The sequence below is a fragment of the Lampetra fluviatilis genome, chromosome 1 (assembly GCF_964198595.1).
Source record: "Lampetra fluviatilis chromosome 1, kcLamFluv1.1, whole genome shotgun sequence".
Lineage (NCBI taxonomy): Eukaryota > Metazoa > Chordata > Hyperoartia > Petromyzontiformes > Petromyzontidae > Lampetra > Lampetra fluviatilis.
The window spans coordinates 36,275,666-37,215,665 of NC_136275.1; the positions used below are offsets into that span (position 1 = coordinate 36,275,666).

General features: G+C 49.8%; 11 protein-coding genes and 2 long non-coding RNA genes across 22 annotated transcripts in view; 10 read left to right on the forward strand and 3 right to left on the reverse strand.

Annotated features, from left to right (window-relative positions):
* The first annotated feature begins 222,808 nt into the window (after nt 1–222,808).
* On the forward strand, nt 222,809–700,584 carry LOC144935147 (protein sidekick-2-like). Of its 6 annotated transcripts, none has more exons than XM_078861598.1 (45): nt 222,809–223,186; nt 393,404–393,563; nt 461,767–461,873; nt 466,491–466,641; nt 508,339–508,472; nt 530,327–530,438; nt 533,332–533,570; nt 539,426–539,509; nt 540,522–540,716; nt 544,586–544,702; nt 545,923–546,081; nt 551,608–551,710; nt 553,812–553,988; nt 558,108–558,244; nt 561,565–561,712; nt 563,917–564,057; nt 568,664–568,845; nt 576,822–576,937; nt 577,996–578,215; nt 583,489–583,587; nt 591,975–592,166; nt 593,506–593,627; nt 597,145–597,260; nt 600,103–600,253; nt 602,753–602,993; nt 603,768–603,883; nt 607,508–607,712; nt 609,140–609,238; nt 611,489–611,683; nt 612,277–612,478; nt 615,462–615,565; nt 616,598–616,668; nt 617,190–617,349; nt 619,442–619,498; nt 621,383–621,484; nt 623,636–623,751; nt 633,727–633,928; nt 636,603–636,740; nt 640,146–640,307; nt 644,187–644,312; nt 653,994–654,158; nt 656,429–656,569; nt 658,097–658,238; nt 678,686–678,818; nt 694,922–700,584. In XM_078861598.1, the coding sequence occupies exons 1-45, from the start codon at nt 223,108–223,110 to the stop codon at nt 695,309–695,311; spliced, it is 6,708 nt and encodes a 2,235-aa protein (XP_078717724.1). In that variant the 5' UTR covers nt 222,809–223,107; the 3' UTR covers nt 695,312–700,584. The 6 variants fall into 6 exon arrangements, with proteins under 6 accessions (XP_078717724.1, XP_078717742.1, XP_078717751.1 ...); XM_078861616.1 differs by having other exon boundaries at nt 658,100–658,238; XM_078861625.1 differs by having other exon boundaries at nt 656,429–656,533.
* On the reverse strand, nt 392,433–406,555 carry LOC144935179 (uncharacterized). The gene is made up of 3 exons (XR_013637272.1): nt 406,380–406,555; nt 405,750–405,886; nt 392,433–393,082 (listed from the first exon to the last, which is right to left on the reverse strand). It is a non-coding gene; the product is annotated as an uncharacterized LOC144935179 (long non-coding RNA).
* A 4,714-nt stretch (nt 700,585–705,298) lies between the features above and the next one.
* LOC144935183 (cdc42 effector protein 4-like) lies at nt 705,299–723,197 on the forward strand. The gene is made up of 3 exons (XM_078861662.1): nt 705,299–705,515; nt 714,252–715,446; nt 716,753–723,197. Exons 2-3 carry the CDS (start codon nt 715,003–715,005, stop codon nt 717,386–717,388), a joined length of 1,080 nt encoding a protein of 359 aa, XP_078717788.1. The 5' UTR covers nt 705,299–705,515; nt 714,252–715,002; the 3' UTR covers nt 717,389–723,197.
* Nucleotides 723,198–728,604: 5,407 nt separating this feature from the next.
* LOC144935190 (protein tweety homolog 2-like) lies at nt 728,605–756,679 on the forward strand. The gene is made up of 14 exons (XM_078861674.1): nt 728,605–729,196; nt 733,554–733,717; nt 735,681–735,792; nt 737,625–737,851; nt 738,516–738,611; nt 741,557–741,629; nt 745,048–745,123; nt 745,818–745,873; nt 748,098–748,190; nt 748,991–749,083; nt 749,490–749,632; nt 750,448–750,642; nt 751,658–751,739; nt 752,249–756,679. Exons 1-14 carry the CDS (start codon nt 729,074–729,076, stop codon nt 752,321–752,323), a joined length of 1,608 nt encoding a protein of 535 aa, XP_078717800.1. The 5' UTR covers nt 728,605–729,073; the 3' UTR covers nt 752,324–756,679.
* Nucleotides 756,680–770,590: 13,911 nt separating this feature from the next.
* Nucleotides 770,591–787,960, reverse strand: LOC144935197 (uncharacterized). 2 transcript variants are annotated; one of them, XM_078861689.1, is made up of 11 exons: nt 782,020–782,488; nt 781,456–781,522; nt 777,422–777,820; nt 776,808–777,046; nt 775,543–775,750; nt 775,080–775,413; nt 774,478–774,639; nt 773,799–773,862; nt 772,633–772,731; nt 771,367–772,237; nt 770,591–771,062 (listed from the first exon to the last, which is right to left on the reverse strand). In XM_078861689.1, exons 1-11 carry the CDS (start codon nt 782,146–782,148, stop codon nt 770,902–770,904), a joined length of 2,733 nt encoding a protein of 910 aa, XP_078717815.1. In that variant the 5' UTR covers nt 782,149–782,488; the 3' UTR covers nt 770,591–770,901. The 2 variants fall into 2 exon arrangements, with proteins under 2 accessions (XP_078717815.1, XP_078717825.1); XM_078861699.1 differs by lacking the exons at nt 781,456–781,522; nt 782,020–782,488 and adding an exon at nt 787,684–787,960.
* A 5,555-nt stretch (nt 787,961–793,515) lies between these two features.
* Nucleotides 793,516–804,854, forward strand: STX8 (syntaxin 8). The gene is made up of 8 exons (XM_078861712.1): nt 793,516–793,640; nt 795,565–795,664; nt 797,067–797,161; nt 799,645–799,758; nt 801,904–802,022; nt 802,114–802,206; nt 803,090–803,191; nt 804,296–804,854. The coding sequence occupies exons 1-8, from the start codon at nt 793,624–793,626 to the stop codon at nt 804,358–804,360; spliced, it is 705 nt and encodes a 234-aa protein (XP_078717838.1). The 5' UTR covers nt 793,516–793,623; the 3' UTR covers nt 804,361–804,854.
* Nucleotides 804,855–815,133: 10,279 nt separating this feature from the next.
* LOC144941831 (uncharacterized) lies at nt 815,134–820,317 on the forward strand. Its single transcript, XR_013639279.1, has 3 exons — nt 815,134–815,182; nt 816,855–816,949; nt 820,303–820,317. It is a non-coding gene; the product is annotated as an uncharacterized LOC144941831 (long non-coding RNA).
* A 2-nt stretch (nt 820,318–820,319) lies between these two features.
* On the forward strand, nt 820,320–831,812 carry MGAT5B (alpha-1,6-mannosylglycoprotein 6-beta-N-acetylglucosaminyltransferase B; the record flags this gene model as incomplete). Its single annotated transcript, XM_078879188.1, has 12 exons — nt 820,320–820,364; nt 821,849–822,019; nt 822,895–823,065; nt 823,237–823,406; nt 825,054–825,185; nt 826,250–826,383; nt 827,594–827,718; nt 829,019–829,165; nt 829,865–830,011; nt 830,520–830,714; nt 831,104–831,264; nt 831,620–831,812. Coding segments are annotated over 12 exons (1,791 nt in total), but the record flags the coding sequence as incomplete, so codon positions are not given.
* A 1,051-nt stretch (nt 831,813–832,863) lies between these two features.
* Nucleotides 832,864–841,167, reverse strand: LOC144935226 (DCN1-like protein 3). Its single transcript, XM_078861766.1, has 5 exons — nt 840,995–841,167; nt 838,198–838,561; nt 836,711–836,928; nt 835,500–835,654; nt 832,864–835,206 (listed from the first exon to the last, which is right to left on the reverse strand). The coding sequence occupies exons 2-5, from the start codon at nt 838,462–838,464 to the stop codon at nt 834,806–834,808; spliced, it is 1,041 nt and encodes a 346-aa protein (XP_078717892.1). The 5' UTR covers nt 838,465–838,561; nt 840,995–841,167; the 3' UTR covers nt 832,864–834,805.
* A 246-nt stretch (nt 841,168–841,413) lies between these two features.
* On the forward strand, nt 841,414–848,441 carry POLR3H (RNA polymerase III subunit H). The gene is made up of 6 exons (XM_078868421.1): nt 841,414–841,818; nt 843,316–843,412; nt 843,663–843,749; nt 844,724–844,787; nt 845,556–845,796; nt 848,336–848,441. Exons 1-6 carry the CDS (start codon nt 841,708–841,710, stop codon nt 848,387–848,389), a joined length of 654 nt encoding a protein of 217 aa, XP_078724547.1. The 5' UTR covers nt 841,414–841,707; the 3' UTR covers nt 848,390–848,441.
* A 2,876-nt stretch (nt 848,442–851,317) lies between these two features.
* LOC144935211 (mitochondrial Rho GTPase 1-like) lies at nt 851,318–889,471 on the forward strand. Of its 4 annotated transcripts, none has more exons than XM_078861735.1 (20): nt 851,318–851,514; nt 853,027–853,085; nt 853,311–853,392; nt 853,512–853,555; nt 854,367–854,420; nt 854,596–854,648; nt 855,785–855,893; nt 857,034–857,135; nt 858,479–858,577; nt 859,503–859,611; nt 860,074–860,194; nt 860,984–861,068; nt 861,184–861,329; nt 862,375–862,475; nt 863,125–863,255; nt 866,407–866,487; nt 870,336–870,458; nt 873,078–873,286; nt 886,338–886,446; nt 889,366–889,471. In XM_078861735.1, exons 1-20 carry the CDS (start codon nt 851,478–851,480, stop codon nt 889,450–889,452), a joined length of 1,941 nt encoding a protein of 646 aa, XP_078717861.1. In that variant the 5' UTR covers nt 851,318–851,477; the 3' UTR covers nt 889,453–889,471. The 4 variants fall into 4 exon arrangements, with proteins under 4 accessions (XP_078717861.1, XP_078717851.1, XP_078717871.1 ...); XM_078861725.1 differs by having other exon boundaries at nt 866,404–866,487; nt 889,366–889,469; XM_078861745.1 differs by lacking the exon at nt 854,367–854,420 and having other exon boundaries at nt 866,404–866,487; nt 889,366–889,469.
* A 13,281-nt stretch (nt 889,472–902,752) lies between these two features.
* LOC144941958 (uncharacterized) lies at nt 902,753–920,892 on the forward strand. Its single transcript, XM_078868556.1, has 11 exons — nt 902,753–903,387; nt 910,739–910,816; nt 912,126–912,152; nt 912,869–912,952; nt 913,268–913,365; nt 914,213–914,589; nt 916,479–916,577; nt 916,803–916,916; nt 918,173–918,375; nt 918,914–918,946; nt 919,996–920,892. The coding sequence occupies exons 1-10, from the start codon at nt 903,319–903,321 to the stop codon at nt 918,935–918,937; spliced, it is 1,173 nt and encodes a 390-aa protein (XP_078724682.1). The 5' UTR covers nt 902,753–903,318; the 3' UTR covers nt 918,938–918,946; nt 919,996–920,892.
* A 6,950-nt stretch (nt 920,893–927,842) lies between these two features.
* The window catches only part of LOC144942026 (rhomboid-related protein 1-like), a 32,564-nt gene continuing 20,406 nt past the window's right edge, over nt 927,843–940,000 (forward strand). Inside the window, exons 1-2 of the mRNA XM_078868683.1 lie at nt 927,843–928,804; nt 930,271–930,294. Of these exons, the coding sequence (XP_078724809.1) occupies nt 928,595–928,804; nt 930,271–930,294 (234 nt within the window). The 5' untranslated portion in view covers nt 927,843–928,594. The remainder of the gene's footprint in view (nt 928,805–930,270; nt 930,295–940,000) is intronic.

A 940,000-nucleotide genomic window follows, 5' to 3' on the forward strand; every position in this document is an offset into this window, starting at 1 on the left:
CATCCACCATCAACGTCCACCATTAACATCCACCATCAACATCCACCATCAACATCCACCATCAACGTCCACCATTAACATCCACCATCAACATCCACCATCAACATCCACCATCAACGTCCACCATTAACATCCACCATTAACGTCCACCATCAACATCCACCATCAACATCCACCATCACCATCCACCATTAACGTCCACCATCAACATCCACCATCAACATCCACCATCAACATCCACCATCAACATCCACCATCAACATCCACCATCAACGTCCACCATCAACATCCACCATCAACATCCACCATCAACATCCACCATCAACATTCACCATTAACGTCCACCATCAACATCCACCATCAACATCCACCATCAACATCCACCATCAACGTCCACCATCAACATCCACCATCAACATCCACCATCAACATCCACCATCAACATCCACCATCAACATCCACCATTAACGTCCACCAGTAACATGGGACCATCAACGTCCACCATTAACGTCCACCATCAACATTCACCCTTGAGTTGGGAAGCATGAAAGGCTTCACTCGTTTGAAGCTCGCACTCGTTAAGCCAGTCGCTTTCCAGGGATTCTCATTCGCATTGAGAATCTTAATTGCCCCGAGGACGAGTAGCTGGGTGGATGGTCGTAGAAGTAACAATGCTCTCGTGAAGCGACGTACATGTGGCCAGCCGTTACAAGGGCGTATGCATCAGACGGTACTTTGGCTCTGTTTAATGGTCAAACTTCAGCAACATTTAAACGTCACGAAATATATCAAAGGGCCCCGGATTCCAATCGTGGTGAAAATTTATATATTGGTGAACCCAAATGAAATCAGATTGGATTCATATATATACATACAAATATCTATATAATTAACAATCTAGACACATTGTTTGGTGAAACTGTTGATGCGGCGTTGGCGGTGGTGTACAAGCACAAACAACAACAGCTAACATTCGTCAATAACAACACTGTAGCTTTAAAATAGGCAATTTCCTGAAACGTCGCCTATTATCATATTTACATTTTAAGCCGGAGTTATTGACTATTTTGTTGAGTTTTTCACAATGAATTTGGCTCTGCGCTTAACGTGGTTGAATTCCAGCTCTCTTAAAGTAAATGTCCATTTATACTCTTAGTTCTTTCGGTAAAGTCACGTAGGTAAAAAATTAAATAAAATTTTAAAAAAATTAAATTAATGAAATACAAAAATAAAATCACGACGTTTCGGAGGCAACACAAGCTTCCGTCTTCAGGTGAAACTGTCACAGCAAAAAATCTGTATCAAGTGGAGAGAAGTCCCAAGAGGTACGACCTTATATACTGGTTAGGGGGGGGGGAGGAGCCAGGAAGGGCCGCGGGAGAGGAGGAGTTGTGAGATGGTCAGTACTGCAGCTGGAACTGAGCCTTTGCAATGTAGATGGCATATGTAGATAAGCCAGCTATGATTAAGCCGCCTTTTGTAATGCTGCTTTTTTACCTACGTGACTTTACCGAAAGAACTAAGAGTATGAATCCTTGCAGTCACGAAAGCTTCAAATCTAGAATTAAATGTCCGTTTGACCGTCACGCAAGGGCCATTCCTCCCAGTGGCAGGGCAGGTGCGAAAGTGCTGCGCTCGATTGCGTTGCGGAGGAGAGGTCACTGCCATGGTCCTCAGAGGTAGCTCTGTGATACCCGCTTACGCGGGCCGTTCCCTACTAACACGAGATTCCAGAACGGACTCTTTGTCTCGCGACGCCGAGTGCACGATCGGCATTTTGTAGGAGAAACGTTGACAGATTGTGGAAGATAATATAATTGTTTTTTTACCCCTTTTATCTGGCAACAAAACTGACACCTTTTTTTTACAAGGAGTCATGTTTGCATCGACCACAATACCTGCGGTCGGAATGCAAACCAAAAACACAACTCTGATAATGTATGCACTGTCCTTGAAATTGATTGATCCACACCCGAGACAGCTTTTCTTAGAGCCTAGTCTCACATGGGTTGGACCAGATGACGCCAAAAGACAGTGTATACATTATCAGAGTTGTGTTTTTTGTTTGCATTCCGACCCCAGGTATTGTGGTCAATGCAAACATGACTCCTTGTAAAAAAGGTGTCAGTTTTGTTGCAAGATAAAAGGGTCAAAGTTTTTTTCTTATTTTGCTACTGGCAAAGAAGGTCCAAGATCGTGGAAGTTGCGTGTGTTGATTGGGAGAGAAAGGGTATAAGTTAGGGTATGGGCAGGGATAATGGTAAGGGTACGGGTAGGGGTAAAGGAAGACCACCCCTAATGTTAACTTTCGAAATGTTTCTGCAGCAGAAGGTTTTTAAACAATATTGACCATTGCGATTTTCCGGTAAATAAAAATGTTCTGCGAAAGCAGATCATATATTACATTATTAAAGGCGTAGATCGGTAGAGTGGCTGAAAACAATTAATAGTTGTCAGAAAGCACATGTTTATTTTATCTAGAAAAAAAAATAACGAATGCGGCCACAGGGTCATCATCAACAGAATAATTGAACACAGCTGGAAGAAAAAAAACGAGATGTGTGACAAGAAACGAATCGTGGAGAGATGCAAAACACCGGAATTACATTGAGAGACGCAGAGAAAAGAGAGCACGCGCGTGACTGAGCACACGCAACGTAATGACGTCATTCAAACCGTCAACAGCAACAAGAAAAAGTGTGGCCTCGGACAGGACTCGTCACGGCTTGGAGGGACGGTGTGACGACGTTAAAGACTCATGATGGAGTGGCAGCCAAAGGGATGGGACGCGTCTTCCGGGGATGTGCCCCTATGGTGTAGCGAGCAATGCAATCAGCTCACGTGTGCATTATTACGTGGCAGGATCGTAGTGACATCACGATGGGCTTGTTGTTGGGGGGCGGGGGGCGGAGGCATTCATCCAGCAGTGGATTGATTGTGGCTGCTGCTGTTGCTGCTGCTGCTGATGACGACGGTGTTGATAACATTCGCAACACGTGTAATTTTTACATTAAGTAAAGTCAGTGGGGACACGAAGAAGGAAGGGCAAACCTACTCTAAGCAGATGTGCTCATTAGCAATTTAAAATAAAAGACAATTATTCTATCAATTATGCTCCCAGAGAGGATTTATGATAATGTTCTCCAATTTAAAACATCTTCCAAACTTTTCTGTTTTTGTTCTTAACCCGAGTGGCTCAGTGCGAGAGTGAGCAGCTCACAATCAAAACGTCTGCGTGGGGAAGGGGGGTAGGCGGGGGGCAGATGGGGGGGGGGGGGGTTGCCTCACCCTCATATTCTTTCCGGGGTGAATAAAATGAGAAATAAATACGGTGGTTGTCGTTTGGGCAGACTCGCCCCCGCCAAAGAAATGTGGAATTTCCACCACTGGTTCAGGGCTATAAACAGGAGATTAGCACCAATGTTTCAATGCTAATTAGAGCAGGGGTTTACTTTAACTATCTTTGGACGATCAATTTATAAACAATGCGTGTGCAAATCGCCAGCGCTGTATTTGTGGGCATTTTGCTGTGATATTGATATGCGAATTTGTTTTTCTTATTCGTATGATTTCTCCTCTCATCTGCTATCCTGAAATGACACAATATTGGTTTACGGGAGACCCAATCTCAAATGAATCGATCCGTCTTCGGCTGCCGCAAAATCCACATCAAATAGGTGCCACCTTTTCTTTAACCTTTTTTTTTCCCCAATCCACAAACCAAAGTCTCATAGCCACAACTCAAAACGCGCGAGTGGCATCGTCGCGAGATGGTCGTGAGCACAGCTTGCCGCACGTGCCAAGACAGAAGGTCGTGGATGCTGCCTCGGTGTGGACTTGCGATTCAGGGATTCGCCGGTCCGATTCCATCTCCCGCCTCTTCTGTGTAGACTTCAGCCAGAGGTCGCAAACGGGTTTTGATTCCTTACCCGTACCCGGCCGCGCCAGGGTCGCAAATGGGTATCCGTACCCGGCCGGGTACGGGTAACCGTTCCCTACCCGTACCCTACTCGAAATGAGTGACAAACGGCGACTCACCAGTGACTCACGGCCTACCCGTACCCGTACCCGGCCGCACCAGGGTCGCAAACGGCTACCCGTACCCGGCCGGGTATGGGTACGGGTAGCCGTTTGCGACCCTGGTGCGGTATCGGGTAGGGTACGGGTATCGGGTACCCGGTTGCGACCTCTGACCTCAGCTCGTCGATCGGAGAGGTCGCCTACGGTGGAATGAGGTGTGTGGGGGTATCCCCGCAGCTCTTTCCAGATGTTTGGCCGCCATGGAAGAGTAGGCCACCCTCTAGAGGGGATGTCTAGCGTCGCCTCTTGGAGAGAATGTTTCCACCGGCAGTGGCAGGCTGTCATGTGAAATGATCGATGTCCGTGCGTGGACCGTTGTTATAATTTCTGCTTTGGGTTCATGGCTGTGCCTTTAACCCCATGCGAAGAGAGTTGGTCGGAAACAACTGTCGACCTGCGTGTCTCACCCACGTCGCCTTTGGAAGAGACGCATTGTTGCTTCATACGTTTACATGGGTTTGTTGTATCTTCAGGTTAAGTAGAGGATTTCATTAATTAGTATTGTAAATCCACTTATTTACCCGGGGAAAAAGCCTCAGTGAGTCTTTAAACTCTTTGTCAAGAAAGTCCTGCTACTGTGTAAGCCCAATTGAGTAATTTGCAGGAATCTGTTTCAGTATTGGGATGTTTTTTGCGAAAACCAATTACATTATGTGGGGGACGCTACAAAGACAAACAAAGACAAATATCCCCCCGAATCGCCTTAATAGGCTGTTGGGAAAAGTGCTTTTAGCGAGCACCTATGATGGCCGGCACATCATACGAGGTGGTGGATGGCCAACACCACAACCGGCCGCCTATTTCCGCGAGTTTCAATGTTTGCACACCGCACCAGGTACTCATTCGAGGCTGAGTCGACCTAGGTGAGGTCCAACACCAGTTCAGATATCCGTCACCGATGTTGCCCGTGAGCAGGAATCGAACTCGGGTCCCCCGGGTTCGTAGCGCAGTCCGATAACCGTTACATGGACACATACGTACATACATGGGGAGAATTCAAAATGCAACGTTAACGCTCCAACTACATTCAATCGGTCTCTCTTGCTCCAAACGCCAGCCTATTATATTCATATTTTTCTGCTACGATTATCATCATCATCTCCATCATTAGCAGCAGAATCCCTGCTCTACCCACTGCTGGATGACAGCCTCGGACGATTTGACCATACCTCGCGCGTGCTTTGCCGGTGCCGTCCGTATATACAATATACGCGAACAAACACACCATCTGCTATTAAAAATGACTTCTAGAAATAACACAGAGCACGACAATCCGTTCTTATTTTGTAAAAAAAAAAGAATGTTAACCCAGAAAATGCTCTGTTTCTTCAGCTACGCGGCGGCGTTTATTGACAGAGACGATGCATTATTTTCTTTCATTCTTAACATTAACGCTCCACACCCCAGACATCAATATTAATACAAAGACCATTAGTCCTTATAAATAATAGTAATATGGATGAATCATGAACTTGACATTACAAGGTGGGTGTGTAATGAAGTCGGGGAGGATGGAGAATGGAGGAGGAGGAGGAGGGTTGAGTGAGCGAATTCCCGAGTGTCTCTCTGATCGTTAGCTCCATATCGACTGTCGTCCAGGAACCCGACGCGGCGATTCCCAGCTTGCAGAAAGCATTGATAACGAGAATCATATAAAGAAGAAGAACATGGTGGTAATAATAATAATATTTGTACAATTTATGATAAACACCGCAGTGTTTATTGCATATGAGGACTTGGGAGGTCGATGTGAATTTTCAAATCGATGGTATGTTTTGAGAAGTAAACAACAGATTTGGTGAACGACCTCAAACTTTGAAAGAATATTGCCAGAAATGTGCGTGTCTGTGGAAAGGAAGTTGTTGCAATGAGTTACATTACACTGGTCAACACACTTTTTCTTGCATAAGGTATTCCAACAGTTTTAAGGAAATTTTGGGGTGCTGATTCCAAATCTGGCATCAGTTTTTGTCTATCACATCAGGTTTTTGAGATATCAAATATTGCATTTTCAATAAAAACTGCATAAGAAAAATATAAAATAAATGTGGATATCTACATAAAAATGATATTATAAACACACTCTCCTAAAAATACTGCACCATATTTTAACACTAAAGCAGTCACTGACTCGCAACAACTTGCAATCATAAGTGACAGAGTTAATTTCGGGTAAAATCAATGAAAATGGGGTATACCGATAGCATAAAAATGAGATGTGATAGAGCAAATCTGAGATCAGATTTGGAATCAGCACCCTGAAATTAGTCTAAAACAGCTGCAAAAGTCCAGGCCAGAATTTTTTTTTTGTTGACCAGTGTTACCAATGCGATGGTATATTCTCGATTTTGTTTTGGGGAGTCTTGCTTTTTTTACAAATCGTATTCAGATTGTGCTGTCGGCGCCATGTCCCGAGGCGTGTCCACACAGATCGGTGCATTATCCCCATCATGTGACTCGTTATCCACACGCTAGTTGACAGGCATTTCTACTCGCTCAGCCGCAGAGGTCGTGTAAGAATGGCAGTCAAATTAATAATACATACGTGTATATTTTTCTCTCAGAGCTAGAATTTGATCAAATTACTTGACAAACGTTTAATTCAAAGTAACATTTTAAAAAAAAATAATGTGCAGTCATTTGCGGCCAGACTGTAACCTACCTTAAAACCGAATTCGAACCCAGGATCTCAGCGGGGTCAACTTTATCGTCTGACCCCTGAGTCACAAGGTCACGTGATGTTCCAATGTTCAACCATATATATCACATATAGGTATTAGAACAAACAAAACAAGTTTGGCTGGCTGGCTGGCTGGCGCGCGGGCTGTCGGGCGAGTGCGCGTCGATGACGTCTTATGGCACATCTGCGTGATTACGTCACCCACATTCCCACAGCATTGAGCGTGCTGACGTCACGCCCCCACCCCCATCAGCACCCCGCCGTTGATCCCACGCAAATGCAGGGGCAGTGAGAGAGAGAGAGACTTTTGACTTTTAAACAACTTTTATTGCCGCCTGCAGCAACAGCACTGGAGAAGATTCCGATATTAAATACACAAAGTCACCAGCAAGAAAATGAAAATAAACTCTATAAATCCACGCGTTGTGGCGCTAAATGCACCGCACACAACACGAAAGAAAAGTCACGTGGTGGTGGTGGTGATGGTGTTCATCACGCACGCCACGGTGACGAGCGAGCGCTTCAGAAGGTGAACACGAGGGTGCCGTCCACGCTGGTACAGAGGGGCTTGTCCGGCTCCCCAGCGTTCGAAGAAGACGCGCACATCACCGACATGTGTGTGGTATGCGTGCTCCAGTCGGAGCCGCGCCTTAAGAGAAAGAAATCTAAACTGATACAACAATACAGCAAACAACTACATTAGTTCTTTTTTACATGCTAGTAATACTTACTGTAACGTACGCACACACACACACATACATGTCTCAGTTTATTAGCATGTACAAACCAATTAAGCAAACACAAATGAAGCCACATCTATGCAGCGCTACTGCTGCGTCGACATTGGTACACAAAGCACAATTAAGAAAAACACCGCGACACATTCGTCAAGAACAACACTGTGCCATAAAAACAAAACATGAACATATAGTACGTGAGGTTTTTGGCAAAGCACATACACAATTATAAATAGAATGTAGATAACAAAAATAAACAAATATCCACAATATTCGAATATTATCCACGTGCAAATCACCCTTAATTATAAATGTTTTCTCATCTAAGTCGGACGCGAAGCCGGTGGCTCTCCAATGTTTGTGGTGTGGCTGCCCCCCATTCAAGACCACTGGTCCCCCCCACCACCCCCCACCCCCCAAGTTACCAAGGCAACAAGACACAGAGAAGACGATGTGCTCACACTTCCAGTCCATGCAATGTTAGGAAAGGCATTTGTTTCGTGTTGTGTATTCGTGTGTAGTGTGTTGCTAGGACATTCGTTTCACGTTTTCTCTTTGCGCGTTTTGTCACCGCAAAGTGACAGCGACGTTTCCCAAACCACATTGCAAAAACAAAACAATCTTCCTGCACGGTATCCATGCCGCGGCCCGCGCTGTGCTCACGTCCCTCCCCTCCCTCCGTGCAATAACGCAGTGCCGTGACGGGAAACTCGAACCGGGACCACAGTTTCCCCTGAAGCTCCGACTCCTTCCTTTCCCCGCCCAATTGGTAATTCACAGACACGTCCTCCTCTCCACGTCCCGACCCAGCTAAAGTCACCGCTGCCTCCCGCTTGAAAGTGCTGACACATCGCACGCCGCCGTCTCACCGCTTGCCTCGCGTGGGGGTTGGGTGGGTGGGTGGGTGCCACCCGCGAGATCACTAAAAGCAATCTTGCGCGGAATAACCTTGACAAGGAGCCTGAGATTGGCCCCGCTTCCCCCCCCCCATCGCGGTGGCACGCTGCCTGGTGTGCCCATCAAGATGTGCATGTGCGCGAACCCTCGTGCTTGCACCTGTGTGACGATCCTTCCGTGGGCAACATCAAGTTGTCACCGTGGACAATGCCGCTGGTGCCGACATCACACATCGACGCACCTCGCCCAACGCCTTCTGACTTTTCTGACAAATCCCACTGCTGCTACTGCTGCTGCTCCACAGGAGACACGCGACCTCCAACGCCTTCCCTGATTAGTCTCCCACCGTCTGATCGAAGACTCACACAGAGACCCATGGAGTCACACAGAGACCCGCACATCTACTCTCACCACAGTCATCCACAATCTGTTCTGAGACTTACACAGAGACTCATAGACTCACACAGAGACCCATGGAGTCACACAAAAACCCAGAGTCTCACACCGAGACACATAGATTTACCCTCACCGTAGTCACCCACCATATGCTGTTCAACTCACACAGAGGCCCATAGCCTCACACAGAACCACGAAGTCACACAGAGACCCATCGACTCACACAGAGACCCATAGCCTCACAGAGAGAACCATGGAGTCACACAGAGACCCATAGGCTCACACAGAGACTCACAGATCTAGCCTCACCACAGTCAATCACCATCTGCTCTTAGACTCACACGGAATACCCCATAGACTCACACAGAGACACACGGAGTCACACAGGGACCCATGGACTCGCACAGATATCCATAGACACGCACAGCAATCCACGGATCTGCCTTAACCATAGCCTCGCAAAACATCGGTTCTCATCAACTCCTCTTCCTCTTGCTCGGCTGTCTCACCCATTCTGCACATGTGTCCCACACAAAGCTACCCGTTTTTTGCTGTTTATTAGCGCATTATTTATTTTCTTGCTGTGGTTGTCCCACTTGATGAAGATCGCTTGTGTTGCGATCGAAACGTTGTGATTTGTTAGATTTAATTTCTACCTACGTGACTTTACCGAAAGAACCAAAGATTATGGATTCCTGCAGTCACGAAAGCTTCAAATCAACATTTATAACGCTTATCTGCCACGCTCTCCTATGGACTTTTGCATTGCTTATCCTCTCCTGCTTCGAGATTAATCAGCATCCGTGTCAGGCACCGGTGCCCAGAATGCAAACATTGTTGGTACACCTGTGAAATGGGCTACTAGATATGTGAACTACTAGCGTGTGTGTCGCCGTGGCCACGACACCAAGGGAAGGGGAGTCAAGTCAATGACGTAATGCGTGGGAAAAATAAAGGAACGGGACAGAGAAGAGAGAAGGCTTGGGAAGTAAGAGGAAAAGGATGGGACATAAATGGAGAAACAGGAGCAAGAGGGTCAGGAGAGATGAGGAGAGGGAGGAAGAGGCTATATCCGGGCCTCGATCCTGATGCTGTATGGCAGCAGAGTCTGTTTTTACAGGAGGCGGAGAGATGGAGGGACTCAGAATGGGCAGTGGCCACACACAAGTCATGTGAATTACAGGACGCTTGGGCTGATTTAGGTTTGTAGATAAGTAGCCATTGATTATGCTCTATGTGGTGGGTTTCCTCTGGGCACTCCAGTTATCTCTCACACAAACCCAACGACTCATTCATAGAAACGGCAAATATCCGAATGCGTGACTTCTAAAAAAAGGGTCTTCGGACTTGCTGCTCCGTAGTTGTGCTTTGTTTAAATTTCATACAGTCAGGGGATGAAATGTATTGAACTGTCTGTACATATTCCCAACCAGCACTTACCGACTTGGAGAAGTATGGTCAAACAATCCCTGTTATGACTTGACAAATTGGCTATCGATAATAATGATAAATGATTAAAGAACATTAAATATAAAATAAAAATAAATATAAACCACGATTGAAATGCAACGAAAACACGAGAGTGCGGAATGATGATCAATAAGGTCAAGGTGCATCCCTGCAATAGCTTTCTCCCTCCGCGAGAGGGCGCTCCAGGGAGCTCCTCTAGGCTGAATCCTGTCCTACTCTTCCACGTTGGCGAGACATCTTGATAGAGGTATCGACACTTTAGCCCAGCAGGCGCGACCTGCCGGTAGACGTAACAGTGCTGCACACATTTTTTTCGACTGCCTGGTGGTCAGAAGCTGTCGGGGAGGGAGGAGGTGGGAGATTAAAAAAATAAATGCCCTATTGTTTCAACTGTTAATTAACCGACAGTTGCCCTAAGCTAAAATAACAGTAATATTAATAATGAGACGTTCCAATTATAATTCTAGCTATGCTCGTTTTAATGAACAGCTGCCAATGTGTGCGGAACTGAGTTAAGTCATTTCGTGCAAAACCCGCACTGCTCACCCACAGGCGAGGCGCCTCGCAGCGTCACTCCCTCCGCAGAGGGGGGTGGTGGGTGGGGAGGGGAGGGGAGGTGGTGGGTGGGGAGGGGGGGGTGGTGGGTGGGGAGGGGGGGTAGTGAGCGAACCACGTCCTAGGAAAGGATGGACAGTCTCCAGTTTTACTCCTTGGTTCTTTTGGTAAAGTCACGTATAAAGAGAAAATAATAAATTAAATACTAGCATACGACGTTTCGATTGCAACACAAGCAATCATCAGGTATAAATGAGATAGAAACACAAATCTAGTATACTTATAAATGTAATGTAATACAACAGAGAGTCGGATAACATAACAGTCAACACCCTACCTGCTTGATTACGTTCTTCCTGAGAATGCTAAATTTGAGAAAGAGATAAAACACAGCACCAGAGACATATAGACAGACATATAAGTGGAGACAGATATCACAGAGATACATAGAGAGAGAAACCACGCCTCTGTGTCGAGGCCTTAATTTCATTTATAACTGATGATGATTGCTTGTGTTGCAATCGAAACGTCGTATGCTAGTATTTAATTTATTATTTTCTCTTTATACGTGACTTTACCGAAATAATTTTTATTATTTTATTTTTATTTTATTATTTTATTTTTGTTAATTTTAATTTCACTTTTTTACCTACATGACTTTACCGAAAGAACTAAGAGTATATTTACCAAAAGAACGAAAGATTAATTCCTGCAGTCACGAAAGCTCCAAATTAAGTAGTCTCCAGTTTGTTTGGTTCAAGGGTCGGCGACCTGCCACTCGGAGCCGCGTGCAGTTCTTGATGGACCGCGGTGCGGCTCTTGAAATTCAACGAAAAAAAATCTCTATTCTTGTTATTTTGGGTTCGCCGAACCCTTGACCATGGAAGTCCAGTTCACCATGCGCAGGGGTCGGCAAAATGCGCGGCTCTGGAGCCGCATAGGGCTCACTAAGGACTCTTTCTTGGCGTCATTTAGTAAGGAGTATCGTCTCGCATTCACATGCTTATGAAAGAGTTTTGTTTTTAAATATAATTACATGAAAATGGCTCTTTTGTTATTTTGGTTACCGACCTCTGGTTTGGATTAGCCACGTGATGAGAACTCAGGACACCTGCAGAATAGAGTCTCATTTGCAAGAGCAGCCAACAAAATAACAACAATAACTTTCAACAGCAAATAGGAATCAGAGCAAAAAAAAACTAACAAACATAACTTATAGCCACGTAACAATGACGTGGCCTGGGGCATTTGTCTAGCCCATAGGGGGCTATGTAGAATCCCAATTGAGTAATTTGGAGTTAATGTTTCTAATTTGGCAAAATGTGGACCCCGACGCTGATGCACAACGGCCTATTATTGCGCATGACATTAATGGATCTTTAAAGTCCACTGCAAGTGAAGCAGGCAGCAGTGCGTATTATTATTGTTATTGCACCCGCAGTGATAACTAAGGCGGCCACTGGCTTCGAACCGCGAACCTGCTACTGCTTGGCCATGTCAGCGCCCCCAATGTGTTGTGCGCACAACCAACCATGATGCGTGGAGCATGGCGGGCAACACGTGGGCTGGGATAATTGACCAGGACACAATTGGCAAAGAGATGAGAGGCGGTTGGGTGCAAGAGACAAAATCCCAATTGATTTTAGAGTTAGTCGTAGACTGCCTCAAAAAAATGCGAGCGAACAATACATGGTCACAGTCGCTACGCATAGGACCCAATGTAGAACAACGGCAAGTGGCCAGCAACAAATAGCACCGTACGTAAGAGGGTAAACACGTGTCTTGAATAGAGCAAAGGTTATTGTATTGTAACAACTTGGTGGTGGGCGAGAGAGAGAGACGAGGGGAGAAGGGAATTTCAAATACGAGCAGTGCGAGGGAGTGCTAAGAAGGGGAAGTGATGTGACCTGCTTCGTGTGGGTGAGTGGGTGAGTGAGTGAGTGAGTGGGTGAGTGAGTGAGTGGGTGGGTGAGTGGGTGGGTGAGTGGGTGAGTGAGTGAGTGAGTGGGTGAGCGAGTGCATGGTTGTGACCTGCAGTGTGTTGGTTGAACACAGCAGTGTGGGAATGAGACGAATCGGTCAGACTGTTATAGGCCGAGTCATGCACGTATACGGATTTGGAAAGCATCTAAAGGCGACTGCGTCTTAAGTGGCAGCATAACTACGGGATGAGTGTCCATCAAGAGAGTCTGAACACGATGGGAAGTCGCAGTTCATCGTATCCCCTTGTAAAGCAGCGAGCAGGGAGGAGGCGCGCACGGCTCTAGATTGAATTCGGCGACACTGGCTCGCACTGAGTGATAATTGGTGGCACTGGCTTGCAATTAATGATAATAATTCGGCACTGGCTTGCACTGAGTGATAATAGGTGGCACTGGGTGGTAATGAGTGAGACTGGCTGGCAGTGAGAGGCATTTGGTGACGCTGGAGTCACTGATAACAATATGTCGCACCAGTTGGCACTGAGTTGTGTTGTGTCTCTGCGTGTCTCTTGGGTGACTCTGCGTATCTAAGGGTGCCGATGTGTGTCCCTGCGTGACTCCGCGTGACTCTGCATGACACGACTGCTGGGGCGCTACAAATCGATCGCGTGTGGCTTGCACAGGTGATCGCCACTGTGTGATAAGGGCACACGGTGGGGGGAGGGGGGGAGGAATGTGGGGATGGTTGACCGGTGCGGTTGGCAGTGGGCGACTCTGCCACTCTTGGGGAGGGGGGGGGGTAGACAGGATGATGGACGAGCACCCGGCGGCTGTGGCAAGGAACCAGCGTGGTCGTTACACGTGGTCACGTCACCGTTGCCAGCCAGACAGCGCCTTAACGCATCTAACCCAGCCCCGGGGCTGATGGGTGAAACATGTGTAGCTAAATAAAAGCAAAAGTCACTGCTGGATGATGGCCTTGCCATTGACTGTGCCGCCCATGGAGGGTCATTTGACCATACTTCACCACGGCTGATCAGTGCGGGTTGACGAAGCCGTGGCACCCCAATGTAAATAACTATAACATTTGCCATATTTTCCGGATTATAAGACGAACTTCCTTCCCACCCTCTTATGTTTAAAAGCAAACGTTTGCGGGCTGCGTCTTGTAATCCATAACGAGTGTGTGCATCTGTGTGGCCAGATCTATATAACCTCATTGGCACTGGGTACAACACTGGGTGCATCTTATTGTTTTTTTCTGGAGCGTCTTATTATCCAGTGCATTTGATCACGATGCTGATGCCTAGACGTGGGAACCTATAAGCATAGTACAACGACTTATTTTTTTTTGCCTTGCCCTAGGCTACACCGCAAACGTATCTCCCCTGCGCAGCCCAACATCATCCTGTTTGTGCCTGGTCATCTCTCTTACGTAAAGACTGTCCAGGCTGAACCTCCGCTTAGCTTCTGAGCACATACATTTTGTGTTATGTGCCTGCTGCCTACTTTAGTGAGGGCGATATTGCCACGTAAAATAAAGATTGATTTATAAATATAAATCAGTATATATATATTTCAAATGCCTTTCCAAAGTCAAGGAAGTCAAAGTGATTTCCTGCTCAAGAGGACATTAAGGAGGTGCTCTTCTCATCTTTGCAGCCCAGAGACAGTGGTGGAAATTCCACATTCCTATGACGGAGGTGAGTATATCTATTCTCGAAACAGTCACTGTTGGATTATTCACAGAGTGGTACTTAATAATATGGGTTTTCCCCTTTTTTCTGGCAACCAAACTGAAACCTTTTGACAATAAATCATGTGTGCATTAACCACAATACTTGTGGTGAAAATGCAAAACAAAAACACACTCTGATGATAGGCTCAAAAGAAAGCCGTCTCGGGTGTGGACCTATCAGTTTCAAGGACAAAGCATATATTAACAGTGTTTTTTTGCATTTTGACCACAAGTATTGTGGTTAATGCACACATGATTCCTAGTAAAAAGGTTTCAGTTTTGTTGCCAGAAAAAAGGGGGAAAACCCCATTATTATATTTTGGTACTGGCAAAAGGTGGTCTAATGATGTAGAGTGGCACTTGTTTTATCGACCTCAGAGGGATGATGGTCTGAATCCACCGCCCCCCCCCCCTTCTTTCCGTCCCAATCAACCCAGTATTTTAATTCTAGATTTGAAGCTTTCGTGACTGCAAGGAATCATCTTCTTAGGTTTTTTCGGTAAAGTCACGTAGAAAGTAAAATAAAATAAAAACAAAAATCACGACGTTTCGGAGGCAACACAGTATTTTAACTCGCAAGGTTCTGCTCGCTCTGACCTCCGAGCTACCTGGCGCCCCCGTTTCCCTCTCAGCGATGCGGCCGCCTCTGCGCCTTAATTAAGGTCACGGCGGTCATGTAAATGGACTGCGGCGTCAGTCGAGGCAGCACGCGAGGTGTCTACGCCGTTCATCTCACGCGAGATTTCCGCGGGCTCGGGAGGTCGTCGGCGAGGCATCGGCACAGATTCAAGAACACAGCGGTCTCCTCCTCCTCCTCCTTGCCGGTCCCATGCAAAAGGCGGCGAGGTAAAACATAAATAAATGAATAAGCGCGGAGGACCCAAATAAATGTTTCAATGAATTCAACATACATACATGTAATAAAGTGGGTATATGTATTTATTCCGAGGGAGCGCAAGCACGGTCACCTGCCTGCAGAGGACGTGGCGAGCTGACGCCATCAGCAGTGACCCCGTGCAAATTAATTGCATTCATTTGGCCGGTCTGTGTCCAGGAACTGTAGAGGGTAAGCTCACTGTGAGCAGACGACACGGCGGATTGCGTCAAGTCTGCCACCTCCTCTGTGAATGCTGCACTCATCAACGGCAGCGATCACTGGTCAACACACTTTTTCTGGCATGAGGTATTTCAGCGGTTTTAATGTAATTTTGGAGTGCTGATTCCAAATCTGGCAGCAGTTTTTGTCTATCACATCAGGTTTTTGAGATATAAAATATTGCATTTTCAATAAAAACTGCAGAAGAAAAATGTTAAATAAATGTGGATATCTACATACAATTCTATTATAAACACACTATCCTAAAAATACAGCACCATATTTTAACACTAAAGCAGTTACTGACTCGCAACAACTTGGAATCATAAGTAACAGAGTTAATTTTGGGTAAAATCAATGAAAATGGGGTATGCCGATAGCATAAAAATGAGATGTGATCGAGCAAATCTGAGATCAGATTTGGAATCAGCACCCTGAAATTAGTCTAAAACAGCTGCAAAAGTCCAGGCCAGAATTGTTTTTTTTTTGTTGACCAGTGTTATCACAATACTCGCTAACCCAGCTAAGCCTCGGTGAGTCTCAATACTTTTTATTTTTATTCAGGAGGGTCCTGCCTTTCCCTCCTGATGACGGACGCTTGTGTTGCACCCGAAACGTCCTGATTTATTTTATTTTATACCTACGTGACATTGCCAAAATAACCAAATAATATTAATTCCTGCAGTCACGAAATCTTCAAATCAAGATTGGGTCCTGCCAAGTTTGTACAATTGGGTGGTGGATCTATACTCTGCTGGATGAAAGTCTCCCCCCCCCCCCTCTGGGCGTCTCCACCCACAGTCGACCCCGTTCCTGCAAGCGAACCGATGTCATCGCTCGATTTCTACCGCGGTCATTCCTCCTGGGAGCGCTCCCTCCTCTGGCTGGCATTTTGTCACCAGTCTCGTCCGTCAGCCAGAATTCCTCCCTTCCGAGTCACTGCGTACCCTGCTCAGGCACACTTTGTTTTTCTTCTCCGTCAAATGGGCCAGCTTTGATTTACATTTGTTCCACGCTCCACGTGGTCGTCTTTGTGTCTCTCAATTCCCAGCCCTGCATCTCTACACGCTTCTTATTTTTTGAACACTGGCTTTTGTTCAATTGTGTTCCTGCAAACCTCGCGTTTTCTACCCGTGCATAATAGCCGCTCATAGTTACCGATTGGAAATGTTCTGCTTCAGGAACATCGGTGCGATGCTTTTCATTATAAGGTTCAGCTTGACAAAAATACTCCGCATCCACCGTTACCCCCCCCCCCCCACTTTTTCTCCTACTATCTCTACCCCTCGCTCTCTCCCTTCCCTCTCCCTCGCCCTCTCTTTATCTCCCCCCTCTATCGTTCTCTCTCTGTCTCTCGCCTCATTATTTCATCATTTTGATTCCGATCCGCCTTCAATAATTGGCCTCGGTATACCCACTCTGCCGTGTTATCCAGTTGTTTATATCCACCATCCATCTACGTGTAGTGCAGAGTGTGCTATGCAATTCTGCATTGGATGTAGGAGGCTCGTAGACCCACTAATGAAAGAAGCTGTAAATGACACGTAATCTGGCACACAGTGAATACACGGCGTTCCTACTTCTCTGAGCACATTTGCATCCACGTGTAGAATGTTCCTGCCGCTGACAGTGCACCGTCGTCATTGTCTGCCGTGGTCGATCCACTGCTGAATGAATGCATCTCCAAGCCGTCGCCACCGCTGACGACCTGGCGATGCAATGATCCATCCAGCTTCTGCACACAAACTCATTTCATTGCCCCAACCGTCAACCCCCGCCCCCTTCATCCCCCACCAAGTAAGTAAATCTATTTTCTGGAGCTTAGCCCTGGACAGCTTCGGCTGCTTACAACGCAGTTGTTCTTTTTTTTTGCTATAATTTCCATTTCGGTTGTTTTTACCCCGAATTATTTCTGCTCAACTGGTGTTCGTTGCATTCATTTCGTTTACTTGTGTCGTTTCGTCGATCCAGGTAATTCTTGCAAAATGAGACTAATCCTCGTCTCTTGAGTTCTCACCACCTGGTTGAACCAGCTTGACATTAGGCTCTGGAGCTAATTATGGCAAGAGAAGAAGGTGTTTCCATGTATACATTCACGGGATCGGTGTCGAAGCAGTTAGCACACCGCTCCATTAAAACGGTGACCCGTGCCCGATACTTTCTGGCAGCAAACGTCAGCCACGAATATCTTAAGCGGTCATGGTCCTCCTCTAGCTCGACTCAGCCTTAACGAGTGCCTCAATGAGGTGTGTAAACATCAACATTGGAGAGACAAAGACGGCCGGACTTACCTGCTGGCCACCCACCCCTTCGTACGTCGCGTAGGCCTTCACAGATGCCTGCTAACAGTCTCTGTTAAAGGCTATACGGAGGCATCTTTTGTATGCAGGCAATGCATCTGGCAGTCACTTAGGTCTGTTAAGCCATAACATCTGTGCGTATGCGTACGTAGCAATCGCTTGGTACGCTAACAACTTACCCTACCGCTCCCCACAACGCATAGCAATGCACAGGCACATAACATGGTGCACATGCTCGCGTGCACAACATTAGCCCATAAAATCGGTATGTAATATGAAGCTGTAACGCTGTGCATTGATGGCCGATGAAGACGCAATCTACATACGGAACGGGGTGGCAACATGGCCCAGTGGTAGCGCGTTCGCCGCTTGTTGTTACAGAGGTGCGCGGTTCGAACCCGGCAGGCCTCCCTGGTTATTACATGGCTAATAACGTGCGCACGTTATTAGCCATGACACACTTCGGGCGGCACCGTTTCAGCGAGGACCAAAAACGTTCGCTCAGACGTCACTCGAAACGAGTAGGCCATCGTGTGCCCGCGTCACGGCCCAAATTGGCCACATTCTTAACATCAGCAGACAATTACCCATCAATTGGGAATACACACATCAATCACAGCCCACCCCCCCCATCTTCCAACCACTACTGTGAAACACAGCAGCGCCTGCCTTCGTGAACATAGCCCTCCCCCCCCCCGCCCTGCACAACAATAATGATTGCACCAGAACCAAATGTACACGATGTATTTAATGTTGCTTATACTGTGGTGCGACACAGCACCGGGCACTGGGGGTGGGGTGGCGGGGGTGGGGGCGTGAGAGGGTGGGGGGGTGTAGATATTCGTCAAACAATGGTGCAAGCGGAGTGACCGACAAAGACGCCACTCCTGTGGTTCGGGGAGCAGGTGTGCTGGCCTGATTGGGTGAAATGTGACTGAAAGGGATTTCATTGACGAACGCGTGTAAGTGGGCCTTGCTGTGGATTCTCGCAAACGAGCGCATTATGACCTCGGTAATGAAGACATCGGCAGGTTCGTAGAAAGGAGATAAATCGATTGCGCCGCCTTGGAGGTCCAGAGTCGTGCCGTGACTAAGTGTGCGTCCCAGGTCTCCCTTGCAAGTCGGGATGGCGTCGATGGGATTTTAGCTGTGATCCACATGATTGTCACTGTGAAAGTCATACATATGTTTCATGATGATGATGATCACTATCATCATGATGATGATCACTATCATCATCATCATCGTGGTGATGATGATGACAGTGATGCGGGTAAATGTTCTCGACAACGCGTGATAACCGGCAACTGTTGTGCCCGTGGCTATACCATTGAAATCGGAGTAGAATCAAGGATGCGATGCGAGGGAAAAGTAAAGGAACGTGAAAGTGAATAGAGAATAGAAGGAATAGGGAACAAGTGGAAAATTTCGGAAAATGTAACTGAGAAACTGGAGCAGAGGGTCAGGAGAGATGAGGATGAGGGAGGCAGAGGCTGCATGCGTGTCTCCACGCGGCGTCTGTTCTCACAGCGGGAGAGAGGGGAGGGGTTCTGAGTCGGGGGGTGGCCTCCCAAGTCACGTGCTTTACAAGAGGCTCGAGATGATATAGATATATGATTACGATAAAAAAAACATCATAGTCGATAGCATCATTGTCTTCGTGATGAGCAAGTGTCATCATAATCCCAGCCAAGCTGATGATACGTATTATCATCACCACCGTGATCGTTGTTTATCATCAGGATCATTATTATCACGATCAATATCAAGATTAATATCCTCATAATCATGATTAGTTATCGTTCGTTGTGTCTATTTGTCACCATAAATGTTATTATCATATTCTTGGTTCTTTCGGTAAAGTCACGTAGAATGGAAATAATAAAATAATAAAAATAAAACATAAGATAAAATTCTCACGACGTTTCGGCCACAACCCAAGCAGCCGTCCTCAGGTTAAGAACAGGGCTGTGACTTTACCGAAAGAACCAAGAATATGAATCCATGCAGTCACGAAAACTTTAAATCGAAAGTTATTATAATTGTCATCATGATCATAATCATCATCACCATCTATTCAGCCAAACGTTAATTTCATCATCATCATCATGAATATCATCATCACTGTCATTACACTCATAATCTGTTCATCAAACCAAGTATTGCATCATTACCATCATTACCATTAAATCATCATAATCATCATCACTGTCATAATTTCCCATTCATCCAAAAATGTAGTCATCATAATTCATTCATTTATTACGAATCATTCCATCATTATCATCATTATCAATATTTTATTCCGTCATCAACTTCATCAGCATCATTGTCATCATCATCATCAATCATCGCCAGCCCATCCACCAACTCAACCATTAATCTCGCGTCCAACGCCAACAGCATCAAGGCTATTTCACCGCAACAGTGTGGCAAATATAACGCGCAAATGCACAGTGTGTGTGTGTACATTATTAATGGTGGGTCCCCAGCAGGGACAAGGGGGCCTGTGTGGTGATGTCAGGGTCTGCCTGGATGGGGATCGCATTAATCATGAACACGTCAACTCGGAGCACGTGGCGCGCCGCACGGCGTAGAGAGAGAGAGAGACGAGAGGGGGCGGTGGCGCGGCGGTTAGCGCACTGCCCTACGACGCCTCGGCAAAAGACCCAAGGTCGATTCACTCTCACGACCAATAACAAAGATCACTATCTGAAACGGTCCTAGGCCTCCCCGTGGTCGACTCAGCTTCACCTGGTGTGGTGTGTAACCATCAGCGCGGGGGAGACAAAGACGGCTGGGCGTGGTGTTTGGCCACCTCACCCCCTCGTGTACCGCGTCGGCCCTCATAGGTGCTCAATAAACGCATTTGCCCCAACAGTCTGTTAAAGGATGTGTGGGGGGTCTCTGGCTTTGCGTGCTAGCACCTGATGCAAATACAAAAATCGCCCTCATACCCTTTCACGAGCAGTTGGGGCGAGTGTTGCTGTCCGAACACCTATGAAGGCTGTAACGGCAACACGGGCTATGGCTGGGTTTCCACCATCACGCTCGGCCGACTTTATCTTCCCAATGCTGATGTTTTCACAACCGCTCATCATGAGGCCCAGTCGATCTAGGAGAGGCCCCAGGACCGTGTCAGACATTCTTCACAAATTTTGTCCGTGAATGGGATTCTAACTCGTGTCACCGGGTTCGTAGTGCAGTGTGCTAACCTCTGCGCCACCGAATCTCAAGCACGTGATGCACACAGACGCACGAACGCACGCATTTGGCTGTGTGTGTGTGTGTGTATCACGTGGGTGGTGCATCTGCCAGTCACTTAGATATTAAGCCACAACATCTGTGTCTGTGTACGTGTTTGCGGATGTATTTGTGCATGTATTTGCTCCATCGTGCACCTAGCCTGGTACGAGTGCGGTCCTAACGTCACAGCTGCTTGCTAATGAATAGCAGCTGTTGCTGTGTTTACCTCCGTATGCACGTATAGATTCCGCACCTCCGATTTGCACGGTTGGCTACGCACGGTGAGAAAGAAGTTCGCCGTACATACACACGTGTATCACGTAAGCGTGTACGTCTATACATCATGCCAGTGGCGTAGCTATGTGTGTGCAGGCGGTGCAACTGCGCCGGGGCCCATGGGTCCCAGCCCTGGCGCCGGGCTACGAAGAGGGAGGTGGGGGGGGGGCGGTCGGGGGAATTGGACTGAGGGGGGGAATTCTCTACACCATGCAGGGCATATGCCCACCAGACGCTACGCTACCGCTTCACGTGTGTGAGTGCGTGTCACTATGAACAGAGGGAGAGGCTCGTGCGTTCAGACCAGGAGAGTGGAGTGGCGTTTGTGCAAGGGTGATGACCGATGGTCAAGAATAATCAGGAAAACGTTCAACAAATTAGTCAATAACGCTGTGTGGCATTAAACAAAAAACATATAACAGGGGACGTGTCTGACAATGCGACTTCTTCACAGCGCGTAGAAACGCCAGAGCGGTAGAGACGCGTTGCATTATATATACATTTTTTTAAGCCACAGCGTTATTGACGAATGTGTTGCGCTGTTACGTTAATTGTGCTTGTGCATCACTGCCAACGCAGCAGCACCATCGCCTAATCATCTGAATATTGACTGAGTGGCAGCCAAGGAATGGAACGCTTCCGAGACGGAGCGATAGAATCAACTGGTGTGCGGTTGGCTCTGTCGATTATTAACATCGCTGCATCGTGAGAGATGGTGGCAGCGTGGGGATACGAGTGTATGGGCGGAGGGAGGGTACATCCAGCAGTGGATTGATCATGGCTGATGGTGACGAGCGGTTGCGTACGTACACGTGGCACAGGCTTTACGTGCACGCATGCCAATGCACGCGTTCTTAAGCACAGAGGTCACCTCTATTATAGAGCAATTAGAACCAATACAATTACCGCGCATATTCAAGAATACAATTATTGTGCAGAATAAAAGAATATATGAATGCTGTAAATGGTGAATTAGTTACATACATATTAATTACATACAGCCCATACAAATTAACAAAGCGCATGGCAACAATTATTCCAAACATTAAAACACAGTTGCAATTCGATTCCAATTAAACGCACCCCGGCGCGCATGCACACTCCTGCGGCATGCTTTACTGTGACCGTATCGTCTCGAATGCACCCCGTCTTGTTACATGTCAGAAGCTAAGCGCAGTGGAGCCTGGGCGGCGCTCCGGTGGATGAGCACCACGCACACGGGGCTACAGGGCTGTGTGTCGAATGGAGAGTGCAGAGTGGTAACATTCATTCCTGTATGCAGGGCCGTCCATAGAGGGGTGCGGGTGGGCCCCTCAACGCCTTCAAACTAAACTGGAAGTATTCCATCTGACACCCTGACGTTTAAGCGCGCCCTCCCCCCCCCCCCAAAGCGCGGGGCCCGAGGCGGTCGACCTAATTCGCCATGCCTTCGGGACGGCTTCTGGTTGTACGGCACTTCTCTATCCTTCCACCTCTATGTTCCCCGCTTTCACATTTTCCAACGTTTTGAATTCGTGGTCTAGACAAGGCTGGGAGCATCGTACGGACAATGTGGTGCCCGGATGACATGCACACGAGGTATAATGGGAGTCGTGCCATCCTGCTTTTTGTGAGCAGGACATAGTTGTGTGTTGTAAAATATGTATTGTTTCCAGCCCGCACGCATCCCCACGTTGTGATGAGTTACTCACCTTATCTATCTAGAATACATTCAGCCCAATCGCGTGTGACTTGCGTGTAACCACTGCCCACTCCGCCCACCCCCCCCCCCCCCTTGAAAACAGACGCTGCTCCATGCAGATCCACTTCTGCTTGCCACGCCGTGCCCTGCTGTTGTCTCTCTTAAACAGCACGGATTCGCGTCGCTCTAGAATCTACTTCACCAAACCTGCACTGGTCAGCCGAGTGAAGCATGCTCAAAATAACCATGACGCGCACCGTGGCCATTCAGCAGCTGATTGACCAAGTACAATGCACGTACATGTCTGTGTACGTGTGCATATATTTATATGCAGACTATAACACAGCGAGTTTATTCCGGTATGAACGCGTGTCACCCGCGGTACTGCTGCCCAAATGCTATCATCACATTTTCGTGACCTTTTAGTCCGTTTCCATTAAAATTGCTGCATTTTAAATGGTAAAAAATGTCTTCTTCCACCGATCCCACCACCAAAAAAATGAAATTTCTTTACGTATATTTTTTTCGTTTTTGCCGTTACCTTGTAGGATAACATCAATTATGCGCGAAATCTTATGGCACGCCGAGTCTTAATTACAATTTATTTATTAATTTCCTTCCTCCGGGGGCTAAACCGGTCCATGTAATTACTTTAGAAACACGCAATGATGTAAATCCCTTTCGCAAAATAATTTCTCACGCAACTTGTATTTTTGCGAGGCACACGGAGGCATTTTAAACAACACAGAGGGAGGACAAAAATATTTACGTAAAACTACACAGAGCTATATTTTAATTAGTCCATGACGGCGGTTGGGGGCTGGGTGAGTGGGGGGGGGGGTTGTCGGGGGGGGGGGGTGCGAGTTGAGGGAGGGAGTTGGAAGAAGGGTGGGGGGGGTGTTAAGGGGGAGGGGAATAGGGGAGGGACGTAGGTAGGTGAGGGTGGGGGGGTTGGTGGGGTGGGGTTGGTGGAGTGGGGGGGGGTGGTGGGGTGGGTTGGTTGGGGGGGGTTGGTGGGGTGGTTGGTGGGGGAGGTTGGTGGGGGGGGGTTGGTGGGGGGTTGGTGGTGTGGGGGGGTGGAGGGGGGGAGTTGGTGGAGGGGGGTTTGGTGGGGAGGTTTGGTGTAGTGGGGGGGTTGGTGGAGTGGGGGTGGGTTTGGTGGAGGGGGGGTTGGTGGAGTGGGGGGGGGGTTGGTGGGGGGGGTGTGAAAGGTTGGTGTGGTGGGGGAGGGTTGGTGGGGGGGCGGGGTGTCACTCACGTGTTCAAACGTTCAATTCTTTTGTCAAGGAACCAAAAATCAGAAGTGCCTCTGGCTTCTTACAGAAGTCCCGCGCGGTGTGTAGGCTCACGCCGAATGATAAAATGTATACATTGCAAAAATTCCCCCCACCCAATACATCATTCAATTAAGCGCGCCGGAGATGCGTTGTGACATCGGCGGACCAAACCGAGGGATCACTCAGTTGCCCGATGCCGCATGCCGGCCTTAAAAATAAATTACATATTTTTGCTAAATCCTACAGGGGATTTTTTAAAAAACAAATAGCTGCATCCGCCTCCATTGAAATGAAGGCCATAAAGAGGGGACTTCGATAATGCAAGGGAGAGCCTGTAGCACTCGTGGTTCTAGTCGCCGTCTTACGATACCCAGCGCCCAAAGGACAACAGCGCAATGTGGCTAGCAGCAGAGTTGTCTTAATAATAGCAAAGAGCAGACAAGAAAATGAGTACGTTTATTTAATTTAACAGGGGTGATGGTAACTTGGGAATACTCTGTATTTGTTGCGATGCGGAGGGAATTTTAAGAGGCTGAGCAGTTGCATGCAAATAAGCAAAGAGAGAGAGTGAGGTACTGTATTTTGTACCAGTTGAACGCAGTATGGAATCAATGATATGGCCATACCGGTAGAACGAGTCCTCCTTGATTATAATCTACGAAGGCATCGAGGTGCTAAATTCATGGGAGCAATGATCGCGGCGGTCGTCGCAGTAGCAGTGAAAGAGTGACAAGGGAGCCAAGAGAACGACTGAAATCAATCACTGGGCGTCAAAGCAATCAAATCTACACTATTGGAACCTCATTTGCCAGTAGCAAATATGATAATTGTTTTTTTACCCTTTTATCCGGCAACAAAACTGACACCTCTTTTTTTTTACAAGGAATCATGTTTTGCGTTGACCACAATACCTGCAGTCGGAATGCAAACAAAAAACACAACTCTGATAATGTATGCATTGTCCTTGAAATTGATTGAAAAGGCGTCTTTTGGCGTCATCTGGTCCAACCCATGTGAGACTAGGCTCTAAGGAAAGCTGTCTCGGGTGTGGACCAATCAATTTCAAGGACAGTGCATACATTATCAGAGTTGTATTTTTTGTTTGCATTCCGACTTCAGGTATTGTGGTCAATGCAAACATGATTCCTTGTAAAAAAAAGTGTCAGTTTTGTTGCCAGATAAAAGGGTAAAAAAACTATTATCAATCAAATCTAGCGAATGCTACTCGAGCTGGGTTGACAACGAGAAACTCCCCCACCCCCTCCGGCCCACAGTTGAAGGGAAATAATACAATAATAAAAATAAAACATAATAAAATAATTGTATTATTCTACGTGACTTTACCGAAAGAACCAATAAGATGAATCCCTGCAGTCACGAAAGCTTTAAATCGAAATTTTAGTCCACAGTTCTCTCTAATTACAATAGCAGCAGCCAATGCAGACGACGACCTCGAACAAGTGACACCCACGCACGCACACACACAGATCACCACCACCACCACACTTGTTCTATGGCCCCGAACACTGCAACAAGAATGCGAGTGCCTGTCTACTTGCCTGCCTGCGCAGGAGGCAATTTTGTAAAGACAGCCGTATCGTGTCGTTTAGAAGAAGAAGAATAAAGGCTTTGGCTTTTTCACCCATGCGTTGTTATCCCTATTGGTGCAATCAGTGGCGAGTCACGAGACGAAGGGCCCATTCGGTAAGTCTTGCAGGGGAAGAGCATCACTCGTGTGTGTGTTCAGAGAATGGTTCGGTGGAAGGAGGTATTAATTCTAGATTTGAAGCTTTCGTGACTGCAAGGATTCATACTCTTAGTTTTTTCGGTAAAGTAACGTAGGTAAAAAATGAAATTAAAATTAATAAAAAATAAAATATTAAAACTAAGAGTATGGAAGGAGGTATTGCTGCACTGCGTCTGCAATATCCGAGCAGCCCTTCTTCGTGTCCACGTCGGGGTGTGCAGCACTTACATTTTGTTTTATCGCTGTTCTTTAGCCAAATTAATAGACAGCGAGGATTCAAAGTGCGATTGCGCTCAATCGCACCGCTAGCCATCTCTTCGTGGTTTGATCACGGCTAGCTCAAACCCGGACTCGAGCCCAAGAGTGCAGCGGTGAGAAGCGAAACAGACCATATGATTGTAAGCAATCCTAACAAGAAGCCGAATGAGATCGGATGCCTCGAAGAGTCTTGAACTCCTAAATGCAAAACAACGACCACGGGAAAGCGTGCAGAATTCACACGGGACCTTTCCTGCGAACATGCAAATGTCACGGACTTTTTATTTTAATGTACATTTTAAAATATACTTATTATTCTAAGCATTCCCGTGTAAGGTGGGTGGGTGGGTGAGAGGCAGTGGGAAATTGTAGCTGAATTTCCATAAAATAATACGCTTGGCCTATTTTATAAATTTAAAGTCACCTCTCCCAACTGTGCAATGACATCCGAAGCAATGGGTAATAACAGAAATACGGCCAAATGGATTTGCAGCATTACACAATTACCCACACCTGTGGATAGCAAATTTGTAAAATAACATCAGGCTCATCTGCGTTTGCATGATGCAAAGAGCATTGCCAAGGGACTGCAAATTATTGTACAAAAAAAAAAATTAAGATTATTGTACAACCATTACACAGACCCAAAGGTTGGGGGGGGGGGTACATGTCTGAACATCCCAACTCAATATTAACTGGAACGCCGCTTGGCTCGCTTGGGGTATGAATTATCGGCGTAAGGCACTTCCACTAAGATACAATGTATGGGTTTCACGTGGCCAACATAACTTCCGGAACAGTGTTTCGGACTGTTCCGGCTGAATGTAAACAGTGAATAGTACAGTGCGATCCACATACATTACTCTGATTGTCTGACATTTCACTCCACGTGCCGGGAACTTTTTCAGGCATTGAAACGAATTAATTTCTGAATTCAAAGTCAATGCAATTTTCCTGCTCAAATGAGCATTGCACCGGTGCTCTCATTCTGTTCACAGCCTCGAGACAAATATCTGAGATTCCACATTCCTATGACGGGGATGAGTTGAGCTATAGAAATACCAACCACTGTTGCTATTCACATTCTGTCCTCAGCACCTCCGATGGGCACGGTTGGCTACGTACATGCCATACACTGCTGACTTCATCACACCGTGGTACTGATTTTACCAATCCCGGGAGAATGATGGGCTGAGCGGCTCGCTTTCCTGCTTAATTCTGGATTTACAAAAAAAAAACACGAAACGCAGTTCCTGAAGAAGCTCCCCAACAACGTGGAGCAAAAACGTCGGACATGGGGCCGAAGAACGCACGGGGGTGACACCAACAGCACGCGTTGGGAGAGAGCTCTACGTACAGGCAACAGCACGACCGCGAAAACCCTGCTGCGGCTAGGGAATGACAGCTTCCTTAATCAACTTGGAGCCAGCAGCCAAAAGACACAAATGTGGAAACCTTGTTTTTTGTTGTTGGCCCTGTTAGGGAACACGAGTGAGATTCGAGCCGTCAAACCCTCGCAATGTCCCGCTTCAGTGGCAAGACCTTAGCTCGCTAATGGCATTACTGGGCCTGTTTAATTGGCTTCGCACCTGAATATTGACGGTGAAGCGAGCCAATTACGGGGCCCGCCTATTGTTCCGCTCAGTGTGTCTGCGTGTATCCGTGTGTCTTTGTGTTTGTTTGTCCGTGTTTGTGTGTATGCGTATTCATGTGCATGCCTGTGTGTTTTTTTTGTCTGTGTGTGTTTATTCGTGTCGGCGTATGCGTTTCTCTGCATTGATGTGTATGCGTATTTATGCGTGTCTATGTCTGTATTTGTATATCATCTGTTTGCGTGTGTATATCTGAATTCATGAACGTATGTGTGTGCGTCTGTCTTTGTGTGTCTCTTTGCCTTGTTTACATCTGTGTGCATGTCTGCGTTGTGTATCTGTGTGTCTAATTTTAGGTATACCTGTGTATCTGTGAGCGTGTGTCTCAGTCATCTCAGGAAGTTAACCCAAACCCCTTAGATCTATCACGTGACCTATCAACGAGCCTTCGACACTTCATGTAACCTCTAAGTGAACCGAGACTCTCAAAGGCGCTGTGTTAACATCACCGCCATATTGTAACGAATGACAGCTATTGTTGTTGTGAATATGTCTGTGCGTACATCTGTGCGTCTTTGTGAGCATCTGTGTGTCTGTGTGAATGTGTGGGGAGCGGTAGTGTAGCGGTTAGCGCGCTGCGCTACGAACCCTGCGACCCGGGCTTGATTCCCGCTCACGGTCAACACGAGTGACGATTATCTGTACCGGTCCTTGACCTCCCCTAGGTCAACTAAGCATCAAATGAGTACTTAGTACAGCGTGTAAACATTGCCGTTGGGGAGACAAAGGCGACCGGGCGTGGTGCTGGCCACCCACCCCCTCGTTTACTGTGCCGGCCTTCATAGCTGCTCGCTAACAGCACTTGCCCTAACAGTCTGTTAAGGTTTAACACGTAGGCTTTCGCGACCAATATCATCCATAATATAGGTTTGTGTTGGGTTACGTGACAAAAATGTAGGTTTTTAACGTAAACAGAACATGCCAATTCGTTACTAGTACAGCACACCGGTGTGCTGGAGATTTCTGCCATCTGACTGTTTGCCTGATGATGCCGGTTGTATAATTAATGCCAAAACGTCAATGTTAATACTGTGGATTTGCTCTCCAACACACCGGTGTGCTGTACTAGCAACGAATTGGCATGTTCTGTTTACGTGAAATAAATTAACCCGTAAAAACAAAGTTTTTCACTCTAAATCCTTTATATGCGTGGCGGCTAGAGTCCTCTCGTCCTCTGGCTTGAGATGGCTGCCACCTATGGGTCAGATGATTGTCTGCCAGCATTAAGCAATTGGTAATTAAATATTTAAATTTTTTCCCCTAAACAGTGTAAAATTTTGGAATTTTTTCTTCACGAAAATTAATTGTCATGCACAACGAGTCTGTGTGGAAAATGTCAGCTCGATTGGATCACGGGAAGTGGGTTAAAAAACGACCGAAAGATTTGCACGGTCGTAAGCAAGCAAGCAAGCACGCAAGCACGCAAGCAAGCAAGCAAGCGAACTTAATATAAAGGATTTAAAAAACTTTACTCATTGGCTGTGTCGGGTGGTGGCGGGTTTCCCGACACATTTATATTTTCGCAATATAACCCAGAAAATACCTACATTATGTAAGTCTGTTTAGGCTATGCGGAGGATCTTTGTCTTCGTCTACCTTTGTATGTGGTATAGCTGTGCCCAGCGAGTTCCTGACCCAGTGTGTGTAAACATCAGTAATGGGGAGACACAGGCGAACGAACGTGGTGTTTGGAAACCAACCCCTTGTGTGCCGTTCTGCCCTTAATAGGTGCTCGCGAACAGCATTGGCCCACTCCGTTATACACAACCAAAATAATCGCCCCACAACTTGGCAAATCTGAACTCCTACCGTCCACATTTGGGGTGGAGTGGTGGCGCAGTGGTTAGCGCACAACGCCTTTAAACTCGGCAACCTGAGTATGATTCCTGACCACATTGGCGACGAATATCTGAACCGCCTTCCCGGGCACCTCACCAACCCGTACAGAGGAGCCAGTCATTTAGTAAAATGTATTTAACAAAGTTAATATAGCTCCATCTTGTAAGCCCGACCTGGTTACATCAGCACACAGTCTAAATCAATTGCCTTTGCAATTATGCACTCCTGTAAACCAAACGAGACATTGAAAGTCGAAACCGTTCCAAAGTTTATCTGTGTTGGAGCCAATGCTGCTGAAGTCAGGCACTCTCTGTGTCTGACGGGATGTGTCAAATTATTCTGTGATAAAAAAGTTTTTACCTGGAGTGACACGATTTGTGAAAGTGCGTAACGTCTGCTTATTTATGATGACGTTCTCTTCTCCACAACGATTCATGATTATTACGTGTGAAATGGAGTCTCTTTTAAGTACGCGGAATACTGGAATGGTACGGCCACAGCACCAGCCCGACTCCCTATCCACGTACCCCGGCTACTTTGCCAACACGATCTCGGGGGGTTTTCATCCAGCAGTGGATTAACACAAACAACGTCTGCAAATTAGCGGTGGTGGGGAGATGGTTGGCATTGCCGTGGCGAGCCCCCCGCCCCCCCGCCCCCCCCCCCTCTGTCCACGAGGCTGAGCCAAACGTGGAACCGAGGGAGAGGCCACATGAATATTTAGGAGGAAGTCTCTTAAACTGCATTTACATTCATTAATACGTGGAACGGGCAAACCGGCATGCAGCGGAGGTCAACCAGAAAATGTGAGGTCTGGGAAATTATTTCAGCGGTTATTTTTTTTGTGTCCTTCTTGGGCTAGGGGGAGGTTAGGAGAGTGATGGGAGATACCGATTGACTGCCGTCGTCGAGGGTATTGATTCAATCGTCACAATGATGATGACGACGGTGATTGACACTGCATTGCAGACATTGTCTGTTATCTTGCCATCTTTGTTATAATGATCGCCATAGTATTATCAACATCATCGTCGTCATTGTGATAATTGAACTCAACATATTCGTTGTAAATACTGTGGCCTTAAAAGGAAAATAAAATAATAGGCGACGTTTTGATCAATGCGATATTTACCTATCTATCTAGTTATTACATTTATAGATTTGTATTCATTTTTGTTTTACTTTTAAGGCCGCAGTCGTGTTATTGGCGTATGTGCCGAGTTGTATTTGTTGATTGTGTTTGTGTGCGCCACCGAAATCTAAGCAACAGTATCAACAACAGTTGGTTTTGTCGATACTTTGCTATATGTCATCAGCATCATCATCATTAAATATCGCACGATCAATGTAACCAATATTATGGGCGTCTTATGTTTTTTCGGTAAAGTCACGTAGAAAGTAAAATAAAATAAAAACAAAAATCACGACGTTTCGGAGGCAACACAAGTCTCCGTCATCAGGTGGGACCGTCACAGCCAGATTAGCTGTATCAAGTGAGGCAATGATTCAAGATGTAATCCCTTAAAAGCGAGTTGAGGGGGGAGGGAGAGGGAGGGGGGAGCTCATCAGACTATGGTAGCCAATGAAAGGAACGTATCGGGAGGGAGGGGGGCGAGGCCAAAAGGGTGGGCGATGGACGTGGAAGCGCTTGTGCGCAAGCGGCCAATTACTGCACACGCCAACCAATGGAGCGATTGTGTGATGATGGGTACAAACGTACCCATCATCATTTTCGTTCTTTTGTCTATCATGTGTATTAGACCTCCCCTCCTCCTCTTTGCCCATTGTGTTGGCGAGTGCAGTGGCTGGCCGCTTGCGCACAATCGCTCCATTGGTTGGCGTGTGCAGTAATTGGCCGCTTGCGCACAAGCGCTTCCACGTCCATCGCCCACCCTTTTGGCCTCGCCCCCCTCCCTCCCGATACGTTCCTTTCATTGGCTACCATAGTCTGATGAGCTCCCCCCTCCCTCTCCCTCCCCCCTCAACTCGCTTTTAAGGGATTACATCTTGAATCATTGCCTCACTTGATACAGCTAATCTGGCTGTGACGGTCCCACCTGATGACGGAGACTTGTGTTGCCTCCGAAACGTCGTGATTTTTGTTTTTATTTTATTTTACTTTCTACGTGACTTTACCGAAAAAACCTAAGAAGATGATTCCTTGCAGTCACGAAAGCTTCAAATCTAGAATATTATGGGCGTTACATCGATCATCATCCTGATCACGTATGTGCTATGGAGAAGGGCCATCGCCCGAAACGTCATTTAGTACATATATGTCTTGTAAGTGCACAAAGTGTTATTGACGAATGTGTTGAACTTGTTGTTGTTAATGGTGATAAATGCCTTGCTGACATCACTTTAAAAACAATGTTGCCATCCGAACCTTCCTAAGACTATTTAACATCATCATCTTTAATTAATTACAACGAACAAGGGTGTGCATTGCATATGTAAAAGTTCTCAACCTTATCCAGACCACCAGCTCACGAGAAACTGAAAGTATGGCCCTTGCTGTCGTTTTGAACTATCAACTTAAAATAAAAACTGTTGAGAAACCGTGGCCACAGTGAAACAAGGACCACATGATAGATATGGTTTCGTCTTCACTCGCACTCATCATGATAATTGGTCTCCAGCCTGCATCACTGCCCCTGTTGTGATGGTCTTCCTCTTAAATTACATATTTCAAATATTATCAATAAGCGCGATTATTGATATTTGTTGATAATGCCGACAATGCAATGTTCATCATAGAGACTATATTAAACAAGTTTTGCTGGCTGGCGGGGTGGATGGACGGACAGGTCAAAAGAACGTGGGCGCTACGAGTACTGCGTTGATAGTAATAAACACATTCCTGCGGAGGGAGCTGGTAGCAACGTTGGGTTGCTCGGTCAATGACCAGGGTCAACGGCGGCGTGGTGTATTCCGCAAATATGCCCGACTGTGAGGGCGGGCACAAGCCGGCGTGAGTAGGTTAAACGTTGAGTTTTATAAGGGCACCACGGGGTGACCAGCCCCTCCCCACCCAGCCCCACCCTCCCCACCCAGCCCCTCCCCAACCCTCCCCACCCAGCCCCTCCCCACCCTTCCCTCCCCACCCTGCCCCTCCCTGCACGACGGACGGACGGACACACTAATCCCCTGTGGGCTGGTGTAACCAGGAGGTTCCTACCAGTATATTACAACCTCACTTTCGGCAATGACACTGCCTTAAGAGCTATATATATATACTTTATAATAGGCGATGTTTCGGGAAATGGCCCTTCTTCATGTAACATATATTATAATAAAGGCTTTTTTGGGTTAGATCGCGTAAATATGTGAATGTCGTTAAACCCGCCACCACCCGACACAGCTAACTAGTAAGGGTTGTCACGTAAACAGAACGTGCCAATCCGTCACTAGTACAGCACACCGGTGTGTTGGAGAGCCCAAGCCACAACATTTACAATTTCTATTATGGATGATATTGGTCACGAAAGCCTACGCGTTAAACGAACATATAATAACATGCAATAGTTAACTGGTACTGATGACAAGATAGCATTGTTTATTGTGTCTGTAATACCCTGATGATATTATTTTATCGCAACAACATCATCATCATCGCCATCAACATCCATGCAGTACTTTTCCTACATCACGCGTGCCTTTATTCATGCATCGTACTTTTCCCCGCTGTTTCAAGGGAGAAGGCAAATGAGCAGGAAGCGACTAACCGCGTTGCAAGCAACAAGCGGCGGCACCGCGGGGAACGCGACGTGAAAAGAAAAAGCACGCGGCCAGAACCATCGCGTCACCACACGACCCACCGCTCGCACGCGTGGAGCAAAATCGGCGTTTGCAAACCGCAGCTTCACGATTTAGCATCACTACCATCGCCACAAACTACCGCTAGCATGCGACGTTACCGCCACTACCATCACCACCAAAACTCACCATCACCGTGCGATTTACCTGCAAGACAATCACCGTTGTTACATCCGCACGCTGTCGCAACGCTACCGCCACCCCCCACCATCATCATCACCATGCAATTTACCATCACCCTTGCACGATTTACCATCACTACAACCCCCATTTTCACGCAGGTTTCTGAACAGATTATTACACCAATGTGATGGCGGGGGGTTGGGGAGGGGTGTCTTCCATCCAGCAGTGGATGGATCACGGTTGATGGTGACGACGTGTTTTATGTGTGTGTCGCTGTACAATCAGAAAACACATTAGGCAGCTGTAGAGCAATTGGGAAATTTCCGCATTTCTTCACAGCGAGCGCCGCTAAACTCTGAAACGCATTCCCCCCTCCGTCTTCCCACCTCGTTACAATTTGCATGCTGTTTTTTTCGTTTAAATGTCAATCTAACGTGAACCGTTTATCACGCTCGTATCCGCGTGCCTGACAGAGTGACTGTGATGAGATTCACAACAGCAGCTCCGTACCTTTTTTTTGCTGCCTGCAATGTTCAATTAAACAACGACAATTATATTTTGTATCAGTCCTTTGTCAATATACTGCTGGATAAACGCCTTCCCCGCACCCACCCACCCACCCACATACACACGCGCCGCTTCGGTCGTGTGTCGTTATTTGACTATACTTCATCACGCTGGCTCGGTACAGGGTTCAGGAGGGTGGGTATTGAGGCCACGATCTGTTCAGATATCACTTCCTCACTGGTGTAAGCTGTGGCCCGGAATGGAACTCGGGTGAACAGGTTCAGAGTGGAGTGTGCTAACCACTGCGCCACCGCTCCACCAAATAATAATAATAATAATAATGCCACTATGCGCACGTGGATATTTGTTTTGTCAATCCACTAATGGATGAGGGTCTCGCCATGCTCTGTGGATCACGGTGGTTGTTTGACCATACTTGACCATCACGGAGGCGAGATGTTAAATCCCTCGCCTGGTATACATGAGGGCGTAGGTTCGATCCCGATCCCGACCCTGACGCCTGCTGTATATTTGGAGTTTTCCTAATTTTTCTCCGGGTCCTCCGGTTTCTCCCGCTACATTTAGAAGCATTCGTTTCGACAATCTGGGTGCTATGCATGACACGTCAGTTCATTGAGCTATCATATGTGGCCGGGACGCTTCTGAAAAATAACTATATAGCTCAGTGGGCCTTAACTTGTAAAACATACAGTCGTTAAAAATAGTTCCCTTCTCTGATCAGTGCGCATTGATGAAGGTGTGGGGAGCACTGACGTGGTAGCATAGATACATCATTATTTGAAGTTTTCGTCACTGCAGGAATCCATAGGTAGAAAAATTAAAATAATATATCACGACGTTTCGATCGCAACAAAAGCGGTCGTCCTCAGGCAGAAAAAAATAATAATCCAGCAGTGGAACTGCTGAACCAGCGAAAGAGCTGTTACAACAAGAGGCTATATATGTGGCAATGGGCAAGCAAGCGGGGTCTGAGCTGGAAATAAATTCCATCCTCGGACGCAAGCACGTCAGTTGTGTTAATGGGGGAGATTAGGAAAAAAGAGATTAGGGTGAGAGATTAGCATGAAATGAGCTTCCGTCGCCGCATAAGAGTATCGTGCCCGTATATGCGCACAACAGCAGTGTTAATGGGAGATTAGCACGATGTTGATGAGAGAAATTATGCAGGGAGATTAGGGAGCTCATTTCGTGCTAATCTCTTTCCCTAATCTCTCTTTCCCTCATCTCCCCCATTAACACAACTGACGTGCTTGCGTCCGGGGATGGAATTTCTTTCCAGCTCAGACCTTGCTTGCTTGCCCATCGCCACGTAAATAACCTCTTGTTGTAACAACTCTCTCACTGGTTCAGCAGTTTGACTGCTGGATTATTTTTTCCGCCTGAGGACGACCTCTTGTGTTGCCATCGAAACGTCGTGATATATTATTTTTTGTTTCATTACATTTCTCTACCTACGTGACTTTACCGAAAGAACCAAAGAGCATAGATAGATACTCTTAGTTTTTTTTAATACAATTTCTACCCACGTGACTTTACCGAAAAAAAACAAAGAGTATGAATCCTCGCAGTCACGAAAGCTTCAAATCTAGCATAAACAGAGTCTAACAATGGAGTATCGTGGATAGCCCTCTGCACCGTAAATATGTCAAAGACAGCTGTGAGTTGCCACACTTTACCTCACCGTGGTGTAACTAATTGTAGTGCTCAGTGGGGAGTGCAGTGTGGGGGTATTTCAGAAGCCTGCACCAGATTATGTCCCGCTCCGTGATGTCCGTCCTGCAGAGAGTGAGAGGGGAAGCGCTGTCAGCCAGCGAGCAACTCTTCATGCAGATACTCTACACAGGTGTCCATGCTCTCTGGTTTCTTTCGGTAAAGTCACGTAGATAGAAAAAATAATAAAAGTAAACACGACGTTTCGGCCGCAACACAAGCGGCCGTCTTCAGGTGAGAAACATAACAAAAATCTGCTGTTGTGGCTTTTATATAGGCACGGGAGGGGGGGGGGGAGTTTGGCTGTAGGAGTTAGGAACGGGGGGGGGGAGGAGTTTGGCTGTAGGGGATTGTACACAGGTGGTTGGTGGTCGAAACCACTCCCGTCTGCTTTTGTATCCCCGGAATTGATTTAAGGCTGTCAACCTTAGAGATGCTGAGGAGCTCATATCGATGTTCGCCACTGATTTTATCCCGTGCCAGGAATCGAACTCAGGTCCGTTTGGGTTTGTTAGCGCAGAATGCGCGAACCACTGTACTTGTACACACAGACAAATATTTCCCTTGTAGCGATTTAGGCTGTTGAGGCAAGTTCTGTTCATGAACTCATTTTAAGGCCGTAACAGCCACCACGCTCGGCTGCCTTTGTCTCCCCAATGCCGATTATTTACGCACCTCTCGAGGTATACTAACTGCACGCTGACACACACCGAGCTGTTCAACAGTTGGGTACTCTGGCTCCGATTCGAGTAAATTGCCAAGTGAATTAAGCTGCTCTGGCAGCGGACAGCAGCAGTAGCGGAGCTGGTGATGGCGGTGGCGATACAGTCGCAAATAAGTGCGATGATCTAGATTCTAGATGATGGTTTTGATGATAATGGTGATGCAGTGAACAGGTAATTGTTGGCGATAGGAGTGAACCAGTGATTGATGTGACCAATTAATAATGATGATGATCAAACAATATTTGATGATGATGTGAGCAAGTGATGGTGATGAGGTGAGTAAGTGATGGTGAACAAGTGATGAAGATGATGTTGATGATTGAGTTTTTTGCTCATAATGGTTATAGTAATGCATTGTACAAATGATGATGATTACGAATTTAAAAAAAATCATCACGTCATTATCATATGATACGATGATAGTAGTTATGATGGTGGTGAGGATGATATAGTGAACAAGTCGTGATGATTGGTGGAAAAATGTCTCAATCGCAAGCACGCATTTTGAATCTCTTTCGCACCGTACGTGGCCATCGTTGCTAATCGGAGGTGCGGGACATCCTGGAACAAGTAGTGGCGACCATCTCATTGGAAGTCATGGTCCTTCGTCGGTCAGGCAATGAGTAACGAAGGGCTGGAGAGAGAACAGTCGATGCCTGGAATCGCAGAAGGCAGTCTAAGAAAGGGGCTGACCAGCGCATGAAGTGGCTGGACACGAGGTGAAGAAGAGTGCTCCGGGTTCGACTCTACCCCAACTCCGAGAGGCAGTGATGGACAGGAGACGAAGTTGGAATGCGCTGAGGTCATGGATGTCTCCAGAGATCGTACCCGACCTGCTGATGGTACAAGGCGTGGTCACAGCAGAACGCGATTCTTTATATCCAACCGTCGTGGCTCGCACCATGAAAACCATCGTCATCTTTACTACGCGATGGGGATAAATTGTGGGGTTGGAGAGAGCCGGGTAGCTTCGCGAGGGGTGGGGTTGGTGGTGGTGTGTGGGGGGAGGGGAGGGGGTCTCATTTACGAGCGCGCCGATTATCTATATATATAAAATCGCAAATCTGTCTGTGTGTCGCCGGACCATACGCACTTTCATTGGACGGCGGTTGCCTCTGGCAACGGGTAGCGACGCCTTCGCGGCGGGGTGGACGCCATTTTTAATTCCCGTTAAAAATAGGCGCACGCATTAACACGCGACTCTGAGGTAAAATCATCAAAGTTTCACGTCCTCTTCACTCCCCCCCCCACCACAATGTGTGCAATTACTATTATAGGGTCGGTCGATTATAAAATTATAGCGATTAGACAGTATTATTGTAGCGCGGGGGGGGGGGGGGGGGAACGGCACCCATACCCAGCGTCAGCCGGGTGGGAAAATCAGGCGAGGCCGGAGGCTCTGCACGGTACTAGGCCTCGACACCCACCACGCGACTCTGAGGTCAATTCATCAAAGTTTCACGTCCTCTACAGAGTGGTGAGGGAGGGAGAGTGCTGAGGGAGGGAGAGTGGTGAGGGAGGGAGAGTGGTGAGGGAGGGAGAGTGGTGAGGGAGGGAGAGTGGTGAGGGAGGGAGAGTGGTGAGGGAGGGAGAGTGCTGAGGGAGGGAGAGTGGTGAGGTAGGGAGAGTGGTGAGGGAGGGAGAGTGCTGAGGGAGGGAGAGTGGTGAGGGAGGGAGAGTGGTGAGGGAGGGAGAGTGGTGAGGGAGGGAGAGTGGTGAGGGAGGGAGAGTGGTGAGGGAGGGAGAGTCCTGAGGGAGGGAGAGTGCTGAGGGAGGGAGAGTGGTGAGGGAGGGAGAGTGCTGAGGGAGGGAGAGTGCTGAGGGAGGGAGAGTGGTGAGGGAGGGAGAGTGGTGAGGGAGGGAGAGTGGTGAGGGAGGGAGAGTGGTGAGGGAGGGAGAGTGGTGAGGGAGGGAGAGTGGTGAGGGAGGGAGAGTGCTGAGGGAGGGAGAGTGGTGAGGGAGGGAGAGTGGTGAGGGAGGGAGAGTGGTGAGGGAGGGAGAGTGGTGAGGGAGGGAGAGTGGTGAGGGAGGGAGAGTGGTGAGGGAGGGAGAGTGGTGAGGGAGGGAGAGTGGTGAGGGAGGGAGAGTGGTGAGGGAGGGAGAGTCCTGAGGGAGGGAGAGTGCTGAGGGAGGGAGAGTGGTGAGGGAGGGAGAGTGGTGAGGGAGGGAGAGTGGTGAGGGAGGGAGAGTGGTGAGGGAGGGAGAGTGGTGAGGGAGGGAGAGTGCTGAGGGAGGGAGAGTGGTGAGGGAGGGAGAGTGGTGAGGGAGGGAGAGTGGTGAGGGAGGGAGAGTGGTGAGGGAGGGAGAGTGGTGAGGGAGGGAGAGTGGTGAGGGAGGGAGAGTGCTGAGGGAGGGAGAGTGGTGAGGGAGGGAGAGTGGTGAGGGAGGGAGAGTGGTGAGGGAGGGAGAGTGGTGAGGGAGGGAGAGTGGTGAGGGAGGGAGAGTGGTGAGGGAGGGAGAGTGGTGAGGGAGGGAGAGTGGTGAGGGAGGGAGAGTGGTGAGGGAGGGAGAGTGGTGAGGGAGGGAGAGTCCTGAGGGAGGGAGAGTGCTGAGGGAGGGAGAGTGGTGAGGGAGGGAGAGTGGTGAGGGAGGGAGAGTGGTGAGGGAGGGAGAGTGGTGAGGGAGGGACTCAGCCTCAAAACGAGTAACTGGTGTGGCGTATTAACATCGCCACTGGGGAGACAAAGGCGGCCGGGCGTGGTGGATACAAGTCCCGGGCGAAGCCGGGTAGTACAGCTAGTAAGAGGTATAAATGTGGACTCTAGAACAGCGGAACTGGCTACGTTGTGCACGAGCGTATTTCAATACGGATTGAGGAGGCGTGTAGGACAATTAGCCTTGCAATTTACTCTACCAGGATAAGTGAGTAAGGGCTGGGGGGGGGGGTTGTCTGACGAGATAAAGGTGCAGCCCTGCAATTACTTGTTCACCGCACTGCATGGCAGATTTCATTAACATGAGTTCTAGACAGCTCACCTACAGGATATTCGATAAGTGAGTAAGGGCTGGGGGGTTGTACGAGATAAAGGTGCAGCCCTGCAATTACTTGTTCACCGCACTGCTGGTGGATCTTCATTAACATGAGTTCTAGACAGCTCACCTACAGGATATTCGATAAGTGAGTAAGGGCTGGGGGGGTTGTCTCACGAGATAAAGGTGCAGCCCTGCAATTACTTGTTCACCGCACTGCATGGCGGATTTCATTAACATGAGTTCTAGACAGCTCACCTACAGGATATTCGATAAGTGAGTAAGGGCTGGGGGGTTGTACGAGATAAAGGTGCAGCCCTGCAATTACTTGTTCACCGCACTGCTGGTGGATCTTCATTAACATGAGTTCTAGACAGCTCACCTACAGGATATTCGATAAGTGAGTAAGGGCTGGGGGGGTTGTCTCACGAGATAAAGGTGCAGCCCTGCAATTACTTGTTCACCGCACTGCATGGCGGATTTCATTAACATGAGTTCTAGACAGCTCACCTACAGGATATTCGATAAGTGAGTAAGGGCTGGGGGGTTGTACGAGATAAAGGTGCAGCCCTGCAATTACTTGTTCACCGCACTGCATGGCGGATTTCATTAACATGAGTTCTAGACAGCTCACCTACAGGATATTCGATAAGTGAGTAAGGGCTGGGGGGTTGTCTCACGAGATAAAGGTGCAGCCCTGCAATTACTTGTTCACCGCACTGCTGGTGGATCTTCATTAACATGAGTTCTAGACAGCTCACCTACAGGATATTCGATAAGTGAGTAAGGGCTGGGGGGTTGTCTCACGAGATAAAGGTGCAGCCCTGCAATTACTTGTTCACCGCACTGCATGGCGGATTTCATTAACATGAGTTCTAGACAGCTCACCTACAGGATATTCGATAAGTGAGTAAGGGCTGGGGGGTTGTACGAGATAAAGGTGCAGCCCTGCAATTACTTGTTCACCGCACTGCTGGTGGATCTTCATTAACATGAGTTCTAGACAGCTCACCTACAGGATATTCGATAAGTGAGTAAGGGCTGGGGGGTTGTACGAGATAAAGGTGCAGCCCTGCAATTACTTGTTCACCGCACTGCATGGCGGATTTCATTAACATGAGTTCTAGACAGCTCACCTACAGGATATTCGGCCTACTCTTCCACGCTAGCAAGGCGCCTTGGCACAGACGGGCGTACCTCGACTTTATCCCACCGCACGCGAATAATTGTGGCGGTGCCCACTCATTTGGCTGAGTGGGGAATGGACTGTGGTGAGATTTAGTAAACTTAGTTCAACTGCCGCGCCCGGAAGTATGAATGGAACAACGCGAGCTTAACAATCACAGCACCACATGCAGCCATCCGTCGCCCCCTTTGTCAATCTAATCTGCAACTCAATTTCGCGACCATATTTTTTGCACGCTCGGAGTCCATTGGCGAATAATCGACTCATTGTAATGCTCGTATCCCACTCCACCCGCGATTTGTCTGTCTGCCTATCTTGGCGATTTCTAAGCTGGTGTTGTTCACGGGGAAAATGAGATCCCACTTGACTCGCTGTGAATCAAGCGAGCGGAAGCGGTGCAGTTTCGTGTTCACTTTGTTATTTGTCTTCTTGGTTCTTTCGGTAAAGTCACGTAGAATGGAAACAATAAAAATAATAAAATAAAACATAATAAAATAATTCTCACGACGTTTCGGCTACAACGCAAGCAGCCGTCTTCAGGTGGAAGAAGAGCGCCTTGCAAATTATTTTGTCAAGGCGCTCTTCTTCCACCTCCAACCCAGCTTATATATATACGCTCCAAGCTTGGCAGTGTTTCATTCTTCACCTGAAGACGGCTGCTTGCGTTGTAGCCGAAACGTCGTGAGAATTATTTTATTATGTTTTATTTTATTATTTTTATTGTTTCCATTCTACGTGACTTTACCGAAAGAACCAATAAGATGAATCCCTGCAGTCACGAAAGCTTTAAATCGAAATTTGTTATTTGTGTTCTGCAAGGGTCACCGCATGAATGCACGCGGATTCGTTTTTTTTTAATAGACTGGCTTTTTTTATTTATTCATTATTATGATTTAACAAATCTAATTATTCCAGCACGGCCAGCTACATACGTCTAGCGTACGATTTTAGTTGTTGTTTGTAAATTATTTAGAGTTGTAAGTAACAAAGCACTTCTTGCTATACCGAGATGATTACATTTCAGGAGGCGATTCGATCTTCTTGACATAATCGTTCGTAGTACGTCATCGTCATCGATCGTCAATGATTAATCGTCATCACCGTTGTCATCAATGATTTGCAACGATTCATCAGGATTGCGTCATTATTATTATCATCATCATAATCATGGTCGATTTGTTGAAATTCCCTCGCATAGTCTCCGTTTTCCAAGCTCTTATAGTCTTGCTCGGGTTAAATAACGTGTTACACTCTTCTTGGTTCTTTCGATAAAGTCACGTAGAAGGGAAATAATAAAATAATAAAAAATAAAACATAATAAAATAATTCTCACGACGTTTCGGCCACAACGCAAGCAGCCGTCCTCAGGTGAAGGACATGTCTGTTCACCTGAGGACGGCTGCTTGCGTTGTGGCCGAAACGTCGAAGAACAGGTCTGTTCACCAATGAGTACAGCATGCAGTGGTTTCTCAGGAGAGTGGGTAACTGGAGAGACAAAGGCGGGGATAGGGTGTTGCGATACCGGCCTGTAAATTCACATTGGTCGATTAATCCGTGACACGTGAGAACGAAAACTGGACTCGAACTCAAGGCACCCATCCTCGCCGGCTAATTCCTCTAAAGCAGTGGTGCTTGGCCTTCACTGCGACCTTGCACCCTTTTGGTTCTGAATGAAAAAAAACGCGTGTAATGTTAATAAAAAAAAACATAGGTTTGATAAAGCAAAGCAAGTAAATGCATGCCTACAAAGGGCAGCATACTTCAATAGGGATTACCGTTGGTACGGCTATTTCAATACACAATAGACAGGAAGGACAAGTGCAAAGGGCTCGCATGATGCAAATGCATAAATTACGTTGCCTCAGTAATCCCCCGCACCCCCGCCACTTTGCGCTGAAGCGCAGAAGCGTGGTCACCACATCTCCGCCTCTATATAAGGAACAAAATAGTAAGACGTCTCCACAAATCTGGCTGTCGCCTGATAAAGCTAGTTGTAATTACTGGCGAAACGTCGTACTCAGGTTGTAAAAGTTGTGGCTTGGCTCTCCAACACACAACCGGTGTGCTGTACTATTGACGAATTGGCCACCTTCTGTTTACGTGACAGACCTTACGAGATGGCTGTGTCGGGTGGTGGCGGGTTTTAACGACACATTTATATATTTACGCGATCTAACCCCCCAAAAAAAATCTCTATTATGAAATGACGTTGTACTTACGTGTCCGTGCTTAATTTGAGTTTCGATGATTTACCTTCTAAAAAAATCTGGCCATGTCGCGCATCCCCCAGAAAGGGCATCTCGCACCTCCAGGCGTGCACCCCAGGTGAAGCACCACTGTTCTGAAGCATTTCGCCACACGGCCAACTAAAAAGAAGAATTCCAAAAAGCGTAATCGATTGGTGAATCAATGTTCTACGAACAAGGGCTATTGCCCAAAACGTCACCTAATTAATTTTCCTCTCGCATAATTGCAGCGCTTTTGACGATTGTTTGAATTTGTTGTTGTTATTATTGTTATTTGTACTTACGTACCGATGCCAACACAGCAAAAGCGGCGTCACCCACGAAAATTAATTTTGGATTCTCAAATAGAGGGGGTGGTAGTCAGAATAATGTCTGCGCAGCTCGATTACAAAAGAGGGATTGAGTACAAGAGTCTCAACGTCGCGCGCCGCGAGCCAGTGACGTCTCCGCGACGTGGATTTCTCATTCATCCGCGCGTCGCCGTGAGTGCGCACACGCGCACGCGCACGCACACGCGCACGCGCACGCAAACGCGCACGCGCACGCACACGAGCACGCGCGCGAGCACGCACACACGCACACGAGCACGCACACGAGCACGCGCACGCACACGAGCACGCGCACGCGCACGCAGTCTCGTAAATTGTTTTGACCCGGGGCAGTCGACGATCGGCGTAACGCGACGTGACACAATAGCGACGGGCGCGCCTGATGTGGGCGGAATTGTGGGGGGGGGGGGGTTGAGCGACAGGAGGGGGGAGGGGTGGGGGGCAATGGAATGGGGGGTTAAAGGAGGGGGGGAAGGGGAGTTTTGGGGGGGTGGCGGCAGCGATGGTGATGGTAGAGTTGTGATGAGCGAGTACATAAGATAATCGCATGTGTGTGCGTTATTTACTCAGCCTTAAATGAGTAGCACGGGGGAGACAAAGGCGGCCGAGGTGTGGTGGAGTTGGCCACACCACCCCCTCGTGTACCGTGTCCGCCTTGATGTCGGTGTTCGCTAACAACACTTGCCCCAGCAGTCTCTTCCAGGCTACGCGGAGGTCTTTGTCTTTGTTATTGCTACCATTGGCATCTCGTCGTCAATCCCACACCGTGTTCGCCGTGGGGGGGTCGTTTAACCATACTTCACCACATTGGAGGCGAGCAAAGAATGGAAGTTGATGGTACGAGCAGTGTTGTTATATTACATTCAATCAATCAGGTTTGTGCTGTGGTGGGTATTCCAGCATCGTGACTTGAGTTCGATTTCCGCTAACGGCTATCGTCCGTGACGTATATCTGAACAGATAATGTGCCTCTCTGAGGTCGACTCAGCCTTAAATTATTACATGTTGCAGCGTGTAAACAAAAGGCGACACGACCACCTTGTGCACCGTGCCGTCCTTAATATGTGCTTGCTAACAATGCTTGCCCTCAGCACACAGTACAGGCTATACTGGTATCTTTGTTTTTCGTGTGTTCTTTCTATATAAATACATTGGATGGCACGTGGTCAATCTACTGTTGACTGTAGGTCTCCCCACCACGCCGTGTTGGTCATGGGCAGGAAGGGGGGGGGGGAGTAGTTGTTTGACCATACTTCACCGCGATGGTCAGCGCGGGCTGATGCAGTGGCAGGTGGGGGCAGACAGATGAAGTTGACACATGTCTCTCCACCGACGTCACCAGTGATATCTGCCCGCATCCTGGGTACGATTCTCGGCCACGGGGTAACATCAGTGGCGAATTACACCAGACGCGATCCTGACTTGCACCCTCCACACCCCCCCCATTCACAAACCCACACCGCAGTGACAAGCGTGGTGAGACATGATCACAACTACAACCGCATTCATTCAATATGCCATCGCTGCTATTATTACCACCGCCGCTACTACTGCGACTACATTATAATCGTGTCCCCCCCCTCTCCGCATACGACCTTGGCGAGTAAAACGATTTTCCCCACGACGAGCCGAGCGCCCCTGCCTCTCTCTCACTCACTCACTCGCGCTCGCATCATCGCGGACAGAACGACATTCAGTTGTCCTCGCGTGCGCACCAAGAGCGGTGGGATGCATTGTGTGGGTGTTGTGATGGTGGCGTCCGTCAGCAGAGCGCAAGCGTCAGTGGCCTCGTGCCACTCGCGGCCCCCCTCCCCCCCCCCCTCTGTCAGCAAACACATCAGGGCGGCGCGGAATGCACCCGCAACTCAAGGCGTCATTCGAAGAAGACTCTTGCTTCGTGCTTTTTTTTCTATCTCTCTCTCTTTCTCCCTCTAAGCCCTTATCGGTGTATTTATTGAAGTGAGAATCATTTTCTCAGACATTAAAGGGGATAGGCGTGTTATCTCTACCGCGGTGGAAAAGTTCTGCATGACTTCTGAGGTTCGCTACGAGTGCCGGATAGCTCCCACACGAAGGCGCTTTCATCGTGAAATTTTCGCTCTGGCTTCACAATCCTATCTCGGATCAATGTCGTGATCGTTATCGAGATCCTGCTAGGACACGCCCCTGCCTTCATCTCACCTCTCATATCAGGCTGCTCCTTTCCGCGAAATTCTCTCAACTATCCCCGTTCATCTTACTCTACTCCCCTCCACGCACTCTCCTACCTCTCCCCTCTCATCTCACTCTATTCCCCTCGACGCACTCCCCTACCTCTCCCCTCTCATCTCACTCTACTCCCCTCCACGCACTCTCCTACCTCTCCCCTCTCATCTCACTCTATTCCCCTCGACGCACTCCCCTACCTCTCCCCTCTCATCTCACTCTACTTTCCTCCACGCATTCTCCTACCTCTCCCATCTTACTCTACTCCCCTCCACGCACTCTCCTACCTCTCCCCGCTCATCTCACTCCACTCCCCTCCACGCACTCTCCTACCTCTCCCTTCTCATCTCACTCCACTCCCCTCCACGCACTCTCCTACCTTACCCCTCTCATCTCACTCTACTCCCCTCCACGCACTCTCCTGCCTCTCCCCTCTCATCTCACTATACTCCCCTCCACGCACTCTCCTACCTCTCCCCTCTCATCTCACTCCACTCCCCTCCACGGACTCTCCTACCCTATCCCTCTCATCTCACTCTACCCCTCTTTACGCATTCTCACAGAGCTACCTGCGAACGTATATTTACAGTGACCTACAGTCCACACGGTAAAGCGCATTCGTACGCACGCAATTCCGAGCCAAGTAAGTACTCTTTGCGCGAGTTTAATTTTGGGGCACGAGCATATTACCAGTAACATCGAGAATGAACAAACTCCGCCACTTGCTTTGCTCCCCATTAAACCTCGACACAGCGAACAATCCCACGTTCCCTCCCCGCGTGTTTGCTCCGGTGCGTTATTGGCCAATGCGCCCCCCCCCCCCCCTCCCAAGCTACCCCATACGCCAACTCGTGTTATGATGAATAAGTAAAGAGGCGAGAAATGAACGCGTGTCGTTGTACTCGGGCGATTTGGACGATCGCGGTGCGGTGCGCGCCACGTAAGAGTGACACCACGAATATTGCGCGTGCAAAACTGCAATGCTCTTGTCAATCCACTGCTGGATGAATGCCATCGCACACACCACCTCGGGCTTGCGGTGGGGGGTTGTTTATCCATACTTCACCACGCTTGTCAGTTACGGGTTTGTTGATTGGTTCGGTGAAGAGGGGTACCCATAACGTTTGTTCACGGAGTTTCATTGCAGTAGCAATCATCACATGGGTCGAGGAATCAAGTAAGTTCACGGTAACCATGGCAGTAGCGATAGAAGAGTGATAAGCAAGTGACTCGTCGCCGGTGAGCGAGCGACTTGGAATGACACAGTGCGTGATGGATCATCAATCACTCCTTTGCTTTGAATTCGAACTATTGAAGCCGGATTGGACCCGGGTGTTGCAGCCCCGATGACAACGCTATTGCAGCTTTGGTCAAAGGTGTGCTTTCATATATATTGTATCAATATGCATATTTTTTTCCGAGTTCAAATAAGGAAAGAATTTGTGCTTTTTTACAACCCAGGTGTCAGGTACAAGACGGGGTATAACCCGAATAAAAAAAAAGCATCGAAGAGATGCAGAGCACAACGCAGTGAAAGCGAACAAACACTCACACCCAGCGGAGACACAAAGACGAGCACACACACAGCGAGACGCGAAGACGAACACACACACCCAGCGGAGACACGAAGACGAACACACACACACACAGCAGAGACACGAAGACGAACACACACACACAGCAGAGACACGAAGACGAACACACACACACACAGCAGAGACACGAAGACGAACACACACACAGCAGAGACACGAAGACGAACACACACACACACAGCGAGACACGAAGACGAACACACACACACAGCGAGACACGAAGACGAACACACACACACAGCGAGACACGAAGACGAACACACACACACCCAGCGGAGCCATGAAGACGAACACACACACACACAGCGAGACACGAAGATGAACACACACACACACAGCGAGACACGAAGACGAACACACACACACCCAGCGGAGCCACGAAGACGAACACACACACACACAGCGAGACACGAAGATGAACACACACACACCCAGCGGAGCCACGAAGACGAACACACACACACACAGCGAGACACGAAGATGAACACACACACAGCGAGACACGAAGACGAACACACACACAGACACGTGTATATTCTTCCAGCGCAGACTAGAAAAGGAACCACGTGTAACGCGTGACCCCCTTGGCCTGACTCGGGCGACTCCACGTGACCTTCAGTGGCTCGCTGTTACACGAGCGAAGGGTGGCGATGTCGGGTCCTGACTTGCAAGGGTCCAGGGTTGTGATAATAATTCCACTGGTTGGCGGCTGCGTTATAAACGGGTGCTGTTGTAGAGCCATCGAGCACAGATCTTGGTTGGGCCAGGTCTGTGTCTGTGTGTCTCCCGACAAAAACTGGATTTATTGTCCCCAGTAGAGAAATGTTAACTACCCCGCCTGGTATACAGGAGGTCGTGGGTTCGATCCCGTCCCTGCCGCCTGCTGTATATTCGCGTGGATTATCAGGGTCCTTCGGTCCCCCCTACCGCCCTCGTTTCGAATCATGCATTTAGAGTATTTGGCAGCTATACATTTCCACATGATGAGCTATCATTTGTGGCCAGGTCGCTTCTGAAAAGAGCTACATAGCTCAGTGGGCCTTACCTGGTAAACAAAAAAAAGAAACGGTTCCTATTTAAAAAATTCTCTCGTCTCATGCTCGACTCACGCCAAGGGAAAGATTGCATGTTCGACGTTCATTTTGTTTGATCGGTTGTGAACGCCAGAAACCAGGATTCGTCTCATTTGCAAGGGTGACCTGGGACACCACAATGACAAAAGCAAAGATACATGAAGCTGAACAATGGTAGCGTCGGCAGCGGCTACCTGGGTAGGAGGCGGAGCTCGCAGATGAGTGGGCGGGGCTACCTGAGTAGTGGGCGGAGTTCACATATGGGTGGGCGTGTTTATGTGAAAGTGGGCGGGGCCTGATGAAGGGAGGGGCTGTCAGCTCACCATTCGGCAAGGTTGAGCCGACGAGAAATCAAGTTTGACTAAATGCCCGAGTCGCATTCTATTGTAATAAGGTGAGCTTCAGGGTACTTTGTAAATAGAATTCGCCTACTTCAGACTCGCTTGTCGTGTTCGAGGGTAGAGAGAGCCCACGCCCTTCTTTGTATCACTGGTCTACGAAGACATAAACTCAATACATGAAGTCAATAACACCGTCTTCAAAGTTAAATATATATTATGCGATTTTAGGCAAGGGGCATTTTGATAGCTCTTGATAAATATCACCAGATCATCCATCTATCTAGACAGTTTTGTGGAAAGCGGTGGCCAATCCATGAACATTGCGAGAGTGAGTTATACTGAACATCTGTGAAAAACAGCTTCATAGCTCATCGGATTTCTCCACTCTAAACGCGAGATTCTGAAGCAACCATTGTGAGACAAAGAATGAGTACCTCTGATGAGGAAGCAGCTATCGTTTTGCTTAAAACTTATCGTACAATTGTCTTATTCTTTATCCACAATTTGATCTCAATTGTGCTATACGTGTCATTTCATGAGATGAAATATACACTCGGATCTTTCACAGGGCAGTCCACGGACGTGAATACGACAGAGCTACCGCGAAAATCCTTTCGAGTGGCCTCAGGTCCACATGCAGCAGAGGGCAACTCTTTCTCAAGCAATCTGCCACATTCAGTAACGTCTGTCACACTACGGTAAGATCAATATTTGTAATTATCAGAGCTGGAATTCATCCAAATGAAACGCAGAACCACATTTCATATGATGGGAGATTTTCTTTAGTTTTCCTGTCATTGTTGACTGGGCTGGGGCCATCAGCTCACTACACACGAGAACCTGGTCTAATCATAATGTAAACTAATAATCCCCCAGTTGGCATGTGGCCGCATTTGCTTTTATGACCTTAATTATTACCAACGGGGAAGTTAAAATTCTGAAGGCCTGACCCCTATTTTACACAATGACCATACTTCTTCTTAGATCAGAAACGTAATAGTAGATCACGTGTGCAGCCCCTTGTCATTCCACTGCTGGATGAAGGCCTCCTCACACCGTGTTGGTCATGGAGATTGTTAGACAGTACTTCAGTGTGGGCTGGTGACGTTTAATCATGCACGGCCGTCTGGATTCGAACCCAGGATCCCAGCAGTACCAGCTTAGCGCTGTGACGTGTGAATTAAATGAATACATTGCACATGAATGCATTACGAGTCTAAATTGCACTTAAATCAATAAACATACGGAAATACAAAGGAGCATCGCTATTGTGGAAAAATCGACCGTCCGCCTGGGTTCAGTGATACTAATTTACATGGAGCTGTTGATTAGTGGCATAATGCAAGTCTAGATGTGGTGATGTGATGCATACTGAATGTCTGTGTCATCAATATTGCATCGGCAGATTTGGACCCGAGACTTCTGCAACATACATACACACACACACGCGTATATATACAGATACAGACACGCACATGCAGCCAAACCGCACACTCACACTGCAAGTAATTGGCACACTTGGGGAAAAAAATATGCAATTTTGTCCGTAATTCATTATTATTAACATTCACATTAATAACATTCCTGTGTATCAATGCCATTGGGACGTGAACATATAATATAAATAAAAAATATATCCGTACAAAAGGGAGGGGGGAATACGAATGGTATTTAAAATTTAAGTAATTAAAGTTATATATATATAAAACCGTAACAAAAATAAACAACACGAAGTAAAATGCAATAAAATAAAATAATAAGTCAAAATAACACTCCTCGTGGGAACACGTTGTCAAAAGTATTTAAGTAATAAGTTTGATTTTGGTGAGGTCACGGGTCTAGGACAACGATGCAATTCTACGCGGGCTACGAGTGGTGGTCAGCATACGGCAGTACAGCAAGTGGGTTCGTCACTGCGTTCGTTTCACTGACTTTTCACAGAGTGCATTTCCTCGTACGCGCGGGCAGTGAGATTGTTCACGGACCTATCCCATTGCTCGGGTGCCATTCCGTTATTCTTCCTTTTGAAATCCTTTATATTAAGTTCACTTGCTTGCTTGCTTGCGTGCTTGCGTGCTTGCTTGCTTGCTTACGACCGTGCAAATCTTTTGGTCGTTTTTTAACCCACTTCCCGTGATCCAATCGAGCTGACATTTTGCACACAGACTCGTTGTGCGTGACAATGAATTTTCGTGAACATTTTTTTCCAAAATGTTACACTGTTTAGAGAAACATTTTTTAATTATCAATTGCTTAATGGTGGCAGAAAATCATCTGACCCATAGGTGGCAGCCATCTCAAGCCAGAGGACGAGAGGACTCTAGCCGCCACGCAAATAAAAGATTTAGAGTGAAAAACTTTGTTTTTACGGGTTAATTTTTATCATCGGTCTCAATTCCTCGAAGCAAACAAAACTTTCGTAATATTTAAGATGATTGCCATAAACCTTTGGTATGTCCTCTAATTCCAAGCGTTCATCTCTACGTGCTTCTTGTAAGTGAACCTTTCGGTCTCTGTTCCATTCATTGCGTCTATAAATAACCATGCTTTGAATGCAGATGTTTTAGCAGCCAGTCTGCTCTGAATGCACACGTACATCTTGCCGCGTATCGTCAGCATGTTGTTGTTGTTTTTTTTGCACACCACCACAATGTACCCAATAAATGCAGTACCCCCAAAACACAGGAAGCGCGTGTCCCTTTAAGGCGAGATTGGAATCGGGTGCGATGCGTGTGAGTGATGCCGAGCGCGTGGTCGTGAAGAAGTCACGGAGGTCGATTGTCAAAGCAAAGTAGCCACGACGTCCCCCCGCACTCTCACATGACTCGATCTGATCGCGCCCTGATTAAGCCACGCAGGCACACACACACTCACGCAGACAGACATACAGACAGGCACACTCGCAGACTCGTCTCCTGCGGGGTGGGCTGATGAAGACGATCTCGCCAGGCAGATCGCTACAGCATCGTAAGTGTTACAGTGTCAAGCGTATGCGGGGACCGTCATGGTGACGTGATGGTGTAGGGCGTCTATTGATTGCATCCTCTGTTCTGTCGAACATCTCACCCACTTCCTCTACCGACGGTCAGCTAGACAACCGACCAGCCAGTCGCTCATTCGGATTGCCCAGTCCGCCAGATATACAACAATCCAGCCGGTCAGATATACAGCCAGCTAGACTGATATGAAGCCATTCAGATACACAGCCAGCAAGGCAGACACATATATAGCCAGCTGGCCAGATGCACAGCCAGACAGATGCTCAGCAAGCAAGCAGGTCAAATGTACAGCCAGCTAGCCAGATAAATAGCGGGAAAGCCAGATATACATCGAGCTCGACAAATACGCAGCCAGCCAGCTGCACAGCTAACACGCCAGCTCGTCAGACAGTCGGTCATTCAGCCAGACAGGCGGCAAGTCAACCAGGTAACTAGCAACTTCGCCAACAAGCTACTCATTTGTTCAGTTAGTCAGCTTTTAGTCAATCCACTGCTGGATTTAGGCTGTTGCTGGGAGGTGTTGGACTATACGTCGCCACGCTGGTCAGTGCCGGTTGGTGAAGGATGGAGGCCAGGACCGATTCAGGAATTACTCGCTACTGCTGTTTAGCCGTGGGCGGATACGGCTCAAATTCAGGTTTGTGGAACGGCGAGCTAATCATTGTGCCACCGCTCCGTATATGTTAAACAAAATAGACGTAACATGCTAACTTATAATTCCATCCTGCGTTATGGGTTTTTCTCCCCTCTGCAAACCGGCACTTTTCTTTATACAACCCGGTGAGGGAGAGATTGCGATGCAGTGGGTGGGATCGTGGTGGGGGGAGGGGGGCGTGCGGGTGGTCTTGGATCAGGATGGACGGAATGGAGAGAGAGAGAGAGGAGGGAAGAGGGAGAGAGAAGGACACGATGCAGTGATGGATCGCCTGGCGTATCACGGCTGTCAGTGCGCGTCCGGAGTCGGGTGATGGGGGACGTGAGCGGGCGAGCGAGCGAGGGAGGGATTCGCCCACCCTCAGCCGCGGCTGAAGACCACCGCTCCGCGTGTAAGTGTCTACGCGACGTTTCGTGGGAGGGAACAGATAAGGGCGCAGCCCTGCAACTGCTTACTTGCTCGCTCCACTGCTAGGACGGAAGCACCTCCATGGGAGCGAACCCCAGGGGGTGTTTGGCTTACACGTCCACGTTTGACCGCTACGAGTTGAAAGGGGGGGGGGTGGGCGTACCCAATGGCGGAGCCAGGATTTTCAGGTAGAGAGGCGGGGGGGGGGGGGTAAACCCTCCAGCAAGGAAAAATGATAGGAGTTGTTAATACGTCCCTTTCTTTTTATTCGACGCCATCGATCGAGGGTCGAATTCGAACCGCGTTGTGTGATCGGCATCGCGCTCGCTGAAGGTGAATGCCTTCAGGGAAGTCGTGTTGCTGTATACGCAACTGCGCACAATTCTGTGAATCACTTATAACCGCTTTGCCGTTACTTATTGCCAATTATGGACTCAGACTATTGTCCTATCATCTCATAGAGTCCCTGGCACGTAATAATAATGCTACATAGTGGCAGTGGAGGTCGCAAAATGTCGATGTATAACGAATAAACCCCAATGATCCGATCGAAATAAGGAATTTCGATCGGATCATTGGGGGGGGGACACCCCCCCCCCACACACACGTGATCTGTCGATCAACTAACCGTGGTGTACCCATGCATACTACGTCTCACTTCCAGGAGCGTCGTGTAAGGGGCCGTCCATAAATGACGTCACGCGATTTTGGACGATTTTGACCCACCCCTAGTCACACGGCATCAAATATGACGTCATAAAGCTCTGCCCCCCACCAAAAAAAGAAAACATGCTTCAAATCGCGTTAAACTATTGTCATTGTAGTGCATATTTAATGTGGCGCTGCACTCCAATGTTGTAGGAGAAAACATTTATTAAAAAGTATATTTAATTAAGTAGAACGTGTTGTCTATATTTATTTAAAGTTGCGCATTTTGATGTGACGTCACATATCTCAAGCCTCCACCCCCCCCCCTCGTCACACATTGTCACAAATGTCTGACCCCCCCCCACCCTTGGTGCGTGACGTCATTTATGGACGGCCCCTAAACCGGAGGACACGGGATATATATGCATGCAAGGGGGAGCTGTGGTGCAGTGGTGAGCGCACTGCGCTATAAACCCTTGAGACCCAATTTTCACCAAATTCGATTGTTGGCCACGTCTGTCACCAGCAGCGCGAGATATTGCAGCTCGTAGAGGAGGGCCTACCTTTCGTAAACTTGCACCGACCAATGTGGTGAAGTATGGTTACTAACTCCCCCCCCCCTCCCCCCATGACCCAAATAGTTTGGGGAAGCCGCCATCCAGCAGGTGATCAACATCCAGTTCCGAGTTGCAATGAAGTGTTCAATTTCTGACTTCGATCGTACAAATTACATCCAAAATAATTATTTGAGGGACAGAATATGAAACCACAGCAGAGTATGTACTGTATATACATCCACAGGGCGCATTTATGGACGGCGGATCAGGATCAAAATCATGAAATGAAGAGGCGAGCCGAGAACAGGTTGGAGTGCTTTTGGGAAATTAAATCTGATGATGAAAAGCAGCGTGGAAATGTCCTGAAAGAGGACGGGTTTTCAATCAGCGCTATTGCCGCCCGTCATGACTCATGAATCAGAGCTTACACGACACAGGACATGGTATAGAATAGCGTCGGTAAAATGCGCAAAGACGCGAAGTGGTGAGGCACATGCTGAGAATTTGACCGAGAGGGACAGAAAGCGGAACACACGGGTCAGGGAACAAAGCGAGATGAGATACATCGTGTTCTTGCGTCTTGTTGTCTGTTAAGAAAAGTGAGTGGGTTTTGGGCACAAAACTAAAGTGCCGAGGTGTGGGGGAGGCGGGTATGTAGGAGAGGGGGGCGGGGGAGAGCGGGTGGATAGAAAACATACACGCACGCCCCGCAAGATGTTAACTACCTCGCCTGGTATACAGGGGGTCGTGGGTTCGATCCCGACCCTAACGCCTGCTGCTGTATATTTGGAGTTTGCCGTGTCTCTCTCTCAACATCATCATCAGGGTGGCTAGGAGATGTTACTACCTCGCCCGGTATACAGGAGGTCGTGGGTTCGATCCCGACCCTGACGCCTGCTGTATATTTGGAGTTTGCGTGTCTCTCTTTGGTGAGATGTTAACTACCTTGCCTGGTATACAGGAGGTCGTGGGTTCGATCCCGACCCTGACGCCGGCTCCTCCGGGTTTTCCCTCCACATTTACAGACGTGCGTTAGATTATTTGGCTGCTATACATAATCAACTTCGTTGAGATATAATGTTGGGCCAGATCGCCTCTGAAAAAAGAGATATATAGCTCAGTGGGCCTTACCTGGTAAAAAAAAAAAACACTTTTAAATAGTTTTAAATTTCCCCAGTGATGATGACGATCAGACTTCAGTGTGGTAGGGGTTAGGCTTGGGGGGGGGGCAGGGGAGGTGCATTTTGGCTGATTCGACCTAAAACGCTGTAATATGCTCCAGGGTACAGGGTACTATCCCAAAAACAAATCCTGATTGTTTAAACCTCAACAGACTTTTGGGGCAAGTGCTGGGTTAGAGAGTAGCACTAATGAAGGCCGGCACGTTAGACGAGGGGGTGGTTGGTCAGCACCACGCCCATCCCGCCTTCGTTTCCCAAGTGGCGATGTTTACAAACAACACCAGGTACTCATTTTGAGGCTGAGTTAACCTAGGGGAGGCCCTGGAGCGCTTAAGCTAACCGTCAATGGTGTTGGCCCTTGAGCGGAAATTGAACTCCGGTCGTCGGATTTGTAGCGCAGTGCGATATTCACGGCGCCACTACTCTCCATAAATATCACACACACACGTGAACACACACACACGTGAACACACACACACGTGAATACACACACACACGTGAACACACACACACATGAACACACACACACGTAAACACACACACACACGTGAACACACACACACGTGAACACACACACACACACATGAACACACACGTAAACACACACACGTGAACACACACACACACACGTGAACACACACACACGTGAACACACACACGTGTACACACACACACATGAACACACACACACGTGAACACACACACACACGTGAACACACACGTGAACACACACACGTGAACACACACACACACACGTGAACACACACACACACGTGAACACACACACACGTGAACACACACACGTAAACACACACACGTGAACACACACACACGTGAACACACATACACGTGAACACACACACGTGTACAACAACAACAACCGCCATTCGCCACTAAGTGGCGGTGACGTCACCACGACGCTTGTGCCAGGCCATGTGCACCTTGAGGCCACGTGAAGTGTCGAACGCCCGCTGGCAGGAGGTCACGGGGCAGACCCAGGTGCCACGGGTTGACTGACCGAGATGACCGAGACGACTGGCTGATGCACCACCTGTGCCCCCTACTGTGCCAACTTGCTGTGCTTTAGCCACCCGGCGCTCCGCTCGTTGTTGTGAGCGTCGCTCCTCCGCCCTCCGTTGTTGTTGGAGGGCGACTGCCTCCAACTGCCCAGCAGCGTCCTTCACGAGCCTCCTCCACTGAGGCCGATCTTGACACCGCTGGTACCAGTCATAGGCAAGTCCACTCAGCTCCACGTCCTCCTGTACCACATCACTCCATCTCTTCTCTAGCCCGTGCCGCGCCCGTTTAGCCCCCTGGATCCGGCCGAACAAAAGCTGTTTAGGCATGCGGTGGCTGGGCATGCGGGCTACATGACCCAGCCAACGCAGCCTTGCCTGCCGGAGGAGCTCACTGATGGGACTTTGCCCAGATCTTTCAAGGACTTGTGAGCTCCTCACACAATCCAGCCTGGTTAAACCCAGGATGGATCGTAGGCAGGCCAGCCTAAATGTTTCCAACCGGCGAAGATGCTCCACTAGGGGGGTCCACGTTTCGCAAGCGTAGAGAAGGGAGGGAATGACCGTGGCCGAGAAGACCTGAAGCTTCGTGCGGAGCGACAGACCAGGTAGCTTCCACACAGCGTTACGCAACCGATGAAAAGATATTGCCGCTCGACTGATTCGGAGTGAGACCTCAGCTGATAAACTGGAGCCGGTCATGAGCACACTGCCCAGGTATGGGAAACTCTCCACTCTCTCCACTACTGCCCCATCACCGATTGGGAGTTGTGGGGGCGGAGTGCCCGATGGTACAAAATACCCAGGCAGGTGCTTAGTTTTGGTGGGGCTGATGGTAAGGCCCCACCTCTTAGTGGCACGCTCCAGTCTCAGCAGCAGCGTCTCCAACTCCTCTTCTGAATGAGCAGCTATTACCAAATCATCGGCATACATAACGTGGTTGACCAATAGGGAGCCATCCCTTGATCGCACCCGGGCGTCGATCAGCCTCCCATTATATCTGTACCAAATGGTAATTCCCCCGGTACAGCTATTGAAGGCTTCACGAACTACGCAGTCGAAATAGATGTTAAATAATGTGGGAGCCAGAGGACATCCCTGTCGCACCCCAAGGTGTACAGGGAAAGGCTCCGACTCCCGGCCACGTAGTTTTACCCGGGCCCGCTCACCATCATGAAGGTCCTTAATGATCGTGAGCAGAGGGTCAGGGACTCCGAAAGCACGAAGAACAACCCAGAGCCCAGTCCTACTGATGGTATCATAGGCCTTGACCAGGTCAATAAAGCAGAGATGTAGGTCTTTTTGGAATTCCCTACACCTCTGCTGTAGCAGACGGACAGAAAATATGGCATCTGTGCAGGACCGCCCTTTCCTGAAACCGCATTGGGGCTCCGCAAGCCTCTCCTCAGCGTGCCTAGCAAAGCGATGTTGAATAATCCTTGCCAGGACCTTTCCCGGCACACTGAGGAGTGAGATGCCCCTGTAGTTGTTACAGTCGGTACGGTCCCCCTTCTTAAAGAGGGGGACCACCAGGGCATCCTTCCAGTCCTGCGGTACCCGTCCAGTGGTCCAGACTGTTGTTATGATGTCATATAGGGCAGTCTGTGCACAAATTCCACCCTCCCTCAGCATTTCGCTTGGGAGATCATCTCTGCCCGGTGCCTTCCCTGGTCTCAGACTCCGGATCGCCCTCAGTACTTCCTCAACAGCTGGTACCTCAGCCAGCCACTCACAGGGGGTGACCTCTTCCAATATTTGAGGCACCGCAGCCTCAGCAGGGTTATCCCTACTTTGTGCCATGATGTTTTCCTGGCTGAGAGATTTTCCCTCCCCCAGGACCTCACAGAAATGCTCAGCAAATCTGCAAACCTGTTCCTGGGGGTCGGAGATTGGATCACCGTTTTTTCCTCTAATGATGGTAATAGGTGTGGCGCTGCAGGTTACTTTTTTGATGGAGTTAAATAGTGATTTGTGATCGCGGGCCACTGAGGCAGACTCCATCTCCTCAGCAACCCGCGACCACCACCCATCCTTACAGCGCCTTACGGCTCTCCGAACCTCCGAGCGAAGGCTGCGGTAAACCTCCTCATTCTCTGACGTGGGATGCTGTAGGCGATGAGAGTGGGCCTGTCGCTTTTTCTCAATTAACCTGAACACCTCCTCCGTCAGCCAGGGTTCCCGGGGAGGTCTGGACCGCGTACCCAAAGCAGCCATTGCAGCTGCATGAGTCACAGTCTTAAACCTCGCCCATTTACACTCGACATCAGGTGGAGTGGGGGACGATGCCAACCCCAGCTGCAAGCGATGATGAAATTCTCGCTTGCAACTTTCATCAGCTAACTTAGACCAGGCCACTTTTGGTTGGAATGGGGTCCTGGGTGTACACCCACCACCGGAGTGGAAGAATGGCAGGCGCATCTTACAGATGACTAGTCGATGGTCAGAGGGCAAATCAGCTCCACGGTAGGTCCTGGTGTCAAGGACATGGGCTCGCATCCGCTGGTCCGTCACTATGTAGTCCAGCAGATGTTCTTGCTTGGACATGTGAACACACACACACGTGAACACACACACACGTGAACACACACACACGTGAACACACACACGTGAACACACACACACACGTGAACACACACATACACACACGTGAACACACACATACACACACGTGAACACACACATACACACACGTGAACACACACACGTGTATACACACACACACACACGTGAACACACACACACGTGAACACACACACACACGTGAACACACACACACGTGAACACACACATACACACACGTGAACACACACACGTGAACACACACACACGTGAACACACACACACACGTGAACACACACACGTAAACACACACACACACGTGAACACACACACACACACACACGTGAACACACACACGTGTACACACACGCACACGTGAACACACACACACACGTGAACACACACACACACACACACGTGAACACACACACACACGTGAACACACACGTGAACACACACACACACACGCGCGAACACACACACACACGTGAACACACACAGACGCGCCAAAACAGCCACGCCCAAACCTCATCTCCACTCTCCACCCACGTGCCACGCGCGAGCACATGCCCCTTCTAATTAAGTTTGTTCCTCAAACTTGCGCTGTCAACGTGATCCGGGCAGTTAAAGAGGAACCGTCGCTCTCTCTATTTGTTCTTGGCCCTAAGCCCCTTGGATCTCAGCATCCCCCCCCGCCTCGTCCTTCTCCTCCCTCCCCCATCCCCCCCCCCGCCACATCACCCCCCCCCGCCCCCCCACGGGGCACCAAGCTCTCAGCACGTGAGCCCGATGTAAACTCGACCGACTCGCCCCCCCACCCCACCCCCGGGGCACTTCCCCCCCCCCCTTCCGCCCCCACAATCTCCCCCCCCCCCACCTCTACACCCCCACTCATCCATCTTTCGATCCATGCGCCCCTCGCGCCAGATTGACACGGGGTGATTTTAAATCAATCAGCGGAGAAAAATAGCTTAAACCTTAATTACCCGCGATTATGATGATGCTGACGCTGATGATAGCGATGTTGGCGCTCTGGAGGAGAGCGGAGGAAGGACGTTTCTGTCGCACTATGCAGCGACGGAACGAGTCAAATTGTTACCATCATCAACATCATCAGCACCAGCGGCATCAGCAGCGGCGGCCACAGTCGATCTACTGCTGGATGAGGGCTAGCCCCGAACCGTCGACACATTACACAGGTGTGCGGTGTAACGATCCATTTAGCAACTGCCTCATCATCATCAATCCACTGCTGGATGAAGGTCTCCAAAAAACACCCCACTCCAGCCGCTCACACAGTCCCGCGAGGCAACAATTCCACCTAGCACCTGCACACGCCGCAATTGTATCGCTCCGTCTCCACGACGGACATCCTCTATAGGACGCGTTCCATTGCTTGGTTGCCACTCACCGTAGCCATGAAACACTCTCCTAATAAAAAAACAACAACAGCAACACAGAGGCTCCCTTAATCGACTGGCTCTGTGGCTTGTGACAAGTCGCTTCGCGATAATTCGTCAAACGTTGCACGATCTGTCTTCGGAAGCGCCTGGCTGCCGTTATGGGGGGCCCCTTCGCACATTGAATTGCAATGCAGTCAAATGTCCTCCTGACGTCACAGTCACCAACCACGTGCAAGTCGTTCGCTCGATGAAGACTTCGCGAAGCCGGCCGCCGACTTTTCGTGACCCGCTTCCTTGCCCAACCGTACGTGAATGCAATCTAACTCACATGATCATCGCCCCATCTCCTCGGTTTGGACGGCAAACTACCCGCACGCGTTCCACTCTGAATGCGAACGCTTCTCCTCGTAAAAAAAGACGACGAAAACAATCCTCACGTAGCCTTAACCTATGAGGACAGGTACGGCACGTGACCGGTTAGGTCAGAACCACGCTCGGCCGCTTTTGTCTCTCGAGTGGTTATGTGTGCACACCGCGCACCAGGTACTCATTTGAGGCTGAGTCGACCTAGGGAGATGCGCAGGACCGGTTCAGATAATCGTCAATGGTGTTGACCGGTGATCGGGAATCGAAGTCGGGTGGACGGGTCCGTAGCGCAGCGCGCTAACCACTGCGCCAACGCTCCACTCGCAAATAAACAAACACCCACACACACACACACAGGCGCGCGCTCACACGAAGACACGGATACCCCCTTGACAGACTGGCTAGGCAGCTTGTAAAACTGTCGTTTCGGCGCTAATTGGTCAAATTTGCATTGGTTTAGCGCATTGCGCAAACACCGCGTTTATTGCTGTGGATGAGAGGGGGGCTCTGGGCTTCATGCCGTGCCCAGCGACGCAACCCGAACGCGTAACTCGAACGTGTTCGGTCCGCGGTGCCGCTCTGCCGCTCGTGGACGCAAACGATTATAAATCAGAGCAATTAAGCAACCTTATGGCTCCCAGACCAGGAATTCAACGCGTTCGGCGCCGTAATCACGTCTGAGTCTAAACCCAATGTTTCCGTCACAGGGGACCGGCCTGGAATGCTACTTTAATTACAGTGATTATGTAAAAAAAAAAGTTATGTCAGCATATTTTTGCTAGCCAGCTAATAATAATAGTAAAGGATTGCCCATTTAGATTATGTGCGTTTGAGACACGGAGTCGTCGGATGAAAATAAAAAAATATATATATATAACAACCCAGACATTCGCTTCGTTATACTTCTCATGGATAAATGGCATCCCCCATCCGCCGAAAGCCATGTCGGCCATGGGGATGTTTTGACCATACTTCACCGCGCTGGTCATTGCGGGTTGGTGGCGGGTTGGTGACGGGTTGGATTCTGAATTAAATTGCTACAAATTGCTTTGTTTATTGCCTCCCTATATTAATTATTCAGAACTCCACTGCTGGATGAAAATTGCCCACACCCCCTCTCGAAATCCCCCCAAATCATGTCGGTCATGTACTTTTTCTTACCATACTTTGCCCCGCTGGTCAGGGCGGGTTGGTGAAGGGGTGAGGGGCAGGACCGGTTCTGATATCACTCGACAATGATGTTAGCCGTGGCAGGAAATCGAACTGGGGTCGTCGGGTTCACAGCGCGCCAACAACTGCGGCACCTCTCTCCCTGCCCGCCACCACCTCACCACTCCAGAATGCAATTACTGAATCCCATCATTAATGGGTCGTTGGTGTCTCTAAAGTGTACTGTTAAACTGCGCCACTCTGCTTGCGTGCGTGCGCGCGCGAGAGAGAGTGTGTGTGTGTGCTGGAGGAGGAGATGGAGTGAGTGAGAGTGAGCAAGCGAGAGGGAAAGGCACAGCAATTGGAGATAAAGCGAGAGAAGGGGGGGAGGGGGGGTGAGCGCAAGCGTGTGTCGCGTGTTTGGGAGAGGGAGCGATGCCGTTGGTTGGCTGCGAGCGAGTGCACGCTACGACGATCCTGCTGCATAACATCGGTTTTATCTATCGCCCTCCACCCATCCTCCCCTAATCTACAGTAAAATCTCTGGCAGCCGGACTCGAGTAAGCCGGGATTCGGGGTAAGCCAGAAAGGCAAATAAATATTGATACCATTTATAACATCCCATTGTCCGCACAGATGGAATCAAGTATCCATCGATTTACTGCCATCGCATAGCCATCTGGCAGTCGACGTCATTGGTACCTGGTGTTCACCGTGACCAGGGAACCGAACCGAGGTCGCCCGGGTCTGTAGCGAAGTGGGCTCACCACTGCGCCACCGAATCACCAGTCTTTATTTTAACTAGTGCACGCCGACTATAGCTTGCTCCTTACTTGTGATCTTCAGGCGCGGCAGTCAAAAGGGTTGGCACACGTTTCTTAAATCACACTCCGTCTCTGTCTTCCCTGAAGCATAAATGGGTTGACCGCAGTTGAGTCGTGTGCGGGTGTGGGTACAACGTGGAGCCAGCCGACCATTTCAGAGACGTCTGGTCAGCGTGGAAGAGAAGGCCAAATGCTGTCTAAATCCCCCTCTTGTCGAGGCCCAAGCGGCAGCAGTGGCGTCAGCAAGCATTTGCAGGGCTGCGCCTTTTTTCTCGTGACGCCATTCGCAGAGAGCAGGAAGCCATGGGAGGGGGTGAAGGGAGTGGGTGAGTGCGGAGAGGGGAGTCTAAATGGGAAGAGGGGAGGGAGGTGGGGGGATGGGAAGAGGGAGGAGGGGAGGGAGCTGCAGGTGAGGAGGTGAGTAGAGGGGGTGGCAAAGCCAGAATCGAACGAGCGAACTCGGAAAAGCGACGAGATTCGAGTGTCCGCGCAATTTGAACGCGATCGATGCGACAGATTGACATGGGTCCGAGGGAGGGGCCTAGGAGGAGGGAGTGGGGGGGGGGCAGTCGGGGTAAGGAACGAGGGGTGGGGAGGGAATAAAACGAAGGGGAGGGAGTGGAGGAACTCCAAACTCTGCCCCCTTCAGCCCTCACTCCCCATCCCTCCTGCCTCTGCTCCACGGTGGAAGCTATTAACCGAGGGTTGGGGGGCCCAGGTCTCACGAGCAGGACACGACCCGCGACTTTATTTCACGCGGCCACGTGAGGCCTAACACGTCGCAACGGCCCGCGCACGATAATTATCCATCACTGCAAGAGGCTCAGCCGCAGTACTATAGGGGAAGGGGGGATGGGGGTGAAATATTGGACCTGGCAACACTACTGAGTTCTGAATGTTTGCGTGCTCACACGCTTGTGTGTGTGTCACTGGCAAAGGCCAGTGACACACACACACGTGAATGGGTTATGTGTGTGTGTTCACGTGTGGTTGCCCGCCAACAGGAATTGAAATGACCATTTGTCCCTCGGTAAGGAAAAGTTTCCCATCGCTGCGTTCAAGGAAGGACGCAAACCGGGACACGGCATGGGCTCATGTCGAGAAAGGGGTCATGGCCGCTGGTCGAGACTCACGGCGGAGCGGCAGCGCAAGGGAGGGAGACGCGCCGGAGACTATGACCACCGTGGAGATGGAGCGATTAAATCAGCCGGTGTGTGTGTGGATTTTATTGTGTTTTAGTTATGTTGACCCCCCCCGCACCTCCGATTAGCACGGTTGGCCGTGTACGGTACGAAAGAAGTTCAACGTACATACAGACATTGCATCGCAAGACAGTGAGAGATGGCGACGCCTTGAGAAGGTCTTCATTCAGCAGTGGATCGGTGGCTCACGGCTCCTGGTGATGTTCATGATCTACGCTCAGCAAGCACGACGCTTGTTGTGATAAGAATGGGCGATGGTGTGATTTTTTTTGCCCGGGTTGGCATTTTTATTGATGTCAAAAATTAAAACTGCGAGTAATAAAATGTGATGAAATAAAAATAAATGTGGGAATTCAGGAATTTGCTGAAAGTCGAAAAACTTGAGCTGGCGTTGCCTATCTCCATGTAATAATCTCTGCTAAACTACGGACACAGTGTAACATATATATATAATCCATTTACTTCAATGAAGTGCAACTCTTCGGCTCGGATTCCAGATTAAAACCCCAAACTATATTATCGCAACACAGAGATTCGGGATTAGAATGTTGTCCGGGACTTTTTAAGAGCATCTCAAGTGACAGCAGAATGAAAACGAGAGAAAACTCACCAGACACAGATCCCCCGTATAGCCTTAACAAGTGCTCTTAGTGAGCACTTATAAAGGCCGGAACAGCACATGAGTGGGTGGTGTGGCGAGCACCACGTCCGGCCGCAATTGTCTCCCTCGTGGTGATGTTTCACACACCGCGAACCATGTACTCATTTCGAGGCTGAGTCGAGCTAGGAGAGATCGATTAAAAATAATCGTCACTCGTGTTGGCCGCGAGCGGGAATCGAACACAGGTCGCTGGGTTCGTAGCGCAGTGCGCTAACCACTGCTCCTACCACTTCTAAAACACACGCACACTCCTTAACCTAATTTTTAGTTGTAAATCGGATGAAACTAAAAACTTTGTTCGGAAATGTAATTTGTCCCGTCGAGAGAGAGTGTGTGTGTGTGTTTTCGCTCTCCAATTTTGCGTGGCGCATTAAACATTAAAGGACCCGCTAAGAGTCTTACGTTCAGAATAATGGAGAAAAGTCATTACTTCCCTTTAAGAATTCAGAGAGAAAAAAACCGCACACACACAACCCCCGCTCCGATATAAGGGGAAGATACGTGAGGGCTTTAACCCCGCGTTAACATTTTCGCCGCGAGCTGCAGTTACGAAATAATGTCATATTAATATATAAAGACACGTAACAAGCCGGGAAAGCCAGTCCATTAACTTGATACATTATTATCATTTGCTCTCGTGCTCGCAGCGGAGCACAAATAACAAAAAAGCACACAATACATAAGTCAACAATTAAACTTTGGCCTTTAAAAGAACATCAACATATATTAAAGGTCACATTTTGGGCAACCGCCCTTCTTCATAGCGCGTACAAAAATCAAACACCGAGGCCATTCACAGACACGTATGATAGTGCGTCTGTATATTGGTGCACCATGCATTACAACGTATTGTATTCGGTGCGTGTGTTGGTGTACGCTTGTGCCGGTGTAGTGGTTAACACACCGCGCTACAAACCCCCGCAATCAGAGGTCGATTCCCACTCACTGGCACGAGTGACGCATATCCGAACATGTCCTGGGCCCCTCACCCAGGTCGTCTCGGCCTTGAACGACAACCTGGTGCGTTGTTGTAAACAGAAACAACCAGCTCTGGTCGGGGTGGGCCAAAGGCGGGCGGGCAGGCGGGCTTGGTTCTTGCCACGCCACCTCCTCCACGTGTGTCAGTCGCGGACTTCATAGGCGCTCGCTAACAGGACTTGCCCTATCGGTGTGTTGAATGATGTACGGGGGAATCTGCATCTATATATTTGTGCATTATTTCTGTTGGAGAGCTGTGCGATACATTCCACGGTTCTTGGCTTCGATATTTCATGAGTTTTGTTGACACACTAGAAGTGACACGGGGTCATATTTCCCAACGCTGGCTCTCTATATGCATGGACGCCCTAAAAATAAGTACGAGGTCAAGGCGCAGCCCTGCAAGTCATTGGTCGCGTCACCGCTTGCGGAAGGGGACTCCACTAAGTGCACCGCTCCCAATGCTGTATCGAATAATAATGTGGTGAGTTTCAAAACACTCCTCGATCGACTGGACTATTTTTCAAAGTTGGCAAAGATGGAGTGAGGCTACCCATACTTTACCCCACCCGCTCGCAACCTGCCGGTCGACGAACTACATTGTTACCCATTTGTTATGCTGCTGGGTGGATAGAGGCGGATAGGGAGTGTTTAAGAAACGTGCATTGCTTGTTTGGGTATAAACATAACAAAATCACACTTACACAACTCTTGAAACATACCCGCTCGGAATACAAATGTTCCCTCGTCCAAACTTTATCGCTCAACCTTTACCTGTAATCTTTGCCAAGGATTAAGAAGTTGCTCTCTTATTTGAAAATAAAAAAGTGGACTATTGCAGCCGGCAAATGGGAGGTAAACTTCCGAGCTTAAGTAAACAGATCGATGAAGCAGCATTGATAGAAATATGGTGATTTCAACGTGTACAGCTGTGAGAATACTGCCGTGTGACGAACCTGTGCCACTTCGAGTTCTCTCCCAGCTCACGGCCAACATCGCAGCGATTATCTGAATCGGTGCAATCGTTCCCTTAGGTCGACTCAGCCGTAAAAAAACACGAGTTGCAGGTGCGTTGTGTAAACATCAGCACCGGGGCGCGGTTCTGGCGACACTGGAGTAGTGGTATTGTTGAGTACATGCCCACCTTTTAATGGGTGCTCGCTAACTGCACTTTCCCGAACAGCCTGATAAAAAAGGGCTATACGGGGGCAACCGTGTCTTTCACGTGTCGGTGTAAGTAAGGTTCACTGTGGATCTCAGATCCATACACTCTCGCGCACAATCATATTTTGACAAAAGTGGAAATCTCAAGGAGACGGCTCAACCTTGCCGCACACCTTCCCCCCCCCCCCGCTGCGTCTTATCGCTTCCGTTATGATGTTTAAAGGCGAGAGACACCGTTGCGAATCGTATCCCATCGACCATATCCCGTGTGGATGGGAGATAGGGTGTGATGTGAATAAGGCGGAAGGGTTGGCGGGTAGGAGGGTAAGGGGGGTGATGGTGATGATGTTTGTGGTGGTGACGATGTGGGGATAGGTGAATGAGGATAATCATTACGTAGATATGTGGGAGGCGATATGTGAATTAAGATGATGATGATGATGTAGATGAGTGTGTGGTGATCATAGCGTAGTTTGATGATGATATTGAGTGTAGTGGATGAATGTGTAAATGATGAGCATGGTTAACGATAGTGATAAAGACCACAGTATGTGGGCGATGATGATAATGATGAAGATCATGATGATTGTCATAATGAGAGAGTTAGCTGGATGATCATTTTCATCATTAAAATTACGCGTAGAAATACGCAAGATGTATTGTCGGCACAGCAGCGAAGATACAACCCGTGGCACTCACAGCAAACCTCCCAATATACGTTAACGACAAGGCTCCGAAGACACGAGCAACGAGAGAGAGAGGGCAAGCGAGCCAGCACTCTTGGAATGTACTCATGCGCATTGGGACAGGGGGTAGAGTTAAGACACTTTTATTTCCATTTTTAAAAGCTCTCCCAACGAAAACAAGATACACATTTCAAAGTGTTTCTGCTGCTGCTGCTGATGCTGCTCATGCTGCCACGGGGTTTTGCGCTCGGGAAGAACTCACAGCGTGGGATTCACTCCTGGATCTCTAGTAATTGGTTTCAGAGGCGTCGCGCCTATGCTCATCGACTGTCTCGTTGCGCTCCTCCTCGCCGAGGTGGAGAAACAAAAGGCGAGCGGTACGACGAATTTCAAAGCAGCCGCGTCGCGCTGCTTTAGAGGGAGGCCCCAATTAGCGCGCCGGGCGTCGCGGAGACGACGCGGGCACGAAGGGCGCGTCGAGGTGCCCTCGTCCAGCCACGAGATCTCAATGCAATGGTGGTGGTGGTGGTGATGGGTGGTGTGGTTTAGGAGAGCGGTGGTGGTGGTTGTGGTGATGATAGGTGGTGTGGGGTAAGAGCAGGGGTGGTGGTGATTATGGTTGGTGTGGTGCAGGAGAATGCGGGTGGTTGATGGTGGTGATGGGTGGGGTGGTTTAGGAGAGCGGTGGTGATGGTTGTGGTGATGATAGGTGATGTGGGGTAAGAGCAGGGGTGGTGGTGATTATGGTTGATGTGGTGCAGGAGAATGCGGGTGGTTGATAGTGGTGATGGGTGGGGTGGTTTAGGAGAGCGGTGGTGGTGATTGTGGTGATGATAGGTGGCGTGGGGTAAGAGAATTAGGGGTGGTTGATGGTGGCTATGGGTGGGGTGTTTAGGAGAGCGGTGGTGGTGGTTTTGGTGATGATAGGTGGTGTGGGGTAAGAGAATGGGGGTGGTTGATGGTGGTGATTGGTGGGGTGGTTTAGGAGAGCGGTGGTGGTTGTGGTGATAATAGGTGGTGTGGGGTAAAAGAAGGGGTGGTGGTGATTATGGTTGGTGTGGTGCAGGAGAATGGGGGTGGTTGATGTTGGTGATGGGTGGGGTGGTTTAGGAGAAAATGGTGGTTGTGGTGATGATGATGATGATAGGTTGTGTGGTGTAAGAAAAGGGGTGGTGGTAGTGGTGGTGTTGGTGATGATGGGTGGTGTGGTGCAAAATAATGCGGGTTGATTGTCGGTGTTGATGGGTGGGGTGGTTTACTAGAAAAGGATGGTCGTGGTGATGATGGGTGGGTGATGTAGGAGAAAGACGGATGATGGTGGATATGGTAGTAGTGGTGGTGTTGGGTTTGGGGAGCGGCAGTGTAGGAGTCCGCGCAATTGTGCTATGAACTTGTCCACCCAATATCGATTCCCGCTTACGGCCAAAAACATTGGCGAATATTTGTGCCGGTCCATGGCCTCTCCAAATCGAGTTCCAGTACTGAGACAAGGTGGCCGGGCGTCATATAGGCCACCCACCTCCTCGTGTGATGATGCTGATCACGGTGCTGGTGGGTCAGTGGGGTGGTGGTCTTGTGTAGGGGGATGATGTTGATGTGCGGGGTGGTGGTACTAGTGTGGTGCATGATGCTACCTTTGATGACTAGTTAGCTGATTGGTTGAACATGGTCATGAAATGGATATGTGTGTGATGATAAATATTTGCATTATTGATTAATATTTTATTATGGTCATGTGCATTGGTGGATGACGCTTGTGATAATGATGATAGGTAGAGTGGATGGTGTATGATTAGGGCTATAATTATTGTTATTAAATCATCGCTGATTGATAATTATTGGAACATATTTGTGTCCAAATGGTGATTACGTGGAACAGTGGGTGATGATAAATAATTAATTGTAATGAATATACAGCATATTATTATTATTGATGAATAATTTATAATAATGCTGATCTTAAATGATGACGATCTTTAATGACGATGTTGATCATGATCATGAAGGCGATAAATTAAGATAATACTCATGAATCATTAACGACAATGGTGGGTGCTGATAGCTTATGATGATAATGTCAAAATCCATTGCACTTTCTTTCACCAGGAATGTTTTAAAGCTATCTATAGATGTGTCTGTTACCATATCTAAATGTTGTCTCGAGTTTGTTTTATAGATTTGTTGTCGTTGTTGTTATTATTGTTCCGTCAAAGCTTCACATATTCATACCATCCGTGGGGTTCTCTCACGATCACAGCGATCGCATTGGTGTTTCTGTCTGTGTGAGTGAACACAACTGGTGTCACTGTTTGTGCTCGTGAACACAACTTGTATCACCCCCATCCTCTCTAGATGAAAGGGGACTCGAGCAGAAAAAAGATGCATTTGGAATTGACTAAAACACGGCATTTTAAACATCAAAGCACGTTTTGTAACCTCCCCCCCCCTACCCAACTACTCCTGTCCACCCAGCGATATAAATGGGTGCATGGCAATTAGTTGATAGGAAAGGTCGCGTGTGGGGGGGGGGGTAAAGTGTGGGTCCTCCCACCTCGTCCAAGACATCTTGTCAATGTGGCAGAGTAGGCCAAAACACCCTCCTGCGGCGCTCTCTAGAGATCCGTCAGCACGGAAGGAAGTTGCAACATTCTTACGACGGGGCCGAATGGGATCTCTCCACCGGTTCCTGTCTCGCACCAACGGCACGGCTCCCTCTACTCCGTCGCCCATTCTCTTTGAGATCAGTTCTCGCCCAAAAGTGGCGTAGTGACTACATGATTAGCTCGGGGAGCGCGGCAATCGGTCAGGTGAGGCCCCAATATTCGATTTGTCTCACGCGGTCGCTTCTTGGTGACATATCGTTGTCTCTCGTTACCAAATCACATCATTACATAAGTGTTGCTTTTCGTTTAAGCTTTTGTTGAAAACACATCTGACGGTGGTTGTCAAGGGGGCCCCAACTCGTTGCCTTGGCAACCATGCGGGGTGGGGCAAGGCACCGCCTGCCCCCCATGCTTGTTACGCTCCCGTCGACGAATAAAATCCATCGTGTTTCTCGGGCTCTTCCTCTGCATCTCGTTCCGTGTGCTCGCGCGTGTAGCAACTCCACGTGGTATACACCCCGGTTGCCACTCGACACCACGTGGCCAAACCACCGGAGTTGTCTCGCTTGGATCTTCTCTGTCAGCTTAGCCTCTCGCTCTGGTACTCGACACTCGCAGTATCCTCCTTGGCCAGTTCATCTCTGTCGTTGCTATTTTTCATTCATTAGATGGTCTCGATTTCCAGCTATCGGAGCCACGCGTGAATATTAGCACAATTGCAGTTTCCATTCATCTTGATTTGTGTTTCTGTGTCAAGACCTCTCGTTGACCGTTCATCAGTGAACTCTCGAAAGGCGATCACATCTCATGCAATGCTTTTCTTGTCTTCTCCGCAGCTTCTGTTTCCCATCACCTGGCCTCTGAGGTCGGCACATTCGCCAAATTGTTCCAAATGTCTTTCTTCCACCTTCACGTTTCGTTCGCCCTCTCGTCGTCCATCCGATCGTCATGACTTATATATTCCATGCTGATTAGAGGCCGAATGAAACTGAATTCCTGGTTTCGGCCGAAACCGAAAGTAAACCACCGAAAGTTAAAAATTTACTTTCGGCCGAAACCAAAACTATGCCGAAAGAGGGCATTTGCCAACTTTCGGCACCGAAACCGAATTTCTGTCGGCCTCTAATTCTGATACATGATCGACATATTTTACCTTAACGACTTATGTTGATCAGTTATTATTTGTCCTCCCTATGTTGTCTCTGCTACCAAACTAACAGCATCGGCAGAAATATGGCTATTTATTTCGTTGTCACGTACAATGACTTATCCCTCATTTAAACAAGATCGGTGACAGTGTGTATCCTTGTCTCATCCGTAGAATTTTCCTGAAACATCTACACACACATCTACGTATCTCAATCAGGTCATGCCTCCCGTAAATCACGTGACTTCTGTAGCCAACCCTCTACTCTGAACCCCTCCCCTCTCCCCCCGCCCACTGTGAGAACAGACGCCGCTCTCTGTGTAGCAGCAGCAGCCTCTTCTTCCTCCCATATACTCATCTCTCCCTGCACCCTAATGCTTCCGTTTATCCATTCCTTTCCCAACCATTTCCTCTTGTTCCACATGCCTTCTGTTCTCTCTTCCGTTTCTCCGGCTCCTTCCATAATTGACTCGACTCCCCTTCCCATGGTGAGTGCCACGGGTACAAAAAGTTGCTTGTTATCTTCACGTTATTTGTTTTTCTTCAACTCTGACTGAACTCATTTAACTGGCTCTCCAATGCTTTACGTCAACACGACACTCTTGCTACGGTTCGCTGTTTTGTTCTCAGATCCACCTCGAGCCTTTTACGCGAACACAGCAACACCGCGTAAATGTACAGACCGAGCCATCAGCTGAGCCACTTTCACCCACAAGTTTTCGTCGTCGCTTAATGCCGAACGAGCATTCCGCGGCGTAGCTATCACGCGGCCAGGCAGTGCAATTACACCGTGGCCCCACGGGCAGAAGGGGAAATTCAGCAGATGGCCCCATGTCATCCCTTGTGCCAGGGCCCTGTGCTAAGTACACGACCTCCTATGCGGTCATCCATACCCAACGACGGGTCGTGTTTAGTCCTTAACCCATTGGTTCGACTTAGGCGTCTTTTAATAATAATACAAATTTCTACAGGATGGCCTGAACAGACTATTGGGGAAAGTGCTCATAGCGAGACACTTCTGAAGTCCGGCACGGCACGCGAGGGGATGACTGGCCATCACCTCGCCCGGCTGCCTTTGTCTCCCCAATGGCGAAGTTTGCACACCGTACCAGGTACTCATTTGAGGCTGAGTCGAACTAGGGTAGACCCAGGAAAGGCTCAGATAATCGTCACTGGTGGTGGCCATGAGCGGGAATCGAACTCGGGGTGTTATTTCAACATTGGAAAATGTGAACCATGAAGGCGGGGCACAATATCCCACTCTTCCTCGAACGACGTAACGGCGATCTGACCGCCATGATGGTGAATGCAACCGCAGTGTTAAGCAGTGTTAACCAGGACAACCTGCCGGAATTGGAACCGCGAACCATCGGCAAAAAAAAGTGCCACCACTGGGCCAGGGCACTGGCTCTAATGCGTGAAATCCCGATAGAGCGTGGGCAAACCCCGCCACCGTTTACGAGTGGACATCAATTTCGGAACGGCAACCGATTTCTATTCCTGTAAGTTACATTTTAATAACAATGCCAAATTTGTATCGCCAGACCGTACCGCTGATTACGTATCGTGCTTCGCCCTGGCTCGACATCAAAAGCACGTGGAGGAGTCAAGGACGCGAGGCTCCCGGCACACGGAGCACGGAACCAGGCCCAGCACGTACCCGCATCTCAGATATCATCCGACGACCGCGATCACTCGTCGAGGCCCTTGGCGTGCCAGTGCCCTACAAGGAAACGAATATGATCGGCGACTTTTCGGGCAATTGCCTTCCCTGAGTAGTCCCTTAAGCGATCAGTCAGTCGCGCGTGGCCACAGCACTTTCTCTAGAGGGGCTCTCTGGAGCTCAATCCAAGGGGGGGCCCTTCCGCTAGCAGTGGCACGAGCACGCAACCTGCAGGGCTGCACCCTTACCGAGTCCTTAACATCGCCACGCAAATGAAATGCATTTGTTGCAGCACGCCCCCTCTAGAACGGCGGCTGCCGCGCTCGGCGCGATCAATTGTGACGAATCAATCCGTCCTCTGTGGGAGTTATGTATTGCTTTTGCCTGCCTCTGGACATGCCATTCAAATATCACCCGGGCCCCACCCTCCGATCCCCTCATCCCACTCCGCCTTCCGCTCCCACACCCCTCAACCCCCGCACCGCACCTCCGCGCACCAATACAATCAAATACACAACAACAGAAAACCGCGAGCAAATATTATGGATTGTGTGCGAATTCAGCGTGGAACTATCACACACACGAACGAGCAGGCACGGATTGAAAAAAAATAATCACTTAAAAATGAAATGGGATTTCACTTCGTGAAAAAGATATGCTCAAAGCTAAACAGAACTTTACTCGCGATTTAACACGGCATAGCCAGGTGACGCATTGGTGACTCGTATTGAAGGCTTTACGGGAGGTACGATGGTATTTAAGGCTGTACTGGAGGTAACAAAATTGCAGGGTGTACGGGAGGTAATGATGTTGAAGACTCCACGGGAAGTATCGAATGCCATGCGGGAGATATTGATGACTGTGCCGTAGGGAATGGTATTGGAGAGTATAAGTGAAGTAAAATTATTAAAGGGTATATGGGAGGTAAAATTATTGAATGATATAGAGGAGGGAAATTGAGACAATGAGAAGGGACCAGAACAAGGTTTGGGATACAACGTTTGGGACATGGCTACAGGGGAACATATCGAGATATGTATATGTCACTATGGGTGTGGCTACTCGTCAGCGTGCAACCTACTCCTGTACACCAGCGACGCGAACAAAAAAATTGATCATCACACGGCACACCACGCCCAGTATACTCCTCGCATTGTCTGCGTTCGATGCTTCATTATTTCGTGAGTCTGAAAACGGGCGAGTACGGTGGCAAATCTCAGAATATCCATTCATACTGGAGAAATTCGATGAGCTGTGAAGATTTTTTTGCACAGATGTCCAGTCGGTTATCGTTGGCGCGAACCCTTGATGATTGGCGCGCGGATTGTGGAGTCTCCCATCGCAACGCTCAACCCAAACCCCGCTCTCCCTCTTCCCGAGGTGTCCCTCCACTTGTCCCCACGCTGTGGATGAGACGCCACCGCTGAACGCCGATCTCATGGCGCCGTGCATCATTATTGAAGAGGAATAGATTTCACGCGCCCTGTTATGTGCTGCTCCGTCAATGCGTGCTGGGTGGAGCGGCGGCGTGATGGTCAGCGCAAAATGCGCCACAAACTCGAGCGGATCCACAGCGCAGTGTGTTAACCGCTAAACAAAGACAATACAAAGATGCCCCTCATAGCCTTCACGGGCTTTTGGAGTAAGTGCTGTCGGCGAGCACATTTGAAGGCTGGGACGGCACACGAGCGGATGGGTGGTCAGCAGCACGCCCGACCGCCTTTGTCTCCATAGTGACGATGTTTACACACCGCACCAGGTACTCATTTAAGGCTGAGTCGACCTATGGGAGGCCCAGGAACGGTTCAAATAATTGTCACTGGCGTTGGCCGTGAACGGGAATCCAACTCGAGTCACTGGGTTCGTAGCGAAGCGCGCTAACAACTAAGCCACCGCTCTCACCAGCACACACAAAGACAACGTTTCACCTTATAGCCTTTTCAAGTTTCCGATACGAGAAGTGAGGCGGTGCATGACGGGGTGTTGTCGCCACGACCACACCTGTGGTCTTAATCTTGATTTGAAGCTTGCGTGACTTGCAGGCATCCATACTCTTTGGTTCTTTCGGTAAAGTCATGTAGGTAGAAATACAATAAAATAAATCACGACCTTTCGATCGCAACACAAGCAACCGTCTTCAGGCGGAACCGATACAGCAGGAGAACTGCTGATTTAGGAGAAAGATCCACCCTCCTTGCCCCCCCCTCCCCCTTTCTCACAGCGCTGCAACATCATGTACCATTAACATGCAAATCTTCTCACGTTAGCATCACTAACGCAGCTATCTCTCTACCTTCCATCTATTACCTGTGCCCAACTCCCCCCTCCCTCCCTCCTTGCCCCCCCCCCGTCTTCCTTCCCTAGCTCCGCCCACTTACCCCTGGGGTTGAGCCCACCAAAATCCTTTATAAACTCTTTCTGTTAGCAGATCTTTCTCCTAAATCAGCAGTTGTCCTGCTGTATTGGTTCCGCCTGAAGACGGTCGCGTGTGTTGCGATTGAAACCTGTGGTCTTCTCGGCCTCTCCCAGTGCTGATGTTTATACGTTCGTGCCGGGTACTCGTTGTTGGCGGTGAGATCCAGGACCAGGTTCAGATATTCGTCACTGATGTCAGCTAAGCCGCCAGTTTCGTAGAGCAGTGTGCTAACCACAGCACGTACACACACGCTCATTGCGAGTGCAGTAACGTCTCAAGACAAAAGTGTTCCATTGACGAATGTGTGGAGTTTTGGTTATGACCGTGACTTGGCCACGTGCAGGATCTGTGTTTTACGGACTCCGGGCGTAGCAAAGCGCAGTCGTTGGCCTGCACGCCTGAGGGGGTGAGGTTGGGGTAGTGGGGTCAGGTTCTAAACCACGAGTCGGCAAACTGCTTCGGACGTTAGTCACGGGCATTGCGGCTCACGAAACGTTGAAGGGGTTGATTTTTATTACACGCTTTTATGTAAACTCACTCCGTCTGTTGTCGTATCCTCAAAAAAATATTGTAACTCAATTTTAACCCACTTCCCAATGTGCTATCGACTGCAAACTTGGTATACTTATGCCACACTGATGACAAGACTATATTCTATCATTAAAAATCCAAAACATATTTTTAAAGTTTTACACGCTTTTATTTAACTCACTCTGTCTGTTGTCGTGTCCTCAAATCTTGTAACTCAATTTCAACCGTCTTTCCTATGTCGTATCGACTGCAAACTTGGTATAGGTGTGTCATACTGATGACAAAACTAGATTCTATCATTAAAAAAATATATTTTTAAAAAATCTTTTTTACGAGTCTAATTGTCCACGCTCAATTCACGTTGGCTGTAAATCACCACGATTCCTTACGTTATGGCAAGCTTCGGGGCCACTTCCTGGAGTTGTTGAGTTATGCCATTACTCGTACGGTACATTTCATTAAAGCGTGTTTTTTAAAAAGTATTTTTTAAATAGTTTCTGTTTGTTTGTTTACTGAATTCAAAATAAAATAAATGCCTCTTCTTGTTAGTTTTTGTTCCCTACCTCTGGTCTCGAGTGTCGTTCACTTCTCAGATGAAGCGACCTCTCTCTCTCTCCCTCCCCCGTCTGCTCGCCAAATCGGACGTCAATAATTAAACTCGAGGTTCGTAGCCACGAGGCCAATGTCTCTTTCCGAACGGCGCGATCCTCCGTCTGGGTAGTGTGTAGTTAAGTGTTTAATTATTTAAGTGTATTTGCCTGCCGCTGCTGTTGCTGCTGCTACTGCTACGGCACCTACTGCTACTCTCACACGTTTGTTCATCATCCCTCTCGAGGTAACGGCACGCGTACGTGCGCGTGTGTGCGTGCGTATGGGGTGGCGGAAGCGACAGGGTGCAGGTCGGGTAGCGGTTAGCGCAACTTGCGGCAATTATATCTAAACCGGTCGCGGGCCTCCTCTAGGTCGACTCAGCCTCAACTGAGTACCTGTTGCGGTGTGTAAAAATCGCCACTTGGCAGACAAAGGCGGCCGGGCATAGTGCTGGCCACCCACCCTCTCGCGGGCCGTGCCCGCCTTCATCAGTGCTCGCTAACAGCACTTTCCCCAAGCGCATCTTAAAGTTATAAGGGGAATCGTATATTATGTTGTGCGTGCGCGCATGTAGGTGTTAACGTGAGTGCGTACGCGTGGCATGTGCATAGGAGTGGGGCGCCAGCTGTTACAAAGCACCGTGACAATTAACAACAGCAACAACATCAGCAGCAGCGCACATGCGATGCTCACGATTGGCCCTTGTCCGTTGATGATCGCGGAAGGCTGCATGCCACACACACCGCTCTCTCACACGAGAGCCGCCGTCATCCAGAGCAGCATGAGCAATGAGTGGAAGCTGCAGAAATAATAACACATTGAGCACAGGGTCACCCTTCAATTCGGGGAAGAGCGATGAACATTTTCCGTAACATTCTTGTCGCTTTTTGCCATTCCCTCCCATTCGCTTTAACAATGCTCCAATGATGTACACAGATGCATTAGAATGCGTAAATCATAAAGGAGCGTTGCATTCCCCCCCCCCCTCCGAAATATGTTTGCGCGGTCGGCTACTCACCTCCGATTTGCACGGTTGGCTACGTATGGTGCGAAAGAAGTTCAACATACATATAAATACGTATTAAAGATTTTTTAAATGGAATGCTTCCAAGCAATAAACAACAATAATAACACAATTAATGCATTTAAATGGGTGCATTAGTATTCGAGGTGCTAAGGTTTGTTGTTTGTTTGGAAAAAAAGTGGTAATAATGTGTGCGTATACGTGTCTTTGTGTGTGCGGTTCCCTGCTAACACCTTCAACAATTGTCTGAACCAGTGCAGGGCCTCCCCGATGTCCTAGGGAGACAAAGGCCGCCAGGCGTGGTGCTGGCCATCCACCCCTTTGGGTGCCCTGTCGGGCTTCTTAAGTGCTCGCTAACAGCACTTGCCCCAATATCATGTCAAAGCTATACGGGGGATCTTTGTCGTTGTGTATGGGGTGGGGAGCGGTAGTGTAGCGGTTCGCGCCCTGCGCTCGGAATACAGCGACACGAGTTCCATTCCCGCTCACTGCCACCAACACCGGTGACGATTATCTGAATCGGGTCCTGGGCCTTCCCTAGGTCGACTCAGCCTAAATAGTAGTACCTGGTACAGTGTGTAAACATCGCCAGCGGGGAGACAAATACGGTTGGGCGTTGTTCTGCCCCGTCTGCCCTTGTGTGACGTTCTGTCCATCATAGGTACAACTCGTAGCAGCACTTGCAAAAAATATATATCTGTCGAGGCTATACGGGGATGTTTGTCTTTGTGTATCTCTCTTTTGTTCGCCCTCACTCACTCCGCACACGTGTATCCCCCCTCCCCCCGATGCATATGAAACACGTGCATTATTATTATGATTATTTGGTAAGGCCCCCATGGATTTTTATTTGTGATGTTATAAAGATTCAACGCCGCCTCCTCCCCCTTCCACTCTCCCCCAAGGCCGGATTCCGATTTCAATTTGTGGAAAATTTAGCGATGCGTTTTTTTGTGTGCACATAACCCATCCTCTGACGTGTGGTCGTCTCTCCGGGCGTTAATTTATGACCGTTTTTGTTCTGTTCCAAACTTGCCGTTGTTTTCCCCTAGGGATTTAATTTCTTGCCATTGATTAAAATGCGGTGCTATTTATTTACTCGTAATCGTTGTTATTGTTGTTGTTGTTAATAAAACAAAAATCGCAGCTCAATATTTTGTTTGTGATTGGCAACTGCGCTGCTGCAAGTTGTCTTGGTGATGAAAGGGGGCCGGTGAGTGTGTGTTTATGTAATGTGTATGTGTGTGTGTATGTAATGTGTGTGTGTGTATGTAATGTGTATGTGTGTGTGTATGTAATGTGTGTGTGTGTATGTAATGTGTATGTGTGTGTGTATGTAATGTGTATGTGTGTGTGTGTATGTAATGTGTATGTGTGTGTGTATGTAATGTGTGTGTGTGTGTGTATGTAATGTGTGTGTGTGTATGTAATGTGTATGTGTGTGTGTATGTAATGTGTATGTGTGTGTGTGTATGTAATGTGTATGTGTGTGTGTATGTAATGTGTATGTGTGTGTGTGTATGTAATGTGTATGTGTGTGTGTATGTAATGTGTATGTGTGTGTGTATGTAATGTGTGTGTGTGTATGTAATGTGTATGTGTGTGTGTATGTAATGTGTATGTGTGTGTGTATGTAATGTGTGTGTGTGTATGTAATGTGTATGTGTGTGTGTATGTAATGTGTGTGTGTGTATGTAATGTGTATGTGTGTGTGTGTATGTAATGTGTATGTGTGTGTGTGTATGTAATGTGTATGTGTGTGTGTATGTAATGTGTATGTGTGTGTGTATGTAATGTGTGTGTGTGTATGTAATGTGTATGTGTGTGTGTATGTAATGTGTATGTGTGTGTGTATGTAATGTGTGTGTGTGTATGTAATGTGTATGTGTGTGTGTATGTAATGTGTGTGTGTGTATGTAATGTGTATGTGTGTGTGTATGTAATGTGTATGTGTGTGTGTGTATGTAATGTGTATGTGTGTGTGTATGTAATGTGTGTGTGTATGTATGTAATGTGTATGTGTGTGTGTGTATGTAATGTGTGTGTGTGTGTGTATGTAATGTGTGTGTGTGTGTATGTAATGTGTATGTGTGTGTGTGCGAAGCGGGAATGTAGCAGTTAGCGCGCTGCGTTAGGAAACCGGTGATCCTCATTCGATTCCCACTCACCACCAATACCAGTGACGATGATCAAAACTCGTCCTGGGCCTCCCCTAGGTCGACTCTGCCTCAAATGAGTACCTGGTGCGGTGTATAAATACATCGTCACGCCGTAGTGTATAGGTTTGCAAACATATACGAGCATATACATTGCAGGGATATTGTTCGGTAGGAAGGTGGACATCACAAACTCCGACAAATGGGGTTGACACATTTTAACCCACCCCCACCACACGTCCCCTCTACCCTCTATTCCCTATTCATTCCCCGCCATCCACACAACCCAGCAAATGCAGTAAAATTTGCGTTCGGGAGAGAAATTTAAGTGGCCGTTCGGAAAAATATATATATATCAGGGGCGCCGTGCCGGCCTTCATAGGTGTTACTCGCTGACAACACTTGCCCTAACTGTCTATTAAAGCTATACAGGGATCTTTGTATTTATCGTTGAGGGTGAAGGCATTACACTGCACTTCAAGGACATACAAATTAGACTTCATTAACCACCCACATATTTTACTTGCTCCCGTCAGTTAGAGTATCCCTGACTTGAATTAATCATTTATCCAGACTGAACGAAACAAATAATTGAATTTAAACACGTGGTCATCAATTAAAATTCGTAATAGTTTTTTTTTAAGCTCTCCTGTGTCTTGTTTTTATTGCTTATGACCTCGTGTTGATAGGCAAGATGTCCAACGTTTCGCTCTCCACGTGCTTCGAGCAGCGAATCGTCGGACACCATGCCGATCAACACGCGGTAACAACCAGAACCCCCCCCCTCCCACACACACACGCACGAGAGCCGTTTCAGTTTTCAGTTTCATTTTTTTGGTACAGCCCTGTGAGCCATTCGGCTCTTGAATCGGGTGCAACCGCAACAAACAAAAAACTAAAACATGAACAAGAAAACACCTTAAAGTGACGATGTGACTATGTGCAAACAGAAAATCCAAGAAAAGACAGCAACATATTGCAGAAAAAGCACCGTACACCAACGCTGTGTGCAAAAATCCCAGTGGGATGCAAGTCAAACAACAACAGCAACCACAAGACAACTTAGATTATGGCCATCAGTCTACAAGAAACAAACATGGCCAAACCAAAAAAACTTTTTCGAAATCACCAAAATAAAGCCATAAAAGCAAACGTCACAGTGATCATAGGAGCCGTACAGGACAGAATACAGACCCAGCCATACATTTTATTCTTGACGATTTTACATAGCGGGGAAGCCTTTGTGTCAAAAAGGTCAACCAGCTGTGAGCATTAATTCTAGATTTGAAGCTTTCGTGACTGCAAGTATTCATATTTTTAGGTTTTTTCGGTAAAGTCACGTAGGTAAAAAAATAAAATTAAAATTAATAAAAGTAAAATAAAAATAAAAATCACGACGTTTCGGAGGCAACACAAGCTTCCGTCTTCAGGTGGAACCGTCACAGTACGCTTGCTGTATCAAGTAAAAGCAGTGAGCATTGTTGCCATCTTTGTTGCAATTCAGCCTCGGGTGGTTCTCATTTCCTACGGGCCGAAAATGGCCCTCAATGGCCTACATTTGTGCACGGTCCCACGAGGTAGTTAAGGTCCACCTTGCCATCAGGCAAGCACGCTCCGGTAAATTCTCCAATGCGACTCTAAGCTGCGGGTATCTCGAATGATTACGCATAACCCGCTGGACCACCCCCAGTGGACATCTGTGACAATGAGCTTCATAGCTCATCGGATTCATCCAGGATAAATACATATTCTCATTCTGACGTATAATTATTGTAGTTATTATACATTTACTTTCCCCATATTGTATCCCGATAGTGCGTTAACTGGCTTGCTATGAGACGCAAATAGGTCGCCACAGTGGCAATATTTTAACTACCTCGCCTGGTATACAGGAGGATGTTGGTTCGATCCCGACCCTGACGCCTGCTGTATATATGGCGTTTGCGTGCTCTCCCTGTGGTCGCGTGGATTTGTCTCTGAGTCCACCGGTTTTTCTCGCCACGTGATGATCGGCCACTTCGTTGAGCTTTCATTTGTTGCCAGGTCGCTTTTAAAAAGAAAAGTTTTCTAGATCAGCGGAGCCTTACCTGGTAATTTTTTTTAAAAGCTTGGAATTTTTAGATCCACGTTGAACTGCCTCTCAGAGTTGTGCTCCCCTCCGTGGGGCACTTATCCTCAACCCTTGATAACCTATCTCGGAACTCATCAGCATCCATCCCGCAAGCACCGCGCATTCATGCATGCACGTGCTCGCTTCCATTCCCCGTGTCTCACTCTGAACTCCTTGACTGGCCCACGGGAGGAGGCGGAGGAGGTGTAGAGATTGAATGTGTGGAGGAAGTGGATGAGGGTGTGGAGGGTGGAGAGAGGGGAGGGAGCAGAGAGTGATTGTGAGGATGACGAGGAGGGAAGGATGAGGAGGAAGAGATAACGGCTGGGAGGAGGAGAAGGGGTGAGGCGGAGAGATAAGGAATGGGCCGGTTGGGGGGGGGGAAGAGAGTGACTGTGAGGATGAGTCGTAGTAGCGGTGGTGGTGATAAACGAGGAGGAAAAAAAAAGGATATCCACGATTTCCTGCCCGAGAAACCCACAACGCGCCGCTCCGAGTGTGGCCACGTTGGCGGTGGGCGTTGGAGTTTCTTTTTGACGCTGAAGATCTCGCTTGGGTTTGACGGGAGTGGGAAGGGAGAGTGTGTGGGAGGCGTGGAGGGTAGCGGCGGGGTGGGGGGCAGGGTGTGGGGGTGGGTGCTTAGTGCTCTTTCGCTCCTCCTAAGAGCTCGAGGCGGCTCCTTTCGCTGAAGGGAACTCGGCTGGAGGCCGCGTTCCACGCGCGGGGTGAGCGACGTCGCGGGGGACGCGGGGCCGAGGAGCCGAGCGCGCGTGCCCGTCCGCGCGCGTGCACCATCCTCTCCGCGCAGCGCACGTGACGTTTTTTTTAGTTTTGCGAACCTTTACAGGAACGGCTACTTCCATTTCTCTCCCGGACGCGTGGAGGTGGGCGGTTGCAGGGGAGGGTGCAGGGGGCAGGTGAGCGGATGGGGGGGGGGTTAAAATGCGTGAAACCCGATTGTCGAAGTTGGTGATGCTCACCTGCCTACCGCACAATACTCCTGCGATGTGTACGCTCGTTTTTGCTTGAATTTCTGTGCGCTCTGGCGTGGGTTTCGTGTACAAACTATCTGTTGGTTTTGCTCCGTGTTAGCTGGCACGTGTCTTCCCTGCAGTGCCGTGAATCTGCCGCCACTGCCGACGCACGTGGGCTTTGGTCGTCCTTGCTACAGAGCTGCTCAGTTCAATTGGCCTCAGCAGCTGAGAGTATAACGTGATGATGCTGCCGCGGTATATGTCATGGTTAACACGGTGAACTTGCACTGCAAATTCCACCAGTTACATTCAGTCTCGAGGCGTGGAAGTGGAAACAATGCGATTCTTCTCGAATCCCCTCCACCCGCCTGCAGACTCTCTGTTCACCCAGCAGCACAAACGGATTCGTCACCACCGTCAATCACTCGGCAGGTCGCGAGTGGCGGGGTGAAGTGTGGGGACTGCCCTCTCATTCAAAGACGTACTGGCGAGCGTTGACAGAGAAGGCCTAAATACCCTCCATAGGGGGGATCGTTGCCTATGGGGCTCCATCTGCTTGGGTAGTCCGATATTCAAGAGCTTTCTCCAGCGGGGCATTGCCGCTAGCAGTGCCGTTAGCAGTTGCAGGGGCTGCACCTTCACAATGGTGCGTCTTTTGTTTACCTGGCGCCAAAGATAATTGCGAACGCATTTCGGTAGGATTGGTTTGGAGAGGTGGTGCAGCGTCTGGCGTACGACACTAGGAACACGGCCCTCTGAGTTCGATTCTCGGCCAGGGCTCATATCAGTGGCGAGTGAAATGATGAATCGGTCCGGGACCCCCCCCCCCATAGTTTGAGACTCGCCTTTAAATAACACGGAGAGATGGCGATGCAGTCGCTCAGAGCTAAACTAGACTCAGCTCATTAAACACGTAGGCTTTCGCGACCAATATCATCCATAATACAGTTTTTTTGGGGGTTAGATCGCGTTAATGTATACCACACCGGTGTACTGCACGAGTAACGAATTGGCACGTTCTGTTTACGTGACAAACCTCACTAATTGGCTGTGTCGGGTGGTGGCGGGTTTAACGACACATTTATATATTTACTCGATCTAACCCAAAATCCTGTATTATGGATGAACTAAACTTGTTTTGTATCTTCCCAGGTAAGAGCTACTGAGCTATGTAGGTTTTTTTTCAGAAACGATGTGGCCACAAATGATAGCCGAATGAAGTGGCTCATCGTGTAGAAATGTATTGCAGTCAAATACTGCAAACGCATGTTTCTCAATGCGGAGAGAAAAACCGGAGGACCAGAGATAAACCCGCTCGCGACCACGGGAAGAGAGAACACGCAAACTACAAATATACAGCAGCAGGCGTCAGAATCGGGATCGAACCCACGACCTTCTGTATACCAGGCGAGGTAGTTAACATCTCGTCACCACGTTGAGGCATTTGTGCTCATATCGTGTTTGCAGCGGTGGACATTACACATTCCTATGGCGGGTGCGAATTAATCCATATGACAACCACTCCGGATTTTCCACAATGCAGTACGTACTTTATCTACCCCAATAGTGAGGGATGATGAGCCGAGTTAATAACCCCACAAACTTCCGATTACGCGCCGCTCCCTCTGCAGCCGAGCCATTGAACGACTCGCTGGAGATGTGGGCGAAAGCGATTTTGCGGGCGACGCACGGCTTCGACTATTCGCTCTCGCGACCGATCGCTCAGGTGTGCACCCGGCTTGACCGACCGCGGCACAGACGGGCGGACGAATTAAACGAACGGCAACGTGGCACTGAGAGCGCCGAGCGAGACTCATTGTCCCGTGTCCGTTATCCACACCCACACCCTCCACCCCACCGCCCACCCCTCCGCGCTCAACCCCAGCCCCGAACGCTGTAGCTTGTGGACAATGACAAACCATAGGGACGCTGAACCCTCTAAGCTCCTATGATGCACAATCAATTGAATCCAATGAGACAAATGGCATCATAAAAGGCCCCATCTGAAAATATATCAAGCGCTGTCCGCCGGCTGTGAATTTATTGGCTTGCCGTCAGAGTCAAAAATTAGACTCTCTACCAAGCGTGTGGGAAGCTGCCATTGTGGTGTTCATGGTTAGCACCCCGAACTTGCAATCCGAAAGGGCACCGGTTTTAATTTCATTTCCCGTTGCCGCAGTCAAAATAATGGTGCAAGTTTATTCATTTACACTCGTCTCTATATAGCTCCAGCATGTCCCTACTTGCGAATATATATATGTATATATACATCATCTCGCGTCGCTATTTAGACCTGTATGTGCCGTCGGCGTCGTGTCAGAGGGTGAAGAATTCGTTCGGATCTCTCGCAGAAGCAGTGAACAGCCCACAGAAGCAAACGACACAGAGCTACCTCTGAGATGTCTTCCGGTGATCTCTGGTACGCACAATGCTTTTACACACACACACACTGCCACTGCCACTGAGAGTGATGTCCGTCGCATGACAGTCAACAAGATATTTTGTTTTTACTCTCAGAGTTGAAATTGAGCCAAATTGAGCTCAGAATCAAACGTAATATTGTTTTCAATACAGCCATTCATCGCTGATCGGGCTGAGCCCATCAACTCGCTGCACTTGGCTTAACCACAGTTTCGAACCCAGCATCTAAGCGGCGCCGACTCAGAGATCTGATCTCTTAGCTACCCGGCCACCATCTACATCTTTTGAAGACTGAACAGTTTTTATTTTATTTTATCATCACTTATAAAGCAAAAAATAAAAATGCCGAGTAGCCTGGAACGTGCTACGATAACGGCACCCGCGCGTCATTCGGCTGCGTCACTCCCTGCCAGCGTGTCGTTGGGTTATGCACCACGTGCTCTTCGCCACGATGTCCGACGTTTGACTGCACGTGCCGGGAGCCTCATCCGGAACTGAGCCGAAGAAGCTCGACGTTCGGTCACGCTTTGCCTTCTTCGCAGCTGGCTCCGAGCAGCTCCCGACAAAGCGCCCGCAAGAAGCTCCCGGCGGCCAAGAAGAAGAAGACACGCCTGCAAAAGTCCCGAGACGACTCTTCGGCGAGCTCGACGACAAACAGCTGCGTACCATTGTTTGTGTATTTGTGTTGGTATCTGTTTGTGTCTCCCTTGAAACACGAAGAGGCCGCAGCGGCTCAAGCGCAAGAACCAGCGGAGTCGGCAGCTATGGCAGCGGGAATTAAATAAATAACGGGAATAACCACTTTCCATGACTTTAATAGCTCCGGCTGCCCCAACATGCCCTTAAGTCCATTACAGTTAACACCAAGCCTCTGGCCTTTGGGGGGGGGGGGGGAGAGGCGGGGATGGGGTGCCCTCAAAGCACTAACAGCTTTCAGCTTTAGAGAGAGTGGGAGAAGAGTTCGAAAGTTCGCCCGAGTGAGAGAGTGGGAGCGAGGGAGTAGCTAGTACCTGCACGGAGAGGGAACGCAACGCGGCAACCGTGGGGAGAACCGGCAGAGCTAAGAGAGAGAGAGGCGAGGGAAGAGACAGCGAGCGAGCGAGCGAGAGAGACCGCTAAATGTATTTTGACGCGGCTTTAACAGAAGTGCCTGGCCCTTCTCTGGCGCATGATAGAACACTCACATTTGGCACTTTTATCCCCTGCAGGAATTGTATTTAATATTTATTTATTCTCTTTCTTACCTTGCCGTGAACCAAGTGGAGTAGGGAGCTGTGCGGGCACGAACCGTCGAGACGTCGCAGTGCACACGTCAACAAAGACAAAGATCCCCCACCCACACGATAGCCTCAACGGACTGTTGGGGCAAGTGCTGTTTGCGAGTAGTACCTATGAACGCGTGCATTGTACACGAAGAGGTGGGTGAACAGCAATACGCCCGACCGCCTTTGTACTAATTCGAGGCTGAGTCGACACATCCTCGTACGAAGATAAAGATCCCTCGTTTAAGCCCTCTACATGGTAATGGGGAGAGTGCTGTTAGCGAGCACATATTAAAGCCGGCACAGTACACGATGTCTGGCCAGCACCCCACCCGACCGCCTTTGTCTCCCCAGTGCTGAAGTAAATACTTTACACATCGCACCAGGCACTAATTCAAAAGCGAAGTCCACTCACATACCCGCACACCAACGCATGCGCCAAGAAATAGCATGGCATTAACCAGAAACGCATATTCAGTGCTGTACACCATCACCACCAGAATCGCAACAACCACCATTGACTTTTTCATCTCAGCCGCGGTGTGTTGAACCACCACAGCCGCAGTGCAGACCACTCCGCCTCTCTGCTCTTTCCCCCCGAGGCTCTCACAAAAATAACCTCGCTCGATTCAAGAAAACGTGTAGCGCTCTTAACTACGACAACGTTGATGACCGTGCTGTTGCTTGCTGGCCGCTTGGCGCGTGTTGGCCATCGTAGCCGCGACCATCGACGGTGGCCAATGGGGCCGTTCGAGATGCCAGCGCAGGAACTCCGCAAATGCACTCCGCGTACAACGTGAGCTCGGTTGTTCAATGTTCCACTCGCAGTGTGGTGGTGGTTGGTGGTGCTGGTGGGTGGTGCTGGTGGGTGGGGGTTGTTGTTGGTAGTAGTGGTTGGTGGTGGTGGGTGGTGAGGGGTGGTGATTGGTGGTGGTGAGTTGTGGTTGGTGGTGGGTTGTGGTGATTGGTGGTGGTGGTGAGTGGTGGGTGGTGGTGGTGGGTGGTGGTGGTGAGTTGTGGTTGGTGGTGGGTGGTGGTGGGTTGTGGTGATTGGTGTTGGTGAGTGGTGGTTGGTGGTGGGTTGTGGTGGTGGTGGTGGGTGGTGGTGGTGGTGGTTGGTGGTGGTGGGTGGTGGTTGTTGGCGGTGGTGGGGAGTGGTGGGAGCTGGTGGCGGTGGGTGATGGTGGTGGTTGGTGGTGGTTAGTGGTGGTGGGTGGTGAGTTGTGGTGGTGGTTGGTGGTGGTGGTGGTTGGTGGTCGTGGGTGGTGGTTGTTGGCGGTGGTAGTGAGTGGTGGGTGGTGGTGGTGGTTGGTGGTGGTGGTGGTGGTGGTGGGTGGTGGTGGGTGGTGGTCGGTGATGGTGGTGGGTGGTGGTGGTGGGTGCTGCTGCTGGCTGTTGAATACATTGTGGATGAGATGAAACAGTGATTCTGGTAGACAGTGTCCTCAAAGTGGGCAGAGTGCTCAGAGCGAAGTGCACGGTAACAGTGACCATGGTAGCAGCGGTAGAAGAGTGATAAAGATGCTACTGGCCGCCGGTGAGTGAGTGAGAGATTGCAGGGAATCTGTGAGTACCGGATCATAAATATGCATGAATAACGTTGCATGCAACAAAAGCGTGGCTAGGTACGGGCTGTGTGCGTCACCAACTGATAGCAGTGGCGTCCAATTTTTTAGACGTCGTCTGCTTCAGAGATGAAATGTGCTGCTTTTTATGGATTTTGACGTGTTGAATTCAATTGTGACAATCAAAACAACTGATTGGCTACTGTTCCCAACATATTTAAATTTTTTGCTCATACATTTTACGTCTATGTATATTGTGTAGATAGCAGGGTTTTACTCGTAAATTATAAACCGCGGTATTTTCATGTATTTATGGTTGCTTTACATGATAACATGTCACCTGTCTTGTTCATGTAACACTTAAAAAAATCAGCAAAAGGGTCACATAATCAAGGATGCCGCATTTGGTGGTGTTTGGGCGAGTTTCCATCCATGAGTGTTTGGCTTAATCTGGGAAGAAACCGAATTGAGTGCTCCACCAGGACTCTGACGCAACAATGCCTGCTGTATGTGAAAGCCTCTCAGAGCGTCGACAATACTTTTCGATACCATCCCCATCTGCTTCACGATTGCCCCAATCAGTCACGCTCGCAATGGGACAATGGGAGTCGCATGCAATGGGCACTCATCACTCGCTCGCTCAACCCTTGTGGGTGAGATTTGCAGAGGCACACAGGCACACATTCATACGGCCGCCCATATTTACTGCAGTTGACTTTAATCAAGCTTGTGCATCCAGGAAAGCCTCATATTTTCATCAGCATTTTTTTCAGATGCGTCCTGACAATTTCTCTACGTAGATTTTCAATTGAGTAATGAATTTGCATTATCGATTTTTTTCTTCAAATTTGCCATAATTTGGACGAAAGCGCCGGCACACAATGGCCTACTCTTCCGAATGGCGTCAAGGGATCTTTAACGTGCGCTATCAAGCGGACGGCACATATTTTACAGTTACTACTCCTGCTGAGTCGGCCTTCATAGGTGTTCGATAATATAACTTTCCTCGCGGGGTATATCTCTCGTTGTTAGTGGATATCTCTGTGTATACCACGGTGGCGAGATGTTAATTACCTCGGCTGGTATCAGGAGGTCGTGGGTTCGATCGCTGTATATTTGGAAATTGCATGTCTTTCTCATCGTGGTCGCATAGATTTGTATCTGGGTCCTCATGGTTTTTCCCTCCATATTTATAAACGTGCGTTGAGAGTATTTGGCTGCTGTAAATTTCCACATCATGATAAGCCAATTCTTTGAGCTATCATTTGTGGCCAGGTCGCTTCTGAAAAAGAGCTATACAGCTCAGTGGGCCTTACCTGGTAAAATAAAAATATATAATTTTGTTTGGTATGAGTGTTTTTCAGACGCCTAAATGTTGCCCTATCCACGAATCAACAGGGGTCGTGTATTTAAACTTGAATTCCGCTTCACTCAAATAATTTCCTCAATTGCTGCGACGTTGCACTTTCTATTCTCAAGCTCAAATCCCGTATTTAAACAATAAAAAGCCACTTATTAGAGCAGCGGGCAGCGAGATTAAATTGTTAAACAAACACAAAAACTCAACGATCGTACATTTTAATTCAGCAGACTGGCAAGAACACAACAACTCAAATAACACCGCTCTGTGCCATCCGAGTGAGGCTATTGGACATGCGCAGATTGAGATCTAAAAAAGATTAAAAAAAATATGATTTTTTTAAATGCCCCTCGGGAATGTATCCTTTATGATTCCACACAATTTCATTAGTCTTTTTACGTCTCCAAACGGAGCGTGTATTTTATCGCTCAGATGAAGACTCCACAAGGCTGGAGGGGGCTGAGGGGAGAGCAGGGGGGAGCGGAGGGGGGCGGGGTAAGTTGGGGGGGGGGGGGAGGACCCCCCACCCCATCTCAGCTGAGTGGTAATTTAATTTACAAGTCAATATTCCAAACTGACTCTGAGTATTGAGCCATGAGTGTAATACATTGCCACGTGTTTATAGATGAGATTTAGAGGAATACTGTTGCTTTCATTTTTTTTACTACAGAGGGATGGCTTTCTTTGAAGTCCTGCCCACCCCACATAGTTTATGATATACACTTGGAAAATATTGGTCCGTGCGAGCTGTCTATATATTCGTGCATATTTCTGTATGTGTACAATGTATGTGTGTGTTTAGGTGGATGGGGAACGGTGGTGTAGCGGTTAGCGCACTGCGCTACGGAAACAGCAACCCGAGTTCGATTTCCGCTCATGGCCAACACCAGTGACGATTATCTGAGCCGATCCTGGGGCTTCCCTAGGTCGACTCGGCCTCAAATAAGTACCTGGTGAAGTGGGTAAATATCCCCACTAGGGATACGAAGGTGACCCGTCACGGTGTTGGTCACCCACCCCTTCGTGTCTTGTTCCAGCCCTCATAGGTCCTCGCTAACAGCAATTACTCCAACAGGCAATTTACGGCTATAAGGAGGATCTTTGTATTTGGAGTGGTGGCGCAATGGTTAGCGCACTGTGCTGTAAACCCGCTCCCTGAGTTAATTTCCTGACCTCGTCGAGTGGTATCTCTACACCCACTCCAGTCTGGTTATCGCCAAGGTCCTCAAACTACCAATGTCGTTCAACTCTCTCCAGACAATGGTTGACTCATACTGCTAAGTGTTTCTTATCGGGCAGTGGTTCCAGACCTTCTGGACATGCGGACCTCTGTCACCCCTGCCGTAGTTCCGTGGAGCACTTCCCACGGCCTAGCAGTGGTCCATAAGTGGCCCATCATTGATTGGTCCACGGACTCCCGGTAGGAGATCATTTTGACACCGTAGCTAGACGGGATGACTTGTCAATGACTTTACCAGCAGTGCAATGATCGACCTCCGAGTTTGACATTAACCGTGGCCGGGATATGAACTCAGATCGCCGTCTTCACAGGGCAGTGCGCTAACCACTGTGCTCCTGTGCAGCCCAACGATGTACTTGCTCAGTCTACAGCTGACTGAAGAGGCCTCCATTCGTCATCCCTCGAGAAGGCATTTTGGTCTCCTCTTCCAGGCTGTCCCAGGTGTTTTAGAAGATGGGAAGTGCCCACAATTTACCCGACCGTGCTCGATATGCTGAGCCGGCAAAAGCCGGAGGATTCAAGAAACCTGCCCCATTATATTGACTGCCGTTGCTGGGACACGGAATCGAACCCGCGACCTCTGCATTGCAAATCCGGTGCTGCTGAGTATTACACCAACACGACACTATCCTTGCACAAATGTGCATCTACTCTTTTGCATGTATGTATTTTGAACTTCTGTTGTACCGGTATCTAGCAAACCGCGCTAATCCGAGGTGCAGGGGAAGGACAACGAACTAAACGCAAAAAGCAGTTCTCGAGAAATTAGTATAAAAAATCTAGATTTAAAAGTGCATATCTCCAGTGGCTTACTGATATCGGTAGGAAGAGCGTTCCAGACGGTCGCAGAAGTGCATCTAAAAGCAGGCGGTGCAGTGACAAGTCTTTGTGCCATGGCTAGTCAAGCTTTCGCGTGATGGTTAATGCTGCTTGACGAGATTATCACTGTGATTGAATTTGATATGCAATTATAGTCACGTGTTTCTAATAAACATCGCCCCCCCCCCGCCACCCCCTTTATAAATAACGGGATTTTAGCAACGCGCCCATCATTGCTGTTGGCGGTCGTGGGAGACCGTGGAATGACTTGCCCGAGAGTGACTTCAACTGCGGCAGCCGGGAGATCGAAGGGAAGCCCGCGCACCGCTGGGAACGCGAGTCCAACACGACCGAGCGTTCGCGCCGTGACAGCGCGGCCAATATCCCTGCACAAAAATTGAGCTCGGTCGGAAATTATTAGCAACGGGCCAGCCACGCCGGAGTGTCGCCGCACGCGACGAGTGGCTCCGGCGAGCGGTGCTGGCTGTGAGTCTTCTCAGCCCGCTTTGATCCGTTCAGTTTACCTACGCGAAGGTGCGGGCGGAGAACCGCGGGGCTATTACTACCCAACACGTGGGAGTGCCCGTTCCGAGCTTCTAGTCTTCGTGGGTGGCAGCGGTGGTGCAGCGGTTAGGGCATTGCGCGTTTTCCTCGAACACCCTAGTTAGATTCCCTGCGAACAGCTGCTAATCGTTCAGCGGTGATTGTGTAAACCGCGCGTCCCCTGATGCATTAAACCAACACAACCCGCACTGAGCAGAGTGGTGAATTATAAATAATCAATCATGCGACAACGTTTAATTGCCTTCCTTCACTCGCTGCAGAGGACTCAATATGTGCTCGCTAACAGCACTTGGAGGCGAAAGGCGTCGTTGTGCAGTACTGCACTCCAACGTCTATGCACCTCGCCCTCACGTCGGCCAAGCCGCGTTTGAACATCCTGATGGATTCATTCATTGGCTGAAAATATCTTAAAATAAATAAAACAACGTAGCAGCACCCTCCTGAGAAAGAGTTTATACGACTCAGTGTGGTTTTCCTGGATATGCAAATAAATAACCAAGAACAAAATGAGAAAACTAAACTGGCAGTGAAAGCTCTGCCAAGGTCAGATAGCTTTATGTTTAGTCAAAGAACATCCTGTGTTCATGCTTTATATGCTTCATCACAGTTTATTTTTCCTTATACGTTTCCGACGTGTGAAGCGTGTACCGACACTTTGTCTTCACGTAGCGCCCGACGACACCACGATTGTCACTAAGATCTCTACTGTGTAGCATCTGTGCCGTCTCAGGACGCCTGCTATACACTCAATATCGAACGGCTCACTGGGCCCTTTCCTGCTGAAATTAATAAGTCCCGTTCTCTCGAGCGCAAGTGCGAGATAAGCGAGCGAGGTCGAATGACCCCCCACGCGACCAACAATGAACACGGAAGACGCAGGCCTCCAAATGCCGCGAAGGAAATGGAATTTAAATTCTGATAATAGTTAGTATCTTGGTGGTGGCTGAGAGTGGTTATTGTACAGAACAGAAAGCAAAGGCCTTGATGAAAACCTTAGTGAATGTTTTTGATAATACAATGATTGTTTCAATGGGTTCCGGCTGCCTTAAGCCAATTTGTTTACACATTATTACGTTCCGTGCAATTTTCCACCATTGCAGCTGCTTGCTTAATCTAGTCACTTCCCCTCCTTTCCCTCACCCAGAAATTACATTACAGAGTGTTCCTTGAATATTAAAAATATATTAGAGTGCAATTCACCGTCTCTACTTAGCTTCATTCATTTTTATTTTATTGGTTTATTTTGCGTAAATAGCATTATTGGTAAAATATAGTCTCTAAAAAAAATGGCATGCTTAAATATTCTTCTCCCGTGTTAAATTACTTCATGTAACCCCCCGTCCACTCACCCTATCTCCCCCCCCCCCCAGGTCGCCCTTGCGACAGAGGAGGAAACGTGTGGTGTGTATCTCAATGGAGCGGCATTTCATCTCGTGATTAAATAAATAAATTATTGCGCGCGTGCTGGCGAAAATTAATAAACGCAGACTCCGAGAGGGATGGCTTGAGCGGACCAGCGGGACGAGATGGTTTTGCAAATATAAATAAATCTACGAATAATATATTAATAAATAAACCCGGAAGAGCCACGGGGGGTTTGATGCTAAAGTGAAATAACATTTGACTCCAACTGCATTTTGCCCGCTCGTTTCCACTTCTTCCTCGCCCCTCCCAACGGGGATGATGCGGTGGTTGTAATGGTTAGCACAACACAACTTGCAATGCAGAGGTCTCCGATTTTGAGTTCAAACTTTCGGGACTGCAGGAATTCATATCCTTTGTTTCTTTCGGTAAAGTCACGTAGATAGAAAAAAAATATTTTCATAATAATAAATAATAATAAAATGATACTAACTATTACAGTTATTATTATATTTTTATAATAATGATTTAAACAAATAAAAAAATATTTGTATTTTATTTTTATTATTTTTTCTATCTACGTGACTTTACAGAAAGAACCAAAGAATAGGTCTCCGATTGTTCTATCTCCCGGTGTGGTGTGAGCGAGCAATTTCAGCGCTGGAGTTTCATTCATGTTCTCAAGATGCTTTCTTCAATCATCATCTACCTGATTTTGTTCCACAAATGTGTTGTTATATCACCACCACCATCGTCGTAATCGACATCAAGACAATCATAATCACCATCTATTGTCGCTGCTGAATTCAGGTCTCTCAAACCTTTGCAATCCCTCACAGTGCTGTGGTGTTACACTCTTAATGCTAATTATGATCATCATCATAATATATTTTATATCCACTGCTGGATGAAATATTTCCGATGTCATCGCATTATTTTTATTTTCCTCTTGTGCTATGACCACCTGCAAAAATAGCATTCATCATCGTCACGATTGTCATCATCCATGATCTATCCACTGATGGATGAAGTTTTCTCAATAACATCGTCATCTATAACAGTCCTATAGTGCTCAAACTACAATAATAATCATAATTTATCATCATAAACATCAACATCAACGTGATCGATTGCACGTCTTTCCATGGATAGAGGTAAATCATCATACATCAGGGACTCTCCAACGCTCATATTCATCACCAACCACGTCAGCAAAAATATTCCGACCATCCTCTATCTCAACTGCGCAGGAGATAGCAGCCCAGCACAAACATCTTGCAATGCATTAACTCTGCTAAAACGCAGCGGTAATGACAATCATAGCAAAGTTTTTTTTTATATATATAAAGGTGGATCGCGCAGTGGTGCAGTGAGAGTCGATTTGCTTTGAAATGCATCTCTTTCCAAAGGCAAAATGCAAATCAATGTAATAGTGCCAGGAAAATAAAATATAAATAAATAAAACGTGTCCCGAGATTCAGCCAGGGCTTTCCCGGATAAATAAAGGAGGTTATTATTCGTATCAGCAGTTTGGAGCCGGGCAGTGACCCAGGCGACACTGAATGAATGCACGAATGAATGAAAATCATTATGTACGCCACCCATCACCACCACCACCACCACTTGGGGAGGCCCACAGAGAGATGCGGTCTCGTAGCAAAAAAAAAATGGAGACCCGGGGAAAACAGCATTAAGTAATAGAGGTTAGAGTTCTTAAATCGACTTTTGCCCACAACATGGGGGGAGGGGGGGGGGGCGATCCGTGAGCTTTTACGCAAATTTAGCTCGTGGGAATTTTGGGAGCGTGGGGAATGTCTTTCCGAGGCATTTTTTTTTTATCGCCGTCGCTTAATTTTATGGCAGCGATTATGACAATCGCGCGCGCATTAACCGCGCCGAATTTGCCTTGCCTAGCGGAGCATGAGGCCCCTGCATCTGCCGTGACCACCGTGGCCCGGGACGTGGATGGGGGTAGGGGGCGTGTCAAGAACCATTCGGGCATTCAGCAATTTAGCGGCTCCAAATATTCATTATCCACGGCCTAATCCACGGCCGGACGGGCGAATTAAACAAACAAGCTATATGCCACACCGCGCGCGTGTGTGTGAGATCATTGTCGTGCAGCGGTCGCTTTCGCCACTCCACCGCTGTCGGAATGGCCTACCCGTCTTTTCCACGCCGGCCAGACGTCTTGGGGAAAAGGCGGACGTACCCACACTTTGCCCCACCACGCGTGACCTGCATTAAGGTCAGGTTCAAGTTTAAAAGGGCACCTCTGACAATGCCCGTGATGCCACCACCGACCACTGCACATCACCGTCACTTCCCTTCCGTCTGCCGGATCCCACAACAGTTGTGAAAGTCAACATCTGACCTCCGATCTCAATCGTACTCGTAGAGTTTTGCATTGAGGGTGTGGATATGGGTGGGAAAAAAAATTTCAAGGTGACTTACTGCTCAAATGAACATCCAGGCATGAGTGCTCATCTCCTGTTTAAAGCCCTGAGGGAGCGGTGGAAATCCCTCATCCCCATGGTCAGGGTGAGTCTCTCATGAGGACACCCGCTGTTGACCTCCCCACGAGTTGGATCTCAATGTACTGACTCCTGCAGGGTTTATTGTCTGGGTCCAACCCCCAAACATGATTTGAACTGGCAACCTTCCGATTGCTAGCCGCGCACTTGACTCATTTTGTGTGCCCCCCACCCCCCTACAGGGTGAGGCATTGTTGCTGCACAAACCTTACATGGAGCATTACAAAAAAAAATTGCAAACACAAACATATTATTGCGTTGATTGAAATGGCTGTCAGATCGATACTCTCGGCACTTACATCAGCCCTCTCTAACCCGGCGTTGTATTATTAGCCTTCATCAGCATGTCCCGGTTGATTTCACACTCGCATACTTACAAAAAATTCTACTCCTTCGGAGGAGATGGAGCAGTAATATCAACTTGTTGACGGCTCGAGGAATCATCCATTAAGCGGTGGATTGGTCATGGTTGATGCTGCTGCTGATGATGATAATGAGACATATACATAAGCAACACCACACTCAGTTAAAGGATCTCGCTTGCTGAAACGCGCAAAAGTCCAGCAATTTTTTTGTTTTGCCATCCATCTCATTCATCGCTCCATCTCCCACCGAGGCTGTGCTCTCTCAGGGTGAGTTCGCTTCCATCGGCTGCCACTACATCGTCCGTCTCGACCACGGGGCCATCGCCCCCCTTTGGGCCAAACTCGCTCTCCCTAACACCATCACTCGCATGCGTTATCCGATCCACGTGCCACCCTTTCCAGTCTCGTTCTAATTCCGGGCACACATTTCCCCCACGTGCATCCGTGGTCGTACTCCCACGCGTGCTCTCTCTATCGCTTCTCTTTGGCTGCCATTCCGTCACCGGTCTCGACGTCCTATCCAGTATATATACTAAATATATATGTAGGCTTAAAGAAAATCAATAAAGCAAGGAGAGATTTGGAGGAGCGGTAAGGGGAAGCCAGGGTCATCTTAAGTCGTGCGAGAATAAATTTCATTTTCGAGCAGACTGAGCAGACTGAATCATTCTCCCACACACACACAACGACCCCCCCCTCCATCCTTCCCCCATAATACACCGCCCCCTCATTATGCGTGGCGGTGCTAATGGCTCTGCCAACATAATAACACTAATTGGCAGTGCGCCCGACTGATTAACTGCCGACCCAGCAATCCCTGCAAGAGGCTCCACGTATATCCCATGGGGTGTTGATAGAATGTTTTTGTCTGTTAGCACTTCGTAGAAATGCACCTGGAATTGTGAAAAACTTGATAGATGTTTTTGTCGTATTGTTTTATGGTGGTAATTTTAATAGCCTTTCCATTTCTTATTGGGTTTTTTTTTTGCTATAACTCCACCCGGCCCCTGCCCCCCACTGGGCTTGTGTGTGGATGAGCTTTAATTGCACAATGTTAAATGCTGCATAATTCAGTAATAATTGCATATCGTGTGAAATTGAGAATGCGGTGATATCTTCCAGAGCCAACGTGATGTGCTTTTCAGTTGAGCATTGAGGCATTACTGCTCATCCTCCGGTTTATAGCCATGAGCCGGTGGATATGAATTCCACATTACTCTGGCTGCGGGCGAGTATATTTGTAGGACAACCACTGTTGACTTGGGTGCCATGGTGGCGAGATATTAACTACCTCGCCTTGTATACAGGATGGTCGTGGGTTCAATCCCAACCCTGACGCATGTATATTTGGAGTTGGCGTGCCTCTCCCCCAGTGGTTGCATATATTTTGTGCTCAGGTCCTCCGATTTTCCCCTCCACGTTTAGAATAAACATTCGTTTATTAAAATGTGGCTAAGCTTCTTAGTTCAACTATCATAGCCATGCCGTTTCTGACAAACAGCTATGTAGCTTAGTGGGTATTACCTGGTGAAATACAAAACGTAGTAAAAAAAATAGTTTCAACTTCTCTGCAAAGTGGTAAAGATTATATCGACCCTGGTGAGATGATGGGCACGAGTCAACCCCCAACCAGGATGCGAGTTGCTAGCTCTACCGCTGAGAAACCCGGACTGGTTTACCTTTTAAAATAAAAACCACATCATCATCGCGAACTAGCCATGGTCAATCCACTGCTGAATGAAAACCTCCCCAAGCCGCCATCAGATTTCACGATCCTGTGACGCAACAATTCATTGTGGAGATCCACATGACCCAATCTCATCGCTCTCTCTCTCCCCGAGGAGCGTAGTCTTTCTCGGATGAGTTCCATTACTTGGCTGCTTCTCCGTTTTCATGCTTGACCATAACCCCCATGAGTGATTCTTCGTAGCCAAGACGTGCCCTGCCCAATGGTCATTTTACTTCTCGGAACAGTTTTGGAACAGACTATACACGAGAGACGTAATATTCATACCCGAATTAACCGCGTGTAATGTACAGTGATGTAACGTTGTCTCCTGTCTACAGGCCGTGATCTTTTTAAAACGTCACTCGAGGCATTAATAACCTCGCAACTGCAAATATCATTCAATTGAGAAATGCATCCCTGTATTTTATCCACCCAACCCCCCCCACCCGCTCACCCATCACCCGTCCTGTAACCTCAAGAGTCACTCTCGAACTAAAACAATAATAATAATGGGAAATTGGAACGAGCACCTTAATTAATTTACTTTCACGGCGCCTTTGATTTGGTAAATGTTTGCTGTGCGCCGTTGGGAGCTGTATCTGGGGTGCTTTGGCAGGTTTGCCACCTATGGCCATGCTACGGAATAACGAGGTATTACCTCGTTATGTGTATTACCTCGTTATTGTGTTGTAATTTTTTTCATTTCATCACATCCCTCACTGCGACCCTCGTGCGAAAGCGTGCGGAGAGAAGTTAAAATTACCGCATTTGTTAAATGCTGCATCGTGAAGTAAACATTGCACAACGTTCGGAAATATAACGATGTGTCAACCTCCTCCTTCTATCATCCGAGTAAATAGGCACCCAACGCTAAACACGACACCACACAGTTCCCTACAGAGACACATACGACAAAGACAAAGATTCCCCCAGGTAGCCTTAACATACGTGCGCGGCAAGTGCTGTTAGCGAGCACCACTAAAGACCGGATCGGCACACGACGAGGTGGGTGGCCAGCACAACGCCGGGTCGCATTTGTCTCCCGAGCGGCGAGGTTTACCCACCGCGCCAGGTACTCATTTGAGGCTGAGTCGACCTAGAGGAGGGCCAGGACCGATGCAGATATTCATCCACCGACGTTGGCCGTGAGCGGGCATTGAACTCGGCTGGCGAGGTGCGCGACGCAGCACGCTGACCTCAACACTTGGACACCACGCAGCCACACGTGTGTGTGCTCTCGCTGCGAAACGCAGTGGCGGCCTTACTTATTTAAGCAAGCGGCAGGAGACGGTATTATTACCCCTGCGTGCGCCTTTGTAAGGTTACATTTTCACGGCAGGGGCGAATGCCATCCCCCCTCCATCCCTCCCTCCCCCCCGCGCAAAAAGTGGCTCTACTGTGTTGCCTGTTTATGAGACCTTCCCTCTAAGCCCAGAGGCTACGCTCGCACAGAAATCACATCACCTCTCACCATCCCTGCTGACTGGAAGTAGACACGCAGGCCACGCTCGCGCGCATGATAATTCCCACTTTATGCATGGTTTTATAGACATTGTGTAATTTTGGCACGTGTATCGCTTGCCGTATCAGTTCGCCTGGAGATTACAGTGAGAGACACAACAGAGAGAGAGAGAGGGGAGACGTGAATGCGAGAATTCGAGAAATGACGCCGGTTTATTTATGTCATCGAAAACGGTGGGGGTTGTTTCAGCAGGACACGCTGTGGTTAAGAAAAGATAATGATGGGCGATGGGTCAAGGCTCATAACAAGAGAGGCATTCTAGGAATGAAATGCGTCCACCGAGGAGGTGAGATGGAGTGGATGATATTAGTTCGTGTAGCAGGTGCTGGATGGATTGTTCCATCGCGATATCGTGAGAGGCGGCGGCTTCAGGAGGCCTTCTTCCAGCAGTAGATTGACCACGGCTGATCGGCACACTAGAAAGTGAGCGGTATATTAAAAGTGGTGCCAAATATTTAATTCACAGCTCCAGTTCTACAGGACGGCTCCGTTGTTAGCGCACCGCGCTATGACCCCGGGGATCCGAGTTCGATTCCCGCTCACGACCAATATCAGTGGCGAATATTTAAACCGGTCGCGGGCCTCCCTTAGGTCGACTCAGCCTCAAATCATGATTAATAATGGCCAAGGCTTTAGCTCGGGGGAGACAGAGGCGTGTTCCTGGCCAACTCACCCCCCCAGTGTGCCGTGTCGACCATCATAGGTGCTCGCTTACAGCACTTGCCCCTGTGTAGGCGATACGGTGGGATATTTTACACGTTGCCGTGGTGGAACGGAGAGCACACTTGACCTGCGATCCAAAGTTGGCCGGTTCTTTCTCCCGGCGCGGCAGTTAAAACAACGGGCACCCATATTTAAATACCACCCCCATTGGCGGTCACGTGTGCACTATGTCACTGACCCCCAGAGAGTGAGGAGCAAACCACAACAACAATAACAATAACATTGATTAAGCTAGCAGAGTGACAGTGATCGGAAGTAGCTCGAGAGATGCCGTCTTAATTTCTACATGGTGGTGGTTCATTAGCTCGGTTTCATTCAAAACCCCGACTATCTGCTCATGGATAAGACGAGACTTTACTGCACTTCCAAGGCCTGAATTTCACACTCGATGTTCGTCTAGGAACGCCGTTGCTGGACCGGCTTGGGGGAATAGCAATTATCGGCATGAGGCGCTGCCACTAGAGTACATCCATAACAAATGCTATGTTTGTGCATCCCTCATATTCCTCGACAACTCGACGAGGACTCGACTACCTCTGTATCGTGAGGACAACATGGCTATGGCGTGGCCACAACACGTTGTTTGTTGTTGTTTTTCGGAACGTCATTCTGGTTTGAAATTAAGCGGCGTGTACTTCCATATACCATGCACGACGATCATAATTTAGCTGCTGCCAGAGAAGACAAATATGACTTGTGTCAACATCCAATTCCAACCCCCCCCCCCACCCCCCGCATTGCAGGCAAAGGACACAATTGGATTATGAATTATCTTGCTAAATCGATCATCTATTTTTAGCCACCACAAATGGGTCAAAATTATTGATGGCTCAACATATCCGGTGGGATGTGGGCAGACCATGCGAGGACAAGGGTGCTGCAGTGTTACGTGCGATGTTTAACAAATGTAATTAAAAGGGTACACGCGTAGGGCACGTCCTCCTCGGGATGTCGTGAGCAAAAGGATGAGCGAGCCGGTGGGTTTGTGAGTGGACGAGCGGCTGACGTGATGAGGGAGTGAGTAAGCGAGTGTAAAGGACGAGCGAGTTTGGTGGGCCAGTGGGTGGGTGAGTGAGTGAAAGAAAGAATGAGCGAGCGGGTGAGTGGGCGACGAGAATGAGTGAGAAAAAGCGAGCGAGCGAGCGGGTGAGTGGGCGAACGGATAAGTGAGCGAGTGAGAGAACGAGCGAGCGAGCGGGTTGCATGTGGGGATAAAGGAAGCCCTTTTCTTCTCTGAAGGCGAAACAGTCATGGACGCGTGACCCTTGGCTCTTTCAGCAGCAGTAGCTGCTGCTGCAGCGGCGGCGGCGGTGGTGGTGGTGTTTAATCAAAGGAAGATGTGGTGGGGTCGGGTGGGGCTGTGCTGCAGCACCCCTTTGCGCTGCATTGTTTTCCCTCCGGCAATGCTGATGAGGCAGGGGTCCGCTCTTGTGAAGACCAGTCCCTGGAAACGCCACCAACTTCACCGGCACACCTGGGTCATCGTCGTGTCCTCCTCGCTGGCATAGTGATGCGAAACAGCGGCAGCAGCAACAGCGGCCCACGTGAGAGTAGAAGAAGACACATTCTAATTGTATACGGCACGGTCCGCTAGTCGGGGTCTTACGGGGCATTGCTGTTCATATAATTTATATATATATATAATACTACAACAGATACTTTTTAGCGAATGCCCATTTGAGTGCACACATCTCTGCTCGTGTACCATGAAAATGAAGCAATAAATAAGCAATTGGGCGCGCGGAGGAATTTCAATGTGGCGCCAATACAAACCACCGCCACCAAATACCGTTGTGTTATCGCCCAAGGGACTTGCGCATATGCACACAGACACACACACACACGCACGCACGCGTCAAGATTCCCGATTGATCCGCACATGCTATGAGCGCACAAGGTAGAAAGAGCTGGGGAAGTGTCAGGTTTCACGTGTACTTTGTTTAACCGGGTCTTCTTCGTACGGCCGATGTTGATGTAGGGCGACTGATGTAATGTTGTCATCGAGGTGGTTGATGAGCCAGGTGATTGTGTCAGGAGCAGTGGGGCGTGTCGCCGTGACGAGGCTACCTTCGCATAGATCTCTGTGCAAGTCCGTGGGTCTTCATGTACAATCTTTAGATTTGAAGCTTTCGTGACCGCAGGAATCCATACTCTTTGGTTCTTTCGGTAAAGTCACGTGGGTAGAAAATAAACTAAATCACGACGTTTCGGGCGCTTTCCCACCTGATGACGGACGCTTGTGTTGCGCCCGGAACGTCGTGATTCATTTTATTTTATACCCACGTGACTTCACCGAAATAACCAAAGAGTACATCATCTTTAGATACCTGGTTGAGTCCCTGCGTCTAAACGTGAATCTACATATTTATGTGTATAGGTTCCTACGTGAATATAGTCTATGGGTTCCTACGTGTATATATGGGTCCCAGTGTGAATCAGCGTGATTCTATAGACCTCCTCCTCCGTATAACTGATGTCGATGTGGCCGAGCCAGATGATTGCGTCAGGGGTAGCGTAGTGTATCTCTGTGATGATCTCTCCTCTGTGTTCGTGAATCAGGCATCGAGTTTTTGTGACGTTTCGATTTAAAGCTTTCGTGACTGCAGGGATTCATCTTCTTGGTTCTTTCGGTAAAGTCACGTAGAAGGGAAATAATAAAATAAAAAAAAACATAATAAAATAAAAATAATTGTCATTATTTTATTAATTTCCTTCTACGTGACTTTACCGAAAGAACCAAGAATATTTTTTGTGACGTGTTCCATGGTTCTGTTCTGGCTCATCACAGTCGCCGTACACTGCCCGGAAAGTTCTGAGGGTTTTTTTTGTCGCATTTGCGCGCATCGTGCATCTGCATCGACTGCCGTCGTTCATGCGGACGGATCCGTAGGGTTGTACCCATAATCTTCTCAGAAGATCCAAGTCATCGTCGTCATCATCTGGGTTGTAGTTGCGTTGTTGAACGCTAAGTTCGCATATCCTCCTCGTGGATGGGGAGATGCACTCTTTGTGCCGTTCGCTTGATTACGTCTTGTAACGAGGATGAGAACTTAATAAACCAGAATGAAGTAATTTGTATGTTCTGTATGTTGAACTTCTTTCGCACCGCACGTAGCCAACCGTGCTGATCGGATGTGTGTCGTGGCATCAACGGACATGACCACGATGACATCTCCTTCATCTTGAACTTGATCACCAGTGAGCGAATAACCCTATCATTCAGCGACAGGCAGCTACCAGTGTGGCGAAGTACGGTCAAACAACTCCTGACACGAGCTTGGGGCGGCCTTTATCCAGCAGTGGATAAACAAAAGAGCTGTATGTGCACGTACAGCAATAGCAGTGTGGTAAACAATGGGTCAAGTTGATCAAAACCATCCCCCCTCCCTCTGCCCCCTCCGTCTCTTGTCCACGCAGCAGGATAAATGATTTCACCACAGACGATCGGCAAGTGGCTGCTTGTGGTGGGGTAAACTGTGGGTTACTCCCACGCCATCCAAGACGCCTGGTCCACGTGGAAGGGGAGAGACGGAGCTCTCCAGAGGGCCAGAGAGCCCTCTGCCCGGCAGTGGCGCGAGTCAAGAAGTCGCAGGGCTGCACCCTTACCACTTCGTAGCTGGTAGTGCGTGCTGCAGCATCGACAGCGAACCCCTTGCCTCATTATACGCTGTGTGCCTGAACTCTATTATCGCAATACTCAACGCAGGACTGTGGCCACCCACTTTGCAGATGATTATAATGAAATACAATGCAAAATAATATCCAGAATTTATGCGTAGACCGCCTCGAATTGCTGAAATAAAACGAGCCATTTTATTTGACGTATTTATCGTTGGACTTTAGGCAAAGGATAATATTGGTGGAAAAAAAATTAATGCGTCCGAGGCGTGCGTCCACGGAAGAGAGATGGAGCGACGAAACCAGTTTGTGTGCGGGGGACTGGGTGAATTGTTATTTCGCAGGATCGCGAGAGGTGGCAGTGGCTGATAGGGGAGGCCTTAATCCAGCAGTGGCTTTACCTTGGCTGATTATGGTGTATCTTTTCATTTAGAGGCCCTATCCAGGACCTGAAACCACGGTGGCGAGATGTTAACTGCTTCGCCGGGTATAAAGGGTATCGTTGGTTCGATCCTGACCCTGACGCCTGGGTATTTTGTAATTTGCACGTTATCCCCCCGTAGTGGCGTGGATTTTGCTCTGGGTCATCTTGTTTTTTCCTGCTCATTTAGACTCGATGTCCGTTTAAAGTATTTGGCTGCTATAAATGTATACCTGATAAGCCACTTGGTTGTGCTTTCCCTTCTGACCAGGTGGCTTCCAAAAAAAAGAGAAAACTAAACAGCTCAGTGGGCCCTACCTGGTAAAACAAAAAAATATATAAAGTGAATTAGTTTGGTTCCAGATGTCACTCAACACCAACGTTAGCCGTGACCGGGAGTCAAACTCACGTGGTCGAGTTTATAACGCTGTTCGCTAACTGAACTGTGAAACCGTCGCTCCACCCCAACTATCACTCACGCAAGACACAGATCCCCCGTATAGCCCGAACATACTTTATGGGGATGCGATCTTAGCGAGCACCTTTAAAGGCCGGCACGGCACACGAGGGGGTGGGTGGACAGTACTCCGGCTGGTCCGCCTTTGCCTTCCCAGTGGAAATGTGTACACACCGCACCAGGTGCTCATTTGAGCCTGAGTCGACCTAGGGGAGACCCTGGACCGGTTGAAATCATCGTCATTGGTGTTGGTTGGCCGTGAGCGCAAATCAAACTCGGGTTGCTGGGTTCAAAACGTCGAGCGCTAACCGCTACACGATTGCTCCCCACACAAACCATAGGGGCAAGTGCTGTTAGCGAGCACCTATGAATGTCGGCATGGCACGCGACGGGGTAAGTGGCCAACACCACGCCCGGCCGCTTTTGTCTGCCTAGTGGTGATGTTTACACACCACACCGTGAATTCATTTGAGGCTGAGTCGACCTGGGGGTGACCCAGGGCCTGTTCAGACAAACGTTCCTGGTGTTGGTTGTGAGCGGGAATCGAATTCGGGTCGTAGCGCAGGACGCTTACCGCTCAACTGCAGCTCCCCACACGCACACGCACACACAAACACAATTTAACTTTCATTTGCACCTTGTCCAAAGGTTATGAGTGTACCCGAGTTCTAGACCTATCAGGGGCAATGATTCGCCACTTGGTTATATTTTCCTTGAAAGAGTAAAAATAGCAATAAGCACAGACAGTGGGGTTCCGTGTTAATACAGGCGAGAGGGAGGTTACACAATTCGTAAATAATCTAATGAGTGGCCGATGTCTACGGGTGTGCAAATGCCACGTCGACGCGCGAAAATTTGCATCTACCCAGCTGGGAAGAAAGTTGTCGTTGTGTTGGCCGGGCTCCCCTGAGTTTCCTTGTCAAATGGATTATCGGCAAAGCCCACATTAGTTATGTTTTGTTGCGAGGCTGATTAGCATTTGTTGAAGAGACGCTGCATTCGTCGGCATAACAGCTGCGTTTGTTTTTATTTCAAGACAATCAAGTAATGCTTTTCAAATATTGTAGTTTTTTTACCCCGTATACATTTACCCCCCCCCCAGCCCCAAAACAACTGCACATGCATGTGTATTTTTTTTTTTATAAAAAAAACAACAGCGTTGGTAATGGTAGTAAATAGGTAAAGGTGCAGCCCTGAAATCATTTCCTCACGCCACTCATGGCCAAATGAGCCTCGATGACTGGGAGTTCTGTAGAAATCCCCCCTACCCATCTCGACTTCGACGTTGACCGGCTACCTACACATTACTAAACTAAACTAGACTTTTTTTTATTTACCAGGTAAGGCCTACTGAGGTATATCTTTATTTTTCAGAAGCGACCATGTCCGTGATTGATAGCTCAACGAAGTGGCTCATCACGTGGAAATGTATATCAGCCAAACACTCTAAACGCGTGTTGTTTCTAAATGTGGAAGGAAAAACCAGAGGACCAAGAGAAAAAGTCCACGCGACCACGGAGAGAAACATGTGAACTCCAAATATACTAGGCGTCAGGGTCTGGATCGAACCCACGAACCTCCTATATACCAGGCGAGGTAGTTAACATCTTGTCACTGATTGGTGGGCAGATGCTGGAGTGTTTACGACGCTTGCACCATCGTTTCAATGCCACACCAGGACATCCAATCTAATCGTAGACGTTTCGATTGCGAGTCGAGTACGTTAATCACCGCACCGCAGTAGCATAGGTGAACTAGCACACTCAAGAAAAATACCGTCATCATTAAACGCGATTGTGAAATATAAAATCTAAATAGCAGTGAACGTATCAGGCAATGGCCCTTGTTGAGAGTTCCTTTAGAATAAAATACGTATAAATATTCAAGACGAAAATCCGTGTTAGATTGTAATTCCATTTTTCCTGAATTCGTGAAAATACTTTGGAAAACTGCTTATTTAGATCATAATTTGTGTATCTAGTGACATAGAATGGGTCACTACGGCACGTAGCGCTGGCCACTAACAGAGAGAGGGAATGTTGATGTAACGGCCGACCTGCCGACAGAGGAGGGTGTGTCAGCCGTTCTGCCAGCAGAGTAATGCCACGGAGTGGGTCACGAGGGTGCGTGGTTCTGACTGCTGGCAGAAGGGGGCATATGAGGACGTGGCACCCCGGCCAGCTGGTGCAGTATGTGATAGGCCGAGGTAAAGGATGTGGGGCAAAGGTGACTGAGAGGACACGTGAGGTATAGCCCAGAACCTTCTGATGGGTTCAAGAAGGGGGCGTATCCAAGGGCGTAGCCAGGCAGGGGACACGTGGCAGGTGGCCCAGAACCTTCTGGAAGGCTCCAGAAGGGGGCGTAGCCGAGGGCATAAAAGGGAAGTCCCGAGGCTGGATAGGGACTGTCTATCGGTGGAATAGAATCCAAGGTGCTACGTCTTCTTTTCCGGCATCGTGGGTTAGACAGCATGCCGGCAGTTCTGACACGGTTATAGTTATCCCGTGTGTGAAGAGTGCCCAAAGGTGTAGAATAAACGTGTGTTGATTCCTACTATTAGTGTCTCAGAAGTGACTCACTACATGTACATAAATAAGTACCACCCTATGTCTCTTTGATGCTGAATGTTTCTGTCGCAAACTTTTTTATAATGATGTAATGTGCTAAATCTGGAGCTCATCTGCCCAAGACGATTTGCACGGTGGGGAATTAGGTTGGACGATATTTTTCAATTACTCACGTAACACGACTACATTTGTCCAAATTTTTTGTGGTGATTGCTATTTATTTGTTTTGCTCTCACCAATGTGGTGACTCATGTCACCATGTTTTTGCAAAGGACACCATTAAAAAGGCTGCGTTTTGAATACTCAGCTTGGTTAATATATATTAATCAACTTGTAACTCTTCTGAATGGGTATTAACGGACAACAGTTAAAGTAGGCACGGAGTGCATAAGCGGTAAAATTGATCCACAGGGGGCTGGGGGGGGCGAGGAGGAGGAGAGGGGGTGGCATGGGGGGGGGCGAGAATGGGCGGTGGGGGAGTGGAGGGAAGGGGGAGAGGGGAGGGGGGCGCAAGGGTCTAGCTACGACCACCATTTATTTCCTTGCACCAAGGCCCGTGCCAATCACGCCATGCAACTGACTGGACACAACCGCGGAAAAGGAGAAACTTCTGCCAGTGCTTTGTTTTCATCACAGGACCACGCGCGACAAAGGAAAATATTTTAATTGGGCTGCGGAGCTGTTTGGAATAGCAAGTGGGTGCTCACGCTGACCAGACAGCCGTGTAAATCAAGTCATTCTCATTCTGGATGGAAGGGGTCTGTCGACTCAAATATATCCCGCGATGTTAATTTTATTTGATATACGCCTACACAAACACCCCGGCAAATACAAAAACCCACCCACCATAGAGTTTTCGGTTTAGTCTTACAGACGCACAGCTTTTGGAAAGTGTCGTTAGCGAGCACCAATGGAGGCCAGAAATGTGCCGGAGCGGTTGGTGAGGTCAACTCTAAAGCCCGCACGCCTTTGTCTTCTCACTTTTGATGTTGCAGGTAGCGCACAATCACACACAGACTAATGAAATACAAGGGTGATATTGTTGTTACGAAACACTTACTGAGTCCCAGAACGAGGTGCGGAGGTGGGGGAGGGTTGAGGATGATTTGGCCAGTACCCCGCCTGGCAGCCTTTGTTTCCCCAATACCAATGATTATATACTCACTTCAGACTGAGTGTGCCTAGGGAAGGAGGCCCAACACAGGTGCAGACATGTATCACTTATGTTGCCCATGGATGGGAATCGAACTCGGGTCGCCGGGTTCATAGTGCAGTGCGCTAACCAATACACTACCACTCCCCACACGCACACAGGCACATCCGCACACACACACACGGTATTTTTAAATCCTTTATATTAAGTTCACTTGCTTGCTTGCTTGCACGCTTACGACCGTGCAAATCTTTCGGTCGTTTTTTAACCCACTTCCCGTGATCCAATCGAGCTGACATTTTGCACACAGACTCGTTGTGCGTGACAATTTATTTTCGTGAAATTTTTTTTCCAAAATTTTACACTTTTTAGGAAAAAATAAATTATATTTAATTACCAATTGCTTAATGGTGGCATGCAATCATCTGACCCATAGGTGGCAGCCATCTCAAGCCAGAGGACGAGAGGACTCTAGCCGCCACGCATATAAAGGATTTATAGTGAAAAACTTTGTTTTTACAGGTTAATTTTTTTTCTGTTTCCTCCCAAGAACGTTGAGCATTGTCGAACAAAGAGATGGAAATCTGGACGATATTATTTATTTTGACAGAGGGTTAAACATCTCGAAGGATTTACAAAAATCCCTTAATTATTATTTAAAGTTCAGCTCCGAGTAATGCTAATTCTGTTGCATTAGTCCGCAGGAATTATTCGCTGTTAATTAATTATATGACGAATGAATTAGTAATTAAACCAATTAGTAATTAATTCATTAGTAATTCATTAATCACCTCGTTAAATAAATATACTCGCCGATTGACTACTTTGTCCTACAACTGCACGGTTTTCACACGCAAGTCAATATTTTGCACACGGATCAGACTAAGAATATGTATTTATACTGGAGGAATCTAATGAGCCGTGAAGATCTTTTTTCACACATGATGTCCAGTAGGGACGGGTAAGAACGTCCCAACAACAGACAATACAAAAAAAACCATGATCGGAGTGCAAAGTACAGGAAAGGTAAACAAATCACCCAAACACGTACAAATAAAACTAAACCATCCCCATCCTACCAGACAAATCCCACTGAGGTATTGATTTATTGTTCAAAAACGACCTGGCCCCAAATGATAGCTCAACAAAGTGGCCTATCACTTGGACATTTATTGCAGCAAATCATTGAAATGGTGATAAGATCGGCTTGTGTGCAGGTGCTAGATGGATTATTACAGGGAGCGGTTGTGCAGCCGTTGGGGCGCTGCGCCACGAACCTAATGACCAATGTGACAATTGTCTGAACCGGTCTTGGGCCTCCCCTAAGTCGACTCAGCCTCGAATTTGTACCTAGTGCAGTGTGTAAACATCACCATTAGGGAGAGAAAGGCGGTCGGGCGTGGTGCTGGCCACCCACCCCCTAGTGTGCCGTGCTGGCCTTCATAGGTGCTCGCTAACAGCACTTGCCCCAACAGTCTGTTAAGACTATACCGGGATCTTTGTCTTTGTTAATATTGCAAGACGTGCATGTATATATGTAGGTATGTTGAATTTGTTTTGCACCGTACATAGCCAAACGTTCTAAGGCGGTTGAAAGACATCAAACTGAACACAAAAAGCAGTTCGTGAGAGGTGGTGGCGGCTTGGGGAAGCTTTCATGCAGCAGGAAATTGACCACGGCCGATCATATTGATGGTATCATGGTACACTGGGCTTATATTCCGGAGGTCGCATCTTCGATTCGATATCCCGTTGTGGCAGTTAAAATGGGGCTAGTTTCTTCTTTTTTTTTCGCGTGCGACAACATACAAGTCCAAATGGTCACGCCCACGGCTAAGTCCATGGTCAGGTCACGTGTTCTGGTGGGGTAAAGTGTGGGTACTTCCACCTCTTCAAAGACGCCGGGCCAGCGTAGAAGAGTAGGCCGAGGTACCCTCGAGAAATGGGACCCATCATAGCACCCTCGAGCGGAAGCCCTTTCGGCCAGCCGTGGCGAAAGTGAGCAATTGCAGTTGCTTCACCTTCACAACTTATATCATCTTCTTTATATATATAAAAGGGAAATTTGTGAATATGTGTGTCTGTTCGAAATATATAGCATACTTCCCAACATGCAACATACTTTAAATTTAGCATGTGGGTAGCTTCAGACTGTACACAATGCAAAAAGTATAAAAATAGAAATAGACTTTTGTATTTGGGGGAAGGGGGGGCGCAAAAATGGATATATTTGCACGGCAAGTGAGCTGTGACGTCACATCTGTGATGCCACCCGCATGCGGCAGCGTAACGCAGTGTGCCTGCTGACGTCACGCATCCCCCCCCCCACACCCTCCGCGTAGGCCGTGTATTAATCCATGACAAGAATCAAAGTTCTGGGCGAATCCGGATAGTAAAGCTAGTCAACTTATATATAAATATCGCTTGCGTGTGGTGGCATAGTGAACTAAACCCACGTGAACAATCTCAGCAATTTAAAAGTTGTGATTTGTAATTTCAAAGGCATTCCCTGTTTCACAATTGCTCCTCTTTCTCCCTTTGATCAGCAACACTTATCGGGACGTCACCCGGCAACAACAACAACAACAGCAGCAATGCAAATATGACAAATTAACGAGAAGGGCATATTTTGACAGGTATGTGTTAATTATGTGTGTGCGCGCGCACGCTCCAGAACATACACTTAAATTGAAACTTTACGCTTAATATTTTAATTCAGCTCCATTTTGTCACGCTCATATGTATTAATGTTTCCCGCGTAAGCTTTGGAATTATAAATGTCACTCGCAGCATTTTCACAAATTGCACAGATGGTTCGCTTTGCTATTTCCCAATCGCGATGAAGTTTTGGAAATCACTGTTGTTTTCATTTTCTTGCTCACGCCCGCGTGCACTGCGGCTCCCTCTACGATGTGTTCTCGGGTTGTGCCGCGTGCTTTTTGGCTTTTGAGGTCCGAAGTTTCGGTGCACGCGATGGGAGCTTATCCTCGAGAAAGTTATCGGGGAAGTTCCCAAGCAACGTGGACAAATCCTTCAGAAGTCATGCCGATTTTTTTCGTAAAATGTTATTTGTTAAGCAAACACCCTCGTTGTGACGCGTGTTCTTCATCGTATCTGGTCACGTGGCATAGGGACAAGTAAAGTTCGTCAGTTTAAAATCCTGGTCATAGGTAAAATCATTGCCGTCAGCAATCATCGTCATCATCATCAGTCATCAATCATCATCATGAATTGTTATCATCATCACTTTTATTTTCACCATACATAAAACATTATAATAAGTGATTTGAAACTTTCGTGACTGCATGAATCCATACTCTTTGGTTCTTTCGGTAAAGTCACGTGGGTAGAAAACATAATAGATCAATACGTTTCGATCGCCACACAAACAATCGTCTTCAATCCTCTCCCACCTGAAGACGATTGCTTGTGTGGCGATCGAAACGTCGTGATCTATTATTTTTTCCACCTACTTGACTTTACCGAAATAACAATCATAAATTAATAATCTCTTGAATAATAATACCAACAATTTACGAAGTGCTGGATGATGAGGACATCTCCACGCCGTGCTAATTGTGGGCGTTATTTGGTGATCAGCTGTGGCTTCGTGAAGGCGAGTTGGGGAGAGGGGGGGGTCATTGAATTCAATTTACGTTAAAACAATTTTCTAAAATAAATTAAAAAGTTAATCGATTACGATCCTTAAATGTCTCGCAAATGGCATTTCTGTGGTTATCTCGATAACCATAAAACAATGCCACTCTTCACGCCATCACCGTTGCTTGATCAACACCATCAGCACCATCATCACCACCAGGGACTCGCAGGCACTCAGCATCAACCCACTCGAAGTTGACACCTTAAATCAAATAAATATATCGAGTACGATTTAATACATATTATTTAAACCTCTTTCTCCAATGTTTATTCATCCTGAGCGAGCTATTGAGAAGGAGACTCTTGAGAACGTAGTGTCCAGTCACTGCTTATCAGGCTAAGATGGTCATCAACTCTCTTCACTTGAGATCTCAGCATAATTGGATAGGTTAGTCGAGGTTTTGTGTGTGTGTTAGTATGTGGTTATCTCTTCTGAGTCTGCGGGTTTCAATGTGAGTCATTTGTGACTGTGATGAGACCATCAACTCACTCACACCAATACAACCTCGACTTCTGTTGCTATTACATATAAAACAAAAATAGAGATGCAATATCTCCCGTGTAGCCTTAACAGACTGTTCGGAGCAAGTGCTGTTAGAGAGCACATATGAAGGCCGGCTGAGTCCACCTAGGGGAGGCCCAGGAATGTTTCAGATAATCGTCACTGGTGTTGGCCATAGAGCGGGCCGCCGGGTTGGGAGCGCAGCGCGCTAACCTCCACACTACAACACACCAACACACATACACACCACCCTCAGCAGTGACGTGCACGTCACTAAACAAGATCTCAGGAAGTGAAGGAACAAGTGAAACGATAGGTCTGGAAGAACCCTGGCGAACAGAGTGGAACATTGTGGACTAATAGACACATTATTCGAGATCCAAACATCGCACCTCCTGATTTGAAATTCCTCCTCGTCGAAGACATCGGTGTGACCGCCAACACATAAGAACATCCATAATAGAGTGATTTTGGGTTAGATCGCGTAAAAATATAAATGTGTTGATAAACCCGCCACCACCCGACACATCCAACTAGTAAGGGTTGTCACGTAAACAGAACGTGGCCAATTCGTCACTAGTACAGCACACCGGTGTGTTGGAGAGCCAAGCCACAACATTTACAACTAGCTTCATCAGGCGACAGCCATATTCGTGGAGAAGTCCACCTGTTTCGTAAATCAGGTGCTGGGGCAGGGGGCGGGGGTAATAACATGATATACGAACATCACCAGCAGGCCAAAACGCACTTCTTCCCCACGAATGGAAAATGAAAATGACAAGCAGCAGTAGTGAGAGAGTGGCCGTGCAACCCACACCATGGAGCTACACAGTAAAATATCGTGGTCTGCGCTCCTCCAATGGAGGAGGAACAGCAAAAGTACGCAAACTCTCCCTCCTGAAGCCCTCTCGTCGCTAGCGGACCTCGATAACTGGATATGTGGCTCTTGAAAATATTGCTGCCGTCACGCGCGAGAACAGAAACGTGACTGCCCTCCGACTTGATCGTTTTTTTTTTCGTCCTTACTATCATAGCGGTTCTTGGCATTCTTTTTGTTCTTGTTGTAGGGAGAGAGTAAAGATTTCTTGACAGGAACAACAACGACAACTGTTATATATATTTTTTTATAAATCAGACAAGGATCGCGGGCGCGTGGTAATGCGTGTTGTTCCCTTGGGCAGAGTCTTTCCGAGCCAGCGATCCTGCCTTTTGACAAGCGCGCATCAGGGATCCATAAAGCAGGTGTGAGTCTTTTTCTTTTACTCAGCTTGGCACAATCGGGGTGGGGGGGGACGGCGGAATAAGGCAAGCATTGTCAGTGGACCTGGAGTGGTCTGCAGTTGTGCGCCGCGGTGGAGAGATGTTAACTACCTCGCGTGGTCTGCAGGATATCGTGGTTTAGAATCCGACCCTGGTGTCTGCATATTTGGAGTTTGCGTCTCTCTCTCCATGGTCGCGTGGATTTTTATCCGGGTTCTCCGGTTTCTTACATCCACATTTAGAATTAATATACGTTCAGAGTATTTGGCTACGATATACTTCCACATGATGATAAGCCACTTTAATTGAGATATCATTTGTGGCCAGGTCGCTTCTGAATTAGAGCAAAAAAACTCGGTGGGTCTTATCTGGTGAAATAAATAATTTATCTTCTTGGTTCTTTCGGTAAAGTCACGTAGAAGGGAAGTAATAAAATAATAAAAATAAAACATAATAAAACAATTCTCACGACGTTTCGGCCACAACGCAAGTAGCCGTCCTCAGGCGAAGAATGAAACACCACCAAGCTTGGAGCGTATATTTAAGCTGGGTTAGAGGGGGAGAGGTGGGAAGAAGAGCGCCTAGACAAAATAATTTGCATATCAAGAGGAATTCAGCATATGGAAAATGCGTAGGAGGTGGGCTGGGGGGGTTCCAAATCAATACTATGCCCGTGCATTATGCAGGATTAGCAGCATCAAAGGGGGGGGGGGGGTAGCATTAACAAAGGAAAGGAATGTTTATAGTATGTAGCTGCAGTTACTAAACAACCACGTAAAAAACTAAAGTATAAACTGCATAACAAACTAAAGTATAAACTACATAGCATCATCAGTATACTTACTATATTCTACAATAAGCTGAGTTACTAACAGTAAGTAATACATACAAAATTCTACGTTGTAAAACCCCCCCATGCCCACCTCCTACGCATTTTCCATATGCTGAATTCCTCTTGATATGCAAATTATTTTGTCTAGGCGCTCTTCTTCCCACCTCCCCCCCTCTAACCCAGCTTAAATATACGCTCCAAGCTTGGTGGTGTTTCATTCTTCGCCTGAGGACGGCTGCTTGCGTTGTGGCCGAAACGTCGTGAGAATTGTTTTATTATGTTTTATTTTTATTATTTTATTACTTCCCTTCTACGTGACTTTACCGAAAGAACCAAGAAGACGAATCCCTGCAGTCACGAAAGCTTTAAATATAAATAATTTAGTTTAAGTATCGTCATATAACGCCACAGTGCGCGAGGAAGCATTAATTTAGCCTGTTGACTCAAGTACTAATTTGGCAAATTATTGAATTGACTTTTTGTATGCAGTTCTTACCGTTAGTCATGCATATCTCGGGTTTAATCCCGACCCTGACACCTGGATATTTAGAGTTTGCGTGTCTCTCTTCACCGTGGTCGCGTGGATCATTTTCGAGTGCTCCGGTTTTTTGCTCCACATTTAGAAACATGCTTTTTAGACTTTTCGAGCTGCATGCATTTCCACTCGATAAGCCACTTCGTTGAGATATCAGTTGTGGCCAGGTCGCTTCTGAAAAATTCCTATAGAGCTCAGTGGGCCATACCTGGTCAAAAGAAAAACAATAGTTTATGTTGCGGAACTATAACAGTTGTCCTCATTTTTTTTATTTTTTTACATTATTATTATCCTCCGCTTTTGATTTGACAGCGCCGCACAAATGTGCTGTGATGCTCGCAAACACTGCGACCACCACGTTGCGAATTGCTTATCCTACCGCTGTTTTTGTACGTGCACATACAGCTCTTTTGTCTATCCACTGCTGGATGAAGGCCGCCCCAAGCTCGTGTCAGGAGTTGTTTGACCACATTTCGCCACGCTGGTCGCTGCCTGTCGGTGAAGGAGAGGGGCAGTCGCTTTCTCGAGGTTAAGATCAAGGAGATGTCATCGTGTCCATTTCCGTTGATGCCACGACGTACGGCGCGAACGAAGTTTAACAACGAACATACGTTACATCGTATGTACAACAATGCTCCCCGCCTCTATTGGCTAAGCCAGTCAGATCGACGGGGCTCAATGTGTGGTTCCCTGTCATAGAAACGTGGAATTTCCACCAACAACATAACATGCTTGTTCAATAGGCGCGTAAGGGATTAACTTCATCCACCCCTGGTTTTTCCTGCGATTCGAATACTTGTCACGATTCGGGGGGGGGGGGGGTTGCGATTTAATTGCATAATTTTTTTTAATTGTTTATTCTTGAATGAAATATTTTATTTCGTACCATTATTAACATCTATTTTTCGTCTTCCTTTTCAGATGACTTTTACAAACATCGACAAAGAACCCCGAATGAATTGAGACAAAGCATGCATTGATGAATATTCAAAGATTACAAGAGTTTTCTCTATTTTTAAATCCTCAATTAAATTCAAAAGACATTCCCATGTTAATGGAAGTCAGTCTGAACATTTGTTTACGCAAATAAAATAAAGCAACCCTTTGTAATTTGTTAAAATAAATATAATAACCGTGTGTGTCTGACTTTTGGGTCACCCTGTATATCACAATCTCAACGTGGCTGCTATCAGGCACACGTGACAACGTTCATCTTTGTCCAATCGCTTGGTAAACATGATAAGACTGGCCGATGACACCTTCATATACAGAGGATCGCAGAGCTCGGGCAATTGTAGGCAGCACCGGCTAACCGCGTGGAAGCTGCCTTTCTCCACTTGGCTGTGCTTTCTCCGCTAAACCTCTGAGTCATTCGCCTTCTCTCTGTAAAGAGTGAGGGAATACTGTGCGGTTGCGTGTTACAAATTGAAATTATTTTTATTGAGTCAGGATCAGACTCCAGCCCCGGCGGGCAGCTCACATGCCAGGCCAGAGGACATGTCAACAGCTGCTGGCTCCCTGCGAGACACGAGACATTTTCACACGTGTCTTCCTCCTGGCCAAGTCACTCAAGCTCAATGCAACCCAGAGTTTCTGACACCTTCATAGATTCCGCAGAGAAAAACTCCCCCTGGGGAGTGGTGGCACAGTGGTCAGAGCGCTCCGCTACGAATCCCAAGACCAGAGTTTGATTCCCGCTCATGGCCAGCATCGGTGACGAATATATTAACCGGTCCTGGGCCTCCCCCTAGGTTTACTCAGCCTTAGACAATGCTATGTATGAACATCAGCACTTGGGAGACAAAGTCGCCCGGGCGCGGTGCTGGTCACCCACCCGCTCGTGTGCAGGTCCGACCTCCATACGGTGCTCGCTAACAACATATGCCCCAACAGTCTGTTCCATTTGCATGATTGTATTACACAGACACACACATCTTCGCACATTCAACGAATAATTGCGGCGCTCATAACACGGCATAGCAATGAATAACAATTAAAAAAAGAATTATTCGTAAAATAATTATATTTCGAGAGCCAATTTATCAGTGAAAAAAAAAACAGCAACTTAAAATCAATTACTTGCTGCGAAGATTGATGAGTGTTATTCCTGGGGTTTGTATTGTCAGTGGTCGACTGACCCTGGCGATGATCGCGATGGTGGAGGCAACTTTCGTTTTGACACAAACTCATTACGCGTTGCCATAGGGCACTGCGTGTTAAACTTATATATATACACACACGTGCAGAACTCCATTCTGACTCCCAATATTATATTGCTGTCATTGGGACATTTTTGTCAGAATCAAAGTATATATATAAAAAAAAATGCCCTGTCTGGAAATAAAACAGGTTTTTAAGATTACTCTTTGGTTCTTTCGGTAAAGTCACGTAGAATTTTTTGTTTTGATTAAATAATGAGTACGACGTTTCGATTGCAACACAAGCAACCGTCATCAGGTAGAACTAGATTTGAGAGAGAGAGAAAAAACACAGACACGGAGACACACAGACAGACACACAAGCAGAGAGAGACAACACAGACACACAGAGAGAGAGACACACAACATAGTCACACCAAATAAATACAGGCATCAAGCCTGCATTAACCACGCATATTTGTGCTGAACATGCAAACAAACATAGTCTGTTGGCTTTGAAACTGATTGACCTTCACCATTTAATACCTATTCAGAAAGAGTAAATCATATTCTTCATTGTCATACAATGACAGTGTTGTTGACAAATGTGTTGAGTTTGTTGTAGTAAATGGCCCTTCTGCACCACTGCCATTAAACCTTTAAAAAGTTAACCTTTTCACCGGTCTCCACATTCTGGGACTCATCAGCAGAGGCTGGCTTGTGAGAGAGAGAAAACAGTTTCCGGATTACCAGATGGTATTGGCAAGTATGTTCCAATTAAACTGCGAGGCACCCTTGAAACACAAAAAGGCAATCTAATACACACACTCGGTATGCGATGTTGTGGATAATTATACAGTGAGGGAAAAAAGTATTTGATCCCCTGCTGATTTTTTACGTTTGCCCACTGACAAAGAAATGATCAGTCTATAATTTTAATCGTAGGTTTATTTGAACAGTGAGAGACAGAATAACAACAAAATCCAGAAAAACGCATGTCAAAAATGTTATAAATTGATTTGCATTTTAATGAGGGAAATAAGTATTTGACCCCACTGCAAAACATGACTTAGTACTTGGTGGCAAAACCCTTGTTGGCAATCACAGAGGTCAGACGTTTCTCAGGAGGGATTTTGTCCCACTCCTCTTTGCAGATCTTCTCCAAGTCATTAAGGTTTCGAGGCTGACGTTTGGCAACTCGAACCTTCAGCTCCCTCCACAGATTTTCTATGGGATTAAGGTCTGGAGACTGGCTAGGCCACTCCAGGACCTTAATGTGCTTCTTCTTGAGCCACTCCTTTCTTGCCTTGGCCATGTGTTTCGGGCTATTGTCATTCTGGAATACCAATCCACGACACATTTTCAATGCCCTGGCTGAGGGAAGGAGGTTCTCACCCAAAATTTGACGGTACATGGCCCCTGCTGCTCATCTTGAGCCGTGCCCACATCTTTGTCCGTCTCGTCTTGGAGGACACCCGTCCCGTCACGCCATACCTCCCCTGTTCTATTATATGTTTACATTCAATGCATCCTTGACTCTACTGACCTTCCCCTGGTGCGCCAATGGTAACACGTTTAATGATTCCAATAGCGCAATTGAAACGACACTCGAAAGAAACAATAGATGTTGTGGTTTTTTTGGTACTGAAGGCGAATTTTCTTCACCCACTTAATGCACGCTGGACTTGCAATCTCCCAGCGTGGAATTTGAAGATATGGAGCCAGTTTACTACCCCCCCCCCCGAACGCATTTGTCCACTCAGCAGTGATAAATTAGTACAACGAGAGTTAGACGATCAGCAGGGCATGTGTGTTGGGGTAAAATGTAGTTACTCCCACCTATCACAAGACGTACTGGCCAACGGGAAGAGTAGGCAAAATAACCTCTTAAGAGGAGCCCTCTAGAGCTCCCTCTTCTGTCTGTGGTGACGCAGTGGGGGGGGGGGGGGGTGGGGGCGATATCACCAGCAGTGGCGTGAGTGAGCAATTGTAGGGCTGCCCCTTTAGCTATTACCTTCCTTCACCCAGTGTTTCCATTGAGGCTGGCATGATCCTATTCAATTCCTCTGCTCCGTTTGATGCAGAGGAGAAGACTAGGGTGTTAGATGTGCACGTTGGTTTGCGGTTCAGAGCCTCCGCGTTGATGAATCAGCTGGGCAGGATCACAAGCGAGTGTCGTTTGTGCTGTAATCTGCATTGTGGTTTTTTTTGGTCACGTTGCTCTGTGCGGTGGAGGAGACAGTGAATAATAATCACAATAATGAAAACATAGCAGAACAATAATATGAGTTAAGAGGCGTTGTGAACCATTAATTAACCTGCGGGTAACCTCCACACATCGGTCAAAAAGCGGAGTTGAGTTTGTTTTCGTTCGTTATGCTTGTGCACCACTGTCAATGCAGCATCAGCAACTAATCCGTGATTAAACGAGTTCCCAAGTGCAGTGAGTTGGTGGTATCAGCCCGGTCACCGATGACTGCACAGCACAATAAAAAGCTAAGCTCCGTCACGTAAAAATTTGGTGCTGCACATATTTGGGCTGAATTCCAGCTTTGCAAATTAAATCTCGGTATCACCGTCAAGCGACGAACATTACTCCCATATGGCAGCGCGGCTGGGAACGTTCATCCCTCTGCAGTGGTGTGGGTCAGAGGTCACTTGAAGGGATCTCAGCAGTAGTTCTATGATATTCACTTCTGCGGGCCGTTTTCTAACACGAAGAAGGGTCGCATCGCTCTGTGACATTTCCGAATGGAATGCTTTTGTCACGTGACGGCAAGCCAATGGCACTATCGGCATGAGAACAATTGTTGGAAAATAATGCAAAATTAAACATTAACTAAAAAACGTACGATTCTCTTAATTTGTGAAAATTACACCCATGATAATTAAACTTCGGCTTTACTGCCATACGACGGACATTACTGCCATATGCACAGCGGAGAAAATAATTGATAAGTAATTAACGAATACATGAGTAATTATTTACACGCATAAAAGCTTTCAATTAAATATAGACAAAACATAGAATATCGTTATAATAATGAATTCATGAATGACTCGCGCACAACGAGTTGGCGAATAAATGATCGCCAGCGCTGCTCTGCCAGGTCCTGCGCAGTGATGTGTGTGCGTGTTGCTTCTTACACGTAGGCTGAGCATCCAAGCTGCCACTGCGCGCTGGGAACTTGAGATGATGTTCATTTACATGAGATAATGGCGTTATGCTTCTTGTTGGGAAATGCTTTTTTTTTGGGGGGGGGCGGGTCGGGGGGGGGGTTGTTACGTAACAAATCTGCGCGCAAAATCCTGAGCCCGTGATGAACAAGGAGTCCTTCATTTCGGCCTCCCACCCCTGCAGATGGTGAGGACCTCGCCATTCTGCGTCGCGATAATTACCAGCGGAATGAAATATACCAAAAGAGGAGTTGTTCAATCTTTCAACCGCATGGAAGCCTTCTGGCACGAAACCCTAGCGTGCAATGTGCTGACTGTTTACCGACAGGTATTAATATCGTGGAGCGGGTAGGGCAGCCATCCTCAAGCAGGTTGGGGGTTCGGAATGACAGTTCGGCTCGAAACTGTTCTGAAATCTAATTGGGAAGAAGAGGTTTGTGTTGGGTGTGGCACACGGGCAGGATGGGCGAGAGATAGTGTAGGCAATTTGGAGGTTCGTAATCGAACGCGTTGTAGGTGTAAATCAGGAGGAGGTTTTGTTGGGCTGGGACACGTGTGCACGGTGGAGGAGGAAGACAGGTTCTCGACACAGGCATCGGGGTGACACTCAGACGTCAGCGACCATGGAGAAGAGAAGGCCTAAAGCCAGACGGTGGAAGACGGCAAGACTGGACCTTGGCATTCTGGTGTCCCCTACGACAATTGCAATCAGATGTCATTGAACAGCTCACAAGTGGCTTCAGTTGGTAATGATCCAGTTGTTGAGATTTCATATTTTCTCAGCAAGTCAACTCAGTAAATCACCACGTGTACGGTCAACGCAATGAGCGACGCTTGGCAAAAACTCACACAGCTGGCATCCTACTGAGCGTTTTACCTCCCCTGTCATGAGAATGTGGACTTCCCCCTTAACACTGCCCCGCTTAGTGTCACCCAGGGAAATTATTTCACGTAAAAAAAAATCACATTTGATGAATGAGCATGCAGCGATGGACAGACTGAGTCTGCCCCCCCCCACACCCCCACTCCTTCCCAGTCATGGAAATGTGGAATTTACACAAACACCACTGGCTCAGGGCCACCGGGGGAGATGATCTCATCCCAAGATCGCATTTGATATATGCGCGCGGAGTGTCTGTGAATAATAAATGAGCCATTAGGGCGGCTGCTATGTGAACGCGGCAGCTGGAATGATCGCGCACTCTCAAATCGAGAGCGGGGGGGGGGGGCTGGATTTACAGCTCGCTGGGCGATTGTACGGTGCGATCTTATAATTCCACGGGCTGGCCAACAGGGATAATTGAATAATGGCAAATGCCAGCGTATTCGCATTAACTCCACGGATCTTTTGCCCGTCTTCGTCGGGAATATTAAATGCTGTGGCAGATCACGAAGTTGCCAGCTAATGTGGGGGCGGGGGGGGGGGTCAGCGTGGTGGTGGCTGCAGTGGCAAGCATTAACGTGGGTTCGATCCCTGACTCGGGTCATCGCCTTACGTTTGGAAAGCACGTGTGCTCTCCTCCCTCCCCGCCCTGTTCTGCACTGGTTTCCACTGGGCTCTGCCATACTTAAATATCAGGTGTTTTTTTTCTGGAAGACTTTGCAGGTTTTTTTCCTGGATTTTTCTGTTTGCGCATAGTCACTTTAAGATGTTTTCTTGTTCATGTTTTTTTTTGTTTGTTGCGGTTGCACCCGATTCAAGAGGCGAATGCCTCACAGGGCTATACCAAATCCATGAAACTGAAAACTGAAACTGTCAACATCATCGGCGATGGCCAAATATCCAACCTGGAAAAGAGTTTTCAGACTTAGAGTCGCGAAACGTTGTGAGTGTTAAACTGGAGGCAGACCTGCCCCAATTATCACCAAGGAGAATGACCACGAGTACAAGTCTGCATGTATATATGTGTGGTTCGGGAGCGGTGGCGCCACGGCTAGCGCGCTGCGCTACGAACCTGGCGACCCGAGTTCGATTCCCGCTCACGGCCAACACCAGTGGCAATTATCTGAACCGATCCTGACTGAGCCTTAATTTAAAAACTTGGTCCGGTGCGTAAACATCACCACTGGGGAGACAAAGGTGGCCGGGCTTGGTGTTAGCCACCCTCGTGCGCCATGCCTTCATAGGTGCTCGCTAACAGCACTTGCCCCAACAGGCTGGTAAATTTCTAGACGGCGGGTCTTTGTCTTTGCGGTTCAATCCAGTTTCATCTTCCCATCATCTCAGTCAGTTAGTCTGGCCCTATGACCTCATACCAGCGAGCCTCCGACACTCCACGTGGCCTCAAAGTGCACCGAGCATGCCACTAGCTCAATGAAGAGGCCTTCGTCACTTCCTAGCGAATGTCACCTGCTGTTGTGTGGTAGTCGTAGCATTATCGAGCTCATTCAAACATCGATGTAATGATGATGCACTCACGGTTGATTGCACCTTTGTGGACTCAATGCATTGCGATCTAGCGTGTTTGGAGGTTGAGCTATGACATGGCCATCGTAATTCACTCGGTAGGGACCAGTTGGGGTGTACGAGGAGTATTAACAATAGACAAAACACTCAACTGTGTGTGGCCTTCAAGAGAGACGTATACAATAGTCGGCGTGTCAGGAGTTGGCCCTTCTTCATAGCACATGGTTCACGCGACGTTTTGAGCATTGACCCTTCTTAAAAGACACAATTGGCGCTTTTGTCTTCAGAGGATACTTGTGCCGTGAGGAAGGGCCGTTGCCCGAAACGTCGTTTGATATATATTCACTTTTAAGGTTCCAGTGTTATTGAGTTGTAAGACTGAAAAGCTCACTCGCTCACCCTTCCACTTCACTTAACCACCCAGCCACCACTCACACGTCACCCACTCGCATCATTACCCTGTCTGTTGAAACGTTTGGGGTGCTCACAGGAGCGGAGGAGTGGGGCTCTGCCGGCACATTATACCGGCACGTGATCAGCCTGTGTGCTTTGTCGCCACTTGAACGTGTCTGTCTTTTCTCAACAGCAATTAATACATATGTTCGTGTTATTATCGAGCACACGAGCGCTTTCATTGTGAGTAAACAGCCGTGAAGCTGTCGACACGTGTGTGTGTGTGTGTATGTGGGTGTGTGAGTGTTGTGGGGAGCGGTAGTGGAGCGGGTAGCGCGCTGCGCTATAAACCTGGCGACCCGGGTTCGATTCCCGCTCACGGCCAACACCAGTGACGATTATCTTAACCGGTCTTAGGTCTCCCGTAGGTCGACTCAGCCTGAAATGACTACCTGGTGCGGTGTGTAAGCATCGCCACTGGGGAGATAAAGGCGGTCGGGCGTGGTGCTGGCCACCCACCTCCCTCGTATACCGTTACGGCCTTCATAGGTGCTCGCTAACAGCACTTGCCCCTACAGTCTGTTAAGGCTATACGGGGGATCTTTGTCTTGTGTGATGTTTGTCGTCCAACGTTTAGCGCACCGCGCTACGAACCCGGTGACCCGAGTTCAATTGTCTGAACCGTTCGTGGGCCTACCCTAGGTCGACTCAGCATCAAATGAGTACCTGGTGCAGTGTGTAAATATTTCCACTCGGGAGACAAAGGCGGCCGGGCGTGATGCTGGGCAGGTGTGCCGTGCCAGCCTTCATAGCTGCTTGCTAGCAACAATTTCTCGAGCAGTCAGTTTAGGCTACACGGGTTTTTTGTCTCTGTCTTTGGTGTTGCATGTTTAAGCATCAAAGACAAACAGCGGGCATGTGTGGGGAGCTGTCATGTCGTGGTTAGATCACTGGCGCAACACACCCAGAACCCGAATTCGAGGCGTGCTCACGGCCGAAATCAGTGGCGAATATTTGAACCGGTCCTGTGCCTGCCTGCAATAGGTCACTGTCAGCCTTAGCAAAACGAGTAGACCTGGTCTCAAATGTGTAAGCATCATAATTGGGAATATAAAGGCGGCAATGCGTGATGTTGCCAGTGACAACGCATTTTTTTTTGCATCAAAAAGGTGCTGGCTAACGGCACTTCGTGAGAAGTGGGTTGCAGACGAACGTGTGGGCTTTCTTCGGGAGTTCCGGCTTTCTCGCACATGGTACAAAACGAATGAACTGGCGGAAAACATCTTAATATATAGGGGACCGCGGACCTTGGTCAATTGTCGGGAACGGCTCACCGCCTGGCTGCTACTGCTGCTCCCTTCCCGCTCTTCTCTGATTCTTCACTCATCCGAATCGTTCCCTCCCTTCAAGAGTGTGCGAATCCTGCACTGTTTTTTTTTTCATATTGTTATGCTCGTGTTATTCAAGTACGTTAATTTTTTTATTTTTTATCCATTTTCATATTTACATTGTCATAAATATGATTACGAACATTCGCTTAGTTGTTTTGCCCTACACGCACGCACACGTGCTCTCTGGGCTGGGAGAAGGGGGGGGGATGCTGTGAGAACGACAGCTGTGTGATGTGTGGCTGACAATATGCCTCTTGACAGATGTGACTGCAGGGGAGGGAGGTAAAAAAAAATCCGAGTTGCGGGATTTTTAATTTCCTGCGAGTGGGCGGTGTGAGCGGCGTGCGGAGATCTGAAGGGCTCCAGCGTCTGTTCCCCGAGGCTGTAATCAGGCTCTCAGCCCCCGTGCCACTCTGTCCACAATTCATCCAACTCCAGGTTTTCCACGTGGCGTTCTCTTCACAGCTGTGCAGGTGTGGTGTGTGTACCCCCCCCCCCCCAAATCCCGCTGTCGATGTTCTTGTAAATCTTTGCAAAAAAGAAAAACGTGTCACTTAATTTGGCGAAATTGCAGCACTCGGAAGGAATCTGAGGATTAATATTTATCGCACTGACTGAACTTTAAAACGTGATTTTTTTGTAAAGATTGTTAATTCCAAAATAGGAAATCCCATTGCGATTCTTGCTGTGGTAAAATGCCATTTTTTAAATGCCACATATGAGTTCCGTTCCCTCGTGTTATGTTTAACTTTCTTATGTTGGATTGCTTGCTAAATTTACATTGTACATGGTTATGGTTGTTTCCTGTTCATTTATTCATTTTCTCTTTATTGATTATTTATGTATTGCTACATGCAACCGCTGTAAACCCGTCCCTTGCCATGTAATGCCCTTGCCACTCTAACATGGTCGCTATTGAAACATAGTTTATTTTGCTCGAAGGTCCTTACCTGAAATAACCTGACTGAACTGACTGACGCGTGACGAACATTACTTTCACTAGCCTTTTGCCCGTCCAAGGACGGGTGTTGTTCAATAAATCTGGAACTTGCAAGTGAAAAGCAAACCGCGACGTGATATTCATTGCATCAATTCGTGTGCAATTTGTAAGGGCGCGGTGACACAGACCTATTTCATTGAAATCTTATAATCCCTTGTTCATCATGACGTCCTTTTTACTTCGATGTCTCAATAACGTTACGGAGATCACGTGACGTGAGGGTTCTGCCTTTGTAGTGAGGGTTGTAAGTTGACGCTGAGGATGGGGGAGGGGGCGCTTTGCCCCCCCTTGTGGAGTGACGTCACCCGCTAATTATTATTAATGGGGGGTGTCTATTTGGAAGACGTCACCTCTTCATGATTATTAATTAGGGGGGCTGTTTGATGTGGAGTGACGTCAAACACGGGACACAGACATTATTGGCGCAATATAGTAGTTAATATGCAAAGTGAGTGAGTTAATTAGTGGGAAAGTGCTACCCTCTACTGCATTGACCAGATCCTGTTTGAAAACTGTCACGTGAACTTGGCTAAACTTAGGCCTCGGATAATTAAAACAGCTACGATTGTCATGTGACGAACATTACTCTAATATGCAGAGCGAGTGAGTGGGAATGTGCCACCATCCCACTGCGTGCGGACTACAGATCACTTGAAGTGGATCTCTGAAACAGTTTAGTGATATCCGCTTCTGCGGACCGCTCCTGAACACGGCGGGCTGTGCCACTCTGCGACAGTTCTGATTGGAATCTTCCTCTCGTGACGTGACTCCAACACGAGGGCGAGGGGGGCAGGGGACGACGACGGAATAAAACACGAGGTGAGCTTCGACATGATGAGACATGTTTAGAAAGGTGTCAATTGGCTCTGCGGTTTATGATGAATGCGCGAGGGTCCCCGGTGGTGATCGAGCAGGGTGATTGAGCAAAGAAGAGCGTCGTTCTATTCTCGTGCATTATGCCAGTCGCCATGCGCTCTTGAGCTAGATTCCCGACATCGAGGTCTGCTGCTGGCCACAACGAGCGGGCTTCACGAGATCTGTGTCGTTTTTGCTGTTCGTCCTCCATTGAAGGAGTGCAGACTGCACTGGGTTTGCTGTATGGTCCATAGTTTGGGTGGCATGGCAATAATTGCACCGTTTTGGCTTGTGTTTAATGCATCTCACGCATCTCTATGGGTCTCTATTCATCACAATATGTCACTGTATATCTGTGTATCTCTATAGATCTATATATATATTTGAAATGAGTGACTTCCGAGACACAACGTGTAGAGGCTTTATTATTTATTTCTCGCACTTTGGCACAAACACTGGGCGATCTATATTAACGTATCTACATAGCTACACACAGCCGACCTTTCTACCCAGCCCCATTGTCGGCGTCTAACTACATAGCTTGCTGACTCATGTAGCGAAGACGACGATGGGATGCCGTGCAGAGCATCGGCCATGCGGCCGGACGACGAAGAGAGATGATGGCGATCAGCGACGCGGCAGGGCCAGGGACCCCACGACAGCCCCGAACCTTCGGTTACGTCCCCCTATATACCTCCCAGCGTGGCCAGGCCCCGCCTCCGGCCACGCCTCCTTCTAGAACCTTCGAGCAGGTTCCAGGAGCTTCCCGACTGACCTCGCCTTTAACCTTTAACCCAGACACGCCCCTCTTCTAGTTGGTTATTATAAAACGCGCCCATACGTGTAATTACTCATCCTGGCCAACAGGTTTATTGGGTTTATTAAATTTCGATTTAAAGCTTTCGTGACTGCAGGGATTCATCTTCTTGGTTCTTTCGGAAAAGTCACGTAGAAGGGTAGTAATAAAATAATAAAAATAAAGCATAATAAAATAATTTTCACGACGTTTAGGCCACAACTCAAGCAGCCGTCTTCAGGTGAAAACCAGGTCTGTCGAGGCTGTCGCCAGGTCTGTCGCCTCGACAGACCTGGTATTCGCCTGAAGACGGCTGCTTGCGTTGTGGCCGAAACGTCGTGAGAATTATTTTATCATCTTTAATTTGTATTATATTATTATTTCCCTTCTACGTGACTTTACCGAACGAACCAAGAAGATGGTGGCACCCTGTCATTACATATCAATATATCTATGTATCTCTATGGGTCTCTATGTAACCCAATATGTCTCTATCTGTATTTATCTGTATGGGTCTCTATGTATCCCAATATGTCATTATGTATCTCTACGGGTTTACCATATGGACCATAGGCTGGGGTTGCATGGCCATAATTGCAAGACTGTGGTTCATCCTTTAAATTTCAACTCAGATGTGCACATTGGCCTGCTGATGTTCTGACGCATCTCATGGTTTCACCATTGTCTTCAAGGAGGAGGAAAATCATTCTTTTACGGTCATTAAGATAACTGCGCACATGTTATTCTCAAGGCATCTCAAGTTCGTGAACAATTCACGATGTCTGTCCGCATGAAGTTAAATGTAAACAGAGCGAGTCGCGCTCCTCTGTGAGTGATCCGAGAGGATTTTCCGTCTTATTACCAAACGCCGACAGCACGATTTGGATCTATAAATATATATTTTTTTAAATACCATTTTTGTCCTCCCCGTTAATCATCCCATTATAGTAGTGGCGTCATGTGTCGTGAGACGCGGTGTCCATCGTAAGTCTTGCAGAGCGCCGTATCATCCTGAATTTAGAGAGCAGCCTGTGCATGATGTATTCGTCAACCTCCTCCTCGTGTGGATGATGTTGATGTAGAGCAACAGCTGTAATTTTACATTGAGGTGGTTGATGAGCCAGTTGGTTTTGTGAGGAGTAACGGACCCTGTCGATGTCTCCGTTGAGCGAGTCTGTGGGTCCCTTTGTGAGCGTACGGGTGTCAATTTGAATGTATGGGTCTCTGTCTTCTTCTTCGTGAGGCTGTCGATGATGATGATGTAGACGAACAGCTGTAATTTTACATAGATGTGGTTGATGAACCAAATGATTGCGTCACTAGTAGCAGAGCATGCCACTGTGATACCTCCTACTCCTGCTTTGCATTTGTGAATCACGCATTGAGTCAAGAGCCGAATGGCTCACAGGGTAAATCATAATACATTTTACTGAAACTGAACTGAAACTGAGTCGGTATATATTCAGTGGTTCTGTTCTGGGTGACCACAGTCTCCACGTACCGGCCTGAGAGTTTTAATTTTACATGTGTGCATCATCATCATCATCATCAAATATTCACATTTGTATGGTTCGCGCATGGATGCGGTTGGGGGTTGTGACGCATTAACTTCGGGGAAGATCAAAGCCAGGAATCTTCTGCGTCGGGTCTTTCACGAGGAGGTGTTGGTGACTTCTTGTGAACTCAATGACAAAGGTGTTTTGGGTTAGATAACATTAATTAGTACGGATTGTCACTTAAGCACAACGTGCTGATTAATTATTACTTCAGCACACCGGTGTGCTGAACATTTGCATTTATTTACAATTTGAGTACGGCGATTCGTTGGTGATTACAACCAGCTTCATCAGGCCATTTGGCAGAATTGCCGACGTGTTAAACTTCTTATGAACTCCATTCGACTTACCGAGCGTCATCATCACCATCGAGGTTGAAGTTGCCCTGCAGAAGGTCGAGCGCTTGGATCCACAAGAGGCTGTGGGTCGCAATGGTGGCGAGATGTTAACTACCTCGCCTGGTGTACAGGAGGTCGTGAGTTCAATCTCAACCCTGATGCCTGCTGTATATTTGTTGTTTACATGTGCTCGCCATGTTCGCCTCGATTTTCCCCGGTCCTCCTATATAGCTCAGTGGGTATATTAATAATAACAACAATAACAACAAAAATAATTAGTTTAGTTTGTCTGACTTCAAGCGGTGGTTGTGATCGACGTTATATAGATCATGTCGGATGTGGAGAAGTAGGATACCAGAGAACTAGCACTTAGATCCCTTGTCCAGTAATTGGTGACCGAGCTGAGACCATGAACTCACTCTACTCGAGAACCCGGTTTAATAATAGACGACTGGAACCTGGATTTGAACCGAGGCTGTGAGGGCCGTAGTCTTAGTCACGGCTCGGTTCTGGCGAAACCTACAGGTGGTGGTTTCGCAATGCTTATCAGAACACTTTCTGAATAGGTGAGTGAGCAAGTGTGTGTGTGTGTGTCTATGAGCATGGGGGGGGGGGGGAAATAATGAATGTATCGTTTTGAATACAAGCATCGTGAATTATTTTTACACTTGGGCTTTTAAGTAACAATTTTTTTAAAATACAAAACATCTTGTCCCATTATGGAGAGTTCCTTTTTTCTCTCTCAAATAAATGAAATTTGTTTTAAAACAATTATGCCCTAGACAACGTTAAGTATTTCGACTGATTATAAACCTTGGCTTGAATATGCACCCATATTCCACCGTTCCATTGCGATTCCTTGTTCTATTTATATAACAACGCATTCATTTCAAAACGCACTCAGAAGTAATTTGACGTTAATATTTCTTGCCAGCGGTGCGAGAGAAACCCGCAAATCTTATTACCCGTTTGCGCAAGTCAAGGAACATCTGCCCGGAAGATGAACAAATTTCATCCCTAAGAAATATATATATTAATATTTTAATTATCCGAAGACCAAACAGACCGTTTACATAACGCAGACGCAGCGGCGCCTTTGAGTAGGCACTGACAGTTTGTTAATTTCATGTTTAAGCCCCGTCCGCCCGTTTGCGGGTTGTTGTTTTTTGCATTTCAAGACGGCACAACAATGTTGACAATTTCTGGAATTCTGCACTTTTCTCATACTGGAACTGCTGCTGGCGGTGTGGAGCGGTGTGTGGGGGGGGGGGCATCTTGTCTGGCTATGAATGTATTGTTACCTGTCAAGATCATTTGTAACACCCTTGATTCCCCTTCACTTGCCCAATCACCGCCCTCCCTCCTCCCCGGAGGTTGACTTATCGTAAATAATGAGCGACGTTGCGACGAGCGCTGCTCGTCACCACAAGTAACGAAGGCGAGCGTTCAACATTTTCATCAGCCGCGCTCTGACGTCCACCAAGCCATCAAATCATCATGAAATATATCTCCTTCCCGCAATTAGCTACGAATTGTGTTGTTGTTGTTGTTGCTATTAATATGTTACATAAGTACGCTAGCTTATTATTGTTATACTTTTGTGTTGTGTCTTATGTAGTTTTGGTGTCGAATTGGGACACTTTTCTTTCAGACATTCCCCATTGCTTTATCCAGATCTGCCAATGTACCAATGATTGTGGTGGTGATGGCGATGATGACGGTGGTTGTGGTGATGGGGATAATGGTGGTGGTGATGGTGCTGGCAGTGATCATGGCGATGATGGTGGTGATTACAGTGATCGTGGCGGTGATTATAATGAGGATAATGGTGGTGACAATGGGAACAACGATGATTATGTTGGTGGTGGTGATGACAAAATAACGATTGTTTCTTGCGTATGGCGGTACGTTCAGCAGCTAAATGCGAATGGATGATGATGGTGATGATGTATAATGGTTGTAGCGTTAACGATAAGGATGATATTTGTGGCGGTGGTGGTGGGGAGTAGAGGTGCAACATCATGTGCACTGTGCGACCCGAGTTCGATTCTCGCTCATGGCCATCACCAGTGACGATTATCTGATGCGGTTCTGGGCCTCCCCTAGGTCGACTCAGCCTCAAATGAATACCTGGTGCGGTGTGTAAACATCGCAACTGTGGAGATAAAGGCGGCCGGGCGTGGTGCTGGCCACCCACCCCCTCGTGTGCCGTACCGGCCTTCATAGGTGCGCGCTAAGAGCACTTGCCCCAACAGTCTGTTAAGACTATCCGGGGGATCTTTGTCTTTGGTGGTAGTGAAGGTACTGTGGGGAACGGTAGTGTAGTGTTTAGCGCGCTGCGCTATGAACCTGTGGACCGGGGTTCCATTCCTGCTCACGGCCAACACCAGTGATGATTATCTAAACCGGTCCTGGGCTCCTCCTAAGTTGACTCAGCCTCAAATAAGCACCCGGTGCAGTGTGTAAACATCAGTTTTAGGATACAAAGGCGGCCGGGCGCCGTGGTTACCGCCCACCCCTTTGTGTGCCTTGCCCACATTCATAGGTGGCGCTCCTCGCGAACAGCACTTGCCCCAACAGTCTGTTAAAGACGATACGGGGGTATCTGTGCGGTTAGTTGTGGTTGCTGTGGTGATGGTGTTTACCCACACACCTTCAATATCCACCTGAACACGAGCACCTCAAAAACCTATACCCACCCCGCCCCCCCCCCCCCGCCAACTTTATTGTAACATTTTCCACGTGGCAACCACAAAGCAAAAAAATATATAACATTAAAGAAAAGTTATACGAAGAAAGATAAGGAAATACTGGATTCATGAATTTGTTGCAAAGTCTCTTGTGGTGTCGCCAATGTTGTTCGAAGGTGCAGGCATTCACCAGAACACGCGTTTATTTGTCGTGCAGGTCACCGACCTTGTCTGCGTAAATGCGCGTGAACACATCTCACGCGCGCCTTCTGATGTAGACGCTCGTCTCAGTCTCTGCAGGAGGTGGCGGGGAGGAGGGGGAGGTGTGGGACCATCTGTCGCGTGTGAAACTGCGCCGGCAAAACTTCCGGTGATGTTTGTGGCACCTCGTCGCTGTACCCATTAAATGTCTCCTTTGTGCCTCCTTCTCCTTATCCCCGTCTCAAAACTGCGAGTACATCCAAGCGAGGTGTCTCTTTCTTGTCTGCTGCCGAGGGAACAAAAGATTCCAAGTCGATTGTGATAGCCCGAGAAGAGATCGCGTTCTCTCCACCCACAACCGGGTCGCTGTCATCGCTTTACACAACAATAAAAATAAGTTTTACTTGCCGTTCCGACGACGACTGTCACGTCACGTGGTTGTATTACGCAGGTGAAACGACACACTTTGAATGCGCGTGATCGTTTACATGGGCGTCATTAAATACTGATTGCGAAGCTAAGTAAAGCAAAAAAGCGAATGTGGATGTAGTTAGCATATTGTTTCCTGCGAGTAATGGCATTCATTTTGTCACGTGTTGCTGTGCTGGTAGGTTACACGGCGCGGGTTTAATTGCTCTGTGTAAGAGCATGCGTGAATGAGTCGCAATTCTGCTGCTGATGCATTCGCGTTTCGACTGCCTCGCCTCGCTTGCGATGGCTTTCAGCTTCTAGCGAATTGCAAACGTTATCTGTGAGGATGTGTGTATATTTGTGCGAAAATAAAATTGTTGATACTACACCTCCGCTACCAATGCTCTATCCCCTCCGCCAGATGCCGCAGCTGCTGGTGCTGTAGAAGAGCTCCGCGACCTCCAAGGTCTGCTCATAGCCTCGCACAGAGACCCATAGACTCACACAGAGAGCCATAGACTCACACAGAGACCCATAGACTCACACAGAGACCCATAGATGCACACAGAGACCCACAGACTCACACAGAGACCCATAGACGCACACAGAGACCCATAGACTCACACACAGACCCATAGACTCACACAGAGACCCATAGACGCACACAGAGACCCATAGACTCATACAGAGATCCATAGACTCACACAGAGACCCATAGACTCACACAGAGACCCATAGACTCATACAGAGATCCATAGACTCACACAGAGACCCATAGACGCACACAGAGACCCATAGACTCATACAGAGATCCATAGACTCACACAAAGACCCATAGACTCACACAGAGACCCATATACTCACACAGAGAACCATAGACGCACACAGAGATCCATAGACTCGCACATAGACCCATAGCCTCGCACAGAGATCCATAGACTCACACAGAGACCCATAGACGCACACAGAGACCCATAGACTCATACAGAGACCCATAGACTCACACAGAGACCCATAGACTCACACAGAGACCCACAGACTCACACAGAGACCCATACACTCACACAGAGACCCAACAACTCACACAAAGACCCATAGACTCATACAGAGACCCATAGCCTCACACAGAGAACCATAGACTCACACAGAGACCCATAGACTCACACAGAGACCCATAGACTCACACAGAGACCCATAGACTCACACAGAGACCCATAGATTCACACAGAGACCCATAGACTCGCACAGTGACCACACAGATGCGTCCTCACCAATCCCCCGCCATCTGCTCTTAGAGCTCTTCTCTTCACCTTGGTCACCAAACTGGTGAAGAAAACTCGACTTGGATGTCTCGAAAACGCCCTCACCAATCCCACACACGTGTCTTCATCATGACGGCATCACTCACATCCTGCCGTGTTCGCTTCCCGGCTGCTGCCTTGCTTCGTCGAGTCCCAAGGTGTCCTCACGCAATGTACGCAATATTTAAAATACAGCTCAAGGACACCACCATCAACGCTCATGAAGCAAATACGCACGGCACGTCATACACAATTCTACGCTCATACCGCCTTCTCACAGTCTCATATGAAAAAGCCAATATATTTCTAAAATGACAGAAATTGAAATGCACGAAATAGGACCGTCGTAAAATAAGAGTGCACTTCGATAAAGTTGTCTCGTGGAGTTTCTCGAGACGCGATGTTCGCGCGGGAGGGATTCCTCCGCCGGGTACGGCGAGCGGACAGGGCGGGCAAAATCCGGAGCTCGCCGGGATCGATTCGATCTGCCGACGCGGCAGCTAAAGGACATTGGCAAGATTATTCACTCCCAACCACCTCCCCCTCCCAGGCAGCCATTATAATAAATGGCTACACGACAGTTAGTGAGTCGATCGGCAGGCCGCGCGTGTCGGTATTCCCACCTCTTACGTGTACACGTACTGGCCAAGCGTGGAAGAGTAGGCCTACGAATGTGCACGAGGCTTCTCAAGGGAGTCCTTTTAGAGCGGTGGTTCTTACATTTTTTTTGGCGAATGTACCCCCCCCCCCCTTGTTGAAATGTGTTTCAACCGAGTAACCTCCCTTGCCTGACCCAAAGTGGTTCTGAGAAATAAATGCGTGAATAGTGACCGTTAATGTTTTACTGGTAGGAACTTCCTGGTACTGGTAGGTACCTCCTGGTTACACCAGCCCACAGGGTATTATTGTGTCCGTCCGTCCGTCGTGCAGGGAGGGGCTGGGTGGGGAGGGAGGGGCTGGGTGGGGAGGGGAGGGTGGAGAGGGGCTGGGTGGAGAGGGTGGGGCTGGGTGGGGGGTGGGAGCCGTGGGGCTGGGTGGAGAGGGGCTGGTCACCCCGTGGTGCCCTTATAAAACTCAACGTTTAACCTACTCACGCCGGCTTGTGCCCGCCCTCACAGTCGGGCATATTTTCGGAATACACCACGCCGCCGTTGACCCTGGCCATTGACCGAGCAACCCAACGTTCCTACCAGCTCCCTCCGCAGGAATGTGGTTTATTACTTTTGCCAATTGTCCATTCTGTGAGGTATCCTAACGAGCTCGTAACTGCAAGCGAATTCAAACAAAAGATGCACAACTGACGTTCTGCATGCGTCATGTAATTTGTTCGCGCTCAAAGCAACATTGTTCACCACCAATGAGTTTATGAAGGTATTTGATATCCTTATAGATTACCGCACGGATTCAATGGTTACCGAAGTCAATTTTTATCGGCAGATCCGTACGTGATAATTGACCAACGACTTTCGTGTATGGTATAATTTCACACATTTACAAATCACCTCACACACTCGCTGGGACATTGCCACGTAACCGTCATGGGTCGACGTGACCCCCGATTAAGAACTTCTGCCAAAACGTTCCCTCTCTCGTCGAGTCCCTTCCGCCAGCAGTGGCGCGAGCAAGCAATTGCAGGGTTGCGCCTCTACCCCTCAACGTGATACGCTCCGGGTTTTTTGAACGTGTCCCGCCGTGAAGTTAATTTCATTTCAATGCACGGTACTCGAGCGGGGAGGGTTTCAAATCACGGGCATCGTCCAACTACATGAGATCTGTGCCATCTTATTCTTAGGTTTTTTTCGGTAAAGTTGCGTAGGTAAAATTTTTTAATTAAAATTAATAAGAGTAAAATAAAAAAATCACGACGTTTTTTATTTTTATTTTACTTTTTAATGTTTTACCTACATGGCTTTACCGAAAAAACCTAAGAATATGAATCCTTGCAGTCACGAAAGCTTCAAATCTAGAATCTGTGCCATCTCCCCGCCACCCAAGACTCAGCTTCTCCTCCTCCCTACCAGCCCCCACCCCTCCTCCACTCTCCCACCAGAGCTGACAAACCATCCCGTGTGCTTTTAGTGTTGGCGTTAAGCTTCCTTCTGAGTGAGCTGAATTAAGTGGTAATACTCGTCGGGATGATATGCGGATATCTAAGCTTGGCAGATTCATAAAATGCCGGCGCAAGCTTTCAATAAGGAGCGGTAACTGCAAAGCCCCGTAGTAAATGATTATTATTTATATTATTTTTCTCTCTCCCCCTCTCTCTCTCTTCTTCTTGACCTATTATTGAAATAGCTCACGACGGAGCGGAGAAATTGCAGGGAGTCGTTTCTTTGACACTGCAAACAGTGAGTTTGCCTCGGATTTTCCAGACGTCTGCTGTGTTAGAGAGATTTTTTTGTTGAAATGGAGGAGGTTTTTTTTGGGGGGGGGGAGGAGCGGTGGTTAGATCGTGTAAATATAAATGTGTCGTTAAACCAGCCACCACCCGACACGGCCAATTCAGTACGGTTTGCACGTAAACGGAAGATGACAATTCGTTACTAGTACAACACACCGGTGTGCTGTACTAGTAACGAATCGGCATTTTCTGTTCACGTGACAAACCGGACTAACTTGGCCGTGTCAGGTGGTGGCGGGTTTAACGACACATTTATATATTTACGCGATCTAACCCAAAACAACCTATATTATCGATGATATTGGTCGCGAAAGCCTATGCTTTAAACTGATATTTGTGTTGTTATTTTCTTATTTCTTGTTAAAATAGTTTTTTTTTTTACAAAACTTATACGGGAAGCAGTTTGAGAAAATCAAGGATTTGCGAAGGTTAAACAATTCTGCCCGGTTTCATTATCCTCATCATCACCACCACCATTGCCATCTTCATCCCGTCATCATCGTCTTATTCGGTGATCTTTATTGCAAGGACCGCGGGCCACTCGTGGCCTCTAGGGCCGCCCCTGACCTGCATCCCCCCGGACAATGCACAACTTGTGAAACACTCCCCATCAACATCCCCCCAGACAATGCACAACTTGTGAAACACTCCCCATCATCATCCCCCCGGACAATACACAACTTGTGAAACACTCCCCATCATCATCATCCCCCCGGACAATGCACAACTTGTGAAACACTCCTTATCATCATCATCATCCCCCCGACCAATGCACAACTTGTGAAACACTCCCCATCAACATCACCCCGGACAATACACAACTTGTGAAACACTCCTCATCATCATCCCCCCGGACAATGCACAACTTGTGAAACACTCCCCATCATCAACATCTCCCCGGACAATACAAAACTTGTGAAACACTCCCATCAACATCCCCCCGGACAATACACAACTTGTGAAACACTCCTCATCATCATCCCCCCGGACAATGCACAACTTGTGAAACACTCCCAATCAACATCATCCCCCCGGACAATGCACAACTTGTGAAACACTCCTTATCATCATCATCCCCCCGACCAATACACAACTTGTGAAACACTCCCCATCATCAACATCCCCCCGGACAATGCACAACTTGTGAAACACTCCCCATCATCAACATCCCCCCGGACAATACAAAACTTGTGAAACACTCCCATCAACATCCCCCCGGACAATACACAACTTGTGAAACACTCCTCATCATCATCCCCCCGGACAATGCACAACTTGTGAAACACTCCCCATCAACATCATCGTCGTCATCATCGTCGTCGTGCTGCTGTCAAACCCCCAATGGTTTCAAATGGTGTGGCGGCCATCGCACGCTGATGATGTCTTATCGGCGGCAGTGACCCCCCCACCCTCTGAAAGTGAGTGATGGACACTGCTGAGCAGAGGTGTGGACTCGAGTCATGTGACTTGGACTCGAGTCAGACTCGAGTCATGAATTTGATGACTTGCGACTCGACTTGGACTTGCATAACAATGACTTTGTCCCACCTATGAGATGTGGACTCGAGTCATGTGACTTGGACTCGAGTCAGACTCGAGTCATGAATTTGATGACTTGCGACTCGACTTGGACTTGCATAACAATGACTTTGTCCACCTCTGCTGCTGAGTCATGCGTCACCACTCTCCCTCGCCCGATCAAGACCACTGGGCGCAACCCCCCACCACCAGCCCCCCCCCCCCCCCCTTACACCACTGCCCCACTGCCCCCCCCGAAGTTACTAGGCCACACTACACAAGTAACACAGTAATGCAACACACTCGTCAAAAGCACTGCCGTGAAAATATACACACATGTAAAAGGCGACGTTTCAGGCAATGTCCCTTGCTCACATCCTTCACAGCACATGCGTATGCCTACGAGGTGGAGGCAATGCGCCGAGAGACGGTGCGTCCATGCCTCTCGTCAACGCGCAGCGAGCGAGGCGTCTGTTTGGTGTAAGAAATCCGTTCCGTGTCGTGTGTTCGCGTGTTTTGTCACCGCAACGTGGCACCGATGATGTCCCCCGCTCACAATGATACATTTCTCCTGCACTGTATCCATGCCGTAGCCTGCGCTTGATGTTGAACATAATTGACCACGTTTCATTCTTAATCATCGTCGTCATTCCCATCATCTTTAAACGATTGAGGGAGGGTATTGTCATTAGCATGCAATTTGTTTTTCCAGGTTGTGTGCTCTTAATGAGCAGGCGTCATCATCATCATCACGGTTATAATGGCCCAGACACACATATCCTTCAGTGTAAACTAGGTGGCACTATATTGCAACTAAACGTCCATTTGCAAGGGAAACCTGTATCACAATAGCAATCCAGAACACGCGGCATATTACTAGACTATTTGGATTCAAATAGCATATAAATGTCAACACATCTTAAGCCTCTATATGTGAGTCTCTGGTTTCCCTGTCAGCCAACGGGTGTCTATGCAAAGTCTGTGGGTCTCGTTGTGAGGCTACGGGCGCCTATCGAAGTCTGTGGGTCTCTATGCGAGTGTGGGCTTCTTAGTGCATCTATTATGCAATTCCATCTGGGACAATGGCGTCAGCGCATGCTCGAGTCTCCCTATACAGAAAGCAGGGCATGAGTGTTGCATAGAGGGTAAGAGGCAGGCAGTGCTGGGCACAGAGAAAGCTCTTGAGCCTGGAACTGAGCAGTCTGACGGAGGGACGGATGGCTGCTGCTGTTGCTGGGGGAAACAGACTACCAGACTTTTGGTGGGGGGGGGGGGCGCTGCAAAGGAGGAAGAGCGACTTCCCAATGAGCAGGAATTGATTGGCCGGGGGGGTGGGGGGAAGGCGGGTGGGGTGGGTGCTTCAGCATAAATCCTTGGTTGCTGGAGTAGATAACCGTTGAGCAGTGTAAAATAAAAAATAGGACTTAACATTTCAGGGAGATGCATTCTGAGTGAGGTGCGCTTGAAATAGCATGAATATTCATATTGTCTGAGCAATGAGTGCAATTGCCCATTTAAAAAAATACCTGGGACGGAACAGGTCTGAACGATCCAATTTGTCCAACTGATTGTGCGCAAAATTTCGATTTAAAGCTGTCGTGACAGCAGGGATTCATATTCTTGGTTCTTTCGGTAAAGTCACGTAGAAGGGAAGTAATAAAATAATACAAATAAAACATAATAAAATAATTCTTACGACGTTTCGGCCACAACGCAAGCAGCCGTCCTCAGGTGAAGGACGGCTGCTTGCGTTGTCGCCGAAACGTCGTGAGAATTGTTGTATTATGTTTTATTTGTATTATTTTATTTATTCCCTTCTACGTGACTTTACCGAAAGAACCAAGAAGATAGTTGCGCGCACTTTAGAAAGTGACATCATCATCATCATTACCATTGCGCTGCTGGATCGAGGCTGCTCCGTACACAAAAAAGCCACTGCCTGAGAAATATGAATGAAACATTAGCGAGCAATTATCTGCATTGAGCAAAGGCACCAGTGGCTCAGCTGCAACGTTTTCATGTTTGCACGAGAACACAAAGACGGCCTGACGTTTTAAAGAGTTGAACAACAACAAGAACAACAACAATGTCTCTGCTACTGCTGCGTTGGCAGTGGTGCACAAGCGCAAATAACATAAATAACCCAACACGTCCGTCAATAACATTGCTATAAAGGAATATATATAATAGGCGACGTTTAGGCAATGGCCGTTCTTCATAGCAAAGACATGTAACTATGAAGTAGGGTAATCAGGGCCTCCCAGAGGTTCCTACAGGCTATGTACAGATTGCCATATGGCATTTGTTTTACGTGTGTTCAGTTTGTTTTCCTTCCCCCGATACGTACGGTGCAAAAGAAGTTCAACACACACACACACTGACACATTTGCCACAGCAACGAGAGGCCCCGTTGTGGGGTTTTCTTTTGTGTGAGGCCTGAGCCAAGTCGCCTATTTTTAGTTTTAGTTTTCAACTTTCATGGTCGTGCTACTGATGAATGTGTTGACTTTTGTTTAAATTATTGAATCCTGGGCTGGTCTCACATGTCGGGCTTAACGCTTGCAGGGGACCGGGCCTTCTTCGGTTGGGGAGGCTTTGTGATTGACGCACGCAGTCAGTCACATTTCACACGGATGCAAACAAAATCACCTTCCTTGTTTTTCTCTCTCTCTATCGCAGTTGTTTTTCATTCTTTGTATGAATATATTGTATTGGACTATGCGTCAATGTGGATCTCTGAGACGGCAGAATAATTCACTAGGGTCCATTATCGGAAGAATAAACAGTTTGAGAATGCTTCAGGTGAGAGGATTAAGTGGAGGCTAAAACAGCACTTACAGGGGGGGGGGGTCTCAGAAGATGCTTTAAAATGAAGAAATGGAACAGGATGCGTTTTACTCTCTCCGTATGACACAAACGTCCAAGTGACTTCCTGCCACTCAATTCAGTAGTGGGACTCATCTCCAGTTTACAGACCTGCAGAGCCAGTGGTTGAAATTCCACATTCTTACGACGACAGCGAGTTGATGCATCAGACAAGCACTGCTGACACCCCCCCCCCCCAAAAAAAAAATGTTACTTGTTTTATCGACCCCCACCCTTCCTCATAGGCATGAAAAGCTGCGTCAACCCACCAAAACGGCTTTGAAATTACAACCTTCCAAATTGCGAGCCACCTGAGCAGACGATGATTCTACAGCCCCGTGTCAATCCACAACAAAAATCAATTGTCATGCCGTACCTCCGTGGCTCCCCACATTTACCGACCCACACTCGGTGGCGAGATGTGAATTATCTCACCTATTATACAGGTGATCGTGGGTTCGATGCTAACCCTAACGCCTGTTGAAATGTGGTGTAATTTGCAAGTTCAGGTGATCAGGTGGGTTTTTATCCAGGTCCTCCGGTCTTTCCCTCCACATCTAAAATCAACATCACGCGTTCAGAGAATTTGGGGGCTGCTATCCATTTCCACACGATAAGCCACTTCGTTGAGCTATCATTTGTGGTCAAGCCGAATCTGAAGAAGAGCAATGTAGCTCAGTGGGCCTTACCTGGTCAAATTAAAAAGTAGTAAGACTCGGGAGCGTGGAATGACTGTACGGCAAGAGATAAGTTGCTGCTGCACGCCCCTCTGCTGCACATAACTTTAGCCCAGGAGCAGCTGACAGCAACATCCTGTTATGCATAGTGGTCGCCCATCCAAGTAATATTCAGGACCAACGCTACTTAGCCTCTGAGACGTAAGAATAACAATTTATCTTCTTGGTTCTTTCGGTAAAGTCACGTAGAAGGGAAGTAATAAAATAATAAAAATAAAACATGATAAAATAATTCTCACGACGTTGCGGCCACAACGCAAGCAGCCGTCCTCAGGTGCGTTGTGGCCGAAACGTCGTGAGAATTATTTTATTATGTTTCATTTTTATTATTTTATTACTTCCCTTCTACGTGCCTTTACCGAAAGAACCAAGAAGATGAATCCCTGCAGTCACGAAAGCTTTAAATCGAAATTTAATAACAATTTACATTTGTAAGGCCCATTTCATCCGTATATCCCCCAAAGCGCCAAACGTGTATGGAAAGTAGGAAAATAAACAGAGGCAGGGTAAACGGCCAGAGCCTGGGGGTGAGGGCCAGTTTAAAGAGGCGACTTCTCAAGGCACGGTGAGCTCTCGTAGCATTCTGGGTGATTTGGTCACGCGTGACGTCGCAGGTCACAGGTGAAGCAGACAGAAGGGCTCACGCGTCACAACCAAACGCGTTGGCGTACGCGCTCGCAGTCTGTCACGCTGCCACGGTGGAGTGATGGTGAGCTCACTGGAATAGCAATACAGAGAGGCACGCAATTCCGCCTGACGACTCGGTTCTGCCGTTGAAACAATGATTCAAGTTTCTTGAATCCTCCACCACACCCTCACCACACTCCAGCAGTATAAATCGTTCGACCACATTAAGTTAATTGATAGGTGGCGTGCGGTGGGGTAAAGTGCGGGTGCTCCCATTTCTTCTTAGACGTCTGTCTGGTCAGTGGGGAAGAGCCAGAAAAAAAGTCATTACTACGACAGGGCCCTTCTCGAGCTCCATCTGCCAGCGGTGGCGTGAGCAAGCAATTTTCAAGGGTGCACCTTTACCTTGAAAAAATATTCGAGTTTTGCCCGTTGTATTCTGTTTAGCCCGAGCGGTAACATCGTGCGGTTGCAAAGCTGGCAGCGCCATTTTATTCGGGTTATTTTTGTTTTATTCAATGCGTCAATGCCTCAACCGAAATGTCAGAAATGCCATGAATCACTTTCACGTATTGGGGAAGGGAAAGAAATGTACAACGTGCGTGCAATACGAATCAGATTCATTAAAAGATCAGTTAATGCTGCTCTGTGGTGGGAGTTTGCATCCATACTTCACGCGGCAGGCTGTGCGTGTGTCAGCCTACAAAGCAAATGGAAATTTAGCCTCGCCTGGTAAAGTGCAGTCTTGGGAGGTGGGGGGGGAGATGTGGGAGGGGGGGGGGCGGAGAGATAAATGTAACCATCAGCCTAACATGCGCAGGTGAATGGCCTCATTCAAACTGTTAATGCAGGTTAAGTGCAGGGCTTGGGCTGGGCGTCACGTGGCTAAGAAGAAGGGACGGTGCAGACCGACAGTCACGAACGGTGGCGATGTGGCAGCCCGGCAATGGAATTGCATCCCGATAGGGCGTTCCTTCCACCGAGAGAGAGAGAGAGAGATGGAGCGATGGAATCGGCTCACAAAGCAGGTGCTATGTGGATTGTCCTCTCGCAGGATCGTGAGAGGTGACAGCGGCTTGGGGAGACCATCCAGCAGCGGATGAAACCCCCCCTCCCCCATCACCAACGTGATATCCGATATATTATGACGTTGGATGTGGCCAAAACAATAGTCAGGCGAGTCTCTGTAGTCTTGAGCAGTGAATAAATATATGTGGGGAGGTAATCCTGGTCAACAAAAACCATAAATAATATCGACAAGGTCGATCCAGACGACCCCGTCAAGCTCCACGCATAGAGACGGAGCACCAAAGGAGGACACGATGCAACCCGCGTGTGGGGGAAATTCAGGACGGAATCCAGGAGGCGATTGCGTTTGATGCGAAGAGAGCGTTGGGAGTGGGAGTGTGGACCCGGCTTCCCACACAACGGCAATACAAAAAAAACAACGATTCAAACGTTGCAGCCGTGGCACCACACTACGGGAAGGGGGAACAGAGTCAGTTTTGCAATAGGGCAGCAGACAGAGGGGGCAAGACGAACGGTAAAGGGAAGGGAGGCCGGAACGAAAATTCACAAAAATTGACGAGGAGCGTTCGTGCAGGAAGAGGAGGAGGAGAATAAATGACTGGACCAAGATGTCGGGATGAGAGGGTGATGATGAGAGGGGGAGGGAGGAAGGCGCGAGCAGAAGTGAGCTGCATGGAACAGCGTCTGTTTTCACAGGGGGCGGCGGGGGCAGCTTCAGAGTGGGCGGAGCCACACATACGTCAGATGGTGTACTGGAAGGATTTGCCTTATTAAATATATACATTAGGGTGGAATGGTGGCGCAGTGTGTTTGCCCATTGCACTACGTACCCAGCTACTTGAATTCGAATCCCGCCCACGACCAATACTATTTGAACTGTGTTTCAACACGTAGGCTTTTGAGACCAATATAATCCATAATACATGTTTTTTTGGGTGAGATCACGTAAATATATAAATGTGTCGTTAAACCCGCCACCACCCGACACAGACAGTTAGTAAGGGTTGTCACGTAAACAGAACATGTTAATTCGTCACTAGTACAGTACACCGGTGTGTTGGAGATACAGGATTGTAAATGCTGTGGCTTGGCTTGGCTCTCCAACACACGGGTGTGTTGTACTGTGACGAATCGGCATGTTCTGTTTACGCGACAACCCTTACGAATTGGCTGCGTCGGGTGGTGGCGGGTTCAACGACACATTTATATATTTACGCGATCTAATCCAAAAAAAAACTGTATTATGATTATTTCAACTGGTGCTGGGCCTCCCAGAGGTCGACTCAACCCAGGGGAGGCGGTGTTGTGCTGTGTGAAAAAATCATAAACGTGGGGGAGACAGAGGCGGCCAGGGGTGATGTTGGTTACTCACCTCCACGTGTGCCGTGGTGGCCTTCACACCGCCACGGCTACTCGCTGAGATCGTTGTGCGCTGACTTAGCAGGGGCAGAACCTCGCGCGGGGCACGCGAACCGCACGGCGGGAGGAGGGAGACACGCGGCCCAAACTCTGGGGCATCAAAAAACACCACGATCCTCTGAGGGTTGTTCTACCCACACCACCGCAGTGCCATACTGCGTTCAGTCTTTAGCTCGAGACGCGCAGAGGCTCGCCAACGCACGCCCGCCCGCCTAATGAGCCGTCACGACGTGAAAGAGAGAGAGAGAGAGACGGAGAGCACTCCATCTCCCATCATAATCGGCGCCGCTTTGCTTTCGTTTTGCGGGAAAAACGTAAACGCGTCTCATCTGCATCGTCATGCAAATCGTCGCGTGCCGACAGATTGCCGAGGGCTTTTATCGAACGCTCGCATCTCGCTCCGCGAGCGAGCAAGCGAGCAGTCGTCAGGCGGTGCCCTGCAGCACACGCGGACGCGGATTTCTTCTTTTTTTATTACCCGGACCGAGAGTAAAGGTGGAAAGCGAAGGGTTGCAGATGCAGGGACTCAAAGTTATCACTGGAGAGCTTATCGAGTGTCGTTGGTGGCACTTGACCGCACCACTTCCAAGCGACGACCCTAAACCGAGAGAAGCCCCCGAGTGTGATCGAGGGGACAAGTGAATGAGAAGGGCTGGAGCGGGGTATTGAGGAAGTCAAAGCAACGACAGGCAGAGGGAAGAGAAGGAACGATTGTTGCACTAATAACACAACGTAATACATCCCTCGTATAGGCACGGCAGACATGATTTTTTTGGAGACGCTTTTAGCAATTAGACGATTACAGGAGTCCACGCGATGACCCGTGCGTCGAGGCAAGATGACCACAAACATCCCGACTGACACTCCAGACACGTTCCCTAAATGAATCCCTCGCTCGAACCTGTCCGATTCCTGAGACAATCGTGACGGCTCGCACCACACGGCCGTGAACTATTATTATTGGCCAATTTTATGCACGGTGACCCCAATGCATCTCTCCTTGCCTCTGGCTCCAGTGTGCATTTTGAGGGCGCATGTGGAGGACGATGGGTGGATGGTGGTGTTATTGGGAGCGGTAGTGCCGTGGTTATTTGCGCACTGTCCTATGAGCCCAGAGACCCGTGTTCGAATCCCACTCGCGACCAAAAACAGTGGCGTGTCAAAAATCTGCACTGGAGTGACAATGGCGACGGGGCGTGGTGTTGGCCACCCACTTTTCCGAGTGCCGTGCCGGCCTTAATAGGTGTTCGCTAACAGCCCATGCCCCAACAGTCCGTTAAAGGCCATATACGGATGATCGTTGCGTTTGCTTTGTCTGTGGTTGGAGCGAGAGGTGGGGGTTGAGAGTGTGAGTGTGGATGTTGTGGGAATAGTTCCTTGGGGTGGCCTGGGCTTGGCTGGTGAAATTCTCTTTATTAACCCCAAACACTGACCTTGAACTCCTCTTAGGGAAGTCAGAATAATAAAAAATAACAACAAATAACTGACAAAGCTTCCGACGGCCAAAAGTCATCGCTGTACAGCTCAGAGCCAAGGCAGGTGAGTGATAGGAACGCAGGGAACAATTCAAGTCTCTAAAGAAATGGAGCATAGAAGGGAAAGCCTCTGTTCATCTGCCCCCCCCAACCCCTTCCCGCTTCTAGCCTCTATCCACTGCTTATTTATTGACCCTCATGCGACCCCTTTCACGTGTGCTATTATGATTTGTCCGAGTGTCGCGGAGGTAGGGGAGAGCCCCATGTGAACGGGAAGATCGAGAGTTCAAATCCTGGTCGACGCAGGTCAACTCGCCCACTAGTAACAACATTAATACTGTCTGGGGAGTCAATAAACACAACAATTGCGCGGAATTCAACAGCGGTTGTCAACCGAGAGGATTCCCGCTGCGCGTCGCTGGACGGATAGAGGTAACGCTCGAGGTGCGGCGGTGACATTGCTGGACGCGCCGCTCCTAGCAGAAGAGCCTCTACTAAAGGAGACCCTTGGAGTGCATCATGTTGGAGTGCCCACACTTCACCCCATTGCACGCGATCTGCCCACCGACTAACTGTGGCATAGCCATTTATACTTCTGGCTGGACATAGAGACGGTGGGGGTGAAGGGGGGTGGGGGGGGTGTGGAGGGCCGGGGGGCGGGCTGGAGAGGGTGAGTGGAATTGAAGAAACTTGTATCGTCGCAACTGCCGCGCCGGAAGATCGATTCGAGCCAACGACCCCTAGATTGCAGATCCACTGTACTGACCACGACATCGTGGGAGCATCGATCAGTGTTACCATTCATCACTAAGGGTGTCTCGGCTGGCAATTTACAATCTATCAAGGCTGCATTGTGGGGCGGGGGGGGAGACACAATGCAGATGAGTCAAAACTGCCAATTTGCGAATCGGTGGATCGATTTACCATTCCGAGTCTGACCGAGCTTTAAAGCCGCATAATGCAATTTAGTGCCGCATTCATCGCGTGCTGCGCTGGGGATCAGTGGAAATTGTTATGAATATAAATCAATTCAATGACAAAAATAAATAAATAACGTTTTCTAATGGTTTGTATGCACCAACTTGGCCCACATTCAATGTTGATAGATTTTTTTTTTGTGTGTGTGGTTGTTTATGTCTCACAAAGGCATTAAAATTGGATTTCGCATGTGATGGGAAAAAATGGTTGATATCAGACTAATGTTCAAATTTGTCCATCCACACGGTACAATCTACAAGCGGCTCGGGATAATATTCAGTTAGAAACTAAGCACTATGGCCACGCATGGGAAGTTAAAGGCGCGGCCCTGCAATTGCTCGCTCGCGCCACTGCTAGTAGAAGGACCTCCACGAGAGACCCTTCACCCGAGAACCCCCCCTCCCCACTCTCGTTGGTATTTGTTTTTGCCTACTCTCCCATGCTGGTCGGACGTCATGGAAGAAGCGTTATGACCCACACTTTACTTACCCCAGCAGACGCGACCTGCCGATGGAGTTCACTCCAGTTGGCCACCTGTTCTGCTGGGTGACCAGAGGCGGTGTGATGGCGGAGGGATTTAGTTAAGTTTGAATATTAACACAACACAATCGTCAAGAGCACTGCCACTCATATTGGTCTTATACCCCCTAGTTCTGGCTGCTGACCCTGGTCCTGTTCACGTTCTGATTCCCATACACAGCGCATTGGATATGCGGTTGAAAATTCGGCGGCCTTCAAAAAAAAATGTTTTATTATTATCTGCGCAAGGATATGTCACCTCAACCGTCTAAAGACCAATCGACTTAGGACATGGAGACTCTCGGATCGATTTGCGAAGTGTCAGCGTGGAGCACATTGAGTCTCGCTCTGGGTGTGGCAAAGCAACCAAAGGAACGACCCCTGAGAAACCACCTCTCGCCTGGGACTGAGCTCAAGCATTGCCCTGACTGCTTGCCATCCCGTGTGCAACGCACAACCCCCCACGGTGCACCTCTCTCTCTCACACACACACATTGCGATTCCTTACCCAGACATCTGCTCTGTCGGTCCGCGACGGCAGGGGGGGGGGCGAGTGAGGTCATCACCTGGTTGAGTGGAGGAGCGAGAGATAAAGAGAGAGAGTGACAGACAGACGAGAGAGGAATAAGGAGAATTGAAACAGCTGATCGTAGATCACAGTGCGAGATGCCTCATTAGCACGAGAGGCAGGCGCGCAAGCACGCAAACCTTGCGTGCCTCCGATACGACCCGGGTGTCACAAATCGCGGGCAGATTAATTGTTTTGTTTCGTGTTCCACTTCATTTAGCAATATTTGTTCCCTGTTGCGCACCACCTGTTAGCTCCCTTTGTGTTGGTACCAACAACGGCAGCGAGAGGGAAGGGGAGGACGGTGAGAATCAGCACACAGCGCCGATATTTCGGCATTCGTCATTTCATATTTTTTTTTACGTTCATTCCATTTGTTTGCGCGATTGATGGATTTGTTTGCAGCCGTGCTCATTACACCCCGCCCCCCCGCCCCCCCTGTTATATTTTACGCGATTGGTGATTTACGAGGATGGTGAGACCGCGAGCTACGATGAGCGAACGCGGCGTTTACTTTCAGGGGAAAAACATACCCCCCCCCCCGCATTCCGTTTTCTACACCCCCTCACCCCACCGACGACACCCCCCCACTAACCCACTCCCAACCCCCCATCGACGACCCCCCCCACCAACCCACTCCAAACCCCCCATCGACGACCCCCCCCACCAACCCACTCCAAACCCCCCATCGACGACACCCCCCCTCCAACCCACTCCAAACCCCCATCGACCCCCCCCCCACCAACCCACTCCCAACCCCCCATCGAACTCGGCGCTGGGCCATCCCACACACACAGCAGTCACCCCGACCTAGCCAATTTAGTAAGGTTTGTCACGTGACCAATTCTGTACTAGTACAACACACCGGTGTGACGGAGAGCAAGGCCACAACACACCGAACCCTGCTACCCGAGTCCCATTCCCGTTCACGGCCCCCAACACCAGTGACGATTATTTGAACCGGTCCTGGGTCTTGGTCCTCAGTCTCAAATGAGCAGCGAGAGCGAGATGTATACATGTCACCACTAGGGACACAAAGGAGGCCGGACGTGATGCTGGCCACTCATCCCCTCGTGTGCCGTGCCGGCCTTTCAAAGGTGCTCGCTCACAGCACTTGCCCCAACAGTCCGTGAGTCCGTGTGTCTTGCGTATGGGTGACTCGGTGTGTGTGTGCGTGGTTCACGTAACGTGCACTTTGGGCCCATTGACCAGAGTTCGATCCCTGGCCACGGCTGTCATGAGTAGCGAGCGATATTTGAATATCTCGGGCACATGTCTCCGCGTCACAACCGCGCCCTGACCAGCGTAGTGAAGTATGGTCAAACGACCCCTACCGCAGACATGTCATAGATACACCTTAATTCACCATTCGAGAAAAATAAGGGTTTTATATTAATAATCAAAATCAAGCATGATCGATTCACTGGTGGATGAAGTGAATCTATTCAGACAATTCTCGATCGAACAACAGGTGAGGGCTCTCCACGCCATGTCAGACACGCTTTTTTCTTACCATACTTCACAAAAATTGTGAATGATTAACATTACCACATCGCAAATAAACAATTCACGGATTTCATTTCATGTGCAGGTGCGACGTGGATCAGTACATTGTAGCATCGTGAGTGGCAGGTGGCGCTCGCTCGGCAAGGCATTGATCCAGCAGTAGATTGACAATGACTGATGATGATGCTGATATAACCGTCTTAAATCAGGCTTTATCTTGTTTTAAATGGGTTGCTATTTAGAGAGACAAAAAACAACAACAGACTTGTCGGAAGTGATTAATTAAAATGTGTATTCCTTGTATTCTACACAAACCATTGCCGCCCCCCCAAATCCTTGCATGCGCCCCACTACCCCCCTCCCTGTACCCCCTCCCCCACATTCCTAACAGCCCCCCCCCCCCCACACATATGTTCCCCATCGCCACACCGACGCGGTGAATGGAAGAGACGCTCGTTTCGGTGAAGTCGCGAGTCAGGCTGGGACAGCATCTGGTCCCCTCTCTATTTACCTCCGCGTGTCTGCGAACTTTAAAGAGGCTTCATTTGGACGCAATCGGTCCCCACCCACCCACGCCTCACCGCTATCGAGTGCGACGCTGTTGCAGCTCCTGCTGCTGCTGCTGCTGTTGGAGACGCGACTTCGTGGCTAATGCCTGGCACCAGTTTTTTTACTCGTTATAGACCCTTGCCCCCCCCAAAAAACCAAAAAAATGGGCTATCGGTACCACCCACGGTGGCAATTGCTACGTAGATTTTCTTAAAGAGTCGTATCTTTAGGTAGCAAATATCGTTGTTAGCAGCCGTGGTAAAAACAAACAAAAAACTGCCCGTTGGTTGGCACTGCCCTTGGTGGACACTGTTGTCCACCTGCCAGCCCACGTTGTACCGACCAACCGCCTCGGGTCACCGGTTATTTGCTACCGGGTTAAACGGAACTAAATTGTGGCGGTACGTGGGCAGTGGTGTACAAGCACACATTTGACGTAAACTGAAACGCATTTGTCAATAGCGCTGCTATGAAAGGATAACAAATACTGCATAATCGGCGGCGTTTCAGGCAATGGCCCTCCTTCGACGCACACAGTGTTTTAATACGTTTTTTTTGGAATATTTGCTGGTTTATTCCAGGATGTTTCTGTTACGCATCGTCGCTTTAAGATGTTCTGTGTTCATATTTTGTCTGTTGCGGTTGCACCCGACTTTAGAGCCGCATGGCTCAGAGGGCTATACCTAATACATTAAACTTGAAAGGTGACGCACAGAGATAGAGAGGCTAGATAAGATAATTAAGTAGTGAATATTTTCTAAATTTTCACTCAATTTCGCTCCATATCGCTGCTTTCAATCTCTCGGGCAGTTATCGAAGTGACCAAGACACTCTGTACTGTGAACCCGGTGAGAATGAGTTGGACTCCCGGACATGGCTAACGTTAGTGGACTGTGTTATCTGACCCATCGTGTTTAATTTTTCCCCGCTTCACCCAACCTCTAGGGACCGTTAAAATAGTACACTTTAGTGATGAAGTCAACGGTAGTTGTATGTAGAGACTCACCCCCTCCCCTCCCGGTCATAGGAATGTTGAATTCTACCTCTGGCTGCATATTATAGATGAGCACGAATTAACCGAATTTTTTTTGGGAGGCTTGAAGTGTAATTAAGTACTAATTGTATACAGCGTTATTCACGCTGATTGCATGTCACAACACACGATCGCGTTAGGGGCTCAATCATCTTTCTAGCAATTACTAAGTCAATTCAACCCTTAAAAAAAAATAAGTAAACAAATAAAAAAAAATCGTATACAAGTATAACCTGTAAAAACAACGTTTTTCACTATAAATCCTTTATATGCGTGGCGGCTAGAGTCCTCTCGTCCTCTGGCTTGAGATGGCTGCCACCTATGGGTCAGATGATTGCATGGCAGCATTAAGAAATTGGTAATTAAATATAATATTTTTGTCCTAAAAAGTGTAAAATTTTTGAATTTTTTTTTCACGAACATTAATTGTCACGCACAACGAGTCTGTGTGGAAAATGTCAGCTCGATTGGATTACGTGAAGTGGGTTAAACAACGACCGAAAGATTTGAACGGTCCGAAGCAAGCAAGCAAGTGAATTTAATATAAAGGATTTAATAAGTATAACCCGTTAAAACAAAGTTTTTCACTATAAATCCTTTATATGCGTGGCAGCGAACTTAATATAAAGGATTTAAAAAATATATTCGCCTGTGGAGGACGCGGGGATCGATCCCGCGACCTTTGGCATGGGAAGCGAGGGCGCTACCAACTGTGCTACACCACCACGGCCTGTGGAGGGGTTACGCTCTGGGCTCTTACACTGTGACGTTCAGCCAAAGCCATGAATGAGTTATATTTGAATATATGTAAAATACATTTTTTTTGCCTAAAAAGTGTCAAATTTTGGGAATTTTTTTTCACGAACATTAATTATCTCGCACAACGAGTCTGTGTGGAAAATGTCAGCTCGATTGGATCACGGGAAGTGGGTTAAAAAACGACCGAAAGATTTGCACGGTCGTAAGCAAGCAAGCAAGCACGCAAGCAAGCAAGCAAGCACGCAAGCAAGCGAACTTAATATAAGTATTACCCGTAAAAACAAAGTTTTTCACTATAAATCCTTTATATGCGTGGCAGCGAACTTAATATAAAGGATTTAAAAATATATTCGCCTGTGGAGGACGCGGGGATCGATACCGCGACCTTTGGCATGGGAAGCAAGGGCACTACCAACTGCGCTACTCCGCCACGGCCTGTGGAGGGGTTACGCTCTGGGCTCTTATACTGTGACGTTCAGCCAAAGCCAAGAATGAGTTCTATTTGAATATATGTAAAATAATTTTTTTGCCTAAAAAGTGTCAAATTTTGGGAATTTTTTTTCACGAACATTAATTATCTCGCACAACGAGTCTGTGTGGAAAATGTCAGCTCGATTGGATCACGGGAAGTGGGTTAAAAAACGACCGAAAGATTTGCACGGTCGTAAGCAAGCAAGCAAGCACGCAAGCAAGCAAGCACGCAAGCAAGCAAGCACGCAAGCAAGCAAGCACGCAAGCAAGCAAGCAAGCACGCAAGCAAGCAAGCACGCAAGCAAGCACGCAAGCAAGCAAGCACGCAAGCAAGCAAGCACGCAAGCAAGCAAGCACGCAAGCAAGCAAGCACGCAAGCAAGCAAGCACGCAAGCAAGCAAGCACGCAAGCAAGCAAGCACGCAAGCAAGCAAGCAAGCACGCAAGCAAGCAAGCACGCAAGCAAGCAAGCAAGCACGCAAGCAAGCAAGCACGCAAGCAAGCAAGCACGCAAGCAAGCAAGCACGCAAGCAAGCAAGCACGCAAGCAAGCACGCAAGCAAGCAAGCACGCAAGCAAGCAAGCGAACTTAATAGAAGTATAACCCGTAAAAACAAAGTTTTTCACTATAAATCCTTTATATGCGTGGCAGCAAACTTAATATAAAGGATTTAAAAATATATTCGCCTGTGGAGGAGGCGGGGATAGATCCCGCGACCTTTGGCATGGGAAGCAAGGGCCCTACCAACTGCGCTACTCCGCCACGGCCTGTGGAGGGGTTACGCTCTGGGCTCTTATACTGTGACGTTCAGCCAAAGCCAAGAATGAGTTCTATTTGAATATATGTAAAATAAATTTGTTTTGCCTAAAAAGTGTCAAATTTTGGGAATTTTTTTTTCACGAACATTAATTATCTCGCACAACGAGTCTGTGTGGAAAATGTCAGCTCGATTGGATCACGGGAAGTGGGTTAAAAAACGACCGAAATATTTGCACGGTCGTAAGCAAGCAAGCAAGCACGCAAGCAAGCAAGCAAGCACGCAAGCAAGCTTAATATAAAGGATTTAATAAAGGATTTAAAAAATAGTTATATATATACATAAACAAGTACAAAATGTTATCACAAAGCCTCCGAAGATAAAGTGTTGCTCATGGATGTAATCCTATGCAAGGGCAGCCAGCGGCAGGTGGATAGCTCGTTCAGATGCCTTACTCCAAAGCCATTGAAAATGCAGAGAGAGTCAGACATTCAGTGTGGCTGAGCTGTCTATGGTTAGGCCGAAGGCCGTTGTTAGGCATTCATGCAAAACCTCGCGTGAAATTTGTATTTAACTTTTTTTGTTCATCATAAGATAGACAAGTACAAAGCTAATGGGTTTTTTTTTAAACAGAATGAGCACATATTTTTTAAACAAAGCGAAGAATGTGACATTTGTGTTGACAAAAAACGTGGTTTAGCCGCAAGCAGCATCAAGGTCTCTGTTATTGTTGTTGTTGGCTTTTTTAACGCTTTGCTTTGTGGGATTGGAGTTATGCTTCGGGGGGCCGTGAAGAGACGGTATTTTATTCCAGCCATTTACGCAATCGGACGCGAGAGGTAATGGAATTTCACGAGCGCGCTGCCGAGAATTTGAGAAAAATGTCACACACCGTCCGCATTGTCCCTTCCTTTGTGAAGGACGGGGAAACTTACATACATAGCAAAATAAAAATGGCATACATTTATAAGATTGAATGTAAATGTGACGAGAACAAAAATGGGTGCGTGAATATTAAAAAAAACGCGCGCACACTCAGAGACACGTTTGCCATCTCGAGGTGCAATTTCTACTGCGCGTTGCTCGGCACGCACTTTGCCCGACGTTTCACTCCACCTCCTCACGGAACTCAAGCCGAGTTCGCTTGCCACCCATGGCCAGCCTTAACATCTTGCGGCGAGTGATTCCGCTAAACTGGCTCTGTACAATTTCCCAGCACGAGCAGCGAAACGCAGAAACTTGAGAACAAAAACAATACGAGGGATAGATGCATAGCAGGATAACCACGACCACCTACACAACCGCGGTTGTCCATCATATATCCAGGCGTCTCTACAAAATAGGCTGGTAGACTCAAAATGCTTCTATTCATGTGCGGCGGACAAGGAACGAAGTTTTACTTCCATTTGCTGTCGTGATATAACAGACGTACAGACTCGGTACGGTACAACAATAGATATTGGTGCACCGCTATTATGCTGCCCACAAACGTAGACCCCACCAAGTCTGCAACGCTCGTTATGCATGGTGATCCCCCATCCAAACACGTGCCAGGGCATTCGGGCTTCATCTGGTCGCCGGCGATTGAACGGCGTGATCTGGCAGGTGTCTTATTCCTTTCTCTGTCGCTCGCCCTGTCACGCCGACTCTCGTACCGTGAGACGTCTCTCCTGCACTTGCCCGTCTCCCCTGAGTCTCGTCTATCTCCTCGTGGGATTCCAGCTTAATCGTGTTCAGCCGTGGACCTTATCTGCTCGGTTCGTTAATTGGGCCCGAGGGTCATGAAAAGAGTGGCTGGGGTCATGTGTATGCGTGTGCGCGTGTGTATGTGTGTCTGTGTGTGTGTACCGTGTGTGGGCTCACGTTTGGGCCACGTGCGCGAAAATGAGCAGGTTGTCGTTGCGTCTCAGCTGTGATCCAGCACACAAAGACAAAGATCCCCCCCCCGTATAGCGGTTAACAGACTGTAGGGGCAAGTGCTGTCAGCGCCACGCCCTGCTCGCCGTTGTCGCCGCAGTGGTGATGTTTTACACAGCGCATAATGTAATAATTTTAGGCTGAGTCGACCGAACATACACAAATACACACACCCTTACACACTTACACGCACACGTACACAAACTCCTGCACTCACCACCACAAACACACATATGCACACGCGCACACTTAAACACCAGTGGGGTGACTATCGATTGTGCAGGCAGGACAATTGTCGAGGCTAACTACGGACCGCAGGGGCACGCTCCGGGATAAGGAGAGGTGGAGGGAGGGAGGATTGGACAAGGGGAGGGAGGTGGGGAGGGGGGATTGGACAGGGGGGGGGGGTCCCCGTTTGATTCCTTGCACCAGAGCCCATTCCAAGCACCGACCAAGCAACAGTCATCACACATCTCAAGCTATCTCCTCCACTGGCATAGATCTCCCCTCGAGTCTGTAATCAGACCACGCTTCAACAGGCTTCGCGCCGTTAGTGCCATCACAGTTTACTGCCCAAGTAGGCTGCAGGATTTTCCCATTAGGCATCCACTCCGCTCCGCTGTTTCCTCGACTCGAGCCAAACGTGAATCTGTATACGGGCTTCTATTATGAATACATCATCGTCATAGCAGCCATCATGCTCATTGAATAAATTATAGTGAATTATATCATAATCAATAGATCATCGCTATCATCGATCAATCAAAATATCATCATAAATCACTAAATACACATCGTCATTGATAGGTCATGAATATTAGCATTTTTTGGAGCAACCATCATTATCAAAATCATTATCGTCAAAATCATAAAAGTAATCTGAATATATATGATCACTATCATCATACGTCAAATGATTATCATTAGCAGCCAATCAATACATTGGCATTATAATCGACAGATCATGATCATCATACATTGACCAAGCACTCATGATATTCATCATCACAATAATGATTATTCAGTAGATCATTACCATTATGATCATGTGCCAAGCAATACATAACCTCTTGATACCCAGGCCACTCTTGACCAATCTGGTTTAAATGAAACCAACATCACTGGCAACATCGTAGTCATGGAATTTTAAGTTGTGCAGCATCATCATCAACATCCATTTTACAGGTTATATTCTCCCCAATGAAGGCAATATCAGAATTTCCATCATCATCATCATTCATATTTAACAGGTTATGCTCTCACTGCCCTCTGCTACCCACCACGTAGCCCTGCAGAAGCCTCTAGCAGCAACCTGTTTTTATTCTGTGCGGCACCCACACGTACACACGCTGTCCAGGCTAACCCTTACTTAGCTTCCGAGATCCTAGACGAGTTCGGGCCCATCGCGGCTGATTTGCCCATGGGCGTGAATTGTCTTCATCATGAATGTGAAATGGAATCAGCGCTTCGCACGGTGACGTGGCCTAACCGTAGCACGCACGCCACTTGTTACAGAGGCTCACGGATCGAATCCAGCGGCCACCCCTGGTTAATACTGCGAGTTTATTAACCTTGATGGAAAACAAAAAAAAACTACACGCCGTCTGATTCACTCACTCACTGTGGACGTGAAGGACCCGCTGATCTCATTCGCAAAAATTGGCCACTGAGCGCCGCCGTTGGGGGTGCAAATTTGCCACGTTCGAAAATTACACCGCAAGTTACTCAATTGGGATTTTAGCAACAGCAGCAAGCATCGCCCCCTATTGGCAGCAGGCGAATGCCCCGGGTCACTTGCAAATTCGACATATATTGGTCTCTCTTAAGTTTTTTACGAGTTAAATCAAATTAACGTGTAAGCTTGAACGATATGTGTTTTAGGTGGGACACACACAGACAAAGATCTCCCGTATAACCTTAACAGACTGTAGGGGCAAGTGCTGTTAGCGAGCACCTATGAAGTCTGGTACGGTACACGAGGGGGTGGGTGGCCAGCACCACGCCCGACCGCCTTTGTCTCCCTAGTGGCGATGTTTACACACCGCACCAGGTACTCATTTGAGGCTGAGTCGACTTAGGGGAGGCCCAGCACCAGTTCAAATAATCGTCACTGCGTGTTGGCCGTGAGCGGGAATCGAACCCGGGTCGCCGGGTACGTAGCACAGCGCGCTAACACACACACAGACATTCGTGATTTGAAACTTTCGTGACTGCAGTAAAAGTCACGTAGGTAGAAAATAAAATAGATCACGACGTTTCGATCGCAACACAAGCAATCGTCATCAGGTGGGACAACCACGGGCACCTGATGCTTGTCCCACCGAAAGAACCAAAGAGTATACACTCAGACATATTATATACAGATTAATTTAAATTTGTACTCAATGTGCCGTGCTGGTTACTCGTGTACACACACGCGTGCGCGCACACTAATTTGACCACAATGTCAGTGCTCAACAATCATCGGGCGTGTACACCGGCTAAAATCGGTAAGCTTCGGGAAGGAAGGGTCGACCCGCGAGTGTGAATCGCTTTCAGATGGAACGCTCTTAATTCAGATATTAGGAAGCCACTGGAGCAATGTGCACGTTTAAATCTAGATTTAAAGCTCGTTTGTTTTTAATTGCTTTTTGTGTTTAGTTTGTTATCCTTTCCCACCCCCACCCCCACGTGCGGTGTGAAAGAAGTTCAACATAAGTCCATAGTGGTTAGCGCGCTGCACCACGAACCCGGCGGCCTGAGTTCGATTCCTGCTCGCAGCCGACACCAGTAACGGTGCAGGGCCTCCACTAGGTCGACTCAGCATAAAATTAGTACCTGCCCGCTGCAGTGTGGAAACATCGCCACAGGGGAAACTATGGCGGCAGGGCCGGGAAACCGGGGAGACAAAAGGCGGTCGGCCTTAATAGGTGCTCGCTAACAGCACTTGCCTCAAAAGTCTGTTCAGACTATACGGGGGTTTTGTGTTTGTAGTTGAATCGCAGTTTAATGGATCAATTACATCCTTCCATCATTACTGCGCAATGCCACTCCAGTTTTGGAGGCTCGCTCAAGGCACGGAAAAAGCCAGCATTTAACTTGCCAAATCTTCCTATTAGTGCGCGAATTCAATATTTAACCGAGCAACGCTTCCAAATTTAATAGCGTGGTTATATCCTTGGAGCTTTGCAATGTGCGCGCGCGTGAGCGCGCGTGCGCGTGTGAGACCGTGCACGCGTCCACGTGTACGCGTGTGCACGCGTTCACGTGTGCGTATGTGTGTGTGTGGATTATTTTAATATTCCCCCCTCTCCCACCTCTACCGCAACATTGCCAGCTACATTCATTAATAACCACGAGCTTTTGCAATAAAGCGTTGCGCCTTGTCGGGCGTGATTTAATTAGATGTTGGAAAGCGATGGGGCTATGGTCGGGCCATAAAATGTGAGTTATGTTAATGTCCTTGATGCAGTCACGCCGTGGCGTCGTATCGGGAGGGAACCCATCTCCTAAACCAACCCCCCCCACCTTCTCTCTCAAACTACCCCCCACACTCGCTACACCCCCCCCGTCCCCTCCTCCTCCAGCACGTGCCCCCCCCCCCTCATTGTAAACATGCACATGCGCGCACCCCCAAAACACACAACACGCACACACATGCCAACAAATACTTACGAAGCCAAAGATCCCCCCTTATATCCTGAGCAGACTGTTGGGGCAAGTGCTGTTAGCGAGCACCTATGAAGGCCGGCACGGTGGCACACGAGGGTTGCCAGCAACACGCCCAGCGGGCCTTTGTTTCCCTTGTGGCGATGTTTACACACAATACCAGGACTCATTTTAGGCTGAGTCCACCTAGAAGAGGCCCAGGACCGGTTCAGATAATCATCACCGGTGTTGGCCGTGAGCGGGAATCGAACTCGGGTCGCCGCGTTATGCCTGCACACAGACACGCAGGTACAGACGAAGCCAACGTTGAAACAGGCTCTGATCCAGCAGTGGATTTCCCAAGGGCCGTACGTTGACAGTAGTGCGATTGATGTGCGTGGTGCAGCCACAACATCCGTGCCATGTATATACCGAAGCCATAGCCTTCTACACGGGGTATTTTCCGGAGCTCAACGGCGGACAGCTCCCGTTTGTATACAAAGGAGACCTCTGTAACCAGTTGAGAAGCCCATTGAGACGAGCGTCTCTTTTGCAAAGTAGTGCAGGGATGAAAGCAGCGGGTGCAGGGTATGAACGCGTGTATTCACATCCAACAGAGCATGTAAAATGAGCCCGCAATTGATCATAAATCAAGGCATGCTCATTTAGCGTCCGTTACGGTGATCGCTTGGAGACGCCTTCATCCAGCAGTGGATTGGGCATGACGATCGATGAAGACCATCCTTTATCAATCTATTGCTGGGTAATAGCCTCTGCCGTACGGTATCGCCCATGGGATTTTTTTTAACCGTACTTCACCACGCTGGTCAGTGCGAGTTGACGAAGTGAAATATACGGGAGGGCTCAGGACCGATTCAGAAAACGCTCCCAATATCATGTTGACCACTGTCGGGTCGCCAACTGGTCCACCACCGCTCCACATCTGCACCGGTGTTTCTCAAACTAAATTCGAGCGTGCAATGAGAATCACTTGAAATAAATAAAAACCCCAATCCCTAACGCTTTCCCGCGAATAAATTGCATTTCTCCCCCCCCCCCCTTTCCCCAGCGCTGCAGCACTGATATACGATACAAGCCCGCCCGACCAACTGGGTCACCAATTTGATCACTGGAGGACAATTAGTTTACCTGCGATGTGGTATTGGGGGCATTACTCCTTGGAAACACAGAGAAGGAACACACGCAGCGAGGAGTCTTCTCATCTTACCGGGGAGCATCTTCCTTTTTTTTCCCAAATGAACAAAGATGTGTCAGGAATACATCATACAGATATGAAATCAACGCAGTCGTGATGTGATATGCACGATAGACGAGCAACCACGGCGATTATTGTGGAAGTGAGAATGTCGAAACGTTACGAGTGCGCCGTGTATTTGCATCATTAACATCATCATTATAATATTTTATTTGTTTTCACACATTGTGTGCTCGCAAAAGATTATTACTATCATTATAGATGTCATAGGGTCAAATACAACATCCTCTGGAACACCCCCCCCTGCCCCCAATACCCACTTACTTCCTTGGAAAACCAATTCCGGAGCTGTGCACCCGGACCGAACGAGCTAAATATCCATCCCTCATCATCATCATCATTCATATATATCATCATCGATTGCGTATTTTGTATTTTATTTTACACGATGGCATTGTTCTCAGCGCGCTCGGCAGCCAAACGTCGCGCCACGAATACGTTCCAGTGATGATTGAAAAAATGTCAACATTCGACCGAATCAACCAGAGGCGCAGCCCGATCTCGTCAGATCTGGGTAAGCCGAGCAGGACTTTTGAGCCCGGACTTTGATGCGCGCGGTACGGGCGATCACCATGCGCAACGAGAATCGCAGCGGGGAGACACGAGGTGGGCACTTCTCTTCTCGGACGAGTATGCTCCGCGCCTTCACCATACTTCACCCTGCTGGTCAGTGCGGGTTGGTGAAGGCCGGTGGGAGGTGCTGGGTGGCGGGGCTGTGGATTTATCTCACCACTAACGCGAGCCGTGACCTGCTTTATAGCGCGGTGCGCTAACCACTACGCCGCCACTCCACATTCATAATAAACCGCTGGATTATGATCGCGGTTTCTCGTGGCGGCGCCTCGCAACCACAGCGTGCGGCTGGGCTGCGGCGTCAGTGGAGAGGAGGGGGGGGGAGACGCGGGGGGCACCTGCCGCATCCCCCCAGGGCTGAGTGATTGGCAGCCCAAACGGGGTCCAACGCTACTAATTGGCAGCCCTGATGCTACAGACACTGAACTCCGGTCAGAGAAATTCTCTCCCTCTCCGTCTCTCTCTCTCTCTCATCTCCACGGCTCGTTCCCACGGGTCGCTTCTCGCTATTCAATCATCATCACCGTCATCATCACCGTCATCATCATCATCATCAGCAGTAGCTATGGTCTATCCACTTCTGGATAAAGGTGTCGCCAGGCCGCCAGAAACCTCTCACGATCCCACGATGTGATGATCCGTCAGCACCTGCGTACCGACGTATTTCGTCGCTTCATCTCTTGGATTTGTTCCATTGGTGGGCTGCCACTCCGTTGGTTCGCCTTGACCATCGGCCATAATGTCTCATAACCATGACGGTGTCCTGTCGAAACCCACGTTTCTTGCGATATGGATGATAGTCGAGTGTATTTTGTGTAACCAGGTGACAGAGACCAGGATGGGTCTCACTTGTAGAGTGACCCGGGTCACCAACGCGACAAAATCAAAACGATTTAAGTAAGGTTGAGTCAATAAACAAATTGAAATCAGCTTAAAAACAACAGTCACGCGAATTGCATTAATCTGCATATGTTCTCTAATCCACCGGTCCCTGTTTTCTGTCGCTCAATGTAATCCCACACACATATCCGTCCTCGCCTTTCAGAACACCTTCAAATTACTAGAGCGGGTATATTGCAAATTAATAACTGAACGACTGGTTTAGATATCCCTTGCCACTGATATTAGCCGTGGCCGGAAATCCAACCTAACGTGGCCGGGTTCAAGAGAGAGCGCGCGCAGTCTAAAATGAGTTTCTGGTGTCGTGTTTGCAAACGTGCGCATGCATCTCCGGTGAGCGGTGGCGTGGTGGTAAAGCGCACTGCGTCATGGAACCCCGGCGACGTGCCTTCGATTTCCGACCGGCAGATACCATCAGTAGCGAGTGATATCTCAACCGGCGCAGGCCCCTCTCCAATGTCGACCGTGTAAAACGTCGGCATTAGGGAGATAACGGCTGCGGCCGTGCGCGGTGCTGGTTACAACTACCCCCGCGTGTGCCATTCCAGCCTGAATTGGTGCTCGCGAAAAGCACTTGCCCTAACAGCCTGTACGGCTACACGGGGGGTCTTTATCTTTGCGAGCGAGAGAGACGCACACTTGGAAAGCTGGCCACCTTCCCAGCTGATGACAGTGCGTGGCCATCTGTGCATGGCCTATTAGGTCCTCCCTCCCCCTCTCTCTACCTCTCTCCCCTCTCTCCTTCCCTCCCTCTCCTTACCTCCCTTTCTCCATTGATCCTTCTCCTCCATCCTTGATGATGATGAAAATATGAATATAGCGTGTCCATGTTTGGAATCACTGCAAGACAGAGGTAAAGGGCCTTTGGATCAGAGGACAAACAGATTAGATGCCTTCTATTGGCTGCTGAGAATAGTAATCGAGCAGCACTGGCCCCGAAATTCTGTTGAGGCTACAAGGCGATCTTTGTCTTGCCAATTGTTGTGTGAGTGAGTTGCCATTGTGCGGATGTGCGTAAGGTTTTCAGTGTGGGTGAGGCGTGTGTTTATATGTCTGCATGAGTGTGCATGAGTTGTGGTGAGCGTGCATGAATTGCGGTGAGTGTGAGTTGCGCGTGCGTTGTTGGATCGACGATGTCTGGAGGAGACTGAGGACACAGGCCACCTCGGGGTTTTTTGGTCCAAAGACAAATGACGGAAAGAGACAAAGAAAGAAAGAGAGAGAGAGACAGCGTTCCCTTTGTTGCAGTGAAGATGTCGGCCCCGTTGGGTTAATGATTGAGACGACGCCTTAATCAGTAATCACGCGCACTCCGTCATCAATCATGCGCATCACCTGCGGTAGCAAACATTCCAAATAAAGATTCAAAGAAGCTCCAGTTCTCCTTGATCATTTGTAAAATCCCCCCACCCCACCCACTATTCTCATTGCCCCCCCCCCCGGCCCACACAGCCCCGCCCACACCCCCCTTATCATCCCCCCACCCCATCGCCTCCCCCTCTACCCCCCCCCCCCACTCACCCCCATACTCAGATATTCAAAGCGAAGTTAGATGTGCAGTAATAAGGGAGATTATGATAAAATGGTGTAGTTACCGAGCCGATGATTCAATAATTGTTACGCGTGCATTGTTATCGTTGTACGGCGTAGCTCCTCTCGTGTCTGCCGGGATCCCACCCCCTACCATTATCATTGCCCCCCCCCCCCCCGGGATACCATGCCCAGCGAAATCACAAGAGGTTGTCATTCGCATATTCACAGATATCAAAATTTGACTTAAAACTTTCGTGACTGCAGGAATTAACATTCTTGGTTATTTCGGTAAAGTCACATAGATAGAAATTTTAAATTAAATTAAATCAAAAATAAATTACGCCCCACAGCTTTGCTCACTTTGAAAGCCCTAATAAACCATCTTGATTTGAAGCTTATAAACAATGGCATTTGGAGGCTTGCCCCCTCTTTTCTCTCCGCCTGATGAAGACCGCTTGTGTTGCGATCGAAACGTCGTGGTTTTTTTTTGCTTTTATTTTTTATTTTCATTTACTTTTTATTTTATTTTTTATTTTATTTCTATCTACGTGACTTTACCGAAAGAACCAAGAATATATATTCACAGATATCAGCAAACAGAAGCAGAACTCGATTTGACTCTTCAAATATGATAACAACACCGTTAGCCCGGCAGCCATATTGACGTTTGTAGAATAATTTCTAAAGTTAAGTTAAATATGCAACTCGAAACACAGCTGTAATTGCTTGGTTACTAAGCCTGCAACGATTTTTACAAATTAGTTTACATTATCGCTACTCTTGTGGATGCAAAGTTCGCATCCCTCTTGATTTGTAAACTTCCAACTTTTCTCTCCAGAAAAAAAAATCGTCAACAACGTTGCTTTACAAATTAATAAGTATGTAATAGGCGATGTTTCGGGCGATGGCCCTTCTTCACAGCACTGAAGAGAAGCCAATGGCTCCTACCCTGACCTCGCGTCTCCACGCAAGCTCCTCCCATTTTCATAATAATATTATAATTATTATGAAAATGTTGTGTTAAATGCGACTTCAACGTTTGTCAGTTCACTGGTTGGCGAAGGCTTCCCAAAGCCACGCGAGTCACTGGGGTGAATTGACCATACCTCACCACGCTGGTTAGTTAAATATTCAACCGACCAAAAAAAAAGTTGAACACGTAGACTTTCGCGACCAATATCATCAATAATATAGGCTTCTTGGGTTAGATCGCGTAAATATAAATGCGTCGTTAAACCCACCACCCTCCGACACAGCCAATTAGTAAGGTTTGTCACGCAAACAGAACGTGCCAATTTGTTACTAGTACAGCACACCGGTGTGTTGGAGAGCAAATCCACATTTATAATATAAGTCTGGATGACATAAAAACTTTTTCTTTCCCAGTTTCTGTGTCTGTAGCGTGTTCCCCTCGACTAGTTTAGAAGTTTTTTTTTTTATTTCGATGCATCGTAGCGCCTCTGGTGACTGCAGGGGTCACACGAGGTTTCACTATGTAACAAGATTTTTGTTCCTGGGTAGTAAGTGTTATTTTCGAAATGCGTATGCCTCAAAAGTATAGAAAATGGCTATTATTCCCCACAAACATTGCTTTTGCGACCAGGACTTTACGTGAATGAATGACACAAATGCACACCACGTTTTCTCATTAAAAATAGGTACATTTCAAAATGTCACTGTCCTGGTCACAAAAGCAAAGTTTGTGGGGAATAATAGCTATTATCAGTACTTTTGAGGCATAAGAAATTGGAAAAAAATACCTATGAACCAGGAAAAAAAAAAACGTCAATTTGTGACAGTGTTATGAATGGAGTGGATTTTTAACTTCGCTATTGTGTTCTGGTCACAAAACCAACGTTTGTGGGGAATAATAGCCATTTTCTGTACTTTTGAGGCATAAGAAATTGGAAAATAACACTTAGTACCCAGGAACCAAAATTAAATATGTTTTTGTACACAGTGTTATGTACGCGACTTGCCCCTTCATTTTTTCCTATTCTCTTCCTCTTCCCACCCCTCGTCCCTCCACTCCTTCCTGTGCCTCTCCTCTAACCCTTTCGTGGTCAACAAACAGCCCTCTATCGTGGCAACTCATTTGTCAATCTCTGCACGCGCTTACCTTTAAATCATTCTATTCTGTCACCGTTCTTAGTTTTACTATGGCAAGCGCCTTGAGTGAAGGCGCTCTGTGAAAATATTAAATGATATTAGATTATAAACAGTACAAACGAAACAATAAACAAATATGAAGATATTGACGTATCCTCGGGATTATTAGACACTCTGGAAAGTAAAACGCACCCAACACTCGTGTCCAGTGTCAATGAAATGAATGGCATCTGGTCACACGCAACGGATTATAATAATACGGAATAATTAATAGTTTAACACGTACGCTGTCGCTACAAATAGTATTCATAGTAAAGGGGGGTTTTGCTTGTGGGTTCGCTCTCCAACTACACCGGTGTGCTGAAGTAGCAACGAATTGGCACGCTTTGTTTAAGGTGACACGCCTTCCTAATTGGCTGTGTCGAGTGGTGGTGGGTTAACGACACATTCAAACCCCAACACAAATAATGCATAATAAAACGAATACAAGTTTGAAAAATAAAACAAATTTGGAACAAATGTGTTTACAAGAAGTAGTGAGAATGATGTATTACTTATTATTACGCTGAGACTCATTAAGTCTCAAAGCTCTCTTTCACGAGGATTCTGCCAAGTCTTCACAGTAAGGGGGGGGCAGTGGGGAGGAGAGGGAGGGCTATATTGCAATGTGTAATACCATTTGAGTAATTTGACGGTAATTTTTCATCATTGTGGTGTTTGGGCCAATACCGGTTATATTGAAACCCATGCAGAACAGGGGGATAGCATGCCCCTTGCAGACCTCGGGGTTGGGGGGGGGTCATGCAGTGGGGGAGATGATACTGCTATGTGGGCTATCGTTTGCATTGTTGGGGTAGAGGAGTCGGGATGCATGGAGGTGGTGTTGGGGTGATAGTGGAGGATAAGGGTGGCTGGGGATGCAGTGGAGGAGGATGATGGGGTGGAGTGCGGCATGGTGATGGGGTCAAGCGGCGTGTGTGTGAGACGTGGGAGATTTAATGCCGTTACGTGGCCACATTGTTCGCGGCGGTGTTGGCGGGGAGGGGGGCTGAAGGTGAAGGAGGAAAAGTGGCGATGGGTGGGAGGTGGCGGTGGAGTTGGAGGTGGATCTGCGATGGCTGGCGGTGGTCAGGGAGTGGGCGGAGTTGTCACGTTTGTTATCATTTGTTACGTGGGAAAGTGGATGACGGGGTGGTGAGACGTGGCCATGAAGAAGGCTGTCTCTGGTGCAGGACAATCAGTTTCAAAGACAATCCGTGTATTATTATTAGTATTATAGCACGTGTGTTTGCATGTTTTCCCACAGGTACGTGTGGCCAATGCAGACTCGATGCCTTGATATCGGTATCTGTTTGATGTTTGAAGTCTCTTAGCACCTGTTTTATTGCCAGAAAGGGTAAAAAGAGGATTCTTATATTTTTTTCATCATGCACGAGGAGGTTGAGTGATCACCCCCGGAGGGGGGGGGGGAGTTGAGAGGGGGGGTTGAGGGGGGACGACGACATGGTATAAAGCGGGGAAGGAAGGGGACCGGAGGGCAGCGGGGTTAGGGGTAGGGGGTGACGAGGGAGCCTGGAGACCTGCCGCCTTCAAGTCGGGTTCAATTCCTGCCTCGAAGGCGCACATCTCCAACAATTCTAATTGACCTCCCCGAAGACCCTGGGACCAAAGCCAAAGCGATTACCTGGCTGTGTGGCTGTGAGGCTGGCGGCGGAGCGAGGAGCCCAAGAAAAAAAACTCGAATGAAAGCGGAGTGGTTGGACTCTGAGATCCAGCACGAGAGAGAGGGGGGGGGGGCGTGGGTTTGGGCAGAGATGGGAGTAATTTATTTCTCACTTTATATTTGCCGAGCCGCTGTTGCATGTAGACTGGTGGAGGTGGCACGTCCCTAGTAGACACTATGAGCCATTAATTCTAGATGTGAAGCTTTCGTGACTGCAATGATTCATATTCTTAGGTTTTTTCGGTAAAGTCACGTAGGTAAAAGCATTAAAATTAATAAAAGTAAAATAAAATAAAAATCACGACGTTTCGGAGGCAACACAAGCTTCCGTCTTCAGGTGGAACCGTCACAGCCACGACAGCTGTATCAAGTAAATGATACTTTAAGACTATGAGCCATCGCGAGAAGTATGGTGGATGTGATATGCCGGGGGTGAAAACTAATTTTGTTTTCGAGGTCTTCCATCCGGACAGAACAGATGCGGTGGAAATTAATCCCCAGAACAATATGTCTGCGTGGTCAGCAAGCACCTGGGTTCGAGGGACGTCTCATTGCACATCTTATCGAGTCAATTACGGCACACCACATCCACTGCAGCCATCGCTGTGTCTGTGGCTGCGAGTTGCGTGCCACCGACTCCCATCTACACGGCGACCCGGAAAATAATTAAGTGTGAAACTACACACCTTGCGTGTCAGTTAACAGCGGATTTCAATGTTGTTTTACCATACGTAGTTGGGCACTTTCGAAAGTGCAGCGCCCCGAAGTGTGGATAAGGGGCAATTGCAGGGGGTCTCAGACGTAGTTCTGCGACAGCATGTTCCAGGGACCGTTCTCTCACGCCGGGTGACGTCACGCTGCATTGTGTAAGTGTCCCTAGGGACACTTCTTCACCTCGTGACATGATGCCGATTGCAATGTAATTGGGGAAATGACGAACAGGTTGGCGAATGTAACCCTATTACATTCTAAAGCGGTAAACATATCAATCGCGGTTGTTGTCTGGGATTAACTTTACTATAGATTAATTATCAATGTGGGGGGGGGGGGGGGGAGCGGTGGCGCAGCAGTTAGCGCACTGCGTTCACAGTGACACTGCGGCTCGATTCCCGAACCACGATAATCCTGCGCCCACGTCACCAACCGACACGGGCCGAGCGTGGTGAAGTATGGTCAAACTGCCCCCCACGACCGACTCGCACTGGCGAGGCCTCATCCAGCAGTGCAGTGGCAAAGGGCAGTAGATTATGCATGGGTATGTCAAGTGTGTAAGGCGTCTGCCCTATCCCACCAGGACATGTCTAAGCTCTTCCCCGCACTCACAGTGGGTTTCGTGTATGTGTGAGTGTGCGTCTGCGTTAATCTCCGAGTGTGAGTTGGTGTTCAATACCCGCTCGCATTCAACACCGATGACGGTTATCAAAACCAGTTCTGGGTCTCCCCTAGGTCGACTCGGCCTCAAATGAGTGCCTGGTGCGATGTGAAAAACATCGCTACTGGGGAGACAAAGGAGGCCGGGGGGTGGTGCTTGCTACCCACGCCATCGTGCGCGGCGTTGGCCTAAATTAGTCGCTCGCCAACAGCACTTCCCCCAATAGTCTGTTGAAGGCTACTTGCGGGATCTTTGTCTTTGTGATTGTGTGTCAGTGAGAGCCAGGGGAGACGACGTGACACATTGGCATACGAGCCACGTGCGAGCGCTTATCACAGCCGCAACAGCATCGAGAACATAGCCCGTGCCCCCCCCCCTTCTCACCAACCCCCACCGACCCCCTTACCCCCAACCCTCTAGCCAACTGCGCACCCCACCCCCCATCCATCCCCTCCCCTACTCCCCTCCGTTCTTACCCCTACCCTACAGCACCCCACTATGACCCAACCCGCATCACTTCCCTTCCTCGCTACTCCCTCCTCCCTTACCTCTACCCTCTAGAACCTACTCACATCCTCACCCCGAGCCTATTCCCTCACCCCCATTCTCCTGACCCCTACCACACAAAACCCCCCTACCACCCCCTGTCACCTCCTTTCCTTGCCCACCCTCTTCTCCCTTACCCCTACCTCTAGCCCCCCCCCTCCCACCCATTTCTCTCTCCCACTCGCCTTCCCCTTATCCCTACCATTTAGCCCCCCAAACATCCTCCACCACCCCCCCTTCCCCCCAAATACCGCAGCCCATTCCCGCCCATCACCCCCCCCACACCTTCCTCGCTACCCCCGCAGCGATTTGCGATCTCCGGCCGCACGTCCATCGCGTGGGTCAAGGATCAATGAGAGCCCGGAGCGCGAGTTGCGGAGCAGCACATCACGGCAACCCGTTGCGCACTCTCTTCTCTCTCTTCTCTCTCTTTCTCTCTTCTCTCTCCCTCCCTCTCTCCTCTCTCGGAGACGAGGCGAGCCGACAGTTTCAGAGGTGCAAGAGACAAAGATCACCCCGTGTCGGCTTAGCAGGCACGAGTCTTGTCGCCACGTGTCGTGACGGGTACTGCAAAGTAATCGACCCGTGTCCGCTCGCTGAGCTGCACTGGCTACCGGTTATCTGAACGAGTACATTGCGTGTACACGGTCGGCTACGTACGGACAGACGTACTTTACTGGGCGGCAAGTGCTGTTAGCGAGCAGCACCTATGAAGGTCGGCACGGTGGCACACGAGGGGGTGTTCGTGGCCAGAACCACGCCACGGCGAGGCCTTCTCTTAGATCGAATCCGCCTTTTGTTGAGCTCGTGGTGCGGTGTGCAAACATCGCCACTCGGGAGACAAAGGCGGCCGGGCGTGGTGCTGGCCACCCACCCCGTCGTGTGCCGTGCTCGCCTTCAGAGGAGCTCGCGAACAGCACTTGCCATGGCAGTCTGTTGAAGGCTATACGGGGGATCTTTGTCTGCGTGTTCCCGCATGTCCCGTCCAATGTTATTTACACGCGTACGGTGTCAGCAGTAACCGCGTTTGGGACCCTAATGAATGTCTCTCGCCGGTTCCTCTCGAGCCGCTGCTATTAGCCACCTCTAATAAAAACCCGCTCTTGTAACAGGGTTCAGTTTTACCCCCCCCCCCTCGCAAGGGTCTTATTGAATTTGCGTCGATTCGCAAAATAAACGCACCAAATATCCCGCGCGCATCGGCAAATCAATTAAATGATGTCCACAGCCCATTTAGATCAATTACAGAACGGCCAGGGAGCCAGATGAATGGGCCCTTGTCCTCTGTTCTGGGCTTAGTCCAAGGCCGATTCGACACGTATAGAGGTCATCATCGGGGCTTAAGTTATCCGAAACTGGTCGAGGCTGAGCTCCGGAAAATATTCCCCCGCTACACCCCCCCCCCTTTACGCTTTTGAGAGGCGGGATCTGAGAGGTTGAGCGTTGCCACGGAAAATATCACGTGGCAAATGAGGACCTGGTGATGCTTAACATAAGTGGTGGCGCAGTGGTTAGCGCATCGTGCAGCTAAGCCGGCGAGCTGAGTTCGATCGTTGGCCCGACGTATCATCAGTGGCGAGTAAAAGGCTTTGCTTTGAGATGGAACACATTTTCGGCGACTCGGAAAAGAAAAGAAAAACATTCACAACACATCTCGATTTAAAGCTTTCGTGACTGCAGGGATTCATCTTCTTGGTTCTTGCAGTAAAGTCACGTAGAAGGGACATAATAAAATAATCAAAATAAAACATAATAAAATCATTCTCACGACGTTTCGGCCACAACGCAAGCAGCCGTCCTCAGGTGAAGACCAGGCCGCGACTCTAAGACCTGGTCTTCACCTGAGGACGGCTGCTTGCGTTGTGGCCGAAACGTCGTGAGAATTATTTTATTGTTTTATTTTTATTATTGTATTATGTCCCTTCTACGTGACTTTACCGAAATAACCAAAAAGATTCACAACACACTCGGGACACCGCGTCCTGTAAACCTCTCGCTGCGGTTGTCGCTGCTCGTTGCCTGTCTGTTCCTCGTCCATCAAAGAGACGAGTGGCATCTAAAGCAGACCCCACGTATCCCTTCACTAACCCGCACTGATCAGAGTGTTGGAGTATGGTGAAAACAAACATAAACCCCTACGTGCAACACGGCGTGGGGAGGCCTTCATCCAACCAGGGCATTGACAAACGAGCTGCTGCGAGATATGGGTGCGCTTGATAAGGGCAATACAGGCACTTTATTCAAACGCTCGGACAATTAAAATAGCAAATACATCGCATTGCTAATTAATCCGTGGATGAGAATTACGAGGGAATCTCCCACACTGCTGGCCACGGGGGAGGGAGGGAGGTGGGGAGCGGATTGACCATACTTCACCACGCTGGTCAATGCGGGCTGGTGAAGGGGAAGAGAGGCATTGCCTATTCTGATGTCACGGATGCTGGTGAATGGAACTCTGGTTATAGGGTTCATAGCTAAGCGAGAGGAAAAAAAACAACCAAAGAACATCGCTTGTGCACATTAGCTATCGGTTCATTGCATTATTGGTATTGCTCTTCGAATTTTATTAGATTGGAGGAGTACGAAATGTAAATGTTTAATATAAGCTCTCAGTGGTCCATTCACGAAGAGATTCAAATGGGGTTTGACAAATCGTGTTTTTCCTCTTTTACTAATGTAACATCTTTATTTAATAAAATATGCTCCGCAAAGCTGAGATAATTAAGTCGGCGGATTTGTATATATATGTAAACACTAAAAATATTGTTTTTACTCGTTGTAACATCTGCACCTCTGTGTAATTCAACGTAACAAAATATATAAGGATAAAGGTGGTGCCCTGCAATTACTTGCTTAAGCCAACTGCTGCTGTTGGACGAGGGGTGGGCTCTGAACTGGAATCAAAATATTTATTCATATTCGAGGAATCCTATGAGCTATAAAGCTCCTTTTCACAGGTGTCCAGTAGGGGCAGGTAGGAGAAAAACCCCATTTCTCGAGGGGAGTTTTGACCCACACTTCCACCCTCGTTAGATGAAGTGGCAAGTGCTCACATTTGACTCCAACCACCCCTCCAACACATGACCTGCCGACCGAATTGCGCGTACGTATGTTGAACTTCTTTCGCGCCGTACGTAGCCAACAATGCTAATCGGAGGTGCGGGGAAGGACAACAAACTAAACGCAAAAAAAGAAAGTTCTAAAGAAATTAAATGAGAATTAACGGTTGCATACCCATTTATATTGGCCGGGTGAACAGCGATGGTGGGGAGGGGATGAAGTGGGGGGAGTGGGTGGGGGGAGTGGGTGGGGGGAGTGGGTGGGGGGAGTTGGTGGGGGGAGTGGGTGGGGGGAGTGAGTGGGGGGAGTGGGTGGGGGGAGTGGGTGGGGGGAGTGGTTGGGGGGAGTGGGTGGGGGGAGTGAGTTGGGGGGAGTGAGTGGGGGGAGTGAGTGGGGGGAGTGGGTTGGGGGAGTGAGTGGGGGGAGTGGGTTGGGGGAGTGGGTGGGGGGAGTGGGTGGGGGGAGTGAGTGGGGGCAGTGGGGGGAGTGAGTGGGTGGAATGAGTGGGGGGAGTTGGTGAGGAGAGTGAGTGGGGGGAGTGAGTGGGGGGAGTGGGTGAGGGGGGGGGTGTGAGTGGGGGGAGTGGGTTGGGGGTGTGAGTGGGGGGAGTAGGTGGGGGGAGTGAGTGATTTAAGTGACCTGCACAAATTTTTTAAAAACTGCAATGCCGGGAGATCGAATTGAACCGGAACAGGTCCTGTGTATGAAATATCGCAACACTGTGGCAGCGTTCAATTATTCTCAAAACGTCAAATACATTTGCGGTGAAAGCCGCGCGCGCGTGTGTGTGTTTTTAACATCTTAATTCCAAATTGAGCGGCATTTAATGATCAGGTAAGCGCCCCTTACGCTTAATCACATGCCCTTTTGTGAGACGGACTCTGGCCACGTGTTTGCATGCAGCCATTAACGAACGTCACACGCCTGCGTCGTGTCGGCTCCGGCTTTCAGCGCACAGCGGCTCGACCCTGACTCAATCCATCAGCCCACCGAGGTCGATACAAACAAGTAAACCCGTAAAAACTAAGTTTTTCACTATAAATCCTTTATATGCGTGGCGGCTAGAGTCATCTCGTCCTCTGGCTTGAGATGGCTGCCACTTATGGGTCAGATGATTGCATTGCACGATTAATCAATTGGTAATTAAATATAATATTTTTGTCCTATAAAGCGTAAAATTTTGGAAAAAAATTTTCACGAACATTAATTGTCACGCACAACGAGTCTGTTTGGAAAATGTCAACTCGATTGGATCACGGGAAGTGGGTTAAAAAACGACCGAAAGATTTACACGGTCGTAAGCAAGCAAGCACGCAAGCAAGCAAGCAAGCGAACTTAATATAAAGGATAAAAAAAAAATTAACCCGTAAAAACAAAGTTTTTCACTCTAAATCCTTTATATGCGTGGCGGCTAGAGTCCTCTCGTCCTCTGGCTTGAGATGGCTGCCACCTATGAGTCAGGTGATTGTCTGCCAGCATTAAGAAATTGGTAATTAAATATTTAAAAAATTTCCCCTAAACAGTGTAAAATTTTGGAATTTTTTTTTTCACGAAAATTAATTGTCACGTACAACGAGTCTGTGTGGAAAATGTCAGCTCGATTGGATCACGGGAAGTGGGTTAAAAAACGACCGAAAGATTTGCACGGTCGTAAGCAAGCAAGCAAGCACGCAAGCAAGCAAGCAAGCGAACTTAATATAAAGGATTTAAAAAAGGCTTCCCACGTTGTGGTGAAGACAACAGTGGTTCTCTTGTATGTAGAATAGCTTTACTACCCGGCTTCGACCGGGACTTGGATTCACCCCAGTGGCGATGCTCACACAGCACACCAGTTACTCGTTTGAGGCTGAGTCGACCTAGGGGAGGCCCAGGACAGGTTCAAATAATCGTCACCGGTGGTGGCCGTGAGCGGGAATCGAACTCGGGTCGCCGGGTTCGTAGCGCAGCGCGCGAATCGCTATGTAAGTGGCTGCCCCACCCACACACACACAGGATAAAGACAAAGATCCCCCGTGTAGCCTGTGAGACTGTGAGACTGTAGGGGGCAAGTGCTATTAGCCAGCACCTAGGAAGGCCGGCACGGCACACGAGCGGGTGGCCAGCTCCACGCCCGGCCGCCTTTGTCTCCCCAGTGGCGATGTTCACACAGCACACCAGTTACTCGTTTGAGGCTGAGTCGACCTGGGGGTGGCCCAGGATCGGTTCAAATAATTGTCACCAGTGGTGGCCGTTTAGCGGGAATCGAACTCGGGTCGCCGGGTTCGTAGCGCAGTGCGCTAACCACTACACGACCGGTCCCCACACACACACGCATACGCGCGTCCATAGGTACACATACACGCGCTTGCTGCAGACACAACTTTCAGGGTGCGTACGGCAGTAAACGATTGAAATAATAAACCAATGCTGCGCGAAGAACCCCTTAGACCTGCAACACATTTGTATTTCACTTTACCCGGGGAGGGTTGGGGGGGCGGGTGACATCAGCAGGCACACTGCGTTACGCTTTCGCATACGGGTCACATGACAGAGATGTGACGTCACAGGCCACTTGCCGTGCAAAATAATATATGCATTATTGCGCCTCCCCCCCCAAAAAAAGTATATTTTTATAATCTTTGCGTGGTGTACAGTCTGGAAAGTACCCACATGGCAAATTTCAAGTTTGTTGCATGTCGGGAAGTACGCTAAACATTTTGAATAGACACACATTCACAAATGTATCTTTCAAATTCCCTTTTATATATAGATGAGGCTGGCCTCCGCCGTATGAAAGTGGAGCTTACACCACTGGCCCAGGCCTGTGAACGGGACATGAGCAACCGACCCCAATGCAAAGTTGATCAGGACACCGCCTTCATTTGGTTTACTCTTGCGAGCAGCGCTGTAACGCAAACAAATTATACACACGACAAATCCACCGATCAGAGACCCCCCCCCCCGCCATATATGGAAGAACGTGGGCGTGGCTTTGGCAGGATGGGCGTGTTTTTACCCAAATATGGTCATTGCGGATCATTGCGGATCGTAACTTGCGGATTAATCGCTGTGTCGCTTCATTGGTAATCGATCCATGGATCGAGTCATTATGTAACACGCCCCCTTAATTTGTTTTGCTCATTTCAGCGAGATCGGTGATTCCGTCGCTGCCCGCTTTAATTGCGCCACAGCGCCACGTGGTGCAACATGCCCTAGATGTTTCATGTGAGTCTGGCATGCACAATAGGCCGTGTATCTGCTTGTGTGTCAGCCTGTTCGAGGACAATGATGTTGATGTAGAGCTCTCGAGGTCGACAGTTGCGTCTTGGAAACGACTTCATCCAGCAGTGGATTGACCCTGGCTTGCGATGTTGATGATTGGGGCGCTTTGACCCTCGTGCTCATCGTGTCACTTGTGCGCGTGCACGAATGTGCGTGCGTGCCTCTGTCTCTCACACTCCCCGAGCTTCCCATCCACAGTATTCGTATCTTCTCTCACTGCCCCCTTCCTCCTATCCACGCTCGCTCGCCTCCTCTGCAGGATGAGGTGGTAGAGAAGGGAGGGAGGGATGGAGACTGACGGGGAAGGATGAGGTGGGGGGAGGGATGGGTGATGAGGTGGAGGTGAGAAATTCAGAATGAAGGGGCGGGGGGATGGAAGGGATGGAGGAAGAGAGGAGGAGAAGGGATGGAGAATGAAGGGGGGGAGGGCGGCATATGTGGGCAATGTGTAGGCATACGGCATCGGTGCTGCAACACGGGCGTTCGAGCGCACGGGTGGTGAAGAGGAGGAGGGGTGACGTGCTGGTTGTGGAAGCAAGGGCGGGAGGGGGTGATGGGGGCAGCAGTGGGAGAAGAGGGGGGGTGGTAGGAGTGGGTTTGGGGGGTGGGGGGCCGAGCAGCATCTCCTCCGCTGCGCCTCGAGCCTAAGCGGACGTGGCACGTGCTGACACGGCGCGTCGCCTGGCCAGGTGACGAAACAAGAACCCAGTCCATTACGTCATCCCCCTTCTCCTTTCTGGACACCGATAAATTCAGCTAGCCCCCCCCCGCGTCCCCCCTCTCTCTCTTTCTAACTGGCGGGGAGAGAGCGGAGTTGTTGGGAGAGCTTCAACGATGCCGGGGACAGGCGGAGTAACCGCCTCGGTGCTTAAATCAGCGTCGCGTTTGAAGGCTTTAAGCGGTCGCGCTGATGGCAACGAGCATGGGATACCATTTACTGCGGGAGAGGAGAGACTTGGAGTGTCTGCGGTGTGCGTGGGATGTGTGTGTGTGATGCGTGCATGTTCTTTTTTTATTCATTGGGGGAGCGGTAATGTGGTGGTTAGGGCGGCTGCGGTACGACCCAGCCCCCCCCACCATTTCGTATTGTTCGTATTGCCGCTCACGGCCAACACTGGTGACGATTATCCAACTCCGCCCTGGGCCTCCACTAAGTCGACTCAGCCTCAAATCGAGTACCTTGTGCGTAGTGTAACCGTGGCCAATAGGGAGACAAAGGCGGCCGGCCGCCCTCGTGTACCGGTGCCCGCCTTCACAGATGCTCGACAACAGCACACCTGCCCAAGTCTGTTACGGCTGCACTGCAGGATCTGTCTCTCTGTAGTTCTGGCCACACCGCAGCCTCGTGCGCGTGTACATGGCCTCCTTAATAGGTGCTTGCTAACATAACTTTCCCCGTCAGTCCATGTAGGCTGCACGGGAATCTTTGCCTTTGCGTGCCCACGTGAACAGCCACACGAGTGGAATAGTAGTCCGTGCCCCCCCCACCCCCTGCTCTTCCCGCATCACCCGCCTCGATCGCCCAATCGTCACTCCATGCGGCGCGTTATTATCGACTGATTACCCCTATTACATCGCTTGTGCGGGTGCCAACTGCCAATACGCATTACCTGGAAAGATAGAGACTCGGGTAGGGGGCGAAGGGGGGAGGGAATCGTACGAATGTGCGTCCGTGCGCCGTCGCTACTCCTGCGTGCGCATGCGCGTGTTTGTTTGCGAGAGAGTGCTTGCATGTGTGTGTGTGAGAGTGCACATGTCCCAAAGCCTGTGAGGTTATACGGATTATATTTGTATGTGTGCGTGCATGTATCTTTGTATGTGCACGTGTGCGCATGGTAGCGGTTAGCGCGCTGCGCTACGAACCTGGCGAGCCGAGTTTGACACCCGCTCAAGGCCAACATCAGTGACGATTATCTGAACCGGTCCTGGGTCTCCCCTAGGTCGACTCAGCCTCAAATTAGTACCTGGTGAGTGGTGTGTAAACATCTCCACTAGGGAGACAAAGGCGACCGGGCGTGGTGCTGGCGACCCACCCCCCTTGCCTGCTGTACCGGCCTTCATACGTGCTCGTTAACAGCACTTGCCCCACCAGTCTGTTGAGGCTACACGGGATAATCTTTGTCTTTGTAGTGTTGTCCACACCACACCTTCGTGCGCGTTTACCTGGACTCAACACAGACCGGAGCAGTCTGTTTCGGCTATACGGGGGACTTTGTTTCGGTATGTATGTGCACGTGTGTGTCCTTGTGGAAGAGGTAGTGCACTGCGCTGAAAGCCGCAGAACGGGGTTCTATTCCTGCTCACGGCCAGCATCGGTGACGATTATCTGAACCGTTCATCGGGCACCCCTAGGTCGACTGAGCATCAAGGGAATACCAGAAACACAATTGCAACCCCCTACGCCAAACCTTCGCATTGTGACTCATAAAGAAGAGCCGTTGCCCGAAACGTCGCCTATTACAAAACAGTGTCTATACGCATACAAAAAAAATGCCCAGTGCGATGAACGAACGTGTTTAGTTTTGCTGCTGCTGCTGCTGTTGTTGTTGATTGTTTTTATGCACCACTGCCAACGGAGCAGTATCACGCGAGAAACACGCGTCCTCATTGTGAGTCTCTCTCCGGTTGCCCTCTCTCTCTCTCCCTCTCTCTGTCGTGCAACCGCAGCGCCACCCGCGCTGAAGCAATTCACGCGGCCGCGTGGGGCTCGCGAGATGCCTGGCCCCGCAGGATAAAATAAAGCGTTTAGCTTGCACGGCCATTCCAGTGTGCGCGGCTATTTTTACTCTGCACGGGACTCTGGTGGCCGCTGTGGATGAGAGGGGGACGGAGGAAACTGGTGGTGGGGGGGGAGGAGGAGGGGAAAAGGAGAGGCGTGGGCAGGGAGGCGTGGGGGGAGGAATGGAGGATGGGAGGCATTGGGGAGGGATGCGGGAGTGAAGAGGGAAGGCACGTGGGGTGTGGAGTGGAAGAGGTAACGTAGGAGCGGAGGCATTGGGGGGTGGGGGGGTTGGGTAGGGAGGAGGGGAGGGATTGAGGGGAGGCATTGGGGAGGGATGCGGGAGTGAAGAGGGGGGGCACGTGGGGTGTGGAAGGAGGGAAGAGCGGAGGCATTGAGTGGGGTGGCGGGAGTGTTCCTGGAGGGAAAAGGGGGAGGCATGCGGGAGGCAGAAGGAATGGATAATGTGGAGACAAGGGGCGGGAGAAGGGGTTGGGGTGGCTGGGTGAACGAAGGGAGAGAGAGAGATGAAGTTGAGAGCGCAGCGAGCGACGCGATGCAGTACACAGAGCTTTACTCGCAGCCGGAACTGTTAGGGTCGGCAAACCCGAAATTATATTTCCACAGGCAGCGCACCACATCCAGTATTCCTCTCGCTACGACTACTTAGTTGCGTGGCGATTCCAGTTTACCAGTAGGATCCCGACCCAAAGCAAAAAAAGTATCCAGTGATAAATTACACATCGCCTCTCTTTGTTCGTGCAAAGACCGTGCTGAATCCAAGAAACGCACTTTACTCTCTCATCTGTTGCACCTTCACGAAGGTGGTGTTTTGTTACGGGCTGCCTATTGTATTTCGGACCTTCGGGCTCCTGGTGTGCTCAACAGCTGTGATTTTAAATACATGTACTCTTCTTCGCCGCACTAATCGGACACTGGAGGGACAATGCTTTCTCCCCGAACTGGCAACAGGACAGCGTTCGTAATTGTAGCGCGTCTCAATCGACGATTTCGATTCTGGGGGGGGGGGTGGAGGAGGGGGGGTGGAGGAGGGGGGGGTGGAGGAGGGGGGGGGTGGAGGAGGGGGGGGCTCGCATTGACATCCGCAGCTGTGATGTTGGTTGTCATGTGCATCCCCGGCAAATGTGTTTGACATTCCAATTCGGCCTTCAGTGTAAACTATTTTAAAAATGTGGGAGAGGGGGAGGGTTCCCCAGTCCTGAGCAGTGCTCAATGTTGCGTCGGGACTTCGAATTAATTTAATAAATACGACCTCACATCCAAATGTTCCAGCCAATTAAAACGTAAATAAAGCTGTCTCTCTCCTCGCTAGCGCGGGCACCGTGTGTCAGACACACACCACCACCATACACGCGGTCGTCTTAATCGATGAATCCAGACGGCCCTCCGCTCCATCGCAAATACCATCCCTTTATAGCCGCAGACAGACAGATCCTAGCAAGCTTGAACCGCTCGTTAAATGCCGCCATATGCCTAGTGGTGGTGGTGGTGGTGGCTGCTGTTGGTGGTGGTGGTAGTTGTGGTAGTGGCACTTCGTACACGGGAGGTGGGTGTCCACTATTTCCCCCCAGAATATAAAACACAATAAGAGCACACACAGGTCACACGTGCAAAACTTTTCTCGATCCACTGCGGGAAAAGATTTGTATTATTTCACCATACTTCACCACGTGTCTACTGGAGGAGACCTGTTATCCTTTGCACCTCTTTCACTCTGGTCAGTGCATGTTAGTTAGAGTGGGAGTCATAGACGTTGGAGCATAATACCGTACAACTATAGTTTTTTTTTTCCTGAACTGCCCTCTGTTGACGAAGCAGCCGCACAGCAGTCTAAAACATTTGTTCATTTGCGAGGTGGTTGCCCATCCAAGCACCATCCTGGCCCAACTCTGCAAAGCTGCCGAGATGTCGATGGTATATCCCAGGTGATTTGATTGTACAAACATATATAATTATACATTATACGTATAAATTATTACATACGCATGAAAGCAATTGCTTAACACACCGTGGTCATAAAACAATGCATGACTCAAACACATACGATCGTGAATGAGTGAAGTCAATGACGAGGCATGTTCTGGAAGGACTTACGGAGATAAATAAAGATGGAGAACATTGCAACATACCAACGTATCGATTGTCCTTGAAGAATAGAGCTTTCAATCAGTACGCATTAGCCGCAGTCACATACGGATCGGAAGCACACGGACACCAGGTCGTGCTCATTACACGCAAAGTGCTTGCCACAAATGAACCACAATACATTTACTGAGCTCTTCAAGGAGCATACACCATCACGCGAACTCTGTTCTTCCTCGCAGCGGATTTTGGCTAACCACCGAACAAGGTTGGTGACTGCATCGCGCGCTTTCAGATGTGCTTCTGCGGCCGTCTGGGATGCTCTTCCTTTCCGATGATTGGAAGCCACTGGATCTATGGACTTTTAAACCTATTTGAGAACTAAATTTTTCAAGCTGTTTTTTTTGTCTGTGTGTTTAGTGTGTCGCAGAGGTGGGACAAAGTCATTGTTATGCAAGTCCAAGTCGAGTCGCAAGTCATCAAATTCATGACTCGAGTCTGACTCGAGTCCAAGTCACATGACTCGAGTCCACATCTCATAGGTGGGACAAAGTCATTGTTATGCAAGTCCAAGTCGAGTCGCAAGTCATCAAATTCATGACTCCAGTCTGACTCGAGTCCAAGTCACATGACTCGAGTCCACACCTCTGGACTGTGTCGTCCCCCAAACACCCCCGCACCTCCGATTAGCACGGTGGGCTATGTAGAATGCGAAATAAGTTCAACATACAAAGACCTACATATATATACCGATATAGAATATGGAACAACGGTTGCAAAATAGAAAAAGAAACGCAGAAAAGGGGTGGATGCGTGGATGTACACTGAGAGGCAAGTGGATCAGAAAGAACAAAACGCAAATCAAGGACATTGCATTGACTGTTTAGGGAAGTAAGTGGGCTCGAGAAGGACACGCCGATGGTCGAGACTGACGACAAAGGTGGCAGTCAATGATATAATAATAATACTGACACTCTTAACTTGTAATTTCCGATGCAGTACAGCATTCGATCACTCTCGTAGAGAGAGGACGACCCAGAGGGGCGTGGAGGAACCACAGACAAGCAAGCGCGAGGACAGCCACGTGATGAGCCGCCCTCGGCAATTGCCCAAGCTCCGCGGGCCTTTATATGTTAAGGTGTTATCGGACAATAATCGAATGTTCACACGTGGAGGGAAGGCTTCTCAGAGGCCAGCCCACTGTGCAGAGATGGAGCGATGAGAGTAGCTCGTACGGAGGAATGAGATCGATTGTTTCTGCACCTCGCGGCCGGGAGGGATGGAAATGATTTTTGGGGAGGCATTCATCCAGCAGTGGATATGCAATGTCTGACAATAATGTTTATGCTGACAGTGGTGGTGATGGTGGTGGTGGTGGTGGTAGTGCATACACAACGCCTGGCTGACAGGTGGGAGCGTTGATGGAGCACGCGTGCTAATTTCTGCACGCATTGGTTTTGCGCCATGGCACATTGAACCGGGGAAGAAATATTTGGAACGATTAGCCCCGGTAATTGGAACCACTGTTCGCCAATCCCCAGAGCCTGGCCTTTTGCTAATAACGAATGCTCTCGATTTCCTTAAGACGCCTTAATGAAGCTATGTTTGCATATCCTTGACATTTGATAAATTAATATTCTATATATATATTAATATACCACGTGCCTGGGTTTGAATCACCTGGATTGTGCCCGAATACGTCAGATCTTGGAAGCTAAGCAGCGTCTTGTCTGGTTAGTGATTGCATGGACGACCACAAAATATATAAAACAGTTGTTATAGGTCGCTTTCAAGCTACTCTGTCAGCAGAGGGCCGTGCAAGACAATCCTCCGTTGTACCGTACCACGTTCCAATGTGTATGATCCCCAGATTTGCTCACTCGATGTCCTCTCCGGCGTGTTCGCTCTCCTGGCTAGATACATATGTTATGAAAAATGTGCAGATATATATACCAGTTTATCCCATCACAAGGAAGATATCCTGCTTATCGCAAGCACTCCGAAGGGGTTTAGCCTCAGGTCCCAAAGAAAAAAAATGCAAATTGTGGTTTGGCGCGATGTCGGTCGTTTCGCTGACGAAGGTTCCAGCAAAGCCAGAAACCACCAACTAGCCTACCAGATGATAGCGCTACCTGTACGCTCGCTAACTAGGCAGCTAGAAATCAGCCCAGGGATCGGGAACTAAAATAACAAGCAGAGCCATTTGTATTGAATTTAGTAAGAAACTCAATATTTCAAGAGCCGCAATGCATGTGAATACAAGACGGTTTCCTCAATAAATAATGTCGCGAACCAGCCAATAAAGAGCCGCATGCGGCTCCGAATCTGTAGGCTGCCGACCCCTGCTCGAGCCCAACCACTACCCTAAGCAATTAGCCAGCCAGACACTAAAACAACCTCTACCCTAACCAACTAGCCAGCCAGACACTAAAACAACCTCTACCCTAACCAACTAGCTAACCAGACACTAAAACAACCTCTACCCTAACCAACTAGCCAGCCAGACACTAAAACAACCTCTACCCTAACCAACTAGCTAACCAGACACTAAAACAACCTCTACCCTAACCAACTAGCCAGCCAGACACTAAAACAACCTCTACCCTAACCAACTAGCTAACCAGACACTAAAACAACCTCTACCCTAACCAATTAGCCAGCCAGACACTAAAACAACCTCTACCCTAACCAACTAGCCAGCCAGACACTAAAACAACCTCTACCCTAACCAACTAGCTAACCAGACACTAAAACAACCTCTACCCTAACCAACTAGCCAGCCAGACACTAAAACAACCTCTACCCTAACCAACTAGCTAACCAGACACTAAAACAACCTCTACCCTAACCAATTAGCCAGCCAGACACTAAAACAACCTCTACCCTAACCAACTAGCCAGCCAGACACTGGTGCTAGCTCTCCGAAGTGTGTTCAGATTGTACCGCGTGTTGTTCGGTGTGATGTCCGACGTTTCACGGGGGGGGGGGGGGGCTTATTTTATCCCTGAGCTTCTTCAGTCCCCGAGCTTCTTCCTCTCCTTAAGTAGCTCCCAGCGCCCGAAGCAAAACGTCGGACATAATTCCGAACGGCACGCGGTACGATCTTCAGACGAACGCCCATCGGAGAGCAATCCGGCGGCGCAAGTGCAAACACCCCACCGTAAGTGGTTGGAAGCTGTCAATAGATTTAAGGCAGTGGGCAGATTTACTGAGTAGTGGGGAATCCACCGCGTGGCTTTACTCGGGTAGGGGGGGGGGGGCTGGGAGATTGCACCGGCGAGGCTGGAGACGTCGGCAGCGGAGAATATATTTAAATTTTAAAGAGACGACAGTGACCAACTTCCACATCAACCACCGCCACCCCCCCCCCCCAAAGACAAAGACACACACGCCCACACACTGACACGCTCAAAACATACAAGGTCAATAATGGATTTCTGACATTAATAACAAGACGGGGTGGTGTGTGTCCTTGTGGCTATCTCTCGCCTGCTTTATGTCTGTTTGTCTCTGTCGTCGTCCGGAACTCGCTGGGTCTCTATGTGTGCATCTATTGTCGTGTCCGTCTCTGTAGATTCTCTCTATCTCTCTCTGATGTCTCTCTCCACACCCCTCTCTCTCTATCTCTCTTCATGTCATCGCTCTCTGGTTCCACCTCTCTGTGTCTGCCTCTCAGTGTGTGTCTCTCTGTCTTTCACTGTGCATTGATAGACGCTCGCTAAAAGCACTTGCCCCAACGGTCTATGTAGGCTACACAGGGGACCTTTCATCTTCGTCTTTGTTATCCCCCCCCCCCCCCGCGTGCCCCCTACTACGCCCACACGCTTGCATAAGAGATGTCACTGTCTCAATGGGGCCTGCGCATGGTTTAATTAAAGAGTATCAATCAATCAGAGGCAGGTCACTTTGCTACAAACAACGGCGGGCAAGAAACCACCGGCGGGTGCTTCTTGTCAAATAAATGAGGTATCCCATATATAAAGATGTCCCCAGCGAGTCGGCAATATGTCAGAATTGGCCAGGACGAGAGAGGGATTAACGCACAAAGACAGAAATCCCCCTCTAAAGCCTCTCGGGTGAACACGGGTTCTTAGAGTGCACCTATTAAGGCCGATACGACGAGGGTGACGTTGCTATGTGCTATAGCGTCACGTCCAGGCCGTCTGTGCATCCTCAGCGCTGATGTTTGACACACCGCAATAGGTAGTGATGTTTAGGGTTGAGTCGACCCAGGGACAGCCGTTCAGATATTCGCCGGTAATGTTTGATCGCGAGCGGAAATCGAACGATGGGCTTAACTAAGCTGTATTGTGTGAGGAACTCATTGATCCTTGAAAGATCTTGAGACAGAGTCCCTTCAGCGAGCTCCTACGGCAGGCGAGGCTTGCGTTGGCTGGGTCACGTAGCCCACGTCTCCCCGTCACAGCATGCCCAATCAGCTTCTGTTCGGTCGGGTAGAGGGGGTTAAAGGGACGCGGCACGGGCTAAAGAAGATCTGGGTTGATGTGGCACGGGATAATGTGGAGCTGAGTGGACTTGCCGATGACTGCTACCAGCGTTGTCAAGCTCGAAGCTCGTGCAGGACGCTGCTCGGCAGTTGGAGGCAGTCGCCCTCCAGCAACAGCGGAGGGCAGAGGCTAGAATCGTTGTATTGTATGCAAGTTGAACTTAGGCCTTACTGAACGTAAGCCATCCGTGCAAATCGGAGGTGCGGGCGAAGGACAACAAACTAAACACACACACACACAAACAAACTGTTCTAAATAATTGAGTTTTCAATTTAGATTGCATGTAAACATCAAGGCGAGGGAGTCAACTCCGGTGCTGAACACACTGCCCCACTCTTGCGCCGTGTCTTCGTAGGGTGATCGCTAACAGCGCTTGCTCCGACAGCTTGTGAAGGCTACACTGGGATTAGGGGGGGGAGTGGATCTTTGTCTTCTTAGTGAGACAGAGAGAATGGCCCGGACCAATTGAGCCGTATGAAGATGAGAGAGCCGATAAAGAGAGAGAGGGAGAGGGAGGGAGGGAGGGAAGGAGAGGCCGCTCGTTAGAGCTGATTGACACTGATGGGTCAAGAGGAAGTTAATGGCCGGGCGCTGATTGAAGTCTGTCTGGCGGCACTCGGGTGTGCGCTGTGTAATCGACGGCGGGAGATCTCCGTTTTGACGCGCGACTTAATCCGCCCTCTTGTTTGTCCAAGTCAATTGCGCGACCGCGCAAGATCGTTTCAGCGGCGCACGTAAAACAAACAAAAAATATGTAAACTTGTGTTTGCATATACGAGAGGGATACAAAGACGCGCGTGTGCGTGATCGCCCCCCCACCCCCCCCCCCCCGATGTGCGTGTGAAGGGAAACGCGCTTATTAATCATTGTCGCGATCATTACGATCACGGGGGGCCGAGCCACGGAAGGCTTTTTGTGTCCCTCGGCGGTTTAAATCATCGCTCTCGCGAAAGCGCAGTCATCATCGCCAGCGTCACCGCTCACAGTCAAAGTGGTTTTAATAGTTTTTCCCGGCTCAATTGAGCATCGAGCCATTGGTGAAAATTCCACATTCATATCCAACGGCGGAGAGAGGGAGGGTGGTAGTGAAGTTTCTCCATATAACAACCAATTCTCACTGAAAGTTACATTGTCTCAAGACCAGATAGATTATGGGGTGATACACTCCCCCACAACCTGGATGTGAAACAGCAACATTTGCGATTGCGAGCCTGAGGCTCTGGAGCCGCATGAGGCTCTTGAAATGCCTGCTCCGTAATGATCTTTATTAAGGGCCCTCTCCAATTCACATTGCATTGTGGCTTTGGAGATATTCAAGGTTTTTTTTTTTTTACGAATTCGAAAATAAATGTCACTTCATCTTCTTGGTTCTTTTGGTAAAGTCACGTAGAATGGAAATAATAGGACGGCTGCTTGCGTTGTGGCCGAAACGTCGTGATAATTATTTTATTATATTGTATTTGTATTATACTTATTATTTCCATTCTACGTGACTTTACCGAAAGAACCAAGAAGATGAATCCCTGCAGTCACGAAAGCTTTACATAGAAAAATGTCACTTCTTGTTATTTTGCATGCCGGCATCTGGGCTAGCGCTACCGCTGAGCCACGAGACCCCCCAGAAGCACTGCAGAGGGGGCGGCGTTGGGTGGTGAATCCTGACCCGCGACTCTCCCCATCCCGTGACAAAGACCCCTCAATAGGCTTACACTGGGAGAGTATGTCAGAGAGTGCGTCAGAGAGTGCGTCAGAGAGTGTGTCAGAGAGTGCGTCAGAGAGTGCGTCAGACAGTGCGTCAGAGAGTGCGTCAGAGAGTGTGTCAGAAAGTGCGTCAGAGATTGTGTCAGAGAGTGCGTCAGACAGTGCGTCAGAGAGTGCGTCAGACAGTGCGTCAGAGAGTGTGTCAGAGAGTGTGTCAGAGAGTGCGTCAGAGCGTGCGTCAGAGAGTGCGTCAGAGATTGTGTCAGAGAGTGTGTCAGAGAGTGCGTCAGAGAGTGCGTCAGACAGTGCGTCAGAGAGTGCGTCAGACAGTGCGTCAGAGAGTGTGTCAGAGAGTGTGTCAGAGAGTGCGTCAGAGATTGTGTCAGAGAGTGTGTCAGAGAGTGTGTCAGAGAGTGTGTCAGAGAGTGCGTCAGAGATTGTGTCAGAGAGTGCGTCAGAGAGTGCGTCAAAGAGTGCGTCAGAGAGTGTGTCAGAGAGTGCGTCAGAGAGTGTGTCAGAGAGTGTGTCAGACAAACACTCGCACAAAGGTGACTCGAGCGGTCAGTGAAAAACCCCGCAGCAAACTTCGGGAATTCAACGAAAGCGCAACAGCAGCAGCAGCAGGAGCCGATTCAGACATCCTCAACTCAAGCCGTCGCATAGCTTTCAAACCGAGTAATTCATCTCTAAGTTGCTGTCCGCTCAGCCATAAGGCGCAGGAAAGCTCACCGACGGCAGCCTCCATCCACACCAGGGCCGAACTACTCTATGGATGTTTTCCTGAACACGAGTAGGCGGCACGTGACTGGTTGTAGTAGTAGTAGTAATAGCCACAGTTATAGCGATTGGTATACTGAACGTGGTGTGCCGGGTGCGAAACTATCCCCGGGGTGGCTTATTCGACTGAGGTAGGTTGCATGTGAGTTGGTAGTAGCAGTAGCCACAGTCACGTCATAAATGTGATGACAGAAGCGAAACGAACGAGACGGAGAGATGCAGTGGAACGATAGCTGCCGTGTGGATGTTGTGAGATGAGAGAAGACACGTGCCGACAAGATAGTGACGTGAGAATGGGGATAGAGAGTAATTAAATGTTTTACGTGAGGAGGGGGGGGCGTTATGAGAGCGAGGGGATACTGGCTTGAGCTACTTGGGGCCCCTACGCTTTTGCTTGGTTTGATTGTGGCGAGCGCCGCCACTGACCACTGACTGCTAAGCATCCCTTGCAGACAGACAGACAAGGCAGGCACAGTGGCCGCTATGGATCGCGTCAGCTGTCGCCGCAAAGTCAAGTGAACTCGTAGCTTAGTGTTCGTCATTAGAGAGCCGCTCCGAAATCAGCGGAGATGGAGGAGGAGGAGTGGTGGCGGTGGTGGTGGCAGCGGTGGTGGTGGTGGTGGAAACACATCGACCTGGCGCCTATTACTGAAGGGGACCACTTTCGGAATCAAATCGGCCTTGCGGGCTAATGGGAACACAAAAAGGTCGTACTTTCAACGGGCAGTTGCAATTGTAATTTTACATGCCGTTGTTGTCAAGGTGACTTGGTGAAAATCGGATGGGGGCGGGGTGGGGGGGACGAGAGTGATTTTAACAGGTGCTATAGGCTGCTTCCACGCTGTCTGCGGTGAAGCGAAGTGGAGCAACATTCAAAACATAACGTGACCACGACTTTTATGTTCCCTTGCTGCGCGCCAGCCAGCCAGCAAAACTTATATATTATATGGTACATAGGAATGTAGCGATATCACTGGATTGCTATGGTGGAGTATCTTACAAAAAAATGTAAATTATCATTTTTCTTCTCATCACCGATGAAGTTCTTCAACGGAGCTTTTAACAAAACAATGTATATTGACAACTAAAAATTCCTTTAAAACTGCTTTGTGTGCTTCGTTTTTAAGTAATTCCCCCGCACCTCCGACTAGCACGGTTGGCAATGTATGGTGCGAAAGAAGTTCAACTACATATATACGGAGCTATACCAGACCATGGAAGGTTGTGACTGCCTTGTAGACCTGAGTAGCGACAGTGCTGGATAGGAGAGCCCCCGACCAGTCAAAGGTACTCAGCTAGATGCGAACTCAAACGTCTTTCTTGCACGACAATGCGAAGTCCGACCAATTTGTCCACATTTTTTGTTTGTTTACTTACGCCCTGTGTTGTTTCGAAAAAAGAGGGACGTTAAACGCCTCGTGTCAACGGCCTTCACACGGGTGGGGTCATTATGCACCGCACTCATTCAATTCCCAGATATAAATGAAATATAAATATCCACGGCTGTTTAGAGAATCGTAAATAACTCTCTACACCCCCCCCCCGCCCCCTCAACTCCCTCCCCTCCCTCCACGCCATGTAATTAAGACATCGCCGCAGAGTCTTCGCAAATATAAAACTCTCGCGATTCGTCACTAGAATGTACTAAAGAAAAAAGAAACACATCAGCTGCCATTTGGAGCAATGGTCCGTCAGCTCTGCATAGTTGTTGAACTTCTTTCGCACCGTACGTAGCCAACTGTGTTAGTGGGAGTTGCAGGAAATTAAGTCGGGCCATTGCCCGAAACGTCTTGCTACTATGGTTTGCATTGCACGGTGGTAATCAGTGGTTTTCCAAGCCCATCGAGGGGTCGAGGGGGGAGCTAGGCAAACACCATTTTAAGGGGCCCCCTTTCAAATGATGAACTCCTATTGAGATGATAAAAGAGCTGTAGACAACGGCTGTACAGGGATGTAGCGAAATCAGAGTGATGCAGACAAAATCGACATACGGTGAGATGAGAAAAGAGAGATGCAGACAAGATCGAGATTAGACAGATGAAGTGGCTTGTTTTGTCGATTTAAATTTGAGCTGATAATTGATGCCTCCCTCCTTTGTATATTAATCCAGAGCCCCTTGGGCTGTTTGGAGTGCTAAGATTTTGCTTGACCATTACCACCGCCACTGGCATGAGTGTCCAACACCATGCCCGTTACATAATACAATGCAGTGATGTCACTGCAGCGGTGTGATGATGGAGCGTCCGACCGTAACGTGTAATTGTTTTCAATCTTCATAATGAAGCTTCTGGGACGGAGCACTATCTTGCCGGAGCAGAGAATCTTGACTGCGGTGTATGCCTGAGTAGCTGTGCTACCGGTAGGGGGTAGAGGTGGGGGGGGGGGGCACTACCACGCAGGTGCCCAGCATGGAGGCGAGCTCAAAATACGCTCACTTCACTTGCCCGCACTCACCAGCGTGGTGAAGTAAGGTTAAATCGCCCCGTGATCGGTGCACGTGAACCGTGAACCACAGTACCCAGTCTCACTGAATATAGGAGTTGGGGCTTCTAAGAAACACTGCATACGATTATTATGGTTAAACGGGCGCGGCACGGGCTGCATACGAGATGGCCTGATGTGGTACAGGAGGATGTGGAGCTGAGTGGACCTACCTTTGGCTGGCATCAGTGGTCTAAATTTCGACCTCTGTGGAGAAGGTTCGTGAAGAACGCCATGAGGCCGTTCGGGGCTGTCGCTCTCCAACAACAGCGGAGGGCAGAGGAGCGACACTCACAACAACGAGTGGAATATCGGGCCGCTAAACCGCAGCGAGTCGTTATTGTGTCATCTCAGGCAGTCAACCCATAACACGTGGGTCTGCCCCGTGATCTCTTGCCAGCGAGCCTCCGACACTTTACGTGGCCTGAAATGTGCACCCAGCCTGGCACAAGCGCAGTGGTGATGTCAACGCCACTTAGTGGCGAATGGCGACTGTTGTTATTACATCACAGGATCGTGAGATGGGGCGGCGGCTTGGGGAAGCCTTCATCTAGCAGTGGATTCATCGTGGCTTACAATGACGATGATGACAATGACGCTTACACACTGGCGACTCAAAGCGTCAGCAAAAACAAAGATCTCCGGTATAGCCTTAACAGACTGTAGGGGCAAGTGCTGTTAGCGAGCACTTCTGAAGGTCGGCACAGCACACGAGGGGGCGGATGTGCAGCACCACGCCCGGCCGCCTTTGTCTCCCCAGTGGCGATGTTTACACACCGCTACACCAGTTACTCATTTGAGGCTGAGTCTACCTAGGGGAGGCCCAGGACCGGTTCATACAATCGTCACTGGTGTCGGCCGTGAGAGAAAAATGGGTCTGTGTGTGTGTACGTCACCACCCCAGTCGCATACAAATGCACACATACACACACACAGACACATACACACACACATACACACACAGACACATACACACACAGACACATACATACACAACAACAACTGCCACTCGCCACTAAGTGGCGGTGACGTCACCACGACGCTTGTGCCAGGCTAGGTGCACCTTGAGGCCACATACACACACAGACACATACACACACAGACACATACACACACAGACGCATACATATACTCACATACACACACAGATAGACACACACAGAGACACACAACCAAGTAAGCGCGTATTCTATGCAAATTACGGCAATTTGTTTTATTTTGCTTCGGAACGGCCTTGAAACAACAAAAAAAACGGCAAAATTGCATTGGAATTGAGCGAGTCGAGACATCGAAATGACACAGCCCCGTCACGTGATGCTGACGGATTTGAAACCTTACCGGCCCGGCGAAATAAATATTCACGCTCGCGACGAACCGCCCCCCCCCCATCGCTGCTGTAAACAATTTCGCCGCTCTGCGGACTCAATAATGGGTCAACACCTCCAGCAACAACAAAACACTCCGGGAGGGAGGCGCGCCGCCGCCCCCCACCCCCCACACCCCCCCAGCCCCCCCCCCCCACCGGCAACGACAGGATTGACATGAGCGTCTCTGACGTCGATATCACCATCATCATCACCATCATCTCGGCAGAGCGAGCGAGGGAGCGCAATGGGATTGAGAGAGCGGGTGAGGATAACATATACGTCCTCTCTCCGTAGAGGAAGCGGGGGAGAGGCACACTGGTAAAGTGGTTGCGATAAGGTGAGAGTTCTGTATTTTTGTAGGGTTAGAGGTAAGGTTAGGGCTATGGTTATGATTCAGGTTATGGTTAGGGTTAGGTTGTTAGGGTTTTACGGTTAGGATTAGGGGTTGGAGTTCTGGTGATGAATCAGGGTACCGGTTAGGGGTTCTAGTTCTGGTTAGGTTTCGAGTTCTGATTAGGATTAGAGATGATAGTTCTCATAGTTTATGGTTTGGCGTTAATCTTCTGGTGTTAGGGTCAGAGGTCAAGGTGAGCGTTGGTCCGTAACTCCTATAAAACTCATTTCTTATGACACAGCACTTCACCATCGCATGCTCATCAAACAAACAAAAAAACATATCAGCAAAACGTGGCATAAGGAAGGAAGCGACGGCGATTTGTGCGGTGGCCTCAGCGCCACGGGCCCGAGACGGCCGCGTGATATCTCCCATTGGGTTTATTTTAAGTGGACAGCGCCCGGTGCTGATGGAGGCGTCGAGGGAATGGAAATCATTAAACATTCAAATCGCGCCTCTCGTCGAGGAAGGGTGGGGGGAGGGGGGACATGAATAAATAAATATACAAATTCATCACGTCCGTGTGCTTCGTCGCTCAAAGTTTGTAAAGTTCAGCCCGTGCATAATAAGATTTATAAGACACAGCGAATGTCACCACGTTGTTTTACCGGCAAATTTGGCGACGCGGTGAGCTGATTAGGCTCTGCCTATTTAAGCGACTGGTGCACGTAGCAATGGGTAGTACAGAAAGTGGGATCCCACCCGACACGAAGTGTACAGCTCTTTGTCAAATCCACTGCTGCATTGTTCTAGGGGCCTCCCTCTGCACGCCGTGTCTGTCGCGGTAATTGTTGACTCATTCTGCACCGCGCTTATCGATGCGGGTTTGGTGAAAGGGGTGGTTGGTGCCAGGGGAGCGGTGGCGCAGTGGTTAACACGCTGCACTACAAACCCGGCGAGCCGTGCTCGATTCAGACGACAAGGCCAACACCGGTGACGAATTATCCGAACCGATCCGGGGCCTCGCCTAGGTCGACTCAGCCTCAAATGAGTTACTTGGTGCGATGTGTAAACCCCGCCATTCGGGAGACAAATGTGACCGGGCGTAGTGATGGCAACACCGCCTCTTCGTGTGCCGCTCAGGCCTTCATAGGTGCTCGCTAACAGTACTTGCCCCTACACTTTGTTAAGGCTATACGTTGGATCGTTGTATATCAGTGTGCATATAGCCTGGCACAAGCGCTGTGATAACGTCACCGTCAGTGGCGTCAGACCCAACAAAAGACGAAGATATCCCGTACAGCCTGAACCGACTATTGGGACAAGTGCTGGCACGGCACACGAGAATCATGGGTGGCTAGCACCACACCAGGTCGCCTTTGTCTCCCTAGTGCCGAAGGTTACACACCGCACCTGGTACTAATTTGAGGCTGCGTCGACCCACCACACAAACCCACACGCGCACGCGCGCACGCGCGCACCCCGCGCTCACTACCATCACTACCAGTTGCGGCACCATCCACAGCTGAAGCTAACGCCGCATTGCTGCTGTCAACGTCGGAGGTGCTTCGCCGCTCTCTTACCGGGTCAGGGCTTCACGCTGCGTCGCACTGGGAGCTTCGTGCGAGCCGGCGAGCGTGAGGCTCAGCGTCAGCTGTATAATTAAATCCCCAGCGACCGGCGCACAAATTACTCCTACCCCTGCCGCTCGCCCCGTGCGCCTCATTACGTGTTCATTACGCACACGGTCGTATCGTACCGCCGCAGCAAAAGCCATAGTTGCACTGCGTCCCTATGCTCCAACGTATATGCATGCTCCCCACCTTCGCCAACGGCGTATAGCGAAGTATGGTCAAATGATCCCCGTAATGGCCCGAACGGAAGAATGGGGGGGGGGGGTCATTCATGCAGCAGTGCAATTTACGAAAGGGCATGTGTAATGCACGTTATGTATAATATGCAGCTCACCTAACCTCCAATATAATGCGATGCAATTTACAGTTGTAGTGTTGATTTATTTAGCGTCTAAATTCGACTGCATCTCAAAACGCTGCGAAGAAACAGTGGGCGTATTTATTTTCTATATGTATAGAGAGGGGGTGGGGGGAGAGACGAACACACTCATAAGCACATGCGAAGATTACGACCTTGAACATGGGCATGGACAGGGGCATGGACTCGATGGCACGGACGGCTAGGGGGCGGTGAGGGATTCCGTTTGGCGGAATCTTTCAATCCAGCAGTGGAATGACACAAGGGCGACACGTGTACGTGCACAATTGATGCTTGCGTGCACCCACGCATCCATCCACACGTGCTCGTCCGCGCGCGTGGCGATGGATGCGCATGGCCGCAGCGTACGAGGCGAATGCGTTGGAACGTGCGGCGCAGTAATGCGCAGAGCAGATCTGAGCTCGAATCGTGCTGAGGAGTTGAAGAAAATTCTGGTGGAATCAGCAAAGCCGTCTGACGCAGGCGGAAAAAATCCCCGTGGGCGAAACGTGGGCCCCCTCCTCTCCCTTCTCCCCCCAACCCTCCACATCCTTCCTACCCCCACCACCTCTCACCACCCCCTCCCCGATCCTTTTTCTCCCAACACAAAAAAAAATCCCGCATCAGCTCACGTCTGTTCGCCCGGTCTGTTTCACTCCCGGTGGATTGCGATCGTCACCATCATGACCATGATCATTACCACCAAACCCATTGGCATGATAAGCATAGTAATCGTTATCATCACAGCTACCAAAACCATCTTCACAGTGACCACCAGCAGCCACCATCGCCGTGTGATATATAAAAAACATGCACGCACAGAGCCGGCCCTTGTGAATTTAAAATATTTGATAATGACGATGCTGGTTTAGGTATGAGTGTTACTTACATGTTGAATTGTGTTCAGATGATGATGGTTGTTATTGTGGCAGTGGCGATTTGATGGTGATTGATGGCTGACATGGTGATGATTATGCGCGTGGTTATAGTCGTCGTGATTGCTATTAATACTCGTTCATTTTTATTGGTGGTGAGATTATGCTCATCCAGATCATCATGTTGATGTGGATGCTTTGTGCTTCTGGCGGTGATAGTGATCGATGGTGATCGTGATTATAATGACAGTTTCCTATGTAGTGGTGGGATGATCATCTTGCGTCACGCTGATCTTAACTCTGACGATTCACAGAGCTACCATCACTGAATACAAAATCACAAAAACTTAGAACGTCAATGATTAATACACCCACGCATCATGCGTGCCCACCCACCCGCTCCATTGTGACGAGGTCCCCACACCAAATATGCACGTCCATCCCTGCTCAATCGAGCATCGAGGCATTTATTCTCATCTCTTGTTTACAGGTTTGTCGAGCCGATGTTGAGAAATCCTCATTTCTATGGTGGGGGCGGGGGGGGGGGGATCTATTCATATGACAACCGCTGTTGATTTATCCACGAAAGTGCTACTCATTTTTATCGACCCCGAATGGATAATGGGGCTGAGAGTCAACCCTACCCAAACGAACAACGTTTGAACTCGCAACGACGAGCGAGCGAGCGAACGCGCATGTACGACGAGCCACGTGGCCTGCGTGTTCTCTCTCCCTCCACACACCCGACAGCCCGTCGCGTGACAGGTGCGAGGCGGTATGTGGCACGTGGGAAGCGAGCAGCACGCGCGGCGCAATGTGTCACGCGGGCGTTTCGATGAACGCGGCCCCGTTCGTAGATCCATCGAGACGCGGAGCAGTCTATGATCGCCAACAAAAAACACCCACTTATAACCTCAACAGATGTTTGTGGCAAGTGCTGTTGGCGAACGCCTATGAAGGCCGGGACGGCACATGGGGTTGTCGGTGGCCAGCACCACGCCCGGCCGCCTTTGTCTCCCCAGTGGCCATGTTTACACACCGCACCAGGTACTCATTTGAGACTTGCGTTGGACTCGGGGAGGCCCACTGCCGGTTCAGGTAATCGTCACTCTGGTATTAGTGGCCGTGAGCTGGATTCGAACTTTCGTCGCCGGATTCGTAGCTCTGATACCCTACTGGTCCCCAGTACCGCTCAGCTGCGCATTCACACACACACATACTCACATGTTCGTCTGTACACATGCAGTAGTGGGCACTCCCACTTCGTCCAACAGGTATGGCCAGCGTGAAAGAGAAGATCAAACTCTAGAGATCCCCTCTGGAGAGGATCTGCGGAGTTAAGTGGGAGATCTTCCATCGGCAGGGGTGTGAGCAGGCAATTCAAGGGCTGCACCGTTACCTTTCGTGTTATTGTAACAGTCATTTAGGGACAGGACACAGACCCGCAGGCAAGGTCTGTTGGAGCACACCGCTAGGGAGGGATTGATAATGTGTAAGCTGCTTTTGCGAGTCTGTGCACCCCACTGTTTCATACCCAACATTACAGGTGCGGCTCCGAAATTGCTTGCTCCGGTCACTGCTGGCGGAAGAGACTCCACTTGAGAGTGCTCTATAGAGGGCATTTGGCCTGTTCGTCCACGTTGGCCACATGTGTTGGGATAAGTGGGCGTACCCCCCGAACTTTACCCCACCACCACGTGCGGCCTGCCGATAGACTTAATCTGTGGTGTGCTCACATTTATACTGCTGGGCAGGGATGGCAAGTCCAGTGTGCTGACCATCACGCCATCACCACGGCAGCATTGTCAGTCTCATCGGCCCTCGTTCTGTGAACCACAGTTTGCGCTTGGGAGCCGATTGGTAGGTGATCAAATACATAAATACAACCTTGCACCGGAGTGTTTTTTTTTGTTGCATACGCTAGTCCACCTACAAGCTCCGCAGCCGTACCTTACCCGTAAGCATGTCCCTGATCATCCTATGAAAACCCAAATTTAACGCAAGTGCCAAAATCCAGTGTTCAACTGCTGCGCCGCCGGATGACGGAATCGAACCGGCGGGCGACCTCAAGATTGCAGGTCCGGCGGGCGGCTAACCACCACGCCACTGCAACCATTGCTCAGCTACCTGCAAACCCAAGAACATTGCACGCTGCTGCCCCTGCTCCCGCTGCGCGCGCGTGTTAATGGTTTGTAGCAATGCAAGGAATTCAAATACCTCCACCGGCCCACACGCGGTGCGCGGAATTACCAAGGCTCGTAAAAAACCACATATTAGCCGCGAACACATCCAAGGCAAGGCGTGCACGGCAAAGGGGCAGACCCTGCAACGTGCCTGCTCACGCCACTGCTATAGGACAAAGGTCTACTTTTGCGAGACGGAGCTCAAGTGAGATTTTCTCAGTGGGCATTTGGCCGACTCTTATGAACGGGCTCTCGCAAACACCACGTGTCCAAAGAAACGGTTTCGGTTACAAGACGTCTTGGGAGAGGTGGGCAGTACGCACGCTTTACCCCGCTCGCACGCAATCTCGCGATCCACTATCAGTGGTTTCGTGTACAGATGCTGATAAGTATAGGAAGTACACGATGTCTACCGTGCGTGTGCTAGGCCCCTCCACACACCGGTATTTTAGCTACTAGGGGTTGCCGCTATACGGTCACACTACGATATAAGATCAGCGATAATCGCATGGTCCGTTAGGCACAAATATCGTCACATCGTGATTATAGTGTCTCGTTTACTTGTTTGTTAATCTGAAGAAGAAAAAAAAAATCGAAGGCTGCATTAGTCCTGTAAATTAGTTGAAGTTTATAAAAAAAAAACACAATGAATATTGCTGTTCGGGGAAATATAAAAAAATGCCCGTTACGTGAACGCATTGTAAAACGATTTGATGGAGAATGGAAGGCGTCGTCGTTCTGTGACTGGCCCATGACAAACTTGTGTTTTAATGAACTCCTGCCGAAATAACTTTTTCAGAGAAATCTCTATTTGTGACTTGGAAGTACATCGGAGCACACAAACAACAAAACAACCTTTAAAAATGTGAAATACAATTGACTGCGTTTTGTTAAACTGATGTTGCGATAATCGCCATATCGTGATATGTAAGATCATATCGTATTGTATCGCAAGCTCCAACACTGCAGCCTTCTTCCTTGAGTTCTTCCAACGTTTGCTCTTCATGGCGTTCAAGAATAAGTTGGAAGCCAAGGAACAAATGGAGACGAGGTTCGAAATAGATCACCGCCTAGGAGATGGAGCTTTGAAATCACCTGGGTGGATTACAACTGAATTGGCATTGGCCAAACATCTCAATTCTAGAAAAAAATACCCAATTAGAGTCACACAGCAGCATCGTTCCCTACTGCGAAAACTGGGCAGGACCCTCCTGAAACTGAGCCTTGAGACTCGGCGAGGCTTTCATGGGTGAAAAGTAATAATAATAACAATAATGATTCTTACATCGCAGAATGGTGAAAGGCGGTGAAGGATTCTTGCGGAGGCTTTCATCCAACAGTGATTAGATCACGGCTGATGATGATGATGATGGTGGTGATGATGAACAGTGGTTATATCTACTGCACCACATGCGCACTACAGGATGAACACGTGGTGATGGAGGACGGGGGGGGGAGGCGGGGGGGAGGCGGGGGGGAGGCGGGGGGGAGGGGGGTGACGGGGGAGGGGTGGTGTAGTGGTTAGCGCGCTGCGCTACAAACTCGGCCAGCAGAGTTCGATTCCCGCTCACGGACACCAACACCATAAGTGACGCTAATCTGAACCTGTCCTGGGCCTCCCCTAGATCGACTCAGCCTCAAATATGTAACTGGTGCGGTGTGTAAACATCGCCACCAGGGAGACAAATGCGGCCGGGGGTGGTGTTGCCCACCCACCCCCTCGTGTGTGCTGTGCGAGCCTTCATAGGTGCTCGTTAACAGCACTTGCCCCAACTGCCTGTTAAGGCTGTACGGGGGACCTTTGTCTCCGTGGTAGCGGTGGTGATGCGAATTACATACGTGCAAAAAACCAGCCGCGAACCTCGTTCCGTTCGCGGAAAATCAAATCCATATTTTAAACGAAGGCTTCTGTGTAACTATCACGCTCATTGTAATGCATCTCGCCTCCTTTCTATTTCCCGTTTCGTCCAGCTTTAAAGCACAGACGCCGCCACGCTGTGCCGCACTAATTTATACACGCGCTCGGCGCTAATACGCCGCAGTGAACAATTGCATAACTCAAAAGCGCGCCCCCAGTGTTACACGGGGCGCCCGTGTTCTCGTCCTCTCGGCACGCTCACGAGATGCATAACCACCACTCCAACGCCCCCCCCACCCCCATGGCCCTCTCCCATGCCCCCCCCCACCTCAGCAACGTGTATCGGGAAAAAAAAATTGAGGGCCCCCTTTGGTTTACAACGAGGCACGAAGCTGCATAGTTTGTCACGGGGCGCAATGGTGGCGTCTAGCAAATCCAATTGCTTTTATACGTGCGAACGTATATTTGTTCATGTAGTTATGAATACAGTTAAACACATATAGATATACACGTATGCACACAGGTGTGAAGAAAGAGCAGGCGGGGGAGAACGTATATTGTGAATGTAACGTGCTCGTGATGAACGTGCTAAGGGCCGGAGCCCCTTGGCTGGGGAGGATGGTTCTGGTGCAGCTGATTGGTGGTGATGGTGGTGGTGGTTAGTGGTGGTGGTGGTGGTGGTTGTGGTGGTCGTGTCGGGGAGCGGTAGCGTAGTGATGAGCGCACCGCATCGCGAACCCAGCGACCTAAGTTTGATTGCAGGTCGAGCCTAACGTTATTGGCGAATATCGGGACCGGGTCTGGGCCTCCTCGAGGTTCACTCAGCCTTAAATGAGTACATGGCTCATGTGCGTACCTGGTGCAGTGTGTAAACAAAATGATTTAGCCACAGGGAAGACAAAGGCGGCCGGGTGTGGTTTTACTGTTGGCCGTTCATAGACGCTCAATAAAGCACTTGTCTGGAGGTTATACCGGGGGATCTGTTCGGTGTCAATACCGTGCCGTGATGGTTGATGATAAATCTACTGCTGGATGACCCCCCCCCAGCACGTTGTCCCAATAGCTCACGATCCTGCAACGTGGTAATCCACCTCGCACGAATGTATGTGGGATGTATGGTATGTGAGTGCGTGTGTGAGTGTATGTTTGAGTGTTACTTATTCATGTAAGTGCGGTGCGATAGTGCAGTGGTTTGTGCACCGTACTGTGGATCTGACAACCTGAGTTCGATTTTCGGCCACGACTGAAGTGGTGTTAGTGGCGATGGAGGTAGAGATTGTTGATGATGATGGTGGTTGTGGTGTTGTGGTGTTGTGATGTGATGGTGGTGGTGGTGTACGTGGTGTTGGTGATCGTTTCGACTTCTGCGGTCTTGATAGTTATGGTGGTAGGAGTTTTTGTTGGCGGTTTTGTTGGTGATTTATGTGGTGGTGGTGGTAGTGTTGGTATTGTTGGTGGTTTTTGTGATTATAGTGGTGATGCTGGGAGAGGTCGTTGGCTGCGTTGCGGTCTCGACATTGCCTTTAGGGACCCAGGGAATCTATCACAAGCCAATGCCTTTGTCGTGACCCATGCCAGCGTTTCCAACCAAATGCCATCCATTCTCAGTGCCACACGTGCATGTGTGAGTGTGTCAGTGCATACGTTTGTGTGTGTGTGTGAGAGAGCGTGTGTAGTGGAGGATTGGTAGTGTAGTGGTTAGTCCACTTTTCTACAAAGCTGGCTACCCGAGTTCGATTTTTGCTCATGGCCAACACCATTGACAATTATCTGAACCGGTCTTGGGCCTGCCCTAGGTTGACCTAGCCTCAAATGAGTACCTGATATGGTGCGTAAACATCGCTATTGGAAAGACAAACGCGGCCAGGTGTGGTGCTGGCCACTCGCCCCCTCGTGTGCCGTGCAAGCTTTTAAAGGCGCTCGCTAACAGCACTTTCCCAAAAAGAATGTTATGGTTATCGAATATCATTTTATATCTATAGAGCACCTTCACTCAAGGCGCTTGTCATAGCTTACAAAACAGTGACAGAATGGAATAATTTAGTTGATATGGGGCATGCTACAATGATTGAGGAATGAGTGACAGCGATAGAGGGGTACTTTGAGATCAAGGAATGGGGGGGGGGGAGATGGAAAGGAGTGGAGGGGCAAGGGGACGGAAGAGGAAGAGAATGGGCTTTGGAGAAGAGGCGAGGCATTGAGAGAGAAATGGAAGGAGATTAAGGGGGACGGCTCAATGTACAGGGGCAGTGTTGTTTCTCTGGGCAGTCCTGAGTCTGTGGAGAGTGTTGGGTCTATGGGCAGTTTTAAGTCAATGGGCAGTGGTGGATCTTTGGCCAGTGTTGGGTCTATGGGTAGTGTTGAGTGTATGGGCATTGCTAAGCCTATAGCCAGTGTTGAGTCTATGGGCGGTGTTGAGTCTATGGGCAGTGTTGGGTTTACGGGCAGTTTTAAGTCAATGGTCAGTGCTGATTAATGTACAAGGGACGTTGACTCCAGTGGAGGAGTGCAAGGAGTGAGAAGGAACACGGGATTGGGCACAGGGAGGAGGGACAGAGAAAAAAAGAAGATCGGGAATGAAGAGGACGAGAGGATGGGACATGGAATGAGATGACAGAGAGTCAAGATAAGGTGGGGCTAGGCCACGAAGAGGTCTATATCTTGAGTATATATTACCAGAATAATTGTATTGACTGTAATGCGATTTCTTCCGGTACAACAATCTACTTAATTATGTTGTTCAAATAAGAATATGATAAGCATTTAACATCCCGAGGAATAATAACATTACGTAGATGTTATGTTTAAAAAAAAATGTGCAAATCACTTCTCTAAAAGGAAATCGAATCTTAAAGAGAGGGACATTGCTGGGAACATCTGGTAATTCACCAGCGTTAGTTCAAGCAACCTTGACTGCTGATGAGACACTTAATGTCGAAAGCGATCCAGAGTTCAGCTTGTACCGAATCAATTCTGCTGAAATCATGGCTCTCCAAAAGAGGCCGTGGGACTGATGGAATGTGTAAAATATAATTTAACATTAACGTGGACCGAGAGATTGGTGAACTAAATGTATTGTCTGCTTATCTTTTTTAAAATATTCTACGCAATAATTCAAATTATGACGTCTTCAAAACGTAATTGGTCGAATATCCCAGATTCAGTGAGCCTTCATTGAATATCTAGTGTACTAACCACTGCGCCACCGCTCCACGGCGTATATTGAATCACTCTCCAAATCAGAACGTTACGTGCAAATCGTATGCGCATATACAACAGAGGCCGCTATAAAAGGTCATGGGACTTGCCCGATTTGACCTCCGCCTTGACCGGCCGACCGAGAAGGCGAGCGGCATAACTAAGCGAGTATACACGGGAGAGAGAGAAAGACAGGGGGAGATATAGGCCGGGGTGGAGGTGAGGGAGATGGGAGGGAAAGGGGCGGGGGGGGCGAGGATGGGAGGTAGAGACAGAGAAAGACAGGGGGCTGATGGAGGGGTAGGAGAGAGAGGGGGACAGGGGGGAAGTGAGGCAGACAAGGATATGGACAGAGCGAAAGACAGGGCCATGGGGAGAGAGGGGAGAGATGGGAGTTATAGAAATGGGGGGAGGGAAGGACAGAGGAAGGGGGAGAGAAGAGATAGCAGAGGGAGATGAAGCGAGAGAGTGAGTGAGAGGGGGCGAGAGAGGGCGAGGCAGAGGAGAGGGAGAGACAGGGGGAGAGAGGAGGGAGATGGAGAGAGAGAGAGAGAGATACTGGCTGTGAGCCGCCACTCGCTGAATGACAAACGTGACCTCAAAAAAGTGCCCGCTCCACCCGAAAGCGTCAATCTGCAGACTCACGGCGGAGCCTCCCAGCGGGAGTTGGGTGCGAACCCAGATGGATGAAGCTCCCTGTCCACTATCCACTCCTCTATCCTCCCCGTTCATCCCCCCTCCCTCCCACTCTCTCCCATCTCCCTCCATCTCCCGCACCTCTCTCCCTCTCACAGCATGATCTTCTCTCCGTCTCTCTCTGGATCTGTGCATCTCTACATCCCTCTCGCCTCTCTCCCCAGTCACAGCCTTTCATTAATCCCCGTCCACGTTTTCATATTTCGCTCACTCTCACTACACCTCCCTTCACATCTCCAAATATTCCCGTTTTTAATTTCCTTTCAGCGTCTTCAACCTCCTTCCCTCTCTCTCCACCTCCATCCAAATCTCAATATGTAACTCCCTCCCCTTCTCCTTCCCTTTGCATCCCCATCATCTCTAACAATCTCCCACTCACTCGCTCTCCCTATGCAGCTTTGACCACATCCCGCCATCTCATCCTTCCTCTCCTTTCCCCTTCCTGCCCTCTCGTCTCTGCTCTCAACCCCCCCGCCACCCATACTCTAGTTGGTGTGTCTGTGGCCTTCATAGGTGCACGCTAACACTACTTGCCCCGTCAGCATGTGTGTGTTACATGTAGGATCGTTGTCTTTGTTTGCGAGTGCGTGGGCGTGTGTGCACGAGTGAATGCATCGGTGGCGTATAGCGTTATCACACGTTGCTACGAGTCCGGCGACCCGAGTTCGATTCCCGTTCACGGCCAACATCGGTGATGAATATTGTATCCGGTTCTGCGCCCCCCGTAGGTCGACCGCATTAAAAGCATCAGCATTGAGGAGGTGGGAGACAAAGGCGGCCTGGTGTGGTGCCAACCATCCACCCGTGTCTGCCATGCAGACGTTAACATGTACATGCTGACAGCACTTACCCAAAGAGTCTGCTAAAGGCTTATACAGCTTCTTTCTACTGGAATAATCTACGTCGAAAATGTTTGACCTACTTGTTCGCAAGAAGAGCAAAATGTTCGTTTATCGAGCGGAGACCGATTGATACATATGCGTCCCGTGGCGGCAGGGAGCGTACAGTGGCCCGCAGCTGTGTTGTGAATCAGCTGTGTTGTGAATCAGCTGTGTTGTGAATCAGCTGTGTTGTGAATCAGCTGTGTTGTGAATCAGCTGTGTTGTGAATCAGCTGTGTTGTGAATCAGCTGTGTTGTGAATCAGCTGTTTGTTAATCAGCTGTGTTGTGAATCAGCTGTGTTGTGAATCAGCTGATTGTTAATCAGCTGTGTTGTGAATCAGCTGTTTGTTAATCAGCTGTTTGTTAATCAGCTGTTTGTTAATCAGCTGTTTGTTAATCAGCTGTTTGTTAATCAGCTGTTTGTTAATCAGCTGTTTGTTAATCAGCTGTTTGTTAATCTGCTGTTTGTTAATCTGCTGTTTGTTAATCTGCTGTGTGTTAATCTGCTGTTTGTTAATCTGCTGTTTGTTAATCTGCTGTGTTGTGCTGAGTGCCAGCGTGTTAGGCCGTGCAGAGGAAGGGGGTCTCGTGATGGCACTGTCATAGGTGGGTGCCGGGAGCGGTTCTACGAACCGGGCGAATTTGATTGATTTCCACGGCCAACACCAGTGACGATTATCGTAGCGGTCCTGGGCCTCCCCATACGTCGACTCAACCTCAAATGAGTGCCTCGTACGATGTGTGAATATCGTCACTAGGGAGACAAAGGCGGCCGGGCGTGGTGATGGCCACGCACCTCGTATAATATAACGGCCGTCATAGGTGATTGCTAAGATTTCAAGTTCAAGTTTTAAGTTCATTTATTAGGTATAGCCCTGTGAGCCATTCGGCTCTTGAATCGGGTGCAACCGCAACAAACAAAAAACAAAAACATGAACAAGAAAACATCTTAAAGTGAATATGTGACTAAGTGCAAACAGAAAATCCAAGAAACGACAGCAAAATAGTGCAGAAAAAACACCGTACTTGCCCCAAAAGTCTGTGAAGGCTATACGGGGGATCTTTGTGTGTGTGTCGACACAGTAGGAGGCACAGTAGGGGGCATAGCTAGTGTATCTGCCAGCCATCGCAGTCAAGCCATCGCACCTGGCTCTGTCACGTGGCATCCTGTCAGGCAGCCTTCGACACTTCACGTGGCCTCAGAGTGCACCTGGTCTGGCGTTGTGACGTGAGTGGCAAACGGCGATTGTTGTTGGGTGACCGTGCAGATGTGTGTATGAGTGCATGGATACGACAGTGTGTGTGTGTGCAGATGAGAGTGTGTGCGAGTGGATATGAGACGCGGCTCAACCTCGGTTTTTGTTAGACATTAATTAAGCGCTCTGTTTGAATTTGGAGGGAAAGAAGCGATGATGTGGGAGGGGGCGTGCATTGCAGTGGACGCGTGCTGGCTCGGCGAGTGGCAGACAGCCCGGACGATTTTACAATCTCATATGCATGTAATGGATATACCCGGGACGATGCAATGCGTATTGTGCGTAAACCAATTATGTGTTTGTGTGTCCAGAACAAGGCTTGTCGGCCAACAGATTGTCTTTACAAGCCCTCCTCTCTCCTTGGCTCGCTCGCTCTCTCTCTCTCTCGCTCTCTCGTGGTGCAGCGCACACGTACGTATACAAAGACCAAAAAAAACCACAAACCACCCAGAGATCCCTCAACGCCACGCCCGGCCGCCTTTGTCTCCCTCGTGGCAATGTTTACACACTGCACCCGCTAATCATATGAGGCTGAGTCCATCGAGGGAGAGGCATCGGACCGGTTCAGATATTCGTCACTGGTGTTGGCCGTGAGTGGGAATCGAACTCAGGTCAACAGATTGTTACCAAAGTGCACTAACCTCTGCACTACTGCTCCTCACTGACTGACAGATACACACGGACACAATGACACCCGCACATGCGGCAATATATATATACATTTAAACAACAGAAGTAATTTCAACGGTTGCTTAACATGTTACTCATTTCAGGAAGCAGTCATTCCAAATATGCTTCTGACCAATTCCCCGAGAATGTGCCTAACGCGGAAAGCTCTCGGGAAAATAAAACAAAAACTCAGAAGATTTGAGCCTGGATAGTGGTTGGATGAGCGACCTTTAATGCACGACAATGGGACTTTGCGTGACCCTTGTACCCGGGTGCCGATCAAAATTCAAATTTGTGATCATACCTCCTGGTTTTTTTATTCTTAGGTTTTTTCGGTAAAGTCACGTAGGTAAAACATCAAAATTAATAAAAAAATAAAATACAAATCACGACGTTTCGGAGGCAACACAACGTCGTGATTTTATTTTATTTTTTATTTTATTTTTTATTAATTTTGATGTTTTACCTACGTGACTTTACCGAAAAAACCTAAGAATATGAATCCTTGCAGTCACGAAAGCTTCAGATCTAGAATTCCTGGTTTTTTTTTTCATTTGAAACTTCGTGCGTTCCCATGCGTGTATTGAGCGGTGACTCTCTCGTGGACGCGTGGTTGGGTTGCCCTCGAATTAGAGCATCAGCAGGCCGGTGTGTACGCAGCTCTTCCCTAAGCGCGACAATTAAAGGCGATCGTGGCCATGCAAGCCAAAACGATGGACCACACAGTAAACATCATCACACGTAGGGTCATTATATTTTTTTCACCACTGACATTAAAATATATTAGTTTGTTTATTTTAAGTTGACATTTTATATTTTAGCGCTACTAATATTTATTCGTCTTCTCCCTTTTTAGATGACATTTAAAAATGAAATGAAATTATTTGGAATTGAGACGAAACATAGTTGATTCATGTTCACAGATGACACCTTCAATCTAAAAAATAGTCCTAGATTAACTTTAAAATATAATTAATATGCATGTATTCATGTTAATGGAAGTCAGTTTGAACATGCGTTAAAGTAAATGAAATAACACTATGTGGCGATGTATTAAAATAAATATGACAACCATTTATGTCCTCACTTTTGGGCCACCCTGTAGAGAAACACACAGAGACACATTTGGCGTGTGAGTGAAATCCACTCGGCGCAGAACGGCAGAGGGGAGTTTGCCCCCCCCCACCCACTTACACCGCCCCCCTCCTCCCCCCTCCTCCCCCCCGTGGTCTGCAAAAGTCCCTGCCGACTGCAGTCCGCTCGGCCGTGACAATCGGTGCTTTTAAGAGCGGACTAAAACACATCGCTTTTCTCTTCTGTTTTGTTTTCATTTAAGTTCATTTTTTTTTCTCTCTCTCTCTCTGTGCCATCCGCGCTTCCGTCTCAGCATTTTTTTTTTTGCTGAGTGCGTTAAAAATATTGGATTGGTTGAGAGACATACAGAGAGATAGAGAGAGATTAAAGACAAGCCAGAGTGCGATTGTGACCATGCAACACAAACAATATGGACAATTTAGTAAAGCCACCGAGATACATAGAGCCACGCAGAGACTCATAGAGATGCATAGAGACCCATAGAGACGCATTAAGACGCATAGAGATAAATTAAATACAAACTGCAGAACGGTCCTGGCCATGCAACTCAAACTATGAACAATATATTCAACCCGCGGAGATACACAGGGGTACGTAGAGACTCATAGCGATGCATAGATAATCATTGACACACATAGAGATAGAGTAAAAACAAGCTACAGAGGCGCGATTAAGACGATACAACCCAGATTATGGCCAACAATGAAACCACTGTGCCCTGCGCTCCTTCGACGGATGGAGGAGGAACAACACAACGACTCTCACTCTCTCTCTCCCGAAGCCCTCTCTCGTCGTGGCCAACAGAAGACCTCGACATTGGCATTGAGCTCCCGAACACAATCGCTGCCATCACACGCAGGGGAAAAGCTTTGGGATTCTACGATTTCCCAGTTCCGCGCCAGTACACGCCCTCCCCCCCACGTGTACTGGCGCTGATGAAGCAAAAATCAAAGTGTTCAAAAACACACACACACACACACGTGCCGGGCAGATGGAGAGGAGGCTTTGTGACGCAACTGTGTTAGTTCATCCCCGAGTCGCATCCACCCCACGCTCACGCTGGACTCATGCCCGAGTGTGCGATGATCGAGGCGGCGACATCCATGATTTGTTCGCCAAAGGGTGCAAGGGCGGGAGGTGCGACCATTGCGATTGAGGCTGAAGGGGAGAGATTAGCGGCGTCGTCATTGGGACGCAACTCGTCAGGGGCGCACGGTGGAGACAGAAGCAGGGGTCTCACGTGCATTCAGCAGGCGTGATCAAGCTACCGCTTCGATGACGGCATCCTCCACCGGCCCTCTCCATCTCTTCGCGGTGCTGCGATGTTAATGATGCACCCCCCCCCCCCTTGTCTACCTCCCTTGGCCCGCCACTCCGTCGATAGTCGCAGACAACCAACGCCATGGGGGAGGACGGGGTGGGGGGGTAGAATTCCCACACCTTAGCGACAGCAGAGGAGAATGAGCTACCCTCCCACACACATTTGGAAGGTTGTTTGATTTTTGTTTGTGATGACTCAACGATGTCACTTGTTTTTTTCTTCCAATTGTATCCGGATTTTGGGGCTATCGACGTCGCGTCGTGAGCCAAAACATCGATTCGGGTCTCTCGCGAAGCAGTGCAGCCATCTGCGTCAGAGATTTAGCCCACAGAAGCGTGCATCACAGAGCCACCTCTAAGCTCCTTTCAAGTTATATTCTTAGGTTTTTTCGGTGCTGTGACGGTTCCACCTGAAGACGGAAGCTTGTGTTGCCTCCGAAACGTCGTGATTTTTATGTTATTTTTATTTTAGTTTTATTAATTTTTTATTTTTTACCTACGTGACTTTACCGAAAAAACCTAAGAATATGAATCCTTGCAGTCACGAAAGCTTCAAATCTAGAACTCCTTTCAAGTGGTCGCCGGTCTGCACAATGGGTAGCATCGCCTTCCCACCCTACGCTGCGTAGACGTGCGTTTTGTTGCATTGCTGACGTTTTAAGTTGGACTGCTGCGAGTGAGATGGCAGAAAAGATGCGTGACAAGAGATCGCGGTCGAGATCTCGACACGGTGTGTAGAGGAGGCAAAGAGATGTAGTGAGATGAGACACGAGATGGGAATATGAGACTTATGTCATGAGATGGTGGAAGAGATGTACAGTAGACGAGAGACGGAGATGCGGTAATTAAAGTAATTGCCCGCAAATTACTGAATTTTGGATTATACACTGCAATCATCGCCCCAGGTCACTCTTGCAAATGAGACTATTCTGGTATCTTGAGCTCTCACCGCGTTAGGCAAAATAATCTTGACCAACCTAAAACGATAAGTGTTGATGAGGCTGAAGTGATGTGGACATTGGCTACAGATGCAGTGAGATAGACTTTTGACTTTTTAAACAACTGTTATTGCCGCCAGCAGCAAAAGCACTGGAGGTGATTTCAATATGAAATACACAAAGTCACCAGCAAACAAAAGAAAGCAAACGTTACAAATCCACGCGCTGTGGCGCTGAAAGCACCGCGCACAATACAAATAAAAAGTCACGTGGTTGTGGTGTCATCGCGCACGCCACGGTGACGATCGAGCGAAGGAGGAGGTTGATGAGAAGAGATGTATAGTAGAGACATGAGGAGGAGGAAGGGGTGGTGGGTTGCTGTGAGAGGGAGACGAGAGAGCCACGCTGACACCCGGAGGAGGAGGAGGGTGAGGACGCGGAATGGAACCGGGGTGCTGCGAGCTGAGCTGGCACGCGTTGAACGCAATTACGGAGCGCGGAGCGGAGCGCCTCGGCTCAGACAGCCGACCTTGGGCCACGTGACAGATGACCCGTCTTGGTGGCTGCCAGTTTTCGCAATGGGGTTTTTTTTTTCAAATTGTCCAATCGCCCTTCACTTCACGCATACATATTAATTTTCTTTTCCTCGGGTTTTTTTTTGTTCTTCTTTCAGAAAATTTCCGCTCGGAACTTAGAGCCCCGGTGTTGTTCAGGGAATTTCGTTTTATCCCATGGATTGTCTGGTATCACATCAGAGCCCTTTCATCTTTGGGTATTTGTTTGTAATAGGTTTTTTTTTTAAGAAGGGGTGGGGAGGTGGGTTAGTGTGGTGTCCTTTTTATATGTTGATGAATAATTGTTGACTGATTACAGTGCTGTGACAGTAGGACTGTGACTGTAGTGGTGTAACTGACTGTAGGGTTTGACTGATTGTAGAATTGTGACTGATTGTAGGAATGTGACTGACTGTATGGCTGTGACTGATTGTAGGAATGTGACTGACTTAGGGATGTCACTCATTGTAGGGCTGTGACTATGGGACTCTGGCTAACTTCAGGGCTGTGACTGACTGTTGGGGCTGTTGTTCCCAACACTATAATTGAATGTGCGAAGTAAGAATATGACGCAAATACTCACTCTGCGTGTGCTCCAGTTCAAGTGGTTTTCTGTTTAAACGAGGCACTGGTGCTCATCTGTTTACAGCCCTGAGACAGTGATGAAAATTCCACATTCCTATGGCGGGGGTGAGACCCTCCACCCCCCGCCCATTTGGCAACCACCATTGATTTCCCCACTAAGCGCTACTCGTTTTTATTACGTTGGATGGACGCTGAGCCGAGCCAACCCACCGAAACGAAGGTTTGGAGTGGCAACCTTCCAATTTGGGAGCTGCCTCGCTCTGCCGCTGAGCCAACTATGCTGCTTGGCATGAGCATCGTGTATGCACTGCGGGGTGCGATGGAGCAGTGTTGAGCACATTGTGCTCCGAAACTGGCAACGGGAGTTTGATTACCGGCCCTGGCGAACATCACTGGTGAATGTCTGAACCTGCTTTGTGGGCTGTTCGAATTTTGGCTCGAATTTATTCATCACGCAGTCTTTCAAAATCTCCACGAGAGAAACAACGGTGGCTAGGCGTGGTGCTCGCAAACCACCCCCTGAGTATGTTTGTTAGTCTTATTTCACACAGCACATAGCCAACCGTGTTAATCAAAGGTGTCATGTACCCAGGCAGGTGTTTTGCAGAAAGACTCCACTTTTTTTGTGGCAAGCTATGGAGTGAACAGCAATTAAAAAGGCATCAGCATACATGGTATGATTGATCAATATGGAACCAGCCTCATTATCTCACCCGGTCATTGATCAGTCTCCCATTGTATTTACACCGGGCGAAAATGTCTCCTGTACAGCCGATCTGGTTGAAATTTTTGTTTAAATAGTGTTGGGGAAAGAAGACACCCCTGTCGCACCCCAAGGTGAACGGGAAATGTTTTTGACTCTGGGCCAGGCAGCTTTACCCGGTCGTGCCCTCCGCCGAGAAGGTCCTTAACGATCGCGAGAAGAGGGTCAGTGACCCCTAAAGCACAAAGAACAACCCCAAGCCTTGGTCTCTTGATTGTATCGTAGACCTTGACCAGGTCAATAAAGCAGAGATGTAGGTCCTGTTGAAATTCTGCACACCTCTGCTGTAACAGACTAACGTAGAATATGGCATCTGTGCAGCACCGTACTGGTCTGAAAGCACAGTAGGGCACTGCAAGCCTCTCATCAGCGTGCTTGGCAAGACATTACTGCGTTATCCTTGCCAAGACCCTTCCCGGCACACTTAGAAAGGAGATGCCTTGGTAAGTTGTTACAATTAGTGCAGTCACCCAACTTAAGAAGGGGAACAACTTTGGCATCCTTTCAATTCTATATAAACATTTCAGTGGTCCAAGTAGTTTTACTAATGCCACGTGGGGCAGCCTGCACACAATATGGACTACCTTCCCAGCAATTACTTTGAGGAGGTCACTCCTGCCCGATACCGTATCTGGTCTCAGGTTCTCCGAATCTTCTCGACAAAGGGGCTCATCAGCCAGCCACTCACAGGAGGTGGCTACTTCCCGCAACCTTTGAGGCTCAACAAGCTTCGCAGGAATAAGGCCACCAATACCTAATACATTTATTTGAGCTGAAGAGTTCCCTTCTCTCCGAAGAGTTCACAGAAACGCACAACGAATTTGAAGATGTGTTCTCGGATTCACAGATCACATCAATATCCTTCATCTTAACAATGGTACTATGGGTTAAGCTGTAAGTTATATATATATATATCTATTCATAAATCATGGAAATAGATAGTGATGTGTGGATCGTGGGGCATCAAAGCAGTGCTCATCTCCTCGACAACCAACAACCACACTGGCAGTGCCGAACGACTCTAGCGAGGGATGTCGTTGATTGCGAGAATGGGCACCACTGCCTCGCGTCTCAGCAAGCTGGAACAACCTCCTCCATCAGCCGAGGGGGGGGCGGGGCGGTATCTAGGATTGTCAACACGACTCGGCAACCCAGTGCAGACACTGCAGCTTCGTGGGGCAACAGTCCTGAAGCTCACACACATTTCCCCTCGGCATCATCAGGCGAGGGCGAAGATGCCAACTCCAGCCCGCAAGCGATGTTCAAATTCTCACTGGCAACTTTCAGCGGCTAGCTAATGGCCAGGCTATCGTATATTTGGACGCGGTCCTCGGTGAATGCCCGTCACGACAGTCGAAGAATGCCAGGTCCATCTTACAGGTGTCAAGCGGTAGGTCCTAGTGTCAAGGATATGGGCTTATATTTGAGATTATGTCACTACATAGTCTGTCAGTTGTTGTTTTGATTGCGAACAGGCATGCGCCCAAGATGTGGTGCTGTGGATGGAATAATAAATGAGAGAAGTGAGCGTCCGATCGAGTTGGTGGCCTGTAAATACGTGAAAATTATTAACGAATCAAGGAAATGAACACGGAGAAGCCCGAACAGAGACATTTATGAACAAGATTGACTAAATTACAATGGACAATCCCCAGATCGTCAGGAGACGTTGCTGTTTGCAACAAATCAAATGCAGGAAACCAACGCAGACTGCGCGATTACAAGTTGCACTTATAAAAATTGCTCAGTCGATACTAAAATAATCTGAGCGCGTTTGTATGATACCTTCAGGAATGCTGCCTGTTGCTGGCTCCTTGATGTGTCGGGCCTGCGATCCAGTGCTTAGCAATTGTATTTATAAAACATGTATACAAATAAGAAAAATAAAGACCCCCCCCCCCCCCCGTAAAACCTACACTGACTGTTGGGGCAAGTGTTGTTCGCGAGCACCTGTGTAGCCCGAGTGATGTTTACACACCTCACCAGGTACTCATTGAGGTGCACTGAGGGAAGACGAAGGACCGGTTGGGATAATCGTCACTGGCGTTAGCCGTGAGATACACAAAGACAAAGATCCCCCGTCTCGACTTAACAGACTGTTGGGGCAAGTGCTGTTAGCGAGTACCTATGACGGCCGGCACGGCACACGAGGGGGTGGGTGGCCAACACCACGCCCGGCCGCCGTTGTCTCTCTAGTGACGATGCTCACACAGGTAGTCATTTGAGGCTGAGTCTACCTAGGGGAGGCCCAGGATCGATTCAAATAATCGTCCCTGGTGTGGGCCGTGAGCGGGAATCGTACTCGGGTCGCCAGGTTCGTAGCGCAGCGCCCTAACCGCTACACAACCACTCCCACACGAACACACAGACACATGCAGACACAAAGACAAAGACGCGCAAACAGCAGTAATGGGGGTGACAAAGACGGCCGGCGTGGGAGTTGCCTGTCCACCCCACCCCTTCCCTGCATAGGGGCGTCGTGCCGGCCTGCATTGGTGCTCGCTCTCAAGCAACTTTGCCCACAGCAGGCAATCAGGCGGCAGGGAGTTGGGGAGGGGGCCACCGTTGTCCATGTCGTATTTTCTTGTGCAATTGAAATTTAAATCGCGGTGCGCGTGATGATAGGGGAGGGGGGTGGGACGGCGAGGGAGGGGGGGGAGGCTGGGGGGGGGGATCAGTGCTTGTAGATGGGAGACGCTGATCCAATCGTTCTCGCTCAGCTTTCCCCGCAGTTGCCACTTGCTTGCGACTGTCTCGCGTCTGCCATCAGGGCCAGGGAAAACATGACGCGCGCCGAGAACAACATCTCGTGGCGAACATCGCGCCCTTTGGATCGTGTTATTTGTTGTTACTCCGCATTGCGAGTGAGATGTGTTGTCAGTGTGTGTATGTATCGGTGTGTGTGTGTGTGTGTTTTGTGTGTGTGTGGTATATGTGTGTTTTTGTATGTGGTGCGTTCTCAACCCGACGTCCCGAGTTCGATTCCCGCTGACGGACAACACGATTGCCGATTGTTTAAACCGGTCGCGGGCATCTCCTAGGTCGACTCAGCTTCAAATCAGTACCTTGTGCGACGTGTAAACATCGCCACTTGGGAGACAAAGGCGGCCGGGCGTGGTACTGGCTCCCTCGCGTGCTGTGCCGGCCTTCTTAATAGGTGCTCGCCAACAGTACTTGCCTTAAACGTCTACGAAGGCTCTGTAGACGATGTTTGTCTAGTTGTGCGTGGGGTTTTATTTTTTCAGACAAACAAATTAGACACCATCTGTATTCATATTCTTAGGTTTTTTCGGTAAAGTCACGTAGGTAAAAAAATACAATTAATAAAAGTAAAATAAAAATACAATATAAATCACGACGTTTCGGAGGCAACACAAGCTTCCGTCTTCAGGTGGAACCGTCACAGCACGATAGCTACGTGACTTTACCAAAAAAAACACTAAGAATATGAATCCTTGCAGTCACGAAAGCTTCAAATCTAGAACCATCTGTATCGTTCCACACCGCTATGCCTCAACGTAAAAAAACATGTACAATTCACGTTCCCGAAGACGTTACACCCAGATGCGGATAGAGAATGCGCTGGCTGTCCAGACCCGAGCTGGACGCGATGTCGACGCGAGGACGCGACGGAGTCTCCCCGCCCACACCTCCCACTCGGTCGACACTGAGACGACGAGAGGCAATCATTGACCCTGCCCGCCGCTCATTATACCGACACAATTACGAGCGCCGCGGAGAGGGGGCTCCTTTGTTATCTTAAATGACATCTTAATGGGCTCCGTGAGCCACCTGTAAGCACTGTTTTTTTTTTAAACGGGCTCTTGGACAGACACAAAAAAAAACACAACACTTGCGTGTGCAGCGGTAAATACAAGGTGGGGTAGGGGGGGTAATCAACCCATTTCGCTGACCTCTTCTAGACCGCCCTTCTATTGGGTGGCCCAAAACCAAATTTTGCTTTTCAATTGAATGGAGCCGCGAAGGCCGACGAATGCATGCCGAGAGTCGTGGTGCTGCAGGCCCTGAGATTAATGCGTGTCTATGTGGGGTAGCCGTAGGGATGCTGTATTCAAGTAGGAGCCGGGAGAGATTGCACAATGCAAGACGAGGGGGGGGGGGGGTGTAGATAGAAGAGATGGTGAATCCGAAGAGAGCTTTGATAGGAGACATTGGGGATGTAAGTGGGTAGAAGCAGAAACTGTGTTCGGAACGGACCTGCAAGAAGATGTATTTTAGAAGATATGAGAAATATGGACTATGAGATATGTATATTGAGAAGGACGTTATGTAATACATAGGGGAACACATTCTCAAGAGATAAGAAAGATGATACACGGGGCTAATTCCCGAGTTTTACTGACCTGCGTACCCAGACTGCATTGCGGGTATGCGAGTGTACAACGTCAAGAGAGATCGATAGGACAGTGAAATACACTCAGTGGTGCTCGAAGAGATATATACGGAAGCGATGGGATATGTGAGACACATATCGAAGAGATGTGTGCAAAGGGGAGATACAGTATACATCTCACATACGCTCACTTAATTAGTACAATTTGAATGTCTCGGCAGGAACTTCTATTTGGTAAGTTTGGGTTGAATGAGTCCGCAAGGTGGTGAGGGGTGAGTCTGGTGCCCTCTCCGCAGTCGGGGTGTAACGTCGCATCGATCCGGTGATCATTATCGTTACGTAAACGCCGATTTGGTATTCGAAGCATGAAAATGGCATGCTGACTCTCCGCTATTGTGGGAGGGAGCGAACGGCACTGCAAGGACGAGGCGCAAGGAACGCGAGACAATGCAAATGTAGTGGAATATAAGCCTGAATTAGCGACAATTGCCGAAATCGTCGGCAAGGGGTGGTGGGGGGGAATGGGAGCGGGTGAACTTTAACCCCCCCCCACCTCCCGCTTAACGAGCTGATAGACGGAGAGGGGCAGACGCAGACGCCTGCAGATTACCCAGGTAATGACGCATCGATTCATTGATCAACGCCGATCATTATAGTCAGCGCACACGCACGCGGCCTCTTGTGTGAAATACAATGAAAAATGGAAACTCGTCGCATTCGTCAATAAAACTGAACGTGGCCTTGAAATGAAACGTAAATAATAGGTGACGTTTCGGGCAACGTCCCGTTATCATAGCACAATAAATGACGTGTTGCGAATCTTTCCACTTGTGTAACGGGGTCATGTGACGCCCCTGCATGAACTACAGCCCGCTATATTCACAACAATTGTTGTATGTATATATACACACGAAAAAAATGACGATTGCTTTATTATTCATACAAAAAAATCCCCAATCGAATCGCGAACCTGAATCTCTCCAGAGTCCATTAATTGAGTCCCGAGGTGGTACCAAGCACCAGAGCGCGCGAGTGAAAAGGCCAAAGCGATGGGATTCATAAAGCATGGTTTTACAGCGTGGCTGTGTTGTCGTCGACATAAATCAGGTGGATGTTGCATTATTTTTGTTCTACTTCCCTGAGTGTATTTCCCAGTAGAGTGTAAAGGACGTCCCGTTTAACAAGAGAGCAGAAGCCCTCCGCGATGTCGAGAAAGAGGAGAAAGAGGAGAAAGAGGAGGTGGGTTGGTGGGTGTGTTTCAGTTCGCACACAATTGCTGAGCACAGCAACGATAGCAAAACAATAAACGTCGAGCGAACCAGCAACAAAGAGCACGCTCTAAGTTGTGGTAGGTAGACCAATTTAGAGCGTTGTTTTGAATTGATCAAGGTTAGTAGTTACTATTCTTATTTGCATTATCGTGATAAGAGTTTGGTGAGAAGGAGAGATGATGGGAGGAGCGAATTCCAAAGGGGGGGGGGGGGCAGTGCGAGTGAAGAAGTGGAAAGAGAAGCTTCGCGCCGTGCAGTTGTGGTACGTGAGTGGGTGAGTGATTGTGTGAGTGAGCGGGTAAGCTAATGGGTGGTTGAATTCGTGAGTAGCTGATTGAGTCGGTGGGCCAGTCAGTGGGTAGGCGAGTGTATGGGTGAGTGAGTCGGTAGGCGAGTGAGTGGGTGAGTGATTGTGTGAGTGAGCGGGTAAGCTAATGGGTGGTTGAATTCGTGAGTAGCTGATTGAGTCGGTGGGCCAGTCAGTGGGTAGGCGAGTGTATGGGTGAGTGAGTCGGTAGGCGAGTGAGTGGGTGAGTGATTGTGTGAGTGAGCGGGTAAGCTAATGGGTGGTTGAATTCGTGAGTAGCTGATTGAGTCGGTGGGCCAGTCAGTGGGTAGGCGAGTGTATGGGTGAGTGAGTCGGTAGGCGAGTGAGTGGGTGAGTGATTGTGTGAGTGAGCGGGTAAGCTAATGGGTGGTTGAATCCGTGATTCAACCACCCAACAGACGCATGGTAATCTACTTGCATTTTTTAACAACGCTTGACTCTGCTGATGAGACCCAGAATGTCGAAACCGGTCTAGAATTTCTGCTGGGTGGTGATTTTGGTCAGTAAAGCCGAGAACCTTAAGTGGACTAAAACAGATAATTGTATTATTATTTGTGTGTGGGGAGGCAGAAGCGAGTTCTCCTAATATTTTATTTCACCAATTCCCTGCTAGGGATCCAGAAGCAATATCTATATGAGCCGAGGGGAAGACATGACGTTGATCGCAAAAATGTATATACAAAAGTATAATACTCAACTCATTCATCAATGCCACTGTGGCCTTAAAAGGGAAAAAAATGCCGACGTTTGAAATAATGGCCCTTTTTATAGCACACAAATGTGCTATTCTCGAAACGTCGACTATTATGTTTTTTAATTATATTTTAAGGCCACACACCGTTGTTTTTGTGTTGTTGGAGAGCTGCGGTGGCTAGATGTTAACTACCTCGCCTGGTATACAGAAGGTCGTGAGTTCGATCCCGACACTGACGCTTGCTGCATATTTGGAGTTTGCGTGTTCTCTCTCCCCATTGTTGCGCGGATTTTTTTCTCCGGATCCTCCGGATTTTCCCTCCACATTGGGAAACACGCGATTAAACTATTTGGCTGCTCCTATAACATTATACACGATAAGCCACTCGGTTGAGTTATAATTTGTGGCCAGGTCACTTCGGAAAACAAGATATAAATTGCTCAGTGGGCCTTACCTGGTAAAATGAAACATCGTTTATTTTGTATTACCAAATCATGTGTTTGATTGTTATGATGGCAATCCATCGTGATTTGTGTTGCTTATTGATGTATGCGTTTATTTGTCCAGGCAAGTCTCGCCGAGTCGAAAGACTCCTTTGCGTAGAGAGTCCCGCTACGTTCGGATGTTTTGGCCATGTCATGGCCTGCAATGAGTGTTTTACTTTTCGTGTTGGGAAGAGGCCGGAGAGTCACCGAGAAAATCCCACGACGCGTAACGATAATATAATGTTCAAAGCTCCGCACAGATAGATTTTAAAAAATGCATTGCTACGATGCCATCTTATGGCTACCGTTGCTGCCATTATACAAACGAATGCGTGGGGTTATTTGAGGTCCGGGGCTGTGTCGGGGTGGTTTTACATTCGTCTGCGCGGACATTGCTCTCGACGGGTCACCGCTTCGATCTACCCACGCGGCAATGGAAACAATGAAACGAGTATCCGGCTTCTGAACACCCAGCGGACATACACGAGTAGCGTGCGGTGGAGACAGAGCGTGGCTGTTTCCAGGTCTTCTCCCAATACTTGTGGCCAGCGTGGTGGTAGACTGGGCCAAATGTTTCCTGTAGAGTGAGAGAGACCTCCAGAGTTCCCTGCAAGCGGGGGTCCTTCCACCAACAGTGGCCTGAGCAAGCAATTGCAGTGGCTGCACCTGTTTTACCATTTAATGCGGCTCTATTTTTTTTTTTTTTGGCATTGCATCGGGCACGTCACTCGTCACCTAAGCAGGTGTCAAGGCAAGCTCCACTTTGGACAGCAGGCTAAGCCATATAGAGCTATAGGGAGCTTCCTGCAGACAGACACACACACAGAGATATATATATGCGTAATGTAGGTTGCCCGTAATTGCGTGTGTAAATATATCCATCGCGTCGGGAGCAGAGAGCGAGGCGCGCTATTTCAAGCGCCCTTGACTTAACTCCGCGCTCTTTAAACCCGCAGCAAACGCTCATTTGATGTGAGTGGCGGCTATTTTAAAGAAACGAGGTCATAAGAGAATATATATTTATATAGGACGAAGATCCTAGCATGCTCTTTTAGAGACTGTTGGGACAAGTGCTGTCAGCGAGCGCCTACTAAGAGGCAGGTTGTGACCAGCACCACTGCTGGCCGCCTTGTCTGGCTAAATACACACCAGAGCGCACGAACACCCAAGGACAAAGCGACTCCCCGTTCATGGCCTTTCAAACATAATGTTTGGGGGCAAGTGCTGTGAGCGAGCACCTATAGAAGGCCGGGACGGAGCACCTGTGACGGGGGTGGGTGACCGATGGCACCATCACGTCCGAGTCATTTTTCTCTAAACAGTACGCATTTGAGGCTGAGTCAACCTCGCGGGGGAAGAGGGGGGGGGGGGTGGCGATGGGGAGGCCCAGGATGGGTTATTGTACACGAGCGACAAGGCCAACCCACGCAGGTTAATTCGTTCTCGCCGAATTCTCGCGCCGTGGTTACTCTCCCGCAATTAAAGCAAGAGTCTCAATTTGGCGAGTGCACAATCACCCCCACCCCCAACAGTGCCCAGCAGCGTGGGTCTGCTGGAGATAAATATACATCGGCGAGGCGTGTGGTAGAACACGCTTGGAATTAAAACGCCGGGGGGGGGGGGGGTGGACACTTTGATTATAGAAACATCCTCGCGTTAAAGAAGACACCGGGAGTTCAGTCATACTGGTAAGGGAAGTCAGCGGTGCTTGGGCAGGACATGGTGCGAGAAGGAATGCAGGCCGAGGGTAGAGAATGCTGACAGAGCGGCAGCCAAGGAATGGAACGCATCCGGCCGAGGTGACGGGGCGAAGTGCGGGCGTCAAGTGTGACGACCGCTGCAAAGTGTGATCTTGTGTTTCGATTATAGTGTGCTGATCTTGAAAGGTGCATTGCAAAATGTTGATATTCCTACCGATACTCCTGATGTTACGGAGTGACTCATGCAGCCAGCTATGGCTGCAAAGTTTGGTAGTACATGTTATGTATATCTTTTATTGTTAAATTTCAATCACAGTTCCTATGATCACTGTTACATTGTTTTAATAGCTTTATTTTGGTGATTTCGAAAACGTTTTGGTTTAGCCATGTTTGTTTGTTGTAGTAACAGAGTTAGACTGATAACTTTTATCGAAATTGTCTTATGGTTGCTATTGTTTGACTTGCATCCCACTGGGATTTTTGCACACAGGATTGATATACGGTGCTTCTTCTGGAAGACTTTGCTGTTTTTTTCCTGGATGTTTCTGTTGCGCGTAGTCACTTTAAGATGTTTCTTGTTCATGTTTTTGTTTGTTGCGGTTGCACCCGATTCAAGAGCCGAATGGCTCACAGGGCTATACCTAATACATGAAACTGAAAACTGAAACATTGCAGAACGGGGAGAGACGGCGACGGCTTGGGGAGGTCTCCATCCAGCAGTGGATCGATCCTGGCTGTTGCTGCTGTTGTCCATGTTCAATCGAGGTGTGCCGAGAGGTGACCAAGGGGAGCATTCTGCCGACGCAACACCGCTCTACACACACCTCTCCGTACATTCGTGCGAACGCGTGACATCCAGACGTGCATTGTATTATTATTATTTTATTATTATGCGATCGGAGCAGAAATGAAAGGAATTCGGAATAAGGCTAACAGTCGGGTCGACGCGAATAATTATTTCGTGTCTCGTGACTCCAAATTGCTTGACCTCTCCTCGCTCGTTTTTTTCTCTGTGTTGCATGCGCGTGCGCGCGCGTGCGGCCCGTGCAATGTCCGCATTTAGGAACGTCCACGTGGGAGTCGAACTCCTGTGGCCCGGTCCGTGGCGCAGTGCTGCGCTAACCGTTACAAAGACAAAGACGCCCCCCCCCGGATAGCCATAACGGACTGTTGGGGCAAGTGCTGTTAGCGAGCACCTGTGAAGGCCGCCACGGAACACGAGGTGGTGGGTGGCCAACACCACACTAACCGCTACACTACCGCTCCCCACACTAACCGCTAGACTACCGCACGCACGCGCACACCTGGGCGATGCCCGCTCACGGCCAACACCGGTGACCCGGTTACTGGACCGATACTGGGCCTGCCCTAGTTCTACTCAGCCACAAATGAGCACGTGGTCCGATGTGTAACCGCACGTCGCTGGGGAGACAAAGGTGGCCGGCCGTGATTCTGGCCACTCTGCACTTCGTGTGCTGCACTGGCCTTCACAGATGCCCGCTACCAACACTTGTCCCAACAGCCTGTGAAGGCTACACGGAGGGTGGGGAGGGGAGTGATGGTGCAGTGGTTGGCGACCGGCGCTGCTAGGAACCTGGCGGCCACCATTCGATTGCCAACCATGGCTGAAACATCAATGACGAGTGACATGCGAAAGGGTGCTTGAGCATCCACTTAGGTCGACGCAGCTTTCGGGGCCGTCCATAAATGACGTCACGCACCTAAGGGGGGGGGGTCAGACATTTGTGACGGTGTGTGACGAGGGGGGGGGGGGTTGAGAAATGTGACGTCACATGAAAATGCGCAACTTGAAATAAATATAGACAACACGTTCTACTTCATTAAAGAGACGTTTTAATACATGTTTTCTCCTACAACATCAGAGTGCAGCGCCACATTAAATACGCACTACAATGACAATAGTTTAAAGAGATAAGAAGCATGTTTTTTTTGGGGGGGAGCATAGCTTTGTGACGTCATATTTGAGGGGGGGTCTGACTTTTTGTGACGCCGTGTGACGACGGGGGGGGGGGTAAAAAATCGTCCAAAATCGCGTGACGTCATTTATGGACGGCCCCTTAAATGAGTGTCTGGGCAAACCAAGCGGGCGTTTGTTGCCACACCTGCCTGCATGCGTGCCGTCGCGACCTACATAGAAGCTCTCGCTAACATCACTGGCCCTCAACAGTGCAGTGTCGTCTACACGGGTGATCGTTTCCTTTGTATGCAACCCTTTGCATGAAGGCAGCTTAAAATACGTGCATGGTGGGGGTGTGTAAAACTTAAAGATTGCTGGAGACGAAGGCAATCACCCCGCAGTGTTTTGTCGGCCACAACACCCCGTCTCTGCATGCGGCTTTCCCACCTCAATCGGTGCTCGATACACACTGCCACGGCACCCAATGAGTCTGTTAAAGGCTACACAAGGAGCGGTGGGGAAAGCGGTGAGCGCTGTGGGCTTGCGTGCCCTCGCCGCGCGCGTCTCGCGCATTTACTGACGCACGCGAAACTCTTTTCAATTACATCCGCTCTCGGCAGGCGGCGACCTCGCACGAGGCAGCAGAATGATCATCAGCAGCAGCAGCACCCCCCACAAGCAGCCGTCGCAGCCAGCTTGCCAATACCCCCACCGGGGGGAGGCACCGCCGCCAGCCAGCAAGACGTACGGCCAATGGGATGTGAGCAGAGGCGGGGCCAACGACATTCCAACGTTTGAAAAAAGAAATCACGGCCGGTCTTCTCCGGGGCGTGGTTGAGCTGAAGAGTTCGGCCAATCGCGGCGTCCTCCGCGTGGGTTGTTGCACGTCGCGGGTGGGGGGGGGGTGAGGTGTGGGTGGGGGATGGAGGTGGTGGGTGGGGGGCGTGGGTCGGGGTGGGTGGCGCCTTGCGAACAATTTTCGCGGATTTTCTCGGAAGGGCTTTTGGTGGTGGGGGGGGCGCATCGTCGGTGGGTGTGCTCTGTGAGTTGTGGTGGGGTGGTGAGAGAGAGAGAGCGAGAGAGAGGAAGAGAGAGAGAGAGCGAGTCTGAGTGTATGTGGCGAGCAGTGTGCGAGGAGAGAGGAGGGGCGCTCCACGCGAGTCGCTCGTTTCCCGGAGAGATCTCCCAATTAAAAGGATGTCTTCTCGCGCGCGTCCGACCTCTCCCGTCGCTGGCTGAGCAGATCAGGCGCAGTTTTAGTGTAGAATAGTCATCAACGTCATCATCGGCAGGAGCATCGGCATCCCAGTTTCTCTCCTCTCTTACTCAGCTTCCCTGGCCAGCCATACACTCAATCATCGCGAAGCATTTGTCATTGCCTCGAGCTTCTCGATAAACAGCGAGTGTAGAAAGCCGTGGGATTACGGGTAAGGCAGCGTGCTGGAGTTTTGTGGCGAGCACGTAGAGTGGTTAACACTGCGCGCTTTCATATACAAGACGAAATTGCGAACATCGTAAAAGACACGGGACATCTCATACATATTTGCGAGAGAAAAACAAAAACTTCATTCGCTCTTGGATTGTCGTTAAAAAAAATTACAATCACGGGAGCCCGAGAGAGAAAGCAAGGAGAGAGTGAGAGGGACACGAGAAAGGAGAAGGGACAGTAGGAAGAAAATACGGGACTGCATTTGCTTTGACGCGAGGGGCTGTGATGAATACTCCAAGACTCTGGCTGCGCGCACGTGGCAAGGATGATGTGACGGAGAGCTGCGGGAAGACTCGACTCCCCTCGTTCGCGTTCACCCGGCTCGCACCGGGAGCTATCGTCATCGCGGGCACCTTTTAAGCACTCCAAGAAATTCAATTGCATCTGATTCTCTCTTGACTTTTTACCCGATTCGATACGTGTGTCATTTGTTGCCGACCTTGTTGTTGTTGCGTCCTTGGCAATTCCGACAAAAAAAGCTTTTAGGGGGATTTTAAAGAAGAACCAAGCGGAAAAAAAGAAACGAGACGCAAGGAGGCGTTGTGATGAGTTGGAGACATCAATCAGTCTTCTCTCGGCTGGACATAACGATTTTGTGAGACGTCTCATCGATTATTATTTTTTTTTATATTAAAGGCAACGCGCTGCGGTGGGGGCGAATGGGAGAAGGATAAAGAAGAGCAAAAGAAAGAGGTGGTGAATAGCGAAGGAGTCCCCGCGTGGCTCCAAACAGACACCAGAGACGCAAGCTCCGACCGGCGCTTGAGTCCCGTTGCAACTCACTCGCTCCGTTCGCTCTGCTGCTCGATTCTCTCTCTCTCCGTCCCCGCTCTCCCTGCCTCTCGCCTCCTCCTCTCGCCGCCCTCGGGATCTCCCCTCTCTCTTCACTTGGCATCCAGCGAGAGCCCGGCACGGCGCAGAGCTAAGCGGCACACGCAGCGAAACGGAGACGCACCAATGTCAGCGTGCGCGCTTGTGTCTCTCTCTCTGCGTGAGTGCGAGTAAATATATCTATATACGAGCTATTGGCAAGGCTGTGCGTGCACGCAAAGGGGCAAGCGAGGCAGCTTGCCGGGTGAGGTAGGGGAGGCGTGCGTGGCGGTGGTGGTGGGGGGGGAGGGGAGTATAGACTTCGCAAGCAGCGCTGGATTTTTTTGAGTTTGCGACCGAGAGAGCTGGGGGCATCGGAGACGCCGAGGAGGTAAAGGACTGAGCCGCGCCAAGGACTGGAAGATCTGAATCAGAGGGATTGAGCCGACCGGAAGGTGATTCATTTGATCCGGTAGGCAGCTGGAGAAGTATAGTCGCTTGTAGCTGCAGGATTTGAGCCGGCGAAGGGAGGTGAAGGATTGAGCCGGTGGGAGAGCAGGCGTGGGAAGGCGGCCGGCTCTGCGTTCGCCCGACGGGAAGAGCCATCATGCGTCGTCTTGGGGGAAATGCCGGCGCCCTTCTGCACCTCCTCCTCGCGGCGCTGCTGGGAGCCGCGGAGGCTGACGGTGAGTGCGCGGCGTCCGAGCGCGTGAGTGTTGTGACACCACCAGCATCACCCCAGAAACAGCGGTGGTCGCTGAGATTCTTGTGAGATCTCTCCACCACTGGGCGGGGGGTGGGGGAGTCCGCGCCTTAATAGTAATTGCATCGGCAAGTGGTGTGTCGGATATTGCGTCTCGTCCGTCGTGACGAAGCGTCGGGCTTGTGAACTTCACGTGCAGCTGGGGGCATCAAAGCTGCTGTCGATGAATTTCGTTCACGCGCGTGTGAGTGTGTGTGCGTGTTTGTGCGTGTGTTAGTGCTCCTACTTGTGAGTGTGTGTGCACATTGGCGTGCGTGGAGCTTAGTATCGTTATCGAGCAAATGTGTGTTCTGCTGGTGTGTGTGTTCAAACGTCAAGACGATTGCGTACGTGTCTGTGTGCGCGTGTGTGTGTTTGTAGGGAGCGGTAACGTAGCGATTAGCGCGCTAGCGATACGAAGCCGGCGACCAGAGTTCGATTCCCGCTCACGGCCAACGCCAGTGACGATTATCTTATGCGGTCCTGGGCATCCCCTAGGTCGGCTCAGCCTCAAATGAGTACTTGGTTCGGTGTATAAACATCGCCCCTGGGGAGACAAAGGCGGTCGGGCGTTGTGCTGGCAACCCACTGCTTCGTGTGCCGTGCCGGCCCTCATAGGTGCTCGATAAATGCACTTGCCACAACAGTCTATTAAGGCTATGCGGGGGATCTTTGTATGTACGCGTGTATCTGCGGCATGCCCCATTTGCCGTGTGGTTAATGCGGCTGGCTGTGTGTGTACGCGTGTGTTCACGTCCTTGTCTCTGTGTCTGAATGCCTGTGATTGTGAGCGTGTCTCTGTCTGCTGCAGCTCCTTATTTAAGTGTGCGTGTGTGCGCGCGTGTGTATGCGTACGTGCGTGCTTATGCGCACTTTCCAGTGAGTCTACATGCATGTGCGTGTGTGCATCACGCTCACTGGCTGCTTGTTGCTGATCGCTGTGCAAGTGCACGTGTGTGTGTGCGTGTGTAATGCTGAGCATGCATCTGGTTAATGCGTTTGCTTCTTCGTGTGTGCGCTTATGAGTTGTGTGTAGGTGGGTGCACGTGTGTGTGTGCGCGTATGTCCGTGTGAGTACATGTGTATCCGCACGCATGTGTCTGTCTGTATATGCACGTGCGTGTCTGTCTGTGTATGCGGGTGTCTCTATGTGGATGTGTATGCGTATCGATGTGTGAACATGCGAATGTGTCTTTACGTACGTGCGCGCGCGCTCGTTTGTGTATGATTGCGCGTGTGCGTATGTCTGTATGTAGGTGTGTAAGTGCGCGTGTGTTTGTCCGTGTGCGATCATGTCTCTCTCTCTCTCTCTCGGTGTCTGCACGTATGTGATTGTACATATGTTGCGTGCGTATATCCGTATGCATGTACACGTGTCTGTACGAATGTATGTGTTCCAGTGTGTGCATTAAGCTCCCTTGCCTGTGTGATCGTTGCTCGCTACGTAAATGCGTGCGAATGCACGTGTACACGTGTGCACGCGTGTGGGTCTGCATATATGTGCGCGCGTGTGAGTCTGTCTGTACACATGAGCGCGTATGGATGGTTGATCCCGCGTGCATATTTTGCGTGCGTGCCTCTGTCGATGCACTCGCGCGTGTGCTTCTGGGGGTACACGCACCTGCGTATGTATGTGTGAACGCGTGTGTGTCTGTGTACGCGTATGCAACGGGTCCGCGTGCGTTCGTGCGCACGTGTCGCGTCTGCACGTCCATGCGTACGCGCGTAAGATTCGTGATTCGAACCCCCTGTCCGCCTTCTCACACCCCCTACCCCGCGCACCTCCCCCGGTATCGCCTCTTCCCCCACTCCACTCCTCACCGCCAAAGACGCGCTCTCGCACGAATATCCACAACCCTGAGTATGTGTAGTGGCTCAGTTTCCTTTGATGCTCAGGTATAGGGTGGGTGGGTGGGGGGATAAGAAACAATTACGATAGACGGGGGGGGCTAACATCGCCTGCGTCGCTCAATCGCTCTTCGTCTCCGCGAAAAGAATGAGCGCTGAGTCCCCTATAAATCGGCAGGGAGTCATCCCTCGTCGCACCATCCCCCCCCCCCCGCTCACACCGTCCGCTGATGGGAGCCGTGCAGTGGCACGCGCGCATCTAAGCGATTTCGGCGCAGACAGTAGCCGCCGCGGTTGGCTGTGATGGAAGCAGCCGAGGCGCTGCCTCGTCCCAAATGCACAATGACCTTCACGCACTCCGCCCGCTGCTGCTGCTGCTGCACTAACACTGCACATTAGCGCCTCGCTGCACGCGCTTGCGCCGGCGAGCACAAGACAGAGGCTGTCCTTGCGGCTAGGCGGAGCCTCTTGTCCCTCTGATCGATTGTCTCGTCCGCGTCTGATCGATTGTCTCGTCGGACTGTCTGACCGATGTCGGCGGCTTGTCTGTCTGATTTATTGTCCTGGCTGATAGACCATCGTGTCTGTCCCACGATCTGTTTGACTGATTCATCGACGTGTCTTGTATGTCTACGTGAGCGTTTTGTCTGTCTCTCTGAATCACTGTCTGGTTCTATCTCTCAGTTTGATTGTCTGTCTCTCAGACTGTCGGCTTGCTGTGCGCGTCTGAATAATTGTCTTCACAGCCTGTGCATTTGACGGTCCGTCTTTCTGTATCACTGCCTGGCTAGCTATCTAGTTGACTGTCTATCTGGATCTCTGTGACTGCCTGAGTGTGTTCGTCTGTTTCACTGTTTGTCCATTCGTCTGTGTGTCTATTTCAATATCTGAGTATCTCTCTCCGCCTGACTGCCATTCTATACGACTCCCGATCGAGCTGTGTCTTTGCATTACAGTTTGTCCGATTCACCACCAAACCGTGTCTAGTTGACTGTCCGTCCTGTCTGTCTCTCGGTCTTTCATCTATCTGTGCGACCGTCTGCACATTCAAGCTTCTGTCTCTCTGTCTGAATATGTGCCTGTCGGTTTGGTCTATCTGACCCCCCGCCCCCCTCCCTGTCTTCCCGCGTGCCTGTCTGCCCGACTCTCTGTCTATCTTACCGTCGCAACGAATATGCCAATGCGACGAAGCGAGCTCTCGTGTCTTTCCCACAACGCGATATCCACACGTCGCCAATTTTGGCCCGCCGTTCCAGCGCGCCGCGTTCCATCATTAACCCCTTTGCACCGCCAAAATGAATGGACACACACACACATCCTGTATCCCAAGCGTTCCAGTCAGCTCGCGCTCTGAGAGCGCTCACACACACGTGTGTGTGTGTGTGTATGTTTAAATATATATGATCTATAGCATCTATTCTAATCACGCGTATTCTACGCATAACTGAATTACAGGGAGTGGTTGTCGATATCACTCTTTTGTTCGGATTATCAGACGCACCCCCCCCCACCCTCGTAAATCATAGCTAAATGTGGTGGTGCGTCTTATTATCCAGTTGCTGTGTGCGTGCCAGAGGCCAGATTTGTACGACTTAATTGACAAGCGGGCACATTCATTTCTGGGGTGCGTCTTACTTTCCGGAGCGTCTTATAATCCGGTGAATACGGCAAATAATGCGTATTAATCTGCTGGTAAAGTCAAGTGTAAATGTTTATTGCGAGGCATCGTGTTGTCGGCTCACGATGTCGCGACTTGAGACGTGAGCTCGCGTTGCCTCTGAGTGCGCGCACGGGCGATGCATAGTGTGAGTCTTAGTGCCAAAGGAATAAATTAAACATTTAACCAGCATACACAATAACGTGGACCAAATATTGGCATAGCCATTTTCGGTAGCTCCACATGTACGCGCTGATATGAATCCGCGAGCCTATCACTGGCGTCCCACACCAAATTCATCGAGCTGCGTGCGTACAATTTAGCAAGCGACCTATTGACCCGCTTTGACCTGTTGGGTCTCATCGGCAGTGTCGGTCGCGTTAGGCAAATTTCCGCGAGATTAGTTGAACGGTCGTGGTGGCTTCGCACGCGGCCTGAAATCCAGCACTTTGGAGGCAGCTAGGGCTGGTGGATGACCCGACATGTTTGTGAAACTCTCTGCCCGTGGGCGTAGAGGAGGTGCCTTGTCCTTGCTCGCCAGGAGACAACTCATTTCTTGAGAAGTGATTGTTTTGTGTGTGTAGTGTGTTGGGCACCTCTGATTAGCAAAGTTGGCTATGTATTGTACGAAATAAGTTCAACGTTCATATGTTCATACACGCACACGGCAAATATGTGGACTCCAACCGTTCCATCTCCGTGAGTTAAAGGTATTGGCCCACTCGCATTGAGCGGGCTTTCTCCATGAGCTCGGCTTACCTCCAACACGTACGAACGCCCAGCGAGTGGCTAAGATCATCTTACTATGCAGAGAACCGCAGAGCTTGGGCAATTGTTAGTTCTGGCTCACCTCGTGACGGCGACATTTCCCGTTTGTCTGTGGCTCCTCGCTGCCTCTGAATCGTCCCGTCCCTCACGAGGTGGAGCGAACACTGTGCGTCGATTGCAAGTTACGTTATTTGGCACGAGCACTCCGTCAGAACGACGGGATCCTCTTCAACGCGAAACACAATGTGTCCGTGAAGAATAAGCTGCGTTTGCTCTGACAAAAAAAAAAATACATGCACGAGGTGACATGGAATTCGAGTGATGCTGTTTTGTGTTTGTGTGTTGCTAAAATTTGTATTCCTCGGGGTTTACAAAGGTGCATTACAATACAATTACATGCTAAACCATTTGTATTTATAAAGCCAAGTCTAATCGCGGCCACATTTTAACATTCTGTAGAGTGAACAGTGGGCACATTTAGTTTGTAGAGAAATGCAGTCAGACAGCCACGGCCAGAAGAGAATGGTGAAGGTCTTGAGTTTGTATTTGAATATGGAGTATACCAAGTCCGTAATTATAATATATATTGGGGACACACCCCCCCCCCCAATATTCAAATATATTCAAAATGTACCCCCCAATATATTGCTATAAAATAGATTTCTGTTTATATGATCGTGGTTATGGTTGTACTGTATAAATTCCTAATCTCTGCCATTACATACAATTAAATAAGAAAAGGTAATAAAGAAAAAAACAGAGCAATGCAATACAATACACTATTAGATATTATTGTTGCAAATAAATTAAGTCAATCCCATGTGTTATTGCATTTTAAAAAATATTTTAGGCAGGAAATGGCAGGAAATTCGTTTTCAAATTTAGATTTTTTTTTATGGGGGGTGACCCCCAGACCCCCTGGAAAATTTGGTCCCCCCCAATGTTGACTCCATGGATACGGCCTTGGAGTGTACGAATTTATGTGCCAGTCGATCGGTGGGAACTGTGTGAGTTTACAGGTCTCCGCGGAAGTACGTTGGTCTCGATGTGAGAATGAATGTCTGCGTGGGTCTTGCAGGCCACGCGTGAGTCTACGTTACCTCTGTGCGTCTGTGGGTCTCGATGTGTAAATTAGTCTCTGCATGACAGTCTATGGGTCTCTGTGCGACTCTGGACGGCACAATGCAATGGGCGTTGTCTAAACTTGGCCACAAAACACCATGCTGCACATACACGGTGGGCAATAGTATGTGATAGATGATGGAGAGGCAAGTCAGTCATCGGCACAGCAACGAGGGAATGTCTTGCCGGGACTTGAGCAGGGGCAGGGAGTGGGCAGCACGGAAGGCCGGTGGAGGTGTAGTTTCAGATGATGCCGGGGCAGCAGAGAAGGTTGTCTATCTGCAGTATGGCCTGTGTGATAAGCTCTCACTTAATGCGCCCTTTACTGCTCAAGAGTGGTTGGATGGGAGGTGGAAATTAAAAGGCACGTTAGTTCACCGAGCCTGCAGATCAGAGACGCTTTGCTAAAGCCACGGGCCACTGCGATACGTCCAGCCACCGACGGAGTGTGCAGCACACCGCCTCTGCATTGCGAGATATTCTATTTGTCAGTCGGTCACATCTCTCACTTGAGACGTTTGCATTGCACGACCTGCGGACGGGTGGTTGTTAATGATGAGCAGTGTATGAACCCTAACCTGTTTGCGAAGGTCCAATTATCCACGTGAACTGGATTGGACGCAGGCTACGGAGGCACGATGGTGATGAATTAAAGGTCGTTATATGAGGAAGACCCGGCGGTCTAGCAACGAGAAGAAAGCCAATGATTGAGATTAGACTATTCTTTGCTATTTTTATGTTACCAAGTAAAGCCCACTGAGCGATGTAGCTCATTTTTCCAGAAACAACCTGGCCACAAATGACAGATCTACGCCGTGGTTTATCACGTGGGAATGTATTGCAGCCAAAACTCTGAACCGATGTTGATTCTAAATATCGAGGGGGGGGGGGGAACGGAAGATCCGGAGGAAAATCCACGCGACCACGGGGAGAACACGGCAAACTCCAAATATGCAGGCGTCAGGGTCGGGATGGAACCCACGACCTCCTGCATGCCAGGCGAGGTAGTTAACATCTCGCCACCGTGGCGTTTGTTGAAGCGAAGAGGTGGAGGGGTGGGAGAACAGAGAAGGATGGAGAAGCTGGCAGAGAGAGCTGTGCCGGTAAGGCAGCGGGGGGCCTAAGAAGATCCACTCGAAAGCATTGAGGGTGCAAATCGGAATAAAGGAACGCACACGCAACCGGCGGGCTGGAGCACGCCACCTGTTGGGTAGATGGGGAAGTTAATCTTAACACCGATTGGGATTGGACCTGCTCACGCGTATTCCATGACCGTTCCCTGTGCAAGGCATGACGCTATTGAATCTATGCGTAACGTGTGAGTCGCCTTTCTCCAATAGTTCTCCCCATGCCATGTGTTACTCATGGGTGGCGGAGGGGGAAAGTGTTTGAACAAACTTCACCACGCTGGTCAGTGCCGGTCGGTGAAATGTGCCGAGGACCGATTCAGATATCACTCGTCGCTGATGTTATAGACGTGGGTGGGAATTGCGCTCAGGTCGCCGGGTCGATGGCGGATTGCGCTAATCGCCGCGCCACCGCTCCACAAAGATAAAAAAAAATAATTACCGTGTTATTTAATGCTTCATCAAGCAGTGCAGCTGTGATCACTGAAGCAGATACGCACAGGCGGATAATAATACATGCAGCCCACATGAACGAGTGTGGCTAAGTGAGTGAGTGATCTAAATTCTGGCGATGTTTCGCAGGGCTTGGACGCTGAAAATAGACCGTTTAAGTTTTCGGTTAATGATGCGAATGTACAGTCTTTTCTTAATCCACTGCTGGATGAACATCTTCCCCACGCGTGCCAAGTCAGTCATGGGAGTTGTTTGACTGGCCACACTTCACTCCGCTGGATGGTGTGGATCAGTGAAGGGAGGTGCCCAGAACCGGTTCATATATCGTTGGTCACTCACGTTGTCCTTGGCTGGGAAATCGAACGCGGGACGTCGGTTTAATAGCGCAGTCGACTAACCACTGCGCCACCGCTCCCCATCGATACGTACAAACATATGCACTCACATCGATACATACATTAATGCATACACGTGCTGATTGATCAACACCCACCAACTTGACTCATCAAACAAACTGCTTAGCATCGATGTATCATTCAGCACTGTGTCTTGCGAACGACTTAATGTGTATTAAATCATAGGCTATGTTGAGTTACCTATGCTGGACGGAGGTGAGGTCAGGACAAGGCCATCATTGAGAGAGGAGAAGTGATACAAGTGAGAGAACGCAGAATGGAGTGGCGATAGGGATGTGGAGTGGTCGGACTAGTGTCTGGCTGACTAGTTAGTTAGTTTAGTGGTGGGGTTAGTGTCTGCCTGGCTAGTTAGTTAGTGTAGTGGTGGGGTTAGTGTCTGTTTGGCTAGTTAGTTAGTGTAGTGGTGGGGCTAGTGTCTGGCTGACTAGTTAGTTAGTGTAGTGGTGGGGCTAGTGTCTGGCTGACTAGTTAGTTAGGGTAGTGGTGGGGCTAGTGTCTGCCTGGCTAGTTAGTTAGTGTAGTGGTGGGGTTAATGTCTGGCTGGCTAGTTAGTTAGTGTAGTGGTGGGGCTAGTGTCTGGCTGGCTAGTTAGTTAGTGTAGTAGTGGGGCTAGTGCCTGGCTAGTTAGTTAGTGTAGTGGTGGGGCTAGCGTCTGGCTGGCTAGTTAGTTAGTGTAGAGGTGGGGCTAATGTCTGGCTAGTTAGTTAGAGTAGTGGTGGGGCTAGTGTCTGGCTGACTAGTTAGTTAGTGTAGTGGTGGGGTTAGTGTCTGCCTGGCTAGTTAGTTAGTGTAGTGGTGGGGCTAGTGTCTGGCTGACTAGTTAGTGTAGTGGTGGGGCTAGTGTCTGGCTGACTAGTTAGTTAGTGTAGTAGTGGGACTAGTGTCTGGCTAGTTAGTTAGTGTAGTGGTGGGGCTAGTGTCTGGCTAGTTAGTTAGTGTAGCGGTGGGGCTAATGTCTGGCTAGTTAGTTAGTGTAGTGGTGGGGCTAGTGTCTGGCTGACTAGTTAGAGTAGTAGTGGGACTAGTGTCTGGCTAGTTAGTTAGTGTAGTGGTGGGGCTAGTGTCTGGCTAGTTAGTTAGTGTAGCGGTGGGGCTAATGTCTGGCTAGTTAGTTAGTGTAGTGGTGGGGTTAGTGTCTGGCTAGTTAGTTAGTGTAGCGGTGGGGCTAATGTCTGGCTAGTTAGTTAGTGTAGTGGTGGGGTTAGTGTCTGGCTAGTTAGTTAGTGTAGCGGTGGGGCTAATGTCTGGCTAGTTAGTTAGTGTAGCGGTGGGGCTAATGTCTGGCTAGTTAGTTAGTGTAGTGGTGGGGTTAGTGTCTGGCTAGTTAGTTAGTGTAGCGGTGGGGCTAATGTCTGGCTGGCTAGTTAGTGTAGCGGTGGGGCTAATGTCTGACTGACTAGTTAGTTAGTGTAGTGGTGGGGCTAGTGTCTGGCTGACTAGTTAGTTAGTGTAGTGGTGGGGCTCGCGTCTGGCTGCTCGTGCTCCCTACCACCGCTTCTGGTTGTGTAGAAATTTAGCAAGGCGCGGGGCAGTGTTGAGCTGCCTGTACGAGGAAGCTCTTTTTCGTGGAGGATCAGGAAGCATTTGAAAAAAAAAAACTAAATCTCCCCGTCGCAAAGGTTGAATTCAGCCAATGATTGAACGCGCGCTTGTGCACGATCTTCCTCAGCCATGATGATTCCACTGATGTATGAAGGCATTTCCAAACCGTCGCCATCTCTCATGATCCCCATAGTTCCTGAACACCAGCTGATTTCATATTTCCATCTTTACGACGGACATACTCTGTCTGACGCGTTCCCTCCTTTGGCTGCGACTTCGTGATTATTCCTGACAAAACGGCCATCGTCATCATCATCATCATCACTTCTAGCGATATCCAAGGTCACTTTTTCTTCTTCTCAACGATTAATATAATTAGAAGCTTTTGTGACTGCATGAATTACTATGTGTGTCTCTGTCTGTGTGTCTCTGTGTGTGTGTCTCTTTGTGTGTCTCTGTGTCTCTCTCGCTCTCTCTCTGTGTCTCTGTGTGTGTGTCGTTCTCTGCTTGTGTGTCTGTCTATGTGTCTCCGTGTCTGTGGTTTGGCTCTTTCTCAAATGTAGCAATCTTTGGAAGAACGTAATCAACTAGGTGGGGTGTTGACAGTTTTTTTAGCCGACTCTCTGTTTGTTTTCTCATTCATTATTACCTGATGATGGTTGCTTGTGTTGCAATCGAAACGTCGTATTCTATTATTATTGTATTTATTTTCTTTCTACGTGGCTTTACCGAAAGCACCAAAGACTGATTAATATGTCTGGAACTCGTGCGCGTTCTCGAAACCACGTGACCCTCTTTGCTTCTCTCGGCAAAATTACGCGCGTCCATCTTTCCACCCTTCTGTGAACACTTTTGTTAAACTTTTGTTCAATTTGCACTGCTTGTACTATGGCGTTAGGCGATGTAAGGAGTTAGAGAAACGAACGGTATTAACTCGTCTATTACAAATTTAATGACGCTGCTTCTTACTGGCCGCTTTGCTTTTTGAAGCGCTGCTTTCTGAGCTCAGCAAACCACGATTTAGATTTTAGTTTGAAAACATTTCAACATGAATGGCTAAATGAGCAGCCAGGCTATGTTTCATGGTAGTCGTGCAACAGTACAAATGTTATACCAGCACTCGCCTCCTCTTCCTCCCTCCTTCACCCACCCACCCTCACCTCAACACCTCACTCCCCCACTCCTCCTCCTCCCTCACCATCACCTCAACACCCCACTCCCCTCCTCCTTCCCCACCCACCAATCCACCCTCACCACCTCACCACCCCACTCCTCCTCCTGCTTCCCCACCCACCCTCACCACCTCACCACCTCACTCCTCCTCCTGCTTCCCCACCCACCCTCACCTCACCACCCCACTCCTCCTCCTGCTTCCCCACCCACCCTCACCACCTCACCACTCCCCTCCTCCTCCTCCCTCACCCTCACCTCACCCCGCCCCCACAAACCTCGTCCTCTCCCACCCTCACCTCACCACCCCACTCCTCCTCCTCCCCAACCCCCCCTGCTCCCCCACCCACCCACCCTCACCCCACTCTGCCTCCTCCCCTACCCACCCTCACCTCACCATCCCCCTACTCCTCTTCCCCCACTCACCCTCACCTCACCACCCGACTCCCCTCCGCCCACCACCAAAACTTTTACTTCTGCCCGGTTCCTAATCACCGGCCACGCGTGAACACGTGCTCGCGGGCGCGTTGATTGCGGGGCGGAATGATAGCGTAATAATGCGATGTTAATTACCCGCGCTGTGATAATTAGCGGCGCACAAGCCATGCGAGGAGGCGGCGCGCGTGCGAGGATGAGGGTGATAAGGAAGCGTGATGCTGGTTCGGTCTCTCGATCCGCCTGTCATCCGATCCACGTGCGATACCATCCACAGGCAAGGCACAGGCAAAGATCCCCCGTGTAGCCTTCATATACTGTTTTTTGGGCAAGTGCTGCTCGCGAGCACCTATGAAGGCCGGCACGGCGCGCGAGAGGATGGGGTGGTCAGCGCCACTCCCGACCGCCTTGGCTTCCCTAGTGGCGATGATTAACATATCGCAAAATGTACTCTTTTAAGGCTGAGTCGACCTAGGGGAGGCCCAGGATCGGTTCCGAAAATCGGCACTGGTATTGACCGTGAGCGGAAATCGAATTCGTGTCGCCGGGTTCGTAGCGCAGCGCGCTAACCACTGCGCCACTGCTCCCCTATCGCTCCCCACGGACACACGCACACACCGAATCTCTAGGAATAGCGGTGCTTAGATGGTTGCCCCGTGTCCACTGGCGTGCAGCGGCGACGATAGTCATTAAGACATTAAGTAGAAGGTTGTGGGGTCCCCAGTAACTCAAGGGACCCCTAATTCATGACAAATCAGGGGTGCCTCAAATAACAGCTCGAATTACAATCACAAGACGTGACCAGCTAATTAACATGCAACTCTGTCTTATTTCTATCTTGTCCGCTTTTTCGAATCTATCTCTCGTCTATATCTCTTTTGTTATCTCCCTTCGGGACCGCGACCAGCATCGCTTCCTACACGTGTGGCAAGGCATCGTGTTGAGATGAACATTCAACTTGCATCGTAATTGTCGCTTTGGGCTTTGGGACACGTGTCCGAGATGGAGTTTGAGAGGAGGATGGATAGGGGAAGCGACTTAAACCTAAACTAAACTCTGTTTTCTTTTACCAGATGAGGCCCACTGAGCAATCTAGCTCCTTTTTTCAGAAGCGACCTCGCCACAAATGAGAGCCCAACCGAGCGGTTATCACGTGGTGATTTATCATAGCCAAACACTCCGAACGCACGTTGTTCCTAAATGTCGAGGGACAAAGCCGGAGGGCCCGAAAAAAAATCCACGTGACCACGGGGAGAGAGAGAGAGAGAGACACGCAAACTCCGAACGTACAGCAGGGGTCAAGCTCGGGTCACGAAGCCAAGACCTCCTGTATACCAGGCGAGGTAATTGACATCTCGTCACCGCGACGCCCTTGTACTACAATTGGCCACGCGACCACGGAGAGAACACGCAAACCCCAAATATAATGGCAGGCGTCGGGTATTGAAGCCAGGACCTCCTGTATACCAGGCGAGGTAGTTGCCATCTCGTCACCGCGACTTGGAGGCTTCGAGTCGTAGTAGTAGTAGAAGGTTGCAGGCGCGAGCCGCCACCGTTCACTTCCTTTCCAAACGATTCGTCTCACCCATTCGGAAGGAAGGGGCAGCCGGGGTAGACACCTTTCCACTGCTCCTCCCAAGCCCCCCTTTGCTACGCCGCTGATGTTGGCACCTTCATTGCAATTGTAACGTTCGTGGAGCAATCGGAACTCGTGAGTTGCAACATGCTCGCATCTGGTTGCAGTCATTCTCCCCACCACCACCATCCCCCGCCACAAGCCTCACTCCAGGTTGTAACTGGTGTAACTGGCGGCGGATAATTTTTGCCTTCCTGTGCAAGAGGCTCTTAAGTTTAATACGCTCGTTAGGGAAGAGTTGAGCTCATTTTATAACGTCTGGGGTCGTTTATCTTGAGAAGGCTTGTTTACAAGGAGGCCGGCGTTTTATGATTGCTTATTTTATTTTTAGAATTATTATTTTCTCTCGTTCTTCGACCACATGCGCCTACGTTACTTGTATCATAAACTGGGTCAAAATGTGTATGTGGGGGGGGGGGGGCGGGGGTGGGAGGCAAAGGTGCAGCCCTGCTATTTCTCGATCACGACACTGTTGGTGGATGCTCCTCCACTCGAGAGGGCGATCAAGATGCCCCTTTAGAGAGAATGCTGTTTAGGACAACTCTTCCACGCTGGTTGGGCAGACCTATGTGAAGAAGCGGGAAGTCAGAATGAGAACGTTTTTATACTGAAGAAATCCGACGAGCTGTAAAGCTCTTTTTTGACAAATGTCCAGTAGTACCCACACTTAACCCCACGACAGTCGACCTGCCGACGAACCGACTAAACGGCGATGTACCCATTGATAATGTTGCGTTGAGGCGGGAGGGGGAGGGAGGGGTGGATTTAAGAAACCATTCTATTATTTCAACTGTCGTGACTGAAAATTGAATCGAGCTGGCGAACCAATGGGATTGCATGCCCACCCACACCCAACCCCACCAGCGTGCGTCTGACAGCGCAGAGGGTTTCAAGACAAGGAGTGAGGGAGGAGAAGGCGACTCTTCTCTCCGTCTCTAATTGACGATTCATTTAACGCGTCGGAGTCCAACTGATGCCTACTCAATAGCAAGAGCGGTGATTCGACACCCAGTCCACTTAGAGGATTCATTACCCCCCAAAACCTGGCAGGCGGATGAGATCACGCCATCGATCATCGATATTGAGTTCCAAAAAAATGTCGATATTTAAAAATATGCACACATACACACGCGCGCGCAGAGAAATGTCCCCGTGTAGACCCAAACGCACGGTCGGGGGCAAGTGCTGTCAGCGAGCATCCACGCGTGAAGGCCGACTCAGCATGCGAGTGGGTAGGTGGCCAACACCATGCCCGGCCGCCTCTATCCCTCCAGTGCGTATGTTTAAAATACCGGGTGCCTGTTACTCGTTTTATTTTTAACACTGGGTCGACCTAGGGGAGTCTCAGGACAGGTTCAGACATTCCTCACTGGTGCTTGAGCCGTGAACGGCAATCGAACGCGGGCGGTCAGGTTCGCTGTGCAGTGTGCTAAGCACTGCGCCACCGCTCCCCACGCAGCCGCTGCCAAAGACATGCTCACATGCACACATCTCATGGTGTATACAAATAACGGGTTGTGGTTCTTACTGTGGATTAGATTTGCACGTGTTTCATGCACAGCCCCTTTGACACTCCACTGCTGTATGAGGGCATCCCCACACCTCGCTATCGCTGTGATTTTTCTTATCATAAATAGTCGTCATCTGAGTATGATATGGTTGAAGAAAATCGCGATTACCAGTTGCCGCCCGCAGTGCTACCGATACGCCATTCGCGGGGCAATGGCTTCAATGGCTGCACCATTCCCAACACGGTGGGGGGTGAAGCTGCACCCAGGAGTAGAGAGGTTACACGACCACTGACATTGCCAGAGGAGCATTAACGCACGAGGCTGATACATATTGGCTTAAACCCGTGGCTTTCAATGGAGGCACGCGCGACCACAGGGCCACCCGGCCAGTCCATATGTCACACGTTTTAAAGGCTCCCTACCAACCAACGAACCTCGTGGTTTCGTGGCCATAGCAAAGACAAAGATCCCCCGCATGGCCGTAACAGACTTTTTGGCGGTCAAGTGCTGTTAGCGAGGCCTTATGAAGGCCGACACGGCACACGAGGGGGCGGGTGGCCAGGACCACGCCCGGTCGTCTTTGTTTCCCCGGCAACGATATTAACATATTGTACTTATTTGAGGCTGAGTCGACCTAGGTGAGAGCCAACACTTTCAAATGAGCGGGAATCGAACTCGGGTAGTCTGTTTGGTAGTGCACACACGAGGTGAGGTGGCTTGGCAGTGGAACGATTGGCTTGTAATCAGTAGGTGTGCGAGTTTAAATCATGGTTTGCGATTGACTCAAATCATCATTCTGTCAGGGTCGATAAAATAAGTATCACTGTGTTGGATTCGACAGAGGCAAGAGTGGTTGTCCTCTGGGTTAGATTCGCTCCTCGCCATAGGAATGTGGAATTTACAGACCTGGATCAGGGCTGTAAATAAGAGGGATAAGCACGCATGCCTTCGTCCTCATTTGAGCAGGAAATCACTTTGACTTTTTTGACCGCAAACTAAAAAACATATCGCTCCCAAAAGGAGATGGGGTCAACTTGCATTCAATTTGGGGGTCAGCGCACAGTTCAAATATTACTTTTTAAAAATATATATTGATTTTCTCTCTCTTGTTTCGTGAGTCTTTTTTACGCTTCTTCAACTCGGGTTGAAAGTGCTCATGCACGACCTTCTGTCCGTCTGTCTGACTGTGAACGGAGTACCGTGCAACTATTGTAAAATGTGATCCATTGTGTAATTAAATTTAGTATGAAGTTGTGCTCCTTTTTGGGACTTAACCGAGTGGCAAACCAGACCAAAGTCGTTTAAGAGTTGTCCAAAGTGGTTTAAGAGTAGTCCAAAATAAGCCTTTTTATACAAATACAAACCAGTGCTAAATGAATAAGCCTTTGCTGCTGAGGTGTCACGTCACAACGCCATGCACGCGCCTCGCGTGAAATCATCCCTATTCTTGTGATGTTCAGACGATAACACGATTGTCCACCATTTAAGGTTTCCAATGACAAGCGCACGCATTAATTGTCTCCCTTGCGCGCGTGTTTTTCTTTTCGCGAGTAAGGGTTCACTCTCACATGAACGTGCCGCGCACTAGCCAGAGGTCAGCGAATCGGTGGCCACGTGATCGCAACACACGTCGGCAAGTTAAACCGATGACATTGGTTTGAGCAGTAACCTCCACTCCCAATTTGCATACCGAGCGCGAACAGTACGGACATTTCTATAGCACGATTAACACGTACTTTGCAACGTTCGCTTGTTTTATTTCATTCGGATCAGCCCTCCCCACCAGTACCGGTGGGGAATCCGATGTGTGTGGCGTGGTTGGGTGGGGGGGGGATCTCCCCCCCCACCACCCACCCCCCACCCCCGCCTTCAACCCCCACCTACATCCTTTCTCGCCACCTTGGGAGCCACAGTGGCGAGATGTTAACAACCTCGCCTGGTGTGCAGGAGGTCGTGGGTTCGATCCCGACCCTGACGCCTGCTGTATATTTGGAATTTGCGTGTCTCTCCGTGGCGAGATGTTAACAACCTCGCCTGGTATACAGGAGGTCGTGGGTTCGATCCCGACCCTGACGCCTGCTGTATATTTGGAATTTGCGTGTCTCTCCGTGGTGAGATGTTAACAACCTCGCCTGGTATACAGGAGGTCGTGGGTTCGATCCCGACCCTGACGCCTGCTGTATATTTGGAATTTGCGTGTCTCTCCGTGGCGAGATGTTAACAACCTCGCCTGGTATACAGGAGGTCGTGGGTTCGATCCCGACCATGACGCCTGCTGTATATTTGGAATTTGCGTGTCTCTCCGTGGCGAGATGTTAACAACCTCGCCTGGTATACAGGAGGTCGTGGGTTCGATCCCGACCCTGACGCCTGCTGCTGTATATGTGGAGTTGCATGTTCTCCCCGTGGTCGCTTGCTTTGAGGAACATGCGTTTAGAGTGTTTGGCTGCTATACATTTCCACGTGCTGATAGGCCACTTCGTTTAACTATCATTTGTGGTCAGGTCGCTTCTTAAAAATAGCTACATAGCTCAGTGAGCCTTACCTGGCAAAATAGAACATAGCTTAGTTTAACTTGATGTCATGAAATTTTATGAAAAATAAAGACAATATACGTTTTTTCATGACCGTAACAAGCTTCCGATTTTGAGACCCCCCCACTCGTCCACACCCCACTAAATTCGCCTCTGAACAACACTCCGAATAATCGAGAATTGACTGCATCTATAGACGCACTCACTGCTGGAGGAGGTGTTTAGATTATATATTCCTCACGTGTTTTGCGTTATCCTCGCTTTCATTTATCCCGACCCAAGGCTCACTTCCACCCCCCGACCTTCCCATTACCCCAGATAATCAAAAGCGGACTGCAAATATATATATACACACGTATATACTTAACACCCGCTTATGAGAGAGAAAAAAAACAGCAGGGCGGCTGGTTGCATTCACAGTGATTGAACGGAGCTAAAAAAAAAATCCGAAAGCCGGAGTGGTCTTAGGTAGTAATGATAGACAGCAGCGCAATGCCACATCTCGGAGAAATTCTTGAATGCTTGGAATCTCAGAGCAGAGCTCCCGAGTACAGAGAGAGAGAGGTCCCGCTTATTCATTGCATGCCTGTGTGTGCCGGGACCTGGTTGTGTGTGCCGGGCAGATTGAGAGTTAGCAAATAAGGCAGCGAGAGTGGACGATTCGGAGGCAATTTAATGCGGATTTCTACTTCCTCGTTCCAAAAATCACGGCTCGAATGGGCTCTGAGATATATCTTCTCCGCAGCACGTCAATTGCGCCGTGAGCCTGTGGGTGGCTCTTTCTCCCTGTGCTCTCGCAATATGAGCGGCGTGCGAGCCAGAGTAGTGTAGCTAGTGCAGAGCAGTGCGGGTGGTGCAGCGAGTAGATAATCTGAACCGGTTCCGCGTCGATTCAGCCTTAAGTTGGGTTGTGGTAAAGATGCAGCGCTGCAAATTGCTCGCTAGGAATCCGTGTCAGAATCGTTATTTTATCCTGGACGAATCCGAAGAGCTGTACGGCTCTTTTCTCCACACGTGTCTCGTCGTCACAGATGTCACTTCTGGCGGAAAGCGCCTCCCGCGAGAGGAAGGGGATGAGAGCTACTCTCGAGGTCATGTGACCGACACTTTTACGCTGGCCCTGATGCCTTGGAAGAGGCGGGCGTGCCCACGCTTTACCCCTCCAACACCACCACCACCGCCACGTGCGGTCTGCAGATTGACTCACCGCGTGTGTAAATACCAGCACTCGGGCGGCAGATGCGGCCGGGCATGCTGCTGGCCTCAGCACCATCGCTTGCATCATGTAAGCCTTAATAGGTGCTCGTTAGCAGACATAACCCCAACGGTTGTTTATGAAAGGCTATACGGGGTATCTTTCTCCTTGTAGCCTTGAATCTTTGCGCCCGTGGATGTTTTTTGGGTATCAATATGTCCCCAAACTTCGGTGATGGGGAGACACAGATGGCCCGGCATGGCGATGGTCACACCACCCCGACGTGTACCCGTACGCAACTTTAAGTAAGTGCTCACTATGACTCAACAGTCGTTTTAAGGGTGTACAGGGCAATGCTTGTATTCGATTGATCCAAGCAGGACATTTTCGAAACTGTTTGATGTGTATTTAAATTCATGACAGCTAGCAGATGGTGTTGTGAGGTGCAAACAGCTGTTTTTAAGTTTTTCTTCAATTATAAAATAATTAACTTTTAACCTACGAAAAGATGGGTGCATCAAAGAGGCAGGAGCTAATTAAAACAAAATAATTGCTAATATAAAACATGGATAGGAGGTTCGATGTGACTTAAAAACGAAATATGCGGGTAAAATATGTCCAAAACCAAAGCCACGATATGACTACCGCATAAAGAGATATTTCAATATACTTTAAGCTGTGCTAATGCATTTTTTACCGTAACATTCTGATGGTTTATTATCTGAACAAAAAAATATATCGAACGACCTTACATTACGGCAAACGATTGAACTCAAGATGCCTCTCCTTTGTACCATCAACAACAGCAACATTGCATTGGTTGCTTTGGCCTCGACATGAGGGCAAGCAGCAGTGGCAGCATCTATGAAACGGCACTTCATTCAGGGAGCGATCGAAGGAACAAAGAAAGGGAGAGAAAGGAGCCACAGACTTGGTTCGGGAAGCATCAAGCGGTAGACCGTAGCAACATCACCCGAGCTGCTGCTCCCCCAACTCCCGAGAGCGCACGTGTTGCAGGATACTGACGGCTGAGCCATCCTGAAGACAATCGGTCATGGGACTAGGAGCAGTAGTAATCCATTCCAGCAACCCATCCATGGCTAACATCAGCGGCGAGGGGTATCCAAACCCGTCCTGGATCCCCCCCCCTCCCCCCATCGCCACCCACCCCTCTCACCAATCACACTGACCAGCGGAGTGAAGTATGGTCACAACAACAACAAACCCCAACGACTGACAGCGTGGGGAGGCCATCATCCAGCAGTGGATTTACAAAGGGCTGTGAACAATTCATTCCATTGCGATAGACCGCTTCATTTCTTACCGGGTCTCTAACGCCATGGGAACTACTGCTGTCCTGGGTTTCCAGATGTAATGTGAGCGTAAACGGCCTCGCGGATATGACGTCACGGGGGAAGGGGTTAGGTCACGTGAGAGAGAGGGGTAAGCTCTTAAGGGAGAGAACCGGAAGAGACGGGAGAAGAGATGGGAATAGAGACAGGGTGAGGCCACGCAGGGCGGAGAGTGGAGAGTGGCGAGATCGCCACGCGGTGAGGCTCGGCACCTTCGGCCAGCGGTGACCGGGCACGGGAGGAACGGCGAGCAGCGGTGGAGCTGCAGTGAGAGCAGCTGAAGGACTGCACAAGGGAACTTGCAGCGGAGCTGCATCGGAGTGGAGAAAGGCTACGGGAGCGACGGCAGCTGTCGAGCTGCCAAGCGGGGAGGCGCTGAGCGAGGGCCGTGTGGGACAAGTTGTAAGAACCCGAATAAAGGACAACGGAGACAGACACAGTGAAAGAGTCCTTTATTACACAGAGACGGGCCAGGCGGTGGATGGCTACGCACGTGGCCGATAATCCAGCACTGACGGAGGCTCCGAGGGTTCCTGGATCCCACACATGTTGCGAAATTCACGTGAAGCAACCGTGCTATTCGGACCTCCGATTAGCACGGTGAACTACGTACGGTGTGAAAGAAGTTCTGCATTCTTACATACCCTGGCTTTCCATGGGGTGGTGCAGCAAAGTGCGGGACTAATATCATCTGTCCATTCTGTATGGGGGATAGAGTATTGCTACCCTTGCATGCATGCATTTTGTCTGGGTGCTCCATTTCGTGCCCACGTGTATAAACACCCATTCATTGGACAGTGTGGCTTCCTGAGTACATAAGGAATTATTATTATTATCATTACACGTAGCATATCCAGGGTCAAGGAGCATCAGCTGGGTCTATTGCACTTCAGGTGAAATAAGCGTGATGGAAAGGTGTAATGAGGTTTGTGCCGTGTTATTGATGCCACAATTTGGAGCCGGTTTCGAGAATTGGCCCACAAATTGAGGCCCTCCCTGAGGCTTAGGCCACAGTCTGAGGCTCTCTTTGAGAATGAGGCCACACTTTGAAGCACGATTTGAGCATCAGACCACATAATTAATCCCTAAGACTTGCGCTATAGGTAGAGGCGCCTTTATGATAATTAGTTGACATCTGAGGTTGAGGATACAGATTCACATGCTCTCTGAACAATGTACCACAGGTTTGGGATCCGCAATGTGATTTAGACTCTAGTACACTTTTAGCCCTCCACTGATAATTATGCAACAGTGTGAGCCCCTCGATGAGAATCAGGCCACAATTTGAGGCCCACTCTAAGATTGAGGACAGTGTATGGGTCTCTAAAAAAAGGCAAGCTACATAGTGAGTTCAGACTAACACGAAGCAGTGATGATGGTATTGCAGCAGCAATGGCAGTATTGCATAGCCACGCACATCAATTGGGTAAGGATTATTTCGGCAAACGAATACACGAAAGCGAAAATTTTACATTTGATGTCTCCTTTGGAAAGTGGCTGAAATGTTAACGGCAAGAGCAGAAACAAAATATATATTTTTAATGATCTCCTTCAAAAGCAGCACACGGACAGTACAATCCATCGCAGCTTTTTTTTGTTTGTTTACAAGGGAAACATAAAAAAAACCCACGCAAGCGTGAAGAATAACAACCGCCACATGTGGCAGACAGTTATGTCCAACTACCCCCACCCCGTGCCATCATTCCCCATTCTTTGTTGCCAATGATCGGTTTAATGATGCCACGGCGGTGTCATGAGCAGACCTTCAGAAACTGTCACCCCGCGGTCATAATGGGGCTTGTTTATGGCTGAGGCAAGCGATCAGTAAATGCGCTTATTTAATCTTGCAATGGCATCCGGCCTTGAGCTGCAATCAAAAAAAAACCGCGCCGGTTCAATCTCGCCCCAGTCTCTGCGCCAGCTAGGGCAGCCCGTGGCACAGCCTACCGCGTGCCTGGCACTGAGAGCGATCAGGGCGCTACGGTGGTGGTGAGAGTTTCCATACTTCGTCTGATATACATCGAGGTCGTGGGTTCAAACCCAACCCTGACGCCTGTATATTTGGCGGTTGCGTGTCTCTCCTCCCCGTGTTCGCGTGGATTTTTTTTCCTCCCGATCTTCCGTTGTTATTTTTTTTTTCCACCACGTTTAGAATCTACGTGCGTTTTGGATGATTTGGTTGCTATACATTTAACGTGATCAGCCGCTTCTTTGAGCTATCATTTGTGGTCAGGTCGCTTCTGCAAACAAGAGCGATATAGCTCAGTGGGCCTTGTCTGGTAAAACAAAAATGGTTTAAGTTAAATACCCTCAAGAGTACCGGCTGGGAGGACGTTCGTGCAGGCAGAACTGGGTAGTTGCGGGAATCAGCCTGGGGGGGTTTTCGTTCACAATACGAGAAGTGTTGTAAACATGAATACGATATCGGCGTCATCGTCCTTATCATCATCATTCAGCCATTGTCAATCCACTGCTGGATGAAGGCCTCCCGCCCCCACCCAACCACCCTCCCCTCCTCCTCGGGTGCCGCCACCACCATCTCTAATAATCACGCGATGTAACAATTCACCTAATAATAGATATTGATAATGCATGGCAGGTGTCGTTTTGAAGGGAAAATGTGTGATTTTTTTTTATTGTGATACGCGTATTAAAAAAATGTATCGTTCATTCCACGTGCGATTGTGTTTTGCTCTCGATACCCAGGTCTCCACTTGAAAGTGACGATTACCTGCAAATGCCTTGACGATGCACTATATGCGTGCATTTCGATTACCGATTCTAGATTCGTCAGAACATGCTTGATAGATCGTATTGCAATTGATGCGACATGTCGTGGGTTATCAACTTTCTATTCCAGGACACCCTCATCAAATATAGATGCCCGGCTGTCCGCGAGAGTGTGACATTCAGGTCTCATTCATTCTAATCCATCCAGTCCATCTTCATAATCCGCCCTGTCCACCCATCCCCTGACTCTTCACACGTCACTTAACCCTTGACTCTTTGAAAGGGTTCCCTGTATATTTTAGTCTACACGTGCCGCATGCGAACCTGGAACCCCAGAACCATCACCACTCCCCTCGCACCGCCTTCTCCACCGACAGACATTTGTTGTTGTACGGACACGTAGCGTAACAAACTCGTCACATCTCGAAAGCTAAGCAAGGTGTGTGAAGCTTCGTCGAGCCAGAAAAGCTACGGGATGGGTGACCCCGATGAACAAACAGGTTCCCGTGAGCAGCTGCGGGGTCACGTTGTGGCCAGTGGACCTGAGTGCAGCCAAAAAACAAATCCACTGTTGTACTGCACTTCTATGCTCGTGCGTCTATGCTGCCCGCCGTCACTAAAACCCACGCTGTCGAATCGTGGTGTAGAATTATCAAAGAACAACAACTGCACTTGTGCAGTGAGGTGGTTGAGCCAGGAGAAGCGGAGTGGTGCACCGCAATTATGATGCCTCCCCCTTCATGTCTGTGAAATTATATGATGATGGTGATGATGGAGAATAATAGAAAGAGGGGACAACAAGCTAAGAATATGGAAGCATTGTATGGTAAACGGGATGCAAATGATGTATTCAGCTGTCCTGGCACGGCTGAACTGAGAGCAGAAACATAATGGGGATCTGCCTAAGCAATGGCAGTGCCACTACACTGCGAGACGTATGACCTCGCTGTGGTATGACCGTGACCTGAACTAGCAGATAATCCGTAACAACAACAACAACGACACATTTTATTTGAATTTGCGTGTAAACAAATGCGTAATATAATAATAAAACAAGGCCATAAGTAAAGGCGCAGACTTGCAATTGCTTTGCTCATGCCACTGCTGACAGAAGGGCCTCCACTCGAGGGAGCTGCAACGGTTCCCAAACTTTCCCAGCTCGCGAACCTTGTCGGTTTTTTCTTCTTCTTCAGATCAAAATGTAACGAGGACATTTTTTTAAAGATTCATTAAAACATTAACAATGTTTCACTGTTTTTTTTTTTGCATGCGACCCAACGCAATGCCTCTTGCTACTCCATACTATTGGGTCGCGACCAATAGCTTGGGGACCGCTGGGATTCTAGAGGGCATTTATCTGGGATTGTAGAGGGTATTTATCTGGGATTGTAGAGGGTATTTATCTGGGATTTTAGAGGGCATTTATCTGGGATTTTAGAGGGCATTTATCTGGGATTTTAGAGGGCATTTATCTGGGATTGTAGAGGGTATTTATCTGGGGTTTTAGAGGGTATTTATCTGGGATTTTAGAGGGCATTTATCTGGGATTGTAGAGGGTATTTATCTGGGATTTTAGAGGGTATTTATCTGGGATTCTAGAGGGTATTTATCTGGGGTTTTAGAGGGCATTTATCTGGGATTTTAGAGGGTATTTATCTGGGATTCTAGAGGGTATTTATCTGGGGTTTTAGAGGGCATTTATCTGGGATTTTAGAGGGTATTTATCTGGGATTCTAGAGGGTATTTATCTGGGATACTAAAGGGTATTGATCATACTCTTCCACGCTGGTTGGATGTCTTTGAAGATGAGTAGAGGGGGGGGGGTGGGGGCAGAGGGGGGAGGGGGAAATAACCCAGAAATTACCCCACCACGCGTGACCTACTGGTTAACAGTGAGTAGATTGTCACGCCTAATTTATGTGCACGTCTTTCAAACTTCATCCCATCACCGTGAGCCCCTTTGTTTCACCGCCCCGAGGGCCTTGATGAAGGTCTGCGGTACAGGCTGCATTCATCTGTGAGGTGTCCATCGTTCGGACAAAACGTCGCATGTCAAAACATCAATGGGCTATGCCCCCTTCTTCCTTCCATTCTCTGCACCATATGCGCGGGCAAGCCACGCGATAGCTTAGGGACCTAAGTAGCTCAAGGGCCCCCCCCCCCCACCTGGATTCATTAATGAAAGGGCTGCTTGGAGCATCAGCTCAAATCCATAACCTCATAAACAAAAACGAGCCAATCGACAATTCACTACAGCTCCGTCCCTCTCGACTACCTGGCTTTCGCTCACCTCCCTATAGAAATGTACCAATTTAAATGGTTGCCCTCATAATGCATTCATGCGTAGGGACCCTCAATGGGATGGAACTACTACTGAGCATAAGTAGAGAGGCTTTTTATGTTTTCATGCCAAGTCCTCCCCCGCCCCCCTTCCCCCCTTACCCTCCCCCGCCCCTCCATTACCATTCCTCAATCAGTAAGGGTGTTGGTCCATTGGGGGCCAAAGAGAGAAATTACATTATGGTGATCTCCCCCCCCCCCCCCCCATTTCAATTTAAACAAAATCAGAGTGAGACGGGAGTCGAGCTGGTTAGACAGGGGGGCTATTGCCGCGTTGAGATAGGAGAAACGTGGACAAAAAAATATATAGAGAAATATTCTCAGTTTTTTTCGGTAAAGTCACGTAGGTAAAAACATTAAAATTAATGAAAGTAAAATAAAACAAAACAAAAATACAAATATTATTATTTTTGTTTTGTTTCATTTTACTTTCATTAATTTTAATGTTTTTACCTACGTGACTTTACCGAAAAAACCTGAGAATATGAATCATTGCAGTCACGAAAGCTTCAAATCTAGAATATGGAGAAATGTAGAACGCAACCAAACAGGGAAGCGTTGATGGTGACATGAGGGCGACACCGACAAGAGGGAGATGATGCATGTCACACGGGGGTCAAATTCATCTCCTGGTTGAATAACACATTCTGCTCCCTGCGATTAGCACTGTTGGCTACACGCGGCACGAAAGACGTGCAACGTACATGCGTACTGGAGGGCAGTAGCGCAAACCCAGTAGCCATTCCACGTCGTATGGAACGGCCGCGATTCATCGGTGGTGGCGGAGAAAAAAAAGGACGCATCGCTCAAACCAGACCGAGCGGCATTGGAGTCCTTAGCATTCAGCGTACGACCTATGACCTTATCGCTGCTGGAGGCAAGTGGAGCATTGCTGAGGCCAGCATATGAAGCAATCTGCTGTGTGGCTGTTTCCTGGCTCCCACTCTCTCTCTTTCTCTGTCTCTCCCCCCCCCGCTCTCTCTCTCTCTCTTGCACAGATATCCCATCTTTCTTCCCTGCCTCTCTCTTTTTCTCTCCCTTCGCTGTCGTCTCTCGCTATCCACCCTTCATTCTCTTTCTCTCTCTCTCAGACTCGCTCCTCTGTACTCTCGCTCTATCTTATTTCTCTCTTGCATTGACTCTTATTCGGTGCGTGTGGATTCTTACTTGGTACGTGTGGACTCTTATTTGCCCTGTCCTCTCCTCCCCTAACTATCCACCTATTTATCTACCTCGCACAGACAAGGACAGTCCTCTCCTTCTCGCTCCCACACATCTCTGATACATCTCTCCCACCCACCCCTCTTTTCTCTCTTCTTCCGTATGCATACCTCGCTCATCTCACACCTCTCCTTGCTATTCTCTCTCTCCCCTTCATCTCCCTTGTATTTTTTTTTCTCTTCCCACTCTCCTCTCTCTGTATTTCTCCCTCTCCATGGCTCTCTCTCCCTCGCTGTCTGCCTCGTTCTCTCCCCTCTCGCACGCTGTGTGACGTCGCGCTCCGTGCGCCGCTGACGAATTTTACGGTCGAGTGGCCTCGACTCTGAATCAGTACTGGGGTGTGGGGGGTGCACCAAGGATTTTCCACCAGCATCTCCCTCTCTCTCTCCTCCTTCTGCGTGGCGCACGGGCTGCGTTATCTAGCGGTGGTGATGTTACCGATGACTGTGACCTCGAACCATCAGGGGAGGAAGTGTGGAATAAGCGGGGGGGCCCTGCCAAGCAAAGAGGTGCCAAAGCTCGAAATGACACAGCGCGTCGGATGCTGTTGCGCGGCCGGTGCGTGGGGATTGTAGTGCCGGCGTTGCGTGTCGCGGGGCGGCGGTGGGATGGTGAGCTGTGCTTTTTGGTGTGGCCATTAAGGCTTGAATATTGCAAAATTCCAGGGCATTTTGCCGCTGGTGAATAAACTTATAAAAGTCTCTCTCCTCCTTCTCCTCCTCCTCATCCATCTCATCTTTCTGCTCCTCACAGTCACGCTCCCTCTCATCATCAACACACTCCTCCTTTCTATCCCCATCCTTCTCCTCTCTCCCTCTATCTCTTTGACATTCTCCAACTTCTCCTTCTCCTCCTCATCATCGTAATCATCACCTTCTTAATCCCCATCCTCCTCCGTCTCCCTCCCGATTTCTCAGAGTCAAAATATCTTTAAATACGGGAGGAATCCGGTGAGCAACAAAGCTATTTCGTACAGATGTCCAGAAGACAACCTCCTCGTCGGACTTTGACTTCCTCACCGCCCCACTATCCTTCCCCTCTTCCCAAGGATGATGACCAACCGTGCCACATTCTCACCACCTCCTCATTGCTCCATACGTCCCACCCCTAACATCGCCCCCACTTCGGTCTGACAAAGTCGTTGCCCTTGCTTATTAAAACAAAATTTGTTTTGCTGACAGTCCGAACATTGCACGCGATTTTGTTTACCGGTTCCAGCAGTATTTTAGTTTTGTGTGTGAAAGGAGTTTGTTAGAATTATGCGATGTGCAGTTCCACATGCACAGAGAAGGACACGTGCTGTTGTGCACACACCGCACCGAGAAATTGTTGCAGGCTGAGTCGACCTAGAGGAGGCGCAGGACCAGGTTCAAATATTCTCAAATATTCTTGATCATGAGTCGGTTCGCATGACTTTATAGTGCAGTGCGCTAATCACTACACTACCGCCACACTACTGCTCACGCAAAAAAAGACAAAGATCCCCCGTATAGCCTGAACAGACTGTAGGGGCAAGTGCTGATAGCGAGCACCTATGAAGGCCGGCACGGCACACGAGGGGGTGGGTGGCCAACACCACGCCTGGTCGCCTTTGTCTCCCCAGTGGCGATGTTTACACATCGCACCAGGTACTCATTTGAGACTGAGTCGACCTGTTCACACACACACACGCGCACACACAAACCGGTCGACTGTTGATAAAAGTAAGTTGGCTTGGGCAAGAAACCTCGCTCGAAGGGACGATGGTCGAGACTCATTATGGAGTGGCAGCCACGGTAGGAAGCGTGCCCGAGAGGACGGGCAAACCGCGGAGATGGAGCAATGGAATCCGCTCATTGTGGAGTGGGTGCGAGTCGGTGGATCGTTGCATCTGGTAGCGCGATGATCTGGCCAAATGTTTGTCATTAAGACCCTCCGAACATTTCGTGTCGCTAAGCGCTTGCACACCGCGTGGCAATTGACTTCGATTGGCGATATTGGGTGGTGCAGGGACTTAACGACACATTCGGGGTGCTCATTATAAACGATGCATCGGTCATTCGCCATGATCTATCCACTGCTGGATAGAGGCCTCCTTCGCCAAGGCGTTACCATCCATAACGGTTGCTGCGCTGCCACGATCCATCCACCCTTCCTGCACAAGAAGTGATCTCATCGCTCCATCTCCTTGCTGGTCGTCCTCTTGGTACATCCAAGAGGAGCATAGTCCTGTACGACAATGGGTGTTGTCTGACTACCGACTGTGCGTATACTCACACGAACTAAGATACTAATTATAATAATAGTGGATATTACTGCGTTATTTACACACACGCACGCGCACGCGCGCGCGCGCACAGCTAACAGAAAAGAAGAAAAATCACCAACTCCTGAGCTCATTAAACGAGGCATCTCAATTTAACAAATGGTGCGGATTTTTTATTTATATACAATTAGCATCGCCTTCCTTCCGAATTGTTAAATCTCTCGGGTTTAACCCCCGCCCAAACACCACCACCACGGACTTCCCCCGCCCTCCGCCTCCACCCCCCACAACCACCCCACCCCTAGGGCATGAACTTCAAAGGCAAGGTAGAGGAAGTGCCAAGTCGGAACAGCCGTCAGTAATTCCCGGGTGGGGCAGGGGGGGCAACCCCTGTAGGTGTTGCTCCTGGCTCCCCTATTAACAAAGAACCCCCCTCCCCTTTTCCATCGCCCCCACCCCCCATCACACCACAACCCCCTGCCCCGAGCCCTGCTACCACATTCCTCCATTTAGCCCACATAGACACACTCTGGGTAAGTGGCCTCCTGTTAGCGGGCACCTATAAAGGCTGGCACGGTAATACTAGTGAGTAGTGCGGTCAGTCCCAAGGCCACGCCCCAGGCTGTTAGCTCACTGATTTTGGCTGAGCTAACCATGAGGGACTCCTGGCTTTCCAATTGCGACTCTGGGAGTGCTTCGTCGGGAATTATAGCCTCTTTAAACGGTAACTTTGTTTGCTTCAACAGCTGATCGCTCAGGCGTAGAGATGTTAATTACCTAGCCTGGTATACAGGAGGTCGTGGGTTCGATCCCGACCCTGACGTCTTCTGTATATTTGGAGTTTGCGTGTCTCTCCGTGGCGAGATGTTAACTACCTCGCCTGGTAAATCGGAGGGCGTGGGTTCGATCCCGACCCTGACGCCTGCTGTATATTTGGAGTTTGCGTGTGTCTCCGTGGCGAGATGTTAACTACCTCGCCTGGTATACAGGAGGTCGTGGGTTCGATCCCGACCCTGTTCTTCTCGTGGTCGCGTGGATTTTTTCACCGGGTCTTCCAGTTTTCCCCTCCACATTTAGAAACATGCGTTTAGAGAAAATTTCCCCACGTGATAAGCCACTTTTGTTGGGCTATCATTTGTGGCCAGGTCGCTTCTGGAAAAAAACAACAACTATGTAGCTCAGTGGGCCTTTCCTGGTAAAATAAAAATGGTTTAGTTCAAATAGTTTAGAATTCACAACCGGGAATAAAACTCAGCTGGCACGAGTGCAGTGCAGTGCACTCTGACAAGTCCGAGTGATGTAACCTGTGCTGGCTGCCGAACCGACTGGCGGTTGTTGGGGCTGGTCGGGGATGAAAAAAAACCCCATTAATAAGATCCTGTGAGAGGTTAAGAGGTTTGGGCGCAATTACAGGGGCAGTTTAGAGTAATGACAGTTCGCAGGGGCATAAATGCAAGGCAGCCCTGGATTGGCATCAGCACTGACGTCACGGTGGCGCGCTAAGCAATGCTCTGGCTCTTTGCCCATGCCACGTTTCCCTCCCCTTCCTTCCTCCGCGCAGTATTTGCTTTGCTTTCCAGAACATGCACATAATAAAATTAATGCTTCTTTTTCTCGCATGGATTACATCAGATTACGGGTTTTACATATTACGGATTTGCATACAACTGCGTATTCAGAGGCGCGTAATAATGTGTTCACTTTTAAGCGGTCTCCTGCAAGAGCAGCCCACGTAATTTTTCTTGCGAATTCCTCCTCCCCCCCCCCCCGCAGCCGCCCAGCAGTGGTGTTAATGGGATTGATTATATGGATGCAGACAATTGTAATGACTGGAATTATCATCAGCATTTTAATAGTCTCATTATCATTATTGTCATAATCGCAGGCATCATTGTAATAGTCATCTCAGCAAGTATTATAACCTTCATCTCAGTTGAAAATTAATCTTCATCATTATTATAATCATCATCTCAACAAACGGTTATTATAATCTCATGCATTATTTTTTTCTAAATCATGAACTCAACGATAATCACAATCATCATCTCACTAAAACCAACTTTGATCATCATCGTCATCATCATAATCATCATAATCTAAATCAATAAATCATCACCCTTGTCAAATCATCAAACTGCCATTGACTGCAATACGTGCATCGTTATATAAAGACAAAGATTCCCCGCATAGCGTTAACAGACTGTTGGGGCAAGTGTTCTTAGCGATCACCTGTGAAGTTTGCCACGGCACACGAGAGGGTGGGTGGCCAAAACCACGACCGGCCGCATTTGTCTGCCAGGTGCTGCTATTTACATACGACACAAGGTACTCATTTAAGGCTAAGTCGACCTATGAGAGGCCCAGGACCAATTCAAAATATTCGCCACTATTATTCGTCGTGAGGGGGGATCGAATAGGGTCTCCGAGTTCGTAGCAGAGTGCGTTACTCACTGCATTACCGCTCACCACTATGCAAAGGACATACACAGCACGCACAATCCAGCACAATCGTTGTGTCTGTACCATCCACCCACTCCACCCTCTGCACCCCTCCCTCCACCCTCTAACTCCTTTCATGAGCAACACCACCTCCATGCCTCATTTTACTCCTCATCCCTTACCCCCTCGTTATTTTCATCCTCTGCTGATGTTGTTTTGTTGCTGCTGCAGCTGCCTGTGCATTTTCCACAATTGCATAAGTGCACGTGAAATACACGGGGCTGGCAAAAAAAAACATGAATTGCACCTTATTCAATGTGCCGGTGTTTGAAACCGCGTTTGCAACGAGAGCGACAATCAAAACCTCCCCTCCGGTGATGTGTCCACGAGTGATCATCACCATCATCAGCGCCATCGGCGTTTTCACCATGAGCATGATCATCAGCAGCAACATGAATGCATGCATGATGGACTTCTTTCCGTAGCCAACCGCGCCAATCGGAGGTGCATCATCAACAGTAGTGGATGAGGAGGCAGTGTTTTCCGAGCCCGCACAATTACGCGGAAGTCTCCGAGATTCAAATCCACGGCTCGAGTTCAAGTCCCGATACCATGGATGGCTCTTTTGTGCCTCTGTGTGCCGTGTGAGCCTGGGCACTGCTCGCTCGGTAAATGCCATTGCTCAATCTCCACGATGGACATTCTCTTATACGTATTCACTCGTTTGGCTGTTACTTCGTTATTAGTCTCGACCACTGGCCGTCATTCTTTCTCGACATGACGTGTCCCGCCCAACGCCACACTTGCCATTCTCTTATGCCGTCTCTTTTTCACGTGATGTCTCTCTTAATAGTGAAAATACATTTTATTATGTGGTTCTTTCGGTAAAGTCACGTATAAAGATAAAATAATAAATTAAATAATAGCATACTAGCTCCAAAATTAAGATTACTATACGTTTTTGTTTCACCAGTTGAGAACTCAAGAGACTAGGGTATTCTAATTTGCAAGCGTTACATGGGGCATTCGTCTGTCGTTTGGAGGCAATCTTTCCTGTGTACGATCCCAAATGAGTAATTTGCGGCGTAACTTTCGAGGTTGGCAAGTTTGTACCCCGAGGGTCAACACGACGTCTCCAGGGTAGCGGTGCAGCCCTGCAATTACTCGCGCACGACACCACGAGCGAAAGGGCATCTCAGCGGAGGAGGCCTCAAATGAGTCCCTCTCGGGACGATGTTTGGCCTCCTCCGCCGCGCTGGGTTGGCACGACCCCACACTTCGCCTCACCACTTCCCCGACCTGCCGATCCATCGCGAGTGGTTGAAACCCATCGACACTGCTGGCGTTTCGTATCGCGAAGCTGCGAACCTTGCAAGTCCGGTGCTGCTAACTGTCACATAGCGAGAGAGACGGAGAACAAAGGCGATGCTGTTAATTTAGCAGATCCCATGATGATCCAGTAAACTGCAGTCACTTTCATTACACATGCTTCGGGGGGCGGGTTACTGGTGGCGGGGGTTGCAGGGAGAGTGTGATTTGGGAGATCACACAGCAGAGGTAGTGGCATAAATATTCATCATATTACTCTCGCAGTAGTAATAATGAATGATTTGATATAAATACCAAAAAAAATTGCAAAGCAGCGCTTTGAAGTTTTTAAAATCACTCCTGGCACGCGTAGCCGTCGCTGTGGAGTGTTGCCGCTCCGGACTGTGTTTTTATTTTATTTCCATGCAAAACTGTCATGACTTATTTTGCTCGCAAAGGGAGAGAAAGAGAGAGAAAGACTTGAACAAGCCAGCACGAAAGAAGAGAGGACAGAATGGAATAGTAGACGTATTTGCAGGGCTGCGTGGTGGATGTGTTTAAACAATACCGGGTTACCTCGACGGAGCGATGCCACTCGCGAAATACGAACAGTCCCCAGATTACGGAAGGGTTAGCTTCCCGAGAACGATCCGTAACACGAATTTTGCGTATGTCGGTAACTGAACGATTTCCCCCCAAAATCAAAGATACATCCCATAATGCCTCAATCGTAGTGAAGCTCACTCCACGGTATTCATTCGCAACCTCACCACGCCGCACTGCCTGCGCTTACGTAACGAATGCAAAAAACATCCGCGCCCTGCATTTTTTGCACGATTTACGGGAGCATTTCCGTAAGGTCGGACTTCCGTGAGTCGGATCTTCCGCAACCCGGGGTCTGTCTGCACTGTACTGTGGTCGGTACCCTGGAATTTCAATCCTGATGCATGCCGATTCGATTTGATCTCCCCGACACGGCAGTTGACAAACACATTTGTAAAAGTTCCTGAGACACCCAGAGCCCCCATCTCTGTCCGCCAAGCAGGTTATAAAATGCGTACACCACCATGATGTTGATCGGCAAGTTATGAGTGGTGGGGTAGAGCGTCGGTACCCCGAATTCTTCCAAGAAAAGACGTCTCGCCAGTGGGGAAGAGTAGGCATAAGACTGTGGCCTCGCACTGACCACAGTATTTCGGCTGTCTCTGGTGTAGGCCAATCAGTTTTAAAGGCAATGCATTTCAGCGATTGTTTCTTGCTGTGGTTGTCCCACCTGATGACGGACGCTTGTGTTGCGCCCGAGAAGTCGTGATTTAATTAATTTTATTTTATACCTACGTGACTTTACCGAAATAGCCAAAGAGTATGGATCCCTGCAGTCACGAAAACTTCAAATCTAGATTGAATGCATGTCCTATCCGAGCCTTTTCTTTGTATGTTCGCCACAAGTATTGTTTGGTTGATGGAGACTTGATGCCTTGGTTCGGTGTTCGAACATCTGAGCACCTATTTTATCGCCAGAAAGGGCAAAACCTATAATTATTATTATACATTATTTTGGATACTGCCAAAAACGGTCCCATACATATACTGGGCATATATCCATGCGTGTCCTGTTTGTGAGTATCATGCATTTTTAGTAAGAACGTGTTAACCGTTATTGCTGATATCGGTTTCCCAGTCAACTCATATTCGAACGAATGCCACTGGTTCGAGCAAATATGTGGTACTGATATTATCGAGCCCCCCCTCCCGCAAATGGATTATTTGTCTGAGCTTGCAATCTCGTGCTTGTTGCTAGTCGTGGTTCTGTCAGAAGCGCATCGCCAGAATCTAATTATGAGTTGATTTACAACGGTCTGGATATGTTCCCACTATTCCTAGAGGGATGTCGGCGTTCATTGTTCTCATCGCTTTTGTTTTTTAAAGCCTCATAACAATGCCAGAGAGATTGTCCCATCGGGAATTTGTGTCGCGATTGAATCCTCGGCAGGCCCTAGTTTAAAACAATGCCCACAACAATGGCGGGGAGCGCTTTATGTTTCGAAAACGCGGCACTCGTGAAAAAATATCGTGGATCTCACCAACACTTTTTTTGCCGACTCCCATCACAACCGTCGTGCACGTGCCTGTTCAGTGCCATCTCCTCGGTGTTACCGCCCCACATTCTGCAAAGACAAAGATCACCCGTACAGCATCGAACAGACCGTTCGGTCGAGTGCCGTGAGCGAGCACAAGACTGGCACGTGAACATGATTGGGTGGGCTGAACAACACCCCGCCGCCTTTCTCTCTCCGGTGCTGATATTTGACACACTAGCACCAGGTAGCCGTTTAAAGGCTGCGTCGACATCGGGGTTTAGGAATCGGCCGGGGGTTTAAATATTCGTCACCGATTAGGTTGGCCTTGAGCCGGAATCAAACTCTTGAGACCCACGTGGTTCATTGTGCAGTGCGCTAACCACTGCGCCACCGCTCGTGCACACTCGGCAGTCCACAGAATCTCCGTTATAGACACCACCTCTCCAGACTTTCTCTCGACGACGATTCTGCAAGAACCAGGCTGTTAAAGGCTGCTGCGGGGTCACGATGGCGAGATGTTATATTCCTCGACTGGTTTACAGGAAGTCGTGGGTTTGATCCTGACCCTGACGCCTGCTGTACATTTGGAGTTTTCATGTTATCCCAGTGGCCGCGTGGATTTTTCTCAGGGTCCTCCGTGTTTGCCTCCGCATTGAGAAAGGCGCTTGAAGAATATTTGGTTCCTCAAAAATTGTCACGTCATAAGCCACTTCATTGAGCTATCGTTTGTGGTCAGGTCACTTCTGAAAAAGAGCCTTGTCGGGTGGTGAAGTATGTTCAATTAACCCTCGCGACCTGCATGGCATGGCAGAGACACCTAACCCATCTCGCAGTGGATTGACAAAAGGGTTATTTACATTTACACTTAAAGTAAATTTAAAATTAAAAAATAAAAATGAAAAATTTACATTTACGCTTACATTTAAAGGTACATTTACACTTTTTGTCGACGTTCAGACTTCTGTTCAGCGTGGTGTAATGGTTATCGCACTGGTTATGTGTAATCCAGATCTATTTTAGATGTCCCAGCACGGCACCCATGACATGAGTGCAAAAATCCTTGACCTTCTCCCTCGCCGCCGCCCTCTGCCTCTATTCCACCCACCAGTGTGAATGGGTACACCGCAATTTGTCGAAGGGCAGGTCGCGCGGGCGGTGGGGTAAAACCTGGGTGCCCCCACCTCTTCCCACATGTACTCGCCAGCGTGAACGAGGAGTTCCAAATACCCGACACAGAGGTGCTCTCTAGAGCTGCAATCCACGAAAGGCCCTCGTGCCAGCAATGCTGCGCCATTACCTTTTTTTTTGTTACAGACAATTGCCTCCGCGACCAAACCACACGGAATGCGCCCGCTCCTGTCAGAGCTCAGAAGCTTAGCAGGTGAAGCCTGGTTAGCGCTTGCATAGGGTAGTCTACGAGACAAAGACAAAGATCCCCCATATAGCCTGTAACAGACAGTTGTGGCAAGTGCGGTTAGCGAGCACCTATGAAGGCTGGCACGGCACACGAGGGAGTGGGTGGCCAACACCACGCCCGGCTGCCTTTGTCTCCCCAGTGGTGACATTTGAGGGTGAGTCGACCTAGAGGAGGCCCAGGTCCGGTTCAGATAATCGTCACTGGTGTTGGGTCGTGAGCAGGAATCGAACTCCGGTCACTGTGTTCGTAGCACAGCAGCGTGCTGACCGCTACACTACCGCTCCCCACTAGAGGAATGCAATGCACACATACACAGCGCGCTGCCGGGCTCATCGCTGCACTTGCAGGGCTGCACTTTTCTTTTGTAGGTTTACAAAGGTAAACACGAACACTCTACGATCATGAGAACCGTAATGTGGGAACGTGTGGAATTTACAAAGTGCTGCTGTGTAATGATGTTGCTTAGGTCTGCTATTTGAGAAATTAAAAATATATTTGAATTAATTGCGTCTTGTTGCAGGCCATATTGTTTTTTTGCAATGAGTCCTTCATTGCAAGATTATACATTAATGCAACGACTTGTAAATCGTGTCGGAATATTTATTACGTATGATATTATAGTATTTGCAAATGCTTGGGCCGTAATTGTTAATTATTATTTTTTAGTGTGTGCTCCTTAGGATCCATAGACTGACGATGAGGCCCATGGGGTCACAATGAGTCCCATAGACTCACAATGATAATCATAGACTCACAAAGAGACCCAATGACTCACAGTGAGACCCAATGACTCACAGTGAGACCCATAGACTCACAGTGAGACCCAATCATTCACAATAAGCCCCAATGATTCAGACTCACAGTAAGACCCAATGACTCAAAGTGAGGCCCATAGACTCACAGAGAGACCCAATGACTCACGTTGGATATCTGGAATACGCTGGCGGTGGCTTCAGCCAATGCAGTTTTCCAGTAGAACTAGCCATTGCGACATCATCAATCGCACACCTTGCCATTGTGTTACAATTGCCAAAAAAATCACCCGCACGCATCATCACCCACGGACTGGAAACCCCGAGAAGGGACGTTGTTGTCTCCTCAATCGAGTGCTGAACCGCCACTGATCGTGAATCGTCATCATCTTTACACTCACTCCCAGCCGTGTTCAATCCACTAGCTGTCCACAGGAAGTCGTTGCAGCCACCGACGATCACGCAATGCAGTGATCCATTTTTCGTCTAGGCACGGCCTGGTTTCCATCACTCCATCTCTTCTCGGCCACGCGTCCGCCCTTTCGGACGCGTTCCATTCCCCGGCTGTCGCTGATAAAAAAAAAAATCTTGACCATTGGGCCATCACCAATTATAGCAGCGACGCGTGCTGCTGCCCAAGCCCCACTTAGCTGCCCTTAACGGCATGAACGCGATGTCGTGAACCCGCGTTCGCGCCGCGTGCAATAAATGTATCGCCCTCGTCTGCGCGGGTGGGAAGATGACACCGCGAGGAACAGGAGGAGGAAGGGGGGTAGGGTTCACAGAGCACCACCTCGCTCTCTGTTGGACCCAGGTCTTGCGCTGAAAAAGAAACAAGGTCGTTTCGCATTCAGTCGCGTCTAGAGACCCACCCTCTCCCTTCCTCCCAAACACATGACCCCCCCACCGCTCCAAATCCGTGTCCCCCCCCCCCCTCAAATCCTCCCCCGCGCCCTAACCTCCCAGCACCACGGACAGCGCAAAAATAAAAACGATTGCGTAATCACTGCACCCGCTCGGCACGTCATTTACATCCCTCCATGGCGAGAATGGAGACGGAGCTGCGGGGCCAGACTCCGTAATTACAAAGTCCGCCCCCCCCACCACCACCACAGCCCCCCCCCCCCCATCACAGCGCCGCGAGAGAGCTCTGGGAACTGTCTCCTGTGATTCCTTTTCGGCCGTCTGAGCAGAAAAAAAAAACGAGCGGCACATTCGTCGTCGAAAATACTGAACCCCAAATAGGAAATACATAATAGATGTATAACTAAGAACGTTTCGGGCATTGACCCTTTGTCGTGAGTGAAACGTAACTCTCCCCCACACCGCCCCCCCCCCAAACGACCCACACCGCGCCTCCTGCTTCTGCACTCTTCACTCATTCGATGATGCACGCCTCCCGCACGTGTTGGATGGGGGTAGCTGCAGTGGCGAGAGGTAACGGCAGGAGGGAGAGGGGTGTCTGATATGAAAGCCAACACCAATACCCCCGCCATTCGCCACTAAGTGACTGTGACGTCACCACGACGCCTGTGCCAGTCCAAGTGCACTTCGAGGCCACGTGAAGTGTCGAAGGCTCGCTGACAGGAGGTTGCGGGGCAGACCCAGGTGCCATGGGGTTGGTTGATTCAGATGACTGGTAGATGCACCAACTGCACCCTCTACTCCGCCAACTTGCTGCATTGTATCCGCACGCCGCCCAGCTCGTTGCTGTGAGCGTCATTAATGCACCCACCCCACGACCCACCTCCAATCCCTAAACCCCTCAACCACACACCCCCCGCAATGCCTTAAGCATCATCTCTCCCACGTGTTGGATGGGGGGAGATGGAGGGGGCCTTTGGTGGTAGAGAGGGAGGGTGGTGGAGGGCGATTGGGGTTTATTGATTATTACATTAACGACTCCCCAACCCCAACATTCCATTCTGCCCCCTTCTCTGGAGACGCCGGTCTCGAGCAGTAACGAGGAGCATCGCCACTATCAGGGGTCTCCTCTTAGAGACCCATTAGCCCCGCACGCATTTAAACATTACCCGCCATTGAATTATACACAACAAAGATGAACAACTGCTGCTCGCGACTCGCATTGTGCGACAACTCCGCCTCGCACGAGCAAGATAATTAATCTCAAAGGGCACCCTCGCCTGGTTAAATAAAGGGCATTTAACAAAAAAAAATGTATACCCTTGCAGTCATTAGCACAACTGATTCGTGCGCGTGTGTGGGGAGCGGCGGCGCAGCCTTTCGACCGCACTGCGCTACGAGCCCGGCTAAGCCGAGGGTCCATTCACCGTCACGGCCAACGTCAGTGGCGATTGCTACAACTACTACGACGTCGACCTTTCTTTTGCGTCTGTACCGTAGAGAATTATCGCGTTGAACCGCCTGTTGTACGGCACGAGGCGCGACGTTTCGCTGCACGTGGCAATTAACCGAACCGCCTTCCGGTCTCCCCGATGTAGGTCGACTGCTGCCTGCATTGAGTGCCTGTTGTGGTGTGCGTACACACCAGCAACGGAGAGGCAACCACACCTCAAAGCGCTCGTGCTCCATTTCGGCCTTAATAGGTGCTCGCGGACAACATTTGCCCCAACAGTCTGGTGCATGCTATGGGGGAGGGGTTGGTGGAGGAGGAGGAGCACGATCGTTGTCTTTGTTACTGTATAATAAACGCCATTCAATTGTTGTGGGATTAAGTAGCATTCCGATCATTAAAACAAATAGCTAACTTACACACACACACACTGGCACGTTTAATGAACTCGTTCCGTATAGGATTGCATGCGGGTGCCTCTAAGTTAACAAGAGAGAAGCCCTGATGATGGCATGAGCCCTTCCCTCCATTCAAACGCCTTCTTGAAACCCAGCCTCCGATTTCCATAGATATAAAAGGCCAGTTTGAATAAATGGCTTATTCATTGAGTGCCAGAGATGGGCTTATTCCAATTGGATTCAAACAGGTCTGGGTAAAGAAAAGGTCCGGGAGCTTAGATGCTTTATCACGTGTCGTGAATGTGATAGTTTCATCCCAGAATTGGTGTCCTTGTCCGGCCCAGAGCAGACATTTCACTTTTCCTTCGAACCTGAGGTGGCACAGCATTAGCAATTCCAAGTTCTTTATGTGACCAATAGCAACGAATTATGTGGCGACCATTTGAAATGAGTGCGTTATGACATACTGTATTTCACTCTTATCGACCATTTAAATAACTCTGTGCTACTGGAGTTGTGCTGCCTTGGGTGGTACCAACTTCTGCTTTGGCCACATGGACCACGTGGATGAATGGTCTACGCGAGTCGAGCAACCGATGGAGAAGACCGATGGGGCACGAGGCGGGAGACTTTCAGGCAAAATCGTGGAAGTCGCGTGACTTATGTGAGGCAGAAGCCACGGGTGGAGGATAGATGCATGCTGGCGAGACGTCGTGGTGGCAGCAGTGGCTTTTGTCCACCACGACTTCTTCCTCTCGGCCTCATCCTCGACTCACCAGGAGAGCAAAGTGTAGGACCTGACCTGAGTAGCGGGCGGGCCCTGTGAGCACTGGGCGGAGCTTGTAGTTGAGCGGGCGTGGTTATTAACAGTGGGCGTGGTTATTAACAATGGGCGTGGTTATTAACAGTGGGCGTGGTTATTAACAGTGGGCGTGGTTATTAACAGTGGGCGTGGTTATTAACAGTGGGCGTGGTTATTAACAGTGGGCGTGGTTATTATCAGTGGGCGTGGTTATTAACAGTGGGCGTGGTTATTAACCGTGGGCGTGGTTATTATCAGTGGGCGTGGTTATTAACAGTGGGCGTGGTTATTAACAGTGGGCGGGAACTGATGTAGGGAGGGGCTGCCTGCTCACCACATGTCCCAGGTGAGCCTCCCTGGATTGTAAGTCCAGTGTGCTCACCACTATACCAGGGCAGCATCCCACGTCCCTGTAGACCACTTAGAAACGTGGTACCTCTCATATATATACTAAAACTTTGATAGTGCTGTTTGTTGCTGGCCGCGTGACGTTGTTGAGCCGCTGGGCCTGTGCTTAGCAACTGAATTTCAAAATATATACAGCGCATTTATGTATATATCTTTAGATGCCCAAAGCTGCATTCTTTCATCCATCTTTGCCAAGCTCGACCTATCTAGGCTAGTGCTATCTTTACACACGCAGAGAGAGAGAGAGAAGAACCAGCCAGCCCGTGACATCATTGTCCGTGTGGCGACTGCTCCTGTGGGAGCCTCTGTGTGTGTGTGTGTCCGGGAACATTGATCGAGCGTTGAGAGACGCTCTGCAGTTGTCTCCGTTCAGTGTCAAACCCCCCCCCCCCCCCTTGATTCCCAATGTCAAAGCGAAAAAAAACCTCTCTGCTTGGCACCTGCCACTTTTTGATTATTACCTGCTGGCGATATATATGTGCGTGGTGTGTAGTAGAAGAACAAAGATAGAAAATAAACAAGTTGAAAATGAAATTGAATTGGGAGGTGGGGGGGGGTGTGTTTTATTTGCTGCCTTTTTGGTGAATTCATACAAAATATGGTATTGGTGCAACCATGGACTGACTTGCTCGTGCCACTGTAACCAAAAGAGCCTTCCCACTCCAGGGTAATTGGCAGAGGTGTGGACTCGAGTCATGTGACTTGGACTCGAGTCAGACTCGAGTCATGAATTTGATGACTTGCGACTCGACTTGGACTTGCATAACAATGACTTTGTCCCACCTATGAGTTGTGGACTCGAGTCATGTGACTTGGACTCGAGTCAGACTCGAGTCATGAATTTGATGACTTGCGACTCGACTTGGACTTGCATAACAATGACTTTGTCCCACCTATGAGTTGTGGACTCGAGTCATGTGACTTGGACTCGAGTCAGACTCGAGTCATGAATTTGATGACTTGCGACTCGACTTGGACTTGCATAACAATGACTTTGTCCCACCTATGAGTTGTGGACTCGAGTCATGTGACTTGGACTCGAGTCAGACTCGAGTCATGAATTTGATGACTTGCGACTCGACTTGGACTTGCATAACAATGACTTTGTCCCACCTCTGGTACTAATTGGCCTGCCTATTCTTTCGCGCCGGCCACGCGTACTGGGAGAGGTGGGACTACCCACGATTCACCCCACCGCACGCGGCCTGCCCATCGACGACCTGCCGATGGGCTGAGTCACACCGTACGAGGAGTTAAATTCACATCCTCCTGTTTGCGAGCCGCTCGCTCTACTGCTGAGCCATATTGTCAGATACTATATTACCGTGGATGTATTAAACCTTAAAAATAATGCGCCGTCTCTTTCACAGTGGACCTAAAGATCCGGTGACATTTTTCAAAAGAGTGTAGGCCATGTGTGTAGACGTCCACATTTGTCAAATTTTATTTTTAAAAATATACAAAATATTCGAATATTACTCAGTATGAGAAAATGCATTGCAACTCTTTGAGATATGTGTTCGCAAAAGCGACCATCCATAGAGATATAATATCTTTAACATGAAACGAACCAGAGTGTCTGTCATCAAACCAATACGAAGAAGAGCAGTTACCCAAAACGTCGCCAATTATCCATTCATTTCCGTTGCAACGCAGTGTTACGAATGTGTTCAGCTTTGTTACCACTGCCAACACACCATCACGGAGGAGGGGAGAGGGATAAAAAAAAGAAGTGTTTCAAAAACTACCCAGAACCTTTCGCTCACAGGGCGCCCCCCGACATACAAAGCGTGCCTGGGTCTCTCGTTGTGACAATGCCAGCAGGCAGGCTGGTTGGCTCTGGCAAAGGAGACCCGTGGAAGAGGAGGCCAGGCCCAGATTTCCCAGAGGGCCCAGCCCCAACACGCCGCCTGCAGTGCTACATCGCGCGTCTCGCAGTGGCATCATGACTCATTAATGCGGCGTGAAATATGCATGGCCCCAGAGGAAGACCCAGCACAGAAAATAACGCCAAGGACTCTCGTCTTTATCCTTAAATGTTTCCGACTGGTCTGGAAACTAAAAGTACCAAGGATAGCGTGGATGTTCCCAGTGCCGTTGAAATGTGCGTCGCCAGTCATTTGAATGTTTTGTCTGGGGTCGAGAGACAGGCCCAGCTTGGTATGCAACACAATGTGGATTTATAGGGCATCTTAAATGTGACCGCATCGCAAGATGCCGTAAATGCCTGTGGATTTATCTGTGAGAACGTGTGGGTCTCTGTGTTAGTCTATGGGCCTGTGTGTGAGTCTGTGGGTCTTTGTTATGTACTTTACGTTACGATGTGGAATTGTATGGCGTCCAAAACGTGACCGGAGGTCAAGACGCTGCAGAGATATTGAGGCCGTATTGATTTGCTATAAAGAGGCAGTAGGTCGTGGGTCTTGTGATTTGGTAAAAGGGTCTGAATGACCAGTGTGGTGAAGTATGGTCAAGCAAACCTCCATGACCAATACGGGGGAAGGGCTGCATCCAGCAGTGGATTGACAACGATCTGTACATTATCATTATATAATTATTCATATTATAACCAGGGTTTCATTTCGGTTAGGTCTATCTGGTTTAGAAAACACTGAAAATATAGTTTTTCGCTGCCGGCACACCACATCCAGTATACGTTTCGCTATGGCTGTGGATGCTAGTGACGTGCCTACTACAGTCTACCAGAGACCAGGCAAATATCCGATGAGACATTAAAGCCTGATTTATAACACAACAGTCAATGGTGGATACACACGTGGCCTCGAATCCAGCACTGTGGAGGCATCGAGGGTTGGTAGATGGCACAAACGTTGTGAAATCTCCCATCCCGTGGGAATCTAACCAATATTTCTATAGGTTCACTATGCAATCCATAGTTCGTGTTGCATGGCCACAAACGCGCGACAGTGTCTCGCGTTTAATGTCGCGTTTGAAAAAGAAAATCACGCTAAATCGGTGCGAAATTAGCGCTCAGCGGATGAGCTGGCGAGCAGAGAGGAGTCGCGCGGTTGAAAATCGGCGAAGGGGGAGGGCAGACGGACGCGTCGTGAACGTGCGGACCGCGCCGCGAGTGTTCCTCGGCGTGACGGGGCAATGACCCGACCGATATCGTAGCCGTGCTGCGACAAGTAGCACCACAAGCGGCGTGCGAGCGCACACGCGCCTCTTAACCTTCTTCGCCGCCGCCGCCGCCTCGACAAGCTCAGAGGATCTCGGCAAAGCCGTCCTCCGCCTCTTTTAATCGCCCGTGGTCTTCTTCCGTCTCCTGCGCCGCGCCGTCCCGTCGTGGATTATAACTCGGCGGGGTTGGGGAGCGCATGAATATTTTAAGATCGAGACTGAAAGAAGGCCATCTCTGTTTTATTGTTGTGTTGCTGCCGCTGTTGTTGCCGTGTGTATGTAAAGGGTGTTTTTTTTTGCTCTCTGCGTGTGCCGCAGCGCACGAGCGTTTAGAGTGGCCGGGGTTGGTCCCCTGGGGACCCTGATGACATTTCGCACGTGGCGGACTTTTAAAAAATGCCACGGGTCGTCTGCTGGCAGAGGGAGGAGATGGGAGCATGGGGTTGGGGCTAGGGGAAATGGGGAGGGGGGGGGGCAATGGGAGAGGGCAGTTTCAAGGTTACGAGACGGTGGCACAGTTAAAATTCCACTCTGACCATAATCCTTACCCTAGTTCTAACTAATAGCCTCGCCATAATCCTAAGCCTCACCTGCACCACCCCAGCCTGATCAGGTCAGCATAACGGACAAAACGGAGGTGTGGGCAACACCACGCCCGGCCTCCTTTTGTCTCGCAAGTGACGATGCTTGCACACCACACCAGGTACTCATTTGAGGCTGAGTCTACGTACGGGAGGCCCCAGATCGGTTCAGGTAATCGTCACTGGTGTTATTGGTCGTGAGGCAGAATCAAATTCGGGTTGTAGAGTTCGTGGCACAGCAAGCTGACCGCTGCACTGACACTCCCCAATACAGACAGAACAACACAGACGCACAAATGCAAGCGAATTCATAAACAGTACTTTTCACTCCAAGAGAAAACCACAGGCATCATAGGGACACGGGCACTCGTCACGACCTTGAACTCCGTTATTATATTTTTTTTGGGGGGGAAAGCTTCAATTATGAACGGGCCGCGTTCGCTACGGGCCCTCAACACAGTTGTCATGGATTCGATCTCCAGCTCCGCTCACACTTGGAATTGCCAACGCATATCGTGCGGCACGTGAATAGTTAACTAACGTTGAATAATAACACATGTGCATTACCTATTCATGTGTTCAGAGTTCAGAAGCTTGAGTATGGTTGTTTTATTCTCTCTCTCTCTCCCTCTCTCTTTCCGACATCCGCCGCTGCTGCTCACGCATGCTAAGGCCGTCGACGAAAACGAAAGTCAAGCGAATGGGCCCCACCGTGTGGATGTGAGGATTCCCACGAACACAGCGCTGTGTTCCCAGGGGCGCACGTTGTAGCGGCGGTGAGGATTGGTGACTTTACCGCGCTGATGAGTTCGAATAATGTTGACACCGGCCTCCCACAATTGTCTGTGAAACAAAAGCGTCGTAGCTCACCGGATTCCTCCGGTATGAATACATATTCCGATTCTGTCTCGTTCTCTATCACGGCTTCCATGTCAGTCTGTGAAATTTTCAACAAATATATTTAGACGTTGAGCAAAGACAATGTAGTGGTTGATGAACTGCTGATTTTTTTCTGTTTTGCATAATGCACACAAGCGGAGTGCTATGAGTACACGTTGCTGCGCATCGTTTTGAAATCCCGTAGACGAGACAGCATCACCTCGATCCTCTGAATGCCCCCCCCCCACCAGAAAAAAAACGTAAAAATTCAAGGTTCACGAGCCACATATCTAGCAAGCGTGGAAGGTTCAAAACACATCTCAACGTTGACCCAACGTTGCACACTTTGCTGGATAACGGCTTCGGGGTGGTGGTGTCGTTGGTGCGCTCGAGGTCTTCTATGAAGCGTCGCTTCGATCTAGAGTTGACGACGAGTTCCAGTGTTTGATCATCCTCTCGGCAGTCACGTGGTCGGCTAACTATGACCTTCCACGTGTGACGTAATAGTCGACTTGTGACGTATTGGGGGGGGGGGGGGCGTGGCAACAGCGTCCGATTGCAAAAACGGAATCCTTTCACCGAACCCAACTGCAAGATCGCAAGCGCCATCCACAAGTCCCTCCACTGTATCGACGAGGACATGCTGCCACGGCGCAATGGTTAACGCGCTGGGATCGTTCATAATCAACGATTTTTGGGTTTAGATCGCGTTATCGCGCTGGGATCGGTTCGATCTCTCGGCGCGGCACTATAAATACCGCTGCACCTTTCTTAGATGTGCCATTTCCACAACGCCTCCCCGCCGCCCCCACCACCTTCCTCCGCCTCTGCCCACGCAGCCGTACGAGGGGGTGCACCGCAATTAGTGGAACAGGGCAGGTGAGGTCAACTGTGGGCACTGCCACGTCTACCGAGATGTGTTCGCCGGCGTGGAAGGGCAGACCAAAAAAACCCGCCAGATGATGGGAGTCACTCTGCAGCGTCCTCTAATTGGAGGGCACTCCGCCAGCAGCGGCGTGAGCGAGCAATTGCGGGGCGATGTAATGCACATTTTTTTTCGCGTTTTTGTCCTGTGCAAGGCAAAGCAGCAGAGTTAAAATGGTAAATGCAAATTTAATTGCACGGGACTCGTTTTGAACTCGAGGCATGGCGCATAGCGGTCATGCTGTCAGGCTGCAATGTACAACTTTTCGCTCTCCGAGCCTTTAGGCAATTCCATTAAGTCCTGTTGGAACCCTAACCTTTACATCTGGGTATGTCACAGGGCACGTGAATACACACACACGCGCGCGCGCACGCTCACACATTAATTACCCCTTGCCAGACAAGATGAGGTCACGGGCAGGGCGTGTATTTATATACATACAGTATTCGCAATCTACATGTCTTTTGAACGTGACGTCCATCCGTCCCTCCCTCCCTCCAGCCAGCAAAACTTTTTTTCTAACATACGAAGTCTGCACTGAGATGTTTGGCCAGTAGCAGTAACAAGATGTGATTTGTTTTTTTCTAGCTATGGGAGGAACGCGGAAAACCCCGAGCAAACCTACACAGAAAAGGGGGGTGGGGGGTGGGACATACAAACTTCGCACAGAAAGCCACCCAAGTGAGGGATCGAACCCAGGGTCATTCTTGCTGTGAGGCACAAGTCTGTAACTACGGCGCTATCATGAATGGCAGTGGCAGTGGCCATGATGGTAGTCCAGCGTCTGCTGCGTGCACGAGGGCCCGTGCCAACCACGGCAACCACGCCGCACCACTTTTTGACCGCGATCACCGCCACCACCACCACCCTCGCTCGCTCCCTCCACTCCGTTGCCCCCCACACCCCCCTGCCAATGCCGTCTCCACCAACGCACTCGCAGTTGTTTTTTGAGTCGACAGCCGAGCAGCGATTACCCGGCGCCCTTTTAAGCGCCGTGTCACTGACAGCATCGTGAAAATGTCACAGCGAGCGGGCGAGCGGGCGGGAGGGCGATCGGGCGGGTGGGGGTACCACTACCATCGCAGCAACATTTTAGCTTTCAGAGGCATCGGCACGCCGCGACACAAAGGGCACAAGGCCTTTTTATGTCGCTGAAAGTGTTGCGTAATTTAATAAAGGATTAAACGCCGACTTAATTCAGGCTTTTTCTCTCTCTCCTCCCTGTCTCAACTCTCTCTCTCTCAATCTCTCTCAACTCGCTCTCCTTCTCTCTAACTCTCTCGCTATCATTTTTTTTGTTAAATGTTACCCGATTTAAGGGAAGAAAGCACAGGATTCCAAACGATGTGCGCCCACAGATCCTGCTTAATTATCAATGAAATAAAAAAAACGCCCGTTCCCGAGCGCTACATTGAGGTTCTGTATGTCTGTATGTTGAACTTCATTTGCACCGTACGTAGCCAACCGCGCTAATCGGAAGGCTGTCTTGGCAATCCCTCAAGTAAAATCACTTTCGTTTTTTTTCGCGCTCGAAGCCACGTAGCTCTCTCCGATGTTGCTGTTCGGCACGATCTCCAACGTTTCGCGCCACCCATGTTCCAGACGGGGAGCTTCCGCAGGTACTGGATCGAGCCGCTGTGACAATCTCCAGCTGTCACGCGGCTTCGCCAGCTGCCGAAGCTCGCGGGGGTTTCCGTGGGAGCAGAACGTCGGACCTCGTGCCAAACGATACGCGCGGTACTGTCCGATAAAACGTCGGAGAGCTAAATCAATTTCTGTTTTCTCCACATAACGTATCGATATAGGTCAACGGTTTGCCTTCCAGACGTACGTCAAGCCAACTGCAATTGTTGAAACACACAAGTTAATCTGCAGAGTCAGGCATGGGGCATGCGCTTGGCTTCACCACACATTATTAGCAAGTGCCCCCTCTGCACGCCGGGAAATTAAATAGAGAATAAAAAAGCACAACCAAGACATATTCTTCGCATAAACAGCAAATTATGTGACCATTGCTTAAGATTTTTGGGGTTTTTCCGAAAACAAAAACCCAATTCCGTTCCAGCACACCACACCCAGTGGACCTCGTGCTATGGCTGTGACGCATCTCACTCATGGACCACCTACTCCCGTCTTCCATCAACACGGACGCTTCTTGCGTGCCCGCACACCACATCCAGTATACCTGCCGGCTAAGACCGCTGGCTGCTACCAGTCACGTGCCAGGCGCTCCGGGCAGTCACACCGGCGACCCGGGATGCAATTTTCACCGAGACAGGAATGTCTCGCTCTCTTTGTGTGACCTTACTCTCGGTTCGTGTTGCGCGGTCGCGAAGGTGGGGCAGGCGTTGTTTGGTTGTCGTGGGCGCCTCTCGTCAGACGTGCTAAACACGAGCGAGCGAACGTGAAGAGAGAGGAGAGCGCGCACGCCGCTGTCATCATCCCTTCATCGTCCACAGCGGGAGACGTTGGGCTGCCACGCCGAGGGGAGAAAATTGGACCTCTCGGCTGTGACCCGACAAACCCGGTGTGTCTCGTGGTAATAAAAAAAAAACTTAAATGGTGAATACGCATCTTAGCTATGATTGGAATTAAACGCACACCTTTTTTTGCAACCGATGTTTTTTTTTTGGGGGTGGGGGGGGGGGATTTAAACATGAGGAGTCACATGCCAATCTTGTATCGTATGCCAACCTCCACCCAGCGCAACCGAATACAAAAAGTCGTCACGTGAACAAACACTTTAAAATGTATTACTACTTCAGCACAGCGGGGGGGAGGGGTGTGTAATTCTGGAGAGCAGTCCGCAGCAATGTAACAATTGTTAGTTTAGTAAATATATATATATAATGTTCCGTATTTGCCTGCAAGGCCTACTTTGTACAACAACAAAACGAAATTATAAAATGGCTTGCCAAGGAATCGAGCGGTGAAGGTGAGTAAGGAAAGTTCGTCGGACGAATCGTTAAATAAATTGTTTGTGTATGAGCGCTCGTTTTAATTAAAACGTGCGAGACCTCGCGCGCTAATCCACTTTTTCTCTCTGCCCCCCCCACCTCCGAGCGGTCTTTGACATTTGGTTCGGTCCACAGATGGCATTCACGCCGCTCGGCTTATTAATTTGCGAGTGCGTCCACAATTTTTTTTTGGAACTTAGAAATAGATATATGGGCTTTTAGCGGGGGTGTGTAGATCTGACATTTTGACGTGAGTGAGGGATAATACCGATTCCTGCTTCGGCAGATGGATTTTTTTTATTCTTAATTCATTCACGCGGCATTTTAAAACACCTATTCTCACGTTGCAAGTTCGTGCTGTCTCTCGGCTCACACATGATCTCCCGTTCTGGCGGTTGAAATCTCGTGATGCTGGGGATTTAAATCAATGCATTTGTCTTATACGCAAATGAACTGCTATGTATTACAACTTTAGAAGTACAATTTGTTGCTGGCCACTTGGGGTTTTGGGTCGTTGGCCTCCTGTGTTTTTAAAAAAGCATAATTTGAAGAGTTGGGAGTAGCCACATTTTACTCCACCACATGCCACCAGCTGATCCACTCTTTCTCTATTCTTGCCGTGTGATGGCAGCGATATATTGAGAAGCTCAATGCCAATGTTGAGGTCTGCTACTAGCCACGACGAGAGGGCTTCAGCGGAGAGACTTCGTGGACTTTCGGTATTCCCCCTCCTCCATCATAAGGTGCGCAGACCACAGTGGTTTACCCCACGGTCAATAGTTTGGGTGTGGATCTATGAACTGTGGTTGAACCCATTTGCTCCGCTGCGTGGAGAGAAGTGGATGGATTTGAAGAAACTTGCACCGCTGCAATTAACTGGCGTGCCGGGAGATTGAATCCAATGGGATTGGTGACCTCTGGATTAAAAGTCCAGTGTGCTAACCATGACTCAGTGGCAGCATCGTGGTGTGCCCTCGTATGTGCGGGGTATACCATTTGCATCGTACATCACGGCACTACCCCAGCTGGGCTCCCATCTCATTCATTGCCGTCTCTTGACGGTCCCTCGGAAGGGCTCTTAACGAAAAACATTTCCCTTATATTAGTTTTCTTTCTCAGATTCCATTGATTTTATACTCTTTACGGATACATGATTACACGATGGCATTAAAATAAAATAAATGATGATGTGAACGATAATAATCGTAATATTTTATAGCCCTCTATCAAATCCACTGCCAGACGAACAACAACAACAACATCCGCCTTCCGCAACTGAGTGGCGGTGACGTTATCGCAACACCTGTGCCAGGCTAGGTGCAGCTTTGAGTCGACCACGTGAAGTGGGGAAGGCTCGCTGGCGGGAGGTTACGGGTAGGGGTCGGCACGGTTTGGCTCAAACCACCAAACCGCGGTTTGAACCGAACCAAATCGGTTTGGTTTGGCTCTGTTTGAACTGGTTCGGTTTGGTTTGGGGCTACGAAAACCGACTCGGTTTGGCTCGGACAGGGTGGAACCGGCTCAAACTAGTTTGGTTCAAGCCAACTTAAGAGGTTTGGTTTAGCTTAGTTTGGTTTGGTTTTGGTTTGGTTTGGTTCAGTCGTCGCTGGTTTGGTTTGGATTGCTCAATTTGAAACCAGTTTGAGTCGGTTCAAACCGTGCCGACCCCTAGTTACGGGACAGACCCAGGTGTTATGGGTTACGAAAGTGCCCCACATCGTGTCGGTCGTGCGGGGTGGTTTCACCATACTTCACCGCTCTGGTCAGTGTGGGTTGGCGAAGGAGTTAATGGACCAGGAGCCGGTCACGGCAGATTGAAAGGGGGACACGTGCATCAGAGAACATCTACGCAGGTTCCAGACATCACGTTTAGAGACATCGCATTGACTTTGAAGAAAGGTTAAGCACGGGGGTGGGGGGGGGGCGAGCCTAACAATGGAATGGAAACCAAAGGAGGCAACACGCCCGATAGAGAGAGAGGACGCCCTGCGTGAGACGATGACAAGATGGGTGATGTTAAAATGTTAATAATTTAAACACTGGTCATCGGGGAATATATATATATATATATTCTTTATTCCCATCAGGCTCCAGGGTGTGCAGAGTGCAGTCCCCGCCTCTCTCATCAACTCTCGATCTCTCCGGTGTCTCTCCCTATATATATCAGAATCGTTATTTATCCTGGAGCAATCTGATGAGGCATGAAGCTATTCTTTTTTCACAGATGTCCAGTAGGGGCAGGTCAGAAAGTTACAACAACAAACAATACAAAACAAAACGATAGGAGTGCGAAGTATAGGAAAGGTAAGGCAAGCAGCTAAAGCCCACTGAGCTATTAGTTATTTTTCATTAGTTATTTTTCAGAAGCGACCTGGCCACAAATGGTAGCTCAACGACGTGGCTTATCACGTGGACATTTACAGAATAATACATGCACTGAAGAGAGGACAATTGCCCGAATCCACTACACGTATATATTATATTTTGCCTATGGTAAATATGACCACGTAGCATCCCTTTAAACTAGGACCACAATGCACAGGGCGCTATTGCTACGGGACGAGCGCACCTCGGAAGCGAGCAGCAGCAATCGGCCGAACTTGTGCGGTGATTAACAACAATGGGCGTACCGCCCTGCGTCGCGATATCACGGAGATTATATATTTTTTTTCTGGCGACGGGTGCATGCACACTATTAATAATATAGCGGTTTCTTTGGTGTGATAGACGTGACATTTGCATTAAGGGAGACAAATCACAACGGAATGGTTGCTGTAAACGCATTTTGACATCGCGTCTTGTTTCACCTGTATTTAATTGCATTGTTTATTATGCTTTCAGTGTACACACACACACACGCGCGCGCGTGTGTGCGCGTGTAACATTTAGAGATGAGAACAACACGGATTATTGCCTCTCGCTAATTAATAATTCAGGAGAAATTGGTTGCAAAAGGAGGATTGCATTATTTATTGCTCCGCTATATTCATCTCTCAATGGAGCCGACACGAACGCACACACAAAATAGATAGCAAAATATATATATATAAACAGTCACATTAAAGTAAGGTTAAGCACTACACACACGAGACACGCTACCAATGGAAAGGTTAAACATGTAAAGGTGCAGACCTGCAACTGCCTGCTCGCGCCACTGCTGGGGGTGGGAGGGGGGGGGGCGAGGTATCCACACATTATTCATAAAGAAGGTTTCTGGCTTGGATCGCGTGAATATAAATGTGTCGTTAACCCACCACCACCCGACGCAGCCAATTCGTAAGGTTTTTTAAGTAAATAAAACGTGCCAATTAGTGACTACTTCAGCACACCGGCGTGTCGGAGAGTAAACTGACGCCATTTACAATTTGAGGACGACGTTTCGCTGCCAATTGTAACCGGCTTCATCAGGCGTTTTGGCATAATTGTGAAGATGTCTTCCTGCTTCCGGTCTTAAACGGAGCACGATGACGTCACCAATGTATGCCCATCCTAGTCCGAAGATAAGAGGGGGGGGTTAATGCAAGAATGTTTATATTTATGCTACCTAACCCAAATACCCTTCATAATGTATAATGTTGGTCGCGAAAGCCTACGTGGTTAAACTCAAGGTGCACTTGGCCTGGCACAGGCGCCGTGGTGACGTCACCGCCACTTAGTGGCGAACGGCCGCGTATTTGGTATTGGTAGGTTGATAAGGAGGGAGAGGGGCGCTCATTTGAGACATTTGCACCGTTTGCTTCAAAAGCCGTGCGAAAGAATTGGATGGGCGACATCTCTGGAACGCCACCCCACGTGGTGTGCCGACGTCACGCCACGGGGCGGCATCTGAACAAGAGGCTACAACTTACACGTTCGGACGAGCGCTATGCAGATAAACTAAACGATGTTTTTTGTTTCTTATTTTACCAGCTAGGGCCCACTGAGCAATTTAGCTATACTCTTTGTTTTTTTCGATAAAGTCACGTAGGTAAAAAAATATAAAATAAGTTAAAATGAAATCAAATAAATTAAATCACGACATTTCGGAAGCAACACGAGTAACCGTCATCAGGTGTTGACTGCTCCAGCAAAATTACTGAGGCGTATGAAGAGAGTTATTAAGATACAGCGTGTTTATATAGGGTATATGACTTTACCGATAAAAACAAAGAGTATAGATCCTTGCGGTCACGAAAACTTCAAATCTAAAACGATACAGTTATGTTTCAGAAGCGACCTTCCCACAAATGATAGCTCAACGAAGTGGCGTATCATTATCGTGTGGAAATGTACGGCAGCCCAATACTCGAAACGCACGATGTCCATTCTAAATGTGGAGGCGAAAACCAGAGGACCCGGTGAAAAATCAACCGACAAAATATACAGGCGTCAGGGTCGGGATTGAGCCCACGGGATCCTGTAAACCAGGCGAGGTAATTAACATCTCACCACCGGGACGGACAAAGCAGCCAGCAAACGATCCAACAGTTCACCTCGGCGTTTTCATCTCATGTAAATAATTGCATTTTAAACGCTGTTGTTTTATATGTCAGTAAAAGGTTTCATAACAAACCTTGATCGCAATGTTCAGCTGAAATTTTTGTTGTTGCTAAAGTGCATTTTAACGTTCTTTTTAATTATGGGGAAATGCATCCAGAAATTCTGGGGCTGCAAGAACAATTAACCCGCGGGTTAAACCACTTTCAATGCCATTCCCTTCCGTTAATGTTTCACGGCGCTTACATTTTTCTTCCGATACATAAAAGCAAAAAAAAACAAGCCTCCAAAAAAAATCCCCATTAAAATCCACGCGATGCACCAGGGCGCGATGGACGAATGTCAGAAACATTTCACTGTGCGGAAAAAACCACGGAACGGAACGCATCCCAGGAGAGCGATGGTGAACATCGCCTCGTGTGCAGGGTGCTGGACGGACCGTTGCCTCGCAGGATGGCGAGAGGTGGTAGCGGAGTCTTGGTTAGAGCATGTCTCGATGATGATGACGACGACGACGATCAAGATCAGGCGATTCCGTGGAGAAATCTCTGGACAGCTAACAGCTTTGCAATATTAAATAATAAATACATTTCGATTTAAAGCTTTCGTGACTGCAGGGATTCATATTATTGGTTCTTTCGGTAAAGTCACGTAAAAGGGAAATGATAAAATAATCAAAATAAAACAATAAAATTCTCACCACGTTTCGATTGCCTCGTTTTTCACACCTGATGATGATTGCTTGTGTTGCAATCGAAATGTCGTAATAATTTAATTGTTTTATTTGTATTATTTTAATATTCCCCTTCTACGTGACTTTACCGAAAGAACCAAGAAAATAAATATATTATTATGCTTTTTAATATTGTAAGTTCGCACTTCCTGCACAAACTATTTTTACACGGCTTTTATTTCAGTCACAACTTAATAACATTAGCGCAATGTGATTGTCTATCAGTTGGCGTGGGATTATACGTTATTTAATTCTGTTTAAAGTAATAGAGAAATTGATTTCCCACCCCCTCTTTCCAACGGTCAGGGATTTTTTGCAGCATTTGGCGGCGACTCCGCCAAGGTTTAACGCTGGCTGGCAGTCGGTCGCGCTCAGAGAGCAAAGATTTAGAAGGCGTGTTGATGTCATCCGCATGGAAATCTGGCACTGTCGTTTGCTCGTTTAAAGATGTGATGCGCGTGGAGGACTGACTTTGGCGGGGCGGGGGGGGGGGGATTGTCCATGACCGCGTTTCCATGGCCGTTAGGAAAACAGAGCCCAGCCGGGCGGTTGTTGGGAGAACCTCGTTTCTTGTGCCGCCGCATCGAGATGTCCGTTGCTCGCGCTCTGCTTCGACCACCCGCCTCACCCTACCGTTGGGAATCTGGGCTGAAGCCTCGTGAGTCCTTGACCCAGTTCTCGAAGCGGACCACCGGCTCACTTCCATGTGGTCGTGGGAACGGCGCACCAGTCCCACGCTGGTATTTTCTTAAGCGACACTCAAGACCCCATTTACCCGAAATAACCAGTGGGAGTGCGGAGAGCTGGGAAAGCCACCTCTGCTGACACTCATTGACTCATCTGAGTGTCGCTGATAGCGCCAAGACGTAATCGACGTGATAAGAAACCGGCCTTCAGACAGGGGGCTGGTGGGGGTTGGGGGGGAAAGTGGGTGTTTCATCAGCTCAATTTTAAAAGGACACTTGTCCTTCGCGCAATCGGCATGCTGAGTGCCGGTGTTGAGGAAGCAACATTCGGCCAGCTCTCCGCCTGCAATTCTTGAAATTTTCCATCCAGGGTTATCTTGCTCGGTCAGCGTTTTCCCCGCTGAGCAGGAGGAAGCGAGCGTGAGCCACCTGGAGATGAATTCCTACCGGATGGAAACAATTACATGATTAATTAACTTATTGATCCAGCCTGTGTCATCGTCTTCAGCCTTGATAGATCCACTGCTGCTGGATGGAGATCTCCCTCGATCTTGTCGCCGTCCCTTCATTGTCCCGCGATACGGCGATCGGTCTGTCGAGCACCCACTCCACAATGAGCAGATTCCATTGCTCCATCTCGGCGGGTGCGCGTCCTGTCGGGCACGCTTCCTACCGTGGCTGCCACTCCGTAATGAGTCTCGACCATCGTCCCTTCGAGCGAGGTGTCCTGCCCAAGCCAACTTATTTTTCTCCACAGTCGAGCGGTTTGTGTGTGCGCGTGTGTGTGTAAGTGTGTGTGTGTGTGTGTTGAAGCCGTAGTGCAGTGGTTAGCGCACTACGTTGTAAAAACGCGGCGACCCAAGATCGATTCCAGCTTACGAGCAAGAGCAGTGGCGTATATTTAAACCGGTCATTGACCTCCCCTAGGTCTACTCGGCCTTAAATTAGTACCTGGTGCAGTGTGTAAAACATCAACAAAGTGGGCGACAGAGGCGGTGTTGGCCACATAATCCCCCCGCCCCCACTCTCCTCGCATGCCGTGAGTGCCGTCGTGGGTGCAACTCGCTGAACAGCACCTCGCCCCAACAGTCTGCGAAAGGCTGTTCGGGTGGGATGGAACTTTGGCGTCCGAACGCAGCGAACAAGCTTCCCGTGGGACTCGGTGACCGCGCTGCGTAACACCATTCCCCATCGTCGCCTCACCGCCCCATCCCGCTCATTCGATCAGTCGCACGCGCGCCGCTGCTGCTGCCTGCGATCGCGAGCAATCCCGAGTCGGCGGTTTGCGTGACAGCCTGAAACGTTGGACACGATCCAGCGCCGCCATGGCCACCACCGGCTCGTTACGTCCTTCTCCACTCTGCTTTCGTCGCGTACGCGTTGCATCTGTCTGTTCTCTCGTTCGCAGCAATGATAGCGAGTGTAAGGGGGGGCGGGGTGAAGGGTATCTGGGTGGGGGACCGAACAGTGATTTCCATTGGCAACTGTTGGGAGGTTTGGGAGGCGGCAGACCGGGGCATTGGTTTATTCAAAACCAGGTAAATATATTTTTTGGGGTGAGAGGGGTGGGGTGGTGGGGGAATCTGGACCCCCCTTCCTGGAGGCTCAAGCGCGCCTGCTAATATTTAATAGGATACATGTCTGTTGAACTATTTCGCACCGTGCGTCGTCAACAATGCTGATGCCGTGCTTAACATTGGTGAGGATTTGCCTTTTCTTCGCACGAATTGCAGTTGTCCGCTGGGCACATCGTCACTAATGTTGTCGTTGGCAAGGATGTGTTATCTCCCTCGCTTGGTACGCAGGAGGTTCGTGAGCTCGATCCCAGGCCCTGGCGATGTCTATTGTATATTAAGAGTCCACGTATTCTCTCTCTCTCTCTCTACCCGTGGTGGTCCCGTGGATTTTTTTTCTCCGGATCCTCCTCTGGTTTTGTCCTCCTACACATTTAGAATCGACACGTGTTCAGATTATTTAGCTGCTGCTTGAAATTCCGACTTGTGATCATAAAGCCACTTCGACGAGCTATCGCGTGTGACGAGGTCACCTCTGAAAAAATTAACCCGTAAAAACAAAGTTTTTCACTATAAATCCTTTATGTGCGTGGCGGCTAGAGTCCTCTCGTCCTCTGGCTTGAGATGGCTGCCACCTATGGGTCAGATTATTGCCTGCCACCATTAAGCAATTGGAAATTAAATATAATTATTTTTTTCCTAAAAAGTGTAAAATTTTTGAAAAAAAATTTCACGAAAATAAATTGTCACGCACAACGAGTCTGTGTGCAAAATGTCAGCTCGATTGGATCACGGGAAGTGGGTTAAAAAACGACCAAAAGATTTGCACGGTCGTAAGTGCGCAAGCAAGTGAACTTAATATAAATGATTTAAAAAGCGCTCATAGCTCAGTGGACTTTATCTGGTAAAAACGCAAGTTTAGTTTAGTAGCATTTGGCGCTTGTTTCAAATTTGTTGAACAATGAAATGTCACGTGCGGTTTCTGCACTGCTCCCCCCCCACGCCTCCACCCCGTCTCTGAAAACAAGGTCACTTCTACCGGCCGGGGTAAAGGAGGTTAATGAACACAGAGCCCCGCGGAAAGCATGAACGGGCTACAGTCTCAAACGAGCACGACGAGACGGAGCCGACTCGGTGGCAGCCACGCGATGCCGTGGCGTAGCCGCGTTCAAGATTCGCTGGAGATGAAATAAAAATTTTAAAAAAATTCGCGAAATTACTTCCGCCCCGTGAAAACTGTTTTGTTGACGTACGGCGTCTCCCTGGGCATGCCTTTGAGTTTTTACCCCATGCGTACGTATTTTTTTTAGTTTTCCTATTTTATCCTTTCTTTTTAAAGTATCTCACTCCCATCGTTATGCGACACAGCCATGTGTGTGTGTGTGTGTGAAGGCGCTCTCCGCAGAGACACCTTCGCTTTGATGTCGGCATTGGGGAGCAGCCCGAGAGAAAGACTCCTCGTTAACTCTTTGATTGTCATCGCGACACCTCTCGCTCGCACGCGCGCACGTGCGTGCGCGCGTGCGAGCAGCAAATGTGACCGGCCGACCGACCGACAGCAGCCGTGATGGCACTGATAGATCACCGTGGAACGGCTTCATCCTGCATTAGGAATCGTCAGCACAATGCAGTCGCCAAAATATCACCCCGGCTAAAGTCTGCGACTGGAAACCACGCGTATCACGCACACGTGTCCCCACGTCCACGCCACGGGCCCCATTAGCCTGGCAAACAATGAACTCTGTCAATTATGAGGAATCCCACTCATTATGGAATGGCTTTCTCACTCCACCGTCGGCAGAAAGGCCCTCCACTAGAGGGCGATCTAGAGAGCCTCTCCCGAGCAACACACGCACATCGCATCCCTCTGTTAATCCAATGATCCATGAGGGTCTCGCCACTCTGCGCAGGTCATCGAGATCGTTTGAGAATGCTTTATCACGCTGGTATCGGACAATTTCATAAATCACTCGCCATTGCTGTTGGCTGCGGCTGGCAATCTAACCCAGGTCGCCGGGTTCATAGCGCAGTGTGCTAACCACTACGCCACCACTTCACCAAGTGTACAATTTAATAATTAGCATAGCCTCGAATCGAACTCAGGTACCGTAGCACAGTGTCCTAACCATTAACCCCACCTTTTCGCCCCATGTACAATGCAACAGTTAGCCACGAACGGGGATCGAACTCAGGTCGCCGGGTTCACGGCGCATTAGTGCCAACAACCATTGCACGGCCGCTGCACCGCAAGGCACTTTTTGTTTCCTTATAAATCCTCATCCCGGCGCCCTTCGAGCCGTGACCCAGTCCCAGCGCAGCGCCGGTGTTGACCTGACCCACGCTTGCGGCTGGGATTTGAAAAGAAGCGCTCTTTAAAACGTCGGCTGTTGCCCGGGAGATGTCAATTAAATCCGCTAAATTCATTGCGCAAACGCTCCACCAGGTTTTAATTATCGTTGCTGAGTGGGCGGTGGGGGGTGGGGGAGTCAATACAGACACGTGACGAAAAAAACTTCACCGCGCAAGAACGCAGAAAAGTGGAGGCCCAACGCAAGCGTTGCCACTTGAGCCAAAGTCGACACAGGAACCCAATTGGGCGGGGTTTTTTTTATTCATCAAGTTTGTGGAAAGAACAATTCCTATGCAAGCTGAGAGTGCCACGTGATGTGCGCTTGGAGGCCACGCTCTGGTGCGGTTGGGGTGGTGCGGAAAGGCGAGACGTGTAGGGTTGCAGCAGCTAGGAGCATCAGTAGCATATTCATCATTGCCAGCATGTATTGCTTGGATGTTTAAGTTAGTTCGCAATGTACATAGCCTACCGTGCTCATAAGAGGTGCCTGCATCATCAAAAGCTGTAGAAGCATTCACAAACGAGCAGCAGCAATTTCAGCATCAGTAACAGCTGCAGTAAGATCATCGCGATCGGCTGGGGCAGCAAGAGAAAAGTATACACACAGAGAGATGGGCAAGCAGACAATTTGACAGACAGATATTATATACAGAGAGACGAAACATTTGGACAGACAGTCAGACAAACAGGCAAATAGGAGAGGCAGGCAAACCGACAGACGCACATACATTCCAATAAACAGCCGAATAATACAGCCAGACAGATGGACTGAAGCGAGAGTCGCAGGTAACAGAGGGAGTAATATAACAATACAACTCAGTGCTCCGCATATAGCGCCAGAGGAGGGGGGGGGAATAGACAGCAAAATAAAGGGGTAGGCGAAAAAAGACGGTGCATTAGACATTGCAAATGTAGTTGTCCACACATCTGCCCACTGCTCGTCAACCACAGCTCAGCAGCCTAATCGCGGTGCTCAAATACCGAGAGCTGAGAATGCCGGAATAGACGTGAAGCTTTTTAAAGGCCGGCATTGAGCTGGACAACAGAGCCGGAGAGCCATTGCCTTGCAGTGAGCCCGCCGCGGTGAGAGTATGGGGCACGGCATGCAAGCTCACGTTTGAGAGCACCAAAAAATAAGGATGGAGTGGGGGCGGCGGCGGCGGGGGGGGGGGTGTAGAGAACAAAAGTGTAACTAGAAACTGAGTAAAGGAATAAAGTATAAAATGAATGAAACGAACGATGCGTCAGTGGATATACGACGGGAAGAAATGAGAAGGAACCCGGCGCAAAAAAAGTTTAGTAGCGGCAGATGCTGTGCGTGCGTGTCTGTTTTTAAGCTTTTTTTTTATTTTATACAAAAAAACATTTTTTTTCGTCTTTTCTTCTCTCTGTGGGACACAAACAAAATCGAGATTCCTGCTGACTTCCCAGTTTTTGCGGATAGCATTAGGACAAAAAGTTTACTGGGTTTACACGAACCTCTATCACTTTTTTTAATAACACTGTCGCACAACACCGTTTTCATTGGAGCATTCATTTTGTTTGCTTCCTTCCATTCCGTTTTGTTTGGGGATTATTTTTTTGTATCGCTTACCTCTGTTTACTTTTCACAGTTTTGGCAAAAAAAAACATCGAGAAATATGTTCAGTCACAACTCGCCTGCCCGCTAATTAATTTGCCCACTTTTTATATGCGCGCATCAACAAAACACGTGCACATTTTTACACGCGAGAATGCCAATTTAGACTTCTACCACGGCTATTGTGTGTGTTTCCGTGCCACTGTTTATAGTGGTCTTAATGATGTGCCCAGTCACGATGATTTTGTTAACCACTTTGTGATGGACAGAGAGAGATAACACTGGTCAACACACTTTTTCTGGCATAAGGTATTCCAACGGTTTTAAGGTAATTTTGGGGTGCTGATTCCAAATCTGGCATCAGTTTTTGTCTATCACATCAGGTTTTTGAGATATCAAATATTGCATTTGCAATAAAAACTGCAGAAGAAAAATATTAAATAAATGTGGATATCTACATAAAATGATATTATAAACACACTATCCTAAAAATACAGCACCATATTTAAACACTAAAGCAGTCACTGACTCGCAACAACTTGCAATCATAAGTGACAGAGTTAATTTCGGGTAAAATCAATGAAAATGGGGTATGCCGATAGCATAAAATGAGATGTGATAGAGCAGATCTGAGATCAGACTTGGAATCAGCACCCTGAAATTAGTCTAGAACAGCTGCAAAAGTCCAGGCCAGAAAAAAATGTTTTTTTTTGTTGACCAGTGTAATTCATGTGTTTACTATCATGCTCATCATCAGCAGCCATGGTCAATCTACTGCTTCACGAGGCCCCAAGCCAACGTCATCCCTCACAACTCTGCGGTGTTAATGATCCACTGAGCACCTGTAACAACGAGCAGATTTAATTGCTCCATCTCCTCCCGATGGATGTCCTCTTGGACGCGTCCCATTGCTTGGCTGCAACGCCACCATTAGTCTCGACCGCGGGCCATCATTTCCTTTCGGGACTTGAACTGCCTCAGGCTGCTTATTCTTCTTCTTTTTTCGTGAGATGAATTGGAATCGGAGCAACAGGAATGTTTTACTGGACGATTAGACCACACACAGGATGAACACAGCCGAACGAGCTAACACAATCAGGCAAATCAGTACAAAGGCCACTATCACCCATATAGCCTTTTACTGGCTTTAGGGGCAAGTGCTGTAAGCGAGCACTTATGAAGGCTGGCATGGTGACCAGCACCATGCACGACCGCCTTTGTCTCTCCAGTGGCAAGATTTACACCCAACATCGGGTGCTCATTTGAGGCTGAATCGACAAACGTGAGGCTCAGGACCGGATCAGATAATCCTCACTGAGATTGGCCGTGAGCCGGAATCGAACTTGGGTTGCCGGGATCAGGGCACAGTGAGCTTACGATAGCGCCACCGCTCTTTACATAGGCACACATGGGCAGCGACGCACGTGCATATGCACAAGGGAATACAAACTGGTTTGGGGCAATGGCTGTTCGCAAACCCAAACATATACATACATACACGCGCGCGTACGCACACAGCATCACACTCACTCACACCTGCTTAACCCTTTAACCGTAGCCTTTATATTTTACGTGTGTGCAGTTTCAGAAGACAATCTAAAACTAAATTAAAAATTATCAAGCACAGCTGGATTAATTACAGCAGATTAGTACCATCTGCGAGTTCAATCATTGGCCTGTTTCAAGTCATAATTTTGAATTAGTTGAAAGTACAAAGTTAATGAATTTACCGTAAACACGCGCTCACGCGCTCTCAGGCGCGCGAGGCGTTTTTTGGAAGGACATCGCTTCCCCCTCCGTCTGTTGCAACGCAGATCCGAACTTGAAGCAGAAGTCAAATCAAGGTCACACGACACCAACACATGCAGGCACCCATAGATAGTTTGCAAACACGCGTGTGCATACACACACACTCGAAAACACTCAAGTATACGCACAAACAGGTGGATGGTGTTGTTAAATCCTTTATATTAAGTTCACTTGTTTGCTTGCTTGCTTGCGCGCTTACGACCGTGCAAATATTTCAGTCGTTTTTTAACCCACTTCCCGTGATCCAATCGAGCTGACATTTTGCACACAGACTCGTTGTGCGTGACAATTTATATTCCTGAAATTTTTTTTCCATAACTTTACATTTTTTAGGAAAAAATATATATATTTAATTACCAATTGCTTAATGGTGGCAGGCAATCATCTGACCCATAGGTGGCAGCCATCTCAAGCCAGAGGACGAGAGGACTCTAGCTGCCACGCATATAAAGGATTTATAGTGAAAAACTTTGTTTTTACGGGTTAATTTTTTTTTGTTGGGAGGGTGTGGTGGTCTTGGCCTCGTGGTTAACCACTCTGCTACGAAAGCAGCGATCCGAGTTCGGCTCTCAGTTTACGGCTACTAAACATCAGTGGCAATTATCTTAAACCGTGCCTGGGTCTCCCGCTAGATCAGCGGTCGGCAAACCTTTGGCGCCGGAGACGCATGCGGGTTCTTTAAGGACTGCTTCGTGGCAGTTATGTCACGAGGACCAACGTCTACTTTTCACGTTGCATTGTGGCTCTTTGAAAACATTTTTTTTGTCATCGAATTCGAAAAGAGAAATGTCTCTTCTTGTCACTTTGTTCGTCGACTTCTTGCGCGAGATCGACCCGGTCGTCAAAGTATACCTGGCCACGCGTGTGTCCAACTTCACAGCCAGGGAGACAAAGGTGACCTGGGCATTGTTCTGGTCACACCACCCACTATTATGCTGACCGTCCTCCATAAACACCCACGAACAGCACGTAGCCCAATAGCTTAGAATTGCCCAAATGTATCTCAATATGTTAACTATTGATTTGAAGCTTTCGTAACTGCAGGAATCCATACTCTTTGGTTCTTTCGGTAAAGTCACGTAGGTATAACAAAATAATAGATCACGGCGTTTTGATCGCAACACAAGCAATCGTCATCAGGTGGGACAACCACAGCATGAAAAAACTACTTCGCCTACTTCAGACAAGGATCGTCCGTATAGGTTTAATAGACTGTTGGGACAAGTGCTATTAAAGAGCACCTATCAAGGTCGGTACGGCATACGAGGGGGTGGGTGGCCAGTACCACGATCAGCCGCATTTGTCTCTCTAGTACAATCTTTACTCAACCGCACCAGGCACTCATTCGAGGCTGAGTCCACCTAGCGGAGGCACAGGACTTGTTCAGATATAATCGTTACTGGTGTTAGCCGTGAGCGGGAATCGAACTCGGGTCGCCGGGGTCCGTAGCGCAGCGCGCTAACGGCAACCTCGCCTCTGCGCTACCACTCTACTCACGCACGTGCAGCCGCGTGGCTTGCACCAACCGTCATCTCGGCTCTTCCCCAACCATCAGATGCGCTTGCATATTCAGTCGATCGTCAAATTGCCACGACCGCTCCCTTTCCCACGCGATGGGGAGGGGGGGGACGGTGGGGAGACTCGGCAGCGAGCACTCGGCCGCCTCTAAATGGAGACAGAAATGGGCCTGACCCGAGGGCGCACTGAGAGACCTCGCTTAATTCAAGAGGCCACTACCAATCCCGGCTCTATAAACAGCTCGCTCGTGTGATGTCCTGTTTGCTTGAGTGGCGGTGGCAATCGTGATGGTGGTGGTGATAATTATGATGATGATCGTGATGGTGGTGGTGGTGGTGATGATTATGATGATGATCGTGGCGGTGGTGGTGGTGGTGATGATTATGATGATGATCGTGATGGTGGTGATGATTATGATGATGATCGTGGCGGTGGTGGTGGTGATGATTATGATGATGATCGTGATGGTGGTGATGATTATGATGATGATCGTGATGGTGGTGGTGGTGGTGGTGATGATTATGATGATGATCGTGATGGTGGTGATGATTATGATGATGATCGTGGCGGTGGTGGTGGTGGTGATGATTATGATGATGATCGTGATGGTGGTGATGATTATGATGATGATCGTGATGGTGGTGGTAGTGGTGATGATTATGATGATGATCGTGATGGTGGTGATGATTATGATGATGATCGTGGCGGTGGTGGTGGTGGTGGTGGTGATGATTATGATGATGATCGTGATGGTGGTGGTGATGATTATGATGATGATCGTGATGGTGGTGGTGATGATTATGATGATGATCGTGATGGTGGTGATGATTATGATGATGATCGTGGCGGTGGTGGTGGTGGTGGTGATGATTATGATGATGATCGTGATGGTGGTGATGATTATGATGATGATCGTGGCGGTGGTGGTGGTGGTGGTGGTGGTGATGATTATGATGATGATCGTGGCGGTGACAATCGTGATGGTGGTGGTGGTGATGATTATGATGATGATCGTGATGGTGGTGATGGTGGTGATGATTATGATGATGATCGTGGCGGTGACAATCATCATGGTGGTGGTGGTGATGATTATGATGATCGTGATGGTGGTGATGATTATGATGATTATGATGATGATCGTGATGGTGATGATGATTATGATGATGATCGTGGTGGTCGTGGTGGTGGAGTTGATTATGATGATGATCGTGGCGGTGGTGGTGATGATTATGATGATGATCGTGATGGTGGTGATGATTATGATGATGATCGTGATGGTCGTGGTGGTGGAGTTGATTATGATGATGATCGTGATGGTCGTGGTGGTGATGATTATCATGATGATCGTGATGGTGGTGGTGATGATTATGATGATGATCGTGATGGTCGTGGTGGTGGAATTGATTATGATAATGATCGTGATGGTCGTGATGGTGGAGTTGATTATGATGATGATCGTGATGGGGTTGGTGATGATTATGATGATGATCGTGATGGTGGTGGTAATGGCGGCGGTGTTGGTACAGCTGGTAATTCTGGTGGTTTTGGTGGGCGTGATGTTGATTGTGGTTGGGTCTGTGATCTCGAAGAGACGTACAATCAGGGCGTATTAGGTGAAGAAGAATATCTCACTATGCCGTGCGTCATTATTATTAGTTATAATACAAACCCATATTAAGTATCAGCATTACGCAACTGACAAAAACACAGGAATTACAGAATTTTCACAGAAGATAAGCTGCCTCAAAAATATCACAGCCCTTGGAAAACCGGGATAGGTGGCAACACTCGTGGTGGTGGTGGTGGTGGTGGACGTGGTGATAATGGTACGGGGAGGAGAAAGGTTGGAAGGCGAGGCACTCAGGTGGACAATAAACGTGCGATGTGTGATGGATGGACAAAGCCGTGCGGATCAAATCGCCCAGGCCCCGTGCGACTCTTCGTGTCTCCGAGTCTCCGCGTACCGCGTGAGCCGCACGCACGCACGGACAGACCCGTCAATAAACGGACAACATATCTCCACTCCCATCCCCCAATCCCTCCACCCACTCACCCACAACAGCAACAACAACCACCACCAATACAAAGCACACCCCCCCCCCTGCACGCTGGGACGTACTATATTACGCAGTAAAACACCACGACAGGTTGACTTACGCCCCAACTGACAAGGATAACAGCACTTTTTTGTGATCGATTGCTGCCTTTTCCGAGGCAGTCAGGGCAGTAGCCCTATCACAAAACCGCATCCCTCTGGATAGTGCTGTTTGAACAAGTGTTAGGAGGCTGAGCCAGGCCATCCTCTGGGATTGTTATTTCCCTGCTCTGACATCTCTGACGATCCGCCCAGCGCATAACCTGTAACTCAAACCGGGCAGGCGCATCCCTGCACGGCTGCCCACGAGTACAAACACATACAAAGATCCCCCGTATACCCACGGCACACTTTGTGTGGAAAGTTCACGAGGGCCGATGAAGGCCGGCACGGCACACGACGGGGTGGGTGGCCAGCACCACGCCCGGCCGCCTTGGACATAAGCACGCAACACGCACATAAACACGTTGGGGCAACAGCTCTTAGCTAGCACACACTTGCACACCCTACTCAGACACAGATTCGTCAACAAATGCAAAGATTCCTCGTATAGCCTTTAACAGCCTGTTGGGGAAAGTGTTGTTAGCGAGTAGCTATGAAAGTCGGCACACGATATGGTGGGAAGTCATCACCACGCCCTGCCACCGTCGTCTCCCCAACGCTGATGTTTAAACACCGCGCAAGGTACTAATTTAACGCTGCGTCGACCTACGGGAGGCCCAGTACCAATGATAATATTCGCAAATGTTTTGGTCATGAGCAGGAATTGAACTCGGGTCGCCGGGTTGTTAGCGCATTTCGCTAACCACTACGCTACCACTCCACGCGCGCGCACACACACACGCGCGCACTCCCATGCGCAAGCATTAATACATACACGTGCGCGCACATGCTCGCTCCAGTGATTGCTGACATCAGCACTCATCTGCGCACGCAAGCATGCGTGGCATTTTCATTTCAATCAATTAAGTCTCCTTTATTTAGAGGCAGGTGAGAACCCATTAAGATGCAATGTCTTTTTAGCCGGGAAGCCGTGGATAATTGCACAGGGAAGACAGCATCAATATTATATATTTTTGGCAATTTCTGGTCGCAGGAAAATGTTCGCACTTGGGATTTGGGCTCCTGAAACAGGTGCATAATTACCTGCGCCAGGATATTATTTTAAGCATTGTGACAAAAAAATATATATATAATAGTACTAAAACGGGCGAATCGACTTATATGTTTCAAGTCATCTTGAAGACAACTGCAAATGCAGTTGAACTGCCTGAAACTATCGGTCGCTGGGTGACTAAACAATTCAGTCATTAGGTAGTCGCTTTTTGAGCCGTTCGTAAACGGCGGTGTAATTGTTGACCACACTGTAATTGCAAACCATTGGTCGCCGATTCGATGCGGTTTGTCTGTTGAAACACGTCCGATTAAATCCACCCAGTCGTCTCGAGCTAAAGGATCGGGAGGTCGCGATTGTGCAGCGAAGTGTGGGTAACCCCCACCTCTAACAAGGTGTCTGGTTAGTGTTGATGAGTAGGCAAAATACCATCTAGAGGGCCTCTCTAGAGCTCAATCTATAGCGAAGGCTCTGTCGCCAGCTGCGGCGTGGGAAAGAAATTGCATGGCTGCACCTTGACTCTTTCTGATGTGGCAGATGGACAGGCATGACGTACGCCAGTTGTATCAGAACCAGTTCCGGATCTCCACAAGATCAACTCTGCCTTCAAAAAATGTACTACCCGCTCTGCTGTGTAATCATAATCACTGAGAAGACTTAAACGCGAGCCGGTGGTTGTGACCACACCAACCTCAAGTGCACCGCGTCAGCCTTAATAGGTGCTCGCTAATAGGCACTTGCGCCAACGGTCCGTGTAGGCGCTGGTGGCGCACGCCTGAAATGAAGCTCTGTCGAGGCAGCGAGGGTTGGTGGAGCACACAACCGTCGTGAAACTCCTTTCCCGTGGACGTCTCAACCTGGTGCCGTGCCCAGCCTCGCCAGGAGACTTTTGACATTTTAAACAACTTTTATTGCCGACAGCAGCAACGGCACTGGAGGCGATTCCGATATGAAATACGCAGTCGCCAGCAACACAAATAAAACAAACGCCATAAATCCACGCGCTGTGGCGCTAAATGCACCGCGCACAACACGAAAGAAAAGTCACGTGGTGGTGGTGGTGTTCATCGCGCACGCCACGGTGACGAGCGAGCGCTTCAGAAGGTGAACACGAGGGTGCCGCCCCACGCCAGGAGAAGGCGGTGCAGCAAATGAAAACCTCAGCTGTTCCATCGACAGGTTTCCCTCGCCGTGTGCGGGTTCCGTTCGTGCGAACATACATCTACTAAAAATTCGCTATGTGCGGTTTTAATTCACTCCTAAGCGGCTATGCGGTCGGACGTGCGGCAAGATTGTGTGTGCGCTGCGTGTGTACTGTGTGCGCTCCTCGGCAGGCAGCTCTCTTTCCTCGCGCGGTTTCGTTTCATGCGGCCTTTACTATGAACACATCGGCCGCATGAAGCGAGGAAAACCCGTGCATAGCACTCATTCATTGGCCGATAACGCCTTAATATATAAAGAATCGTAGAACTCGGGGGGGGGGGGTGGAATGTTGGCTGTGGTTCACCGCCTGGCTGCCTTTCCGGCACATCTGTGATTCCTCCCCGCGCGCCACTGAGTCGTGGTGGAGAGTGGGGTAGGAGGAGGGAGACGTTTTGCTTCGTCTTATGTTTGTGTGTGGCCAGACACGAGAGAGAGAGAGAGTGGGGGGTCTGGCGCGTGTGTGTGTGTGTTGTTTGTTAGCCTTACATGTGACAACGTGGCATTGCGCGCCACGGAAACGCACGTCAGCAGATAGATCACCGAGCGGCAACCGAACGAAGAAAGTTCGGGCAGGCAACAACAACAACAACAAACTGTCTTCTTGGATCTTTCGGTAAAGTCACGTAGAAGGGAAATAATACAATAATACAAATAAAACATTATAAAACAATTCTCACGACGTTTCGTCCACAACGCAAGCAGCCGTCCTCAGGTGAAGACCAGGTCTGTCGGGGAGACAGTGTCATTCAGACATTCAGACGCTGTCTCCCCGACAGACCTGGTCTTCACCTGAGGACGGCTGCTTGTGTTGTGGCCGAAACGTCGTGTGAATTATTTTATTATGTTTTATTTTAATTATTTTTTAATTATTTCCCTTCTACGTGACTTTACCGAAAGAACCAAGAAGATGAATCCCTGCAGTCACGAAAGCTTCAAATCGAAAAACAACAAACTGATTAATTCATCGTCGCACCGCTTCTCCCATTAAACTTACACAAGGCCACCAACGATTCCTCCTTCCTTCGTATGCTGCCCTGTCCGTTGCGGCCTCTGCGTGTCCATCAACGCGGAGGCGATAGGCGTTTCCTCGCCTCGCGCTCACCCATCGCCTCGACACATCCCGTCACCTCGCCCACCCCCGGTAGCTTGGCCTCGAGTGCGCGCTGCAAGCGTGCAGCGGCGCATTGCAATATTTAGAGATTCAACGCAATGCATATATTTATTACGGGTGATGGTGATGTCCTGGATAAAAGAAACAAACGAAAACGCTCGCGGGCGCGCGCACATTCATAAACCATTCAAGGGCTGAAACATACACATACAATGACAAAGATCCCCCCTATAGCCTTAAACAAACTCTTGGGGTAAGCTCTGTTAGCGAGTAGCACCTATGAAGGCAAGCACGGCACAGGAGATGGTGTGGTGGTCAACATCACCACACCCGGCCGTCTTTGTCTCCCCCGTGCCGATGTTTGCACCCCAGCACCAGGCTGAGCCCGCGTATGGGAGGCTAAGAATCTGCTCAAATATTCGCCACTGTCATTGATCGTGGGCAGGAATCGAACTCAGGTGACCGGGATCGTAGTGCACACATACACAAGGACCCCCTGTTTCGCCATATAGACTGTTCGGATAAGTGCTCGCAAACTGCACTCGTCACATCGACTGCTCGAGAAATTTCTGTTAGCGAGCACAATTTAAGGCGTTTGCGGCACTCAGCAGCGGGGAGACAAAGGCGGCTTGGGCGGCTTTGTCTGCCTGCCGCTGATTTTGTTTTTATCGCGCACCCCACGTGGCACTACTCACGTGAGGTTGAGTCATAGGGGACAACCGAGCACTCGTTCAGATAGTACACAAAAGAGTCCCACGTGTAGCCTCGAGTAGACTGCTAGGGCAACTGATGTTAACAATGCGAACACGGCTCACGATGGCGTTGCGTGGACAGCAGCACGCTCGGCCGCCTTTGTCTCCCCACTGCTGACGTCGATCACGCACCACACTGGGTACGCATTTAAGGCTGAGTTGACCTACAGGATGCCGGGGACGGGTTCTGATACGTGCCATTGGGTTCGTCGCGCGGTCGCGCTAACCCCCTGCACAACTGCCCGCCACGGACACATCCCACCACGGGTCTCGCAGCACAGACACCCTCCCTCCCTCCCGCGTTCGCTCTCCCTCCCCCCCCCGCCTTTATCTCGCCGCTGCCCGCACGCCACCGACAGAGTCAGGAAGTGCGCTGTAAGTGAATATGGATGGCTGCCCTGTCCAACATCTGCTTAACATCTCCCGCTCGTTCCCCCAACTCACCCTCGCCACCTCACCCCAACGCCAATCTCACCACCCAGCCCATCCACTCAATCGTATCCAATGCTCTCCGTCGTTCTCCCTTTCTTGAGTTTACTGAAAGAGCATTTGAGATCATGTCCGAGCTGAATGTTGAGTCTTGGCCATCGATTCGATGGCATCAGGAGTTTGCTCGTTGTATATTTAGCGTCCATCTCTCCAGCTAAGTCGGCTGAAACCTCGCGAAGATTACCCGACTGCTGTGTGGCCACCCCTCTCCAACCCCACCCCAACTCGCGCCCTGTGGAAGGAGACGCCCGCTACCTTCGTGTCGCAGCGTCGAGACGCTGATGTAGCCTCTACCTCTTGATCCTCATCTCCCGTCACACTTTGCTCCCATGTTGACGATCCTCTTCCATTAGTATCCCCTTGTTGTCCCCCCCCCAACGCCGATTAGCGCGGTTGACTATGTACAGTGCGAAAGAAGTTCACCGTACATTTATACATTGTTTCCCATTTTTTCTCATGTCCGTCTCTCCACATTAAACATTAAACACACGTTATTCTTGTACTCATTGATCCCGTCAGCTTGAAAACATTCGAGGAGTGCATCATTTCAGGAGCATTGATTCAAGACAAGGCGAACTTTGGACGGGGTTTGACAGACGGCGTCTCATCAGCAAAGTCGGGCTTGCTTGAATCAATGTTGGTGGCAAAGTGCCGTTGTGACGATGCGAGAGGCCTTCTACGATACAAAATGCACCTTTGGGTCACGTCGCGGCTCTTACTTTCTGCCGTGACAGACTTACGGGGCGATTAACCCCTTAATATCGCCAGTTTGCAAACAGTCTCATATACAATGAGTAAAAAAAAAAACGCACATCCAAGAATGTTAACCAACACGACGGAATGCATTACTGTTTAGTACGCCCACGTGGTGGGGATGAAACAGTGGCCCCTATTAAAATTATCGGGTTTTTAATTAATGTGTCTGGAGTACAACAAAAATGCCACCGTGAATTAATTGGCGGTAAGAAATGTTACGCGTAATCGCATGTGACAGCAAAGTGCTGAGTTTTTTTTTTTGTTTCAACAAAGGCTGAGATCGCATGTAATTTTACGTCTTTTTCATAGTATGTCTCTCTCTAGCTCGCAGAGCCTTTTGCTTGCCCTTTGAAGGCACCGTGGTTTGGCCGGTTTACCGGTCATCATCCGATTCGTTTAAGATGACGGTCTCATAACTTCATGGGCGCTTCTTCAAAGCGATGCATTTCCTCTCCGTCACGTCGTTGTTTTAATAATACACACTCTTGCTCAGACGTCTTCGTTCCATTTATGTCAGCGGAAGAAAGCGATGTACCCAACATTGAACATTCCGTGCCGAGAGATGTGCTTACAACTCTAACCGCTACGAATATATATTTATAGTTATTCCACCCCCCTCCCCCACCTCGCTCTGCTTTGTTTAAAATGAATGTTTGTGAGCTGTTATGAACAAATAGCGGATGGGCAGGGCAGCAAAGGCTTTCGTACTGAATGCACGGACTTTTCACGAGACAGAGCAGGAGTCGGGATGCAGGATCACAGAGTAGGGGCCACACTTGGGTGTGTTCACATACAAATCAGAGTTTGGGAATCAGCGAAAATATCCACACGGCGAGGATTGCATTTGACAAGAAGTGAAAATCCCACGTCGGCGTGTGAATTGAAGGTCACGTGATTGGAGGGAACATCGAGATACGACGATGAAATATCCTTGATGCCCATTAGAGCGAGTGATCACTGGCTCTCTTCAAGACGTTTCTCGGCAGCGTTTTTAGATGGCAATGCGTATGAGAAAGGCCAAGGTGTAGCGCTGCAATATCTTACTCGTGCCACTGCTACAGGAAGGGCCTCTACTCGAGGTAGCTTCAGAGAGCCACTCGGGGAAAATATTTCGGCACGGCAATTCCAGGCTGGCTTAGAAGTCTCTAAAAAGATGGAAGTACCCACAGACTACCTCGCCACACCCAGCCTGCCCAGAGACGACCTGCGGTGGGTAGACAAGAGGCGAGGTTCGGGGGAGGGTGGCGATAAATTGAAAAGCTTGCTTAATTGTTTCAGCTGCCGCGCCTGGAGATGGAATGGAATGGTACGTAACACAACCTCTGGATTCCAAATCCAGTGCGGTAGCCGTTGATTAATTAATTACACAGCAGCGGCGGCGGTCTCGAATACACCGCGGCTGAGAAGGCAAGGTTGACCCGGGGTTCCACTCCGCTTAATTAGTGTCGAACTTTCTTGGGGTGCGCGAGACGCGCGGCATATTGGGCGCTATTACCGCGGGTTACGCGAAGGGTTGCAGCCAATTACGCGGCGAACACAGGCACGCCGTTAATGGCACTTCTTCTTCTTGCTTGAGTGCAATTGGTTTGCGCTCGTCTCTGTGCCTTGCCCTCGTGCGGCTGGTGATGGCCATTTGTCTGCTTTGTCATCAGCTGGGCAAAAAAAAAATGCATGATGTCAAAGTGATTATCTCCTACTTAGATGAGCACATGCGGCAGCGCGCATCTCCAGAGATAGTGGTGGAAATTCCACATCCCTCCGGCCGGCTGGTGGTGAATCCATCCAAGTTGATGTCCCGACGAAGTGGTGCTCGTTTTAGAGAGCGCACCTCCGATTAGCAGGGTTGGCGACGTACTGTGCGGAAGAAGCTCAACATGCATGCATACAAAACGATGTGGCCCCGTTCAACTGGAGAGAAAAAATAAACACTGCGGAGAAAGACCACGTGCACGTGCGCGTGTGTGTGAGTAATACAAGGCCCGAGAGAGTGAACATAATGTGCGTGTGTGCGTGTGTGTGAAGCTACAAGCCCGCAGGACTCGCACACAACCCAGTTGCCACCACCTGCCCGGGTGGTGAGATATTTGTCTCATTAAAACAACTGTGGCTCAATCGGCTGAATTCACACGCGAGGTGGGTGGTGAGTGGCGGGGAAGCATTGCTTGAAACAGCAGCAGCAGCGCCTGCCACATGTTACCACTGCACCCCCACTCCCATACCGTGATGAATAGGCGACCGTATTCTCTGCAGAGTAAGACGCTTCGGAAGATAAGACGCATAAGGGACAGGTTTGTTACTGGTAGGGACCTCCTGGTTACTCCAGCCCACAGGGGATTATTGTGCCCGTCCGTCGTGCAGGGAGGGGCTGGGTGGGGAGGGAGGGGCTGGGTGGGGAGGGGAGGGTGGGGAGGGTGGGGAGGGGCTGGGTGGGGAGGATGGGGCTGGGTGGGGGGTGGGAGGGGTAGGGCTGGGTGGGGGGTAAGTGGGAGGGGTGGGGCTGGGTGGAGAAGGGCTGGTCACTCCGTGGTGCCCTTATAAACTCAACGTTTAACCTACTCACGCCGGCTTGTGCCCACCCTCACAGTCGGCCATATTTGCGTAATACACCACGCCGCCGTTCACCCTGGCCATTGACCGAGCAACCCAACGTTCCTACCAGCTCCCTCCGCAGGAATGTGTTAAACACCCACACACCTCTCCAGGCAGCAGTATAACCTGGTACAGCGCACTTAATTAATCGGCTATAAAATGTGAGAACTCCCAAATGTCTTGGTAAGCGTGGAAGAGTAGGCCAACCAATTATCACATGGGGTGATCTGGAACTCCCGCTACTGGAGGGCCTTCAGCCAGCGGTCACGTGAGCAAGCCTTTTCAAGGCTGCACCTTTTCCTCTTTTTTATTTCCCTACTCTGGATGCTCTTCTGTCCACAGTGGCATGAGCAAGACATTTGAGGGTTGCGCCTTTACATATTTTCTATTTACCTACCAATATTCTTTGGGTATTTCGGTAAAGTCACGTAGGTAGAAATAATAATAATAACGTATTTTATTTTCGACTTACGTGACTTTACCGACAGAACCAAAGAGTATGGATTCCTGCAGTCACGTAAGCTTCAAATCAAGATTTACCTACCAATGCGCTGCTCCAATCTAGGACATGGCTTTAACCACAGGATTAGCACAGGGACCGGCAAAAGATGTAACGATCCCTTGTCAATCCGCAAAACACAACCGGCCTGGGTTTGCAAACACTGCGCCCTTATAAGGACCTCACTGAAAGAGAATCCGTATATGGCCCCGTGAGGTTAACACACACACACTAAAACTCTCAGTCACAGTTGTTCGTTTAAATACAAATCTCACCACGAACGTCAATGTCCCTTGGTTGCTGTGTGTACGGTGTATTAATAGGCCAAGATGGCTCAGCAAGCGGAACGAGCGGGTCGCTATAATCGGGGAGCCACGGTGGCAAGAAGTGAACTACTTCGCCTGGTTTCCAGGAGGGCGTGGGTTCGATCTCGACCCTGATTCCGGCATATTTGGAGTTTGCGCGTTTTCCCCGTTGTCTCTGGATCGTCTGGGTTTTCCGTCCTCACTTTAGAGTTTTTGTCTGCTGTACAATTTCCAACTCATAAGCCACTTTGTTGAGCTATCATTTGTGGCCAGGTCGCTTCTCAAAAATAGCGAAATAGCTCAGTGTACCTTACCTGGTAAAATAATATTTTTAGTTTATAGGGTTTGTTTATAGTTTAGGAAGGCTGTGAGTGGAGTTTCAAATTTTGGTTGGCGGTTGACTCAGCTCCATCATACCTTTGGGATCAATACAAATTCGTTCCACTTTGTGGGGACGCCGACAATGATCGTCCTCGTGGACAAACTCACCAATCGCAATGCGGAATTCCTTCCACTCTGCCCATAAAACAATCGTGACAACTTGTAGCGCAAGTTCGTTATATTTTGCACAGTAGAGATCGTCAGTCTTTCTGCAGTCGGGTCGCTATCAACTTCGCGTGGGGCCCTCTGCAATCCAGCCTCGGCTTGTGGGGGTGGGAGCTGGTGGTGGTTATGGTTGGGGAGGGTGGGAGTGGGTGTGGGGGCGGGAGAAGAAGAGACACGGGGCTTGGGAAGGGGTGGGGGCGGATGCGGCATGAGATATAGTTTTGGGGAGTGGTGGCATTGGTAGGTGAATGCGTGGGGGGAGGGGGGCGGCGTTGACAGAGGGAAGTGGGGGCGGTGGTGGTTTGGTGATGGAGGGGGGGCTTGGGTGGATGTGCCGAAGCGGAGAGGGGTGACGGAGGGTTGTTGTGGTTGTCGTGGTTATGGGTGGGTGGTTGTGGTGGTTGTGTAGGACCTGTTGGAGGGGGGTGGAGGGGAGGTGGTTGTATGCGGGGAGGGAGGCTGTTATTTTTTTGGGAGGAGGTGGGGGGGGGCGATGTTATTGCTGGGTTGGTGGTCGGTTAATTATTCGTCGATGGCTCCAGTTATGTGTGAGCCGCTGCTAATTTCTCAATTAAGAAAGCATTACAATGTGGTGGTTGTCGTGGGATAATTGCGTTTTGCCAGGGTTGTTTGTTGTTGTTCCCCACGTGAAATTACGTAAATACTTACTCTGGTTCTTTCGGTAAAGTCACGTAGGTAGAAAAAATAATAGATCACGACGTTTCGATCGCAACGCAAGCAATCGTCATCAGACTGGCAGAAAATACATATCAATGAACGCTCCCGGGATGTGGTCCTCCGCGGAGATGGAGTGATGAAATCACGATCGCTTGCAACTGCTATGTGGATTGTTGCATTAAGTGCGGCACAATTGTGAGAGATGGCGACGGCTTGGGGAGGCCTCAATCGAGTACGCCTCATTGCTAGTTGACCGAAACGTCGATGCATTATTTCTCCCTAAAAATATTGCTTGGATGGCCGACACAAGCGGTTGTAGATTCAGCAGCCCCCCCTCCTTAACCTCCTTCCGTTCCCCTCTCAAAGCCTCGCCTCTTCTCCATTGCCCATTTTTTTCCCTCACCTCGCCCCTCCACTCATTCCCGTCCCTCCCCTACCCTTTCGGGATCCCTAAGTAACCCCTCTACTGTTGTCACTCATCTAAGCATTCCCCTTCCCTCTCAATCATTTCATTCTGTCACCGTTCTGTGCGAGCGCCTTGCGTGGGGCTACGTTGTGGGCAGCAGAGAGCGCTGCATCGAAACCCGTCTTTTAATTGTGCAGTACTTCTATGCCCCCTACCTTTACCAACCCGCACCCATAATCACGGCCAAAGTGAAGTATGGGTCAGATAATCCCCCACAGCGCACGCGGCAAGTGGAGGCACTCATCCAGCAGTGAAATGACAAAATAAAAACTCCATGCACACAATATCACCATCATGTCAGCCACGATCGATCCACTGCTGGATGAAGGCCTCCCCAAACCGTCGCAAAACCCACACGTCTTAGCAGCGATGTAACAATCCAACCACAGCACCTGCACGCGAGCTGTTTCATATTGTTATCGTTCCATCTCTACGGTAGCCGTACCTCTCGGACATGCACACACACGCACGCGACACACATTGCGTTGTTTCGGAGAACAGAGGCACAGCACACAACCCCGAATTCAAATCCCGGCCATCCTTTCTCCCCTCCCCCTACGCGCCCTCTCTCATCTACACTTTAATTTGGGGTGTAGGTGGAGGGCTGGGTGTGTTGCGGCTGATTCCAACGCGTCTGGTTCGTCTGGAAACAAATGCAGCTTGCTTTAATCGCCTCCCAAATTCACCAACTGAATTAAAATACTAATTACTCTGGGGAGTCAATATGTGTTGCGTTAGCTTGTAATGCAAAGGGCTTTCTCTCTCCCCAACTCCCTCTACCAATCCCCGACCCCTACCTCTCAACACCCTCCACTTTATTTGATTGTCTTTACACCTCTTCCTTAATGCAGTGCCCTGCAAAAAAAGGCCATTAAAAGCAATTACAATTATCTTGCCCTACCATCGGATTTTGGTTGAGTTGATTTTTTTTTGAACCTGTACGGGAGTGGGGTTGGGTGTGGGCAGCGAGAGAGAATCTCTTAAGTGTGTATCGAATTTTAAGGCCAAAACAATTGAATCGGAGGGAAGAGATACGCACACCTTGAACGCACGCACGCACGCGAAACGGGATGATGCTGTACTGCCGAGACTAACCTTCTGATGAGCTCCCCCCCCCCTCTCCTCCCCCCTTCAACTTGCTTATAAGGGATTACATCTTGAATCATTGCCTCACTTGATGCAGCTAATTCGGCTGTGACGGTCCCACCTGATGACGGAGAATTGTGTTGCCTTCGAAACGTCGTGATTTTTGTTTTATTTTATTTTATTTTCATTTATTTTGATGTTTTACCTACGTGACTTTACCGAAAAAACCTAAGAATATGACTCGTTGAGGAGCCAGCCACTGATATATATATTTTTTTTACGCAATACTTGCATTTATTTATTTCTTCCCTCTCCGTTATCTTAAGGCAGCAGCATTTGTACAAAATGTATCCAAACATTATCGTCACGCCAGGGCAGAATTTCACGGGAGGGTCGTGGGGGGGATATTCTCCATTCTGTATTTTCTTTCTTTCTGAAAACCACGAAATGAAATATCATATTATTTTTAGAATGAGACAAAAAGGGGCCCCCGTCTTTCTCCATGAAATTGTGCATTTCCTCCCGTCTGGCCTTGTGTTGAGTTGTGTTGTGTTTTTTGTGGTGTGTGTACCGGATTATATTGAACGCCTAACCAAATGATGATAAGCATATGTGTGTGTGTGGAGGTGGGGGGGTATCTCGTGTGCACTACACAATGTTGGAACAATACGACGCAAATTCGTGCGGCTGTTTCATGGGATTGCTGCACGCCCTTGCCCGGTGTTGTTCGCGCCGTGGGTTTTCTCATTTTTATTTTATCTCGCTCCTCTTCGCCTGTCTCTCTCTCGCTCTCTCCTGGGTCGTATGCAAAGCAAACTGATAGAAGCGGCCCTACCAGCGGTTGGCTCGATCGAAGTCTGTTTAGTATCGGGAATGAGCGCCTAATTAACAACACGGGTAACAAACAAACACAACTTAAAAATCACACCGTGTACAAGATTCTCAATGACATTGCGTGCAATTGGAACGTGCCATGATGCAATATTGCATGAACACAATGCTCACGATTTGAATTATACATCTACATGTGTCAGAGGAGTTATGTTAGGGGGGGGGGGCTCGGGGGGTGGGAGCGGGGGGGGTCTCGGGGGGTGGGAGCGGGGGGGGGGGCAATTAGCCAATTACCCCGGTCTGGCTAATGTCCATGCGTCTGCAAATCGGGAGGGACGATGTACATCTACCAAGCACTTTGTGTCAGTCCATTGCCGGATGAGGACCTCTCCCAGCACGCTGTGGCCTCGTCAGGCAAGGGGGTTGCCTCGTCGCACTTTATTTGAACAGTTCGCCGCGTTAGTCACCGCGGGTTTCCCAAGACGGGAGTCGATACGATTCGCCACTGACGTTTGCCGTGAGCGACGCTAATCCGCTGCGCCACAGGTTTTTTTTTTACCGATTTTTCTTTTTTTAAGGAAATAATGCCACATTACGTTTACTGCAATAGAATACAGTCCTCTTGGCAGTTGAAACAATAGTGCAGGTTTTTTATACTTTGTAATCTCACCGCCTATTGTCCACTCGGCAAATGCCGCGTCACGCACTCTCTTGCACGGCAACAAACATGCAATAAAGACAAAGATCTCCCGTATAGCCTTCAACAGACTGCTGGGGCAAGTGCTGCTGGCAACGAGTGGGTGATTGACCAACACCACGCTTGTCCACCATTTGTCTCCCCAATACTGATGTTTGCACGCCGCATCAGACACTCATTTTGAGGCCCCGGGGCAGATCAACGTCGCCTTTGGTCGAGAGCGGGAATCGAACTCGGGGAGTTGCCGGGTGCGTGGCGCAGTCGCGACTGACCACTGCGCCACCGCTCCCCCGCTTGTCTCAGCAGCTGTACGGAGCCGCCCTCGCTTGGAGGCGCCTAGACGTGCGATGGCTGCGATGTACGCGTACAAAGTTACCCTGCGAATATCGGTGCGATTAATGAACTCCTCCTCGGTGTTCCCGGCACGGGGTTAGAGTGCGCGCGAGGATGTTGCGAGCCCTTAGCAGTCCCCGTGATGCGGCGGGGGGAGTGGAGGGGTGGGGGAGTAACTTTAGAAGCCCAGTCCACGCACACAGACACGCACACAGACACACACAGACACACACACACAGACACACACACAGAGATACACTCGAGAGACCGCCACCGCCGCTGGGAAGGGTGTGGGTCGGTGTGCATTTCTCTGTTCCTCCGATGTACAGAGTAAAGGTGGGGGGGGGGTGGCGGTTGGGACGTGGGGTGAGGGGGGTGGCGGGGCAGTGGCCAAGGGAAAAACACAACGAGCTATTAATCTCCTGGCACGCCCCAGGGATTTCTCTTCTTACTCGCCTCCGGCCGACCAGGTCGGATACTCTGACCAACCCCAGACTGCATCGTCCGTCTGCCTCCTGTGCTTTATCTCGCACCCGCCCCCCCTAATTCACTCCGCCCCCCCCACACACACACAGCACCAACGCCCCCCACCCCCCTAATTTACTTCAACCATTCTGGACAAATTATGCATTCAACGTGCAGCCAATTAGCAGATGCATTGGCATAACTACTGTGGACCCTTACCTCGCTTGCCGTAGCCAGGGTTCTTGCAGTGGCGAGAGCGTGGCTGGCATTGGCCAAAGAATAAGAAAAAAATGCACAGCGATCTCCTATGCAGTCATAGAGGGAAAGTTCTGTTCGCGAGTACCTATTGATGTGTTTTGGAAAGACGAGGGGTTGGTTATGCCAACACACAGTGAGTGGTGGTGCAGCGTGGTTGGCATGGGCTACTGGTGAATGGGCCCTCTAACCCCTCCGCCACCCCGATTGCAATTGCATCGCCTGCACACTCGATAGCTCCGTCTCTGGCGTGCGCGTGTGATTGTTTTTGTGGAGGCGACGCGAGACATCAGCTCTGCGCATAATCTTTTTTCCGGGTCGTGCCGCGTGCTATACGGCGCGACGTCCGACGTTTCGCTCCACGTGCTCAGAGCTGCCAGAAGCAGTGACGCAAGATGTCCGGCTGTCACAATTTTCGTCGACCGGCGATGTGCCGCCACTATGCCTGTCTCGATATCTCCTCGTCCACGCCGTCCTCATCATTCTCCCCTCCATCCCACACGGACGTCTTCGCCCCGCATGATGGATGTTCGTGTGGGGTGGCGAGTTGAGGAGCGAGGGTGGGGGGGCGGAAGGGATATTGGGAGGGGATGGAGGGGGTAGATGGAGGAGACTGAGCTCGTGGCTCTGGTTTCAAGGCGGTGATTCTTATCTGGAGTGGGCACAAAGGGGACGCGAACAGAAGTGTGGCTCTTTTGTAACGAGCAAGGAATTCAATCCAGATCCAGAAACAGATCCGAGCGCTAGTAAAGCGCGCGCTCCAGCTTGTATACACGTGTGTGTGTGTGCTTACGTTTGTGCGTGTGGGGATGCGGTGGTGTAGTGGTTAGCGCGCTGTGCTACGAACCTTCCCGCTCAATGCCAACACCAGGGACGATTATATGAACCGGTCCTGGGCCTCGCCTAGTTTGACTCAGCCTCAAATGAGCACCTGATGCAATGTGTAAACATCGCCACTCACCCCCTCGTGTGCCGTGCCGGCCTTCATAGGTGCTCGCTAACAACACCTGTCCCAACAGTCTGGTCAGGCCGTGCGGGGATCTTCGTGTTTGTCTTTTGCACGTCTGTCTGTGTACGCGCGTGGGTGTGGGTGGCGCACACGTTAGTGTGTGCGCATGTGCTCGCTTGCCCCAACAGTCGGTTAAAGCTGTCGGGAGATATTTGTCTTAGTGTGTGTGAGAGAGAGTTGGTGTGAGCAGGGGCACGGTAGTGTGGTGGTGGTTATCGCCCTACGCTACGACCGCCCGAATAAAAATTCCCGTTCACGACCACTAACAGCGGCAGATATTGTAACCGGCCCTGGGCCTCCTTTAGGTGGACTCGGCCCTGAGTGAGCGCCTGTCGCACTGGTTGTAAACATCAGCAATGTGGGAGACAAAGGCGGCCGGGCGTGGTGCTGGCCACGTAGTGCTCGCTGACAGGGCCTGCCCCACAGCAGTCTGCTCTTGGTTAAACATGCACGCACGTGAGTGTGTGTACGTACAACGGCCCCACCTTGGTTTGAATTAAGGCGACGGTTAACATCAGTGGCGAGTGGAATCTGGTGAGCATTCGTTTTAAACGAGAACATTGTGCACATGGCCAGAACACATGTAAGCCACACGAACGCTTGCACGTTTGTAGTTTTCGGCGTGTGTCTGTCTGTATGTGTGTGCGCGCCGGTTCTGGGCCTCCCCTAGATCGACTCAGACTCAAATGAGTACCTGGTGCGGTGCGTAATCGTCGCTACTAGGGAGACGAAGGCGGCCATGTGTTGTGCCGGCCACCCACTGCCTTGTATGCTGTTGCTGCCTTCATAGGCGCTACTCGCTAACAGGATTAGCCCCAAACGTCTGTTGAGGCCATATGGGAGGTTTTGATATTTGTTTGTGTGTGTGTGTCCTCGCCTGGGTGAAGGTATGTGGCTTGTGTGAGTGTATGTGCGTATTCGTGCGTTTATAATGAGTTGCTCTTGTTCGCGCCCTGGGTGGTGTGGCTGTGTGCATGTTGCTGTAAATGTTTGTGTTCATGTTGGTCTGTGTTTGTGTGTAGAGTCTGCGTGGGTGCATTGGCGTTGATGGATTTCGCGGTGCAGTTGCATGTGCATTGTGGGGAGCGGTCGTGTCGTGGTTAGCGCACTGCGCTACGAAACCAGCGTCCCAAGTTCGACTCCCGCTCACGGCCAAGACCGTTGACGATTATTGCAATGTCGATAATAGACCGCTAGTTCCACTCAGCCTCAAAATCAGTTTCTTTTGCGATGATTAAACATCGCTACTCAGGACATAAATGCGTATTGGCGTCGTGCTGCCCCCCCCCCACCCCCTTGCGCGGCATGCCGGCCTTCATAGGTGCTCGCTAACAGAACTTGCCCCAAACATCTGTTCAGGGTATACAGGGGATATTTGTCTTTGCGGTAGTGGTGGCTATATTGTTTATTGGTCGTGGCTATATTCGTGCGCGCGCGCGTGTGTACGTGTGTGTGTACGTGTGTGTGTATGTGTGTACATGTGTGTGTACGTGTGCGTGTGTGTACGTGTGTGTGTACGTGTGTGTACGTGTGTGTACGTGTGTGTGTACGTGTGTGTACATGTGTGTGTGCACGTGTGTGTACGTGTGTGTGTGTGCATGTGTGTGTACGTGCATGTGTGTGTACGTGCGCAGTAGACGGCGTTGCTGCGCGTGTTTGCATGAAAGAGTGAGTCAGGGAGTGAGGAAGCAAGCGAGGGAAGAGGGGGTAGGAGAGGAGAAAGCGAATGCTGTGTATATTTTCCCTCCTAACTGGCCTCTCCTGTCGTGCCGCGGCGTCGTGATTTATAGACCTGATTACATGGCCCCCGCGTAGATTAGCCAGGTTCGTTCCAGCGACGATATCAAGGTTGGGATTAATTACAGAAACTTTCTTGCCCTAATCGCTGGAGCGTAGAGGCGAGGGGAGACGGCTGGGGTGGTGAGGGTGGTGAGGGTGGTGGTGGATTTGGGGGTTGGAGGGGTCGGGTAGGTGGGGGTGGGATGTGGAGGGGGTGGGGTGGAGTGGGGAGAAATATGAAAGAATCACAAATCTGCTCGTTGACACGAGGCTGGGACGTGGAGCCTTTCCAGGAAGAGCCGATGGAACCCCTCGACTCCTCGGGGAAGATTGTATTACCCCCACTCGAGCATGGACGAGACACACCAACGGGACATAGCGGACACACATTGGCCACTCTTATGCCTGCCAGTCTGAGGTGTGTGTTGCCTGTACGTGTGTGTGTGTACGTGTGTGTGTACGTGTGTGTGTGTGGATGGAGAAAGGAGCGATGTATCATATTTCTGACCATGGCTAACATCAGTGGTGAGTGATTTTTGAATCGATCTTTGGTCTCTCCAAGGGCGACTCGGCCGGAAATGCAAATCTTGGGTCGACTTACCCCAAGAGCCCGTACGGCAATATGGTATCTATGGGTGCTTGTGTGTTCGTGTAGATGTCTGTGTATCTTGTGTGCAGTATTTGTGTGTGTGAATATATGTATGTGTGTATTCACAAGTGCTCGCTAACAGCACTTGCCCCGACAGTTTGTTGAATCCATACGGGGGATCTTTGTCTTTGCGTATTCAGCTCTGTGGGTCCACACGTGCGTAGCGGCGGCGTGGTGGTGAGCACACTGGGGCTCGTTGACACGAGCCCGGCACGTGGAGCCTTTTCCAGGAATTGCTGATGGAACCAGTGAGCTCCACGAGGGATATATCGTTACCCCACACGAGCGGGGACGAGACACAACCACAATAGGACACTGCGAACACACACTCTTATCCCAGGCGGTCGCTATCTTTCTTAAATTACGGCGTGCGCGCGTGTACGTGTCGGTGGTAATGGTTAGCGAGCTGCACTATAAACCCAGCGCTCATGGACATTACCAGTGACGATTATATAATCCGGTCCTGGGCCTCCTATAGGTCTACTCGGTCTCCAATGTGTGTACCTGGTGCAATGTGTAGTAAACATCGTCAACTCGGGTGGGTGGCCCGGCGTGGTGCCGGCCACCCACCACCTCGTGTGTCGTACAGACCTTGAACGGTGCTCGCGAACAGCACCTCGCCCAACAGTCTGTTTAGGACTTTTTTCATCAGTAGACTGAACATGGATGATGATGATGATACAATAAAAGTTCGTGTGTGGGCAAATTCCTCGCCTAGCACCTCCACAGCTGTGCCCTCGCAAAAGCACCGCAGGGGTCAGACTTTGACCTTTCGACCCCTGGGTCAGGGTATCAGAGTTCGTCACGGGCACCGCTTCGAGATCTGATTTCCGTCGCGATTCGCAACCTCCTTCCCCTTCGGTTAGTGGCTTCCTTATCACTCTTGTAGAGCTTTCACCGTGGTGACTCTTTCCGTGAACCTTACCCTCCTCCCATGATTGACTGTTTTCGTCTCATCCTCGCTGTGTTCAACCATCACACTGCAGGTCACAACACCACACACAACCATCCACTCACCCACCCAGAATCTGAATCTTTATTTATCCAGGAGAAAACCGATGAGCTATGAAGTTCTTTTTATCTTTTTCAAAGATGTCCAACAAGGAGCGGGTCAGAAAGTTACAACAGCAACATTTACAACAACATTTATCGGAGTGCAAAGTATAGGGAAGGTAAGCAAACCCACTCAAAATTAATACTTAAAGTAGTTGAAGTATAGAGGTTCAAATTGCATGAGTACAGTACACCAATTCCTAAGCTTAGGCAAGGCAGCAAAACAACAGCAAAAACAGTCCCAGACCACACCAAGACAACACCACATAGTCCCTCAATATAATGTCACCCACCAAATCACTCACGCACCCACCCACCCACGCACCACACTGGAGAAGACAACGCTCCTCTTTCCGCCTATCCCATCGCACTGCTCCACTTTGGAATTCCCTCCTCCCATCGCCTGCTTTGCCAAGTCGTCATGACAACCTTGCTCGATTCAAAAAACGTATGAAATATTATTATTGCAAATTCAATAGTGCTGTTTGTTGCTAGCCGTTTAGCGTTTTCGACCCCTCGGGTATCCTGTGCTCAGACAAAACGATGAACTCGAAAAAACAACAACAACCGCCATGTGCCACTAAGTGGCGTTGACGTCACCACGGCGCCTGTGCCAGGCCACGTGCACTTTAAAGCCACGTGAAGTGTCGAACTCCCGCTGGCAGGTCACAGGACACACCCAGCTGCCATGGGTCGATGGTCTGAGAGGAATGGCCGAAGCAAATAAATAAAGTCAAAGATCCCCCGTATAGCCTTAATAGACTGTAAGGGCAAGTGCTGTTAGCGAGCACCTATAAAGGCCGGAACAGCACATGAGGGGGTGGTTGGCCAGCACCACGCCCGACCGCCTTTGTTTCTCCAGTGGCGATGTTTACACACCGCACCAGGTACTTATTTTGAGGCTGAGTCGACCTAGGGGAGGCCCAGGACCAGTTCAGATAACCGTCACTGGTGTTCGCCGTGAGCGGGAAAACGAACCCGAGTCGCCAGGTTCGTAGCGCAGCGCGCTAACCGCTACACTGCCGCTTCCCACTGGCCGAAGCACACACACACACGCCATGGTCCCCATTGTAGACCTCATCATTGATGAGCTCTACAATGGAAAGAAGAATGCATCCATTAAAACTTTATTTTTGGCCACAAAAAAACAAAAACATCTGACGGAAATGGAAATCCTTCGAGATGAGGATCTGCTCATCTGGACTTTGAATCTGGATCAGTGCCCGGCTGAACAGGGCGGCCAGAGCCAGATTCAGGATCTCGCGAAGAGATCCTTTTTGTGCTTCATCCCAGCGAGGATTGTTTCCGTGGCGCGTGGCTGCGCTCGGGGACCTGGCAACGCATCTGGCGCTCGGCGCCAAGTGACGAGATGAAGCACGTGTGTGTGTGTGAGGCCTTGTGTGTGTGTGTCTCAGTGTGTGTGTGTCTCAGTGTGTGTGCGTGCCTAAGTGTGTGTGTGTCTCAGTGTGTGTGTGTGAGGCCTTGTGTGTGTCTCAGTGTGTGTGTGTCTCAGTGTGTCTGTGTCTCTCAGTGTGTGTGTCTAAGTGTGTGTGTGTGAGGCCTTGTGTGTGTCTAAGTGTGTGTGTGTGAGGCCTTGTGTGTGTGTCTAAGTGTGTGTGTATGTGGGGGGAGCGGTAGTGTAGCGGTAGTGTAGCGGTTAGTGCGCTACGCTATGAACCCAGCGACCCGGGTTCGATTCCCGCTCACGGCCAACACCAGTGGCGATTATTTGAACCGGTCCTGGGCCTCTCCTAGGTCGACTCAGCCTCAAATGAGTACCCGGTAAACATCGCCACTGGGGAGACAAAGGCGGTCGGGCGTGGTGCTGGCCACTCACCCCTCGTGTACCGCTACGGCCTTCATAGGTGCTCGCTAACAGCACTTGCCCCTACAGTCTGTTAAGGCTATCCGGTGGATCTTTGTGTGTGAGGCCTTGTGTGTGTGTGCGTCGTTGCTTTTGTCTGGTGTGTGTAAGTGTGTGCGGAGTAGTAGTGTAGCGGTTAGCGCGCTCCACTACAAATCCGGTCACCAGAGTTCGATTCCTGCTCACGGACATCAACATGATGGTTTTCTGAACTGGTCCTGGGCATCCCCTAGGTCGACTCAGCATCAAATGAACACCTGGTACGGTGTGCAAGTGAGACAAAGGCGGCTGGCTGTGTGCGCTGGCGACCCACCCCCTCGTGTAACGTGCCGACCTTCATAGGTGTTCGCCAGCACCACTTTCCCCAAAAGTCTTTGAAGGCTATAAGGGGTTGGGGGAGTCTTTGTGGCGCTGTTAGCACCACAGCGTCGTGCCCTGCTATGGAATTAACGCGTGGCTGTGTGTGCATCCATGTGTATTAACGTATGTGTATGTATAGTCGTAGGTGTGCTTATGTGTAAGTGTTCTCGTGTGCCGTTCCGGCCTTTATAGGTACACTTGCCCCAACAGTTTGTCGTGCAGGACCCGACTGCTGATAGCGAGCACCCATTAAGGCCGGTACGACAAACGCGTCTGGATATTCTCAAGACTCGGATAAGGAATCCAACTCCGAACCCACAGGGTTGACACTAAAAATGCAATGTTCCCAGTCCCTCTTTCTATAACCACCAGCACCACCGCCCTCATCGAAACCTTGAAACAACAGCTGCTCGTGTCGAGCGATGGCTGCAAATGGAATTGGAGGGGAGCGGTACGAGCCGGCCCTTGCAGCTAAAATTAATTCGCTCAAGAGCCCCGCAGAGGGAATTGTACCCTGGCCCTGAGAATGGACACATGCGCCCGCAAACTTCCCCACCTTACGAAACCCTTCTGTTAGCGTGAGTGCAACGGGACACTAATGCGACTCTTAGTGAGAAGGAGAGAGCGTCGAGAGAGAGAGAGAGAGATGGCCAGGTCGCTAAGGGGTCGGAGCGCTGAGCCGGCATCGCTGAGAACCTGGGTTTTGTGTCCGGGTCGTCAAGTGCAGAGAGTTGAACATCTCAGCCAGATCACCAAAAAAAAACCCCATTACATTGCATGTGCGTCTCCTTCAACGTGGCTAAAATGTACTTCCCTGCCTGGCGTATGGGCTGTGTTGGCACACTGGATTTGCAATCCAGAGGTTGTCGGTTCCATCTCCCAGAGCGCAAATTACTACATTTAGATGGGATTGTTTCCTAAATCGTCCTGCCACTGCTCACCCAATGGGTAACATCACAGTTAGTCGATGGGCAGGTCACGTGTGGTGGAGTCTGTTTTCCTCGCACGTGGCATTCATTACAATCGAATTGGCCGAACGCCCTAATGAGAAACGGTGACCCCTTTCCCCGTGTACATATTCCTTCCTCGCATTATCAATCCACCGCTGTCAAGGCTTCGGGCGGGATCATTGCCGATGGCACTCGCCACAGACGTTAGTCGTGGCCGGTTCACAGCTCTGTGTGCCACAGCTCCCCCCATGCTTCTTCACCAACCCGCGGTGACCGGCGTGAAGTACGGTCAGATAACCCGCACGAATCGCATGGCATGGGGGAGGCCCTAATCCAGCAGTTGATTTACAAAAGAGCTGAACATGGACATTATTATTATTATTATGGGAGTTGGTGGGAGGGGGGGGAGCGGTGGTGAAAACAATAGTTGTGGTGGCGACGGTGCCGGCTGTTGTGGATGCAATGATATTTGTCTCAGTGGAAATGTATTATAATTAAGATCACGAAGCGTTAGTGTGATGATTGAGCATTGCTGTGTACACATGTTTACGGCAAATTAAATTCTCGCGACTGCAAAGCAAAGCTGTTAGAAGCTCGGTAGCGCCGTGCCGCATTCATTCACTGCGCGTATTTGTTTTCATAACGAGATGAAAATACGCACTTATTTTCGTTGAAATTAAAATAATGTAACGCTAAATGTGTTATTGTTTTTTTTCTTCCATTTTTACACCCTCACATGTTTACTCCTACGAGAGGAGCTGAGGACACATGGTTAGCGCACCATGCCATGCACGCCTCGAGCCTCGGTTAGATCCCCAGCAAGGGCTCAACGGCAGTGGAAGAGCCATATCTGAATGAAGCGGTGCTCTGCACAGACAACCCGGAATTAAATTCAACTGGGTCGGTCCAGTCCGGCACACACAACACATCCCGTAACACCCCTCACTTTGGTTGTGTCTCCGAGTCACTTGACACCGACTCCAGTCGACCAGCGACCTGGGAAAATAGTTGTTGAGGCGCGTCGTCCGTTGTCCACACATCCACGGTGGATAAACGTTCAACAAAGGCAGTGCAGAATTTTATACATCCACACTCTCATGAACTTTCAGTTGATATCCTCACAGCGTCGTTCACTGACATTGACGACAATCTAGACAACGCCGGCACACGAGCCGACTTCGTCACTCAGTCTCGGTGGACGGCCGCTCAGACACATTCCGTTCCGTGGCTGCCACTCCATAGTGATCCTTGATCTCCTTGCTGCGAAGAAGAGGCCACTGCCCGAACCGTCGCCTCTTAAATATTTACTTACCTTTGAATGGGGGGGGGGGGTGCATCGATATTGACGATTGTGTTTCGTTTTCGTCAATATTCTTGACCAACTGCCAGCATTCCCTTCTAACGGCATGTCCTGTGAGTTAATGTCTTGTGGTGGCCTTCATGCAGCAGTGGATTGACCATGGGCTCATGATGATGACGATGTAAATGAACATATGGTGGCTGCTGCAATGTATGACCACAGGCACTCAATGTGTGTCCTGCTTGCCACGGCATGGGGAGGCCCTCATCCAGCAGTGGAATGACCGTGGCTGATGATGATGGATCATTATGTGGATGCTGCAATGTGTGACCACCAGCCCTCAATAGGTACTCGCTAACTGCACTGAAGAGTAATCGGAATTTGGGTCTCGCGAGATGTTGTGGGCTGTGTGGCTTTTGCCGTGGCGTGTAGCCATTCATTACGGGAAGAAAAAAATTGTGCCGATTCCAAAGGGAGTACGGTTTTAGACCATGGCCAGTAATTAAATGTCATTTTAATAGGGTAAGGGGTTGGGGGAAGTGAGGTGGGGTAGGGGTTAGCTTTCGAATTTTGTTCCAGATATTTGATTAATTGATTATGTTGTCACGAGCCAAATGTATGTGCCTGCTCCCGACCCCCCAGTAGGGGTTTGAAATTAAGAGTCGGACGTTCGTGTTGTCGCGATTCAGTGTCGGTATTCAATCCAGTAAATCAACTTGCATAATCAGTATTTAGCTAAACCGTTGGTGACTATTGCGGCCTTTAGCAGTGGTCTCGTGAAAAACCAATCACATCCGACGTGTCGTGATCGATAATAATTCAATGATCGGGACACACGTCGCGAGATGCGTGTGGAGTCTCCACCACCAGCAGCAATCACCCCCTAACCCGTGCCCGCTTGCTCTACATTAACAATGCGATTCCCTCTGAGCCACGGCGTTCCTCTTCCTTTCTTGTCAGTGTCATCCCAGGCATCCGCCTCTCTTCTCCACAATTCACGCCTCCACGTTCTGTTCCATTTTCTCTGTACAATGCTCGCGTGTCTGACCCGTATGTAACAGCAGGTGAGACGCGCCCATTTGAAACGCTCTTCTCGCCGACGCATCGTTATGCTTCGTCCCATTGAGGCTCAATTTTTTTCTAAAAAAAAAAAATCAGTCCAACCTGCTAACACCTCATAGCCTTCTTTGAATTACGTCAATTAAAACCGCCACACACTCCTCTTGCGTGTCCCCACTCCCACCTCTCTCCCTTCCACTCTGATAATACACATACACATACAAGTGCAGTACAAATGTTTTGACTTTCATTGGATTGTTCCAATTAACGCTCCTCTCTTTCTCTCTCTCCTCCGGATCCTCTCTGGAATCCACTCTAGCTTATCCTCTCTCGAATCCAACCTTTCTTGCCCCGTCCAGAAGATGTCTCTTCTCTCATTTGACACCGTTTCTCACCATCACCCATCCTCGAACGCCTCCAAATAAACAATTTGCATCTTAATTAATCTCCCCCCTGCCCCCACCGCCGATCCACTCTGCATCTGCCATGAAGAGAGACGCGGGTGAGACACAGCCTGTGAAGATTCATCGGGCAGAAACACACATGCGTCTGTGAATAATACATATGAATATATATTTTAAAAACTCCAAGCTCGTCCAATTTACGTCGTGTCGTGATGGTATTTTTGTTTTACTCTGAGGATAATCGTCTACGAATTGACAGCTTAAAGACACGTCGTCGGCCTGCTGGAAACTTGACGGCATCGACTTTAATTGCCCACATAACGGCGCGAGAACTATATACGAAAGAAACAACATTCCAACAACAATTCAACATGACGATTAATTAACACGTGCAGACGGGCACACATATGCGTACGAAGGCACGTGCAAGATAATGATGACCGTTCGAGCGGGCGGCGCGGTTGTTGATGATCGGGTGATGATGAGGAAGGAACAGAAAGGAATATGTTTGTTGTTTAATGGGAGGCACGGACGCTCCATGGCGATCGATGTAGAACGCTGGGGGGTGGCAGACATTTTTTTATGAATAAATAAAAGCGGTAGATAATGAGGACATGACAACGTTTAATAAACGATGATCACAATTACTTAAACACGACAAAGCGAAACATTATTAAATGGGCAAATAGGAGAATGTTTGGGGGCTGAAAGCTGAAATTGTCGTCAACGTTGTTAATTAGAGAATCAGGAGATACGACCGTTGGATGGATCGATGCACACACAGACAGAGCGATAGATAGACCAACAGACAAATGGGCAGATAGATGTGTTGATGGACAACATGTGCACAGACAGACAGGCAAGCGATGGACCTAGGAACAAATCGAGGTACAGACAGAGAGACATCTGGTTAGAATGCAAAGACAGCAGATAAATAGGCAAAAATACAGACGAGCAAAAAATGGGCAGAGAGACAGTCTGATGGATGGGCAAACAGACAGACAGATAAATACACCGATGGGCAAAATGATAGGTCGACAAACAGATGGACAAACAGAGCGACCAATGGACGGATGAGATGGACAGATACATTGATGCATTGTATGAAAGATCGACAAAGAGACTGACCGATATACAGATCGGTCAGACGGATGGACGGACACACAAAGATACAGACTGATCCATCGCCAGTCCAACAGACAGACGGCACGTGACAACAGCGACTGATCTCAAAGCCCAGACGAGGGGAGCACTGATGAAACAAACCCACCCAACAGAAGACAACGCGTGTGTACAATCCTTTAGCAACAGCGCCTAATCGTTCACGAGCAGCGCTCGGCGGAGCTGAACCACTGCCCGCACGCCGAGCCATTCCCACGCCACCTGGCACGAGTGAGAGAAAGAGACTTGGGGAGTGTAGGAGGATGAGGGGGTGAAGGAGGCCTGTTTGGGTGGTGGTGCTCATGGTCCTGGTGGTGCTGGAGGTGGCGCTGGATCATAGCGCAGTCGTGAGAGAGGGCACTGCGCTACGAACGTGCTCGCTCACGGTCAACAACAGTGGTGAATATTCGAATCTGATGCAGGGCCTCCCCTAGGACGACTCAGCCTTCAAAATGAATATCTGCTGCAGCGGTGTGCAAACTCACAGGGGATACATGAAGGAAGCCGGGCGTGGTTCTGGCCGCAACACACCTACGTGAGCAGTTTTGACCTTAATAGGTGCTCGTTAACAACACTTGCCCCCAAAGGCTGCTGTGGCATATACGGGGGTCAGTGCTTGTGTGCGCGCCTGTCTGTTCGATTTCGTGCGTACGCGTGCACGCGTGCGTCTGTCTGGCCGTGTGTGCTAGGCACATCACTACCTGGTGCACTGGGCTGGCCCTCATAGGTGCTTGCTAACCGCACTCGCCCCCGTCCCTCCCCTGTCAACAGTTTAGTTGAGTGCCGGGTGAGTGCAGGGTGAGTGATGGGTGAGTGCAGGGTGAGTGAGTGCAGGGTGAGTGCTGGGTGAGCGATGGGTGAGTGAGTGCAGGGTGAGTGTAGGGTGAGTGAGTGCTATTTATTGGGGCATTCGCTGCGATGGCCGGGTGGGGGGGGGGGGTGAGGAGGGGGGTGAGGAGGGGGGGGAAGCGAGGGTGATTCATCGATCGGTCTCCGTTGCCCCCCTGCCATAATTTAATTATTGCAATTGATTGCTGGCGTGTGCTCGTGCGAGCGCGGCAGGTGATAAGGGCCTCTTGAGATGCCGGATGGCTCCGTCACCGGGGCTGAAAGATTTTCTCTTCTCTCGCCCCGGCGTTTCCCCACCCCCGTCGCGTCGTAAACAACAAGCCCTGCGCTGCCGATAACCCACAAACGCACGACGCTATTAATTATTAGCTCGAAATCGCACCCCGCCCCCGGAAGAAAGACGAAGAGAACAAAATAATGGACCGTTTTTAAATACAATAATCGGCTGCCCGTCTAGACGCTTTGCGTGGTTTAAAATGGGAGCGCTTGTGTGTGTGTCTGTCATCTCAGTCAGTCAACGCATGGCACTTGGGGTTGTCCCGAGACCTCCTCCTGTCAGCGAGCCTTCGACACTTCACGTGGCCTCAAAGTGCACCTGGCCTGGCACAGGCGTCGTGGTGACGTCACCGTCACTTAGTGGCGAATGGCGGGGGTATTGGTGTTGGTCTGTCAACCCATGCCACCTGGGTCTGTTCCGTGACCCTTTGCCACAAGGAGCCTTCGACATTTAATCTGGCCTCAAGGTGAACCTAGCCGGGCACAAGCGCTGTGGTGACGTCACTGCTATCTTGTTGCAAATGGCGGTTGTTGTTATTGTGTCTGCATTGTGGTGATTTCGGCGCCCCGACTTTGATTCCCGCTCACGATCAATACTAATGATAGCGAATATCTGAACCAGTCTTGAGACCTCCCCTAGGTCGACTCAGCCTTAAATAAGTACCTTGTGTTACGTCTAAAATGTTGGCACTGGAGAGATAAAGGTGGCCGGACGTGGTGCTGGCCACCCACCCCTCAGTGTGCCATGCCGGCCTTCATAGGTGCTCGCTAACCGCACTTGTCCAAATAGTCTGTACGACTGTTCGGGGGATGGTTGCCTTTTGTCGTTGTATATGTGAGCTCACCGCAAATTGACAAATACGCTTGAAGGTGACACAAAGCGACACGCATTAAGTTAACGGTCACCTGTCACCCACTTTCTAAATTACGAAATTCCGCGTTATTAAAGCAGCACGCTTTTATATAGTTTATTTTAAGCTCGGATACGTTTGCGTAAGTGACTAGATTAAATGTCTTTAGGAACAATTTAATCGTGTTCACATTATCATTCAACAGCCAATGCTTTTTGCAGGAAATGACTGATATACCTATTAGACCTGCGAAGCAAAATGCCCCTTTTTTTCTCTCGCGAAAAATAAATTCAAACAGCTTTCAATTTAATTGTACAACTAATTGGGTTCTGACTGATTGGCAAAATGCTGCCAATTAATTTCGTCCCACCTCTGAGCTCCTCCGAGGACGTGCTGTCAGCCCAGTGCCGTGTCTACTGGTGCAACATCTGCACCAGCTGCACCAGCTGGGGATCTCTCGTGCTTTCCGGGAGCAGGATGAGTGAGTGAGTGAGTAGGAGGAGGGCGAGGTGGGAGGGTGATGGAGTGAGGAGGTCGAGGAGTTCGAAACTATTGAAGAGTGAGGATGGAGTTAGGAGGAATGACGCTCAAGTGGGAGTGTGGCTGATGAGTGAGGAAGGCTGCGGAAGAGTTAGGAGGTGTGAGGAGGAGGAACCGTGTAGGGAGCTATGAGCAGGATAAGGAGTATGGTGGATGACGGGGGAGGAGGAAGAGCAGAGGGGGAGTCACGTGGCGAAGACCAGTATATTCACACGTGTCGAATGTTCCTGCTCGTGCAAATCTGTGACCCATACGTGCCAAAGTCTCCTTCATCATGCACGGTGGGGTGCTTCGCCGAGGTGACGCGCGTTGATGCATTTTGGCCGTTTGGTCGACACGTGATATGGGCTCGAAAGTGAATATACAACGACTGGGTGACAGAGTACAAGGGGCATGCTGTTAGAAGTCGTGCCACACGAGCAAACGAGATGTTTTCACTTACCCTAGTGCCAACCACACTAGTCTACCAGCTGATAATACGAGCCCGAATGTTAATCGCACTCACTTGCCCCAATAGATCCCAGCCATGAATGCACTCGTCAAATAGACTCGAGCCCTTTACGATAAACAACCTGGAAAACTAGAACACTGTCTTCACCAAACTACCCAACATTCCCTATCCATAACGCCAACCAACAGGAGTCAAACAGAGATGGGTTATGGCCATTTTCATCAATCAGAATCTAGCCCCTACAGAAGTATCTCACCTAACCCGAGGCACAACCATAACCAAATTTGCCAATCAGATCTCAACACTAGCTTCATACTCTTTGGATCCTTCGGTAAAGTCACGTAGCTTAACTCGAACAACACTAGACAACCAGAAACTGGCCCCAACCATAGCCAAACGAACCAACCAAATCTGAACACTAGCCCTAACTTTAACCGTGACTAACCCACCAAAGACCAGCTCGAACCATGCTAGTCAACCAGAGCCAGACCCTAACCGCCCAACCCGACTGTACGATCAAGCAGGGCTTTAGCTACACTAATCAACAACACTCCACCTATATTTGCATGTATGCCAGCCAAACGTCATCACCAGGCCCACCCTGACCCCAACCCTTACGTCACACTTGATGCCTGCTGAAGCCTCATTCGCAGGATTTGTGTTTGCAGAGCGTCCCCGATCTCATAGAGCAGGGCTTAAGTTATCACTTAATATTATTCCGGGCCGCTCGTACGCTGGAATGGGTGGCATGTGACTATTAGCAGCCACAGCCATAGTGAGATGTGAACTCAATGTTTGAAGTATGTCATTAAGCTGCGTATGTTCACATATGGATTAGAGAACCTCTGCAGGTTAACGTGATAAGCACATCAATTGGGTTTAGGCCAGACGCGTGGCTAGAAGAGATGATGCCCGATTGTCATGAATAATGACGGAGTGGCAGCCAAGGAACGGGACGCGTCAGAGGGCACCTCAACTGGGGGAGATGGAGCGACGATTAAATCAGCTCGAGTGAAGGTGCTAGGTGGATTCTTACATGGCAGGAATGTGAGAAACTGCAACGGTTTGTGGAGGCGGTCGTCCATCCAGCAGTGGATTGATAATGGATGATGATGATGATGACGATTAAATACTGGATGTGGTGTGCCATATGCGGAATAATTTTCTGGGTCAATGAACCGTACAGACCCAGCTGAAATGTATCCCTGGTGTAGAGAAAGCATCAGCGGAAAATTAATTTGCGCCCTCTGGGGCCGTTTTACAAAACATGGCCACAGGTGACGTTACCCAAACTATGCCTCAATCCGACTCACTGAACAAGTTTGGGTCTATCTAGCCCAGGGAATAAAACATATATATGTACAAACGTTTGGCCCTAATTGAAAAAACCAGGGACGTCTTCCTTGTCCCATTGCAGGGACATCCCAGTAGAGGGATATTGGTGCAGCAGAGCAACAACAACAACAACACAAAGTGGGACAGGTCCCAATGAAGCGGAGACTCGTGTTGGTGCCAACTAAGGCAGCCTGACAGTCAGAGCGAGACCTCTTCTCGTCGGTTGGCACTGAGGGTCCACCGACAACCGAGAGTTATCCTGGACGAAAAAAAAAAACAACGATAACCCAAATTATTTTCATCATCATCAATAGCCATGATCAAACCACTGCTGGATGAAGGCTTCCCAAAGCCTTCCCAAAGCCTTCATCATTGCCATCTCGCAGGAATCCCACTATCGTGAACACATATTTCCATTGTATGCACATACCCTGCATATGTGCCGCAGATTTTTTTGTTATATGTTGATATATCAGTCACCACTCGTTTGCTACGCCACGTGTCGTGCACTTTGCACCGATGGTCGCCCTTGCAAATGAGATGTTCCATTTCAAGGAACGATCCAGAACAATTGACCTAATTCATATTCCACCCTAAGCACCTGCACGCTTAGGGTGGAATATGAATTAGGTCGACGTCCTCTCGACCTCGGGGTCGACTTCACTTTCGGACCCAAACCAATTTACACGTGCGTCAGTGGCATTGACACAGCTGTATGGAGAGTTGCGCTGGAAGCAACGCGTGTGTGAGTCTGTGCATGTTTGTGCTCTACCAGTACAAATAGGTGCTCGCTAACAGCACTTGCCCCAACAGCGTGGTATGCCTGTGGTTGAATCGATGACGCCACGTGCCGTCTGCAGATATGCGTGACAGATGAGAAGTGACATGCAGAGAAGCGGTGGCGTGGCGGTTCGCCCCGCTGCGATGTGAACCCTGAGTTCGATATCTGGTCATTGATAACATCAGTGATGAGTGATATCTGAACCGGGCCTTTATCTCCCTTAGGTCGACTCAACCTAACCTTAACGAGTATCTGACGCGGTGTGTAACCAGCAGCACTTGAGAGAAAAAGGTGGACGGGCATGATGCTATCCAGACCACTTACCTTAATACCTGTCTTAATAGGTGCTCGCTTACATAACTTCTTCCCAGAATCTATAACTTTCACCGAGGATATTTGTGTGTGTGTGTGTCATAAGTAATTATTATACATTTCTGACTAATACGTATCAAGAATGTGGTGTTTAATCTGTTTCTTTACCTGTTTTGACATATTGATCAGATACATCATCAGCAGCCATAATCAATCAATCAAGATCGATGCATACAGTTTCAATCCAGTGTTTCTTCCATTTTCTTCAATAACCTGCAACTACCTTCTCACGTCAATTGCTAGCAGAAGGGCCTCCACGAACGATGGCATTTGGGTGGACTCTCCAACGCTGCTCAGACGTCTCAAAATATGTGGGAGAGTACCCACATTTTACCCCACCGCATGCGACCTGCTGATTGACTAACAAAAACTAAAATAAAAATTTACCAGATAAGGCCCACTTAGCTCTTTTTCTGAAACGCCCTGGCCACAAATGATAGCTCAAGGAAGTGGCTCATCACGTGGGCATTTATTGAAGCCAAATACTCTTGAGTGAGGACTTGCTGAAGCGTGCCACCTGCTGATCGACTAACAAAAACTAAAATAAAAATTTACCAGATAAGGCCCACTTAGCTCGTTTTCTGAAGCGCCCTGGCCACAAATGATAGCTCAAGGAAGTGGCTCATCACGTGGGCATTTATTGAAGCAAAATACTCTTGAGTGAGGACTTGCTGAAGCGTGTGTCACCTGCTGTATGACTGGTTACGTTCACCGTGGGTCATCACCAAAGTAACCTTTGCTGAACACCGCGTGAGCTGAGTCCCTTCATCTGATGGACACAGGAAATCCCATGAACACGTTCCACCTTAATTGGAGTGAGTAACGTTTGTAGCCATGGCCACACCACGGGGAGGGCAGTCGAGTCGAGGATGTAATGAACGGGAAAAGAACACGGAACGGCACAGGGAATATAAAACATACACAATCGGAGGGAATGGATGGCATAGTAAAGGACAAACGGGAGCACAAGGTCATGCGAGATGAGGGAGAAAGAAGCTACATCAGGGTATTGACGCTGTACGGAGCAGCGTCTGTTTTCACAGGGGGCGTTGGAGAGAGGGAAGTGGGTGTGGTCACACATGAGTCACGTGATTTACGAAAGGCCCGAGCTGATTTATACAAAGAAATTTCATTTTAAAAATGGGTATGTGAATAGAAAAAAATAACTGCTGGATGCAAAGGCAGTCGTTGTGTACAATAGTGTCCTTTGGGCTATATCGCACGCGGACAACACGTGCACACAAAGCCCTCCTCTCAAAGCAAGAAAGAATGTTGAAGCAGATGCTGTCCGTGAGCACCTATTAATATACAACAGCTGCTCACTTTAGGGGCAGGGTGGTCAACACCACGACCAGCTATCGGTCTTCACAAACAAAACCAGGTGCTTCTTTGAGGCTGACATGATCTATCGGTGAGAATTATACAATAGGTGCAGTTACCAAATACCACTGATGTTGCCCGTTTCGAGAATTGAACCAGGGCCCACTGGAATTGACGCGCGGTGCTCAAACCACGGCAACACTTTAACGCAAACACTGAGGACAAATATCCCATCTAGCAGCCTTCACAAGACCGTTGGTGCTCGTGCAATTCTTGGCCACCTTTTGAGGCCCGATTTTGGTCACCTCTGGGGGTGGTGCGGCCAGAAACACGCCAACTCGCCTCTGTCTCTCCAGTGTCATCGTCCACGCAGCACCAGGCACTCATTTAAGGCCGAGTTGACCTAGGGAAGGCCCAAGCTTTGTTTCAGTTAAAACTCACCACTGTTATTCGCCGTGAATGGGAATCGAAAGCAGTTCGTCGGGTTCGTAGCACAATGCACGAACCGTTTCAACCAACACCACACGTAAACAAACCATCCCAATTAACCTTTCACAAACCGTCGGGGTAATTGCTGTCAGCGATAACACATGACGACACCCGGCACGGCACACGGCGGTTCGTGTATGGGTGCTCAACACCATGCACGCGCGCTCACCTGCCCGCCCGCCCGTCTTTGTCTCCCCGGTGGCGATGTTGAAACACAGCACCGGATATTCATTTGAGGCCCAGGACCGCTTCAAAAATATTCGCTGCCACTGTAATTGGACGTGAGCGGGAATCGGACTCGGGTGGCCGGGTTCATTGCGCAGTGCGCTCGCCACTGCGCCAGCGCTCCATAAAGACAAACGAAAAGATCCCCCGTGTAGCCCTAACAGACGATTGGGGCAAGTGCTCTTAGCAATCACCTATGAAGGTAGTCACCACCACGCCCGACCGCCTTTGTCTCCCCAGTGGCGATGTTTACAAACCACACCAGGTACTCATTTGAGGCTGAATCGACCAGGCCCAGGACCGGTTCAAAAAATGTATTGTCACTGGTTTTGGCGGGGAATCGAATTCAGGTCGCCGGGTTCATAGCGCAACTCGCTAATCACTACACCACCGCTCCTCACGCAAAGGCAAACACACGCGCACGCACTTGACGCCTTAACTGGAAAACCGTGCAGCAGTTTGAAATGTGTTGCGAGCATGGCCCTATCACATTCGTTCCCACTAATGAAACAGCACACGCGCTTGTCAACACCGCTGGATGTGATTTACACTCAACGTTATAGGGTAAAATACGCCGCCTTTATAAATAACGTTGGGGTTCACAGCTTCGTCGAGCCCGCCTCGCCATGAATAACAAGCAAACAAATGTATAATGTGTGCCCGTTGTGAGGACGTTGCATGTAAGGCGAGTTGGAAGCGTAGTGCTTGGCGCACCGGGGCCACGGCTCGCATCAAGTGACGGATATCTGAACGCGTTCCTACTTCTGGACCTCCCTCCCTTACGTTGACCGACTCCTCTTGTCCTTAATTAGCACAGCGAAGACAAAGGCGGCCGGGTGTCGTGCTGGCCACGGGGAGCGGTAGTGTGGTGGCATAGCGGCAACCAACTAAGATAGCGTCCTCGCTCACGCATAACATCCGTGACGAATATCTGAAACCAGTACTGGGCCTCTCCTAGGTTGGCTCAGCCTTAATCGAGCCCCTGATGCGGTGCGTAACCATCAGCGGTGGTGATAATGCTCACCCCCCCCCCCTCGCGTGCCGTGCCGACCTTCACAGGTGCTCGCTAAGAGCCTCTGGGAGGCTACAAAAGGGAGGGGCTTTGTCTTTGTGTGCCTTTTCATTTTGGGAAGTTCTTGTGTTTATATCTTTGTATGTAGGGAACAGAGAGGCGTGCGGCACGCACATTCATGCATTAGTATTTATCAATGCCGCATTCCCTGGTCTCAAGGCTGCGGTGGGAAATTGAGAAATAAATTGCAGAGCGCGCTACATTTACGGAATATTAAGACATTTCCGAACAAACCCCGGGCATCGTGCGCTTGATTCATTTGCTCGGCGAGGCTCCACGCGGTTTGCGGCGGGCGAGGGAGAAGTTGAGGCGATCGGAGCGGTTTGTAAATAACTGGGGGTGGTGACGTTCGTGGCAGGGAGGGTTGCGCCCGGTTTCAGAGGTTTGCGGTTCAAAACCGGCGGGTCAGAGAGGGAGAAGTTGGTGGTGGTTGGTGGTGGTGGTGGTGGTGCTGGGGGAGGAGGGCAGGGAAGGCGGTAAAAGTGGTACATTTTCCCCCCGCGACTGAGATGAAAGAGGGCCCTACAACGGACCGGTTTTAGTCCGTTGGTTCATAAGGGGGTTCCACGTGGCATTCTCCCCCGGGGCTCTGGTAACCTCTGACCGCCCACAGTTGTCAGATTTTGTTCGGTTTGATCAATGTCCATTTTAACAATCCATGGCAACAAAACATATATAACTTATTTCTTCTTTTTGACACACCGCTCATTGCTAAGTTCGGAGCCACGACATCATCCCGTGCGAAGGAGCTCGATGGATTGTCGCATTATGACAGGGAGGTCTCCATCCAACAGTGGATCAATCATGGCTGCTGCTGACTATGATTTTGGTGACGATCCACGGGAGGTCGCTACCACGCACACCGCGCTCAGGGGAAGGATTTGGTGGGGGTCCACTGGTGGGATAAGGGAGGGGATTGGAGGGTGGAGGGGGGGAAGGTTGGTGTGGGGGGTTTCAGTCACATTACTCCAACCATCACTGAGATTTATAAGGAATTTTCTCTCTTGCTCGGGCCACATGCTATGATTCAATTTGTAGATGCAATTTTATTTTATTTCCACGGGTAACAAATATGTTTTCTGCCCCTTTTACATTGTATAATATACATTGCATATATAGAGATAAAGTTTTTGCCGCGTCTGATGAAAATGTGCAATAGACTCGCCCCACTGGCGTTGCTCGGATGTCACCCAGTGGTTTTGTAGGCGAGGGTTTGTGGATCACGTGGAGATTCGTGCAACTAATCCAGGTCGTACATACATCGGAAGCTAAGCCAGCCTAAAGCTTGATTCATACTTGTGAGGGAAACTGCTTTGGAATACCGGGAGTTGAAGGATTGGCCGACGTTTTGGATATGGACCCTTCATAGCAAATAAGTAATGTCCTCTCGATCTCTCTACTATGATGATCGATCATTGCTCGTAACGGCGCCTATCAGATAGAGATGAATACTCGCTTTTAGTAGAGTGGAATCGACGAATGTGTTGCGTTTGTGTTATTTGTGCTTTTGCATCATGGGTCAACACAGTATAACAAAAAAAATCCATTTGCATCTAGAAGGGTTGTGAGGTGTGGGGGGGGGGGATGAGATCACCGCTCTACTCGGGGTTGATGATCTCGCTTGGGGGGGGGGGGTATCTCGAAGCCTCGCGTCAGAGGTGATGAACGAAGCAATGACCCCAAGGTCACGGTCGGGTTTTAGGGCGCAGTGTATTCCGAAGAGAAAAATAACGTGGCCTACTTTTCATCAATTTGCCCAAATCATAATCAAAGGCAGCATCATCAGCAGCATTGTGGTTAACATCAGCAGCTAATAATAAGACAACCGCCTGTGTTGCGATCGACACGTCGTGATATTTTTATTCACTTTATTTTTATTATTATTATTTTTATATCTGCGTGACTTTACCGAAAAAACCATAGAATATAATAATATACTATTCAGAAAAAAATGGCACAGCTACACTTAGAGATTGCATAAAGTGCCAATAAATATAATATCAGACGGCAAGTTAAACAAGGTGACACGCTCTTACCATGGATATCCATAGCCACAGAATATATGTCTTTTCCGAGAATTGGATTGAGAAACAGCCGTATGAATATAAATGTAGAAAATATGAACCATCTCAGAGGTATTGTTGACACAGTATTTTAATGTTTTACATATATATATAACCCAAATGAAATGAACTTCAGGCAACGATAGCGTGACCAATATTTCAGTTTAGTACTTTTATCGAGGAAGTCTCTGGCTACCCTGAAATCAATGTAGCTGGTTTAGTATCAGGGTAGGTCCCTCATAACAACGCGTCTGTATTAGAAAGTTACGGTGATATTGGATCATCCATTTGGAGAGGTACCGTACCCCACCCTCCCTCCCCACCCACGTTACGCACACAGAGACAGCGCTAAAGCAAATTTCGATTTAAAGCTTTCGTGACTGCAGGGATTCATATTCTTGGTTCTTTCGGTAAATTAACGTAGAAGGGAAATAATGAAATAATAAAATAAAACAATAAAATTCTCACCACGTTTCGAATGCAACACAAGCAATCATCATCAGGTGTTTTTTTCTTAACGTTAGCACCACCGACAGCGACTATGCTAACGCATATTAACGGTGTCAGCCTTAATTGGGATAGAGTGTAAAAGCTCCCACGGTGTTTTGTGACCACCTTCTAACCCAGGTGCGGACACCATTGCAAACACACAAAGCAAACGCGAATCGAGAGGCGCGAATGGGAGGAGATGAAAAGGCGACGCGATATTCCGTCACGGGATTTTGCATTCTCGTTCATGTTTTTTCGCCGTGCCAAAGCCCTTCGCTCTGGCACGCACGAACCACAGGCGCATAACAACAATAAACACCAGCAACAACAAACACAATAACGCTGCCCCTAAATAGGGAAAAACAAATATGTAACAGGTGACGTTTTAGGCAATAGCTCTTCTAATTACAGAGAGAGGCCATATGGGTTGAGTGAATCATGATGGAGACTCCACTGCAAGGCCATATAAACCATGGGGCCCTGATACATTCATATCTTTCTAAATGTTTCTCGATGAGAACTTGTAAATTATAAAATGATCGTTTATACTATTGGTAGATGTTTGGTAACAGATACACTTTTCCGTAATTGGCTGACTACTAACCACGCGCAGAAGGAGTTTGGTCAGGTGGAGTGATAGGACTTTTGCACTTTTAAGGTTTCGAGTCAAAATTCTGGTTGGGGGCTGACTCGGCCCATCATCCCTCAATGGGTCGATAAAAAAGAGTACCACTCTGCGAGTAAAACTAAAAGTGGATTGCCGTATGGATAACCTCGCCCACATGATCGGAATGCAGGGATATTCCACCACCGGCTCAGGACTGTACTTACACGTTCGATTAGCACCATGCTTCAAAGCTCATTTGAGCTGCAAATAACTTTTGACTATTTATCCTATAACAACAACATCAAATGGGACCATCTGTCTGTGCATCATGTCTCCATCATGGACTCTTTTTATAGCTTTTTCTTTGTTTGTTTAAAATGTTGTTGGGCGTTTATTTTTTAACCCTACTTTGGGACAACTTAAAATATTTATTTTATCCGGCCAAACCGTAATGAGATGTCACCGAGACGCTAATGGGGACCATCTCCAATAAAGCCAAAGTCCTCCGTTTAATGAGATTTTGCACGAGCGCCGCCGTTCCTTCAATCAACTTTTATTATGTACCGCAGTTCATTTAAAAAATAATAATTTGACACTTGCACCTGCATAGGCATTACCAGTGTCTCGTGCGTATTGATGGCGCAACGCGAGTGGGGTTGCCCTTTCATTAAAAGCAGTGTCACCTGTCATTAATCAGACAGTCCATTGTGCGCGCTAATGATGATTACCCGCCCCCCCACCTAAAAATTGTGGTCTAAGCCAAACCCGGAGGTTCAGCCGCTATTTAATTTGTTTTCCTTGCTCAGAATCGACGCACGGGCGGCTCCTGGCTGGTGCTTCAAACGGACGACCACCTGTCCCTGGTTTTCCCAGGGCATAATGTCCTCCATTTTAGGTAGCAGTCCTGGAGGAAACAATATATAAAGTCTTCCTTGGATATAAAAAAAATACCGGGTTGTTTTGCGTAATATTAATTGTCAGTATAATAATTTGCACGTATTAGGCGTTTTGTCGCAATGTCTCAAGGCGCCGTGCGCTAACAGGACATCTATGGTAAAGAGGGAACCGGGTGGCCAAACAATAACAGTCAGGGAAGAGCAGAGCTCACTCGGAGACAGCTATTTTTAAAATATGTGTTTCAGTCGCAAACGGTAGGGAGTTCCACAACCAAGGGGCATCACAGTGAATACTCGAAAAAAATCGCAGCACTCCACCACAATTTCTGGAAGGTTCAACAAGGGCACTTCTCTACACTCACTCATCCGCCCACTCACCTGTAAACTCACTCACTACCTACGGTTGCCAACTGTCTTGGATTTCCTAAGCTCGTAATCTTGTCGAGGTATGGGTCCTGGGAAATATCTCTAGGTCTTCGCGGGTCATTAAACATCTGGGCTTTTGTTGCCAGTTGTATAAGAATTCATCATTCAAGTCAACACATTCACACTTCGTCTCTACTCCACCTCTTCTGCTATTGTGAAATCTCCTTCTTCCCATGACACATCTCTGCTTTTTGTTTGTACCTCTCTAGGTGGCAGCTTTAGTTTTTCAGATTAGCCAGTCCACGCCACCCCAACCCTGCTTACCGATCAATGTTTTACGTCCAAATACAAATTCATTTTTGATTTGAAGCGTTCGTGACTGCAGGGATCCATACTCTTTGGTTTGTTCGGTAAAGTCACGTAGGTATAAAATCAAATAAATCACGACGTTTCGGGCGCAACACAAGCGTCCATCATCAGGTGGGACGCTTGTGTTGCGCCCGAAATGTCGTGATTTATTTTCTTTTTTACCTACGTGACTTTACCAAAAGAACCAAAGAGTACAAATGTATTTGTTGCGTGCTGCGCTCGCCGGATTATTGCTTAAAAACACCGCCCCCACCCGACGGTGAGAGAGAAGGAACATCACCGGCAGAGATGGAACCGCGGGGTGATGGCGACAGCGTGGGGAGGGAAGCCTTCATCCAGCAGTGGATAGAAAATGGCCGATAATGATGATGATGATGACGATGGTCTGAAGAGATGGCGATGAGAGGGGCTAGAAGGGAACGCTGCGGCACTGAAGGACATTGCGAGTGAAGGGGGACGTGAGGACATGGTGGGGGTAGTGATTAGGGCGGACAAAGGCAACAAAGAAATGAGCGACACAATATCTTCTGACCTCGAAAATCGCCGCAATACAATGGCACACAATGAACGTGCACCCTGCGTCTGGTGTAGGGAGTAGCCCGTGGCCAAGAGGTGTCAGGGTCCTCTAGCACCCAGACACGATCACAGCCAAAGGACACAGCCACGTGGGGGGGACGGGGGGGTGCAAACGCTGTGAGCGAGCAACCCGTTAAGAGGGATGCACGTGTCTTCCCAGTGACGATTGCGTTGTGTTTACGCGACGCCTTTGTCTCTCTAGTGGCGATGTGTACGCACCGCACCAGGTACTCGTTCGAGGCTTAGTCGACCTAGGGGTGGCCCACGACTGGTTCCCATAATTGTCTCTGGTGTTGGCCGCGGAGGGAAATCGAACTCGGGTCACCGGGTTCATGCCCGCAATGCGCTTTCCACTGCGTCACCGATCACCCACGTACAAGCGGACACAAAGACACACAAAGACACACAGATCCCCCGGATAGCCTTAACAGACTATTGGGCGCAAGCGAGGACCTGTGAAGGCCGGCACGGCACAAGGTGGTGGGTGGCCAGCACAACGCCCGTTCGCCGTCGTCTCCGTCGTGGCCATGTGAGCAGATCACACCGGCGACTCAATGAAGACTGAGTCGAGCGAGTGAAGACACATAGCCGGTTCAGACATTCGTCACTGGTGTTGGCCGTGAGCGTGAATCGAGCTCAGGTCGCCGGGCTCGGAGCGCAATGCACGCTGACCGCTACGCGACCGCATGTGGTGGGGTAGAGTGTGGGCATTCCACCTCTTCCAAAACGTCTGACCAGCTTGGAAGATTGGCCAAAATACCAAAAAAAAATCCCATTTAGAGCGGGGTGACCGCGGGGAGCGGGAGGTTTACTCTCTCGAGATCCCTTTAAGTGGACGCCCTTTCGCCAGCAGCAAGAAATTACAGGGCCTTTCGACACACAAAGACAACATACACACTTACGTACACACGGGCACACACATCGCTTAACAACATGTTCCGCCTATATGCAGCATATAGACACGACTTATACAGATGGCCCGTATAGCCTCAACATATTGTTGGGGCAAGTGCTGTTAGCGAGCACCCCTGAAGGCCGCAGTGGCGCATGAATGAGGAGGTTGCGTGGCCAGCCCCACGCCCGGTCACATTTGTCTAACGCGTGGCCGTTTTTAGAGCACCAGGTACTGAAGCTGAGTCGACCTAGGGGAGGCACAGAGCCGATTCAGAAGTATCCGTCACTGGTGTTGGCCGTGAGCGAGAATCGAACTCAGGTCGCCCGGCTCGTAGCGCAGTACGTTAAACCACTGCGCCACACAAAGACAAAGATCCCCCGTATAGCCTTAACAGACTGTAGGGGCAAGTGATGTTAAGGCCGGAACGGTACACGAGGGGGTGGGTGGCCAGAACCACGCCCGACCGCCTTTGTCTCTCCAGTTGCGATGTTTACACACCGCACCAGGTACTCATTTTAGGCTGAGTCGACCTAGGGGAGGCCCAGGACCAGTTCAGATAATCGTCACTGGTGTTGGCCGTGAGCGAGAATCGATCCCGGGTCGCCAGGTTCATAGCTCAGCGCGCTCACCACTACACCACCGCTCCCCGCACACGCACGCACACACACACACATCTTTGAGCGTGTTTCAATAGCGCATTGAATACACACACACACGCGCGCGTATATAATCAGGGTATGCAATAATTGGCCGCTCTTGCCCGTATCTCCATTGCGCGCAGATGCACCCGTACATTCATCACCACTTCACAAGGGACTGCACCTGCCCACGAGAGGAAACGGAAGCGATGTATTCCCTCCAGTGTCTACACAACATAACATATGCTTACACCTGCCCCGTGAATTATATCTCTCTCTCGTCCTCGCCGTGTGCTGAGCATGCGCGCACGTGGGCGCAGAATGAGGCCTTCGCATGCACTCTTGAACGTCTCTTAAATGGTGCACGAGTCTTTGTATGTGGGGAGCGGTGGCGCGGCGGTTAGCGCGCTACGCGGCCCGAGTTCGAATCCCGCTGACGACCAACACCAGTGACTATTATTTGAAACCGGTTCTGGGCCTCCCCTAGGTCGGCTCAGCCTCCTTCCTCGTGCGGTGTGTTTTCAACATCGCTTGGCCCCACCGTTACCCTCTCGTGCATTTCTCCGGCCGTAATAGGTGCCCGTTAACAGCACTCACCCCCTACGGTTTAAATACCAAACCGGGAAGGGGAGGCTATCTCAATCGCTATGTCTTGTACACATATGGACATGTGTACACACACAGACACAAAAACAATGTCCCAAGTGGAGCTGATTATTACGAATAAATTATGATTCAATTCCCCGACGTAATGTTTATTCCGCTGCTAACCCCTGCATATATTACCGTGCACAAAAAAAAAATTAAGGCAATAATAGCGAAATTATATCTCCACTCGTAATTAAGAGTGGCGTACCCCCGATGGTGTGGTGCCTTGAGAGAGTTAAAATGAAAATCGCATCTTTTTCCTAACCTTAATCAACCCAGATTTGTCTCCCAACGGCCTTCTGAGATTGCAAGCAAAAGGCCGGACTGGTTTCGACATCCAGGGTCTCATCGGCAGAGTGCGGCTCGCTTGAACCCAATGCTGATGAAATGCCAGATGTCTATAGCCAAAGGACTCCGTTCTGTGACGATATATTAGGTTGGCTCAGCAACAGAGCTCCACAAATGGCAGATGAAAAACTCTTCCCGTCAGTGTGCGACTGTGGCCATCCAGAACAGAGACGGTGCAACGTGCAACGCCGCAACGCCCGATTCACAGCTACATCAGGGGCGATACAATCCGCTGCTCCTGACGCGGTTGTCTGCGCTTGGCCACCTGAATGTGAAATTGTAGTCGATGCTCTGCAGCTACTTCAGCAGGCGTACGGAATAAGAAGAATGAGCAACAGAGCGAGCGGCTCCCCCCAATAGGAAGGTTGCGAGTTGAAATCCTGGTTTGGGGTTGGCTGACTCAACCCATATTTTTTTTCTGGGGGTATATACAAGGCGTGCCACTTTGTAGGGGAAGTCAACTGTGGTTATCCTATAGATGGAGACTCGTCCTCACAATAGGAATTAGAAAATCCCACCGCTGGTTCAGGGCCGCAAAAGGAGAGATGATCAGAAAATGACATTTGACGTTGACAAGCAACGCTTAGTTTATCGTCTTGAGAGATTCTACTGATTGAAAACGCGGTCCTTGCGGTGACGTCACCAACCGCGATCAATGGCCCCTTCGCTCCGAGTGTCGTCATCGTCATCATCTGCGGCGTCGTGATCACTGGAGAATTCGCTGTCACAAAGCAGACGATTTCATTATTTGCATGGAATCAATAGGCATCAAAATAGCCCGGTAACGCGTCTCACGGACAGGGTGGGATGTATGTGTGTGTGCGTGTGGAGCATACTAAATATTGCGGCCCTTTGCAAATCCACTGCTAGTTTAACACCCCCCCCCACCCCCACACACACCACCCCCATCACTGTATCAGTCACGGGGGTTAACTGACCATGCTCCACCACGCTGGTTTGGTGAAAGGTGATGTGATAGCCGTAGCCACGAATTGCATTGTCGGGATTGTAACATGGGGCGCTATCCACTGCGCCACCGCTGCCCCCCCCCCCCCCCCCGTGTATAGGAACCACGTGTAATATATATACTGAGTGGCCGCGTACACAATTAACTCGTGAAGCACTTATCTTACCATTATGCGTGCTATTATCTCATCCAATTCCTTTATTCAGACAAGACTTCATATCTGTGCGTCTCTTTTATTAATTTCCTTTATCTTTTATGTCCCATTATTTCATGAGCCGTTTTTATCATTACCTGCCCTTCCTGGAGCCCATTTATTATTCTGCCCTGAAATTCATACCATTTCTATCGTTACGGCTCAACGCTTCTGCGCCTGTGTTCTCGCTATAGTGGGGGGACTTTTTTGTACTCTATTTTATTTGTATTTCAAAGAAGGCTTAACATAGAAACACACACACGTACGGTGGGAAAGAAGTTCAACATGCATACCAATATTCCTTGTGTAATGCGGGCGTAAGCGACCTTCCGGAGGTGACGTCACGGGGGGTGGAGTCATGTGACGTGGGGGTAAGGTTCGGGGCTTTAAGCGGGTAAACCGGAAGGGGAAGGTAGTCGGGGTGTGAGCGGAAAAGAGGGAGGCCACGCGGGCAAGTGTGGAGAGGGGGGGCGCCGACGGCGATCGGGAGCCAACCCCGAAGATAAGAGGAAGCTGCGGAGTGGTGTGCAGCTGGGGAGGAGACAGCCAGGAGGGCTGCGTGTTAGAGGCAGCGGTGTGGCTGCCAGGAGGAGCTGCGGAGGGAGAGAGAGAGAGCAAGAAGCTGTGAGAGCTGCGGAGGGAGAAGAGCAGCAGAGAGTACAGCCAAGGGGGGCTGTGTGAGAGAAACAGCAGCGGAGCTGCTGTTGTGGATCGGGCCGACATTGGAGTCAGCACCGTGGAGAAGCTACAGAGTAAAGACAGCCGTGTGGGTGTACAGCACGAACCGAATAATAAAGGACACTGAGCCAGACATCGTGGTCCAGTCGTTTATTACACTGGTGTCGGAAGTGCAACGGCATGTCGAAACAAGTGAGGAAGAAAGTTAATCCGGCGCCTGCATCGGCTTCTTCGTCCGACGACGACGAACTCCCTCCAACCGCGGATCCTGTTGGGGTGGTGGAGGAGAGCCCGGCTGAGGAGACCACGGGAACGGGAGTGGAGGATGTTGGCGCGGTGGCGGGTCCGTCGACATCATCAGACGCGGATCAACGATGGCAAGCGATGGCGGTACAACTGGAGGCACTTAAGGACGTCCTGGCGCATCTATGCCATCTCGTCGCGCCAGGGACGATGGATGATGCAAGTGGTGCTCCGCGGGCCGCCACGTTGCCTGTCCTGCCGCCGCCATTGCCCACGCGGCAAGAGGCCGCCATTTTGCGCGCTCCGTGGCGCCAAACCGCCATCTTGGCCACGCCGCGGGCCGACGCCATTTTGAATTTGCCATCACAACCACCACCATTGGAAGACGGCGGGAAGAGGAGTCGGAGTCGCCACCTTACAACAGTTAAAGAATTTTCCGTCGGTGGGGACTGGAGCGCATTCGCCTGCCGCTTCTTGGCGGCGGTACGCACAGCAAGATGGACCGATGCGGAGGCTTTGGAGGTGTTGCCGACTCTCCTGGACGACGAATCTGTCCGATTCTTCCGTTCCATAGCGACCGATAAGAAGGCAACTTTATGTGGTGTTTTTCAAGAAATGGCCGATGCTTATGAGCCACCAGATGATGCGCATCGGCGATTCGCTCAACGACAACGAGCACCAGAGGAGTCGCCCGTGGCGTTCAGGGGTGCGGTGCTGGAGCTGGCCATGGCAGCTTATCCGGAGACGCCACAGGACCTGCTGGAGCCTCTCATATTAGGGAAAATGTTGGAGCTGTCTCGGGATCTAGGGATCCCCATGCCTGTGTGTGGGCATGAGAAGCTAACTTCCCGGATGGCTGCTAAGTGTCTCGATGCGCAATTCAACCTCCGTCGCTGGAAACAAGTGACGGCGTGGACGGGGGAGCCCGTCAAAGAAGAGGAGGCGCTGGGGTGGAACCCTGCGCAGGCCGTCTATGTTCCGGATGACCGGGGCCCTCAACAACTGACGGCCGCCTCCGCTCCATGGACGGGACGCGGCGGGCCGAGACCGCGCGCGGTGCTACCAGAACGGGGCCGTCAGGAGGCGAGGCCTGCGCTTCGGCGCAACGAGGCCGAATGTTTCCGCTGCGGGCGTAGGGGCCACTACGCCAGAGACTGCTGGGCCCGCTTCCCGGCTCCGCCGCAGCAGGAGGCCTCGGCACCGGTCAAGTCGGCTAAAGATCCTCCGAAACAGGCATGTCGGCACGCACCAGACACTCGGCAAGGCTTTCCACCTCACCCACCACCTGTGTTGCGCGATCCTATTGTTGTTGTTAAAGAAAGGCCATCGACGGGGCCTTGTCATTCAGTTACGCAGTGGCGCAAATTGGCACGGAGAGTTGTCGCGGCCGCTACGGGTTCGTCCACTGTACCGGGGTCCATACAAGGTGTGGACGTGCGCATTTTGGTCGACTCGGGCGCGTCTGCGACTATTATATCGGATGTCATTTTCCATCTGTTGGGCATTCCGTCGCGGGCTGTGCGTCCGGTTTATGGCTCGTGCGTCGCTGCGAACGGGGGTAGCATGGGTATCGTGGGTCAGGTGGATGCTAAGATATCTATTGGGGATGTGTCGGCCTCGGGTGTTGTGTTGATATCGAGATCTTTGGCGGTTCCTTGTTTGTTAGGCACCGATTTTTTGGCTAAGATGCCCATTTTGATCAAAATCAATGAGAATTGTATTGAACTGCCGGGGGGCCGTCAAATCTCGTTTCTGCCGTCGCCCTGGGGGCGACCTGCTTCGGCCGTACAAGTGCAGGCGCTGTCCGTCGCATCTGTGGACATCCCACCTGGTACACAGATGCTTATACCCTTGCGGTATCGGAAGCCCCTGCCTGATCGGCTAGGAGCAGTAGGGGTCTTGTTGTCACCGTCCGCCACGATAACAACCGGGTTGGCGTTAGTGGGGGCACAGACCATCGTCCGGCCGGATCAATTACCGTTTTTACAGGTGCTTAATGCGGGGGGAGAAAACGTCCGTGTCCCGGCCGGTACGGTTGTGGCACATGCCACTACGGCGTTTGCGACCCATGATTGTCCACATAGCCGGGGAGTTGTTGCTGGGGTTTCCGAGCCAAGGAGTTCGGATGATCGTTGGGTTGCTCAATTATGTGACGAAAATTCTTCCCTGTCCATGGAGCAACGTGGTGCGCTGCGTAAATTGTTGTTGACATATTCCGACGTGTTCAGCTCCGATGATTTGGATTTGGGCCGCACTTCCTTGCTTTACCATCACATTGAGACGGGCGATGCTGCCCCTATTCGATTAAATTCGCATCGGATGAGTCCTGCGGAGCGAGAACACGTACGGGGGGCAGTGGAAGACATGTTGGCTGCGGACATTATATCGCCATCTAACAGCCCATGGGGCGCTCCAGTCGTCTTGGTTAAGAAGAAGGATGGCAAATTGCGATTTTGTGTTGATTTCCGCAAATTGAATAAGATATCGGTGGCAGATGCGTACCCCCTGCCGCGTATGGATGACTCCCTCGACGCATTGTCGGGGGCTAAGTTCTTTTCCACACTGGACCTCTCTTCGGGATTTTGGCAGCTTCCCCTTGACGAGTCCTCACGGGAGAACACCGCATTCCGTACGCCGCAGGGGTTATTTCAATTCAACTGTCTCCCGATGGGATTGAATGCGGCCCCTGCTACATTTCAAAGATTGATGGAGCTCGTTTTGACGGGGTTGCAGTGGGAGACATGTCTTATATATTTGGACGATATCATTGTCTTCAGCCGCACATTCGATGAACATTTGACGCGGCTGGAGACAGTGTTCACGAGGATGCGTTCTGCCAAATTGAAATTCAAACCAAAGAAATGTCACCTACTGCAACGGTCCGTCCGCTATTTGGGGCACATTGTGAGCGCTGAGGGAGTGTCCACGGATCCGGAAAAGACGGCGTGCGTCCGGGATTGGCCGACTCCGGCCACCGTGGGGGATGTTCGGCGGTTTTTGGGATTTGCCTCGTATTACCGAAGATTCGTGCCGGGTTTTGCGACGATTGCGAGGCCTTTGCATCTCCTTACGGGTAAAGGACGGAAGTTTGTTTGGGGACAGCCGGAGGAGGCGGCCTTTCGGAGTCTGCGTGATCTATTGGCCACGGCCCCAACATTGGATTATCCCGATTTCGATCACCCATTCATTCTTGATACGGACGCGAGTGACACAGGTATTGGGGCGGTGTTATCACAGTCTAAAGGGGGTGTAGAGCGTGTCGTGGCGTATGGTAGCCGAGTCTTGTCTCCTGCGGAAACCCGCTACTGTGTCACTCGCAGAGAACTATTGGCGGTTGTTTTTTTCCTACGGCAATTTCGACCATACCTCTACGGTCGTTCTTTTATTGTGCGTACGGATCATGCGGCCTTGCAATATGCCCTTAAAATTGACCAGCCATCCGGACAGTTGGCACGTTGGTTGGACACGCTACAGGAATTTTCCTTCCAAATTCAACATCGGAAGGGAGTGCGCCATGCGAACGCTGACGCACTTTCCAGATTGCCGCGGCGCGCCCCTTGTAAATGTGAGTCGGGGACGCATAGGTGTTCGCCGATTCCAAACCCCCCTCAGCCGCTCACGTTGGCCGTCGAGAAGTCGGACACTCCGATGGAGCCGGGACCGGCTGACGGGGTTTTGAATCTGCCGCGGTCTGTCTGGATCCGGGAACAGATGATGGATGAGTCATTGGTGTCCTTGCGGAAGCGGTCTGCTAAGGACGATGGGAGTCCGAGTACGGCTGTGGGGCCGCAAACCGCTCTCCGAGATGGTCTGCTTATGTGGCGGGAGGGGTTCCAGGAACGTTGGCGCCTGGTGGTACCAACGTCCTTGCGGTTCGAGTTGATCAGAACCCTCCATTGTGACACTCTCTTACATTTAGGGGTGCAGAAGACCTTGTTGACGTTGCAACGTCATTATTTTTGGCACGGCATGGCGACAGATGTCGTAGGGCACGTGCGCGCGTGCCCTGCGTGTGCACAAAGTAAGCCGCCGAAACATCCTTACGTGCCGCCTCTCCAGTCGATTCAGGTGTCTCGAGTCAATGAATTGGTGGCACTGGACATATTGGGACCTTTTCCACCATCGGCGAGGGGTAATAAATATTTGCTGGTAGGGGTTGAGTACCTCTCCCGTTGGCCGATGGCCTGGCCGTTGCCCGATCAGTCGGCCGCGGCCATTACCGACGCCTTTTTGTTTGGGTATATTATGGATAAGGGGGCGCCTGAGAGACTCCTCACGGACCAGGGCAGGAATTTCTCTTCTAAATTATTGGCGGAAGTGTGCGCGGGCCTTGGGACTAAGAAAGTACGGACATCCCCATACCATCCGCAGACGGATGGTATGGTTGAACGGCTGAACAGAACATTGTCTGCCATGCTTTGCCACACCGTGAGTGAACAACAATCAGATTGGGATCTGCACATCCCCGGGGTGCTTTCGGCGTACAGGATGACGCCTCATGCGGCTACAGGATATTCGCCGTTTTACCTTATGTATGGTCGGGAAAACGTGCCGCCGGTGGATGTGCAATTGGGAACTGGGGTGAAGGGACCTCGTAAACCACTTCCTGAATACATTCAGGACACGGTTCGCCGAGTCACGGAGGCGCGGGAGAATGCCCGCGTGGCTACGGCCAAAGCCCAGGCCCGGAACGAGCGATATGCGCGACGGTCTGAGGGGGAGTGCCCTTGGAAGGTTGGGGACCTAGCCTGGCTTCATTGTCCACAGGTACGTCCGGGGACCTCGCCGAAATTGCACAAACCCTGGCATGGTCCCGTACGCCTCATTGCGGTTCCCAACCCACAGACAGCACGCGTCCAGATTGGGTCTCGTCGCTGGGTTGTGCATACGTCGCGCTTGAAACCATATGTTGCTCCCTTACATGATGCGTCATCCCCCAATATTGCCTTGCCGGGGTCTGTTGCTGCTGACTCTCCCCTGCCTGCGTCCATTGATCTCGCTGGAGCGCCTGTCGTACCTGTTCCAGACAGGCCGGCCGTGACATTGCGGGGGACGAGGGGCCCTGCTCGGAGGACGCCTGCCAGGTCTGCGGGACCTTCGAGCCCTGCAGCCCTTCCGACCCAGCTGCGGGCACGGTCACAGGACAAGCCCAAGACTAACTCTTTAGGGACACGGGACGTCGGTGGACTTCCAGCTGCGACAGGGGGATTACCCCCTGTCATTCCTCGACTTTCATCGCGTTCCCGTTCTGCGAGTGGGCCGCCGACCGTCCGGGACGGGCCGGCGACCCGCACACGTTCCAAATCGCTTACGTTTCGTTGATTGTTGCTGTCTTGTTATTTTTTTCTTACAGTTGTATTTATTGCATGCTTTTGTACGATCGTTGATGTTCATTGCGTTGTTGTTGTTCTTGTTGTTACATTATATGCTTAGTGTCCTTTAGGGGGGGAAGCTCGGTTCGCCGCATTACGATTTGCTATTGGTCAGCCGAGGTCGGCTGGGATTTTTCTACGGGGGAGGGTGGTGTAATGCGGGCGTAAGCGACCTTCCGGAGGTGACGTCACGGGGGGTGGAGTCATGTGACGTGGGGGTAAGGTTCGGGGCTTTAAGCGGGTAAACCGGAAGGGGAAGGTAGTCGGGGTGTGAGCGGAAAAGAGGGAGGCCACGCGGGCAAGTGTGGAGAGGGGGGGCGCCGACGGCGATCGGGAGCCAACCCCGAAGATAAGAGGAAGCTGCGGAGTGGTGTGCAGCTGGGGAGGAGACAGCCAGGAGGGCTGCGTGTTAGAGGCAGCGGTGTGGCTGCCAGGAGGAGCTGCGGAGGGAGAGAGAGAGAGCAAGAAGCTGTGAGAGCTGCGGAGGGAGAAGAGCAGCAGAGAGTACAGCCAAGGGGGGCTGTGTGAGAGAAACAGCAGCGGAGCTGCTGTTGTGGATCGGGCCGACATTGGAGTCAGCACCGTGGAGAAGCTACAGAGTAAAGACAGCCGTGTGGGTGTACAGCACGAACCGAATAATAAAGGACACTGAGCCAGACATCGTGGTCCAGTCGTTTATTACACTTGTATATCCATAAAGACTCGTGGGGCAAGCCATGTTTTTCGCGAGTACCTTTGAAGGCCAGCACAGCACACGATGGTGTCTGTGAGTTGCCAGTACCACGCCCTGCCGCATTTTTCTCCCCCGTACCAGGTACCCGTTAAAGGCTGAGTCGACCTAGGGTAAGGCCAGGTCGAGGTCAGATATTCGTCACCTGTTTTGGCCGTCGCTGGGTTCGGAGCACAGTACGCTGACCACTACACAACCGCGTCTCACCAATGACGCACACACACACACAAAGACAGGGATTGTCCCGTATACTCATACGAACTGCCGTGGGATAGGGCAGTTTACCAGCACCTGTTGCGATGGCAATGGCGCACGATGGGGTTGTGTGCGGTAAGCACCACGCCCGGCAGTCTTTGTTTCCCCCTCGTACTGATATATTCACGCACTGCACCAGGTATCTGTTCAAGGTATATTCATTGACCGCTCTCATGTGACAAAACTGGGCCCCATCGTGGTAGCGTCAGATTTCCACCACTTACTCATCGAGACCAACAGAGATTTGTTTATATATGTTGTGAATATTGCATTTACCTGTTGTTATTTCCCAAAAGCATGCACGTATTTATACACACACGTGATTTGAACGGCAGAGTGTGCGTGTTTGCATGTATATGCCAGCGAGCCGTCGACACTTCGCGTGACCTCTAGAGCCCACGCAGCTTGGCACAAGCGCCCTGATGACGTTACAGCCACTCGGTGGAGAATGGCGGCTATTGTCGTCGATGATATTGAACACTGCGTTACGACGCCGGCCACCCAAGTTCGATTCCCGCTCACGGCCAACATCGGCCGCGAATATCTGAACCGGTCCTGTCCAACGGTCTGTTAAGGCTGTCTCTTTATGTATCCGTCTTTGAGGATGGTGTGCATGTGTGTACGAGCTAATGGCACTTGCCCCAACAGACTGTGGAAGGCTATACGGGGGCATTGTTGTCATCGTTCTTTACATTCTGCTCCTTTATCATAATTGCCCGTTACCGACAACGCTCTTGCAAGTTGTGCATGCGTCCGTGCGCACGCGGTCCGTGCGCGCGTGAACTAAAAATCAGTACAATTTTGACTTAAAACTTTCGTGATTGCAGGAATTCGTTTTATTTTGATCTTTCGGTAAAGTCACGCAGATAGAAAAAAAATTGTAAGTAAATAAAAAATAAAAACCGCGACGTTTCGATCCAATCGTCATCAGAAGCCAAGTTATTTTAAAGGTTTACAAATGGCCGTGGCACAAGCGTCCTAGTATCAGAACGAAGTGGGCGGGGCATAATTACCCTGAGGTCAGAGAGCGCCATGGTGACGTACGAGTAGTACCAAGAAGGACACAGAAGGTGACAAGAAAGAAACATCACAACCAGTCACGACTTAAAGTGGTTAATGACGTCCTTCCAATGATTGCTAAGTTTCTACCCATCCTCTCGGACGACATTGTGTCCGTGTCTGTATATATGGATGGCTTCATGAACGAATCTTTGTTGCTTGCAACGTGGACTTGCAAAGTACCGTCGTCTTTGAGAAATCAGTTTCGTGTGAGCCAATCGCATTAAAATAATGATCAGCCACGGCTGAAGTGTTGGTCTTACCGTGTTTCAAATCTGCTTTATGCTCACGAATACGGTCCGAGACATATCGTAGTTTTTCTTTGTTATCTACTTTGATTTTTTCTATCCACGTGACTTTACCGAAAGATCCAAAGAAGAACAATCAGTTACTTAGCATTCCGTTTAGATGAGAAGGTAATCACTCGTCTTATCTACAGTATTTGCATTCGAGTCGCAATTGACGCTCGGGGGTAGGGATGGCTGGAGACAACGAGAGATAGAAACGCAGAGATTTATTTATACCGGAGGAATCCGATAAGCTATGAAGCTCTGTTTTTCATATATTTCCAACAAGGGCAGATCAGAGAGACAGAGAGAAGCGAACGTGCGAGCGACAGATCGCATATCCGAGCTTGCAACGAGTGGGGAGGGGGGGGGGGTCGCGGCGCAATTATAGATTCCGTGTCGCATTAAAATCCGCGAGAGGACTCAACGTTCGCCTGGGATTCCCCGCCGAATGCACCCGACGAGAGCCGCTGCGTGCTACGGCCTCTGCCAGCTGCCCCGGAAAATCTGTGCGCGCGGGCGCGTGGCGCGCGCCTTGGTCACGTGGGGTTTCCGCAGCTGGCGCGTGCCGGTCCGCGTGCGCTCGTGTGGAGATGGGGGTTCTGTTGTGTGTGTGTGTGGTTTCTTTTTTTTTGGGGGGGGGGTACAATTGCCATGTCTGTTCATGGTGTTGTCTGTGTGTGCGTGCTTTGTGTCGTGCGGTAGTGTGGCCGTTTGCGCGCTGCGCCACGAAACCCCGGCAACTCGAGCTCGATTGCCCGCTCACGGCAACACCCAGTGACGATAATCTGAACCGGTCCTGGGCCTCCCCTAGGTCGACTCGGCTTCAAAATGAGTACCTGGTGCGATGTGTTAACATCGCCATTGGGGAGACAAAGGCGGCCAGGCGTGGTGTTGGCCATCCACCCCCTCGTGTGCCGTTCCAGCCTTCATAGGTGCTCGCGAACAGCACTTGCACCAAACGTATTTTAAGGCTATACGGGCGATCTTTGTCTATGGTGTATGTCAGTGTGCCGATAGTTATTGCACGCGGAGCGGTGGCATAGTAATTAGCGCATTTGCGCAACTATCCCGACCACCTGGGTTCGATTCACAACCACGGCTCACGTCAGTAGCGAGTGATATCTTGAACTGGAAATCCCCTAAGTCGACTCCGCATTTTCATGAATACCCGATACAGCGTGTAAACATTAGCACTGGTGAGACGAAGGAAATCAGTTGTGGATCAGGTCACTTCACCACCTCGTTTGCCATGTCGACCTTAATATGTGCTCGCTAACAGTGTTTGCTCCAATACTCTATGTAGGCTATACGGGGTATATTTATCTGTTTCTCTATGTATTACATGTATCTGTCCGTATATGTGTCTGTGTGTCTACCTGTCCCAAGCTTCTCTGCGTCTCTTTGTCTATTTCCTCCTTCTGTCCGTGTATGCGTCACTCTCGAAATCCCTACACCCTGACATTGCCAGCACCCCCCTATTCCCTGTCCTCTTCTTTACCCCCATACATCTCTCTCTCTCTCATCTCGTTCTCCGCTTTCCCGGTGCATTGGCTCTCACCCACAGGGGATTAACAGCCACTGGATTACACAAATTCATCCATTTAATTATAAGCGCGCTAACAGAACAAACTGTCTTAATGCGGCTACTCTCTTATACCCCAGCCACTTGCTTGCCCCATCGCTGGTAGCCCCCATTGATGAAATATACTCCTGACGCAAAATCCCAACGACTTAGAAGCCGGCGGCGCATCCACGAAAACCCTTGCTTAGAGGTCGGCAGTTTTAATTTGGACAAATATTTCACTCGGCCCACGTCTAGAGGGCAGAGTGGACTTACGGGTGTGTGTGCGCACGTGTCGTGGGTGGATGAGAGGGTGGGTTGGCGGACGAGTGTGTGTGTGTGCGTGTGTCGGAGGGAGGCGACAGTGTAGTGGTTTGCGCTCCACTGCGTTACGAACCCGGCGACCTGAGTGCGATTCCCGCTCACGGTCAATGCCGGTTACAATTATCTGAACCGGTGTAGGGGCATCCCCTAAGTCGATTCAGCCTCCTACCTGGTGCGGTGTGTAGTAAACATCGCTTGGCCCCACCGTTACCCTCTCGTGCATTGTTCCGGCCATCATAGGTGCCCGTTAACAGCACTCACCCCCTACGGTTTAAATACCAAACCGGGAAGGGGAGGCTATCTCAATCGCTATGTCCTGTACACAAATTAAGTGCCTGGTGCGGTGTGTAAACATCGCAACTCGGGAGACATAGGTTCGCAGATTTGCTGAACATTTCTGTGAGGTCCTGGGGGAGGGTAAATCCCTCGGCCTGGAAAACAACTTGGCACAAAGAGGGGATGACCTTGCCAAGGCTGAGGTGCCTAAGATATTGGAAGAAGAAGTCACCCCCTGTGAGTGGCTGGCTGAGGTGCCATCTGTTGAGGAAGTACTGAAGGCGATCCGGAGTCTGAGAACAGGAAAGACACCGGGCAGAGATGATCTCCCAAGATAAATGCTGAGGGAGGGTGGCGTTTGTGCACAGACTGCCCTACGTGATATCATAACAGCAGTCTGGAACACTGGACGGGTTCCGCAGGATTGGAAAGATGTCCTGGTGGTCCCCCTCTTTAAGAAGCGGGAGCACAGAGACGATGACAACTTCAGGGGCATCTCACTCCTCAGTGTGCCGGGAAAGGTCCTGGCATGGATTATTAAACATCTCCTTGCTAGGCACGCTGGGGAGAGGCTTGCGGAGCCCCAATGCGGTTTCAGGAAAGGGCGGTCCTGCACAGATGCCATACCGTCTGCTACAGCAGAGGTGTAGGGAATTCCAACAAGACCTACAGCTCTGCTTTATTGACCTGGTCAAGGCCTATGATACTATCAGTAGGCCTGGGCTCTGGGTTGTTCTTCGTGCTTTCAGAGTCTCTGACACTCTGCTCACAGTCATTAAGGACCTTCATGATGGTGAGCGGGCCCGGGTAAAACTACGTCACGGGCTAGAGAAGAGATGGAGTGATGTGGTACAGGAGGATGTGGAGCCGAGTGGACTTGACAATAACTGGTACCAGCGGTATCAAGATCGGCCTCTGTGGAGGAGGCTCGTGAATGACGCTACTGGGCAGTTGGAGGCAGTCGCCCTCCAACAACAACGGAGGGGGGAGGAGCGACGCTCACAACAACGAGCGGAGCACCGGGTGGCTAAAGCACAGCAAGTTGGCATAGTAGGGGGCACAGGTGGTGCATCAGCCAGTCATCTCAGTCAGTCGACCCGTGGAACCTGGGTCTACCCCATGACCTCCTGCCAGCGGGCATTCGACACTTCACGTGGCCTCAACGTGCACATAGCCTGGCACAAGCGTCGTGGTGACGTCACCGCCACTTAGTGGCGAATGGCGGTTGTTGTTGTTGTTGCACGTTTGTGTGTCGGGATGGATGGGAGGGTTGGCGGATGAGTGTATGCGTGTGTCACGTACGTATGTACGTTGGTAAATTTCTTTAACACCGTACGTAGCCAACCGTGCTCAATGGGGCGTGATGAGAGGCCATACCCTAACCATGCGCGTGTCGTGCCAACCTTCATGGGTGCTCTCTAACAGGACAAGAATATTTGTCTTCGTCATCATATGCCATTTGTCTAACGTGAGCGGCGGATTTTGCATCCTCGTCGTGTGCGCTGTCACTGCCTTAATGTGTGCTCGCTAACAGCAAGAATTTCAAAGGATCGGTACGGCTATACGAGCTATGATTGCGTTTGTACGCGTGCTTCTTTTGTTCTTCTCGCCATTAAATCGTTCATCTATTCAAATTACATCGGCACATCCGACGTGGGATATTGTATGTTTAACATGAGCATTAGCGGTCAAGTGATGTCAGGATATTGCGTTCGGCGGTAAAAACTACAACGTGCTTAGGTCAAGAATGTGTAAACGAAGCATCTCATTGGCACAGCTTCATCATCTTTAGGCTCACCGTGCGCGCGTGTTTGTATATGGAGCGGTGGCGCAGCGGTTAGCGCACTGCGCGATTTCCGCTAACGGCCAATATCAGTGACGATTATCTGAACCGATCCGGCCCTAATCCCCCTCCCCCCTAGGTCGACTCAACCTCAAATGAGTACCTGGTGCGGTGCGTAAAAACATCGCCCCTGGGGAGACAAAGGCGGCTGGGCGTGGTGCTGGCTATTCACCCCCTCGTGTGCCGTTCTGGCCTTCATAGGTGCTCGCTAATAGCACTTGCCCCAACAGTCTGTTTAGGTTATACGGGGGATCTTTGTCTTATGGGGCGGTGGTGCAATGGTTAGGGCACTGCATGACGAACCCGGTTATCCGAGTTAAATTTCCGCTCAGGGAACAAAAGTAGCGACAATTATCAGCACCAGTTCTGGGCCTCCCCTAGGTAGACTCAGCCTCAAATTAGTACTGTACCTGGTGTGATATGCAAACGACGCTACGAGGAAGACAAATTCGGCCGGCCGTGGTGCTCGCCCCACAACCCCTCGTGTGCTGTGCCGACCTTCATAGGTGCTCGCTGACAGCACTTGTTCTAACAGTCTGTTCTAGGCTATAGGGGGGGGGGATCTTTGACTTTGTTTGTTTTTTTGGAGAGCGTACGCGTGAGTGTCTGCACGTGTGCGCGCGTGCGCACTCGATGCGCACCTAACCTGGCACAAGCGCTGTGGTGGCGTCACCTTCACGACGTGGTCAATGGGGGTTGTTGTGTGTGTGTGTGCCTGCCGAGGGAGCGGTGGAGCAGCGGTTCGCCTACTGCGCTACGAGCCCTGCGACCTGGGTTAAATTCTCAGCCACGGCTAACATCAGTGGTGAATGCCATTAAAACCGGTACTGGGTGTCCCCTAGATCGACTCAGCCCGTAACGCTACTCTTTTACGATGCGTGAATATCAAGCATTGTGCAATCAAAGGTCAGGTTCCCCTTTGTGTAATGAAGTCGCATGAGCTATGATACAGCCTTTAGCATATATATTTTTTCATCACTCAACACTCGCCCTAATTGGTGGTGCTGCATCACGGCAATTTGCTTCGGTGGTGCAGTGGTTAGGGCGATGCGCTACGAATCCCACAGAGGCTTTCGGGGCGCATGAGCCGCTCGCAAGCACACACGAAGGCTCCCACGGCACACAAGGGGGTGGTGTTGGTCAGCACCTCTATTTTACACACAACACCACCACGTACTTGTTTATTTTGGCTTAGTCGATACGAAGGTGGTGGTGGGTGCGGGGGAGGGTACTGGTTCAGATATCACTCGCTAAGGACCACTGCACCACCAGCTCTCTATATGATGACAGTAAGGCACACGTGGGCACACACGCACACGGATATACGTAAACCGCGACAGAGCAATCCAGCTTAGGTCGACAGATGCTGGGAGAGTCGTTTGTGTGAGTTATGGCGTTTTAATGCGAATTAAAGCGAGACGCGCCATCCGTTGCATTGCCGGCCTGTGTAAGTAATCGCGGGAGTTGGTTCTTTTTTTTGTACATAACGGTGAACTTTACGCGACGCTGCCCCTTGGCTGTGATGATGTGCACGTGTTGATGTTGGCCCATGCCATCACGTGGGCGCCGGTGATTGAATCATTTTTAGGTTGGTTTTTTTGCAGGCAGGGAGGGCAGTTAGTGGATCACGCGGAGGCTTGTGAGCATGCCAAGCAACCCCTGCTGCTGGGATGTAAGGTGGCGGCAAGGCAACAAGTAGATTCGTGAATCAATCTGTGCGGAGTAAATGCTTTCTTGTTATGTTTGTTGTTACGTTGTCCATTCCCACGCGTCGCGTGGTGATCATTGGCAACAATCAATCCGCTGCTCGACACAAACAAAAACTTTGGATGCGTGACCAAGCACGCACGGCAGGTTGTTTATATCCTATGGTGTCACGTGGTGGGTAGCGGAGGGCATTACAGCAGACTCCATCGTTGTACTGCACCCCTATGCTCCCACGTCTATGCTCACGGCCTTTTCCAACTCCGCTCTGACCAGCGTGGTGAAGCATAATCAAAAAACCTCCCCCCCCCCCCACGCCAAGATGCAGCACACAGCAGTTGGGGGGGGGGGGGGGAGCTCGGCATCACGTAGTGAAACGCCAACAACAGCAACAACAACAACAACGGGTCGCTCGCTACACGTGCGCGCCTCTGTAACCAAACAGCGCCCATCAATTGTGCGCACTCTAATAAACAGAACAATAATGACCCCGGACAAACATGTTTTATTGAACTGACATCGTAGTTACAGCCGGTGAACCAAGATCTCACTTGCGACATACAGAACGAGTTTGTCCAGAGCTCCCATGTGGATAAATAAAGGAACGCAGGGTTTGGCTTGAGCGCGCGCTGTCCATCTGGTCTCAACATCTGCAGCTCCGTGGCCTTACCTTGATGTTGATGCGTGTTGGGAAGGAGATTGGTGGTGGTGGTGGTGGTTATAGATGCCAGCTTAGTCAACCCCTCCTCCCCTCCCATCGCCTCTCCTCTTCCTCTCATTGCACCGCTAACACAAAGTCCCCGGACTGCAGCCCTAGTTAAGAACTAAAAGTAAAAAACAAAATAGAATCCGCAGGGCTTGCCGGCTCTGTCAGGCGTAGGGTAACAGCGCTCTTTTATTTTGGCACCTTTTGAAGAGGCCTTCTCGTGAAAGGAGGAGATAGAAGGGCAGCCGTCAGCCCGCAGGATGGAAGAAAGACAGGTTTGAAGAACTGTGAAGTCCGCTCGCCGAATCCCGTAACTGCTCTGAACTCTTCTCGCTCCCGCGTGGCGCCTTCATTGCAACGGGGATTATCTCATTTCGCAGTCTCGGTTGATTTTTTCTTGATTCCTCACCGAAGAAGTGAAGGATGCTCTGTATCTGTCCAGTTTCAGCGGTGAGAGCATGGCCTTGTGCTCCCTTTGGTTGAGGAGGCTACAAAGTCGACGAGGGAGTCACCCACCCCCGCCACCTCGTCTCGGGTTAATGACACGTGCGGGTATATGCATTGGATTGGGTTTCACCGTTAGGTGAAGGGGGACATGCGTGGGACGTGTGTGTGGTGGGCTTATTGCGCGCCATGCCGAGTCAACGGCGTGTATTTGATTTGGTCCTTGCATACGTATATAATTGATGTCGAGTCTTCGTGCGATGTTGTTGGAATGAATGACGCTGTATGAAATTAAAATATTGCGAATATTAATGAGGGAGGGGGTTGTTTATGCTCTAATGTCAGAGAATAAAAACCGTGCATATGCATGGATTCTTAAACGCGCTTTCCAACTTGCAGCGTTGTCCTCTGGAACTGGATAATACGGTGGTAATCACGATATGTTAAATGCCGACGTATCGGGCACGCCTTTTGGCGACATTTGTTGCTTTTCTATGGGGCTAATCCCAAATAGCAATACAAATGTATACCTACAATGTTGTTTATCTTGGATCATCTTAACGAGGGTTATCACGACTCCCACGTTCCAGACTTCCAGACAGAGCTCATGCATTCTTGCTTTCACGCTCTAGTTGGAAATAATTTAAACGATATAATTGGCCAAACACAATAACGTAGCAGACCACAAAACGGTGTTTTAAAGAATCGGGGGGGGGGGGGGGCTTGTCATTAGAGAAGTAAACGTTGTTAATTAAGTGATCAGCACTTTCTCAAGCAAATGGGCGCGTCCTGTCCATGCTGCTTCCCACGATGCCTGGTGTAGTGGGAGCACGGCACTGGTGGAACATCAATACCACACCTTGCCTCTGGTTTCCAGTTAACAAGTAGACCCGCAGCTCCACACAGAGACCACTAATCTCACATTGATACGCCTTAGATCACACACATCTCCAAAGTGCCACGTAGGGACTCGAATGCGCACAAAGATCCAGAGACTCCCACGGACACCCGAAGGCTCAAGCAGAGACCCATGGACTCGCAAAGAGACGCCACCGAGAAACCGGAATGTGCTGGCAGTGGCTTCATCATCAGTGATCTCTATACCACACAGGCGCACACAGCCCACGCAGCTTCCCAGGGGAACGGGTCTGTTGGAGCCCAGCACTGGGACCTCACCATAACCACCATCAACATCACCACCACCACCACCAATCAATGAATCCACCTGTGCGTGGGGTTATCACTTGAGGCTGGAAATCGCGATGCGAAGGTTGCAGCCTCCTTAACCTGGAGCCACAAGCCACCAATGAATGTGCAGGATGGCTTTGTGCCTGGTCACCCACTGCGGTCTTGGTCCCGGGGATGACCGAAAGTCAGTGCGCAAACACCTGTGCCACCGCTATCGACCACACACCAACCAGCCATTGACATACTGTTGCGGAAGTGATGTTAGCGAGCACCTATTAAGGCCGGCGCGACACGCGACGTGGTGGGTGGCCAACACCGCGCGTTCACCTCCCCAGGGCAGTTGTTCACACGCCATGCCAGGTACTCAATTCAGCCTGAGTCGACCTTGTGAAGGCCCGGTACCGGTTCAAATATTCGCCAATGTTATTGGTGGTGAGCAGGATTTGAACTCGGATCGACGGGTGCATAGCGCAGTGCACTTAATTTCTATTCAATCAACTTGATTTCACGAAATTATTTGTCAACCCCCCCCCCCATACAAAATGTTACTCTGCTATGTTTGGTATTTACTGAACGACACATACCTGCGTCCAATGGACCCGGCATGATGATGTATGTGCTATACATGTTGCAGGCTCTTGCATGACCTTATACAAGACATTTAACATCTTATTACATAGAAAGGATCAATACTGATCCTTGCGTGAGAAAACTATACATCCTTGCTCGTGCGGGGCTTCCAGACACGACCACTGGAACAGCGTGGGGGTCGATAAAATCCGTGTCACTTTTGAGAGGAAGTCAACCAGACGGATATCGGATGGATAGACACACACCCCCGACGTAGGATCGTGGAATTTCCACCACTGGCTCTGCAGGGCTGTCCACAGGAAGTGGGGGCCAATGCCTAGATTAGGGAAACCACTTTATTTAACTTTTGGGTTTGTCCGAGAATTGTTTGTCTGTTGCCGCTGTGGTAGACAACAGAGAGAGGAGACTGCATGCGCATGCATCTGTGTGTGCAAGTGTAAACATCGCCACTGGGGAGACAAAGGTGGTCGGATGTAGGTGCTGGCCACACACCCCATCTTGGACTGTGCTGGCCTTAATAGGTGCTCACTAACAGCGCTTGCCTCCAACAGTCTGTTCAGGCTATAGGGGCGGGGAGGGGTGGTCTTTGCCTTTGAAGCTGAGAAGTGCACGTGCCCCGCTGCATATGATGTGTGGACATGCAACTCTCCACGCTGCCGATGTTGTTGCTGCTGTTGCTGCTGATGATGATGTTGCTGCTGATGTTGCTGCTGCTGTTGCTGCTGATGTTGCTACTGCTGATGGTGTTGTTGCTGCTGCTGTTGTTTCTGCTGCTGCTGCTGTGTATCGAGCCCGCGTGTTAACACTGACCTTTCTTCTATTATTCATCGCAGTGCTTTCATTACGGGGCTAAACGATGAATCACAGCGAATGCAACACTCGTGTGAGATTATTTTTTTTTTTGGGGGGGGGGGGGAGTACGGGTAGGGGGGGGGGTTGAGGGATATTTTTGCAGGGGCGCTGCGTCGTCGGGCGGGGTAATGACATATTCATTCATTATTTTGTCCCACGTGACTCGCTTTCAAAGACAATAAAAACAACTATCAACGTCGGTCTTTGGGTCACGATGGAACGGTTACGTTGACCGACGAGAGAACTGAAGCGACCCTGGGACGGGGGAACGGAGGGGAATGAACACGGCGCCGCACGTCGCCGATGCCATGACGCAACGGGACACGTGGAAGCGGTTTCCCCTCGCGGCACGACGCATGCGGCGCACACGCGGTCTGGAATCGAGGTTGACCTGCGCACATGGAAGCGTGTCTGCTCGCACATCTTCCAACACCTCCTGGCCAGCGTGGAAGAGTAGGCCGAGGCACCCCCGACTAGAGAGGGGATTTCTGGAGCTCCGGTTGAGATTGGTATTTTTTTAAGGTCCTTTAACCTTTACTTTTACGTATATGATGTGAAATGTATCTCAAATTTGCTGTAGGTGAAAACGATCTATTTTGAATTTCGCAATCTGAACCATCTCATGAATGGCCTGTGTCTCGTTGTTTTTTCCCGGGGGTGCGGGAGGGGGTCGTGGAGCACAATCAGCTAATAACGCTGGGAGGGGAGGGCATTTATGAAACAGGTCATATAATAGGTGACGTTTCGAGCAATGACCCTTTTTAGTAGCAGGGACAGGCATTTTCCGAAACGTCTACTATGTTATATGTATATCGACGAATCTTTTTAATGTCCACTGTACCAACGCAGTATCACACAAAGACAAAGATCCCCCATATAGCATTGATAGGCTGATCGGACAAGTGATGTTAGCGAGCATCTACGAAGGCTGAAATGGCACACGAGGAAGTAGATGCCCAGCACCACGCCTGGCCGCCTTTGTCTCCCTAGTGGCGATGTTTACACACCACACCAGATACTAATTTGAGTCTGAGTCGACCTAGGAGACGCCCAGGACCGGTTCAGATAATCGTCACTGGGTGTCGGCCGTGAGCAGGAATCGAACTCGGGTCGCCGGGTTCGTAGCAGAGGTGGGACAAAGTCATTGTTATGCAAGTCCAAGTCGAGTCGCAAGTCATCAAATTCATGACTCGAGTCTGACTCGAGTCCAAGTCACATGACTCGAGTCCACACCTCTGGTTCGTAGCGCGGCGCGCTAACCACTCCACTGGCGCCCGTGACGTGGTAAGGTGCGGGCAAGAACCAAGAAGATGAATCCCTGCAGCCACGAAAGCTTTAAATCGAAATTTAAGGTGCGGGCACTTTCACCTCTTCGAAAACGTTTAACCAGCTTGGAAAATTCGGCCAAAATACTGCACACGCGCGCTGGCACACACGAGGCAAACCCCAGCCAGAGAGAACGCAGCAGTCGACAAGAAACGATGGAGGCATTCATTGTATTGGCACGGGGCAGTCAGCTGCATGGCGCCCAGCGGTGACCATCGCGCCGCGGTGCCACCACCACCACCACCACCACGCGCGCGCACGAGCGCCGAACGCACGCGCCTTTGCAACGGGGAATTAATGGCATTTTAATGACGACGACGAACGGCTTTAGTTCGCGTGCTTAGTTAGAGGAGGAGACAGGAGAGGAGGAGCGGTTGGTGGGGTGGTGGGGGGAGGGGGGAGGAGGAGGGGGGCGGGAGACACATTGCGCGGACACCTTGAATCCGCTGAACAGCTGCTTCCTGGCCACCCTGTTGGGGGAATGGCTCGGCAATCACCGCGGGTCGGCCACGATCCCAATTCGCGAGCGCGCACTGGGAGACTATGCGCAGAGGGTGGGTGCATGTGCTGGTGGATGGAGAGGAGTAGAGTTGATTACATCTAGATGTGTGTGGGTTGGGGGTGGGGGTTGGGGTTGGGGGTGGGGGTTGGGGGTGGGGGTGGGGGTTGGGGGTGGGGGTTGGGGTTGGGGGTGGGGGTTGGGGGTGGGGGTTGGGGGTGGGGGTTGGGGGTGGGGGTTGGGGGTTGGGGGTGGGGGTTGGGGTTGGGGGTGGGGGTTGGGGGTGGGGGTTGGGGGTGGGGGTGGGGGTTGGGGGTGTGGGGTTGGTGGTGGTGGGGCGGAAATGCATCGGTTAACGCGCTGCGCTACGAACCCAGGTTCGATTCCCGCTCACGACCAACACCAGTGACTATTATCTGAATCAGTCCTGCCCCCCCACCTCATCCCCAGGTTGACTCAGCCTCTATTAAGTACTCTACCTGGTGGTATAAACAAACATCGCCACTAGGAAGGCAAAGGCGGCCGGGTGTAGTTCTGGCCACCCATCGCCTCGTGTGCCGAGCCGGCCTTGATATGTGCTCGCTCCCAGCACTTGCTCCCACACTATAAACAAACACTCAGCACGTCCGTCAATATCATTGCCTCAGATTGGAAATAAGAAAAGTAAATGCGTACGATGTTTCGGGCAACGGCCCTTCGCAGCAGAGAGAGAGAGAGAGAGATTCTGCCAGGTGTGCCTGCGTGTGTATATAGAGGAGTTATGGTTGAGGATGGTGGTGCTGATGGTTGGAGGGGAAGCAAAGTGGGGCGCTGTCGTATCCGTGTGAGTGATGATCGTCCACGAACCGGCGCCAGATATTTCACTCGTCGGTACCACCTGAGGGCGACATCACTTGACGGTTCTAGCCTCTCTGCACGGCCAACACCAGTGAATTACGTGATAACCGTTGGAAATGAGTGGTGCTATCAAATCATTCACTGGTATTGGCCGTATAAATAAATCGGTGCTACTACTAAAGTTTTACTGCCGAAGGTGGTAGCGATTTTTTGCTCCGGCGCATGGACTCTTCGTGGTGTGTTTGTGCGCGCGTGTCTGCGTGTGTGTGTGTGTGTTGACACGGCAGTGTCGCGGTTCGCGCACTGCGCTACGAAGCCGCGGCCACCCGAGTTCGATTTCGGCTCAAGGCCAACATCGGTGACGAATATCCGAGCCGGGAGTGGGCCTCCCATAGGTTGACTCAACCTCAAATGAGTACAGAGAGCGGTGTGTCAACATCGCCACTCGGGAGACGAAGGCGGCCGGGCGTGGTGCTGTCCACCCACTCCCTTCGGTGCTCGCTAACAGCACTTGCCCAAACAGTCGGTTAAGGCTACACGGTGGATCTTTGTATTTGTTGTGTGTGTGTGTTGGACAGTCGGTGTGGGGTGGAGTGAAAAAGAGAATAGTGGGGGGGGGGGGGGCACATGTGCTTCTCTCCCGCACCCTCTGCTTCCACCCTGCACCAGCCCCACCAACCCCCTGCGCGTTTGCGCGCCTTCACTTGGCGCGGCAGACGTCCTTGTAATTAATCGCGCTTGCGCTCGAGAGCATGCGTGGGAGTGATATCGTGTAATTGCAAGCGCATAATGAGCTAATTCATTTCGTCCTTTTGTCTGCTCGCTCTAAAAATAACACGCGCCTAATTCGTGGGTAGAGTTCTCTCTCACCGCCCAGCCCTCTCGCTCGCTCGCTCGCTCTCTCCCGTATACAACAGCCCCACAGTACAATAATAATATCGCCTAAAATATACTTTAGCCTGCACGGGATAAGATCGGACCTAGGTGGGAGATGGAGAGAGGGGGGTGCTCCTCATGAAGAGTTGGTCGATGAGGAGAGAGGGAGAGAGGAAACGCGAGCGGAGTGTACGTGGCGCTGATGATGAAGGAGCTCGCTACGGGGCTGAATTAAACAAAATAAATCCGCGCCGCCAAGTACTGAAGCGACGTGGCGCTGAGAGTTATCAATCATTCAATTAGCCGCCACTGTCAGCACTCGAGAGTGAAACGAGTTGAGTGGCCCTGGTGACTGGCCCAATGGATGTGTCAGTCGCTGTCCCATCCCGACAAGCGCCACCACCACCACCACCACAACAACTAGCAACCAACTACGGAATTGGTTCATAATATCATCCCCCAATCGCAATGTTCGCGGCTGTGATGCCGGCCGGGCGTCGTATGGCAGCGCGCTCGCTATTGCACGCGAACCACGCTCACGTGGAGACCAACACGTCACAAAGAGAGTGATTGTACCACGTTGTATTGGGGCGAGTACTATTAGTTAGCGAGCACCTATGAAGTCGAGCACCTAGCAACTAACTCAGACCCCCCCCCCCACCGGGAATTTTTTTTAAATAAGGGGACGACTCAAAGACGAAAGGAGAAAAACAAAAATATCCACCCCGAGCAATGATGACGCGTCCTCTCCGTGTTGAGCGTCGTGCGTTCGGCGCACGAGAGAGGAGGCGTTTCAGGGCAGATATCGAGGCCACGGGCACCGATGGCCCAAATCGCTCTGATTGTGCACGACCTCGCCAAAGTCGTGGCAAGCGCAGGAGGGTTGAGATCGGACATGCGCGTGAATGGGCGACCGCTCGGCATGACTGGCTGTTGTTATAGGCTGATTCGAGGCTACATTGTGGGCAACAAAGGATAGTGCAGGAAAAAAAAACATATATTTGTTGCCCAGGACTGTTATATTATCTACTGGCCATGTGTGTTCTTTTGAGTCTCCATCGTAATCAGCCGGTGTTTACGTCACCTTGTTGAATGGAGTAAAATGTGGGCCCACAACTACCGCCCTTTTGGCTCGGCATGTTGTGGGTGTCTCGCCGCCACGTCTCAATCGTGCCAGTGGTGTACGGACTGCCGCAGCTCGAACACAGATATCCCGTCGCCTGTTCACGGAGACGATTGTAATCAAGTGCCTTTAGCGAGCACGTGTTAAGGACAGCACGGCGCACGAGGTGGGGTGGTGTGGGGTAGCCCGTGCCCAGCAGCCGTTTGACTTCCCAGTTGGGCCACCTTTGCCGTCTGCGCTAAACAACGTCGGGCAGATACTGCCAGGGCGATGTGATGGTTGGTTGGTGTTGTGGGTAACGTGTTTAGCCGTCTTGTCACGAGGTGAACCGAGGCCCCCCATATCTTTGGTAATCAGACACGCGTTGAGGATAAAGTTGCGTGGCCTTATCCCAACCAGCCCCCCTCCTCTCCCCTCCTGGGACGCCCCCTAACATCACCCACACAGATCCCGATGTCCTCCTCCCTACATCCTCCTCTACTCCCCCCACCCACCGCGTCCACATTCCGCACCGCACGGAACCCTGGGGACCCTGTCCGGGATGACGGGAGAAGGATGGGTGGGGGAGTGGCGGGCGTGGGGAGGGGTGGAAGTTGGGGCGGGGGGGGCGGGGCTAAGGGAATATGAGCCCCCGCTTGCCGAGGTTAAATAAACGAGGTCGATTCGTAAGAAATTAATACCTGTGCTGTACATGTCGCGTGGGGAATTCGCGTGGGGAATTCGCGTGTCGATGTGTATGTGTGTTTGTACGTGTTGGTGTATACTCTATGAACGCGCATGTGAGCCTGTGTGCGTGTGTGTGTGTAACTGTGTTGCCCCAAAAATGCTGTCCAAGGCTATATGGTGGGAAGTTAGTATTGTGCCAGTGCGCCTTTCTATATATGGGTCTGCGAGTTTGTTTGGGCATATGTGCATGTGTGTATGCATGTGCGTCCCCTGGGTGCGTCGGTGTGTCCGTGTGCGCTTGTGTCTGTATCTGTCATGTAGCCCGCATGTCCAGCCACCGCATGCCTAAACGGCTTTTGTTCGGCCGGATAGAGGGGGCTAAATGGGCACGGCACGGGCTAGAGAAGAGATGGAGTGATGTGGTACAGGAGGACGTGGAGCTGAGTGGACTTGCCGATAACTGGTACCAGCGGTGTCAAGATCGGCCTCTGTGGAGGAGGCTCGTGAAGGAGGCTACTGGGCTGTTGAAGGCTGTCGCCCTCCAACAACAACGGAGGGCATAGGAGCGACGCTCACAACAACGAGCGGAGCGCCGGGTGGCTAAAGCATAGCAAGTTGGCACCGTAGGGTGTACAGGTGATGCATCGGCCACTCATCTCGGTCAGTAGACCCGTGGCATCTGGGTCTTCCCCGTGACCTCCTGCCGGCGGGCGTTCGAAACTTCACGTGGCCTCAACGTGCACATAGCCTGGCACAAGCACCGTGGTGACGTCACCGCCACTTAGTGGCGAATGGCGGTTGTTGTTGTATGCTTGGGGAGCGGTGGTGCAGTTGTTAGCCCGCTGTGCTGCTCATCCCGTCCATGGTCAATACAATTGACGATTATCGGAACCAGTCATTGTCCTCCCCTCGGTCTATTCAGCCTCAAATGAGTGCCGAGTGCGAGATGTAAACATCGCCACGGGGGAGACAAAGGCGGCCAGACATGGTGCTGGCCAACCATTCCTGCTTGTGCCGCGCCACTCTCAATAAGTTATCGCCAACAACACTTGTCCCAAACAGTCCGTGAGGCTATACGGGAGATATTTGCGACAGCGTGTGCATGTGTGTGTGTGTATATGATGTGTGTGTGTGTGTGTGTATCGTGTGTGTGTGTGTATCGCGTGTGTGCAACGATGCGTGTAATTGGCAATTGGTCTATTAATCAGACCTGCCTGCATAATGACATTATCGCTACCACGTCCGTAATTAAGAGAAACACGATCGCGCTCACAACCGAAGAGGAGACGGAACGCTGTACGTGGGGGCTCACGCAGGAGCGAGGTTCTCGTGTGCGTCCATGGCAATTACGTCAACAGACCTTCGCCCACCAGTCGCCTGAACAAAGCAGCTGCTAATTATTAACAGTTATTAATTAAGACTGTTCAATGTCAATCAACCGCTGTACGACGTCCTCCCCACGTCGTGCCAGCGATGTGCTTGGAGGGTGCGAAGTGGCCAATGCCACAGAGGCACCGTCCATGCACTGAATATTGTCGCCGTGACAAGGTCATGGAACTCCTCAGGTGTGCCGCTAACCACTGTCCCACCGCGCGCCTCCCACACCCCCCCTCCCAACCACCCCCTCCCCCCATTTAATATGACTGTCATCGGCTAATTGAAGCGTCAATTAGTGGACAGCGTCAGCTGTACAAAGATTTGCGCTTGGTGCGCGAGAGAGTAGTGCACGTGGGGGGAATGTGTTGACCCCTGGTGAACTCGGTTGATTCACGATGTTTGCTCTGCAGGAATACATTACACATGCACGCGCGTGCGCACTTACCCGTGCAATGCCCTAAAATCATGTTATATTCATCCTCATTATCATCATCATCAGCAGCAGCCATGATCTATCCACTGCTCGGTGACGAAGGCATCATCTCTCTAGCGGTCTCACGATGGACCAATGTGTTTCAGCTCCTGCGCACGAGATGATGCATGTCATCTCCATTCATCCCTTTGGTTGCCACTTTGTCGCGTGATAATATGTGTGTGTGCGTGGTGATGCTGCGCTTGATGATGATGATGATGACGATCATTTAGAAAGGAATTTCGATGTGGATTGAGGGGCACGTGTTCGGAGGCGAAAGCTTGATGAAGGACTTTCTGGCAACAATGAAAAAGCAACGCTTTTGGGAAGTAGGCCACGTGGAAGTAGAGGAGAGCGATACGTTCAGAGGTGCGGGTAATCGCAGCAAAGCGGTCCTATGTTAGGATATGTGGCCAACTACGGAGACCCTAACCTTAGGAGCCCCCTGTTCCTCTATCAAGCGCGCGTGAGGCGTTGAAGGGGGTGTTCATTCAGTGAAGGGTGCATTGCATTGTAATGTGAAGGACGGGCGAGATAAATAATCTAAAGTGATGGTATTCTTGACTCCCCTCCTCCTACCCACTAGCTCACCCGTCTCTCATTCTCTCGCTCTGTGTGTGTATGATTTTTTTTTATCTCCTTAAAGGAGCCGGAATACGGATTCAAAACATGTCCCGCAATTTCATCGTAACATTGTTTTGCCTTTATTTATGCGGCCCTGGATAGATATTGCGATTGAATCAAAACAGCGTGTGCATGAAATGGGAAACGTATCCGCCTGTTATGCTTGCTGCGCTCACATACACACTCCCTCTCTTCTCTCTCTCTCGTTCTCTTACAACCCAAGAGAAAAAACCCTCCCGCACGCCCCGTGTAGCCTTAACAGACGGCGTGGGGTAAGTGCTGTTTGCGAGCACCTATGAAGGCCGGAACGGCACAGGATCGGGTGAGAGGCCACCATCACGCCCGGTCGCCTTTGGCTTCCCAGTGGTGATCTTTAAACACCGTACTCATTTGAGGCTGAGTCGACCGAGGGGAGTCCCGTGACCGGTTCAGATAATCGTCACTGGTGTTGACCGTTAGCGAAAATCGAACTCGGGTAGCTGGGTTCGTAGCACTGCGCGCTTACCGCTGCTCTACCGCTCCCCCAACACACACAACAAAGACCCCTGTATAGCCTGTAACAGACTTTTGAGGAAAGTGCTGTTAGCGAGCACGTATGAAGGCCGGCAGGGTGCACGAGGGGATAGGTGGCCAACACCACGCCCGATCGCCTTTGTCTCCCCAGCGGCGATGTTTACACAACCGCACAATGTACTTATTTGAGACTGAGTCGACCTAGGGGAGGCCCAGAACGGTTTAAGGTAACCATCACAGGCGTTGCCCGTGAGATGGAATCGAACCCAGGTGGCCCGCTTCGTAGCGAAGCACGCTAACCACTACCCCCCCCCAACACAAACACACACACACAAAGGCTCGCACACGACAAAAAAAAGCGTTACACAAAAATCAATTACGGCCACAAAACCCATCTCGTTTAATTTTTTTCTCATTTTATTCTCCTTCTCACAAAGCCTAATTGCGAGCGCGCGCGCGCCTGTGCATTGTAATCAAGCGCCACAAAAAAAAAACAACCCCACGGAATCGGCCGCGCGTGGAACAACACTGAGCGCGCGGTGCGTGCGCTAACAGAAAAAAAAAGATAAAGATCCCCCACATATTTCGATTTAAAGCTTTCGTGACTGCAGGGATTCGTCTTCTTAGTTATTTCGGTAAAGTCACGTAGAATGGAAATAATAAAATAATAAAAATAAAACGTAATAAAATTATTCTCACGACGTTTCGGCCACAACGCAAGCAGCCGTCATCAGGTGAAGAACAAGTCTGTCAGACTATGTCTTCTCGACAGACCTGTTCTTCACCCAAGGACGGCTGCTTGCGTTGTGGCCGAAACGTCGCGAGAATTATTTTATTATGTTTTATTTGTATTATTTTATTATTTCCATTCTACGTGACAGAACCAAGAATATCCCCCACATAGCCCTCGACGCACCGTCGGGGCAAGTGCTGTTAGCCGAGCGTCCCGCAAAGGGCGAGGCGAGCACTTTTTTTGTGTGTCTCCCCGAGTGTAGACGTTTTACGCACCGCACAAGGGGCGCTCATTTTAAAGGCGGAGTCGACCTAGTGGGAGGCCCAGGACCGCTTGAAATATTCGCTGTCGTTTATCGTGAACTCGGGTCGCTCGGGTGTGTAGTGAAGTGCGCTACACACTACGCCACCGCTCCCCACAGGGTAAAGGTGCACACTCGCGCACAAGCCTATATAGATGATCATAACCATTACCTTTCTCATTCAGCAGAGCCACACTGAGTCTGAGGACTCATTTTAAATCTGCTCGTGCTACACACTGAGATGGTTGGCCAATACCAGTTGCATATTAGGGGAGAGGGGGGCGGGGGTGGTAACGATGGGAGGAAAAGCAGAGAATACGACCGCGTCACGTATCGAACCCAGGTCTTTCTTTGCTGTGAGGCACAGGTGTTGACACTGCGCCAAGCTTGTTACCCTCTGTATACAGTGTATGTCTGTTTAGAGCAACTCATTACGACTCGCTGTTGATCATTGTGCGTGAACGTGTATATAAGCAGACGTCAGTTTTGTGTCTCTCAATATATACATACAAATGTGACCAATGCTACCCAGCAACTTGTGTTTACGCTATCAAACCCTTGACTGGATTTGACCTTAAAGGTTGTTTTAATCAAATTTGTATATGAATAGACATCTCATCCGCAAAAAAAACAGGTTATTGTACAAATTACAAAAAATCAGGAATGCATATCGAGTAACGTTGATAAATCTCGGGATCTGTGTTTTTGTTTGTAGTCCAGCAGCCTCTTTTCCGAGTCACCGTGGAGTTTGATGGAAAACCAACCGCGTGTTTGCTCGCTGTTGCACCTCTCTGATGTGCGTGGGTTGTAGCGCGTCACCTGATCTTTCCCCTCCAAGTGCTGGGGGAACATCTTGTGCCGAGGTCTACATACGTGGAAATGTTCTTTGGTGTACGCACATATATACGTGTGTGTGTGTTGACGTCATGAGTTCCTGACAAAGCTCCCAGGACGTGGAGCGAAACGTCAGACATCGTGCCAAACAACACGCGGTAGCAACTCGAAAACACGTAATGACAATGTGACGGTCTTCTTATGCACATGGAGCCCTTTAGTCACTCCACTGCTGGATGAAGGGCTCCTCACGCAGTCTCAATCAAGGGCGGTTGATTTAGCATACTTCACCACGCTGGTGAGTGTGCTTTGGATACACGAGTCGCCCAGGCCCTGTTCAAACATCACTCGCCACTTATCCACTGATTCATATTTCCTAAAGCCGTCACCGGTAATTGAACTCAGGTGGCCGGTTTTGTAGCACAGCGTTCTGATACGAGGTAGCGTTGGGGGGGGGGGGGTGACGCTCAAAGCTCCACACAGATCGATTAAATAATCCATTACCAGACTGCCATTTCCTGGCCAACTTGCAGCCTAAGGCCACATCATATGCCCATGAAGCTTCCAATCTAAAAATCTCAACACTGACCAGGCTCCAACCGGCTGAGCCAACGTGGTTTCACGAGATGGGACGGGCGAACTGGTTTTGCTTTTAACCCAAGGATATTGTTGGATGTCCGAGTGAAGCAGTCACGTAAATTAATGATCCTAGAACTCCTGAACTCACTTCAGTCACTCACTCACGGTCAGTCGCCTCCTTACTGCTCTTCTATTGCTGCTACCGTGGTTGCTATTCCCGTGACACATTTACCACGTGTTAAGGAATTGACCTTCAACACTGTTTAGTCTCATCCACACTTTGTACAACCACCACGCTACACGTAATAACAGCACACTCAACCGCACACTCACCCACTTACTCACCCACTCACTCAATTACTCACTCACCCAACCACCGACCCACTCACCACAGTGCAGGTCACATCACTCCTCTGTCCACTTCTCCCCACGCACTGCTCGAATTTGGTATAATTCTCTCCCAACTTCAATCGTTCCCTTTACTCAATTCAAACAAAACAACAACAACAACAAAAACCGTACGAACTTTTCTCAATGACTCCTTTGATAGCGATGTTTATTTCTGGCCACATGGGGGTGGGGGGGGGGGGGTGGGGGTCTCTGGGCCCGTGCTCGTCAACTGTGACGTGAGATCTCTCGCGAGCCACCCAGGGATCAAACTCACCCCGAGATCTCGCCGGCCCTCATCTCGCCCCCCCCCCCCCCCTTTGCCAGCTATTGAGGGCCGCGACTTCACATCCGTCTTTATTTTCCGCTCGGCGAAGCGCGCTCATTCAAAGCCTAAGTGTTTTTGACGGCCGGATTTATCATTCCGTAATGACTGCGTGGCTCCCGCATGCTTTCTTTTTTTATTTGCGCCCATGCGCACGCGCGCGCACGCGGAGCCCCCCCCCCCGACCACGCTGCTGCTGCTGCTTCGCTCAATCGGTGCTGCAGCGGAGAAAAAGGATTTATCCATGGGATTATTATTATATATATTTTACGCGTGGTGGATTTATCGAACAGACGAATTCTTCTCTCGCGCTGCTGTGAACGCACTTTGGCGGGGGGAGCCGTTGAGGACAATTATGATTCAAGTCGATCATCATCATTATTATTACGATCATGATCAATATAATAGTACTGCCAGAAACTTGGTCGACGAACTCCCGTTATCAATGACAGCAACGAGCACTTTGTCAATCATCACCATCATTATCTTAATCATCTTCAGTTGCAATAAAAAGACGTATTTGATCATCATCAGAATCGGGAGGAGCAGTGGCGCAGTGGTTAGAGCACTCTGCCATAAACCCGATCACCGAAGTTCGATTCCCAATAACGGCTAACATCAGCGGCGAGTGATATTTGTACCCATTCATTGCCCTGCCCCGTCCAACAACAGGCATTGACACCGGTGTGGTGAAACAGGGTCAACTCCCCTACCGCGCTCCACCACCATGACTGGCACAGTGTGACGAGGATTCGTCCAGCAGTGGATTGACAATGCACTGTGAACATCATCACGATCATCATCAGTGACGATCACTGGGTCCACACCACCATCATCATCATCCTCATCGTCGTCAACAGCCACCACTGTTATTAGCTTCATCGGTTGAAGCGTAATCTAATTTCCCATCTCGTGCGTCATTCACAGGAATGTTGGACTCTCTGCTGTACTCGGCATTAGCGCACCATGTGGTTTTAATAACCACGTGTGCATCGTTCTGTTGCTCAAGCGTTAGGCATATCCGGACGCACGGTCATCAATGACTGCACGCAAGAAAAAATACTTCACATTTATTAGGTCCTGCACTCAATAATATAGCCAAATGCCAACTCAGCGTATTACAAATCGCAAATATCGTCTAGACTGTCGTAGATATAACGTTACTCTCAGTGACGGATCGGGTGTGGAACGTGCCAAGCCCCCCTCTGTGTAGACCACAGCTCAGTGGGAGCTCAGCGGTCTTCACTTCCGCTGACCGTTGTCCAACACAAACGGCCACGCATCGCTCTGCGCGAGATCCTGGTGCATTGTTCGTCTCGTACCGCGATAGCAAATACCATCATCGGTATCATCATCGTCGTCGTCAGTTATAATCAACCCACTGCTGGATGAAGTCGTTCGACGCGATTCCTCACGATCCTGCAATGCAACAATCCACCCGGCGCACGGGCTGATGTATTCGCTCCCTCTCCTTGGTTGGCACGTCCTCTCGAACGCAAGCCACTCCTCGGATGCCTCATTCCTACAGATGTCACTCGAACATCTGGCATCATGCCTCGTGAGCGACGCGTCCTGACACAGTCTCACTTATTCGTCTACACAGCTGGACCAGTATCCACGGCAAGATTCAACAAAGCGAAGGCGACATGCTGATGTCATACTGCAAACGTATCGCGTGCTGATTGTAATAGCTTACAGTGACAACACACCATATCATTGACTTCAATAAACTAATTTTTAGTATAACTCAACACGTTACGATTAGTTTTATATTGGTAGGAACCTCCTGGCTACACCAGCCCACAGGGGATTATTATGTCCGTCGTGCAGGGAGGGGCTGGGTGGGGAGGGAGGGGCTGGGTGGGGAGGGGCTGGGTGGGGAGGGTGGGGCTGGGTGGGGAGGGTGGGGAGCGGCTGGGTGGGGAGGGTGGGGCTGGGTGGGGGGTGGGAGGGGTGGGGCTGGGTGAGGAGGGGCTGGTCTCCCCGTGGTGCCCTTATAAAACTCAAGGTTCAACCTACTCACGCCGGCTTGTGCCCGCCCTCACAGTCGGGCATATTTGCGGAATACACCACGCCGCCGTTGGCCCTGGCCATTGACCGAGCAACCCAACGTTCCTACCAGCTCCCTCCGCAGGAATGTGTTTATTTCACGAAGTGTAATCCAAGTGAGTTACAAGACGCTACCCCCTCCTCCCACCAACTCCCTCCCAGTCAACTTCCACTTAGGGGTCTGGAACTTTCTTCCCCCAGTCAACCGTGCTGTCGACTTCTTAACGCCTGTTCAAGCCCAGGCATAAGACCTTCCTAGTTTTCATCTGATTGTGACTAACTGCATCTCTCTCCCTATATATATGCGGTCACGTGTATACGTGATATGAATCCTAAAATGCATTGTGTTTTATATTCCTACAAATAGACCCATGGAATCGCATCAAGACCAATACGTTAACATAGATACCCATTGCCTGACGTAAAGCGATATGGATTCACGTAGATTTTCAGATATCCATAGATTTACAGATTCGCAGTGGCCTATACACTTACATAGAGACCCATGGACCCACATGAAGACGGAGGCAGTGACTGTCTCTCGATGAAATTAAAACGCCCACTGTTTCTGTACAGCGTCTTCAGATGTAGTTCCATATAGATGCTAAATAAATCCGCATTGCATTGCAGTGCATAGATTTTATACCGCTGAACGACACACGGATCAGATACATGCGCGCATCTGCAATGCAATTACACGTTCAATATATTGCATTGGTTATAAATATAGAAGTCGGCATGTAGGCCGATGGAATAAAAATGCTGTTGCGTTATCTTTGTTTTCACATTGCGAGACTTTTATTAACTTAACGTAAAACTAACGCGGCACGCGGGAGCGGCGGAGGTTGAACGGAATCATATTACACACAATGACGACGATCCCCTGCATGGCCTACGCCAGAGCTCTTCATTGCAAGGCCCCTCGTGGCCTTTAGTGCAGCCCCTGACGCACCTCAAGACGCTGTCAAACCCAATGACCCAGTGGTTTCAAATGTGTGACGGCCCCCGCGCCGATGATGTCTTATTGGCGAACGTGGCCCACCGCTCTGACAATAAGTGAAGAACACTCCACTCCGTAGACCGCTGTGGGGCAAGCGCTAGAAGCCACCACCTAACTCCTGCCACCGCCACCTCGCGCGATGTGGTTGGTGCAGCAGCAACCAATGCCTCCCGAACCGAATGTCGTCTGTGCAGCATCGATACGCCCAGTAGGCTGGAGTGGACCTCGAGGATACCGAGTTCCCCTTGGGGGAGGAGACGGTGGGTGGATATGGGGGGGTGGGGCGCTATACCAAGAAAGGCATTTGTGAAGAAGCAAACTCCCAGCGAAATGAGGTTGTTATTGAGTCGTCTAGAGAGGTGAAGAGCCGTTAACAACACTGTCAAGGAGGAGGTGTACACATCAGCAAGTAGTTAAATCACTCTCTCTCTCTCTTAGAACACAGCTAGCCTCGCGCTGGGGTGTTATATAATTCATAAGGTTATCAAACATTTATTGAAATTCGTGAAGCTTCAACCGTGTCCTCCTCCATCGAGCACGTGGCCTGCATGCAATGCACAATGGCGCCGCGGTTTGCGAGCACCTATTGAGGCCGGAAGGCGCTGCGTGGTCAGAGACACACCGCCTGGCCGCTGATCTTCGTCTGCTCAGTTGTGCTCGGTGAGGTTCACCCACCCTACCACGTGTTCATTTAATGCTGAATCGACATCGAGGCGATCCACACCTCGTTTAGGTGCCAGGCGACATTGGCATTAATGAAGGTTTAAAATTGTAACGCGCCGCCGCCGTATGGTGGTCGCGCAATCTCTGCGACAGACAGAGAGAGAGAGGGAGACTCAGAGGCGTCAGGAGGAGGAACAACAGACGAGCAAGGAAGGCAACAGCCTCAGTCACGTGGTGAGCAGGCGCTAACAATTGACGAAGCTCCGTGATCCCCTTCATATTTAGAGGTTTTCAGCAAATTCGAGAATTGTGTTTAGATGTGGGCGGAAAATGGAGCACCCGGAGAAAGTCCATGATGACATCCTTGATCAGGAATCGATCGGGTGTCGTAATGCAGTTCGCAAACCACTGCATCAATAAGAATTTAAATACTGGAAATTACATTTTGTATCCACTGCTGGATGAAGGCCTCCTGGTGCCAGTGATGGCCATGGTTATTGCGGGTTTCTATGAAAGGGGGTGGGTGCCCTGGACCGATTCAGGACACGAATCGCCACTGATGTTACCCATGGCCGGGAAACGAACCTCGGGTTGCCGCGTTCAAAGTGCAGTGTGCAAGCCACTGTGCCACCACCCCAACGTCCTGACACACGCTTGACATTATACCCCTTTAAATAGAATACTGACGCTGCAAACTGCCTTATTTACTTGATTAAGGTCGTAACTAAATGTGCTCTTAAGTTGATACTCTACCGCCAGATATCTTACTTGTCAGTGCCACCTGAGATGGCCTAGATTTAGTGGATTCCAACATATTTACGTCGCCATTAACAGTGAATTATGCGATAATCATTTGACATGAGTGACGTTATCAAATAAATCGCTTTTATTGGCCATTTAAATAAATCGGTACTCCTGCTATATTTTTTGCGCGTGACGTCAATTTGTTCATGAGTTCCATGCCAGTATCGATGTCTGCTGGCCAAGACGAGAAAGCTTCAGGAGGAAGAGAGTTGGTGTGCTTTTGCCGTTCCTTCTCCATTGAAGGAGCGCAGACTGCAATGCTTTACTGTGTGGTCCAGGACGCGGGCTGCTTCGGGCACAATTGCACTGCTGTGAATTGTATTCGCGTTTACATTCATGGAGGAGATGTTCTGACGCCACTGATTGGGTACGCTGCTCAATAGGTGATTGCCGCCTTATGCGCTACCAAATGTCTGTTCTGGCCCATTAAGTTGCCTCTACGATTGGACACAACACGCCAGAAGTTGAAAGATACACTGTGCACGCTTACATATAATTTGTGTCAATCCACTGAAGGATGATGAGAGCCTCTGCACGCCGCGCGGGTCTTGGAGTGTGGGGGAGGGAGCGTTGTTTGACCATATTTCACCACACTGGTCAATGCGGGTTGATCAAGGCAGAGGAGCATAACACGTCGGAGCATGAAGTGCTGTACAATAACCGGTGTTTGTGGCACTGCCCACTGCTGCCCACAACCGTCGCGTCTCAGCTGCCTATAGCAACCTGTTTGTGCATGCTGGTCTCACCCCTTCCCATTAATTCTCCAGGATCAACCCCCTGCTTAGCTCGCGAGATTCGAACAGATCTGGCGCGTTTCGAGTGTATTTATTTATGGGCCAATTCTGGCAATGGATCCCTACCGCATATACAGGCAGTCCTTACGTCCCATTACACCGTGAGTGCATACGTACGACGCCAATTCACGTCTGCTTCTCAATATTCTCGTTAAAATATATATATTTATAATTCATACTGCTGCTATACATCGCTCTATATATATATATTTAAATACAAATATATTCTTCAAATCATAGTTCTGAATGCGCTCTTCACAAAGCCACTGTTTGACAGCGCAGTCACTTAGCGTCACCTCCGCGCCAGCTCCAGAGCAACCCCCTGTCCCTAATTTGTGGAAATTTGCGTCGCTCGCCGAGCGGGGAACACGAGGAGGAGAATAAGGAAGCACCGAGTCCTGGGAAATTCACGTCCGACTCCGAGCAGAGGCGCCGCTCAGTCTGCACCGACTGGCAAAACCCAATTGACTGTCACGACGAAAGTCACTTCGGAGGGAGCGCTCATATTTTATACACGGTGCCTTAATTTTATGTTATTGTTTAACAGTACCCTTCCTCTTCTTCCGGCTCTCAATTTTTTTAATACATCGATGGGCTCGTATTAGATGTCGCGTGTGTGTGTGTGGGGGGGGACGTGGAGAGAGGGGGTGTACGGGGGGGGGGGGGTTAGCGGTTGCGCAGTCATTAGCGTCCTGCGCTGTAAATCTAGCGAGCCGAGTTCGATTCCCGCTCACGATAAAAAAAAAACATTGGCGAATATCTGCACCGGTCCTGGGCCTCTAGTAGATATACTTAGCCCCATATTAGTACCTTGTGTGATGTGTAAATATCGCCACTGGCGAGACAAAGGTGGCCGGGCATGGCGTTGGCCACCCAATCCCATCGTTTGCCGTGTCGGCCTTGGTAGGTGATTGCTAACTGCACTTGGCCCAATACTTCGTGAAATACTCTGAAGGGGATATTTTTCGTTGTGGCTTGAGACACTTACAAAAGGCGCGTGGCACATCACGGTCTGTGCACGTGGATGGGACAGGGAGGGCAACTGCACCGCCCCCAACCTAAACACTTTTGGGGTTGTCAGGAAAAATAAAATTAGCGAACTTGGTTTCTCAATTCGAGACCGCAGGTGGACCAATGGGATCGCCTGTCGCGATCTCTGCCGAGTCCCCCCCCCCCCCACGTGGCTGTCTTCCCTCGTGTCCGTACGCACTGCGCAGCCCAAACGCCGTTTGCCTCTCGCTTTCAGAGCCACTCTCTGCGCCATTCACGCGTCACTTACTGCCCCCACCCCCCCCAAAAAAAAGAACATTGAAAATCTGGGAGCAATTTATAACGATCTTTTCCTTCAACCATCTCTTCCCACCCACCCGCCCGCTGCCTGTTGCGTACATGTGTGTGTGTGTGCGCGCGTGTGTGTGTGCGCGCGTGTGTGTGCGCGTGTGTCGAGGGGTTAAAGATCCACGCGCAGATCTAGGATGGAGCACAACAAAAGCGTGGGCTGAATGTTTCACCCGCGACAGTAATTGGCGTGCGTGTAGGTATATATATACCGTTGTGGGGAGCGGTGGGATAGCGGTGTGCGCACTGCTGCTACGAACCTGGCGACACGGGTTCGATACTCGGTCACGGCTAATACCAGTGGAGATCATTTTAACCGGTCATGGGCCTCTCTTAGGTCGACTCAGTCTCAAATGGGTACTTGGCGCGGTGTGTGTGTAAACATCGCCACTACACGGGGGATCTTGTATTTGTATATACGACGACGCGGACCATTAACATCGATATAAACACACGGCTTGGCACAAGTTGGCTAAATAAAGTGGATGACAAGGTTTGTTTGCTTGTTTAACAGCCTTAGCTGCTACTTTCGTATGACGCGAGCGCGAAAGGGGGGGGGGGGGGGTCGTTATTTTTTTTCTTGGCCTGGGAATTTTTATTTATTTTTATTTAAAAAAAAACCGCGAGAAAAAACGTCGAAGGCTGCTGACGTGCGGCGTCGGCGTTACGGGCGCGTAAAATAGGATTAGCAAATCCAATTACGCTTGGGCATGGACTTAACAAATCTTAGCGGCACGTAATAATAAGGGCAATAATGGACGAGTTAAATTGGGAGGTGCGGTGCGATTGGGTCCACGAGGCCACGCGACGGGACGGACCGAGGATGAGGATGATGAAGAGGAGAACGAGTGGAACCATCAGCTATCATCACCGCGTTTCTCTTCCCCCTCAAACCCCCGCCCCCCACTTATTCCCACCCCAGGCCCCCCGTCTGTCTTCTCCCTCCCGCGACTCTATGTCGCGCCGAAATTAATTTCGAAAATCCGGTTAAGATTAGAGGCCCTGGTAATCCGGGCTTAGAGAGAAACGGAGATGTATTTTTAAAACTCCTCTCCTCTCTTTCTTTTCTCTCTTTTTTTTTGGGGGTGTACCGGCGATTCATTCTTTCCCACCCATGTCCAGAAGCCCGCTGTCCATTTTCTCCACCACCACGCGCGCACAGCACCCCCCTGCCCCTGCCTCCATCCTCCCCCCCCCCCTCCATCATTCACCACTGTCTCCCACCCACCTCACCTCACCATTCTCCCTGTCTCTCTCTCGCTCGCTCCTTCACGCTGCCGGGTCGCAATGGGCGCGCTTATCTTGAGATCCCTACCCAGCAGTTATCGTTCAGCTCAGCCCGGTAACCGTGGCGCTCTGAAGTGATGCGATGGGAAGGGGCGATACGGAATAATTGCCGTCGCTTTTGTGCCGGCTGTACCTCGGCAACACGTTGTAGCCTGGCGCAATACCCGCATTAATATAATTCACAGCCCTTTGTCAATCCACTGCTAGATGAACCCACCCCACAACCACATATCCTCCTCCGTATTGGGCATGGTGGTTGTTTGACCATACTTCACCACTGTGGTCAGTGCGGGTATCGGTGAAGGTTGGGGAAGGAGGGGTAACCGGGAGTGTTTCAAATATCTCTTGTCGCCAGTGATGGTAGCCAGCTGTGGCAGTGGGTAGGGGGGGGGGCGATCTCATGCGGGCGAGTTCGTAAGGAGCAGTGCGCAAACCGCTGCACCACCGCTCCCCACGACTGTGCTTCACAGGCAAATGCGCGCTTTGCTTAAAAGTCGCGTGGCATTATCACCGTCGCTGGCTCGTATATTTATTTTCTTGAGCCTCATACAAAGAAGTAGTTGGAACGCAATCGTGGGCTTGCTTCCCTCGTTCCGGATACTTTATTCCCGAATGATATTGCCTTCGTCATTCTCGATTGCATGCACAATGCGGGCGCAGATAGGAAATGCATGGAGATGGACGGGAAGTGGTGGGTGAACAGGAGTGTGTGTTAGGGTTTCATAACGTGTACGTAGAATACGGCCCTTTTATCCACTGCTGGATGAGGGTCTCCTCCACGCACACACTGTGCAGGAGGTTTTTATAATTTTATTTTATCCAGCACGCTGTTGGTCAGGCGCGTGTTGGTGAAGGAGTGCAAGCGTCAAAGACGCGTGAGCATAACAGTACAGTGCAACAATGGATTGAATTCGCAACCTTCTCTGCAGATGACAATAACTCAACGATATCAATAACACTGTCCTAAAACGTTAAATCATATATATGACGACATGTAGGCAACGTTTCGGGCAATGGGACTTTTGCAGAGCACCTTTACAACATCCGCAATCGACGTCGCCACGCAGCAGATTGCGTGCGGCGATCACTCATCTGTCTGAGATGTATCCGGGCAAAGCTCTGCCTGGCATCCGAGATCTGATCAGATCACGTGCATTCCGGCTGATTTGGAACGGTGGACGGGGAGGCGGTGTAATACGTGAGATGTATTGAAACGGAGAGAGGTGACGCACAAGCAGCAGTCTCGGGGCTGTAAGGGGGCGCCCTTTGACTCTTCCGTATATTTATTTCATTCCTTCTCGGAGCCTTAATTTGGCCACCCGAGCATTCCACGTGTTCCGAACAGACCACGGGTGGTTTCGTGTTTTTTGCGCGCTCAGAGGAGCGGCTCATTTCCATTTCTCTCCTCTGTGAACGCCTGCGCGCGTGTGTGTGTGTGTATGTGAGCGTGTATGTGTGGGTTAGGAGCGGTAGTGTAGCGGTTAGCGCGCTACGCTATGAACCTGGCCACCCGGGTTCGATTCCCGCTCACGGCCAACACCAGTGACGATTATCTGAACCGGTCCCGGGCCTCCCCTAGGTCGACTCAGCCTCAAATGAGTACCTGGTGCGGGGTGTCAAAATTGCCACTAGGGAGACAAAGGCGGTCGGGCGTGGTGCTGGCCACCCATTTCTCGTGTACCGTTCCGGCCTTCATAGGTGCTCGCTAACAGCACTTGACCCTACAGTCTGTTAAGGCTATATAAGGGATCTTTGTTTATGTGTGTGTATGTGTGTGTGCGTGTGTATGTGTGCTGGCTACCCACTTCCTCGTGTGCCGTGCCGGCTTTCATAGGCGCTAGCTTAATAACACGTATCCCTACATTCTGGTAAGGCTATACGGGGGGATCTTTGATATGTGTGAGTCTGCGTATTACTGGAGGCAACATGACCATGCTGAGGTGAATGATGACTATTCTCTAAAGTTAAATTATCCGAATGGGGAATTTGTAAGTGTCATGCTTGGCAAAGTTATCTATATTGGTTAAAAATAAATAACTCACATTCATCCATAGCACGGAGGCCTTAAAATAAATATGCATATATAACAGGCAACTGTTTTGAGTAATGGAACCTTCTTCATACGACATAATGTAGATCATTGGTGATGATGCTTAATATATTCATTAAACGAGCGATCTTTGTTCATGAAGATGATGGATCACCAAGTGATATTCATAAGTATGTCGTGATGATGATGATGAACCAAGTAGTGTTCATGAATTGATGATGATGATGATTCTCATCATCAGCATGAACACAAAAATGTTGAGGCCCATAATGATGGCGATGGTCATGATGATGATAATGGCCATAATGATGCTACCAATGATTATCGACAAACTAGCAATGATGATGATGATGACCATGACGAAAATGTTGATCGATGATGGTGGTGGGTTATGATGATAATGATACCCAAAAAGATCGAAAAAGCGATATTGATACACATGACTACACTTAAGCAGATAATGATGATGACGACGACGATGATTATACAGTGAGGGAAAAAAGTATTTGATCCCCTGCTGATTTTGTACGTTTGCCCACTGACAAAGAAATGATCAGCCTATAATTTTAATGGTAGGTTAATTTGAACAGTGAGAGACAGAATAACAACAACACAATCTAGAAAAACGCATATCAAAAATGTTATAAATTGATTTGCATTTTAATGAGGGAAATAAGTATTTGACCCCTCTGAAAAACATGACTTAGTACTTGGTGGCAAAACCCGTGTTGGCAATCACAGAGGTCAGACGTGTCTTGTAGATGGCCACCATTTTTGCACACATCTCAGGAGGGATTTTGTCCCACTCCTCTTTGCAGATCTTCTCCAAGTCATTAAGGATTTCGAGGCTGACGTTTGGCAACTCGAACCTTCAACTCCCTCCACATATTTTATATAGGATTAAGGTCTGGAGACTGGCTAGGCCACTCCAGGACCTTAATGTGCTTCTTCTTGAGCCGCGGTGATGTTGATAACTAAATAATAATAATAGTTCAATTTGTAACGCACACAAATTTGCAGACGTAGTGGCCACAACTCAGAGGCGCGGAGCCAAGCTCAGAGTCGCTCGAAAGCATGATTGTAGAGGTGAGTTTTTAAGTTTATCTTGAAGGAGGCGATTGAGGTGATGCTGCGAATGTGCAGAGGGATATCGTTCCAGACTGTTGGGGCTGCCACCGAGAAGCGGCGCATTGTCATGACCATCCTGGATCTTGGTATCTAGAGGAGGTCGTGAGTCGCGCTGCGCAGGCATCTGCCGTGTGCTGAGCTGCAAGTTGTCAATAATGAAGAAAGGTACGGCGGGCAGGCGGATATGAAGGCGTTGTGGCAGAGGCACAACTAAGACGATCAACAAAGTGTCGACACTGACGACGACTACGATGATTGCTGTGCAGTCGAAAGCTAAAGTGGGCGGGCTCCAGCGGATGATGGATGAGTGGAGGGGAGGTCGGCGTCGTCCCACCACTCCTCATTGCGGCCACGCTTGCCCGAGGCGTCTCTTTTAGCCACAGCTGCCCCGCTCACCTTGAGAGTTGCCTGTGCCCACTCTCCCCATCCCACACTCCCATCCCGCACGTGCCCATACACAGCAACGCGCTGCACATCGCTAATCCCACGTCTTTTAATTTAACCTGGTCAAATACAAGGGGTATACAAGCCACCCCCCCCACCACCCCCGTGTGCCTCGTTAAGATGAATCCAATTAGTCGAGCGCCCATTGAGATTCATTATCTCGCTTCCGAAGGTGGAGCTTGTGTGACCGTGACCACGAGGGGATGCTGTGGGGTATTTTTTTTTTCGTGTGCGTGTGTAATTTAATTGCGCGTAATTTACACGTTTGGAATTTGTCCTACGACGCTAGGCGAACAACGGCCCTGCTTTAAAACGCGTTCATCGACGCCCGTTTTACATTGGACAGCACGGCTCGGTAAATCACTCGCGTGCAATTGTTTGAACTGGTTCAATCAACTTTCAAGCATTGCGCTCATACCAAACCCCCATCACCCGTTGTTTCCCCGACTGCATTACACTGGTCAACAAAAACAAATTCTGGCCTGGACTTTTGCAGCTGTTTTAGACTCATTTCAGGGTGCTGATTCCAAATCTGATCTCAGATTTGCTCTATTATTTTTAATATTTTTCTTCTGCAGTTTTTATTGAAAATGCAATATTTGATATCTCAAAAACCTGATGTGATAGACAAAAACTGATGCCAGATTTGGAATCAGCACGCCAACATTACCTTAAAACCTTTGGAATACCTTATGCCAGAAAAAGTATCTTGACCAGTGTTATTGGTGGCAACTCACGAGACGAAGCATCCGCTCGGTTCTCTCGCGAAGCAGTGCAAACCCCTTCATTTCTGAGAACGGCCCGTGGAAGCGGAGATCAGAGAACTTCCTCTGAGGTCCCTTCGAGTGGCACACAATATGGAGCAGCACTCTCCTACCCTGCCTGATACACTAAAACCCATATTTTTCAGAGCATAATTGCATATAACGGTGACGTTAGGCGCAGTCATTGGTCACAAGAGCTGAGACGATCAACTCACTGCGCTCCAGATGAAGATCCGAGCTGTTGCCAGCTCAGCGTGATCTCTAAGGCAGCCGGACCATTCTACACTATAATAATTTGAAGAGGCTTCCGATCGCAATTTTCAAATGCATGTCTGTACATAAATATTGTGCAGATAACTGAGACTATTATCGTGATAAAATAATAATACTGGCTTTTATATATGTAGACTATCGACAATAAATGTCTCAAGACTTAATTCTAGATTTGAAGCTTTCGTGACTGCAAGGATTCGTATTCTTAGGTTTTTTCAGCTATCGTGCTGTGACGGTTCCACCTGAAGACGGAGGCTTGTGTTCCCTCCGAAACGTCGTGATTTTTATTTTATTTTACTTTTATTAATTATTTCTTTTTACCTACGTGACTTTACCGAAAAAACCTAAGACTATGTCTCAAGACTTTCCGTTTTTCAAGGGGAGTCTTTCTTTAGAATGTCTGACCAATTCAATTCGTGAGGGGTTTGTTTGACCCGTGGATAGGAATTGGGCTGCCTGAGTGGAAACCAAGGGCGCACGATGAGATTGACACTCAAACCAGCACAGGAAACCCACGTAGATAAATACAAAACACGAACACTTTAAAACTCAGTGAGCCTTACCTGGATAAGCACGGCCCATTGGTATTAATAAGGACAGTGCGTTCGCCGGCAAGAATGCATCATCAACCCTTTGGACGGAAGGAATTCAAGGTCAATATTTCCCATTTGTGGTTGTTGTGCAGCCCAACCCTCAACCCCCCCCCTCCCCGCTCCCTCCATCTCACGCACGTACGCACGCTCTGCTACCACACGAGGCAAATCCGTTAAGCGCAGAGCTACGTTAGCGAATAGCCTCGCCCTTTCAAACCTATCGGTAGAGCGCACGTACAGAGCTGCGTGCACCACCCGTTCTCGCGGCGACGATGCACCATCACGCACGCGGCATCGCTGCTTCACGCACAGCTCCTCCTCTTCGTGCTCTCTTCATCCTCCTCTTGCCCTCCTCTTCTGCTTCCCCCCCCCCTGTCTCCCTCCTCCTCACTCCTCGTCCTCCTCCTCATCCTCCTCCTGCTCACTCCTCCTCGTCCCTGGGACGCGTCACGCAGAGAGATGGTCGGACTCTCCCCAAGCAGATGCGATTCATCACTGCCACGTGCCGCAGTAATTGGACGCGCGGTCCCCGGCGCTCAGCTTCCCCCTCTCCCTGCGGCACGCGGGTTGCTCTCTAACCCCTGGGCATCGTCGCGTTCCCTGAGGTCGGGCGGAAAGTTGTTTTGTTTTGTTTCTCTCAAATGAGCGTCCGGCGAGACAGCACAGATTCGCTCGTCAACAAATGCGATCATCGTCAGCAGCAGCGTCGTCATTATCATCATCACCATCATCGACAATGGCGAAATCTACATCATCATGAATATCACGAGATGCAATTTGCATCATCACGAATGTCATGATGATGAGATGCAATTTGCATGAATGACGACGATATGTAAAACGAATAATTACATTGTCTATTACTTGTTTAATTATTTATAGTCAGCATCATCCAACATTAATACCACACACATAGCCGATCAGTCAACATCATTATAAGTATCATCATCACCAAAATCTTCACCACCACCATCACCACCGACCAAAGCTGTTGATGGTGCGGTGTCACCGCCCACTGTGTGGAATCCCTCTGCCTCCTCCTCCCCTCTCTCTCTATCTTTCAATCTGGTGACTTCACCATCACGGCAATGGCTCTCAAACGCAAACTCGACGTCAACTACAGCCACATTGGTAACAGCGACTTGCGAAATGTGAGTTGCAACTGTGAAATGCAACTGTCACTTGCAACTGTGAGTTGCAACTCTTACTTGGAATTGTCAGTTGCAACTGTGAGTTACGGTTGTGACTTCCAACTGTGATGTACAAATGTGAGTTGCAATTGTTAGTTCCAACTATAATTTGGCAATTATCAAGTTGCAAATGCAATATACCGTTTCTTTGTACAAAGTTAAGTTCTTTATCCATTTTAACTATTTTTGATCTTTGTTTCTACATTATTTTGTTGTTGTGTTTGAGTCGACGCATGAGTGTGATTGTACAGTGGCCCAAAAGTCAGGGCGCATGAGGTTATTCAAATTATTTTAACCAATTACATAGGGTTATTTAATTATTTTAACACACTTTCAAACTGACTACCATTAACATTACTGCATGCATGAATTATCTCTTGAAATTAATGTAGGACTTTTTTAAGATTACTAGCGTAATCTTTGAATTTTCGTCAATGTATGCTTTGTCCAGTTCATTCATTATTCTTGGTCAAGTCTAGTAAACGTCATTTGGAAATGAAGAAGATGAATAAATATGAATCACTATAATATATTAAATTTTCACTTTTAAGACAAACTAATACAAATGTGTGAATGCCAGTTTCATAGGTCATCGAGTTCTTTCAGCTTAAATCAAATGTCACTATTATCATCATCATCAATCGTCGTAAAGCTTTTGTCGACATTGTCAACTATTCGGACGATCATCACAATCATCATTATCGATGATGCCACATTCGCATCGAGCCCTCGATAAGCACTCGCAACTTGTTGCAACCGCGCGAATGAAGAATCGCGCCAGCCGTCCCATTCGGAAACGTTCATCCCGTGCCGGGTTTTGTGGAGCGGTGGCGCTGCGGTGAGCACAACTGCGCCATATGACTTCAAAGCCAGCCGAAGGCAAATGGCAGTGCGTGAAATATGGCCAAGCAACTCCCTGGGTCCGCACGGCTTGGAGAGGCCCTCCTTATCCGTCCAAGCTGTAGTGCTATGAGAAAGGGCCATGAATTATGATCGTATGTATGCGTATCTCTTACATAAACCGTCCTGCGATACCGCTTCCCCGTATTTCCCCCGCGAGCAAATCGCTCGATGGTTTCGCATTCCCCGCGAAAGTGCGTGCTAGCAATGTCACCGTTCGACCACGTGTCTCTTGCAGGGTAAAATATTCATTTTAATCCATGGGTGGGTTAGGGAGTAGGGGGTGGGGGGGGGAGGAGGGTGGGGAGGAATTAATGAGGGGGGGGGGCGGACATTAAAATTAACGACACCACCCGGCGCACGCGTGCTCGTGGGCGCGCAATTCTTGGATCACCGGCTCCCTTGCCCCTTCCACGGATCGATCTGCGAATTCTCCTCCTGTGATAAATACGCAGGGAGACGTCTCAACACTAAGCGGGGCCATGTAGAGACGGGTAGGTGGGGGGGGGAGAAGTTATAAGAAGGGAAGCTTTTGTAGAGGCATTGGCGAAGAGGGAGAAAGAGCGACGCGGAGACAGAGAGAGAGACACGCACAAGCGCAGAGAGAAAATTACGGGGAGAAAGAAAGGCCGAATGAGTGTATGCAAACAGAGACGTGGACAAAGACACACTGATTTCTTTGGTTTCTTTATTTTACAGTCCATTTATTCCAGTCCAAGCAATTGATTACATAAAGCGTAAAGCAAGATCCCAATCGCAAATGCGCCTTGAATACTGTTTAGAATTCAAAAGATGTTCGGAGTAAAACATTTTTAAAAACCACGACGAATAAATGAAATTAAAATTGCATTATTGCAATGCGCTGACAGCCACACACATTACAAAGGACCACTAAGGGCATTCGCACGGTAAGGATACAAGATAGAGACACCTCGAGACGTTACGTATAACGGAGATAAATACGAAGAGAGCAATAGAGTGACATTGAAAGAGAGAGAGACAGAGACAAATACGGAGAGAGAAAGACAAAGAAAACACGAAGGGAGAAACACGAAGTCAGAGAGAGAAAGAGACATGCAGAAACATAGACAGGCACGTATAACAGACACAGAGACAGACAAAGATAAGAGACAAAGATAACAGACAGAGACAAATATGGATAACGAACACAGAGACAGATATGGATACGAGACACAGATGACACACAAAGAGACAGACTCAAATAACAGACACAGACACGCGTATGATCCCCCCCTCTTAGGACACGGGGGCCCTGTGCACGGGGACCCGGTCACGTGCCAACAGACAGCTCTGCTCCACCACTTGTAAATTACCCCCACTTCTTCATCTCAACCACTATCGTCTTACGTGACATTTTATAATTGCTGTTTCTATATAGCTCCTTGAAATAAGGCGCTATTTCAGCACGTATAGTATAACATGAAGTCGCAATCGTAGTAAACAGGCCTCACTCTCATGATGAGACTTATAAAGTCGAAAGCGTTTCCAGAGTTCGCCTGCTTCTCGAAATCGTCTTGCGAAAAAAGGAGTCATTCGGAGAGGCAATAGGGGGATGTAACGATAATTAGCGAGCGGAGCGATGCATTGATTCATAAGCTTGGAGAGGCTTTCATCCAGCAGTGGATAGATCACTGTTGTTGCTGTTGCTGATGATCTGATGCGGTCCGCCTCAGTCTGCATTTCGAGTTGAAGAGGAGGAAGGTTAATGGGGCGGAGCGGTGGCGTTGTGGTTAGCGCACTCCACCAAGAAGAACCCAACGAAGCTGACTCAGCTCACTCGATAACCGGTCACGGCTAGCATCAGTTTATGTGCACAGCATATTTGGTGATGCTGCTGCTGCTGTGTGTTCGTTGGCAGTGGTGTACAAGCACAACAAAAAAACACTCAAAACATTCCATTCCACTATCAAAATATAACTATAGGGTTTACGCTTTCTGGAAATAAAACATTTGCGTTAAGATGTTAAAACACCAAACATAATTTTTTTTCAACGAATCCTGTTCTGCATTAACCACACGTGCTTGCGATGAACATGCAAATAAAAGAACATGCTCTGGTAGTATACGCATTATCTTTCAAACTGATTGGTCCACACGAGAGACAGCTTTCTCTAAACATCTTCACACGTGTTTTATTGCCAGAAAGGGTAAAACCGATTGTTACATTCCATTATCCAACTCTTATTTGCCTGACGTCTCTGGCCTCGATATCTACGTGCAATGACGAGGGACCATTGCCCGAAACGTCGATAATTGCATACTTTTGCTCTGAACGCCCCCTCCCCTACACGCCCACACACACACATAGGCTGCAAGGGAGGAAGTGGAGTTGGTGGTGGTAGGGGATTGCGGAGGGATGGGTGGATGGAGTCTCGTGGGTGAAATGTCTGCGTAGCTGTGTGTATTTGGGGCGGTGGGGTGAGTGGGGCGGTGGGGTGAGTGGGGCGTTGGGGTGAGTGGGGCGGTGGGGTGAGTGGGGCGGTGGGGTGAGTGGGGCGGTGGGGTGAGTGGGGCGGTGGGGTGAGTGGGGCGTTGGGGTGAGTGGGGCGGTGGGGTGAGTGGGGCGGTGGGGTGAGTGGGGCGGTGGGGTGAGTGGGGCGGTGGGGTGAGTGGGGCGGTGGGGTGAGTGGGGCGGTGGGGTGAGTGGCGCGGTGGGGTGAGTGGGGCGGTGGGGTGAGTGGGGCGTTGGGGTGAGTGGGGCGGTGGGGTGAGTGGGGCGGTGGGGTGAGTGGGGCGGTGGGGTGAGTGGGGCGGTGGGGTGAGTGGCGCGGTGGGGTGAGTGAGGCGTTGGGGTGAGTGGGGCGGTGGGGTGAGTGGGGCGGTGGGGTGAGTGGGGCGGTGGGGTGAGTGAGGCGGTGGGGTGAGTGAGGCGGTGGGGTGAGTGGGGCGGTGAGGTGAGTGGGGCGTTGGGGTGAGTGGGGCGGTGGGGTGAGTGGGGCGTTGGGGTGAGTGGGGCGGTGGGGTGAGTGGGGCGGTGGAGTGAGTGGGGCGGTGGGGTGAGTGGGCGGTGGGGTGAGTGGGGCGTTGGGGTGAGTGGGGCGGTGGGGTGAGTGGGGCGGTGGGGTGAGTGGGGCGGTGGGGTGAGTGGGGCGGTGGGGTGAGTGGGGCGGTGGGGTGAGTGAGGCGTTGGGGTGAGTGGGGCGGTGGGGTGAGTGGGGCGGTGGGGTGAGTGGGGCGGTGGGGTGAGTGAGGCGGTGGGGTGAGTGAGGCGGTGGGGTGAGTGGGGCGGTGAGGTGAGTGGGGCGTTGGGGTGAGTGGGGCGGTGGGGTGAGTGGGGCGTTGGGGTGAGTGGGGCGGTGGGGTGAGTGGGGCGGTGGGGTGAGTGGGGCGGTGGGGTGAGTGGGGCGGTGGGGGGAGTGGGGCGTCGGGTGAGTGGGGCGGTGCGGGTGGTGGGGGAGGGTTCCTTCCTCGTGGCCAGGGCCACCTCTTGCTGCGCACGCAGCGACAGAGACAAACACGGGGGTCGCGGCGGCGGCGGTGGCGAGAGGCGCTCTTGCGCTCCAGCGCCGACCCATTGCAGGCCGCCTGGCTGCCCCCGTAGCCCGCGGGGCGCGTAACCCGTGACCGGTTGCACTTGGGAAAGGTCAGTGCCAAGTGGCTCCCAAGGCAACTGCTTTTTGGATGTGAAACAAACACGTGTCTGCTGTGCTGGTGTGACCACGGCTACCACCCGCCTGGCTCGGTGCGCCTGCATAGCACGTGCGTGCGTGTTGTGTGGATGTGAGCGTACACACACACAAACACACACAAACACATACACGCGCACACACGCACCGCACACAGAGACTGATGTTAAGCCGTAGGCCAGAATCGATCTCAAGGTTGCCCGATTCGGAGCCCCGGTGCGCTGCAGGGCAGTGGGTTCACACGGACGCACGTACACACACACACGCAACACACGTACACAAGTAGAAACGCACACCTGCATTCAAAGGCAAAGATCGCCCCCCCTGTATAGCCCTTAACAGACTGTAGGGGCAAGTGCTGTTAGCGAGCACCTATGAAGGCCGGAACGGTACACGAGGGGGTGGGTGGCCAGCGCCACGCCCGACCGCCTTTGTCTCCCCAGTGGCAATGTTTACACACCGCACCAGGTACTCATTTGAGGTTGAGTTAACCTAGGGGATGCCCAGGACCGGTTCAGATAATCGTCACTGGTGTTGGCCGTGAGCGAGAATAGAACCCGTGTTGCCGGGTTCATAGCGCAGCGCGCTAACCGCTGCACTATCGCTCCCCACACACAGACACACACGCACACACACGCGCACACACACACGCACACACACGCGCACGCGTGTAGAGCGGTGACACGGATGTCCGCGAGATGCACTCCAATCCCGCAGAGCCTCGGAATCCCCAGACAGTCCCGCACAGCACATAGCACTCACTCACTCACGCGAATATATAATTTACGTTACATGGAGTAACTTAATATGTATCGACGCGTATTGATAGACAGCAGCTTGCCCCAGGCCCGTAATGACAGAACACTCGGAGGCGGAGAGGAGACGGGAGGGAGGAGCAGACCCAGCAACAGCAACCAACCACGACCAAAAAAAAATCCCCCCTTCATCATAAATGGAACCCAAAATAAATATATATATGATGCTTTGTGTGGACCCTGTGGAAGGAAGGGAGGACAAGGAAAAGTAGGGAGGAGGAGTGGGGAACATTTTCCTTTGTGCGAGGGGGGGGGGTTACTCGGGGTGGGGGGGTGTGAGTACGTAAACGAGTGGGCAGCTAAAACACTTTGATGTCATAAACTCGGGGAACAGGGCTGGCGTTCGTGGCCAGGGGTCGCGAGGGAGGCTTCCACGAGTGAATTAATCGCGTGTGATTGTAATTGTCGGGGTAAAGTGGGGTTGGATGGGGGAGGCGGTGGGGAAGGGGATGGGGGTGGGAGTCGGTGGGAGTCGGTGGGAGGAGGGCTGGGAGGATGGGAGGTTGGTGGTGGTGGTGTTGGTGGCTGGTGTGGCTGACAAGACACGTGTCATGTACGGAAAGCGGTCATTATCGACATGAAAGTAGCGGGGTCGGATTTCCATGTAACGCGCTATACATTATCCTGTGGGGTCAGAAAACAACAAGTGGAAACGCTAATCCGAAATCCATGTCTCTTCGCCTTTGACACGCGGGCACGTGGGTGTGTGTGTATATAGATAGGTGTGTGTGCGGGAAGCGGTAAATATGAAGGCGCTATGATCCCGGCGACCCGAGTTCAATTCCCGCTCACGGCCAACACCAATGACGATGATCTGAACCGGTCCTGGGCCTCCCCTCGGTCGACTCAGCCTCAAATGAGTACCTGGTGCGGTGTGTGAAATATCAGCACTGGAGAGACAAAGGCGGCCGGGCGTGATGCTGGCCACCCACCCCCTCGAGTGCCGTGCCGCCTTGATAGGTGCTCGCTAACAACACTTGCTCCAACAGTTCGGTGAGGCTATACGGGGGCTCTTTGTCTTCGTTTTATATGGGGGGAGTGACAGTGCAGCGATTGGTCCACTGCGTTAACCAAACCCTCGCGAGCCAAGTTCGATTCCTACTCATTCCCAACATCAGTGACGATGATCTGAACCGGTCCTGGGCCTCCCCTCGGTCGACTCAGCCTCAAATTAGACAAAGGCGGCCGGTCGTAGTGCTGGCCACCGACCCCCTCGTGTGCCGTGCCGGCCTTCATAGGTGCTCGCTAACAGTACTTGCCCCAAAAGTCTGTTAAGGCTATACGGGGGATCTTTGTCTCTGTGTGTGGGACGCGGTAGTTGTAGAGCTTAGTACACTGCGCTACGAAGCCCGGATAACTTGAATTCGTTTCTTGCCTACGGCCAACTTCGGTGACGATTATCTGAACCGATTCTGGGTTTCCCCTAGGTTGTCTCGGCCATTATTTGAGTATCTGATCCCTGTGCTTTTCTGTCGTATGCAAATGTTAAATTGGCAACGATTTATATATATATATGTGTGTGTGTATATATCAAAGTTATTACGTGATGTAATAACCTCTGTGGAGGCCTGGTTAATGTCGGTGATGTTAACCACTTTTTGACAATTTTTATATACCAGCTAAGTCCACTGAGCTATATTCAGAAGCGACTTGGCCATGAATGATAGCTCAACGAAGTAGCTTATTACGTCGAAATGTCCACCAAATTCTCTGAACGCGTGTTGAACCTAAACGTAGAAGGGAAACTGGAGGACCCGGAGCAAAGTCCACCCGGCCACGGAGAGAAGACGCACACTCCAAATATACAGCAGCAGGCGTCGGGGTCGGGATCGAACCCACGACCTCCTGTATACCAGGCGAGGTAGTTAACATCTCCTAGCCGCCGTGACGCTTCGGTGATAGTGGCAGCACCCGTGAAGCACCATCATGTGCGGTGTAAGCAGTACACCTTAATCGCGGGGGGGGGGGGGGGCAGAGAAAGGCGACCGGGCGTGCTTCTGGCCCTACCACCCGCTGTGTGTGCCCCGTGAGTTGGCCTTCATAGGTGAAGCTCGCTCACAGCACTTGTCCCAACCAGCCTGCAGACGCTGCTCTTGCGAGGACATGCGCGTTTACATTCGCGAGTGCGCGCAAAGGTGCGTGTTTGTGCTACTACGCTACGCTCGCTCAAAGCGCGCGCGTTAACACGCGAAGCCGAACAAGGCACTTGTTTGTTGCATTAGCGCCTCCGCCACCGTGAAATCCAGTGGCGTGGGCGTGTAATGTCTGCACGCACGCACACGCGTGAGGACGACTGGGCAAAACTATGAACCGGCGGCAGATAGGGTAGGTAGCTGATAGGGTAGGCAGAAGATCGGGTAGGCAGCAGATATGATAGGTAGCTGATAGGGTAGCTAGCAGATAGGGCAGATAGCTGATAGGGTAGGTAGCACATAGGACAGGTAGCAGAAGCATTTGGGATGTGGAGTTTCTTACCGACAAAATACCACCGACGCAGTGGACAGAACACGACACAAATGGCCGGGTGTTCAAGACACGAGGTGTGAAATTGAGAACTTTATTAAAGGACGCAGTACACAAAGCAGAATTTCACTCATTAAGCAAGCAAAGTCTCGACCAGTTTCGAATTTGGGTGTCTCAGACGTGTTCGCCAAGTGCTCCGGGATTGCCATGTGTGAGTGATATACGTTTAATGAATTTACCTAGAGTAGAAGACATTTGCACATTTTACGTAGGTAAACAAAACATACACATATATGCTTTATGACTTGCAATATGACATACATTCTCCTCAGGCCCTTACTTTCACCCTTGGGCCGCTCACAGCATTAATCCGGCCCTGGCTGAAGGTCGTAGCTCGTTGCAGCAGCAGCAGCAGACATTGGCATTCAGCTCCTGAACAGCATCGCTGCTGACATCTTACGCAAGAATGGAAGAGAATGAGAGCTGTCGAATAACAGCTGTCCTCTCAACCTTCTGTGATGGCCGAACGGGTGGTATTTGCGTGTATGTGTGAGCGAATATTGCATTTGTGGGGAGCGGTAGTGCAGCGGTTAGCGCCCCTCGCTACGAACCTGGCCACCCGAGTTCGATGCCTGCTCATGGCTAACCCTGGTGATGAATATCTCAACTAGTGTTTACACATCGCCACTAGGGAGACAAAGGCGGCCGGGCGTGGGGCTGACACTACCACCGCTTTCGTGTACCTGTGCCGACCTTCATAGCTGTTCTCTAACTGCACTTGCCCCAACAATATGTTGAAGGGGTATCGTTGTCTTTGTGTATCTGTGTGAGTGTCTATGAATATGTTTTTCTTTGTGTTTGTGATCGCATGTGGGTGCCTTTGTCTTTGTGATTTTGCGTTGCCCTCATGGGTCCTCGTTAACACCACTTGCCCCAAAAGTCGTTACGGGTATACGGGGTATATGTTCCTTGTATGTTGTTTGAATATTTGAAAGTATGTGTGTGTGAGTGTGTGAGTTTGCGTGTGTGTTTGTGTCAGTCGCTGTGAGTTTGTGTGTGTGTGTGGCTGGGTGGGTTTGTGTTTATGTATGTTTGTAGGATATTTGTGTGCGTTTGTGTGAGTGTGTTTGTCTGTGCTAGTTAGTGTGTGTGTCTGTGTTAATGTGCGTGTGTGGGTGCTCGCTAACAGCACTTGCCCCAACCGTCTGCTAAAATCTATATGGGGGGTGTGTGAATGTTTGTGTGGGTGTGTTTGTGTAATTGGGAGTTTGCTTGTGTGTTTACTACCATTCCAATGTATTTACTTTCGTAGCTCGCACACACGTGTTAATCAAACATTGAAGCAAAGCAGTTACATTAAACTTGCAGAAAGTAACACTTCGGATAATTGCGCGTTTATTTTAAGCGTTTTAATAACAGCTTCCCATTCGATTTGAAGGCTATCAAGGAAGTTGCAAATCCCGGCAGCAATTCTGCACTGCAAGAGGCACGGGAACACGAGGAGACACGACGTCTCAGCTGTTGGCAGCCAGAGTCGTGTTTCCACGCCCGCCCATCCCGCCTCCCCTGAAGCGAAGGCTTATAGATTCAGACCACGTGGCCGCACAGCGGACCGAGCACGCCGCCGTGCCGAGTTGTAAACACGGCAGGGAAGAGTCCGTCGGGAAGCGGAGCTCATTATTTCAAATCCAATTAACAAAAAAATGTTGTACCCTAAAATGGTCTGTTTTAAAAAAAAAAAATACATGCGGGGTTAAATCTGATCGCGTATCACCACCGAGCCCCAGCAAACCATTCGCGAAGCCAGCGTCACCAATTGTCCTCGAACGAAGCCCAGGATTTCAAGCCAAAAGCAGTCTTCAAATTCAAGTGCCAACCGGGTTCAAATCCCACGTTTATCTCCCAAGAGGCCACTCATTCGCCCCGTCGTTGGTGCTGGCTCCTGCATGTACCCATAGTCACTTCTTGGGATTCAAGACTTTCATTTTATTTTTATCTATCTGTGTACGGCGTCTTGAGAAAAGATTGCCTTTGACGCTGAGTAATTCCGCATTGTATCGCCGTTGTACCGAGACCCATAGACTCACACGGATAATAATAGACTCGCAAAATAGTCCGATGGACTCGCGTAGAAATCCGTAGACTCACAAAGGTAGACCTATAAACTCACATCATCGAGACTAATAAACTCACGTAGACACCGGAACAATCTCAGAATATTCCCATGGACTAGCAGAGAAATCCCTAGGCTAGCACATACATCCATATACTCGCACAGAGACCAATAGACTCAAATTGACACCATTATACTGAACTCACACAGCCATAGTAGGCTCAGAGAGGGAGAGATACATAGAGACTCAATGAGTGCCCTATGTGCAATATGCATGCCTGCTGCATCCGCAGTACGGCGTTTCGCCTCGTATTATTGTGTTGCACATCAATAAATGTGACCATTTGCGCTTCAGCAAGATCGGTGCCAAGCGGAGTCTCTCGGCGAATGCTTCTGGATCAGAGACAAACCAGGTGTCCACGAGTAATACCACTACCACCACCACCACGACCACCCACCCGCTCCTCGGAGCTACGTGCTCGAAAGAGCAGACGCCGTGCCTCCTCCGTGTTGCTCAGCCGCTCGGCGTGATGTAATCCCCGTTACCCGCTGGGTGCGTGCTGCACATCGGTTGGGCACATATGGCGCGACTGGAATGATGCCCCTGGAGCAAGGAATTAAAATGGGGCCACCGCTTAATTTCGAGGCAGAAGAGTCCCCATCCGTGACGCCGTTCCGGCAATTATTGTAGACTTCTTCTTGGTTCTTTCGGTAAAGTCACGTAGAAGGGAAATAATAAAATAATAAAAAAATAAAACATAATAAAATAATTCTCACGACGTTTCGGCCACAACGCAAGCAGCCGTCCTCAGGTGAAGAACAGGTCTGTCGGACCTGTTCTTTCCGACAGACCTGTTCTTTCCGACAGACCCGTTCTTCACCTGAGGACGGCTGCTTGCGTTGTGGCCGAAACGTCGTGAGAATTATTTTATTATGTTTTATTTTTTATTATTTTATTATTTCTCTTCTACGTGACTTTACCGAAAGAACCAAGAAGATTAATTTTTGCAGTCACGAAAGCTTTAAATCGAAATTTATTGTTGGCTTCCTTGTGCTACTCATGTTGTCCTCATAGGGTTGATAGATAGGAATATAGGGCGATTGTGTATAGGCGCTTCTTATGATCTAAGTCGTAGTGCCTTACGCTACTAATCCCCACTCCAATGCTTATCAGCGTTCCGAGAAATATCGAGCGAGACGTGAAGCCCTGTCCCGTAGTTCCGTTGATGGTCTCAGCCCGATCAACAATGACTCCACATAATAAGCCATTATAATTACTTGTGTGCGTATTAACTGTGTATGGGGTGCGGTAGCGTAGTGGTTAGCGCACTGCGCAACGAACCCAGCGACACGAGTTCGATTTATGCTCACGGCCAACACCAGTGAAGATTATATGAAGTGGTCCTGGGCCTCCCTTGGGTCGACTCAGCCGCAAATGAGTACCTGGTGCCATGTGTAAACATCGCCGCTGGGAAGACAAATACGGTTCGCGCGTGGCGCTGGCCACCTACCCCCTCGTGTGCCGTGCCGGCCTTAATAGGTGATCACACTTGCCCCAACAGTCTGTTAATGCTATACGGGGGACCTTTGTCTTCACGTGGGTCTTTGTCTTTGTTAACTTTAAGTGGCAAAATGTCACCTCTCTCTCCCTTTAGCAGGGCCCGTGGGGAAAGCGGATGAGAGGTCATTTGAACGGCTATCTGCGGTACTTCTACGATGTCTCATTCTGCTGACCGCTCTCGATCGGACACGCGGCGACGCAGTGCTCAGGGTCGCACGTGCGGAGTGCTGGGTACTTCATCTCGCGACGGTCCCGCAAGCCGCGAGCACAATTGCGCGATAATTGATAATAAAAAAACACACACACAAGACACGTAACGGGATGGGATGTATTATTTAAGATCATCACGCACTGAAATTATTCCTGCCTCTAACGCGTAATGAGCGTGCTTCTTCCCTCCCATTTAACTCCCCTCTCTATCTTGTCTATTGTTCTCGTTCAAAGCGACGCATAAAATGCATTTATTCTAATAAACACAGCCTTCAGGCCTCGAATGCACAGCAAAGCCAGAGCGTTGTTGGCTATTGTACGTGTGTGCGTGTGTATGTTCGTGTGTGGGGAGCGGTAGTGTAGCGGTTAGTGCGCTGCGCTATGAACCCGGCGACCCGAGTTCAATTCCCGCTCACGGCCAACACCAGTGACGATTATCTGAACCGGTCCCGGGCCTCCCCTAGGTCGACTCAGCCTTAAATGAGTACCTAGTGCGATGTGTAAACAGCGCCGCTAGGGATACAAAGGCGGCGTCGTGTTGGCCACCCACCCCCTCGTGTGCCGTGCTGGCCTTCATATGTGCTCGCTAACAGCACTTGCCCCCACAGTCTGTTAAGGCTATACGGGGGATCTTTATCTTTATGTTCGTGGGTGGGTGTGTGCAACTGTTAATTATCTGAGCCAGTCCCAGGCCTCCACTAGTTCGGCTTGGTCTACATTTAGTACCCGATGCGATCTGTAAACATCGCCACGAGGGAGACAAAAGCAGCCGGGGCGTGGTGCGGGCTACCCACCTCTTCGCGTGCCGCTCGCTAACAGTGCTGTACTTGCCCCAACGGTGTATTAGAGGCTGTACGGGTGATCTTTGTCTTTCTGCATACCAAAACCCGTGAAGTATGAAGGTACATCCTTGACTTCTTAGCCTGGCTTCTTAATAACGCGAGGTCATCTTCTTACAATCATCAACACGCTATTAAGTTATAATGCAAGCGCATTAATGCTGGCCAATAAATCCGCACCCGCAAACGTGCATGCACACACACAGAACACACCGATCGTCGCAAAGGGCTGTACAGACTGGTGGTGCGAGTGTTGTTAGCGAGCGCCTACGAAGCCGTGGCGGCGCACACAGGGGTACGTTGGTCAGCACCGTGGTCAACTGCCTTATTATCCGCGGTACTGATGATTACAAAGTGCAAAAGCTACCCATTTAATGCTGAGTGGACCTAGGGGGATCCCAGGAGCGGTCCTTATATCACTCGCCGGTGATGTTGTCCGTGGCCGTGAATCAAACTCGTTGTGGCCTGATTCGTAGCAGAAAAATGCGCAAATTCAGTGTGCCACCACACCACACAATCACTGGCATGCATGCACACACAGACACAACACAGTTGCGCACAAGCAACATACATCCCAATGACAGTATGCATTATTTGTGCAACGTATCTATTTAAATCAGCTCAAACCTCTCGTTATTCACGTTGCTTTTTTTGTGGCCAGCCCAACTCTGACTCCATCCCGTCTCCCCGCTGCGCTCTGTGAAAACAGACGCTGCTCCGTGCAGACGCAGCAGCAGCAGCAGCATCGAAGCCCTGATGTAGCTCCTTTCTCCCTCGTCCTCATCTCTGCTGACCGTTTGCTCCAGTTTCTACGTTCCCTTGTCCTCGCATTTCCCAGTCTTTGTTTCCCTCGTTCCCGTTTCTCGTAACTTTGTCTCTGTTCATTCATTGGTATATCCTTGACTCTGCTCACCATCCCCATGCTATTGCCACGGGTAGAAAGTAAAGCGTTGCCAGTTACCTGTGAAATAATCGTCGTACAATGGGAGGAGGCCGTCCTCTGGTATTGGAATGTGGCATTTTACGTGACCGGCTCAAGGCTACAGATGGACAGATATGGGCCTAGAGGCTTACTGCACACGGGAAAACTAAGAACATTTGCCAATAATTCCGTGGCCTTAAAATAAAATAATAGATAGCTGGAGACGTTCAGGGCCATGGCCCTTTTTTTCGTAGCACACGCGGCATGTGTTATGAATAAGCGATTTTGCCCGAAAATATGTGTCATATATTGTTAGACATGTATGATAATGCTTTTAGTTGAAAGGCCATAGTGTTGTCATTCAAGAATGTCTTTTTTTTATTTTTTTATCATATTATGATTTGTATTTGTTTATCACTGCCAAGATCAGCGGGTAAATAACTAAATATTGACGTTCGGGAGACAAAGGCAGACAGTTAATGCGCTCGCCACATCATTCTCCTCGTGTTGGGTTCCGGCCCAAAATAGGTGCTCGCTAACTGCACTTGCCCCCAACACCCTTGCCTAGGCGATTACGGCAGGATCTCTACCCTTTGTGCACTCATCAGTGTCGCAGGTATCATCGGAAAAAAGGAGTCTCGGTGACTTGAGGCGCTCTCCGGAGCCTTGAAAAGCTCCGTCTCGCTCTCCGAAAGAACCTCTGTGCACTCCATCTCCCTATCTCATCTCTGCACAACACCGCGGCGAATATCTCCCCGGTCCTCTCGCGTTTCTTCTCCCCCCTTCCTTTCATGCCTCGCTAATGGCCTCTACATCGACGATTCTCGCTCCCCTCTCCGCCCTGCACCCTCCTCCTCGTTGCCGTGCCTGCCGCGGTCACGTGCAGGCGAACACCAGCAAAAGGGATCCAGGGCCCCATCGCACCATGCTCCCTCTTCTACCTTTGTGTCACCTTTTTTGGGTTTTTCACTTCCTCCTCCACAGCTGAGACTTGTCATTTCAAGCCAAATCAAGCGCATCGTGAGACAGACAAACAGAGGGAGAGAGGGCAAGAGAGTGAGGGAAGGAAGAAAGAGAGAAGGAAATTAAGAAAGAGAGGCATTTCTTAAGAGATGCGTGGGGAGGCGTTCATTCAGCGCCGGACACGAAAGGACCGCAAGCTCCCGCAACGTTTCGCTCGATTTTTTTTTTACCACGCAATTTGGAAGCGTGAATTTAAAAAAAAACACACAAGCAAGGAAGAAGAGACAGAGAGACGAGGGTTAAAAGAAGAAAGGATAAGACATCAATGTAAGTTAGCGGAACACCATAGTAAGCCCGCTCGCCGTCGGGATAGCGCGCGTTCATTACACACGCACGCACGCGCGTTCCTCCGCTCCCCTTCAACTGCGCGCGCGCGCGCTCCCCTCCGTTCCAGAATCAAACGAGGGGACAAATTAAGAGAAACGAGAAGAGGATTACGCACTGACCCGCGAGCGCACGCAATGCAGCGATAGTCGCCTGGGTAATTGGGTGGGCAGTGCCGCGACAGCTCTGCGCTGTTTTGTACAGGAGGCAGCGTCTGTCTCTCTCTCTGTGTGTGTGTGTGTACGTGTGTGTACGTGTGTGTACGTGTGTGTGCTCCATTGTGCGCGTAAGCCTGGTGAAGCCGTGTACACAGCCACGAGAGGGGAGTGACGCCGATTAGAAGAGCCAAGTTTTGCCACACTACACGTGATTCTAGACTTGAAGTTTTCGTGACTGCAAGGATTCACACTCTTTATCTACTCCCAGCATCTACATTACAAAGCCTCAGTTTGAACTCCAATCGTTGCTCGGGTTACGCAACGCTACCTCCCAGCCCACACCTCGCTCCCCCACACTCACCATGACCCCTCCCCACATCCCCCCGCCACTATATAATTACTCGTCACAGCCACCTCTGAGACACACTTAAGCGGTGTGCTTTCGCTAAGTTGTCCCCGCCTGAAGAAGTACGCTTGTGTTACGCCCGAAACGTCGTTATTTAATTTATTTTAATAATCTACGTGATGCCGCGCTTATACGTTCAGCCACGGCACGATGCCGTGGTGGTCATGGTTAGCACACTGGAATTGCCATCCAGAGGTCACCGGTGTGACTTGATCTCTCGGCACGGCAGTTTTTAGTGACATTTGAACCGGTGCTTCGCTTCCCCTTCGCTAATTCGTGCCGACCAGTGTGATGAAGTATGCTCAAACAACCACCCCCACCCTCCCTCCATGACTGGCATGTCGTGGGGAGGCCTTCATCCAGCAGTGGATCGATTAAAGGACTGAAAATTGTCATTGCAATAGTAACTATTATTTTATATCCATAGCCATGTTTGCAACTGTGAAACTATTGCTCTGGACCCTGTAACAATGGAATGGGCATAATATGACTTTGAAACCCCCCGCCCACCTCCTACGCATTCCACAAGTAGTGACTAATCCCATATCTGCATTTCCCATAAATATGCGAAATTCCTCATGATATGCAAATTATTTTGTCAAGGCACTCTTCCCCCTCCAACCCAGCTTAAATAGACGCTCCAAGCCTGGTGGTGTTTCATTCAGACGCTGTCTTTCCGACAGACCTGTTCTTCACCTGAGGATGGCTGCTTGCGTTTTGGCCGAAACGTCGTGAGAATTATTTTATTATCTTAAATTTTTATTATTTTATTATTTCCCTTCTACGTGACTTTACCGAAAGAACCAAGAAGATGAATCCCTGCAGTCACGAAAGCTTTAAATCGAAATGGAATGGGAACTGAACACGAATCCGTAATGTTTGAAACAACAAAAAATCCACGACGCCTTCACCTATAAATACCGTGATCTAAACATGCCATTGACGAATTATTCATGTCTCTGTTCGGCATGCGTATGCGTCACTGCTAATGTAGGCGCACAACAACAACCAACGCAAGAGAGGTTTTTTCGGGTTAGATCGCGATCTAACCCCCAAAAAAACCTCTATTATGGATGATATTGGTCGCGAAAGCCTGCTACGTGTTAAACTAACAACAAACGTGTTCACAAAACATAACGGAGGCAGATATATGAAGGAGACGCTTTGGCCGCGTGTCTGCCTTGTTTATCTTTGTTACGTGCTCGACACAGACGCAAACGATTCGCTTAACTTGTGCCTTGAACGTAGGGTCGGTAGCAAGACCACGGATTCGCGAAAATATCTGCCGACTGTCTCTCTCTCTCTCTCTGTGTGTGTCTGCAACAAAACAAAACAAAACCCGGTCGTTTTCATGATTTATTTCGTGTTTCTTTCAAAACGCTCGTTGGGGGTCAAGGCCTCTCTGGATGTGAACCCGAGCGATGACCCCTCGCTCTGCCCCTCTCCTGGCTGGAATTTCCGCCACGCGCTTCGCTTCACGCTCTTCTCATCCTCCGTCTCTCGCAATTTCGCTCAGCAGGCGGGGGTCGAGGGGCTGGGGTGTGCGTGAGGTGGAGGAGTGGGCGGGCGGCTGACCTTTCTCCGGGTGGAAGTTGCCCCTACGTCGGTGACCATTAGCCGGGGGGTAGCAGGCACCCTCCAGGGCAGCTCTTTAGAAAGAGCAGCGCTTGTGGGGGCTCAGAGAGCAATCGGCTCTGGCGCGCCAGACGTTTAAACGATAACCGCCAAGGCATTTGATTAAAGGGGTGGCGCCGATGCAATATCTCGCTTATAGCAACGTGTGAAAAGGTTGTTTGCAATCAATGGGGTGGAGGGTCGGGGAGGGATCGATGCATTTATTTAGAATGTGTACGCCGATCGGGGGCGTGGGGGGGGTGGTGGGGGGGTTGGGAGGGGGGTGAGAGGGGGCGATGAGATGAGACGCGGCCGCGACGCTTACATTGCAAGGGAAACATTGGGTGACAGGTTCATGTCTGCATGTGGAGTATCGATGGAGAGTGTGTGTGTGTGTGTGTTGCCTTTGTTGCATGTATGGGTGGCACAGTGAGAGAGCACGGGTTGTGAATCTGCCATAATCTGAATCAATGAACCCATAACACCCGGGTCTGTCCAATAACTTCCTGCCAGCGAGCCTTCGACACTTCACGCTGTCTCAACGTGCACCACGCCTTGAACAATATCTGTGGTGACATCACCGCCACTTGGATGTGTAAATGTCGGACTTCTTTCGGACCGTACGTAGCCAACCGCGCCAATCGCCACCTAGTGGCGAATGGCGACTGTTGTTGTGTGAGTTCTATGTGTCTGTGGATACGTGTGTTCGTGTGTGCATGAGTACCCGGTGCGATGTGTCAACATACAGCACTGGGGAGACAAAGGCGGCTGGGCATGATTATAGCCACACCACCCTCTCCTTGCGTCGTATCAGCCTTAATAGGTGCTCGCTAGCAGCACTTGTCCCAACAGCCAGTGCAGGCACCACAGGGGAACTTTGTCAGTGTGGGTGTGCATGGCGCGGTTGCGCAGTAAGTGCATGCACTGCCCCACGTGCCGAGCCGCCCGAGTTCGATTCCCAGCCAAGGTTAGCATCAGTGGCTGTATTTTGGACTTGTCCTGGGTCTCCCCGAGGTCACGGTGTGTGAACACCGGCACTGGGGATACAAAGAGGGCGAAAAGTGTCACTGACCACACCGCCCCATCGCTTTGTTTGCTGTACCGGCCGTAATAGGTGCTCGTTAACAGCACTCGTCCCAACGCCCTGGTAAAGCCTACGCAGCACGAGCAGATATTTGCATTGAAGCCGCAACTGTGACCCCCCCCATCCCCAAATCCGCCGTAAAATAAAATACGGCTGATATACTCTTTAACAAACGGATCGATTTCTACGTAAACATGAAAAAACTAAGACTGATTGAATCAACCTCTCTCTCTTTCTCTCTGCCCCCCCCCCCCCCTCCATGTTGGTCGTTCAGTTGAGGTGCCACCCTTCTTCAAGAGAGAGCCCCTGCACACGCAGCTGCACCTGGAGGGCAACCGGCTGGTGCTCACGTGCCTGGCGGAGGGCAGCTGGCCCCTGGAGTTCCGCTGGCTCGTGAACGACACCGAGATCGCCCCCTTCTCGCCCGAGAACAGGTTGGCTTAATTAGAGGGCAATTAAAGACGTGTCGGGGCCGTCGCCAAATCGTAGCTGGCACGCCTGCCAGCGTGTCCCCCCGCCCCCCGCCATCCGACCCATCTCCATCCCCCCACCTCTCCCCCACCTCTACCCACCCACCACCTCCAGCCCGCGCAACCGGCGCGTGCTGCTGTCTCTGTGCGTCGTGCGTCTGTTGTTGGGCAGCGGGAAGCGTGATGGTGAGCACGCAGCACTCGTAAATCAGCGACACCAGTTCGATTCGGGCTCACGGCCAACATTCGTGACCCGGTCTTGAATTAATTCCTTGGTGTGGTGTGTTAACATCAGCCCTGGGGAGATAAAGCGGGCGGGCGCACACAGCCCTCTGATGCGCTATTATAAACTTAACAGTAATCACTCACAGCACTTGCCCCAACAGTCTATAATCCCTATAAGGGGGCATTTGTTTAATTACCGATGTCACTGGCAAATGGTGCTGGTCTCGGTCGGTTTACCCATAATACCTGGGTTGGGTCTGTCTCGTAACCCCTGTCAGCCAGCGAGACTCCAACACTTCGCGTGGCATCACAGTGCACCATAGCGTGGCACATGCACCGTGGTAACATCGCCACCACTTAGCAGCATCGGATGGCAGTTGTTGTTGATGTTGTTGTGGTTGTTTTTTTGCCCGTGTCGCTCGCAACCGGGTTCCATGCAGCAAAGTCGTACAAGCTCGGTCCCCACCAGACCTGTCGTACGGTTCCACGCAGCGTTTCGTGAAAATTTCTACCAAGAGCGGGGGCGCTTTGCAAACTTAATTCAAGCGAACCGTCCCGGATGGCCCGTTATGAAAAAATAAAGTTAGCCGACAGCACACCGGGGATTGATGTCCCCTAATGCTTGTTCGGTGTTTCATTTTCTGCTCGCGCTGTGATGTGTATGGTGTGCGCGTGTGTGCGTGAGTAAACGTGTGTGAGTGTGTGTCTGATGATACAGCACCCGACCAAAAGTCTGTTTAGGCTCAAATGTGGGATCTTTGTGCGTGTGTGTCTATATGTGCGTGAGTAGACGTGTGTGTGTGTGTGAAAGAGAGAGATAGTACACGAGCGTGGGTGCATGGTTGAGTGGGTAGACAGCGGTGGCAAAGCGGTTAGCACACTGCACTATGAACGGGGTCGCATGCGCCCGATGCACAGCCATGGATACGATCAGCGGTGAGTGATATCAGAATGTGTCCCTGGCGCCCGCTAGGGCGACTTGACCTCAAATGAGTACCTGGTGTAGTGTGTGAACTTCAGCGTTTGAGAGACAAAGGTGGACAGACAATATTCTGGCCCCTTAGACGTGGCTTGTGCTCCTCAACGTAATAGGTGCTCGTTAACAGGACAAGCAGCAAGAGCCTACATCTAGGCTACACGGGGGGGGGGTCCTCGTCTTTGTGTGCGCGTGTGGTCGAGACACAAACAGCCAACTCATGCAGTTAATTTAAATGAGTAAAATAACAATATGTTTGAAAGCTTAAGAATTGCATTTTTAGAACGATATCATTATTATTATTTCCATAATCATCATCATTAATCCATTGCTGGGTGAATGCCTCCACATGCTCACGTGAGTCGTGCAGTGACTCTCTCGCACATCACCACGCGGATAATTGCGGGTTGGCGGGGAGCATAGACGTGGGATCACAGAAGTACGGTACAACACTCCGTATAATTGAACACAATTAATATGTGGCAGTTTAATTGGGGAGTAACATCAATTAGATCCCCCTGTACAAGTTGCATAGGGCATATATTGCAACAGACGAAGCTTCAGGTCTATCACAGATGCCCCCTGCACATTTACCCCCACCGTCCCTCACCACTCATCCTCCTTCACCGCCCCCTTGTAGCAGGAGATGAAGTTTGGGAGCAGATGTCATTCCGTCGGAAATAAAATTGTCCATCCTAAGCCAACCCTCCGTCTGCCTAAGCTACGTCAGGGTCATGGCCGGCTCACACAGGGATAGGAGCAGAGGAATCTACATTTCACGTCTGATCTCGCTCTAATTGGCATTTCCAGACCCATATTCGAGGCTCGCGGTCTCTAAATCTTGATACGGGGCGGGGTCTATTGCCCTTCAGCGATACCAATGGTGCCTCCCAGCCTCCACTCCGCAGCGCAATATGATTGGCCAGACCACACCGCGCTTAACGCAATTTTATACAGTTTTATGGCAATTTACGAGCAACTCCTGCGTATATTTTTCGGGGTTGTGCTTTATGCTTCTCCCCGACGTGTTTTTTTGGGTTGTACCGCGTGTTTCTCAGCACGGTGTCTGACGTTTGGCCCCTCTCCGATTTTTTTTGCCACATTAAGTCAATCACTCCTGAGTGTAACTGGCCAAACCATGCCAATGCAACGGGACCATTCGGCAAAGAGATAGTCTTGAGACCCAGTGAGGCTTTTGTGACAAAAAAATGCATTATTAGAATTATATCTTTTCCACACTTTGTGCCAGTATATCATTCAGATAAGGTGGCAAGCCAGAGAGCTGTGGCCGGAACTAGTAGTGCCATGTATTGTGTGGCTGCAAGTCTGCGTTTTTAAAATCTAAAATTAACAAGATATCAATTTATCGTGCAATTCGATTTATAATGCCTCTTTAAGCCACGTTCGTGCAAGTAAAGTCACAAACTACCTTTAATGCATTCTTTTGTTATTCCATTGAGAAAGAAAGTACTGTGCGATCCAAAAAAAACACTTTAGCGTTTTGCATCTTGCTTTATATTGACCGACGACCCTAATGTTGCGATTAAGACATCCGCAGGCTATGGAAAGACACATACATATATACACACATACACGCGCCCATCCGCACACACAAAGTCAAAGTCACCCACAAGTGCAGCACACACACACACGCATACACGCACGCGCACACACCCACAATCGGGCACGCGCACACACTCACAATCAGGCACGCGCACACAACCACAGCCGCCGTTCGCCACTTCAGTGGTGGTGACGTCACCACGACGCCTGTCCCACGCTTGGAGCACTTTGAGGCCACGTGCATTTGTCGAAGGCTCGCTGACAGGAGGTCACGGGACAGACCCGGTGCGCCATGGGTTTGACTGACTGAGATGATTGGCAGATGCGCACGCACGCCGTGCACACACAAACGCGCGCTCGTAACTCTGTTTACTCTGAAGCCAGCAGGGTCCCTGCTGATCACCGCATCGATGTAGCCCGCCGCTACTGCGGAGGCCTCGAGCGATCGTTGCCGAGAAACAAACGTCGCGAACCGACGTCCGTTTGCACGCCCTCTGTTATTCGTGTAATTGCGCTCTCGCGCCCGTGGCACTTGACTCTCCGTGTACACGTGTGTACTATACAGGGCACTTCAAACGAATGATAACACTTCACCGGGACTATGGGTATTGTTACAAAGTCCCGGAAGTGTTAACATTTTTTTGAAGCACCCTGTATATTGCGGGGTGGAGCAGTGGCGCGGTGGTTAGCGCCGCGCGATGAACCAGTCGTGTGCCGCGAGTGTGAGCAAATGGAGTAATTTGTGAGTGTGAGATGGGGGAGAGGTCTGTTGGGACCCGAATCGCACGCACTTAATTTGACAGTGAACTCGGCAAGTGCATCTGTTCAAGTGGTGGGAAACTATTTAAACAATATGAACAATTTTTTATTTGTTGTTACCAGGTAAGGCCCACTGAGTTCCATAGCTCTTTTTCATAACCTGGCCACAAATGATAGCTCAAAGAAAAGTCGCTCATCACGTGGAAATGTATTGCAGCCAAATACTCTAAACGCGTGTTTCTAAATGTGAAGGGAAAAACTGAAGGACCCAGAGAAAATCCACGCGATCACAAGGAGAGCGAGAGACATGTGAATTCTAAATAAACATGCGTCAGGGTCAGGATCGAACCCACGACCTCCTAAATAGCAGGCGATGGAGTTAACATCTCACCACACCCAACACGTCTGGTCAGCATGGAAGAGTAGGCCAAAGATTGCCCTTCAAATTGCCTCTCTAAAAACGCCCACTAGTTGGGCGGGGGGAGGTCACCTTCATACAGCAGTAGCGTGGGCAAGTGGACTTGCAAGAACTGCACCTTTACCGTTACTTGTCATCCACCTGTGCACGTGGGAAATCCTACCATCAAGGTAATCGCGCACCTGTTGTCCGCGGGCGTCATCCCTCCAAGTAAATTTAGTGCGGCGGCAGTTGACATCGTTCACGTAAACGTGAGCGAATTAGCCGTTATTGACGCGTAAACAGCCTAGGTGTGCATTTAGAAAACGGCCCAAACATAAATCTCGGTTTAGTGCGAGCCACTTAATCGCGGCTATTCATTGTCCCTTTTAACCAACCGCTGCCGCATTAAGACCACCCCCGCCCCCCTCCCCCCTCCTCTCATGTCCGTGGCGGTCAAAACGAAAGCAGTCGTGCTGCAGGTACCGTGGTTGTGGCCGCAGCGCACTACGTGTGCGGCAGGCCACGTGCGAACGCAATTGCACGCGCGGGTAGCGGCTTTCTCAGTTCAGCGACGTGGACCATCGTTCACGTTGCGTTTTCCCGTACGACTGACTTGGAAGATGATGATGTTTTTAAAGAATCAAAAGAGCTGCAGAGTTCACGTACGTATTTAAAGTTCTAACCGTTGGCGTCGACTATTGTAAGTTGGTTTACGGGTACAATGACTCTCTGTGATTAAGCTCTCACAATCCTGTTATATAAATGCGAATTCAAACTTTGATTGCTAACGCGGGTATGTTGTATTGGGTTTTATTGTTTTGTGCAGCCACCAGTGACTGAGCTGGGACCATAAACTTTCGACACGCGAGAGCCCAGTTTAATCACAACCCAGTCTAATGCGAGTCCATTGCGTCTCTATGTGCGTGTGTGGCTCTCGATGTGAGTATACGGTTCTCCACGTAAGTCATCTGGTGACCTCGCCGAGACCATGAAAACTCACTTACGATGGACGTGGGAGCCCGGTTTTAATCGCAGGTCGCTGCTACCTGCGATTCCGAACCCAGGAGGTCAGTAGGTCACCTCCGCTTTCATTCTACTCCCGCAAAAGGAGCGATTTCGCCGCGACATCAATGGAGGAGGCGTGTTTAACGGACGATTTTCTCCCGATTGTTTTCCGTGAGTCATGTCAGCGCTCAAGTCGCAGGAGTGCCACTTTCTCTTTCTCTCTAAAAGCTCTGCACGCGGCTTTCTCGATCAAAAAAGCGACCAGCATGTATATTTAAGTGGGCACCTGCCTCTTTCTCCGCCCGCTCTTTTTCACAAAGAACCTATTATCTAGAAATGTTCTCGCACAGCACTTTAGCAGCCCGCGTAATGCATGCACAGAGGTCCTTTTATTCAATTCCCTGCGAGATTAAGAACTTCCCCCAATGCTGCGTCAGTCGCGTTGCTTAGCTTGGCCATTCCTCACCATGTCGGTCAGTGCGGGTTGGTGAACTGGTGAAGGAAGAGCGGGCAGGGGTGGGGGATGGAAAGGAGAGGCAGGTGTGCTCAGGATCAATTTGAATATCGCTCGCCGCATTAGCAGTGACCAGAAATCGAAATGAGGTCACTCGGTCCAGGGTGCGGTAAGTGAACCGTGTGTCGGGTCAAAAAGTGATCGCCTGCAGAAATGAGCACAGAAGCGTTGCTCACCCCCTGCCCTCCTACCTTTGAGCCAGTGGTGGAAATTCCACATTCCTATCGTGCGGCCGAGTCTATCCGTGAGACAACCACCATTGTCTACCCCACAAACTGGTTCTCATTTGGTCAATTCTGCAGGAATGATGGGCTGAGTCAACCCGCGACCCAGATTTGGAGTCGGAGTCTTCCAATTGGGAGCCGCTTGCTCTGCCGCTGAAGCACCTGTTCGGATTACGTATATATAATAATGTTTATTTCGATTTGTGTTTTAAAACGTGTGTTTTTTTGCAGCACATTTTACATGTTTTTTTCATCTCTAATTTTTTATCCCGAGACATTACTAACAATTTGCCAACGTGCTCCATAAACAAAAAAAACACTTTTGCTGTTTTGCATCCGAGAGGTTGAAAATGCGACAGATTGACAAGCTCGCATTCAGTTTTCCGAGCTCATGATTGTTCGGATCGCAAATGTATGCTCTTGCGACCTGGATGCATGCAATAAAAAAATAAGGGTGCATTACACCCACACGATTCATTATAATCTGCATCTCGTGTGCGGCATGCGCACACATACAAAGATCGTCCATATAGACTTCACCAGACTGTTGGGGCACGTGCTCTTAGCGAGCAACTATGAATGGTGGCACAGCACACGAGGCAGTGTTGTGGCCAGAACCACAACAAACCCGGCCGCCTTTGTGTCCCTCCTGCTGATGTGTACAAACTGCACCAGGGACTTATTTACTGCTGAGTCTAACTTGCTAGGGCAGACAATGCAAGACCATGCATACACACTTGGGAAGAAAAAAAAAAACACATCTACAGAGATCCCTCCTCTGTCCTTCAAGGATCTGCTGGTGCAAAAGTTAAATGAGCGATCACGTGTGTGAGGCCAGCAAGAGTTGCACGAGGGAGCGGGCGGGATGGACAGCACCACTGCCGGCCGCCTTGCGCCTCCGCCAGCGCTCGATGTTGACGTCCCACACAGGAGTAAACAATTTAAGGTTGATAATTGTTTGTTTACCCTTCTATCTGGCAACAAAACTGACACCTTTTTTTACAAGGAGTCATGTTTGCATAGACCACAATACCTGCAGTCATAATGCAAACAAATAACATAACTCTGATAATGTCTGCACTGTACTTGAAGTTAATTGGTCCACACCCGAGACAGCTTTCCTTAGAGCCTAGTCTCACATGGGTTGGACCAGATGACGCTAAAAGGCGCACGGACAGTGCACATTATCAGAGTTATGTTTTTTGTTTGCATTATGACTGCAGGTATTGTGGTCTATGCAAACATGACTCCTTGTAAAAAAAGGTGTCAGTTTTGTTGCCAGATAGAAGGGTAAAAAACCAATTATAATATTTTTACTGGCAAATGAGGTTCCAATGGTGAATTTAAGGTTGAGTAGACCCACGAGGAGGCACACACACACAAAAAAAAAACAACTGACGTCTTCACACGTCCAGGGGGGGAGAGTGATTTTTTTTTTGCCCAACGATTGTCGAGTCAGGTGCCAACATCAGCCGCACACCGATTGTGTAGCAACTCGCCGGCCGGCCGTGGGTTTCGTGTGAACGAGACAATCGCGTCTAACAGGCCGCGTCGGATGTTGTGTGGGGCGGGGGCGTCGGGCAAAATGCGTTTGAATAGTGCTCGGCTAACAGCCGCTACGCGCTATGAATGCCGCTCGCTTGTTGCCACACTATCAGAGAGAGAGAGCAGTATTTGTCCACTGGTTCTTTCTCCGTGTGTGTGCGTGTGTGTCTCTCTCGTTCTCCCTCTCTCTCTCTATCGGTGGAGCTCTTTCTCGGCTCTGTCGTGTATTGTTTTCTATGTTTTCGGGGGTGGGTGCGGTGCGGTGGGGGTTGGCGATGTTTTGCTGCGAGAAATCGCTTCTAAAACCACATTGGGAGCCCAACGAACAGACACCCATCCATTATCGTAATTTTGTGCTGCTTTTTATTGTTTTTTGACGTCGACTTTGTGTTGTTTTGTTGTTGCGTGCCGCTTGTTTTGCGGCGGAGATTAACCCAAGGGGGGGCCCGCGTTGGTTTAAAATAAAAAACGACAAAGGAGGCCCGCCTAGTTGAGCTGTCACAAGCTGTGCATTCCACGCGCGAGCCCTCGGGCCGCGGAATTAAATCACCACCACCACCACCACCCGCAGGTTTGCAAACAATTGCACGGAGAAAGTGAAAGAGGCGCGGCTTCTGCTTAATTGTTTAGCATTGTGTCTGGGTGGAAGCGGTGGGGTTTTTTTTAAGAGTAAACTTTCTGCGTGTGTGTTTGGGAGAAGTAATGTTTTCATTATCACTAATTCCTTAACACGCGAATCGAACATGTTCCCTATTAAACATTAATCCTAGCAAATCCGGATTATGGACTCGTTAAGCCCGGATCCGGATTCTGTTCATTACAGCCACTAATCCAGACCATCCTGGCAGCCCAATTACCCCCCCTCGCTACAGCCCCCCCCCCCCACCTTGTGCCCTCTGCCCCCCTCCTCCCCCCATCGAATACGCTGTGCTCAAACACAATTGAATGACAAGCCTCACCGTGGCAGTCACTAACGGTGCCTTACAGCAAAAAATACTCTCACGTGTAATAAACACACACAGTGAAGAAGACAATACGCCTCATTAAGTGATCTCTATCACACCACTATTAAGAAATCATCTATGCGTCGTGTTTTCTGACTGGCTGCTGGCTGGGCTCCTTTCTACCCCAACAATAACTCTGTTGTTAGTGGCTGCTGTCACCGAAACCAGCTGGGCAACTAGCTAAACGGAATGTGTTTTGTTCGTGTAACAAATAAATACTGACTATCAATTGAAACGTCGCAATAAGAAGTTCGGACGACGTGTAGGAAGCGACACCGAAGAGTTGGGAGTAACAAATGGAGAAGACTGACCACGGTTCATTTACAATCGCTCCAACTTTTCCACTTGTGCTCCTATTCACGTATTTTTTGTTCGCCAAAATATTGGAACGTCAAATACTCAATGCATATTATCTTGCCATTTTAATCGTCATTTTTATTTATTTATGGCAGATTACTCTTCGTGCTCCAAGCACGGGGAGCACCGTGAGAGCGTGCGTGTGACAGGTGTCTTCTGTTTCCCATCGCGGAGCAGCAACGGGTTCTTTACTCAGCCGCTTAATTATCTTGCTTCGTAGCTCATGTTTTGAGAGATCGCAGTTCATACTCTACTTCGTTGCAAATGTTCGGCTTGCATTGCTTGTCATTTTTCCACTGTAAATGTCCGTGGTTGTGATGGGTGTGGGAAATACCGTTCCGTTCGATCACTCGTCCTGCGGTGAGACAATTCGGCAGCATTGTGATGCATGCATCACGTGTGCAATATGTGATGCATGCCTCACATGTGCAATAATGTGTGCACGTTCTTTCAAAAGTGAACAATGAAGCTACTGTATAAAAAAAAAACGAAAGCTCTTACAATGCCCTCTATTTGCTCACGTATCAAAAAAGCAGTGGACTTCAAAACCAAAGCCATGTTCATGTTTTTGCTGACACGAGTCATTGTGTTGTATTCTCTATTTCATGATTTGCTGAGCTCAAGCACCGAGGCCCAACAATGCCGAGCGGCCAGCAACAAACTGCCCGATCCAAGCTGCAACAGATTCGAGCTATTACGTCTCTTGAATCGAGCAAAGCTCTTGTCAGAAAATGAGAAAACATACGGCGGGGAGCAATTCCAGTGCGAGGGAAGAGGCAGAACGAAAAGTGTCGTAACCTACGTTTCTCAACATGGGTGGAGCAATGAAATAACGACGTCCCTCGGGAACGATAACCACCACAACGGTAGCGATAGAAGGGTGATAAGGGGGCACCTGACCGCCGGGCGAGCAGTGCGTGGAGTGAAGCGGAGAGAAAAAGGGCACCGAATCCTCTCGCGTGCGTGGCGGTCGAACGCAGTGACGGGTGGGACAAACTCGGCAATCGCGTTGGGGCGAATCCTCAACATGGGGCCTTGGAGAGAAACCAGCGAGCGGTGAACTCCATCCCCCCGCGCGTCCGCGCGCCGGGCCCTTCGAGAGACACGTCGCACTCTTGCGCGGCGAGCGTGCGGAATCCTTCCCGACGTGCCCGAGAAGGAGCGCATTCATGCGGCCGCGTGAACAATGCGTTGGCAGCATTAGGGGCGCCCGTACTTGCTTGCTTGTGGGGGGGGGGGGGCGGGAGGGGTGAACAATCAGATAGGGGCCTGGGGGTGGGGTGCAGGAAGCGGGGAGTTGGTCTGTAATTCCCCATGATTTTTCAAAAGGAAATGCTCTGAACCCTCCCGCACCCCTCCGGTAACGACATGTCGAAGTCGTGCAGCGGCGGGCGCATTTATTTGAAAGTCTCTCTGTGTGTGAGGGTCGTCGCCCCCATTAGGGTGCCGGCGGACAGCTCGTGTCAAGAGGGCCGCCGTCTGCCAGTGAGCGGTCGTGGCGGACGGAGAGAGAATGCCGCCTTTCTGTCGCGAGACGGATAAATGCGAGCGCAGGCATCGGCGTCGCCGCAACGGGCGACACGCACCGGTCGCGTCTTTGTGAAGAGCGCCGTGGGACCGTGGGCTTGCCCCCCCACCCACTCCCCCCACCCCCCTTGCTCATGAAGACACAGAGCCCCCCTTTGATAAATCTGTCTCCCCCCGCGCATCGTCGTGACGACCGTGCCTGCGCTCTCTGACACGGAGATCAAAGCAGAGGCCGCAAAGCCTCCAGACCCCGCTGCCCTTTCAGCTGCGATGGGGGAACAAACCTTCGGTCATGACCTTGTTGAGCCGGCCCCCTAGTTTAGACGGGGTGCTCTTGCCAATAACATCTGGTGATCCGCCAGCATTTTCTTCGACTTGCCTGCCTCTGCTGCCGAGACACAACTAGGTTACAAGCCGGCTTGCAGAGTTTGCTAGCAAATGCGGCTTGAAAATATCGGTACCCGGAATGTCGGCAATCGGCTGATAGACTAAACAACACGTCTGTTTATATGCAGACACAGAGCGGAGTTCTGCATATATCAATTTAATGGGGTGGCATACAAACACGGAAACGTGTGTGTATCACTGCGCAACCGGTAGGAATACACACAGTGGTCCTCCTGTAGCTTTAAGTAACGGCATTAGCGATTGGATTGACCACATTGTAACAGTATTTATTTTCAGCAATCATAGAGCCGTATGTATATCAGCCAGTCCCAGTCGATTTATTTTGGGTTATGGCCTATTGCGCTCAGGAGATATTTTATAATGGTGACCTGGCCGAAATGACTGAAACAGTAGGATGCTTACGCTACATAGGGAAGGGAGGGTTTACAGGGGCTGCGTAGAACGATTGTTTTTTATCGGGGGGCATGGGGGGTGGTCTGGTTGGGGCCAGCATTTCCATGACGCATCTGCGGTGGCGAGAAGATGTCATCTCCCTCGCCTGGTATGCCGGAGGTCATGGGTTCGATCCCGACCCAGACGATGACTGTATATTTGCAGTTTGCATGCCTCTCTCCCCGTGGTCGCGTGGATTTTTCTCCGGGTCCTCCGGATTTCGCCCGCCTCATTCAGAATCAAGGTGCGTTTACAGTATTTTGCCGCTACAAATGTCCACATGATACGCCACTTCGTTGAGCTCCCATTTGTGGCCAGATCGCTTCTGGAAAAAGAGCTACTCAGTGGGGCCCTGCCGAGTAAAAAAAATATTTTTTTTTAAGTTTAGTTTATAGTTTCCGTGTTTCGCCGGCAGCCCTGCGGGTCGAGTGTCGGCTGCTTGAGGGCTCCGTGCTCGACCAAAAACCTCGTGCTCGGGTTCACGGTGTCAAAAAATACTCAGCCAGCAGCCGTGGGAGACGAGAGAGGTCACGCGGGGCGTGCGCTGACTGCCCTCTCTGTCACGTGAGGCTGTCAGTTGAGAAATCTGAGCGATGGGTGAGCGTCTGCTTACCCATGCATCCTTTCAACGCAAAGACAAAGTTCCCTCCGTATAGCCTTAATGTTCTGTTGGTGCAAGTGCTGTCAGCGAGTACCTATGAAGCCCGGAGCGATACACGATGGGGTTAGAGGCCATCACCACCCATTGGCCGTCGCACCAGGTACTCATTTGACGCTGAATCGGATAAACGTTACTGATGTTGGCTGTCAGTGAAATGGGAATCAAACTCGAGCCACTGGTTCGTAACACAGCGTGCTAACCACTACGCTACCACTCGCCACTCTGAACACAATTTCTGCAATAATCGCCTTCAAACCAGCCATCCATCCTCCCCTCTCACGCTCGCTGCCTCCGCTGTAAAACGAAAATAATAGAATAAAAAAACACACGAAAGAAACTTGCAGAACTATTGCATTCTCAGCATTAGCGACACGTAATAAATTTCATTTCTTTAGAGACCTGTAATGGTGATGGATCACGATGGCGATTTTCAAAAGTGGGCTTAAGTGCTTGTGAGCGTTGCAACATTCGTGATTTCTCTAATCTCCTTTGTGCCGGCATCGCCCCGGAATAAATGTCTAAAAGTGCCGTCGGTCGCTCATTTGCTCACCCGCTCATTCAGGTGCAACGCGTCGTCATCAGTGGCCAACTGCACTTGAAGTGACCTCATAGAGCCGGGCACGAGTCCCAGAACTCCCCAGGGGCCGTCGTGGCAGCCACGTGCCGGATTTGTAGCAGTGCGACAACCTACAGAGACAAAGCCGCATTGGGCGATTATTAGCAGGAGAGCAGTGACAGTGCGACATCCATTGTGCACAGTTGTGGTTGCTTATCAATCATGTTTTCAAAAATGTTTCTACTTTCGTCCCATACAAGCACACCCTCCCTTCCCATGTAACGTGCTGGCTACCATCGCATCAGCTGTTCTATGCACGCCCCTGTACACTCTCCCTTCCCACGTGACGTGCTGGAAGCGAATTCTTTGCCGACGATTACATCACAGTATCATGAGAGTTGGCAGCCCCTTTTGCGAAGGCCTTCAAACCAGCTATGGGTTAACCACGGCTGATGAGGGTTGTAAATACTGGGAACTGAGGAAGCTCTCAGAAACGCAGATGGTCCTCGGTGGTGCAGTTGAGCGAAACGTCAGACACCGGGCCGAACAAACACATTGGTTACGAACCCGTCAGAGAGAGAGAGAGAGCCGTAGAGCACCGCTTTAAGACACAAAAAAACCTACGCAGCCATACAAAATGTTGTTGCTTGGCCCCGCCGACCGCTTCGAATGCTGATTCTCCAGCCGCGGTTCTCTGCGGGATGGAATTCGCGCTCTGTTCGTGAGCTGGGGCACCGCGCTGTAATCCTCTGTCCACACCCGCGGGCTCCAAGGTGTGTGACGCTCGCGACGGAGGCGAACAGCTGTAGCCCCTAGCAGCTCATCAACACGAAACGCCACACACACACACGGGAGAGTCTCCTCTCGCCGCCGGTGCTTCAAACAGCTGGGGAGTAACACAGCTTATTGAAAATGAGCAACTGTTTAAAAAAAATACCGCTTTATTGAATTAAACGAATTTTTTATTTATTTCATATCTGTGCACCGTAATTTAACGGAACAAGGAAACGTGCACGCTTATGTCAGAAATATAATTTAAGTTACTTTGACGAATTCCAATCTGCCCCTAATAGGATGCTTACACTCGGAGCCGTCCTCCATGACAGGTGGAGGAGGAGGAGGAGAACTCCGAGCGAGGCGAGCCGCCTTTCGCCCCTGAGTCACGGCGGCGTGGCGCGGGGGCGCGCGTGAACGAGTGACTCGGCGAGCCCATCAAAGTGGCCCGCGGGCGTCTGCGTCCGTGCCTCGCGTTGCCCAGAGCGGCGCCACTCAGCTCCGATGCCCTCCGATGGGAACGTGCGGCAAGCGGTGCGCCGCTAGCTGCGCCACTGCGACACCGCCTCCCCCCTGAGGGCTGGGGAATTAGTGTCCGCATGGTGACTCGTTCCAGATTCCCGACGCGCTCGTGCGGCGGAGCGCCGAGCAGTGTCGCCAACTGAAGTGATTCTGTCACGTGATCTAATGCCTTCTTGCGATATAAATATAAAAAAACACTGTTTAAAAGCGATCGCAAATCTAGCGACTTTCACTGCGAGCACGGTTCATATATATATCATTAGGAGTGGTTGCAGCTGCTTATGCTGTGTAAATGTACACGTTGCATCGCAGAACTGTGAGAGATCGTGACGAGTTTGGGAAGCTTTCATTTAGCAGTTGGTTGATCATGGCTAATGACGATGATGATCGTCATCGTACATTTTCCATGCTCAATATTTGATCAATTGTCTAGGGACACTCTTCTTGACCTTGGATGATCTGTCGAGCGACACCCAGCAAATCGTCGACGTCCGTGTGGCGACTTTCCGCTTGAAAGAGTTGGCAACACTGACGCTGACCTGTCAGGTGCATCGGCGGCTCTCATCGCGGACCAACTGCCTCGTGTCCCTGCCCGTGTCGGTCCGATGTCAGGATGGGTTCCAGCTGAAGCAGCCAACGTATGTACTGGAATGTTCAACATCTTGCGCACTGCACGTAGCCAGCCGTGCTAATCGGAGGTTCGATGGAAGGGCGACAAAACTAAGCACAAAAAGAAGTTCTGAAAGAAATTCGTTTTCTATATAGCTGATTTAAAAGTAGACAGCTCCAAGGAAGAGCATTCCAGGCGGCCGCAAAGGCGCTTCTAAAAGTGCGCGATGCGGTGACCGCCTTTGATCGATGGCCAGTCAAAAGCCGCTGTGAGGATGACCAGAGATCGAGTGATGCTTCATGCTTCTTGGCAACATCAGCAAGGTATTGCGGGTTATTCGTGGCAGCACTCTGTGTGTAATGAGTGTGACCATATAATATATTCGTTCAGCAACCGGAAGCCAATGCAGCTCGGCGAGCATCGGACGGACGTGCCAGATAATGTTGTACTTTGTAAAAAAAAAAATTTGCCAGACGTCCCGTAGAGTAGTGTGACACATCCAAAGGTGGGCTAGCCCTGAGCTGGTTGGTGGAAATTCCACATTGCTAAGAACGAGGAAGAATCTCTGCGATGGAACCATCGCTGTTGGCTGCCTGCAAATTGATACCTAAAGAAAATAATAATAAACATGATGTCATCTGAAACATCCAGCAATTCCTCTCCGAGTTTCAAAATAATGCTTTTGTTGTTGTTGTTGTCAAGGCTGGCCCTGAATTCAAGTGTTTTACTACTTCTATCAATGAGTGTTTTGCCCGTCCGAGGCAACTGGAGTACCCATTGTTAAAACCAATGCATTACGAATGGAAAATCATTTAATAATGATTTAAATTCTGAAATGCATGGCAAGGCGGAAAATCGTTCAACAACAACCAAGTAAAGAAGAAGCGAGAAAGACATTTGGAAATAACTAAAAAGAGAAAGCCACAAAACAGATAGGTTGTTCAGTCGATATTTTAAGGTTTATGAGTGTCTCAGAAGTCCTGATCTCCAAGGGCAACGAGCTCCAGAATTCAGGTGCCCCAATTGCAAAGGCGACGTCACCGCCAAGTGTGAAGCCTAAACCGTGGGACAGTGAGCAATGCACAAGCTGAGGATCTTGGTGATCTTGACGGCATCTGCTTGGCTGAAGCAGATCATGAATGTAGGGAAGAGCAAGTCCATTTAAGGCCTTGGATACCAGCAAGAGAAGCATAACGTTGAAATGTCCACGTCGATGGGTTCAGTGTCCCTCTTGCTGTACTGCCATCTCATGACCAACTCACAGGTTTGCTTAGCTTCCGAGATCTGACAAGACAAGGCACATTCGGGGCAACCCTGGAGGTTGACCTTTTTGTTGCAAATGTAAAAATGTAGGAGGTCACAACACGGAGACACGGTGCACGTGTACACGGAGAAAGGTGGCGAAGGAGTTGGGATGCTTCGCCCCGAATAAGTCCCGCAGACACGAGGGCTTCTGTTCCATGGCCATTTGCCCTGTGTGACCTTTTGAACTGTGTGACCTTGCGTCGTTATGAGGGTGACGTGATTCGGCTCGGGCGTTCCGTGTGGCACCGTGAGACCACATCATCAGCATTAACCTCGGCTGTGGCAGCCGTCAATTCGGCATCCCTGTCTATTCACGCACAGAGGTGGATAAACGTGGTTTTTCAGCGGTGAGCTCCTGAGTTAAACTCAGGCCGAGATTGAGATGACCCAGCGGCTCATGGACCGATGCCTCTGTCACATCGCTCAACGGCCACCTCCATAGATTCACGGCGAAGTTCCCGGGGGGCTGTATGCGCGTACATATGCTAGCACGTGTGTGTGTGTGTGTGTTTTAAAAGAAACACGTGAAATAATAATGACACGCTACCTTCTCAGACTAAATGTCATTTCACCAAAGCGAGTTTTTGGTGCTTGCAGAACGGCCATCAATGGTGTGTTTTATGAGTAATAATAAAAAAAATAATGTTTGGTGATTCTGCGTCGGCAGCAGCGCACAGCCACAAATAATGAGATTAATTTTAACTTGTGACACGCTGGCGCTGACGCCACGCAGTATTCACGCGCCCTCGTCGTAGAGAGAGAACCACTCAGAGAGGCGCGAGGAGGGAGAGGAGGAACCACAGACGAGCGTGGATAGCAGCAATCAGGCGGTGAGTCAGCACCATATCCAACCCTCACCCAAAGCTCTGCGGTTCTCTATATATATATTAATATATTATTTTGCGATTTAATGAGTGTTTAAAACGAAAGTATTTTACAACTTTTTTTTTATATTTTACCAGGTAAGGCCCGCTGAGCTACTATACCGCTCCTTTTCAGAAGCGACCTGGACACAAATGATGACTCAACGAAGTGGCTTATCACGAGGCAAATATATAGCAGCCACATACTCTGAACGCATGATTATAAACGTGGGGGGAAAACCCGGAGGACACAGAGAAAGCCCATGCATGCAAGAGGGCAACACTCAATCCCATACAGATGAAACAGATGGAGTCCATCCACATTTGCTGTACCGCCTTCTCCTGGCAAGCCAGGATATGCATCATCTTCGACGTTCACAGGAAAGGAATTTCACAGCTTTTTGTAATCCACCAATCCTCCCCTCCACAGTGCTGGATTATGGGCCATGTGCGAATCCACCACGACACGTTCATCAAAACTTTGCCGAACGTGTTGAGTTTTATTTGTTTCTGTTTAAACAACATGGCACGTACATCCCTTCATCAGTCCTCTCCCCACTGACATTCGGTCATGAAGGTCGTTAGGTAAATGTATGTTAATCATTTAACCCACTATTCGGCATAGCTAAATATAATATATCGAACCGACTTATCTTCAACTGAGACTCATTTGACACGGGATGTTACACGACCATTGTTCACCACGCCGGTCCATGCGTGGCGAGGGAGGATACTTCGGAGCGGTTCAGAAACAACTCGCCGCTGGCGTAAGCCGTGACGGGAAACGGAGCTCGCTGCGTCCATAGCGCAGAGCAACACGAAGCACAGCGCCACCAACCCCAACAACGGTATCTGCACAAATTTCTCTACTCACATTTCAATGGATTTTTGCATTGCATTCGGCTCTGCCCCCCCCCCACCCCAACTTCCCCCCACACACCATAATTCTGTTTTCTCAAAACATTTATTTTCATGTTTAGCGAACATTATTTGGCACTGACAATTTCACGCGAATCTAAAAAAGAAAGGACTGTTTAAAATTCCGGCTTTGCGTTCTCTGCCAATCGCACAACCCTCTGGGAGCCGGTCAACAGCTCGTGGTGCCGATTACGCATTCCTGGCTGATGCAGCCGAGGGGCCGGCATTGAGGCTGGCAAACCAGACCGCGTTTGAGCACCGCCTTACGTCCACGTCCACACACCTGAGCGACCCGTTTGTGCGACTCGGTTGCATCGCAACTGAGTCTCGTATCTGTCAACGTCCTTGCAACCGGTTGTAGATGTCGACTCGACTCTCAAGCATCAATCTACTCGGCGACTTGGAGCAGCGACGCATTTCATCATCATCATCATCACCAGCACACGCTGCACATTAACCACCTTGGGTTGTTACACTCCTGGCCCGAACCGTTAGAATGTTTATCTCGTTGCGCAACCGCTCACTCAGATGTGGACAAAGCAGTTGAGGAGCCCGATTGAGCTGTGCGATTTAGAGATGCGATGTTTTTTGCGTGTTGGCGCTATCAACCGCTTGCGGTGTGATAGAATCCGGCTTCTTTAATGAGCGCCGCTGCATTCTCTGGCAATCGGCCGGTTGGCAGTGCGACGTCGGCAATTGTTAAAGACCAAAAAGAAGAAAACACGTGATAATAATTCCCACAAACCAACCTCGGCGAATAATTAATTGGTAGAGACGCAAGCTACAAAGGGCAAGCCGCGTCAGATAAAAGAACCGTGGCAATCGTTTGGCACTGTTTGCAGCGTGCTCACGTTGTTTTTGTAAAAAAAATTGTCGTGTGCGTTTTTCGAGGAGTGGATTTCTCTTTTTCTTCTTCTAAACCAAACCAGTTGTGGGGGGGATGGGGGGATGGTGGAGTATATCTTTCAAGGACAAGATAACGCGGCAAGTGAAAAATGTAAAATAACAAGTAATGATGTCGTGGCTGCGTTATTTCATTACAAAACATCGCGCTACGGCCACAGAATGTCTCTGGGATTTGATTCGTGAATCCCATTCCACAGCCACCGACACTTGCGGGCTTGCGTCTCAATTCATTTTTATATCCCCCGCCCCCCTCCCAGCCCACATACAAGTCGCCCCGGATGAGCACCTCCACGAGGCGTCTCGGTATGATTTATATGATGCCCTCAAATTTCATTCTCCCCGCCGACTGCCTTGTCCCCGTGGTGGTGGTGGTGGTGGTGGGGGGCGCATTAGCTGCTGCTGCTGCTGCGTTGCAGCGGTTCCGAGAAGCCTGCGTGCCGAGCGTGCGCCACGAGTTTGCGTGCAGAACCGCGATCGTGGCGGCAACGCGTGCATTGTGCGCATTGCAGTGCGCGTGTGTGTGTGTGTATACACGCGCCTCTGCGTGTGTGTTTGCTCGGGGTTGTGTAGGGGTTAGCGCGCTTTGCTTCGAACCTGGCGACACTGGATCTATTCCCGCTCATGGCCAACGCCAGTGATGATTGTTTGAACCGGTCCTGAGCCTCCCCTAGGTCGACGAAGTCTCAAAAGAGACTTACCTAGTACGGTGTGTACACTTCGCCACTAGGGAGACAAAGACGGCCGGGCGTGGTGCTGGGCATCAGCTCCCTCGTGTGCCGTCCCGGCCTTCATAGGTGCTCGCTAACAGCACAAGTCCCAGCAGTCTGTCTGTTTGGTTTGTCTCTGTAAATGTTTTGCAATGTGTGCACTTCGGATTTTACTGAGCGTCGGTTGGAATTTACGAACTGCAGCATCGGCTATTTAAATAATGTGTGGGGGAGAGAGAGAGAGAGAGAAAAAAAACAAATATAAAATTGAAATCAATTAATTAAGGTTAATGTTTTGGATTCGTGTGTCAGTCGCCCACACTGGTGCTTGGGCTATTTTCCATCGCAAGGGTTAGCAGTTTAGCTAATGAGGTGTAATGGTGTTTGGCTCTTTATGGTCTAGATTTTTAATTGCTTTCATATCAATTAAGAAATGATTGAACACTTTTCCATCTGTGATTATACCGTTATTGTTTTCCTTCGGAACGCTCTGTGTGCTATTCTCAGCGGGCTTTTTTGTCCTTGTTGCTGTTTCATTGTTTATTTTTGCCGCAAAACAAAAGTCGACTTGACAATTTTGCCTTCTTGCCATTCGGTCCGACCCCCGTGACCCATGAATCAAGTTCGCATTGCCGTGGCATGGGATCGGTGAGCCACCCGTCACAGAAAATCGAGTCACTTGATTTGAATAAAATTGATTCACCCAGGGACCTCGCCTGCACCAAATCCCACCAACGCATAACAGCCCTCTTTGAAAGGGAGATATAGAGCTCAATGAATGGGCCTCACTCGCGTAAAAAAAGAAAATACAATTCTGATGCTTAAATACAATTATCTTAAGTAATGTTTCCATTGTGCTATTGGCTATATGTCATGAAAATGCAGTCGTTTCTATTCGGAAGGCTCACAGCGAGAAGTGCAACCACCACCGAATGTCAGAGAATGGCCCTGGAAGAAGGGGTCACAGAACAACTTCTGAACTCGCTGCAATGGTTACCTTTATCCACACTAGGGGCACACGTTTGATACGTCTTGCCCCCCAAAAAAATGTGTTTCGTCGCATCTCAATCGAACCAACATCTTTAGTTCTCAGAAATGGAGTAATCCTTATTCAAAAAGCAAATTTCACTCGATGGTTTTCTCGTGCAACCAGCTGTTGCGTGCGCGTGGCCCAAAACCCGGCTTCGGACCCAGGAGATCGGCAGGACCGGGCGGGCCTTTTGACACGGCCATCATGAACCCTCTGGGCCACCTGGCCACGCCTAATGCACAGCACGGCTCAAGGTGGAAGCTCTCGTGGAGCGGCTAGAGGGCACTCATGTGGCACCCTTGGAATAGTTTTAGGCTGCTTTATGTGGTTTGCTTGTTAGTTTTCACCGCGTCGCCTTCAGTGATTACATCGTCAGCCGCCTCCAGTTTTTATGATTATTATTTACAGGGCTTCATATATCACGAGGTAATCTCTGGAAAGCTGCTAAGTTGGCCTGAGGAAGGGATTATTTGAATAAGGCACTACCACTTCAGTTTCAGCGACGCCTTTCCATAATAATAAATATAACAATCCAATAGTGGTGTGTGCTGTATTGCTATTAACATTTGAACAACTTTAAACACATTTTGAGGACGACATAACGTGGCGAGGAAGGATGTAATTTGGCCAAAATAGTTAACGGAGAAGCGTTCCAGACTATTCCGGTTGAAATTGAGCACCGTGTCATGGATTTTGGGGAAAGCATGTCACATGAACTTGACACACACACACATTTACATACGTACATAGTCTCGCTGAACCAATCCGGTCTTTCTGACTATCGCATTACAATTAACTGGGGGGCATGGGGGTGGGGTTGGTATCCGGTGTAAAATCAGATTAGAGGTTTTGCCTGACTGTGAGATTTTTTTCATGAAAAAAAACAATGTAAGTTTGAGAAGACTCATTATCAGCAAATGACATTTGTATAATGGTTTTCAGGGTTCAATAAATAATCAGCTAGAGCAATACTGGCAGCTGAACCTTTACTGATTTTTTCAATAATAATGTTTTTTATTATTATTGTTATTGCAGATTCAAAAACCTTATCGGTTATAACATGTTGTAAAGTGTCAAGGCGTTTGGGAAAGGCAGGCGTGCTAAAAAATAAATGAATCCATGAATTATTTCGAGCGCCTAACAAACACGCGCCCACCTGCGTTTATACACGCGCTGAATTATCATCCAGTTCATGCGAAGAGGAACTCGGCGTAAATATTCACAAGCAGACAGAGAGATTTTTTTTATACGTGTATAAAAAATGAAATGTGTGTGTGTGTGTGCGCGGAGATTGCGAGCGACGCGGCGTGGGTGTTGTTTCTATTAATTCACAGGAAATTGCAATAACACAAACACACGAACAAAGCCCCGTTGAACAGCGAGGTGATTAAATGAGCGCCGGATTTTGTAGCCAGCTGCTCGCAGATTAATTCCGCCGCAGCCCCGTTCGTCGCAGCCCTTCGCCGCAACTCGCGTAGCTACAGAGAATGTGCAGGCGGTGCAGCTGCGACCGTGCCCCGTGGTGCCGGAGGGAAGCGGCCCAAGCAGCCTCCGAGCTACCAAGAGCCGAGGGAAGATACATTCGCATTTCTTGTGCCAAGGAGCATGGCAGCGACGTTCGACCACTAGGAGATATCCATAGACTCACACAGAGACCATAGAGACCTGCAGAATTGTATAGAGACTCGTAGACTTAGATTGACACCCATTGACTTATATAAAGACCTACAGACAATAAAAATAGACTGTGTTGAGATGATGGTTACGACCTGGTTGCCACTGAGGTGTAGATTGGACAGGGGTTACTATTGTATTGTTTCCAGCGTGGTTCATGCTAACCAGAGATCTACAAAAATCGGTAGACTTACATAGAGACCCGAAGACTTACAAAGAGACCCGTAGACTTACCAAGAGACTAGCCCAATCACGTTTCCCAGTCAGTCTAGGTCCAACAAAACTGCGCAGTATACTGTACGAAACCTCAAAACACTATCACCAGATCTCGGGTACCAAATCAATTCCTGACATCCGAGAAAAGATGCCAATTCCCCGCCTGAAGCCTGAACAGGTGGCGACCGTAATAATAGACCCAGAGACGTGCATAGAGACTTGTAAACTCCTTGCACCAAGGTCTACGCCAACTACACTGACACCACCGCATCGCCGCTGTGCACTGAACTTAGCCGCGTGGACAGCAGCCGCGAATCAGTCCTCCCAGTGGGTCCCGAGGAAAGGAATTAAACGGAATTGGGACCCGCTGTCAAATTCCCGCTCCCCCCACCAATCTCCCACCCCGAACCACAGCATTCGTTCGTAGCCAAACGCCTGACTCCGGTGCAGTTGCACCGCCTGTACACTCGGTGTTTCGAGTGACGAGGAGGGGGAGAGGCGGGGTGGTGTAGGGGGGGTGATGCAAGGCAACGTCGTGTTGCCTTGTAAGGTGTCCGGGTGTCGACTCATTAAGCAAAGAGAACGTAGCAGCTCGATTTTAATCCGTGGAGCAGCTGGGATGGAGCGGGCGAGCGAGCGAGCGAGCCTTGGCTTAAATTGTTTTGACCTTGAGATGTGTCCGCATAATGCGGCGAAGGTCTTGCCTCTCCGTGGCTCTCTAATCGATTCGCCACGTCGTAGCAATAGGTCTGGGCGAGGCTGTTTCGCTCCTCGCTCTCCTCCCCGAGTAAAAGCGGGGGGGGGCGCTCGCTATTTTTTTGAGTTTCCCATCTCCGTACCGATGGCTGCCGCGCGCAGCGGTTGCTGTGATTGGTGGTGATGGTGGTGGTGATTGGTGGTGATGGTGGTGGTGATTTTTTTTTTCTCGTTGGGTCGCTCAAATATTCAGCCGTCGTGAAAGCAGCAATCATACAGACGTTTCGCCAAGCGCATTCCCCGTTGTGTTTAAATGGCTCGGGTTCTTTTTGCGCCGGAGATGATGATAACCACCTGGAGGGCCCAGGTACTTTACTCGCTTATATTAGCGTTCAAGACTCAAGCGGCGACCCACACATACACGGGCGGGGGGGGGGTTTGGTTGAAATATGTATCGAAAAACTGGGTCGACTCGGTATATGCCGTGCTCTTCAATAAGTATGTGTCGGATATGTAATGGGCTTTTCAAGTCAGCGGCTGACGCCGTGATCACACACGCGTTGAGCTCGGCTCTATTTTCGGAGACAAGAGGACTTTGTCCCCACGAAAAAAAAAATCATTAACAAACCCGGTGGAGAGAAACCCGACGGACAGAGTGTGCACAGAGATCAAGATATCCCCCCACCCCCTACGATTGGGGAAAGTACTGTTGGGCGAGTAGTGTATGGCGGTTCGTGAGGTCCAGCTGCACTCCCGACCGCCTTTGCCTCCCCAGTGCTGATGCGTTAAATTCACTGCACAAGGTGGGGATACCCATTGAAAGCTGAGTTGTCCTAGGGGGGGGGGGGGCTACGCCCGGTTCAGATGAATACCGCTCGTCGATCGTGAGCCGTGGAGTCGAAGTCGGGACGAAAAGCGTCGCTGATCGTAAGGCAGTGCGCTTCCCACTTACGTGACCGCTCCCCGCTATGAGTGTTGCACAAACGCAAAGATTCCCCGCGTAGCCGGTAACAGACCGTTGGGGCACAGTGCTGTTGTCGGCGAGCACCTTATGAAGGCCGGAATCAGCGCACGTGGAACGCACGTGTAAGTGGTGTGTGACCAGAACCACGCCCGGCCGCCTTTGCCTCCCCAAGTTCTGATGTTAACACACCGCACCGGGTACACGCACACACACACACACGTGCGTGTGCGTACGTGTTGAGAAACTTTGGGGGGGGGGGTGCCGGGGGGAGGGGGTGCTCCTGCGAGATTGGACTCGTAAGAAGGGTCGAGCCACGGCTGAAATCCGGTGTTATCAATGTATGAATTCGCTGGCCGTCCGGTGTAGATTTGAGACCCCGCCAATCCGGACAGACGGGCCGAGCAGATGGAGCGCTATGAAGCCTAGTGGGTGGCGCGAGTTAAGGAGAGAGATCCACTACACTTGCCTCGTAGCAGTGCACGCGTGTGGTGAGCACGTGTACTTGTGTGTGTGTGTGCATCTGCCAGCCATTTCAGTTCAGTCAACCCACGGCACCTGGGTCTCTTCCGTGACCTCATGTCAACGGGCCTTAGACACTTCACGTGACCTCAACGTGCACCTAGCATGGCACACGCGCCGTGGTGACATCACCGCTGCTGAGTGGTGAACGAGATTGCTGTGGTGTGTGGGGAGTGGGGAGCGGTGTCGCAGTGGTTGGAACAGTGTCCTACGAACCCGGCGATCCGTGTTCGATTCCCGCTCATGACCACCATCACCAGTGTCGATTATCTGAACCGGTCCTGGACGTCTCCTATGTCGAGTTAACATCAGTGAGTACCTTGGTGCGGTGTGTAAACATCGCGACTAGAGAGACAAAGGCGGACGGGCGTGGTAGTGGCCACCCACCCCTGGCGGCCTCTATGTATGTACAGTACTGTCAGTTGAACTTCTTTCGCACCGTACGTAGCCAAGCGCGCTAATCCGAGGTGCGAAACATGGCAAGTCATGACTAAAATGGCAAAATGATGTCTAAACCTAAAGCTAGCACCGCCCGTACCCCACCACTTTTCACGTAGGTTGACTCAGCCTTAAATGAATAGCGAGGTTGATGGAGTGTGAAACCATCAGCGTTGGGTAGGTTGCCGCTCGTGTTGCTAGCCACACTACCCTGCCTCGTGCGTCCGAGCGGCCAAAATAGATGCTCGCTAGCAAGCACTTTCCTTAATAGTCGACATAGGCTACTCGGATAAACAAAATGTCTTTGTTGGTGTACTTGCACAGGCGATGGAATTTGCTGACCCAATGGTCTCGCTATCGATCGCGTGCGGGCCATGCAACTGCACTAGAGCCCACGGGCCCGGTGGGCCACAGGATATGAAGAGGGTGGTGGTGGTGGAATTTTGAGAGTAGAGCCCCCCCCCCCTTCCCCATGTCATTCATTGCACCGGAGGGGAAGGGCCAAAGCCCCTGCGCTCCACGCACGTGTCATCAGCGGTGCCTTCAACACCTCGGTTGAGACACATTCCTACGCTGCTCCCTTCTCTCGCCTGGAGAGAATGGAAGCGTCTTGCGAGTTGACCTCATCACCACTGCGTTGTCACGTCCCGCACGTGTTACCAGCGCGAGGGGTGGGGGGGGGTGTGGGGGGGGCGTGCTCTCCGTGACTGTTCACTTGCCCTTGGTCTATGATGTGCAGTACCATTCACGGAGTTTTTCCGCGTGAAGTGTTGCGTCGGGTGCATTGTGGTCTGTCTGTCGGTGGCAAAGCGCGCGGTTAGTTGGTGCACGTGGCTTTTGCACCGCGGAGCGCGGAGCGTTTGGTATGAGCCGGCGACGCGTCGTACCAGAGACGCTTGCGTCGAGTGTGAAGCCACTGGATGGCAAGAGATGAACGAATGAGATCCGCTCTCGTGCTGTGGCTGGATGGGAGTGTTACATTATAACAGCTTGGGGAAGTCTCCATCCAACAGTGGCTAAGGGATTGGACCACAAATCTTCAAAAATGAACACACGCGTTCTACTTAGTTTATTGAGGGGGGTAAGGCAGATATTTTTTTGGCGTCGATATCTGTCGCGGTGCGACGTCGTGGATAGAAAAATAAACCCGCGGCAGGCGACGTTCCGCTACCGCGAGCTCCGTGAGGCCACGCGCCGTCTGTGCCCCCGCCGACACTTTGAGCCGAGCCGGGCGCGGCGCTGGAGCGGACGATAATGAATGCGCCTTTGCGCAAAGTATCACACTCGCGTGTTTAAGATTCAATTAAGTGGCACTTATGGAATGTTATACCTATAATTGATTCATCGTCGCTAATTAAACGCCCCCCCCCCCCGCCAATGTCCCCCACCTCCCGCTCTCTTTTGAACGCATTGTTTCACACCTTTGCCGCGAGTCTTGTTACTTGAGGAAAAATGTACGTAAAAAAACGCACCCTTGTGTTTTGCTACCAAATTGAACAGAAAACACAGAAGCATCGTACGGCCTCCTGCGCGCAGTAACGCCTGTACGCGTTCCTGTGTTACGGGCGCGCGTGTGCGTGTGTGTGCACAGTCGTTGGCCCACAGTAAAAAAAAACGGTTCATAAATTCTGCAGCGCCGTTAATGATGACGAATGGAGGCCAAAATGATATTAATAACAGGAAGGACAGTGTCGTGGCGTGATGATGCTTACAAAACAGTGGCAATCGAAGTGTTGTAAACCTGGCGCGCATTGCCCAATGATGGTATCGAATGCCACTCAATAGCGTCCATGCGAGTGCATTTTACGAAGGTGATGCGTGTGCAATAACGGCCAAAGTAAAAGCCGCACTTAATGACGGGGGGGTAGAATTCGACGACGCCGGAGATAGGCGATGCACGCGTGAGCCAAGTGCTTGTGGGGAGCGGGAGATGCAGCGGTTCGCGTTCCCGAAGCTACGAAACCCGGCGACCCGGGTTCGACTCCCGCTCACGGACAACACCAGTGACGATTATCTGAACCCAGTCCTGGGCTTCACATATTAGTGCCCGGTGCGGTGTGTACGCATCGCCACAAGAGAGACAAAGGCGGCCGGGCGTGGTGCTTGCCATCCAACCCCCTCGTGTGCCGTGTCCGCCTTCGTAGGTGCTCGCTAACAGCACTTGCTCCAACAGTCTGTGAAGGCTATTCTGGGTATCTTCGTTCTGCGAAGTGCTGTGTATGGGTTGTGGTACGAAGTCCCATCTATCAGGGTCTCCGGTCCATCTTTAGTCAGTGGGCTGAATCTGAGCACTGAGCTCCACTTTTGCCTTGGGGGTGTTCGCTGTGCTGCTGCCACCATGATGTTCCGGCTTGGTGTTTTCGGGTTGTACCGCGCGTTAGTCAGCACGAGTGTCCGACGTTTTGTCCCATGCGCTGGCAGGAACGCTGCCAGCGCGTGCAGAGACACGTCGGATGTTGTGCCAAACAGCACGCCTGGAAAAAAAAAAACGATTACGACGACTACCTAAGCAATAGCCCATAAACCTTCATTAATACATTTATTGTCGCCCAGGAGTCAGCTTTTCTAAGCTCTGCAATATGAATTAAAAAAGAGCATTAGCGAATATTGGTGTCTCCCATTGTCAATGCCATCATTGCGTTCGGACACAGAATGAATTTACGAAGTCTATGGCCACTTCCTTGGTCATTAATCATTTACCTCCAGGCGTGCCGTTCGGCACGATGTCCGAGGTTTCGGCTCCACGTGCTGGGAGCCGCGTCGGGAACTGAACTCAGCGGCCCGTAGCTACGCTGTGCCCATCAGAGCACAACACAGCCCTCTTGAAAGCGCACATCGAGCTCACTCATTGGAAACAGCTGGTCAGTCAGACACTGACCCCCCTTGTTTGGTCATTCGTTTAGATATTTTTTTTCTCTCTCTCTCTCTCATCTCATTCGAGCTGCAGCTGCCCCTCGCTGACGAGTTGCTAAGCGAGCGCCCGACTTAACGCTGAGCGATCTCGCCCAGGGCTTTGGGCCGCACCACCTGCGATGAGTGGCGACCTTTGGCAAGGACTCGCTGAGACTGCCGCTCTCTCTCTCGTCGCTCTTCATCGCTCCCTCTCCGCTCCCTCTCCGCTCGCTCTCCCGTCGCTCCCCGGTCGTTCTCTCTCCGCTCTCTCTCCGCTCTCTCTCCACTCTCTCTCCGCTCTCTCTCCGCTCGCTCTCCGCTCTCCCTCCGTTCTCTCTCCGCTCTCTCTCTCCGCTCTTTCTCCACTCTCTCTCCGCTCTCTCTCCGCTCGCTCTCCCCTCGCTCTCTCTCTCTCTCCTCGCGCTTTTATCGGCCTCAAGCAGCTCCCCCTTACCAGGGGAGTTTCGCGGCTCTGGGTTTGTGGTGCGGCGTGTTCTGGCCGAGTCTGTCGCCACATCATCATTGTCATCATCACCACCACCAATCATCATCATCATCATCGTGTGTTTTGTCCCTCGACAGGTCCGACTGCTATCTGTGTCTGTCCGTACGTCTTCCCTTGTCTCGCATCGCCATTCGTATGTTTCCTTCTGCGGTCTTTCCCCCGGGAATCTTCCCACAATCACCTCCTTCACCACCTGGCAGGGCTCAACGTTTGCCATGTTTATTTTTCGTGATTCCGGATAACCGATCTAGTTAGCATGTGTTAAGCAGCCATGGCTATAGCGAGACGTGCACTGGGTTTGGTGCGCCGGTTTGCGGATCGTTAATCCATAAAGACTCGCCTGAAAATTAAGCCCTCCCGCTCAGACAATGCTGATTGGCTGGAGCCAATCCCCAGAGCGCTCTTCATGCCAAAAAGGAATTTAATTTCTTGCAATGATTATTGTTGTGCTTCTGTGAACGCCAATCAACCACAATGACTTTTATTTAGAAGCAACGGTGCTTGGGCTGAATGGCTGGAAGGGACACGGTGGCCCGGTGGTCAGACAAAGGAGGGAACGCGTTCGAGATGGCTTCCACCGTGGAGAGAAAGCATCTGCAGGAGCCACATGGATCGTTGCTGCGGAAGACCGGGAGACATGGTTACGGCTTGGGGAGGCCTCATCGAGCAGTGGATAGATGACAGTCGTCAATGATGATGATGACGATAATGACCTCTGTGTGCCAAAGAATGGCAGCCCAGCCAATGGACAATTCCATTTCTTCAGTTATTATTTCCCCCCCCTCTATAATAGTCAATCAATCGATGACCTTTACTTAGAAGAAAGTGATCACCCATTGAAACACGAGTTTCACTTACAAGGGGAGACCTGGGTTAGTTTTATCGATTGACATCTGCTCCGGTGCATGTTTTTTCTCTCGAGACTGGCTCAATTCCTCGTACTATCGCTGTGAACTCCGACGATTCCAATGGAGACGTCAGAGCAATGCACCGCACATCAACAATTATTCTACTTGTTCACCCAGGAAAGCCTCACCGAGTCTCGTGGCTCTTTGTTAGGAGGTTCCTGCCAAGTTTTGACATCAAGGGGCGATTGCTGCTCCGTATAATTCCAGTTGTGTGATTTCTTTCGGGGTTAATCTTTTTCAAATTTGGCAAAATTGAACCATGTCGCTGGTGCACAATGTCCGACTCTTGCGAAAGATGCGACGGGATCTCTTAACCTCCCGCTGTGGATCACAATCGGATTGTTATAGTTATTGCATACTGCAGTGATAACCTGGGTGGCCACTGCATTCTAACGATGAATTATAAAGGGTTGCCATGGTGGCAAGATGTTTGCTACATTGCCTGGTATACAGGAGTTGCGGGTTTTATCCAAACCCTGACGCCTGTGTATTTGCAGTTTTGCATTTTCTCCCCGTGGTTCTCGTGGATTTGTTTCCGGGTCCTCCGATGTTTACCTCCATATTTGAAATCAACATGCGTTGAGAGTATGTGGCTCCTATAAATGTTGACGTGACAAGCCACTTCGCTCAGCTATCATTTGTGGCCAGGACACTTCTTTAAAAGAGCTACATAGCTCAGTGTGCCTTACCTGGTAAGATAAAAAAATTGTTTATTTAGAGTTTAAATTTCGGCAACAATTGGCGAATGCACTTCCCGCTAGGCCACGTCGACACCTCTGAAGCCATTTCCCGTCGAGCCAATCTGGATATGGCGTTATAAGTGGCTCTTCATCCAGTCATTCACAAGACACTAGAAGAGGGCAGAAACTCACCATGAACCCACATTCCTGTGGCCGTGCTTGAGAGATTGGTGGCTTTTAGGAGCTCGTAAAGAAAACAAAAAAAACATTCGATTCCCACCACCTGCCCTCAATAAACACTGTGGCTGATGAGGGTCGACCAAACGAAACCTGATCATGTGATGTTTTTGTTTTGCTTTTTTGCGGAGCGAGTTTGTTCGTGACGCATTCTTGCAACCCCTTTTGTAAATGTAAAGGCAAAGGCGCAGACCTGCGACTGCTCGCTCAACGCCACTGCTGGAAGAATGGCCTCTACCAGAGGCACAAGATTCTTCTAGAGCACGGATCCAGAGAGACAGCCGCTGTCGATGGTATTTAGCCCATCTTTCAATGCAGGGCCTCCGCTAGAAGGAGCGCTGGAGAGTATTTGGCCTACTCTATCACGCCGGCCAGACACCTTGTAAAATATGGGAATACCCACACTTTACCCGCGACCTGCCGATCGTCTAACCAGGGTGTGCCCATTTACACCGATTCAAATTGGCATACCGGGTGGTCGAACCGACGACCTCTGCATCGCACGTGCGACGTGATGCCCATGAGACCACTGCGGCCTGCCCGGGGAGTCACTGGGGCTGCAGACACTGCACTGAGATGCACAATCTGTGAAAAGAATGACCTCTGCCTTCCAGACACTGCGACTTGGAAAATGGAATGGAGCGTTCCGGCAAGAGACTTGGTTTTAATTAAAACCACACCGCAGACACTGCCGGTCAAGTTTAAATCGTAAACCAATGCATAAAGGAGTGGGTGAATGAATATTTAAACGTTTAAGTCGTGAGGAAATAAAAAAAATCCGCTCGACCAAAAAACATGTTTTGAAAGTCAACGAGGCCCCACCGTTTACGCACGTGTTAGTGGCGGCTGCTCATCTGAAGTGCTGAGTCCCTGAGCAGGTGATGGGGATTCCATCTTCCTATGCCAATTAAAAGCTGTGCATGTTCTTTACACGCAAGTGTTCCTCCTTCCGATGTCTCCGTTAAGCTCCAAGTCTGCATGTACCCACGCTAATTTGAGTACTTTTCACTTTGTATTAGTTTCTGCACGCACCACAGTAGGCAATATGCACGGAACTTTATTTTTAAGGCACAATGGTATTCCTGGCGAACATGGAACGTTGGGCCAACGTTGACGCAACCACATGCCGATGACCGCCCAATATTTACTGGGATGTTACTTTTAATCCCTCTATCACCATCACCTCTTGATTTAATCGTGGACATATATTTATTTAATTGCTCGTGCCACACCCATTAAACTTTTTTTTCTTTAGATACTTTCGGGCATCCTTCGACTCGCTTGGCCGTCGGCATTGGGACTCTTCTCTCGTGTAGCAGGGCAGTTGGCGGGTGCAGCCCTCCGCCCTACGGAGGACGTGGAAGCTGGCATCGCGTCGTTTTCCCATCCCGCGGAATCATCCTCCGCCGCCACCGCCACGAGCCGACGAGCCGGCGCGTTACGCGCCGCGCGCCGCGCCACTTTCACAACTCGGCGACGCCTCGCTGAGCCGCTTACCTTTCCCACGTATCCCCGGGAGCACCGAACTTTGGCGAATAACTTAGCGCTCCGGAGCGGGTATTTCGCGCCATTAATTTTGACGAAGCTCGGTGAGAACGACGATAAGCCGCCGGCGCCGTTCCCGCTGCGCTACGGGAACGCTCCCCGCCCCATCTCCGGTTCCTCGCTCAGTACGTTTTGCGGCGTTCTTTTGTTCATTTTTTTTCTGTAATATTACGGCATTTCCGATGTGTTTCGGTTTTTTCTGCGTTTTCCCGCTCGTGCCAACTTGAGCTGAAGGAGCTGCCGGCACGCCGAGGGAGCGAAACGTCGGACAAGGACGCGCGGCCCGAAAACATGCCGGAGCTTGTACGGCGCAAACGCGAAATCCCACGCAGTAGGAGTTGGGGTTGTTTATTTATTTCACTTTTAAACGCTGATTTCTGTGACAATGCTTGCATTCCCTCTTACCCACCCCCCCTCCCCCAGTTCCACATTTCGCTGGTCCCACGCCCTGCTGCTAAATTAAACTGACCACCTGAACCCCCCCCCCAACCCCATATCTATCTCTCCCCACCTGCCACACCAGATCACCCCCCTCCACCAACCACCAATATCCCATCATCACCCCAGCCCCCTCCCACCTCAGTGCCTCTCACTTTCATTAGGCCGCCATACACGTCCGACAAAGCAATATTGATCGTTGGAAATAAAATCAAAAGCATTTAGATTTTATTTCCACGACATCTCAACGCATTCACCATTAACGCCGCGCTTTTGCTGCGGAGTGAAACGCCGGCCCTTGTGAGCAGAGGAACTGGAACTGATGCTGAAAAGTGCGCAAAGAAGCCATGGATAGGCGGGCACGCTTGGAAGCACTGTGAGACATAGAGGCTGAGGAACACGTGGAGGGGAGAACGTACGCAAGTTGGAACACACACACACACACGTGCACAATATTGACTGTTAGGAAACGTGTGCGGGATTGGGCAGGACACGCCGCTCGAGCGGAGATGGCCGGTGATGGAGGCTAATGAAAGAGTTGGCAGTCTCAAGGAGAAAACTCACCAGGGAGGATGTTGCAGACAGCGGACACTGAACGATGATATCAACACGCGCGCAGGAGCTACATAGGATTGTCGTTGCATTGCAAGACTCTTAAAGATGGTTACGGCTCGGGGAGGCGTTCATCAAGCAGTGGATAGACCACGACTGATAATGACGTTACAGAGTGGATTCCGTGCAAGAAGGACCATTGACCAACATGCTCGCATCTGTAGAGAGAGTGTGTGTGCTAGTTTGGCTCAGCGCTCGAGCGAGCAGCTAGAAATCAGAAGCCTGCGGGGTCAAATCATGATTCTGATGTTGACTCAGTTCAGCATCCCTCCCTCTGAGGTCAATAAAACGCCGAACCAATTTTTGGGGAAGTCAAGGGTTCTTATCCTACAGACTGACTTTGTCCCCCAGCATAGGAATGTGGAATTCCCACCACTCGCTCTGCAGGGCAGTACAAATGAGATTACGACCCATGCGTCAATGCCCATTTGAGGCAGGAGATCACTGGGACTTTTTTTTTTCTTTGAATAGTTGGTATTTATGATGGATGAAGTTGGGGGGTGGGGGGGGTTATTGATGTGTGCTTTTTCACCACTACCAATGCGGTCCCTTAATTTTTTATTTGATTTTAATAGCAATTGTGCTTCATAATTTAAATTTGTACACTTCCACAATCAATACGATAAGTACTTTGGCTCATATTTAATGCACAGCAACCTTTGGCTTGGGAAGGAAATGACCCAACTTTTCCAGGAGCATTTCGCATGATTAATGATGCGATAATGATATTGACGATGTTGATGCTGATTAAGGTGGTGGTGATGATTATGAGAATAATTTTGATGCTCATTATCAGCTAATTGAATGGCATTGTGACTGACCATGATGATGATGACGACGGTGATGGTGATAAGGCTGATCCAAACACGTCAAAATATTCATGTTGACATAGCATTTTCAAAACATGCTCTGTGATTACAATCACCAGCCAGTATCTTGTAAAACTCAGACATGAAATGTGTACAGAAAATGTGGACCGTAAGATAAAAAATATTGTTTAACAAAATGTACTCAAACTCTTTGGTTCTTTCGGTAAAGTCACGTAGTTAGAAATCACGACGTTTCGATCGCAATACAAGCGGTCGTCATCAGACCGCTTGTGTTGCGATTGAAACGTCGTGCTTTGTTTAATTTTATTTATAACTACGTGACTTTACCGAAAGAACCAAAAAGCATGGATTCCTGCAGTCACGAAAGCTTCAAATCAAGATTAAAATGTACTCAGTAAAAAAAACTCATTAATTTACACGCTTTGCAAAAACAGATGCAAGGGCACTGACATATTTACAGAAACACGCAAGAGAATGACGTCATTGTGCGGTGATAGGTAAATTAAAACGCCGCTCGGATACACAACTCCCCGTTGTGCCCACGCACCACGCACTCGCACACAGTTACACGCGCACACCTACACGTGCACACGCTCACAGTTACGCCTTTGTCTCTCCAGTGGCGATGTTTACACACCGCACCAGTACTCATTTGAGGCTGAGTCGACCTCGGGGAGGCCCATCACCGGTTCAGATAATCGTCACTGGGTGTTGTTGGTCATGAGCGGGAATCGAACTCAGGTAGCCGGGTTCATAGCTCTGCGTGCTAACCACTGCACCACCGCTCGCCACACAGATATGTACACAACTCATGCACGCTCATGCGTTCACAGGCACACACGCATGGACGCACGCATACACATACACACGCATGGACGCACGCATACACATACACACGCACTGACACACGCATACACACGCGCGCGCACACTGACACGCACGCACGGACACACGCACCGACGCACACGCACCGACACACACGCACACGTGCGAGACTGGGACACTGCACAAGCAGCAGCTTGGCTCAACTTTTTCCTGACAGCAGTGACTGTTTGCTAATCGCAGCCTGAAGGAGCTGCTTATTTCTTGATAATTTGATGTAATTTCAGCAGACGGTTCATATCCCAAGGGCTCCCGCAATTGTTTTCACTGCAATTTTATATATATATATTTTATTTCTCCTTCAAATTCCATGCACTTGCTCAGTGTTATTCCCAGACATTTATTTGCACGCTTAATTGGTATTGTTATTACTGGGTGTATGTTCCCGATTATTATCATCGGCTGCGTGTTACAAGATGACATTAATGCCTTGTTCATTTAGAAAGAGCCTCGCCGAGTCTCAGGACTCTTTATTTTCAACAGGGTCCCTGCACAGAGCTTAACATTCTCGCTCTATATTTTTTTTCGCCGGAACGGCACTAAACAGAGTGGCTTGGAGAAGGACGTTACGGCGAGAGGCACTTCCACCGAAGGACAAAGCACGCCTATTCGTAAATATTTGTCATAATGGGAACTCTTTGCCAGTAGGTGTGAAAAATAAAAATACGTTTTACGCTTTCTATCAATGAAACAGGTGTTAAGATTTTCATACACCAAATAGAAACCTTTTGCAAGGAATCAGGACTGCATCAACCACACGTACTTGTGGTGAGCATGCAAACAGTCATATATATTAAAGACTGCATATATTAGCGGAGTATGTTTGTTTGCATGTTCACCATAAGTACGTGTGGTTAATGCAGACTTGCTTCTTATTAAGTGTTGAACATCTTAACACATGTTCTATTTCCAGGAAGGGTAAAACCAATTGTAATTTTTTTTCACAATTGTAATAATGCTTATTGCACCACTATATATTCCTTTGCTGCTATGAGGACAAATCAAGCAGATACGCATTTGGAATGCCACAAATCATTCCTGGGGACAGAGTTCCAAACTGCTCCGGATTGACTTAACCACCGGTGCAGTGACGTTGTGAAGTTTGACCAATTCCGTTCATGGGTGGGATACTGGAGGAAACCAGAGAACTCGGAGGAAAGCCGCCACCCGCGTTCGGAGCACAACGCTCACAGATCGATTCAAACACCCTCGCTCACTCCCTTGCTGCCTTCTCGTGGCCTCCACGCAGCCCCGCAGAATTTGAGAGTTGCACAAAAGATATGCGATCCTTGCCTCCAAAAGTTTGCTGAACGTCAAGCGTGGCACCAACCACCACCACCTGGGAGGTTCAATTCCCAGCCACGTGCTGCCGCGGCAATCGGCATCTGAATCTATCCTGTAAGGGCCGACTCGAGACTGGCGAAAAAAGGTAAAGGCGCGGCCCTGCAATTGCTCGCTCAAATCACTAGTGTGTATGTTGACCTTTTTTCGCACCGCACGTAGCCAACCGAGGTGCAGAAGAGGCCTCCGCTAGAGGGAGTGGTAACGTGCCGCCTTTAGAATATTACCTGATGCCTCGTGGAAAAAAAATATAGCAGCACTGGGAAGACAAATGCAGCCAGGAATTGAGCTGGTAAAGTACACCCTTGTGTGCTGTGCCAACCTTAATCGATGCTCGCTTTTAAGAGTTGTCCCCCGTGATCTTAAAGGCTCAACGAACAATCGTTGTGTTTGTGAGTATTTGTCCGTGCGTGTACCTGTGTGTGTGCATACGCCGGTTGTGGCTCAAGAGTCATCCAACTTTCACGGACACATCGCTCAGAAAGTGCCCGATATCGAAAGCTAAGAAGGTTTTGAGTCCGGATAAATGTGTTGATGGATGACTATCATGCACAGTGTGTCACAGGGTAGTGGAGTTCACTTGGTGGGTATCGGAGGGCAGGTATACTCGATGCGGTGTGCCGGGTGCAGATTTCCCTTGTTTTTTCCTGATCGCTGGCCCAAAACAGACCAGGCTGGTATTAATCTCTGCATGCGCAGTAGACATGACACATTTAGTCGCAGTATATCTACTTATGCCCTCCACATACTCGGCTCCATCTATCAACGTGATATTACCCACAACGATGCTCTGCAGACTGGCTCTGGAGTAGTAGGTATTGTTGGCGTAAGGCACTACCACTAGAGTACAAGGTGTCCAGAATAGAGTGATCATTTATGTTTGTACCCCATGTCCATATGACCCCATGAACAGACATAGGACACTTTAATAAGGTGAGATGGATGTGACGTGCCAATAGTACATTCCAGTTCTGGACTGAAATGAAGGCACCGTGTCTACTGCACGAGCAGTCGTGCACTGGAGCAATCCATTTCACATCTTCATCTCTTGGGCCCCGTCCACGTTCTCGGTCGAGGAGCTGCCTCCCCCCCCCCACTTGCCCTCCCCCACCTCCCCCACTCCCACCACCCTCCCCACCGCGCCCCGCGCGTGACTGCCGCATCCTTGCCGATGTTTGCCCGAGGCGCTTTCTATTCTTAAGGTGAATGGGCGAGGAAGGGGGGAGTGGGTTGGTGGGGGTGGGTGGGTGGCGCCGTGCCGGTGTGGGACGGGCGGGGATGGGGGGTGAACACTGCTTGGTTTCACCAACTCTACTCTTAATGAGGTGCTCTGCATTGCAATGCTTCTCTTCTGCCCGTGGGCAGGTTGAGAGATACGAGGGTGTTCGTGTGGTGGGCAAGGGAGGAGAAAGGCTGGGGGGGGGGGGGTCTTTTCTTTTGCTGGAGTGGAGCGCGAGCGGTCGAGAAGGAGCGAGGAGAAGAGAAAGGCAGGCAAGGGGGGCATCATCAGAGCGCGTGTTTGCATAGGTGAGGAAGTGGTGTTGGGGGGCCCTTAGGCAAAATGTGAATAAAGCACGCGGTGGGGGGGGGGGGTATAGAGCGAGCGCTCCAATGCCCATGACGTCCACATGCCAAAATGTATTTTATGGGGGGGGGGGGGGGGAGTGATTTGGAGATATAAAAAAAATCGTGTTTCAGAAGAAAAGTTAAAGTAATTTCTTGCTTCAGGCGATGTTCGTCTTCTGTTTACAGCCCCGAGCCAGTGGTGGAAAGTCCACATTCCCATGCTGGGGCTGAGTCGTTCCATAGGACGACAACTGTTGACGGCAGGGCCTGGGTGGTGTGGCGAGATTTTAGAGTTCATCCTCGACAGCTCCGAGTCAATTAATCACTATTACTTCGAATTCAATTACAAGGTAGCATATCCAAACGTAACATATCCGCTCTGACCAATGAACCGCCCCACCTCCAGTCTCGTTATTTGTTGTGCATGGGGCGACGGTCATTTTCTACCACGGCTAAATGCGCAAGCCTCGCAATTGCTTGATAACGCCTCTGATGACAGAAGCGAGGTTCTACTGGAGGTTCAAAGGCCCTTGGATGTATGTAGACACGGCATGCAAAGTACCGAAAAATACCGGAAGCCCTCGCCTTACGTGAGCACGCCGTTGAAACCAAATCGTAAATGTTACACTGGGGGGGAAGGTGAAAGCGCAGCCCCTGCAATTCCTTTCTCCATGAGAAGGATCTCCCGAGAGCCCCTCTCGAGGGTAATTTGGCATCCTCCTCTCCCACTGGCCAGATCACAATACATTGTCTATATAAAGTGCCTTACTACAGCGTGCTCAAGGCGCTGTATATATGATCAATAAACACGTGGATAATGATACAAGGTGAGCGAAAACGAAGACGGCAAATAGAAGCGAACTTAAATTGTCTTGAGAACCGGCAGGAGACACCCATACTTTACCGCACCACATATGCGACCGTTTTCACGTACTTCGACTGCACTCTTAAGCTTGCGTGCATTCGCGGTTAGTTTAGAGCTTTGTGTGTTTTTTGTTCTTTTTTTCCAGTAACCTTACTCGGTGCACGGTGGAACTGTCCTAGGCATGTTCACGCATCCGACCTTCTCACGCAATATAATCTACCTCCAGGAGTACATTACCCCAAAAAAAAAAACACATTGACTTCCAGCGGACAGTCAGACACGGGGCCGTTGCTCTGCTGCTCAGCAAAACTCGCCCCAGCGGCGGCGCGAGCAACAGGAATGCGACCACGTGGGAGGTATTAATTAATAAAGCGAGCCGTAATGGTCTTCAAACCGACTCAATTTGCAGAGTTTCCACCACCCTCCTGTGATCTAATTTACGAGGCTCGGTTTTTTTCGTGTTTTTGTGGGGGCGGTTGGGGGCTTTGTGGGTTGGGGGTGGTGATTTTGCAACAACATCATTCATCTCTCGCTAAATGAGCCCCCTATGCAAATTGCCCCGGTCTTGCAATGCGGAATCCCTACGTTCTCCCTTGGGGTGTTGCTCATTAAGGAGGGAGGAGGGATGTGGTTTCGAGGGCGGGGTGATGTGGTATCAGCATAGACTGTGGCCGGACCTCTGCGGTGGTCGTAAACGGTCACTACACTCACCACCGGTGGGGCGAGGCATTGAGCTTACGACGCAAAAGCGTTGTATTCCAAGTAGCTCAATGGGTGCACACAGATTCATGATATATATAAAAAAAAACATCTGAATGCACCAAACAAACCAGCCAATGAACACAACGCACCAATTGATGATCTGTCTCATCTCCAGCTTGTCTACATCTCTCTTGTCTCGCTACATCTCTCTATTTCTTATCAATATCTCGTGTATCATCTCAGTGGGAGTAAAATGAAAAGGGGGGAGTGGGGGTGGGGCGGCGAATTATAATTTCTGTTTAGGGTCCACAATGGACCATCAGTATCCACTCACCCACAACCAAGCCTCCCATCGTCAAATTCAGTCGACGTAATTGTCTCGCGATGGTGGGGTGTACGAGAGTGTGGTGTGTCGACCTGCCAGCGGGCCTTCGACACTTCACGTGGCCTCAAAGTGCACCTAGCATGGCACTAGCGCCGTGATGACGTCACCGCCACTTAATGGCGAATGGCGGTTGTTGTTGTGTGTGTCGTGTGCCGTGTCGGACTTTATAGGTGCTCGCTAACAGCACTTGCCCCAGAAGTCTGTTAAAACCATGAGGGGGGCATTTGTCTTTGTTGTGTGTGTGCTTTGGTGCGGAATGTGTGATGACACCAATCACAGCTCTTGAGACTGGTGCTCGGTGAATTGTTGTTGCATCGCAAGATCGTAAACATTGGTGACGGCTTTAAGAAGTGTGGGGGGGGGGGGGAAGACTTAGGTCAGCAGTGGAGTGAGCATGGCTGGTGGGCGATGATGATTATGATGATGGTGCGATGACACTTAAGTCCTCGGCTGCACCCACTTCGAGAAGGCAATTAGCTAAATGACGGCAGCACATGGGGGAACTCTCCTTGGGGCTCTGGCAGATGTAGGTATGTGCTCGTGTACTTATGCGTGCATATGTGTTGATACAAAGACAAAGCTGCCTCCCTCTCGGCTTAATTGTGTTTAAAGTGCGCGTCGCATCAAATGTTAATTAAACGCTGTCGTGATTTTTTTTTCCCATTTATGTGTTTTTTTGGCTGCTGCGAAATTCTGCTACGGTTAAAATTATTTTTTTTTCACGAAGAGAGGAGCAAAGAATGTTGCAAGAAATAAAATACAAAATTCTTCGGAGAGTTTATTTCGAAAGCTGGCGGTGAAGTGCCCCTTTGGTTCACAACCCGACTCTTTCGTACACACAAAGACAAAGGTCCCCCGTATAACCTATTCCAGACTGTTGGGGCAAGTGCTGTTGGCGAGCACCTATGAATGCCGGCACGGCACACGAGGGGTGGATGACACCGCTTCCGGCCACCTTTGTCTCCAAAGTGTTGATGTTTACACAATGCACTAGATATTAATTTGAGGCCGAGTCGTCCTAGGGGAGTCCATGGACTGGTTCAATTATTTGTCACCGGGTCGCCGAGTTTTTATTGCATTGCGACAACCACTGCGCCACCGCTCCCCATTCATATATATATACACACGCGAAAACAAGAATAATAATACGGTAATTATAAATTCGTTGTCGTGTTACAGACAACATGTCCAAAACATGCACCCAGTGTGTGTCTGGTCCGTCACCCAAGCGTGGCACATCGCGGAATCTCATTCAAACGCTGCACTCCACCGGGCAGAGAGGCGTGCAATTCCAATTCACACACGTGTCGCCCGTGACAAAGGCTCGCCCGGGATCCTGAAGTGGGATCACTTTCACGGCGGTGCAAAGGTTGGCGCACCGAGAGCGCGTCAGTTGGGCGTTGATCTCCCAGCGCGGCAGTGCAAGCGAGCTCGCCGCAGCTTGCTGTGCGGTGGTGTGGAGTGCGGGTAGTACTCACACCGCTTCCAAGACGGTCTGTTCGGCGTCTACGAGTAGGCCCTCCTGCCAACAGCGGCGTGAGCGAGAAGTTGCCAGGGCTGCACCTTCACAATTTCCACTGCAGTGATGTACTGAGACTGCTGTTGGTGGGGTAAAGCGTGGGTATCGCTCTTTAGGCCAGCGCCGTCGGGAAGAGTGAATGTCCCTGAATGCGGAGGCAATTCCGCTGGCCCTACGGCCAAATCATCCGGCAAGCGCCCAATCTCGTCCGTTGTAAAAAAGCTCAGCAGGTTTGAGCCTGGATAGCGGTGCGTTTTGTATGGGCGTCCACCGTGCATGACACAGGTGGGTGGTCCTAGGCTGTTGAGGGGTGGTTACATTGTGGGCCGCAATGTGAAGGGCAAAAAAACAGTCAGTTGTTGTACTGTACTCTGCTCCCAGATCTATGCTTCCTATCTTTAAGAACCCGCACTGAGCAGCGTGTCCAATAAGCTTCCCACAAAATCAGCATGGTTTAGGGTGGTGAGGGCTCATTTAACAGTGGATTGTCATAAGAGATGTCTGCACAATGTACTGTTATACTGTGTATAGAATCTTCTGCATTAGTGCCATCTCAAGGGCGGAAGACGGGGGTGGTGGCAGGGATGGTGGCAGGGGCGGCGGTGTTATTTTGACACATGTATCTTTGTTCATAATGTGTTGACATATTACGATTATGTGTTGAGCGCAAAGCTAAGAAAGAAAGAAATAATATATAGCACAGACGAGAACGCGTGGTGCGTGTGTTGCCACGCAGGGACAACCGCGTCCGTTGCTCGTAAAAGAGAGAGAGAAAAAATATATTCTTCCTCTGACATTTCACAATTACGTGTTCTGAGTCCCGGCTGTCAGCTCCGCCTGTCATCGCTGACGCGTTCCCCTACCCGACTGCTGTACTGCGGGCACGACCGGGGCTAGGGCAGTGAGTGGCGTGAAAGAATTGAGAAATATATATATATAAAAACTAAATAACAAAAAAAATAAAAAAATAACAAAACAACACCGGCACTTAAAATCGACAGCGCTGCCCGCCGGGGGTCAAGAGCAGAGCCGTGGCCACGAGCGACAGGGGCCACGGGCGGCTGTCTGGAAAGTCTCGAGACGTCACTCATGGATCACCTGCGAAAATAACATCTCCGGCAAAAAAAATAGTTGCGGAGGGGGTGGGAGGGGGGGCGAGTTGAGGTGATCCTTAGAGGACGCGAGTGTAAGTGTTTGAGCTGGAAAGGAATGGGTCCCAGCGGACTGACCCTGATAAATGGGTCTGGCTTTATAGCTTTTGTGTTCGCTCTTTCCCCCCCCCCTTCTCCCCCCGTCATCATTATTCAGAGCATTAGCTCCGCGCCATTGCTTGCCTAAATTCATTTGCCCCAAACTGGCTAAAGAAACAGATGGGAGCCATTAGAAACTTTGAAAATAAAAATTCGTCATAATTTAGTGGCTTACGGAGGCGATCGGGGTATCCATCACGGCGCTGGAAACGGTTTACGCGCCGGACACCCTATCGCAGGCGCGAGCGTGTGACTTGGCCGCCGTCGAATACAGTCCTTGCCTCTTCGAAGCAAAAGCAGAGCACAACTTCGGCCGAGTCTGTCTGCGTTGGTGACCCGGAAAATATTTCCGGAACGCCACTTCGAGTATGGGTCTCGCTATCGGGCGGTGGCTACTCGCTGTATTACACATTCTACGGTGTGTCAGCGACTAAGAAAATATAATCCTGCAGCCGGCACCCGACATGCGGTGTAGCCTTATGCTATGGCCGGTGGCTCCAAGTTGCATTCCGCATCCTCCGGTCTGCCAGCCACGGTGGCGAGATGTTAGCTACTTCGCTGGTATGCAAGAGGACGTGGGTTCGATCCCGACCCCGACGCCTGAATGTGTAGAGTTTGCATGTACTCCTCGTGGGCGCGTGGGGTTTTCTCCGGGTCCTCCGGGTTTTCCCTCCACATTAAGAAACATGCACTTAGATTATTTGGCTGCTGTAAATTTCCACATGGTAAGTCACTTCGTTGAGCTATCATTCTTGGCCAGGCCGCTGTTGAAAAAATAAAAGCTATATAACTCAGTGGACCTTACCTGGTAAATAAATAAAAAACTGTTTTAGTTTCCTTTCTACGTGGCATGTGGGTACTGTGGTCACGTGCCACCTACTCCAGGCTGCCAGCGACCCGTAAAAAAATATTCAGTGGGAAATCAAGACCCGTGTGAAAGTAATATCGCATTGGCAGAGGTGCAATTTGAAAAATCGTTATTTTCATTAATCCCATTCTTACTTAAATCGATGTAACGTATAATTGTGAGCTAAATGTCAGCGCACAGGTGAATATTATTGCCTTGTTGTTAAGTGACATTATTGCATATGCCGTACGCGAAAGCAGTAAGAAATCAGGTTTTAATTATATAAGCCAGACTGCATTTCAAATGTTTTTATAGTAGATGTGTTTGTGTGTGGTTGCGCGGTGAAGTAGCAATAAGCGCACAGCGTTACGAACCCCAGTGACCTGCTGGATTCGATTGCCCGCCACAGCCAACATCAGAGGCAAATATTATCTTAACTTGTCCTCCTGAGCCTCCCCCTAGGTCTACTCGGCCTGAAATGAGCAGCTGGTGCAATGCTGGCGACAACACTACCTCGCGTGCCATGCTGGTTTTAATTGGCGCTGGGCTGACAACTCTTGCCCTAGCAGTGAGTTAAAGTCTAAACGGGGGATCTTTGTCCTTTTTTAACTATGCATATGTGTGTGTTTGTTGATACAATGTACGTGTACTTGTGTATGTTTATGTTTGTGTAGGGTATATTGACACAGTGGGGAGCACAGGTGGTGCATCTGCCAGTCAGATCAATTAACCCATAGCAGCAAATGTGTCTGTCCCATGACCTGCCCGTGACCTCAAAGTGCACCTAGCCTGCCACAAGCACTGTGGTGACCACACCACCATTAAGTTGTGTATGGCGGCTGTTGTTGCATGTGTGAGTGTATAGCCTCCCCTAGGTTGACTCAGCCTCAACTTAGTACCTGTTTGCTGTGTGTAAACATCAGCATTGGGGCGATAAAGGTAGCTCAGTGTGTGCTGTGCCGGCCTTAATTTGGTGCTCCGCTAACAGCACTTTCAAGAGCATCCGGTCGAAGGCGATACGGGGGATCGTTGTCTTTTGCTTTGCGTGTGTGTGTGTATGCGCGCATGTGCGTGCGTGTATATGTGTATATGCATGTATGCGTGTGTAAGTGTGCATTTTCGCTCGAGTGTAATGGCAACATATTCATTCCGATCCTGCGCTAGGATCCCAGCTGAATACATCCGAGTGACAATTGCTATCCCGTCTGAGCAGCGAAGGGTGAGATTCTCCCTCAGGTCGTCGGAACGCAAATTGAGCGCCCGGTGTGATGGCAGCATTAGCAGTGGAGAGACAAAGGCGGCCGGTGCGTGCGACGCTCAGCTGGAACCAAGAGCACATCTGTTACTTTATTTTGTGTTCTGCCGCGCCGTTATTAATAGGCGCTCGCTAAAAGTGCACTGACCCCGTACAAACTAACAAGGGTATTGTGTTTGTGTTTGCTGGCTCCACTTTCCAAACAGCTCGTTCTGACTTCACAACTCCGCAACTTTTCGAGTTATTAGTGCCACCCCGCGGCTCATGCCTAATGGCCATTAACCCACACGGGTTAATGGTCGCGAGATGCATTGAGTCCCATACTCCAGTAGATAGTTGTAGTCCTTTATTTACTTGGTGAGCAACTGGACGCTTTTAGGGCTAGGTTGCATAATTGGAAGTTGCCTTGGGTGGTAAATGTAATCATATTAATAATTCAACTATTCTACAGAAACTAAATTTGATTTTACCAGATAAGGCCGACTGAGCTATATTATTATTTTTCAGAAGCGACCAGACCACAAATTATAGCTCCTTGAGCGGCTTATCACGTGCACATGGGCAACAGCCAAATACTCTCAACGCATGTTTCTAAATGTTGATTATACACCTGGAGAGGAAAACCGGAGGACCCGGAGAAAATCCACACGACCACAGAGAGAACGTGCAAAACTCCTCATTTACAGGCTTTAGGGTCGGGATCGAACCCACGACTTCTTACGTACCAGGCGAGGGCATATCATCTCGCCACCGCGGTCATTATGATCATAAACCGCACTTTGTCAATTGCTATCTGGGAGGTTGTTGGACCATACTTCACCACGCTGGTCGATGCGGATGGGTGAGATGGTGTTGACAAGGACGGGTACAGATATCACTCGGCAGTGTAAAATACGAGAGAGTGTACAACATTCATTTTATATTTCACGCACAAACTCACATGCGTGCACGCACGCGCACGCACACTCACGCATTCACGCTGAAGCACGCAACACAGACAAAGATCCCCCCTATAGCCTTAGCAGACTGTTGGGGCGAGTACTGTTAGCGAGCACCTGTGAAGGCCGGCACGGCACACGAGAGGGTGGGTGGCCAACACCACGGCCGGCCGCTTTTGTCTCTCCAGCGACGATATTTACACACCGCACCAGGTACTCATTTGAGGCTGAGTCGACCTAGAGGAGGCCCAACACCAGTTCAGATAATCGTCACTGGTGTTGGCCTTGAGCGGAAATCGAATCCAGGTCGCCAGGTTCGTAGCGCAGCGCGCTACCCGCTGTACTACCGCTCCCCAACTCACACACCCACACACCCACACACGTGCGCTTCTTGAAGGTCCACCCAGGGTTCCCGTCAGCTGGCAAGTTCAAATCCTGGCTGGGGTCGTTGACTCAGTCCAGCTTCCCTTCGGAAGCCCGCGCAATGAGCACCGCTTTATTGGAAAGTAAACAGTGATTGTCCTGTGTAAATACCTGCACCCCGTCATAGGAACGTGGAATGTCCACCACCGGCACAGAAATTTAAACATGAGATGACCACCAATGCACCCGTCCTCATTTGAGCAGCAATTCGGCCCTGCAGGTGCATGTATGCATGCATGTCTGTTGAACTTCTTTCGCACCGTACGTGGCTAATCGGAGGTGTGAGGAGGAAGGACGTGAAAAGGTGACGTCCCACAGCGAGACGACGGCTCTGTTTGAGGACATCGTGCCCTCCTTCGCTCGATGTCCGTGACAACTGCGGTGGGAACAGCCGTGGGCGTCAGGGAGCGAGCGCAGTGACGGGGGATGCTGGAGACACTAGAAATGCACGCACGCACGCGCACGCGCGCAACGCACGCTCATCCTCCAGAAAGAGATGGGAGCGGGGGGGGGGAAATCGCGCCTGTGAACGCGACCAGCTGCTTTAACGCGGTTGCGCGCGTAATTCTTCCTCTCTTCTAACTTTTTTATTAAAAATATTAGACGGAGGACTGAAAAAGTGATTTCCTCACACTGGTGCTCATTCCATGCCCACGTGCCCATTGCAGCATTTGGTCATCATCTCCAGCTTACAGCCGTGCAGAGCCGGCAGAGGAAATTCCACATTGTCCATAGGACAAATGGTGTTGACTTCGGCACAATCCACCCAGAGAGGAATGTTGAGCACATCAAACCTGCATGCGATGCCGGCAGTAAGGCAACGATGTCATTTTCTTTTTTTCAAAGGCCCTCTTATTTCTTTTTTTACTTTACCACCTCTGGCTTGTTTTATTTTGTCAATACACGCTCTCGTGCTATATTTCATTTTACTTTTATGAACGTTTTTATTCCTTCCTCCCCCTTTCATTTTTTTAAAACGTTTTCCTTGCCCGTTTTCCAACATTCGTTTTAAAACACCGATTCCTGCACAAGCCCGCTTCAAAGCCGTGCACCTGGGAATGCCAAAAAGAAAACCCTCTACTCACAGAGACAAACATATCCTGTTGACTTTTATGAAATGTTGGAGCAAGTGGTGTTAGCGAGCACCTATTAAGGCCGTCACGGCGCACTAGGCGGGTTCTTGTGGCCATAGCCACACTCAGTCGCCTTTGCCCCCCCGCCCTCTCCCGCTTCCCATGTTCATTCAGCCTGTGCCGTGCTCTCATTGCGCCCGGGGCAGACCCAGGGCCGGTGTTATCGCTTGCTGTGATGAGCCCATCTCGCTGGGGTTCACGGCACAGCACGTCTCGCAAAGACAAGGATCCCTCACATTGTCTGCATTTTTTTTTGGGTGGGTGGGGGGTTGCGATTAACAAGCAGCTATTCGGGCATACACAGATCACGAGCGAGCGCCGTGGTCAGCACCATGCCCGGCCACCTTCGCCGTTTACGAAGTGTGCGGTGAGTTGAAGCGGACGTGTAGCGGCCCTAGCTCGCAATTGAAGCTCCGATCCCCGTTTGTCGTAACTCACGTGCGCTCACCGCTCTTGCGCCGACGCTCCACCACCCACTTAAACAGAAACACGCACACGACAGCAGCAGCAGCAGTTTCACACTTGTTAGCCCACCAGCCTCCGCTACCTCCCTCCCCGGGCGATACCGGCGTCAGCGTGCGCGGACGCGTCCACCAATCCGGAACGAGTTGTCTCGTTCGCTGTCCAGCTCGCGCGCTGCAGCAGCAGCAGCGGCAGCGGGGGCAGAAAGCCCGAATCGGCAGACCGCGGCGCCGCGCGTGGAACAGCGGATGACGTGTCGTGCACGCCGGGGCGCGCACAACGCTGGGCACGCGACTGAGTTGCGAGGATAACGCCACGCGCTCCCGCAGTGAAGCCGAGCTGCTGTAAGTGTGCTGCCGGACGGTCTCCGTGGCTCTGGAGCAGTGGTTCTTGACCTTTACGGCAGCCCGCATCGCTTGTTGTCCGCGGAAAGGGCACCTCGCACCCCCCATGGGGTGTGTTCACCCCAGGTTAAGAACCACTGCTCTCGAGCTAGGGATGTCCGCGCAATTCCTCGCGAGTCGGACAGGATTTCGTCATCCATAATAGAGGGTTTTTTTTGGTTAGATCGCATAGATATATAAATGTGTCGTTAAACCCGCCGCCATCCGGCACAGCTATCCAGTTGACTGTGTCGGGTGGTATTTAAGCGATTTAACGCAAAAAGACCTCGTTTATGGATGATATTGGTCGCGAAGGCCTACGTGCTCAACTGGCTAACCTCCATGAGGATTTCTTCAGGCAGGGATTTAAATCATTTGTGGCCAGGTTGCTTCTGAAAAAAGAGCAATGCTTCTCAGTGCGCCTTACCTGTTAATGTAAACAGTTTCGTTTAATTTCTCACTCTGAATATCTTCAATTGGCGGGGCCGGAACGTGGCACACGATTAGCCACCACAGACATATCGAGAGGAATACTGGATGTGGTGTTCCAGCGGGGGAGGCGCGGGAGGGGGGTAATTGGCGGACACTGGACCACGTTGAAATTAAGCCCTGCTTCCTGGACATTTGGCGAGCAGATGTCAACACTCTGTCTGCCGCATTGAGTGAACGATCCGGTGCCTGGAATGCACGAGTGCCCTCGACTCCGCTATTGCAAAATGCACCGTGGCAATGAGGCTGGAACGACGCTTGGTAGAAGGCCCTGCGGCCATTTGAGCCACACCAACTTGACAGCTCCAGGACTGCCTCGGGCCTTGAGCCACCGGTCGCATGGGGGGTCTCTGCGCGTGATAGATTGTTGTTGTTGTTGTTGGAGGTCGCGATGACCCAGAGGCGGTCACGCGCAATGCATTCGCGGCGGTACTAAGTTGTTTTTACATTCCAAAATCACGTGTTATGGCCTCACCGCAAAACATTGCGAGGCTGTTCGTGTGTTGAAATAATAATAATAATACGTGCTATTGCTGAGCTCACTTTTACGAGACGTAAAATCAGGTGGAAGCCTTTGAAGTTCAAAGCCTCTTCTGTTGGGAATACCTCAGGGGACTAACACAGAAGCAGATAAAACAAAACAACGCGCGGTATGAATCAGAAACAAAAGCACGGGGAGCATGCAGAAACAGCAATTCTAATAATGCCATTACACGGGAGAGTCTCGCCGAGTCTCAGGACTACATTTTAGGATTGTCTTGCTAACAGTTCAGTGCAATGAATAAGTGTCTATGGGAACTTTTCCAGTATCAAAATGATGGGGGGGGGGGGGGGACCAAAACAATGCATATATTACCAGAGCATATTTGTTTTCGATGTTTTGCCACAAGTGTGTGTGGTTTATTCAGACTTAATGCCTTGCAATATGTATCTATTTGGTGTTTGAACATCTTAACACCTTTTTTACTGCCAGAAAGGGTTACGCCTAAATTCGTATTTTACCATCAATGAATACCCGTTTGGCTTTTTGGAGGTAGAGAAACTGGAGTGCCTGAGGGAACACCAGCCACGTGCACAAGGGGAAGACATTCAGAGCTCTGCACAGATGGATTTCACAGAGGTCACTTACTTAGTGGGTCTCACAAATCCGTGCTCCATCCACCAACCATCGACTCCAAAGCGTCGCACGCCACTGCGCTCGGCAAAATGGAACCGAATGTGAAGCCTCCAAAAATCGCCACCCCCACCCACCCCACCCCCAAAATAAAATGAACAAATAAATAAATAGAATTTGCAGGACAAAAATCATTGTAAGATTGAATATGTCCTCCTGTGCTCCCAGGGCCCCATCTCAGGACACTGATGATGAAAAACTAGCTTTGTTCTCACACAATATAACGCAGATGCAGCCTGTGTGGTGCGGTGAAGGTGGCAGCCCCTGAAATTTCCTGCTCACGCCACTGCTGGCGGAAGAGTCTCCACTTAGAGAACCCCTCTAGTGGGTGTTTTGGTCTCATCTTCCACAGCGGCCAGACATGTGAGCACCCACACTTTGAACCAACGTACGTGACCTTGCGATCGACTCACTGGAGTTGTACCCATGTACTTTCTGCAGTACTGCTTCGGTGGACAAAGGTGGGTGGGATAGCGGGGCTGGGTAATTTTTAGAATAAAAAAACCTGCACCATTGTTTCAACTCGAATTGAAGTGGCGACCACTCTATCGCAAGTCTGGCCTGCTAACCATTACACCCACGACACCTTTGTAGCATGAAAAATGGTGGGTAGGCTTCGTGGGGGGGGAGGGTGTTGATATTTTTCTTGCTTAACTGCTCAACAATGAGGGCTTCACAGCTAATTATTGGCTAGGTGAACGCCCGCTACCATCCGCTTCGGTATTTAACGAGCGCCGCACGTGCACGTCTGGAGATTTTTTGTTTATTTTTTTGCGATTGAAGAACGAGCGTCGTCGGTGCCAGCGCTCTCGTCTCACCAAACCTCTTTTCGCCACTCGCGCTCAACCGCCGCTCGGATGTTTAGTCCCAATAGGTCGCTCTTTCTCTCTCGAGAGAGAGAGGGGGGAGAGCGAGCGAGAGAAATCGAGAAAGAGGAGGGGGGACAACGAGCGAGAGAAAGCGAGCGAGAGAAAGGGAGCGGGGGGAGAGCGAGCGATAGAGAAAGCGAGAGAGAGAGAGAAGCGCATGAGCCCAGTGGATGCCGCACGGGACCGGGAGGAGGAGGAGGCCTGAGCGCAAATCACCTGCGCGCCGTTGCGCGTTCGCGCGAGAAATATAAGTGGCTCATAAATTAAGGAGGAGAAACCGCTGCGCCGAGTGACACGTTTCATTTCCACGCTGGCACGGCGCGGGTTCCGCGATGGATGCGGAGCGCGCACGTGTACGCTGCGCGCGTCCGCGCGTGTACATTTCCAAGTAAACATGCCAACATTGAGCCAACGTTGGCATGTGGTGGAAACCGTTGGACCGACCTTGGCCAAACGTTGCACCGACGTTGGCCAAACGTCGGTGCAACGGCTCCATGTTTACTGCGTTCATACTCCGTCGAAGAAGCAACTTTCAGAATTTAGTTTAAGCAATCTGTGCGTACTACATGCTGTGACATATGGTTCAGAGAACGCGTCTGGTTGGATACTCCAACCTCCCCCGGGTCATCTGGTCAGTGTGGAAGAGTAGGCCAAATACCCCCTAAAGGGGCTCTCTGGAGCTCCTTGTAGTGAGCCCTTTACCGAATTGGTTTCCCGTGTATGATTCTAGAAAAAAAACATTGACCGACCCTTTTCCTGAATACATATCATTAATAAACATTAATTTACAATCCTTTGTCAATCCAGGGTTTTTTTGTTTTATTATAATTGGTATACTCCACCAAGCTGGGCAGCGCGGGGTTAATAAACCGGATGGGTGTCTGGACCGGATCAGAGATATAATTGGCCACTGACATTAACCGTGGCCGGGAATCTAACTGGGGCTCTGAGGGCACGGCGCGCTGACACCGCACAATCCGCTGCACCCCGCATGAATGTATTCACGATCGCCTAAGGTTTCGGCGCTAATGGTGGAACTCACAGGGGACATCCAGAGGAACCTCGCGAGGCAGAATCCCACACCTCTCCCCGTGGGGGAAAAACTTTTGAGGATGGGAGCGACACATTGGGGCTGTGTGTGGGTCAGTTCGCGTGGTGTGGTGGTGGTGGAATGGTCACAAATAAAACCGGCCTTTAGCAACATCCAGAAGTGACACACATATATATTTTATAATTCATTGCTCTGCATTCATTATTAATGCGAGAGAAATGTCCGGGAAGAGGCCCTACCTGGGCGGACCTCTGGTATGGCGCAGGGCTTGTCGCTTCTTAGGCCGGACCAAGGGTGCTGCCGGGTGCCACCCGTCTGACAGTGGCAGTTCCCTCTTTTCAACGACCGAGTGTTTAGAAAAAGAAACAAAAGTAAACGCGATTTAATTATTTATTTGGATCCAACCCATCGCAGCCAAAATGTCAAGCGCTAAAACTTTCAGTCCCTTTGTCAATTTTACTGCCCGGATCAAAAAAAAAAAGACCAACAATGTGTCACGTTGGGTCGTCGCGGTTGACTGCACAAATGTCACCACGGTGGTCAATGCTGGTTGGTTGACCCTAACCCTAGCCGTCAGGGTTGGGGTGGGGTGGGGTGGTTGTCCTCGGAAGATTTCAGATATTACTCACCACGGATGTTAGCCGTAGTTGGGGATTGATCTCAGGTCGCCGATGCGCTAACCACTGTGCCAGCCTCATTCTTCTTCTAAGCCAAAATTCCCTTTATTTCGTGGGCTCGTATTCTCGGTTATCTCTCTCCATGCGCTCCAATTCTGTGCCTCTTCTCCAGTCACCGCTACACCCTCGCATTACGCTCCAGCGCCCCCTCCCATCTCCTCCGCGATCTCCCTCCACTCCCCCCTGCAACCCACCGATTTAACCTCCTCAGTTCTTCTCATTGCAGGCAAAACGTCATTTCATTTTTGGGAGCAAAAATTTTGCCAATCTAAGTTGGGGGGGGAAAAATACGAATTTCAGGCAATACTCTTTATTGTCCTTGTTATATATGTACACAGACGCTAATCAACCAACATGAGACCATCTGCAATCAACAACGTAACATCCTTGAGAACAACAGTTTTCGCAATGCGCTTCAACACGTTGGAACCTTTATCAAAGTCACGTCCGCCATCGCCCCTCGAATCTTCTTCCGACCGCATCCTCCGCGCCTCAGCCCTCCCTGGGGTCTTCGCTCCGCTCACATTTGCCCTGCACCGCTGGCATCTCCAGCCGAGCACGTTCATGCTAAATCCATCCTCGCCTGCCACCGCGCTCGTCTCCAGGGCGCGGCGAAGCCTCTTGACGCAGGTACAAGCGGAGCGATCGGGGCGCCCGTGTGCGTGACGTTTGCCCCCTGTTACTCCCCGTGACAGAGACAGACAGAGGCAGCCGTCCCTGTGTTCCCACGCACGCTCACTAACGTGTGGGCATTTGCACGGTGACGGATTAATAGAACTCCTCCTCGCTCCTCCTCGCTCCTTCACGCTCTCCTCCTCGACATCGGGTTATGAATTCCAGCAAATAATCAAAACCGGATTTTGCTATTGTTTTTATATATATCGTTTTGTTTTTTATGAAAACTACGATGCAAATTCCGACGTTGCAGCGATAATCACGTGCGCGTGTTTGCGCGCGTGCGTCTCACGGCGCTCCTGTTACCACCGCCACTGTCACTGGACACAACCGCAAACGCCACCATCAGCACCACAACAACAACAACAACCACCACTCCCACCACAGCAATGAACATCACCATCACAACACCCTCACCAAGTGCTCTTAGCGAGCACCTATTAAGACCGATTACATCGTACGACAAAGGGGGGGGGGGAGTGGAGCACACCACGCCCATCCTCGTTTGTCTCACCACTGCTGATGTTTTACAAACTGCAGTCGGTGCGCATTCAAGGCTGACCTCAGGAAGGCCCAGGTCCGGTTCTGATACAATCGAAGCTCGCAGTTTTGCCGAAAGTCGAACTAAGCTCTTCTGTTTGGTAAAGCGGTGCGCTAGCCGCGAACGCCACCGCCCCACAAAGACCACTATGCCCCATACATGCACTGATTCACGGACAACGACAAACTTCCCACGTAAAGCATCATGGACTTTGAGTGCAAGTGACGTCATTGAGCACCGATTTAAACAATCCGTGCGGCCGAGGCGCTCGACTGCAAATCCCAGCGCTGCTGCTGCTACTGCTGCTGCTACTGCTGCTGCTGCTACTGCTGCTGCTACTGCTGCTACTACTGCTGCTGCTGCTACTGCTGCTGCTGCGGAGGAGGAGGAGGAGGGGACCCGGGGCTGGTGGCTCAGTGCCGAGTGCTGCGTGAGACGCCCTTCTCCGGTGGGCGTCGAGCAGGTGGCTGTACTCTGAGTCGTCGGACGAGGGCGGCACGGCAAGTGTGGACCCCCATCTGTTGCGTCCGCATGGGGCGGCTGTTTCCCGCTCGCGCGCGCCCCCCCCCCCCCCCCACGTGGGTTTTCTCCGGGTCCTTCGGTTTCCTCCCGCATGTAAACGCTCATTAATTGGCCGATAACACCTTACGATATATAGAGGACCGCAGAGCTTGGGGGGAAGAGAGAGGGAATGGGGGCGGGGGTGGGGGGTTGTGTCCGCTCACCACGTGACCGCTGCCATCGTCGCTTGCCTCCGCTTCCTCGTGCCTTCGAGCCGCTCTCCGTCATCCTGAGCGAGCGAACACTGCGCGGCACCGTGACAAGTCGAAATAATTACCAAGGTCACCGCAGCACACAAAGGGGTGTAATTGTGGTCAGCTCCATTCCAATCTGCTTTTGTTTGGCCATCACCAGTGTGTTCGCGCGCCGTTTTCTTCTAGGCTGAGTGGATGTAGAGGAAGGTTGGGGGGGGCAAGGCAGGAATTGTCCCAAGTGCGCTGGGAATAGTCACTAGGCACGGATTTCACAACGACAACACCAGCAAGCAAGCAATCGCCATTCGGCCACTAAGTAGCGGCTGCATCACCGTGGCGCTTGTGCCAGGCTAGGTGTGCCTTTGTAAGGCCCACCGTGTCACGTCGCGCGCCACACACTGGCGCACCAGGGCACCGTTTTATCATCAGGCCCATAAACAAACCAAGTAGCAGCTGCAGCTGGAGCAGCAGCAGCAGCCTTCCAAACGCACCTATTAGGTAAGTAAATAGTTTTGATCGTTTGCATAACTTAAAGCGACCGTTCACAAAAATCAGTTGTCCATGCCAACGGAGCTTACTGCTGCGAGTGACCATATCCACAATCAGCATTGGCGAATGTCCGCCGCGGTCTCTGTATTTATTTATTATGGCTGGGACTGGCTTCATTGGTGGACAAGAGGCGTTCCTGTTCTAGGGCGTCTTTGCGAGGTCTTCGTCCGCATCTTCATCACCAGCCGCGATATATCCACTGCTGAACGAACGCCTCCCTCCCACCGAGTCATCGCGATCTCTGACTGTTATGTGACGTAACTACCCCCACCCGTTAACAGCTCCCACGCACGAGTGAATCTCACCGGTGTATTATGAACACAAAACACACACGCGCAGTACTACATGGATTTTTTTTGCTGAATGAAATGAAAGTAATTGATGTTTTCGAATTGTTTGCTCGCAAGATAATAACATCTCTTTTTTTCCACTCTCTCTTGAGGAAAGCTGCACATAATCCCTATAAAGCGGCAATGAGTTACTTTTACCACTCGTGCTGACGTATGTGCGTACACATATAATGGTGGGCCGTAGAAACGAAGTTTCAAAGAATAATAATTATTTTTTTACCAAAAGGCTTCTATAATTTGTATGTATATATAAGAAAGTGTTTAGGAATGACGCACAGAAAGAGCACGTTTAAGTTGTCAGAGCTGGTCGGCGTGGTAAATGGGCCCCTGATGAAGGATGTGGGGTGATTATTGTGTCGCTGCACGCATGGGGAACGGTGGCGCAGTGGTTAGCGCGCTGCGCTACGAACCCGGCGACCCGAGTTCGATTCCCGTTCACCGCCACCAACACCCAGTGATGAGTATCTGAACCGGTCCTGGACCTCCCTTAGGTCGACTCAACCTCATATGAGTACCTGGTGCGCGTGCCGTGTCGGCCGTCATAGGTGCTCGCTAACAGCCCTTGCCCCAAAAGTCTGCTGAGGCTATGCGGGGGATCTTTCTTTTGCTGCACGCATCTCGTGACCACCCCTCCACCACCCTTAAGGGCACGCGAATGCATCCATGCACTTTCTCATCCCCAGTGAGTAAATGCGCGCGGACGGATTTGTTTAATCGGAATTTAAACAGGCGCTCAAAGAGGACGATTGTGTTTCCTTTGAAACGCGCTATTGTTTGCTGGAAGAGATTTAATTTTCGCCCGTTGTTGTAATTGTCATTCATTTTGTAGAATTGCTGTAATCTATTTGTTTTCTTATTGGGGGCTGTTTTTGTTTCGTTTCGTCTTTCAATATTAGCTCAATGAATTTAACCAATTTGCGTGGGAGAGATGCACTGAAACACCCCCCCCTCCCCACACTGCCCCCCCTCCCATAATAAAACGATAAGGCAGATGGGAGCCCGCGTAATTATTTCAGAGCGCACGGAATCCTATTAGGATGAGCGTAAATGTCACGATTTGCATGCGCTGCTACAGACCCTCGTAGAGGCCGCTCGCTTATTCGTCCGCTGTTCGCTCGCTCGATCTTCCAGGCAGAGCCTTGGGGGTCCGTAGCCGCTCCCAGCGCCGCCAGTGGCAAACGAATCCCCACTTTGGTGGGGGGGGGGGCGGGGGGGAGATAGATAAGACACAATAGGTAAAGGTGCAGCCCAGCAATGTCATGCTCACGCCGCCGTAAAATCCAGATGCGAAGGCTTCATGTAGCTTTTGCTGGTCTGCTCTTCCGCTGTCGCCTTGGAAGAGGTGGAATTACCCACACTTTACCCCACCGCGCACGAACTGCCGATTGACTAACTGACACGACAGGAGAGGGAGACAAGACGGCTGGGGAACAAAGAAGACACTGAAATAAATTGGCGGCTCAATAGCTTTAGCGGTTGACTCGCTTTGCTGCTGCCAGGCCAGTTCACGGAGGGTCGTCGCTTCGATTTTTGCGGCTGCACGGTAACTTTTTTTTTGGGGGGGGGGGCATTTACAAAAACCAGCCGCTGTGAAATGGAAGTTTAATATTCTGGGACAATCAACGTGTCCTGGGTGGCCGAGAGGTTAGAGGTCAGATGGCTGGAGCCGGCACAGCTGAGATCCTGGATTGGAATCTGGGTTGCAGCCACTGCCCTTCGTTAAATCAGATTCTCAGGTGTGGTGAGTTGATGATGGTCGCAGCTACGTAAACCAATGAATACACACACACAAAAGAACAACACGTGACAATAAGAGATGCGTCTTTGCTCTTCAGTTGAATGAACAAAATAATTATCAGATTGACTGTCGTGAAAGAAAATTATATCCTATCGGAGCTTTAGGGAAATGCGACCGCTGCTGTGTAAAGTAACCACTTGAAGGCTGTTTCAAGGGGAGCCTTTGTACTTACTCTGTAGTGAGCCATTCTGCCGCACGCGGAGTAGACTGCTGTGTGAGATTTCGCTCGTGGATTCTTCTTCTTGTGATACGGTGACAAATAAGAAAGGAAAAAAGATCCCGAGGACATAAGTCACAAGAGTGGGGTGTTGTGTGCTGGCGTCATGGCATAAATAAAATAATGGAAAATCATCCGCAGATGTTGGCAGGAATATTGCTCTCCTTCCATGCCTTCGCAGGTCTCCACGGGCACACGGCAGGACATTTATCACTGGGCTCTCTGAGTGGTTCCCTGCTCAACCAAGTGTGGAGCATTTCAGATTCACTTTGGTCAGCCTTGAGCCACTTGTGGAAATTCCACATTCCCATGACAGGAGTCAATGTTTCTTATATAGGACGGCCACTGTTGACTTCCTCGCTATATTGCGTCTCATCTGACTTAAATCAACTGAAATCATGCTATTAAATAGTAATCACATCTTCGAGGTTCCTAGCTGGCTGCTGGCTGGACACCGACACAAACTCTGTTGTTAATGGCTGCAGTAGCTAGGTAAGAAGAATTTCAAATAAACGTTGCATTGAAACGACGGCGGCAGCGGATGAAGAAGAGGAACAATACGTTTGGAAGACGTGTTATTGATAGCGACACCGATGATGTGCGAGTAACGGTTAAAAATAGACTCATACGGTTCATTAAGAATCGCTCTAACTTTCAAAGATGTGCCGCTATTAATGTAATTCATTTGCCAGTATAGTCTTTAAATCCCAGAGAATATATAAAAAAAAATCTCACCATGCGCATGATGTACAAAAAAAAGGCAGATTAGTTTTAGTGCTCTGAGATCAGAAGGATTGTGAGAAGCGCATGGAAATGAGAGCTTTCTCGTATTTTTCAGATGATAATAATATCAATAAGATGGGTAGAGTGGACAATTCTAGATAGCATCGTTTGTAAAAAAAAAGATAATAGTGTGTCTCTTAATACATCTTGGGGTCAGATCCCTGCGCGTTGAGCAGTATGCCAATGTGCGTCGTCCACCCTCCTCCACCCGAGACAGCCAAATGAATAAAGTTGTCACGTGATGAACACACGTGCGATGTATTCCTGCTTCAGCAGCACGGGCATGGTTGCAGAGCGACCCGCACACGCGTTTAACAATTGGATTAGTATTGTCGCAATTCAGAGTTTAAAAATCAACTGTCATCGTTGTCAACATCGCGGCGAATAGTAGCGCCTCCGGTGGCTGCAAGGAGTGACCTGAAACCCATCAACTTCAAACAAACACGACTAATAAAACTATAACGGAAAGAGTACCGACTCTTCCGCTACGCACGACACGACGCCGTGGATGTATCGCGAGCTCGCGACAGGACCACGACCCGACGCATCTAATTTATCTGCCCACAGCGAACAACAATAAAAGAAGAAGAAAAAACAACAACAAAAAACGCACACGCCACTGTGTCAGGAGAGCCATCGGCTCGTCCCTGTGATGGTTAGCGACCCCAGGTCTCGGGCCTGCTGCACCCCAAGCGAGACACTTCCTCTTTGGCTGCCTATAAATAAAAGAACAGAATTGTAAATAAATAAAGGCAGGTAAATAAATACCCAGGGGATTTTTTTTTTAGTTTTACGCGGTCATCATTTAACCCCTCGCAAGCCTGCATGGTCGCATGCGAGCTCTCCCCCGAGGCACGCATAAAAGAACAACGTCCCTTGGAGACGCGAGATTTCAAAAGTTACGCACGTGGCGTTTGACACCTGTTGGAATTAATCCATTGCTTCAATATCCAGCGTCTGTCGTGAACCGGCTGCGATTTATTTATTTGGTTTCCTTTCCCCCCAGCCGGCAAAAGAGATGGGACTCGGCACATCGTTCCCCTGTCAGCCGGTGCTTACTCCATCAGCAGCTCCTCCGGATTGATGGTGACGGAACTGTCGCGTGATGCACCCGCTCTCACGTTTTTGATGAATTTTTGGGGGTCATTAGGTCAGAGGTCAGAGTCAGCATGCTCCGACGGAGCCGTCACTTTCCCAATGTCCCGCGCGGCTTAACTCGGCTGATTTTCTCCAGGGACTCCTCTCGATATTGATGAGTGATTGTCTGGTGTATAGACATTTGTTATGATAATTGATTACGGGGTTTTGTAACCTATGTTAAAATTCATAATAAAATTCTGGGTTAGGCCACGTCATGATCTGGTCAATTGTTTTTTGTTGCGCAACCCTCCACCACCCGATAAAACCAAACTCACATTAAATTATCACGTGAGCTGAAACAATGACAATCTGCTCGTACACGTGATCATTTAAATTGCTTGGGTCTGTCGGGTAGAGGAAGCTTACACAGCACGAATTTGGCCAGATCATTAAGTGGACACACCAAAAGTTATAATGATGGTGGCTAGTGAATAATTATGATAATGATGATGGCGAGTGAAGAGCAACTATTAGACATTTAATTGCAGCTGAATTGCAATTGAAACAAAAATCCCCCTATAGCCTTTAAAATAAAGTTTGGAAAAGTCTTGTTAGCACGCACCTATGAATTCTGGAATGGTACACGAGGAGTGTGTTGCCAGCACTATGCACAACTACCTTTGTCTTCCAAGTAGCGATGCTTACACACCGCACCAGATACTCATTTCAAATAAGCGTCACTGGTGTTGGGTTTGAGCGGGAATCGAACTCGTGTCAATGGGTTCATAGCGTGGCGTGCTAACCGCTGTACAACCGCTCTCCCATCCACCCACCCGCTCACCCATTCAGCCACTCAACCACGCCTCGCCGTCGCATTTATATTTGGGGCAGTGCGAAGTTCTGTGCTGCAAGGTTCAGGAGAGATAGCCTTCTAATGCTCCATTGTGTATTGAATGTCCTCACCAAAAACTCAATTATGAATCCTGCATTATTGAGTGTAATCAGTCTGCGTGCAGGCACTGGGTGGATTATTACATCACAGGATCACGAGAGGTAGCGGGAGATCAGGGGGTCCTTTATCCAGCAGTACATTTACCATGACTGGTGATGATGTCGATATTCGTGGTGATGATAATGAACTTACAGGCTGGATGAAAGTCAGTCTACTGCTGGATTCCGGTATCTCCATGCCATTTCAGTCGGTCGTTGTGGTTGTGTGTTTGATTATACTTCACGACACTGGTCGGTGCGGATGGGTGAAGTGAAACCTCGGACCAGCACAGATATCTTTCGCCACTGATGTTAACCGTCGCCAGGATTCGAACTTAAGTGGCTGGGTTAATATCACGCTATTGAACCACTGCGGTCCAACTTCAGCCCCTCGTTTAGACTTCCGTGTGTGTGTGTGTGTATATATACCTCTGTGAGTACCTGCGTGTTTACCCGTGCATGCTTGTGTTAGTGTGTGCTTATGTAATGTTTAACACACTGCTTCCCGAAACCGGGTGAGTTCAAATCCCTCTCTCGACCAACATCGGTGGCGAATATCTGAACAAATCCTGGTTCTGTCCTTGATCGACTAAGCCTTAAATGAGTACCTAGTGCGGTATGTAAGACATCAGCACTGGGGAGAAGAAAGTGCGGCCAGATGGACGTGGTTCTGACCTCACCACCAACCTTCGTGTACCATGCCCGGTTTTAATGATTGCTCGCTCACAGAAATTACCCCACCAGTCAGTGAAGACGATACAAAGGATATTTGTCTATGACTTTGTGTGTATGCGAATTTGACATAAATTATGTGTGTAAACATTAATACAGGGGAGACAATTACGGCCGGGCGTGCTGTTGGTTACCCACCGCATCATATGTGCTTACTAACAACACTTACCCCAACAGTCTGTTGTGGGCTATACGGGCCACCTTTGTATTTGTTACGTCGTATAAATACAGTGGCAAGCAATAAACTCCGAGATGACTCGGCGACGACAGGGGGATTATTTATAATGCGTGTGATAGGAGATCACGTAATCTTATTTGGGGGATTGTGCAAGTGAAGGTTTCGCTTGGAGTACCGTTGGGATACATCTCATTATCTCAGCCTGCGCACCCCCCAACCGAGAGCGCGCGATCCACCCCCCGGTCTCCATCGTTCCTCGCCACTCACCGTCACCATCGCCGGCTCGCCGTATCACAGCACACGTTTAAATATTTCATCCAAACTAAAACTGTGATTTTTTTTTTATTTTACCGGGTAAGGCTCAATCAGCTACATAGATATTTTTTTTCACAAGCAACCTGACCACAAATGATAGCTCGACGAAGTGTCGTATCACGTGGGTATATATAGAGAGCGGTCGAATTCTCGCGTCGCATGGTTCTAAATGTGGAGCGGAAAACCGCAGGTCCCGGCAAAAATGTCCACGCGACCACGGGGAGAACACGCAAACTCCAAACATGCAGACCCCAGGGTCTGAGTCGAACCCACGCCCTCCCGTATACCGAGAGAGGTAGTTAACATCTCATAGCCACCGTGGCGCTTTGTTGTTGTGTGTGCCTTGTGCGGTGGGATACAGAGAACAGATCAAATTGGCAGCCAGGTGCTCCTGGTCTGGTGATTATTAATGTCGAGTGACGGATCGCGGGAGGGGGCTCCGGCAAGTTCATTTCCAGTTCACGCGCTCACTCCGAGCGGAAGACCCCTCTTGACCCCGGCTGCGTATTCTCTCGTAAGTTGATTTCGATAAAAGTCCGACCAGCGCCCGCGGTGCTGGTGGCGGAGGCCGTGGCTGCCGCGGTGGCTTGCCGACGAGCGTTGCGGCCTGGGGAAACGATTCGACAACCAACGTCACGCCTGGCCGTCTTTGTCTTCCCAAGTGCTGGTGTTTTGCGCACCGCGCCGTGTGCTCGGGTGAGGCTTGCGGAAACGAGCTTGCGGAAGCCCGGCATCGGTTCAGATTTCACTCGTCGCTGATGTTAGCCATGGACCTGTGACTGGTCACGTAACGGAAGGGCGAGAACCACTGCTGATAGGGTTGTACGTTAGCATGTTGAACATCTTTCGCATCTCCGTGGTACAAAAAACCGGGACACATCACCCGAAGAATGATACTGTATATCACATCGCAGCAAGACGGGAGAACTACTTGTGAATTCATTAATTGTCTCGAGTTTTTACTATTATAATTAACTCCGCAAAGGACACAAATGTGAAATGTTAATATCCCGGGAAAACTTCAAGATTTCCCAGGAGAGCAGCTACCTCGACAAGAAGGACGACGCTGGGGAAACCTCGGACAGGTGGCAACCCTCATGCAGAACTCCCCACATCCCTCGCTCCAGTAACGACCGAACGTCTTCATTAGAGGGACTTCTGTTAGTCACTGCCTCCTCCCCGTGCAATTACCCCACACCTGGCGTAGAACATGGGAACACTTTAAACCGCTGCCTGGGGTCTCGGTAAATCAAGTTCCAGTGGCGGAATTGAACGAGGAACCCGGGGTCTGCCAGGGGTTTTGTGTCAAGTGTCTAGCGAACAAATTCGTCATGTTGCACGTCCTACGCTCGCTCCTCGTATTTAGTCCTCCGTCTGATAGCAGGGCACAATCTCCCTCCATTCCGTCCGATCTTGAGCTTTCTTCTGCTTGATTTTATTTTGCATGCCATCATCTCACCTTCCTTCGATTCAAAGTCGTCACGCAGAATTTGTACTTTTTCTCTACCTCGACATCCTTGAACCCTTCTCGAACCTCCTTCGTCGCACTTTCACCTCCGATTGTAACGCCACTCATGATGATTACAATAAATAATTTGTTTGCATGCTTCATGCATATTGCATCTCGAAACGCTAAACATCACGAAACACTTCAACATCAACGATGGCGTGAGACACACCGCGGAGAGAATGTGCTTTGTCAACATCACTTGCCTGTTCTGGATCATTCCAAATTTAGACAGATTTGCTGACGTTTCTCTAGAACTTTCCTATGAGCATTCTCTCCATCCATTTCACATCAAAATCCACGTCTCAAGGCTCTGCAATCTCCTCGTGTCTCCCTTTCTGAGCGCCCAGATGTCTCCAATGTGCATCACGACACTCCACACTGGTGTGAACACGAGTCTCGTCTTCGACGCTCTTGCTCATTCACGCTGTCAGCAGCATTCTTCACATGCGAATGCCCTACGGGCTTAACAAAGAGAATCCAGGCACTTGAATGACGACTCGATAAAGTCCAGCAGACTTCTCATATTTTCAGTTAATCTAAATGGTTGCTGTCCACATTTTTAGGCAGTCTGCCTGACTTTTGTATCACCACTAAACAGAACTGACACATCTCAAATGATTGCTTGGAACTTTTTTCGTGTGTGCCTTCATATAAATATTTATTTATTTTTAGCCTTTTTAGACTTCACGTGTTCTATTGGGATGCCGCTGCCGCGTTGGAATGGGCAGCACACTGCACTTGCAATCCAGATGCACGGCGATTAATTTAGATCTCCTGGCGTGACAGTCGAAACAATGGTGCGATCGTTTTAAAATCACCCACGCCCTTTCACCTCTGTCCCACCAAAGCAGGAGACATGGGTACACCACGGTTGCTCATTCGTGCGGGGAAGGGTGCGGTGGGGTAAAGTGTGGGTACTCCCAAATCATTACAAAACGTCTGGACAGAGTGGGAAAGACCAGGCCAATGAACCCTCCAGAGAGGCTTTCGCTTGAGCTACCCCCTCTAGCAGAGGCCCTTCCGCCAGCGGTGGCGTGGTTAGGTTATTGCAGGATTCCACCTTTACCTTGCTGTGTGTGTTTTATTGTTGCTGCTGTTATTTCCTTTTTGTTCGCTCGGCGTTCCCCTTTGCTGGCGACTCTGATCGATGCGTTTAGAGACTGATTGCATGCAGAGTCTAATACCACGTCGACTGCAATTCCCCGTTTAGTTAGCGATCTTAATTAAAGCTACTGATAAGGGTTTAAATTAATCAATCTGGCGAAGCCTAATTCAATTATTTGTATGGGAGCAGTTAATTATTGGAAAATAAATTGCACGCGGAATTTTCGTCTCTGGTTACAGGAGACTTAATAACTTGCGGTAAAACAAATGCCAAGGTGGATGTTAAGGGGGGGGCGGTGGGAGGGCGGCGGGGGGGGGGTGTTGTTTAATCCTCAACGGGCGCCAGCCCCTCAACAGTAACAGGTCTTAACGGTGCTCCGTTTTTTTTGTATTTGCCAGCATCGCTCATGAAAGCCCCCTGCGTGCTTAGTCCGGGCAACCAATTGTATGCACGGGGGCATTACATATTTATTATAACTCGTTTCCCTAACTTTGAGAACAAATGAACCGTTTTGTATGAAAATAATGGTTTCCGTTTTATTATAAAAAAAAAAACGAATTTGGTTTGGATGCAATAGAAAATCCTTCCATTTACGTTTTTTTCATGTTTTTCAATACGTTCCGTTTTCTTTGCTGGTGAAATTGCTAATTTCGGCACCTTATGGCAAAGGATTAGAGTTATTATTTTTTTTCAGTCCACTGGGGATTTTTTTCCTCTAATTCAGACCAGATGTGACTGTCACTGAAGGTGATTTAAGTGGGTGCAGCGGAGACCCAATCAGAGCGAAATGCAGCAGCGAGGGAGGGGGAGGGAGGGGGGGGAGGATTGTGGAGAGGAGGGGAGGGAGGTGCAGCCATCGCTGCAAGTCTATATGATCATACGGTCCCATTATTGATTCACTTTTCACTCAATTCTCTTCCCCCACGGTGCCTGCCTTGTCCGACAACCACTTTCTTTCCCTTCTTCCTCTATTGTCTCCTATTCTGCACCCCCCCCTCCCCCTCGTTGTTTAGCGCGCTATCTTCCTCTCTCTCTCTGTTTCCTAGATGACAGCCAGGGAATACAGCAGGATGTGCATTAACCCTCGTGTCTCCCTGTACGTTACGTTACGTGTTACTGAAAAAGCTTTAATCAATAATTTTAAGAATAAAAACGTGCGGTCTGACAGGGAGGGAGAGTGAGAGATGTGGAACAATACTAAGAGATGCTGGCAGGAAACGTGTACAATTCCAAACTCATTAATGATGACCAAAAACCCATGTTTAGGTGGAGCGTAAATTGCTACGTCACATCGCATCTCAAACATTCGGAGTGGTCCCCAATGGCAGCTGTCTCTGCGATTGGGTAGTAGTCTGGCAGTAAGGGGGGGGTCAATGATCGCTATATGTTCAATACTATTTGAGTGATTTTCGGGGACCGTATCAAATTTGTTAAAATGTGAACCATGACGCCAGACCACAAAAGGACTACTCTTTACAAAGTACGTCACGGGGATCTGTACCTTCCAACACGAAGCAGACGGGCGCATAGATTGTCGTGGTCAATAACCCCGCAGTATTAAATTATAACCAGGGCGGTCTGTCGGGGTCGAACAACTCGACCTCGTCACCGCCCCTAAACCGACGAAGCCCAACAGATGTGTGGAGGAAGGGTTCGCTTTGTCCTGTCTATAGACTCGCCATCCACGGGATCAGGGCTTCGAACATAAGATGGGCACCATCACCTCAATGCACTGTTCGAGAAAAAAATCACTTTTTTTTACGTTGAGCATTAATTGACCAAGGGCGGTGTAATTGATTCGAACCGCGAGCATCTGCAACCAAGCGACGAAACCGCTCCCACCGCTCGGCCACATCGGAACGAGGATGCAGAGGAGGATGTGGGCAGTGTTTGACGTGTGGGGTTGGCGGGGGAGGGCGCGGGGGGGGGGGAGACTCGGAGAAGGTTGGGGTGTGTGTATGTGTGGGTAGAGAAAACATGTTGGGAATTGCACAGTCCACGTGTCGACGTCGTTCAGCAAGAGCTGCCCCCGAACGCGGACGAGCGAGCGCACCACGTGTGCACCCGGGCGTTTCGCGAGTCGGACTGACGCGCTCAACTCTTGGCGCTCATACTCTTAGGTTGTTTCGGTAAAGTCACGTAGGTAAAAGCTATCGTGCTGTGACGGTTCCACCTGAAGACGGAAGCTTGTGTTGCCTCCGAAACGTCGTGATTTTTATTTTATTTTTTATTTTACTTTTATTAATTTTACATTTTTTATCTACGTGACTTTACCGAAAAAAAACTAAGAATATGAATCCTTGCAGTGACGAAAGCTTCAAATCTTGGCGCTCAGTTTGTTTTTCTTCCCTCAGTGGCACGAGGCGAGGGGCCCTTGCCACAGCGCTCATTGTTCTTTCATGCCCTCGTGTTAAATTAATGGGCGTCTTTAACAGAACCTGACAACTTGTATCACCCCAGCGCATCGTGCCCCCGGTACCAAGGTGGTTGGACATCGTGCGTCCCCCTTTCCCAAACCTCCTCCTCCCCCGTTACACACACTCCACCAAAGTGCTGCTGCTGGTGTCGCCCCGTTCCTCGTGCGCACCAACACCGCCCCCTCCTCCCTCGCCGGGAGTTGCTGCAGCACGGCGCATTGGGTCGCTCTGGAGCTCCAGGCCGTTCGCACGGACCAGGTGGTGGGAGGGGTCCAATGGGTCAGACGCTCAAGCCAACGATGCTCAGAGTCTGAGTTGTGAATCCAGGTTTTTGGGCCGCCCCGAGCGAGGTGATGATGGTCTCAGCTCGACTGGACACACAAATATATAATAGACGGGGTGGAGGCTTTAAATGTTTACACTTTCGTCCGTCTCCTAATCATTCGCTCTCTCATTCTGCGCTGCTGCTTTCCTGTGTCCCGTACATTGCAGATGGGGGGCATTGCGCCTGCGTGCGTGTGTGCCGGTAATTCAGTGCGGATTCATTTTCCTTTTTCTGCCTGCTGTGTTGTTGTTGTTGTTGTAATTAGCAAATTATTATTAACAATAATCTACACCTTCAGTTTCCTGGCGAGACGTTGGCTGGGCTCATCCCCCACTCCCAACACTGACTCTGTTGTTCATGGCCGCTGGCCATTGCCACCAAAGCTAGCTGGGTAACTGGCTATAAGGGATATATGATAAACATCGGATTGAATTGAAACGGCGGACGAATTCCGGCAGATGGTTAACAGACAGCGACACCGACAATGTGGGAGTAACGAATACATACGACTGATAAGGCTCATTTACAATTGCTCTAGATTTTCAATTTGTGCTCCTTTCGACATAATCCCTTGCCCAGAAGAGTCTGGACATCCTAAATAATGTAAACTAAAATAAAAACGTTCACAATACACGACGTACTATTTTGACATTGTATTACTTTTAAGAAGCAGATTGCTTTCAGTGCTCCCAGTTTAGGGTTGTGAGCAGAGTGTGAAAATGACAGCTGTCTCTTATATATCCCATTGCTGGGCACGTAAATGATAATAGGACGAGAGGGCAGCCCATCCTATTAGATGACATTTCACACCCGCCTGACCCTCTTCAGACATTCGCCACTTAACTGACATCTCGCGAGCCATCAACTCACCTGACCCCCCCCCCATTCACCAGTTGATGCAAGACAGTGGAAGTGGGAAGCCATATAGATCCAACGCCCCCCACCCCCTTCAAAACAAACCCATCTCCAAAGGCACACGACCATCCGTTGTGTGATTTCGAAACGACCCCCGCATCACGTGCCGGGCTGTTGTAATTCGTAGAGCTGATAAGCAATACCAAGGGCTGATTCGTGAAAGGTTATAATAACAATTTACATTTGTGAGGCACATTTCATCCCAAGATCCGAATGCGCCACGTATGGCAAGCACGAAAATAAACAGAACGTGCAGAGTAAACGGCAAAAATTAGGAGCAAAGGCCAGCTTAGAAGAGATGAGTTTTCAAGACAGACGTAAATACATCTAACCGCTCTGATTGACTTATGAGCAAAGCGTTGTTAAGCTTGGCAGCTGCACTGGCAAAGCTCGATCACCCCTGCAGGGGATGATTGGGCGAATGGTCAACGGGTTTTTCTTGCAATTTCGTCATTGCAACCTCATGAACCAAACATCACACGCTTTAAATGGCTCCTCGTCGATGGGCACTGGTGGAATGGTGTGTAGAGGAGGAGATGCCGGACGTGCGGCAATTATTTAGATACCGGGCGAGATGCTCGCGATCGTGATAGTATTATCAAACTAATGGCAACTTGCAACACGCGGCTCGCTGATCGCTCGCTCTCGAGGGAAGAGGCGAGCGATGAACCGAGCAACCACAGGCAAGTTCGGAAAGGCAGTGAGAGCCGGCGCCAAACTCCACCACCTCCCCTGCTCCTCCACCCCCAAGCTCTGCGGTCCTCTATACATGACGGTGTTAACGGTGCCGCTCAATGAGTGTCCGTATACGGGAGGAATCAGGAGCACCCGGAGAAAACCCACGCGAGCTTCCTGCTGAAGAGATTGATGGCGGGACGTTGGGAGAGGAAAACCAATATGCTTTTGAGAGCGGCCGAGGAAATTACTGCCGCCCTACGAGCTGCCAAGCTCAGCATCGCTGCGCGCAAACCGAGTGTGAAATGTCTGCGCATCTGGCCTCCCCGTCCGCGGGTCGGGCAGGTTGCACTCAATAACGCGTCTCCCTCAATACGAGCCAGCAGTTAGCTCATTTCGCGTCCACCAGAGTACGGTCGTCGGGCGAACGCAGGCAAACCGCGAGTCCGCTTTGATTACGTTTCTCTCCGCTGAGCGTTACTCTCTGCAGACGAAGGCGCCCCGCTTGCACGCGCCCGCGGTATTTCCCGCCCGGTGGCTTAAAAATATCCCACGCAGAGCCGCAGATAGATATTCTGGTGAAATGTTCCAGCCATCCTCGAACTCCCCAAGCCCCCTCCTGCCCCTTAACCCCCACCCCGTAGCCCCCACCCGGACCTGCCCCCACCGACCTACCACTGTCACGGGGAACGCCCGGGCCACCCTCCCCGCCGTTGCCGCCCTGGCGACGGCACTGACGCTTTGTGCCACGCAGGGGACAGTTGCCACGAGAAGATGCCCCTTGTCTCGAATGCGGTCAGGGCATTGTAATGGTTGAGAAGAAGCTGTGAGAATGCTCCGTCATTACGGCGCATTGAGAGTTGCCGAGTGATTTAAGCAAGCCGCCCTATCAATGCGAATTCGTATCCGCGTGTGTGTGTGCGCGTGTGTGCGTGTGCACGTGTGTGTGCGCGCGCGTGTGTGTGCGCTCGTGTGTGCGCGTGTGTGTGTGCCCACCCGCTCGTGTGCCGTGCCGACTTTCACAGGTGCTCGCAAACAGCACTCGCCCCAACAGTCTGTGAAGCCTATCCTCTGTCTTTGTGTGTGTGTGCGTGTGCGCAGGTACTTTATCCCTGTTCTACACCGGTCCGATGCCGGGTTCTACCAGTGCGCCGTTAGGAACCGACAGGGAACGCTGATGCAGCGCAGGACGGAGGTGCAGGTAGCATGTAAGTGACGAAGGGCACGCAACGTACTCCCCGCACGTAAAACACCCACCCCCCGACCCCCCTGTTTGGGCATCTTGTTGCTGTAAGTGCTGTGAGTGAACACCTCTTAAGGTCGGGACAGCGTACCAGGAGGTCACTCCAAAGACAAACGCACACGCACAGGTCACTGATGTATGTACATACATCCACAGACACAGCAACAACCGCCATTCGCCAACAAGTGGTGGTGACGTCACCACGGGGCTTGTGCCAGGCTAAGTGCACTTTAAGGCAACGTGAAGTGTCGAACGCCCGCTGGAGGAGATCACGGGACAGACCTAGGTGTCATGGGTTAACTAACTGAGATGACTGGCCGATGCACCGCCTGTGCCGCATATTATGCACAGACACACACACAAGCCACCAGCCATGGCATTATACTGTTAGGGCAAGTGTTGTTAGCGAACACCTACGAAGGTTGGCACGGCATACGAGGAGATGGGTGACCAACCTAAAAAACAGGCATACTTTTGTGTCTCCAGTTCTGATGCTTACCACTGTATCAGGTACTCATTTAAGGCAGAGTTCACCTAGGGTAGGCTCAGGATTCAGTTAGAAATTGTGCCACTGGTTATAAGCGTGAGTGGGAATCGGACTCGGTTCGGCTGCCTGGTTCGGAGCGCAGTGCACTAACCGCTGTGCCACCGCTCCCCAAACGCACACAAATGCTGACATGCACATACACACACGGAGGCAATCCTTTTATCTTAAATCCCTGAACGGAATTCTGAAGCTACAAATCCAACACCTGTGTTTTCGGCGGTCCGTCGTAATGAGCCCACTCCCGGCTCAACTGAGAAAAATGAAAAGACACACAAGAAAGAAAGAAAGAACGCTATGGGTGTTTTTTTTCAGAGGCCCTGTTTGCTTCCCCTTAAACAAATGTTATGAAGTGACAGTTCCCCCCCTAGTGAGTCATCAATCATAGCTAGAGGTGAGCACACGGCACGCCTGGCCTCTCTAACACCCGACGCCAATTTCTATAAAAATGTAACAAAAGGTAAAAGTGCGGCTCGCATCGCAACCCTCTCTCTCTCACGCTCCAAAGAGTCCATCCGCAGGGTATTTGGTCTACTCTTCCACGCTAATCAGACGCATTGGTGGAGGGTGGAAGCGCTCTCTCTTTACGCCACACTGCATGCAAGACCTGCCGATAGACTGACTGAGCTGTGCCGACTTGAACTGCTGGCTGGACAGGGATGAGTGGGTTTAATACAATTGCACCGTCATTTAATTACTTATTTAGCGAGGAAAGCTGCAATTAGTCCCAAGACTTTTTTTTTAGAATGGTCCTTCATTGAGATATTTCTCCAACACCATTTGCATTGTACTTTTTTTTTTTACCTCCGTCTGCATAAATGTTAAACTTATTTCGCACCGTACAGAGCCAACCATGCTAATCGGGGGTGCTGTTACCTGTGGGAGGATAGCGGAGAACCCGGAGGAAACCCATGCAGCAACTGGGAAGAGAATATGCGCCCGAGTCGGGAATCGAACCCAGGTTCCTTCTTGCTGCGAGGCGCATCGGCAGATTGGATCGAACCAGCGACCTCTGGATTGCGAGTCCCAGCACGCTGTGACCATTAAATGAAACGCGCTAAATGTATCATTCTGCTGGAGCACATTTCACTTGACGAGACATGGCTGACGACGACGACGTCATTAACTTTTACTTGCATTGGTCAGGAAACCAGTGGCGTAGTGTGGTTGGCATTGGCGCTGGTGCAAGGCATTGGTCGCAAAGGCAGTGGCGTAGGGTGGCTGGCGTTGGCGCTGGTGCAATGAACCAAAACGTCCTGGCCAACCTCTCATCCGCTTCGTAGCAAAGCGCAAGGGCCGCTCTGGCTGGCCTCGTGGGTCCCCGGTGCAGTTGCACATCCTGCGCACTAAATAGCTACGCACATGCACGCAGGCTCTTTAAGCCAGCACGCGGGGGACAGGCGATTACAGTGACACAGATTAAATTACCCCTCGTGGGAAGTTAGGGTCTGCCAATTTGGAAAGAAAGAAAAATTGTTGTGGACTTTCACCTGCATGAAATATATACACACGCTTGCTGGACCAGCTCTGTCGAATATTAAAACGTAAATCCAATGCCACGCTACGAGACGTAACATTCGACCATTAAAAAAAAATAAGCCTTCAAGTGCCTTTAGTGCCCTCGTGCCAAATCCCTCTCTCGTAAAAGAAAAGATAAGGAGGGGGTGACGCGACTACTGGCAAGCCTGCAAATGCGGAGAGAAAGCGAATTCACTTCTAAACGCCATTCATCACGAGCTGCTAACACGGCCTAATGGCGTGACATCCAGGGAGCGAGCCTAATAAACGCCCCGCGTAATCGTCTGCCGTGCGGGAGAAAAATAAATATTGAACTATTACTTTTTATGAACAAAATAAAAATGTGCTTGTGTCTCTTGCACCCCCCCCCGCCTCCAACCGCTCAGTGTGGCCCTGCTATCGTCTTTGTATAAATTTATCCGCTGCAAGATGTTTAGTGGCTTTCATTAAATTACGAAAATTGCGTGCAGCAATCGCGGCATATTGTAACGACATCGCCAAGCGCAATTAGCGTGCGGTGTAATATTATTTCGTGCACGTTATCTGCGGTGGGGTAACAAATGTGTTTTAGGTTGGGTTAGGAACTGCATTAGCCATTAGTATCACGCGGTCCCCTTCGCCGTTCCATCATCCCTCAACGATTAATCAGCAGAGTTTGACTACGAGCGTCATTTATTCCTTCAATGAGCTATTTGTGTGAGGCTCAAACGTGCAGGCTTTACAACAACAACAACAACAACAAAAAGGCAGTGTTGTTGATTATTCTTTTTGGAGGACCTTGCAAATACAACAACCAACCTCAAGGGTCACGCTCGCAGTCCCACCATCGCCACCACCGTCACCACCACCGTCACCATCACCATCACCACCACCATCACCACTCTTGATCCCCCACCAGGGTGCCACTCCAATGCCCGCCTCGGTCACGTGCCCTCATCCTCCTCCACCCTGCACATGCGTCGCACCCATCACAACCTCCCCCCACCCCCGGATTACAGCATTGCATCTGCAATGTCACATTTTATTCCGAACCACCGAGTTGTTTACAAAATCCTCTCCCACTCTGCACGCATGTTTCACTCATCGCGACCTTCTCTTCCTGATCACACCTACAACCATTTCCTGCCACATTATCTTCAAAAACCTATAACTGCCCTTACCATATCGTGCCATGGAATTCATAATCATCCTCCGAGGGTGCTAATATTTTAAAATGGCAGAACCTTCGCTTGTCGTTAACAGCAGGACGGCTGATTGGGTAATGAGGCAACGGCTGGGACGCCCACTCGAGTGAGAATCACTTGGTCACTGACACAGACGCAATCACAGTGACACTGACCGTCAGACTCACAAGGCCCATCTCATCGCCTGTCTCACAACTGTCCTCACAGCCGCGTTCACAGTCACGGTGACAGACGCCCTAACAGGCACTGTCACAGCGACATTTCTCGCGCTCACGATGACTCTGGGGAGAGCATGGCATTGATGACTTCCAACCTCACAGTCAAGATCCCAGCCATTCTCACAGGCGACCTCGTGGCCACATTCATGGCCATGCTCATAGCAATGCAGCCACATTGCCATCTCATAGGCACACTTACGGCCACCCGTCGGCAGTAGCTACTCTCACAGTCGCCCGCATTGTCACATTAATAGCCGTGCCGACAGCTGCTCGGGCGGACGCTCCAATAGACGTGTTCATCGTTGTGGTCACGCGGCGGCCACACTTGGCGGCTGCCCTCATTAGCCACTCATGTAGTCAATAGCATCACCAAACTGATCATTACACTCACAGCCGCCCTCATAGGAATACGCATAAGGGGCCGTCCATAATTGACGAGCCTCACTTGGGGGGGGGGGGGGGTCAGACAGTTGTGACGATGTGTGACGAGGGGGGAGGGGGTGAGAAATGTGACGTCACATCAAAATGCGCAACTTTAAATTAATATAGACAACACGTTCCACTTAATAAAATAGACGTTTCAATAAATGTTTTCTACTACAATATCAGACTGCAGCGCCACATTAAATACGCACTACAATGACAATAGATTCAAGCGATTTGAAGCATGTTTAATTTTCAAAATGGAAATATGGTGTTTGGGGGGGGGGGTAAAGAGATTTGTGACGTCATATTTGAGGGGGGGTCTGAATTTTTGTGACGCCGTGTGACGAGGGGGGGGGTCAAAAATCCTCCAAAATCGCGTGACGTCATTTATGGACGGCCCCTAAGTACCCTGGTCGTCATAGTTGCAGGCACACTCATAGCCGTACTACTAACGATGCAGGAGCGCACCTGTGAATAATTGAATGCACGTGTGTGCTTGTGTATTTGACAACTTACTAACAGTCTGGCGTGGTGCTGGCCACACCACTCCCTCGTTCCTGCTAACAGCACTTGTCCAAACACTCTGTTAAAGTCTAGACGGGGGGCTGGTGGGGGGTGGGAAAGATCTTCATCATTGTCTCTGTGCGTCTCTGCGTTGTGTGTTGTTGCTGTTGTTGCTGTTGAGCGTGCAGACCTGGGAGACTTTTCCGAGTCGGCGGAGCGGCGGCTGAGCGTGCCGCGAGGGGGGGCGGTCGTCATCGAGGCCCCGCGCGTCGGCTGCTTCCCCACGCCCCAGGTCACCTGGCTGCGGGAGGGTCGCAAGGTGTCGCCCAGCCCCCGCGTGTGAGTCCCCGCTGCGAACACGATGTTAAATAATAATAATAATAACAACAATAATATTCATCATCATCATGTACGTGTGTGTACGTGGGGAGCGGTAGTGTAGCGGTTAGCACGCTGCGCTATGAACCCAGCGAACCGGGTTTGACTCCCGCTCACGGCCAACACCGGTGACGATTATTTGAATCGGTCCTGGGCCTCCCCTAGGTCGACTCATCCTCAAATGAGTACCTGGTGCGATTTGTAAGCATCGCCACTGGGGAGACAAAGGCGGTCGGGCGTGGTGCTGCCCACCCACCCCCCCGTGTACCGTTCCGGCCTTCATAGGTGCTCGCTAACAGCACTTGCCCCTACAATATGTTAAGGCTATACGGGGAATCTTTGTCTTTGTTTTTGTTGAACTTCCTTCACGCCGTACCTAGCCAACCGTGCTCATCGGAGGTGTGGGGCAAGGACAACAAGTTAAACATACACAAAAACTAAGAAATTAGTTTTCAATTTAGATTTAAAAGCGCATAGCTCCAGTGGTTTCCGATTACGGGGAAGAAGAGCGTTCCAGACGGCCGAGGAAGTGCATTTGAAAGCACGCGATGCGGTGACCGTCTTTGTTCGATGGGCAACCAAAAGCAAGACTGCAGTTCCCGTGATGGTTTCGTGCTCCTTGGCGATATCAGCAAGGCTACACCACAACGGGGAAGGGCAGTAGGATGAAGGATGCAATGCGTGGCAAAAGATAAATTAATGGGGAAGAGGAGAGAGAACAGCAAGTATGGGACATAAGAGCAAAGGGGATGGGAAAGGAACGCAAAATGGGACGCGGGACAGAAATCCCCAAGGCGGACAAAGAGGGCATGGCTCAAGAAGAGAAGTTGATGATGATGAGACGAGAGAGAAGAGAGAGAGAGACGGAAGGAGCGAGCAAGAGTGAACTGCACGCAGTAACAGCGTCTGTCAGGGGGCGGTGGGGAGAGGGAAGGGATTGGGAGTGTGCGTGGCCACACCGAAGTCACGTGATGTACGGGAGGCTTGAGCTGATATTAGATACCGAAAAAACCCAAGATTATGAATCCTTGCAGTAACGATAGCTTCAAATCTAGAACTGGTATTAGATGTATATATAGATGCAAGCAATCACATCAGCCGGCTCCGTGTTGGCGTCCCGAAAAAAAAAATTGCATCCGCATCAGGCACACAACATCAAGTATGCCTGTCACTGTGACTATTGGTCACGTGTCACCTAAACCCTGTGACATAATGCTCATGTACGGCCTTGGTGCCACTCCGCTACTTTTGGGACATCTTACCCACGGTCATGCCGGTCATGGGGCTTATTTGAACATACTTCACTACGCTGGTCAGTGCGGGTTATTGAAGGGGATGGGCGGGGGGGGGGGAACCGGACGAGTTCACATTCGGGCCATGGCCAAGACTCTTACACTTAGACTCCTGTGGATGCACGTCGCAGTTCGTTGACCACTTTGCCAACGCCATTCCACGGACACGTGAAGCAATAACGCGGAGAAAATCCACGTCAAAACAATCTATTTTCACGGCCCATCGCATGCATTATAAGAAGAGATTTTAATTATTAAATGCCTAAGAAAAAGGATCGATGGAGAGCAGTTGGAAAGAAACAAAATCTGCAGGAGACTCGATTCCGTTTTCTGGATCATTGCCGAGAAATGTTTTAAAGGGCTACCACGGTATCTTGACGAGTGAAGTTTTAACCTACATTTGGTGTTTGTGTATGTGTGTGTGTGCACTTGTGGGGAGTGGTGTCATAGCGGTTATTGCACCACGTTACGAACCCGGCGACCGGGTTTCAATTGCGCTCACGACCAATATCAGTGACGAATATTTGGACCTTCCCTAGGTCGACTCAGCCTGACATGAGTAACCTGGATCCAAGGTGGCCGGTCACTCTTCCGGCCTTCGTAGGTGCTTACAAAGACAGAGTCTAGTCCCACCGGTCTGTTCACGGATGGTCGTTACCGTGGGCGTGGGTCCACCCTCTCTCCCGCTAGCGACGCTCACTCATTCCTCGTTCGTTTCCTCTGCACGGTCACGGAAACACCCGCGGTCCAGACCGCTCTCTCGGTTCCGTGCCGGGGTGGGGGCTCGCCCCCCTTGCGCGTGACGGGGGTTGCAGCGCCGAGCTGGAGACCACAGAGCGTCTCCGGCACGACCCCCCCCCCCCTCCCAAAAGAGTACGGCACTTGCAATTGCCGCCGAGACACAAAAAAAACATAATTTTCTCTTCCAATTACTGTCCGCCAAACACCATCATGGGTCACGTGAGGTTAAATAAACCCCTCCACCCCCTTCCTGCTTGCAGAGAGACACCCCCACCACCACCACCACCAAAGATGACAAATAGGCACATGCTGCACTATTGACCATTAAGCCCTCAATTAAAAAAAAACAAGTGTCTCGAAAAAAATGAACCCGACTTGGCCTTTTCGGAAATTCCTAACAATCGCAGGGAGAATTTTTTGCATTTTTTAACCTTTGGTGGCGGTGGCGGCGGTGGCGGCGGTGGGGGCCGCGCGAGCGCTGCTCAGAGGCGTCCGTGTACCGGCTGCGGCGGTGCGTAGCTCGCCTTTGTTCGTGCCGAGCCTGAAAACGTTGTTCGGAGGGCTCGGAGAGATCTGCGTTGAATGGGGCGGATGCCTCCCATGGTTCGAGCGAGCTAATGCATGAATGCCGGTGGCTCGGAGGTGAAAGCGCTAAGCCGGCAACGCCGAGCCACTGGGTTCCAAACCGTGTTCCTAAGCGCGGTGGGTTGATGATGGTCCCAGCACGGTCGTGGATGACCAAGTGGAGAAGCCATCACGCCAAATATTCTGTTTAGATTGTTATCCTGCCCCCTATCCCCCCACCGCAACTTCGATTTGCATGGTTGGCTGCGTACGATGCAAACGAAGTTCAGCATACATACGTACAAATGTGGTTGTGCACTTAATTTGGAAAGATGTCTGCTCTGGGAGTTAAAACTATCGGTTTTTGCGGTCAAGCGGCAGGGCGGGTGGCAACGTGTTGTCCCGTCGTCTGTGGGCCAGAGGTCGCTTGCAGGAATCACAGAGGGCTCGCTTCTGTCGGTCGTTCTCCAACACGAAGGGCCGATGCACTGCTTGTTGCGAGAGATCCGAACGGTGTCTTCGTCTTGTGGTATGGCGCCGAGAGCGTCAATTGGAATCAAATTGCGAACAAAAATGACCCCTAATGAAGTCAACGGAACATCAAGCGTTGTGCTGTTTGTCGACGCGGCCAATATTCCCTGGGCTAGGAACCGCATCACGCTCTTGATCATTTAAATGAAAACCTCATTTGACTCGCAGTCAATTACAGCTGCGGAAAAATAGAGCGAAATGGGAAATATTATTCTCAATTACATGCTGAAAATGGAATTTATAAGTAAAATAATATATACATATTTTAGATACCTCTCGTTATAACATGTCTGCGATAGCGGGCTGTATTCACTCCAAATGTAAACTCAACCCGAGTCGTGCTGCTGTTTGGTGGCAGCTTCCGCTCACATTGTGGCAGGGCCTCTGAATAAATCGCCACCGCTTGGCCTCTCTCATGCCTCCGAATGAGGCTGGGGTGCGAGCGCGTCGACCTGCCATCAAGCACGCACGCAACTTTTACCCGATGTCGTTGGGAATCATCCGTAGCGAGCGATTCGCAACTGATTGCATTGCGCAGGGCGCGCCCACCTAAATCCTCGGGTGAATCTCCACCAGAAAGAGAGAGAGAGAGCAGGCCGGCGAAGGAGGGCGGCCAGTCAGCAGTTTTACTCCCACAATTCCACACTGACAAAGGAAACGGCTATCTCTCGGCGCTGGACTTGCGATCCAGAGGGCGCCGGTTAGATTCCATGTCCCGACGCGGCAGTTAGGACGCCACGGTGGCGAGATGTTAGCTACCTCGCCTGGTATACAGGACGCCGTGGGTTCGATCCCAACCCCGACGCCTGTATATTTGAAGTGTGCACGTTCTCCCTGTGGTCGCGTGTATTTTTCTCCGAGTCCTCCGGTTTATCGCTGCACATTTAGAAGCGCGTCGTTTAAAGTATTTGGCTGCGAAACATTTCCACGTGATAAGCCACTTCGTTGAGCTGTCATTTGTGGCCAGGTGACTTCTGAAAAAGAGCTATACAGCTCAGTGGGCTTTACATGGTGAAATTAAAATAGTTTAGTTTAAATAATGTAGTCGTTGAAACGACAGTGCACGTTTCGTAGAATACCCCAAACCCCACCTCTGTGCAACCAGTAGTATAAATGGGTTCACCAGAGTTAGTCCAATTGGTTAGGTCGTGTGTGTCTCTGGGTTACATGAGGGTCCTCCCGCCTCTTGCAAGACTGGCCAGCTTGGACGAAAAGGTCGCGCAAACCCTCTAGATGGGGAGGGGGTGACTTGAGCTCTCTCTTGTGTCAGGGGTTTAGAGTGCATCTTACTTTCCAGAGCGTCTCACAGTAGAGAGTGGTGGTTATCGCACTGCGCTACAAACCCAGCCACTCGAGTTCGATTCGCGCTCACAGCCACCAACAGTGACGATTATCTGAATTGATCCTGGACCTCCCCAAAGTCGACTCAGCCTCAAATGACTACCTGGTGCGGTGGGTAAAAAACATCGCCACGAGGGAGACAAAGGTGGTCGGGCGTGATCCTCGCCACCCACCCCCTCGTGTGCCGTGCCGGCCTTCATAGGTGCTCGCTAACAGCACTTGCCCCAACAGTCTTTTAAGGCTATACAGGGGGATCTTTGTATTTGTCTTTGTCTTATACACACAGAATATCCTTTCATAGTTGATCTAACTTTACTGGAGGCATATTTCGGCCGCTTGAGACTCCGACAAAATCCTTCCAAACCCCACCATAAGCGCTCTCCACCTGAACAATCACGCAGCAGATGCCACCCTTCTGTGGCAGCCCAGTGCGCTATGCCCCCACTACAGATAATCTCGGGGTTATCATGCTGTGAAAAGACCAAATCAAGAATGGCCCTGCTGCAGATGCCCTACGCAATGATAGAACAAAGTACCGTATAAATTTCGATTTAAAGCTTTCGTGACTGCAGCGATTCATCTTCTTGGTTCTTTCGGTAAAGTCACGTAGAAGGGAAATAATAAAAATAAAAATAATAAAATACAATTCTCACAACGTTTCGGCCACAACGCAAGCAGCCGTCCTCAGGTGTCTTTCCGACAGACCTGTTCTTCACCTGAGGACGGCTGCTTGCGTTGTGGCCGAAACGTCGTGAGAATTGTATTTGATTATGTTTTATTTGTATTATTGTATTATTTCCCTTCTACGTGACTTTACCGAAAGAACCAAGAAGAAGAGTACCGTATATATTTATTTTAAAAGAAAAGGAAGAAACTTGTGAAGTGTAGTACTTGCGTCTCAATTGTTCCCTTAAGGGAGGAAGGGAGGGCACGGCTGCCCGGTAGTGAACCATGTGCTCGACAAATGAGGCAGTTTTTACCGAGTCGACAGTTCAATTCCAGCAAGCAGCAAGTAAACTCCACGGGTGGAATTATCCAAAGGCCCCTGCGACGATACACTTGAAGCAATTCGAGTGAAAATTGTCAGAGGCAACTCTCTGCCGCAATTTATGGGCTGTCTTGGAATGAGTTGATAACCCATACTAGATTCATCGGCACACAATCGACCTTTGTTGCATCAACTGCACGCAGATGGTCACTCATCTGGAACACTTCCGCTTCCCATTGCTTAGATTATTGTTTTTTTGTATATGTTTACCGTTCTATTCGCTGCATTTAGCTCTTCATCTACATATGCTGTGAATATCCATTCCCTGCCAAGCAAAAGAGGGAACGGAGCCGATAGCAAGGCTGCTGCGGAGATGGAGCGATGAATTTTAAGTTCGTGCATGGGTGCCGGATATATTGTCGCATGGCAGGGCCGTGAGAGGGGGGGGGGTGGAAGCATTAATTCAACAGTGAATGAATAATATCAGATTGTGATGCTGATGGTAAGGATGATGATACCGCAATTGAAAATAATCTAATCGCGCACTTCAATGCGTGTATACATATCGTGGGCATAATAATCGAATTGAACCCCCAATTAATCGACGCATCTTTGCGTGACTCATAAAGATATGTGCATCACGTGGCCCTGTGCATAGCACGAGTCGGCAACAGGGGGTTCTCGTGGCGAGCACGGACGTGCCATCAGCGTAGCGTTTCATTGTCCAGGCAATTAACTACGCTACATTGTTATTCCGAGAACATAGCAATCCGTCCACGCGCAATGCATGGACGCGTGCACTGGTACACATTTGATTGCGTGCGCGTTAAATGTTCAAAACTGAAATTTGCTGTCAACTTTCAATTAACCGGATTTATATCTTTATAAGCGTGCGGAATGTTGGGGCACGGCGCACTTCGAACGAGGTTTAGCGGAGTGTGGCCAGTGCCTCGTTCGTTGGCACCACGAGGTCTCTCGGTTTTGTTCCCATGGCTCTGACTGAGAAAGACAGAGAGAGAGAATGTGCGTCATTTAGCGTTGGGGTTGAACAAACATTCGACAGATTATGACGCCGGAAAATGATGCGAACACGCTAAGTGGCATTTCATAAACTATCATTTCCGAATGTCATTTGTGACGCTGAGCTTTAAAGAAAAAAAAATTGGGGGGGGCGGGGAAGTGTCATTGTTTATTATCGCTAACCGAGCTTTCACACCCAAAGCCGTGCCCGCAATATCCCACGACCAAAAAAATAAAGTATCAATCTGAGAATGAGCAACAACGACCACCAGAAAAAAATACAAACACGATTTCTTTCCACATTTCGCCAACAAAAAAAACATTCATATCCTAAGTCACATTGCCACCTCTTCACGGGGCTACCAAGTCCAGTAGAACTCCTCTTAACGACGGCGATTGGTTCCACGAAACCGATGGTTAAGTGATTTGGTCGTTAAACGAGTAGAGAAAATACACCTTCAACAATTAATTAGTTCCGATAGCATAAAAAATTACCTGTTTTCATGCAATTTTTTAAAAATAACATTTAAACAATTGATATTAATACATGAAGGTAATAGCAACGTTATAAACCCATAATATGAAAATAAACATGGTTAATTAATGCATTAATTATTTTTTACTGTCCCCACAACAGCCCATCGTTAACAGGGGAATAGTCGGTAAGCGAACGTATTGGGTTCTACGAAGGCATGACACTATTATACACTACACTATACACTACACTATACACTACACTATTAGACACTATACACTACACTATACACTACACTACTGTACACTACACTACTATACACTACACTATACACTACACTATTATACACTATACACTACACTACTGTAAACTACACTACTATACACTACACTATACACTACACTATTATAGACTATACACTACACTACTGTACACTACACTACTATACACTACACTATACACTACACTATACACTACACTATTATACACTATACACTACACTATACGCTACACTACTGTACACTACACTACTATACACTACACTATACACTACACTATTATACACTATACACTACACTATACACTACACTACTGTACACTACACTACTATACACTACACTATACACTACACTATTATACACTATACACTACACTACTGTAAACTAAACTACTATACACTACACTATACACTACACTATTATACACTATACACTACACTATACACACCACTACTGTACACTACACTACTATACACTACACTATACACTACACTATTATACACTATACACTACACTACTGTAAACTGCACTACTATACACTACACTATACACTACACTATTATACACTACACTACTATACACTACTCCACTATACACTACACTATGCACTACATTACTACACACTACACTATACACTACACTATACACTACACTACTGTACACTACACTACTATACACTACACTATACACTACACTATTATACACTACACTACGATACACTACACTACTATTCACTACACTATAAACTACACAATGATACACGACTATACACTACACATTGGTCTCTACAGAGGCCCGTCTGAAGCGATTAGTCGTTAACAGGGGTGATCGTTAAGAGGGGTTCTACTGTAATAGTATTTCCAACATTTGTAGCAATAACACATTAAATTGTCTGATAACACTTTAATATATGGGGGACCGCAGAGCTTGGGCAATTGTTGTTGCCGGCTCACCACGTGGCTGCCTTCTCTCTCGTCCCGTGCCTTCTTGCAAATTATTTGCGCAGGGAAAAAAAACTTCAAAGAATCTCAAGACTCAGCTTCTTGGTTCTTTCGGTAAAGTCACGTAGAAGGGAAATAATAAAATAATAAAAATAAAACAATAAAATAATTCTTAAATCAAAATCTCAAGACTCTTTTATTTTCAGGAGGCTCCTGCCATTGGGATGTTTGGCCATTTCTGCTTAATGGTCGTGTTTGGCTTGCAAGATTTAATCAGAAGGGCCGGAGAAAACTCCACACCGCGTTGTAAATACGAGGCGGGGGGGCGGGGGGCAGGAGAGAGACACTCCAGCCCCTGTGTGGCGGTCACTCGTTCAAGTACCAACCAGGATTAAGAAAAACAAACTTCTGAGATCCAAAGCGACTGTCTTATCGGGCTGCGTCTTAGCCTCGCCCCTTCGTATCCGCGACGCTTCGCATCCCCGTGTGCACTGATGTCAGCACTCACGGTGGGAAAGGGGGTGGCAGGGAAGGAGGAGAGGGGGGCAGGGGGCGCCCCTTTTCCTTGGAGACCAAAGCGATGCCAGATCCCCCTTAAAAGTGCTTTCACTGTGCCTTGCCCCGCGCTCTGACCCGTTCCCTTTTAATTAGTACCCTTGGCCAAGAATAGTTTTAATGATGCAAAAGATATGTCGTACGCGTACTGCATTTTAAGACGTGAGACCAGGCAGGCCTTCTTCCCTTCCCGTGAAGAGAAGAAAAAAGAATCTAAAGTAAACGAGAAGAAGAGAGGAAGGAACACGCGAATAAAAGGATGAATTGGTTAAAAGGAAAATAGAGAGACTCTGGAAGCCAAAACACAGCAAATGAAGTCACACACGCACGCGCGCACACACACCAATTCAAATGCAAGCGTAGCACAAAGACCATGCGTGCAACCTATATAGGCTGTTAGGACAAGTGCTGTTAGAGAGCGCCTATTAAGGACTGCATGGGGCACGATGGGGCGGTGTGGACAGCATCACGACCGCTAGCATTTGTCTTCCCAAGGGCTGATGCTTCACGCATCGCACCAAGTACTCATTTAAGGCTGGGTCGACCTAGGGGAGGCCCAGAACCGGTTCACATTTTCGTCACCCATAGCCACGGCAACACTGCTCCACACACACACACAGTTGAACACACAGACGCTCTCACACACACGCACACACACACACACAAAACTGCTTTTGAACCCGTCATTGGGTTGTGTTCATCTATGGATTTAATCAGCGGGAGGATAAATGGAAACACCGGGCCCCTTTCAGAGGCAGTGCAGACAATACCTTGAAAGGAATTAATCTGCTGGCCCTGGGATGTCCTGCTGCATGCCTGCTGCGTGCTGCACCCAGATCTGTGGCGGCATCGCCCATAACCTGCGGGCAGCAGGGGGCAGGGGGGTATAATAATGACTTATTTACAGGAGGGTCCTACAGTGGGATGTTTGGACAATAACCAATGACACTGTTTGCTTGCTTTTGTTTTTGCTTTGGGTGGTAAACCAGAAAATCTGGAGGAAAACTCATGCAGAAGAAGGGGGGGGGGGTAACATACAAACTCCACGCAGAATGGTGCCCCGTGTCAGGGATCTAACTGCAGGTTCCTTCTTGCTGTGAGGCACAAGAGTTACTCACTACTGCGATCGAATGAGTGAGAGTGGCAGTGGCAGCGGTGGTGGCTGTTTGTGGCGGTGGTGGTTTGCTCCGGTGGCAGTAGTGGTGGTTAGTGGCGGCGGTAGTGGTGGTTAGTTCTAGATTTGAAGCTTTCGTGACTGCAAGCATTCATACTCTGAGGTTTTTTCGGTAAAGTCACGTAGGTAAAAATAAATAATAAATTTAGAAATAATAGAAATAATAATAGAAAAAAATTGATTTTATTTATATTATTACTTCTAATAATACATTTTATTTTAATCCTATTATTAATATTATTTTTTCTTACTTTATTTATTTTTCCCTACGTGACTTTACCGATAAAACCTAAGAGTGTGGTGGTTAGTGTCAGTGGTGGTGATACGTCAACAGCGGTTGTATCGGTGGTGGTTACAAAAGTCAGTGTTGGCTTAGGCAGCAGTGGCGGTGGTACTCTTTGCAGTGCTGTGCTGTTGTTCATGTCATAGGTGATGGTAGTGGTAGCGGGGGTGGCGATTGTACAGTTAATGGCATGCTGGTAAGTGTTGTTTGCAGTGCTTGTGGTGGCAATAGTACCGTTGCTAGTTGTGGCGGTGGTGGTGTGTCAGCGTTGAACTTGGTGATGGCGTTGAGAATTCGTGTTGGTGACGCGAGTGGTGGCACCAGCAACAGCAAAGAAACAAGGATGGAGCGATCTCCGCATCAGCCAAGGGCACATGCCCTGTTGGTGGCTCGTGTCACTTGTGTTTAGCGGCACTTGTTCCTCTGTTCCTTTGTCATGGCAGCTACTTGTCTTGTCGCGGCAATCGCAACGGTGCAATCTCATCTCGCCTGGTAGGGTCGCCACCTCGGGCACATCACAACTGGGGAGATCTGTAGCACATCAGAGGAAGTTGTGGGCTTTCCAAAAGAGCACTCCAGTCGTCAGGTGCAACGGGTAGCTCAAAGGGCCGATACTATTTCAGGGTTGCTGAGCCGACGCCGCTGAGATGTTGGGTTTAAATCCACGTTCCATGTCAAAGCCATTGCTCATGATTACTTACTGTCTATCTAAGAGAGCCACACTGAGTCATTGGACTCTTTTTCAGGAGGGTCCTGCCACATTGGGTTTTTATTTTGTATGTTAAGATGTGTTCAGCCCATTAATGACGAGTGAGTTTATTGTACGCGTGGGAGGAAACGGGAGCGGCTGGAGACACCGCACACTTGCTGGGGGTGGAGATGGGGGGGGGGCAGCGCTCCATCAATGACAACAGATGGCGATTAGTCGACTTGCTTTACTGCATTTTCCTGGCGAGTCAGGCCGATGTCACTTCCTCGATGGCCACGGAAAGGAAATTTTCGCGAAATTTGCTATTGCGGCCATCCGCCAACCCTCGTTGCTGCCTCCGCAGTGCTGGGTGCAGCGAGTTGATGGACCCAGGCTGGTCACCCAAAACCTGTCAAGATTAAACGTAAAAAAAATCTCAACAAACGTGGGTGGGTTTGGCTTTGCTGTTGCCTCACATTCTAGTTCTGAGAATGTAATTGAAAGCGTCAGTTTGATTGACGCGCGAGGAGCAACCCTTTGCAGGGCTCGTGATGAGAAGGTGCGTCCGCGGTGTGGAATAAAAGAGGCCTTTGGAAGACGACGTTAACAGTTGTCCTCGTGACATCACCCCGCGGGAGACATTCTCCGACACACGCTGGGTGTACCCATAGCTGTGAGAATCGTGGGACGCCAATTGCCTTTGTCTTCTTTTGCGATGCAAATATGACAATTAGGGAAATAATTGGTGGATTGAAAAGATTTAAAAAACGCATGCCCCACCCCACGAAGACCCACAACGATTTCCCGACGACAGCTTTCTCAAAATTTGTGACTAACTTTGTACTTTGCACCAGGGCTGACACCTCACTCCGCTCTTAATATAAACACAGCAAAGTCTCCAATGAGTCACAATAACGTGTAAACCCAAAGCTCTCTAAGCGTGGCAGCAGCTCCTCACACCCACACACTAATGCAACTAAGCACAGTAACAGATGTGACATTAATATTTTAAGGAAATGTTACTACGCTTGCAGGAGTAGTAATGATGATGATTTTTATCACAGTCGCTGAGCACAAAACGACACGCGGCCAGCAATGAACAGCAGTATTGAAACAGCAGGTTATTATTAGAATTCGGTGGGGGGGGGTGACGGGGATGGAATTCTGATGTTGATCAGAATGAAAAAAGCAGCAGCGAGAGAATCGTTGTGACGTGCGTGTGGCGGTCGTGGTTGAGCACAGTGGGGGGGGGGGGGGGGTGGCAGCTGGTGGTGCATCTACCGGTCATCTCAGTCAGCCAACCCATGGCACCTGGGTCTGTCCCGAGACCTGCACCTAGCCTGGTACAGCTGGTGGTGCATCTACCGGTTATCTCAGTCAGCCAACCCATGGCACCTGGGTCTGTCCCGAGACCTCCTCCTGTCAGCGAGCCTTCGACACTTCACGTGGCCTCAAAGTGCAACCTGGCCTGGCACGTGCCCCGTGGCGGGGGTATTGGTTGAACACAGTGGGGGTGCGAGTGGGGTCCTCAACGTGGGTGGAGGAATCGAGGGGCGACGTTCGCAGGAACATTAACAGCGGTGTGGCAGAACAGCAGCGTTTCACAGTCGTACTCAAGAGCATCGAGAAGTGATCATTCGTTTATTTTGGATTCGATTGTCTAGGTATGATGAACAATGTCTTTTTTTTTCGATGATCCTCCACCACCCGACAGAGCCAATAAAATCTAGTTTTCGCGTGGACATATTGCACCAATTGATAGTTTTTCTTATTTTGTTTCAGCAACCCGGAGGAGGAGGGATGTTGAAAAGCCCCAAGCGATTTTTTTTTTACTTTATTGTTCACGACGTTTCGCTGGTGGTCCATATCCAGCATGATACGGTGTTGACAAACGCTCAGCTCTCCGAGATGAACCCCACATTGTTAGCAAAGTCCCCGCGCGTACAATTAGAGGTTCACGGAGGCGCATCGTGAATTTTAGAGACGTTACACGCGAATGAGCGACAGTGGAGGGCCGTTCACGAGTTGTCCGAGCGCCAAGTCAAGCCAAGTTGATTTTATTTAACCAGGTGACACGACAAAGAGCCAGGCAGAGTCGTCTCGTTTGGAAGAGCGGCTGCAAATTCGCACCGCGCAGTCTCCATCCACAGGCATCCGCGTGATGTTCTCACGCAATCGGGGTGAGGACGATGGTGGCGAAGTCGCAATTCGCTTGAGCGCAACGCGGGTCAGTGTGGCGTGCGGCGAATTCGATTACAGCCCCCACCCCCCGACTCCCCCCCTCCCTCCCCCCCCCCCCAATGACTCGGTGGTTTGTGGATGCTTCCTGTGCTTGCAAAAACGAGAGCTGAAATCTTGCTTTGAAGCTTTGGTGACTGCATGACTCCATACTCTTTGGTTCTTTCGGTAAAGTCGCGTAGGTAGAAAAGAATAAAATAAAATAGAACAAAAAATAATCTATCACGACGTTTTGATCGCAACACAAGCGGTCGTCCTCAGGCGGAAAGATCGATCCAGCAGTGGAATTGCTGAACCCGCGAGAGAGCTGTTACAACAAGAGGTTGTTTTTTTTAATATTTTTTTTCTATGAGACTTTACCGAAATAACCAAAGAGTTGAGAGTTGAAATGTTCATATTAAAGGGTTTTTTGGGGGTTATATCGCGTAAATACAAATGTGTCGTAACCCTCCACCACCCAATACAGCCAATTAGGAAGGGATTTGTCACGTAAACATAACGCCAATTAGTTACTACTTCAGCCCACCGGTGTGTTGGAGAGTAAATCCACAACATTTGCAATTTAAATAAAATTGTACTCGCCAATTCCACCGCCCCTGTTTAACTAAAATCGTCAGAACGGCTCGCAATGCCTTCCCCCCGCCCCCCAAAATGTGTGAGAATGTGGGAGCGTTGTGCATAATGGTGACATAATAATGCTCAGGTGTGAACGTTGAGGCCCACCTGGGTTTCGGTAAACATTGGTGGCGTTCGCTTGTTGTGCTGTCGGATGTTGTTAATTTATCTCACCTGGCGACGCCTCGGTGAGTGAGCGGCAATATTCGTTTTCTACAGGGGCCTGTTCCGGATGTTTTCTACAGTTTTATTTCGTGAGTGGTATTTAAATTATCATTTATTTATTAATGTTTTGTATTTTCAACAAAAAGTACAAAGGAGCAAAGAACCAGGGAACACAGCTTCCAAACGACCGGCACAAACACATATTGCGGTAATAGCCCCTAGAAGCAATAGAATATCCAGAACAGGAGAGGAAGACGACGAGAAGCAAGACAGAAACAAGGGAATATATTGTGGGGTTTTTTTTAACGTGGGTCAAAACATGAATACATTATCTGGTGAAACCCACATGTCAAAACAACATTAAAATGTTTAGTTTAGTTTGTGTAGTTTAAGTTTGATTGTACAATGATAGAATGTACAGCCCCTTGTCAACCCATAGGTTGTGCCGGTGATGAGAGTCGATGTACTATACTTCACCACGCCGGTCAGTGCGGGTTAGTGAATGTAATGTGAACAGGGCCAGGTCACGTATCACTCGCTACTGATGTTAGCCGTAGCCAGAATTCAAACTCATATTGATCCAGTTCATAGTTCAGTGCGCTAACCACTGTACCACCGCTCCACCCCTTTAAAATAATCACTCATTTAATTACTTGCGAATAATTTCTTCGTATTATTTACACTAAACACCACACATATTGTTCGCAACCTAGCTACAGTACTGCGTCTTCTCTTATAAGTGGGTATCGCTCACACACACACACACGCACGCACTGTCCCCGTCTTTGCACGATCCACCAAGCCCCCACCTCCAATCTGCCAATTTATGCACGTGTGCAAACAGCACGCGGCCGATTGCGGAACGATTGAGACCGGGTGATCTCCAGGTTTGGAACTCCCCAAACTATTTCAGCATCTGGCACACCACATCCAGTATACCTGTCCGCTGCCGCCGGTCGCTCGTGACACCGGCTCCAATCTAACCGGCGACCCAGAAACTATTCGGTGACATTTGAATTCCCTGAGCGAGATGATTGCGTGGAGCGCTCGGGAACCGCAGCGCTATGCGTGGGCTGGATGTGAATGACGGGTATTGTGTGCAGGAGGAAAGTGCATGGTGGGGCTGTGGCGGTGGCATCGGAGCAGGTTGCGAGGGGGGCAGAAAAGAAAGTGGTGGGTGGGAAGGGAGAGCTAGAAGGTGGTGGAAGCATGTGCCAGGAAGCAAAAGAAAACTAAAAGATGAATTAAATAAAAACGAAATGAGAAAGGGACCACTGCATGGCGCTGCCTCCCGGAGAGCATTACATGAGAAGTCGATTTGAGGCTCTGATGACAGCTGTGAGTGGCGTTGGATGGAAGAGGGAGGGCGGGGAATGGGAATCGCGGCGGGCGATTGAGCACCACGCGCCACACGGGGCAAAACATCAACCCAGCAGAAGCCACCGTCACTCCACCGGCCGCTTCTATGCACAGTGGCAGATCCATGGTGGGTGGTGGGGGGGAGGGGGGTGACGTCCCCCCGCGCCACTCCCCAAAACCTTGAGACCCCGATAATTATTAGTCATTTTGTGATATTCACAGTGAAAATAAATTATTTTTTATACATATGATTATTCATGTAGAGGCCTATTTTAAAAAGCTGGACAATTGGCGACCGCCCCTCTAGATCCACCTCGGTCACCACATGGCAGTGTCTAAAACACTCGCGCATTCTCCACAGTGACGCACATCCCCTTCATAAATGGAACATTAAAGACAGGCCACAGTTGTGCGATTGTGGCCATGCAATCCACACTATGGACCGTACAGTAAACCACTGTGGTCTACGCTCCATTCAATGGTGGAGGAACAGCAACGCTACACGAACTCTCTCTCTCTCTCACCCGAAGCCCTCTCGTCGTGGCTAGCAGCTATCGACACTGGGGCATTGATCTCCTGAATATTTTGCCATGCGCAGAAAAGAAGTAAACTGACGCTCGTGATAACGTTGCGTGGTTCAGCCAGGTTCACTAGTTTAGAGAATTGATGGTTCATAATCAACGTTTTTGGGTTAGACCGCGTTATTTATAAATGTGTCGTAACCCTCCACCACCCGACACGGCCAATCAGCAAAAAAGTGTCACGTTGACAAAAGACAAATAGTTCACTACTTTAGCCCACCGGTGTGTTGAAGCGTGAAACCACAACATTTACAATTTTTGAGTAGTACGACGTTTCGCTGGTAATTGCATCCAGCATCATCGGGCAATTCGCCAGAATGGTTAAACTAAATTGATGGTCTCAGCCCGTTCACAAAATGACTGCACACACAATGTGGTGTTGTGCTTTACTTTGGCCGACACGTGGCAATCAATCGTATTTTTTTGTGTTCATTGAAATTACTTTAGAAGTAGTTACGTGACGTCATTGTCCAGGGCGGTTCTCTAACGAGGCGCCGGCTTGGAGTTTGATTGACATGCGGGTGAAGCAGACTCTTTGAAGCACAATGCAGAGTTTGTGTCCCTCGTTTGGATTAAGAGCTTCAACTCAGTTGACTGCAGAAGTCAAATCTTAATGGAATGCCCAAGTCGCCTTTGGAATATAATGGGCAGTAAAAGGTAATATATAAATTATCGTTTCAATCAACGAATTATTTATAGCCACGTATCTTTGTCTGGAGAGCTCCTCGTAGACCGTTTAAACAATTTCACAAGCATGAAGACTTAATTTTATATTTAGCTCATGTGAACGAGGTTAAAACGATTTGATCTTTAACCTGATAATTCTGATTATATGTTTATCCGTTCTATCATTAAGAATTGCGTGGCGGTGTGACGTAACCCCGTTTCAAAATAATACAATAGATAGATGTGCCATTGTTTTTTTTTTTATAATTGGTATATTTCACCTCGATAATCTCTCAGCGGTGTGTGCGAGGGTAAGGGGGGAGCTAATGGATCTCAATGATCATTGTAAATTTATAACGCGCTCAATATATTTTACCGACATCAGTGACCCGTGACCGAGGTGCCGAGCAAAGCTTGGCGTTGCTCGAAAGGTGGGGCCTAAAAAAACGTGGGGGGCTTTAAAAAAAACGTGGGGGCCTTTAAAAAAAGACGTGGGGGCCTTTAAAAATACGTGGGGGCCTTTAAAAATACGTGGGGGCTTTAGAAATACGTGGGGGCCTTAGAAATACGTGGGGGCCTTTAAAAAAAGACGTGGGGGGCTTAACAAAAAACGTGTGGGCCTTTAAAAATACGTGGGGGCCTTTAAAAATACGTGGGGGCCTTAAAATACGTGGGGGTCTTTAAAAAAGAGTTGGGGGGGCTAAAAAAAAAGTGTGGGCCTTTAAAAATACGTGGGGGCCTTAAAAAATACGTGGGGGCCTTAGAAATGCGTGGGGGCCTTAAAAATACGTGGGGGCCTGAAAAAGTACGTGGGGGCCTTAAAAAAACGTGTGGGCCTTTAAAAAAACGTGGGGGCCTTAAAAATACGTGGGGGCCTAAAAAATACATGGGGGCCTTAAAAAAACGTGGGGGGCTTTAAAAAAAGACGTGGGGGCCTTAAAAATACGCGGGGGCCTTAAAAATACGTGGGGGCCTGAACAAATACATGGGGGCCTTAAAAAACGTGGGGGGCCTTAAAAAAACGTGGGGGGCTTTAAAAAAAGACGTGGGGGGCTTTAAAAAGAGACGTGTGGGCCTTAAAAAAAGACGTGGGGGGCCTTTAAAAAAAAGAGGTTCGACGTTTAAAAAAAAAGACGTGGGGGCTTTAGGTGTCGCCTAAAAGTAGGCAGACGGCAAGGTCTGCAGTGGGATGGCATTCCAGGTGGCAGGGGCTACCAGGGAGCAACGATGTCCAGCGGCGACGGTCCTGGTGCTTGGAATAGAGAGGAGCTTGTGAGCCACGCGCCGGAGGAGAGTTCCACAGTGAGCGGCAGTGCGCTGTGACAGGAGCGGAGAGAGACACCCGGTGGACGACCGAAAGGGTTTCCTCATTATAACGTGAAAAAAACTGGTGAGCGGTGAGGGTCAGGCTGAGGTGATCACTGGTGAGTGGTGAGTTGTCAGGACTTGGTGAATGTCCGACGAGGGTCATGTGAGTGTCACGTTTACCCCGTGCAGAGGAGGGGCTGCCCACTGGTATATTCATAAGTGGGGGGGGGGGGGGCAGAGAAAACACGCGAGGAGTGAGCTTCGGAGAGGGAGCCATGAGGTCACAACTCTGACAGGCGTCTGCGGGTGAAGTATGGCAATGGAGCGTGGAGGTTGATGGAGGCGAGGGTGGGTGCTGGCGGTGACGGACTCGGGCACAACCTCAGGGTCTGCTGGAGGAGCGAGCCAGCGGGGAGCGGCCCCGCTAGCGCAGAGGGCATCACGCGGGCTCTGCATTGCGCGATTGTCGTGGTGCTGTGTCGCAGGGGCGTGGTGGATGGGGAGGTGGTGTGATGTACCGCTTTATTGAATAGTTCTTAAACATACAAATATTCCCCCTCCCCCGCGCCCCAATGTTGTACCAAATTGTAATGTCGGTGTAGATTCATGAGATTAGGGATCCGCTCAGATCTCTCGCAGAGCAGTGGGGCCCTCAGAGAAGGGTCCATGGTAGCTTTGTGATATCCGCTTCGATTGGGCTGCGCTGAACCTTTCGTGTTCGAGAACATTTCCACGGAAGTGGATATGACAGCGCTGCCTCTGAGATCCCTTCGAGTGAGACTCTGTTCGGCAACAAAAAGTAGGTGGACGGCACTTTCCCAGCCGCTCTGCCGCGGGACAGTAATGACGACATTCACTGGAGGACCGAATTGTACGTGATGGATTAGGGTCAGGTTGGTGACTGGAAAACGAGGTCGTAGCCGACCCAGATGATCGTGGATTGATGACGCGGTTGCTCGAACAGGGCTCATTTCATTATGAGACGACTCCCAAGAACTGCCGACGATTAGTCGATCTCACGACATGTCCCTCGGATCGAGGGAGGCTATACACGAAGAAACGAAGTGGAGACTAGACTCTGACCATGAACGAACAAGGCTTTTTGAGAAACAACCCGGTTTCAATGATGCGTGGCTGCCTGGGTTCGAACCCAGACCCTCAGCGCTGCCACCTCATCGCTCTCACCTCTGAGCCGCCCGACTCATCTCAGCGGCGTGGCTCCTGCGAGGTTGACAGGTCGTGGCGAGGGCAGCGGTGGCCGAGGGTCACTGGGTGTTTGCAGATCTTTTTTTTCCCCGGTCGGTACCGATGCCAGGTGAAACAACTAGCGCAAGTTCGCTTAAATCCGCGCACCACCACCAACGGTCAGTCGATTTGTCAGGCCGCGTGCGGGTTGGGGTAAAGTGTGGGTACACCGCCCCTCCTGTGAAGGTTCCCTGGCTTGGTTAGGAAGTTAGGATTTTGGTCTGGGATGTGTAGCAGACATAATGGACGCATTTCTTTGCTGTGGCAACTTTTTTGCTGTTTGCGCTCTTTTGTTTTGGTTTTATTATTTCTTAATTTGTTTATTCGTTTTTTTTATTTTGCTTGGTTAGTAAGGTTTTTATTTGCTTGGTAGTGGCTATATTTGGGATCTGGCCCTCATAGATATTATTAATGTACATAGTTGTGGGATGCTGTTAGCATGAAAGACGCGATATAAAATGAAAACATTATTATCACGACGCCCAACTCTTCCAACACGTCTGGAAGATTATTGAAATGGACTCTCAATGGAGCTCCCTCGAACGGAGGCGCCATCCGACAGCAGTGGCACGAGCGTGCAGTTGCATAAATGCACCTTTCGCTTTGCCAAAGCCAGACACGTGTGCGACGTCGAGGACGTACACGCAGCAAAGGTTACGCAATGCATAATATAGAGCGTAGCGCAAATAGCATGGCCCAAATACCATGGCGCATCTTCTATTGCGTTCCCCCCACCCCACCCCCTCTCTAAACGCTACATTAAGGGACAGCGGACCAAGCGATTAAATGTTCTGCAGAGGAGGAGGGACTTGGCGCGTGTCTGAAAATTCATCGCGCCGCTTTGCGCATTCGGTTTAAGATGCGATCCGCCGTTCTGCCCGCGTTGCGCGCCCGTGGAGAAGCTGCTAATAGGGCTGGGGAGGAACTTGGGAAGGGTGGAGTGGTGGAGGGAGAGGGGGGGGGCAGCGAGGGGAGGGGTTGGGGCGGTGGTGGTGGTGGTGGGGGGGCAGGCGGGGTTCAACTAAAACGCTGCGAGACGACTCGTTAGGACAGCCGCGAGCAGTGGCGCTGCTGGCGCCCGGCACGAGCAAACCAAACAAAGGCTGAGGTCCCAAAGTAGTTCAAGGGGTGTCAGTGGCGTAAACATGAAATTGCCATTGTATCAGCTCAAATTTCAGATCATAAAAGACAAATTAACTTACCTCATCGATATCGTGTCTGCAAAATCCAATGAATTATTTGGTGATACTGCACTGGCAGTGGTGAAGAAGCAGAAGTCACAAAAACAAACACGGGGCAAATTGTGCTTCTTCATAACACATCATCTATCTGCTATTAAGAATGCCATTGTCAAAAACGGCGCGAATTATATATTTTTACCTTTTAAGTTCGCAGTATTATTGCCGATGTTTTGTTATTACCATTCCTGTAGCTCTCACCTCGCTACACCTCTCTATCTGACGTCCACATCTCTCTCACATCGGTATATCTCTTGCCCCACATCTTTTCTGTCATCTCACTCGAGGTTGATCCATTTAAAAATGTGTCCGCTTTGGGCCCTCAATGGGCCGGCGCCAACATTGGCCGCGGGGCCTCTGGGTTCGCCGCGCGTTATCAGCCCAGGCCACGTGACCGAGGATGTCGTCATCGGCCAGGTGGCTCTGCCAGCTTCCCGTCAGTGGTGACAGCGGACGTGTCTGCTGTAATTTGGGTTAGAGGCGAGGGGTGCTCCTGAAATCGAAAGCCTGCCCGCCTGCCTCCACTGTTTCGCGAAACGTCTATCAGTCCACCCTCTGAGCCTCTCTCCACCACAACTCTCATCAAATGAATGCAGAACTCAGCTCATTGCCCGGCACTTCCCTGGTTACTCCTGCTGCCCTCTCACTCCCCCACTGCTGCCCCCTCACTCCCCCACTGCTGCCCTCTCCCTCCCCCACTGCTGCTTCCTCACTCCCCACTGCTGCCCCCTCACTCCCCCACTGCTGCCCACTCACTCACTGCTGCCCTCCCACTCCCCCACTGCTGCCCCCTCACTCCCGCACTGCTGCCCCCTCACTCCCCCACTGCTGCCCTCTCACTCCTCCACTGCTGCCCCCTCACTCCCCCACTGCTGCCCCCTCACTCCCCCACTGCTGCCCACTCACTCCCTCACTGCTGCCCCCTCACTCCCCCACTGCTGCCCTCTAACTCCCCCACTGCTGCCCCCTCACTCCCCCACTGCTGCCCCCTCACTCCCCCACTGCTGCCCTCTAACTCCCCCACTGCTGCCCATTCACTCCCTCACTGCTGCCCCCTCACTCCCCCACTGCTGCCCTCTCACTCCTCGCTGCTGCCCCCTCACACCCCTACTGCTGCCCCCTCACTCCCCCACTGCTGCCCCCTCACTCCCGCACTGCTGCCCTCTCACTCCCCCACTGCTGCCCCCTCACTCCCCACTGCTGCCCCCTCACTCCCCCACTGCTGCCCCCTCACTCCCGCACTGCTGCCCTCTCACTCCCCCACTGCTGCCCCCTCACTCCCCCACTGCTGCCCTCTCACTCCCCCACTGCTGCCCTCTCACTCCTCGCTGCTGCCCCCTCACTCCCCTACTGCTGCCCCCTCACTCCCCCACTGCTGCCCCCTCACTCCCGCACTGCTGCCCTCTCACTCCCCCACTGCTGCCCCCTCACTCCCCACTGCTGCCCCCTCACTCCCCCACTGCTGCCCCCTCACTCCCGCACTGCTGCCCTCTCACTCCCCCACTGCTGCCCCCTCACTCCCCCACTGCTGCCCTCTCACTCCTCGCTGCTGCCCCCTCACTCCCCTACTGCTGCCCCCTCACTCCCCCACTGCTGCCCCCTCACTCCCGCACTGCTGCCCTCTCACTCCTCGCTGCTGCCCCCTGACCTTCCCTTCCTTCCCTCACCACCGGAGTGCTCAATGGCGGGGAACTCGCGAGGTTCCCACCGAGTCAGAGTCGGGCGAGAGTTTAAAATGTGAATTTTGCGGCGGCGGACGCTGTCAATTGCTTTTAATTGGCTCATTAATTATGTTAATTGAATATTGGGGGTAACCATCGGGAGAGGGCGCGTCTGACTTTGTGGATTTTTTTCACCGAACAGCCGGAGATCGGGCGCGCCAGTGGGCATTCCCTCCACGCCTTATTTAACAAAGTGGTTCGAAACGCAAACTCGCACCCCCCCCCCCCACCTGCTTATGTTTCCGCAAATATTTAACAATCCGCCTTGCTGCCACGGCCACAGCGAGGAGGAGCGGTGGCGCTGCGGTTTGGCGCACCGCGACGCTTGAACTCAGGTGATGAATCCGGGTTTGCAGACTCGGAACCGGACCGGCGTGGTGAAGTATGATCGAGCACCGATATAGAATGGGGGTGATGGGGGTGGTGGGGGTTGGAGGGGGGGCTTCTTTAAGCAGTGGGTTTACAAAAGGGCTGTACATTTTATATTATTATATATCCTGCAGCTGGTTCGACTCGACAAATATTTCGCAGAATAAGCAAAAATGTATACGCGTGCTTTCACCCAAAGTGCTTTGCAACTTACATATTTTATTTTATTTCCAATGTTGCCTATTATGTTCCTTGGCCGGAGCTGACAACTCCACATTTGTAACAGATGTAGGTTCATGAGGCGGGGGGGGGTGACATTACTAATTACTCGCGCGCCTGGCCGGGCCGTGGCGTCTCCATTGATTTCATTTCCGTGCCGTGCGATCAGCTGTACCTTACGGGGGGGGGGGTCAGCTCGCCGTCTCCCCCCGCGGGTCCCGCAACCCCATCCCCGCACCTGGGCTGCCTCTGGGTGCTTCAAGGCTGCCAAGCGGCCCGTGGCCGCCACGCCATGCGTAAGGACCGTAACATTCGTCCGTACGTCCGTCGGTCCGTACGTGACGGGCCATGCGTAAGGACGTAACATTCGTCCGTACGTCCGTCGGTTTGTACGTGACGGGCCATGCGTAAGGACGTAACATGCGTACGTACGTCCGTAAATCCGTAAGTGACGGGCCATGCGTAAGGGCGTAACATTCGTCCGTACGTCCGTCGGTTTGTACATGACGGGCCATGCGTAAGGACGTAACATGCGTACGTACGTCCGTAAGTCCGTAAGTGACGGGCCATGCGTAAGGGCGTAACATTCGTCCGTTCGTCCGTCGGTTTGTACGTGACGGGCCATGCGTAAGGGCGTAGCATGCGTACGTACGTACGTAAGTCCGTAAGTGACGGGCCATGCGTAAGGGCGTAACATCCGTCCGTACGTCCGTCGGTCCGTACGTGACGGGCCATGCGTAAAGGCGTAACATTCGTCCGTACGTCCGTCGGTCCGTAAGTGACGGGCCATTGTGCGACGCTCCCAGCGATCCGCCGTGGCTCTTTGAGAGACGGCTGAAAAGAGGTTTGCTGCTGCGTCGGGCAGCAGCAATCTGGCGCGTGCGGCAGATTCATCGTCAAACAATGAGCAACTCGGAGCCGAAATAGTTTGAAATCGTTTTTATTGCTGATTTATTTTTTTTACTTCCTCCCCGGTCCCCCCTCTCTCTTCCTCTTTCTCCCTCCGTTCTCTCTTTAAACTGCCTGCCAAATTATACAGGCATAACAATGGCACTGCCTTCTTGGTATGCTACTGGTTAGGTGCGGTGAGGTTTTTTTTTTAGCGCATAGTCTGAGGAGATAAGCTGCCCTTTGAAGCAGCCTCGGGTTGTTTTTTTTCTCTCTCTCTCTCTCGTTGCTTCCCCACGTGCCAAGTTAATCATCGTCATTGTTAGAGAGCTCTCACATTCGCTATAATTACAGGATAAAGTGCGCTGCTATAACTTCTCTTCGTGATCTTCCATCCTCATCTGTACTTTCACAATTGCCAAATCGCCTCATAAAAAGATGACCCCCCCCCCCCCCTAGACCCTCTCCTCCCCATCCCAAGGAAAAATCTAACGCTTCTTATCTTGTAGATGCACACCTTGGTTCTGTGTCCCTGACTGTCTGCCATGAGCCTGAGGCTCGGTTAATGAGAATAGAAAAAAAAGATAATTTTAAGTCATAGCATGCCTACTGGGTTGACGCATCAAATTGTGCTGGAGTAAGCACGATTTTAAATACACCTATATCATCATCATCATCATCTTTGTACCAATGCCTCTTCCACACTCTCACCGTCCCGCACTGCCTCGCTCCAGCACCACACGCCGCCGATCTCGTCGCTCCATCTCCGTGGAGGTCGTCCTCTTGGTCGCGTTCCCTCCGATGGCCCTCCCTTCCATCGCCAGCCTTGGCCATCGGCCGTCATCCCACCTCGCGATATGGCCTGCCCGAGACCCTTGTGCTATAATTTAACGGACAACATTACAACCACTGATTTGTACCTTAACCCCCCCCCTCTTATCCACGCATTTTCGTATCGGCCTCTGTGTTTAATTGAAAGCGTGAAATCTCCCCAAGATTATTTTGTGCAATGTTCAGCTTTTTTTTTCTTCCAGTTTTCCTCGTCGCGGTCAACGTTTCTGATCCCGGCATCATCGCTAGCAGCACGCGCTCGTTTAAACACAGTCACACCCCCTCCACCCCCCACCCCCCCAAACTAAAAAAAATCGGCTTTTATCTCGCAGCTATACGCACACTGGCGGCACGTCCAAGGGCCGCGTGACACGAGATTGAAGCTTGATTAATGAGAAGAGCGGGGGGGGGGGAACACTTTAAAGTCATTGCGTGCTCACTCGCATTGCCGTTTCTTCAAAATGTATCTTGCGCGACGTTGAAGCGCTGTAATGACGTACTTTATCTTGAGAGAGAACGACTCGGAGGCACCAGGAACCACAGGCAAGCAGCGAGGCAGTCAAGCGGTGAGCCAGCACGCACAGTTGCCCAAGCTCTGCGCTCCTCTATACATGAAGATGTCTTCAGCGAATTCTTTCGTGTTGGGAGAAAAACGGGGAGCACCCAGAGAAAACCCACGCGCGCGAGGGCAGCAACACTCCATCCCCCGTACAGATGGAAACAGACGGCGACTCGTCCACCTTGCCGTACCACCTTCTGCTGGCGAACCAGGGTAATGGCACCTTCTCGACACCCACGTGAAGGGAAGTACAGGCGTGCATCGCGTTCGGGTGAGCGCTCACGTTGCCTGAATTCAATTCAGTGTCATGGCAAAGTGGCGTCTCAATCAATCCTGTGCCACCTTCCCCCCCTCCAGCGCAGGTGAAGTATGGTCAAGCAATTCCAATGACCGACATGGCTTGAGTGAGAAGACCTTCATCCAGCGATGCATTGACAGAGGACTGTAAGCCACTATTTTGTTTGTATTATCAGAGCAGCAGCAGCAGGAGTTGGACTCTCCACTGTTGGATTAATACCTCACCAAGCCATCGCAATCTCTCACGTGTCGTGCAATGCAACATCAAACCACCTGATTCCATCACATCTGCCTCTGCGGTGAATGCGCATTGTATCGATTAGCCCCGCTTTAACAATATTTTGTTATTAATCAAGTGGCAAAATCAACGCGTTCATCATTATCCTACCAACCGTCGTTATCATCATTATCATCATCAATACCACCATCATCGCCATGTTCAATGACCATCTTGCGCGGTGCATCTGAAATTCATCGCGGTTGAGGCTGCGGGCGACGAAGAGGGATCTCGAGTGACCTTGAGCGTCGTATATTCGGTAAGAGCATTTGCGGATTTTTCTTGTTGTTGTTGTTTTGGCCGGGCACCTTTTAATCCCCGCACCGCTATCACCTTCCCCGGCTGCCATCCGCGCGCTTCCCGGCGTCACCGCTCGGCTCCCGACGTCTTCAGCCGCGCGGCAAAAGAAAATCCGCAGCTACGGCAGCAGGTGCATTAGAGGAAAACAGAAACGACGCGAAGAGGACGATGAACCCTCGTGGCATCGCCGCGGTTTGTTGCGACGATTCGCACGACGCAGATGCAACGCGAAAGGTCGCCGGTTCGTGCTGGACTTGATGCAAGCAAAGGGTGCGGCTACCTGAGTCGTCGGTAGGGCTACCTGAGTAAGTCGACTCAGCCTCAAATGAGTACCTGGTGCTGTCTGGACGAAACATCGCCACTAGGGAAACAAAGGCGGCCTGGTTGTGGGCTTGGTCGCTCACCTCCCAGTGTGCCGTGCCGGCCTTCAAAGGTGCTCGATAACAGCACTTGCCCCAAAAGTCTGTCCAGGCTATTGCAGGTGGGGATGGACACCTGGGCAGTGGCAGGAGCTACCTGAGCAGTTGATGGAGCGCTCTGAGCAATGAATAGGGATTACTCGAGTTGAGCGACTCAGGCAGTGGGCGTGGTCACCTGTGTTAGTAGGGCGGAGCTACCTGTGAAGTGAGCGGGGGCTAGTGAGCAGCGGGCGTGGTCGGGAGCCAGTCCCCTCTCACTCTGTGTGGGGCTCGTAGTCGGCACATATGGGCGGGGCTGGCCCAGGGAGGGGAGGAGCTAACGGCTTCCCGTGTGTCGCGTTTTGTGCCTCGCAGGAAAGTGGTAGCCGTCCACGAGTGCACTACACTCTGAACGAACGGTCGACGTCCATTCGAACTGACCACTGACCGCCATATCAGCGAACGCACACACGGGAGAAAAACAGGGAGCAAACACCGCCGCTCAACCCATCCAGCGGTGGATTGAGCGGTGGTGGTGGTGGTGGCAGAAGCGTCAGTATATCGGCCCGCCGAATGATTTTAATTCTCGGTGACGCGACGCGCAGAGCAATGAAGGCGCGCCACGTGTCGTGGAGCCGCGCTGTCATGTGCGTGGAGGGACGTTTCTGAAATGTATCGATTCGGCGCTCAGAGGCTTAGCGTAAAGACGTCATTTGTAACGCTCGCCGCTCATCCGCAAACGCGCTCGTCGGCTCCCGCACAGCCTGACTCGTTCATTCTTGACGCACACGTGTGCTGGTGCCGGGGTTAATAGTCGCATTGCGGTGAGTGGCGTAACGACCGGTGGGAATGGTGCGTGGTGGTGCGATGCGGTGGTGTGTGTATGTGCTACGTGGCATGGTGTGGTGTAAGCAGGGGGTACAGCTGGTGTGCATCTACCGGTCACCTCAGTCAGCCAACCCACGGCACCTGGGTCTGTCTCGAGACCTCCTGTCAGCGAGTCTTTGACACTTCAGGTGACCTCAAAGTGCACCTGGCCTGGCACAGGCGCCATGGTGACGTGGAAAATGGCGGATATTGGTCTTGGCGTGGTGTAGAGTGGTGTGGAGAGGTGTAGTGGTGTATGATGCGATGCGGTGGTTGTGCACGGGTGTGGTGTGTGGAGGGGATGATGGGCTGCGTGGTGTGGGTGGTGTGCTACATGGGGCGGCTAGTGCATAGTTTGCGCGGCGCGGGAGTAGAATGGTGCATGGTGTAGCGTGGCGTGTAGTCTGGTGTGGTGCATGGGGTGACATTACATGGTGTGGTGCGGAACGATATGGGCGGTACGCGGTGGGGCCGTGCGGTGTGGTTCATTGTCGCAGACCATTGCCTGGCATGGCGTGGCATCAAGCGATGTGGAATGGCGTGGCGCATATTCTGCCGAACGTTGCGGTGCGGGCATGGTTACATCGCGTGGCAGAGCCTGGCGCGGTAATGGGTGTGGTGGGTTGCGTGGCGTCAGGCGGGGTGCGGAGTGGCTAGGCGCGATGCGAACTCGCAGAGTTATCCGGATCCAATCCAAATGGATTGGAGTGGCTGCTCTGCTTATCTCGCGTGACCTTGGCCCTGCGAAGACCACCAGGGACCCGGCGCAGCGCATCACGTGACAGGCATTATTTCCCTCCAACATCTCTATTTATTTTGCTTATTTATTTAGTTCCTCTTTTGGCACAAATTATGTCTGCGGGCCCTTGAGATTTCCGGTGTTTATTACAGCTTCGGTCGCAAATTTGGCCGAATTTTCGCGTCCATCATTGCCCTCCCTTGCACTCTATGCGAATAATTCACGATCCCGGCCACATTAAGCCTCACCATTACCGCTCGGCGCACGCGAGGTTGGTTAGCCTAATGAACTTTGTGTTAGCGCAGGAATAATAGGGTCTTCCCTGGTGACTCACATGGCCAGCGAGTGTACTCGTGCGCAGAGTCACGCCCACATGCAAGTGCATACAAAGACAAACATCCCCCCCGTATAGCCTCTTAGCAGAGGGTTGGGGCAAGTGCTGTTGGCGATCACCTATTTAAGCCACGGCACGACACGCGAGGAGGTGGCTGGCCAACGATGTTGATGTTTTTTTTGTTTACACGCCACGTCAGGTATTTATTTAAGGATGAGTCGATCTATGTGAGGTCCAGGGCATCAATTCTGATATTTCCCACCGATATTGGTGATTGGGCGGGAATCGAGTATCGAATCACCGGGTTAGTGGCGCAGTGCGATAACCAACGCACTGCCGACCGCACGTCTATTGGTATACAAAGACACGTACGCACTCACGATGCACAACGTGCACATACGCATACACGCGTGACACGTGTGCACATGCGTCGATGCACATCCGCACGTGTGCACACACACGTGCTTACACACTCATGTATAGACACAGGCGCGCGCGCGCACACACACACGCGCGCGCTCTCACACGCGCACACGCATAGAGAAAACAAACACCTTAACTCAAAAAGGTCTCCCGCATCACACAGCAACAAAATAAACCGCGGTGCTCATTAAATGAATTTCGTCGCATCCCTATAATAAAGGACACTGGACAGTCTGGCAGCTTGAGCCATTTGAACCGTGGCTCACTCTCACTCACCAGAGAAAGTGGTGTCAACCGAGCGAGACCAACCGTGAAGTACACTTATCTAAAGAATGCTTCATCTCCGGTGTTTTGTTTTAATAGTGGGAGAAGAAGAATAAATATTAATATATTTTTTTTATATTTGTCCGTGCCGTAAAATATGCACGCGAAGGTGACACAAGCCTCCATCCGGACCCTTGAAATGCATTAGCGTGGGCCATAATTGCTCTCATGCCGCTTAAAATATCAACATTGCGGAGCGTCGATAATCCATGAATAATGCACCACGCGGACACACGAGTGTGTTCGTTCGTCGATGGCGGTGGCAGTTGCGTTTCTGCTTCTCAAGAAAACCGCAGCGTCTTGTGGAAGCAAATACGTATTGCGTGGGCCTCGCGCGGCGATTATCGAGTGGTTTTAATGGGCGCTTACCCTCTTGGTGATCTGGGAGGGGTTGATGGAATTAATTGTGATGGGCCGATTCGGGAGAGATGATTTTGAATGTATGGCGTTAATTCCCGAGTCGCCCAAAACCCGCGCGAACGTTACATGAAAGTTACATGTGCATAGGTCAGCTCGGGATGAATTTTTAATAACTAAGAAACAATTCGGATGTAGTAATTTGGGATTTTTATGCTAAAATGAAAGAATATTTGTAATATTGTATTACTTTAGATTTAATAAATTATAATGATTTCATGCACCAAATTAATACTTTTCATCATCATCACAGCCATGTTCCATGCACTGCCTGATGAAGACCTCCCATAGCAGTGACAACATGAAGTTCCTTCAGTAAAACAATTATTCGAATCTACACATCTTTAAAATTGCAATCGTTCAAGCAAAGATTACACCTGGTGATGCTATTTTCTGGCAGCAAAATTACAGAAGTAACGCCATGGAACCGACATTACTTCCCGTGACATCACATATTCGGTTCAATCCGGGGCATTTTATTTGTTTCGGATTATCGCACACAATTTCACGTTTCCGTCGATTTTTTTTCGGATAAATTCTAGGATTGGGAACGCATCTATGATTCACGCAAGCACATGCTAGGCCGCCACGTGAGATCCTCCGCTTGTTAGGCGCGGGCGCCACCACTGAGATTCTGAAATTGAAATGCGGGTTACGGCCAAATAAGATTAAGCCCAGGATTTTCTCTACAGCGATAACCACGGTCTCCGACCAGTCGATATTGACCATCCACTCGAGATTAAACATATAATGAAACGCATGTGAAGATGTACATTCTTCTTTTGTTTATTCAAAGACACCCGCAGTCGGATTCCTAAGTCTCTGTTCTCATCGTGGCTCTCCATGGGATAACTTGGTCAATTTCTTTTTTTATGTGCGGTTTGAAAAATGTACCCAAAGGTAAATAAAAAAACCCCCAACAACTGCTCCATACACAAGGGGCTAACGCTCGAGAAAAATCCATACAGATAGGTCATTGTGTCCAAGTTCAATTGCAAAACACCACTGCTGTTTGCAGAGAATGCGCTGCCAAGGCCATCTCATTGTGTGTGTAGGATGAAAGATGAGATACACCTCTCCGCTGCCTAAAGAGCACGCCACTCATGGAATTCTCAAGCCGGAACACTCCGCTAAGAGCCCCGGCACTCTGAGCACGCCTGCTTCACCGTCTCTCAGGAAGAGGCCTTGTAGGCGGAAGAAAAATAACCCCGCACTCGCTTTTCACCGCCAATGAAATATTCAGGCTTTAATACCTCGGCGAATGTTTTTCCGGGTCGCTGGTAGAACTCGAGTAGATGGCAACTGACTCGTAGAAGATACGGCCCATAGCCCCAGGTATACTGGATGCGGTGTGCCGGGTGTAGACATTTTGCGGGTCATTGACCCGTTCAGACCTGGCTGAATTTAAGCCCGAAAAAGCATCAGCAGCAGTTGTAACCATGATCGATCCACTGCTGGATGAAGGACTCCCCAAGCCATCATCACCATCTCTCACGAACCTGTAATCTAGCAATCCGCTTAGCACCGGCACACTATCTGATTTCATTGCTCTATCTCGTCGGCGGACGCCCTCTTTGATGCGTAAGCCTTGAAAATACCGCAGCGAAATCGGGCTGTTCCTGATGAGTATGCATCCAGCCACACGTCTCAGCGGGTGAGTGAGCGGCTGTCAATCAGAAGGCTGTGAGTTCAAGTGCCGCTTGGGGGTTAACTCAGCCCACCATCATCCATCTGGGGTCGTGTAAAACGAAGTACCTGTTTTCGGGGATGACAACAATGGTTGTCCTATGGATATACTCATCCCTGTCATGGGAACGCTACTGGCTTAGAGATGTGCATCGCTTCCAATGCTCTTTTGAGAAGGAAATCATTAAGATTGTTGTTTCACCTCGATGCGCATCTTTTCGATCGCGAGCAGCGGAGATCTTAGATAACCCCCCCCACATGAATGGGCCACATGGGTTGAGTGCCCTGCGGGATCGTCGTAGCAATGGGTGCGTGCGAACGTGTGGCATCGGCGGATAGCGGAGAGCGTGGGGGGCGGGAGGCGGGGGGGGGGTGCGGTGGGGAGGCAATTGCGTGCCGGCTGGGTGCGGGCACGCGTGCCGCTCGGTGTAAATATTAATCGCCTGACATTTCGTTAAATTTCTGTGAAATTGGAAAGGTAAATCACTGGGCGCCACGCCGCTCGTGCGCGCCGCGCTCCGGTACCGTTTTGGAACCGTGTTGCTACCATGGGTCAGTGGCAGCAGCAGCGGCAGCAGCAGCGGCAGTAGCAGCAGCGGCAGCAGCAGCGGCAGCAGCAGCGGCAGCAGCAGCGGCAGCAGCAGCGGCAGCAGCAGCGGCAGCAGCAGCGGCAGCAGCAGCGGCAGCAGCAGCGGCAGCAGCAGCGGCAGCGTTCGACCCTGGCCATGGATATGCACGTTGCGATAAACATGGGGGGGGGGGGGGGGGTGGGAGCTGAATGGCGTCTAACGGCGGCGTGATATGCATGCGTTTATTATTTACTTATTTACGTCCCCCAACAACTGAATGCTACCACAGCAGTGGTGCAAACGGTTCGCACTCCGAATACGCAATCCAGAGGTCCTTGGTTCAATTCGATTTCCAGGCGCGGCAGTAAAAACGATGGTGCAAGATTATTGAATCCCCGCCCCCACCCCATCCCCCCCTCCCACCTTCCGCCGTCTTTGTCCACCCAGCAGCGTGTAACAAACATCCGCATTGTTGGCCCTTCAGCCAGCAGTGGCGTGAGTGATCTATTTCAGCCCTGCGCCTTTGCCTTCATCCCACAACTGACCCCTTTACATTGCCGGTGCCTCATGCTCCCATACGCTGGCACGGCGCTCTTTTGTCGACACACGTTGTGTTAACGGCACTGTGATACTAACACATAGAGCTTTACTTGCACCCGTAACTAACTACTTTCTGAAACTTCTTGCTCTCGTGTTTTATTTGATTTCGGTTTCGCGCGTGCGTCCGTTCAAGACCATCGGACACCTCGTGTGTTAGCTGCGAAATATTGTCTAAGGACTCTGTACTCGATCTCTGCAATGTAGATTTTTTTTCATATTAGTTTTGTTGCTGCTTTGCTAACGCACCGCAGTACTCACGTGTTAAATAGCCGGGGCAACTTGCTACACGGGTTCATCCGTGTCACAAATAAAAGTCAACTACAAATCTCAGGAATCAGGAGCAGCAATCAGCGGTATAGCGACTGAGGCTGCAGGTGGTGCAACTGCATCGTCTGTGCGCTCAGAATTCGAACGTCACCCTATTCATCATTAAACACGATCACCCTAGCGCCTTCAGATGTAGTTGCTTTTATATGCCTTATATCACGTTTCATCAGCATCATCATCGTGGTAATCATCATCATCGCCGTCGTACTCATACGTGCTCATGAAACTTTCATCATCATTATCAACGTGACCGCATATGAATGTTTCCTCGTCATTATCACCACCACCATCGTTGTCATCTGCTGTCATCTAAAATCACCCTCCTCTATCGTCTGGCATCACCACCAATGCCATGTGCTGCAGCGCAGTGGTGGTTTCTAGCCTCGGGCAGTGACTTCAAACATTTCAGCGCTCGCACTGTCTCGCCGCCTGCCTCTCTTCCCTGCGTCGCCGCTCTCTCTCTATCTCTCTCTTCAAGTGTCACCCAAGCCGCGCTGAGTTATCCACGTACCAGGCATGAATGCACCCGAGTTATCCGCGTACCCGGCATGAATCCAGAAGAGCACCCGGCATGAATGCAGCAGAGTTATCTAGCTACCCGGGATGAATGCACCAGAGTTATCTAAGTCTGAGCAACCGCCCCCTGCCTCCCCCTAAACAAATATTTGTTTAACACCCACACCTTGAAACGGCGCAGACTTTTTAATTCTAACTCTTATCAACTGGACGATACTTTACTCGCGGATTTTTTGTAAGTTTTTTTTTTTAAACAAAATCAGCGATTGCTAAAGGTCATTTGGAAATGTTTTAATTTCTCGGTGTTTGCCCGCGTGCGTTTAATTATAGGCTTCGCATTAATGTGCTAATTAAATTGATAAATAACAAACATGCCCGCTTCGCTCGGAGATAAGGTTCCACTGGAGACAAAGGCTGTAGCTGGCTTGGCATTAGCGCACTTGGGCGAGGGCATGGCTCCTCCAACAGCAATTATCTGACAAATGAGTGTGACGGTGGGGGGGGGGGGGTTAGTGGGGGGAGGCACGGGGGGCCGGGGAGTGTACGGGGTGTGTGGGGTGGAGAGGGAGGGGCAGGGGAAGGGGTAGGAGGAGGGAGTGGGGGATGCGTGAAAGGGGAAAGTGTTTAAAGCCCAGACATGCCCCGAGCTATGATGTGATGTTTCGAAGCCGTCAGTTTCATTTGTAGGCGCTAACAGGGAAATTCTTATCAGCGGCGGCGGTGTGAGATGACGCGATCGCGCGCGCTGCTGTATAACACGCAGCGCTGGTCACTTTCGGACAGCTTCACATCTTAAATGGAATCACCTGCCTTTTCTGCTCTTATGAAATACCCTCTTTGAGGTTTTATTTCTCTCTCTTTTTCTCTTGTCAGTCCACTTAGATCTATGAGAGATCCAACCCCTTTTGCTACCGCTACAAAGGCAAATATCCCCCGTGTAGCCCACACATACGGTTGGGGGCAAGTGCTGTTAACGAGCGCCGCCTGTGAACGGTGTAACGGCGCACCGGTCGCCTTTGTCTTCCACGTGCCGACGTTTTATGCACACCGAAACGCGGTACTGATTTCCAGGCTGAGTCGACCTAGGGGGAGCCCAGATCCGGTTTAGATATCCGCCAATGTGATTGGTCGTGAGTGGGAATGGAACTCGGGTCGCATGAGGTTCCTCACACGGAGTGTGCTAACCACGACGCTACCGCTCCCGCTACGGCTGCTACTATGAGTTACACGAGAAACATCGCCCTGTTGGAGGAAGGGCGGGGCGGGGGGCAAACGTTAAAGCGCATTAAATATACACGTTTGTGAGGTTTTTTACTTTCATACGTGTGAATGAGCAGTAAATCTAATTAACAGTTCGCCAAAAACCACGGGGATATTGATCAAGGGCACGGGGACGCCAGGCACGTGATGTACCGTTCGGTGTATCCACCGCGTCTCGTTTAAATTGCCATCTGGGAAACACACGCGCCAATTGCCGCTTTGCGACAGACGCATTTAAATCTTTGCCGGTCCGGAGTTCTGAGCCCTGTGGTACTCATTGCAAGCAAGGTGGTGGGTGTGCTTGCTCACCATAAGCAAAGTAAAACAACTCAAGTAGATCAAGATCCACCCTCCCACCACCCCCAAGAGGATAATGAATATAACATTGAAGATTCCAATATCGGCTCGCATTTGGATAATGATAGAAAAAAAGGCACTTAATCATAAAACGTGATTTAATCACTCTCATCCTTCTTATCTCGTGTGCGGCTCTCGCCTCTCATCTCGCCACATCTCCGTTGTCTCCTGTCGACATCTCTCCCTCTCTCGTTTCACGACGTTTCAGCTTCATCGATATCTCCATTCTCTCATCGCATTGCACCGATCTCCGCCTCTTGCCCGCATTCCTCTCATCTCCCGCCATCCCTAACTCGTCTCTATCTCTCTTCCGTTATCTCACTAGACACAAGAAGAAGAAGACAAAGAAGCGTATACATTGAAATGAGTCGCATTTTTTTTACTTAATTTCTTCTTAGGGGCTCCAATGGGCCGGCACTACCATTTGACTGCAAGGCCTTACACTTGTGGGTCTTTTTGTGTACATACTTAATATATTTCTTTTTTATCTGGGTTCACGGCACAAATTGAAATAGCTCCTTGTGGTTGGCACTCGCTGCTTGCTTGCTTGCTGCTGCTGCTGCTGCTGCTCGTCAGCCGTTAAATCACTCTAGCGGGACCTTGCACGCGAGCCAGTGGGATCAGCCTCTTACTGTCGCATTAACAAAATCGGCCGTCTCCAGGGTGCCGCAAGTGTACACGCACGCAACAAAGACAAAGATCACCCGTATAGCCCCAGAAGCCTGTTGGGGGACAAGTGCTGTTAACGAGCGCCTATGAAGGCCGGCACGGCACACCAGGTGGTGGGTGGCCAACAACACGCCCGGCCCCCTTTGTCTCCCCCGAGTGACGATGTTTACACATCGCACTGGTGAACTTATTGAGGCTGAGTCGACCTTGGGGAGGCCCAGATCTGGTTCAGATGATCGTCGCTGGTTGTTGGCGGGAATCGAACTCGTGTTCGTAGCTCAGCACTCTAACCGCTGCACCACCGCTCCTCCCCCCGCGCATATACGCAAACACACACGCAAATATATCGGCACAGAGACACGCCGGCGCGTACTCAGGGACACACCGACACGCTCATACACGGACACACGCGAAGACAGAGGCACGCACACGCACACGCGCGTGACTCGCACCCCGACACGCGCTCGCACGCACAGAGACACGAATTCGCACGCGGGCAGCACGCAGCCGCGCGCGGAGGTACCCGCACACCGCGAACACTCCCCGCCCGCCGACACGTACTTAGGGAGACATTCCGATGGCCACGCTACTCCCAGGACCCAATCTCCGTGCCCCTCAACAGCCCTTAGGCTCCTTTTAAATTTTTAAACAACTCGCCCAGCCCACCCCTCCCGCTCCTCGGCGATGCGTAACCTCGGATGCTGCACGATGCGCTGGGCTTGTCAGCTCAACGCGGGACTCAAAGCGCAACGTCGCTGCCGGTGCCGACATGCGGACCCAGTTCGCTCGGGGCTGGTTTTGTCAGCCGCTGCCGAGACAAAGCGGGCGGGGAAGGGCGGGGGGGTAGGGATAGGCGGGGGGCCCAGCGGGGGGTTATTACTCCCCCACACCCAGCCACTCTGCCCCCCCAACTCTGCCTCCTCGCCGCTGTGCTACAGCTGCGCACCGTGATTTCTCGCGTGTTGGTGCGAGCTTGCGCTCGCGGCGCCAGGCAGAGCTCGCTCAACGCCACCATCCTCCTCCGCCCTCTCTCTCTCTCCCCGACGCCGCGCTGCGCTAGTCCACTCGGCTCGAGCGCGGTTCATCTGCATGCAGAGCGCGGGGCATCTGTGGAAGCTGCATTAACATGCGGCTACCGTATTTGCTGTAGCGAAAGCGCCTCAATCCCCGACACCCGAACCCCGCCCCACCCCTAGAGCAACGCTAACCCGTCAACCGCCTCCAAACACCATCACCCTTCGCCTTCCATGGCCCCCACCACCGGCTCTCGCTTTAGATCGAGACGATGTCGACGTCTGAGTGCACGCGGAAGAGAAACGTTGCCGAATGACGCAATGCTCCTCGGGGTGCCCGTGTGCGCGCGCGCTCTCGCCGCTCGTTTTTGATTGATTGATGTCCTTCATTCAACTCGGGGAGAGCCCATCGAGATTCATTATCTCTTTTGAGGAAGTGAGACCGGGTTAAACGTGGTTACGTAAGGACAATTCAATGTTGCGGGGATGTTTTGGTTTTCAAATCTGAACCGTGGCACTGGAGCGCAGTGGAAGAGGCTAAGTCGCTGGAAATGAAGATATCGCTGGGCCTTTAGATTCGTCCACTTTGCACAGACATACAAACAGAGGCCGAGCTCTATGGCCAAGCCACCAGAGGAATTCACTGAGCGGACTCAATGCAAGAGGGGGTGCTTGCTAGCCCATTGCGGGCCCTAAGCAGAAATGATATAAGATGACAGAAGATATCTAGACAGGGGGTAGTGATGTGGCGAGATGAGAGAAATATGGACACTAGATGAGAGAAAGAAGACGTACAGATGAAATAGAAATTAAGTGAAATCAGAGAGATGGAGGCACGCGCCAGAGATGTGGTGAGTTGAGGGTACAGAGTTGCATACAAGGTAGCGATGAGATTCAGTTGGTCTTGATTTTCGATATTTCACATTTGTAAGGATTTTAATTTGAGTTGACCTTTTGATCACACATGTTGTTTTTCACGAATCTGTGTTGCACCTTGAGCTGCATGGGGCGTTCAGACTCTGGCCGCAGGAACTGAAGCGGCCGCTTCACGCTCACGCCACACCGTGTAGCTGTCCAAGGTTCTGAACTGCACCATACAACACGTTTGGCAGCCAGTGAACACGTGGGTCTCACTGCCCCAGAGATCAATGGCACCGTTACTCATTTTCATTGGCCCCTAAGAGTATGCCCAGAGCCGGTCGTGGAAATTCCCCGTTCCCAAAGTGGGGGCTAGACTGACTGGTCGCTTTCACCATCATCGTCAACCAATTCAGTGCTGCATGAAAGCCTCCTTAGTTCGACACGTTCTGTCGACGTTTTGGGGCATTGAGCAAGGACAACATAATCACTGAACATTTTCTTGGTCACAGTAGCCGCAGCCAAAGCGAGAGGTAAATTGAATGTGGTGTACCGTGTGTATACGTATATTCCGGGTTTCTTTTGAACTCAAGTAAGTGGCACGTGACCAGAAGTAGCTACAGACCACGGCGAGAGGGATACTGGATGTGGTGTTCCAGTGCAGAACTATTTTCCAGGTCACCGTCCCGGTGAGACCCATCTAACACAATGAACACCGAGACACGAGTTATTTTCACGTGGCATTGGGCCCCCGCTGTGCCCCCTCCCGCACAGATCTGTCTTTAAGAGCTCGCTTGCACGAGCGGTTCCATCGTAGACGCAGCCGCGCAACCGTCACGTCAGCTTCAGACGAACGCCAAGCAGGGGGGTTTACACCCAATCCACTTGTTACCACGCTGGTAACAACACACCGCGCTTGATGTGAACACGTGATGATGATGATGATGATGGGTGAGAGCATAGCCATGTTGTTAGCACGTGTACCTCCTCCCTCTCTCTCTCTCTCGCGATGTCGATGTTTCCCTTTTGCGGGGGGCCCACGGAGCTCCCCCCCCCCCTTTCGATGCTTTAAAAAATGCACGCGGTTTGACAATGCGCGGTTTTGGCAGCCCTCCGAAAGAGTGCACGCACACACGTGATTCTCGGACATCAAACTTTCATTGCGTACTCTACACACTCGGCCCAATCAATTTTTAAACAAGGGAAGGAAGGGAGGGGGCGATAAAAATAGAAGAAGAAGAAGAAGAAAATATATGTAATAATGCGTTTGCTAAAATGTGTACAGAGTGACTTTTGTCCAGCTATTAAATATTCACCGTCTTGGCGAAATCGCTTTGGACGATGGCCAAAGTGCTTATTCCCACCGCCCACCGCGCCCCGCCCCCCCCCCCCCCCCGTCGTTTCGATGCATTTTGCGGTGTCATCGTGTGAATTGAACCGGATTTTCCTCGATAGTTTTTCGCGAGAGCGGGTCAGCCAACCCCCGCTGGGGGCACGAGGATGAGAAGGTAGCCGCGGGCTCGTCATAACCGCTCCCCACGCACTGCGCCACCTCCACGTGCTCGCCGCTCGCCGGCGATAGCGGCCACTCGGAGCGGAAGGGCCGGCCCAGCGCGATTTGTACCTTCATTCATGTATTCATTCATGCGTGTTGCGTCGGCGCAACGCCCTCCCCCACCCCCCAGCCGCCCTTGTTTGGCAGAGTGAACAACTTAATGCATTGATCGACCTGGGTCCTGTTGAGGCAGGCACTTCAGTGTCTGTAGCGGGTCCCTACGAGCTACGAGTTTAAATGGGTAACAAACGCTTTGCCATGTCTCCGTCTCCATCCCTTGGTGCTGGTGCTGTCACAGCACAGGGTTCCGAGGCAGGGCGACTCCTGGCTCCAGGCTGTACAGGCGACTAAAGTTCACCCTTTGTTTTTTTTCTCACAATTTTGGGCGAAAATGCGTGCAGGTGGATGGTGGGTTAATTGATGATTCGCAGAGGAAGGCAGCGATTGAAGCTGCTACTGCTGCTACTTTTTCCGCACAGCTCAGCTGCAGCTTTACAATTTAGAACCTAAATTCGCACTCGAGCAGAAGGAAGAGCGATGCACGCCATCAGTTAGGTTGCTTTTTTCCATCGCTGCTCTGAGCTGTGCGATCGCGTGATCCGGCCGTGCAATTGGCCGCGTGCCCCTTTGCGTACACCCCGAGGGTCTACTCCTCGGCGAAATCGACGACAGCTTGCAGACGATAGCCACACATAATCCTACCCCCGCGCGCCGCTATTAATGCCCTCCAGCGAAAAAGCACGCAAAGTCGCGAGGCCGGGCAAACGGAGCAACGGGCCGATCCCCGACCCGCTGCGACGCACGGAAGCGTCTCACGCAGAAGGGGAGAGCGTGAATTAAATGATTGTGATGTGAACTATAAATTATTTAATTTTGTCGTTCGTAATGAACGTCTGTTTCGGTGTCACGCCGAGTGAAGGGACCTCCAACGGAGGGGCTTTTGCATCACTTGCTGTCGATTAGGGCGGAAGGCAGGGGGAAGAGGCAGTCGGCGTGAGTAGCGTTCACGGCGATTTCTATTTCGAGGTTGGAGAAATGTTTCGGCTTAATTTGAGTCGAAATCTATTCGCACACGTTGAGCGATTCGCCGCTTTGCAAACCACACACGTTTCGCTTTGCTCGGCGACACTCGCATCGTGTCCTGTGAGTTAAGCTTCATTTGCAAACTTATAATCCTCTTAATAATTGCCCATCATTGAATAGAAGTCGGCCCTCGTGGCTTATTTACACCTACAAGCTTTTCTCCGAAATATGTAATGGGGCGGTCCTTATTTTGAATAGGATCACCTTGTTTAAAAATAAGGCGCTCCAGAATAGGATTGCCCAAACATGTATCCTCATCTGTCAAAATACGTCTCAGGATTTGGGATTGTTTTTTTTGTCGTAGAATTATTTTATCCCAAATGACTGATGTTCAAGGCTCGCTAATGCATATATATATAAACATTTTCGTATAAATGTCATCCTGTTCACCAGTCACTTACGTGTTTTGAAAGGGTCTGATTCATATGTGTCCATCTATTGGTGTGCCCACGGTTCCAATGAACGTGTCTAGAATAGGCGATACACACCGATTGCAAACGTTCAGCTCCATGCACGATGTTATGTTGCTTATTAGTATTATTAGCCATACACACAACTCTCGTGTGGTTTCCAGCTGTGTACCTCTCATTAAAGTTGACATTGTTGCCGACTGTGCAGCCTTCATTCATTTCCTGAAACTCATTTTGATTGGTAGCTAGAATCACTTTGTCATCAAGACATCTTTATTTTTTTGTATTCCACTTGTTTACCCAGGGAAGGCCTCATAGAGTCTCAAGACTGTTTTTTTTTCAGAAGGGTCCTGTCAAGTTTTGGCAGTGGGAAGGGGGGGGGTGATGTTGCTGAATGTCGTCCCAATTAATTCATTTGCGGCTATTTTTCAGTATGGGGTGGTGGGTGGGTTAGCTCTGGGAAAACAACAGAGAACCAGGAGGCATCTCACGCAGAACAGGGCAAAGGACAAACACACTGCATACAGAAAGGAGCCTGAGTCGGGAAGATGAGAGACAGAAAGAGGAAGACGTGGATTAGAGAACGTGCCTCAAGTCTGAAACATGGTACTCGACCTTGGTAGGACACATCACCTTGAAGGGCTGATGGCTGCTGGTCGACACTCAAGATGGAGTGGCCATGCCAGGGTAGGGCACTTGCCTTAGAGGACGTCACGACACGGAGGGAGGGACGACAGCAGCTCAAGTGCAGGGACTGCTGGATGGATTGTTGCGTCGCAAGACCGTGATGGACAATGGCAACTGAGGAAGTCCTTCATCCAGCAGTGGATATACCATGCCTGACAATGGACGTTTGCGAACAACTTTACTTGAGCAGCATCTATCATGTTTGACATGTCGGTTCAGTCATCCTTCTAGAGAGGCCAGCGAGATGGAGTGGAAAATAAGAATAGGGGACAGTTGTGGCCGAAACGTCGTGAGAATTATTTTATTATGTTTTATTTTTATTATTTTATTATTTCCGTTCTACGTGACTTTACCGAAAGAACCAAGAAGAGGGGACATAACTTTACACCATGGAGCTTGATGAGAATTCCACTTGTTTAAATGTTTTCTGATTACCAGTTTCAAATTGGCGAATGCTTAGTTGGCTAGCAGTAGCCATTGGGTATCAAAACCACCCTTTAAATTTAAAATGGGTTTGTTTATTATTGAAGGATTTTTGTTATTCTCATCAGGCCCCATGGTGGACAGTGCCAACTCTTATTATCCACTTTTAAGAAGATAATTGTCTGATACATCGCCCATGATATCTTTATTTTATTTTAAAGCCACACAGTGTTACTGATGAATATGTTGAGGTTTTTTTTGGTGTTATTAATTATGCTTGTGCACCACTGCCAAGACAGCAGCAGCAGCATCACCAAATAATGATTTTATTTGACAAAAATCAGCACTCACCTCCTCCTCATCCACCTCCTCCCTTCCACCTTTCTCGACGCGCAGGGTGGTCACGCTCGAGAACCAGCTGGTGGTGATGATGGCCGCCTCCGGTGACGCCGGCACGTACCACGCGCAGGTGATGAACGAGCGGAACGGCGAGACCAAGACGGGCCCGCCCATCGTGCTTACCGTGAGAGGTGAGCGCGTGCCAGCCGGAAGGGGCAGCTGGTCGGAGGCGACTCCGAGATCAAATCAAATCACGAGCACCTCTCTGCGTCTTTGAGCGGTGATGCGGCCCGGGGGTATAGCCCATCCGCCCGCTTGTGTGTACGTGCGTGTGTTGGGCTTCTTTCGCACCGTACGTAGCCAACCGTGCTAATGGGTTGAGCAGGAGGAATGACAACAGAGGTTCAGCGGGTCGAATTTGCCGGTCCGCTCTGGGTTAATACTGCGGTGTTTGTTAACCATAAAATGCCACTCGCCGTCGAATTCACAGTAAAGATTGCCGCGGCGTCATTCTTAAACTGGTAGGCCATTGCGTGCCTAATTTGCCAACATTGAAAAAAAAAATGTGTCCTTATGTTAGTCAATTGAGATTATGTGTAGCAACATAGCCCCCCTACTGATAAAACTACTGCATCACCCCCTATCATTTTATAGCACAGACGAGAAGAGTCTGCCAGCATGGGATGATGTTGCTATGCGGATTTACGCTATTAGGTAATTTGTGGGTATTTTTTAAAATATAATTGGCAAGCTTGAACTTGCGACACTGGCCCACATGGCCTACTGTTGTTTGAATACTGGACATCTGTGAAAAGAGCTTCATAGCTCATCGAATTCCTCCAGTATAAATATTCTGTTTCTGAATAGCGTCACATGATCTCCAACATCCACCGTGAAACAGACGAATTTCTTCTTTTTTACGGCTTAATACACCCGCAGTATTTACCAGGCAGGCCGCTGGGCACAAACCACAAAGCTATGTAACAAGCAGGCACCGCGCTACAGCTCGGCCACTGATGGGGGGAAGAAGTCTCGTGGGATTCCTCCCACCGCTTCACCTCACCCCCACCACCACGATGACCTTTGTACAAAAGTGAAAAATGTGAGACCTTTACTTACCGGTGGCTCCCAAGCTGAGAAAATCACTAGGATTTGGGAAATGGCATTGTCAGTGGGTGGTTTTTCTGTTGTTGTTGGCCGTATGAAGAGGATGGAGCGGTATTGTCGTGAGAGGGAGCCTCAGAGACCGGCGCTCTCCTTACATTGGCCTCTCTTGCCAGAGCAACGTGAGGTTGCGGCTAACGTTCATGAATTAACGAATGAAAATCATTGTCTTTAATCCATCAACTTAAGGCCAGCAGTACACATTGAAGGCTTGCGTTTGAAGGCCCCTTCCAACCCCCTCTGTCAACGTTCGTTCAGTGACAGGTCACTCATTCTACTATGCTGCCCCTTATGTCCGCAATGGCCTTCCCCCCTGTCACCCGTGCTGTCGACTGCCGGCCCCTCTTCAAATCCAGGCTCAACGCCGTCCTTGTGTTGTCCCATCTGGCTACGTCTCACCAACAATAAATCTGCCCACCGTTTCCCGTCCCGCGTTCTCAAGGTGCACCGGCATTTAAGACGCCTTTAAATCCACATCGTATTCTTTCGTATTGCAATCGCAATGTGTATTGTTTTCGAGGTAGCAACGGGGCACGCTTTGGTGAAATTGGTCTGAAATGCCGAAATGGCATGTGTTGATGTCAAATTAAAGCGCGCTGTAGGTGAAAATAACAGCGAGGCTACACAGCCCAGGTCCAGCCACCAGCTGGCCTCCCCAATTAAGCTTCGTAAACCGATGCAAAACAGCCGCGAGATTCATGCGCTGGACTTTTGCGCTCAGCGTTAATTGGGCATTGCGGGTGCGCAAGGGCACGGACAGAGCAGGGGGCAGATGCCAAGGCCACGCTGCATCTTCATGGGCCCCGTAAGCCCGCCTTTATCCCCATCAACGTCACGGATACACACAGCGAGGTGGCATGCCGTTGCCAGCAGTGTGCACAGGCTACCGAGTGTGCAGGCGGTGCGACTGCACCGGGGTCCAGGGGACGGAGGGGTGAGAATTAGATGTCAGGCAACGAAGAGGGTGGGTAGAATTAGGATGGGGGAGGGGGGGCATGCCGACCCTGCAATGCACCCATACTGCCAGTCACTCCGGTCTGTAGACCCCATAGCATCTGGCTTGCCACATGACTCTCCTGTCAGTGGTTCTTCACTGGTGCCTATAACCTGACAGTGATGTTGTTGTGCACCTAGCTTGGCACTGGTGTCGTAATGGCTGTTATTATGTTAAAGGAAAATATATATTGTCGTAACATGTTTCTCAGCATCAGCGTATATAAGAAATGAACCATATACATACAGCCTGTCACCAAATCATTAGTAACATTCCTGATCTCAGAATATTTACAACTTAACTATTTTATGTTACCAGGTAAGGCCCACTGAGCTGTATAGCTCTTTTTCAGAAGCGACCTGGCTACATATGATAACTGAACGCAGTGGCTTCTCATCACGTGGAAATGTATAGCAGCCAAATACTGTAAACGCGTGTTTCTAAATGTGGAGAAAAAAACCGGAGGACCCGGAGGGAAAAACCACGCGACCACGGGGAGAACATGGAAACTCCAAATATACAGCGGACGTCAGGGTCGGGATTGAACCCACGACCGGCGCAGGCTTTGGAGTAGGCTCTTATCCAGCAGACGATTAACAATAGGCATTCACACCTACCGAAGTGAAACAGGTGAGGTTAAGGTGCAGCACTGCAATTGCGTGTTCACGCCGCTGTTGGTGGAAGGACATTGACAAACGAGGGCGTCCGATGGAGAAAGAGAGAACCTCAAGATAACATTTGGCCGACTCTTCCGCACTGGTTGGACTGCGTGAACAGAGGCGGGGGGGGGGGCGGGGGGTCTCAGAAGAACTTGTCCGCTTATTTTCTTCCGACTGCCCCGACAGGGATGATCGAGACTGCGACCTCTGGATCGCAAGTCCGGCGTTGCCAACCATTGCAAACCAAAGGCGGCATCCCTAACCCGCAATGCGGTGCACCGTCCATTTGCAATACAAATGCAGCCCTGGTAGAGCAACGTCTCTTATAGTTGGGACTCAATATGCCTTTGGAGGTCAGGAGGTCAGGAGGTGGGGGGGGGGGGTGGCAGCTCTTTAACAAGAGACGGTCGCGAAGTTATCAGCCCTGCTTGGCTGCCTCGTGCATTACCGCCCTCACAGATTAGGCTCTCGGCCACGAAAATAACGCGCCCACTCGATTGCAACTTTAAGATCAAGAGCACCTCCTGCAAGACAACTGGCAATTCAGACGCTCGTGCCGGGGCTGGTTGCATAAGAAGCATTTGTTTGGCTCGGTGGAGGGTGGAGGGGTGGAAGGAGGGAAGGTGGGGTAGATAATTATTTACTTTTTTTTTGCTCTCACCAAAGCATGACAGCAGCACGATAGTTAATCCTTCAGTCCTCACAACCCACCACCCCCGGGTCCTGCGAGGACATGGCACAGATTTGCGGCAAATTGGCAGCATTCACGCGGCAGCCACTCGGTCAGAAATAACTTGCAAAAACGTGTAGTTTTTAGCTTGTCTTCGCAAATGCGATTTCTCAATTCCACCTCCACTCCGTCAAATTACAGCCACATTCCGACGGCTGCCTCTGCAAGTCACTCGGAGTCACTGGCAGATTTAATCCGCTGCCACTGACATCGGGGGGGGGGGGGGGGGGAACCGCACTGTCAGATGCCGTCATGTTTGAGTGTGTATGCGCTCACAGTGCATCGGCGATAGCAAATGTTTGACTTCAGGAGAAGACCGAGCGTACTTTGCGTGTGTTTTCGCTAAAGACGTTTGAGTGACAGCCATGAGAAGGGGCCGTCTTTTGGCACACGCTGTCAGTCTCGTGATTTTGTATTATAATTCTTTTTTTTTACACGACTGTCGAATTTGTAGAGAATCGTTCCAACCCCATCGTAACATCGTCATTATCAGCGTTGTCAGCCGTGCTCCATCCATTGCTGGATGATAGCAAGGCCCTGAGAACGATTGTTGAAAGGCGCATTATCAATTGAAACTAGTATTCTTTTTTAAAGCATCCACCGAGCCGTAACCAGCCGAGGTACACACACTAATCCGATGACTTGTCCCGTTGTCTCGCTCCGACTGACCTCTTCGGTTCTTTGATAATGTTGCCAATTAAAGGGCGTTACATATTAAATTGGTGGTCACACGTGCAGCCCCGTATCTAGCTGAGAAGAAGCGTTCGCGAGTACCTCTCACACTCCGTCAATACTAAATGTTTTCCTCTGCGTGCGAGCAAAATGCAATGCAATATTGTACGAGCAGGGCCCCGTACTTAGATGGAGTGCTCATACCAATAACATCTGGCAGGTCAACAGCGTTTCACAAGTCTTAGATATGTAAACAAAAGCAGTGCGTGAAAAAATCCAGATCTTTTTTTTTAACTACGCAAAAGTGACTTTCAGGCCAATGTAATTAATATAACAGGGCAACACGAGAAAGCCAATACAGTGCAATTGATCCAACCACGTGGGAAGACAGAAGCTCAGTGCAGCAATCCGTGTTGCTGTACTGCATTTTTGTTCTGGCCACAACGCAGCCTCGGATAAATAAACATACAGCAACCCATGTTTTGCGCACAGAGGTCGTCCAACCTCATCCGCGCTCCATCCAGGCTCGCGTGACCTCCTTAGCTCGCGAGATTCGTCGAGATCGGGCGCATTCCGACGTGAACGGGGTCCCTCCCAGGCGTCACTGCCTCCACGGCTCAGCCAGCAGTACAATACCCAAACATCTGCACAGACACACAAATATCAAACAAAGATCCCCCATATAGCCTTAACACACTGTAGGGGCAAGTGATGTTAGCGAACACCTATGAAGGCCGCAACAGTACACGAGGGGGTGGGTGGCCAGCACCACGCCCGACCGCCTTTGTCTCCCTAGTGGTGATGTTTACACACCACACCAGGTACTCGTTTGAGGCTGAGTCGACCTAGGGGAGGTCCGGGACCGGTTCAGATAATCGTCACTGGTGTTGGCCGTGAGCGGGAATCGAACTCGGGTCGCCGGGTTCATAGCGCAGCGCGCGAACCGCTACACTACCGCTCTCCGCACAGACACACACACAGACACCTGCCTCTAATTAGTCGGCGCCTTGACCACGCGTGACTCCGCCTTGGCACAACACTGCCCTCCCGTGTCGGCATGAGTGCTGGCAATGGGGGTAGTGGTGCTTTGATACGGGGTGGACCCGGTATAATAGTCCGGGCAAAAAAGAGCTGCGCCAAAAACATCGTTTTGCATATTTGAGCTACTTACTGGTTGGCTCAGCTTTGGCGTCGAGCACTTACCGACACACGCCAGATGCCTCAACTGATGCAGGAGCGGTAACAACAACAGCATCACGAAAATAGCAACAATCTTATAATGTACCCAGTGGTGCGTTAAATGGACGATGTTTGCTGTCATTGTGAGGTGCTCTATTATGAAGATAATTGGGCGCATTATTTGCGGAATTAAAGAGTTATATTGGCCGCGATGAATTTTTTAAATAATAAATACAAAGACGCGCTTCTAGAATGCATTCCAACAGCTGCAACGTAAACTCCTCTTGCGTCTCACAGAGCGCAGATGGATTTTGTGTGTAAGTACGTACACACGTGCGATTATCTATTCGCTCACTCACTCACTTTGTTATGCGTCCCAACTAAGACTGTGAGACTGTTGATTCATATCTCTGCCCGTCTGTCCGTCCGTCCGTCTGTAGCAGGGGGTTGCGAAAAACTCTCGCTAAGAATCATGAAGGGAGCTTGCGGGTAACATTGTGACACCTGGCCGCTGTACGGATACTAAAGTGACATTATTTATCGGGATCATCCATGGTCTATCCACTGCTGGATGAAGCCCCGTCACCTGCCATAATCTTGCGATGTAAAAACAATCCATCTAGCATCTGTAATATATAACCGGTAATGGAATACGGCAGAGGGTGAACGCGCGCTTGGACGTGTTACAGAATCCGTGCGTGTGTACGAGTCTTCTTGGTCTCATACAACAGTGTACGGGCACTGTGTACACCATGAGTCACGAGAGAGCAAAACAAAACTAAAACACCTCTCTCTCTCGCAGGAAGCGCTTTGTTGTTGAGTCCGCCCACTTAGCACGGAGGATTAGCGGTCAGCAAACGTTCGCAGCGAGGAATTTGCCTCCAAGCTCGAGGCGAAGTTACCCATCGCTGTCACTTCGCGAGCAATTATCAGCACGTAGAAAGAAAATGCCCCTAAAAAAAATCCCGACTCCCCCTGCAATTTCTATAACCTGGAGTCCACGAGAAACGTTGGCAAAGATGATCCAGTGCTATTGTAGTTGTAATAGTAAGTTCCGTTGCTATGGGGGGGCTTAGCTTCGAGAAAACCGAGCAGATTGATCAAAGGGTTGCGCTTTGATTAATGTGTCTGGGATGGAGGAGGCTTCTGCTGTTGATATGCATTCCGAAATCTGGGCAAAGCGTTGGGGACGGGGAGGGTGCGGGGGGGGCAGTAGCTCTAAGGGATATTTGGGGCGGGGGGGGGGTCGTGGGACACACACACAAACAGACTCATCGCTTCACCCCACACTGAACGGAGCGGTCGGTAGAGAGAAGCAAAACAAGCCGCCTCTGTGGCAAGGTGGAAAAAAATGATAATCTTGAAAGAAAACAGAAAGAGAAAGTTGCAATTTCATCCGTGCTCCCGTGGGTTCTAATTAAAGAGAAGCGAGTAGCAGCGCTGTCTTCCCCAGCGAGGCTCGGGATCTGGGGGGGGGGGGGGCACGTGAGGGTGGGTGGGGAGGGATGGGGGGCTGGGAGGCTGGTAGGGGTGGGGCAGAAGGGGTGGGGGCTGGGAGGGGTGTCGGGGGGGGGCTTAGAGGGTGTGGAGGGGCCTGGCAGGGGCGGGGTGGATTGGAGGGGTGATGGAGTTGGGAGGAGGTAGGTGGGCTGGGAGGGGTGGGGGGCTGGAAGGGGTGGGGGGGCTGGGATGGGTGGGGGCTGGGAGGGGTGGGGGGCTGGGTGGGGGGGGCTGGGAGGGGTGGGGGGCTTGAAGGGGTGAGGGCGGCTGGGAGGGGTGGGGCTGGGAAGGGTGGGAGGGCTGGGATGGGGGCTGGGAGGGGTTGGGGGGTTGGGAGGGGTGGAGAGCTGGGAGGGGTGGGGGGCTGGGTGGGGGGGCTGGGAGGAGTGGGGGGCTATAGAGGGGGGCTGGGAGGCGGTGCTGGGAGTGGTGAAGGGGCTGGGAGGGGTGGGGGGGCTGGAAAAGGGGGCTGGGAGGGGTTGGGGGGCTGGGTGGGGGGGCTGGGAGGGGTGGGGGGGCTGGGAGGGGTGGAGGGCTTGAAGGGGTGAGGGCGGCTGGGAGGGGTGGGGGCTGGGAGGGGTGGAAGGGCTGGGAGGGGGGCTGGGAAGGGTGGGGGGGGCTTGGAGGGATGATGTGCAATGGGAGGAATGAGGCAGAATAACGGCCGGCGCCGGGAGCGAGTGGCTGGGCCCGCGACGTGAACGCAGCTCCCGTGCAGCCCCTTGATTGGATCATAAAGCAGCAGTCGACATCCCCACCTGGCCTCAGCAAAAAAAACACAGCGAGCATCCACCCTTACGGGAGGAGGGTGGGGGGAGTGAGAGAAAAAACGCAACACATTCTCCGCTCCAAAGGACAAAATTAATTTAATAAAAACCTAAACGTGAATGGATGGTTCCACGCTTTGGTAGCCAGGCTTAGTAACAAACTTTCCAATAGCACAGTTCCAAATTAAAAGCATTTATATATATACGCGTAAGAATGAAATAAAACCACAATGTCACACTCCCGTGCGCGGGCGCGCATCGGGAGAAAGAAAAAATGTCAAAATTACCGAAAATACCATTTCGTAGTTTCGCTGCACAAACATTTACATCGCGACTCTCACTCTCCTGGCGAAATGCAAAGCGCTGCACTTGGCATAAAACACCGGCGAGCTTAATTCTGTTTCTGACCTTTTTTTTCTTATTTATTGTGGGCTGAAAAATTTAGGGTTGGCACAAAAAACCGCATGTGTGTTTACTATATTTATGTTTTTTTGTAATGAACAGTTTTATCACAAGTCCCTACTAACGAAGATGTTGTTGAGTCACTTTGGGGAGGAAGACGCGCGCTTATCACAATAACCGCTTGCACGTGAATGCAGACTTTGTCTGTGAGGCTCGCGCGCGCGGTGTACGCTTGAGCAGAGGAGCGTTGCGTGTGCAGTGCATTTGTGGACGACAAAAAAGCATCCCCTAAGCCCGTGCGGTAACGGAGATCAATGCATCAATTTCAGTAGGAGCTGTCCAGGGCTGAGCTCTAAAAATTTTGCCCTTCCCCCCTCCGCCCACCTCCCAATTGCTTTTTGGGTGGGGTGGGTGGATGGTAGTGGGATGGGGGGGTTTCTAGGGTTTTGAGGGACCCTGAAAATATTCCTTGAAAATGTAAGCCCTGATGGAGGTTCATAATGAAAGTGGGCACTGTAGTATTTACAGGCAGGTAGAGAAAAGTCATAAGTGGTTTTCCTACTCAAATGAGCATTAATGTGGTCCACGTGTCCGCTTTTACAGCCGCCAGCAAGTGGTGGAAATGTCACATTGCTATGGCAGGGGCGAGTCTCTCCATAGGACGACCACTGGAGAAAGGGATGATGGCCTGAGACAGACGACAGAAGACACACGATCGGGGGCTAATGAAATTAGCCGAGTGAATTGTGCTCGAATAATTAATTATGATGACGATGATCATAATTGGTATGGTAATGATTGTGATTATGATTTATGAATTATCCAAACATCTTCGTGGCTGTGCTGAGAAGCCTCGGCAAGAGTGTTGTGTATTCACATCGAAGCTGTTCATGTGATCATCAGTGCGCTGAATGTTTTAATAGTAATGAGCCCTTAACGGAAAGCGCCAAGTGTTTTTTTTTCTCACTGACCACAGCATGGCTCAAACCCATTTTCACATTTCTCACATTGCCAGGTTTCAAAATGAGATTAATTTCTTACCTTCCAACAATCTGTCACCTGTGCGGGTGAGGAGGGGGTAGAATGTTTCACTAGCATGTGCAATTAATATGGAAGCGTAATTCACACAATACTTTTCTTCGCCTCTTTAACACTGCGAACTCTTGCGATGCAAATACACAACTTATCTACAAATGATATCATTGAAGTAGTCCTTCGCCATGTGACATTCCAATCGGCTCCTATTAAAAGTCGTGGTGCAGCTGTTGCTATTCCATGCTCACGTCCCTGCTTTGTGAAGGGCCGCTCGTAATTTGGCCTACTCTTCACATGCTTGCCAGACGTCTTGGAAGAGGTAGGAGTAGCCAAACCTCACCTGTTCACCACACGAAAACCCTGCGATCGTAGACTAACTGCGGCGCAACCCATTTATATCGCTGCCGGGTGGACAGAGACGGCGGCGAGAGGGAATTCAACAACCAAAACCTGCGCCGTTGTTTCAACTGCGGCACTGGGAGATCAAATCGAAGCCGGCGATCACTCTGGATCGCAATTCAAGCGTGCTGACCGTTAGCCCACGGCAGGACTCCATACGCTTAAATCATTGTTGTTGTTTTTGTTTTAACTTCTGTACCGCGTGACGATCCGTGGGGCTCTCACTCAACCCACCATTAAAATAGGGCGAACGTAAAACTGAGCAGATACTTAAAAAGAAAAAAATTCGTAACTCGACACAAAATATACCTAGGTTTTTATTATTATTTTTTTTGAAAGGTGTGTGCCATAGTTTGTCCCAGGTGAGATTTCTTCTGGTTAAAAGTTTTAATGAGTGCGATTGATTGCTTAGAGAGAAGCCACTGCTGCTGTTGTCATAAAATTACATCAAATTTTTCCTCCCCTTAATGCCCCCCACAGTGTGAATATCCATGCATATTTTATGCATCTCTTGGTATGACTGTATTTATTATTATTTCTTTGCACCTCAACAACATAGGACATGTCATTGTTAGTGCGGATGCGAAGCCTTGAACATGAAGCGTGCTTTAGTGCTTATTAATTTGTCTTGTTATTAAGCCCCGCCTTTATTTTTTTCCCACGTATTTTATTGTTGATGTTGTTATTATTATTATCATGCATGTGTAGTTCTGCAATCCCGGACGGCTTTTTTAACATTGTCCAATAAATCTCGACACGACGAAAAGTGCCAGAGATAAATGTGCGGTTGAAGTGCTGTGTTCCTGCAAAACATAACATTATTTCATTGAGAGAGGGATGGGAAAAAAAGTTATTATCCTCGCCTTAATTGGGTGGAAGGTTCAGCGATCTCGTGTACGAAAAAAAAAATTCGGCTTGAGGATTAATGTAGCAAAGTGTGGCCATGTTTTTCACATCATTAGGGCATCGAAAAGTTATCTTTGCTTGAGGTGCAAAGGTCTTGGAGGGGTAGAAATGAAAGTTAAATTGACAGCTTTGCCATTTTCGTAGATAATTGTTTTTCATTAGGACTTGTCTACGTGAGCGCTGTGTGGTAATAAGGACTGTTTGGCCCTGGTCATGTGTCTCTCTCACACGCGCGCAGCATTCCTCTCCACGGACGTACACGCACTTACACCGCTATGTCTCTTGCCGAGCGCTAACTAGTTAGGGACCATTACTGAAAGGTAAAGGTACAGCCCTGCAACGTAATTGCTCGCGCCACTTGCTCGCAGAATGGCCTCGAGAGGGTATTTGGTCGACTGTTAGGGTTAGCTCACCATACGCAACCTGCCACAATCGACGAACGATGTACAGTTTATTTATGCTGTGGGGTGGGCAGAGGTTGAGAGGTGTGGGGGGAGGGGGTTATGAAACTATAGGGCTCACAATTACCCCGCGGGACTAACATGACGAGCTGGCTCTTTAATTTCTCACTCAATATTGTGCTGGTCGCCGGTAGGCTGGAGTAAGTGGCACGTGACCAGTATTAGCTACAGCCAATAATTATGGTGGATGTGGTGTGCATGGTGCGGAATATATTTTCTGGCCCAGACTGACCTGGCTGAAATTAAGTCCTGTTGCGACCAACGGCCGTTGTGTTCTCCGTTTTTTTTGCCACCAGAAATTCTGTCAAATCAAAATTGTCGATCGGTGGCGCAGTGGTTGGCACACTGCGATGTGTACTCAGTGGCCTCGGTTCGATTCCACGGACATGGTTCAACATCAGGGACGAGTGATTTTTTTAACCAGTCATGCGTACCCCCCACACCAACACGCACTCACCAGCGTGGTGAAGTGTGACTGTCACCGCACGTGGAGCCCTGCATCTTGTCGTGAATTAAAAAAATTAACCCGTTTTTCACTATAAATCCTTTATATGCGTGGCATCGGTTTTATTTTATTATTCATTTCTGTTTTTCTTGAGTAAGAGTTTCATTTTTATCACATTGGTATTTTAAATTAAATATGAAAAAAAAAATCCTAAAAAGTGGAAAATTTAGGAAAACATTTTTCACGAAAATAAATTGTCACGCACAACGAGTCTGTGTGCAAAATGTCAGCTCGATTGGATCACGGGAAGTGGGTTAAAAAACGACCGAAAGATTTGCACGGTCGTAAGTGCGCAAGCAAGCAAGCAAGCGAACTTAATATAAAGGATTTAAAAAATTGCCGCAAATCATTTCCAATGTTATTAGTATCTGATTACAATTTATACTGCGCATCGGTGCTAGGTGCATTGATAATCACATCGCAGGATCGTGACGACGGCTTGGGAAGACCTTCATTCAGCAGTGGATCGATCGAGACTGATGATAATGACAATGATGATGATCTGATTGCAATACAATGAAAACATTTTTTTTGCCAGCAGTTTTTTTTTATTGCTGTTGGTCGAGAGCAAACAAACAACAACAACAACAACTAAGACACATGCACGCGCATACAAAATAAATTCTGCACGGCTCACTTCATAGCGTTGATTAAGTTGCTGGGAATGCGGCTTTTAGGCCAAAGCTGGCACGTGGCTCGGCACGGTTTAGCGAGCATTCCCAGGGTCAAGATCAGGGGTCTCCCAATCACACAGTTCAGCAACATTTTTTCTGCACACATTGCCAAAGCCGTATATTGTGCACACAAAACCCAGTGGAGCGTGGGTGCGCGACAACAGTGGGTGCGTGTGTGTGTGTGTGAACTTGCGTTGAGCGATATGTGAGCGTGTTCATGGGGAGCAGTGGTGGAGCGGTGAGCGCGCCGCCCCTTAGAGCCCGGCGACCCGAATTCGATTGCCGCTCACGACCGATAACAGCGGAGAATATTTGAAACCAGTCGTGGTCTTCCCGCCTAGGTCGACTGAGCCTTAAATGAGTGCCTGGTGCGGTGGTGTGTAAACGTCAGCGCTTGGGGAGACAAAGGCGGCCGAGCGTCGTGTTGGCCACACGCACCCTCGTGTCCCGTGCTGGCAATGGGGAGGTGTTCGCTTGCAGCACTTGCCCCAACAGTCTATTATTAGGCTATACAGGGAACCTTTGGCTGTGTGAGTGTGCGTGCGTGTGTGTCTGCACATTATTAAAATTGTCTAAGGGAAGCAATATTTGCTGAATGACAAAAAAAGGCCAAAATGCGTTGGGCCAATTGCGCCTGTGTCAGTCTGCGTTAGCCTTGACAAGCGCCCGCGGGCTCAAACCGACGCATCCGTCGTTGCTGCCCTTCGCAGGCTGCGCGCGGTCATCCAGCGGTGGCAGTGTCGTGAGAAAGCGGTGAGAGTCAGAGCGTTAAGGCAGTCGGGGTTGGGTTTGTCCCTCGGCATGTATAAAATACGACAATAGCTTCAGCATTGACGCGAGCGCTCATCTCCTGTTTATTACGGCCAATTCCACATTCCCATGGCAGTGGGGCGGGGGGGGGGGGCGGATGTAATCCATTGAACCACCGCTGTTAACTTTTGCACAACAGTTGAAGTCATCCTATCGTCTCCCAAAAGGACGAGTGGCTGAGTCGACCCCGAACAACCGCGATTGAACTCGCGACCTTCCGCTCGCCCTACCGCTGCTGAGCCACCCTGGCCGGTTCCAGGATTAGTGGCCCACACGCAGAAGTTCGCGGAGCGGTCCCGTCATCACGCAAGCCATCCTTGCCCGCTGTCGCCAAAAGGGGCATTTTTCACGGGCAAAAGTTACGCTTCGATCGGGACAAAAAATAATTGCTAAGTGATTTATGTTTAGTATCAAATCCCCTATACGTGCATACTCTGCTTGCAGCCGATTAATGACGGCCTGTCCCGTGCGTCTGATGTTAATCATCGTTGTTCACTCTCTAATGATGTCTATTTATTATTATTATTATAGTTGCTGAGCACAGACCCATGGGCAGAAAACTCAAGGGGGGGGGCAGTGAAAGACATCACTGTTGAAGCTGTAATAGATGAGAGAGCAAAACGTTTCTTAAATTGAGCGAGGCTGTTGTAGGGGAAAAGAGAGGGTGGTGGGCAGGAATTCCAAAGTGGAGCAGGGCAAGGGAAGACGCAGAGAGAGAGAAGTGTTGTGACAAGCATTGTTTGTGGAGGGTGCGTGGGTGTGTGCAGCGGTTAGCGTGCTCCGCGTAGAACCCCGTGACCCGAGTTCGATTCCAGCTCACGGCCAACACCGGTGACGATTATCTGAATCAGTCCTGAGCCTCCCCTAGGTCGCCTCAGCCTCAAATGAGTACCTAGTGTGGTGTGTTTACATCGCCATTAGGGAGACAAAGGTGGCCGGGCGTGGCCACCCACCCCCATGTGTGCCGTGCTGGCCTTCATAGGTGCTCGCAAACAGCACTTGCCCCAACAGTCTGTTTAGACTATACGGGGGATCTTTGTGTTTTTTTTTTTGGTGGAGTTCTTGTGTTGTTGTGACCTGCAGTGTGATGGTAGTGGTGGTGGAATACAGCGTGGATGAGATGAAACAGTCAGACCTCAGCGTCGGTGGAGGATTTTAATGAGTGAGATGCACAGGAAAACGTGGTAGTAGCGCTAGAAGAGCAATGAGGAGGGGAAGGACCGCAGTGAGTGCTGGATCATCAAAAGATAACGGTATCTGAGTGTTGAGTGTTTGTGGTGCCACACAGTAGGCTGGCGTAAGTGGCACGTGACCAGTATTAGCAACAGCCAATAATTATACTGGATGTGGTGTGCAGGGCACGGATTATATTTTCTGGCCCAGACTGACCTGGCCGAAATTAAGTCCTGTCACGAGCAACGGCCGTGGTGTTCTCTCTTTGTGCCACTAGAATTGCTGTCAAATCAAAATTGTGGACCGGTGGCGCAGTGGCTGACGCACTGCGATATGTACCCAGTGGCCTCAGTTCGATGCCACGGCCATGGCCAACATCAGGGACGAGAGATCTATTTTTTAACCAGCCATGGTTACCCCCCCCCCCCCGCACCAACCCGCACTGCTGCTGCGTGAGCTCAGTCTGGAGCGGCGACGTCGCTGAATGTTTTACGACTGGACACATTGCGAAAGACCCAACGCAGAAGATCCCTGGGTTTGATCACACACGAAGCTCATGGTGATGGAAGATGCGGAAACGTGACGCGCAAAATGTAAAATTAAAAACTCTCCAAGAGTGCGCGACTGTTGTCATCCAGAACAGACCATAAAATATATAACGACGCAATGCCCGATCCGCAAATACGAAGGAGATACATCACAGCGATACGCTCCGCGACTACAGACGCGGTTATCTGGCTTGGCCACCTGAATGTGAAATTGCAGTCGATGCTCTGCATCTACATCAGCCGTGCGGAATTTTAAGAAGAAGATTGGACGCATCGCCACCTTAACGGAGCAGCCCTCCTTGACAAAACTCTTCCACTTTTATACAGTGCTCGAGAGAGCCCATCTTGACCACATGAAGGCCTACTCTTCCTAAGGCATTGTGTAAGAGGCCGAAGTGCCCACCCACGCTTTATCCCACCGCATGCAACCAACCGCTCGCCGACCTGCAGAGCACCAATTCGTACTGCTGGGTGAGCAGAGGTGGCGAGATTATTTTTTTTTTTAAACGTGCCCCGTTGTTTCAACCGAGGCGAAAGCCTCCTGGCGGCTCTGCCAGTGTTGTCGGTCGTTCGATCGATCGTTGCTGAACCCGCAACAGCCCTAAAAAACCCCTCCGTGTCAATCACGCTCGCAAACATTCACGAGGAGGCTGCGACACACGAACGCGTCGTTCGCGTCTAGAATCGCGTTCCGGGCTCACGAACGATCGCGCCTGCTGCAGTTCAGCAAGGCCTGTCACGCGCCTGCCTGTCAACGTGTGCGCGTGTGACGGAGTGCCACCAATAGCTGCAAACATTTACGATGTAGATTCAAGACAACATCTCGCTGTGAGACGCGGTAAAAAAGGAATACACATTTCATATATTTTTACATTGTCACGTTTGAACATTTTCCGGCTTTGTTTGCCTTGGGCATGCCGTGCGGTTAATTTACAATTACCAGTCGACGCTCATCAAGATGAAGCTTAATAACTTGTGACAGCGCAAGATAGTCGATCGCAAGCTCTGCTGCTATGAGAGCCGAGCCTGACAGATGTTGACGAACCCTCCGATTATTTAAACCATTACACGGGCAGGTTCACAAGAGGCACATATAGCGGCAATTACATCCATGATTCACTTAGCAATTTCAAATGTTATCTTCATACTTGACAGGAGCATGATCTGATTTTTAGGTGCCTTAACGGGAGGTAAACAGTACAAAACTTAACTTTTTTTTTGTGTATGCATGAAAATAAAAGTTATCATCAACGTCATTGCTTGAGTGAGCGGTTTGGCGCAAACTTGTTCGATAAAATGCGGAGGAAATCGGAATTTTATTATTGGACAATTGTTAGAGTATTCATTCAATGAATCGACAGCGGTGTCGTGTGTGGCTGGGGTAAAGTGTGGGCAGCTCCCTCATCTGACCAGGGTGGAATAGTCGACCAAAAATCCTCCTATAGGGGGCTCTCTATAAGGGGAGGGAGCCCAACACATCCAGCAGTGACGCGAGTAAAACATGTCAGCACCTCTTCCGAGACGTCTGGCCGGCGTGGAAGAGCAGGCCAAGCGCTCTCTAGAATTCCCTCTAGTGCAAGCACTTGCGTCAGCGGGTAGAACAAGCAACTGCAGGCTTGCGCCGCTACAGTATTCGTATTACTACTACTTGTTAGAAGACTGGTACCTGAAGCGCGCTGCTACTGGGAGAGCGACGCAGCGTTCGCCACAGTGTGTGGGAGGCAGGGAGCGTACGCCACAGCTCTGCATGCCTCCCGTTACAAGACCTCTCAGGCCATGGGGCCACAGCACCCACTACCAGCCCCTCTCTCCTCCCCACCGCCCCCCCCCCCCCAACACGGCCACCAAACAATCGCTCCCCTCACGATGCCCTTCCCCTCTTCATTATCGTCATCAATATTTATGACGGGAAAACGATCAAGAAAAAAAATAAAAAAAATTCGCCCGCATGCCCGCCTGCCCGCTAACTCCTGAAGGGTAGCCAAACGCAGGAGCCACAGTATAAAACTCACACCATCTGGACCGTCGCTTTCATTATTTCATTTTCGCCACTCTCGTGTTACGCTCAACACCGGTGGCTGAGAAGGGATCGTGTGCTCGAGAGAGAGAGAGGGGGGCGGCTGACAAAGGAGCACTTCTCGTAAGGACACGAAAAGTCGGGGTGGGCGTCCGTGCGCGGGTGCGTGTGGGTAGCGGTGGCAAAACTCCCGGCCGGCCCGCCAACACCAGTGACAATTGTCTGAAACGGTTCTGGGCCTCGCCTAGGTCGACTCAGTCTCAAATGAGTGCCTGGCGAGATGTGTAAATATCGCCACGCGGGAGACAATGGGGCAAAAACGTGGTGCTGGCCACCTACTCCAAACAGTACCTGTCCCAACAGTCTGTTAAGGCTACACGGGGGGGGGGGATTTGTCTTTGACTTTTCTGCTCAAGGTGCACCTAGCCTGGTACAACGCCGTGGGGGACGTCAACGCCACTTAGTGACGAACGGCCGTTGTTGTTGCGTTAGTGTCCTCGGGAAGGGGTGGTGTCGCGGCTAGCGCACTTCGCTACGAACCCGGCGACCCGGGTTGGATTCCCGCTCGCGACCAATAACATTGGGCGAATATTTAATCCGGTCCTGGGTCTCCCCTAGGTTGGCTCAGCCGTAAAATGAGTACCTGATGCGGTGGTGTGTACACATCAGCACCGGGGAGACGAAGGCGGGCAGGCGTCGTGCTGGCCACACCACTCGCTTGTTCACCTTGTCATCTGCTCATGAAACAGCACTTGCCCCGATATTCAATGTAGGGGCTACATTGGAGATCTATTTGTGCAATCTTCCACTCACTCACCGCCGTTCCAACTCTTCAGCCGCTCAGATATTCCTGACATCCTCACTCATCGCGAGTTGCCACACACAGCCCACCCTGTTGACTCTCACGTCCGTGGGATTCGATCCCAACACGGAAACGAGCATAGTAATACATCGTAACCGCGAGCAGCGATAATCATTCAGACTCTCACTCATTAACAATGGGTTTGATTGCAGGTGGTGGGGGGGGGTATAATGATTTTTTTAAATATAATAATTCTCAATAACACTGCCCAGGATATGCAATACTTTTTCAAAGGCCTTCACAAAGTCTTTTCAATATCTGACAAAGTGAAAAAGCTTGCCTGAAACAGTGCAGGATTGTTAAGACTTTCACGAAAAAAAAACTCCTCCAAGACCCTTTGGAATTCGTCTCGGAGCACATTCAACTTCGGCGGGGCACACGCCTCGCTCGGCGACCCGCAATTACCGTGCCATCTTCAAAAAAATCAAACGCTGAATTTCCCCTAACCCTTCGGCTTCTCAACGTCTCACCTTAAACAAAAAAATATAATTTGCGCTGTACCGCGGATTTTTTTACGCTCCGTCCTTTTAAATAAATTTTAATATAAATAAAGAAAAACCGCACGCGACCCGGAGAGAGCGCGCGGTCAGAGACGTTCTAATCTTCGGTTCGCGCGGTCCCCGGGTGCTGAATCTGCCACGACAGTGGTCGCACTGAGCCGCGTGCCTCCCCCCACCCACACAAAATTAGCCTCCGCCAAAACAAACCGCATGCCCTCTCTCTCCCTCTCTCTCCGGACCGCGCCCACAATGGCACCGGGTGTGACAGAGAGAGAGAGAGGGTTCTTCAGCCTTACAGCCCCCTGAATCTTAGAATCACACGTGCCATACCCCCCCCACGTCTTCACTGTTTTTTTCCCGAATTTAATGCGTGGGGATTGCTGCCACGGTCGGTGTGAAGGTGAAGCGCGCAGAACTCGCCATCCAGAGGTCGACTGTTCGAGTCGTTCTCCCGGCGCGGCTTGTAGATACGATGCCTCTAGTTTGTAAAAGTTTCCCCTCCCAGGCCACGCGTCCTCGCAGGAAGCATAAATGTATGAATATTGGCGCTGTGGATGTATTGTAAATCGTCATTTGAGAGGCGCAAAATAATGCTCGGATTGTGCTTAAAGCATGTCCAATGCGCATTGCCATTTCATCCCCCTTTGGACATCGCTCCCCCGCACTCCCACTTCTTCCAAGAGATCCGAACATTGTGGAAGAGTAGCCCCAACAAATACCATTAGAGAAGTTGCTCTCTCGAGCTAACCTCGAGCGGAGGCCCTTGTGCCAGCAGCGACGTGAGCAATGCACATTCAGGGCTGCACCTTTACCATCACCAATGTAACCCTACCGGTAACGGCGGGATGGAAATACGGGACTTCTGTATGTATGTTGAACTTCTTTCGCACCGTACGTAGCCAACCGTGCTAATCGGAGGTGACAACGATTGTGATAACAGTGATGCTTGTAATGATAACCATGATGATACGGATCTTTCTGATGATGATGTTGACGTAGACAACAACGATGATGGTATTGATGAAACTGATCAATGTGCTTTGGCACAAACGAAACACAAAACAGCAGTTTTCACGAAATTCGTTTTCAATCTAGATTTCAAAGTGCATAGCTCCAGAGGCTTCCTAATACCGGACGAAAGAGCGTTCCAGACGGCAGCAGAAGCACATGTGCAAACGTGACTCGGTGCGGGGAACCTTTGGCGAATGCGCGATCGCATTGTGCGCTCGCCGGCTAGCGCGCGCGCGTGCGCACGTGCGTGTGTGTGGTTCGTGAAAATCTATCTCGGGATTTTTTTCTTCTTTATTTTTTTTTTGCAAGCGAGGAGCTTGTTTGTCGGGTGCCAGGCATTACGGCCGGCGCGTGTCGTATCGCAAGGGCTCTATAAATTCTTCGGCTCGGCTGCACCTTGGGATAATGAGGTCACAACACTCGGCTAGGTTTAACGCCACCTGTGCTCGCTCACCCGAGCAATTAATTGAGATTGAAAATGAAGCTCATAATTTGCCAAGCAGCAAAATATATATTTTTTCTGTCTTTCTTTCTTTCTTTCGTTCGTTCTGAGAGGTCCTTCCTATGCGTGGGTGGGGTGGATTGGTGGGTGGGTGGGTGTAGACTGAATCCCCGAGGCAAGAGAAATGCGCAGTGCGTGGTGCGTGCGCGTGCACAAACGTGCATCTGAGTTACAAAAATAGACAAAAAATAAAACCTTCACTTTGGCACCGTGATCACGAGATCGGGGCGTGACAGGTTGAATTCCAGCTTTCGCTCGTAACAATCCATTGCCCCCCCGATGTCGAAAGGCGGCGGCGTGCCCAGTTATAACATTATCCATCAGGTGCGAGTCACGGGTCATTAAGATGCTTTGATTTCAGACATCTTTCTTGCTTTATCGCACTTAGCCGGCGGTTTGCCCTGCCAGGACATTCGGCTCACGGTGTCGCCTCTCCTCGGCGAGAGAAGCACGGCTCTTGATCCCCCACCCCACCCTCCCCCGACTCGTTAGCGTCCCAGCGTGCGGCGGAGGGAGTACGTGTCACGTGCTGCAAGTCGAAATCCCGGATTTGGGGATAATCCACTCCTCCCCCTCGAGGTGTTCACGTCGGGCAAATGAGAGCCCTGGACATTGGTATTTCATTGATAATTGGCAGAGGAAACACTTTGCCATGTTTGTCTTTTTTTTAATGACTACTGTTAATGTAGTGCACCGTTTAAAATGCTTTGAAAGTTCAGGACCGCCACCCCCACCCCCCGTTGGGAGGTTTCTAAATCCACCTTTTAATGAAACACGTTTTTCAAAAGTGCTTCAGTATGACTGGCTCCTCCCTGTCGCGTGACCTTAATGTGCACGTACAGCCCCTTTTGGGTCAATAATGTGCAGCGTGAGGGCCAAACAACGCCTCCGATCCGCTTGGAAAGCCGTTATTTAACTACACTTCGCCACGCTGGTCAGAGCGGGTTGGTGAAGGCGGGGAGCATCGAGGTACAGCACAACATTTTCTGCGCAGCCGTCTGCTGGCGAGGGCATAGCAAGCTGTGTGTACGCGGTGGTCCCCGTTGCAAAGCGCTATCCAGGCTCAGGACTGCTTGCTTAGCTTTTAAGATCGGACAATATTTGGTCATCGCTCCGATTAGCGTACGGTGCGAAAGAAGTTCAACACACATACATCACCAGTGTAAAACTCTAAAAATCAGCCCTATTCAACACAACAAAATCCATGGTTATGAACGTGGAAGCCAATTCTCGCAACGCCGCTCACTCGCTACCAACCACGTGTGCGCCGGCGTGCCGCTCCAAATCTCCCAAATATGGAAATAACTCACGATACCGCTCAATTAGGAAAAACATCGCAGAGCGACATTGCCCACCTGCCGCTAATTGTAGGCGCACTCTTAGATCCGTGGCTGCATCTGTCTCACGCCGCGCAGGCCACGGGGGAAGGGGGAGCGGGGCGGGGAGGGCGGTGCCCTTGGCTAGACGGCAGCTAGCAAGGCATCGGAATTGTCGAGATGGACATCGTGATGCGATGTCGCGTTCGTTCGACGCTTCGAGACACCGAGGCGGAGCGTGCTGGTGGCTCTCACTCGCCCCGTGCAGGTGGCGGGCGAGCGACTCGCGTCCCCCCCCCCCCGACACCGAACCGTCCGTCACAGCGAGGCCCCGCGGGCAGAAACAAAAGACCGGGGCGATGGCCAGTCCCGGTGGAGAGGTCGGATCGGTGCCTCTTGGGTGGGCGTCGAAGGGTGCAACGTGTGGGGGGGGGGGGGGGCACGATTGCTAAACTCGTGGGCAGGCGCTAGAAATACCACTGGTCAACAAAAAAAATAAAAAAAATTCTGGCCTGGACTTTTGCAGCTGTTTTAGACTAATTTCAGGGTGCTGATTCCAAATCTGATCTCAGATTTGCTCTATCACATCTCATTTGTATGCTATCGGCATACCCCATTTTCATTGATTTTACCCGAAATTAACTCTGTCACTTATGACTGCAAGTTGTTGCGAGTCAGTGACTGCTTTAGTGTTAAAATATGGTGCTGTATTTTTAGGATAGTGTGTTTATAATATCATTTTATGTGGATATCCACATTTATTAAATATTTTTCTTCTGCAGTTTTTATTGAAAATGCAATATTTGATATCTCAAAAACCTGATGTGATAGACAAAAACTGATGCCAGATTTGGAATCAGCACCCCAAAATTGCCTTAAACCCGTTGGAATATTTTATGCCAGAAAAAGTGTGTTGACCAGTGTGATGTATCTTGCTTTGTGCTACATTCTCCTCCTCTTGGTCCTTTCCAAATGCGGCCGTTATCGCCTATGCGTGTTTGTTGTTGTTTGTTGTTGCTTGTTGTTGTTATCGTTGTTGTTATATTTCCGTATTATTCTCGGACGCAGGGTTGGTTGCTGTTATGGTTATACATTTGATCGTGATTGCTGCGTTGTAATTAATCTTTTTTTTGTTATCGCTGCGCTTTCGTTTTAATAACGCTCACACACGCACGCACGCACGCACGCGCGCATACACCCGTACCTACATATATACACGCCACGCACGCACGCACGCATACACACGCACGTGTGTCTAGATGCAGAAGATCCCGGGCCGTCCGACTTCCTGGAGATTGTCGTCGCTCCGAGGAACATGAGCGTCGTCGCAGGAGCTGGTGAAGTGTCACTCGAGTGTGTTCCCTACGCACGGTGAGCCGAGCACCACCCCGTAGATTGACTGGTCACGTGTTCGTTCGTTCGTTTGCCTGTTTGTTTCCACACTCCCTATCCCCGGGGTCACGTGGCTCAGAAGTCAGAGTGCTGAGCCCAGCACCGCTGAGATGCTGGGGTCAAAGTAATAACTCGGCCGCCCGTGATTGCTAGCGGGTTCTGAAGATGCATTGATTTTAATGATGGTCATCACGTTAATTTTGGTTCACCACTCGCCGGTGTTGCTGTCCTTTCAAACAATGCTCTCATAGTTAAAACTATAAAAAATATATATATATATTTTACCAGGTAAGGCCCACTGAGCTACATTGCTCTTTTGCAGAAGCGACCTGGCCACAAGTGATATCCCAACGACGTGGATTATCACGTAGCAATATATAACAGCCAAATACTATAAGCGCATATTTCTAAATGTGGAGAAAAAAACGTTTAGGACTCAGGAGAGAAAAAAAAACACGCAACCACGGGGAGAGCGACATGCAAACTCTAAATATGCAGGCCTCAGGGTCGGGATCGAACCCATGGCCTCCTGCATACCTGGCGAGGTAGTTAACATCTCGCTCCGTGACACCATGCCGAGGGAGTAAGAAATCGCTGCGCCCATGCTGTGTGGAGCCGAGGTCACGTGAAGATATATCAGAGGTAGCCCTGCAATACCCGCTTACACGGGCCGCTCTCTCACACAGGATTGCATTGCTCTACGAGATGTCTTACTGGGTACTCCTTCTCGTGGCACGACCACCTGTAAGCACAGCGGGGAAGTATGATCAACAAACCCCCGTAACCCACACGGCATAGGCATAGGGGACCTTCATCCACCAGTGGATTGATGAAGGAGCTGTAAATTATCTACATCTGTTTTTCCCACTCAAACAAATCCCCCTTTTTTTTCTACAAACTAAGAACGGGCGGTGACGTCGTTGGTTGCTGTCAAAAATAAAGGAGAGTCCTGATTTCGATTTAAAGCTTTCGTGACTACAGGGATTCATCTGAATCCGACAGACCTGTTCTTCACCTGAGGACGGCTGCTTGCGTTGTGGCCGAAACGTCGTGAGAATTATTTTATTATGTTTTATTTTTATTATTTTATTACTTCCCTTCTACGTGACTTTACCGAAAGAGCCAAGAAGGAGAAAGCCCTGATTCTCAGCGATCGGTGCGCAGAGTCCCGCGAGCCCCCGAATCGTCATGGCTGTCCGTAAATTTCGTTAAACATCCTCAGTTGCAGTTCCATTTTCCTTCACGACAATCACCCCCCCCCCCCCCGCTGCTTCGTAAACTCCGAGCTCTGCATTCACAAACCACGACGGGGGGGGGAGTCTGAAATCCTGCCGCCGGTTCGAATGTGCTGTGGAGGTAGGGGGGGTGGGGTGTCCCACGCTCGTGCTACTATTTAAAATCCATCTTCCCTATCGTTTCGTGTCTAGGGTTCTCGCCTGATGATGGCGAGATCCATCTGCTGCGCCGTGCGATTGTTACGTCTGCTAACGCTGGGCCGGTCGGCCGCCGCCAAATGAATAGTAATGAATAGGAACGCCCCCCCCCCCCCCCCTCCATTATTTATTCGCAATTTCAAACAACTGGCGCGCCGCTTTGAGACAGTGCTGGAGAGCGTAACATCTTCTATGCTGCGTCCAGCCCGCAAAAAATAAAGACGCACCACGGTAATAGTCATTAAATATGCATGCAAACCATCTCCGCTCATTACATTATTTCAACGTTTTACACGAATGCGATTTTTTTAACGCTTTGTCAAATGCCTGCGAAAAATCATGTCAGCATCGTGGGGGGTGGGGGGGGGGTGGAGGTACCCCCTATTTTTTCCCCTAGCCAACGGGAAGGCAACATATGGGCAACGGGCGTCACTCTGATTGCTTGCCAGAAACTCTTGACATCAAAAATGCATGCGCCCGGGTATTTCTCTCGGCGGCGGCGGCGGTAATCTCCTAGAAAGCGCTCGCGCGCCCTTAAATCTTTTCGCCGGTGACTTCTCTCCCGTCGAGAAGAAATTCTCGGATCTGGCGACCGAGAGGATGAGAACGGCGCGCGCCGAGGCTAATGGACTCGCGCGATCGAGTCGGCGCTCGTTACCGTGAGCTGTCGTGCGATCTGATCGTGTGATTACGCGGGAGAGCGAATTGTTTTATTTATTTCATGTACGTTTTTATTGATTTTCTGTTTAGATTTTTATTTGGTGGGGTGGGGTTTGGGGGGGGCGGAGGAGGGGGGGGGGTGTACGGGGTTTTCGCGGGGCAAGTGGAAGAGAGACAGGAGCTTTACGGTGATCTCCCGTGTCTCACCCTGGGCTTTGCGTCCCTCGGATCTCCGCCGACGTTTGGCAACATTGAATGCGCGCCCGTTCCAAAACGTCGGGGGCAAATACTGCGATTCGACACGCTGGGTTTTGCGACGCTGGATGCAAGGGAGCGAGGCTAGGCGTCAGTCGCGAATGATATCTGAACCGGTACGGGAGCGACGCCTCTTCGCCAACCAGTACCGACTGCAGCGTGGTGAAGTGTGGCCAAACTTTCGTGTAGCGGTTGATTGACAAGGGGAAATGTGTAATGTGTTCTTATTTGTATGACACTAACCACCTCACACGACCTGGGGACAGCCAATCAGCGCGTCGCTTGCGGCGAGGTAAAGCGTGCATACTCCCACCTCTTCCAAGGCGTCTGATCAGCATGGAAGAGTAGGCAAAACATATCCTCCAGCGGGGCCCTCTCTGAAGCTCCCTTCATCAGGGAAGCCCTTCTGCCAGCAGTGTCGTGAGCGAGCAGTTGCGGGGCTGCACCTTTAGCCTTTTAAACTTTTTTTTTTTACTCGCCCCCATCCCTCTGTGTGCCCCCGCCCGCCGGCCGTCAACCACCAGGCCACTGGAGCGAGTGGCCGTCACGTGGAGGCACAACGGTGGCCCCGCGATCACGTCCGGCGTCGGCGATTTCGGCCGCCGCCTCACCGTGACGTCACCCTCCGCGGCCGACGCGGGCCGCTACGACTGCGAGGTGACGCTGGGCCCGAGGGGCCCTGCGGCCTCCGGCGGCGCCGGCGCGGCGAACGGAGTTGCCGCGGCGCACCCTGTGGTCCGCTCGGCCTACCTCGCCGTGCTCGGTGAGTCTCGCGGCTTGCCACCTGTCCTGGTTTCCCCAGGGTTCTAGATTTGAAGCTTTCGTGACTGCAAGGATTCATATTCTTAGGTTTTTTTCGGTAAAGTCACGTAGGTAAAAAATTTAAATTAATAAAAGCCAAAAAAAATCACGACGTTTCGGAGGCAACACAAGCCTCCGTCGTGATTTTTGTTTTATTTTTATTTTACATTTATTAATTTTAATTTTTTACCTACGTGACTTTACCGAAAAAACCTAAGAATATTCCCCAGGATTGTTCACTCCTCTGTTTCGAGGAAGGGACATTGACCGAAATGTCACCGATTATAGACTTTTTCCTCTTTCATCATCATCATTATCGTCATCGTCGATCGGCCATGGTCAATCCACTGCTGGATGAAGACCTCGCAAAGCTGCCCCCACAACCACCTCTCACGACCGTGCGATGTAATACTTCGCGGAGCACCTGCGCATGAATTCATGTCAACGTCGCTCATCCCCTCGGTGGATGCCCTCTTGGACGCATGCCATGCCTTGGCTACCACTTTGCTATTATTTTAGACCATTCCTCTTCAGGGCTGTCTTATACACCAATGCGTTGATTGTTTGTTCTGTGTGTTTGTGATCCACTGCCAGTCCAGTATCACTAAACAATGTTACTTGTAATGAAGCTATCCCGGGAAATCTGTAAGTCTTCCCTGGACATTAAACAGGACCTGCGGCAAAGACTTTTGCAAGCACCTAGTAAGACCGGCATGGAGTGCAAGGTAGTGGATGTGCATCACCACGCCCGGCCACCTTTGTCTCCCCAATGCTGATGTTGACACACCTCTCCATATACTCATTTGAGGCTGAGTCGACGTAGGGGAGGACCCAGACCAGTTCAGATAATCGTCACAGGTGTCGGCCGTGAGCCGGAATCGAACTTGGATTGTCGGATTTGTAGCGCGGCTCGCTAACCGCTTACACTACCACGGACACACACGGACACACACTGATACACACAAGTAGACAGATGAACGCACAGTTAGACACTCATTTAATATACATATGCTGATTTTGTGTATAGAACTAAGAGTCTCATAGACTGCAGATGATGGTGACAGAGCCATCTTGGAGGGGAGGTGCAAACAGCACATTTGGCAAGGCCCCAAAACTCCAGAGGGGGTTCAGGAAGAAAAAAAAACATTACATTGTTTATTATTAATTGGTTTAATATGAACAATAAAACAATTCTATGTTAATTAATTGCTGTTTTATTGGCTTGTTTAATTTCATCCTCCAGTTCTCCCCATTGGATGTAGATTAACCCTCCCACATTGCACTCACGCTCAACTAGCCCAGGTGCGCCTGCGGCTAAGAGATCAAAATCTAGCCCTGGAGGACAGTGGTGGTGATGATTGTAGAAGTAGTGATGGTGTTGGTGGTAGTGGTGGTTGAAATGATAATGATAGTAGTGATGGTGGTGGTGATGATGGTGGTTTTGATCATGGTAATGATGTTGATGGTTGTGTTGATGATAGTAATGATGATGGTCGTGGTGATGATGATGGTAGCAGCTGTTGTGATGATGGTGGTGGTGGTCATGATGATGCTGTTCATAGTCGTGTAAATGTTGATGGCAGTGGTGGTGATGGAAATAATAATGATGACGATAATAATGACCATTGCAATCGTGATTTTAGTAGTAATGTGTTGGTGGTAGGAATGATTATGGTGGACATGATGATGATGAATGGATGATAATAATGATGATGGTGGTAGTGGCGGTCATGATAACAGGAGTTGTAATGTTGCGGATGGTAATGATGGTGGCGTTGATGAAGACGACGACGTTGATGCTGGTGGTGGTGGCGATAATGATGGTGGCGGTGGTAATGGTGGTGGTGATAACGATAACTGCGGTGGTAAATGATGGTGGCGGCGATGATGGCGGCGGTGGTAATAAAGGCGGTGGTTACTATTACGCTCACGCATCTAACCGCGATATAAAAAAAAATAGAAATTATCGCACTTCGAAATCAATGTCGCTTTTGAAGAACTCTATCGATGTGGAAACGGCATTGTCTAAATTCTGTTTCATCGCAGCGCTGCCCGTTAATGGGACACTCTGGATCTGTAACCATTTTTATTGCCCTTCCCTAATTTGGATTCCATTTGCGTCTCCCACTAACGCAGCGTGCGCCCAGAGCGCAAGGTGTGCTCGTCGCCGCCGACAGCAAATGTATCCACTTCACGTATTCATAAACAGACAAAACAAACATTGCCTCGCTCACAAATCAGACATTCTGCTGCACAATACCAAGCTACTTCCACCCCGTGGTGAACTGTTCCCATCAACTGTGCGCATTTATTAATTCGCCCGTATCAAGGACTCCAGACTGCTAGACTGTGTTCAGCCACCGACAGGACTACGCTGCAGTTTACAACAATGTACTCTCCCACCCGCACACACCCACTGACTCCACCCGCTCCCAACACACTCACCCACTCACCACGCTGCAGGTCACCTCACTTCCCTGTTTTGCCTCTTCCCTCGCCCTGCTCCACTTTGAAGTTCCCTCCTGCCATCGTCGTCTCTTTCCCCAAGTATTTATAAGGCTTCTCGATCCAAGCGACGTGCGAACTTTGATCTATTGCCACTTGACGTGTGCTGTTTTTTGCTGGCTGCTTGGAATGTTGGGCCCTTGGGCTCCTGCGCTGGACAACTGTGATCTGATATAAGCAAGGGAGCAGCCACCTCTACTCCACGGCGTAAGATGAAGGGCCAAGGCGTTACGTGCACGCCATGAGTCCTAGTCCAAGGATTTACTCTGCCATACTGGCAGTATTTTTTTTTAAACAGGTCGGAGTATCCCACACTTTACCCCACTTATACGGCCGGGGTGGACAGAGGGGTGGACGATTTAAGAAACTCGCCACCCTCGTTTCAACAACTGCCGCGCCTGGGATACCGAATCGAACCGGCGACGACCTCTGGGTTGCAAGTCCGGACGCGCTGCCCGTTACACAACGATGTGGCGAGACGGTGATCGCGACACCGTCGTAGATTCGTCTCCTCTCCGCCGCCAACTCAGGGATGTCTCCAGCTATCACTGCCTTGTGAATCACGTGCGCTTGAGTCGCAACGCCAAAAGTGTGCGTAAACGGCTTCATTAATTCACGTCAGGTGTTCGCCAACAACAAAACGAAAAAAAAAAGATCGCTAACGACGCTGTCTCGGAGAAAGGAGAGTTACGCACCACCCCTCCCTCCAACCCTACCGGCGTAAATCGAGCTCTCGCACGACATCACAGGTGTCACACACCCAGCCACCAAAGCCGGCCACCAACGATTGTGAATTTACGGCGGCGCGTCTGGAATTCTGCACGCTCTAATTTACGAGAGAGACGAAGCTGTTGGAAGTTATGTCACGAATTCTGAACCGGGGGGGGGGGGGGGGAAACCCCAATTGGATTCTTGGAGGCTGGTGGGGTGGTGGTGGTGGCGGTGGCGGTGGCATTGGATGGTCGGAGGAAGGGGGGGTGGAGAAAGATGATGATGACGATGAAGACGACGAAGAAGAAGAAGGGAAAAAGGTGAAAGTTTGTTGACGAACTGGCCGTCTGCCAGCGAGGAGGACAATCTGTCCTCCCGCTACGCGCTCGCCGCTGTCTGCGCGTCGAGCGAGCGGAGTTCCACTCTCGCTCCGCACAGCTGTACGCGGGCTGTCAGTATTCCACGAGGAAGGAGCGGATTTAATTACTTTAATCAAACTGAGATGCTCTCAGGGGTAATTTAGAGGCCGTCAGCGCACGCCTCGTCGCTCGATTGCCCCAACACACCAAACAAATTTGCATTTTAATTCGGCCGCCGCGCTACCGAATCTACAAGGAGGAGGGGGGGGGGGTGTGGGGGGGGGGAGACAGGCGGCAACGACGGAGGGGGGGTTGTGGACGCTGTGGCTGGTTATCTGAAGTCGCGCGCGGCGCAAGCCCCGCTTGTCGACAGGGGGACAAGGTCGGGGAATTGGCGACGTTGCGACGACAAAAAAAAAATGTAAAAAAGCAAAATTTATTTTTGCGAAAGGGGAGGATGGGAAAGGAAGAAAGTGCGGTGGGTGTGAGTGTAAGAAACAGAGATGCGTGAAAGCCAATTTGTGCTCGTTATTTTGCTCGCGCCGAGCCAGTGAGCTGCACGCGTGGTTCAGTCACGGAACATCACAGCCCCGGAGCTGAATCTTGAGGATATCTCCACAGACCCCTCCACCCACCCACCCACCTTAGCACAGTCGCATTATGGCGACGTCAACAGCATTGCACGCGCCGTATATTGAGTTGCTTTTCAATTGCGTTATTCTTTTAACGACGCGGTTGTTATTGTTGTTATTGTCCATCATAGCAAGCAATTGGGAGCATGAAAGCGACAAAAAAGGGAGGTTGATGGATTCGGCAATTCACATGGAAATCGCGACTCGTGATGGAGATGGAATCTTCACATTTTAGAAATTTGCGGAGGAATTTTTGTTGGCGGCAATGATGCGTTCGTTTTATTGCGTTGGGAATGCCTTGCAGCAGTTTCCCTCGAAGGAAAATTAACGGGCAAAAAAACTGGACATATGTTGACACATTGCAAGGGACAAGATATGTGTATGTGTACGTGTGTGGGGAGCGGTGGGGCAGTGGTTAGCGTGCTGCACTATGAACCCGGCGACCCGGGTTCGATTCCTGCTCATGGCCAACACCAGTGACGATTATCTGAACCGGTCATGGGCCTCCCCTAGCTCGACTCAGCCTCAAATTAGTAACCTGGTGCGGTGTGTGAACATCGCCACCGGGGAGACAAAGGCGGTCGGGCGTGGCGCTGGCCACCCACCCCTCGTATACCGTTCCGGCCTTCATAGGTGCTCGCTAACAGCACTTGCCTCTACAATCTGTTAAGTCTATAGGGGGATCTTTGTCTTTGGGGAGCGGTTGGGGCAGTGGTTAGCGGGCTGCTCTACAAACCAGGTGACCCGAGTTCGATTCCCGTTCACGGCCGACACCAGCGACGATTATCTGAACTGGTTTTGGGCCTCCCCTAGCTCGACTCAGCCTCAAATGAGTACCTGGCGCAGTGTATTAAACATCCCCACTAGGGAAACAAAGGCAAGTCGGTCGTGTCCACTGGCCACCCACCACCCTGGTGTGCAGTGCCGGCCTTCATAGGTGCTACTCGCGAACAGCACTTGCCCCAGAACGTCTCCTGAAGCTGTACGGGGGACATCTTTGTCTTGTGCGCGTGTGCTATTTCAACACGAGCTTAACCCATTTACGCATTGGCCGTCGCTGCTAACAGGGCGTTGTTAGCGGCGTCCCTGGCCGCGGCGAGACGGATGATTTCACGGCTCGCACACAAAACCGAGCCCGAGCGGGTTTTGTCTTCTCGAGCAAGCGCTTCGGATTTTGAGGGAACTGATTAAAATACGCGCCGAAATGTATAACACCCCTTCCCCTCCCCCCGTCTCTTCTTCTTCTTCTTTGAGAGACACATTTGAGGTGTTAATTTAATCCTGCCCGGCCGCAGCAGGAGGTCTTGCATACACGATGCCTTGTCCTCCTCGATATATGTTTTTTTCACCCGTCAAGAAGAATTTTTTTTTTTACTAAAAATAACATTTGCCGACGCGTGCACGTAATTATATGTCTCTTGCCACGAGGATGCATCCCCCCAACACTGCGACTATTGTTTTTAATAACCGCTTTGCATAATTGGATATTAAAGTATGCTACATTCTGCATATCGAGGTTGAGAGTTGGGGGTTATGTAAATGTAAGCTTTAGGAAGCTCCTCCTGTGTCGGGATGAACCCTTCGTGCTTTCGCTCTGTCGCCGCCCGCAGAGGTGCCTTTCTTCACGGTGGAGCCGAGGAGGAGGATCATGGGAGTGGTGGAGCAAGCCCTGGAGATCCCCTGCCAGGCAGCAGGTGACGACGGCGGTGACGGCATTCACCGACCGCGACCGTCGCTCGTCAGCCTCATCGTTGTCGTTCAACAGCTGCCATTGTTACGATCATCGTCGTCGTCTTCGCCGTCGTCTCTGTCGTGGTAGTCGTCGTCATCGCCGTCATCTTTGTCATCTCTGTCGTGGTAGTCGTCGTCATCACCGTAATCTCTGTCGTGGTAGTCGTCGTCATCATCGTCATCTCCGTCATCTCTGTCGTGGTAGTCGTCATCGTCGTCACTGGAGATTGTGAATGTAATCGTCCCCAGAGCGATGATCCGCGTCGTGGAAACGATCGGCGTCATAATCGTCGCCGTCATTGTTTAGCATCGTCGTCATCGTCGCCCCCGTTGTGGTAATTATGCCCAGAATAGATTCTCGTCATTGGCATCAGCGTCGTTGTCATCGTGATCATCGGCGTAATGATTATTTTCATCAATACCATCATCGTTGTCAGCATCACCATCATCATCATCTGAAAGATCCGAATCATCATGGTCATCATTATCAGCATCACTGTTATCACAATCGTTGTCACCTCCGATTAGCACCGTTGGCTACGTACGGTGCGAAAGAAGATCAACATACGTACATAAATATCACCAAATGTTTTACCATCATCACCATCATTATTGCAATCATCATTGTCACGATCATCAGCACCATCATTGCAATCATCATCGTCACCATTATCAAAACATCATAGCTGAAACTACCACCACCACTATTAAAACCACGACCACCATCACGGCCGCCATCACCGTCACCATCACATCATGAAGACCATCACCAGCAGCAGGTCAGCCATCCAAATCATCACCTGGCGTGTAACCGTGACCACGAGTCATGGGGTGTCGTCCCACATAAACGTCCCCATTACTCAGCCGCCCGCTCTCCGCCGGGTGCTCACACGAAACTATCCCCCCCCCCCCCACCCTGTTGCCCCCCCCTTTCCCCTGCACCCCATCGCCCCCCACCACTTCGGATCATCGCAGGCTTGCCTCCGCCGACTCTGACGTGGTATCGGGACAGCTCCCCGATCGGCCACTTCGGGGACTCGCGGTTCCGAGTGCTCGCGAACGGCAGCCTCCTGGTGGCGTCGCTGGAGGAGAAAGACTCGGGCATGGTGCAGTGCTTTGTGCGCAACGTGGCCGGGGAGGTGCAGACCCACACCTTCCTCACCGTCACCAGTGAGTGCAGCGCCTACGCTCCGTTAACGACACGTTGATGAGTTTGTTCTGTCCGTACGTACGTTTGTTTGTCGGTTCGTCCGTCCGTTTCTTCTTTATATTAGTGTTTATTTTCTCAGGAAAGCGACACTGAGTCCGGCAGAGTTTCTCTTTTCAGGATTCTCCAGCAACACTTCTCCAGCACATCTCGTCAACGTAGAAGAGTAGACCAAATTACCATCTAGAGTTCGCTCGAGTGGAGGCCCCCTTTTGCCGGCAGTGGTGCGAGCAAGCAGTTGCAGGGTTGCACCTTTACCTTTTTTTTGTTTTTACCTGCGCTGGGATATTTAGCCAGCGCCAACGACATTAGCTCTCGGAGGAAACCAAATAACCCGGATGAAACACCTGCCAAACAGGTGTTGTGTCCTTCCGCAGCACCTCCAATTAGCACGGTTGGCTACGTTCGGTGCAAAATAATGTCAACTTGCATACGTACAACAGGTAGCAGAGCATGCAATCTACACGCAGAAAGCCACCCGAGTCGTGAATCGAACGCAGGCCCCTTTTTCTGGGAGGCACGAGTGTTACAAACTGTGCCATGTGAACTCTCACTAATTAAAGGCTGTTGGCCTCAAGGTTTAAGAGCTTGGAGATACGAGGTGACTGCCAGTGGCTCTGAGGTCAGATCCCTGAACTGGCATTGCTGAGACCCTGACTTCGGATCTGAGTTCCAGACTCCCAACTCTGATCAAGCCGGGGTTTACAAGTGCCAGTCACCCTTACGATGAACAATTCCAGGCCTACACGATTGCCTCAATTGGGTCTGTGTTCACATCTGTCATGGCAAAGCCAAGATTGCATCGGAGTTCATTGCCATGAGCCTGGTCACTAATGGCTCTGTGCAACAACAACAATTTGATTGTTACTTAAATTGGCCAGAAACACACAAAGAAATACAACCCTGGGAAATAAAATTATACATACCACTGCCATTCAACGAATCTCCGTCGCGAGCATGCCAGATATTATTCCTTTTCCATGTAATTCCTGTCCCCCCCGCCCCCACTCCCCAATATTGATATGCGGCCAGGTGGCTCACTCGATGGTAGAGCCAGCGTCTCACATTCGATAGGTTGTGAGATCAAATCTTGATTGTGGGGTTTGACTCAGCCCACTGGTTCTGGATAGACTCACCCCCTGCCATAGGAATGTGGATATTCCACCACTGTATCGGGGTTGTACACAGGAGTTGAGAGCCAATGAGTCAGCGCTCGTTTGAGCAGAAAAGCACTTTGACGTTTTGAGTTAGTTCAATTTGGTTTTATTTGGTGTCATAGGCTGAGATGTTACATTGTTTGCATACAGAACAACAAAAAATGAAAAGTACACGACAACAATGTTTTAAAACATCAACACAAGGTAGGCACTTCACCATTGAAAGGTATACAATCAAGGGCAACACTGTGCAGGACACAATAAACAACTGACCAATTAGTCATGAGAATAACAATACTCAGCCAGAGCATGTTGATCGCGTTTCAAACAAACGAATTTAAATAAGGCCGACGGGAGTTGCGACTTTAACCGAGTAACAGGAAGTGAGCCCGTTCCAATGCAAGGATTCTGGGTAAGGAGGCCATGGGTTTCTAACGCGAGTCTACGGATCTCTATTATGACTCTGTGAGCGTGGATAACGGTGACTCAAGGTCACTGGGAAGGAGATCTCAGAATGAGTTCCGTGACATCACCGGACCGTTCTCCGACACAGGGTGATGCACTGCTCCTCGGATTCCTCATCTCGTTCTCAATGATACTGGCAGCACAGTTGGAATACCATTGCAAATGCAAAGACATTTTGAGAGATATATATTAAGTAAGAGCAATAAATAAAAAAAATAGTCGTGCCTTTACGTAATAAAAGTTATCCCTTTATGTAATAAGCCAAAATTTCATAAAAATTTAGTTGTGAATTACATTTTGAGTAATGAAATATCATTATGCATTTGAGAGAGTGTGTGTTGCAGTGTATGTTTAATGTTCCCATCTCGCACTATTTTTAACAGCCTTTTTATATTCATATCTAAACACTGCAAGGATATCTGGGACACAGCACTCGCTCACAGCCGCATTCTTATTTTATTACTTGAGCAGTCGTCGGTGACCGTGCTGAGACCACCAACTTTAATAAGAACTATATCTTCATGGATCTATCTGTGCACGTCTATGGGCCGCAGTCTTAGTCTATGGATCTCGAGGTGAATCTGTGAGTTTAAATCTGAGTCTAAAAGGTCTGTGTGCGCATTTATCGGTTTATATATGAGTCTATTGGTCTCTGTGTAATTCTATGCTGTCTGTGTGAAAGTATGGGTTTTGATAATAGTTTTTTTACCCTTTTATCTGGCAACAAAACTGACACCTTTTTTACAAGGAGTCATGTTCGCATAGACCACAATACCTGCAGTCATAATGCAAACAAAAACATAACTCTGATAATGTATGCACTGTCCTTGAAGTTGATTGGTCCACACCCGAGACAGCTTTCCTTAGAGCCTAGTCTGTGGTCTATGCAAACATGACTCCTTGTAAAAAAAGGTGTCAGTTTTGTTGCCAGATAAAAGGGTAAAAAACCAATTATCATATTTTTTACTGGCAAATGAGGTTCCAATGGTGTATGGGTTTTTGTCCGAGTCAAAGGGTCTCTATACGAGTCTGTGGGTCTGTGTATGTCTGTGGGTTTCTATGCGAGCCTATGAGTCTCTGTGAAAGTCGATGGGTATCTACGTGCATCTGAGGGTCTCTATGTGAGCCAATGGCTCGTGAAACGAGACCATTAACTTGCTACACTTAGACCGCAGGCGGCCGATACCCCGACTCTAACCCAGAACTGTAGCGGTGCCGGCTCAGTGACATTAACCCTAAGCCACCCGGCCGCTTCTGAATGATAATCAATTCTTGCGCGCAATGCAATGCATGTATCATGAGCACGAGAATCAATTAAATCAATGAAATCAATTAATGGCTTCACGCCTCTATCGTGAAGTGACTTTGAAGTAGCTAAGGCAATTAAAGTGGCCGACTTCAGAGGCGGCCGGCCTGCCACGAGGTGCGAGTGCTGAGCCTGCACGGCTAAAATTTGAGATTCAAATCCAGGTTTCATCCACCTGCGATAAACTAAATGGGTTCCATAGTTGATGGTCTCAGCCTCGTCATCGGTGACTGATCACACGAAAAAAAATGCATTCATTGTAAGCATGCGCTTAATTTGAATACCTTGCATCTTGCACCTCCAGTTGGCACGTTTGGCTACGTACGGTGCGAAAGAAGTTCAACATACATACGTCTCTGTGTGTGGAACATAGCTTACTTGAAGGGGTCCCAATGGTAGCTCCGTCATATCGCCTTCCAAATGGGGCGTTGTATATCACAGACCTCTGAAATTGTCTGTGAGAGAGATGCAAACGGATGCCTCGCATGATGATTGCATAACCAGAGATAAATTGGTCAACAAAATGCACGTACTGATTATTTAGAGGTGGATGACACTCGAGCAACTGAGGTCTTAGGGAATCGCGACTGGGGTGGGGTACAGGAGGACATGGTCCCCCTATTTGGAACCCAGCCACCCCACCGCCGGATCCTCCCCCTCTTACTATCCCCTCCTATCTTACTCCCTCTCTTCGTTTCCTTAATCAACTCCTCGCCTCCTCACTCGGTACACCGCAGCCGGAGGACATCGCGGCCCCTCCTGCGCACGGTTCACCATCGCGTTGTTTCCGTGTTCATCGTTGCCGTCGTCGTCGTTGCTGCTAAACGTCCAAACAAAGTATTCAACAAACAAATAAACAAAAACAAGTGAACGCGTTCAAAGTTCCTACCTTTGCTCCCCCCAGGTTTCCCCCCAAACATCACGCGAGGCCCCGTGGACAGCACGGCCATCGAGGGCACCGCGCTCACGCTGCCGTGCGAAGTGTCAGGTGCCCCCAAGCCGGCCATCACCTGGTTCAAAGGTACGCCGCTCACCGCTCGAGCGTGACCTCCCCCCTCCTCCCTGCCATGCGAGGTCGCCGGTACCGTTCGAGCCTCAGCAGCAACGCGGCGGTCGCTGGACATGCGTGAAAATGATGGGCGTCTGTGGAAAATAGCTTTGTAGCTCAACGGATTCCTCCAGTGTAGATACGTTGAAGTCACGTAGGTGCAAACAAAATAAAATAAATCAACTAAATTGAATTACATTTTATTTTCACCGACGTGACTCTACTAAAAAAGCCAAAGAGGATAGATCCTTGCAGTCACGAAAACTTCAAATCTAGAATGTAGATTAATTGATTGTGATTCTGATGAGTTGCAGAAACGATGCAAGTTTCTTAAATGCCCCGCACCCCCCCTCCCCCACACCACCCTCTCCCTCCCCCTGCCGCCGCCACCGCTATTCGTGTCTATTGGGCGGCATAAATGGGTTCACCTCGGCTGAGTCGGTCGTCAGGCCTCGTGTGGTGGAGTAGAGTGTGGGTATTCTCCCACCTATTCCGAGATGTCTGGCCGGCGTGGGAGAGTTGGCCAAATTTACGCTCAAGAGGGGCCCTCCCGAACATCTCTGTGGGTGGGTGCGAGCGAGCGATTCGAAGGGTTGCACCGTCACCTTTTGCCGAACGTAAATCAAATCGGATCATTGGAACATTCAATGTCACCGCCGTTCTCACCGCGCAAGTCTGCAGCAGTCTCGCGGTTGGTCGGCGATGACTGCCGTGTGTTATCCTAGTCGAGTGATTTGCGGCTCCCAGGCTTTGGAACGCTTTGCCTTTGCCAATCAGACAATCAGAATGGTTAGATATATATACTTGAGTCTGTCTTGAAAAGTTACCGCCTGAAATTGGCCTACACCCCGCAGTTCTGGCCGTTTACCCTGGTTTCGTCCATTTCCTGATGTCCATGCACAGCGCGCATTGTGATGTACAGATGAACTGCGCCTTACACATCACGTAAATAATTATCACTACCACGAACCTCCGGGACGAGCGTCAGACGCGCTCCCGCTGGGCCACGTGACCGCCCCATACACGATGTGAAGCATTGTCGGGGGAGGTTGGGGGGCAAGGCACTCGGAACTTTGACCATCGTCGTCGTCATCGTCGTCGCTACGACCGTCCTCGTGAGAGCGGGCGAGATGTTCACTGTGACCGCGTCCATGCCCGTGCCCCTGGCGTGCCCGCGCCGTGTGCGGCTGCAGGCGGCAAGGCCGTGCCCCTGAGCTCGATGCGCTTCTCCCTGCTGCCGTCGGGGTGGCTGCGCGTGGGCCCGGCAGAGCTGCGCGACGCCGGCATCTACACCTGCCTGGCCAAGAACTACCGCGGCGAGGCGACGGCACGCGCCCGCTTCACCGTATGGGGTGAGCACGCGAGCAGGAGAGCTCACCCATGCGTTGATTCACTCGCTCGCTCGCTCGACTGCTCACTGACCGAATCACAGCCTTTTTGACCCACTCAATCTCTGGCTCACTGGCTGTCTGACTCACTCACTTACGAGTGACTAACTCAGTGTCTGATTCACTCACCGAATCACTCGCTCACTGACTCACTTTCTGACTCACTGATTCACTCCTTCACTGACTTACTCACCGACTCACTCACTGACTAGGTCACTAAATGACTGACTCACGCAATCACTCTTTCGCTGACTCCATCTCCGGATGATTAACCGAGTCACTCACAACTGAATCACAAACCCAGTCTTGGCTGCAAGTGCAGTGTACTAATCATTTACACTCCAGTGGCATCTTTGTTTATTAAATGAGACATTTGAAATGGAGAAAATGCGATGATAGCAATAATAAAACACGATGAACTAAATTATTTCACAAAAATCAGTACGCTACGGGATGAAACGTATTAAAAATAGCGTGACGTGGCCATCATTATTATCCATACTGCACGGTATGCACAATTGGATGATAATTATGTCATCGAGGTAATCAGAGACAATTTAACAATACCATCAGTGGCGATGCAAGAATGAAATTTGCAACAATTGTGTGCTAAATTTTCATAAATTCCCATGAACTTGAGTCATCAGAAATTAATTTCATATTCAAGATAGGCACATTATCTTCTACTCAGAAGCTCATTACATAGGTTCAGAGAAAAATCACTGCCACCACCACCGCCACAACCAGCTTCACGACAGCTGCCACCATCACTCCAACCATCACCACCAAATGTCTACTTTCACCGTCATCTTAACCACGATTTCCATCTTCACCACCTCAACCACCACTAACCATTTCCACCACCATCACCCCCGTCACCAATCTCACTCCAACGACCACTAACACCACCGCCCCTCCCAATACCGGCACTACGTAAGCACATATGTTGAACTCCTTTAGCACCCAACGTAATCAACCGTGCTCATCGGATGTGCGGGGGAAGGACAACAATACGGCTACAGCACCCGCCCACCAGCGCCACCACTACCACAAATCACCACAAACAACGAACTCCTCCTCCACCGCCACGTGCATGTGCTCGCACACGCACGCCTCAGAGCACGCGTCCCCCCCACCACCCCCATCCCCCCCCCCCGCAGGGGGTCCCCATTGCGGCACGCGCGTGTGCACACAGGGAATTTACGCACGCAGGCGCAAGGATAAAATTGCGCTGCCGTGCGTGGAGGTCTATCCCGGCAGCAGCGGTGGACGCTGCGCGGAGCACGCTTAGAGGAATGGTGCACGCATGCGCACACACACACACATAAAGGTCCCCCGTGTATCCTTCAACAAACTGTTGGGGCAAGTGTTGTTAGCGAGCACCTTAAAACGCCGGCATGGGGCCCAAGGGGGTGGTTGTCCAGCACCACGCCCAGCCGCCTTTATATCTCTAGTGGTGATGTTTACACACCACACCAGATACTCATGGCATGCCTACTGATTCATCATCATCGTCACCATCAGCCATGGTCAATCCACTGAGTCGACCAGGGGGGGGATGACCAGGACCGGTTCATATATTCGCTGCTGTTATTGGTCGTAACCCACTATGCCTCCGTTCTCCACAGGCATGCATATATATACACACACACATACGTGCGCACGCATGCCAGACGAGCTCGTTAATTCCAGTGTGCTGCACGCACGCAAGCAGACACATATTACACGCGTGCGCACACACAGTTACGCGCACACACACGCACATTCGGCACGGGGAAAATGACTTTCCGTGCAATATCAATCTGGTTGCTAACCAGCAGACACACTCATCTGCTGGGGGACAGTGTTCTAATGGGCCTCTTAGTTAAACTAAATTGTGCCGTCTAATAGTCTAGAGTGCGGCGGGCTGCTCCCGCACGATGGTATTCATTTAACGGGGAGAAATAAAAGCAGATTTAGCTTTGACCTTATAACCCCGTGTGGGAGGTGCTCTGCTCGGCAGCCTATGTGGGTGAACATATACATACATGTGTAGTGTACTAATTCAGAGACACGAGTAGGAGGCGTTATCCCTCTTGTTTATTCCGGCTCTCACAGCCATAGGGGATAACTCCATACCGGGTCTGGACAGCCAACATGCTTCCAGACCCACAGCTTGAAGTGGCGAAGACCACGACGACAGCGGCATGACGCGTTCCATTCCCGATGGCAGCAACCCCGATTGTGAGCCGGAGCTCGCCTTTTATGCTCTCCAGCGTGGCCAGGCTCCGCCCTCGGCCACGCCCCCTTATGGATCCCCCAGAAGGCTCCGCGCTTGGCCCACGGGTCCAACTGGTAGAACGGGCTGCTACCCCCAATCTCATTGTCTACCAATCTCCCAGCGCCACGCTACAGTGACTCATTCCATGTCACTCCAAATACAAAGACCCCACCCTGCCCCTGTATAGCCTACGCTGGCTGTTGTGGCACGTGCTGTGAGCGAGCACTTGTCAAGGCTGGCACAGGGCACAAGTGGGAGGAGGGGCGTGGTGTGGCCAGTGCAATGCCCGGCCACCTTTGTCTCTTCACTGCTCATAATCACAAACTGCACCAGGTGGTCACGTAAGGCCGAGCTGTTCTTAGGGAATTCGACACCGCTGTTGGATGGCCGTGAGCGTGAGCCGAACTCGGGTCGCCAGAGTTTCGCGCGTGGCTAACCACCGCCGCACCGCCTCTCCTCAAGAGACCACCCAGCCCCCCCCCCCCCCCCGGATTATTAGAGGAGTTTATGTTATATACAGCGGGGCCAAAACAAATTCACCCCCAGTATAAGAGGGGTCAGGACCCAAGCTGAATGAATATTGATTTTAAAGTAACATATTTGTTTATTTCATTTATTACTTCTTCACCCCCCGTGGCTTTATTACAGAGAGGACTCACTTTGTTCTCTCTTGAGGGTCGTATATTTCTTTCCAAATTTAATGGGATTTTACAAACGGAATAAATAAAGCCCCGTGTAATATTTTTCGACTGTCATTTTTTTTCCACTCCTCCTATTATCCACGCCATCGAAATCACAGAACGTGCAATTATGTCCTCTCCCTCCCTCTCTTTCCAAAGTGAGCTACGGGGACTATTTGCTTGCTCGCATATTACCGCGGCCAGGCGCTTAACCTACACGCCCGGCGCAGCTGCGTGCCCCGACTAAACGGAGGCACTCGCGGGGCATCGCACACAGAGACAAAGATCCCCCGTATAGCCTTAAGAGAATGCAGGAGCAAGTGCTGTCCGCGGGGCACTTATAAAGGCCGGCACGGCACACGAGGAGGTGGTGGGTGGCCGGCACCACGCCCGTCTCCCAAGCGGCGACGTTTGCACACCGCACCAGGTACTCATTGGAGGCTGAGTCGACCTAGGGGAGGGCCCAGGAGCTGTTCAGATGATCGTCCCCGGTAATTGACCGTGACCGACAATCAAACATGAGTTGGCCGGGTTCTTAGCGCGGCGCGCTAACCACTGCACCGCCGCTCCCCACGGCGTCACAGACACGCGCGCGCGCGCACGCACGCGTGCCCTCGGTGGTCTCGCGAGCGCGAGGCAGCAGCTGCGTTGCCGAAGAATCCCCGTTTAAATATGGATGCGCGAGCCTTGCGAACGCACGTTCACGAGCCGAGACAAAGATCGCCCCCGCCCGCCCCCGCTCCCTTCCCCGTGGACTACAGCGCTCCAACGTGTTTTCTGGGTTGTACCGCGCGGCGTTCGGCCGCGTTTGTCCGCCGTTTCGCTCGCTCGTTTTTGCTCGCTTCGTTCAGCGGTGGAAATTGGAAAACTGCCCGATGAGGTCAAACGCGTTGCACGGAATTTCCACGTGAACCATAGAAGCCACTGGAGGCCCTATGTGTTAACAAGCACCAAAACATTATTATAATAATAATAATATGGTGACTCCAAACTGGAAAAATTTGTCAAAACATAACGAGGGATCTCCCAAAATCATCGCACGCCCACTGATTCATCGCCACCATCGGCCTTGGTCAATCCGCTGCTGTATGAAGCCCTTCCCGGCAAGCCGCTGCCACCTCTAACGATTAGCCAGTCTCAATCCGCCGCTAGCCTCCTCGTCGAAGCGGCACAGCCGCGGGTGGGGGGTGGCGGTGCGTTTCGCTCAAACGACAGAGGCGAAAGGGCGGGGGGAGAGTGGTCGGCGATCATCTATTGCTTGGTGGCCGTTAAATTGAACCGCGAATTAATAGTAGAAAAGAAAATACAAAATCGGAATGCGCTCGGCATCGCGGTGTGAGTCGACCGCGCTCCCCCCGAGGAAAGTGCCGGGATCGGCGTCCTTAAAGGGGTTAAGGGAGGAGAGCGTTCATTTGATCTCGAGTGCTTTCCCTGGCCATGTGAGCGATTGAAATGGGCAGCCAGGGGCTACTACAATAAAAATATGACACATGCGCCTTTCAATCTCCTCCCCACCCACGCCCTCGTTCTTCTGCATCACGGAAAACAACAACGCACACGATGACAACAACAACAACACACGCGCTACGACACACAACGACAACACAATCACACGACGACACGCACAATACGACAACACACAAACACACACGACACACGTAATACAACACACACACACACAACGACACACAAAGACACCGACACGCATGCACGACGTCAACACACACGAAACTACAACACACACGACACAAAACACACACACACAACAGAAACACACACACACACACGACACAAACACACACACTACGACAACACACAAAAGGACATGCACACTACGACACACACACGCGCGCAGATGAACACAAAACACCTCTCCCTATGCAATTTAAAAAAGTTCACAGTGTTAGCGTTTCTGCATCCCTCCACCATCCCAGTCCAATCTCTCTCACTCCCTAACGGCCAACAGCAACTTGTCTGACACCGGGATACGGCCACCCCCCCCCCCCACACACAGTATGGCCCATGTATGCACCCGCTCATTCAGTCTCTCGCTCACCCGCTCACACACCCGTTCACTCGCTCCATTTGCCCGATTCCTACACGGTCACTTGTCCATTCGCCATTCTCACTCACCAAGCCACTCACCAACCCACCGACTCATTCAATCACTCCATCAGTTCACCCACTCACTCACACACGTATCCATTCGCCACCTTACTCACCAACCCACTAACCCGCTCACCCCCACATCTATTCACCCACCCATCCACGCCCACCTACTCACTCCCTTAATCGCCCACTCACTTGCACACCACTGCGGTGTCCGGCTGCATCCACGTGGAACGTATTGCCCGTCATCCACAATGTTTCACGACCTCCTCTCAGCCAGTTCTGCAGTTGACTAATATCGGGAAATGTTCTTTAAAGCTTTACGAGGCATGAACATAGTGTAGCACCTTACAGGCAATACGTCTAAACTCTATACGAATTGGGTCAACACTAACTTCCATGGCTTACACTTCATATTCCTCTCTCCCCGTGCGTGGGCAGTGAGGACGCGAATCGCCGTTCCTCCTCGCGACCAGAGCGTGGAGAAGGGGATGACCACGACGCTCCACTGTGGCGTCACCCATGACCCCGCCGTCGCTGTCAGGTAAAGGGAGGCAGGGGGGAGGCAGAGATGCGGGGGGGGGGGGGTTAATGTCCACGCAACACAAAACAAGCCCGCATTTGGCTCCCCAATACTCACATTGACACAACGCACCAGATGTGCATTTGAGGCTAAGTCAACCGAGCAGAGGCCCAGGACCGGTTCAGATATTCGTCACCGATGTTGGGCTGTGAGCGGGAATCAAATCCACCGGGTCCATCGTGAAGTGTGCTCGCCTCTGCGTCACCCCTCCCCATTGAAAACCACACAACAACAACAACAACAGCCGCCATTCGCCACTAAGTGGCGGTGACATCACCACGGTGCCTGTGCCAGGACAAGTGCACTTTGAGGCCACGCGAAGTGTCGAAGGCTCGCTGACAGGAGGTGATGGGACAGAAGCAGGTGCCATGGGCTAACTGAGATGACTGGCAGTTGCACCAGCTGTACCCTCTACTGTGCCAACTTGCTGTATTTTAGCCACCCTGGCGTTCCCCTCATTATTGTGAGCGTCGCTCCTCTTTGCTCCGTTGTTGTTGGAGAGCGACTGCCTCCAACTGCCCAGTATCGTCCTTCATGAACCTGTTGGTGCACGTCTGTGTGTGTGTGCCGGTCCGTACAAATACAAATATCCCCCGTATAGCCTTAACAGACTGTGGGGGCAAGTGCTGTTAGCGAGCACCTATGAAGGCCGGCACGTCACACGAGGGGGTGGGTGGCCAGCGCCACGCCCGACCGCCTTTGTCTCCCCAGTGGCGATGTTTACACATCGCACCAGGTACTCATTTGAGGCTGAGTCGACCTAGGGAAGGACCATGACCGGTTCAGATAATCGCTTCTGATGTTGGCCGTGAGCGAGAATCGAACTCGGGTCGCCAGGTTCGTAGCGCAGCGCGCTGACCGCTACGGGCACACACACACACACACGTGCGCACACTGCCCACGCTCCTGTCAATGGGCGACGGGGGATGAACTTAGCGGAAGAGAGAGCGAGCTCGTATCCGCCGCTCTCCACTTCACAGGGAAACTGTCAGGCTGCCAAGAGCAGGGAATTACGGGGCAGGGCCAGGGACCGCTCCGCTTGCCCTCGCAAATTCACACCTCCGTGCCGCTTCTCACCGCTCCAAGGGAGCAGCCTGGAATGGAGCGGCCGGCGTTCTGAGTCGGGGTGGCTGCCAAGATTCGTTGGACAGCTGTTTGTGCTTTTTTTTCATTTGAGACGTGCCCACATGAGTGTTTTTACAGTGGTGGATTCTCAGCGTTCAATTTCTGGCCGTGATTGGGAAGAGAACGGATGATGATATTGCCGATGTTGTTGTTGCGAGACACTGACAATCACGCTGATGGTGAGAGTGATTTCGAATACTTACAATGATAATAACTATTTTGAGAGTAATGTGAGAATGACAATAGAAGGTGATGATGATGGCGATGAAAATGATGGCGCTCTTGATGGCAGTGATGACGATAATTCGGGGAAATTAAAAATGATGCAGTGATGATGGCAACAACAATGACAATGGGGATGACGACCATAAGTGCATTTCTAACAATAACGTGGTGATCATGACGATGCTGATTTCACAAATGACAATAATGATGACAAATATGGTGATTAAAACAATGGTGATGCTGGCAATGAATGCAATAATGCATCTACAATGATGATGATCATGACAATGATGACAATGTTGATGCAATGAAGAAGACGATGATCGTGATGATGATGACTAAAAATGATGACTACCACGAAGATAACGATGATGATTACCATGATGATCTTCTTGGTTCTTTCGGTAAAGTCACGTAGAATGGAAATAATAAAAAAATTACATAATAAAATAATTATATTATTTTAAAATAATATAAATTAAACATAATAAAATAATTATATAATTTTATTATGTTTTATTTTTTTTTATTTTTTTATTTCCATTCTACGTGACTTTACCGAAAGAACCAAGAAGATGAATCCCTGCAGTCACGAAAGCTTTAAATCGAAATTTACCATGATGATGATGATTACGACGATGATGACGACAGCGACAATGACTGCTCGCGTGATCTTGACGACGACGACGCCGACTAACAACGACATTGGCAGGGTGTTCTGGGACAAGGACGGCTCCGTGATCGGGCCCGAGGCGGCCCCTCGGCTCGCGCAAGACGCCGGCGGCTTCCTGCGCGTCGTGCAGGCCTGGTCGGGCGACATCGGCTCCTACACGTGCCACGTGACCTCGGCGGCGGGCAACGACTCCAGGACCGCCCGGGTGGAAGTGCGGTGAGGAAATCACGTGGACACTTCGAGAGACAGAGATACCCTCCCCCCACTCCTCCTCCACCCACCCACCCCCAGGTATAGACTTTAATAGGCTGCAGGGTGCAAGTGCTGTGAGCGATGCACATTGAGGAGGCCTGCACGGCACACGACGGGGTGGATGGGCAGCACCACGCTAGGCCGTCTTTGTTTCCCCAATGATGATGTTTAGACATGTATATGTATTTTGAACCTCTTTCCTGCCGTATGTTGCCGGCCATGCTTATCGGAGGTGCAGGGGAAGGACAACAAACTTACCGCAAAAAGCAGTTCTAGAAAAATTCGTTTTCGGGTTATCCATTCTAAGGCTGAGTCGAGTTAGGGGAGCGGGGATCGAACTTGTTTGCCCAGGTTCGTAGTGCAGAGTGCTAACCACAACAACATCACTCCCCACGAACACAATCTACTCAAACAAAAAACCAACAGAAACTAACACATTCCATTTGCTACTGAGTGGTTGTGACGGATGGCGATGAGGTGAGAGCGGTGAGGTGAGATCGGTGAGGTGAGATCGGTAAGGTTCGTAGTGCAGAGTGCTAACCACAACAACATCACTCCCCACGAACACAATCTACTCAAACAAAAAAACTACAGAAACTAACACATTCCATTTGCTACTGAGTGGTTGTGACGGATGGCGATGAGGTGAGAGCGGTGAGGTGAGATCGGTGAGGTGAGATCGGTAAGGTGAGATCGGTGAGGTGAGTGAGGTGAGGGTGGTGAGGTGAGGGCGGTGAGGTGACAACGATGAGGTGAGCTGAGAGTGGTGAGCTGAGAGTGGTGAGGTGAGAGCGGTGAGCTGAGAGCGATGACTGTCGTGACTCGCGGTGGCGGAGCGGGTGACAAAGCTCTGCACCCACACCACGTGGGACAGATGATATCAGTGGTAGCTCGGGGGTATCCACTTGTGCGGACTGTTTTTTTTTTTTACGCCACCGTGATGATGATCACGACGACGGCAGTGATGCCAGAGGAATCAGGACGGATCTCTCCGTGAGAGATCCGAACCTTCGTCTCCTGGTGTGGCACCGATAGCCACCGTTCCCTTTAATTTGGGAACAATTCCCCCCCAAACAGTAAACGAACAAGTTCACCCGTGGTACAGGTTTTTTTGGGTTAGATCGCGGAGTTGTAATTACTGGCGAAACTTCGTACTCCGATTGTAAATGTTGTTGCTTTGCTCTCCAACACACCGGTGTGCTGTACTAGTGACGAATTGGCATGTTCTGTTTGCATGGCAAACCTTACGAGTTGGCTGTGTCGGGCGGTGGCGGGTTTAACGGCACATTTATATATTTACCTGATCTAAACCCATAAGAACCTGTTTTATGGATGATATTGGTCGTGAAAAACTACGCGTTAAACTGAACAAGATCACGTCCTCCGTTGCTCCCAGGTTTGCTCCGCTTTGCGAGAGTTATGATTCTGTATAGATTCTTTATCTTGTGGCATGGCATTCGACAGCACAACTGGGATAAAATTGGGATGGGGGCCAGGGGAAGAGGGGGGGATGGAGGGAGGAGGCGGCGGGGGAGGGCATCCCCAATTTATTTTGTAGCACCTGCTTTGGGGAACGAGCTAACGAGCTAACCCCAGGGCCACGTGACTCTTCTCGCACCTTCTCTTCAGCTGCCAACATTCACATCGGTCGGTCCAATTTGGCCTGGGTTAAGCCACTCCATGTGCTCCGTGGTGCTTGCTATAGCTGTTGCCAGCTTCCACGACGGTCGGATTCCCACCGTCGCTTCGGAAGCGAAGGGGGGTGGGCGACGGGAGCGGGGCTGGAAGCTGGAAACTGTATTGTGGGTGTAATAATATAGCAGCCGCTGCAAGCCGGAGCGGTGAAAACTTCAGACAATTCGACGAGTGGGCCCGTGGAGCCCGTCATTCGATTGAGTAGAAAAGTACACCCCCTAAATCATCGACATTATCCTGTCCACTCTTAGATAGAGTAACACAAAAAGTTGCCCGCCCGTGTGTTTTATTGCTCACTCTCTCTCTTTCTCTCTCTCGACGGAGGCAAACGCTAGTTTAAAATCAATCAGCAAATATCAATAAACTGGTACTCTCTAAAATTACAATGAACCATGCGTTCGGAGCGGCGTGTGCGCGTGCGTGGGTGGTTGGTTACGTTTCTGTGCGTGCGTGCTTGGGAGGGTGAGTACGTCTGTGTGCGTGCGTGCTTGGGAGGATGGGCATGTGTGTGCGCGCGCGTGGGTGTGTGGGTACGTCTGTGCGAGTGCATATGCACAGTCGATCAAATCCAAGTGCCTCGCCTGTGCAGGCAAACGTGGCTCGCGTGCAATAAATTTATGGCCGGCACTCGCATTCAAAGTGTCTACCAATTCCAACGAGCGATGGGGTGGCAGCTCAACTCTGTCAGTGACCTTGAGCCAATGGTGAAAATTCTATTAATTATGATAATTAAAATGTCATGGGGTGGGGTGGGGAGTGGTGGCGGAGTGGTGGCGCAGTGGTTAGCGCACTGCCACTCTGAACCTGGCGAGCAGAGGTCGAGTTGATTCCCAGACACGGCCAGCATATGTGACGAGTGATATCTGACCCGTTCCTGGCCTTAGCTCCTTCACCAACCTGGCAGTGGCAGCGTGGCCAAGTGTGACCCCCCCCCCCCCCGCCCCCGCCCGAGGACCGACACGGCACGCGGAAGCTTTCATTTGTATACACTGGATTGAAAAAGCAGTGGGAATAAAATAAAGATCTCAATCATTTATCCAGGAAAGCCTCAACGAGTCTCGGCACTCTCGTTCGGAGTGTCTAGTATTTGTGCACAATTATTTTATACGAGAGCAGTATTTGGCTTTTGGGAGGAACTCTGAGTACTCGGAGAATGCGCCATGCACAGGCATGCCCATGAACCCGCTTGCTGTACTGCCACCTCCAGGGCTTCGCGCAAGCCCAGCGGGTATTGGCGGTTTTCACTCAAATGTGATGCTTAGTCGCTTGCCCGCCTTTCCAGGATCACCTTCAACGGCGTCACTGTAATATTTGTGTGGTCAGCCAGGTCACTCTCCCGTGTATATTGTGGGTCGAGTATAGCGGGAGCAATCGAGAGCATGCACCCCAGGCGATTGAGTAGGGTCGGTCTGTCTTTAATTTTCCGACAAGCCGCCCTGCCACTTTTCACGCAGTGGCGTGTCACGAGAATAACACGGTGCACTCACAATGTGTTACAGGATGATCACTTTATCCCGACACAAACACCTAAAGCCTACGCGTTCCCGAACACTCACACACCCTTAAATAATGCACGTTTAGCCTTAGGTGGAGTTCACCGCTCGCTTTGGGCTGCATCCACAAGAAACCCGGCTCCAGGTGAAGCTTGACTCTACGCATCGTGTTCAACGCCACCCAATTCCTAAAAGTGCTTTACCTCCTGCAAAGCGCTGGACTAGAGGCATGCACATCCACGTTCCTTAGGGCAAGGGCCAGTGTACTCATTTAATTGCCACTAACCAGCACTATCGTAGTTTAAAGATCCAAAAACGTTGATCTTAAATAAATATATTGTGAAGGGTGGTGGAGAGGTGGCACAGTGTATCGCCGTTTGAACCTAGCAAGCTACATTACATCCTGACAAGTGCGGGGAAGTAGAGCCGAACTCCTTCCGTGACTGACAGGCACGGTGAAGCCTTTGTGTGCGAGCGCGTGCGTGTGTAGTCACCGCTCGGCACTTGTTATGCCGTGATGGTAGTGGTGATGATGATGATGAAGGTGAATATGGTGGTGGTGATGATGGTGGTGATGATGAATATGGTGGTGGTGATGATGGTGTTGATGATGGTGGTGATGATGGTGTTGATGGTGATGAACATGGTGGTGGTGATGATGATGGTAGTGGTGGTGATGATGATGGTGGTGGTGATGATGGTGTTGATGGTGATGAATATGGTGGTGGTGATGATGATGGTAGTAGTGGTGATGATGATGAAAGTGAAGATGGTGGTGATAATGGTGGTGGTGATGAATATGGTGGTGGTGGTGATGATGGTGTTGATGATAATGATGATGTCGATGATGATGATGGTGGAGGTAGTGGTGGTGATGATGATGATGGTACTACAGGGAGGTGCCGTACCCGCCGGTGGAGGTGGTGGCACGCCTCTCTCTGACGGCACGGCGCTCCGTGGTGCTGTCCTGGGTGCGCTCCTACGACGGAAACAGCCCCCTGCTGCGCTACATCCTGGAGGCCACCGAGAACGGTACTCCTGGCGCTCCCACGCCACGTCGCACTCGTATAACATTGCACCGCGTCGCACCACGTGGCACGGCCGTCGCATCGCACCGTCGTGTCACCAAACGTAGCGCAGCGTCGCACTGACGTCACATTGCAACACGTCACGCCACGTCGCAGTGCGTCACACCTCGTCGCAACACGTCGTGTCCCTGTGCGTCACAGCATCACGTCGCAACGCATCACACCACATCACAAAGTCACAACTGGTCACCCCGCATCACCCCACATCACCTCACGTGACGACACATCACAGCACACACGGTGCTCGGTATTGCAACAAACTCCACGATACCGCAGCACACGTCGCCACATACCACACTGAAACGGCTGTGTCTCATTATCTCTGTTGGAATAAGCACAGAGTAATGTTTGGTCCGCAGGCTTGTAATCAAGTGTCATTTTATGCTTGCAACTCAGTGAGCTTTGCTCATATTCTATCCCCTTCAGCATCAAACTCTATAGGAGGCAAATTACTTGGTTCAACAATGATGGATCTTGTAAATGCTGCTGTGTTTCGTGCTAGACATTAAGTGGTGTGCATCTTTAGGCTGCCCTGTGAAACTACTTCATCACCCACATTTTAAAAAAATCTGTATTTTTTTAAATGTTCCAGTTGTAAGCGGAGACTCGATTATACGTGTGCCAGATTTAGGCTTTATAGCCATACCAGAAAATCATTAGAATGTCTATCAGTCAGCTACGGACGAAAACAACTTCATGGAGAAAAATCCCTTATGGTGTAAACTGAAAGTGTCATGTCACAATTTTTCACCGACTTGTTTAAATAACAAAACGAATATTCCGTCTTCTACGGTTCGTTTTTTTCGTAACGTTTTGAGAAATAATTCACGTTAATCTCATTTTACATGACTGGGTAATTGAAACGCTGCTCGGAAACCTTGCATTTCCCTTCATGTACAAAGCGGGCGGGGACGGGGGGAACATCCTGACAATAGCACCACGGACAGCACCGCCAGCTACATCGCTCAAGCTCTGCCCTGACTTCAGCTCTGAAATGAAAACATCAGAGCCCCCCCCCACCTCCTCCTCTCCCCCACCTCTCCCCCCCACCCCCAAGGCTAAGTGCCCTTTAACACCGTCATCGTCATTAGCAAATACTGCCTTGTAACTGGGGGAGAAATATTATATATATATAACTAGCTTATGCTATGGGCAATGTCCCTTCTTCAGAGCTGAGACAAACACAGATAGAGGGATGAACGATGTGAAGGATTCATTTTGACTCATAGATAGATGCTGAATGGTATAAATGCGGAGACGAGTGAAATCGGGTGTAGGCGGTTGGCGCGTGAATTGAATGATTTCCGCGTTGCACTTAAACCGTCGCGAGATGATCGCGATTTGCCTCTTATGGATGGAAATTATTACGTTGCGCGGATCTCTTTGGCTCGTGCCTGCGAAATGCTGTCACTGTTGTTGTTGTTGCTTGTGTTCGCGCGTGCGTGGTTTTAAATAGAATTGCTGTGGGTTAACCTCTAAACCGTTGCGTTAACCCCTTAACCGTGGCGTTAACAGGAAGGGGTTAACCAGAGCCGCTGATGCCAGTGTCGGAGCGTGTAGAGTGTGCATTGGTGAAGATGCAACAGTGTGGGGTCGTTGTTCACCCCGTGAATCCTGCATGACTGCAGCCATATCTCAGGCATCTCGACGTTTAGTTGGGCATTGTGCATACAGAGGGAAATGGGGTTCTGGAGGAGAGAGAGAGACACACAGAGAGATCGAGACACGGAGAGAGGCGAGAATGGAAATAGAGAGAGGCAGAGAGACACAGAGAATGGTGTAGTGACGACACCTACACACACAAAGACACGGAGAACGTCACAGAGAGAGTCACAGAGACACAGAGAGACACCCAATATACAGAGCATTACAGATGGAACGTCGAAAGACATGGAAACACACAGAGACCGAAACACACAGTCGTAGAGAGAGAGAGAGAGAAAGAGAGTGATGGAGAGAGGCAGAGAGACATGCAGAGAGACTCATGGTCCCGCAGAAAGAGGACCAACTCCTATCTAGCCCCCTCCCTCCACCGAAAAACCCCCGAGCAAAGAGTCGAGGATCTCGCTCGGCTTAGACCCCTGACTTCACATTCCGCGGGATGCACCATTCATGTCGCTGTCGGATAAATCGGGTTAACGTGGGCACATCCCGGATTCCCTTAGTTTGGTTTCGGTCGTGGTGGAAGGTTCTTGCTGTTTGCTTTGGATTTGATTGACATCCACCCTTCACCCCAGCCTCTCCCTCACCACCACCACCACCACCTGGACTCCTCTCCCTCCCCCAATAGCTCATTCTTGCCTCTCCTAACCCCATCTACGACGACCGCCGCTCATTCTAATCCTGTACCCAGCCTCGCGCTCGCTCCCCCTGCTTATCTGGCCAGCGCCACTACAGTTGCCTCCCTACCTACCTCCGTGTTCACAGAGTAAACAAACTAGAATGCCCATTTTTCTTATTTGCTCGATAAGGAAACACCGACGACGATGATGCTCAAACAAAGGCCACCGTAAAAAAAGATCGTGTAACGTTATCTCTTAAATTGTTCAAAACTGCAAATATTAACGTGTTATGTGTGTGCTATTGTTTCTGTATCCCGACGTTAATCTTCTACCTTTAGTTTTTTTTCCCCTTTAAATTCCATTCGTATTTTTTTTCTCTCTCTCTCTGTCTCTCTGCTGTTTTTTTGCTTCTCTCTGTTTGCCTCCTTCCCCGTAAGAATCTATCGATTTCCTTTAATTATCAAAGGAGTCTCGAGACCCGTTTTCGCGAGTGTCCTGCCACCCTGTCGAATGTTCGGCCAAATCCATTCATGAGAGTTTGGCTTCGTGTGGGAGGGAACGTGAAGTAAGCGGAGGAAATCCACCACACTGACGAGGGGTATAACACTCAAAAGCTCAAACGAATTCAATCCATTATCTGTACTACCATCTCCTGGCCACCACGCAACCTAAACCATCACTGCCTGCCACTTCCCAGGCCGTCTCCTATCTCCAAGTACGAACCAGGCCGCACTCTGTTTTGCTCGCAAGATCCGGGGCACACTTTGGGGAGATTTGCACGTCGGCAATACAGCTCAGCAGGAAGCTCGCTCCCGATAAACTTGGAGGCAGCGTCGCACTCGGGCAGCAAGAGCCAGAGCAGAAGTGGCCCAAGGGTCTGGATCATCGATGGATTTGAGGAGCAGGAGAAGACCTCATAAGTGCCCCATCATCCCGGCGCCGGCCGTCCTTCACCCTCCCCACCCTCTCTGATCGTTGACAGACTCCCCGTGGACGGTGCTGAGGGTGGACATCGGCCCCGTGATGGCGAACTTCACCATGGGTGGGCTGCTGCCGTCGCGGACCTACCGCTTCCGCCTGAGCTCCGTCAACGCGGTGGGGACGGGCGAGCCGAGCCACGAGACCGAGAGGTGAGAGAGCGCGCGGAGCGAGCGAGCGGCTGGGGCGCCGGTGACCGAGGGTCACCGAGGTGGGGGTAGCGCAAGGGCACGATGGCGGCATCGTTGAAAATCGGAGGCGCTCTCTGATAACATCGATCCCGTGGACATTGACAATGAGAGTCAAACTTGAAAGTATCTAACTGCTTGAAAGGGCTGGGCAACATTAATAATGGTTCGTTTCATATATCTCGTCGTCACTCGTACAAAGTGTATCTAACAATCAACGAGGAACCACAGACAAGCTGGAAGGTAGGCAGGTGGTGAGCTGGTGCTTTCGGAGCTCTGCAGTTCTCTATATATTAAGATGCTTTCAGCCATTTACTGAGTATTTGTACTTGTCGGTGGTAACCGGACCACCGGGAGAAAACCCACGAGTGCGAGGAGGCAACACTGTATCTTATACTGATGGAACAGATGGAGATTAGTCCGCATTTAGCTGTACAGCCTTCATCCACCAACCCTCGCTGCTGCTCTCCACAGCGCCGGATTAGAGGCCACGTGCAGCGTAGCCACCACCGCCCGGCATCAGCCCAAGGTCGTTCTCAAGGAACTTGGTGCAGCTTTGCGCGACCTCGATGGTAACACGACCCCTGACCCCTTGGCCATACACGCGACCGTGCAGCCCGACGACTGAGCGGTCCAACGCCGCACATGGCAGACTCCTGCGCGTCGCCTCGTCTGCCTCCTGGGTGGATCCTACCGGACAATATGATTGTCGCCAGGCCGTCCTATGTTGACGTACTGAGGTTTCGGCGGAGTGCCACAGCCCTCGGTAGTGGTAGCGAAGCCTCCCTCCTCCAGCCCCCTCTCCACCCCCACCCTCGTTCCCTCCTTGGCGTGAACACAACCGGGCCGATTAACAGGGCAGACGCGTATAAGTTAGGTTTAATTGCTGTGTTAATTATTGACGATGCCGCTTTCACGTGAATGATGTTTTTCATCGACGCCCGATGATCGCAACGGGACAATTTGCTCTTGCGCAAAACATACACGCATGCGCATCCACACACACACACATAACTCACACGTGCACACACTCGCACACACCAAAGACAACAGACTTTTGGGGCAAGTGGCGTTAGCGACCACCTATAAAGGCTGGTACGAGACATGAAGGGGTGGGTGGCCAGCACCACGCCCGGCCGCCTTTGTCTCCCCAGTGGCGATGTTTACACACCACGCTAGGTCGTCATTTGAGGCAGAGTCGACATAGGGAAGACCCACGACCGGTTTAGATAATCGTCGTTGGTTTTGGCCGTGAGTGGGAATCGAACCCGGGTTACTGGGGTTCGTAGCGTAGCGTGCTAACCACTGCACATTCGCAACACTTCCCCCCCCGACCCAATGCACACACGCACACACACGCATGCGCGTAATGTACGATCGTTGATTTTACTCTTCCACATTACCGCGACGATCGGTTCGCCCTCTCGGAACGTGAATTTACCGGCCCCGTTACAATCCGAGAGAACGGGGCGACTGGGGGCGAGACGAGCGGACGCCCGATAATGGTAATGTTTATTGTTGAAATGGGGAAGCCTCGCCGGGTCTCGGGACTCCTTATTTCAGGAGGGTTCTGCTAAATCGGGATGATTGAATCAGAGAAGCCAAAGGAAAACAGACGCACACTGAGCAACGGGGATGAGACTCAAAAAGGTTTTGCACGGGTGGGTTTCACAGGTGGGTTTACCAGCCCACCTACCACGAGACTGCCATCCCGTGTCCACCTCGCAGCCCCAGCGGGTTTGAGACTTCGCAGATCTCGGCATGATGAACCACAAACACGCACCGCCACCCTCTGCATTGTAAGCCTCGTACCTAGACATCACTGGTGTCACCTCCATTCAGGGCGACACCAGTGATGATCGCAATGATGTCGTTGATGTCTACGACGATGATGACGTGAATAATAATGTTGAATTGTAACGCGCCTCCGCCGCACGGTGGAAAAGATGGAGATTAGGTCACATATATTAGTGTATCGCCTGACGCTCACGAGAATGGCGTTTCACAATTTTGTGAGATCAAGCGATGACAACGATTGTGACAGCGATAATGATGATGACCATGATGACGACGATGATGATGACAGCGATGATGATGATGATGACAATGCCGACGATGACGACGACGATAAAAGCGATGGTGACGATGTCGCCTACCGCTCGCCGCAGTGTGACGCTGCCCGAGGAGCCTCCAGAAGGGACGGTGCAGATGGTGGTGGCTGCCGGGCGGACGAACCGCACGATCGCACTGCAGTGGCAGTCCCCGCCAGAGAGCCAGTGGAACGGAGCGCTCAAGGGCTTCCTCATCCGGTGAGCGCTGGAGCCGGCGCTCCAGATGAGTCAGCGTAACGTGTGTGTAACGTGTGCGTAACGTGTGTGTAACGTGTGCGTAACGTGCGTGTAACGTCTGCGTAACGTGTGTGTAACGTGTGTGTAACGTGTGCGTAACGTGTGTGTAACGTGTGCGTAACGTGTGCGTAACGTGTGCGTAACGTGTGCGTAACGTGTGCGTAACGTGTGCGTAACGTGCGTGTAACGTCTGTGTAACGTGTGCGTAACGTGTGCGTAACGTGTGCGTAACATGTGTGTAACGTGTGTGTAACGTGCGTGTAACGTGTGCGTAACGTGTGTGTAACGTGTGCGTAACGTGTGCGTAACGTGTGCGTAACGTGTGCTTAACGTGCGTGTAACGTCTGTGTAACGTGCGTGTAACGTGTGCGTAACGTGTGCGTAACGTGTGCGTAACGTGTGCGTAACATGTGTGTAACGTGTGTGTAACGTGCGTGTAACGTGTGCGTAACGTGTGCGTAACGTGTGTGTAACGTGTGCGTAACGTGTGCGTAACGTGTGCTTAACGTGCGTGTAACGTCTGTGTAACGTGTGCGTAACGTGTGCGTAACGTGTGCGTAACGTGCGTAACGTGTGTGTAACGTGCGTGTAACGTGCGTGTAACGTGTGTGTGTAACGTGTGTGTAACGTGTGTGTAACGTGCGTGTAACGTGTGTGTGTAACGTGTGTGTAACGTGTGTGTAACGTGTGTGTAACGTGCGTGTAACGTGTGTGTGTAACGTGTGTGTAACGTGTGTGTAACGTACGTGTAACGTGTGTGTGCAACGTGTGTGTAACGTGTGTGTAACGTGCGTGTAACGTGTGTGTGTAACGTGTGTGTGTAACGTGTGTGTAACGTGTGTGTAACGTGTGTGTAACGTGTGTGTGTAACGTGTGTGTAACGTGTGTGTGTAACGTGTGTGTAACGTGTGTGTAACGTACGTGTAACGTGTGTGTGCAACGTGTGTGTAACGTGTGTGTAACGTGCGTGTAACGTGTGTGTGTAACGTGTGTGTGTAACGTGTGTGTAACGTGTGTGTGCAACGTGTGTGTAACGTGCGTGTAACGTGTGTGTAACGTGCGTGTAACGTGTGTGTAACGTGCGTGTAACGTGTGTGTAACGTACGTGTAACGTGTGTGTGCAACGTGTGTGTAACGTGCGTGTAACGTGCGTGTAACGTGTGTGTGTAACGTGTGTGTAACGTGCGTGTAACGTGTGTGTGCAACGTGTGTGTAACGTGCGTGTAACGTACGTGTAACGTGTGTGTGCAACGTGTGTGTAACGTGTGTGTAACGTGCGTGTAACGTGTGTGTGTAACGTGTGTGTGCAACGTGTGTGTAACGTGTGTGTAACGTGCGTGTAACGTGTGTGTGTAACGTGTGTGTAACGTGTGTGTAACGTACGTGTAACGTGTGTGTGCAACGTGTGTGTAACGTGTGTGTAACGTGCGTGTAACGTGTGTGTGTAACGTGTGTGTAACGTGTGTGTAACGTGCGTGTAACGTGTGTGTGTAACGGGTGTGTAACGTGTGCTTAACGTGTGCGTAACGTGTGTGTAACGTGTGCTTAACGTGTGCGTAACGTGTGCGTAACGTGTGCTTAACGTGCGTGTAACGTCTGTGTAACGTGTGCGTAACGTGTGCGTAACGTGTGTGTAACGTGTGTGTAACGTACGTGTAACGTGTGTGTGTAACGTGTGTGTAACGTGTGTGTAACGTGCGTGTAACGTGTGTGTAACGTGTGTGTAACGTGTGTGTAACGTGCGTGTAACGTGTGTGTGTAACGTGTGTGTAACGTACGTGTAACATGTGTGTGTAACGTGTGTGTAACGTGTGTGTAACGTGTGTGTAACGTGCGTGTGTAACGTGTGTGTGTAACGTGTGTGTAACGTGCGTGTGTAACGTGTGTGTGTAACGTGTGTGTAACGTGTGTGTAACGTGTGTGTATCGTGTGTGTAACGTGTGTGTAACGTGCGTGTGTAACGTGTGTGTGTAACGTGTGTGTAACGTGTGTGTAACGTGTGTGTAACGTGTGTGTAACGTGTGTGTAACGTGTGTGTGTAACGTGTGTGTGTAACGTGTGTTTAACGTGTGTGTAACGTGCGTGTGTAACGTGTGTGTAACGTGTGTGTAACGTGTGTGTAACGTGTGTGTAACGTGTGTGTAACGTGTGTGTGTAACGTGTGTGTGTAACGTGTGTTTAACGTGTGTGTAACGTGCGTGTGTAACGTGTGTGTAACGTGTGTGTAACGTGTGTGTAACGTGTGTGTAACGTGTGTGTAACGTGTGTGTAACGTACGTGTAACGTGTGTGTGTAACGTGTGTGTATCGTGTGTGTAACGTGCGTGTAACGTGTGTGTGTAACGTGTGTTTAACGTGTGTGTAACGTGCGTGTATCGTGTGTGTAACGTGTGTGTGTAACGTGTGTGTAACGTGCGTGTAACGTGTGTGTGTAACGTGCGTGTATCGTGTGTGTAACGTGCGTGTAACGTGTGCGTAACGTGCGTGTATCGTGTGTGTAACGTGCGTGTAACGTGTGTGTAACGTGTGTGTAACGTGCGTGTAACGTGTGTGTGTAACGTGTGCGTAACGTGTGCGTAACGTGCGTGTATCGTGTGTGTAACGTCTGTGTAACGTGTGCGTAACGTGTGTGTAACGTGTGCTTAACGTGTGCGTAACGTCTGTGTAACGTGTGTGTAACGTGTGCGTAACGTGTGTGTAACGTCGGAGTAACGTGTGCTTAACGTGTGCGTAACGTCTGTGTAACGTGTGCGTAATGTGTTCGCACATTTGCGTAATGTATGCATAATTTGTGCGTAACGTTTGCATAACGTGTGCATTGTTCAACAAGTGCGGATTGGCACACGAAATGCAAACGTGTGTCGTGCAACGATAAAAGATTAATGGCAAAGGAGCAGCCCTGCAATTGCTCGCTCGTGGTATCGCTGGCGGGAAGGGCCTCCACTGAAAGGGAGCTCGAGAGAAGCCCCTCCGAGAGGGCCTACAACTTACACGCTGGTCAGACTCCTTGACAGAGGTGGGAGTACCCACAGTTTACCCCACCGCACGCGACCTACTGTTTTCAGTTTTTATTTATTAGGTATAACCCTGTGAGCCATGCGGCTCTTGACTCGGGTGCAACTGCAACAAAACAAAAACACGAACAAGAAACATCTTAAAGTGACTACACGCAACAGAAAAAAATCTTGGAAAAAACAGTAAAGTCTTCCAAAAAGAACATCGCATTTGGGGGGTGGGTGGGGGGGCATAGGCAGGGAGCGGCGGTGGGCGGAGGGCGGGTGGTGGTAGTGATGGTGGAATTTAAGAAATGCGGGCCATTGACTCAACTGCCCCGCCGGGAGACCGTATCGAACCGGCGCCGTCTGGATCGCAAGGCCAGCGGCGCTGACGGTCATCGCAAAGCGGCAGCAGCAACGCTCAGAGTCACGCGACCTCAAGCCAAGCTTGAGGTCAAGGCTTGAGGTCAAGGCTTGAGGTCACGTGACACACGCACGGTGCAGGAGTGGACACTTGACTTTTGGTGGGCGCATGAGGGGCAATGTATTCTGCTAAATTGCACGATGGAGATTGTTCATCTCTCTTGTACAAAGGGAATAATATATTTTTAAAGACAGATTTTTTTTTTAAAGATTCCCTTTTCCCACAACTCTTTTCAGGTTTGTAAGTTTCCGCTACGGAGCCGCAGTTCCAACTTTGTTATTTTTTTTCAGCAGTTCAAAGTAGCGTCGCAGTTAAAACTTTAAGTTCTGGTTCAATGCGTACCGCCGTGAAGATGAACGCGCCTTGAAATTACACCCCGAGCTCTTCAAGGTATCGCTCGCGAAAATCTACCTAGAAAAAAATCCGCTTCGCGAGGTTTTTTTTTTGGGGGGGGGGGGGGTCGGAGTTCAAACAGATTCGCAAATGTCGAAACGTGTTGATTGCGGTCCGGCTGTCTTAAAAAGCGCGCATTAAAACGGTGGGGGGGGGGGGGGGCAGCTTGGGGCTCGGCCAGATGCCGCAGCAGCAGCTTTGAAGAATTACGATAAAAAATGTATGTAAAATCTATACCGCTCGCTGGCAACACGCGGATGTAATCAATGCTGCTCCACGTTACGCTCGCGTTTATTGCTCGGGTCGTTTGTCACATTTTTAGTTTGTAAAGACGACACGTCGTCGGCGACCTAGCCTATGACACTGGCCAGCAACCTCTCACCCCTAACCCCTAACGCGGTGGATCTCGACCTTTCTGGCGCGCTGCTGCCCCCTCCACCACCCCCCCCCCCCCCCCCCAGTCAAGACCACCGGTACCTGCCCCCCCCCTCCCTCCCCCCAGTGCAGCATATCCCCCGGCAGGTTACTAGGGCCACAATACAGAGAGAGAGAGAGGGATCACGTATCCACGACCCCGGTCAACGCGGATCTTAGGAAACCGTTCATTTCACGCTGTGCGTTTTGTTGCCGGCATCGTGGCGCTGCCGTTTCCCCCTTTGCACATTCAAGATTTCTCCCGCACGGTGTCTACGTGCACTTTCTTCCCCCACCTCTCCCCCCCCCCCCCCTCCGTACGATGCGTCGCGGCTCCACAGGTACCGGCTGTCTGTCGACCGTGCCGACTACCAGTACAAGAACGTCCCCAACTCGGAGATGACGAGCTACCTCCTGGAGGACCTCTCCGTGTGGACGAGCTACGAGGTGGAGGTGGCGGCCTACAACGGAGCCGGGCTTGGGCCCTACAGCACGGCCGTGCAGGAGTGGACGCTCGAAGGAGGTGAGTGCGGGGGGGGGGGGCGGCCACACAGGCGGAAGAGGGTTAGAGGGCCTACGTGTCCTGGGGAGCGGCCCGACGTACTGTATGCACGCAGAACTTCTTTCCCACCGTACATCGCCAACCGTGCTCATCGGAGTTGCGGATGAAGGCCTCGCCGAGCCACTTCCACCTCTCACGATCCGGCTCGGCGGCGTGCGGATCCACCTAGCGGCCGCACGAGCGAGCTGATGTCATCGCAGTTCCATCTCCTCACGAAGGACGTGCTCTCTCGGACGCCGCGTTCCACTCTCTGGCCGCCGTCGCTCCGTCGGCCATCGTCCCTTCCAGCCGTGATGACACGCCCTGCCCGAGCAGCACTTGACTTGTACGAATCGTTTGGACTTTGTAATCATTAGCCTGCGCATGTTTCACTAATCCATGCGGTCCGCCTTCTGTCTATCAATGTCCTTCCGAGCGTGCGTCTCTCCACGGCACTCTTCGGTCTTTCTTCCGTATATTTTGTAAATGTTTCTGAAGCACGCATCGTGGCAGATAGCACGCATTGATTCAAACATTGATTCGGGCTTAGGAGCCTTTAACAATCACCAAAGGGGGACGAGAGCATGTTTTTCATGCTTTTGGAAATCTAATTTTGATGATTATGAGCAACATAGCAATGTTCCTCAATAGAGTGTTTAATCAGTACGTAATTCCCTGCTATGACGTTGGGTTCAGGGACGCGATCGTTCATGCAACATGGAAAAAAGCCACAGCGAAGTATGCACGTGGGCGTGGAGAGACGCGACGCTTGGATTCACACCGAGAGGCAGAAAGAGGAGCTCGCTTGGGAGGGAGCGTGGGCAAGGTCAAGGGCATTATTCAAGCTGTGAAGCGATGTAAAGGTGTCACGGTGCTTGGGCAGGACACGTCCCCTCAAAGGGTTGGTGGCTGAGACCGACAAAGGAGCGGTGGCCAAAGGGGGGAACGTGCCGGAGAGCACGTCCACCGTGGAGACGGAGCGGTGAGACGGGCCTGGGGTGCAGGATTTAGGATGAATTCCCACACAGCGAGAATGATGAGCGACGGCGATGACTTGTGGGGGAAGCTTTCATCCAGCAGTGGATAGATGGTGGCTGATGATGACATTGAATAAGATGGGGAGTAATTCATTTTACCTCTAGACGGACACCTGATGTTAGCCTCATTTGCCATTTTCACCAGCACAGAGACAAAGATCACCCTTATAGATTAACAGACGTGTGGGGCAAGTGCCGTTCGTGAAGAACTCTGCGAATTATACATATCAGTTTACTTGTCACCTGATGAATGTTACTCTGTGCACCAACGTGGAAAGTGCTGCCCCCTTCTCTCTGGAGTAGAGGTCACCTGAAGTAACCTCAGAAGTCGTTCTGTGATATCTGCTTCCACGGGCCGTCCTCCAACACAGAGGGCTGCAATTCCCTGCGAGGGATCCTCACGTTGGATCCGTCTCTCACAATGTGAAGGGCACAATCAGGATACAATTGTTGGGAACAAGGACAATTTTAAACAACAACAAAAACACAACGACGCATCGACGTAACAGCATCATTCTCTTTTGATAATTATCAAAGTGTGTTTATTGCCGCACTTAAAGAAAAAAGAAGAAAATTCGCTTTGCTCCAATTGCGTTTTTGTCGTGATCGAAATAACGACGGCGGCGGCGGCGGGATGAGGAGGAGGAGGAGGTGGTGGTGGTGACGCGGTGCGGGGAGCCGGGCGCCTGGGCCGCGTGGGCGACTCCCCTGTCGCCCCACAATCGATCCCCCGGCCCTCAGTGATGGTGCGGCCGCTGCGCCTGGTTTGCATGGGAGAAGCCCCCCCCCCACCCCGTTTCTCAGATCGGAACGTCAAACAGAAACCAAGGCCCATCGTCTCCACTCAGCACTCAGCATCAGCAGCGTTGGCCACCGTGTGTGTGCTTCTCCTGAGACACGCCCCAGGGGGGAGGGTCATCCCCCCACCCCCCCCACGACCACCGCCACCTCCCCGCACACCGTACTCGACCGCAATCCCCCCGACCAATGCTTCTCAGCCTGTCGGCTCGATGCATTGCATCGATTTTGCGGGTGTTTGTCCGTCCATTGATTTCCTTCCTCTTTTGGAAGCTCTCGGGCTGCCTGTCTTTTGCGCGTTGCATCCGGACGACTTATCGTTTGGAACACACGAGTGGCTCCTTTTTCTTTTTGTAAAAAAAAATGGGCTGAGCGTTCATGTTTTGCACACACACGCGCACGCACGTGTGTGTGTGTATGTGTGTGCGTAGGGATGCTATAGCCTATGGAGAGCGGTAGTGTAGCGGTTAGCGCGCTGCGCTATGAACCTGGCGACCCGGGTTCGATTCCCGCTCACAGCTAACACCAGTGACGATTATCTGAACCGGTCCTGGGCCTCCCCTAGGTCGACTCAGCCTTAAATGAGTACCTGGTGCAGTGTGTAAACATTGCCACTGGGGAGACAAAGGCTGTCGGGCGTGGTGCTGGCCCACCCACCCCCTCGTTCGTGTACCATTCCGGCCTTCATAGGTGCTCGCTAACAGCACTTGCCCCTACAGTCTGTTAAGGCTATAGGGGGATATTTGTCTTTGTAGGGAAGCGTGCAGCTTTCCTCCGTGCTTTCGGGCGGCTATTTCCTGCGTTGTTCGTCACGATGTCCAGCCTTTCGCTCCACGGATACTGGGCGGCCTTCCTCAGAAACTGATTTAATTCACTCGTTCAATTTCCTAAGAGGCATCTCCAAACGACATATACACTCAATCTATTCAGTTCCTGAAGAAGCTCCCAGCACGTGCAGCGAAACGTCGGACATCGTGCTGAACAACACGATGTAACAACCAGAATGCACATCGGAGAGCTGTATGGCGCAACCATCAAAAGCGTGTGTGTGTGTAACGTGGTGTGTGTGTGTAACGTGATGTGTGTGTGGGCGCATGCGGGCAGTGCTGAGTGCGAGCTTGTCTGAGCTGTGTGGCGGGTAGAGGAAGAGTCGGCGGTGGGGGCTGGGTGGGGTGTCTCGTTGAGCAGCTATATTCAAATTATACCTTGTCAGCCCGTGACAAAGTTTCAAAGTCTTGTGGTTAAAAAGGTCCTCTATCGCTTCCACTCGGTGCGCTTTGCAGCGCAGTTGTGCACGGCGCACATTCGTAACACCCACTTTTAAGCCATCGCCTGTGCACAATGGCGTACGAGTTGGCAGGGCCCTTCTCGTAAGATGTGGCGCGCGCGAATTCTCGTGCGAACGCGTGCGCGTGCATGCAAGCCGAGCATACGCGCGTCGCATGCAATACATACGCACGGTTAACAACCACAAATAGTAGGCACATTTGAACAAGCGACGGCGGGACACGTTTGTACTTTGCTTAAGACAATGGGGTCACGGTGAATTAGAGCAACTTTTGGCAAGGTTTTTCGGCTTAAACTCCGCCAATACCTTCATGGTGGAGAAAATTGCCAAACCTGTGTTGTTTTGGCCATTTCATCGAGGTCATTATAATAATGGGTACAATATAATAATATTCATAATCATGTCGATGCCACTTGTTCAACTTGGAAAGCCTCATTTGAGTCTCACGACTCTTGGTCACGGAGGGCCCTGCTGCATCGAAATATTTGGCCCAATTCCTTGAGACAGTTATTATCCTCCGTGCAGGAAGGAAACCGAGTGCCTGGAGAAACCCCACGATAACATACGAGGGGAGTCACACTCAAAGCTGTTATTCTGGCCACCTTACAGCATCATTTCCACGTGTGTATCCATGTTATTATAACATTAAACGTGCAGAGAATAGTTGTTATAGATATATATCAATATACCCGACACACCAACAACTTGCAACGCATTTGCCATGCCACAAGAAGACGTGGCATGCAAATTCAGAGCCGTTTTTTTCCCGCACGGCCCCTCGCGATGCCCATGACCTGGCATCGATAAATCGTGCGTGGAAAAGTACAGCAGAACCCGCAACAGTGACGTCTGGCCAAAGCTCATAACAAACACCGCCGGAGAACCGAGGGCTTATCTACACACATTTGTTTTGCACATTTTTCTCTTTCTCGGCCTGCCAGCTAATGATCGCGTAGTAGGAGTCGTGGCAAGGTCTCCCGTGCCGCGTGATGGAGGAGGAGGGAGAGGAAGCTGAAGTTTCAGAGTTACCACTTTCCTGGGTGGCAATGGGTTGGCTTCTGTGAGATACAGAATCCCAGAGCAGCAGCAGCAGCAGCGTTACTTGTTGAAAAGAACACCTACTTGAAAAGGGCTGACATTTTTGATTGATAACAGTTTCTGTCAACTGGGGAGTCGCTTATTCTGCAAAAAAATAAAGTAAAGGAAAAGGGGAATGAATACCAATGAGGACTACACCGAGTGGGCTTCACAATTTCTGCGCGACGTGAGCTGCAATTGGTTGATTTCTCAAGGTGAGAGTGGCAAATTTCGACGGTTTTCTGACATAACTTCTCTCATTCCCCACTCGATTTTGGTGATGTGTTTCATCAGCCCCCCCACCACCACCACGAACCTCGCCCCCCCCCCTCCCCTGCATCAAAAAGGAAATTGTCCTGGGTAGAATTTGGCAGTGCAAAATAAAATTGAGCGGGCTGCTTCCTCCACTCTTTAAAATTGCGGTGAATAAAAATATATATCTGTACATCTCTTCCTTTTTCGATTCCAGTACACTGATCTTTCGCGACTCTACCCACGATTTCCCCATTGTCACAATTACTCATGCAAACGGCGCTGAGCTACTCAAAGTCGGTTCTCGTCCGCTCGAGTAGTAAAAAAAATTAACTACACGCCAAGAAAAATGTTCCATTAAAATTTTAAGCCGGGCAACACATGCCACATCAGCAGGCGAGGATTTATTGGAGAAGACCAAAATAGCTTCGCGGGCAAAGCGGGTAAACAGCGCGCGCATAACGAGGCGAGCGGACGCCTTGCCGCGGAGAGCCGCGTGAAGGACGACGAATTCGTGGGACGTGTGCGCTCGTGACCAAATGTCGGTTCCTCGAACCGCGTCGGAACCAAACACACGTGGGCCGTTGGTACCGACCGTTGCGAACGATGCTGCCGATGATATTCCCGGAGAGTTTCATCTCGAGGTCGCAAGCATGCATGATCGCGCGTGGTCTCTGTGGTAGCTTTCCACAAGGTATTGCCATCGAAGGATAATACACGCTTGGAAGAGAATCTCAGTTTGGAGAGGAAGCACTGTTGCGATATGAAGCATCTGCAGAATATGATAATACATATTACGTGCGTCGATAACAACGACGGTAAATACCGGTGTTCTTCACTCATTTTCAGAGGGGAGCCACTTTCGCCGATAAGCCATCAGTGTGAGGGCTGCCACACATTTGACACCATTGGGTCTGACAGCACGATGAGGGGTGTTGTCACTATTTGCGTAATGTCAGGGGCCGCACGTCAGGGGCCGCCAGTGGCCCGCGGGCCTTGCAATGAAGACCACAGGTGTATACTTTATTTTATATGTAGTGAGACTCCTCCATAACGTTGGGGGAGGGGGGTGGAGGAGAGGCCTGAACTCACCCCCCCCCCCCCCTTCAAGGCTGAGCCCTCCACTACAACATTCCCATATTCAAGTCCAAAAAGGCGTCGGTGCAATGTACGCATGGAGGGTGAGAGCTGGCAGACATAAGCAGATCCCACCACGACTCATCGTGTTCAGCGTTTTCACATTAGTCTCAAAGTTGCGTGTCCCCATTGACCGTGGTGGCCCCCTCTGAGCTCTGAGTTGTTATACGCCCCTCTGCCCCATTGAACAAGCTCACGGCTAAGGCGTTGTAGCGAGATAGCGATGTAGGAAGGTGGGAGGAGAGTGATGTGAGCAATATTAATTGGCTTTTCATGTTCATTAATGCAAAAAAAATGTGCGATTTGTAACGAGCACAGCGTTGAATGGGACATGAGTGTCCGTGACCAAGGTACAGAGCTAAGGCTAAGTGTCGCTTGAAAAGCCGGGAGATAGCGATGGGAACTTTAAGTGTCTTTTAAAAGAAGTTGCACATAAAATGCTGCGAATATACACCAGGATAATAATAATAATAAGTTAAACTTGTAATGCGCGGCACAGCATTCGCTCGCTCTCATAGAGAGAGACACTTCAGACGATTGGGAGCTGCCGCAACACGTCGTGTTTATTAGCATTCGAAGTGAAGCAGATATTATTCAATACATTTGTTTATTTTATTGTACTTTATTTTATTCATTCACGGCAATCGGGAAGCCCCCCCCCCCCCCCTTGGGCTGCTTGCGGGGTGGGTGGGGGGGGGTACCCCCTATGGTTTTGGTCTGCTTGCCCCCTAAGCGTATTCTCGGCTTGCTCGGTCACCGTCCCGTCGCGCGGCTCAGCTCCCCGGGGCGCGTGACTCCGGGAGCCAGAAACGCCGGCCCCCCTGCTCCCTCCCTCCCTGGCCTCCCCCGCTCCTCCGCCCGCCCGCCATGGCGGTGACCTCGGCGAGAGACGCAAGAAGAGTGGCGGCACAGGGGGTTGGTGGCGGCGGTGGGCACAGAAGTGGCACCGGGCGGGGTGCCAAATCACGGCCACAAGGGGGGGGTGGAGTCGGTTTTTTTTGGGCTTCAAGTAAAAAAGGAGGGGGAAAAAAATCTGCAAAGGCGGGTCAGGTGACTTAATGAGGTGAGAGCCCATTTAGTGAGCGCAAGATGTTGTCAGTCGCAATGGAGGCGTGACAAAGAGAGCAAAAAAATAAAATAAACATTAACCAGAGTTTTTACGAATAACAGTCCTTTGGCAGTCTATTGTTGGATGAAGCCCTCTCCACTGCCTTGTGACATAAAAATGCAGGTATCCCTCGATTTACAAAAGGGATGCGTTCTTAAAAAAAAAACTACGTGCAAAAAACGAAATTTCGTAAATCGGAATTGCTTTCCGCATTAATTTAATTTTAAAAAATCAGCAATGTAATTCGGACAGTCATTCCAAGTCGACTTATATTTTTGGTTCTTTCGGTAAAGTCACGTAGATAGAAAATAAAAATGAAATAAAAAAGAATAATAATTTTATTTTCTATCTACATGACTTTACCGAAAGAATCAAGAATATGAATTCCTGCAGTCACGAAAGTTTTGACTGGAAATACAACTCTACTTCTCACCTAAAAATATATGCCTATATCACTTCAATACAAACATAACAATAAATAACGTAAATAGTAAAATGATTGAATAATAATTCATTTCAAACGAAAATAATTCACCTTTTCAGGGAACTCACCAAAAGAACTGCACGTTTCAGTGACTGGCAAGGCGATGTGGAGGCGTTGCTGTTGCCCTGTGGATGACGCGGCCGGCCGGGCGCTTCTTGTTTGGTGATCACACACACGGCACGTGCCGTGGTGAAATTTCGTTCACGCGGAAATTCGATTCCGTTTATCGAAAAGTGTCCATCATTTGGCGATTGCGTTCACGCGAAATTTTGTGCAAACCGAAGGTGGGCTGACATTTCAGGCAATGATCCAATGTCATGACTTCACTTTTGAGTCTGGAAAATATTAAGGAGTAACAGCACTTGCCCTGACAGGTTGTAAAAGGCTATATGTGGGTTCTTTGTCTTGCGCTTCTAGATGTAATGGTTACTGATTTGTCTGTCGTGTGTGTGTGTGTGGGGAGCGGTGGCGCCGTGGTTAGCGCGCTGCGCGACGAACCCGGCGACTCGAGTTCGACTCCTACTCATGGCCAACACCAGTGACGATTATTTGAACCTGTTCTGGGCCTCCCCTAGGTCGACGCAGCCTCAAATGGGCACCTGGTACAGGGTGTAAACATCGCCACTGGGGATACAAAGGTGGTCGGGCGTGTCACTGGCCACCCACCCCCTCGTGTGCCGTGCCGGCCTTCATAGGTGCTCGCTAACAGCACTTGCCCCAACAGTTTGTTAAGGCTATACGGGGGGTCTTTGTCTTTGTGTGTGCGCGTGGGGGCAGTGCCAACGGCGCCACCGGAGAGAGTTCGAGCAGAGGCCATCAACTCCACCACCATCCACGTCACCTGGTTTCCACCCAGCTCGCACTTCGTTCACGGCGTCAACCAGGGCTACAAGGTGCGTGTGCGTGCGTGCCCTGCACTGCTTGCAACTTTCCGGGCCTTGTTAGCAGGCTCTGATGGGGAGATACAGAAGGATGCGACACCAATCCAAAGTTAAGCAACTTACTCTTAGGTTATTTCGGTAAAGTCACATAGGTAAAAAATAAAATAAAAATCTGCTGATACAGCAATCGTGCTGTGACGGTTCCACCTGAAGACGGAAGCTTGTGTTGCCTCCGAAACGTCGTTATTTTAATTTTATTTTTTTAAATTTGAATTTTATTTTTTACCTACGTGACTTTACCGAAAAAAACCTAAGAGTATGAATCCTTGCAGTCACGAAAGCTTCAAATCTAGAGTTAAGCAACTTGCTGATGGATAATATCAGTCTGGAAAACCAACAGGCTGATGGACTAACAAGTGTTTTAATTATTTGTGGAGACAGTACACAGTTCTGATTATGATGATTATGAATCACGGGCTTCTCTTCTTCAGTTCCCTTCCATCTCATATTTGAGACGATGAGACCCACTGAGTTCTCAACATCAATGTTCGTCTTTCACCAGATTCACGGCGTCCTTTACTCGTCGCTCCTGCCGTTTGAGATCATTGCTCGCCGGGTAAAATCCATCCCATCTTGGCTCTTCCCCTGCCTCTTGTTCTGTGTGCTCGCATGTGTAACGCCACTCGCACACGTGGCATTCCCTGCGGAACCACTCTCCACCACGTGGCTACACCACCGGAGTTGTCTGTCTCGGATCTTCTCCGTCAGCGTCACCACTCGTCCCAGTCGAACTCTTACCGCTCCACGTTTCATTTGCTAATTCTCCGGCACTCAGAGCCGCAAATTCGTACCGGCGGAAGCTCGTGTCACGGCGTTCGAGGACCAGTGACAGAGAAGAGGAGGCCCTCATCCAGCAGTGGATTGGGCGATAACGATGACAATGATGATCATGCAGTCATCCCATTCGCCACGTGGCAGGATTCGTCATCGTTGGTGTGCGAGACTAACAATGGAGCACATTGAATGATGACGATGACCATCGTGTCGCCCTCGTCCGCCACGCGTGCCAGCTTCTGGCGTGGCGGCCGGAGAGCCCCGGCGACGTCACCGTGCGGACGTTGCCGCCGCAGCCCGAGGGTTCGGGCCCCGGCGGGGACACGGGCCCCCTGCACTCGGGGTACCTGCCGGCCCTGCGCAAGTTCACCGAGTACCACGTGAGCGTGCTGTGCTACACGACGCCGGGCGACGGACCTCGCAGCCCGCCCCTCCGCCTGCGCACCAGCGAGGCCGGTGAGCTGCCCACACCCCCCCCCCCCCACCACTGGTGGCGTCGTCATCATCGTAGCTGATTGCCTCCCCGTAGCACCAGCTATGATCATCATCGTAGCTGGTGACACGGGGAGGAGGTGTGCGGTGCGGGACTCGGGGCGGAAAGCAAAACTATAACGAAAGAGAATTGAGAATTGATTCTTAAATCGAGTCGTGGCGCTGAACCAATGACAGGTCACGAAATCGCTTGGGAGGTGAATTGTTAAGAGGCCCGGTCACAACTAAAGTTTCAAGTTTATTTTGTTTAACTGGGTGAGAACTCAAAGAGTGTCTCATTTGCAAGAGTCACCTGCGAAATGTTTGGACGTGGTTTCGGAAACCACTACGGAAGCCGCAATCATACACCTGGAGCGAAACGTCAGACGTCGTGACGAGCATTTACAACCCCGAAAACACGATCAGAGAGCACGCGACATTCTACCACTGCAAAAACCTACGCAGTCGTGTCAATAAAATAATGAGTTTTTCTTTCCCGTGAAACTCTTGGCTGCAACTTGTCTCCGTGATTAAAGTAATTCTTTTCATTTGACCCCGAGTTCCCAGGCTTCACAGAAATGTGTAAAAGTGGCCAAAAAAAACATATTTTTTCTCATTTGGCTACTCATTGAACAAAAACTAAGGGGGGGGGGGGGTGGGGGAGGGTGGGGGGATTTATAAATAGAGCAAAAGGCGAGATAATGCTCAACATATTCTCAGTGTGGCTCGCGTGGTTATTGCTCGGAGATGCGCTGTGAGCGGTACTAAAGCGGCCGGTCGCAGGAGCTCAACGATAAAAAAAAATAGTTTTTTTTTTTATGTAGCCCCAATCGTGCTCCTAATTAGCTGTCATCCACAGTGCGATCATTGAAATCCTGTCCTCAAAGTGGCACTTCCCTGCCCTGGGCTGCCCTGATTAGTGCTGCTCGATCTCAGGCTGTGAGTCTAAGTGAACCTATTTGAGGCGCACGCTGTGAAAATAGAACGTGTCTGATCGACCTTTACACAATGAGCTGGAACGTTTTATTTTTTTCCCTCGGTTCAGGTGGCCTCATATTACAAGGCCATTTTTTTTTATTGCTACTGCCACTGCTAACCGCTATTATCACTATTATCACCACAATCTATTCGTTGGTGTGAAGTTAAATTATACTATGCGAAGGCAAATTATATATATGGTTCTTTTTAATGCGACATTTTTGACACTGCCAAATTTTAATTGGCATTCAGGTGATCATCACGGATTGAAGAAAATATAAATAGCTTAGCTTTGATTAATAGATAATGTGCTCCCGCACTTGTAAATTATAGTGTCCAATATTTATTTGGAGGCTCTGCGCACAATGCAATAGGGGCAGCGAGGAATTCACAGTGGCGTTTATAACAACACAATGGCCTGGGTTAATTTTACTTCACTGGCCCTTTTGTGCTTTTCCAAGAAAAGCAGCGCCAAAGAATGCAATTCAAAGGGAAAAATAAGTATGCCACCTGCTTGTTTTATAGGGCCTCGCTTCTAGCCAGGTGTGTGCTTGACAGAGTTAATTGAATTGTCAGACAATGGTTATTTTCAAAAAGAAAGGGAACAGATTGGGGAGGGTGACCACTGCCAATGACGGTGGTCCACAGCCAAACTTTCCTCTCAAAAATTATCTCCGGCACGTGTGTGTGTGTTGAACTTCTTTTTGCACTGTCCATAGCCAACCGTGCTAATAAGAAGTACGCGGGAAGGACAACAAACTAAACACAAAAAGGCATCCTCTAGATGAAGGAGGGGCAGTTAAAGAGACGGCCATTTGAGTGGACTCCATGAGTCAGGTGACCTACGAGCAAACGGTCGGATACTCTAAGGCAGGGGTCGGCAACCAAAATAACAAGAAGAGCCATTTCTTTCCAATTCGATACAAAATTCAGTATTTCAAGAGCCGCAATGCATCTGAGTACATACTGTACATACGTACATATCGTCAAGAAGCAGCCCGTAAAGAGCCGCATGCGGCTCCGGAGCCGTAGGTTGCCGACCCCTGCTCTAAGGGTAGACCTTGGAGGTCGCCCCTCGACTGTGAAGCAGCAGAAGCAGCTGCGGAATCTGTCAGAGGATGGAAGGCGTTGGGTAGCGAGGCATGGTGGTGACATCAATGGCTTTGGTCCAAGATGATAAATGTGAATCTTGAGCCTTTCCAACTGATGCAAGTGAAGAACTGGATTTACAATTAAGGTTTGAGCACCAGGGGGACTCGCTTAAGAGGAGAGATGGGCGGCAGGGAGCACCAATTCCTCGTCCAGGAGCAGCACGGCGAGTCTTGAAAGCGCTTTGTGCTCATTAGCAGCGAATCCTCGAGGGCCACCGTTCTACAGAGTCGAGCTGCCCCTGCCGACCCGACTGGACGCTGGTCCACGGAGAAAGAGCCTCCGCGGCTTCGTCCAAATCAATTGATGCCCTCCCGCAACATTCGTGATGGCGGTTTAGTCATTCCTGGCACTGCTGCTGTCTGAGATTAAACTGGAGACAACGGTGGATGGGAGGGGGGCGGGCGGTGGGGGGGGGTGCACGAAGCGGAGGTCGCTTTATTCAGGGGCTCAGAGTTGCGCCATCAGTCCCGGCAGTTTGTGAGTGTGTGTGGCCGCCAACAGGGGCACAGCCGCACTGCGTAAGTTGGGGGAGTGCTCCCCCCCCCCCACCCGCCCCCGGTCTGGCAAAATCATCACGGATAATTAGGAGTTCTGCTGTACTCAGATGATACTAAATCTACGTAGCTACCAGCTACCGATTATTTGATGAACTGTCCGTGTACTACTGTGTGTTTTAAGGGTCCGTCGTCTGCGCAGTCAGCATTTATGTCACCGCGTTTGTAGGGAGAAAAACAAATTGGGACTGGAAACTAGAATAGATTTTTGTTAACGATGTTGTGGATGTCTCTTAACCATATTTAAACGTGTTTGGAGGTCAAAGTTACCTACCACGTATAATGTAGCGACAGTTATTTATAATAGCATCAGCAAATATCAGCTCACTACTGCGCATCTGTACTCGAACCAGTGATCACCGGGAAAGATGTAGGAGTGGGATAGCAACAAAATCTAAAATGTGGCTGCACCCATCCATAGAGATCTGATATCTACAGCAACCTCCACTCATTCTCATAGAGATCTGTGAGCTACAGCAACCTCCACTCACTCTCATAGAGATCTGTGAGCTACAGAGACCTCCACTCACTCTCATAGAGACCTGTGAGCTACAGAGACCTCCACTCACCCTCATAGAGACCTGTGAGCTACAGAGACCTCCACTCACTCTCATAGAGATATGTTAGCTAAAGCGACCTCTATTCACTCTAATAGAGATCAGTATGTATGTATGTTGGACTTCTTTCGCACTGTACGTATCCAATTGTGTTAATCGGAGGTGCGGGGAAGGACAACAAGATCTGTGAGCTCCAGCAACCTCCACTCAGTCTCAAAGAGATATGTTGGCATTCCTAAATAACGGGTCAGGGTGCATCGGTAACCTAACCAGTAACCACCAAGGCACATTCGTACTTGAGGCAGCTCCAACTTCGTGCTGAGAGCATATCTAACGCGCGGCGTTATATTTGGAGTATGCATTTTCTCCCCGTAGTCATGTGGATGGTTCTTTGTGTCCTCCACATTTAGAATCTACTTGCGTTGAGATTATTTGGCTGCTATACTTTTCCACATAACAAGCCACTTAGTTGGGCTATCATTTGTGGCCAGGTCGCATCTGAAAAAGAGCTTAATAGCTCAGTGGGCCTTACCTGGTAAAATAAAAAATGTGTTTTTTTAGTTTTTTCAGTCATCGTTCTCCAGTTTGTCCGGTCGGGCATCCCACACTGCCAGGCCGTGATCCCGACCGCACATTGCCCCCCGTCTCCATGACATTTTTTTCACGCCTGGTCAGACTATGGCCCCCAGAGTGTTTAACCAGGGCACAGATTTATTATTTTTATTTTCCCCAACGTACGTCCAGAATCTGCCCTCCGCTCTCGTCGTGATTGAGCTGCGCCGTGCGTGTGCGAGTTTTTGCACCTTCGGCCGGGAAATCACCTGGCAACTCGTATCTCAAGACCTGCTGACATTATAATGCCCAAGCCCTGCCTCTCCACCGCCGCTCTTACTCAGGCCGGGCCTTATCATTCACGGCTGCCTGCAACTCTTAATACCACTGGCCGGGAAAGCCGTGATAACTCAGCCCCGGCGTATTATAGTACCTTGCTGTCTATACCGGCCCGCAAATGGCCCTCCTAAAGCTGTCCACTATGAGAGACGGCCGCACCGTTTTAATGCCATTGATTGGAGTGCATCAGAACTTTCATTTTACAACTTGCCGTGATACTCCATAAACTTTTGCTGGGTTCGATGCTTCTCTGGGTTTGAATTTGAACATTAATAATATTTTTTGTGCTTATGTCTGTGTAATTAGCTGGGTTGCAGTAATGTCATTTTTCACGATACGATTATTATCGCGACATCGGTTGCTCAAAACGTATTTCTTTCTCGTATTGTTTTCATATATTCCTTTAGAGATATGCAACTGCAGTTCACGCAACATAAGCCCCGACACACGTTGTCATAAAATGAGGATTTAATTAAATTTTTATGTCACCAGTTACTCCGGAAAATGTTTCACGAAGAACCAAGACAACCGGTTACAGCTATTGTACAAGAACTTTATTTATTGCTATAATTTCGTGAATACTTTGTCAAAAATGTCAAACTTAAGGGAAATTAAAAAGAGCAATGTCAATCGCGGATGATGTTGTTGCCTAATGGACGATTTACAATTATCCTGCATGGCATATCGCATAAATGATGCTGCCACAGTGGTGGGATGGTGAGCACATTGGACTTGTAATCCAACAGTCACCGGATCGTTTCCATCTTTCGTCGCGTCAGTTGAAAGCCCCCCCACCCCCATCACTGTCCACCCAGCAGTATAAATTGGTTCACCGCAGGGGTCCATCAGCAGGTCAAATTGTGGGGTGCTCCCGCTTTTCCCAACTCGTCTCTTCGGCATGGAAGAGGAGACCGAAATACCCGCGCGTTAGTGGAGGCCCTTCTGCCGGCAGTGGCGCGTGCGAGGAATTGCAGGGCTGCACCTTTACCTGCATAGTACAAGATTATCGTGGTATTGCCATGTCGCGGCAACCCTAGGAAATGCACCCGGCCACGGTTATGATAGTGATTTATTATTATTGATATCTCTGTGTGCTAACTGCTGCGTCGGGGTTGTTTGTTCCCAGTACCTGGTCCCGTGGGGAATCTGGGTTTCTCCGAGATTCTGGATACGTCTCTCAAAGTGAGCTGGGATGAGCCGCAGGAGAAGAACGGAATCTTGATTGGTAAGGAAGGTCGCGCGCTCGTCTCTCTTGGCCCTCCGCTTGCTCTTCACGCGAGAGCTCCTCCACCTCTACGCCCTACCCCGGTCAAAGTTATGATTGACTTTTTTATTCTGTTATGATGGCTTTTCCCATCGCTTACAGATTTGATTCCAGGTCAAAGTGATTTCCTGCTCAAATGAGCATCGAGGCATTGGTGCTCACGTCCTATTTACAGCTCTGAGCCAGTGGTGGAAGTTCCACATTGCTGTGATAATAACCGGTCTACCACCCAACCAAGATTTGAACTCTCAACCTTCTGATCATGAGCCACTCACTCCACCGCTGAGCCACCTCTACCCGGGACACCCCTGCAGTGGGTTCCTTTGCAGTGGGTGCCACGGTGGCGAGATGTTAACTACCTCGCCTGGTATACAGGAGGTCGTGGGCTCAATCCCGACCTTGACGCCTGCTGTATATTTGGAGCTTGCATGTTCTCTCCGTGGTCATGTGGATTTTTCTCCGGGTACTACGGTTTTTCTCTCCACATTTAGAATTATGGACTTAGAGTATTTGGCTGATATAAATATCCACATGATAAGCCACTTCGTTGAGCTATCATTTGTGGCCAGGTCGCTTCTAAAAAAGAGCTATACAGCTCACTGGGCCATACCTGGTAAAATAAAAAATATACTTCATCGTTTATAAGTTTCGTAGTATCACCGTATGGGATCTCAGCTGTGGTGCAGTGGTACGAACCCCGGCGACCCGAGTGTAACTTTATTCAGCTTTCTAGCCCCTTCCAGAACATCGCCAGAAATTATGTCCCTCGCTCACTGACTCGGTGACATTCGTCCATGTGCAGGCCTCGCCCTCATGTATTCCTATCCGCCTGCGCGTATGTCTCTGCTTCGGTGATCACAGCTGCACTGCCTGATGATGCATAAAATAGCACGGTCCTTATTTTCCTCTCCGTGGAGCGGTGGCGCAGCGGTTCGCGGATTGTGCTACGAACTCGGGTGAAGCTGACTTCGATTCCCAGCCATGGCTCATGACTAGTTCTGAGCCTTCCTCACTTCACCAACTCCCACTGACCAGCGCGGTGAAGTATGGTCAGATAACCCCGATGGACCCGCACGGTGTGAGGAGGCCATCACCCAGCAGTGGATTGACAAAAGGGCTGTACATATAAAAGTAATGCGAAATTAAATACTTTGTTTCGTATGTTATCGTGATTGTGCAGTGTTATGAGGTACAGTTTATTTTTGTTGTATGTAAGGGGAGCGGTGGCGTTGTAGTTGGCAATACTTTGCTCTGAACCCGGCGACCTGATGTTAGCCACGGCCAACATCTGTTGTGAGTGATGTCTGAATCGGTCCTGGGCCTCCACCACTCAACCAAGTCTGCCCACAAGGACCCTCCACAAAGACACGTTTGGGAGGGGGGTAAAAATCACGAGTTATTTGACGGCACGGTCTTGGAATAAGTAACGGCGTCAATCACTGTTTGGGGACATCTCAGATTCTAGACGGTGGGGGGTGAGTGAGTGAGTGTGTGGTGGTGGCGTTATACCAAATGTGTGTCTGTGTGTCTTTGTGTACTCGTGTGGGAAAGCGTATTCAGCAGAATGCAAACCATCTGTGTTGCCCGGTCAGGAAAAACAAAACCTCTAGACCAACGCAATACAATTTATTTTTTTTGTCTAGCGTCAAATTGCAAAAAAAAAGGATCTCTCAGACGCTGAGCGGGCAGTGCCATGAATCAAACGAAGAGAAAAGTCAACACGGAGCAAAATGAGCGCTTTTGAACGGAGACATTGGACCATAGAAAACAAAACACGAGCGATGCAATAAAAAAAGTCCAATAGATTTACGAAACAAGGCTGTTCGTTTTCTTGAAACTGCCCGTCGGGAAAAACAAAAACACACACAACTCTTACGTAGCGCCATTTACCGCTCATGTTTTTAATAATAACTGCGATTATTATGAACACAAATCTCGTTGTGGGAAATAGGGTTCAAATCACAGCGGATGGTATTGGAGGTCATTTCCGATGCAGGAAAGCACTGCGCAGATCACTTGAACAGAGCACTCGGGAACTGAAAGGAGGCCGGCCAGCTGTGTTCATGTTTTGTTTTTGTCCACCAATTTTTTCATCCCATTTGTTGCCCATCAGCATTGCGTCATCAGATGACGAACCAATTCGGATCCCTCGCAGGGCAGTGCAACCTTTGGCGTTGGAGAAGAGACCACAGGAGCAGAGATGACAGAGCTACTCCTGAGATCCGTTCACGTGAACTCTGGTCCACGCAGTTAGGGGGCAGCACTTTCCCCACCCACACTGTCACGGAGAGTAATGTTCATTGCGCGACGTTTATCATTCTCAGACCTGGAAGGTAACCAAAAGAAGTGCATCATTGAATTTAATTTTTTTTATTGGGGGGGGGGGGGGGTGTGCAGTCATTGATAACCCTGCTAAGACCATCAATTCGGTGCACTTGCAACCCTGGCTTAATTGCAGGTGGCTGAAATCTGGATTGAAACCCTGTCTCTCAGCAAGTTCCAGCTCAGCACTCTGACCTCTGAGCCCACTGGCCGGCTGAACTATGACAAGTGTAGTGGGTTTCGTTTTTATTGGTATGGTGGTGGCGGCGGTGGTGGTGGTGGTGGTGGTGATGGCGGTTGGGGCGGCGATGGACATGGTTGTGCAGGGCGCGCCATCGAAAGCTCCACATCGGCGCACGGCGCTGTCGGCCCCCCTCGCCTCCTCATCAATCACCTCTCACGTCGGATCGAGGGGAGAAATTAGGAGTTATCGCTGAACGCAAACGCAACAAGAGACTGATCAAGGCCCGGCGGCAGGACAAAAAACATTGACTCGGGCATTTTTCATTGCCGGCTCCATTTGACGAGGCGCACCACTTAAAAGCGCCGGCCCGTCATGTAAAATCATTTGGGACCGTCGGTGTCCTCGCGGACAGATAAATAAACGCGGTGCAGCCGCCATCTCTTGGATGGGCGCTGAATCCCCGTTTGGGGCTCTCTGTGTCACCCCCCTCCCCCTAAGCCCCCCCTCCCCCCCCGATTCCCTTAACTCTTCGGTCACTCTCGAGATGAGAACCGCTTCACCTCTGTGATCTACCCAGGTCACCCCCCCCGGTCCGTAAAAGTGAATTGCAGTCGCAATGGGTTTCTCACTGGGTGAAAGGATACGTATCATTGCTGCTGCTATTACTGTTGTGTACAGTATCGTGTTTGTACAGTATTTATGGGATGGGGGGGGGCAGTGGCCAGTGACTGGGGTTGCCTCCTGTCCTGGTTTTCCCCGGATCATCATCTTGTTGCGGTAACTGCTGCTGTACTGGGAAATCTGCATGAAAACACCTGCTTCGTGTCAGTTGCGTAGCAGTCGTAATTGTAATAATCATACACGAATCACGGCAATGGATGTGCATGTAAGGTCTCCCCACTGCTATTATCGTGAGACGTTCTTTCTTTTATCTGTGACATGCTCCGTTTTATTTGTAGCTCAGAGGTGACAACCCTAGCGGTGGCGCAGTGGCCAAGGCACCGCGCTATGAAACTCGGCGCTCTGAGTTCAGTTCCCGACCACGGCTAACATCAGCGCGGAGAGATGATACCCGAATAGATCCTGGGCATCTGTCCTTCACCAACCCGCACGGAGCAGCGCGCGGTGAGGTGTGGTTACACCGCCCGAGCGACCGAGGCAGTGTGTAGGGAGACCTTCATCCAGCAGTGGACTGACAAAAGCGTTGTAAATCACAGTTTAAAATGCCGCAGTGTGTACAGCAATCAAGTCAACGTGTCAACACTGGCTGCAAAACGACTGCAAGATAATTCAACATTGCTGGGTGATGCTGCGTTGCTTCTCGGGCACAAAAGACCAGAAGACAACTCGACACGTTGGTCAATAGTATTCCTGCCGTTAAATGAAAAAATATATACACAATGGAGAACGTTTCAGGAAATGCCCCTTCTTCATATAACATAAATAAAGAGTTAAGTCCCAGCAGCAGTCGCAGTCGCAGCCACACAAACCTTATCATAAAACAACTCCTCTCTAGGGGCCTACCCTGGCTCCTCCCACCCTCAACCAATATATACAAGGTCGGGTCTCTTGGAATTTCTCTTTACTTGATACAGCAATCGTGCTGTGACGGTTCCACCTGAAGACGGAAGCTTGTGTTGCCTCCGAAAAGTCGTGATTTTTTATTTTATGTTATTTATATTATTACTTTCATTAATTTTAATTTTATTTTTTACCTACGTGACTTTTCCGAAAAAACCTAAGAGTATGGATAATAAGAGTTACTTTACACTTTGGGGCCTGATGAGAATGACTGTTAAAATGTTCTCTGATGACCAGTTTTTAAGCTGGGTTTCAATAGTTGCCTAATTGTAGCTATTAAATAACAGCACATCCTTCAACAATAAAAACAACGATGACTAAAAAAACGAATTTACATGAAAAGCAAAAATTCTAAAGTGTTGCTGGCACATTGCATTGTGGAAATATGTGTTCTTGTGACACTTGCAGAATTGCAGTCCTGTGCAAAAATAATTACGAACAATGTTTAGACAATAGCCCACCTATGCCGTAAGGATCCAGTAGACATTCACCAAATCCATTCCCGGGCATTGTTAATTATATTGTAGTGCGTGTGTGTCCACGATGCTGTGTACACAATTGAAGGGTCGTAAGTAAGAATACACAGAGAGGCCGATACACGGACAGGGGAACAGGCAGGAGCTTAGAAAAGCAAAGAGGCTGGGTAATAGATAGGCCAGTTGGTTTGTAGAAGTCCAGGTGGTGCTGACAGGTAGACAGTCCAACAGGGAGACAAGGGGGGCCGGAACCCGCCTACCCCCACCCCAACACGCCCCAGCACATGGAGACAAAGACAATTGACCACCACATACACTATAACAGACTGTTGGAGCAAATTTTGTTAGCGAGCACCTATTAAGCCCGCCATGGCCCACGAAAGCTGGTGTTTACACACCACTACTGGTACTCATTTAAGGCTGAGTTGACCTTTGGGAGGCCCAAGACCAATGCAGATGTTGGCTGTGAGCGGGAATCGAACTCGGGTCGCCGGGTGCATAGCGAAGTTCACTCAACACTCCACACGCCCATGAAGGCCAGCACGGCACACAATGTTGTGGGTGGCCAACACCACACCCGGCCGCCTTTGTCTCCTGAGTGGCAAAGTTTAGACACCGCACCAGGTACTCATTTGAGGCTTAGTCGACCTAGGGAAGGCCCAGAACCGGTGCATATAATCGTCACTGGTGTTGGCCGTGAGCGGGAATCGAACTTGTTTCGCCAGGTTGCGTGCTAACAGTTTCACTACCGCTCCCCACACACACACAAACTGACATGTACACATATATATACACACACATACACATATACTCACACAAAGGCAAACATCCCCTGCATAGCCTTACAGACTGTTGGGGCAATTCCTCTTCGTAAGCACCTGCTGCATACTGATACGCAAACACACCTATGGACACACACACACGCCCACACAAAAATCCCCAACCCCTCACTGCTGGGAAGGAGTCCAATGCAAACACCAAACTTCGTATTGTGCAATCAAAATTACACTATCAGCACCAGCTAGACGCACAAGACCAAACAATCCAGCAGACGCCTATTGCGCTTAGACACATAAACCGTAAATTTGTAAATAATGAAACTATAGCAAATTTGACTTTCGCAACGAGCATACGCCTGCAGTAATACACCGATACGCGCGCAGGCGCGGGGCATATTGCTCCATGCAAAACGCTATTCGTACGTTGTTACGGTACGCGGAGAGAATGACAGAATGAACTTAAAACGACCATTCATGAAACATAAATAAAGAAGTCATATTTACCGTCATAGAACATGTAACAAAAATATAATAGGGTGCCTGTGAACGTGGTTTTCTGCTCAAATGCTGGTACCCCTATTTTATCAACCCTGGAGGGATGATGGGCTAAGTTTATCCGTATACCAGGATTCGAACTGGCAACCTTCCCATTGTAAGATGCTCATTGAACCGCCCAGCCATCTGGCACAAATTTTATGCCGTGGACAAATGTCTCCCCCCCCGCCCCATCCTCCACCACCCCTCCAACCCCCCATCCGCTCCACTAAATCTGGCCCAGACAGTCAGGTCAGTGCATAAGATGACTGCGGCTGTGCGACAATGAGAATCCTCGCAATCTTCAAACCCCCCTTGTGTTCCTTGCAAGTCTGTAAAAATAGCAGATAATTATTTCTGTAATGATGGGTTTAAAGAATTAAATTACACAGGATTTGAAAAGCCGATGGCAGGGGCTGTCAGACGCAATGTGTTGGATATATTTTTGAATTTATTGTATTTTTTTTTTATACATTCTCTGCTTGGAATACTTCTTGCCTCGTTCGTCGCAATCGCACTGACGATTTGGGGAGTGAGCACGATGAGATATTTCTGGATAGGTGGATGGAAAGAACAAGAGGCAGATGGCATGTCATAATAAACGTAATCATGAGCCATGGTCTATCCACCGCTAGATGATTGCCTCCCCACGCCGTCGCCATAATTTGTGGTTATGCGATGCTATTCTCTAAGGAGGGCATTCTCTCCTTTGGCTCCCATTCTGGCGCAGGTCTCGTCCATTGACCGTGATCATCCCTCTGGGCACGATGTGTTTTTCCCCAAGCCCACGGCGCTTCCTGAACAATCGATGCAAGGTCACCAATTTTTTTGGTTTCCTGATCGATGCTTTCCCCTTCTCATATCTCGGTGTAATTCAAAGCATGCATCTTTCTACGTTTTTATCATCATATTTGAGCTCTCCACTGCTGGATGAAGATGAATATGATGCTCCTGACTTGCATTTGTCCCCTGATTCACGTGCTCTTCTCCCTGTCTCTCTGTGTCATTACCAGCATGAGTCTCTCCACGCTGCGCAAGGCTGACAAAAATATAGACAAATGCAGAAGTTGGGAGGGGTTGGGGGGGGAGATGCTGGCGGTAGATGGGAGAGAGAGAGGGAGCTAGAAAATAAGAGCAAAAGGTAAAAGGTGGCTGAAAGTCTGCGAAATAAAGAAGAATGGAGAGGGAGGAGAGAGAGGAGGGAAAGGTGGGAGTGCGTGAGAGTCCATCTATAAATTGCAGGCTTGGTCCCCCACTCAGAAGCCAAAAAATCCATCGCGTTTAATGAAAGAGTGTTTTAGGGTGGGCAGTAAAATACGGCCGCATAAGGAAAGCTCCTGATTAATACTGCCAGGAAGCCTGGAGAGGGAGGGAAAAAAACACCATCGGAAGCATCCCACAGGCACTGTATAACCCCGACCTGCGAGCGATTTTATGGTTTAACTCGGATGCGGAGGCTGAAAAGACGTGGGTAGGTTTTTAACAATTTCTGATACGACTGCCCGGAAATTAAACGGCCGGGACACATAGAACGGCGGTGATTATTTCCACAGAACCGCCGCCTTAACCCGTCGAAAAAAACATTATACATCGACGGGGATGATATTAAAAAAAAAAAACGGCAATGCTGCTTTTTGCGAGCGTAAAACATCCGCTGCCCGTCAGACGCGTGTCCTCATTCGCTGGCTCCAATTAGCCGGGGCCGACTGCGTGCAGTGGCTCGCAATGTGGCGAGCGTCTGAGGTTAAAGGGTTAACGCTTTATTTACAGCGTAAGCCTGCCAACAGCGCATGCCCCGCTCAAATTGACTTTCACACGGCGGCGACGGCGGCTGCGAGCGCGGTGACCGCGGCCGATGGTCGCCTGTTTCTCATGACGTCACGTAGTTGGCACGGTCCCCGGTTGCAGGGAATTAAAGGGGCTACCCCCCCCCTTCCCCCCCTTTCCACCTGGGCCCGTGCCAATTCCGGTCGCCACCTTCACACGTGGCGGATCAAAGGAAGTGCGGAGACACTGACCGAACCGGAGGGGCACATTGGTGGACCGCTGCCAACTTCGCAGCTTCAACAGAGGCTGCGGCAGCAGGAGCCGCAGCAGCAATTCACTCCGCCTCACCTGAAGCCATCGCGCGCCTTTCAATCTTGGATATAGATCTATAAGTTGCTATTCACTGAGCCATACACAATGAGAAGGCTTTTTTTTTTCCACTGTGCTGACGGGTGGCACCTTCACTGCTCATGATGTTAAGACGGCCGTAATCCACCCAGGGTCAGCCATGTAGCATCGGAGGCGGGGGTGAGTATTTGCGGGTCACTGGGTCGACTGGAGTATGTGGCGCATGACAACCAGCCACAGTCGCGGCGAGAGGGCAACCTGATGTGGTGCGCGCCGTGAAATATTTGCCGGGTCACCGTACCCAGACAGACCAAGCTGAAATGAATGAATCGCTGCTTCCCTGCGTCGCCCTCCCAGGGTACAAGGTGTCGTGGGAGGAGCTGAACAAGACGCACTCGCGCGTCACGCACTACCTGCCCAACAGCACGCGCGAGTACCGTGTCACGGGCCTGGCTGCGCTCACCACCTACGTGATCGAGGTGTCGGCGCGCACCAGCCGAGGCTCCGGACCCACCTCGGCCTCCACCATCTCCTCTGGAATTCCACCAGGTGCCTACTTCCCCCCCCCCGCCCCCGATTAGCACGGTTGGCTACGTATGGTTCAACATACAAAAGCAGTTCAACGTACATACAAACATACAAGGATATTGGTAGGAGCCTTGAGCCCCCCCACCCCACTGCTGATGGCTGTGCTCTACTTTCTACACTCCTATCATCGTCATGGTCATCTTTCTTGTTCCCCTGACTGGATGCTAGAGGGGGACGTCAATGATGCCTCGGCTGTCAAATCTCACCACGCTTGCCTGTCATTCACTTTCTCCATCGAGGGTGCTCATCGCCAGGTCTAAAATAGTTGGTACAATATTTAACAACCGTGGCAATCCAGCATTAGACATTGCAGCTTTGCGTCATATACACAGTGGCTGGTAGCGAGAGCAGCAGGCACGATGGACAACGCAGAGGGTGTATCGGTACTCATTTGCGTAGCGTTTCACATTCGTTTAAAGTTTGTCATGAGCCAAATTACCATTTTGCTTTGAATTATCCATGTTTTTATTTTATTTGCGCCACTGCTCATGGCCACATTTGCCCCGGATGATCGCGAGTTTGACTGGGCAGTTCTCCAACACGTGTTCCCGTTGTACCGCGCATTGTCCGACGTTTCGCTCCATGTGCCCGGTAGGAGCTCACTCCAGCGAGATGTTCAACCCGAGAACACATAAGAGGGCTGCACGAGCCAGACCGCTAAATCCTATTCACTAGTTGAATGTATTATTATAATTGTATGGCGGTATATATATTACCATACCCTGCCAACAATGCCATCCTAACCGAAGCTTCTCTTGACTCTGCTCACTCACTGTCGAACGCATAGGGGTAACCGAATATTTTTTACGAAAATTTATTAACAAACCTTTTTTTAGCTTGAGACTTAATCAGAGTGGATTGCTAATGATCGTTTTACTGCAATTTAAATTATGGAAGCGGTGGCGAAAGCGATGCCAATGTGATGAGAAAGATAATGATGGAGAATGAACGACAATAATGAAATAGTGGAGCTGATTAAATAATGGCTGTGGTGATTGAGATGATAATGAAATGATGATAACGATGTTGGTGATGATGGCAGTGGTGATGGTGATGAAAACAATGTAATATTCACGCTTGCAGCAATGATGATGAAAACAGAGCGCATAACTTGTAGCCTCAAATGATAAAATTATGGTGCTGATGATTGATTGAGACGATTGTGATGATTAATGGGATGATGATGAAGTTGACGAATGAACAAAAAACCATCGACACCACAATTACATTTTCCACGGACATCGAGGTCTACTCTCACCTTTCACTCGCCATATTTCCCTCCCTCCCTCCCACCCTTCAGAGCTGCCCGGGGCCCCCTCCAACGTGGCCGTGTCAAACATCGGCCCTCGCTCCGTGGCCCTCCAGTTCCGCGCCGGCTTTGATGGGAAGACGTCCATCCTGAAGTGGGTGGTGGAGGCCCAGGTCAGTGGACATCGCCTCCTCACCCATGCCACCATCTCCGCAGTCACCACCACAATCTCCAATGCCACCACCACCACCCACACCTTTGATGAGCGAGGTTGGCTACGTACGGTGTGAAAGAAGTTCAACATGCAATTATACGTACATCTCCACCCAAACCACCACCATCTCCACCAGGACCGCATTCTTTGTTACCATCACCATCTCCACCAACAGCATCTCCACCACGGCAATTTCCACCACCAGCACCACCAGCACCACCAGCACCATCTAAACTTCCGTCATCATCTCCACCACCATCAAACACATCTCAAGATGGCTCAGAATTGTCAAATAAACTACATTAGGGGTAGGAATGAGGTTGTGGAGATGTGGCTCGCTCAGGGATGGGAAGCACGAGATGAGAGGAGAAAGATGCTGCCACACAGCCCAGGAAGAAGCAATTGGGATTCAGCACCACCAGAAACAACAATGGTATCATCGAGATCCAGGGATCAAAGACAAAGATCCCCTATATAGCCTGAATAGACTGTTGGGGCAAGTGCTGTTAGCGATCAACTATGAAGACCGGCGTGGCACACGAGCCCGCCTTTGTCTCCCCCGTGGCGATGTTTACACACTGCACCAGGTATTCATTTGAGGCCGAGTCGTTCTAGAGGAGGCCCACGACCTGTTCGGATAAATCGTCACTGGTGTTGACGGTGAGCGAGATTGGAACTCGAGTTGGCGTGTTCGCAGCGCAGCGTAGGGCTAACCGCGACACCTGCTGCTCCCCAGCCAAGGCAGGGCCGACGATCCCCAGGGAGTCTTCAGGTCACGGTCCGGCTTTGAGGATCTTCACCGACGAACCCCGAATGGGGGGGGCCCCGGTCAGGCCCAAGCGCCAGCCAGGGCAGGGCCGACGATCCCCAGGGAGTCTTCAGGTCACGGTCCGGCTTTGAGGATCTTCACCGACGAACCCAGAATGGGGGGGGCCCGGTCAGGCCCAAGCGCCAGCCAGGGCAGGGCCGACGATCCCCAGGGAGTCTTCAGGTCACGGTCCGGCTTTGAGGATCTTCACCGACGAACCCCGAATGGGGGGGGCCCGGTCAGGCCCAAGCGCCAGCCAGGGCAGGGCCGACGATCCCCCTGGGAGTCTTCAGGTCAGGGTCCGGCTTTGAGGATCTTCACCGACGAACCCCGAATGGGGGGGCCCGTTCAGGCCCAAGCGCCGATCCCAGAGCGGCGCTCGGTGCCGCGCCGGCGGCTCACGGCGGCCATCCGTCGATCTAACCGGGCGTGATTAATCGCGCCGTCGTACGCGAGCGCTAAACAACCGCCGCCGCCTAATAACCACTCCGCGTCGAGACGCGTTGAGTTCCTGCAAGCGAGAGCAACGACAACAAAAAATATATTTATTTCGCGCGCGTGCGTGCGTGCGTCGGTGTGTGTTTTTTTCGCTTTTTTTTATTAAGAACGTTATCGTCAAACGATGCGTGTTCACGCGACTTGCACTTCGCTCCCTTACGGGCTTCGTTGCACGTGCGGTGGCGAGTTTAGCGCGCCGACGGCGGGGGGGGGTGGAGGCTTCGTGAGTACTCCTGTGAAATGAGCCAATGTGACTGCATCTGTCAAGCCCCGCTGCCTTGCAGCTCCTTGTGCTTGTCACAGGGTTTATTTTAAATGTGTGTGTGTGTGTTGCGGAGTGGTTAGCTCACTGCGCTACGTACCCGGCGACCCGAGTTCGATTCCCGCTCACGGACCAACACCAGTGATTATTATCTGAAGCGGTCATGGACCTCCCCTAGGTCGACTCAGCCTCAAATGAGTACCTGGTGTGGTGTGTAAACATCACCGCTGGGGAGACAAAGGCGGCCGGGCATGATGTTGGCCACCCACCCCCTCTCATGTGTTGTGCCGGCCTTTGTAGGTGCTCGCTAACAGCACTTGCCCCAACAGTCTGTTCAGGCGATACGGGAGATCTTTGTCTTTTTTTTTGTATGTTATAGACGCGTGTGTTTGCGTGTTATTTAATGGGGGAGTAGTCAGCCCCGTGGTTAGCGCACTGCTCTATGAACTCGACGACCCGAGTTCGATTCCCACTCACGGCCAACACCGGTGAGTGTCTGCTGCTGCTGTGTCCTGTACAGCGCTTTGAGATCCTTGATGAAAAGCCACCGCTATATACATGGAATTATTATTGTTATTATCTGAACCGGTCCTAGGCCTCCCCGAGGTCATGGTGCTACCCCCTCGTGTGCCGTGCCAGCCTTCATAGTTCTTCTACTCGCTAGCAGCACTTGCTCAACAGTCTGTGGCAGGCTATTTGGACTGTCAGAGTTCACATTCCATGGCCACGATTCGATTCACAGATGTATTCTTTGGTTGCCTCGATTTTACCATCTCTTTTTTAATTGTTTTTTTTTGGTTTATCTTTCGCACCCTTAATCATGAAGGTAAAGGTGGAGCCCTGCAATTTCCTGGTCACGCCACTGCTGGCAGAAGGGGCCTCGATTAGAGGGAGCTCCAGACAGCGCCATTGGAGAGTGTTTGGCCTATTTTGCAATGCTGACAAGATGACTTGGACTAGGCGGTGCGATACCGCTGGCACACACACTTTACCCAACCAGACGTGGCGCATGGGATTTACGAAATCTGCACCGGTTATTTGTTTTTTTTTGTCCAACTGCTGCGCCAAAAGATCGTATCGAACCGGCAACCTCTGCATCGCAAGCCAAGGGCGCTGACCGTCAGCGCCACGGCGGCAGCGTGCCCACACGCATCGTTTGTATGATTAATTGAAAGACGTGAATTGTTAGGCAAGCGGGTTGATGCCTGTATCATGAACCTTAAAAATCGATACGAATGAATCCATTGGTCATTTCATCATCACACCCTTGAGAAGTACATTTTAATTGGCTTCACACTCTGCCATGCTCGCGTGCTTCCCAGTGATTGACTGATTCTCGCAGCTTTCTCAGAGAGGACGTTGAGCGGAATGAGCTCGGTAAATTGGTAGGCGATTTGGCCACTGTTATATTTTGTTTGCGTCAATTTTGCATTCGCCCATCCGTAAGCTGGCAGAAAGGACTTGCCCTCTAAAGTGCAGCAGTGGCTGAGATGGGAGTTGAAAGCCCTAAGCCATCAAAGCAGAAGCGTGTGCCTTCGAAAGTCATCTCAGCCGTGGGACAGCCCTGCCGCTAATTAAACTGCACTGTCAGTTTAAGCCACAAGTCCTCTGATTTTGTGAACACTTATGTGAGGATGAGGTAGCAGCACAGATGGGGCATGCTGTCCCTGGTGCGATGGTAAGGCCGGTTCTCCATGCGCGGCATTTGAAACAATGAGGCAAGTTTCTGGTCGACCGGAGCAGGTGGCATGTGACTAGCGTCCGCAGCGATAGTGAGACGTATACTCGGTGTGGTGTGCCGGGCGCGGAAATATTTTTCGGGTCGCTGAACCCCCGGAAAAACCCGACGTGCATATTACACTCCGTGCCAGTCTCACCAGGCCACCATCGCTCCCCGTGTGACCTCAGCAGATTGCGGGAGCGGACGGGGAGGAGGCGGAGTGGATCATGGTGCACGAGTTGGACAATCTGCCGGCTGCTCGCTCCCTGGAGGTGCCGCTACTGCGGCCCTACACACAGTACCGGTACGCGATAACCCACCCACCTCCCTACCCCAAATCTCCCGTGGTCTAGTGAGCTAATAAGTCTGAACATTTGTTGTCGCGCACTCTTGCAAGCCCAGGCCATCATGAATGCGTGCTGATCAAACGCGGCAAGGCTCTTTAGAACAATGCCCTCTGAGGTCTGCAGCAAAGCTGACCTTTCTGTATGTGTCCCCCTAGTAAGCATGGGTGTTCTCCAGGCACTCCTGCTTATCCCACTTGCACTACAAACAGTTCCAACATGAACTGGCCAATTACCGTATTCTCCAGATTTAGACTCACTTTTTTTCTCCCCCCACCCCCCTGTATTTTAAAGCAAAAGTCAGGGGTACGTTGTAGCATCTGGTAACTGGGTGTGTGTGTTTGTGTGAGAAGCGGATCTGCAAAACCTTACACCCGGCATAAATTTGTAGGTGCGTCTTAAATTTCGGAGCATCTTATAATCCAGAGAATACGGTATCCCAACACAGTACCCTCCTGAAAGAATGAGCCCTGATACTGATGGAGGCTTTTCTCGGTGTGTGTGTATGAAAAAAAAACCGATTCTTTCTCTGCCCATTCAGCCGTAACTTTTGTATATCTCAACAGATTTGAAGGGAAAACTTGCTATGAGACATTGAGAGGCCGGTCTAACAATTCTTGTCAAAAATGGTTGAAGTCAACCCCGGAGGCTCATGTGTTACCGAGGCCACGCAATCCTTACACCTTTTTTCTTCGGCAAAGGCTACAGAGGCCCCCATTCATTCTCATCGTTGCAGCCCCTACGGTTATAATATTGAATGTGTCATAAGTGATTTGCGCGAAAGTGTGACCTAAGCACACGCTGCACTTATTTTCTTAATTCGCCCCTGAGTGGAGAAAAATTAAAACGCACCAAGTGAACTCTGCAGGAGCTCACAGGAGAGAGAGAGAAAGAGGCGGGAGGGGGGAAGGGGGGCGTTCTGCAAAACGACAAGTAAAAAAAAACTCCCACGAACACACACCACGGTTGAAGCGTACAAAGAAACGAATTAATGAATCGGAATTTGGCGCAGCTTGTGCCGTGCAGGCTCTCGGGTTGCGCGGCGCGTTCCTCGGAACGAAGTCCGACGTTTCGCTCCACGTGCCGGGTACTTCCTCGTGACCTAAATTTGAACTGAAGAAGCTACCAGCATGCGGAGCGAGACGTTGGACGTCGGTGCCAAGCGGCACAGCCTGAGAACCACATCGGAGAGCTAATGAACGGATGGATGAATCTGGCACGCGAAGGATGAACGCTAACTTTGCCATCGGAGGCTCGCGAGCGCTCTCTCACACGAGTTGAGAAGTCATTCGAGTTGGCTGCTCACCCAGAGCCGGGAGGAAGCAGATGCAAGATAATGCTCGCACGCACATCAGGCGGCACGGCGCAATCTGCGTTACGGGAACGTCTCCGCCTACCCCAGCTTGCGCCTTTGCGTACGATAAACCCGATCCGCTCGCCATCATCATCCGTCATCGTTATCCGTATGCCCACGCGAGGAGCTGCCATGCACACGCGCCTTCCTCTGTCGTCGCTTCACGTGCCGCCGGTTGCGCCCGTGCCCGCACTCTGCCCGCCAGCGCAAGCACGCACACTCACGCATGTCCACGCACCTGTGTGCACGTACAAAAGGCAAAGATCCCCCGTAAAGCCTTAACAGACTGTAAGGGGCAAATGCTGTTAGCGAGCACCTATTGAAAGCCGGAACGGTACACGAGGAGGTGGGTAGACAGCACTATGCCCGATCGTCTTTATCTCCCCAGTGGCGATGTTTACACACCGCACCAGGTACTAATTTGAGGCTGAGTCGACCTAGGGGAGGCCCAGGACCGGTTCAGATATTCTCGACTCATGTTGGCCGTGTACGGGAATCGAGCAGGAAATCGAACGTTGGTCTCCCCGGGTTCGTAGCGCAGCGCGCTTATAGCCATTGCACCACCCGCTCCATACACACGTGCACACACGCAGGTATGCACACACGCAGGTGCGCACACACGCACGCACGCACACACACGCGCACACATACGCGCACACACACGCACCCACACGCACGCACACACACGCACGCGCACACATACGCGCGCACACACGTGCGCACACACACGCACACACACGCACACATACGCACACACGTGCGCACACACACGCACACACACGCGCGCACACACACACACGTGCGCACACACACGCACACACACACAGGTGCGCACACACACACACGCGCGCACACACACGCACGCACACACACGCACCCACACACATGCACACCCGCACACACGCACACACACACGCACACACAGGTGCGCACACACACATGCACACGCACACACACAGGTGCGCACACACACACACGTGTGCACACGCACGCACACACACACACGTGCGCACACACACGCACACACACACGCACGCACACACACGTGCGCACATACGCGCACACACACACACGCGCGCACACACACGCACACGTGCGCACGGGCGGGATTAAGCAGGTCGAGCCCCAGGGGGCTGCATCTTTGGCTGCGCGAGTGTTTTTGCCAAATGTGGTTCTGGCTGTCGTCTCTCAGATGCCCCCCCCCAACACCGTCCCCGCCCCCGCCGACCGCCAGCCCCCCCCCCCCCGCTGCACACACAGGGCGCTGGCAAGCGGTCTTGACAGCTCTCACTTTGTCAGCAATGCCCACCGGCGGGCTTGCCGCGCCGTTTACATTTTCAAAGCGCTTCCACCCCCCCCCCGCCGGCCGCCCGAGATCGCCGTCGATGCCATCGTCGTCTTCGTTGTGATTGTTGGACCCCTCCCCCCTCCTCCCCCACGCGGCGTAGGTTCCGCATGCGCCAGAGCAACGTGGTGGGGACGAGCCCCCCCAGTGCGGCCACCCGCACCATACAGACCCTGCCGGCCCCCCCAGACGAAGCCCCCCGCAACCTGACGGTCCGCACGGCCAGCGAGAGCAGCCTCTGGGTCCGCTGGGCAGTAAGTGTTGGGGGGGTGGGAGGGGGGTCATGGTGGTGGTGGTGGTGTGCTGTGCGTTGTTGGTCGCGGTGGTTGTGGTTGCTGTTGTTGATGCAGGCGTCGTTGGTTGTTGTTTGTGCTGTTTGTTGACGTCTGTGTTGCTGGTAGTGGCGATGATGTTGTTGGTGTGGTGTTCGTTCGGAAGTATACCCACTATAATCACCCAGGAATGTCTATCCTTAACGCTCGTGACGTCACTCCACATCGAGCAGCCCCCGCTCATTAATATTCATGAGCAGGTGACGTCTTCCAAATGGACACCCCCTCCCACCCCACCACATTAATAATCATGAGCGGGTGACGTCACTAAATATGGAGTACTCTCCCCCTCACTAATAATCATGTGCAAGTGACGTCACTCCACATCGAACAGCCCCCCTAATTAATATTCATGAGCAGGTGACTTCCTCCAAATGGACCCCCCCCCCCCACATTAATAATCATGAGTGGTTGACATCACTCCACATGGAGCACCCTCCCCCCTCATTAATAATCATGAGCAGGTGACGTCACTCCACATCGAACAGCCCCCCTCATTAATACTCATTATAAGGTGACGTCCTCCAAATCGACACCCGCCCCATTCATAATCATTAGCGGCTGACGTCACTCCACATGGGGGGCCGAGGCGCCTCCTCCCCCCTCCTCAGCGTCAACTCACAACCCTCACTACAAAGGCAGAACCCTCACATCACGTGATCTCCGTCACGCTGTTGAGACACAGAAGTAAAAATGACGTCATGATGAACATGGGATTATAACCTTTAAATAAAATTGGTCTGTGTCACCGCACCCTTTCAAATTGCACACGAATTGATGCAATGACTATCAAGTCGCGGTCTGCTTTTCGCTTGCGCAAGTTTCAAATTTGCTGCAATACACCCGTCCTTGGACGGGCAAAATGCTTGTGATATAGATTGAGACGATTAGGAATGATGATCATTAGGATGATGACAACAATGGAGGAGATGATGATGATGATGATGAATTAAATGAAAACAGACAAATGCCTCGGCCTCAGCTAACACGAACACACCCCTTGACCTCACACTCCCCTCTCACCCTCCAGAGCTGTCCGGGCAGCTGCCCGCCGTTGTTGTGATTGCTTGTTTGTAAGGATAATAATGTGTAAAGACAGCAGCGTGAGAGCCAAGGTCAAAGCCGGGGGTCCCAGGAGTTGAGAAAGTGTGGGTTCCATTCCCACTTGGGATTTGTGGAGAATGTTCCGGGGGTTTTAGGGCTTCGAATTAGGACCACACAGATGTGAGGGATGGACAGAAATCCCCGCGTGTAAAGCGAAGTCGCGAGCAATTATCATCCTCCCCGACATACGCCTCTAACGAGCGTTGCTTACCATCGTCGCGCAATGCATCGCTAAATAAAAAATATAGAAACATTTACAAAAGTTTTGAATAATATCACAGACCTTTGTCAAATCCACTGCAAGATGAAGGCCTCCCTCACACCACGTTGGTCATGGGGGGTGGGGTTGCTTCACCGTACATTACCGTACTTCATCACGCCAGTCAGTGCGGGTTTTGGTAAAGGAGAGATTATCCCTCGCCGCTGATGTTTGCCCTGACCGAGAATTGAACTGGGTTCGTGCGTACACATCTACGTACGGATTCCACAATCGGAACACTTGAGCAATAGCCGTATCGCCAGGCTGAGGGATATGTGTTTCTCCTCCTCGCAATTCTTAAATCTCCGTGTGGTCTCGTATGGTGGCAAGTGCTACCAACGATTTTCTTGAAATATTTTATCTCAAGATTGCACAAATATCTATTATAGCAAGGTCACATTGCTAGCATATCTATATAAATGTTGTTCAAGAAGGTCACCTTAGTGTTTGATAGATAATACCATGATGATTGTTTTTTTACCCTTTTATCTGGAAACAAAACTGACACCTTTTTTACAAGGAGTCATGTTTGCATTGACCACAATGCCTGTGGTCGGAATGCAAACAAAAAAACACAACTCTGATAATGTATGCACTGTCCTTGAAATTGATTGATCCACACCTAAGACAGCTTTTCTTAAAGCCCAGTCTCACGTGGTGTTGGACCAGATGACGCCAAAAGGCGCACAACTAAACGACAATGCACCATCAGAGTATGAGAGCTCGGGGTAAGCATTTACTTATAAAAAAAAAAAGGTGTCAGTTTTGTTGCCAGATAAAAGGGTACAAAAAAAAATATTTTTCTACTGGCAAAGGAGGTTCCAATGGAGATAATACCATTTAAAAAAAAAACATCGAATGTGATTTGAAACATCGACGAAATATGAGACCAAATAGGAATCTGTGTCCATATGTTAAGCTCTCCGCTCACAGTGAACACTGTCCACGGTGGACATTCTCAACATTCGCCACCCCGAGTGCTACCGACCGTCCCCGTTGGACAGTGCTAACATCCCCCCCTCACTCCCCACCCGCCTTTGTCTCTCCCCCGCCACCAGCCGCTGCACGAGTCCCAGTACAACGGCGCCGCCTCGGCCGCCGGCTACCGCATCCGTGTGGTGCAGCCGGGCCGGCCGGGCGAGACGCCGCCCTCCGTGGCGGTGGATGACCCCACGGAGCGCGAGGCCACGGCCGAGGGCCTGCGGCCGTGGACCGAGTACGAGGTGCGCGTGCAGGCCTTCAACGCCATTGGCTCGGGGCCTTGGAGCCGCCCCGTCACGGCACGCACCAAGGAGTCGGGTGAGCGGCGAGGGAGCGTGGCGGGGGGGGACGCGGGGGGGGGGTGCGGAGGGGGGGGGGTGCTCGCAACAGCGACTCGCTATCACCGTCGTGCCCATAACGTCAACAAACAGAATTTAGAATGTTTGTTTACACCGTAGGAATCCGATGAGTTTTGAAGCTCTTTTTCACAGGTGTCCAGCAGGGGCGAGGTCGGAAGGTTAAGACAACAAACAGTACACAAACACGTTAGCAGTGCCAAGTACAATAAAGGTGAACAAATCACCCACAAGCATACAAATATCACTAAACCATCCCCATCCTACCGGGCAGGTTTGTTTTTCTTGAAGCCGAGGGGACGCCACCCCCTCCAACCTATTGCCAACTGTCCGAGTGTCAAGGCAGAATTGCCAACTCCCTAGAATGGAAATTCACCAAATGATCCTCGACAATTCACGAGGTGTTGCTCGGTAGACCTCCGAAGGTCACCGGACAATCCACCGAGTGTGGCTCGTCGTACACCGATGCAGCTTCCTTAATGCACACCTGGAATCGCTCCTGCACGTTACCGTGCCCATCGAAGAACGTCCCTAGATTTAGTTGCAAGCCGCGTCTGGCGCCTGCGCCGCGCGAGATGCCACGAGGATCGTTCGACTCGTGGCACGGAGAGGCGCGGTCGGGGGATGAGGTTGAGAAACGAGAGCGAGAACGAGAGAGAAAGAAAACAAATGTCAGAAACAAAACGTCGCCGGCCACCGCGACTGCGGTTGCTGACGTTGCCGCCGTGCCCAACAGTGCCGTCGGCGGGACCCCAAGAGGTGACGGCCAACGCCACGAGCCCCACGTCGATCCTCGTGAGCTGGGGCGTCGTGCCGGAGGCCGACCGCAACGGGCCCATCCTGGGCTACAAGGTGAGGCGGTGGCCAGGTGCCGTGTCACGCCGCACTTCACCACGCCGCATCGGCGCAGGGTTGGTCCCGTTTTAGTTTGCTTCGTCTGACCTCACTTGCAAGAGTGGCCTGCGTCACCGAGAAATGACAGTAAGCCGAAACCAATAAAGTACAGGGAATGAAGCAAATTGGAATTGAAAACAAACGTAAATATAAAATATAAAATGATTTAAACTATAAATCGACGTTAAAGCGAAGTTACGTTTTAAATTCACTGCACGTGGGTCCAATGCCAGTTCAGATATCATTCACAATCGGGCTCATACTGCAGTGCGCTAACCACGACACCGCCGTTCTGCCACTGCCTCTTGGCTTATTTTGTTTCTGACCAACACGATTCCATCATACGCATCCTCGACATCACCACAGCTGTGGGAGATACCGCACACTTAACATTGCAGATGTACAGTTTCTATATTAAGCCGCCCAGGATGCGTGCACATTTTTTTGCTGTTTCACAACGCACTCACTCTAATGTGTTGAGATAAAACTCGCCACGTGTAGGCAGGCAGAGAGGGAGAGAGATGGAGGAGAGAGAGGATGAGTGAGAGGAAGCGATGTGGGAGGTGATGGGGGGGGTGGGGATGTTCGGGGTAGCGAGTGATGGAAGGTGCCGATGTCGACAGAAAGAGGACAAAGGAGGGCAGGGGAGGGGGCATAGTCGTCCTGGATCTTTACTGGAAATTTATGAAGCTGTAAGTTACCCTACTATTTGGCACTGCGAGTATCGCCAAATGAAGCCATTCCAGGTGCGAAATGTGACACCAGGAGGCCTGATTGATGCAGTGATGAGAAGTGCATCAATTATTCAATCAAGACCCCGGACTGCACGCTCACATTTCACACGTGCGGTGTGGTCTTAATAGCCGAGCACAGCGCTCCCGTGGCCACTCACGCCTAACGATGAAAATATGCCGTCCGCTCTCCGCCGGAGACGAAGGCGCGTGTGGTGGTTATTAAGGTCCAAGAACAAAAAAAAAATGTGCCGCTTTAAGAATGCCCTGTGTCAGGTTGACCTGCATCCTGCGCAATTGCAAATTACGAGCGAGAGATGGAAATGCTGCAATTATGCGATGATGAATTGGCTCATTTAGCTACACGTTTAAATGATGAACACGATTAAGTGTGAATACGGTGAGAGGGCGATAGAGAGAGATGGGGTAGAAGGGTGGAGAGGTTGCTTTTTTTTCTGTAACTGAGCCTGCAAGAAGGAAGGCGGACTGTGTTTATAAGAATAATACCGTATTTTCCCCCATATAACCCACAGACGCATATACCCCGCAAAAATTGCGTTTTGTGTAAAACAAATTTCAGAAAGCCCGCACCTCCATACACCCCGCAGGGTCTTGTTTTGTTTGTAAAAAGTGGTATATCCCGCGGGTTATATTCGGGAAAATACGGAAATCGTCTTCCGAATGTATTCAAGAACATGCGCTAGTTAGAAACGTCAAATTACAACTACAATAAAACCAAGGGTGGTTTGGGCAGGACAAGTCGCGGGAAGGGATGACGGTGGCCGATGGGTGAGACGAACTACCGAGTGGCAGCCGAAGGAGGGCATCGATGAGATCGGCTCGTGCGCAGGTGCCAGGTGAAGTTATCGCATCGTGGAATGGTGGCTCGATCGTCGAGGCTGACGACGACGACGATGATGAATTTGAATTTCAAAAGCATTTAAATTCAAGCATCTTAACAGCCTACGCGGAGAAAACCAATGCCCATTTGCAAGCCGGTGCCGTGTACGCCTCGTGCCACGCAGAGTCAGCTGCCACTGGGGGGGGGGGGTCCCTTTGGCAGCCTGCAGCAGGACAGTGGAACGGTTTGCGTGAGACGTGATTGCAAGGCACTTCAAGCCGTCCACGGATTTAAGCAGCCGACGCATTAAAATCCTTAAAATAAGCAGGGGGGGGGGATGGAAATGCAAGGACAAATAATGAGAGACGGCCAGATTGTGTCAAGATGGGGCACATTTGATTGAGCGGTCTCACCCCACCACTCGCTCTCCGTCCTCAGCCATCTCCATTCACTGCTCCGCAAGCCCACACAAGTCATACGCAGGCAGGCAGGCTTGATATAGTCGGCCACTTAATGTTTTGATTGCTTACTTATGGATGAACGGAGGCACGGAGCATGCACAGGATTGTATCCGACAGGGGTGATGGTGATGAGAACCAGCGGCTTGATTTGGCCTCTGAGCTCATCGGAGTGACTGCTTGTGTCTTGGCAGACAGACAGAAAGACACGCACACACGAGCGTGACATGAATAAATCGGGGTCATTTTCATCTGCGTGTCTTTAATATAATGAATGTTTGCGGTGCATAAGAATTCATAATAATAATAATACAATTTGATTGATACGGAACCTTGATGTAACTGCATCTCATATTCATGCGAAATACAGTAATTAAGTGAGAGTAAATTGTGTGATTTCAAAAGTTGTGACGGGCAGTTTTTAATGGTAAGTTTGGGGTAATGCCACGGGCTAGATTAAATGAGTTAGAGGGCAACATTTGGCCCATGCACACAGCCCTGCCTGTCAGTCGACTAAACCTCAAATGACAATCTGATTCACCGTGGAAACATCACTGGAGAGACAAAGATGACTGGTCATGGTGCTGGCTGGACCACCTCCCCTTGTGCAGTTTTAACAGGAGCTAACTAACAGCGCCTGCCTCAACAATCTGTAAGGCTCAACGAAAATACTTTGCCTTTTCGATGTGCACGGTGCCTTTGTCCTTGCCAGCAATCGCCGCTTCCCCATCCTGAATTTCATCTCACAAAGGTGAACTCAGCCTTGAATGCGTTCGTGCCAAGCTCAGTGTGTGAGCATCAGCACTGGGGAGACAAGGATGGTGCAGTGTTGACCGCACAATCCCCGTCTTGTAACTATGCAGGCCTGAATAAGTGCTCAACGAGTCTTTTTTTTGTATGCTGAAAAAGGCAGCAGTAATCTTAAAAAAAAATCCCTGAATTAATTTTGAGATTAGAATGCATGCATCGTGCATTCATGTTATTGTAAGTCAGTTTCGAAATAACCCTTGGTGATTCATTTAAATAAATATAACCTAAGTGTCCTGACTTTTGAGCCACCGTGTACATATTTAGGGGGGGGGGGGACAGAGGTCGCAAACGCGTTTCGATTCCTTACCCGTACCCGGCCGCACCAGGGTCGCAAACGGGTACCCGTACCCGGCCGTACCCGTACCCTACCCGTACCCGGCCGGATACCCGGCCAGGTACGGGTAGGGTACGGGTATCGGGTACCTGATTGCGACCTCTGGGATGAAGCCATGTTGCAGGCGTGGGTGGGTTGATTCTAGGAACTTGAATTGTGAGAAGAGACAAGACGTTGGGAAATGAGTGACAAACAGTTACTCACCAGTGACTCACGGTCTACCCGTACCCGTACCCGGCTTCACCAGGGTCGCAAACGGCTACCTGTACCCGGCCGGGTACGGGTAGCCAGGTATCGGGTAGGGTACGGGTATCGGGTACCCGGTTGCGACCTCTGGGGGGGGGGGGGCCTTAAAAAAACCGAGTGCCGGCGCTGCAGCCCCTGCGCTAACCGGGCCCTGCTCCGCAGGTGCTGTACCGGTCCGGGGATACGGCCGGCGCCCCCGTCGGCGTTGGCTTCTCGCGGCGAGCAGTGGACGGGGACCGCGCTCGGAGCACGATGCTCTCGGGCCTGCGCCGCTTCACGCAGTACGAGGTGCACGTGCTGGCGTTCACGCGCACCGGAGAGGGAGCCCTCTCCGCGCCGGCTGCGAATGCCCGCACCCTCGAGACGAGTACGTTCGCACGCGCACCCCGCACGCTCCGCCACCACCAAGCCACAGATCGTCATTCGACGCCCTAGCCGTGTCTCCCGTGCACGTGGGTCCATGTGCGTACATGCGTGCACCGCGTGTGCACGTTCGGTTCCCGTGAACAGTCAACGTCGGTGATGGATATCTGGGCCAGGTCATGGACCTCCGCCAAGATCGACACGGCCTCAAATGTGCCCCTGGTGCCATGTGTTAACATCAGCCGGGCGTGGCACTGGCCACCGCACCCCCCTCGTGTGCCGTTCGGGCCTTCATTGGTGCTCGCTAACAGCACTTGCTCCTATAGTCTGTTAAAGGCTATATGGGCGATCTTCTTGTGTGTGTGTGAGGAGTGGTGGTACGATGCTTCGCGAGCCATCCTGCGAGCTCGGTTCAGATATCACCCGGCACTAAATATTCACCGTGAGCAGGAATCAAACCCGGAGTTATCAGGTTCAAAGCACAGTGTTGCTAATCACTGTGCCGCCACTCCCCCCCCCCTCCCCCTTTGTTGTTTTGTGTCTTCCTCTCTATGAGACTACAAATAAAAAGTGAGATGCTGGCATTAATTTGCTCGGGCATTAATTTTCTCTCTGGAGCTTACATTTTAGTAAATTGTGTGCACTTGAATTGAAATTGAGTTGGAATTTCAAGGTGTGCAATTGTGTTTGTTTAATTTTCTTATAGATATTGTTCTTTGCAGTCTCCCACTCGAATGGGTTTGAAAGACATTGTGTTCAAATATTCATGCTGATAAAAAAAAAAATCGTAAATAATTCACGCTTCAGCATCTGCGTGCCAGCGTGTCTGTGTGTGTCCGTGCGTGCATGCTTATCCATGCTTGCCTTTGTCTGTGTGCGCACGTGCCTGTGTATGCATGTGCGTCTGTTTCTGTGTTCATGTCTGTGTGTACGTCTGTGCATATTGTACATCTGTGTGTGTGTCTGCATGTATATCCGTGGGAGTGGTAGTATCGTGGCTAGCGCACTGCGCTACAAACCCAGCGATTCGATCTTGATTACCACTCGCAACCAAAACAATGGCGAATATTTGAACCAGTCATGGGCCTCCCCTGGTTGAGAGCCCGGTGCTGTGTGTAACCATCACCTCTGGGGAGACAAAGGCGTCCGGGCGTGTTGCTGGCCACCCCCACCCCCTCGCGTATCGTTCCAGCCTTCATAGGTGCTCGCTAACAGAACTTTCCCCAACAGTCTCTTAAGGCTGTTTTTTGTCCTTCCCCCCCCCTCTGATTAGCATGGTTGGCTATGTACGGTGCGAAAGAAATTCAACATACATGCATACACGGCTATACAAAGGATCTTTGTGTTTGTGTATTTGTACATGTATGCCTGTGTGCGCGCACGCGCGTAACACACATAAGCACGTACGTGTGTCTACGTCCGCTTTTGCAGTTCCGGGTCCTCCGTTCGGACTCCACTTCCCAGAAGTCCACCTCACGTCCGCTCGCCTGTCCTGGCAGCCTCCCACCGAGCCAAACGGCCTCATCCTCGGTGAGACACCCCCCACCCGCCATCTCTGCTCGGATGGGTGACAATGCAATGCACTCTCGTCGAGATGGGTGCAGCAGGGCGCTCCACCGCGTCATCCGGACTGCCCAATGTGCAGCTGCAGGGGCCTTTGGCTAATCGTCAAAGAAAGATGGCGACAGCGTCGCGCGCTTTCAGGTACTCTTCTAGCGGCCGTCTGGAACGCTCTTCCTTCCGATAATAGGAAGCCACTGGAGCTAGGCACTTTTAAATAATCTCGATTGAAAACTAATTTCTTTACAACTGCTTTTTGTGTTTAGTTTGTTGTCCTTCCCCCGCACCTCCGATTAGCACGGTTGGCTACGTACGGTGCGAAAGGAGTTCAACTTACACAATTACATGGGGGAATGATGATGACAATTACGATGCTGCTGCTGTGGACTTGTGGCGATCAGATTTCCCCATGCGCCGAGACACCGAGACACATATCCAGCAGGTCAGCGCTGTCTGGCCCATCTACTCACCTACCCACACCCTCACCACTCACTGAGCCACTCACTCAGCCACTCGATCACTCGGCCACCCGTCGCGTTGTACAGCCACATCTACCGAAAATTCATCGCCGGTTATTGTCCACAATTCATCATGACTCCTCAGCCGGTTCTGCAGTTGACTCAAGTTGTAAATATTCTGTAAAGCTTACAAGGCATAAACACAGCGCCTTCATGATAGCCTGTGTGTAATGAGTATGGCAGGAATACCACATGTACTTTTATAATTATTATAATTATTACTCCACTGGATGGATATATGTATGTGAGTCTCTGGGGCTCTGTGTGGGTCTTTGTGCCTTCAGTGTGAGTCTATGTTTGAGTTTATCTGTCTGTGTTGAGTCTATCGCTCTCTATGTTAACCTATAGGTATCTCTGCCGGTCTACTATATGAGTCAAGGTGTGACTATACACTTCAATGGATCACTATGTAATTCACACATGCTGGTTGGCTGCCCTCTCCATGTTGAAATCCCTGGATGGGTCTTTGCAAGCTAAACACTGCTGCCTTGGAAGGCAATGAATGGCTCTGGACAATTTGACTGTATTTTAGAAACCTTATCATCTTGTTGTTCTTGCCCGCAATACAATCGCTTGTCTATCTAAAGCTACGCATAGCGAGAGAGAGAGAGATTTTAGATTGCACAGCAGCCCTCAAAGCCCCCCCCCCCTCCCCACCCGAAGACACATGGGAGAGCTGTAAAGCACGTCCACGAAAACCAAAGCGGGGACTGTTTGAGATTGCGCGCACATTCTATTCAACCCGACTCTAAAATAAAAAATAAAAGCACACAAAACACCCACTCGCACAGAGCCCTTGATTTAAATTGCGCTGGCCCGTTCGATTCGCACTCAAGGATTTTCGAGGACTTTGCCAAATCAGGGGTAAAGAAATGTGTTTTTGTTTGCCTTGTTGCCACTGCCATGCCCCGGCCCGATGTAAAACAACACCCCGAGCGAGTTATCCCGCGGTTAACATTCTCCACAGCACCCACCGCCCTGATTGCCACCGTCAAAGGAGGAGCAGGTAAATAATGTATAGAAGGAGACATCTATACTTTGCAACAAAAAACACCGTCAGCTGGAAACGCGACCACGCAGCGGGGCTGATGGTGGCAACGGCGGAGAGTCCATCTCATCCAACTGTGGGTTGGCCACGGATGAGGATGATGATGATCACAAAACGATGATGTGTGTACGGATGTTAAAATTATTTTGCAGCGCATGTCGCCAACCGTGCTAATCGCGAGGTTGCGGGTAACGATTGATGATGTTTTCGTCCATGTAGAACGTTAGTGGGAAAGCACTGTAGACTTCATCAGACAAAAGGATCTGGTAATGTTGCATGTCCAAGGTGGAGGAGGGCAGCTTACCGAGAGCAGACACTGGAGCGACACGCAGAGGTAGGTGACCAAGGGGAAAGCCTAAAGCCAGACCATGGTGGTAATGAGATTGTAAAAGTGGTCTTTAAAGGGCGGTGTTGCCTGTATAATAAGAGGAAGATCCAAAGCCAGATGGTGGAGTGCTCTATAAGTAGACCTTGGAGGTCAGGTGTCACCTGTGAAACAGCTGACAGCTGCCACTGGAGGATACCTTGACGATCGACTGCTCTTGATGAAGATGTAAATGATTTGGGGATTTTCACGTTGCTGCTTTGCCCTCTCGTCTGCCTGCCTGCCCGTCCGTCCGTCTGTCCGCCCGTGTGAATCATCCGAACCCCAAGGTTACAAGATGATGTTCTGGCTGGATTCGACCAATCAGAACGCGGCGTCGGTGGCGGAGGTGACCCCGGACACGCGGCAGTTCTACGCGGGGGAGCTGCTGCCCAACGCGGGGTACCGCTTCCGGGTGACGGCTCGCACGAGCCGGGGCTGGGGAGAGCCCTCCGAGGTGCTGGTCATCACCACGGAGGGCAGAGGTCAGCCCTGCCTTGACGGTCACATGCGGAGCACGCGAAGCATGCAAGCACACAATGGCACGCAGCACAATGATGCGCAGATGCAAGGACGCGTGTGTGTGTATATATATGATATATGTATATATCATATTTTTTATATGGGACGTAGAGACACATGGATGCAAACTGGCACATGGACACACACATGCATGCATACTGATACAGAACACATGGGACACATAGACGCACAATACATGGGCACACACACTACACAAACAAAGATCCCCCGTATCGCCTTTGACAGACTGTTGGGGCAAGTGCTGTTCGCGAGAAACTACGTGGGGGGTTTGGGTAGCCAGCACCATGCCTGTGCACCTTTGCCTCCTTTGCGGCAATGATGACACACAGCACCCGGCACTCGTATGGACGCACACATAAATGCCAAACGTGCACGCACACAGCCCCACGGAAACGCACGCACGCGGCCCGGCACGTACATCATACGACACACGTGACACGCGTGCACGTATGCGCCCGTCGCCGGCGCGCCTCCCGGTCCGCCGGCACCGACCACCACCGCCGCTGAACTGGCCCCGTTCGCTTCTCCCGCGTAGACGCCCCGGAGAGCCCGAGCCAGCCGTCCGTGCACCAGTCGGGCGTGGGCTCGCACAGCGTGACCCTGCGCTGGAGCGTGCGGCGCGATCGCGTCTCGCCGCTGCGCGCCTACACCATACAGGCTCGAGCCCTGCCCGGGGGCGTCTGGGAGACGCTGGCGCCGTGGGCCCCCCCGAACCTCACCGCCTACACCATGGATGGGTGAGATTCCCCTTGCTGCCCTCCCCACCCCCCCCCCCCCCCTTAATCCCCCCCTCCCTGATGCCCCCCCCCCTTCCCCCAAGCTAGATAATGAATTGCACTTATAGGACGCCTTTCACACAAAAAAGTCTCAAGGCGCCACACACGAAAAGTAGATATTAAAGAAAGGCCAAAGAGGAACAGAACTAATTAGAAAAAAAAAAACTTTTTAATGGAGATAGGTTTTTAGAAGGGATTTGAAGATGTGAACCCTATCTGAAAGCGTGATCTCTAAAGGTATGGAGTTCCACAACCGCAGGTGGGGGGGGGGGGGATGGCGGACCAGTACGGAGGTCCAGAGCTGGGGGGCCATCACAGCCAATGTAGCATGCGTGCGAGCTATTTTGAGCACGTAATGGAAGGATCATGAGTAAAAATGCACACAGAAAGAGACCAACGGTACACGGGCAGAGAAATAAGCAGGAGCTTAGAAAAACAAAGAGGCTGTGTAATAAGTAGCCAAAAGGTTAATCGAAGTCCAGGTAAGCTGACAGTGTAAACAGTCCAACAGGGAGACAACTGGGCCATATGTAGCTGTCTCTGCCCCCAGGATGCCAGATCAGAAAAGACCCTCACTCCCAACTTCTCCTCGCCCCGTACACATGAAGACACAACCCACGACAAAAATCCCCCCGTATAGCCTGAACAGACGATTGGGGGTCGGTGGCCAGCGGCATGCCCGGCCACCTTTGTCTCCCTCGTGGCGATGTTTAGACATCGCACCAGGCTGCTCATTTACACACAGCCACGCACACACGCACACACACTCGCACACACACACGCACGCAACAACAACAACAACCACCATTCGCCACTAAGTGGCGGTGACGTCACCACGACGCTTGTGCCAGGCCATGTGCACCTTGAGGCCACGTGAAGTGTCGAACGCCCGCTGGCAGGAGGTCACGGGGCAAACCCAGGTGCCACGGGTCGACTGACCGAGATGACCGAGATGACTGGCTGATGCACCACCTGTGCCCCCTACTGTACCAACTCGCTGTGCTTTAGCCACCCGGCGCTCCGCTCGTTGGTGTGAGCGTCGCTCCTCCGCCCTCCGTTGTTGTTGGAGGGCGACTGCCTCCAACTGCCCAGTAGCGTCCTTCACGAGCCTCCTCCACTGAGGCCGATCTTGACACCGCTGGTACCAGTCATCGGCAAGTCCACTCAGCTCCACGTCCTCCTGTACCACATCACTCCATCTCTTCTCTAGCCCGTGCCGCGCCCGTTTAGCCCCCTCGATCCGGCCGAACAAAAGCTGTTTAGGCATGCGGTGGCTGGGCATGCGGGCTACATGACCCAGCCAACGCAGCCTTGCCTGCCGGAGGAGCTCACTGATGGGACTTTGCCCAGATCTTTCAAGGACTTGTGAGCTCCTCACACAATCCAGCCTGGTTAAACCCAGGATGGATCGTAGGCAGGCCAGCCTAAATGTTTCCAACCGTCGTGGGCAGTGCTGTGGGGGGGGGGCAATGCCCATTGGCCTCTCCCCTCATGGCGTCTGTGGCCACCACAGTGGCTAAATGGGGGCTCTGGACGGGTGCGAGGGGCTGGTAACCCCTCCACCTTCAATTAACCACCACTAAACTACGAATTAAACACACGCACGCACACACGCACACACACACGCACACGAAATCCCCAACTCTCGATGCCGAGACGCACTCAAACGCAAGCAAATAACCGTGCGAATTTTACAATCAATGTTATGCCATTAGCAATGGCTAGATGCACAATACCGTATAAACCGTGCAAAATTCCCATTGTGCTTAAAAGAGGTAAGAAAAAAGATATATGCAATAAATAATTAAATTATCGCAAGTTTGACTTTCACACCTCGCACGCGGGCATGGTGTAATGCAGACACGCACGCAGTCCCAGCGCATACTAATCCATTCAAAAACTATTCAAACGCATGAATAATTTAATATATTTTTTTATTATATTACAGCATATTATTTATACCTTGCTACATTAACTGGGGGTGGGGGGGGGGGGGAACTAGACAATGATATTAAAATAACCGAATAAAAGCGGCAATTAATGAAGTTAGTATTGATATTATTTCAATTAATATGATAATCTGATCAAACAAATCATAGTTTTAAATAATTAAGTATTTTCGTTTCAAGCGGCCCCCAGGAATTTTAGGCCCAGAACAACTTCCCCCCCCCCCTCCCATTTAAATCTGGACTCCCCCCCCCCCATCCTTGGTTCGCATTCCCTTGTCAATTAGTGGAACCAAGGGGAAATATTGCCCTTAATTTGAACTTCACAAAATTGTGTAAAAAAAATGTGGAACTTCTTCAAAGATCCAGCAGTGAAGAGACATACACAGTATTCTCTTTTTGTATATAATGTGCTTTTTCATGCTTCCAAAAAGTGGAACTCTGCATTGTGAATTCACAAGATAAATGTGAAACTTACTGTACACTCACTCACTCTCAAGGGAAATCCAGAAGAAGAGAAGAAAAAATTGCGGCACTTTATCCCATTTGGTAGGGAGTGCTTAGTTTAGCCTAATTTTCGGCTGGACTCGGCTGATAAAATGTGCGTGTGTATGATGATACACACATACAGACACATAAAAGGACTCTTCAAAAATTGTTTAAAACCTCTAACCAGTGGTGGGGCTAGCCTCCATTGCAGGGGAGGGGGCAAACAGAAATGAGTTTGATTTATAAACACCACGCGATAAGTCAGACAAGCTATTGACAAGCGATAGAGACGTAGACAGATGAGAGAACCACATAAATTGGTTTTATTTACATTTACTCGGATTTGAAATTCCAGCTGACAACTTTTGGTTCGCCCCAATTTCCCCGTGAATCCGAGGCCGCTTGAGCTCTTTGGGGACCCGAAGCATGTGCTTGATGCCAAGCACCACTCCTGACCTCTAACCTCCTCGTGCACACTGCCGCCACCACCACCACCCACTCTCTCCCAGGCTGAAGCCATTCACCACGTACAAGTTCCGCGTGGCAGCAAGGAACGATGTGGGCGAAAGCGAGTGGAGCGAGGAGTCGGAAGCTGTGACGACGCTGCAAGCCGGTGCGTGCGTGCGTGCGTGTGTTTGGGTGATGGCGGTGGAAGTGGGGGGTACATTTTTTCCTGGGAGATGGATTTATTGAAGCGATGTTGGTACTGGTGGTGCCACCCGATTGGGAGCCCCTAAACAGATGAGTGTGGGTGCTTCACTTGATTGGAGACATTACATGCTGGATAAGCTACGCCACTGATGTTTTATCACAATCATGTAAAATTATTAAGTTAATTACGAGCGTTTGTGTTTTGTAGGATCTATTTATTGCACCCCTTTTATACAGGGCCCCTTGAGCTATTTTTGGGGGGGGGGGCTTAACTTTTGCATAATTTGTCTTATGCCACCACTAGATGGGGGCTCTGTAAATGAAACTCCATTAACATATCAAAGCAAGTCGACGAAGACTATCTCAGACTTCTGGAAAAGGGGAGAACTACCCACGAATGCATTTGGCTTGAGTGGCGTGTTATTACGCAGCTGACAAAAAAAAACCTGGACTTTGAGGTAGCAACGCAGGGTAGACAGCGGTCGGGGGGGGGGGAGGGTGTAAGGGACAGTGTGGATGTTGGGGGGGGGGGGGGCGCTGCGGGGGCAATGCTGCGGTGATGCACGGGGAGACGGGAGATTTGGGTTTGTGATTACGAGATCTCGGAGTAATAGAATAGAATAAATAAATTACTGCTTGAAGAAAACCGTTTCGACCGGCTGGTGATTAGGACCGGATGATTCATCCATTCTGGGCACAATTCAAATTGCACGGCAGAGAACGATTGGGGCTGTTTGATGCGGAATAAAAATCATTGTTAAACTTCACGCCTTTTTAATTTACTTTCTGAAAGATAAAAAGTAATAATCAACTGCTGCGATCTGCCGCGCTCTCTTTATCTCCCAACCTCGTCGCCTGCACCCCTCCGCTCCTCTCCTTCCCGGCTCTGTCTCCCTCTCCTCTCCCCTCTCTTCCATCTCCCCCCTCCCCTCTCCTCTCCCTACATCCCTCCGCCCTCGGCACCGTCGCTCTCCCCTCTCTTTTCACCGAGAAGCTCCGGACAAGGCTCCCAGCATCCTCTCCGTCATGCCCCACACGCCCTCCTCGGTGCTCGTCCAATGGGAGGTGAGTTCTCGCGGTCCCACGTTCGCCCCGCTTGCCCAGTGGCGCGGCTTTCCCGTGTCACATGACCCATCTCATTGCAATTTAAAGGGTTAGCGGGTTTTTTCTTTTTTTAGGCGGGGACAGGTTTGCTTACTGCGAGATAACGGGACGTCAATAAGTAGCTTATCGGCTCCTTACAGCTGGCCTTGCTTAACACGCGAACAAATTGCATGTAACCAAAACCCTATTGCTTTCCAGAAGCTGGTGTGCAAAGCAAGTTTATGAGGGGTTATGACAAATCTGCCTCCTGCTTTCCCCCCCTCCTCTTGCCTCTTACCCATTCAACCACATTCGTGTCCGTAATATCTGCGACAGCCCTCATGAAAAAAAAGTGTTTTTTTAAACGTTCACACAAATGTAACCGTCGCCCAACCCCTCAACCTAACCCTGCTTCCTCTGCCTACCCCCGACCCCCATCTCCCCCCCCCCCCCGCTTCCCCCCCTCCCCCCCTCCCGATACATTTTTCCATGCCTCGCGACAGCCTCCGATGGAAGAGTCGGTGAACGGAGTGTTGCTGGGCTACCGCATCCTCTACCGCGAGCTGCCGCTGGAGGGGTCAAGGGTCATCGCCGGGGGTTACTCCGTACCCTACATCACCGCCGCCCCTGGCAACCCATCCCCCATACAGGCGCAGTTACTTGGTAACTCACTTTAACCCTTCGACCCCTTTTATGCGTGTGGTTCCCCCCCCCCCCATAAAGCCTCTGCCTCTGAAGAAATGCTCTGGGGCAATTATGGAAAATTAATACGGAGCCCGATCCCGCATGCTAATGTTTACTATTTTTTTATTTTTTTTATTATCGAGCGGGGCAACGAGCAGCAGAGGCTGCCAAGATGCTCACAGTTTTCAGATCCGCTTCGAGGGATCCGGCGGAGCGGCTGCCTCGCGATTTGCACAGCCGTAACCGGCTGGATATCCCCACGGTGGCAAGCGAGCGTGGCCTCGTGTTTAAGCGTAGGCGGGCGGTGGGGGGGGCAGGGGGGCCATGACACGGCCGCCCGGTGTTAAGCTTTCAAGTTTAAACGAACGTCAAAAACCAAACAGATTGAGCTTCCGAGTTTACCTTGTTTAACCCCGGTGAGAACTCAAACGACCTTTGACGAGTACTCACTTGCAAAGAGTTACTCCTGTCACCGTAGTGGAAAAAGCAAGGCAAATAATAATAATACAGCGATTAAGTGAATACAATATAAAACAATGAAAACAGCCGTGTGACACGTGACGAACCTACAACTACGCACCAAGCGTAAATCAACGTTGAATCAAAATGTAATATTTAATTCCCTGCGGGCATTAACTCGGGCAGGTTATTTTTAGACTGATCGCAGGACAATTTCAAACTTAAATTATAGGCACAATAGGGAGTCAGGAGATATAGGGTGACGCTTGAACTCATGTGTATACACAATGAGTAACTATACACGCTCAGCTCTCGCTCTCAGCCCATGTGGACATGAGGTGAGGCTACGGTGATGCCCCCTACCTAATTGCCACGGGTGTTAAATATTGTGCCAACATTTCTTCTTACCTGACTGTAAGAATTTAAAAGGGGGCTGAGGCTACACCAGGAGGGGGCTCAACCCCCTCCAGCACCCCCCCCCCATCCCAGCCCGATGCTACGGCCGAAGTGACCTCAAACACCTGGGAATCTGTATCGTCGTATTGTATTATGCTCCCAACGTCTGTGCCCTCCGCCTCCGCCAACCCGCACGAACCAGCACGGCAAAGTATCGACTACATAACCCGTGCACGACTTTCGTGGCGTGGGGAAGCCCTTATCCAGCAGTGGATTGACAGAAGGACCCGGCGCAGAGTCACGCTGAGACACCATCACATTCTCTCACACGGAGATATCGCTGTGGCCTGAGGTCCCGTAACTAAATTAATTTTATATTTATTTCACTGCCCTTTGTGAACCCACGGCTGAGAAAAGGCCTCCCAAATGCCGTGTCGGTCACAGGTGTTGACATCCAGTGGCCCGGGCAGCACACTGTAAGTTTATTGTGTGGGCGCGCTGGAAGATCTCGGTGAGGAGCCCTTGGCAAACTGCATTATGCGTGACATCGAGGCACCCTCTTGAATAGCGCGCTCGGCTCTGCGCGAGAGTGTGTGTGTGTGTGTGTGCGGGAGTGGTAGTGTCGTGGTTAGCGCGCTGCGCTATGAACCCAGCGACCCGAGTTCGATTCCCGCTCATGGCCAACACCAGTGACGATTATTTGAACCGGTCCTGGGCCTTCCCTAGCTCGACTCAGCCTCAAATGAATACCTGGTGTGGTGTATAAACATCGCCACTTGGTCGGGCGTGGTGCTGGTCACCCACCCCCTCCTGTACCGTTCCGGCCTTCATAAGTGCTCGCTAACAGCACTTGCCCCAACAGTCTGTTAAGGCTATAGTAGAGGGGATCTTTGTCTTTGCCTCTCAAGTAGTGAGGAGTGGTGACCCAGTGGTGTGTCACACTGCGCCACGGCGCAACATCAGTCACGAATACCTGAAACTGTCCCGGGTTTCCCCAAGGTCGACTCAGCCTTAAATGAGGACTTGGTGTGGTGTGCAAACATCGCCACCGGGGAGACCAAAGGCGCGGTGTTGGCGATCCTCCTCCCTCGTGTGCCGTGCGGGCCTTCGTGGGTGCTCGCTTTCCTGCACTCGCCCCGACAGTCCGTTCGAAGCTGTTACGTGGGGGGGGGTCTTCATCTTCGTATTTCTTGTCCCCCCCCCCCCCCCTCTGAAGGCAAGTACGAAGTGAAGACGGTGAACGACTCGGCGGTGAAACACTACGAGCTCGCGCGTGAGTGACCGCATCGCTCCGCCCCGGGGGGGGGAGAGGTCACGCGCAGCGCACATCATTCGCGCCCGACGTCAAAACACACGCGCTGACCCCGCGCTCCTTTCAATCTCACGACGACGAGGACACGGAGGTGGGGGACGGGGGGGGCCGCGGGAGGGAGAGGGGAGTGGAGAGAAAGACCGGGATGGCGACGTGATGGCAGGCAGGCAGGCAGACTTCAGGGGTCAGGGGACATGCAACACCAATTATCGTGGGCATTTAATTAACTAAACAACGGTGCCTTTAGGAAGGGTCAGGAGCTGCCGGCGCTGTGTGTTGGGAGTTCTAAGACAGTGCTGGGGGGGGCTGGGGCTGGGGGGGAGGGGGTGACCCTGGGTGACAGGCTCCAGAGAGTGGGGGGAGCATCGCGGGGGGGCTGGGAATCGTAACATGGGACCCTCGTTTTCATTTTAGCCGGGCGGTGGTGGCGCACGCCTGTAATCCAGCACTCTGGAGGCAGCAAGGATTGGGGGATCACTGCACAAATGTTGTGAGACTCCCTAATTGTAAATTGTGTGGGTCTACTCTCTAACATACCGGTGCCCTGAAGTAGTAACTAATTGGCACGTTTTGTTTACGTAATTGCTGTGTCGGGTGGCAGTGGGTTTAACGACACATTTATATTTACGACAAAACATCTTTATGGAAACTCCCTACCCCGTGGGTGTCGAGATACCACACCTCGGTACAGCAGGAGAAGGCCATACCTAAAATAACGTGGAATCCTCCTATTCCATCTGTATGGGATAGAGTGTTGCCCCCTCGCGCATGTGAGTTTTTGCCAGGTGCTCCGATTGCCTCCCACATGTTAAGGCCCATTATTTGACCAACAACACGTGAACATAAAGAGGACTAAAGAACTTGTGCAATCGTTAGTGCCAGCTCACCGCGTGGCTGCTGCCTTCCCTCTTGTCGAGGTTCCACGAGCCTCTGAGTGAGTACGGCGCAGCAGCAGCACATCACACAGTTGAACTAATCATTTTAATATTACGCGTCTGCCGCGGTCGGTTTGTTTTCACCGTCTCCGCTGGCGCGCGTCGGGAGACTTCCGCTTTCTTCTCTCCCGGGTGTTGAGATTCACGATGAGCTTGCGCTCGGGTTTGTTAAAACACGTCACAAGCGCCGCTGGGAAACGGTGCTCCCCTGCTCGGCGCAGAGCTTCCCGTGCGAATGCATTTTTATTTTTGCTGAGGTCGTGTTGGAGTCGCTGAGTTGTGCTCTTCCTATGTTGCCCCATGTCCTAAGTTATCGCGTCCTTGTATCTCTGTCCCTGGACTCTGATGCTCTCATGCTGTCCATGTACCCATCTCTTCACCTGTCCCCTTATATCCCTATTCCTACATTTCCATATCCCCCCCCCCCCCCACACATCATCTCATATCTCTCTCACCTGAAGACGATTGCCTGTGTTGCGATCGAAACGTGGTGATCTATTATTTTTCTATCTACCTGACTTTACCGAAAGACCCAAAGAGTATCATCTCACATCCTCACACCCCTTTGCCCCGGGACCGCACGTCCCCACGACCTCATGTCCTGATGTCCCCACGTCTGTGTCTCAATCCTGGACCCATGTGTCCCCATGTCCCTGTGACCCTTACCCTCCCATACATTCCCATAATCTCATCCCTCCATCGCCCCTTGTGTCTCCATATCCCATGTCCCCACAGTCTCACGTCTCCACGTTCCCATGTCCCAATTTCTCCATGTGCCCGTACCCATGTGCGCCCGTGTTCCTGTTATCCCGGTGCCACCCACGCGTCCCCGTAACCTCGTAACACTTTATCGACCTCCCCAATATCCCCGTGCCTCCACCCCGATGCCCCCTGTGATATGCGCGCTCAGAACTCAACAAGTACCGGCGGTACGAGGTGCGCGTGAGCGCGTACACGGCGGCCGGGGAAGGACCCATGACGTACCCGCGGGAAGTGTACGTCGGGGAGGCAGGTACGTCCGGGTGCCCTCACCGTTGGCACCGCCGCTGTGCCAATGGAGTCGCTGCAAACCACCCTTGACTCTGACCCTAGATCCGTAGCTCCAGTTTCTCTAATGGTAACCCTCTCTAAAACCAAACCATACAAACCTAACTCTCCCTAACCCTGACTCTCCCTAACCCTGTCTCTAACACTAACTGTCTCTACCCTGTCTAAGACTTACCAATGCCATAACCATAGCACTGTTACTAACCCTGCAAATAACCCTGCGCCTATCCTGTTTCTGAACTTTTCAAGAACCTTTGATAATGTTGTCTCTCACCCTGACCTTAACCCTGTCATATCCCTGTATAAATCCCTGCACGGTTGGCTAAGTATGGTGCGAAAGAAGTCTGTCACGCGGCCGTTTGGTCGTCATAGTTTTGAATGTGTTTACACACTCGATGTCCATCCTCATTCTCTGTCCGTCGGTCATCGTCCCTTCCGCTGACGACGTGTCCTGCCTCGAGCCCACTTTACTTTCTTAACAATCGATGCCGTCTCCGATTTGCAGACATTCTCTAAACATCCATGTATTGGTCTATCAGCGTACGTCCACGCGTGCACCTCTCCGCGCGTCTGTGCGCACTGATCAGCTTTAGTTCCATTTTCCTTGTCAGTGTCCGTGTTTCTGATCCGTACATCCTTGCAAGGTAATATCCGCTGATAACAAAAAAATAATTCTTCTCGAGGCACATCGGTACATTGCTCTTCATTACATTTTGCAAAAGCACAACAACTTGCTCTCATTAACTGCCATAGGAATCTATCATTTCCACATCTGGCTTAGAACTGTGAACAGAATAGTCATTTCAGTTACTTGGTTGAACGGAGGGAAAACCACTTCGCTGTTGAGCAATGCAGAAGGAAACAGCCCAAACATTCTAAGCAAAAAGTGTCCTGGAACTCCAGTGGCTATCACCTGAGCTCAAAGGGAATCACTGATTCCACTGTGCACTCGTGACAAATTACCATCGAGCTGAATTGAACCGTGGCGCTGTAATAACGATAACAACACAGCAGACATTATTTCTTTGAAAGCTGCTGTCTGGCCACTTTCTCGTGCGGTTTGCCCCGTTTCCATTTTGGGAGAGGAAACATGACCGAAGGAATGTTTGTTTTAGAACTATTCGTAGCTGCTGCGGCATTAACGCAGAAGTTAAAAACACAGCGGCGTCCGCGTCCCACGCTCTTTGCCCTCCTCTGGCGCGCCCGTTGCGCCGCTCTCACGGTGAAGTCGCACAGCAGGGGGGGGGAGGGGGGGCACGTGTCAACCGCTCCTGCTGCCCATCTCGGCCTTCCGTCTCCGACCAAATCACACCGGGGACGCGCCCACCTTCCGTCAAGAGCTCGCAAAGCTAATCGGGCCCTGAGCCTGGAGAGTGTGCTCCAGAATAGCAACTCTGATGGGTGACTGATCACCGTGCAAGTCTGTGGTGTGACCTTGTTTGAAGAGACGGAGGTGGGGGGGGGGCATACACACAGTTAATGTTAACAAACTTGTTGATATAAGAATTTAGATGGGGGGGGGGCTGAACCTTTAGGTGGAGGGAGGGGAGGGGGGGAGACTCAGTCCCCTTAATCCACTCCCGTCGATACTGTGTGGCTGCCAAAATGCATACCAGGCGCTATGGGCTGCTGTGAGTTTGCGCGGCGGACAGCAGGAGGCGGTGCCACAAAAGCGATTGTTGTACTCTACTACGATTCCATACTTATGCTTCCACGTGTACGCTTGTCGCATTTTACCAAACCCGCACTGGTCAGCCCGGTAAAGCATTATCCGATAACCCCCGCACGACATGGGCAAGTCCTCATCCAGCAGTGGATTAACAACAAGGGCTGTACGTGTGCATGATGTTGTTGTTATTGTTGTTGTCAGCCCAGTGAACATCCGCTGCTGGTCAAAGGCCTTCCTCCATCCTCTTCCATTCCTTCCTTTCCTTGGTTGTTCTGCAGCACCATGGAAGGACATCTCACCCGTACAAATTATGAGCACACGTGGGCCACGTAGTGTTTGGATAACATCCGTCAATCGAGAAATAAATGTCGTAACCATAATTGTTCTTCTTCCTTCTCTCCCCCCACCTGCCCCCCCCGTTATCATTGTTGCTAATCCGATCCTCAGTGCCATCGGCACCTCCCCGCAACGTAGTGGTACGGGCCGCCAGCTCCACTCAACTGGAGGTGGCGTGGGATATTCCCCCGCTGCACACCGAGAATGGAATCATCCTGGGATACAAGGTCAGACTCTAATGCTTCCGTCTGGAGGCGTGCGTGTTAACAAACCTGTTTTTGTTATTTTTTTACACAGGCTCTGGAAACCGCTGTCAGATAATTGCGCGTGTGGGTGTTTCTGTGTGTATGGGGAGCGATTGTGCAGTGGTTAGCGCAGTGCCCTTTGAACCCGGCGCCACAAGTTTGATGCGCTGCCACAGCTCACATCTCAACTGGTCCTGGGCCTCCCTGCGGTTGACTCAGCCTTAAAATGAGTACATGTACCTGGTGCGGTGTGCAAATAACACTGGGGGGACAAAGGCGACCAGGTGTGGCGCTGGCCACACCACTCCCAACGTGCACGCGGTATTGCAGCCCTTGGAGGTGCTTGCAAACAGCACTTTTCCCAACAAGCCTGTGTAGGCTATACGGGGGATCTCTGTCTTTGTTTCTATGTGTACGGACCCTGTGCCTGCGTGTACAGTGAAATGCCAGAATTTATTTTTCGCTCAGTATCTTCTGAGTCACTGGTCGACTGGAGTAGTCATGTGACTAGGAGCCTCCACACAGCCATCGTGACAGGTATACTCGATGTGGTATGCAGGGTGCAGAAATATTTTCTGGGTCACTGACAGGCACTTCCGATCAGCACGATTGGCTACATCGGGTGCGAAAGAAGTTCAACATACAGACATACAGGCACAAGCCTGGCTGAAATGAACCCCTGGTTGGAGCTTTGGTGTGTGCCGTACATCCTGAGTGTGCTGCAGCAGCCTGTGTTTCACACGGAGGGGTCGCTTGGACTGTAAATGTGTGGTGATTTGAGATGCCTGTGTGATTGCGCGCCTGTGAGCGAGTGGGGAGCGTTAGTGTAACTGTTAGCTCCCTGCACTACGGACGGCGGCCCAGGTTCGATTCCCCCTAGGCTTCCCCTAGGTGGACTCAGCCTCAAATGAGTACCTGGTGCAGTGTGTAAATATCGCCACTAGGGAGACAAAGGAGGCTGGACGTGGTGTTGGCCATCCACCCCCTCGTATGCCGTGTCGGCCTTCATAAGTGCTTGCCAACAGCACTTGCCCCAAAAGTCTGTTAAGGCTATAGTGGAGGACTTCTGTCTGTATCTCTCAGCCTGCTGATGAGCATGGCCCAGTGGTAGTGGTGAACAGCGGCACAGAATATTTTGGCATGATACTTTATTTTATTGAAACTATTTTTTATTTTTAAGGTAAGGCCCACTGATCTCTATAGATAATTTTCAGAAGCGACCTGGCCACAAATGATAGCTCAACCTAGTGGCCTATCATGTGGACATTTATAGCAGCCAAATACTCTCAACGCGTGTGGAGGGAAACAACCGGAGGACCCGGAGAAAATCCACACGAACACGGGGGGGATAGACACGAAAACTCCAAATGTACAGGCGTCAGGGTCGGGATCGAACCGACGACCTCCTGAATACCAGGCGAGGTAGTTAACGCCTCGCCACCGTGGCGTCTAGGATCATCCCCTCCTGTTGCGGCATCTTCATCCGTACTCTCGCGTGCGTTCACGTCGCGTGCCATGGTTGCCATCCACATAGCACTTCAATAACAATAATAACATTATGATAATGGCACACAGCCTTTGGTAAAATCTACTGATAAATGAAGGCTTCCTCGTACCGTAGCAGTCAACGGAGTTGTTTGGCCATATACACTATGAGATCTCTTTTACCAGTGGCAAAATATAATGGTAGGTTTTTACCCTTTTAACTGGTACAAAACTGACACCTTTATTCAAGGCATCATGTTTGCAATGACCACAACACAAGTAGTCAATAAAGCAAACAAAAAGAAGCAACTCTGATAAGGATAATAATATGCACTGTCCTTGAAGTTGATTGGCCCACACCCAAGACGGCTTTCTTTAGAGCCTAGTCCCCATTGGTGTAGGGCCAGATGACACCAGAAGGCGTACAACTCAAAAACAGTGCAATATCAGAGTATTGAGAGTTCGGGGTAAACATTTACACTATGAGATCTCTTTTACCAGTGGCAAAATATAATGGTAGGTTTTTACCCTTTTAACTGGTACAAAACTGACACCTTTATTCAAGGCATCATGTTTGCAATGACCACAACACAAGTAGTCAATAAAGCAAACAAAAAGAAGCAACTCTGATAAGGATAATAATATGCACTGTCCTTGAAGTTGATTGGCCCACACCCGAGACGGCTTTCTTTAGAGCCTAGTCCCCATTGGTGTAGGGCCAGATGACACCAGAAGGCGTACAACTCAAAAACAGTGCAATATCAGAGTATTGAGAGTTCGGGGTAAACATTTACACTATGAGATCTCTTTTACCAGTGGCAAAATATAATGGTAGGTTTTTACCCTTTTAACTGGTACAAAACTGACACCTTTATTTTTGAGTTGTACGCCTTCTGGTGTCATCTGGCCCTACACCAATGGGGACTAGGCTCTAAAGAAAGCCGTCTCGGGTGTGGGCCAATCAACTTCAAGGACAGTGCATATTATTATCCTTATCAGAGTTGCTTCTTTTTGTTTGCTTTATTGACTACTTGTGTTGTGGTCATTGCAAACATGATGCCTTGAATAAAGGTGTCAGTTTTGTACCAGTTAAAAGGGTAAAACCCTACCATTATGTTTGGCCATACTTCACCATGCTCGTCAGTGTGAGTTGGTGAAGGGGGGCACAGAGGGCAGTTTCAGATTTCACTCACCTCTGATGTGAGCCGTGGCCGGAAGTCAAACTCGCCCGCCACCCTCTCTCAGGTTCATAGTGCGGTGCGCTAACCACTGCACCTCCGCTCCACCACTCAATTCCTGGCCATGGCTGACACCAGTTACGGTTCGAACCTCCTCCCTCCCACCTCCACTCTCACATCCCTCCCACCTCCACTCTCACATCCCTCCCACCTCCACTCTCACATCCCTCCCACCTCCACTCTCACATCCCCCCCACCTCCACTCTCACATCCCTCCCACCTCCACTCTCACATCCCTCCCACCTCCACTCTCACATCCCTCCCACCTCCACTCTCACATCCCTCCCACCTCCACTCTCACATCCCTCCCACCTCCACTCTCACATCCCTCCCACCTCCACTCTCACATCCCTCCCACCTCCACTCTCACATCCCTCCCACCTCCACTCTCACATCCCTCCCACCTCCACTCTCACATCCCTCCCACCTCCACTCTCACATCCCTCCCACCTCCACTCTCACATCCCTCCCACTAACGCGCACTGACCAGCACGGTGAAGCATGGTGTAAACAAACCTTCACGACCGACGCGGTGTATGGGGACACCTCCATCATCCAGCTGTGGAACGGCGCAGTGCTTGCCGTATGGCGAGCGCGCGCGCAACACTGCCGCGGATAACCAGTCACATCTGCGCACTGGCCTTTAACAATCACACTTATCAAACGTGCAACAGTCAAACCAGAGCCCGTCTTTGGCCCCGAGCGAGGGCGCTGAATATTTCGAAGCAGACGGCAACTTTGCCATTAATCAAAAGCATCAGAATGTGATCCGGGTTTATGCCCGAGGGGGCCCTGTCAACCAACCCAACTGCCACCCCAACCCACCACCATCACCACCCCACCCGCTCGCCCGCACGCCCGCCCGCCCACACAAACGAGCAGATTGCGCTCGGTCATTACCCAGTACTCCGGCGCCACGAGCATTATTTTGCACCATCATTATTTATCCGCGGGAGAGAACCGGAACTTGAATTTGCGTTTCTCCAGGCCTCAATGGTGATGCAAAAAAACAACCCTCGATGATATTGCCGATGTTCGAGCTCGTTTTATCAAAAACGTCGGGACAACGTTCTTTTATCCCTCGCGAAGTCTTCGCAGCCGCAGCGCAGGCCCATTAAGCAGCGCCACATTATTATCATTATCATCATTACTAGTAGTTTTCTTTATACGGGCGCGCTCCATTAGGCTGCTGTGTAGTACAGCTGGCCTGCGAGGAACTTGCATTTGACAAGCTAATATGATTTAACTGGTTTAACAGCTCCCCAAGAACGCCAGACAGATATTAAGCGATGACGGCGTCGTTTTGGAATCTGCGTGCCTGTGATATATGAGGGCAGCCATCCGAGGCTCACGAGGCGGCGGCGGGGGGGGGAGTTTGTTTCGGGGAGTTTCAGAACCCACCGGCTGCTTCCCTAAACTCAGCAGGCAGATGAGCGCACAGCGATCCTGTTTTGTATTTGCAGTCGTTCGTGTCTCCAGGGGGGCGCACACCCACCACCCCACTCCCCCCTTCATCTTTCTTGACTAGTGAACCCTCGTGCGTTTCGCTGTTTTACGCAAACATGCATCATGGCAAGCACATTATTGCATTATTAAGTCGGTGCCTGCTGGATATTTGAGCTTGATTAGGCTCTGCTGCAATTACAGTGTGTTAAGTCTACGTAACTACTGGCCAGTGACTGCGCACTGGGCCTACAGCTCATGCGGTGTCTGCAAATGAAATATTCCATCGCCAGCATAATCAGCATTTACATTACCTTAAAGGGAGGGGAGAGGGAGTGGGGGGGGTGGGGAGAGGGAGTGGGGGGTGGGGGGAGGGAGGGAACCAATTTCAAAACATACCACGATGTATGTTGTGGCTGTCTCGTAGCCATACTGCAAATATTCGGAATCAGAATATTTATTTATACGGGGAGGAGGAATCCGATAAGCTATGAAGCTCTTTTTTCACAGTTGTCCAGTAGGAGCGGGTAAAAACGTCACAACAATAAACAGCTCGCAAACACGATAGGAATGCAAAATGCAAGAAAGGTAAACACATCACCCAAACACGTACAAATAACACTAACCATCCCCATGCTACCAGACAAACATCCACTGAGGTAATAACTTATTCTTCAGCATCGACCTGGCCACAAATGATAGCTCAACAAAGTGGCCCCATCATGTGGACAATTCATAGCACCGACATGATCTAAATAATCTGAATAAGCATTCATTGGTGATATCCGGACACATACGACTCCCACCCTGGCTGCACCCCCCCCCCCCCACCCCCCAGAAGTCGCAACCGGGTACCCGATACCCGTACCCTACCCGATACCCGGCTACCCGTACGCGGCCGGGTACGGGTACGGGTACCCGTTTGCGACCCTGGTGCGGCAGGGTACGGGTAGACCGTGAGTCACTGGTGAGTAACCGTTTGTCACTCAGTTCCCAACGTCTTGTCTCTTCTCACAATTCAAGTTCCTAGAATCAACCCACCCGCGCCTGCAACATGGCTTCATCCCAGAGGTCGCAATCAGGTACCCGATACCCGTACCCTACCCGTACCCAGCCGGGTACGGGTAATGTACGGGTACGGCCGGGTACGGGTACCCATTTGCGACTCTGGTGCGGCCGGGTACGGGTAAGGAATCAAAACCCGTTTGCAACCTCTGCCACCCCCCCTGACTCGCAGACTCCACGTTGGCAGGGGGAGAGACCTCACATCCCGTGTCCTGTTCAAGGCTCCAACCCAACGGAGGCCCGTGACATAGAGAGACTTTTGACTTTTAAACAACTTTTATTGCCGCCAGCAGCAACAGCACTGGAGGCGATTCCGATATGAAATACGCAGTCACCAGCAAACAAATAAAACAAACGCTATGAATCCACGCGCTGTGGCGCTAAATGCAGCGCGCACAACACGAAATAAAAGTCACGTGGTGGTGGTTGTCATCGCGCACGCCACGGTGACGAGCGAGCGCTTCAGAAGGTGAACACGAGGGTGCCGTCCACGCTGGTACAGAGGGCTTGTCCGGCTCCCCAGCGTTCGAAGAAGACGTGCACATCACCGAGAGAGAGGAGAAAGCGATGCGATCACACGATTACAAACCCACGCTCGCAGGACATTTAAAATTCCTCGCAGCTCAGGTGTGAATTTAATAATTCCCGCTGCGAAAGAGGCAGCAGATTAAGAAGCGCGAGCGTGCACACAAGCTGTCGGCATCCTTAGCTGTTGTTAATAAACAATGATGAGTCTGGGAGTCGGGGTGGAAGGGGGGGGCTCCGAGTGAGCTGTTGACCATGCCGTCATGCACAGAGAAGCCCTTTCACACCCCCACACCACACCGCCTCTCACGAATCCCCCCGCAAAGAGTCTTGACGAGAACGCTGACATTGGCTCTCATCACCGCCATCAATCAGCTTAATAAGAGATTATAACCTTTTGCTTTTTTTGTGTTGCCGAGCCGCTCCGTCAACACAAACACAATTAGTTTGTGGCTTCTGTTAACATATTAGCGGGCGTGTAATCGTGCCCCCCCCCCCTGCTAAGCCCCCCCCCCCCCCCACCGAAGGGCAAGCGACATCATTCTCGGGAATGTTTTCAGCGGTGCCGATTTAACGAGTCTTCATTCCAGGTCAGTTCGGTTCAGCATCAAATGCCTCGAGCGGAGCCCCCACAGGCTGATGAAGTTCTCTCGGCCAGAAACTTACCCCCACCCACCCATCCACCTCCTCTCCCCTCCCCCCAACGCCGGGAGCACAATTAATCAAATCACGGCCTCTGTGTCAATCCACCGCTGGCTGGAGGTCACGGCAGTGGCGGTGAGGGGTTAGTTTGTTTGGCGCATACTTCACCCACTCTGGTCAGTGAGTGCGGGTTGGGTAAAAGGTGGCTACCCCAGGACCAGTTCAGGTACCACTCGCTCACCACCGATATTAGCCGTGACGAGGAATCGAACTCCGGGTTTGCCAGGTTCTTGGCGGTTTTGAGAATGAGATACTTGTGGCCCAAATCACCCTTGGGGCACCAAATCTCTTGGCGGAGTTTTGAAACTAAGCAGGTCAGAGCCTGGTTGGAACTTGGATGGGTGATCACTACCACCAACAGGGCTTGCCAGGTGTTGTAGACGTGGGGCTGCGAGGTGTGGCCTGGAGATGGCAACGTTGATGTGTCTCCAGGTTGCCCGGTTTCATCTCGCATGATGCTGCTGACTGCCGCATAAGCAGTGGTGCACGGGCACGATTGACGACAACCAAAAACTCATCCTCGCCAACACTGACCTAAACGGAAAAAAGTGCACAATAGTTGATGCCTCGGGGCAATGGCACCTTCATCACAGCCCATAGAGAGGCCAAGAAGGATCATTAATTTTAATTTGGACGAACATCCCAATGCCGCAGGAGCCTCCTGCGTGAAGCGCCTTGAGACTCTCTCGAGGGTTCCCCTGGCGAACGATTGCCTTTGATTACGCATCACCGACGAGCGCACCACCTCACGTCGGCCTCACTGCGAAGCCGTATCCATCACTCGTCTGCCAATCCCGGTAATTGAATGAGTGCACTCTTGTTCCGTGCATTGTTGAACGCCAAGGAGCGAGCAGACTATTCAAATTCGACTCTTCGCATTTTCGTACGCCGCCACCGCCCATCCTATATATAAACACGCGCATTACGCGCGGCATGTATAATTAAGATTCTGCGCCGAAGCACACTGCTCGTGGTGTGGCCCGCAGCTTGCCAGCTTAGCCAATGAATGACCTTCACGTGAGTGATGGGAGGCTGCCGCGTAAGAGTTTGTGCGGAATGTTAAGCGTCGAGGGGGTTGACTGCGCCGGGCCGCGACACCGCCGTTGCCTTAGGACGCCGCTGCCTGCGCTTTCTCGGCACCGCGAAGCCGCGCGGTCAGAGGGGGTCGCGGCGATCCGGATGGATTATTTAAATCGCGTCAGCTCTCTCTGCCGCTCACGCGTTTGGGAATTTCATCGGCCCCGCAATGAAACCGCGGAAGGAATTGTCTTTTTTTTGCGGATGAACGATACACGTGCACGAATCTGATTTTGTCTCCCACCCCACACTTTACGACGACGTCAAAATGCCACCGCATCTTACGGCCGCTGAAAGCAGAAACAGTGATTGTGTTTATTTTATGGATAGAGGCGCTCGGTCGCAGGCAGGGAAAGAAGAGGTTAGGCTCTTCAGCCTGGACTTGAATGAGGGCAGAGTCGACATCACTGACAGCTGGGGGAAGGGCGTTCCAGCCTATGGGGGGATCAGTTAAGATATCACCGCAGCCACAGTCGGATCGGCCCTTGCCCATCGTTAACGTTGTGAATTGTGCGTGGTCCCACAATGGCACAACCACTGGCTCTCAAATCAAATCCCAGATCCATTTGACGATCCTCTCGTCTTCAAGATCCTCTCAGCATCTCGAGATGGTGGTCACATTTAGGCGCTTTTATCATATGAATCCCCAGTGCATGTCTCTTGTATTGACTCAAGGATCCATAGACGTACATGTAGACCAAAGATCCCCCGTATAGCCTCAACAAACTGTTGGGGCAAGTGACGTTAGTGAGCACCCGTGAAAGCCGGCATGGCACACAAGGGGGTTGGTAGGCAGCACCACTCCTGGCTGCCTTTGTCTCCCTAGTAGCGATGTTTACACTTATTTGAGGCTCAATCGACCTAGGGGAGGTGTTGGCCACGAGCAGGAATCGAACTCGGGTGACTGGGTTCGTAGCGCAGCGTGCTAACCGTTGTGCCACCGCTCCCCTAGTAATCCTAGCCACACACAGACAAACCAACTGACACGAGACTTCCTCCTGCCCAAGACCAGGCTTAAGACTTCCTTTTCATCCTCTGCATATGACTGACTGCCTCCCTCTCCATAGAAAATAAATACACTCACTGTTTCTGTACAGTGTCAATATTTATTTAATAACAATTATGGGACTCTATGTGAGTCCATGCGTGTCTGTGTGAATGTGACACGTGTATGAGCTTTGCCTGAATTATTGTCTCTCTGTGAGAGTCTATGGGTCTTTGAGTGAATCTATGGGCCACTGTTTCTGTGCAGCATCTTTAGATGGTGTTGCATTTAAACACGTTTTCAACCCACATCTTATTGTATTGTATTGGTATATTGTATTGTCATTGTATTGTGTTATATTGTTTTCTATTGTATAATTCCATTGGAATGGTGTACTGTGTTATCATATTGTATTCTTGTAATCTGTTGTATTATATTATACTAGCTTATATACTGGAATTACCCGGGCCAAAAAAATATTTTAAAAATACTCTTAAAAATCTAACGGCAGTGCGTGTGACTGTGGTGGTACCTGCTATGATTACAACAGTGCATAGCGACTGTGGTGATACCTGCTATCACTACAGTAGTACATGCTGACTGTATAGCAGTATTTATCGACTCTAAAGCATAAAGTACTTACCTGAGTGGTGTGGTGAGGCCTAGTCCCGTGCAGAGCCTCCGGCCTCGCCTAGATTGTCCAGCCGGCCGAGGTGGCACCTTGGCAGGCTGGAGCTGGGCTGCTACCCCTGACCACCCCCCCACCCCCCCGAGCCACGATTTCCCCGGCCGCTCTGCAGTGATATCTACGGCCTATAGTGGTAGCATGTAGCGACTGTATAGTAGTAATAACTGTACGCATCGGGGTGGGGGGGACATCACACAGTGAATAATTTACGTCAGCGTTTAGTGTATTTTTAATACATTTTTAATGCGAAAGAAAATGTCCCCCTCACTCCCACCAAAGGCGTGCGACTTGGCATGGGCCGTCCCCCCCACCAAAGGCGCGTGAGTTGGTATGGTCGTGCACTCGTCATAAAAATATATAAATGATAAGCGCACAAAAATCGCACTAAATCGGTAATTAAACAAATTTTAAGTTGACAGATGTGAAAAAGGAATAGCGCTTGCTCACCGCGGGGCTTATGGCTTGGTACCTGGCTATTTTTTTTGCGTGAACCCCACAGTTGGAGAGGCAAATCGTTCACAAGCGCGCGAACAGACACAAACCCACAAACAAACCCACAAACAGCCAATGTTGCATTGTAGTATTGTATTATTGTATTGCATCGTAGCATTGCGTCGTATTATTGTATTGCATTACTCTATTATATTAACATTTTACAGTATTTCATTGCTCTATCACATTGCGGCCTTGCATATTGACGTAGTATTGTCATTCCATTGTATGATTGTTGTGATCGTATTGGTGCCCAGGTCTACTTCAAGGACACGGCGCCGTCGGTGGTGAGAGGCGATGCCGGCGCGGAGCGCGTGCGCATGCTCTTCCTGCCGGAGACGAGCGCGCGGCTCAAGAACCTGACGGGCTTCACGGTGTTCGCCGTCAGCGTGTCGGCCTACAACTCGGCCGGGGAGGGCCCTCGCAGCGCCGCCATCACCGCCAAGACGCTGCCCGCTCGTAAGTGTTCTCACCGGGCGCGCTTATCGCTCGCGTTCGCTACCCTCGCTCGCTCGCCGCCGCCCACGCTCATCACCCAATCACCAACCACGCTTACCACTCGTTTTGTCCACCCGCACTCACGACGCAAGCTCACCACCCTCGCTCACCACCTGCAGTCACCACCCGTGCTCGCCACCCGCGCTCACCAGCCACGCTCACCACCGACTAATTCAATGTAAAGCAGTCAGGTTGGCTGATGGTCCTACACTCACCTGGAGGAAACCCACAAGCACACATGGGGACAATACTCATACACCTGGCACCCTTAGATCACGTAGCTCCTTGCTGTCCTGTCATTGTCCGAGCCACCTCACTGTCCGTTGGCTTTTGAGATTTTTCACAGCGCAATTGATGACGTAAAAAGGCGGTACATTTATGATTTATTATTGTCTTGTTTATAAATCATTATTAATAACCGACGCTGTCTTCCAATGCACTGCAAGTACAGGTGTCCGCCACCGCGCCTGGCTAGCTACTTAATGAATCGCCTTAATTGCATACAAATTAATAGCGGCATGTTTGACCGGGTAGGTGTGTGTGTGTAAGCAAGTGTCTACATTATGAACATTCCTTTACACGCTTGTCCACTGCAAGGCGGTAATCGGCGAACTGATGGCTCAGTTGTTTCCGCAGTGGGATCACCGGTGCGACGCTTCGGCGTTAATTCCGTCAATGAAAATTAGTGGCCAAAAATTGTTTTTTCGCCGAGAGAAGTCGTTTTTGTTTGTTAATTTTAGCCAACGATGGACCAAGGGTGGACGCACCTCACGGAGCGTGACGCTCATTGCAGCTGCCCCACCAAGGACCAAAGCGCGAGCTCCTGTGACGAGACGGAATTAACGAGCCTGAATGCAGACGCGGCCTGCGATAATTTAGTGACATTATCAGAGGGAGACTGCAGCGCAACTGAGGAGGACCGAATGTGATAATTGGCTCTGGATGAATGTGCGTATGTAAAATGATGAAATGAGTTCACTGGATAGCTGGCGTGGCGGGTTGCGGGTGAAAATTGCTCTCACACCAACATTTAATAACTGAGTGTTTCACTAAATGTTTTACTCCTTTTGTCGACCACACTTAAGTGAATGACTCAATGAAATCTGCAGACTGAGACTTTATTTAAGATGCCACAGCTTGCCATCGGCTAGACGCAGATGGTGGCGAGATGTTAACTACCTCGCCTGGTATATAGGTGGTTGTGGGTTCGATCCGGACCCTGATGCCTGTAAATTTGGCGTTTGCATGTTCTCCCCGTGGTCGCGTGGATTTTGCCCTGGGTCCTCCTGTTTTTCCCTCCACATTTAGAAACAATGTTGGGTTCCACATGATAATCCACTTAATTGAGCTGTCATTTGTGGCCAGGTCGCTATTGCAAAATAGCTATATAACTCAGTGGGCCTTACCTGGTAAAATTAAATAATAATCGTTTTTACTTTAGAAATACGATATAAAAAATGCTGGCCAAATTAATCCTAGCATCTTGTCTCTTTGAATACGGGTATGCAATTTTTTCCACATGTTTGTGTGAAAGTTAAGGCCAATGCATGACCCCTCATAGTCTATTCAAGCGAAGTGTGGACTAGCAATCAAAAAGGCATTGAAAGAGCTGGCCAGGTGGCTCACAGCTCAAAGAGTTGAGCTTCCACCGCTGAGATCCCAGCATCGAATCTGGGTTTCAAAGTCACCAAGATGATTAAACCAAGTATTCCTAGTGTAGCATGCTGATGCTTTGAGCCCGGTCATCAATGACTCCAACGACATACATACAATCTCACACACACACACAAACTATAAAATTTAAATGTGGTTATTTTACTTGATTCTTGCTCAAATTGCAGCTCTTGAGAATTAAGAATATCGGTTTAACTGTCATGTCATAAATACCAATCTCATATGAAAGCGCTTTATAAAAGCGCCCCTTCTGCTGTGTACAAATGAAAAGGTACCAGGATTATAAATTAGGAAAAAGACCAAAACAAATATGTTTTTGAAGGCACTGAGCTGGCCCCCATGAATTATGGAATACGGGCGATCGTGTCCATGGGCCTTCAAAACTTTAAACATGAAAAATGAGCCCATACACAAAATGCAGACCATCAAAAGCATTCAATCGAAGCTTCAAAAGCACAAAATATACCTTTGGAATAAAACACAATTATCTTTAACCAAGTCCAAACAGGCAACATGTTATTAAGATGCAATATTACATTACCGCGATAGGCAACCTGAATGTCTCATTTCCTGGCCTTATCAAGAAAGGCTGCATTGGAAATGCCGGACACACAAACCCTCCCAACGTCCGTACTTTGCTGAGAGCCCCTTCCACATTGCGCGGCGGCCGTAATGTAATTGTCTCTTTGCTCGCGCATTTATGGAAGTTTCTTATACAGGGATAACTTAATTTGCTCGTGATGCGCCTCCGCTGGCGGTGACACCTCAGGAATTAAGAATGTCACAGCAAATAAAAAAACGGATCCTCACCGCACGGCTCCGGTTGCTTGTCCTGTGTGTTGCTGTCGACGTGCGTTTGCGTTAATTTCACTCCCAACGCTGCCTGTGCTGCCGGTGCTGGTGTCCTGTACCCCTGGCCCCCACCTCTGCCCACCTTACCCCCCCCCCCCCACACACACAGCGCCCTCAGCTCCCCAGTTTGTGCGATTCGAGGACGTGACGACAAGTTCGCTCAACGTGTCGTGGGGAGATCCTCTGCGGCCCAACGGCGTTCTGGAGGGCTTCAAGCTCATCTACAAGCCCACCACACCGGTGCACGGTGACTCGCGCACACACACACAAAAAACAAAGATCCGCCGCATAGCCTTAACAGGCTGTTGGGGCAAGTGCTATTAGAGAGCACCTATGAAGGCCGGCACGGCACACGAGGGGTTGGGTGGCCAGCGCCACGCCCGGCCGTCTTTGTCTCCCCATTGGTCATAATTACGCATCGCACCAGGTACTCATTGAGGTTGAGTCGACATAGGGGAGGCCCAGGACGGGTTCAGTTAATCGTCACTGGTGTTGGCTGTGAGCGGGATTTGGACTCGGGTCGCCAGGTTCATAGTGCACTACTGTATGGTGCGAAAGAAGTTCAGCATACATACACACACGCACGCAACCATATGCACGCACACGCATGCACACGCGCACACAGATGCACACGCACGCACAAACAACCAGATGCGCATGCACACGCCCACACAAATGCACTCGTGCACACGCACGCATGGACACACGCATGCACATGCATGCACTAATCCAGTAGGCAGGGCCAGATTTAGTTTGATGGGGGCCCGGGTCTGTTATAGATTCAGGGGGGGCCCTCTTTGTACATTCAATTCCCTCCCTTGACTGCTTTACCACCACCCGTGCCCGATGCCAAACACTCCACTATTATTCATCTTGGCTATTTCAGTTGTGGTCTTAAAAAATGTAATGGAGGAATTTTTTAAAGCTAAATCAGGTGTGCAAACGAACAGCACTATTTAAATTTCAGCACACTTCCGGTATTAATGCGCATCGTGAAGCTATGGCTTTAATTACCAACCTACACTACGGGGTTTATCGCAGTGCTACAGTATTGCGTCTCAACCGTTGTAAAGCTGTAGATATAGTGTATGTAATTATATTCAGTTGTGTGGGCCCCACGAAATTCAAGGCCGCAGTCGCTAAAATCCCCAGTATGTATATCAATTATTGTTCACACCGTATTCAGAAGGGGGTGTGAGCCTTTAGCAGTGGGGGGCTCTGCCCCCTCCAGCCCCCCACGCCGCCTGTCAGCAAGATGCATGTGTTCCCTCTTTCACTCGCCGATGTGTAACGATGCACCAATTCAGATCTGTTGTAATGCGTCGGATTGTTTAACCATACCTCACCGTGCTGGTCAGCACAATGCACTTGCAATCCAGAGATCGCCGGTGTGATCTCTGGCCATGGCAGTTAAAACAATGGCACAAGTTTCTTAAATCTTCCCACATCACACCCCAACAGTATGAATGAGTTCACCACAGTTAGTTGATTGGCAGATCGGTGGGGTAAAGTGTGGGTACTACAGAGTAGGTGTGGAAGAGTAGGCCAAATGCCGTCTAGAAGGGGCTTTCTAGAGCTCCGTTTTAGTGAAGGCCCTACTGCCAGCAGTGGCCTGAGCATGCTTTTGCAGGGCTGCACCTTTACCATTTGAACTAATTCTACATTATAATGAAAATATAAAACAAAACAAAAATTATTGTTTAATATTTATATTATTTTATTATTTCCCTTCAACGTGACTTTACCGAAAGAACCAAGAAAATGAATCCCTGCAGTCACGAAAGCTTTGAATCCAAATTTTATTCTACATTTTTGTTCAACTCATTTTTTTTCAGTTTTTGGTAATTTTGGCAAACGAGGGTACCGTTGCAAATGAGACTATCCTGGTATCTTGAGTTCTCACCTCGCTGAAACAAATTGCACTTTGAAACACGATTTACAGACAAAGCATTTTTCAAGTCTTAAACAAATCCACAAAGCCAAATTCCCGACGTCAGAGCGACGTCAGGTCCGTGCAAAGCGTGACAGCCGGGCCAACGTGTGCAGAGCAGTAATCGTAACCCGCGTATTGCAGTCACTTTGGATGTACTGCTGAGAAGAGGCGAGTGTTCAGATTTGTTTTAAAACCTGTAACACTTGAAGACTCTTTGAAGACTTTGATCAAAGAAGCTCTCTCGTACAAGGCCTTCGGATTGTGCGCATGTCCGTGCCAGCTTTGCCTCCCACTCAGCCGTTCTTTGCTCTTGAAGCTGTGAGCGATAGCGATTTTATTATTTTGTGCCTTAATATATTTATTTTTCCACGTTCGTTCGCCGATGCCGGGGTGAGCGCAAACTTTGGACAAGCGTGAGCTCCTCCAACCTGAGAAAGGCTGTGATCTTTTGCTTGTTTGCTCAAAGTTCTTTAATAATCTGGCTCAGGATCCCTTCTGAGATACCCACCTAGCCGCCCCCCTGTCTCTGCCACTGTCCGCTGGGCACAGTGGTGGTGGTGGTGGTCAGTGGCACAGCATATTTTGGTATGATGAAACGATTTATTTTAAAACTGTCAACAATTTTCATTATTTTACCCGGTAAGGCCCATTGAGCTGTGTAGCTCTTTTTCCGAAGCGACCTGGCCGCAAATCATCGCTCAACAAAGTTGCTCATCACATGGAAATGTACGGCAGCCAAACACTGTGAACGCACCTCGCTTCTAAATCTGGAGGGAAAAACCAGACGACTCGGAAAAAAAACCACGTGACCAAATGGAGAGAGACATGCAAACTCCAAATATACAGCAGCAGGCGTCACGGTCGGGATCGAACCCATGACCTCCTGCATAGCACGCGAGGGAGTTAACATTTCGCCGCTTGAATAGGACTCTCGTTCCAATAGCTAAGACACAGGCTTTGATGGCGGTAGTGGTGATTCACGCTCGTTATCCAGTAACTTGCCGGCAGAGTTGGCAGCTCACGCAGAGATGGAGGTGCATTCAGCTGCAGTGCAATGAGGGGGTAGGCTACTGCTGGAGGCAGCACAGCAAGTTGCCCTATGACCAATTAGCGCAGAGTTGAAGTTTGAATCCCTCATTGTATTGGTGCTCTCCAAACACAGTGATGCCATCCCATCGTCATGATCTGTCCACTGCTGGATGAAGGCTTCCCCCCCCCCCCCACAGCCGTCACCATCTCTTAATTTTCTGTCTAGCTCCTGCACGTAAAACGATCACATCACTTCCATCTCTTCAGTGGATGTCCGCTCAGGCATGTTCCCTCATTTGGTTCCCACTTCATGATGAGTCTCAATTACCGACCATTGTCCATGCTCGTGTTTCCAATCCACATGTCATACATAGGTCAAAGACGTCCTTCACTGTGAACGCACCTAGACGTCCTTCTTTAACCACATTGGTGTGTTGCTTTTCATTATCAAGTTTAGCTTTTCCAACACCAGTCCACGCTAATATTATACATAAATAATCAATTAACATAACTTAGCCAAATATCCCACAGAGGCAGGCCCCAAAAACCCTTGAAAAAGACTGCCCCCCCCCCTTAAAAAAGTCTTGAGAATCAAAGATGTTTCGCTGTATAAGCAAACGCCGTCGCAATGACATTATCATTGCGGTGACCTCTCTGTCGATGCCTGCCCGTGCACGGTCCGTGCGGTAGGCGTGAGCAAGATCGTGACGGTGGAGGTCCGGCCGGACGCCCCGCGGTGGCTGCGTGTGCGCGACCTCGTGGAAGGGGTCACCTACCACTTCCGCGTGTGGGCCAAGACCTTCGCCTTCGGGCCCGAGGCGGACGCCAACGTCACCACCGCACCGCTCGAAGGTGCGAGCCCGAGGATTCATTCCTCCACTGAATATTGTCCGGGTCGCAGGTACACTCGAGTAGGTGTGTAGGTGTGTCATCTCAGTCAGTCGAACCCGTGGCACCTGGGTCTGCCCCGTGACGTACTGCCAGCGGGCGTTCGACACTTCACATGGCCTCAACGTGAACGCGGCCTGGCACAAGCACCGTGGTGATGTCACCGCCACTTAGTGGCGAATGGTGGTTGTTGTTGTTGTGTGTATGTGCACAGTAGTCCCTCGGTTAACGATTTTAATCCGTTCCACGAATAACTGCTGTCAACCGAAATAACTGTTCATCGAATATACGAATTGCATGAGTCTGCAAAGAGAGCTGTTTACACTGCCTCAACAGAAAACATGTAAACAAAGCCTGTCGAGCTCTCAACGCTCATGAAACGGCTTCCCTGATTGGCTGAGGCGTGGCTTAGCCCACTTAACGAGCGCTCCGATTGGCCGAAATTACCGCCGGCGTGCATAACGTAAACATACCGTAATTATAAAAACATTCATGTTGGTCCTACGGGAGGCAAACGTTAACCGAAAAACCGTTAACCCATGTCACCGATAACGGAGGGACTACTGTATGTTGAACTTTTTTCGCATCGTATATAGCCAACCGTGCTAATCGGAGGTTCGTGGGGAAGGCCAACAAACTGAACACAAAAAGCAGCTCTCAAGAAATTAGTTTCCAATCTAGATTTTAAAGCGCGTATCTCCAGTGGCTTTCTAAATATGGGAAGGAAGAACCTTCCAGACGGCGACAGAAACGCACCTGAAAGCGCGCGATGCTGTGACCATCTTTGCTCGTTGGTTATCCAATAGCCAATTCCATGAAATTTGGCTAACCACGTGGCATACGGCTAGCGGCCAGAGCCGTGAAGATATGCATAGTCGACGTGGTGTGCGGGGCGTGAAGATATTTTCTAGATCTCCGATCTGGATAGGCGTGCCACGGCATGAATCTATAGGCCTAAGTCTATGCGAATCTGCGTGAGTGTATGGGTCTGTATGTGAAACGATGATGGATGTCTAAGGGTATAGCACTCTAGATGAGGTAATGGATATCTGGGTAAGTCAAGGAATTTTTACGTGAGTCTATGGGGATCTAGGGATTCATTCCTCATTGGATATTCTCCGGGTTACTGGTAGATGGGCGTAGGTGATATGTGACGAGTATTTGCCACAGTAAGAGATATACTGGATGTGGTGTAGCCGGGTTCATACATATTCATCCAGGTCACCAATCCGGACAGATCTGCCCCAAATTAAGCAACGCACGATCTCCGGCTACGCGTGGTTTGTGCCGGGGTGGGCCCGGCAAAAATCTCTAGGCCTTTGACCTCAGCTTGACGGGATGCTTTCCGCTGGTGGCCACGGGTTCTGCCAAGGCATAGGGCGACTTGCCACTGCGTTTGTGAAGCTGACACGGGCTACGTGAAGCTGATATAATTGCGTTAATGTTCGCGTAACCCATCTTGGCAGTTGCTCGCGAAACATTTTTTTGTTATTTTTCTCTCGCTGCATTCTAAAAGGCAAGGGGTGTTTTCTTGCACTTTCATCAGCCCCACGAATATCGCATTGATCAAAAGGGCCACTTTTGTATTGAAAGCTGCTGACACAAGGTCTAAATGTGAAGATAATTCCGACCAGCAGTGCAAATTCAAGAGTTGTGAGCGGTTTGACATTAGACAGCTAATGAGGTCTTAACAAAATGCTAGATATTTTTTTAACGATGGATCAGAGCAATCGGTTCTTTTTTGATAAACGTTGATATCGCGAACGAATGTGTTGTTAAATTTCGATTTAAAGCTTTCTCGACAGACCTGTTCTTCACCTGAGGACGGCTGCTTGCGTTGTGGCCGAAACGTCGTGAGAATAATTTTATTATGTTTTATTTTTATTATTTTATTATTTCCATTCTACGTGACTTTACCGAAAGAACCAAGAAGATGAATGTGTTGTTACTCCAATTCCATGAACCGCGTAATTCAGATTTTTTTTTTACTTGACTTTCTGGCAGAGCATTTCTGTACTTTTTTGCTCAACTTGAGTCGGCAGCAAATGCAAAGCTGGCACCCTGAAATCACAGGGCCGATTTCAGCTTTGTCCGAATTCCCGATTGTCAGAATCCGCACCGTCTTTTGAAATGCATTGTCAATCGTGATAAAATCCATCAAAAAAATGCAGTTGGTGGCAATATCAAATCTTGAGTTTTTATTTAACATTTCATAAGTAACCTTTAATTTTGTCACCGACACAACCTAGACCTTTTACCCGCAAGTATTTCAAGGAAGGTCCTACTCAGATATATTTCTGGAAAAGAGCTGCCCAACTCAGGTGATAACTCAGTTAATTCGGTAGAGAATGAAAACGCCACTCTCCTTCCTTTAGCCATCTCGCGTTGACCTTCAAAACAAGCTCTGGGAGAAATCAAGCCTCAATTTTATCCCAATTCTGCTATCAGCATCATCTCCTGAAACAAAAACAAAAGCCCATGCAGATCATTCACAGAGCAGTGTGGCCTTTTGTGTTAGATAACATCCCAAGGAGGCAGATATCACCTCTTCAAATGACCTCTGTTTCACATAGTTGAGGGCAGCACTTTCCCACCCGTTCTGCAAAGAAGATCAAGGTTCGTCACATGACAAAATATAGAAATGTCAATTCTCAGAGCTGAAATTTTGCCACATTAAGCACAGTACCAAGTTGTGTTTAATTTATTTACTAACTTACTTTGATGCGTGTGTGTGCAGTCATTAGGGGTGAGTGGTAGTGTCGCAGTTAGCGCACAGTGCTATGAACCCTGATCACGATCAACACCAGTGATAATTATTTGCACCGGTCCTGGGCCTCCCCTAGGTTGAATCAGCCTCAAATGGGTATCTGTGGTGTGTAAAAACATCGCAACAAGCAAGACAAAGGCACACTCGGGTGTGGTGTTGGCCATCCACCACCCTTCCATATCGTGCTGGCCTTCATAGGTGCTTGCTAACAGCACTTGCCCCAACAGTCTGTTAGGGCTATACAGTCGATCTTTATATTTGTCTTTGCAGTCATTAGTAGCCCGGGCTGAAAGTATCAGCATGCTACACTTGGAAACCTGGTTTAATCATGAGGGTGACTTTGAAACTCAGATTCGATTTTCTAGGATCTCAGCGGTGGCAGCTCAACACTCTGACCTCAGAGCCACCCGGCCACCCCTCTCAATGCCTTTTTGATTGCTAGTCCGCACTGCACTTGAATGTACTCTGCCGGGTTATGCATTGGCCTTAACTTTCACACACTTATACGCCATAGACTCACTCCAAATTAAAATCTGAATTTCACCACGGTCGGCCGCCTTCGTTCGATCCCAGCTTCTCAGCGGTGATGTAACCTGCTATTTTGCGCTGCATCATTTGCGCAAAATGCATCTCACAGTGGTGCGCAATTTACAACGCGGGCGGTTTTTTCGAACGGGGGCATCGGGAACATCAGACAAGCCAAAAGGAAGGCAGAACCGGCGCTACCAACAATTGGCTAAGCTCTGTGGTCTGCCAATAGGGGTGGGGTGGGGCGATACTCACCATGTGCAATTCCACTTGATCAATTTGTGGGCAATTTCGAATATGTGGCACATTCGGACCATAACGCTCGCACACAGTGAATGACCCGACTGTTGCAAAACACGTCACAGAATCACTTCGAAGTGCAGACGGCGCGTAGTAGTGCCTTGTGGTTAATAACACCCGCGGTAATAACCAGGGCGGCCCGCTGGACTCGAACCCTGAACCTCAGCAACAAGGGGCGAATGTACTCTGACCTCTGGGTTTGCCCGGCCACCTCGAGGAATGTGTCATTATTGTTTGTGTGTGTGTAGGTTCTCCGGGCCCACCCGGGGCCCCCCAGGTGACCCGCTATGGCACGGACATCACTCTGCACTGGACCGAGGGCGACCCCGGCAGATCTGCCGTCACGACCTACATCATCGAGGCCCGGCCATCGGGTATGCGTGTCACGTTCACATATACACACACGGGCATATGTGTGTCTCTAATCGTGTGTGTGTGTATATATAGTGGGGAGCGGAAATGTAGCGGATAATGCGCTGCGCTACGAACCTGGCGACCCGGGTTCGATTCCCACTCATGGCCAACACCAGTGACGGTTATCTGAACCTGTCCTGGGCCTCCCCTAGGTCGACTCAGCCTCAAATGAGTACCTGGTGCGGTGGGTAAACATCGCCAGTAGGGAGACAAAGGCAGCCGGGCGTGGTGCTGGACATCCAGCCCCTCGTGTGCCACCCCAACCTTCATAGGTGCACGCTCACAGCACTTGCCCAAACAGTCTGTTAAAAAGCTACAAGGGGGATCTTTGTCTTTTATTTGCATGCAAAGGGCAAATTATTTGGTGATGCTTCATTGGCAGTGGTGCACAGTAAACAAAACACTCAACACATTGGTCAATAACACTGCCTTCAAAGGAAATATACATTAGGTGGCGTTTTTGGCAATAGCCCTTCTTCATAGCAAATGAATACAGAGGCCAGAAGAAGGCCCATCGCCTAAAACGTCACCAATTATATATGTTTTGCTTGGAGGTACTGTGGTGCCATTGACTAACACGCTCAGTGTTTTTCGTTCCACTGAATGCACATTTCTACCCTACCTACGACAGCCACCAGGTTAACACACACAACAACAACCGCCATTCGCCACTCAGTGGCGGTGACGTCACCATGGTGTGCCAGGCCATGTGCACGTTAAGGCCACGTGAAGTGTCGAACGCCGGCTGGCAGGAGGTCACGGGACAGACCCAGGTTCCATGGATTGACTGACTCAGATGACTGGCCGATGCACCACCTGTGCCCCCTACTGTGCCACACACACATGCACGTGAGATGTATCGAGGACACATCCCGTCCAATGTGCTTCAGCATCCATCGTTCCGCCTTTACGCGAAGAAGGGGGCCGTGCCGGCCACGTAGCGCTGGCTCCCTCCTGGCTTCAAACGCGCAGTCCTCATCCATTGGCTGGGCAAGGATGACCCCATCGGTGGATGAGAACTGCCTCCTAGTGGCCAGCGTTGCCCATGACCTCTTAACTGCCACAAATCCTCGCTGCTCGCCGCCAGGTGTTCCCAGAGCTAGGCTTTCGTCAAGAGCGGCAGCTTACTTTGCCCCCAAAACGTGGATGCGGATGAGATCCCTACGGCCTACAAAAGCGATCAGTCCGGAGAGCGGCGTAAGGCCTAATGTAATCTTGTGCAAGCCTTGGGAGGGAGGGGTGAGGAGCGAGCGGGCGGGGGAGGTTAAACACGTACACTCTTGGCCAGGCTAAGCCAGAGAGCATCCGGCTGACGGATGATGCAGTGAACTTGCCCCGTGGTCGATGGCTCAAGGGCAGTGGTGGAGGGAGTCTGCCGCAGCAGTCAGAGAGAGAGAGAGACGCGGGAGAGGGGAGAAGCCACTGGGCACCCAAACGGCCAAGTTGCAGAGAAATGTATTAAATAGATGCGTGGTGCCGATCTATCGAGCTGTACCAAGCCAGGCCGGGCATGTGGAATTTTACAAATGCTGGCCTTTGTTGTATGTGTTACTGAGTGTGTCTGTGGCGTGTGTGTGTGTGTGCGTGTCGTTTGGGGAGTGGCCCTGCACGCTGTGGGTTTGATCACTAGCCACGAATAACATCAGTGGCGAGTGATGTCTGAACCAATTCAGAGCCTCCTGTAAGTCGACTCAGCCTTAAAAGAGTACTTCGTTTGGTGTACGTATCAATACTGGGGAGACAAAGGCGGTCAGACGTGGGTGTTGGCCACACCTCCTGCTCATATTCCGTGCCAGCCTTAATAGGTGTTCGCTAACAACACTTGCTCCAACAGTCTGTTAAGGCTATACAGGGGATCGTCGCCTTTGTTGTTTTGTTCTAGCCAGCATAAGTATATGACGCACACTACACCTCAACACAACTGCACCTTCGAGTGACTAAAGTTTGCGTGCTGCGTGTGCAAATTATGTACGCGCGTACAATAAAATCACCGACGAATAAGAAAAGGCTGCTACATTAAGAACACATTTGCGTGTGTCTGTGCGTAATGAAGACGCGGGTGTAGGCGTGCAGCCAGGTACCCCGAGTTTGTGAACGCTGACGAGCAGAAAAGCGACCGCAGCAGAGCAGGAAATCATCGCGTCGCGTTTGCACGTCCAAGGCAGGACCCGCGTGATTAATTATCTCCCCGTGCCATGTTTCCCCTTGCCGCAGCTCTGTGGCATTTCCCTCCTCACTTTTTAATTTGCTTACGTACTCTGCCATGGAGTATGTATGCACGATGAACATATTTCGTGCCGTACGTAGCCTAAAGTGCTAGTAGGAGGTGCGAAGGATCGACAACAAACTAAACACAAAATGCAATACTAGAGAAATTTGTTTTCAATCTAAATTTAAAAGTGCATAGCTCCGTTGGTTTCCTAATATCAGAAGGAAGAGCGTGATAGACGGCCGTAGACGTGCACCTGAAAGTGTACGATGGGGCGACCGTCTTAGTTCGATAGCCCTGCTGCGAGGATGACCGGAGTTCGCGTGGCGATGGATTATGTTCCTTGACGAGATCATCAAGGTATTGTGGTCAATTTGTGGCAAGCACCTTGTGTGCCTAATTAGTGCGATGCAATTCGAGCTGTTAAGAAAAGCGAGTGAGTTTGGCTTGGGGCAAGACGACGTCGCTCAGAAGGGACCGATGGTTTTGGTGGGCAAGATAAGTGACGGAATGGCTGCCAAAGTACGGACAGCGCGAGGGCGTGGGGGGACGTTCGTCGAGGAGACGGAGCGAGAATGGAATCGGCTCCTGGTACACACGTGGGCGAATATGGACTGTCGCATCACAGAAGCGTGTGTGGGGTTGGCGACTATTTAGGTTAGGCGTTCATCTGGCAGTAGACCCATTATGGTTGATGATGATGATGATGTTGTCGGCCTCCGTAAAAGGCATCCATTAAGTGCATTCAAACAAACCATTGACGGTGTTGAAGCTGAACAAATGAAGAAAATTGCGACCAACAGCAACTTGTAAATGCTGCTGCATCTGTAGAAAAATGAGATCAGGAGGTTTATGTGAGGGGGGGGGGGGAGGGGGTTCGTTGTGATGTATGCGAATGTGTGGGACACATTGTTTAGTTTTTATGATGCAACGCTGCTGTTTATTCACAATGCGAATAGCAAGAGACAGGGCGGCATTCTGACTCAATGGAAAAATTGTTTAAATCTGCAACCTCTGTGTGACCGGCGGCGGTGCATTGCTGAAATTCATGTCATTCTGACTGTTAATTATAGATTGTTACTGGACAACAACGTTCAGTTGTGAGCTGAGCCGAGAGACAAGAGGAAGCTGATTGTGCCACCAAACTCCCTCCCCTTCACTCCTCCCTTCGCCCAACTCCCTCGCTGCTATGCAAACCATCGCAGTGCTTGCACAGAGCAACAGCAGCAGCTCCCTATTCGGGCAGAACGATTAATCGATTTAAAATCGAAATCGCAATTTGAAACAATGCGATTATGAAATTGCAAAGGCTGCGATTTTTTTGCGATTTGAAAAGTCCGATTACTTTCTAATTGGAATTGTTTAATTTTGTATTATTCTAACTTTATTTATTTAACTTAACAATTTATCTATGTTTGATTGTTCTATTTCAGTTCAAACATTTTAATAAATACATGTCGGAAGCAATTCATATCTTTTAAGTTCTCATCTTTGCATTATAATATATAGAGCAGTTCATATTTTGATGGTATCATGTGGTAATGCTCCAATCACATGTTTTAAATCTATTACACAGTGAATATTGAACTGAAGATTGATTTTAAAAAATGTAATCTCAAATCAAATCGCAATATCTGTCAGAAAAATCGCAATCAGATATTTTCCCCAAATCGTTCGGCCCTACTCGCTACCCAGAGTCCCTTTCATGCGCAGACACTGGGCCCGGGCCGCCGCTACCCACCCCCAAACATTTCCGCATGCACTTCACGTCCGGCGAGCACGGGGGGAGCAGCGGCGCGCAGGTTCATCAGCCGCCGACGCCGAGCGTCCTGGATGGCCCAGACACGCGGATGGCCCAGACACGTGTCTGAGCCGGGTGCAACATTGTTTTGATGCGGCTCGGAGATGGCCACGTGAAAGATTTGTTAGACTTGGCGTAGAGAACGGCCACGTAATTTTGTTGGCGCAACAAAAAAAATCACGCACCGCTTTTGAGCCCGCGTTTATCGACCTTCCACGAGGTGACGCAAATGCTGCTGATGATTGGAGCCGTTAAATAACCCCAGTAGCGCAGGAGCAGCGGAAGAGAGTAGTAGCGTTGATTTAATGTACTTATAGTGCAGTAGAACTCCCCTTATCCGTGACGATGCAGGGGGGTAGACTTCATGGATAATGTCTGTAATGTAACTCATATCTACCAGGAACCAGTGTGGCCGTGCCCTTACATCGTGATCTGTGGGCTCTAGCGACCTCACTCACTCTCACAGAGGTCTGAGCTAAAGCGACCTCATTCATTCTCACAGAGATGTGTGAGCTACAGAGACCTCCACTCACTCTCATAGAGACCTGTGAGCCAAAGCGACTTTTACTCACTCTCATAGAGATATGTGAGTCAAAGCGACCTCATTCACTCTCATAGACATCTGTGAGCTTAAGCGACCTCATTCACTCTCATAGACATCTGTGAGCTAAAGTGACCTCATTCACTCTCATAGACATCTGTGAGCTAAAGTGACCTCATTCACTCTCATAGACATCTGTGAGCTAAAGCGACCTCATTCACTCTCATAGACATCTGTGGGCCAAAGCGACCTCATTCACTCTCATAGACATCTGTGGGCCAAAGCGACCTCATTCACTCTCATAGACATCTGTGGGCCAAAGCGACCTCATTCACTCTCATAGACAACTGTGGGCCAAAGTGACCTCATTCACTCTCATAGACATCTGTGGGCCAAAGTGACCTCATTCACTCTCATAGACATCTGTGAGCTAAAGTGACCTCATTCACTCTCATAGACATCTGTGGGCTAAAGCGACCTCATTCACTCTCATAGAGATCTGTGGGCTAAAGCGACCTCATTCACTCTCATAGACATCTGTGAGCTAAAGTGACCTCATTCACTCTCATAGACATCTGTGAGCTAAAGTGACCTCATTCACTCTCATAGACATCTGTGAGCTTAAGCGACCTCATTCACTCTCATAGACATCTGTGAGCTAAAGCGACCTCATTCACTCTCATAGACATCTGTGGGCTAAAGCGACCTCATTCACTCTCATAGACATCTGTGAGCTAAAGCGACCTCATTCACTCTCATAGACATCTGTGGGCTAAAGTGACCTCATTCACTCTCATAGACATCTGTGAGCTAAAGCGACCTCATTCACTCTCATAGACATCTGTGAGCTAAAGCGACCTCATTCACTCTCATAGACATCTGTGGGCTAAAGCGACCTCATTCACTCTCATAGACATCTGTGAGCCAAAGCGACCTCATTCACTCTCATAGACATCTGTGAGCTTAAGCGACCTCATTCACTCTCATAGACATCTGTGGGCTAGTGACCTCATTCACTCTCATAGACATCTGTGAGCTAAAGTGACCTCATTCACTCTCATAGACATCTGTGAGCTAAAGTGACCTCATTCACTCTCATAGACATCTGTGGGCTAAAGCGACCTCATTCACTCTCATAGACATCTGTGGGCTAAAGTGACCTCATTCACTCTCATAGACATCTGTGAGCTAAAGCGACCTCATTCACTCTCATAGAGATCTGTGAGCTAAAGCGACCTCATTCACTCTCATAGACATCTGTGAGCTTAAGCGACCTCATTCACTCTCATAGACATCTGTGGGCTAAAGCGACCTCATTCACTCTCATAGACATCTGTGAGCTTAAGCGACCTCATTCACTCTCATAGACATCTGTGAGCTTAAGCGACCTCATTCACTCTCATAGACATCTGTGGGCTAAAGTGACCTCATTCACTCTCATAGACATCTGTGGGCTAAAGCGACCTCATTCACTCTCATAGACATATGTGAGCTAAGCAATAACAACTGAGAACTGCCTACGTGTTAAACCGTCCACGGTTGGACACCCCCAACTTCTACTGTTTGGCTACACCTCTGTCGAGGACCAAGGGCCCCTCCAGTGGGAGATTTAAATCGTTTCGTAATTTTGGGCCTAAAAGAGGAGAGATTCAACATCTCTCTTACACGCCAGCACTTGGGATCGAATTCTGCCAGCCATTGTCCGTTGGGCTCTCTCTCTCGTCAGAGACGTGGGGCGGTGGGAACTACTCCCCTCATCATTAGAGGAAACCCTTCCCTACCACCCCGACTTGCTCCCCCCCCCCCACACTCCTCCCCCGAGTGCTCTGTAGGAGTCCTTATAAAGGCATGCGAGCGAGGGAGCGAGCAAGGGAGCGAGCGAGCGGCACTCATTGTGTGCAGACCGTTACGCATCGGCTCGGGATTATTTAGTGCTGGAACCTCCCCCGAAATCCACCCCCGCCCTGCGTCGATCGCGGCGCCCCTGTCATCACGGAAAGTTTAATGCCCAGCGGTTTCTCGGTTCTCTGAGGTCCGGATATGTGGGAGCACTTTAAGCTGCGCGTGGGGCCAGGGCCGCTGGATGCCGATCGCGAAGATAAATAAATGCTGTGCGAAATTACTGGGGAAAGAGAGGGGCAAAATGGAACGCCACGTATGAACTATGGCCTGGTCTTCCGATGTGTCTTCGGGCTGTACCACGTGTTGATCGGTAAGGTTGTCCGACGTTTCGCTTCGTGCGCTGGGGGGGAGGACGACTTTTTTTTGCGGGAACTGATGAAGAACGAGTTCTCAAAAATAAAACTCCCGGTACGTGGAGCGAAACGGCAGACATAATGCCGAACGAGACGCGGTACAACCCGAGAGCCAATTGGATAGCATTTAATGACCTGAACCCAGTTGCCAAAGAAGCTCTCCCGTACGCAGAGTGAAAACATCGGTACATCGTGTCGGCCCAAGTTTCTTTTGTCTTTTCCTTGCACCTCGGATCAGCACGGCTGTCTACGTACTGTGCGAAATAAGTGAAACACACATACATACATACATCCGTACGTACGGAGAGTTACTCGGCGCAACGGGACAAATCCTACCCAGTGGAATTTCTGGCTCGCTGTGCCAGGCTTTGACCGTGCCCCAAACGTCCCCGGCCATCGGCAGACCCACGCACAGTCGATATGAGGCGCGCGCCCTTGGCCCCTAAATCCATCACCGTGCCCTCGGGTTGATGATGGAAGAAAAAAAACCCAAGCTGTGGGTCGCTGCTTGAGAGCGAGAAAAAATAAACGAGTGACGAAAAAAAGAAAACAAATAAAACGGCAAAAAACAACGCGAGAAAACATTTCAAAAAAAAATTTAAACCCGAGCAACAGGAAACATTAACGAGGCATTCTTTCTGCACTTGGGGATATTTTTAGCCAGTGTCGCCTAAACCGGGCCGCATATTTTTTTGCGCGGCACCCGTTAATCACTCCGTAAACATTTCTTTCGCGATGAGGTATTTAATATGCTCGTGGAGGCTGCGAGAAATTGGCCCGTAATAATGTCGTGATGTGGAGAGCCGCGTTCTCAATTGCTTTTAGATGGCTTCCCTAACCGTCGCGCGTGCATTCCTGATTAAATTGTAATTAGCCGCCCGTAATCGTGCGCGTATCTGAAAATGAGTCGTTATCGCATTTTCGGCGACGCAAGGTCAACCTCCCAATCCAACCCCCACCCCCCCCGTGTCGTCCGTGTGACACCTCTGGAAGCTTCGCCACTGCGCAGATGGTGCCGCGAGAGGCACCTTCAGCCTCCTGCTTTCCGATGTCGCTGACCAGCGGCTGAATTAATCGCTTTACCGATCCGCGTTTTTACATGCAGCGCCCCTTGCAATTAAATTTGTCCTCAGAAAGTGCCGCGAGAAATATATATATTTTTTTTTACGACATATATATATGCACATATATAACAATGGGAAATCGTGAACAAAAGATAATTGCTTCTCGTTCAAAATGCAAATGATGAGTAAAAAAAAAGTCTCCAGTCAAAGTGATGTCATGCTCAATGTGCACTGAGGCATTGGTGCTCATCTTCTGCCTATAGCCCTGAGCCAGTGGTGGCAACTTCCTTGGATATGTATTCATCCCGGAGGGATGATGGGCCGGGTCAACCCCCAACCAATGTTTTGTCTCGCGACCTTGCGATTGCAAGCCACTCATTTGAAACCACCAGGTCAGGTAAACAGGTATATTCTTGCTTTGACTACAACAATCTTAAAACACAGGAACAGCAACATTTGAAAGCACTATATACCTATGATTCCAGAATTGTTTTTTGCCTTGAACAGAGCCCCATTATTTTTGGAGTGCCATTGCCAATAACATCTGGTAACTCGGGCGCATTTCTTTAAAAAAGCTGACTGCTGATGAGACGAAAAATGTTGAAACCAGTCCAGAGTTGGCTTGCATGAACAACTTCTGCCGGTCAGCGTACTGCGCTGCGATTCCAGCGACCCGAGTTCAATTCCTTGCTCAAAGCAAATAATAGTGGCGAATATTTGAACCAATTCTTGGGCATCCGCAAGATCGATGCAGGCTCAAACGAGTAGCCAGTGTGGTGTGTAGTAAACATCAGAACTGGAGGAGACAAAGGTAGCCGAGCGTGGTGCTTATCATACATTCCGTGCAGCCTTTCATGGGTGCTCGCTAACAGCACTTAGCTCAGCATTCTGTACAGTTATTTTTAGGTATCTTGTGTGAACATCGCCATCTTCATACTCGTGTTAATTAATTTTCTTGTTGTGTCCATAAGTACAAAAAGTAATGCGAGGATGCTGTTCTAAAACTTGAAATAAGTTTACATTAGTCAGGTCAAAATCTTGACCTTCCCCCCACCATAGGAATGTGGAATTTCCAACCCGGGCCAATGGAGATGAGCACTGGTCCATTGTTTGCTTTAAATCACCAGAGACTGTGACTTTTGTGTGTGGGTGCGTGTGGCTTGCCTCGGTTTCAGTTTACGGCCAAGAGTTAGATTCCACCTCTGGCCTTCGTGCTTTTGGGCTGATCTTTTACGCGAGCTGTCGGTTTTAGTTCTCAGCGTGGTTGGGTTGCCCGTGGGAATTGGGTAAAGTTATACATTCCCTACCCCCCACTTCAGGCGTGCTATACTCCCCACTTGAAAAATATTTTGTGCAATGACACTCAACGCTCACAAGCCCGTATTCACTTAATTGCACCACTGGCAAAGCGGCAGGGGGATAGAGAGAGCAATATTAATCAAGTTAAGAATTGTAAAAAAAAATTCAAAAGGGTGGAAATTATTTTGATTTAAAATATGGGGGCACTCATTATCGAAGTGTAAAAAAAAAAAATCTAATTCAGATATGTGGCAAATTGATTCGTGCCTCGACGCGAAATTCCTTACGACACAGGTTCCTAAATATGCTGTGAAATATTACGCGCCGTTTAATCAAAGTTTAACAGCGCAGTTGGGGGAAAAAGAAGTCATAAAAAACATCATTACTAAATTTCGCCCACTTTTTTTTTTCACTTTCAAACAAAAGTTTGGCCTACCATGCCACGGGCATGTTTGATGCGTCTCGCTCGCAGATGAAGGCCTCTGGGACATCATCGCAAAGGACATCCCCAGCGATGCCTACTCGCAGTCCGTAAGCGCCACGCTGCTGCGTCACGGCATCAGCTACAACTTCCGCGTGTCAGCCCTCAACCGCTTCGGGTGCGGCCTGCCCAGTGAGCCATCCCAACCCATCTCCGGTGAGCTGGCCCCGCACCCCCATGTCATTCCCGGAGGTCCGGGGTAGAAATGCCGTGTCGGGCTGCCCCCCTCATTCCTCCGTTCACTTTGTTACAAGTCTGCGTCGAACAACAGCACGTGATCTTTAACGTCCACTGCGAAGAAGTCGGCGCATGCGTTAAGGTTCGTACTCCCGCAGTACGTACCGGTTGCGGCCGTTGCACTAAAACCAGGAACCTTTGCAATGGGCAGTCATGGTCACCGCCCAATTGTGCATGTGGCGAAATGTCATAGGGCAAGAAGATAAAGAAGAAGAATATCTCACAATACCAGAAGAGAAAAGAACTGCATGTGAATGTATTGCCTTGAGTGGTTGTCGACACTTTTAATGTCCCAGGAATACTTACACATTTCGCAGGACAGCAGCTGCCTCAAAACCAGGACATGTGGCAACCCTAGCCGGAGACCGGGAGCAGAAACGGTGGCAGCTGGCGGCCTCAGAGGAGAGAGCGCCACAAATTAATCCTCTGATTAATCCTGCCAGGTTGCTGTTCCAGTGTGCCAGCACCCAGGTGGCAGGTGGCCCGAAATTGGGCAGCGAAAAAAATTCCTCCTGGCGAACGGTTGTTTAGTAACTGCAGCTACATACTATTAACATTCCTTTCCTTTGTTAATGCTACTCCCTGCATCCTCCCTTGGTGCTGCTGATCCAGCATAATGCATGGGCATAATATGACTTTGAAACCCCCCGCCCACCTCCTACGCATTTTCCATGAATATGCTAAATTCCTCTTCATATGCACATTCTTTTTTGTTAAGGCGCTCTTCCACCTCCAACCCAGCTTATTTATAAGCTCCTAGCTTGGTAGTGTCTCATTCTTCACCTGAAGACGGCTGCTTGCGTTGTAGCCGAAACGTCATGAGAATTATTTTATTTTATTATGTTTTATTTTAATTATTTTATTACTTCCCTTCTACGTGACTTTACCGAAAGAACCAAGAAGATTAATCCCTGCAGTCACGAAAGCTTTAAATCGAAATTGAATACGAAGCTGTCGCGTTTCGAAGTCTGCGGGGGGTTACACCAGGAAGGCATTCTCGAGGTAGCAAGGGCTATCAGCCTGTGTCAGTGAGGGCCACTGGAAGGTGATGTCACAGATCTGAATAACTGACTAACTTACTTTTTTTATTTTTACCAGGTAAGGCCCACTGAAGCTATATAGCACTTTTTCAGTCAAGTACTCAAAGCTGATGTTACTAAATGTGGTGGGAAAAACCTGAGGGCCCAGAGAAAAATCCACGTGACCATGGGGAGAACATGCAAACTCCAAATATACAGCGGACGTCAGGGTCGGAATCGAATCCACGACCTCGTGCATACCAGGCGACGGAGTTAACATCTCGCCACTTGAATAGGACTCTCTATCCACTCATTTCAAATGAATTTTGTTTGACCAGGTGAGAGCTCAAGGGGCAAGGATAAAGTCTCATCTCTAAGAGTTTACTTGCGTCACCAAATTTTAGCACGAAACAAAATCTGAACAAAAACAATACAACTGTTTCACACGAAGACTTGGACATATTTGTGGTGTGAGGAGTGTTCGTTAAACCCGAAGTGTAATCTTTTATTTTTTTCAAAGTATTGAATGATCGCATTGATTACCAACTCTCCCTCACTTTCGACCAGTCGCTCGTATTGCCACATTCGTGGGCGATTACCTAATATCAGTAAATTATAGGAAAAAATAAATGGTCATAACTTTGTCTTGTCGGAGATGGGTGATCATTATCCCAATATTTGAGCCTCGGGGCTGAATATTTCCTGTTATAGAAAGTTTCAGCTGAGGATTGGATTTACTTGATATCCCCCCAAGCATATTCACCGAGGCTCGATGTGCCAGACCCATTAATGAGAACGGGCCATGAAATTGACTTTCAGACGTGCTGACCTCTAAAACACGTAGCCACCTCCACATGTTTGCTTGTCCTGTTCGTATGCTTGAGAACACTTCCTCCCATTGCTCCCCAATGAACCTTCGGGTTTGTACCGCGGGTTATTTCGGCACGTCCGACGGTTTCGCTCCACGCACCTTAAAGCTTCGTTCTTGCGAAGAAAAGGGAAGCTCCCAGCACGCGGAGCGAAACGTCGGTCGTCGTGCCAAACTACTACGGGCGGGACACCACGCGAGACCACGTGGGAAACAGCAGTGCAGTGCGACCGCGAGACCCTACGCAGCGGCCGTGGCTTCAACCTCGTTGTGCTGTCGGTCCCGTTGTCGCGTTTTCTCAGCGGTGCACGACGCGGCGTTCTACGACGAGTGGTGGTTCCTGGTGGTGGTGGCGCTCAGCGGCCTCATCCTCATCCTGCTGCTGGTGTTCGTGCTCGTCATCCGGGGTCAGAGCGGCAAGCACGTGCGGCGCACCAGCTCCGGTATCTCGCCCAGCGACACCCCACCCCTCCGCCCACCTCATCGAGCCACGCTCTCGTCGTCATCACGCCGCGCCGTAGTGGCCTTGGCGCGACGCGCCCTCGGGCGGTCGCCACGTCGCAGCGGCGTCGTAACGTCGTCACGTCAAAACGTCGTCGCATGGTCACCGAATCGCATTTCTTCTTCTTCTCATTCTTTCTCATGGCGAGTGTTGAAAAAAAAAAGCAGCGGGGCTACGATTGTGTTGTTAATTTTGTAGGCCATTCTGTGGCATCCGGCCCAATAGAATTGCTTTTTGTGTTTAGATTGTTGTCCTTCCTCCGCACCTCCGATGAGCACGGTTGGCTACGTATGGTGCGAAAGAAGTTCAACATACATACACCCGCCTGGTGGCTGCTGTCCATGTGCCACATGGTGTCTGAGTGGAGACCACTCTAACAGGCGGGCTGTATTGGGCAGTCATCAGTGATATGACTGATGGTTTGCACGTCACAGAAATCTCAGTTTGGCGAGAAATGTCCACAACTTCTTCGTTAATTCGGACACACGGTTGAGAGCGATCTCCACTGTCATCGGGGCAGAGAGAAACCATCGCATTGCCACGTGATAACATCGTCACACCTTCGCATCGTTGCCATCGCGTCATGATATGGTCTGGTTATTTTATCATTGCTGTCACGTGCACGTGCACGTCACATCGTCCCAGCATCGAGTTCGCCAGCCTGTCACCATGTCACGTCGTTAGAGCGTCACGTGACATCCTCACATCATCACATCGTTGTCGCACGCCGAGTTGCGATGTTCTACAAAACCACCTTACGTGCACCACAACGGGAAACTGCGTACACCACTTCGACACTGATTTACTGCGTAGGCTTTCACGACCAATATAATGATTACTAATTGTAAGTGTAAATAGAATGCGTTGACAACTTGAGGAAACTGGATGCTCGAATAAATGCAACACGTTTGATGCAAGTGAGCGTTTGTGAATTGGACCGTTTCGGGAGGAGGAGGGTTCACGACACTCGTTTCATTTCCACGACCTGACTCTAAAACAACGAATAATGAATCATACTTTGACACTGTTCGTCATCACATTGTAATTCATTTTGTCATAATAACATATATTTTTTAATCGGGCACCCTTTACTTCGAGCAACCTTAAGAGCTTTTTACACGGGACAAGCCACTTACATCTCATCTCATCAACACATTTGAAAGGGCACCCGCCCGGTAGCTGCTGTCCATGTGCCACACAATGTGACTCAGCACGTGGCCTGCAATCGGTCATTAAGTCTTCCAGAGGGGGGGGGGGGGGCTATGATGGCTACTTGGTCTCGACGAGGGGGACCCCCAGTGGCAGCTGTTCCTTTGTTGCGCAAAGTGACTCAGCACAAGGGCCTGCAGTAGGTGGCTGCGATTTCCGCTGTGTGCGTAATCCCGGTCGAGCAGACGCAGGAACCTTCCACGTGCTGCGGCATGACATACCGCACGGCTCGTGCTACTACCGCCACCCCCCCCATCAGCAGGTCTGAGCGCCAAGCCGGGCACGCTGGGCCACGAGGAGATGGTGAGCCTTGACGAACGCTTCGCTGCCAGCCTGGAGCTGAGCGAGCGGCGCCTGCCCGTCAAGAACTCCTTCTGCCGGCGCAACGGCATGCACACGCGGTGAGTGCCTCTCCTCGTGGGTGGTGTCGCCACGTGCCCCGGGGGCTACGACCGCGGTTGCCCCCTCCCCCCCCGCCCCCCGTGAGATTGTGACACTCGCACCGCGTGGGAGTGGTTTGCGAGGGATCACGCCGTCACTGCCACCGCGCCAGCCGTTCGCCTGTCAGGAAGGTTTTTTTTCCAGGATATTCTTGGGCAGTCCATAACTGGCGAGTGTCACCGGCATTGTCACCGTGCAGCAACCCAAGTTTCCTCGCAAGTCTTGCATTCAAGGTCCGGGAGACACGAGGCCAAGGTCAGGGCTGGGAGTCTTTTTTGGGTCAAGCGTAGGGTCAATGCAACCGTCAAGGCCAAAGTCAAGGTCAGTGTCAAGGTCAGGGTGAAGGTCAAATTCATGTCAAAGTCAAATCCTCTCGGACGTTGATGGGCTACAGTTAACAAAGCTCACGTTGCAGTCTTAAAACTGCCCAATACTTGGAAACAATCAACAACTAATACATTACATCTAATCAACCTGATTAAAACTTCATTTTGGGAAAACAATGTTTACGGAGTTTTTTTTTGCAATTAAAATGAGTAGCCAATTTATGTATATTTTAATGGGAATTAAATTTTATGAGAATTTACACTACAGAAGACAGCCCAGGTCTCCCTTGCAAAAGGGGTCCTCAAGAGTTATAAACGGCTCCATATTTCGTTCTTTCATCTCCTGGTTCAATAACGAATACTGCTACCCGCTACCCCCCGCCCCACCACCCCGAAGGCCAGGGCCACTCACGAGAGCTGAGAAAATGTCCTTGAGTCGACCTTGAGGGAGAGGCCTGGTCCCGAGGACTGCTTTCTCACTCCCGCCACGGCGCGGCATGAACACACGGAGGGCGGTCGGGCGGGCGTCGGAGCAACCGTGGTCCCCCCCCCCTCCCCCCCGCAGAGCCCCCTTTTGCTCTGCAACGCGAGCGCCGGGCGTGAGGATTGGGGCCGTCTGTGATTTTCCGCATCGCTTAACGCCGGTGGTAATGCAATTGCAATGCCGCGTGCGCGCGTCTGCGCGTGTAAATCTGGAAGCCTTCTGATAAGCTGGGCTATCGCCGTATAGAAGTTTTGTAGAAGGAGGGGGGTGTGGGGGGGAAGCGTATATACTATCTGCTGCAACCGCGCATTCAAAGAACATCGCATGACATCAGTGGGGAGGCTGGGGATCTCGAGAGAGAGGAGAGCGGGGGGAAAAGGACGAGGCGATGCGACCGCTCTCCGTTGTGCAACGAATCGCAGCGTGGCCGCGCGTATTTGACTTGGCGTAATAATCGGCTAATTTCGCCGCTAAGTTACCCAAGTGAACGTTGTTTGTCGTTCCGTGGGCCAGTGCTTTAGTTGCAACCGCCTGGTTGGAGCTGTCTAATGAGACACATATAGAGTTATTAGCATTTCATGGATGAGTGCGTTCATTTCTCAAATTCACCGTTTGCTGTGGTAGCATTTTTTGGTAAATTTCATCCAACAAACGTGTAGATTATGGTGGCGTGATTGCACAGTGGTTAGCGCAGCCGTGTTGTCAACCCGGCGAATTGAGCATCATTCCTTGCCATGGATAATTCTATTGGGGGCGCATCTGCCACTTTTTTGCAGAGGTTCACGGTTCGAATATAGCGGCCGCCCTGATGAATACCGCCGGTGTATTAACCGTATTCACTTTGGACGTTGGGGATCTTGTGACATCATTCCCAAGATTAGGCCTAGGCAATTGTGTGCCAGCATCTTGGTCCAAATCGGAAAGTAATGACCCGCAAAGTTACTCAAATGACTACATCGGAATGTACATCGTAATTATTGCCCTCCTTTTTCTGAAAAAGCTTGGCAGGGCTCTCCTGAAAAAGAGTAATGAGACTCAGTGATGTTTTCATAGGTAAACAAACGTAGTAATGATAATACATTGTGAGTGGCACCTGAACAGGTCCTGGGGCCTCCCATCATTCACCAACCCAGACTGACCATGAGTGACATGGCATAGGGAAACCTTCATAGAGCAGTGGATTTACAAAGGTCTGTTCATTATGCATTATTATTATTTTGCAAAATACTATACCGGTAAATACAAGAGTAACAGACGTACATACGTACGTTGATACATAGATAATACAGGGGTTTTTTTTGGGTTAGATCACGTATATATAAATGTGTCGTTAAATCCGCCACCACCCGACACAGCCAATCAGTAAGGGTTGTCACGTAAACAGAACGTGCCAGCACACCGGTGTGTTGGAGAGCAAATCCACAACATTTACAATCTGAGTACGACTTTTCGCCAGTAATTACAACTAGCATCATCAGGCGGACAGCCAACTCTGGCGGGTTTAACGACACATTTATATTTACGCAATCTAACCCAAAAAAACCTGTATCAATGATGATATTGGTCACGAAAGCCTACATGTTAAACCGTCCGTACATAGAGTACATGGATTCCATATCATCGTAATCTGTCCCGTATCTTAACATACTTGGACGTAGATGCACGCAGACAAGACACACGCGGAAAAGGCATGCATAAAACAGCAGTGCAGTCATAAAATCTGTGGAGGCCGTTTGACCACGAGGGGCCGATTCTGAACGGCCGTAATTCATTTTGGATTCCTTTCCATCAGTCCATGATTTGCCGCATTCTTTCCATCGAGGGAATTTGAAATTGACTGAACACAGCCCCGCAAAAAACGAATGCCTCTCAAACTGAACTGACGTACACCCAGGGCTTAATTTTCGGCCGGCTCTTGGCCTGGGGGGGTCACCGACCCGGAGAGTAATTCCACACCCAGTACACCACATCCAGTATACATTCTCAGCAGGGCCGGATTCATGCAGGGGCTTTCGCGTCGGCAACCTGTGGCCTTGGCTTTTGAGGGGTCCTCAAAAGAATGTACACGGTTTAGAGTTGTTGAAACACAACACTGCACTGGAGCACTTGTTGGTCATTATAATTATTAAAGCAGTTGCATCGAAATGTGAATTACTGCCAGTTCTATCGCATTTTAAAAACCGGAAATGAAACATTACCCGGGGTAAATAACGCGATGGGGTGTTTGCCATCGGCCATGGGTGGCGGGAAAAACAGAGAAGGGGAAGTAATTGAAAATAGAAAGAGGGCCCCCCACAAAAGCATAACAGCCCCGGACCCCCCCATCAAACATAATCTGGGCCCCCCTCTCTCTCTCTGTCACGTGATCATGGCTGTCGCTCACGAGTCACGTGGCCACCTATTCCAGTCAAGTCTACCGGTAGCCCAGAAACTACTGAGTGGGAAACCTCTGAGCCCTGAGTACACCTGGAAAGCACCTCGACACTGATCAGGCTCCCCGCGGTTAATGAGCATCAGGCTTTTAAACCGAGAGATTGCTAAACAAGAAAAATCCACGCGAATACGTGGCCTCCTGCCATGAGATGAATTTAACCTTGTATGCGATTGCGTGCAATTAGCCATTTACATCTGTTTGCATTTATGTGTGTGTAAGCAGCGGTTGTAATGATAGTTCACATACACGAACCAGTGCCCCCCCCGCCCCCCCCCCCCACCACAAGGGGAAGAGCTGCCTAAGCTCCCTTAAGCTGTCTAATTATTTCCTGTTGGAGTTTACTACACAGAGACAAAGACCCCCCGTAGAGCCGAAGCAGACTTGGGGCAAGTGCTATCAGCGAGCACTTTTGATGGCCGGCAGAACACACAAGGAGGTGGGTGGCCACCACAACCCCTAGCCGCCTTTGTCTCCCCAGTGCTGATGTTTAGACACTGCACCAGATACGCATTTAAGGCTGAGCCGACCTAGGGGAGGACAAAGACCGGTTTAAATATTCGTCACGGTTATTGGTCGTGAGCAGGAATCGAACTCGGGTGGTCCGGTTCAAAGCATAGCGCGCTAACCACTGAAGCACCACTCTCCCACTCAACTGCAACAACAACGATAGCAAAACAGCCGCCATTCACCACCAAGTGGCGGTGACGTCACCACGGTGCTTATTGCCAAGCTGTGTGCACCCTTAAGGCCGCGTGAACTGTCGAACGCTCACTGGGCAGGAGGTCGCGGAACAGACCCCCCCCAGGTGTCGTGGGTTGACTGACGGAGGTGACCCGCGCGTGCGCTCGGTCGGCCAGACAGCGGACATCCGAGGCACATTCCCTAGTTCAGTGCGATGGTCCACATGCGTCGATTGTGGGAAGCAATGTACGTGCACCTGTGCAGGCAAAGTTAAGTCAGGTCACTGCTCAACGAGGATCGCTGCCCCACTCCGCGCAAGCGGGTCGTGGGGGCTATTTGACCGCTGATTCACCACGCCGGTCAGTGCGGGTGTTGAAGGTGGGGAGCAGAGCCACGGGCGCATAGAATTACGGTACAACAATGAATTTGTTTGCACTGCCCACCACCTGGCCTAACAACCTGCCCATCCAAGGGCCATCCAAGGCGCAACGCTGCTTAGTTTCAGGCATCTGATGATAAAATGCGTGGAGCAAATCCACCACCACACACAGAAAGGAGTAACAATTAGGAGCCTCCACAGACATATCAAATAGATGGATTCAAGCATCCGTTTCTGACCTGCCGTCCCCTGGGCCACCCTTGCATCGTGAGTGTCATTGTCCAGGCTAGCAGAGAATTGTGGGACTCTGGATGAGATGGATAAGATGCAGATGTGGGGTCCCATCTGCCAGCAGTGGCATGAGCCATCCATTACACTGTAACCATTCGACATGAGAAAGTCAGCAGTGTTTGTCAGGGGTGATTGACTACGGGGTGTCTTTTGTAGAAATGTATCCTGGGGCTCGTCGACACATCAACTATACGGTCTTTTTCTTATTTGCTCATTAAGCATATGAAAATAAATTTTCGTTTGATTTTCTTTGCAAAAAAAAGTTCATCAAACTTGTACGCTTCATCCAAAGAGAAAATAAAACGAATTAAAACTGTTTAATTAGCAGAAGACACATTCTTCTCACTCTGCGTCTCTCTCGCTGTCTGCACGCAAATACGAGATGACAAGCAAATAGACTGAAGGAAATCAGAAATGACGCGCACCAAAGCCCGCCCATGCGCGGGCGTCTTCTTGCGTCTGCTCGAGCTGTGATATTTGCAGATTTGGTGTGAGCCACAAAACAAACACGGGGGGCCCATTAGGCCACGCAACCCTCAGTGACGGTGACTCGGCTTAAGCGGTCGTAGAGGTGCGTTTTGCCCGCCTGCTCTGCAAAGGTTTTGAATCCCGCGACCCGCTCGCACGTTAATACAACGAGCTTATTAATAAATCAATAAAAAGCCCACCGAGTGACTCGGTTTGGAAGAGAGCAAAAGTTGCGCGAGTTCAAGCCCCAGTTGGGGGTTGGCTCGGCCCATCATCTGTCCGGGATCGATATAATTAGCACCGGCTTTGTGGAGGAGTCAGTGGTTGTCGTATGCCCCCCCCCTCCATCATAAGAATGTAATTTTCCCACCACGAGCTGAGCCTGTAGACGGGAGATGAACGCTGCTTCAAAGCTCCTTCGAGCAATACATCACCGACTATTAAACACACACACACACAGCACATACGGTCTGCTTCACAGTGGACTTCACAGGATGCCGTGACATGGAAGGAGAGTAGGGCCCACGTGTGTGGCAGCGTCGCCGTCCAACTTTGCCAAGTGATGTTATTTTGTTGAGTTACTCACATATTAGTCCGCTGGATGAAGCCACACAGCAGCAAGGCCCCTTGCTGTGCACCGACTGCAGACTCTTACAAGTCTGGGCAACACGTCGCCTTTGCGATGGCCACGTGCTGCAACAATGTTATAAGTGCTTTGAAAGAAGGGCCCATTGCCTGACATCCAGCTTTGAAATTGGCATATGATTAGTTACCCGACTGAAGCTATTGGATAACAAACCCTTTCAGTCATCAAAAAGGCTTCGTTTATTCAAGGGTATGCTTATGCAAGGGTTTGTTTATCGAAGTGGGAGTCTGTTTCCCAAAAACCCTTTTTTTCATTCCTCATCAGACTCTACGGTGCAAAGTGCAGTCTCCGATCGAATTATCCACACGCGCACGCTGGCATCTCTCTGTGCTATGGAGAAGAGGCATTGTCTGTAAAGTCACCGATTTAAAAAAAAAATCATATTAAGGCCACAGTGTTATTGACGAATGTGTTGCGTTTAGATTTTTGTTGTGGTTAAATGTGCTCTTTGCACCACTGCCAATGCACCACGGGTAGCAGCAGCAGCAGCATCACCGCCACCAAATAATTTGCCAACAGAATGACGCGCGATTACAAAGAGGCCGTGGTTTAATTTGAGCGGCACGCTGCTGCCTGTGGCGGGCGACAAGGCCACGACAAGAGACCCAACCCACATCTTCCCTTTCCCTCTTCTATTTCCCCTTCTTCTGTTTTGCCCCGGAATGTGACACGACTGCTAAAAAGCATGAAAATAAATAAAGAAATATCAGAATTCCTGAGGATGCGCAGCGGCACTCGTGTGTGTATGCGCGTGCGTGTGTGTGTACGCGCGTGCGTGCGTGCGTGTACGCGTGCATTACACACAGTGGGGGCGGTAGTGTAGTAGTTAGCACATTGCGCTACGAACCCGGTGACCCGAGTTCCATCCCCGCTCACAGCCAACAACATCGTTGACAATTATTCGAGCGGCTCCTGGGCCTCCCCTACGTCGAGTGGGCCTTAAACAAGCACTCTGTGCGGTGTGTAAACGTCAGCGCGAGGGAGTCAAAAGTGACCGGGCTTGGTGCTGGCCACACCACCCCCATTTGTGCCGTGCCAGCCTTCAGAGCTGCTCCTCGCTAACAGCACTTGCCCCAACAGGCCGTCGAGGCTATACGGGTGATCTTTGTCCTTGCGCATGCGAGCGAGCACGCGCGCGCCTCTGAGCGCGTCGGTGGACGCGGGTGCACAAAGCCGGCGATTTACGGCGATGTCCCTGAAGGCGCTGGGCAGGGACACACGGGAACTTTTGTTCTCCGTGTCCCGGCTACGTGCGGCCCTCGCGGTCTGGAGATGTCGTTTGCGTGGGGATTCTGCTGCTGCTGCTGCTCTCCGCAAGTGCCTCTCGGCGGCCCTGGCGTGACTCCATCCGTCTATCGCCACAGTCTGGCTCTCTGTCTCCTCCAGCGATGCTTCGCCCCCCCCCCCCTCGCCCCCTCTCAACTTTGGAGAGAGATGTTTGAGAGAGAAAACAAGAAGCTAAAACTTTGGCAATAACGCACTCTGCCATGCTTGTTATGATGGGTCATCGCGTTGTGCTTGCAGCGCAGAGGATCCCGGTGTCGATTTGATCTCCCGGCCTGGCAGTTTAAAACTCTGGGCAATTTTGTTTTCACCTTTAATTTTTTAATAGGCAATGTGCGGGCCCAATACATCACGTTGTGACCCACGCATACACCGTCAACATAAGCCAAACCGATTCTGAAAAGCCAGGGATAGAAAGATGCGGAACAAATCTCGCTGCCCCATCTGGGCAAATTTCTTAAATCCACCACCCTCTGTCCACCCAGCGGAATAGATTGGTACACCACCGTCGATCGGCAGATCGTGTGTGGTGGTAGAGGCACAACGGTGGGTACTCCCACCTCTTCCAAGATGTCCGGCCAGTGTGGAAGAGAAGGCCAAATACCCTCCGGAGGGGCACTTCTAAAGCTCTCCAGGATAGGTGCCCTTCCACCAGCAGTGGCGTGAGCAGGCAATTGCACGGCTGCACCTTTACCTTTTATCAAAGCTACCGTGTAGCCGTTCGCTGTACAGCTCTCTGACGGGCTTTTGGGTCATACCGAGCATTGTCTGGCACGATGTCGAACGTGTTCAGTTCCTAAGGAAGCTCCCAGAATGTGTTGCAAAACGTTGGACGTCTTGCCGAACAACACGGAGTACAACCCGAAATCCCATCGGGAAGATATTAAACGGTCTGTTTGTTTTTCTTTCAATGACGATGAGAAGATCAGTGTGGTTGGCGTGAGTCCTGGTGTAAGGAATTAAATGGGCCTCTCCTATCCAATTTCCCCCAGAAGCCCAGCTTCTTGGCCCCTCCAGCCGATGGGCCCCATTGCAGCTGTACCGCGTGCACGCTCGAAAGCTTCGCCGGTCTACGAGCATCTCTCTGACGTGCGTGCTTGTGCGCGTTTGTGCGACATCATGCGCTCATGATGTTGCGCGTGCGTTTTCACGCGTGCTCTATTTAAATCGCGCGGGATAATGCGATCTGATTTTTTTTTTTGGTCGGGAGTGGCAGTTTATAATGAGGACGAAAATCGATTTGGACTCTTGATGTATTTGCCTAATTGCGTGTGCTATGCTGGAGCGTGCATTGGGTATGCTACTGGGTGCATCGGGAGAAGGCTGCTCTTGGATTTGTATGAAGAGAGGAGCCCCAATCCTTTCCGCCCCTTGGAGAGTTGATATTTTCGCTGAACCCACTCTTGTTAAGAGCCGGCTGGCTTGCGATAAACAGGAAAGCCGGTGACGGGGGCTGGGGTCTGGTTGCCAAAGGATGGAGGGAAGTGGGCATGGGAGGCTTTGTTTAAGCGCTTGAGCTGAGCGAGATCACTTGGGGCCCACAGCGCAGCCACTGTGAGCATCGCTGTGTGTCGATGTGGCAAGAGCGTGATCGATCATTGCATGAACTTCTGTAATCTACGCAATAACCACTTGGAACCCATTTGCTAGTCAGGCAAAAAGTGTAGCTGCACTCCTGCATAGAGATCTGTGAGCTACAGAGACCTCCACTCACCCTCATAGAGATCTGTGAGCTACAGAGACCTCCACTCACGCTCATAGAGATCTGTGAGCTACAGAGACCTCCACTCACGCTCATAGAGACCTGTCAGCTACAGAGACCTCCGCTCACTCTCATAGAGATCTGTGAGCTACAGAGACCTCCACTCACGCTCATAGAGATCTGTGAGCTACAGAGACCTCCACTCACCCTCATAGAGATCTGTGAGCTACAGAGACCTCCGCTCACGCTCATAGAGATCTGTGAGCTACAGAGACCTCCGCTCACTCTCATAGAGACCTGTGAGCTACAGAGACCTCCGCTCACTCTCATAGAGACCTGTGAGCTACAGAGACCTCCACTCACGCTCATAGAGACCTGTGAGCTACAGAGACCTCCACTCACGCTCATGGAGACCTGTGAGCTACAGAGACCTCCACTCACTCTCATAGAGACCTGTGAGCTACAGAGACCTCCGCTCACTCTCATAGAGACCTGTGAGCTACAGAGACCTCCACTCACCCTCATAGAGATCTGTGAGCTACAGAGACCTCCGCTCACGCTCATAGAGACCTGTGAGCTACAGAGACCTCCGCTCACTCTCATAGAGACCTGTGAGCTACAGAGACCTCCATTCACTCTCATAGAGACCTGTGAGCTACAGAGACCTCCACTCATTCTCATAGAGACCTGTGAGCTACAGAGACCTCCGCTCACGCTCATAGAGACCTGTGAGCTACAGAGACCTCCGCTCACTCTCATAGAGACCTGTGAGCTACAGAGACCTCCACTCACTCTCATAGAGACCTGTGAGCTACAGAGACCTCCACTCATTCTCATAGAGACCTGTGAGCTACAGAGACCTCCGCTCACGCTCATAGAGACCTGTGAGCTACAGAGACCTCCGCTCACTCTCATAGAGACCTGTGAGCTACAGAGACCTCCATTCACTCTCATAGAGACCTGTGAGCTACAGAGACCTCCGCTCACTCTCATAGAGACCTGTGAGCTACAGAGACCTCCACTCACGCTCATAGAGACCTGTGAGCTACAGAGACCTCCATTCACTCTCATAGAGACCTGTGAGCTACAGAGACCTCCGCTCACTCTCATAGAGATCTGTGAGCTACAGAGACCTCCATTCACGCTCATAGAGATCTGTGAGCTACAGAGACCTCCACTCACGCTCATGGAGATCTGTGAGCTACAGAGACCTCCACTCACGCTCATGGAGACCTGTGAGCTACAGAGACCTCCACTCACTCTCATAGAGATCTGTGAGCTACAGAGACCTCCACTCACGCTCATGGAGATCTGTGAGCTACAGAGACCTCCGCTCACTCTCATAGAGATCTGTGAGCTACAGAGACCTCCACTCATTCTCATAGAGATCTGTGAGCTACAGAGACCTCCACTCACGCTCATGGAGATCTGTGAGCTACAGAGACCTCCACTCACTCTCATAGAGATCTGTGAGCTACAGAGACCTCCACTCACGCTCATGGAGATCTGTGAGCTACAGAGACCTCCGCTCACTCTCATAGAGATATGTGAGCTACAGAGACCTCCGCTCACTCTCATAGAGATATGTGAGCTACAGAGACCTCCATTCACGCTCATTGAAATCTGTGAGCTACAGAGACCTCCACTCACTCTCATAGAGACCTGTGAGCTACAGAGACCTCCATTCACGCTCATAGAGATCTGTGAGCTACAGAGACCTCCACTCACTCTCATAGAGATCTGTGAGCTACAGAGACCTCCACTCACTCTCATAGAGATCTGTGAGCTACAGAGACCTCCGCTCACGCTCATAGAGATCTGTGAGCTACAGAGACCTCCACTCACTCTCATAGAGATCTGTGAGCTACAGAGACCTCCACTCACGCTCATAGAGACCTGTGAGCTACAGCGACCTCCACTCTCTGTCATAGAGATCTGTAGCTAATGAAACCTCCATTCACACTCGTAGACATCTTATTACATCGGTAATTGCTGGGTCGCTGTGCATCTGTCACTCCGTCACCATCGATCACCGGGGCCCTATTCTGGAGGCGGACACGCCCGGGCCTGCAGAGAGTGTGGGCCCTGGCCCCCTACTAGGGGGCTCGCGATGGCTCAAGAATTCGTTTGGCAGAGCGTTTCGTGTCCGGAACCACAAAAAAAGACACAAAACATGAGAGAGAGAGACAATCTACCGAGCAGCTGGGTTTTTTCAACCCTTAACCCTTTAGCAGCAGAAACCCACGCCAGATCGGCCCGACCCTACGGTATCGCGTGAGCTGATTTCAGCGGGGGGGGGGGGGGGTCGTACACAAAAAAACACTCAGGGGGTGCGCGCAACACAGTGTTGAACAAACTGTAAACAAATGTTGAACACGAAACAGAATGGGTGGAGATGCGATTTTCTTTCCACCCCGCATGCATTCCACTCTCAGACCCCGCGTGTGTGTGTGTGTGCGCGCGCTGCATGCGAGGCAAGGCTGCGACGCTCAACGCTTAATTGTGCCAAGTTTTTGACATTGTGTCTGGCCGCCTCCAACTACTGCAGACAGTCTGTATTCCCATCAAATGATGGTGAAGAATTAAAATAATGGTACCACAGCAGATGAGCCAGGGCGTGGTTTGTGCGAGCTGTCATTTACAACATCATTCCCGCAGATGCAAACGGCGTTTTTTTTACATTGCAACAATACTATTGTTTGACACAAATAATCTATAATGGAGTGCTAAGCCTTCAGAAGATGGGGTTGGAAAAGGAGGAGGAGGAGGGGCTGAGCCCCCTCCAGCTCCCCCGATGCCACGGTGCTGGCCCTGGCTCTCAAAGATGTATTTAGAAGATTCCCAGAAGGCAGCATTCTTTTTTTTATCTGACGAACAAGGGAGAAGTGCGCTCGTCTCCAGGGATGACACGATCACATCCAACAACTCCAAAGCATTTGCACACCGATCACTGCTTTCATGCAGATGGCTCGCAACAGCCTTATATAACAACCGGCTAATCTGCGTGCACGTGCATGGGTTAGCGCACTGCACCGCGGAAGCGGGAACCCAGGTTCGATTTCCGCTCGGGATCGATAACGGTGGAGAATATATCTCGATCGGCCCTGGGCCTGCCACAAGGTCGACTTGGATTTTAATGAGTACCGGGTGCAGTGTGTAAATAACATCGCAGCGCTGCGGAGACGGAGTCGGCCGGGTATAGTGCTGGCCACCAAGCCCCTGGGTGTGCCATAGGGGCTCGCTGACAGCACTTGCCTCAACCATCTGTGAAAGGCTTTACAGGGGGTGAGGCTTTTGTCTTTATATGTCCAGAAAACGTCTGGCTTTACATGTTCTAGCAGCGCCAGCACCACAGCGGTAGGATTACATGGGAGATGCCGTAGGATGCAGCAGTGGCTGTGAAAGGTGTGTCGCCTCTTAATACGGGAGATAAATGAATGGGGATAACGGTTGGTATCGGCGAGCTCAGAAGGAAAGGAGAGACCTCCGTCCTGAAGAGTGACAACTGCTCCTATTGCAGAGGGCAGAGAGAGGGACGCACGGATTAGAGGACATCGTTCAAACTGCGAGGGAAAATTAAGTGGGCTTGGGCAGAATACATTATAAGGTCGCGCTCGTTACCCACAAAGTGCTTGCCACAAATGAACCACAAAACATTTGCTGATCACGTCAATGAGCATAAACCATCGTCACGCGAACTCATCATCTGTCATCATCGCAGCAGCGGCTTTTGGCTGGGCCATCGAACGAAGACGTGTTGCCGCGTCGCGCGCTTTCAGATGCGCTTCTGCGGCCGTCGGGAGCGCTCTTCCTTCCGATATGAGGAAGCCACTGGAGCCATGCAGTACAAAGTCGAGGTTTGAACCAGATATCTTTAGAACTGCTTTTTGTGTTTAGTTTGTTGTCCTTGCCCCTCACCTCGATTAGCGCGGGTGGTTACGTACGGCGCGAAAGAAGTTCAACGTGCGTGCAGTACATACGTCACGGCTGGAAGGGTGTCAATGGCCGACGGTCGAAGAATGGAAACGCATCTGAGAGGAACGTCTCCCGGGGAGACGGAGTGATGAAATGAGCTCACGCGCAGGCGCTAGGCGGATTATCGCTTTGCGGGATCGTGAGAGTTAGCGACGGCTTCGGGGGGCGGGGGTGGGGGAGTTCTTCTGCATCCAGCATTTGCGAAGAAGAAGACTGACAATTATTTTTATCTTGGGTTAATTAGCGTATGGCTGTGACCTGTTTGTAGAGCCCCGTGCATGAACCTCGTATGCACCTTGGTGAGGTTTACAAATGCAGTCATTCATAATAAAGGTTTTTGGTTTAGTTCGCGTAAGTTTCAATTAATATTCTGGAAAATTGCCCGATGATGCTGGATGTAATTACCAGCGAAACGTCGTACTACTCAAATTGTAAATGTTGTGGATTTACTCTCCAACACACCGGTGTGATGAAGTAGTAACTAATTGGCGTTTTCTTTATGTGGCTGTGTTGGTTGGGTGGTGGAGGGTCACGACACATTTATATCTACGCGATCTAACCCCCAAAAACCTTTATTATGAATAATATTGGTCGCGAAAGCCTCCTACGTGTTAAATCAAATGCAATCATGTGCAGCCCAGCGCCTTCACTCAACCCCCTCCCCCTCCAGATCCCCCCTCCATCCAAGTCGTTATCAAGAAAGTGAACGCACTGATTATGTGTCTGCGCCGACAACAGAACGCATCAAATATCCATTTTAGTTAATTACGCATTGACAACTGTAATTACATTCGCGAAGTTCATCCCCATCCTTTGATTTAAAAAAAGATGGGATTTGTTTTGTTTTTTAAACGTGCGAAAGCAGGACTTCGATTGGGCTAAAACTTGAACAACGAACTTGACAGCTGCTCCTGCCTATCTCTTTACCTCCAGAGAGGACTTTTCAATGTAAATTTCACTTGGGGATTGTTTTGTTATTATCGCTGTATTATCATTGTAGTGAGTTCAACTGAGTCGCAGACGTACTCTTTGGAGGCAACGCATTTATTGATACCAACACAAAGGGGTAACTGCCCCTTAACCAGATAACAACCTGTGGTGGTGGACCCCCAGGCTAACTGCATTAATTACACTGGGAGTAGCTACAACGGACAGGAACCCAGCTTGGGTCCAGCTCCACGTGTTGGTGACTCTTCTAGGACGTAGAATGTAGATTCTTCAGGATGAACAACAGCAGCCGGTTCCTCTCGGGGACCCGGCTTATATCCTCTGTGGTGTGGCTGGCTCCGCCCTTAGCCACGCCCACCTTCTAGAACCCTCGAGCAGGATCTCGGCCCTTATACGTGACCACCCCTAGCCCCCACCTGGGGGCCCTGTGTAGACTTTACCGGTCACGTGTCCTTCGGGGTCAACCAGAGTGCCATGGCCCTTAGTAACCCCATTCCCATGGCCGGCACTCTCACAGCCTATCCTGTAGAGGTCGGCACTGCACGCAGAGCGTGGTGCCATCCAGCACTGCCAGTCAGTGCTCACCGAGCCCCTCTAGGGCCGGTACTGCACCCACATCATCGTGGTGCCCGCGATGTCAATAAATCGCACGCCGTACCTCTCTAGGGCCGGCATGACACAGTGACATCCGCGATGTCATTACACTATCATTGTAATGATTTCATCCTGTGCTAATGCCCGCCTAGGCATCCAATAGCTTAACACAATCGCATGTTATCGTAAAACACTTTGAGCACGAGATTTTTCATGTTTATTTTGAAACGTGATACGTTTATTTTCATCCTCTTTTTGGTGGGGGAACGGAAGAAAAACATTTAGATATGTGTGCGTGTGTGTCTGTACGTACGAATAGGGAGCGGTAGGGTAGCGGTGAGCACGCTTTATTTGAATGGGTCCTGGGCCTCCCCTAGGTCGACTCAGCCTCGAATGAATACCTGGTCCAGTGTGTAAAACATCGCCACTGGGGAAATAAAAGCGGCCGGGCATGGTGTTGGCCACCCACCCCCTCGTGTGCCATGCCGGCCTTCAAAGGTGCTCGCTAAAAGCACTTGCCCCAAGTGTGTGTTGAGGCTATACGGGGGATCTTTGTCTTTTGTACGTACAAATGCGGAGCCGCGGTAGCGAGATGTAAACTATCTCACCTGCCATACAAGAAGTTGTGGGTTCGATCCCGACCCACGACCTTGACGCCTGTAAATTTGGAGTTTGCAAGTCCTCACCGTGGTCACGGGGATTTTTTTTCTGGTCCTCCGGTGTTTCCCTCCACATTTAGAATCAACACACGTTTAGAGTAATTGGCTGCTATACATTTGCACGTGACAAGCCACTTGGTTGGGCCATCATTTGTGGCCAGATCGTTTCTGAAAAAGAGCTATGTAGCTCAGTGGGCCTTAGCTGGTAAAATTTAGAAAAAATTGTCTCGTTTAGTGGTGAGTGCACTCCGCTACGAATCCAGCTACCCGAGCTCACAGCCAATAACAGTGGTGACTATTTGAATCAATTCCTTGGCCTCCACAAGGTCGATGCAGTCTTAATTGAGGCCCCGATGCAGTGTGTAGTAAAACATCTGCACTGGAGAGACAAAGGCGGCCGAGCGTGGTGCTAACCACCCAACCCCTCGTGTGCCATACCAGCCTTCATAGGTCCTCGCCAGCATCACTTGGCCCAACAGTCTGTTAGAGGCTACATGGGGGATCTTCGTCTTTATCTTTGTATGCACCACTCCGTTTGCTCACTATTATCTGCTCCTGGTCTTTTCTGTAGCCGGCACAATTCTGGTTGAGACAATCTTTCTCCCAAACGGCCCAAAGCAGAGTTCTCACATTTTTCTATAAATATATACATGAATTTAAGTACGGCGAGTATATGAACAAGCAAGCGCATGTTTAAACGAATAGAGAACTCCTTCAGACTCTGCGATGTTGTTTAGCCCAAAATTGCCTGCGTCACATTCATTTTCCCCATCGGCGATGTACAACGTCGCAACGCACTCCGCCTGCTTGAGCACTGCGGCGAATGCACACACGCGCAATAAATCAATGTTGTATCAGAATATGATGTTTGTATTGTATTGCTGCGACGACTGTTGCTACTGCTGATGCTAATGTAGCTGCTATACCGATACCGCTTCTGAAAGTACTCCTGATTCTGCTGCTCCTACTAATGATGCTGCTGCTGCTTCTTTTACTGATGTTTCTGCTACTTATTTATTTCACAACGAGCTGAAATAAACCCACTGAGACGCGTAATAACAACGCTGCCTCTTTTGCGAAGACAACCTGGGTTACATCATGAACAATTTAAGAACGCATTCTTTCTTAAAAATGAAATTAATTATGTTTTACTTTTAAATTTACCCAGTGGACTGCTACTTACTGCTGTTGCTACTACTTATGCCATTGCTATTACTGCTTTTCTTAATTTTACGACGACTGCTGCTGCTGCTTCTAGTATTCCTGTTTACTCTTTGCTGCTGTTGCTCTTGCTGTTGGAACTGCTGCTCCCACGGCCTCCTGCTGCCCCTTATATCTACCGCTGCTACTGCTGCTACCGCCTCTCCTATTCCACTCCTGCCGCTACTGACGCTGTTACTCGCTGCCTCCTCTGGACTTGCCACAGGGCGATCTGATTAGTGCCACTTTCTGAAAGGGCGATCGACGGGGGCAGGGGAATGGTTTCCGTCTGATTGCATTGCCCCGCGTTCCTCCCCAAGTCCCCTCACCCTTCCTCCGCGTGTGTTATGGGGGAGAGGACGGCCCGTGCGGTGTAGGTCTGGCCTTAATCTTTTTTTTTTGCCAACAATTCAGAAGCCAGGGAGGGGCGAACGGGGAGTTTGTGAGCGAGGGTGGGGAGTGTTCCGTGATTTTCCTTCCTTTATTTGTGTTGCCTCGTTCCAACGCAGCTGTGAAACAAAATGCTGTGCTGTTTGTCTCACTCGGTGCTTACCGGGGGGGAAGCGCGGGGGTGGGGGGGGGCTTTGTTTCTCACTGAATACTCCCCTGGGATGCTGGTTAGACTTACTTACTGGTACAAGGCAGCGCCTTGCGTGATGAGCAAGTAGCCACGCAGCCATCAAGCGAGATGTCTCCCCGATGTGGTGTGCCGGGCGCGGAAATATTTTCTGGGTCACCGACCCAAACACACCCGGCCGAAATTAATCCCTTGTCCTCGTGCTCCCCGGCAGCGCAGGATTTCAGGGCTTGCTGTCACGCACGCACGCAACCGCTGCACACACGCACGCGAACACTGCACGCACGCACGCGAACACTGCACACACGCACGCATCCGCTGCACACACGCACGCACGCGCTCGCCGCACACACGCACGCACGCACCCGCTGCACACACGCACGCACGCACCCGCCGCACACACGCACGCACGCGCGTGCTTTTGTGGCTCACACAGCCGAGAGGACAAACGGGGGGTGGTGGCGAACAGCGCTCAGCTTTGTCAGAGCAAGCGGAGACGTTTGCGCTGAACGTTCGGAGAGAAAAAAAGATATCTATTTTGTCTCTCTCTCTTAGACAAAGATCCCCCGTATAGCCTTTAACAGACTGTTGAGAAAAGTGCTGTGCTAGCGAGCACCGATGAAGGTCGGCACGGTAACACGAAGGTGGCCAAGACCACGCCCGACCGCCTTTGTCTCCCCAGTGGCCATGTTTTTACACACTGTCCCAAGTAGACCATTTGATGCTCAGTTGACCTAGAGGACGCCCAGAACCGGTTTAGATAATCGTCACTGGTGTTGGCCATGAGCGGGAATCGATCTGGGGTCGCTGAATTCGCAGTGCAACGCGCTAACCGCAACACCACCGCTCTCTCTCACACACACGTGCACGGTGGCTACCGGGGCGCCGTCGTATTCAGGGATTAAGTCCTCGCTGAAAATGTTCCGGGTCGCTGGTCGATTTAAGTAAGTGGCACGTGCCGAGTAGTTACAGCCGTCGCAAGATGTATACCGGGTGCGGTGTGCCCAGTGAGGAAACGTTATTTTGGAGCGCCGACACTGGCTAAGCTGGCCGGGCTGAAATGAAACCCTGGTGACATCGCAGCGACGTGAGCCCTGCTCTCCATGGGGCATCCCTCCGGAAGGGACCTGCGTCTCATCGTGCTCTCCGATCGTTATAAATTTGGTTCGTAATCTTTTCGCCCTTTGTCAGTCCACTGCTGGATGAAGACCCTCCCTTCCCGTGCCGCGTCAGCCGTGCCGGTTTTGTTGACCGCACTTTCAGTGAGGGCAGAGGCCGGGTTCAGATGTCTGCACACCGCTGATGTTACTCGTGCAGTCTGTCAGCGTACACGATTGCATGACGACTATGGAGCCACCACTGAAACGAACCGCACTTTTTTCAGTGTGACAGTCATTCAAACTCTTTCGTAGTCTTGACTGCAAAAAACAACTGCTGCTGTTGGAAGACATTGGTTCCCTAAGCCATATGGGCCGAAGGACAAAACTATTCAGAGACGAAAAAGAATGTTGTGTAGAGAAACAGACTTCCTGTGGGTGTATTATATATTTGTTACGTGACGTGTAAGTAATTATGGGCTTGGGAGTGGAGCGGTTGCGCAGTGGATGGCGAGCCGAGTTCGATTCCCAGCCGTGGCAAACAGTGCCGAATGATATCTGAACGGTTTTGAGCCCCCAACCCCTCCCCCAACACCACCCAACCTTCACCAGCCCACACTGACCATCGTGGTCAAGTATGGTCAAAGCGACGCCCGTGACCTATCCCGGCATGGGGAGGAGACCTTCATCCAGGAGTGGATTGACGAAAGGGGGTGCACATTTCAGCTATGAACTTTTAAATAGGTTCGGTTAACAATCCATTCTAGCGGTTAGTGGAGCGGTGAGTGCGCTGCACTGTGAACCGGTCGACCCGAGTTCGATTCCCGCTCAAGGCGAACACCAGTGACGATTATTTGAACCGGTCTCAAGCCGTCCCAAGGTCAACTCAGCCTCAAATGAGTACCTGCTGCGGTGTGTAGGAAAGGTCACTACTCGGAAGGCAAAGGCGGCCAGGCGTGGTGCTGGCCACCCGCCCCCTCGTGTGCCGTGTCGGCCGTCATAGGCGCCCGCGAACAGTGCTTGCCCCAACAGTCTGCTACAGGCTATAGGGGGGATCTTTGTCTTTGTACGTGTCTTCACCTGAAGACTGTTTTACTTTCTGACGTTGTCCGCTTATGCGAGTGTTTGTTGGCGGAGGTTGTGTTCATTCGCCATCGTGTTTACGCCCGTTTTATCATTTTTTTGTGGCCGTTTACTCTTAGCGAAAATGCCGTGATCGTGTTTCTGCATACATTAACGACTTTTATTTGCTTTGTAATCAGCTCAATTTAGCGATTAAGTTCAGCACCCAGACATGTAACATTGCAAGTGCCATGTGATTGTTTAAATTCAACATTTACGCGCAACAAACAACGATACCTCATTACAGCCGGGTGCGACGGATGGCGAATATACAACAACAACAACAACCACAAAATGGCAATTTTATGATTCATCGACACGCTTACATTTTTTGTTTAAGTTTTTCCTTCACCAGCGTTCTAAGAATGCCACTGTCAAGCGGCGTGAGTGAAAAATCGTGTGGGGGATGGCAAGAGACACGTTTGGACGTTTTGCCGTCGCAGGATTTATGGGAGGATAAGTAAAGCGGTAATTGTTTGATTTTCGGCCAAGACAAAAAAAAAGTCACGGCGGAATGGGATTGTCATGTTAAGCACCGTCAGTGCGGCGACGAACCCCACCCCCTTGAGTTGCTCAGGCCTCGCGTGTATGTTGCTCAGACACGTGCGTGTGTGCGAGTGTGTACGTGAGTGCAGAGGCGGGCGGTAGTGTAGTGGTGAGCGCACTGCACGCCAGCGACTCGAGTTCGGTTCTCGTTCGTGGCCAACAACAGTGACGAATATTTGAACAGGTGCTTGACCTCCCCTAGGTCGACTCAGCCTTAAATTATGACCTGGCATGGTGTGTACAGATCTGCAACTGGGGAGAAAAAGGCGGCCGGGGGGGGTGTTGGCCACCCGTCCCCTCGTGTGCCTCTATAGGTCCTCTTGAGCAACACTTGCCCCAACAGTCTGTTAAAGGCTATTTGGGGGATCTTTGTGTTTGTGCTTAAGTGCGACTCCACGTATAGCTGCCTGAGTACAAGCTGAATATATATAATATTTCCAGAAAGTGTGTGTTCACGTAGCACTGTGTATTACCTGCCAAAGACCAACAGAAAAGCAACGTGTTGATATGCCTAAAGTGCACATTGCCGGCTTTGAACATGGACATTGACAAAGAGAACAGAGCAAACGCTACGATGGGCACAAAGGAGTGTGGAGAAGTGCACGCTTGTAAGTGGATGGACAGGAAAGAGGACAACATGGATCACAGATCATCCGCAGGTTCCAGACATCAAGTTAAAGACGTCATATTGACTGTTGAGAAAAATAACTGGGCACGGGGCAGAATACAATGCTTGGGCAGGACGCGTCACTGTTAGGGGCGATGGGCGGCGGTCGAGACAGACGGCAGAGTGGCAGCCGAAGGAGGGGGATGCGCTCAAGGTTACGTCTGTCGCAGACAATCCGAAAGCGAGATGGATTCGCGCATCGCGAGAGAATGCGAGTGGCGGCATGTGGAGGCCCTAATCCAGCAGATCACAGTGGATAATCGTGAACATGTGCGCCATGTGTGTATTCATATGCGTGCGTGTGTGTGTGTGCGTGTGATTAAGCAGCTCGCCTCCACGGCCCAGCCCCGGCAGCCTTCGCTACTCAGATGAAGACCTGCCCTCCGAGTACGGCGAGGTGACCAAGTCGGAGCCCAATGGCAGCCTCAACGAGAAGCTCTCGGAGATCCCCGAGTCTCCGGTACCGTCCGCCGGACCTCTGCACTCACAAGCCCTTCCGTTGTTTCCCTGTGCCTCTTTTCCATTGGCACATCCGAGCCATGCTAGTCTGGCGACCTCAGAGTTGGGGTGGTCTTCCACTGGCTATTTGCCAAGCTGAGCCAGAAGCAAACCTTGCTTCATTGGCCTCGCAATGTATCTGAATCTGACTCAGTGGCAAGCAGGGCCAGGGGCGGAGGGAATGACACATGCATGGCATTTGACGTCAATCAATAGGCTGGTAGGACACATCATTGCCACGCCATTTAATCCATCTCAACTCGTACCCTACATGTGACGTCAGCAGCATGGCTCGGATTCTGCAGTGGAAAAACAAGCTGGCACCTTCCCGACCCGTACCGAGCCGCCTCCCCGTGGCCCCATTGTGGCTTGATTGTACAATGGAGAAGACATGTTTAGTCGCCAGTGCTATCAGGCGTGCAGGCAGTGCAACTACACCGTGTCCCACAGGCCAGATGGGCTCTGCTACACAGAGAGAGAGAAATTGGTCGGGAGGCACCATTTTATTCCTCGCACCAGGGCGCATGCCAACCGCGCTCCCGCCATGGTCATCATCGTCATGCTCTGCTTCCTTACATTAACGACATGTGCGGAACAACCCGTGCCTTAAGGGGCCCTCAATTGAGACAGAGCGATGAACGGTCTAATGGACAATCTAATATGGACAATCTTGTCCATTATCGGTCATTTTAGTCTATTATCACAAGTATTGTTAATGTCTTCGTGAATTATCACTAATAAATTACATTTTAAAAATGTATTGCTTAAATTTAGTTTTACCCTTGACATGGAAACGTTCGTAATTGTTATTACGGAAATAACATTTGTTTTATTTAATTAATCGTCACCGTCTCTAGGTTGTCGCTAATTACTGTGAGCTTCCATTTCGGCAGGTTCACCATGGTTCGTGGCTTCCTGAACGATCGCGGTCGAACAGTCTGTGCCCGTCCAGCGTGGCGTCTATGACCAAATATAGTCGCGACCAATGATCACGTGTTCCCCAAACAAATTAAAATTCCCTTGTGAACCATCCAAATAGTTTCGGGAATTAAATTCACGTTGTTTTGTGTATGCGAGCGGCAGCGCCGCTTTACAAAAAACGCTCTGCGGTCGAGAGCCCGGACACGTTTTACGTGAAATGTTCGACTTTCATTTGAATGCAAAACACACAAAAACAACAACAACAACAATCCACATGTTTGCCATGAATGTGTGCTTACCAGAAAGTTTGTTCTGCATAAATTGAAAACCATCCCTTTTTTTCCCAACGGGAGCCGAATAGTATTTGAAAGAAAAAGCGATTAAGAGTCACAGGTGTGCTACAATCAACCACTGTGGCTGCCTGATCTACTTTCGTGAAGCACTTTGCCCTGTATGTATTTTAAATAGTAAATTAAACATATTTTTTTTTTCAGTACCCACAGCAATGCCTTTCATCAAGTAACTTGTTTGTTAAATATAGTGTAATTTGTATAAATGGAATGGATATATTTATATAATTTTGGAAAGATTGACGCCTCTGCTGACGGAGGGCCTCGACCCGAAGGAGCTCGAGAAAGTTGTGTTTTTGGCCTCCTCTTCTACCCTGACCAGATGCCTCGGAAGAGGTGGGAGAGTTACCCACACTTTACCCAACCTCACGCAACCTCACGCAACCTGCCAATCAACTGCTTTACTCTGTTATCCTGCTGCGTGGATAGAGGCGGTGTCAGGGGGGGGTGGGAGTTTAGGCCACTTTCCCCATTTCTTGAACTGCCACGCCGGGCAATAGCATAGAACTGGCGTCATCTAAAGCGCTAGTCCGATGTGCTAACCATTACACCACGACAGCGTGTTGGTTATTTTATGTTATATATATATATATGTTCATATATGCGCGCGTGTGCGTGCGTGTGGTGATTAATTTTAAACCCTAATAAGAAAGTGCCAATGTAGTTTTAATTTGATCAGTGCAGCTTGTTACACAGGCACTGCTAACATTTGGCGCGCATAAATTGGTGATTGAAACCGAGTGCTCTGTGGCTTATCCAGATTTCCCATCTGTCCTGCAGTTGGAAAATCGCATACCAAATTTTGTTTAATATTAATTGACTTTTGTTTGACTTATTTTCCTTTTAATCTAAGGAACCAAAAGTGCTTTGTAGCCCCATATATGGAGTTGCGAGATGTTTTCAACGAGCAAAACGCAGCATGCCATCTCATTCTGACGCGTTTTAACATTCAGCATGGTCTTCCTTAAAGAGGGTCTTCTCATTCCTTCTGATCGTAAACAAGCTTTGTTCCTGTTGGGAGTGGCTTTCGCCGGTCCTCCAGAGCCCAGTCTGAGTTGTGTGCAACCGTCCTGGGGGTTGGAAGATAGACAGAGAAGTATCTTCCATTCCTCCCCTTTCCCGCACGGTCTCCCCGTTGCGAGCGAGCAAGAGAGAGAGAGAGAGACGGAGGCAGTTTCTCAATGGGCTAATGTGCCTACTGTAGCATAGTGTGCTGTACTTGTACGCTCTTCGTTGCCAATCCACTGCTGGATGAGGGACTTCCCGTGGCGGGGGTGAGAGGCGGTTGTTCGACTTCACTTCGCCAGGCTGGTCAGGGCGGGTTTAGTCTCAGCGGCAAGCACGGGTGTGGTACATTACAAAGACGGATTTACAGCATGGCTCGTCGACTGCCTACGGCATCACTCTGCCACAGCCTATAATCACCCGTGGCATCCATATATTTTTTCCTCGTGTAAATAAGTACGTTTATATTTACACCAAGGCGGCGTATTGTTCTGCTCATCTAGTTTCTTACTTACAGCCTGTGTGATGTGTCACCCGTGGTCGTCACCCGTCCAAGCACACCGCAGGCCAAACCCCGTTTAGCTTCCGAGAGCTGATGATATCTGGAGCATTCCGAGTAATTTGGCCTGGGGCCTTGTAAAATTAGGGTTGTCAACATTCCCAGTTTTCCCACGATGATCCTCTTTTTTGAGGTAGCTGCTGCTTGCCTGAGAAATCTCTAAGGCTTCCCGGGACATTAAGAAAAGAGTAACGCAGCACTTGAAACAATGCCTACACATGCAGTTCCCGCCTTTCTTCTGGCATTGTGAGATATTTCCCTCAACATGACACGCCTCGCCGCTTTCCTTTTTTTTTGCACATCAAGAAGTGGCAACCCCAAGTAAAGTAGGGAGACTTAGCTGAACATTCCTTGACTTCCCACCGCATCGTCTGCCTCGACAACATGCGCAGCCCCCCCCCCCCCCACGTGTCCCCCGTTTCACCACGTCCTCTCAGCACGTCTCCAAAGCCACTTGCAGCCAAAAGATCCATTTGGTCGCAAAAAAAAACAGCCGCAGCATGTTTCCAGAGAGGGCCCCTCGCAGTGCCGTGATTAATTGTAGAGCCAGGACGCTTACACAGGAAGCGTCCAGATTCCTTCTGGACCCTGAGGGTCTCTTTACTTGGAAGGCCGCTCCCATCCCTCGCAGCCTCTGCTGTGCCGTTGACCCCTTGACCCGATGACCTAGCAGGAAATCCCAGCTCTCACAGTGTGTGTCTTCCTTACGAATACCTAGTTGATGATTGGGAGGTAGGGGTTAGGTAGTTGCGGTGGTCACGGTGGTGATGGTGGTGGCAGTCGCAGCAGTGGTTGGCGGTGGTTATGGTTAGCCACCTCCAAGGTAAAACTAACCGTGACATATCAGAAGAAGAATAAGATCTCTCAATACCGCAAGAGAGGAGAACAACATGTGAATGCGTCGTCTTGAGCGGTTTATTATTACGCAGCTGAGAAAAATCCAGGACTTTTAATGTTCTAGAAATATTCACAGATTTCCCAGGGCAGCAGCTGCCTCAACAAAGGGAAGATTTTCTGGGTTGCATGGTGGCGTACGGGGGTTGGTGGCATACACCTGGTAGCTGCAGTGGCTGTAATCACAACATTGATGTTGGAACTTTGAACTTGAAATGTTAAGTGAGGGCAGAGGTCGCGACCCGGAGCCATCCCTTAACAAGTCACCAGGATTTATTGGAAACAATAATATCAATGTGAAATCGTGAGTACGTGTATGCAACTGGCAGAGCGTGTTAACCGTCTGTCATAGGAAATTTAGACCATTCCCTGCTTAAAGGTATAAGAATAAAAATAGTAATTATTAGGTCCCATGTCACTCCACTACCGGATGGAGTCCTAACCACGCCATGACGGACATGGAACGGTAGTTTGCCCATACTTCACCAAGCTAGTCAGTACGGGTTGTTGAAGATGTTGGCTCAGGCAGCAACAAAAACCGGTTCAGTTATTACTCATCACTGATATTAGATTCGAACTCAGCTTGTGCCTCAAATCGCCTGGTTCGTAGCACCGCACGCTAATCGCTTGCACCACCGCTCCACCCGTGCATGAGATGTGTTGAGCCGGGGTGTGGGGGCCTCAAACCTGCGGTCCGAGACTTTGACTGCAAGGGTTGGTGGATCACGTAGAGCTGGGTTCCCGAGGTGCCCGGCCAAAGAGCAGCCAAGTTGGTTGTCCACCTTTGCGACTCCGTGCTATAATCGCCGTTAATGTGTCGGTTTGCTCCCACCGCCCTTTTTGTTTCTTCTCCCACACACAATTAATTCCAATGCAGGACCCTCCTTTAAAAAAAAAACACATAGTCTCGAGACTCAGGGAGGGAGGGAGGATTTTCCGGATATTAATACTGTATTATTATAGTTGTCTGTCAAAATAAATCAACACAAACTCTACGTTTTGGGCAATGGCCCTGCTTCATAGCAAATAAAGACATTGATATCGAGGTTATTACGCTGGATATTATTATTATTTATATCAAAGTTGATGTAATGCTCCTTAAGTAGGTGACGCAGTGCGTCAGCCCTTAAATAATGTTTCGTAACGACGGCGGCTATCGCTGCGGAGTGGAGCCGCGACTTTTCTTTTTTTTCCCCCGCAGCGTTTTGTTCCTTGGGCCCTGCCAGCGGTTCTGAGCGGGCGACCACGAACCACGTCCTGCGCCGCCTCGTGTGCTCACCCACAGCCTCGTGTGCTCACCCGCAGCCTCGTGTGCTCACCCGCAGCCTCCCGCCCCCGCCACCACCACGTGCTGCAGCTTCAACGTTAAATATATCGTCCTCATTAGAGAGGCCGGCCGACTCGTTGGTTGGCCGCGAACGGCTCCGTTCCCGCGCTCGCGGCCAGAGAGACGAAGCCAGACCTGTTGGTGTGCGGTTTGACATTCTTAAAACCGCCTACTTTGCGCTGTTTGGCGCTTTCATCTAGAAAAGCAATTTCTGAGAGGTATTGCTTTCTTTCATTTATTTTCCCCCACTGCCTGGCTTTTTAGTCAACAAAACATGAAAGAATGCAATGTTTGGCAGTACTCCAGAGCCATTAATATATGTACGGTGGGGGGAGGAGGGTTGTTTATATATATATGTTTGTAAAGGGCCCATGATCAAATTGCCCGGAATGCGCCCAGCCTTATCAGATCTCGGATGCTAAGCAGGGTTTGAGGCTGGTCAGTGCTTGGATGCGCAGCCGCCGCTCATGGTAGGCTGCGGTGCGCCGTGGTTGGGCAGGAGAGAGCTGGGCGGTGAAATCAATTGTTGTGCTGTACTTCCATGCGTCTTCCATGCATCTTTACTCCTCGCCTTCGCTCATCGACACTGACCGGCACCATGTAGCATGTGACTATAATTCACCACGACCCACGTGGTACCTGGGGGAAGCTTTCAACCTACAGTGAGTGAACCGACACGGGCACTGTACTTGCGCATTTTCGATCTTTTCTCAGGGTCCTCGCGTTTTTCCACTCCACATTTAGAATCAACGTGCGGTAAGCCACTCCGTTGAGCGATCATTTGTGGCCAGGTCGCTTCTGAAAAAGAGCTACCTAGCTCGGTGGGGCCTTACCTGGTAAAATAAAAAAATAATTTTACTCAATAAAAAGCACTCTAGTGGATGGGCAGGTTGCGTGCGCTGCGGTAAAGTTTGGGGTCCTCCCGCCTCTTTCAAGACGTCTGGGCCAGTGTGGAAGAGAAGGCCAAAGTACCCTTCTTGAGAGGGACTCTTGCGTAGACCTCGCTCTTAAGTGAAGTCCCTTCCGCCAGCGGTGGCATGAGGAAGCAATTACATGCGTTTGCAGCTTTACCCACCCCATATATATACACAAACAGTGTCGATATTGAAAACTCATCTCTTTACAACTGCTTGTCGTCGCGTTTATTTTTGGTTGTCCTTCCCCCACCACCCACCCCGCGCACCTCCGTTTGGCTCGTACGGCGCGAAAGAAGTTCAGCGTGCGCACGAACAATGCGCATGCTTGGCGCGGGTGTGGCCGGAGCCAGACCGCACGGCGCTCGCTTTGCCACTCGGCAAATACCGGCGAGCCCGAGAGCCTGCGGAGACACCCCCCCCACCTCCCCCTGCCAGCGTCTGAAACGCGACCGCGATCGTTGCAAAGCTCTCGACGCAGAAGGCAGCGGCGCCTTAACCGCGTGCGCGTTGTGGTTCGTCGCACGGGGGTTCGAAACAATATATATCGATTTAAAGCTTTCGTGACTGCAGGGATTCATCTTCTTGGTTCTTTCGGTAAAGTCACGTAGAAGGGAAATAATAAAATAATAAAAATAAAACATAATAAAATAATATAATAGTATAATAATAAAATAAAATAATATAATAATATAATAATATAATTTTATTATTTCCCTTCTACGTGACTTTACCGAAAGAACCAAGAAGAGAAATATATATATAGCGACGCGCGACAGCAGAGAGAGATGCCACCTTTGTCAACCCACTGCCGGATGGACGCTGTCGACCTCAAATCCGTGGTCGATTAAGGAGGGGGTGGGGTTTGGGTGGGGGGGGATTGATCATACTTCACCAGTGCTGGTCAGTGTGGATTAGTGAAGTTGCGAGGGGTGCGGACGGTCGGTGGGGGGTGGGGTTTGGGTGGGGGGGGGATTGATCATACTTCACCAGTGCTGGTCAGTGTGGATTAGTGAAGTTGCGAGGGGTGCGGATGGTCGGTGGGGGGTGGGGTTTGCCCAGAAACCGGTTCAGATATCTCTCGATCCATCGCCACTAATGTTAGCCGGAGCCGGGAATCGAACTGAGGTCCCCGGGTTCGTAGTGCGATGCGCTCACCTCTGTCGCTGCCACTCGTTAAAAATAGAAAACCTCTCACCTTTTATTTTAACGCAAGTAATCGACTCTGACAAAATCGGCCCGGAATGTACCCGATCTCGTCAGATTTCAGAAGCCAGCCAAGCAGGCTTTTGGTCCTGGTCAGTACTTGCTGTCACGACAAAAAGGCAAGAGATTCCCCATACAGCCTTGTATGTATGTATGTTGAACTTCTTTCGCATCGTACGTCGAAAACTTTGCTAATCGTTTGGCTGTGAAGGGAGGAACGGTACACAATTAGGTCGTGTGGCCAGCACCACGCCCGGCCACCTTTGTCTCCCCAATGCTGATGTTTACACTCCGCACCAGGCAGTCATTTAATTCGACCTCGGGGGAGTCCCAGAACCAGTTCAGATATTCGCCACCAAAGTTGTCTGTGAGAAGGAATCAGACTTGGGCCGCCGTATTCGTAGCTCAGTGCTTGCGTTGACCACCACGTTACCGCTCCCCGCTTGCTTCCACACACAACACCCACATAGTAAGCGACGAGCGCTAGCCGCAGTGTATGGCATGTAAGGCAGCTCATGTGACCCCTGACCCCGGCCCAAGTGATCTCACATTGTGCTCTATTTGTGATGTCTCATTCTCTCGGTGTGTGGGGAATGTTTAATATTTAATTAAATATTTGTTACAGAGCTTGCGCGCACGGTGCTGACATTACGTCCGCAGGGCAGCGACTGTGCCCTGCCAGGCAGACACAATAAGAGACGCACGCACGCGCGTGTGTGTGCGTGCGTACGCGACGCATCACAAAACACGTTTCACAATTTGTGAAAAGTAAATATTTCTTCTCTCTCCCTGACAGGTGCACGGGGAAGTGGGGGGGAGGGGAACCAGGGGGGAAAGAAAATAAATACTCCACGTTAATGTGTATGAATACCATGATATATATATAAAAAGCACCCACAATGCAGATGCGGTGAACATCCACTTAATATCAATCAGCTGTCACGTAAATAAAATATGGGTAAGAGCACAGGCCAAGCTGGCAGCGCATAGCAGGGGAAATAAACCATGCGCTTGCACATCCAGATATTGCATCTCGTCTGCCGGTAAACCGGGACTGTTGTGGGGATACAATAAAACACAATTTTAGATTTATATGGCGTCTAAATGCAAGCGCATCTTAAGACGCCGCAAAAAGAGCGTTGACACGCGGCGTCGCGGGGACGAGAGGGAGGGGTGTTTACGATTTGAAAGCAAAGGTGCGATTGACATCACTTCGGTATGTGGGGGCGGTGGGGAGAGTTGGTCATAGGCAGCGGAGTAAGAAGGCGTTGAGCCTGGATCTGAACCTAGGCAGGGAAGCTTTGTGTCTCTACGCAATCCTCTCTATGTGTCGCATTTGTAAGTCCACGCGGGTCTCTATGTGAGTTTGTTGGTCTCTGCGCGGGTCCGGGGGCACCTCTGCGTGAGCCTTGGATATCCACACGTGGGTCCGTGACTCTCTGAGTCAACGCAAATTACCACGTTGATTTATCCAGTGAGATGACAGGAGAGGTCTTGGGAAGTGTGCCGAAGGGAGTAGAGTTGAAATGAGAGGGCATGATCCAGTATGGAATTGGGAGCCAGTGGAGTGACGATAATAATAATATTGTGCTGATGTCGTCTCGTTTATGGGTGCGGCGTTATGATGAAGGCATGGATGGAGATCTCGGCGGAAGCCGCGATAAGGAAATGGCAGATGTGGCCGACGTTGTGGAGACGGAGATGTGAGATTCTGCAGAATCGAGATACGTGAGCAGAGAGCTCGGGGCTCGATGACAACTTCAAGGTCCCGCGCGCTCTGCGCCGGGGTAACGTCAGGGTTTAGGAGGTGCCCACTCGTGCTGGAGTCTTCACGGAGCGAGCGGACTTTTCGCCAATGAGAAGTGGCCTCAGATTTTCGGGAACGAATCGAGCCCCACCCGCACAATGTTGATGCGCGCGCGAGGGCAACAGTCAATTCCGACAGACGTTTCGAGGCGTCGCTTACGCACGCTTAGCCGCGTGGCTGATGTGAAATGGGTGGTGTGGCGACAGATAGGCCTCTCCAGATCGTGGATACGAGGGTGCGGTTGCACCGCCTGCACACCCGAAAACTGCTCCGCCGTTGCACTCGCTGCGGATACAACAAATGCACACCGCAGCCACTGAGTGAGAAATGGCTGGATATCCTCACCGAGTGAGGTTATCCATACCAGCTCCCCCCCGCGCCCCTCCACAACTCACCACTACAAACGCGCCTCTTATTTATTTTTCGGCCAAAGTCATTTTTGCAATGCGGAGGCCGCCGCCGCCGCTGCCCCGCACCGCCGCTCGCAAAACTTCCTTCCTCGGTCTTAACAACCGCTGCGCTAACCTCCGCAGTGTGTAAATATTTACAGGCGCCGGCCGAGGTTGTTTGCTTCGCCACGACTCCCAGCGGCTCGCTCGTTAGCGCAGAGGAAGTGCCGAGCTCCGTGCCCTGCGGGAGGCCGCAGGGCAGCAGCTCGCAGCAAGGGGATTTGCCGAGCACAGTTTGGGCTGCGTGGACACAATCGCACGGCTGTGGCGTGTCTTCATTGCGTCTCAGTGGGGTCTCAGTGGGGTCTCTGTGGGGTCTCTATGGGGTCTCTATTTTGTCTCTATGGGGTATCTGTGTATCTCTATGGGGCATCTATGGGGTCTCTATTTTGTCTCTATGATGTATCTGTGTATCTCTATGGGGTCTTTATGTATCTCTATGGGGTCTCTTGGGGGCCGTCCATAAATTACGTCACGCACCTAGAGGGGGGGGGGGGGTCAGAGATTTATGACGATGTGTGACGAGGGGGGGTGGGTGAGAAATGTGATGTCACATAAAAATGCTTAATTTTAAAAAATATAGTCAACACGTTATACTCAATTAAATAGACTTTTTAATAAATGTTTTCTCCTACAACATCAGAGTGCAGCGCCACATTAAATACGCACTACAATGACAATAGTTTAAAGCGATTTGAAGCATGTATTTTTTTTGGGGGGGGAGGGGGGCATAGTTTTGTGACGTCATATTTGAGGGGGGGGTCTGACTTTTTGTGACGCCGTGTGACGAGGAGGGAGGGGGTCAAAAATCGTCCAAAATCGCGTGACGTCATTTATGGACGGCCCCTTATGTATCTCTATGGGGTCTCTGTGTATCCCTATGGATCTCTATGTATCTCTATGGGTTTCTAAGTATCCTAGGAGTCTCTGTGTATCGCTATGTGTCTCTATGGGTTTACTGTTTGGTCCATAGTTTGGGTTGCATTACTTTGGCTCGTGTTATTAGGTTTTTTCGGTAAAGTCACGTAGGTAAAAAAATTAAATTAAAATTAATAAAAGTAAAATAAAAATAAAATAAAAATCACGACGTTTCGGAGGCAACACAAGCCTCTGTCTTCAGGTGGAACCGTCACAGCACGATAGCTGTATCAAGTAAGAGAAATTCCAAGAAAACAGTCCTTGTATATATTCTGTTTGAGGGTGGGAGGAGCCAAGGTAGGCCCTGGATAATATTATTATTGTGAGGTTCGGTGCAGCTGAAGCACGCTGTTATCCAGGGCCTACCTTGGCTCCTCCCACCCTCAACCAGTCTATATACAAGGACTGTTTTCTTGGAATTTCTCTTACTTGATACAGCTATCGTGCTGTGACGGTTCCACCTGAAGACGGAGGCTTGTGTTGCCTCCGAAACGTCGTGATTTTTATTTTACTTTGATTTTACTTTTATTAATTTTAATTTTTTACCTACGTGACTTAACCGAAAAAACCTAAGAATATGAATCCTTGCAGTCACGAAAGCTTCAAATCTAGAATTTGGCTCGTGTCTTTAATTTCCCATTGGTGAGGGAGACGTGCATGTCGGCTCGTTGTTGGTTCCAATGTGGTTGAGCGTTCCGCCGGTGCCTTCGAGGAGGAATGTCAAATCCAGAAGGTGCAATGTTTTGGTCTCGTATGCTGTGTTTATTCCAAACGTCCGTGCTGTTCCACCGCCAGCATTCTTCCGGATCTGGGTGAAGATTCTGGGATGGTGATGGAGCGATCCCATGAGAGGGATTTGGATGCATTCTCAACCCTCTCTACACTACTTTACAAATTTTTGTAAATTTCCCCAACTTTATCCTGATTTTTTTTTATCAGTGTCACAAGACAATGCATCCCATTCGGATTCCTCACAGTGCAAAAGTGCAAACCAGGTCTTCATTTCTCACTCGATACTTTCCAGAACACCGCTAGACTGGCTTGGGAATAGGGGTTATCGGCTTTAGGCACCACCACCACCAGAGTGAGTACAAGCTATGCTTGTCCATAATAATCCTGTCGTATTTGAACTTCATATTCCTAGAATATCTGGACGACACAATACAATAAGTAAAATTAGTTCAGATGGATGTTGTGGCGTGACCAATATAATTCCCTCAAGAGTGTTTTGAAACCTTCTGGATGTAATTGAGCACTGAATTCCATCCTCTATGTTCGAGATCGGTTCACCGGAAGTTGATGACACAGAGCTACCTCTGAAATCCCTTCAAGTGGCTTCTGGTCCTCACAGTAGGTGGCAGCTCTCTCCATGCAACTTGAAATTAGAGAGAGCGCGACGCGATCGAGACGTCGGCGTGCTTTGCTGAAATTCAGACAGAACGAACACAGTGGCCAACAATTAAACATAGCCAGGCTCTATACATACGCGCGCGTGTCTGTGTTTGTGTGTGTCTGTGTGTGTGTGGGGGGAGCGGTAGTGTAGCGGTTAGCGCTGCGCTACGAACCCGGCGACCCGGGTTCGATTCCTGCTCGCGGCCAACACCGGTGACAATTATCTGAACCAGTCCTGGGCCTCCGGTGGGTCGACTCAGCCTCAAATGAGTACCTGGTGCGGTGTGTAAACATCGCCACTTGGGAACAAAGGCGGTCAGGGGTGGTGTTGGCCACCCACCCACCCCCTCGTGTACCACTGCCGGCCTTCATAGGTGCTCGCTAACAGCACTTGCCCCAACAGTCTGTTAAGGCAAAACGGGGGATCTTTGTCTTTGTGTGTTTGCATCGTCGTCGTCATCAGCCTTGATCTACCCACTGCTGGATGAAGGCCGTAGGCATCTCTCACGGTTTCGCGATGCAACGATCCATCTCGCTCGATGGTGACATTCTCTCAGGCGTGTTCCCTCCTACCGGGGCGTGTTTGCCTGCCACTCTGTCATTGGTCTTGAACATCGGACATCATTCCCTCCTGGCGACATGCCCTGCGACAGCACACTTACCTTTCTTAACAGTCGCTATATCTCTAGCTTGTGTATGTTATCTGATCCATGTGTTCATCTTCCTGCGCGTGTGTGTGTGTATATAGTGGGGTGGAGGGGTGTTGTGGTTAGCACGCTGCGCTATGAACCCGGTGACCCAAGTTGGATTCCGAACACCAATGACGATTATTTGAAGCTGTTCTGGGCCTCCCTTAGGTCGACCCAGCCCCAAATGAGTATCGAGTGCAGTGTGTAAAGTTCGCCACTCGGGAGACCGGGCGCTAACAGCACTTGCCTCGCCAATCTGTTAAGGATATACAGGGGACCTTTGTCTTTGTTTTATATACATAGTGAGCAGGGGCACAGCGATTAGTACACTGCATTGTAAACCCCAGCGACTCATTCGATTCCAGGTCATGGTCCAATAACAGTGGCATTTGGGAACTGACCAGACATGGTGTTGGCCCTGCCACCCGCTGATGCCCCGTACCAGCCTTAATTAGGGGCTTGCTTTCAGACTTTTCCCCCAATAGTTTACATGGCTATACGGCAGGACGATGTCTTCGGTTTCTATATTTCAGCGAGAGAGACAGAGATATGTAGAAACTGAGAGGTGTTGAGCTCCAACAGCTGTTTATCAGGTTGAGTGGCCACTCCGGATTTCGTTGAGTGCTGATGTCAGGTGTGGCTAATTGAATTAATGTAAGCTGCGGCATAACTGTTAATCATTCAGTTACGCTATTGGACACTCCTGAAATTGCACTATGGGGGGGAAAAAACCCCCACCCAGTTTGTTGAATTACACATTAAAAAAAAAAGTGTAAGTTTGCATGAACACGTGTCCGTACATGTTTTACATGCAGAGTATATTACAAAGTACGTGTACACGGTATATATATATAATTGTTTCACCCTTTACGGCACCCCTTGTCAATTCACTGCTGAATGATGGCCTCCGATCACAGGGGTTTATTTGACCACGCTTCGCCACTTTGTTCAATGTGGGTCGGTGACGATGGGAAGCATTGGTGAAGAGGTCCCGGTGGGGGGCGTAAGCAGTGACCGGATCTCGCCCCAACGACTGATGTGAGCTGTGGCCGGGAATTGAACTCAGGTGACCGGGTTGATAGCATAGTGCACTAACCAACTGTGCACTCCTGCCCCAGTCAACAGCAGTAAATTTACACGCGCTTAAAAGAATGCAGTGTATACTTTCAAGCAGTATTGATTCGGGGGGGGGTGGGGTTGGGGGTGTAATCATTCACACCCCCAGTGACCCCTAAACCCCCTCCTCCCATCCCTTCCCCAGTGATTCAATTGAAATATAGCGATTCAGACTCGCGATTGAATTCAAGAATATACGTTTTCGTGTTGTAGTGAATGTAAGCAAGCCTCTAGCAGCTGCAGGTGAGAGGTAACCCAATTACAAATCTGTCATATACGCATCACAAGAAGCCACGCGCGTCAAACAACACAAACACGTGTGCAGCGCATTCGACTGCAGTGCATATCGCTCTTCAAAACGATGTGCTGAATCTCACGCATCCGTGCGTCGTTACACACCCGGACCGAACCGCGTTGTTTGGTTGCGTGCGCCCCGCGCAATTAACCTGCCCGCCGCTTGCTCGATACTCGGGGTGGTGGTGGTGGCGGCGGTGGTGGCATATTTACTGCCGCCCTCATCCTCTGTGCTTGGCTTGAGGAGAAGGAGGGGGGGAGGCGACCCGACCCCCCCCCTCTCCCCCACGGCTTGTTTGTCGTATGTACAATCGGCGCCATAACTCCGACCTTTAAACCAAGCAGCGTTTGGGCTTCATCAAGCTACTCGGGGGCTCTTTCGGGGTGAATCCTCCCAACGTCGAGTCAAACCGAGAACCATTTCAAGTTCAAGTTCATTTATTAGGTACAGCCCTGTGAGCCATTCAGCTCTTGAATCGGGTGCAACCGCAACAAACAAAAAAATAAAACATGAACAAAAAACATATTAAAGTGAATATGTGACTGAGTGCAAACAGAAAATTATCCGTGCGCGGCCCCCGACAGCGGCGCGCTGCGACGCGAATCTTAAATTGACATCGGAGCGGCACGCGGATGTCCGCAAGGAGTGGGGGGGGGGTTCGGCGTGTGGGTTGCGTGAGCCACCGAGGACTTGTTACAAAGCATTACTCCACAACATCGCCGCTCCCTTCTTTGTTTATCCTCAATCCCACCGCCGTTCTCGTTGTGAAGGCTGTCTCCCAGCCCCCCCCCCACTCATTCTTTTCAGTGGGCTCAACTATCAGGGCTTAAAGAGTGGTTTATCTGAACGCTCACGCTCGCTCGGGAGTTGTTTTTGCTCGGGCGCATGGTCTGTTATGAATTCTTATTTGGAGAGAGAGAGAGAGAAAGAGAGAGAAAAAGAGCAAAGCTGTGTTTGTTTAACGTGAAGTCATGCGGAGACTTGCAATTAGCCCGCGCGTCCATTAACAGCGAACTGAACGCGCTAAACATTTAATTTGGGAGTCTTGTTGTTGTTGTTTTAGCTTTGTACTTTTACGGTATAATCACGGTTCGTGAAACAGGGGGAAGTTTACAAAAAAAACACGAGCGAATGCGGCGACGTTGGTGCTTAACGGCGTGATTCACCATCGGCGCTATTAACATTGCTTCCGTAAAACAAATTTTGTTAAAAAAAAAAAAACTTTCATCAATACGGAATTGCAAACGCCGTGGGGCTGATTAAAAATAAAGTAGACGCATAAAGAAGAAAATAATAATCAATTGGATCGGAGTGGATTATAATTCACTTGCCGTACATGTTGCGGGGTTTTTAATTTTCCCCTACCCTGAAGCCGGCTGGAGCGCCCGACGGGCAGATGAATGCGGCCACGTCACGGCGAGACACATTCGCTCCGTCACTCGCCAAGCGTCGCTCATCGCACATCACGAACGCAATCATCGCTGATGACCATCTTCATTATCGTTGTGAATTTCGTGGGCCGGTTGCACAGAACACCCCTGCACCGCCCCGTCCCTGCCTTCCCCTTTCCCCACTCCTAAATGGAAACTCACACTCAGTTTGTCTTTTTTACAGCAATTTAAGTTAAGCCTGGAAGAAAATCACTTCACGTTTGTTCATGCAATCAGCCAGAGAGGTCCCCGAGTCCCTAGCCACCTCTGGTTTTAGGGGTCAAGGGACCTCGTTGCAACGTGCTCTTTAGGGCCCCCCCACCTAAGATGTTTGGGCTGTGAGGGGGTCCTCACATTTTGGATCATTGCAAGGATCCATATACGAGACAGACAGGACCCCCCCCCCGCCCAACCATCTCTCTTAACATCTGGTGGGGAGAGGGTGCCGGGGCATTAATAGTGGTCCATCACTGGAGGCTCCCCTTGATACACGTTGAGGCCCCTGAACCTGCTACGACTGATCCTCACGCTAACTCCCTAACCAACACCAGCCCAACTCCAGTGGCATTGCTATTGAATGTACAGGTGGTGCCGCTACACCAGGGCCCACGCGCCAGAGAGGTCCGTGCACCAAAAGAGGCCCAGGCGCCGGCCTTCAATGAGGGGATGGTGGTGGGGGAGGTCTTTGACAGGGGGTATGGGGGGAGGGCATTTAATTCTGAGCACCGTGGCCCATCCCAACTGCTCTGCACCGCCACTCACCCCCCACCCCCCTCTGTCCGTGCGTCCGCAGAGCGAGGTGGAGGAGGAGGAGGCTGACTCGGACGAGCACGAGACCGACCGCGACTCCCCGCCGTCCGTCGGCGGCACGGCCACCACCACGACGTCCAAGGGCACCTCGGCCGCGCCGGCCACGCCGACGTCGTCATCGGCGGTGGCCGCGGCCGGGGCGGCCGTGGGCGCCGCACCCCAGCACTCGTTCGTGAACCACTACATGAGCGACCCCACGTACTACAACTCTTGGCGGCGGCAGCAGAAGGACGTGACGCGCGCCGAGCGCGGGGAGGCCGAGGGCGCCAACCACACGGCCCGCGCGCCGTACCCACTCACCGAGCCCGAGTTCGGCGGCCTGCAGGGCCCCGGGTACCGGCCGGCCCTCGCGGGGTTCTCCTCCTTCGTCTGAGCGACGCCGGAGCGAGCCGCGGCCGGGCGACGCTGGGACTCGCGGCGGGGATTGCGGGGACGGGAATCGGGTGGCTGTGCGAGTGCAGAGAAGGTTCAGCCACGGGCGGAGCTCTCAATTACATGGATCTCAACCACGTGGAGTTCCCAACCACGTGGAGCTCCCAACCACGTGGAGGTCCCAACCACAAGCAGTTCCCAACCACAAGGAGCTCTCAACCACATGGAGTTGTCGATCACATCAAAGTCCCAACCACATGGAGCTCCCAACCACATGGAGCTGTAGATCACATCAAAGTCCCAGCCACAAACCACCTCACAACTACATGGAGCTATCCCACCACAAGGAGTTGCTAACCACGTGGATCCGACTTCTGACACCCCAGGTCGTGCCACTGTACTCCAGGCTTCAGGACTTGAATTACCCTTCTGCGCTGGTCCCCTCTGCTGATTCTCTGCTGGTCATGTCCCACCTCACTTAACGGGTTCATTTCTTGTTTTCTCTTGCTGTGATCAAACTGCGATTATACATTTTTGTTCGTGGAAAAATATTACATTTCATTGCCAGTGTTTTCTTTACTTTTTCCTAATAACCATAATGACGGTTATTACGAAGGTTACATAATTTCTCTCCGTTAATCGCGTCGGCTTTCTGGAATAACTGCGAAGCTTCACAATCCGATTGCGATCCTAAATTCCACCGTTTATTTTTTGTTCGTGAATTCTCATTCGTGAAGAGCATGAAAGTAGAAAGCATTACAACGATTATTTCCACGGTGGTTTAAAACAAAATGCATTTTGTACAAATGCACCTTCCACAAAGAACAGAGACAATTGGATGAGCGAACGGTTCACAAAATGTATTGCGTTTAAATGACCATAGTGGAGACCATGACAATCAAATGAAGTACATCGCTGGGATTTCAATCTCGCAGACTGCATTCATCCAGTCGTCAACTTTCTCGATTAACTCTGTCGGAAAGATCCGAAATTCTCCCACTTGGAAGCAGAAATCAACAATAACATCACCTGCGATTTCACAAATCCCGGTATGGATTACCAGGAGGAGCTCAACGCGTGTCAGTTGATGGAACGATAAGAAAAAAAAGAACGTGTCAATTTAAGATACCTATATATAGTGCACACACGTACACAAACACGCTCACACGTGCTCAGTATTCTACAGATGTTTCCTGGGGCTCAGTCATCCGGCAACACGACGCTTCAAGATTACCTATACTTGCGGATTAATTTTCTTGTGTCGTGCAATTATGTTCGTTCGGAGGCGGACACCGCAGCGTCTCCACACACAGGCACTCGATATAATCACCCGCTCGGCTTACGTCATTAACGTGGGCCTTGCCATTCACACCCGCCCCCCGCCGTCGTTCAGACCCTTCGGCCCGTCACGAGGGCCACTCCACGTTTATTACGCTTAAGGGACACGAGGTTGGTAATAATCTATAATATCCGAGTAATGACACGTGCGTGAACGGGTAGCCCACCGCGTAGGGGTCCAGCGTGATAAAAGTCGCGGCCACGTTTGCGTGGAAATCTGCGCAGTGCCGCCGCCACCGCGGATTTTTTTAAACGACGCGATCTGATGCCGAGTGACATTTGTTCACCTTTTTCAGCTTTGTTATTATTATTACTGCGATGAGCGCATTTTTTGCTTACGGCGCTCTTGTGTGCACAGCATTATTTATGCAACCGCACGTTTTTTCGCTTCCTTCAGAAGATTTAAATACATACTTTATTTATGGCGTTTCGCAATAACACAAGTAGAATAAAAAAAACGAGACAATGGAATCGCTTGGCCGGGCGTTCTTATTTTAAAAAGAAAATGCAAGCAAGGTTTACGTGTGAACTCGCACTCCTTGCGCGGAACACCTCTGCGGCGGGGCGGGGGAGGTTTCGACGGTGTCGAATGCATTTTGCCGAGTAAAGTTTCCGACGGTGGTGGGTGGCCATCGGGCGAGTGGCAGTTTGAACGCCGGATGAATCCCGGGGCTGAATTTGACCAACTTTGCGCGACGTGACGCCGAGTTTTGCCGAGACGCGCTCCGCACGCCGAGCCATCCCAAGCGGAGCGAGCCGTCGCTGCGTGAGCGCAAATCGCTCGACGGCAGAGGCGTTGCAGGGGGTTCGCGCATCGACGCGCAATCATCGCAGCGATGATTGCGCAAAGATTGTGCCACGATTGTGCATCGGTGCACAAATGATCGTGCAGTGCAAGGATTGTGCATCGCCGCCCAATGATCGGTAAGGGTTATGCAACGATTGTATGTCGTTGCGCAACGATTGAGCATCACGTGCGCAACGATTGCGACGCCTTTACGCGACGGCTGCGTTATTGCAGTGCAGCAATTCACCACCGGTCCTGAGCCGCACGACCCCCCGTGTACAGAACCCCCCTCCCCCCCCGAACCCTGTCGCACTAACCCATGCATAATCTCTAACCACAGCCGCGGTCGCGTCCGTTGTGCCGTTATTCGACGGCGGCGGCGTCGTCGCCGCGAGTTCCCGGCGCCTTACCAAGTTACTCGGAGCTTGCTCAGGCCGGCGAGCACCCCCCCTCCACCCACCCCACGTCTCTCCCCCCCCCCCTCTTCCGCGCGAGTGTTCTCAATAGTGCTTCCCCGCCGCATCACGCGTTCCTCTGTGAGACAGCGTTGAGACCGCGCCGGTTTTTAATACTTGCCACGACCTTGCTCACGCATTCAAGTCCGTATAGCCTATTAACGGCACGAGTCCAAGTGTTATTGTAATTGTGGGAATATCAGCACGACTTATCTTAATAGAGGACAATTTACATCCTTCCTTGAGAAATTGGAATCACGGAGAGAAATGTTGTAACGGGTGGGGGCGAGGGGGAATATAATGATAATAATAATGATAATTCTATTAAATCTTATGGAGAGCCCGCCTCCCTTGGTTTGCGGGGCTCTGGGAATTACGCGAGAGACATTCACTCCCATTCGTCTTCACTTCAGCCAGGCACTGCCACCCTAGCCCCCATTAGAGCCTTGATGTCAGTTCGCTGCTGGACGAAAAAGCCTCCCCCAATGCCATGCCGGTTATGGAGGTCCTTTGACCGTACTTGACCACGCTCGTCAATCCGGGATGGTGCAAGGGTTTTGGAGGGGCGTGCGGGGAGCGGATCAAAACCGGTTCGGATGTCACTCCGCCGCTGGTGTAAGCCGTGATGGGGACTCGAACTTTTGGCGCCGGGTTCATGGCGCAGCGCGTGATCCGCTACCTAGGCCAGCGCTCCCAACCCACTGCAGGTAATAAGAGGTTTTAATGAAAATAGTAAAAAATCTAAATATCTATTAATGACAAAAATGAAATAGTAAAAAATCTAAATATTTATTAATGACAAAAATAACTATTTCCTAAAGAAATCCAGTCACCAAAACCTCTATATCTTCCTCTTTGTCTCGGTGACAGCCAGGATACGTTATTTCTATTTGGCGCATTATCGAGCCATGCACAAAATTCAGCAACAAGTGTCACAGGCTGCGGTGCCACGTGATGGACGGAACAGATTTCAGTGCAGCAATGCACCGTTGTTGCACTGCACTGCCAAGCTCCCGTGCCCATGTTGCCCGCCTTCGCCCCCTCCAGCGTGGTGAAAGTACGGCCAAATAAACACGACAGCCCGCAACGGCGTGAGGAGGCCCTCGCCCAACAGTGGATATTGCAAAAGGGCTGTGCGCGTACATGATGGAGTGACTTGGGGCTCTCCAGTCGCTTCCCCGTGCAGACGGCGCCATCGCCTCGCATATCTGAGTGGCCGCACGTTGTCAGTGGACGAGAAACAGCGTGTCGATTCGCCACGGCTCAGTTTCGCCAGAGTTGGGCCGTATGCTGTTGCTCTCGGTGGACTCTCTTTGACGATGATGGATTATGTTTGATGGGGGCCAGGGGCTGTTATTACTTCGGGGGAACTTCTTTGTATAATCATTTCCTCCCCCCCTCCCCCCCGCCGACGGCTTTGCCACCACCCATGCCCGATGTCAAACACCCAATTGCCATTCACATCGGTTCGTTAGGTTTTCTTTTATTTGCATTTCTAAATTGTTGTGTAACTACTTTGGAACCTAAATCGTGGTAATACACGCAGGCATTATATGGATTTCATTGCAAAATTATCGATAGGGTTCGTCAGAATGCTAGGTTTAAGTTTCAACCGTAATCAAGATTCTCCCACACTCTTCCAAGACATCTGACAGTGGCAGAAGCAAGACATTGCAGAGCTGCACCTTTAACTTGTTTTACTTGTTTATATATTTTGGGGGGAGGGAGAGAGGGGCTCAAAACCCGAGTTCCTGGAGCTGCAGCCCCCTGAATCCCCCGCGTTAATCCGGCCCTGGTCTCCACCGTCAGCCACTGGATGGGAGAGTTTGAGTACGCTCCTTAAACCCTCACCTGTAAATCAATTTTGGTTATTTTCAATTCCTCAGCCAAACACGGTGAGAGAAGCATTGCATTTCTCGAAACATGAATTTGTACACTCAAGGCTGGTTTTTTTTTTTCGAAAAAAAATCGTACGTAATGTAAGCATAAGTTATTTGTAAACATTTCACCCACCCCCCCAACAAAATGCGTATAACCTATGATGTTTCCGTCCGCGTATGAGCGTGTCTGATAACAACCCGCGCGCCATCTCGGGTCGCACTCTGAATTCGCAATGAGCCACTGCGTAGGGTTTTCGCGAGTCGTGCTGCATAGCTCTCCAAATAATGAGCTCCATCGGGTTGTTCCCGCGTGCTGCCGTTCAGCACGACGTCCGACGTTTCGCGCCACGTCCCCCGCAGCTTCTTCGCCTACCCGACGTTGCCTGAAGAAGCTTCCGGCAGCGCGGGGAGCGAAACGTCGGACGTCGTGCCGAACGACGCGCAGCACAACCCTGAAAAACACATCGGGCAGATGTTCCGCAATGAAGAAGTTAACCCAACATTTAATTTCAGCGTGGCGAATCTGTACATTGCTAGCAATTTTTGTTTTCTTTTAAATCGTACCAAAAAAATGAGAAAAGTGATTGAAAATAAACCCCCACAACTAAGTAAATAATAATTACGAAAAAATATCAATATGTACAGTATGCAATGTACATTCGTGTGTACCTTTGGGTGGAAAATTTGCTGATTCGGCACATGACCTTTGACCCTTGGTTATGGCCTTGAGCTGCCTTTGACATCGGGGGTCAGGTCAGGTCAGAGGTCAGGTCATGTTATGTATGATTAAGATGGTTTTCTATTTATAAATAAACGTGTGGGTGATTTTTAATTGCATCTACGTGCGTCTCTATATTGTCTTTTGGGTTTTGTTTTGAAGATAGGAGACGTCGCTAGAAGGGATGATGGACATTGGGTCCAGATTAAGGACGGAGTTGTAGCCGGAGGAGGGAACACGCACGCCAGTACGTCCACCGAGGAGACGGAGTGATGAAATCAGCTCATGGGCAGTTGCTCGGTGGATTACATCGCAGCGTCGTGAGAGAAGGTGGTGACGGCTTGGTGAGGCCTGGTGAGGATTAATCATGGTTGATTATGATGATGGTGATGATCAGGCCTTATACTCATTAACAACGGGCTTGGGCACATCAGCTTTGTAAGTCACAAATTGCAGCAGAGATCGTATCCATCATCGTCAGCAATGACCGATCCGCTGCTAGATGATGGCCTTCCCCAGATGTCGCAATCTATTACGGGCGTGCAATATAACAGACAAAGACCCCCCGTATAGCCTTAACAGACTGTTGGGGCAAGTGCTGTTTGCGAGCACCTATGATGGCCGGCACGGCACAAATGGGGGGGGGGGGGGGGGTGGCCAGCACCATGCCCGTCCGCCTTTGTCTCCCTATTAGCGATGTTTACACATCACATCAGGTACTCATTTGAGGCTGAGTTTAATTAGGAGAGGCCCACAACTGATTCGGATAATCATGACTGGTGTAGGTCGTGAGCGGGAACTGAACTCTGGTCGCCGGGTTCCAAGCACAGCGCACTAACCACTGCACTACCGCTGCCCACTGCGATATAACAAAGGTGAAGATCCCCCGTATAGCCTTAGCAGACTGTAGGAGAAAGTGCTGTTAGCGAGCACCTATATGAAGGCTGGCACGGCACACGAAGGGGTGGCTGGCCAGCACCGGGCCCTGCCGCCTTTGACCACTGCACTACCACTCCCCGTAGCGATCTAACAAGGCCACCTTACACCTGCACACGATCCAATGGCATCGCTCCATCTCCGCGGGAGATGTAATTCTCAAGAAGCTCGCTGAGATATCCGATTGATAGAGCTGAAAAACACAATTTGCCGAGACGCTCATGATTTTCAGCCGTGTCTGTGTCATGGTTTGGCGATCCTGAGAAAAAAATATATATCTTCACCCGGGGCACCACATTCAGTATACCTACCTACTCGCTATCCCCTTGTGGCTACCGCTTCTGATCACGTGCCCACCTACCGCAATCTACTACCCGGGTGGAAAATACCCTCACCCTACACACCACATCCGGTATACCTGAACGCTGTGGCTTGTGGCTGCTGTCACGCCTCACCGACGTCGGTTAAGCAGCAACCACGGAAACTATTCAGCGGGAGATATCAAACCATGCGCAGCGCCCGATACCCCCTGCATGCAAAGTGCAAGCAGAGCTGGTCTGCTTCCCCATAGCGGATGAATGGTATCTGGCCACAGGTCCTTGAATCAATCACCCCTCCCCCCACACACATTGTTTATAGAATAGTCATCTGTGGGTATGTGTCTTCGTATGTACGGTGCATCTGCCAGTCAGTCATCTCTGTCAACCCACGGCACCTGGGTCTGTCCCGTGACCTCTTTGCCAGCGGGCCTTCGGCCACTTCACGTGGCCTCTAAGTGCACCTAGCCTGGCACAAGGGCCGTGGTTCCGTCACTGCCCCTTAGCTGCGAATGGCGGTTGCTGTTGTTGCATGTATGTGGGGGGAGCGGTGGTGCAGCGGTTAGCGCGCTACGCTACGAACCCGGCCACCAGCGTTTCCATTCCTGCTCACTGCGAACACCAGTGACGATTATCTGAACCGGTCCTGGCCTCCCATAGGTCGACTCAGCCTCAAATGAGTACCTGGTGCGGTGTGTAAACATCCCCACTGGTGAGCCAAATGCGGTCAGGCGTGGTGCTAGCCACCCACCCCCTTGTGTATCGTTGCGGACTTCATGGGTGCTCGCACTTGCCCCAACAGTCTATTAAGGCTATACGGAGAGGATATTTGTCTTTGTATGTATGGGTGAAGCGGGAGAAACCCGGTGAGACCTGAATTCGATTCACAACATCCCAATGCAGGAGGGCCCTCCCTGATGCTTTTTCTCAGTTGAGGCTTCGCTGGGTTTTTTTTAACTGGCCAAATCAACAATGCCGTCAAATTAAAATCTGGGGGGGACGCACGATGGACTCATTCATCCGATGTCGCGAGAATGAGCAACACGTTATCGGAAGTCAACAGTGGATGTCGAAGCTGACCAAATGGTCCACCGTCACGGGAACGTGGAATTTCCACTTTGCTGAAAGAGGGGACGCTTTCCCAGCCATGGTTGGTCGACCACCACGCATAACAGGCGTTCTAGGCTGCCGGGCTGGCTATATTCTGAACCGCCGTTGTGCTGTACATCTATGCTCCCCGCCTTCACCAACCCACACTGGCCAGTTCCAGCGAGGTGAAGCAGTCAACTAACCCCCCACGATCTGCACGGGCATTGGAGAAACCATTCATCCAGCAGTGGATTTATAAATGACTGGCCACATACATACTTTAATTAGGTATGTGCCAATTACTGTAGATACGTGTGGGGAGGGGGTCTAGCAGTTAGCGCTCTGTGCTACAAAACCCGGCTATCTGAACCAGTCCCTGGGCCTGCCCTAGGTCGACTCAGCCTCAATTGAGTACCTAATGCGATGTGTAAAAAAAATAAAATTGCCACTAGGAAGACAAATGCGGCCGGGCGTGGTGCTGGCCACCCACCCGCTCGTGCGCCGTTCCGGCACCTTCATAGGTGCTCGCTAACAGCACTTGCCCCTAGAGTCTGTTAAGGCTATACGGGGGATCTTTTACTTTGGTGCGTAGAGTGGGTACTCCCCGAGGGCCCGTGTCCACCTAAGAGCCACTCACCGAGCCCGTGTAATTAAGTGTCATTAGCCCGAGCGTACACATCAAAAACTGGGTCGGGGGTCAAGCAGTTGATGGGCGGTGAACAGAGGCGGGCGAGATGCAGTTGGACAATCCCGAATGTAAATTGCGGAGGAGCGGTGGCGCGCGCAGTGAACGCCCCGCGCGCTGTGTACCCGCGCGACCCGACCCCGACTCGAAAATCGATCTCAGGGCCGCCGGGTTCATGGCGCGCTGCGCTAACCGCTGCGCCACCGCTCGCGCAGTGCCCAACGCACGACAACTTTGTCGTTTGACTGCCGAACGAAGGCATGTACCCACGCCGTGTCGCGGTCGTGGGGTTGTTTCGCCATACTTCACCACGCTGAGCAGTGCCGGTTGGTGAACGGGAGAGCGTAGAATTGGTTCAGAAATCACTCCCCGCTGACGCTGAGCCGTGACCGGGAATCGAACACGACGGATGCGTAACGCAGTGCGCAGACCACAACGCCACTGCTCCCCTTTAGCATAAAACACATTCCATTATTATTAAATGCACCAAGGTCTTCATCCAGCGGAGGATTGATCGCGTCTGATGGTGACACCTAGGGTGCGATTCACAAGGTGACCAATGTAACATTTCATCCGATTTATTTCGGCGAAAACGTGCCGATACATCTCCATCAACGCCATCAAGGGACCAATTCTGCCAAAGGCGATCCGATGCGTTCAAGCTGTTCCGCCAGCATTGCAGTAAACACTCGCGGCCGCCTAAGAAGAGCGGCGCCGCACTCACTGCTCGGTCAAGCAGGGAGAAGACACTGCGTCCATCCATAGCAGAGGTTGGTTTGGGTAAGATCGCGTAAACATATAAATGTGTCGTTAAAACCCGCCACCACCCGACACAGCCAACTAGTAAGGGTTGTCACGTAAACAAAACGTGGCCAATTCGTCACGAGTACGGCACTAGTGTGTAGTGTAGTGTATAGTGTAGTACACTAAAACAGCACTAGTGTATAGTGTAGTGTATTGTGTAGTGTATAGTGCAGTATACTAGTACAGCACTAACCGGTGTGTTGGAGAGCCAAGCGACGACATTTACAATCTGAGTACGACGTTTCGCCAGTAATTACAACTAGCTTCATCAGGCGACAGCCAGATATGTGGAGAAGTATTAGTGTTTCGCTCCTTACATAGAGGCGTAGATTACTGAGGCAACGTACATTATGCATTATGTTGTGGCTTGGCTCTCCAACACACCGGTGTGCTGTTCTAGTGACGAATTGGCCACGTTTTGTTTACGTGACAACCCTTACTAGTTGGCTGTGTCGGGTGGTGGCGGGTTTTAACGACACATTTATATATTTACGCGATCTAACCCAACAAAAAGCCTCTTGACTTAAAGCTTTCGTGACTGCAGGAATTCATATTCTTTGGGTCTTTCGGTAAAGTCACGTAGCTAGGTTCAAAGAAAATAACAAAAACCACGACGTTTCGATCGCAACACAAGCGGACGACCGCTTGTGTCGCGATCGAAACGTCGTGTAAAAAAAACCCCTCTATTATGGATGATATTGGCCGCGAAAGCCTCCCACGTGTTCAACTGAGAACACCGCTTTGCTTTGCGACCGCCATGCGTCCCAGGCATCGAAGTCGCGCGCACTCAGAGCCGCGATTCCGCGTCTCCCGGCAGCGCGTTCACACGGGTTCACTAAGGCAGCGCCGCGTGCGTCACGGGCCCCGTGGGCTCGTGGTTCGTGACGAGACCACGGGAGGAGGAGGAGGAGGAAGAAGTAGACGAGAAAGAAAGGGAGGGTCTTGGAACCGGACCCGACCCAACCCAGCCCGGTCGGGCCCGGCACATCCACCCCGGCTCAACTCGGTCGTGAGTGAGCGGAGATGCACACCACGAACTCGCGTTGCGTTGCGCGCGTGACAGCTCCTCTTTGCGATTGTGCCACGGACTCTTGAGCTTTGAATGCCGAGTTGTTAAACGCGGTGGACTGTGCACTGTCGTGCCTCACACCAACCGACGCAAAACAACACGAACGAACAAGGCGCCCGTCCACCACGTGAGTAAGATGCCAGCAAAAGTTTGCCATGCGTTTTTGTTATCAATAACTTTTCATTCGTACGTCTGTGTGTGTGTGTAAGAATATTAAAAAAGTACGTCTTTAAAGGTGCTGATGTGGGGAAAATATTTTTTATATGATCAACGTACTTTAGAAAGGTAGACATATCAGAACAAGATTGAGACTCATTTTACTGAATTGTTACTATTGGGTACGGAGCGGTGGCGCAGTGATTTGCGCCGTGCGCTATGAACACCGGCAACCCAAGTTTGATTCCTCACCACGACTAACATCAGTGGCGAGTGATAACCCGAACCAGTAAGTTCTTCTTCCTTCAACAAACCCGCACTGCCCAGCGTGGGGAAGTATGGTCAAATAACTCACGCGACTGACGCGGCGTGAGCAGCCCTCTTTACCCTGCATTGCATTTGACAAAGGGCTGATGTACTTTCCAGCGTGCGTTGTTGCAAACATGTGCGTTTCTACTTACACACACCACGAGCCCGCAGTGATTTCATTAGCAACGCGTTAGAAGCTGCGAGTGCTGCGTGGGGCGGAGCAGGAGGGGGCAGTGGGGCAATTGTTGTACTCTACTTCTACGTTGCAGCGTCCGTGTTTCCCATCTTCATAAGAACCGTACGGAGCAACGTGGCGAAGTGTTTTGTCAAATAATCATCCACCACGGCGACCAGCGTGGGGAGGACCTACCCCATCCAGGAGTGGATTAACCATGGATGATGATGACAAAGTTTTGTATGAGCAGTTTCAAGTTTATTTTGTTTTATCCAGGGGAGACGTCAAGAGACCAGGAGAGATTATCTTTATTGAGAGAGATCTGAGCTACCAAAATGACAAACACGACGAATACGATAGATTTAAATACAGCAATGAAGCAAATATAAACCAGGGCAAAAAAAAACAACTGCGGAAGAGTGGTGAGTTTGGCGTGGCACGAGTTGGTAACTGACAACAGGATAAAATAATTCTCACGACGTTATTTTATTATGTTTTATTTTTATTATTTTATTATTTCCATTCTACGTGACTTTACCGAAATAACCAAGAAGATGAATCCCTGCAGTCACGAAAGCTTTAAATCGAAATTTATGACAACAGGAAGTCGCGTCTCGAATGCCAATGGATCGGAACTAACTCAGTTTTAGGTTAAGGTGCAGGCCTGCAATTGCAGGCTCACGCCCCTGCTGGCTGAAGGGCCTCCACGAAGAGGGATCTCTACAGAGGTTATTTGGCCTACCCTCCAACGATCGCCAGACGTTTGGCAAGAGATTGGAGTACCCACATTCTACCCCACCACGCACGACCGACCATCTGTGGGGTGCCAATTCAAATCGCTCGGTGGTCAGAGACGCGTGTGGCTACGGCGGTTAAGAAACTTGCCCCATTGTTTCAATTCGGATCAAACCGGCGACCTCTAGATTCCAAATCCATTGTGCTGGGCCATTACCACCCCGGCAGCATCCAACTCGATAGGATTAGGCAGTGGGAAATAACGTTAACAGACGCAAATTAGATGTGTAGCCTTAGCTCCCCCTCCTCCCCCAAGACCCCTCGGGAATTTACTGCCCACGAAGCCAAAATGCCCCCCCCCTCACCCCCCTGCGCGAGCAGCCGTCAAGTCGCTTTAGCCGAAAGCAAAAAGAGCCGTGTGGCTGTGGCTCCATCTGCGGGCCCTCAGATGAGTTACACGTCACCCGGCAGCGTCCCGTGCGCACGTGCAGCCCCGATGTCACTCCATGAGCTGGAGCGAGGGGCCTCCCCGAACACCGCGTGGACAGCGATACATCCACCAATCTACTCGTACATCTACCCATCCACCCACCCACCAATCTACTCGTACATCTACCCATCCACCCACCCACCAATCTACTCGTACATCTACCCATCCACCAATCTACTCGTACATCTACCCATCCACCCACCCACCAATCTACTCGTACATCTACCCATCCACCCACCCATCAATCTACTCATACATCTACCCATCCACCCATCCACCAATCTACTCATACATCTACCCATCCACCCATCCACCTATCTACTCGTACATCTACCCATCCATCCCTCCACCAATCTACTCATACATCTACCCATCCACCCATCCACCAATCTACCCATACATCTACCCATCCACCCATCCACCTATGTACCCATACATCTACCCATCCACCCATCCACCAATCTACTTATACATCTATCCATCCACCCATCCACCTATCTACCCATACATCTACCCAACCATCCGTTTATCCTTCAATACACGTATCTAACCATCCGTTCGCTGGCTGCCCTTCCCCATCGCACCTCCAATCAACACGGTTGGCTACGTACGATGCGAAATAAGTCCAACATACATTAACCTATCTATCCATTGTATGTACCGGTGCGGATCGTGGGCGCTGTGGAGCACACACGTGGGAGCATACAACTACAGTACAACTAGTGTACTGCTTTGCTGCACTCCCCCTATGGCTGCTCAACCACGAATCCCCGCAGCAGCCGGTAGCCCCTGTCGGGTCGAGGGTTCGTCCATCCAAGCGATTGGCAGGTTGCAGCCTGCTTAGCTTCCGAGATCCGGCGCATTCAGGGGTAATTTGGTCGTAAACGTCCAGAATATCGTTTGCATACATCATAAATAGTCAATTAGATTCACATCACGTTAACCGCATGGATTTTTACCCATTAATCGCTAACAGTGGTCCCGTGGAGTGAAAGTTATTACATCATCAGCCACGATCTGTTGGTGTTGGTTGGAAGACATTTCAAAGTCATATCACTGTCACAACCAACGTTACACCATGCCGCGCCCCCATCACCCCCCCCCCCTCCCCGTGATGCCCCCCCCCCACGCCCCCGTATCTCCTCTCTCTCTATGTACCAACAACTTCTGTAATCTCTGCTCTAACCAAAGACACTGCCGGGCAACGCATGAAGCAGAGCGATAGAGAGAGAGATGGGAGTAGATTAGCGCCATTGATAGGGGGCGAAAAATGTTACGTGTGTACCAAACAAGATGTTGAGAGAGATTGCGAGAACCCCAACAGCCTCGGCGTGTAATCTGCTACTCTCTATGCAGAGAGAGAGAGCGCGCGCAGGGAGCGTAACAGATTGCGGCCCCATTACATTCGGTATAGGGAGGGAGCGGTGGTGCAGCGGTTGGCGCGCCGCGCCACGCGCAACTGCGCCACGGCTGACATCAGTGGCGAGTGATGAAGTGATATGTGAACCGGTCCTTGCCCCACCACCACCACCACCACGTTCGTCCTTCTCCTTTCTTTAGCAAACAACCCCTCTGATCGATACGACGTAGGGGGGAGAGGCATTCATCCCAGAGTGGATTGATTTTTTTTTAATGTTTACATTTGTAGGGTAGATTTATGCACAATTAAGGTCGTCAGCTCTCTGGTGCGTTTTTGGGTTGTGCCGCGTGTAGTTCGGTATGATGCCCGAACGTTTCGTTTCACTTGCCGGGAGCTTCTTCGAGAACTTACAACAACAACAAAACTCCAAACTTTGCGAGCTTACTTACGTACTTAGGGAACGGACGACGCTTTCGGCACGTGGAACGAAACGTCGGGTCCGCCTAAAACTCCACAGGCGCTACGACTCGAAAAACACATTTGGAGAGCTGCACAGCCCAAACTCCTTCGCAAAAAAAATAATAACCCCCACGCGATAGTACGACGATACAAAAACACGTGGAGACGCTGCCTTGGCAGTGATGCACAAGCACAACTAGCAAACAAACTCCACACATTCGTCAATAACACCGCCCTAAAATTAAAAACGTACATCATGGGCGACGATGCGGGTAATGGCCCTTACAATTGCACACGGCTCTGCGCACCGCTTTCCATTCTCTCTGCTATGAATAAGAGGCATGGCCCGAAACGTCTCCGATTGTATATACAGGGTTTTTTTTTCTTCCTTTTGGAAAAGTTGCATTAATAATAATGTCAAGTATTCGCTCCCTCTCGCGGAGAAAGAATTGCTCAAGAGGCGCGAGGAACCGCAGAACAAGCAGCAAGGCAGCCACGCGGTCAGCCGGCGCCAAACAATCGCCAAAGTTCTGCGGTCCTCTATATGTTAAGGGATTATCGGCCAACTAATGTGTGGTTACATATGGGAAGATTACAACGCAGAGAGTTGACAGTGTGGAGCGCAGTTGGTGCATCTGCCAGTCATCTCAGTGAGTCAACCCATGGGCACATGGGTCTGTTCCGTGACCTCCTTGCCAGGGGGACCTTCAACACTTCACGTGGCCTCAAAGTGCACCTGGCATGGCAGCGGCTTTTGACTGGCCATCGAACAAAGGCGATCACCGCATCGCGCGCTTTCAGATGTGCTTCTGCGGCCGTTTGGAATGCTCTTCCTTCCGATATTAGGAAGCCACTGGAGCTATGCACTTTTGAATCTAGATAGGAAAACTCATTTATTTTTGTGTTTAGTATTCTTAGGTTTTTTCGGTAAAGTCACGTAGGTAAAACATCAAAATTTATGAAAATAAAATAAAAACAAAAATCACGACGTTTCGGAGGCAACACAGGTCTCCGTCATCAGGTGGGACCGTCACAGCCAGATTAGCTGCATCAAGTGAGGCAATGATTCAAGATGTAATCCCTTATAAGCAAGTTTGGAGGGGGGAGGAGAGGGGGGGAGCTCATCAGAATGTGGTAGCCAATGAATGGAACGTATCGGGAGGGAGGGGGGCGGGAGGGGGAGGGCCAAAAAAATGGGCGACGGCTTGGACGCGGTTGCTGCACACGCCAACACAATGGACAGAGAGGGGGAGGGGAGGTCTGATACACATGATAGAACAAAGGGACGAAAATGCCCATGTTTATACCAATGCTAGCTGAACAATGAAGGGAGTACTGTTAAAAATAACTGGGGATGTTAACACTCGGTAAAGTAAAGTAAAATAGTGCCTGTCAGATAAGATGGTCCAAAAAAGTGTAATTAAGTCTTTTTTGCGTGGTTGATAACATCTTTCCAATGATTACTCAGTTTGTACCCATCATCACGGTTGAAATTATGTCTGTGTTTGTATATTTGTATGGCTTCGTGTACAAACCTTTGATGGTAGCCAGGAGGTTTGCAGAGAACCTTGGTCTCGGAAAAGACAATTTCATGAGAGCCCACCGAGTTGTAGCAATGATCGGCAACGGCAGAAGAATCAGTTCTGCCGTGTTTCAGATCTGACTTGCTTATAAGGGATTACATCTTGAATCATTGCCTCACTTGATGCAGCTAATCTGGCTGTGACGGTCCCACCTGATGACGGAGACTTGTGTTGCCTCCGAAACGTCGTGATTTTTGTTTTTATTTTATTTTATTTTCATTAATTTTGATGTTTTACCTACGTGACTTTACCGAAAAAACCTAAGAATATGATGCCTTGCAGTCACGATAGCTTCAAATCTAGAATTTGTGTTTAGTGTTGTTGTCCTTCCCCCCCCCCCGCACCTCCGATTAGCGCGGTTGGCTACGTGCGGTGCGAAAGAAGTTCAACGTACAGTCACATAAAAGCGCCGTGGTGACGTCGCGGCCACTTAGTAGGCGAACGGCGGTGGTTGTTGTTGTTGGAAACCAGGCGGAGTCCATGTAGGTTAGTCAGTTTAACACGTAGGCTTTCGCGACCAATATTATCAATAATAGAGGTTTTTTGGGTGAGATCGCGTAAATATATAAATGTGTCGTTAAACGCGCCACCACCCGACAATTGTAAATATTGAGTTTTTAACTCAATATTTGTTGCTGTACTAGTAACGAATTGGCGTGTTTTGTTTACGTGACAAACCTTACTAATTGGCCTCGGCAAGGAAAGGTAAAAGGTAAAAACAACGAGCCTACCTTTACCCTCCCTTTTACCTTACCACAATACAATCACTCTACCCTTACCTTTACCCTTTAGCAAGGTAAGGTAAAAGGTCAAAAGCAACGAGCCTACCTTTACCCTACCTTTTACCCTTACCCCATACAAATTACCCGATAACAGGGTAATTACTGGGGCACTACACGTGAAAAATGTTTATAACAGGTAAATGCTAAGTAGAGCGCTTTATTCATATAGAATACTCTCGATGATTCCATTTTAAATTGGAGGCCACGGACTGCGCCACGGAGCTTTTAGCGAGCGGTAAACAGGGTATTTGCCCTATGGGAACCTCATTTGCCAGTAAAAATATGATAATTGGTTTTTTACCCTTCTATCTGGCAACAAAACTGACACCTTTTATCAAGGAGTCATAACTCCAAACAAAAGACATAACTCTGATAATGTGCACAGTGCACATTATCAGAGTTATGTTCTTTTGTTTGTATTATGACTGCAGGTATTGCGGTCTATGCAAACATGACTCCTTGATAAAAGGTGTCAGTTTTGTTGCCAGATAGAAGGGTAAAAAACCAATTAACAGGGTATTTGCCGCGTAATTCTTCCGCGCTACCTTTACAATACCATTTACCTTACCCCTTGGCATGTCGACACCTTTACCTTTACCCTTTTACCCGGTAAAAAGGGTAAATTACCTTACGTTGCCGAGGCCTAATCTGGCCCCAAAACGCCACTATTACGGAGCACACACGTGCGCTCTACTGCCTCCTACTGGCGACTCAGGGTTATGGAAACCTCCTCGCACACGCGAAAAGAGTTTCGCGACATTGATGAGATCCACCCCCTTGCGTTGCCACCACAGCGTTGGTTTACGGGCCGCGTGTATAGCTACCACCGCCCCAGCTATTGACAGCACGCCGCATCCATTAAAGGTAACCCAGGTAGCAGAGGTGTGGACTCGAGTCATGTGACTTGGACTCGAGTCAGACTCGAGTCATGAATTTGATGACTTGCGACTCGACTTGGACTTGCATAACAATGACTTTGTCCCACCTATGAGATGTGGACTCGAGTCATGTGACTTGGACTCGAGTCAGACTCGAGTCATGAATTTGATGACTTGCGACTCGACTTGGACTTGCATAACAATGACTTTGTCCCACCTCTGCCAGGTAGGCCCTTACACTTTTGATGTCATCCTTTGCTAGGTAGGTGAACGGGTCCCGCTCGTAATAGAGCCGCGCGCTTAGTCCGCGCGTATGTTGGCTGGCACTTGGCTGGAACTAAGCACGCGATGTGCACGCACCTGCACCTTTAATTACACACATCACACAGCCCCCCGCCCCCAGCCCAACTCGAGCTAATGACCTGGGAGGGTAAAGTCACCACGCGCTAGGCGACAGGGTGTGTGACCATAGCGTGAACATACCGCGATCAACCCTTGATAAATATATAATTTTAATGTATACATACCTGTTAACTCATACGGTTTACTCCGTATTGCTGAACATGGAAATTTAGTTTGTAGGTCCATACGGCGTACATCCGTTTCAATACGGGCAAAAACACTTTTTTTTCGTCAATTTGTTTGCGTTTCTACCTTGTGGTGAGACTTTGTGGGATGAACGTTGAGATTTAGAAGGCTACGGGGTGACCGATGAGGTCTGAATTGGTCTGTAATAAGGTCGGGCACTGATAAGGGTTTGACAGGTACGTGTATACATGTTGAACGTGTGGCCGAGTGACTCGGAGGCCACAGAGAGAGAGAGAGAGAAAGCGCTGAACTTGCCACCGCTGTCAATAGACACCGGGTTCTAATCCAGGCAACTGCAGATGATTAATATAAACCCAACCCGCTATGGCCTCGCTACGTGTTGCGACGAAGGGCCATTACTCGAAAATGCACCTGTTCATCTTCTGTCGAGAAGACTCTGTCTGTTCTACACCTGAGGACGGCTGCTTGCGTTGTGGCCGAAACGTCGTTAGAATTATTTTATTATGTTTTATTTTTATTATTTTATTATTTCCATTCTACGTGACTTTACCGAAAGAACCAACAAGATGAATCCCTGCAGTCACGAAAACTTTAAATCGAAATTTAATGTACCTGTTGTTAACGGTTTTTATTGTATTGTTATTAAGTCCACGGTGTTGGTGACGAAGTGCATTCGTTAGTTGTGCTGTCAACCACAATTCGTGTAATTTAAAACAAACTCTGGTTGGTAAACGATAAGTGGTAACAAAAAAAACCGTAACCGATAAACCGCTTGCGTGGAACATATTGCAAACGGTTGTGAACTGAGCAGCAGCAGCAAAACAACAACGAACTCTCATGAAGCCCTCTCGTGGCTCGCAAACTTTGCCGTTGGTATTGAGCTCATCATGGGCAACACACAGACTAATACGAACCGGTAATGAAAGTCAAGAACCGGTAACCGTTTCCAGCGGAATGTTAAGAATGGATGCACCGATTGGCAACACACGAACGTGCGGACGGAATTGCGCCGTGGGTTCGATCTCACGTCCAATACGAGTGACGTTTACCTGAACCGGTCCTGGCCCAACCCCTAGGTCGACTCAGCCTCAAATTAGTTCCTGGTGCAGTATGTAAACGTCGCCACTAGGGAGACAGAGGCGGTCGAGCGTGGTGCTGTCCACCCTCGTGTACCGTGCCGGCCTTCATAGGTGCACGCAAATTCGTGAAGCGTTCATAGGTGCTCGCTAACAACACTTGCCCCAGCAGTCTGCAAAGGCTACACATGGGGGGGGGGGAATCTTTGTCTTTGTACCTGTGTCTGAAACAACGCCTGGTGCCAAGGGCGCGTGACTCTCACTCGTGTTGTTGTCGTCGTTGTCTTTGTGTGCTGTGGTGTTGCTCACAGACAATTCGCCCGTGATGAGACTGAATTTGCGTTCAACCCCCGTCACCTACGACCTCCTGTAAGCGACACGGGAGCGCCCTCTCGTGGAGGTTCCCTGCAACTTGGACCAGCGCCTCTTCCGACTCTTCTCTGCCTTGACGAAGTCAGAGACGACATCTTATTTAAGTTTAAAGAGAACCCGTTGGTGTTGTTTGCTCCACAAAAAAGAAATGCGCGTTGTGAACGCGATTCAGCAACTGAAAGTTGAAGAAACAACTTAAATATAAATTGAACGGCAACTGCAAATCCATTATTAACCGGACGGATGTGTAAATTGAAATCAAACCCTTATTATCGGTAGCAAAAAAAAACCCAAAACATGAGCGTGCAATTTTAAGTAGATTACAGTTGAACTGAGATGACTGGCAGATGCACCGCCTGTGCCACCTCGTTGCATTTTAGCCGCCCGGCGCTCCGCCCGTTGGTGTGAGCGTCGCTACTCCGCCGGTCCACTTCTGAACTCAACGGTCAAACAGGAGCGCCTTCCACGAGCCCTCCTCCACAGTCCACACAGAAGCAAAGATTCCTTCCCGCGCAGCCCGCAACGGGCTGTTAGGGCAAGTGCGCTCTCGTGAGCGTCGTCAACTTCCCCCACTCGGGTGTCCACAACACCATGCCCGCGGTATAAGCGGAGCCTCCTCCTCCCCTGCACGCCCACGTACACACCTAAACGTATCTATCGTCCAATCGGTCAACCCTGGCTTTCCGGACAATGCCGATCAGCAAACACTTCTCCCCGGGCTCACCCGACTCGAGGATGGGCAGGAGGCGACCTCGGCTGGAGATCACGAGGGAAATGATCAGCGCCCCGCTCGGAGATTTCCGTCACACGATGCACGTGGGTCGCGGCGGCGACGCGTTCGGGGACACGTCGTTCCTGCGCGAGAGACCGCCCCCCGAGACTCCCAGGTACCGCCGCGGGGAGTCGCCGCCCCCGGCGAGCAGGGAGAGCCTCCTGGCCCGCACGCTCCGCGCCAGCAAGCGCAGCCTCTCGGTTGGACGCTCGGCTCGCCTGTCGTCCACGTCGACTTCGTCTTTCGTCGCCGTTCCGCTCCCCTCGTCACCGTCCTCCTCGGCCTCCGCCTCCTCGTACTCCGCCTCCACGCCGAGCTCTCCCGTCGGCGTCTCGCAGCCGCTGTCACGGAGCGAGATGGAGGTGGGCGGAGTGCTTCGGGGCGGTGGCGGTGGAGCTGGTCGCTTGAATGGATCTCAGAAGCGGTTCTGTGGTATCCTCTTGTCAGGGCCATTCATGGTGGTAAATACGAGATGGAAGAATTTTACTTAAAAGTAGCGGTAAATGTTTTCCTTGTCTCTTGCTTTAGTCAAATTTGAATCGTGATTGCACTCTCGGTGTCGTGTCAATATCCTGAAATATGGGTTTGACTGTTAATCCATTCGGAACACTGGCGTGGCTCAACCCTGCTTAGCCTCGAGATTTCACGAGCTCGTGATTTAATCACAGACGCATTGTTGTTGTGCTGGGGCACCCCTTTGCGAAGTTGCCAGTGTGAGGTGAAGGCACGGGTGACTGCTGAAAATCCATATTGCAGGAGCAGGCTGTTGGCTCATGGCCACACTTTCAGCTCTGTTGAGTTGGAAGGTCCAGACAAGGCTGAGAGCATGCTACATGCAACGTGGTGGTCACATGACCTGCACACAAGGCATTGTGGGAGGCATGCCTTCCTGTTATGGTGTGTGAGCACACTTGTTACTGTTTCTGGCCGTGAGGGAATTGCTACAATGGAGCTAGAGACAATCCTGGGCAGACACTGCAATGCAAGGTTCGTGCACAAGCCTCTTCTCATTGAGACTCGAGAGCATCGTGTCATTGAGCCACTTGACAGTGTAAGCTGCTGCCTTGTTGATAAGATACAGTTAGAGGTTCTGCATTGGTGAGGTGGATGGGTGGCTCAGAGGTCAGACCTCTGAGCTAACACCGCTGAGGGTTGTAACCCAAGCAGCAACCTGCGATTAAACCAAGTTATCAAGAATAGTAGTGAGTTGATGGTCTCAGCACTGAATTTGGGTAAATTATAGCACTGTGAATTCAAATATCGGTTTCACTATCAATACGATGAACGTTACTCTCAGCAGCAGAGTGGATGGGAGAGGGCTGCCCCCTTCCGTGTGGACCAGAGGTCACTTGAAGGGATATCAGAGGTAGCTCTGTGACATCCACATCTGTGGTGCCGTTATATACCGAGGAAGTTTTCACTCCTCTGGGAAGAGTTTAGAATGCATTCATAGTCACGTGACACCGACAGCATAATCATGATACGTTTGAGAGGAAAGACGTAATTAAAAACAGACTAATATCAAGGAGATCGCAATCATCGGTGTGAAGACCCCCTCCACTGCCGTGAGTTTCAGGAGGCTCAGTGAGCAGGAGGGGGGAAAAAACCATTAAAACAAAATCATCGATATGAATGCACTAAAAAATGCCTCGGTATGCTCCGTTACAGGTGCAGTGCATCGCGCCGCCTGGCGGAGAGCGGGCGAGCCGCTCTCCGGGACCCGTCCGGACCCCTTTGGCTCCTGTGGGCTCAATCGCCGGGGTCACGGCAGGTTTCAGCCCTTACTCCGGCGGCGGTGGCAACGCGATCGCTCGTCCGAACGGCGCCATGGGCGGCCAGGAACCGCTGTTCGACCGCCGCGACCAGGCGCTCGCGCACTCCATCCCCGTGCTCAAGCACGCCGAGTCCGTCATGTCGTTCCACGTGGACCTGGGGCCCTCCATGCTGGGCGACGTCCTGGGAGTGATGGGCTCGGAAGAAGGAGGCGCGGCGGCTCCGGGCTTCGAGGTCGTCGCCGCCGCGGCCCCCGCCGCGACGCCGGGGCGGGGCGGGAGCAGCCGGGGCGGCTCGCGGAGTTCCAGCGCCAGCAGCAGCGGCGGCAGCAGCGCCACCCTGGCCGACGACGCGGCGTCCCAGGGTGACGGCGAGGGTGACGGTGGCGCGTGGGCCGTTGCGGCGAGCGAGAAACGCCCGGCCGCACTCCCTGCCGCGCTCCCAACCATGCCGTTCGTTGCCTCCCTGCACCACCACCACCACCACCCGTTTGGGTCCTACCTGGAGGACGACGAGATTCTGCCTTTTTGAGCGAAGCTTGTCGGCGCAGATCTTGCGATCGCTTGCTCATGCCACTGCGGGCTGGTGGAAGGACCTCCACTAGGAGGGGACAATAAAGAGACACAGCGCCCTCCCCCATCCTCCCCCTCCTTGGCTTTAGGAGGTATTTGGCCTACTCTTTCACGCTGCCCAGATGTCTTGCAAGAATTCGACGTATCCACACTTTACCCCAACAGCACACAAGGACCTGCCGATCGTCTATCCATGGTGTATCCATTTGTACTGCTGGGTGGACAAATTCATGGGGCATGTAAGACACTTGCACCTGCCGTGGAAGCTACGTGAGCACGGCTTAATGTCTCAACTGAATACGTAGCCAGTCGCTGATAGACTGGGGGTGGTGCCACGTTGATTATCATAGCCACAGCCATAGCGAGGTACGGTGAACTGGATGTTGTGTGCCGGGTGCAAAGAAAACATCACTACCAAGTCACCAACCAGGACTGAAATTGAGCCCTGCCTGCGTGCAATATGCACACAGGGCATAGGTGCCACATTAAATGGAGATTCGACCACATCCTCCGCCACCAATAAAAACAAACAGCTCTCACCTTGTAGCTGTACACCTTAAGCTGTCCCACAAGAGTGTAAAGCTTCATTTAATGTAAATGATGGGCCCATCATTACGGACCTAAATTGATTTGAAAATAAGTGACTTCACTCATGGTGCCATCATGCCGCTGCTACCCGTAACTTTACGGCCGGTTTTGTCACTCAGGAAGCTTGTTATGCTATATTGGTGTATGGGCCGCAAGATCAGAGCTGTTTTAGTCTTTTTAAAGCATGTTACTTGAGCAGAAGGACAAAGGTGCAGGGTGTTCAGTGCCCTGGTGTTACACGTGCTGCTGTGCGGTGGCGGAGGTCATGGACACGAAATAAGGCACCGAAAGGCTGAACGCCATCATTACAAGTCTCCCCACGCAGGATCCTGGGGTTACGGGCGGCTTCATGATTTTTGTATCAAACCGTCGACTGCTTCGGGAGACCGGGCTGAGACGCCGCTCGTGCCTGTTGCGGGAGACGCCAGCTGCGGCCGTTTAGTGGCCACGCGGCTCGCGTCCCAGAGGCCCGACCCAGCAGAGTAGCTGCTCCGAATCGGATTTGGATGTATGTTGAACTTCTTTCGCACCGTACGTAGCTAACCATGCTAATTGGAGTTGCGGGAGAAGGACAACATCAAGGACTTCATGCCCAGCTGGCAGAGGAGGCCAAGGGTGGAGGCCGGTGTCTTCATGGCTGCAGGAGCAAGAGGCTGATGATCACCTCCAAGGTTTGGGACTATGAAGGGAGTTGGCCTTGCGGGCTCACGGCTGTGAGGGACCCGGAGGGCTGGAGCCCAGGAGGGTGAAACCAGTCACGTGCCGTGCGGGTGTTTGCCCCCCATATCTGATCTGAATCTTGGGGGATAAAAACACCTCGACTCAATTCACTGAAACTTCCGAAAAGCATGTGTGCTCGTGTTGGCTAGCAATGCATCTATTGGCACGGCCATGCCTTGCTGAAGAGACTCGGTGAAGACGAAGCCGATTCGAGGCTGCATGTGTGTTGTGTCGTTAAAATATTGACCGGTATGGTGAATGGAACTACAAATTTAAATTGTTGTAATGGAAATTATTATTTGTCATGAATATTATTATTAATTTGCGGATTCAAATATACAGGATGTATTGCATGCATGTGCGTAGCGGTTAAAGTTTTATTTTACTGATGAGATGAAAAATTACATTCCGTTTTGGTTTAATTGAAGTCGAGCTACATGTGAGTTGTTAATGAAATACTATGACAGAGCAAGCGGCTTAATATTCACACACCAGGCAATACAATTCTCGTCATTCAGGGTTGCGATTAGATTTGGGAATCGATTCTTTTTGTGAAATTGCTGTGAATGTAGCGGCTTTTAGTGACGATAATGAAATACTATGACAGAGCAAGCGGCTTAATATTCACACACCAGGCAATACAATTCTCGTCATTCAGGGTTGCGATTAGATTTGGGAATCGATTATTTTTGTGAAATTGCTGTGAATGTAGCGGCTTTTAGTGACGATAGGCGGTGAGGTGAACCCATGCCATGCATCACCACGTGAATCGAAAATGATATAGAACAAAAATAACCATGATACTGGTCTGTCCCGCATACAATGTTTTCAATGCGGTGTATATCGTGAGTATATAAGTATATAATAATCGATTAATATATGGATCATCACGCGTCTACTAAACGCCTGAGAGGATGAACGCCACGGTGAGAGATGACGATGGCTTGAGAGGCCTTCATCCAGCAGAAGATAGATCATGGCTGACAATGATGACGACTGTTTAGACCATAACGAAATCATATTGCACTACCGTGTATATTAACAGGTTTCTTTATGGGTTGGTTGAGAATGTATGCTTTTCTCAAACCATTACTCCTGTCCTTGCTATGTAAAGAGCCCAAATTGTGTATAGCCATAACAATTTACAATGAGCAAGTCATCATACAGGTATTTATATATATTTTTTGTTAATTCATGAAAGTATTCAGGAAGCTGAGTCTCTATTCTCATTATTGTATTATTGAGGAGCGGTGGTGCAGTGGTTAGCGCACTGCACTGTGAATCTGCCCACCCGCGTTCAATTCCCGTCTGCGACTCACCAACCCGTTACTGACCGACACAGCATGGGTAGGCCTCATCCAGCAGTGGATTGAGAAGCGTCTGAACATTTCTGTTCTTTGTAAATGATGGGTGCCTTGTTGGTGCCAAAATCAGTAATGTATCGAGCAAAAGCAGGACTTAAGCACTACCCTATACAGCAAGCTTTGACTTTTTGTTATCAACACCATGCGCGTTCTGTATACGTGTTGATCAGCAGTGTGTACATCAGATGTGGGGAAACATTTAACTTATTGAGGCTCGAATAGGACTTGGTGGGGACGCACGTTAACGCACACACACACACATGCTCAGTCACTCCAGTCACGAGGAGAGGCCCCGACAGTGACTGAAGTGACCATGTATGCTATGCTGTAAACTAGACAATTACAAAGACTCTACGAAGCAAACTATAAGCAACAAGAACAACAAAAGTGTTTGGGAAGGATGTTCGAGACTAGGACAATTATAGGTACACGAAGCTGGGGAAGAAATCAAATTAAGTAGATAAGAAATTTCAATAATTGGATGCAACTGGGAGTATCTGATACTGGGAACTAGATGGATGGAAGGCCACAATTGTCAATGTATTTGAGAAAGGACATGGCACACAGAGATGCTGAAATTAACCTCCCTCTAGTATCCAATTAGTGTGGCTTAGGTTCTTGCCGTGATGGATAACCATGGTTTGAGGGCTGTATAGAAGTGGTGAGCCTCGTCTACAGGGCCGGATTAATGCAGGGGGGCTGTAGGAGTTGCAATGTGGAACCTTAGGATTTTGAGGCCCTCTAAACATTTTGTACAGCACTGCTTTAAGATGGTTAAAACGAAATATGTTGTGATAAATTCTACAGGTGAATAAGTAAATTGAAGCCGTAGAATAACAATGAGAATTACGACTGGGGACAGGCAGAATTAAAATATATATTTTTTTACTTTCATTGAAACCTTAACAACAATTCGTAAAACTCAGAAAAAACACAGAACTGAAATAACCACGGTGAATACCAATTGGGTGTTTGACATTGCGCATGTGTGCTGGTAAAACAGTCAAGGGAAGGAATTGAATTTACAAAGAAGGGCCCCCTCAACAACTGTACCAGCCCTGCGTCCCTATCAAACGTAATTAATATTCACCAAGATGGCCCACTCAAAGAATGTATGTATGTTAAACTTCCTTCGCACTGTACGTAGCCAACCGTGCTAATTGGGGGTGCGGGGAAACATAGCACACACCTATCTCTGGTGAAATTTAGCAATGAAAAAAAAAATAGCCAAATAGTTGCACAATCATATTTCTCCACGCCTCCGTTCAACGTTCAAGCATGGCCAAAATGTGACGCAATGGCATCGTCCAGACGAGGAAGTGATTGGAGAGCCCGAAATTACTCGGCTCTTGCCTTTGCGCCAACACCTTAACGTAATGCGGTGCTGCTCGTATTGGCCGCGGGGCCGTATGATACGAAGTCGTGGGTCGCTTCCAGCCCGTGGACTGCAGGTTACCCTGCAGCTGGTTTAGAGGATGGCATTACAGTTCGTCATAGGTTTCGCGTGGCCACTTTGTTTTGCTGTACTCATACTTTCCTTCGTGAAGGGCACACACGTTTACCCGTAAATGAGTTCTCCCCCATATAAATGGCTTTTTCACTATGATGAATGCCATCTGTTAAAGCATCGAATATATATATTTAAGCAGAAATAATGACAATGATTCAGGCAATTGCTCAAAATGTTTGTGATGCCCTCTCTCTATATGTGTGTTGACAGGTTAACGGCAGGCATTAGTCATCATTTTTAAACAATACAGTATATTCATCTGCCATTGTAGCCTCATATACACAATACATACGCAAAGATCTCCCATATAGCCATGCAGCCTGTTGGGTCAAATGCTGCTGGCGAGCATCTATTAAAGTCCGAACGGCGCCACGATGGGATGGTGTGGCCAGAACCATGCTCCGGTCGTCTTTGTTTCCCCGGTGCGGACGTTTCACATCATACAAGGTACTCATTTAAGGCTGAGTCGACCTGGAGGAGCCAAGGTCCAGTCCAGATATCACTTGCCACCACTGGCGTTATAACCGAGGCCGGGAATTGAACTCCTGATCGTCCGGTTTGTTGCGCAGTGCGCTAACCACTGCGCCACCGCTCCACCCGTTCATACATATATACTAAAAAAAATAATACACATGCAAGTATACACGCATTTGTGTATTGGTAAGATGCCACACTTTTTCTCGCAAAAGCCACAGCATGGTTAATTACTGAATTATACGTATGCACCCTCAATCTGGGGCTCAATTACTCCGGCAACGGGCCGAGAACCTGATCACGTGGTTTCTATTCCCGGTCGATTATTTAGGTCAACTTTCCAAATGCCCTCCACTATATTAATGAAACAAAACATTATCAACAAACAGGACTCAGCCAAACATCCCATGGCAGGGCCCAACTCCTTGAAACTCTCAAGACTCTTTCGGAATTATTATTTGTATTGTTATCATCCAGTACATGGGGAGATAATCTTCCCTGATACCACTACAGTCACTACAATAGTGATTACGACCGAACGCTACGAACCCAGTGAACCTGAGTTCAATTCCCGGCCAAGGCTGACATCAGTGGCGAGCAATACCTGGACTGGTCCTGGGCAATCCACTATTTCCCCGACGTCCCAACCAAGCACCACCAACCAGCCCACACTAACCATGGTATGGTCAAACACCGCCCATGACTGCTTTCATCTAACAGTGGATAGATAAATGGTTGTAACTTAGCTCAAACGTGGACGACAAGCAGGAATGGGAAACTTGGGTTGCAGGCAGACCTCCATACGTAGTTTATATATGTGTAAAAAAATATGTATAATTAAATTTGTATTTACTACGTCAATGTTAATCAACGTACTATGTTGTAACCATATCATATGCGCGTAGGTACTACGCACTACATTACTGTAAGCATATTCATTGAGGTTATTTTTGCTTCCATTATGAATTAGTACTTTTGTATGAAGTGGTTTAAGAAGCTTGTTTTCACCAATACCCGGTATGTGAGACTATAAAAGCACTGATGTGTAAATCGTTGAATACAAGAATGTGGATTTTATACACGTGGTTAAATAAAGGGCAATGTTGCTCAGAGTACCCAGTTGTGTGTGTGTGTCTGTGTATCACTCATTAAACCGGGTGCTCACGTCTCGCAAGTTTATGTTCTCACCCCTGTTACAATGATTGCACACACACACAAAATCCATCATATTAAATTTGTGGAATATTTTTCACCTAAATTGAATAAATCCCAGTTCTGAGAATTACTGTATATATTTGAATGGAATGGGCGAAACCCCTTTCCGGGAAATATAAAATGTGTGCCCTCATATACAGGGTTGTCCAGATGTCTTGTCACCCCCATTTAATTCTAGAAAACGTAATTTATTTAAATACCAATGGGTGTGCAAACTTAAATGAATAAGCTAAGGGAAAACATGTTTAAGGGGTCAATCAATTTGGGGAGGTCACGAGACATCTGGACCACTCTGTAGCTAACGGATGGAGCGTCCTGAGTTCGATCCTAGGCCACAGACCAAAACCAGTGGTGATTGATATCTGAATCGGTCCCAAGAACCCTTCTTCACCAACGTGCACTAACCAGCATGGTGAAGTATGGTCGAACGACCCCTACAACCCCCACGACTCGCACGGTGGGTAATGAGGAGGGGGATCTCATGCAACAGAGTGGATTAACAAAATTACTGTGCAAGGTCAATGCAAGTTCAAGGTCAATGCAGGTAGCAAGACTTTCGCAGTGGCTCCAGAATTCGTCCTGTTCATTATCCCGGTGCCAGTGTCTGACACAGGGAAGTCTCACTGCGAGCTGTCGAGTTTTCATGGGGATGTATTCGTCTTGTGCATGGCAGATGTTTGTGTTTAGTGTGTAAGTTGTTCTTCCCCCGCACCTCCGATTAGCATGGTTGGCTACGTACGGTGCGAAAGAAGTTCAGCATACATAGCTACTGCCCATAGACTCAGCACTGCACCTCTAATTAGCACGGCTGGCTACGTACGGTGCGAAAGAAGTTCAACATGCAGTGCATACATGACACGTAACGCCGAGAGCTTGCAATAATAACACAGGGGCGAGAGCTCAATCAACCCTGCAATATCCGACAGGTTTACCACAATGACGCGCAGAGAATGCGTGAGCCCGCACAGACGATTGAGTGGGCAAGTGCGGCACACGTTCTTTCAATTGAGGGAACGCGCCTGAGAAGACGTCCGCACGTGCCAGTGATGGAGCGATGCAATCAGCAGCTGGTGCGTGAGCGCCATGTGGATGTTTGGACCGCAGGACGCGCAAGATACGGTGACGGCTTTGGGGGGTGGGGGGGGGGGCATCCATCCAGCAGTGGATAGAGATCGTGGCTGCTGATGACTCACACTGGCAGTCGCTCCAGCTAAAGCGCCTGAGAGTCGCTCGTTCACGAAGCCTGAACACTCAACGCCGAATTAACCCGCATCGAGTTATTAATTGGTACGGCCCTTGTGCCAATCATCTGCTGGATGAAGGCCCCCCCCCACCACGCCGTATCGGGTCGTAGAGGGGGCGTTATCTGACTGTGCTACGACCGTAGGATAATTACTAACGAAGCGCTCAGCAGTCTCCCGGCAGGGCTAATGGTGTCATCACACTACACTGCACCGTGAACTCGATCAAGATTCAGCAGCGAAACGCATGGATTGTATCAGTGGCACCCCCCACCACGCGTGGTCCTGTGGTGCAGCCAGTGCCGCTGTCGCACCACGTGATCTCATCTGTAGACTTACGAATAACCCAGCGGCAGCGGCGGCAGCTGCCACCGTTTTGTAGCTGCAGCAAACGATGGTGTTTGGCTCTTGACCAAAACTGCCTCCAGGCAATATAACTGGCACGGAGGTAATTCCTCCTTGCAAGAGTTAACATCGCCTGTGCAACAATTGGAATGGCGTTTTTCAAGCTAGATGAGTGCACACACACAGCGTCGGGATGACTCTTTTTAGATTTGAAGTGTTCGTGACTGCAGGGATCCATACTCTTTGGTTCTTTCGGTAAAGTCACGTAGGTATAAAATAAAATAAATAAAATCACGACGTTTCGGGCGCAACACAAGCGTCCGTCATCAGGTGGGACAACCACAGCAAGAAACAATTGCTGAAAAGGCAAAAGGGCTCCTCCCCCCTCTCTTACATAGCAGCCCTTTTGCCCACTTCAGCAATTGGTCCTCGCTGTGGTTGTCCCACCTGATGACGGACGCATGTGTCGCGCCCGAAACGTCGTAATTTAATTTATTTTATACCTACGTGACTTTACCAAAAGAACCAAAAAGTATGACTCTTTTTCTTAGGTGGGCTCTGCATTAGGGGTTTTTGTTTAAGATGTTTTTAGCCAACTAATGACGAGTGTGTTTACACACGCGGAAGGAAACCGGAGCATCCGCGGACTAACCCACGCGCGCGAGGGGGCAACACTCAATCCCCGTACGGATGGAAACAGATGGCGATTAGTCCACTTGCTGTGCCGCTTTTCTCCTGGCGAGCCAGGGCATGGCACCGCGATGCACACACGAGGAGTCTCACAATGTGTGTGCGGTGATCCACCGACCCTTGGGCGGTCCATAAATGACGTCACGCACCTAGGGGGGGGGGGTCAGACATTTGTGACGATGTGTGACGAGGGGGGGGGGGGTTGAGAAATGTGACGTCACATCAAAATGCGCAACTTTAAATAAATATAGACAACACGTTCTACTTAATTAAATAAACGTTTTAATAAATGTTTTCTCCTACAACATAAACGTTTTAATAAATGTTTTCTCCTACAACATCAGAGTGTAGCGCCACATTAAATACGCACTACAATGACAATAGTTTAAAGCGATTTGGGGGGGGGGGCAGAGCTTTGTGACGTCATATTTGAGGAGGGGTCTGACTTTTTGTGACGTCGTGTGACGAAGGGGGGGGGGGTCAAAAATCGTCCAAAATCGCGTGACGTCATTTATGGACGGCCCCCTTGCCTCCAAGGTGTGCTTGGCAAAGGACACCGTCGATGGAAGCGACGATGGGCCAGTGGCCGAGACTAATAACGGAGCGGCAGCCAAAGGAGGGGGAGTAAGAGGAAATGCGCCCGAGTGAAATAAGGGGCCGTCCATAAATGACGTCACGCGATTGTGAACGATTTTTGACCACCCCCCCTCGTCACACAGCGTCACATAAAGTCAGACCCCCAACTCAAATATGACGTTCCAAAGCTCTGCCCCCCACCCCCCCCCCCCAAAAAAAAACATAAAAACATGCTTCAAATCGCTTTAAACTATTGTAGTGTGTATTTAATGTGGCGCTGCACTCTGATGTTGTAGGAGAAAACATTTATTAAAAAGTCTATTTCATTAAGTAGAACGTGTTGTCTATATTTAGTTAAAGTTGCGCATTTTGATGTGACGTCACATTTCTCAAACACCCCCCCCCCTCGTCACACATCGTCACAAATGTCTGACCCCCCCCCCCAAACCTCGGAGCGTGACGTCATTTATGGACGGCCCCTAATCTCAACTGCAGTGAAAAAACGAGCTTCACCGTAACTCATCTGGTTCCTCGCGTCTAAGAAAAAAAGATTCTGAGCTTGATCAACACGTTCGAATAATCATGCACGCCAACAGCGTTGTCTAAGTGCCATGAGTGGGATTTGCGGTCGCGGGGGCGGACTGGTTCGTAGTGTTAAAAGTTGGGTGGGTGGGTTGGTGGGGGGGTGAGTATTAAGGCTGGGTGGGTGGGTTGGTGGGGGGGGGGTATTAAGGCTGGGTGGGTGGGTTGGTGGGGGGGTGAGTATTAAGGCTGGGTGGGTGGGTTGGTGGGGAGGTGAGTATTAAGGCTGGGTGGGTGGGTTGGTGGGGGGGTGAGAATTAAGGCTGGGTGGGTTGGTTGGTGGGGGGTATTAAGGCTGGGTGGGTGGGTTGGTGGGGGGGTGAGTATTAAGGCTGGGTGGGTGGGTTGGTGGGGGGGTGAGTATTAAGGCTGGGTGGGTGGGTTGGTGGGGGGGTGAGTATTAAGGCTGGGTGGGTGGGTTGGTGGGGGGGTGAGAATTAAGGCTGGGTGGGTTGGTTGGTGGGGGGTATTAAGGCTGGGTGGGTGGGTTGGTGGGGGGGTGAGTATTAAGGCTGGGTGGGTGGGTTGGTGGGGGGGGTGAGTATTAAGGCTGGGTGGGTGGGTTGGTGGGGGGGTGAGTATTAAGGCTGGGTGGGTGGGTTGGTGGGGGGGTGAGTATTAAGGCTGGGTGGGTGGGTTGGTGGGGGGGTGAGTATTAAGGCTGGGTGGGTGGGTTGGTGGGGGGGTGAGTATTAAGGCTGGGTGGGTGGGTTGGTGGGGGGGTGAGTATTAAGGCTGGGTGGGTGGGTTGGTGGGGGGGTGAGTATTAAGGCTGGGTGGGTGGGTTGGTGGGGGGGTGAGTATTAAGGCTGGGTGGGTGGGTTGGTGGGGGGGTGAGTATTAAGGCTGGGTGGGTGGGTTGGTGGGGGGGTGAGTATTAAGGCTGGGTGGGTGGGTTGGTGGGGGGAGAGTGTTAAGGCTGGGTGAGTGGGTTGGTGGGGGGGTATTAAGGCTGGGTGGGTGGGTTGGTGGGGGGTATTAAGGCTGGGTGGGTGGGTTGGTGGGGGGGTATTAAGGCTGGGTGGGTTGGTGGGGGGGGGTATTAAGGCTGGGTGGGTGGGTTGGTGGGGGGGTGAGTATTAAGGCTGGGTGGGTTTTAAGGCTGGGTGGGTGGGTTGGTGGGGGGGGTATTAAGGCTGGGTGTTATCGGATTACTCGGGAGGGTAATCGGGACGTCCCCAGCTTGTCGAGTTGGCTGCGGAGGAAGCCGCCGATCACTGGCCAGCAGGAGGCGCGAGTTGAAGTCCAGGAACCGGGGGGGATGGAGGGGGACGGAGGGGGGGTGGATGGGGGGTGGATGGGGGTGGATAGGGGGGTGTAGAGGGGGGGTGGATAGGGGGGTGGATGGGGGGTGTAGAGGGGGGGTGGAGGGGGGATGGAAAGGGGGGGGAGAGGGGGGTGGAGGGGTGGAGGGGGATATAGGGGGGGAGGGAGATGGAGGGAGGGGAAGGGGAGTAGGGGGAAGGGGAGTAGGGGGGAGGGGGTGGGGGGCGGGACGGGTGTAGGGGTGGGAGGGAGGGGTGTAGGGGAGGGGTGGGGGGGTTGGCGGGAGGATTTGTAGGGGTAGTGGGGGAGGGGTGTAGGGGTGGGGGGTGTAGGGGTGGGTGGGTGTAGGGGTGGGGGAGGTGTTGGGGTGTTGGGGTGGGGGGGAGTAGGGGTGGGGGAGGTGTTGGGGTGGGGGGGGGAGTAGGGGTGGGGGGGGAGTAGGGGTGGGGGGGTGCAGGGGGGGGTGGGGGGGTGCAGGGGGGGGTGGGGGGGTGCAGGGGGGGGTGGGGGGGGTGCAGGGGGGGGGTGTGGGGGGTGCAGGGGGGGGGTGGGGGGGGTGCAGGGGGGGGTGGGGGGGTGCAGGGGGGGGTGGGGGGGCGTGACGTCATTCGTGGAGGCGAACTTTCTTGTGCGAAGCGAAACAAACATCTCCGGCTCGCGCCGTCACCGGGGTGGCTCGCGCTGTCTCACATCCGCCTCAGGCAGCAGCCACACAAAGCCGCGGCCCTGTCCGAGCCGCCGCCACCACCACCACCAGGCCCAGCAGCACCGCGTCGGGCATCGGCCGAGCACACGGAGACAACCCCCCCACACCCCACCCCCATTCGTTCGTCGTTCACCATTTTCCCACCCCGTGTCCGCACCTTGGCTTCGTCTTCTCTCTCCCTGCCCATGTGCCCGCGTTCGTCCGCCCTGCGAATTCGTCCGTCGTTGTCGTCGTCGTTGTTGATAACGGCTGCCGTGGGCTATCGTTGCCCTGCCACCACCACCACCTCCTCCACCATCACCTCAATCACCACCATCTCCTCCATCACCACCTCCACCACCACCTCCTCCTGCGTCCGCCCGCCGGGATGTCCTCCGCGGGCTACGTGGTGCCCTGGTGGGTCTCCTGGCTCCACGGCTTCCCCCACCTGAGTTTCAAGTTCGCCATCGTCTCGTCCGACTTCGCTCCGGACAGCCACGACTACCAACAGGTTGTGTGCGGCTCTCGTGTTTGTTTTGGGGGTGGGGGAGCTTTCGTGTCTCGATCGATGTTTGTTCCTTAGGCTCGAGTTAATCCCGCCCAAAGTCAGGCCGTAGTTAACTCCCGGTTAGCCGAGATGGGGTTGAGTGACTGGATGTGGTGTGCGGGGCACGGAGAGACATTTGCCGGTCGCATCCCTCGATGTCTGGGGCCCTGGGCAAGCGCGTAACAGCGAGTGCTGTGCCAGGTGTCATTGTCGATCTACTGCTGGATGAAGCCCCCCCTTCTGTCTCTGTGTATCACGTCTTGGTCATGGGCGTTGTTGACCATACTTACCCCCACGCTGCTGCGTGCGGGTTTAAGTGGGTGGGTGGTGGTGGTAGTGGTGTTGGTGGTGGTAGTGGGTTGGTGGTAGTAGTGGTGTGGGTGGCGGTGGTGGTAGTGGTGTGGGTGGCGGTGGTGGTAGTGGTGTGGGTGGTAGTGGTGGGAGTAGTGGTGTGGGTGGTGGTGTTGGTGGTAGTGGTGTGGTTATGGTAGTGGGGTGGGTGGTGGTAGTGGTGTGGTTATGGTAGTGGGGTGGGTGGTGGTAGTGGGGTGGTAGTGGTAGTGGGGTGGTAGTGGGGTGGGTGGTGGTAGTGGGGTGGGTGGTGGTAGTGGGGTGGGTGGTGGTAGTGGTGTGGTTATGGTAGTGGTAGTGGGGTGGTAGTGGTGTGGGTGGTAGTGGTAGTGGGGTGGGTGGTAGTGGTGGTGTGGGTGGTAGTGGTGGTGACTAGAATCAGTTCGGGTATCACTCGCCGTGGCCCGGGAACCGAACTCGTGTTTGGCCCAGTTCATAGCGCGGCGTGCTGCTAATAATCATCCTACAGCACCGTGCCAACGCGATCACTGTACGCAATTACTGTCCATTTTTTAAAAGCTGCCGAAAAATGGTCGTTGTGTAAAGAGACGCGAGATGCCGCTGTTGGAAGAGCGCCCGCGACCATTTGGCCATACTTCACCTCGTAGGTTATTGGCGCTGGTTGGTGAAGGCGGGGGATCATTTTACTTTCACTGCCCTCTCTGCTGCACAACCTAAAACAACGACTGTTGTTCGTGCGTGGTGACAATCGCCCATTCCATCACTATCCGGGCGCAGTCCTGTGCTCAGCTTCCAAGATCTGATGAGAGTGGGCGCCTTCAAGATTAATACAGTAAAAGCCATGTATCTACGAACAACTATTTCACTATGAACTAACTTTTTATTTTACCAGGTAAGGCCCACTGAGCTATGTTAGCTCTTTGTCAGTTGCGATCTGGCTATCACGAATGATAGTGGCTTCTCACTTGTACATCTCTAGCAGCCAAATGCACTAAACGCATGTCTCTAAAGCACCCCGCTTCGAGTCTCGAGTCTTGCTGCATTGGGATGTTTGTCCAAACCCACCACGGATCGGAAGGAATGACGCACTCAAAGCTCCGCACGGATGGATTCAAGAAACATGTAACGCCATCTCCTGAATAACACCAATCCTTTCAAACTTGATTTGGAGCTTTTGGTAAAGTCACGTAGAAAGATTTTTTTTTATTAAATAATAGCATACGACGTTTCGATTGCAACACAAGCATTCATCATCAGGTACAAATGAAATAAAACAAACCTATTAAATTTAGAAATATAATGCAATACAACACAGAGTCGGCTAACATAACAGTAGGATGTTGACTAGGTCGTATGCTATTATTTAAATTGTTTTTTCTTTCTACGTGACTTTACCGAAAGAACCAAAGAATAATACCAATCCTTTCATCGTAATTTTATTTTAAAGCCACACGAGTGACATTTTATTCAACTGCTTTACCCGGTGGATTATTGCTCAATCGCATGGCTGAGAGATGGCTCCTGCTTGGGGAGGCCTTCATCCAGCAGTGGATGGATAATGACTGATGATGCATAATTTTATCGTTATTTGTTTCAACCAGCCTATTTTATATGACACTGCTTGGCTCTGTTTTGATTAAAAGCCTCTCTGGCGGTAATTAATATTGTCAGCAGCAGATGCGAATCTTAAGTGGGGACAGATGACCTGTCTGCTGCGTGTGATGTCCATTGGTAGTGGTGCTGCGAGGTGGTGCTCTATGAACTCTGCCACCTGAATTCGTGTCCTGGCTACGGCTCACATCAGTGCGAGTGGTATCTGAACCTATCTTGGGTCCCCCACTCCCTTCAAACCATACTGATCATAGCGGTGATGTATGGTCACAAACAACCCCTATGATCCGCACGGTGTCGAGGACGAGACTCTCATCCAGCAGCAGAGTGGCCGAGCCTGGTACACAGGAGGTCGTGGGTTCAATCCAGACCCTGACGCCTGCTGTATATTTGGAGTTTGCATGTTCTCTCCGTGGTCGTGTGGATTTTTCTCCGGGTCCTCCGGTTTTTCCCCTCCACATTTAGAATATTCGGCTGCTATACATTTCCACATGATAAGCAACTGCTTTCGGCTATCATTTGTGGCCAGGTCGCTTCTGAAAATAGCTACTGCATATAGCTTAGTGGGCTTAAATGCTAAAATAAAAGTTTAAGAATATATACTTTTTATGATATTTGTCCTGGGCATCCGGAAATCATCAGTCGTGATCTATCTACTGCTGGATGGAGGCCCTCTGCTCGCCAATGCCATCTGCACCGGAGCTAATCTCATCACTCCATCTCCACGGCATCCATCCCCCCGGGTGCTTTCCGTCCATTGTAGCCGGACAGTGCTATGTTAACAAGCGAACAGGCCATCTGAAACTACGGTGACGGCTATAAAACACAACACTGTTGAGTTAAGGCAAAGGGGAAGCCACCTCACTACCTCGTCACGACTCGAACTCCGAGTGTCGAGTTTTGTTGAGTGGTGAGATGGAGAGAATTCGAGCCATGGACCTGCTCTTGGAAGAGAACTTAGCAGAGGCACACATACTACGGGACTCATAATTTACAGCGATTTGTCAATGGCTTGGTAGATGGTAAAATTATCCTGCTTTGTATCGGTTTTAATCGGGGTTGTTTGGCCAGTGAAGGGAGAGGGGGTGGAAATATAGTTGCATGAACAGTTAAGATACTGGTCCCCAGTAGACATTCCAACATTGGGCCAGCGTTGGGCCAAAAGTTCCATGTTTTCTGAGTTATCATTGATGTAAGCTGTGGCCGGAAACCGAATTTGGGTCACCGAGTTCATTAGCACAGTGTGCTAACCACCGCTCCACCTTGCAACTTCAATGTTGTACAGTGTTCCGTTTCAAAACAGTAGCGTAGCCCTGTCGTAATGGAGTGAGCAACCTGGAATGCGCCCATGTCGTCAGACTTTGGAAGGTAACCGTCGTGTACAATACAAGATGTTGCATACAGCCAGCCTTGGAGCCAAGTGCTCGGCAGCAGGGCAGGTACATCTATTGTTGGACTGCACTTTTATGCTCCACCGTTTTTTTATCCTCCACCTTCGCCAACCCACACTGACCTGCGTGGTGAAGTAAGGTCAAATAACCTGCAATGACCTGCGCGGCGTGAGAAGGCCCCCCCTCCAGCAGTGGACTGACAAAAGGACTGTACATGTGCAAATGTGACAATACTAAGTTTGGCCGAAACAGCACAGAATGAATGTGAAACAACACGAATTAAGGTTAAAAACAACACAAGTAAACTGGCTCTGCGACCTCGACTCAACCGCCAGAACCGTGAGAGTCTCTGCTAGGTGGTGGGCTGGTGATTCATTCATTACGTGGATCTTGTTTAGCTAATCCCTGAGGCTTTGTGCCCAGTGGAGATGTCTGGGTAGTAGTAGGGCCTAGACAGTTGTGTAGGAGGTTGTTGTTGGTGGTGGAATGGAATGTCTTGGATGTGTGGGTCGTGGGTGTGTACAATTCACACCCCCTCCTCGGTCTCCACTCCCCCCCCCACCTCCCTCCTATGATGATGACCGTGATTATGACGGTGGTTATGATGAATATGATGATGGCGACGATGATTAGGATGATGGCTACAATGATAAAAATGACTATAACAGTGGTGGCAATGACTGATATCGATGAAGATAGTGAAGATGAATTTATGATGGTAATTTGGTTGGTTACGTTGATAACGGCAGTACTCATTAACAATGATCACGGTGATATGACGATCATGATGATGATGGTTATGACAGTGACGACAATAACATAGGCAATGACGGTGATGATGCTAGATTAATATACCGATGATGGTAGTTTGGGTGATTGCAATGATAACAAAAACGACAATGACGACAGCAAGTGCTGGTGTCGAGGACACTGGCTTGTGGGACGTGAGGAACGTTGACTGCGCTGTCAGCTGACTCTCTCCGTCTGTTGCGCGCTTGCTGTGGCAGGCGCTGCTGTTGCTGCTGTGCCTGGCGGGCGGCTGCCTTCTGCTCACGCTGCTCTTCCTCGCCGTGCACTTCATGGTGTTGTGCTGCCGCGGGGCGTCGCACCTCAAGAGCGATCCGTCGCGCAAAGCCACGTGCTGCGTCACCACCTGCGCCATCATCTGCTGGTGAGCGGGGCGGCGTCGCGTCATCTGTCGCTCACTCAGTCCCGTCGATAGAACTATCGCGGAACCGGGGAATCGCCCAGTCAAATCGGGGAATCGGATGGTCACGCAATCGGAGAATCAGTGAATCGTCCGGTCAATTTGGGAATGAGATTGTCATAAAATGGAAGAGGGCTCAACGAATCGGACAAAGACGAAATCAAACGGTGACACAATTAGACAGTTGCGCAAATAGTTGCACAATCAGACAGTCATACAGACAGACAAGCGTGCAATTAATTTACAGAGCCCCTCCCTCCAGAGAGGGTATTTTGGCCTAATATTCAATGCCGGCCTAGACTTCTTGTACGAGGTGAGAGTACCCACTTGTAACACCACCACACGTGACCTGTCTTATCAACTGACTGGCATGCCCATCTATACTTCTGGGTGGACAAAGGTACCAGAGGTGGAATGGGGTTTGGTGGCGAGAGGGTGGCGGATGTGAGATTCTTGCACCATTGTTTCTACTGCTGCACCTGGAAATCGAACTGGCAATCTATGGATCGCAAGTGCAGTTTCCTAACCATTAACATCTCTGCCGCATCAATTGTATGCAAAGTTTGTGTTTCTACGTTCATGTGTGCTTCTGCCTGCTTGTGCTATGTTGTGATTCCCCGTTGGCAGTTTGGGGCATTGTTTTTATGCTTGTGCAGGGTACAGTGTCAACAATAAATAAATAAATGGTTACGATGACGATGGTGGTGATGTGGTTTCCGGGCACTTGGTGGATTTGGTGACGACTACCGTATTCTCTGAATTAAAAAAACATGTATGCCCAATGTCAATAAAGTTATACAACTTTGGTCACGTGCATACGCACACCTACTGGATTATAATACACACCCCACCACACTTACTTTAAAATACAGAGGGGAATGGTGCTTCATAATCTGGAGAATACGGTACATTAGCTTTCTGAATTACAGGGAAACCTGACCGCTAACTCGGTACAAGCTCTCTGGCATGCAGGCGTTTAATAGAGACCGCAGGGCTCAACTTTACAATCTGCCAAGGCCCCGTGTAGAATTTCACTTCCCGGTGTAATTACCGTCACTCTAGATGTGGTAAATGTGGTGTTTACAGGAGCAGTCGTTTTTTATGGGATGTCATTTTCCCCAGTTAAAAAAGAAATGTTTTATCCGCGGCCGTATGCGCGACTGTAAATATTGCCAGCGCCGATGCCAGCTATAGTTGCTCAGCCAGCTTAGAGACTGGTGCCAAGATAAATGTCTCCACTCGCCAGGACTGCCGAGCGATGGGGGTGGCTTTGCCCTGCACCTCGGATCTGAGAAGGACCTTGTAAAAGTCGATGGGGTGTCAATGAGGGCCTCATCTGACGTTTTACCCGGTGCCTCTAGAAACCCTTTGGCGGGCCCGCTAGCTTTGCACTGTGCACCAATGTAAGAGTATTTTGCCCCCCTGCCCCTGGCAGAGAATGCTGTACTGGGGTCAGAATTCTAGTTTTTTTTAACCCCTCTTCGCCCTGTAGTAGGTTAAACATCCAGCTGGCAGTGGGTCGTTTTTTCTTTTCTCATACCTGGTAAGTATTTTGGCAGTTAGCGCGTTGGTCTTGACCAAGATTACAAAAAGCCTGGGTGGGTTCACGATCCCTAACCCTAACCGTAGGGTTACTTATCACTGTTATTTAACTTGAAGATTGGAGGTGACTTTGACGCCATCTCATGACCACGGTTGACTCCCGTTCTCTGCTACGGGTACATGACAATGGCCTGCTATCCCCACTCCCTCTCTTCGCCTTTGCCCATGCGCGCACGTTATTGACGATATTTGAAACCGTCCCCCACCTTCCGTGTTTGCGCGCGCACCTGTGTGTGTGCGCACGTGTGTGTGTGTGCACAACTGTGTGTGTGCGCACGTGTGTGTGTGCGCACGTGTGTGTGTGCGCGTGTCTTGCCGTACGCAGCGCGGCCATCGCTGTGGGGTTTTACGGGAACGGAGAGGCCCACTTCGGCGTCAGTCAGCTGTCCGGCTCGCTGGCGCGGGTCAACCAGACCATCTCCAAAGTGACCCTTATGGTAGGAGCGCACAGAGCGGTGTGTTGCATCCGTTGAATTCCTTCCCGTACTCCGTCCGCTTTGTTAAGCGCTCTTCAATATTTCGTGTGCTTCCGCTACAGAGTTTGCGTCGGCACATGCGTTCGGTTTTCGGTGGCCGTGTTCTCACCAGAAGTTTGTAAACAAATGAATTTCTGAGTAGGTACGAAATTCCGAACCACGCCATTGTTATTCTTGGTTCTTTCGGTAAAGTCTCACCAGAAATTTGTAAGCAAATACATTTCTGCGTAGGTACGAAATTCCGAACCACGCCATTGTTAAAGACTTTACCGAAAGCACCAAGAATATGAATCCCTGCAGTCACGAAAGCATTAAATTGAAAATCACGCCATTGTTGTCCGATGCCAGTCGAACAAAATGCATCTCTCGCGTCGCTTTTCACCATGAACCGTGTCCCATTGTTGAGAAGGAGTGGCTCTTGTCAATAACATGGTAATTCAGCAGAAATTTGTTCAAGGCTGACTATACTGATGGGACCCAGAAGGTCAAAAACAGTGCAGAGTTTCACTTGTTTAAAATGAATGCCGCTGGATATTATTGGTCTGGAATGCCAATAGGACGACGGAATAAACAGATGTTTGTATTTATATAGGCACAAAATGGAGGTCTGAACTTACATCTTTTTCACACATGAGTCGGATATAACTAAACCAACAACACAATAAAACTCGCCAATTTATTTCCACTTCAGCAGTTTATGTTGGATTGCGATCCACACACATTTAACAATTGCGTACGAGCGTTATGCTGGTGGTTTACAGCCAGCATTGTCAGGCAATGACTAGAATGTATTTTGGCCGATGCATCGATGCACCAGGACATACTCAGACGTATCCCAGCATTCTGCGGCCGGTTGCTAGACCCACCCACCGCAAGTTGAATTTCCGCTTCGCTTGTTACTCAAAACTGTAAATAACGTGGACAAAAAAACACAGCACACACAATGTGTGTTACGCAACCAGGCAGTGGCGAATGTGGCTTACCGCTGAACACAGCACGCAGCATGTGCCAGAACTCGTGATAACTTGTTTAGGTACGGCAATTTGTGCGCCTGTGTACACTTTGCACAGAGCGTGGCTTTACTGTGAAGCCTTGTTGCACTGAGTCCCCTTTGTTAAATATCACGATGTGTCGTTGTGCAGCATTATTATATGTGTAAATGCACATACAAGCAGAACTCTGCTCTGTGTCTCCGCATGTAAATACAATATTTAATAGCCATCAATCTATTGGCCTTTCCAGATTAATATTATCTGAATATTGAATAGGCCAATGACTAAAACTTATTTATACATGGAGACACAGAAAGGAGGTCTGCTTATAGTTTTCATGCTTATGTATTACACACGCCCATATACCTGTGCTACCGATCACACACCCATATACCCGCGCTACGTATCACACGCCCATATACCCGCGCTACGTATCACACTCCCATATACCCGCGCTACGTATCGCACATGCACCTATACCCGTGCTACGTATAACACAGCCCGTAAAGCCGTGCTACGTATCACACGCCCGTATACCCATGCTACGTATCACACGCACGCATATCCATACTTCGTATCACAAGCCCACGTACCCATGCTACGTATCGCGCTGTCACCGCATGTGACGGCATTACCGCTGCCGCGCCCACCCCGCTTGCCGTGCCCATTTTTACGCCTCCACCGCCGCCCTCCTCGCCGCGCGCCCGCCGCCGCCGCCACCCCCCGACCCCCCGACCCCCACCGTCCTTTGCGGTGGTGCCGTCCGGCCAAATCCCGCATCCGCCCACGTCCTGTCCGCAGGTGCAGGGCACGGAGGGGCAGCTGGACGGCAGCGTGACGGATGACCTCGCCGCTTTGGAGGGGGCCATCCCGTACGCCAACCTCTCGGGGCTCGTCGTGCAGGCCAGGGAACAGCTCAAGGTGGCCCTGGCGCAGCTCGTCGGAATCTCTTTCTGGACCGACCCGACTGCGGGATCGAAGGAGATCCGGAAGTTTCACGATCTCGTGGTGTCTGCCGAGTTTTACCGGTGAGTCGTCGTTGCTCTCGTATCATCACGCTAGCAGAGCTTAGTTGAAAATCGTTGAAATTTCTTTAACCAAATCGTTTGGCATGTTTGGCTCTGTTGGGTGGTCGAGGGCTATGGTTAAAACGTTTAGATCATACTTACACGATCTCACCCAAACAAACCAGTTATAAATCGGAGCAGGGATGATCGATTAATTTGATCATTCGATTACCAAGATGTCACCGTGTACGTGCAATGATTTTACACCATGGAAAACCTTTTACCCGTGGCACCGGGAGTAGAGTCAAGGATGTGATTCATGGGAAAAGAAAAAGGAAGGGGAAGGGATGCCGTGACGGAGGTCCCCACATCAGACAATGAATGCTCGGCTGAAGATGAGCAGCAGGAATAAAGGAGTGCCGAGTGGGAGGAAGGAGAGAAGGAATGACCGGGCGAATATGTCGTGGAGGCAAGGGTGATGATGAGTGGGGAGGGAAGAGAGAAAAGGAATGAGCGTGCAGAAGTGAGCTGCTGCGGAGGGAGCAGCGTCTGTTTTCACAGAGGGCGGCGGGGAGAGGGGAACGATTGAGGATGTGTGTCGCCACACCGAAGTCACGTGATTTACGGGGAGGCTTGAGCTGATTTTTCGATGCGTATGTTTGTGGTGATGTCGTGCCGGTGGCAGATGGCTCGCGTATCTGCTGCTGCTGATCGTGCAGCTGCTGCTCTGCCTGCTCGTGCTGCTGGGACTGGCCAAGCGCTCGCGCTGTCTGCTTGTCGGGTACGCAGGCCCGGCGCTCCACATCCAGTATACCTCTCATCGTGGCCGTGGCTCTGGCAGGCTAGTCACATTCCCCCCCCCCCCCCTCTGGTGTAATGACCACCCAGAAACTATTCGGTGAGAAATGATTGCCCTGCATATATGTATGCCGATTCACAGACTCGTGCAGACACCCAAATGACTCGCATAGAGACCCATATATTACAGTAAAAGCTGTTTTGACGCACAACTTGTATACAGGTAGTCCTCTACTTACGATGGAGATGCGTTACGACGACCCCATCGTAAGTAAAAAATATCGTAAGCCGGACCATCGTAACTCGGGGACTATCTGTGTAAGCACAACTCTGATATAGGAAATGCCATTCTTAAATTATCCTGAAAGGGGGAGGCAAGGGGGAACGTCTGATATAAATCCACTACTTTGGATATAAGCGCACATGGCCTTGCTCCCACGGAGTGTTAATATGCAGCTGTATCATAATTTTACACCTCCCAAGATGTAGTGGCCAGGGTGGGAAGTTTAGCTAAAATACCCTTCCACCAGCAGTGGTGTGTGAGCGAGCAACTTGCAGGGCTGCACCTTCACCCATTCTCCACGTGGTGCATGTCTCGGAGACCAATGCACCTTGTTTTTTTTTTGCAGTCAGCATCTTTCCTCTTCCTCTGTGGTCACTCTGCATTGCTTTGTTTTGCGCCTGCCTGTGCCACAGTTTCATTTCACTTTGTCGGCACTGAGCGGGAATTTCCAGCCCCCGCCCCACAAGGTTTTACAGCAACAGTCGTGTCTTGCACGCGATGACCCAGGCACACGCTGGCGATGTTAGCTACCTCGCCTCGCGTACAGGTGGTCGTGGGTTTCATCCCGACCCTGACGCGTGTATATTTGGAGTTTGCACGTCTCTCTCCCCGTGGTCGTGTGGATTTTTCTCCGGGTCCTCCGGTTTTTCCTTCTACATTTAGAAACATGCGTTTAAAGAGTATGTGGCTGCTATAAATTTCCACGTGATAAGCCACTTCATTGGGCTATCATTTGTGGCCAGGTCGTTTCTGAAAGAGAGCTATTTAGCTCAGTGGGTCTTACCTGGTAAAATAAGAATGGTTTAGTTTTAATAGTTTGCATGGGGATGTACAGAAAACGCCCCTTCCCTAGTTTAATTTGCTTCTGTTCGCGGAGCAGTGAGCTCAAAACGCTCGCGTCAGTGCGGCAAATCGATTCCCGAACGTGGCCACTCTGTGGTTATTGTTGCCGTGGTCACGGGCAAGGGGAAGTAGAGATAAAGCGTCGGCCGCCCACTCGCGTGCATAAGCGTCTCCCCCGTCTTGGGGCTGCACAAACCGCCGATTCGACCCAAGGGACATTTGTGCCGACCCACGACAACCGCGGTTAGGATGACAGCATCGCCGCCGCCGCGGGTGAAACGGGGGATTATTGCCGTGAAGCTTTGCAAATTCATTACAGTTGTGGTTCAGCCACCCAGCAAAATGAAATTTTTATTTTTTAAGAAGTAACATCGAAAAGTGCCCAGAGCATCAGCAAGTCATAGGTGTTGTTTAAAAATGTTATGTTATTATTTATTGCTTTAAAAAACACAGTTGTGCAAAAGGTCACAATCAAATAATTCCCCTGCTGCCCTTTGCATGATTCGAGAAACTAAATTAAGTCGCGTGAATGAAGTGGTGCGGGGTGAAGTGGCGGTGTAGCGGGGAGCACACCGTGCGATGAATCTGGCAACTCGACTTTAATTCCGAGTCACAGCTACAGCAACCCCCACTGACCAGCGTGGTGAAGTATGGCCAAACAACAACCCCCCCCCCTTGTCCGGGCCTTCATCCAGCAGTGGATTGATGAAGGGCTGCAAATGGTCATATTTCGGCGTGAGCTGTAAAGCATATGGTCACGAGTGAACTTCACTGCATTCCTTTCCGTGACGCGCTCTTTACATCGCACCAATTGGAATGCTACGACAATGGGGCCTGTAAAGTAATGCTTAATAAGACGCCGCCTCTGGGGGGATGGACCCTGTGGTTGGCAACCACCGGGGGCCATGCGGTGGGGGTCTCGGTGGACGGTGCAGCAAAATCACTGCTGCAAGAAAGAAACAACCAATCGGCTTGTGCCGCGGAGCTAGGCCGGAGGTTTTGCCCTGGGCTGACGATTTGCCCCCAGTGACGAAAACGGAGGATCTGATCGGCCAGCCATTTCAGGCCCCGAACGACAGGCCGTGTGCGGTGCGGGGAGTTGTCACATTTGGAGACGTGCACTCGCAGAGGAAGTCCACACGCCCACCTCCTTGTTCTTACACATCCCCCCCCCATCACCACGGGCAGCTATTCCATTCTGAGCACCTCGCACACCTCGCCGCGTGTCGCCGTCTGTCCGTAGTCTCGGATGCAGAGCGGTTTAGTCCTGCTTTCGGCGCAGCAATAGTGTTGACCTCGGCAAAGTTTTGGTGTTTCGGCATATGCCGGTGACAACTGAATTTTGCGTGTGTGTGTCTGCGGCCATTTGTAGTGTTTGGATAAGCTACTTTTATACATACTCTTTGGTTCTTTCGGTAAAGTCACGTAGGTAGAAAAATACAATAAAAAGTACTTTTGGTAAAGGTGGTGGTTGCATAGAAGCACAGTACAACAATGGTTTTGCTGCACTGACCTTTGCTGATCACCACATAGCCCAGCGCCGCCACAGCCTATGATAACCTGGCGTGCATGTGCATGGTGGTCACCCATCCAAGCACTATCCCCTAGGTCGACTGAGGCTTAATGAGTACCTTGTGCTGTGTGCAATGCATCAACACCGGGGAGCCGAAGGTGACCAGGCGTGGTGCTGGTCATGCCACCGCCTCGTGCGTCGTTCCGGCCTTAATAGTCGCTCGCAAACAGTACTTGCCCCAGCAGTCTGTGTCGGCTGCATGGGGGATCTTTGTCCTTGTCTCTTGCAGGCTTGTGCTCACCGGGTTGGTGATGCTGATCGTGGCCTGGGGATCCCTGGGCCTGCAGATGAGCAGCGCCGTGGTGAGTTTCGTCTCGTCGGCGTTCATCATCCTGCCCGTGTGACTGTCTGGTTTAGCGGTTGTGCTGTACCATTGGCCGATGTGTTTTTGGGGTTGCTACTGCGCGGCGTTTGGCACAGTGTTCGACGTGGAGAAGCTTCCAGCATGTGGAGCGAAACGTCGGGCCGTAGTGCGGAACGATGCGTGGCAACAAACCCGAGAACACGCCAGAGAGAGAGTGGCTGTTTCGAGCCGTTGGCTTGCAGCTGCCCACTTCCTCGCCAACATCAGACACGGACAGAAAGGAGGGGAGTGGTTACGCGGCCCAGCGGCAGCTCGTTCGCCACTTGTTTCAGAGGTTCACGGTTCGATTCCAGCGGGCGCCCTGATTAATACCGCGGTTGTAATAGCCACAATAATACCACGCGCCGTCAGCTTCACAGTGGATGTTAAAGATCCCCCATCATCATTCGCAAGAGTAAGCGCCATTGTGTGCCGGCGTCACGGCCCATATTTCCCAAAATTCGAAAATTGCACCGCAAATTACTCAATCGGGATTAGACTTGGCAGTCTTTGCACCCTCGTAGCAAACTCGTGCTCCCAATATACCAATCTCTTGAGTTCTAGCTTCTGAGTTAGCACTCGGGCAAGCTAGGCTCTGCTGAAGCCATCGTTATCGTCCTTGTCATCTTGATGGACGTCGTTGCACACAATCGGTCATCGCCACTGGGAGCAACCCACAATGCCGAGCGAGAGCGACTGAGATTGCGAACAGGGCTGCACAACCCGGTTCGGCCAGCAGCCTGACTGACAACGCTGAGAGCGTGACCTTCTCCAAGGTTATCTTATTTTGTTTTTGCTCCAGCCATGCATGTCACGCATCCACGCAAAAAAAATTGTTAAAAGGAGAACTCTGTAAGAAGTATCGCTCTGCAGGCGACACAAGTACATTCATATGTACTGGCTAAAACTCGGTAGACGGTGACCAAATCACCCGGAAGGTACACACAGTGCTTGGATGGGCGACCACCAAGCTCAACAGGTTGTCATAGAGCCTACAGGGCTATGCGGTGCATTGCAGTGGGCATTGTGGCAAAGTCTATTGCTCTGCTGCACTTGCTCTGCAGCTCTTTCCAGCACCGTGTCCTGGGGAGGGGGGGTTGGCCCGAGAGCGATGTTCCACGTCGTTGGGACGGGGCACAGCTGGGTGCGCGCCACCGTATTGTGGCGACGGGAATTTTCCCAGAGGCGTCTTAATTAAGATTCCGCCGGGCGTGACCAGCGTGTGTTGCTAATAAGTGTCTGTTAAAGAAGCGGGACTAAGCGGCAACGATGGTGGCATTCCTCCAGATACCGCACACCCTCACTCGCGTTCACCCAAATTTGCGACAAGCCCGTCCACATTGTCCAACCTCTTAGCGCAAAATACGCGGCACCATCAGCAGTAGCAGCAGCCTTGATCTATCCACTGCTGGATGATGTCCCTTCCTCCCCAAGCCGTCGCCATCTCTCACGGTCTCGCGCGGCAACGATACGTCCTGCGCGCGTGAGCTTATCTCATTGCTCCGCGTTGGGCGTTATTCTCGGCCACCGGCCATCATTTCCTCCTTGTGAAGTGTCCTGCCCAAGCCTTGCGCTGACATTTCTTGAACGTCAATATTGATGTTTATAGTAACCCACCCAAGCCAGGATCTTGTAAAAAAAGATATATGGAACACGTTCATCGTGCCATCGTTCTACTTTTCATGAGTGCAGTTGAACTAAAAAAAACTGTTAGCCAATGCGCAATGCCCATGAAAACCCATTATCTAGGTGTCATGTTTATAGTTTCAAGTACATTTTTTAAAGCCAGGTGAGAACTCAAGAGAGACGAGGATAGTCTCACTCGCACAGAGTTACCGAAATGCAAAACAAATTCGGGGGTGTTTATCGCTGAAACATGTAAATATTTAAAACGGCCAGTTATCTTGCTGCTGCAGCCCTGGAGTCGAGATAAGCATCTTGCTGGGGAGCCAGAGCTCCATACCCTCTTTTCCTTTGCACAGGAAAGCTCGTTTCTCTCTCCGAGTTACGCTGGTGGCACGGCTCTGCGTCGCCGCAAATAACGCCGACGTGTTTTCATCATGCAGCCAGTTTTACATGTACAGACGCGGAACTTACGAGCCTTTGGTTTCCAGAACCGTTTGCTTTTCAGAATCACTCCAACCATTTTATTTTTTATCGGTGCCTATACATCTGCTGTGACGTGGATCACGGACGTGAGCATCGGCACGGAAAGATGAAAGTTCAAAAGTGCGCAAAAAAAACGCGGAAGAGGTGTTCTGTGCCTTTCTTGGAAAATTTGCAGCGAGAGAAAGAGGAACGCATGGCTCGCAGAACAAACGCATGTAAGGGAGACATCATGTTCACTGTGACGGGAACGGATGTATGTTGATTAACTTTTCAACGTACGTAGCCAACCGCGCTAATCAAGAGCTGTGCGGGAAGGACAACAAACTAAACACGAAAAGCAGTTTTAAAGAAATTAGGTTTCAATCTAGATTTACGAAGCCCCAGTCAGTGGCTTCCTAATATTGGAAGGAAGAGCGTTCCAGACGGCCACAGAAGCACATCAAAAAGCGCGCGATGCGGTGACCGTCTTTGTTCAACGGCGAGCCAAAAGCCGCTGCAAGGATGACCAAAGTTTCACGTGATGGCAAGCGAGTGGGGCGGAGTGCATTGCAAGAACGTTCAGCGCAGCAAGCCTACACCGTATAAAAGACGCGCCACACACCATCGAGGATTGTGGGTGACAAAAATAAGCAAATTTCTACTTGTCTCGTATAACCTCCGTTTCACTCGCATAAAAGCGTAAGATGGCCGATGATTCAATGGATCGGTACTTAGTAGCTACGATGTGCAAGTCGTGGGTCCTTATTTGGCGAAACTTCGTCAAGCTGCTCAGTGTAGGTGTTGTGAAGGTGGGCGGAGGGGGGGGGGGCGGCATAGATGTGGGAGAGGCATTTACAAGATAGATTTTTTTTTTCCTGCACTGCCTCGTGCTGCCCGCAATGTAGACCCCCTCCCCACACCCTGACCTCTATAACGTCTGTAGTGTACGGTCGTCGCCCATCCGAACAGTATCTGGGCTGAACCTTTGCTTGGCTTTCCAATATCGCCTCAGGTCCACCGCATTCTAGGCGATTTGATCAGACGCTTCTGTGATCTCACTTGTTCACTCGTCAAGCCAAAGCGTCATCATCTAACGAGCATGTGGTGGTGCTCGCTCAATTGGCAGCCGAGAGCCAGTGGTAGAAATACCATATTATGACAGAGGCCAATCCCTCTGCTTTTTTTTACCCACTTTTAAAATATATTTTTTGTAATCGTAATACTTGAATCCGCTCATATACTCAACTTATTTCATCGTCGCATGTTTCTTTTTTATTTGTATCATTCAGGCTGCAAGTGACTTTTGCATGTCCCCACAAGAGTACATCGTGAACAAGACTGAGGAATCAAGAAGGGCGCCCAAAGGTGAGCCTGTTCGGTAGGCTCTTGGGGCCCCGGATGCACCTCCCCACCCCGCCCGCAACTATGGGTAGGGATGCCACCTCAGGGGTTCAAAAACAACAGGTCATGGGAGAACTGCATGCGAATGCATCATCTCGAGTGGTGCAGGAGTATCAATATTTTTACACAACTGTCACAAACCAGGATTTTTAATATCTTGAGAACACTGACAGATTTCCTAGGACCGCAGCTGCCCACAACAAGAGCACGATCCTGGGAAAACCAGGACAGGTGGCAACTCTACCCATGGGCCTGGCCTGAAGGAGCCATCACTAGCCCTGGAACTCAACGGTGGTGCTGCTCCGGCCACCCCGGCTGTCCCTGGGGCTATTTGTTGTTGTCGTGGTGGCGATTGTTGTTCGTACTGGGCTCCCCGGTTGCTTCATCCTGGGCTGTGCCTCAGTGTTGCTGTTTCTGTCCTGTCCGCCTGTGTTTCGTAGGCCATCATTACGGTGAACTTGCATCCCCGCCGTAAAATAGCGCATTTTACTTGAGCCGTGTCTCTTCTTACTCCTTCGTTGAACATTTATTTGAGTCACATTACGGTGGAAATTGACAAGAGAATTTTCCCTATTAGACCTCCGCCACGTACCCCCCCCCCGCCCCCTTGAGAGCGCTGACCGTCGCCGCCCCCTCCCTCTGGCCGTGTCTCCTCCAGACGTCGTCGAGTACTACGTCTACTGCTCGTCATCCTCGGCCGGCCCTTTGCAGGAGGTATGCCTTAAAAACCCACCCCTCCCCCTGCCGTGGTGCTGGTCCAGCAGGAGCACTGAGCACGTAAATTATTGACGGGCATGGGGACGGAGGGGGGCGGAAGACGGGAGGGGGGGAGTGGAGAGGCGTGTCGTCCCCCTTTTTCATTTATCTCCTGGTTTCTGTTCTTGCCCATGATGCTGTTGGCAGCATGTTCAGGAGCTAATGCCAATGTTGAGGTCTCCTGCCCAGGACGAGAGGTCTTCAGGAGAAACTTCATGGACTTTTGCCCATCCTCCGTTGAAGGCGTAAGGGCAAGCGAGATGACAGAAGAGATGTAGAGATGTAGACGAGAGGTAGAGGTGTTAGCGTGATGAGAGACGACCGATAACTGCGTGTTGAATTTCGAGAGGCCGTTCGATGGCCATCTGGACTCACCAGATGGATTCAATTTGTGCCTCCTGTAAAAGCATGTGTGGGGCAATGGTCGGCGATGTGCGTGAAGTCATAGTTAGGCTCGCATAGAGACTCCCAGACCCGCATAGATAGAATGCAGATACCTGTACTCTCCAATACAATGTCACGTGAGTGGTGGATGGTCACATTTAGGCGACTCCTTAATTCCCCGGGCCCCCACTAAGGCTGCAGTGAAGTTTAGTAGCATAGAGTGGTTGTTGGCAAGGGTCCTTGTGCAAGGTATGAAACCCCCACCCCACTCCACCCCGTACAATTCCACTCTCCCATGCCGCCGTCACCCCCACGGCTTCCTCCGTTTACCCTTCCTCATTGTGAAAACGCGATTGCAAAACAAAACATGCACTGTAAAAATGTCGTAGCATTTCACATCTGAGCGGTGTGCCGCAGAGCCCCTGCTGCCCATGTCACCACATTCAGTGGTGTGTTAAACTATGAACTAAACTATGAACTATTTTTATTTTACCAGATAAGGCCCACTGAGCTATATAGCTCTGTTTCAAAAGTGGCCTGGATATCACAAATGATTGTGCAATGAAATGGCTTATCACGTGAACATTTTTAGCAGAGAAAACATGCAGAGAAAACATGCAAATATTTAGGTGACAAGGTCGGGATCGAGCCTATGACCTCTACCAAGCGAGCTAGTGAGCATCTCGCCACCGTGGCGCCCACAACATTAAGTTCCTGTCTCGGTTTTTCTACAAGACACTGACACTCAAAACGTACCGCTTCGTCTTATCTCGGCAGAGACAGTGTCGACTGAAAATGGCCTTAATTAATTCTTGAAAATTTGAAAAAAATGTAAATACGGTCACAAGACTTGCCTGCCTGCCACGCATAATTGGAAAACGTCCAGGCACAGCTGGACCGCAAATTGTTCTCACACTCCAAAAAAAGGGGCCCGTTGTGCCACACTGAGACGCTGGGTTTGTGACAGGGGGTGGCGAGGTGGGTGGGTGGGGGGGGCGGTGAAGATGCTGTCTCGCCACTGCCAGAACCAAAAATATCAGCGGCGTTGTGACTTCCACTGCAGCAACATTCGGAACATTGGAAATTAGCAACTCTTGGCCACTGAGGCTCGCGATGAAAACATTGAGTCGAGCTTGTGAAATGTGACGGCGTCACGGCACTCCCACATAGCTTTCTGCCGTTGTGCAGTCTAAGCTCTCCAGTGTGTTTTCGGGTTGTGCCATGGGAACGAAACGTCGGACATCGTGCCGAACAACACCGCGCGGTCCAATCCACAAACGCATCAACAACCCAGAAAATATGCAGCGTTGGGCCAACTGGGAGTACATGAAAAGCACAAAACCTAACAGTTTTATTTATAAAGATCCTGATAATAATTTACCGCCTCTTTGTCATTCCACTGCTGTGTGATTGTCTCCCCATGCCATGTCAGTGTAAGGGACTGTTTGACCATACTTCGCCACGCTGTGCTGTTTACTTTGGTGAGGCCCAGGACCAGTTTCAGATCTTGCCATCGATCATATCCTTGACAAGGAATCTAACTTGGGTAGCCCAGTCCGTCGCATAGCCCGCTAATGCCTGTGCCACTGCTCAAACCTGTTTGAGCGACGCTGATGAGACCGAGGGTCGAAACCAGTCGAGTGTTTTCCTGCTTGATAACTTTGGTCTGGTAAAGCGGATTAGCTAATGGACTAAATGACATTATTTATATGTGAAGAGACATGGAGGTGTGTGTATATATATATAAACTAATTTCCTCACAATTGCTTGAATTCTCCTTTCCAAATTTTCATTTCAGAAAGTCACAGCCAGCGTGCGTGCCATTTCCGACATGCAGTCCATCGTCCAGAAGATGCTGCAGATTTCCCGCTTCATCATGCCGTCCATTAAGGTGAAGTGACAACCGAAGATCGCAAACCATTGTCCTTGACGGGAAGGGAGATGCAACCGCCGCACGCCCAGGAATTGACATTCGACGTGCGCCACACAAGGAAGGGGACGCTTTAAGTCCTGCGGTAATATTCTTGGGGGTGGAGGAGGTGACGTCTCTCGAATCCACTTGTTCCTCTTCCTGTAATCACGATGATTAAGTAAACTTACTCTTTCCCGTTCTGAGACGTCTGCAAGTTGCAGGGTGGGTGTCCCGTTCACCGCTGAATCTCGGAAACGCGCGAGCGGTTCAGCGTTAATTTTATCTAGAGAAGCGTAGCGCCGTTGTTTTGAAAAACATTCTCACCGCAGAGAACTGTAGCGACACGACCACACTCTAGCATAGCTGGTGCCAAACTGTGCCACACGCCCTCCCACATGTCCTTGTGGAAGCCTCGGTACGTCTTCAGGTCGAAAGACGTACCGATAAAGTTATTTTATTTGAGTTTTTCTGATGACTTGCACGTACGTCATCAGAATGGGAAAGGGTTAAGTGGGCATGGGCAGCACGCGGTCATGGCGAGAAGGGATGACGACCGGTGGTCGAGGCTTAACGACGGAGTGGCAGCCAAAGGTGGAAATGCGCGAGAGAGTACGCCTCCACCGCTCCCGACGGAGCGTCGCATCGCAGGACCGCGAGAGCGACGACCACAGCTCGGTGAAGGAGACCCTTCATGCAGCAGTGGATAGATCATCGCCGACGATGTTGATGACGACGATGGAGACGGTGAATGCTGCTAACCCCTTGGTGGATGCGCGCAGGGCCAGCTGCTGGCGCTGCAGCATGACCTCAACTCGACCGACCTCACACTGCAGAAGCTCTCCGCGCTCGTCGATTGCCACAACATACACCAGGTGGAGGGCGGGGGGTGTGGGCGGGGGGGTGGGTGGGTACCATTATACAAGCACATGTTCGGATATCTCACAAAGCGACGCAAGCCTTCGTGTTAGAGCACGGATACCACAGAGCTACCTCTCAGGTCACTTGAAGTGACCTTTGGTGCAGACATGAACGTTCATCGCGCAACCACAGTCGGGAATTTTCCACGGTTATCGTTCGTGCGGTCATATACCCGGCTGAGACCGTCAACCATCTCCGCTTGCGGGACCAGGTTTTAATCGCCGTTTTGCTGACAGCCGCAACTCAAATCCAGGATATTGGCGTTGCCAGCTCGGCGACAAGACCGCTGAAGCCACCCGACGACGACAATCCGGCTCGCCGGCATTTAGAGCGCGACCTTTGTGCGCTGTGGACCCCTAGGACCTGTTGGAGGCGCTGCAGGGCGTTTGCTACGACGGGGTGAGGGGCGTGCTGTGGCTGTGCGTGTTCTCCATCGTGAGCGCCTGCTCGCTCACCGTGCTCATCTCCATCATCCCGCACACGAGCCAGCCCTCTCGCAGCAGGTACCACACACAAGCACGTGGGGTCCCAACCTCTAACCCCAGTCCTTCCGCAGCTGACATGACCACCGCAAACCCACACCGACTCTTAACTCTATACCTAACCCTGCCCGCTCCTCCGATCAGCGCTGTTGGCTGTGTAAAGTGCGAAAGAAGTTCAACATACATACATACATAACCCTGACCCTAAAGCTCACCTTGATTCTTAATCTCCCATACCTAGTGTGACTACAATGTATAAGTCCTGACCCTAACTCTAACCTTGAACCTAATCTTGAATCTAACTCTGACTTTGACCATAAATCTGCACATGAATCTAACCCTGACCCCAAAAACTAACCTCAACTCTGAAACCTAAACCAAACCCTGAACCATACACTGACCTTCCCATTCTAGATATGAGTACTCACATGATAGATGCATTGGATTTTGCGTGCAAGTAATCCATTATGTATAGTTCACGCAAAAGCATGTGCAAATAATTTGCTCCAATTACATTTCCACTAACAGCACAGACGAGTGTACAACCGGGACGAAAGAATGAGACCGTAAAAATCTCACAAAAAATAGAGGTAATTGAATCGTGACCGTGAATTGTGACGAATCGTTAAATTTTCCATGCCTGTTTGCCAAATATCCTCACCCACAACCCTCTAAAGCCTTGCTCTTCCTCCCATCACTCATTATTAACTCGAATCCCCAATGCTTGTAGATCATAAGAAGAAGCACGACCTTAATTTCGACCATGACCCCCTGACCTGGCAATAACTGACCCTCAATCTGACCATGACCATGCCTGTGACCCCTGGCCACTGCAGGAGAAAGAGGTACTCCCAGGTGGATGATGAAGATCCGTTCAGCCCCACCTCGAGTCGCGTTGGGGGGCCCGCAAGGGCACGGAGCCCCCCCTTCACCAACCCCTTCCCCTTTGGGAGCCAGAGCAGCCTGCAGGGTGTGGGGGGCAGCGGAACAACGGCCCTCGTGCGACCCACGTCGCCCGCCCTCCACCATGGGTGGGTAACCCCCCCCCCACCACCGCACCCCCACCACCGCACCACCCCCCCACCCTTGACCTCTCATGCTCAAGTGTAAAGCACGGCGATTAGCAATTTAAATGTTTGAGATCTGATTTAAATCCAGGCTACAGGTCCTGTGTAGGCCTATTAAGTGCTGTATTGAGTCATCAGATCCTGTATAGGTCTGAGTGCTGTATTGAGTTAACGGCTCCTGTGTATGTGTCCAAGGGCTTCATTTTAGCTGGGTTTGTTTGCATCGGCAACCTGGGAAATATTTCCACACCCGGCACACCACATCCAGTATACCATATGGCTGCCTATTTTAGTGTGCCAGTCTACAGCAACTCAGAACTTGAGACATGCGAAGAGGAACATGCTTGGATCTACGCTGAGACATTGGAAGAGGAACACGTGGAATTTAAGGGACAGAATGAATGTGAAACAAAACAAATTTGAAAAAAAAAATTTTGAGCAGGTAAGGCCCACTGAGCTGTACAGCTCTTTTTTTTAGAAGCGACCTGGCCACAGACGATAGCTCAATGGGAAGTAGCTTATCACGCGGAAATATAGAGCAGCCAACTACTCTAAACGCACGTTGATTCTAAATATGGAGGGGAAAACCTGAGGACCCGGAGAAATATCCACACAACCACGGGGAGAACATGCCAACTCCAAATATACAGGTGTCGGGGTCTGGATCGAACTCACGACCTCCTGTATACCAGGTAAGGTGGTTAACATCTCACCACCGTGGTGAAGAAGAGTAAGCGGGCTTGGGCAGCAGCACACATCGTGGCTGGGAATAAACGATGGGCGGTGGTCGAGACTAACGATGGAGTGGCAGCAAAAGGAGGGAAACTCGCCCCAGAGCACTTCCACCACAAACGGAGCGATGAACCAACTCATGTGCAGGAGTTCGATGGATTGTTCGCCTTGAGAGCCCGCGGGAAGGCTGTCGCCCAGCAGTGGATATATGACGGCTGATGATTACTTTGCTACTGTGTCTCCGCAGGAACCGCCCGTCCTCCTTCAGCCCGCCCGCCCCCAGGATGGAGGACGCCCCGCTGCTCTCCCGCCACTCGCCACCTCCCTCCGTGAGTCGCGTCGCGTTGGCCCGGCATTTTTACGCACAGTCTGGAGGGTTTATGCAGCGCTCTGTGCAAGGTGCTGTTGTTTTCAGAAATAGTGCGGGAGGCAAGCCGACGGGTAGCTGCCGGGCCAAAAAGCATTTGTATACTCTCACGTAGTTATTTTTTTCCTCTGGTTTCTGTCTACAAGTTTTGGGCATGAATCCTTGTATTTTTAGTTTGGCCAGTTTTCTCTTTGATAAGTTCCTAAGAAGCAACACATGGTTGCAATAAAGTTTTGTTCATATTGGATGACCTTTATGAGAGTGGCCGCGTACTCGGTGTTCCACGCAGATGGACAGAGCTAACAAACAGCGCTTTCCACCCTAGTTGGAAAGCTTTCGAAGAGTAGATGAGCGGCCCTGACAAAACGGATGATGCAAAATATGCGTATATTTGGCGACGAAAATCGAGCCAGCGTGCTCATTCTAGGCGCGCGTGTAACACTGCTCCTTGTCTCTCTTTGTCGTGCTCAGTACGCCGCCGCCACGAGGCACTTCGACCCCTTCGAAAACCCCAGGGAGAGCTCCGCTCGAGTCTACGTGTCGTGAGGACCGGGGCAGCTTCGTCACCGCAATCCGCACACACCAACACACGGACTGACAACTGCTAACAAAGACAAAGGTCCCCCCCCCTATAGCCTCAACAGACTGTCGGGGCAAGTGCTGTTAGTGAGCACCTAATGAAAGCCGGCATTGCACACGACCGGGGGTGGGTGGCCAGCACCATGCCCGGCCGCCTTTGTCTCCCCAGTGGCGATGTTTTTTACATCACACCGGGTAATCATTTGAGGCAGAGTCGACCAAGGGGAGGCCCAGAACCGATTCTGATAATCGTCACCGGTGTTGGCCGTAAAGGTGAATCGAATTATGGTCACCCGAGTTCGTAGCGCAGCGCGCTAACCGTTGCACTACGATTCGCCACTGCTGACACACGCACACCGCCGTCGCTGACATTTCTGATAATCATACGGCAGCACCAACGAGCGCTGGGGCAGCTGCATCCAACTTCAAACGCTCGCTCGCACCGCCACGCTGATCTGGAACTCCCCACACTAACGTACACGAGCAGCACAAATGTACGTATGCGTGCATGCATTGCTGACGATCGCATGCTACCATCTCATTTGCACTCCCAACACTCGTACACACTAGCCGACACGCATGTGTACTTATTATAACACACTCGCACTGTTAACACACATGTGCACTGCTGACACCGATATGCACTAATTATACATGTGCACAACAATGTACGTACATGCATGCACTACCATTACACCCACACACATGCACGTCCTACCAACACATATTTGCACAATTGAAATCCACATACCACAACCTATTTGCACTACCGACATCCACAACAATAACAACAAAAGCTGCCATTCGCCACTAAGTAGCGGTAACGTCGTCATCACCGCAGCCATAATCGGTCCACTGCTGGATGAAGGCCTCCGGAAGCTGCCCGACATCAGTGTTTACAAATATCAAACCAAAAAACATTAGTGCTGAGATATGTTTTTCTGACGTTAATTCTTATACTATTCCGCCAACTACGTGCGATTTACGCAGACACGCCGGGGGGGTTTGTTTTCAATGCTCTACATTTCTGCGACCGAGTTTTTGAGCTCCCTCTCGTCACGCCAAAGCGTTTGAGGCCACCGCCTCCACACCGCCCTGCTGGCCGTGGCGATTTTTGTTCCTGCTAGGGAGAAAATTCCTCGTCACTGGAACTGAGCAGCGTCTGTGTGGACGGGACAATCGCTGTATTTGTCCATGCACCCACCTCCCACTTCGCCCCCCAAACGACTGCTCTGTCGGGGTCCTGGGGGTCACACGAATGCACCCTGGGTCATGGATGCAGACATTGGTGATACCCCCCCCTCTCCTCAGTCGATGGAATTCAGGGGGTGAGTCAAAATTGCCTTGATTTCAAGAGTAACAAGTGCTGCTGGATGTCGTTCATTCTTGTCCGCTACTCCAATGGTATGGAACCCGGAAATCCCCCAGACTTCCGTGCTGTCCGATCCCTTCCTCCCTGCCCATACCATCGTCACTTCACACAGACGCCCTTGGTGGCTAATTGCCACCACCGCAGCAAAATTACGTTAAAGCTGACGTACGTTCCGGGCGGGTCCATCGCGACCGTTTCCAAAGCTTTCTTGCGAAATTCACAATCGGTTCCTCGACTCGTGATATGGGGCGAAGGGGCAGGGCTGCCTGAGCAGGGGCGGGGGTGGGGCCGGTGTCGGAAAGAAGCCAAGAGGAAGCTCGCTGATGTGCGTGGAGAAAGCGGTCGAGTTGGACGTTAGCTGTGCAGACGTGCGTGGGGCTGACGGAGGGAGGCGTTTCCCGGCTCGCCCGTGTGGTCCTCCCGCCGGTGGGACACCCCAGAATGTGCGGTGGCTTTAAAACGGTGCCTCCGGAGCGCGCACAGCGGCAGAAGCAGCCGCCGCCGCCTACATGGACAGGGAACAAGAATATAGTCGCGCGTGCTGGTTTGGCCTTTTTCAGTGATTTTGATATTGTGTTATGAAATAATCCCTTGTACGTATTGTTATTGTCCTTTTGCCGTTTCATATTTGCACGTGATGGAGGTGGGTGGGGAGAACACGTTTTCTAATGCCCCCCTCCCTCAATCCTCATTACTAAAGGGGAGGGTCTAACACATGTGACCCTCTTATCTCCACTTGTATTACACTGTTAACAAAGACCAAGTGCTGTGCAGTAGAGATGTAACAGTGCGTAGATAGATTAATGGTCGATGACCGGATTCTCCAGATAAGATGCACTCCCTCCACTCCCGTATTGTAAATCAAAAGTTGGGAGTGCGTCTTATAATTCTGTACCTATGTGTGTGTTTGTTTGACAGATACTTGTATAACTTTATTAACACTCAAGTGTAGCTTTGGGATTATTTCTTCCCGGAGTGGCTCATCATCTGGAGAATGCGGTAATATCGATTCTTTGACGCACAATTTAAATGGATTCAAGCCCCCGCATGTGTAAAAAAGAAAATGATGTTGTTTGATTCACATAACGTCGAGCCCTTTATCAATCCACTGTTGGATGAAGGTCTCGGCCTTGCCACCCATCATGGTGGATTGTGGTTTTGCCATACTTCACCACGCTGGTCACAGCGGGGCTTTAGTGAAAGAAGCAGGTGGGGGGGGCAGGGGCCAGAACCGGTTAGGATTTCACTCGCCACTGACGGATGCCAACCGTGGCCCAGGAGTCAAACTCAGGTCGGCAGGTTCATATCACGGAGCGTGCGCCAACCACTGCGCCACCGTTCCCCACGTGCCCCCCTCCCCCACACCTCGCGCGTGAATAATCCCGGGACCATTCTGTTTTGAGTTTTTTTGTCGTCACAGCTTTTTGGTCGCCCCCACTGGCACAGTGGAGCATTAATAAATTTTAAAATGGCCTTGAAATTTGAACCCTCCGCTGTGAGATGAGGCTTGAAACCACAAGAATGCAGCACAGTTTGTTACTTTATATTATTCTCGTGCCAGCACTGTGGAAATAATAAGATGCTGCTGCCGCGGTGTCATGGTTTAGGACACCAGACCGGAAGTCTAGTGGTCCCAATTTCGATCTCCCGGCACGGCAGCTGAAATAAAGGTGCAAGTTTCTATAATCCGCCAACCCCCCGCCTCGTTTCCAACCCAGAGGTGTAAATGGGTTCATCGCAGTGAAGTCGATGGGAAAGTCGCGCGTTGTGGTGGGGATACGTGTGGGCACACCTCTTCCAAAGACGTCTGCCCAGCGTGGAAGAATAGGCCAAATACACTCCTAGAGCTAATTCCGCCAGCGTCTTTTTCTTTTACCCGTATGAAATGTACAGTTTGGTTTCTAACGGCGTGTTCGTCTAACGCCTCTAGACTTTAAAACTCCAGGGCTTCTGGTATTTTGCGGTATATGCCGTGTGTACATAAACCCCCAGTGGTCTTTCGTCAATCGACTACTGGATGAGGACCTACGTACACCATACGGGATCGGTGGGGGAGGGTGGGGGGTTATTTCACCACGCTGGTCAGTCGGTGCTGTTCGGTGAAGGCAGAGAAGCACAGACGGAGCGTTCGAAGAAGATCAGTAGAGTCCAGCTGGAGTCTACTTGCTGATCTGCCGATAACGTATGCCCGCATCAACCGTACACCACGTGTTTCTCTGCATGGCGGTCACCTAATCAAGTTATGCAAAGTGCCATGATATAACTGAAATATAAAATACAATGCAACGGTGGATGGACAGTCTCTGCCATGCGAGTGTGGAATTGTCACCGCTGGCTCGACCGAGATGAGCGCGCTTCCCCGTTGCTCGCTTTGAGCGGTTGAGACAACGTGGACCCCTTTTTGTGTCTCTCTTGAAGGAGTTAATTGTCCTAAATTTTGTTTTGGGTGGGGGTGGGCAGGAGGTGTGGGGTGAGACATCCTTCTGGGGGAGACTGGCCCCCCAACGTAAGTGCCTTGATTCCAAGCACCGCAGCGTCGTGTTAACTCAGGGCTCGGGAAGATTTACCACGCCGACAGCCGAAGAGGACCTTCGGATGCATTCTGGCTGGCCGACTTCGCGTTCGTAACTCGAGAACGTGATCACGGCTCGCCAGCGCGGGTGACTGATCGCGTTCAAGTTCGGTCGACACTGTGTTGCCGGGTTGAAACTTATCGCCACTCTGGTATCCGATTAGTGCGCCTAGGGCGCTTGCAGTGACGGCCAGGCCCCAAGCACTGATCTTGAATTCGCACCAACAAAGCCACACACGGTGTGGTCGGATGCGATGCGAGTGTCTGTTTTTGTCAAATACTTACCTGCGTGTTGTGAATTCATTTTGCAGTTCTGAAGTGGGTGCATGTGTACACGCTTTGTTTTGATATATGCAAAAACTTTTCAATAAAATCTTAAATTAAACATCCTAGTTATGTATTTCCAAGTACGGTCGTGAGCTCCTCTGGTCCGATTAGCACGGTTGGCTACGTACGAAAGACGTCTAACATAGTGCCTTCAATTGCTGTTGGTGGAGATGACGGTGATGCCGGGTGTTGATTTATACTTATGAATGAGTTCATATTCTTAGGTGTTTTCGGTAAAGTCATGTAGGTAAAATTTTCAAATTAATAAAAGTAAAATAAAAAATAAAAATCAGCAGTCGTGCTCTGACGGTTCCATCTGAAGACGGAAGCTTGTGTTGCCTCCGAAACGTCGTGATTTTTATTTAATTTTTATTTTACTTTTATTAATTTTTATTTTTTACCTACGTGACTTTACCGAAAAAACCTAAGAATATGAATCCTTGCAGTCACGAAAGCTTCAAATCTAGAATTATGAATGAGTGTTTGCGATTTATTGGTGATGGTGATGTTTGTAATCGTTGTTTATGCCCAGGGTTTCCCAGCAGCCCCAGTCCCCCTGACCCATCACCACGCCACGACGTCATTCCGCGGTTACCAATTTACTCCCATTCTAATTGCCATACAGCAAGTCGATGCACGTACCCGATTATTGTTAAACACGAGACGCGCAAAGCAATGAACGCTGTCCGCATTACGTAAAACACGCATACAAGACAGATCCCCCGGTGTAGCCTAAACAGACTGGTTTATATTTGTTGAACTTCTTTCACGCGGTGCTTAGCCAACCGTGCGAATCGGAGATGCGGGCGAAGGACAAAACAACGAAACACAAAAAGCACTTGTAAAGAAATACGTTCTCAATCTAGATTTAAAAGTGCATAGCTCCAGTGGCGTCCTAATATCGGATGGAAGAACGTTCCAGACGGCCGTGAAAGCGCATCTGAAAGCGCGCGATGATGCGGTGACTGCCGTCTTTTGTTCGACGTTTCAGCCAGAAACCCGCAGCTTGCTGCGAGGATAAGCGGGAGTTCGCATGACGGCTTATGCTCCTTGAAATCACCGAGGTCAACGCCATTCATTTGTGGCGAGCAAGCCCCTCCCTGAGCGTTGACGAGTGCGACCTTGTTGATGTGGTTAATCTACTTTTTAAAGGGAAATTTATGAATGTGTGTCTGTTCGAAATGTTTAGCATACTTCCCGACATGCAACGAACTTGAAAATTGCCATGTGTGTAGCTTCCAGACTGAACACAATGCAAAAAGTATAAAAATAGACTTTTGTGTTTGGGGGGGGGGGGCGCAATAATGGATATATTTTGCACGCCAAGTGAGCGGTGACGTCACATCTGTGATGTCACTCTCCGCGTAGGCCGCCTATTAATCCAAGACAGGAATCCAAGTCTCGGGCGAAGCCGGGGGCAGTAAAGCTAGTAAGTTTATATATATATCGCTCTATTTTCGCTGCGAAACGTTGGGCGACAAAAAAAACAAGCGCACGTGGATGTCCACCAGGTGCGTGGATCCAACGCGCCCTTGGTTGATGGAGGGGATGGGGGGGGGACGATGATCTCATTGCCATGGGAAAATGTCGCGCCGGTAAAACACCTTCACACGTGGATTTCTTAAACCCCATATTAGAAATCTGCAGGACTAGCCTCCTAAATAATCAAATGTATACAGTACGGTAAATGTAGAATTGTCTAGTTCATACAAAGCACCATTAGCAAATTACAGTTTCGCTGGCAGTGTTTCACTGGAAATCTCCGTATTTCAATATCCACTGGCGGATGATGGACATTTCATGAGGATAGTATATGGGGCCGTCCATAAATGACGTCACGCACCTGGGGGTGGGGGGTGAGAAATGTGACGTCACATCAAAATACGCAACTTTAAATGAATATAGACAACACGTTCTACTCAATTAAAAAGACTTTTGAATACATGTTTTCTCCTACGACATCAGAGTGCAGCGCCATATTAAATACGCACTACAATGACAATAGTTTAAAGCGATTTGAAGCATGTTTTATTTTTGGGGAGGGGGGGGCAGAGCTTTGTGACGTCATATTTGAGGGGGGGTCTGACTTTTTGTGACGCCGTGTGACGATGTGTCAAAAATCGTCCAAAATCGCGTGACGTCATTTATGGACGGCCCCAATGAACATTTTGTCCACTTGTGTGGCTACGCACCAGCCTGTTGACGTTCTGATGCTGTCGATGGCTCCACCGCCGATGCCTTCGCGCAGGAGTAATGTCAAAGACAGGAGGAGGATGCGGCTCTAGGAGCAAGGTGCGTGGGTGAGTCGCGAGGGACTTGGGGGGGGTTTGGGAGAAGTTCCCGGCTCGGCGGTGGCTGTACGCCCCCTGCTGTTGTTGCTGCACAAACTCAGGCGAGGCGCCATGGCCACCGACCATCTTCCCAGAGGCCCCGAAAAAAATCATCGATTTTTCTCCTCGACGAAAAAGAATAGCCTTGTCACACCACACGGTTTAGCCCGTATTCTTGTCCAGGGAAATTGAGTTGTCAGGTTCATATGGCGTACAGACGTTTCAATACTGGCAAAAATGTTGTTTGTATATTTGTGTTTCTTCCTTGTGATGGGACTTTGTCGGATTAACGTTGCGACTTTTCAGGGGCACGGGGTGACCAATACGGTCTGAATTGGTCTGTAATAAGGTCGGCACTGATAACACTGGTCAACAAAAAAAAACCTTTTTTGTCTGGCCTGGACTTTTGCAGTTGTTTAGACTAATTTCAGGGTGCTGATTCCAAATCTGATCTCAGATTTGCTCTATCACATCATTTTTATGCTATCGGCATACCCCATTTTCAGTGATTTTACCCGAAATTAACTCTGTCACTTATAATTGCAAGTTGTTGCGAGTCAGTGACTACTTTAGTGTTAAAATACGGTGCTGTATTTTTATGATAGTGTGTTTATAATATAATTGTATGTAGATATCCACATTTATTTAATATTTTTCTTCTGCAGTTTTTATTGAAAATGCAATATTTTATATCTCAAAAACCTGATGTGATAGACAAAAACTGATGCCAGATTGGGAATCAGCACCCCAAAATTACCTTAAAACCGTTGGAATACCTTATGCCAGAAAAAGTGTGTTGACCAGTGTAATGGGTTGACAGGTTTGAGTGAGCTGTAATGACTTACTAAGCTCAAAACGGCCTTGGTCCTCAGTACCTGCAGTCCCGTCTGCCCCCCCAGACGTCTGGCAGAAACATAACCTCGTGCTCCTGATGGCAAGCCCTGCTCGCTTACCAGAGAATGTTTCATTGTACGCTGGGCGATAGTGGAGGTTGTGTGGTGCAACTAAGATGTGGACCTCTCTTACACCGGACCCTCAGATTGGCTCCGAGTCACAGAACAGTTCAGGAAACTCTGCAAGACTCGTTTTTTTATTTTTCCGTTTAGCTTTGCCTTGAGTATGTCCTCTCATTTTGATATTTTATACGCGTCTTGATTCTATAGGTAGGACTTACCTTCGTGTAAATTATATTTAGGCTATACGGGGGATCTTTGTCGTTTGTTTGTGGCTGCACAAGGTAAGAGGTTGTTTTTTTTTGGGAAAGGGGTCTGATCTCTCAATTGTGGTGTAAATAGAACTGGCTTTGTTACACCTTCCAGCACGAATGTGACAACACCTTTTCGCCACGTGGTTGTCTTCCCGTGCCGGTCAAATGGTCTAAGATCGTTCGATGTAATGCCCGTGGTTTACCACCAAGGCGCTTCTCTACAGCGTTAAGTGTTTGTGATGTGTTTTGGTTCAAGGGTTTGCAGAGGATTTTTTTTTCTAACCGCACCGTTTTTTTTTGAGGAAGCCAAATCGAATGGATCTCCGTCTGTGAACTTTGGGTTGCGAACCCTAAAATGGGCGGAAAATGAAAAAAAATTGCGCAAAAAAAAACCGAGAGCTTAACGCAAAAAGGCGTTGGGCAAAACGAGGCACACGAATGCATGAACGCTTGCAAGCGATTTCCACCCGCGTACGCTCCTGGGGAGGGGAGAATCAATTGCTTCACAATGGAAAGTAATGCATAAAAACCCGAAATTCCTCCAAAGTCGGCAATATAATATCTTCTTCCCTGGAGACTAAATGCACGACTGCGCACAGAGTAGGTGGCGGGAGGGGGGAGTGAGAGGGGAGGGGTGGTGAGAGACGTGGTGAGAGGGGAGGGGTGGGAAGAGGGGGAGGTGAGAGGGGAGGGGTGGTGAGAGGAGTGGGGGGATGGGTGGGAAGAGGGGGTGGTGAGAGGCGGAGTGGTGAGAAGGGTGGTGAGAGGGGAGGGGTGGGAAGAGGGGGAGGGTGAGAGGGGAGGGGTGGTGAGAGGAGTGGGGAGAGGGGAGGGGTGGGAAGAGGGGGTGGTGAGAGGCGGGGTGGTGAGAAGGGAGGGGTGGGAAGAGGGGGGGTGAGAGGGGAGGGGTGGTGAGAGGAGTGTGGAGAGTGGAGGGGTGGGAAGAGGAGGGGTGAGAGGAGTGGGGAGATGGGAGGGGTGGGAAGAGGGGGGTGAGAGGTGGGATGGTGAGAGGAGTGGGGAGAGGGGAGGGGTGGGAAGAGGGGGGGGGGGTTGAGAGGCGGGGTGGTGAGAGGGGTGGTGAGAGGGTTTCCATTGAACACGGCGGGGAATGAGGATGGGGCCTCAACTTCGTGAACCCGTGTCGTCTTGTTTAAAGTGTTTGGTACAAACGCCCCGCGGTGTGCGAGATGGATAAAATAGGAAATCATTAAATGTGCCGCGTTTTTTGTGTTATCTGTTCGTATGCAAACAAATAAAGCTCGTGACACACGAGTGAGAAAGAATGTGCGCGTGTTTTTTATTGTCGTGTTTTGCTACTGATACATCGCGGAATGCAAGATTTATCTCATCCAATAAACCTACCGCTCGCGTAAAAAAAATATATAATAATCTCAAACCCGAGTACTTGGACATATTCTTTGGGTCTTTCGGTAAAGTCACGTAGATAGGTTCAAAGAAAATAACAAAAAATAACACTTGGACATCTCCACGTGACAAGATCGAAGAATTCTGAACTTTGTAAGAATTTACCATCGAAACGGAATGTCTATTCTGTTTAGGTTGCAATGATAGTATCGTGTTAATCCGATGGTTTCTACTTCCTCGTCACGGTCACGACTTGACCAGCTCTTTGAAAGGCCACGACTTGAGCGATTTGTCCACGAATTGCCTCCTGTTCTTGACTTGGCTCCCAGGTGTTTTCTCTGTAGTTAAAACGTGTACACGACACCTAATCTTCAATATTCCTCAGATGGTTATTTTTGTGCAGAACCCAGCAGGCGCGGTGGTGATCACAGATGGGGATAATTGCTCAAATCGGCAGCTCAAGAAGTGCCCTCGCCAAAGGCCACGGGAGTGCTGGTGCGGCCAAATGGAGTGGAAGTGGCAGAGCCGGCCCAGCCACTAAGCGACCCTTGCAATTGCAAAGGGCCCCGTGGCCAGCAGAGGGCCCCCTAGAGTCACTGCAAGCTAGTGGGTGAAAAAAATCATACATCAAAGGGGCCTCCAACCAAATTTTGCTTAGGGCCCCCAAAGGTCTAGGGCCGGTTCTGGGAAGTGGACTCGGATATGTCGTGGGCTCTCGGTCACGACAAGCTCACAAAGGCTGCGGTTGCCAATGTGGAGAAGCTCCTGCAGGAAAAGGCCCTCGAGAAGCCTCCCCAACTAGGAGCTTTCGGCTTTTTTGGTGGCTCCTGAAGTGATGATAGATTCATCGGCTGCGAAGGAGATGACCGAAGCATCCACAGCAACCGCCACCTGGGACGTCGCCGAAGCTGAGTTCTCTCGGCCTAAGAAGAAGAACAACATCAACAACAACAACCGCCATTCGCGACGAGCACGTTAAGGCCACGTGAAGTGTCGAACGCCCGCCGGCAGCAGGCCACGGGACAGACCTTGCAGGTGCCATGGGTCGACTGACTGAGATTACTGGCCGATGCACCACCTGTGCCCTCCACTGTGCCAAGAATAACACCACCAACAGAAACACAACCTGCGGGTGGAGGCTAAGCAGCAACAACTTTAAGAAATCTGTGCGCATGCACCCCTCGCATATGTGTGGGTGTCTTATATCTCTTCATATTTTCGACAAACGTCCTCTAGCGAGGGATGAGGAGCGAAGCAGCAGGCCAGATGAAGTTGGGAGCTGTTGCAATGCATCCACGTACAGGGGAAATGGGTCGTGCAGCATCTACAGCGAGTGATTGGTCTGGAGATTCGTGACAAAAGCTCGCTAAAGACAGACTGCATTGGCGCGCAGGCTTGGCTCAGGCTACTCGGTTACTTGAGAGACGGCATCTTGAAGACACGGAGACGTGAATCAGGAGACGAGGGCTAGAAGTGGTGGTTCACTGCATCGAACGGTGAAACTGGATCTCAAGAGTTGTCCTGCGCCTACTGTTCGTGTGACCTATGCTGTGGAAGGGTGTGAAGTGTCGTTCAAACGCCGGCCTTGCTAAGTCCACAAACCAGCTCGCAGGAAACCACACGTAACAACCGTGTAAAGATGCCCAAGGATTACCAACTCCAGGTGCAAGAGAGGCCATCGTCCTTGGAGACGGAGCGTGTGATGCTGATGTTGGTGGTGGTCTTGCACCGGGGTCTGCCGTGGTTTTGTGCCGCACGTCGCGGGGCGTGTGGGGGCCCTGTCTTGCCCCACGCGCTCGATGACAGGAACATGTTCAGGCGCAAAATGTTCAGCAGCTAAATGCTGCTGTCGAGGTCTGCGACTCGCCACGACGAGAGGGCTTCAGGCGTTTTGGTTGAGCCATATTTGTTCCTTGTAGTACAGAGTTAGACTGATAATTTTCATCTAAATTGTCTTATGGTTGTTATTGTTTGACTTGCATCCCTCTGGGATTTTTGCAAACAGCATTGATATGCGGTGCTTTTTCTGGAATATGTTGGTGTTTTTTCCTGGATTTTTCTGTTTGTAGTCACTTTAAGATGTTTCTTGTTCATGTTTTTGTTTGTTGCGGTTGCACCCGATTCAAGAGCCGAATGGCTCACAGGGCTATACCTAATAAATGAAAACTGAAACTGAAAACGCGCCGTCTAGACAAAATGACCTGCCTGCGCGTGACCTCTTGGTTTTCATGAATGTCCACGAGGAACACTGTTGATGGCAAGGCTGTGCCTGCTACGCTACAGGAAGTTCAAATTGGTTCGCCTTTTTCATCGTGTTTTTTTTTTTGCGAGGATTTGGCCAGGCAGTCCGTGATATTCGGTGGAGTAATGGTTGTAGTCTTAGCGAACCCATAACGGCACTTTGTTACATGACCTTCAGATGTAAATGCGCTACACCATCAGAGGTCGACCTGCAGATTTAAAACGTCTATCTGAACGGAGAGATGGGATGGAATTTGGTGGGGGGAACTGCGGGGGAAAGATCTTCTCTTCTTTGCCTGCTATGCAGGAGGTCATGGGTTCGATCCCGATCCCGACCCTGACCATACCTGGATTTTGAGTAGATGTGTTCTCGGGTGGATTTTTCTCCGGGTCTTCCTCCGATGTTTGCCCTCTACATTTTAGAGACATGCGTTTAATATTTTGTGGCTATTGCGAAAATATTCCAGTACTACAATGAGCTATCATGACGTGTGGCCAGGTTGCCTCGGGAAAAAAAATAACTCTTAGCTGGGTGGGCTTTACCTGGTAAATAAAAACGAGTGTTTCGTGTTTTTTACGTATCTTCAAGACGACAAAATAATGGCTTATTTTTGTGCAGTGGTTATCTCAACGTTGTTTGCGTGTTGCTTCACGACATTGCTACACGTTTTTTTCGTGTGATTGCTGACAAAACCTAAAATGCATTTAGATCCTTATCCAGAGCCCTGCGTTTTTGTGATGGACAATCCTGGGACCTCACGTGCCTCCTGTGTGCAGCCAACTTTGCACCTGGTTTAACCTGACATGGATAATTGAGATCTTCAAGCAGCCAATGCCATGACCGATGAAGTAACAATTTCCTCGTTTGTCTTTCACCAATGTGGCAGGTAATGAGTGCGCTTCTCCCCAGCGTCTCTGCATGTGCCAACCTCCCCAACGCGCTGTACATTGGTAATCTGCACCGTGTGGATCTGCATGTGGCTCTGACGCTAGCGTTTAACAGGAACCAAGTTTTATTAGGTCGACAAGAACTGTGCGTGTGGGGGGAGGGGTGCCATCTCTCTGGTTGGGTTGCCCAAGATGCAAGAGCTTCACAATTTTACCAGGGCAATGTCACAACTCCAAGGCGACCACCATATATAACTTGAGATGGAATTGACCGAGGGGGCATTTTCGGACCCAGTTGGGTGCTCCAGCTGTTTTGCCACATTGCAAGAATAGAGGGCGACTCCCCTCCCGCACACCCGGGAATTGCAGATCTCTGCTGTCCTCCCATCAGTGCACCATGCAGTCTGCTGTCCCGAGGGACCCGTGGGTCCGTCCGATCTATCGCGACACCAGCCTGACCTTGCAGCAAGCCTCCCACTCTGTGCTGGAACATGGGCACCGGTTGGCACGATGGGGGCCTTAGTCGCCTGCTCATGATAACCCGTGGGTTTCATTGCCATGCATGCAAGTGGAGCTAAATGATCCCAGTCGGATCCATAAACATTTTTTTACAATGTTTACACTTGCGCTGAACATGCAAGGGCGTTTCTAAAGTTCATACGTTGACGTCAATACTTTCCCGCACCTCCGATTAGCACGGTTGGCTACGTACGGTGCGAAAGAAGTTCTACATAAGTACTGTAGGGCATGTCCAATTTTTTTACTAAGTGCAGTCTTACGTAAAAAGTGCATGGATTCAACTTTTTTTAAATAACTTTAAAAATAATGGGTTATGATTGTGGCTTTCTAATCAGGGTTGGCAGAACAAATTTATTAAACTCAATCCACTAAACCAATGTGGCCAAGGATGAAGTACAGTCAGAGATTGAATAATCGCCGCAAATTTGCATTAGCTCCCTTAGTATGCGCGATGGATTTTCGTGAGGTAGCCAGTTTTCCACCCACATCCAAAACTGCCCGTGAATGAATTTGTCCAAATATCCCTAGGCAGAACGGCCCAAAAATGAGATGGTCAATTTCCTGGCTCAAGGGATATTTGCTATAAAGTAGCATTAGTATAAACGTGGTTCTATTGATGACCTGCCATGGTGAATCCACACCAGATCGGCACCACGTTGCTTGTTTTAAGCAAGGTACCAACCGAGTCCTGCTCTACTGAGCCAAGTCCTACACGTCAGTTGGCGAGTTGCCGAAAACTTGGGTTTAAGAACTGTTGTTATAGTGAAGATATTATGCAAGTTGGGCAGGTCTCTCCAAGAAGTCTCGGACTTTCCTAGACATAGTTAAGAGTAAAAAAAAGGTTTAATAATAATTAATACTGCCTGCCATCCACAACCTAGGGAATAAGGGACAGCCCCTAAAGTAAAATTGTCCCCAGAGAACTTAGGGCTACAGCCCAATGTTGGGAGTCATTGTGGCATTTTTGGACCTTTTTGAGACGGTGATGACACAGGTTTAGCCCCATGGCTGGCCAAGTGACCTATTGGAAAGAACGCCGGTGGGGGGGGGTGGCAGCTGAAGTACACATGAGTTGTCACTCGCTGAAATTCAGCGTTTCCAGATATTTATTTTCAAATGCCCCGTCTGCCCCGAGGTGAAGTACTCAACCCCTGAAAACCCGCGGTCGTTTTGCTACCCCGACGGCATTATCAGATGGGCGCTTGCAGTTGTGGCTGGCCGTCACTCTTGTCGACTCGAGCTTGCACAGTCTTGCGAAACGGCAGTGGCAACACATCGGGCACGTCAGATATCCACTTCGGCAAGAGGTCCAGACCAGTTGCAAAATAAATGAAGGCGAGAAAAAGTCGAAAAACTCCATGACAATAAATGTGGTAGCACACCTCTGTTTCAGTGGCGGCTCCTGCAAAATCTCTCAGGGGGGGCAAATGTCTGGATGATTGATAAGGATAAGGTCCACCCATGCAATGGATAAATTAATAGCTTAAGCATGTAAAGGCAACTTCACTTCTTTAATATTAATGAAAAATAAAGTGACTCTTACAATACATCTTGTTTGTTTCTATACTCACTATTAATATACAATCCACTCAAGTTTCTTTTATTAAAGATTCCACTAGGTGGCGACAAATTATATTGTTGGATGAAACGTGCTTACGTATGATGACGTAAGCACGTTAGGGCGAGCCCTCCCGGAAGCCATAGAGAATGCATTGCAGCGCCCCCGTTCGAAAAAAACATCTTTGAATGTAAGTCTATGGGACCACTCGGGGCGATTCTCAGCCGGAGTGAAATCGCCCAAAAAGAGGCGGTACTCCACAGAACGAAGCATGACGCTGATTGGACTATATCCAGAGGCACAGTGACGGCTAGCGTGACTCTGTGGTTGAATGACATTGGTGGTGCGTCGCCCAATCGCCCTAATGAAGAAACCGCCCCTGCTCTGTTTTACACGCTTTCTTTTAACTCACTCTGTATGTTGTTGTTATCGTCGTCGTCGTATCCTCAAATCTTGCAACTCAATTTTAACCCACTTCGCAATGTGGTATCGACTGCAAACTTGGTATACTTATGTCATACTGATGACAATACTATATTCTATCATAAAAAATAGAAAACATATTTTTTACATTATTTTTTATATGTTATGTTTCGGCTTGGGTCTAATCGTCCACGGTCAACTGACGTTGGCTGTAATTGGCCACGGTCCCTTACGTTGTGGCAAGCTTCGGGACCACTTCCTAGAGTCGTGGAGTTCTGCCATTACTAGAACATTTCATAAAAGCGTGTTTTTAAAGAAATTTTTTCAACATTACTTATTTTATCTGGGTAAACTCCAGCTCTGTATTGACTAGCACTGTGACAGTTGCGTGGTGGCCACGGCTCCCTGTAGCAGTGCGGGTGGAAAAGTGCTCCTGCTTACCCACATGGACGAGAGGTCACTTGAATCGGCCCATGCGCCACAGCATACATTAGTCGTGCCACCCTAAAGCAACACAACTTGAGTACCAATTGATTCCTATGCCCGACACGAGTCAATTGTCTCCTTGGTTCTTTCGGTAAAGTCACGTAGAAGGGAAGTAATAAAATAATAAAAATAAAACATAATAAAATCATTCTCACGACGTTTCGGCCACAACGCAAGCAGCCGTCCTCAGGTAACGGCTGCTTGCGTCGTGGCCGAAACGTCGTGAGAATTATTTTATTATGTTTTATTTTTATTATTTCATTACTTCCCTTCTACGTGACTTTACCGAAAGAACCAAGAAGATGAATCCCTGCAGTCACGAAAGCTTTAAAACGAGTCAATCGGTTCATAAGCCGTCATTTCAAACGGTTAACACAAAAGGTGGTGCAATTCGACGTTCTCTGGCCGCGCAGAGAGACAATGGGACGAAGCAAGTTTGTTACGCCACCTCCCCAGCTGGTAACGGCAGGTGGTGGTCTCTGCTCTGGGTTCACGGGCGATTGCATTGGCCCTCGGAATCGATCGGTTGACCTTTCAAGACTCTTAACCCCACCCTGTGCATCCACTCGCACGGCACACACGGGATTAACGGTGGCATGCGGCGTATACTCTCAAGACAATAGCCACTTCAAAATACTTTATTGTGCTCATGAAATGGAACATGGCGTGCAATTTAAAGTTTACATCCGTCTGCTCACCCTCTCAGTTAAGGTCCAGGTGCTTGGTGTTTAATTAAGGCACTCGATGTGTTTTTTTTTAAGATAAAACTGATATGCTGCGTTGATGCAACCGATGCCATGACACTTTAACGTTACCCAAACAAAGCAAACCACATGGGCCCAAATGAAATCAGTTGGACCTAATTGTCCGCGTCAAATGACAAAGCACAGCAATAACGGTGGCGTGTGTATTGCTCGTTCATCCTGCAGGAAATCCTCGCAGAGTCAAGGCAATTTTTCAGAAGGGTCCTGCCCAAGTTTCCACAGTAGTGTGTAATCCCAATTGAGTGATTTGCAGGGGTTTTTTTTCGCAATGGGATGTTTTGGCCAATACCAGCTACATTGTATGGTTTTATCTACGCAGTGAAACAGAACCCCTGTCCTGCATGAGGAAACCCATGCAGAACAGGGAGAGAACATACAAAATCAACACAGAAAGGCACCCAAGTCGGGAATTGCACCCAGTTCCTTCTGGCTGCGAGGCACGTGTGGCACCACTGTGCTACCGCCCAGTTGATCCATTCAGTGTCCACGCCGCTATTAAAGCACGAGGATATCGGTGAAGCCACCGCAGTTTCACGTAAGGGTACACAGTCTGCCAGGCGGAGGCGTTGTTGCTTTGTGGTTTTACCCCAGCAGTGATTTTTCATCTCGGTGGCAATGTTTATTTTTTAAATACCCTCTTGGAGTTGCACAGCCAGAGTGCGCGTGTACTTGGTGTTCAATTAACGGACCGCCCCCCACCCCATGGTGCCACTCGCCAATCCCAGAGATCAATAGCTGTACACGCACGGCTGTAGTTAGTAGTTACAGCAGTTTAATTGGCCCTTGCAATTGCTGTGACGCTAATAAAGCGGAGGTGCATACATACTGACTATTGTTAAACGTTTCCCGTTCCGATGACGTACGTGTACATCATCAAAACAAAACCGGAAGGAAAAACTCAAAAATAAAATAACTTTATCGGTATCGAGGCTCCCACAAGGCAATGCGGGAGGACGTGTAGCACAGTTTGGCGACAGCTATCGTAGAGTGCTGTCGTGTCCCTACAGTTCTCTGCGGTGAGAACAATGTCTTTAAAAACAACGGCGCGATGCTTCTCTAAATAAAATTAATCGGGACAGGAAAGGGTTAATAGCCGCCAACACATTGGTGACCTTTTGCACCCCACCCAAAGCAGCTGTCCAGACATCCGCTGTGCTTAAAAGCCAGGATGCTGATAAACATTGACAACAGAGGGCCGGGTGGAATGTACTTTCACAATCCACCGCTGGACAATGGCCTCCCTGTGCCGGGCGAGTAGTTGGGGTCCTTTGACCGGACTTCACCACTTTGATAGGCACAGGTTCGTGACGGTGGACATCATAGATGTTGGCACAGTACAACAATGGATTTCGCTGCATTGTCCTCCACTGACCACTACGGAGCTCTCCACATAGGTTATAATGCAAAGTTCACGACGCTCTCGCTGGATCCGATCAGCACGTTGCATGCATCCAGCGACACTCGACATCCGACAGGAGCCGCGCACATTGCGTTTGCAATCTCAACTCTGGATGCGCACCCCTCTCTCTTCGTCGAGGAACATTCCATCGGAATCCACGCGTGCTGGGGATGAATGTGTGACAAACTCGGACGAGCGTTCACAGATGTGGTTGACCAACACCACGGGCTCTCCTCTCGATGGCCGTGACATTGCGCGCGACAGTGCTCGCACTTGCGTATGTACGTATGTATGTTGAACTTCTTTTGCACCGTAGGATAGCCGACCTTAGGCCAGCGCTCTGCCCCTGCAACAACCTTCTTTTCCACACCCGGGCGGACGAAGCCTCAGGTTGCGTCGCCAGGCGAGCCGTGGCCTGGGTATGGAACGTCGCCCGAGTCCCCACGTGCCCATGAGCTCAGAGTGCGGTGCGACGGGAGTGGCCATTCAGCAGTAGAGACAGAGTGAGAGTGACGTTTGGGTCTGTGCCCACCACACCCCAGGTGCGCCGCTCATCAGGGTGGTTGGGGAGACGCTCGCGTTCAAGTTGAGGGGGTGACCACGGCCAGTGTCATTTGGTGGCCACCACGCCCCCTCATCGCTTCCTCCTTCTGCCAGATCCCACCCCCCCCCCCCCCGTGTTCCCCCTGCTATTCTTTACGCTATTCTTTAGTCAAAAAACTCTCCCTACCAGCGTCCCGCTTCCCCCATGTACCCCCACCCCCCCCCCCCCGTTCCGCTTCGTGTGTCCCCCAATTGAAAGGCACTTTTCTGCGCTAGGCTGGGGTAGAAGTAACGTTCAAGGGAATGCCACCGATGCCACTCACTCTGCCAGATTCCACGGCAGCTGCACAGTTGACACGCGATTCCTCTAATCACGTTGGTCTAATCCCAACGTGGTTGCTCCCAGTCTCCGATATTGCCGCCCCCCCCCCCCAACGATTCGCTTGACTCGAGAGTCGCCCATGTCGACTGCGGCGGGGTGGGTGGGTGTGCGAGGGGGGGGGGGTTCCGTCTGTCCGTCTACGGTGGCAGCGGCGGCGGCGGTACGCTCAGGGTTGGTCGTCCTCTTGCTGCAGCGCCCACACCTCGAGCACCTGCACGGTGAAGTCCTGCGTGGAGCTGAGCGGCGGGTTGGCGAACGTGTCGCACGCCTCGCTGCGCCCGTGCAGCAGCTCCGCGTCCAGGCACAGGGCGAACCCCCCTCCCCCACCTGGTGGAGACGCACACGCACACGCACGCGCACACACATGCGCACACGGACACACATGCGCATACACATGCGTAGGAGCGTACATTAAAAAACACGACTCAAAACTCGACCTGTCATCCAAACTGCAATGGACTCATGTTCAGTAGGAGGGGGGTAGTACCGTGCCCAGCCACCTTTGTGGGAATCTTAGCGCGCTAACCACTACGCGACCGCTCCCCATGCTCGCACGTACATACGCGCGAGTGCACAGGGGACACGCGCGTGTGTATTCCCATGAGGCACATCGTCCGCAACCTGCGCTCACCAATCACAATGGAGTCCGGCGTGCCGGCCATGAACATGGAGGCCGCCTTGGCCGGCATCTGGAAGGACTGCGAGGCCTGCAGCGGCGCGGCGCTGGGGCCCAGGCCGCGTGCTTGCATCTCCTGGGCGAAGGAGGAGTGCGACGGCACGCAGAGCAGAGCGGGCGGCGACGGCGTCGGATTGAATCGGATCTTCCCGCCGTGATGGTGGTGGTGGTGACGAGAAGGGACGTGGGCGCACAGCGGGGTCGGGGTGGACAACGACCGTGGCCTCGAGGTGGCGGCTGGAGGGAAGAGCAGCGAGGAGGAGACTGCGCTGGCGAACGCGACTTGAGAGGCCAAAGCGCCGGCGGTGTCACCAACGCCGCTGTTGCCACCGCCGTTGCCGCCGCCGTTGCCGCCGCCACCGCCGAGGCCGCGCCGGGGCAAGTTGGGCGAAGCGGCGGGCGAGCGGCCGGGCGAGCCGACGAGCGCGGACAGCGAGAGGCGCAGGGCGTCGCCGATGGAGCGGCGGGACGACTTGGGGGAGCCGTCTCCCGGCTGGGACGCCACCTCCCGGGTGGAGCCGGAGCGCGGCCTGCAGTGGGCGAAGGCCTGCGAGACGCGCTGGTGCAGCGAGCGCTCGTGGGAGGAGGAGGAGGAGGAAGCGACGACGGCGCCGCCGGTGCCGCTGCAGGCGTTGCCCTCCATCATGTCGGAGAGGCGCCGGCGCGGAGGAACGGGCGAGGAGGGAGGGGTGGAGGGGGGCGTCGGGTAGGGAGAGGGCTGGGGGGACGGGTAAGGGGACGGCATCGGAGAGGCGAGCGGAGAGTCGAGTCCGCCCTGCGGAGAGCGGATGACGACCCACTGGTGACGCCGTATATCCGGGCGGACCTTTGCACGCAAGAGGAAAAACACGGAGGAATCCGATGAGCGATACGGCTCTTTTTCATACCTAATTAATTTGCAGTATGTATAATTAAACAATGCATATTACTAATTTTATTTCGAGTGCGCATTCAACGTTCCCCTTTCCCAAGCACTTGCAACCTCTCTCTCAATTCAGGCAAAGGTACCAACTCTCAACTCTTACAACTTACAACATTTGTTGCCGGCGGCCGCTTTACATTTTTGGGCCTTGGGCCTGCGCCAAACAAATGTGTTGGGCAAAGAAGAGGAAAAAAGGAGAAATAATAATAGTAACAACCCATGCCATCGCTGATGAATGAATTAACACGGCCGCGCGCCAGCGGCGGACGGGCGACGACAACGATCGGCGACGGACTCACGGTAAAGACGAAGCACTCCCCAGTTCCAAAGAACGAGCCGGCCTTCATTGTCGCGCGGTTACGCTCCGACCAGGCGGAGCTCAAAAACGCTCCCAGCACCTGAAAGGGGGGGCCGGGGGGAGGGGGCCGGGGGAATGGGTGAATGTGGGTGAGGGGAGTGGTGGGGGGGAATAAGGATGGTGGTGACATCATCAGGCAGACACGAGAGATGCTACCTGCATGAGTATCAGTGCATTGGTGCGGTCCCTGCTTGCGCCGGTCTTCCTTTTAAAAATGGAGGTCAACTATGGCCCACAGGCCGGGTATTGATAATTAATAAATAAAAATTAAAGATCACACTATTTGCATTTGAATAAGCTCGGGGCATTTTAATTTTTTTCAATCATAAATATGCGAATTGTAACAGGCGCTGTAAACAGCAGCAGGTGAACCTAACAGAGCTCACAACGTCATCTCATGTGGCCCACGGCAACGCGAGGCCTGCGTCTGAGAAGCGACTCGCGAACGACATTAAACGCATCACTGCAAGCATCTTGGCCACACTGATCGGGCACTAGGGGGGGGGAATACTCTTGAACGAACACCTGTGTTTCTAAACTGTGGTGCCCTCAGTCGCTTCAACCGCTGCTAGGGCCTCTTACAGCAACATCGACGTGGGTGCGGCTATGCTGAACGTGAGCGTATCGTACATCAAATATGAGATCAAAACATTTCTAAACCGGGACAAAATCCTGAACTACGAAAAATGTATTCAGGGCACTGGGTCAGCCGGGACATTTGGAGCATGATGTTATCTTCTTTGCCTGTAAATCGTGGGCGTCGACCCTGACATTGACACCTGTATATTTGGAGTTTGCATGTTCTCCCCGTGATCGCGTGGATTTTTGTCATCAATGTCCTCCAGTTTTTTCCTCCACATTTATTAACGTGCGCTTTAGAGTATTTGGCTGCTATACATTTCCACGTGATAAGCAACTTCCTTGAGCTATCATTTGTGGTCAGGTCGCCTCTGAAAAAGAAGCTAGTAGCTCAGTGGGCCTTTATCTGGTAAAATAAAAAATTGTTTAGTATTTTGCACTCCGATCGTGTTTTTATACTGATTGTTGGAACGTTCTGACCCCGTGCCCCAACTGGACATCTGTAAAAACGACATAAACGATGCACACCTCATTGTCCATCGTCTTGATGAGTATAATCGTCGGCTCGTGCTCTTTGCAGTTGGCGTAAAACCTGCATCCCGGGTGAAAATAGAAAACACGCGACCACGATTAAGGGCGCAATAATTGCATTTTAAAATCCAAAAAGGTCTGGTCTGAATTACTGTACCTGGATGCAACATCGTTGCTATCATTGTGGGGAGCGGTGGCACAGCAGTGAGCACACTGCGAACCCAGCAACCTGAATTTCACTCGCAGCCGGAGCTAACAATGGTGAATTATGCCTCTGTACGAGTGGTGATGATTAGTCGAAGGCAATGGCGATGCCATTATGCCTGGGTGTGAGTGATGATGATTTGATGACGACGAATGATGCGGCATTTTAACAAATTGTCCTGTTTTTCTAAGTGTCAGTGATTCAACGATGATGACTTGCGACGATCGTGATAGCGATGTTGATGATGGTGATGTTGGTCATGTTGATGATGGTGATGTTGATGATGATGTTGATTTTTTTTGGGGTGATGTTGGCGATGTTGTTGGTGGTGATGTTGATGTTGGTGATGATGTTGATGTTGGGAGCTCGGAGTTCGCTGTTTGGCACTTGCCTCAACAGTCTGTTCAAGGCTATGCGGTGGGTGGGTGGGTGGGTTGGAGATCGCTTGTCTCCATGCTTGTGTAGCCTCACCGCGTGAGCGAGCAGCCGTGCTCGAGCGTGCTGAAGAGGAGGCGCGGGGAGTAGAGGGCGTGGCGCTCGGGGATCCACGACCACACGGAGCGCATCTCAGCCGCCGTCACCACGGCCGAGCAGAAGCTCGACACGTCCACGGTGGTGCCGGGCAGTTCCTCGCTGTGAGCGGAGGCGCAGCGCACGCGGAGACGCGCACGCCGGCAAGAGGTGGACAGGCATTTAAATTAGAAATTAGTGGAGCAACGTGATGTGCTGTAGAACACAAATTACCGAATTAATTTTAGGCGTTTGATTTCATTACCAGAAGCAAAACGTGATCGGGTTAGCCATTTGAATTGGCCGCTGGAAGTTACCCATTGGGCTGATCGCTGTTCTGGGATGATCCTGATTGAATCAGGCGAAACAACCACCGATGATCGATGGCTCTGGTCAACCAAGCGGGAATTTTATTTTGAGGGCGCTATACGTGTCCTCAAAATCCCATGCCCCCAGGCTGCAGCCCTGAATGCCCCCCACATTAATGTGTCCATGGGGGAAGGGGAGGGGGGGGGGAATGGGATGGAGGGGGGGGCGGCACTGGATGGGTTCCCGGCTCTCACCGGCCGGTGCTGATGCGCTGCACTCCTCTCTCGCGCAGCACCCGCTCGTTGGCGTCGTGCAGGAGCCGCATCTCGCGGCGCGAGAAGAGGCGGATGTTGAAGGCGCGCTCCATGAGGCGCTCGGGGGGGCAGCCGTGGGCCGCGAGGCCGCGCGCAAACGCGTGCACCTCGGCCCGCGCCTCCGTCGCGTCCTCGCCGTCCGGATCCGGCCCGGGTCCGCCGCCGCCGTCGCTTCCGTACCACGCCGAGAGGTCGGAAACGGCGGTCGCGGCCGCGGCGGACGCTCGCCACGACTTGTACTCTTTGAGGAGGCCCAGCGAGGCGCGATACAGCACTGGGGAGAGAGCGAGAGCGGAAGTTGAAGGTCGAGCGAAGAGCAATCTCCCGCGACGAAGGTTTTTTTGGCCTCAAACCGTGGCGTGCCCCCCCCCCCTCCACTCCTCCGGTACGTGCGCCGCTGTACCCTTGTCTCCCTCGAGCAGGTAGCTGTCGAGCAGGCGCACGGCGTAGGGGAAGGGCAGGTCGCCCAGCAGCCAGTGCAGCCAATCGGCGTAGGGGCTCCCGCGAGCCGACAGCAGGGCGTGCGCGCCGGGGGCGTGCCGGCGTGCCAAGTCGCCGAACGTGAGCGCCGATGCGGCGCTCGCCACGTGCGTTTGGTCCAGGAAGTGCTTCTGAAGGGGGCGGGGGAGGGAGGCGGAGGGGAGAGGGAGACGATCGGACGTGGTGAGAGGGCGGTGTAGCCCGCCGTCGCTCTTGGCAGGGGGGTGGGGGGGGGTGACCACCGTCCGTGCTAATGGGGAGAGAGAAATCTTGTGCTCATGACTGTTGTTCCCACATTTCCTTTCGCTTATCCAATCATAGGCCAGGTTTTGTCCAGACCTTCCTTGGGTTGCACATCAGCGCTCCTTTCCAAGTCCCGCTTCGTTCGCTTTCAGCTTAAGAAATATGAAGGGAATCCGCTTATTGACTCTTTACGTAGGGTTAGTGGTTTAGGGTACAGAGTGATGGCTTAGGGCGAGGGGTTTGGGTTTTTTGGTTAGGAATATTGTTTTGTGTCGTGGGTTAGGGTTTAGGGGTTTGGCATTAAGAGTCAGCAGGCACAATCACGGCCTTCGTTTTAAACCACTGACATCGCGTGAAACTTCACCACTTTCCTTTTTTTCACTTCATTTCTATTCAGTTATCAGTTTTTATTGGTTTCATTCAAATCCAGAAAACACTGAGACACGAAGAGGGACATCGGCGTGAAACATTTCCGCCGCCACCGGCGACGCAGATATGAGCGTCACGAGCCACAAGAGGACATTTAGACTTTGAAAGTCACAAACGGAGAGCCGGAACGAGCTGGGAAGCAGGCCAGTACTTCGAGCTGTTGGGTTGGGCAACGGAGTGCAATTCCGACGGCGAGAGGAAGAGGCGTAGTGAACACGAGGCGTCGGCCATTTCTTTCGTCACTTTGGTGACGCGGGCCAAATGAGACTATCCTGTTTTCTTTGAAGTCTTGGTTTCTCAACCTCCCATTAGCACGGTCGGCTGCGTACGGTGCGAGAGAAGTTCAACGTACGTGCATGCAAAAGGTTAAAGAAAGTAAGAAGCTTAAAAATTTCCTGCGCCAGGGCCTGTACCGACCGCACACGACGTCACTGGTTTAACCGCGGTTTGACTGTTTGCGTTTGCGGTGGCAGCGTCACCGCCGGCTACCGACCGCGAGCGGCGCGCGTCGCTCACGTTGCACCGCGCCGACCCCGAGCAGCAGGAGAGGAGGCGCGCCACCCCGGCGAAGCAGCGAGCTTCGTCGCGCGCGTAGTGCAGCAGCAGGGCGGTGACGGCGGGCAGCGCGGGGCAGTGCGTGAGCGCCGGGAAGAGCCGGCCTGTGGCGGCCAGCACGCGGCACAGCGCCGCCTGCCCGCTCGCGTTGAGGTGGTACACGGGGCACGGCATGCCCTGCGCGAACAGCGGCAGCTTTTCTGTGGTGGGGGGGGGGCGTTGGGGGGGGGAAGCGACGACACGCGCCAGAGAGAGAGCGCATAAATGTCATGGGGTCGCGATTTCACTCACGGCAAAGGGAATGTACACAGTAGTAGCGTGCGTGTCCTTGAAATAAAGTGGGTGTATGTATGTGTGTTGACCTTCTTTCTCAACCGCACGTAGCCAACCGCGCTAATCGGAGGTGCGGGCAGAGATGCACCATCGGAGGCAGGGGTGAGGGGAGCTAACTGGCCGGAGGGTTCAGCGGTATAGCTCGCAATCAGAAGCTTGGGGCCACGCGCACAGGGGTCACATTCACAGGGGTCACGCACACACAGGGCGCCACACGCACGGAGCCACCGCACCACACCCACCTGCGTCCAGACCGCCGCACGCCTCGTCCAGCGTCCCGCGGTACGAGTCCTCGTCCGGGAGCCCTGGCCGGCACGGCAGCCTGTCCAGCACGGCCGCGTAGACACGCGCCCGCGCCCCGTGCCGGCCAGCCCACGCGCCGCGCCGGGCCAGCCGCTTCAGCTCGGTGGGGTCCCAGGGCAGCGCGCCGATCAACCCGGCGGCGGCGGAGACGGCACCGGCGGCACCGGCGTCGTCGTCCGGGTCTGGCGGCGGCTCCTCCGACAGGACGGCGTCCCAGTCGACCAGGGAGCTCGGCGTCCAATCGGTGGCCTCCTCGGCGCCCCACGTGGAGGGGTCGTCCGCGTGCCGGGACATGCCGGGCTCCGACACCACCAGCACGGGCACCACCGTGTCTTGCACTGCGAGCCGAAGGAGGGGTGGGGCGTGCGAGCGTGTGGAGAGATTGCGCTCGTCATCGTCGGGATCCTGCGTGGAGTCTCCTCTCACTCCGAATCCCTCCATGCACTCTCCTACCTCTCCCCTCTCATGTCAATATACGCCTGTATATTTGGAGTTTGCACGTCCTCCCCGTGTTCGCGTGGATTTTCCTCCACATTTATAAACATGGGTTTAGAGTATTTGGCTACTATATATTTCTACATAAGCCACATCATGCTTGGTCAGGTCGCTTCTGAAAAATAGCTATATAGCTCTGGGGCTTACATGGGAAAATTAAAATGTTTATAGTTTCACCAATACCTTTCCCATCTCGTCTCACATTACTCCCCTCCACCCACCCTCTACATGTAGACTCTTAAAACATATACACAAGCACATTTATAAACAATTACAGTATATGCACATACACAAAACAAAGACAAAGATCCCTCTAATAGCCTCTTACATACTGTTAGGGCAAGTTCTGTTAGTGAGCGCCTATGAAGGCCGGCATGGTACACGATGGGGTGGGTGGCCAGCACCACGCCCGGCCGCCTTTGTCTCCCCAGTGGCGATGTTAACACACCACACTAGGTACTCATTTGAGGATGAGTTGACCTAAGGGAGGTCCAGGACCGGTTCAGATAATCTTCACTGTGTTGGCCGTGAGCAGGAATAGAACTCTGTTCGCCCGGTTTGTCGCGCTGCACACTAACCGCTACACTACCGCTCCCCACTGCAAATACACAGGACATGCATACACACACATTTATGTAACAATAATGTCAACGATTCACCCAGGAGTCTTGAACACTTTTTCAAGAGTGACCTGCATTGGAATGTTTAGCCATTCCCTCTAATACGTATTTCACACTAAGAATTAGTTATTCCCTTTTCAAATGAGTACTGTGTTGAGGTGACTGGCACTCATCTCTTGTTAAACAGCTCTGAGCCAGTGGTGGAAATCACACATTCGTATGACTGGGCCGAGTCACGCCATAAGACGAGCACCATTGATTTTCTTCCACGCAAAGTTGTACTCCTCTAAACTAACCCTGGTGGACACGTGATGAGGCCGATTCAACCCCCAACACCAGGATTTTACTGGTAGGAACCTCCTGGTTAAACCAGCCCACAGGGGATTACTGTGTCCGTCCGTCGTGCAGGGAGGGGCTGGGTGGGGAGGGAGGGGCTGGGTGGGGAGGGGAGGGTGGGGAGGGTGGGGCTGGGAGGGGAGGGTGGGGAGGGGCTGGGTGGGGAGGGTGGGGAGGGGCTGGGTGGGGAGGGTGGGGCTGGGTGTGGGGTGGGGCTGGGTAGGGAGGGGCTGGTCACCCCGTGGTGCCCTTATAAAACTCAATGTTTAACCTACTCACGCCGGCTTGTGCCCGCCCTCACAGTCGGGCATATTTGCGGAATACACCACGCCGCCGTTGACCCTGGCCATTGACCGAGCAACCCAACGTTCCTACCAGCTCCCTCCGCAGGAATGTGTTAACTTAAAACCCTCACATTGCACGCCACTCGCTCCACCGGATTAATGGGTGCTTGTTCCTTATCCATGCAATCCGCTCGGGACGAACTTGTTGCCGACTCTGAGAATCGCAGTGGACACACTTGGACCGAAACCAAACCGTGACTGCAGTGCTTGCACCAAAAACAAACGTCGAGTCCCAGAGCTGGTCCGGGGCTGTCTGTGCTGGCATTGTCGAGTTATTGTGTAACGAGAAGTATATTATTTTTTTACAACTGCATCTCATTAATAATCGCGTCCTTGAAACTTGGAAGTTGGAATTTGAACAATTCGGTAATGAAACCAGTGGGGGGTGTTTAAGTTGTGTACCAACGTGAATAATGATCAGTTGTTCAATCGTGATTGTTTATGCACAACGAGGTTCTTGTACCGGAATAAAAAAAAATCCAGATCAATGGGATGCTTCGGAAAGTAAGACGCACCCCAAACATGTGCGTGCACGCGTCAATTCACTGCTGGATGAGGGCCCCTCTGCGTTAGTGTGGCTTGAAGTCGGGCAGTGTAGACGTTGCAACACAGATGTAGAGTACACGGGTGTTTTTGCTGAACTGGAAAACTGCTCTATATCTTAGGACCTTTTTCCCGGTATAAAAGCATGAAAAATATTAGGTTTTACCCTTTCTTGGCAATACAAGAGGTGTTAAGATGTTCAAACACTGCATATATTATCAGAGCATGTTTGTTTGCATGTTCACCACAAGTACGTGTGTTCAATGCAGAGTTGATCCCTTGCAAAATTTCTATTTGGTGTATTCAACATCTCAACACCTCCTGTTGCATTGCCAGAAAGGGTAAAGACGTGTTTTTCTTTTTCATACTGGAAAACTGCAGCACACAAACGTCGTGCCCGCAGCCTATAACACCTGTTACGTCTTGTGGCCGCCCCTCCGAGCACTATCGTCCAGGTTCAACGCCGTCAAGCTTCCGACAGCCACGTCATAGGCAAAATAAAAACACGCATGCGGTCATTGTAAAATAATTTAACAAATTATATGCAAATATTGCTTGAGTAAACGCAGACGAGGAATAACAAGTTAATTAAAACTCTGGCAGGGTTATTTTCAATGACTGATAGAAGATATTATTAATTTACTCATTTCCTCTGGTCCCAGTGACAGCAAAAAAAACGCCTATTTTAATTAACATTAGATAAGAATGATAAATATAGGAATATAGGAGAGATTAAGTTGGCAAGCGGTAAACTCGGCGTTCCAATTCCACGCCATGGAAGACATCAGTGGCGAATAATATCTGACCACCACTAACACCCATGCCGCAATGACCAGCGTGGTGAAGTATGGTCAGATAACCCCGATGACCGACACGACGATGGGCTAAGGGCATCTGTGTGTGGTGTGTGCTGTGCTCACAGTTGTTTACGTACACAACACACGCGTACGTATGTAATGTATACACGACAAAGTCACGCATGTCTCTACCGGCTTCTCACAAACCCGTTCGACACGCAGCTGTAAACATTTGACCCACAAGCTTCGAGACACGCTGGGGTCGACGTTGGGGGTGAGGGGGGGGGCTGTATCAAGTGCTGTGACGGTTCCACCTGAAGACGGAAGCTTGTGTTGCCTCCGAAACGTCGTGATTTTTTTTTATTTTTCTTTTATTAATTTAATTTTTTTTATCTACGTAACTTTACAGAAAAAACCTAAGAATATCAGAGAGCACCCCCTAACGCAACCACCATCGCTAACATCTGATACCCCCCCCACACCAACACACGCACAAACTCGACTGGGTTTCATTAAGAAGCAACATCGCCCCCTGCTTCGAAAACTTGGCAGGACCTTGCTGGAAGAGCCAGTCGCGAGACTCACCAAATTATAATACTCACGAATCACAATTGGCCTCGCCTTTAACTTCAGACGGTGCTGTCCGGGCCGGCAGACCCAATCGAATATTTTCGCAACACTCTCCAGCAACATCCAGTATGACGAGACCACCTCGCTTTCGTCTTTCTCGAACGTGCAACTTGTTCCACGTGGCGGATATCAGATCGGCAACGTTTGTGTGCGCGCGTGCGCGTGTGCCGAGGTTTGCGAGTAGCAGGAGGAACCACCATCAACTCACCTGGCGAGAGAGACGGGGAAACTCTCCGTGCCGTTGCAGAGGAGAGAGAGGCCGAGGGTGTCTGTCGCTTCCTCCGTGAGAGCGAAAGGAAAAAGGTAAGAGAAGGAGGGGTGGGAGCGCGTCCACACACGCGCACTCACGCGAGATGGAATGAGATGGGTGCGGGAGGGAGAGAGAGAGATGCAAGGGTGCGGGAGGGGGATAGGAGAGGGAGGCTTTGGCAGGGGGGTGGTTGAAGCAGGCGTGTGTGTGGGAGAGAGAGAGAGTTGCGTGGGTTGGAGGAAGGTTTGGAGCGGAGAGAGCGAGGAAGCAGCGTGGGGAGAGGAGAGTTTGGGTAGGGATGAGGGGAGAGTGTGGAGTGGGTGTAGACTGTTGTGACGTTCAATCTGGATTTGAAGTTTTCGTGACTGCAGGGATGCATACTCTTTAGTTCTTTCGGTAAAGTCACGTAGGTATAAAATGAAATAAATTAAATCACGACGTTTCGGGCGCAACACAAGCGTCCGTCACAGAAAGAAACAATTTAAGTGCAGGCCATTACGTTTCCTGCTGTGGTTGTCCCACCTGATGACGGACGCTTGTGTTGCGCCCGAAACGTCGTGACGTTGCCATCGAGGGTGCAGGCGGTGCAACTGCACAGTGCCGGTGGGGCCCACGCTGTGGCCGGGCTTGCCTGTCAATCCAGGCCACCATCCATCCCAGCGACGCGTCCTTGCCAAGAACCACTTTTCTTAAGGGGGTTCGTAATGGCCTGCACTTAAAACACCCAGGTGGTCACTGAAGCGGTCCGTGTGATCAAGGTGAGACGGTCTGCCCACAGACGGAGTGCTTATTTGTCTTTCGTTGTTGTTATTGTGACCAGAATGTGTACAACTTTATTGAAAACGGGGCACAAGCTCGATCAGTGCGCTCCTCAAACCATCTGAGCCGCAATGCCGACGGCACAGACGATGATGATGACGACGATATCGGACGAGGTCAATGTCGACAATGCGGACTGGATTGTGAAACAGTGCCGTGGTTCCTCCCTCCCTCCTCCCCAGCGGTCTTGCCGAGTCCGGGTCATAAATCTAAAACGATTAAACAACAAAAATAACCCGAGACGGATATCACAGCCCTCCCAAGCTCGCCCCGTCATTACGATTGGTAAATGTTTCACCAAATTGTCGGTAAATCATGAACATAGCGACTCTCGTGGGTTGTTGGGGTTTTTTTTTTGCAATAACAAGCGGAGCGCAACGGGATATTTGGGCTGGCGGCGGGGGTGGTTATTTATTATTTAACGGGTCTGTGACCACCCGGCCCACCCCGTTGGTCATTAAGTTGCCAATGAGTCCATTCAAGTTGTTGTTGCTGCTTTAAGTCGCTCCTCTTGAGTGTTCTACGCAATGGCAGGTCCGTGCACCTCTGACCCCCCCCCCACAACTGCTCATTTCTTGACAAAATCCACTGCTGAGTGAGGGCCTCCCCACCCCGCTGGGGGTTCACTCCACCGTACTTCACGTTTCTGCGACGGCAGAGAACAAAAATCTCACACCTCCTTATTCGATGATTCTTTCGGTAAAGTGACGTCGAGAGAACTAAAACAACATCACCACCACCTGACGACTTTTAATCCCGCCACGCACCAATTTCTGATTTTTTTTTTCAGCAGCGGCCTCGTATAACTGAACTTAGCATCACGAACGTTGTACTTTACACACCGGACGCATCAGTGGGGTAATGGTTAGCACGCTGGTTCGATTCAATCTCCCGACGCGGCATTTATTAAATACCCCCGCCCCGCCTTTGACCAATAATAAAACATCCCCCCTGCCTTTGATTTAAATGGGTACAGCACAGTTAATTAATCGGTCAGATCGCGTGTGGTGGGGTAAAGCGTGGGTACTCCAACCACTTCCAAGACGGCTGGACCAGTATTGAAGGGTCGGCCAAAAGCATCCGCTACATATAAAGGGGCTCTCTCTTCGTGCTCGCATTAGAGGAGGCCCTTTCGACAGCAGTGGCGTGAGCAAGCAATTTCAGGGTTGCAACTTTATCTTAGTTACCTCGTACAACTGGCAGTGTTTTGAGATGTACGCTGCGATAAGCCGTGTTATAGAATTATTGGAGGTCACGCATAACTCAAAACCGCCATGCCCAGCGGACGAATAACAATTCACGCACGCACACAAACCATTCCATCTCCCAAACCCGGCGACTCGATGATTACTCGGGATTTAGGGCCACGGTTCCATGCAAGACACAAGCCTCTTTCTTCTCATTTTTCATCAGCATCTTCATCAGCCATGATCTATCCACTGCTGGGTGAAGGCATTCCGCAAACCGTCGCCAACCCTCACAGTACTGTCTCGCTCCCGCACGAGCTGATTTCATCGTGTGTGTGTGTGTGACCCTGGCGTAGAGAGCGCCCAATGAAATGAACATAAGCGCAACGCATTTGTCAATACAACTTGTCAATAACACTGCCCGAACAGATATATACAATGGACGACATTTTGGGCAATGATTCTTATTCATGGCAGATAGAAAGAAGTTTCCCAAAACATCGCCTGTGAAATGTTTCTCCTGAAGCAAAATTTTGGACAATGACCTTTTTTTTTTTAGCAGAGAGGATGGCAATTCCCAGAAACTTCGTCTAAAATAAATGTTCTTCCTTGAGGGCTGTGTTGTTATTTGTGCTAATGCACTACAACCAACGCAGTGTATCAATTTTGCTCGTGTCGAATTAACATTGAAGCTCTAAATCTAACTCTAAGCTAATAATTCCAGGGGGGGGGTGGGGGGCGTTGATGTCCTCTCACCGCTCCCCCTCTTGGATCCTCCGCTGCCTCAACTCTCAGCTTATGAACCTCTACTCGACCTCGGTGTGCGTGCATAATAACAGCGACTCGTCACGCCACCCAGAAAGGCAGCTTGTCAAATCGCCATGAATCGTGGATCAGAGAGCCGTTGTGACGTCTTCAACGCCTCCCTGTGCTCACAACGAATTTAACTTTGATGGCGACTGCGCTCCCCCCCTGTGTGTACACGCATACAGCCCCCTTTTTCGTCAATGCAATGATCTCGGAAGCTAAGCCGGGTTGAGCCTGGATAGTCTTTGGATGGGCGACCCACTATGCGTAAAACACGTCGGTATACGTTTTAAGCAGCAGATGGCAGTGCGGCGAGACCCACCGTTGTAATGCACTTCCATGCTCCCACATCTATTCTCCGCGCCTTCACCCACCCGCATTGACGCACGTGGCGTGAATCATGGTCAAACAGCCCCCGCGACCCGCACGGTGTGGAGAGGCCTTAATCCAGCAGTGGATCGGTAAAGGGGTATTACACAAGTTCACTTGTGTAACGCGATAATGGCATTACACTGCAGCCACACATTGATGGCAGTATGTGTGCGTACACACCTGTATTTAGTATACGCACAGCCGTGTAGACTATATACACGGCACAATAATTTCATTGCCAAGCAGGTAGAGCAGCGAGGATTGTGTCGTGGAGAGCCGAGAGTCAAAAAACGGAGAGTGTCTCACTCCTCAAACAAACGACGTCGCGTCGCTCGCCTTCGTTGGCGTTCCTGCAGCGGTGGCAATTCCACATTCCCACGACGGCAATGAATGCTCGCTATACAGCAGCAACAGCTATAGAGGCCTGCTGTCGATGTGTCACAAAATTGGTATGCACTTTACCGAACCCAGAGGGATGATGGGCTGAGCGCTCCCAGCACTGGGCCACACGGCTATTTCGACCAAAGGTTCATAAGAAGAGAATGTGTAATGATTAATGGATTTTCTGTTTGGCTAATGAACGAGCTGCGGTTGTAGCACGCTGCTTAAATGGGGCGCAGCGGTGGCGCAGTGGTTCACGCATTGCGCTACGAACCTGGCAACCTGAGTTTGAGTCCCGCTCACGGTTTAAACCATTGGCGTAGACCGTAGGATATTGGAAGTGGTCGTAAACATTTCCCTTGTCCCCCACCACCAGTCTTCACCAACTCACACTGACCAGCATGGGTGTGATGTATGGTCAAACAATTCCCATCCCTTGGGGAGGCCTTCATCCAGCAGTGGATTAACGGCATACAGGTGTTGTAATCATCATCATCATTATTATATGATCCGCTCATAGTGCGATACGTGGGTTGGCAGTTTGCCCGGTGCATTGCGTAAATCCCGTCACTACGTGCACTTGTTCACGCCGGTAAACGTGCAGCTCCACAGTTAGCGGACTCATGCCACTGCTGGCAGAAGGGTCTTCTCTCCACGTGCGTGAGCTCAAGACAGAACTCCTATGCCTCTGGAGGGTGTATTTGGCCTCCTCTTCCACGCTGGCCAGACTTCTTGGAAGATGTGTTCGACAGGAGGTCGAATCGAAGAGCGCTGGGTCGCGAGCCCAGTCTGCTTACCATTATACCTAGGCCTCGGCAAGGTAAGGTAATTTACCCTTTTTACCGGGTAAAAGGGTAAAGGTAAAGGGTAAAGGTGTCGACATGCCAAGGGGTAAGGTAAAGGGTAGGGTAAAAGTAGCTCGGAAGAATTACCCGGTAGGGTAAAGGTAGCGCGAAGTATTACCCGGTAAATACGGTACCTTATTTACCGCTAAAAGCTCCGTGGCGCAGTCCGTGGCCTCCATCTAAGAAGTAATATTTTAACAACTTTTAAAATACACGCTTTTATGAAATGTACTAGTAATGGCAGAACTCCACGACTCCAGGAAGTGGCCCCGAATCTTGCCATAACGTAAGGGGCCGTGGTGATTTACAGCCAACGTCAGTTGAGCGTGGACAATTAGACCCAAGCCGAAACATAACATATAAAAAATAATGTTAAGAAATATATATTTGTTTGATGATAGAATATAGTATTGTCATCAGTATAAGTATACGAAGTTTGCAGTCGATACCACATTAGGAAGTGGGTAAAAATTGAGTTGCAAGATTTGAGGATACGACAACGACAGACAGTGAGTTAATAGAAAGCGTGTAAAATTGGAATCATCGAGAGTATTCTATATTAATAAAGCGCTCTACCTGGTATTTACCGTTATAAACCTTGTTGATGTGTAGTTCCCTAGTAATTACCCTGTAATCGGGTAATTTGTATGGGGTAAGGGTAAAAGGTATGGTAAAAGGTAGGCTCGTTGCTTTTTACCTTTTACCTTACCTGCTAAAGGGTAACAGGTAGGGTAGAGTGATTGTATTGTGGTAAGGTGAAAGGTAGGGTAAAGGTAGGCTCGTAGTTTTTACCTTTTAACTTTTACCTTACCTTGCCGAGGCCTAATTATACCCACGGCAGCAGGCAAACCCCGCCGGTTTACAGGAGCAAGGTTTGACGCGTTCGCGCATTAATTGAACTGTCTCATATTGCGTTGTCTCTTTAGCAATTCAAACAACCGGTACAAGCTGTGGGGGGTTGGATGGGCGGGAGGTGAGTGAACGTATTTTGTGACAAGTTCCGATAATCAGGTTAATATATTTTCGACGACTTCGCCGAACTAATCATCTTGGCGGTGTGTAGCTAAACAACCCCCGTGACCAATACGCAGTGCATTGACAAAGGGCTGTAAATGATGATGATCATCATTGTTACTTTCTCGACTACAGGTTGAAAGAATCCACGTTGTTAGCTCGGTCCGTCTGTCACGATAATCTTCGTGAGCGTGATCCCATATCGACATTGATTTACTATGAAGCTTCGTCACCATTGGGGACTTGTTGCAGGGGATATTCTTTTTTTCTTCGCGTGGAGGGTCAAAATCGGGGAACCTGGAGACATCCCACCGCGCATAACATTCAAGGGAAGTGCGCTCAGAGGGCCCCACGGACGGGTCAGAAATCCATTTGTTGCGCTACCACACCCCGACTCTGGAATTGTAAATGATTTTGCGTAAACTCTCTGTAGCTCAAAGGCCTCAAACGTCAGGATCAGTCGTGTCACACGGTCACGGATACGGAGTGTAAATTATATATCACTCAACTACGAGTCCGTAAAGATTGTTTACTTCATACGGTAGATAGTTTCACTAAATTTATGTTAAAATCTGACACGTGGAATAACCGACACGGCCCGCACAACATATAGCATTGCTCAGACACAATATCCGAATTCGCCCCATTTCTTCATCAACCCAAAAAAAACTACCCAGTGGAACAATAAACGATGCGTTTGTGAAATCCGTACCCAGTGCTGGCAATTAGTCGTGACCGACTCGGCGAAAGCATCGACTCACCGTCCATGCTGCTTGATGCCATTTCGTCTCACGCTCCCTGCTCTCCCAAGTCCAGCCGACTCCTTTATCTTCCTCGACGCTGCGTGAGCCTTGCAGGAGGGCAGGGTGCGGTTGGAGTACCCTCTTCACGTGGCGCCGTGATTATTCTGAGACCCCACGCGAAGCGATGGTGGGTCTTATATGTCCTCGACGAAACTCCCCTCCTTCTCCCCAGCCCCGCATGCGGGCCGGCCAAACCTCAGCTGTCACCATCACTAACCATCACCGAGACCAATAAAATCGGATCAAGAGCAGCAGCATCAGCCAATCGGAACGCGCCTCCAGTGGACGTGATGTCAGCCACAAACAGAGTCTGCTACGGCTTGTGGGATGTTCACTCGCGGCACATCGTGAGCAGACAGCATTCCGTACCTTTCCCCTGTCATCGTTACCATCATCGTCATCATCCACATCCATCTTCAACATGAGGTCATTATCATTAAATCATCTTCAAGCCACCATCGTTCGACGATCACATTTATTGAACGGTCATCAATGTCGTCATCCGTGTTCATCATCCAGCCATCATCATCAATCAAATCATCGGCATCGTTCAATATTAACAATTACATCATCAGCCTCCATCAATCATCACTACCATCGAAATGTGTTGTTTTCAGCAGCAGTGTCATTTAACAAAACGCTTTACAATTATACCCCCCCCCGTTCCTTTAATTATTTTCACATGGTCTCAATTGTTCGAGTCATCGAACCGATCAATCTTACAGGGTAATCGATTTATATAAATAATTATCGGAGAACGCAAAAACATACTCTTTGGTAAAGTCACGTGGGTAGAAAAAGAATAGATCACGACGTTTCGATCGCAACACAAGCAATCGTCATCAGGTGGGACAACCACAGCAAGAAAAAAAACTTCCTACGTGACCTTACCGAAAGAACGAAAGAGTATGGATCCCTGCAGTCACGAAAACTTCAGATTCAAGATTGAGCGCAAAAACAGTCGGGATGACGTCGCCCAATCTCCCTCGTGGCCCCACCTGTCACCTCCGCATTTCCTCTTCATTCGCGTGGACGTCTATTAAACATGAAACCACCTTCGACTCGTCGGGGCGAGTTTGTGGCGCCCTGGCCGCGACGTGACATGACCCCCCCACTCAAATCTGGCTTGCACGGGTTGACTGACACCCAAGCGAGCTAGACAAGGCGTAGCGTTCTGTGCGGTAACGTTGGCAATTTTTACACGGTGTGTTTTTTTTTTATTGTTTAGTCAACGCGTGAGAGAGAGAGACAGAAAAATGCGGTGCATCGGAACAGTGCGACAAATGAGCTTCATAGCTCATCGGATTCCTCCAACGTAAACAAATATTGCGATTCTGATGTGTGGAGGAACCTTTGCCTCAAAGATTGCCATATAGGGCCGTTCAAATACATTTGGCGGTCCGCACTTTAACACAAAATAAAGACAATGATCATCTAAGTAGTTTAAACAGAATGTTGGGGGAATTACTGTGAGCAAGCACCTTTCAAGGCCCGCATGGGACGCAGAGGTGCGTGGCAAATTCCACGCCAGGCCGCTTTTGTCCCCTCGGTGCTGACGTTTACACAACCCCACCTGCAGGTACTAATTTAATGCTGAGCCAACCCAGGGGAGGCCCGGGACTGGTTGAGATATTCGTCAGCGATATTGCCTGCGAGTGGGAATGAAACTCGGGTCACTGGGTTCGCACTGCAGTGCGCTAACCACTGCACCCCCGCTCCCCGCACTACTATGTTGGGAAGCCAAGTAGTTGTCAGACTTTAACACACACACACAGCTTCGTCCCTTGTCGTACGACTGGAAGAGAGGCCCATTGCAGCGACAGAAGTGATTGCGAGTGCGCTAAAATTAGAAAGGCAGACGGACAACGTTTCGTTAAGGACTTTCAATATAGTAGCCAGGAAACCCATAATGAGAGCGTTAAAAATCACGAACCACCCCCCCCTCCTATACTCAATGGCTGAATTAATTCGGCCCAACCTTAGCACCGTAGCATCTGAGCTATAAGCTCAGAGACAATGAAGAAGAATACAGCACGTACATGGGGGTCCATTATTAAACCTGTAAGCCGTCTTAAACACCTGAGTCCAGAATGGCAATGACATGGCCAACTCCCCAAACTCCCCCAAAGAAAATCCCTTCCTCGCCTCCCCCACCACCGCCTGCTCTGATGAGTCCGGCGTGCCTCCGATACCGTCGATGCGCCTGGTAATGCCATCCAGATCGTCAGGATGTTGCACTGTATGATGTGTGGGAGAATGTGGAATCAAAAAATATATAAAAAAAATTTTTTAAAGAAACGCAGACGGATTTCGTCGACCAGCAGAGCGCCAAGCTGATATGTGCATCGGTTCCATAACAGTATTCGACTAAATTGGACAACATGAAAATAGTTGGGGAGATAAACATGACAAGATAGGACGGTATTGTCACTAATAATAAAATACAGTCAACGTTTATCCAATCGTTGGAGGTTTCATTGATTAGTTTGTGAGGTTTCCTCAGGTGTGGAATGCGACATAGTAAAACAAATGTAAGTTGTGTATATAAAATAAAAGCATTATTTTTAAACCTCTATCAAAATATATTAAACCGGTATTTTGTCACGTCCATTGTTTTCATGTAATATACAACAAATAAAAAATGTTCGTGAAACCTGGAGGCCTAGATTAAGGTGAAAACAAGAATGTGGCATATAATGGATTACGTGATGGTCCCTACCAGAAATTACAATCTTAGACCATAATAAGTAAGCACAACAGATCATGCGGTGCATTTATCCAATCGTTGCCCATACTTCGAATGTATCTCGCTAAGCTGACTGCCTTAACAGAGGCGCCGTGAGCTCAGTTGCAGGGCCACTTAGTAAGCTGCTAAAGCAAATGCGGGTGTCACTGATTTCTATAAGAAAAAAGTCGGGGTTACCGAGTGCCAACCAGCTGCGTTTGGACAGGGCCGGATCAGTGAGACATCCACCGAGTCACACTGATAAATTCAAGTGATATTTTCGCGACGGCTTATCACTCATCCGTAACGTGTGTGGCTTTTGTTTTTCACAAATCGTTGAATATTTTTTTGTCGAGATACGGCTATTTTACTTTTTTTATCATCTGTGCTAATGGGTTGTTGTTTGTGTGTGTGTATACGTGTTAAGATAGAGTTGATTTTTTTGTCTCAAATTACACGGTTTTTGCATACTCTTGTGTATTTTCAATTCTGCTGTCAGTTGTATGGAACATGTCTGGTGGAATTTTCCACTTTGCCATTTAAAGCTGTCCAATGTAAACAAATTAGATGGCAATGCTTCTGACGTTGGCAATGGCTCACAGGCACAAACAACGAAAACCCTAAAACATTCGTCAATGACACTGTGACCTCAAAAGGGAACGTATAAAATAGGTGACGTTTTGGGCAATGGCCTTTCTTTGTAGTACATTCGTGTTCTATATATAGTTCCCTTTTAGGCAGTGTTATTGACGAATATGTTGAGTTGTGCTGTCTGTAGAACGTCTGGTTGTTTAATGGACCTCACCACATGGTTACCCTTGCAAAGCAGTATGTGATCTCGGTCGCCTCTCACCTGCCTATTTTAATTATTGTACCTATGCTGTTGTTCTTATTCGGGTCTTAAATGGGTCACTAATTGTGTCAATGTGTTTTTTTACTAGCGTCCTGACACGGTGATGCCCTGCTATAGGAATGCGTTGTCATAACTCGGCTCATTAAAGGTGTAGCGATTCAGTGAATTGTCACGATTCAGCGTTGCAGTTAGATGTACGTATATTACTTTTATTTACATTTCCGTGACCGTCGCGGCCACTAGATGTTAGAAGGATCACGTGAACCAACTCCAGCACGTACAACATACACAAATCGGGAAAAAAGCAATCCATACTCACACCGCATAGCAATTCACGTGGCATGAGCTTAAGAGCAATTACCGATCGATTCATTGACTCGTTCAGTAATTACACCTCCAACACTCATGAGCGGTCGCAAAATGACACGCGCGTGTGGCTATCGAAGGTCACTGCCCCCCTCCCCCCGCCGAATTCATGCAAATGGACTGCTTGCCACATTCTTTGCCCCCTTCAATCGATATCTTTAAAGGGCTTTCTTGTCTATCTGACACCCCCCCCCCCCAGGGATATGTTCCCTTAAGTTCTTGCCCGATGGCAGTTCTTTGGCTCAAACTCCTTCCACACTTTATTGATACATCCCCATTTCAGTATGTCACCGCACCCTCTTTCCAACATCCTTAACCCTCCCAAACTTTCATATGTTTGCAATATTTTCAATTCCACATGTGGCACAGATGTTTTAGCTTTGGCTCTGATTTCTTGTTTGCTTAGCTTTGACCATTCTCTAAATGGGACTGATCCCGTGAGTTTTCACATGGTCAAAGAAAATATACCTGAACTAGAACCTATTGAGAATGTGCCTAATGAACATATTTGCCTTTTCTGGATCCTTCTAATTAGCCGTATAACTTGCCAGTACAACCTCTCCACGTTGCTACGCGCCTGCACAATACAGGCTTGTCTCGTGTACCCGGGTCATTTGTATGCATGAAATCGCTTTGCTCTGCTGAATGAAGACGCGGAATTAATAAGACATCCACGTGGGGGCTCTTTGACCATACCTCACCACGCTGGTCAGTGCAGTTGTGTTGAATGCGGGCAACACAGACGTGGGAGCATAGATGCACAGTGCAACAATGGAGCAACGATCCGTTCGGCACGAAGGTCGCCCATTCAAGCACTGTTCAGGCTCAGCGCCTGCTTAGTTTTTCCGAGATCCGACGTTCCAGTAGCCTAGCCTAGATATGAAATATATGTACGTTGAACTTCTTTCGCCCCGTACGTGGCCAACCGTGCTTATCGTAGGACGACAAATTAAACACGCACAAAAGCAGTTCTAAAGAAACGAGTTTTGGATCTAGATTGAAAAGTACATAAGCTCTAGTGGCTTCTTAATATCGAAAGAGCGTTCCAGACGGCAGGAATACAAACTTTAGAAATTTGAAGTATGTATTACCCACTATCGAAGTCACTATCATGAATGTTTATTGTATACTCCCACACTAATGACATATTTTCCAGATTATAAGACGCACTTCCCCCATCTGTATTAAAAAAAATTTAATGTGGGGATCGTCGATATGGTCAGATTCGAACACGTTTTACGCAGTATTTATAGTCCGGTGTATGTGGAGTACAACTTTATTCACAGGCCCTGCGTCTTATAATCCGGTGTATGTGCAGTACAACTTTATTCATGGGCACTGCGTCTTATAATCCGGTGCGAGTGCAGTACAACTTTATTCATGGGCATTGCGTCTTATAATCCGGTGTATGTGCAGTACAACTTTATTCATGGGCACTGCGTCTTATAATCCGGTGCGAGTGCAGTACGACTTTATTCATGGGCCCTGCGTCTTATAATCCGGTGCTAGTGCAGTACAACTTTATTTGTGGGCCCTGCGTCTTATAATCCGGTGCGAGTGCAGTACAACTTTATTCATGCGTGCTGCGTCTTATAATCCGCAACAAAAACAAATGTGACTCGAATCACGTGACCTTGTTGCTAGGAGACCCGAGGGGCGAGACGGGGAGGGGGTGGGTGTCACGAAAAGTCACGTGCCACCACGCGTTACATTCCCCAGTCTGTATAAGCACTGCCCCCAGGGTCGACCGAAAACAACACACCTCGTGATCAACCCTCCGACCAATCAGCGACAACCCGAGTGAGACGTCCCTCCCCCACCCCGCGCTTATCCGTGGCACCAATTCTAATCTCGACTTCGTCTGGGTTCTGTGTGGCCGCAAGGGGTTGGTGGAGGCGAAGAGCCGCTCCGTTTCATTTTCTGGGAAGGAAATGGCCACGCTTTGAGGACGAGGATGGCGTCGGACAGTTGGTAAGGGAGTCGCCCCGTTCCCTCCCGGGGCTCGCGAGGAAACTCGGCGAGACAAATTCTCGTGGCGACAGCGCTTGTAGCTGCTCGGCTCGCATCGATTCAACAACAAAAAATATTAACGGTTCGGAATCGATTCGCATCTGGCACCACACAGGAATCGACGTCGTGCCGAGGTGCTTGGAATCGATTCCGATTGGGTTTTGTGTCGTTTGCATGTCGGCGTCAGGTTATCGGCAGGCTAAGGGGGATCGAGGCTGGCTCGGTCCTTGTCATGGATAGCCACGGGGCATAGCAAAGTTTTTATAGGCTTGCGGGGGGCTTACGTTGCGGACAGCAGCGGGGGGGGAGTGGTAAGTAGTAGCAGAATTGTTGTACCGTACTTCTATTGCCCCCCACCACCACCACACGCGCGGCCTTCGCGATTCGATGCGGAACAAGGAACGGGGAAACTTGAGGCCTAGAACTCGAGTTAAAGCGTCAACTACAAACAAACAAAAAACACAACAACATGCGCCAAGTATGAAACACTTGACGCAATCAGGATATCCTGAACAGGAAAGTAAACTCATGGTCGGGGTGTTTTTTGTTAACAGTAAGTGCGCTAATGAATCATAACGCCGATATTTAAAAGTACCACGTTACCAAACAACAGATAGGCTAAATCCCACGGTTAGGAGAACCCTTCTGCATGTCCATGCAGGATCGATACAATCGGCAGCCACACTGGGAAGTAACTCAGCCTTGGCCCTGTGGATAGACTGGTTCTTGTCATCGGAATGTGAAATTTACAACATTTGCCTCTGTCTCATTTAAAATGGAGTTAAGTACATATTCTTAGGTTTTTTCGGTAAAGTCACGTAGGTAAAAAAATAAAATTAATAAAATAAAAATCACGACGTTTCGGAGGCAACACAAGCTTCCGTCTTCAGGTGGAACCGTCACAGCACGATAGCTGTATCAAGTGCAGTTCTGCACGTCACAGTATTTGTATGTATTATGTACCTGCAGGGACAACTCTTCTCAATATTGCTCAGCGTTGGCAGTAGATATACTGCCGACAAAGCCATTGCCACCAGAATTACAATTGTATACTCCAGTACACCTGTACACCATTGTCACTTCTCGATATGGTGTGCCTGTCAACCCATACGGTTTACCCGTATTCTTGTACAGGGAAATCTAGTTTTAAGTCCATGCGGAGTACAGCCGTTTCAATACGGGCAAACACTTTCTTTGTATTTATCCCTTGTGATGGGACTTTGTAGGATATGAGCGTTTCGATTTATAAGGTCACGGGATAATCAATAAGGTCTGAATTGGTTTGTAATAAGGTAGGGCACCGATAAGGGATTGACAGGTATGACATGGTTTAACACGTAGGCTTTCGCGAGCAATGTTCATAATGAAGATTTTGGGTTATATTGCGTTATTCTTAAATGTGTCGTAACCCTCCACCACCCGACACGGCCAAACAGTAAAAAATGTGTCACGTTTTTCAAAGGACAAAATAATTCACTTCTTTAGCCCACCAGTGTGTTGAAGAGCGAATCAACATCATTTAAAATTTGAGTACGACGTTTCGCTGGTAATTACATCCAGCTTCATCGGGCGATTTGCCAGAATGGTGAGGCTCTCTTATTATGAGGTATGACATGGTCTTGTTTTCTAGAGACTATTTGAAATAGTTTAGGCAAGCAACTGTTTACGCACCACGACTTACGTGTCACAAGAGTCCGTGGGCGGGTGATGCGTTCTTTTTTTGTAATAACATGGCCCCGTGATGTTTACTGTTTATCTGTTAAGAAAAACTATTCGAATCCAACTTTTTTTTTATGTCATTGAAGTCTTGTTTGACTTATCTTCTCTTTACGTGCGTTGTTACTTTACGCACACATACAAGTGATGCGTTTCAATTCTCTGTTAGGTTGGCTCAGCATGAGGCCACGTGCCGTATGACCCAGGACATCGCGGAGAACATACAGGAGAGGAACCGGCAGCAGAGAACAGGAGGCAATCCTGCCAAGGTACATGTGCTAGCACCATACTGAACAAACTATACTTGACAAGTCTATCCAGAATATGTGATCGGTGTCAGAATGAAGTAAATGTATACATTGGGATCAATCGCAGAACATAGCGAGAATTGTCCACATCATTTGATGTCACAAATCCACCTACTGTATAAAGATATTTTTAAGAAACCTCTGGTCGACACAGGAGGGACAGCACTTTCCACTCTGCCCCATGACGGTAATTTTTGTCTCATCACCCATCAAACCGATGTTTCAATTCTCAGAGCATTGGGAAAATCCAGTGAAGAACCAAATTTATTGTGACTGTTTTTTTGTTGCGCAATTATTTGATAATGTGGCAGAGACCATCAATTCGCTACACATGAAAGTCCAGTTTAATCACAGGCAGTGGCCTGGTGTTGGATCCAGGTTCTCAGCTGTGCCAGCACAGCACTCTAACAAGTATTTTAGATGTGGCTGGGTGGCTTAGAGGTCAAACTCCACACAATTAAAGTTCCAAAAAAGCTATTTGCATACCCATCACCATTGTTATGCATGTGATTTAAAGTTTTAAGTAAGGCCCAATGTATATTAACCCTCGCACGTGTTTGTCTTAAACATTTAGTTTTTCACTTAACATTAAAGGTCAACTTGTGTTTGTGGTGATTTCATGGAAAATGTTGCTTTGTATTATGCCTTTAAGCCTAACAGAGTTTGGGGCAACAAGCTATTCCAGCCCATGTCACTGGATGATTATTGTGTAAATAGTTTTCAGAAAGGAAAAAAACGAATGTTCCGTGCATTGTATTTTTAGATATGGGTGAATGGGAGTGTTTTTGATTAATTGTTAAAGGCAAACTTCTGAATTTACTTAAATTTTTGCGAGGCTTCATTTTTATCATTTACAGTAAAACCTTGGATTTCGATAATAATTTGTTCCGGAAACGTGTTTGTAATCCAAAGCACTCATATATCAAAGCACTCGTATATCAGTTGTTATCACGTGACGCTCGGCAGACAAAGCGTATACGTACTACTCGTATTGCAAGACCTCGCTCGTTTATCAAATTTATATTCATTAAAAAATGTACTCGTCTTGCAAAACACTCGCAGACCAAGTTACTCGCAATCCAAGGTTTTACTGGATATTAAAAGCCGAATCTCATAACTTGAGCGTTATCTTCCTGTCCCTTTTGCTGAGGAAATTACGTACGTATCGATGTTATCTTTATGGTGCGTGATATGCTTTTGGTTGCCAGAGCTTAAGTGCAATGTTGGCAAATGCTGTCCAATACGGTATGATTTGCTTTTATATTGAGTGTAGATGCAACTGCACCTTGATGCAAGTGTAGCCTCTATTTGACGCCTTGCTATGCTCATAACTTGCGTGGATTTTCTTTCTAACGTTTGGCAGGTTAGTGTGACTATCCGATTGTCCTTGCAAAACTTGAATCGAGACATCGGGCGCCTGAGAGACGGTCTGCTTCGAGCCGCATCGTCAAACTTCATGTACGTTGTTGGTCTGAACTCTAAACAATGGAAGTCACATGCTCACAAAACCACAGCAAGATGTGTTTTTATCGTAAAAAAATACTCAATTCACTCTAGATTTGAAGCTTTCGTGACTGCAAAGATTCATACTCTTTGTTTTTTTCGGTAAAGTCACGTAGGTACAAATTTTTCATTTTAATTAATTAAATTAAATATTTTAAAAAATACCTACGTGACTTTACCGAAACAATGAGTGAGTACTCAATTAACTGCATACGGATAGAGAACCTTGACTGATATCTCGTTTAAGAATTGGAGAACTTTACATGGAAATAAAAAAAAATCACTGTTGTTTGTCTTGGATAAAGTACCTTGTTATTGCAATGTAATGGTCTAAAAGAGAAGATAAAGCCCCACCGTTTAGTGCAAAACATTTAGTGATACAACGCCTCAACTGGCTGAGACCAACTTGTGTTTGATATCTGCCAAACACTGACTCGTATGACTTTGTGATTGCAAAGCGTGCAATTTTGATTATTTTTTCGTACACCAGGGTGTGCTCACGTGCACTGCTAGAGAATGCAATTGTTGCATCTTTAAACTGTCTATGAAAGAGATGACCACTATAGAGAGGGGGTACTGGCACCATTGGTGCTGCTACTTCCTAAATAACTAATCAAGAAATTTGCTGCATTGTTGCAATTATAATTACAGCTTGTGTTTAAAGAGCGTCGTTACAATAAAAGACTGTGACCTGCATAATAAGGGGAACAGGGAATAGATTTGTTTATGGGGTGGAGGAGGCAATCGGGGGGTGGGGTAAGGCCAGATAAGGAAGCTGATGGCATTTTAAGGTGTATTTGAATGTATTTCTCGAGGAGAAAGTCATAGACATAGAAGAGAATGAGTGTCGTGAGTCTGAATTTAATCTTTTTCTCCTTTGTATGGAATTTGAAAAGAAACGAACCATGTTTCTAACTTTTTGTGTGGAGTTTAGAGAATGCATTCTATGGTGTCTGGCCAGGGCCACCAGATGGATTCCGTTTGTACCTCCTGCAACAGCATGTGTGTGGCAATGATTGGTGACGTGAGTGAAGGATTGGACTTCACTACAGTCACAATTAGGCAATACCTTAATTCCCTACTTATGGAGGAGACTCGAATCGAGGCCCATAAACTTACATAGAGACTCCTAGAGATCCCCATACTGACATGTAGACTTATACTATACAACACAATGTGATGTGAGTAATGGATCGGACTTCATCGCAGTCACAATTAGGAAACTCTTTGAATTCCATTTATAGAGGAGGTGTTCGCTCCTCTCATGTACTTCACTTAACACGGTTAACTGCAGTCGAGTGTCTTTGAGATGAGAAAAAGCCAGGCAGTTGTTTAATTTGATCTTCAATAAGTGACTTGTTAGGGGAATTGCAGGCTGACAACACTTCTCGCCGTCAGTGACACAGAAACACGTCCTCCAACATTGCGGCCACAAACACAGATAACAAAAGCATCATGGCTTGGGTACAGATATATTTCCTAGACTTTATGGGCAGCTGGGTGTTGCCAATTTGACATCTCGACATGTATCGATTCTGCGCTTGAACTGGGTAAAAGAGTCGGGCCTAGATACGATGTCAGGGCGAGGGTTTAGATTTGTCCTGTGTTTAATAATTTGTCATTACATTACATTCATTATTTTTTTTACATTGGCTTAAATTGGTGTGTATAGAGGCGCTCCCCGTGGATTCACCGAGATTGCTTTGCGCTTGTGATAGCTCGCGCTGAAATGCAACGTTTCATCTAATTTCTTTTCACTGGGCTGATTCCAGGAAGATGTGATGTCAGGACTTGAATGACATGTGATGGTGAGGTTACGCTTGTTTAATAAACAGAAATAAACTGTCTACAAACAGAGCAGTATTTTTCCAGTGTAATAGTTTATTTAGGTGTCATTTTTGAAGTGCGTTGGTTTGAGCCGGTTAGCAGACGTTTCATCCTGTACACAGTGTTTGGCTATAGCATGCTTGGGGGTTTTTTTTGTTCTCTCATGTTCTTGCCTATGTGATGTATGTTTAAGTGGTCTAGGTGAGAGAAATAGGGGCAATTATAAAACGCATGTAGATGCATTTAGTTAATCGACGACTGGATGAGGGTTTCCACATGCAATGTGGGTCGTGGTGGGTATTTGACCACACTTTGGCACACACTGCCCAGTGCATGTTTGGTGTAGGCGGGGAACATATATGCGGGAACATAGAAGCACAGTTAAAAATTGCATTTGCTGCACTACCCTCTGCTGCTCATCACATAGCCCTTTTTAAAAATGAATCCCTGCCATTTCTGTTTCCTTGAGACTATATTTAAGCGTTTGTTTTTTCCCCTGTGTTATAATGATGTTCATTGTTCTTTTGTGGCATCTCAGAAAGTAATTTAGACGTGTTCATTTATAGGTGTTGAATTTTCCCAATTTAATTGATTGTTGTCATCATCAACAGCACCCAGCGCGAGGCTGAGCGCAGGCAAAGCTTATTGGACGAACTCGAGACCAAGGATCGGCAGCTGCACACCATGTTCAGTGGCAACGGAGGAGGCATCAGCGACTCTGCCAGGTACCGGCTCAAGTGCAACAAAGGGAAATCTCACGAAAGACAGGGGGGACTATTAGTCAATTAGGTCGATTAATAGTTCAGCAATGCCTTGTGGCTCATAGCCCACCGGTTGAAGTTTGGTGTATGGCAGTGTTCTTCACTAATTTTCAGAGGAGGGGGGAGCACTTTCGCCAATAAGACATCATCAGTGTGAGGGCCGCAACGCATTGGAAACCACTGGGGTTTGGGTTTGACAGCACGATGATGAGGGTCTTTTTAGTTTAACACGTAGGCTTTCGCGACCAATATCATCCATAATAGAGGGTTTTGGGTTAGATCGCGTAAATATATAAATGTGTCGTTAAAACACGCCACCACCCGACACAGCCAACTAGTAAGGGTTGTCACGTTAACAGAACTTGCCAATTGGTCACTAGTACAGCACTAGTGTATAGTGTAGTGTACTAGTACAGCACTAGTGTATAGTGTAGTGTATAATGTAGTATAGTACAGCACTAGTGTATAGTGTAGTGTATATTGCAGTGTACTAGTACAGCACTAGTGTATAGTGTAGTGTATAGTGCAGTATACTAGTACAGCACACCGGTGTGTTGGGGAGCCAAGCCACAACATTTACAAACTGAGTACGACGTTTCGCCAGTAATTACAACTAGCTTCATCAGGCAACAACCAGATTTGTGGAGAAGTCTTCCTGTTTCGTTCCTTATATAGAGGCGGAGATGTGGTGACCAAGCTTCTGCGCTCTTGCCCCACGTGCTGGGGGGGAATTACTGAGGCATAATACATTATGCAAGCCCTTTGAACTTGTCCTTCCTGTCTGTTGTGCCTATTAAAATAGCCCTACCAACGGTAATCCCCATTGTAGGCATGCATTTAAATAATGTATTATTTGATGATTCGCTTCCACGCAGCACTAAGACGGTAGCTATCCGAACGGTTAAAGTTATTTTGGTTTCTTTCAATTTCGATAGATTCTCTAATTAGTCTTGGCCAGTAGTAGCTAGTTTTGCACAAAACTTCAACATTATCAAAATCAATTGAGTGTCCTTGTTGGCACGCGTGTTCTGCTGCTGCTGACAGTTGCATTTGGGAGAATTTAATATAACATACAAGTCCACATTTCATGACATTGACACACAGAGACTCGGACTCACAGACTCAGACTCTCAGACTCACAGACTCAGACTCACAGACTCAGACTCACAGACTCGCATACACACTCAGAGAGACTCAGACTCGCATGGAGACAAATGACTGACTTTGCCTAGAAAATACATTTCCCTACGTTTTTCGTGTACAGTGTGTTGATGAGATCGCTATCAGACGCTATGTAAATCAACATCGTATTGCATTGATAAGCAAGACAACACCCGTTTAACACGTAGGCTTTCACGACCAATATCATCCATAGAGGTTTTTTGGTTAGTTGTAATTACTGGCGAAACGTCGTACTCCGTTTGTAAATGTTGTGGCTTGGCTCTCCAACACACCGGTGTGCTGTACTAGTGACGAATTGGCACGTTCTGTTTACGTGACAACCCTTACTAGTTGGCTGTGTCGGCTGGTGGCGGATATTAACGACACATTTATATATTTCTGCAATCTAACCCAAAAAACCTCTATTAAGGGTCTTTTTACATCTGTGTATTGTTAGGAGCAGCACGTCAGGGACTGCACTAAAGGCCACCAGGGGCCCCCAGTGGCCCGAGGGCCTTGCAATGAAAAATACTGGTGTGTGGCATAGCTGGTAGAGCATGCCTCCTTGTGGAGAGTCCTTCACTCGCCAGTTACAGGCAGCACGAATGTAAATCAAACATTTCTTCATACTGGCAGCGGTGATGGAGGAATAAATATTGGAGGGGAGAGGAGGTTGGTGATAATTTGGGGACGGAGATGGTATTATGTTGAAAGCCGTATGATTTATTAATCTATAGGTTGGCTGCTAAATAGTCGCACATGAACCAGTTTAGCCTCAAAATTTTCAATTCATTGCGATCTATTAACTTTTGTATAACCAGACACCATCCCTGTTAGGATTATTATGATATATCGTAGCAAAGAGTACATTGCTAATTTGGTTGCATTCGCAAATTAGCCTGATTAAGTTCGTTTCATCACCATTTTTGCCTGTGTGGGTGCTCCCAGGATGGGGCTCTTGGGTGGTGGTGCCACTGGAGCCAGCTCCTGGCTGGAGGAGGAGCCAGAGGACACTAGGGGGCGCAGCTTTACCGATCTGCGACAGCAACAGAAAAGCATCATCCAGGGTAAGGCAGTGTCACCCAATCAGTAACAACAGCAAGTCTGATGTTTAAAATCCTGTGCTTGCTCTGCTAACCCAGATCATGCGTGGAACAGAGCAGGATGCTGGGCTGGAGGTGCTCTCTTCCATCATAGCGAGGCAAAAGCAGATGGGCCATGCCATTGGAAATGAGCTGGAAACACAGAATGGTAAGTATTCAGTCTTTTTCTATATTAGTTGTATTTTTTGATATTTTGCAAATGTGTCATTTGATTCCTACAGCTGCATGGTGATTTGTGCAGGAGAATTAGCATCATCTACTTAAAATTACGCGTTTCGCTGGAGCAGATCCAGTGTGCCCAAGTGTAGCTACTGAAAATGTATAAACCTGGATGTTATAATTAGGCAAGAATAACACATTTTAGTTTTTGGAGGGGTGAGCATCCCTGTTATTGAGACTTATAATCGTAAAGTCAAGTAAATTGTATGTTTGCTTAAACATGTGGCACTTTTCTGGTTCAAAAATAACCGGAACACCACCTTCACATCATATTACACCCGTCTTGACCTCCCTGCACTGGCTTCCAGTTTCACATAGAATACAGTTTAACATCCAATTGTTACCTTACAAAGCAGTGAACCATCTTGCCCCAGCCTACGTCATTGACATGCTGCGCCCATATGTCCCCTCAAGGTCCCTAAGATCTGGGGATGCAGATATCTGCGTTCCCAGGTCGAGGTTTCGGTCTATGGGTGACCGAGCTTTTTCCCGTGTAGGCTGACCCAGGCTATGGAACGCTCTTCCACGAGATATCAGGATCTCTGAGTCTGTGGACATTTTTTAAAATGCGCCTTAATACCTATTCATACGCTTCCGCTTATTAAACGTTTAGTTAATTTAGTAAATTGTTTTAATATGTATTTATAATATTGTTTTTATGCTGAGTGTCTGCTGCTGTTGTATCCTGTATAGCGCTTTAAGATCCTTGATGAAAAGCGCTGCATTATATAATTATTAATGATTATTCAAGAAAGACACGTGTTATTAATTGAAATGGCTTTAAAATATCGAGCTGGTCCCCTGTGCTGCAGAGATCATCGACGATTTGACCAACCTGGTGGAAGATACCGATGGGCGGATTCGTCGAACCACCAAAAGCGTCTCTGTTGTGCAAACAAAGTCGGCAAACTGCGGTAAGAGCCAACAAGCGATAATGTTACACGGTGACCAACATCGTCAATTTACGAGCAGCCTTGTACATCTGCAGTAAAAACTACTGACTAAAAGTATTTTTTCTTTGATCAGGTAAGGCCCACTAAGCGATACAGCTCTTTTTCAGAAGTGACCTGGCCACAAATGATAGCTCAACGAAGTGGCTTATCACATGGAAATTATATAGCAGCCAATTGCTCTTTAAACGCATATTTCTAAATGTGGAGGGAAAAACCGGAAGACCTGGAGGAAAATCCACGTGACCACGGGGAGAACATGCAAACTAGAAATGTACAGGGGTTGGGATCTAATCCATGACCTCCTGTATACCAGGCAATGTAGTTAACATCTCGGCACCATTTTGCCTTAGATCTGGGCTGTCCAATTATTTAAGTAACATATTCCTCTACCGATTATTGTTTCGATTACTCAATCGGACAACGACAATATAGTTGGGAAATAAATGTCTTCCCACTTGTCCTGCTCGATGGGAGGTGTTGGGCGGGGCTTGGTGACGTCATTGACATAATCGGGCACGTCACGTTTGGTGTGATTTGGAGAGGGTTTCCAGCCTTTGAGACACAGGATGTCGGTCGGGGTGGTGGACATTTTTAAAGGGGTCTGAGTAATCGGTTGAAAAAAAAGTAATCGATTATAGTATTTTGTCAATTAATCAACTCACCTTTCCAGCCCTAAAATACCCTAGTCTGTGATATCACCATAGCTGTACTGCCCCAGGGGCATGACAGGATTGCAACTACCAATATGTTTCGATTTAAAGCTTTCGTGACTGCAGGGATTCATCTTCTTGGTTCTTTCGGTAAAGTCACGTAGAAGGGAAATAATAAAATAATAAAAATTGAACATAATAAAATAATTCTCACGACGTTTCGGCCACAACGCAAGCAGCCGTCCTCAGGTGAAGACCAGGTCTGTCGGGGAGACAGCGTCTGAATACCTTGTGTGGTTGACTGTGTAGCTGTGGACACACATGCAGGTGATCATTGTGCCTTTGTGTTGCCTGGACTTACATGCTGGTGCTGACATTGACCTTGTGCGGTGACTTTGTGTGTGTCACTGGACAGGTATGCTGGTGGTCATCGTGCTGCTACTCATTGCCATCATAGTGGTGGCGGTGTGGCCCAAATGAGGCCGCCGGACCAAGTAAGGAGGATCTTTAGCGTCTCACTGCAGGGCTTTGTGCACTTAAGATTGGCCGGGTTTGTCTGGCTGATCGGAAGATGAGTTGGGTGTTGGATCAGATGATGAAGGGCTACACATGCCACGGTTATCTGTTAAGAGCATTCACTACACGTGGATACATGGCGCATTCATGATTGTGTTCGCAAAGTGCATTTTGCGTGCGTGAAAAAAAATCCTCTAAACTTGTACATGACAGAGTGCACACGCATTCAATAGCGCCCAGACAATTGTACAGTTATCTCGATTATCCCATCGGTGGGTTATGGATTAACCGCGCTTGTGAATAAATAAATGAAATGTTTCTCGTGCACGCTGGTTTATTTGCTAGCTGCTCCTCAATCGTATCTCGGTGCCCCCCTCAAATTTGTTGGCAAGTAAATCAATAACCTTAAACAATGAAAAGCAGAAAACACATTTTACACCTTTGCCCCCCATTCTACACAGGTAAGCAATAAATACATGTTTGGCATAACTTAGGTATGTTTTGTAGCATCCGTGTTTTTTTGTATCTGGCCCACCCCTACATCCACATTACTTCAGACAAAGAGTTGGCAATGCACATAGTGCATCTACAACAGACTATGTATTCAACATGATATTTAAAGTAAATACCACTTGAACTTAGAGCAGATGGATAATGGAAATGTGTGAAAGCAAGTGATTTGTATTTCCTTTTTAAGTATTTCAGATTCAATTTAACGTGTAAATGTTTTTGCATCGATATTGGTGATAATTATCTGCACTCAATATCGCAGGTATTCAGTACAATGTATTTCACTCAACGTGGCTCATCAGCTGTGGTTGTGAAAAGCAAAGCGCGCAAGCCCTAAACAACAGTCGTGTGACAAGACATCGAGCTACGGAAATAGTACGAAATTTTATTTGCCTCATTTTTGTACAATTATATGCAAAAAGTTATTATCGCTAAGAGACATTTTCATTCGTAACTCCACAACAGCCCCAGAAGATGTCACAACTCCTTCTGAATCACTTCAATAGGCCTCTTAATGCTCTGCAAATAATGTTAATGACATGTGAAAACTTGTTTTACCTTTCAGAGCTGGAATATCATGGAAAACTGAACTTATGATATGACATAGTGTGTGCAGTTAGCTATCGGTGACTTAGCTGAGGCAATACACTTTAGAAACAAGTTTATTCATGGGTGGTGGCTTTAATTCAAACCCAGGGCTTCTACTGTGCTGTTAGCCCACCTGACCCATGTACAACATGTTCCTAGATAATAACCGCCACATAGATGTGTACACATTATATACGCCACCCATTGCAACACACAAGGAAAGTAGGTTACATTTTGCGTACATGCTTCCTAGCCGTGTACCAGTGTTTGTGTGCAGCATGTGCACAATCTGCACATGCTGCAAAGAATTCGCATCTTACCAGCAAGGTAAAGCGCCGGTGTGTTCGCTGTTGTTGTCTGAATGTCTGATGGTGAGACTGAAAAATCTGACTTCCAATGTTTTGTACATAGCTGGCCCACAGAATGTAGCCCATTGCTTCCTATAGGGCGCTCTCATCTCTTTCAAAATAAAGGAATTGCGGAAGAGGCCGTCGTTGTCATGAAATGTTCTGAAAATGATGGTTTTCAGAGCTTCCTTGAATTGTGATTTTTCATTTTATATTGTGATGTACTGTAGTGCATGTAGACAGGTCTGGATATAACCAATTGAGCTTCGTGGGTCGTGCACCATATTCTTCGGATTATAAGAAACTTTTTTTTTACCCCTGTATTTTAAAGTAAAAGTGCGTACATTATCTGGTGGGTACGTGTGACCAGATTTGTAACTTGATTGGGCACACTGGGCACATGTTTCGAGTGCGACCTTTGGGGTCGTCCATAAATGACGTCACGCACCTAAAGGGGGGGGGGGGTCAGACATTTGTGACGAGGGGTGGGGGGTGAGAAATGTGACGTCACATCAAAATGCGCAACTTTAATTAAATATACTTTTAAATAAATGTTTTCTCCTACAACATCAGAGTACAGCGCCACGTTAAATATGCACTGAAAATAGTTTAAAGCGATTTGAAGCATGTTTATTTTGGGGGGGGGGGGGGTGTCAAGAGTTTTCTGACGTCGTTTGAGGGGGGGGTCTGACTTTTTGTGACGACGGGGGGGGGGGTCAAAAATCGTCCAAAATCGCGTGACGTCATTTATGGACGGCCCCTTTCCGGTGCATCGTGGACAATCTCGACGTTCAGACGTTCCCAACGAACCAATACGATACATGATGGCTTCAAGATTACAATTCGAATCTGTGAATTGGTGATGCGCTCAACATGTACAAAACCACAAAGCCCACTATGGCCCACAGTAGTTCAGCCATCACTCGCAGATTGTTAACGTGGTCACTTGATTATTTGCTGTGAAGTTCAAGTTTCATTTATTAGGTATATCCCTGTGAGCCATGCGGCTCTTGAGTCGGGTGCAACCGCAACAAACAATGTGAACACACAACATCTTACAACGACGACGCCCAACAGAAACATTCTGGAATAAACCAGCAGATATTCAAAAAAAAAGTATTAAAACGCTGTGTGCAAAAATCAGTGGTGCAAGCCAACAACAACAACAACCATAAGACAATTTAGATTAACCAAATGTTTTCGAATCACCAAAATAAAGCTATAAAAACAATGTGACAACAGTAATCCTAGCAACTGATTTAAAATTTAACAATAAACGACCAAACCTGCAGCCATAGCTGGCAGCACGACACTCCCAGTAAATGAGGCTGAAAAAGCACGTCAATTGCAAAATCAAAGGACGTGTGCATTATATACATCCTCATCATCAATGCAAGTCAAGTGTAGTTGAAAACCACGTGTGCTAAACGCACAACTGTTTCACGTGTATCTTCGCTTCGCAAAGTTGTGTCTCCGACTGTACGGCTTCGGCAGCTTGGTTGACTGCATCCAGACCCAGCAAGACACGGTACATTTGTTATAATCCTGTGATAGACAGCGTCAGCGGGCGTGGGCTGGCATCATTGATCACAGATGTTCAAATGTTATGCGACAGCTTAATGGCATAAGGTCACGAGTGGTGGCACACACCAGTGATCATGGCTATGGCAGCAAGGGATGGTGGGTCACAGATTTGTGAATCTTCCCAAACCCGCCTGCTACGAGGTATTTAGGATGTTGGTTCGTTAACCCCGATTGTACGGAATGTCCATTTTGATGGCATCATGCGTGATGGATTTGCTTTGCGTACTCCCGGTTTATTACCAAAGTCGAACATTAACGGAACCGGCCAAACATCCCAATGTAGTAGCCTCTTGAAAAAAAAAAGAGTTGAAACTCAGGATTTCCTTGAGGGAGTGACGCGGATTTATGAGCGGGTGGGCGGGGCGCAGGTGTGGGATAGAAGCACACGTGGATAGGTGATGGCATTGATTGTGCGAGGCAACAGTAAGGTGCACATTTGAGTGGGCAGAGAATAAAACAAATCAAGAAGACAATGTCCCCTTGATCTCTTTCCACAAAAAAACATTTCACAACCCATCGACCGCAGATTTGTTTTGCAGGATCTGAATCGGCACGAGCAAACTGGACAGATTTCGACATGCGGTGTCTCATCGTCAAGAGTCGGGCTTGCTCGAATCAATGATGAAATTCTCGATGTTAAAGGCAAGCACCCGTTCGAAACGAGGAGGCGAGATAGGTGTTCGTGGCATTGGTCAGTGGGCATGGTGTCACTTGAGAGATGACGGGACATCATTGAGGGGAGAGGTTCACATGTGGGAAGGATGCGTGGCATGGGTGAGTGAACTGGGCATAGGTGAGTGAGGTGGGCATCGGTTAGGAGCAGAATAGAGGGCCAGGCACACGTGGCAAAACGCAGTTGAGAGAAGGGGGTGGGAGAGAAGGGCACAGGCGAGTTGGGAGAGCAACGGCAAAGAGCACAAGGGATGGGGGGTGACGTTCTGGTAGTCAAGTCGGGGGGAACAATGGGAAAGGAGGATCCTGTGGGCAGCAATGGAAAGGGGAGGGGCGCAAGTGGCAGTGGTCCGGGTAGAACAGGTGGAAGGTAGTGGGCGGACTTGCCTGTTTGGTGGAGGAGGAGAAGCGGTCGTGTTGACGTTCGTTGCAACAGGTGTCAGTTTCGCAGGCGAGAGACACTTGATTCGGGACAAGTTCTGCTCTCGGCGAAAATCAGTCGCCGCACGTGACAAAGGGCATCGAGGCGTTGTGGGTGTGAGCAGGTAGCCTCTTCATCCAGGTGCGAACACATCGAGCCTCATCATCAACATCCGTGAGCGAGGATCCTGAGATAGACAGCGGAGAGAAGACACGCCGATGGAGCGAATTCAGAGCGAATATTAATTCGTGTCGAGCTTGCCCGCGACTCCATCCCAACGTCAGGGCACACACCATGCGTGTCTGCAGACCACCCTGCTACATGAAGTGAGCATCAAACACTATTCGACATCACAGTATGTATTACTCTATTTCGTATTGAGTGGATCGCTCAGCTGGATGTCCCATTACAGTGAAGTCTTTTCTTAGCGTCATACAAAATAAGATTATAGATGTAATAAATGAATAACCCGTCTCCGTCCCATGTTTGTGTATCCACGTGAACACAAAGCATATTTTACACAATCCGTTGGCTGCGCTTCCTTGCAGGAGTGCATATGTTATCGGCAGCGTTGGGTTAGTTTTCAATCTCGATGATGATGATTTAAAAGTGCATGGCTCCCAGCGGCTTCCTCGTATCGGAACGAAGAACGTTCCAGACGCCCGCAGAAGCGCGTCTGTTAAAGCGCGCGTTGAGGTGGCCACCGTCTTTGTTCGATGGTTGCTTTCTCGTTTGTCCACAACTTTACCCGCGCCTCCTTGTGAATGCGTAATGAGAAAGGGGTCCTATAGAATAACTTCATACATTTTATATATCCATATATATAATCCCATCCCCTGTTCGTTTGTCTGTTTACACGAACTTTTCTTAAAGCGTTTTACAAATCCGCAATTGTATAGCTACCTGCACAAATTTGGTATCGCTGGGATTTCGGCGGAAGGCTTCTCAATGCAACGCACCTCTCCCATTGCCCCAACTGATGTCCTCCCCCCCCCCCCCCATGTGTGCAGATACTACTTACTCTAATGTGTGTAGGGTGTGTAGGCATGTAGATACTACTAACTCTATTGTGTGTAGGGTGTGTAGGCATGTAGATACTGAGTATGTTCTGTCAACTTTGTACCCCCACATCTCGGGGGACGGGGGTCCACTTTCTATAACTTTCTTCTGAAAGGCTCTTATAATTTAATCGAACAGACAAACGGAACGCCGGACTTTTATAATAGATTTGAAAGAACGTCGTCTGAGAATGTGCGAAAGACAAAACAACGCCGTATGTGGACTATAAAATACAAAACAAAAACCACAAAACTCTGAAAAATAAAATGTTTATCTGCTGTCCGCCAGTACCAAGAGTCAGCCTAGCAACAGGCATCCATAGCAACGGTGTCCCTAGCAACTACTGGACCAGGCAGAGCATCACAGGGAGCATGGTGTCTGGTACTGGAAGGAATGATTGATTGAATGAGGTAAGGATGAGAATGAATAATACAATCTTGATTTGAAGCTTTCGTGACTGCAGGAATCCATACTCTTTGGTTCTTTCGGTAAAGGCACGTAAGTATAAAAATAAATAAAAGAACACGACGTTTCGGTCGCAACACAAGCATCCGTTATCAATTGAGAAAGAATGATCTGATGTTGTGGCTTTATATAGGCACGAAATAACTAGACAGCATCAATAATACAATTAGTGCACTGCTTTAATATGGGAATGTGTGATTGAATTAGGTAATGTGAATGAATAAGAGGAAGGAGCAATTAAATTCGGTAAGAATAAGAATGAATTATAGGTATCTATGAATGAGGTGAGAATGAGAGGATCGAGTAATGAGGTAAGAATGAATGAATGAGAGGAATTAAGTGATTGAATGAGGGAGGAATGAGATCAATTGACCACAAACTGTTTTAAATCTCACAATTTTCCATTATTGCATTTTGATATTAAACGACTGGACCTTAAATAGCTAAAAAAAAGTGAGTAAATGGGAAATAAATGAGTGAATGAATGGACTGAGAGATTTGAGTGAGGGAGGAATGAGAGAATAGGTGAAAATGAATGAAAAGCATAATTGGCAATGAAGATATACGTGAGTAAATAAGGGAGAAGTAGGTGAGCGAGTGACTGTGAAGGTTAAGTGGCGTGGTGCAGTTTTGTGGTTCAGTATAACGTTAAGTGGTAATGGAACAATGTGGTCATGAACACAAGTGGTGTAGTGTTGCTTTAGTGACGTAAATGCAGGGGTGTTGTAGTAGTAATACGGTGCAGTGCATGGGTGTGTTTTAGTGGTGTGGTGCAGTGTAATGCTGTGGTGTAGTCGTGCAGTGTAGTGGAGCAATGCTTTCATTGAGTGTTGTGAGTGTCAAGTTTGTCTGGTGAGGGCCAGGTAGATGACTGATGAGTGGTGTCAGGCAACTGGTGGGTCAAACTATTTAAACTAAACTTTTTTATTAAAATTTACCAGATTATGGCCCACTGAGCTTCATAGTTATTTTTTTCAGAAGCGACCAAGCACAGAAATTATAGCCCAAATCAAGTGGCTGATCATGTGGACGTGTACAGCAGCCAAATACTCTAAAAGTGTGATGTCGATGCTAAATGTGGAGGGGGAAATCGGAAAAATCGACGCGACCACGGGGAGAACATGCAAACTCCAAACACACCGGCGTCACGGTCAGGATCGAACCCACGACCTCCAAGTATACTAGGCCAGGGTATACTAATAGGGTTTTCCCCTTTTTTCTGGCAACAAAACTGACACCTTTTGCAAGGAATAATGTTTACATTAACCACAATACTTGCAGTCAAATGCAAACAAAAAACAATACTGATAATTTATGCATTGTCCTTGAAACCGATTGGTCCACACCAGAGACAGCTTTCTTTAGAGCCTAGTCTCAAATGGTGTTCGACCAGATGACGCCAAAAGGCGCCTCTAGGCGTCATCTGTTTCAAGGACAATGCGTAAATTAGTATTGTTTTTTTGTTTGCATTTGACTGCAAGTATTGTGGTTAATGTAAACATGATTCCTTGCAAAAGGTGTCAGTTTTGTTGCCAGAAAAAAAGGGGAAAAACCCTATTAGTATATTTTGGTATTGGCAAAGGAGATTCCATGATAGGCCAGGGTAGTTATCACGTGGGTCGTGTCGGGAGTCGTCAATACAGGCGGGGTGGAGCAGATGGTGGAGAAACTAGAAAGGGCAGAGTCGTTGAGAGAAGTGGACTGAGCCGATGGGAAAGATAGGACGGGCTGCTCTCTAATATTATCTTAACAAGCTCACCCATACAATATGCATCGTATTACAATTGTATCCAGTACATTCCAAAAGGATGTCAGCGCCCTGATAACGGTTTTTAAATATGCGCTTTATAAGTGTAAATTATTATTTTTAAAAGGGGTGTGTTAATTAACAGCGTTGTAAGATCTTCCACGGGCATCATACTGGTTGATGCGCCTTCATTCAAACTGATGACATTTTTAAAATTGCCGAAAATTATCAGAAAAATAATAACGCTCGCACAAAAAAAGCATGCGCAAAACTGGGCCGAAAATGGGCACACTCATGCCCATTCGCAGGCCCGGTGGTGAGTACACCTTGTTCCACAGATCCTCGACTCGACTAGACTGTGGCAGGGCATTGCAGGAACGGTTGAGATGAGGTGTTTTGTACGGCGCTGGGAACTCCTGAAGCGTTTAAGCCGCGTCTACATTGAAATCCTCGTGTAATTGTCTTTCCTTCGCACCCAAACCCCATCAGGATAAGCCTGCGGCTCTGCCTTGCCGTCTTCATGTCTTCGGGTCTCGTTCTGCTGCTCCTGCAGGCTCATCTAATAGAGCGGGCGGCGAGGACGGCCGTACCTGACCCAGGTGAGATGGTTGCTCACGTGACCCAGGTGAGATGGTTGCTCACGTGACCCAGGTGAGATGGTTGCTCACGTGACCCAGGTGAGATGGTTGCTCACGTGACCCAGGTGAGATGGTTGCTCACGTGACCCAGGTGATATGGTTGCTCACGTGACCCAGGTGAGATGGTTGCTCACGTGACCCAGGTGAGATGGTTGTTCACGTGACCCAGGTGAGATGGTTGCTCACGTGACCCAGGTGAGATGGTTGCTCACGTGACCCAGGTGAGATGGTTGCTCACGTGACCCAGGTGAGATGGTTGCTCACGTGACCCAGGTGAGATGGTTGCTCACGTGACCCAGGTGAGATGGTTGCTCACGTGACCCAGGTGAGATGGTTGCTCACGTGACCCAGGTGAGATGGTTGCTCACGTGACCCAGGTGAGATGGTTGCTTAGAACTCCAAGGAGCCCAAGAGGCCTCGGTTTCATTAAATGCGGTGTTTTGTCTGGAAGACTTTGCTGTTTTTTCCATGATTTTTCTGTTGCGTGTAGTCACTTTAAGACGTCTCTTGTTCATGTTTTTGTTTTGTTGCGGTTGCACCCGAGTCAAGAGCCGCATGGCTCACAGGGTTATACCTAATCAATTATACTGAAACTGAAAAAAGGGATACACCAAATATCGCGTTGATTTAATATCCGAATTAACTTGAACAGCCAATAACGTGATAATACTAGTACGCAGCTGTGTTGAGCAGGTGCTCAACTGTATAGGTTTAGGCAGACACCTATACAGGATAGGTGGAAGCCTGTGTAAGACAGGTAGACATCTGACAAGTACACCTGTATAGGACACCTGTGTTGAACAGGTGAACACCTGTATAGGTTTAGGTGGACACTTACAAACATACACCTCCATTGGACAGGTGGACAACTCCATATAAAGTTCAAAGTTTATTTATTAGGTATAGCCCTGTGAGCCATTCGGCTCTTGCATCGGGTGCAACCGCAACAAACAAAAAACAAAAACATGAACAAGAAAACATCTTAAAGTGACTAAGTGCAAACAGAAAATCCAAGAAAAGACAGCAAAATATTGCAGAAAAATCACCGTACACCAACCCTGTGCAAATATCCCAGTAGGATGCAAGTCAATATGACTGATGGACACCTACATAGAACTGAGTGGACATCTGCTGCTTTAAGTTCTGTATCGTTGATGCAGACAGCAGCCCCTTGATGAGTCATGAAGGTTCCATTCCTTCAAACGTGAGGTGTTTCTCGGCAGCAGCCTTCACGTACGATGTTGGCTTTACAAGCTTGCTCTTTTAAAAACCCGTGACCGTTACGAAGCTGAGAGTCAATCGGATGACGCCATTCGTGCATTTATTTTCATTATAAAATCCACAATGTATATTTACACAAGTCTGACCTTAACATGGATGATCATAGTGCAGTTCATTTTAAAGCATTGTCTATTTTTATCAGCATCAACTGTGATGTGTCCGCTGTTGAATAAATACCTCCCAAGCCATTTGCCACATCTCGATGCCATCCTTTACGGTCAACGATACATCTGGCTCGAGCACACAACCTCACCTTGTCTCGTATCACCTTGTGTAAGAGTAGGGTCCGCAGAAGTAGACATAACAGATCTACTTCGAAGATCCCTTCGAGCTTGACCTTTTATATCCACTCGTGAGGGCTGCACTTTTCCACATGCCTGCAACTGAGAAATGTTAATTGCATGTCAAACGAAGGATTTGTAATTCTCGGAGCTAGGAATTATCCTAATTCAGTATCTAACAACTGTTTTACCATTTTAACTCGTACGTTTTCACAGCCGCTTGAATTCTACACGTGTTCTTTTCCCAGAAATCCTGAACACGCACCCCAAACCAGAACACCACACTTCAATTTCACAATCATTGTTTATTTTTTTTGGTAAATAATTGGTGACCGGGCTGAGATCATCAGCAATCAGCTACAATTGATAACCTGGTTTCATCATTCGTGGCTGAAACCCGTGGTATTAAAACCCATGACCTCAGCGGCGGTGGCGATAATGTTCCCACCAATGCTCCACCTGCCCACCTGGTGCCCTAAGATCTAATGAACACAAAAGCAAATGATGACTCATCACTTTTGACAAAGGGTTTGTATAATGCGATCAACAGTAATCAACCCACCAAGTGTTTGCATACGTTTTTCCGTGCATTTGGGTGTTCTCTGCAATTTGTAGTTGCGTGGAGGCAGTGGCAGATACAAGGAGGCAGGGGCGATGGGGGTGATCAAGCTTTGAACCCAATGACACCTGAGGTTGATTACCACTCACAGCCAACATCGGTGATGAATGCATCTGAACCGATCCTAGGCATCCCCCCGGTCAACATAGCCTTAAATGAGTTCCTGGTGTGGTGTGTAGACACAATCACTGGGGAGACGAAGGGCCAGGCGTTGTCTTCGCCACACCACCAACTCATGCGCCGTGCCGAACTTTACAGGCGCTCGCTCACAGCACTTCCCCAAGCCTGTAAAAGGCTACAATGAGGATGTTTGTCTTTGTAAGTATATGTGTGCATCTAACCTGTATGTGCAAGCATATGTGGCTATGTACTATGTCCGTTACCTGCCTGTTTGACTTTCTGCGTGTGGCTTCATTGTCTTTACCTGTTTATGTCTTCATCTTTTAGAGAGCCTAGACTCCAGTCTAAGCAGCCTGAAGCACCTCTTGGCATCTATGGATGCGAAGCTGCAGAGGCTGGACGGGCTGGAGAGCATCGTACAATCCTTGCGTGACCTCAACAGATCGCTCGACAGGTGAGGGCAGGGTGGGGAGGAGGGAGTTCAAATGCTGGAAAATACCTCTCGGTAGTGGACAACAGTGCCATGATTGTAAATGGCGAAGACGACATCGCGGTACAACGTTACCGCGTCAGTGACTGAAAAATGCCCTGAGAATGGATCTCGGCAGCATGTTGCAGTGTCGGTGACGGGAGATGGCTGAGAACAGTTCAGTGGTACAGAGTTACACATGGGCAGGAGACACCTGCGAGTTTACCCCCAGTGCAACTCTCGGCTTTTCAACCTTGCACACCGCAGCACCTCTACTCGCTTCGTATTATAACCCGGCGACCTGTGCCACCCTGCCGCTCGGTTTGTTCCCAAGACCTTTGGCAGCCCCCCCCCCCCGCGAGCTTGCAACCCGCGCCTTCTGCGACACTTATGAGGCTCGTGAGCTAAGGCTCACACTCCCCATTTCTTGGCCGAGCACCTTGAGTCTGGCATCAACAGCTATTAAGACCGTGTTGATCACGTTTGTAATCTGCCAAGTACTTTCTCCTGCCGTTGACGTCGTCCTTGTTTACGTGACCTGCATTGTTTCGTATCTCTCTAACCCACGGAAATCGCTACACTTTCGTGGCGTTGTTCTCTACAAACACCGGTTGTGCAGTGCCGAATTCAGCTCGTGCGGGGCCTGTAGCATATGTTATAAATGGGCCCTACGTATAAAACAAACGTAAATATTTAAACACACATTTTTCAATATTCTTTGGGTCTTTTGGTAAAGCCACGTAGAAAGAACAAATAATAACAATATCACGACGTTTCGATTGCAACACAAGCAATCGTCATCAGGTGAAACATATCGCGGGAGAGCTGCTGAGAATATTTTTTTATTCTTTTAATTATTTGTTCTATCTACGTGGCTTTACCGAAAGACCCAAATAATATTAATTACTGTAGTCACGAAAGCTTTAAGACGAATTTTAACTTGCATAGTAAAGTAATTGTATTTTTGCGTTTGCTATACAGCCATATAATATGACAAATCGCTAACCTTAAACACCCAGTCGTTCATAAAAGTTGAAGGTGGTATAGTACTATAGTAATAGAGCAAGTGCAGAATTACTGAACCGGAATTAATAGCTTGAAAGCATTTAGCGCGGGGCCCTTGAAAGTGCGGGGCCGGTAGCATTTGTAGCTACTACATATGTAGCTACTTTTGCTACTAGGATAATCCGGCAACGCGGTTGTGTCCTACTTTATCCTAACCCTTGTCCATGGAATGGAGTTATTTGGATAGGCCTGTCGTTCTAGACAACAATAAAACATTTACTGAGACGTTATTATTGCAACGGTTTGTGTCATTTGCACTGCGGTTTGTTTTGCATATTGGACCTTGATCAAATTGGAAGGTGAGGATAAATGTCGGGAAAACCACGACGTGACCATAGCCCGTCTGGTGTTCAGCGGGGGGGGGGGGGGGGTTGAGTTGTTTGCAGCCGTGGACCTTCTTTCGAGGACGTTAGGGTTTAGGGACATTTTTAGTTTTTTTGCAATTTCACCTTTGAGACGCGATAAACCCGAACGCAACCCTTACACAGTGATATTTCAAGATTGATGAAAACCATTCACCGCCGGTGGGCATGCTGGCGCTTACCTGGCCCAATCTAAAGCCCTGGTGCTGATGCGATCTCTGTGCCACCAGGTGCCGCCCCTGTCAGCCAGATCAACGACGGCCGGAGGCCCCGGTCCAATTAGCGTCTCAGCTGCCACTGAAACAGCCTGCAGAGGTGCCTCGCGGTGAGACCACACAGCCACACCATGCGCTGAACAAAGATAACCCTCGTGTCGCCTTATAGACTCTTGGGGGCGAGCTCTGTTAGCGGGCACCTATTAGGGCCGGAGCGGCACATGAAGAGGTTGGTGCAGACGGATCACGTGGCCACGGTTTCGTGAAGAGACGAGATCTCCGCAGTTGAATTGATGGTTGGATGGCAACACAATAGGGGTAGCAACATTCAAGCTGAAAACAGTGACATGGACATTCGCGGCTGCAACAAACGGGACCAAAATAACAACGTGAACACAGTCCCCGCGTTTATCAAATCATAAAAACTGTTGAGCTCTTCGATGCGTTTTCAGGATGTACCACATGTTGTTCAGCATGATTTCCGACATTTTGCTCCATATGCTGGGGAGCTCCTTCGGGAACTGAATTCAGCACTGTTGTCCCTCATTGCCCGATATTTTGCTGCTCCGCGTACCGGAAGATTCTTCAGAATTCAGGAATCCCCTGGCCTCTGTCCAAGCTCCCAGAACGCGGAGCGAAACGTCGGACTTGGCGCTGAACAACACGCTGTTTGACCTGAAAACACGTTGGAAAGCTGTGCAGCAGAACCGTGGAAAAAATAAACCCCTACACAGTTGTAATAAACAATGTAGTGTGGTCACGCCAGAATGTAATAAACTGGTTCCCATTGAAGTAAACACACGAACTAGATAGTAACATTTCATCGCAGTCGATAAAAGACTTAAGGTATGGCCCAACCCAAAAACAAACGCCACTTAAAGCTACACTTGTGCGTCCCACGCTGCTTGATCTGTGAGAACAAAGATCTTATGAATCACAACGTAAAAAAAATGATCAGAAGTGCTCCGGTGACGTCACTAACATCACCAGGGTGGGTAGTGGTTTGGATAATGAGCCGGGTCGTCATTAGAACCTCGAAACAAATATTCCAGTTCTAATAAAGTGACAAGCGTCTGCGGAGTCCGTGTCTCTCCGTTTGTGTCTGTGCCTCGAGGGAGCGCCCTTCGAACAAATCACACACAATGCGCCTGATCTGCTCAGATCTCGGAAGCTAAGCAGACTTGAGCCTTGATAGAGCTTGGATGGACGATTACCATGCACGCAACAGCTGTCGCAGGCGCTCGCGGGGTTTACGTTGTCAACGGAGGGCAGTGCAGCAAACTCAACCTGTTGTACTGTACCTCTATGCTCCCGTGTCTACGCTCCACAGCCTTCACCCAACCCGCACTGACTACACGTGGTGGAGTTCGATCAAATGACGCGCACAGGATGGGGGAGGCCCTCATCCAGCAGTGGATCGGCAGACGGCTGTACGCGTAGTGGGCTATTATGGAGGAGCGCCTGACAGACACGAGCAGGCCTGGTCAGCTCTTTGTGCTGGTGTCTACTGCTACCAATTCCCGATCAAGTGAATGTGGATTATTCCTTGGACCGATCCACAGTCATCGATTCTTGGGTTGAGGTGGGAGGAGTTGAGCACTGTGGAAAGTAAAAATCTGAGAAATGAGAGCACTGCCGGTGTTAGAGGTGGTCATATGGCTCAGAGGTCTGAACGCTGAACCGGCACCAGAGTGCCTCGGTTCAAATCTGGGTTTCAGCCACCTGTGCTTAAACCGGGTTCTCAAGTGTAGCGAGTTGATGGCTTCAGCCTGGTCACCGATGGCTGTAAAAGAAACAATCTCAGTGCGTACGATTCTGCGCTTAATTCGGCACACTTATAACTCTGAGAATTAAGCAGATGAGTTTGACTGACATGTGATAGTCACAGTCTGAAGAATGGTGGATGGGAAAGTGCTGAGCATAGATCAGAAGTAGTTCTTTGATATCCAATTTCACGGGTATTCCCTAGCATGGTAAAATTTGTCTGCAATAGATCCGAATTAAGTATTTGTCTCATGGCACGACACCGATAGCACGATTGTGAAGTTCAGCTTATCCCACCTCTGAAAGGTGAGTATGTTGTTAATTTGACACAGATGTGCAACTAATATGATTTGAATGACGCAAAATATCGCGACATCTGATTACATTTGTTAACACGACTTGACACGCTTTTCTTGAGGCGATTTCTTTATTGAAGACGCGTTCACTTGAACAGGCGGAGACCCCACTGCAACGGCCCCGAGTCTCCCGCGCATCTCCCCCTTATATATCGACCGAGGCCACGCCCCCCTTCCAGAACCTTTTCGCTGACTCTGGACGCTCTCCACCGGCAGACTCCACCGTCCTCTTCCGTCGCCTGACCACGCTCCCTTCTCGGTCATTCCCGTAGCCATCAGTCCCTTCGCACTCACAGCTGACTCCCCTGTCATTACTTCCCGTGGCCACTAGTGCACTCGTCCTGCAGGCTGACTCCCCTGTCATTACCTCCCATGGCCACTAGTCCGCTCGTACTGTCGGCTGACTCCCCTGTCAGTACCTCCCGTGGCCACTAGTCCACTCACACCGCGGATAGACTCTACTAGCCATTTCAAATTTATGTTTAGAAGTCGCTTTGTGATGTCACGTTTCGGAAGTCGTTCTCCTACACACGGCAGTGCACTGCTTACCCGCGGGAGCTCTGAATAGAAATCACGTCACCTCACGGCAAATTTGGAATCCCGATTGGGACAATCACGGCGGAAAGCGCTCGTAGGTCGCCGGATCTCTCAAGGCCTTCAGAGAGACCCCCGAAGTATGAGCTGAGTTCGACGAGCCTACTTGGAATACCTCGGATACAAACTGGACGTCCAAAATCTCCGGCATCCCTTCAGAGGCAACCCTCTCCCCCTGTCAAATTGACCTCCCCGACCCCGCCCCCCCCCCCCCAAATCGTAAATAATTATAGGGCCTGGGACAAGAGCTCTCTGCACAGGGGAGGGAACACCCGTCCCCTTAAGCCATTGCTCGTCATTGTAAGGCCCGCGGGCCACTGACGGCCCCCTTGTGGCCTTTAGCGCGGCCCCCGACAATACACAAATGTGAAAACATTCCAACATCATCATTGCAGTGCCGCTGTCAAACCCCCAATTGGTGTAAAATGTGTGACGGCACCTCACACCGATGATGTCTTATCGGCGAAAGTGCCCCCCCCCCCCCCCTGAAAATGAGTGAAGGACACTGCCTTAAGCTGACCCCCCCCCCCCCAGTTGCAAGATCAGACAAGTAACCCTCGAAGCAAACAAATACGTAGTCCAGACACAACTTAACTGTTAAGACATTTTAGTGCATTGGTACGCTGTCTTTTGCATGAACGAAAGACAAATGCAGTTTTCTGCGAAACGAATAATAAGTTGAGTCTTCTGGCTCATTGTCAAACAACAACAGCAACAAAAAACCATGAAAATCGAAATGTGTCCTGTAGCTTCACAGGACTGTGAAGTTCCACGGGACCCCGGCTTCCCGCTGTGCGGCGAGAAAGTGAAGGTGCGTCCGTCTCGCGTCTTCGCTTCGCCCGCCCGCCACGGGCTTCAGGTTTCACGCCGGCGGGCGGAGGTGTGCCAAGTGGGTCAGGACGCATCGACGCATATTCGCTGTGCACGTGCATGGTGAACTTCTTTCGCGCCGTACGTCGCCAACGGTGCTCGTTAGAAAACGTTCGTGACGCTTGTGATGGTGTTTTATTTTTTTTTAAACAAGGCTGCGTTGAAAATGTTTGCCGGTAGAATGTTGTTGAAATTATGATAATAATTATAATATAATAATCATTTACATTTATTTGTAAGGCGCCTTCCACTAATGTTCTTGGTTCTTTCGGTAAAGTCACGTAGAAGGGAAATAATAAAATAATAAAAATCAAACATAATAAAATACAATTCTCACGACGTTTCGGCCACAACGCAAGCAGCCGTGTTGTGGCCGAAACGTCGTGAGAATTGTATTTTATTATGTTTTATTTTTATTATTTTATTATTTCCCTTCTACGTGACTTTACCGAAAGAACCAAGAAGATGAATCCCTGCAGTCACGAAAGCTTTAAATCGAAATTCCACTAAGGTCTCAAGGCGCCTTCTAAAAATAAGGATAAGGAAAGGCCAAGAGAGACAGAGAAGCTAAATGGAATAAACGGACTTAAGAAGATGTGTTTTTAGACGAGATTTAGAAGTGTCCACATTGTCGGATAAACGAATTTCCAACGGTCTGGAATTCCACAACCGTGGTGGCACAACCACAGCGAGGTGCCCGCTCGCCCCAGGAAGGCAGCCGGGATCGAGGTACGCAGAGAAGGATAGAGTCTGCAGATATTAACGACCTTGAGGGGACGTACGGATGAATTGACTCGTCAATATATGGTGGTGCCAGCCCATGCAAGGCTTTAAAAACTCGAGGATGACTATTAATATCGTCAAGGCAACGATGATTATGAGTCTCGTGGTGATTACTGCCATGATGATGATGATGATAACGAGGAATAACGATGGTTATGATTCTCAGCATGATGACGACGACGATAGTGATGATTATAGCCGGATGAAAACAACTTTATTGGATGCTAATGGTGCTGAGAAGTTATGGTTTTGATAATACTGATGGGGATGTCTTGATGATAATAATGAAATATATTTATATTTTAAATATGATGCTGCGTTGGCAGTGATGCACAAAAGAACAATCAACCTTTTTGTTTCGGGCAGTGTTATCAACAAACGCGTGATGTTAGGTGAGACATTTTATGATCGTAAGTGACAATTGTGACGATGTCAAAATTGACGATAACTTAACGATTATGACTATGACACAGAATGCCATGATGTGAATAGGTGGTGGTGATGATGATGAATTTCTGATGATAACATGTTTATATATTGTATGGTATTGCCAAGTGACGATAAATATTGATGATGATGTGTGTCATCACCATCATGATGTGTGCCATCATCATCATCATCGTCGTCGTTATTGTCCACCAGTACCTGCAGAACAGGTGGACCAGCGACCCATGCTACTCGCACTACGGAGTGAACGGCTCCACGTGCTCCATCATCTCCTACCTGGGCCAGGTGGAGAGCTTCTGCCCTCCTCGTCGTCAAGCAGGACCCAACACAACTGGGATTCCTCCCAAGCCCCCGAAGGACACAGAGGTTCCGTCTCAGCTCTCACCACCACAGCACCTCCGATTACCGCGTTTGGCTACGTCGGGGGTGAAAGAAGTTCAACAAAGAAGTTCAGCTTTCCAAAAGGGCTCCACAACCTGTTCTAGATTTGAAGCTTTCGTGACTGCAAGGATTCATACTCTTAGTTTTTTCGGTAAAGTCACGTAGGTAAAATATGAAATTAAAATTAATAAAATAAAATAATAAAAAATCACGACGTTTCGGAGGCAACACAAGTCTCACTTGATGCAGCAAATCTGGCTGTGACGGTCCCACCTGATGACGGAGACTTGTGTTGCCTCCGAAACGTCTTGATTTTTTATTATTTATTATTTTATTTTTATTAATTTTAATTTTATTTTTTACCTACGTGACTTTACCGTAAAAACTAAGAGTATTGCTCCAACCTGCTCTCGTTCATCCATCATCATGGTTGCGGACATCAGCCAGGGTCAATCCACTGCTTGATGCGGCGCCCCAAGTCGTAGCCGTCACACATGGAGCTACATCGCACGAGCTTAAACTATGACTTCAGAATACAATATTTAGAAAATAAACGGAATATATTTGGGGGAATGTTTTAGATACAGTATATGTAAAAACGGTGTTCTCTGTCAAATACATGCATGCTTATACTCTTATCCGGTTTTAAGATAATATCTTTATCGATCCCTTGTCCATCTGGATGTCTGCTGTCTGTCTCTCTACTTGTCTATCTCTTCGTCCCCCTGCCCCCGCTCTCTGTCCATCCATCTACCCACCCACCCACCTACTCACCCACCTACTCACCCACCTGTCTCCTCTTTGTTCCATCCTCGTCGTCCTCATCCCAAGGCTGACCGTGTGCGTGCGCTCTGCGGCAGGCGGCGATGCGACGCAGCGCGAGCGCGCTGCTCGCGCTCACGGAGCGGTACAGAGCCATGGAGGCAGTGCGCTTCATGGAGCGGCGGCTGCAGCAGACCGAGCGGACGTGGTCGACTGCGGCGCACGACCTCGCGGCTCGGACGAACGGGACTTCGCGTGCCCGCATGAAGGCACGCGCGCCCGCTCCGTTTATAAATGCCCAAGTATCGGTCGACTCGCTACGCTTGGACTCGCTACGCTTGGGCATAGCGAGTCAACCAATTGGGGACCGTGATTCATAAACAAACTTTTCAGAGGCTGCTCTGATTCCCCCCCCCCCACCATCGATCGCCCCTCAACAGATCCTCGTGCACCTGGGCCTGCTGACGGGGGCCAGCGGGCGGTGGTTCAACTCGGGCACGGGTCGGGGCGGTCCCCTCGGGGAGCTGGTGCAGTGGGCCGACGCGCTGGCCGCTCTGCATGCCCTCGGCCACTCGCTCTCGATCGCCGCCACGCTGCCCGACCTGCACAGGTGACCCCCGGGGCCTCTCACCCTGCCTCCCTCCCTCGCGTACGCGGAAGGAGAGGGGGGGACAAAATAAACAATGGTTGCGCAACGCTCACGGTTGGCATGGGCCACCCCAAGCAAGGAATGAAATAGGGCCCTATCCCCTCTTCAATTCCGCCCCCCCCCCCAAACATAACCCCTCTGAAGCCGCCCGTTGGGAGGTAAGCCCCGTGTGGCGAGCATCCCACGTCTGGCCACATTTTTCCCGAGTTGACTTAGGAGAGGCCAGGACCGGTTGATGTACATCGCTTGCTGTTCCTCTTTTGTCGTACGGCTGATGTAGACGCAGAGCGACAACTACAATTTCACATTCGGGTGGTCAAAGCCAGTGAAACGTCGTACTCAAATTGTAAATGTTGTAGATTTACTCTCCAATACACCGGTGTGCTGAAGTAGTAACTAATTGGCGTTTTGTTTACGTGACAAACCCCTTACTAATTGGCTGTGTCGGGTGGTGGAGGATTACGACACATTTATACTTACGCGATCTAACCCACAAACCTTTAATATGAATAATATTGCTACGTGTTAAACTAGTCAAAGCCAGATAGTTTTCATCGATCCCATTTTCCTTGGCAAAGGCGCTGACACTGTGCGAGTCGTTGTGTAAAGGAGCTCCGACGAGGTGTAGAAAGAGAGGGAGGTGAGACCAGTGCCGGATTAAGCTAGTGCGGGGCCTGTAGCATATGCCATAACGGGGCCCTAAATAAATAAAAACAAGTAAATATTAAAACACAAATTTTTGTTACTTGCATAGCAAAGTAATTGTATTTTTTCATTTGCTATGCAGCCAAATAATCCGACAAATCGCTTAACTTAAATACAAAGTCGTTCATAAAAGTTGAAGGCAGTATAGTGCTATAGTAATAGAGCAAGTGCAGAATCACTGAACCGGAATTGATAGCTGGAAAGCATTTAGCGCGGGGCCCTTGAAAGTGCGGGGCCCGTAGCGTGTGTAGCTACTTTTGGTACTAGGAGAATCCGGCATTGGGTGAGACCTTTATTTCATAGTTAACAACGAGGGCTTTCAACAACGCGATTCGCGAAGCCAGAATTTCGGCGGCCTGCCTCGCCCGTCGTCCCCACTGATGTCCACTTCTCCCCCCCCCCCCCATGTGTGCAGATACTACTGACTATTGTATGTAGGGTGTGTAGGCATATCGATACTACTGACTTTATTGTATGTAGCAGGGACGTGCGGGCAGGGGAGGCAGGAAAGGCAGAGCCTCATCTGTCATACTCCAATGAAAATAACTGTTTTACGAAAATAAATAAAAAATAATAATCGAATTAAATACATATTAAGATTTTTCCACTGATCTGTGTTATAAATGTAATTTCTGTACGATTCCAATAATTTGTATAGTCAAAATCGCCGAATTTGCGGAGCTCGGCTGCAAATACAGGAAGAGACGAGAGGTGAGGCAGCGACGAGCTCAGCCTCCCCTCGCTATGCAAAGTGAGCGGCCTGACAGAGAGGGGAGCTGTCAGTCACACCCACGTGCCCAGGCTGAGCCCCCCATGACTTTGGTCGCCTTATCAAAATCTCCTTGAGCCCCAAAAAGTGCCATGTTTCTCTGAGTGAACTCGGACCCATTCTGTGCCCTCCAGGTTGCTCGGCGTGCCCCCAGGCAATGGTGCCTGCCCCATCGAGAAGGCTTTGCCCTTTGACCTCATCTTCACCGACTACTTGGGCATCGAGCAAATGAGCAAGAGCATGGGCTTGTCGTTCCGGGAGTACGCGTGAGTCGAATGCAGTCGAAATAACACTAATTAGTAACACTAGTAGCGCTCATTAGTAATTCATAACACTACGTAATAATTGATACCACTAACAGCGCTGATTAATTCTTAATTTCACAGATAGCACTAACTAATAACACTGGTCAACACACTTTTTCTGGCATAAGGTATTCCAACGGGTTTAAGGTAATTTTGGGGTGCTGATTCCAAATCTGGCATCAGTTTTTGTTTATCACATCAGGTTTTTGAGATATCAAATATTGCATTTTCAATAAAAACTGCAGAAGAAAAATATTAAATAAATGTGGATATCTACATAAAATGATATTATAAACACACTATCCTAAAAATACAGCACCATATTTTAACATTTAAGCAGTCACTGACTCGCAACAACTTGCAATCATAAGTGACGGAGTTAATTTCGGGTAAAATCTATGAAAATGGGGTATGCCGATAGCATAAAAATGAGATGTGATAGAGCAAATCTGAGATCAGATTTGGAATCAGCACCCTGAAATTAGTCTAGAACAGCTGCAAAAGTCCAGGCCAGAAAAAATGTTTTTTTTTTGTTGACCAGTGTAATTAATAAACGCAAACACTATTAATGCTGATTGGAGTGGAGGGACACACTGCTATGAACCCTGCAAAACCCGAGTTCGACACCCAGCCGAGTGGCGAGCGATATCTGAAGTGGTCCTGGATGCTACTCCATGACTTCACCAACCCGCACTGATCATTGTAGTGAAGTATGGTCAAACAACCCCTATGACCGACATGATATGGGTGAAAGTCTTTGTTCAGCAAGGGCTTGACAAGGGCGATAATTTTAAACACTGATTATGAATGGATATTTGAAGCTTTCGCGACTGCAGGAATCCATACTCTTTTGTTCTTTCGGTAAAATCACTTAGGTAGAAAATAAAATTATACCTACGTGACTTTACCGACAGAACCAAAGAGTATAAATGGATAATTAAAAATAATTATAATTATTAGGCATACTTAATACAAACTCAACACATGTATTAATCACCCTGCGTTGTCCATCTGTGGCGGTGCAGGTGTCGCTACCGCGTGGTGGACACGTTCGGCACGGAGCCGGCTTTCAACCACGAGGCCTACGCCACCAAGAACGGCTTCAAGTCCGGATGGGGCCACTGGAACCTGCAGCCCCAGCAGTACATGACCATGTTCCGTACGTCCTCGCTCGACACACTTCATCCGGGCATGAGTTTCTGGTTCAACATTTTTTGCCATTTCGTGTTTTCAAGTACAAGACCGAAAACTATTTTAGTCAGGTTTTTGTAGCGTTTACATTTTGTCATAATTCAACATGCATTTGTGCGAACAAAAGTGACGTCACCTGATGCCACGTGACACCAGTTTTCTCGGGAAAAGCAAGGAGTGATGCAAAACAAGTGACGTCACTTGCCACGAAGTCATACTTTTGGATTAAATACGAAACAAACTTTTTTGCTTTTCCAATCGTTCAAAATTTAGAGTCTAGGCTAAATTTTCGGATTTATTTTTCAGATTCATCCGAAAATCAGGAACAAATCACGAATATTATCGAAACAAGGACAAACTATCTCCTGTGTAGCCTTGGGCAATCGCTGTTCGTGAGCACCTATTAGAGCCAGCGAGGTGCAAGAAGGGTTGATGTGTTAACTGGGGCCTCAAGACTTTGGCAGAACACGACCATCATATTCCGATATTTGAAATACTGTACAATTGTTTGTGTTTAAGTTTTTTTCCCTCAGTAATCTATTTGTCTAACGTGTAACTGTTAATTTTCTATAGATGTTCCCATATCCGACATTGGTCAGATGTGTCCGCGTTATGGCAGGTAGTCCGTCATGCGCTAGACTCTGTTAGAGCGAGTCGTCCGTCACATGCTAGACTTGCCTTATAGCGAGTAGTCCATGACGCGCTAGTCACGCGGTATAGCGAGTAGTCCGTCACGCGGTAGGCTCGTGTTACAGCGGGCGCGGTGAGCGTTAAGTGAAAAACGTTCCATAAACGAAAAACCGCGTTAAAGTGAAAACACGTACGTTAAACGGGGATTTAAACGTTAAACGGGGATTTACTGTACAGTAAATACATGCAGTGCTGCTTGGTTTATGCACTTTTCTGCATTAAACACATGTTCTATAGTGGCGCAGCTGTTAGCGCACAGCGCTATCGAACCGGCAATCAAGTTGTTCCTTGGCCACAGCTAACATCAGTGCTGAGTGATATCCCAACCGGTCCTGTGCCTCACCTAGGTCAACTCAGCTTAACAATGAGCAGCTGGTGCGGCGTGTAAACATCAGCACCGGGGGGGACAAAGGTGGTGGGCACAAATCCTCAGCGGTGGAGGTTAAATAACGGTGGTGGTGGTGGTGACGATGTTTGTGGATCGGCAGCGCACACTCCGGACAACTCGTTCCTGGGCTTCATGAGCGAAGTGTTCAGCGAGAAGCAAAAGGTCACGATCCCCAAGGACGACCGCATGGCGATGGTGTACGGCAAGAAGGAGGAGATGTGGAAGGTAGTTGAGTAGGGGCGAAGCGTTGCGTCGCGACATCGAGTGACGCAGGCTGACCTCCTGCCGGGAAATTGTTTCAAATATGCTCCATCGTTAAGGTGCTTTGTACCATTAAAAGTGTTTTTGTCTACACTGCGGTTTGAACTCAGGCGTCCTGTCCAACCAATGGGCACAAGACCTATGCTTTGTAATAGGACCCATAAATAACAAAAACGTCGTGATTTATTTGATTTTATACCTACGTGACTTTACCGAAAGAACCAAAGAGTATAGTGTTATAGTTGTTACATCGGCAGTAATAATTATCAGGGTCCATAATGGAGGTTTTTGGGTTAGATCGCGTAAATATATATAGATGTGTCGTTAAACCCGCCACCACCCGACACAGCCAACTAGTGAGGGTTGTCACGTAAACAGAACGTGGCCAATTCGTCACTAGAACAGCACACCGGTGTGTTGGAGAGCCAAGCCACAACATTTACAAACTGAGTACGACATTTCGCCAGTAATTACAACTAGCTTCATCAGGCGACAGCCAGATTTTTGGAGAAGTCGTTCCTTACATAGAGGCGTAGATGTGTTGACCACCCTTCTGCACTCTTGCACAATGTGGGGGGGGGAGGATTACTGAGGCAATGTACATTATGCATGCGCATTATGCGAGCCCTTTGAACTTGTCCTTCCTGTCTATTGTGTTTATTAAAATAGCCCTACCAACGGTAATCCCTATTGAAGTACGCTGTCCTATGCATGCATTTAAATAATGTATTATTTGATGATTCGCCTACGTGTTAAATTACCAGGGTGCCCACTGGATTCGAACCGTGAACCTCCGTAACACGTGGTGAACGTGCTACCCTCTTGGCCGCATCAACACTCAAAAAGCCCCCAGCACGTGGAGGACGTGCTACCCTCTTGGCCGCATCACCACTCAAAAAGCCCCCAGCACGTGGAGGACGTGCTACCCTCTTGGCCGCATCACCACTCAAAAAGCCCCCAGCACGTGGAAGACGTCAGACATATCCTGAGCATTGAGGCTTAAAGCCTTGAGCCAGTGGTAGAAATTCCATCATCCTATGGCAGGGACGAGTCTCTCCATCGGACACAAAGTGGTACCTATTTTATTTACCCTGAAGGGAACGATGGGGTTGAATGAGCACCCCCACCAGGAATTGAACTCACGACCTTGTGATTGCGAGCCTCTCGCTCTACCGCCGAGCCACAAACACATCGGGCAGCTACATCGTGACTGAAATGCCCTCGTCATGTTATAACGATGATCACGTGTGCTTTTCTGGCACAGGGAAAGGAGCAGTACCTGAAGGTGATCTCTCGCCACATGGCCGTGCACGGCACGGTGGGGGGCAGCCTGACATCATTACCGAAGTTTGTGCACAACCATGGCCTCCTCTCCCAGCGTGACATCCAGCTCCTCCTCCGCAGGGCCAAGGTGCTTGCTGCAATCCCGCAGGTCGCCAGGGGGTATGGATCTAAAGTTTACCAAACTTCTGGGAGGGGGCCGTCCATAAATGACGTCACACACCTGGGGGGGGGGGTCAGACATTTGTGACGATGTGTGACAAGGGGGGGGGGGAGGATTGGAGAAATGTGACGCCACATCAAAATGCACAACTTTAAATAAATATAGACAACACGCTCTACTTAATTAAATATCGTGTGACGTCATTTATGGACGGCCCCGAGGCTCAACCGGGACACAGGATGAGCTGGCAGCTGCCACATCAGGCAGCCCTGTGTCCACTTTTCGATAGCTGAAGCCACTCAACCGCATACACCACCCAAATCAGCGAGTGGCGGCCTCCTTGCTCTGACATTGGCCCCACCGACTTCCCATAGACCTGCTAATCAGGTAGCCCCGCCAATTCCTCTGCCAACCCCGCCCACTACTCAGGTAGCCCTGCCCTTTGCCCCATATCACGAGTTGAGCAACAGGTCAGGAAATTCTATCGGTTGAGTGGACACGGCTATGCAATAGTTGGCAGGGCTGATGGAGAAGAGGGGGGCTGCCAGGTACACCACGTGCCCCGGTTGAGCCTCCCAGAAATGTAGTCGCTTTAACCATGTAACCTCGGCTTTATAACCCCCCTCCGCCCCATCCCCCCCACCGTGTTATCTATGATGGCTGCAGATGTTTGTGGGGCTGGGCTTCCCGTACGAGGGTCCGGCGCCGCTGGAGGCCATCGCCAGCGGTTGCGTCTTCCTGATGCCGCGCTTCGACCCGCCGCACTCATCCCACAGCACCGCCTTCTTCAAGGGCAAGCCCACGTCTCGCCTGGTGAGCGAGGCGGCTGGGAGGCTTGCGGCTCAGCCATCGTCGCGAGACGAGACTTCTTCTCCCGTACGGTGGCGTAGCGTGGTCGCTGTGGGCCCCAGGGCAATAGCCACCAGCTAGGGCCCCATCCAGCCCCGTTGGGTTCTGGTGCGGTTGCACCGCCTGCACACTCGAACGCTAGTCCACTGCGCTCTGTCGCATAGTTCCTCGTGGAGCCAGTGGCCTCGATGAGTTAGGTAGAAAAAATGATGACTGGTTTATGAGTCCGAGAATCAATGCCAGTCCATAGGTTCTCACTGAATGTAACCGTGTACGTCTATGAGTTCCTATGTCATTCTGAGTCTTTGTGCAAGTCTATGGGTCTCTATTCACAGCCTGTGGGTTCTGTGTGAGTCTTTGGACTGTTTGCAGGGTTTATCTCCTCGTCGAATATTCTCCGGGTCACCGGTTGAGCGGAAAAAGAAAATCTTTCTCGTATACCTGATGTGGTGTGCTGGGCACGCTGGTGCAGGTAACGTCGCAGCACCCGTACGCGGAACGCTTCATCGGTAGGCCGCACGTGTGGACGGTGGACCTGGGAAACCTGTCGGAGGTGGAGGCGGCCGTGATCGCCATCAAATCGTTGCCGGTCATGGAGCCGCTCCTCCCGTACGAGTTCACAGCCCAAGGGATGCTCGAGAGGGTGTACGCTTACCTCACTCACCAGGTGGGACTGCTCGCTCACTCGCTCGTACTCGCTCACTTGGGCGATCGCTCGGTCACTCGTTAACCTGCCCACTAACTCACGTGCTCGTGATCTCACCTGGCTCACAAACAAGGTGGCACGAAAGTCAGAAACACTGAGATGGCACAAGCTCGGCATCTCTGAACTCTGGGTTCCAATCCAGGTTTCAACCGCCCGTGGTGGAGCGAGTTGATGGTCTCTGCTCACTTAGAAAGTGCTTGCCACAAATGACTGCACAAACAGAAAAAAAAACACACAGACACACACACAGCTACATTCAAATTTACCTAATGGAATAATTTAATTTAGTTTAAATCACCGGGTTTAAATCAAGCCGCGACATGTCCAACTATCGTCGTTTGTTCGTGAAGGACTTCTGCTCGCCGGGGCCACAGAGATGGCCTCCCAGCAGCGCGATGCACGCGGTGGCGTCGGAGGGCGGCATCTCGTGCCAGGACGCGTGCTGGGCGCGTGGCCTCGTTTGCGAGCCGTCCTTCTTCCCCCTCGTCAACACGCAGGAGGTCTTTGCCAGGTGGGAGACCGCATCAAAACACTTCCTGTTAAAGGAGAGGTAAAGGTATGAAGACCTGCAAGTGCTTGGTTACACCACTGCTGGTAGAAGGGCCTCCAAATACAGCGAGCGCTCTCTGAAGGGTATTTTGCCTACTCTTCCCCCAAGATAGACGTCATGTAAAGGGGGTGAGCGTTGCCTGCACTTTACCCCACCATACCTGCCCATCGCCAAAAGGCACTCGTGTCCAAATGGAACCGGCAGACCTCTGCATTGCAAATGCAGCACTCTCACCGTGACACCATCCGCGATGCTGCTAAGCACGTGGCAACTCGCCACGGCAACAGCATGCCACTTGCGACGCTCGTGCACACAGGTTGGGCCTGCGGTGCAGCGCGGTGGAGAGGCGAGCGAGCCACCTGGTGCCCGCATTCACCCGCAACGGAAGCCGCTGCCTACTCCAGGAGGAGACGCTTCTCTTCAGCTGCGCCGGCGCCGGCGAGACCAGGGTGTGCCCCTGCCGCGACTTCCGACGGGGCCAGGTAGCGCTGTGCCGGGACTGCTTGTGACAGGCTGCGTGGCGGCACGAAGCGGGCCGGGCATCGACAATCGAAGATTTAACCCTTGCAATTTTAACCCCCCCGCGCGCTGTATTTAATCGTGTCGCCAATTCCGTGGCAGAGATGTGGTTCTGCGGCCGTCTGTTAACGCTCTTCCTTCCGATATTAGGAAGCCACTGGAGCTATGCACTTTTAATATAGATTGAAAACGCATTTATTTAGAATTGCTTTGTGTTTTAGTTTGTTGCCCTTCCTCCACACCTGCGGTTATCATGGTTGGCTATGTATGGTGTGAAAGAAGTTCAACATACATACATAAGCGAAGTGTTTATGGGTTTTACCGCCTGCTGTTCAACCCAAAAACACATTGGAGAGCTTCACACCAGAACCCCGAACATTATGCAGTTTTTTTTTACAAAAGCATTTGAATGTCGGTTCTGTGGACTATAAAACCTAAATAAAACAGTATCCACCGTTATGGACTCAAATTCTTTTTTAAGACCATGTCTGGAACATGAACCCTGCGATTTACCGAGTGTTCGCCAATGTTAAAATCCCTTTACTCGTCACAAGAGGTCACCGCAATGGAGCTGGCACCACTGAAATCACGATTTCACATCCGGACAGCGACCTGCGATTTAAAAGGGTTCTCAAGCGGAGATAGGTCGTCACCAACTGACTATTACATTCCAGCTATAATAATTTATGTTTATGGTCGTGCAATGAAGCCTATTCCCGATAGCAGGGCAGGTGAGAAAGTGTTGCCCTCACTACGTCATGGACCAGAAGTCACTTGAATTGATCTCAGAGATAGGTCCAACGGCCCTCCAATTTGGTGCGATGCACTCATCAGAGATTTGAATGGACTGTCTCACTGACATGAAAATGGCAACACAAGTAGGATAAAATGTGAATAAGACAGTGGAAAAATAATATCTGTTAAAGGCTGATAAAAGGAGCTGACAGGACAGATGTCTCAGCATGGAGGTGCACCCCTGTGGCAAATACCACCAAAAACACATTTGGAACGATGAAAGAATCCACACGAGAAACAGGTATATAAAATACAAACATTTAATGGTATAAAGTGATCTTCCTTGGCAACAAAATATCATCTGTACAAAAAAACTGCGCAATCCCTTCATATCATGCCCCCATCTCGTCCGTGACGCACGATGGAACAGAAGCCAAAACAACACAACTGGGCATGAACCGCTGAGGTCACTTGGACAGGCAATAAAAGAAAGGGCCCATAGGACACAAAGTATTGCTTGAAAAATAAAAGGAGAGTAAGAGGGGAAAAGGCTGGACAAAGGCAGGGTCAGTGAGGGGCTAGCAGCATCTAGGAGAGAACTGGGCAAATTTGAAGTCCTCTTGGACAGCACAGTGAGTGGTACTCAATTACTTTTGCAGTTAATTTGTTGGTTCTGCAAATCGGATGTTCGTGAGAAGCACTGAACATCAAGTCAGAGGGAGACCAACTGAGGACATTGCCGACCCCACTATAATGTTTTGTCAACAACAAAAATCGCTTAACAAAGTCGCATGAGGAATTTTAACCTGACCTCAAACCTGCCTCTGTGGAAGCCTCAGAGCTACAAGTAGGGAAAGTACAAATGTGCTGATGGTTTTTTTTGCAGAGGCAAGAAAGACAATGGACTCGTTAGGTCAATCAGAATTTCAAATAACGTGAAATATATTAAAAAATAAATATAAATACAAAAACCTATGAAAGAACAGTGCGGCTGGACTTTTACTCAAGGTTTTTTTTTTCTTGTTTAATTCTCGAACTCAATTTGGGACGTGAATTCTACACAAGCCAACAGCGACGTTAAGCGACACAAAAAAAAAGAATGCTTAACGTCAATACAAAGTTCAAGTTTAACACGGCAGCATCCGCCGCCACCAACACACCAGCAACAGCAAAACAGTCTCGCATACAAAACATGTGCATTCAGGTTTAGAAACGCACCTGGGGACATAAAAATCGTAAACTGTGTGGCCGATTCGGCACCCAGCCCCGGCCACACTCTGCAAGCCCAGATCGCCACTCATGGCGTGCACAACAAAATCCAGCAAAAAACGGTCAAAAACCCTTAACACTCACCACCATGCGCCAACTGCGAAGCACAAACTCTCCTCCAATGTGCACTATCAACATCCAGCCAATGTACATTTATGCTACGAAAAACAAAAGCTGTCAACCTGCATACCTTCGAAGGCATATGTGCAACTTCACATTTGCAGTGAGAGAGAATCACTCGTGGGTAAAAATGTCCCCCACTCTAGTGCGTGGCTTCGGCAAAAATGCCACAAGCCAAGTGTTTATTTTTAAAAGGAAAGGGGAAAAATTGCAATCAACTGCATGTCGCTTTACTGCGTTCAAATTCCATCAAACGCAAGTGATTTGTGGACAGATTCCTTTCGGCGAGCACTTTTAGTTCCTGATGGCCACTTTTGGTATTGAGGTTTCAAGAAAAATTAACTCTGATGCAACATCGTCTCGCTACACAGTAAAAATCAAAATCAAACGGTTCTTCGCAGAATGTTTGTTACTTATACAGACATGCGGTCTGCGCCTGCGGCTGCCATTGCGAGCCGGACGTCTTGTTAAAGAATTACAAAGGACAATTTCGTTTGTATTATCCTCATGCCTTTGTCCAAATTGGTCACTTAGCACCAAGTGGTGGAACTGCATTTGTGAGCACAGGGACGAGACACGTCTGCGCTTCTGCGGTGAAGGGCGTCTACCCGGGAATTCGGACATCGTGGCCACATGGGCAGTGCAAGGACACACGGGGGAACCCGGCGGTGCCAAAGGGGCGGCCTTACGCCTTGCCCCGATGGTACCGTCGCCACTGAAAACCCACCGTGTGTAGTGTAACCTGTGCGACAGCGCCACGTTTGTGTAAAGGGACGGTTGTTTTTAACTTCCTCTCCTCCGCGTGTAATTTCCGCAATCGAGGACAACCAATGGAATAACAGACCTTCCCTGATGCAGCTCATCCCTGCTGCAGGCCAATGCCTGAGGGGTCGGCTTTTCCGCCCACAACACAATCCTCCCGCTTTTCGTCGTCGCCATCGTCATCGCCACCCCCATCGTCAAGCCCGCCGGGCAACGTCCCGCCGCCGCTCTCTTCCCGCCGCCTCCTCTCCAGCTCCCACTCGACAAAGGCGTCGAAGAGGCTGGGCCACGCCTCGTCCTCGCTGTAGGAGCTCAGGTCCGAGCCGACGGTCTGAGCCAGGTTGAGGAACATGTTCCACGTGTCGCGCGACACTCCACGAATGCCCGCTGGGTTCTCCGACAGAAACTCGAGCCAGCGGCTCAGGATATGAGGTGGATCCTGGGAGAACACCAGCCGCCACAGCGCGATCGCCATCTCACATGGCAGCGCACGCTGTCCTGGAACGCATCAACCATGCAGAAAAGCTCGTTAGCCACTGCACTTGCATGGCATGCACAAACCAAGCCAATGGGGTACGAATGCATACGTCTTTGGGATTGTGCTGTATAGCCCTCCAATGTGGTGCTTTAGGTTGTACATTCAGAGGTGCGTTCCAAGTGCGGATACAGAGTTCTAATAAAGTGACTTCAGCAGAAGTTCTGTGCCATCACCTGCCAGGACCATTCTGACACGGGACGACGCGGCACTGCCCGACTGCAAAGTTTCACAATTTGCGTTGTGCAGTCATTACCCTCCTCGGCATCCAAGCCAAAGTTGAAGGTGAAGCGGTAGAGCTCCTTGAAGTTCTCCTCCGTCTGCACCTCGGACATGAGCTCGGGAAAGCGAGTCTGTATGGCTTTGGTGTTGTCGGCACGCAGTGCTCGGCAACCTCCCACAAATTCCTCCCTGGGATCCGAGGTGGGGGGGGGGCAGGATGATTAGAGAGAAAACAAGAGCACAGGCGCACCTCATTTTCAAGACCACTGCACTGTGTTACTAATTTAATCTGTACCTTTGGTCTATTATGCAATGACAAATACAAAAGTGCAGTGGAGTAGTGGTGCAGCGGTTCGCGCATCGTGCTCCAAACCCAGTGACACTAGTTCAATTTCCGTCCATAGCTAACACCTGTGGGCAAGCGAAATCTTAACCAGTCATGCCCATCCCCACCCCTTCTCCAATCTGCACCTACCAGTGGGGTGCAGTACGGTGAAATAACCCCCACGACGCCGCGTGATTAAACGTTCGTACCCGTCACAAAATGTCACTTGGCCCCGCAGACAGGCGAACCCAGGGATCGACAACCAAAATAACAAGTCGTTTTTTTCAAATTCCGTAAAGGGAAAAAAATAAATCGATATTTCAAGAGCCGCAATGTACGTGAATACGAGATGGTGCTTAATAAATAATGCCACCAAGAAGTCATTAAAAAGCCTCATGCGGCTCCGGAGATGCAGGTTGTCGACCTCTGCAATAAACCCATTATCTGGCGTGTCAGCAAACACAATCGAATAAGCCACATAGATAGGTTCAAAGAAAATAACAAAATAACAAAAAACTACAAGGTTTCGATCGCAACACAAGCGGTCGTCATCAGGAAAAGGGAGGTTAGCTTCAAAAGACAACTGTTTATAAAGGTTTGAAATTGGCATAGCCCAAATGTCAGCAGCCAATGTTAATGTAAGTTATGGGCAGCGACTGTGGCGGTGGTGGGTTTTCCACCAATCAAAGGGCTGCCAGGTAAAAATTAGCATGTTAATGTAACATACGTGCCCTGTGCTTCATTTGTGTTTTTATTATTTACCTCCTAAAAAAATTTGGCATGTTTCGCACCCCCAGAAAGGGCATCTCGCACCCCCCGTGGGTGCGTGCACCCCAGGTTAAGAACCACTGCTCTAGAGCATCACAGCTTTAAAGGTCACTGCGAGTGCCTGGAGGGCAATGGCTGGGCAGCGCCGGCACCTGGAGAAGCGGCACATGGTGGCGGCCTGGAACTTCCACGCGAGCGCCAGCACTACGAAGTCTGCGGGCTCCACGTGGAGATCGGCAAGGAACCGCTCCATGCCATCGGCAAGCACGGCGTCCTCCCGGGCGTCGCGGTAGCGCAGGAACATCTCGGCGATGCGTTGCTCAGAGTACTCCTGCTCCTCCAGCGCGGAGATGAGAACGCCCGACTCGACCTGCGCGAAACCAAGTGAATGTGCAATGAAACTGGGTGTTTATGAAGGCCAATATCATGCGGTGGGGGTGGGCTTGTATCGCTGGTCCTGTTGGCACATGCCTGAAATATAATACTTTAAAGGGGTAGGGAGGCATAGACGCGGAAGCAAAAAAAGTACAGTCAAATTGATTGATTTTGCTGCAAAGCCCACTCCTACTGGACATCTGTAAAAAAAGGGCTTCATAGCTCATTGGATTTCTCCAGGATAAACATTCTGATTCCGAGTTGACTATATATATAACAACCTGTTTCGACATGATGGTCGCTCGAGGCTTTGTATGCATCTGTAAATATTTTTCCTGCCATGTTTTAGTCGTAAAATGTAAGAACACCTCGCACAAAGGTAGAGCCTCCATTTGCCACTGTGGTAGATGTGAGCACAACACACCACTGTATTAACATTTGACACTTCGAGGAAATATGGGTTGTTTTTGTCATAACATCTTGGTCTATACCTTCACTTGGCATACAATGCACCTAGCATGGCACAAGGTGTGGTAATAGACGAAGACAACTGCATGTGGTGTTGGCCACACCACCCCGTCCTCTTGCGCCGTGCAGGCATCAGTAGGTGCTTACTTCCAACACCTCCGATGAGCAGTTGGCTATGTACGGTGGGAAAGAAGTTCAACATACATAGTAACAACACTTGCTCCAGCAGTCTGTTCAAGGCTACACAGGGGATCTTTGTGTTTGGAAAAGACACAAGAGGGTTTTGTCTAGAGGCAGGGTTTGTGGATCATGCAAATTTCATCAAGTGCTCTCACTTCCACCTGCTCGGGTGCAAGGTTACCAGATGGCAATTTAGGAAATGGGTTTGTGATACATCCGTGCTGTGTGGATTTTTTTCAGGATACTTTAGATTGCGTTCGCATGTAAAATATAAAAAATTGAATTTGCCTCACCCTATTAGATCATCAAAAAGGAGAATGTAGACTCAATTAGGCCATCCATGATTAAGGAAATTACTAAATACTGAATCTGCTCAACCCATTCAACCACAATGCACACAGGGTTGGGTTGCAGGGCTTCCAACCCGTATTGAGCAGTGTGAAGTGTCGTCAAATAACTATCACGACCCACACATTCGTGGGCAAGCCATCATCCAGCAGTGGATTGACAAAATGGCTACATGTTTACATTATTTCTTCAGGGACGATAACATTCTTACCATAATTATTCAACACTATCGCAATCATGAAATCATCACTGCTAACAATTGTTATACCTTAATCCCCACGCTTTCTGCTCCATCTTTGGTGTCCGTTGTCGGATATTCTCCGGGATCTTTGCATGACGGAACTCCACGCGAGGGCGCCGTGCCCACGGCTCTGTCGGGGCACGGCGCTCGTTCCGCCGGGCTGGCAGCGCCACCACCCTGAGACGCCAGCTTGCCTCCCGACACTGCTCCACCACCAACGCCCTTGCCATTTTTGTCTCGCGTCTGTGGCAAATCACGGGAGTCCCGCCTGCACCGCTCCACGCACTGCCCCATGCCGCTCTCTCCCCGTCCTCCACCACCTCCTCCACCTCCCTCCGTCCCGAGCTGTCGGGCTGGCGCCGCTTAAGGTTTTCCGTGCGGCATCGGTTTCCTGCAATCGCGCGTAACAGAACAATGAGAGGGGGTACTCGCCAACGGGTGGTGTGGACACATCCTGCCTTTAAAAGAGTGGTAAAAAACAATGCATCTTAATGAGGGGAGCGATTTCGATATAAAACAGACCTAGGTTATGCCATCTAACACAAACAATTATATAGCTCTCCGATGTGTTTTCTGGTTGTAGCGCAGTTCCGTGTGATGGTAGCGTCTTCAAGCTCCCAGCACGTCTGACGTTTTACTCCACTGGTGGCAGCTTTCAAAGCGTCAAGGTCTCGAGCACGTGGAGAGTAACGTCAAGACTTCATGCCGAATAACACACAGCACAACCAAAACACACATCCGAGCTATACAGCGCAACTGTAAATACCCACGTAATAGTAGTAGTAGCACAAACACCGGTGACTACGCTCACAAGCAATATTAAGTCATCAAAACTAAAATAACCTGTTTAACATTATGCAATGCAACCATATATACATATACTGTACGTGCAATGTTTACCGCATTGGAAAAAATTAAACGTAATGTACGTTTGTGTGCTCTATAGAATGTTGGAGAGGGTGCCACGTTGCCAGCTTTGCTCTCCCCTGAGTGAACTTCATAGATTAATGAGCGCTGAGACAGACTTGGATAAACACACTTGCACAGATCCCAGCTCAATCCATTTTAACTTTTGAGTCAAGCGCTGCTAGCGAGCATCTAATAAATTGGCCACGGCTCACGACGCTGTGGTGGTGGTGTGACAACTACACTTGGCCACCTTTTTGTCTCCCCCCTGAAAATAAATGGACACACCACACCAGGTTCGTATTCATGGCTGAGTGGAACTCGGGCAAACCCAGAAAATATTTTAATACCACCGGCGTAGTGATGCCAACACAAGCCCGCGACTCGAACCTGGGGAAGCGAAGATCACAGAGCAGTGTGCCAACATCTCTCCAGACATCTGCATACGGTCAAAGCTGCCCCATAAAAGCCAGACAGTGGGGGCAAATATTGTGAGCGAGCTCCTGTTACAGCCGTGAGACGCATATGTTAATACAACACCTATGTACTTTAATACACACCCACATGACTTCAAACGTACACAATAGACCGGATACAAAGACAACCCCGCACACTTGCAGCCATAACGCCACACAAATACACATACAAAAACAGACATTCACCCAAACAACAAATTCACACTCAGATACAATACACATGCAGTAATGTCTACGAAAAGACACTCAAACATACAAAAGGACAATTTACACGCGCACCGAAAACAACTTAAGACGCAAACATAAGACAAAGGCACTTATACGTACAAAAGACACGTTCACAGAGAACCACACAAAAGCCAATACACACGCATGCACACAGAAAAACAAAGACACTCGTACATACAATAAAACTAACGACAAATTGACACAGCAACACAAAAAGACAACACAAATTCACACATGCACACAGCCGTATAAACAAGCACACAAAGACGACAAAATAAAACTCGCGCGGACCGGTACAGACAACCAGACCAGCCGCCATTCGCCACGAAGTGACGGGGGCATCACCACAAAACTCGTGCCAGGCTAGGTGCACTTTAGATCCACATGCAGTGTCGAAGGCCCGCTGGCAGGCCACGGAGCAGACCCAGGTTTTATGGGATGACCGGCCGAGATTACAGATGCACCATCTGTGCATCCCACTGTGCCAATTTGCTACACTTTTGCCGCCTGGCGCTCCGCTCGTTGTTGAGGGCTGTAGCTTCTCAACTGCTCAGCAGCGTCCCGCACGAACCTCCTCCGCAGAGATCGATCTTCACACCGCTGGTACCAGTTCATCGCCAAGTCCTCTCACCTCCATATCCCCCCCATGCCACATCAGCCCACCTCTCCCCTAGTCCGCGCCGCGCCTTTTTAGCCCACTCTATCCGGCCAAACAAGCAGCTTTTTAAAAAAATTCGTCAGCTGCGTAACACTGTTGGAAGCTACCTTTGCCTATCGCTCCATGCGAAGCTCCGGGTCATACTCGGCCACACAACACAGGACGCACACAACAGCACGCACGGCAAAGTGACCGTCCACGCGCCCTCGGGTGCCCCCCTATTGTTCAGCACAAGAGGCTCAGGGCAGACAAAGCGCTTTGTCGCCAGCGCGTGTTGGTCGTGGTAGGGGTAGCCGGCTCGGCTCAGCCGGGCTCAAACCACCCATCCACGAGCCCGCGATTCACAAGCCCTGGCCCCCCGACAGTCTCCCCGGACGCCGCTCAACGCGAGGCGAACCCCAGCGGAGAGCCGCCGAGAACGCCGGCGAATGCGGCCTAGTCGGACGCGCACACGCCGTGGTGCTAGCGGGCTCTGCCGCGATAGGCGCACCGTTTCCGGTAGGGGAACCCGGCTCGGCCCACCCACCACCCCCGAGGGTCGGCGAGGATCCCTCACCTGTGCCACGACCCGAGCCACACGCGGGACGACGGAGCGTGCGGGAGACGACGAAGAGTGCCGGGAGACGCGGCGGCGCGGTGAAGAGGATGAGGAGGAGGACGGAGAGGGGGGTCGCGACGAGGAGGAGGAGGCGGCCTCACCAACAACGCCGGGGCGGAGATCCGCGGTCCCCCTCTGACGTCATCGGCCGGGGCGGCGTGACGTCACCGGATATCGGGGTGGGGGGTGATGAGCTCGCGACCTCCACCTCCTCCCTCCACCCCCCACCTCCTGCCCCCTCCCACCACCTCCTTCCCCCTCCCCCTATCTCCTCCCTCCACCCCCCCACCTCCTCCCTCCACCCCCCACCTCCTCCCCCCACCCTCACCACCTCCCCCCACCTCCTTCCCCCACCCCCTCCCCCCACCTCCCACGTGTTTGGGCCCCTCGTGAGCCCCACTTCTCCCCCTTCCCACGTGTTAAGAGAATTATCAATCGAACCGCGGTTTCTTCTCTTACTTGACAAGCCGACGCGAAGGGTTTCATTTTCACTCTCGTGCCAGATGCGACTCCCGTAACAGCCCCGTGCCTGGTGATAGTCGGGTTGGCGGCGGTGGTGGTGGCGGTGGCGGCGGTGGTGGCGGTGGCGTTGTTAGTTGCAGGCCCTCGCTGACTCCGAGGCCGGCGTTTGTTTCGCGATTGCTGCTGCGTGCGTGGCCTTTGCTTTGGTCATGTTCCTGCTGGTAGAGATGAGCGACACTGTCCGCATCCCGCCCTGGAACTTCGGGGTGAAACTCAACGAGGCCGTGACTTCGGAGCTCAATAAAAAGCTCGCCAACAAGGTGAGGAGGAGGAGGATGGCGCTGCCACGCGGAGACTCGGCGTTGTTATATTGCTGCGGCAGCTACAATTGCACAACTGCTCAATCCGCGACCGGTGTCGATGAGCTGATCCAGTCCTGGGCCACCCCAAGGTCGGCTCGGCCTCAAAATGAGTCACTGGTGCGGTGTGTGTAAAGTTAAAAAAACATCGCCACTGGGGAGACAAAGGCGGTCGGGCGTGGTGCTTGCCACCCGACCCTTTGTGTACCGTGCCAGCCTTCAAAAGTGCTCGCTCACAGCACTTGCCCCAACAGTATGATATAAGGTTATACGGGGGGGGGGGGTATTTGTGTGTTGTGCTGGTCACAGTTGTGGGGGAGAGTGTCGGTGCAGGATGGGGCCCAAAGCCGCCACGTGGCATGGGACATCGTTCGGCAACGCTCCACCCCACTTCATAATAATAATCATAATAAACACTGTAACACTAAATACAGGACTTTATTACCTGACAGTCTCGAGACTTTTTCGAGAAGATTCTCATTTGGGGGTGGGGGGGTATCGTATTTGGCCAAATCCACTCATCGGCATCCATGCTCAAGCCACTGCTGGATGAAGGTTCACCCCAAAGCCGTCGCAATCTCTCTCGCCATTCTGCGATGTAGACGCTTCACGTAGAAACCTGCCCACCAGCAGATGTCATTGCTCCATCCCAGCGGTATGTGTTACCCCCCGGTGGACGCGTTCCATCCTTGTGCTGCCATTCCGTCATTGGCCATCGTCCCTTCTAGCCGTTGTGGTTGTTTTCCAAGCGCACTGTTAATTACGCGAGTTGTCTTCTCTAAACGACGCGTTCCTCTTCTTTGCCCACGCAATTCCAAAAAGAAATCGCCAGGGCGCTGCATCCGTGTTGGATCTTTCGGTTCCATGATCTTCGTCGCTGTCAAACGTCGCCGTATCGCATCCTGTGTGCGATCCGTGAATCGGAAACCATGAGAGCGCGTTTTGTATCGAAGGCTAATTAATGACATTATTTACCAAGGAGCCAGCCTCGCATGTTCTTGAAGGGTCTTCACTGGAATGTCTGCCCCGTGAATGTCGTACACAATATTCGAAGTGGCGACACTCGACACTGCCATCTCCTGGCTGGTAAATTATTGGTGATCACCAATATGAATCACGGTCCATGAGCCGAGAGACAGTGTTCTTCACTAATTTTCAGAGGGGGGGGGGCAGTTTCGCCGATAAGGCATCAGCAGTGTGTGGACCGCCACATTTTTGACACAATTGGGGTTTGACGGCACGATGATGGTGATGATGATCATGGGGAGTGTTTTCCCATTTGTGTATTGTTGGGGACCGTACTAAAGGCCACCAGGGACCCCCAGTGGCCCGCGAGCCTTGCAAATGAAGAACACAGGCCCAGGAGGTCTACTGAACCACTGTTTTCTAGCAGCATTTGTTTAGGCAGACAATCCTGCAGGAGCGATTGGAGATGAGCAGATATCGCTGTTCCGGCAGGTTGTTTACAACGTGGGGCTGTGCGTCTGCCTGTACGACATCACGAAGATGGAAGACTCCTTCGTGTTCCCTGGCGATGGCGCATCACACACCAAAGGTGCCGTTTCACGCACACATTTCTCGCACCTCCGATTTCCCGCACCACCGATTAGCACGGCTACGTACGGTGCGAAAGAAGTTCAAAATACATCAACAAAAATTGGCGTTCGCCTCTTAAGTGGTGGTGGTGCCCCCATGGCGCTTGTGCCAGGCTAGGTACACTTGGAGACTTTAAAAGTACACACACATGCACCAAGGCTAACATTTTGCCCCTTGATGTGAACACTGTGCCGCTATGTGTCCCTCAGTTCACTTTAGGTTCGTGGTGTTCCGCCCATTTCTGGATGAGATCCTCATCGGCAAGATCAAGTGTTGCAGTCAAGAGGGGGTTCAGGGTGAGTCTGAACAACTTCATGTCTTCACATTCGCACGCCCAGTCCTGGTCACCCGGCATTTACAACTGTAGTATAATCTAATTGGAATGGAGACAGCATATGAAAGTGAACACATCTCAAGGCGCTGGACAGAAACGGTGGGGATATTTATTTTTATGAAGGCAATCGTAGGCAGAAGATTTGTTTTTTATGGATGCTGCCTGGGAGTTGAAAATTGGGGGAAGGAAATTCCAGAATGTGGCGGCAGCATAAGAGAATGAGCGACCTCACTGGGCGAAGGTTGACTGCGGGGTTTGACAAGGCTTTTGTTGATGGAGTGGATGTTGCGTGAAGGGGAGTAGTAGAGTAAGATGAGAAGGGACAGGTAAGAGAGAGGGCATGGAAGGGAGTAGGGAGATGAGAGGAGAATAGAGTGAGGTGAGAGTGCAGAAATAGGCAGGAGCATGATTAAATCCCCCCACATTTGATTCCGATAAATACTTCATTTGCATTTGAACCGAGGTGACTTTGTAAACTTGGAAAGCCGTACCATAAATGGTTGCAAGAACTCGAGTTGAGAAATCCTCATGTCGGGTGTATTCCAAATATAACAGCTATGGTTTACTGGCGTACTGTTTGTCCATTGCTGCTTGTGCAGAGGTGTGCAATTAGAGTACATTTAATTGGACATCTTTCAGCAGAAAGATTGATTCATATATTTTTTTAAAGTGTCACGTGAATCAAACGTGCCACATTTATTACGGCTTTGGCAGCAGCACCGGTGTTGTTGATGAAAAGCTATCTCACAACTTTAAAATGGTGAATGACGCTTCACTGGAGATTGCATCCAAGCATCCGTAGATTAACAGCTTAGATCTCGAGTCAAAAGTGACTAATTATGAATCATAATATTGGTCGAGAAAGCCTACGTTTAGAGTTAGGTTGATTCCTTATCGTGATTTTTCTAATTTCATGTTAATTTTTTCTGTTTTCAGTGTCGCTGGGTTTTTTCGATGACATTCGCATCCCCCCAGAGTCGTTGCAGCAACCGTCCAAGTTGTATCCTTCTCGAGACGTCATTCTTGAAGCCAACTGAAATTCTGGTATCTCGTCTTTCACCCTTGCCAACCAGCTCAATACAACTTGTATGAGCTAGTTTTTATAATTGTGTAATCCTGGTGATATCCGGCAAGGGACTTTTGTAACCGGGTACAGTAGCATAATTAGCGACGCAAATGGAAGTCGCGTTAATTCATAGCAACCATTGGCAATTGTGCTGAAATTGCACACAACCATTATTACCAAACGGAGTATTGTAGAGTAAATAAATAAATAAAATGTCCTCGCACGCACACGCTACTGGCTCATGAACTGGTCCTCACTGATCTGGGGATTGTGACTCAGAGCCTACGTGACATCAACAAGAACAAATTACATCCTATCACCTCACCCCATTCTACGCAAGTAAATATTTCTACATTGTTATAGCCTTATAGCTGTCCGGTGTTTTTGGATTTTACCCCATGTTGTTCAGGATGATGTCTGACGTCTAAGGACGGAACAAACTGCATAATTCAGTTTTAGAATAATTTTGTTGCTGAAGAAGCTCCCAACACGTGGAGCGAAACGTTGGACATGGTGACAAACAAAACGCGGTACGAGCTGAACACTGTTAAATCCTACACAGTTGGATTAATATACATGTCTATTTTATTTTATCCAGGCCACTTCTCACCGACTAATTCACCCAGATAATTAAGATTTTACTGTACACGCACACACACGGACACGTTCCCGCCGCACGTTTGCCTTGACGCACGCTCGCAGCGATGACGGCGAGCAGGTGTGGGTGTGGGAGTACGAGACGGAGGAGGGCACCCACGACCTCTTCATGGACGTTGGGGAGGACGTTCGCTTCCGCGTCATGGACGAGACCTTCGTGGACACGACACCATCGGGTCCCGAGGCTGCCGGAGACGGCACGGCGGTGGCGGCCACGCCGGGGTCCGGTGCGGCTTCTGTGCCGGCCGAGGACTTCCAGAAGAAGCAAGCACCGTACTCGCTGACGGTACGTACAAAATACACCTTCTTCTTGATTCTTTCGGTAAAGTCGCGTAGAAGGGAAATAATAAAATAATAAAAATAAAACATGATAACAGGTCCCTGCGGGGTGGGCTGGTAGGAACGAATAACCAAAGAATATAAACATAATGTATTATTACACTTGTTTAGCCAGGAAAGCCTCACTGAGTGTAAAGGTTTTTTGTAGGGTCCTGCCAAGTGTTTGCAGTAGGGGGTGATGTTGCTACACCTAATCGGACGATACGAAGGGAGAGTTTGAGGCCTAGTTCTAGGCTTTAGGCCTAGCTGTAGGCTTTAGGCCGCTGTGAGTTAATTTTTAATTTAAATGTTTTAATTATTAATGTATAATTATTAATGTAAAAGCTTTAAATGTAAATGTTTCTATTTAAAAACATCAGGGAATGTAACATTGTTAAACATTAACTCCCTTTCACACACGTGGGGGTACGATACGAAGGGAGAGTTTGAGGCCTAGTTCTAGGCTTTAGGCCTAGCTGTAGGCTTTAGGCCGCTGTGAGTTAATTTTTAATTTGAATGTTTTAATTAAAAGCTATCTCAGGGAATTATAAGGGAATGTTACACTTGTTTAGCCAGGAAAGCGTCACTGAGTCTAAAGGTTTTTTAATTAAAAGCTATCTCAGGGAATTATAAGGGAATGTTACACTTGTTTAGCCAGGAAAGCGTCACTGAGTCTAAAGGTTTTTGTAGGGTCCTGCCAAGTGTTTGCAGTAGGGGGCGATGTTGCTACACCTAATCGGACATCGGACGGACGATATAATCTAATGTAGGCTGGTTCACTTCGTTCCTACCAGTAAAATACAATTCTCACGACGTTTTGGCCACAACGCAAGCAGCTGTCCTCAGGTGAAGAACAGGGCTGTCGGAAAGACAGCGTCTGAAGACAGCGTCTGAAGAATTGTATTTTATTATGTTCTATTTTTATTTTTTTATTATTTCCCTTCTACGTGACTTTACCGAAAGAATCAAGAAGATGAATTCCTGCAGTCACGAAAGCTTTAAATGAAATTTAAAATACACCTTGTTTCGGCTGGGCAATGCCTTGGTCTTCAACCTATTTTAGAGATGGGAAAGTGGTGACAAGTAAGTGGTGGGTGGCATTGGCTGAGTGGTCGAAGTGCCAATAAATAAATAAACTAATTATATATATAAAACATTCTTTTCTCCTAATTGACATCAAGTCATTAAATTAATTATGTGTTCAGAACTCGTAGATCAGTGCAACCCTTTGTGTTTAAGAATGATTTGTGAAAGCTGATATTATGCAGCTCCTCTTGAGAACCCTTCAAGTGAACTCTGAACCACACAGTAGGGAACAGCAATTCCAACCCGCCGTGCCACCCATGTTTATTGCACGACGGTCATTAGCCAAATTGAGTGAAACACCAATGTAATGTGTTTTTTGTGCAGTCATTTGTGATCTGGCTGAGACCATCAACTCACGACACTTGAAAACCCAGTTTAGTCACGGCTTCAAGCCAATGATCTCAGCTGTGCCAGTTCAACTCTCTGACCTCTGAGCCACCTGTCCACCGCAAACTGAAATGAAGTAACATTTCTCTTGTCCAATAGGCCTTTCTGGACCACGTTTTTCATCATACCAGGGCCTTAAGTGTTTATTGGATGGCTTCCTCGATTGTTCGCTGCAACACAAGCTACCCGTGACCATTATTAAAGTACAATTGACAACACGTGTGTCATTGCATAACCTCCAAAAGCAAGTTTTCAGATGATTGTGTTATGAATCATTGACATGCTTTATAACGGAAAGAGGGAAAGAGTGCATTGAATAGAAAGCTATTTTTTCGTGTAAGCTAAATGAATACAAAAAAGCACAAGATTTTATCAAATGTAGTCCACATGGTCTCGAAAAAATGTTTTTTTCTGATGCAGATTGTGCATGGGCCATGCAGGTTATTTGACCCTACTTGTTGATAAGTGCGGATTTGTGGCTTCATTCAGAAGCAGATTAACAAACTACTGTTCGCGTCGATTGTGTGCTGCAAACTGGAACGGGCTTGAATACCTGTGGATGTTTTTTGCTCGTGTACTGTATTCCCTCGTTATTCACCAGCTTGCTATCCGCAATTTTGGCTATCCGCGAATCGCATCTGGAACGCTATTCACTGCATTGGAAGAGAGAGGAAGAAAGTGAGGAGATTAAGTGACGAGAGAGAATGTGATGAGATAAAGTGGTGTAATAGCCCAGCATTATGCTTTTTTAGGTAAGTTGGTGCATAAATAATTATTTAATATTTTAATATCTATTTACTTTTTATTAGAAAAAATGTTTCATGATTTTTTCAATCTACTTTATAGCTTATGTATTTCAGGTAATTTATTTAAAATCATTATCGGCAAAAAAAACTACTCCACGAGCATCTCCAGAACACATCTCCCAAGCGAATAACGAGGGAATACTGTATTGTGGTTTTAAACACGTGTGAAATGGCCGTCACTCGTGGTGGGTGCAGTAACACGTTTTCATTCACATTGACTGTGTGCAGGCTTCCATCAGCGAGCCAGGGCTCGGGTTGCTGTCTTGGTGGAACAACAGCTGATGCGCTTCATCAACATACGGAATGTGTACATACGATATATTTGCGAATGCAGTTAACTTTGTTGTACGATTAAAGTATTTTTTTTACTCAATTCTCTTGACTGTGTTGAGTTAACTTGCACCTGTTACATAACACGGTAACATCTACTGAGTAACAACTCTATATAAAAAATAAACATAGCACGTTTTGGAGTGAAAATCTGGCAGTAATAAATGTTTTATAAACAGAAAGTTGAAGCTGGGTTGAGCTTGGATCGTGCTTTATATAGTGATAACCATGCATAAAACAAGTGTTATAGGCGTCTGTGGGGTTTCATTGCAAGCAGAGGGCAGTGCAGCAAAAGGAACGTGTGTATTGCACGATGATCCTACGTGTATGCTTCAACCTCCACCGACCGAGTGATGTATGAATACGGCAGTGAAGTTACATGCTTATAAATTGCCTATTTGGATTATAAGAGGCACCCCTATAGGTTTGTCTTTAATCCAGTGCGTGTGTGTGACCAGATGTGTACTGGGCACACACGCGTGCTAACCACTGGTGGAGCAGTGGTTAGCGTGCTGCAGGATGAACCCGGCGACCCCAGTTCGATTCCCACTCTTGGCCAAAACCAGTGACTAATCTAAACCGTTCCTGGGCCTTCCCTGGATCTAATCTTCCTCCAATGAGTACCTGGTATAATGTGTAAGCCCGTCACTGGGGATAAAAAGGCAACCAGGCGTAGTGCTGACCATCCACCTCGTGTATCGTGCTGGCCTTCATAGGTGCCCGCTAACAGCACTTGGGCAAACTCTCGGTTAGGCTATATGGGGGGATCCTTCATCTTTGTAATGGACAGAAGTTTGGGGTGTGTTGTAGCTTCTTATATTTAAAAAAAAACTTGTTATTTTTCATGTTACCCCTCTGATCACAATTCTAGATCATGGAAGTTGTGGCCAAAACCACTTATGCCACCACCACCACACCTCGGCAATTATTTTTCTACCCTCTGTCAGATCCCGCAACTGCTGCCACAGGAGACCCCCGCAACCACCAAGGTTTGTCCTGACAGTCTTCCACCATCTGCTCTTTGGTCTCCAATGCCTGTCTCTCCATCACCCATGCATCACGACTGGTGGATCCGGATCGAGCGGAGAAGGGGGGGGATGTGCACGATGGAGGATTAAACAATTAGAATGTAAGGCCATATTTCTAAATATTGACATTTTGGGTCTGCCTCCACCTCTTGGGAGGTTTCTAGATTTGCCTCTGGTTCTCAATACACCCAGCACAAACAACCATTGTTGCCTCGTATCTAAACACCTTCCATGTTATTAAAAGGAACATTTGTACTGTTTATATAATTCAGTTACACTCAAGAAAATGAATCAAAGAATGCTTCATTGAAAAAGTATCGATTCGATATAAATTCATTCTCATGAACGTTGTACATGCTTGTTCACCATAATTTTAATCGTTTTAGTCATTCGTAGAAGCTATATAACCTTTGAATTCTATTTGTCACCTATCCCTACAATTTGAACATTATTTGGTGATGCTGCGTTGGCAGTGGTGTACAAGCACTAAAAAGAATAGGTGACGTTTCAGGTAAATGGCCTTTTATATAACATTCCTACAAATGTATCTAAATGTCTATAATTCGCCCATCTTCAATTTGCGAAAGCCTCCCTCTATAACTACAATATAATTATTCTCATTCATACGAACGTCCGACTTATGAACATCCGCACTTACCAAGAAACCACCGTAAGATTATCTTTAAGCATCCGACTTGCGAACAGTGGATCTATTACTGGTAGGAACCCTCTGGTTCCACCAGCCCACAGGGGATTATTGTGTCCGTCCGTCGTGCATCCAAAAATGGAAGGGAAGGGGTGGGTGGAGACGGGAGAGTGGGGAGGGGTGGGGAAGGTGGGGCTGGGTGGGGAGAGGCTGGTCACCCCGTGGTGCCCTTATAAAACTCAACGTTTAACCTACTCACGCCGGCTTGTGCCCGCCCTCACAGTCGGGCATATTTGCGGAATACACCACGCCGCCGTTTACCCTGGCCATTGACCGAGCAACCCAACGTTCCTACCAGCTCCCTCCGCAGGAATGTGTTTTGTTCGGCTCTGCGAGATGTAATGAATCTTCTAGAAATGCTCCCCACAAGAAAGCCAGCATCAGAACTCAAGGTACTGCAAGTGAAAATAAGTTTGATTTACTATATAGTAATCATTACAATATCACATGCAAATGTACAATTTGTTTTTTTAATAATTAAAAAGTTTAACAATACATTTTTAGTTGGAATATAACACACTTTATAACACTGAACGTTACGTACAGTACAATTAAATTATTAAACGCTGAGTTCCCAAACGACTCGACTTACGAACGGGGCCCAGGAATTTAACCCCGTTCGTAAGTCGGGGCCTGTCCGTACACGACATTGACTCTATTTACGAACATTCAGAGATACCAATAAACCTGTCCATATGTCCAGTTGCCTATTTTGACCGAGAGTCGTAAGTTCAACCGCCGTACAATAGATGGCCCTGGTGGCATCTAAATATGCAGAACGTGACGAACCAGTGGCATCCAGAGGAGGTTACACAACCTTTAAAGCAATTCCCCGTGTTTAGAGTCGAGTTGCACTCGCGTAAAATTCGACTTACGAACAAGAGGCGATGTATTTGTTCGTAAGTCGAGGAACGGTGACAGTTGGGCATGGGGGGTTGGGGTGGTGAGACACGTGCTGCACGGCACGCGCTCAGCCTCAACCACGCACGTGTCGCGGCGCTCGTAAGCGCAACCCTGCCCGGTGGGGGAGGGGCGACGGGGGAGGGGAGGGGCGACGGGGGGGGGGGCGATGGAGGGGCGGAGGGAGGTCGTGACCCCGCGCGAGACGCGTGACGTCACGACAACGGCGCGCTCCCATTGGCCGGCTACCTCGTCTCGGCGGCGGAGACATGGAGGTCGCGCAGCGCGGGCTCCGTTGAAGCGCGCGGTTGGGGAGACGATCGCGAAATCTCCCCCCCCCCAACTCTGCTCCCGCACGGCGTGTCCCCACACCACCCTCCCCCCCCCAGCAAAGCGACCGGGAGCCATGAAGAAGGATGTGCGAATCCTGCTCGTGGGAGAGCGTGAGTGACCGTCGCGATTCGGGCCGTATGGCGGTAGGCCTCTCGGTCGTAATTCTGCAGCCTCGGTTGTGGCCTAGTTGAGCGGCGGGGTTTGGAGTCGGTGACCCCGGCAGAGCAGGGTGGGGCGTAGCAGCCTGTCCCACTCGTGGAAACGTGTACTGACTGGCTCGTGAACTTTATTGCTCCGCCATCAGTTTAATTGCGTGCTGTGTGACGCGGTTGCCTTTCTATTCGATGGAAGGTTTAACGCGTTTGTGCCCATACTTTGCAGTATTCATGCACCCACAATGCGTCAAGTCGGTTGTACAAATATTTACATTTGAACGCGCTTGACCCGTTTTTGTGATTTTACGTTGTCCATGTAACGAATCAAAAATTTTTTTGTCGAGAGTCAAATCAACATAGACGTTTCGGCTCACCACCCTTTGCTATCTTGTCTTTAGTACTATACTATCGATTGGAAACAAACTTTGTGCAGTGTCTTAAACAGTTACATTGTGCCTGAATATGATACCGTCCACTTATTCCTTTATGTATTTAGGGAAGATAGCATTTACTGTGAAGCATATCGTGTACACCGTGGTGGATCCTTTACAGTTTACGTACGGTCTGATATATGCTGAGAGTTAGGTAAGTCGGGAGGAAAGGGATGATTGATGGCTAATGGTCATAAATAAACGACGGGATTGACTTTATGAGGAATGCAACGTGTTCGATAGGACATCCACCCGGAGTTCGTGGGGAAGGCTGTCTTTCAGCAGTGGATAGAGCATGGCCCGTGATAAAAGTTCTTTATATATAAATAATACGCACACAGCTAAGAAGCAGTTGTTACTGCGGCCTGAGATGCCATTTAAACCCCAATTGACTCGGCCTAAACGCTTGTTACGTTAAAGCCAAGATAAGTCGAAGATGAGCCATCGTCTGTCTGCATGTCTGAACAAGCTTTATTGTACTTACACGGCGCACGCACGTGATGTTATCGATGCAGTGCATCGTTGGCTTTACACTTTGTAATGCACGCGTTGAAGCACAATCATTTACGTCGCTGTGATATTGGTGTGGAAAAACTTGGAACGCCGTGTTTTTACGGACAGATAAGTTGTGTAATTGTCGCATGTAATGAATGAAATTACATTTTTAGGTAGTCGTTCGTCCTGCGTCCAGTAACGAACATTAACTGCCATGCCAATGACCAACTGATCTGGAATGCGTCCGTTCTCGCCCGGTCTTGAAAGCTTCAAAGGGTTGAGTGGACTTGGATGAGCGACCATGCATAAATCAGACAGGCGTTGTAGGCTTCTGCGAGGGCTACGTGGTGAGCAGCAGAGGGTGGTGCAGCAAAATCTATTGTGCTGTATTCATGTACTTTACATTATCACCACGATCCACATGGCGTGGGAAGGCCCTCATCCAGCAGTGGACATACAATAGCTCTACGTGCACGTCTATATTGACTCCCCCAGTATTTTCATTGTTGCTTGTTTGTCATTTGTCGCATGCGTGGTACAGCCAAGGTGGGCAAGACCTCACTCATTATGTCCCTTGTGAGTGAAGAGTTTCCAGAAGAGGTGAGATGAACACGAACGGCAAAACATTTCCGAGCACTTTACTCGTAATTTACGTACACATACCTACAACACGTTACCTTTCTTAGAAATATCTCTTTCCGTTGAAGTTATTTTCGTAGTTGAGTCCAGATTTTACTGGTTTGGCTGCGTGTGATATGCGACCAAAGATCTGGTGACAATAACCTTCAAACGCTGACTTCTGGCCTGATTTGTTTTGTTTTTCAGGTGCCGGCCCGCGCGGAAGAGATAACTATTCCAGCCGACGTTACGCCAGAAAAAGTGCCCACACACATTGTTGACTATTCCGGTAGGTGGGGCTTCATTGAGATCGTGTTGTCAAGTTGACGACTTTTCTCGCAAAGTTGTGAAACTAATTATACTGCTTCTGTCAAAAAAGTTAATGTGTTTTCCTTTTTTCTCTGGCAGCTGCAGAACAGACAGATGATGATTTGCAAGATGAAATTTTAAGGGTAAGCTATCTTCGATGTGTTATGCTGCATGATTTAGTTATCCGTTGCCAAAGTTAGCATTTACTTGTAGAGAACACAGTCGATTGAGTTACTTTTTTCTTGGGAGGATTAGTCCAAGATTGGATCATGTGACTGATTAGGATAGCATTAGCTCTTAATGTGCTTCATATAAATAACTTCTTAAGTCTTCTGCTATTGCTGATGATGAGCATCTGACCTGGTTATTATGTAACTTGAAGGTTATGTACAGACTTCGCAAAGTCCAAATACAGTTTCCAGCACCTGCCAGACACTCCATTGTGAGGATGTCTGTTAATTCGGTCATGGTCACAGCTGAGTTGAATCCCCCACCTTGTTCACTCGCTTAATCTGTGCAACACGGTTGGAATTAGGAAGCGAAAAGCAACACAAACGATGTGTTTTATATCACCATGTACTGTGACGTGTATTCTGACGTTGCCAACACTCTATACAAAAGTTAAAAATGTATTTTGTTTAACTGGGTGAGAACCCAAGAGACCAGCATAGTCTCAGTTGCAAGAGTGACCTGGGGTGATGGTTGTTATGTATAATCCTAATGGAGTAACGTGTGGGTTCATTTGTCAGTAGCATTGCACATTGTTAAAATTGGTGTTGTTTAGAACTGCAGATTTTATCTCAAAGTGTTACTTTATTTTAAATAGAGTTAAAGCATTCAACCTTAAAACGAGCACGAATATTTGGATATCATTAGCAGAATCACAACTGCTATGTGTGTATTTGTAAAAAGGTTGCAAGGCCAAAACAATGTTGTTTGTATTGCTTCTTGCAGGCACATGTAATCTGTATTGTGTATGCAGTTGACAATGAACGTTCCATTGAAAAGGCAAGTGCAATTTTCCGTAATGTTTTTTCTTTAACCATTTATTTTTTTTCGTGTTTAATGTACACCCAATTCATTATTTGGTTTGCTTTGATATTTATTTTTTGCTAAGCCTGCACTGAATTTATATCATGTGTTTTTGTAAATGAATATAATGAAATATTTGTTCTTCTTTTAGATCACAAGTAAATGGGTTCCTCTCATCAATGAAACTATTGAGAAAGATGAGCGGTGAGACACAAATGCATATGAGCCCAGCTGTGAATATGCCCTTGTGGTATCATAATAAATTGAAAATACCCCTTTATTTATAATATGCTGATTGACACCACATGTTCAAAGTTGTAAAAAAAAACATTCCAGAAAAATAATTGTGTTACTGTAGTGGAATGCAATGTTGCATGGTTTACTACTGTGATTTTCTTGTCTGCTATTCATCATTGCAAAGTGTTATTCCGCTTGTGTGACTTTTCTCTATGTTTCTTGTGGTTCGGAAATAGTTGCTTGCCAAATTACTTGTGTTTGTATTTATGGTAATCTGTGCATAAGGTGTTCTACATTGTGATTGGCACCTATTCTCAGACTTGACCCACAAATGCACTTGCCATTATATAGTGACTCATCGCAGTTTTTGTTTGCACAATATAGTTGAAAGTATTGACTTGCATTTTCTTCATACAATAATAATGCCCTTCATGAACCAAGAATGGTGTCACTCAGATACTTTTCAGAAGGTTCCTGCATTGAGATGTTTGGAAAATTAATATATTGAGAATGTGATACTTTGTGAATGTACGCACTTTATTGAAATTCACTCAACTTTAGCTTGTTGCTATTTGGAATGTTGGAAGAAAGCAATGTTCCTGGAAAAAAATAACATGTATGAGGGGTAACACTGAAATTTCAGATATACATCATTGCAAAGATAGATTATGGAACTAATTGCAGTCCAAAGTACAATATAGCCAATCATTCTGTCATCAAAACTGTCCTTCCTGCCTTGTAACGTACCATAAAAAAATGTCTCCTAAAATATGATTGCTACCAATGTGCAAAGGCACAACAATGCATTGATCACCGCGTTTGTCATCAATGCTGCTTTGGAGAAATAAAACTATCCATATGTATATAGTAGGCTTAAATTTAGCGCAGGGAGACAGGGGCAGAAACTATTATTGTTAGTCCATTGCTGCATGAGGACCTCCCCACACCTGAAGCATTGTTATAGGTATACATTATTTGTTTGAATATTTTTTTACACAAGTTGGGTTTGCATTACTGCCAATGTAAATCGCTTGATTTTTTTTACCAATTCTAAAGGTATTGATCATATTTTTTCCCTGCCGGGCCGTGACGGAATTCCACAGGATTCCCATCATTCTGGTTGGTAACAAGTCTGACGTGGTGGACCACAGCACCATGGAGGCCATCCTGCCTATCATGAACCAGTACACAGAGATTGAGACCTGCGTGGAGGTAACGCATACACCCCGTCTCCGACGCTACCCACGCGTCCATCACTCTAGCGCTTGGCATCATCAGCCATTCGCAATCAACTTCTGGATGAAAGCCTCCTCAAGACGAGCTTATGTTTGATGGTCCCTCAATGTAGCAACTGGTCCACCACCGATTTATTTAATCTCTCCATTTCTACTGTCGATTTTCTCTCAATATGCATTTTCTCCTTTGGCTGCCGTATTCTCCTTACGAGCAAAGTGCTTTGCCTATCACAATTTTCTAAATAAATTACACTGAGATTATGACACCTGCGTCCCATGTAACCACGTGTGTGTTTGCACCCACACAAATGCACGTGTTTGTTTAAATAAATACTATCTTTTTAGATATATAGATGTGTTTTGTTTTAACATACATTTTTAGCTTTGTTAACGTGAGTGAAAACAAAAAATTAAGTCAGTCGCTCAGTCAGAGCACTTTTAGAGACATCACAAAAAATATTGCGAACATCACACATTGTATAGAGCAGGGGTCCCCAACGCCCGGGCCGCGGACCGGTACCGGTCCGTGGTCTGTTAGGAACCAGGCCGCACAGCAGGAGGTGAGCGGTGAGTCCGCGCGTGGCCCGCCCCCATTGTTTTATTTACCACTTCTGTCCGCGCCTCTTTCCCGCAATGCGCACTTGTCTCCGTCACAGTTTTAGTAAGCTCACAAACTAACCCTAGCCAAAATGAGTAACAAATGAACGTCGCTGGAGAGCTTCTTTGAAAAGGAGGAAAGACCCAATGTTGTGGACCGCCAGACTGCTGTTGCCAGGACCCATTGTTGTTGGGCCCCAGTTGCTTTCTTCCGGCATTTGCTGCGGTGTTGCTCTCTCATCTTTCCTATGTTGTCTGCCCTGATTCTCCCCACCACTATCTTACTACCTTCCTGTAGTTTTTGTTCATTTTCGTAAAGTCTTTTGAGATGCAATTTCATTTATCGCGCTAGCTAAATCACTGTATTGTTGTCACAGTTTTTCAACGATGTAAAGCTCCTTGAGCCAAGGCGCTCTATAAATATAAAAATGAGATGCGATAATTGTGAGCAGGCAGTTTTTGGCAAAATGACCAATGAGGTTGAACGGATGTTCAACCAGGCGCGTTCTTGCTTCCTCAGTGCTCAGCCAAGACGCTGAAGAACATCTCTGAGGTCTTCTATTACGCCCAGAAAGCCGTACTGCATCCTACCGCCCCACTCTACTGCACCGAGGACAAGGAGGTCTGACAGTTCCCAATTCCTCTCTTTGCCTTCGGCACCGCACAGGGTTTCTTCAGCTAAGCCGTCCGATTATTTAAGTAATCAAACACTGACTTGTATTGGTTCAATTTCTGGACTAATTGTAAAAGACAAAAATAGTGGAGCAGGGGGGAGAGTTTAAGCTATGTTTTCAAGTGTGACGCTGGACGGGAGGTGATGGACAGCGTTTTTATTGATTTTATCAGCTTCATCGGGCGTGTTACACTTGGCCGGGGCTTGTAGAAGCGGCTGCCATTAAATGAGCCCGAGTATTCGACCGCAAAAAGAGGAGACGTTGTCTTCCTATCTATTTTGGTACAAAAAATAAGTCTGTGATACATTTTTACAGCTCTACACTGAGAGTTGTCTCACACTGAAATAGTTTTCTCTCTTTAGCACAGTTGTGATTTGTAACTCTTGACAGCAACGCTAATTGTGTTTTGTGCCAGAATATTTTAACAGGTAGTGGAATGCGTGAACTTTTTTAGCCCGTGCCTTAAATACGAGTCCTTTTTTATTGTAAAATATGTATTTTAACGATGAATGACATGCAGAAAAATAAGTCTTAATGTAGTCTATGGTCGAAGCCAATGTTCTACTTATATAAACCTTGTTTCGTTATTTTTGTATCCTGCGCTATACCTATGTCCAAGTCGCCCAAAATGTGCCTTTCATCAAGTCTAGGAAACTAAGTAGCAGATTGAAGTTTGCTTTGGGCTGCAGGGCTATATTGTAAGCAGGAGATGGCAGTGCAGCAATATATATCCAGATAGTCCCCGAGTTACGATGGTCCGACTTACGATATTTCAATCACGATGGCGATAGCGATACGACAAAATTGTTAAATATTTTAAATTTCGCGCGGCAGGTAAACGCAGCAGCGTACGAGGTACGATGCTGTACGTTGGGAAGCTGCCGGGATGTACGCATCTCCCACCTTGTGTGATGCAGATAGGATTATTTCCTGAAAAAAACTTTCTAGTAAATTGCAGTTCATATAGGTAGGCTAAGAATTTACCTTGGTTTTTTTTACTTAACATTTTACTGTGCAATACAGTATTGTAATTAATAAATACATATAGTATATAGTTTATACAGTACGGTACTGTAAATTGCTCTGTTTTGCTAAATTATCACCATTTAAGACTCCTGGGTAGGCTAGGCCATCTTCAACTTACGATATTTTTGACTTACGATGGGGTCGTCGTAACGCATCTCCATCGTAAGTTGAGGACTACCTGTATACACGTGGCAGTTAATGACAGTGTAGAACAGTTACTGACAAAATCTTGTCTGAATTTTGTATGCATCGCTTCCATCCACAGCTGAAGCCAGCATGCATCAAGGCCCTGACACGAATTTTCAGAATCTCGGACCAGGACAACGACGGAGTCCTGAATGACACCGAACTCAACTTTTTCCAGGTGCTCGTCGATGGAATGTGCGATTATAGTAATAGGAAGCTCAGGTGTGAAAGTTTGGTGGCCTGTCGAGGCAAGTAGCAGCATAGGCTTGATGGTCAAATTATCATTGTCAGTTTTCACGTTAAGTAAATTAACTTGACCCATGATCAACATTGAATCATTCACAGTAATATACGAATGTCATGATCTATCCTTGCCTGTCCAACAATTCAATGAGATTTGTAGTCGTGATTCAATTACATTTGTATTTGCGTTGTGAATAATTTATTGTCCTGTTTGTGTGGTCATGCGCTGCATTGGGATCAATGTAGCAGCATATATTTATCAAAGAATTGGCATCAATTATAAATGTAGTTTATTATTATACATTCTTGTTGATGTGTATACGGTCAGCATAAGAATAAATATGAATTCATTAAATGTTAGTGTGGTGAAGTATGATCAGCAATCCTCATGACCAAAACGTCTTATGGAAGCCTTCATCCAGCATTGAATTGACAAAAGGGTGTAGATAATCCTCAATGTATGGAATGTATATTTTTTATAATATCTTCAGTTTATAATATCTTCAGGTGTCGTGACACGTGCCTTACAAATCAAATCTGCGATTGGACTCATACTTGCAACTTTGTATCCCTGGGACACGATGGGAAGGGGGGTAGAGTCAAGAATATAAGGCGTGGAAAAAATAAAAAGGTACTGGAAGAGAGAAGAGAAAGAATGGAAAAAATGAGGCTGTATAAGGGCCACGACGCTATACAGAGCAGCGTCTGTTTTCACGGAGTGGGGAGAGTGATTCGGAGTGTTAGTGGCCACACAGAAGTCATGTGATTTTTGGAAGGCTTGAACTGATTTAGATATAGAAATAAGTTTCTCACTCCTAATATCTTTTTTTGTTTATGCATTTGGAAACCGACCCACTCAGAGGACATGCTTCAACACGCCGCTGGCGCCTCAGGCCCTGGAGGACGTCAAGAACGTGGTGCGCAAAAACACGACGGACGGGGTGGCAGAGAACGGTCTGACGCTCATGGGTGAGATGCCTTTCACCACGCCATCATCCTTAACGCTTCCCAAATTCGGTTAAAAGTTATTGTGTTTGCTCTGTTTCTCCTTAATTAGGGTGGCGGGGGGGGGGTATGATAACTCTTGTAATGTTGAACCAATATGAAGCAAACTTAAGGATAAAGTTACTAAATTTATGTAAGGGTTGCCCAACTATTTGTATTATAAGCATAGCGAAAGGGACTCAGCAAATGTTCGATACTGTTAATCAAGTTGTTACAAAGTCAGCACACATTGGAGAGCGTTACATAATCTGGCATACGCATGCTTTTTTCCAATCTTCTTGTTTGCACCATTGGTTGGACTGCATTAATGCTTATTACAGCAGCCTTATAATGGCTTGCCATGTTGGAGCGCTTTAGAATCGTCATTATTCTGTTGTTATAATTTCATACATTGTGAACATTAACCCTTGAAATTGCCGACAACAGGGTTCCTGTTTTTGCACACGCTGTTCATCCAGCGTGGGCGGCACGAGACCACGTGGACGGTTTTGCGACGGTTTGGCTACGATGACGACCTTGAGCTCACGGACGACTACTTGCACCCACTGTGAGTTTTAGTTTTTCCACAGCCCCTGGGCTTTCTGTCACAAACTCAAAGCCACAAGGTAGCCTGTCCGACAGTGGACAACTCTCGCAAACGTAACTCGATCTCGCTTGAATGCAAGGCTAAGCTTTCACGTGAGTTTAACATTTAATTAGTGCATGGGTGGGTAACCTACGGCCCACACAGAATGTCAGGGAAAGTGCTATTAAGGCCGGCACTGCGCACAAGGTGTATGGTGTGGTCACCGGTTCCGCAGGGGCCACGAATGAGACCTCCATGACCATGTTGTTCACACACGTGAGGGGTGGAGAACCTACTGTACACAGGCTGAGATCACAACTTAATTTCATAAGCCGATGGCCACTGAGGCATACCACTTCGAAACGGCCCACAAACGATATTTATCTATCACTGCGAGTATCTCAGCTGCACTGATCGGGTACTCGAAGGGATTGTGTTTGACTTGGAAAGATTGTTTTTTATTTTTATTACAGTGCATTTAGTCAATTCTATCACTGCATGGGCCTCTTAATGCTTGGTCGACACTCATTATTTTTGCTGTTATTGTCCATGTTCGGCCCAGCAAATGTATTTGAGTCCTATTTGGTCCTTGGTAAGGTACAGAGTCCCAACTTGCTGCTGCATTAGTCCTACCCCCACATTAACGTGAACTGATATTCTTAGACAATTACGAACTGCTTGCTCGTGGCTCTAAGCCCTTGGCTCCGAGAGCCTCAGCAGTCTCAAGTTGTTTTATAAGCAGAGTCAAGCGAGTCTCTCTCCCCATGATAGGCTTAAAGTGCCCCACGACTGCACGACAGAGCTGAACCACAGCGCCTACCTCTTCCTGCAGAGCATCTTTGAGAAGCACGACCTGGTAAGGCACAGCGCAGCCTGCGGAAATCGATTTTATTCGGCGAGACGACACGTTGTCACGTGCCTAACTGTCGCATATTTTACATGGACGACGCGCTCTCGCCGTCTGCGGCCAGGATGGCGACGGCGCGCTGAGCCCCGAAGAGCTGAAAGATTTGTTCGGCGTCTTCCCGTACATGCCCTGGGGTCCCGACGTCAACAGCACGGTCCCCACCAACGACAAGGGCTGGATCACCCAGCACGGATACATGGCGCAGTGGACGTGAGTGTGTGTGCACGCACGCGTGTGTGCGCACTCGTGTGTGCACGCGTGTGTGCACGCGTGTGTGCGCACGCGTGTGTGCATGCGTGTGTGCACGCGTGTGTGAACGCGTGTGTGCACGCGTGTGTGCACGCGTGTGTGAACTCACACTGACTCACCCGGCATTGAAGCAGCATGGCTCATCCTGCAGGTGGCACCGTTGGATACGTTAAGAAATCTGGACACTCCGAGGGCTAACGTTAATGTGTCTTAGTTGTGTCCAATATTTGTGGATCGTCATATTTCAGGGTTATGTTTTTTTTTATTTAAAGCTTTCGTGACTGCAGGGATTCATATTTTTGGTTCTTTCGGTAAAGTCACGTGACTTTACCGAAAGAACCAAGAATATGGTTATGTTTTTCTTTAATTTCCTCTCGCAGGTTGATGTTCAAATCACTTGTCCACCTTAATGCCACATCATCACGTTCATTTAGGTTGTTACATGTTTCTGAATCATTACATTGGTACGACGCACTGATTAAAAACATTTCAACGCTTAGTTATGTTGATTTATCACCGTCAGCTTTCCAAAAGGGCTCCAACCTGCTCTTGCCCAGCTTTTATTTAATAACATTAATCCCGGTCTACTTTCAATAAACGTCCAAGGTGCACATACTCTCATGGTTTGTTTTACTTGTGTTCCTCCAATATATATATCTCCGACGTAGCAAATGTTATGCTTAGGTTTTTTCGGTAAAGTCACGTAGGTAAAAAAAATAAATTAATAAAAGCACGATAGCTGTATCAAGTGATACAGCTATCGTGCTGTGACTGTTCCACCTGAAGACGGAGGCTTGTGTTGCTTCCGAAACGTCGTGATTTTTATTTTATTTTTATTTTACTTTTATTAATTTTAATTTTTTACCTACGTGACTTTACCGAAAAAACCTAAGAATATGAATCCTTGCAGTCACGAAAGCTTCAAATCTAGAAGAAATGTAATGCTTCTGGTGGTTTTGTCATATGATGCAACTCGAGGCTGTCTGTGTGTGTCTCCCTGTGGCAGGCTCACTGCCTACCTGGATGTCCGTCACTGCCTGGAGTACCTGGGGTACCTGGGCTACCCGTTGCTCACTGAGCAGGAGACGCAGACATCTGCCATTGTGGGTGAGCTGCTCCGCTTTGGGTTGATTTGGTGCCGTAGATTCTGATTATCAGCATCATAATTGTAGATTTCTAGCTTCATAAATACATTCATTGACAATAGGTTATGTTGTACTATACTGTGCTCCTATGTTTATTATTATTATTATTTTTTTTTTATTCCTGAAATTTCTCCCCACTCGTGGGGTTTGCATGCCTGGTCCACTAATTCCTGTCCTGGGGCATTGCCACATCCACTCCACAGTCTTTGATATCCTGGATCACCACTTTAAACTACATTTTCCTAGGCCTGCATCTCAGCCTCTACCCTTCCTTGTGCTTCCATGTTCATCACCTTTCTGATGTGGTTTTCCTGTCTCCCGCCTTCAACCTGCATTGACCCAGCATGTTCAAATAAGCCCCATAACTGGCATGGCATAGGTAGGCCCTCATCCTGTGATGGATTTATTACAGCCCTTTCATATGTCCATAAATGTCTTCGGAATGGTATAAAGCACACCATAAGTTGATCCCATCTAGGAATAGCCATTCAATAGCACTTTCGAGAAAAAAGTAATTAGCCGAGACAAAACATTTAGCAACTTGTTTTTACCATGTGTATTACCCAATTTTTTTTAAAGGCCTTGAATTTGTGCGTTAACCTATTTTACAGTGATGAGGGATAAGAAGATTGACCTGCAGAAGAGGCAGACTCAGCGCAGCGTGTTTCTGTGCCACGTCATCGGCGCCCGCGGATCAGGAAAGAGCGCTTTCCTTCAGGCCTCCCTGGGCAGGAACATGGCCGTGAGTCCCTGTGTTCACCCGTCCCTCATTAGAGAGTGGTCCTTGCCTCTGCCGTGGTTGTTCTTGATCCGTTCAGTCATCGTGAGTAGCTCATGGACAATTAATGACATGTATGTATGTTGAACCGTTTTCGCACCGTACGTAGCCAACCGTGCTAATTGTAGTTGCAAATAGCCCTCCGTATGACATGGTAACGCCACTTCCCATCAAGGTATTTAGGAGAGTCCTGCATTGCATTTTAATTTTAAGATGTTTTCAGCCAATGAACCCTTTCCCGTTCCGAGATGTCTGCAAGTTGGAGGGCGGGTCCCGTTCACAGCTGAATCTTGGAACGCACAAGCCGCTCAGCCTTAATTTTATTTAGAGAGGCATAGTGCCATTGTTATTAAAGACATTGTCCTCGCCGCGGAGAACTGTTGCGACACCACCGCACCCGATGATAGCTGGCGCCAAACTTTGCCACACACCCTCCCGCATGGCCTTTTACTTTTGATTCTTAGACGTACGTTAATCGGAACGGAATCGGAAGAACGGGAAACGGTTAATGAGTGTTCGATACAAGTGGAGGAAACCAGAGCACCCAGAGAATTCCCCACGCGTGCCAGGGGGCAAGTCTCTATCGGCGTACAGATGGAAACAGATGCCAGTTAGTCCACTTGCTGTACTGCCTTCTCCTGGTGACCTAGGGTATGGTGCCTCGATGCCCACAGGAAAGGAGTTTCAAAACATACTGTGCGATCTGCCAACTCTCGCCTCTGCAGTGCTGGATTACAGGCTTGCGCCACCACTACCCATCCACTGGTTCACTCGCCAACATCGATGTGAATTTATAAATGCTCCAGATCGACTCCCCCACCATACGAGAGAAGGCTTTGAGCGGCTTTACAGTGTTTACTAAAAATAACTTGGGTGGATATACCGTGGCTTGCATATAACGGCATTTTATCGAGCAAATGGGAACAATTCCAAATCAAACTCTCTGAAGCTCAAACCCTGAACATTGCTCAAAGCAATGCTATATTGTTGTTGCTTGATATGTTTTCACAATGTGCAGAAATATCACGCACCAGGCAGAAGTGAATTGTGAACTCAAGAATTTGCTTCTGCTTTTTGGTGGTTTCAGTGCTCTTTTATTTCACCTTTTTTATTTCTATGCGAATATTTATATATATTAAAAGCAACTTATAATAAAAGCTGAATTAGCGCAGTATTTTAGGATAACAGTGCAAGTTCTTGCCTCTCACAGCAGGGTGCGCTACAACTCCTCTGTTTTGGATTGTTCGGTTGTGTTCCACGCACTGTTAAAACAGCTTGGTCGTAAAAACCCTTGTTTGTGTCTCCCAAATGGAGAGACACGTTGAAATGACCCAGAAACCCTCTGCTCATGTGTACTGGTTAGGGGTGTTTATCGATGTTAGAATCGATTATTGATTCCTAAAGTCATGGAATCTATAATCGAATCCAGTTGAATTTCACTCGCGATCAAGCCACTGTATAATTGAACGAACCTTCAAACCGCACGGTGCGATAATATTTGTTTAGTTGGTGGCAACCATCAGGCACCAGCAGTTGGCCTTATCAGTCACTACGTGGATCGCAAAGACACAGAAGCGTGCACGTACACGCAGAACAGGACTTAGATTTGTATTATTGATGTGTGCGGTAAATGGCTAATCCCGTTTTTTTCATTTGCCTTCTGCAATTATCTGGTCTATATATGATTTTGCATGTTGTTTGCAGCGCCTCTTTGCAGTACTTGTTTGTGGTATGTTGAGTGGTGTTTGTGACTTGTGAGCACTGGGGCGGGGGTTGCTGAACGAATGCAGCCGGCGACGATGACGCAAACAAATAGAGCTCGCATGCCCAGGGCGTCCGGCTTTCATCCCGCCCTCTGCTCACTTGCCAGCGTGCCTGGGGACACGCGCGCAATGTGGCGAGTGATGCCAGCTTACGTAATGCACAGCGCCTCTCTAGCCACCACTATCATAGAGTGAGCTACCGAACAAGTTCGTTTTAAACTAATTTGTTATAAAGGCCCACAGAGCTGTGTAGCTCTTTTTTAGAAGCAACCTGGCCAGAAATTATAGCTGAACGAAGTGGCTTATTTTGTGGAAATTTATAGTAGCCAAATACTCTAAACACATGTTTCTAAATGTGGAGGGAAAAACCAGTGGACCCAGAGAACATCCACAGAGAGAACATGCAAACTCCAACAGTACAGATGTCAGGGACAGGATCGAACCCACAACCTCCTGTATACCAGGCGAGGCAGTTAACATCTCACCACCAAGTCGAAAATCCAAAGCGTGGGGTGTTTTTCTGCGTCATAAAATCAGTTTTTTTATTTGTATCACTGATGAGCGTCATGCTTTGGGTATAATGGCCTAATTGAGAAGCTGTGCTATTATCTAAAATTGCGATGTACAAATGCATATGCACTGAAATGTTGCATGGGTGTTATCTGACCTCATACAAAACATTGGCTGGGGAATGATCTAATGGTCTATGTGTGTGTGCATATATATATGGTTTGCATTTGTAAAGCAGTTTAGGCTTGGCATGCTTTCCTAATCCATTCAAGGACGCGATGAGGTAATACACCTGTGTGTGTACATTAGTTTCATTAACGCATATGAAGTCAGCATTATCCCGTCACCACGTGTATACGGAGCACCATTTAACTATCTTATAGAGCTTTTTGTTACAGAGTATTGCATCCAATGTGAAGCCAGTATGCCAATGTTTTCTTACATTGTGCAAGCACACACCATTTGTCCACTGCCGAATGAGGGCCTCCCCGGGCTGTGAAGATGAGGAGCATTGATATGGGAGCATATCAATAAAGCACAACAACGTAGCCCCGCAGCGTATAATAACCTGCTGTGCGTTGCGGCCACCTGTCCAGGCACTAACCAGGCTCCATCGCTGCTCATCTTCCGAGATCTGATGAGATCGGGTACATTCCCGGTGATTTTGACGTGTACTTTTTTCAGTGAGGCTTTTTTTGCTTGACTACACAAATTCCTGAGCGCGTCCTGCAACTGCGGTGTTCAGTTCAACGACAGGGAACTTTGTGCTGGTTTTTTATCACGATGCATGAATTTACTGTTTTCCTTCATGTTTGTTTCTGCGTGTGTTTACCGTGCAGAAGCAGAAACAACTGAGAAGCGATCACTGTTCTTTCTATGCCATAAACTCGGTGCAAGTGTACGGACAGGAAAAGTACCTGCTGGTGAGTAATGGTTGTTCTCGCCCGGGTGAAAGTTTCTTCCCTTCCCACCGCGGTCTCTCCCTGTTCCACTCCCTCTTCCACTCCCTCTTCCATCCGTCCGTCCCTCCTTCCCAAACACCTTTCCGGGGTGATTCACACGAGCGGCGTCGGGCGTAGCGATTGCACTGGTGACCCGTGTGTGCACCTGCTTAATCATCGCCGGATGCTTTGAGTAATGACGAAGGTGATAGTGTGCCAACGGCACGTGACGCACGTGCTGCAGGATCTTCAGAGAGGAACCCGGAGTCATGCATCGGTCAAGCCTGTGTGGATCGCAGCACCTAGAGCCACGTCATGCCTCATATCCTCGGCATTCACTCCCATTTGGAACAGCTGGTAACCTGGAATTCAATTATCGACGAGACCAACGTACAAAAAATGTGATTTTGGGAGATAAAATGCACAGAGAAAGATGTTGATGGTTGGATTTTAGGGTGCTGGATGCAGGTAGATGAGAGGAGCCATGTGGATTAGAGAACATCAGTACATTAAAGCCATTCTAACTGTTAAAAAGTTAGTTGGCATAGGATTTTGGCCGATGGTTCAGAAAACTGTAACAAGAGATGGGCAGCCAATCTATCATTAATCTTGAATGGAACGCATCCGAGAGGACGTTCACTGAGGTTATGGAGAGGTAAAACGCGCTCATTTGCAGATGCCAGGGAGATTGTTACATCGCTGGATTGTGAGAGAGATGGCCTGAGGAGGCGTTCTTCGCTCATTGGATTAATCGTGGCTTATGGTGGTGACGAATGGATACAAAAAATGGCACGTGGCAGTAGCAGCCGAGTTTGAACGTGCCTCGCACTGTAAAGTTCCCCAAGACCAGAGTCAATGATCATTGTGTGTATTGAGCACTCCACTATTCCCATTCACTGCAGATCGACTTGTTCGTTTCTGTATAAACCGAGGAAAAGTTTTTGGAAAAAAAACATTGACTGTTGGGACATAATAACCACTGATGCCATTACCGCACTGACAACGTGCCTGGCTGGACTCGTTTAAATTATGAAAAAAAAACGTCAGTTCGCACACGTCTGATGGCTCACTCGTGTAACCGGCTTGTCTGCCTTTAGACGGAGAGGGAGATTTGTGTGTAATGGGTGGGCGCGGTGCCACTTGGAGAGAGAGATAAATGATGTAGCAAAGCCGGAAAAAGGGGTAGATCTTGCACTCATCGCTGAGCCAGTTCATACTGGCTTGCTTGGCCTCGGCCCAACAGGAGTAGCTTCAGCAGTAGCTGAGTCATTTCTGCTGGGCTTTAGCAAAGCGTGCCATCTGTTGAAAAGCGCGGATGTTAAAGACCATCAGTCATCGGTTGGATGACTGTGATGGTCTTTAATCAAAATATGCCACATTTGAAAAAAATGCACACTTTAATGAGCAGCATTTTCATTGTACTTTTGAATGCTGGGCTTTCGTGAGAAATAGATGGTGAATGCTTAGATGTGGGGACATTTAAAAAAAATTGGATTTAATAAATACTTGATTTTAAGCTTTCGTGACTGCAGGAATCCATACTCTTAGGTTCTTTCGGTAAAGTCACTTAGGTATAAAATAAAATAAATCACGACATTTCGATACAGCAGTTCTCCTGCTGTATCTGTTCCACCTCATGACGGTCGCTTGTGTTGCGATCGAAACGTCGTGATTTATTTGATTTTGTACCTACGTGACTTTACCGAAAGAACCAAAGAGTATTAAGAAATACTTTAAAACAATGGGATGGTGCGGTGGTACTGAAGCTGTGCTGTGATCCCGGCAACCTAAGTTGGATTCTCGACCACGGTCAAGATCGGTGGCGAGTAATAGCCGAGCCGGTTGTTTTCACTTTATTTTGACTCGCGTGGTGAAGTATGCTCAAACAACCCCCGCATGACCGAAAGGCTGCAGAGAGGCCTTCATCCAGCAGTGCTCTTGTAGATCACACGATGAAAACATTTTGACAAGAGTATCTTTACATAAGACACAGTTTTATCTGTCTCTTTACTTCTAATACATGACATTGAGCCTTTATTTTTACTGGAATATGTTGACGAACTGGATATGTACTATTTTAAGATATGCACTGCTGAGCTCACACAATAGACAACACCTTCGGAATTCTAAATATATCTGTCTAAAATACACACTTTATCTTGCCTCACTTCACGTTTTTTGCATTTTACGCGTGTAGGGAGGTATTTAACGTGTAATAACATGCCTTTAGATAAGGTTATGGTATTCAACATCTCGCGCTCATAACTCTTAAATGCTGGCGCCAATGTTTTACGTGGGTGAAATTTGCACCAGTTCACCGGTGTCGCATGCTAAAACCCACTGTGTGCATCATGTGAAAAGAGCAGTATGGAAGGGGGCACGGTTTCCGAGACCGGCATTGGAGTGATCTCCATGTGTCCGGCAGCCAAGGGGGAGACCTAAGGGCAGATTGTGGTCTACTGTGAGGGCAGATCGGGGAGGTTCCGTGTCTGCGGTGCAGCAGCTGCGGGATCTGGCTAGAGGGTAGAGAGCGTTGGCGAGGTGTGGTGGCATCAACGGCTTTGGCCACGATGCCATCTTGTTCTTGAAATGAGCAGGAGAGAAACAAGCTTGAGAGATCAAAAACACGCAAACCAAACAAACACGGTTCCTGTAAATGCTTAGTAGTGGGCAGCTCGTCAGTAGCATTAAAATCTCTACCAATAGACAAACAGCTGTTACGAAGTTTAGGGCCTCACTTGGCTGGCAGTTGTCAAACATACGTGTCATTCGAACCCAGGGGATTATTTCAAGTCCTGATTAAAGGCAGGACTTGGCCGACAATCTAACCACTGCTATTGTTTGCAGTGGCGGTGACAGCCCTCTGCGGTATGACGGTTTTGTAACTCCCCGGGCAAGTCGGGACGAAACTGGCCTCGAAACATAAACCATGTCATCATCGAGCGTTTAGCAAGCGTCATCCCATCAAGCTGTGCTCTTGCTTTTGTGGGTATCGGTATAAAATTGTTCCAGCTGAATTTATAAAAAGCTTAGTTTTATCCAGGGAGCACAGTTGCCTACGTCACACAGTTCTGCTCATACTTATTTTTATTTTGAGCCAGCAGATTGGGGGGGGGGGGGTCTAAAAGGGAATTAAAATCTGTTTGCTGCGCCGTGGTGATGAAATGTCACCCGCGCATCGTCTCTATCGTTTGATGGATTTAGTGAACATATCCGTCACTAGGCGCCGAGAACAACTCAAGGGCATTGCTTTGCATTGCTCTACGAGGAAGGCGGCGCACACGGTAGATTAGATTAGCGCGAGAGATTAGCCAGGTTTTTAAACAACTATGTTTGTTTTTACTTTAACACGTTTGGTTGCAAAATGTACGTGTGGAAAAATACTATCGTGTTCATGGACTTCACTTCCCCGTCATGGCACAATGTGGTTTGACCCCCTCCCCCGTGGAGAAAATGCATGAATAGCTCAATTTAAATCTGCCAACTACTCAGTGACTCTTTGTTGAATGTTATACACATGTAATGTGTACTTGATTGGAAAGCCTTGTCCCTCTGCAGCATGCTCGCGTTTTACAAAAATAACTCGCGAGTATATTTATAGAAATGTAACGAATTTTATCTTCTTACCTCCTCCGCCCCCGCGCACACAAACAACCGCATACTCGCACACACTTGTCATGCAATCCCACAATCCAAACGAATGCCCTTCACTGCCCCTTTCACCTCTACCCTACGATTCCCCTGCCACTCACTCCAAACCCCCTCTACCCCCTCTCACCCCCCCCCCCCTTCCCTGGATGCAATAAAATTCTGAAAATATTGCCGTGAAGCTGCATGAGATCGATACGGAGTCCGATCTGCTGACCTCAGCCGACACGGCGTGCGATGTGGCCTGCCTCCTGTACGACGCACACAACCCCAAGTCCTTCGAGTACTGCGCGACCGTCTTCAAGGTAGGGTGCTCATTCGCTTCACTCCCGTTGCCAGTTTTTGCCGTTGCGCCATGTTGTACGAACCGGGAATGCCTTTCCTGAACAAGCTCCCAGCTTGTCGAGCGAAATGTCGGACATTTTTGCCGAACAAAACTCGGTGCAAACAAATTGCGGAGAGTTTGTTCTTTGTGTTGGATGTCTTGATTGACCTTTTTAGTGGTGCCTCTGGCAGATTTTTTTTCCAGTTCTCATGGTGAAGGCATTTTTCCTTCAGCGTTTCCAGTTTTTTCCCCTCTAAATATTCTCGACGCCATACAGCCATCCAGTGTTTTGGAGGTCTCAAGCTCATATCCCTTCAATAACGCCTTGGCAGCAATTGCTATTAGGCGATTAATGACGCAAAAAGCCCACGCATGGCAATGACTCGGATTGCCGATCAGTTGACCCCTTTGGAGAATTGGCCATAAAAGAAACTTCAACATAAACTCGACCCTTAGATTCGTCTCGGCACAAATAGAACATAGCCACGGCCTTAATGTCAACCTGACACTTGCCAATTATATATGTGCATAGCTGTTTGGAAATGCTTGGCTTGCACGTTGCCAAGCCCTAATTACAATGAGGTGTCCTTCAGGGCACATGTAGATGAGGCTGTGTTTGTGTGTGTCTGTACGTATGTGTGTGTACGTATTTGTGCATGTGTGCGTGTTCCCTTGCCCTTGAGCCAACCAGCATGCCTGGTGACTTATTGCTGATATGACGTTGGTTGTCCTGATGCAGCAGTGGCAAACAGCGTGGGGAATGTTGATAAAAAGGACCTCCCTGTTGTGGTGTTTGTCAGTGACATCTCTCACTTACTGTGCCTTTGTTAAAATATAGCTGGGGCTATAATATAGCTTGTTTGGACTTTACTTGGTGTCATAAAATTGCCTCCTTGTATGATCCAGGTATTTGTGTAAGGCTCATGAATAAGTCAAAGGTGATGAATTAACAAGAACCCCTGCCACGATGTTGGGTGGTAATGTCTCCATACTCGAGAGTTTGGGGGGGGTGGGTGGGGACAAAACTGGAGTGTCTGGCACCGCTCACACTGTACGCCCTTGTGCATCTCCTCCAGAACTTCATTGTCATCTCTTCATCCCCGCTGCTTACGCGTGTCGTGTAACCTCCGACATTGTGTTAAACAATGAATGAGTCACCTTCGGTCTCGGACAATGCAATGTGTGGTCAGCCTAACTTGTTTTGAGATGGGAACTCATTGAAATATTTGTAAAAGAAAATAATTGGAGCTTTGTAGTGAAGGGGCATTGTTAACCCAAGTCACGATTGCCTTTTATTTATGTTAATTGACAGACCAATCCTATATCCATGCACAGCAAATAACTCGTTTGTATCTCAACATAAAATAAGTAGATTGCACAACCTATTGGCCGCACAGCCTTCTGGGAGTGCATCTTTTCAGCTGCATTGGTTCAATACAAGCAAATGCTGGACTGGTTTTGACATCACCGTCTCATCAGCAGTTAGACCTGCTTGAACCAATACTGATGAACTGCCTGATGTTTCTTACCTGTGAATGACGATGAAACCCATCATGAAAATGATAAGTGCAGGCTGGAATATGTGAAGAGCACTGTGCTGTTGTGTATTTGCAAAAAAGACAGTACTTCCTGTAGAAGTGCATTGTGGTCCTCTTGTCTTGTTTAAAACTTCTACCCATTATAGCAAAGGACCCTTAATGTAAGAAATTGGTCCTAGTTTGATGGAAAGCTGTACAACGCAACACAAAGTAATCATTAAGTGCCATTGTGGAGAATGCTAACAAAATTAATATTGCCTCCTTCCCATATTTGTTTCCACATGAAACAATTTGAAGTATCCATGCACGTGTGACCTGGGACTTAGGAAGGCTTTTCAGCATGTGGCATGTTTAGTTGCACATGTGGCATATGTTATTTTCAAACAACGAATGCTTTTTTAAAAGCAACAGCTGAGAGCCAGAGGGGTGCATTGAAAGCTGCGGCTGTGTCCATGTGCGTCTCTTTGCGGCTTTGTCGTTTGGTTTGCCGAATGTCGACCTTTGTTTTCGATCTGCGAGTTAACTCGCACTTGCGGGTCTGTATGTTGTTTCTAAAGTTTTTTACAATTTGGAACGCTGTTTTTCACTTTCAAATGTATGGGTGAAATTTTTTACAGACTGCAGCAAAGGCTGTTGCTGTATTTTTGTCCCACAGCCTTGTAAAAGAAATCTCTTAGTGCATTCTTACCCATCTGTAATTATAGCATATATGATAATAAAATGTTATTTTTTTTACAGAATACCAGAAGTTAGAAAACAATACGATGTTGTTTTTTTGTTATTGGAGTCATTTAACTTGTTCACGTGTATTTTGAAATGTCATTAACTTAACCAGGAAAGCTTCACAATCTAAAGACCCCCTCAGAGGAGGGTCCGGCAATAAGGGGTGTTTGGCCTGTTCCTGCGAAATGAACGTTTTGCAGTTTGTACTATACACGCTTTGCAAAGCGGCCGGTTCGCCTGAGACCCGAGGTCTCGGGTGGCGCCGCCTGTCCTGCCTCCACTTAACGACGCTCGTGTTTCCGCCACCGTCCCCGAACTGTGCCCGCGCGCCGGAGCAGCAGCACTTTGCGGAGCGACGCGTGCCGTGCCTGGTGTTGGCCAACAAGGCGGACCTGCGCGACTCGCTCTCGGGCGCCTCCTTCCTGCAGAGCCCCGCCGAGTTCTGCCGCAAGCACCGGCTGCCGCCGCCGCTGTCCTTTACGTGCAGCACGGGCAACAGCCCCGCCAGAGACATCTTCATCAAGCTCGCCACGCTCGCCGCTTACCCGTGCGTACCACCCGTGCTCGTCGCTCCGCGATCGCCCTCGGGGTTGATTTTTTTTGTCTCGTTCTAATGTTGTTTGCCATTTATTCATGAGAATGCACTCACCCTTGCTGCTCGGTAAGCAATGTCCGCCGCACCCCTGATGTCAGCACCTGTCAAAGCCCACAATGAGTTAGTGGGCTGTAGCCTTTGTAATCGACTTGATCTTAGATGAGTTCTTGGCACGGTGCGTCAACATCGGCACTGGGGAGACAAGGGTGGCCGGGCGTGGTGCGAACCACACCACCCTCTGGCACGCCTAGCCGGCTTTCATAAGATGCTCGCTCACAGCACTTGTTTTTTGTTTTCTTATTTTTGATCGGCATCTATGGGACTATGTTGTGCGCAACAGAGGGCAGTGCTGAAAAATCAGTTGCTGCACTGTACTGTGCTCGCTATTCTCCTACGTCAACGCTGTCCGCCTTCACCAACGCACACTGGCCAGCATTGTGAACAAATAGCCCTCACGAGCCGCATGGCCTGGGAAGGCCTTCATCCAGCAGTGGATTGACAAATAAGGCTGCACGTGTATCTACGTATACATACTGTTTAAAGGCGACCACATCTCGACGCTGTGCAGAAATAAATAGCGGGCATATTTTTTTTCTAGAGAGATGCAGGATTTCATTGGCAGAGGGAAAAAGGTCTTGTTTTATTGGTTACATGTAGATCGATACACAGGTGACCTTTATAACATGGTTATAACCCATTGAAAGGTCGATTTTTCAAAGTAAGGAGATGACGGCATTTTCATTTGGAACTCCCATGGCGAGCAGTTTGTAGCCTTGTGTTAAAGAATGACCCCGGAAGATGATTTCATACTGCTACTTCTGAATTTAATAGAACCCTCTCCCATGCTGTGGTTTCAAAAGAGTGCTCATTGCATATCGGTCATGAGTAAAATTCAGTGAAACACTAAACTTGCAAAAACTCGATTTTATGCAATTCCATTCACACACGGCATGACAGCGCTTTGCATAAACTATCTCAGCCCTTAGCATCTATAACTTTAAAACACATCTATAAATAACAACGTTTATATCTTGGGGTGTTTCTTGGTGTGTTTGTTGGCATCCAAATGACCCGGGTTGAAACAACTCCCAACTCGTGACGACCACTTTTAATCACAGGTGGCTGAATCCGAGATTTCAGTTGTGCTGATTATTTATGACTCCTGTCATGAAATGATTATTATTTTTCGTGAAATAGCTTAATAAGGCTGTTAACTGTTTTTATATTTGGTGGTGGAAGGTGAAGTCATTTTGAGTCCAACAGGTGATTATGCGGTGAAGCAGTGGTGTAATCTTCATTGACTTTAACAGTGAAATATGGTCAAACAACGCCCACTCCCAACGTGGAGTGGTGAGGCCTTCATCCAGGAGTGGCTTGCCAAATGGCTACATATTATTATTTTCTTGGTTCTTTCGGTAAAGTCACGTAGAATGGAAATAATAAAATAATAAAAATATAACATAATAAAATAATTCTCACGACGTTTCGGCCACAAGGCAGGCAGTCGTCCTCAGGTGAAGAACAGGTCTGTCGAGAAGACAGAGTCTGTCTTACCGAAAGAACCAAGAAGTCACGAAAGCTTTAAATCGAAAAATATTATTATTTGTTAGCTACGAGATGGTTTAGAAAGTCTGCCTTCTGATGGCAATCCTTTTCTTAAACAAGCAGCCTTAGTCATCTCATTTGTATGTGCACCCTGCACTCAGTCATCACTCGGGTCAGCACTGATAGAAGATGCGTAAACCAGCTTATCATAATACTCCATTGTATGAGATGTTGACCAACTCCCAGATGGCAAGATAGCATTCTTGGAGCCTTTGTTTTGTAAGAGGTGGGTGCTTGCGCCAGGCAATGCGGTGTTGTCTGCAGTGGTTGCAGAGTTGCTGGTCTTGGGGGCTTTGTGGTGCCCACGTGAACGTGGTTGTGCAAGCAGCGCCTGGCTGCATGTCCTGGAAATATTACACAGAGGCAATAAGCCTCTGTGTAAATGAGCCTCCGTGTAAAACGTGGGACCTGTCCCGTTTTAACGCGTGACATTCGACGTCTCCCAGAGAAACTCGGCACGGGATGAGATGTGCAGTGCCTTTGCCCGAGCATAGCTCGTGGTAATGGATGACGCACTTGTCGTAAGCCAGACGAAAACAATAAATGTCAACGTATGTTTTCCAAAACTTGATAATAATAACAATTTACACTTATTTATAAGGCGTCTTCCACTAATAAGTTGTTGGTAAGATGCGATTATCACTGAAATAAATCCAAATTGGCAGCTTCATTTTCCCTTCATGGACAGCCATATGACCTCAGGATATTAAGTGTCCTGAAGATGAATTTGCATGCCGAATTTAACACAAGACCTTGACATGTCAATGCCACATTAGAAACCATGGATATACAGGGCTAAGAACGAAGCCTATGACCCGAGCATCAAGAATGCACCCTGATCTCGTTGGATGTCAGATCCTGAGAAGATTTGAGCCTGATTAGTGCTTGGATGCTTGACCACCATGTATAGCAAGGGCTTTGTTGTGGGCCACTATCTATTGTTGTCCTGCTGTTATATTCCTATGTCTATGCTCCCCACTTCCAACGTGGATTGACCAGCGAATTGGAAGTATGGCGGAGGCCCTGGTTTAGCAGTGGATTTTCTCAGGGCTGTACAAGTATTGCACATCCATCCCACATGGATATAGTTATTGAAAGAGGGGACTCATTCATTGGACTGGCTTGCACCAGTTTTCCAACACGGTGCTTCACATTGCGTGAACTTGTGTGTGTATGTTTGTGTACTTACACAGTCAAAGGCTTTCATGTTGAGTTTACATTTCAGTCCAGAGGGGTGACTGTTTATTAATCTGAAATGTCCACAAAACGACTCCAGGAAGGTCCAGTCATCCATGTCACTCAGGACAGATAAAAACCAGTTGTTAACAGCAGATAGAGCAGCATTATTGTAAAATAAATAATAAATGACACAAAGGGGTTGGATTTTTGTTAGGGCCCAACAGGATTTATTCTCCCTTTTCCGGTTTTGTATCAGCACTTCTTGTCTTTATTTGTACTGTGTCCAGTAGCATCTTTGTCGTTGAGGGTGATTGTGGCATTGTTTTTGAGTACCTGGTTCGCTTAATCAATGTATCCGTTCATGGCAGAGTAGGGTAAAAAAAAGTGTACATTAGTCGTTTTTCACATTTATAAACATGCGTTTAAGTAGTCCTCTGCTTACGATGGAGATGCGTTACGACGACCCCATCGTCAGTCAAAAATATCGTAAGTCGAAGATGGCCTAGCCTACCCAGGAGTCTTAAAGAATGGTGATAATTTAGCAAAACAGAGCAATTTACAGTACCGTACTGTATAAACTATATACTATATGTATTTAGTAATTACAATACTGTATTGCACAGTAAAATGTTAAGAAAAAAAAGGTCAATTCTTAGCCTACCTATATGAACTGCAATTTAATAGAAAGTTTTTTCAGGAAACATTCCTATCTGCATCACACAAGGCGGGAGATGCGTACATCCCGGCAGCTTCCCAACGTACAGTATCGTACCTCGTACGCTGCTGCGTTTGCCTGCCGTGCAAAATTTCAAATATTTTACAATTTTGTCGTATCGCTATCGCCATCGTAAGATCGAAATATCGTAAGTCGGACCATCGTAACTCGGGGTCTATCTGTATTTGGGTGCTATACATTTCCATATGATAAGCCACTTCGTTGAGCGATTAATTGTGGCCAGGTCGCTTCAGAAAAAGAGCTATGTAGCTCAGTGGGCCCTTACATGGTAGAATAAAATTAGTTTAGTTAAATAGAATGTGATAACATGTAGGTGTTGTCGGGAAGTTGATGTTGTGATGGCTGGGACACGTGTGCAGGGTGGAGGAGGGCAGGTTATTGAGCAACGAAGGGAAAGAACTGAAGCCAGATTGTGGAATACTGTAAGAGCAGCCCTTGGAGATGGTGAATGTTTAACAACTGGTGGATCTTAACAGAAGAATGGAAGACGTGGTGAGGTGTGCTGGCATCAGCATAAGTGGCTGTGTTCACCTGTTGACCTTGATTGTATCTGTGTGTGTAGGGGTAGTAATAGTGGCGGTATTCTATGGGTGTGGTGGTGCTAATGGTGGCATTGTACCTGCGTGTTTCTAGTAGTTATGCCACCCTGTGCTGCTTGATATCTGCCAGCGCTGTGCTCTGCAGCTGCTATTGAGGCCTTCTCTCGGGCTCTCTCCAGATATTCTACTCCACATCTGCGACTCTGGGAAGATCCTAAATGGAGATGGTGACGTACTGCGCTGACATGTTAAGAAGAAATGTTTAGACTTTTTCCGCAATTTTATCTCGATTACGTTATCGGCGTTGCATCAAGAGACGAGGAATCCATACGTAGCTCTCACAGTGTAGTACAACCCCATTTATAAGAGACTAGCCCATGGAAGTGGTTATCATAGAGCTACTTTCGAAGATAACCATACAGTAGTGACATCTGGTCACCACAGTAGGGGGCAGCATTTAATCACCCACCCTACCACAGAGTAATGTTTTATCACATAAGAGTAAAAACCGATATTCTTAATCATCAGCGCTGTAATTTAGCCAAATTGAGTGGGGAACCAAACTTAGTAAGACGAGGTTTGTTTAAGAGTCATTGGCAACCAGGCTGAAATCCATGAATTCTCTACAAGTTGGGAAGCCAGATTAATTACGGTTGGCTGTCTGGTTTGCGAATGTAGGATCACAACGGTGCCAGCCCAGCGATCTGAACTCTTAGCCATCCGACCTCCCTACGTACACTTGTAGCTTTTAAATAAGGCTCATTCGCCCCGTGCGATTTGTTGCCTCTGTTTGTCTTTTTACATTGCTGCCAGCCATCAGCCCTTGCTTTGCTTGCTTGCTCAACGAATGCTTTACAAAACGTCGTCTTACCCAGTGCTGACTGATTTAGGCAATGCTCACTCAAGTATCCTTTATTGCTAAAGGTGTATGCCAAACAATGGAGTTGGTTGTTTGTGTCGGTGTGTTTTTTCACTCCTGCAGACCAGTTTGGCCACTGCTTCACTCTGTGTTTAGATTTTTCCTTTTGCACGCACAAGTGAAAATCTTTAGCTTTTGTTCTTCAGCAGCCTGCTCAGACTTGTTTGTTGGGGTGAGGTTTTGGGTTGAGGCTGGGGGTATGCCAGAGAAGCTTCAGATGTGGGGCTGGGTGGGGGGTGCTAAAGCCGCCTTGGTGTGCCCATTACGAGTTGAGTCGTACTGCCCACAGTAGCCATTCAAGTTTGTGTTGCGGTCAAATCAGGTGGCTTGCGACACAGATTTGCAGTAGGTTGCGTTCGAGTTGAAAAGTCACCTGGTGGAGTAATTACATTCGCTTTGCTTGTTAAATGATAGCTTTTTTATAATTGTTGTTTTGTGCTTCGTTAATCCACTGCTGGATCAAGGTCTCCCCCACACCGTTGTGGGTCATGGGGATTGTTTGAACATGCATTACCCCCCACTGGTTCGGGCAGCTTTGTGAAGGAGGAAGCGCATATACTGTCGGAGCCTTGTAGGGTACAGTGAAAGGGGTTCCTTTAGATTCACCTCCACATAAAATATTTCCCCTCCTCCCAACAAGTCATGGGGTTGTTGGCCATGCAGGTCACCAAAGGGGAGAGTGCCATGACCAGGTACAGATATCACGACAGCCGCTGATGGTAGCAGTGACTGTGACTCCAACTCTGTTCATCATTTTTTTTCTGACTTTGAAATAAAAACCATTGCACGTGTGTGTGCCTGCCACTGGTAGTCCATTCAGGTGCCTTGAAGCAGAGCAGGGGCATGCAGGTGGCTGTTTGTTAAATGGAAGCCATGCATTATTGATGAACCTTTAATGTGGTTATTCAGCCTAATTAATAATTTGCGAAAGGGGTTTGGACGCAGCACATCATAGGGCATTGCGTCACAGCCAGTGGCCACGGAAGGGGAACAATTTGGGCAGGTGTAGCAGGTGTGGCTTTTCAAGTCGTGCACGTTTGTCTGTGCGTGACTTCAGATTGCCGAACGGGGCTATGATACTCCCAGGAGGGTAATATCACACAACAAACCTGCGTGGCTCACTAGTTTTGAGGCAGGCACTTGATTACAATCATCTTGGAATTCACGTGCAGCATTCACTTACGGTAGTGGCCTATTACCGACATCGCCCGGTATACGTTTGATATACTCGTACCTCGGAAGCTAAGCAGCGATGAACCTGGATAGTTGCTTGGATGGGCCTTCCCAATGCATTAAACAGATGTTAGAGGCTGTGGCTGGGTTACATTGTGGGCAGCAAAGGGCAGTGCAGTAAAATCCATTGTTGTAGGTTTAATATGTAGGCGTACGCGACCAATATCATCCATAATATAGTTTTTTTGGGTTAGATCGCGTAATTATTCATATGCATTGTTGTACTTTACATCTATGCTTCCCACACTGACCTGTGGGGAAATCCTTAATTCAGCAGTGGATTGGCAAAACGGTTGTTGTATATGTTCCCTTCATACTGGGTACATGCGTTTAGAGTATTTGGCTGTTATACATTTCCACATACTGGGCTATCATTTGTGGCCAAGTCGCTTCTGAAAAATAGATATACAGCTCAGTGGGCCTTACATGGTAAAATAAAAATAGTTAAGTTTTTAAGTTAGTAATGGTTAACCCAGGGGTCGTCGGCAACCAAAATTAGAAGAGCCATTTGTTTTTTTTGGTAAAAAAGCTCACTCTTTAAAGAGCCGCAATGCATGTGATTACGAGACGGTGGTCCTGAATAAACAATGTCACGAAGCAGCCCTTAAAGAGCCGCATGCAGCTCCGGAGCCACAGGTTGCGGACCCCTGGGTCAGGCGGACATAACGCATTGTCCTGTAATCCATTTTAAAGGGTGAAGCTTTTTCAAAGGTCCAGTGGAACCCTGGGGGAACACCTAACCGAGCTCAAGCACACACTCCCAACGTCACTGGCTTCAGCTTTGTGGCCGACGGTTGCACACGGTGGCGGCGCAATGTCGCAGAGAGGAGAACTGCTAGTCTTTGGCCGACGTCATCGGGCGATCGTGGGCGGGCGACGTGTTGCTGCCCTTTCAGCAGGTCTCAGCCCGAGGTCACTCTCAAGAGGCTGTGTCCAAGATGGTGGTGGGGGGGTGGTTGGCGGTGGGGGGGGTGCAAGGGGGTAGATCCCATATTTTGTAAACCGCAGCGGGAGAGCAAATGAGATACAATGTCACCTGCACGTTTGGGTTGTAATTCTCCTTGCGGCTACGCGGGTGTGTGTGTGTACGTAAGCGCCCACCAACTCTGCAGCAGTCGTTGTCCGGCCGGTCTTTCAAGTTGAAGCAGCGCGTGTTGATGGATGGCAGATTTATTGCTGTTGAAGGGCAAGTGCGTCGTTCCAATATTGAAGAACAATTGAAGTGAAGTTCCGAGCATCTCGGTTTCAGGGTTGGGGCGTTTGGTTTTGGGCTATTTTAGGAAATCGCATGTCCGTGCAACAAGCGCCTGCGGTGCTCGCGGCCACACAGTGCAGTGATCTCATTTCAGTTGATCCTAATGGCAGGTTTCGGTTTAACCAGGGCTTTGTGTTGTTGTCTTTCATTGAGGTGGTTTTTTTATGATGGAGGGGGGGTGTACTCTACTCTATCGTGAGATAATTCTTCCTCGGGCATAATTCACGGGGAGTTTCTACCAGCTCCTGGTTGAGTTCAACCGAGAGCACACACACAAGCACACAAAAGCTCTGATTTTAAATGTCAAAGAAATGTGTGTAGGTGCTGGGATTTATTGTGTTCCTGTCTGCTTGGCTGAGTCTTCATCCAGCAGTGGATTGATCTTGGCCGATGATGCTGCGTAGGTTTTCACGGTTGAGCTGTACAGCTCTGCAATGTGCTTTCAGTCCGTAAAACATGTGGTACAACTCGACAACACATCTGACATGTGATCCATTAGTTTATACCATTCTACAGACATGTGACTTATGACGATGATGATATGACGCCTATTTTGCTGCGTCTATAAATAACTTATTTTCGCCCACCTACTTTGGCTGTCATGTCACGTTGCTTCTCAAACTCATTGCCTACTCTTGCTGGCTTTGGCACGCACAGACCTTGTCGGTACGGCCAACAGCAAGGCAGGAGGAGTTAAGGACGTGAAGGAGTCTGTCGCATGAAAACGAGCAGCTGACTGGGCCATGTAGCTTGTAGCCATTGCGTTTCTTCTGAGCAAGTCCTCGGAAGACTTTCTCTTATCACCATTCTCGAGCCAGGCGTAAAAGCTTCCTGTAAACCCACCACTGAGCCAGCCGTCGCTTGCACACCTTCGTACATTGCAATGTTTCGCGTAGTATACTGGTACTTGAAAATGTTTGACTGTGTGTGTGTGTCCGTAAGAGGCTTTTTTTATTTTCCGAGTGCCGTGGGTGGGGGGGGAGTGTGGTTCTTCTTATGAGTTCTGCCAAGTGAAAAGAAATACGGGGGGAGGGGGGGGAGGGTGTTGCTTAAACCGGTTTAAGACGTCGCACCACTTTGAACTGATGACATCTCCTTTGTGTCGAAGTGTGAGCAGTCATTTGAATGACAACATCAAGTGTGCGGGTGCTGCGAGTCAGGACTGGTCGTTCACAAGCTGTTTATGCTCGGGCAAAATCACATTTGCATGTAGTATTGAGAGCGAACATTTTGGCATGACGACCTCGTTAAATATACTGAATCTCCCATTCAGTAGATACATTTCACAAGTAAAATACCGATGAATCTCATTAAGACCATAGCAAGTGTTAGATACAAAAAACATTGTGCCATTGCAACATGTAAATAGCAGGTTGGCTGCATAAACGGACTGCGTCTTGTTGTAAAATAGGACTAAGTCCCGTGTTTTGGAAATGTCTTGCAATTGTGTAAATTTCAGCTTAGCTTAATAATCACTCCTGTCAGTATTTGCCTGGCCCGGTTACAGTGAATAAATACGGGGGGAGGAGGACCCTCCTCTTGGAAAGGTAAAGGGTGAGTTTCGGCTTAGGTGTGTTGATGTTATTGTGGGAGGGGAAACCCCCCGGACACATTGCTGCATCCTGATAGAACCTGTGAGGCCTCCGCAGCAGTGTGTCGCTATGCTGCTTGAACAAACCTAGACACTTCTTTCATGTCACGTTGCTCGCACCACACTCTTAGCTACACATTGATCTCTACTCCGACTTCCACCACCCTCAACCTGTAACGTGCATGGTTTGCATGCGCCCTGATGCAAGGAATGAAATGGGGGCCCCGACCAGTCCCAATTTTTCCGTCCCTCCCTCCCTCCGCCGCCCCCTTTGTAGGCCTGCGCCTGGGTACCTCCAGCCCCATGGGGCCTGGTGCAGTTCCATTACACGTAGCCTACACACTCTACAGACACTCCGCTTCCCCCTATCCCTATTTGGCTTTAAAAGAAATGGGTCAAGTTTGAAGCCAATTTTAATTGTTTAACCAGGTGAGAAAGCAAGAGACCAAGTTAGTCTCAGTTTTTGCAAAAGTTACTTGGGTCACCCAAATGATTAAAGCAAAAAAAAAACTACTGTCAAGATAAAGAATGTAGCAGAAGTAAATCAAACCAAAGGGGACTTGTAAGTTGACATTCAACTGTGTGTTTAGTGACGGGGTTGACCAGGCGGGTCGTCTATAATGCCGTGTGGGCATACGAGCGCTCGCCTTAGCCTGTGCCATCTGAAACGGGACGGGGTGTGGTCGGCCTTTCACAGCTGCTGCTCGGCGACTTGTGGGCCATCACTGACAATCCATCTCACGGCTGGGCCTCAAGACGACGCGTGCTTTCCACTTCGTTGGCGACTGAAGCTTTCGATGGCTCCCCGCCGCCGCGTGTATTTTTAACTTCACGTGACTCTGCACCCGTGCGGCCAGTGTCACCGCGCCCGTGCGGCTGCCGCAGTTGCAGCGTCTCGGGTTTTTGTTTTTTTCCCCGCCTGCTTGGGCTGATCCTCACCTTTCCTCTGTCCCCTCCTTGTGCACTCAGCAGGTGCTGCGTCAGTAACATCAATAAGTCATTGTGGGGTCGTATTTTCGTGTCGCCGCGCTTGGTGTGCAAAACAACAACAGCAGTCACTGATGTCAGTGCAAAGGGTGACTTTGCCCGTCAGTCGGGGATTGGTTCATTAAATCAATTTTGCAAGCGCTTGGCGGCATTGGGCTCGGCACATCATGACCATCAATATGCCAGAATGCCTCAACCAGGAGTTTGAGTTCTCAGTACTTTCCAGCGTGTTGGTAGACCGGGAGGTGGCACGTGACTGGTTGCAACAGCGATGTAGAGAGGGGTATGTTGGATGTGGTATGCCCAGGTGTGGAAATATTTTCCGGAGCTCAGCCCCAGACAACTTGGGGTTGAAATTAAGGCCGGTCTGTAATCAAATCTACCTCGATGCACCCAATCTCGTGAGAGCTCAGAAGTTAAGCAGGGGGTTGAGTCTGGAACGTGCTTCGATGGGTGACCACTATGCACAAATAGGTTGTTGTAGGCTCCAGGGCTGCATATGGCAGTGCAGCAACATACAACGCTGTACTCCATTTCTATGTTGTCGCGTCTGCTGCCCGCTTTCAGTCTGCCCTTGACCGTCGTGGTGAAGTACTCTTAAATAACCCCTGTAACCTAAACGGAGTGATGAGGCCATCATCCAGCAGTGGATTGGCACAAGGGGCTGTACACGTACACATGATGTGAGTGTTTGGCTTAAACTGTTTTTTTTCTTATAGCCACACACCAAAACACACGGCAGAAATGAAGTTTTTCAAGCGGCATTTACAACGTACACAGAGGCCTGCATTCATTTCAATGTTTAATAAAATGCAATATTACGTGAGTGCTGTATGAATATGGGTACTCATCCTAATCCCGTGAATGAGGTCAGCGTGACTAATTACCCGTTTTTGAAACCTCTTGAATGTAACTTACATTACCAGTTACACAACAAACAAACAATCAGCTTCAGCATATGTAATTTCATTTAAAACCAAGTTGATGAATGACCTTTTATTCATTTTTATCAAAGGTGACATGTTGTGGAGTGGTGGCGTAGTGGTCAGGTCACTGTGCTTAATAACCCCAGCCACCTGAGTTTCAATCCTGGCCACGACTAATGCAACTGCCGAGCGATACCTGAACCTGGCCTGGTACGTGCCGCCCAATTCACAGTGGGTGTTAAATACCCCGTGATGTCATTTGAAGAAAGTGTCATTTCAGGGTCCAAACGCCTGAAATGTTTTTAATCACTCGCAAAATACTTAATTGGGAAACGCATGGCAACCATTGCCCCCCCTGTACTTTGAAAATGTGCAGGGCTCTCCTGGATTTTTGTCTCGAGACTCAGGAAGTCCCAAATCATAGCACTATTTCCCTTACCTCCGATTAGGATGGTTGGCTACGTACGGTGCGAAACAAGTTCTACATACATACATACTAACCCACACCAACTCATGTGGTGAAGTGTGTGATCAAATAACCCCCCTATGATGGAGACCTGCACCAGCAGTGGATTGACAGGCTGGATATTGTTATGATTTTAATTCACATCTTAATCCATCACTTTTCCAAACTATCATGTGGGTGTCTACGTTTTCAGCGATGCATTCCATGAATGTCCGACGTGTGCGTGCCCCCTCTCAGACGGGGGTTGTTTATTCCGTTGTCATTCAATAAAATTTGTCTTTTATCTTTCCAACCTTCTGCCATTCCTCTCCAATACGCTGAACCCCACGCAACGTAATGTAACAAGGCGATGTCGGCAAACCCACCGTAGAGAGTAACAATGCTTTTGGTCAATGCTTTGATTGACGTGCGGTCCCCTGGTTCCTGTGTAATTCTGCTGACTCGTGCTCAATGGCTGCCCGCTGGAGCGCCGTCTTGTAAGGTCGGTCGGTCCCTGTGTGTTCCCCCGCTTAGTTATTTATTATGTGGGTAAATTATTTATTTAGCTAAACCCTCTTGAGAACGACAACTGCGTCCAGCTGATATCCCTACGTCTAAAAATCATTGCACGCGATTGCATAGGGTTCTACTGGGCCCCTCGGTGCTAAAATATTTAATGAAGTGTGAAATTACATTTACAGTCAGCTCTTGATTATATTATGCAGTGTAATGGGGGAGGGGATTAGTGGCCTGGATTAAAAAAAAATTGGATCGTGCAAAACATTTATTAGACTAAAGCACGTGTATCTTGCTTTTATTGATTTCCTATGTCGCGTGGGTGTAGAGCATGTCCTCTCTTTATGTTGTTTCTTAAAGTGATTGGTTTACTTGGGCTACGTGTTTATAGTTGAATGGGTAGCGGGGTCACTCAAGGAGCAACTAATAATTAAACCGGGTGCACTTGAAGGTATTTTTACTTCTCCGAGGAAGGTGAAAAAAAATAACCATATAATCCACGCTTGAATAATCAAGAGTTCACTCCAATAGCATGGCGCACCTGATTCATTAACCTTCTTAAAGTCACAGTTGTTGAGCGCAGGCCCAAAACGCCAAGCGACCAGCAGCAGCAAACATCTCGACTAAAGGTGTAATAGGTAGGGGATGAGGTCACGAGGTCAAAGGCATCGAGCTGTCGGGCTTCAACATGTTGGTGCTGCATTGAAAACCAGCACGAGCCTGCCCTGGCAGACTAGATTCCTAATTCTTCCACCCATATGGAGTAGGGTCAACTAGACTGTTTTGTCAACCATGCTGTGTCCCAACTACCATAATTATGGTCACAACACACTCACTTGCCCACTCACCCACTCACTCACTCGCCACACTGCAGGTTACAACACTTCTCTTTCTGCTTCTTCCCTCGCACTTCTCCGCTCGGAAACATCATCTTATTAAGTTTTTACAACTTTGCCCGATTAAAGAAACATTTTAACGCTTTGATTCCCGCCCCCCTGTCCAACCCCCCCCCCCTTCCCAACACCCCCTTCCCAACCCCCCCTCCCTTCCTACCCCCACCCACCCCCCACAGACACCTGAACGATCCTGACCTCAAGAGCTCTTCGTTCTGGCTGCGCGTGAGCTTGGGCGCCACCATCATCACCGTGCTGGGCATCACGATCTACAAGGCACTGACGCGGGTGCGGTGATGCCCCCCAGCCTTCACGCGAGTGAGGGGGGGGGGGTGCCCTCGTCTGTTTTCCTGGCGAGCGAATTCCAACAAACCCTCCACCGGCTGGGAAGCTGGCCGACCGCCCGATTGGCCAGCCAGTCGGCTGGCCTAGCACGCATGCCACAGCAGACACACACATGACGTTGCAGTCCACAGCCAAGACTCGAAAACAAATGTTGCGCTTGCACAGGTTGGTTTGGTGTGATCGCACAGACACAAAACATTAGTCCTGTGAAGAAAGCTTAAGGAAAAGGGGCTTATTCATGCAATGATTCAACTCCGTCGCGATTTGATGAATGGTCGCGAATCAGGGTTGTGGCTCGTTTAACGACTCGATTATTTAATTTTTGCCGCTTATGAATGTCGAGCCTCGAGTGCAAGGGTGTCCCAGCTTTTGTGCATTTAGGGCTGGATTGACTGACATTGCTGAGGGCTGTAGGCCACAGACATAAACTAAACAAACACAAACATGGAGATCAGATAGAGAAGTATTCACGGGAGATGTGAGGAAGATGGGAGAGATTTATTTGTTCAGGAGAGATAGGGAAAGGATTTGTATTCATTAGAAGGGAGGTATGCCTTCATGAGTGGTAGAATATAGATATATATTCAGGGAGATATATGAGAGATGTACTCTGAATAGATTTGAGATAGGAAAAGAGATGCCTTCAGAGAAGATGTGAGAATAGAAAGGAGAGAGATTGGAGAGGAATATATTGATACTTATGTTTTCACTCCCCATGACCAGACCCGCAACCATCCACCACCCCATAGCCACAGATCCAACATGCTGACAAAGACAGTTCACTTAATTATTTCTCAAAAGGTTTCTAGTACTAGTTTCACGTTAAGGCCACAGCAAGCCATGTTAAATGACCGATTTTAGCCCGTGGGCTATAGTTTGGACAACCGTGCTTTGGTGGCTGCTCGGGTCATGTGAACCAATCCCGCACAACTTGTACCAGTAGTAAACAAACGATTCTTAAGCACACGATTCTACACACGTGTCGCGAGCCTAAGAATCGATTGCTTTCGATCAAGAGATGCATCGTGACATGCATACACAACGGGAGGTAGTTTAAAGAAAAACGAACACGGGCTTGTTGTCAAGTTTGTAACGCACGCAGTAATAAACATAAAATAAGTACGGCTGAGCGTCGCCAATGGCGACTTCAGAGGTCGGACTTAATCAAGACCTTTGTGTAGTTCTTGTCAACAGGATCCAGTTGGACTCTGATCCAAAGCAGTTAAGTTCTCTCCAGGTCTGATGTGAACCGATGCTCTGGTGTAAACACAGATATCTGCATGCAGCAGACACTCCCATTGCTGTCCCAAGCCCTGCCCAAGCCCAGGTCAGGATCACCCGGCAGTCTTATTTGTCTGTTGCGCACAAAAACATTACCCCGGTGTTCACAACTCCGCTGAAGGGATCGGCGTTTTTTGTTTTCGAATGCGAGAAACGTGCATTCACTTTAGCCGAGTGCAGCCTGAATACAACACAAGGTGCACAACGCACGGACGATCCTCAGCCATATTTAAGTCGGTGAAGGTACCCCTCCGCGAACTGGATTACCCGCGTAAATGTAGGCAGACTAAATCCTGAGTGCTAAAATTTCATGAATATCGCCCCCCACCCCCCCGGGAACCGGCCGCTTGCTAATCTCGCAAACACTTTAACAATAACACGCCATGCAAACCGGTCACGATGGATGGACCCCTATTAGTTTGTGGTGGTGGGGAGCGGGTGGGTAAAGCTGAGGATTTTTTTTGCAAGGTTAATATGCATGTTATCATCAGTCCTCTTAACACACCTGTCCGGCAGTAATCAAATAATTTTCCCATCGTTTATTTTATGCCGAGCGCATGGGCGTGCGAATTTTACAATGTCTCTTAAAAAAAAAAACACTGCCCTCCAATTTCTGTATAATGTTCTATTAGTCCCAGGTGCCGTAATGGGATGTCTGTACATATTGAGTGTACTTGTATAGATTTTCCAGGATCTATGGCATTCAGTTACCTATACCACTTTTTTTTGTTCCACTGTACAACCGAGCCATGTCTGAGCCGGCCCCAGCACGTGCCAGGTTTTTCTACAGCAGCACACAAGCCGGACCGCTGACGTTAACACACGATGAACGAGTCGAGCGGTGTGCATATGTGACGTGGCGATGCTGTGTTCCAGTAATTTACAAACTGATGTCACACGCAGTAAATTAAATGATTGACACCCCCCCTGGCCAGGCTTGGCCCTCGAGCCAGATGCAGATGGGAGCCAGATTGAGAACGAGTTGTGAGGTCAGCTTCATGGCTTGGCCCCTGGGTTCGGCGTGGCAAGTCGCCCAATGGAAACTACCTGTACCGTGAAGGCCCCCCTCGCTGGCACGGCTCGGATGGGCCAGTGGAAATAGGTATATTGGAGGAGCGAAGCAATCTGTACGGCGCGCAGCCATTGAAAGGGAGCGCGAGGTGCTAACATGTGCGCTAGGTTTTAAAGAGAAATTCTTATTTTCCCATACGTGTGGCTTTTTCTATGCTTAGAATTCTCACCATTTGAAGATGGAATGCTGGGGTTGGCGGGCGGGGGGGGCATATTTGATTGCTTTTAAATCAAATGTGGAAACCTTGAGAATGTTTGCTGTAATTTCACGTCGCTCTCTCGCGCCTTCTGTCTGTACATAACAAACGTTCTCCTGGTCACAGCCACCGGACGCTGTTAAGTTGCTGTGAATCGTCTCACCTCGAGCAGTTCTGAAATTGCACCTTTGTGAATGTAGGCCGTTTATTTATGCAGATCGCTGGTATTGACTTGGGCTTGATTTTGTCTTTCCCTCTTCTCGTTTATTTGGCGAACGCTGTCTTGATTACGCCCCCCCTGTCGCGCGAGCAGCCCACCGCACACCCGGGTGAGACGTGCCCTGCGATGTCTCGAAGAAGTGAGCAAAAATACAAAAAACGTCTCTTCTTTTGTTCGTGACTCCCGTCTATTTTATTCACAACCCCCCGCATCACACGAGCATGGACGTGGGAACATGCGGACCGGTCCGGGGGGAGGGGGCATCTGATCTGCGCCTCCCCATCCCATGATTAAGCAGTGATGCAAATCATATACTGTGACCCCCCCCCCCTCAACGTCCTTTATGGGTCCCCTTGGCAAACATGGGTCTCTGGGCCCTTGCTCTCGAATGTATACATTGATTCCCACATGCCTTGAAAGGAGATGTTGAACGTGCGCGACAGGAGCGGAGTGAGTGTGTGTGTGGCTGGTACATGTACAAGCCCTTTTGTGTATCCACTGTATTTCGATGCTGCCACATTGATGCCCGCGCCGCCCTCTGCACCGCCAACCCATGGCAAGTGCGGTGAAGTATGGTCAAGTAACCCGCACGAGCCGCACGCTCTGGAGAGTGCCCTGTCTGGCAGTGGATTGACAAAAGGTGTATGTGCATGTACTTACGCAAAAACTATTGCCAACGCAATCTCGACCATTTGTTTATGCGTGAATGACACCCGAAGAAAACCTAACCGAGTCCGGGAGTCGTGGAGTCGTCTCTTTGTTGTGGCGTGACTGACACCGTCTGCAGTGAGTCACAGAGGTTGCTGGTTCATCTCCTGATCTCGCAATCCCTCACTCGGTGATTAAGCGAGCTCCTCCCCATTCTACGAAGACGCGATCGCTGTTGAAAGAGGGGTGGGGGAACCCACAGTCCTTGGGCTGGAAGCTGCCCGCGACTTTCATACGGCCACGCGGCCAGATGAGACCACTTCTGACTGGGCCCGCGTACGAAATATTTACCCAAATAATTGCACGCATCTTCACTGCACTAATTGGGTACGATTATTTTCAACTGTATATATATGGTTCCCCTTTCTGGTTGTTAGTCTGCCTGCTCACATCTCACTGCAAAGGGCCTCTTAGAGCGACCATTATGACGGACTGGCCAGAATCACGACCGGCCACCTTGTCTCTCCAGTACCGACGTTTACACAATGTACCAGATGTTAATTTAAGGCTGAGCCGACCTCGGGGAGGCCAGGTTCTGATGTTAGCCATGGACACAAATTGAACTGTGCATTTGTGGGTTCACAGAGCACGAACCACTGCACCACCACTTAAATTCCGACGACGACCGTCATTTGCCACGAAGTGGCACTGGTGTCATCACGGCACGCGTGCTATGCTAGGTACACTTTGAGACCTCAGGCTTGCTGGCAGGTGGTTGTGGGACAGGTCCATGTGTTATGGGTCGAATGATTGAAATTGTTTGTTAGAAGATGGCGGGGGAAGGCAGCGAATTAAGTCAAGAATCAATTTGAACTATTGGATGCAACTGGGAATATCTGCTGCAAAGCTCTTGAGTCATAGCGCTGAATGGAAGGCCACGATCACTGACGTATTTGATAAATTACACGGCACACAGATGCATTACAGAGAAAAGAAAATACCCACGGTACAGACTTTTGGAGCAAGTGCATTATGCGAGCATCTATGAAGGCCGGTACGGTACATGAAAGGGTGGGTGGCCAGCACCACGCCCGACCGCCTTTGTCTCCCCCAGTGGCGATGATTTTACACACCCGCACCAGGTACTCTTTTGAGGTTGAGTCCACCTAGGGGAGGCCCAGGACCGGTTCAGATAATCGTCACTGATGTTGGTCGTGAGTGGGAATCGAACTCTGGTCGCGGGGGTTTTAGCGCAGCGCGCTAACCGCGACAATACCGCTTCCCACACATGTGCACATACTGGGGAGTCTGGAATATCACACATGCTGATACAAACACACGCGTATTGCACAATCGTCGGCTAATATAATCATCTCATATCGTCACTGATGTCGGACGTGATCGGGCATCAAACTCGGGTGGCCGGGTTTGTAGCGCAGAACGCCACCGCCTCCCATGACACCTCCACGCACATCCGTCGAGGGCGCGATCCGGGTGTGTCACCGCAGATACGCATCTCAGACCCAGGGCGCGCTGTCTAGTTTACGCACCGTCTGCTCGGTTTCCTGCACGAATAATTGTGCGTGTGTGTCATTGTGTAAGGAGCTGGATATCTCCGGACTCGGCAGGATAAGTGAACTCATCGGCGGCCCCAGTGATTGATGAGCCCCGCTGTGTGGTTACAGCGGCCGTCCCGCCGTGAACTCCACGCGCTCACCGTGCACCCGCACCATTGGAGGCGGATTATTCTTAGAATTATTACAACCCGGATTATTATAATCCGTCTCTGCGACACGGTGTTGGTTCACGTGGGGACCGGGGAGGAGTAACATTGAGGGATTCGTTTCTCGTTGCACTTGGTCGCTCGAAATATAAAGGGGTTTTTCCCCATGAACGCAGTGCGCAGCACAATGCCGATGTGGATTTTAAAAATGCAGTATTCAGATGTCCCAATGAGTGTTGTCTTGCTATTCAATGCAATACGATGTTGGTTTACGTAGCGTCCGATAGCGATCTCATCAACACGCTGTACAGGAAAAACGTCGGGAAATGTATTTTCTCGGCCAAGTCGGTGAGTCTGTGAGTCCGAGTCTCTGTGTGAGTCAATGTCCTGAAATGTGGACTTGCATGGCGTCTCGTGAGCAGCGTATTTATGTTGCACAAGCTAAATGTGCGTCTATACCGTACGGAACCCTGTGGCTGTGTTTAGAATATACTACGTGGAACCGCATGTCAGGACGCTGTGCGGGTACATTTTGCTTATTTAACTTGTAGAGAGACTGTCATCAGTCTCTCCGAGTCGAAATGTACAATAACACTTGGAATCGCACAGCTTCCAAGTACGACCGCAGCTCTGTGCGCGTTATACGTTTAAATCGTATCTAGCTGTTAAACGTCGATTCTTCATACTGCCACGCTATCACGCGTGTGAGCAGAGCATGCAAAAGGTTACATTATGATGTTCGACTAATGGCCGTGAACAAAGATGTACAAAGGAGACCGAAATTAATCGAGAAACGACACAAACGAGACGTCGGAGGTTTCCAATAATGAGTCACGAAAGATAATCGACTCACAACATCGACCCGGAGGAGGAGGGGGAGGGGTGGTAGTGTGAGTCACACGAGTCACTCGATTCAAGCGTACGTACGTGCGTGCGTGCCTATTAAAAGGTCACTCGAAGGCATCTCACAAGCAGTTCTGTGAAGTCTGGCTTTTGGGAGCCCTTCTGTCGTCGCACAATGCGTACGGTACCCTGCCCCGGTAGAATGCGTCTCGTCTTAAACGATGAACGCCAAATCACTGCGTGCTGGCAACGTCTCCCTCCGCGTCGGGATGTCCGCCTGCTTGCTGCTTGCCTGCTTGCTGGCTGTCGTTATGGTTTTTAAATGGGGTTATTTAGTCGCGGTGCAAGTTGGTGGTTGCGGTGTGGTTACGTTGCGGTTATGTTTACGGCTGCGGTTGATGCGGTGTGATTGATATCGCCTCCAAAAGGCTGGATTCACAAGGCCCGCACCCCCAACCGATCTTCGCAAAGACAAAGATCGCCCCCACCCCACCCCCACCCCACCCCCACCCCACCCTCCTGATATCCTTGATAGGCTGTTGGGCCAAGTGCCTTTATTCAGCACCTATGAAGGCCGGCACGGCGCACGAGGGGGGTGCACGGTTAGCACCACGCCCGGCTGCCTTTGTCTCCCGAGTGGCGATGTTTACACATCGCACCATGCACTCATTAGAAGCGAAGTCGAAAAGCCATCGCGGAGGGACCAATTCGATGTAGGTGTTTTAGTTTTGTTTCGGTGTGAGATTATCCTTAAATAGCCCTCGTTGCACGCAGCACACTGCAGCGGTGCGCGACTCGACGCCAGCCCGCGCGCAAATCGCCGCTCGTCGCGTGGCACGTGACTCCCACGTGTGACCCCCTACAATTAGCTTCACCCGCAGTTCACAGACACCGCACGTGTGATCATCTTCTTCGGCCAGCGACTCCAGTGGCTGCTGAGAGACGGACAGACCTCGGTATAGATGCATCAATTAGGCTCTGCTTTAAGACCAAAACAGTTATGTTCAACAGATTATTGCGCTGCTGCAATGGCAGTGGTGCACAAATAAGAAAGATCAACACATTCGTGAAGAACATTGTGGCATTAAAAAAATATTTAATGAGTAACGTTTCTGGCAATTACCCTTCTTCATAGAACATATAATAATATTGAGTTATTCTGAGATTTGACCTGGGACTATTGGTCGATTAAGTTAATTAATTGGAATGAAACATTGTAAATCGATCGCTCGAACCCATTTAAAAAATAACGACACCGCCCTCCACATCGTGCCACGCAACAGCGTCACGCAGCTGGTGATCGTGTCAATAACGTCACAAAGCCCAGCCACTGACGGAGCCAGTGGGGGGTGGGGTGGCACGTGCCCCCTCCCCTCCCCCAATGATCCAATCGAAATCCCTCATTTCGATCGGATCATTGGGGTTTATTAGTAATACATCGGTATTTTGCGACCCCCACTGCCACTGTGTAGTATAGTATTACATGCCAGGGACTCTATGAGATGATAGGACAATAGTCTGAGTCCATAATTGGCAATATGTAACGGCAAAGCAGTTAAAAGTGACTCAGAATTGTGCGCAGTTGCATATACAGCACACGACTTGCCTGAAGGCATTCACCTTCAGCGAGCGCGATGCCGATCACACAACGCGGTTCGAATTCGACCCTCGATCGATGGCTGCGCCATCGCCACACACGCGTCGAATAAAAAGCAAAGGGCAAGTCATTACTTACTAACAACTCCTCACTCACTAACAACTCCTCACTCACCAACAACTCCTCACTCACCAACAACTCCTCACTCACCAACAACTCCTCACTCACCAACAACTCCTCACTCACTAACAACTCCTCACTCACTAACAACTCCTCACTCACTAACAACTCCTCACTCACTAACAACTCCTCACTCACTAACAACTCCTTACACACTAACAACTCCTCACTCACTAACAACTCCTTACTCACTAACAACTCCTTACACACTAACAACTCCTCACTCACTAACAACTCCTCACTCACTAACAACTCCTTACACACTAACAACTCCTCACTCACTAACAACTCCTCACTCACTAACAACTCCTCACTCACTAACAACTCCTCACTCACTAACAACTCCTCACTCACTAACAACTCCTTACTCACTAACAACTCCTCACTCACCAACAACTCCTTACTCACTAACAACTCCTCACTCACTAACAACTCCTTACTCACTAACAACTCCTCACTCACCAACAACTCCTTACTCACTAACAACTCCTTACACACTAACAACTCCTTACTCACTAACAACTCCTTACACACTAACAACTCCTTACTCACTAACAACTCCTCACTCACCAACAACTCCTTACTCACTAACAACTCCTCACTCACTAACAACTCCTCACTCACTAACAACTCCTCACTCACCAACAACTCCTCACTCACTAACAACTCCTCACTCACTAACAACTCCTTACTCACTAACAACTCCTCACTCACCAACAACTCCTTACTCACTAACAACTCCTCACTCACTAACAACTCCTTACTCACTAACAACTCCTCACTCACCAACAACTCCTTACTCACTAACAACTCCTCACTCACTAACAACTCCTTACACACTAACAACTCCTCACTCACCAACAACTCCTTACTCACTAACAACTCCTTACACACTAACAACTCCTTACTCACTAACAACTCCTTACACACTAACAACTCCTTACTCACTAACAACTCCTCACTCACCAACAACTCCTCACTCACTAACAACTCCTTACTCACTAACAACTCCTCACTCACCAACAACTCCTTACTCACTAACAACTCCTTACACACTAACAACTCCTTACTCACTAACAACTCCTTACACACTAACAACTCCTCACTCACTAACAACTCCTCACTCACTAACAACTCCTCACTCACCAACAACTCCTCACTCACTAACAACTCCTCACTCACTAACAACTCCTCACTCACTAACAACTCCTTACTCACTAACAACTCCTTACACACTAACAACTCCTTACTCACTAACAACTCCTCACTCACTAACAACTCCTCACTCACCAACAACTCCTTACTCACTAACAACTCCTCACTCACCAACAACTCCTTACTCACCAACAACTCCTCACTCACTAACAACTCCTTACTCACTAACAACTCCTTACACACTAACAACTCCTTACACACTAACAACTCCTCACTCACTAACAACTCCTCACTCACCAACAACTCCTTACACACTAACAACTCCTTACACACTAACAACTCCTCACTCACTAACAACTCCTCACTCACTAACAACTCCTCACTCACTAACAACTCCTCACTCACCAACAACTCCTTACTCACCAACAACTCCTCACTCACTAACAACTCCTTACTCACTAACAACTCCTTACACACTAACAACTCCTTACACACTAACAACTCCTCACTCACTAACAACTCCTTACTCACTAACAACTCCTTACACACTAACAACTCCTTACACACTATCAACTCCTCACTCACTAACAACTCCTTACTCACTAACAACTCCTTACACACTAACAACTCCTTACTCACTAACAACTCCTCACTCACTAACAACTCCTCACTCACCAACAACTCCTCACTCACCAACAACTCCTCACTCACTAACAACTCCTTACTCACTAACAACTCCTCACTCACCAACAACTCCTCACTCACCAACAACTCCTCACTCACTAACAACTCCTCACTCACTAACAACTCCTCACTCACTAACAACTCCTCACTCACTAACAACTCCTTACTCACTAACAACTCCTTACACACTAACAACTCCTCACTCACTAACAACTCCTTACTCACTAACAACTCCTCACTCACTAACAACTCCTCACTCACTAACAACTCCTCACTCACTAACAACTCCTCACTCACTAACAACTCCTTACACACTAACAACTCCTCACTCACTAACAACTCCTCACTCACTAACAACTCCTCACTCACTAACAACTCCTCACTCACTAACAACTCCTTACTCACTAACAACTCCTCACTCACTAACAACTCCTTACACACTAACAACTCCTCACTCACTAACAACTCCTCACTCACTAACAACTCCTCACTCACTAACAACTCCTCACTCACTAACAACTCCTCACTCACTAACAACTCCTCACTCACCAACAACTCCTCACTCACTAACAACTCCTCACTAACAACTCCTCACTCACTAACAACTCCTCACTCACTAACAACTCCTCACTCACTAACAACTCCTTACACACTAACAACTCCTTACACACTAACAACTCCTCACTCACTAACAACTCCTCACTCACTAACAACTCCTCACTCACTAACAACTCCTCACTCACTAACAACTCCTTACTTACTAACAACTCCTTACACACTAACAACTCCTCACTCACTAACAACTCCTCACTCACTAACAACTCCTCACTCACTAACAACTCCTCACTCACTAACAACTCCTCACTCACTAACAACTCCTTACTCACTAACAACTCCTCACTCACTAACAACTCCTTACTCACTAACAACTCCTCACTCACTAACAACTCCTCACTCACTAACAACTCCTTACTAACAACTCCTCACTCACTAACAACTCCTTACTCACTAACAACTCCTCACTCACTAACAACTCCTCACTCACTAACAACTCCTTACTCACTAACAACTCCTTACTCACTAACAACTCCTCACTCACTAACAACTCCTTACTCACTAACAACTCCTCACTCACTAACAACTCCTCACTCACTAACAACTCCTTACTCACTAACAACTCCTTACTCACTAACAACTCCTTACTCACTAACAACTCCTCACTCACTAACAACTCCTCACTCACTAACAACTCCTTACTCACTAACAACTCCTTACTCACTAACAACTCCTCACTCACTAACAACTCCTTACTCACTAACAACTCCTTACTCACTAACAACTCCTCACTCACTAACAACTCCTTACTCACTAACAACTCCTCACTCACTAACAACTCCTCACTCACTAACAACTCCTCACTCACTAACAACTCCTCACTCACTAACAACTCCTCACTCACTAACAACTCCTTACTCACTAACAACTCCTCACTCACTAACAACTCCTCACTCACTAACAACTCCTCACTCACCAACAACTCCTCACTCACTAACAACTCCTCACTAACAACTCCTCACTCACTAACAACTCCTCACTCACTAACAACTCCTTACTCACTAACAACTCCTCACTCACTAACAACTCCTCACTCACTAACAACTCCTTACTCACTAACAACTCCTTACTCACTAACAACTCCTCACTCACTAACAACTCCTTACTCACTAACAACTCCTTACTCACTAACAACTCCTCACTCACTAACAACTCCTTACTCACTAACAACTCCTCACTCACTAACAACTCCTCACTCACTAACAACTCCTCACTCACTAACAACTCCTCACTCACTAACAACTCCTCACTCACTAACAACTCCTCACTCACTAACAACTCCTCACTCACTAACAACTCCTTACTCACTAACAACTCCTCACTCACTAACAACTCCTCACTCACTAACAACTCCTCACTCACCAACAACTCCTCACTCACTAACAACTCCTCACTAACAACTCCTCACTCACTAACAACTCCTCACTCACTAACAACTCCTTACTCACTAACAACTCCTCACTCACTAACAACTCCTCACTCACTAACAACTCCTTACTCACTAACAACTCCTTACTCACTAACAACTCCTCACTCACTAACAACTCCTTACTCACTAACAACTCCTTACTCACTAACAACTCCTCACTCACTAACAACTCCTTACTCACTAACAACTCCTCACTCACTAACAACTCCTCACTCACTAACAACTCCTCACTCACTAACAACTCCTCACTCACTAACAACTCCTCACTCACTAACAACTCCTTACTCACTAACAACTCCTCACTCACTAACAACTCCTCACTCACTAACAACTCCTCACTCACTAACAACTCCTCACTCACTAACAACTCCTCACTCACCAACAACTCCTCACTCACTAACAACTCCTCACTAACAACTCCTCACTCACTAACAACTCCTCACTCACTAACAACTCCTCACTCACTAACAACTCCTCACTCACTAACAACTCCTCACTCACTAACAACTCCTTACTCACTAACAACTCCTCACTCACTAACAACTCCTCACTCACTAACAACTCCTCACTCACTAACAACTCCTTACTCACTAACAACTCCTTACTCACTAACAACTCCCTACTAACAACTCCTTACTCACTAACAACTCCTTACTCACTAACAACTCCTTACTCACTAACAACTCCTTACTCACTAACAACTCCCTACTAACAACTCCTTACTCACTAACAACTCCTTACTCACTAACAACTCCTTACTCACTAACAACTCCCTACTAACAACTCCTTACTCACTAACAACTCCTTACTTGCTAACAACTTTTCTATCATTTCTCATTGCTGGAGGGGTTGCCCCCCCTCTACCTGAAAATCCTGGCTCCGCCATTGAGCCCAGCCACACACCTCCCGTTCCGCAGCACCGGTAGGAACGGGGGTAAGACGTGTTACAATTATTTTGTGCTGTCCGATTAGTCGGGGTATCGAACCGATAATCGGTAGGGCAATCAATTTCTTAACTAATCGCATATCCCAGCTCGAAATTCAAGTCCATAAGGGCCAGCGGCCAAACGGCGTATCAATGTTTTCCAACAAGCATGTGTGTTATAATTTACCCTAGGTCGACTCAGCCTCAAATGAGTACCTGGCACGGTGTGTAGACATCGCCACTAGGGAGACAAAGGCGACCGGGAGTGGTGCCGGCCACCACCCCCCTCGTGTACCGTTCCGGCCTTCATCGGTGCTCGCTAAGAGCACTTGCCCCAACAATCTGTTATGGTTATACGGGGGGTCTTTGTCTTTGTTCCAGCCCTTTGTCAATCCACTGCTGGATGAGGGCCTCCTCGCGTCGTGCGGATCGTGAGAGTTATTGGATCGTACTTGTCCACGCAGGTTGAGTTGTCGGTGCCGGATGATGAAGGCAAAGATCATAGATGTGCAGTACAACAACATGTTGTTACACTGCCCTCTGCTATACCAACGTAGTTCCAGCAGCAACCTACAATACCTAAGATGATCACCCATCTGTGCTAACACTATACAGGGCTCACCTCTTGCTTAGCTAACTACCTCGCCTGGTAGTTCGGTGGCGAGATGTTAACTACCTCGTCTGGTATACAGGAGGTCATTGGTTCGATTCTCCCACCCTTACGCCTGCTGTGTATGTTCAAATGTGCATGCTCTCTCCCCGTGGTCACGGAATTTCCCTCCACTATTTAGAAACACGCGTTTAGAGTATTTGTCAACTCTACGTTTCCACGTAATAAACCACTTAGTTGAGCCATGGTTTGTGGTAAAATACAAATCTTTATTAGCTTTTGACATCTGACAAGATCGGGTGCATTCCGGAGTTATATTCTTCCGTATGGCAATATGTGCATGAGCTAAATGTTCATGGTCAACTAATGTATCGCTTCGTAGCTCTCTCTATACGTGTCTGTGGGATTTACTCTGTGGTCCGTATCTTTGGTCGCATGGCCACAATTTCGCTACTCCGGCCTCTCTTTCATTTTCCATTCATGAAGACGCGCGCATCGGCCCGTTCAATGATGTTCTGATGCATCTTCTTGGTTCTTTCGGTAAAGTCACGTAGAATGGAAATAATAAAATAATAAAAATAAAACATAGTAAAATAATTCTCACGACGTTTCGGCCACAACGCAAGCAGCCGTCCTCAGGTGAAGAACAGGTCTGTCGATTAGACTGCTTGCGTTGTGGCCGAAACGTCGTGAGAATTATTTTATTGTTTTATTTTTATTATTTTATTATTTCCATTCTACGTGACTTTACCGAAAGAACCAAGAAGATGAATCCCTGCAGTTACGAAAGCTTTAAATCGAAATGTTCTAATGCGTTCGACGGTTCTCCCGGCGTCTTCGAGGAATGGCAAAGCCCGGTGGTGTGCGATGGTTGGGTCTCGAACGAGGTTTTTCTTTTTATTCTGGACGTTGGCGTCTTCCGTGGTGTCTTAATCGCACGCCGCTCAACCTTTCACAGTAGGCGAAACTGCAGCACAGTGCGTAGACACAGACACACACAGACGAACTTGAGTGTTGAAGAATGCGTGGCATGTGCGTGAGTGGTAACGCAACATTACATAACGCAGTTTATGGCTCCACCAGTGGTCATCAGAGCTCACGCGAATGTAACCCCCCTTCTCAAGTCTAAAAGTATACACGTATAGAAGTAGATGCTACCGTGGTGGTGGTGGTGGTAATAGCGCAACTGCACTTGCACTCCAGAGGTCGCCGGTTTGATTCGATCTTCAGACGATACAGTTGAAATTGAATGTATATAAGCATGTTTTGTATCTCTCCCTCTCTCTACATGCTGGGTTGGTGGAGGAGGAAGGGGGTAGGGGTGAGAGGGAGAGGGGGCACGCAGGACCGGTTCACAAATTCCCATGCCACTGATGGTAGCCGTGGTCGGGAATTACGCTCAAACGTAGCTGGGGATTTTGGTAACGCAGTGCGCTCACCACTTCGCCGCCCCCCCCCCACCCCGGGGACCTTTGGGAAGAAAGCGACACTCGGCGAACAACATTTGATAATGGGCGAGGGTTTTTTTTTTCTTAAACAAAAAAAAATCCCGATACATTTCGCGCGCGAACAAAGTTCACTGATCGTGCGTGGTGCGCGCACGTGCGAAATGAAATAGACGCCGCCACACTCACGCCCTTCCTCTCTGTCGCGTTTGCGAACCGAGCAAAGCATCCCCCCTCCACACACCCTCCCCCACACCCTCCCCGTGTGGCGTGTATCCACGTTGCGGTGCTGCTGGGGCTTCGAGACCGCAAATCACGTTTAATTGGCAGACGAGAAACGCACGCTGGTCTCTATTTTTGGTATAAATGTTTTAATTTGAACAGGCAAATGTGCAGCCCTGTAAGCGCTTGCTCGCGCCACTGCTCACGTGATCGCCTCTCTCTATTTCGAGCGAGATGTGGAGAGGCCTGCTCTGAGGGTATTTTGGCCTACTCTTCCACGCTGGTCGGACGTCTCGGAAGAGGTGGGAGGCAACCACGTGGTGCCCCATCGCAGGCGACCTGACGTTTGATGAACTCCGGTAAACCCAATCTAGATTTGAAGTTTCCGTGACTGCAGGGATCTATACTCTTTGGTTCTTTCGGTAAAGTCACGTAGGTAGAAAATAAAATAAATGAAATCACCGCGTTTCAGGCGCAACACAAGCGTCCGTCATCCGGTGCGACAGCCACAGCAATAAACTTCAGCAATGGTTTCTTGCTGTGGTTGTCCCGCCTGATGACGGACGCTTGTGTTGCGCCCGAAGCGTCGCGATTTCTTTTATATTATACCTACATGACTTTACCGAAAGAACCAAAGAGTCCGGTAAACCCATTTCGACTTCTGGGTGGAGGACATGGGGTGGGGGTCGGTGGGTGGCTTTAAGCAACTTGGAGTCTAACCCGGCCGGCTCACCATGGCCACCACTTTGGCAGCGTCCAAAAGATAGAGAGAGATAACGATTTTTAAAGAAACCCCTCCTGCAATCGCGACCCTTGCTGTCGAGCATATTCCGAAACAAAATGCAGATCATCATGAAACAAAAACGAACATGTGCGCACGAAGGTAATTGGTTTATTTCTGATTGAACGACAATTCATACTGACAGCGTGACATTACCTCGTGACAGCCCCCCTTCTCCTCCTCTACCCCGCCTCCCCGAGGATCGCCTCCGCTTTGTTTCTCGAGAGATCGGGACGCGTGATCATATTCACAAGACCAAGCAGCGATAACTCGAGGGATTTAGTTGTGCGACGCCCAGAGCGACGAGGGCGAGAGTCGTCACCGAGATGACTTCATGCAAGAAAAACCGGCACGACTGGATCTCCGAGCCGAGCAGCCAATTTGCTCATTACGGCGTCTGTCTGTGGATGAATCGGGGTGGGTGGGTGAGGAGGGATACGGGAGGGGTGAGGAGGGGTGGAGGGGGTGAGGAGGGCTACGGGAGGGGTGAGGCGGAGGGGAGGGGAAGAGAGGGCGGTTGTGCAGAGAGCTCCAGAGAGGCGATTGGGGGCGAATTGGTGATGGGGGAGCTGGAGGATTGGGGGTGGGGGGGGATTGAAAGGGGGAGTTGGGAGGAGGAGCGATGACACAAAAGCGCTTGCCGCTGCCCCACAGCGCTCACAGTTGAGGCGACACCGAGGTCGTCAATCCCAACCGGCGGTGGAGGGGGGAGTGTGAACGGACGGACGTGGTTAGTAATAATATCGACGCTCGCGAGCACGCGCTGCGGAGGACGAGGGTTCGGCTGACAACAGCGGTCTCGCCCTGATCATCGGGCTGCTTTGGTGGTAGTGGTGGTGGTGGTGAGCAACTCCCGACGACGCTCGGGTTTCAGTTCGGCGTCGTTTCGTCTTGAGAGGAAGGGGCGAGGAAGAAGCAGAAGGCGGAGGAGGAAGAGGAGACGCGAGAGGTGGAACGGAAGAGCAAGCGGCGAGGTGCGACGCCTACGAGTGAAACCAGAGCCACAGTGTGCCCCACGCGCCGATATATATAGAGAGGAGAAGGAGGAGAAGGAGACCACTCTCGTACTGTATAGGGAGGAGGGGGGGTATTCGATATCGGGCCGTGACGCTCACTCCCTCGCTCTCGGATAACCGCGGCGTACGCGACTCGAGCAAAGCAAGGACAGAGACCGACCGCACCGTGCACCATGACTGACATCCTCTCCCTGCCGGATCTCCATTTAGAGGGCTACCTGGAGAAGCAGAGGGAGAAACTGGTGAGTAGATGGATGGAGTGGGGTGGTAGGTGGGTGAGCGGCGTGGATGTGGGTGTGTGTTTTTAGTGAGCGAGTAGGTGGACGAGGGGGTGATGGGTGGTGAGCAGGTGATTGAAATGTGTGCGTTGATCGTCGGTGAGTGAGTGAGTGAATTGGTGGGTGGGTAGACGAGTGTATGGCCGAGTAGGTGGGAGGCTGAAATGAGTGAAACGCTGGATGGGGGCCAAAGACCTTCAACGGAACCATCACGGAACCGCAGCGTGGACGGCGACTGTGGAGCGACGCTGTTGGGGTGGGCAGGTGTGTAATACGAGAAGAGGCGTTGGGGCATGGAGCCGGTTCTACTTGAACACACGAGTGGTTTGGCTGTGTGATGCTGGAAGGATGACTGTGTAGCCGAATAATGCTTTTGTTACGGCTGTGTGGCGATGTGGTTGTGCAATGCTGTACATGCTTGGTGCGGTGTATTCCTAAATCGTTACGGCTGTCGGAGAGCCATTAAGAAGGTGATGTTATTGGGATGCTTGTGCGGTGCTCTACAATTCTGTCGGGACGGCTGTGCATTGCTGTGTGATGCTAGCGGCATGGCTTTACTGGTCTGGGGGGATGGGGGGGGGGCTATTGTTCCTACAGCGACGCGCTCTATATGGCCGAGTGCTCGTGCAGGGTTCACTGCGTAACGCTGTCGGTGTGGCTGCGTGGGGGGGGGGGTCCTCTCTGTGCCTTGTCAAGCGAGGAGACCTCGCGCACAACCCCCACGCGTCGCGATCAACGTCGCCGCCTCGTGCATCCCCATTCATCCGTCGCTCGAGAGCTCGCGTGGTGTGTGTGGGGGGGGTGTGTGTGGGGGAGGTGTGTGTGGGGGAGGTGTGTGTGGGGGGGGGTGTGTGTGGGCGGGGGTGTGTTTTTTGGTGCGTGATTTGTATAGTGTGTGTACGTGTTAGCGTGGTACGTGTTGTGTATGGTGTGCGAGATGGGAGGGTTGTAATACGGTGGTGTGTGTGTGTGTGTGCGGGGAGTGGTTGTGTAGTGGTTAGCGCACGGCGCTACAAACCCGGCGACCCGAGTTCAATTCCCGCTCGCAAACAACACCAGTGACGATTATCTGAACCGGTCCTGGGCCTCGCCTAGGTCGACCCAGCCTTAAATGAGTACGCGGTTCGGTGTGTAGTCAACATCGCCACTGGGGAGACAAAGGCGGCCGGACGTGGTTCTGGCCACCCACCCCCTAGTGTATTGTTCCAGCCTTAATAGGTGCTCGCTAACAGCACTTGCCCCTACAGTCTGTTAAGGCTACACGGCGGGGGGGGGGGGGTCTTTGTCTTTTGTGATGCGTCGTGTGGGATGACGGCGTGTTGTGGGTTTCGTGCGGTGGGCTGAGCGGCTGTTGTGGGTTTTTTAAGGGAGCGGTGGCGCAGCGGTTAGCACACCGCGCTCCGATACCGGCCAACAGCGGCGAGGGCGGCGAGTGATGTGCGAACCGGTCTCGAGGGGGAGGGGAGGGGGGGGATTGGGACCCTCTTCGGTCGACTCGGCCTCAAATGGGTACCTGGTACGTTGCGTCAACGTCGGCGCTGCGAGGCGCAAGTGGCACCACCACGTGGCGCGTGCCTTTTAAAAATATCTGTTGACGAAAAGCAATTGCGCCTCCCCCACGCCCCACGGGGGGGGGGGCATCTTCGTCTTGCTGTACCCTTGTGTGATGCGACGGCGCGTGTCGCAATTCGTGCCCCGAGTCGCAGGCGGCGTGCGCGGTCATGCGCCCCCCCCCCACCGCGTGGAGCGCACGCGGTGGGGGGGGGGGTCCACGCGCATCCGCGTGCCTCGCCTGTCGCATGCTTGTGTGTGTGTGTGCCTGTTATACAACAAATAAGACCCCCCCCCCCCGTATAGCCTTAACAGACTGTAGGGGCAAGTGCTGTTAGCGAGCAGCACCTAATGAAGGTCGGCACGGCACACGAGGGGTTGGGTGGCCAGCACCACTCCCGGCCGCCGTTGTCACCCTAGTAGCGATGTTTACACACCGCACCGGGTACTCGTTTTGAGGCTGAGTAGACCTAGGGGAGGCCCAGGACCGGTTCAGATAATCGTCATTGGTGTTGGCTGTGAGCGGGAATCGAACCCGATTTTTGGCGAAGGCTCGAGTCGCAGGCGAGGTTTTGTCCTGTGGTTATAGTTTGGGTGAGGTTGTTTGGGTTAGGTGAAGGAAGGTTTGGGGTTAGGCTAAGGTTTATGTTTTAGCGTTAGGAAGGGGTTGGTTTGGTGTTGTGCCAGGAAGCTTAGCGTGGTTCACAAGAGCCCCCCCCCCCGGTTGCAAGGAATACATTTGGGGCCCTCGCTGTAGACTGGCACCTGACCCCGGTGCAATATCAGCAGCTACACACTCTAACTATGCCACTGGGTTGGGGTTAGGGAGAGTTTGGGTTGGTGTTGGGGTTTGGATTGTGGTTGGGGGAGGTTTGGGGTTTTTAGTGTTTTAAAATTGAGGTTCATATTACGTGTTAAAGTTTAATATCAATGTTTGAGCAAGGGGTTAATGGATGATGTGATTTGGATGAGGGTTGGTGTCAGGGGTTTGAGGTGAGGACTAGGAATTGATTGGGGGGTGGATAATATTCGTGTTAGGTTAGGGATAGTTATTGATTAGAGGAGCTAGGATTGCAATGAAGGTCGGGGTTAGCGTTGGTGAAGGGTGGAGTGGTCCCTGCACTGCGCTATCACTCCGACCTGAGTTCAATTCCAGGCAATGGCTGACATCGGTGACAAGTGATATCTAAACCGGTTCTTGGCTCTCCTTCCACCAGCACTGACCAGCTTGCTAAAGTGTGGTCAAACAACCCTCGCGACTCACACGGCGCGTGGAGGCCTTCATCCAGCCATGGGATTGACAATGGCCTATAGATTAGATAAGAGGCAGGGTTTGGATGGGGGGGGGTGACATTTGGATAAGAGATTGTAGTTGGTGTCAGGGCTAGGGAGGGGAACTGCGTGCCCCACGTATATTCACAGGGGTGTATACGAACACCTGGCAATCTTTGTGGTTTGTTGTCGTCGTTTTATCCTTTTGCCCATCTTTGTATTTTTCCTACAGCAAAGCCGTTTAAATTACCTCGTGTCTCGGGTAGGTACCCCATTTGTCCAGCTGCCCGTGCCATGCGCGTGTGTGTGCTCGTACCACGCTTGTGTGCGTGCGCTTGTGTGCCGTGTGTCACGTGGCCTCAAACGAGTACCTGGTGTGGTGTGTAGTAAACATCGCCACAGGGTCTGGGCGTGGCGCTGTCCACCCGCAAACCCTCGTGTACCATGCCGGCCTTGAAGGAAGTGCTCTCGAATGGCACTTGCTCCAAAACCCTGTCAAGGCTATATGGGTGACCTTCGTCTTTCTGCCACACGCTTCACCGAAAGGGAATGGAAGGGATTAAGAAATGTCAATTAAAAATATTTTAGTTTAGCCATTAACGCCTCATTTTAATCTACAGTATTTTTTTCATCAATATCCAGCTGCATGGGGTGCCCGCCACGGTGGCGGGATGTTAACTACCTCGCCTGGTATTCAGGGGTTCCGTGGGTTCGATCCCGACCCTGGTTCCTGTATATTCGGAGTTTGCCTGTTCTCCCCGTGGTCGCGTGGATGTTTCTCCCGGGTCCTCCGGTTTTTCCCTCCACACTTAGAAATACGCGTTTAGAGTATTTGGCTGCTAGACATTTCCACGTACTAAGCCACTAAATTTAGCTATTATGTGTGGCCAGGTCGCTTCTGCAAAAGAGCTATATAGCGCGGTGGGCCTTACCTGGTAAAATAAAAAAAATACTTTTTAGTTTACATACCCTCTAGAGCTCCCTCGAGTGGAAGGCCCCTTCCTTGGTGAGGAGTTTGAGTGCGTGGGAGTTTCTCCAGGCATCCGTGCTCCTACCAAAACACACAACTTTTATCTCAGAAAAAACACACGTGAAAATGGCCAGACATTACATGGCAGGACACGCCTGAAAAATATTATTTTTTAGTTTGTTTTTATCATCGGTACATTTTATTAAGTAAATTATACCTCCCGTTGACGGTATTTCACCGCACCTCCGATTAGCACGGTTGGCTACATACGGCGTGAAAGAAGTTCAGCGTGCGCATAAAATAGAAGTATTTGACGACTTGACGAAAACAAAGCGCGACACGACACCGAGCGTGATTGATGCATTCGCAGATTATATTTGGTGGCGATGCTGCTGCTGCTGCTGCTCTTGCGTTGGCAGTGGTGTACGCGAGTACAACTAACCCAAAAAAACCCAACCTCGATGCTTTCGTCAACAACAAGACTCTGGCCTTTTAAAAGGAAACGTTAATACACGAGGCGACGTTTCGGGCAATGGCCCTTCATCACGGCGCATGGCGCTTCACTGGTCCGCTGTCAGGTGCTATGCAGAAGGGTCGTTTCCTGAAACGTCGCCTGTAATGTATTTTCTCCTTTTCATGCCGCAGTGTTATTAATAGATTTATTCGGCGTTTTTGTTCTTCTTAAATAATTGCAGCGCCACAGCCGTTCGCGCTATGTGCATGTCTGACGTGACGCTACCACCCCCGCTCGCGCCCTGTGATTTACCGCACCACCCCCGCTCCCCTCCCCCGATTTGAAAGGGGGAAACCTAATCACGGCGTGCACACCACACGCACCGCATGTTTGTTATGCCACGGATAATTATACTTCTCGAGTCCTCCTCCTGCCCGTGGCTGTTCCGTGTGCGGGCCCTGGGTCCATGGTGGCCCTGAGCGGGTGTCAAACCGGCAAGGCTGGATTCGGTGGGTCTGATGCCAGGATGGCTAAAGCCGGAGCTGTGTGACTGTGTGTGTGTGACTGACTGTGTGTGTATATGTGTGTAACTGAGGGGTGTCACAACACCTGCTGAGGTGGGAGAGAGAGAAATACAGAGATGGACCATCAGACACGCGCACAATCATGAACACAGAATCACGGAGACAAAGAGATACAGAGGGACAAAGACATACGGAGCAAAGCGGAGTGGCGGGCTTGGCTGCTGGCTCATAATAGACTGGAGATTATTTTCTGAAGAATGCCGTTCCACCAAAACAAACTTCAAATACATTTGTCGTGACTATCTCGGGGACGATAAGACTTGGAGGCACTTCTTTATTAACAAGCACCATCGGGGCTAACGCTCTTAACAATTAGGCCGTCTATTGCCGGCAATGTTACTCAGGCCAGTTGGTAGGCCGCTTGACTGGTGGCTCCCCGAGATGGTAGGGACGACGGCGAGGAAAAGAACGGTGAAGACGACGAGAAAAAATTAACCCGTAAAAACAAAGTTTTTCACTATAAATCCTTTATACGCGTGGCGGCTAGAGTCCTCTCGTCCTCTGGCTTGAGATGGCTGCCACCTATGGGTCAGATGATTGCTTGCCACCATTAAGCAATTGGTAATTACATATAAGAATTTTTTTTTCCTAAAAAGTGTAAAATTTTGCAAAAAAAATTCACAAATTAATTGTCACGCACAACGAGTCTGTGTGCAAAATGTCAGCTCGATTGGATCACGGGAAGTGGGTAAAAAAACGACCGAAAAATTTGCACGGTCGTAAGCGCGCAAGCAAGTGAACTTAATATAAAGGATTTAAAAAAGGACTTTAGCAGCACAACAGCAGTCCCGAGGTCCCCCACAGGGGCCCCTCTTCCACCGTCTGCGTGGCCTCGCTCCGGTCACGCCCCCTTTCTGGAACCTACCGGTGGGTTTCTGGTGGGCCCCTTCCGTGACCTTTCCCCTAGATCCCCCTCTCGTGTATATCCTGGCCTGCTGACGTCAGGGCTTCAGTACCCCGCAGATCCCCTTTTCTGCCAGCAGCCAGCGCTATGCCACTACACATATATGCGTTGCTGTTGTTTACAGTAAAAGAACCCGGCTATATTTTACTTATTTTCGCAATTGTAGTACGAGTTGACTTAAGCAGCAACTTGCCACTGAGTGGACGATCCCAATGATGGGCCCTACAGTACATTGGGAAACGCACACTGGACAACCCGCAGCATTTAATTGGCCAAAATTAGGCCTTCTGTTGCGACTATGCAGATTAAGTGGATGATTACATTTTAAAAATAAATCTGTCTATTGAAAGGTTCAAGGATTGGCTATTTGCGAGGTGAAGATTTTGTATAATTGAAAAACCGCACCAGGTACTCATTTGAGGCTGTGTCGACTGAGGGCAGGCGCAGGACCGATTCAAATAATCGTCACGTGGTTTTGTCTCTGAGGTGGGAATCGAACTCGGTTCGCTGAGTTTGTAAGCGCAGCACGCCAACCGCTCAACTACCACTCTCACGTATATACACACACACCTAGCATGGGTTATACTAACACACGTATAATGTAGGCCATGCAATTTGTTTCCAGCAAGTCCCTCAAATGAGGAATTTAGTCGTGGTGATGCAAAGGAACAGCCAAAGCACCTGCATGGCCCCCCAGGTATGCGCTACCCTCCTACTGTGCGCAGAGGTATGCGAAGCACGCAACCCGAGTTCGATTCCCGGACACGGCCAACGTCCGTGGCAAGTGATGACCGAACCAAGTCTGTTACGTGTCGGCTTCTGGGTTGATTCAGCCGGCCCTTGACGAACATCTCTTGCGGGGGGGGGGGGGGGGGGGCGTGATTGTCCGCACTGGTGAGACAAAGGCGGCCTGGTGTGGTGCTGGGCCACGCTATCTATACCCAGTGCGCCGCGCCGGCCTTGACGAGCACGTTCACGAACAAAACTTGCCCAAACTGTCTGTACGGCGGCACTGTGTGTGTATTTTTGAGTGGACATTTATAACCACGTGGCATCATCATCATTATCCAGTAGATGTCATGTGTCATTGTTGCAAGTGGCAACATTTTGAATGACGGTCAGTTCCGGGGTCTTTTCTGATCACAAATGACCAAATCCATCCGGCATGCTCCAGATTCTCACCAGACCCCATAAGATCCCCGAAACTAAAACAGGATTGAGCCTGGATAGATCGTTAGATGGGTGCGTGACCGCCGCACACAAACCGGTTGCTATAGGCTGCTGCGGGCCTGCTTCCATGTCCCCGACATCCACACTCCCCGCTTTCACCAGCTCGCATGAACCAGCGTGGTGAAGTATGGTCAAATAACCCGCATGACCCATCTTATGGGGTGGTGTGGGGCACTTGTCCATGACTGGATTGGCAAGAAAGAGGCTGAACAGGTTCATATTCGCAGGCTCTGATGTGACCGGCACAATTTGGAGTATGGATGGTGTTGCTGCTGGTGATTGTTACAGTTATCGGATCGCTTACCCGTATGTGTGGACCTGTCCCCCCTTCCATCCCCCTCTGACCTCAGCGCTTCCACTGGCGGCGCTACTGGTTCGTGCTGAGGAACAGCTCGTTGTGTTACTACCCCAGCAGAGACAGCCCCATGGTGAGTGAACACAACAACACCAAAGACAACGATTCCCCCCCCCCCCGTATAGCCTAAACAGACCGTTGGGGCAAGTGCTGTTCGCGAGCACCTAATGAAGGCCGGCATGGGCATACAAAGGGGTGGGTGGCCAACGCCACGTTCGACCGCCTTTTTCTCCCCAGCGGCGATTTTTTTACACACCGCACCAGGTACTCATTTGAGGCTGAGTCGATCTAGGGCGAAGGCCCAGGACCTCGTAATCATCAGTTCGTAGCGCAGTGCGCTAACCACTACACTACTGCTCCCCACAACCACTATCACCAACAACAACACTATCAACAACAGCACCAACTTACACAAAGAAAGAACGAACACCACCACTACCAATATCAATTCCACCGCCATCATCATTAACACCACCACCATTGCTTCAGAGATCTCTAAACTGTGTTCTGGCTACTTCAGCCAAATTTAAGTGACTGCTATGAAAAATGAGACTGTGTTAACCCTTTCTGGCAATAAAAGACGAGTCGTGTTCAGATGTTTAAACACCAAATAGAGAAACCTTTTGCGAGAAATCAAATCTACATTAACCACGCACAGTCCTTGCGGTGAGCATGCAAACAAAACACGCTCTGATAATATATGGGCATTGTCTTTGAAACTGATTGACCTATACCACCAGCGACGGCCTTCTCTATGGCTTCGTCTCACCAGTGTCAGACCAGAGAACCAACGCCAAAACACGAACAGTACAAGGGCAATGCCACACGCATCGGAGCATTCATAGCTCGCGGTGAGCAGCTAGAGGCTACCTTTTTGTTTGTGACCGCTACCAGTGGCCGCTTGGCTCGGCGATTACGGTTCGGGTCAAACGGGAGGAATAATGTTGGTGACCAGTTGACTCGTTCGAGTTGTGGGGGGGGGGGGTGGTGGTTTGCTCGCTGCGCCATTTGGCGAGTTGCACCCCCCCCCCCCTAATACCCTGCCTCCCTCTCCCACGTTGGAACACGCCGCTTCGTTCCCTTCTCCGTCGCTGCCCCCCCCCCTTGCCCTTGGCGCTCGCTGCTGCAGTTCCCCAGTCCCAGTACCGGTGTGGGGCACTGCAGCTTTTGCAGGCGTTGCCTCTGCAGGCTCCGCTCGAGGGGGGTGCGGTCGCTCGTCGAGCCAACACGATGCAGCTCACGTCCCCTTGTTTACGTGCCTGGTGGTGACGACGACGACGATGTGATGTGATTTATTACTCCGGCAATTAATCTCCTCGTTCTGCCACCCCTGCCCATTTTTCCAACCCCCCCCCCATCCACCCTCTCTCGCCTCCCTTCAGCCCCGAGGGAGAGTGGACGTTCATTCGGTAAGTGGTGTGTGTGTGTGAGAGCTCGCGGCATGCGTCTGTGTGGGGCGGGGGCCCTCCGTGCGTTCGCACGCTTGCACCGTAGAGGCGGCGCCGGCCACGGTGGTTGCGTCAACGTCACCACACACCGGCCTTGCAGGCCAGCGGCCGCTAACCGGTTCAATCTCCCGGCGTGGCAGGCGAAGCCCTGCGCACGGCGCCTTCTGTCACCTTCCCCCCCCCCCCCCCGCCAGCCCCGTCTGCCCGGCGGCGGTGTAAATGGGTACCGCCACAGCCAGTCGATGGGGATGCCGCACGTGGTGGGGTGAGCTGTGGGTACTCTCCCGTCACACCTGACGGGATCACTATCGTGGGGGCACGTCTGCCAGCAGTAAGCGTGGGCGAGATATTTCAGGGCCGTACCTATTTGACCTTTCAACTGAACGAGGGCAAAAGTACCACCCCGGTGACTCGGGCCTGCCGCCGTGTGGTGTGTACCCTTTTGCGTGTGCCGAATTGGTGCATTCATTATCGCTGTGATTCTATTGCTGATTCCTTACTTTCGTGAATCGTAGATCGATTCATTAAAAAACGATTACCAGATTCTTCGCCACCACGAGTGGCGAGTCGAGGTCAAGCTGCTTGTAAATTGGACCCATCGCTGCTTGCCGGCGATGCCAAGGGACCGTGCTCTGGGAGCTTTGTTCTGATCCAGACGCTGGTTCCGTGCCGTGCAGGTGCAGTCGGTGCGGGAGCTCAACACGCTGAACCGCGAGCACGTGTTCCAGGTGGTGCTCAGCTCTGGCAAGGTCATCATCTTGGTACGAGAGAGACACTTGCCACCTCTGACTGTATCATCGCCGTCATCATCGACATCACAGCCGTCATCACGACATCACGCCTATCATCGTCATCGTTAAACCTATCATCATCATCATACCTGTTATCATCACCGCACCATTATTACTATCACACATGTCATCACCATTGCGCCATCCTCAGACCGTCACCTTCACGTCACCCCCATCGCATCACATCATCACCTTGTTTGCGTGTGCGTTTGATGGCAACGATTACCGCGAGGTGTGTTTACGAAAAGGATGACGAGAGCGTCTCTCCGTGTGCCGTGCGTGCAGGCCGCCGCGTCGGGCGAGCAGCGAGCCGTCTGGATCCAGTTCCTGTGGAAATGCATGCAGCTGCCGGGGCCCGGCCGCAGCGTGTCGGCGTGCGCCTGGTACGTACACGGCGGGGGCGGCGGTGCGTAGCGGCGGCGCGTAGCGGCAGTGCGTGCGTGTATATTCGTAATGCAATTTTTTTTGGGGGGTTAGATCGCGTAAGCGTAAATGTGTCGTTTGCCCCGCCACCACCTAACACAGCCCAATTAGTTACTACTTCGGCACCCACCGATGTGTTGGAGAGTAAATACAAAACATTTACAATTTGAGAAAACCGTGAAGTTGGTAATTACAACCGGCTTCATCGGGCGATTTTTGCCAGAATTTTACTGGATGTTGAACTTATTTCGCACCGAACGTAGCTAACCGTGCTCATCAGAGGTGCGTAGCAGCCAGGACTCATTCCAGACCCAAACATGGCACCCTCCCGGCTGTATCGTTTCACCCGTCGCCTGTACGAATGAGTGAATGGAATACTGGGAAATAGTAAATAGAGGTGAGGGCATCAGCGGTGGGGGTGAGGGGGGGGAAACCAGTGGTACGAAGTATCGTCGACCAAAGCGAGACTGAGACGTTATTGTCTTGTGGTGCGCAATGAAAGGGGGAATCGTTGCCAACGGAGTGTTACAAACCGAGATTACAGGAACACGGGGAAGAGCGGAGATGAACTGTAAAGACGGGTACTTGACCAGTTGCCGCCGGAGTGAGAGGTGGAGGAAGGAGACCGGGCCAACTGAATCGGAATCCGAATATTTAATTCGTACTGGAGGAATCCGATGAGCCATGAAGCTCTTTGTCACAGCGTGGGAGCCCTAAGCAGGAGGGGTAGGAGCGCCGCCTGTACGGACCGAGGATCAAACAGACGCGCGGCTCTCGCGTGCTGCCCCCCCCCCCCCCCCCCCCCAGGCACGACATCCCAGAGCTCCTGGAGAAGGCCACGAGGCTGCGGGAGGAGGAGGAGCGCGGCCTGGAGAGAAGCCTCTCGGAGCGCACGGCCGGAGGCTCCTGCCGATCCTCGGGCATCGAGTCCGGAGACAGCGGAGGGCGCGGCTCGGCGGGACTAGTCAGATCCGCCACCGCCCCGGCCGTCACCCCCGGCAGTGCCCGACGCGACGCGCGTTTGTCGGGAACGAAGTCGTCGTCGTCGTCGGGCGGCCGGTGTCGCTCACGCGGTTCGCGCGTCGGTGTGACGGTCACGCAGAGCCTGGCCGACGTGCTGTCCTTCATCAAGCCCGGGTACCGCTGCAGCGGCGCCTCCTCCTCCTCCACCGCTTCGTCTGACAGTAGGTATTGTCGTCGTCGCCATTTCACGTCGTCACCGTCGTTCATTGGCGACATCGTCATCGGTGCTAACCCCCACTGTTGACATTGGCATGAGCATCTCGTGGCCATGAACGATGAAGCAGCAACAACAACAACAACATCGTCATCGTCGGCGCTGTTATTCCTCGGCATCGTTTTGTGATCACCATTCGTGCAGCTGTCATCATCATGGTCATCGTAAGCAGTAACAATGTAACCATCATCATGATCACCATCATCATCATCCTCGCTGTCGTCAAAATGTTGTTCGTCATCACAATGAACTTTATCGTCAACATCACCATTGATACGCCTCTGATCATTATTGACATTGTAGCAGTCGTTGTGATTGCTATAATGTAAGTTATGATCGTCATTGTCAGCAGCAGGTCTTTCGTAGATGAGGACCATCAATCGGCATCGTTATCACCGTCATCATTGCATCGTTACTAATATCGTCGTCATCGTTAAATAGTATCTAAATTATGATGAACATCGACATTCTTCACAGGAATGTTTCACCGTCATGACGATGCTAATGTCAGAATCGTCATTTACTTCATTTTGTCTTAAAAATACGCATGCACACTCGCGCACAGATATGCGCACTCCCTTGTGCTCACCACACTATTACACTCGCTCAGAATCTTTCGCACTCGCACTCTCTCACTCAAACTCATACTCACTGATTGGCACGCTTCCCCCCTCATTCGCCCTCTTACACACTCGCACACTCCACTTGCTCATGCTTACTCGCACTCTTTACACTCACACACACACACCCTTACACATTCACACTCCCCCACTTACACTCTTACTCACACCGCCTCGCTTCACCTCCCTCACACTCTCTCACACTCGCTCACTCTCTCACACTCGCTCACTCTCTCACACTCGCTCACTCTCTCACACACACTCGCTCTCCCACACTCACTCGCTCTCTCACACTCACTCGCTTTCTCACACTCTCGCTCTCTCACACTCGCTCTCTCACACTCGCCCTCTCACACTCGCTCGCTCACGCTCGCTCTCTCACACTCGCTCTCTCACACTCGCTCTCTCACACTCGCTCTCTCACGCTCGCTCTCTCACACTCGCTCTCTCACGCTCGCTCTCTCACTCTCGCGCTCGCTCTCTCACGCTCGCTCTCTCACACTCGCTCTCTCACACTCACGCTCGCTCTCTCGCGCTCGCTCTCTCACGCTCGCTCTCTCACGCTCGCGCTCTCACGCTCGCTCTCTCACGCTCGCTCTCTCGCGCTCGCTCTCTCACACTCGCTCTCTCACACTCGCTCTCTCACGCTCGCTCGCTCTCTCACACTCGCTCTCTCACACTCGCTCTCTCACGCTCGCTCGCTCTCTCACACTCACGCTCGCTCTCTCTCACACTCGCTCTCTCTCACACTCACGCTCGCTCTCTCACACTCGCTCTCTCACACTCGCTCTCTCACACTCGCTCTCTCACACTCGCTCTCTCACACTCACGCTCGCTCTCTCACGCTCGCTCTCTCACGCTCGCTCTCTCACACTCGCGCTCTCTCACACTCGCTCTCTCACACTCGCTCTCTCTCACACTCGCTCTCTCACGCTCACACTCGCTCTCTCACGCTCACACTCGCTCTCTCATGCTCGCTCGCTCTCTCACACTCGCGCTCGCTCTCTCTCACACTCGCTCTCTCTCACACTCGCTCTCTCACGCTCGCTCGCTCTCACGCTCGCTCGCTCTCACGCTCGCTCGCTCTCTCACGCTCGCTCGCTCTCTCACGCTCGCTCGCTCTCTCACGCTCGCTCGCTCTCTCACGCTCGCTCGCTCTCTCACGCTCGCTCGCTCTCACACTCGCTCTCTCACGCTCGCTCGCTCTCGCTCACAGGTGACTCTCAGACGAAGAGAGACAGCCTGGACTCTGGACTCTCGGACATGGCGGAGCAGGGCTCCGAGGGGCTGACTCTCGGCAGTCGGGGAGCAAAAGGTACCGGGCCTCTTTCCCCTCCTCACCTCGGCAGAAGAGTTGCCCCCCAAACAACAATACATTTTAAAAATCGCACGCGTTCCGTTGCGTTCGTCGGCACGCGTCGCCTTGTTCCGTGTCCGTTGCGCATACGTTCCGTGGGTACTGCGTGTGCGGAGATCCCCCGCGTGCGTCGCGTGACCGTGTTCCGTGCGCCGGCGCTGGCTGCGCGCGCTCTCTCTTCAGACGCCGCGTGGGAGCGGCCGGACAGCCTCCTGGAGGCGCCCGGGGAGCCGAGACGCGCGGCCGAGGAGGAGACGCACGGACAGATTCACGCGGCACCTCGCTCCGGCACCGCAGGTACGAGGCGGTGCGGCACGGGCGGGGGCACTGCCTGTGCAGGTGGACAGGTGGACAGGTGGACAGGTGGACAGGTGGACAGGTGGACAGGTGGACAGGTGGACAGGTGGACAGGTGGACAGGTGGACATATTGGAGAGATAAGCAGACATTTAAACAGGTGACGGATGGATAGACAGTATTACTGTCTGTGTCCATCTCTCAAGGTAGGGGTGACTCTTTATTAGATGTGTGATTGTGCATCGATTCATCAGTTAATATTGATTTGTACATTTTTGATAAATGCGTAAAATTCTGTGTGAGAAGCGATTTTTATGCTTTTATTGAATATTCTTTGCAGAGGTTCTATAAAATGGAGGCGTGTCGTACAAGGTTAGCTCAGGCCAACCCCCCCCCCCCTCCTCCAGTTTCTGGGTAGATTCATCTTCACAACACAGTGCAAAAGAAAGATCCTCGCATGTAACTATGACTCCCCCAAACCGTGATGAACATTTCGAGGGTGGTGAGAATCAACGATTTCACCGCGTAAGGTTTTTCACGGTTGCGCCGTTTGGCTCTGCTCCGATGTCTGACGTTTCGCTCCAACGTGCGCCGGGAGCTTCATCGCGAGCGTGAAATTGAGGAAACCGAAGAAGCTCGATCCCCGGCAGAACGGGCCCCCCCCCCCCCCCACCGCACGACCCCGGGAGACGCGCCAGAGAGCGGGCTCGCTCGCCTGGCGAACGGAGAGTTGACGTCTTCTTGGTTTTTTTCGGTAAAGTCACGTAGAATGGAAATAATAAAATAATAAAAATAAAACATAATAAAATAATTCTCACGACGTTTCGGCCACAACGCAAGGAGCCGTCCTCAGGTGAAGAACAGGCCTGTCGAGAAGACAGTCTGAATGACACACCCCAGGCTTGGAGCGACTATTTAAGCTGGGATGGAGGGGGCAAGAGCGCCTTGACAAAATAATTTGCATATCAAGATGAATTTAGCATATTTATGGGAAATGCAGATATGCGATTAGTACTACTTGTGAAATGCGTAGGAGGTTTGGCGGGGGGTTTAAAGTCATTATGCCCGTGCATTATGCAGGATTAGCAGCATCAAAGGGAGGGGATAGGGGTAGCATTAATAAAGGGAAGGAATGTTAATAGTATGTAGCTGCAGTAACTAAACCACCACGTAAACAACTAAAATATAAACTACATAGTATCATCAGTATACTGAATATACAAGAGTTGACGCTTGCGCTCTGCGTGTGTTCGCCAGCGCCGGGCTGCGTGGAAACTGACGGCAGCAGCGGGACGCTCTGCGCCACCACGGACGCCGAGGCCGCGAGCGGGGCCCCCGCCTCCCTGGGCGGGGGGGAGGTCCCTGACCCCCCCGAGGGGGTCTCCGTCGACGCAGCCTGGGGTCACGGCTGCGAGGTCATCGTGGGGCTGAACGCGAGGGATTCGCGCGACCTGGAAGAGGTCAGTGGCGTTCGTCGTACTGCGTCGTACAGATAATTGCAAACGTCGGCTTTCAGATCGCCAGCGGTATGAATCATAATTAGTTGTATTTGGGGTTGATCGTGTTGTCTCAATTTTTTTATTTCACCTCTCCACCACCTGGCACGACATTTAGCAAATGTGATAATTGATTTGATTTTTTTAGCAAAACTGGAGCAGGTGGAGGAACGTTGTAAAGCGAGCAAAATTTGAACACTTTTGTTGTCGTAACAAAAGTTTATCAAAGGTCTTTAATCCGATGCGATCCTGTACATGATTAATGTGATTAAATATAGATCGGCCGTAGCTGACCACATAGGCTGGTACGGAGTTGGGTGCAGGCGGTGCGCACACGGAACCGTTTAGTCAGCGTCGCGGGCGATCGTGTATCAATGTCCTCCCGCCTCTCCTGGGCGTCGCCAAGACTCCCGTCAAGTGCAGTCGCCGCTATAAAAATTGGTCACCGTGGCGCGTTGCGATGAATCTCACCGAGCTGTTGTGCTTGCTGTTTACCCCATAGGTGCTGTGCGAGGCGATGAAGTAGCGAGGACAGGTCAGTGGTGGTCGATCCCCGTTGCTCCTCTCTCACGGTTGCGGCTTGTGGTGGTGCTGCTGGTCGTGGTCGCTACAGTGGTGGTGAAGTTGGGTGGCGGTGGTTGTTGTGGCGGTGGCGGTAGTGTAGTGGTTAGCATGCTGCGCTACGAACCCGGCAACTCGAGTTATATTCCCGCACGCGGTCAACACCAGTGACGATTATCTGATCTGGTCCTGGGCCTCCACTAGGTGTGTGCGTGTCTATATCTATATATATATGCATCTCCCCGGTGCGTAGTGTGCACTCGAATCGCACCTTATCCATGGAGGCAATTGTATAAAACTATTCTTTGGGTCTTTCTTTATTCGTTTTGTATAAAACTAATAAAGATGGGTGGGCCTGAAAGGCTTGACGCCGGGGAGCAGACCTGAAGGGACCAGGGTTTGAGTTTGGTGAACTCTGCATTTTGTTTGCATTAAGTTTACTGCGGTGGAACTTGGGATGGATTTGTCAATTCCTTGCATTTCGGTGCATGCATCTTTGCAATAGAGCGAGCGCGCATGCACGCACGCATGAGTGGGGGGGGGGGGATGGGAATGTCTGTGTCCTGACATAGGAGGAGAGGTCCGTGACAAGCGAGCAAAAGGTCCCGTTAACAGACAGAGTTATTTCGGGTTGGGATAAAAAAAAAATTGGGAGATCTATGACGATAATGACAGTAGTGGTGGTGGTGGTGAAGAACACCAATCACACTGCACCCTCAAGGGGACCCTGTGAGAGAGACTGCAACAACTTCACAAAGGGACACTCCTCCCTCTACTATCCGTGTCAGGATATACAGAGATTCCCCCCCCCCCCCCCCCGTGGCTTCGTAGGTTCCAATGCGTCACCACGTGTGTTTTATATGCATGTATATAGAACTTCTTTCGTACGTAGCCTGTAACCACTGCTTGAGATGGCGGTCGCATTCGGACGCCATGCAAACTGCCATGTCACGTGGTAATAGGAGAGACGGCTGGGTCTACTTGCGCTTGTGCTCATTGCTGCTGTGTTCTTCACTTCTGCAGGCCTGGGACAGCTTCCTGTGGTGCCACGAGGTGACGGCTTCACCGGTACCACCGCCACCATCTTCTGGCGCCCTCGCTGTTCATCACGATGCTTCGTGCGGCTACGGTGGACTTGATGGGGTTTTTTTTTGTTTTCTATTAAACTGTGGTTTTAATCGCCCGGGATGGACAATGTGAAGCGGGGATGTGGACGCGAGCGAGTGAGCGGCACTTCACGGCGAAGATGGAGCAATCCCCGAGCCCACGTTGCGTCTCGATCCTGCAAGTGGTGGGGTCTCTTTTTTTTTTTTTTTTTTGGAACGTACCGGCGACCGAGACACAAACCACGATGGCGGAGACGAGATTGGACGACGTGGACAGTAGTCGGTCATTTCAATCCATGACTTTTTGTTTTTACGAAATAATTATTTTAAAACAAATTCACAAACGGTGTTAATACATTTTTAATCGGAGACTCTTGCTTAAAAGTTTTTTTTTTATAGTTGAAACAAGAGAAAAGGAGCTGTGATTTTATAAAATGTTCGTGCCAGATTGGCCAGTGTTCACCCAACGAGGCATGGACGCTGTCGGAGAAATTAATGTATGCCCGGCAAACCACACCCAGTGTGCCTCCCGTTGTGGCTGCGGCTATACACGTGACATCCATACCCCACCTACTCAAGTCTTCCAGCAACTTGGAAAATATTTTCTGCAAACCGGCACACCACATCCAGTTGTACCTCCTCGCTATGGCAGTGCGGGTACGACTGGTCACGTGCCACAGGCTCCAGTCTACTAGTGACCCGGCAAAATAATTCATTGAAAGATGTAAAGCCCTGGACGCCATTCACTGAACACAAACTGTGCTTTCTGAGTCCTGAATGTCGACCGCTGGAATGAAGAAAGGGGGTTTATGGTGTGGGGGAATTTTTGGGGATTTTTTTAGTTTTTGGTCGTTATGCAGTACGGTCAACTTGTTAATGATGTTTCGGGTTGGTGGGTGGGTGGGTGGTGGGGGGGGATGACTTATTTAAAACCAGAGCTTCGAAGAAAATCTGTTACGCTCCCTTTCCTCTTCCTGCAACTTGCGGCGCCGCCGTATGAGGGTTTCGTTTTGTGCGATTTCACTTGCCTGCGGCGAACCTACTGCTACCAAAAAATGTGCTGGACTATGCGGTTGGAAATCACTGTACATGGTGCGTTCGGACGTGGGACAATATTGTGTTTGCGTGCGCAGTGCATGCGCTGCACGGCGAATGGCAGTGTGGTTTTGCTTTGTGCGCACCCTTTGTTTTTTTTGGACCGCATTTACCGCGTAAGTGGGGGGGGGGGTACCCGTGCGTCACTCTTCCTAAAGCCATATTCTTCTGCCGTGGGTTTTCACTGCGGTGGTTCGTCACTCCAGGTTTTAAAGGGAATGCAAAGGCCGCCCCCAGTGTTCCAGCCAGGCTGGCTCGTGTGTGGAGGGGTGGACACCTGGGCAGTGGTTTCTATCACATTGGGAAGCCCTGCACAGACTGAAATGGAGACCCATAGAGGCGCATAGATCCCACCCCGATAGCCTTAACATACTGTTGGGACAAGTCCTGTTAGCAAGAACCTGTGAAGGCTGGCACAGCACACGAGGTGGTGGGTGGCCAGCACGATTCATTCTCGGCCGCCTTTGTCTCCCTAGCGGTGATGTTAACACACTGCACCAGGTACCAATTTAAGACGGTCGGCCTAGGGCAGTGGTGCTTAACCTTTACTGCAGCCTTGCACCCCTTTGGTTCTCAATCGTAAACAAATATATATATATAATATTAATACAAAGGGGTTTGCTGAAACAAAGTAGTTGTTGGTCTTACGTGCCCGTGCTTAATTTGTGTTTTCGATGATTTACCTTCTAACAAAATCTGGACACGTCTCGCACCCACAAAGGGCATCTCGCACCCCAGGTTAAGAACCACTGCTCTAGGAGATACCAATGACCCGTTCGGATAAAATCGCCATTGTTGGCCACGAGTGGAAATCGATCCCAGTCGCCGGGTTTGGAACACGACGTGCTCACCACTGCAACTACCGCTCCCCGCTAGAGTCGCACACGGACCCACAGAGATCCATACTCGCACAAATCTAGAGCCATACACAGTATTCAAATCTCGAACCATAGACTGGCACATGTACCACCCATCGGCTCCGTCGTTGAACACGGAGAGCCACAGACGTGTGCACGCAGCTTCCCATGGGGAACCGGTCTGACCCGAGCCCAGCACTTGGGGCATCGTCGTCATCATCATCGCCACCGAACGTTGCCTTTTGCGTGTCACTTGTCAATAAATCCACGCGCGCCGTGGTGTTATCAACTTGAGAGTGGAGGCCACGAGGGGTGGGGTTTTTGTAGCCTCCTCAACCCTGGAGCCAACGAACCAGCAGCTCCCACTGCATGATTAAATGTGTTTCATGATAAAGAAAAAAAAAATGCTGTGCCTGTATTTTGTAATCAAAGTTTCTATTGTATTAACTTATTATGCAGCCTTTTATGGGACTATTCCTCTTTCGCCGTGAACAAGGTTGTGAACATGACGAGGGCCCCATGCGACGGCATTGTGACGCGTGGTCTACTTTCACATGGACGATTCTCGTGATTTCAAACGAAACCCTCCAATAAACTGGAAACGAAAACGTCTCGTGATGGGGGTTAAAAAAAATTTGATGACGCCGGGTCTAGGATTGTCATCGAGGATTTATTTCGGACGGAGCTGTCCGGAGCTGAGCTCCGGAAATGGACACGGGTGGGGGAGGGGGGGAATCGATTTAATTGAAAACATAAGTCCTGGGTTGTCATGGTGTTATCGGTCCTCGTTCCATCTCCTCCAGCAGCGCGTTCATCGCCGGTCTAATATTCATGCGTCATCAATCGCGTTCGTGTCTCCGTCCGTCTCTCTGTTATGGTTGTGGGTCGGAGAGGAGTGCGTGTCGAGCGATTCTTGGGGGAGTGGCGAGTTTCGTCTCGCTGATCTCTGATCAATATCGGGCACGTGGTTGAGGCTGCTCGTTCTCCGTTTCACCTCGCGGCGGTAGTGACGACGATCAGGCGATAGGTGAGACCACGGACAGGTGAGGGCTGGCGAGTTGAGCGGGGGGGGGGTGTTGACAGGTTGACAGTGCTGACAGGTGTGTCGGGATATAGGTGAGATGGGACATCGGTAAGTGGCTTGGCAAGTGGGTGGTATGATTGGTGACAGGTGATCGGTTAAACAATGGAGTGGGCTAATTGGCCATAATAGGGACGGGTAAGCCGACTGACGGGTGAGAGAGTTATTTCGCGAGAGGGCATGCGGGGGAGAGTTGGCGCGCAGGCTAACAGGTGAGCGGGCTATCATGAGAGGCTTGACAGGTAAGCTGGTACAATCTTGATTTGAAGCTTTCGTGACTGCAGGAATCCATACTCTTTGGTTCTTTCGGTAAAGTCACGTAGGCAGAAAAAAAATAGATCACGACGTTTCCACAGCAAAAAAACTGTAGTTTTTTTCTTTTCGGTAAAGTCGCGTAGAAAAAACTGCAGTTTTTCTTGCAGTTTTTTCTTGATGTGGTTGTCCCACCTGATGACGATTGCTTGTGTTGCGATCGAAACGTCGTGATCTATTCTTTTTCTATCTACGTGACTTTACCGAAATAACCTAAGAGTATAGGGAAGCTGGTAGCCGAGGGTGCAGTCAGGCGAGCGCGCGAACAGGTGAGCGCTTGGGCTCGGGCGAAATCGATTGCAGTGAGCAGCCGCACAGGTGAGCAGACTAACAGGTTTGAGGAGCGCGGCAGGTGAGCGCGGCAGGTGAGCGCGGCAGGTGAGCGCGGCAGGTGAGCGCGGCAGGTGAGCGCGGCAGGTGAGCGCGGCAGGTGAGCGCGGCAGGTGAGCGCGGCAGGTGAGCGCGGCAGGTGAGCGCGGCAGGTGAGCGCGGCAGGTGAGCGCGGCAGGTGAGCGCGGCAGGTGAGCGCGGCAGGTGAGCGCGGCAGGTGAGCGCGGCAGGTGAGCGCGGCAGGTGAGCGCGGCAGGTGAGCGCGGCAGGTGAGCGCGGCAGGTGAGCGCGGCAGGTGAGCGCGGCAGGTGAGCGCGGCAGGTGAGCGCGGCAGGTGAGCGCGGCAGGTGAGCGCGGCAGGTGAGCGCGGCAGGTGAGCGCGGCAGGTGAGCGCGGCAGGTGAGCGCGGCAGGTGAGCGCGGCAGGTGAGCGCGGCAGGTGAGCGCGGCAGGTGAGCGCGGCAGGTGAGCGCGGCAGGTGAGCGCGGCAGGTGAGCGCGGCAGGTGAGCGCGGCAGGTGAGCGCGGCAGGTGAGCGCGGCAGGTGAGCGCGGCAGGTGAGCGCGGCAGGTGAGCGCGGCAGGTGAGCGCGGCAGGTGAGCGCGGCAGGTGAGCGCGGCAGGTGAGCGCGGCAGGTGAGCGCGGCAGGTGAGCGCGGCAGGTGAGCGCGGCAGGTGAGCGCGGCAGGTGAGCGCGGCAGGTGAGCGCGGCAGGTGAGCGCGGCAGGTGAGCGCGGCAGGTGAGCGCGGCAGGTGAGCGCGGCAGGTGAGCGCGGCAGGTGAGCGCGGCAGGTGAGCGCGGCAGGTGAGCGCGGCAGGTGAGCGCGGCAGGTGAGCGCGGCAGGTGAGCGCGGCAGGTGAGCGCGGCAGGTGAGCGCGGCAGGTGAGCGCGGCAGGTGAGCGCGGCAGGTGAGCGCGGCAGGTGAGCGCTCGGAGTGGCCCAGCGACAGCGCCTTTGCAGCTCGTTGCCGAGAGAGAGGGTCGCGGTTCGCGCCCCAAGGGCCGTCCTGGTTATTACTGTGCTGTGTATTAACCGTGCACCTTGATGCTAACTCGGACTACTACGCGCTGTCTGCTTCACGGTGGTCGTTAAAGATATCCTGACGGGAGTACGGCACTGCTACAAATGCTCTGATGGGTGCATCGGCTTTGTGCTGTTTGCATTTTGGCGTTGTCCTCTGGTTTGACACTGGTGAGACTAGGCCATACAAAAGGCCGTGTCTGGTCTAGGCCAATCGGTTTCAAAGACGATGCACATATCAGAGCATGTTTTGTTTAACACGTAGGCTTTCGCGACCAATATCATCCAACACACCGGTGTGCTGCACTCGTGACGAATTGGTACGTTTTGTTTACGTGACGACCCTTACTAGTTGGCTTTGTCGGGTGGTGGCGGGTTTTAACTACACATTTATTTACGCGATCTAACCCCAAAAAAACCCCTTATGGATGTTTGGTTTTCATGTTCACCACAGGTGCTGCGTGTGGTGGTTAACGCAGTCACATGAATTCCTTGCAAAAGGGGCAATCCGTTTGGCGTTTGAACGCCTCGACACAAACACCCTCCCGTTGCATTGCCACCAAGGGGGCGAACGCGTCTTCTCGTATCGCACGCCGCGCTGCAGATCGTTGCGCTCGGCGTCGTGGGTCCCACATGTGGACGCGAGGGAGACGAAAACGATCTCCCGCAAAATCGCTCAGTCCCGCCGAGCGCCAACATCGCAACCCCGCTGCTGCTGCCAGAGCCACGTGCCCGTGCGTGTGCATCCGCCAAACGTGCGCGCTCCCAGAGAGAGATAGAGGGAAATGGAGAGACATTGGGCCGTGAACGCGCAGCGGGGTCACGTCGCGTTGACCTCGCGGTTCAGCGAGCGAGCCCCGCATCCCTCCCGAGCACCTCCACCATGGGGCGACACTGCTCGAGCCAAGGGGCGCGGAGTTTCCTTCGCTCATGTTCAGAGGCTGGGCGGTGACGGCGGCGGGGGAGTCCCCACAATTCGCCGATAAGACGTCAATCGGTTGTTGTGTGCGCGGTGCCGCCACATTTTAAACCATTGGGGGGTTGGGGGGGTGTTTGACAGCAGCACGATGATGATGACGGGGTGTGGGGGGGGGTCACTCCTTGTGTATTGCCGAGGGATGAGAGGGGGGGGGGCGCACTCAAGGCTACCAGGGGGCCGCCAAGTAGCCGGTGGGTCTTGCGATGCAGAACGCTGAGCGAGGGTGATGGGGCGCAACGCTGCAATTCTCCCCTCCACCGCCAGGCGGCGGAGCGTCACACCACGCTGTGATGCCCTGTTAGATCAACTCTCGTTGCATCGTCCCGCGTGTGAACATTGCTCATCCAATGCGAAGGTGGGCGTGGTTGGCCCACGCCTGCGATCCGGCAGGCGTGCAGTGAAAGTGGTTGGTGGATCACGCAAATATTTTAGAAACTCAAGCAAACCAAGCCCCCCCCCTGGGTTGAGGTGCGGGGGTGATCGTGGGGTGGCAGTACAGCAAGCGGGTTCGCGAAAGTAATTATGTGGGATTTTTGGAATGGTCCCTTTACGTGGTGGTTGGTTTTCCCCGGGTAATCTGCTTTCCACCCAGACCAGGGGTCGGCAACCAAAATAACAAGAAGAGCCATTTCTTTCCAATTCGGTACAAAATTCAGTATTTCAAGAGCCGCAATGCATCTATGTACATACGTACATATCGTCAAGAAGCAGCCCGTAAAGAGCCGCATGCGGCTCCGGAGCCGTAGGTTGCCGACCCCTGACCCAGACGAAGCCGAAGCGCTCGTTATGAAGACAAATATTGGGCAAACGTCTCACTACAGGGCCAATCCGAAACGAGAGTCTTGATGATAATATTGTTCTGGATACATCGTGAGAGCAATGTTAGTATTATTGCCATTGCAGGGTATGCAATAGAGCGATTATTATAATGGCCATGCTGCGGGTCGAGATTGATTATATTTGTAAGGTACGGAGATAGTTAAGAGGTCAGCGCATTGAGGTGTTGCGGTAAGGCAGATACAGTATCTGGGCAGTGCGGGGCCTGTTGCATATGTTATAAAGGGGCCCTAAAAAAACACAAGTATTAAAACAATAGTTTTACTTACAAAGTATTATTTTTTCATTTGATATACAGCCAGATAATACGACAAATCGCTAACCTTAAATACCCGGTCGTTCATAAAAGTTGAAGGCGGTATAGTACTATAGTAATAGAGCAAGTGCAGAATCACTGAACCGGAATTGATAGTCTTAGGTTTTTTCGGTAAAGTCAGTAAATAATAATATTTCTATTATTATTTCTATTAGTTTTTTTTTACCTACGTGACTTTACCGAAAAAACCTAAGAGTATGAATCCTTGCAGTCACGAAAGCTTCAAATCTAGAACGGAATTGATAGCTTGAAAGCATTTAGCGCGGGGCGCTTGAAAGTGGGGGGCCCGTAGCAGATGTAGCTACTTTTGCTACGAGGATAATCCGGCACTGTATCTTGTGTTCAATTCGGGTCTCGGCCGCCCGTGATCGTTCCAGGTTCTCGAGTGGCAGAATCAGAAACATTTCGACTGGAGGAGGAGTCCCAGTTGTAGCGCATTGATGGTCCCAGCCCGCTTTACCAATGACTGTGGCAGGACGCGCGATGAGAGGTCACGGCGCTCCCGAGTGTCTGGCCGCTGAGGTGTCACTTGAAAGGAATCTCAAAGGTAGTTCCGTTATATCTCCTTCCACGGGCTCCAACGCGTCAGAGCTTACACCTCATCCCATTTACGCGAGGCTGAGATCACAATTGAATTACAACTGGGCGGGGGGGGGGGGAGTAAAACGAACAATGTCACGTACGCTATTATAGGCAGTGTAATAATGTCGTGATGCACTGACAATCTAATACGGTAATTGCTTGGAGTGGGTGGTCGCACCCTGCCTATAAGATGGTGTGGTGTGGTGGGGGGGGGACTATGGCACGCGGGCTGAGAGAGGGAGCAACGTTGCAGCGTGGGGGGTTGGGAGTGGGAGGGGAGTTGCGTCTCTCTTAAGAGATGGAGGAGAGGCCCACCCACGCACCACACGCGCGCTGCGCCACAAAGACGCGCGCGCACTTCGTCTACGCATCGACAGCGGCGGCGACAGAGGCAGCAGCGGCAGCAGCAGCGTCGTCGTTTTTTATCATCATCTTCGGTGGCACGCGGAGCTGGCGGTGGAGCGCGCCAGGGTAGCGCTGGGTGGACAATCCTCGCGGCCAGGGTGACCCGCGAGAGTGAAAGGACACCGCGTGTCGCACACGTGCGTGCGCGCGCGCGTTTCGGTGGAGGGGGGCAAGCGAGATTCGTCAGCTCCGCGACTCGAGCGTGCGGAGCAGCTGAGAGCCGCAGCTGGATGTGCCCGGTGCGTGGACGGGTGAGAGCGTTTCCTGGACAGGTGTGTGTGGCACAGAGACAGGTATGCGCCTCTAAGCAGAAGGACCAGCGTTCTTGGACGAGTGTGTAGTCCACCATTCTGATGTCGTTAAGTGGCCGAGTCGGAAGAGGCGTGTGTGTCACCGACTAGGTGGTACGCTCTACTGCATAGGCGCGCGCGTTCCTGGACAGGCGTAAGCGTCTCGGTACATGCGTGGGTGTCTTCTTTGACAATCATCTCCACGCGAGAGCCGTTCTGCTTGAGCCGATTGTAAGAGGAGGAGGCGGCGGAGTGCTCGTCCCTGGGCAGCTGTGCGCCTCGCTGCCCAGGTGTGTGAGCACACTCAAGAGCCCTGTTCTGGTGGAGCTGCCGAGTGGCCGAGAGGAGGAGGAGACGATGGGGTCGGGGAGAAGGCGAGGGACTCCAGTGGCGCACAGAGCGCGGCGCGTATGAATGAGATCTCGCTCCGAGTGTGACGATCGAAGAGGGTCCGTTTGGCTGCCGGTTTACGTCGCACGCATGGCCGCGATAGAGACCAGCCTCCTCGGGGATCCGGAGAAGGAGAATGAACGGGAGGAGAAAGAGGAGGAGGAAGATCTGGGAGGGACACGATTGGAGGCGGTGACGGTAGAGGAGGCCCAGCTCCCAATATCCGTGGAGGACGTGAGTCCCTTTTTAAATCCTTTATATTAAGTTCACTTGCTTGCGCGCTTACGATCGTGCAAATCTTTCGGTCGTTTTTTAACCCACGTCCCGTGATCCAATCGAGCTGACATTTTGCACACAGATTCGTTGTGCGTGACAATATTTTCGTAAATTTTTTTTCCAAAATGTTACACTTTTTAGGAAAAAATATATATTTAATTACCAATTGCTTAATGGTGGCAGGCAATCATCTGACCCATAGGTGGCAGCCATCTCAAGCCAGAGGACGAGATGACTCTAGCCGCCACGCATATAAAGGATTTATAGTGAAAAACTTTGTTTTTACGGGTTAATTTTTCTCTCACACAGATATGCGCATGCCCTGACCAGCGTGCTGAAATTCAGTCCAACCCCACTCCACCGCTCCCGCCACTGACACGGCGAGTGGAGGGACGACAAAGGGGGCTGTCATTTCGTTACCCATCCCTTATCGGAAACGCGTTGCGCGCGTGGAATTCCGCTCACTGTTATCGGTTGCGACCCGTAGCGTCTCGTAGGAGTTGAGAAGATATGCACATTGCCTCCATAGGGGGCAGGGGGGGGGGGACGCACCTGTAGGAGCGAGGCTGCACCTGTCCAGCTGCTGTGGTTACTGTCGTTGATCCGGGCCCCTTGTTGCTGTCACGTTTCTTTTGCTTGTTGTTTTAACGGAGGAGCTCATTTGATTCGCCGCTAATGTGTTCGTGTGCCTGTGTGTGTCTCTCCGTGTGTGTGTGTGTTTATACGGGTCTCACTGTGTATATATGTGCCTATGTGTTCGTGTGTGGGTATCTGTGTGTGTTTGTGTATCTGTGTCTGTGTGTCTCTCTCTGTGTGTGTCTGTGTGTGTCTCTCTGTGTATGTGTGTTTATGTGGGTCTCGCTATGTGTGTCTGTGGTGTGTCTCTGTGTGTGTGTCTCTCTGTGTGTGTCTGTGTGTGTCTCTCTGTGTGTATGTGTGTTTATGTGGGTCTCGCTATGTGTGTCTGTGGTGTGTCTCTGTGTGTGTGTCTCTCCGTGTGTGTGTGTGTGTGTTTATGTGGGTCTCACTGTATATATGTCCCTATGTGTTCGTGTGTGGGTATGTGTGTGTACGTGATATCTGTGTGTGCGCGTTTATGCGTGTCTGCGAGTGTGTGGATGCGTGTGTGTGTGTGCTTTGTGTATGTTCTTCCGCGATGTGTGTGTCTGTTTTTGTGCGCGCGTTTGTCTCCCACGTGGCCGCGCGTATGCATCTCTCCGTGTGTGTGTGTCTGTGTAAGTCTTTGTGCACGTGCACATGTTTGTGCATACGTGACGGTGTGAACGTGTTCGTGAATGTGCGTGTGTCTGTGTATCCCTCTGTGTTGTGTGTCCTTTTGTGCACGATGCGTGTGTGTGTGTCTCTCTCTCTCTCTGTGTGGGTGTGTGTGTGTTCCACGTGTGTACACGCACGTGCTTCAGCAGCGCTGGAAGGAATACTTCGAGACGGTGAGTGTACGCCTGCAACACAAAACAGCACACTCGGACACACAAATACAAAGGCCCCCCGTATAGCCTTAATAGGCTGTTGGGGCAAGTGCCGTTCGCGAGTATCACCTATGCAGGCCGGCACAGCACACGAGGAGGTGGGTGGCCAGGACCACGCCCGGCCGCCTTTGTCTCAATTGAGGCTGAGTCGACCTAGGGGAGGCCCAGCAACGGTTCAGATTAATCGTCATTGATGTTGGTCGTGAACCGGGAATAGAACTTGGTTTTCCGGGTTCGTAGAGCAGCGTAGCGCTAACCGCTACACCACCACTCGACATTGAGCCGACACAGAGACAAAGATCCCCTGTATTGCCTTAACAAAGTGTTGGAGCAAGCGTTGTTAGCAAGCACCTATGAAGGCCAGAACGGCACACGAGGGGGTGGGTGGCCAGGACCACGCCCGGTCGCCTTTGTCTCCCTAGCGGCGATGTTTGCACACCACAACAGGTCCTCAATTGAGGCTGAGTCGACCTAGGGGAGGCACAGGACCGGTTCAGATAATCGGATGTCAGCGCGCTAACCGCTACGCCACCACTCCCCATATCACGTACGCACACGATCACAACCACGCACACACACTCCACGCATATTTCCACTCTTGTTGACTCGATTTGGCCGTCCCACGGAAACTCGGTGATACCACGTGGAAGCCTTTTGGCTGTTGTGGTCGTGTGCACGGCAGAGGTGAGCATTGCCAAGTGTCTCGCTCCGGGTTTCAAGTTTCAAGTGTATCTTGTTGAACCAGGTGAGAACTTAAGAGACCATGATAGCCTGCCCTGACCCGGGTCGCCCCAAAAAAATGACAAAAGCTAAAAACAAATAAAAGAAAGTACAGCTATGAAGCGAAGAGCAATCAGAACAAATAACAACAGCAGCAACAACAACAACAACGCTGTAGCGCATGAGATATCGAAATATTGCACTAACGTAAACAAAAAACTAAGCGAAAAAAAAAGTTTAATATTCAAATCCCCGCAGCAAAAAATCGGATCTGGCTGATAACGTCCAGATCACAGCACAAATCATGAAGCTAAGCTACACAAACACATAAACAGGTAGAGGTTGACTTGAGTACTCATAGAGAAGGGTGGCCCAAAAATCCGGGCACACATGGTTATTTCATTTTATTTTAACACCGACATTATAACATTTGTATTGTTTATTTTTAAAGTTAATATTTAATCTATCATCATTTTTAATACCTATTTGTCTTCTTCCCGTTAGATTACCTCAATCCAAATGAATTGAGACGAAACCGAATTTATGAACGTTCAAAGGTTTCACCTCTGCAAGTCTTTAAAAAAATCTAATCTAAATTAATTTCAAAAGATAATTCATGCGCGCATTAATTTAAAAGTAAGTTACTTTAAACGTGTATAAATATTTAATATGATAACCCGAAGGCCATTTGTTAAAATAAACATAATAACCTTGACTGTTCGTCAAAAGCGATTGGAGAGTAAAGTTGTAAAGAATAGACAGTTTAACCCCGAGTAGGCTTTTGCGATCAATCTTATCTAGAAGGGCTTTTTTTTAATTAAATATAAATGTGTCGTTAAACCCGCAGCCAATTAGATACTACTTGAGCACTCCGGTGTGTTGGAGAGTAAACCCACGACGTTTACAATTCGAGTCGGACGTTTGGCTGGTAATTAGCCTGATGAAGCTGATTGTAATCACCAGCGAAACGTCGTACTCGAATTGTAAACGTTGCGGGTTTACTCTGCAACACACCGGAGTGCTGAAGTAGTAACTTAATTCGCACTTTTAATCGACGTGACAAACCTTCTTAATTGGCTGTGTCGGGTGGTGGCGAGAATAACGCAGAAGCGTGGTCACCACATCTACGCCTCTATATAAGGAACGAAACAGGTGGACGTGTCCACAAATCTGTCTGTCGCCTGATGAAGCTAGTTGTAATTACTGGCGAAACGTCGTACTCAGATTGTAAATGTTGTGGCTCGGCTCTCCAGCACACCGGTGATGCTGTACTAGTGACGAATTGGCCACGTTCTGTTTACATGATAAACCTTACTAGTTGGCCGTGTCGGGTTTTAACGACACATTTATATATTTACGCGCTATAACCCACCCACCGCCGTGACATCCAACCAACGTCTGTCATGTAACCTCCTGACACGAAGGCTGACCTGTCGTCGAATCCAAGCAACCCCATTCTCCCTGGGACTTTACGGAGTTCCCCACGTGTCGTCAGAGCCGGCAGGGAGACGAAGCTGGCGTGGCGGTGGTGGTGGTGATTGGGGGTTGTTTGAGATGGTGGACAGGTGGGCGGTGGGGCAGGTGAAGGAGGCGGGAGGGTTTTGAAGTTGGATTCGGAGGAGGAGGAGGGGGGGGGCTGTGTGGGAATTGGGTCGAGACCCCCGGCACAAGAATGTCAAGACCTCCTCCTCCTCCTCGACCGCAAAGTGTGACCCGGCTACTCCATTCAGGGCACGCACTCATTCACTCATTCATATGAGCGCACCCACACAAGGGTCACTCATTCAAACGAGTGCAAAGACAAATGTCCCCCGTATAGCCTCTCACAGGCTGTTGGGGCAAGTGCTGCTAGCGAGCACATATGAAGGCCTTGCAAGGCACCCGAAAGGGGTGGATCGCCAGTACCACGCCGGACCGCCTTTGTCTCCCTAGTGGCGATGTTTATACATCGCACGAGGTACTCATACAAGGGGAGGCGCAGTAAGGTTCAGATGATAATCGTTACACGCGTTTGCCGTGGGCGGGAATCGAACTCTGGACGCAGGGCTCCTAGCGCAGCGGCGTTTCTCCTACCCCCCCCCCTCGAAGAGACACACACACATAACAAAGACAAAACTCCCCCGTACAGTCTTAGCGGACTGCTGGGGCAAGTGCGGTTAGCGTGCACATATAAAGAAGGTTATCACAGCGCACGAGGGAGGGAGCGAGGAGGGAGGGAGAGAGGGGAGGGAGAGAGGGAGGAATGGAGAGACGGAGGGATGGAGGGAGGTGGCGTGGGTCAGTACCACACACACACAGGCGGGTGACGCAGTTTAAATGAGGGACAGACGACAAGCACAGAGGGTACGGGGCCCGTGCTCGCTCTGATTAAAGGAGCCGACGTTGTCTTTGTCGCTGGTAAAAAAAGAGAAGCCTCCCCCCTCATCCCCCGCCCGTCATTGTCCGGGCAAAAATTCCGCAGCCCGTGATTGTAGTTCACACAAAACACAACCCCTCCGATGGGGGTGGTGGGGTGGGGGCAGCGTCGGCTGGGGCGAGGGGAACCCCCTGTACGGACAGGATTGGGGGAGCGGGGGTGGGAGCGGACCGAGGGGGTGCAGGGGAGAAGCGGAGAGGGCGGGTGGTGGTGGTCGTGGTGGTGGTCGTTTGGATTGTGGCGATCTTTAGCGCGGGGTGCGGACTGAGTTGAGTCAGAATTAGCGACAGGGACAGAGAGTGGCCAGCTGCAGCCATTGCCCCGACTCTTGCCCCAGTACCAAACCCGACCCTAACCCCAACCATTAAACCTAACTCTAAACCTCACCATAACCCCGACCCTAACCCCAACCATTAAACCTAACTCTAAACCTCACCATAACCCCGACCCTAACCCCAACCATTAAACCTAACTCTAAACCTCACCCTAACCCCGACCCTAACCCCAACCAGTAAACCTAACTCTAAACCTAACCCTAACCCCGATCTTAACCCCACCATTTAAACCTAACTCTAAACGTAATCTTAACCCCCATCCTAACCCCAACCTTTAAACCTAACTCTAACCCTCAAGTAAACGCTAACCCTACACCTAACCATAGTCTTCATTTTAAACCAAATTTTATATCTAACCCTAACCCGAGTCGTAATTTTAAAGTTAAATCTAACTCTAAATGAAAGCCCATTCCTAGCCCTAACATATCTCCTAACCTAACATCGGTCCTAAACATAATCTCAATCGTAAGCGCTGACCCTAATCCTATACATAACCCCTAAATCAGTCCTAAATATAACCCGTAACCTTTTCTTGTGTTTAGTGTTGTTGTCCTTGCTCCCGCCCCTCCAATTAGCACGGTGGGCTACGCACGGTGCGAAAGAAGTTCAACATACATACATACGTGTCTTAGCTCCGCACGTCACCGTGGGTGTATAACATCCACTGACTGAACACGTAAGCTGTGGTACCGGGTTCTGCTGCGGGTCACCGGTGGGGATTTATCTCGGTTGCGTTTCCCGTTAGGTTTGCGAGCCAGTGGTCTCGTGTGTCCAGGGCACTCAGCTTCTCGCGATTAGTGTCGCGTTTCACAGCCGCGGCTATCTCAGTAAAAGAACAACATCCACCATCGTGTAGAATCATTAACCGTTGTATTTAAAAAAATATTTGTAATGTAATTTTTTTTTACTACAGGCATTCTCAATCCACCAGTGGGATTAAAGCCTCCCCATGTCATGCCGGTCGCGTGTGCGTATTTTTAACCATACTTCCCCACGTTTTGTCAGTGCCGGTGGGCACACTGGGTATTGAGGAGGGAGCAGGACCAATTGAGATGTGACTCACCACTAATTGCTCGCCCTGTCGTACAAAAAGTCTGCAGACTCACAGCTTTGTTCTACTCAAACGAGCTTTGAGGCTGTGCCCAGCTCCTGTTCACAGCCCTGAGCCGGTGGTGGAAATTCTACATTTCTAGGGCGGGGCGAGTTTATCCATAGAGAAACTACTGTTCACTTCCCTCGACAAAGTGGCACCTGTTTCATTGACCAAAGGTGAGACGAGGGGTCGGGTTAAGCACCAGCCAAGATTTGAACTCGCAACCTTCCCATTGAGGGCCGTTTGCTCTACCGCTAAGCCACGTGGCTGCCGAGAGCCCAGTCACAAGCTCACGTCCCTGCAGTTACTAGCATCCCAGCGCCGCTGTGGCCAGCGCTCACCAGCCAACACGGCACACACGGGGGCTTTAAGACTCCTGCAGTCTGTCTTGGTGATGGGGGGGGGGGCTTGCCCGTATCGGTGTCACTGGCCTCACCCGAGACTCAAACCCCGATTGGATTTTCCTTCCCGTGACCACTTTACCGCCCGCAAACACACCGACTGCTCTTAGTGCCATCGCTGATTCCTCCGGGGTCTCGCCATCTGCACCTCCTCGGCTGATCTTTCTCCGTCTCGGCCCCCGCATTCCCGTGGGGGTCGACGCTGCGGCAGGGCCACACAGAATGATGCGGGTGGGGAGGAGGGGGGGGGTCGGAAGGGGGTGGAACAAGGGACGAGTATTGGAGCGTGGGGGGGGGGGGTGCTCTCTGCGAGACCAATAACATCCAGGACCCGGCCACAACCCACCAGGGGCAATGTTTATCCCGCGTTATGAAAAGCAAACATGCCAACCCGCCGATGGAGGAACGTTGTGCCTATTGCCTGCCCGTGACACGTGGGTGAGAAACACGGGCATTGGGCAAACAAAAAGTAATTATTGGCGCTAATAACTGGCAAGCGCCCACAGAAGTAGGGAGGGACGCACGCTTGGAATTACACTGAGAGACGGGAAGGGGAGAAAAACGTGGATTGAAGGACAATGCGACAACGACGTCAGAGACATGGGTTTGACGTGTGAAGGAAAGTAAGCGGGATTGGGCATGAGAGTCGCTTGGAGGGCATCATGCCTGGCGGTCGAGACTCACGACACTGGGAGGTGCGCGCGGTTGGGGAGGTGATATCAGGACACCTTCAACGTAGCATTGACGTTGGCCGTGGGTTTGGACGTAGCACCAGTGGCGCTGATCACTGCGCCACGGTTTCACAGCGTTCAAGCTCTGCACAAACATATCACAACAAACAACACATAAAGATGTCCCGTATAGCCTTGACACACTGTTGGGGCAAGTGCGGTTAGCGAGCACCTATGACGGCCGCAACGGTACACGAGGGAGTGGGTGGCCAACACCACCCCCGGCTGCATTTGTCTCCCTCGTGACGACGTTTACACATCGCACCAGGTACTCATTTGAGGCTGAGTCGACCTAGGGGAGGCCCAGGACCGGTTCAATGAATCGTCACTGGTGTTGGCCGTGAGCGTGAATCGAACTCGGGTCGCCGGGTTCGTTAACGCAGCGCGCTAAACCGCTACGATAGCGTTCCCCACAAAGACACCACCACCACACACACCGACACACCCCGCACGCTTGCCACGCTCACATGGTGGGGGGGGGAGCGGGAGGAGCGGGCCGTGTCAGCCGTGACTGATTGTGTCCATTTCAGCTGCTGTAGCAGCCGGCACCCAGGAGCAGATGTCCCCGAGATTAAGGAAGGAGGCAGGCGGTGGTCTCGCCATCAAATTAATTCCCACGGGCTCGGTCACGATGCAAAAGGGTCCGCATGCGCAATGCGAACAGGCCGAGAGGGCTGTGAGTTCGCGCTCTCAAGTCGCCTTAACGGAGGAGCTGGTGTGTGACTGTGTGGGGAAGGCAATGTAACAGACACGTATTCTTAGGGTTTTTTCGGTAAAGTCACGTAGGTAAAAAATTAAATTAATAATTTATTTTTCTTTTACTTTCATTAATTTTAATTTTAATTTTTTACCTTTTGACTTTACCGAAAAAAACCTAAGAATATGAATCCTTGCAGTCACGAAAGCTTCAAATCTATAATTAACAGACACGTGGTTACGCACTTGCACGCGCGCGCGTTCATCTCCCGTGCGCGTGCGTGTGACCCCCCCCGGCTGCCTCCCCGGTGCGGTGGTTGGAGCTTAGCCTGCCCAGTTTCTCACGCGGCCTCCTTAATCTGCTCTATGGGAGGGAAGGAGGGAGTCACCCTCCGTTTCTAATCGCCGCGTTTGATCAAACTTTCTTTGCTTGAAACGCGACTCGATGGGCGCTTCCATAGAGCTCTGGGAACCCGCTTAAAGGGAGTTTGAGGTTGTTGTTGTTGTTGATCCGCCTTCCTCAAGGCAGCGGATCTTGACCTTTACTGCAGCCTTGCACCCACTTGGTTCTCAATCGTGAACACTTTGTTTATGATGTTCATAAATACATAGGGGGGTTGATGCAACAAAGTAGTTATTTTGTGTTTTCGATTATTTACCTTCTTTAAAAAAAAATCTGGCCATGTCTCGCACCCCCAGAATGGACATTTCGCACCCCCAGGAGGTGCGTGCAGCCCAGGGTAAGAAGAAGAACCACTCCTCTAAGGCATCGCCACGTCGTCCTAACTCTGCAGTTCGCAGGCTTTTGTCAAGAATCCGCTGCGAGATGAAGGCCTCCTCGCCACAACGTGTGGATTCACAGGCGTTTCTGTTTGACTATATTGTTTACTGTAACAAAGGCTGGTCAGTGCGGGTTGGTGAAGCGAGTTGGGGGGGTGCGTTTGGATAAGCCCGGTTCAGAGAGCCTTCGCCACTGATTTCAGCCGTTGCCGGGAATCTAACTGAGGTGGCCGGGTTGATAAGGCAGTGCGCTAACAACTGCACCACCGCTCACGTTCTCACATAATCATAATTCATGCCCTTGCCTAGCCACCTCATTTTTCCATCACCGTCCAACGGTTTCCCCGATTATCTTGCTCATCCATTAACCCGACCCCCTTAAAGAGCCTTTAGGTTCCGCATGGGTGGCGGAGGGAGTGCTCCTACCCTGGGTTCTCAAAGACAAAAGCACTCATTGTGAGTGCCTCTGATGGGCTACGTGTGCGCGAGTGTGTGGGTCTGGCCACCCACCCCCTCGTGTGCCGTGTCGGCCTTCATAGGTGTTCGCTGACAGCACTTGCCCCAACGGTCTGTTGAGGCTATACGGGGCATCTGTGTCTTGGTGTGTGGGTATGCACGCACATCTGTGTGCGCGCGCGTGAATGTGAGAATATCTGTAGACTCCATTATCGTGCTTCCTATATGTAAGAGGACATGCTTGAACATCTTAACAAAGAAGGCTGTCATGGAGGGCTCGAGATAGCTATGAACAAAGAATATTTCCAATAAGTTAATTCACCAAATAAATATATCCGTCGGAGGGACACACAATGGAGAATGACGTCTGTGTCTTGAGCAGGACAAGGATTAATGGACGGGGATTAAAATCATGACATGAAGAGGCAGATGAAAGCAGATTTGAGTGCTTTTTGGAAAATTAACTTACCGAAAATCATCAAAACCAATGCGTTTTTCAATCAACATGTACATTAAATTTTTATTTAAAGTTTTCGTGACTGCAGGGATTCATATTATTGGTTCTTTCGGTACAGTCACGTAGAAGGGAAATAATAAAAATATAAAAACAATAAAATTCTCACGACGTTTCGACTGCAAAACAAGCAATCATCATCAGGTACATGGACAAATAATAATGGATCAAAAGCAGAAAATGTTGCAAAGACGCATCGAGAGGGTGCACGCTTGGGATTATTCTGAGAGGTAGGAAGATTATCGCATGGATCAGAGAATACGCGCGAGTTTTTTTTTGTTACGCCAAAATTTAATCAATAAATGGAAGTGGCCGTGGGCAGGAAACTTTACCGGAAAGACGGAAGGATGGCCAATGGCCTAGGCTCATGATGGAGAGGCGGCCAAAAGAGCGGAACACGAAGCATGGAGATGGAGCAATGCGACCCGTCTGTTCGAAGCAGCTATACGGATCGTTGTATCGCGGCAACGCTGGGGATGGCGATGGATTGGGTAGGCATACATCCGGCAGTGGATAGATCACGGCCGGTGATGACCATGAATGGTCCATTAGGGACTTGAGGTCTCTTTAGTCGAGGGCGATAAAATAAATAGACTGTGGCGACATTTTTTTTTTGCGCAAGACATAACAACGCAGTTAAAACATGGTCACAGCAAAGAAAACAACGGTACGCGATTCTAAAATGCCACGACCAACATCCTGGCTGAGTCGATCTGCGTTCTCGATCCACACACACACAACGACCACGACTACGCGTCTAAGCCACTCTTTGATCTCTCTTAGGACCGAAGCTCACTCAGTGGTTTTTTGTTGTTGTTAAACGTCCGGACACAAAACCCTCTGCCCATCACGGGGGTGGTGGAGGAGGAGGGGGGGCAGGGCTGACAGGCGTGCGCGTTCGCGTCGCGCGCACACGCACGCAGGCGCGCGACGCGGAGAGGGGCACACTCAAGGCCCTGACACCCGAAGCTTTGCTTAGAAAATGCAGGGGTCGTGTCAGGGGCAGTGAAGGGTCACAGAGGCAGGAAAAAATAAATCTATCGGGATAAAGACGGCCACAGAGACCCCCCACGCCCCCCCCCACCACCAAGCCCCATGGGAGGATGCCCGTCAGCCAGAACCCCGCTTCCACGATTGTACAAATGTCAGAATCAATATGTTTACTTAGAGTGCAAGAGGAATCCGATGAGCTATGAAGCGCTTTTGCACAGATGCCCAGTATTGGGGTCAGCGACTTACAGCGTCAAACGATACAACAAAAGCCGAGATTTTCAAAGATAGTTGTCGTATCGCTGTAGCGCGGCGTCATGTATGCCAGCATCATCTGTCACCGCTTGTCATCAACACTCTTGGCTGTAAATCAGCGTTGGTTCGTGTCACTCTCCACAAACGGCCTTTGACCAAATCACCGGAAAGCGCCGCCTCATCTCGTCAGACCTCGCAAACTACGAAGGCGTCGAGCCTGGGCCGTCTCCCAGGGGCTTTCATTTTAAACTGGTCTGTCCGGGTCAGAGACCCGGCAAAC

Excerpts from the sequence above, each read along its gene's own strand:
- STX8 (XM_078861712.1), top strand. Across the intron at positions 795,665-797,066 it reads CAGGAGGCAATCCTGCCAAG|GTTAGTGTGACTATCCGATT; the intron begins GTACATGTGCTA and ends AACGTTTGGCAG. Across the intron at positions 799,759-801,903 it reads GGCATCAGCGACTCTGCCAG|GATGGGGCTCTTGGGTGGTG; the intron begins GTACCGGCTCAA and ends GGGTGCTCCCAG.
- LOC144935147 (XM_078861598.1), top strand. The coding sequence starts at position 223,108 with ATGCGTCGTCTTGGGGGAAATGCCGGCGCCCTTCTGCACCTCCTCCTC. Across the intron at positions 568,846-576,821 it reads GGAGTGGACGCTCGAAGGAG|TGCCAACGGCGCCACCGGAG; the intron begins GTGAGTGCGGGG and ends GCGTGGGGGCAG. Across the intron at positions 678,819-694,921 it reads CGGAGATCCCCGAGTCTCCG|AGCGAGGTGGAGGAGGAGGA; the intron begins GTACCGTCCGCC and ends GTGCGTCCGCAG.
- LOC144935183 (XM_078861662.1), top strand. The coding sequence starts at position 715,003 with ATGCCGATCAGCAAACACTTCTCCCCGGGCTCACCCGACTCGAGGATG. Across the intron at positions 715,447-716,752 it reads TGTCACGGAGCGAGATGGAG|GTGCAGTGCATCGCGCCGCC; the intron begins GTGGGCGGAGTG and ends GCTCCGTTACAG.
- LOC144935190 (XM_078861674.1), top strand. The coding sequence starts at position 729,074 with ATGTCCTCCGCGGGCTACGTGGTGCCCTGGTGGGTCTCCTGGCTCCAC. Across the intron at positions 737,852-738,515 it reads GTGTCTGCCGAGTTTTACCG|ATGGCTCGCGTATCTGCTGC; the intron begins GTGAGTCGTCGT and ends TGCCGGTGGCAG. Across the intron at positions 745,124-745,817 it reads ATCAAGAAGGGCGCCCAAAG|ACGTCGTCGAGTACTACGTC; the intron begins GTGAGCCTGTTC and ends TGTCTCCTCCAG.
- LOC144941958 (XM_078868556.1), top strand. The coding sequence starts at position 903,319 with ATGACTGACATCCTCTCCCTGCCGGATCTCCATTTAGAGGGCTACCTG. Across the intron at positions 903,388-910,738 it reads AGAAGCAGAGGGAGAAACTG|CGCTTCCACTGGCGGCGCTA; the intron begins GTGAGTAGATGG and ends CTCTGACCTCAG. Across the intron at positions 916,578-916,802 it reads CGGCAGTCGGGGAGCAAAAG|ACGCCGCGTGGGAGCGGCCG; the intron begins GTACCGGGCCTC and ends CTCTCTCTTCAG.
- LOC144935226 (XM_078861766.1), bottom strand. The coding sequence starts at position 838,464 with ATGGGGCAGTGCGTGGAGCGGTGCAGGCGGGACTCCCGTGATTTGCCA. Across the intron at positions 835,655-836,710 it reads ACCATGTGCCGCTTCTCCAG|GGAGGAATTTGTGGGAGGTT; the intron begins GTGCCGGCGCTG and ends CTCGGATCCCAG. Across the intron at positions 835,207-835,499 it reads TGGCTTGGATGCCGAGGAGG|GACAGCGTGCGCTGCCATGT; the intron begins GTAATGACTGCA and ends GATGCGTTCCAG.
- LOC144935197 (XM_078861689.1), bottom strand. The coding sequence starts at position 782,148 with ATGGTGGCCTGGATTGACAGGCAAGCCCGGCCACAGCGTGGGCCCCAC. Across the intron at positions 775,751-776,807 it reads CGGGGTCGGCGCGGTGCAAC|AAGCACTTCCTGGACCAAAC; the intron begins GTGAGCGACGCG and ends CGCCCCCTTCAG. Across the intron at positions 774,640-775,079 it reads CAGCGCATCAGCACCGGCCG|CGAGGAACTGCCCGGCACCA; the intron begins GTGAGAGCCGGG and ends CTCCGCTCACAG.
- LOC144935211 (XM_078861725.1), top strand. The coding sequence starts at position 851,478 with ATGAAGAAGGATGTGCGAATCCTGCTCGTGGGAGAGC. Across the intron at positions 851,515-853,026 it reads AATCCTGCTCGTGGGAGAGC|CCAAGGTGGGCAAGACCTCA; the intron begins GTGAGTGACCGT and ends TGCGTGGTACAG. Across the intron at positions 863,256-866,403 it reads CCCTGGGCAGGAACATGGCC|AAGCAGAAACAACTGAGAAG; the intron begins GTGAGTCCCTGT and ends TTTACCGTGCAG.
- POLR3H (XM_078868421.1), top strand. The coding sequence starts at position 841,708 with ATGTTCCTGCTGGTAGAGATGAGCGACACTGTCCGCATCCCGCCCTGG. Across the intron at positions 843,413-843,662 it reads TGGCGCATCACACACCAAAG|TTCACTTTAGGTTCGTGGTG; the intron begins GTGCCGTTTCAC and ends TGTGTCCCTCAG. Across the intron at positions 844,788-845,555 it reads TTGCAGCAACCGTCCAAGTT|CGATGACGGCGAGCAGGTGT; the intron begins GTATCCTTCTCG and ends GCACGCTCGCAG.